At 44.7% G+C, this 1085676-nt stretch overlaps 2 protein-coding genes across 2 annotated transcripts; both read left to right on the forward strand.

The window, feature by feature from the left end:
* The first annotated feature begins 142797 nt into the window (after positions 1-142797).
* On the forward strand, positions 142798-965205 carry EPHA6 (EPH receptor A6). Its single transcript, XM_066599154.1, has 17 exons — positions 142798-142900; positions 247471-247535; positions 381100-381763; positions 578801-578956; positions 594737-595072; positions 721389-721513; positions 755502-755664; positions 763702-763810; positions 791416-791486; positions 797971-798096; positions 823552-823737; positions 881954-882015; positions 912364-912573; positions 948582-948731; positions 957018-957211; positions 961770-961919; positions 964113-965205. Exons 1-17 carry the CDS (start codon positions 142798-142800, stop codon positions 964225-964227), a joined length of 2985 nt encoding a protein of 994 aa, XP_066455251.1. The 3' UTR covers positions 964228-965205.
* Positions 965206-1010507: 45302 nt separating this feature from the next.
* ARL6 (ADP ribosylation factor like GTPase 6) lies at positions 1010508-1077146 on the forward strand. The gene is made up of 8 exons (XM_066599156.1): positions 1010508-1010609; positions 1018544-1018682; positions 1027626-1027687; positions 1033207-1033275; positions 1039623-1039717; positions 1059243-1059372; positions 1065771-1065826; positions 1076690-1077146. Exons 2-8 carry the CDS (start codon positions 1018560-1018562, stop codon positions 1076713-1076715), a joined length of 561 nt encoding a protein of 186 aa, XP_066455253.1. The 5' UTR covers positions 1010508-1010609; positions 1018544-1018559; the 3' UTR covers positions 1076716-1077146.
* The last annotated feature ends 8530 nt before the right edge of the window (positions 1077147-1085676 follow it).

A 1085676-nucleotide genomic window follows, 5' to 3' on the forward strand; every position in this document is an offset into this window, starting at 1 on the left:
GAAGATTGGCAAGAGACCGCTTAAAGAGAACATGGCTCCTGTATAAGGGAGGGCCCCCACAGGACTAGAGACAGTGAATGAGACTGTATCCTTCTGGACAACCATGCCACTTTTAAAAGATTGTTTCTGTGGTGGGCTCTAGGCCCCTTCATAACTGTATGCATGCATTTGTCTAATGTCAGTGTCTTCTGTGTTGCATGAATGATGTGTATTGCATAGCTGCAGCACTGAAAGGGTTAACTGTCTGGTTTGTGAGCTGACTGTCTGAAAAATGTATCTGTTTGTTTATCATGTGATCTTGCGAGATATATGTGATTGCAAGGAGCGTGCAAAAGAGTGTGTTCTGGAGCTGCAAGAGGACCACACAGGCACCTTCAGCCTGTGCAGCCCAGAATGGAAGAGGCGGAGAGGAGTCTACAGCCTGCCCTGGGACTGCAGTATCCAAGAGATATGGAAGGACTCTTCCCATACTAAGAGAGAGTGAATGAGGAACCGCCGTTCAGCACACCTGGTTTTATTAAATGTGAGTGTTGACAGGTAGAGTGTTGGAGAGAAGAGAGCGTGTTGCCGGGATCAGGACCTACAGATGACAAGACTGTGGTTCCTCCTGTACACCTATGAGTCCTCCATGCCACACCACTTTGATGTCTTACACTGGTTTCCTGCTGGTGTGCATTTCAAAGTTGTAATTAAGTTACTTCAAGTAAAGCGACCAGTCGTCCGTCCGTTTCCGGAGGCTGTGTCTTAAATGAACACCATGTATGTGTGGATTTACTCTGACAACTAGGAATTCCTCCACAGAGACTGCCTGAGGGTGAGTTTACTCTGACATCAAGGAATTCCCCCATGGCAGAAGAAACGGTGGGGTCACGCGTGACATAAGAGACTAAGATAATCCGTTATTGGGTTTCCCGTTTATTAACCTGCCCTTGGATGTGTCACCAGTTACCTTTGGGTGGGAGATGGTAGAGCCACCATGACAAGGCCCAAACTCGACCCCGCTGTCTCCTAGGCTATGTCCCCCTCCTTGGACGCTGCAAAAGGTGTATCCGTTTCTTTAAAATTGATGGCCTATACTTAGAATATTAGATTGATGGGGGTCTAACTCTTAGCGCTCCTTACAGTCAGCTGTTTGGAGAGGCCGCAGTCCTTGTTTACCGGCCACAGCCTTGTACAATTAATAGCAGTTATGCCACATATTGCAGCTCAGTTCTTACTTGTATAAACATATGAATTGTTATGCGCTAGAAAAGTGGTTCAAGTCATAGCGAATAATGGCATACTGTTACAATATGCTGGCTGATCCAGTCCAGCCATTGTGCATAGAACTACAACACAGCCCCATTGAAATGAATGGGGCACAGTTACTTGAATGGGGCTGAATTTCAGTACCTGGACAGCGCCTGGCACTATGGACAGAAAAATTCAGAAGGTCACATTATTTTAGCAATTGGTTGAAGTTCCAGAAGTTGGACCTCCACAATCAACAAATAAAACCGTATACTAGAGATATTCTGTCACTTGCTATGACTGTAATTTACTCACTTTATGAAATACATTAATATGCAGCCACCATCTGCATAAATCATCTGTGCGCCATCCTCGTTATCTGACAAAGAAAGCAGAATAAGCCTTCTGTACGGCCTGTGATGTGCTGGAGGTAATGACTATGTAAAAATTTTACCCCATATGCAAAAATGTGATGTGTGTCTTAGAAGTGTGAGGATAAATACAGCAAATTTGTGCTGCACAGCCAAAAGAGCAGGAGAGTTCATTAAAAAGTCACTAGTAAAAGTCTCAGTAATTTGCTGAATCCTGGGCTATTGTGCTCTAAATTGTGCTGGAAAAAGTTAAGTAATGTGTTAGCTTCACCAAGATGCAGAAAGTTTAAAGAGAACCTATCATGAGAGTCAAAAAACAGCATGCAATCCCGGCAGGCACCCTCATTACAGAGAGCGGTGCTCTACTCTGCAGCACTGTGGCATTGGAAGACCTCTGGAGCAACCGGGGCCTCATCAGGTTCCACCGGGCTGTCAGCATCACCGGACAGAAATTTAATAAAGTCATTTTTGTTGTACTATACTTCTCTTGGTGTAAGGCGATAAGAAGACTGAGGCACAATTCTTGCTGTAAATGAACTTTACTGGAAACAGATGAAACTTGCCAACATCTCGGTCTTGTACAGTGGCGGCAGCAGCAACCGGCTGACTTTGGTGGATGATCATGCTCTGGCTCTTCTTCAGGCTCTAGCACACTCTTCGGAAGACCATTGACAGCCACCTGTGACCCACTGGCACTCAAAAGGGAACATCTTCACAGTCTGTGCTCTCGTCACCTTGCTTATCACAGCATGTGTGTGTCTACCATCTATGTGCAACATAGCCTACTCCCTCACTTGGCGCAGAAGCCTGGTCTACATACTCGAAACTCAGCAGCTCCCACCAACTACATCATCAGCCGTACTCTTCCTGTGATTACAGTCACCGCTTTTAATCTGTTCCTGCTCCCCCTTTTTTTCGTCCCCATGTTCAAAAAAATCATACATTTTTTTTAAAGCCACATGAGAGCTTGTTTTTTGTGAGATGAGTTGTATTTTCCAATGCTACCGTTTAATTAATTACATTAATTAAAAAATCTCCAGGTGTGGTGAAATTGAAAACATGGTGTGGCAAAAATGTCATCTTTATTCTGTGGATCTGCACAATTATAGAAATAGCAAATTTATACAGTTTTTTATGCTGTATTACTTAAAAAATACTTTTAAAAAATGCTTTCCAGCGGCATGCCAAATGTAATGGGACGTGACTTATCGGCGTTCGAATGAGGCACGATAGTGGGTGCCAAACGAATATGACATTCCATTTCCAAGGTCGCGCAGTCATTTAAAATTTATTGATCCGTAGTGTACCGGGGATATTTCCAGGGCAAGTGTTAGCTATACTTCAGAGCTGGCATTCCCCATTTATGAAGTGGGATTGGCTCCCGAGCCTACATACAGGGCCCAGCAACCCGTGACGTACATGTATGTTCATTAGTCATAAAGAGGTTTTCCAACAAACAATATCTATTGCCTATCCACAGGGTAGCTATTAAATATATGATTGTTGAAAGTCCCACTGCAGTGCTGTACTCAACTGTCTCCTTCAGTCCCATAGACTTTGAATGGAGCAGTAGCACACACTGAACCTTCTCTCCATTTAAAGTCCTTCTCACCACGGTTGTGCCATGAGGAATACAAAAAACAAGTGATCAATGGGGGTTCCAGCAGTCATATGTGAGGGAAAACCCCTTCAATCATTTTCTGATGAGAAGTTTTGCCTCCTTGATTACCAAACATGGGTCACCTGGACATTTGTAGTCTATAGGCAGTCAAAAACTAGTTAAAGGGGTTGACCAGGGAGGAGCAATACCCAATCCAGCCATGTAGATACCTCTACTTCCACCTGGTTCCAACACGGGTCACGCAACATGGTTTTTCCATTGCCTGTAAGGTTATTGCAAAGGCTCACAGTTCAACTCATTCCAATAAATAAGCTAGTCCTATTCTTTGTTTCTCCATCAGCTGTGACAATGGAAGTTGCGGCACTGCTGGACTGAGTATTTCCCTCCTTGGACATCCCCTTTAAGAAGTCCCCAATTGAAGAGTTTCCATTTGGGGCCAAGTACTTTCTACATACCGTCAATTTATGAATAGACCATTTTCTGCACAGGTAAAGCGGAATGTAGAATAGAACCCACTCAATGAAAAGTCATCAAAATCAATAGCTGCATCAAGTATAAAGAGGTGTCAACATAGTAAATTATAAAAGGCATCAGAGACTTAATTATATTGTTGTTGTCAGCAGCATCTCCATATTTTACAGCCTGGATAATGACTTCTAATGTGTAATGAAAACATAATTATTCAGAATAATAACGCTCCACAATTAGACTCCGCGATGATGAACGGCCGGCTTCATTTCTTTTATGAATGGGTTTGACCTGCCGCACTCCTCCAAGTAATGACAAAGACAGAGATCATGCAATGGGATAGTAATACATAAAAAGTAACCAGTCACCAGCTGTTCCAACATAATTAATGGAAAGACACAACTAGCTTCTCTCAAATAGAAAAATGAGATTATACTCTGGAGGGGATGTTTAAGCTAGCTTGGACAAGGTCACGTAATTACGGCAATGAAGTGTAAAATGACTGCGACGCCCAAAAATTGCCAAGAGAGGCGCGGAGATTGTGTTCAGAACAACTGACTCACTAACTGATGTTGATATGAGTATGATAAATTGGTGTACTGCATTAAGAAAGCTTAATTGTTTTTCCCCCAAAGGTACAGTTTTACAATAGACCACACGTCAATATGGAGATACAGAGTTTTTTTTTTTTTTTTTAACTGCTCACTTATATTCTTGTACGTACGCGAAAATATAGTCATTAGGGAAGTGACAAGGTGTTAAAAAGGTATAGTTTTCATAAACTTCCATTGCAATCCTAAACTTTCCAGTCTCTAGTGGCAGTTACCCCTAAAAGGTAAAAAAAAAATCCCAGGTAAATATATCACTGAATGGTACTTTTGTTTTTAGTTGGGTGACATTGGCAACTGATAACAAGAAGGGAGAGGGGAAAAGGCGTACCGGTTTCTCCAATCTGACCCTCATAGAGACATAGCCAAGGGTGTAACTATAGGGGATGCAGGGAATGCGGTTGCACCCGGGCCCAGGAGCCTTAGGGGACCCATAAGGCCTCTCTTCTCCATATAGGGAGCCCAGTACTATGAATAAAGCATTATAGTTGGGGGCCCTGTTACATGTTTTGCATTGGGGCCCAGAAGCTTGAAGTTACGCCTCTGGACATAGCAACTACTTTGTATGCCGCATGAACCTGAGAGCTTGCATTGTCGATTGAGATGCAAAGAAATCTATATATCCCTTGTCCCAAAACAAAGAACTATTTTGTTGAAAAATGCAGAAAAAAATGCTTCTGAAAATGGGTAAAAAAACAGCACTATATTTTTCTCACAGCTTTGGTTCTAGTAAAGAACACTTAAATAATAATCTTTTCTTTCTCACGGATTCTATATGAATTCTTAGAACCCCCTTCACGGGACAGTATGGGTCCATAGTAGGCTATTTGGGCCATAATACATGGATGAGGCTTAAGGACTGAGATTTGACTAAAGTTCCTGCGTGCTTTTAACCATCAAAATGTTAACCTATCTGGTGACCCCACCTCAATATGTTTTGTCTGGGTCCAACAATATGAGTAGTAGTCTCCTGAGCTACACCACATGGTTCTTTACTAGAAACAATACAGACACTTTCCTGTTCCGGATTACTTTATATTACCAAAATGATAAGCACAGCTTTTGCCGTGGAAAAGAGGAAACCTCAATGACATGATCTCCAAGTGTATTCGAGTGGCGAAGGAGAAGTCTCATATATACTGAAAATTCTATGAAATCTGAAGCATTTACACTGAACGGCCCCTTTATTAGAGCATCCGGCCCTTTCACGATTGGAGCTCCCCTTTAAAGGCCCAGATAATTTTTCAAATGATTGAAAGATTAAAAGATTTAGCAATCTTTTTGCATAAAGTGTTAATGGCCAGTAACGCCCTTTAACACTTTATCATCGTCATTTGCATGTAAAAGGGCCTCCAGGAGCTGTTTGCAGAACCCAGCATGTGATTAGTCACTCTCCCAGCTGTGTGCACAGCTGCATTGTCCTTCATGCATTTCCCGGAAGAATACAATGTAATCTGTCAGCTCCTGTGGAGAACACAGCATGTGGTCTGTTGAGAGATACTTCATCTCTCTGCAGCTGAAGGATGAATTTTAGGTTCACCATAAAATCATCGTTCACAAATACACAATAGCAACATTTACACGTAACGATTATCGCTCATTTTGGTCATTTGAATGAATTTTGAGTGATAATCATTAAGTGTAAATGGGCCTTTAGGCCTTAGTCACACGGGCGTTTTTTCACGCGATTTGCGCATCGCATGACGGATGCGCATGCGCAAATCGCGTGACCGGCGCCGAAAAATCGGCCCCAAAATCGCCCGAAAATCTGCTCCTAGCCGCGTTTCATTAGAAACGGGCCGGAGCTGTCCAGCGCATTGCATTCAATGGAGCCGGCAATACAGCGGCTCCATTGAATGCAAGCGCTGCGGGCGAGTGTGGGATGAATAGTCGGGGAGGGGTTAAATATATAACCCCTTCCCTGCAATGCATCCTTAAATGTGAAAAAATAAAAAAAAAGGATGTACTCACCAGCTCCCGGCAGCTGGAGATCCCGGCGGCCGGCCTGCAGTGGGTGTGAAGGAGGTGTGACTCAGACTTGCCCCTGATTGGCTCAGCGCTGAGCCAATCAGAAGCAAGTCTCAGTCACACCCATTCATGAATTCATGAATGGGTGTGACTGAGATCAGCCTCTGATTGGCTCAGGCTGAGCCAATCAGGGGCCAGTCTGAGTCACACCCCTTCACACCCACTGCAGGCCGGCCGCCGGGATCTCCAGCTGCCGGGAGCTGGTGAGTACATCCTTTTTTTTTATTTTTTCACATTTAAGGATGCATTGCAGGAAAGGGGTTATATATTTAACCCCTTCCCGACAATTCACCCCGCGCACGCCGGCAGCCCATTGCTTTCAATGGAGTCGGCTGTATTGCCGCTCCATTGAATTTAATGGGCAAACATTGTTCTTCTCTGCCACAGCTGTTCCAGCTGTGGCAGAGAAGAATGATTTATCTTCTATATGTTCTCATTGGGGTCGGCGCTGCTGCCGCCGGCCCCATTGAGCGCATATAGAGAAGAGAACAGGAATCGCAGATCGCAGATAGGTGCGATCTGCGATTTCTGTTCTCTAATTTATCGGACGAGCGCATAAAAAGCGCTCATGTGTCCGATACCATTGCAAAGCAATGGTTTTAAAAAATCGCCGGACGCATGCGCATGCGCAAATCGCGGCAATAAACGCCCGTGTGACTAAGCCCTTAGGAAGTTAGACCACTAAGTCTGGAGTGAAGCATAAAAATCCCATGTTAAGTTTTCTATAGGTTAGTTTAAGTGGGAATCAGTATTAAAATCCAAAGGCTGGTCATCAGTGCCAGACTAGCCGGGGCCAGGATTTCACTGCCAACCTTGTGGGGTTATCTTTTGCAACAATGTGGAGAGTATACAGAGAATGAGTTTGAGGCCCTTGGCCTGCTAGTGAGGATATTGGTAAAAGTAAAGTTAGAGGCCAGCCGGTCAGGTTTTATTTTGGTTCCTGCAGAATGTTGTGTAATCAAGTGCTGTGAACTTGCTGTATGGGAATTTCCCTGTGAAGAAAATCAAATAAACCTGGCAGACAGCAGTTAAAGAAAAAGTTACTGTTGTGGACTGACTTTCTGAGCATGATGCCACTCGTTTTGTGTAAAAAGATGGCAGTCCCGAAAGCATAAGTAATGCTCTGCTGTCACAACAGAAACAACTTATCACTGAAAAGGGTTGGAGGAGGAGGTCAAGAGTTACTCTAAGCAACAGGCATTGTGCAGTCAAGAGCAGCCGAATACAACGCTGGTGCTTCAACTAGCATGTCCTAATGCACAACTTGCCCTTCCTCAGCATGGGTGGGCTATAACAGCTGAGGACCAGTCGAAGAGAAATAAAAAAGCGACTCCAGCAGGCAAAATAGAGCAAAGATTGTATCACTAAGCAGTGGAAAAACATTGCCTGGCCCGATAAATCTAGATTTCTGTTGCACCATGCTGATAGGAGGGTTAGAATTCAGCACAAGCAGCATGAATCGATGAACCCTTCCTATCAGGTATCCAGAACATGTCAGTACCTCCATCTAAGTTGTGACAGCTACTAGAAGCTTCCTGTCTGCAAGGGCCAGTATAGCTGCAGAAGATTTAATCACTAGGGGAACCTACGACACGATGAATTACTGCAGGTCTGAAGGGTTAAGCAGCACATGTGAAAAAGACTTGGGTATACTAATTGATCATAGACTGAACTTGAGTCAATAATGTGATGCAGCAGCCAAAAAGGCAAACACAATTCTGGGATGTATTCCTTAGTCAGACCTCATCTGAAATACTGTGTCCAGTTTTGAGCACCCCACTTTAAAAAAGATATAGACAAACTGGAGCAAGTTTAGAGAAGAGTTACCAAGATGGTGAGCAGTCTGCAAATCATGTCCTATGAGGAACGGTTAAAGGATCTGGGAAGGTTTAGCTTGCAAAAAAGAAGGCTGAGAGGAGACTTAATAGCTGTCTACAAATATCTGAAGGGCTGTCACAGTGCAGAGGGATCAGCCCTATTCTCATTTGCACAAGGGAAGACTAGAAGCAATGGGATGAAACTGAAAGGGAGGAGACACAAATTAGATATTAGACAGTGAGGGGGATCAATGAGTGGAACAGGTTACCACAGGAGGTGAGGAGTTCTCTTTCAATGGAAGTTTTCAAACCAAGGCTGGACAGACATCTGTCTAGGACGATTTAGTGAATCCTCCACTGAGTAGGGGGTTGGACCAGATGACCCTGGAGGTCCCATCCAACTCTACCATTCTATGAAGGCCAAAGGAGGTCCAACAGTCTACTAGATAAAGTGGCCATTCAGTGTATGTAGGGATTTCCTCTAAAAGCCATAAAATATTTCCATATGGAAGTGCAAATTATGTAATTGGCATCCATCCACGCTGAGACTGCACAATCCACCATTTTGATGTTTTGAATAGAATCCCACCCCTTTAAGATAAATACATTTAACAGGCAATATCCCTATAGTGCGTATCAGACGTTCTTGCATCTCGTCTGTATTCTCAGCCACGCTCATCTTTCACTACAGGGAGTCTCAGCGTGCCGGTGGAGTGTCTATGTTATTACTTACAATATTGCCCCTTTCATTCTCCATACTTATAATAAATTGTCCTTCAGCTGTAACCTCCCCGTTTTAATGCAGCTTAATACAGATCTGATTTGGATATGATAAAGACGATCTTCCCAGCCATCAAGCATCCCTGATCGATCGGAGTAGGAAAAAAAAAAACAACACATCATTTAACCCCTGCAGGGCTACGCCAATATGACTAGTTGTGATGAACCCTTCAGCTCGGATAGATGAAATAGGAAATATTGTGCAAGTCTTCGAACGCAGGAAGCTTAGACCGCATACAATGAATGATCAAATTTTACATTGTGCAATCACATTTTCATATGGATGAGTTATTCTATAATCTCAATCCCCGGGGAATCTAGAAGAATGGGATTTATAGAGACATGTGCTGAATATTTATGAGTTCCATCTTATACATTAAATTGGCCTATTCTCTACCGAAACGCGATGCTGACACATAGGGGATGGAGCGTCGTTTAGGATAAATACGTTTCCTATACATAGGCATAATATGCAAAATTGAATTGCAGCTGCCAGGCTGATGGCAAACCAACATGGGCGAGAGGCGCGTTCCGTGTTTATTCGACAAGCGCGCCTACAAAATCTTTATCTATTGCTAAATATGACAAATTAGCCGCAGAAGAAACAAGCCTATAAAAATGTCACATCGCAACTTATTCCAATTCTATGAAATTAGAGGAATGTTCTTCACATCCAAGGGCCTGGAGGAATGAAAATTCACAGCTTATCGAGTCTGAAGCAGTACCGAGTGAGAAAGTTTAATTTCGAAGAGCAATTATACAGGAGGAAGCGACCGTATCTATGCATTAATGCTTTATAGAGGGGATTAACCTGTTAAGCTGTTAGCGGCCCGTTAATGCCCTATTTCTTAGCGCTTAGGCTTATTATAGCTAATAAAATCTTTGTCATTAAGCATAATCTGCTGCATATTCTCTGTACAACGGTGGTCTCTCTAGGGACGTGTCATACCAGAGGGGGGTCATTTATGTCTCTGTACCCAAGGTAAATGTTAACCGTGTGCTAGCAAGATAAAGAAAAAATTATAGTAACTTTAATAGTACAATAAACGTTCAGATGTCGAATGGAAAAGTCTTTTTTAAAGCAGGATTTCACGAAATGTCTTAACTCTTTAATGGCATTCGCTATAAGGACGCAATTGGCATCTCCACGTTTCGAAAGCCATAACCTTTTTATTTTTCCGCCGGCGTGGCTGTAGGAGGGCTTGTTTTTTCTGTAGTTTTTATTGGTACCATTTTGTGGGTACATATCATGTATTGTAAAACTTTTATTACATTTTTTTCTTGGAGGACAGGGAGAAAAAAAATACATCTGTTCTGCCATTTTTTTTTTTTTTTTGTACAGCATTAATCATATAGTATAAATGATATGATACATTTTTTATGTGGTTTGGTATGAGTAAGACAATACGAAATTTAAATTTATTTTCGTTTTTTCCATTTTTGCTCAATAAAAGCCCTTTATGGGGGAGTTTTATATTTATTTTTTTTGCAGCACTGCAAAGTTCCATAACTTTTTTATTTATGTTTTTACAAAGCTCTTGAACCAGAAAAGCTATGATCGCCATGATAATGCATTGCAGTACTTCTATACTGCAATGCATTTTTCTATACAGTAGTGATTACAGGCAATGGCACGCCCGGATGCCATTGTCTACCCAATGCATACTTCTGAGCCTGTGCCATCAATAGGACGTAAGTTTACATCTTGTTGTATTAAGTACAGAGCGCCACATAGTATGAAATCAGCTGTGGGTACGCAGTTAAAATCCACACTAATGATACATAGTTTGACTGTTTTTTGGATGTGGAAATGCTGCGTAATTTGACATGGAAATTTCTACTGTGGACATTTCGCAGCATTTCTGACATGTATAAGAATACCCTATGTCAGCTTGAGGTATGCTGCCACATGCAGAGTAGTCTCAGTAGTAATAGTGTCCCCTATGTTGGCCCCAGTAGTAAAAGTAACCCCCCAGGGGCCTCAGTAGTAATAGTGACCCCTACAGTGGCCTCAGCAGTAATAGTGTCCCCTATATTGGCCTCAGTAATAATACTATTACTACAGGGACTGATATGGGGGACAGTATCACTAATAGTGTCCCCTATATCAGCAACAGTAGTAATAATGCCCCCATGAGACCGATATACCTATCTCCTCCTTGTCATTAAAGCGTAGCTGATCCTCTGCTCTGCTCTGTGAGGATGGAAGTGTGCATGCCTAGATGCCTCCTCCCTTCTCCTCTCCGCCTGTGAAACCAATGAGGAGACGTCAGAGGAGGAGGATCCTGGTGCATACACTGCCATCAGTTTGTGCACGCGTAGCAGCGCCGCCGAGTGATTTCCAGCCTGGGAGCAGCAGCACCCTAGCTGGTAATCCCTTTCATGGTGACCCAACAACTCAAAGAATTTGACAAAAGGTCGTCTCACTTAGAGACCCTGAGGACAGCGCCTAAATCTGGTCATCTGGCCACTGTAGTTTTGGTGTTCTCTATGCTTGCAGACTCAACGTTCTCAAGTTACAGTAGGCCATAAATAATGCTGGTAATTCTATGGCTCAACTTTTGTAGGTTGTTCATCCAAAAGTAGGCAAGTTTTCATGCTCTAGTTTCATGTATGACGTGAACGGTGAAAATAGGTTATTTGTTTAGAGGAATCCATTTGAGATGTACAGGAGAGGAACTGGGCTGGGTTTCCTGTTTAAAAGCTACACCCTGCAGGAATATGACAGACACCTTTTGCAAGAACAATAGGGAGACACATCAATCTTTATGGTTGCAGTCATTTTAAGTAGTACATTAAAGTGACCCTCTGATCCCAAGATAAAATTTGCCCAGAGATTGGAAGAGGGTGGGGTGGGGGGGAGTTACGTTACCCGTTGCTATCTTCTTCCCAGTTCCGCCACCAATCAGCCTTTTTGGGGGGGCCCTTCTTCCTATGTCCTAAACTACCTAATGCACACTGAGCACTGGTGGTGCATCTGTAGTCTACAACAGTGGTTCTCAACCTTTTCCAGCCCAGAGCCCCCCCAAGCTTTTCTAGTTTAAACCCAGTCAAAGTTTACCTCGTTTACAAAATTAAAAGTACAAATTAAAATGCCAAATATGTTTTTTGGAAAGTTTGATAGTGTTTAACAGATTAGCATTAATTGTGAAAACATGTCTCTAAAAATGACCAAAGAAGTATTTTAGTCAGCTAAAGTTTAGCTGCTAAAATGTAGGTACAAAATATTTACAAACAGGTTAATTGTGGATACAATAATAAATAGGTTTGATTGCAGAAGATAAGTTTTGGGGGAATCAAGCAATAATTCCATCTTTAATTATTATTCGATAGAAATGTACAATGTATAAAGAAAATGCAAGATACACCTTAATCCTTAATGGTCAGAAGACTAATTAAAATGCAGGAACAATGAAATTTGACTAATAATAATAATGTTTGCCACAATGAATCTGCATCAATGGCTGCCTGGGCCTGATGAGCGGACACCAATTTTGCGATATCTGGTTCTATTTTCGTCAACCACATTCTCAAGTCGCCCCTTACACATATCTAAAGTTTGTTTCTCACTTTTGTCAGGGCTGCTGAACCGCGCTGAAGCCCCTCTCCGTTAAGTATATAGATTGAAAAGCTAACACGAGAAACTTAACTTCCTGCCACAGGATAGGATAGGAATTCTTCACTTTTACCCAAAAACATTCATAGCCACATTGTTGGAAAACTCCTTGTGCTTCGATATCGTGTTTCAAGTCCATCAACTGCTCTTGTAATCTAGGATGAAATTCTCCAGCATCTGCTGAAAATGGTTTGAGTACCCACGTTAGTATTTCAAGGGTACATTCATCATGAAACTTAGTTTGCATATCTTCTTTGGCTTGTTTGAGGTGTGAGCCAAAAACGTCTGTCTGCATCTTGAAGTTTGTCTCCGTCTTTGCGTGCACTTACTTGAAGACTTGGAAACTGACAGAGCTCGTGTGAACTCAGGTCATTGGTATGAAGGTCCAGTTTGGCAATGAAGGAAAAGATTATACCTTTAGCCGTAATGTAATTAATTTTCTCTTCTTGTAGTTTTGTCTTGACCTCGTTTGTCAAATATGTCTGCGAGATAAGCAATGTCAAGACATCATAGTTCTAAATGAATAGGTCAGCAGCACTCAATTCTGCCCAGTTGGACTAGCCAAAACTGGGGGAGAAACAAGAAAATGCGTTCTAAGAAAGTGTAAAAGGATGCCAAGCCGCCAAAAAGGTTGTGGATCTTCAACCGTTCAGAATTAATCAAACATGGAGCAAAGGCAGCAGCATACACGGTGCTTCAATTTATCATAAAAAAGCCACTTTTATTGTTTCATTTTTTATAAAAATAGGACAACGTTTCGACCTTACATGGTCTTTTTCAAGCCGCATAGTGGGTGAAACATGACATTTAGTCCATGCTCCATGTATATAGAGAAGCCTTTCGTGTCAGTGGTAAAATTTCTGGTAAACAACAGTTCCTCCAGTACCTCTTTATTCCAATTAATGAAACTAACATAAGCTAGCAGCAATGCTTCATTATCTCTAACCATTGACTCGTCAATTTGCATTACAAATTCTGTGTTCTTTAACACGTCCAATAGCATTTCTTCCACGGCAGCCATCTCGTCAATTCTTCTTGAAACGGTGTCATTACTCAGAGGAATCGATTTCACCATGGCACACGCATCAGGCCCCAGGATAGTACTGACAATCTCTTTAACTGCGGGTAAAACAAGTGTTTCCCTAATAGTATGTGATTTGTTACATCGTGCTATTAATAAAAAGACTTTATAGGAAGCAAGGAGACCTTTGTCAGCATTGAGAGCAAATTTTACAAATAGCTTGCCTACAGTGCTGCGGTTCTCAAACTTTGACTTTAAACCTTGGAAAAATGAAGTAGGCTTACCCACTCTGTCTGAATGCATTTTTGCAAGGTCATCACTCAGTCTCGAAGGCTTCATAGATTCTCTTTGAAAATACCTTTTCACAAACGAGGCACAAGTAAAGCGGTCCATTTGTAGGAGAAGGGATCAATCACAATGGATAACCTAAAGAACAACCTAACTTGCTGTATTCCATAAAGCCGCTGATTACCTGTAACTTTCAATTGTGTAAGTCTCTGGGAGTTGTAGCTTATATCAGTGTTCTGAAAAGACACTTGGCGTCCACTAAGACTATAACTGCCAGAGACCCACGCAAGTGAAAGTTTGAAGTGGTTCTGACCATTCAGCAGCATTATGGAATACAGCAGGTTAGGTTGTAATGTAGGTTATCCAGTGTTATGAAGTGTGATTGATCTGGAGCGGAGTCATGGAGTTATATAAAAGTCCTACAGTATATGATAGATGTGCACAGGCTGCACACAACTCCCATTACATGTAAGTGATTTCACCGATTGTTTTTGGACGGACTATCATTAAACACAGAACGCCCCCTTACTGCCCCCTTTATGTTCAAACGCCCCCCTGCCGCCCCTTTTTGTTCCACCACTCCCTTGAGAAGTAAAATATCCCCCAGCAATCAATAACGCCCATGCTGAGAACCACTAGTCTAAGACATTACATGCTACTATGATCGGCTGCTCGTGTGAGCAGCATTGGCCAATCAGGAACCAGTGTGTACTGTTAACCAATGCACAGTGTGCATTGAATAGTGATAGGAGCACCACAGCTATGTTAGAAGAATGAAGAGGGGCCCTAGGAACAGGTGAATCAGTGGTTGAACCAGGAAAAGTACAGCATCAGGTTACATAATCCCCCCCCCCCCCCCCCATGCCTTGAACAAATGTTGTTAGTTGCAGAATTATATGGAGCTCCTTTGCTGGGCAACCACTGTATACTACACCACAAAGACCCCTGTAGGTCAGGTTACACATATGATGACTGATAGCTCCTGCTACTCTAACACAGCATGCCCTGACTAGATCTGGCTCGTGGGTTATACTAGTATGTCAATGCACTGGCATTTCCAGGAGTCCATGTAAGTGCTAGTCTGCTACTTTTCCCCGGAATTACCATTACCCCTGCCCATCCACAGCTGTGTGTTTAGACTGAACACTGAAAACACTTGCGTTTTTAGAAGAGAGCATTTTCAGACCAATGCATGGCCAATATAGTTTGAGTCCAAAAGTATGTTATGTTGGTTCATAGCCACCACCTCTGTCAAAGGATCACTGCAATTTCAACTTAGAACAGATCTACTTAATCAAAACGACCCCAACACCTCCAGGTCTTTCTCCTGACCATGGATTCTTGTTGCCTTAGCCTCGGTTACATTACAGTGCCCAACTGGTATGGCCACCAGCAGATGCATCTTCCACTTCTTCCAACAACAGAACACACACTCTCAGTCTGATTCTTGATTCGGCCTTTGACCAGGCCGAGGAAATAACCAGTCCTCAATACTTAGCTGAACTAATTTAGGGCTTTATGATGCCCCACTGCCTCTTTATACAACAGTCTCTCTCCAACTCAGCAGCACCAGCAGCTCTCTCTCTTTCTGCCATGTGTGACTGCTCTGAGGTCTTCATATTCCAAGACCTATCTCACTCTCTTGTCTCATATGGAAAGCCTCCTTAGGCATCAGTCACACTCTTGCTCTGCCTCAGTCCACCAGTATGCTCCTCGCTGGCTGACTAGGCCCAGACTTTCACTCAGTCTCTCAACAGGTCTCTCTGTTGTCATATGCTTGCTGCAAACACACACGCACCCAAGACCATACTAATATGGATGCAACCCAATCCCCACAGAGATTATGAAGCAGAACACCTCTGGTGTCACAACGTCCACCGTCAAGTCAATTCTAGGACAACAAGCCATTCTGATTACCACACCCTCTTCCTGCATAATGACATCCAGAAACACTATCCCTGGAAACTGTGACATCATTGAGGCAACAGTTGGCCTTCTCTTGTTGTATCCGTTACTCAGTACCAATAATATTGGGGAGGAGTGGGGGGAGTGTAATTATTAAACTGCAGTACAATGACAAACAGTGCAATATCATACAGGGCACAGTAACATTGTAAGGGCATGTATGGGCATCCTGGACCACGTTTATGAGTTACCATGGTTTATGCTGTGTTTTATTTACAGGGTACCTATACATTCATAACTAGTAAACACACAGTAGAGCATTATGCTCTATAAGTCATTTTTCTGGCATACAATATTTGCTGTTTGGTGCATGCACCAAAATTGTGACTATTTGGGCATTTACAACAGGCCATTACCAGCCCAAGTGAGCTGATTGCTGCTACTGCCACAGATAAAGACAGCAACGTTTCTCAAGTTGACCTTGTCCAGCAAACTTCTTTTGCCTCAACCTCCTTACCACCTCACACAACTATATACAAGGTACAGCAAAAACAATTGTGCACACTTCCAAGCTGGTGACCCTGACCATCACAGAGCACCTGAAGGCCTCATGTATTTGGGGTTTGTACCACGGGGACTTGAAATCCCCAAGTACGTTATACCTAAATCTGATGATCCAGGGCTCTTACAATATCAATGAATGGTATTTTTCATCATAACAATATAGGGGTGAAGTGAAGGACACTTACAGTTACTCCCCAGCTCCAAACGGAGACCTACAACATTCTATTTCTGCAGTACACGATGGAGCACCGGGGTCCCAGAAGAACTTTAAGTTAGCTTAGGTTCTGATACAATAATAGACCCAAAAGGTCCAACAGAAGATAACCCTGTTTGAAGCTCATTAAGAAGCCATGACTTGCATCAAGGAACTGACTGTAGAAACTCAAAATTCATACAAAGATGTCCCCTATGTCTATCCCATAATACAATTGTCTTTGCAATTAAGTCCACATACAGATGGCAAAGACTCGGTTTCCATTAATCTCTTCATGTGTTACAATTATAGAATATCGGTGTTTTCCATGTCTACTGAGTTTTATGCTTTCCGGTAGAATTTGCTGAGCTGAGTACTTCGGCATGCACATCTTGTTACAGTAACTCCTCTTTAATGGCATGAGCTGCAGTAAAGGTCGCACCTTATGGATTTTCAAAACAGATCTTTGTATTCTCTCGGGTAAAGCAGCAAATTGAAATGTGAGCGAGTGTCCAAACAGCTCATAGTTGGTTGCAAGTCTCTGTTTGTTGTGTATGAATGGAAAGCATTCAACACCTGAAGGCAATGATTGCTGGGTTAGTGGCGGTCGCACGTAGTTCATGGATTTCTTTCAACATCACTTTTTAACACATTCACTTTTCTGTGCCACTTTTTCAGGAACCGAAAATGAAGTTTTGGCTAACAAAAAATTACCTGATTTATCAAACTTTGTGGTAATATACTGTAAGTGTTAAATGTTTTTTTAACTTTTTTTTTTTTTTGGAATCTCACTCTATTTCCATCGGTATATACTGTATGTTGTATATACATATTGTCTCACAGGGTGATGGGAGTGGTCAATCTGCAGTAAGAGAGAATGACAAAGGAGAGAGAATGAAAGACAGTGCCAGGTGTACTTGTTTTGCCAATAATGTTTTGTATACTTATGGTTCAAATAAATTTTATTGTGACAAATCTGGCAGCATTTTGATTGCAACTTTAGGTTACTTCACAGATTTTTTGAAATTAAGAAAATAAGAAAAACAATTGCATATATCAACTTTAAAGTCCATTGTGCTTGAGGAGGGCTAGCAAGATCAAAGGGGGAGATTTTCGCGAGAATATGGGGTCTCGCTATGAGAATTATTCTGGTGACAAAGAAATTGTATCTAAATGGTGGTGCACCCTTTCGCTGCCTCTCCCCACAATTTTGGTGTGAGATATGAGACTGGGTTACCCGTCTCTATCTAAATCAAAGATCTGGTATGGACTTCTCCTTTGTTGCCAGCATACATTTTACTTATCCTAAGACACATACATGGGTGGTGGGTAAAGCGGGGTGGGGGGTAGACCGGGGGGAGGAGGAGGAGGAATAGGGGGGAGGATTAGTGTTGATTGGAAATGAGCGGTGCTGATTGTGGTAGGCCCCCTCCAGGCTCCAGTCCAGTAGATAGTCTAGTCAATTGAGCCTTGATCTATCCATTTTTTGAGGTTGTCCGACCCCCTGAGCGCGACCCATGGCTGCCATGTCTTGTGGTATATCTCCCACAGTTTGGGGTCGTCTGCTCCCAGTTCGTCGAATCTCATGAGGGTGTGTAGTTCCTCCACCCACATACCCCTAGTTGGGGCGTTTACTGAGCGCCAAAGTCTTGGGATGAGTCTTCTCACCGCTATTATGAAGTGTTTTAACAGGCTCGATTTGGCCACTCTCATGGCCCCTGGGAACAGTGAGAGCAGGGCAAGTTTGGGAGTCATTGCTAAATCTGTGTGGCTAACATGGTTGTACAGGATTGTCACTTTCCAGAGATTAGCTACTGGTTGGCAATCCCACCATATATGAACCATGGTGCCTCTGCTCCCACTGCATCTCCAGCACTCCGGGGAGGACAGGGGGAAAGCCCTTTGTAGTTGATCGGGGGTCCTGTACCATCTCGATATTATCTTATAGTTAAGGTCTTGGATTCTACCTGCTGTGGAGACCTTATGGGTAAGGGCCCAAATTTTGCCCCAATACTCCTCGGTGAGGTTTTCGCCCAGTTCCCTTTCCCAGGCCTCTTTGTAATTCGGGGTCTCATCCCCCGTCTCCCGACCCAGCAGCATCTTGTATATTCTAGATATCAAATGCCTCTCACTTAGAGTCGTTAGACAGAGCTGTTCGAACTCCGTGAGGGGCGCCGTCAGGTTCACTTTCGGTGTCAGCGAGCTCACAAATCCCCTTAGCTGCAGGTAACCAGAAACCTGGCTGTGGTGGGGTCTGGTCCAAGATCTCAATCATGGGTTTAAGTCCCGTCAGTCACCACATCTCTTAACCTAGGGGTTGGCGTGGCTGGGAGGGATAACAGTCCCTTCCGGCTTTTGGCAATTTCAAATAGGGGGTTTGCTGTGAGTGGTGTTAGCGGGCCTGGGACTGTGACCAAACCGCATCGAGGTGCAAAGCTTGCCCATGTATTGAATAGTTGGAGACTGAAGGGGGAAATGTTGGGGATGGACTTAACCCATCTGGGCGGGATCCAGGGGGCTCCGTAAAGGCCATCGATCTCGCCTGAATGCTCCATCTCCACCCACAGCTTCGAGCTTCTATTTTTCATGATGTCAAGGGCACAGTTTGCAATGTTAGCCTTGTGGTACAGGGAGAAGTCTGGCAAGCCCAAGCCGCCTTTTTCTTTTTCCCTCGTCAGCAAGGAATAACGTAGACGTGGTTTGTGCCCCTTACACACGAAGTTTGTGATCAAGGATCTGTTTTTTTTAAAGAATGCTCTTGGGAGCCCGATCGGGGTAGCCTGGCAGATGTATAGAAATCTGGGCAGCACGCCCATTTTTATTACATTGATTGGGCCGTTCCAGGAGATGTAGAGGGGATTCCATTTGTCCAGGTCTTTTTCCAGGTTCTCGACAAAGGGAGTAAAATTTAGTTTGTAGAGTGAGGAGAAATCTGCTGAGATGTTTATCCCCAAATATTTTAAGTGTGAGCTAACCCACCGGAAGGGGAGCACCGACCCCAGGTGGGAGACCTCGGCCTGCGTGAGCGAGATGTTCAGGGCCTCTGACTTCTGTGCATTAATCTTATAATTATTGACTCTCCCAAATTTTTCAAATTCTTTTAAGAGCACGGGCATTCCAACTCGGGGGTTGGATAAATATAATAGTAAATCGTCGGCAAATAATGCCATTTTGTGTTCGAAGGAGTTGATCATGAAGCCTTTTATTGAGTCATTACTACGGATTGCATTGGCTAGTCCTTCCATGGTTAGGATATATAGGAAGGGAGAGAGGGGGCATCCCTGTCTTGTCCCATTACTCACACTAAGCGAGTCCGATAGGGTCCCGTTCACTCTAATTCTAGCTGTGGGATCACGGTAAAGCGCCATGATCCATTGGAGCATCCGTTGGCCTAGTCCGATTTTCTCTAGTGTGGCAGAGAGGAAGGCCCAGCTCACCCTGTCGAAAGCCTTCTCTGTGTCTATCGACAGGAGGCATAAGGGGGATTTTGCTGCTTTGGCCCTAGCTATTAGGGACATTATTTTGATGGTGTTATCTCTTGCCTCTCTGCCAGGGACAAATCCAACCTGCTCCAAGTGGATCAGTCTGGGGATTAAGTTCTGAAGTCTATTTGCTATCAATTTAGCGAACATTTTAATGTCTACGTTTATTAGTGAGATTGGCCTATAGCTCCCGCAGGCCGAGGAGTCCTTGCCCGGTTTGAGTATGACTGTGATATGAGCTTGTAATGCCTGTTTGGGGAACAGACAGCCTCTGTCCACTGAATTAAATTCGTCTAGTGCTATTGGGGCGAGTTCTTCTGCAAATAATTTATAAAATCTGGCTGTGTACCCGTCCGGCCCTGGACTCTTATTTACTTTTAAGTTTTGGATTATATCTGCCCATTCTAGTGCTGAGAAGTCCTGCTCTAGGGCCTCCGCCTCTGCTGGTGTCAGGCTCTTAGGGGCATGGTCAGAAAGGTAAGCGTCTATCTCGTTTTAAGGAGCGGTCTTGGGGCATGGGGGTCTGTTGAAATGCTATAGAGTTTCTCGTAGTAGGATTTGAAATCCTCTACTATGTCTTTGGTGTTGTGGACCGGTTGTCCTCTGGCAGTTTGGATTTTGGGGATGTATGTAAGTGGGGACCTGGGGTGTAAGGTTCTGGCGAGATGGCTTCCGCATTTATCCCCGTATTCAAAAGATCCTTTTTTAAGTTTGTCCCTGAAGACCAAGGAGCGTTGATCTAAAATCTCCAAGATCTGCTGGCGGGTTGAAGATATCTCCGCTCTCAGGATTTCGGTTTGTTGTCTTTTATTAGCAGACTCTTTGGCCCTCAGGGTGGCAAGCAGGCTCGTTAGGGTGGCCGATCTTTCTTTTTTGATCCTGGCCCCGTGGGAAATCAGCACACCCCTTAATATGCATTTAAGTGTCTCCCATTTTGTTGGAGCGGGGTTCTGGTCCGCCTGGTGAGTTTCCTTAAAGATTTCTATCTCCTTTTTGAGTGCTGAGACACATAAGGGGTCTCTTAGGAGGTTATCATTAAGTCTCCAGGACTGGCTTCTAGGTGTGGTTCCCCAGCTAGCCAGGCCTCCGAAGACCGGGGAATGGTCTGACCACAGCAGGTCCCCGTGTGAACATGAGCAGGAGCTATCTAGGAGGCTATGTGAGATCATAAGGTAATCAATCCCACTATAGGAGTTGTGAGCTGCTGAATGAAATGTGTAATCCCGAGTATCCAGGTGCAATATTCTCCATAGATCGATTAACTGTAGTGTTTCTAGTTTTTTCTTTAGTGTCCTAATTGCTGCTCGGGAGATGGAGGACTTACCCGATGAGGCGTCCAGGGTGGGGCCCATTACCGTGTTGAAGTCGCCTCCCAGGATAATTTTCGACCCGTCTGCAAAGTTGGCGAGGGCATTCAACACTCTCAGCGCTGTGGATACTTGATTCTGGTTAGGGAGATAGATGTTGGCAAAGGTTGTTATTGTGCCCTGTATTTCTACCTTAAGGAAAACATACCTGCCGCCTGGGTCGATCAGGGAGTCGACTTGTTGGTATTGGAGGGTCTTGTGTAGGGCGATGGAGACCCCTCCCGCCTTTCTCAAGGGGTCGGGGCTGTGAAGCCAGGTGGGATAATGCGTGGAGGAACATGTTGGCACGCACCCCGCCTTAAAGTGGGTTTCTTGTAGCAGGGCCACCATCACCCTTTTCCTGTGAAGGTGGTAGAGGAGCTGTCTTCTCTTCTGTGGGCTGTTCAAGCCTTTGGTGTTAAAAGTGCAGAGCGTTAGGTTCGCCATTTAGACTCTGAAGCAAGGGTGGGTGCGTGCCTCCTGTCCTCCTCCTGGCGGGCTGGGGGTGGGTGCGGAGAGGGAAGGGAAAGACACATGAGGAGAGAGCAAATACGGGGAGGACAACAAAAAACAGAGAACATGTAAACCAATATCAACTAGTGAGGGGACACTAAAGGGCCCCTAGAACTAGTGTTCTGCCTAGGCTAGGCAGTAAACAACAGCTTTAATTAGCTGTTTACCCTATGTAAAAAATAGGGGTCACGGAGAGCGCCAAACACTTTCTACGTAGACCACAATAATAATCATATGGTAACTCACCTGGTGCTAGGCATGTCACCCTAAGGTGATTATGCCTGCACCCACCATCCTGGTATGCTCGTAATGATTTCTTTATCAAGGAAATACCAGAATCCACTGACACAAAAAATCCAACTTGCTGGAGAGCTGCAGGTCACAGTAAAACTCCGTTCCTCATTAGAGGTCGGATAAAATCAAAAGAAGACTCCAAGAAAAACTCTCTGGACTTGCGCTACTTTGTATATAACAAATCAATGTTAAATGTCTCAATAACCACTATTTTGGATAGAGACAAAAAAACTTTTTATTTCATACAGATAAAAGAAAGAGGTCTCAGCCTCATAAAGTAGTAAAAGAATACTTGCAGGATCCTATGCAATGCGTTTCGGCATGATACACGCCTTTCTCAAGCATCAAAAATAGTCAATCCAAAATAGTGGTTATTGAGACATTTAACATTGATTTGTTATATACAAAGTAGCGCAAGTCCAGAGAGTTTTTCTTGGAGTCTTCTTTTGTTTACCCTATGTGGGAGTGTGGGGGCTACGAAGGGGTGGGCTCCCTCCCGCCTCCCGACCCCATTAGGGAATTGTTTCCCGGGTTTAAGAACCGGGACTGTTTGGAATGTAGGTGGGTGTACCCAGACCCGGCCGGGTCAAGTTTCCCCCCTTCTGGATTGGTCTGGTAATGCACTCATCCTGAGGGAGAGAGTATGAAGAAAAGGACGGGGGGTATGTAGACGAGGAAGGCAGAGAGTCAGTACAGCAAGGGGCTGCTCAATGAGGTAAAGGTGGGTTCGTCTGGATCAGTCTGCTTCTCCGCTTCTGGGGTCACTCTTCTCTCCCTCTTCGTCCCTACGGCGACGTCTAGACCTTGAGGTTACGGGCTGCCAAGTGTTCCTTGGGGGCAACACAGGGAGGGAGGACTGTAATGGTCAGTCTGGAAGTCACACTGGCGGAAGTTCCAGGGTGCCTATGAAATTCGTCAGGTCTCCCAGACCTCGGAACGTTGCTGACTTGCCGTTCTTGGATGCGTGGAGCTGAAAGGGGAAGCCCCAGCGATAAGGGATCTCTCTTTCCTGGAGGAGGGTCAGTAGGGGTCTCAAGGCTCTGCGCAGCTGTAGGCTTCGGCGCGAGAGGTCCCGGAGAATCAAGATTGGGTTTCCCTTAAAGGATAGGTCCTTGATGGAACGTATTTTTTGTAAGATTAAGTCTTTGTCCTTGAAGAAGTGAATTCGACAGATCACGTCCCTGGGTCTGCTAGGGTCGGAGGACTTCGGGCCTAAGGATCTGTGTATTCTATCGATTTCCATTGTAGAAGTTTCCGGTCTTTTTAGTAAATTATTGAAGAACAGCTGGGCCCAGGTTTCGAGTTGTGATGGTTCGACATCCTCGGTGAGGCCTCTAATGCGCAGATTATTTCTTCGATCACGATTTTCTAGGTCATCTAGATGGGTATAAAGCTCTAGGATCTGCTGGGAGTGTAAGTGTAGTTCCTGGTTATGTGCCTCGAGGGTCTCTGTGGCCTTTTCCTGTGCCTCCTCCACCGCCTCGACTCTCTGGCCTATCTGTCGAATTTCGTGTTGAAGAGAAGCTACGTCCTTCTTGCGGGCTGTTTCGAGTTGCTGGAATAGATTATCAATGTGGTTCTGTGTTGGCAGGGCTCTGAGGTGATTTTTCCAGTCCCAGCTGTCTTCGGTCTCCGTCGTGGGGGTGTGATTGCTGGGTTCTCTCTGTACAGAGCGCCTGGTGTCGGACAATTGGCCTTCTCTATCGCTGGGTTTGTTGCGGTCAACGGGCCACCGGTTCGATTTGCGTGGTTGCGTCCCAAGATCTTTGGGTTTGACTGCGGCCTGTGTGTCGCCCTGTGCGGTTCTCCTCTGGCCGTTTCTTTGCGGGAGTGGGGAGCTGTGGAATTGCTGGGCTGTTAAAACTGCCCCTGTGTCCTGTTGACGGTCACTTGCGAAGCCATTATAGGAGTCTCTCGGTCCTGAGGGCAGTTTTGGGGAGCTGTGTAACGGCTGGAGACTGTACTGCTGGGGGGCCGGGTGCAGCGGAGTAGAGTCAATGCTGGCCTGGGAGTGGCTAGCTTGTGGAAGTTCTCCCCCTGGCTCTGGGGGCTGCAGAATCCCCAAGCTAGTGTGGGCTCTGGCCTGTGGGCTGCTGCCAGGGGCGCTTGTGCCTTTTGCCCTTTGGGGGGTTGGGACCCCTGCTGGTATGGGGGGTTGTGATGGAGCACTGTCCTGATGAACTGCTGCTCTGGGCTCTTGTGACCCTAAGGGGCTCGGAGGGGTAGTGTGCGGGGGGGCCGCCAGGGCTCCGCTTCTTCCATTTACTGGGGTGTAGATGGCTTCCCCCTCCCCTGTGCCCGGGTTTTCTCCTCCACTCATCACTCCGGCTGCTGCCATCTCCCCGCTGTCCTCTCCGGTACCTCCGCTGCTCCTCCTGTCTGCTCTGCGGGAGGTAGCGCGGCCGCTGCAGGTTACTGTCCCGTCTCTTGTTGCAGACGGCTGTTCCTGCTTGGGGTCGGAGCGCTCCTGCCTTGCCGGAAGTGCTGCGGGCGCCATCTTAGGCGCGGTCGCTCGGGGCTCCTCTCCTGCCGTTCTCCTCAGGTATGTGGCGATACCTCTCCCGATGACGTCCGGAGACGTCCGCGGGGCTCCTCTCTTCCTTCCCTTCACCATGGTGGTTAATAGCCGGGTCTGGGTCATCCACGGTCGGGAATTATTGGGGTTAGTCGCGGGAGCCGAGCTGCGGTGCGACTCACTCCCTCATGAGCTAGCCACGCCCCTGATGTTTTGTATACTTAGTTAGACTAAAACTTTGTTGATAACCCATTATGTGCTATAAAAGTTTTTACTAACTTCCAGTGTGACCTTAACAAACTGGAATGCCGTAGGCCTTACATGTGAGCACGGTACTGATGTGATACAACCAGTGACGGAAAACGCAATGACACTGAGTGACTCACGAGTGACGTCCTCTGATGCGTTCATTTTCTTCTCCATGTGGTCCAGACCTTCATGACTTCTCCAGCTGTCAGATGTCTTTGGCTCTTCTGAAAACAATAAAGCCACATACTGTGTCATCCTCTATTATCTGAAAATATCGCTACTCACTCTGCCTCTAGAAAAAAAAAATTATAACACCCACTGTGCCCGCAGAAATTAATTGTAATCTGCAGTGTGCCCAGAAATAAAATAAACTGATCCTGTTGATGGTAATTATAAAACATAGTGCCCCTTAAATAAATTAAAATACACTCTGCCCCCTGGAATTAATGAAAATCTACACAGTGACGCAAAAATTAATTACGTTATTTTCATCCCTCTATGCAGGCCCAGACTGCCATGAAGCCTTCTTCCATCCAGGACTCAATTCCCCAATGTCCAAAATAATAAAGCCCCTTTTATGACCTTATAGTCCTTTGTTCCCCATCTTGTGACCCCCCCCCCCCCCCCCCCCCACACACACACAGTCCAGGAAGCGTCCAGAAACTATTGGAACAGTGACTGAAGTGGCCAGGTACCATGAAAAAGGTGAGTTTTCATCAAATTTCATCAACTTCCCTGGGTGTTGGGGCAGAGACCATGTGAGCAAAGGATCGCTGGACCAGGATAGCTGATACGAAACCAAGGTGTCTGTGTTGTTATTTTTCAGGTGGGCTAGGTGAAAGACCATGGTGTGCTTTGGTATTGCATCTGGGTGTGATGCTGTGACTTACAGACAAGGTGCGATGGGAGGAGCCTGGTATTAGCTAAAAACAGGATGTTTTGCACAGTTTTGGAAGAATGCGGGTGACCCATGTGAAGTACTGACCTTAATTCTTATGGTTTGTGACAGAGATATGATGAGACTGGTCAATCAGAGAGCAGTGTTGACCAAAGGTGATGTGGGTCTATACATAGCTTGGAAGAAAAATTACTTGCCAAGTGGGAGTGAGTCTCTGAGAGGGAAGCAGTAGGGCTACTTTGCCAAGAAAGGCCTGAAGTGTGGTTCATAGAATAGAGAAGGGGCCCCCCGAGAGAAATTACCAACCACCAAGTTGCATGTTGCCTATTTTAGCAGAATGTCAATTAACACAGATGTGTCCTTCCTTAGGCTTCATCCATATTGCATTGTCATAGAATCATAGAATGGTAGAGATGAAAGGAACCCCCAGGATCATCTGGTCTAACCCCCGCTTAATGTAGGATTTACTAAGTCATCCCAGACAGATATCTGTTCAGCCTCTGTTTGATGACTTTCATTGAATGAGAACTCACCACCTCCTGTGGTAACCTGTTCTACTCATTGATCACCCTCAATGACAGGAAGTTTTTTCTAATATCTAATTTGTGTCTCCTCCCTTACAGTTTCATCCCATTGGTTCTAGTCTTTTCTTGTGTAAATGAGAATAGGGCAGTTCTTTCTGCAATGTGACAGCCTTCAAATATTTGTATCCTTTAACTGTTCCTCATAGGACTTGGTTTACAGACCGCTCACCATCCTGGTAACTCTTCTCTGAACTTGCTCCATTTTGTCTGTCTTTTTTAAATTGGGGTTCCAAGAACAGGACACAGTATTCGAGAAGAGGTCTGACTAGTGTAGAGTAGAGGGGGATAGTTACCTCACGTGAACTTGACTCTATGTGTCTCTTAATACATCCCAGAATTGTGTTTGCCTTTTTGCCTGCTGAATCGCGCTGTTGACTCATGTTCAGTCTATGATCTATTAGTATACCCAAGTCTTTTTCACATGTGCTGCTGCTTATTCAAATTCTGTGCCAGGGGTGTAGCTAAAGGCTCATGAGCCCGGGTGCAAAGGTTTATCTTGGGGCCCCCCAACATCTCTTAACCCCTTAACGCAGAGGTGTAACTTGAAGCTCCTGGGGCCCAATGCAAAATCTGTAACAGGGCCCCCAACTACAATTCTTTTTTCATAGTACTGGGCTCCCTATATGGAGAAGATATGCCTTATGGGATCGCATCCCCTGCATCCCCTATAATTACGCTAGTAATCCCAAGTTTCCAACTGAAATGCTAAAAACGCATTCAGATGGAACCCTGGATGGCTTCATACCCTCTTATTACTGAAATGCAGACTTAAATCAACCCTACGGTTTTGGGAAAAAGTCTTCTCCTGGCACAAAAGGAGGCAGTTATTCTACCTGCTGTTGGTCTTCTGTGCTGATGCCTTTCTGATCTGCTGGTTCTGGGTTTCATTTTTAGCAATCCAAGATGGTCAACAAGATCTTCAAACTATCTAATCCCCACATTGCATTGGGAGTGTTGGACTACTGAAGCACTATATCTCCTCTCTGTTTGGCCAGCACTGAGAGCAGTGCACAGTATGCATTAGTATCCCAAACCAATGGATCAGAGGGACATCAGCAGAGAACAACAGGAGGTAATATACCCCACTCTCTGATCCTGGGGCAAAAATTTGACCTGAAACCAGAGGGTTGCTTTAAGGTTCATTCACATGGATGTATCCTTCATCTATGCTGCCAGTATTTTACGGACAGTACACTGATTCATAATAGCCTACAAGGTTATTCACACAAGCAACCTTTCACATGGAATGACACTCAGTGTCAAAGAAATCACCCATTTCACAGACAACAATAGCACATGCTATGTGCAGAGTCCAAACAGCTTGAAAGCAAACAGGTGGGTATTCGTGTGATGTTTGATGCAAGTTGCTCTCAAGAACTTTGGGTGCAACTCGCTAAGGCCTTCTGAATACAGTCTAAGGGCGCCTACCCACTGGCGTTGCCGATTTTCGTGCGTAAAAAACGCGTTTTCCGCACCTTTCTCGCGGCATTTTTTTGCGCCTTTTTCACGGCGTTTTTCGTTAATTTCCATTGACAATCATGGGTGCATTAAGAGAAAAATAAGGAGACATATGCAACTGACAGTTCCTATGTGAAAAATTGCAACGAAACGAAAAAAAAAAAACCCAAATGGACAAGAACACATTCTATGCTAATTGCTCTTCAGAAAAAAAACGCAAAACGCAATTTAGCATCGCAGGAAAAAAAATCGCCAGTGGGTAGGCGCCCTAAAGGTGCTAATATCTTATATCTGGTTCTTCATTATTGGGCCCTTGGTGCCCATTTACTGTAGATCACTTGAAATTTCTTCTGTATATAACTACATCTTCTGTAAGTAACCACTGCATCTGTGACCTATCTAGTAGTTTATATTATCACAGTGACTACTGTTAGAGGTGAAATGTGTAGCCTCTGGGCCCCAATGCAAAATCTGTAACAGGGACCCAATTATAATGTTTTATTCATACTACTAAGCTTAGTATATGGAGAGGATAGGTCTTATGGGCCCGGGAGCAACCGCATCCCCTATAGTTATGCCCCTGACTACCGTAACTATGGTGTCTGACTTCTTACACTGCTCTGATCTGATTTGTCTCTTCTGATCTGTCATTATATATGCCAAAAACATAAGGAAACAAAAAAAGGGGTATCAGGATGCATTGATTTCAAGGTGAAGAAATCCAGCTAATGGTAAATTAAAGCAATATTTCTTAATTGAAAACTGACAAGTTTCAAGATCAAACCAATCTCTTTGTCAGGCCATAATATATTGCACAAGCAAGAATTTCTATAAATGACATTTGGGGCCTGTGTTGCCCTTCCCAAAATAAATATAAATTTAGAATTGCTAGACAATGTTTCCAAACCTAAAATCCAGATAGTGATGAGCAAACTTTTGAAAAGTTTGGTTCAGTTGGTTCGCCAAACTTTTGTAAAAAGTTGGGTTCAGTCCCATTTAGTCCGAACTGAACCAGAAGTTCACCCAACCCCCTAAAACAGGTGTATAACACTGTCTAAGAGCCGTAAAAGCCATATAATACTCTGACAGTTTTATACAGGGCTTTTATGGTTCTTAGACAGTATTAAACACCAATGTTTGGGACTGGTGGTGAGCGAACCAACCCAGAAGAACCGTTTTGGGTAGAACTTTGCTAAAAACTGAGTTTCAGTTCATGTCAAACAAACTATCAGCAAAGTTGGACCCAAAACAGGGTTCTACTGGTATGGTATGCTCAAGACTAAAGTCAGACCTTGGTCATCTGAGGAGCAGAGAAGAAGACAACCCATTATTGGATAGGACAATAAATGCTAATTTACATCTTTGACCCATGATGTCCCTCCAAAAATGTCCAGAGTTGCAAGATGAATTTTGTAGATTCCGGGACTTATGGTAGAGAAAGGATTTCCTATCAATTATCTATGCTCAACAGGGATGAGTATAAAATGTTATGTAGTCCTCTAATAATGACATGTGGAGCCCCAGAAGATGTCTACATCATCTATGATACAACTACTGCATTGTACAATTTATTGAGTGTTTTATGAGGTGGGTTCTCATTTAGTAGTCTTTTTTGGAGTATATGTAAGAAATAAGAGTCTTAGTATATATGTTATATTATTGAGAATATTTCATTAATTTGAATTAAAAATGGAGGATTACTGGTTTGAGTGCATGTCTGCCTGGCATATACCTCATCCATATGTAAAATGCTCATTGTTTACACTGATTCTCAAATCAAAAGATCTCTTGACCATCCCAGCAGTCTAAACCTTGAGCTACTATGTGTAAATGAAGGAGGCAATCCATTAAGGCTACAACTGGCTGATAAGAATAGCCCAAACCATTGCTATATTCTTGTTGTAGGAGGGAGAAGCCCAATCTGATCACCAAAAGTTTGTTTACTCCTGAAGGTGAGACTGGGGGTCTCCAGACAGGGGGAGGGCAAACTGGATAGCAGGTCTAACAGACCTAAACATGGCTCAGAAGGGAGAGATTACCAGTGAGGACATCAGATGTGCAATATAACAGGAGACCTGAGTGTTTGGAGGGTCCGGGAGGAGTAAGAAGAGACTTTCATTGACGGTAAGTTTAAGAATTTATAAGATATTGCAATATTTTTGTTTATATAATACTTAAAAAATACTTTAATCTTTGTTGTTTAAAAGTAACAAACGTGCTGTTCATCGTTCCTGCCTGTTTTAATAGATCTCCATCAAAGTCCCGTTAAAACTCACAGTAATTCTACACATTATACAATATACATTTTTATACACTCACTCTTATATTTTTTTATTGCACCTAATGTTAAAGAAGTTTTCTCATGACTTAAAATTGCTTCATACTCACTCTGACCTTCCTGATTGCTGCTGAGCGAGACATGTGACTACCACAGCCAATCATATGGTCAGTAATTAGCTGCAGCAGTCACATGTCCTGGTCAGCAGCAACCAGGAAGAATGGGGTATGGGGGGGGGCTGGAGACTTTAAGTTGTGGGAATAGTTAAAATCTTTCTTATAGGGCACCAAAAAACATAGTTGGCAGCACTTTACAAATAAGAGGGAGCACAGACAGAATAAGACATTACAGTGTTAAACAATGAACGATTTACAGTGAGGAAATGAGGGGTGGCACCAGAGGTTACAATCTATAAAGAAATTGGAGTGAAGGCCCCGATCACAAGAGCTTACAATCTAAGAGGAAACACGGGAGACACAAGAAGCAGCAGTGCTCATTCTGTACAATGGTTTGGCCACCTTTTATACGAATAGGGTAGTATATACACAGTATATGAGCCGCTCTGTGGATATGGGTTTATTAGGTTGTACAGGGTGTGGGGCTTACTGCGGGATGAAGGGATCATGGCTTGGGGGAGGGGAGAGGGGGGATTGTAAGAGACTAAACGAAGAGATAGACTGGGGATGTGATAGACCTACCTAAAGTGTTGTATTACAAGTAGTTCCAGCCCCAGGTTTATATGGGCCATTGTGCAACAGAGTCATAAAGGGCCCCCTTTGTAATTTATAGGCCCCACTGTTCCCCCTTACTTATTTATAGTTCCCCTTAAGGGTAGTTTCACACGGGCAATTGTGATCATGTCTTTGTTCCCGTGATTGTTGAACATCTGCACTGCTTTTTGTCGCAAAAACATTGCTGCCGCTTGCAGTTTTCACTTGCAATTTTGACGTGATTTTTGTAGCGTGGACATAGGACTTTCTAATGTCAAAGACGCAAGTTAGTGTGTAGCAATGCGATAAGGAGGCCAAATGCAAAACATAGAAAGATAGGGCATGCTGCGTGAAAAAAAAAGGAAATGTGGAGGAAACCATTGACAATCATTGGTTTCATAATTCCCCTAAGGGAGCCTTCACACTTGTGATAAAACATTTCGATTTTCATGCAATGTGAGAGTGAGTGAAAATGCAGAATTACGAAACCAATAATTTTCAATGGTTTCCTTCACATTTGCGATGTTTTCACTCATGCAATTTTGCATGAAATAAAAATTGCGGCATGCCCTATCTTTCTGCGCTTTGCTTTTTTGTAAATCTCCCATGATTCCCTATGAAACCTCCTTTTTATTGCATTTACTTTCACGTGATCGCCTTTATCCAACGGATAACGGCGATCAACTGACCAGGGACCATGTACCGCACCTCCTCCCTTCCCCCCCGTGAAAACTCTAGGCTCTCGGGTACGTTTGGTACCCAGGAGCAGGGAGACTTTAAATTACCCTGGTAATCTGTGACTTTTGCGCATGTGTCCACCATTTTGGCAACGGATGCATGTGCAGAGGCCGGGGTAAGGTCCACGGAGAAATCTGGGGGCCATAGGTACGTAATTTCATCTTCCCTCATGGATATGATCTGTGAGGGAAGATGAAACTTAAACTTTAAAAAAAAAAAAAATTCTCTTTCTTTTACGCTTTTTTTTACTTTAAACATCGCTGTTATCCATTTGATAACAGTGATCATGAGACCGTGAACCGCATACTCCGGTGATATTTTTCTGCTTCCGGCTACACATGCTAGCCGGGAGCAGAGGGATTTTAAATTTCTTGGGGCGAGAGTCCTTCTGGGCACGCACCCAACGCATGATATCTGGCATGGATGTGCAGAGAACAATGTCAAGTCCTGGAAGACCAGAATGCTGCTGGAGATCACGGAGGATGGGGCTGAGTATTTTCACCTCCCCTCATTGATCTAATCTGTGAGGGGAGCTGAATCTTTAGCTTTTATTTGCTTTTTTGAACTTTTCAGTGATCGCCATTATCCATTGGATAGAGGCGATCACAGGCCGGGGACCGGTCAGCGCAGTTCACAGTGACATCTACTGCCTCTGGAGAGTCGGGAGATTTCAAATCCCCTGCACCAATCTGGTTTCCTGCGCAAGCGTCACCATTTTTCCTTAGGCACACATGCACAGAAGATGGCCGAAGGTCCTTTTCGGACCTGATCGTCGCGTGACATCGCAGAGGACGGGGGTGAGTAGATTCAGTTGCCCTCATAGATTTAATCTGTGAGGAAAGCTGAAACTCTTAACTTTTTTTCACTTTAATTTACTTTAATGCGATTGGTGCTATCCACTGGACCGGGGATTGGACAGCCGTCAGCATGGAACTGTCACATCCACAGCCCACGTGGCTTTAATCCTCAGAGAAAGCATGTTTTTACATCCCTGAGGATTAAAGCCCACTTAGCTAGAACGTAAAAAGGCAATGGGACCATCACTAAGGGGTTAAAAGCCCTATGGTACCCCCTTAGAATTGTAAAGTCCCTTTTGTGCCTTCTTAGTATTGTAAAGGCCCTCTGGTGCCCTCTTAATACTTTAAAGACCCTATGGTGCCCCTTTAGCACTTTATAGGGCCTATTCTGCCTTTCAGTATTTTATAAGTCCCACTCTGTCATGGGTCATTTATATGCCATACTGTGCCCCCTGAGTAATTTTATAGCCCCTATCGTTCCCCCTGAGTGATCTTATAGGCCCCACTGTGCCCCAGCAAAAAAATAATAAACTTGCAGTCCCCCATTCCATGGCATCCTCTAAGCTCTGCTTTGACGTCTTTCGGCCAAGATCGTGCCGTCTGAGTGACAGAGAGGGTGGCAGGCGGCAGAACAGGAAGTCGTTTCCAAAGTGCCTTAAAAACGGAGATACAATTGATTTTAAAGAATGAGGACTGGATCAATCCCATCCCTGAGTGGGCCACCGCAGACTCAGTGGGCCCCAACACCTCCAGGTTCATCAGGTGCTGATGGTGGCCCAGATTATATGGGTACTCTTTAAACTGTGGCCATTGGTGATGATCAATTTGTCCCCGTAAGAAAAAAAATCTTACATACAGTATGTCTTAGGTGGCAAATTGTGTTTCCAGAAACAGAGCTCTGAGCCAGAGGCGGGGGTCCGGAGGTTATGTTGTACGGATCTGATAATAATCACAGGTGGTGACTATTAATACTCTTCTAATATGTATATATTGTCTGAATGCAACCTAGAGTTCTGTTTAATACAGAATTGTCCATGATTCACAAAGCTTCCTATGTTACAGCATGCATACGGCTTCCAAAGGTTTCAGGCAAACTGCAGTCTATAGAATAAGCCTTATCATTAAGTAGGACCACATGTTGTGCACGGATGGGTTTAATGCAATGTACATGTAGACTCTGCAATTTCACTCTAATCTCCTCCACGCCGCTATCGCTTTACTTTCCAAATGCCAAAGGACTTCAATGATTCCTGCCAATGTGCTTTATCCATGAAGGTAATAAAGAGCTCTATTAAGACCTCGCCTGTTCTTCAAATGATTACAGCTCAGCTGAGTTTCTGGGAGAGATGTTCACATTTACATGACAAAATCTATTGTGCCTTTTTTTTTTTTGCCTACCATCAAAAAGTCCCAGATTAAACATCTACGCCTCATTAAGCATAAGAGGAGGAGTGCAGACCTGCTGAAGAAATATTGCATTCTGCCAGAATAGCTTTGTCCCAGTGTGAAGCCTTATCTGTAAAACTTGCACACACTTACTTTTTAATGATTTCGCGTTGCCTCATTAGAAGCACAGCCACTACTGAGACTTTAAAGTGTAATCATGCAGACATCCTCCAGTCCAAAGTAGGGGGCGGTTTTGGAACTAAAAATGATCATTGTCCATTATTCCCTAAAAATGGCTTTCGTTCAATTGAAAGATCATGCGAGGCTCTGATGTTTTATCCTATGGGATATAGATGGAATTATTATATATAATGTATGTTTTCCTGTTGTACAGGGTGGGCCTCAATCCCAGTCACAGTAGCCGTTTTGAAGATTTACAAAACCAGGGACTGTGCAGGGTGGGGCGTATGTGTTTGTAAACAGTAGGGCACGTCTCGCCCGTAGGGTCTCTCCATGACCGGTCCTCCACATTCTTTGCTGCTGTACATACTGATATTAGGAACTGAGAAGTAAGGCGTTGAATATCTTATACTACCCTATTTCCCTGAAAATAAGACATACCCTGAAAATAAGACATAGCATGATTTTCCAGAATTTTTGAGGCTGAAAAATGATTTTTCAGGCTTTTTGAGGATGCTTGAAATATAAGCCCTATTCCAATATTAATCCCTCCTAACAGTTAATTTAAAAAGTCAATTTAAATAGTGTCCAGGCAGCTATACATGTAAAAAAGTTAAACCTTTTTGAACTAAAATTAATATAAGACACTGTCTTATTTTTGGGGGAAACACAGTATGTCTAGTTCTGGATTCAACTTTTATTGTACAATTTTCTGGTGGAGTCTATATGCCTTAGGTGAGAAGGTCCCTCTCTTCTCTTAACCACACTAGTTACCTCTCTAATACTGACTCTTGTCATACCCCGTTACAAATGATGACTGAATCAGAGTATTTACCATTAGGTTGCGTTCCCACATAGTACAAAAAAGCCACTTTTGGCTGAAGCTTACTAATTTCGTTGAGGTACTCCAAGGTAGCATCTCTTAGAAACCCCTCAAACATTTTACCTACAGTAGAAGTTAGACTATAGTTTCTCAGTTCACTTTTTGACCCCTTTTTTAATATTGAGACCATATTTGCTATGTATCAGTCCAGTGCAACAGCCTCTGCCACCATAAAGTCCATAAATATAAGAAACAAGGGGTTTATCCATCACATTACTTACATTTCTTAGAACCTGGAGGTGTACGCCATCGGGAGCCAGCAATTTGTCTAATTTAATCTGTTTGAGGTGGCTCTATATTTCTTTCAGAGTTAGACTCATGACATTTAAGGGAGAGTTTACTTTATCACATGAGATTTCATCATGCATTCCAATTTTTTTGTGGGGCATATTTATATTTTTTACAGCATTAACATTAAACAATTTTGTTGTCACTATACAGTGCTGTGAAAAAGCAGTTAATCAAACTACTGTTAATATTAGGGCTTATTTACACAAGTGTATATCGGTCGGGTTTTTTTCTAAGCAGTCCCACCTTTCCCTCCCCCTCACCAGCTCCCTGCCTCCCTCCTCCAGTCCGGCATTTGCAATACAAGGGGGCGAGATGAGGGCAGAGCTAATCTCCGCTCTAACCCGCCCACTCCCATTGCAGGCTATGGACAAGGAGCGGAAACTTAGCTCTGCCCCCGTCCTGCCGACTCCCATTGCAAAACGATCGGAGGGGAGGAGAGAGATAGAGAGCTGGTGAGGAAGAGGGAAGGGGGGAACTGCTTAGATGGAAGTGTATATCAGCCGGCCGTGAAAACCCCAGTGTTAACATGCGGCGGTTGCGGCTTCCCCCGAGGCGGTTGTGTGCTGGGTCCCGTGGTCGGGGCGCGTCCCCTTGGCTTGTGGTCCGGCTGCCGGGGGTGCAAGGGCCTGGCCGGCGAGGTGCTGATCGCTCGCATCGCGGTGCGTGCGCTCGGTAGCCCTGTCGGCGCCATGCGCAAGTGCACCTGGGAGTGCAGCTGCCGTGCACGAGCTCCCTTTTGATGTTCTATGGGGAGTTGGCTGTCTCCCTCTCTCAACCTCTGGGCGAAGGCTTCTGTTTAAAAGTCTGGCAGTGACTGCAATCACTGCCAGTTATTGGTTTCCCTCAGGTTGCTAGCTAGTCTGCATCTGTAGGTCTCCTGCCTCTATCAGCTTGTCTGCTATTTTGTTACCATCTGCCAGGTTGTTCCATCTGCCCCGGTTCTATCAGTATTGTTTCGTGTTGGTATTTATCATCTGCCTTTCCTGTCGGCATTCTACCCATATTATCTAGGTATGCTAGCGTTCCTTCTCGGTCCCTAGATAGCGTAGGGACCGCTGCCCAGTTAGCCTGCCAGAGGTTAGCCAGGAGTGGAGGCAAGTAGGCAGGAACAGGGGTTGCGGGTAAGATCCAGGGCAACCGTATCCAAGGTAGTTTACCGTAACAGCCAGCCAATATATGCTCGTGGGAATAAGACAAATATAAGCCAAGTATCTCAGTATGCTGTTCAACGCAACCTGGTCCTATGTGAGAAAATAACTGCCCCTTTAACTACTAAGTCAGCCAGTTAAAAGCATTCAACCAACAATTGGGTTCAGTGTCACTAGCCGCCCCTTGGATGATTATTGCCTGACATGTTGAATCTACATATTACTTACACAAAACCCATCTGATGATAGGAAGCCTGGTTATGCAACCAGACAGAACTCTGAAGCAACATGCAAAGTCCAGACTTGAATCCTATTCACATGCTGGGACAAGACCTTAAGTAGGCCGTGCATGCTCGAAAACCTCCAATGTAGCCAAATTAAGATACTTCTGCGCAGAAGAGTATACCAAAATGTCTACACATTGATGTAAAACACTCATTACAGGTTATCAAAACCTTTTGATGGCAGTTATTACTGCCGGGGGTTACACAACTGGTTATCAGGGTAGAGGGGGAAATAACTTTTTCACATGGGTGATGGAGGTTTTGGAGAAATTTATCTTATAAAAGCCGCATTTTGTGATTCTTCACGTAGTTTTTTTTGTTATAGTGAAATTAGTTGGATGATCAGAGAAAATATATATTCGACAAGTTATCAAAGATAGAAGAAATCTGGGGAGGGCAAATATATTTTTGCAGCACTGTACATTTACTTATTTTAATAACAATTATTTTTTTGTATGTCTATTCAAAGTAGATCCTTGTAGACGGAACCATAAGGGTGTAGGAAGTCTTGTATAGGCCACACAATGCTCCCTGGGAAAAAAGTCATTGAAATGAGTGATGGAATAATTCTCCGCAGCGCCACCTATTGGAATGGATGGATCAAAAGTTCTATGGTTTATAATTAGAGATGAGCGAACGTACTCGTTTAGGGCGATTTCGCAATCGAGCACCACTTTTTTCGAGTAACTGACTACTTGGGCTAAAAGATTCGGGGGGGGGGGGGGCCCGGGGGTGGCATGGTGGAGTGGGGGGTAGCAGTGGGGAACGGGGGGAGCCCTCTCTTTCTCCCTCCTCCACTCCCCTCTGCAACCCCCGCTGCTCATCCCCGGCGCCCCCGAATCTTTTCGCCCGAGTAGTCAGTTACTCGAAAAAAGCGGTGCTCGATTGCGAAATCGCCCTAAACGAGTACGTTCAATCATCTCTATTTATAATTGATTTTTATCATGCATTTACACCAGATTACTATTGCTATGATGATTTTGAAACCCACCTAAGTCTGGATGAGAATTAAAGCCTGGTAGAGTATGTTTGAGTTTTACTATTAGACTTTACTCGATCTGTTAAGGGAAATAAATGCAACTTTAAATTATACTTAAAGTGACCCTTTGGACCTGGACAAACAAAGATGGCCACACCAGCCTCTCTGACTACCTGATACACACTGTGTATTAATATACATCAGTAGTCTAATACACTACACCTGCTCTGATTGGCCAGTGCTGTCCACATGAGCAGTGCTGGCCAACCAGAGCAGGATATAGTGTCTTAGACTATTGATATGTACAGCAGGTAGTCAAAGAGGTGGTGCGGCCATCTTTGTTTGTCCAGACCCGGTGGGTCACTTTAAAGACTGGTTACCCTAAAGAATGCCAATTGGGACCACTACTAACATCTCTAACAATGTGCTCTTAACTAGCGAACCACCCAATTCTGTCACTCTGTTTCACAATGTTGTTATTACCTCTCCTCGCTTTAAGTATACCATTTTATTATATCCCATAAAGACACCTGCACTTAGAAGTGTTTGGTTATCTCAGTGTTGTTGCGGAGAGCGGCTGTCACGGCAAAGTGATATCGAAGGAGGAAATGGGTAGCTATTACATTGATTACATTATTAACAGGCGATGTGCTGGATGAGCCCGCAATCATGTAACGAAGTCCAAAGGATTGAGTCTGACAAAGTGGCTGCAGTATATCAGGATCTCACAAATCAAAGTGAAAGCTAAGAAATCCTCAAAGTATCTTACAAGAAGGTAGTTTATCACGTAGCGAAAGTGCGCTGAAGATAAAAGAAAGCGCTGATGATGACCGCACAATCTGAGATAAATGGGGTTTATTTTTTATGTTTGCTAACTTCAGTTCATACATCAATCGGAAATGGTCAAGCTTTGGCTGCTATTACGTAGGCGCCAGCGGCTCGCACTAGCGCTTTGCCAACAACTGCCAGGCAGAATCTACAAGTGCAGGCCGGCAATTAGTGCTATTAACAGCGCTCATGTAATAGCATCCCTGGGTACATTCACACAAGCATATTTTCTCTCTGCATTACGGACGCGAAGGCGGCTTTCCACAAGTGTATTCGCAAAACGCACACAATAGCGCATTTTTTGTGCTGTGAATGTTGCACTGTGGCGCACGTATCTGTGCATTTTACTGTACTTTTCTGGCTGTCTGGGACCATTCAGATCAGCGCAGAACATACCCGCGCCATGATTTAAAAGGCTGTGCAGCCTAATTTGTACCAGATGTGTTTGATCTCCCAGCATATTGTACAATTGTGCGTGCCTCGGGTATGCCGATGTGCACGTCCCACACACACCCATATGGGGATTTTGGTGTACAAATGCGGACTAAAACGGAGCATGCTACCTATTTTGAGGGTTTTTTTAGCGCAAAAGCGAGAATGAGAATGAACCTATTGAAACCGATGGGTTCTATTCACTGCATATTGTGCATGCAAAACACTGGGCATATATGTTCGTATGACACGGGCCTAAGAGCTCTTTTACACGAGTGTTGCTTTGATGCTGAGTAGGTGCTTCAAAAATTGCATCTAAAAGAACCAATGGTTTCCTATTGGTCCTTTCAGATGAACGAATTTTTGATGCGCTGAAAAAAAGTCACACATCAAAAGATGCGGTTGCTACCACAATAACAACCAATAGGTTGCTATAGAAGCGCTCACATGGACCCTTTTTAGCAGTGCAGAATCTGCACTTCTAAAAAAGAATGGACAGCGAGTGCTGACTCTCCTGTCAGCTCTGTGGTGTGCGCTTTTCATAGGCTCCTGTGGGAGCCGTGGAAGCAGACTGCCCACACCACGGACGTGTAAACGGGCTGCTCTGCTGAGCTATGGGCAGCCCATTCATATGCATAATCCCTGCATGTCAGCAGCGTGGTTTACACATTGCTTATAAACATGTAAACCATACTTGTCTGACCGAGCCCTGAGTGTGGCAGGAACTGACACCTTCATGTTGCTTCCTGCCACACCAACAAATGTTACCTTTTGTTTCTGCAGCCTGAATGCCTGTCTACCACACTCTGCAGGCCATTCAGTGTCCTGCACTCCTATATGTACTTTTATCCCCGTAGTGACATAACTAATCTTAACCTTAAGAAACACTATATATCGTACCTCCTTTTGTGTTCCCATGGTTATAACTATTTTATTTTTTATTTTCATGTAGCTGTATGACATGTTGTATTTTGCAGGACGAGTTCTAGCTTTATAAGAACCACTTTGGGGTACATATAATGTATTTAATGACTATAGTTATAATAGCTATTATTAATGTTTGGCTAAGGAGCAATAGACAAAAGAATTTTCAGCATTGTTTTTTTAAAATTTAGTTCTGCATGTGGTATAGATATTATGTTACTTATACTCTATGGTAAATACAATTATGACAACACTGCATTTATAGAGTTTCTACAACTTTTGAACAGTATTAGCACTTTTTTTTTACAAAAATATTTTTTGTGCCACCACACTCCAGGACTAGAGCAATTCTATTTTTGTGTTGGCAGAGGTGTACGAGGGCTTGTTTTTTTGCAGGATGATTTGTATTTTGTTGGAACCATTTTGAGGTGTACCGTATTTTTCGCTTTATAAGACGCACTTTTTTCGCCTCCAAAGCAGGGGGGGGGGAGTTGCTGCGTCTTATAGAGCGAATGTGCCAAAATTTTGTTCCGATCGCCATTTTTAGTGCGATCGCGAATTTAACGCGCAAACGCAATTTAATTAGCGCGATTGCGCGTTAAACTCGCGATCGCACCAAACAAATGTGCGATCAGTCAGAAGATTTCTCTCCTCCCCACTGCCGCCCATACATACCTCTGATTGGTGGTGAGCGCCGGCAGGTACTACTGCTGCTCCCCGCCTCCACAGAACGGCTTCCTTCCTTCCTCCTGCTGCACACACGCGCTGCTGTGACATGGAGCGCCAGTTTTTCAGATCTCTGCTGCTCCCTCTGCTCCGTCACCCAGCACTAACCCTGTGCTGTCCCTGGGTGAGTTTAAATTTTTCCCCCCTATTTTCCTGCTCTAAAATGGGGGAGCGTCCTATAGACCGGTGTGTCTAATAGAACGAAAAATATGGTATATATAACTTTTTGATTACGACTATTTTGGTTTTTTTTTCCCCAGAATTTTCCAACGCCCGATTAATAATGTAATTAATATTTTATAGGGCAGGTTGTTATGGATGTCAAAACACCAATAATGTGCAGTTTTTTTTGGTCCTTTAATATTTTAATTAATATTGTGTAAGCATAAAAAAAGCTTTCTAAAATATTTTGATGTAAAAAAATACAATGTTCAGCAATGACTGTGGCATCTGCAGGGTTAAATGGCATAGAGTAGAGATTAGACGACTCATGCACTTTTTACACGGGGGAATTCTCGTTTGCCTGAGTGAACGACCTGGTGATGTCATCATCAGCCCGTCTACACTCTTAACACCTGTTCATACTGCACGATATTTGTTGAGAATCAAGCAGTCCTTGCTCACTTGTCGTTCAGTATTTTACATTCCAATGTGAAAACAGTGAAGATCAGTGTTTAAACTGCCTGACAAGTTCCCAAGCAGGCGTTGTGTTTTATGACGGCTGAAACTGAACAATGAGCGAGAATCTCACTATTCTCATTCATCGTTTAGTCGTTGCCGGCATTTAAACAGAACAATTATTGTTCAGTGTAAAAGCAGTTTCAGTGCTCATCTTTTCACTCCATTTCTGGAGAAAAAAGACCCCTATATGTGACAATAAGAGAGCAAATATGATCTCTGATTGATAGGTAGGACGATAACATGAAGAAAAGTCCATGTCACTCTTTCTTTGGGCCAGGTGGGAGAATCATAGATCACAGATCCTTCTCTACTGCTTTCCCCCCTGCTCTGGACACAGATATGACAAGTGTAAATTCAGTATCCTCAACCCTACTTCAAACGGCTGTAAATTCAGTTCTATCAGTGCTGCCAACTCCAAAAGCATGTCAGCAGCCCTGACAGGAGTTACAGATGTCTAAATTACACCAAGCTCAGTTTGTCCAAGACTGTAATGTCTTTTCCTGTAGAACAGCTGTTGGTAGTAAACTGTAGGGGGTTAATACCATGACATGAAATTATAGAGAAGAATACTTTTTGAAAATTAAGAGAAAGTGTTAATTTACTTCGGTGATACCAAATTATAGAGATGTTGCAGAATTACAGTGCTTGGTGTACGAGCATCTATTGTCCAAACATTGGTATACGGGTTTTAGTTGGGGCGGATTGTAATTCTGCTCTTTCACTGACTGTTGTTTATACTGTATTTTGTTTCTTGCCATCTACTTTCTATACGCTTCTTTCATGTAATTTTTCTTTTTCTCTTATTTTTTTAGGTGTTTATTGTGAGATTTTTAAAGCGATCGAGTAAGAAGAAGACGAAAAGGAGGAGGAGAAGTTTTAAGTGGCTCTGAACTGTCCATACTGTAGCCATGGACCATCCACTATTTTTCCCAAATTACGTAAGAATTTATGATGCAGCTCAGAATCAGGGGACAACGGGGGCTGAGAAGAGTTTAATATAATCATAATTTCATAAACAGTTGTTGAGTGCACAGAATATAATTCAGGGAATCTCCAGCTTCTGCTTTAGGTCGGTTTCACATGGCCGAGAATCTCGTCCAAGTTTGATGCATTGCAAGATTTACAAAACTTGTGCGAATATGAACCCCATTCTTTTGAATGGAGTCATATACATGTGCACGTTTTCCCGTACCGCATTGCAGAAAAAAAATTGTGACATGTCCTATCTTTCTGCGTCTCTCGGAACGCATCGCCCGTTGTTTTAAATGAGACAGTACACGCCGTGCAACGTAAGGCTTTCCATTTATACAATGGGAAGCAGTTGCCGATCCTCTAACACGCCTGGAAAGCTGTGCTAGAGGATCACTACCCAACAGAAGTCATGGAAGGCATTTTTGCCAAAAAAACGACTTACATCAACATGAAAACGCACCTTGGTGATCGCGATATCCGTTCTGAGATTCTCGCTTGCCCATGTATAGGTAGTAGAGATGAGCGAGCACGCTCGGTAAGGGCAATTACTCGAGCGAGCAACGCTCTTCTCGAGTAACTGCCTTCTTGTCCGAGCAGGCTCGGGAAGGCAGCGGGGGAGAGCGTAGAGGAGCGGGGTGGGGGGAGTGAGAGAGATCTCTCTGTCCACCCCACTGCCCCCCCCCCCCGAGCCAGCTCGAACGAGAAGGCAGTTACTCGAAGAGCGATGCTCGCTCGAGTAACTGCCCTTACCGAGTATGCTTGCTCATCTCTAATAGGTAGCCTTACTAGTAAAGGACACAATACAGCAGAAGGTCTACTCTTTGGGCTATTCATTGTACTGTCCAGGAATGTCTGTAACTATAAAAAAATTGTCAGCCACACCGAGTACAATGCATCACTTTCACGCACCGTAATTTTTGCTTGCCATGTAGCGCCTCTTCAAAGTGCCTTGGTACATGCATATGGCACAGCACATGCTTTAGTATTCCTAGTACTTAAATGTTTCATACAACACCATGCGCAGAACATTACATCTCATATCTCAGGTATATAGCGTATGTCACCTGGGTGCAGCAAATTACCTTTATTTTAAGTCCAGGCCATTGGCCTCTACAACACGTAAAACTGACTTCTATCTGCCCCATAGGTGCATCTACACCCAATATGCCAGACAGCATTGACGCCATCTACATCCGGAGGTCTGTCTGAGATTAAGGTGTAGTGGCTTAACTCCAGCATAATATCTGGCTCTAACATCATGTGTGACTCTCTATCTACAAAATTTGTAACTATTACGATTGTGTACCCCTTAAAGTGATAGTAACCACCAAGTGTGTTGTGCCTCAAAGAAGAAATATACATTTCTTGTAGCCCACAATCTTTTTCTGTAACATCCTGGTGGGTTAAGAAGGAAAATATTCCCTAATGGAATATGAGTAAATTTCCCTCCTACCTTGAACTGCTCTCCAATCCTCCTGTTGATCTTAATAGATGTATGTTATATCTGCTCTCCCATACATGATCCTATTTTAATTGTTGCCACCCCCCCTATGGTAACATACAATCCAATAGATCAGATGGGCAGAGAGGGATATGTGATGCTCAGAAGGTGACGTGCTTTTCTTACATTTACAGGTTCCAACATCTCCGTATATAAAAGAACTACAGACGCCGCGTTATATGAAGGTAAAGCAGAATGTAATATAACAACATGCCAAGGGACATATTTCTATACTCTGCTTACTCTCTGTATTTACTATTGCAGGCAGCAGTATCCAACGTGGAGGGTGAGTTCTGCCATTCCATAACAACTTATCTCCATAGCTTTCATGTTTGATATCTTCTATGGACATTTTTGTCTCATTCATACTTGACAATGTTCCCAAAATCTCAAGGAGACTCTAGTAAAGACAGAGAACACTCCCCGTGGTGAATATACTCACCTCTCCCCATTCCTGCTCTGTTCTTCATTCCTGCAATGTCCTTGCAGTAATGGGGAGTGGCGAGTACGTCTAGTCTGGGATCTGTAATTTGGGGATAGTCTAGCCTAGAGTTTGTATTTAGGGTAAATCTGGTCTGGGGTACATATTAGTTCTAGGGCCCCTAGGGGATGATTATTTATTTAGGGGTCTAGTCAGGAGTTTATATGTATTTCGGGTTCTGGTCTTGGGTCTGCACATATTTAGGATGCCTGCTTTGGTTTAGGGGATCTATATACATTTTGGGGTGTATATTTACAACCCCAATTCCTAAGCAGTTCCCAATGTGTTACATGTAAAGAAAAAATATTGCAATGATTTGGAAATGTCATAGCCATATTTTATTCCCAATAGAACATATCAGAAGGGGAAAGGGAAACATTTGTTCATTTCATTAAAAAAAACTCATTTTAGAAATTGATGGCAGCAACACCTCTCCAAAAAGTTGGGCCAGGGCCGTGTCTACCATTGTGTAGCATTCCTTCATCTTTTTACAACAGTCTGTAAATGTCTGGGAAGTGAGGAGAACAATTGCTGGAGTTTTGGGAGAGGAATGTTGTCCCATTCTTGTCTGATGTAGGATTCTAGCTGCTCAAAATGTTTTCTATTGGTAAAAGGCTCAGACTGCAGGCGGCCAGTTTAGCACCCGGACTCTTTTTTTGCTAAGCCATGCTGTTATGATGGTGTAGTATCTGGTTTAGCGTTGTCTTACTGAAATATGCAAGGCCTTTCCTGAAAGAGACGTTGTCTGGATGGAGCATATGTTGTTCTAAAACCTCTATATACTTCTCAGCATAGATAGTACCTTTCATGATGTGTAAGCTGCTCATGCGATAAGCACTAGTGTAACCCCATACTATCAGGGATGCAGGCTTCTGAAGTATGCGCTGATAACAAGCTGGATGGTCCCTCTCGAGTCGACAGGACATGGATTCCAAAAAGAATTTCAAATTTTGATTCATCTGACCACAGAACAATTTTCCACTTTCTGTCTATTTTAAATGAGCTTTGGCCCAGAGAAGATGCCGCCGTTTCTGGATTGTGTTGACATACGGCTTCTTCTTTGCATGATACAGCTTTAACTTACATTTATGGAACTGTGTTCACAGATAATGATTTCTAGAAGTATTCCTGAGCCTATGCATTGATTTACATTACAGAATAATACCTGTTTTTAATGCAGAGGGCCAATATGGACGATCAGCTTAGTCCCTTGTGCACATAAATTTCTCCAGAAACTCTGAATCTTTGGATGATATTTTGTACTGTAGATGAAACATTTTTCTGAAATTGTTCCACAATTTTTAGTTGCCGTTTTTTACAGATTGGTGAACCTCTGACCATCTTTGCTTCTGAGAGACTCTGCCTCTCTAACATGCTCTTTTTATACACAGTCATGTGACTTCACAGAAAATTAACCTTCCAGCTGTTTTACATTAGTGCCATTTACTTTTCTAGCCTTTTTTTTATCCTGTCTCAACTTTTTTGAGATGTGTTGCTGCCATCAATATCTAAATGAGTTCATTTTTTTATGTAATGGAAAAATGTCTCCCTTTTCCCTTCTGATTTGTGTTCTATGTTCTGTTGAGAATAAAATATGGTTAGTTGAGATTTCTAACCCCAACTTTTCTGGAAATGGGGTTATAGTAATTGGGACTCAAATGCCATAGTTTAGGGAGATTTGTCATATATAAATGGGTGAGACATGAGATCAAGATTGTAGAATTTAGATCTTGTGTTATGTCATCCGTCATGATAAGCAACTTTTAGTTTTATTCTTAATTTCTATAATTACTTGTACAAATCTCACTTTATACCGATGTCTTTCTGTTTCCAGATGCAGAACCAAAAATCAGGTGAGTAAATCTTTATTGTAAATGTCAAGGCTTAATTCATTCTTTGTGTGTGTTGCGCTGGCAGAAAGTCTTGTTATATGGCAATATGCCCAAAGTCTTAAATGAGCAAATATATGGCAAAAGGTATAGTATGTATTTGAACAGTATATTGGGATCCAACAGCCTTAAATCAACCCTCTGGTTTTGGGACAAAATTCTGCCCAAAACTAAAGATAGGGGTATATTTTCTGTAGTTGTTCATCTCTGCTGATCCTCCAATCTACGGATTCCAAGTTCCTTTTTCAGATGTTCAAGATGGGTGACTCACTTTTCAGACTATACCCAAGGCTCATTGGTACTGTTAGATGACCAATGTACTAGACCTGCAGTCTGATTGGCCACAGCTGCTTGTCTGTTCAATGCTAACCAATCAGAGAGCAGTGCACAGTGTAAATTAGGCAGTTAAAAAATTTCAGCAGACATTTTGGACAGCTGAGCAGCTCATACAAGCACCCACTAAGAGCGTATATATGTTACAGGCAAAGTGTGAAATGATTGATTGTATAGAATGTCTAGGCAATCTATAGATTACCAAAAATGGGCCAACAAAGTGAAATGAAATAATTAATATTTCACATATTTCTTGGGCGATCTATGAAGTGTAAAAAGGCAGACTGGCAAGGTAGGAAAAGACTCCCACCAGCAGTGGACTGAGCCACTCTGGACACTCCATTTTTTCCCTAAAACCAAAAGATATGATTGCATCCTTCACATCATCAATCTTCATTATCTTCTTCCAATGTCCCACAATCCAACCCCCATCATCTTGTAATGTTCCACCATCCAATTCCCATCACCTTCCGATGTCCCTCAGTCCAACTCCCATTATCTTCTAATGTCCCACAATCAACCCCATCATCTTGCAATATCCAACCATCCAACTCCAATTGGCTTTCAATGCCCCTCAATTCAACTCCCATTATCCTCTAATGTCCCACAATTAACCCCTAATCGTCTTGCAATATCCCACCATCCAACTCCCATTGCCTTCCAATGCCCCCCTCAATCCAACTGTCATTATCTTCTAATGTCACACAATCAACATCCATCGTCTTGCAATGTCCCACCATCCAAACCCTATCATCAACCCTTATCTTCCTCCAAGGTGCACTATTACAGTCCGACAGTCACCACTGACAAATCCAGCCTGGGCCCCTGTTGTCTCACTCCTCCACAGACAGACAGTCAAAAAATACAGATTCCAGAGACACCAGCGCCTGCAGGCTGCATGTAAGGATGGACAGGTCTGCCTCTCCAACTGTCAGCATGATGCTGCCACCGCTGCATTGTGTTGGGACGCGGGTCCTCTTCAGCTCTCGTCACTCAGTGCCCTATGCGCTACCACCTTGTGTCCCCGATGGTGCTTTATCTGCTGCTGGAACTTACTTGGGCAGGAGCCATAACCCATCCAGCTCCTCACCTTTCCCCAGCTGCCACCACTTCGAAATTTGACTTACTTGGTCAGAAAAAGAGAGACAGAGGAGTAGGCATTCATCGCCTCGGGTCCCTGAAGGACTCGGAGACACAGACACTGTGCACTGCTAGGTCAATACTGTTTATTTCCTATATACTTTTCAGTAAGAAATTCCTGTACTTTAGTTTTGTATTTCGTCTTGCATTTTCATATACATCTTTTTTTTCCATTAAGAGCCTTTCCATGACTCTCTTTTCATACTTTCCTAAGTAGTACTTTTCGTTCTGTTTAATGCCTAAGTATTCTATACAATGCCTATGGAAAGTACAGTGTATAGCAACTGTAAATGGAACGCACATCTTGTACTTTGCCTGGTAATCCCACGCCTTCTACAGATTGCCAACCATTCTATACTGCGCCTACTTTTCACATGTTGCCTGTAGCTTACTGTAAATGAATCTCCATTGTGTGTTGTGTTCTCACTTCTCTATTCTATGACTGACAGGACGGATGATGAAGATGATGAAGATCGTCCAGACCTGATGTAAGTATACCATTATAGGATATTGGGGGGGAATTCATCATCAGGCGAAGTTTTGACACCAGTTTTCTATATTCTTTCCTTCTCTAGTTTAAAATGGGACAACTTTATCAAATGTTGCATCTTTAAAGGGAATCTGTCCACTACTTTGAGCTCTATAAGCTAAGCCTATAATTGACCCGCCGAATACAGGGATTTAAATTTTATACTTACCTTCTCCGCTGTTCACCTCCAGTGTCAGCGCTCAAACCCGCCGCTGCAGTGCATTGAGTAGCGCTCAGTAGAACTCTTGCGCTGCTTAATGCGCTACAGCAGGTTGGGCGGGGGGGGGGGGGGGGAGAATTAAGTGGGCAAGTTGACAACTAAGTACTACAGATTTGGTCACGATTTTTCTCGTGGATCTGCTGTGGGATTTAACCCTTGTATTTCAAGGATTGAATTTCTCCGCACAAATTCGCAGTATATATAGTCATGCTGCAGATTTTAAATCAAGAGCGTTTTTCAAAAACACTGTGGATTCGTTACAGAAGATTTTCACTCCATGAGATGGAGATTTTAGTTTTGATAAATGAAGCCTTACATGTATAATATTTCTGCTTTTATTTCTGTAATAGGTGGAAGAGCAAAGTGATGACAGCGCCATGGGTATTCAGGTATTTATATCACAACGGAGACGCCATATTGCAAGCGGTATGTGGGGATCATCTGGGGTATAGGCCCATTTACACGCAAAGACAATCTTTCAAATGATTGAAAGATTGACAGTTTTAGTGATCATTTCGAATAAAGTGTTAATGGACACTAATGTCCATTAGCAGTTTATCAGCTTTATTTGCGTGCAAAGGCATCTCCAGGAACTATTTGCAGAGCACAGCATGTGGTATAAGCTATGCATGCAGCTGCTTTGTTCTCACATGGGCTGTCAGCAGAATACAACGTAATGTCCAACTCCTGTGCAGAACACAGCGTGCGGTCCCTGTTATGTCTCTCTGGCTGAAGGATGGATTTTAAGCTCACCTTAAAATCATTGCTCAGCTGAAAAGTGAATGATGGCAGTGTTTACAGGCAATTATTGCTCATATGCCATCATTTGAACGAATTTTGAGCGATATCGTTGCGTGTAAATGGGCCTTATGTGACCATATTAATACATAAATTCTCCTCTTATTTCCTCCAGTTGCTCCCCTCAAAATGCTGCGCTAGCCTGAACTGAATACTTGCTTGTATTTAGTGAAAGGATAGCATTGAATATAAGCCGAGTGCTAGGATTCTTTGGAATCATTTACTGAAATATATCAAATGTCGCACAAAGTTGATAAATTTGTCCTATCTATACATTCTTCCAGAAATGTGGAGTCAGCTTGGATGCCACACTGCTAGAGTGAGATTGCAACAAATTTGAGATTTTAAGTTGCATTACTTAAATCTGCCTGAAAACCAATGGGAGTAAAATTGGGTTTACTAATTTGCCCTCCAGAAGGTCTCTAATGCAGCCAAAACCCCCAGATTGCAAAGAAATATAGCCACATATCTGGGGAACACTGTGCTCCTCCCAACAGTTGGTCAAAATAGTGTACAGTGTTGAAGGGGTCTATCGCAGCTGAAAACAAAAGAGCGCCCACATTGGGTCTCCTAGATCAAAAATTGTGCCAAGGATGGCAGCAGGTGGGGTGCTTGTTTTAAGAGCACTATCATAAATTTTACAAAGAGAAATTCTGGTAGGTGAAGACAACACTCAAGCACGGACCTGCTCCAAGGAACAGCTGCAGAGCTACCAAAAATGTTGCTACACAAGATAGTAAGTGTGCTGCTTGTTTAAAATGATAACTTGTTCGCTTATTGTTCCTGGTTCAGTTTCTGCAGGCATAAAAACTAAACGATGATTGGCCCAAATAAACAAACAGCTGATCATCTATGAATGACTGTCTGATTACAGTAAATGGAGGCAGACAGCCGAAGCGCTCTGCAGCCTGCTCTGCCTCCATTGTCTGAATGGCGCTAAGTTTCAAATGCAACAAAGTATCAATAATCCTAACCAAGGATATGTTTTATGTTTCAGACCTTTTAAATTCCGAAGACGTCGAAGGCGCCCTAAGCTGGACAACATCAAGTAAGTATAAAGAAGCAAGAGAGCTGAATTCATACTGCTGCAGTCTATGGGGTCATATAGAATCTCACTGTGATCTTGGTTTATAAATCCTACCTCCCAAATCTCTGTATGATTCTAAATCCCCACCACTGGTTTATGTTATTACAGAGAAGTCACCCAACAGAAGAACCAGGAGAAGACCGCGGTGAAGTGTCAAATACTGTAAGCTTTTGGATCTGGACTTCACGGTGAAGTAGGGGGCACCATAGATAGGAATAAGCAATTTCTTCTCTTGTTTATTAGAATCACAATCTAACTATATTGGTAATGAGATATTTCTGCCCAGTTCTAGAAAAGTCTGGAGAGTGCATGAAATTGACAAAAAGAGGCAACAACATACTCACTGCTCCGATCGCCTGCAGCTCCAATGTTGCCGCTCCTGTCCTCACCGCTGCTCTGGCTGCATCAGTAGCATTCTATGTACACATGTGACCTACTGAGATCAGTGATTGGCTGCAGTGGTAATAATATAATAATAATAAACTTTATTTGTATAGCGCCAACATATTCCGCAGCGCTTACATAGACAGGGGGGGGATACAGAAAGACAAAAGTACAAAAAATTACAGAACCACGGTTACAATCGTAATCAGTTGATGGAAACAATAGGGGTGAGGATCCTGCTCCAACGAGCTTACATACTACAAGTAATGGGGTGATACAGAAGGTAAAATGGCTGGAGATGTCCAAAGTATGGCGAGTTGGAGAGTGAGGGATGCTATATACAGACAATGGTCAGACATTTAGCTATGCGACGGCAGGATCAGTATGACTACAGGAGCAGTTTATGACGGCTAGCAGGGATTGCAGTCAGTAGGTCAGGGAGCATGTTATCAGGCAGCGTATAGAGGAGTTTGCTTAGAGAATGCAGTATGCCTCCCTGAAGTGGTGCGTTTTTATAGCACGCCTGACGTTTTTCGAGTCCTGGATTGCCCGGGTGTCCTTTGGTAGTGCATTCCAGAGGACTGGTGCTGCTCTGGAGAAGTCTTGGAGGCGGGAGTGAGAAGTTCGAATTAGAGAGGTGTGCAGTCTAGTTTCGTTTGCCGAGCGTAGAGCCCGGGCTGGGTGATGGATTGAGATGAGGGAGGCAATATAGGGGCCGCTTCGCTGTGGAGAGCTTTGTGGATTAAGGTAGTAAGTTTAAATTGAATTCTGTATTTAACGGGCAGCCAGTGCAGTGACCGGCACAGGGCAGAGGCGTCCGAGTAGCGGCTGGACGGGAATATGAGCCTGGCTGCCGCATTCAGGATGGATTGGAGAGGGTAGAGTCTGGTGCAGGGGAGGCCGATCAGCAACGAGTTGCAATAATCGAGCCGTGAGTGGATGAGGGCAACAATAAGCGTTTTCAGCGTGTCTATGTTGAGCATAGAGGGGATTCTTGTGATTTTCTTGAGGTGCAGCTGACATGGTCGGGCCACAGATTGGATGTAGGGGGTAAAAGAGAGATCGGAGTCGAATATGACCCCAAGCAGTGGGCGTGCTGTTTGGGAGTTATGGTGGCGCCACACACTGAGATAGAGAGATGTCAGGATGAGATCAGTTAGCGGAAGGAGGAAACACCAGTAAGTCAGTTTTAGAGAGCTTTAGTTTTAGGTAGAGAGAGGACATAGTGTTAGAGACAGCGGACAGACAGTTGGTGATGTTTTGAAGGAAAGGTGCAGAGATGTCACTGGAAAAGGTGTATAGCTGGGTGTCATCAGCATAGAGGTGCTATTGGAGGCCAAAACTCTTGATGGTTCATCCAACAGGGGCTGTGTAGATACAGAAAAGGAGGGGGCCGAGGACCGAGCCTTGGGGGACCCCAACAGCAAGGGGAAGAGGAGGGGAGGTAGAGCCAGCAAAGGAGACACTGAAAGAGCGGTCAGATAGGTAGGAGGAGAACCAGGAGAGAGCAGTGTCCTTTAGGCCGATGGAGCGAAGCATACTGAGGAGGAGTTTGTGGTCGACAGTGTCAAATGCTGCGGAGAGGTCGAGGAGGATTAGTAGGGAGTAATCACCCCTCGATTTGGCTGTCAGTAGGTCATTGGATACCCTAGTAAGGGCAGTTTCTGTCGAGTGTTGGGGTCGGAAGCCAGACTGTAGGGGGTCGAGGAGAGAATTCTCTGATAGATAGCTTACAAGGCGGGAGTAAACCAGCCGTTCTAGTAGTTTGGAGATGAAGGGGAGGTTTGAGATGGGTCTGTAATTGGCAACGTCAGTCACATCAAGAGTCGGCTTCTTTAGCACTGGGGATATGATGGTGTGTTTGAAAGAAGAGGGAAAGATGCCAGAGGTCAGAGAGAGGTTGAATGTGTGTATATAAAATCACTGCTGCAGACTGGTGGGGAGGAGGGAAGCGGTGGCGCTTGACTGCCTTCAGGTTGGAGTGGTGGGTTTCTATGGAGCGACTCCCATTCTGGTGGATCTTGTGCACGATTGGCCTTCTATCCCTTTGGACAGAACTCCTGTCCATAAAATGACCAACTATGGAGCAGCATGTGACCATCATGTCATCATGAAAACAAAATAGAAAGACAATGTCCTTACACAAAATTTTACATAATTTTCACATGGGACTAATATATGTTCATGCTTAAGGGTGGGCCAATTAAAAATTTTGCTATGGGACCCACCCTTTTGTTGTTACACCCCTGCAGAGCATATTGTGACAGACATTCTACTACTGCATACAATAATGAAATACATATAAACCTTCTAATTATTATCTCATCTGTTTCCAGCAGACACCAGAGGGACAAACCCAATGAATGAGTCCTTGAAATATGTTTGCTGCTTCACTTTACTGCTGCTGGAGGAGAAGATGATCGACGATGAAACTGATTTTCACCATTAAATGGAAATGACTCTGATGAACTCTTGCATGTGAACTTCAGTCGATTGTATTGCTTCCCTGTTATAGCTGTGATATTATTTAGTGCTAAAGCATTAAAAAATATTATTGGTGAGAATTATAGTCATTTAAAGGGGATGTACAGCCATTAACATAAAAAAATTCTCAGAATACGTTAAGATTTTTTATGAACTTATACCTTGACAATCCCCCATAGCTCCCATTCTGATGCTTTCCAAGGGCCCCCCAATGGTTTCCATACTTTCTGGTCCCTGTTGACATGGAAATGTGGCTGTTGCAGCAAATCACTGGCCATCCTTCGCTTGCTAATACTGACATATAACCAGTTAATCAGTGGCTGTTGCAGGTCACCAGTGTGGTCAGTGATTGGATGCAACAGTCACATGTCCGTGTCAACAAGGACCAGTAATAATTGGCAGGTGCCTTGGGGCTTCAATCACTCTGGGGACCTGTTTCTTCTGATCTGGTTATTAAGGGGGTTGGCCACCATTCACCATGTAGGCCGCAGACTTATTTTAACTATTATAAGAAAGCAATTTCTCAATTTTTTCTTTTAGGGTATGTTCTGATGAAAGAATCCACTGCAAAATTTTCAGTGTCAATTCCACCTCTAAAAATGGTGTCAAAATCCGTGAACTTCTGCCCTGGCTTTTGGTGCAGAGCCTTGCGCAGATTTAGTCATGTCAATGGCCAAAATCCACACATAGAATTTTGATGCAGAAAATCATGTTTCCACAAGTTTCCGCATAAAGAAGTGACATGTGACTTTTGTATCGGAAATCCACACACGGATTTTGCCCATTGACACGGTTTTTAGAGGTGGAATTCATGCGGAAAATTTCGCCATGAATTCCGCTGTCTGAATATACCTGTAGTCTTTCATCATCGCTTTTTAAGAGCTACTACTTAAGGCTGGATTCAGACGAACGTATATCGGCCAGGTTTTCATGCCCAGCCGATATACGTCGTCTCTCTCTGCAGGGGGGGAGCCTGGAAGAGCCAGGAGCAGTGCTCTGAGCTCCCGCCCCCTCTATGCCTCCTCTCCGCCCCCCTGCACTATTTGCAATGGGGAGAGGTGGGACAGGGGCGGGGCTAATATGCTGAACATAGCCCCGCCCCGTGCCCCGCCTCCTTTCATTGCAATTAGTGCAGAGGGGCGGAGAGGAGGCGGGAGCTCAATTCCTGCTCCTGGCTCTTCCATTCTCCCCCCCCCCCCCGAGCCGATATACGGTCGTCTGAATCCAGGGTAACGGTGACTACCCACTACAGTTCTTTTTCACTGCGAAATTCGCAGTGTTTTTTTTTTCTCCAGGGGTCTATGGGACTGGTGAATGTTAAAATCGCATCGCGCAAAATTGCGATTTCGCGGTAAATTGCTAGTGGGTAGTCAACATAGTCGTACAAGGACTTGTATTTTCTGGGATGAGCTGCATTTTTAATGGCATTAGTTAAAGGAAGTTTAAGCTAAAATAGTGACAGACCCTGTTTTGAGCGGTCTGCCACTAATGGGCAGACTGCCTTTTTTTTAAGAAGTTAGGTGGCTTTCACACCTGTGTGAGGATCATTTCAGGGTTTTCATGTCTCTGCTCTGTTTTTATAGGAGAGAAGCAGAAATAAATTAGAAAAAAAAGACCCATTTTTTTCCCATATTGATTTTAATCTGTTCTTTTCGGTTTTATGTATTATTATTTTTAGAAATGTGACAGGTAAGAAGCTGTCAGTCAGGGCAGGCGGTGGGTTTAGCAGAGCTCGATAAACTAGACTCGCTGGGAGCTGCAGAAACCAGCTTTAAATTCTTAAAAACCATTGTGCACTGCCCTGTACGCGGTGCAGCGTGTCTGTCATTATCTTATGCCGCCTCGTGTGATGACATGGCAAGTTCCTTTTAATATACCATCTAATGTATGAAAAATGGGGGGTGAAATAAAAATGGTACCATTGTTTTTTGGGTTTTGTGTTCACAGTGCAGCGAAATGACATGTTATTCTTTGGGTCGATTCGCTACGAATGTGCCGATACCTGTTTTATACAGTTTTTTTAATCTATTATTACTTTTCGAAAATAAAAGAACCTTTAAAAAAAAAAAGGCTTTCTGCTGCCGTCTTCCGTTTTCTGTTGATGGAGCTGCAGGAGGGCTTGTCTTTTCAGGGTGACATGTAGGTTTTAATGGTAGCATTTCCTTGACAGAGAATAGGTAACTTCAGAATGTTGAAGGAAATTATATTTTCAGTGTACCTGTGGAAATAGAGGAATGGAAGTATGGGACCCAATGCAGATACCGGACCAGGCTCTCACACAGATGAATAACTAAGGCCTCATGTCCACTAGCAAAATTGAATTGCGGATTTCCGCTACGGAATCCGCATTCAATTTAACCATAGGGAATCATTGGCCATCCGCGGTCAATTAAATAGAAATTTGCAGCCGCGGATGGCATTTTAATAGATTTGTGTTTTCTCACGTGCGGGAGAAAAAACGCAGCAGGCTCCATTTTCTGTAAGTCTCCCGCGCGGATGGCTCCCGTAGGCTTCCATAGAAACCTATGGAAGCTGTCCGGTCCCGAGGTACACCTGCAGCTGAATTTCTGCTCTCCGGCGCGGGACAGCAGGAGTTCAAAAAGAAAAAAAATATATAAGAGTGCACGGAGCATGCACGTGGCACGCTGGGCAGAGGGAAAGAAGATCCGGCCACGGCGGATAGGAACCCGCAGTATCCGGACAGGTGAGTTAAATCTTTTTTCAGGCCTCGTGTTTTCTGTTCGCAGGAAAGGAGGGTCCCACTGCGGTATTCTGCATGGAGAATCCGCGCTGGCCCGAATTTCCTAGTGGACATGAGGCCTAAGAGGTAGATCAAGAAATGCCTTTGCCCACAAAGAACAGTCTAGAAACCACTCAGGAATCTCTTGGAGGGAGAAGAATAAGTGTTGCTGTGAAGAAGAAAAGGAGAGCAGTGGTTGTAGGGGATTCCTTGCTGAAAGGAACTGAGGCCGCTGTCTGCAGACCTGATACCTCATGAGAGGTGTTCTGTCTTCCATGTGCACCAATCAAAGATGTGTCTGATAGGCTATCAATCCACTAGAACAATATAGGAAAGGAAGCAAAAGGCGAGTTAAAAATATACAAATAATGAATGCAATTAAAACCTTGCTATCAGGAGTGGAAAGAAAGAACAAAAACAAAAGAAAATTCTGAAGGAAAGTAGAGTAGTAAGAGACACTAATCACAAACTAAAATGTTTTTACATGAATGCACAGAAAATGGGAAACAAACAAGAGAAATTGGAGCTCCTAACACAGGAAGAAAAATATGATGTCATAGGTATCACAGAAATTTGGTGGGATAACACACACAATCGGGATGCAGGGCTTGAAGGATTCAACTTATTTATAAGGAACAGACCTAATGATAAGGGAGGAGGTGTTGTATTGTATGTTAGGAAAACATCTCCACAGAGATTCAAGCTTCAGAGCATGGTAGATCTGTAGAAACTGTTTGGGTAAGAATATAAGGAGAGAACAACAGAAAGGACACTATTGTAGGCATTAACTATAGGCCACCTGGACAAGCAGAAGATGAACTCTTTCTACATCAGATAGCCAAGTTCTCAAAAGAGCATGACATAGTAATCATGGTGAATTTTTACTATCCAGACATTTATTGGGAATCTCTGTCAGGCAAAAGTAATGGCTCAACAAATTGTTATTCACTCTTGCTGACAACTTTATCTTCCAAAAGGTAGAATAGGAAACAAGGGGATATGCTATCTTGGACCAAATTCTTACCAACAGGGAGAGAATGGTTGAGGAGGTAAGGGTGGCTGGGACCTTAGGAGGCAGTGATCATGCTATCCTTGAATTTTGAATAACAAAGGGAGGAAAACCTGAGAAGACTCAAGATTGGATTTCAGAAATGCATTTTTAATGGACTCAGAAAGAGGATAGGAAGAATCCAATAGCTGATTGTTCTTAAGGACAGAAATTTCCCAGAAGGATGGGAAATTTTGCGAACTGTGATTCTCGAAGCACAGTTTTTAACAATCTCTAAAAAAAAGAAAGAATGGAAAGCATTCAAAGAGACCGAGATGGATGAACTCAGAACTTACATACATAGAAAAGAAATATTTATCAAATGGAAAGAGGGGGGCATATCTAAAGAAGAATATAATGCGGTCTGCAGAAACTGTAGGACAAGTGTCCGAAAAGCTAAAGCTGATAATGAATTGAAATAGTGATTTGTTTAAAAATGATGTTTAGAAGGCTGAACTTTTAAATTCCTATTTTGTATCTGAAAAGGATAAATGTTGTCCCTATCTTTAAAAAGAGAATAAGGTGGACCCAGGAAACTACAGACCTGTGAGCCTGACTTCTATATTGGGAAAGATCTTTCAACAAATCATTAAACAGCATGCATGCAAGTACTTGGATGAGAAATTAACCAGAGCCAGCATGGGTTTGTAACAAAGAAATCATGTCAGACTAATCTAATTTCTTTCAATGACAGAATCACAGACTGGGTTGGTCAGGAAAATTCAGTAGATATAATATATCTTGACTTTAGTAAAGCATTTGACAAAGTATCTTATATCATTCTCTGAAAAAATATATGGGATCAATAAGACAACTGTTGGGTGGATTCACAACTGGCCTAGCAAAGGGACGACAACCCTGGACTAGACGCAAAGAAGAGAAAAAAGAAGAAAAACGCTGCTGCTAGTTAGACAAGTGAGGTTGTCAAGGCAGATCCTGAGGTCCAGGGTGAGACAGCAAGAGAATGCTTGTTTGAAATTCAGGAGGGATTTGCACCGATGGAAGCTTATGTAAAGTTTCTTGAGGAAGCATCGCAAACTGCTAATAGAAATAATAAATTTCAGTTACAGAAAGAAAGGACTATCTTGTGTCTACTTGGAGAAGAGGCCAAGAGACAAAGGGTGTTAGCAGAGGAGCAGACAGATAAATTCCTAAAAGAAAAGGAAAGTATTCTTCAAGAAGCTGAGCAGCTGAAAGCAGAGAATGCAGCTCTCTTAAAGGAGAATGAGCGTCTTGAGAGATTGGCTAAGGAGGAAGCTGATCACCGGGTGTTGCTGGAACAGAAGAATTTTCAGTGTAAACAGAGCTTAGAAGAGATGAGAAGTGAGAAAAACAAGTATGAGGGATATCTTTCAACAGCCCATGAAGAGATACAGCCCCTCAAAGAAGTAGCCAGTGATGAGGTTGATCACAGAGTATGTCTGGAGGTACAATCAGTGCAGTATGAACAGGACTGTAAGAAACTGCAAATGAAAACCCAAAAGTTGGAGATAACGTGTTGCGAGTTAGAAAGAGCTTCTACACATGCACGTAATCAAACTACAGGTTTGCAGAATCAAATTACAGAGTTATAAAAATGCAGTTAGCAAAGAAAAATGGTGAATTGGAGTTCCAGATAAGTTGGGTTAAGGAAAAGCTGGAACTAGAGAAAGCTGCTTGAGGTCAGGCAGAGAAGCAAGCAGAGATCTTGAAAGACTTACTGGGTTGCAAGGAAAACCAGGAAGCACTACATGAGAGACAGGTGTCCCAGCTACACATGAGCTTGGATATGAAAGCTGAAGTACATGGAACCCAGATCCAGGATCTGGAACGGAGTCATGCTGTAGTTGTTGAGAAACTGTCCAAGCAGTTGAAGCAAATTGAAAAAGTGAAAGAAACATGGAAAAGTGAGTGTCTTGAGCTGACCCAAAATGTGAAGGGGTTGTTGGAAGACAAGTGTGCATATGAGTGCAAGAGAAATACAGTGTAAATGCAGCTTCAAGAGCTACAATTAAAAGTCACTGAAGGTGACAGAAGGCAGACAGCGTTGTCTGAGCAGGTGAGCAGGCTGCAGGTGAAGCTGGAAGCTCAGGCTGAAGAGTCTCAGAGGCTGGTGCAAGAAGAGACGCAGCAGAGGCTTGGTCTTAGTGCACACCTGAAGATAATGCAAGATGAGTGAGATGTGTTCCTCAAGCAGTTAGAGGAAGATGCAGAAAATAAGAGGAATCTGTCAGAGCAGATTGTAACACTTTAGGCGCAGAGATGGGAGAGAAACTGGATGAGAACCCTGCATGCTGGGTCACGCTTGAGGAGCAAGACAGTGAAATCCTAGAAGAAGTGGAAGCGATAAATCAGCTGTTTTGTCTTCAAACTAATGTCTATGATGAACTTGAGAAGTTTACAGTGAGTCTTCAGCAGGAAGTAGAAGACATTAGTGTGGAGCTTGGTCACCAATGTCAGATGGTGTCAAACTGGAAGAAGAAACAGAAGATGTGTGAACAGTGGCTTACTGAGGGAAAATCAGTGTTTCCTAAAGTTGCAAAAGAAGGGCTGAACAAGCTGGTGCACACTGAAATGCGAGACTGGATTAGCGCCAAGACAGATGCTGAAAAGAGAACCCTGATATGGGAAAAGCTAAAAGGTGTGTTCCAACAACTGGTAGAAGGAATGGAGATCCTGTTGGAGAATATTAAGAAAGATATTGAAGTGCTAACCTTAACGCGCCCCCGGAAGGTGGTGTCAGAAGAAAAAGTGGTATTGCAAAAGTCCGCTAAGAAGTTAAATGCAAAGGTGAAGCTCTGGGAGTCAAAAGGTCATATTGCTGAAAAGAAGGTTCAGAGACTAGAGAGGTCTAGGGCCCAGTTTAGACAAGTGATAAGAAATAAGATCCTGTTGAATTCTAAAAAGGAGATAAAAATTGTGAAAGTTATTGAGAAAGTGAGAGCTGAGCTACAGATGGAGGTTGAGCAATCCTCTGAAGTTCAAGTCACCAAAGAGAAGGCAGAAGGTGAAACTGCTGAAGCAGAGAAGATCATGAAGGTAGCAGAGACTGGGGAAAAGGCCTCAGAAATTACTCCTGTCCTGGATAAGGAAGTTGTGCAAATGAATGGAAGCATCTCTGTGGTAGAAGGCACTCAGATGGAAATAAGTGCACATTCCCCTACTGAAGTACAGACTGAAGAAATGACACCTGCAATAGTTGAACAGACGAATGATGTACAATGTAAAATATTTAATATGGAAGTTGAGCTTCAGAAAATGGCAGTTAGGGCGAGAGACCCCTGAGCCTGAAGTTTTGACCCTGGAGGGCCAAAAAGAAAGTGTGATACAGCCTACAGCCTATATCAAAGGGGGAAGTGGGGTTGTAGTAATGCAGTACACAGAAGGGCCTGTAGAGGGCTGCAGACAGGACTTCTGCTGCTTGAGTTAACACAAAGGGGTGGAGCAGGAACTAGAAAGCGGACAGTTCCTGAAAGAATCATGTTAGAGAGAGAGAGAGGAGACCAGCGCAGCAGAGCTGAAGTGCTGCCGGCTGGTGGCCTAGCAAAGGCCAGAGTCTGATAGGGACGACAACCCTGGACTCACACCCAAGGTGGGGTGCATATGAACTGTGTTTTCGTTGTATGCTGTGTGCTGTGAAAATAAAGTCTGGCAGGAGCCAGAGATAAAGAAATCCACGTCTCTGGAGTTTCTACACGTGCGTTGCGCCATTTCCAAGAGAGGTCAGCGATCCCGAGGCGAGTGACCCGAACTTGCCTTATCTGTCAGTCAGCAATTAAAAAAAAGTTAAAATTGTTCCGGAATACTCCTTTGAAGATGATAATTTGTGTTCTACCAGACACATTGTTTTCAAACAAATGAGTACAATGCGATTATGCTTGTCCTATGCTTGGACAGCTCTTCAAAGTGTGGCTTCAATAGGAAAACTGGTGGGGTTCAGGTCATAGAGATGGAATGACAACCCCCACTATCATTGCCACATTATCACCAAAAACACGTAGATTGTAAAAGGTTTTGCTTTTGGATTACGGCTACACATAATGTATGAGTTGTGAGTTAGATCTAGAAATTAGTCATCGTTTGCTAAGACAAGTGTACTTTGGTCTAGGGTAAAGCCTCATTGTTAGCTTTATATTCGGGGTTTCTCTTGTACCTGATGCCCTAGACGTGTCATTCAGAGAGTCATGCTGATGGGTTGACAGATGACTTAGATTAAGGACTATGTTTAGATGTCTTATTGATTCAGGAAGGCAAAATTCAAAAGCTCAAACCCTCAGGAGACCATCACAGAGTATCCACCAAGAAGACCTTCTTCAGAATCAGATGACTTCCGGGAATAATTTGTGATCAAGTGATACTTCAAGCTAACCAACAACTATATTGATCTGTATTCAGTGTCCTAAAATAGATTCAGAAGAAAAGTCGGTGCCCCAATGTCTCCATATAAGAGGGGTGGAGAGCGGAGAGGTCCTGTTACTCATCCCACTGGCAAAAGGTGAAGTTCAATACTGAAGACTCTGCTTTCAAACAAATTGCATTGAAGAGGAAGAAGACCATTAAATCCCGCATTGATTGCAGGTACATTTACCAAAGCTTTTAATGTCTTACCTTACGTAAATACTTTATCTCCTAAGACTTCGGATTTACAAACACTTAACTAAAATACAGACATGAATACGTGCTAAGCATTACTTAGTCATACATTTTCTCTGTGAAAGACCCCAACTAATATTTGCAACAGTTAAAGTGAATGTATCATCTATATTTTTTTATACTAAAACCAGATAGTGAAGCATTTTCCTAATCATTTATATTTTCTGATTGCAGATTTTATTATTGTATCATCTGTACATGACCATGGGGTCGGCCATCTTACCTGAGCTGTAGTTGACAGTATTTAGAAATATGCTTTACAGCAGCCTCATGGTCTGTAGACACAATTTACAGAAGGGGACCATTGACTTCTATGGGAGAGTGTTGTGGGTTCGCTCTATGACTAGTGCAGAGAGGGAGAGGAGGTGGGCTGTGACCATCATATATAGACTTCTATGGACGAGTGTTGTGGGCATGCTCTGTAACAAGTACAGACAGGGGAGGTGGTGAGCTATGATCATCGCCAAACAAAATCCCAAACAGTTGAAAATATTCACCACCACCATTAGTGGAAATAGATGTGCACAAGTGGCCAAGAACTCTACCAATGATTGAAGACTCAACTAAGTATCCTAGTATGCAACTGCACCAGACTTCAGACTAGAGTTATCAGTACAAAATCAGCTTTATTCAGCGTCAAGTAAAAATACTTACAGCAGAAGTGATGTTTTGCCCATAGTATGGCTTCTCTTAAGCTTGTGAAATAGTGCTGACACCTGGCCAAACAGCCATTTACCCTTTTGATGCCACTGTTAAGCTGATCACAGCATTTAACTGGCTTGACGGAGGGAGGAGACTCTCTCTGTTCCCCAAATGCCCCCCACACATGATGAACAGAGACTTACACAAATGCAATGCTAAAAAAAGCTAGGTGAAAATGGAAAGGATATGCACTCAAACGAACACTAAGAACATACATAAACTGAATGTGCATGCAAACAATCACAAAAAACAGCAGACACCAAAATACTTACCAACGAACTAATACACATATGCATACAGAGTTACTAATAAGTTAGTACAAGGTTTTGGTTTGTATTTTGGCCAGAATACTTAAGCTCACAAGCCCACGTCAAGGGTCCTTGTTGTCTAAAAAGATAATTAAAACTACAAAAAGGGAACCCTACCTACAAGCAGGTGATCGTCCAAATAGGGACAGCCCCACGCTGGAACCTAGGGGCCTGGCTCATCCTCGATGGTGACAGGTGGAAACAGCAGACAAGGGAAATACGACATACACACTGAGGCATGAGAGTTCACACTCATTGTAGTCCACACCTAGATACATACACAGAACACAACCCTGTTCACATCAAGTGACTGGAACATAAAGGGAACACCACACAGAACAAGTCATAATTCACATCAAGTGCAGTCCATACCTTCAGACCTCAATTGAACAAGTTATTGTTCACACCAAAAGTCTACTCACCTCACAGACCGGAGGAAATGCAACTCAGAACCTCATGCATGCATGCATAGATAAACAGGAGCTAGTTCAAGTGTCCACATGCCGAAAAAGGGACAAGAGCATCAGACATCAAACTGACATAAAAGGAACATGTTGTCAGACATCACCCACCTGACAACATATCGGACATCTGATGTCAGCAGGACACACCTGATAAAAGGGAAGAGAGAAGGGCTCCATAGAACAATCAGACAGGGATATCAGGTGTCCAGACCATCTTCATGGAAGGTGGGGAAAGCAACTCCAAGTAGCAGCATGCACAACACCAAGTACTGAGTGAGAAATGGATAAATGACTATCACCCTTTTGTAAAAGGGGCTGGTATTTATATGCAGCAGACCGGTGGTGATTGGCTAGCTGGAAAACTCCACAGAATCAACCAGCTCAACATCCCACACCTGTGGCAGTGTGCTCCTAGAAACTCATAGAACATCAGGTTCCAGGAACACAATGTGACAATAAAGTACTGTTCAATTGCCATGATGACATGGGGTCTTGTAAAGGGTCCTAGGCTTGTCATGGATTTCTTTCTATTAAGCCATGTATGTCTGAAAAAATAGGAGTCTTGCCTTTTTTTTTCTCTTAGACACAATGGCGCTGGAACTGGTGTGCTGTTATAGCCCATCATTGCTAAGGAATGGCAAGTTGTCATTTGGACACATTAGTTGGAGTACCAACATTTTATTTGGCTGCTCTTGACTGTGCAGCACCTGTTGATCAGAATGAGTTTTAGTAGAGAGGGTTTTTTCAGTGATAGTCAGAGGAGTATTGGGAGTAATGTTGGGGGAAGCGGTGAGGATGTATGCTCTCTGTTAGGGAATGTATGGGATTTGTTGCTGCGGTGTAATCGGGGAATGGGGGCTATAGATGCCCCATTTCCAGTAACGGCTTGGTTGCCACCAGAAAACACAAGCATTGTGGGGATGGGTCCCGTATTGGAAGGAAACTGGTTGACAGGGAGTACAGAGCATGGGGGGAGCATGATGGTTATGGTTCAGACAGAAATGGATGGGGAGTAGAGATGAGCGAGCATACTCATTAAGGACAAATACTCGAGCGAGTATCATCCTTTTCGAGTAATTGCCTGCTCGTCTGCAAAGATATCTCTCCCACCCCCCCTGCTCACTCCCGCAACCCACCGCTCACCCCCGCCGGCAGCCGAATCTTTGCGGACGAGCAGGCAGATACTCGAAAAGGACGATACTCGCTTGAGTATTTGTCTTTAACGAGTATGCTCACTCATCTCTAATGTGACTGCTCCATTTGCAGTGGGCAGTCACACAGGTCAGCAAGATATTTCCGGCGAGAAAAGGTAGAGGGGGCTAGCTCTGAGGACAAAAGGGAAGACACCAGTGAGGGTTCAAGGGATGGCGCCATTTCTAAGTAGATACCTGGATGCGGAAAAATTGATGTTATTTATCTTATTATTATGTTAATAAAATGGCTGCTGTGGCCTATTTATCCAAGTTTTGTGTCGGTTCATTCTTTATGGTAAAAGTATGATGGCTACTGAGCGGCCACTCTGACCTACCCTGTTCATGTGGATTCACACTGAAACTGATCTACGAAAAACTTGTCACGTAGTTTTATGTTGCTCTCCGGGGTCATGGCCGGGTCTCATATCCGTACAAGGAAGCACTAATGGTGGAAGAGCCAGGGGCTCTAATAAAGGGACCATCCAATGTCTAGTCTCTGGTTAAGGTAACGTGAATCCATTGATATGCTCCCTTTCAATACTTCACATGGGTGTCAAATTATTATCGGCCCTGATCTAGGATGCGCTTGTTGTCACTTTTCTACACACACACACAATATTCTTTTCATTATAGGATCCTGACGTGTATCGCCTCATACCTCTTGAAGTCTGACTTGCCAGACACTTTTTCTACTTTCCTAAAATAAATGACAGAAATGCCAAGAGATGACAAGATAAATTGATTTGATTTTGAATTTTCCAGATCACTGACATTCGCATAATGACACCCTCCGCAGGATTCCTGTCACCGCTGAGCTGAAATACAACACGATTCATGACTTTACCAAGTTGCAGCTACAGAACGTCAGAAGTTTTGCACTTCACATCCCCTGAATGGTCTCCACTGCAAAAAAAGTGCGATTTCGAAGAGTCAATGTTATATTTAATTCCTAGTTTTCCTAAATGAAGAGTACAGGAGATGGGTGGTCGACTCTCGATAATCTGTACAGTAAAGCTGTTTGCAAAAACGCCCATTTTTATTCACTTGGGAGGTGTTCTTCATACATTTTTCATACCTCAGTCTAAACTCTTTGTTGGAGTACACTGCGCCAAACTTAAGAGGCTCACAGTTTTAATTCTAAATTGTAGCAAACTGGCCCATATCCCTGGTGTTGCCCAGGTATCCCTTGATGTTCTGGCTCTTTTTTGAACTTGGCCTGATGCTGTTTTAGTGAATCTGTAGCTTTTGATGTAGTGACTCTTTCCCACAATACTTGAAGTTGGGCTTCACACTGTTTTGTGGTTTCTGACATCTTTGATGCACTGACTCTTCCACTCTCTTTCAAATTCGGACCACATGCTGTTCCGAGGTTTCTGCAGCCCTGGTATGGACACGGGGTTGTGGACCCACTTGACTAACTCACCAGTTCGACGTAGGGGTTATCCTGTTGGCCTTACTGATGAGTTGACAGCTGACCCGCTGGAGTTCCAGTGACGGAGACAAGGAGGGATTAACTACCAGGCAGCTGATAACAGGTGATTGACAGCAGGTACAGGAGGATGATGCTGAGCTGAGCTGGAACAGGTAAGGGATGATGGCAATGAACTGGTAGAGGAGGCAGGCAAATGCAGCAGAGCTGGTACAGGTAGAAGGTAGTTGCAGCAGCGCTGGTACAGGAAGCAGGTAGTTGCAGCAGCGCTGGTCCAGGAGGAAGGTTGTTGCAGCAGCGCTAGTACAGGAAGATGCAGCAACGCTGGTACAGGAAGCAGGTAGATGCAGCAAGGCTTGCACAGGAAACAGGCAGATGCAGCAACACTGGAACAGGAAGTAGTCAGAAACCACAGAGCTGGTACAGGAATGAACTCACGCCAAGGTCCCAGCAGTGATTGATGGTGTCCAGCTCAGTTAAATAGAGGAGTCTGCAGGTGAGCTGAAGTACACTGGGAAAGCTTAACTCATGAAGTACTGGAAACACCCAGAAATCAAATCTGCACAGCTACAGTAGAGTGATGCCTAACAAGCCCCTGATGTCCTGGCTTCATGTTTTTCGGGGGCCCTGCAGCCCTTGATGTAGTGACTCTTTCCCACAATATTTGAAGTCAGGCCTCATGGTCTTCTGTGGCTTCTGATGCCTCCCTCTATCCTTCTCTTTTTGAATTTGGGCCTGATGCTGTTCAAAGGTCTCTGTAGCCTTTGATGTTCCAGTTCATCCTTAACCCCTTAATGACATGGCCTATTTTGGCGTTGAGGACCAAGCGATTTTTGGTATTTTTCCATCTCCATTTTTCAAAAGCCATAACTTTTTTATTTATCCGTCGACGCGGATTTATGCGTGACGAGCTGTAGTTTTTATCGGTGCCACATTTGGGTACATTGACTATATCGTAAAACTTTTATTATTTTTTTTATGATAACAGGGAGAGAAAACGCATCAATTCTGCCATAGATTTTTTATTTTTTTTTACAGCGTTAATCATGCAGCATAAATGACACACTAAATTTTTTCTGCGGGTCGGTACGGTTACAACGATACCAAAATTCTTTTGCAATAAAAACCCTTTTTTTTGGAAATCTTTTTTTTTTCTCTATAGCTGCATTCAAAGTCCTGTAACTTTTTTATTTTTCTATGTACGGAGCTCTATAAGGCTTATTTTTTGCGAGGCAAGCTGTAGTTTTTGTTGGTACCATTTTGGGGAATGTACAGCTTTTTTGATCACTTTTATTGCATTTTTTGGGTGGCAAAATGCTAAAGATTAGCATTTTGCCTCTGTTTTTTAGCGTATTTTGTTACGATTTTTGCCGTACAAAATAAAAATCATGTGCAGCTTATTGTACACGTCGTTACGGACACGTCAATACCCAATATGTGGGGTTTTAATTTTTTAAAATCTTTTTTTATGCTAATATTAGGAAAAGCATAAAAAAGGGGTTTTTTTTACATTTTTTTTACATTTTTCTTTTCTTTTTTTTTACACTATTTGAGTCCCTCTGAGGGACTTGCAGCACTGTGCCTATGATCGCTGTGATAATGCCTTATCGCTTATACAGCGATCATAGGCATTGGCAATACAGGACGCCAGTGTCTGGTGTCCTGTTGCCATGGTGACAGGCCAGGCTCTCGCGATGACATCGCGAGAGTCGGCCGGAGACACAGAGGGAGCGCACTCCCTCTGTGAACTCTTTCCCTGCCGCGATCTATTTATATCGCGGCAGGGAAGGGGTTAACAGCGGGGGGCGCATCTCCGATGCCCTCCACCGCTGTTGTAGCACAGCGGGACGCCGGCTGTGACTGACAGCCGACTCCCGCTGTGGGATAGCGCGAGGTCAGTCATGATCTCGCACTATCCCGATGACGTACCGGTACGTCCTGTTGCGGGAAGTACCAGGCTCCCAGGACGTACCGGTACGTCCTGGGGAGGCAAGGGGTTAAAGAGTTATTCTGAGCTTTTTTCACGAATGACTTATCACCTGGATAGGTCGTCAGTATTTTATGGACAGGGGTCTGCTGCTTGGGACACTTGTCCATCAGCTGATCATCATGCCAATGCAGCGTACAGTGCCTGTGTCATCAGTGGTCAAAGGAAGCTGTTATTGGACCGATCTGATGACCTCGTTATCAGGTGTCAAATTGGCAGCTATAGAAGCCTGTGATGAGACGATTGCTAGGAATATCTGTTAATAACATGAAAGTACTCCATGTTATATCAAGACACATCTCACGAGAACCCACAGGGAAATCTGTTTAACTGAAGACATTGCCAGTTTTTATACAGAAAGGAAGAGGGCGTTATCATAGAAAGGTTACTATTACAAAGGCTACAAACATTATTGATCATAAGTAGAGATGAGCGAGTATACTCGCTAAAGGCAATTCCTCGAGCAAGCATTGCCTTTAGCGAGTATCTCCCCGCTCGAGACTGAAGGTTCGGGTGCCGGCGTGGGGGAGCGGTGAGTAGTGGCAGTCAGCAGGAGGGAGCGGGGGGTGGGAGAGAGGGAGAGAGAGATCTCCCCTCCATTCCGCCGCACTCTCCCCCGCAGCTCCCTGCCCGCCGCCGACACCCGAACCTTCCGTCTCGAGCGGGCAGGTACTCGCTAAAGGCAATGCTCGCTCGAGGAATTGCCTTTAGCGAGTATACTCGCTCATCTCTAATCATAAGGCTTATTGAAATCTACAAAACAGTCTCAAAAGATCTTAAAGGGGTTGTCCCGATGCAGGCATAAAAAAAACAAACCGTCCAGTACTTACCCGAATCCCCGCGCTCCGGCGACTTCTGACTTACCCTGTGAAGATGGCCGCCGGGATCTTCACCCTCGGTGGACCGTAGGTCTTCTGTGCGGTCCATTGCCGATTCCAGCCTCCTGATTGGCTGGAATCGGCACACGTGACGGGGCGGAGCTACGAGGAGCCGCTCTCCGGCACGAGCGGCCCCATTCAGAAGGGAGAAGACCGGACTGCGCAAGCGCGTCTAATCGGGCGATTAGACGCTGAAGATTAGACGGCACCATGGAGACGAGGACGCTAGCAACGGAGCAGGTAAGTGAATAACTTCTGTATGGCTCATAATTAATGCACAATGTACATTACAAAGTGCATTAATATGGCCATACAGAAGTGTATAACCCCACTTTGTTTCGCGGGACAACCCCTTTAAGGTTCGTCTACACAAGAAAATAACTGCAGTCAGGGTATTATTATCGCATTATACACTATTTCTGTTGACTAACTATTTCTTTATGCTAACATAATTCAGTATTGCTATTCTTCCCATTGACTCCTCTTATCCTTTTAATCCTTGTTACCGGCACTACAAAGCAGAGGTTTTAGTCTTCTATATAAGGGCCAATAGTCCAATCAGATAAGAAATACATACACTTATTCTGAAACGTAACAATTTATGTGACAAAACCAAGGCAGTGTTGGCTTCACTCTCATTGAAATCACAGGGAGTGCTGCATTGATATGTCCTGCTCAGGGCCATGGTCAAGGCATCACATCTTATCCTGAGCAGGAAGTATCAAGGCATCGCTCCCTTTGATTTCAATGAGGGTGAAGCCAATGCTGCCTTCGGTTCCTCTTACCACTAATGACACACGTCCTGCCCACTGCACTGACAGCAAGCAGGACGATCAGCTGTTGGATGGGAGTCCTGAGTGCCATACCCCCATCCATTAACTATTGATGACCTATCCAAGGAATAGGTCATCAGTGAGAAAAACCTGGAATATCCCTCTAAGCTGTTGGTCATATTGTCTGCTTGTCTCACTCACTCACAGTAATTTTACTTTCTTTTCTTTTGGCTGGACCTGTCTGATGTCTTCCATATTTTCGGAGGCATTCGAGATGCACCATGCATCTAAATTATTCACCACGCTGAAACAGAAAGCATATTACTTTACCATAGATTATACAATAGGCCCCATTTATTGAAACTATGTAAAAACTGTGTTTGCTGGACACAGCAACCAATCCTCATTCCTTGAACTGCTCTAGTAAGATGTAAGCTGTGCTATGATTGGTTGATATGAGCAACAATCAGTTGGAACAAATTATTTCGGTGCTTGCATCAGAGTACTATATATATATATATATATATATATATATATATATATATATATATACACACACACACATCAATCTGTGTGAGGCCCCACCCCCTCCCACTAAACCCTATCCAGTTTTCTTGCGAACTTTGAAAAGAAACTTAAAACCCAAAAAGTTTTAAATTTGGCATGCAACAAAGTTTGAAACTTTTTAACATTACTAAAGTGACCCGCATCGTTTGATAAATTTCCCCTTATCTGCACAGAACAGCTGATCTTTTTCTGCACGTTTCGGCCCATTCACACTGGCATTTTCCCATTTGGATGCTGTCCGTATTTGTTACTGACTGAACTTGGACCTCTTAGGGCGGACTTATGCCCAACTCTGCTCGCCACTACAGAGCGTAGTTGCGCATGAATGTGTTTTTGTTTTCTTCCCTATGCACAAACAGGCGCGCAAATCTAACGCCTCAAACATCGTTCATGCGTTAAAAGGCTGCGGCAAGCGTTTTTGCACATAAGGGCATGTAAAACCACCCTTAGACTGTAGCTCTGTTCACACTAACATCATGGTTTTCATTAGTGATAAGAAACACGACAGCTCTACCAAGGCACTTTTAAAGCAGATACGAATGAATTGTGATAAATCATAGACTAAGGGCGCCCACCCACTGGCGTTTGCGATTTTCGCGCCTTTTCCATTAATTTCCATTGACATTCATGGGTGCATTAGGAGAAAAATAAGGACACATATGCAACTGACAGTTCCTATGTTAAAAATCGCAACGCACCGCAAAAAAAACCGCCAGTGGACAGGAGTACATTCAATTCTAATTGCTCTTGAGAAAAAACGCAAAACGCAAAGAAAAAAAAATCGCCAGTGGGTGGGCGCCCTTAGGGCGGCTTCACACCAGCGTATTTGCTGGCGCTTTGGCATTTGCTAAACTTATGCTACTGATACGTAGCGAATGGAACCTATTCATTTCAATGGGTTCATTCTCATTTCCCTATTTTGTTTGCATATATCTCCCGCAAAAAAAAAACAAAAAACACCTATACCTTTCTGTGGTAGGTACAAATGCATGCGCAATACACAACCATATGTGCAATACGCTGCGCAATTCTGTAAAACATAGAGTACATCTGGAAGTCATTAGATTAAATAATTTTTTTTCCATTTTTGCATAATAAAACCCCTTTTCATTTTGATTTTTTTTCTCATAACTTTTTTCATTTTTCCATGAACGGAGCATAGTGAGGGCTTGTTTTTTGCGTGACGAGCTGTAGTTGTTATTGGCAGCATTTTGGGGTGCATACAGCTTTTTTGATCCCTTTTACCCCGTACCTGAAGACGGACGTCTCTCTGCAGCGCTGATGAAAGAACACATGACCGGCAATGAAGCCGGTCACATATTCTTTCCTCCGGCGCTGCAGAGAGACGTCCGTCTTCAGGTACGGCCGCCTGCTACCTGCAGTAACACGGGCGCCGATGCACCCGTGTGAGTGACTGAGCCCTTATTGTGTTTTTTGGGAGGCAATTTGGATAAAATTAGGTTTTTTCATGTCTTTTTTTGCATACAGATTAAATAGTGTGTGCAATTTCTTGTACGGGTCATTTCTGATACAATGATACCAAATATGTGGGATTATTTCCATTTCTAATTTTTTTTCTACAAATGGGAAAGTGCACAAAAAAGATTTTATGTATGTTTTACTTTTTTTAAACATTTTTTATATCCTTGTCGGTAACTTGAGCCATAAAAGCAATGATTGCTATGGTAGTTCTTACAATAGTGAGCATAGGCCATAGTAGGCCGGGAAACCAGCGTTGGACGTGCAGTTGCCATGGCAACCCACCGACCCTCTGAGATGTAAGCGCGCTTTCCCCTGTGAACCATCTACATGTTTCAATCTACACTACAGCCAAACCCTTTACATGCTGCAATCTCCAATACAGTCGAACCCTGTATTGGATCAAACTTCGCCCAAAGTTCGGTTCGGCGCAAATCCAGGCAATCTCAGACTATAAAAGAAAAATGAAGAACAAAGAAGATGAAGGAAAAAGAAAGTCTTCTTCTTCGTCTTCTTTTTCTGAGATTCAGTCATTTCATTATCATCATAGGTAGGATTGAGAGAAGAACTCTATATATAGATACACAGGATCCACCATTCACAATAGGTGATGTCACAGCTCACCTCCTACCCTCCCTGCACAGGTCACCAAGTACACCCATGTCATTCTCACATAGAAGTTACGGGTGATGATCAAAGCTCACCTCCTTCGACAGGTCACAGAGCATGGCCACAACATTTTTAGATAAAAGTCAATCCGTCCCCTCCTGCCCATTGTGTCTATGGCTCATGAGGCTGCTGGAAAGCGTCTCTCCTGCTGTTATCTGCGGCTCAGGCAAGATTACAAAATTTACAAAGAGTAAATTCTATAATGTAACAAAAATGAAATATTTTGTGGTTTCACTATGTTATATTTCACGCCAAGTTTGAGAATGGATTTAATGCGCTGATCATTTTTGCATAAGCAGCTTTGGCGTACAGGTGGTCCCATTAATCTTAACAAGAACTTGAATTTGTCAATGAATATATTAAGAAAGCAGAATGTTGGAGCTAAAATACCATATGTGAGAGATGGGAAGTCATCTATTGGATTGATGTGATGCAGGTTTGTTGTACTGTATCTGTTCATATCACTTAACCCCTTCCTGCTGCAGCCCTTTTTGTTATTTTTATTTTTTCCTCCACACTTTAAAAAAATCATAACTTTTTATTTTCCGGTGACATAACTACACGGTTTGTTCTGAGCCGGACAAGTAGCACTTTTCAGTGGTACCAGTAAAGTACTGTACCATGTAATGTATTGGAAAACTTTTAGAAATTTCCAAGTGGGGCAACATGGAGAAAAATGCTATTTTTTAGAATGGTAAGGGGAAGTCAGACAAGCATTTTTTGCGCACACCTATGGCCGTACAAAACCACACGTCTATTATAATCATTGTTTTCCTATGGTGTGTTCACATGTCCGTGTTTTACAGGCTTGCAAATTCGCACACCTGCAAATGATAGGACATGTGTACCCCGCATAGATCCGTGCTGCATGTAAATATTTCCCGCGGGGATTCCCCTTGGCACTGAACACTGTGACAGCACTGTCACAGTGTTCAGTAATGATGACCCACCTCCCCCACAGGGAGTAAAAAATTCTCTGCCATAGCTGTGACAGCTGTGGCAGAGGATCACAATGTTCTCCCATTGCTTTCAATGGGTCGCCGCTGCTGCCAGCAGCCCCATTGGAAGCAATGGGATGCAGGCAACCCTTGCAGTAATTTTTCAGGGAAGGACTTTAAATATAAGCCCTTCCCTGAAAATCATCCGTAGCGTGTGTAAAAAAATCCCAAAAATACATACTCACCTCTCCGACGCTGTCAGGGCTCAGAGCGTCTAGCCACTTGGCTTCCCCGGCAGTGTACTGAAGCTCTTTCACCAGGTGGGGATTTAAAATTCTCGCCTCTTGAAAGGGCTGCGTCTGATTGGCTAAGGGCTCAGCCAATCACAGGCAGCGCTCAGACATTCTGAATGACAGCTGAGTGCTGTCTATGATTGGTAACAGCGCTCAGCCAATCAGTCAGTGCTCAGCCATTCATTGAATTCAAGGTATCTGAGAAACGGCTGGATAGAAAAATGAGCCTAGCTGCCACGTTTAATATGGATTGCATATAGTATATTCTGACCTGTAGTCCATCAAGATCCTCCACAGATCTTCAGAAGGCCCCCTGCTAACATAAAACCTGAACAGCTCCCTGCAGTCTCATCACAGGGGAGCCAGTTTGGACCTCCATACTCTGATTTGTGCATTTAAATGCTGCTGTCAAAATTGACGGCAACATTTAAGGAGTTTGCATGTGCAATCAGTGCTATGTCCGATCATGACCATTATGGGGGCGTCGGCTGTCAAAGATGGCCAACACCTGCCATGTATTGAGTGGACTTGGCTGAGATGGGACAACCCTTTAACACTATCAAACATTATAATTGTTATTTAACATACAAGGACCAAGCTTATTACGGTTTTAAGCTTTAACACTAATATATGCTTACACAAATTTAAAAGAAGACAAAATTAAATAACAGATAATACAAGCAAAAAAATTGCAAAACAAAAGACAAAAACATAGAAGACCAAACACTTGTAGTAAATCCTTAATCGTTCTGCTTCTTAGAGAGTATGAGAACAAGAGACACATTTCACCCTGGCAGCCCCTCAAAATGTGAAAATCTTTCTAGTGTTTTACAGATTCAGCCCCAGTTTCAGAACTGCCCATTACTTCATTAGGCAAATCGCCTCTTTGGGACTAGAATGTCTGTGAGTTAATAAAGGGGCAAACCTTCTTTGCTGTGGGGTCCCCAGGCTGTTACATGTGTAGATAGTCCTGGTTGTGTGGAAGCTGATATTGCATTGGGCCAAAGCATAGTACCTACAAGTCTGAACAGATGTGTAGAAGAGAGGCAAGCTTGAGTCAAGGCTAGCAGCACATCTGCATAAACAAGGTCCAGGCTGTAGGTCAGGGCAAGGAGCAAGCAAAGCAGAGTCCAGGAAACAGACAAGGTCAGGGAGCACAGAGATCAGGAACACCAGAATTAGAATGGACCAAAAACCAGGAAAACACTAACTGGGGCTTTGTCACAATGGTAGGAAACCAACTGCGTATGCATCCTCCACAGTGGAAGCATGCCTGACAGAGATGAGCGAGCATACTTGTTAAGGCGATTTACTCGAGAGAGAGCATCGCCTTTTTCGAGTACCTGCTGACTCGTCTCTGAAGATTTGGGGGGGCTGCAGGGGGTGGTGGAGGGGTGGAGAGTAAGAGAGATCCCTCTCTCTTTCCCTCACAATCCCCTCTGCAACCCCCTGCTCACCCCCCCCCCCCCCCGAATCTTCAGGGATGAGTCAGCAGGTACTCGAAAAAGGCAATGCTCTCTCGAGTAAATCGCCTTAACGAGTATGCTCGCTCATCTCTAATGCCTGATATAGCAGATGCTGGCTGATGATTGGTGGAATGACCCATTGGCCCTTTAAGGAAGGGGGTAAAAGTGTGCACGTGCCCTATGGGCAGAAGCCTGAGAGTCAGCAGATGATGGGGAAAAGTCTATGCTGCACGACAGGCGGTGGTGACCGAACGCACACCCAGGAACAGTTGAGTGCCGGTGCCGCACTGTGCTGTACACTACATTGTAGTGCATTAAATGTCAAGTTAATGTTTGCTACACTTGTAAATAAAAAACCCTTCAAAACTAAAAACAAGTAACACGATAATAATAAGTACAAAATAAATAGCAAATGTCCAGAATCTTTGACTCCTGACGGATGTTTATGGGTGAGTTTTCCTATTTATTATGTTGTATGATTGAAAACAAATGCGCAAAGCCATTAATCAACTTTCCTCAAAGTCGCTCCTCTGATCCCTGCACCTTTGTCAGGCAATTAACAAATCACAAACAACTTTCTTCCACATTAAAGGCAGGTCGGGGTCATCCCTTCCTTCCGCTACACAACATACTGTAGGACTTGATGTTGATGAGGCCTTTGTTTATTTCTTCTCCACTCTCATTATAACATGACATTCCGGCGTGATTGTCACCCTCTGACTCCCTGCTTTAATAGAACGCCGCTGAACTCTGCGGAATCACGTCGGCTGATGCCCGCCAGCGCGATGCCTCCATGATAGAACGATCAATTATTTTACTTAACCCTGCCCTTTATGACCGGCAGCAAATTACACAACATACAGTAAGGAGCAGAAGGCCAAGTCGTTAGCATTGCATCGCTCTTATAGCCCGGTGGAAGTGCTGCACTGATCTCTACCACTGTGCGACTTTAAGGAGAAAACTATTGTCTACCAGCGACTTTGACAGGATTTGCAAATTTATATTTTTCCTCCCAGCATTATATTCCGAACATGCAGCGCGCCTGAGTTATTCATCACCTTAAAATATGGGGAAATATTGAATGTAGAACATAAAAAACATTTTTATATGGAGAGTTAACCGCGGCCAGATTTTTATATATCAACTTCTGACGCGCTGGTAGCAATAAAGTATCTACTGCGGCCCATCAATATCTTATTAACCACCTCAGGTCCAGAGATTTATTACTTTTATATTTCCGTTTTTTCGTCTTTCCCTTCCATGAGCCATAGCTTTTTAATTTTTCCATTGACGCGGCCAAATGAGGGCATGCATTTGAGTGGTTCTTCACCGATATTTTGCACCTGTGCAAGGCCTCATGTCTACGGGGCCGCATGGTTTCCCCATGCAGAATTCTGCAGCAGACTCCACCCGGCCCGCAGACATGAGGCCAAAAAATACATTTTACTCACCTGTCCGGACGCTACGGGGCTCTCCTCCGGATCTTCTCTTTTGTACGGCTGATGCGCTTGGGACGGCTGCAGACATGCAGCGGATTTGGACGGCTTCCATTGGCTTCAACGGAAGCACGGGAGCCGTCCGTGCAGGAAAACCACACAAAAATAAAGTATGCTACGGTTGTTTTCCCACATGTGCGATCCGCATACCGGGGGAAAACAACATCCACAGGTATTTAATTACCTGTGGGTGCCCAATGATTCCCTATGGGCGCAGATCGCACGGGCAGATTTCATAAATCGATTTATGATGTGGACATGAAGCCCAACACTCCTCAATATTGCAGTTTGTCTGTCTGCATGCTGAGGGATGTGGTTCTACAGATGCTCTTGTATTTTGTATCAGTACTATGGATGTGGCAATACTAAATATGTCTATTTATCTATGTTTTTATTGTTTAGATTTTTTTACACAAAAAAAATGTAAAATACGAGCGGTTTAAACATTTTAAATTTTTTTGTAATAATGAAAATATCTTTTTTAACTTATTTTTACTTTTTTCTTTAGTCTCACTTGGGGACTTGAACTTGCAGCTGTCTGATCGTTTATACTGTAACGCTTCAGTAATGCAGTATATTGCACTTAGGATGGCTTCCAATTAAGTCTTGCCATAGGCAGGTATTAAAAGGAAAGAATTTATTGCAGGCCTGGGAGCTATCACTAAGTTGCATATTGCCATGTCAACCAAACAGCACCCTGCTATCTCTTTGCAGGGAGTCCCATAGGGGAGGGCGGGTACAAAAGGGAGCCCTTACTTCTGTCCAGCCATTTAACTGCTGCTGGCTGCACTGGCAGCTGCATTCAAATGACTAACTGGCCAGGATCAGAGTTACCTTTGATCTTGGAAGATGCAACCAAGTGTCAGCTGTGTTTTAGAGCCAGTGTCTGCCAGGTATTAGCAGGCTCAGGCTCCTAAGCCCGCTCCATACAACTGAAACTAACTAGTGCTGAGGGGCTAAAGACAAAAGGCGATGAATATATAGTGTATTGGTATCTGAAACGCATGGGTGGTTTTTTTTCAGTCCTGAAAAATTGGTCTGATTTTTACTGCAATTTTCATGACTTTTTGAGCTTTTTACACAATTTCATCAGTTTTGTATCTGTCATTTACGTGCATAAAAAAATAGTATCCTGTTTTCTTTTTTAATTTGTAGTTCCCATGGTTACATACTTTTAGAAATGGATTTCAGTCATATGATATGATTGCAATCTGTTTTTTTAACGCACACATTTTTCCATCCCGGCGCCCTTCGGCTAATTGCCTGTCACACTCTGGAGGTTTTCTCTGTCTATTGCAGCTACTTCCATGCAGTGCAGCCCCCTGACTGATGGTTATTAGCCACTGTCTTGTGTCTGAGATTTTTTACTTTCAGTTTCACATCTATCCCATGATGCAGCGGCACAGCATTAGCTGAGACTATACCATTTCTATCTGTTGGGTGGACAGTTTAATTATTATTACCTTCTATATTCATCTAGAAAAGCTATCTAGTGACCTGGACTGGCACTACATAATAGACTACTTTACCTGCAAGTTAAGAGCAACTGTTCTAACTACCAGTTCATTTAATAAAGGGTAGCTATGCTGGAACTTATTTTAATAGGAGGAGGGAGTCAGGAAACTAAAGAGTTAAGGTTGTTTAAGCACCATCGTAAATCAGTTAGTCGGAGCTAAGCTGTGACAAGCCGCCCTGGAGTGAGGAACAAAGGTGGGGGTTTCGGCTCATTTTGTAGTTTCTATCACTTAGAAAATGATAACAGTGTTAGAAGACAGAAGTGAAGGGCAGTAGGCAGTATGGAGTAAGACAGTGAGGAGGTCAGTCAGAGGGGAGAGAGAGGAGCCGAGATGGACACGGAGGAAGCTGACAGCCATGTCAAGACCCAGCGTTTTCCTTCTCCTCTGTCCTGCTGTAATTAGAGACACATTATGTAAACTTTAAAGCAACCCTGTGTGCAGCAGCCCATAAATCACCCAGACGCTGAGAAACTGTTTGTTTTCCCAAACCTTATGTCCGTTCAAGCCAGCTCTGCTTTCTACCGGACAGCAATACAGCCGCAAAACTTCATACAAGAAGTAGAGACTCTTCATAGAAGTTTGTGAGTGCTAAAGAAAACGAGCACAGTGTTTTAGGAATGACAAAACTGTTAGTGGGATTGATAAGGGGTATTTTCTCATCAGATCTCTATATAACTCTTCCTTAGCTCTGATGCTGCCTTCTTAAAGTTTGTTTATCCGTGTATAAAGTGTTAAACAGTGTATATGCAAATTGTATATGCAATTTCTGGTCCTTAGGAATAATACAGACAACCACAGGCCTGAAAGTAAGAGGTGTGCCTGTCATTTACCTACATATGTGTGTTAGTCTAACTTCGCTACCAAGCCCTTTTAATCTAGGCACTGGCATTATGATCACCTAATTCCATTAATCGTCCAGATCCTGTTATATACCCTCAATGGTGCACAAGATTACAAAGAGTGTGCTGCCCTCATTGCCACCGTGACACGGCTGCTCAGCCACATCTTAGAAACCGCTCAGAGAGTACAGGCCTCTTCCCACCTGTCGCCCGTTGCAGCTACAGCCCAAAAGTATACAGCCAGGATAAATTAGAATCTCCTCTATTGTAACTGCGTGACAGGAGCTGCGTGATCATCATCCATAACTGTGACAGGAAAGTCTGTGTTCACTTCAACATAATTTATATGGTAGGGATCATGTACCAGCATAACAAAGACTGGGAAATTGACTAGAAAATGAATACATAACCCCAAGCAGATCAGAGCTGGTCATAATTGAGATCACATGACCATCGGAGAAAAAAGAGGCTAGGAGATTCAGACCAAATCATTATGTAGCTGAGGGCCAGCTACATAATGAATGAATTAAAAAATCATCGGACTGGCCCTTTAAATCATCCATGTGCATACAGCGTATGTATCATTCCATTTATTAAAAGGCTGAATGATGTGAACTGAGTGCAAATGTAGAAAATGAATAAGTGAAGACTCCTTACTGACTTACAGCACAGACACGACTTCATTCTGCAGAACTTTATTAGAATGTCAAACAGTTTTCGTGAGAACCATTTGGTAATTCCCTGTCCTCATTCACCCCAGTAAACCTGAGTTTTTTCCCCAATTAACCCCATTTACACTGTATTTATCCTCTGGCTGCCTGATTCTAGGCTCATTCTCTTTCACACATAAATAGCTACATTGGAAAATATAAAACTAATTAATCAGGCAGATGGACGGCAATTAGTGAGTAATCTGTGTAATAAATATATCCTGTTCTTCCACTGTGAGAATGATGACCACCTTAGAATGCTCCTTGCATTTATCCTGTAGGTTTCCCAACACTGTAGTGTTTGCTGGCAGTACCGATGACTCCGATCGTACTTTGCTCTCGTGAATTCGACGTAGCCATTTTGTGCCGTAGAAAGTATCCATTTAGACGGTGTAGAAGGAAGCTGCGGCTTCTCACAACACATAATGCTTTGGCTCTTCTTCGTACAATCAGAAGACGCACCTGTTAGGATTAAATAACACTGACCAGATGGAGCACCAAGATGCCTGCACTACGTTGGCAAGAGACCTGACATAACTGGCACAGTCAGAGCAGTGAGAGCGGTGCCCGCACTACTGCACCGACGCCAAGCTCTCTAAAGTTCAGGACAGCAATCATTTATTTTCACAAATCTGTATTTATGGATTATTTTATTACATGCTTTCTAGTCAGGATGAATAATACCAAGTATAGGGCGAATGACAACAATACATGAAATAGCTATCTAACATAGATCTACCTATCTACCTATCTATCCATCCATCTATCTCATATCTATCTATCTATCTATCTATCTATCTATCTATCTATCTATCTATCTCATATCTATCTATCTATATCTCTCTCTCTCATATCTATCAATGTAATATCTATCCATCTATCTATCTCATATATAACTATTAGAGATGAGCGAGTATACTCGGTAAAGGCAATTGCTCGAGCGAGCATTGCCTTTATCGAGTACCTGCCTGCTCGAGATGAAAGGTTCGGGTGCCGGCGCGGGGGAGCGGTGAGTAGCGGCTGTCAGCAGGAGGGAGCGGGGTAGAGAGAGGGAGAGAGGGATCTCCCCTCTGCTCCGCTCTCCCCCGCAGCTCCCTGCCCGCCGGCGGCACCCGAATGTTTCACCTCGAGCGGGCAGGTACTCGATAAAGGCAATGCTCGCTCGAGCAATTGCCTTTACCGAGTATACTCGCTCATCTCTAATAACTATCTGTCGGTCTCATATCTATCTATCTATCTATCTATCTATCTATCTATCTATCTATTTATCTATCCATCTATCCATCTATCTATCTATCTCATATATAACTATCTGTCTGTCCCATATCTATCTCATATCTATCTCTTTGTCTATCTGTCTATCTATCTATCTGTCTTCTATCTATCTATGTCATATCTATCTATCTATCTATCTATCTATCTATCTATGTCATATCTATCTATCTCATATCTATCTATGTTATATCTATCTATCTTCTATCTATCTATCTCATATCTATCTATCTCATATCTATTTATCTCATATCTATCTATCTCATATCTTTCCATCTATCTCTCCATCTATCTATCTCATATCTATCTATTTATCTATCTATCTCATATCTATCTATCTATCTCATATCTATCTATCTATCTATCTATCTATCTATCTATGTCTCCATCTATCTATCTATTTATCTATCTATCTATTTATCTCATATCTATCCATCTCATATCTATCTATCTATCTATCTATCTATCTATCTATCTATCTATCTATCTATCTATTCTTATCATATGTGTCTGTCTCTTTATCTCTTACCTTTGTTGAGTATTTTCCTCCATAACAGGTGAGTTTTCCGCGTTGCTATTTACACATGGATGCAGCATTGGAAATGAGCTCCGACTGTACAAGTCCCTCTAGTGGCTTCGGATATTTGCACAGCTTTTCCTACGCTCTCAGAATCCTCATCAGGAGAGATCTTCCTACGGCCTAATCTGAAAAACAATTATGTATGTTATTAACATTGAGAATAATTTATTAGCTTGTATAATGTCATTTGAAGTGCATTATGCAAATTTGTATCGGTATCTGCATTCAGTAAATCAGACGACATTAGGCAACAATTCTGGATTCTTCACTACTTTATAGTTACAGATGTAAAAAAGTTTAATCCAACACTGAAAACTGGCTGCAACAATATATTCTATCCTAACATGATAAGAACCATTGAAAAGGCAAGAAAAGGTTCTGTGCCACAGTATATTTAACCCATTAAGTTAAACCCTGCCACATGTATGCCTTATAAGGTTCTTGTGTTATCAAAGGAGAATATGGATCTGATGAATCACGCTTCTGGTTATATCTATTCATCCTGAAAACATTCATGGCCTAAGAGTGAAGACACTTAGCTTGCATCTCTTATAGCCCCTCCAACTCAATGACACCCAATATGCCTCTTACAGGGGTTGTCTGCTTCAGAAGATTTAAAACACCCATTAAGACATTCTGATTTGTTAGTCTTCCATCAATTAGCCAAATTTGGAGCATGCATCTCTTGGTCTTTGTTGTCAGTTTATTGTCCAGGAACCTTTATAATAGTGATGAATGAACTCTTTAAAAGTTTGGTTTGGTCAGTTCGCCGAATTTTGGCAAAAAAATGGTTTTGTTTAAATGAATTTAAACCAAACATGAACTTCACCACTACCCCTAAAACAGGTGCATAAGACAGAAGAAGAAAAAGTAGAAGAATACAGACAAAAAGAAGAATAAGACAGAGAAAAAGACAATGGAGGGGGACAATGAGAAGAAGAAGACGGAGAAAAAAAAGACATAGAAGAGTAAGACAGAGAAGAAGAAGATGGAAGAGTAGGAGAAGAAGAAGGAGAAGTTGAAGAAGAAGATAGAAAAGAAAACACAGAAAAAAAGAATCAAGAAAAGAAGAAGAAGGGTAAGAAGATGGAGAAAAATAAGACAGAGAAGAAGAAGATGCAGGAGGAGGAGAGAAATAAGAAGACAGGGAGGAGGAGAAGTAAATGGGGAAAGGGAGTCAGAGGAGAAAAAGGTGGTGGAGAAGAATATGAAGAAAATGAAGGACAACTGAAGAAGAAGAAAAAGACGGGGAAGAGAAAAAGAAGCAGGAGAAGAAGAAGAAAGGGAAGGAGGAGAAAAAGAAGACAGAAGAGAAGAAAAAGACAGCAGGGAAGAGAAGAAGGAGGAGGAGAAGATGCTGAAGAAAAGGAGAAGAAGGAAGAGGAGACGGAGGCGACAGAGAAGAAAATGGATAAAAAAGAGGAAGGAGAAGAAAAGAAGACAAAAACTATGAAAAAGAAGGAAAAAGAAAGAAAGATTCTTCTTCCTTTTTATTCTTCCTGCTTCTTCCTCATCTTTCTTATTATTATTCTATTTTCTTCTCGTCCCTCCATGTTCCTTCTTCTTCTTTCTTTACCTTCTTCTTAGAAGTAGAAGAAGGAAGAGGAAAGAAGAAGGAGAAGGTTCAGCTGAAATGAACCACTCGAGGTTCGGGCCCGTGCCAACCCAAACTTTAAGCAAGGTTCGACCGAAAACAAGGTTCAACTGTTTTGATTCGTTCAACACTACTTTATAACAAACTAGCTTACCCGTCGCGCGTTGCTGCGAAGACAGACGGACAGACATACATACATTTGTTTTTATATATATAGATAACAACCAATCACAGCGCAGCTTTCATGTTACCTCAGTGGTATAATATATAACAACCAATCGCAGCGCAGCTTACATGTTACCTTAGCTTTATAATATATAACACCCAATCACAGCGCAGCTTGCATGTTACCTCAGCAGTATAATATATAACAACCAATCACAGCGCAGATTTCATGTTACCTCAGCAGTAAGAGAAATAACAACCAATCACAGCGCAACTTTTATCCTGCCTCAGCAATATAAAAAATAGCAACCAATCACAGCGCAGCATTCATTTTACCTCAGAGGTATAATATATAGCAACCAATCACAGCACAGCTTTCATGTTGTCTCAGCAGTATAAGAAATAGCAACCAATCACAGCACAGCTTTCATGTTGCCTCAGCAGTATAAGAAATAGCAGCCAATCACAGCGCAGCTTTCATTTTACCTCAGCATTCTCAATATGCATCAATTGTCTTGCGAAACGTTCGGCGGATGCATCATTTTGTAGTTGAACACTCATCCCGTTGCTCGTAATGCCTTTTGCTTTCGTGCTTGAGATGGAAATCAAACGATCTTTGTCTGGGGGGCATAACTGCCGACGTTGCTCGCACGCGCACCACCTATCGTAGGATGAATGTACTATGCCAGTAATCTTCCCAGGAGTGTACTCAACAACTTCCCAAAATTTCATGGCGATTGGATAAATGGTATAGTAATGCATAAAGGACAGACAGACAGTCATTTAAATATATATAGATGACATCGGGAAGTGAGAGAATTACATTCCGTACGTAAAATTTGGACGCTAGTTCTTTTGTGCTTAGAATTGAATAATCGAGTTGGGACCCATTAGCTTTTCCTATTTTTGACATAACCAATGCTCCTGCCAAATTTCAAGTTTCTATGACATTGGGAAGTGAGAAAATTCGATTCCGTACGTAAAATTTGGACGCTAATTCTTTGGCGCTTAGAATTAAATAATCGAGTTGGGACCCATTAACTTTTCCTATTTATGACATAATCAATGATCTCTCTCTCTCCCCCCCGCCAACCCCCGCTCACCCCCGCTGCCCCCCCCCCCCCCTTCCCTAGCCTGCTCGGACGAGAATACAGTTACTCGAGAAGAGCGAGGCTCGCTCGAGTAACTGCCTTATCTGAGCGTGTTCACTCATCTCTATTTGTAATCCTTGTATGAATAGAAGAAAACAGATCTCCACTGCAAGATGTGGAGAAATTAAGCACTTGCTTTTCCTGTGACAAGTTACTCGTAGTATAGATTCCACAAGGTGATGAAACAAAATGTGGATTCATCTAACCTGCCAACGTTCTTCACTGCTGTGTTGCTCTTAGACACGATGGTGCTGGAACTGATTGTCTACTATTATAGCTCATCTATGCTAGGGAATGACGAATAGTGCATTGGGACACATTACTGGGAGCACTAGCTTTGTATGTGGCTGCTCTTGACTTTGCAGCACCTATTGGTCAGAACAATTCTTTACATCCTCCTCTGACCCCTTTTGCAACGATTTGCTTCCATCCACAAGATCCCATTTCTTTGGATGTTTTTCCTTGATCACACAAATTCCCAGTAAACTCTTCAAAACGTTACATGAGAAAACCCCACAAGATTGGCAGTGAAATCCCGGCCCCGGCTAGCCTAGCACCGATGCCCAGGTCTGGTTGGAAGTAATTCAAATTCCTGGAATTTCCCATCTAATGTGGATTCACACTGACACTGATTGACAACAAACTTTTCACTGTTCTATACTGCACTTCGGGGTCACAGGTCGAATTTCCATACAGGGGAGCTCCAACCATGAAAGAGATGGGGGTTAAAAAAGGGGTTATTCTATGTATTTCTACAACCCCACAACACTATTATTAAAACCCTGAACTTCCTGCTGACATGATTTCTATTTACTCCTAATGTATATTTCTTGCTGGTGATGATCTTTGGATTCTTTTTATTAAATTTACTTTTAATTATTGCTGGACAAGTGGATTTCTTGCACCGATTACCTCCTCTGCGCTTCTAAGCCTTAGTGTTGCTAATACCTTATGGTGAATTCCGAGCACAGTTGGATCAGATTGGAATCTTTCCTACCTGCCTAATGAAGCAAAGAATACAAATATGTCCTTCATATGCTTCAGTCATTAATCATTAAGCCTTCATCTTCATGTGATATTGTCTTATTTAACCCTTCGGCTATAAAATAGAAAGGTAACATGAGGACAGAGCAGCACAGAACTGCAATGTAAATTCTCTTTAAAGTTCCCTCTGCAGTATACTTGCATGATACAAAGGATGTATTCACACCGGCAAGTCTAACGGGCGAGTTCTGTCCGACTGCAATATGGATAAACCTCGCATGTGAAAAGAAACTATTGATTTCTATATGGTTATTCACATGAGCGGATTTTCTCTCTGACCGATGGTCCAAGATAGAAGAGTCTTTGCATGTCCTATTTTTGGGTGATTCTTGCTTAAAAATCACCCATTGATTCCTATGGGAACAAAAAAAAATTGCATCGCACTCACATGCACATATAATCAGCATGCTAGCACAATGTGATTCTTACTATTTTAACTATTGGAATCGCATGCATGAAAAACACGTGAAAATTGCATGTGCATGGATGCGGTGTGATGCGTTTTTTAGGCAATTGCAGAAAAATCGCACGTAAATAGAATACAATATAGGTTTGATTTTCTCAGATCTAAATGACACTCGCCTGTGTGAATGCATCCTCATTGGGTCTTGTATGGCTGCCTTGGCAAACGTGCCACTCAGTGTGCTGTTGTTGCGAATAAGGGCGATTTCAGATGAGCGTATGCGCAAATAACTAACTCAGTCCGTAACTGCGGGCAATGCACTTTCTGAAACAGTCCAAGTCCTCTGATGTAACGCTTTCCTATACAGCAGGCCTACTGGTTGCTAAGTGCTTATGGTGTGCACACCTTATGGTTTTACTAAGGCCGGCCTCACTTACTGGTTGTTACCAATGGACTCCCTAATATCTTGCTTGGTCTTGATCTGCTGCCCTACAGTGCAATCCCACACTCTCTTTTCTTGGCCTCAGGCAGTCTCAGTTTCCTCTGAACGGTGCTCATTGCCTTCTCCAAAATAGTCCCCATGCAGGGATTTATGCTCCTGCTGCCTTTTCCTCTTCAGCAGTAGCAGCTCCAATGCTGTAGGTGCTGATAGTACTCCAACAGCACCTTCTGCTTACTGACACTGTCCAGGATCCCTGCACTCTGTTACTCTATTGGCACAGTAGAATGTCCTCTGTATATGGTGTTTGCAGCACTGAGTGGGGGGGTTAACTTATTCAGTGCTGCCAATACTGTGACTTTATGGCACTTTATGCACTTGGCTGCACTGCCATGTGCCTGATTGTGGTACACGGCTTCAATTTGGTCTCCTCCACTTCCTCCTGTGCTGTCTGACAAGGGAATTGAGCTTAGCCTGGCTGAAACGGCTACTCGCCACAGCAGCGGGATCCACTTTTAATAGTAAGAGAGCAGCAGGACACCACTCTACCCTCTTATACAGTTGCTTCTTTCCTGCCTGATGTCAGATTAGACAGGTGGAGAATAACAGTAACATGTTCCATTTAGTCCATGTACCGTAGAAATGTGAATATTACTAATAATTATTAATTGTTAAATCCACCGCGCTGAAAATACTTCTGAGACTACAGCTATCAGGGGCTATATTTATAGACAGCTTGGTCATACAGAAAGTCATCAAAAAAGTTGTCTGAGACTTTGAGATTAGAATAAAGGGTCTGCACTATTTCCCTGACTCTTATGCCATGCAAATGCTCCCCTCTAATCATCATATCTGATGTCACTACCGTCTCTTATAGCTTTTTGGATGAATAAAATATCAGACAGCTAGGCTATCATATAGCAACAAGTGTGTGCTGGTGCGTATATAGTTGCGCACAAAACCGGCATGCCCACGTATGTACACAAATATGCGTGAATGCAGGTCCGTGCAGCATTGCTTTCAATAGGGCCTGGGCTGCAGCCGGCGGCCATGTTAAAAGCAGTGGTCGGCTGGCAACCCTCACAGTGATTTTCAGGGAGGGGCTTTATATATAAGCCCTTCCCTGAAAATCATTCCTCTCTGGTGTAAAAAAAAAAAAAAAAAATACTTACCTCTGCGCCACTGCCAGGGCTCAGGCGCGTCTAGTCGCTTGGGTCCCGTGCATAGCCATTTGAGTCTCCACACTCACCGTCTAGGTGCTCTCTCTAAGGAGAAAAGATAGCGTTTCTGACTCCCATCCCAGGTTTCTCACTAGCAAAGCCAGATTTCTACTTTACACTGATGAAGGGCAAAAACCCTGAAACAGCTGTCTGTATATGGAGTCTGGCTTTGCTTTTAGTTCCCTGTCATTGTTACAAGGCTTGTATAAAAAGGCTGACTTTGGCTTGAAGGAATGCAGCTTTTCCAAAGGTGGCACTGTGGAGGATTTATTCCATCTCCTTTATTTGCATATTACCCAGAGGAGCGTGCATGGCCATTTGAGTCTCCTCACTCACCGTCTAGGTGCTTTCCCTAAGGAGAAAAGATAGTGTTTCTGACCCCCTGTGTGTGTATAGGTATTAACAGTATAATGTTCAGTGTTTGTGCAGATGGGCAGACATCCGGTGTGATCAGGCATATTCAATGTATATGTGTGTGAACAGCAGCATGTTTGCTGTGTCTGTGCAGGTGATCAGACATGTGGTATGAACAGTCCTGTTCTATGTTGCATTCTATCCCTGGTGTGTTGGTATGAACTGTGTTCTGTCCTGCTGTGGATCTTGTACCATCTCTGGGCGAGTTAGGTTCATAGGTTCTAGTGCGGGGCCATTCTTATTGGGACGTTCGCCCTGCTTGTAAGCAGGTGTCATGTGGATGTTGTCTCGTTAGAGTAGGGACCTGCAAGACAGCAAGGACTCTTGAAGTGGGCTTGCGGGCTTAAGTGACTAGGTCAATTCATGAACCAATACCTCGTGCATGTGATAGCTATTCCATCTGGTTATGGGCATGGGTATGTAAGGTGCGTGTTTTGGTCGTTTGTCAGTTTATGTGTTATGCCTGACTATGAGTCTAGTATGCAGTTCACTGTCCCTTAGTATTCCATGTGTGCATTTGCATGAGATCTGCAGGTAATGGATCCTATGCGTTCGTGCTGGTGCTTTGGTGTGTCCAGCGGACATAACAATTTTCTGTTTGCTTTTCCTTGTGGATATCTGTCTTGTCTTGCTTCTTACTTAAAGGGGTTGTTCCGCGCCAAAACGGTTTTTTTTTTTTCAACCCCCCCCCCCCCCCCCCCCGTTCGGCGCGAAACAACCCCGATGCACTGGTTAAAAAAGAACACCGTACAGCGCTTACCTGAATCCCCGCGCTCCGGTGACTTCTTACTTACCGGTTGAAGATGGCCGCCGGGATCTTCTCCCTCCGTGGACCGCAGCTCTTCTGTGCGGTCCATTGCCGATTCCAGCCTCCTGATTGGCTGGAATCGGCACGTGACGGGGCGGAGCTACACGGAGCTACACGGAGCCCCATTAAGAAGATAAGAAGACCCGGACTGCGCAAGCGCGTCTAATTTGGCCATTAGACGGCGAAAATTAGACGGCAACCATGGAGACGAGGACGTCAGCAACGGAGCAGGTAAGTGAATAACTTTTGATAACTTCTGTATGGCTCATAATTAATGCACAATGTACATTACAAAGTGCAATAATATGGCCATACAGAAGTGTATAGACCCACTTGCTTTCGCGGGACAACCCCTTTAAGCTCTGCTCCGTTTGCCGTCCTTGACTCTGTGTCTTAATGCTCTCTCAATGTCTGTCAGGGACAGTTTTTCTATAGAGTTTCCATTAGGGATATTTTTGGGACACTCAGGGACACTGGTGTCTGATGTTAGGGTCAGTGTCAGGATAGTAGAACCTTGTTTTGGGTCAAACAAGTTTGATTTGGCTTGAACCCGAACTGAATTTTGTCAAAGTTCTAGTTGAAACAGGGTTCTACTGCTTTTCGTTCACTCAGCACTAGACCTAAAAACTGATGTATAACACTGTCTAGGAGCCTTAAAAACCCATATAACACTCTCATAGTATTATACAGGCTCTAAGATAGTGTTATACACCAGTTTTAGTGGTTTTGTTGAACTGTGAGCTCAGTTCGAACTAGTTTAGCATACCAGCTAAACCAAACTTTTCAAAAGTTTGCTCATCACTAATCCTAGAGGTTTCTGAGTGCTGGGAGACATCATTAGTACCCAAGTAATGCTGCTGCTATAGGTGAAGTCCACTTATATAGCCTAGTCTCCAGCCAGCACTATTACAAGGCGGGCTGTTCTCCATCAGAGGGGAACTGTGCTCAATCAGTTACTGGAGACTAATAATTTATGACAATGTCTCTGTCAAGTATGTCAGCTGCCATAAATCTCACACTTTCGGATGTACCGTCTAGACAGTTGGGGTAGGGTATCCAGACGTAAGGGAAACCGCAACGCTCCAGCGACAAGACAGACAAAAAACTAAAGAACTCAGACACACATAAAGGGGAGAGCGACAGCTCAGATAGAGAGGTGAGAACCCTGATAGACTCAAGGTGTCTACTGTGGAGACACCGAGAATATAGTCCTGTCCACTCAATGGTTCAGATAATTCCGATTACTAACGCTGCCAACGTGTTGCAGCTCCTCAAGCTCATAGTTTCGATTGCTAACTCTGCCAACTAATTGTGTTGCTCCTCTAGGTCTACGTGTTTCACCGCCAATATGGCAGATCTTCAGGAGATACGGGAGCCTAAATGAGGCTGACAGACTGAATTAAATATCAATCGAATATGTATTGTAAATTAAGAGGAGAAGAGTGGACAGTACTATATTCTCGGTGTCACCCCAGCTGTCTAGCCCTAGTGTGTCTGTTTTTAGTAGGTTCTAATAAACTGTATCAATAGCGATTAGAGATGATCGAGCATTGTCCTTAGCAAGTATCTCCCCGCTCGGAAGAAAAGGTTCGGCTGCCGGCGCGGGTGACAGGTGAGTTGCGGCCATGAGCAGGGGGGAGAGAGAGATCTTCCCTCTGTTCCTCCCCGCTCTCCCCCGCCGCTCCCCGCCCGGCGTCGGCAGCCGAATCCTTGCTCCCGAGTGGGCAGGTACTCGCTAAGGGCAATGCTCGCTCGATGAAGTAATTGCCCTTAGCGAGTATGCTCGCTCATCTCTAATAGCGATCTTTTAACAAGTCTAATCCGAGAAGGGGTACCGTCTATACTAATAGTACAAGAAGGAGCTCCAATAGGGCCGCCCCATTTTAAAAAAATAAAATAATAAATAGCTGCAAAAAAAAAAAAAGAACAAGATATTATGTATCTTCTACAGATTTACGACTCATTAATTATACAAAAAAAAATACATGAGTCATTTTTGCCTTTAAACAATCTGGCTGATCATAATATCATTCTCCTACAGTAAAGATGGACGAGCGAAAACCCAGAAGGATCGGTGCATCAAGAAAATGTCAGCTTTCACACTAGACCGGCTGCCGTGGAAGATGCATCTTATTTCCGATGGTTTATTCCAAAGCTCAAGCAAAACAAACTTATATGTCAAAGAGCCCACATGACATAAATTGTTTCTGGCACTTAATCCATCAACTTCCTGAGCAGCAGGGATACAACGCGCCTTAATCTGACACATTAACTGGATTTCACAATTTTATTAGGGAAAATCATTCGAGAGGGATCCGCTCGGAGACTGCTTTAAACTCTGCAGTGCTGGAGGGGGCAGCAAGACACTGCACTGGAAGGTGGATAGAGCCAGCAGGCGTGCAAGGGGTTAAATGGGAGAGTACAGTAGGATTAAAAAGTAACAGTGAGAATTACTAAAACAAAACGTTCCGGCGAAACATTTGGGTAAGCTTTGTAGCCTGCAGGAAATGATGTGGTCCACATTAAGATGGATTTATCTGCCATATCTCTGCAATGAGAATACACTGTTACTGGATTAATGGGGCCGTGCATGATCGGGAGAAGCAGGCCGGAAGATCCGAGTCAGGGCTGGGTGTAGACATCACATAAATCTGCTGCTACGCCGCCGCCGCACGCTCCAGAAGAATTCCCTGGGCTGTCTGCTGGACAAGGTGCAGCTGCGGCGCTCTGCTCTGCGCACATGAGCGTTTCCAAGTATCAAATGCAGCGCCCATGATTAACCATAAAGGCCTCTTTACATAGGCGTGATTTAGTCCCGTTATACGACCGCGATAATCACGGCCGCATAACGGGACGAAACGGAACCATTCGTTTCAATGGTTTCGTTTTCATTAGCGGTATTCTCGCTAGGGGAGAGAACAGATGGGACTCGCCCTATCTTTCCTGCACGTAGTTAATACAAGGCAGGACCTATCTTACCGCTGTTTTTTTCAAACTTGCGCACTACGGCACGAAGCTTGAGCGGCCCGAAAAAAAAACTGGTTTATGCACAACTACGCTCAGTAATGGCGAGCGCAGTTGCACATCCGACCGTATGTTTTTGCCCGAAGGCACACGAGCGTATGCTTCTTTGCGCTCACCTCCGCGCAACGGCTTTGCGCCGTGAACGAGGTTCATGTACCTGCGCATTATACTGTACTTTTTGCATGCCTGTTTTTTTGCATGCACGCAAAATCCATAAGTGCGAACGAACCCCGCGACATTAAAGAGCCGTATTCTCTGCATATTGTAAACTTTACGTGCGCAAATACATCCGTGCAAAGCTGCCTTAAACCTACAGCCTGGCGACTGCAAAAGAACCCCCAAAAACTCAAGAAATATACTGCACACCAATTAGTTGTAATATTAACCCCTTATGGACGCGGCCCTTTTTTTCACCCATTTTTGGTTTCTCCTCCCCCTTTGAAAAAAAAAATCAATTCTCTTTCAGTTTTCCCGCTGTCTGAGGGCTTGTGATTTGCAGGACGAGTTGTATTTTTAATTGTACCATTTAAAGGAAGTCTGCTACCTAATTTTTGGGCTGCAAAGAGAATAAACTGCTCTATGATGTTATCAGGAATCCATTGTTACCTTTATTTCTTTTCAGTGGCTCTTGGCTCTCCAGATATCACTCATTAGGTTTGTTGTGCACCATATGCAAATTAGTCCGTCTGCGGTTTGGGCTCTCTCCCTGTCCATTGTTGCAAAATCTGCCTAATTTCTTGCTCAGCTCCGCCCTCTGGAGATGTCATGCGTTCCACTGTCAATGCGCATGTGATGTCAGTTCAGGAAGAAGGTTAACAGCCGCTGATTGTGGCTGTTGCGGGCGCATATCAGGTGTCAGAGACAGTTAGCAGCCACCATGTATGTAGCGGTATCGGTTCCCCATCTTGCTCCATTGAAACCCTGCACTCAGAGGGCATGCATGTGCACCCTTTAAGGTTAAGTGGTCAAACCCCCCTTGCCTAATATTGTGTAAGTCCCCCTTGTGCTTTCACCCATTTTGGTGCAGAGGGGTGATACCCCTGGTTCTTTAATTGTTCTCAATACTATGTGTATTTCTTTAAAGTCCTGGTGACTGCGGATAACTAAGAGGAACCTGAAATGAGGTCGGGTGGCACCATCTTGTGGTGGCACAGTTGGAAAGAGAAGTCCAAATAGAATATGAAAAAAGCGGTACTCACCAAATTCATCACAACGCAACAAGAGCTTTAGTTCATGGGTAAAACATACACGCAGGTGAGGAGGATATGGTGCAGCAGATAACAGCTCTTTTGCGTTTTGGTGCTTTTTCTAGCATGATGCATTTGGAAATCGAGAAGATGCAGTGAAGCAGGCTCCAACCTCCGTTTGTAGGAGGGTGCAGAGAATTGCAAGCTCTGCTGCCGCAGGCTACAGCTGAAGCCCCGAGTTCATAACTAGAGTTTTTTGGGGGAAGCATTTCATATCGATTGTCCAGGATTCCATTGAGCCATCCATGCAAGCTAGCCTCGCCATAAGTTTGTTGCTAATAAAGCCATTGATTGCAAGATGTAGTGTGGATTTGGGAATTATTCAGCACTAGAGATGAGCGAACATACTCGGCCACGCCCCTTTTTCACCCGAGTACCACGATTTTCGAGTACTTCCGTACTCGGGTGAAAAGATTCGGGGGGCGCCGTGGGTGAGTGGGGGGTTGCAGTGGGGAGTGGGGGGGAGAGGGAGAAAGAGAGGGCTCCCCCCTGTTCCCCGCTGCTACCCCCCGCGCCGCCACGCCTCCCCCCGCCCCCCGAATCTTTTCACCCGAGTATTGAAGTACTCGAAAATCGCGGTGCTCGATCGAGTAATTACTCGAAACGAGTACGTTCGCTCATCTCTATTCAGCACCAAAGAGGCAATATGCTATGATCTACAGCCAAAATAAGCAGAAGTGGGCACATTCCCATGGTGACCCAACACCAGTTGTCCAACTGATGTGTCTAAGATGAACGCTGAGCCAGAAAAAAATTAAGGATCGGGTGGAGGCTTCCCTGCGGCCAATTTCTCATTCGAACAGGGTGCCCCCTGCAGCTGTGCACCTATTTAAAGAGGCATATCTGTGGGCAACATTGCATAGGGCGAGAGAAGATCGATATACATATTTTTCAGAGAAGATTTAGTAGAGCTAGTAATTTATTGATCTATACCTCTGCTCATTCTAGGCTTACTGTCAGGACCGGCGGCTCACTGCTCCTCCGTGCCCTTACCGCCAGTCCTGTCATGCAAGCGGCTGCCAAGCAGTGCAGGGGAGCCCTGGTCTTGGTTACCTCCCCTGGCCTCCGCGCTCCTCCTCACCGTCAAGTTGTTAGGGATGCTACTGGCACCGGCCAGCGCCGCGTCCTGGGCACCATGGCAACTAGGCTCGCATCCTGAGCCTCGCCTATCTTGCAGGGGTGAGGGCTGTTCCCCAGATCCACCTGTGTGATATTGCTGTCAGACTGCTCTGACAGCATTTACACCTGTCTGTGTGTGTTGTTCCTTGCCAGTGTTAGATTAGTCTTCCAGCTGCACCCGCATTTTCTTGCTTGACTCCTGTTTGACTCCTAGTTTTGACTCTCTGCTTTCTGGACCTGACTTTGCCTACAGCCTGACCCTTTTGTACTGCGTACCCTCCTGTTGTTGACCCGGACCGTCTGACTTGCCTTAGTGTTTGTTTGTCCCTGTGTTTGGTGTTGTCTGTCCCTAGCTAGTGCAGGGACCGCTGCCCAGTTGTCGCCCTGGGAGTTAGCCCGGGGGGGGCAAGTTGGTAGGGACAGGGGTTACGGGCAGTTTTAGGGACTTCCAGTATCCTGAACCCTAGTCCTGACACTTGTGAGTTTAGTGGGTGTTCCTATCAGTCATTGACAGCAATCTATATGAATGTGCTGCTCATATCGAGATACTTGTCAATCACTGATGTGGCTCCCAACCAGCACTTAAAGTTGAATGCGGTTCACAAGGTATAAAAGGTTGGGGACCTCTGCTATAGAGGATGCAATGGTCGTAGTCATACCTAGGCCCTGGTATCTAAGGACCCAAATGGCCCCCTTGCTGCAAAAGGAGATGCAGTATTATAAATGGCCTATTAAAGATTTTGCATTGGGTCCTAAGAGCTTTGTCAAAGTTATCATTCCTCTCTGCCATAGTTCCCCATAACAGTAACCCCAAAAGCAAGTTACAATTGCATTCCTTATTAGTGTTGAGCGAACCTAAACAGCAGAACCCTGTTTAATGTTGAACTTTGCTAAAAGTTTGATTCAGAGCGGCCCCAAACCTCAAGCGGTTTGTCTCAGCTGAACGCACTGAAATAATTATTTCTTCTTCTTCTCTTTCATCACCTAGTGGAATCTACACCACAACAAATGTGTTTCAGGAAAAGCAAGTATTTTAATTTCCTTCTTATTCACTTAATCTTGCAGTGGAAGGAAGTTTTTTTTCCTATCTTTTACTGCAGTTCTGAAATCTAAAGGAGCTCAAAAGCCCGACATGCTACTAGATAGGAGTCTCTAATGAAGTGGCCATACGGTGTTTATTGCTGATGCTATAAAGATGCCTTAAAAGACTTTCTCCATTTTGGACAATCACTATTTGTTATAAAGTAGTTTTGAGCGAATTGAAAAAGTTTAACCTTTGTTTTCGGTCAAACTTTGCTAACAGATTGGTTTGGCGTGAGCCTGAACCTCGAGCACTTCACTTTGACTGCACCTTCTTCTTCTTGCTTCTTCTTTACTCTTCCTACTTTTACTTCGAAACAGCAGGTAGAAAAGAAGAAGAAGAAGAAAAGCAGGAAGATGGCAGAGGAAAAATCTTCTTCATATTCTCCTTCCTCTTTTTCTTCTTCTTCAACTCTTCTTCATCTTCTCTTCTTCTTCTTATTTTCTGCCTCCTCTTCTTTTTTTCTTCTTCTACTCCTCTTCTTTTCCTTCTCCTCCCCTTCTTTTCTTCCTCCTCTTCTTCTTCTTTCCCCATCCTATCCGTCCACTCCTTCTTCTTTCCCCATCCTGTTCTTCCTCTCCTTATTTTCTTCTTCCCATTCTTCTTTTTTCCTCTCCTTCTTCCCCTCCTTGTCCCTCCTTCCCTTCTTCTTCTTCTCTTTCTTCTCCCTCTCCTTCTTTTTCCTCTCCTTCTTCTTCCTTTTCTCCTCATCCTCCTTCTTTTTCTTCTTTCTCTCTTTCTCCTTCTTTTACTCCCTCTTCTTCCTCTTCTTTTTCTTTTACTCCCTCTACTTCTTTTTTTCTTTTCTTATTCTTCTTCATTAACATTGCCTTAAAAACAGCTCGAAATTACTTCACTACACTACTAGATGGCCTATGAGCATTATACGGAGCTTATATGGCTCTTAGACACTGTAGTACACCAGTTTTAGGGTTTTTGTGAAGTTCAGGTTCAGTTCAAACTAATTTGTACCAAACCAAATTTTTTGCACAAATTCGGCGAACTGGCTGAACCGAACTTTTGTAAAGTTTATGCAGTGTCCTGGATTAGGTACACTACAGAACCTATGTGGTCACTTCATATTTAAATATGTGTATAACTTTAAGTGTAAGAAGTTTTGTTTTTAACTCATATTCTGCTTTTTAATTCACCTCTGTGCCCTATTTACTGACAGGTCCTCCTTTCTCATTAAGTCTTCTATCACCAAACAACAGCTTGGGGAAAATGGTTTGTCAGGTAGCAGGAAAAGAGAGAGAGTCTGTGATTGGAGGCTTAGCCAGGTTGGTTTGGAGCAGCCAGTTAAATAGGCAGAGGAGGAAGAGTTTTAGAGAAACTGGAGATAGAGTAAGCCCAAGAAAGAAGCAAGAACAAAGAAGCCGGTGCAGTGGGAATTTGAAAAGTGTGAGTACTAACATCAAACTTGTATTGAAACTAAGGACAGAGAAGATAGTCCCAGAGAAGAATTATGTGAGTAGGAAGAAATACAGGGGAGAGAAGAATTAACGGTCAGAATAAGAGAATAAAAGGCATGTGAGGAAAAGGAGATCTAAACCAAGCAAAAGAAAGAGAGAGAGAGAAGAATAGAAAGATAAAGAATAGCATATGGAAACTGTTTGAGTACCTATGCCATCAAAGTGTACGAATGTGATCATAGCATTTTATTGTAATACCTGCTGCAAATAAAAGTGATGCCATTGCATTGTAATGCCAATAATAAAGACCTCTCCCAGCAATAAATCATTATTGCACATTTAATCTTGTCTCCTGGATTCCCTTCCCACCACTAAACCATGTGCACTGAGGTACCACACTGCACTTCAGGAAGATAGGACAATATCCCTTTTACTTTATTTTTTCCATTTTTATTATTTTGTCCAGCACAGGTTTTGGCCTGTATATGGACTGGCATCCCAAACTTGACAACCTTAACACTGTACACTGCCTGACTTTACAGGTGGCACAAGATTTCAAACTAGAACACCATTCATACTGCAGTGTTTTCCCATAAGCATGGTTAACGAGAGGGGACGCGGTTAACCGCTGCTGCCATTGCTGTCACCCAAACCCCTCCTCAGTTCCACCAGCTTGTGAGTGCTGCATTTACTCATCACTATTGCTTATGTATGCTTCGCCCGCAATGCCTCGCAGAGTCGTATGGGCCTGTAAATCTCATGTACTTTTTGCAAACCTAGTCAACCAGAATGATAGCAAAGAAATATGCTATATCTGCCAGGTACAGATGGGGTTGGATAGGGGCCAGCATATTAACTTCTGGATTTGCTGCTATCAAAGCGGATTTTTTGAGAGCAGACTGTACCGACCTGATATAAGGCTAACCGAAGACATGAATTAATCTGCACAGACTTGTTCAAATGCAGCATACACATACAATATACCTAGGACCAAAGTACATAAAAACAACAGCTTTCTTAAGATGTGTGAACTACTGGACTCAAGTCTGACAGCTCTTGGCACCAAATACATTTGTTCATAACTAAAGGCTCTGCCAAGACCTTTTTGGATATTAGAGTAAACTATTTCCACATTTGTCCAAGAGAAAAAGCTTATGTTGCACAAAAAGAGCTCTGTTTTAATAAGAATATGGCTCGGCTCAGAAACCAGGTCTGAAGTTTAGGAAAAGTTGAAATTAAAGAGCTTTTCTTGGAAGGTCCTCTCCAATTTCACTGATGTTTTTGCATTCCAGGCAATACTATCACCAAGATATCTGTATGATGGCCAAAGCTCTTATATAAGAAAGGTTTGGAGCATAGTATAGTAGTCTGATCTGCTACTTACATTACCTACTATCAAATTACACATTTAGCAGAGTATGACTATGCCAGCAAAATTGGAGGTACCCTTAAAGCTTAGTGGTTCTCCCACTGTAATTAGTGATGGCCCAACCAGTGGCGTTAGGACTCCCACAGATCATAATTCTATGGAATATCCTAATAATATTACATATAACACTCTGAGAGAGGAATACCTCTTTAAATGAAGGTCAATAATGTGTCATCCAAAGTGAGGTCACATCCGGTGGCCACTAGGGGTGTATAGTCTTATGGGCCCAGGTGCAAAGGTTCAGCCTGCCCCCACGTACTATGCGTGGTGTTCTGGCCATGGTCAGCCCGCAAAAATACATTATATGTATGACAACTTATCTTAAGAGAATATTTATAACTCAACAGTTTAAAGGTAGCATTTCCATTGTAGGCAGCTCTGCAATGCTTGCGTTCAGGCTCTGTACTGATGGATGGTTGGGGTTGTAATTTATTTTACGTTCCCATAGCTGGGGGATGGAGGGTTGGCTGCTGACCTGGGACATGGTGGAATATGGGGTAGATGCCAATGTCAGTGAGGGTGGTGGTGGTGGGGGCGGCTCTACTTCTGCTCTGAAGCCTGCAGCCCAATCGTCAATTGAGGAGAGGCCTGAAGTTGGCATTCTTCTCACCCCCACCCCCATAAAACTGCCTCTCTGTGCTCAGAAGCTATTGCATGAGCAGGGAGGGAGATGGAGGAAAAGAGCAGAAGCAAAAGAGGGAACAGGGTGAGGTTGAATCCTTGCCCTCTGGCCCTGGTGGGCTGTCCAAGGCAGCAGGTGGTGGGAGATTATGTGACCATTCATGTTGTGTCAAGGTTGTTTCATTTGTAAGTTCATGTAAATGAAGCCCAGCAATGTTAGTTGTGAGTGGGCCTCTTAGCTTGGGGGTCCAGGTATAATTGCAATCCCTATTGCTACGCCATTGGTGGCCACATTGCAGTATTACCTAATGGCATTTAGCAGAAGTGATTGTTCATACAAACTGGTCTGTAGAAATGCTTTTCAAAGTTCTACAGATATGCCCACCCTTAAAGGAAACTCGTCACCACCGTCACACCCCTAAAACTAACTTTGCTTACCTGCAGGGGATGAGAAATCAATCACTTCTAATGTCCTCTCTTTTCCTAATGAGCCCTTGTAAATCTGCAATCAGGTTAAAAAATTATCTCTTTTCACATGCAAATTTGCAGACAAGAATCACTCTGATTCATAAGCTGGTGAACTAACCCCTCCCCCTTTTCTTGAAAGACCGCTCCTCGCATTCCTTATTACATAGAAACCCTGTCTATCAAGAGAAAGGAGCCACGGTTAGCTTGGCAACTCATGAATCAGCAGGACTCTTCTTGGCCAGATTACTCTTCTCTTCTCATTTGCATATGGGGAAGGGATAATTATAAAATCTAATTGCAGAGGTACATTAGGAAATGAGCGGGCATTAGAAGTGATTGATTCATCATCCCCTGCTGGCCAGTAAAATCGACAGTTTCTTTTAAAAAGGGATTTTCCCATTAAAGGCCTTTATACCCCCACAGGATACAAATTTAGTTAAGGACTCCAATCTCTCACAATACCGATTCAATCTGGATTTGACTCCTTCCTGACTCCCGACTATTTTAATTTATGTGCTCCCTAAATTCAGCTGTAAGGGCGCCCACCCACTGGCGATTTTTTTTTCTTCGCGTTTTGCGTTTTTTCTCAAGAGCAATTAGAATTGAATGTACTCCTGTCCACTGGCGTTTTTTTTGCGTTGCGTTTGCGTTTTTAACATAGGAACTGTCAGTTGCATATGTGTCCTTATTTTTCTCCTAATGCACCCATGAAAGTCAATGGAAATTAATGGAAAAGCCGCGAAAACGCGGCAAAAAATGCCGCGAAAAACGCGGCAACAAACGCCGCGAAAATGCTGCGTTTTTCACGCACGAAAATCGCAAACGCCAGTGGGTGGGCGCCCTAATTATTGGATTTTGTTATTGCCTGCCGGCCACATGGACCTCATTACTGCCAGCCTTAGGGCGAGCACCCACTGGCGTTTGCGTTTTCCGTGGGAAAAAAAACGCGTTTCCCGCGATTTTTCCGCGCGTTTTTCGCGGCGTTTTTTGCCGCGTTTTCGCGGCTTTTCCATTAATTTCCATTGACTTTCATGGGTGCATTAGGAGAAAAATAAGGACACATATGCAACTGACAGTTCCTATGTTAAAAACGCAAACGCAACGCAAAAAAAACGCCAGTGGACAGGAACACATGTTATCTCTATGCCTGTGCAGGAAAAACGCAAAACGCAGGTAAAAAAACGCCAGTGGGTGCTCGCCCTTAACCTCTACTAGTTTACCAGTTATGAACCTACTCATGCCATCAGGGACCACACCTTGGCCCTGTGCAGTATCATTAGCCACACTACCAGGATTATCTATATGAGTAATGGCTTGAGGACACCACAACAAAGAATGTATCCTGCTTAGCAGGATCAAGGCTGAAAAACGGGGTCCCCCAGGTGCTGCCTCCCCAGGTAGCCCAAAGTCAAAGCAATGTGTGGCAAGGTGGATCCACATCCATCTGCCTGACACCCGATAAGGCATTTTACAGAAACTCTGATCTTAATAGGACCTTACTCTAAGACAGTGATGGCTAAAACTCGAAAAAAGTTGACCTTCACTCCTTCGATGGACCACATTGATTCACTGCTGGCTGACCACTGCTCACCGTTTGTGTGTTGTGAATCATCCTTGTGTAAAATGATGATTCACTTTCAATCGAGGCAAATTTTTCATTCCAGCTGAACCGTGTTGTCCGTAGTTTATAATGGCCAGAGAGTCGCACTGGCGTTCAATAGATATTCTTTGATTCATTGATTGAATAATTCATTAGTCCTACCTCCTCTTTGGAATATCATTTCACTTCTAAGCATCGACAACAAGGCTCAGCTGACCTAAACCCGATTATAAGCGCTGATTACATTTTCTCTCGTAAAGTCGCTGCCACAGGAGACTCGCAAATGACACAATAATGTAATAGAGGGACGTCTCATAATCAGACATCAACTAATACATCTAAAGAGAGTCAATTTATGCTGCCATCTGTCAGTCACTTCCTGTTCTCCACATATAATCATTCTCCGAGAGGGAAATGAGACCTGGAGAATACATTAGAAGAAGAAAGAAGCAAATAAACCATGAGGGGCCAAAAGTTTTCAGCAAAGAATTAAGTTTATGTGAAGTGTGAGTTATGTGATCTACCAGGCAGTGGCAGATTAAGTAGACCATAGACTCTGGCTGCTTATATAACTTGGTCCCCCTTCCTATGTGCACCGCCCCCACTTTTCTATGTCTAGTACCATTGCTCCAGTACTCCCTTGTCTCTGCACACTTTCCCAATTTTGCTGCTACCCCCATCTCAGTGCTACCCTGTAGAAATAGTGCTCCCCTTTGTGCCCCAAAGAGTACTAGTGCCCCATAAAGTAGTAGTGCCCCAGTAAGGGTTCACAGGCAGCAGATTCTGGGTTTCCCTAGTTTTCCGGTTCGGTAGCAGCCTGACAGACACAGTACTAACCTGATTCCCAAGTAGGGAGCACCAAGTCAAGCTCCATGAGCGAGGTCATGATCTCCATTTTTATCATGAGTGGGCAGTTGGGGTATAAGGGACTCATGTCCCGATTCTGGCCATACCAGTTCAGGTGAGGGCTGGTTCAAAGGGAGTAGCTCAGATAATTATTGATGGGAGTTGCCACTGCCAAGTACATAACAGGTTCATTAAATGTAGAATGGGTTTAGTATGGGTTTGCAGAAGTTAGAGAGGAGGGAATAGAGGAACGTGCACCTTCAGCCTTTAAGGCGACTTGGCTTTCTCTCTGATCGGCCTGCTTCTCTCTTCCCAGAGGACATTGTCCGTAGGCCTGCAACTGCTACACCACAACACAAATGGGGATAGACTCCTTTTTGCGTCCATCAGCAGCTTAGCTGCTTACCATGCTCCATGCAGCTCCCGGTAACTTCTCGCTCAGCTCTGGTCCTCCATTCACATACCCTCTTAAAGAGACAGTACCATAAAAAACAACATAGTATTTAACATAGAACAATAACAACTTGTAATCCTCTTACACTCCCATATGGCAATAATTCCTCTATAGTGCCCACAACAGGGAATAATGCCTCCTTTGTGCTCCACATCAATAGTGCCCAACTTTGAACCCCCACATAGTAATAATTTCCCTTTATGCCCCTCCTCACAAGATAATAATGGCCACTTGTGTCCTGGATAAGTAATAGAGTCCCCTCTGTACCACCACAAAGTAATGCACCTCTTGGTCAGAATAGTCCTTGACATCCTCCTTTGACCCCTTTTGCTGACACGTTGTTTCCACCCAGAGGATCTCGTTTTTCTGGATGTTTTTTTTGCAGATCACTCAATTTTCGGTATACTCTCCACACAAGAAAACCCCATAAGGTTGGCAGTGACATCCCAGCCCGGCTAGTCTAGCACCGATGACCCGGCCTCGTTGGACGTCTCTCAGATCATTGGATTTTCTCATCTAATGTGGATTCACACCTAAACTGATCTACAGAAAACTTGTCACCTGATTTTATGCTACACTCCGAGGGTCACGGGGATCATTTCCATACAGGGAAGCTCTAGTCATGAAAAAGGTTGGGGGCTCTAATAAAGGGGCCATTCGGTGAATGTTTTGATGCCCACAATGACAAGAGCGCAAGTTACATTTTTGGCAGATCTACAAATCGAAACCATTGTGACCATTTACTTATACAAATAGGAAGATGGAACAATACCTCTGCAGCGCCACCTATTGGAAGCCAACATTCCTGCAAGTCAATGGCAGACTTTTTAGACAAGCCTTATAACAATGACTGAGAAATGTTAGCCAAGCCAGAATACAATACACAGACAGCTGTTTGGGGGGTTTTGCCCTTCATCACTATGCAGTAGGTTTCTGGCTTGGCTAGTGAGAGGTCTATAGACTTAGATCAGGAAGGTATCATTTCTAATTAAGGAGAACATCTTGAAGGAGTCTTATAAGGCCATTCATGCTCCTCTGGGAAATATGCAAATGGAAAGATCGAACAATGCCTCTGCAGCGCCACCTATTGGAAGGCAGCATTCCTGCCTACTATATATTTATTCTGCATTGTGTTCTACATGAAGATTTGATACAATGTAACCAAATTGTAACAAAATGTCAGTTCCAGCCGGTAATATTGTATTATGGGATGGTAATTGTACAAGCAATAGTCTAGATAAGAGCAAGGGATAATGGCCTGATATGTCGCGCTTTTGCTTTGATTAAGAAAAAAACCCCAAACATAAGAAAACATTAGAGACATTGAACGTCTTGTGAAGTGATCGCGGTGTCTGCGGAATAGCTGTAAAGCAGCAAAGCGCTGGAAGCATCCTATTACTCAAGCAATGTTTGCCGGCATTATTCAGCGATTATACCCAAATAAACACAGAAACAGCTACAGTACGTCTTCCCTCCAACTACACAGGATAAAACATGAGGACCGGCGCGCCATTACCGCCGCAATCAATAACGCATACAGATGGGTTAACAAGCAGCGTTCCTTTCCCCCAAAGTAATAAGACAACAAAACTTGCTATCTCTTCCCACAGTGACTGTAAATTCATTAGGGAGCGGAGGATGAGATTGAGGAGGCTCCTTGAGAAAGGGCAAGCATGTTCGTAGAAGGATGCAAGACACGGTGGCATCACATATACACGGCGGTATATATACACCGGCTATATCTTGTGTGAGCCGCATGGATTGGCTTTTTCCAGGTCGGAAGTCGGCATGCAATACATAACTCTATCTGCAACCATCATTTCAACCCTGTCTTATAAGGTCGTGGCATAAAATGTTATCCCAGAGATGAATAGAGGATATCATCAATCAACTCTGCGACGCGTCTTGTGCTGCGAATATTCTGCTTTTCACAGCCCTGATATGAACATCTTCTATTCTGGATGAATAATGTGGATTCACGCTGAGGCCCCCTTCGTATCTGTGCACGCAAAATGTACACGCAGAGAATAGAATCCACCATTTCAATGGGTTCGATCAGTTTTTCCTATACATTTGCGCACCACAAATCCCCATAGAAGTCAATGGGGATGCCTAACATGCTAGGAGATGTGTGAAACGCTAGTGGAGAAAGAATACATGTGGAACTCATTAGACTAATTAGCCATTTCAATCGGTGAGTATTTTTTTGCCGTGCGCAAATGAACATGCTACGGCGCAAAAGTAGAGTAAAATACACTGATGTGTGAGCAAAAAGGCATATTCATTCCGCTAATATGCAATGCTCTGGTGTGTTGCAAATATGCATACACTCGTGGCAGACATCTTTGCACACGAGATTTTGTTTTGCGCGTATTGGCATATTTTATAGTACTTTTTCGCTCATAGGATATGTTAATTTGCGCAACGCAAAAAAAACCAAAACAATTTAAGGCTTAAATAGACGAATGTGTTAGGCTGCCTGCACACGGGCGGGTCGGATCCCACAGCGGACTCCGACCATGTGCCTAGCCGGTGGCTCCCGCTTACTTGTCCGGAGTCTTCTTTATCTGTGCCGGGTATGCACGGATCGACGCACATGCGCAGTATAGATTATGCCGCGCTGTCACTAGGCAATGACACGATTCCGCGACCTTTACGCAATGATGATTGTGGAGGGGCCAGGGTTAGATGGCTTCCATTGACTTCAATGGAAGCCATCCGCACGGGTTCCGCTAGAAATAAAGCATGTGGGGATTCTTCCTTCGTCAGCGGAAAATCGCAATTGATTTCCACTCGTGTGCAGGAAAAATCGCTTTTCCATTGCGTACTATGGGCGGTATTTGCTGCAGAATCCGGAGGCAGATGCCCGCTTCAGATTCCACAACGCAAATGTGCCCCTGTGCAGGTGGCCATACACTACAATTTTGCGCACAGGAAAATCCTGTGTGCATAACATGAAAAATAGAAGTCATTGATTTCAATGTGTTGATTCTCACTTTTTTTGCGCCCATTTTTTGGACGGGTGCAAAAAATAGGACCTGCCGTATCTTGTCCATGTTGGTGCACCAAAGAGCCCCATAGAAGTCTACGGGAAGGTGTGCAAACACGCATCTGCCAGGGTGCGTATGTGCTTAACACAGCGCATCACCGGCACTGTTTAAACCAGGGCCGGGTGAATTTCCCGCCCGTGTAAATGAGCGGTGCTTACGCAAATATGCTCAGAATTTGCGCAGGCAGAGTGCATAGTACACTCGTTCATTGCGCAAAAAAATTGTGAGCACATTGCGTAAGATGCTCATCTGTGGAAGCCCTTAAATATTAAGACTAATGACTTCCAGGTTTTTTTTTTTACAGAATTGCGCAGCACGTTGCACATTCGTGCACTTCCTGTAGACTTCCACGGGGACCCTCGGTGCTCGCAAATACGCCCGTGTGAAGGAGTCCCTATTCTCAAAAATGCCGTCTATGTTTGAAAACTGCTCTGCGGTGCGAACGTGGTGCCATTAAGGGGCGAACAATCCGCAGTGGCTATGAGGTTAAGTTTCGAGGTCCTCATAAGAAAGCCGTTTCCACCTACAAATACAGAGTGATGGACGTAAGTGTTTTTCTGTCCTCTGTGATGTCTCGGCAGATTGGCCGCTGCATGCTACATTAATTCTTTTTAAGTTTATTTTGCTGAGCCAATACATTACATTGGTCTAAATAAAGCCGCGCCGCGTTTACCTTCCTACCGTATCGGGCCACTCTCTATCAGATAATCACTGCTTAGTGGACATTTCAATTAGTCTGTGCAAATAAAGAGGAGCCAAACCTAACAGAGCAAAACTATAGTATGCATTATCTCTTAACGGAATCGCAAGATCCGGCCGCGGTGTTTATAGGACGCCCCTTACCTGGGGATACGAGATGATGATGATGATTAGAAGGCAGCTAATTAAGGTTTTGCACATTAGAATTCCTAAATAGGGTTTTCTATCATTTTCAGTAGTGCCGCAATACTTTCCTTGGCAATATTATGGATACATATATGTGGACCATCTCTTATCACATGGTAACATGGTATGCAATGTACGGTCTTAGGATTTTTTGGAATTCATGTAGATTTTGGTAGAAGAAGCTCTGTATAGTTCTGTATGAACAAGGTGGCATATGTACGGACCTAGCAAATGTTAACTTGACATTCAAGGTGTTATCATGACTTATAAGGGTTATGCCAAGTTATAAAGTTGTCCCCTATCCACAGGATAGAGGGTAACGTTATGATCAGGGGGTCTGACCACTCGGACCACCACCGATCTTGATAAAGGAAATCTGGTTGGTCCCTGAGTGAATAGAACGGAGATCATGATTGCTGAAGCACTTGAACTTGGTAATCTCCGGCGCTGTCATTGAAGTGAATGGAGCAGCAGCACGCCCGTGCGACCTCTACTTGGGAACCAACTGGACGCCTGTTCTTGGGATAGGTCGGGGATCCGAACGGTCAGACCCCCACCAATCATATAGTTATCTCCTGTCCTGCCGATAAGGGGTAATTTTATAACTTGCCACAACCCTTTAACCCAGGGGCGTAACTATAGAGGATGCAGAGGATGAGGTTGCTCCCAGGCCCAGGAGCCTTGGGGGCCCCATAAGGCCTATCTTCACCATATAGCAAGCCTAGTATTATGAATAAAGCATTATAGTTGGGCCCCTGTTACAGAGTTTGCATTGGGCCCAGAAGCTTCACGTTACACCTCCGCTTTAACCACTTTAACCACAATGTACTGCAATGCTATAAATTGAGTTATCACGATGCACCAGTCATGTTAATGATTGCTTTATCTGCAAGTATATTCAGCTCCTCTATGAGGGTTGTAATACATCACATTGCAGCTAAATTCTCTATTATGTTTACTTTATGCATCGGTAGATCCTCTTAATTTCTATAGGTGTTCAATTTCTCCTGCTGGATTGTCATCTCTTGCCTTCTAACGTGTTTGTTGGCACAGTTGCTATGTAACGTAACCCACAGCGAATCCATTGGAGTGGGCAAGCTCAATGTATTCCCCCTGCCAGTCTCATTTAGTGAGGACTTCCCATTGGCTAGCTTTTCTTTAAGTATCGTTTGCCTCTGCAGTGTGGTTGCTGGTGATAGGAATAACAATGTGCGTTTCATGCAATGTGTAACATGCACACGTGATCGCTCTACCTGGAAGTCAGCGGGTGAACTGTCTGGGCACGTTGAATGCAGAAGCCGAGAGTGGGAGACGCAGCACAGGTGAGTAGAACTCTTTACTTTTTTTACTATATCTAAAGGGCATCACTACTGAGTGTGGGGGGAGCCTATGAGGGGCATTATTACTGAGTGGGGCCTTAGAAGGGGCATTATCACTGAGTGGAGGCCTGTGAACATTATTACTGAATGTGGGCCTATATGGGCAATTATTAGTGAGTGGAGCCTGTGAGGGGGATTATTATCGAGTGGGGGTCGTTGTGGGGCATTATTACTGAGTGGGAGCTTGTAAGGGGCATTATTGCTGAATGGGGGCCTATATGGATCCTTATTATTGGGTGAGGGCCTATATGAAGCATTTATTACTGAGTGGTAGTCTACATGGAGCATTACTACTCAGTGGGGGCCTATATAGGGCATTATTACTGAGTGGGGGATTTTGAGGGGCATTACTGCTGGGTGGGGGGCAGTGAGGAGGATCATTTCTGAGTAGGCACTTATATGGGTCATTATCACTGAATGGAGGCCCTGTGTCTAATCACCTAGATACCATGGTTTAGGACATGTAACATAAATGTCTGTCATAGAAGCTAAACACAAGCCAGTCTATGATGTTAATTCACATCATGGAGGCCTAGCGGGTAAGAAAAAGGCGGCACCTCAATATATACCTCCAGTTCTTACATGTTCTGTGCTTCATAGTAAATTTGCTGTGGTGACCTATGCATGTCACAAAGACCTCCGCCCTCCCACCACCTCCGTGGCTGTGATTTGCTGACCCCTGCCTACTTGTTTTCGCCCCACTTGCTGCAGGTTTGGGCTCCCCTACAATATGGGGCCACTTTGCAATTTTATCCAGTGCCATTTTGGTATCCCAATCCACCCCTGGTAAGAAACATAAACCCATGGGTCATACACTTTTCTGAATATTCCTCTAAAAGTGGACAACCCCTTTAAAAATGTTTAGCGTTCTTCCTTTTTTTAGCTCAATAGTCAATGTGAGAAAAAATTGTAGCGCAAAATAATTAGTTGTCAGTAAATGGTGATTAAGGTCCTTGTTTTGTGCCATGTTCAGGCTCGGCACCATATGCTCTTGGACGGGGCACAAGTAAACTTGTGAAATTCCAATGAGTGACACAACTTCATAAAAACTATTCTCCACAGAGTCTCGCCTTGCAGGCTCTTCCTGTCAATGAGAACGAAATGAAGCTCAATCAATTAATCTTTACAACCCTCCTTCCCAAATGCATTATGTGGTATCCTGGAATACAATTGAAACACATCTGACATGGGGCTGCTATTAATGAGTTCATTAAAATTTTCTCCATCCACAGTCTTACCTGCCAAGTCCATTAACACTATGTTATTGATCACATCAGCGTTCCAGTTGGGATCGGGTTATATATAGAGCGCTCGCTGTTATGAGGCATTTTGTTCTACGGCAAAAATGTACATCAACACTTTGTAAAACCTATAAAAAGTTATCCTGACACCAACTAGTATTGTTCTGCAAATCAGTATTAATCCTGGACCGTAACAGTCTAACGGGCAGGAGGGCTGAGGCTAAACGGCTCCGGTCATGTTTAGACCTGTCTAAAGGGTCAGGCATTGATGTGAAGGAATGCTGCCAAACAATAGGTGGCACTGCAGAGGTATTGTTCTATCTTCCTTATTTGCATATTACCCAGAAAAGCATGCATGGCCTTATAAGTCTCACTCATCTTCTTGGTGCTCTCCCTAAGGACCGATATTACCCCTCCCGATTTACTCTAGTACAGAAAGTCAGCAGGAGAGAGACGTTAAGCCAGGAAGAAGTTAGAAAGAAGAATTGAGAGTCGGAAGAAGGAGACAGAAAAGCAAAGGGGATCTATATACAGCAAAAGAGAGAGTAACAGAAAGAGAAAGTAACGTGTATAGAAGTGTGTCCCTGTACTGATAGTAACCATTCACCAAAGTAAAGTCTGCAGATGTATTGCATTAAGTGAAGATCTCTCTGCAAATAAAACATTCCATTGCTTTACACTTTAATCTTGTCTCCTGGAGTCCCTTCCCACCACCAAACCATCTGCACCGAGGTACCACATTACTCGCCAGGAAGATTTCCCCTTTTTATTTTGTTTTTACACTTTACTTATCATTTTGTCTGGGGTAGGTCTCGGCGTACATATGGACTGGTGTCATGAACTTGACAGACCACCACCATCCCTACTTCACAGGTAGCAGCCAACTCCAAAAAGCAGAACACCATTCACACTGCAGCGTTTTCCCGCAGGTTGCATTTTTGAGAAAGGGGGAAGCCACCGTCACTGCCATTGCTGTCACCCAACCACTCCACGGCCTGTGGGCGCCATATAGACAGGCTAGGGTATGAGACAAGGTTTACTGGGACACAGGTCTGGTCCTTAGGGGAGTTGCGACTAAGACTACTCCAGAAATTTCTGTTAGATGATCCTTTTTAACAGGAATCTGGAGACCTGAGCAAGGCAGGATGTCATTTTCTACCTGCAAGTTTAGCAGCCCAAATACAGCAGAGCAGCAATAGAGCCAGCGCCTTCCCTCTTATTTTGTGCTCCTCACAAGTACTTCCATATCAGCCAAAGAGTCCCTCCACCGACCATGAGAACACCCAACACAACTTATATCCCCTACAGCTGTACACATAAACAAAAGACAAATGGGGAAGAGAAAAAAAAACAATACTGACTGTGCCTCCATTCTACAAAGGCAAAAATTCTTGGTGGTTGCAATGATTTTAACTTAACCTGCTAGGACCCAACATCTTTGGGGGGATTTTCATCTCCACTTTCAAAAGCCAAAACTTTTTTTATTTTTCCGTCAGCGTGGCCGTATGAGGGCTTGTTTTTTGCATGACAAACTGTAGTTTTTATTGGTACAACTTTTTCGGTAGACATAATACACTGCATAAGTTTTGCAAATTTTTTGGGAGGGCAGGGAGAAAGAAACGTAAATTCTGCTATTGTATTTAGTTTTTTTTTACGGCGTTAATCATATAGTGTCAATGACATGCCTAATTTTCTGTGGGTTGGTACACTCAAGTTTTGCTGGCTGCTCCTAGTTTTACCAGCGGCTCACTTGACCTCGCAGGCGGCATCCCTATCCCTCTCGTGGCTCTCCAGGCGCTCTGGCAGGCTTTTGTGTCAGCCTGAGTGTTGAAACACTATTCTCTTCCTAGTAAGGTGGGTTCAATAACCAACCTCTAGGAAGAGAATGCTGTGATTGGTTCAGGAGCATCATAGCTCAGCCAATCACAACCGTGCTTGATGAGCCAATCACAGCCATTCAATGATGTCATTCATTGAATGGCTGTGATTGGCTCATCAAGGGCTGGCTGTGATTAACTTAGGCTGCGGTCCTGAGCCAATCAAAGTATTCTCTTCCTGGAGGCAGGGCATTCAACCCATGTTACCAGGAAAAGAATCTTGTTTCAACGCTGAAGCTAACACGGAAGCCTGCTGGAACGCCTGGAGACCAGTGAGAGGGACTGGGGTGCTGCCTGCAAGGTGAGTAATTTTTTTTTTCATGTAGTGTAGCTAGGGCTTATTTTGGGGGGAGTGCTTATATTTCAAGCTCCCCCTTCCCCCCCATACACACAAAAAAAATTGGAATGTCTAAAATGAATTCATTGGATTTACATTGATTTCTATGGAAACAATTGCCTCTAGTTTCATTGGTTTTATTGGAGGGAGAATTCTTCCATAAGGGCAAAGGGTACAATTATTTTACATGATTTTGAGATAATAAACATGAATTTACTTTATCTTTAAGATGACTATAGGCATTGACTTGACTTTTACTTTGCCTAGGAAGACTTAGTCAGTAAACAGGTCAAGGTCAGGACAGGCAGAGTTTGGGAAAGCTGGCTATTCAGGAAGACTGGGATAGGCTGGGTGCACACACTGGCCCTTTAAGAGGCGGGCTGGATGTGCTGGTGACAGCAACCAGGAGCAGAGCGGGTGAGAGCAGGTGCCACTGGTTGTGGCTGGTGACCATCATAGACCATATTGTAAAAATGTTACTCTTTAAAGAATCATTTGAAGTCCTTATGGGACACCATGATAGCACTTATCTGTCTCTGTGTCCACCCTCGGTTGATCAGCCTTTCAGCTGTAACAGCAATATGCTGCACAGTCAATAAATCACAGTCTTTGGCAATACCTACGTCTTCACAGCAGCAGTAGCACTGCCTTGGTTACATTTGTATTCTTCTGTAGTGTGATTGTTGCAGGTCAGTGTATATATAGAAATAAGATGTAAAATACATTAATGGACATATTTTTGCTCCCCTTTTTTTCTATAATAGAAAAAGTGCTCCTGGGTAGAACTGATATCTCCTGCTATATGGGCACCATAGGGGGTAATATTGGTCATTATATAATTACTATGATTACGATGCATCTCTGTAGTTCTAAACATGTATTACCTGGATTGGGAGCCCACTCAGCATGTTTTGCCCTGACCCTGTGCTGAACTAGAAAGGGACTGCAGGCTAGGGGATCAGAGGCCTCCCGAGTTTGCTCAACTGGGAGGGCTAGGCCAAGCTCCTTTAGACTAGCCATGGTCCCTTGGCATAAATTGGGAACTGCATTATTAGGGACTTATGGCCAGGTTCCAGCCAAACTGGTTCACTGATGGCTGTGTTTGGAAATAGGCCTGATTAGCTGGCGTGGACAAGAGGGTTCGGTTGTAGATAGTGTACTGAGAAGAAGCCACCATTGAAGAAAATAACTAATAGTCATTATTTGCAACAGACAACAGAAATTTATCTCTGTTTATACAGACACCCAACAGTTCTAAAACTTTTTTTTAACTTTAGTTCTTAAATCTGTTGACAAGTGAGGATTAAACAGTCTTTACGCAGTTAACCAGGAACACTTGAATCCCGGGCCTGTTGGCATGGCATTACAATAGCTGTAGAAGCGCAAATGTTTTCCTTTCCAACCCAGTTTTACCAGTCACCACGCAATACCTCGAGAATGCGGCCCGAAGGACATTTGCTGCGACACACCGCCATGCACAGGAGAGACTCCTATCATCTCAGTCTACAGCTTAGCTGCACACTAGACTGCCTACTTCCGGTTTTCTTCCCGCTCAGCACAATTCCTCCATCCCGCACCCTCTTAAAAGGGCAGTTCAACAACATCAAATATCACTATAGCATAAAAAATACAACTTTCCCCTCTTACAGAACCCCCATCTACACTTCTGCCCAAGAGCCTCCACCAGCATGGATTCAGCCATGGCCGTCTACTGAATTTCCTCTTTTTGCGCACCATTCCCATTCACTTCTGTTTGTTTTCACAGGGGGATATGTAAGGAGGCAGAATTCAGCGATGAGATTAATAGATCCTCAGGCTGATTTACATGACATAAAGCAATCACTGAGGAATATATTACAGCAGGAACACTTCTTTGTACAGAGCTGTGAGGTCTTTCATAGCAGGTCACTTGAACTTGAAGACTCTCCATTTTGTTGTTCCCTTCCGAGTTTTGCCTTCATTATCTTCAGCTGAAGAAGATCTGGGGGTTGCAGGAGCGCCATGCTAATGCATAATGGGAAGCCTTTACCGCATTGCTTTGTGAAAATGTTTAAATGCAGAAATATATTAAGCAGCAGACGGCTTTTAAATTGCTGGTAATGAGCTGCGAGTTCACGTTTTAGAAATAATGAAAGCACCGAGAGGTTTGAGGCCAGAAACCAGGACAAGCGACTACATTCATGTCAGGATTTGACCTTCACTAGTTTTCATAGAACTGGATACAATTGTCGTAAAGTCACAGCCGTGAGGAGTACGAGGTCTGTACTAGTTTTGAACTTCTGGATAAGATGGAGAATATTTCTGTTCATTGAGGACAAAAAATTTTGGAAATGGGGACATTTTTTTAATGTAAAATTGAAAAATAATTTTCACTTGGTTTTTTAAATATTTATATATTCATGGATTAAATATAGAAGACATGATGTACTAACAGCTGGAGATATGTATCATTGGGCTTCCACCAGAAATGTGGTCTCAAAAAGTTGCAATTTTACTTCAAGCCAATACAAGGATAAGTTGAACCCTCCGGATGTGGAAGGATGCCACCTCCTGCAAGTCTTCCACTTTCTAAGTTCACTAACTAAAATAACCCCAGCATCCCCCAACCACCTATAAATGGTTTTCTCTGCTATCCCCACTGCGGTAAGGTACTATATCTTTGCTGTAAAACTCCCTTTTGGGTTACAGTGGGAATCGGATTTACGTACCACAGTGACCCTAGCTAGGTGGTATCAATCTTGAAGGGGAGGATTAAAGGGTGAGCAACTTGTCATACAATTAATGCTCATATAATAGGCCGCCTGTAGATGGCCAGGTCAGATCCTGCTGCGAGAATTCTCACAGCGGGACCCGACCCGAGCCCCTAGAGGGAACAATGCGGCACTCACCTCTCCCGCGGCTCCGGCTCTTTGATGTGCATGCGCCGGCCATCCGGCGCATGCGCAGAGCAGAGCCAGGGCATTGGGAGAGACATTTGAGTGCAGGCCTCTGCGAGAGTGTATTTCATGTGGACAAATCGCGGCCGTCTGCATAGGACGGTGTTTTGTAATGCAATCCTTTGCAGGCGAGCAGGGGCGGAAATTCTGCGGGAAATCCCGCCACAGAATTTCCGCCCGTGTGCAGGGGGCCATAACCTGTGTGTGTGTGTCTCCTCAATCTTGTAAAACAAGAAGGCAGTGAAGAAGCACTAAAAACCTATAAGTAAAAAAAAATAAATTATGTAAAAATCAGATAAAAGGAGCAAAGATGGAAACAGAGAGATTCATTGCTGGAGAGAGTATAACTAATAGAGATGAGCGAACGTGCTCGGCCACGCCCCTTTTTCGCCCGAATACCGCGATTTCCGAGTACTTCTGTACTCGGGCGAAAAAATTCGGGGGGCGCCGTGGCGGCACGGGGGGTAGCAGTGGGGAGTGGGGGGGAGAGGGAGAGAGAGAGGGCTCCCCCCTGTTCCCCGCTGCTACCCCCCGCACCGCCACGCCTCTCCCCGCCCCCCGGCGCCCCCCGAATCTTTTCACCCGAGTACTGAAGTACTCAAAAATGGCGGTACTCGGGCGCGTAAGTACTCGAAATGAGTACGTTCGCTCATCTCTAATAACTAACCCTAAACTATTCTTCAAGCAGTGGGGGATTATTAATGGTATATACTCTAATTGATTCACCGTTGCTAGTGGGGTAACACAGGGGGCAGTACTGGGCCCTATTCTTTTTATCATATTTAATAATAACTTGGTAGAAGGATTGCACAATAAAATGTAAATATTCGTAGATGATACAAAAGTGATTGTTCTCAGTAAGAGAAACCAAGTAATCTTGTAGATTTGATACCTTTTAATGGCTAACAAAATACATGATGTTATAGCAAGCTTTCAAACCTACTTAGGTTTCTTCTTCAGGCTTAATGGAAGAGAGCCGAAGAAGCATACATACATATACACATACATATAAAAAAGCACAGACATGGTATGATTAATTTGCACTCAAAACAATAATAGAACAGGATGAGTGGAGGAGTAAATAATTAGTCCACTGATAAGGATGTAAAGGTTTTATGGTCTCTAAATTGGTGTTAGGGGGTCACCAGACCTGTGAGTAATCTCTGCTGTGGATTTTGCATATTCTCCAATTATGCATGAAGCCACTTGCAATGTTAATTCCTGTCTTGTCAAAGATGGTTATAAACTTGGACTCCCAAATTTTTCTATGACGTTGGGATTTGAAGTTGCCTTTTAATATAATGACTTTCATACGTTCTATTTTAGGTCTGTGGCTAGAAAAATTTTCGGCCACAGATAATTCAGTCTTTCTTTCTTTAATCGTGTGACGGTGAAATCTCATACTCGCTTTCAGCTTTTGTCCTGATTCTCCAACATAAAGGCCCCCAACAGGACTGTTACGATCGTGCGGGCAACTAAACACAGGGCCCACACGATCGTGACCAAAGAATACACACGGGTTTCAGACAACTGTCTCTGAACTAACGGGAGGATGACATGGCCCTACCTGAGGGGGACATTGGCCTAATAAAGGGCGGTCCAGCGGTACTCGGATCTGGTCCCTAGCTGCTCCTAGGAACCACGCTCAAGAACAGGACACATAAACATGCCACATGACAGGAACAAGTAGACAGAACAAGAAGACACACAGAGCCAGAAAACACAGCATACAGCAGCCAAAAGGCAACCACTAGTAGCAGGTGTTAAGCTATATATAAATACCAGGTACTAGTTGACATTTTGATCAAAACATGGAAGATAGCGGGCCACTTCACTGCTCCTGGCTATACACTAACCAGGAGTCCAGAGGCACCGGACACAAGTTCACACCGCAAGCTGCATAGGACAGACAACAGGACACAAGTCACACAGCAAGTTGCATGCTGAAGTAACATGACTGCTCACCCTGAACACCAGCCAAATACTGACAGGAGCTGGGTTTATATGTGCTGTAGACAAGAGGAGATTGACTGCTGGAGAATACCCTGACAAGGACATTTAGTGCACAGGATCAGGGATACAACATCAAACTTGGAACATGTGAATGTCCTGGGATCTTATAGTCCTGCTGTGTGTTGGGGATTTGTATCCTGCCCGTGGTCCGTATATGTGAGCAGGTCTTACAGCTGCTAACATTACACAGATAAGTTCCTTTTTGTGTGTCAGAGGGCAATGCACTCCTGATTATAAGGTTCCTCAAATTTGGAGGTTGTCTGTAAGGCCTCGGTCACACGGGCGATTTTCCGTGCGACCTGCGCATGCGATCTGCGATCTTATAGAACCATTGCTTTGCAATGATATCGGACACATGAGTGCTTTTTATGCGCTCGTCCGATAAATTATAGAACAGAAATCGCAGATCGCACCTATCTGCGATCTGCGATTCCTGTTCTCTTCTCTACATGCGCTCAATGGGGCCGGCGGCAGCAGCGCCGACCCCATTGAGAACATATAGAAGACAAATCATTCTTCTCTGCCACAGCTGTAACAGCTGTGGCAGAGAAGAATGATGTTTACCTATTGAATTCAATGGAGCGGCAATACAGCCGGCTCCATTGAAAGCAATGGGCTGCGGGCGATCTCACGATGAATGACAGCTGAGAGCTGCCCCTGATTGGTCCCTGCGCTGAGCCAATCAGAGGCAGCACTCACTCACCCATTCATGAATTCATGAATGGGTGAGTGAGAGCTGCCTCTGATTGGTGTGGGCTGTGACCAATCAGAGGCAGCTCATTCAGCAGGCGGGGATTTTAAATCCCCGGCTGCTGAATACTACTCATAGCAGTTCAGGAGAACTGCCAGCTGACCGCGGCTGAACTCCGTCTGCCGGGACCAGGTGAGTATATATATATATTTTTTTACTTTTTACACATTCCTGGATGAATTTCAGGGAAGGGCTTATATTTTTAAGCCCTTCCCGAAAATTCATCCTGAGATCGCCCGCAGCCCATTGCTTTCAATGGAGCCGGCTGTATTGCCGGCTCCATTGAATTCAATGCGCTGGACAGCGCTCCACTGCTCCGGCCCGTTTCTAATGAATTGCAGCTAGGAGCAGATTTTTCGGGCGATTTTTCGGCCCCGGTCACACGATTTGCGGATGCGCATCCGTCATGCGATCCGCAAATCGCGGGAAAAAACGCCCGTGTGACCGAGGCCTAACGCAGAAGCAGAGGGTCCGGGAATATCGTTTTCAGATGGTCATCCTTGTGTAGGGTATGATGGAGTTTCTTTATGGTTTTCCTTAGTAGCCCCAGCTGTGAGTTGTAGGTCACTACTAGAGGTACACAACCGTTTCTTTCCTTCTCTGTGTATCGGAGTAGTTGATTTCTGGGTATCCTGGTGACTCTGGTGATCTGAATTGAGGTGGGATAGTAGACCTGATTTATAGATGTCCTTTTAAGACGGTATAAATGTTCTTCTCTATCTGTTAGGTTGGAGCAGATCCGGTTGTATCAGATAACCTGGCTGTAAACACTAAACTTTTTTATGTGTTTGGGATCGAAACTGTCCAATCTGAGGTATGTCGGATGATCAATCGGTTTTCGGTTTTCGGTATAGGGATGTCTGTATTGAGTTGTTTAAAATTTGAAAGAACTAAAACATAGAAATTGTGATAAGCTGCAAGCATTGATTAAGCAAGAATTGGCTCTCACCCAGAAGCTGATATCCAGCATGCCAGGGCAAATTTCAGAAGTCTTGAACAATAAGTGTCAACACTGAAAATATTGCCTAAACTTGATGTATTTGTCAATAGAAGTTTAAAACGTATGAAATGCTTAGAATTGCGCTTCAGTAACCATGGAAACATCTGACTAAAATATCTAAAAACACTGAAGCAACAAACTTTGTGAAAACCAAAATTTGTGTCAGTTTCAAAGCTTTTGGCCTTAAATGTAAAGCTGCCATAGCAAAACCACATTCCAATACTTACGACATTTTTTTCCCCTAAGGAGCGAGAAGAGGTTCTTTTATGTTGGTCTTTAGTGAATTAGAATGACCCATTTGCATCTTCCATTCACAGAAAACAGACACTGTAAATGCCGGCTCTGTTCTGCTCATGGCACATGGAAAGGGCAGCATCAGAGAATTGACTAGGATGCTTCTGCATCTAAGGCAGATATTCCACTTTCCTACGCCATTCAGGGAGCAAGAAAGGGGAATCACTACGTCCAAATGGTTCCATCTCTGGATGGAACTGAACAGCACTGGATGGACCCCATTGACTATAATGGGGTTCACCTGCTTTCCGCCCCGCTTTTTTAGCTGGATCTGCAAGGTAACCTCTGGATAGAAGTTCCGAAGCAGTTCTGAAAACAACCGTACCCTGTGGTTACTCTATAAAGATGTGTGGAACCAAAGCCTATTAAAAAGCGATCATGTTGAAGTGGCTGGAGGTCAGTAACCTAGAACTGACAACGGATTGCATGTTCTACCACCATGTTCACACTTGCGATTATTATTTACACCCACACGGTCAAGACATACAGTAATTTGTATAGTGACCCAGAGTAGCCCTCCATCATTTGTAAGTCTGTTTGCCTTTAAGTAAGTTTGTTTGTCTCCCTGTCCTATGAGTGTGTTGTGATTGGTAGTTTGGGAGTATGGGCAGGAGTCATCAGTGAGAGAGATGGAGGAGAAGTCAGTTTGTGGTCGGAGAAGGAGGTGCACGCAGGAGAGATGGGCTGATGCTCCTGCACGGGTTAATCTGTGGTTATGTCTCTGCTGCTACATGGCTTGTCTCCTCCGGGGACGGAAGCACAGGAGATGCTGCCTAAGAGTTGGTGTGAGAGTGCAAGTGCCGAATGTTGCCCTGCTGGGCTGCATCCAGAGGGGAAGTTCAGAAGTCTGCTAACAGCTATAGTAAGAGTGATTTGAAAGTCCGTGAAACACAAGACAGTGTCCTTCAGATAACAGCGACTGAGGATGTGTGTGATTTGGGAAAACTAACTCTGTTGTCACGTCTATTCAGAAGCCTTCATGTTGAGAAGTACAAGTCATTTGCTGTGTTGGAAAATCAAACCTGGATCATGAGTAAAAGGAAACCACGTGTTTCCGGTTTTGAAAAGTACTTTTGTTTGTGGACTCATTCATTCATTGCCAATAACTTATTGCTTATCTAGGGACACTGGCGTCACGACAATAATCTAGGACTGATCTCTGGTAATCAAGTCAGCTAAAATCTTATCTCCCTTGCAAGTGACTGAGCTGAGCTATACTTCAGCCTACGGGAAAGGAGATGGTAGAGCCACTGTGAACTGCTCTCATCTTGTACCCCGCGGTCTCCCCGGCTGAAGGCCTGGTTCTCGGTCGCTGCATTTGTAGGTTAGGTTCCCTTTGCTAGAGTCCATGCACAGTCCTGTACTTAATGCTAAGCAGTAAAAATAATTTGATGAGAAAGAAAAATGCATTGTGTTCCTGATAGAATCCCAGCAAGAAAATCAGCAGCATAAAACCCTCGGATAATAGAAGTAGCAATTAGAGATGAGCCAGTAGTGCCTTAGCTGAGTATCTCCACGCTCGTCTCTAAAGATTCGGGGGCCGGCGCGGGTGACAGGTGAGTTGCGGGGAGGAGAGATCTCCCCTCCGTTCCTCCCCGCTCCCCACCCCCGCCGGCCCCTGAATCTTTAGAGATGAGCGGGGAGATACTCGGCTAAGGCACTACTCGCTCGAGTAACGTGCCTTAGCGAGTATACTTGCTCATCTCTAGTTGCGATGTCAGCGGTATTTGTGGAAAAATCAAGACAACTAAAAACTGGTTCATTAACAGAACAGCGTTAGATAGAAGAGCGCTCACTGCTGGTACCGCCCTGTAATAACATGTCACAACACAGTCAACAGAGACCAAGCACTTGACATCAATGTGCGAATTTCCTGCATATTTGGACCTTACTGCATTGTTTTGTGCATTCATTGGGTTTTTCACGCATGCAAAAAAAAACCACAAGAAGGCCCCTTTGAATTCTCCTGCCTTCATGCGAAAATATGTATTTTCTCTGTTTGTATGCAATCCCATTGGCATTAATGGGTCATTTTAGTCAGTTAGGGCTTAACCCCTTAAGGACCACCCCCTTTTTTTTTCCGGGTTAAGTTGCATTTTTCAATGGTGCTATATAACGTACCATATAATGTACTGAAAAACTTTTAAAAAATTCTTAGCGGAGTGAAATGGAAAAAAAACCAAAACACCGCCATCATTGAGTGCGCCTTGTTTCCATGGCGTACAAACTGTAATAAAAATGACCTCATAACTTTAATCTTTGTGTCAGTGCGATTACTACGATACCAAATTTATCGGGGTTTTTTTGCTGTACTACTATTATTTATTTTCAAAGATATTTAATTCTATTAAATTATTTTCTGCCGCCATTTTCTGACCGCCATAACTTTTTTATTTTTTTTTAGCCAGCATAGTTCTGCGAGGGCTCATTTTGTGTGGGATGTCCTGTAGTTTCCGTTGGTACTATTCTGGAGTACAGATTACTTTTTGATCGCTTTTGGTTACTTTTTTTTTTTTTGGAGATGGGGTGACCAAAAAAAAGCACAATTCTGGCGTTCACCGTGCAGGGTAAGTAATACATTACTTTGATAGATTGGACTTTTACAAATGCAGTGATACCAAATATGTTTTTTGTTTTATTATTTAGATATTTTATTATAAATATGACAAAAGGATTTTTTTTTAACTTTTATTAACTTTTTTTTTAATAACTAGTAAAACTTTTTTTAAACTTAATTTTGACTTTTTCTTTATTCCCCATAGAGGACAAGAACTTGCGATGCTTTGATCGCTCCTGCAGCATGATGTAATGCCATAGCATTACATCATACCTAGAGATGAGCGAACGTGTTCGTCCGAGCTTGATATTCGTGCGAATATTAGGGTGTTCGGGATGTTCGTTATTCGTAACGAACACCATGCGGTGTTCGGGTTACTTTCACTTCCTTCCCTGAGACGTTAGCGCGCTTTTCTGGCCAATTGAAAGACAGGGAAGGCATTACAACTTCCCCCTGTGTTGTTCCAGCCCTATACCACCCCCCTGCTGTGAGTGGCTGGGGTGATCAGGTGTCCGCCGAATATAAAAGTCGGCCCCACCCGCGGCTCGCCTCAGATGCCGTGTGAGTTAGATGAGGGACAGTGCTGTTTGTACCGGAGCTGCTGTAGGGAAAGAATTGGTAGTTAGTGTAGGCTTCAAGACCCCCAAAGGTCCTTATTAGGGCCACTGATAGCTGTGTGTTGGCTGCTGTTAGCAGTGGCAATTATTTTTTTTCTCAAAATCGCCTCTGCAGAGCGTTGCACCCGGCATTAGGGACAGAAGTGCTGCATAGGCAGGGAGAGTGTTAGGAGTGAGTGTAGCCTTCAAGAACCTCAACGGTCCTTTCTAGGGCCATATTTAACCGTGTGCAGTACTGTGCTGGCTGCTGTTAGCTGTGCTGCATATGTTTTTTCTTCTCAAAATCGCCTCTGCAGAGCATTGCACCCTCCATTGATACTGCAGGGAAAGAATTGTGTAGGCAGGGCCACAACACAGTTATTATTCATTGAATATACGCAGTGCGGCCTTTTGGTGGAAAAAAACTGAAAATAATTCTATTTGTCCTGCCTCTGTCCGTCCTAACGCCGGTGGACACGTGTCGGCTGCGTGTGCAACCTGTAAAAATCAGACGCACCCAGCTACGGTTTACTGCTGGCTTCGCCATTTGCTTTCCTTAATTGGGAAAAAAAATACCTGCTCTGCCAGAGTTAATAACTCTGCTACCCTCACGTTCTGTGCCACATTAGCAGGGACACAGCACAGTTATTAAACTTCTCATGTTCATTGAATATACGCAGTGCTGCCTTTTGGTGGAAAAAAACTGAAAATAATTCTATTTGTCCTGCCTCTGTCCGTCCTAAGGGCGGTGGACACGTGTCGGCTGCGTGTGCAACCTGTAAAAATCAGACGCACCCAGCTACGTTTTACTCCTGGCTTCGCCATTTGCTTTCCTTAATTGGGAAAAAAATACCAGCTCTGCCAGAGTTAATAACTCTGCTACCCTCACGTTCTGTGACACATTAGCAGGGACACAGCACAGTTATTAAACTTAGATTATTCATTCACTAGAGGCAGTGGGGCATTTCGTTTTCAAAAAAGGGAAAAAATTATATTTGGCTGCAGTCTTGCGCCAATTTATTTCCTGCCTGTGAAATCAAATCACTGGTAATACAGCATGCTGAGGGGTAGGGGTAGGCCTAGAGGACGTGGACGCGGCCGAGGACGCGGAGGGCCAAGTCAGGGTGTGGGCACAGGCCGAGCTCCTGATCCAGGTGTGTCGCAGCCGACTGCTGCGCGATTAGGAGAGAGGCACGTTTCTGGCGTCCCCACATTCATCGCCCAATTAATGGGTCCACGCAGGAGACGGTTATTAGAAAATGAGCAGTGTGAGCAGGTCCTGTCCTGGATGGCAGAAAGTGCTTCGAGCAACCTATCGTCAACACGCAGTTCTGCGCCGTCCACTGCTGCAAATCTGAATCCTCTGTCTGCTGCTCCTCCTTCCTCCCAGCCTCCTCACTCCACTACAATGACACCTGCTCAGGAGCGGGAACACTCCCAGGAACTGTTCTCGGGCCCCTGCTTAGATTGGGCAGCAGCGGTTCCTCTCCCACCAGAGGAGTTTATCGTCACTGATGCCCAACCATTCGAAAGTTCCCGGGGTCCGGGGGAAGAGGCTGGGGACTTACGCCAACTGTCTCAACCACGTTCTGTGGGTGAGGAGGACGATGACGATCAGACACAGTTGTCTTGCAGTGAGGTAGTAGTAAGGGCAGTAAGTCCGAGGGAGCAGCGCACAGAGGATTCGGAGGAAGAGCAGCAGGACGATGAGGTGACTGACCCCACCTGGTGTGCAACGCTTACTCAGGAGGACAGGTCTTCAGAGGGGGAGTCAAGGGCATCAGCAGGGCAGGTTGCAAGAGGCAGTGCGGTGGCCAGGGGTAGAGGCAGGGCCAGACCGAATAATCCACCAAGTGTTTCCCAAAGCGCCCCCTCGCGCCATGCCACCCTGCAGAGGCCGAGGTGCTCTAAGGTCTGGCAGTTTTTCACAGAGACGCCTGACGACCGACGAACAGTGGTGTGCAACCTTTGTCGCACAAAGCTCAGCCGGGGAGCCAACACCAACAGCCTCACCACCACCACCATGCGCAGACATATGATGGCCAAGCACCCCACAAGGTGGGACGAAGGCCGTTCAGCGCCTCCGGTTTGCACCCCTGCCTCTCCCCCTGTGCCCCAACCTGCCACTGAGATGCAACCCCCCTCTCAGGACACAGGCACTACCGCCTCATGGCCTGCACCCACACCCTCATCTCCGCTGTCCTCGGCCCCATCCAGCAGTGTAGTTCAGCGCACCGTCCAGCCATCGGTTGCGCAACTGTTGGAGCGCAAGCGCAAGTACGCCGCCACGCACCCGCACGCTCAAACGTTAACCGTCCGCATAGCAAAATTCATCAGCCTTGAGATGCTGCCGTATAGGGTTGTGGAAACGGAGTCCTTCAAAAGTATCATGGAGGCGGCGGCCCCGCGCTACTTAGTTCCCAGTCGCCACTACTTTTCCCGATGTGCCGTCCCAGCCCTGCACGACCACGTCTCCCGCAACATTGTACGCGCCCTCACCAACGCGGTTACTGCCACGGTCCACTTAACAACGGACACGTGGACAAGCACAGGCGGGCAGGGCCACTACATCTCCCTGACGGCACATTGGGTGAATTTAGTGGAGGCTGGGACAGAGTCAGAGCCTGGGACCGCTCACGTCCTACCCACCCCCAGAATTGCGGGCCCCAGCTCGGTGGTGGTATCTGCGGAGGTGTATGCTTCCTCCACTAAAGCACCCTCCTCCTCCTCCTCCTCCTCTGTCTCGCAATCAAGATGTGTTAGCAGCAGCATGTCGCCAGCAGTCGGTGTCGCGCGGTGTGGCAGCACAGCGGTGGGCGAGCGTCAGCAGGCCGTGCTGAAACTACTCAGCTTAGGCGATAAGAGGCACACGGCCCACGAACTGCTGCAGGGTCTGACACAGCAGACCGACCGCTGGCTTGCGCCGCTGAGCCTCCAACCAGGCATGGTCGTGTGTGACAACGGCCGTAACCTGGTGGCGGCTCTGCAGCTCGGCAGCCTCACGCACGTGCCATGCCTGGCCCACGTCTTTAATTTGGTGGTTCAGCGCTTTCTGAAAAGCTACCCACGCTTGTCAGACCTGCCCGTAAAGGCGCGCCGGCTCTGCGCACATTTCCGCAAGTCCCACACGGACGCTGCCACCCTGCGCACCCTGCAACATCACTTTAAGCTGCCAGTGCACCGACTGCTGTGCGACGTGCCCACACGGTGGAACTCTACACTCCACATGTTGGCCAGGCTCTATGAACAGCGTAGAGCTATAGTCGAATACCAACTCCAACATGGGCGGCGCAGTGGGAGTCAGCCTCCTCAATTCCTTTCAGAAGAGTGGGCCTGGTTGGCAGACATCTGCCATGTCCTTGGTAATTTTGAGGAGTCTACCCAGGTGGTGAGCGGCGATGCTACAATCATTAGCGTCACCATTCCTCTGCTATGCATCTTGAGAAATTCCCTGCAAACCATAAAGGCAGCTGCTTTGCGCTCGGAAACGGGGGCGGGGGAAGACAGTATGCCGCTGGATAGTCAGGGCACCCTCCTGTCTATTTCTCAGCGCGTACAGGAGGAGGAGGAGGAGCATGAGGAGGATGAGGAGGAGGGGGAAGAGACAGCTTGGCCCGCTGCTGACGGTACACCGGCTGATTGCCTGTCATCCTTTCAGCGTGTATGGCCTGAGGAGGAGGAGGAGGAGGAGGACGATCCTGAAAGTGATCTTCCTAGTGAAGACAGCCATGTGTTGCGTACAGGTACCCTGGCACACATGGCTGACTTCATGTTAGGATGCCTTTCTCGTGACCCTCGCGTTGCACGCATTCTGGCCACGACGGATTACTGGGTGTACACACTGCTCGACCCACGCTATAAGGAGAACCTGCCCACTCTCATTCCCGAAGAGGAAAGGGGTTCGAGAGTGTTGCTATACCACAGGACCCTTGCGGACAAGCTGATGGTAAAATTCCCAGCCGACAGCGCTAGTGGCAGAAGGCGCAGTACCGAGGGCAAGGTAGCAGGGGAGGTGCGGAGATCGAGCAGCATGTACATCCCAGGCAGTGCAACAGTCTTTAAGGGCCTGGACAGCTTTATGGCTCCCCACCAAGACTGTGTCACCGCTCCCCAGTCAAGGCTGAGTCGGTGGGAGCACTGTAAAAGGATGGTGAGGGAGTACGTAGCCGATCGCACGACCGTCCTCCGTGACGCCTCTGCCACCTACAACTACTGGGTGTCGAAGCTGGACACGTGGCCTGAACTCGCGCTGTATGCCCTGGAGGTGCTTGCTTGTCCTGCGGCTAGCGTCTTGTCGGAGAGGGTGTTTAGTGCGGCTGGGGGAATCATCACAGATAAGCGTAGCCGCTTGTCAACCGACAGTGCCGACAGGCTAATACTCATCAAGATGAACAAAGGCTGGATTTCCCCAGACTTCTGTTCTCCACCAGCGGACAGCAGCGATACGTAAGCAATACGTAGGCTGCACCCGCGGATGGAAGCTACGTTCTCTCTCACCATCCAAAACGGGGACATTTCTGCTTCATCAATCTGTGTATAATATTCCTCCTCCTCCTCCTGCTCCTCCTCCTGAAACCTCACGTAATCACGCTGAACGGGCAATTTTTCTTAGGGCCACAAGGCTCACTCAAATAATTTTTCTGAACAATTTTTATAAGTTTCAATGCGCTTAAAAGCGTTGGAACTTTAACTTGAACCAATTTTTCGTTACACTGGGCTGCCTCCAGGCCTAGTTACCACTTAAGCCACATTAACCAAAGCGATTCACCTGCCATCTTGGTTGGGCATGGCCAATTTTTACTGAGGTACATTAGTACTGTTGGTACACCAAATTTTTGGGGCCCTCACCTACAGTGTAATCATAGCAATTTGTATGTTCTTCGCCTGCACTCATGGTACAGAAAGGTGTGTGGGGTTGGCCTACACTTTAGCTACATAAATGTAACTTGGGCCTTGGCTATACTAAGGCTACTGAAATGGAACTAAGACTGCGCTCCCGCTATACTGCTGCTTCGGAATTGTTACTGGGGCCTGTCTTGAGTGCTACTATTGCTGACATGGAACGAAGACTGCGCTCCTCCTATAATGCTGCTACTGATATGTTAGTGGGGCCTGTCCTAATGCTACGGCTGAAATGTTACGAATTCTGGGCTCTGCCTATACCGCTGCTAATGGTATGTTTCTGGGGTGTGGAAACAGAGGCTTCCCAAAGACATGATGGCGGCGAGGCCATTTCCCACCAACGCGGTTACTGTTAAGGTGCATATAACCACGGACACGTGGAGAGGACACGTAGTGCCTCAAAAACATCCCCCTCCTCCTCCAACAGGGAAAACATTCTTGGCAAATGCCTTTGCATTGGTTCGTCTGGTGGCAGTCCAAGAATTTCACCTTTACCGACACAACAAGAGAGCCCCCACACCATCCCCCCGCCACTGCCCACTTAATCCTGGCCGCATTCCGAAAACCAACAAAATACAACCGTGCTACTAGGTCCGCAGTCACCACCACATTACCACCAACGCGGTTACTGTTAAGGTGCATATAACCAGTCTGACTGGGGCATGCAGACACCTTGACAGAATGAATAGTGTGTGGCACATAGGTTCCCCATTGCTATGCCCACGTGTGCAGCTCCTGATGGCGGTGGCACAGGATTCTATTTCTCATTGCTTCTGTACAGCATTGTGGGCTATCGCCCCGCCCCTTTTAAAGAGGGTCGCTGCCTAGCCGTGCCAACCCTCTGCAGTGTGTGTCTGCGGTTCCTCCTCATGGCAGACGCACTTCTAAATAGACATGAGTGTGGCGTGGCATGAGGGCAGCTGAAGGCTGCGCAGGGACACTTTGGTGTGCGCTGTGGGGGGGAGGGGGGGCGGTTGGGCAGCATGTAACCCAGGAGAAGTGGCAGCGGAGTGTCATCCAGGCAGTGATTGTGCTTTGTTGTAGCTAGTGTGGTGCTTAGCAAAGGTATGCCATGCTAATGAGGGCTTTTCAGAAGTAAAAGTTGTTGGGAGGGGGGGGGGGGGCACTCTTGCCGGTATTGTGGCTTAAGAGCGAGCACCCACTGGCGTTTTTTTACCTGCGTTTTGCGTTTTTCCTGCACAGGCATAGAGATAACATGTGTTCCTGTCCACTGGCGTTTTTTTTGCGTTGCGTTTGCGTTTTTAACATAGGAACATGTCAGTTGCATATGTGTCCCTATTTTTCTCCTAATGCACCCATGAAAGTCAATAGAAATTAACGGAAAAGCCGCGAAAACGCCGCAAAAAACGCGCGGGAAACGCGGAGAAAACGCTGCGTTTTTTCCCGCGGAAAACGCAAACGCCAGTGGGTACTCGCCCTAATAGTGGGACCTGTGAACTTGAGATGCAGCCCAACATGTAGCCCCTCGTCTGCCCTATCCGTTGCTGTGTCGTTCCCATCACTTTCTTGAATTGCCCAGATTTTCACACATGAAAACCTTAGCGAGCATCGGCGAAATACAAAAATGCTCCGGTCGCCCATTGACTTCAATGGGGTTCGTTGTTCGAAACGAACCCTCGAACATCGCGGGAAGTTCGTTTCGAATAACGAACACCCGAACATTTTGGTGCTCGCTCATCTCTAATCATACCAAGTTCTAACAGACATTCTCTCAGGCTTGATAGGCATGCTTCTTTCAGAAGGCTCCCAGTTGCCATGACACCCGCATGGCTCCCTGCGATCTCATCACTGGGGAGGCCGTACGGGACCCTTGAACATTAGTCGGGGGATTTAAATGCCGCTCTCAGAATTGACGGCAGCATTTAAAGGATCAACAGCTCCGATGAGCTGCACGGCTTATTGGAGCTATTGCGTGCAGCTGCTGGCTGTAAGAAACAGCCGGCATCCGCATTGTATCCAGGTAGATCACCCCGCGATCTCCCTTTAATGAACACCTGAACATGCAGGACATAACCTTACATGCTGTGTCATTAAGGGGTTAAACACACATGGGCATGTTTTAATGATGTTATGTGGCTGTGAAAATCACGGCCGCATAACGGGACGAAACAAAACCATTGATTTTAATTGGTCCGTTTTCACTATTGGGATTTTTGCACATTAAGGGCGCCCACCCACTGGCGTTTTTTTCCCCTGCGAAATTCGCAGCATTTTTTTTCTCTGCAGGAGTCTATGGGACTTGTAATGTTAAAATCGCGATCGCGCAAAATCGCAATTTACCGCGAAATCGCGATTTTGCGCGATCGCGATTTTAACATTACAAGTCCCATAGACTCCTGCAGAGAAAAAAAAGCTGCGAATTTCGCAGGGAAAAAAAACGCCAGTGGGTGGGCGCCCTTAGGCTGGATTCAGACGAACATATATCGGCTAGGTTTTCACGCCCAGCCGATACACATCGTCTCTTTCTGCAGGGGGGGAGCCTGGAAGAGCCAGGGGCAGTGCTCTGAGCTCCCGCCCCCTCTCTGCCTCCTCTCCGCCCCTCTGCACTATTTGCAATGAGGAGAGGTGGGATGGGGGCGGGGCTAATTCTTGAAACTTAGCCCCGCCCCATCCCACCTCCTGTCATTGCAAATAGTGCAGAGGGGCGGAGAGGAGGCAGAGAAGGGGCGGGAGCTCAGTTCCTGCTCCTGGCTCTTCCATCCTTCCCTCCTGCAGATGAGGGCGACATATATCGGCTTGGCGTGAAAACCGAGCCGATATACGTTCATGTGAATCCAGCCTCTTACTGCGTCCAAGAAAAGATAGGGCAGAACCTATCCTCCCGTGCGCTATAGAACAGAGTTTAAATAGTCCATAAAAAAGGGTTTATGCGCCACTTCGCACCACAGCGGCTAGTATATTAGCACATGCGCCCATGTGTTTTTGCCCTTATGGAGGCTTTACGTTCGTAATAAGCAGTGAATAGAAACCATTGATTTTGGTGGGTTCGTTCAGATAAGCTTTTTTTCCGCTGCACTTCAGTCAGGTAAAAAAACACAGTATGCTCTATTTTTGCGTGCATTGCATTATGGGGGATGTGCAACAACACGCACAATATGCAAGGAGATGCGAGAGCAAGTATCAAAAAAAATAAGCAGGAAGATAAGTCCTGCCCTCTCAGTCTCGCTGGTAGTACTAACGCCTGAGAATCCCACAAGTGAAAATGGAACTATTGAAATCAATGGTCTCGTTTCATCCCGTTATATGAAGGAGATTTTCACGGCCACATAACGGGCCAAAATCCCGCCCATCTATTTAACCCCTTAGGGCTTCCATAGACTGTGCATATTTGCGCAGGCAGCGCTTGCTCACATGGGCAAGGAAATCACCCCACCCTGATCTAAATGGCTAGTTAGTCTAATGTGGTGACAGTGATCACGAGTATGCGCAGCATTTAGTGCATACCCGTATGTGCATATGTGCGCGCCTCCCATAGAGCAAAAACACGTAAAAAACAGCAGGTTCGATTTTTTTTTTGTGCCTGCGAAAGCAGCGGGTGCAAAAAAAAAAAGTGAATGAATCCATCGAAATCAATGGGTTCTATTCTCCACTTTATGCACACGGGATTGTCCGACACGCAAAATCGCAATAAACACGCTTAAGGCCTTTATGCTCGTTTTTCACACACATTAAAAAAACGCATGGGATCCCAATAGAAAAATGCTCGAAAGCTGCATTGCGCTCATGTGCTTGCATGCAAATCGCATGGCATTCGATTGCGGTTAATTTTTTTTCACGCTCCCGTAAAAAAATAATAGGAGAATCTTGAAGAAGAGTCGCCAAAAAATAAGACATGCAGCGATTTCTCAAACTCTTTTGGTCTGAGAGAGAATTTGCACATGTGGATTAACCCATGAATGTCCATCTTGCAATCGGACGGAACTTACGTGGGAAAATCCTCCTGTGTAAATACATCCTAACAGGAATAATAATATCAATTATTATTGTTACAACGTAACAAAGGAAACCTCCTCTACCGCCACCTAGTGGTCCATCTGGGAATGCACTTGTCTGTAGTCATTTATTACTTCTATTACTGTTCTCACTGCTTTAACCTGCGGAAACCTTACTTTGTCTTCCATCTACTGAAATCTGATACATTTATTCTGTTGGCTTGATGTCTTCAGTATCATCCAGCGGATTCCCTGAAGTAACATCTTCCTCCATTACCTGCAGGTGATACGTATGACGTATTAATGATCAGCGCCTTGTACTACGGCACAACAAGAAGAGTTGAGAAGAGCGTTAATTAGAAGGTGTCTCCAGTAAGGGACATCGTCCGGATCCGACGCCTAAAGAACTCAGTCTATACTTAATTGACTCTAAAGTTGGTGAATGTCCCCGACCAATGAATTAATTGATAAGTAACCAGCAGTATTTTCTTCTTTACCAGTTCTGAATGTTGGATGGGATCCTAAGCCTGACGGTAAGCAGCCATAAATGTTTGATGATGCCAGCTAGATATTTCAAACCCATTGCAGTAACATTTGCAAGAACACCATTTCAGCTGTACCGGTGCCAATGAAGGCATTAACCCTTACCACAGTCGGATGTCCCCCTGGTAGGATTGCTGAGACTGGGAATGCTTTTCTGATGTTTGTCTAAAAGGATAAATACAACAGCTTTGCTCTTTTGTTCCTGTAATTTACATTAGCAGCTATTGTGACAGCAAGACAAATGACAATTACTGTAGATAAAGAGCGGCTACAGAGACATCCTCCGACTATACAGTCATATCTGCTGCTTTCAAGATTTGGGTCACTGCCCTAGCCTTGAATTTAAATACCCAGCCCCCATGGTGCATGTCCGGGTCAGCCGCGTTCCCCTGCTGCGCCCCGTGACGATAATGTTTAGCTCTTATCCTGTATACGTTTATCTTATTTATATATTGGCAAGCAGTAAAGTCTATTGTGTGAAAAAAATCCCCCATGGTCTAGAAAACTTGTGTTGGTCTATTGTTTCATTTTTTTTACAAAACATTACAATAGAAAATGTGGAACCATCTGCAGGATGATTATTCTCATAGGGCAGGAGATGTGAGAGCATCTGCAGGATGATTATTCTCATAGGGCAGGAGATGTGGGAGCATCTGCAGAATGATTATTCTCATAGGGCAGGAGATGTGAGAGCATCTGCAGGATGATTATTCTCATAGGGCAGGAGATGTGAGAGCATCTGCAGAATGATGATTCTCATAGGGCAGGAGATGTGAGAGCATCTGCAGGATGATTATTCTCATAGGGCAGGAGATGTGGGAGCATCTGCAGAATGATTATTCTCATAGGGCAGGAGATGTGAGAGCATCTGCAGGATGATTATTCTCATAGGGCAGGAGATGTGGGAGCATCTGCAGAATGATTATTCTCATAGGGCAGGAGATATGAGAGCATCTGCAGGATGATTATTCTCATAGGGCAGGAGATGTGGGAGCATCTGCAGAATGATGATGCTCATAGGGCAGGAGATGTGAGAGCATCTGCAGGATGGTGATTCTCATAGGGCAGGAGATGTGGGAGCATCTGCAGGATGATTATTCTCATAGGGCAGGAGATGTGAGAGCATCTGCAGGATGATTATTCTCATAGGGCAGGAGATGTGGGAGCATCTGCATAATGATGATTCTCACAGGGCGGGAGATGTGGAAGTATCTGCAGGTTGATAAAACAGTTCAGAGCAGGAGACGTGGGAGCATCTGCGGGATGATGATTCTCATAGGGCAGGAGAAGTGGGAGCATCTGCGGGATGATGATTCTCATAGGGCAGGAGATGTGGGAGAATCTGCAGGATGATGATTCTCATAGGGAACATCTGTAGGATGATTCTTAAAGGGCAGGAGACATGAAAGCATGATGCAGTATGATGATCATTCTAGATCAGGAGACGTGGAAGCGTCTACAGGATGATGACTCTCACAGGGCAGAAGACATGGAAGTGCCTGCAGGATGATTGCTAATACTTCCAGGGCAGAAAATGTAAAAGCATCTGCAATGCATTCCCCCAGGGCAGGAGATGAGGCGGCGTCTGTAGTATGATAATCCTCCTAGGAAAGGATATGTAGGAGCGTCTGCAGGATGATGTTTCTCATATGGCAGGAGACATGGAAGCATCTGCAGTGTGATGATCCTTCCAGATCAGAAGACATGGAAGGGTCTGCAGGATGGTGATTCTCACAGGGCAGGAGACATGGAAGATCCTGTAGCAGCATAATACTCCCAGAGCAGGAGACACGGAAGCGTCTGCAGTATGATAATCCTCCCAAGGAAGAGAATGTGAGGCCGCCTGTCCACGGACGGGTCGGACCCCGCATGCGGAGTTTGATCTGGTGCCTGGCCGGTGACCTCTTCGTAGCTGTCCGACCTCTTCTTCTCTATACTGCGGATGTACCACGCATGCGCAGTACAGAGGATGCCATTGCTCTGGCAATGATGCGGCTCCCGTGGTGATTCTGTAATGATGATTGCAGAATGGCCGCGGGAAGGACGGCTTCCATTGACTTCAATGGAAGCAGTCTGTGCATAGCCCGCACAAAATCGCAGCATGCTGCGATTTCTTTGCGCCATACTCTGCTTGCTCTTCTTGATCCGTACTCTGCAATGCATATCCATCCGTGGATAGCAATCCTTAGAATGTCTGCAGGATGATAATCCTCACAAGGCCAGAGACATGGAAGTGCTTGCAGGATGATAACCCTTCCAGTCACTTCCTGCAATGCACTGTCCCAGGGCAGGAGACGTGGGAGCATCTGCACTATGCTAATCCTCCCAGGGAAGGAGATGTAGGAGTGTCTTCAGGATGATAATCCTCACAGGGCAGGAGACATAGAGGCGTCTGCAAGATGATAATCCTACAAGACCAGAAGACATTGAAGCATCTGCAGGATGACAAACCTACCAGGGCAGGAGACGAGGCAGCTTCTGCAGGATGATGGTCTTTCCAGGGAAGGAGATGTGGAAGCATCTGCAGGATGATAATACTTCCAGGATGGAAGACGTGGACCATCTTCCACATGTTGTTTTAACTGCTATTAAACTTTGTGGTGGTACATTTTGTTTTTTTTGGCATTAATTACAAACCATTATTTACAGATTCATCATTATTGGCATCGTACACAATAGGAGATAACTAAGCATACATTTTTTATGGTAGTTTTCCGGCATAAAAATGTTCTAATTTCAGCCCGAGTTTTTGATCTTTTATGTCAGTTAGCCACTTTTTTCAAAAAGTGGGTAGGACCAAGAAATAGGAGACATGGCCGCACGATGTACATTTGCTATGATGTACACTGGAAACTGGCACACATTATAGCAGAAACCAACTGGTTGCTGGTGTGGGCATCCTTCTGGCACATGGAGGTGCCCAGCGCATAGTTTACCGAGACTGGCATATGACACACTGGTGTAAGTAAATGTGCGCCATTGTTTTATTGTAAAGCTTTCGCGACAATCGAGAGGCAATATAGCTTGCTGTGGTCCACGGTCTATTTGAGCTTTATATACGGTTCTTTAGAGAGTCCTTTTGGGGGTACACACGTACTCTTTGGGGGCGCATATACTTTTTGGGCATGCATGCATACATTTTGAGGGAAGGGTTCGTAATTCTGCGGGCGGTACGCTTACTTTTCCGGTATATAGGCACACATACTTTTAGGAGAGCATGCATAGTTTTCAGGTGGCACACCTTGTTTTCAGGGGGGCGTGCATGCTTTTAAGGTGACACACCTCCTGTCATGACAGTGCACATGCAACACTTTTTGGGAGGTGCATAAACTTTTGAAAGGTCCACACCCATACTTTCTGTGGGAGGGTCACAGATACTTTTTGGGGGTGCACATATTTTTAGGAGACACACATACTTTTCTGCGGTCACCCAAACTTTTGGGTAGGGAGCACATACTTTTTGGAGGTTTTGCACACATGCTTTTTTGGGGGTACATGCACATACTTTACAGGGGGTCACACGTTTTTTTTAAAAAATAGGTCCAAAATCAGGCAGAAATAGCGCCAATTCATCTGAATGGGTGTGAGCAAAAAAATTTTCGATGTGAGTTGTGTACGAGAATCTGTGGCGCAAATTTTAAAATGCAAGTAGCCCAAGGGTGATTTTTTTTTTATTATTGAAGAAGAAATTCTATATTCTGATTATTATCGGTCTCCCCTACATTCATAGTGTAGGTTCCACATATTTACTATCTTTAGTTTCCTGGTAACCATAGGAACATTTGCTCTCATCTGTTCCCATTAACTTATATTAAACTATAGAACATATGTTCATGCAAAATAAAGCCATAAACAAATTAGTTGCACAAAAATATAACAGAATTGTGGTTTTTCGCCATTAAGGGCGCCCACCCACTGGCGTTTTTTTTTCCCTGCGAAATTCGCAGCATTTTTTTTCTGCAGGGGTCTATGGGACTTGTAATGTTAAAATCGCGATCGCGCAAAATCGCAATTTACCGCGAAATCGCGATTTTGCGCGATCGCGATTTTAACATTACAAGTCCCATAGACCCCTGCAGAAAAAAAATGCTGCGAATTTCGCAGGGATAAAAAAACGCCAGTGGGTGGGCGCCCTTACAGTGTTATTTTAGCAGGATTTTAGATGTTTTTATCCTACCAAGTAAAGAAAAGATTTTTTTCTGCTGGATGGCTTCTTTCTTTTCAATAATTTTTATTACGCTTTATAATGAACAGCAAATAAAAGAAAGTTGACATATCTGTTGCATTAGAATACAATTTCTGTACCGTGACATAAATAGCTTCTTTCTGAACTAAATACACTTTTTGTAAAAAAAAGAAAAAGTTGCGCCCCTCTAGAAGAATTTGTCATTTTGCTACAAAACTTGTCCTGCAGTTCCATCTCAGGCAGATCTGTAAATGATTAGAGTTGTGGTGATTAGATGAACGGTCTTGTCACCGGAGGCCCGAAAACTGGTTCCCCCCTCGGCCTATAAGAGACTCTCAGAAGCTCCTTGTGTGTAGTGACCTCTTCTCCCGCTTGTGTAGAGCTTGTTGACGTCTAGACGCCTCTACGATGCAGAGAAGAGATTTCACCCCGTTACCAGAGTCTGAGAGGGGCGCATTATTGGGAAGTGAGAAGCTGGATGGTCGTAGCGGCGAATTGTCCCCCACCGGCCGTTCTGACCAGACTGTTAGGAGGTGTTGGGACCAGTGGATGTGTGAGGGCACACAAGGTGACCGGGCTCAGGACCCCCCCTACAGACCACCAGTAGAGATGAGTGTTTGACCAGACTGTTAGGTGGTGTTGGGACCAGTGGATGCGTGAGGGAACACAAGGTGACCGGGCTCAGGACACCCCCTACAGACCACCAGTAGAGAGGAGCATCTGACCTGACTGTTAGGGGGTGTTGGGACCAGTGGATGCGTGAGGGCACACAAGGTGACTGGGCTCAGGACGTCCCCTACAGACCACCAGTAGAGAGGAGCGTCTGACCAGACTGTTAGGAGTTGTTGGGACCAGTGGATACGTGAGGGCACACAAGGCGACTGGGCTTGGGGCACCAGCAGAGAAGATTGTCTGATTGTTCGCCAAACATCATTGTTCACCATCCAGAGATAGCATCATCGTCACAGGCCCCTGTGTCTGTCGGAACCATTCCCAGGCACGTAGCTGGAGGCTATTTGGGCTCATGATGCCTATTATCTGAACTGCCTTTAACACCCATCCCCCTGTTGCTTCAGTTTTCAGTGGTGTCGTGAACAACGAAACTAGACTGCTACAAAGTGGAACTGGATTGTCTTCATCAACGAATCAAGGTTTAGTTTGAACACTGACGATGGTCGTGTTCGTGTCTGGATACCGAGGAGTGAGCACGTCAATCCTGTCTTTGTGGTGGAGCAGCACACTGCCTCCATGCCAGCCCGTATCACATCTTGTATCCAACTAGAGGTGGCCCAACAGGGTACTAGAGCCTCCATGCCCACCTGTATCACATCTTGCATCCAAGCTAAAGGCGGCACAACAGGGTACTAGAGCCTCCCTTCAAGGGGTCAGTTTTCCTCCCTGCCCTGTGGATATTTCTTAGTGTGCTCAATAAAAGTCATGAATGGTACCACTGTCTGCGCGTTATTAGTTACGCTGTGTTTCTCTGTAATTGTGACTTCAGTATAATCAGACCACATTTTATTAATCACGGCATTCCCTTTGGAAACTTTATTAATGAAGCCTGCGTTATACATTTTATTGAGTCTTACAAACATAATAATTCCTTCTGTGTCCACATCTATCCCCTGTTACTTCTCTCCTGCCTCCACTACTTTCCCCCCCGGTGGCATGCTGTGTATAGAGAAGCTGTTCTTTGCTGCAGATAGTTTCTTCCCTTCACAGTGTCGGCTCTTTGCCGGACCCGATGTGTAACATATACTCAATGCAGTGCATTGGGTACAAAAGGCAGCAAGCACTGTAAATGGGTGAAGCCATCTTCAGCATAGAATGGCTTCTCCACTTCCCAGCATTCACAGTCAGCCCACTCCCTACTGAACCTGATGCACTGTCAGGGGCTCATTGCATTGGGTGGTGACATGTAGTACTATACCTAATGCAATGAAAGCCCTGACAGTGCATAAGGTGCAGTAGGGAGTGGGTGCTGTGAATAGGAGAAGCCATCTGCAGCACAGAACAGCTTCTCCATACACAGCACACCGCTAGGTGAAGAACAGCAGGCAGAAGAGAAATAATACAGCTGGGGACAGATGTGGGGCAGAGCAGAAATTATGTATGTAAGACTCAATTAAATGTATAAAGCAACCTTTATGAATAAAGTGTTCAATAGGAATAGCTGTGTCCACAACAGTGCAAGCATAGTTGGAGCTCCTTTCTCCTTTTAAGGGAAAATATACAAAATAGGCTGATAAAAGCTATTGCAAAAATGCATACAATTGCCTATTTTGTACATTTAAAAAAAATGTAAAAGACAGTAAAACTTAAATATTTACGCCTGACAGGTACATGCTGACAGGGTTACTATTATACGGTACTTACCATACATATGCACAGTACATAGCATTACATTGTGGCGCTCATTAAGGTTATTTTCATGCCATATATTTGTATATATTACAGTTTATCAATAGATTGTTGTATTTTAATGTGAAAAGTGTGAACCTAATTTCCTGCAGGTTATATTTATTCTGTAAGCTGTATCCGCAGGTCTTCTGACACCCACACATTCTACGGTTTGATTAATTATTTGAAATGGCATCAACATGTGGACTGTACAGACCTGAAGCAAGAACGCCTCCTCAAGTAACTGTGCATTCTCAATGATAATAAAATGATTACATTGGAAATTAATCCTACAGGCTGGATACTGAGTGGCAGAACTCGGCTTCACCTTTAGCATTTGGCTTTCCTGGGTACTTATTGTGTCTCCTAGTACTCAGATACTACCAGGGCTTACTGTAGAGACAGAGTTAAGTCCCATTTACGCGCAACGATTATCGCTCAAAATTCGCTCAAACTATGTCTTTTTAGCAATAATCATTGCATGTAAGTGCTACCATCGTTTACTTTTCGACGGAACAATGATTTTTAGTTCAGCTTAAAATCCATTGTTGGGCCATAGAGCTGATAGCAGGGACCGCACACTGTGTTTCTCTACGGGAGCGCTGATAACATTGTATTCAGCTGCAATCCCCTGGGAGAACAAATGGGCTGTATGCAGATAACCGACCACCTGCTGTTCTCTGCATACAGCTCAGGGAGGCTCATTTACATGCAAATGAAGCTAATAAGCTACTAATGGGCATTAGTGCCCATTAGCAGGTTTTGCAAAATAATCACTCAAATTGTCATTCATCCTATCTTTTGAACGAATTTTAAGCGATTATCTTTGCATGTAAATGGGGCTTAACAGCTGGATGTCACAAAAATATAGATAAGAAGCACATATCAACATCGCAAAGAAATAAATGCAATTAGGGTGATAGTAACTGAATGATGAAGATGATGATAAAGAAGATGACCACCCAGACACTCCTCTCTGTAATGAGGATGAGCAGTGTGGTCTGCTGATCCCCATCCAATGCGTCATAATAACAACCCCGCTGACCGTGAATAGCCCTAAGTTGTTTCTCTGGATGACCCTGTCTAAAACTCGATCCCCGAGAATAAGGGGGCACTGGTGCTCACACAATAGGCTAAAATAGTAAATGCTGGAATGACCCAAGGCAGACAGAAGGGAATAAGCAAATATTAGTCAAGCCACAAACTAGGAAAGAGGCAGCACTAGAAAACCATGGAGCAAGATACCTTGGTTGGACAGACTAGACAGGACTGGACTAGGTGCTGGAACTAGAAAAAGGAATTCTGGATAGAACAGATGTTGTCAAAGCTATCAACCATACATTGCAAAAAACACAAGTATTTATAAGGAGGATAACCAATCAGACACTCGTTTCTGTAATGAAGCTGAGCAGTGTGATCCGCTGATTCCCTCCAATGGGTCATAGCAACTGCCCCAACAACAAACAGGAGATAACAACCTGCTGTGTCCTTCCTTACCTTTCCTCTTGGCTTATATTCTGAAATGTGTGACGCAAGATGGCCAGCTTTAAAAAAGAAAGAAAAAAGCATGATTTCTTGATGTTCTGGCATGAGATGTTTATTGCATATGTGGGTATTGTGGTCTTCTAGTGGTTGTGACATGAATTGCAGGCTTTGAGGGTTTTGCTGACATGTCATCGAATTGTATTGAATTGAAATGATTTAATGAGAAATTGTAGTCTGTAACCAACTTTTAGCTAAGGTTAAAGGCAGACATACCTGTTAGCTAAGGGCGGACACATCTGAAAGGTAAGGGCAGATACACCTGAAAGGAAAGGGTGGACACATCTGTAAGGTAAAGGTGGACACACCTGTTAGACAAGGGCGGACACACATGTCAGGTAAGGGTGACACAAATGTAAGGTAAGTGCAAACACACTATGGGTACACACCTGTTAGGTAAGAAGTCCGCGGTCCAGCGGTGAACTCTGCATGTCTAAACGCCTTTACACGAACACTAACGAGCTTATCGGTGACATCGGAGCTCCTGTAGTCATTTAGACCAGTGTTTCCCAACTTCAGTCCTCAGGGACCCCAACAGGTCATGTTTTCTGGATTTCCTCAGTATTGTACAGGTGATGTAATTATTGTCAGTCCTCAGACATTGCCACAGGTGTTCTTACTATAATATATCCTGAAAACATGACCTGCTGGGGTGCCATGAGGACTGGAGTTAAGAAACACTGGTTTAGACGACTGTTGTCTTGTCTAAATGGAACTTTAGATAAAAGCATACACACCTGTAGGGTAAGGCCGCCTGCAGACGGCCAGGTTTGATACCGCTGTGAGAATTCTTGCAGCGGGACCCGACCCGAGCCTCTGTCGGGACCAGCGCGGCGCTCACCTCTCCCACGGCTCCGGCTCTTTGATGTGCAGGCTGCCGGTCAGCCGGCGCATGCGCAGACCGGAGCCGGCGGCCGGGGAGTGACATTTCTGTGCGTGGCTCTGTGAGCCACGCACAGAAATAGAGGACGCCGCGATTTATTTTCTGCGCGTGATGAGAAATCGCGTCCGTCTGCCTAGGATTGCGTTTTCTAATGCAATCCTATGGCAGCTTCCATGGGCGGAAATTCTGCGGGAAATCCCGCCATGGAATTTCCGCCCATGTGCGCCCACTCCTAAGAGTGTTCACATCTGTAAAAGTGGTCACATCAGTAAGATAAGGGCAGACACACTTGTAAGGTAAGTGCAAACACCTGTAAGGCAAGGGTGGGCACATCTGTGTGCTTCATACACATTTGAATTATGGCTCTGTGTAGGGCTGTACATTAACAATAAAAAGGGGACTAATTCTATCATGTGAAAATTTCCCTCCATGTAACCGATATTTCTGCATTCTTCTGATGGGATCCAGTCACACTTTTGGTTCGATATGGCTGAGAAGGCAACATTGTTTACCTTGGACAAAAAACAAACAAACAAACAGATACAATGTTGCATTTTACAAATCACAAATGTTACACATTTAAGGAGGAGAAATAAAATACTGTACAAATAGGGAAATACAAATAGGGGTCACTGTGCCTTTAAGTAATGTCACAGAATAATGAAATAGACGAGTAGAACACGGAGACCTCAGGAGCGCTCCGGCTTATTTCATAAACTACGATATTCAATCCAAAGGGCTAAGGAGAAATGATGAAGAAATATAAGCAGCCGTAAATTTTAACATCACCCAGATAACTGTTAAATACGATATGAAGACGCGATATAACGATTGCCTGTTACGCAGACTCCCTTCTCCCAGTTCTATGAAGCTTCAGTGAAGCAGAAAGGTGGCAGTGCCAGAGCACTGCATGGTATAGCACAACTGGCACACAGACAGAGCTGTGCATTATTTAGGCTAAAGATTGCAGTCCTTTATATAAAAAGAAGACGCTGTTAACCCTTACTGCCTGGTGCAAAGTACATCAACTGAAATACAACATTGCACATGCATACATTCATACATTACTTTGCAGGGTCAAATACTGCTATATTGAAATAACAATCGTGTACTTGAATAGGAAGGCATGGGTGCGCTACACGATGGTATAGTACATGGACCACTGGGGTTCCCGAAGCATGTGTTATGGCCCCTGTAAGAGACAGAGAGTAAAACCCATTTGCAAAGTAGCATTTGAGAAGCAGAAATTTGCGTCTTTCAGGGCTTACTCACACGAGCGTATGTGTCCTGCGTAGTATGCACATATTTTTCACGTGCGTAAAATATGCAGTATGTTAACTCCCCATAGCCTATATTGGTGAATATTACATGAATCAAAATAGGGCATGCTGTATTTTTTTCAGGCATGTAATACACACATGTAAAAAAAAAGCATGTGTGAGTGGCCCAATACAAGCCAATGGGCTTTTAGCACTGCGTATTACACGCATTAAAAATATGCGCGTAATACTTTGGTGATACACGCCTGTGTGAGTGCGCCCTAAGTGCTTTGGATCGCCACTATGACTGAAGTAAGGTTAGGTTATTTGAAGTGGCCTCTTTCTGCTACAATACATGCATGAAGCCATTGCAAGACTGTTTTGGTGAAGTGCCAATTCAGTCCAGATACAATGCAAATTACTAGTAAGAACATGACCCAATCAGAAGATAATGAAAATTTCAGAGTTTGCCTGTGGGTTGAAATTTGGCATGATCGTTTTGTTGGACCTTTATTAATACCATCTACTCAACGCTGATCTGCATCTGAATTTCCTGCGGATAACGTCAGTTGACTTCTTGGATGATCTACTCATATCGTTACAGAAGAAAGCTACTTTGAGTCTGTTTTCCTTACTTCAGTCGTAGCAGCGGTCCCACGACAATTAGAGAGACACGGAAAGTGGATTTCTGCTTCTCACATGCTACTCTTCAGCTCCACAGTTGGGGTTTACTCTCCATCTCTTATAAGGGCCACAAAAAAAAAAAGTTGAAATCCATGTTGCGGGGCTCATGCACCATCATGTAGCATATCCGTGCTTTCCTATTCAAGTATGCTATTGTTATTTCAATATAGGGTACCAGTAATGAGATGTAGCGCTGGATCCGGCTTTTTCTCTACACCCTAAATTCTGTTGTGAAGTAAATGCATAATAATGGAACACTATAAGGCACCCAAAAGGTATAGTCAGCAGGTAGGGATATTGCAAAAGACAAGGACAATGTTTATGGTTTGCAATGGTGACATTAATGTGACATTTTGTACAGTGCAGCAGTAAACATCAGGGGGGCTGCAGCTTTAAATAAAGCTCCCCCCATCTCTGCTCAGCATTGAGAAGTGGTTAAGTGAATCCAGCTTTTATGCATTTGAACCTGTGCAGCCTCAGAAGAAAGCACCTGCTTTTCCCACGGTCTGTCCTATAATGCATGCAAGCAGAAGAAGGCTTGTCTAGTCTACTAACCCCCTCTAGTGCTGAGCTCTGCATGTGAGCTGCACATAAGAAGCAGGGAAGCTCCTCTGCACCTCTATGTACCCAGCGATCATTCCTCTCCAGTGGAGACAAGCATCACATCAGCTGGCTCCTTCTCTCTTCTCCTCTTCCACCTCTCCTCTGCCTCTGCTGCTGCTATGTCTGCTCTGGAAGCTGCAGCTTGACTTTAATAGGGATCTCTTACCTTCTGCTTTAATGTCATATGTGGATAAGCAATCACTTGTCAACTTGATTATATCTTGGAGGGGAAGAACTGCAAGTTTTACAGTCTATGAAGAGCCTGGAATCTAAGATGTCCTGTCTGCAACCTTGAGCACTGATTCCCCGGAGTGTGGTGAGATAGATGGAATTTCCCTGCCACTGACTTTGCTGGAGAGGATTTGGGAGGAAGGAGATCTGCTGTTGATGGGGAGAGGGGGATGGGGGCTATGTTATGTGAAGGGAGGGTCCTACAAGGAGCCTTCAAACTTCCCACCTGCAGCCCAAAGCAGAGGTATAGCCAAGGAGCAGGACTTAGTGCACTGCAAATGACTGATCACTGGGGGGTCAGTGCACACACCATCCACCCACTGCTGCTCATCTCCCACACCATGCACTGCCTGCACATCCAATACCTCACACTGGCTGGAAGGCTGGTATAGCACATACTCCTTTGCACATCCAGGGTGCAGGCTAGACCTGTGCCACACTACTGGCACTGGCAGCTTCACCAGTGGAGTTTCTTCAGGACATAATGCTTCATGCACTGTCTAGGTGGGATTAACACTTATCTAGCAGTGCAAGCCCACCGGTATATGCGCCAGTCATCCTGCACAGGACTACTAGCACCTTGCATTGACTACTGTACCTATCGCAATTTGCACCCTAGGCTCAGGGACCAGACGGAGCGCAGCATAAGCTACCTGGTGCGACTAACTAATTCCTGCACGGTGCGACCAGCCGGGTGCATCCTATACTGAGCTACTGGCTTGTGCAACCAACAGGGGACATACTGTCTTCTATTACTGCTTGTAACTGGCTGCTGCATACAGTATAGTACTGAGTATGGATGCTCCATGCGTCCTGCACTGTACCGGATACCACACCTGGTGAAGACACACCTGGAGAATATATCCTCTTCTGCATCCTCAAGGTACATCATTTTTGACTACCCTGCAGGGAGCAGTGCGACTTGTTTGCAACTGTCTGCTTGGATCTTACCTCGACCTCAATTTCCAGACACAAAGCACATGATCCTGGAGTGAATTAAAGCAGCCGCCTGCAGATTATATCATACCAGGACATACAAAGCTTGGGAAGTAGAGGCATCTCTATAGATATTTGGAGTATATTGCTGTTTTGCACAAGGGCACTTTGGCATTTTGACTTTTCTAATTTCTACTGGAGGTCGGGATCAGTAACACGCCCCCACGGAGCCTGTAATTATTACTGTTTTGGATTGGTAAGGCAAAGCAAGAAGAGCTGGAGCTGTCTTCAGAGGGAGCCGGCTAGACATGGGGTCCTGTGATGGGAGGACTCTGGTTTTGAGGGCTTCTCTCCTCCTGACCCTGCTTATTAACTATTTTGTCGGCTCCAACCACTTCTCTGACAACCAGGGTAAGTAAGACTTTCTGATTTGCCCTGTAACAAGTCTTTGCTTTTCCATAGGCTATACTATGTGAAAGCTAAACCTCTTGTTAAAAGTCATTTAAATTGCATTTCTGCTAATATAACATTATACAGTATAATCATTAATTTACTAGTTAGTGGAAGGGAGTCACAATTAGGTCACATTTGCATAATTTTTCCTGTGTTGGAAAATTGAGTATTACACCATAAGTGCCATGTAAATGGATATTAGACAGATGATAGAACTATATATTTAGACAGTTATGGCATACATAAATAGATGATAGAACTATGTATGAGATTAATGGACATTATAGCTATATATGAGATAGATAGATAGATAGATAGATAGATAGATAGATAGATAGATAGATAGATTAGTTTCTAAGCCAAAGTGCTGTCTTCATTCTTCGAAAGTAATCCATCTTTTATTTCGTGTAATGTGATGTAGCACTGAAGAGCCTGACCTAAAACTTTATTGATTATTCCTAACTTTTCAAACATTTTTATCAATGTCTATAGAAGTTTTTGATGGCCATTACAAAAGTAAAGTAGACTTCTGGTGTTGAATAACTTGCTCCTAAAATATGCAGTATTTTGTCTGTCCTTGAGAAAATGGCCGGACCTCCAATAGAACGGCTATATTCAGGCACCAGTAACCTCATATACTTAAGGACCTTTCACATGTGCGGAATATTTCTGCGAGACGCTCCTAAAGACGCAACTTGAACTGTTGCTGCAGATTTCCGCTCCATTACCTGCATGTATACATGTGGGTTTAAGTGCAGACTATTTTGTATCCTAATGTGCGTCTTTCAGAAATATTCCATACATGTGAAAGGCCCCTTAGCATGATTTGTGTTTGTGGTCTTCAGGAAACTTTTACGTTGTCTTGTTGTGATGATCCATGTTTATTCACATTGTGTTGTTTAGTAAGAGTTTCATCTGGTTACTTATGTAACACTCTGTGAGCTGTGGCTTGATACAATTGTATCTCAAAACAACATGCAGTACAGATTCTAGAAACACAACAATACAGATAGCAACATAATATGTCAATCTGAAAAAGGACATGTGTCCTTCCAGTTCAGCCTTTTATCCTGCAATGTTGATGCAGAGGAAGGCAGAAAAACAAACATGCGATAGACGCTAATTTTTCTCATTTTAGGTGAAAAAAAATCCATCCCAACTCCAAATCTGGCAAAGTTGAATAATCCTTGGATTAAAATGATAAAGTCGCAGAAAAAATTGCCTACCGACTAGTAGATCAATTAAACGTAACTTTTATTTAATAATTACATGACCCTATTGAATCCTATACTGATAACTGTATATAGCGCACCTGTCCCGAAAGGGGCAACCCCGTGCCTGAACCAGACCATGGTGTGCCCTGTAACACCCTGTAAGTAATCACCAGATCAGAGGAAAAATAAATATCTCCATCCCTGGATCAACAACCCTTCGGAAGTCGAGATATCATTCTATAGTAATGTTGCAGAGTGCCTACAGATACTATGTGTCACTGCGATATTTATACTGCTACATTAATAAGCAGCTGCATATTCCCAACACACTCTAGCTTCATAATTAATGGACAAATGAAACATAATTTTCACAAGTTTTCATTTTACGTGTTTATTCACAAAATCATTGGATCAATTCACTATAAGTTTGCCTATAGGTAATGCTGTACTTTCAGTTGACAGTGAATGAATGAACGGATGTGATTTCATGTTGACGCCTTTTACCAGCTATCATATACTATATCTATAGGGGAATATGCTGTTTTTATTCATACATCCATATGCGTTTTGAATTATAATTACCTTTATTTACATAGCGCTTGCATACTAAGCCGTATTTTACATCACTTGGGGCTGACAATCTATATCCACCTATCTGTATGTTTTCGAAGAGTAGAAGGAAACCTACTCAAACACAGGGAGATTATACAAACTCCATGCAGGTGTTGTCCTTGTCAGACCCCAGCACTGTAAGGCAAGAGTACTAACCATTGAGTCACCGTATTTTGTATCCATAACTCCATGGAATAATATATAGGGACAAGAAGATCTTCAATATTAGTGTTCTCTTTACTATTACTTATGTATATAATAGTATGTCACCACCATATTCTGCAGCGCTGCAAAGAGGATGCCTTCTATTAGTTCCTGCACCCTAGAGGCTCACAATCTAATCGTGAACCTCAAACGACAGCAGTGTAACTGGAAACATTTAGCGTTTGCTATGAAATGACAGCAACATATTTGCACGTTCATCTCATATATAGGGTAATGTTCATTTCCTATGAGTTTAAAAATGGTGTAAAAGTCCAAAAATTGCTTCAATTGGATTAAAGGGGCAAAGATACACAAAAACAGCCGTATACACACGACCACACACACACACAAGCTCATATACAGCCATATATATACAGCCCCATACACACAACCACACACAGCCTCATAGAGACAATCACATATACAGCCATATATACAGAGCCCCATATACACAACCGCACACACAGCCTCATAGACACAGCCATACATACAGAGCCCGAGGGTGCGTTCTCATGGGCGACTTTCATGCACGAGTTCCGTCCGATTACGATATGGACAGAACTTCAATGTGTTTCTCAATATTCTTAATCACATGAGCAGTTTGTTTCTGGGACCGACAGTCCGAGATAGAATAATCACTGCTGGTCCTATTTTGGGGCAATTCCTCCTTCAGAATCACGCATTATTTCCTATGGCAGTCAAAAAAAAAAAGTGATTTTTCTATCTTTACTAATAAAACAGCATGCAATATGACACACGCCTGAAAACCGTAAGTCCAGCGATGCGATGTAACCGGTTGTTCTCTCAAAACGTATTGCATTCACAGCAAACATCGCAGGTGGAAGAATGCAATATTGGTCTGAGTTTGACTGATATCGAACTCCCCCGTGTCAGTGCTTCCTAAGGGGACATGTACCCCGGATTGCAGTCGCTCTGGGAACCTGCGATTCCCCTGTGATTGCAAAATGCGTTGCAAGAAAAATGCATCGCATCGCATTGCTTCAACCTGCGATTTTGTTTCCCATGCGTTTTTCATGCACATGACAATCACGTTGTTTCAATCGAAAAAAAGGTCAAAAATCGCATTGCACTCGCATCCACGTCGCATGGCATGCAAGCGCAATGTGATTTTCTGCAGGTCCTTTGAAAATAATGGGCATCACAATAGTTCTTTCTCGCAGCATCGCTGCAAGAAAAAAGTCACTAATGTAAATAAGCCCATTGAAAATAGGAGTTCTGTGTGTCTCAGGGCTTAAACAGACGAGCTGGTTTTTAATTGTTTTTGCGTGTATGAAACCCCCCCCCCCCCCCCCCACGTGCATAATGCTGAGAATAGAACCCATTGATTTTAGTGGGCTTATTCTCGCTCATCCCTGTTGCGCCCGCTGGCGCAAAAAGATAGCACCTGCTCCATCTTGTGCGTGTTTATATACCAAAAAGGCCCATTGAGGTCTATGGGAGGTGCGTAAAACATGCACATCTGCATGCACAGGCATGCACTAAATGTTGTGCATATCTGCGATCACCTGCACCTCGTTAGGCTAATCAGTAGTGCCTGTGCAAATACGGACAGTATTTGTGCAGGAACATGCGCAAATTACATCCGTTCACTGCGCAAAAACATTGTGCGGGAGCGAGCGTATTGCGATATACACTTTTCTGTTAAAGGGCTTATTCACAGGAGCGTATTTTCATGGCCGGAAGATATGCACCAACATCTGAGCTGTCTTCCCTTGACCTCGCTGGCTCTCTGCCTCTCTCCTCCCCAACGGCTGTTTGCAATGGGAGGGGACGGGACAGGGGCAGAGCTAAGATCCCGTCCCCTCCCCGCCCCTTGTCCGCAACCACCAATGGGAGGGGAGGAGAGAGACAGAGAACTGGCCACATCCCGCCCTCCCACTGCAAACAGCCGGAGGGAAGGAGAGAGGCAGAGAAGGGGGAGACAGCTCAGATGGTAGCGTATACCGGCCGGCCGTGAAATCGCTCGTGTAAATAAGCCCTAAGCCTCACAATGCATGAAACCTGCATGTGAAAAATGTCAGTGTAAATGCAGCCTGCAGCTTTTATTGCGCAAGTTTTGTGCGTTGCGAGATGCGCTTGCACGGAAATAGAACCCATTATTTGCAATGGTTGGTGTATTTCCAAGTGCAGCACGTCCTGTTTTTGGGTGATCTTGTCTATTATTTCCACTGGGAGGCAAAAAAATCGTATCTCCTTCGCATGTCATGCGATGCAATTTTTATCATTACAAGTACTGAAGCAACTTGCGTGAAAAACACACTTAAAACTTGCATTTTTCCCGTAAAACCCTTCTTTCTTCCAAAAAATTGTGTCTTTACAAGTGCAATATTGGTCCAATTTTTTTGGACTGGTATCACACTCGCCCGTGTAAATACGGCCTCACACATCCCTATCTACCGTATCGCCACTACGGCCATCAGCTTGGCTGATTGCTAATATGGCCTGCAGTTTGCTGCTACTACTTCTTCTACTTGCCCACCCCTTACCCCCTCCCCGGATAGTAGAAGACATTGATTATGTGACGAGTAATCTAAGAACCTCAGCGAGGAGCGCTCTACAGGTGCCGCGCCGTGACAAGCTGGAAATCAATCCGACAAAACATTAGAAGCAATAAAAGTGCACATCGCTGTAAAATTATATTTTATGTGTAAGTGGATGTTCTGGGCTATTTCACTATGAAATCAATGGCTTTCATGGACTAAAAAGGTCACATCATGTTGTATTAAACAAAATAAGTAACTTTGCGCATCCCTTTAAATGGCTCATGTACGCGCTGCATGTTTATGGAGGCATTTTCAGCAGATTTAGATTGATTTGTCGTGTCGTATCCATGAAGAGCATAAAATAGCCGAAAGTAACCGATCGGACTCGTTCTTATATGTGTACACGGAATTATAAGCCTGCGTTGTCTGCAGCAACGATTCTCAATATTCCTTAACTAACTACCTTATGCTCAAATGAATGACATCCAAGTACCCTAAGACTGTAAACATGCAACACCTAGGAGAAGGGCAACTCTTGGGCAACCCTAAAACAAGGGGTACATGTTCTGCATGTTGGGAATTGCAGAAAGGTCTACAGAGTTGGGTCACTGTGAAAAACACGAGCTGTTTCTTTATATCTACTACTAGAGATGAGCGAGCGTACTCGCTAAGGGCAAATACTTGAGCGAGTATTGCCTTTCGCGAGTACCTGCCCGCTCGTCTCAAAAGATTTGGGTGCCGGCAGAGGCCGGGGAGAGCAGATGTAACCCGGCATGCAGTTCCATCTCAGGGAGATATGTAAATGATTGGAGTTGTGGTGATTAGATGAACGGTCTTGTCACCTGAGGTCCTGGAAGTGGTTCCATTCTTGGCCTATAAGAGGCTCTCGGAGGCTCCTTGTGTGTAGTGACCTCTTCTTCTGCTTGTGTAGAGCTTGTTGACCACTAGACGCCTCTACGACGCAGAGAAGAGATTTCACCCGTTACCAGAGTCTGAGAGGGGCGCATTATTGGGATGGGAGAAGCTGGATGGTCGTATCGATGACTTGTCCCCCACCGGGCCATTCTGACCAGACTGTTAGGGGGTGTTGGGACCAGTAGATGCGTAAGGGAACACAAGGTGACCGGGCTCAGGACGTCCTCGAAAGACCAGCAGTAGAGAGGAGCGTCTGATTGTTCAACATGCGTGATGTTCATGCGTGATATCTGACCGACCGTGATATAGTCAGATGTTGCATGTAAAGAGAACTCATTCATTGCAATGTGTTTATTCACAGGAGCGTATATCGATCGCTGTTTTCACGGCCGGCCGATATACGCTACCATCTGAGCATTCCCCCCCCCCCTTCCCTCCGCCTCCCCGGCTCTCTGCCTCTCTCCTCCCCTCTGGCTGTTTGCAATGGGAAGGGGGCAGAGTAGGGTGGAGCTATGATCCGCTCTGTCCTGCCCACTCCCATTGCTGGCTGCAGACAAGGGTCAGGGAGGAGTCGGGAGCTTAGCTCCACCCCCGACCCCTCCTATTGAAAACAGCCAGAGGGGAGGAGAGAGGCAGAGAGCCGGTGAGGGGGAGGGAAGACAACTCAGACGGTAGCATATATCAGCCAGCCGTGAAAACCACGGCCGATTTACGCCACTGTGAATAAGCCCTAAGGTGGCATTTACACTGGCGAGCGCAATATTGCTACGATTAAATTATTTATACAGGTGATAAAAAGGCGTGAGTTCCGTGCATTTGCAAAATGCACACAATTTGCGTGTTGTATTAACCCATTATTGCCAATAAGTCAATTTACACGGGCGTATTTCCTCTCGCACTGACAGAGTGAGTCAGAATAGTTGAAGCAGGTCCTATTTTTGTGCGAGTAGGACTCACAATGTGCGGCATCTCCCACCTCGGTGTTCATATAATGTGCGATGCAAATTGCGCCCAAGAATCACGCCTAAAAACGGCCTTTATTAATATTCTCCTCCCGCAGAGCTCTCCTATACAGCCAGGTGAGTTAGTGGTGACGGTTGCGTCTTCAGATGAGCCCCCTGGAATCGGAATGAATCTCACGCTATCAGGAGATGCTGCAGATGTTTTGAAAAACAAAAGCCAAATCAATAAAACCCTAAGCGTTATTAAATGCTGACATTTACACCATATATCTTGAATGTCAGAATGACAAAAAATAAGTAATATTTGACTTTTCGATGACGGTGAGCGGATGTGGCCAAAATGAATACTTTAATATTCTTTACATTTGGAAAGGTTACAGATCAATGTGTTTGAATACTCGCTGGGGATCGCATGAAAAGGAGCTTTCCTCATTCCCCATCAACCCTACACTCATCATATACGCCCATTGTCAAGAAGATCAACACTTGGAAGAAGTTGTCATTATGGTGCAAAACCCGGCATGCCGTTACATCTCAGGCAGTTGTGGCGTGATTAGATGAATGGAATAACTGTATGCAGAGCGGCAGCCAGGTTCATCTTCCTGTCCAGCCGCTACTCGGACGCCTCTGCCCTGTGCCGGTCACTGCACTGGCTGCCCGTTAAATACAGAATTCAATTTAAACTCGCTACCTTGATCCACAAAGCCCTCCACAGCGCAGCGCCCCCCTATATCGCCTCCCTCATCTCAATCCATCACCCAGCCCGGGCTCTCCGCTCTGCTAATGAAACCAGACTGAGCGCCCCTTTAATTCGAACGTCTCATTTCCGCCTCCAAGACTTCTCCAGAGCAGCACCGGTCCTCTGGAACGCACTACCAAAGGCTACCCGGGCAATCCAGGACTCGCAGAACTTCAGGCGTGCTCTAAAAACGCACCTCTTCAGGGAGGCATACCGCATTCCCTAAACAAACCCCTCTGTACGCCACCTGATAACATGCTCCCTGACCTACCGACTGCAATCCCTGCTAGCCATCATAAACCGCTCCTGCAGTCATACTGTTTCTGCCGTCACACTGCTAAATGTCTGACCATTGTCTATGTGTATATCACCCCTCACTCTCCACCTCGCCATACCGCGCACATCTCCAGCCCCTTTACCTTCTGTATCATCCCATTACTTGTAGTATGTAAGCTCGTTGGAGCAGGACCCTCACCCCTATTGTTTCCATCAATTGATTACTATGTAACCGGGGTTCTGTAATGTTTGTATTTTTGTCTTTCTGTATCCCCCCCTGTCTATGTAAGCGCTGCGGGATATGTTGGCGCTATACAAATAAAGATTATTATTATTATTATTATCTATGAATACAGGAATAGTGAGCAGAGTATTCTAATTGATCTAAAACCCCTAACAGAGCCACGGTATCTTTATTGTAGATGACCGAGAAGAGTAGATGTTACTCTTTTTTACTTTTTCACAATTTTATTATGTTTTACAAAAATGCTTTCTCCAGGTTTGTGGTTGCCCATGGGGTCATCATTCTCCCTTTGCTAATCTCTATATGTCCCTATGGGAGGAGTTTGGTCTATATGCCTCCCATAACTCGTTTCTACAGTAGAGCCGTTGGTATAGAAGATATATAGACGACCCCCTCCTTATTTGTCAGGGTTCTTCCAGTTTGGTTTCTGATTTTGTTTCCTATGGCAATAATAATAGTTTTGGTCTCTTTTACTCTTCAGCAACATTCTGTCTTTCTCTTTTCTTGATGTCTTCCTTATTGAAGACCCTTTATCAAAGAAAATTCATACTGGATTGTATAGGAAGCCCTCCTCTGGCAACTCCTTTTTATATGCATGGAGTTGTCACTGCCCTCATGTGGTTAAAAATTTCCTAGTAGGAGAGTTTATTATAAAGGCCCCGTGTGTCACAGAGTGTTAAGTCAGCAGAAATGTACTCCTAGGCTCTGGCTCACGACCTGAAGGTTGCGGGTTCAATCCCTGAATGGTTCAGGTAAGCTCAAGGTAGACTCAGTCTTCTGAGGTCGGTAAAATGAGTCGGAAGGCTGAGTCAAAAGATGCTGGGGGTAAAAGATGACTGGGGACGGCAATAGCAAAGCACCCCGCAAAAACAGTCTTCCGAGAAAAACGTCACAATGTTACGTCACTCTAGGAGTCAGTCATGACTCGGTGCTTGCACCAGGGGACTTTACCTTTATCTTTTAGGAGAGTCTATTAGAGCCAAAGGACTGTATATCGAAAAGACATTACAATCAAGAGTCTTGTGTTATTTCTGACAGGTTGCGCCATCTCGGTTACCACAATGGGATCATAAGGGTGCCTGTCCACGGGCGTGATTTCATCGGTGGTAAACCGCCGGCAAATCACGCTGGCTGAAGCTTTCCATAGCATTGCTATGGAAAGTGCCGGCCCCCTGTCCACGAGCGGAGAATCATTGCCATTCTCCACTCGCAGAGGGCGATTCGAAGCATGCTGTGAATTGCCCCGATTCTTCACGGTCAGCCTATCTATTAGATTCATCTGCGGCTCCTGCTCCCGGGCGGCAGCTATTAACCCTTTAAAGCCCCCGAACACTGGTGTCACCCGGTCTCCCATAGTAAAAAAAAAAACTATACAAGTTTGGTATCGTAGTAATCGTACTGACCCATAGAATAAAGTTATCATGTTGTTTCTGTTGCAGTTTGTGCGCCGTAGAAACAAGACGCACCGAAAGATGGCGGAATGTCCTTTTTTTCATTTTACTCCACTTAGAATTTTTTAAAGGTTTTTCAGTACATTATATGGAACATTAAATAGCACCATTGAAAACTACAACTCATCCCGCAAAAAACAAGCCTAATACAGCGACGTCGATGGATAAATAAAGGAGTTACAATTTTTTTAAGGGGGAGGAGGAAAAAACGAAAATGGAAAAAAAAAAGGCCGCGTCTTGAAAGGGTTAAAATGACTTGCATTGATGGTTGCTCTCTGATCCAGTCTAGAACTTACCTCCTCGTAGAAGCTGATCAGGTTGGTGTGACAGGAGCGATCTCTCATAAACCCATGCTGATATAGATTTATACAGCTATTTTCCTTAAAGGGGTTGTCTCGCGGCAGCAAGTGGGGTTATACACTTCCGTATGGCCATATTAATGCACTTTGTAATGTACATCGTGCATTAATTATGAGCCATACAGAAGTTATTCACTTACCTGCTCACGCCAGAGAGCTGGTCTGCGCATGCGCAGAAGACCGCACAGCGCAAGTGCGTCTAAATGGAAGGAGAAGACAGCGTTAGACGGCACCATGGAGACGAGGACACCAGCAACGGAGCAGGTAAGTGAATAACTTCTGTATGGCTCATATTTAATGCACGATGTATATTACAAAGTGCATTAATATGGCCATACAGAAGTGTATAGACCCACTTGCTCCCGCGAGACAACCCCTTTAAGGTACTCCAGGATAGCATCTCTTGCAAACATTTTACCCACAATGGAAGAAGGACTTACCATCCTGCAGTTTCCAGGTTCACTTTTCAACACCTTTTTGAATATTGGCACCACATTTGCTATGTGCTAATCCAGTGAAACAGACCCCATCACTATAGAGTCCTTAAATATAAGAAAGAAGGGTCTGTGTATCACATTACTTAATTCCCTTAAAACCTGGGGGTGAATGTCACCGGGACCCGGCAATTTTAATATTTTTTAAGGTGGTTCTTTTTCCTGGGTTAGACTGGTGACATTTAAGTGGAGAGTTTACTTTATCACTCTGCATTTCACCTGACATTTCATTTTTCTCTGTGAATACATTGGAGGAAACAATTTTTTAATAGGTTTACTTTTTCCTCATGATCGACTACAATTTTTCCTATATTATTTATTAAAGGGCCAACACTTTTAGTACTAATCTTTTTACTCTTTATATACTTGAAGAACAATTTTGGGTTAGCTTTACTCTTTGTCAATATATCTCTCTGTCCATACTTTTGCTGATTTTATCTGCTTTTTACTTTTTTGTTTTTTCTTACACGTTTTTAGTGCTTCTTTGCTGCCTTCTTGTTTTAGTAGTTTAAATGTTTCCTATTTGTTGTTATTGCACTCTATTGGTTTTCCCCTATTCTTAGTCAATATATTCCTGTGAGGTATGAACTACTCACAGTAAGTATTTACAATGTTTTTATACATTTCCCATTTATTGTCTGTACCCTTATTTCTGAGGACATTGTCTCAGTCAATAAGATTAAGGGTATCTCTAAGCTGATTGAACTTTGCCTTCCTAAGGCCTCCTTCCCACGAACGGATTTCCGCCGCGTAATTCGCGGCGAAAATCCGCTGCGTTGCCCGCAGCTATTAGGTTCTATTGAACCTAATAGCTCCATGCTCACGATGCGTAATTCCACCGCGGAATTACGCACCGCGATTTCTCCCGTCCTCACCCGCAGCATGCTCTATTTTCTGCGGGTGAGGACGGGCTGTACGCACTGACGGCTTCCATTGCAGTCAATGGAAGCCGTCCGTTCACGCTATCTCCCGCTGTAACCAGCGGGAGATAGCGTGAAAAAACGCTTTCCCGCCCACCGCCGCGCGTCATATGACGCCATATGACGCGCACGGCCGCGTCACGTGACACGGCCGGCCGCGTCACGTGACATGGCCGGTGACGCGCGGCGGTGGGCGGTGACGGGCGGTGACGCGCAGCGGTGGGCGGGGAAGCGATTTCACGCTATCTCCCGCAGGTAAGTATAGGGGCTCTGGGGGGCGCCGTGACGGGCTTCGCAGCGGAATATTACGCTGCGGAGCCCGTCACGCTCGTGGGAAGGAGGCCTAAAGGTCTGTTTTTTTTGTAGCTCCCCTATAAAACTCGCTTTTGAAAAACAAGTGGAACTTTATTATATTATGGTTACTATTTATGAAGTGCCCCCAACCTGCACCCCTATTATTCTGTCAGGTCTGTTGGTTAATATTAAGTCCAAAATGGCCGTTTTTCTAGTTGGGTCCTCTGCAAGTTGAGCAAGGTAAGTATCTTTAATTATTAATAGAAACTTGTTACCTTTATGATATCCCCAGGTTTTAACTTTCCAGTTTATATCCACATAGTTAAAAGTCCCCCATAATAACTAATGCATTGTAATTTGCTGCTTTAATTATTTGCCTCAGTATTCGATTTTCATAGGCTTCTGTTATATTTGATGGTCTATAGAAAACCTGTGTGAGAATTTTATTATTGTTTTCCCTCCATGTTTACTTCTATCCATACAGACTTCACATGTTCATTTTCCTCCCATATATCTTCCCATAATGTGGGCTTTAATAAGGACTCTACATGAAGACAAACCCCTCCCCCTTTCTATTTCTTACGATCCCTTCTGAACAGATTATAACCCTGTAAGTTTACTGCACAGTCATAGCTTTTGTCCAACCAGGTCTCAGTTATTCCCACTATGTCATACTTTTCCTCATTATTACATCTAGTATGTCAACCTTATTGATCAGACTTCTACCATTATTCATCATACAGTTTAGAAAGTTTTGGTTATTGTTTTTAGTAAGTGCATCCCTGCTCACTGTTCTGCCATTTCTCACTGCACTAACATTTCCCACTGCTCCACCCCTATTCTCATTACTTTGTCCCAGATCTACGTATTCATTCTCTTCTCCTTTATCTCTCTGGTTGCACTTCCCCCCAATCCCTAATGTAAACACTCCTCCAACCTTCTAGCCATCTTTTCCACCAGTACAGCTACACCTTCCCCATTGAAATGCAGTCCATCCCTAAGGTAGAACCTGTAGCCAACAGTATAGTCAGCCTAATTCTCCAGGAACCCAAATCCCTCCTTCCTACACCAACTCTTGAGTCACTTGTTTACCTCCATAATCTCCCTCTGCCTTTTTTGGTGTGGCATGTGGTGTAGGTAGTATTTTAAAAAATACTACTTCGGCGGTCCTTGCCCTAAGCTTACATCCTAGTTCCCTGAAATAGTTTTTAATGACCACCTACCTCTAACTTTGGCATTGGTGCCAATGTGTTCCATGACTATTGGGTTCTCATCAACTCCAGCCAATAATCTGTCAATCTGATCCGTGATGTGTTGAACTTGAGCACCAGGAAGACAGCACACTGTTCAATAATACTAGTCCTTGTGACAGATTTTCCTGTCTGCCCCCTACTAATTGAGCCCCATCAGGTCCCATCTTATTAGAGCAGGCATCCCCCTGGCAGTCAGAGGCAATGTCATCCTGTAGCAGTGCTAATCCTGTAATGGCATCCCCCTCATATGCCAACTTTGAAAACTTGTTGGGGTGTACCAGTTCAGGACTAGCCTCCCTGGCACTTTTTCCTCTACCCTTCCTTCTTTCACCCAGCTAGTTGCCTGATTATCCTGCACTCCCATACTACCATCCACCCCCACATCTCCCCCAGCGAGTGCAGCTGAGTAAGCAGCAAATTCCTTTCTATGTTGTCAATGGATCTCAATCATGCAAGCTGCACATTTATATCCAGGATCTGGGCTTCCAAATGCACAACACGCTCACATCTCGTACAGCAGTGTACACCATCAAAAGGCTGTTCAAGGACTACATTCATGGCACAAGATGTTCACTGGATGGCATTAGCAAACTTGGAGCACATGCTAAATGGGTAATTGTACAGATAGATTAGTTGAAAGTAATATATGCAAAAATTCAAATAGATAAACAGTAATTAAATACAACCGACTTTTCTAAAGTTCCTGAATCGAAAGTCACTAATCTCAAGTTACACACTTAAGAAACAGCACACTTAGATTACAGCACACACGCTCACTTATGTTTGCTTTATAATAATACTCCTCCTCTGTTTGGAAACCCTTCACATTGCATCGCTTTACACACAATTTTTTACGTGTGTTTTTCATGTGCATGAAAAATGCATATTGCTCTAATAGTAAAAATGGAAAATTGCATTGCACTTTTATGAAATCCGCATTTATATACAAGTGCGATGCAATTTTTTTTGGGCTCCCATAGGAATTAATGATAGATCCTTGAACAGAATCTCCCAAAATAGGACATGATTCAATGTTTCTAACTCAGACTCTTAATCCAAGAGAAAAACTGCTCATATTAACTAAAAGGGTTGTACCACCATATACAGGATAGGGGATAACTTGCTGATCGGTGGAGATCTTGAGAACGAGGGTTGTGTGTCGCCCCGTCCTCCTCACCCACCGCAGTCAGGAGGAGATTGAATGGAGTGCTGATCATGTAGGTGCACTAGAGCTCCATTCACCTACAACGGGAGATACCGGAGTGGGTGCCACTTATCTATTTCCGATGGCCCCATTGAAATGAATAGAGCGCTGACCATTAGAGATGAGCGACCACCAAAATGCTCAGGTCCGCGTTATTCGAGTCAAGCCTTTTCGGAAAATTTGAGAGCTCTACTTGAGTAACGAACCCCATTGACTACAATGGGAGACTCGAGCATTTTTGTATGTGAAACGCCAGGTCCCGAGCTTTTGCTTTGTTTTTTCCCTGGTTCGTCGCGGCAGGGAGGGGCCAAAAGCTGGGGCGGGGTCGAACACGATTTGATGCTCGTTACAGTAACGAGTACCATCGAGTACACTAATACTCGAACGAGCATCAAGCTCGCCAAAGTATGTTCGCTCAACTCTACTGACCATGCATGCTTGGCCAGTACTCCAATCACAGTGACATTACTGCAGGGCAGAGAAGTGACCCTCGCAGTTACAAGAGAGTGACGGACAGGAATCCTGTTTTTGAGATCGGCAGGGGTCTCAGCCCTACCGATAAGCCAGTCATTCCCTATCCTGTGGATAGGGGATAACTTGAAATTCTGCTACATGCCCTTCAACCCATTTAAAATACTGGGTTCTTTTCATGTGCGAGTTCTATCCCTATCGCAATCGGATGGAACTCATTCATGTGAATTAACCCTAACTCAGAATTTTGTCTTTAAGCGGAGGTTCGCTTGAAGATATAGAATTGAATACAAATAATACATGACATACAAAAATACATACAATATCCTGCGCATGGCGAGAAAGGGATGAAAAATCTCTCCAGAGATACATTTGCTCAGTCAAATGAGGTCACTTCATGCTCTTTTGTGCATGTGAATTACAGTAAAGTGGAGCTTACACGGTCTCAAGTACTTCTATTACCATTATGCATTGAAGTCCTGACTGACTGCCTCTACTTTCTGCTGCAACGAAGCGTCTGATGTTGGATGTCGCTGGACTTGATAGATGATGTTCTGATGCAGAACTATGCAGAGCTGCTTTCATCATCATAGAAAGGTTACAAAAGACACATTTCTGAAAATGCCTAGAAATAATGAACCCGCCATGTATTCACTTATTAGAATGACTTCTTACATTATAATGACCTTCTAGACAAACAGAATACTTCTTTCATTAGAAGATACAGTAAAACCTCTCCAGAAGAAAACCTCTCCGAGAAGACCTCCCCCTCCAGACCACGCTTCCCATGACAGATTATTAGTTCTGTCATCTAGAATCGATACTACCGCGTTTCCCCGAAAATAAGACAGTGTCTTATATTCATTTTTGTTCAAAAGCTTAAACTTTTTTACATGTATAGCTGCGTAGACACTATTTAAATTGACTTTTTTAATTAACTGTTAGCAGGGCTTAATTTTAGAGTAGGGCTTATGTTTCAAGCATCCTCAAAAAGCCTGAAAAATCATTTTGCATCCTCAAAAATTCTGGAAAATCATGCTATGTCTTATTTTCAGGGTATGTCTTATTTTCAGGGAAACAGGGTAGTAGCTTTTTGGAAAATCACCCTAGAAGACCAATTTTTAATGCAGTTTTGGGTGGTTGGCTGAAGGAGGTCTACTGAATAGCCACGTAATTAGAAATCCACATCTACTAGTGTGGAGGACCTCCTTTGGCCTTCAGAACCACAAAAATCCATCTAGAGATCTACCCACAGGTACAAGAGGACCCGGGATTTTCCAAGAAAACATTCCCCATACTATTACTCCATCAGCCTGCCAGGAAGGGGTCATCGATTCATGCTGCTTGTGCCAAATTCTGACCTCCCATCAGCACGGGGCAACAGAAATCTGGATCCATCTGACATGGGGATGTTTTTCTGCTGCTCAGTGATACAATTTCTGTGCTGTTTTGCCAAAGGAGTCTCATCTTTACCATAGGTGGTGGAACTGGCCGTCTGCTGTTATAGCCCACCCATCCTGACGAGCGTCACATTATACATTCGGACACGTTATTTGGAGCACTAGTCTTGTATTCAGCTGCTCTTGACTGTTGGTCAGAACGATTCCTGACATCCTCCTCTGACCCCTTTTGTGACGGGTTGTTTTCTGGCCAGAGGCTCCCCAACACCCACAATTTTAAGCGAATCCTAAAAAATGCATCTTTCTAGGGAGGCATATAACATCCCCTAATCTAACTGTTCTCCATCTATGCTGTTTCTACGCTCTCTGTCCAGACCTGATCACAGTATTCCCTTCAGCTCATACATGTGAATGCACTTATATATAAATGTAGTTACCGGCTGGTGACTAGCTCACGTAGCATTATGTATACTACCGTGTTTATACTGTATAAGGGGGGCCATTGTGTAGAAGGGTCCAGAAAGAATGAATATTCGCACAACTGACCGTTCGCTCAGATTTAGTCACCCAAATAAATATTCACTCGCAAGTGTGAAGCCCACCCTCATGAGATTGCCGGCGGTCATCCTGGGCATATAAGAGATTCTAGCTGCGCCATCAAAGAGGGACCTGTATCACTCGTGGTTGAGGGTATGCCTCTTGTCAACGTACGTAAGAGAAGAAGTATGGTATGCATACCGGCAATATTTTAGGGGTTCTGAAGAGCTGGGACTCAACTAGTTAATGCGAATCGAGCCTGGGACCAAGTGGCAGTAGTGTGTGGGCGCTGATGCATGTCGCGGAAAGGATAGGTCTGTAAGGCGCCATGATTACTCTGATATGAAGTTGTAGTGGTGCAGCCCACCTGGTGCTAGGTAAGGGGGAAGAGAAGAAGGTAGTGGGGAGCCTTGTGATGTTTAGAACGTCTGGCGTTTCGGTGCGGAGGCGCAAACCCTACAGGACTATTACGAGAATTGGATAATGACCAATGGGCGGTAAAGCATATAGGTGACATGCTGCGGCCAGGGATCGAGTACAGCGTATCTTCTGCTGCGTTGAGAGTGACTTGGCGAAAGTTGTTATGAAACTTTTGATGTTCAGTGACCCCCATCAGAGACAAGAGTAACTGAAGTTAAAGAAAGTTCAATTTTTTTTATAACAGTCGCCTCCTTCTCTGCCTGTCATCGCCGCGCCATCCTGAGGGGGGTTCCCTCAGGGGGGTTTCACCAGGGACAGATTGCACGATTTTCGCATGATGCGAGAGTCAGTAAAAAAGCAGATTATGAAACCAATGATTTACAATGCTGTCCTTCCCATCTGCCATGTTTTCACGGATGCGATGTTGACAGGACAAAAAAAAAAATAGCGGCGTGCTTCATCCTTCTGCGATTTTTTTTCTATCTCCCATGTTTGCCTATGGAGCTTCCTTTTTAACGCATCGCAATGCGACAAACGTGCATTGCGATTTTAACGTTAGAAAGTCCTATGGACTTTCACAAAAAAAATCGCCAGCGGCAACGATGATTTTGCGAGAAAAACCAGCACCAAGACGCAATTTTGCCGCGAGAAAATCGCAATCGCCTGTGGGAAACTAGCCTGAACCTGGGCACCTCCTACTTAAGGCCTCAGTCACATGGGCGCATTGGCGCCCATGTGACTGCAGCCAGCAGACGGACATACCTGAAGATGGCCGTCTCTCTGCAGCGCCGGAGGAAAGAACATGTGACCGGCTCCATTGCCGGTCATGTGTTCTATGATCAGCACTGGAGAGAGACGTCCGTCTTCAGGTGCGGCCGTCTTCTAACTGCGGGTGCCGATGCGCCCGTGTGACTGAGCCCTAATGTTACCAGTGTACAGAACAAGCACTCGTCCCTCGTGTGTTACCCCTTTTCTTCAAAGAATGTAAGCTCTGGAGGCAAGACCCTGACCCCTATTGTTCAATTAGGTTATTAGTCCTATACTGTGTGCAGTGCCTGATTTTGCCTTTATACGCACCCCTTGGTTTATAAAGCGGGCGGAATATGTTGCCGCTATATAAATTACCAGAATTACATTCTAAACATCAAATATTCAAGAAAATCTATAAATTAGTAAACTAAATAAGCTCCAATAAAGGCGATAATCGCTGTGGAAGAAGAGATGAGCACTGTGAGCATCCCCACGTGTATCGCCGCCGCACGCTGCGTCCTCGGGGATAGCTGAGTGATATGCATGGGCCTGCAGCAGCAGCGATACGGCGGGGACGTTCTCACAGCGCAGCTACTGCGTGCAATTAGGTCTCATTTTCAGAAACTCAAACAATACTTAATTTTGGGCTTAGATGTTGTGTTACTGATTTCTTTCCCGCAGTTCCTTCTTCCATAGCGATTATTGCTCATACTTGTCTTGTTGGGCTGCACCTTGCAGTTGACTAAGACCGTATTTACACACGTGATTGCAATATCTTGGAATCTGGAAAAAAAAATTTAAAAATAGGAGAATTTTTTCTTCTCGCACTATCGGTGCAAGCAATAATTTGCATATGTAAAATTAACCCGGTGAGGACAACAGGTTATTCTCAGGCTAATTCACCTGAATTAGCTTGCTGGAGGCGGGATATTCAAACCCCACTTCCAGGAAGAAATGCTCTGTTGGCGTGGAGGGGAACGTGGCAGGCTGCAGCAGCACCGCAGACCATCGCGAGGCCCAGAACGCCGACGGTAGGTGAGTATTAGACTTCACTTGAGTCTCAGCTTGCGAGCTTCTTGACTTGCGAGCAGGCTCGCAACCCGAGTTTTTGCTCTTAAATCAGAGCAAGAATACGGGAGAGAGCCTGCTCGCAAGTCAAGAAGCTTGCAAGCTGAGGCACTCGCAAGCCGAGGTATCACTGTATAAGGCCAGTCTCACATGAACAGGTCAGATTTAGAGATGAGCGAGTATACTCGCTAAGGCACATTACTAGAGCGAGTAGTGCCTTAGCCGAGTATCTCCCCACTCGTCTCTAAAGATTCGGGGGTCGGCGCGGGTGCCAGGTGAGTTGCGGGGGGGAGAGAGGGAGAGAGAGATCTCCCCTCCGCTTCTCCCCGCTCTCCCCCGCCACTCACTCCCCCCCCTCCCCCCGAATCTTTAGGGAGGAGCAGGGAGATACTCGGCTAAGGCACTACTGGCTCGAGTAATGTGCCTTAGCGAGTATACTCGCTCATCTCTAGTCAGATTCCATATGTGGGAGCCCGCCGTGGAATCCAGCTCTGACCACGGCTGGCAACCGCGCGTTCCTAATTTGCTCTGTATTGTGGATGGCTGTGGCAGCTCGCTGTCGGTCATGCACTGTTGTCACTTCAGTCCATGCCAGGCACAGCGCCATACATTGTATAATGACTTTGCCTGGCGTTACAGTTGAGTCTCATTCACTACTTTCATGCCATGTGACTGATGAATTTGAAGTCACATGCCTGAGAAGAGGCTGCAGCGATCACCTGGACACTATGGCCTCTTCAATCAGTTGATTGGCTGGGATTCTGAATGGCGCACCCTTGCTGATCAGCTATTGATAACCTATTTTGAAGATAGCCATCAATAACGTAGCCCCAGAAATCCTCTTTAACATGTTATTTGATAGGAAGGGGTTGTCTTGACTTGCACAGCATCTCACAAAATGTAAGCTCTATGGCAGTCAGTTGATCGCTGCAGTTCCAGTTCCCTTTTTAGACAAGAAAAGCTGCATTTGGCCAGAGATTTCCGTGCAGCAACAGAAGAAAAGGCCCTAAGTCTACCAGGATAGGATAAGCTCATAGATAGAGATGAGCGAGCGTACTCACTAAGGGCAAATACTCGAGCGAGTATTGCCTTTTGCGAGTACCTGCCCGCTCGTCTCAAAAGATTCAGCTGCCGGCAGGGAGCGGCGGGGAAGGGGGGAGGGATATCTCTCTCTCTCTCTCCCCCTCCCCGCTCCCCCCAGCTCACTTCCGCAACTCACCGCTCACCTTCGCCGGTGCCTGAATCTTTTGAGACGAGCGGGCAGGTACTCGCAAAAGGCAATACTCGCTCGAGTATTTGCCCTTAGCAAGTACGCTCGCTCATCTCTACTCATAGACAATGACGCCACGCCCTGGCTCAAAGACAGGGGTGCTCCGTGAGACAACCCTATTAACAATGTCCATACTATGATACAAACCGTAACTGGAAAACATAAATATGCCTCTATTTCCTTGCAAAGGCAGCCACAGGAATTAGAGACAAGTCATCGTCCAAGACGCCAAGGGTGGAGGAGAAAGATGCTGCCTACCAGGAGATGAGAGAGGAACTTTGCCTATGTCTTTCGAGGCGAGATCCTGAGCTTCTGAAGCCATTAAATGGATGGGAACTGTCTGCCCTTCCTTCCCTACTTAGCATGTTCTAGCGGTATGATGGAGACAGATCCCGCTAACGCTAGAGAGAACATTTGATTGACAATCGTAGCCCCAATTCCGACTACTTACACAGAAAAAGAAAAGGCTTTTGCAAAATCAACAAGAATCCTTAAGCATGATTATGGTTTTTTTTTTCACGAAAACCAAATGCTCTGTTAAGCAATTTGCCGTTTTACAACAACAGCAATAAAAGAATAGAAACATAAAAGTGGAACGCGATTTACAAGACAAGTCAGAAGAAATTCTCATCCATTGTAGATCAAATAAAGCATTGTAATCTGACTGCCTCCAATTTGACAAATTGCTGTTGGTAATTCAGCAAGCAATTATCTTGATGGAAGACGGAACCTACCACATTATTTCCTGCGGCCTTCGTTTCTGACATATCATAGGGACAAGGTTGGGTCAAGGTTGGTCGTGGCCAACAGGCGCAACAGTTGGTGGGAGCCTCCTATGCAGTAATAATGGCATGTGATGAGTGTCTAACTAATCCAAGGCCATAAAGTAGGCAGATGCCACTGAAACCAAAGGGGTGCGCCAAAGGTGTAATGCACTGGCAGATGCTGAGTCATTACACAGTTGGGAAAACAAGAGGCACATTCATCATTGTACTCTGAGCATGCTCAGAGCATGGCAAACATGCTCTGCCTGTTCATCATTGCATTGAGCATCTCTGGAACTCATGTTTGTGCAATTTCTCATTACTGAGTCACCCTCATCCTGATTACATTACATTACTTAGGCCATTTTTACATGGCCGAGAAAATCATGCCCGATTTGTGCGATTGCACAAATATGAACTCCATTCTTTTGAATGGGGTCATACACACGAGTCATTTTTTTCCCCATATCGCATCGCGGAACAGAATGCAGCGTGTCCCATTTTTGGCCGTTCCCTTGAAATGCCTCACCAATTGTTTTCAATAGGACCGGCAAAGCATCGCAACGGCGTGCGTGGTGCACATGAATGCGATGCAAGGTTTCCCAATGAAGATCAATACTTTTCTGAAGCAACACAAGGTGTTTTGGATGCAAAAACGCCCCGTACCCATGGGGAAATTGCACGTTAGTGAGCATGATATCTGGTCGAGTTTGACAGTCTGATATCGCATTCGCTCGTGTGAAATTAGTCTTAAGTATTAGCATTCAAAAGAATGGGGTTCCTATTTGTGCAAGATTTATGCGTCCTGCAATGCACAAAACTCGTGTTATTTTCTCGGCCGTGTGAATGTGCATTAGAGTGCAACAGGGTAATAGAGCCTCAATGCCCGCCCGTATCGCATCTTACACCCAAGCTAGAAGCAGTACAACAAGGAACTAGAGTCTCCATTTCCCCTAAATCACATCTTGTATTCAAGCTAGACGTGGTACAACAGGGTACTAGAACCTCCATGCCCACCCATATCACATCTTACATCTACTCTATAGCCAGTCCAACAAGGTCTTAGAGCCTCAATGCCTGCCCGTATCACATCTTGTACCCAAGCTAGAGGCGGTACAACAGGGTACTAGAGCCTCCATGCCCGCCCGTATCACATCTTGTACCCAAGCTAGAGGCGGTACAACAGGGTACTAGAGCCTCCATGCCCGCCCGTATCACTTCTTGTATCCAAGCTAGAGGTGGTATAACAGGGTACTAGAGCCTCCATGCCCCCCGTATCACATCTTGTATCCAAGCTAGAGGCAGTACAACAGGGTACTAGAGCCTCCATGCCCGCCCGTATCACTTCTTGTATCCAAGCTAGAGGTGCTACAACAGGGTACTAGAGCCTCCCTACAAGGGGTCAGTGTTCCACAATAAATCCTCCTTTTGCTCTGATATTGCAATCACTTGCTTATAACAATGGTACAATCACACAGAGAAAGTTTCCTTCCATTCCGAGAACTTCTTGTAGGTGCTTGATTTCTTTTGAGGATGAGTGTAGTGATCACAGTACTATAATATGCTGTACATTATCCATCTACGTACGTCTCCCGTTACATCTTGGCTCACATCCATCATAAACAGAAAACACTACAAAGGATGTAATATCAGAGCATCACCTGAAATGCACTTGATCCGTCGCTTTGACTCCAGCTTTGAATTCTCTTTGTGTTTCGGATCTTTGTATCGTAGTTGATTCTAGTGACAAGCGGGCGTCTTCGTGCAGCTGCTCCTGTCTTAGCAGTAAATGTGCTGTCTTTCAGAAGAACAATATTCTACAGCACAATATTACGCAGCACAGGCTCTAGCTACAGACAGTCTTTTATTAACTGGGATTTTGTAGAACTGCATTTCTGGGCATTTAACCCCTCAGATGACACAGTCAGTGGGAACCGCGGCATATGAGTGATTGGAGAGGAAGTGGGCTGCCTCTGTTGCCTGATCAACCCTGCTGCCCAGTTGCAACGTGCAAGGAGGTTCTGATGGCAGCAAGCCATAATAGCACTCCTATTATACCCTGCCAGAGGCAGGATCTAATAGGGTTATGCTAACAACTAGAGATGAGCGAACGTACTCGTCCGAGCTTGATACTCGTTCGAGTATTAGCGTGTTCGAGATGCTCGTTACTCTTAACGAGTACCACGCGATGTTCGAGTTACTTTCACTTTCATCTCTGAGACGTTAGCGTGCTTTTCTGGCCAATAGAAAGACAGGGAAGGCATTACAACTCCCCCCTGCGATGTTCAAGCCCTATACCACCCCCCTGCAGTGAGTGGCTGGCGAGATCAGGTGTCACCCGAGTATATACTGTAAATCGGCCCCTCCCGCGGCTCGCCACAGATGTATTCTGACAGAGATCTGGGAAAGTGCTGCTGATGCCAGAGCTGCTATAGGGAGAGCGTTAGGAGTGATTTTAGGCTTCAAGAACCCCAACGGTCCTTCTTAGGGCCACATCTGACCGTGTGCAGTACTGTTGAGGCTGCTTTTTGCAGTGTTGCACATTTTTTATTTTTTTTGTATATCAGCCGTGCAGAGCATTGCGTCCTCAGTCTGCAGTCATTGTACAGAGTATAGGGCCAGTACTGGTGAGGCAGGGAAAGAGATATTCAGGCTATATAGGCAGTGGGCTTTTTCCAAAAAATTGGGGAAAAATACTTTATTTGGGCTGCCTGCGACCGTCTTCAGTTTACTGCGTGTCTGCTGGGGGTAGTAGTCCCAATTAATACGCAGCTAAGCATTACAGCAGGCTTGCGCAAAATTGTTTCCTGGATCTGCTGTTTCTGTTACATGATCACCGTCATCCCGCCAGAGGGAAACAGTATACATAATATTATACGCTGCCTACAGTATCTATCTGCTGGGGCTAGTAGTCCTAATTAATACGCAGCTAAGCGTTACAGCAGGCTGGCACAAAATTGTTTCCTGGATCTGCTGTCTCTGTTACATCAGCGCCGGCATCCCGCCAGAGGGAAACAGTATACATAATATTATACGCTGCCTACAGTATCTATCTGCTGGGGGAAGTAGTCCTAATTAATACGCAGCTAAGCGTTACAGCAGGCTGGCGCAAAATTGTTTCCTGGACCTGCTGTCTCTGTTACATCAGCGCCGTCATCCCGCCTGAGGGAAACAGTATACATAATATTATATGCTGCCTACAGTATCTATCTGCTGGGGGTAGTAGTCCTAATTAATACGCAGCTAAGCGTTACAGCAGGCTGGCGCAAAATTGTTTCCTGGATCTGCTGTCTCTGTTACATCAGCGCCGTCATCCCGCCAGAGGGAAACAGTATACATAATATCATACGCTGCCTACAGTATCTATCTGCTGGGGGTAGTAGTCCTAATTAATACGCAGCTAAGCGATACAGCAGGCTGGCGCAAAATTGTTTCCTGGATCTGCTGTGCGTTCCGTAAGGGAAGTCAGCCTCCAACCACAGGCCAATAAGCGGCACATTTAATTACAGCGTTCTGTTTCTGCACTACTGGTAATACAGCATGCTGAGGGGTAGGGGTAGGCCTAGAGTACGTGGACGCGGGCGAGGACGCGGAGGCCCAAGTCAGGGTGTGGGCACAGGCCGAGCTCCTGATCCAGGTGTATCGCAGCCGACTGCTGCGGGATTAGGAGAGAGGCACGTTTCTGGCGTCCCCACATTCATCTCACAATTAATGGGTCCACACGGTAGACCTTTATTAGAAAATGAGCAGTGTGAGCAGGTCCTGTCGTGGATGGCAGAAAGTGCATCCAGCAATCTATCGACCACCCAGAATTCTGCGCCGTCCACTGCTGCAACTCTGAATCCTCTGGCTGCTGCTCCTCCTTCCTCCCAGCCTCCTCACTCCATTACAATGTCACATTCTGAGGAGCAGGCAGACTCCCAGGAACTGTTCTCGGGCCCCTGCCCAGAAAGGGCAGCAATGGTTCCGAATCCTCTCCCACTGGAGGAGTTTGTTGTGACCGATGCCCAACCTTTGGAAAGTTCCCGGGGTCCAGGGGATGAGGCTGGGGACTTCCGGCAACTGTCTCAAGAGCTTTCAGTGGGTGAGGAGGGCGATGACGATGAGACACAGTTGTCTATCACTCAGGTAGTAGTAATTGGAGTAAGTCCGAGGGAGGAGCACACAGAGGATTCGGAGGAAGAGCAGCAGGACGATGAGGTGACTGACCCCACCTGGTTTGCTACGCCTACTGAGCACAGGTCTTCAGAGGGGGAGGCAACTGCAGCAGCAGGGCAGGTTGGAAGAGGCAGTGCGGTGGCAAGGGGTAGAGGCAGGGCCAGACCGAATAATCCACCAACTGTTTCCCAAAGCGCCCCCTCGCGCCATGCCACCCTGCAGAGGCCGAGGTGCTCAAAGGTCTGGCAGTTTTTCACTGAGAGTGCAGACGACCGACGAACAGTGGTGTGCAACCTTTGTCGCGCCAAGATCAGCCGGGGAGCCACCACCACCAGCCTCACCACCACCAGCATGCGCAGACATATGATGGCCAAGCACCCCACAAGGTGGGACGAAGGCCGTTCACCGCCTCCGGTTTGCACCGATACCTCTCCCCCTGTGCCCCAACCTGCCACTGAGATCCAACCCCCCTCTCAGGACACAGGCACTACCGTCTCCTGGCCTGCACCCACACTCTCACCTCCGCTGTGCTCGACCCCATCCACCAATGTCTCTCAGCGCACCGTCCAGCCGTCGCTAGCGCAAGTGTTGGAGCGCAAGCGCAAGTACGCCGCCACGCACCCGCACGCTCAAGCGTTAAACGTGCACATAGCCAAATTTATCAGCCTGGAGATGCTGCCGTATAGGGTTGTGGAAACGGAGGCTTTCAAAGGTATGATGGCGGCCGCGGCCCCGCGCTACTCAGTTCTCAGTCGCCACTACTTTTCCCGATGTGCCGTCCCAGCCCTGGCCGACCACGTCTCCCGCAACATTGTACGCGCCCTCACCAACGCGGTTACTGGCAAGGTCCACTTAACAACGGACACGTGGACAAGCACAGGCGGGCAGGGCCACTATATGTCCCTGACGGCACATTGGGTGAATTTAGTGGAGGCTGGGACAGAGTCAGAGCCTGGGACCGCTCACGTCCTACCCACCCCCAGAATTGCGGGCCCCAGCTCGGTGGTGGTATCTGCGGCGGTGTATGCTTCCTCCACTAAACCACCCTCCTCCTCCTCCTACGCAACCTCTGTCTCGCAATCAAGATGTGTCAGCAGCAGCACGTCGCCAGCAGTCGGTGTCGCGCGGCGTGGCAGCACAGCGGTGGGCAAGCGTCAGCAGGCTACCCACGCTTGTCAGACCTGCTCGGAAAGGTGCGCCGGCTCTGCGCACATTTCCGCAAGTCCCACACGGATGCTGCCACCCTGCGCACCCTGCAACATCGGTTTCATCTGCCAGTGCACCGACTGCTGTGCGACGTGCCCACATGGTGGAACTCTACGCTCCACATGTTGGCCAGGCTCAATGAGCAGCGTAGAGCTATAGTGGAATACCAACTCCAACATGGGTGGCACAGTGGGAGTCAGCCTCCTCAATTCTTTACAGAAGAGTGGGCCTGGTTGGCAGACATCTGCCAGGTCCTTGGAAACTTTGAGGAGTCTACTCAGATGGTGAGCGGGGATGCTGCAATCATTAGCGTCACCATTCCTCTGCTATGCCTCTTGAGAAGTTCCCTGCAAAGCATAAAGGCAGATGCTTTGTGCTCGGAAACAGAGGCGGGGGAAGACAGTATGTCGCTGGATAGTCAGAGCACCCTCCTGTCTATATCTCAGCGCGTTGAGGAGGAGGAGCATGAGGAGGATGAGGGGGAGGGGGAAGAGACAGCTTGGCCCACTGCTGAGGGTACCCATGCTGCTTGCCTGTCATCCTTTCAGCGTGTATGGCCTGAGGAGGAGGAGGATCCTGAAAGTAATCTTCCTAGTGAGGACAGCCATGTGTTGCATACAGGTACCCTGGCACACATGGCTGACTTCATGTTAGGATGCCTTTCTCGTGACCCTCACGTTACACGCTTTCTGGCCACTGCGGATTACTGGGTGTACACACTGCTCGACCCACGGTATAAGGAGAACCTTTCCACTCTCATACCCGAAGAGGAAAGGGGTTCAATAGTGTTGCTACACCACAGGACCCTGGCAGACAAACTGATGGTAAAATTCCCATCCGACAGCGCTAGTGGCCGAAGGCGCAGTTCCGAGGGCCAGGTAGCAGGGGAGGCGCAGAGATCAGGCAGCATGTACAACACAGGCAGGGGAACACTCTCTAAGGCCTTTGACAGCTTTCTGGCTCCCCAGCAAGACTGTGTCACCGCTCCCCAGTCAAGGCTGAGTCGGCAGGAGCACTGTAAAAGGATGGTGAGGGAGTACGTAGCCGATCGCACGACCGTCCTCCGTGACGCCTCTGCCCCCTACAACTACTGGGTGTCGAAGCTGGACACGTGGCCTGAACTCGCGCTGTATGCCCTGGAGGTGCTTGCTTGTCCTGCGGCTAGCGTCTTGTCAGAGAGGGTGTTTAGTGCGGCTGGGGGAATCATCACAGATAAGCGTACCCGCCTGTCAACCGACAGTGCCGACAGGCTTACACTCATCAAGATGAACAAAGCCTGGATTTCCCCAGACTTCTCTTCTCCACCAGCGGACAGCAGCGATACCTAAACAATACGTAGGCTGCACCCGCGGATGGAAGCATTGTTCTCTATCACCATCAAAAACGGGGACCTTTTTGCTTCATCAATCTGTGTATTCTATTCATCCTCCTCCTCCTGCTCCTCCTCCTGCTCCTCCTCCTGAAACCTCACGTAATCACGCCGAACGGGCAATTTTTCTTAGGCCCACAAGGCTCAGTCATATAATTTTTCTAAACAATTTTTATACGTTTCAATGCTCATTAAAGCGTTGAAACTTTCACCTGAACCAATTTTTATTTTAACTGGGCTGCCTCCAGGCCTAGTTACAAATTAAGCCACATTAACCAAAGCGATTAATGGGTTTCACCTGCCCTCTTGGTTGGGCATGGGCAATTTTTCTGACGTACATTAGTACTGTTGATACACCAATTTTTGGGGGCCCTCGCCTACAGTGTAATCCAATTAATTTTTAGCCCACCTGCATTACAGCTGACGTTACATCAGCTGTGTTGGGCAATGCAATGGGATATTGTTATGTACCGCCGATGGCTTCCTGGCACCCACCCATGCTGTGGGTCCACAGGGAGTTGTAACTACATGTGTCCACTTCTAAAGAACCCCAGTCTGACTGGGGCATGCAGTGTGGGCCGAAGCCCACCTGCATTAAACATGACATTACCTCAGCTGTGATGGGCAATGCAATGGGATATATTTATGTACCGCCGGTGGCTTCCTGGCACCCACCCCTGCTGTCGGTCCACACGGAGTTGTAACTGCATGTGACCACTTCTAAAGAACCCCAGTCTGACTGGGGCATGCAGTGTGGGCCGAAGCCCACCTGCATTTAATCGGACGTTACCTCAGCTGTGATGGGCACTGCAATGGGATACATTTATGTACAGCCGGTGGGTTCCAGGGAGCCACCCATGCTGTGGGTGAACACGGAATTCCCATTGCGGAGTTGTACCTGCCTGTGACTATTTATAAAAAAACGCGGTCTGACTGGGGCATGCAGACACCTTGACAGAATGAATAGTGTGTGGCACATAGGTTCCCCACTGCTATGCCCACGTGTGCAGCTCCTGATGGCGGTGGCACAGGATTATATTTCTCATTGCTTCTGTACAGCATTGTGGGCTATCGCCCCGCCCCTTTTAAAGAGGGTCGCTGCCTAGCCGTGCCAACCCTCTGCAGTGTCTGCCTGCGGTTCCTCCTCATGGCAGACGCACTTATAAATAAACATGAGGGTGGTGTGGCTATGAGGCCAGCGTGTGGCATGAGGGCAGCTGAAGGCTGTGCAGGGACACTTTGGTGTGTGCTGTGGACACTGTGTTGTGCGGGGGGGGGGGGGGTTGGGCAGCATGTAACCCAGGAGAAGTGGCAGCGGAGTGTCATGCAGGCAGTGATTGTGCTTTGTTGGAGGTAGTGTGGTGCTTAGCTAAGGTATGCATTGCTAATGAGGGTTTTTCAGAAGTAAAAATTGTTGGGAGGGGGGGGGCCCACTCTTGCCGCTTTTGTGGCTTAATAGTGGGACCTGGGAACTTGAGATGCAGCCCAACATGTAGCCCCTCGCCTGCCCTATCCGTTGCTGTATCGTTCCCATCACTTTCTTGAATTGCCCAGATTTTCACAAATGGAAACCTTAGCGAGCATCGGCGATATACAAAAATGCTCGGGTCGCCCATTGACTTCAATGGGGTTCGTTACTCGAAACGAACCCTCGAGCATCGCAAAATTTCGTCCCGAGTAACGAGCACCCGAGCATTTTGGTGCTCGCTCATCTCTACTAACAACATAAAAAAAAAAAACTATATAAATTTGGCATCACTGTCATCACATTAACACAGAATAAAATTAATATGGAACTTTAAAGGGGTTGTCCCGCGAAAGCAAGTGGGGTTATACACTTCTGTATGGCCATATTAATGCACTTTGTAATGTACATTGTGCATTAATTATGAGCCATACAGAAGTTATTCACTTACCTGTTCCGTTGCTAGCGTCCTCGTCTCCATGGTGCCGTCTAATTTTCAGCGTCTAATCTCCCGATTAGACGCGCTTGGGCAGTCCGGTCTTCTCTGTGTTGAATGGGGCCGCTCGTGCTGGAGAGCTGCTCCTCGTAGCTCCGCCCCGTCACGTGTGCCGATTCCAGCCAATCAGGAGGCTGGAATCGGCAATGGAACGCACAGAATCGGCAATGGAACGCACAGAAGACCTGCGGTCCACCGAGGGTGAAGACCCCGGCGGCCATCTTCCCAAGGTAAGTAAGAAGTCACCGGAGCGCGGGGATTTGGGTAAGTAGTACCCGGTTTTTTTTTTTTATCCCTGCATCGGGTTTGTCTCGCGCCGAACGGGGGGGCTATTGAGAAAACAAAAAACCCCTTTAACCACACAATGAACACTGTAAAAACGAAACACCTAAAAAACAACAGCTCAATTACTTTGTTCTCCATTCTACTTGACAAACATTTTTAAAAGTGAAACAACATATTGTACAATAAAGGGGTATCCAATTTTAATGGGATTGTCCAGATGTTAACTATTGATAGCCTGTTCTCGGGATAGGCTATAATTGGTAGTCTGCCTACCAGGACCCCTGCAGATTTGCTGTTCACTGGACTGATGCACAGCAAGAAGCAGACAGCTCCGTTCAAACTGCAGTGGCCAGACTTAGTACTACAGACAGGTTCACATTGAAGAGCATGGAATCGTTGGCAGTAGTACCAAGCCCGGCCACTGCAGTGAGAATGGGAACATCTGCTTCCTGAAAAAATCAGCTCAGTGTATGAGGACAATGGGTTAGTGTTTAGCTAATCCACATGGCTACTTGGCAGTGGACCCATGACGATCTACTACTGGTAGTCTATCAGTAGTTTATAGAGATGAGCGAGCACCCTCAGATAAAGCAGTTACTCGAGCGAGCATTGCTCTTCTCGAGTAACTGCTTACTGGTCTGAGCAGGCTCAAGGGGGCATGGGGTGCGGGGTTGAGCGGGGGCAGCAGGGGGTAGCGGGGGGGGGGGGTAGAGTGAGAGAGATCTCTCTCTACTCCCCTCTAACACCCGCCACACCCCCCCCCCCCCGAGCCTGCTCGGACCAATAAGCAGTTACTTGAGAAGAGCGATGCTCGAGTAACTGCTTTATCCGAGCGTGCTCGCTCATCTCTAGTGGTTTACAATGGGATAACCACTTTAAATAGTTCCATTAATAAACACAACATGTCACACAAAAAACGAGTCGTCATACAGATTGGTCAACAGAAAATTTTAAAAAGCTGGGGAGGAACAAATTAAAACTCCAAAAATGGCCGATCCTTAAACATTAAGACTAAATGATAGCAAGTATGCTGGTTATAGAGTATTTTAGTGGGGGTCTAAAAATGTCCCAAGAGCTGTTGTCTATTGGGAAAATATATTTAACCACCTGATATCGCTGGTTTTTCGACATTAAGCACCAAGCAATTTTATTAGTTTTTTTTTCACTGTCTGATCCTAAAAGACATAACGTTTTTATTACTCCACTGATATAGAGCAGCCGTGTAAGGGCTTGTTTTTTGCAGGACAAGTTGTAGTTTTCAGTGGCACCATTGTGGAGCACATATAATTTACTGCTTGGCTTTTATTGATTCTTGTTTTTTGAGAGGGTTGATACAAAAAAACTGCAATTTTACATTTTTTTCTGCATTTTTTTGTTTGCTGTTTACTGTGCAGTAAAAAGACGAACTTAAAGGGGTGATTCAAGATGTTTTTTTTTTTTTACTGAGTTTCCTAAGCCACAAAGTAACAATCATATATTCACCTCTTCCAGCGTCTCCTGCATCGGCTGTTCTGGGTCTCTCCCATGATGTTGCATCCCGTACACAGGCTGACTACAGCTTATAAACAGAGACTGAGTATGGAGAACTAGGCGGCATCAGGGAGCCGGGAGAGATGATTATATGACTGCTTTGGGGTTTTTTAAACCAAGTTACAAAATAACATCTCGGACTACTATCTGAGTTATATTTTTTCAGTAAAAGTATGTTCCCCATGCAAAAAAATACCAAATCTGCAAATATTTATCTCTCGCCGTTGCTGCTATGTCCCCTGACGGTGCGCGGTCCTCTGCTGCTCTGCTTATTTACAGGCTGCAGACCCGCCCGGTTTATGGGGCATCACAGGAATTGCAGCCAATAGCAGAGTTCAACACTTAAAGGGGTTGTCCCGAGAAAGCAAGTGGGGGTAAGCACTTCTGTATGGCCATATTAATGCACTTTGTAATATACATCGTGCATTAAATATGAGCCATACAGAAGTTATTCACTTACCTGCTCCGTTGCTGGCGTCCTCGTCTCCATGGTGCCGTCTAATTTCAGCGTCTAATCGCCCGATTAGACGTGCTTGCGCAGAAGGGTCTTCTCCCTTCTCTTGGGTCTCGGCACGAGCGGCGTTCTGGCTCCGCCCCTTCTACGCGTCATTACGTAGCTCCGCCCCATCACGTGTGCCGATTCCAGCCAATCAGGAGGCTGGAATCGGCAATGGACCGCACAGAGCCCATGGTGCACCATGGGAGAAGACCCGCGGTGCATCGTAGGTGAAGATCCCGGCGGCCATCTTGGTAAGGTAAGTAAGAAGTCGCCGCAGAGCGGGGATTCGGGTAAGTACTAAACTTTTTTTTTTTTAACCCATCCCTTGTGTTTGTCTCGCGCCAAACGGGGGGCCTATTGAAAAAAAAAAAAAGCCATTTCGGCGCGGGACAACCCCTTTAAGCACTGAGCTCTGTTATTGGCTGCAGCACCAATCACATCCTGTAAACAGGCTGGGGAAGCCTATAAACATGATGTCAGAGGGGAGACTCGGAGCAGCGGTGGGGGACACAGTGGGGAGCGGGGAAAGGTGAATATATGCTGATTTGTTATTTCACTGCATGGGAACATGCTTTTACTGAAAAAATGCAACTCAGACCAACCACCCTGTTAGCTTTATTCTATAAGTCAGTATTAATACGATAAACAGAAGTTTAGTGTTTTTTTTTTTACATTTTAGTACTTTTGCAGAATAAAATATATATATATATATTTTTTTTAATTTTTTTTTTTAAAAGCATCTTTTTTGTAACTTTCTTATTTCTCACAAAAGGAAGCCATATAAGAGCTTGTTTTTTTGTCAGACACCTTGAAGGTTTTTTTTTTTTTTTAGTTATTGGCGGTCAATAAAATTTATTGTTCAAGTTTTAGAATTTTTCGGAGAGTGCAAAAAACCTGCAGTTCCGCCACAGTTTACTTTTTTCCATTTGCTTATGGCAGACCTGGAATCTTTGTTAGATAATCGACTGCCATAGTAGTTGGGCTGTTTTTTTGTAGTTTTTTATTGGTACTCTTTTGAAGAACATATCACTTTTTTTCTGATGATATTCACCCTGTAGGATAAATAATGCGCATCTTTGATGGATTAGACTTTTACGGATGTGCCGATTTTAAATATCTTTTTTTTTTTTTTTATTATTATCATTTTTTCACCTTTTATTTTTTCTAATAAGTAAAAGACTAAAAAGAACTTATTTTTACATATTTTGAATGCCCACAGGGGACAGTATAATACAGTACCAGACAATTGCATTATACTACATTCTGACAGGCAGTCTATCAAGACTTGCCACAAGCATGATTTAATAGGCAATCAGTCATGGCAGCCCTGGGGGCCTTCAGAAGTCATCAGGCTGCCATGGCAACTGAACGACACCTTCCAATTTTATTATTATTTAACTGCCATTGTCAGAATTGACCACAGCATTTAAAGTGTTAACAGCCATCATTAGCATTCAAGCAGGAAGGGGGTGTCAACTGTCAGAGACAGCCGGTACCCACCGTGTATGGAGTGGGATTGGCTCCTGATCTTGCTCCATACAGACCCTGCGCTTCCAGGACATAAATGTACACCCCGGGGCGTGGAGGGGTTAAAACTCTATTGTTTTTTTATTTTAACACAGCATAACCCATTGAAAAGCTATTGAAAGAGCTAATAAAGAACAATGTAAGTTTGATGACCAACATTATTGAAATGTAAGCGCTCCTATTAAACTGACACAAATTAGACAAAAAAGTATAAAACTACAAGTGTAGCGGAGTATATAAGTGAAGGGGCTCAGTGAGTATAGTTGGTCTGCAGTAGCTCATGGCTTCTCACTCCTTCCACTTATTTACTTTGCTGCACTTTAATACTTTTGTTTTGTCTACACGGGACAACGAATCCGTTGCGGCATTGTGGCGCGGATTCGCCGACTGCAGCATGTCCATTCATTTTTTTTCCGTTGCGGCTGTGCTCTTCTCTATGGGAGCGCTGGCCACAATGGAAAAGCTTGCGGCCAAGCCGCTCCAAAACCTGCGGCTAAGTGCCATGGGTTTTGAAGCAGCGCTTTCCCGGCGTAAATCTTGCTGTTTTTCGCTGCGGCTAAACCGCGGTATTTCCGCCAGGAATATGCCGTGTGGGAACCCAGCCTAATGGGAGTGATCCTACAGGTTCTCGGCACCAGGGTTGCACTGTTACATTGATTCATTGAGATGTGCTTTGCAGACCGTATTTTGGGGGGATTCTGTAGCCATCAGAATAAAGTACAGAACTACTTTTTTTGAAAGTTTATGCTGTTAGCTTTTATGTTATTTCATATGATTTGAGCAGTACTTCATTTTGGACCGTGTTTGATGTCTAGCACTTTTAGTAAATACTTGTATTACCCATACAATAACAATGTGGAGCATTTCTTCTTCTTAGAACTCTGCATTGTGCCAATCCTCTTTTACTCCTCCTGGAAATGTATAAGAAGTTGTCTGCAAGCTTGTCATAAATTGCTATAAAGTTGAAGTCCTGGGTGTTTTGCCATTGCCTTCCCCAGTCATCTTTTACCTCCCCAGCAAGCTGGGTACTCATTTCACTGACCTGGAAGGCTGAGTCAACCTTGAGCCAGCTCCCTGAGCCATGTGGGGATTGAACCGGCAACCTTCAGGTCATGGGCAAAAGCTGCATTCTGCTGCCCTAACACTCTGCACCAAATGAGGCTCTTAGTGTGTCACAAACAGTGTTACTGTGCTATTCCTTACCCAGCACTTCACTCTGATTATGTGATTTCATGGCTGGCCTAGGCTAGGTATTCTCAGCCCAACTCTGTCCCCGTAAATGCTACTATATTTTATGATCTTAGTTTTAAGCTCGGTTCTGGTGCCATATTTATTTATTGAGTTTGGTTCTGCTGCTTTATTCATGTTTTGAGCTTGGTTCTGGTACTGTATTTATTCATTGAGCTGTTCTGCTGTAGGTATGCTCCAGATTGCTCATCAGTGCAAGCCATAGCTTGTTTCTTGTATGGGGTAGCACATCGAGTCCCGCACAGGGTGCAATCTAGTCTAGGCCTGGCAACAGAATCTGCTATATCTATGCATGAGCTAGACCCATTCAGCTACTGTTTATCACAGAATGAGGTAGAGCAACAGAAGGCGGGGAAGCAGTCACGTGGGTAAATCAATTGGGCTGCCATCATTTTACACCCGATATCTGGTCGTTTACAAGTCATGTCCATGGTCTTCAGGTAGCCTTCCAGTGAAGCGTAGGGATAAGGAATAGGCACGGCAATACTTAACTCAGGGCTCATGATTTCTGGTGGTTCGACCTCCAGCAATCTTTCATTTATCACCTATTCTTATGGCTACATGTGACTCATGCAGCTACACAGGGCATCGGGGGGGCTCCATGTAGATGTAGGATGAGGGCGATCACCCCCTTAGGTCCACCGGGACAGATGATCCTCTCCATTTACCACCAACGTCTTGTGGCACAATATGAATCATCTTCCTTCTGGTTCTGTACCCTCCCCTCTGAGGTGTCACCGTAAGCCCTTTAGCGTACCTAGCTCTGCTACTGCATTCATGGTAGGAGCTTGATTCTGGTATTGTATCTATTTAGTGAGGTTGGTTCATGCTGTTTTGAGAGGGCACTGGGTTCAAGGTCTCCCTTTCCTCCAGTGGCTTTGATATGGTCGTTGGAGGTGTAAAGGGTCATGTTGGCTCTGAGGCTGGCAGGGCCAGGCCCAGTTTCTTCAGGCTCATCATGGTCCAGGGCAGGGGTGACAGCAGAGATTCATGTCCCGGTTCCAGCCAGATCAGTTTGGGAGAGGGCCATGCATGAAAATCCACTTTGTTAGTAGCGGTAGAGGCTTCATGGATAGGTCACAAAGGATTTGGGAGCCAAAATTGCTGTTTGTGACAACGAGCAAAAGGAACTAGTGTAACAGTACAAATCCCGTCTTTGGATATCTCTCTCCACCTTCAGCAAGTCAGGTATTCTGTGTATTCCGCTTTGGCGACAATCACTAGAAGTCTTTTACTCGAGCATCGGTTTCTCAAAGTCCAATATAAATCTTTTAACCTGTAGGGTAAAAGTCCTGTTTGTGATCAGGAAGCGGCTGTGGTCAGAAGCAGGGGTAAGAGAGCGAGGAAACAACAGGCTCCCAGATTATGTTCCTTACTAAATTGTCTCCATCGCACCTCCGTCTGAGGACTTCATGCCCGTAGGGCCAATTTACTGCAACCTTGTAGCACCACAGGAGAGACTTCAAGAGCCGTCCTCTTCCTAGCAGCGTTGCTGCACACCTTACAGTCTCCGTACAGAAAAGCCGTTCTTTGCTTCCAACTACTCTTAAAGCCACAGTATAAACAATGATAAAACAAGAAAGCAATATTTACCACCCTTACATTGTATTTATGTTATAAACCTGGATCTGGTGATTTATGTACTGAGCTTGGTTCTAGGACTGTATTTATGTTATGAGCCTTGTTCAGGTATTGTATTTATGTTATGAGTCTGGTTCAGGTATTGTATTTATGTTATGAGCCTGGTTCAGGTATTGTATTTATGTTATGAGCTTGGTTCTGATGCTGTAGTTACGTTATGAGGTTGGATATGATGTTGTGTTTGTTATCAGCTTGGTTCTGGTACTGCATTTATGTTATGAGCTTGAATCTGATGCTGTGTTTATGTTATAAGCTTAGTTCTGGTGCTGTATTTATCTTATAAGCTTGGTTTTGGGGCTGTAATTATGTTATCGCTTGGTTCTGATGCTGTGTTTATGTTATGAGCTTGGTTCTGGTGCTGTATTTATGTTATGAGCTTGGATCTGATGCTGTGTTTATGTTATAAACTTAGTTCTGGTGCTGTATTTATGTTATAAGCTTGGTTCCGGTGCTGTATTTATGTTATAAGCTTGGTTGTGGAGCTGTAATTATGTTATCGCTTCGTTCTGATGCTGTATTTATTATATGAGATTGGTTCTAGTACCATAATTCTTTCCTGGGCTGTTTTGGTGTGAGTGTAGTGGCCCAGAATTACCAGGGCCCCTCCATAATGTATGAATGCATTTGTCTTGTGCCTATGTGTTGTCAGTTTCTTTTATGTTGTATGCACTGACTGGGTTAACTATCTGGTATGATTGGAAAATGTATCATGTTGTATGTCATTTGATCGTGCTTTGTATATATGTGTTTGCAAGGTGTTGTGCAAGGAGTTCTGTTCTGGTCTTGCAAGAGAGAGGAGCATTTGGGGATTTGCAAGTGAACCACAGAGACACCTTCAGTTCTTTGCGGTCCGGAATGGAAGAGAGCTGGAGAGAGTAAATGAGTTTGTATCGGAAAAAGAGCCCAGCAGATAACTTGGACTGTGGATTCTTCTGATATCCTGTGATTTCCTCCTTGTCGCACCACTTGGTGTTTTTACACCATTTTCCTGCTGGCGTGAGTTTATGCTCTTGTTAGACTGCTAGTATTTCCTCAAGTAAAGGATCACTGCCGACCGTTCTAGGCTTTGCTTTTAAACGTTGCCCTGTGGACTACTTATTTTTCTACCATCTGGATTCACCGCAGAGGAAGGAATGGTGGCGTCACGAGTGCCAGGACTGTAAGGTAAACCGCCACTAAAGGTTTTTCCAATTTGAAGGTTCTCCCAGTGGGATCCCATTCTACCCTCAGAGGAGGAGATGGTGGAGCCCCGTGACAAGGCCCAACTGTACCCCACTATCTCCTCAGCTGTGGGCCCTCTCTCTGGACACTGCATGAGTATGCAGCTATGTTACACAAGCAGAACACAGCAGATGGTCTATCTGAGCAGTATATATCATTTTTTTCTTATACCGGTGGTCCGCCCCCCCCCCCCCCCAAAAAAAAAAAAATAAATTGCATAGGGTGCCATCTAGCCTAAGATCAGCACTGCCTATTGTGGTGGGGTAACCCCTTTATTCACGACAATGAGGCTATATGCTCCGGACTGATATCATTACATATGTAAGAAATGAATTATGGTAGGTCACACTGCAGGGGTTGCATCTCCATATTCCCATACACTTTAATGTATGCATTTTAACTCCATGAGCTGCAATCTTAATGGTTTCATAATTTTCTATAATGAAGAGATGGAGATATTTACTGTAAAACCAATTATTGACAATGTTGCTAATGAATAGTGGAGCCATCAGCCTATGAACGCGCTGCCATATTTAGTTAAACTACTTAATAAATAATGACAAGAAATGTTTAAATATTAATCTCACCATCAATTAGAAAGCTATAATCTATCACAAAGACATTATCTTCTTCATATTCCTAGCTGCCTCGCCATCCCCTTTCCTGTTATCCTGTGTATTATTAACCGTTCAAAGAAAAAGATTGCGAAATTCTCAAAGGCGAGGTAAGTAGTTTGCTGAAGCAGAAGATCAGCTGCTACAAAACTTTTAAGTGTTGAGAGATTGAGATATGAGGAGGTCCGGACAGCCGGCCGGCCGGAGGTTCAACCAACCAAATCCAAAACTTGACTTCACGCTGTGGCAAAGAGGATTATCACATCCGGAGACGAGATATGATGAAGCCAATAAATGTGTACTGTGCAAACCGCTCTGGCAGACCACCTCTGATGTAGACCAGGATGTTCTGTAATGGGATTTGAGTTCTTTATATTCTTTGTACAATACACTGAACGGCCCCTTTATTAGATCCCCCGACTCTATCACAGTTGAAGCTTCACTGTATGGAAATGATCCCCGTGACCCCGGAGTGCGGCATAAAATCACATGACAAGTTTTCTGTGGATCGGTTTCAGTGTGAATCCACCTTAGATGGGAAAAAGTTAGCAATCCGAGCGACTTCCAGTGAGGTCTGGTCATCGGTGCTAGACTAGCCGGGGCCGGGATGTCACTCCCAGCCTTCGTTTTTTTTGCATGTAACAGTGTGCATCACTGAGAATGCGTGATCGAGGAAATATACCCAGTGAAAGGAGATCCTGTGGACGGAAACAGCTTGTCAACTAAAGGGGTCAGAAGGGGATGTCAGGAATCGCTCTGATCAACAGGCACTGTACAGTCAAGAGCAGCCGAAAACAACGCTGGTGCTCCAAGCAACATGTTGGAATGCACAGCTCAACGTTCCTTAGACCTTATGGACTGTAACAGTAGATGATCAGTCCGGAGGCCATTGCTAAAAGAGCCAGAAAGGTGAAACTCCAGCAGGTAAATGAGCACAAAAATGTTATCTCTGAGCAGCGGAAAAACATCTACTGGTCAGCTTAATCCAGATTTCCATTGCACCGTGCTGATGGGAGGGGAAGAATATGGCACAAATATTATGACTCCAGGTACTCTAGGCCATCAATGATCAGCGTATGCCTAGAGTTGCCACCTTTACCACAAAAAAAACTCAAATAACTAAAATAAAAGGGGGTGTGGTTTGGGGTGTGATGTGGGGTGGGGCTTATCACAACATATGGTTTTGTCTCCGACTCTCTGTTATTTTAGTGGCTGCAACTAGTAATTGTGTTCCCCTCAGTGCCCACAATAGTAGCAGTGCCCCTAGTAGTAATAGTGCCCCCAGTGGTTGCCGCCATAGGAACAGGGCTCCCAAGAGTGGCCCTAATAGTAATAGAGCCCACAGTAGTGGCCTCAATAGTAATAGCATTCCCAATAGTTTCAATGCCCCCTATAGTAATAGGGCCCCCTCCTTGTGCCCTGCCTACCCTGAATCTGTGGGCAGTCAGCAACCCCTCACCATTTAGTATGTCACTCACTCTTTGTAGCTGTTGTAATCAGACACTGTGACCCCTGATCTCTCCTCCCAGAGTCTGCGCTGCGTAGAGGATGTAGATGCTGGGAGGAGAGGTCAGGCTCACAGGATCCGTTTACAACAGCGGCAGCCGGACAGAAGCTGGACAGAGTGAGTGACATACTGGATGGCGCGAGGTTGCTGCCCGGCAGCAGGTGCTCCCAGCTGACATTTGTTTTTTACGGCCATTAATATGGTCAGTAAAAAGTTAATACCGGCACCGGCCTTTGGACTTGATTACTGGTCGGGCCGGGTGGCAACCCTAGCAATTAGAGATGAGCGAGCGTACTCGTCCGAGCTTGATGCTCGTTCGAGTATTAGGGTACTCGAGATGCTCATTACTCGAGACGAGCACCACGCGGTGTTCGAGTCACTTCCATTTTCTTCCCAGAAAATTGTGTGCCGTTTTTTGGCCAATAGAAACACAGGGAAGGCATTACAACTTCCTCCTGTGAAGTTCCAGCCCTATCCCACCCCCCTGCAGTGAGTGGCTGGGGAGATCAGGTGACACCCGAGTATATAAACTGGGGCCGCCCGCGGCTCGCCACAGATGCACGCTGAGAGACATTAGGGAAAGTGCCATCCTGCTGTAGTTGCTATAGGGAGAGTGTTAGGCTGTTATCTTTGTCTTCAAGAACCCCAACGGTCCGTGTGCAGTACTGTTGAGGCTGCTTTTAGCAGTGTTGCACAATTTTTTTTTTTTTTTGTATATCGGGTGTGCAGACCATAGCGTCCTCAGTCTGCAGTCATTTTACTGAGTATAGGGGCAGTACTGATGAGGCAGGGAAAGAGATATACTGGCTATATAGGCAGTGGGCTTTTTCAACAAGATTGGAAAAAAAATCTTTGGGCTGCCTGTGACCGTGTTCAGTTTACTGCGTGTCTGCTGGGGGTAGTAGTCACTCATTAATACCCAGCCTTGCGCATAATTTTTTCTGGCTGCACTGTGCTTTCAATAACCACAGTCATCCTCCAACAGGGAAATCCATATACAGGCTATATAGGCAGTGGGCTTTTTCCCCAAAATTGGAAATAAATACTATATTTGGGCTGCCTGTGACCGTCTTCAGTTTGCTGCATGTCTGCTGGGGGTAGTAGTCGCTCATTAATACCCAGCCTTGCGCATATTTTTTTCTGGCTGCACTGTGCTTTCAATAACCACAGTCATCCTCTAACAGGGAAATCCATATACAGGCTATATAGGCATTGGGCTTTTTCCCAAAAATTGGAAAAAAAATACTATATTTGGGCTGCCTGTGACCGTGTACAGTTTACTGCGTGTCTGCTGGGGGTAGTAGTCGCTCATTATTACCCAGCTAAGCGTTACAGCAGGCTTGCGCATAATTGTTTCCTGGCTCTGCTGTGTCCGTTACATGATCGCCGTCATCCCGCCAGAGGGAAAGAGTATACATATATATACGCTGCATACGGTGTCTGTCTGGTTTTTCACCTCACCATTTTAAAAAATTATACCCTATACTGGTGCTAGTGATATGTTACTGGGGCCTGTCTAGACTGCTACTACTACTGAAATGGGCAGTTGGGCAGCATGTTACCCAGGAGAAGTGGCAGTGGAGTGTCATGCAGGCAGTGATTGTGCTTTGTTGGAGGTAGTGTGGTGCTTAGCTAAGGTATGCATTGCTAATGAGGGCTTTTCAGAAGTAAAAATTGTTGGGGGGGGGGGCCCCACTCTTGCCGGTATTGTGGCTTAATAGTGGGACCTGTGAACTTGAGATGCAGCCCAACATGTAGCCCCTCGCCTGCCCTATCCGTTGCTGTGTCGTTCCCATCACTTTCTTGAATTTCCCAGATTTTCACAAATGAAAACCTTAGCAGAGCATCGGCGATATACAAAAATGCTCGGGTCGCCCATTGACTTCAATGGGGTTCGTTACTCGAGACGAACCCTCGAGCATCGCGGGAAGTTCGACTCGAGTAACGAGCACCCGAGCATTTTGGTGCTCGCTCATCTCTACTAGCAATGCATCATCTGGAGATACATTTACCCTGCAGTCAACATCATGAAATATAATGTAGTATTACCTGACGACCATTCAAATGAATGACTGTTCATGTAACTTCTTGGTATGTTGGGCCTGCAGGAGTGGAAGCCTGTTCACACGTGACTGTCCATTCATATGAGTGGGGTGTGCAGAAATGCTAATAATTGTTTCCAAACAACCCCATTCATATGCCTGGGTCCGAGAGAGGCTCTTTGATCTTTCTCATAGAGAGGGGGACATCCATACTCACTAGTAGGGTAGTCTGTCCTGTGGATATAATCATTGTGTTGGAAAAAAGGGAGCACTGACAGGTAGGTAGATGGTGCAGTGTCTGTTGATGGCCATGGGAAGTGGAGCGAGGGGAAGCCGCTGGCTGTAACCAATAGGTATAGTGAATACAGTCTACAATGGTCAAAAAAAGACATTGTAGGGTGACATTTTTGCAGAATTTTTGGAATGGGCAAAAATTATTGTCCGCATATATTAACAGTATTTTTAACTATCAGGGCTCAGTCACACGGGCGTTTGTACACACGGTTTTTGTGCGCATAACTGATGTGTTCAAAAATTTGCATGATCGAAGCGGGCGTCATCCGCAAATCCGCACCTAGCAGCGTTTCTCCGCTCAAAAAGAGCACTGCCCGCTATCACCTGCTGCGGGTGTGACAGCTGCAGCAGGGGCTTCTTTGGATGTGAAACCCCTGGATGCTGTCACATCCAGGGGTTTCACCTGTGGTCAGTGGGGCCGGCGGCAGCTGCAGCTGCCCCATTCACATACAGAGAACATCGTGATCCTCTGCTACAGCTGTGCCAGCAGCTGTGCCAGCAGAGGATTTCTTCATCTCCGCAGAACACTGTACAGCATTGTCACAGTGTTCAGTGACAATGGAACTCCGGGCAGAGATGTAGGAATCCTCTGCCACAGCTGTCACAGCTGTAGCAGAGGATCGTGATGTTCTCCCATTGAATTCAATGAAGCCGGCAATACAGCAGGTTCCATTGAAAGCAATGGGCTGCTGGCAAAAATGTGTAAAAAATGAAAAAAATGTATATTCACCTCTCTGCAGCTGCCGGGGCTCAACCCCGTCCAGCCGGCTCTTCTCCTGCACTGCTATGAAAAGCTTTCAGCAGACGGGGATTTAAAATCCCCGCCTGCTGAAAGGACTGCCTCTGATTGGCTGAGCATCCTCCTGACTGTATACTAAAGGCCCATTTACACGTAATGGTTACTGCTCAAAATTCGTTCAAACAACCGAAAACGAGCACTTTTCGTCTGAACGATGATTTTATCTCTCAACAGACCACATGCTGTGTTCTCTGCGGGAGGCAGGAGATTACATCATATTTTGCCGGCAGCCCTGGCGAGAACAATGCCTCTCTTTGCTCAGCTGAGCATGTAATTAGTCACATGCTGTGCTCTGCAAACAGCTCCTGGAGGCCCATATATATGCAAATGAAGATGATAAAGTGTTACTGGACATTAGTGTCCATTAACACTTTATGCAAAAAGGTAAAACTTTCAATCTTTCAATCGTTTGAAAGATTATCTTTGTGTGTAAAGGGGCCTTTATAGTCTGTAGCTTATTTAGGTGAATATATAGTAGGTAATGATAATTAAACTACCACCCTGCAGACAAAAAATGGTATAGCTTATGCTAATTCTATGCTGATGCATCGTTGGATTGACTGAATATGAAAGTAGAAAATCTCACCATCAAGATGGTGCCTGATAAGCATCAGACAGGGACAGAACTGCATAGAAGGGGCTGGAATACACAGAGGAGTCCTCCAATTAGGTAATGGAGCAGGGATTGAAAAATGTGCTTTCACCATAGTATCCTTTATGTTTTTTATATTTAAATGGGTTTTCCGAGGAAAATACTATTGATGACCCTGCAGTTCTCAAACTAACCACTAAGCCTAATAATACTCTGATACTTCCAGTTCTGTAGAGAAAATCATCTCATTATCATCACAGGCAGGATTACACTGAGAGCTGTATATAGATAACATAAGATCCAACATTCACAATTGGTCCATGGTTGCAGCTCACCTCCTCTCCCTCCCTGCACAGATTACAGAGCATGCCCAAACTCTCAGAGGTCAGTGCATCCCCTCCTGTCCATTATGTCTTGTGATTCACGAGGGACCCTTCCCATTACCAAATATTCCGCAACAGCATTGTCCGCTCCAAGATCCGCACTGCTAACTGTGGCTTTTGATGTGGAATTGCCGGTACAGGTTCCGCTATTTTTACTTCCACACCAAAATCCGCACGTAGCAGTACGTAATACGAGGCTGAATACTCCGTAGGAGGGCATACAGAATATCCTGTCTTATGTAAAAGTTCCCTGGGGCTGCTGTAAAGCATATCTCTAAATGCTGTTAATTGCAGCTGAGGCAGGATGTCCCCCCAGTCCCCACAGCCATGTACAGACAATAGAATAAAAAATCTGCAGTCAGGAAATAATAAGATTAGAAAAATTAAAAAATAATTCACTATCTGGTTGTAATGAGTAGAAGATAATCTAGGTGATACATTCCATGAAGCTGATAAAACAATCTTTTTGCCGCCCTTCATTGTATCGATACGAATGAGTTGAGCTCCGAGCAGGTTTGTAAGCTGTACGGTTGTTGCATTTCTGTAATCACACTTTATACGGGAAGTTTTGTTTGTCTTCTTAGTTTATGCATTTCTTCTTGTTGTGGTTTCAACAATTGTGACAAATGATATCATGTTGCATATTTGGCAGACAGTGTTGTTACATTTTGCATCTTTCTGTCTTTTCCTCCTTTCTCCTACAGAATAATCTACAGCCAGGTCTATTAGCATCCATGTAAATAACAGAAAGAAGCTGTCAACACATCTACACCGCCGCCATCACTTCTCTAATTTAAGCCAACGGAGTGTTTTGTTCTTTAAGACGTTTTTATTTCTTAAAGGCATATAATTATCTTGATGTTAATCATATACATGAAGCCGAGCGTCGCTCTTCATATCATTACACTAAATCATTTCCTCACTGTAGTAGAGCCGAACTTGTAAGGTATGGCGGTATTCTACGATCATTACTTCTAGTGGCGCTTCAAGAAGGTGCGAATGTGTGTCACCGTACTGGGTCAGCGCCTGCAGCAACGCCGTGTGCATTAACCCTTAGAGATCGAGCTCAACCTTAAGGCTTAGTGGTAAAGTCTATTCTAGTTAGTACGTACGGTTTATGCTTTTGTTCTCCCGCAGTTGAGTCTTTTGTCTAATACCTTCCTGCGTTCATTTGCTATTCAAGTCAAATCCAAAATCATCGGTACTCGTTAATACCTCTGTAATTAATAGACGGCTCGGAGAGACTGCGTTTTGACAGCTGCCATCACTAGTATACACGCCTCCACATGGCGTCTACATAGACATGCAGCACCACGCCGGCTCTTACCAGGAGAGCAAAGCCTACACTCTGCCCTTCCTTCTTCGGAGGATCATCTGCGGAGTTACATCTCACCACTGGAACGGGAGAATATTCTTGGCTTTGGCCGTGGTGTGTCATCATATTTTGTAATGACTTTTTCACTGGATTGCATTCTGTAGATTAGACTAATTCCTCACCCTAATGAGATTTAAAGGGGATGTGTCATCAGAAAATGACCTCTTCTATAAATCAAGTTTTCGTATTAAACAGACTTTTTTTCAATTTTCGATGTCCTGGTCTATATTTTAGAAAATCCTAAAATCCTGCAGTTTTCTCGCTGAGTCTAATAACGGTCTGATACTTCCTGTTCTGTAGAGAAAACTTCTCATTGCCATCACAAGCAGGCGTCCAATGAGAGATGACACCTGTATATAGGTTACATACAGAACGGCTGCCCCAGGGATCGCGCCTGGTACCGTAACTAATGAAACACAGTTACCCTACAGCAGGGGAGTCAAACTCAGTTTCACCGGGGGCGGCATCAGCATTGTGGTTGACTTCAAAGGGCCGTTTATAAGAGCTCATTCACACGGGTGAATTTGCGCTGTGTATTACACGGGTACTTTTATTTCATTTTAATCCCCGTTGATTTGCATTGCGATACTGAGAGATGCGGTTTTTTTTTAAATTTGTGCATTTGACACACGTGAATCAAAAAGCGTATGAAAAACTGATGTAAATCTGATGCAAATTGCGCATTTTTTTCTGCAAAAATGCATCACGCATGCAAGGAAATTGCATGTAAAATGCTCAGTTTTTCACTGAAATACATCACAGTCACCTGTTTAAATAAAATAGGTACAGGAGCTGGAAATAGCTCACCCCCTTCCTCTCCCTGCACAGCTCACAGAGCAAAGCCATAGGACTCTCACATAGAAGTCTATAGTTGATGGTCACAGCTCACCACCTCCTTCTCCCTGCACATATCACAGAGCATACCCACAGGACTCTTCCTGAGAAGTATATACCCCGTTTCCCCGAAAATAAGACACGTCTTATATTAATTTTTGCTCCCAAATATGCGCTATGTCTTATTTTCAGGGGGTGTCTTATTTCGCCGTGGCAAATCCATCTGTGGACGCTAATCCCTCAATTGGCCAGGTTTGTGGACGAAATTTCTCAGAAATCTCGTCCACATGGGACAGCAAGTCTGTCTCGGCAAAGCTGGGAGAAGCTGGTGTTGTGGTGCGGATTCACCGGCCACAGAAATGGAAAAGCGTGCAGCCAGGTCGCTTCAAAACAAGCGGCTGAGTGCCGTGGGTTTTGAAGCAGCGCTTTCCCGGCGGAAATCTCGCTATTTATCGCTGTGGCCAAACTGCGAGATTTTCGCTGGAAATACGCTCTGTGAGAACCCAGCCTTGAGAGTCACACAGGGTGCCTGACTCACACACAGAGCCATAAAAAAATAAGGGCTGTAAAGTAACGTACCTGTCTGCAGACAGAAGTTCCTGTACCACTTGTAAGCAGGGATGGTATTGCAACTTCCGGCCACCAGGGGGAGCTCATCACAGCAGACATGTACAGCAGGAACAGAACATACAGTATGAACTTTTCCAGCCAGCAAGGGGAGCTCACAACAGCACACTCGTACAGCACAGCAGGAGGTAGGAGACAACGGGGATGGCAGCAGGGGACAGGCCTCTCGACGTGCCTGCACACTTTAGTATGCCTTACTATCGGGATGTGCCTTATATTTGCGACTTCTGCAAATTTCTTAATGTGTCTTACTTTCAGGGGTGCCTTATTTTCGGGGAAACGCGGTAGTTAATAGTCATAGCTCACCACCTCCTCCCTGTACAGATCACAGAGCATACCCACAGCACTCTTCCACAAAAGTATATAGTTGATGGTGACAGCTCACCACCTCCTCCTCCCTGCACAGATCACAGAGCATATCCACAGGACTCTTCCACAGAAGTATATAGTTGATGCTCACAGCTCACCACCTCCTCCTCCCTGCACAGATCACAGAGCATACCCACACGACTCTTCCACAGAAGTATATAGTTGATGATCACAGCTCAACACCTCCTCCTCCCTGCACAGATCACAGAGCATACCCACACGACTCTTCCACAGAAGTATATAGTTGATGGTGACAGCTCACCACCTCCTCCTCCCTGCACAGATCACAGAGCATACCCACACGACTCTTCCACAGAAGTATATAGTTGATGATCACAGCTCAACACATCCTCCTCCCTGCACAGATCACAAAGCATGTCCACATGACTCTCCCATAGAAGTCTATAGGTAATGCTCACCAGCTCCTCCTCCTTGCATGTCCACACAACTCTCTCATAGAAGTCTATAGGTGATGGTCAGAGCTCATCACCACCTCCTCCCTGCACAGGTCACAGAGCATGCCAGCAACACTCTCCCATAGAAGTCAATGGGTCCCTCCTGTTTCTGGTGTCCCTGTGGCTGCCATAAATCCCATCTTAAGCGCTGTTATCCCCTATAATCACGAAGAAATCGTAGAATAAAAAAATCTACAATCAGAAAATAAAAGCAGGTAAGAAAAAAATGGGAAATGTTTCACTATCTGGTTTCAATTAGTAAAAATATAGGCGATAGGTTCCCTTTAATGCAAATACTAAATACATACGACCCCTAGCTGTGGATTTCTACCGTAGATTTCGAGGTTGAATCTGCGCAGAAAACTTTTTTCTAGAGCCCGTTATATTTTTTCGTGTAACCGCCAATGGCGCTAGGAAAATACAATGTTAATGACTTCGAAGGGTTAATGATATTCTGGTGAATCTTAAGAGCGGATCTCATAAAGGTCTTGGAATGAAGTATATTATGTACACACGGTATACTTGTAAAGAGAGAGAACAATGTTACGGAACATGGAGTCTGAACTGTGTTTTCACTAGTTTGTTGGCTTGAAAAAGACCTTGTTTGTAGGTCGAAACGTCGCCTCTTTTAAAACTGTGAAACAATAAAATATGCTCCTTTAATCAAGAAGCCTTTTTTTTGCATCATTATATGCTGCCACAGCTTTGCTATAGTATTGGGATCGTGGAAGGGGCTTAGGTCCATAGCCCCGTTGCTGGCTTTGCATGAACATTTTTTTTGCTACAGAGAAGGAAACTTTTTTTGAATTTCTCTCTGTCCCTTCCCCCCCCCCAAGTTTTCTTTTCTGGCGGGGTCGAGTGAGTGCCGTGGTTCTTTTTTGCTAATTACTGAGGAAAATACAATGTTAATGACTTCGAAGGGTTAATGATATTCTGGTGAATCTTAAGAGCGGATCTCATAAAGGTCTTGGAATGAAGTATATTATGTACACACGGTATACTTGTAAAGAGAGAGAACAATGTTCTCGCTATGCGCCCCTAGACCTCTTCTGATGCACCCCAGGTAAATAGGTTAATGAGGTGCATCAGAAGAGGTCTAGGGGCGCATAATGAGAACAATGTTCCTCCTCTTTACAAGTCACTGGTCAGACCACACATGGGATATTGTGGACAGTTTTGGGCACCGGTACTCAAGAAGGACATTTTAGAGCTTGAGTGGTTAGAAAGACGGGCAACTAAAGTAATAAATAGAACAGGCGGACTACAATACCCAGAGAGGCTATCAAAATTGGGGTTAATTACGTAGCTTAGAAAAAAGTCGGCTGAGGGGCGACCTAATAACCATGTATAATATATCAGGGGTCAATACAGAGATCTCTCCCATAATCTATTATACTCAGGACTGTAACAAGGAGGGCATCCTCTACGTCTAGAGGGAAGAAGGTTTCTACACCGACACAGAAGGGGTTCTTTACTGTAAGAGCAGCGAGACTGTGGAACTCTCTGCCTGAGGACGTGGTGATGGCCAACTTGATAAAGAGTATAGTATATAGACGCCTTTCTTGAGTCATGCAATATTATATGTTATAATCATTAAAGGGGTTGTCCCGCGAAAGCAAGTGGGGTTATACACCTTTGTATGGCCATATTAATGCACTTTGTAATGTACATTGTGCATTAAATATGAGCCATACAGAAGTTATATACTCACCTTCCCTGCGCTGGCGTCCCCGTCGCCATGGTGCCGTCTAATTTCAGTGTCTAATCGCCCGATAAGACGCGCTTGCGCAGAAGGGTCTTCTCCCTTCTGGTCGGTCTGGGCACGAGCGGCGTTCTGGCTCCGCCCCCTTCTACGCGTCATCACGTAGCTCCGCCCCGTCACGTGTGCCGATTCCAGCCAATCAGGAGGCTGGAATCAGCAATGGACCGCACAGAGCCCACGGTGCACCATGGGAGAAGACCCGCGGTGCATCGTGGGTGAAGATCCTGGCGGCCATCTTAGAGGAAAAGAAGGAAGAAGTTGCAGAGAGGGGATTCAGGTAAGTAAATTTTTTTTTTTTCATTTCAACACATCCCTTGGGTTTGTCCTGCGCTGAACGGGGGGCCTATGCAAAAAAAAAAAAAAACGTTTCGGCGCGGGACAACCCCTTTAAGAACTTCAGACGGGTCGGTGACCTGATTATTCAGATTTCCAGATTGGAATTTTTTTTCCCTTAAATGGGGAGAATTGGCTTTTACCTCATTGGGGATTTTTTTGCCTTCCTCTGGATCAACATTGGCTGGACTGGATGGACATGTGTCTTTTTTGGTACTGTTACTATGAAGTGTACGGTATTAGGTATAGAGGAAGCGACATAAACCGCACACGTGCTCAAAGCAGAAAAGACTTAAAAGGTTAACAGAAAAATGCCTGTTTTGTGTCGGCGAGCGCCTGTCACCGCGCCGCGTGCAGTTTTTGAGATGATCAATAAGAGGTCAGTGCACTGACTTCCTTTCTATTCACAGAACATAAAGCAGAGTGTGTAAATGTCTTTGAAACACATCTCCATGACCTTAGTGCTCAGCTGGCGGACTGCGGGGCCAAGACCCCATCATGAATGCTCTCAGGTCAGCGCAGAACGTAATGACCTGGAAAGTAACATTCTTTTACTTGCGAAGCCCCCCAACCCAAATGTCAGTGACACCTGGCGGACCATCAGTGCTGACTAGGGGCTCCTTCACACCAACGTATGGTTATAGCATATTGCATGCATGGGTTTTGCACACGTAATACGCTGCACCAATCTGCCATAGCCTCCTATGTTGGCGCTCACATATATTGTGCAAGCAATAAAAAGCGCAAACTGTTCTATCTTGGCGCGTTTACACGCCAAGAGAGTGCATGGCGATCAGCGACACGCAGCAAGTATCCAATGTCTTTGCGTACTTCCTGCGCCACTGCCTGATGCGGGCGGCACGCAGTGAGTTCTGCTTATGTGAAGCCACCATAGCCAATCAGAAGCTGCAGCGTCATCGTTCAGTCCTCCTGACATCATGGCAGTCAGCGCCATTGCCAGGAGAACGAGCAGTGATGCGGCAGTCTTTGCGGTAACGTCAGCTGTCACAACAGTCACTGAGACCACCGCTGAGCCTGCAGTTGCCAGCGATGGCCACTACACAGGAGTCGGAGCAATGCCGTGTTACGACATTGACAGCAGGTGCCTGAACAGCTGATTGGCCGGGATTCAGAGCAGCAGCTCTTCAATGACTATGACTGATTGGTTAGGACTGTTGCCTTGCAATGCTGAGGTCCTAGGTTCAAGACTCATCAAGGGCAACATCAATTTGAAAAGCTCCTTACAAATGTTATCCTGGTCAATCGAGTTCAACCTACAATTCCAGCACTGCAAGGCAGCTGTTCTAACAACTGCCAGCTGCACCGCCATAATTGAGAATGAACACAGTGAAAACATACAACCTCCATGCAGATGTTGTCCATAGTCAGACATGAACCTACATAGAACCCCAGTGTTAGAGGGTATGGTGGCTCAGTAGTTAGCACTGCTGGCTTGCAGTGCTGGAGTGGTAGGCTGAAATCTGACCAAGGGTGATGTCTGTATGGAGTTTTTCAAAGTTGATATCGCCCTTGGTGAGATTTAAACCTAGGACCCCAGTACTGCAAGGCAACAGTACTAACCACTGAGCCACACTCGTTGAAGAGCCACCACCATCACCATCACATTCTGAAGGCCCCCAGGACTTCCATGAGTAAATGCCCTAGAAGTCATGCCACAGGCTCGCCTTCATGGACTGCATGTTAAAATGTGGTATACTGTAATACTGTGGTATTGCATTGTACTGTTTGAGCGATCAAACAATCACAAATCCAAGTTCACAATGGAGGCTGAAGAAATGTGAATAAGTAAAAGTTAAAAAAAAAAAACTTTGCCCAGATTAATAATTAAAAAGAAAGAAATAAAAAGCATATTTGGGTATTCATAAAAGTGTGATCTATCAAAGTAAGACATTAATTATCCCACACAATGAATGTCGGAAAAAAATAAACAATGCCAGAATTGCGCGTTTTTGGTCACGCCATCGCAAAGAAAAAATGTATTAAAAAGTAATCAAAAAGTCCCATGAAATCCATCGTGGTAGTAATAGAAGCTACAGGAGATCGCGCAAAAGAAGAGCCCTCACATAACTGTGTTCACGGAAAAGTAACAAAAGTTATGGCTGTCAGGCTGGATTCAGACAAACGTATATCGGCTCGGTTTTCACGCCCAGCCGATATACAACGTCTCTCTCTGCAGGGGGGGAGCCTGGAAGACCCAGGAGCAGTGCTCTGAGCTCCCGCCCCCTCTCTGCCTCCTCTCTACCCCTCTGCACTATTTGCAATGGGGAGAGGCGGGGCGGGGTGGAGCTAATTCTCAGAACTTAGCCCCACCCCTTCCCACCTCCTTTCATTGCAAATAGTGCAGAGGGGCGGAGAGGAGGCAGAGAGGGGGCGGGAGCTCAGTTCCTGCTCCTGGCTCTTCCATCCCCCCCTCCCCCTGCAGATGAGGACACCGTATATCGAATCGGCGTGAAAACCCAGCCGATATACGGTCATCTGAATCCACCCTCAGAAAGTAATTTTTTTTCCCCAAAAAATATTTTGTTTTTGAAAAGTATTACAGGGGGAAAAAAAATATATAAAATTTGGCATCATCGTAGTCGTACTGACCCGCAGAACAAAGTAATCAGGTCATTTTTGTCTCGGTTTATATATCCTAGAAACAAGACCCTCCCCCCCCCCCCCAAAGAAAAAGATGGTGGAAGTGCGCTTTGAAATTTTAAAAAGTTTTCCCATAAAAGCAAGCCGTCATGTAGCTATGCAAACGGAAAAATATAAAGAGTATGATTTTTTGAAAGTGAGGAGGGAAAATCAAAAATGGGGAAAAAAAATGGTCCGCATTGATAAGGGAGTTATAGGGAATAAAATAAGTTACGGTGCTGTTGGGGGAGGTGACAGGGAGTCAGGGGGGGGGGGGGGGGTGTAGCTTTTATACTCACCCTCTACCTGGTTTCCGCCGCTGAAGTTTGCACTGCACATGGAAATCAAACTCTTTTTGGAGTCCCTGCGTGCGCTCTCCCATCCAAAAACTATAGTAAGGCGCACACATGGAACTCCGAAAAGAGTCCGATTTTCGTGCGCAGCGCTGACTCCGGCCGTGTGAACCAAAGAGCAGGTGAATATAAAAACGACATCCCCGACTCCCTGTCCCCTAACAGCACCATAACATCTGACAGGTTCCCTTTAAAGGGGCATTAAACAAGGAACTGCCTGCAGCCAACCGCACCCTTACATCAGTTGACACTTTGTAGCAGAGGCCCCGTTTCTTACTAGTTATTGTTTATGTTTATGGAGAAATCCGCTCCATCGGCCATAGTTTTTGGGACACAATCCAGTCTTCGCCTTTGTATATGGAGTTACAGGATGTTCCCGCAGTCTCTCTGGGGATTTCCTTCTATCCCCGGCATTCTAGCTTGTTTAGATGGTCCGCAGACTTCCATAGGCAATGTAAAAAAAATAAAACCGAGCACGCTTCAGAATGTGATTGATCGCGCTTGTCAGGGTTTGATTGATCATCCCGCCTGTCTCTGGTATTAGAACTGATAATAGTTCCTCGTTGCCCTACAAGAGGGGTCCCTCGTACGGACAAGACTGCAGTAGAGATTGGAGGGGCGGCTAGAAATGATGAGAGTGCCTCCTGATCGTTACATGGTCACGCTTGTATTCTAGCTCGGCAGCCTGACCCGCCACTACCTGTAAAATGCTCCTACGGTGCAGGCCCAGAGCTGGAAACTGTAAATTATAAATGAAGAGCCTCTGAAAGCAGCGGCAGGCGGCACGCCACGAAGAAGGATGGCGAGGAATATTACTGCTTCCCCTTGTAAAGCCTTGATTATATCACAGGTAGAAGGGCTGATAGGAAATAACAGGAGTTCTGCGGGTTGGGGGTGATGCTTGATTAATGCAGAGCGTTTGCTGAAAAATGGCAATCGGCGCGGTGAATGCCGCGTCCGTACACACAAAGAGCATCTTATATCATGTAATTGAGACCAAAACAATGAAAACAGCGTGTTGTGTCATCAGCGAAGCGCGGAGCTGAACATTTCGAAGATATGTGATTACTCGAGAAATTAATTGACCTCAAAGCTGTCTAAACTAAAAACAACTCTCTTGCCCGTAGCAACCAATCACAGCGCAGCTGGAACTGTTGTGGTAAAATGGAAGCAGTGCTGTGAATAGCTGCTATGGGAGATGATATAGGGTTACCGCCCCGCCAGTTACTCATCGGACGGTACTTATCTTCAGCGGCCAGTGTTTATTTTTTTATGGACATATTAATGGTTGCCTGCTGAGAGCATCTCCGGATGGGCAGCAACGCCACAGCATCTAGTATGTCACTCTCTCTCTATTTAGCTCCTGTAATCAGTGCTATGACCCCTGACCTCTCCTCCCGGTGTCTGTGTTCCTGCATGTCTTGTACACATCGCAGATGCCAGGAGGAGAGGTCAGCGGTCACAATTCTGATTATGTTGACGGGATGGAAGATAGAAAGAAAGTGAGTGACGTACTAGTTGCCGTAGGGTTGCTGCACGGCCACAGGTTCAGTGTATGGAGGGCACAGAGAGGGTCCGATTACTATTGGGGTCACAACCAGGGGGCCTTATTACTAATCAGGGCCACAACTGGAGACACTATTACTATTGAGGCCACTGAGGGGTGCACAATATCTGTTGAAGCCACTACTGGTGGCACTATTACTATTTGGGTTACTATTTTGGGACTATTATTATAATGGGGCCACTACTGGAGGCACTATTACTTTTGAGACCACAGAGGGGTGCACAGTTACCACTGGTGTCACTGGTGGGGGCATTATTTCTATTGGGGCCACTGCTGGAGACACTATTACTATTGAGGCCACTGAGGGGTGCACAATTACTATTGGAGACACTACTTGGGGCAGTATTGCTATTGGGGTTACTACTGTAGGAATTATTATTACGGGGGGCCATGTTACTATTGGGGCCACTACAGGGGGCACTATAAATATTGCGGTCACTACTTTGGGCACTATTACTAAAATGGAGCCACTACTGGAGGTATTATTACTATTGAGGCCACTGAGGGGTGCAAAATTAGTATTTGGGACACTATCGGTGGCACTATAACTATTGGGGTCACAACTAGGGGCACTAATACTACTAGGGGCACCATTGCTATTAGGACCACAACTGGGGACACTGTTACTATTGGGACCACTAAAGGATGCATTATTACTAGGAATACCTCCACCTCCCACGGACAATTATCAGTCCCCTCCCTTCAGCCCCCCCATTGAGCATGCCACACAGTCCCATGTACATAGCATTGGTCCCTCACTTCAGCCCCCTCTATCATACAGTCCCATGTCATGGCTCATTCACACAAGCATATTTCCTCCACCTATTACATGCGCAATTTTTCTATACTCTACATCAAAAACTGGAGCAGACGTAGATTTCCATCTGGTGCACGGAGGTGCCAACAGACATATAAGAGGCCAAGCCTACTTTATACATTTGTTTTGGGAACGCCAATGTATTTGTAGTTTACTTGGACGGGCGTACGAGCCACCAGTCTACGTGAATAGCCTCGTCTGCTCTGCTTTGATGTTTCTCCGTCAGTAAATCCCCTAATACTGATGAATCTGTGGCATATTGTGTCTGCTCTTCCTTCCCCGTCTGTAGTCAATGATTTCATGACACGACGCACGTAAATGCCGCCAGACTTGACTGTGTCCCACTGTGGGTGTGAAGAACTGCAGGGCTGACTAAGAGGAGGGAGCGGAGTCACAGCTCGGCGTTATGTAACAGTCTTCTCTCCAGCAGGCTGACCTTCACATCCAGACTTTCTGCCATTCTCTCCGCCAAGGATTTCTTCTTCCAAGACCAGAAGCAGGTGTTATTAATCAGAAGTGACCGGTAAAAGGGGCGAAGTCACCGAATGCGGGGTCCTCATACACTGTAGGTTGTACATGTCACAGGGGCGAAGTCCCTGAATGAGGGGTCCTCATACACTGCAGGTTGTACATGTCACAGGGGCGAAGTCACCGAATGAGGGCTCCTTATACACTGCAGGTTGTACATGTCACAGGGGCGAAGTCCCTGAATGAGGGGTCCTCATACACTGCAGGTTATGCATGTCACAGGGGCGAAGTCACCGAATGAGGAGTCCTCATACACTGCAGGGTATACATGTCACAGGGGCGAAGTCACTGAATGAGGGGTCCTCATACACTGCAGGGTATACATGTCACAGGGGCGAAGTCACTGAATGAGGGGTTCTCATACACTGCAGGGTATACATGTCACAGGGGCGAAGTCACTGAATGAGGGGTCCTCATACACTGCAGGTTATACATGTCAAAGGGGCGAAGTCACTGAATGAGGGGTTCTCATACACTGCAGGGTATACATGTCACAGGGGCGAAGTCACTGAATGAGGGGTCCTCATACACTGCAGGTTATACATGTCAAAGGGGCGAAGTCACTGAATGAGGGGTTCTCATACACTGCAGGTTATACATGTCACAGGGGCGAAGTCCCTGAATGAGGGGTCCTCATACACTGCAGGTTATACATGTCACAGGGGCGAAGTCACCGAATGAGGAGTCCTCATACACTGCAGGGTATACATGTCACAGGGGCGAAGTCACTGAATGAGGGGTCCTCATACACTGCAGGTTATACATGTCACAGGGGCGAAGTCACCGAATGAGGAGTCCTCATACACTGCAGGGTATACATGTCACAGGGGCGAAGTCACTGAATGAGGGGTTCTCATACACTGCAGGGTATACATGTCACAGGGGCGAAGTCACTGAATGAGGGGTCCTCATACACTGCAGGTTATACATGTCAAAGGGGCGAAGTCACCGAATGCGGGGTCCTCATACACTGCAGGTTATACATGTCACAGGGGCGAAGTCACCGAATGAAGGGTTCTCATACACTGCAGGTTATACATGTCACAGGGGCGAAGTCACCGAATGAAGGGTTCTCATACACTGCAGGTTATACATGTCACAGGGGCGAAGTCACCGAATGAAGGGTTCTCATACACTGCAGGTTGTACATGTCACAGGGGCGAAGTCACCGAATGAGGGGTCCTCATACACTGCAGGTTATACATGTCACAGGGGCGAAGTCACCGAATGAGGGGTTCTCATACAGTGCAGGTTATACATGTCACAGGGGCGAAGTCACCGAATGAGGGGTCCTCATACACTGCAGGTTGTACATGTCACAGGGGCGAAGTCACCGGATGAGGGGTCCTCATACACTGTAGGTTATACATGTCACAGGGGCGTAGTCACCGAATGAGGGGTCCTCATACACTGCAGGTTGTACATGTCACAGGGGCGAAGTCACCGGATGAGGGGTCCTCATACACTGTAGGTTATACATGTAAGGCTCTATTCACATCTCTGTTCAGGGCCTTCAGGGCATGAAATGCCAGACGAAAAAGTCGTCCATGCAAGAGTTTTTGGGCTGGTAACAATGCCGGACATGCGCCGAAACCGGACGGACCCAATTATAGTCAATGGGGCTCGTTCGCCACAATTTGGTTCTGTTATCAGATGATCGTTCATCCATCATGCTCCCGCAATACAGAATCCCTAGCATAGATGTGAATAGAGCCTAATTACTTACTCATTAACCCTTTCCCGTATCGTGATGTAGGTGGAGAGAAGCGATAAACACTCCCACATCCCCACGCACATGTATGGGGCAGTCGGCTCAGATAAATAAAAAACAATAAACACAATGGGGGGATTTATTAACCCTTTTCTGCTGCAGCCCAAATTTGTTTTCTTGTTTTCATTTTATTACTCCCTACTTTCAAAAAATTTCAAACTTTTTTATTTTGCTGAAGACATAGTTACATGAGGGCTTGCTTTTTTTGGAGGGGGAGGCAAGTTGTATTTTGCAGTGGTAACGTTTCCCGTACCGTATAATGTATTGGAAAACTTTGAAAATTTATAAGTGAGAAGAAATTTAAAAAAAAGTAATTTCCCCCATTTTTGAGGGGTTTGCTTTGATGGCGTTCACGGTACAGTAAAATGAGATGTAAATTTTATTCCGTGGGTCAGTGCAAATATACCAAACTAAGGGCTTATTCAGACGACTGTATATTGGCTGGGTTTTCACGCCTGGCCGATATGCAGGGGGAGGAGGCGGGTTGGGCCGGGAGCAGTGAAGTGAGCTCCTGCCCCCTCTCCGCCCCTCGCCACTGTTTGCAATGGGATGGCGGAGCTGGGAGCGGAGCTGGGGCACAGCTAAGTCCCACCCCTTCCCATTGCAAAAAGTGGCAAGAGGCGGAGAAAGGGGTGGGAGCTCAGTGCACTGCTCCCGGCCTGCCTACTCCCCTTGCACAAAGGGACACCGTATATTGGTCGAGAGTGAAAACCCGGCTGATATACGGACGTGTGAATAAGCCCTTAAGTAGTTTTTTAATGTAGCACCAAATTTTAAAAAAAGCTTCATTTTCAAAAAGATTGCTTTCTGTCGCAATCTTTTGACCCCCATATCTTTTTAATTTTATTTTTAGGGTATATCAGACTTTTTGATCTCTTGTTCTTGGAGTTGGCGTGACCAAAAAAGTGCCAATCTAGTATTGTGTACTGATTTCTTTTCTGACGGTGTTCACCATTCGGGATTAATAATTAATGAACCAGACTTTTACGGACGTGGCAATACTAATTTTTTTTATGTAACACTTCGGGAATTTTTTTTTCAACTTTTACATTAAAATAAAATGTTTTTGCAATAATTCAAAAAACTTAATTTTACTCACTTGAACTTTTTTTTAGCTCGAAAAGGAAGCTTTAACTTACGATCGTTTGATCACCTGCATGTGCCATACATGTGGTGCATGTCAGGTGTCTGCAGCAGGCACAGGAACCAAGTCCATTCTATACATGGCGGGTGTCGGCCATCTTTAAATCTGACACCTGCCTGCAACAGTCGCAATCAGAGATAATCAGAGATCGCTGCAGTTTGACAAGCATTATATTTCGGTGTCAGCTGTCAAAGATGGCTGACACCCACCTTGTATGGGATGGGCTCGGCTCCTGAGCCCGCTCCATACATGCTATGTGCATCACACATGTACGGCACACTTCAGAGTGAGCATGTCTGTCCTTGTGCCACAAACCTAAATGTATTCCAGCTATGAGCTGTAGTTGATTTTGGTTATAATTTACACCAGTTTTTGGTGTTCATGATAGTAGATCTGTAAACAGGTAGGTGGACACACTTCTGCTAAGCACCGCCCACTTTTCAAAAAGTGGCAAAAGTGGTGAAAAATTAAAAATAGTCAGTATGTTTGGCACAGAAAAGCAACGGGCCAAAATTTGCAAATTTTTTTCACAAAAATTGTGACTAGTGCTTTTCTAAATTCCCCCCGATTTTTAAAAAATTATTAGTTAAAATGAAAATTTCGAATACGAATTTAACCCTTTCTCTGCCTAGGCCGTATCTCCTACGTTCTTGCAGAGAGACACTTCTGAGATACGTCCTTGCTTCAAATAACTCATCGTTAGTGAGGCCGGGGATTAGGCCGCAGCAATGAAAAGTGCTTGTCACATGATCATGCTACCCTGAAGTCAGCAAGGAATCGGAGCAGTGCAGACTGCAGTGGCGGTGGGGAGGGGCAACAGAGGTGAGCATAGTCAGTTTTTGATTTTATTTAATTTTTTTATTATTTTAGGGGGAGGGGGGGGGCGAATGCTGTGCCAGACCAGGCAGCTCTTCCTTCTTGCCTCATAGGTGTTTTGTCCCCCCCTGCTTTGTCCGCACCTAACAGTAGAAAATTTAAATATTTTTGGTCGCATTTGCAACTCTCTAATAGAAACCTCCTTATCTAGTCTGTACTGGACAACGAAAGTTTGTTCTGTCATTACTCTCCACCTAATAATGATTTGAGCGACAACATCTAGTTTTGCAGCAGGCTGTGAGCCAAGATTCTCTATAAGTCTTCTGCACTGACCTCTAATGGTCACTCTGAAAACTGCAGCATTTCATATTTGATTGTTATGTGGATATTCAAGTAGTGTTAAAAAATTATAAACACAAAATAAAATTACATTTAATGTGCAGTTTGAACGGTTCCACATGTGTTTTCTATGAAAACTTATTTTATATGTAGATAGGATCTGATTAAAGGGCCAGTTTGGGGAAACATTTTTTTAATTTCTCCGCGGTGCAGTTGCTATACAAGGCATATTGGGCAGATAACAGTGATTCCGATCCCTTCATGAATGAGAGAGCCCTTCCAGTCCGGTCCACCCAGGTGACCTGCACTGTGGATTCTCCAGCTGAGTGTGAATCGTCTGGGATAAACTGAAAGAGAGGAGACACAGATTAGATATTAGACAGTGAGGGTGATCAATGAGTGGAACAGGTTACCATGGGAGGTGGTGAGTTCTCCTTCAATGGAAGTGTTCAAACAAAAACTGGAGAAATATCTGTCTGGGATGATTTAGTGATCCTGCACTGAGCAGGGGGTTGGACCCGATGACCCTGGAGGTCCCTTCCAACTCTACCATTCTATGATACAATACAAGGTTTCTCTGGAGTGTCCCTTTAATACTTGTATATTAAAGGGGTTGTCTCGCGAAAGCAAGTGGGTCTATACACTTCTGTATGGCCATATTAATGCACTTTGTAATATACATCGTGCATTAAATATGAGCCATACAGAAGTTATTCACTTACCTGCTCCGTTGCTAGCGTCCCTGTTGCCATGGTTCCGTCTAACTTCGGTGTCTTCTTGCTTTTTTAGACGTGCTTGCGCAGATGGATCTTCTCCCTTCGGCTGGTCTTGGAAGCATCGGCGTTTTGGCTCCGCCCCCTTTTCGCGTCATCGCGTAGCTCCGCCCCCGTCATGTGCCGATTCCAGCCAATCAGGAGGCTGGAACCGGCACACGTCATGGGGCGGAGCTACGCGATGATGCGTACAAGGGGGCGGAGCCAAAACGCCGATGCTTCCAAGACCAGCCGAAGGGAGAAGATGCATCTGCGCAAGCGCGTCTAAAAAAGCAAGAAGACACCGAAGTTAGACGGAACCATGGCAACGGGGACGCTAGCAACGGAGCAGGTAAGTGAATAACTTCTGTATGGCTCATATTTAATGCACAATGTATATTACAAAGTGCATTAATATGGCCATACAGAAGTGCTGAACCCCACTTGCTGCCGCGAGACAACCCCTTTAAGCAACTGCTCTACATAAGCTCAGTTATACAATACCACCATATAAAACGTGAAGGTAAAATGGCGTATTAAATTAAAATTGGCTTTTGTGAAAGAGCGCCTCATTCCAGACATTTCCTCCTCCGTGCGGTGGATTTAAAGGCGCGTCCGTTTTATGTGCTCCCTCACCTATTTTATTACTTCTTATCCTCCTGACTGATTCAGTGTTTAATATAAAGCAATGAAGGTGATTTACATCATTATCTCTCTGATATCTATGGGTTTTTAAAATGACTGCGCACTTCTGGCTTCTGCTTTCTCTTCTGATCTTTATTGGCTCTGTCACCAGCGCAAATTCCATAAAACATTTTCTTCCCGAAGCAAACAAAGTGAAGTATCCCCCAGCTGGGCCCTACCAAACCAGCGCATAGTCACCTCTCCTGGGGCTCCGGGACGCAGCTGACAGCAACAGTGGCTTCCGGGTAGACAGGATGGGTGAAAGCACGTGATCGCTGTGGCCAATCAGAGCCTGCTACTTCCCCAAACACCTGGTGTTATGGTGGCCATGATATGAGCGCTGATGCCAGGAGCGCCGACGGTGATGCTGCAGCCTGTCAACTGCATCCCGGGGCCCCAGGAGAGCTGAGTATAACCTTGTTTGTTATTTTAGGCAGGGCCCAGAGGGGGGACGGGGTTTGGTTTTAATGACATATCTCCTGCTGGAGTAATCACTTAGTTTAGGTGATAGTAAAAGAGTATCATAACCTCATCAGTCAGGTACGCCAAATCTGACGGTGCATCAGAGAAGAATACAGGGTGAAACATACAAGTGGCGTTTCAAGATTCACTTCCTCCTCTGAAGCTCTTTATTGAGTAAGGCTGCTTTCACACAGGGCAATAAAATCACGTGAAAAGGCAGAATTCTGAAGCCTATTCTTTACAATCGTTTCCTTCACATTTGTGATGTCGCAACACAGATGCCAGGGTTCTCCAGCAGGCTAGAAGAAGGAATTCCCCCGTAGCGGGGAGAGAGAGGGGATTCCCCTCTCTGCTGCTGGGGAATTCCTCCTTCTTCCCTGCAGAGAAACCCCGGCATCTGCGCTGCTGGGGAATTAATCACCCTTTGCCGACCACCTTGCATAGTCTCATATAAGAGTCTGGGGAGGCTTCTACGATTTTCTGCAACAAGATAGAACAAGACCTATTTTTTCACCCAGCAGGGAATTTTTTGGTGAGATTTTTTTAACGCGGTTACAAATTGTTCATCTGAAGATTTCCATAGGAAACCATTGGTTCTATTAGTTGCGATATTTTGATGCATGTAACTTAATTGCAGAAAATTGTCCGTGTAAAGGAGGCCTGAAAAGTATATATATAATACATTGTAGCACAAACTGATGATGAGCAGACAACGCCCGGTTGTCATCCAATCATCGTATGGCAAAGGGGTTGGGTTTTTCCATCTCAGCAATCATCAAATTATTCTAAAAGTTACAACTGACGAGGCAGTAACATTATCTCAAATGTAACATATAACATTGCTAAATGCTACAGTTAGTCATTGTCTTTTCTCAGGCTTGCACAGTGAGCACATATTCTGCTAGAGGCTCATCCACTGATCTGCAGATTACTGTTTTTGACTGCTTTTACGAGTCACAGCAGTGAACCATAAATAATAAAATAATGTAAAGCGCTATTACAAGTTATTTGCACGTGCAACATACAGTAAATAGAACCCACTGATTTCAATAAGTTGACACAGCAAAATACGCTCCCATCCACCCCACCCCCTCCCCGCCCCTTGTCCAAACCCAGCAATGGGAGTGGGTGGGACAGAGCAGAGCTCAGCTCCGCCCCCGTCCCAACCCCTCTCATTGCAAACACCGGAGTGAAGGAGAGAGCCGGTGAGGGGGAGGGAACTGCTTAGATGGAAGCGTATATCAGCCGGCCGTGAAAACGGCGGTCGATATACGCTCATGTAAATAAGCCCTAAAACACACACTTGTGTGCAGAAATATGCAATGCCCATTGTGCAAGTACACTGCATAATAATGTGCTGACAATTTGACAATACTCTGGGAAGGGTCAGCCATACTTCCAACAAGACAAACGCGCCTCATCACAAATTCAGCGCCGTTTAACACGTGGTTGAGGATATAGATGTTCCACAACTGTACCAGCTGCACAGAGTCCCAACCCGAACCTACTGAACATCTTTGGGACGAACTGAAACAATGGGTCAGGAAATTTGAGCAGCAACCATTTTCATTGAGAGAAATCACCAGGTTATTTGCAGGATGAATTAAGGGAAATACCAGCTGAAGTGTATCAGACGTTAGTAAAAAGTATCCCACAGGGAGAATTCCGATGTCGTTTAGGGCCAAAGGAGCCCAACTAAGTATTAACACATGGAAATAAATGCTACTTTTAATTCTTTCTCAGGTGTCCAATAACTTTTGGCAGGATGGTGTAAATCATTCAGGAATATGTGGATTCTGCTTCTCTTACACGCTGGATGTTGCTGTTTGTAATACAATGTGATGATTGCTATCTGGTTGTAAAGTGCTGTGTAATACATTGGAGCTCTACAAATATGGGTGGTGAGCAGCGAACAATGACATCATTGCTGTGTATGTATATAGATTTATAAGCGGAAATGGTTAATAAGGTAGAACAATTGGAAGGATCCTTCGCTCTACAGAGACGCAGATACTGAAGTGCAGAGCCTGCAGATTGTATGATACCAGCCTAGGAAGGTAGACTGTAGGTTCAGAGTCCCCAAATAGGTTAAGTGCCTGCAGGTAATCAGCCTCTTGGATGGTCGCCAACATGAATATTAGACGTGCGCACCTCCGTTGGAGCCGCCACTGTCAGATACTGCAGCTGTTTTGCAATTAAATTCCCATTCCCAACTCTGAAGTTACCGATCCGGGGAGTTATGTCCTTTTAATGTACTATATATATATATGTATATATATTAGAGATGAGCGAGTATACTCGCTAAGGCACATTACTCGAGCGACTAGTGCCTTAGCCGAGTATCTGCCCACTCGTCTCTAAAGATTCGGGCCCGGCGGGGGCGGGGAGCGGCGGGGGAGAGCGGGGAGGAACGGAGGGGAGATCTCTCTCTCCCCCCGCTCCCCGCCGCAAGTCACCTGTCACCCGCGCTGGCCCCGAATCTTTAGAGAAGAGCGGGGAGATACTCGGCCAAGGCACTACTCGCTCCAGTAATGTGCCTTAGCGAGTATACTCGCTCATCTCTAATGTATATACCTCCACCCTCCAAATCGGAGTGCAGAAGAGTGGAGCCGTGGAAGGAGGATAATAGTAAATAGCCAGGAAATAACAGCTTAAGGGCGAGCACCCACTGGCGTTTTTTTACCTGCGTTTTGCGTTTTTCCTGCACAGGCATAGAGATAACATGTGTTCCTGTCCACTGGCGTTTTTTTTGCGTTGCGTTTGCGTTTTTAACATAGGAACTGTCAGTTGCATATGTGTCCCTATTTTTCTCCTAATGCACCCATGAATGTCAATGGAAATTAACGCAAAACGCCGCGAAAACGCCGCGAAAAACGCGCGGAAAAAACACGAGAAACGCGGCGAAAACGCTGCGTTTTTTTCCCGCGGAGAACGCAAACGCCAGTGGGTGCTCGCCCTTATGCTGCGCTCTTCTTGATAAGAGACGTTTTGATTGTGAGAGGGATCTTGAATAATGCATCATTCGCACGGGCGTATGCAGTTTTGGTCCGCGAAATACGCAGTGACTTTACTGTGTCTATATATGGACATCTGGTGCGAATGCTGGCTTTTTTTGTACGTGTATTCGCAGTCTCTTTATCTTGCGTGCAAAAAAAAAAAATGCAAAAAAGCCCCAATTGTTATCCCTGATTTTTTCCCACCGTCTCCTGCCAACATGCATAAACACGCAGCGATACACACAGTGCGTATGCATCTTTTGTTGCGCGTGTTGCATGCGTAGTCACAGCGTACTTTCACAAACACAAACAAAGCACATAATGGCCCCTTTGATGCCACTATTTCCTGTGAACATGCACAGAAAACGCAGGAAATACTCCTACAGCTGCGCATTTGCTATGTTTTTACACGATCCCATGCACTGGAAGGGCTCATTCACACAGGCGTATGCTATTTGGGTCCCGCCCGCAAAACGCAGAGAGTAGAACCCATTGACTTTAATCAGGTTATTCTCACTTCTTTTTTTTCCCCCCACGCAAAAAAAACAAAGGACCGTCTCTAATTTGTGCATATTTGCGCACTAAAGAGCCCTACAGAGAACTCTGGGATCTGCACAAACACACACATATCTGCACACGTGAGTTTGCGCCAAATTCTGCACATACTCGAGATCGCCATGCTAGACTAACATTTAAATTAGGATGGAGTGACACTCCCCCCCCCCCCCCCCAATGTGAAACAAGTGGTGCCTGCGCAAATACGCTCAGTTTTTGTGCAGGCACGTGTGTAGAATGCACTTGTAAAAAATTGCCCAGGAGCAAGCATATAGCGACATACGTTTGTCTGTCAAAGCGCTTTGGCGTGTTTGTGATTTTTTTGGAACGAGTGTTGCGTGAGTATTAGAGATGAACGAGTATACTCGCTAAGGCACATTGCTCGAGCGAGTAGTGCCTTAGCCGAGTATCTTCCCGCTCGTCTCTAAAGATTCGGGGGCCCCGCGGGTGACAGGTGAGTTGCGGCGGGGAGCAGGGGGGGGGTAGAGGGCGAGAGAGATCTCCTCTCCGTTCCTCCCCGCTCTCCCCCGCTGCTCCCCGTTCCCCGAATCTTTAGAGACGAGCAGGGAGATACTCGGCTAAGGCACTACTGGCTCGAGTAATGTGCCTTAGCGAGTATACTCGCTCATCTCTAGTGAGTATTCATTGCATTTTTTTCACGTGCACAAAACCCCCCTGAAACACTCAGGGTATTTTGGCGTGTTTGCTGGGCCAGAATACGCTTACAATACACGTCCCACTGATCTGTAAGGGAAAACGATTTCCTGTTTTGACAATGTGTTTTTTTGCCCCCCCTCCCCCCACCCCCCCCCCCCCCCGACGCATATTTAAATAATTGATTCTTTAAGTGAGTGGCATCTCACTTCTTTTTTCATTTTACGCATTAGGTTTTTTGGTCTGGAATGATATTGGTAGAAATGAGCGAGCATACTCATTAAGGACAAATACTCGAGCGAGGATCGTCCTTTTCGAGTATCTACCTGTTCGTCTGCAAAGATTCGGGTGGCGGCGAGGAGAGCGCGCGCGGGGGGGGGGGGGAACGGGAGGGGGGAGCTCTCTCTCCCCCTCCGCTCCCCCCTACTCACTCCCACAACCCACCGCTCAACCCCGCCGGCACGCAAATCTTTGTGGACGAGTTGGCAGATACTCGAAAAGGACGATACTCGCTCGAGTATTTGTCCTTAACGAGTATGCTCTCTCATCTCTAGATATAGGACTTCAAAATACGCCTCGCCATGTTTGGACATCTATTTTCAGGCGGGATTCACAGGAATGTTTTTGTACAGCATATTATTACAAGCGGGAAATTTGCGCACAAAAAAAATTCCAGCATAACTTGTTTTCGTTTGCGTTATGGATGAGAATCGGACACGCAGATCAGTCAGCGCACGGACGGGTGTCTGTGTTGTTTGACGTATGTAGCACACAACTTTCTTGGACTCAGCAAGCATACGGGTGTATAAATTGAATCCAGGCTTAGGCTGCCTGTCCACGGGTGGGTTTGAATTGCATTCCCCGCGGCAAAATCCGGGCATGGAGAACGCAATGCACGCTTTCCATAGCGCTTCTATGGAAAGCACAGCCCCCCTGTCCACGAGCGGAGAATCATTGTGATTCTGCGCTCATGGGAGGCAAATTGCAGCACGCTGCGAATTGCCGTGATTGTCCGCGGTCAGCCTATCTGTCAGATAGGCTGACTGCGGAGATCCATCTGCAGGCCTCTGCTCTTGGGCGGCGGCTTCCGCGGTGGAGATCTGCCTCAGGATACCGCAACGCCTGTGGACAGGCAGCCTTATATAGGGATCTGATTAGAAACCCAGAGGCTCCCAGGTGAGAGGATCCTCTGATATCATGGTAGGTTACACTAAGCAGACAGAACTACGTGCATGTTTTCCATTATGCTAAAGCCACATAGCCCATGGCTTTAGCATAATGGAAAACATGCAGGTAGTCTATTAGAACCATTGCTTTCCTATGAAGTGTTCACATGTCCGCTTTTTTGAAGCACAAAATACTCGCATCTGCAAAAGATAGGACATACGTGCCTAGAATGCGTGCCACTAACGTCTGTGCTGCACATAAAGACATCGTGTGATGTCCGTTAATCCTCATGGGGAGTCCCCTCATCACTGAACACTATGACAGCACCTCCACAGTGTTCAGTGATGATGGGACTCCCCGCAGCGATGAAAGAATCCCCTATCACAGCTGTGGTGGAGGATCACGATGCTATCCCATTGCTTTAAATGGGGCTGGTGCTGCTGCCAACCCATTGAAAGCAATGGGATTAAGGCAACCTCTGCAGCGATAATTTTCAGGGGGGTGGCTTGAAATATAAGCCCTCCCCTGAAAATCATTCCTAGCTGTAGAAAAATAAAATAACTAACCTAAAAGCGCTGTCCAGCTCTTCTTCCTGTTCCCGGCAGTCTTCTTCTGTATTCGATTCCACTGAATGACAGCTGAGCGCTACTTCTGATTGGTCAGCCAATCAGAGGTAGTGCTTTCTGGAGGCGGGGATTTTTCAAGCCACCACAATACAGAAGAAGACTGCCGGGGACAAGGAGAAGAGACGGAGATATCTTCTAGGTGAGTTAAATTTATTATTTTTTTAACAGCTAGGGATGATTTTCAGGGTAGGGCTTATATTTCAAGCCACTCTCTGAAAATCATTGCTGCGGGGGTTGCCTTCATCCCATTGCTTTCAATGGGATAGCATCGCAGTCCTCCACCACAGCTCTGACAGCTGTGGCAGGGGATTCTTTCGTCCCTGCGGGGAGTCCCATCATCACTGAACACTGTGGCAGGGCTGTCACAGTGTTCAGTGATGAGATCTTCGTGGAGCAGCTGCACTTCTACAAGCACAGCTGCTTCAGTGAACGGGCATCTGCAACTTTGCCCATTGAAGGCCTGCACACACTATTTTGGGTAAAAAAAGCACAGAGCTTCGGTCACACACATTTTGCACATCCGTGAAGCGCATACTTTTTGCGCTCATAGACGCACAAAAAAGAACGCTCATCTAACCTAGTTTTAAGTTTGCCCAGGCACTTTATTAGACACCCCCGTTTAGTGGAGCGTTGGCCCTCCGTTGGCCTTCAGAATTGCAGCAGTTCGATGTAGATTCCACTAGGTGATTAAACTGTTCTGCAGGAATATCGGTCCCTGCGGACAGGAGGTTCTTGTAGCTGCTGCAGATTAGATGGCGGTGCTGACATGTTTTGACCAGCAGACAGGAAGGGGTCAGCGATTCATGCTGCTTGTGCCAAATTCTAACTCTCCCGTCTGCACGGTGCAACAGAAATCTGGATCCATCTGACCAGGAGATGTTTTTCTGCTGCTCAGTGATACAATTTTTGTGCTGTTTTGACCACTGGAGTCTTGCTTTTCTCTTAGACACGATGGTGCTGAAACTGGTCATCTATGGTTATAGCCCATCTGTGCTAGGGAATAACGAGTTTTGCATTTGAACACATTAAATGGAGCACCAGTATTGTATTTGGCTGCTCTTGACTGCACAGCGTCGGTTGGTCAGAACGATTTTTGACATCCTTCTCTGACTCCTTTTGGTTACGATTTGTTTGTTTCTGCCCCTTTCACTTGATGTTTTTCCTCAATCACACCATTTTCTGTATACTCTCCATACCACTGTATGAGAAAACCCCACGCGGTTGGCAGTGCAATCCTGGCCCGGCTAGTCTAGCACCGATGACCCGGCCTCGTTGGAATAACTCCTGTCGCAGGATTTTCCCACCTAATGTGGATTCACACTGAAGCTGATCCACGGAAAACTTGTCATGTGATTTTATGTTGCACTCCGGGTCACGGGGAGAATTTCCATACAGGGCAGCTCCAATCATGAGAGGGCTGTAGCTCTAATAAAGGGGCCATTCAATGTATTCTATCTTGTGTTTTGATCTAGTATCCTTCTTGAGATCTCTCATTCAGTACAGTGTCCAAGGAGTGGGCCCACAGCCGAGGAGACAGTGGGGTAGAGAAAGGCCTTGTCACGAGGCTCTACCATCTCCTCCCCTGGGGGTAGCTCAGGACGTTACTGCTGAGGGAGATTACAGGGGTTGTAGCCGGAGACTACCTTAAGTTCAGTTGTCACTCGTGACACCACCATTCCGTCTTCTGCAGCGGATCCTTCAGACAAAATAAAGTAGTCCCCAGACAGATTAACTGTCTGAACAAGAACTGGGAATGGTCAGTTCTGCTCGTTTACTGGAAACTCTTGAACTTCAACCCAACAAAACAATCTTAACACAGATACAACAAGCCAAAGTGGTGTAACAGGGAGGATTCTCGGGGCATCAGGATATTTCACAGTCCAAGTTATCGGTGAAGTTCCTCTCCCGCCAAACTCTCTCTCTCTCTACCAGTCCACACTCACTCTCACTTTCTCCTCTTCTCGCTAGGCAGTGGGTCGCTTCACTCCCGGCGCTCACCAGACATGCCAAGGATTCCTGGGTTGGTTAGGCACAGGCTGAGCATCAGAGCATCGATCGGTTTCCTCCATGCTACACACATGGGCCGATCTGTACGGTGTCTGTGTGGCTCACTTGCTGTTAGACCTCACACTTCCTCCCTGACTGACAGAACAACTCCCTCCTTGCATTCTTGCTAACACATATATCAGACTTGATCACATGACTTCAAATGATACACCGAAAACGTTACATTTTCCAGACAGGACAGAACATGACAGACATTAACCCATTCAGTCCTGCAACCGTGCAATACACATAAACCTAATGCATTCCACAAACAAGACACTGACAATGACACAAGATAGACATATAACATTATGGAGGGGCCCATCAACTCTGGGCCACTACACTCATACAACTGAAAGATCATTCCACAGCATTGGTTTTATAAAAGAGGTTTGTGAGGAATTTTCATCAATGTGCGATTAGGGCTCATTTACACTTTTCCCACATACCATTGTACCTGGTAGGGCAGCTATGTTATAGTGTTAGAGATAATATAGAGACAGATACAGGTCCATGACCAGCCTTAGTTACATGCGACCACTGCGCCAACCACCAGCTTGTAGGGGGACACCAGTTGGATGCCTGCTGAAGGTGAGTGCTCTCCTTAGGCCCGCCTGGCCACATGGCCTTCTTCTTTCTTTGTGCGGCAGCTTATTGTGGAGCTACATGAATCATCCTCCTCCTGGCTCTGTCTGCTTATGTCTGTCATTATATGAGCACACTGCAGCACAATCTTAGAGTACTGCTACTGTATTTATGGTATGAGCTTGGTTCTGCAATTGTGCCCATTTACTTAGGTTCATTCATGCTTAATTTATGTTATGAGTTTGCTTTGTGCATATTTATGTTTATGAGCTTGGTTCTGGTACTGTGTCTATGTCCTGGCATTGCCTTGTTTTGTATTTAGAGTATGTTATAAGTTTGGGTGTGCTACTGTATTTATGTTATGAGCTTGGCTCTGGGGCTGTATTTATGTACTGAGCTTGGTTCTCGTCTTCTATCTATGTACTGTGCATTGTTCTGGTGCTGTATTTATGGTATTAGCTTGGTTCTGGGACTGTATTTATGGTATGAGCTTGGTTTTGGTGCTGTATTTATGAACTGAGCTTGGTTCTGGGGCTGTATTTACAGGAAAAAAAACATGAGGATAAAAGAAAAACAGTACTCAGGGAACAAAACCCAAAGCCTTTATGGTAGCTGGATAATCTTGAGATAGAACTTAGAACTTACTTGAAAAGATGGGTTTGTAATCTGAGAGTTAGGTTTCTTCTATCCTCTGTCTTCCTTCTGCAAATTGTATGGTTCCTGAATGTAATGTGGTCTGGATCTCTGTTCCATTTTGGATGTATTCCAGGTTGTGTTGGTGTGAACTGTGTGCTGTGTGGCTGGGATAGTTTACCATCAAGTGCGTGGCAGGTCCTTAGGTTCCAGCATGGGGCCCTCGCTATTGGTATGATCACCACTTGCCTGCATGATTCATGGGGTAGGTTGTCTTATTAGAGTAGGGACCCATAAGACAACGAGGACCCTTGTCGGCATGCTCATAGGCTTAAGTATTTGGGCCAAAATAAAAACTAATGCCTCATACATACTGCATCTGTTCCATCTGTTTATGCGTACAGGTATGCAAGGCGAGTGTTTTGAGCATTTGTCAGTCACTGGTTTACGTCTGTCTTCGAGTCGCGTTTGCAGTTCCTGAGTTCGCGTATGAAGGAGACGTGACAGCAGACAGAGCCCCTATCTGCTCTCCTTTGTTATATAGCCTGTGATATTTGGATTTCTATAGAAAAGTTGATGTTTTCTTGCTCTTTAAGTGCATCCAGAAGAGCGTTAAGAACAAACTTCAAATAAAGTGGTACTTATGGTGAAAGTGCGTCTTCGGTAGCGGTTACAGTATCCGTGCCGCACTGTACGTCTTCTGAGCCTCCCTCTTATCTGCAGGCATAGAACAGACGCGCCGGTTTGTTGTCGCTGCCTCCTGTCTAAGAGTCCTTATGTTTTGCACGGTTCCATTGCCGAGGCTCTGTAAAGTGAGTGCTATTTTAAGCTGACATGATAGGACGTGGCACATCAGATGCATCATAATGTCTACTGCTGCCTGTCGGTTCATTGCTTACTGCAGAATTTTGCAGAATCTAGGGCTCTCTGCTTAATGGCATCTCTAATACTTGGTGACCTTACTTGGGAGGAAAAGTACGTTAAAAGGAAAAAAGAGAAACCACGTATCTCCCTTTTTCATTACAGTTGGGTTAAAATATTGTGACTGGAGAAAAGTGAAGTGACACATTTTATCTTCAGTGGTGACAAGTGAGCGGACACAGATAAGGTTGTCACATCTTTAGACTCCTGCGGTAAATCTTATGGTAATGCCCGTATCTTGCCGTTTCAGGACTACTCCCTTACAGGTAGCCATTTGACCCTTCGCAAGGCTAACCTTTCCGCACAATGTGTATGAATGATATATATATATATCGATAGTTGCCTTAAGGTTGCTACAGATGAGGGATGTTATCTCTTGGGTTCTCCCTGTGGGAGGCTTTCTTTAAAAGTCATCGTCTTTCCTCCCGGTTACGCTACCTACCGCTAAGCCTTAATGACTTGGATAATATTCCATACTGTCAGGCTGCACTTCAAGAAATGTCTCGCTTTTTGGTTGAAATATCTTATTATTCCTTTCAGAATGCTCAAAAGTGCTGATGTTTTTGTTTTAAAAATTCAGTCCTTAATGTTTAATAGAGTAGAGCGATAAGAGTAAACATTAGGATATACGTGAATGTTTGGAGCCCAGAGGTATGTTCTATCGTACGGCACACCATTCTACTCAAAGTATTTGGACATCTGAGCAAGAATCAAAAGGAGAATTCATTTCCATATGTTAGTATTTAGTGGGGCCCCTTTGGCCCTAAGGACATTTGATACTCTTCTTGGCATACTTTCTACTCACATCTGTTACACTTCAGCTGTGTTTCTTCCCTCCATTCATCCTGCAAACATCAAGTGATGGTCACTGTTACTATGGGGGCCACTAAGGGGGGTCGCTTATAGAGATGAGCGAACGTACTCTTTTCGGGTGTTTTTGCACTTGAGCACCGCGTTTTCCGAGTAACTGACTACTCGGACGAACATTCGGGGGGTGCCGGGGGTTGCAGAGGGGAGTGGGGAGGGAGAGAGCTTCCCCCTGTTCCCGACTGCTACCCCCTGCTCCACCACGCCGCACCCCGCCCCCAGCGCCCCCCAAATCTTTTCGTCCGAGTAGTCAGTTACTCGGAAAAATCAGTGCTTGAGTGCAAAAACACCCGAAATGAGTATGTTCACTCATCTCTAGTTACTTACTATTGGGGCCACTACTAGGAGAGCTATTACTATTGGGGCCACTAAAGGGAGACACTATTGAATCCACTACTATATTACTATTGGGGCCACTAAGAGGAGACACTTACAATTGAGTCCACTACTAGGAGAACTATTACTATTGGGACCACTAAGGGGGGATACTTACTATTTGGGCCACTACTAGGACAACCATTACTATTGGGGCCACTGAGGGGGGGGAGCAAAATTACTATTTTGAGCCACTAGAATAATGGTAAAAACATATGTTGCGATAAGCCACACCCCAGACCACGCCTCCTTTTATCTTGGCTGACATTTTTTTTGTAACAAAGGTGGCAACCCTACACAGAAGAGACTTTAGGTTCCATAAAATCAACTCCATACAGTTGGGAAGGGAACGTGTAAGCTACTTCATGTCATCCTTTCTGAGACAGAAAGCAGCAGATGGGTTACTGCAATGGCAGGATGTTCTACCTGCTAGTCATATGGACTTATGCGGAACAAGCTCACATGGGTGATGAATATACCGCCTGCAAGAGTCCAGTGTCTCAATGAGATACAAACTCCTCCCACTGCTGATTGGCAGCTTTATCTTCAAAGTGGATTGACAGCGAGTGAAGCTGTGAAAACTGGTCAGAACCGCATGGCGATTGAGGAATCTCATGGAGAACTCATGCACTAACCTGTGGTTAATAAACAAGAACAATGACATAAGTCGATCACTTCCTGCAATCCGATTTCTCTCAGAGGCAAAAAACATGCAAAAAAGGTCAATTACATGCTCAAGTACACATACAAAACATAATTGTACATGTATCCCCTTTAACTACTTACCTTCTCTAAGTAGTAGATAAAACAATTGAAATTCCCATAGGTCAAAAAGCGAGACACTCCAGCAGTGAAGTTGTCTTTCAAGAGCATCCACAGTAGAAGTGAGTGTTCACTCAAACCCATGCTCACACGTATTCATCTGCTTTCAGGAACCAATGAGCTTTCAGTGGAGTAGTCAACCAATCAGTGGGCATTGGGGAGAGGTCGAAACTTCACCTGCCTAGTAACTGCTCAGCAAATGAGATTTCAGTCTGTTGACGCCAATGAGTTATTCAGTGTAGTATTGAACAATCAGAGAAGAACTATTGGGCTGTGTAAAAGCTCACAAACAACTATCCTTTGTATGCTAATGAATGAAACAAGTGACAATTCAAATGATTAATCATCCTGTGTAAAGGTCCTTTTACATGCAAAAATAATCTTTCAAACGTCTGAAAGATTGAAAGATTTAGCAATCTATTTACATAAAGTATTAATGGCCATTAACAGGTTATCATTATAGATGAGTGAGTATACTCGCTAAAGGCAATTACTCGAGCGAGCATTGCCTTTAGCGAGTATCTCCCCCGCTCGAGACTGTAGGTTCGGGTGCCGGCAGCGGGCACGGAGCTGCGGGGGAGAGCGGGGAGGAACGGAGGGGAGATCTCTCTCTCTTCCTCTCTCCCCCCCGCTCCCTCCTGCTGACAGCCGCTACTCACCGCTCCCCTGCGCCGGCACCCGAACCTGCAGTCTCGAGCGGGGGAGATACTCGCTAAAGGCAATGCTCGCTCGAGCAATTGCCTTTAGCGAGTATACTCGCTCATTTATAGTTATCATCCTTAGTTGCATGTAAAAGGACCTCCATGAGCTGTTTGCAGAGCCCAGCATGTGTTTAAACACACGCACAGCTGTGCACAGAGCTGCAGACACATTATACTGCTCTCCCCATAGCTGCCTGCAGATTGCATTGTGCTGCCGACGGCTAGTGTAAACATGCTGCGGTGAGAGCATCCTGCAATCTTTTGAAAGATGAGCAAAATACATTCGAATGGAATGTATTTCCTCAGTCTTCCCGCTGCTGAATGATAGATTTAAAAAGAACTGAAATCCATCGTTCAAATGAAAACTGCACGATGCCTGTGTTTACATGTAACAATTATCACTCTTTTTCAGCCGTTTGGATGAATTTTGAGCGATAATCTATTGCGTGTAAAAGGGCCTTTACTCTGCATAGGGAGAAATCTGTTAATCAGTAGCTGGAGTGGTGAAATACTGTAGCTGACAGGGGTACTGGTGTCATATGTCGACACCAGAAGCTAGCGGTTGACCGGGCAGAGCTGCAGGTAATGCCCGGGTCACAGCGGGGTCAGTACAGCAGAGCCAGGAGGTGAGATTTCTTTCAATGAAGGACAAAAAGAAACATAGTATACTCTCTTATATCATCCATACAAAGACATTATTTTGTTATTTAAATTACATTTCACTACAGTATTACACAGATGCAGTAACTCTTTAATCCTACAACTGCTGTCTCATCACCTGCCCTAAAATGGGCATACTTCTGCCCTCCTTTTTTCAACACTCACCATCCAACTTACATTATCTCTTTCTTATCTGAATCCCAGCTACCACAATAGCACAGAATAGTAAAAGTGAAAGCAGGGAGAAATCTTAGCATCAAGATGGTGCCTGATAAGCAACAGACAGGGGCTACACTGCATAGAAGTGTCTGCAGTATACTTAGTGGACATCCTGTCAAAAAGAGTCAAGCGTTTAGCACAGGGCTGTTGCAGTAGCTCTCATTCAAGTGAATGGGAACTACAGAAACAGCATAGCACACTGCGCTACACTGTTTCCGTAACTTTCTGAAGTATGGAAACAGTGTATCATCATGCTGTGCTATGCTGTTGCAGTGAGCCAGACCGAGCGCAGACCAATGGCAAGGGCAGGGGCGTAACTATAGAGGATGCAGGGGATGCGGTTGCAACCGGGCCAAGGAGCCTTAGGGGGCCCATAAAGCATTATAATTTGGGGGCACCATTACAGGTTTTGCATTGGGGCCCAGAATCTTCAAGTTACGCCTCTGGGCAAGGGTAAAGTAGCAGGGAATAAGATGGTTGTCAACGGTGGCTCTGCTGCTCCCCTCCAACATGAGGGATCCTGATCTGTGCCAGGAGGCAACATGCAAGAGTGGTAAACAAAACAATTAAAATAAAAGAAGCAGTAGGCAGTTGTTATGGCCTGCTACCCGCGGAGTCGGGTAGAGTAAGATGTTAATTTGTCATGACACCAGTCTGTATACAGGTAGGGACCCATTCCATGCAAAAACTAAAAATCCAAAAAAGTGGAGGACTAAACAAAAATGAGGGAAGTAGTCCTGACTCTCCTGTAGTGTCATGTGGTATCTCAGTGCAGTTTTTGTAGGTGGTGGGAAGCACTGCAGGAAGCAGACTTTAGATGAAGAAAAATTCCAAGCTTTATTAGGAGAGGTCTCTTCGTTCCAAAGCCAGTTACATTCTCAGAATCAACGTGCCATATAGATTCAGTTAGTGTTCTGTGACTGCTAACTGCTGACATGCTTTTATTTCACTCTCTCTTTCTAATGCTCCAGGATAAACTTGATTTATTTTCCTTTTTCCTCTATTATCACGTGATGTTCTTCTTCCCACCGCGCTGGCTAGGGTAGATGGTCTCCTTGTTCCTCCCCGGTCTCTATCTCTGGACTAGACTTCTTCCCTGACTAGACTTCAGGACTAGACTAGACAACCCCGCCCACTCTCTACCTTTTAAATCTTTCCTGTCTACCAATCGGGAGCTGGGAAACAGCTAACTGACCAATCCCCAGACTATTTAGAGGTGGCTAACAGGTTAGGGTGTACACTGCTGAATCATACAGTGTTAGATGGTAGGAACATCAAAAATTAACCTCTCATTCATCATATTCACATACGTCAACATAATTACATATACAACTCGTATACACATTTTTCACACTTTCACTTATATATTCAAATTTGACATGAGGTAGCGATAGAAATGCTGTGTGGGAATGGGGGGGGGTGGTCCTACACTGTCTTCGTAGTTCCCATTTACTTCAATGAGAGCTATAAAAACAGTGCTACGCTAAGTGCTTGTCTATTTCCGTAGGCCCACTCCGAGTGACCGGCTAGGCTGGCTATAAAAAGCAAATATAGATACCCCTTTAACATGTTGCACCATCTGCACAGCCACATGGGATGAGAACCTATGTTATGGCCCCTCCCAAGGCTACCATACACATGGAGCACATTTTTTTTAGATGTTATAGGTTCCCTTTAACCCTTTGCAGTCCAATTTTAGATTCAGGGGTTCCTAGGGGGTTTTCTCTTTCTGCCATTATACGATGGCGCCACCTGTTGGCTAGAGCCAGTACTGCGGTATTGGACATGCCGGAGAGGCCCCCGACAACAGAACGGCCAGTAATATACAGTAAGAATACCCTGCCGGATGTCTTCCAACGTCGGAAGCTGTACAGCCTTCAATCAGAAGATGTCAGACAGTGGATTGGAAAGGGTTAAGTGTGCTTATTTGATTACTTTATATCTTTGTGTTTGTCTATTTTTACTATATATTTAGTTTTTACAAATTTTGTAATTACTGAAGCGATTTAATTCTGTCGGTTCCTTTTATTAAAAAATTGCACTTGTTTTTACTTGTGTTGTAACCATTGCAGAAAAATAAAAGCTCAACACGAGTAAAGTTACGAATCGGGTGACAATACTTAGCGGCACATTGCGAAAAACAAAAGGAGCAAATTATAGGCATTATGTAACGGCGCCGTTGTGTTTTCTGTGTCACCTCCTGCCGCGCTTTCTTAACAGAAAAATGGATGGCGAATGTATTTGAAACGCGTCTGTCAATTTGACTCCTTCGTTGTGTTATTTAATCAATGTTTCTCCATCATGATTTGTGAATCGCCTCTAAATAGCAGAACGGCTCTTATCTGAAATATCACTGCATTGTGTTGTACACACTTTTATGATAAGAACGCCTTTGAATGCCGGTGCCGAGGGAAAATTTCATCTTGATGGTATTATCGGCCCTATTTGATGCTTCTTTAGAGATATCTGCATGTAATCAGCTATGATTGGGACTTTCAGATCATCAAGTTACTTATGGACAGTTGGTTCGTAGAACATTTTAAAGAAGCTGTGCCAAGATGTACCACCCCTCGCAGAATGCAAAGCCTAGAGTGAACTGCCAGCTCCAGGTTTCTGCTGGATCTTGGGAAACAAAGTTTCAGTGCGCCCCTTTGCAGTGTATCTAACAGTAGATAGCGGCTTTATACACGTGCTTTGCAGAGCATATAAGTAATTACAGTACCGTTATATTCAGTGATCACAGGTGACATCCTCTCTGACTGCACTCGTTCAGTTCCTTTTTTCAGCCCAGACCTCCATGACAACTTCTCCAACCACAACTTGCCTGTACGGAATTTGGCTCTCTATTATCTACACCTTTACACAACCTCCCCTTCTATAGTACAGAAAATATTAATCATGCCACACATTAGTAGTGTCCCCATTTTTATGCTCCCTGTAGGCTTCGCACAGTAAGTGCTGCTTATAGTGACTCGCATGCAGTAAAAGTACCCCCACTTGGTACTTCTTTATGTCCCCAGCTCAGTAATAATATTACCTTTTGCCTTCACTCAATAATACATTCCGTTTGTGTCCCCATTCACTAATAATACCCCCTTTTGGAAATAATGCCCACTTTCAGAAAAATAATTTTAGAAATAATGCCCCTGATTGCACCTTTTGGAAATGATGTCCCTGTTTCCCTTTTTTTTTTTTTTAGAAATAATGCTCCCCTTTCAGAAATAATGTCTCTGTTTTCCTCATTTAGGGCTTAGTCAGACGGGCGTTTTTTGCCGCGATTTGCGCATGCGCATGCGTCCGGCGATTTTTTAAAACCATTGCTTCGCAATGGTATCGGACACATGAGCGCTTTTTATGCGCTCGTCCGAAAAATTATAGAACAAAAAATCGCAGATCGCACCTATCTGCGATCTGCGATTCCTGTTCGCTTCTGTATATGCGCTCAATGGGGCCGGCGGCAGCAGCGCCGACCCCATTGAGAACATATAGAAGACAAATCATTCTTCTCTGCCACAGCTGTAACAGCTGTGGCAGAGAAGAACGATGTTTGCCCATTGAATTCAATGGAGCGGCAATACAGCCGCTCCATTGAAAGCAATGGGCTGCCGGCGTGCGCGGGGTTAATTGTCGGGAAGGGGTTAAATATATAAACCCTTCCCTGCAATTCATGCTAAAATGTGTTAAAATAAAAAAAAATTGTATACTCACCTTTCCGCTGCAGCCGGAGTCCAGCCGCGGCCGCTGTCAGTTCTCCTGAACTGCTTCTCGGCACTATTCAGCCGGCGGGGCTTTAAAATCCCCGCCTGCTGAATGATCTGCTCTGATTGGTCACAGCCTGACCAATCAGAGGCCGGTTTCACTCACACACCCATTCATGAATTCATGAATGGGTGAGTGACTGCTGCCTCTCAGCGCTGAGCCAATCAGGGGCAGGTCTGACTCACATCCATTCATGAATTCATGAATGGGTGTGAGTGAGGCATGCCTCTGATTGGCTCAGCGCTGAGCCAATCAGGGGGCAGGTCTGACTCACACCCCCTTCACACCCACTGCAGGACGGCTGCCCGGAGCTGCAGGCAGAAGGTGAGAATGCAAATTTTTTTTATTTTAACACATTTTAGGATGGATTGCAGGTAAGGGCTTATATATTTAAGCCCTTACCGACAATTCATCCCGGGCTCGCCCGCAGCGCATTGCTTTCAATGGAGACGGCTGTATTGCAGTCTCCATTGAATGCAATGCGCTGGACAGCTCCGGCCCGTTTCTAATGAAACGCGGCTAGGAGCAGATTTTCGGGCGATTTGCGGGCGACTTGCACGCACCGGTCACGCGATTTGCGGATGCGCATCCGTCATGCGATCCGCAAATCGCGGCAAAAAACGCCCGTCTGACTAAGGCCTTAGGGATAATGTCCCCCTTTGCCTCCATTCAGAAATAATGCTCCCTTTTAGAACTAATGCCCCATTTTCTCCATTTTAGAAACAAAGTGGGCCCCAGCTGCTAGCTCAATGGGTGCCAATGCCGGGCCTGCTTATTACCCCAGACAATCAGTTGATTTTTTCTGGAAAAAACCCTGGCTCGTCTGCTGCAAGGAAAATGTAGTACTACAGGACGTCAACCCACAGGGGCTGGCAGGCAAATTTTAGCCTAGGAGCAAGCACACAGCATTGGCCCAAAAGTGGTCCATGTGAAAAACGCCTTTCTGAATAGTCTAATTGGCTATAATGGGTCCATGTGCTGTCTGTGCAATAGATGGACAGCACACAGATGCAAACTACTCCAGTGTGAGTTGTCCTTAAGGGTGGAAACACACAGTGCAGCTAGCCAAACCCACCATGGCCACACAAAATACTGGCAAAAGTGTGTGACCATTGACCAGCTATACCATGTCTTTTCATTCTTAACTATTTGTTTAACATGAGTAGAGCAGAAGAGTAGAGCACAAATGCTGTCCTAAGCTCTCGCTCATGACCTGAAGGTTGTGAGTTCAATCCCCACGTGATTCAGTTAGCCGGCTCAAGGTTGACTCAGCCTTCCATCCTTCCGAGGTCAGTAAAATGAGTACCCAGCTTAGGGAGGGGGGGGGGGGGGGGGGTAATAAATAAATTACCTGCGCTGTGGAATAATTCTTGTTATTTGCTATACATAAATAGAGCACCAGAAGCAAGCTTAGTAAATTAATACAGTACCAGAACCAAATACAGCATCAGAGCCAAGCTTATCACACAAATGCAGCACCAAGCCAAACTCAGTAAATAAATAGGGTGCTGGAACCATAAATGCAGCCCCTGAACTAAGCGCTTACCATAATTATCATTCCAGAACCAAACTTATACATAAGCACAGTATCAGAGCCAAGAACTATATTTCTTTTCTATTTGTCCAGATTCCGATGTGCATTAAGATCACATTTTACAGATGAGTGTCCCAGCTCAATCGTCGGTCTACTGACCCTCAGCTCACAGTATGATACGTATCTATGAAGTTAGCGGGCTGAGAGTAGAAACAGGGGTGTACAAAGAACTCACAGGACCCCATAACAAACTTAGACCTTGCCCGCGCCCTGAAAAAAAACTGATAGAAATAAATAAAAAATGTATAACAACTTTCATAATGTGGCAGGCTTAGACACATCAGTTCTGCTATAGCATATCTCTAAATAACACCGCTGCCACATTATGTACTCAAATATCAGATAGAGTGATTACAGTGCAGTTACTTCCAGTGATTACAGGTGATGTCTCTGTTTGGAGTCATCCATATTCAGTTTTCTCTCTGGGTCCACTGAGATTTCTTGCAGCCATGATTCATTTCTGCACACTCTTCCCATCCTGATGCTGTAAACCCCCTTTATAGTAACGATGTGCCCCGCTGTGGTCTTACTAAGTAAAAATGCCTCTGCTGCGATGCCACTAAGTAATAGCGTCTCTGCTGTGGTCCTACTAAGCAATAGTGCATCCACTGTGGCTGCAGTAATAGTACCACTCTATAGCCCCAATCTGTAACGGGATGCCCACTGTGGCCCCACTAAGTAAAAGTGCCTTTGCTGTGGTGCCACTACCTAATGGTGCCCCCACTGTGGTCCTACTAAGTAGTAGTGCATCTGCTGTGGTCCTACTAAGTAGTAAGACGACTCTGTAGCCACAATCAGTAAGAAGATCCCCACTAAGTAATAGAGCCCCTGCTGTGGTTACAATAAGTAATAGTGTGTCTGTTGTGGCCCCACTAAGTACTATGACATCCATTGTGGCCCCAATCTTTAACAGGACCTCTGTTCTAGCCTAAGTTAGTAATAGGACACCCACACTGGCCCCGATTAGTAATATTACCCCCTCTGTAGACCTCTAACAGTAATATGACTCTCTTTATGTGCCCCTATTAGTTATAGGACCCCCTCTGTTGACCACTATTAGTAATATCACCCCTCCCTTTCTCTGTTCCACAATTATTATGTAAGACCCCTGTGTGGCGCCCAAAATCCGGGGCCTGTTAATGCTTACAGTAACTTACGCTCACTTACAGGGCTGCCAATCCCCCCATGCGTTATTTCGCACACGGCATTACCTTAGTCATCCCTCTGCTCCAGCGTTTACTGTATTCTTAGTGAGGGAGTCGGGAGATTGAGTGTACAGACCGCAGTCCTGTATGATAGTGCAAGCTACTGTAAACATTAAAAGCCAGTTGATTTTCACAGGTGGGTGCCGGGTGGCCCTAACACTTACTGGGAGCCCTTCCTTGGGGACTCATACTCTCCTGCCACCTGGCCCAGCCCACCCATATCCCTCCATATGAATGGCTGTCCTGTAATATCAGTATGGCCAGCCTTAGCTATGTGCCACCTGTGTAGTCGTACTGGCCGTCAGCTGCTGGAGGAAAGTGACACAGCTGTGGGCCTACTTCCCTCATAAAAGCCAGCTCTTACCCTTCAATCGGTTCTCTCTCCTCTCAGCAGTTGGCACACATTAGAACTAGAGATGAGCGAACACCAAAATGTTCGGGTGTTCGTTATTCGTAACGAACTTCCCGTGATGCTCGAGGGTTCGTTTCGAACAACGAACCCCATTGAAGTCAATGGGCGACCAGAACATTTTTGTATTTCGCCGATGCTCGCTAAGGTTTTCATGTGTGAAAATCTGGGCAATTCAGGAAAGTGATGGGAATGACACAGTGACGGATAGGGCAGGCGAGGGGCTACATGTTGGGCTGCATCTCAAGTTCCCAGGTCCCACTATTAAGCCACAATACCGGCAAGAGTGGGCCCCCCCCCTCCCAACAACTTTTACTTCTGAAAAGCCCTCATTAGCATGGCATACCTTTGCTAAGCACCACACTACCTCCAACAAAGCACAATCACTGCCTGCATGACACTCCACTGACACTTCTCCTGGGTTACATGCTGTCCAACCGCCCCCCCTCCCCCCCACAGCGCACACCAAAGTGTCCCTGCGCAGCCTTCAGCTGCCCTCATGCCACACCACGCTCATGTCTATTTAGAATTGCGTCTGCCATGACGAGGGACCGCAGGCACACACTGCAGAGGTTGGCACGGCTAGGCAGCGACCCTCTTTAAAAGTGGCGGAGCGATAGCCCACAATGCTGTACAGAAGCAATGAGAAATAGAATCCTGTGCCACCGCCATCAGGAGCTGCACACGTGGGCATAGCAATGGGGAACCTATGTGCCACACACTATTCATTCTGTCAAGGTGTCTGCATGCCCCAGTCAGACCGGGCTTTTTAATTCATAGACACAGGCAGGTACAACTCCCTATTGTGAAGTCCCTGTCGACCCACAGCATGGGTGGCTCCCTGGAACCCACCGGCGGTACACAGAAATATCCCATTGCATTGCCCAACACAGCTGAGGTAGTAATGTCGTGCTTAATGCAGGTGGGCTTCGGCCCACACTGCATGCCCCAGTCTGACTGGGGTTCTTTATAAGTGTACAGATGTAGTAAAAACTCCGTGTGCACCTACAGCATGGGTGGGTGCCAGGAAGCCACCGGCGGTACATAGAAATATCCCATTGCATTGCCCAACACAGCTGAGGTAGTAATGTTGTGCTTAACCCTTTCCAATCCAATTTGTATATGGTTTTCCTAGGGGGCTTACTCTTTTTCTGCTGTTATACAACGGCGCTATATGCTGGCTAAAGCCAGTACTGCATGAGCTGACACGTAGGATAGGCTCCGACAGCAGAGAGGCTGGCAATATACAGTAAGAGAACCCCGACGGACGTCTACCAACAACGGAGCTGTACAGCCTTAAACCCTAATGTCTTCACAGGTCACACAGTGGACTGGAAAGGGTTAATGCAGGTGGGTTTCGGCCCACACTGCATGCCCCAGTCAGACTGGGGTTCTTTACAAGTGGACACATGTAGGTTTAACTCCCTGTGGACCCACTGCCTGGGTGGGTGCCAGGAAGCCACCGGCGGTACATAGAAATATCCCATTGCATTGCCCAACACAGCTGAGGTAGTAATGTCGTGCGTAATACAGGTGGGCTTCGGCCCACACTGCATGCCCCAGTCAGACGGGTTCTTTAGAAGTGTACAGAAGTATTAAAAACTCAGTGTGCACCTACAGCATGGGTGGCTCCCTGGAACCCACCGGCGGTACACAAAAATATCCCATTGCATTGCCCAACACAGCTGAGGTAGTAATGTCGTGCGTAATGCAGGTGGGCTTCGGCCCACACTGCATGCCCCAGTCAGACTGGGGTTCTTTACAAGTGGACACATGTAGGTTTAACTCCCTGTGGACCCACTGCCTGGGTGGGTGCCAGGAAGCCACCGGCGGTACATAGAAATATCCCATTGCATTGCCCAACACAGCTGAGGTAGTAATGTCGTGCGTAATACAGGTGGGCTTCGGCCCACACTGCATGCCCCAGTCAGACGGGTTCTTTAGAAGTGTACAGAAGTATTAAAAACTCAGTGTGCACCTACAGCATGGGTGGCTCCCTGGAACCCACCGGCGGTACACAAAAATATCCCATTGCATTGCCCAACACAGCTGAGGTAGTAATGTCGTGCGTAATGCAGGTGGGCTTCGGCCCACACTGCATGCCCCAGTCAGACTGGGGTTCTTTACAAGTGGACACATGTAGGTTTAACTCCCTGTGGACCCACTGCCTGGGTGGGTGCCAGGAAGCCACCGGCGGTACATAGAAATATCCCATTGCATTGCCCAACACAGCTGAGGTAGTAATGTCGTGCGTAATACAGGTGGGCTTCGGCCCACACTGCATGCCCCAGTCAGACGGGTTCTTTAGAAGTGTACAGAAGTATTAAAAACTCAGTGTGCACCTACAGCATGGGTGGCTCCCTGGAACCCACCGGCGGTACACAAAAATATCCCATTGCATTGCCCAACACAGCTGAGGTAGTAATGTCGTGCGTAATGCAGGTGGGCTTCGGCCCACACTGCATGCCCCAGTCAGACTGGGGTTCTTTACAAGTGGACACATGTAGGTTTAACTCCCTGTGGACCCACTGCCTGGGTGGGTGCCAGGAAGCCACGGCCGGTACATAGAAATATCCCATTGCATTGCCCAACACAGCTGAGGTAGTAATGTCGTGCGTAATACAGGTGGGCTTCGGCCCACACTGCATGCCCCAGTCAGACGGGTTCTTTAGAAGTGTACAGAAGTATTAAAAACTCAGTGTGCACCTACAGCATGGGTGGCTCCCTGGAACCCACCGGCGGTACATAAAAATATCCCATTGCATTGCCCAACACAGCTGAGGTAACGTCAGCTGTAATGCAGGTGGGCTAAAAATTAATTTGATTACACTGTAGGCGAGGGCCCACAAAAATTGCTGTATCAACAGTACTAATGTACATCCCAAAAATTGGCCATGGCCAGCCAAGAGGGCAGGTGAAACCCATTAATCGCTTTGGTTAATGTGGCTTAAGTGGTAACTAGGCCTGGAGGCAGCCCAGTGTAACGAAAAATTGGTTCAAGTTAAAGTTCCAATGCTTTTAAGCGCATTGAAACTTATAAAAATTGTTCAGAAAAATTATTTGAGTGAGCCTTGTGGCCCTAAGAAAAATTGCCCGTTCAGCGTGATTACGTGAGGTTTCACGAGGAGGAGCAGGAGGAGGAGGAGGAGGAATATTAGACACAGATTGATGAAGCAGAAATGTCCCCGTTTTGGATGGTGAGAGAGAACGTAGCTTCCATCCGCGGGTGCAGCCTACGTATTGCTTACGTATCGCTGCTGTCCGCTGGTGGAGAACAGAAGTCTGGGGAAATCCAGCCTTTGTTCATCTTGATGAGTGTTAGCCTGTCGGCACTGTCGGTTGACAAGCGGCTACGCTTATCTGTGATGATTCCCCCAGCCGCACTAAACACCCTCTCCGACAACACGCTAGCCGCAGGACAAGCAAGCACCTCAAGGGCATACAGGGCTAGTTCAGGCCACGTGTCCAGCTTCGACACCCAGTAGTTGTAGGGGGCAGAGGCGTCACCAAGGATGGTCGTGCGATCCGCTACGTACTCCCTCACCATCCTTTTGCAGTGCTCCCGCCGACTCAGCCGTGACTGGGGAGCGGTGACACAGTCTTGGTGGGGAGCCATAAAGCTGGCCAGGCCCTTAAAGACTGTTGCACTGCCTGGGATGTACATGCTGCTCGATCTACGCACATCCCCTGCAACATGGCCCTCGGAACTGCGCCTTCTGCCACTAGCGCTGTCGGCTGGGAATTTTACCATCAGCTTGTCCGCAAGGGTCCTGTGGTATAGCAACACTCTCGAACCCCTTTCCTCTTCGGGAATCAGAGTGGGCAGGTTCTCCTTATACCGTGGATCGAGCAGTGTGTACACCCAGTAATCCGTAGTGGCCAGAATGCGTGCAACGCGAGGGTCACGAGAAAGGCATCCTAACATGAAGTCAGCCATGTGTGCCAGGGTACCTGTACGCAACACATGGCTGTCTTCACTAGGAAGATCACTTTCAGGATCCTCCTCCTCCTCCTCCTCCTCCTCCTCCTCCTCAGGCCATACACGCTGAAAGGATGACAGGCAATCAGCCGGTGTACCGTCAGCAGCGGCCCAAGCTGTCTCTTCCCCCTCCTCCTCATGCTCCTCCTCCTCCTCCTCCTGTACGCGCTGATAAATAGACAGGAGGGTGCCCTGACTATCCAGCGGCATACTGTCTTCCCCCGCCCCCGTTTCCGAGCGCAAAGCAGCTGCCTTTATGGTTTGCAGGGAATTTCTCAAGATGCATAGCAGAGGAATGGTGACGCTAATGATTGTAGCATCGCCGCTCACCACCTGGGTAGACTCCTCAAAATTACCAAGGACATGGCAGATGTCTGCCAACCAGGCCCACTCTTCTGAAAGGAATTGAGGAGGCTGACTCCCACTGCGCCGCCCATGTTGGAGTTGGTATTCGACTATAGCTCTACGCTGTTCATAGAGCCTGGCCAACATGTGGAGCGTAGAGTTCCACCGTGTGGGCACGTCGCACAGCAGTCGGTGCACTGGCAGCTTAAAGTGATGTTGCAGGGTGCGCAGGGTGGCAGCGTCCGTGTGGGACTTGCGGAAATGTGCGCAGAGCCGGCGCGCCTTTACGAGCAGGTCTGACAAGCGTGGGTAGCTTTTCAGAAACCGCTGAACCACCAAATTAAAGACGTGGGCCAGGCATGGCACGTGCGTGAGGCTGCCGAGCTGCAGAGCCGCCACCAGGTTACGGCCGTTGTCACACACGACCATGCCCGGTTGGAGGCTCAGCGGCGCAAGCCAGCGGTCGGTCTGCTGTGTCAGACCCTGCAGCAGTTCGTGGGCCGTGTGCCTCTTATCGCCTAAGCTGAGTAGTTTCAGCACGGCCTGCTGACGCTTGCCCACCGCTGTGCTGCCACACCGCGCGACACCGACTGCTGGCGACATGCTGCTGCTAACACATCTAGATTGTGAGACAGAGGAGGAGGAGGAGGAGGAGGGTGCTTTAGTGGAGGAAGCATACACCTCCGCAGATACCAGCACCGAGCTGGGGCCCGCAATTCTGGGGGTGGGTAGGACGTGAGCGGTCCCAGGCTCTGACTCTGTCCCAGCCTCCACTAAATTCACCCAATGTGCCGTCAGGGAGATGTAGTGGCCCTGCCCGCCTGTGCTTGTCCACGTGTCCGTAGTTAAGTGGACCGTGGCAGTAACCGCGTTGGTGAGGGCGCGCACAATGTTGCGGGAGACGTGGTCGTGCAGGGCTGGGACGGCACATCGGGAAAAGTAGTGGCGACTGGGAACTGAGTAGCGCGGGGCCGCCGCCTCCATGATACTTTTGAAGGACTCCGTTTCCACAACCCTATACGGCAGCATCTCAAGGCTGATGAATTTTGCGATGCGGACGGTTAACGTTTGAGCGTGCGGGTGCGTGGCGGCGTACTTGCGCTTGCGCTCGAACACTTGCGCAAGCGACGGCTGAACGGTGCGCTGAACTACACTGCTGGATGGGGCCGAGGACAGCGGAGATGAGGGTGTGGGTGCAGGCCATGAGGCGGTAGTGCCTGTGTCCTGAGAGGGGGGTTGCATCTCAGTGGCAGGTTGGGGCACAGGGGGAGAGGCAGGGGTGCAAACCGGAGGCGGTGAACGGCCTTCGTCCCACCTTGCGGGGTGCTTGGCCATCATATGTCTGCGCATGGTGGTGGTGGTGAGGCTGTTGGTGTTGGCTCCCCGGCTGAGCTTTGCGCGACAAAGGTTGCACACCACTGTTCGTCGGTCGTCAGGCGTCTCTGTGAAAAACTGCCAGACCTTAGAGCACCTCGGCCTCCGCAGGGTGGCATGGCGCGAGGGGGCGCTTTGGGAAACACTTGGTGGATTATTCGGTCTGGCCCTGCCTCTACCCCTGGCCACCGCACTGCCTCTTGCAACCTGCCCTGCTGATGCCCTTGACTCCCCCTCTGAAGACCTGTCCTCCTGAGTAAGCGTTGCACACCAGGTGGGGTCAGTCACCTCATCGTCCTGCTGCTCTTCCTCCGAATCCTCTGTGCGCTGCTCCCTGGGACTTACTGCCCTTACTACTACCTCACTGCAAGACAACTGTGTCTGATCGTCATCGTCCTCCTCACCCACAGAAAGTTGTTGAGACAGTTGGCGGAAGTCCCCAGCCTCTTCCCCCGGACCCCGGGAACTTTCGAATGGTTGGGCATCAGTGACGATAAACTCCTCTGGTGGGAGAGGAACCGCTGCTGCCCAATCTAAGCAGGGGCCCGAGAACAGTTCCTGGGAGTGTTCCCGCTCCTGAGCAGGTGTCATTGTAGTGGAGTGAGGAGGCTGGGAGGAAGGAGGAGCAGCAGACAGAGGATTCGGATTGGCAGCAGTGGACGGCGCAGAACTGCGGGTAGACGATAGGTTGCTCAAAGCACTTTCTGCCATCCAGGACAGGACCTGCTCACACTGCTCATTTTCTAATAACCGTCTCCCGCGTGGACCCATTAATTGGGCGATGAATGTGGGGACGCCAGAAACGTGCCTCTCTCCTAATCGCGCAGCAGACAGCTGCGACACACCTGGATCAGGAGCTTGGCCTGTGCCCACACCCTCACTTGGCCCTCCGCGTCCTCGGCCACGTCCACGTCCACGTCCTCTAGGCTTACCCCTACCCCTCAGCATGCTGTATTACCAGTGATTAGATTTCCCAGGCAGGAAATAAATTGGCGCAAGACTGCAGGCCAAATATAATTTTTGCCCTTTTTGGAAAACGAAAGGCCCCACTGCCTCTAGTGAATGAATTATCTAAGTTTAATAACTGTGCTGTGTCCCTGCTTATGTGTCACAGAACGTGAGGGTAGCAGAGTTATTAACTGTGGCAGAGCAGGTATTTTTTTTTCCCAATTAAGGAAAGCAAATGGCGAAGCCAGCAGTAAAGCGTAGCTGGCTGCGTATGATTTAGCAATGTTTTTCACGCAGCTCACACGTGTCCACCGCCCGTAAGGACGGACACAGGCTGGACAAATAGATTTGTTTTCAGTTTTTTCCCACCAACAGGCAGCACTGCGTATATTCAATGAACCTGAGAAGTGTAATAACTGTGCTGTGTCCCTGCTTATGTGTCACAGAACGTGAGGGTAGCAGAGTTATTATAACTCTTGGAGAGCAGGTATTTTTTTTCCCAATTAAGGAAAGCAAATGGCGAAGCCAGCAGTAAAGCGTAGCTGGGTGCGTATGATTTAGCAATGTTTTTCACGCAGCTCACACGTCTCCACAGGCGTAAGGACGGACAGAGGCTGGACAAATAGATTTCTTTTCAGTTTTTTCCCACCAACAGGCAGCACTGCGTATATTCAATGAACCTGAGAAGTTTAATAACTGTGCTGTGTCCCTGCTTATGTGTCACAGAACGTGAGGGTAGCAGAGTTATTATAACTCTTGGAGAGCAGGTATTTTTTTTCCCAATTAAGGAAAGCAAATGGCGAACCCAGCAGTAAAGCGTAGCTGGCTGCGTATGATTTAGCAATGTTTTTCACGCAGCTCACACGTGTCCACCGCCCGTAAGGACGGACAGAGGCTGGACAAATAGATTTCTTTTCAGTTTTTTCCCACCAACAGGCAGCACTGCGTATATTCAATGAACCTGAGAAGTTTAATAACTGTGCTGTGTCCCTGCTTATGTGTCACAGAACGTGAGGGTAGCAGAGTTATTATAACTCTTGGAGAGCAGGTATTTTTTTTCCCAATTAAGGAAAGCAAATGGCGAACCCAGCAGTAAAGCGTAGCTGGCTGCGTATGATTTAGCAATGTTTTTCACGCAGCTCACACGTCTCCACAGGCGTAAGGACGGACACAGGCTGGACAAATAGATTTGTTTTCAGTTTTTTCCCACCAACAGGCAGCACTGCGTATATTCAATGAACCTGAGAAGTTTAATAACTGTGCTGTGTCCCTGCTTATGTGTCACAGAACGTGAGGGTAGCAGAGTTATTATAACTCTTGGAGAGCAGGTATTTTTTTTCCCAATTAAGGAAAGCAAATGGCGAAGCCAGCAGTAAAGCGTAGCTGGGTGCGTATGATTTAGCAATGTTTTTCACGCAGCTCACACGTCTCCACAGGCGTAAGGACGGACACAGGCTGGACAAATAGATTTGTTTTCAGTTTTTTCCCACCAACAGGCAGCACTGCGTATATTCAATGAACCTGAGAAGTGTAATAACTGTGCTGTGTCCCTGCTTATGTGTCACAGAACGTGAGGGTAGCAGAGTTATTATAACTCTTGGAGAGCAGGTATTTTTTTTCCCAATTAAGGAAAGCAAATGGCGAAGCCAGCAGTAAAGCGTAGCTGGGTGCGTATGATTTAGCAATGTTTTTCACGCAGCTCACACGTCTCCACAGGCGTAAGGACGGACAGAGGCTGGACAAATAGATTTCTTTTCATTTTTTTCCCACCAACAGGCAGCACTGCGTATATTCAATGAACCTGAGAAGTGTAATAACTGTGCTGTGTCCCTGCTTATGTGTCACAGAACGTGAGGGTAGCAGAGTTATTATAACTCTTGGAGAGCAGGTATTTTTTTTCCCAATTAAGGAAAGCAAATGGCGAAGCCAGCAGTAAAGCGTAGCTGGGTGCGTATGATTTAGCAATGTTTTTCACGCAGCTCACACGTGTCCACCGCCCGTAAGGACGGACAGAGGCTGGACAAATAGATTTGTTTTCAGTTTTTTCCCACCAACAGGCAGCACTGCGTATATTCTATGAATAATAACTGTGTTGTGGCCCTGCCTATACAATTCTTTCCCTGCAGTATCAATGGAGGGTGGAATGCTCTGCAGAGGCGATTTTGAGAAGCCCAAAAAAAATGCAGCACAGCCAACAGCAGCCTGGACAGTACTGCACACGGATAAATATGGCCCTAGAAAGGACCGTTGAGGTTCTTGAAGGCTACACTCACTCCTAACACTCTCCCTGCCTATGCAGCACTTCTGTCCCTAATGCCAGGTGCAACGGTCTGCAGAGGCGATTTTGAGAAAAAAAAAATCCCACTGCTAACAGCAGCCAACACACAGCTATCAGTGGCCCTAATAAGGACCTTTGGGGGGTCTTGAAGCCTACACTAACTACCAATTCTTTCCCTACAGCAGCTCCGGTATAAACAGCACTGTCCCTCATCTAACTCACACCGCATCTGAGGCGAGCCGCGGGAGGGGCCGACTTTTATATTAGGCGAACACCTGATCTCGCCAGCCACTCACAGCAGGGGGGTGGTATAGGGCTTAAACGTTGCAGGGGGAAGTTGTAATGCCTTCCCTGTCTTTCAATTGGCCAGAAAAGCGCGCTAACGTCTCAGGGAAGGAAGTGAAAGTAACCAGAACACCGCATGGTGTTCGTCACGAATAACGAACATCCCGAACACCCTAATATTCGCACGAATATCAAGCTCGGACGAACGCGTTCGCTCATCTCTAATTAGAACTCGATTATTAGCTGAGTGGCTTCACTAACTATCTTTGCTAACAGTTATTGATTCAATTCTTAACATGTACAGTCCAGTTTCCATTAACCTCTGCTGTGGGGCTCCACTCAAATTGCGTTACAATATCCACTTGTTACTTACAATTCAGTTCCAACACACGGTACCTGGAAGGACACATGCAGGAACGATTCATCAATGTGGTAGCTGACTGGCACTGTTCCCATCGAAGGTTAGGAGTCAGTGTATGCAGAGTCCTTGTTCAGCTTATTCTCTCTGTCTAGCTTCAGCCCTGTTCCTTTTCCTCAGAGCTCATAACACAGTAATTCCCTTCACAGCGAGAACTGGCATAAAAAAAAAAATCTGCATTGCCCAAATGCCAAGGTGGGTGAAGATTCTGGGTCTCTCTCTGTGGTATTTACACTGAGCTGCCAGGTTACTCTTCCTTCTCCCTCATCCCAGAAGCTACTCACCTCTGGCTGTCTGTCTGGTATCTGGCCCCTCCCACATTCACGGGGATTGTGATGCCTGCAAATCTCCTAGAATTTAGTTTTGCAAAAACTGATGCAACTCTGTAAAATTTGCTAAGGGTCTGCTGGATAACCAAAATCACATCTCATCTGCACAATGTAACCCTTATATCTCTGCATAGCCTGAGCTTATGCAAGGTTCTGCAAGTATAAGTGCAATGCAAGGTACAAACAATATAGATTATTATTAGAGATGAGCAAGCACCAAAATGCTCAGGTGCTCGTTACTCGGGACGAACTTTTCGCGATGCTCGAGGGTTCGTTCCGAGTAACGAACCCCATTGAAGTCAATGGGCGACCCGAGCATTTTTGTATTTCGCCGATGCTCGCTAAGGTTTTCATTTGTGAAAATCTGGGCAATTCAAGAAAGTGATGGGAACGACACAGAAACGGATAGGGCAGGCGAGGGGCTACATGTTGGGCTGCATCTCAAGTTCACAGGTCCCACTATTAAGCCACAATAGCAGCAAGAGTGCCCCCCCCCCCGCACTGTCAGCATAAAGATCGTTCTCCTCTGCCACAGCAGTAACAGCTGTGGCAGAGAAGAACGATGTTAGCCCATTGAATTCAATGGAGCCGGCAATACAGCAGGTTCCACTGAAAGCAATGGGCTGCCGGCGATCGCAGGATGAATTGTCGGGAAGGGCTTAAATATATAAGCCCTTCCCTGCAATTTATCCAGAAATGTGTTACAATAAAAATATATACCGTATATACCGGCGTATAAGGCGACAGGGCGTATAAGACGACCCCCCAACTGTCACCTTATACGCCGGGAATATAGCGGAGCAAAGAATAAAAATCATTACTCACTTCCCCCGGCGTTCTGCGGCGCTGCTGCAGGCTGTCGCTCCCTCCTGGTCCCCGGCAGAGCATTGCTTTCTGGACGCAGAGCTTGAAATCCCCGCCTCCAGAAAACACACATGCCTTCAGCCAATCACAGCCAATGACAATGATGTCATTGAATGGCTGTGATTGGCTGACGGCGTGTGTTAGCTAATCACAGTAGCTTTCTGGAGGCGGGGATTGCAAGCCCTGCGTTCAGAAAGCAATGCTCTGCCAGGGACCAGGAGGGAGCGACATCCTGCAGGAGCGCCGCAGACCACCGGGGGATGTGAGTAATGAATTTTATTCTTTGCTCCGCTGTATTCCCGGCGTATAAGGTGACAGTTGGGGGGTCGTCTTATACGCCCCGTCGCCTTATACGCCGGTATATACGGTATATATTTTTATTGTAACACATTTCTGGATGAATTGCAGGGAAGGGCTTATATATTTAAGCCCTTCCCGACAATTCATCCCGCGATCGCCGGCAGCCCATTGCTTTCAGTGGAACCGGCTGTATTGCCGGCTCCATTGAATTCAATGGGCAAACATCGTTCTTCTCTGCCACAGCTGTTACAGCTGTGGCAGAGAAGAATGATTTGTCTTCTATATGTTCTCAATGGGGTCAGCGCTGCTGCCTCCGGCCCCATTGAGCGCATATAGAGAACAGAACAGGAATCGCAGATCGCACATAGGTGCGATCTGCGATTTCTATGGCCTAAGAAGGACCGTTGGGGTTCTTGAAGCCTAAAATCACTCCTAACACTCTCCCTATAGCAGCTCCACCAAGATACCACTTTCCCTGATCTCTGTCAGAATGCATCTGTGGCGAGCCGCGGGACGGGCAGATTTTAATACTCGGGTGACACCTAATCTCGCCAGCCACTCACTGCAGGGGGTGGTATAGGGCTTGAACGTTGCAGGGGGAAGTTGTAATGCCTTCCCTGTCTTTCTATTGGCCAGAAAAGCGCGCAAATTTCTCAGGGAAGAAAATGAAAGTGACTCGAACACCGCGTGGTACTCGTTACGAGTAACGAGCATCTCGAACACCCTAATACTCGGACGAGTATGCTCGCTCATCTCTAATTATTATGCATGTGAAAAATTTGCTTTATGCAACCACATGGCAACTTTGCACTGGGGAGTAACAGGCAGTCTGGTTCTGGAATACTACCAGAGCACTAGAGAGGAGCTGTTGGTAACTGAGTCCTGTGGTGTGCCGAGAGGAGAGAAGGCCGACTGAAGAGTTGATATACATACTGTGGGGGAGATGTATACAGTGTGGGGCAAGAGTTATATACTGTTCAGGACAAAAAAATTGATAGAAGTTATTCAATTCATCATTGGTATCTCAAATCCCATTAAAAAAAACTACAAGCCGTCCCGCATGAAATAAGCATAGAGCTATTTTGACAGAAAATATATTAGAATGCGAAGATGAAAAGACAAAAAAACCCATTATATAGTACATTAAGTGGTGCAATTAAAAATATAACTCGTTCCACAAAAAACAAGCACTCATATAGCTAAATAAGAAGAAATAAAGAAGAAATAAAATTAAAAAGTTATGGTTCTTAACCCCTTAACACTATAGGATGTAAAGCTACGTCCTGACTGGGAAGCATTTCCCTCCCCAGGATGAAAGCTTACGTCTTAGACCTCTTTCACAAGTGTCACAAGCTAAAAAAATCGCAGCTATTGGAACACTAAAGCGTGTGAACGAAAAATACCCGCCACCTAATCTCAGCTATTTTTCGCAATTTTGTTTGGTTGGCTGTGATGTCTTGCAGTGCACTGATGCCACAGCCCCAAAATTCCCAGGCCACCAGACCACTAAAAGGCATCCCCACAGAGATGAAGGGTGTCCCTGCGGGGATGAAGGGGATCTCCCGCCGCGGGGGTTCCTTTTATCCCTGCGGTGGGGGATTCCATTAATCCCCATGGCAGGGGACACCCTTCATCCCCGCGGGAGTGTTAAACTCACTCCCCCTCCCTTTGCTGATTGGCTCGTATAGTCTCCCATAGGTGTGCCGTGAAAAGGTAGGACAAGTCCTATCTTTTAATGGAGAGAAATCTTGGAGTAAAAAAAAATCACATCTATGTACTATCTTTTGATACACGTTTTTTAGGTGCGTCAAAAAATCGTTTGTCTGAAAAAACCCTTAGGAAACCATGGGTTCCAATTGACGTGATTTTTTTACGTGCCTTCAGCGCGTCAAAATGATGCCCATGTGAATGAGGCCTTAGGGACGACATGTGCTCAATGACTGTGGCATATAGAGGGCTATGTCTGATGTAATTTATGCAACATGGAATAATGCCTCTGCAGGCCACCTATTGGATGACAGCATTCCCGGAGGAGCATCCATGGCCTTACTCACCTCTTAGGCATCTTCACACCCCTTCTGGGGTGTAACTAGAGTTGAGCGAACATACTCTGGCGAGCTTGATGCTCGTTCGAGTATTAGCGTTATCAATGGTGCTCGTTACTCGAAGGAGCATCAAATCGCGTTCGACTCTGCCCCAGCTTTTGGCTCCTCCCCGCTGTGACGTGCCAGTTGTTAGCCCCTCGCTGCCGCATCATTTGAACATTTTTGGTCGAGAAGGGGAAAGAGAGAGAGAGAGAGAGAGAGAGAGAGAGAGAGAGAGAAAAACACACAAACCAAGGAAAAAACTAAACTAAAGCTCGGCACCCGGCGTTCCACATACAAAAATGCTTGAGTCTCCCATTGTAGTCAATGGGCTTCGTTACTCGAGTAGAGCTCTCGAATTTTACGAAAAGCTCGACTCGAATAACGCGGACCCGAGCATTTGGGTGCTCGCTCATCTCTAGTGGTAACCTTGGGGAGAGACAATGCTTCCACCCCAACCCACTCACCCCCTAGGTGTCTCCACACACTTTTTGGGTGCTCTCCTTAAGGAGAGAAAGCATCCCTCCTGGCCCATGTCACAGGCCTCTCACCAGCCAAGCCAGAAACCTACTGCACACTAATGAGGGGCAACCCCCCCCCCCCCCCCCCCGAAACAGCTGTCTGTATGGTTTTCTGGCTTGGTTTCCTATTCCAAATCATTGTTTTATAGACTTCTAACAGAGTCGTACATTGATTTGAAGGAAAGCTGCCATCCAATAGGTGGCGCTGCAGAGGTATTGTTCCATCTCCAATATTTACATCTGTTTTTTTCATATGTAAAAAAATCAAGAAGGAGGCTCACATTTTTTCTAGGGTCGCTAACCAATGATCTGGGAAAAATGGAACCCACCCAGATTTTTGCACACCTCTTGACTTTAGTGGGCAACTGTCATCCGAGAAATTGCTGTGATCACAGAACATCGCCCTTGTAAATAACCACCTATCTACTTATCCTTATTAACAGTAGCGGGTTCTTGTACTGTTTTGTGTAGTCGGCTGCACACAGACAAGAATTACGCCAACGTAAATAAGCCATAAGAGCAATGAAACTGCAGGTAGCTCAAGCTCATGCAATGACAATTTCCTCACCAGGAGACTTCCCGGTGACCTCCTGTAAAACATAAAGCAGCATATTGGACATTGACCTCGTGTTCCTTCCTCCAGGGTTTGATGATTTGCTTTATTAGAATATCTATTTCGCACCTTGTAGTAAAATTTTGTTCTCACATTATAGACATAAGCAGATAGCAGGACATGGCTTAAAAAGTTTCTAATATACAGGACAATTAACCTCTTAACTATCAGCCATTTTTGGGGGGTTTGTTTTCTTTTCTTCATCCTTACCTTCCAAGAGCCATAAATGTTTGTTTTTTTTACATAGTCATATGAGTAAGGGGATCCTGTAGACGGAAACAACTTGTTGCCAAAAGGGGCCAGAGAACGATGTCAAGAATCATTCTGACCAACAGGCCAATTGCAACGCTGGAGCTCCAACTAACGTGTCCGAACACACAACTCGTTCCTTAGTACAGATCGGCTCTAACCGCAGATCGCCAGTTGGAGGGCCATTGTGTCTAAGAGAAACAGAAAGGCGAGATTCCAGACTTCTTTCATCTGCTCAGACCATGTCAGTACCTCCATCTAATTTGTGGCCCCGGAAGTAGCTATTCTGTCCACACGGGTCAATATTTCTGCAGAACGATGTCATTGCTAGTGGAATCTACATTATGATGAATTCCTGGGGTTCTAAAGGCTAAACATAGTAACATAGTATGTTAGGCTGAATGAAGACAATGTCCATCCAGTTCAGCCTGTTTTAACCTCACCCCTTGTTGCTCCAGAGGAAGTAAAAAAAAAAAACAGCAAGTCAATTAGCACCTATGGAGGAAAAGAATTCCTTTCTGACTCCATAATGGCAGCCAGAATAATCATTGGATCGACATTTGAGATCATCAACCCTGCTGGTTATTTAATGTCTATATCCTGTAATATCATAGCGCTCTAGAAAGACATTTAGTCCCTCTTAAACTCCTCAATGGATTTTGCCATCACCACGTCCTCAGGCAGAGAGTTCCACAGTCTAACTGCTCTTACAGTAAAGAACCCCCTTCTGTGTTAGTGATGAAACCTACTTTCCTCTAAATGTAGCGGAGGCCCTCTCGTTACCGACGTAGTCCTGGGTATAAACAGATCATGGGAGAGATCCTTGTATTGTCTCCTAGTGTATTTATATATACTTATTTGATCGCCCCTTAACCATCTTTTTTCCAGGGCAAATAATCCCAATTTTGACGCCTCTCTGGGTATTCCAGTCCTCCCATTCCATTTATTAATTTAGTTGCCCTTCTTTGAATCTCCTCAAGCACTGCTACATCGTTCCTGAGCACCGGTGTCCAGAACTGTACACAGTATTCCATGTGAGGCCTGAAAAGAACCTCATATGGTGGTAGAATAATGTTCTCGTCCTTCGCCCCTATACCTCTTTAAATGCACCCCAAGACTTTATTAGCTTTTGCAGCAGCTGACTGGCATTGGTTGCTGTACCCCCAGGTCTTTTTCCATCTCACTTTTCCCTAGCAGTTCCCCATTTAGTGTATATTGGTGACATCCGTTTCTTCTGCCCATGTGCATAACCTTACATTAACAACATTGAAGTTCATTTGCCATTTTTCTGCCCAAGCCCCCGGCTTATCCAGGTCCATTTGGAGCCGTACATTGTTCTCCTTTGCATTGATTATATTGTATAATTTTGTGTCATCTGCAAATATTGATATTTTACTGTGCAGCCCCTCTATCAGGTCAATAATAAATATATCAAACAGAATGGGGCCCAATACTGAACCCTGTGGCACCCCGCTAGCAATGGTGGCCCTATCAGAGTACAAACCATTTATTACCACCCTCTGCGTTCTATCTCTGAGCCAGTTCTTTACCCAGATACACACGTTTTCACCCAATCCGAGCTGCCTCATTTTATATATCAGCCTATTATGTGGCACGGTGTCAAATGCTTTAGAGAAATCCAGATATACGAGATCAATAGACTCTCCCAGGTCCAGCCTAGAACTTACTTCATTGTAGAAGCTGATCAGATTGGTCTGACACGATCGAGCCTTCATGAACCCATGCTGGTGAGGAGTTATTCCGTTTTTCTCCTTGAGGTATTCTAGGATGGTGTCTCTCAGAAACCCCTCAAATATTTTTCCAATTACTGGAGTGAGACTTATTGGCCTGTAGTTACCAGGCTCACTTTTAGACCCCTTTTTGTATATTTGAACAGTATTTCGCCAATCCAACAGTACAACCCCGGTCTCAATACTGTCCATAAATATAAGAAATAGCAGTCTAGCTAACACGTCACTTAGTTTCCTTAGTATCCTTGGGTGTATTCCATTTGGGCCCGGCAATTCATCGTTTTTAATCCTCTTTAACCGGTTCTGTACTTCCTCCTGTTTTAGGCATGAGATATTTAGTGTGGGGTTCATTTTATTCCCCTGCATCTCGTGTGGCATTTCATTTTCATTGGTGAATACACTAAAAAAAAAACAACTATTTAATGGATTTGCCTTCCTTCTATCATCTTCTATGGTTTCTCCTACATTACATGTTAAAGGGCCAGTGCTTTCAGTGCAAATCCTTTTACTATAATTGAAGAATAGTTTAGGGTTATTTTTGCTATCTTGTCGTTCTGCCTCCTCCTTAGCAATTTCGATCTTATATTATTTGGTTTTTTTCCCTGTATGATTTTAGTGCTTCTTCACTGCCTTCTTGTTTTAGTAGTTTAAATGCTTTCTTTTTTTCGTTTATTGTCTTGTAGAGCCACATTAGTTTCCTTCTACTTGTAGTTCTTTTATTTTTAAAGGGTATGAACTGCTCACATTAGGTCATTAGGATTAGAGATGAGCGAGTATACTCACTAAGGCACATTACTCAAGCGAGTAGTGCCTTATCCGAGTATCTCCCCGCTCGTCTCTATAGATTCAGGGGGCAGGGCGGGTGACAGTTGAGTTGCGGGGGGGGGGGGGGAGAGAGGGAGAGAGAGATCTCCCCTCCGTTCCTCCCCGCTCTCCCCCGCCGCTGCCCGCCGGCCCCTGAATCTTTAGAGACGAGCGGGGAGATACTCGGCTAAGGCACTACTCGCTCGAGTAATGTGCCTTAGCGAGTATACTCGCTCATCTCTAATTAGGATATTTTAAACTTCTCCCATTTGTCACCTCTGCTGTTATTTATGAGGATGTTGTTCCAATTAATGTTACCGATAGTAATTCTGAGCTGATCAAATTTTCCTTTACTAAAGTTTAGTTTTTTTGTTGCACCCTGATAAGGCTTCTTGTTAAATGACAGCTGGAAATTAATTATATTGTAGTCACTATTTCCCAAGTTTTCCTGCACCTGCACCCCCGTGATTCTGTCCAGTTTGTTACTTAATAGTTAGTTAAAGGGGTTGTCCCGCGCCGAAATGTTTTGTTTTTTTTGCATAGGCCCCCGTTCAGCACAGGACAAACCCAAGGGATGTGTTGAAATTTTAAAAAAAAATTTTACTTACCCGAATCCCCTCTCTGCAACTTCTTCCTTCTTTTCCTCCAAGATGGCCACCGGGATCTTCACCCACGATGCACCGCGGGTCTTCTCCCATGGTGCACCGTGGGCTCTGTGCGGTCCATTGCTGATTCCAGCCTCCTGATTGACTGGAATCGGCACACGTGATGGGGCGGAGCTACGCGATGACGCGTAGAAGGGGGCGGAGCCAGAAAGCCGCTCCTGCCCGGACTGACCAGAAGGGAGAAGACCCTTCTGCGCAAGCGCGTCTAATCGGGCGATTAGACGCTTAAATTAGACGGCACCATGGAGACGGGGACGCCAGCGCAGGGAAGGTAAGTGTATAACTTCTGTATGGCTCATATTTAATGCACGATGTATATTACAAAGTGCATGTATATGGCCATACAGAAGTGTTTAACTTAACTTGTCATCGCGGGACAACCCCTTTAATGTTAGTTTGCTAGTTAACTCTACCCCAGCAAGTGCTTGCTCAGTGAGCAGCAAACTCCTTTCCATGTTGTCAATGGCTCTCAGTGTTGCCAGTTGCTCATTTAGATCCAGGATTTGGACTTCCAAATGTGCGATGAGCATGCATCTTGCGCAACAATATGCACCCTCGATCAGCTGATCAGGGACTGCATACATTGCACAAGTAGCACACTGGACGGCATTGTCAGGCATGGAGCTCATCCTAATGGGGATCTACAATTTACTTACAGAAGTAGTGAAGATTAACTAGATCACACTCCAAAAACACCTCTGCCCCTTCCCAACCGCTCATGCTCCTCCGCCTGTTCGCAGCTGCTCAAGCTCCTCCACCCATTCGCAACCGCTCACGCCCCCCCGCACGTTCGCAAATGCTCAGGTTTTGTTTTGCTTTTTTATGCTCACACACTTACAGCTTGCTCTCACTCAGTCACTCAATTTTGCTTCACTTGCACCTCGCTCACACTTACACGCAGGCACTTACTGACACAGACAGTAACACTCAGACACTTACACACAGGCATTTACCCACAGACACTTACTGACACTTATGCATGGGCACTTACCCACAGATACTCACTGACACACACAGGCACTTACCCTCAGACACTTACATACACACACAGAATATACTTAACAGCCCTTGTCAGCAGCAGTCGCAGTCTCCTCTCCAGCAGCCGATGACGTCAGCAGCTCAGCGTCGGGACCTCTTCCTCAGCGATCTCACCCTCCGGCCTCCTGCTGCTCTGGGACCCGCTCCTCCTTCTTCTTCAACCCCGCCGGACGAATCCTCCAGTGACTCCCTTGTGGTTTCCTTGGGGTGGCGGCTGGTCCTGTGCCACGCACGTTGCCATCCTCTGCTCTGCTTCCTGCTCGTGTCTGTCGTCACTACGGGTCATGTGTCCAATCTAGTGTAGTGGCCAAAGGAATCCAACGTACTAGATGGGGTATCTGATAAAGGGGCCATTCAGTGTATTGTATAAATACAGGGTGTTGTCAGAATCCTGATGCAGCATTATATCTCCTACTGGTCTCCTATATTGAATACTGGTAGGATGGAATGGATGCGCTACATGATGGTATGGTGCACGGGCCTCTAGGGGCCCTGAAACATGGATTTCAATTTTGTGGCTCCCGTAGGAGAGAGTAAACCCAACTGCAGAGTTGGGGAGAAGCAGGGACCGCTGTTGTAACTGAAATAAGGGAAGCGGACTCAAAGAGCCTCCTACTGCTAGTATACATGTATGGAGCCATTCAACGGTGCAGTCAAGGGATAATGCGATCATTGCGGGACTGTGATAGTGAACAGCCAGGTGCCAATTTAGTGCAGATGCAATTACTAGTAAGAGCACGGCCCAATCAGAAGACAATGCAAATTTCGACATAAACATGTGGGTTGGAATTTGGCATGATCACCTTGTTGGACCTACTTGTTGACTGCTATTCTTCAACTCTGCTATTGGGTTTTACTCTCTCTCTCTCTTACAGGGGCCACAACACCAAATTGAAATCCATGTATCAGGGCCCGTGTGCTATGCCATCGTGTAGCCCATCCATTTCTTCCTACTCAAGTACTCTATTGTTAGTCAATATAGGACACCAGCATTGAGATATAGTGCTGGATTCGGCTCTTTCACTGCACCCTGTATATTGGTCAATCAAGTGAATTGCTTTTCTTTGTAGTACAAACTTGGTGTAATGGAAGAAATCCAGGTGTTTTATCTGCTGAGTATAACCTGCCCGATCATTAGAGGATCCTCTCTCCAGGGAACCTCTAGGTAACACAATGCATCTTCCGCTTTATATAATAGAGAGGGAACACAATCATTGATAGCTACAAAGTGCAATCAAATCAGCTCCTGATATAATAGAAGTACAGGGGATGGGCAAAAATATGGAAACACCATATGAAATGCAAGAGATTCATTAGCACTGAGCTGCCCTTTTGACCCCTACTTGATTAAGAGCTATACCACCAAATTTGTGTTTACTTCACCTCTTGCCCTGCTCTGGGTGGTTTTGGGGAGCCAGCTGGTAACAGAAGCTGAGTGCCTCCAACCCCTGACCAATGGAACCTTGTTGCTCAGGCAAATGTTCACTTCAGTCCGTCAGCATCTGTGTTACCCTGTTTCCCTGAAAGTAAGACCTACCCTGAAAATAAGATCTAGGTTTCTCCACTTAAAATCAGTCTATACATGTCTTATTGAAATATGATTTATAATCTCATGTAATTTAAGGCATGCATTTCATACGGTATTTCCATATTTTTGTCCATCCCTATTAGGCTAAATAGCCTTTTAAATCAGGGCGGGGGAGGGGGTGTTGCACGTGCCTACGAACAAGCCCTGCACACGTAAAATGTACAGTACATTGTCTGAAGGAGCCCTAATACGCACCAAAATGCGCCGCAACTGATGACTAGAAAATCACATTTTCCAGTAGGAATTGAACTTTATTGGAGGGATTGGAATTTATGAAAAGACTTATTTTTTATCGTTTTCCTGACAAACATACATTTTTTTATGTCTCTGTTCACTGAAGTATTACAGAATGACAGCGGTAATTAAATACTTCTTTAATCGGATTCTGAAAATTGTGTGAAAGCAAAGCGGATAGAATGTAAAAATATATTTTATATGGAAAAATCTGAAAATAAGGAACATCATAATATATTTAGAAAGGTGTTTCATTTTTTGTGTAAATTCTATTTACAGATTTAGCAAACGGTAACTTGACATTTAACGTGTTCTGCCTTTAACCCTTTCCAATCCACTGTCTGACGTCTGAAGACATTCTGATTGAAGGCTGTACGGCTCCGATGTCGGAAGATGTCCGGCAGGGTATTCTTACTGTATATTACTGGCCGCTATGTTGTCGGGGGGCCTCTCCGGCATGTCCTATACCGCAGTACTGGCTCTAGCCAGCAGATGGCGCCATTGTATAATGGCAGAAAGAGAGAGCCCCCTAGGAAACCCTGAATCCAAAATTGATCCCTCCGATCCTGGAGAAACAAAGATCGTCGTACCACCTCTCTGACTACCGGATGTACTCTGTGTGTTAGTATACGTCGGTAGTCTAAGACACTACATGCTGATATGACTGGCCGGCACTGCTCATGTGGACAGCACTGGTTAATCAAAGCATTGTATAGTGTCTTAGATTAATGATGCATACTAATACACAGATAGTCAGAGAAGTGGTGTGGCCATCTTTGTTTCCCCAGGATAATAGACTTTTATCACCTATCCACAGGACCTCCAAGGACTATAGCTAGGTGATAAAAATGTAATTTGGTACAAGCCCTTTAACCCCTTAAAGCTATAGGACGTACAGATCTCTCTTCATACAATTTGGGCGCCGGCTGTTTCTTTTAGACGCCACCTGCCTGAAACAGCTCCGATAAGCCGCGCCGCTCATCGGAGCTGTTAACCTTTTTAAATGCCACTGTCAATTCTGACAACAGCATTTAAATTCCCCAGCTGATGTTCCAGGGTCCCATGCGCGGGTTGCCATGTGGGTGTCATGGCAGCCGAGGGGGACTAAAAAAAAAAAAATTAAAAATAAAAGAAAAACCCTTTTGTCATATTTATAATAGAAGAAACTAAATAATCAAACAAAAATACATATTTGGTATCACTGCGTCCATAAAAGTCTGATCTATCAAAGTAACGCACTATTTACCCCGCACGGTGAATGTCGTCCGGAAATAATAATAAAAAATGCCAGAGTTGTGCTTTTTTGGTCACCCCCATCTCCAAGTTAAAATGTAATAAAAAGCGATCAAAAAGTTGTATGTGCTCAAGAATAGTACCGACGGAAACTACAGGATGTCCAGCAAAAACCGAGCCCTGGCACAACTATGTCAACAAAAAAATTAAAAAGTTATGGCGGTCAGAAGATGGCGGCAGAAAATAATCTAAAAAAATGAAATATCTTTGAAAATAAAAGTAGTACAGCAAAAAAAACTAAATAAATTTGGTATTCTAGTAATCGTACTGACTCATAGAATAAAGCTGTCAGGTCATTTGTGTTGCAGTTTGTGCGCCATAGAAACAACACGCACCCAAAGATGGCGGAATTTTTCTTTGTTTGCATTTCCCTCGACTTAGAATTTTTTTTTACGTTTTTCAGTACATTATATGGCAGGAGGGAAAAACGAAAATGGAAAAAAAGACCATGTCTTTAAGGGGTTAAAGAAAGTCTGTTACCTACATTTGGCCTCTTAACCCAATATGACAGCATATACATACCAGTATAAGGAACCCAGGGTTACCTTTATCGTTTTACAAGTGTCTCCTGTGATATGGGCCAATAATTTATTCCACCTCATGCTAATGAGCCCCAGACCATCAGATGGGCAGCCCGCCTTGGCCTGGGCTCTTCTCCAGTCTTTTCTGCTAATCACCGCCCCTTTCTTGCAGAGTAATGCCTCCAGGTCTTCCTGCTGCAGACGCCATGCGCTCCACCTCCAATGCGCCTGCGCCACACTGAGCAATTGGGCACAAGTGCAATGAATTGTTCTCAGGCCAGACTGCTATGCCAATCATGTCATCGATTGCTACATCTGTATATCTAAACTGTAAAATGATGATTGAAGGTCGTCATGCCCTTCAAATGTTATTGTATGAAGTAAATGGATGCATTATGCTGATATATGTTTTTCATTTTTCCAGTGGTGCTTCTTGATACTACAACAGCTATTGGAGAATTAGGATGGAAGACGTATCCATTAAATGGGGTAAGGAAGAAGCCCGATTTTATCATGTGTTTTCACTTTTAATGTCTTTATCTGGATATGTTCTCCTTCACGGTACATAAGCGCCATCTTTTCTTCTTATTCGCAGTATGACTTACCTTCATGGCTGCATTATGGCTCTATGTGTAAGCCGTATATTTAGAGGCAGAGATGGGATTGGATCCATTGCTGAGAGATCAGTTGTTTCCATTAGTTGTTGAGTTGGTTCTGCTTTGGTTTCATTATAGAAAAAAAGTTTACTGCATGTCTTCCCCCAAAAAACTTCTATGCTCAACTTATGTTTATAATACACTAGTCAATAGTAGGGTCGGCCAAACTAACTAAAATAATTCTCCTACTCTCTTACACAGTTTCATGCATGACTTTTTGGGGTATTGGAGTTTCTGTTTGGTCTAAGGCCTCATGTCCACAGGGAAAATCAGGCACGCTACGGATTCTCCATGGAGAATCCGCAGCGGGTCCCACCTGCCCCGCGGACATGAGGGCTGAAAATAAGAATAAACTCACCTGCTGTGGGCAGTGCGTGTCTTCCCTTCTTCTCTGCCGGATCTTCTTTCTTCGGCCGGGCGGATGTCCACGGCACATCCGCCGGGCCGAAGAAAGAAGATCCTGCCGCGAAGGAAGGAAGATCTGCATCTCCCGGAGCAGGTGAGTTTAATTCAGGCGCGGGTCTCCTGCGGATCCGGACGGCTTCCATTGGCTTCAATAGAAGCCTGCGGGAGTCATCCCCGCGGGAGACCCACACCTAAATGGAGCATGTCCATTTTTTGTTCATGCTCCAGAATTTTTTTAATTCCCTGTTATTGACCATCCGCGGGTATTTATCTACCCGTGGGTGGTCAATGCATCCCTATGGGGTGCGGGTGATCCGCTGAGGATTTTAATTGTTCTTTTGCCTGTGGACATGAGGCCTAAACCAGATGTTTTGCCGAAATTCAACAAACCAGCCAAACCCCATTTTTTCAAAGTTCACTCGATACTAGTCAATATAAAGTGGACAAGGGGCATGAATTGGAAAATCCCTCTTTGTATCAATGAACCATTCGAAAAGGTCTTGACCATGTGCTTCTGAATCTTGAGCTGAAGCCCTTCCTCAATGGAGATTTGGCAACTGAACCAAAAAGCATATGACTGGGCAACCCATGTTCATATGAATGACCCCTGAAGATGTGTTGAGCAGGAACGACCAATTTCTGGGTCTTGATCAAGGCGCAACTTTATTACAGTCCTATGATCTACTAGGGCATATGCAAAGATGTTTTTGACACCTGCTAACCCCTCTGATGAGGAAGTTGAGCCGCTAAATATTAACCTAATGTTTATGGCCAACTTACACTGTGACTTTAGACTACAGTAATCTGCTGATTCAGCTGCAAACTTTTTCTTTAGCTTGTGGAACATTTTGTCCATATGACTTTCTATTCCTTATGCTGCTGTGATCACGCCATGGGCAGATATTACTACAGAGAGTTATTGCTGTCATCTATATATTAAAATTGTACATTGTGTCAGTGCTATGGGGGCTCTAAGTTTCATTGTGCTGTGTTCTGGATTTACTAATGTGTTAGTGGACTTAAAAAGTAACTGACACTTTCCAAAAACTTTTTGACATGTCAGAGTGACTTTTCAAAAATTTTGATCAGTGGAGATCACGGTGCTGAGACTCCCACTTATTGCTGAAATGAAGGAGCTGCAGCAATCACTAGAGTGCTGCGCCCTTTCATCTGTCGTTGTTGTTTGTTAGCTCCTCTCGGCAGTTGAACATGGATACATAGATGTCTACAGAAGTCTATGTGTCTGACTTCAGCTACCGAGAGGAGCTGACAAGAAAGTGGGCGGTTTCTACTGCTCACTGTCCATCAAGTCTAAAGTCACCCATTGACATTGAACAGTGGAGAATGCCCACTTGGCACATTCACAGTGCCGAATGAAAGGAGAGCTGATACGGGAGAATGGGGATGAGTATAAGCAAAATAAAGACTTTGATGGAGTGGGTGGGACTGCAGCAGCCAAGACACGAGGCCCACGCTTAGGAGCTGGTGGGGGTAAAGATGGCACTTGTCACAGTGGCTGTACCAGACTTCTCCCCAGAGGGACTCATGCAACCTCGGCCAAGGTACTGCTAGGCCTCTTCCAGGCAATGCTGGGACAGCGGTTACCTATATAGTTGTGTAGTGGACTGTATAAAACTGTCACTCGTGACGCCACCATTCCTTTCATACCATTGACTACCCGGCGGTAGAAATAAGAGAGTCCACACATGATGTAACTTGGAAACTCAATCACTGGGAACAGGCAGTGACTGGCAAACTTTACTTCTTACTTGGCAGAGTACAGCTTTACTCACTCGTGCAGGAAAATACAATTTTGAGCTGACGGTCAGGAAGGAAGGACAGAGGATGATATTGGGCCTAAAGTCTCGTTATCTGTAATGCTCTGCTTCTGGGCACACACACTCCGAGATGCAGGATAACACCAGAGGGGGAACACAACACTCCGCAGACACTCACTTGAACTCAGTAGATTAACGACTGCACAGCGGACTCTTTTCTTCTCTAACTCTCACTCCTCAAACGTGGTTCCTGGAATGGTAGGCCTCAGGTTACCTTTCCTCTGCTTCCATCACTTCTCCACACGAGGTTTAAAGGAACCCCATGTGGCCAGCACTCTCCCTCCTTTCTCACAGCCGTTGAAGTAGATAGAACCACACTTAAAGGGGTGGTCTCGCGAAACCAAGTGGGGTTATACACTTCCGTATGGCCATATTAATGCACTTTGTAATGTACATTGTGCATTAAATATGAGCCATACAGAAGTTATTCCACTTACCTGCTCCGTTGCTAGCGTCCTCGTCTCCATGGTTCCGTCTAAATTCGCTGGCAGCTTGCTTTTTTAGACGCGCTTGCGCAGTCCGGTCTTCTCCATTCAGCACGAGCCGCTTCAGTGTGCTCCCCGCTACAGCTCTTCTGCGCATGCGCAGACGAGCTGTCACTGCTCGGGAGCGCGCTGCAGCGGCCATTCTGTACCTTCCTCTGTTAGAGGAAGGTGCAGAAACTGGAGCTGCCCAGCGGAGAAGCCCAGCCCAGCAGCCCCGAGAAGCCTCCCAGGTAAGTGATTTGTGGGGGGGGGGGGGGGGGGGGGGGGCTGCCGCTGCGCCGGGCTGCGCCGAGGGGGGCTGTCGCTGCGCCGGGGGGGGGGGGGGCTGCCGCTGCGCCGGGCTGCGCCGGGGGGGGGGGGGCTGTCGCTGCGCCGGGGGGGGGGTTGCCGCTGTGATGGGGGAACTAGCACTAGGCCGGGGGGGGCTGTCGCTGCGCCGGGGGGGCTGTCGCTGCGCCGGGGGGGGGCTGCCGCTGTGATGGGGGAACTAGCGCTAGGCCGGGGGGGCTGTCGCTGCGATGGGGGGGCTGTCGCTAGGCCGGGGGGGGCTGCCGCTGCGATGGGGGGGCTGTCGCTAGGCCGGGGGGGGCTGTCGCTGCGATGGGGGGGCTGTCGCTAGGCCAGGGGGGGGGGGGCTGCCGCTAGGCCGGGGGAACTAGCGCTGGGCTCCGGAACCTAGCGCTGGGCTCCGGGGCCTTCACCTGGGCTGAGGGTCTAGCGCTGGGGAGCCGGGGGCTAGCACCTTACCTGCTGCCTGGCGGTGGGCGTCTGGTCGGCGGCTGCGGGGCGTCTGGTCGGCGGCTGCGATGCGTCCGGTTGCCATAGAGACACAGCTGGCGGCGTCTCGGGAGCGCGCACGTCGGGCTGCAGCGAGCGACGGGGAAAGAGCCGGCGGCCATCTTGAGGAAACTTTTATAAGTTGCTGAAACGCTGGAACGGTAAGTACGAACCAGCTAGAAATGTCATTTACAGGGGGGCTTAGTAATGTGTACTTAATGGGGGGGACTGGGCAAAAAAAAAATTTAACTGCTTCCTCGAGACATCTCCTTTAACTCTCAATCACTCATATGTATATTCATACGACACCATGTGACTAGACAAACTTGTTACATTTTCCAGACATATCCCAGCCACTTGCAGACATTAACCTCTTACATGTTGCAGCTGTGCAATACACATAACAGCAGACAGGAAACCTTGCAAGTGCCTCCACATAAAAGACATGACATGTATGACAATTATGGAGGGGCCAGAAATAGGTGTTTCAGGCCACTACAGGGCCACGACTGCTAACCTATACATTCGGTCCTGCTGACATGAGGACGTGGTAATTCCTCTTGAAGTTACATGGTAAAAAAAATATATAACATTTGCTAACTACTCTTTAGCCTTTGTTAGGTTCCAGATATGTCTGATGGTGGATCATTGAAGGTGCTTACTCTTATACAATTTGCCTTTATTAATACATTCTCCATGAACTGTCAAAAGAAATTGGGAAGGGAAGGGACAACTGCTCTGAGTATTTTTCATACTTTTTCCCCCATTTTTCAAGTTGCTTTAGTTGATCTCATGACCTGCAAAGTTGATTATCTCTCATATACCAACACTAAATCCTATATTGCCACACCCTATGTTTAAGAATATGGATTTGAAGGGTAGGAAAATGCTCATAGCTGAGGTTGTTTGACTTCCATATATGACGAACATTGGTCTGTTGTAATCTTTATCCAAAAAATTAGGTGTGCGTAAAAGTGGTGGCATAATCTCTATGAGTTTATTCCCGACTTAATAAAGAGGTGAGGTCATGTGACTGAGGAGCATGGTCATGAAACGTGCTTCCTCCCTAGAGTGGTCAATGAGGTCAAAAAAGTTTGAAAACACCCTACAGGCTCAGGAGGTGCACCGCTGCAACATTCCCTTGTTGCCAGGAGAGAGGACCATCTGATTTGCGTCTCTCCAAGCTGAAGTGGCCGCTACACCTGTTGCCTGGTTTGCCCTACCAGTAGCCAGAAATCTGAGCTCTGTCTAAATTTCTATTTACCGAAATGTCTGGAGGTATGTCTGCTCGACCGCACCCAGTACCCACAGCATGCAATCCTGCCCTGGTCATCAGCCTCCCAGCCGAACACTTGTACAAAACAAAGCCTTAAAGGGGTTGTCCCGCGGCAGCAAGTGGGTCTATACACTTCTGTATGGCCATATTAATGCACTTTGTAATGTACATTGTGCATTAATTATGAGCCATACAGAAGTTATAAAAAGTTTTTTACTTACCTGCTCCGTTGCTAGCGTCCTCGTCTCCATGGAGCCGACTAATTTTCGCCCTCCGATGGCCAAATTAGCCGCGCTTGCGCAGTCCGGGTCTTCTGCTCTCTTCAATGGAGCCGCTCGTGCAGAATGCCGGCTCCGTGTAGCTCCGCCCCGTCACGTGCCGATTCCAGCCAATCAGGAGGCTGGAATCGGCAATGGACCGCACAGAAGAGCTGCGGTCCACGGAGGGAGCAGACCCCGGCGGCCATCTTCAGCAGGTAAGTATGAAGACGCCGGACCGCCGGGATTCAGGTAAGCGCTGAGCGGTTTGTTTTTTTAACCCCTGCATCGGGGTTGTCTCGCGCCGAACGGGGGGGGGGTTAAAAAAAAAAAACCCGTTTCGGCGCGGGACAACCCCTTTAAGTCAGAAGAATTAACTTGACTTCTTTTTTTATTGTTTGTAGTACCAGCATAAGACGTGTTTTGGGGCAACTAGGGGTACATGGCTGTGTAAATGCATGAAGACATATACTTGTGCCTGTTCCTATTAGAATATAAGCTTGTTGCCTCGAAATGCATCTCATTGTGCTGCCATTACAAACAATAAAAAGAGAAGTCAGACTAACTCCTCTGTTCTTTTTTCATTACTCCAGAGGTCATGCTGCTTTCTAGCACTTTTCTTGCTTTCACACTCCTAGTTAAAGGGGTTGTCTAGGAAATCGACAAAATGTCCACCAGTAGTGAAGTAAGAAACACATCCAAGGACAATTGAATTCATCTCTAGACTGGAGGAGGAAGGGGGTGTGGGTAGAGACAGCTTACCTCCATTCAGCTTATCTCCCGTGGAACAGAAAGGTTGAGCAAAAAAGCTCAACATCCCCTATCCTTCTTCCTTTCCCCAGCATGATCTGTAATAGGGCATGCAGTATGTACATTTTGGCACACTTTTAATGTTTCTGTTACGTTCATGCAGTGTAAAAAATTCTGTGCCCCTCACAGATGCCACTTGTAGGTCCACCTCAGATGTGTACTATAGTCCCCAAGAGACTAGTTTAGACATATATTTTTACAATAATGCTGAGAACACAAAACAGGTCAATAATGATAAAAGAAATATGGGAAGGGGAACATTAACCCTAACCAAACTGGCATGCCAGACTCTGCCTGGAAGTGGGGGGATCGCCCCAATAATGGCAGGCCTACATCAGGAACCTGGGGCATCTATATAGAAAGAGCAATAACAGAGGCAAAACCAGGAGATGATATAACATCCCCAAGTACAGTATAACCAGAAGAACTACAGTGATATAGCTGAATGAAGCTGCTCCAGAAACCAACAGGCAGGGTAATAACCGGCACCCAACGAGAGGAGGGTCCAGAATAAATACACTTTCGTAATGGCTAATTGGTCGACTCCGTGTCGACCAACCAGCCCATACACAAAAGCAAGACATGTTCATATCAGCTGGCAAATATCAAGGTGCCCGCGCCAATGCAACGATCACATGGGCTTTGACCAACTTCATGACTGCAACAGTTTTATATAAAAAAAAATATTTAGCCCCTATTTTGGTCTAGTTAAAAATGTACAAAAACATCTTGTGTTTTGCTCTTCTAACCTCATTCATTTCTCCCAGATTCTTCTATTTTGTCTGTTTTTTTTACGCTTGACGGAACTAACCAGATTGGGAAAAATGCTGCATTTTTAGTGTGCTCTGCTAAGTAACTCTAGCATCTGGCTATTCAGACTAATGCCTTACAAACATATGGCATATCTGCATCCATGAGCAGCACATATTTATAATTTTGCTATGTAATTAGGCTGCACCAATTGTACAAATCCCAACGATTGCTCTTAAGACGTTTTTTTGACACTTGCACGCCTAACATGAGGCGGTCTCGTTCATAAATAGTTAAAGGCCTTATAACAAGGAGTTATTTATGACATGGGAAGCTTCGATGATCAAAGGCTCCAGTGCAATTTAACATAACTTTCAACTTTCCCTAGATGACTGGACATCTTAATGAAATTACGTGGCAGCCAGGCAGTGTCGCTGGCAGTCTAATCCCAACTCAAGTGAAAAGCCAATATTAAAATCATATTAAAATCCAACTCATTTTAAACACTTCCCATGGCTTCCAAATAGTTTCTTCCCCTGGCAAGGTCATACATGACATCACATAAAGCTACAATTAGCGGAGAGGATTGTGTTTTGCACCAGGCTGATTATTTGCAGTAATCTTTAATCAATTGCGCTCACGGTATCCTATATTATTAAGAACCACAATCAGGATCCCCCCTAGAGTGCAATTGATTTGAGTACCATGTAGAACTGTATATCACATTTTCACTATAAGCAGGCGAAGACGTTGAGGAGAAAACACAAGGCTTCTAATTAAAGGACATCTTGACCCAAAATGTTACATTTACATATGTGAAGGCGAAACGCGCCGTTCATAGTGGCAGAAGATGCAGAAGAAACAACTTAGATGAAGTTACTGAATACTTTGGAGAGTTTACAAAATGATTAGCAGATTAGGAATGAGCATATAACTAATAAGTCAAATAGTTTCGAAAGCATATTCCGGGCATTTGCTATTAATGATCAGGATAAGTCATTAGTAGTTGATCATAGAGGATCTTCCACTCAGGATTCCCCGGTGATCAGCTGATCCTCCAGCCTGACATCATTGGTGGTCAAGGCCAGAAGGGGGATAGAATGGCTTTACTCCCTTTAATCAGTGGAAATGATGCTTCCTATTACACTTCCAGCTCCTCATTGGGATCAGAGCTGGACGCGTAATACAGTAGAAGACACTGCACCCATTGATTTCACTTTTGCCTCTGACCACCGATGCTTAGATAGTAACATAGTTCGTAAGGCCGAATGAAGACAATGTCCATCTAGTCGAGCCTGTTTATCCTCCTGTGTTGTTGATCCAGAGGAAGGCAAAAAACCCCAAGAGCAGAAGCCAATTAGCCCTTTTGGGGAAAAAATTCCTTCCCGACTCCCTAATGGCAATCAGACTGTTCCCTGGATCAACCCCTAATAGTTCCTACCTGCCTATATACCCGGATTAACAATTAACCTAAGATTTATAACCTATAATATCCTTCCTCTCCAGAAAGACATCTAGCCCCCTCTTAAACTCCTCTCTGGATTTTGCCATCACCACGTCCGCAGGCAGAGAGTTCCACAGTCTCACTGCTCTTACAGTAAAGAACCCCCTTCTGTGTTGGTGATGAAACCTGCTTTCCTCTAAACTTAGCGGATGCCCTCTTGTTACCGTCGTAGTCCTGGGTGTAAACAGATCCTGGGAGAGATCCTTGTATTGTCCCCTCATGTATTTATACATAGTTATTTGATCACTCCTTAGCCGTCTTTTTTCTAGAGTAAATAATCCCAATTTTGATAGCCTCTCTGGGTATTCTAGTCCCGTCATTCCATACATCGGAATCTGCTGCATGACAGTGCCTAGGACTTCAGCTGCTCGACAGAGATCCCAAGCGATGGACTCCATTGCTCAACTATTGATGAGGATCTTGAGGATGTCCTACAGCAGAGATTATCACCGATCAATTGTGATCAGCAAGTGCACAGTTCCCCTGCAGCACCACCACAGGACAAATTGAGCATTACAAGGTTTCTATTAAAATTGATGAGTTGTCTACATGATACACATAGTCTGAGTCCTCCAAAGAGGGACACACTTTTTTGTGCTCATTTTTCTCATAAAATGCAGACAAATCGAAAAGATAATGGTTCTATTTTGATCCCAGAGAAATAAAAAAATATCAGAACACTATGAAATCAAGTATAATATATATTCTCTTTGACTTTAGAATGTGAAGACCTAAAACACGCTAATGACCCTTGTTCTGAAAGGGTTAATGTATCCCTTTTCTCCATAATGTATTCAGTCCCATCATCATCTTCTGTTTGTCTATTATCTTCTGTGTTTGTTTCCATCTCTGCCTCTTATCTCCCGTCTCTCACTTTCCAAAAGTTCCTTTGACGATAAAAGATCTTCGACTACTAGAAGCGTCGCCAGTAACGACCTTTGTATTCATGATGTATCATCATGCTGCATTATTTATTACCTGGGTTGTGAGGTGTGAATGTAAATGTCTTTATTATCACTTGCAGTGTCCATAAAAAATACTCGTCCCGTGGAAGCGCATCTAGACCTTAGAAAATGTTAGCAAAATATTAACAACTCCATGTCAGATTCTAATGCAAGGCAACAGCGCTAAATGCTGAGCCGCCGGAGAAGAGGCGGCACCGCCAACACCAGGTTCTGCCGGGACAAACCGCTTGAGGTTTGGGTTCACCGCGAACTGAACTTTTAGCAAAGTTCGACCCTAACAGGGTTTGACTGGTTCGGTTCACATAACACTCATTCTGGGTGATACTTAAATTCATAGTAGTGCAGTTTTTGTTCTAGCAGTGATGGGCAACCTTTTCAACTTGATGTGTCAGCTCCCTGCTCCGCCGACTGGAAGTGATGTCAGCGGCCTAACCGGAAGTCCCAGAACTAGACCATCTGTGAGTTCTGTTGTTTGGGCCTACAGACCTCCGGCACAGAGTGTCTACAGCAATGTTTTATCCTCGGCTCCTGCACATGGCCGTGCAGGAGCCGAGGATGAAAAATTCTTCTCGGTTCTCGGAATGCGACCCCATACTGCTTTGTATGTGGCTGCATGTGGCCGCATGTCAGCGAAAATGGCTACGCATGTCAGTGCTAACACACGTGTCATAGGTTCACCAGCACCGGTCTATAGTGTAGGGTACGTTACCCGGTGTGGTTCTTTGGTGCCCTTTACACTCAAACTTCCTGAGGTCTTCCGCCTCCGGTTGATATATCTTATACAATATCTGCTTTTTATGTGAGCCAACCATTTCACCAACAGTTGATCCTATAGGATTCAATCAAACTTGTGAGTTCCATGATGTTTGTTCAACATTTTCATTCGCTTTTATTAAAGGGAATGGATTACGAATATATTTTAACTAATTAAAGCAAACAACGTTTTTCCAATCTTTTTTATTTTGAGTGTAGATTTTTTTTCCTTCATTACAGTATATGATGTATATATGGCTATGGGGGCGGCCATCAATTTCTAAATGAGTTAATTTTTTTAAAAATTAAATGGAAAAATGTCTCCCTTTCCCCTGCTGATATGTTCTATTGTGAATAGAATATGGTTATATGAGATTTCCAGATCAATTATATTTACATATTACTTAGCAACCCAACTTTTTTGGAATTAGGGTTGTAATAACAAATTAAGGGCCATTTACACGGAGCGATGATCGCTCAAAAATCACTAAAAAGCGATAATCGTTGTGCCTAAACGCGCGGCCATCGTGTACCTTTCGTGCACTGCTGGCTGATCGTTAAATTTAGGTCAACCTAAAAATCGTCATGCGGTCTTATCAGGAGTTCTCCACGGGTAGTGCTGATAGCATTGTTTCCTGACAGAGAAAAAAGGAGCTGAATGCAGATAAGAGCCCTCCGGCTATTAACTGCTTTCGGCTAAGGCTTCATTTGCACACTAAATAGCTATTAAGTAGCTGAGTAGCTACTTAATAGTTTATGCAAAATGATCGCTCAAAGCTGTCACTCAAACTGTCGTTTGAGCGATCTTTGAGCAATCATCGCTCCATGTAAATGAGCCTTAAGCAATTAAACTGTTGCCTTAGAATCAACTATTGTAGCCTACAGCTAACTAAATGCAGGTATTATTACTAACATAGTAACATAGTACGTAAGGCTGGAAAAAAGCATATGTCCCTCCAGCTCAGCCTATTACCCCCCAATACTCTGTGTCCGTTAATGAACTGTACTACTTAGGATCCAGCAATAAGTAATAAAAGTATCAGAAAAACTGCTTCCATAACGCTGCAAACAGATCAGTCCTGTCTAACGGAAATATAAATGACACAGTCCGTACTTTACAGTACAAGAAATTGGAAAAATGCTGCGCGGAAATGCAGCGGACATTTGCTATAGAGATGGATGGAGAACGTAAAAATCACACCAAAATATTTAAATACACTTCTGTTGCAAATTTTGAAGCGTTTCCGTTCCAAAAACACAGTGCATCTGCTTAGAAATCTGTGTTTGCTGATGTTTGAAAATAGTTTGCCAATGTGACCTCCGTGCAGGAACTATCACTACCGTATCACAAAAAGCAACATATTCCGCAACAGAAAATCTGCACATAAAAGCACAAGGACATGTACAAAGTCCGCAACGAAAAAATGCAGCAAATTCCTTATCTTCAGCCATCTGCAGAAAAAACACTGAAATTCTGCAGCAGAATTTGCACAGTTCAGACATCGTGTGTTAAGGCAGCCTAAGGGGTTAACAGTTCACCTGAGGCATGGCGTTTGAACTCACGCTAAAATGTCTCTATCCTGTAGACTGGCGTCCCCGTGATACTATCTCAGTTTGTACCCACGAGCACAGTACAATCCAAGACCTACACAACAAGCCTGTTTAACTTTTTGCATCCCTACGGTGTGCACACCTATTAGTTGGAGACCGGCCCCACTTACAGTTCTGTTGCATAAGCTGTGTGACTGCAACTGGTTCAGGCTGTCCCAGATCAGGAATGCAACCCTACAACCACTCTACGTGGGCTCCAGTCAATAATCCCTATATCTTTCTGTCTTTCCTAGGGTGCTGGACACCACAGCACCCTAGTCTCCAGGCTTAGTTTTCTTTGCAGCCTGCCACCCCTCCTCAGGCGGTTATGTTCTTCCATGGTCCAGGACAACTTTTCTGCTTTTATCCAGTGGTTGCGATGCAGGCTATCATGCTTCTTCTCACAGCACTCCCACCAGCACCTCTCTTTATTGTCACAATGCCTGCACTTGTGGCATCATTGTAATGCCCATTTAAAGGGTGCTGAGAACATTCACATTCTCCTTGGGAAGGAGGGGCTTAACCCTTAAGCACAGCTCTGGCTTTTCTGGCACTTCATGCAATTGAATACCCTGCTGGACGCCTAATTGTGGCACGCTTTCCCTAACCTTGACTCACAAGGGGATGAAGCCTAGCACAGCATCCGCTCATCAGGGTGACTGTGTGCTACTTTCAGCCATAAGAGGGGGGTAGGGCACCGCTCTCCCCTCTTACAACTGCAGTGCAGCCAAAAAAAAATGATCGTTGTTGGCTGCACATTTCCCTGTGTGAATTGGGGATATGCTGCCGACAGCAATGATTCTCTATGGGAGATGAATAGAGATGAGCGAGTATACTCGCTAAGGCACATTACTCGAGCGAGTAGTGCCTTAGCCGAGTATCTCCCCGCTCGTCTCTAAAGATTCGGGGGCCGGCGCGGGTGACAGGTGAGTTGCGGCGGAGAGCGGGGGGGAGAGAGGGAGAGAGAGATCTCCCCTCCGTTCCTCCCCGCTCTCCCCCTCCGCTCCCCGCCCCCGCCGGCCCCAGAATCTTCAGAGACGAGTGGGGAGATACTCGGCTATGGCACTACTCGCTCGAGTACTCGCTCATCTCTAGAGAGGAACAGTCACATGAGCAATCATTCGTCCCGCATAAAGTCTGAATCGGGCTATGTAAAGGTCTGGTAGACGAGTGCCGATCTCGTTAATTGACGCCTGTCTACTAGAGTGAATTGCTCCATGTAAAAGGACCTTTACGATTGGCCACCAACATTGTAATCTCGGAAGAGTCTTCTAAGAGTTTTCGATGCAGATTCTTTCCCACTCTAATATATTATGTCAAACAAAGGAGTAATTATTACTGTTTGTTAACAAACGCGGCGTCTCTACCGCGTGTCTGTCTGTCGCGCCTTTTAATGCTTCATTAGTTATACAATATGCATAACACGAGGCTCGGAGACAGACGTCTGCACACCCCATGTGTATACATAACAAAATAGATTGTTTTCACAAAAACGCTATTGGTTTTCCGTTATGGCTCCGCTCCTCAGGACTTAAGATGTGCCATCACGGTAAACTTCGCTGAATTATGACTCATAAGTTGTTTTTTTTTCGAAGCTGTCATGCGGATGGTAATTAAGGGGAGAGATTTACATTTATACACTGGTGCTGGAGATGACATAGGTACGTGAAGCCCTCATTAGCATTCTTCAGACTTTTTTTTTCTACAGCGAAGAGGGTTCGTTTTTTTGGCAGCTCAAATTGATTAGCGCTAATTGAAAAACCTATTGCAAATTGCTATGCTAATCATGGTAAATCTAGTCCGAGCAGGTAGAGCACGATAAGAAGCTGAAATCATTTCTGGGTCTCTGCATCTGTTCTTTTGGCTCCGGTAGACAATAATAGAGAAAATACATAAAAGACTCTTTAATTTCATAAGTGAATTTCTTGCTAACCATGGCCATCAAATTTTACGCCAATGCTGACTTAAAGGGGTTGTCCGAGTTGTAAGAACTCTGGACAACCCACTCCCAATGCACTGAAATTACAAATGTTGATATGCTCCCCTTTCTCTGCCCCTGCTGTGGTGCTCCGTCCCCCGCTCCAGTCTCTGTTTACAGCTGTAGCCCCACCCACTTTATGGGACGTTCCAGGGGCTGCAGCCAATGACAGAGCTCAGTGATTCATCGCTGAGATCTGTTATTGGCTGCAGCCTCTGTAACGTCTCGTAAACTATTGGTATTGCAGCTGTCAACAGAGACTGGGGGACCGAGCACCATAGCGGGACACAGCAGGAGCAGAGAAAGGGGAGTATATAACCCGTTTCATCTTCCAACTGGATGGCGCACCCCTAACCCCCAATGTCACAATGACGTTAGAAGTGAACTCAATAGGAAACTACCTAACAGCTGGATTGGCCAAGCAGTTGGTGACAATAGTGAACTTCTTCCTTGGCCTGCATGTTCCCCGGACTTTACACCTTTTACACCTTGTGATGTTTTTCTCTGGGGAAGTGTTACAGATAGTCAACAAATATATATAACGTGTTTCCCCGAAAATAAGACAGTGTCTTATATTAATTTTTGTTCAAAAAGGTTTAACTTTTTTACATGTATAGCTGCTTGGACACTATTTAAATTGACTTTTTTAATTAACTGTTAGCAGGGCTTAATTTTGGAGTAGGGCTTATATTTCAAGCATCCTCAAAAAGCCTGAAAAATCATTTTGCATCCTCAAAAATCCTGGAAAATCATGCTATGTCTTATTTTCAGGTAATGTCTTATTTTCAGCGAAACAGGGTATAATGAACACGCCCAGTGGTCGGAAAATGTACAGTAAAATATGCCGATATGCGAACAAAAAAGCCTTGTTCATAGCTCAAAAACTTTGCACTATGGCATTATTGCATTGTTGTGTATAAGTAAATAACAATGATTGTACCCGGTACTTGCACAATAATCCTACATATGTGGGCTGCATCGGACCTCAGACTCTCGGTCCTGATGGCTGCTCCTACAGCCTCTCTGGCTAGCAGCCAGCTTTTTCCCCCCTGAGTGTGGCAGGAACTGATATTTTTATCTCACCTCCTGCCACACCCATAGGTGTTGTTTTTCTCTGTAATGTTTCACTCCTACAATGTATGTATGTATATATATATATATATATATATATATATATATATATATATATATTATGGGAGAGATTTATTTTTTTGCCTCTAATAAAAGCCTATAATGGGGGCTATACGCTATTAGCGGCGTTACTTCCACTTATCTGTGTGGAATATTCTATTTCTGTCCTCCATCCAGAAATATGATCAGCGTTTCCTGTTATCGTTCTGATTGCAATAAGACATTTTCATGCACTTGATTTTTAATGTAAGCATAATTCTGGAGATCACTGTGTGATTAAATGTTCAGGGCCTCCAGCTGCTGCCTCTCTTTCTGTGTGTCGGGAGGCGGTTATGAGTGTCTGGCATTAATATTTATACCCAAATCTCCCAATATATGTCGCTTTTCTTGCGGTGTTTGCGGGAGGTTTATTGAGAGCGCTTCGGATAAGTCAGACGGCGCCCGCTCTGTGTTGCTGCTCGCTTTTGGAATGAAAATACGTTGTCAGAGTTCTACTTAGCCTAAAGCTTATTAAATACACCATTATTATATCCATGACTACACAGGAATAGTTCTGTGGAGGTAATTCCATTATGTGAGTGAAATATTTTAGTTTATGTATCCGACGGGGATAAACAGAATGATTTATGTTAGATTTCACCTCGGCTTCTCCGATTTCTTCTTATTCAAATTAGCGACGTAATGGCTTTTCTTCTCCCTGTTGTTTTCCACCACGAGTCGAGGCATTTTTCTTAAAGCCGCATACTGTGACCGGCGCAGACGAATCGCGGATACTCGCCAGACGCTCGCTCCCTCTTATTTCTTTCTGACAGTGACACTTTCATTCGACCACAGGAACGATGTGAGCGCCGCACATGAAGATACTGAACATTTAGTGCCAGACTGTGGTTAGGCTGCCTTCACACCGGCGTTAGGGTCAGTTCGGCATTTCCGTCTTTCTTCTGCTCTGTTTTTGAGGAGAGAAACTGAAATAAAACCGAAAAAAACAAATCAGTTTTTTACCAAATTGACTTCAATGGAATAAAAAAAAAATGGAAAGAGCTTGAGTTTGCTTCCATTCCATTAGGTTTCCGTTATTTTGGACAGCGTTGTTTTGTACATCCAAAAAAGCCCAATGGAATGGAAGCAAAGGGTAGATTTTCCATTTGCTTTCCGTTTTTTTGAAACCATATTGAAACAATGGGGGAAATAAACAGATCTGGGTTTTTTTTCCGTTTTATTTCAATTTCCTACCACTAAAAACGGACCAGAGAGACGGAAACCCTGAACTGACCCTAACGCAGGTGTGAAAGCAGCCTGAGGCTTATTCTGTACTGCGGATGGTCTGTACGGCTCGCCACTGCCATGCGTAGTACAGTTTTTTGTTTTTTTTTAACTCCTGCTTTTACCGCAGAATCCATGGCACAATGTCAATTGCGGACGGGCCGCGGATCGGATGGCTTCCATTGACTTCAATGGAAGCCATCCGTGCGGAATCTGCCAGAAAATGGAGCATGCTGCGATTTTCCATCCGAAAGCGGAAACCGCAGTTGGTTTCTGCTCGTGTGCATGAAGAATCATTTTTGCATTGCATGCTATGGGCGGTATTTGCTGCAGAATCCGGAGGCAGACGCCCGCTACAGAGTCCGCAATTTAATTCCGCCCGTGTGCATTCCCCCCTCAGACCTCTATATCATCTGAGCCTTATTTATATAATTTCTTAGTAACTAAATGTTTTTCGAACAACAGGGTCTTGGAAACATCTAGAGCTCCAGGCCATAAGCACTTGTACATTCCGCCTCCTCCACAGACCTCTGACAGACTCGGTTATGAAGCTTGTACTTACAGTTTGGTGGCTCCAGGAATTGTTCCTGCAGCAAAACTGAAAAGTTGAATGTTTTACAGGATTTTACTGTAGTTGAAGAAGTGGAATGGAAAACTTTTTTTCTTGGGGACTCTTGTGTATCGTCCAGTGTAACATAACAGGCAGCAAGGAAACGGGGAGAATTTAATATCTAACTGCTCAGACAACTTTTTGGAAAATCTATCTAACTTCACTTAGAAATGTTCCTCCTTCTCCTCCTGAGCTTACCACCCCACTTGGCAGATTTACTGCAGAACTTTCTGAGACTTCTCTATTTGCCAAGTTTGGGGTTTGTAAAGCTCCAGGCATAACCTCATTCACCGGTATGGAGTGGATTTTTAGAACCATACCTTAAGAAGGCTTCCATAGCTCGAATGATATGTCCGAACCTCAGCATCCATATAGGATGAATTATACAATTTATAGATTTGACTTTCACGAATGTGGTGATACCTATTACAGATGTAGCATGCGCCAAAAAAATGGTCATCTTTCTACATCTGTTCATTTAACGTGCCGAATAATACTTCAGTGTGTTACTCAATTTGCTTAGCCATAGACATATACTTATTGTTAGGATGCACAATTTGCGTAGGCGCAGTCCGTTAATGCTGTAGCGTGGCGCAACAGTTAATTTTAAAAGTGTTGGATGTGTATGCTAATTTTTTTAAATTGTGTTGATTTTTTTTATGTGTACACTGGGCCAAAAAGAGGAAGTTTTGGAGCCTTTAATATTTTAGTTTCTTAATACTTAAGAAACTTTATCAAACTTATGTTTTCAATTTTTTTTTTTGGTCTCATTGGGGGATTTGAACATGCGAGAATTTCTTTGCTTGCATAATATACCACAATACTTCAGTATTGCAATGTATAGTACATTTAACATCTTCCTATTAAGCCTTGCCACAAGCACAGGTTAATAGGCTGAAATGTCCGGTCGGCCTGGGAGCCCTCAGAAAGTATGAGACTGCCACAGCAACCAAACAATCTTGTTGAGAAAAGTAGGGGGGGGATTGGCAGACAGAAGGAGCCCCATCCTTTTGTCTAGCCATTTACATGTCACAGCCAGTTTGACCACTGCATCTTAAGGGTCGTGGCCAGGATCAGCGTTATCGCCAATTCCAGCAAACGCAGCCAAGTCTTAGCTGTATTTTAAAGCTGGTAGCAGATGTGAATGGAGCAGGCTTGGTTTCCGAGCTTATACTTCATACTAAGCCTGAGCAATGCAGCGTCAAGTAACCTCAGGTTCTATAAAAGCATTGATAGGGGTTTTGCGGGATGTAATATTGATGGCCTACCTTTAAGACAGGCCATCACTATCAGAATGGCAGAATCTGACTCCTGGCAACTAGCTGATTGAAGGATCCATGGCGCACCTGCAAGTGCTGCAGTCCCATCATTGTTGGCCAGGCACAGCATCATACAATTTTTCGCAAAGCAATTTCCTGCAGCCCAGTCCCCTTTAAACAAATGGGACAAAGCTGCATTACCACGCACGACCACTGAAAAATGGATGGAGCTGTGTATGTAGAACTATGAAGAGGCCGCAGAACCTTTCAAAGCGGCGCTTTCAGTCAACTGACCAGAGAAGAGTTGTATCCCACTAATCTGACATTGTTGTCATCAGTATTAAAGTGACCCTCCGATTTTGGGACAAAATTCTGTCCCAGGACAGGATGGAGCAAGGTGTATATTTCCTACACTTGTTCTTCTCTTCTGTCCCTCCAGTCTGCCAGTTTCAGGCCCTGTTTTTGATGACTGCTGCAATTTTCTAACTACCTAATGCACACTGTGCACTGTTCTCTGATTGGTCAGTATTGATCATGTGGGCAGCTCTGGCCCATCAGAAAGCAGGTATATTGCATTAGTAGTCTAACATTATAAATGCACTGTGGAGATTAGGTAGTCTGAAGATTGGGTCGGCCATTTTGAACGGCTGGAAAAAAGACCTGGAACCTGTGGTTCGAAGGGACGGCATAGAACTGCAAGTAATATATCCCCCTACCCCTCCAGTCCCAGGACAAAAGTTTTCTGAAAAATGGAGAGTTGCTTTAAAGTTCCAGAAAACTTTTAAGTCTTTGTTGTAAGCAGTCAGAGGCTCTTATAGGGTCTCTATTACCCTTTCGAGTATTATTGACAGAAGAAAGGGTTGAGTTTACAATACTCTTCTGACTGTCAAAAATACTAGAACACGACAAGCCCCATTAATGTCAATGGCGTCCGCTGAGAGTAACCGGTATCTGTTTTTGCCATGATTGCGTTATACGCGGAAGCCATGACACTTACATGAGAACAGACAATTGCTGGTTTTAGTAAGTTAAGTATAAGGATAGAATTAGATCCGTCTCAATATTCCGAGTTTATCTCCGCAGAATAAGCAGCACACGGGGCTCATTAGACGAGGTCAGGCGGTTATATGTACACGCGGCTCTGGGCGTGCGCTCCGCCTGCAGATTACAGGCAGAGGATTAGGAAAATCAAATGACAATCATGAAGCTGTTTGTGCTGCTTCAGATCTCTCGCGGCCGTCGCTGATGTTAAACCGCGATGTGTTTTACTTTATGGTGTCTTTAAATTTAAACAACGAGCCACGCGGTAATCTTTCTTTCGCAAACCGTCAGACAGATCCAAAGGATTTCCCACATGAATGGCGGCATAATGCTATCTCACTTTACTGAATAACCTCCAGTCGAGTGGCCTCTGATTTTGTGTTCAGCTCGAAGCGGCACTCTCCTGGCTTTTGTCTGCCAAGCAAATGCCAACAAATGCTTGCACAGCTTGAGCTCCATACACCACATTTATTTGTTCTGTGATAAGGACAGGCTGATGTGCGGCTCGGATAAAGGAAACACTTGAATGGCGCTTTTCTGCTCAGAGATTTCTAAATGAATACAGAAATCCAAGCGGGACTGACCACATGACATTGCCGACCACTCTGCCAAACCTTGACATCGGAGCGTGCCTGGAGGTCAGGAGCAGAAAAGCGCTGCATGCTGGTCACGATTAATTGGAGATGGGAAAATATGGCGAGCGCAGAAAGGGGATTACTTGAAACAGCTTTCATAATTGTGTGATGCCGGGGTACTTTTCTATGGCCCACCCTGTATAAACGTTACATGATTGCCCAATGGATTGGAGACCCCCGTCTAGTAGAGTGCTGGAACTCTTTTGGACTTCAGAACTGCAGTAATTGGTTGTGGTGTAAATCCCACTTAGTGCTGAAATCGTTCTGCAGGAATATCGGCCCCTGTGGACAGGAAGTTTCATATAGTTACTGCATATTAGATGCATATATTGTATTTCAGCCACACTTCAGTAGCGGTGAGCGATTCCAGCGACCTCATTGGTTGTTGGGTACACACCCCCCTTTGGAGATGTGCACGAGTACTAGTTCACAAGACCCACAGGGGGTTAGGTTTAGGGTTAAGGGTTAGGGTTTCGGGTTAAGGTTGGGGTTTACGGTTGGGGTTAGGGTTAGGGTTAGTTGCTGACCCTCCTATGGCCGTGCTGCTGCTTATTTAACGGGCCACCCACTCGTGCACATCTCCAAAGGGGGGGGTGTACCCAACAACCAATGAGGTCGCTGGAATCGCTCACCGCTACTGAAGTGCGGCTGAAATACAAAATATGCATATTAGATGGAGGTGCTGACATGTTCTGACCAGCTGACAGGCAGGGTTCATCGATTCATGCTGCTTGTGCCAAATTCTAATCTCCCATCAGGATGGTGCAACAGAAATGTGGATTCATCTGATCAGGAGATGTTTTTCCACTACTCTGTGATACAATTTTTGCCCCCTGGAGTCTCACCTTTTTGTTTGTCTTAGACACAATGGCGCTGGAACTAATCATCTGCTGTTATAGCCCATCCGTGTTAAGAAACGGCGAGTTGTGATTTTGGACATATTAGTTGGAGCGCCGGCGTTGTATTCAGCTGCTCTTGACTAAGCAGCGTCTGTTGGTTAGGACAATTCCTGACATCCTCCTCTGACCCCTTTTGGTGACAAGGATCCCATTTCACTGGATGTTTTTCCTTGTTCACACCATTCTCAGTATAATCTCCAAACTGTTGCATAAGAATCCCCTGGTTGGCAGGGAAATCCAGTCCCCGGCTAGTCTAGCACCGATGACCCGGCCTCATTGGAAGTCGACCAGATTGTTGGATTTCCCCATGTGGATTCATACTGAAACTGATCCATGGAAAAATTGTCATGTGTTTTCATGCTTCACTCCGGGGTCATGGGGATAATTTCCATACATGGAAGCTCCAATTCACCGAGAACAGATAGATCCCACCCAAATAATTCACTTGAAATTGTGTTGCAGTTCATGTAAATGTGGGAGGAGCCGATAAAACTGAAACTCTTCCTAGTGTAACTACTGTAGCTTCTTGTACTATTTGTGGGTGAAGTTATCTTAAAGCATGGTTTCATCTCATTAGTTTGATGAATTTCTCTATATTGCTGTTGCTATTATGTCTTAGGAGTTTATTAAGCTATTGGCTGAAAGATCGTATCGGTACGAGCCTGAGGATATTTGGTCTGTATGTGTACAACTCCCTGGACTCTCTGTTCTCTCACCTTTGGGCCCCAGAATGAAGTTTATGGGGCTCAGAGGTTCCCTCTAAGAGAATCCCTGCAGAAATATAATAAACTGCAATACTGAATTATTACGGTATATTGTATAGGCTAACAACAATCACTAGTTCAAATCCTCCCTATGAAGACAAAAAAAGTAGAAATAACTTAAATAAAACTTAAAAAAAAAAAAAACTTTTGCAATTTAATAATATAAAATAGTATGCAAGAAAGTCATATGTGCTCTTGTCACATCTGTAAAAGTCCGATCTATTAAAATAAAGTATTGTTTATCCTTCATGGTGATCACCGTCAGAAAAAAATTACAAACAAAGAATTAAAAAAACACATGTACCCCAGAATGGAACAGGTTGTCCCGCGAAAATATAACTTCACAAAGCCGCATCGACTAGAAAAAAAAGTTATGTCGGTCAGAAAATAGCCAGAAAAATCATTTTTAAAGATTTTTTATGTAGTTCAACAAAAAAAACTATATTAATTTAGTATTGCCATAATCATACTGACACACAAAATAAAGACAACATGCCACTTTTGCTGCACTATGTACTTTGTAAAAACAGGGCTTCACTAAAAAATGGTGACATTGTGTTTTTTTTACCATTTCACCCCATTTAGAAACTTTGAAAAGTTTTTCTGTACATTATATGGTACATTAAATTGTACCATTGACAAATACAACTTAGGCCTCATTCGCACGGGTGATATGTGTTTACACTGGACACAACACGGCCCAAAACCCCCTGAACGCGAAAAAGCCATGATTGACTTTCACGTCCATTCACACGGCCGGGTGCTGCATATATACGCCACAGCCCGAAATTTCTTTGTTCGGCATAAATCCTCGGAATAACTTCCAATGACTAAATAGAGCCAGCTGTCATGTTTTCACAGTGTTGGCCACTGCTAAATTCCCTCCCCTTCCCTTTACTTGCAGCTCTCATAGGAGTCTATGGGAGCTGCCAGTGTATATCAGCTGAAAGATAGAGCAAAATCCATCTTTTCCAGCTGCGTAATCGCTCACTGATGTTAAACCTTTTTGGACGCAATGTTTTCACGCAGTTAAAAATCGGTCATCTGAATGAGTACTCGCCCTGCCTGTAGCAAAAATGCCCTGTTTTCTTGAAAAGCTGTAGTCTTCCATTGTGCTCTGCTGCGTCTTTGCAGAGAAGAGCTTCTGACTAGGGCAAAGAAAATAAACAGCAGAGTGCAGTGATTCCAGGGAACGATCTGGGACCTATTGCGCACGCGCTTAGGAGATCCTGGCCACCCAGCAGACATAGAGTTAGCATAGTGGAGATGGTCGGTTTCTCCAGCAATGATCAGCAAACAACTTAAACCCTTCACAATCCAATTTTGGATTCAGGGTCTCCTAAAAGGCTTCCTGCTTTTGCTGTTATACAACGGTGCCATCTGCTGGCCAAAGCCAGTGTGTGTGTGCCAGAGAGGCTCCGACAGCGGATTGGCTGGCAATAGACAGTAAGAATACCCTGTCGGACGTCTTATGACATTAGAGCTGTACAAGCTTCAATCAGAATGTAGGAAGACGTCAGACAGTGGACTGGAAAGGATTAAAGAAGACTACAACTTTTTAAGAAAACGGGGCATTTTTGTAACAAGCATGGCCTTGGTGAATGTTTTTCTTTCCTATTTGCAGCTCATTGGAATACCCCTTTAATTAGAAAGTATATCCTGAGCGCGCTCCCACACTCTGGGCATGTACTATGTTTCCCTTGTGCTCAATGCTGTTAATAATTGTGCAGGGCTGCTTTTTGTTAATGTTCCTGATATTCTGGCTGGAGACCATTAGAGGCTTCATTGTCAGGCATGTAATACAGTATGCATCCCTTAGGCAGGTGAACCGCAGAACAATAGTGGGTAAGAGAGGATGCTGAAGCGATAGTGACAGAGAGAAGATGTGTGCGGGACTGAGGAAGTCTGGGAATGGAAAGAATTAATATTGTTATTAGACATTATTTTCTTGCTAGAAGAATTAAAGGGGAACATGAAAAGTCTCATGACTAGGGGGCAGCCGATGTAATTAAGCGGATGGGGATCTGCTGTGCCTCACAACCAATTTGACTTGGGGCTACATCTGAGGGCTGCATCGGGTTGTCACACGTTAATCCCATCAATTGGGATCTGGTCTTCACTGCAGGGAAGCCCTAGACCGCTACTCCAGAAAAATTCTCAATTAAAAGGCAGTTGATGCTAATTAGTCCCGAACACTGTAATGCGATATCGGAAAGTATAGAAAAAGAGAAAGTGGAAGTACAAAGCCAAGATCAGCACTGATGGAATTCCTGAGTGACGCGGTACCGGAGGGTGTAGACAGAGTCCTAGTCAAGGATCGGAGTGGAGTTCAGGACAGATGGATTTCTTTCAGAGTCAAAAGGCAGGCCAGAGATCAGTAGACCTTTGCAATGTCCTTTTAAGGCTGGCTGCACACAACCGGGTTGGGCTCCGCATGTGGGAGCCCGCAGCGTAATCCAGCTCTGACCGAGGCTTAGTGTCACGCACCAGAAACTTGCCAATTTTCAGTGTCCTTAAAATGAGCCATATCTCTTACAGCAGGCCTGTTAATGAACTGACCTTTCCCCTTTTTTTGGTTTGCACACCTAGTGGTTTTACTGAGGCTGGCCTCACTTACAGTCTTCCAGGGCAGGAGTAGCTGCTGTCACCAACCTCGGCTAATCAGGAGGGCGATTCTGCCACATTGTCCTTTTCATTGGCTCCCACTTCATTTTTTCCACTTGGTCAGGTGCAAACCCTTCTCTGTAGAGGCAGCAGCTTCTGTCTCTCTCTTTGGTCCCAGCACTCTTTAGTGCCCTGACAGCACCTGTAACTCCAGTCACAGCACTCTACGCTCTCCAGCCTCCCTCTGACAGCCAGCAGCCTCCCATTCTTCAGCCCAGCAGCATGACTCACACGGCCCCCTTTTCATATCAGGACATCATTATTCTGGAAAGTCCCCAGTGAGCATGCTCAGTTTCACAGCACCAAAATTTGGCACAAATCTTGGCGCATGCCATAATGTTGGCGCAATTCCTGGCATATCTGCCCAGTCCATCTCCATACTAACTTAACCCTTTAGGATGAGTCCCTTCTAAGGAAATAATCCAGTCCTCTAAAACCAAGTAAGAGAAATCGGCAACATTGGGAAATATGCAAAATGGCCACATGGAGGTGGCTAATGTGTGTAATAGAGGGATAAATATTTCATATCATCTTTACTAAATGTTTGGGGGATTCATTCTTTGCCTCGAGCAATTAGAAAACGGAATTAATTAGAACGGCGTTGACAACAGGACAGTTTTATATAATTGTCATTGTTTTGTAGGAAGGAAAACTCTCCTGTGTCTGAAGCATTGCAGCAGAAGAGACGCTGCATCAGCCGGTGCAAAAATCTGGAAATAATGAGTACTCCAAGGCACAAGTCAGGGAATCAAGGTCATTAACATATTATGAGTCAGCAAAGAAAATCACCCTTTATGATAATGCGGCCGGCGCACGTTCGTCTGAAGCTCGGCTTTTTGGGTAATGTTTTTCAGCTCGAGGAGAGCTTTTGACTTAATATCCAATTCATTTGGAGTGCGCTCTCCACACACAAGTGGGTGAGTCTAATAGACAGACATCCTCCCATGGAAATAGCCTCAGTAAGTAAGTAATGCAAGTGTCTGCTGAGTACTTAGACATTGCTTTCTCGAAGGTTGGTCCATATTGTAAAGTCACGGCCAACTATATGTAATTAGTCGTTTAAAGGGGTTTGGGCAAAAAAAATTAGCCAAGGAAAGGGAAATATGATAAAACCATAAAAGAAGTATTACTTACCTGCTTATTCCCAACCATTACAAATGGCTGCAATGATGATGTGCCTGTATACCAACATGACCGCATCAGCCAATCACCGGACTCATGCTGGAATAAATGGCTAACTTACGATTCTTTTATTTATTTTTTATCTTTTTTTGTTACCCCTATCCTTGGTCAAATTTTTGCCAAACTTTGAAAACTACTTTAAGGTGGACTGCACATTTAAAGGGATTTTACACAAGTTGGATAATGATGACCTATCCTCAGGATGGGTTGTAAATAACACATGGGGGGGGGGTGGCGGCCACCCGGAACCTCAGCTGATCCCTTGTTTGTAGGTACAGATATAGTAAAGTTTAACTTGACTCTTAATGTTGTCAATCTTGTGTTTGAAATGTGTGGTGAAGTCCCAAGCAGAGTTGAGAGATGTAGGGGGTGGCATCAGGAGTCAAACTTGTTAGGGTACTTTACATGGGCTAATAGTCGCAAGTAATCCTTCAAAAGAGTGACTGCGGGTGAATATCGTCCTGTGGGTCAGAATTCCTCACTTGTCGGAGTCGCTTGGTTTTTAGTTCACCTAAAAACCTTGCAACTGTTGGCCCATGTGAACAGGCAGTCATTTATCTATGAATGACTGCCTGTTTACTCTGAATGGAGGCTGGTGGCCGGAACGATCTGCAGCAGGGGCGTAACTATAGAGAATACAGGGGATGCAGTTGCACCCTGGCTCAGGAGCCTTGGGGGGCCCATAAGGTCTCTCTTCTCCATATAGGAAGCCCAGTACTATGAATAAAGCATTATAGTTGGGGGCCCCGTTCTAGGTTTTGCATTGGGGCCCAGGAGCTTCAAGTTACGCCTCTGATCTGCAGTACACTATGACTCTACTCAGTGAGCGATCATTGGGATTTCATTCCATGTAAAAGTCCCCTTATTTAGTTGTCTGGGGTTGTGGTTGAGGGAGGCTGTTAGGATAATGAAGTTGTGCAGTTTGGTAGAAGTGAGTCCAGATGTGAACTCGAAGGTGACTTGTTTGTACGTTGTGAAGTCTTCCATAGAGAGGGGTTTCTTTCAACACCTCTGCCACCCTGGACCCTCACTTCAGATTTTTTGTTAGGTCGGTGCAACAGGGCTGCCTGTTGATTCATTGGGTCTTTTTGTGTATGAGAGGAGTAGTTGAGTCTAGGGCCGAAGTAATTGTGGTATTATAGAATGCAATGGCTATTTGTGTCTTGGAGTGAAGAATTGGTCAAGAGCGGTAGGAGGGAATCAGAGTGCGTGACGATCAGGACCCTTGGTGTTTCCAGTCTGCATGCACTACACTAAATATTCCCACAATTTAGGGCTTAAGGCCAATTCACACTACTGTATTTTGGTTTTTGCTCTAGCTGAGCCTTTTTTTTTGCATCTGAGAAAAATGAAAGAAATATAGATGAAATCTGAAACGGACATGTGCAACGCATAGGGTGCAACACGGACACACAGGTTACACTTGGTCCCTATTTCACGGACATTCATTTAAAAAATGTCTTAATTCTGGTTTGCAGTCCATGGATTAAAGGGGTCTTCCCACTATTTTTCCAATTCTCCCCAATAGCCTCCCTCCCAACATTAGAGGGGTTGTCTGATTTCTTAGCCTCCCGCCCAACATTAAAGGGGTTGTCTGATTTCTTAGCCTCCCACCCAGCATTAAAGTGGTTGTCCAGTTTGCATTAAAAGGGTTGTCCAGTTTTTGGACAACCCCTTTTCAATAAGACCTCCTGTCTTAAAATAATAAGTGACCACTGTAGCCTCTCATTGGCTGCAGTAGTCACCTGGTTTCCTGTGACATAATCTGCCATAACAATCACCAGGGCCCACAATGAGCTGCAGGGTTGGATCCTGGTGGCCATGGTGGCGGTGGGGGTGGGGTAAGTATTCTTCTGTTTGTTATTTTCACACAGGGAGTCCTATTGGACAACCCCCTTAAAAACCCCATAGAAAAGTTTTTCTACCTTTGTTTTGCTCTCTCAAGGCCATTACCCATCATGCTTAGTCAGATGCACGCTCAAGTAGTTCTCACGCTGGAAAAAGCAGAACATATGCGGCACCTGACTGACTGATTGGTGCCTTGATGGCGAGATTCCTGCACATCTGACCAGGCAGTGAATGCTACATCATTAGTGACGTAATATACATTGCCCTGGATGGAGATACTAGTGGCTACATGAGCGGAACATCAACGGAACCTCCAAAAACTGCCGGGGAGAAGGTCACATAACTGAGTGTTTGATTTCAGTCAGTAGAGGAAATTTGGTAGGAGGATATATTGTGAAGTGGTTGGCGGTGTTATGACCGGTGAATTGGGTTCATGTTGTGTGAAGTGGGACAACCCCTTTTAATTAGTGGGGCTTGCTAATTTGCTGTTGAAGACCAAAGGGCTCACAATCAGTTCTGCACAGGGCCTTTTGTTTTCCATGTCTGCGTTTGCTACCTTCATATATGGGGTGGGGGACTTGTTATTTGTATAGCGGCAACTTATTCTGCAGCGCTTTCAGGTAATTTATTCATTACCCCCCACCAAGTTAGATAGTCATTTTACCGACATCAGAAGGATAGAAGGTTGAGTCAACCTTGAGCTGGCTACCTGAACCACGCAGGGATTGAACTTGCAACCTTCAGGTCGGGAGCGAGAGGTAAGGACTGTATTCTGCTGCCTTAACACTCTGCGCCATACGAGGCAAAGAAAATGCTCCGTGTTTGTCATTTTCTTTGTCCTTTGATTGGCGGTAACTGGTAATGCCGCGGTTATTATCCTCCATGGGGTACACTACAGACTGTCATAGATGTTCTCCAACCACAACGGTTTAGGGTTCGAATGTTGTCTGGAGGAAGACGATGGTCCTGCGTTCATCTTATCCTGAGGCAGTGACGTTCAGTTGACAGGATAAACTCGCAGAAGATGCCTTTTCATATAAGAAACATGTTGCAAAAAATATATATCAGCATGTTCCCTTCTTCCATGTCAGCGGAGCGCTGGGGAAAGGTCACCAAGTCTGTATTCAGCCCGGACCACCTCTGTGGGGATGTCTTTCAGCAGCTTCGCCTGTTAAACGATAATGAGAGGAGGATGGAAATGTTTCCTATGTCTCGCGCACACAAGGTCTGCTGATGTCTCCATTTTCATTGCTAACGTTAAGACAACCTGCTGTTAAAGAGGTTCTGTGTGTAAACCTAAGCTGAGCTTTCAGTTCTGTCGGGATTGGAAGGGCAGTTCTACTGAATTCACTTGTAAGAAACCGTGGGCGTACATAGAACTGATGGGGCTCCTAGCAAAACTCAACATCGAGCCCCTCCTTCCTAGGTCAATGCCCTCCACCACCCCCCCAAAAAAACAAAACAAAAAACTTATAAGAAAAGTTTCATAACACAGCAGGCTACAGTTGATCAGCTCAAGTATACTATATAAATTTATATACTGTGTGTAGTAATATATATATATTATTATTATTATTTCTTTTTTTTTACTATGTAGTATATATTTATATAAATAATACAGTCTCCACATAATTGTCAGATATCAGTTATACACAGTCATAGTGATTTAGAGTTCATTTACATCCATTGATCACATGTGACATCTTCTCTGATTGGAGACTCTCACTATTTGGGCCCAGACCGCCATGATGACTTTTTTTAACCACAACTGATCTTTTCATATCCTTGCCATTTTGCCGCTACCTTTAATAAACCTTTCAGTATCACCATAATAATAACTACCCCTCTGTGGCCCCACAACATAATAGTACCCTCTCTGTGCTTCTAAAATAATAGTGCCCCCACAAAGTGAAAGTGCCCCTCCGTGGCCTCACAAAATGGTAACGCCCTCTCTGTTCATCAAAGTAATAGTGCCCCATCTGTGCCCCCATAAAGTAGTAATGCCTGTCTGTGGCTCCACAAAGTAATTGTGCTTCTTTGTACTCCTCAAAGTGATAGTGTCCCTTAAAATAATAATTCCCCTCTCCCCTATGGTTGGCAGCAGTAGAAGCATTATATTCTAACTACTCCCACTATTGCTGATTTGCATGCCATGCAGCTTGAGTAGTTTATAGCCTGACTCTTTCCCTATATACTACTCTCAATATGGTAGGCACTGGACATAGAAGGAGAAGTCAGCCTATGCACTGCTCAAGCTGTGTGGCATCCGGACTGGTAGTAGTGTGAGTTAGGAAAGTTGGTTGAGGGCTGGTGAGCTGGTAGTGGTATAGGGTCATTTGTCTTTGGACCACCCTGCCCCATGGACCACATAGCAGCTGTATGGTCCACTGACTGCCCACCAGAATAAACATACCACCCAGGGACTTGATCACCCTCGACTAAATCTGTTTCTTTAACTACCTTGTGCTACTTTTTTCTCTCCCTCATTTCCTCACTGCTCTCTTCCTACAGCTATGAATGGGACTATAAACTTTGTTACTTTCTACAAAAGCTCACAAAAATGTTTTATAATTATTTAAAGCAGTAATAATAAACATAAATATCCATACAGACTACTTTCTACACTCAGCCGTTCGGTGCGCCGTTGTATATGAGGATTTTTATTAGCAAAGTGGGTAGTGAATCTTGAAGGGAAGAGAAGTATAAAGAAAAGACAGGCTTCTAATTCCCATACACATGGTGGGTATATTTGGGTATATCTAGTGCTGAGGATGAGGTCCCATCCCACTCCTTGTATTCGATAACTGCCTTCCTCATAGATCCATAGTTCAGCCCTGCGCACAGGCCTTATAGTGTAAGCATGTATTCTTTGTCTTATTGATTGCATTATAACAGAAGTTGAAGCAACTCTCTAGTCTAGTTTAACTCTGTTTTTTGGGTCGAAGTTTGCCAAAAGCTTAGTTTGGCGTGAACCCAAACCTCGGCTGGTTCGTCCCGACTGAACCCACTAAAATTATTTCTGATTCTTCCTTTCCATCTCCATCATGTATGTGCTACATAAATAAAGATGATTTTGAAGAAGAAGCCCAGCAAAACCAGGGATACAAACTCCATGCAGAAGTTGTCCGTGATCAGATTTGAACCCGGGACCTGAGCTTTGTATGGTGCTAACCAGAGATGAGCGAACGTACTCGTTTAGGGCGATTTCACAATCGAGCATCGCTTTTTTGAGTAACGGACTACTCGAGCGAAAAGATTCGGGGGCGCCGGGGGTGAGCGGGGGTTGCAGAGGGGAGTGGGGGGGGGGAGAGAAAGAGCTCCCCCCTGTTCCCCACTGCTACCCCACGCCGCCCCCCGGCGCCCCCCGAATCTTTTCGCTCGAGTAGTCAGTTACTCGAAAAAAGCGATGCTCGATTGCGAAATCGCCCTAAATGAGTACGTTCGCTCATCTCTAGTGCTAACCCCTGAGCCACCATGCTTCTTCTATCTCCTCCTTCTGAGGAGGGTGAAGAAGCCGAAGGAGAAGTAAGAAGAAATGGAAGGAAGCATGGTGGTTTAGTAATTAGCATTGATGTTTTGCAATTCTGGGGTCCTAGGATCAAATCTGACCAAGGACAGCATCTGCATGGAGTTTGTATTGTTTTCTTGTGCTTGTATGAGTTTCTTCTTCATATTCATAACGTTTATTTATATAGCACATACATTTAATAAAAATGAGCAGAAGGAAGGAGAGGAAAAAGCATTTTTATGGCGCTGAAACAGTGTTATGCACCAGTTTTAGGAATGTTGGTAAAGTATGGGCTCCTTTCAAACTAATTTGGACAGAACTGAACTTTTTTCTGAAGTTCAGTGAACCGAACTTTTCAAAAGTTCGCTCAGCACTACTTTAGTCCAAACCTAAATGCCCTTCTCAGTGTCAATGCTACCTCTTTTCTTCCATTCTGGTTCTCTGTTGTACTCTGCACAAAATGGTCACCAGGTCTGGGATACGCCCCACCCTCCACTGCTCTCGGGTGGACCATCCCCTATGTAGGTCACAGGGCTTCTGGTTTCATCTGATCCATTTGAGAGCAGTGAGGTGGAAGGGGGGTCTGAGACTCTTCTCCAGCCTGTGCTTTGAAAATTGCGGTTGGGGACCAGAACCTAAAAGCTCACCAAGTATAGAGACTATTCATTGGCAATGTATAGTTAAGTTCCAGGTTTGAGCTGGAGGGCTAATAATTAACCTCTTCCTGCTGCAGCCCTTTTTCGTTTTCTTATTTTCATTTTTTCCGCTTCACTTAAATAATAGATCTTTTATTTTCCGACAACATGGCTATATGAGGGCTTGTTCTTTGTGGGACAACTTATAGTTATCAGTGGTACCATTTAACATACCATATAATGGGCTGACAAACGGAAAAAACGTAAGAGTGGAGAAATTGAAAAAATTCAGTTGTGTTATGGGTTGTTTGTTTTGCTCGCAAAACGTTCATGAGGCAGTAAAGATAGCATGTGATCGTTATTCTGTAGGTCGGTACGTTTACAGCGATATCAAATTTATAGAGTTTTTAATAAAGTTCTATTTAAACAAATAAAATACTTTAAAAAAGTGTGTGTGTGTGGGGGGGGGGGGGGCTTGTTATTTGCAGGGTAACCTACATTTTGTATTAACAGTTTGAACTTTTTGATCACTTTTTGTTGATTTTTTTTTCTTGGCTACTGCGTAACCAAAAGGAACACAATTTGGCTCTTCATATATATATATATATTGTTCAAACTGTGGAATTAATAATGTCATGTTTTATTCATTTGGACTTCTACAGACAAAGTAATATCAGTATTTTATTATTTATTTTTCTTTTTTCAACTTTTTCCAATTTGATGACTTTTTAACATTTTGTTAAATAATTAAAATCTTCTCTTTATTTCACTCATTTCTACATTTTGTTAGTCCCCACAGGGGACTTGAATTAGATCGCTCATACAATATAATGCAATACAGTGGTATTGCATTATACTGTATTCCAACCAGCAATCTATTAAGACTTGCAACAGCTTCTTGATCATCTATGGCAGCCCTGGGGCCCTTCATGAGGCCTCAGGCTTCCATGACAACTGAATAGCACCTCGCAATCTCATCATGAGGGGCCCTTTTGAGACCCACTAATGGTGATCTGGGCATTTAAAGAGTTAACATCAGACTTTTGGGTATCAGCTGTCAAAGATGCCCAACACTTGCCAACACTCAGCTCCCAAGCCTGCTTCATGCACAGACACCTGATGTGCGCCGAACATGTACAGTGCACATGGGGAATAGGTTAACACTTGCTAAGGTACAGATGTAGCAAACTTTAACTTAACATTGACGCCGGCTTCATACGGCCGATAAAATTGCGTAAGATATGTGCATTCCGAATGCCATTAGTGTGTTAAATAAACTGCAGCACAGAACTTCTCACCTTTTCAATAGCTTTCCATTGACTTATTGGCTCAGTTACATTTTGCTACATCTAGAAATCTGATAACATTTCACACAATTACAATACGTTAAAGTAACATTTCAATTAGGGCGGATTTATTTCTGGTTCTTAAGTCAATTTTTTTTTTTTGGGGGGGGGGGGGTTGTGGATAACTCTGTATAGTGCAAATGTCCAGTTCTGTGCCCGGCTGCAGTGTGCCACCCTGAATTAGAAAACCAGGTCGCATGCAGAATTACCGCGTCTTTAACCCTTTGCAATCCAATTTTGGATTCAGGGTTTCCTAGGGGGCTTTCTCTTTCTGCCATTATACAATGGCGCCGTCTGCTGGCTAGAGCCAGTACTGCGGTATGGAACATGCTGGAGAGGCCCCCCGACAGAGCGGCCAGTAATATAGAGTAAGAATACCCTGCTGGACATCTTCCGACATTGGAGCTGTACAGCCTTCAATCAGAATGTCTTTAGACGTCAGACAGTGGATTGGAAAGGGTTAATGTTCTATTTCCGTTTTTTCACCCTGATTAGTCTTTTGTTTGCCTTTGACTGTACATACCAATTTCTGGCGCAGTTTTCCCCTCAGATCCATCATTTCAGGGCATAATATATTAATATGAATTGAACATGAATATTTCAATGCCTTAGACATTCTACCCAATTGCCGTAAACAAACTATAACTGGAATTGTGGAGCACAAAGGTCCAGCAGAGGAACGCTGCGCGCGATGCGATTAGATACAGCTGCTCATCAGAAAAGTTGCCTGGAAAATCTATTTTATTGCTTCCCTCGATATGCATCGCTGTTACCCAGCTGAGCTTCGTGAATTCGGCAGGAAGAGGGAAATATTATATGAGTGCTGCCTTGTCAGGGTTCGGCATTATGGAAGTAGCTAAAGGCTTTGGGACCGATCACTGAACCCCTTTGTTCCTGGTGTTGGCGTCGGAATTGTTTTTCACAATATTTTCTGATATTTTGGAACATTCACAATAATATCGTTTGACAACCATAAAAAGTGAAATGTGGAGGGTTATCAAAGACCAAAAAAGACCCCACCGCCATGTAATATAATGGGCAGGTGCAAAGTATAGTCAATGTTAACCCGAAGTTGATTGGGAAGGGACCTGCTGACAATCTAATGTCGATGGGAATGGTTCCGTTGCCCAAAGTGAAGATGCGCGTTGTGGTCCAGACAGTCCAGTTGCTGAAACTGTTCTAGGTAGTATTAGGCAGAGGTCAGTGTTACATCGGAGCGATGCCAGAAGTGATTCTATAGTTTGCAGTGGGATCATTCATGGCATCAGGCACATGAGCATTATTACTGAGGAGAGGCATACAGGGGGCATTATTATATGGGGCATTTTTGCTAAGGGGGGCATGCAAGGGCATTACTACGAGTGGGGGCATACTGAGGCACTATGGAAATATCATTTATGTGAGGACATTATTATGCAGGATCATTTTTAATGAGCAGGGATATTATTTCTGAGGGGGCATTGTTACTGAGGAGGTAATCTAGGTCATTATTATGCAGCAGCATTATAAGTGAGGGGGTATTATTACTGATGGGGGCACGTAGGGGCATTATTCTGCTGAGGCATTATTACTGAGGGGGCATATAAGGGCATTACTATGCTGAGGCATTATTACTGAGGGGGCATGCGGGGTATCATTACTGATATGAGCATGTGGGGCATTATTATGTTGCGGTATTACTATTGGGGGGCATGAAGGGGCATTATCATGTGGGGCATAATTGTTAAAGGGGGCACGTGGGGGTATTATTAGGTGGAGGCATTATAATTCATTGGTGCATGCCTTGCAGGGGTACTATTACTGTGAGACACTGGCGTAACTATAGAGGGTGCAGGGGATGCGGTTGCACCCGGGCCCAGGAGCCTTAGGGGCCCCATAAGGCCTCTCTTCTCCATATGGGTAGTCCAGTACTATGAATAAAGCATTATAGATGGGGGTCCTGTTACAGGTTTTGCATTTGCGCCCAGGAGCTTCAAGTTACGCCTCTGCTGTGAGAAAGACACTAATAGGCACTATTACTATTAGGGGGTCACTGTGGGGCACTATTATCACAAGGGGACATAAAGGGTGTAGCTTAGCATAAAGGAGGTGTGGCCCAGTAAAAACAAAGTGCACCCCAAGAACTATCCCTCTTTCCATTGTTCAAAAGTTGGGAGGTGTTTGCTGTGTGCATTCACTGAAGTGTTACTTAATAACTGCCATATAGGATATCGATATCTCTGTGACAATCATTGGAAACAAATGTGAAGAGTCATCGTGAGTCTGATTGGACCTGCAGCACATTACTTGCCAGGAGGTGTGAGGGAGCAGGGGGGTTTACATAATTGAGAACTTCTCCGCAATGGTAATTACCGCGGCCTAATCAATTGTAAATGATTTCTAAATCATCCTTTATGACTTCCATCGGCGCATGCTACACTTAACCTACGTAGGAAAATAAAGCTCACGATGCACAGTTGCAAATGTCACAAGTCTCTAATCCATTTAGTAACGCCAGCAGCAGGTCACAGTCATGGCGAAAAATCAGAGCAACTTTTTTTTAAGCAGCATTGCCTTTTGCCAGGGCGTAATGCGATGAATTAAAGAGCTTTGACATTTGCACTGTCCCCAGTGTGCAACTAAATCCTGATTTGTTTTATACACTACTGTTCAGCAGAAACCGGCGCTCTCATTTATAACTCAGTCAGTATGGCCAAGATAATACATTTACATAGAGAATGTCCTACAGTGGCAGGCAAAGCTATAAATTGTAGCTCCTGGACCCTACTATAAAATATGGAAGTGGACCCCCTACCTGGCATGTGTCATTTATAATACGGGTGTCTCCTTATGTGACATGTGGGACCCCTCAGGAAGGTAGACTTAGAGATGGAGCACATGTTGGGTAATCATCAACAGTCTTTACTTGGCAGCTGTATCAGCAGTACAGTCTCTTTAATTGGCAGCTGTATCAGCAGTACAGTCTCTTTTATTGGCAGCTGTATCGGCAGTACAGTCTCTTTCATTGGCAGCTGTATCAGCAGTACAGTCTCTTTAATTGGCAGCTGTATCGGCAGTACAGTCTCTTTTATTGGCAGCTGAATCAGCAGTACAGTCTCTTTAATCGGCAGCTGTATCAGCAGTACAGTCTCTTTTATTGGCAGCTGTATCAGCAGTACAGTCTCTTTCATTGGCAGTTGTATCGGCACTACAGTCTCTTTTATTGGCAGCTGTATCAGCAGTACAGTCTCTTTATTTGGCAGCTGTATCAGCAGTACAGTCTCTTTTATTGGCAGCTGTATCAGCAGTACAGTCCCTTTAATTTAGAACACAGTTTCATAGTTGCAACACAGTTTCAATACTTGGTAATGTGACTCTAGAACTTGGATACTCTCTCTTGGCTTGGCAGTCATTGTTGTTAAAATCACAGTGTTTTTCATATACTCAGCAGGCCTGGCGTGACTGCTTGGATACTTTTATAGTTTACAGTTACATGCACTCAGTCTCTTTGGTGGTTTTCTCTCTGTCTTAGCAGGTTATGACTGGAGCTCCTCAGCTACAATGGTCCAGACTGATCGGGCACTCTCAGCTCCAACCAATAGGTTCCAGAGATTATCCCCAACCTCCTACATAGCAGGCTTGCTTAATGTTTCACTTCTCAAGCCACACTCAGTCTAGCACCAACCTCTCATATATGCATGCTCTCTCCACCATCGTGGCCAACACAACAGCATTTTGATGCCACATTTTGCTTTTGTACCAAACAGAGGCACCATCATGCGGGTGGAGACGTGCACTGCTATTTGTCCATCTGAGGCACATGCCCTGCCCAGCATTTCGACCAGTTTTGCCAATCTTCAGATTGGCCACTGTGTCTGGGATCGAGACCATTTAAACCATGTCCACACGGGCCAGGACAGGGACTGTTACAACATATTTATGCACAATCATCTGTAACTGTACAACAACCACCAGTCGTCATCACAATTTGTCCAGTAAACATCACTATACTACATCATATCCCTAAATAGACATAGAAAATTATATGATCTCTCTGACTACATAGTTATTTTTTCTTCCTCCTTACAGACAATAAAACCTTTGGACCCCTCAGACACTGGGATCTGGGTGCAATCTTTACTCTGTATATCTACTGGTGTAATCATAGCTAACAATAAAATGAATTCTCAGAGGTACGACAATTTATCATTAAGGCAACCATCAGGTTTTGAGACATTTTATCCCAGGACAGGAGATGGAGGAGGATACATTACCTGCTGCTGTTCCTCTCTGCAGCCCCTTTGGTCCGAAAGTTCCAGTCCCTGTTTTTGGCCACCCAAGGTGTCAGCAGCAATGTTCTAACTTCTTGATGCATGCTGTGCACTGGTCTTTGATTGGCCACTGCTCATCACATGATCTGCTCTGCCCAATCAGAGAGCAGGTATAGTGTATTGGTGGTCTAACACTACCAGTGCACTGTGGGGGATTAGGTAGTCTGCATATTGTGTTGGCTATCTTAAATGGCTGAAAACGGCACCTGGAACAGACGGATTGAAGAGACGGCAGAGAAGAGCAACTGCAGCTAATATACCCATGCCAGTCCTGGTACAGAATTTGGTTCTGAAACCAGAGAGTTTTTCTAACATCTATTTAAAACATTACTTTTCATTAATACAGTAAAAGCTAAGAAAGAATTTTGTTTCCATAGTATTTAAACCAATATATTGTAGCAGATGAATTGATTGGGGAGTGATATTCTATTTCTTACTCACTGTTTGCAGTTAAGCCACAGATTAGATATTGCCGGGGCGTCAGTAATGTAGTGTTGGCTTATAAGCATGGTACCAATACACTGACTCTATTGCACCCTAGATTCTCCTTGCCTAACATGCAGGGTGGTTGCCCCAGGAAGCACGGTCCCATTCAGTAGCAGTTTACCCTAATAGAGAGGCTAATTACCCCCAACTATAAGCATAATGTTCGCATCCAAAATTGAACAAATATTCCAAGGCATTTCTCCTTCAAAGCAGCAGGTTCGTCAAGGACTATGCGTGTCCCCCTTAAATCAGTGCACACATCTAGATAATACTATGAACGTTTTACACTTTCAGACCCACTATGCCTCAAACTCATTTGGCTTGGGACTACTCTTGAGGACAGCACCTGGTATTGCCCCTTTAATCCCATCAATCAGGATCTAGTCTTCACTCCAGGGACCATCCTCAGTGTTGTGACAGCAAACTGGTCAGGGTTACTGTATTGTGGTACTCGGAAAGCAGATACATACGTCGTCTTGATGCAAAGCCAAGGTTGGGTCATATGGAATTTTTGCATAATGATATGAAATTGTTTATCCGGGTATACAAGCAGGTAGGAACTATTAGGGGTTGATCCAGGGAACAGTCTGATTGCCATTAGGGAGTCGGGAAGGAATTTTTTCCCCAAAAGGGCTAGTTGGCTTCTGCTCTTGGGGTTTTTTGCCTTCCTCTGGATCAACACAGGAGGATAAACAGGCTGGACTAGATGGACATTGTCTTCATTCGGCCTAACGAACTATGTTACTATGAAAAGCAAATGAGCAGGGCAGGGAGCAGATAGATATACCATGGTCCAGAAACAAGCCGAGGTCAGGAATGAAGAAGACTGGAAAGCTGGTTGGAACAAATATGTGTAAAATCCGAAGTCAGTAATCTTTGTACTAATTGTGTAGGCACGCTCTAACAGAGCGGGGTGCTTTAAGTAGCTAGAAGCGTCTCTGAATTGGCCATGGATGGAAAAGTTGGATGTGCTCACAGGCCCTGTACAAGGTATAGGCACCAGAAAACTTAGAGTTGCTGCAGCATCTGCCACAGAAGACATGACAGATGGCAGGGGGAGGTACATATGGAGGATCAGTGGACAAATACACCAAGGAAGTAGATGAAAGTTTGTCAGAAAGTATTGGGCATAAGAGTAGATATACCAGAAAACAATGTGCATAGTGTAATTGGCTCTTATGTCTTCTACTGCTATACAACAAATGGACCTTTTCATGATCTGATATATAGATTCTAGAGATGAGCGAACACCAAAATGTTCGGGTGTTCGTTATTCGGAACGAACTTCCCGGGATGCTCGAGGGTTCGTTTCGAACAACGAACCCCATTGAAGTCAATGGGCGACCAGAGCATTTTTGTATTTCGCCGATGCTCGCTAAGGTTTTCATGTGTGAAAATCTGGGCAATTCAACAAAGTGATGGGAACGACACTGAAACGGATAGGGCAGGCGAGGGGCTGCATCTCAAGTTCACAGGTCCCACTATTAAGCCACAATACCGGCAAGAGTGGGCCCCCCCCCCTCCCAACAACTTTTACTTCTGAAAAGCCCTCATTAGCATGGCATACCTTTGCTAAGCACCACACTACCTCCAACAAAGCACAATCACTGCCTGCATGACACTCCACTGACACTTCTCCTGGGTTACATGCTGCCCAACCGCCCCCCCTCCCCCCCCACAGCGCACACCAAAGTGTCCCTGGGCAGCCTTCAGCTGCCCTCATGCCACACCACGCTCATGTCTATTTAGAATTGCGTCTGCCATGACGAGGAACCGCAGGCACACACTGCAGAGGTTGGCATGGCTAGGCAGCGACCCTCTTTAAAAGTGGCGGAGCGATAGCCCACAATGCTGTACAGAAGCAATGAGAAATAGAATCCTGTGCCACCGCCATCAGGAGCTGCACACGTGGGCATAGCAATGGGGAACCTATGTGCCACACACTATTCATTCTGTCAAGGTGTCTGCATGCCCCAGTCAGACCGGGCTTTTTAATTCATAGACACAGGCAGGTACAACTCCCTATTGTGAAGTCCCTGTCGACCCACAGCATGGGTGGCTCCCTGGAACCCACCGGCGGTACACAGAAATATCCCATTGCATTGCCCAACACAGCTGAGGTAGTAATGTCGTGCTTAATGCAGGTGGGCTTCGGCCCACACTGCATGCCCCAGTCTGACTGGGGTTCTTTATAAGTGTACAGATGTAGTAAAAACTCCGTGTGCACCTACAGCATGGGTGGGTGCCAGGAAGCCACCGGCGGTACATAGAAATATCCCATTGCATTGCCCAACACAGCTGAGGTAGTAATGTTGTGCTTAACCCTTTCCAATCCAATTTGTATATGGTTTTCCTAGGGGGCTTACTCTTTTTCTGCTGTTATACAACGGCGCTATATGCTGGCTAAAGCCAGTACTGCATGAGCTGACACGTAGGATAGGCTCCGACAGCAGAGAGGCTGGCAATATACAGTAAGAGAACCCCGACGGACGTCTACCAACAACGGAGCTGTACAGCCTTAAACCCTAATGTCTTCACAGGTCACACAGTGGACTGGAAAGGGTTAATGCAGGTGGGTTTCGGCCCACACTGCATGCCCCAGTCAGACTGGGGTTCTTTACAAGTGGACACATGTAGGTTAAACTCCCTGTGGACCCACTGCCTGGGTGGGTGCCAGGAAGCCACCGGCGGTACATAGAAATATCCCATTGCATTGCCCAACACAGCTGAGGTAGTAATGTCGTGCGTAATACAGGTGGGCTTCGGCCCACACTGCATGCCCCAGTCAGACGGGTTCTTTAGAAGTGTACAGATGTATTAAAAACTCAGTGTGCACCTACAGCATGGGTGGCTCCCTGGAACCCACCGGCGGTACATAAAAATATCCCATTGCATTGCCCAACACAGCTGAGGTAACGTCAGCTGTAATGCAGGTGGGCTAAAAATTAATTTGATTACACTGTAGGCGAGGGCCCACAAAAATTGCTGTATCAACAGTACTAATGTACATCCCAAAAATTGGCCATGGCCAGCCAAGAGGGCAGGTGAAACCCATTAATCGCTTTGGTTAATGTGGCTTAAGTGGTAACTAGGCCTGGAGGCAGCCCAGTGTAACGAAAAATTGGTTCAAGTTAAAGTTCCAACGCTTTTAAGCTAATTGAAACTTATAAAAATTGTTCTGAAAAATTATTTGAGTGAGCCTTGTGGCCCTAAGAAAAATTGCCCGTTCAGCGTGATTACGTGAGGTTTCAGGAGGAGGAGCAGGAGGAGGAGGAGGAGGAATATTAGACACAGATTGATGAAGCAGAAATGTCCCCGTTTTGGATGGTGAGAGAGAACGTAGCTTCCATCCGTGGGTGCAGCCTACGTATTGCTTAGGTATCGCTGCTGTCCGCTGGTGGAGAACAGAAGTCTGGGGAAATCCAGCCTTTGTTCATCTTGATGAGTGTTAGCCTGTCGGCACTGTCGGTTGACAAGCGGCTACGCTTATCTGTGATGATTCCCCCAGCCGCACTAAACACCCTCTCCGACAAGACGCTAGCCGCAGGACAAGCAAGCACCTCCAGGGCATACAGCGCTAGTTCAGGCCACATGTCCAGCTTCGACACCCAGTAGTTGTAGGGGGCAGAGGCGTCACCAAGGATGGTCGTGCGATCCGCTACGTACTCCCTCACCATCCTTTTACAGTGCTCCCGCCGACTCAGCCGTGACTGGGGAGCGGTGACACAGTCTTGGTGGGGAGCCATAAAGCTGGCCAGGCCCTTAAAGACTGTTGCACTGCCTGGGATGTACATGCTGCTCGATCTACGCACATCCCCTGCTACCTTGCCCTCGGTACTGCGCCTTCTGCCACTAGCGCTGTCGGCTGGGAATTTTACCATCAGCTTGTCCGCAAGGGTCCTGTGGTATAGCAACACTCTCGAACCCCTTTCCTCTTCGGGAATCAGAGTGGGCAGGTTCTCCTTATACCGTGGATCGAGCAGTGTGTACACCCAGTAATCCGTCGTGGCCAGAATGCGTGCAACGCGAGGGTCACGAGAAAGGCATCCTAACATGAAGTCAGCCATGTGTGCCAGGGTACCTGTACGCAACACATGGCTGTCTTCACTAGGAAGATCACTATCAGGATCCTCCTCCTCCTCCTCCTCCTCCTCCTCAGGCCATACACGCTGAAAGGATGACAGGCAATCAGCCGGTGTACCGTCAGCAGCGGGCCAAGCTGTCTCTTCCCCCTCCTCCTCATCCTCCTCATGCTCCTCCTCCTCCTCCTGTACGCGCTGAGAAATAGACAGGAGGGTGCCCTGACTATCCAGCGGCATACTGTCTTCCCCCGCCCCCGTTTCCGAGCGCAAAGCAGCTGCCTTTATGGTTTGCAGGGAATTTCTCAAGATGCATAGCAGAGGAATGGTGACGCTAATGATTGTAGCATCGCCGCTCACCACCTGGGTAGACTCCTCAAAATTACCAAGGACATGGCAGATGTCTGCCAACCAGGCCCACTCTTCTGAAAGGAATTGAGGAGGCTGACTCCCACTGCGCCGCCCATGTTGGAGTTGGTATTCGACTATAGCTCTACGTTGTTCATAGAGCCTGGCCAACATGTGGAGCGTAGAGTTCCACCGTGTGGGCACGTCGCACAGCAGTCGGTGCACTGGCAGCTTAAAGTGATGTTGCAGGGTGCGCAGGGTGGCAGCGTCCGTGTGGGACTTGCGGAAATGTGCGCAGAGCCGGCGCGCCTTTACGAGCAGGTCTGACAAGCGTGGGTAGCTTTTCAGAAAGCGCTGAACCACCAAATTAAAGACGTGGGCCAGGCATGGCACGTGCGTGAGGCTGCCGAGCTGCAGAGCCGCCACCAGGTTACGCCCGTTGTCACACACGACCATGCCCGGTTGGAGGCTCAGCGGCGCAAGCCAGCGGTCGGTCTGCTCTGTCAGACCCTGCAGCAGTTCGTGGGCCGTGTGCCTCTTATCGCCTAAGCTGAGTAGTTTCAGCACGGCCTGCTGACGCTTGCCCACCGCTGTGCTGCCACACCGCGCGACACCGACTGCTGGCGACATGCTGCTGCTAACACATCTTGATTGCGAGACAGAGGAGGAGGAGGAGGAGGAGGAGGGTGCTTTAGTGGAGGAAGCATACACCTCCGCAGATACCAGCACCGAGCTGGGGCCCGCAATTCTGGGGGGTGGGTAGGACGTGAGCGGTCCCAGGCTCTGACTCTGTCCCAGCCTCCACTAAATTCACCCAATGTGCCGTCAGGGAGATGTAGTGGCCCTGCCCGCCTGTGCTTGTCCACGTGTCCGTAGTTAAGTGGACCGTGGCAGTAACCGCGTTGGTGAGGGCGCGCACAATGTTGCGGGAGACGTGGTCGTGCAGGGCTGGGACGGCACATCGGGAAAAGTAGTGGCGACTGGGAACTGAGTAGCGCGGGGCCGCCGCCTCCATGATACTTTTGAAGGACTCAGTTTCCACAACCCTATACGGCAGCATCTTAAGGCTGATGAATTTTGCTATGCGGACGGTTAACGTTTGAGCGTGCGGGTGCGTGGCGGCGTACTTGCGCTTGCGCTCGAACACTTGCGCAAGCGACGGCTGAACGGTGCGCTGAACTACACTGCTGGATGGGGCCGAGGACAGCGGAGATGAGGGTGTGGGTGCAGGCCATGAGGCGGTAGTGCCTGTGTCCTGAGAGGGGGGTTGCATCTCAGTGGCAGGTTGGGGCACAGGGGGAGAGGCAGGGGTGCAAACCGGAGGCGGTGAACGGCCTTCGTCCCACCTTGTGGGGTGCTTGGCCATCATATGTCTGCGCATGGTGGTGGTGGTGAGGCTGTTGGTGTTGGCTCCCCGGCTGAGCTTTGCGCAACAAAGGTTGCACACCACTGTTCGTCGGTCGTCAGGCGTCTCTGTGAAAAACTGCCAGACCTTAGAGCACCTCGGCCTCTGCAGGGTGGCATGGCGCTAGGGGGCGCTTTGGGAAACACTTGGTGGATTATTCGGTCTGGCCCTGCCTCTACCCCTGGCCACCGCACTGCCTCTTGCAACCTGCCCTGCTGATGCCCTTGACTCCCCCTCTGAAGACCTGTCCTCCTGAGTAAGCGTTGCACACCAGGTGGGGTCAGTCACCTCATCGTCCTGCTGCTCTTCCTCCGAATCCTCTGTGCGCTCCTCCCTCGGACTTACTGCCCTTACTACTACCTCACTGCAAGACAACTGTGTCTGATCGTCATCGTCCTCCTCACCCACAGAAAGTTGTTGAGACAGTTGGCGGAAGTCCCCAGCCTCTTCCCCCGGACCCCGGGAACTTTCGAATGGTTGGGCATCAGTGACGATAAACTCCTCTGGTGGGAGAGGAACCGCTGCTGCCCAATCTAAGCAGGGGCCCGAGAACAGTTCCTGGGAGTGTTCCCGCTCCTGAGCAGGTGTTATTGTAGTGGAGTGAGGAGGCTGGGAGGAAGGAGGAGCAGCAGACAGAGGATTCGGATTGGCAGCAGTGGACGGCGCAGAACTGCGGGTAGACGATAGGTTGCTCGAAGCACTTTCTGCCATCCAGGACAGGACCTGCTCACACTGCTCATTTTCTAATAACCGTCTCCCGCGTGGACCCATTAATTGGGCGATGAATGTGGGGACGCCAGAAACGTGCCTCTCTCCTAATCGCGCAGCAGTCGGCTGCGACACACCGGGATCAGGAGCTCGGGCTGTGCCCACACCCTGACTTGGCCCTCCGCGTCCTCGGCCGCGTCCACGTCCTCTAGGCCTACCCCTACCCCTCAGCATGCTGTATTACCAGTGATTTGATTTCACAGGCAGGAAATAAATTGGCGCAAGACTGCAGGCCAAATATAATTTTTGCCCTTTTTGGAAAACGAAAGGCCCTACTGCCTCTAGTGAATGAATTATCTAAGTTTAATAACTGTGCTGTGTCCCTGCTAATGTGTCACAGAACGTGAGGGTAGCAGAGTTATTATAACTCTTGGAGAGCAGGTGTTTTTTTCCCAATTAAGGAAAGCAAATGGCGAAGCCAGCAGTAAAGCGTAGCTGGGTGCGTCTGATTTAGCAATGTTGTTCACGCAGCTCACACGTGTCCACCGCCCTTAGGACGGACAGAGGCTGGACAAATAGATTTGTTTTCAGTTTTTTGGCACCAAAAGGCAGCACTGCGTATATTCAATGAACATGAGAAGTTTAATAACTGTGCTGTGTCCCTGCTTATGTGTCACAGAACGTGAGGGTAGCAGAGTTATTATAACTCTTGGAGAGCAGGTATTTTTTTCCCAATTAAGGAAAGCAAATGGCGAAGCCAGCAGTAAAGCGTAGCTGGGTGCGTCTGATTTAGCAATGTTGTTCACGCAGCTCACACGTGTCCACCGCCCTTAGGACGGACAGAGGCTGGACAAATAGATTTGTTTTCAGTTTTTTTCCACCAAAAGGCAGCACTGCGTATATTCAATGAACATGAGAAGTTTAATAACTGTGCTGTGTCCCTGCTTATGTGTCACAGAACGTGAGGGTAGCAGAGTTATTATAACTCTTGGAGAGCAGGTATTTTTTTCCCAATTAAGGAAAGCAAATGGCGAAGCCAGCAGTAAAGCGTAGCTGGGTGCGTCTGATTTAGCAATGTTTTTCACGCAGCTCACACGTGTCCACAGGCGTTAGGACGGACAGAGGCTGGACAAATAGATTTGTTTTCAGTTTTTTGGCACCAAAAGGCAGCACTGCGTATATTCTATGAATAATAACTGTGTTGTGGCCCTGCCTATACAATTCTTTCCCTGCAGTATCAATGGAGGGTGCAATGCTCTGCAGAGGCGATTTTGAGAAGCAAAAAAAAATGCAGCACAGCTAACAGCAGCCTGGACAGTACTGCACACGGATAAATATGGCCCTAGAAAGGACCGTTGAGGTTCTTGAAGGCTACACTCACTCCTAACACTCTCCCTGCCTATGCAGCACTTCTGTCCCTAATGCCGGGTGCAACGCTCTGCAGAGGCGATTTTGAGAAAAAAAAAATTGCCACTGCTAACAGCAGCCAACACACAGCTATCAGTGGCCCTAATAAGGACCTTTGGGGGGTCTTGAAGCCTACACTAACTACCAATTCTTTCCCTACAGCAGCTCCGGTACAAACAGCACTGTCCCTCATCTAACTCACACCGCATCTGAGGCGAACCGCGGGAGGGGCCGACTTTTATGTTCGGGTGACACCTGATCTCCCCAGCCACTCACAGCAGGGGGGTGGTATAGGGCTTGAACGTCACAGGGGGAAGTTGTAATGCCTTCCCTGTCTTTCAATTGGCCAGAAAAGCGCGCTAACGTCTCAGGGAAGGAAGTGAAAGTAACCAGAACACCGCATGGTGTTCGTTACGAATAACGAACATCCCGAACACCCTAATATTCGCACGAATATCAAGCTCGGAAGAACACGTTCGCTCATCTCTAATAGATTCCCACAAAAGGGGCATCCTTATTGGGACAGGAAAAACAGCAATGGTTAATTTAGACAAAGATGGCGTACAGCCCTGATTAAGGGGACAGATCTTCTTGATATTTTGGGGATAGGAGATTATATATTTTTGTGGGACAACATTTAAAACCACTTAAAGGGATTGTCCTTGTCTGAAGTATTGATGACCTATCCTCAAGATAGGTCATCAGTGGTTGATTGGCTGGGCTCTGCCACTCAGGTGCCCCAGCGATCAAGTGTTATCTGGCATGCTGTCAGGGTGTACAGAGCTGGAAGCTGACAGCTTCGTTCATATTGCGGCACTTGAATTGAAGCTGTCAGCTTCCAGCTCTGTCCTCACTGACAGCAAGCTGGATAACAGCTAATTGCTGGGGGTCCCATGTGATAGATCCCTGCCAATCAACTGTTGAGGACCTATCCTGAGAGCTCACGATTATAACTACCAGATATCAACACACTAATTAAAAAAGGTTTCCAGACAATTTTTATTAATGACCTATTCTTAGTATGGATCATCAATACTTGATTGGCTTTGGAGCACCACTCAGAACCCACCGGCAAAACGCAGGGTGCTGAGTGGAAACACATTGCTCCAACCACTGTGTAGTGGCTGGCACTGGTAATTGCAAGCGCAGCTCTCATTGATTTTAATGGAAGCTGCACCTACAATTACCGGAGCTGGCCGCTACACAGGGGTCGGAGGGATCTATTTCTGCTCTGTAGCCTGTGTGTTTTGCTGGTGACAGCGAATGCTGGAACAGCTGGTTGGACTTCTGAGTGGTGGACCTCAGCCAATAAACTACTGATTACCTATCCTAAGGATAGATCATTAATAAAAATTGCTTGGAAAAACCCTTTAACCCCTTAACGCTACAGGGTGTATATTTACATCCTGGAGGTTAGGGGTTTGTATGAAGGTAGATCTGAGGTTCTTCCAGCTCCATACAATGCAGCTGGTTCTTACAGCCAGAACCCATCCACAACAGCTCCAATCAGCAGTACCGCTCATCGGAGCCATTAACTCTTTAAATGCCGTTGTCAATTCTAGAAGCGGCATTTAAATTCCCCAATCAATGTTCTGGGGCACCAGACTGCCCCCCGCAATCAGATTGCGGGCCGCCATGTAACATGATGTGGCTTGATAGACTGCCTGTCAGATCGTGGTATAATGTAATACTATAGCATTACATGATACTGCACGAGCAATCAAACCACCGTAAGCTCTTGTCCCCCATGGTGACTAAAAAAAAGTTAAATTAGTTTTAAAAAGTTTTATTAATTAACGGTTAAAAAAAAAATTAAAGGCAGTAAAAAGTTTAGCCCCCCCCCCCCCACCCCACCATACTTCTAATAAAAAAATCACAAAAACATATTTGGTATCGCTGCATCCATAAAAGTCCGATCTATCAAGGTAACATATTGTTTACCCTGCATGGTGAACGTCATTAGAAAAGAAAATTCCATATTTTTGGGGGGGGTTATCCCATATTTAAGAAAAAATGTAATAAAAAGCAATCAAAAATGATACCAATAGGTACTTTAGGACATCCCACAAAAAACAAGCCCACGCACAACTATGCCGATGGGAAAATAAAATTGTTATGGCTGGCAGAAAGTATTTAAAAAAAAAAAATCTTTGGAATAAATAAAAGTAGTACAGCAAAAAATAAAATAAAAAGCTATAAAAATGTGGTATTTTAGTAATCGTACGAACCTATAAAGTTATCATGTCATTTTTGCTGCAGTTTGTATACCACAGAAACAAGACCCTCCCAAAATGGTGTAATTTTATTTATTTTTTTCTATTTCACTCCACTTCAATTTTTTTCTAAAAGTTTTCCAGCACATTTTATGGTACATTAAATAGTATCACTAAAAAATGCAACTCGTCCCGCAAAAAACAAGCCCTCATACAGCTACATTGATGGATAAATAAAAGAGTTAGGATTTTTTAAAAGTGGTGAGGAAAAACAAAAATAAAACCTTAAGGAGTTAATGACCCTCCTACCTCACCTGGAGGATGTGTGACATTACGGTTTTAGCACGCTACATGAATTTTTGGCGTTGGGACCTGCATTATGTCTTATTATAGATTGTTACTAGAGATGAGCGAGCGTACTCGGAAAAGCACTACTCGCTCGAGTAATTTGCTTTATCCGAGTATCGCTGTGCTCGTCCCTGAAGATTCGGGTGCCGGCACGGAGCGGGGAGCTGCAGGGGAGAGCGGGGAGGAACGGAGGGGAGATCTTTCTCTCCCTCTCTCCCGCCCGCTCTCCCCTGCGACTCACCTGTCAGCCGCAGCGGCACCCGAATCTTCAGGGACGAGCACAGCGATACTCGGATAAAGCAAATTACTCGAGCGAGTAGTGCTTTTCCGAGTATGCTCGCTCATCTCTAATTGTTACTTTTCGTCTCTCATTCCAGATTTTTGCTCCATTTCTTCTATAAACTGTTTCTTTGTGCAGAATAACAGAATATTTTACCTCTGTGCAGGCAGATGGCCTTTCAAGAATTTGGCAACCTGAGCACTCTGTCAAAGCATTCAGAGATGGCGAGAAAAAAGCGATTCTCACAATTTAACAGATGCTAACTTAAATTTAATAAAACTGAAATCCAGCATAATTTTAAATAATCCCAACCATATGTGTCGTCTTAGTGAGAGTCCGTCTATAATCGTCCTCAGAGCTATTTGGTGGATGTCTTCTCACCTTGAAATTAAACCAGTAACAGAAGCAAGCGCTTCAACCCTCATACACATTTACTATCTGAAAAAATGCATAATTAGTATATCTACTAAGCGCATAAAAATATGAGGTTCTTAGCGCACACTTTGATCAAAACATGTGGACCCATCTACCATATACAAAAGACCATTGCTAATCGAATAGGTTCTTAATTTTCATATACACTCTCTTTTTGGACTTAGGCTTCTATTCAGAGAAAGTTGGATATCAGGCTATACAGTGATACCTTGTGCTGCGAGTGCCTCAGCTTGCAAGCTTTTTGACTTGAGAGCAGGCTCTCTCCCAAATGTTTGCTCTGATTTAAGAGCAAAAATTTGGGTTACTGTCAGGGAACTGGGGTCCGGGTACTGGAAGTCCCTAAAAGCTACCCGCAACCCCTGTCCCTACCTACTTGCCCCCCTGGGCTAGGCCCCAGGGCAACAACTGGGTGACGGCCCCTATACTCTCTAGGGAAGTGGGGCAAGAGGATCAGACTTACAAACAAATGCAGAGACAAACAGACACAGAGGCAAGTCAGGGACTCCGGGTCGGCAACAGGAGACTACGCGGTACTAGGGATCAGGTGAGGTCAAAGTCAGGTCTAAACGCAGAGAGCCACAGCGGGAAATCAGATCAAAGTAACGCGGGCGTAGCCTGGAGACAAACATACACTGGCAGGGATCAGGAGAAACTGAAGAGTTTAAATGCTGTCAGAACTTCCGCCCCAGCAGCTGATTGGGGTGGGGAGTCTGACAGCAGCAGGACCAAATTAGACGCTGGGAGAACAGCCCCTCCCAGGACCTGCAGAGACAGAGCAAAGCAAAAGCGCCTAAGAGTCATGGCAACTGGGACACGCGCAGCCGGAGATGGCGTCCAGGACTGCGGCGGCCAGGGGAGGTCACCAAGACCGGGGCTCCCCTGCGCCACACCCGATCAGCTCGTGTGATAACATCGGTGGTGCAGGCACGGAGACCCTGAGAGCCACCAGTCCTGACAGTTATGAGCCTGCTTCCGTTTTGCAGCATTGCTTTCAATGGGGCCGCCGCTGTTGCAATGAATGGCAGAGCGCTGCCTGTGATTGGCTGAGCACTGTGACCAATCACAGGCAGCGCTCAGTTGTCATTCAATGAATGGCTAAGCACTGACTGTGATTGGCTGAGCACTTAGCCAATCAGACGCAGCCCTTTTTAGCAGGTGGGAATCCCGTCTGCTGAAAAGCTTCAGAGCAGTGCAGGGAGAAAAAGCGGCAACTAGACACGCCTGAGCCCCGGCAGCAGCGGACAGGTGAAAATATATACTTTTTATTTTTTACTACAGCTAGGAATGATTTTCAGGGAAGGGTTTATATTTAAAGCCCTTCCCCGAAAATCACTGCAGGGGTTGCAGGCAGCGCATTGCATTCAATGGATCAATGGCATCCCCATTTAAATCAATGGGAGAGCTTGCAATCTGGAAAAGATTAATGGCTTTTCCAGTCATTTCAATGGGGAAAATTGATTTGACTTACGAGTATTTTGGGTTAAGAGCTTCGTCAGGGAACGAATTTAAACTCTTAACCCAAGGCACCACTGTATAGTCTAATTAAAGGGTCTGGGGCAGATGGGTAAATGGAGTGCATGACAAAAGTTGAGGCTGAACCTCCTCCACAAATGCAAGCGCAATTAAAGTAAAGTCATTACCTTCAACCATGGCAGCAGCAAATACAGTAACAGAAACACTTGCTTCAGCACTCATACACGCTTATCCAACTTTTCCTGAATCTATTGAAGCTTAGATCAAAGACGTGTCTACTAGAGTTAGGAACGCATCCAAAAGCAATGGTTGCCTAGACGTGGAGGATGGGCCAACATGTTTTGATCAGCATATGCTGCATTTTATGTAGTAGTTAGTATGTAGAGCAGTTATGCATTTTATTTTCAGATGTTAAATGTGTGTGAGTGCTGAAACGCACATTTCTGTTAGTGTGTTTGTTGCAGCCGTTACTTATGTGCACCTTCACATTTAACCCTTTCCAATCCACTGTCTGACGTCTGAAGACATTATGATTTAAAGGGGTTGTCCCGCGAAAGCAAGTGGGGTTATACACTTCTGTATGGCCATATTAATGCACTTTGTAATGTACATTGTGCATTAATTATGAGCCATACAGAAGTTATTCACTTACCTGTTCCGTTGCTGGCGTCCCCGTCTCCATGGTGCCGTCTAATTTTCAGCGTCTAATCGCCCGATTAGACGCGCTTGCGCAGTCCGGTCTTCTTCTTTTCTGAATGGGGCCGCTCGTGCCGGAGAGCGGCTCCTTGTAGCTCCGCCCCGTCACATGCCGATTCCAGCCAATCAGGAGGCTGGAATCGGTAATGGACCGCACAGAAGACCTGCTGTCCACCGAGGGAGAAGATCCCGGCGGCCATCTTCACCAGGTAAGTAAGAAGTCACCGGAGCGCGGGGATTCAGGTAAGCACTATCCCGTTTTCTTTTTTAACCCCTGCATCGGGTTTGTCTCGCGCCGAACGGGGGGGCTATTGAAAAAAAAAAACCCGTTTCAGCGCGGGACAACCCCTTTAAGGCTGTACAGCTCCGATGTGGGAAGACGTCAGTTGGGGTTCTCATACTGTATATTGCCAGCCTCTCTGCTGTCGGAGCCTATCCAACGTTTCACCTCATGCAGTACTGGCTTTAGCCAGCAGATAGCGTTATTTTAGAACAGCAGAAAAAGAGTGAGCCACCTAGGAAAACCAGGATACAAATTGGACTGCAAAGGGTTAATGTATTTATTGGAAGTGCTGACTATGTTTGTTGCATTTGAAATGGTACCAAAGTGAGTGCTGTACACCTGAGCAGTGATGAGGGAAGGCCGGTACAGCTGGATATTTGGTCTTAGTCTCTTTTTAATTAGATCATGTAATATATTGTTATATTTCAGTTGTATCTATATACCATATCATACAGCACTATGTATTCTGTTCTTACATGGACATTTGCAGTCTAGCCAAGTGCACATGCAGTTGCTAGAAAAAGTAAGTAAACCCATTGGAACTCCTTGGATCTTTGCACTGATTACTAATACAATGTGGTCTGATTGTATTCAAGTCAGAATAATAGATAAACAAAATGTAACTAATACCACAAAGACAGTTGCACCGTTCATGTCGTTTAATGTATAACATGCACAGAGCAGGGAGAAAAAGTAAGTGAACCTCTGTGTTAATGTCTTCTACAAGAACTAATTGGAAAAAAATGTTTCAGTGAAGGAGATGAAATTGGAAGTGTGGGTTTTACATGTGCTTTTCCCATTAAATGAAGACACAATAAGCCTGGTTACTGACAAATCTGCCCTTCTCAAGAAAGATTTGTTAGTGTGAACTGTACTTTGATGGAAGGAACCTTCTGAAGGGCTCATAAGTCTTGTTTTGCAGGCACATGAAGATGGAAAATGCTACAAAAAAACATATCTAAAAAACACAATGGTCAGATTAGATGAATTTACTGGTTCTTATCTTAGTAAACGTCTACATTTTATATTGAAATTGACTTGAGGTCTCTTTACAAAGGGTGATTATCACCCAATTTATCAGAGGAAACAGTGAATTTGGGTGATAGTCATCCTGTGTACAAGAGGCTGCTGACAGGCCACTAAGCAAAAAATTGCTGATTTGCTGCAATCACGGCGCCCGTGTTACTGCAGGAGGAAGACGGCCGTACCTCAAGACGGACATCTCTCTGCAGCTCCGGGAGAAAGAACATGTGACCGGCTTCATTGGCGGCCATGTGTTCTTTCTTTAGCACTGCAGAGAGACGTCCGTCTTGAGGTACGGCCGTCTTCTTCCTGCAGGAAGGGCTCAGTCACACAGGCGCATCGGCGCCTGTGTACGAGTGCCGATGTGCCCATGTGACTGAGCCCTTCCTGTATACATGGGCAGTTGAGCCAGAATGATCCCTGGTGTAGTCCGCATCCATTTACAGAACGGCGTTTGCTCCTGTGCAAAAGCACAAGTGCAATAATTATCGGGGCAGCTGTAGGGTGCTAATAGCCCTGACGGTCGTCCCGTGTAAAGAAACATTTACAATGTTGCTATTGAATAGGTGGTACTAAAGAGCCAGCTTTCTTGCTCCTGAAGAGCTAATGTGTACATTCTTTTTCCAAGTGAACATTGCTTGGCCTATAAGACTCAATATGCCACAAAAAGAAACATTATCCACCCTAGACCTGCATCTTCATTAAACAGTTGTGCGAGTGGCAATCAGGAACATTAGACTGGTTATCTTGATCAAAAGCTGATTTTATAGGGGTTGTCCAGCGAGGGGAAATACCCGCTCCAGTGGTGTTGGAACCTCCACTCTTCCGGTTTTAACACTAGATCACATGGTATGCTACTTCCGTTGCATTTCAATGACTAAGCCAGCCTTCTTCTCTCTCATGACCCATGCAAAGCCAGACTGGGTAGCTTAGTTATTAAAATAGTCAACAAATGGCCAAATCAGATCACCTGGTGTTGAAGAGGAGGTTATTTTCTCTATCTGGGCAACCCCTTTGAAGGAGTATTCTGGTCATTTACTATTGACAACCTATCCTCAGGATAATTCATCAATATTTGATCGACAGGGGTCTGCCACTCAGAATCCCCACCAATCAGATGATACTCTGGCCTGCCGTTAGTTCAGTGGGGCTGGGCATCCACATCAGTGGTCAGCGCTGGATGTGTAATAGAGTGATTTGCTTCCATTGAAATCAATGGGAGTGATGCCTTCCATTATACTTCTATGTCCTCATTGTAATCAGAGTTGGAAGCGTAATAGAGGAAATCATTCCTATTGGTTTCAATGGAAGCAAAGCCATCTATTACACTTCTAGCTTTGACCACCGAGGCAGACAGGAAACCAACCTGCTGCACTGACAGCGGGCTGTAGGATCGGCTGGGATCCCATGTGTTGAACACCCACCGATCAACTATTGATGAACTATCCTGAGAATAGTTCATCAATAGTAAATGCCCGGAAAACCCCTCTAAGTATATAATAATATATTCTTCTAATAATGATTTATTGCTGAAAGGAAAAGCATTAGAGTGAAGTTCTTTCCAAAATTGATTGATTTTGCAGAGTACTTCTATTTCTGTCAATGCAGCCATGTACACCGCGCTCCCCTCTTCACACAGTAATGTAGATGCATGTGCTTGTATTTAGATGCTTAAACAGCTGTGACATTTCTACAATGCAAATCAGGCTGTTAAAATGCCTTAAACCTCATTCCATTGGATTATATAATGTCTATATGTATCCATAGGGCACAAAGTTAGGATTGTGCTTTATTCTTTGTAGTTTTGCATGGAATAACATAATTTACAAGACATATGGCACATGGCACATCTAAACCAGCCATTTGACAGCGTGTAAAATGTCACATGCCGCTTGGCGTTGGGTGAACTGAGTGCACCAATAACCAAACAGATAATTATTTTATGCCTGTAGAGTAGACGTTAAATTGAACATATAAATGGGATATTTGAAAGCAATTTACAGAGTTTATGGCTCTGGACTTGCCGTGGTTTGCAGACAGCTGCAGAGGACAATGAAAGTCCTGTAATCTAATCTAATTGGGAAAGTTTACAAATTCTGATAGTTCGGCTCTCAAACAGAATCTGGAATCTCAGAAGCAAAAATCGATGTGTAGATAACTATTTATGGGGTTTATCCAAATGTGGTCTAGTCTATGTCGCTATTCTATCTTATGCTTCCCTCTTTCCTTCTTCCTTCTTTTTTCTCTTCCTTTCTCCCTTCTTTCTTCTCTTCCTTCCTTTCTCCCTTCTTTCTTCTCTTCCTTCCTCCCTCCTGCCTTCCTTCTCTTCCTTCCTCCGTCCTGCCTTCCTTCTCTTCCTTCCTCCGTCCTGCCTTCCTTATCTACCTTCCTTCCTCCCTCCTGTCTTCCTTCACTTCCTTCCTCCCTTCTGCCTTCCGTCGTTCTTCACTTCCTTCCTCCCTTCTGCCTTCCTTCTCTTCCTTCCTTCCTTCCTTCCTTCCTTCCTCTCTTCCTTCCTTCTTCTCTTCCTTCCTTCCTTCCTTCCTTCTCTTCCTTCCTTCTTTCTTATTTTCTTCCTTCTTCCTCCCTTCTTATCTTCCTTCCTGTCTTCCTTGCTCCCTTCTTCTCTTCCTTCCTTCCTTTTTCTCTTCCTTCTTTCTTCTTTTCTTCCTTCCTTTTTTCTTCTTTTCTTCCTTCCTTCTTCTCTTCCTTCCTTCTTTCTTCTTTTCTTCCTTCCTTCTTTCTTCTCTTCTTCTTATTCTTCTTCCTTTTTCCTTCTTTTTTCCCATTAACTTTACCTTAAAAAGCAGCTCAAAACTACTTAGATACACTCCTAGGTGACCTAAGAGTGTAATACTTGGCTCTTAGCCATTGTTATATGCTGTTTTTTAGGAGTATTAGTGAACTTCACTCATCACTACTGTCTAAGTGAAGTTACTATTCCTTTACTGTGACTAGCCGATACTCAGAACATTGGATGATCTATCACTCATCAGAACCCTCATGTTCTCAGAAATAGAGTTGAATGTACACCAAGCCCAATAGTCTACATTATGCTAAAAATCTTCAATTTCTTCATTCTGCTGCTATATAATGGGATATATAAGGATATACTCTCTTCAAGACAAATATCCATTTATGTCATTATCATAGTGATCCATGAATGGATAAAGGGGTAGTCCAACTTTTACCTATCTTGATAACCTCAGTATATTTCATCAATAGTAGATTGGCTGAGATATGGTACCCAGGACCCCCACGAATAGCTTTGTTAGGCAGGTGAACTCGTTCATGGAGCTGATTTCTGCAGGAAATAGACAGCTCCATTCCAACTGCAATAGCCAGAATTGGTATTACATGGCGAATTCTCACTGAAGTCTATGGTCTGTAATACAAAGCTGGGAACAGAGCTGTCTGCTTTCAGCACACATCAGCTCCACGCATAAGAACATCAGCAAACAGCTGATCATCGGGGGTCTTGAGCAGCAGGCCCCCACCAATCTACTTTACTGACTTATCCTAAGGATAAGTCTTCAGTAGATAAAAGCTGTACAACCCCTTTAATGCACTCTAATGGGCAGTAGGGGGCACTATAATTAAATGGCTTGTTTCACACAGACAATCATTAAAAAAAAATGTCATCCAGCGATCATCTGATCACTGGTATTCCAGCATCTCTTGGTCTTCGGCAATCAACTGTTATATCTAGAGGAAGCCAAATCTGGCAATATGTTTCACTTACAGCGACCAACTTGAAATGTCCCTTGTGCACATGAATGTCTCTCTATTCTCTGAATCTTTTGATGATATTATGTACTGTAGATGGTGGGATATTCAAAGTCTTCCCAATCTTACGCTGAGGAATAGAGATGAGCGAGCACTAGAGATGAGCGAGCACCAAAATGCTCGAGTGCTCGTTACTCGAGTCGAACTTTCAGTGATGCTCGAGAGTTTGTTTCGAGTAACGAACCCCATTGAAGTCAATGGGCGACTCGAGCATTTTTGTATATGACTGGTGCTCCGCTAAGGTTTTCATTTGTGAAAATCTTAGCAAATCACCAAAGTCATGTGAAAAACACAGAAATGGATAGGGCAGGCGAGGAGCAACATGCAGAGCTGCATTTCGGGCTCCGAGGTCTCACTATTAAGCCACAATAGTGGCAAGAGTGAGACCCCCCCCCCCCACTGTCAGCATAACGATCATTCTCCTCTGCCACAGCTGTAACAGCTGTGGCAGAGAAGAACGATGTTAGCCCATTGAATTCAATGGAGCCAGCAATACAGCCGGCTCCATTGAAAGCAATGGGCTGCCGGCGAGCGCAGGATGAATTTTCGTGAAGGGCTTAAAAATATAAGCCCTTACCTGAAAAAGAAAGATTTTAGTGTAAAAAATAATAAAAAAGCAGGCATTCTCTTCAATGGAGCCGCTGCTGCTGCCGGCGACTCCGTTGAAGACAATGGTCCGCTGGCACACCTGAATTCTTTTTCAGGGAAGGGCTTTACATATAAGCCATTCCCTGGAAATGAATTAAAAGTGATTTAAAAAACAAAAAAAATAGATACTCACCTCCCTTCAGCTGCCTGGGCACAGCCCTGTCTTCTCCTGCTGTCCCCTGCACTGTGGTGCTGAACTGCTGTCATTCAGCTGAGAGCTGCGCTGAGCCAATCAGAGGCAGCATTCACTCACCCATTCATGAATTCATGAATGGGTGTGAGTGAGATCTGCCTCTGATTGGTCAGGCTGTGACCAATCAGAGGCAGCTCATTCAGCAGGCGGGGATTTTAAATCCCCGGCTGCTGAATGCTACAGAGAGCAGTTCAGGAGAACTGCCAGCTGGCCACAGCTGAACTCCGTCTGCCGGGACCGGGTGAGTATATATATTTTTTTATTTTTACACATTGCTGGATGAATTGCAGGGAAAGGCTTATACATTTAAGCCCTTCCCGAAAATTCATTGTGCGATCGCCGGCAGCCCATTGCTTTCAATGGAGCCGGCTGTATTGCCGGCTCCATTGAATTAAATGGGCTAACATCGTTCTGCCTAGACAAGGTGAGTATATTTTTTTTACTTTTTACACATTTTAGGATGATTTTCATGTAAGGCCTTATATTTTTAAGCCCTTCCCGAAAATTCATCCCGCGCTAGCCGGCAGCCCATTGCTTTCAATGGAGCCGGCTGTATTGCCGGCTCCATTGAATTCAATGGTCAGTGCTCGTTTAATCGAGAGGAGCACCGCGTGGTGCTCGTCTCGAGTAACGAGCATCTCGAGCACCCTAATACTCGAACGAGCATCAAGCTCGGACGAGTATGCTCGCTCATCTCTAGCGAGCACACTCGGATACAGCATTTACTCGAGCGAGCATCGCTCATCTCGAGTAACTGCATACTGGTCCGAGCGTGCTGGGGTGGGGGGGCGGCGGAGGTGAGAGGCGGGCAGCAGGGAGTAGCAAGAGAGAGAGAGATCATCTCTACTGAGGAACATATTTCTAAAATTGTTCCACAACTTTTAGGTGCAGTTTTTCACATATTTGTGAACTTCTGACCATCTTTGCTTCTGAGAGACTCTGCCTCTCTAACATGCTCTTTTAAAACACAGTCATGTGACTTAGGAGAAAATTGACCCTCCAACTGATTTTCATTAGCACCATCTACTTTTCCAGCCTTTTGTTACCTGTCCCAACTTTTTGCTGCCACAAATTTCTAAATGATTCAATTTTCTTTTTCATTAAACATTTTGAAACTGTCTTACTTTCACCTTCTGATATGTGTTCTATGATCTATTGTGAGTGAAATACGGTTAGATAAGATATATATATATATATATATATATATATATATATATATATATAGTAGCAGGGCAATGTCAGACTAGCCGGCAGAGGGTGCCAGATGGGTGTAGCAGGAAATGGCTACAAAAGAGCCAGTTCCTGCCAGAACCAGGGGGAAGTTACAGTTTGGGAGTGCAGGACAGGCTGCAAGCTGAGGCCCAATGTGGACCAGTTGGGCCTGTCACCCCGTCTGACGGAGGAAGATGCCCTCCAGACGCCCTTAAGTGACAGGACCCTGTGGGTTGTGAACCCCAAACTATTTTGAACTGTGTATGATTTATTTTTTATGCTGTGAATAAATGCTGGCAGGCGCCAGTCTTAAAGACCATTTTCCGGTTTTAGAGGTCAGCGATCCGCAGGCAAGGGACCCCAACTTGCCACAATATATATATATATATATATATATATATATATACATAAATATATATACACACACAAGCAAAATGAGCAAGCGGTTGAGAGGAGTGCCTGCTGATACCTGTACATATAGCTGCATGGAAGCCCACAGAAGTAATTCGTATTATTTTATACATTATATGTCGTTTTTGCATATTGAATAGTTTTTGTCATTGCACCAAAGGTGACGGAAAGTTGTCTTCCCTCTCAGAATTTGCTGCCGCTGCCATTATACGCCTGTGGCAAACAAAATGCAGCAAGACCAAAGCTCAACACTATTCTAGGGAGCCGGCTCTAATCCTCAGAACAAAGCAGCAGAATGCGGGGATAAAGCATTGCTGGCTTTACTGTTAACCAGTTGGGGGTCAGTGTGATATTCGAGGGCTCGACAGCAGGATGAAGCAAATGAATTGTAGGATCTGCGATAATATCATCATTTGTAAGCAATCCATAAAAATGCTTCATATCTAAAGGGGGCAGTCCAGGGTCAGGTAATAGAGCTCCATAGGCATACATTATAGCATAGGCATATATTATAGCCAATATACACTGGCTTGACCCTTTTTAGAGTCACTGGCCCCTTTCATGATTTGCACTCCCCTATATGGAATTTAGAGATTCGACCCCGGAGTTCAGTGTCAAGTTTTTTGTGATTCATTTCCAGTGTGAATCCACATGAGATTGGAAAATTTAGTGATCTGAGTGACGTCCAACGAGGACGGGTCATCGGTGCCAAACTAGCCGGGGGCAGGATGTCACTGTCAACTGCGTGGGGTATTCTTGTGTGCTGGTGTGGAGGGTATAATGAGAATGGTATTATCAAGGGAAAACATGCATTGAAAGGGGATCCTGTGGATGGAAACAACGAAAAGGGGTCAGAGGAGGATGTCAGGAATCATTCTAATCAACAGGAACAACATAGTCAAGAGCTGGCAAATGCAATGTTGGTGCCCCAGCTAACATGTCCAAACACACCTTAGCGCTTATGGGTTATGATAGCAGACTGTTTTGTATATATCGTCCGGCTGCTTACTGATGGTAGTCCTAGTTTCAATTTGCAATGAGAGGAGGCGGGCCGGGGGTGGGGCTAAGTTCCCGGGGGGACTTAGCTTAGCCCCCGTCCCGCCTCTCCTCATTGAAAATAGTGCAGGGGGTGGAGAGGAGGCAGAGAGGGGGCGGTAGCTCAGTTCCTGCTCCCGGCTCTTCCAGCCTCCTCCCCCTGCAGAGAGGGACACCGTATATCGGCCGGCGTGAATACGTGGCCGATATACAGTCGTCTGAATACGCCCTCAGCGAGTACGCTCGCACATCTCTAACTATTAACTCTTCTATTTTTGAAAGCATCCTTACTTTGCAGCAGTTTTTCCACCCCTGCCTATAACTTTTTGACAGTCCTGTATATGTATATATATATATATATCACTCTGTATTATTCATGATGCCCTGCTAGCATCCGGTAAAAATGTTTTCTATGGATGTTAGAGGGTAGAAGCCTTTTAGGGTAATAATGGAACAATCCTTATTAAATATCACCCACTTGACAGCAGATTCTGTCCAGGAAGAGACATCTCACTGTCTGTTGCAGATATTGCTTAAAAAAAAAAAAGTCATCAGTAAGGGTTAATTTATAATTCATGGTCTGTGGGGTAAGAAGAAATCTGCACATCCTGCATGATTTATGCCGCTGTGATATATTATGCAATAGATTATGGGTAGTACCAATAGGTTTCCCAGAATTAATCAGAAGCTTTATATTGATCTAACTCTTAATTAAAAGTTAAGCCATTACAAAAGCCCAACCCAACTGATTATTAATTGACGAAGTGCATCAGAAACGCTCGCAAATAATAAATATTTTAAAAACGAGTTCAAATGTTATTACGATCAGACAACAACTCGCGTCGCTCCGGTGTTATAACCCCTGTGACTTCAGCAATATTTTTGCAGCTTGTCAGAGTCTGGCTGGGGCCAAAGTAGCAGCAGCGCCAAAGATGCAGGAATGAATATGTATTTTTTGGCCGGCCTCACACGGACATATGCGTAATTGTACCCGCCTTAGCACAATTTTTTTGCGGTATGAACGAGAATTTTTTTTGCGCGTGTCGGCGTATTGTATGGTACTTTTTCTGCTCTTTTGCGCACGGGACACAAACACACCGGTTGAAATGGCGAATGTGTCTGCTATGTTCCAGATATGTTCTTCTTACAGTGCGATTACACAGTGTTTCGCGCATCTCCTTGCATATTGCGTGCGGATGTGCGCACTCCACATTGACTTCTATGGGGACCTTTGGTACGTAAATATGCAAAAAGATAGAGCATGCTCTATGTTTTTGGCAAAGACGAAATGCACGCGCCAAAATACGCCCCTGTGAAATCAATAAGTCCTATTCTCTGCGTATTGCGTGCGCCAAAATACGTGCGTGTGAAATCAATGGGTCCTATTCTCTGCGTATTGCGTGCACAAATATATCCGTGTGAAGGCGGTCTTATTGTGGCACAAAAAATTCCAAAAACAGTTACAATTGACGTCTTGTATACGTAATGTATCTCGTCATAGTGTGATGTAACAGTAATGGCTGGATATCCAAAAATGAGATCTAATCGAGTCCTTTAAAAATTTGGCATCCAGACCGGCTAATGTATTTTCTTCGGATTGCGCTCCTATTCCAGGTCCACTATTGTCAGACTAGGCCAGCATGACAAATACAATGTGTAACACACTTTCTCTTCCCAGGTTGTAACCAGATGTCTTACATCAGAAATGTTTAGAAAATATCTATCAGTAGCTTTAAACTTTAGGTTAATGGCCAGAAAAAAAAATATTTAAAAAATGCCCTTTATGCAATAAAACCTTAGATTTTTCCTTATTCTAGTTTCAATAAAATCAATAAACCTAATTCAAATCAAGTAACATTAGCATTTATTCATACACAAGGAACGCCAGGTAAAAAGTATATCGTTCCTAGGGATTTAATGCTAGGTTTGTGTTACCGAGGTCACATGTAATTGTGCTTTTATAGAGTCATAACTCTGGTTTTGTACTAGCGGAGTTATTTTAGCTGGCCCTATAGCCTTTGCAGCATATGATTGCACGCATCATACCCATGGCAGATTGCAAACACATGTCATTGCGCACATCTCATTCAGGGGTTTTGGTTTAGCAAGTCTGGAATCGCCTGGAAATCTGAAGCAGGAAATAATCATACAAGCAAAGTAGCCACATTATACCATAACCTTGAGAGGTTGAAACACTAATGTGGATACTTTGGTTGTTGTTGTCCCCTGCAGATAATAGAAAGTATTCTGTAATTTAGATTTCCAGGCAACTCCAGACTTGCAAAAGCAAACAGATGCATGAGCCATGTTTACAATCTGCCACAATTGGATGTGATTAGAGATGAGCGAACACCAAAATGTTCGGGTGTTCGTTATTCGGAACGAACTTCCCGTGATGCTCGAGGGTTCGTTTCGAACAACGAACCCCATTGAAGTCAATGGGCGACCAGAACATTTTTGTATTTCGCCGATGCTCGCTAAGGTTTTCATGTGTGAAAATCTGGGCAATTCAGGAAAGTGATGGGAATGACACAGTGACGGATAGGGCAGGCGAGGGGCTACGTGTTGGGCTGCATCTCAAGTTCACAGGTCCCACTATTAAGCCACAATAGCGGCAAGAGTGGGCCCCCCCCCCAACAACTTTTACTTCTGAAAAGCCCTCATTAGCATGGCATACCTTTGCTAAGCACCACACTACCTCCAACAAAGCACAATCACTGCCTGCATGACACACCACTGACACTTCTCCTGGGTTACATGCTGCCCAACCGCACCCCCTCCCCCCCACAGCGCACACCAAACTGTCCCTGCGCAGCCTTCAGCTGCCCTCATGCCACACCACCCTCATGTCTATTTAGAAGTGCGTCTGCCACGACGAGGGACCGCAGGCACACACTGCACAGGGTTGGCACGGCTAGGTAGCGACCCTCTTTAATAGGGGCGGGGCGATAGCCCACAATGCTGTACAGGAGCAATGAGAAATATAATCCTGTGCCACCGCCATCAGGAGCTGCACACCTGGGCATAGCAATGGGGAACCTATGTGCCACACACTATTCATTCTGTCAAGGTGTCTGCATGCCCCAGTCAGACTGGTAATATGCACCTTAACAGTAACCGCGTTGGTGGTAATGTGGTGGTGACTGCGGACCTAGTAGCACGGTTGTATTTTGTTGGTTTTCGGAATGTGGCCAGGATTAAGTGGGCCGTGGCGGGGGGATGGTGGGGGGGCTCTCTTGTAGTGTCGGTAAAGGTGAAATTCTTGGACTGCCACCAGACGAACCAATGCAAAGGCATTTGCCAACAATGTTTTCCCTGTTGGAGGAGGAGGGGGATGTTTTTGAGGCACTACGTGTCCTCTCCACGTGTCCGTGGTTATATGCACCTTAACAGTAACCGCGTTGGTGGTAATGTGGTGGTGACTGCGGACCTAGTAGCACGGTTGTATTTTGTTGGTTTTCGGAATGTGGCCAGGATTAAGTGGGCCGTGGCGGGGGGATGGTGGGGGGGCTCTCTTGTAGTGTCGGTAAAGGTGAAATTCTTGGACTGCCACCAGACGAACCAATGCAAAGGCATTTGCCAACAATGTTTTCCCTGTTGGAGGAGGAGGGGGATGTTTTTGAGGCACTACGTGTCCTCTCCACGTGTCCGTTCCATGTCAGCAATAGTAGCACTCAAGACAGGCCCCAGTAACAATTCTGAAGCAGCAGTATAGCGGGAGCGCAGTCTTCGTTCCATGTAAGCAATAGTAGCACTCAAGACAGGCCCCAGTAACAATTCTGAAGCAGCAGTATAGCGGGAGCGCAGTCTTCGTTCCATGTAAGCAATAGTAGCACTCAAGACAGGCCCCAGTAACAATTCCGAAGCAGCAGTATAGCGGGAGCGCAGTCTTAGTTCCATTTCAGTAGCCTTAGTATAGCCAAGGCACAAGTGACATTTATGTAGCTAAAGTGTAGGCCAACCCCACACACCTTTCTGTACCATGAGTGCAGGCGAAGAACATAGAAATTACTATGATTACACTGTAGGTGAGGGCCCCAAAAAATTGGTGTACCAACAGTACTAATGTACCTCAGTAAAAATTGGCCATGCCCAACCAAGATGGCAGGTGAATCGCTTTGGTTAATGTGGCTTAAGTGGTAACTAGGCCTGGGGGCAGCCCACTGTAACGAAAAATTGGTTCAAGTTAAAGTTCCAACGCTTTTAAGCTAATTGAAACTTATAAAAATTGTTCTGAAAAATTATTTGAGTGAGCCTTGTGGCCCTAAGAAAAATTGCCCGTTCAGCGTGATTACGTGAGGTTTCAGGAGGAGGAGCAGGAGGAGGAGGAGGAATATTAGACACAGATTGATGAAGCAGAAATGTCCCCGTTTTGGATGGTGAGAGAGAACGTAGCTTCCATCCGTGGGTGCAGCCTACGTATTGCTTACGTATCGCTGCTGTCCGCTGGTGGAGAACAGAAGTCTGGGGAAATCCAGGCTTTGTTCATCTTGATGAGTGTTAGCCTGTCGGCACTGTCGGTTGACAAGCGGCTACGCTTATCTGTGATGATTCCCCCAGCCGCACTAAACACCCTCTCCGACAAGACGCTAGCCGCAGGACAAGCAAGCACCTCAAGGGCATACAGGGCTAGTTCAGGCCACGTGTCCAGCTTCGACACCCAGTAGTTGTAGGGGGCAGAGGCGTCACCAAGGATGGTTGTGCGATCCGCTACGTACTCCCTCACCAGCCTTTTACAGTGCTCCCGCCGACTCAGCCGTGACTGGGGAGCGGTGACACAGTCTTGGTGGGGAGCCATAAAGCTGGCCAGGCCCTTAAAGACTGTTGCACTGCCTGGGATGTACATGCTGCTCGATCTACGCACATCCCCTGCTACCTTGCCCTCGGTACTGCGCCTTCTGCCACTAGCGCTGTCGGCTGGGAATTTTACCATCAGCTTGTCCGCAAGGGTCCTGTGGTATAGCAACACTCTCGAACCCCTTTCCTCTTCGGGAATCAGAGTGGGCAAGTTCTCCTTATACCGTGGATCGAGCAGTGTGTACACCCAGTAATCCGTCGTGGCCAGAATGCGTGCAACGCGAGGGTCACGAGAAAGGCATCCTAACATGAAGTCAGCCATGTGTGCCAGGGTACCAGTACGCAACACATGGCTGTCCTCACTAGGAAGATCACTTTCAGGATCCTCCTCCTCCTCCTCCTCCTCCTCAGGCCATACACGCTGAAAGGATGACAGGCAATCAGCCGGTGTACCGTCAGCAGCGGCCCAAGCTGTCTCTTCCCCCTCCTCCTCGTCCTCCTCATGCTCCTCCTCCTCCTCCTGTACGCGCTGAGAAGTAGACAGGAGGGTGCCCTGACTATCCAGCGGCATACTGTCTTCCCCCGCCCCGTTTCCGAGCGCAAAGCAGCTGCCTTTATGGTTTGCAGGGAATTTCTCAAGATGCATAGCAGAGGAATGGTGACGCTAATGATTGTAGCATCGCCGCTCACCACCTGGGTAGACTCCTCAAAATTACCAAGGACATGGCAGATGTCTGCCAACCAGGCCCACTCTTCTGAAAGGAATTGAGGAGGCTGACTCCCACTGCGCCGCCCATGTTGGAGTTGGTATTCGACTATAGCTCTACGTTGTTCATAGAGCCTGGCCAACATGTGGAGCGTAGAGTTCCACCGTGTGGGCACGTCGCACAGCAGTCGGTGCACTGGCAGCTTAAAGTGATGTTGCAGGGTGCGCAGGGTGGCAGCGTCCGTGTGGGACTTGCGGAAATGTGCGCAGAGCCGGCGCGCCTTTACGAGCAGGTCTGACAAGCGTGGGTAGCTTTTCAGAAACCGCTGAACCACCAAATTAAAGACGTGGGCCAGGCATGGCACGTGCGTGAGGCTGCCAAGCTGCAGAGCCGCCACCAGGTTACGCCCGTTGTCACACACGACCATGCCCGGTTGGAGGCTCAGCGGCGCAAGCCAGCGGTCGGTCTGCTGTGTCAGACCCTGCAGAGGTTCGTGGGCCGTGTGCCTCTTATCGCCTAAGCTGAGTAGTTTCAGCACGGCCTGCTGACGCTTGCCCACCGCTGTGCTGCCACACCGCGCGACACCGACTGCTGGCGACATGCTGCTGCTAACACATCTTGATTGCGAGACAGAGGAGGAGGAGGAGGAGGAGGGTGCTTTAGTGGAGGAAGCATACACCTCCGCAGATACCAGCACCGAGCTGGGGCCCGCAATTCTGGGGGTGGGTAGGACGTGAGAGGTCCCAGGCTCTGACTCTGTCCCAGCCTCCACTAAATTCACCCAATGTGCCGTCAGGGAGATGTAGTGGCCCTGCCCGCCTGTGCTTGTCCACGTGTCCGTAGTTAAGTGGACCGTGGCAGTAACCGCGTTGGTGAGGGCGCGCACAATGTTGCGGGAGACGTGGTCGTGCAGGGCTGGGACGGCACATCGGGAAAAGTAGTGGCGACTGGGAACTGAGTAGCGCGGGGCCGCCGCCTCCATGATACTTTTGAAGGACTCAGTTTCCACAACCCTATACGGCAGCATCTCAAGGCTGATGAATTTTGCTATGCGGACGGTTAACGTTTGAGCGTGCGGGTGCGTGGCGGCGTACTTGCGCTTGCGCTCGAACACTTGCGCAAGCGACGGCTGAACGGTGCGCTGAACTACACTGCTGGATGGGGCCGAGGACAGCGGAGATGAGGGTGTGGGTGCAGGCCATGAGGCGGTAGTGCCTGTGTCCTGAGAGGGGGGTTGCATCTCAGTGGCAGGTTGGGGCACAGGGGGAGAGGCAGGGGTGCAAACCGGAGGCGGTGAACGGCCTTCGTCCCACCTTGTGGGGTGCTTGGCCATCATATGTCTGCGCATGGTGGTGGTGGTGAGGCTGTTGGTGTTGGCTCCCCGGCTGAGCTTTGCGCAACAAAGGTTGCACACCACTGTTCGTCGGTCGTCAGGCGTCTCTGTGAAAAACTGCCAGACCTTAGAGCACCTCGGCCTCTGCAGGGTGGCATGGCGCGAGGGGGCGCTTTGGGAAACACTTGGTGGATTATTCGGTCTGGCCCTGCCTCTACCCCTGGCCCTGGCCACCGCACTGCCTCTTGCAACCTGCCCTGCTGATGCCCTTGACTCCCCCTCTGAAGACCTGTCCTCCTGAGTAAGCGTTGCACACCAGGTGGGGTCAGTCACCTCATCGTCCTGCTGCTCTTCCTCCGAATCCTCTGTGCGCTGCTCCCTTGGACTTACTGCCCTTACTACTACCTCACTGTAAGACAACTGTGTCTGATCGTCATCGTCCTCCTCACCCACAGAAAGTTGTTGAGACAGTTGGCGGAAGTCCCCAGCCTCTTCCCTCGGACCCCGGGAACTTTCGAATGGTTGGGCATCAGTGACGATAAACTCCTCTGGTGGGAGAGGAACCGCTGCTGCCCAATCTAAGCAGGGGCCCGAGAACAGTTCCTGGGAGTGTTCCCGCTCCTGAGCAGGTGTCATTGTAGTGGAGTGAGGAGGCTGGGAGGAAGGAGGAGCAGCAGACAGAGGATTCGGATTTGCAGCAGTGGACGGCGCAGAACTGCGTGTTGACGATAGGTTGCTCGAAGCACTTTCTGCCATCCAGGACAGGACCTGCTCACACTGCTCATTTTCTAATAACCGTCTCCCGCGTGGACCCATTAATTGGGCGATGAATGTGGGGACGCCAGAAACGTGCCTCTCTCCTAATCGCGCAGCAGTCGGCTGCGACACACCGGGATCAGGAGCTCGGCCTGTGCCCACACCCTGACTTGGCCCTCCGCGTCCTCGGCCGCGTCCACGTCCTCTAGGCCTACCCCTACCCCTCAGCATGCTGTATTACCAGTGATTTGATTTCACAGGCAGGAAATAAATTGGCGCAAGACTGCAGGCCAAATATAATTTTTTCCCTTTTTGGAAAACGAAAGGCCCCACTGCCTCTAGTGAATGAATAATCTAAGTTTAATAACTGTGCTGTGTCCCTGCTAATGTGTCACAGAACGTGAGGGTAGCAGAGTTATTATAACTCTGGCAGAGCAGGTATTTTTTTTCCCAATTAAGGAAAGCAAATGGCGAAGCCAGCAGTAAAGCGTAGCTGGGTGCGTATGATTTAGCAATGTTTTTCACGCAGCTCACACGTGTCCACCGCCCGTAAGGACGGACAGAGGCTGGACAAATAGATTTGTTTTCACTTGTTTTTCCACCAAAAGGCAGCACTGCGTATATTCAATGAACATGAGAAGTTTAATAACTGTGCTGTGTCCCTGCTAATGTGTCACAGAACGTGAGGGTAGCAGAGTTATTATAACTCTGGCAGAGCAGGTATTTTTTTTCCCAATTAAGGAAAGCAAATGGCGAAGCCAGCAGTAAAGCGTAGCTGGGTGCGTATGATTTAGCAATGTTTTTCACGCAGCTCACACGTGTCCACCGCCCGTAAGGACGGACAAAGGCTGGACAAATAGATTTGTTTTCACTTGTTTTTCCACCAAAAGGCAGCACTGCGTATATTCTATGAATAATAACTGTGTTGTGGCCCTGCCTATACAATTCTTTCCCTGCAGTATCAATGGAGGGTGCAATGCTCTGCAGAGGCGATTTTGAGAAGCCCAAAAAAAATGCAGCACAGCTAACAGCAGCCTGGACAGTACTGCACACGGATAAATATGGCCCTAGAAAGGACCGTTGAGGTTCTTGAAGGCTACACTCACTCCTAACACTCTCCCTGCCTATGCAGCACTTCTGTCCCTAATGCCAGGTGCAACGGTCTGCAGAGCCGATTTTGAGAAAAAAAAATTCCCACTGCTAACAGCAGCCAACACACAGCTATCAGTGGCCCTAATAAGGACCTTTGGGGGGTCTTGAAGCCTACACTAACTACCAATTCTTTCCCTACAGCAGCTCCGGTATAAACAGCACTGTCCCTCATCTAACTCACACGGCATCTGAGGCGAGCCGCGGGAGGGGCCGACTTTTATATTAGGCGAACACCTGATCTCGCCAGCCACTCACAGCAGGGGGGTGGTATAGGGCTTAAACGTTGCAGGGGGAAGTTGTAATGCCTTCCCTGTCTTTCAATTGGCCAGAAAAGCGCGCTAACGTCTCAGGGAAGGAAGTGAAAGTAACCCGGACACCGCATGGTGTTCGTTACGAATAACGAACATCCCGAACACCCTAATATTCGCACGAATATCAAGCTCGGACGAACGCGTTCGCTCATCTCTAGATGTGATGTGTGCAGTGGTGTGCTGCATAGGATATAGGACCTGTTAAAATACCAGCTTGTTTGGTACAAAATCAAAGTTGTGACTCCATAAAGCACATTACAAGTCACGTGTGACCTAGGCAACACAAAACTAGCATTCAATCCTCAGGAACAACGAGAAAAAATTGTTATCTAATGTTATCATTATGGCTGTTTGGCATGACTAACAGCCCATTACAGTATACTTATTGTAAGACCTGACCTTGCAATGTAAATGTCAGTGGTACAAATACCGTAAGTCTCAGTAAGAAATAAAATTCCTCCCCTGTCCAGTGCTGTCGCTCCATCTATCCGATCCCAGAAGCTACTGCAGCAGGTACATGCCAAACATCGCTCATATGGACACTCAGCCAATCACAGGCCCCAGTGGTTATCTGTCATTTTTTCACAGATGTCCACATAAGCCTGTGATTGGCTGAGCATTTACATAAGTAATGAACTGCTGCAATCACTTCCGGGACTGGACTGGTGGAGACCAGGTTGGCAGTACTGGAGGCCACCGAAATGTGAGTATGCTTTTTCTTCTGTTTTATACAGTTATCCCTGTAATTTTTTAAATATTGGAAATCCCTGTTAGCACACCTAATGCCAAAGATAAAGCAAAGTTAAAGTTTGCTGCGACTGAGCATTTAAAGAGGGCCTGTCTTTCCCTCAGGTCAGAAGGGGTAGCTGGATAGCTTTGTAGCTGCAACCCCACTGCATCTCGTACAGCTTGTCTTTTTGGTCTACTTCCTTCCCGTTCCGCTACACTGACCTCCTTAGTTTTGGCTCCCAGTGCTGTGATTCTGTCTAGGGGGCAGTCTTTTCTGCTCATTCTCAATGGGTTGAGTCAGGTTTCCTACCGCCCAATGATGTCACCCATTGACGGTGAATGGAAGAGGCCGCCCACTTGACAGCTTCACAGTATCATGAGTCAAAACTAATGGAGGTTAGTGTGATGGAACAGGAGGAGATTCAGCAGGGCCGCAGCTGCAAAGCTATTTAGTCAGCATGACCGACTCGAGGACATAACAGGTCCTCTAAGTAATGTTTCTTCATCTGCACCTGCATTCTTCAATAAAAGTAGAGTTTTGAGGAACAGAAGATGAAGAAGAAGCGATGCTTGCCGAAGGGACTGTGATGCTGCCACCAGAGTAGCCTAAAAGCAAGTCAAATATTAAAGCGTTTTTTTACGATTGATGACCAATCCTCAGGATAGGTCAACAACAGTTGATCATCTGTTGTGTTGGCTCCTCAGGATCCCCACTGGTCAGCTAATCTTCCGGCCTGCTCTCAGTCTAGTGCAATCGGACGAACACATCAGTGGTCAGGGCCAGAAGTGTAATAGACGGCTTCACCCCTATTGAAATCACTGGTAGTAAAGCCATCTATTACACGTTCGGCTTTGAATACTGTTGTAGACTTCCAGCCTCACTGCATTGACAGAGGGTCGGAGGATCAGTTAATTGGCAGGATCATGAGGATGATCAATAATAAATGCGTGTGTCCATACTTGTGTTCATAGTTGACCAATCCTCAGGATAGGTCAACAACAGTTGATCATCGGTTGTGTTGGCTCCTCAGGATCACCACTGGTCAGCTAATCTTCCGGCCTGCTCTCAGTCCAGTGCAGTCGGACGAACACATCAGTGGTCAGGGCCAGAAGTCTAATAGACGGCTTCACCCCTATTGAAACCACTGGGAGTAAAGCCATCTATTACACTTTCGGCTTTGAATACTGTTGTAGACTTCCAGCCTCACTGCATTGACAGAGCGTCGGAGGATCAACTAATTGGCGGGAATCTTGAGGATGATCAATAATAAATGCGTGTGTCCATACTTGTGTTCATAGTTGACCTATCCTCAGGATAGGTCAACAACAGTTGATCATCTGTTGTGTTGGCTCCCCAGGATCCCCACTGGTCAGCTAATCTTCCGGCCTGCTCTCAGTCTAGTGCAGTCGGACCAACACATCAGTGGTCAGGGCTAGAAGTGTAATAGACAGCTTCACCCCTATTGAAATCACTGGGAGTAAAGCCATCTATTACACTTTCGGCTTTGACTACTGTTGTAGACTTCCAGCCTCACTGCATTGACAGAGGGTCGGAGGATCAGCTAATTGGCGGGAATCTTGAGGATCATCAATAGTAAATGTGTGTGTCCATACTTGTGTTCATAGTTGAACCTTTAGTCACTCATTGCAGATTCACAGGGCGAAAATCCTCTCTTCTATTTGAGGAAGCGTTAATTAAATATGAATTAATTCTTTAAACATAAGTACAAAATGGCGTTCAGGGTCTCACTTTAATTAAGGGTAATGTTTCACATGACTCCACCGCCTTCTCCCATTACAAATGCTGCGCTAATGAAATTACCATTTTCTTGCAAGAAGTTTAGTCAAATTGTTATATGATTTTTTTTGTAACTTTTTTTTTAGCTCTATGTATTTTATTACAAGTTTTCGCTCTTCGCGCCGCTTGTTTTATTGTCGTCTGAGTGCAGGATAACACCATAAATAACGGTTGTTCACTGAAATCCATAGACGTTCTCAGCTTGTTGTGCCATGAACAGAAACCCAGCGACAGCGGCTAATATGTTTCATTGTGATTAATTTTTCATTAGTGTGATTTTTAATTATCAGATTTAAGTTCCCCAAATGACTCATCTGATGGGAAGTACACCCTCGCTTTAAAATAATTTACAATAAAATAATTAAACCGAGGAGCGCGCCGTATAAAATGCAAGATTGACTATTCATTTATGCTAAATGCTCATTTCACAGAAAATTCTATTACGGATTGTGGGGTAGAAATAGAAACATTACTAGAATTCAAAAATCGGGGTTGTAGTGGGGTGATCAGCTGTGTGTTCGGACATGCTGGTGTTGAATTTGGCTGCTCTTGACTCTGCGGCACCTGTTGGTTCTCACAATTCTTGACACCCTCTTGTGACCCCTTCTGGTGACAAGCTGTTTTCATCCACCAGATCACCTTTCGCTGGAGGTGTTTCCTTAAGCATGCCATTCTCATTATACTCTCCACATCATTATAGAAGAAAACTGTTTAAGGTTGGCAGTAAAATCCTGGCCCTAGTTCATCTAGCACCAATAATCAGGCCTTAGATCGCTGGATTTTCCCATCTAATGGGGATTCAAAGTGATAATCATCCATAGAAAACTTGTCACGTGATCTTATGTTGCACTTTAGGGTCACGGGTCTAGTTTCCATACAGGGAAGCACAAAGCCAGGGGCAACAGCTTAGCCTCTCCTCGGGGGTGTGGAGAAAGTGAAGCAAGGAGCCAATGAGAAATATTCTTTGCATATGCTAATAAGAATGTTGGATCGGGAGTCCTCGTTTATTAAATCAGAATTTCATATTGCAGTTTCCGATTTTTTTTTTAAAGTAGACGACGCCTTTAAGGGGGTACGTTATCTAACTTTTGTTGAACTCCAGTGGCTGTACATTGTGTGCTGTGCCATTCTCTGTTACATTTTTTGATCCCTTTAGGCTGCTGCTGATCTTGAAATGTTCAGATAGGTCAATCCATGCTCAATCCATGCTCCCAAGCTGTTATATTGTCAGCACATTGTGAAATATGCAGGCGGCTTTAGAAAGGAATTATGGGGGTTAACTAAATGCTGTTGCTACTGGCATAGCTAGTCATCAAATAAGGAAGGAAAAAGACCGGAGCAAGAATATTAACAGTTTGGGCCTTAAAGGGGTTATGCCATCATTGCAAGGTATGACCTAACCAGAATAATTTGCAGATCTGTAGGGGTTCAACCAGTGGCGTAACATGGTTGCACATGCACACTGCTGCTGTACTCACTTCAGTGGGTCCACTGGTGAAAGCCACATCCAATCATACTCAACTATCTCCGGATGTTCCATTGAAGTTAATGGAGCTGCAACACACATGTGCAATCTCTGCTGCTCACACTTTGAGACAAGCCAGTGCCCTATTCATGAGATTGCAGAGGATCCCAGTAGTCTGCAAGTAATCAACTTTTCCAGTGTAGTTATTTTGTAGGACGAGTTGTATTTTTAAGTGGCACCATTTTTGAAGTTCTAATAACTTATTGATTAACTTTTATTAACTCTTTCTGGTGAAGGAATGAAGCAAACAACAATTCTGCAATTATTTTGCAGATTCTAATTCACTGAGATCTAGTGTAAGGGACTCACCTCTAAAGGGTTAATGCTGCTTCTAAAAGGACTGGAGATGTGGCGATGCCGAAGGTGTACTGGACAATGAAGCTGAAGTGTGCTGAGTGAGGGGAGTGCAACGCCTGCAGAAAGCATTGAACAGAGGTAGAATGAGCGGAGAGTAGGGCTTCTGACCCCGGACAACATTACGGAAGAGATTGAGTCAGTAGAAGCTGCCACTCCAGTGCATCACGCTGTAAGTGAGGCCGTGCACATCAGCATGGTTATATCCAATAGTTAGCCAGCAATCTACTACAGAGGACAGAGAAACATAAAAATAGTTTTTCTTAACATTAAAAATGATCTTAAAGAAAAATTGAATATTCAACTATCCAGGCGGCTCCCCGTCCAGAGCTGCAGCCCACTACACGGACCCCGGGAGTTGTGGCGGGTGGTCATGTGCCGTCCATTGTGCACATGACTGCTCAGCCCCTCACATGATTCTGCAGTGATTGTTCTATGGCCTCCGAAGCCTGTGAGTGGCTGAGCGGTCATGTACACAACGTATGGCAGACGACCGCTGAAATGTGCTCTTACAGGCCCTGTGCAGCAGGGATTGGGGCTGTAGTGTTGGATGGGGAACCGTCAGAATAGGCAAATATTCAATTTCTCTTTATTTTAACTTTTTTCATGTTCCAGAAAACCCCTCTAAGGGGAACAGACTACCAATAAGCTTTCTCTGCTCGGACCCAGGTTCACAGACTGAGCTAGTGTTGCCAGGGAAAGAGTGGAACCGGGTCTCGGGTAGCGTGCGACCCTGAGATAAAAGGAATATTGTGAGGGTATTCTGTAAAGTGCATTTCTAGTAGAATGTATTGACAGTAGTGGAGTGTTAAAGGGGTTGTCCCGCGGCAGCAAGTGGGTCTATACACTTCTGTATGGCCATATTAATGCACTTTGTAATGTACATTGTGCATTAATTATGAGCCATACAGAAGTTATAAAAAGTTTTTTACTTACCTGCTCCGTTGCTAGCGTCCTCGTTCCCATGGAGCCGACTAATTTTCGCCGTCTAATGGCCAAATTAGCCGCGCTTGCGCAGTCCGGGTCTTCTTCTGTTCTCAATGGAGCCGCTCGTGCAGAATGCCGACTCCGTGTAGCTCCGCCTCGTCACGTGCCAATTCCAGCCAATCAGGAGGCTGGAATCGGCAATGGACCGCACAGAAGAGCTGCGGTCCACGGAGGGAGCAGACCCCGGCGGCCATCTTCAGCAGGTAAGTATGAAGACGCCGGACCGCCGGGATTCAGGTAAGCGCTGAGCGGTTTGTTTTTTTAACCCCTGCATCGGGGTTGTCTCGCGCTGAACGGGGGGGGGGGGGGGGGGGTAAAAAAAAAACAAAACCCGTTTCGGCGCGGGACAACCCCTTTAACTCCTAAAGAGCAACTGGGTTTTTTATTACATTATCTATATTTATATGAAACGGTGCTAATATTAACCGAGTGTTATTGGTAGTGTTCAAAATGTATTAGTGTTACTATCGATTGTTCAGAAGGTTCTTTTTATTCCTACATTTTCTTACGTATTAGTGCTTAGGTATCTGAAGATAAAAGTTCAATTGTTAGATCGTCATTATTCTATTTTTATTTTGCATTCTTAAATAAATATTGTATATTTCGGTTACTCCATCTGCTGCATCGTATCCTGAATCCTGCATCCCCAGTCCATGGAACAGTAGATCCTTCTTTGTCTAAAAGTTTATATCATCTTGATGAACCCTCCTTTAGGCCACAGTCACACGGGCGCATCGGCGCCCAAGTTACTGCAGGAAGGAGACGGACGTACCTGAAGACGGCCGTCTCTCTGCAGCGCCGGGGGAAAGAACATGTGACCGGCTTCATTGCCGGTCATGTGTTCTTTCAACAGCGCTGGAGAGAGACGGCCGTCTTCAGGTACGGGCGTCTTCTAACTGACAGTCACATGCGCCCGTGTGACTGAGCCCTTAGGGATTATTCATACGTCTGTATATTGGCCGGGTTTTCATGCCTGGCTGATATACGCTGTCCCTCTCTGCAAGGGGAGGGGGCGGGATGGAGTGGGAGCAGTGCAATGAGCTCCTGCCCCCTCTCCGCCTCCTCTCCAGCCCTCGCCACTGTTTGCAATGGGAGGGTGGGGCTGAGCTAAGTTCCGCTCTGCCCCACCCCCTCCCATTGCAAATAGTGGCGAGGGGCGGAGAGGGGACGGGAGCTCAGTGCACTGCTCCCGGCCCATGACACCTCCTCCCTTGCAGAGAGGGACGCTGGGCGTGAAAACCCGGCCGATATACGTAGTCTGAATAAGCCCTTAATGTGTATCTATCATTTGCTCAGTAACGAGCCTGTTTATATATTTACCATCATTTTATTTGCACTTTTGAGAACTATCAACTTGAAATCCGTCTTCCCCCGTTCAGCGTGAGTATCCGGCGCTGCTCGTCTACTCAACCATCTTAAGATCCCCGCTCCTGCTGTTATTTGTTCGAGTTGACGCATTGTTTTGGTACACATCTATGATGTTTCCTTTTGCCAAAGACTTGTTTAAAACTCTTGAAATACAATTTCAGCTGATTCCGGTGGCACTCCAGTCACTTTGCAATTTGCGTTTATTTTATTGAATGCGGTAAGTGATTTTGGAATATGAAAATCTAAATTGTAAGAAGGCTTAAGAATGATTTACAGAATGTAGAGACAATTAGGGTCTGTTTCACTTCAGCCAAGCATTAAATTTACATTTTCATCAGCGGAATTCTGTTAGGGAAGTTGTAATCACCTGGAGAAAATAATATGAGCGGAGTGTGGAAATACGAAGGCTGAAACATTAGCTCACAGCTAAGCTGGAATCTCCGAATAGCTATTTGACCATTATTCAACCCTAGTCTATTGCGGATAAGATAATAGTGTAATACCGACTCTCCGTGGGATAAATCCTCAGTGTCACAGTATCATCATTGTAGCTTCTTTTCAAATATTGACACGATCCAGATGGCTGAGTCACATTAGCAATATGTTGAGATGACCACCTAAGGAGCCATTTACAGGCATATTCAGATACAGTTTTCATAGAATCTACTTACAGCTACACTGAATGGTCTCTTTATTGGAGACATCAACCCTTTTGAATGGGTTAAAGGGGTTGTCCCACGCCGAAACTGCTTTTTTTTTATTCAATAGGCCCCCCGTTCGGCGCGAGACAAACCCGATGCATGTGTTAAAAAAAAAAAAACCCGTTTAGTACTTACCCGAATCCCCACGCTGCGGCGACTTCTTACTTACCTTACTAAGATGGCCGCCGGGATCTTCACCCACGATGCACCGTGGGTCTTCTCCCATGGTGCACCGTGGGCTCTGTGCGGTCCATTGCCGAGTCCAGCCTCCTGATTGGCTGGAATCGGCACACGTGACAGGGCGGAGATACGAGGACCAGCTCTCCGGCACGAGCGGCCCCATTCACCAGGGAGAAGACCGGACTGCGCAAGCGCGTCTAATCGGGCGATTAGACGCTGAAATTAGACGGCACCATGGAGACGAGGACGCCAGCAACGGAGCAGGTAAGTGAATAACTTCTGTATGGCTCATAATTAATGCACGATGTACATTACAAAGTGCATTAATATGGCCATACAGAAGTGTATAACCCCACTTGCTTTCGCGGGACAACCCCTTTAAATATCCAAGTATATATATATATATATATATATATATATATATATATGTGTGTGTGTGTGTATAATTTCTGGACTTTATATATGTCTCTTCAGAAAAGGCACAGAACTGGGTTTTTACAGGGACTTTGCTGCAGGGAGTGAGCTGCATGTTGATTGGGTGATAGGCTGAGTATAAAAGGCAGGTCCTGGTTGACTCAGCAGTTTTTGCAGAGAGCCTTGTGAGGAGTGAGCTGCCCCAGTGCTGTTGGAGAGCTGGGTATTCCTGTACCAGAGAGAGCAACTCAAATTCATGGAGTGGCATAGCCCAGCTGTTGCAACATGCGTGTCAGAGAAAGGTCTGCCGATCGTCCAAGGAAACATCAGCTGCAGTTACTGCCTGCAAGTGCCAAGCCATCACTGGGAGAGGGACCACCATTGAGAGCAGATAGACCAATAGCCGGTATTCAAGTTTCCATGTTGTGTAATCATGAGTACCATCACCCAGACTCATCACCAGTAAAACCGATTATTCTAACTTCATCCCTGAACAGCCTCCCCAAAGGTACTGTGCTAGTAATTTGCTCTGGGGACAGTGCTACATATTTCAGTTAGTAGATTAGTCATTCGGTTAACCAAAGTTCATGCAAAATTAAGTTACTTCAGAAGAGACTCCTATTTTCAACTGGCATCTGTGGAGCTAAATGCCCCTGACCAGGGCAAATCATTTACTGTGCTAATTCTATATTGTGTGCACAATATTAAGGACACCCTACTCATAGGGTATGGACCGAGTTATTGCGTTAATGGAACGTTAGTACATTTGTACATTGCCATATTCATCTTTATCGTACATTCAGTAAAGCCTCTCCATAACCGGCATCATATTCCGCACCTGCAGCCCGTTTGACTTTCACTATTGGAGCTTCCCTACATGATATGGAATAGTGAATTCTCACATCATCACTTTTGGTTGGCGAGTTATTACAGCTGAAGCATACATCATTACACAGGTTGACTACCACTTTACAATGCACGTCTTTAGTCAGCCATGAAGTAGTGCTCTGGCTAATAAGTGACAGTAAAGGAAGTCTGCCACGAATATACAAATACATTAAGTGCCACACAAATATTCAGCATTCCAGAGCTATTTGCTGAACACATCGGACATTTGTTCAGGGCTTTACACTATTTGCATAGCCCATTGTAGTCTATGCCTTGCCAGGCTGTGCAAATGGTGTAGGTGTAAGGGGGAACGGACTATTCTGTTTTTTTTTGCTTTCTTCTTTTTGTGTTGTGTGAATTGGTTGGCTATATCTTTAAGAGGGAACAGGAAAGAAGAAAAGTATGGGGCTGAAACGAGGGGCTGAAGGGAACCGTAAGGGAAGCCCCGCATGACATGGGGGGTCAGGTAGCAGCAGGAGGGTGATGGTAGGTCTAGGGTTAAAAATTTAGAGGGGTTGGGAGTGAATGAAAGAGGAGGAGGTGAGAGGAGATGATTGGGGGAGAATAGAGGGGGCGTTTTCGGTATAAAAGTGGTGGTTTAGAGAGAGAACGCCATTTTGAGAGAGGAAGTATCTGAGTATATCGTTTTGGAGGGTTTGAGGGGGTTTTCAGCTGCAACAGAGGCTACTCTGGCCTCCCCAGGTCAAGGTGCTGAGCGGGAAGAGGAGACAGAAAGTGGTTGGGAATGCAAGAAGGAAGTTTAGGAAAAACCAAGAAGCCTGGAAGCAGTACGTGAGTAGTTCCTCCGTTCCTGCCCTCCAGTTTGCTGTGAACCCATGTCAATGAGCCCTTAGTGAGACAAATCCTGGCTAATCAGGAACAGGACTTTGTTTCTAATCATCTTGCATGGAACACTGACTGTTACGTTATCGATCACCCGTTTACACAAAACTTTGGTCCTCTGTTAAAAACCCGTTTGTACAGATCCAAAGACTGAGTCACTCTGAACTATCGGGATTCAGATTTTATAGTTCTTGTTGCTACATTAATAAAACATCAATGGCGACTCCCATTGGACAGCTTGCAAATTATTTACCTACAATGCAAGGAGTATGTAAATAGTAACATGTTCCGTCTGCCTGCACTATGAGAACAAAATGAGATAGGGTCTTGCATGTCGTTTTAGTGCCTGCCTAATGTTGCCTTTAATTTAGGGGGACATATACGGGCCAACTTCTTTCATTTTTACTTGCCATTTGGGTCAGGTTCTCATATACCCAACCATCTGGCTTTTTTTCCCTCCAGCATTGTAGTGAAATGCTGGAGGGAAACTGCTACAAGAACTGATTCCATAGTTTCCTATGGGACAGCTCACAACATCCAGTGCATCAGATTTAATGCTGGATGCCTCCATGTGGCAGAGAGAAAAACACTTTGTGCAAACTTTTTTCCTGCCCATTATGGATGCTGCAGCGGTGCAAAAAGTGCACTAAAATGACATCATTGTGTCCAGCTTCATTATGAAAGCACTAGCCATACTCTTGGCATCCTCCTTTGACTTCTGATGAGTTATTTCCATCCACAGGATCCCCATTTGCTGGATGTTTTTCCTCCATTCTTGGTACACTCTACACTCCACAAGGTTGGCAGTGACATCCTGGCCCCGGCTCGTCTAGTGCCAATGACCCGGCCTTGTTGGAAGTCACTCCGATCGCTCGATTTTCCCACCTAATGTGGATTCACACTGAATCTGATTAATGGAAAACTTGATACTTGACTTTATGTTGCACTCCGGAGTCTAATTTCCATACTGGGTATCTCCAGTCGTGAAAGTGCCATAGCCTTTAATAAAGGGGCCATTCAGTATTCAGGAGCCATTTCTGTAAAAGGTGGAGTGTGGGAAAATTGAGAAGTCAGAGTCGTAACTTTGACTCCACAGCCCTTGTGTCAAGTAATCCTGATAGTCACACTGGGGAAGACATCATTCATGATGCTTTCCATAGACAGCAAAACAATCTCCCTTCTTACCTAACTTTTGATCTTCATTTTGTAACTCGGACAGAATCGCGGCCTCCGGTCCTGCACCTTCTTATGGTAGATATATAATTCTTGCTCACAGATGCAGTAGATACCATTAACAAGATACTCTATCACTCTGACACTGCCGTCTGTGTAGCTTCAGCTCGAGATAGGGTGTTCTCAGATGCACTCGTTGTCTGAATAGGTGATACAAGTCGTATCATTTTGCACAGAGAATAGCATAATCTATATCAGACAGGAGGCCGATAACTTCTCTTACTCTACGGCTCACTAAACAATTCAAGTCTGGGTTGTACAAAGCGGCCACAATTATAGGTTTATACTTTTTTATTCTCGCTGATGGGTAGTATACCCAAACTCTTGATTACTGAGGGCCTTGAACATGGGAGAATGTGGTTTAGTCATTCAGTTAGATTGATGGATGCCATTGAGACATTCATAAAGCAGCCGTCCCTTGTGCATTGATCGACTCCGTAGCATTAATATAGCTAAGCCTGTTATTCCATGTAATGGCCCCATTTCTGCGCACATGACTTTAATGCCTCAGGTGTAATAGTAGAATGTAAAAATCTTTTCTAAAGCACCAAAAGTCTTCATTTATCTTTACACAATGCTCATGCGGTGACTGGGTGTTGATTAGGAGTTGGAATGACTGCCAAGGGAATTGTCATAATGGTTCAGTCACAGACTCAGTCACATACAAGGGAAATATTATGATGGGGTTGATGGTGAGGTGCATTGGAGCTGGTCTCTGCTCCCTGGTGGGTAGATAGTACTGTGCAGTGCTTACTGCAAATATGTCCAGAGAGACAGGTAAGGAAACAGTTAAAACTCACATATACTGGTTCCAAAGCTTAAAGCATGCCTGAGTTTTCAAAATGTTTTCTAAAATACACCAGGTTCTCCTTACCCTCCTCTCATTTGCTGCTGTTTGCACCCTGTTTCACATCTGTAAATTCTGATTTTCAGGTGGTTTTTCTGTTGTTCTGCAGGGAGGTGGTATGTAGCCAGCCTAGCATTCTGCCAGTAGTTCACTGTCCTGGCTTCCTTGCCTTTACTTCCCATGCTGCATTGCACTGTCTCGGGTCCAATCAGCAGTGAGACAGTATCTGAATGCCCACCCCTTTACTTTCCTAGGATGATCAGGCATTAAGAGACATTATGCTCAAATGGTTTGTAAACCCACTACAATCTGTGAACAGACACACACACATGCTATAACAGCCAGACATACAGAGACTGTGGAGATTATTATCACATTGTTTGCAGATCTGTTAGCCTGCAGCCTGTAAGTTCAGAGGAGCAGTGATATCAAGTATATGTTAGGGTTTTTTTGTTTTGATTTTTTTAATTATAAGTATGCGGAAAGTTTATTTTTAAACTTTTACTACATTTTATTTTTTAATAATTAATAAAACATTTTTTACTCATTTTGACATTTTGTTTTAGCCCCTATAGAAAACTTGAACTTGAGACTGTTTGGTCACTCATACAGTATAATGCAGTACCATAGTATTGCATAATACCACTTTCAGACAGGCAGTCTATCAAGCAACACCTTGATTTGCAATCAGCCATGGTAGTCCTGGGGACCTTGAGAAGCCAATCGAGGCATTATAATTAGAGATGAGCGAGCACCAAAATGCTCGGGTGCTCGTTACTCGAGACGAACTTTTCGCGATGCTCGAGGGTTCGTTTCGAATAACGAACCCCATTGAAGTCAATGGGCGACCCGAGCATTTTTGTATATCGCCGATGCTCGCTAAGGTTTTCGTTTGTGAAAATCTGGGCAATTCAAGAAAGTGATGGGAACGACACAGCAACAGATAGGGCAGGCGAGGGGCTACGTGTTGGGCTGCATCTCAAGTTTCCAGGTCCCACTATTAAGCCACAATAGCGGCAAGAGTGGGGCCCCCCCCGCACTGTCAGCATAAAGATCGTTCTCCTCTGCCATAGCTGTAACAGCTGCGGCAGAGAAGAACGATGTTTGCCCATTGAATTCAATGGAGCCGGCAATACAGCAGGTTCCACTGAAAGCAATGGGCTGCCGGCGATCGCAGGATGAATTGTCGGGAAGGGCTTAAATATATAACCCCTTCCCTGCAATTCATCCAGAAATGTGTTACAATAAAAATATATACCGGCGTATAAGGCGACGGGGCGTATAAGACGACCCCCCAACTGTCACCTTATACGCCGGGAATACAGTGGAGCAAAGAATAAAAATCATTACTCACTTCTCCTGGTGTTCTGCGGCGCTCCTGCAGGCTGTTGCTCCCTCCTGGTCCATGGCAGAGCATTGCTTTCTCTACGAAGGGCTTTAAATCCCCGCCTCCAGAAACACACGTGCCTTCAGCCAATCACAGCCATTCAATGACATCATTGAGAACAGGAATCGCAGATCGCACATAGGTGCGATCTGCGATTTCTATGGCCTAAGAAGGACCGTTGGGGCTCTTGAAGCCTAAAATAACTCCTAACGCTCTCCCTATAGCAGCAGCACTTTCCCTGATTTATGTCAGAATGCATCTGTGGCGAGCCGCGGGAGGGGCAGATTTTAATACTCGGGTGACACCTAATCTCGCCAGCCACTCACTGCAGGGGGGTGGTATAGGGCTTGAACGTTGCAGGGGGAAGTTGTAATGCCTTCCCTGTCTTTCTATTGGCCAGAAAAGCGCGCAAATTTCTCAGGGAAGAAAATGAAAGTAACCCGAACACCGCGTGGTGCTCGTTACGAGTAACGAGCATCTCGAACACGCTAATACTCGAACGAGTATCAAGCTCGGACGAGTATGCTCGCTCATCTCTAATTATAATGCCATTGTCAGAATTGACAATGCCATTTAAGGGGTTAACAACAACAATCAGCCTTTAGCTGATCGTGGCTGTTGTGGGCGGGTGTCAGCTGTCAAAGGCTATCGGCACCCACCATGTATGGAGAGGGATTGACCCCCATTTCTACTCTATGTAAACCTTGCACTCCCATGCCAAAAATATACATTTAGAGGAATAATGGGGTAATAGCATAAAGTGGCCAACCCCTGTAATTGAAACCCTAGAACACACAGTAATTTCTACAACTGCAGAATCTTCATATAGCCCCATTTCTGTACAAAATCTCTGAAAATAAGAAGGAAATTCACTTTAATAAAAACTCAGGGCAGTATGCTTCATCTGTCAATGTCAGGAAAGTTGCCTAATCGTTGTTTATGGTTATTGTCTTAAAGCATAAAATTATGCATTGTGTAATTTAATTTACAGAATGAGGGATTTGCAAAAATTATCAATTCCTATTTTACTTTCATCCTAATGGGAAATAATCCTTCACTGGATTGATAAATGCAGATATTTACTTACCTTGCAGCCCTTGGCTCTAGCTTGGGATTCACTCAAAAGCTGTGATTGCATAGGTAAGCAGCTGGAATGTACTCGGCACTTGTACAATGTTAGTGTCACGCAGCAGGTGTGAACCCACTGTACCACTGATTGATTTCACTTTGGGCTACTTCTGAGGCTGGCACCTAGATGTTCTTCTGGTTTTCACCCTTTAAACCCCTTTTTGAGGGATAAGGTCTTAGCTGTAGGACCCCCAAGCTGTTCCACCAAGATTAGCCTTGGTATAGTGGCATCTTACGCAAGCAGGTCTGAAGCATCATAGCGTGGCACCGGAAGGACGGGTAGGGGCGTAATTGATCTAAGCTGAGGTCAGGACAGGCAGAGTTCATGCAAAAATGGAGAAACAAGCAAAAGGTCAGAGCAAGTGGTACTCAGGAAAATTGTGGTCAAGAGACAAGCTGAAGTCAGGACAGGCATAAGTTGTGAAAGTTAGGTGAGTAGGCATAGGTCAAAACCAGTAGTCAAGCAGTAACAGTAACACCTATGCAGAACTTAATGGAACCTATTGTTCAGAAACCCTCCAATGTGGGAGGGTTCCTCAAATAACCCAGGAACCACTATAATTAGTTGGGGATGGAAAAGTTGGGTATTTGCGCTAGCCTTTTAAAAGGCAGGCCAGCTGGGCCAATGCACTGCCCTATAGAACATGTTGACAGCGGGGATGAGAAAGTGGTGTGTTCTGCATAAAGGGGGCTGGAGATACTGTTGGCCACAACCAGCAGAAGACGGAGGTGAGAGGCTGCCAGTGGCCAAAACACTTAGAATAAAAAAGTAAGGGGCTAGTCACACTTTGCTTACGTCCCAGGATTTCTTCTCGAAAACTGTATTCAAACAAAAACATAGGCTTCTGTTGCTCTAATGGTGACCAGTAAAATCTCCATTGAACCTACTCTTTCTTTTCATTTCTGGCATTTATGCCTGAGAAAATATATGGTAGAGCAATAGAAGCCCATAGTTCTGTCCTACAGTTCCTTCTGAATCCCATTTTTGGGGGTTCAGATGTAACCCAGGAAGGATCCTCAGGATGTAAAAGAAAAGAAAATGTGAACAGATCCTTAGACCACAAATGGTATCAGAGGCCATGCAGCTGGGGTGGAGACAGCGGATAAAACAGATGGTTTCAACCACCTGGCTTTTGAAGATATTTCATGTTTCTCAGGAAAAAGAGATGCATTTCATCAAATTACCAAATAGCTGCGTCCTTTACTTGTAAGGGGAAGTGGCCTAAGGGTCATGGAAAGGGGGTGAAAGGAGAATTAAAGTCCAGGTCCTGAGTACTACTATTTAAGATGCAATACCTTCCAAGGTTCAGACTAAGAAGTCTGACACAAATAGCACTTATAAAGCCTTACATGACAGAGGTCTAACTACTACTAATTTCTTTTAGCCCCTTTTTGGTGTGCACAGCCTGTGTCCTTTTCTGAGGCTGGCCTCACTCACGCTTTGTTGCGCGGGACTCACTCTACCACAGTTCTCCTTAGTTTCTTCTCTGATTCAGATACTTGACTAGGTTAGGGCAGTGGTGCTGCTGCTCCTCTTTCCCTCTTAGCTGCAGAATCTGGCAGAAGTTCTCTGGGCCCTCCTCAGCTTGGCCAGTAGCAGTATCGGTCGCACTGTAACAGTCCCTGCGCACACTGTTGCGCAGCATAAATTGGATCTTTTATATCCAGACATCATCCTACCAGAAAGTTCCCAGTGAACTTGCTCAGTTCTGTAAATGTTGGTGCACAAGATGGCAGCATTTTAACCCTTCACAGCCCCTTACGTGTATATAGAAATGTTGGGGGCCCCATAGCAATTGTCATTATAGGGTTCAGTGCCTCCTATTGTTGAAAAAAAGTGTGCTCTTCTCAGCAGACTTGTTTTAGCTCCTCCTTGGTGCATGGTGTGCCTACCTCTGGGGCTAGCTGGCAGTCATTTGAACAGCTGGGGGCAGCCAGACTCTACATTATGGTGAGGGAGCCTTCTCAGGGCAGGGCACGGTAGCGGGTGGCAGCAGGTGACACAGGTAGCAGTGAAGTAGACATGTAGAGCCATGCACCCCAGAGGTTGGCCAGAAATGGCAGAGCACTCAATTGACCAATAAATGCAGCATCTCTCTGGTCATTGGCTAGCTGAACCTCATGACATTTCTAGCCTCCAGAGAAGGGAGGACATCAAGGGTGCAGTGGACTACCACCATGACCGGTTAGGCAAATAATGTATGGCTTCCCTCACAATAGGATGGGATGGGAGGCGGGGCCACTTGAGCGACATAGGGGCTGCTTGGTCGGCCTCCATTGGTGGTATACAACTGGGTGTGCTTACACATGCTGTTTTAGCTGGTCCTAAAAATTGTCCGCCTCTTTAAAGGGTTAAACAAAGCTATTTATTGCCAAACTGCTTTCTTTTGGCCCGCTTCTCATTGTTAAACTTCGCACTGGCAGGGAATGACAGCTGTTACTTTAAACTTTTGATGTTCTTTGTGAATTTTCGACTTGTGAATCCGTTTTCCCACATCGATCGGCAGCCTTACACCATAACAAGATATTTTCCTTAGGTGTCCAATTAATAAAAGCAAAGAAACAGCGGGGAACCTTGAACTACTTACGGCGATGCATAGCGGATCGCATTAGGCCTTCTTCATATTGTTTTAATAATTAAAAACAAATGAGGTAGGTATATTACTTTTCTAATTGGAGAAGGGACAAAGGTTACGGGGAGGTTACACACAGGCAGGGAGTCGCTTAGAATTTCGCCTTAGGGAACGCGGTTAGCTGTGTTTGCTTTTTAGTGTAAAATCAAGTAGAACTGAATATTACAAAAATATTCTCATTACCGGCTGCTCCCAAGATGGGCTTTGTGTCATATTTCGTGGTTTGATCTCATTTTCTTGATCAAGCCTGTTCTGAAATTAAAGGGATTGCTCTACTGAGGATGTGGCGAACAACAGTAAATCAGTGGGATCCACTGCCTGGGACCCCGGTTGATCAGCTGTTCATCAGGCCACTGCGCTTATGCACTTTGCCTATCCTTGAATGGGTCACTGAGAACCTAAGGAAATGTATCATATTGTGGTGCTGCATCCTTCTTATTGCCAAATTTGCTATAAACAGTCGGTCGCACGTCTGACGCCACATGGTCCTGACAAAGAGAAACCATAGAGAATCTAAAAAACAGGTCTAAAAAACTTTAACTCCTTCACTAGACAGGACATATATTTGTTTATGTCATAGGGGAACTGGATGGTGCAGGTTCGGCAGCTGACCTCATTCCATACAAGGCAGGCACCGGCTGACATTGACAGCTAACATGTGGCTGTTAGTGCCATAAATGCCACTTTCAATTCTAATACTGGCATTTAAATCCCCCAATCAGTGTTCGGGGGCTCCAAACATTCCCCTTGAAAGAGTGTAAGCTGCCGTTTGGTTGTTATGGCAGCCCAAGGTCTCCTGAAGACCTGCGGGACTGCCATAAATGGATGCCTATTAAGGCTTGCCTGTGGCACGTCTTAATAGACTGCCTGTCAGAATGCAGTAGAATGCAATACTGTGGTATTACGTAATAACATTTAAGTGATCAAACTCCCATAGGGGACTTAAAAAAAAAGGTTTTTTTTAAAGAAATAAACGATATTAAAAGTATAAAAAAAAATCTTTCCTATATTAAAAAAAAACAAAAACATCTAAAAAGTCTGATCTATCAAAATAACACATTATTTGTCCAGAATGGTGGATGTCGTTAGAAAAAATAAATACACGATACCAGAATTGTGCTTTTTTTGGTCAACCTATCTCCAAGAAAAAAATATAATAAAAAGCGATCAAAAAGTTGTATGCTCTCCAATAGAAACCACGAGTCATCCCACAGAAAACGAGCCTCCACACAGCGCCGTCGACAAAAAGTTATGGTGGTCAGAAATGGCAATAGAAAAATGTATACATGTATAATTTTTAAGGTGTTATATTTTTTAAAAAAATTGTACAACAAAAAAGAAGTACAACAAAAAAGTAATTTTGGCATTATTGTGGTTGTCATGACCCCCAGAATAAGGTTATCATGTTATTTTTGTCACAGTATGAACATCATAAAAACAATACTACCCCCTTCACAAAGATGGTTAAATTGCTTTTTTTTCCCCATTTTACTCTACTTAGAAACATTTTTAAAACTTTTTCAGTACATTATATGGTACAGTAAATAGAACCATTGAAAAATACAACTCGCCCCGCAAAAAACAAGCCCTCATACAGCGACGTCGGCAGAAAAAAAAAACAGTTATGATTTTTTGAAAGTTGGGAGAAGAAACCAAATATTGAAATAAAGAAGGGCCGTGTCATAAAGGGGTTAATTGGGCAGCATTAACTGTTAGTCGCTGGAGTCTCTTGAAAATTGGGGGTAATGGCGGGTGCCGTGGTTCAGTAAGGACACGGTGGTTCTTGTCGGTAGACACACTGAGGCCAACTCGCTATTAAAAATGCGTCAGCTTTCTGGTGCAAATTGCACCAGAAACTGTCAAACGTGTTTGTTCCACATTTGTTATGTATTTAAGACACTTTTGGACACTTTGTTGCTTCGTGTGACAAAGGGGCGTTCCTTTGTAAAAAAAAAAAAAAGCGTGGTCTAAATGACATCACAAGATGCATCAAATTGTGGCAATTTGCACCAAAATTTTGGTGCAAATTTTGGCATAAACTAAAGCAACTAAAAGGTGGCCGAAATTTAGACAAGACAGTCTTACAGTTCTACAGATTCGTCATTCCGCAGAGCCGCTGTGATGAGCTGACAAATGTAAAACTATCTAGTCTAACCTTTAAAGACAAGAGGAGAAAACGGGGGAGAACAACTTCTGCTATTTTTTTCTTTTTGTACAAGAAAAAAAAGGTAAAGGAAGTTGCCGTCTGCCAACTTTTCAACAACTTTACCAATGGGTGTGGTGAATTAGTTTAAGGAAAAGTAAGAACACGTGGGCAGGGGCGGGTGGGGAGGTAAGGTGGTCCCAACACTTCTGGTCCATAAATAATCAAGCAAGGGTATTCCCCGATTCTTTTTTAGAAATATTTAAAAACAGCCAGACTAACGCGTTTCGGGGAGGCAGCCCCTTCTTCAGAAATATCTGTGAACGTGAGGCAGGTGTATGCAGAAGGGTCTGTGGTCGCACTGTGAACAAGAATCACGATCTGTTTGTTAACTCTATTGCTGGATAAGTGGACGTGAGATCTGGCGAGTCGGCGGTGGGACAGTTTGGTTCCTGCCCTACCGCAGGTCTACTATTTTTTACCACCTGTTAAAATTGCCGGTAAAAAATAATTACCGATACGGGACATAATGACCAGCCGGGCCGGTCACTGACCCACTGGGTGGCAACCTTACTCATATGAGGTAATATTAGTGAGTTGAGTCACAAACCGAGCTCTGCTACATCTGGTGAAATATAAGCCCATTGTAATCCCACGTACAGCGACTCTTACTGTATTTATCGCATTATTAAAGAGCCTCATGATTCATTCATAAGTCTAACAATAACGCTTCACGGGCGGCAGTAAAGAATATAAAGCGCTGGATATTATATCGTATTATTTATTAGATTCATTATACAAAACTTACACTGACTCCGCCTAAAGCAAAACTCAATGGGGGCCTCATCTATCAAAACGGTCTCGCAGGAAGACTTGTCCTAATAGTCTAAAAGAACCAATCAGAGCTCAGCTGTCATGTGGTAAAATAAAAGCTGTGCTCTGATTGGTTGGGCAACGCAGACAGTTGTCCCGTTATTTTCTACTTTTTTATTTTTTAACGGATCCGTCTACAATCCGATTCGTTAATTAAAAAATGGATGCAAAACTGAAACAAATGGACACTAACGGCTCCTTCACACTGGCGATCGCGATTTTGCAGAAAATCGCGGCAAAATTGCGTCTTTGTTTCTCGCATCACATCGCTGTCGCCTGCGATTTTTTTCACACGAAAGCCAATAGGAGTTCCTAATGTTAAAAACGCACTGCACGAAAATCGCAAGTTCGTGCGTTGCGATGCGATAAAAAAGAGGCTCCTTGGGGAAAGATGGACTACCCGGTTTCCCTGAAAATAAGACATACCCTGAAAGTAAGACATAGCATGATTTTCCAGAATTTTTGAGGATGGAAAATGATTTTTCAGCCTTTTTGAGGATGCTTGAAATATAAGCCCTACTCCAAAAGTAAGCCCTGCTAACAGTTAATTAAAAAAGTCAATTTAAATAGTGTCCAGGCAGCTATACATGTAAAAAAGTTAAACCTTTTTGAACAAAAATTAATATAAGACACTGTCTTATTTTTGGGGAAACACGGTAGAATAAAACGCAAGACGCAGAACGATTGAGAATGCCGTGCTTTTTTTTTTCACGCCACATGTGGCGTGAATGAAAACATCGCAAATGGGAATGAAACCATTGAAAATCATTGGTTTCATAACCCTGCTATTCACTCACTCTCGCAGCGTGGAAAAATCGCGCAATTTTATCGCAAGCGTGAAGGCGCCCTTAGGTTTCAGTTTTTATGACTGATGAAGCTCCTTTTAAATCTTTTTGTTTAGTGTCGTCCGTGGCGCGGAACAACCGCAGTAACGGAACCGCCGGATCCAATGCGTGCTTTAGCTAGGGTTGTCACTCAGCCGCTTACTGACCCGCCCGGCTGGTCATTAAATGGATAGGGCATCACTCGCCAAGATATGAATACCATTTAACCCTTTCCTGCCACCAGATAATTAGGCCAGTGACAATAATAAGAGTTGTACCTCTGGAGAAAAACTTTTTAAGTGTTTTTGCAGGTGACAGAAATGTAATAAATGCCGCGTTATGTGGAAATTCTCACTCCCGGATTCTGCTCTGATCTCCGTTAATCTAATAAATATGCATTTTATTTGACAATCTATCACTTCATTCCGTGACGCGAACAAACGCTGAATATTTCATATCGTGGCATAATTCTCATTCCGACATTTATAGACCGTTTACTGTGATATTTACATTAAAATGCGGTCATAAATAGGTAATGTCCGGGGTTACAACACAAAGCGATCTCGCTGCTGCTGCAGTAAAACGTGATGCTGATGTCGCAGATTGTTCTGTACGTATAAATCCTTTGTGTCACTGATGTATTTCTAGTCGCATTCTGTGTTCGTCTTCGGGCTGTGTGAATGCTCTTACCTATGGCAATGTCGTAATCTATAATACAGTCATGAGAAAAACGAAGTACCGTATATCCCTGAAAATAAGACATACCCTGAAAATAAGCCCTACCCTGATTTTTGGCTATTTTTGGGTGGCTTGAAATATAAGGCCTAGCCTAAAAATAAGCCCTTTGCTAGACTACATTAAAAAAGTGAATACATAACCTAGCAGGCATGGTCCAAGTCCCTTCCGACGGTCTCTGAAGTTTCGTAGCTCCGCCGCGCGTCCTGCACTTCTTGGCCGCCGACAGAACATAACTTCCTGGTGGCAGGATTGATAAATTCTGCCTCCAGGAAGCGTTGGCTCTGATTGGTTCAGCAAGCCAATTACAGCCATCACATTGGTTCAGCGAGCACTGCATTGATTGGCTGAGAGCCATCGCTTTCTGAAGGCGGGACTTATGAGCCCCACAACCAGGAAGTGATGTTCTGTCGGCAGCTGAGGAGTGTCGGATGTGCAGCGGAGCTACGAAACTTGGGAGACCATTCTAAGGGACCCGGACTGCATACTGCTAGGTAAGTAAAATAAGACATTCTCTAAAAATAAAACTTAGTGCTTTTTTGGGGGCAAAAATTTACAAAAGACAGGGGCTTATTTTGGGGGAAACACAGTACACCCTATTTGAATTCTATGGTTTTCTGTATCAGGACGTAATAAAAAGAAATTTGGTCCTTAGAAATTTGTGAGTGGCCCGACAGAAAACAATGGCATTGTGGGAAAAAGGTACAATGACAATACACCGATGTGAGAGCGGCCTTAGTCATAAAATTAGATAAATCTCAGATAAATAACAAGACATGACACATTATACTGTGTCAACATTTATTTAACAAAAAGTAGGTCAAAATGCAGTATGTAGACTACCGTCTACTGTACACAGTATGCAGACTACCCTCTACTGCATACAGTATGCAGACTAGCCTCTACTGTATACAGTATGCAGACTAACTTCTACCGTACACAGCATGCACACTAACATCTACCGTACAAAGTATGCACACTACCCTCTACTGTACACAGTATGCAGATTACCCTCTACTGTACACAGTATGCAGATTACCCTCTACTGCATACAGTATGCAGACTACCCTCTACCGTACACAGTATGCAGACTACCCTCTACCGTACACAGTATGCAGACTACCCTGTACTGTATACTCTATGCAGATTACCCTCTACTGTACACAATATGCAGATTACCCCCTACTGTACACAGTATGCAGATTACCCTCTACTGTACACAATATGCAGACTATCCTCTACTGTACACAGTATGCAGACTACCCTCTACCGTACACAGTATGCAGACTACCCTCTACTGCATACAGTATGCAGACTACCCTCTACCGTACACAGTATGCAGACTACCCTGTACTGTATACTGTATGCAGATTACCCTCTACTGTACACAATATGCAGATTACCCCCTACTGTACACAGTATGCAGATTACCCTCTACTGTACACAATATGCAGACTATCCTCTACTGTACACAGTATGCAGACTACCCTCTACCGTACACAGTATGCAGACTACCCTCTACTGCATACAGTATGCAGACTACCCTCTACCGTACACAGTATGCAGACTACCCTGTACTGTATACTGTATGCAGATTACCCTCTACTGTACACAATATGCAGATTACCCCCTACTGTACACAGTATGCAGATTACCCTCTACTGTACACAATATGCAGACTACCCTCTACCATACACAGTATGCAGACTACCCTCTACTGTACACAGTATGCAGACTACCCTCTACTGTACACAGTATGCAGACTACCCTCTACTGCATACAGTATGCAGATTACCCTCTACTGTACACAATATGCAGACTACCCTCTACCGTACACAGTATGCAGACTACCCTCTACTGTACACAATATGCAGACCACCCTCTACTGTACACAATATGCAGACTACCCTCTACTGTACACAGTATGCAGACTACCCTCTACTGTACACAATATGCAGACTACCCTCTACCGTACACAGTATGCAGACTACCCTCTACCGTACACAGTATGCAGACTACCCTCTACTGTACACAGTATGCAGACTACCCTCTACTGTACACAATATGCAGACTACCCTCTACTGTACACAGTATGCAGACTACCCTCTACTGTACACAATATGCAGACTACCCTCTACCGTACACAGTATGCAGACTACCCTCTACCGTACACAGTATGCAGACTACACTCTACCGTACACAATATGCAGACTACCCTCTACCGTACACAGTATGCAGACTACCCTCTACCATACACAGTATGCAGACTACCCTCTACCGTACACAGTATGCAGACTACCCTCTACCGTACACAGTATGCAGACTACCCTCTACTGTACACAGTATGCAGACTACCCTCTACTGTATACTGCACTCTGCAACCTGAAGAAAGGAAGGAACAGGATTTAATTGTGCAATTTTTGAATCTCCGCTTTAAGAAGAACAGGAAGGTGTCCTGTACCGTGCCTCCATATTCACAAGGACACAGCGGCCCGTATAGGATGTCACTTACCTTAATCTTACTTACTTCTTTTGCTCACAGATTATATGATCATTTTTTTGCATATCTCTCAGAACAGACCGAACTTCAAGTCATTTGTTGCTGCTTCCATACTAGCAAAAAAAAAATCAATTTGGATGTGAGCTCCCTCCGGACCGAGACACCGGGAGCTTGTCATTGTCCTTACTTAACCTCCCCTCCGAACACTTCAAGACACCAGCTGAAGGCAGAGTATCTTTCCATGGTAGAATATTCTAGTACCTACATCCTCTCTGCAGTTACGGCAGTTTGATTCTAAAAACAGATTTGGAACTGATGACGAAGTTTGTAATTAGACAGCCGAGTTTTTTAATTTGATTGGTTTCTAGTGAAGAAAAAAATAACAAAGACAAGATGGCAAGTAAAGGAAATACGAATCGTGGAAACTATAGATACTGTAGATATATGATTATCTGCAAAGGTAGGGGGCGCAGTTCTATTGCGATGATGTCATACTTCTATTTATAGCTTTATTCCTAGGTTTTGTATAGTGGTGATGACATCATAGATTTCTCTTTATTCCCAAGTATAGTTTTATTCCGATGAGGTCACAACAGGGTGCAGTACAGATGTAGCCGGCTGTACCTTGTCCCTGATGACTTGTCACAGAAGGTTATTCTATCTTAAGCCATTGAAAAGCTATTGTTCTCTTATCATTAAGGGTTATTCTTTACCCATTGTGATATTGTCACAATAGTGTTTGTATTTTTATGGGTTGTGCTGTATTATGGTTAGTGCTGCTCACCGTGATCGTCTGGGTGCTAAAATCTGGCCAATTTTCAAAATTTTTATGGAAAAATTGCAAAAAAAATCAGTTTTCCTATGAAAAACATGTGTACTTGTCTGTGTGCAAGTGTCGCAGTGGTAAGCACTGTTGCATTGCAGTACTGGGCTCCTGGGTTAAATTCTCATCTTGGACAATATCTCCATGGACTTTGAAAAACTCCTTGTAGATGTTGGACACATTTGAACCTAGAATTCCAGCACTGCTAAGCTGCAGTGCTAACAACTGAGCCACCACACTTGTTCTTCATTCTCAGGAGGAGGAGGAGAATAAAAACACAGAAAACATAAAAACCCCATACAGATGATGTTCTTGGACAGATTTGAACCTAGAACTCTGGCACTGCAGGGCAGCAGTGCTAATGGCTGAGCCACCACACTTGTGGGTTCATTTTTTTTTTTTAAATCCAAAGATGTTTTTCGTGGACGGGTTTGATCCTTGATCCCCCACAATGCAAGACAATAGTGTTAATAACTGAACCACCAAAATTCTTGTTCCTTTTCCAGAAGAGGAGAAAAAGGAGAGGAAAACACAAAGAGAATATACAAACTCCATGCAGGTGTTGTCCATAGTCAGACATTAACTTAGAACTCCAACCACTGAGCCACCAAGCTTCTTTTTTCTTCCTTTTCTGGAGGAGGAGAAAATGTAGAAGGAGAATAAGGAGAGGATCTTCTAATTTACCTCCTTCTCCTTTTTATCCTCTGTCTTTTTCTTTAATTTGCGTTTTCTTCTCTTCCAATGGAGGAGAAATGAGAAGTTAGAGAAGGCAGAGGAAAAGGAAGCATGGTGGCTCAGTCATTAGCACTGTTGTCATGTAGTGCTGTGGTCCTATGTTCAAATCTGTCCAACAACAACATCTGTACGACGTTTTCATATTTTATTCTTCTCCTTCCTCTGCTTCTTTTGGAGAAGAAAAAACAGTTATGGTGGCTCAGTTGTTAGCATGGCTGCCTTGCAACACTGGAGTTTTAGGTTCAAATCTATTCAAGGACAACATGAGTTTTTTTTAATACAAATCAATGGGGTTTTAGCTTTCCGTATTATCTTAAATACACCTGTATGGATGAGACCTGCTGGCCGTCACTAAGCACAGCCAAAATTACCTATAGCCCTAACCTATAATACAGGGTTATTACAAATGGTTTTCCTGATTTGAAACCCTCATAACTCACGTTTAATGAGACTTAGGCCTCTTTCACACGGGCTACAAAATCATTGCTACAAAGCTCATGGTTCCCAATGGGTTCTTTAAGGCTACAAATCATCTCCATGTCAACGAACCCATTGGAAACCATGAGCTTCACATACATGCACTTTTGTAGCCCTTGTGAAACAGGCCCATGATACATAAATGTGATATTAATATAAACAGAAACAGATGTCCACAACATCAAACAGGTTTTCCACATCAGACGCACATTGAGCCTAGAGTTAGGTTCCTACCATACACCTTGTAGCATATTTATGGTTGACTGATGCAATGGCTTCTGTAATGTGTCCTTGCAAATCGTGCATGGCGGGTGGTAAGGGTGACATGTAGACTCTTACCCTCCAGAGAAAAAAAGTGGGGCTCACATTCTGTTGGAAGTTAAAACTCATAGACTCATAGACTGGTAGAGTTGGAAGGGACCTCCAGGGTCATCGGGTCCAACCCCCTGCTCAGTGCAGGATCCACTAAATCATCCCAGAAATGTGGGATTTCATATTCCAGCTATAGCAGAAGCCACATCTGTAGCACCAAGGTACGAAATCCCCATAATTGTTTCCTTGTGGAAGAAGAAGGAGGCATTTTCTTATAGGTTAAAGCACAAAACACATTCACCCTCAGGGAGTCACGAATCTGCTCTACGAAGATATGTGGGTTTACCCTCCTCGAGATTCTGACATTACATTAGTTAACTGTGCCCGAAAGGTGTAAGGTGGCTTCATCACAAAAGATTCCTCAAAACTATCATTTTCCATTACAGTTTGCATGCTCTCGCAGGAGGAACGTCGCCTCACTTTGTCGTGCGGTTTCAGGGTCTCCAACAATAGCAGTCGGAGTGGATAACATTGTAAAGGCATGTGCAGAATCTTCCATACAGTCGGCTGCGGGATGTCCAATTCTCTGCTTGCTCTGATGGTGGATTTCTGAGGCCTTCATGTAAAACTTCCCAGACAAGCTCCATGGTTTCCACGCTTTCTGGTGGACGGTTGGATAATTTCCACAACCTTTTTCCTTAAGATCGGAGTACCACCACTCATGATTGGTGCGCCCACTGGTTAGATCTTCACTAGAGATGAGCGAGTGTACTCGCTAAGGCACATTACTCGAGCGAGTAGTGCCTTAGCCGAGTATCCCCCCGCTCGTCTCTAAAGATTCGAGGGCCGGCGGGGAGCGGCGGGGGAGAGAGGGAGAGAGAGATCTCCCCTCCGTTCCTCCCCGCTCTCCCCCACCGCTCCCCGCCCGCCAAATCTTTAGAGACGAGCGGGGAGATACTCAGTTAAGGCACTACTTGCTTGAGTAATGTGCCTTAGCAAGTATACTCGCTCATCTCTAATCTTCACCAAACTTTGTTTGAAACTTTGAGACAGACTGGTCACGCTAGTAACCATGAAAATCAAGAAGCAAAACGCTCTTCTGTCTTCATTAACAGCTATTTTGTTTTTACAACAGAATAAAACTTTTTGGGCCTGATTGAGTAGGACAATATAACAGTAAGAAGGTCCGTGTTGCCCCCTGCCACTTTTCTTCTTTCCCCTTCACGTGACTATACAAAGTATCCCTCTTATTTGCTAGTCTATAGTAACTGAAGTCAGGTCTTCTATTCTCTCTACCATTTCTCTTGTGTGACCCATTTTCTCTACCACCTAATAATCACCCACACGGGAGGTTCTCCACACACGACTGTCTATTTGTTTCGAGTTGACATAAAACATTAATACAGATACATGTAATGTTCGGTAGGCAATATTTCCATTCCGTGCCCCTTGCTCCTCACGTGTTGTGCTCAATCTTAATGCAAATGATGGGTTGCATTGTGTTGGCTTCGTTGTTCCCAGTCCTGCAGGTCATGCGCAATTTATCACTAAGAACATAAAAGTTATGCCTATATGATATCTACGACTAGAGCCATCAATAAAGGCGCCGGGTAGTCACCTGGAAAATAACATCTCATCTCATAATTCCAGCATATATTTTAGATATCTGCGAGGCAGAAAGTAGCGGCTGCGATCCCCGTTAATGATAATGTATAAGCGAGTGTTTACGACAGGTTACCATTTGTAGCATTTAATTATTCTAAATTGTGAAGATGCAAATCTGGGACAACACAAAGGGAAAAAAAAGTGGTTGATTCATCAAGAAGAAAAATGAGATGTAATTCTGTTAGTGAGTCAGAGAGGTTCTTCAAAGAGAAGGAAATCTGCAGCAAGGTTTTGCATCTATTAACATTGTTAGTAAATAGTGCTGAGCGAGCATACTCGTTAAGGGCAATTACTCGATCGAGCATTGCCCTTAGCGAGTACCTGCCCGCTCGAGAGAAAAGATTCGGCTGTCGGTGCGGGGGAGCGGCGGGGGAGAGCAGGGAGGAACGTAGGGGAAATCTCTCTCTGCCTCTCTCCCCCCCCCCCCCCCCGCTCAATGCCGCAACTCACCTGTCACCCGCGCCGGCACCCGAACCTTTGCTCCCGAGCGGGGAGATACTCGCTAAGGACAATGCTCGATCGAGTAATTGTCCTTAGCGAGTATGCTTGCTCATCTCTATTAGTAAACTTTACAGCGGAGGTTGAACTTGGCTGCATGGGGTGCAGAGCTTACAGGGAACCAGTCCCCGGGCTCATACTGTCTAAACCACAGGAGTGAACCTGGGACAGGTATGCCTATTGCCCCTGTGTATGTGTTATTTTGAAGTTTGGCTCGCAATGGAGCTCTTGAGTCAAGGAGGATGGCCGCGCAGACTTCTCCCTGCCCACATCGTGTGGAATGGAGAAAATACAACTTGCACCATTTAATTTTGTTTTTTGGGGAAAAGGGAGTCTTTTATGGCATACATATTGCAGCAAAAATGGCATGTTAACATTATTATGCGGGCCAGTACGATTACGGAAATACCACATTTCTATAGTTTTGCTGTTATTCCACTTTTAAAAATTAAAAAATCTTTTTAATAGAGAAAAAAAAATCCCATTCTGTCGCCATATGCTGAACATCATAATTATTTATTTATTTTTTTAGTCAGTGGCGCTGTGCAAAGTTCCGTCGTGTCGTTTTTATTGGAACCATTTTGCAGTACGTGCGACTTTTTAATTGCTTTTTATAATTTTTTGGGGGGAGATGGGGGGGGGGGGGGGTCATCAAAAAAGCACAATTCTGGAATGAGTATATTTTTCTGATGGCGTTCACCATGAGGGAAAAATAATTCATTATTTTAAAAGATAACGCTTTTACAGATACGTTGATAGCAAATATGTTTGTTCTAATATTTTTGGGTTAAAAATTAGTAATATTAATATTTATTCTTACTTTTTTTTGTAATAGTTAAAAAAAAAACTATCTTTTTTTTTATTTTATTTTGTGCCCATAGGGGACTCAAACTTGCAATCACTTCTACAATATATTGCAATACCTCAGTAATTACTACATGGTATATTTGCAGGGGCTTTATTAAGCTGTGGGCCGCAGATAGGGTATAAAAGGAAAAAGTCAATGGCAGTCCTGGTGTCCTTTACAAAGCCTCAAGATGTCATGGCAATTGAACAGCACCCCCCAATCTTGTTGCAGGCGTGTTCGGCAGACCTAGAGAGCCTCCTCCCTCTGTCAGACCATTTAAATGGTTAATGGCCAGGCATTAGTGTCAAAGGCAGCTGACGCAGTCTGCATATGGAACTTCTGGCTCCGAGCCTGCACTATGCAGACCCCGGCACATCTAATGTACACCAGATTAACTACAAATTATGGTGTAAATGGTCGACTCTGGCAATTCTGATTTGCTGTGTTGTGTAGTTTTCCCTATAGGTAAAAAGAAAAAAGTTTGGCACCGTGTTAGCCAGTAGAGCAAAATGTGACTGTTCTCAGTAAGAGAAACCAAGTAATCACATGAAATAATATTGCGCCATTTCTCCTGCAACTTTTTGCAATGTTCAATAAGCTTAAAACTGATTTATAAGAATTTTCTTCTAAGTAGAGTAGTCTCCAGTATGCCGAAATTGGTGGGTTCAGCCTACGTTTATCTAATGTGTGTGGTCACGATAAGAAGATTAGAATAGCCTAACTTAATCTAAAGGTGCATTTACACTGCAAAGATGATCGCTCAAAAGTTCCTTGACTACATTCTTTTTATCCTGCCGGCGGGGCTGACAGCTGAGAACAGCTGAGACAATGCAGTCGGCTGTAATCAGCTCTCCCCGGGCAGAGCACAGGGTGTGGTCCGTCTTATCAGTTCTCCCCCAGCAAAACACATCGTGCAGTCCTGCTTATCAGCTGTACTGCTGAAAGATGGTTTTCAAGCAGAACAGAAAACCATCGTTCAGCAGAAAACTGAAAGATGGGCACATTTACACTCAACGATTATCATTTAAAAGATGTATTTTGAGCGATAATTGTTGTGTCTAAATGGGCCTTTAGACTTCATATGATGTGTGAGTTAGGTTGAGTTATTGGTAAAAGTATTAGCATTTTGACTTAGAAGAAAGTGTATTTTTGGTCAAGAGATTTGTTATGATGCATATTTACGTATTTGGCTTACACTAGGGTTGGATGGAGTCATGAGAGCCCAGTAGAAGGCAAGAGATAACTGTGAAGATGTCAGGAGGGCCCACCAACATCTACTACATCCACTCCAGGATTTAGTCCGAAAAAAGATTCCTCTGTGTGATTATTCATATACTGTACTTCATTTCAGTTATGTACCGCTCTTGCTCTATCTTCCTACTTCTCATTGGCAGGTGTGTCATGTTACCATCTCCATGATGGCATTGGTGGCCAGGGAGACTCTATATAATTCTGGCAACTTATTTCAATTGGCAAGGGCCTCCTGATCCTCACTTGAGTATCAGCTGCCATGCCCTGGATGCTGACTCTAGCCACATAATCATGATCTGTGATTTGTATGTGAATGTTGCATCTTGCCTTTCTTGTTGGCCTTTTTATGTATCTCTCTTGTGACTTTGTCTCCACATTGACCTTTACTTTATCATCGCTTGCTATCCTCCTGGTTCTAATACTTGGCTGCCACCTGACTACCCTTCTGTGTCTCATTGCTAGCATGTCTCTCTGGCAACTGATGACTGTATTAAGGGCTAAGACCTGGGGATAAATCCAAATTTCCTTTTGGGGGACCCTGGTGAAAAGTGAGAGGAACGAGCTCACATGAGTGAGGAATATAAAGAGCCTGTGACTGAAGAAACAGATGTCCTGCTTGTCCGGTCTAAGGGCATGGGGCTACCCGAAGATTAGCACTGGATGTTATAGATCACAGGACTGGAGTCACAGCAGCATTACTACCCAAATTCCAACCAGGTTCTATGAATGATAGGTTGCAATCCTACCTTTGCAGACTATGAAATAACTTCTGGAACAACCCCTTTAAGATAGTGAGTTATCACAATATACAAAGAAGGCCGTCTCAGAATCCTATTATACATTTAGCTTTGCTACATATGGTATGCCATAAATACTAAGTGTCCTATAGATATATGTGTATAGCATTAACCACATTCATTTCCCAATCATCTATACGGATATATGTAGATTCATCTCTGTGTTGAATCTGTACAGTACATAACATAAAGTTGATTTTCAGAATTTGTTGGCTCTGGTCGCTAAATCAAACGAAAAAAGGAGAATATCTCGAGAGAATCAGATCCCCCATTTTTCAGGTATACAATACAGCCATGACAGGTTGATATAAAGCCTCTCTACAACTGGAGAGACACAGGACAGCATCGGCTGTACAGATGCTTTACTGCACATATCACTGCATGGAGATTTGTGGCAATGCTTAAGGATGGAACAAACCGCTCCTGTAAGATTGGGAAATGGTCCTTGTGCAATGAAATCTTCTGTAAATCTACACAAGCAGTTAATATCTTTCCATTTGTAACTGCGGCAGCGAGTGGCACACATAGAAGACATAGAGCCCAAGAGAAAGGATCAGGCCCAATGCTATGTTTAATCATTCAGGTCAGAAATACCTGGAATATTCCTTCCATTCACATGCTATGACCCTCAGGACAACAATGCAGTTCCTCTGGAGAGGGTCTTATCACCCAATAGCGAAGGGATGGGCTGAACCAAAACTGGACTTCCTATTTCCAAACATTTGGGTGCCTCCGCATTTGGAAATATGTTGTCTATGTTGTAATATGGTCACATTAAACTGAATATGTAAATTTACAGATATTGGTTCAAAATGTGGAAATTTGCCTCAGGGCTCGAATTGCACAGTTAAAGTGTTTCTATGCCACTAAAATGGCACCTGCCACATGGCAGGAAGGAGAAGGAAGAAGGGTAATATGACCTCAGGGTACTCCTTGCAAATATTCCTCCTCTTCCTGCTCCTCCTCTCCTTCCTCTGCTTCCTCTTCCTCCACTACCTCCTCTTCCTCCTCTTTCTATTCATCCTCTTCCTTCTTCTTCATCTTCCTCCTTCTTCCTTTCCTCTTCCCCCTTCTTCCTCTCCTCTTCCTCCCCCTTCTTCCTCTCCTTCTTCCTTTCCATCTTGTGAGGAGTATAGCGAGCCCACGCTGAGGAAGAGATAAGGAAATATAAATAAATATATAGATAGCGATCTAAACAATGATAAAATTGGTTGATTGAATCAGGACTCACCTGATGTGGAATGCCTGTCACATGACAAGCTTGTCGAGGAGGACGCAGAGAGATGAGCCCCCCATTCCCAGGAGGCCTCCTGAAGGGGAATGTTTGCTGGAATTAGCCACAAACTATACAGAAATTGAGCAAGAACATTGCAGCAGTGACACCAGACATGCTTACCATACCATTCAGCAATATGGAGTGCTGAGTTCATATGTGCTTAACCGCAAACGGAGGACATTTCCAGTATATATCATGAAGGATTCCTGATTCTCATATAGTATGTTTTGACTAAATTTCATTAAAACGTGTCCATTACTTTTCCCCCGATTTTTCCGGGCCTCCTGCAAGTTGAACACCTTATAGTACAAGTGCTCACAAGTTCAAGTCCCTTATGGGGACTAGAAAAAAAATCTAGAAAAAGATTTAATAAGATTTAAAAAAAAAAAAAAATTATGAAAAGTATTAAAGTAATGCAAAACATTTTCCCATAAGCACAACTAAATCATGGAAAAAACTATATTTGGTATCGCCATGTTTGTAAAAGTTCAAACTATTAACATATTGCACTATTTATCTTGCATGGTGAACACCGTAATGTCAGAATTGGGGTTTTTTTGGTCCCCCTGTCTCCCAAAAAAATTGAATAAAAGTCCTTACATTGCCCAATAAAAAAGTTTCTTATGTTTCTAATAGTAAAACATAAAAAAACTATATACATTTCGTATCACCACAATCTTTTCTAACCCACAGAATAAAGTGTATGTGTTGTTTTTACTTTACCGTGAACCATGTAAAATCTAAACCCTCAAAAAATAGTGTAATTGCATTTTTTTTTATTTTATCCCACTTAATTTTAGTTTAGTTTTTAGTACATTATTTGGTATAATAGACGATGTCATTAAAAAATACTGTTCATCCTGCCCAAAAAACAAGCCCTCATTTTTAGTTTGAAGGGGTTAATATACACCTAATACACCTCCCCACTTTCTCCAATATTTCAGACAGCTGCGAGGTTGATAAAGTGTATCCTGGCTAAGCAGTTCTCAGCAGATGCATCAGCAGCTCGAATCTTCCTTCTGTCCTGATAGTTTCTACAATGTATCAGTGCAGGGAAACTTAATTCTGAAGTCTAGGCTCACAGAGCATTGCACAAGAAGCCATGCAGTGCAACCGCAGTCTATACTTAAAGGATTTTGTGGGATAACATTCTTTAGCCATCTTATGCATTAAAGAATGGTGTTGAGCAAACTGAAACAGTAGAACGCTGTTTGGGGTCAAAGTTTGCTAAAAGTTAGGTTCAGTGGGAAACTAAAACTCAAGCAGTTTGTCTCAGCCAAACCCATTAAAATGTCTTCTTCCTTTTCCCCTTCCCTTTCTCTTTCTTCTTCCTCCTCCTCCTTTTTTTTACTCCTACCACTTATTCTTCAACTACTTCTTCTTCCTGTCCCTTCTTCCTGTAATTTATCCTTCTTCCTCTTATTCTTCCTCTTCTTTTTTCTGAACCTTCTTCGTCCTCCTCTTTTTCTTAATCATCTTCTTCTCCTCATCATCCTTCTTCCTCTTCATTCTACTCTTCTTCTTCTATTTCTTCTTCCTCTTCTTTCTCCTCCTTCCTCCTCCTTTCTCTTCTTCATCTTTCTCTTCTTCATCTTTCTCTTCTTCCTCTTTCTCTTCTTCTTCCTCTTCTTCTTCTTCCTCTTCCACTTCTTTTTTCCGGTCATCATGCAGCATAAATAATGTGATATTTTAATAGATCAGACGCTGCAGTACCAATTATGTCTGATTTTTTTATTATGTCGACTTTATATGTGTAAAATTGGTAAAGTTTGTTTTTAATATTTAAAAATTGTTTATTAAACTTATCTTTAATTTTGTTTAGTTCCACTTGGGGATTTGAGCTTGTAATTGTTTGATCCCTTGAAATAGCTGGCAGCTACTGAGTATGACATGAGTTCAGGTCCTGAGCCCACTCCATACTCACTCCACATACCATGTATATCTTTGGTTGTAGTCCAGTCCTGCCACATCCTTTCTACTACACATTGCTGTTATAAGGAATCTATTTGGATCAGATTCTAATTAGTAGCGACTGCATAGCACCTGCCCACGCTTTCTCTGGTTGAAAGGTAGTGCTGTCTGCGCTCCATTACTTCTTCATTGGTTGTAGTCCAGTGGGTTCCACCAGGTTGAGGCTGTATGCAACCAACTTTTGGCCACTCTCACACAGACGTTTTTTCCGCATTTAACGCAGCATTTTGAATGTGGTATAATCCAGTTGTTGGTGGAGAATAAAGCTCTTTGGAGAAGGCCATGGGTTAAGTCCCAGGCTACCAATGGCAGAGATGGCAGCTGCCTACCAGGAAGAGACCATGAAAGAGCTGATTGCCCGCTGTGTAGAGCCAAACAAAAGATAGAATAGAAAAACAAGGAGGGGGTGGGAAGGGGACACTCTGAGTGTGCACACAGTATAGCCTTACTCCCAAACAAAAAAAATTATATTTTAGCACTGAGTCAAAGCCTTGTAAAAGTTTTGCAGTGTTCTTTACAAGGGTCCAATAACTTTTTTCGTACGAAGATGAATTGCTTAATTCTGCCGACAACATTTACATTTGCTGCTCTTCTACGTAAATCATCTCTAAGGCAAATTTTAACAAGTATGTACCGTGTATAGGCTTCCTCAATTCCTGAATGGCCTAATGGAAAGAGCTTCTGACTGACGTGCAGGAGGTCACAGGTTTGAGCCCTGACACAGAGGGTGTAAATGAGTAGGAGTCACCTGACACTTCCCTTGACAGCTGTCACCTGACAGGCCCGCAGGAGGCTTATGCTATTATTGCGCCGGAGTCAGACTTTTGGAGACATGCCCAATGTAAGGACTGCCCTGCCTTTGCTTTCTGTGACTCCACACAAGATTAGATTCCTGTTTATTTTAAAATATTGTTTGTTGTGCATACCAGTTTACCCTTCTACTGCCATGTAACAACTTTTTTGTATATACTTTATATGTATATATTTGCACTGCTAGTCTTTTTTTAGAATAAATCTGCAATTTATTAGTCAGCCTTGTCCATTTTAAAACGAACCATAAACTCCGAAGATTGTGTTCATAATTCATAGTGTGGGTCCCAGCTTCCCTGAACAGCTGGTGGTGGCAGCGTGTATGTGCGCAGCATTGTAGAGCGCTGGAGTGCATTAAACCGAATCAGGTGGTGTTTTGAGCTTTCACTTCGCATGCATGTACAAATCAACCTGTATTCTAAAGACTTCAAGCTTGCAATCCCGCTAGAGTGATCGATCGAGGCTCGGGCGTGAAACGTGATCATAGTGGTGAGGAGTTTGGAATAGTCAAACTGTGACAAATCGGTGATAGCGGCGGGATCTTTCGGGTCTCCCCTCTCCTATCCATGACAAATGTGAATTTCAAGCATTGTCTGTTCTATTTTTGTCTGTTCAATGATGGGGTGTGCTAAAGCCACTGTCACTGAACGCTGCCTCCAAAAATGAAATTGTGGCGCTTTGCCACATCCATGCGTGAGAATAGCCGTTCTCTCACAGTCTTTGTTCTCCACTGCTTCTACTTTCTCACTCTGGCAGCAGTTCCTCTGCAGACTATTGCACCTCTTTTGGCAGCTCCCCAGCAGCACCTCAGCTCAATGAATCCCTGCACTCTTCTGTGACACAACAAAAACTCCTTCATCATCCCCCCAAGTGTTCCTACTTTTGACCCAAGTCCCTCTTTGTGACCTGGAAATTAGATTTGCATTAATAAACTTACTCCATCATAAATTATCTGTACGTTCCCTAACTGTATATCACATAACAATTTGTATATTATCCGATCATATGGTGCAATTTGGATTTATAAATGTCTATATTCTGATGTTTTTGTGCCAATACCTAAACTATTCAAGCTTATGGATAGCCATTGGAAAAATTGAACTCTTATACTAACAAAAAAACTCAAACGTGTCCCTCTTTCACCATCCAAAAAGTTGTGAGGTATGCTTCATATAGCCAGGGCTCCAGCCACCAGAAAAGTTCCCAGTGAGCATGCTCAGTTCAGTGCTCCATTCTAAAGCCAAATACACCCTAGGCATTGCCACACCTCCAGTCCTTTCACAGGCAGCATTAATCCCTTACGGGAGAGTCCCTTGCACTTATGTTTTATGCTCTCAATGGTACAGTTTGTGTGGCAGCTTATTATTTAACCCCTCTAACACTCCATGATGTAAGCTTACAGTAAACGCCATCAGAAGAAAAAAAAACACAACGTCAAAATTGCACTTTTTTGGTCACTTGTCTCGAAGAAAAAATGTAATAAAAAGCGATAAAAAAAAACATACATACTCTAAAATGTTAACATTAGAAGCTACAAAACGTCCCGCAAAAATGAGCCCTCGCACAACTATGTTGACCAAAAATAAAAAAAGTTCTGGCTGTCAGAAGATGGCGGCAGAAAAGAATTTTTTATTTTTTTTTGCAAAGATATTTTGTTTTTGTAAAGCAGTACAACAACAACAACAAAAAAAGGAACTTTTTTTTTAAATATGGTATTGTAGCATTCGTACTGTCCCATAGAATAAAAGTTATCATGTAATTTTTGCTGCAGTGTGTACGCCATAGAAACAAGACCCCGAAAGATGACGGAATTTAGCTTTTTTTTTTTCATTTCCATCCACTTAGAATTTTTTTTAAAGTTTTTCATTACATTATGTAGTACCATTGAAAAATACAACCAAAATACAAAAATAAAAAAGTGAAAAAAAAAGAAGGGGTTAATGTAAAATAGTTTTGGAGACTCATAAGAAATGCGCTCTCACTATTTCCTTATAGAGGGCATCATATTCCAGGATAATCAGAGGGCTTACTGTCTTGTTTGGGTGTTTTCTGTCTTTCCGTGGCTTGTTTGCCGCTCGGCATTTATCATACGTTGCAGCCATTTCCGTTGCTTGCTCAGTCTATAAGTAATGGTCACAGTTACAGCTGTCAAGGGAAGTGCCGGGAATACTCATCTGCCAAATTTTTATCCAAACAACATACGGGACAACTACTGTGACAATTGGGGAATTGGCAAGGATATCTGGACCTTCTGTCTACTCCGACGCAGGGAGCCGTAGTCATCACAGCCCTGCTCAGTATAATACGGGGAAGGAGACGGCTCATCCGTGTGACTGCCTCTTGCTGGAAGCAGAGCGCCTCCGGTCATTAATGATTTCCCCTACTTTACTCTTCTACTGTAATTCTACATGCGCCACTTATAAGACATCAGAAATGGTAACAATGACCATCGCAGCATACGCTTACTCCAAGATGAGGAATACCACATTTTACCCCCAGGGCAACAAAGTGTTAATGAATGTGTTTCCGTAGATTCATATCTAAAACTGCGCCAAAGTTAAGGCATTTTAGAGAAATTTACAAATAGTTTGCGCTAAAAAGAAGAAAAAGATCTTTACAAACTCACCAACTTTTTTTTCTCCCACCGAAAGTGCAAGCTTTTGTCTATCTTCCGGACAGATTTATGAAGCCTTAGGCTGCATTCACACAGGGCGGATTTGCCGCGGTTCTGCCGCAGCAGATCCGCCCGCGGCAAAATAGCCTGTGGCCGCTAATCTCGGGATTAGCCAGCCATGTGGACGAGGTTTCTCAGAAACCTCGTCCACATGGGACGGCTAATCCGCTGTGCTAAATCCAGTTGAAACCGCGGCTGCGGCCACCGCAGCCGCGGTTTCAAAAGATTGAGCATGTCTGTTTACAGTCGGTTTTTTGTTTATTTATGTTACGGCCGCGCTCTCCTCTATGGGAGGACCGGCCGCAACGGAAAAGCATGCGGCCGGACCGCTTCAAAGCTGCCGCGGCTTAAACCGCGGCGGTTCTCCCGGCGGAAATCTCGCGGTTTTTGCTGCGGCCAAACCGCGAGATTTCCGACTGGAATCTGCCCTGTGTGAACCCTGCCTTAGCCTAATCCCGGGATTAGCCAGCCATGTGGATGAGATTTCTCAGAAATCTCGTCCACACGGGACGGCTAATCCGCTGCGGTAAATCCGGTTGAAACTGCGGCTGCGGCCGCCGCAGCCGCGGTTTCAGCAGAAGCAGCATGTCCATTCTTTTTTTCATTCCGCTGCGGCCACGCTCTCCTCTATGGGAGCGCCAGCCGCAGCGAAAGAGCGAGCGGCCGGGCCGCTTCAAAGCCGCCGCGACTTAAACCGCGGCTGTTCTTCCGGCGGAAATCTCGCGGTTTTTGCTGCGGCCAAACTGCGAGATTTCCGACGGGAATCCGCCGTGTGTGAACCCAGCCTTACGACGAGAAAGTGTCAGTAAAAAAAAGTGGCAGTAATAAAACCTAATGAACACGGGTGGAAATGAAAAGGTATTTTGCGCAATTTTTTGGCGCATGCTCTTTTTGATGCCTTTTTCGACGCAAATCTGAATACAAATAGTTTTATTCGCAGTTTTGTCCCAATTTTATGCTTTATTATCATTATTTTGACTGTTGACTATTTTATATGAGTAGATGATGCAGAATACATTTTCATAGCAAACATATTTCCAAATGCAAAGTGGCGAGAGCGTTATGCAAAAATTGGCACATTTTTTGACACAAAATAAACTAGAGTAGGGTGTTTTTTTAATGTTTTCGGCCCCATTTTACGTGTTAAAATCAGTAATTAGACTGCTGACTAATTTTTTTATATTAGTTCATAAAGCAGAATTTAATTTGGGATGCATTTCGGAATACAAATTGGTGTCTATTTGGCACTTACAGCCCTGCTATGGGAAAAATAGCTCATAGCAGTCCGTTTGCCAGTTTTGTAAATTTGGCGCAATGTAAGACTTTCGAGTTCGGAGAAGAATGGACACAATATTCATAACTAATGGCCAATGTATTTGCTTACATGTATTTGTCATAAGGCTATGGGCATCTCTGACATGCAAACTATTATTCTTACATAGATTGGTGGTTACCCTGAGTTATAGGGGTTGGGCCAAGATGTTATCCTCTGCCCTATTAGGACATATGAATATCATAAGTGGGGACACTTTTATGTCCCTTTATGTCCCACAATGGTGTGAAGCTTCTGTCCTAATGGACTTTCTTCCACCCTGATGTCTAACAGGTTGCAGGTGCGGAATATGATGCTTATGATGGACAGGCAATGCTTTACATAATGTAGAATAAGGAATAATATATGACCCTATATTACAGCAGTACTATTTGGATACGATGCAAACAGTTTACTAGCATTTGATTCATGCTATAACTCATCCTGTACTCTACGAATACGTTGTCCTTAATACTGTGCATGCAATATAGAATTATCACAGTCAATAGATAGTTTGCCCTGGCCAGTGGCAAACAGCTCCACCGATGCTGGTTGAGACTAAGAGTCTCCTCTGAAGTAACTGAGTCTTGCAGGAACTTCAGTTAACCAAATGCTAAATCCAGTAACTAAAATATGCAGCCCTGTCCTCTGAACACATTACTAGCACAGGACCTTTGGGGAGGTCGCACAGGTATAAAGTCAAAATAATCTGCCAATGGTAATGAGATTGAAGAATAGTACTCACAATTACACACCACCAAAAGTTGAATATCTACATACAAATTGCAATTCGGTCAGCAGCACTCAATTTTCATAAGCCTACAGGCTGAGGCCAAGAATCCACATGCCAAGCCACCAAGAAGCCAGAGCCTATGACTCTAAACATCCATCCAGAAATAAATAACTCACGAGGTGGCAGCATAAATGGTGCAAAAATAAAACTTCCTTTTTTATTCCTCCATTGATAAAATGCGACGTTTCGACCAGTGTGGTCTTCATCAAGCTTGACAAAGACCTCACTGGTCAAAACGTCGCATTTTATTAATGGAGGAATAAAAAAGGAAGTTTTATTTTTGCACCATTTATGCTGCCACCTTGTGAGTTATTTATTTCTGAATATCTACATACAGGCTGTCATCTATTTGCTCTCAATGGTGGTTGCTCTCCTGGTGAGGGCTCAGCACTTACGGTCGATAATTGCAGCTGACGTTTCCTTGCATGATCAGCAGACCTCTCTGGCACTGGTGTTGTTATAGCTGGGTGGTACCGCTTCAGGAAACTGTCTCTCTCTGATACAGAAAAACCCAGCACTTCAGTAGCAGTGGGGCAGCTCACTCCCCACAAGGCTCTCTGCAAAAACTGCTCAGTCAAAACACAGCCCAGGCACAGTATCTGCCTTTTATACCTAGCCCATCAGCCAATCAGGTAACAGCTCACTCCTTGCTTATCCACAGCAGCAAAGTTAGAATGAAAAACACAGTCAACCGACATCTAAAGGTTCTAGACGGAATATATACAAACTCTGACAATAATATACATAGACATTTTAAGATCCCTTGACATGCAGTTTACAACAGGCTCTTAGTTTCAGGCTCTTCTCATAGATCATGTCCCTCAAGTAATACATACTAGACGTGAGGTCATACCAGTCTGCTTCTCTGTTAGGACATGAGGATTTTCCTATTCGTGGTAATGCTATACCGCATCAGCCATTGTGACCGGAATAGAGGGCCGGTTTATACCGTATCATTGTAATTATAATTTATTAATGATTGCAAACAGTTAATATTGTGTTTCCAGTTCCAATACTAATTTATCGGCAAAATAATCCCTTGTAGTCATTTATACGGAGAGAAATAGTCTGAGCGCGCACAATGACAAATTAAAGCGTATCGCCTTTTTTGTTCTTCAAAGGGACGGCAGGCCTGGTACTTTAGCAGGAGATTGTGCGGGGTTCTTGGCCGGATTTGTTTCATACCTCCCAGTTCTTATTTGTTTTCTCTTTGATCTTCATTATGGAACAATATTTCACTGTCAGCGATTTCCCAGGGCAGTTTTACAAAGTGTCTACAGAAGCGCGGACAGCGCTTACAAAGTGAAAACTGCACGGAAACTGGAAACGTCCTAGAAAAAGAAATGATTTATCCCGTAAGATTCCACATTTCCATCCAGAACCAAGAGGCATCGTGGGCACTTCTGTTCCCCCTAACTTCTAGCCATGTGTATCCAAGACCGCTTTCATATAAGAGTATTTTAACCCAGTAAGTGGTCCGTGCTTGCAGACTTTAATAGGGAGCTAAATCGATGTATCTAGTACCATGGCCGTATATGTTGGCCATTTTTAAAGAACACAGCATGACCTATTTTTTTTCTATTTTTGCCTTCGTGTTGGTATTATTGTCTATCGGGCAAATGAGGATCAGTATTTTCACAGTAAAAAATAAAACCAATCTATCCCATATCTATCTATCTATCTATCTTCTATCTATCTAATATCTATCTATCCCATATCTATCCCATATCTATCTATCTAATATCTATCTATCCCATATCTATCCCATATCTATCTATCTATCTATCTATCTATCCCATATCTATCTATCTAATATCTATCTATCCCATATCTATCTCATATCTATCTATCTATCTATCTCCTATTTATCTTTCTATCCATCTATCTCACATCTATCTATCTATTTATGTATGTATCTATCTATCCCATATCTATCTATCTATCTATCTATCTATCTATCTATCTATCTATCTATCTATGTAATATCTATCCCATATCTATCCCATATCTATCCCATATCTATCTATCTATCTATCTCCTATTTATCTTTCTATCCATCTATCTCATATCTATCTATCTATTTATGTATGTATCTATCTATTCCATATCTATCTATTTCTACGTATTTCTTATCTATCTATCACATAGTGTTAAGGCAGCAGAAATGCAGTCCAAAGCTCTCGCTCACAACCTGAAGGTTGCAGGTTCAATCCTCAAGTGGTTCAGGTAGCCGGCTCAAGTTTGACACAGCCTTCCATTCTCCTGAGGTCAGTAAAATGAGTACCCAGCTTGGTGTGGGGTAATAAATGAACTACCTGAAAGCGCTGCGGAATAAGTTGGCGCCATACAAATAGCAAGATTTATTTATTTTATTATCTATCTATCTATCTATCTATCTATCTATCTATCTATCTATTGATCGATCTCTATCTTATATCTATCTATCTCATATCTCTCTTATCTATCTATTTATCTCATATTTATCTATCTATTTCATATCTATCTATCTATCCATCTCATATCTATCTCCTATCTATCTACCTATCTATCTATCTATCATCTATCTATCTATCTATCCATCTATCTCATATCTATCTATCTATCTATCTATCTATCTATCTCATATCTATCTATCTATCTATCTATCTATCTATCTATCTATCTATCTATCTATCTATCTCTATCTCAGATCTCTCTATCTTATTTACCTTATATTACCGATGTTAAAGAAAGGCTCAGGATATTAATTCTCTAATGTATAAAATATATTAAAACATTATCATACTGGAATTGTATTTACCCCTAGAAGTTGGAAAGACTGTGAAGTGTCTAGACAGATTGGCCTTTGAGCTATTCATCAAGTTTAAAGAAGTTTTCAATTTAATATCACCGGTGGGAGTCTCGTATGATTTCCAGCTCTTTTTCATAATCCCAGACAGTCATCTGTCGGTCAAGTAAAGAAGCCAACAAAACATGCTAGACAATAAGTGACAATAATAATGGAATGTAATGTTTGTTATAGAACTGCAGCTAGTTGGAATATTTTTAACATAAGCAAACTGTAGATAATTTAGAATATGCCACCAACAGAACCCACATTACTGGGAAGGCAGGGTGCCCCCCAGGACTGGATCCCAGTTGATGGAAACACATAGGCAAAAAAATCTTTGTTTGGCCTCAACCTACTATCAGCGTCATATCACGGTATGTGAATAACCAAAGCCAGCCATGCACATTGGATAGTTGTCAGATTGTCATACCTCCTCCTGTCGGGGAAGGTTCACTACCAGGTTGCCACTATGCTAGGATTGGACTGGACCACTGGAGGATCCTGGACTGCCTCCAGTCCACTTTTTGGTACCCTGCTCCCAAAACTCCAGCTGGCACTACAACTATAATTACTCACTCAGGACTGCCTGGTGCCACATGTTCTGTGCTTCTTTAAAACTTCCCCATCTCCAGAACCTACTATAAAATCAGGAAAGAGGAAAAATCAGGGAAGACAAAACACATGGCATCAGGTGGTGCACAGAAGGCACACTATTACTAAGTGAGGCTACAAAAGGGACACTATTATCAAGTTGGACTACAAAAGGCACAGTATTACTAAGTAAGACCACAAAAAGAGCACTATTATCAAGCGCGGCCACAGACGGGGCAGTATAACCAGGTCAGGCCACAATATTTAGTGGGGCTAACAGAGAACAGGCATTTTGTTTAAGCAAGACTGACAGGAGAGGGTAGTTTCAGGATAAGGAGAGTGTGCATACCTCATTTGTAGCTGGAAGAAGTCTTTATGGTGGTCTGGGCCTAGATAAAGAAAAAAAAAACTTACAAAATAATTCCAAGACAGTAGTTGAGTTTACTGAGCTGGGGATAACTGCACTATAATCACTCACTAGGGGTAACCACAGTGTAATCACAATTTTTAAATGTTAATAAAAAAAGAATGCAATGATTTCAAAATCTCATATAATCATATTTTATTCACAAAAGAGCATAGATCACATATCTGAAGGGGAAACTGAGACATTTTTCCATTTCATTTAAAAAAAATTAACTAATTTAGAAATTGATGGCAGCAGCACAACTCGCAAAAGTTGTGGAATAGGAATAACAAAAGGCTGGAAAAATAAGTGGTACTAATGAAAAACAGGTGAATGATCTATTTTCTACTGAGTCACATGACTGTGCATAAAAAGAGCATGTTAGAGAGGCCGAGTTTCTCAAAAGCAAAGATGCTCAGAGGTTCACCAATCTGTAAAAAACTGCATCTGAAAATTGTGGAACAATTTCAGAAAAATGTTACTCAACTTGAAATTGCGAAGACTTTGAATATCCCCCCATCTACAGTACAGAATATCATCCAAAGATTCAGAGAATCTAGATAAATTCATGTACACAAGGGACAAGGCCGACGGTCAATATTGGATGCTTGAGATCTACAGGCCCTCAGGTGTCACTGCATTAAAAACAGGCATGAATCTGTAATGTAAATCACTGCATGGGCTCAGGAATATTTCCAGAACTCATTGTCTGTGAACACAGTTTGCAGTGCAATCAACAAATGCAAGTTAAAAGGGGTTTTCCAGGGAGAATATGATTGATGACCTATTCTTAAGATAGGTCGTCAATAGTTGATTGGCTGAGGTCTGTCGCTCAGGACGTCGACTGATCAGCTGAGCAAGTGCATGCTGTGAGCACCGCAAATACGCAAAGGTTGGAGTGGAAACAGCGGAAGTCTCCTCGCCAACCTCTGTGTATTGGCTGGTGCTTGTTACTGCAGGCACACCAGCGTCTTCTTTGGGCACAGCTCGCGTTGATTTCAATGAGAGCCGTGTCTGCAGTTACAAGCACTGGCCACTACAAAGAGGTTGGCGCAGAGACTTCCGCTGCTTCCACTCCGACCTCTGTGTATTTGCAGCACTGACATCATGCGTCTGCTCAGCTGGTCGGTCGGGGTCCCGAGCGACATACCCGAGCTGATTATCTATTGATGATCTATGCTGAGGATAGGTCATCAGTAGAATTCTCCCTGGAAAACCTCTTTAAATCCATATCATGCAAAAAGAAGCCATATAGCAACACAATCCAGAAACACCATCGTGCTCCACAATTTTTAGTTGCAGTTTTTCAGATTAGTGAACCTCTGACCATCTTTGATTTTGAGAGACTCTGTCTCTCTAACATGCTCTATTTATATACAGTCATGTGACTTAGTAGAAAAACGACCCTCCAGCTATTTTTCCTTAGTGCCACTTAACTTTTTCAGACTTTCGTTACTCCTACCCCAAATTTTTGGGGATGTGTTGCTGCCACGATTTTCTACATTTTTTTTTAATGAAATGGAAAAATGTCTCACTTTCACATATGTGTTCTATGATTAGATGAGGTTTCCAAATCATTGCATTCTCTTTTCTTTACATTTTACACAACATCACAACTATTTTGGAATTGGGGTTGTAGTATTTAGGCCTTAGTCACACGGGCGTTTTTTCACGCGATTTGCGCATCGCATGACGGATGCGCATGCGCAAATCGCGTGACCGGCGCCGAAAAATCGCCCGAAAATCTGCTCCTAGCCGCGTTTCATTAGAAACGGGCCGGAGCTGTCCAGCGCATTGCATTCAATGGAGCCGGCAATACAGCCGGCTCCATTGAATGCAAGCGCTGCGGGCGAGTGTGGGATGAATTGTCGGGAAGGGGTTAAATGTATAACCCCTTCCCTGCAATGCATCCTGAAAAGTGAAAAAATAAAAAAAATGTATGTACTTACCTGCTCCTGGCAACCGGAGATCCCCGCGGCCGTCCTGCAGTGGGATGAATTCATGAATGGGTGTGACTGAGATCAGCCTCTGATTGGCTCAGGCTGAGCCAATCAGGGGCAAGCCTGAGTCACACCCCCTTCACACCCACTGCAGGACGGCCGCGGGGATCTCAGGCTGCCGGGAGCAGGTGAGTACATCCTTTTTTTTTATTTTTTCACTTTTCAGGATGCATTGCAGGGAAGGGGTTATATATTTAACCCCTTCCCGACAATTCATCCCGCGCACGCCGGCAGCCCATTGCTTTCAATGGAGTCGGCTGTATTGCCGGCTCCATTGAATTCAATGGGCAAACATCGTTCTTCTCTGCCACAGCTGTTCCAGCTGTGGCAGTGAAGAATGATTTGTCTTCTATATGTTCTCAATGGGGTCGGCGCTGCTGCCGCCGGCCCCATTGAGCGCATATAGAGAAGAGAACAGGAATCGCAGATCGCAGATAGGTGCGATCTGCGATTTCTGTTCTCTAATTTATCGGACGAGCGCATAAAAAGCGCCCATGTGTCCGATACCATTGCGAAGCAATGGTTTTAAAAAATCGCCGGACGCATGCGCATGCGCAAATTGCGGCAATAAACGCCCGTGTGACTGAGCCCTTAGGCAGATATGTTAATTAGAGGTATCATATACTACATACATAGAGACGGGCTGCCGTGTTATAAAAATTGTCTTATAAGATATATGTCTTCTATGTACACCAGTAGCCCTGGGGGTGGAGGATAAAACACGCAGCATCTAATCAGGAGTTAGTCGGACCCAAGAGATATTTAAATCCATATGGACCGAAGGTGGCCCAAGGTCACCGTGCCCGACGCTGCACTCCACCATCTTATGTTGTAATTTGCAGGTTTTGTTCATTCTTTCATATCCAGTTTTATCTGATTGGTACAATGCCATCATGTGCGCTGATAACATTTAGTAAAACTCTTAATAAAATTCACCTCGCACAATCAAAAAGGTTAATAATACCATCGATGCAATTTACAGCCGTGAACTTACGCAATCTGGCATTTTAAGTTGTGTTTACGAGCAGATGTTCTGCTTATTATGATATCATTTTGCATTAGCAATTAAATCCACGCCGAACACAATTTGAAAGGCCGCTCAAAGTGTTGTGCCACCGGCTTAATTTATATAGTTGTCTGTCATGCGGTACTCAATAAAATATCCGACTGCAAATACGGCTCTGGAGTAATGGGGGAAGGGTGAGGGAGCGTACATCAGGATGGGAGTCTAACAGGAGCTAAGACAGAGGAGAAAATGTTCTGTTGCCGAGAGTTCCGGCGACTGGGTAGACCATGGAAGTGTGACAATGTTGTGGAGGCTCCTGTGACCCCCTTGTGTGTGCGGCCGAGCATTACCCTGCTGGAAGCCGCCATGAGAGGAACATATGTGGCTGCAGGATGTCCTGAACATATCGCTGAGCTGTCATTGTCCCTCGGACCACTACTACCGTAGGTGTAACCGACTGTCGTATGCGATGGCCCCCAATCACACCGGCAGTGGGGACAGCAAAGGCAGGATTAGTGGTGCCACCTGTTTCTAGATGGAGGACAACAACACAGTTGGAGCTGCTGATGCTTCATGATTTTCGAGAGGTCTGTTCTATTTTCGCATGTTTTAGCCTTTTTAACGCACATCCGCACAGTCATGGGGTGCATTAAAAAGCACGGTCAAACGCTGTGACATGCATTCAAACCGACACTCAAAATCGCAGTAAAAATGCAGCAAAAGCGAGCTGCGTGAGAGCGGCCTTAATGTCTAGGGGCAAAAAAGAGCACTATTTTTAAGGGGGCACATAGGTAACATTATTATGGGTATAACGGTGTAAAAGGGGCCACTGTTTGGGATACTAGGAAAAGTACTATTATTTTTGGGGGTACAAAATGTTGGACTTTTCTGTGTGGTGCATTAATAACCTCTGGGGCATAATGATGATAATGATTATTAGAGATGAGCGAGCATACTCGTCCGAGCTTGATGCTCGTTCGAGTATTAGGGTGCTCAAGATGCTCGTTACTCGTTACAATCTGATTGGTCCTGCTGAGCCAATGAGAGGCAGCAGTCACTCACCCATTCATAAATTCATGAATGGGTGAGTGAGATCTGCCTCTGATTGGTCAGGCTGTGACCAATCAGAGACAGCTCATTCAGCAGGCGGGGATTTTAAATCCCCGGCTGCTGAATACTACTCACGGCTGTTCAGAGCAGTTCAGGAGGACTGCCGCCGGCCGCGCTGAACTCCGTCTGCCGGAACCAGGTGAGTATATATATTTTTTTTATTTTTACACATTTCTGGATGAATTGCAGGGAAGGGCCTATATATTTAAGCCCTTCCCGACAATTTATCCCGCGATCGCCGGCAGCCCATTGCTTTCAATGGAGCCGGCTGTATTGCCAGCTCCATTGAATTCAATGGGCTAACATCGTTCTTCTCTGCCACAGCTGTTACAGCTATGGCAGAGGAGAACGATCTTTATGCTGACAGTGTGTGTGTGGGGGGGGTGTCTCACTCTTGCCACTATTGTGGCTTAATAGTGGGACCTGGGAACTTGAGATGCAGCCCAACATGTAGCCCCTCGCCTGCCCTATCCGTTTCTGTGTAGTTCCCATCACTTTCTTGAATTTCCCAGGTTTTCACAAATGAAAACCTTAGCGAGCATCAGCAATATACAAAAATGCTCAAGTCGCCCATTGACTTCAATGGGGTTCGTTAATCGAAACGAACTCTCGAGCATCACTGAAAGTTCGACTCGAGTAACGAACACCCGAGCATTTTGGTGCTCGCTCATCTCTAATGATTATCTATTCAGTCGCATCCGACCTTCGGTCACTCTATGGGTCAATGCTCTCCACGCATTTCTGTCTTTCACCACTTCTATCAGTTCGTGGCATGTTGGTAGGGGCCTTGATTGTATCCAGCCATCTTGTTCTTTGTCGTCTTGATCTTCTCTTTCTACTGACCTTGCCAAGCATCAGTATTGATCAGTACAAGCATCAGTACTGTTTCCAGTGAGTTCACACGCATCACGTGGCCAAAAAGAGAGACGCTGTTTGATGATTTTGCCCTCTAGTGATATTTTTGGTTTGACGTGATCTAACACTACCTTGTTCGTTGTCGTGGCGGTGCAAGGTATCTATAGTTTTCTCCTCCAGCACCAGAGCTCAAACACATCAATTTTCCTTCTGTCTGTTTTCTGAGTGTCCAACACCCGCAACTATACGTCGTTATGGGAAAGATGATTGGATTGACCAGTCTGGTTTTTGTTGCAATGCTAATAGCCTTGCTTTTCCAGATCTTTTCCATTCCTTGCATTACATTCCTACCTCGTGTAATCCATCTCCTGATCTCAGGTCCAGATTGCCCGTTGCAATCGATTTTGGATCCAAGGAAAATAAAATCTTGGACCAACTTGACTTCTTCATTGTTAATGTTTATGTTCACTGCACCGTCGCCTACCGGGGTAATGACTTTCGTTTTCTTCCTGTTGAGGTACAGTCCCATGTGTTTGCTTCCCGTTATATATGGGGCAAATATCTATATGGCACTATTGTTTTCAGGGTGCACTGTCGGTGTTGCACAATTTTTTTGGGGGTGGGTAATTATAGGTAGGACAATATTTTTTCTGAACTAAGGTATTAAGGGGGCACCGTGCCACAGGGCAGTTACAGTAATTGCACTGATAGCGTAACTCACTTCTTTAGTGTTCTTGAAGAACCTTAGAAGTCTTCTGGAGACTTCTGCACCCATGCCTACCAGTGGTGATGGAGAAGTGCGTGAATCCCTGGGCACAGCATCTCTCCATCAAACCACAGACCAGGAGAGCTAACAAAATCTGACTCTTTTGACAAAATCTGACTCTTTTTAGCTTATTTGCATATCAGACGGGAAAACTTTAATTAAAAATCATAAGGGTTCCGTTTTCTCTATAACGGTTATAAGAATAAAAAATTCTCTGTACTCATAAGGATGTTGTAGATTAAAATGACTTACATAAGAAGGAGGGGTAAGTCCCTTATGCAAGAGGAAAATTCCCCTTCTTAAGGCCCAGGAATCCTATTTTGGATTCTTGGGCCTAATGGAGGAGGATTTTCCTCTTGCATAAGGGACTTACCCCTCCTTCTCATGTAAGTCAATTTAATCCTCCTCTATCTACAATATCCTTATGAGAGCAAAGAATTTTTTATTCTCATCATCTGTAATTCAACCAATTTTTTTTCCAAAATTTGAGGCTTTCTCTTGCTGCTCTCCCACGGTGTGGTTGCCCTGCGGGACTTAAGGATCATTGATTGCAGAGCCTGCCAGGACTTCAGGTGCTAGCGAGTTGGTCCTTGACCATGCCCCCCCCCCCCCCCCCACTTGCGCCAGGTAAGTCTTACCTCCTTATCCTTTCTTTGAAAGGGATTTTTTTGCACTTTTTCATGATACATCTTTCAAGACGCTGTCCTACCCTTGTCTGGATGAGCACTACTACCACATTAGCTTAAACTGCTTTATGAAAACTTGGTGACATATCTCAGTTAATCCTAGATCTCCAGGACTTGACCTCTTGTCATTCCCTTTTGACTGATATCCTCATCATTTCCGGTACAGAGTATTACGCTTCATTTATCATATAATCCAGGCAAGATGTCCGCCTCCCTCTACAAATAACTCCTAACCCTCTGCTTTGTATGAGATGTTTAGCTAATTGTACAGGGAGTCCTAGCAACGAGGCATAAGTCCATCTAGCGCAGCCGATTATCCTGCTGTGTTGATCCAGAAGAAGTCCTATAAAGTAATGTAAGTAAAATGCACCTGAGCCGTATACAATACACGTTGTAAACGGCGGAGAATGAAATGACGGGATCTTGTCAGCCTATAAATAGGACGCGGTTCTGCCGATCTGTGACAAGGAGCCGGTATGGCTTGCAGCTGTGTACTGGCAATCTCAGTAAAATGGATTTCTAAGCTTCTCTGCTCACAGGAGGTAAATTATCAATGACCCGGCGCTGCTGTTACAGCGAGAGTGATGAAACCTTTACTTTAAGATGGTTTTGTGCATCATGTGAGGAGTCTGGCTTCCAGCGGTACAGTTGCTGAAGGGGCACAGCCGGCGCGGTGACGGCACAGGCAGATTTGCTTGTGGCATGGAACATTTCAGTGGTAATTTTCGCAGATCTCAGTGGACGCTCCCCTTTTTTTCTAGCCTGGCACTCTCAAGACACGACATTAATAATGGGAAATGCTGCAGTATTTACACCAGAGAAGACTAGGGTTATTATAAAGTAAATCTGTTTGGAGTCATTTTAAAGATTTGATGCTATGAAGGTCTCGTTCAGACGGGTGACAAAGTCACGCAATTTTGTCACGTTGTGACAATGCGACAAATCGTGTGTTCGTTCAGCCCATGGTTTCCAATGGAATATTTCACACATGCGATGTTTTAGAGTATGGCACATCCCGACACAAAAACCTTGTGGGTCCTGCGATATGCACGTGACTCGCGAGCTTTTGTAGCCCAGGTTTCCCTATGGAGCCTTCCTCTTTGTCGCAGTGCATCGCACAAAAACACAATTTTTGTGTGGTGCGATGCAACTTTGGCAGTAGGAAATCCTACTGTCAGAGCCCTAATCTAAGCCCTAGCTGCAGGGGAAAATACAAGTATACATCACCTTAGAAGCGCTGTGAGCCCGGGTCCCTGATACTATTCTTCTTCATCTCTTTTGGCAGGGGTTTGAAAAATCCCCGCCTCCTGGAAGTGCTGCCTCTGATTGGCTGATGCTTAGCATATCAAAGCTAGCACTCGATGAACCAATCACAGCCATTTATCGGGCGCTGGCTCTGATTTAAGTGTCAGCCAGCGCTTGCAAGAGGTGGGTATTTTTTAATCCCTGGCCAGAAGAGATAAAGAACAGTGCCGGAGACCGGAAAGAAGCTGCAGCGGAGTCCCGGACAGTGCTTCTAAGGTGATGTATACTTTTTTTAAAAAATTTTCTTCAGCGATGCCTTATTTTCGGGGTAGGGCTTATATTTCAAGCCCTCCCCCGAAAATCCTTGCAGCACTACAAAATCACGAGAAAGGGCAGCGATGTTGCACGGACCAGCGATGTGATATTTTCAGGGGGGAGGAGGGTGAAGTATAAAGCATATTCTGAAAATAAGCCCTAGCTGCAGAAAAAAAGGAATACATCACCTAGAAGCCCTGTCAGCTCCAGCATGTCTTCTTGCCTGTCCCCGGCACTGGTCTTCAGTATCTCTTCTGGAGATTGGAAAATATGCTGTGACGCTCAGCCAATCAGAGCCAGAGCTCGATGAACCAATCACAGCTATTCATTGGCTCTGATTGATTCATCGAGCGCTGGCACTGATTGGCTGAGTCAAGGCTCTCAGCCAATTAGAGGCAGTGCTTCTTGGAGATGCAGATTTTCTAATCTCCGGCCAGAAGAGATGCTGAAGACAACTGCCAGGGATCGGGGAGAAGACTGGCCGAAGCTGACAGCGCTTCTTCGGTGATGTATGTGTTTTTTTGGGGTTTTTTCCTGCAGCCAGGGCTTAGTTTAGGTATTTGACAGTAGGATTTCCTACTGTCAAAGTTGCATCGCACCGCACGGAAACATGGATAAAATCCCTAAAAAAGTGTCTGGTCCATTTGGACCAAAACACATTGGTCCTTAAGGAGTTAAAGGGATGTTCCCATCTTAGGAATCCTATTTCAATGTGTTTGAAATCGCAAAACAATACATTCACCCTTAAGATGTTTATTTCTAAAATGTGCCATTCTCCAGATATTGCAGATATTGATTCCTCTGTCCTTTGGTTGTTTACTACTCGTTGCCAAGGAAACAGAACACCTCTTCTGTGGAAATAGCAGAGCAGGCCGGCGCTTGTACAATTCTTTCATCTAAGGGCTAACGCCCACGTGAAACGCAGTGGAAACCATGGCGTAATCCCGCGGCGTTATTACGCAGCCACGTCACTGCCCACATCACTGCCCACTGCCGGCACGTCATGCGCTGTACTGCGCATGCACGCTGGACTGGACTTGAGCAGCGGATCCGGATAGGTGAGTATGGGGTCTTTGGGGGGCGCCGTGACAGACTCCGCTGAGATATTCCGCTAGCGGAATCCATCACAGCCGTGGTCATGAGGCCTAAATCTGGTGACCAAATAACTTTCGGCCCCTCCTCTAGACACTCTGTTATTTCTTTCCATAGAAGAGGTGGTTGGTTTCCTTGGCAACGAGCAGTAAACAACCAGAGGAATCAATATCTGAAATACCTGGAGAACGGAGCATTTTGGAAATAATCATCTCATGGGTAGTGCATTGTTTTGCAATTTCGAACACATGGAAATAGACTGATGGGAATACCCCTTTCAGTTATCATAGCATCAAGTTAATGTTTGCTGCATCTGTAGTTAAGTCTAAAGTGGGATATATCTGTCTAGAATGAGGACAAACCATATGTAGGATGTCCCAACTACAGCTGCATTGGGCTCTATGGTTATCTAACTGTAAGGGATCGGGTTCGGGGTTTTCTTGGTTTTCTGGGTCGATGTCGGCTGATGGACATAGGCCGCAGGAGTCACCATTGCTGAATAAACAAAACTTTATTAACTGTTAAACAGGAAAGCAATAACTTGTGTCCCAGTAATCTGGGGTAACGCAGTCTGTCAATAAAGTTCAAGAGTCCGTATGAACTGTTGTTAATTCTAGCCCCGTTGACCGGGATCAGCAATAAACAATGGTCTCATACTACGGTAGAAAGTCTTTGAGCCCTTCAGCACGGGATATCTGTAGCAGCTCTGTACCCAGCCAACCGGGGATCAATTTATCTCCAACTCGCCAGTTCAGATTCAGCATCGTCCAAGGGAACAAAGGAACCATTTGGCACTGACTTCATTATTCAGCACTTCCTTCCCAGTTCACTGGAGGAAGACTGCCATTAGGACAATTGCTAAGGCTCTATAGCAAAACCAGGAGAGGCTCCCTTCTTCTTCTTCTGTCCACAGCTTAGCTGCTCTTTGCACTCCCTGCAAGCTTCTCAATGACTGTAACTCTTTCTCCAGGAGAAGGGGGAAATGTAGCAAAGTGTGTCAAATTTTTATAATAGACCACGCCCATTTTCACAAAGCCACGCCCGCTGTTTCCAATAATGGTGAACACTGTGTTCAGTACTCAAGGGGAGGAGTCAGTATACAAAGTGGTGCTGAGAGTCTGCAGTCCCCATCGTGAGGAATGAAGACAGGGAGACAGAACATCACTTTCTACCAGGGGTGCCCCAAGTCTTTAAGCATCAAGAAAGTGCAAAAAAAGTTAAGAAGCAGACAGTGAAAGCGCCAATTCACAAGATACCCAACACATATTTGAACCATTGAGACTTGACTAAATGAGTAATAGTGCATCCAGTAGTGACCTCAATAGTAACTGGCCCCCTTAGTGGCCCCAATAGCTAGGGTCAGTGCCAATACTCAGCAAACCTGGGCAGGCGATGGGCCCACAGTGCTCAGGGTTCCAGGAGGGGAAGTAGTCCGGGCTGCTGGGTCAGCACAGCAGTTAAGCCCCCAATTTTAATTTGATTTAGACTGATTAATAAGATAAAACAAGCAGCATACTCACCTTCCTTGTAGCTGCAGCTGGCGTCGCTGTCTCAACTGACTTCTAGGTTGTGCGATCATGTGACACACATATGATCGCTGAGATCAACAATCATGTATGTGTTACATGATCACACAACCTGGAAGTTAGCCAGCGGGAACTGCAGCTTCCGCTTAGTGACAAGGGAGGTGAGCCCCAATAATGTTATTACATATTTCTAAGAGGACACTGTATGTTAAAGGGGGCAAATGGTGATACATAAAGAGGCATGTAAAGGGGGCAAATGGTGATATGTAAAGAGGCATGTAAAGGGGGCAAATGGTGATATGTAAAGAGGCATGTAAAGGGGGCAAATGGTGATATGTAAAGAGGCGTGTAAAGGGGGCAAATGGTGATATGTAAAGAGGCATGTAAAGGGGGCAAATGGTGATATGTAAAGAGGCATGTAAAAGGGGCAAATGGTGATATGTAAAGTGGCATGTAAAGGGGGCAAAATGTGGCATGTAAAGTTGGAAAAATGTGTCATCTATATGTAAAAAAAGGCAAAAGGTGTCATCTATATGTAGACGGGGGCAAAAGGGATCACTTGATACTGCAGCTCCATTGTCAGTGACATCATCGCTGAGGTGTTGGCTGATGACTTGTTATAATAACTAAGCCAGAGGGGCCCACTAAGACTCTATCAACTGAGGGCCCACATAAACCTGGAGATGGCCCTGCCAATAGTAATATTGGCCCCCTTAATGGCTCCAGTAGTGATAGCGACCCTGTTAGTGGCCCCATTAGTAATAGTGAGCCCATTAGAGGCCCCAGTACTAATACTGCCCTCTATAATGGTCCCAGTAATAAATGTGCCCCCCAAAGTGGTCCCAGTAGTAATAGTGATCCCCACAAAGGCTCCAATAATAAATGACCCCCATAGTGGCCCCAGTATTAATAGTAAGCTCCATAGTGACCTCAGTAGTAATAGTATCCCCCATAGTGGCTCCAGTAGTAATAGTATCCCCCATAGTGGCGCCAGTAGTAATAGTATCCCCCATAGTAGTTCCAGTAGTAATAGTATAGCCCTTATTGGCTCCGGCCATGCAGCACCATAACAAACAATTTACTCCCCCAACCTGCAGCTCCGAACACCATTGGCTGTCACTGCTGTGACTCCTGACCTCTCCCCCGGCATCAGCGCTGCATATAGGCCAGCGTCTGCATGCAGGAATGCAGATGCTGGTAGGAGAGGTCAGGAGTTACAGCAGCAGTGGCTACTGGCGTACCACAGCTGTAGGCAGGGTGAGTGAAATGTTTGTCGGCTTGCTATTGGCCTGCTCACAGCCGGTAATTATTTTTTACTGTCCATAAATGGGCGGTAAGAAATGATTGCCAGCTGTCTGGCAAGCCGCTGCCGCTCTGAGGTTCTGCAGACTGCCAGCTGAGATGACCGGGTAGGATATGCCTCCTGCGACTATGAGTCCCAAATTTGGGACTGTCCCACAGAATCTAGGACGGTCGGGAGGCATGTGTAAACGGCTGTAGCCTGAAGTTTCCAAGGAAGGCACAGAGATTTCAAATAAAAATACTTAAAGGGATTGTCTGGCATTAGACAAAAAAGTCTGCAGTTTTTTTTAGAAACAATGCCACTCTTGCCCACCGACTGCGCCCAGTATTGCAGCTCATCCCCATTATAGTGTAATAGATCCATCTCTATTACACCTGGTGCTGTGAGAGCTATGTACTAATCATTGGAATGAGTCATGAGAGGCCAGATTTACGGAGCGCTGTTAATCTATGAGTCACCTTTCTTGCCATTATTTAACAGCTCATTTATTTCAATGGCCCATAAGGGCACATTTGTCGAGACTGACTGAGAGGTGCTTAATATCCTTCTGCATAGGAAAGGGAACAGATAGTGTAGGTAGTTCTGATTGTACTGGTACGGTACAGATGTAAGGGATGATAATGGTCTACATATGCCCCATGCTCCTCCTCCGCCTCCTCTTCGCTCACTTTATCATATTAGGAAATTGTTAAGGTTGGTCCCAGTAAGACTTGCGTCTCGTAATACACTCATTGACAAAAAAATAATTCAACCAGATAGAAATGTCGGATTGCTACAAAACTGGGAATGCAGTTATATCTCAGGCAGATATATAAAAGATGCCACTTGTGGTTTGATCAGACACTGGCTTTTGCCACCAGAGGCTGTGAAAGTGCTTCCCTTGTTGCCCTATAAAAAGAGGCTTCTTTTCTATAGTATACCTATTGTTGAAAGATCGTTGCCCACTAGATGCCTCTACGACGCACTCGAAGACATTTTGCCCAGTTAACAGACTTTAAGAGGGGCGCATCAATGGAATCAGAGAAGCAAGATGGGTGTTTTGAGAAATTGACCACAATCTAGGCCATTCTGCCCAAGCTGTTAGGAGGTGTTGGGTGCAGTGGTAACATGAGGGAATGCACACACGGCAAACAGGCTTCAGATGGCCAAGGTAGACCACCAATAGAGGATTATTTGATCTGACGGCAAGTACGAACAGATCCAATAGTTTTGTTGTCAATCATCCAAACACAGGTGGCACCTTTATTAGAGAACCCTGTCTCTGCCCGGACCATTTTGCAGGCCAGTAGCCGAAGCAAATTTGGTGTCATGGCGCCAATTACATGTCATGCCATTAACACCCCAACATCATTGTCTTTGTTTGCAGTGGTGTTGGGAACAAAAAACCTTAATTGCTATGCACTGGAACCGTATAGTCTTTAGCGAAGAATCCAGGTTCTGTTTGAGAGCCAATGATGGTTGGGTTTGAGTATGGAGGCCTCGAGGTGAGCGCTTCAAGCCTGTCTTTGCTGTGAAGTACCGCACTGCCCCCTGCTGGTGTGATGGTCTGGTGAGCATCTCATACGACAGTCGGTCACCCCTAGTAGTGGTACGAGGGACAATGACAGCTCAGCGATATGTTCAGGACATCCTGCAGCCACATGTGTTCCTTTCATGGTGGCTTCCAAGAGGCATTTTCCAGCGGAATAATGCTTGGTCGTACATACAAGGGGGTCACAGGAATGCCTCTACAATATTGCCACACTTCTGTAGCTTGCCCGGTCGCCAAAATGATCCTGCATTGAGCATATATGGAAACAGCTGATATGCCAGCTTCAAAAGTCTAAGAATCTATGTACATTAGTCGCATCTGGTGGCCATTCCCTGCTCCAGATTGGAACCTACACCAGCTGGCATAGGTTTCGCCTAGAAATTACACTCATTTCTTGCGTAAACTGTAGTAAATGTGATAGGCCGTGCCATGCCCCCTAATGCTAAGCCCTGACTCTGTTTTGAAAAAGAAGTGGGGCTGATGTAAAAGTTCAAAAAAATGGCAATTTTGGTATATGCACCAAAATTACAATTTATTGTATGCCAGATAACTAGCATACAAACCATAATACTCAGGAGGCTGGAATCGGCACATGTGACGGGGCGGAGCTACGCAATGACGCGTACAAGGGGGCGGAGCCAAAACGCCGCTGCTGCCGAGCGGAGCCGAAGGGAGAAGACCCATCTGCGCAAGCGCGTCTAAGAAAGCAAGAAGACACCGAAATTAGACGGAGCCATGGAGACGGGGACGCTAGCAACGGAGCAGGTAAGTGAATAACTTCTGTATGGCTCATATTTAATGCACGATGTATATTACAAAGTGCATTAATATGGCCATACAGAAGTGCTGAACCCCACTTGCTTTCGCGAGACAACCCCTTTAAGCCCCATTTACACGCAAAGATGATCGCTCAAAATTTGTTCAAAAGATAGGATGATTGACAGTTTAAGCGATCATTTTGCATAAACTACTAAGGGGCACTTATGTCCATTAGCAGCTTATTAGCCTAATTTGCATGCCAATGAGCCTCAGTATGCTGCATGCAGGGAACAGCAAGTGGTCTGTTCTCTGCATACAGATCCTTTGTTCTCCCGCAGGACTGCAGTTAAATACAATGTTATCAGCACTCCAACGGAGAAACACAGCGTGCGGTCCCTGCTATCAGCTCTACGGCCAAGAAATGAATTTTAAGCTCAACTAAAAATCATCGTTCGTCCAAAAAGGAAATCAAAGTAGCATTTACATGCAACGATTATTGCTCAAAAGATATTGTTTGAGCGAATTTTGAGCGATAATCATTGCATGTAAATGGGGCTTTACTCTTTAGTTTGACTCTTTAGTTTGCTATCATGCTTTATTTACAGTTTGAATTATTTTACAATGGGTTTTGCAGTGCTAAGAAAACAGAAAACTAGTTCTTTAATAGGTTAACATAAAATAACTTTCTGTGCCATGATATCGGGATCAAGGTAAAATTTGTCCCATCTATACCTCTACTCTTCCTCCTGTGCTGATCAGTCAGGTAGCAGTCATCTCAAGGAATAGGATGATCAACATCTGCTCTCTGTGGGACATAAAAAAGAAGAGCAAAGTGCATGTCGTGATCAGCAGATAGATAGAGGAAACATCATCAACAAGTGAGGGCGTGTAAGGAGGTAACCCCTGCAGCACCTTCGCTCCATGACTTTGGTACATACCAAAATCTGATTGACTTTATTTGTAAGGCTCGCCTGACCTCTACTGGCCAGGACTCGCCATTGCCATTTTTTCTTTAGTCCTAAATTAGGCTGTATTAGTTTAATTTTTGATTGGTTGTGAATGGTCATGTAAGGTAACGCAGATGTCAGGACCTCACATGCGACGTATTTAAAGAGCTACATTGACCTAGGAGATGTTATTTTGGCTGCCAGAGGTATAATGTGCCAAACAGAATCCTTTACCAGACCTGCAACTCACATGATTGCAGCAGGGACAGTAGTTCACACTGCCTCTTATCTACTAGGACTGTAATTCCAAGACTCGAAAATAACTGCAGTACCAAGAGGTCTTGCTTCCTTCTGTGACTGCAAACATTTCCAGGCTCGGTATGCATGGCATCATAGTAGATAGGAGTGAGGAGCAAGACAGGTCTTATTGTATGGGAGTGCAGGCACGGGGGTATGGTCATAGTATATAGGAGTGTAGGGGATACAGGGGTCATTCGGTAGTATATAGGAGTGGTTCATATGGGGTTCATAGTATATAGAGCCCCATATGAACCCCAACAACATCTGTTATACAACTCCAATATGCTGATGATTACGTAGTCTGTGCTCATTCAGAAGAAGATCTACAAGCCACTTTAAACATCTTTGCAGAAGCATACGAAGAGCTTGGCCTCTCACTGAACATCGAGAAAACCAAAGTGCTCTATCAGCAGACACCAACTAATCCTTCTGCAATGCCAGAAATACAGCTTAATGGTGTAACGTTGGAAAATGTTGACCATTTCCACTACCTTGGCAGCCACCTCTCTACAAAAGCTAACATCGCCGCCGAAATACAACACCGTCTGAGCTCTGCGACTGCAGCACTTTTTCATATGAGAGAGAGAGTGTTTGAAGACCGGGACATTGGTAGGGACACCAAGATGCTTGTTTATAAACCTATTGTCCTTCCAACCCTGTTATATGCCTGCAAAACGTAGACCATCTACAAACATCACTCTCAACTTCAGGAACGATTCCATCAGCGTTGCCTTCAAAAAATTCTGCAAATTTCTTGGGAAGACAGGCGGACAAATGTCAGCATTCCGGAAGAAGCAAAGACCACCGGCGTTGAAGCGATGATCATTTACCCATCAAGTTTGCTGGACTGGCTACGTTGTGTGAATATCCGACTACCATCTCCCAAAGCAATTACTATACTCTCAACTCAAGAACGTAAAACGGAAAGTTGGTGGACAGCGAAAGAGAATTAAAGATGGGCTTAAAGCTAACCTTAAAAGCTGTGGTGTAGACATTGAGAACTGGGAAGCTCTGCCCCTCAAGCGCTCAATTTGGGGGTCAGCCATTACCAACAGTGCTGTGAAATTCGAAGAGACCCAAATGGAGGGTGAAAGGGAGAAACGTATCAAGAGGAAAGCACATCAAGCCAACCCTTGTCGGGACCGTCTTCCAATTGGAAACCGATGTCCCCACTGCAAAAGAATCTGTGGATCAAGAATAGGTCTCTATAGTCACCTACGGACCCATCACAAAGACCTCATACTTGGGGGGCTATCATACTCGGCTATGAGTGATAGCTTATGAGTCACAGTATATTGGTAATATTCTGTATGAAAAAAAAAAACACAGAAAGCGGCCATATACTTACCAATGTGCCAATACAAGAGAGCAGGTAAATGCACCACATCCCTCCACATGCAGACAGCCAAACTGCTAAATGGAGCAGCAATTACACAGGTGAAGGTACTGATGAACAACCCCTCTCACATCTTCCTTATACTGAGGGGGGTGGCTGCTTACAAAGGATGCCAAGTTACATGGTACATGTAGTGCACCATGCAGGCTTACAACCTATTAATAACGCCTCATTTCAATCCAGCACGCTGCCCTGCACCTCAGGGGCCACAGAGGATATATAATTACTTTGTGGGGCCACAGAGGGGACCCCAAGACATTGTGAGGTCACAGAGTGAACACCAGGACTTTGTGAGGCTGTAAAGGGGGCACCAGGACTATTCTGGGAGTGGTTTATTGGGGGTAATGGTTGGACAAAGAGAATGTGCAGAGGTGAGCAGTGGCTGGAAGACGTCTTCATGGTGATCTCAGCCCAGATAAAGAACAAAAATGAAACCGGGTGTCACCAAACATCTACCTGTGATCACTGGAGGTAACAGCACAGTAATCACTATCACAGTGTAGAGTTCATATCTGACTATTATATGTTGACTGCTTTATTCGGAGAGCTGAGCCTTTGTATCTAAGCCTGCCACATTCCAAATATACTAAGATAATTTTTTTTTTGAGGGTGTGATTTTGAGTTTTGCAATGTGACCCCATGAGTTCTATGTACACCCTTGCTTTTGAACATTTAGTTGTCACCTTCATCCATACGTAACTTCCTGCACCCAGACTACATAGGTGCTGCACCACTTTTTTCACATGCAGTAGCGCCGGCATAGATTTAGTCAAATTCTAAGGAGCCTCTGAGTGCCCGTAATGAGCCACTTGGCTCCATTCCATATCCAATAAGTTAACTGACAGCTGGACGACTTGATGGTTCTTAAGATCAGTTGTGATATAATGGTTCTATGCATCTGCACCGAAGTTGCTCCATTGAGACAATAATCTGATACATATGCCCAGATGGCTCTTAAACCATTGCTGAATCAGTGTCCCTTACTGCTAAGGTCACTATAATTGGAGTATCTACGCAGCTAAAACAACTTCCTTAAGCAGCGGTGACATTCTGCGGCGCTCCTTGAGATAAGTGCCCGGGTAATATGGGCAGACATAGTCATAGGGAGTCACAAAATATGAAGTGTCGCTGTTTTGCTGTTATCTTCCTTATTTCTTAGCCATTTGTTTTCCAGGAGCTGCTGGATCCTAAGTGCCTTCTATTACTCATCCAAAATGTAGCTACATCCCTGAAAATAAGTAGGTTTATCTTCCGCCGCCCCGCTCCGGCAGGTAATTAATTTGTAGCTGTTGTGTCAATGCGCTCAATAGCCGTATTGCCTAGTTAAATCTTCCAAAAGACGTTTTGTGTGGGTCCAATTATGGGCGCATTGAAAAGCAGTTAAACCTCTCTAAATTTCCGTGCATGGAGGCCGGCTGACATTTCAGCTTAATTCTGATAAATAATATAGCGGTCGCCGGAGGGGCCTTTATTTACCAATCATTTGTATATTCCTTCGTTCCAAGCAGGAGGAAAAAAAGGATTAATTACCTGAGTGGAGATTTTCTTGGAATGTAGCAGAACGCTTGAAGATACATTGTTTCTCTGACTCGCAGGTTTACAAGATCCGCTGTTCTGTTATTTTCTCGTGGATTGAGTATATTTTACGGTTTTGTACTTTTTCTTTAACCCTTTCAAGAGCAAAGATTTTTCAGATTTTCTTTGTTTTTTCCATCACCATTGCTGTATGAATACTTGTTTTTTCTTTTTTTTTTGCAGGGCAAGTTGTATTTTTTATTGTACCGGAAAACTTAAAATGTGGGTTTTTTTTTAAAGGGTAATGAGGTGTTTACTTTATTCCGTGACTCAGTATAATGATGGTGATACCAAATTTAAATAGTATTTTGTAAGTAGTACTACTTAAAAAAAAAAGTTTTTTTGTTTTTTTTTTAACTTGTTTTTTTCCCTCCATCTTCTGACCCTCATAACTTTTTTTTATTTTCCTGTCAATGTAACTGTAAGGGCTTGTTTTTTAGCGGCCTGAGCTGTGGTTTTTATTGCTGCCATTTTCAGTACATACCACTTTATGATAGCTTTTCATTCCAGTTTTTTTAAAAGACGGAGTGCCCAAAACAGTCATTCTGGCATTGTGTGTTTTATGGCATTTACCATGCGGGATAAATAGCGTGATGTTGTATTAGTTTGTACTATTATGTGTACTTTTATTGTTTACATTTATAATTGGAAGAACTGGAAAAGTTTTTTCTTGAACTTTTAATGGTTTTTTAAGTATTTTATTTGCCCTTTCTTAATCCCCATAGGAGACTTGAACTTACTTAATCGTTTAATTGTAATCACTTGACTGCAATACGTCTACATGCAGTATATGCACCAGACTCTGAGCTGCAGTGACAACCCATCTGCACCCTGCGATCGCTACTGATTACATACAGTACAGTTCAGTATTGACCGCGGCATCTAAGTAGTTAGTGGCCACAATAGGAGGTAACTCTGATTACAGCAGTTGTCTGCAGCTGTCAGCTAATTTAAATAGACGAGCCTTCTCTATACATCCCTTATATCAGTGTGACGTATATAAGCATAATGCGGTCAGGAAGGGGTTAAAGGGATAGTACAGTTTCATGAAATTAGGATTATTATGTGTATGAGGTTCATTGTACAGTTTTATGAAACACTGTATATTTACTGTATGTTTCAATTCCTGCCCACAGTTATTCATAACTTTAGCGCCCATCAACTCCTGCTTTTACGGCATCGCAGAGAGGCCTCAGGCTATGCTGTCTCCTTTTCACAGTAGCCAAGTCTAAGGCCAACATGGGTGTCCCATGCCGGGAGAAGTAGGGGAACGTTGTCTACCCGCAGCTGGGCTCCTGCTCTCATTGCCAGGTTCGGAGGAGAATCGGTGGGTTTGCCATGGCAGCCAGAGGACTAACACAGGTGTGCCATGATCTAAAGCCTATAGGACCCTGCCAGTGTCTTCACAGAGTTTTTTTCAAGGACTAAAAGTTGTGTTCAAAAAAAGTTAAATAAACTTTAATGTTTAATTAAGAAAAAAGTCCCAAAGGAAAAAAAAACAACAACACATATTCCCTTTTAATGGGACAAAAATGACCCATGTGATAAACATTTTATGTTACTTTGCAGAACTTGCGCAAAAAATTGCGACTTTTTATTCCAGAATTCTTGCATATAGTACTTTATAAACATCCATGGTGTATTTAGAGAAAAGTCCAGCAAATTTTCGAGAAGTTAAGACACTAAGCGGCCTGAGTATACGGAGTAACTAAGCATGTTTGTAACAGTGGAGTGACCTGCAGCGTGATTGGAGATGGAACTTTCGAAGAGCATTAAAAGTGTGGCTGCAGAATGATAGAGCGGCCTGCAGCATAGCTGGAGATTGTTGGGGGTTACAAGTTGCAGCGGGCCGGGACTTGTACCGAGAATTGTAAGAGGGTTGCTAGAGAGTTTGTGACGCAGTAGTCCAGAGACCGTGTAACATGGAAGTATCTGTAGCATTGGTTTCTGCATAGAGACTGTAACACTGAAGCAGCCACCTAATACAGTTATTGCTTATCTATCAGATCTGTGCTCCATCTCCAATCTGTTTCTGCACATGAGGGTCCCACACAAGCCCCCATGGGGTCCGGGTTCAATAGAAATGATGACAATGAGCAAAATAAAATTCAGTGATATTTAACCCTTTCCAATCCACTGCCTGACATCTGAAGACATTATGATTGAAGGCTGTACAGCTCCGATGTCGGAAGACGTCCGGCAGGGTATTTTTGCTGTAGATAAATGGCCGCTCTGTTGTCAGGGGGCCTCTCCGGCATGTCACATACCGCAGTACTGGCTCTAGCCAGCAGATGGCGCCATTGTAAAATGGCAGGAAGAGAAAGCCCTCTAGGAAACCCTGAATCCAAAATTGGATTGTAAAGGGTTAAAATGGTTGTCGGACAATTTTTTTAAAGTATAGTCTACAATGTGTTAAAATAGCAAAAACAGCGGTACTCACCCATCCTTTGCCTTGGCGATGCAAGACTGCAGCCTCCCAATCCTCCTAGATTTTGTTTGGGAATAGACACCACCTGACCAATGCAGCCAATCAGCGGTCAGGTGGAATTCATTCCCAAACAAAGACCGTGAGGACCGTGGGGCTGCAATGCTGGTTTGCTGGGGTAAAGACGGGTAAGCGCTGCTGCTTTAGTTATTGTAAAACAAGACAGCCCCTTTATCAAAGGGAATTTGTACATCCTCAGTCAGCAGATGATATGAAATAGAGGATGCATCATTGTTCGTGACAGCATTTCCTCCCTTATTGTGCTTTTTACTAGCTTGGTTTCTGAGTACGGTGTCGGTTTGTCATTAATTATACATTGTGTTTGTGTTTACAGTGGGACGCTATCACAGAGATGGATGAATATAATCGGCCTATTCACACCTACCAGGTATGTAACGTCATGGAGGCAAATCAAAACAACTGGCTTCGGACCAACTGGATCTCTCGGGATGCTGCGCAAAAAGTGTTCGTGGAGATGAAATTTACACTCAGGGACTGCAACAGCATTCCTTGGGTAGTGGGCACCTGCAAGGAGACGTTTAACCTTTACTCTATGGAATCCGACGAGGCGCACGGACAAAAGTTCAAGCCGAGTCAATACAGTAAGATCGATACCATCGCTGCTGACGAAAGCTTCACGCAGATGGATTTGGGGGATCGCATCCTTAAACTCAACACCGAAGTGCGGGAGGTGGGTCCCATCACTAAGAAAGGATTTTACCTCGCTTTTCAAGACATCGGAGCCTGCATTGCTTTAGTCTCTGTAAGAGTCTACTACAAAAAATGCCCCTATATGGTGCGCAACTTGGCGATGTTTCCCGATACCATTCCAAGAGTCGATTCATCTTCACTGGTCGAAGTAAGAGGGTCGTGTATTAAATATGCGGAGGAGCGGGACACTCCTAAATTGTATTGTGGAGCTGATGGCGACTGGCTGGTACCACTTGGACGTTGTGTTTGCAGCGTTGGCTACGAGGAGGTGGATGGGACCTGCCATGGTGAGTGATTGTTGGCTATTAATGACAACATATCTAGGAGGAAATTGAACAATTTTGGGGTTTTTGAAAAATTCTTGCTTTTTTAAAATAAAAATGGGAATTTGAATTAAGCAATTTCATTTAAAGGAATCATTTGAAGGAGGTCAGTGAGCCTTAGGGGGCAAGTTAGTGATATGTAGTGCCGTAACCCCCAGACAATACGTATTTTTATCCAAACTTCATTTAAAGAGGACTAATCATGTCCTCTGATCAGCAGGCGCTGCTTAATCTATTGCACCTCTTGGTAAAGCCGCAGTTCTCATAGAACAGACCATCATCACCAAGGGAAGCCGTGTCAGCCCATATTCCCTCCCCACAACCTTCCAACAGCAGGGACACACATCCACACCTAAGAAGCCTATTGTATTGATGCTGCTCACTGGCTTCCTCCACTCTTCCTCTTCCACTTCCTCCTTTGTGTCCCTCCAATCCGTTGCTTCCAGGTCCTGTTTTTGGCATATTCAGACTACTTAACCTCAACAGTGCATTGGTAGTGTTAAACAACCAATGCACTATACCTGTTCTCTGATTGGCCAGAGGATTGATCAGTCCTGGCCAATCAGAGAGCAGTGTGCATTGGGTAGTTAGAAAATTGCGGCAGCCATTTTGAACTGAAAAAAAACAGGGCCCAAAGCTGGCGGATCAGAAGGGTAGCAGAAAAGAACAACTGCAGGGTTGCTTTAACTCTTTATTCCTCAACAGGGTTTTTAAAAATCGATTTTCTAAAGCTGATAATTCCTTTAGCTCTCAGTCACATGGGCGTTTTTACGCACGTTTATCCATGCGTGAAAACGTTCACACTGCGTGCGTTAAAAAAACCAAGTGTCCGCCAAAGATAGAACATATGGGTGGCAATGGCACGTAAAAACGCCCGTGTGACTGAGGTTGTAATTGACAAATCTAGATCATTGTTATGCTAATGAGGCCCTCTATAAGCCCCTTGCCGGGCTCTATCCGTTATGATATTATGTACTTTGGAAGCTTCTTTAGTGTTTCTTTAAGACGTTGTTAACAGATGTTTTCGAGGGAGAATGTGTTTGTTTTATGGTGCATTTTCAGGTTATAAAATGCTCTAGTTTGAATTATCAAGATAATACTTTAGCAAACACTTCCGTTTGTTGCTGTTTTATTGGGTTCTACTGTATATTATCCTATAGCATCATTTTAGGGCTCTCTAGAGCAAGGTACGTCCTTTGGAGGCTCAACAAAGCTGGAGAGCTGGTTCTGAAGTATGTAAATACACCAATTCTCCATTTCAGATTTAGGGCTCGTTAACATGGGTGTGTTTATGCCAAGTATGGTGCAATCAAAATTTTTTTTCAAATAATACTCAAATAACAAATATCTTTTTGTTACCGAAACCCGCATACGCCCCCTGTGTATAAACCCTTAGCCATTGTGTATTGTCCCAGAGATCTCCATAGGACCTCTATGACAGTTCTGTACATCCCAGGGGTTGTATGAAGCCTCAGTTCATCCATGTGGATGAGGCCTGAACCAAGTGCATTGAGATCGGGTACAAATTTGGAATCCAAAAAGCTACTAAGAAAATGTATAGTTCTGTATACAAAACTTATAGATCACAGACTCTTCAAAGACTTTATATAATTTAGGCACAATGCTTCATTAAGGGGGGTGTCCAAACAAAATAGCCATTGTTCATGCTACATGTTGGGTATTCCAAGAAGGGGGTGAACAGGAGGCTCCGTTACCCCGTCTACGAAGTGAGTCCTGTGTATCAATCTAACTTCAGGATGATTCTCAAGTTAGGAAATCCAAATGTTTCTCCATGACTCTAACCTCTGTCCGGTTCCCTATGAACATTGACCCATATTTACCTTGTATGTTGCCTGAAGTATCTGCTGAAAATGGCGCCTCCTGCATCCAAGAACGTTTGTAAGCAAGTCATCATATTGAGGAGGACATTTGCTAATGTAACATTGGTTATGGTAGTAACCTCACGTCGTTGAGAGCATCAATTGCTTATGACTAGAGATGAGCGAACACCAAAATGTTCGGGTGTTCGTTATTCGTAACGAACTTCCCGTGATGCTCGAGGGTTCGTTTCGAACAGCGAACCCCATTGAAGTCAATGGGCGACCAGAACATTTTTGTATTTCGCCGATGCTCGCTAAGGTTTTCATGTGTGAAAATCTGGGCAATTCAGGAAAGTGATGGGAATGACACAGTGACGGATAGGGCAGGCGAGGGGCTACATGTTGGGCTGCATCCTAAGTTCACAGGTCCCACTATTAAGCCACAATAGCGGCAAGAGTGGGCCCCCCCCCTCCCAACAACTTTTACTTCTGAAAAGCGCTCATTAGCATGGCATACCTTAGCTAAGCACCACACTACCTCCAACAAAGCACAATCACTGCCTGCATGACACTCCACTGACACTTCTCCTGGGTTACATGCTGACCAACCGCCCCCCCTCCCCCCCCCACAGCGCACACCAAAGTGTCCCTGGGCAGCCTTCAGCTGCCCTCATGCCACACCACGCTCATGTCTATTTAGAATTGCGTCTGCCATGACGAGGGACCGCAGGCACACACTGCAGAGGTTGGCACGGCTAGGCAGCGACCCTCTTTAAAAGTGGCGGAGCGATAGCCCACAATGCTGTACAGAAGCAATGAGAAATAGAATCCTGTGCCACCGCCATCAGGAGCTGCACACGTGGGCATAGCAATGGGGAACCTATGTGCCACACACTATTCATTCTGTCAAGGTGTCTGCATGCCCCAGTCAGACCGGGCTTTTTAATTCATAGACACAGGCAGGTACAACTCCCTATTGTGAAGTCCCTGTCGACCCACAGCATGGGTGGCTCCCTGGAACCCACCGGTGGTACACAGAAATATCCCATTGCATTGCCCAACACAGCTGAGGTAGTAATGTTGTGCTTAATGCAGGTGGGCTTCGGCCCACACTGCATGCCCCAGTCTGACTGGGGTTCTTTATAAGTGTACAGATGTAGTAAAAACTCCGTGTGCACCTACAGCATGGGTGGGTGCCAGGAAGCCACCGGCGGAACATAGAAATATCCCATTGCATTGCCCAACACAGCTGAGGTAGTAATGTTGTGCTTAACCCTTTCCAATCCAATTTGTATATGGTTTTCCTAGGGGGCTTACTCTTTTTCTGCCGTTATACAACGGCGCTATATGCTGGCTCAAGCCAGTACTGCATGAGCTGACACGTAGGATAGGCTCCGACAGCAGAGAGGCTGGCAATATACAGTAAGAGAACCCCGACGGACGTCTACCAACAACGGAGCTGTACAGCCTTAAACCCTAATGTCTTCACAGGTCACACAGTGGACTGGAAAGGGTTAATGCAGGTGGGTTTCGGCCCACACTGCATGCCCCAGTCAGACTGGGTTTCTTTATAAGTGGAAACAGATGCATTTATAATTCCCTGTGGATCCACTGCCTGGGTGGGTGCCAGGAAGCCACCGGCGGTACATAGAAATATCCCATTGCATTGCCCAACACAGCTGAGGTAGTAATGTTGTGCGTAATACAGGTGGGCTTCGGCCCACACTGCATGCCCCAGTCAGACTGGGGTTCTTTAGAAGTGTACAGATGTATTAAAAACTCCGTGTGCACCTACAGCATGGGTGGCTCCCTGGAACCCACCGGCGGTACACAAAAATATCCCATTGCATTGCCCAACACAGCTGAGGTAGTAATGTCGTGCTTAATGCAGGTGGGCTTCGGCCCACACTGCATACCCCAGTCAGACTGGGGTTCTTTACAAGTGGACACATGTAGGTTAAACTCCCTGTGGACCCACTGCCTGGGTGGGTGCCAGGAAGCCACCGGCGGTACATAGAAATATCCCATTGCATTGCCCAACACAGCTGAGGTAGTAATGTTGTGCGTAATACAGGTGGGCTTCGGCCCACACTGCATGCCCCAGTCAGACTGGGGTTCTTTAGAAGTGTACAGATGTATTAAAAACTCCGTGTGCACCTACAGCATGGGTGGCTCCCTGGAACCCACCGGCGGTACATAAAAATATCCCATTGCATTGCCCAACACAGCTGAGGTTACGTCAGCTGTAATGCAGGTGGGCTAAAAATTAATTTGATTACACTGTAGGCGAGGGCCCACAAAAATTGCTGTATCAACAGTACTAATGTACATCCCAAAAATTGGCCATGGCCAGCCAAGAGGGCAGGTGAAACCCATTAATCGCTTTGGTTAATGTGGCTTAAGTGGTAACTAGGCCTGGAGGCAGCCCAGTGTAACGAAAAATTGGTTCAAGTTAAAGTTCCAATGCTTTTAAGCGCATTGAAACTTATAAAAATTGTTCTGAAAAATTATTTGAGTGAGCCTTGTGGCCCTAAGAAAAATTGCCCGTTCAGCGTGATTACGTGAGGTTTCAGGAGGAGGAGCAGGAGGAGGAGGAGGAGGAATATTAGACACAGATTGATGAAGCAGAAATGTCCCCGTTTTGGATGGTGAGAGAGAACGTAGCTTCCATCCGCGGGTGCAGCCTACGTATTGCTTACGTATCGCTGCTGTCCGCTGGTGGAGAAGAGAAGCCTGGGGAAATCCAGCCTTTGTTCATCTTGATGAGTGTTAGCCTGTCGGCACTGTCGGTTGACAAGCGGCTACGCTTATCTGTGATGATTCCCCCAGCCGCACTAAACACCCTTTCCGACAAGACGCTAGCCGCAGGACAAGCAAGCACCTCCAGGGCATACAGCGCGAGTTCAGGCCACGTGTCCAGCTTCGACACCCAGTAGTTGTAGGGGGCAGAGGCGTCACCAAGGATGGTCGTGCGATCCGCTACGTACTCCCTCACCATCCTTTTACAGTGCTCCCGCCGACTCAGCCGTGACTGGGGAGCGGTGACACAGTCTTGGTGGGGAGCCATAAAGCTGGCCAGGCCCTTAAAGACTGTTGCACTGCCTGGGATGTACATGCTGCTCGATCTACGCACATCCCCTGCTACCTTGCCCTCGGTACTGCGCCTTCTGCCACTAGCGCTGTCGGCTGGGAATTTTACCATCAGCTTGTCCGCAAGGGTCCTGTGGTATAGCAACACTCTCGAACCCCTTTCCTCTTCGGGAATCAGAGTGGACAGGTTCTCCTTATACCGTGGATCGAGCAGTGTGTACACCCAGTAATCCGTCGTGGCCAGAATGCGTGCAACGCGAGGGTCACGAGAAAGGCATCCTAACATGAAGTCAGCCATGTGTGCCAGGGTACCAGTACGCAACACATGGCTGTCCTCACTAGGAAGATCACTTTCAGGATCCTCCTCCTCCTCCTCCTCCTCCTCCTCAGGCCATACACGCTGAAAGGATGACAGGCAATCAGCCGGTGTACCGTCAGCAGCGGCCCAAGCTGTCTCTTCCCTCTCCTCCTCATCCTCCTCATGCTCCTCCTCCTCCTCCTGTACGCGCTGAGAAATAGACAGGAGGGTGCCCTGACTATCCAGCGGCATACTGTCTTCCCCCGCCCCCGTTTCCGAGCGCAAAGCAGCTGCCTTTATGGTTTGCAGGGAATTTCTCAAGATGCATAGCAGAGGAATGGTGACGCTAATGATTGTAGCATCGCCGCTCACCACCTGGGTAGACTCCTCAAAATTACCAAGGACATGGCAGATGTCTGCCAACCAGGCCCACTCTTCTGAAAGGAATTGAGGAGGCTGACTCCCACTGCGCCGCCCATGTTGGAGTTGGTATTCGACTATAGCTCTCCGTTGTTCATAGAGCCTGGCCAACATGTGGAGCGTAGAGTTCCACCGTGTGGGCACGTCGCACAGCAGTCGGTGCACTGGCAGCTTAAAGTGATGTTGCAGGGTGGCAGCGTCCGTGTGGGACTTGCGGAAATGTGCGCAGAGCCGGCGCGCCTTTACGAGCAGGTCTGACAAGCGTGGGTAGCTTTTCAGAAAGCGCTGAACCACCAAATTAAAGACGTGGGCCAGGCATGGCACGTGCGTGAGGCTGCCGAGCTGCAGAGCCGCCACCAGGTTACGGCCGTTGTCACACACGACCATGCCGGTTGGAGGCTCAGCGGCGCAAGCCAGCGGTCGGTCTGCTGTGTCAGACCCTGCAGCAGTTCGTGGGCCGTGTGCCTCTTATCGCCTAAGCTGAGTAGTTTCAGCACGGCCTGCTGACGCTTGCCCACCGCTGTGCTGCCACATCGCGCGACACCGACTGCTGGCGACATGCTGCTGCTAACACATCTTGATTGTGAGACAGAGGAGGAGGAGGAGGGTGCTTTAGTGGAGGAAGCATACACCTCCGCAGATACCAGCACCGAGCTGGGGCCCGCAATTCTGGGGGTGGGTAGGACGTGAGCGGTCCCAGGCTCTGACTCTGTCCCAGCCTCCACTAAATTCACCCAATGTGCCGTCAGGGAGATGTAGTGGCCCTGCCCGCCTGTGCTTGTCCACGTGTCCGTAGTTAAGTGGACCGTGGCAGTAACCGCGTTGGTGAGGGCGCGCACAATGTTGCGGGAGACGTGGTCATGCAGGGCTGGGACGGCACATCGGGAAAAGTAGTGGCGACTGGGAACTGAGTAGCGCGGGGCCGCCGCCTCCATGATACTTTTGAAGGACTCCGTTTCCACAACCCTATACGGCAGCATCTCAAGGCTGATGAATTTTGCTATGCGGACGGTTAACGTTTGAGCGTGCGGGTGCGTGGCGGCGTACTTGCGCTTGTGCTCGAACACTTGCGCAAGCGACGGCTGAACGGTGCGCTGAACTACACTGCTGGATGGGGCCGAGGACAGCGGAGATGAGGGTGTGGGTGCAGGCCATGAGGCGGTAGTGCCTGTGTCCTGAGAGGGGGGTTGCATCTCAGTGGCAGGTTGGGGCACAGGGGGAGAGGCAGGGGTGCAAACCGGAGGCGGTGAACGGCCTTTGTCCCACCTTGCGGGGTGCTTGGCCATCATATGTCTGCGCATGGTGGTGGTGGTGAGGCTGTTGGTGTTGGCTCCCCGGCTGAGCTTTGCGCGACAAAGGTTGCACACCACTGTTCGTCGGTCGTCAGGCGTCTCTGTGAAAAACTGCCAGACCTTAGAGCACCTCGGCCTCTGCAGGGTGGCATGGCGCGAGGGGGCGCTTTGGGAAACACTTGGTGGATTATTCGGTCTGGCCCTGCCTCTACCCCTGGCCACTGCACTGCCTCTTGCAACCTGCCCTGCTGATGCCCTTGACTCCCCCTCTGAAGACCTGTCCTCCTGAGTAAGCGTTGCACACCAGGTGGGGTCAGTCACCTCATCGTCCTGCTGCTCTTCCTCCGAATCCTCTGTGCGCTGCTCCCTGGGACTTACTGCCCTTACTACTACCTCACTGCAAGACAACTGTGTCTGATCGTCATCGTCCTCCTCACCCACAGAAAGTTGTTGAGACAGTTGGCGGAAGTCCCCAGCCTCTTCCCCCGGACCCCGGGAACTTTCGAATGGTTGGGCATCAGTGACGATAAACTCCTCTGGTGGGAGAGGAACCGCTGCTGCCCAATCTAAGCAGGGGCCCGAGAACAGTTCCTGGGAGTGCTCCCGCTCCTGAGCAGGTGTTATTGTAGTGGAGTGAGGAGGCTGGGAGGAAGGAGGAGCAGCAGACAGAGGATTCGGATTGGCAGCAGTGGACGGCGCAGAACTGCGGGTAGACGATAGGTTGCTCGAAGCACTTTCTGCCATCCAGGACAGGACCTGCTCACACTGCTCATTTTCTAATAACCGTCTCCCGCGTGGACCCATTAATTGGGCGATGAATGTGGGGACGCCAGAAACGTGCCTCTCTCCTAATCGCGCAGCAGTCGGCTGCGACACACCTGGATCAGGAGCTTGGCCTGTGCCCACACCCAGACTTGGCCCTCCGCGTCCTCGGCCGCGTCCACGTCCTCTAGGCCTACCCCTACCCCTCAGCATGCTGTATTACCAGTGATTTGATTTCACAGGCAGGAAATAAATTGGCGCAAGACTGCAGGCCAAATATAATTTTTGCCCTTTTTGGAAAACGAAAGGCCCCACTGCCTCTAGTGAATGAATTATCTAAGTTTAATAACTGTGCTGTGTCCCTGCTTATGTGTCACAGAACGTGAGGGTAGCAGAGTTATTATAACTCTGGCAGAGCAGGTATTTTTTTTCCCAATTAAGGAAAGCAAATGGCGAAGCCAGCAGTAAAGCGTAGCTGGGTGCGTATGATTTAGCACTGTTCTTCACGCAGCTCACACGTCTCCACCGCCCGTAAGGACGGACAGAGGCTGGACAAATAGATTTGTTTTCACTTGTTTTTCCACCAAAAGGCAGCACTGCGTATATTCTATGAACATGAGAAGTTTAATAACTGTGCTGTGTCCCTGCTTATGTGTCACAGAACGTGAGGGTAGCAGAGTTATTATAACTCTGGCAGAGCAGGTATTTTTTTTCCCAATTAAGGAAAGCAAATGGCGAAGCCAGCAGTAAAGCGTAGCTGGGTGCGTCTGATTTAGCAATGTTTTTCACGCAGCTCACACGTCTCCACAGGCGTAAGGACGGACACAGGCTGGACAAATAGATTTGTTTTCAGTTTTTTCCCACCAAAAGGCAGCACTGCGTATATTCTATGAATAATAACTGTGTTGTGGCCCTGCCTATACAATTCTTTCCCTGCAGTATCAATGGAGGGTGGAATGCTCTGCAGAGGCGATTTTGAGAAGCCCAAAAAAAATGCAGCACAGCTAACAGCAGCCTGGACAGTACTGCACACGGATAAATATGGCCCTAGAAAGGACCGTTGAGGTTCTTGAAGGCTACACTCACTCCTAACACTCTCCCTGCCTATGCAGCACTTCTGTCCCTAATGCCAGGTGCAACGGTCTGCAGAGGCGATTTTGAGAAAAAAAAAAATCCCACTGCTAACAGCAGCCAACACACAGTTATCAGTGGCCCTAATAAGGACCTTTGGGGGGTCTTGAAGCCTACACTAACTACCAATTCTTTCCCTACAGCAGCTCCGGTACAAACAGCACTGTCCCTCATCTAACTCACACCGCATCTGAGGCGAGCCGCGGGAGGGGCCGACTTTTATATTAGGCGAACACCTGATCTCGCCAGCCACTCACAGCAGGGGGGTGGTATAGGGCTTAAACGTTGCAGGGGGAAGTTGTAATGCCTTCCCTGTCTTTCAATTGGCCAGAAAAGCGCGCTAACGTCTCAGGGAAGGAAGTGAAAGTAACCAGAACACCGCATGGTGTTCGTTACGAATAACGAACATCCCGAACACCCTAATATTCGCACGAATATCAAGCTCGGACGAACGCGTTCGCTCATCTCTACTTATGACGTATTGCTGTATACACAGCCCTTCAGTAGACCCCACAAGGAGATATCCAATGACATCAGTTTTGGTGATCTTGATGGCCACCACAAGGTCAAAGTGTGGTTGGGGATGTGGCTTATCACAATGCATGTTTTTGGCACCGGTACTATTAGTGCCCCCTTTATTCACCCAAGCAGTAATAGTGCAATACCTTACTGCTGTGCTAAGAGAAGATCCTTACATCATCAATAGTACTTCGCTGGAAAACCCCTTTAGGTCTATAATTCATCCCTAATTAAAGATTCAGTAATCAATTAGTTTATTGGAATTTTTGGGTATTTCTTCTGACGTATTATAAAGATCGGCCATCACAGCCCGGAACACGTGAAGCCTTGTCACCTACTGGAAAGCTGCAATTTTTTTCTATTGTTCTGTTTTCCAGTGTTGTAAAGGTGAAGCATATGTGACATTACTGTAAACGAAGGTTATTCCGTTTTATAGAGCGCCGTGCGGAAAATTCTACTATTTCTGTGAACTTTTAATAAGCGGCAGCCTCTGTACAATGTTCTGATGGTTTGAAATGTCATAAGTCTGGGAAAAACGCGAGAAAGGAAATGTGGAGTAAAACTTTTACTGAGCGTTGGACGCAATCAGTTGAGCAGACGGGACTGAAGCATATTCTGCATTACATTGTAACCTGGTAAGCATCAGTCTATGGGTAGGCGTTGGGTTAAAGGGGGCGACCCCTCTCCATGCATCCCTGTCAGTCCTGTTGATATTCTTGCAGAAGCAGGCATGCAAAAAAAATCCCTATGTTCCTTTTAGTTTTCACTGGGATATGGCATCAGTTTACGATCAGTAGGGGTCAAACTTCTGGTGCCCCCCCCCCCCCCCAATCCTGAGAATGAAGGGGAGACGGTGCAACTGCATCTCTGCGTCCTCTTCTACGGAGTGCAAGGATCTGCGAGCCTCCAGTACACTGACACAGGGGACCGGAAGGCAGCTGTGCAGTCTGTCGCCCAGCAGCGATTGGTGACTTTTCCTGAGGATAGGTCATTAATCATTTAAAAATTGGCAATCCCTTTAATGGGGGTAACAGATGTATGGCGAACCACAACCCAGAAGATGGACCTACGTTGATCAGTTGATCACCCACATGGTTTAACTTCAAATAGTGGTTGTTGTGATAAAGCACAGAATGATAAGAATACGGAATGATGAGGATACAGAATGAAAAAAGATATAGAATGATTAGGATAAAGATGAGCATAGAGAATGATGATGATTCATAATGATGTGGATATAGAAGGATAGATACAGATTGCTAAAGATATAGAATGATGAAGATGCATAATGGTGAAGATACAGAGAGATATGGATACAGAATTAGGAGAATAGAGAATGATGAAGATATGGAATGATCAGGATGCAGAATGAGAATGATATAGAATGATGAAGATACAGAATGATGACTATATAGAAGGATGAAGATAGAGAATGATAGATACAGTGTGATGAGGATACAGAAAAATGAAGATACAGAATGATGAGAATATAGAATGATAGATACAGAATGATGATGATACAGAAGAATGAGGATACAGAATGATGGTAAATAATGATAGATAAAGACTGATGAGGGTACAGAAAGGATGTAGATACATAATGAGGGGGTTGCAGAATGATAGATACATATGGATACAGAATGATGAGGATGCAGAAGGAGGAGGGATACAGCATAAGGGTACAGAATGATAGATACAGACTGATGAGAATAGAGAAGAATGAGAATACAAAATGAGGAAGATACAGAATGATGGTACATTATGATGGATACAGAAGGATACAGAATGATGAGGATACAAAAGGAGGAGGATACAGCATGAGGGTACAGAATGATAGATACAGAATGATGAGAATAGAAAATGATGAGGATACAGACTGACGAGGATATAGAAGGATGAATATACAGAAGAATGAGGGTACACAATGCTGTAGATACATAATGAGGAGGGCAGGGGCTTAACTACAGGGGTTGCGGTTGCTCCCGGGACCAGGACCCTTAGGGGGCCCATAAGATCTCTCTTTTCATATAGTAAGCCTAGTAGTATGAATAAAGCATTATATTTGGGGGCCCTGTTACAGGTTTTGCATGGGGGCCCAGAAGCTTCAAGTTACGCCTCTGGATGAGGGTATAGAATGATAGATACAGAATGATGAGAATACAGAAAGCCGAAGATACAGAATGATGTAGATACATAATGAGGAGGATACAGAATGATACAGAAGGATGAGGATATATAATTAAAAATACACGGTAAATTAGCATTTTTTTTTTTTTTTTAAGCGGCGGTAAATACAGCTAAGCGTCTTCCCAGATTCTATACGACTCTGCTGGGTTCATTTTTGCAGGTGCAGCTTGTCTGTATGAATATATATACCTCTCCAGCTGCACTCTCTTTATATCTGTGAGACGACAGCTGGATGTAGCTGGCACGTCTCCTAACTCTTCCCTAAACAGCAAAAGGACAAACAGCAAAATGGCTTTAGATATCATTTTCCCTCCGCATCGCAGCAACTCGCTGTACCTGAATAGAAGGCGAAACGCGTTTGTGAACGAGGCTGGGCCATTACCAATGGAATCTCGCTGATTTGATCCGATGTAATGTTTTTTTTGCTAACTTTTTTGTCTCAGCAAACAAGCCAGTGGAAGGACGCTGCGTCTTCATGCTGCGAGCGTAATTATGACTGTCAGCGGCGCAAAAGGAATTTGTATGTTTATCGAAGCTTGTAGTTCTGCATTGTATGAAACGCTTCCTGTCACTTCTCCTAAACGGCGGCCCCCGCTGAGGCTGAACTTTAGGCCGGAGAAGCGGTCAGGACATTCTGTCACTTTTATATTTTACTGCCCCCGGCGATGTAACCTCCTAAGCCGCGCCATTTCCATCCAGCTGTTGAGAAAGCTGTAATAATGCCAGCAGCCTTATTAAACAAGCCACCCTGAATTCCCAATGATTACAACGCTGACGCATTTTTCTCCAAAATTGCCAACAAATGCAAAATAATGCGGGATATGAGAGCGATAAATCTCAGGAAATATGCTGCATCGTTTTTTTGTTTCTCCTCCAGATGACGGCTTCTGTGCCAGGATTACATCTTGGCCATTGTTCGCGCAGTTTCTCTCCAGCACCACTCTACGGTATTATTCCATAGACAGCTGACTAGTCTCTTTCAAAGCCCGCAGGTCGCCCTGTTATCACGCTTCTTGGTGGGGTTTTAATATGACTATTCTCTAAACTTGCCAATCTCTTGCCTACATTTCCTGATCCTGGGTAATGATCAGTTTGCGAACTGCATGTTACATTATTACAATATAGCATTGCAACACAGATACACTATGCTACCAAAAGTAATGGGACTCCTGAGCAAGAATCAGAAGTAGTATTTATTTCCATATATTAATACTTAGTGGGGCCCCTTTGGCCTTTATGACATCAGATAATAACTTTGGCATACTTTCTACTAACATCTGATACACTTCAACTGGTATTTCCCTCCATTCATCCTGCAAATATCTGGCAAGTTATTTTAAAGAAGATGCATCTGCCCACCTACAATGTTACAAGGACTGTCGTCATTGGATAATTGAGCAATGGAACGACATTCTACGGATTGATGAATCGCACCCGGGTCAGGAGCCTTAGGGGGCCCATAAGGCCTCTCCTCTCCATATAGGGAGCCCAGTACTATGAAAAAAGCATTATAGTTGGGGGCCCTGTTACAGGTTTTGCATTGGGGCCCAGAAGCTTCACGTTATGTCTCTGTGCAGGAGGATGGTTTAGGTATGGGTACGGGTACAGATACAGATAGAGGGGGGCCCCAGCTCATCTTTTGCATCCGGGCCCCTGAGCCTTTAGTTACGCCCCTGCTCCTATCATACACTGCTCACAGCAAGTTGGAGGCTATGGACAGGGAAGGAAGTAGCAAATGCAGGTAAGATGTCAGGGAAAGTGGAGATATTTCCCAGACAGAGAGTCATGTGAAATAGGTAGAAAATGAAGAAAGTATCTAGACCAGGTACAGTGAACCAATTACAAAATGACTTATTGTGATGATTTATATTAGATTTTAAAATATTAGAAATGTTAGTCTGAGCCCAGAATACTGCTTTAACTGCGCCCCCTAAAGTCCTACACGAGAGACCGGTCTCTACTTACACTTGTTGTTTAAGTTCAGCTACTATGCAACTACCAGAAGGTGTTCTCTGTAGCCTGTGCCGGTTCCTGTGAATGATGTATAGTATCACTGTTTCTATTCTCTCCAGCATCGACCTGTCTTCTCCCAAATCATTGATGACCCGCTGCTCTAAGTTTTTTTTTACTGAGCCTTTCTTCCACTCCCAGGAGCTTCCTCTTAGCTCAGGTGGCTGTCTCCTCCTACTAGCAGGGTAAGTATGGGGACCCACACTCATTCCTCCTAAGATATAACTTTTTTCTGTGCATTTTTCACACGTCCGAACAGGGTAGCCCCCCTTACAGAAGCACACATGTGCAACCACTGCGGCACTCAATCATGGACACTCCAAAGGCCTGTGAATAAAGAGGAACTTGCTGTGGTGGGAATATCAGAATATCCCCTTAATATAATGCAGAAAATCTAAAACCATAGACATGGCATAATATCCCAACCGTGAGTTGAGGGTCAAATACAGAACTTCTGCTCAATTTCACAAACTCAGCTTGAAAATTCTGCTCAACATTGTACAAAAGTTTTACGTATTTTTTGAAACATCTGTGTGATATGAATGCGGCTCTAGCCTTTACTACTTACCTGATTGCACATTCTGCTGTGAAACACTATACTATCCTACCAAATGTTGTGCCTAATGATGATATTGAATACTCTCAATGGCATACTTTCTACAAGCAACACTTCAGCTCATATTTCCCTCCATTCATCCTACAGACATCTGGTGAGCTCTCTCAAAGAAGATGTTCAGTAGGTTCAGGCTGGGACTCTGTGCAGCCAGTCTAAATATGGAACATTCATAACCTCAAACCAACGTAAAACAGCGTTGGATTTGTGACGAGGCCTGTAGTCTTGTTGGAAGTATGGCCGACCATTCCCAGAGTATTGTTGCATTGTCAGCAGCTCATTGCTGTCTAAAATGTCGGGGTCCACCTCCATGTTCATGCTTCTTGTCTCTACAACCAATCGACGGAGACCATGCCACGTAACACATCCCCAGACCGTAATAGAACCTCCACCGTACTTAACTGTTGGCACAACACACTGAGGCAAAAGACGTTCCTCAGGATTCTCCACACCCAGGAGCATCCATCTGATCTGAAGATGGAGTAGTAGGAGGACAGGAGTGGAAGCGGCTGTATTGCTCATGTGCAATTCCGAGTGCCAGAAGCTCCCGTCTGACAGCTTCAGAGGCTTTTTTCTGGCACTCTGAGTGGGGGGGAGGAGGGGGAGGTGCTGGTAAGTTGCAGGACCTGCGAGCTGTAGGCGGAGCTACAGTGCTGATCGGTGAACAAGATCTATACCTGCTGGAAGTTGTAAGTAACAGTATGTTGTGTTTCCTGCAGAAGTGATGCACACAGCGGCCGATTAGCGGCTGCACAGGATGAAGAAGAGTGTCTGGAGTGGCAGATAAAAGGTGCAGGTTGTTGCTATTTAGCTGTAGCTCTTAGATTTCAGCATTTTCAGAGTTTCGATTTTGTGTCTGGAAAACCCCTTTAAGAACCTACAGCAACTAAGACAGAACATTAACTTCTAAGTGGTCGACCACCATCATTTTGAACTTGGAACTGTTATTGCCTACACTACTTCTGAGTACTGGGGAGTGCTCTCCAAGCCGTGCGGGGCTCCTGAACCACTCCTGAACCAGGAGGCTACATTATTAAATTCTCAATATTAAGGGGCCTCGGATATAAACCAACTCATTGAAGAAAGTTTGTACTGTCCCGATTAAGTTGTGGACTGTGTAGTTACTACAGTCACTAGAAGGTAGTATGTGTCCACGTTTAGGGCGTATTTTGGTTGTGATAACCATCAAATATGATAATTCACTGCTAAATCGCATAAATCTGCTGCTCACACTTTGGGATGCATCGGGGCTGAAATCTCAGGATCAATGAGGGTCCCAGAAATTTGACCCCCACTGATCAACAAGTTATCCCAAACTTTCTTTGATAGGAATAACCCTTTAACTCAGAGTTATCACAAGACTCTGGCATCTCTGCTATATCTGTAGGCATTTCGGATAGCATTCCATAGAAATGTACATTGTACTTGCCAACTCTCACGGAAAAAGGGGAGACCTCCCGCACTCCCAGATAGTTGGCAAGTCTCCCAGGCAGGAAAACAGAGGGGGGTGCAAAGGGATGAGTCTGACCTGCATTTGTTAATATATTACTTTAATGATCTTTATTCTTGCAGTTATTGGATCTTTAATCACTTGGTCTGCCACATCGCTTCGCCCGGCCGGCAGTGCGTGTATCTTACCTCCTGCTCCCCTGTGTCCTGCACTCTGGTTCCTCTTACTCTGATGTGGCGCACAGAGGAGAGCAGGAAGGAAGATGCTCACACTGCCGGGTAAACGCAGCAATGCAACATGATAACTGCAAGGAAGATCATTAAAGTCATACAGTATGTTAAAGTGACCCTCCGGTTTTAGAAGAAAATTCTATCCTGGGACCGAAAGGTGGAGGGAGTAAATTACTTGCAGATGACCTTCTTGGTGGTCTTTCTGTCTCAGCATTTTGGTGGCCGCCACCATCTCTATTCTGTAGGGACTCAAACCAAGCAGTTAATGTTGCCATAGAGCTTGACTGGAGAGGTGCACCAAAACTTGCATCAAAATCACCATGTGCACCAAAAATTGCGCCAAATATTGGTGCAGCAGAACAGAGCATGCTCACTGGAGTCAATATGATTGGAGGATGCTCTGACATAAAAGGCAGATTTTGCTGCATAGTAGACAGAAAGAGGGCATGCAGAGACTGTGAGAGGAGATCAGAAAGAGCTGAGCTAAGAGAGTGCCGAACTAGAGGGAAGGCCTGGAGAATGGTTGCTTGAGCTGCCGGAAGAAGGAAGAGAGATGGATCCTATGGCCCTGAGCTAGAGAGGGCTGGTCACCACCTTTTGTAGAGACTGAGAAAGGAGTGGAGAGTAGAGCTTCTGACCCTGTACAACATTGTAGGATCACTAGTGTTGGTAGAAGTGGCAACTCCTGCGCATCAAACCATAAGTGAGGCTGGCCTCATCACAGACACTAGTAGGGTTGAAAATAGTTAGCCTGCAGGCTTCTGCAGGGGTCTGAGGTTGCATTGGGCAAACCCAGCTGTTGGCAAATTTCCATTGTTCGAGTCCCATGTGTGGACTGAGATACTGTATCAAGGTCAAAGTAAAACATTGGCTTGGCAGACACGTGAACCTTAGCTAGAGGAGATGTTGCAAGTTGCGTTCTGCAAACTGTATTTCTCTGTGTTAATGATATTGCGTAGAGGGTATTAGTACATTAGAGTTCATAGTTAGATAATCAAAGATACCAATTTTACTGCTCATTCCCTGTCATCCAACTGATTACTCATCATTATCCAATACTGCGCTTTTCTTTCTGATTTGCAAATAAATATTGCTTTAGTTACTCCATCTGCTGCATCGTGCATCTTGCGTCGCCATACCTCAACCCACAAGATTACCTAATCACATATAGGTAGTAGAGCGAGGGGATCTGTCGGCGGCAGGGTGACATGTCCTCCTAGGGTGGTGGAACAGCTGCCTGAATCCGGACTGTCTCCGGGATGGTTGAGCCAAACCTGAATACCCATGAATAGGCAACTCTTTCAGGGTTGTTGCTCCTCATTAATGTACAGTAGGGTTCTGGTTGGCTGCATGAGAGGCCATGAATGTTGGTTAGGCCAGCGGCATAATTCAACAAGAATTTGAAATGTAAAAGAATGATTTCTGAAATGTAAGTGATTCTGGAAAAGCTGGGCGACATATTGGCAGATCTGCCTATGGGCCCTCAAACCCTGTAGGATCTTTATGGCAGCCATATTGGTTGTCATCCCATTTTTCCCGGAAGAGATAAAACTGCTGAACACTTTTTTGCAACTATTTATTAATTGGGGGTGTGGTAGTGAAGGGGGGGGGGGGGGAGGGTATTGTTGACAATAGGGTGTTGCAGAGGGAAATAGCAAATATGTTGCCTTTTGTAGCAGAATGTAGTTGTGATCTTAGGTGCAGAGTCCTTCCATGAAGAGCCCATCCGCTCCTGTTAGGTATTTGCTCCCTCTGCCGGCATTACGTCTCCAAAAGCCGGTGAGTCTCCTCCACAACAGAGAGATAATGGATGAGGTCACCTTAGGGGGATTATAGAACTGAGAGTTAACTAAGTTTGACATTTTCGGTGGTGTTTGCAAGCAGCGACCGCGAGACGGTTCTTAAAGGGACATCCAGTTTGTTCTTCATTCTCTTCATGAAGATCATGTTGCGAATGGATAAGCTTTTACCGGACCTTTACCTGTCAGTCTGCTTATTTATACCGGATCTTCAGGGGCGCGTTCCATCCAATAGCCATATGGACGGAGCACGTGTATGAAATTAACGTTTTCTATTCAACGTGTTTATTCATATGGGCACTTTTTCTCTTGCACTTCTGCTACGAGATTGGAAACTCGCATATCGCACAGTTTTGGAGAACGCCAAAAGAAAGTTCATGCTCTATTTTGTGCGCAATTATGCACCAAAGAGCCCTTTAGAATATTGGGCAATACGAGAGTAAGAGAGATGCATGAAAAACGGCACAGGAAAAGAACACATCTGGACCTCATTAGGCTAAATTGCCTTTTCAATCAGGGAGGGGGGTGTTGTGCAAACATACGAAGAGGCCCAGCATGCGCAAAACTTGCATCATGTGTAAAGGAGCCCTTAGGCCAGTGTTACATGGCCGTAAGCGGATTTACACGCATATTTGTAAAATGAATTTGCGCATAATGCGCATGCAAAATATGCTTATGTGAGCGAATCCAATAATATCAAGGGGTTCTATTCACTGCATATAGCACGTGAAAATTTTTGATGCGTAATAAGCTGCGCAAATATGCTTGTGTGAATCCAGCCTTGGGGTGTATTCACGCAAGTGAGCGCGATATCAGTCTGAGAAACTGGGAGAGATATTGCGCTTGTAAACTTGCGATTCTGGATGTGAGCACGATACATTGCTGCTTTAAAACCACATTGCATCTATGGTACGTATTTGCGATTCATGTGACAGTTTTTCAAGTGCTTCTCAGGATTTCCAATGGTAAAAACCGCAACGCAGTCGTGAGTGCGATGCAATTTTCTAAAAGATCTCATAGGAAATAACGGGTGATTTTTTTACAAGGAGTCACCCAAAAAATAGAACATTCAGCAAATTTTCAAAATTGCATCATCACTGCGAGAGAAAAATCGTTTGTGTGAAGAACACATTGAAATCAATATGTCATTAACACGTGTGGGTTTCGTCCATATCCCTATCGGACAGAACTCATGCATGAAACTCGCCCCCCGTGTGAATGCACCCCACGTACCCCAGAATTGTTACGGAATTCCAGCTGTGGAGAACACCGAAATTCCACAACAAAATACAGAGCGATGTAAGTGATGCCGCCATTCGCGCACGGCGTGCTCTATCTATTTTGGTGAAGTGACAGACTTTTGCCACATATTTCATTCATTACAGTAACTGGAATCCACGTGAAAATCCGCCCCAAATTGGCACAACTTTATTGCAGATTTTGATGTAGATTTCGGGGAGGATTTCACCCAATGAGTGGAATCCACCTGAAAATCCTTCTCTTTCTCTGTGAGTGAATGGAGTTTGTTATATTTTACTGTGCTTTTTGCGGAATTTTGGCAGCCGGAATCCTACACCAATTCTGTTATACTTGAACTCACCCTATTGGGTGTTTCTGCCAGACCCTTCTGTGACAACATAATGTGTGTTCATGCATGGACAGGCCGCAGCTCAGTCTCCCCAGGAATTATAAATCTGGCACATTTTAGACACTTCTGTCTAAGTTTATATCACTTATTAGTTGGCCCGGTTTTCGACAGTTTTTGGCACTGTTTTATTTGTACAATGTCAGATCCAGGCCACACCTCTTTTCCTGCAAAGCCACCTCCCATTTCTGGATGTTGTAAAAAGTGTATAAGAGTGTATAGAATTCAACATACATAGGGTGCAAAGCATATCAGACAGCTTTCTAGCGCAGTTTGCAACTTACACCAGAAAATGGCAAATTTTCAATAGTATTTTGAAAGTCTTGAATACTGAAAGGTTCCCAAGATAGCAACTTTTCACGTATCCATAAGACGGTCATTTGGATCCAAGTCCTGGGAACAACAACGATTGCAAGAATGGGGGTCCAGTGTCCGTGTACAGCTCTACACAATATATTGTCTAATATAAGCAACAGGAAATACATAATGGTGCCCCGCACATCCAAGAATTACAAGTCAAGGATCGGTCATGATCTGTTCCAAGTCATCGATACTTTTACACACTGATGTAGCGAGCACTTAATGCATTAAATGCACAGTTGCAGCAAACCTTAAGTTGACTTTTCCAATTTTTTTTTGTGTTTAGTGACAATTCAAAGTTGTCATGGTGCGTCAGCATGTGCTCCCAGTGCTAGGCACCGTCAGGTGTGCCTCTTCATAGGCATAGGTGGATTTGGTTGGCTGTAATGTCGATTGTCCAACCAGCCAATCACTGCTTGTCTGTGCATATTCATTCTGGCCCCTCCTCTCAGAGGGTGCTGGTTATTCTCCTGACTTCAGTTTGCTTTGATTTTTCATGCTGGTCAGATCTGTTTGTCTGTGACTTGTTTAAACACCATCAGATGTAATGTCTGACGCCTGAGTCTGGTTTATACCGTGTCTGGTATATTTCTGATGCCCAATTCTTGTTGTCTCGTTTCTTCCTGTGTCCTGTCTGAGCCTCGTCTGATGCCTGTCTTACTTCTGATCTGAAACCTATCTGACTTCTGTCTTTTGACTCTCAGTTTCTAGGTGCTTCTGGTCTGATTGGCCACACCTGTTTGTGTTCTGCACCTTGGTTAAGACAAGTCAGTCTGAAGTCACGCTATAAGTTTGACTGTTGTAGAATCCCCAAGCTAGTGGTTGTATACACAGATGTTACTTAAAGCTTCTGGGCCCCACCGCAAAATCTTTCATAGGGGCCCCAACTATAATGCTTTATTCATACTACTAGGTCTACTACATTAAGAAGAGAGGCCTTATGGGTCCCCTAAGGGTTCTGGGCCTAGGAAGAACCACATTCCCTATAGTTAAACCCCCGGTTGTATACTATGTCATCTAATGTTACCACAGTTTCCCTGATGCCATCTAGGGAAAGCCATTGTCTCCTTAGGCTCTTAATGTGGGGCCGTCCTTATCAGGGCGATCACTCCGCTTTTAGGTAGAGTTTCTGTGTTGGTAAAATCAAGGTCAGACTCCCCGTTATGTTCTTGCTATGATATTTATGTTTTCCACTGCTGTTCTAAAAAAATGTATACAGTTTTGTTATTTGACTTTGTTGTATTTGCTTTTCTGGGAAATGCTCTTGTCCATTAAGGACATTACTGTTTCGCCGTGCTGACTATATATGGATAAGTAATTGCACTGAAGTAATTGGTCCTTCCTGGACATAGCAATTGAACCTTTTAGGACGTACGCCGTGTAGGCTTTGTATGGATAAGCCCAGCCGAACACTACAGGTCCTTTTAGGACATTAAATTTACACCTGTGTAAACAACATACGTCCATGCATTCTTATGCTTAACAAAAGTCTGCAGCAACAGTGCATTTAAAGGGGTTGTCCAGTTGCAAACTGTTGATGACCCATCCATCAAAAAAGCCATCAATAGTAGATCAGCAGGGTCTGCCACCCAGGGCACCAACCAATCCGCTGTTTGCTGTGTCAGTGCATTCATGCACTGAGGTGATTTCTGCAGGAAGCAGACAGCTCTATTTCCACTGTAGTGGTCAGGCTTAGTATTGCAAGCAATGATTTACTATTGGTGGTCTGTCCTAAGGATAGTCAATCAACAGTTTACCATTGGACAACAAGTTGATGTTTGCATTAAAAGAGGCATAGGGGCGAGGGACGAGAACATTATCCTCCCACTATATAAGGCACTTGTCAGGCCTCACATGGAATACTGCGCACAGTTCTGGTCACCAGTGCTCAGGAAAGATGTTACAGAGCTGGAGGGAGTTCAAAGATGGGCAACTAAACTAATAAACGGAATGAGAGGACTGGAATACCCAGAGAGGCGTCAAAATTGGGATTAGTCACCCTGTAAAAAAGACGGCTAAGGTGTGATCAAATAACTACATACATGAGGGGACAATACAAGGATTTCTCCCATGAGCTGTTTATACCCAGTACTGCGACGGTAACAAGAGGGCATCCGCTACGTCTAGAAGAAAGCAGGTTTCATCACCAACACAGGAAGGCGTTCTTTACTGTAAGAGCAGTGAGACTGTGGAACTCTCTGCCTGAGGACGTGGTGATGGCAAAATCCATAGAGGAGTTTAAGAAAGGACTAGATGTCTTTCTAAAGCGCTACAACTAGAGATGAGCGAGCGTACTCAGTTCGGGTGTTTTTGCACTCGAGCACCGCTTTTTCCGAGTAACTGACTACTCAGAGGAAAAGATTCGGGGGGCGCTGGGGGTGCGCGGGGGTTGCAGAGGGGAGGGGGGGGGAGAGAGCTCCCTCCTGTTCCCCACTGCTATCCCCCGCTCTACTACGCCGCCCCCCGAATCTTTTCGTTTGAGTAGTCAGTTACTCGGAAAAAGCGGTGCTCGAGTGCAAAAACACCCGAACCGAGTACGCTCGCTCATCTCTAGCTACAACATTACAGGATATAGACATTAGGTGGCCAGCAGGTTGTTGATCCGGGTCTTGGAGTCAGGTAGGAACTATCAAATATCAATCCAGGGATTATTCTGACTGCCATTATGGAGGCGGGAAGGAATTATTCTCCCCAAATGGGGTACATTGGCTACTGCCTCATTGTTTCTTTTTTTCCTTCCTCTGGATCAACAAGGGGGGTAATAGGCTGAACTGGATGGACATTGTCTTCTCACAGCCTTGCATACTATGTTACATCTCTATATGCAAAAGCAACTTTGTAGAACAGCAACAAAAGAAGCAAAAAAATATCTATCCTTTATCTGAAAAACTCAACATTGAATTCAATCTATTCCTTTATGAATAGAAGAGGAATATGTGATTGTTTCAGCGGTGAGGACTTAGTATGTCAGAATCCATGCCCAGTGTTCTTGGATTAGGAGGCCTGATGACAATGAGGACACGGGATGCTGGCACATCACCCGCTTTGGCATGGCCATCGCTCCAGCCCTCAGGCATTTTCAGCTCATTAAACTGTTGCAGGAGACTTCAGGACCGAAGAGAAGAATCCTCCTTTTCTTCCTGCTCTAATTATGAATTTTGTAATGAATCAGAATGCTTGATAATGTGCATCATTTATCCTCTTTGTTCCAAGGAAAACTGTGCGCTCGATTTCCCAGAAGACCCGTCCAAAATTTCAGACTGTGAATCATAAGTCTACGAAACAGATTGCAGTGCAGAGTGTCTAAAATCATGAGTGCAAAGCGTCAACTTACAGAATACAACAAAGCCATTGGGAGACCCCCAGCATGGAGACCCTCACGTCAGAGAACTGCTGTGCCAGCTGAATCTTAAAGGGGTGGTCTCGCGAAACCAAGTGGGGTTATACACTTCCGTATGGCCATATTAATGCACTTTGTAATGTACATTGTGCATTAAATATGAGCCATACAGAAGTTATTCCACTTACCTGCTCCGTTGCTAGCGTCCTCGTCTCCATGGTTCCGTCTAAATTCGCTGGCAGCTTGCTTTTTTAGACGCGCTTGCGCAGTCCGGTCTTCTCCATTCAGCACGAGCCGCTTCAGTGTGCTCCCCGCTACAGCTCTTCTGCGCATGCGCAGACGAGCTGTCACTGCTCGGGAGCGCGCTGAAGCGGCCATTCTGCACCATCCTCTGTTAGAGGAAGGTGCAGAAACTGGAGCTGCCCAGCGGAGAAGACCAGCCCAGCCCAGCCCAGCAGCCCCGAGAAGCCTCCCAGGTAAGTGATGGGTCGGGGGGGGGGCTGTCGCTGCGATGGGGGGGGCTGTCGCTAGGCCGGGGGGGCTGTCGCTGCGATGGGGGGGGCTGTCGCTGCGATGGGGGGGGGCTGTCGCTGCGATGGGGGGGGCTGTCGCTAGGCCGGGGGGGCTGTCGCTAGGCCGGGGGGGCTAGCGCTAGGCCGGGGGAGCTAGCGCTAGGCCGGGGGAGCTAGCGCTAGGCCGGGGGGGCTGTCGCTGCGATGGGGGGGGCTGTCGCTAGGCCGGGGGGGCTGTCGCTAGGCCGGGGGGGCTAGCGCTAGGCCGGGGGAGCTAGCGCTAGGCCGGGGGAGCTAGCGCTAGGCCGGGGGGGCTGTCGCTGCGATGGGGGGGGCTGTCGCTAGGCCGGGGGGGCTGTCGCTGCGCCGGGGGAACTAGCGCTGGGGAGCCGGGGGCTAGCGCCGGTTACCTGCTGTCTGGTCGGCGGCTGCGGGGCGTCTGGTCGGCGGCTGCGATGCGTCCGGTTGCCATGGAGACACAGCTGGCGGCGTCTCGGGAGCGCGCACGTCGGGCTGCAGCGAGCGACTGGGAAAGAGCCGGCGGCCATCTTGAGGAAACTTTTATAAGTTGCTGAAACGCTGGAACGGTAAGTACGAACCAGCTAGAAATGTCATTTACAGGGGGGCTTTGTAATGTATGTTTAATGGGGGGGACTGGGCAAAAAAAAAAATTAACTGCTTCCTCGAGACATCTCCTTTAAAGTCTATGAACAGCAATCTTAAATTAGTGCATAGATATTATATAATCTACCCGTGTTTCCCGAAAATAAGACAGTGTGTTATATTAATTTTTGTTCAAAAAGGTTTAACTTTTTTACATGTATAGCTGCCTGGACACTATTTAAATTGACTTTTTTAATTAACTGTTAGCAGGGCTTAATTTTGGAGTAGGGCTTATATTTCAAGCATCCTCAAAAAGCCTGAAAAATCATTTTGCATCCTCAAAAATTCTGGAAAATCATGCTATGTCTTATTTTCAGGGAAACAGGGTATATACACTAAACGGTCGCTTTATTAGAGACAAACCCCCCCCCCCCCCCCCATCTAGTAGAGTGTTGGACCTTCTTTGGCCTTCAGAATTGCAGCAATTCATAGTGGTGTAAATTCCACTAGGAAATGCAATCGCCTTGCAAAACTTTTGGCCCCTGCAGACAGGAAGCTTCTTGTAGTTGCCGCAAATTTAATGGAGAAAGTGACATACTCTGACTAGCTGACAGGAAGGGGTCATCAATCCATGCTGCCCAAATTATTGTATCATGCTTGCGCAAAATTCTGACCTCCCATCAGCATGGGGCAACAGAAATATGGATCCGTCTGACCAGGGGATATTTTTCCACTTTTCAGTGATACAATTTTTGCGCTCCTCTGCCTACTTTCACTTAAACAAAATGCCGCTAGAACTGGTCGTCTGCTGTTATACCTCATCGAAGCTAAGGAACAACGAGTTCTTTCAGATATACTGTGTTTTCCTGAAAATAAACCCTACCCTGATTTCCCAGGGAATCAGCTGGTATTTCCCTCCACTCATCCTGCAAACGGCTGGCGAGTTCTCTCAAAGAAGATGCATTGACCCATTTGCAATGGTGCAAAGAGAGTTGTCATTGAATAGTTGAGCAATGGAAAAATGTTCTATAGGCTGACAAATCATGCTACTCCATCTTCGCATCAGTGTGTGGAGGATCCTGGGGAACACCTGAGTTGTGCCAACGGTTAAGTATGGTGGAGGTTACGTTATGGTCTGGGGATGTGTTACGTGGCATGGTCTAAGGCCAATGGTTGTGGAGACAAGAACCATGACCACGGAGGTGAACCCTGACATTCTAGACAATAATGTGACAATACTCTGGGAATGGTCGGCCATACTTCCAACAAGACAACGTGCCTCGTCACACATGCAATGCTGTTTTACGTGGGTTTGAGGATATGATGTTCCACGATTGAACTGGCTGCACAGAGTCCCGACCGGAACCCTACTGAACATCAATGGGATGAACTGGTATGTCGGGTCAGGAAATATGAATCATGTCCATCTTCTTTGAGAGAACTCATCAGAAGTTTGCAGGATGATTGGAGGGAAATACCAGCTGAAGTGTATCAGACGTTAGTAGATAGTTTGCCACAGAGAATATTCAATGTCATTAGGAACAAAGGAGCCCCACTAAGTAATAGGGTCCTTCACACTGGCAATCGCGATGTTGCCGTGAGAAAATCACGGAAAAATCGTGTCTTTGTCCTCACAATGTTTGAGCATCAGCGATGCTTTTTCCTGAGAATATTCTTGCATCACATCGCTGTTGCCCGCAATTTCTGAGCGCAAAAGTCAATAGGACTTTCCAATGTAACGATTAGAGATGGGCGAACGTACTCGTTTAGGGCGATTTCGCAATCGAGCACCGCTTTTTTCGAGTAACTGATTCGGGGGGCGCCGGGGGTGAGCGGGGGGGTTGCAGAGGGGAGTGGGGGGGAGAGAGATAGCCCCCCTCTGTTCCCCACTGCTACCCCTCACTCCACCATGCCGTCCCCCGGCGCCCCCCCAAATCTTTTCGCCCGAGTAGTCAGTTACTCGGAAAAAGCAGTGCTCGATTGCGAAATCGCCCTAAACGAGTACGTTCGCTCATCTCCAGTAAAGACATATCGCACAAAAATTGCAAGTTCGCGTGTTGCGATGCGATAAAAAGGAGGCTCCATAGGGAAACATGGGCTCAAAAAAAAATCGCAAGATGCAGAAAGATGGGACATGCTGCCATTTTTTTTTCACTTCATATCACATGACTGAAAACATCGTAAATGGGAATGAAACCATTGAAAGTCACTGTCAATTTGCTTGTCACCCTTCTACCCTGTTTCCCTGAAAATAAGACATACCGTGAAAATAAGACATAGCATGATTTTCCAGAATTTTTGAGGATGCAAAATGATTTTTCAGGCTTTTTGAGGATGCTTAAAAAAATGTAAGCCCTACTCCAAAATTAAGCCCTGCTAACAGTTAATTTAAAAAGTCAATTTAAATCGTGTGCAGGCAGCTATACATGTAAAAAAGTTAAACCTTTTTGAACAAAAGTTAATTTAAGACACTGTCTTATTTTCGGGGAAACACGGTAGTATTACTGAAGTTTGGTAAAGGCCAGCATTATACCTCATTCAGTTTAGCAAGTTTCTGTAGTTTTCGGAAGCACTATAGTGAACGTTGTTTCCATGTGTTTAGGTGCTCCGGACATTATCATTACTGTGGGCTTTTTCTCTGGCTTCTTGCATTTTGCAGGCGCGGTTTCCCACTGATGGTGCAGCGCAGGAATTAACCTTAACATGACTTTATTTGCATTAGATTACATTCTATTTATCTAATTTTAGTGATTTATTAGATATTAGATAAGATGTGACTGACTTCCTCGGTAAAATGAAAGAGTCTTCAGGAGAGGTTAGACATCAATAGAAGCTGTTCTAAATGTTGGGTGCGGCGGGCAACTTTCTCTGTACGTTGGCTAGCTGTCTGCACGCGTCTCTGGAAGCACTAGAGAGAATTTATGAAGCTGTTCATGCCAATATAAAAGTCACAGATTTTGGCCTGCGACATATCTCCACTAGAATTTGGAACTCTTGCCTTTTCTCGACACTTCTAAAGAGTGGCAATAAAAGGGGAGGGGAGGGGGGGTGAATCAGTTTCAGTGTGAACCCACATTAGGTGGGAAAATCCAGCGATGTTAGCGACTTCCAGCGAAAGCGGGTCATCAGTGCTAGACGAGCCGGGGCCGGGATGTCACTGTCTGTCTTGTGGGGTTTTCTGAAATAATGCTATGGAGAGTATACAGAGAAAGGTGTGATCAAGGGAAACATCCCACGGAAGTAGATGTGGGGTGGAAAGAACTCGTTACCAAAAGGGGTCAGAGGAGGATGTCAGGAATCATTCTGACCAGCAAGTGCTGCACAGTCAATGACAGTGTAGCCAAATACAATGCTGGTGCTCCAACTAACATATCCCACAACTCATCTTTCCTTAGTGTAGATGGGATATAACAGATGACAAGTTCCAGCTCCATTGTGTCTAAGAGAAACAGAAAGGAGAGATTCCAGCGGGCAAAAGAGTGCAAAATTTGTATCACTGAGCAGCGGAAAAACATCACCCGGTCAGATGAATCCAGGTTTCTGTTGCCCCGTGCTGAAGGGAGGTCAGAATTTGGCACAATCAGCATGAATCGATGACCCCTTCCTGTCCAGCTGATGGAGGTGGATTAATGGTGGAGGGAAGGTTTTCTTGGCTCATCTGAGGTCCTCCGATACCCGTGGATGGACGCCACTACAAATTGCCACAGTCCTGAAGGCCAAAGGAAGTCCAACAAGCTACTAGATGGGGGGGGGGGGTTAATAAAGGGGCAAAAATCTAATTTTTGCACATTCATCCACAATATCCTACTTAGTAAATAGAGATGAGCGAGTATACTCGCTAAGGCACATTACTCGAGCGAGTAGTGCCTTAGCCGAGTATCTCCCCGAGTATCTCGGGGGCCAGCGGGGGCCGGGGAGTGGCGAGGGAGAGCGAGGAGGAACGGAGGGGAGATCTCTCTCTCCCTCTCTCCCCCCGCTCCCCGCCGCAACTCACCTGTCACCCGCGCCGGCCCCCGAATCTTTAGAGACGAGCGGGGAGATACTCGGCTAAGGCACTACTCGCTCGAGTAATGTGCCTTAGCGAGTATACTCGCTCATCTCTATTAGTAAAGCCTATTGCAGTACCTATGATCAGACGCATGGTGTAGTTAGGTGCATAGTTATGGATTCTTTATCTTGGCTTTGCTGCATTAATCTATATATATGTATGTATATATATATATATATAAACTGTAAAGAGAATGATGACCCACCATTAACCTCATATTACCGCCCCGCCGCCTCATGTATAATCTGTAAGAGTGATGTCCGCGGCCACGAATGCTCGGATTACTGCTAATGGACGGATAAGCTTCTCTCTCCTTCTACAAAGGTTTTATTCAAATTAGGGATCGGGGACGTTCGTCATTTGCATAAATATTTTCCTTATTCAATAAAAAGTTGACATTAATGACACAAGTTGACATTCTAATCGCCTTCCTTCATATCGCCTGTAATGGACCGTATACATCATCCAGACGCTATTACTTAAGAGCCGTTGCAGGAATGCTCCGCTCGCTCAGGAAGATACGGCTAACCTTCTGTGGATAAAGTGATAACCTCATTCTTGTGAAATGAGAGGCTGTGGAGATACATTATCTGCTTCCTGTAACCGGGTATCGTCAAGATGGAGTCAGTGGTAAAACTCATTACACACCCCACATTAGCGTCATGCATCTCTTCGCTCCGATTGATAAGATGCAGGACAGAAGTGGCTATTTTTTGAAATGTATTCCTAAATGTATTTTAAAAATGCTAAATTTAGTGATTCCTTTAAATGGTAAAGCGGAATTTCTTACATTCGGAGTCGGCTCTGTGCAACCCATGCAAATGTAACAGAGTAACATAATAATGTGGTTTGTTAGGCTGAAAAAAAGACACGTGTCCATCCAGTTCAGCCTATTACCCCCAATGTTGATCCAGAAAAAGGCAAAAAAAACAATGAGGTAGAAGCCGATTTTCCACATTTAAAGGGGTTGTCTCGAGGAAGCAGTGAATTTTTTTTTTGCCCAGTCCCCCTAATTAAGCATACATTACTAAGCCCCCCTGTAAATGACTTTTCTAGCTGGTTTGTACTTACAGTTCCAGCGTTTCAGCAACTTATAAAAATTTTCCCAAGATGGCCGCCGGCTCTTTTCCCATCGCTTGCTGTAGCCCGACGTGCGCGCTCCCGAGACACTACCAGCTGTGTCTCCCTGACAACCAGACGCCCCGCAGCCGCCGACCGGACCCCTGGATTGAACACGGCCGACCACGGCACACAGTCACCCACCGCCAGGCAGCAGGTAACCGGCGCAGCCCCCCCCCCCCCCCCCGGCACAGCGACAGCCCCCCCCCGGCACAGCGACAGCCCCCCCCCCAGCACAGCGACAGCCCCCCCCCAGCACAGCGACAGCCCCCCCCAGCACAGCGACAGCCCCCCCCCCCCCCGGCACAGCGATAGCCCCCCCGGCACAGCGACAGCCCCCCCCAGCACAGCGACAGCCCCCCCGGCACAGCGACAGCCCCCCCCCCCCGGCACAGCGACAGCCCCCCCCCGGCACAGCGGCAGCCCCCCCGACACAGCGACAGCCCCCCCCCCCCCCCCCCCCGGCACAGCGACAGCCCCCCCCTCCCCCCGGCACAGAGACAGCCCCCCCGGCCCATCACTTACGTGAGTGGCAGGACGGCGGGACAGCTGGGCGGCTTCTCGGGACAGCTGTGCGGCTCTGCACCTTCCTCTAACAGAGGATGGTACAGAATGGCCGCTCCAGCGTGCTCCCGAGCAGTGACAGCTCGTCTGCGCATGCGCAGAAGAGCTGTAGCGGCGAGCACACTGAAGCGGCTCGTGCTGAGAGGAGAAGACCGGACTGCGCAAGCGCGTCTAAAAAAGCAAGCTGCCAGCGAATTTAGACGGAACCATGGAGACGAGGACGCTAGCAACGGAGCAGGTAAGTGAATAACTTCTGTATGGCTCATATTTAATGCACAATGTATATTACAAAGTGTATTAATATGGCCATACAGAAGTGTATAACCCCACTTGATTTCGCGAGACAACCCCTTTAAGGGAAAACAATTTCTCCAATTTCTTCAGTGACTCCAATCTTGAAATCGGAATAATCCCCGTCTCACCTCCATTATCATTACTTAATCCCAGATCACTGACTACACTATCTTCCTCTTTACCTCTCTGGTTGCCTTCCCCCTCAATCACTAGTTTAAACACTTCTCCAGCCTTCAAGACATCTTTTTTTCCCCATTGAGGTGCATCCAATTCCTACGGTAGAACCTGTAGCCAACAGCAAAGTCAGCCCAGTTCTCCAGGAACCCAAACCCCTCTTTCCTACACTAACTTCGGAGCCACTTGTTTAGCTCCCTAATCTTCCGCTGCCCTTCTGGTATGGCACAAGGTTCAGGTATTTCAGAAAATACTATTTTGGAGGTCCTTGCCCTAAGCTTACATCCTAATTCCCTGAAATCGTTTTTTAGGACTACCTACCTTTGACTTTGTCATTGGTGCCAATGAACACCATGACCGCTGGATCCTCACCAGCCCCTCCCAAAAATCTGTCAACCCGATCCACGATGCATCGAACTTGAGCGCCAGGATGATAACACACCGCTCAATAATCCCGGTCTTTGTAGCAGATTGCCCTGTCTGTCCCCCTAATAATTGAGTCTCCCACTACCAGGACCTGTCTAGCCTACCCTGCTCTCCTATTCCCCTTCTTACTGGAGCAGTCATCCCCCTGGTGGTCAGATGGCATGTCCTGCTGCAGCATTGTTAACCCTGTAATGGCATCCCCCTCATGTGCCAACTTTGGAAACTTGTTGGGGTGTTCCAGTTCAGGACTAGCCTCCCTGGATCTCTTCCCTCTACTCCTCCTTCTAACTGTCCCCCAGCTAGCTGCTTGCTCATCCTGCTCTCCCGAACTACCATCCACCCCTGCCTCTACCTCAGCGAGTGCCGCCTCAGTGAGCAGCAAACTCCTGCCATGCATTTCGATTCAGTATCTGGGCTTCCAAATGCGCAACATGCTCACATCTTGTCCAGCAGTACCCACCCTCGAATGGCTGTTCAAGGACTGCATGCATGGCACAAGATGTACACTGGACGGCATTGTCAATGGAGCACATTCTATGTTGCAGCCATGGATTTACATGCGCCTATGGATTTCTATTGGGAAGCGCTGATCTTTTTATGGACCCATTCTAAATGGGAATCACTCAAATAAAAGTAATACCCCTGTTTTCCCAACTATAAGACAGGGTCTTATATTAATTTTTGCTCCAAAAGGTTTTACTTTTTTCCATGTACAGCTGCCTGGACACTATTTGAATTAATTTATTTATCAGCTATATCTAGGGCTTATTTTTGGAGTTGGGATTGTATTTTGAGCATTTGCAAAAATCCTGAAAAATCATGCTAGGACTTATTTTCAGGGTATGTCTTATATCAGGGAAATAGAGACTATGGCAAAATTTAAATAGATAATCAGTCAATAAATACGAGTGTTTTTTGTAAAGTCCCTGAATCCAAAGTCTCTAATCCCAAGTCATACACTTAAGAAGCACACACTTTAGAAGATAGCACACTTAAAATACAGCTGGCCTGCTCGCTCATGTTTGCTTTACATAGCACTTATCTGTAACGCTCCTGCTCCTCCTCTGTTTGGAAAGGGATGGAAATGGATAATGTCTGTTCTCACGGATGTATTTGCTTTTCTGCTACGACCTGGAAAATGGTTTTGTTCATTGAAAAATGTGTTCTTCTTACAAAAAAGTGTGAATACGGTTTATAGCAAACCTGCACAACTTGGCAGGAGGTAGGGGCCACAATTAGAATAGGCAATAGGCAGGTAGGGTTTTAGTGGCTCACATGTAAGTAAAGGTAATCTATCCATAATTATTACCTTGGCTCAAAAAGTAACCTGTTAAAAATCTATCTGTTCTATACTTGCAGATTTCTGGGAGAAACTTTCGGCATCACTTTTCCTCTCGTGTAGGGAATATGAGATTAGTGGCGCTCCAATATTATTGGTGGAGAGAGAGAAAATAAAGGAAGGGGGTAAGGAACTCACCCCAGACTTAACCGGACCCCACGGGGAAGGTCTCGGTTCGTCTAATGGTCCTGGATGGCGGATGGTATCAAATGTGGATCCAATTCAGTGGTCTGGATGACATCCCGAAGGGGGAGAGCGTCACGGGGTAGCTCTAGGTATAAATACCAGAGAGGGCAAAGGACAATTCGGTGCAAGGAAAAAGCTCTGATGCTCCTGTGATTTGCTATGTAATATGAAGCTGACAAGAACTTACTTGGTAGGGGTGTCAATGGAAGTGACACCCCTAAAATCCCGGCTGGCGTGTAGTGTACAGAGGATAGGGTCGTGGTATGATTCCAAAGAAGTGATTTATTGGTAGGACTACTATAGCCGATACGTGTTGCAGTCCTACCAATAAATCGCTTCTTTGGAACCATACTACCACGACCCTATCCTCTGTACACTACACGCCAGCCGGGATTTTAGGGGTGTCACTTCCATTGACACCCCTACCAAGTTAGTTCTTTTCAGCTTCATATTACATACCAAATCACTGGAGCATCAGGGCTTTTTCCTTGCACCGTATTGTCCTTTTCCTCTCGTGTGCCGCTGTTGGTTGCATCTCCGCTCCTGGGGTCTAAAGGACCTTCCCGGACATCGTACTTATGTGACCAACAGTTCAACGAGGCAGTCATAGCAGCCGTCAGCTTCGTGTTCAATGATAGGTTCAAGTCATGCCGCTGATGCCCCCTATCCCCTCCCTCGCTGAGCGGATGGTCACATGACTGTGATTCAGGGAAAGGAAACTAACGGGTAGTCTGACATGACTATGATGTCAAGAGGCTAGTTGCTAGTCACAGTCTACGGGCCACCAGAAATCCTTTGGTGGCCCGAGGTCTGTATGTTGTGCAGGCCTGGTTTACAGTATTGCTGGAAATCCCCTAGAAAGTGATATCACCCGGAATTACCGTATCTGAATGAATTTCATTTGGGTTGAGTAGAAACAGTGTGTCACACATAGAGCATTGATTCTTGGAATGGTCAATGCGAAAACTCATAATTCTACCGAGGTGTCTTAAAGTGACCCTCCACTTTTGGGCAAAACTCAAAAGAGCTGGGGTGTATATTGCCTGCACCTCTTTTCTATCATCCCTCTATAGGAGACCACATGTAGCGGGTTCAGGGCTTCTCAGGATCGGTATCAGCCTGGTGGGCGTAGAGCTGGCCTGATTCCCAAGCAGGCAGCGCCAGGCCCATCTTCAGGAGCAAGATGATGGTCCCACTCTCTTCATGTGTGGGCAGGGGGGACATCAGGGACTCATGACCTAGTTCTGACTCCACTGATTCAGGTGAGGGTTTGGTGTTAAGATAGGCTTGATCAGTAACCATGGCCAGATGACTTCAGAAGTGGCTGACATAGGAAGCAGGAGACTTCATTGCTTGTAGGACCACATCTACAGCCTGACTCCTTATCTCCTATCTGCAGCTTAGCTGCTTTCTCCAAACTCTGCACTTCCATTACCTTCCCGCTCAGCTCTGTTCTTCCATTCCTGCCACCTCTTAAAGAGACAGTGCCATTGAAAAACAACATTACATTTATCTCTAAACATTTGCAACCTGTACCACCTCCCATTTCTAATCCACCAGTTCCGGGATCCAAGATGGCCAATACAATCTTCTGATTACCTAATCCCCACAATGCACTGGTAGTGTTAGACTACCGGTATACTATATCTGCTCTTTGATTGGCCAGAGCTGTGATCAGAATTGGCCAATCAGAAAGCAGTGCACAGTATCCATTAGGCAGTTTGTTACAGCCATCTTGAACAGACATAAAAATAGGGCCAAAAAACAGCAGATCAGAGAGGCGGCAAAGAAGAACAACTGTGTGGAATATACCCACTCCCTTTCCTGTCCCAGGATAGAAATGTTCCCGCAATCAGAGGGTCCCTTTAAGGGGTTGTGTTATGAGTGAAAGTCATTCCCTATCCACAGGATCTCTGAAAGGATCTCTTAAAGAGGTTTTCCTGGACTTCAATATTCATGACCCATCCTCAGGATAAGTCATCAATATTAGATTGGTGGGGATCTACCATTTGTGACCACTGTCGATCAGTTGTCTGAAGTGGCCAAGGCACCTGTATGAGTGTCGTTGTCACTTCACTGCCACAGCGCTGTATGTTGTATAGTGGTTGTGCCTCATATTGCAGCTCAGTATTGGGCACAAAAAATGTCCCCACTCCTGGAACAATCAACACTAAATCCTAGAAGAGTGGCAGAAACTTCACCGCCATGTGTGGAAGCGGGGATGAAAAAACTGGTCAAGTGGGATATAAACAGACAACTGATAATGAACATGTGACCATCGTTAGCGCGCCGGACCATCTCCATGGTTCAGTATATATGCTACATAAATATAGCCCATCTGTATACATTTAAATCTCTATAGGGACTCTATATATGGCAGTGGAGCGGACATATACATATATACATAAGTGTGCGATCTGCCCATCGCCCTGCGCTGCTGCAGTATTGAACGTGTTCGTGAAATTATATAGTGTTTTATGTCGCAGTGGTTAAAATTCATGATGCAGGAACATGACAAGAGTGTTCAATGAAGTTACAGCGCAGGCGATACGTGATTAAAGCCATAAAGAGTGGAGTGGAGTCCATGAATCACCCTCATCATCCAGCGTCATCTAGAGCTATGGGGGAAGAGCATCATTAGGGAGACAAGGGGGAAGGAGTCGGCATTTATGCTTATTACCAATATAAAGATGAATGAACAGTCAGTTATTCTACAGATTGGAGATTTCCACACAAATCTGCCGTAGTTTTCGTTATAGGTAGGGGATCCCTTTATGGTAGGCATCAGGAGGGTCACCCAATACTATAAAGATGACGAAACTTCGTTAAAGGGGTTGTACCAGAATTCACTTTATCTATTCTATGGAAAGGTGATAAAAGTTTGATTAGTTGGGGTCTCAATGCTAAGACCCCCCCACGATCCCAGCAATGGAAGTCCAGTGTCCCCTTCTTCTTGTCACTGTGGGCTCACAGTACCCCCGCAGTGATGTCAGATTGAATGGAGCAATGGTCACACATGCGCAGCCCCGCTATGTTCATTTCAATGGGGCTGACAGAAATAGAGGAGAACAAGCACTAGGCTATTTCCTTCAGCCCCATTGAAATAAATGGAGTGGCACATGTGTCCAGCGCCCATTCAAAGTGACATTACCACAATGGGAGCAGCAATGCACAAGTGATTGGAAGTGGGGTAAACAGAACTCTCCATTCTCAGGATTGGGGGGGGGGGGGGGGTTCCAGTAGTCAGACCTTTTAACAATCTATCATTTTTCAAGAAATCTTGAAAAATGACCCTCAACCAAAATACCCCTTTAAGATCCATATCTCTGATTAAGATAGTTAAAGGGTTAACGTAGGTGGTCTGGAAAGCTTATCAATAATTCTATTTTATCTATAAAGTTTTTAAACTCATTCTAGGGCTCAGAGACTTGTCCCAAAGCACCATGATAATATTTTAGCCACTTTCAGCCACCACTAAGGGGAACTACATTGTATATAAATTTATACATCTGCTATTGACCAGTTGTAAACTATTGATGGCCTATCCTCAGGATAAGTCACCAATAGTAGATAGGCAAGAATCCACCATGTGGAATGCTAGCTGATCAGCTGTTTCTGGATTGGTGCACAGCTCTGATTTCTGCAGGAAGCAGATAGCTCCGTTCTCACTGCAGTGTACAGGCTTGGTATTGCAGCAAAGTTCCCATTCATTTCAATGCCTGCAATACCAAGCATGGCCACTGCAGTAGGAACGGAGCTGTCTGCTTCCTGCAGAAATCAGCTTACTGCATGAGCACAGTGGTCTTGCAAACAGCTAATCAGCAGGGGTCCCAGGTTAGGGACCCCTACCAAGCTACTCTTGATGACCTGTCCTGAGGATATGCCAACAATAGTGTACAACTGGACAACCTCTTTATGGTCTATAATGAATACATTTGCAATTCCTCACAGCAGGTCAGAAGGGGTTTTTATGCACTAGGACACCCCACCACCACTTGTGCCCATGTCCCCGCTAGCATTGCTACTAGGGGACAATAGCAGTGTATGGAGGCTCGGTGACTTCATACTAAGCAACTGCATGGCATATGTCATACAGGCATTGTGCACTGGACTCTCACATGTGAATGTGCTGTCATAGGGACAACTCACCTGTAGCTGCTATGTCCCCATATAGATGTCATTTATGTAGCCAACCTGTAAAAATCGAAGGCACAGTATAAAAAGTATCAAACGCGAATTATTGGAAGAATTACTTTTAAAGGGCCTGTTACGTTGTAAACTATTGCTGGTTTATTCGCAGGATAGGCCATCAATAGTAGATTGGCGGGGTCTGAAACTGGGCAGCATCGTGGCTGATAAGCTGTTCGCCAAGCCACTGCATTTGTGCACTGAGTTGGTTTCTGCAGGAGCAGACAGCACTGTTCTCACTGTAGTGGCCAAGCTTGGTATTGCAGGCCAAGTTTCAATTCAAATGAATGGGTGTAATGGGTCCCCCAGTACGGACCCCCACTGATCTACTGTTGATGGCTTATCCTAACCATAGGCCATCAATAGCTTACAGTCAGACAATCCTTTAAGTGTACGTCCTAAAATCCTGGAGCTGGAGCAGAACATCCTGGCAGTGTAGAACTTGCATTGTCCTAGGTGACAGGATAATAAAGCACATAAGTGATGCATCATAAGTGAAGAGTCTATTCCACTCCAGCAGAGGGAGGGGGACGTACACCACGAGTAATGCTTCCATTTACAGCTGGGGGAAGACTGTCAGTGACTTGTCAATTCTGCCGGTAATTGCCATCTCATATCACTGGGTAGAAGCAACAAAAATCCAAAATGTCATATCAGTCAGTTACATCATCCTAGCAGGAGCATGCAGATATGGAAATCACAATCAGCCCCAGATCACATTAGTATTTATGTAACACGGCATGTAGGAGTTAAACTCATCTGGAATCAGTTTTTTGGCACTAAACCGTGTTACGAATATTTGCAGATGATTCAAAGCTATATAAAGTAATTAACACAAGAGAGGACCCAAGGCAGTTGCAATTGAGTCTGGATTAGTAGGGGGCAGAGAAGTGGTAAATGAGGTATAATGCTGATAAATGTGCGGTTCTGCACACGGGCAGGGGAAATACATGTCACCATTACATACTAACTGGGAAACCACTGGTGAACACGGACATGGAAAAGCACTTGGGAGTGCAATTGGAGCAACTAGTGTCAGGCAGCTGCTGCCAAGGCACATAGGATAATGGGGTGCATCAGAAGAGGTCTAGGGGCGCATGATGATATTGATAAAGTCTATTCTAGTTGCATTTCCTAGAAATTGCGTGTTAGTAGCAACCTACACCTTAAGGCGTTAACATAAGTTAATCATTAGAGTCATTACATACTAAGCCAATCATGAGTTGTTATGACGTTGGGGATATACATTTGCATTGGTGCGTCATTTCCACTATATCTGTATCGTGATGTTAACAATAAAGCAGAAGTATACTGATGATTGACCAACATGGAGTCAGACTCAGCATGTATGCTTGTGCTTCTCATAATAAATTACCCAGGACTATAACAAGGGGGCGCACTAATAGCTATGTATAAATATATCAGGGAACAATACAGAGACCTCTCCCATTTAGGGGTGTAACTATAGGGGATGCAGAGGATGCGGTCGCTGCCGGGCCAATAAGGCCTCTCTTCCTCTTTATACAGCATGGGTGCTGGCTGTTTATTACAGCCGACACCTGGCTTCAACAGCTCCGATCAGCCGCATGGCCGATCGGGTCTGTTAACCCTTTAAATGCCACTGTAAATTCCTACAGCGGCATTTGAATCCCCGCCAATGAGATCGCAGGAAACCATGCGGGTGTCATGGCAGCCAGGGGCCTTCTGAAAGGCCACAGGGCTGTCTTAGCAGTATCAAGTTGTCCCCATGGGGTGGCTTGATAGAAGGCCTGCCTGATCACAATATGATTTAATGCTATGGCATTTCATGTACTGCAGGAATGATCAAAGTATCGCTAGTTGTTTTCCCTCTAGGGGCTAAAAAAAAAGTAAAAATAAGATTAATAAAGTTTTACTAATTAATAAAAAATAAGTAATAAAAGTAAAAAAAAAAAAAACTTTTGTCATATTTATAATAAAAGAATCTAAGTAATAATACAAGAATACATATTTGGTACCGCCACGTCCGTAAAAGTCTATCAAAGTAATGCATTATTTACCCCATACGATGAACACTTTTTTTGGTCACCCCGTCTCCAAGAAAGTTTGGTATCGTAGTAATCATACTGACGCATAGAATAAAGTTATCGGGTCACTTTTGTTGCGTTTTATGCGCCATAGAAACAAGATAGCAGAATGTTCATTTTTTTACATTATTTTACTCCACTTCGAATGTTTTAAAAGTTTTTCTGTACATTATATGGTATATTAAATAGCACCAATGAAGAAAACAACTCATCCCGCAAAAAACAAGCCCTCACACAGCGACATCGATGGATAAATAAAGGAGTTACGATTTTTTTAAAAAGGGGGGAGGAAAAAACGAAAATGGGAAAAAAAGGGCCATGTCCTTAAGGGGTTAAAGAAACCCACACAAACACAGGGAGAACATACAAATTCCATGCAGATGTTGTCCTTGGTCAGATTTGAAACTAGAACTCCAGCATTGCTAGGCAACAATGCTGACCACCAAGGAAAGAGGAGGTTTTATGGCTTTTAGATGGTTTCATATAGCAGTTTTAAGGGTATTGGCGAAGTTCCAGCTTGGTTTGCACTAATGCAGACCCAATCAAACTTTTTAAAAGTTCGCTCAACGCTCCCCCTAATAACACAAAGACAAATCATCTGAAAAAAAGGTGTTAAAAAACAATTCTCGGGGTATTAGTCGCTAGAGGGCCCTGGAGCCTTAGAGAGCCCAAGGGCCCCTCCATCACCAGTATTATAAACAGCATTGTTTAGGTAGGGGGCAGAGGCGTAACTTAAAGCTCCTGGGCCCCAATGCAAAACCTGTAGCAGGGCCCCTAATTATAATGCTTTATTCATAGTACTGGGCTCCCTATATGGAGAAGAGAGGCCTTATGGGCCCCCTAAAGCTCCTGGGCCCGGGTGCGACCGCATCCCCTTAACCCACTATAGTTACGCCCCTGGTAGGGGGCGCTATTACAGAGTCTGCATTGTGGCCACAAGAGCTTCTAGTTCCACCTCTGTTTTCCGGCTATGTTCGCGCAGCGGAATCGGCTGTAGAATTTTCTGTGCAGATTCGCCTTTAAAACTGAAGCACGGGATAGGGGACAACATGCTGAATGGTGGGGGTCTCATTGCTGAGACCCCCACCAATTTCAAGAATAGAACTCCTGGGCCCTGTTCTCCTTTCACTGCGGCGTTGCTTCTCCGCACTCAGCGATGTCACTGTGAATGGTGGCGACAGAAATACCTGAGCAGGTGCCACTGGGGTATCTCCGCAGTCCCATTGAAAGCGAATGGGGCAATAGTGCACAACCAGCACTCCATTCGGTCTCCTCTTCACTGCAGGGGGTGCCGTAACCCCACAGTGAGAGGAACGGAGACCCCTGTTCTTGAGATCAGCGGGCGTCTCAGCAGTAGAGACAACCCCACCCATCAGCAAGTTATCCTGGGGATAGAGGATAACTTAGAATTCAGGTACAACCCCTTGAAGAGCTGACGGGCCCCTTTAAGAGCGGATGAGCCCCTTTAAGAGCGGACGAGCCTCTTCATTTATGGCTGATCGTATTTATGTATCGCAAACAAATGAATTACATTTCCAGCCGTTTCCTCTTTGATGGTTTCGTAGTTTTGTCTCGTCTTCGGATTTTAAATCTACGGTAGAACGGAATGGCCTGCAGCCTGCGCTGATCTCTGTGCCGGGGCAGACACTACATTTGATGGAACGCTGCACTCGGAGATGGACAACTACACAGAGGAGAGGAGAGCGCTCGGCTTTGGGCGGCCGCCACGCCGCGAACATTGGAAAGTGACAGTGTATTTGAAAGACACTTAATCCCTGATTCTCTGCTGTTCAGTGAAGCGGGAGAAAACACTCTGCAGATCAGAGCGCTGCTACATCCACACAAAGCCGCCAGCAGGTACGACGGGCCTGAGCGATAGAAAGCAATATTCCCAGAACCTCCGACATACAGACAGGAATCACTCTTCACAGCACGGACCTGCCAGGAAAGACTACTTACCCCCAAAATAAGTTCGGAAACTTTTCTCTGGTTTGAAAACTTTTATCTTTTGCCTTTCCGGAGACCCCGAGGGGCATATAAAGCAGCTCTGTTATACAGTAAGGGCTCGGTCAGAGGAGCAGTTTGGGCATGGGTAACGCATTCGCAAAACACATGTATAAAATTGGCGTGACCAAAGCTGCAGACGCGTTTCTAAATTCGCACTTGTGTGGTCACATAATGGCGAAATTTGCGCATAAAAGTGCGGTCCCATCATTATGGCAGCTGGATGTGAAACCCCTGGATGCTGTCACATCCAGGAGTTTCACCTTGTTGTCAATGGGCATACGGAGAAGATTGCGATCCCCTGCCACATCTGTGACAGGGGATTCCGTCATCCCCGTGGGGAGTCCCCTCATCACTGAACACTGTGACAGCTGTGACAAAGACCACAATGCTATCCCATTGCTTTCGATGGGGCAGGCGCTGCTGACGCCACATTGAAAGCAATGGGATGAAGGCAACCCCCGCATCGATGATTTTCAGGGAATGGCGGCTTGAAATATAGGCCGTAACCCAAAAATCATCCATAGCTATAGAAAAAAAAAAAAAAAAACATAAACTCACTTAGAAGCGCTGTCTGGCTCTTCTCCCTTTCCCTGGCAATCTTCTGTATTCTGGTGGCCGGGGATTGAAAAAAAAAACGCATCCAGAAAGCGTCGCCTCTGATTGGCTGAGCGCTGTGACCAATCAGAGGCAGCGCTCCACCATTCATTGAATGACAGCTCAACGCTGCCTCTGTTTGGTCACAGCGCTCAGCCAATCAGAGGCAGTGCTTTCTGGAGGCAGGTATTTTTTAATCTCCGGCCACCAGAATACAGAAGATGACTGCCGGGGAATGGGAAAAGAGCCGGACAGCGCTTTTAGGTGAGTTAACATTTTTTTTTCTACAGCTAGGGATGATTTCAAGGTAGGGCTTATATTTCAAGCCTCCCCACCCTGACCCGGAAAATAATCAATGCAGGAGTTGCCTTCATCCCATTGCGGTGAATGGGGCAGCAGTAGCGCTGGCCCCATTGAAAGCAATGGGATAGCATCGCGTTCCCTACCCCTCATCAATGAACAATGTGATAGTACTGTCACAGTGTTAAGTAATGAGGGTATGAGGGAATCCCCTACCACAGCTGTCACAGCTGTGGCAGGGAATTCCTTTGTTGTGATGCGATGTGTGAATCGCAAAACGCTATTTTTTGCAAGTGCAAATTTTATTTACTTGTAATAACGATTGGAAAGCATTAGTTCTAAGAAGAGCCTTTTTTTTCCTTTTGCATCACAGATGCGGGAGAAAAAACACTCTTCTGACCGAGCCCTGACGGCTTCTTTTCACCTACGTATCTGCAATATGCAGTGAATAGAACCCATTGATTTAAATGGGTTCGCTCACATGTGTGTATTTTGCGTGCGCATTTTCAGCATCGCAAAGGAAGATAGAACATGCTCTGTCTCTCTGCGAATTTGCGCGCCGAACGTCATCAAGGAAGTCAATGGGGGGGGGGGGGGGGTGCGCAAATGCGCGTGCAATACGCAAGTAGATTCCTGAAATACTGAGTAATTCCACTGGAGCATGAACACATCTGGAACTCATTAACGATTTCATTCAGTGTGCTTGCTGTGGACACAAGTACGGTAAAATATGCCGCTAAGCGCGCCTAGGCATGCACAATTATGCTTACGCTCATGTGAAGCTGGTCTTACAGTTAGAGATGAGCGAGCGTACTCGGTTCGGGTGTTTTTGCACTCTAGCACCGCTTTTTCCGAGTAACTGACTACTCGAACGAAAAGATTCGGGGGGCGGCGTGGTGGAGCGGAGGGTAGCAGTGGGGAACAGGGGGGAGCTCTCTTCCCCCCCCCCCCCCACTCCTCTCTGCAACCCCCCGCTGACCCCCGGCGCCGCCCGATTCTTTTCGTCCAAGTAGTCAGTTACTAGGAAAAAGCGGTGCTCGAGTGCAAAAACACCCGAACCGAGTACGTTCGCTCATCTCTACTTACAGTGCATCCCTTCTGCTCTCTGAGTCTCCTCTATGTGTCAGTCCTTACTGATGCTTTGTAAAGGCGGTTTCACATCTGCGTTGGATCCTCCGGCTGGAGGTTTCCTCGCAGATCCGGCTGAAAATGCAGTTAGAAAAAAAACTTCATGCAGGTCTTTTTCCTCTGTCCGAATGCCGGCCAGTTGAGTGGAAAGCAGGCGGACCCAGGGGCGTAACTATAGAGGGTGCAGCGGATGCGATTGTACCCGGGCTCAGGAGCCTTAGGGGGCCCATAAGGCCTCTCTTTCCATATAGGGGGCCCAGTACTATGAATAAAGCATTATAGGGGCCCTGTTACAGGTTTTGCATTGGGGCCCAGAAGCTTCAAGTTGTGTCTCTGTGCAGCATGGTTTAGGTATGGGTATGGGTACAGATACAAATAGAGGGGGGGGCTCACGTTTTGAATCAGGGCCCCTGAGCCTTTAGTTACGCCCCTGGGCGGACCCCATTATAATAATGGGGTCCATCCAGCGCTGTTTGTTTCCATCCAGAGACTGAACCCTTCAGTCGCGGGGATTCTTCATTCCTGCTCCGTTCGCAATCCCCAGCGCAGATGTGAAACTAACCTAATTCTATTTATGAGCCAAATAAACGACATTAATAGCTAATATTGCAGGAGTCTCATCAGTCTATTAACGCTTTAATGACCTGCAATTTCTCAGATTTCCCTTTTTCATTTTTTATTCCTGCATTTCTAGAGCCGCAAGGTTTCTATTTTTTGTCAGCGTAGCTGTGTGGGGGCTTTTTTTGGGCAGAATAAACAGTATTTTTAAGTGCTATTTAATGTATCAGATGAAAAACGTAACAAAAAAAAAAATTTGTGGGGTGAAATAGAAAAAAAAAACACACTTTTTTGGCTTTGTTTTTACGGTGCAACAAAATTGAAACTTTTTCCGACTGTCATTACAGATCTGGCAATACCGAATGTATACAGGTTTTTTGTATTATTATTACTTAATAATATTATTACTTAAAAACAAAACAAAAACAAAAATAAATTGCAGGGGGGGGGGAGCCTGGAAGAGCCAGGAGCAGTGCTCAGAGCTCCCGCCCCCTCTCTACCTCCTCTCCGCCCCTCTGCATTATTTGCAATGGGGAGAGGCGGGACGGGGGTGGGGCTAATTCTCAGAATTTAGCCCTGTCCCGCCTCCTTTCATTGCAAATAGTGCAGAGGGGCGGAGAGGAGGCAGAGAGGGGGCGGGAGCTCAGTTCCTGCTCCTCGCTCTTCCATCCACCCCCTCCCCCCTGCAGACACCGTATATCGGCTCGGCATGAAAACCGAGCCGATATACGGTCGTCTGAATCCAGCCTTAGACAGAGTCTGCAGGACAAAATAGCGCAGCTTGCTTGTCTATATTGTCCTGTTTTCTATCGGAAATCAACGTCAGTGGTTGAGAACGCAACCCTCAACAGTGATGGGAATAACCGATAACTTAACTTATTTGTAATTTAGTTTTTGCAGTATATTTAATGATGGACTATTAATCCCTGTTACAGGCAGAGCTTAATAGAATGGAATACATAACTACCCTTGGAGCCTTCCCTAGGCACCAGGCTGCCATGTGAACCCATTGGCAGCCTGCAGTTGTGTTGTATGGTGGTCTAAAGGGGCTCCAGATGGGTTCTTCCTCCGGCTAACTACCTAGACTGACTATCGACTTTAACAGCTGCACCTAAACAGTTAACAACCGCAATTGCAGCTAACTTTAATTGCGTCTGTTGCTGGCAGGTGTCAGTGGTCAGAAACAGCCTTCCTCCCCTGGGTAAGAAGCTGTCTCAGCTCCTGAGCTTGCCCCATATATCACCAGCGACCGCCTGCCATTCATTTATGGTGGTAGTTGTTATGGTCTTAATCTATTGTACCTTCCTGGATTAAAGGAGTTTTCTAGGACTTTTGTGTTGATGGTCTATAGTTAGAATAGGTCACTAATATCAGATCAGCGATGGTCTGACTACCAGCACCCCCACTGATCAGCTACCCGGAGTGTCACAGCCCCTTCACTGTTTACCAGGTACAGCATTGCACATCTGGTAGCAGGTGTGTCTGGTATTGCAACTTAGTTCCACTCACTTGACTGGGGTTGGGTTGAAGAGAGCTGCAGTACTGGGCCCAAGCACTAGAAGGTGTATGGAGCTGGGCCTCATAAGCAATGAAAAGGCTGCAGTACTTGCAGGAGTGCAGTAGTTCCTTCAGCCAGCTGATGGGTGTTAGAGATCAAAAAGATGTAAGCACTCCAAAATAGTAGCAATAGAAACAACAGGTTTTCAGGCAAAATACATGTTCTACAACCCCATTGATGAAATAATCTAAAAGTTTTGGTGGTCAGAATATGGTGATAGAAAGCAATTCTTTTAAAGGGTCATGTGTGGACAGACGCCCTATAGCAGATCTAGAAGAAAAAAGGAGCAGTGCAGATCGGCTTTTGGGAACGTGCAGCAAGTGAGTATACCAAACTGGTGGGAACAAGTGTTGGTGCCTGGGGCAGGCTGGATCAGTATCATGGTGCCAGGAGCCAGTGCACTAATGATAATCTGCCCCTAGGTAATCGTTTAGTCACTCACGACCCTTGGTGACCCTAAAGCGCCCTCCATGTTTTTCAGTTTTGCACTGCTTCTTTCAGCTGGTTGATATCCATGCCAGTATCAGCTTTGACAGTACATACATTACGTGCACTGCTGACCTGGTTTCTAGCAGCACAGCTACGCAGGTGGTGAATGATTGAGCTGGCTGGGTGTGGTGACTTCTTGCTAGCCAATCCCCTGGGTCTTTGCTCACATATAAACCAAGCTCCTGTCCGTCTCTGTCTGGTGTCCAGAGTGAGCAGTCATGTATCCATGTCCATTACAGCTTGCTGTGTGTTTGGGTGTCTTGCTGGTTCATGTCCGTTTATTTTCTGTCAGTTTTGTGTCAGTTTGTTCTGCTGGACTCCTGGTTAGCGTAGGGACTAGAGCTATAACAAGGAGCCTTGAAGGGGCCTGCTAGCTTCCATGTTTTGTACAAAATGTCAACCAATACCTGGTATTTATATTCAGCTTATTATCTGCTATTAGTGTTTGCATTTTGCCTGCTGTATGCTGTGTATTATGGCTCTGTGTGTCTGTCCCTGTCATTTGGCATATGTATGTATCCTGTTCTGGTGGCCTGGTTCCTAGGAGCAGCTAGGGCCCCTATCTGAAGTTGTATATAAAACTAAGGGGGCTGCTTCTTTTTGCAAAGCATATATTAGAATTAATGTATACAGCCATAAAAGTGAAGAAAAATGAAAAGGAAGCTTCTCACAGCGGCGCTGCCGATTCTAACTTTATTCCCATTACTGTACATCAGGAGGACGATCCTTTCCAGAAGCCGCACATTCATCACAATAACAAATCTGGAACTCCCTGGGGGCTTGGATCCCCCCTGTGTCCGCCTGCTGGAGACGTCTATGTGAGAACCCGTTCATTAGACTGAAAGGCTATCTTTGATTTCCATAGCTCAGATCTACGGGCTGTTGATGGAGGTTATCACTTTGCTGTTGGCAATTTACTTCACCGCTGTTATTATTCTATTCTATCAATGAAATCGAGAACCCGAGTCTTTTATTTAGCTGAAACGTTTCTGACTTCTATAAGAAATAATGTAATTATGAGAACAGAGGCTCCGTGTGGGGTCGGCGTGTTCTTCTAGCGGTTTAAGCTTTTTTTTCTAACAGGTAGCGATTGTGTTCGGTATCATGGCAGCCCCTGATACAAGGGTACGGAAATTGTTACAGATACGACATTTACAAGGTGTATTGTTGTAGATGATGTATTTAGTATAACCATTGTATCAATTTAATTGCAACACAGCAAAATATTAACACAGTATCAATCCACAATAAACACTGATTAACCCTTAGGGCTCATGTGCATTACTGTATTACAGCTCTGTAGAACTTGTACAGAGCTTGTAGTACTGCACCCATAGACTTCTGTGGCACCATATTGTATCACTGGGGGCTTCTGATGTCATACGGAGTCCAACGAAAAATCGTGACATGTTCTAGCACTTAGCCATTGTAATAATGCCAGCTGGATACTAAATGGCAGAACCTGGCTTCACCTTTAGTAGTCGCCTTTCCTGGTTAGTAACAAGTGTCCTCAGTCGTTAGAGCGTGATTGTTCTCAGTAAGAGAAACCAAGTAACCTTGTAGATATGATACCTTTTAATGGCTAGCAAAAATACATGATGTTATAGTGAACTTTCAGACCGGCGCAGGGTGCTTCCTCAGGCCTATGGAACAAATCTAAAGACGTATATAATAACTACATATGATCAATTGGGAGGGCAGGAACATGGTGAACTTAATTTGCACTATATAAATACCAGAGACAGAAGGTAAGAGGGCAAAGACATGTTGGGATCAATAGCATTTAGATAAATAGCAGGGAGGGATGACCATAACAGTAAATAATTAGTCCAGGGACAAGGAATGTAACATTCCTATGTCATTAGAGAGTTCACATTCCTTTTCACTGGACTAATACTGTTATGGTCCGAAAGCTCGCTATAACGTCATGTATTTTTGTTAACCATCAAAAGGTATCATATCTACAAGATTACTTGACTTCTCTTACTGAGAACAATCCCATTTTGCTTTACTGGCTAACACGGTATCAACCCCCTTTTTTTTTGTTTTACCCAGTAGTCAAATAAGCTAAGCTAAGCTTATGGGCTAAAAGTAGGTGACCTGCTGAGTCTGGGGCTGTAAGTCTTAGGTGTTTTTCACATGAACCATGCAATTGCACGCTGGGCGCTTTAGGCCGAATATCGTGTGAACAGAAAATAGCCGCGATCAAGTAGCGGCCAAAATCAGCATTTTGTCGCCCATTCACATGGGAAACTGCATTGTATTAGCAAACATATGCGCCGCAGCCTGGTTGGCATAAATCCTCGGACTTCTAATGTGTAACTAGAGCCAGCTGTAATCATTTTGCAGCGTTAGACACTACTAGACTCTCTCCCCCTGCCTTTTTTTACAGCTCCCTTAGAAGCCTTGGGAGGCTGCCAGTGTATCTGGTCAAAAGATAGGGCAAGACCTCTCTTTTCCGGACGTGTATAAAATCGGTCGCCATATTTGATCGCCGATGTACTATTATTCCTGGCGTGAGGCTAAAATCGCTCATCTGAATGAATACATTGGAAGCCAAGGTTTCAGATGGTCACAATTTTTTATTACGACTACATTAGCCGCATAGAAACAATCATGTGAATCGGGCCTTACACTTACCTCCCCCATCGTTCCCCTGAGGTCACTGCTAGAATCCGCCGCTCAGTAGTACCGTGTTTCCCCGAAAATAAGACAGTGTCTTATATTAATTTTTGTTCAAAAAGGTTTAACTTTTTTCCATGTATAGCTGCCTGGACACTATTTAAATTGACTTTTTAATTAACTGTTAGCAGGGCTTAATTTTGGAGTAGGGCTTATATTTCAAGCATCCTCAAAAAGCCTGAAAAATCATTTTGCATCCTCAAAAATTCTGAAAAATCATGCTATGTCTTATTTTCAGGGTATGTCTTATTTATAGGAAAACAGGGTAAGTATAAAACGGGTATAAAGCGGGTATGTAGGTACCCGCTGAGTGTACTTGTAGGTACACTCAGCGGGTACCTACATTTAGCCCATAAATTAACCCCCACTAACATATGCTACATCCTCCCATAGCAATCAGTATTTTAACTTCCTGTGCAGTGAAGCATTTCTCATACTAAAGACCTTCATGTGTTATTATTTAGCAAATTATGACAAAAAGCCATTTGACATGTGGGAATTTCTGATAAATTACACATTTGGTCTATGAAAAACGTCCTCTCGTTGCGCTGACAAGAAGTCCAGCGGAGGTGAATTCTTTTGCTTACTCCAGATGTACAGCGGCCAAAAGGCCGACTTTTCCATTTAATTCTTTCTCCACTTCAATAATTTCCAGATTTCTGAAACTTTCCAACCAGCATTGAAAACCCCATCTGTATCCCACACCTGCATTAGGTACAATAGGCTCCGCATTATGCAATGTTCTTCCCCTGTTCTTGGCCTGCTTCCAGCCAACTGTAACAAATGATGTTTTTCCCTTTATTCATCTTCTGTGTACGTTTCGGCTAATGTCATAAAATTATACTGAGATCTCTACCTGACCTGAAAGGAAGTCAAGTTTACTCAATGTGTTGTGGGCTGTTATCTCTTTACCATAATGGCGCACATTTACTAAGCTGTTTTGGTCTAAAGTAAGTCCCAAAAAAGTTGCAGACAGAACAGACATAAATTTACAGTAACATTTTGCAATTTTTTTTCCCATCAACAGGCAATGTTCTCTGTAAGTCTTGGCAGCTCCTAAGTGGAGAGTTTAGTGAGGTGGGCAATGTTTCCTCAGAGTTGGGCAACCATCCAATACCCAGCATGAACATACCCTATTCTATTTAAACTGATTACAGTGAAGTTACCTTTAGTGATCATAGGTGACATCTTTTGCAATTGCAGTCATTCATTTTCCCTTCTGTTCTCTATCCGGATCCAGACCCCCATGATAGCTTCTACAAGCCATGACCTATCTCTGCTCACTCTTTCCATTCTTTTGCTACCCCCAAAGCTTCTGTTAATTCCTCTCAAAGTTAAATTGTCTCCCCCCTTGTGCCTCATACACTACTAGTTCTCTCCTTTGTGCCCTCCAAAGGTAATGGTACCCCCTCTGTGCCCCCTCCAAACTAATGCTGCCCCCTCTGTGCACCCAAAAATCTTGGCATCATCTCGGTGCCCCACAAGGCAATGGTGCTCTCTCTGTAACCCTCCCAAATTAATTGTGTCTCCACAATTAGTGATGAGTGAACTTTTGGTTTGGCTGGTTCGCTGGGTCGGTCCAAATTAGTTCTATATACCTGTACCTTTATGGTTTATTATTCTTTGATGGTCATCTACTTTTACCACTGTTCCCTGTTACCATCTAAGGAAAGTCAGGGTCTCCCCAGATCCCTCACGTGGGGTCACTTCTATCAGGACAAGCACCCTTCTAGTAGGTTCTTCCCTCACTTTAGAGTTTAGGGTTAGTTCCTTCATCTTTCCCATTTTGTGTTTCCTCTTGATATTTTAGGGTTGTCCACATTTATACTGTAAGTATATATATATATATATTTGTCCTTTTAGGACAAAGCCTTTACGAGTCGAACGTAACTCTACACTACACAGTTCTAAATTATGATGGGCTCCTCCCTGCCTGTAGCCCCGTTGCTTCTGGTCTACACATGCATTCTCCCATCCTAGGACAGGTGTCCACCGGCTGAAGGAGACCACCCATTTTGTGGTATTATTTAACAACTCCTATGAGTATGTGTGCCACCTGAGTGTATTGCAACTGCCAAGCCTGGTGTGCCCTATCATGTGAACTGTAACCATAAAGTGTGTCGTGCCACTGTACTGTGAAGAAAGTAAAATCTGCTTTAACCAGCTTTGGTCTGCTAATGTATCTTTATAGGAGAAGCAATCAACCATGTTCTTACACACTTGTACACTCTTATATATCACCATACTGTGGATAATAATAGTGCTACATTGAACTCCCGCCGAATACAGTAATGTGGGTAGATTCTTTTCCTTGAGTGGCATTGCAGCAACTTTCCTTACAGTGAAGTCATCATGACCGCTGGTCTCCGCACAGTATAATGGATGACATATAGGGAAAGTGACTCAGAGATGGTTCTAAAGGCAATTTATGGGATGATGCAGCCGCTTGGAGTGTGGCGCCTGTAAGACATCTAATAAAAGCCGTTATTCACAGGAGCACAAAGTAAAGTAAGTAAATAGATGAAGGGAAGCGTCCAGGAGCTTTGTTAAGGAGCTGCACTTAATTACAGACATTAGTAAACGGGCTGCACAGAGAATGGATGAAGTATCACATCTGGATGAGGGGTCTGCAGAGTCCATTGTCAACGGTAGGAGGATGAACTTCTGTCTCAGCACTTTATGAAGGTAATTAAAGAGACAATCGCCGCGGCTTCCTTCCATTTATATGCTGCGGTGTAAATGTTGATTTTGCAATATGCAGTGTTCGCATCTGTGTAACAGTAAAAGGTGCTTTACAATGCAAGGGGGGTCATATAATCTGCACAGCCATAAGGGGGGCAAATGTTGGGGGCCATAATTACTCTTCTGCAGTAAACTTTATTGGGTAGTTGTCTATGGGGATGAATGGATCTGCAGATTAAAGGAGATGTCCCGAGGCAGCAAGTGGGGTTATACACTTCTGTATGGCCATAATAATGCACTTTGTAATATACATTGTGCATTAATTATGAGCCATACAGAAGTTATAAAAAGTTTTTTACTTACCTGCTCCGTTGCTAGCGTCCTGGTCTCCATGGTGCCGACTAATTTTTGGCCTCCGATGGCCAAATTAGCCGCGCTTGCGCAGTCCGGGTCTTCTGCTGTTCTCTATGGGGCTCCGTGTAGCTCCGTGTAGCTCCGCCCCGTCACGTGCCGATTCCAGCCAATCAGGAGGCTGGAATCGGCAGTGGACCGCACAGAAGAGCTGCGGTCCACGGAGGAAGAGGCCATCTTCAGCGGTGAGTAGAGAAGTCACCGGAGCGCCGGGATTCAGGTAAGCGCTGTGCGGGTGGTTTTTTTAACCCCTGCATCGGGGTTGTCTCGCGCCGAACGGGGGGGGGGTTTAAAAAAAAAAAAACCCGTTTCGGCGCGGGACATCTCCTTTAAGTACTTGAGAGGATGAGTTTGAAAGAGTCAGATAGCTGCAGCCACTGAACAGTCCAGTGGGCGGTCCTATTAGTGACTGACAGCTATCTGTGTATGACTGTACATATAAGGGTAGCAGTCAATCACTGAGAGCTCCGCCCATTGGACTTCCCATATAATATCTGCTTTGGACAGCCTTGTAGAAGGTGAGGGACCTTTGTTTGTTTCTTTTAGTCCCTTCCCTTTAGGTTCCCTTTATGGCAATGTGTATCTAAGTGATTGTGTGTACAGCTTTAAGACACAGGGGGTACGGTGGAAGTACCTAGAGAGGTGGAAGCACTTTGTTGGTCCCAGAAGCTGAGAAATAAATTCCGCATCAACATCTGTAGCATTGATGAGGATTACGGTGCAGTTTTTAACAGGGATCCGCAGCAAAATGCATTCCCCGTGAACATATCCTTATACAACATTCTGTAAGCTTAGGCTGCTCAGGGCTTACCCTGGCAAGATCATAAGAGTAATGCTGCATTAGGCATGTTGCTCTCAGAACTTAGATGTTGTTGAGCATTGATCGGAGACCAATAATGTTGGTCTCCATTCATTTTAAGCCCTTAAATCCTGTGGTCCTATTGCCCTAAGCATCTAAGGAATTTGAGAGGGAGGGGCTTTCTCTTTTAGCCAATCATCTCCCAGCATCTCAATCATGAGGGGTGACGCATTAAAAATTCCCTGGTCTTCCATAAATAACTTGTGAGGCAAAGCCGAATAGTTTGTCATTACGGGAAATGATCCTCTGAAATACTATGTACAGTATCAGTAATGACCACTGCTTCAAGTCTCCTAAGGGGGCAAAACAAATATGTACAAAACAGAGTTTTGAAAAAGTTTAATAAAGTTTTAACCCCTCCTTTATTCTTTAAAATACTTAATCTTAAAAGACAAATATTTGGCACTTTCACAATTACAATGTTGCAAAGAACAAAAGTTACATTGTGATTTTTAACATATGGTAAATGGCAAAAAAAAACAAAAAAAAAACGATGGGACTACAGTTATTTTTTGCATCCTTCCAAAAAAAATTATAAAAAATAAACAATAAATGATACATAAGCAAAACAGTACCAATAAAAACTTCAACACATCCCGCAAAAAAAAAAAAATAGCAAGGTTCCCTAACCATAGAAAGATAGGGCAGGACCTGCAACCCGGGGGAGATATGCGAGTGATCTCCAGTGTTATCTGCTGGAGGGGATCAGGCACAGAGAAGGAGGACTCTGCAGCCACAGTATGTATAGCTGCGGAGTCCTCCTGATGATCGATCAGCACACTACTGGATCATTAACGCAGGGGTCAGGGATCGCTGGATCTACCAGACACCCCCTCCCTGAAATGTGTAGGAAATTTGCACATGCAAACAAACCTATTTAAATCAATGGGCTCTATTCACTGCATGTTCAAACACATTAATGTGAAGTCAGACTCAGGGGTTAAAGAAAATCAGTCTGGAACTAGAATGACAATACTGTTTCCATCTCTTTATTTCCTCATGTGACTAGTATTTCCATTTATTCTGCCTCATTTTCCTTGGACTAAGAAACTGTGCGGAAAATCGTTATTTGATCTTTAGAGCACGGTAATGTCGATTTATGTGAGAATGACAGGGCCACTTTAAATCCAAACCCTTTTTGTTTGAGAGCTGTAAGTCTTGTTTCATCGGAGCATCGGAAAGCTGCAGGATGGCGGCTGACCGCTGCGCTGAGCATATTGCTGATGTCTCCATGAGGTTTATTGCTCAGTTCAAGATTCTGTATGTTAGCGATGCGGCCGTACTGTAGATGACATTACCTTCTTACGAAAGCCACTCATGGAGCCGCATTACTAAGGAAACAAGCAGGGAAAGAAGACATTTCACCAGCCGGTGATTGTGTTAACTCAAGGAGATCTGACCAAGACGGTTACTGAGAAATCGGAGATTAGAAAATCAAATGTCATGTTGGAAGCAAGGTATCAAGTGCCGATACATCCCCAAACACTTTTCATGTTTCACGCTGATACTATATAGCGCTATCATTTATAGGAAGGTGACACAACCCTGCGGTCTTATTAAAGGAATGTTTAACCTAACTGGAAAGGGAACATGAAGGATCCAGAACTGGGCAGCCGAAGAACGTGTAGTACAGCGAATGGCCACATTATTGGAGACCCCCACTTTCATGGTCAAAGTTTTACTGTATGGAAATTAGAGCCGTGACCCCGGAGAGCAACATAAAATCAGGTGACAAGTTATCAGTTTTAGTGGGAATGCACATTAGATGGGAAAATCCAGCTATCTAAGAGACTTCCAATGAGGCTGGGTCATCGGTGCTAGACTAGCAGGGGCCAGGATGTCACTGCCAATCGCATGGGGTGATCGAGGGAAACATCCAGCAAAAGTGAGTGGATGGAAATAACTCATCACCAAAAGGGGTCAGATGAGGATGTCAAGAATCGTTCTGACCAAAAGGTGCTCACAGTCAAGAGCAGCTGAATACAGCACAGGCATACCAACTAATGTGTCTGTATGCACAATTTGTCACTCCTTAGCATGGAAAGGCTATAAGAGCGGACAACCAGTTCCTGAGCCATAGTGTCTAAGAGAAACAGGGAGGCGAGACTGCAGCGGGGTAAAGAGCGCAAAAATAGTATCACTGAGCAGCAGAAAAACATCCCCTGTCAGATTAATCCAGATTTCTTCTCCACCATCCTGATGGAAATGTTGGAATTTGGCACAAGCAGCATGAATTGGTGACCCCTTCCTGTCCCTTGGTCAGAAAACATCTAATTTGTAGCTCTATAAGAAGCTTCCTGTCCGCAGGGGCCGATATTCTGGCAAAATGATTTAATCATCTAGTGGAATCTATGCTACAACGCTTCACTCTGGTTGTGAAGGCCAAAAGAGGTCCAACACACTACTAGATAGGGGTCTTTAATAAAGTAGCCATTCAGCGTATTTCTCTTTCACATAGGAGCGATCACTGCTCAGTGAATGGTGGCGGAGCGGGCCGGAGATCTCTTCCAGCCGCCCGCCTACCTTCACAGTAAACAGGCAGTCGTTCATAGCTGAATGACTGCCTGTTTACCTGGGCTGAGTGTCGTTTGATTCTTATGTCTGCTGAAACTGAACAACAAGCAAATGAATTATCGTTCGGCGTTTAGTCTCTGGCGGATTTTTTCTCTGAACGACTATTGTTCAGATTTCAGCGATCCAGTAACAATCTGAACAATAATCATTCTGTGTAAAGGGACGCTTCCACTTTAAATAGAATCTTACTTAAAATGATTGTGAGTGAATAGATTAGAAAAAAGGGAGTGTTTTACTTTACGAAACAGCGCCACTCTCATCCTGTGGTTGTTGCTGGTATTGCAGCTCAGTTTATTCACTTGAACTTCAATGCCACAGCACCATGGAAAAAAAGTGATGTAGTTTTTGGGAAACAAGTGGAGCCTTTTTCGTGTATCACATACAATAACTCTAAGGCTAATTTCACACGGGCGAGTGCGATATCAGCCTGATACCGAGCTCGCCAACATGTGTTGTCCCTGTGGATGTGAGGCGTTTTTGTGTTTAAAACTGCTACGCATCACTTCAGGGGAGTACCAATCGTCCGCTGCGGCCTTTACCCGCAGCGGAGGATAGCGGAGTGTTTCCCATTGTTTTCAATGGGTAAACCTTGCTTTGTACTTGAGTGCAACTCGCACACCGTGCGATGCTGGGCCGGGCCCATTGCAAATAATGGGTGATGCAATGCGAGGTGTTTAGAGGGAACACCCAAAGATAAAACATTGCGCAATTTGTTTCTTGCACCATGATGCAATCTGTTCCCGCCGGAGATGTCATGCATCCCACCTCCCTTGCGCTTGTGTCTTGCTGATGATGGCGCATGCAAGTGACGTCATTCTGGCCTGAGAATGAGTCATTGCGCATGTGCCTGATCGCTCAGCGCGGCACAGGTGCATTGGAGGTGAAACGCATGAAGTTTTCAATGGGAAAAGCTGGAGGCATCAGAAAAGAGTGAGGTATGTAGCGAAACGGGTGTAAGAAAGCTGGACCGCTACAGAGGCGGACCGCCCATCGGAAGGTCCAGGGTTCATTAGCATATGGTGCGGGAGAAACTTATTGCCCGATATCTTCACATAGGAGACACTTCGGCAAAAGATAAAGGTAATGCTGGGTTCCTTATGCCAGCACATACATAACTGTATATTGGGCTATGAGACCAAATTTAGGTGACAGACTTCCTTTAACCTTCAAGGGGTTTCCCCATGAATAGCATTTATCACTTATCAGTAAGTCACAGATGTGTCCACTCTTACTTTAACTCGAATTTGATTAATGATTCCAATTTCTCATGAAACCAATTCATCATGATATCATGATATGCTAACAAAACCCTCGACAGACTGCAATACTCATCACAACCACTGGGTGGCCACATAGACGTATCTAGGATAGAGATCTCATGAGAGAGTATCGCAAGATCATATTGTTTTGAAACGCTGGTTATCCTATGCTGGTTATCTTGGGATATGTTGAAAAACTTACTGCATCACAAATCCTATCAGGTTGTGTTCCGTCTAGCCTCTCTCCAATCAGGGGACCCAAACACACCAATCAGCAAATAACTCGGGGGCAAGCAATCCAGAGGTGGTGTTATACAAACTGGCCACTAGATGCCACTGTAATATCAATACATTAACTCATGAGTTTGCCAGCTACAACTAGTATTTGTACATTTTCACACAGTCCAGCAGGATACCCCCCTACATAGTTTTTATTTGGAGCCTCTGGCATGATTCCAACACAAATTTCCAGGCCATATATCACAAAGTATGCTATGCTATTTTGTCTGGTAAAATACTAGAGGACATGCCATAAACTGGATGGATGCCATTATAGTGAAAAGCGTCTGTTGGGTGACATTCGAGTCTGGCATGTGCCAGATTCAGATAACTATATAATATATGGACAGATCACGTCCACCACAGTGTGAGTCACTGATACTTTGGGGACCCCATTTATGATGTCCATGTGCCTTAATAGGTCATTGGGAAAGAGATTATCTTAGTGTGACAACCCTTTGACTAAATGGAGGGCACTAAACAAATCTGTGCTGTACCTTTCTCTTTGTTGAGATGACAATATACAGACTGGAAATGTACCTTTAATTCACAAGTGCCGACAAAGAATTCCATAGTATGCGGCCGCTTTAAAACTGCAGGTATATCATTTGCATATGTATTATGGATCATATGGTTCCGTGGAACGCAGCAGGACAATATCCTGTCATATTACCGTGAAGATGGATGTGTACAGGAAGAAGAACAGGTTGTCTATTGTTCCCTCTGGTTACACAATGCAGATGTTGCCAAATCATTGTTTTTATAGTATGGAAAGAAGTTCTTTGTACACTTATCATTAAGAGCTCTAATTATTGATTCTGTTCAGTGAGGAATCATTAGGACTCAAGTCAAGAGGTGTTTGGAGAATATAGTTTTGCAGGACGCGCCTTTCCTGCATTTGGCTAAACATCCTACGTTGCAGTTTTGTCAAGGCCCATAAAATAGTGCTTGAGAATTAACTGGAAGGTGTATAATGAGCGGTACGGTGTAATATACTGATAGGAAGGTGTATAATGAGTGGTGCAGCGTAATATATTGATAAGACAGTGAATAATTAGCAGTAATATACTAATAGGAAGGTATATAATGAGCTTTGTAGTGTAATATACTGAAAGGAAGGTGTATAATGCGTAGTGCAGTGTAATATAGTGATATTTATGGTGTATAATGTGCGACAATATACTGATAGGAAGTGTCACAGATGGAAGATGGGGGGACCCTGATCGATCCTGCCTCTATCACCGATTTGTCTCGGATTAACTAATCTAACCGCTTTGAACACTTGTCATGGCTGAGTCTCGATCGATCACTCTAGTGGAATTGCAAGCGTGGAGTCGTTAGAATACAGGTGGATTTGTACCCAGCTTTCCCAGGCTTCTGCACACGTGCGGAACGAAAAGGCAAATCACTCCCTGATCCGGTCTAATGTCTCCAGCACTCTACAATACCCACACACACTCGTTGCCACCAACAGCTTTTTATATCACAGGTAAGCTGGAACCCGGACTATGAAATATAAAAGAATCTTCAGAGATATGATTTGTTTTAAAACGGGCAAGGTTTGACTAATAAATTGCTGATTTATTTTAGAAAAAGACTAGCAGTGCTAAATATTCATATATATATATATATATATATATATATATATATATATATATATATATACAGAAAAAGATGTTACAGTGGAGATAAGCTTTACAGGTATATACAACCAAAAGTACTTAAAATAAAACAAGGGGGAAATAAAGAACGATATCAGATTTGGGATGTTCGACATAATGTTCTGATTGTGTGGAGTCACTGGAAGCAAGCGGGAAAGGTCATACGCTGTAGCGCACCTCTGAAGATCTAACAATGGGGTCTCTCTGAGACCTTAGTTTTTAAAGTTTCCCCAGAACTTTAAAAACTTTTCCCATTCAGAGAGGGGTGGGTAAATGCCTACATACTTGTCAAGAACCATAGTAACCCATTTCAGCTTACCAGTCACTATATCACAGGAAGGTATATAATGAGCTTTGCAGTGTAATATACTGACAATAAGACAGAACCGTTCAGCCAGGGCATTCCCCTTTCCTGCTCCCCAAATGGAACAGGTAAACAGTAGAGATGAGCGAGCACCAAAATGCTCGGGTGCTCGTTACTCGGAACGAAATTTTCGCAATGCTTGAGGGTTCGTTTCGAGTAACGAACCCCATTGAAGTCAATGGGCGACCCGAGCATTTTTGTATTTCACCGATGCTCGCTAAGGTTTTCATGTGTCAAAATCTGGGCAATTCTACAAAGTGATGGGAACGACAGCAACGGATAGGGCAGGCGAGGGGCTACATGTTGGGCTGCATCTCAAGTTCACAGGTCCCACTATTAAGCCACAATAGCGGCAAGAGTGGGCCCCCCCCCCCACTGTCAGCATAAAGATCGTTCTCCTCTGCCACAGCTGTAACAGCTGTAGCAGAGAAGAACGATGTTTGCCCATTGAATTCAATGGAGCCGGCAATACAGTGGAGCAAAGAATAAAAATCATTACTTACTTCTTCAGACGATCTGCGGTGCTCCTGCAGGCTGTCGCTCCCTCCTGGTCCACGGCAGAGTATTGCTTTCTCTACGAAAGGCTTGAAATCCCCACCTCCAGAAACACAGCCAATCACAGCCATTCAATGACATCATTGTCATTGGCTGTGATTGGCTGAAGGCACATGTGTTTCTGGAGGCAGGGATTTAAAGCCTTTCGTAGAGAAAGCAATAGTCTGCCGGGAACCAGGAAGGAGCAAGAGCCTGCAAACACCAGGAGGGAGCGACAGCCTGCAGGAGCGCCGCAGATCGTCTGAAAAAGTGAGTAATGATTTTTATTCTTTGCTCCGCTGTATTGCCGGCGTATAAGGTAACAGTTGGGGGGTCGTCTTATACGCCCCGTCGCCTTATACGCCGGTATATATTTTTATTGTAACACATTTCTGGATGAATTGCAGGGAAGGGGTTATATATTTAACCCCTTCCCGACCATTCATCCTGCGATCGCCGGCAGCCCATTGCATTCAGTGGAACCTGCTGTATTGCCGGCTCCATTGAATTCAATGGGCAAACATCGTTCTTCTCTGCTACAGCTGTTACAGCTGTGGCAGAGAAGAATGGTTTGTCTTCTATATGTTCTCAATGGGGTCGGCGCTGCTGCCGCCGGCCCCATTGAGCGCATATAGAGAAGATTTATGGCCTTAAGAAGGACCGTTGGGGTTCTAGAAACCTAAAATACTCCTAGCACTCTCCCTATAGCAGCTCCAACACGATAGCGCTTTCCCTGAACTATGTCAGAATGCATCTGTGGCGAGCCGCGGGCGGGCAGATTTCAATACTCGGGTGACACCTTATCTCCCCAGCCACTCACTGCAGGGGGGTGGTATAGGGCTTGAACGTTGCAGGGGGAAGTTGTAATGCCTTCCCTGTCTTTCTATTGGCCAGAAAAGCGCGCAGATTTCTCAGGGAAGAAAGTTAAAGTAACCCGAACATCGCGTGGTACTCGTTACGAATAACGAGCATCCCGAACACCCTAATACTCGAACGAGTACGTTCGCTCATCTCTAGTAAACAGGATCCTCCCATACAGATGTGAAAGCAGCCAAGGTCCTTCTTCAGACGTCTGTATTTTTCAATCATTTGCGGTCCGTGTACTCTATGGCCAGCACATGAAACCATCATCGCCTATGAGACTATTCACATGAGCACTTTTTCACATGCCTTATTCTTATCCAAGTCATGAATGAGAATAGGACATGCAATGTCCACTGTCTACGCAGATAAGACAGCAGACGGACAAGTGTGCTCTCCGATGCAAGCCGTGCCAGACATTTTCAGGTGCAACTCACACAAGGCCCAAAGAAATCAGCCTAAAAGTACAATTACTCCTTGATCACACTAACTTTTTTACCCTGTTATTTTTGGGGAAGGAGTGGGAAGACAAATTTTGTAAATTTGGTTCAGTATTTAGATGCAACTTTGTAATCAGTGCCAAAAACAGTCATAAACCCAATAATAACTGTTACAAGCACCATTTCCCTCATTTATCTCTTGCATGCTGCATTCATTTGGGAACATGTGGGCCCCTTATGACCACGGGCCTTACTGTTGGGATGTCACTTTGTGCCTGCCTGTACTTCCAGCTTGGATATTGTTTCCTCTTTGCTCTTACTGGGGATTTGTCATATTATATATTTTCTATTCATTGTAAAATTTTATCTTCGACGTGACTTCATGTTTTATCATTTAAGCAAATTGAAATTACAGCAATTACTTGGTAAATGCATTTTCATGTTATTTTGTCGCCTTTATTGGCCTCCCTCTGATCACAGAACAAGTAGAACAAATTAAATAGAGTCGATCAGTGGGATAGACCGCCGCTTCTTATACAACAGAGCGTCTAGAGAAATCCTGGAGGGAGCAGCATATGGCACTTTGTATGGAAGGGTCATTATGTGGAAATATAGCACAAGTCTGGTGATACAAGTTATAGACGGCATTGAATTATGAGGGGAAGGACTTACTATATATACACATACAGTGTACTTTCTGAATCTGTTTAACCCTATCATGACTATGTGAGGGCTTATTTTATGTGGAGTGAGCTATAGTTTCTATTAGTGCCAATTGGGGGAACGTCCAACTTTTTAATCACTTTTCATTCAACTTTTGGGGGAAGACAAGGTGACCAACAAATGATATTTTAGCATTGGATCCACCAGGTCACATTGTTGCTCAGGCTTCCTACTCATAAGGCCCCCACAATGGACCTCATACCACTTTCACATCTTCTGAAACTTCACTTTCTTGTGTCATATACTTCCCTAGGATGCCTGCCTCTTTGCCTAGTGATGGCCATGTCACTCCTAGGGGGAGAGTCTCAGCCCCACCACATTTCCCTAATGGGTCCAGGTCTTCAGGGTTGGTGACATGCCATCTGTGTCACAGCTCGCATTGATTAACTGGTAGGAATTCTCATCTAATGCACTGGTCGTTTCAACCTGGTACCGGTAGGTGGGGCTTGTCCTGGTGCTCATGCAGTAACTGTGAGAGATTTTCACAGTAGTTGTTACAGTGCAAGTCACTCCCCAACTGGTGGCTTGCAATGAAATATGTAGGGAAGTTGATGGAAAAGGGCAAGTGTCTGCTGCTTGGTATGCTGAAGTGGTGTAGTGCAAGGCACCATGTGAAAAGAAGAGTCCACAGAGTCAAGATGAGGATAGCAGTGCGACTCACTTTTACTTGATCCGGAAGCCCAATGGTTAAAACATCCAATTGATGAAGATACAAAACTTTGTTATCAAATTTCAGACCTGAGGATGGTGGCTTAAGCAAGTGCTACCCTCTGTGCTACATACTGCTGATGTGAGTTTCCCACCACAGTCTTGGAGTGTGTAGCCAGGCTGTAGCTTCATAGTGTCACACCTGCATGGGACGCGCTGGCTGTGTAACCTGTAATACTATACAAATGCACACATGGAACACCAAGAGACAGTGAACAGGAACTGGACTCATGGGCAGACATAACATAAGGACTGAACTGACAACCAAAACACACACCGTACATACCTGCACACATAGCCAGATGGAATCACTATAAAAGTACAAGGTATTAGTTTGTGAATTGGCCAAATCACTTAGGCCCGCGAGCCCATTTCAAGGGTCCTCGCTGTCTAGCGGGTCCCTACTCTGACAAGACAACTTCCACAAAAAACCTGCCTACAAGAAGGGCGATCGTCCAGATAAGGATGGCCCCGCGCTGGAAACTAACATGGTAAATGATCCAGCCACACAGGACACAGTTCACACCAACACATCCTGGTATGCATCCAAAATAGAACAAGACTGATCACTCCACATGTCTGGCACCCTCTGCAGACACACACCACACATCACTTTTCACACCAATAGAACTACATGCATGAATGCAAACACCAAGGGAAATGAGAAAACCAGCTCCCTCTAGCCAAAGGGGCTGTTATTTATATGTAAAGGACCTGTGGTGATTGGCTGGCTGGAAAAGCTCCACACTCAGCCAGTTCACTTATACGATACCTGTGAAGGTGTGCTGCTGGAAACCCGTCGAACAACAGGTCTCAGCAGCACACTCTAACACATACTGCTTCTGTGGGTTTCTCACCACAGCTCTGGAGTCTGCAGCTACCCCAATATACCACTTCTCCTGCACAGACTAGGTCCCAGAATGGCTCTGATGTACTGTTGCTTAAACCAACTTACTAGTTTACACTACACTTTACTCTCTTCTTCTGAATTTTCTATTGTAGCAATACAGTACTGAAGATGGCCAATAGGGAGCTTATGGGCAGGTTGCATGAGGAATATCCAACGAAGAAAGGGTTTCTTCTGCCATTTAATCAGCAGACACCTGTGAAGGTGTGTCTCCAGTACAGAACAAACATTGTGTTCCTGAGCCTAGTGTCCATTTGCTGGTTCATTACTGTCCATTATGGTCCATTACAGACCAAGCCTTGGTTCACGGTGGTGAATGAGAGAGCTCTGGCTGACGGTCTGTGAAAGCCACAATTCTCACAGGAGAGCATGCCACAAGATTGCCACCCTGAAGGGTATGATATATGGACATTGTGATGTTCTCTAAAGCACTAGACCTTGTTAGTTAGGTTACAAGATCCTATTTAGTCAGTAGCCAGCCGGCAAGGTCTTGTTTTGACGGCGTGTAAACTGTGATGCCTATAACAGCAGATTCCTGTGTGTTGATGCAAATGAACACTGAAAAAGCCATTTTTTAACAAAAACTCTGGTCTGGACATGATTTGCTGCCAACCATGTGCTGGAGAAAAGATGGCAGTCTCATGAGCTAATCACCCTCAAGTTATCACACTAGTCACAAGAACTTTTATAACTTTTGCTCCTCCCACTGCTTAGTGTCGATTGGCTTCTAAAAAGAGCCGAGTGACTGGGCTGTTCTATCCCTCTCTGTACATTATTCTCCTCAAGCCACCATCTTCGAGTCAAGACAGCGATACAACTTTATGAACACATTGAAAGGCACACACACAAGTATAAATACTATTATATCGTGACAGTTCTTGGCCTCTACCCTTATAGTGCCCATCAGGCAGCATGGACCGCTCAATTTTCAGTGAAAGCTCCTCCCCCATTTTATGCTTCTGGCGTCTCCCTTTCCCGTTCTAATGGCTGGTGTTGGTAGCCATAAATGTTAGAGATGTAATATTTGTTAGATCTTATATTTAAAGGGGTTGTCCCGCGAAAGCAAGTGGGGGTATACACTTCTGTATGGCCATATTAATGCACTTTGTAATGTACATTGTGCATTAATTATGAGCCATACAGAAGTTATTCACTTACCTGCTCCGTTGCTAGCGTCCTCGTCTCCATGGTGCCGTCTAATTTTCAGCGTCTAATCGCCAGATTAGACGCGCTTGCGCAGTCCGGGTCTTCTTCTTTTCTGAATGGGGCCGCTCGTGCCGGAGAGCGGCTCCTGGTAGCTCCGCCCCGTCACGTGCCGATTCCAGCCAATCAGGAGGCTGGAATCGGCAATGGACCGCACAGAAGAGCTGCGGTCCACCGAGGGAGAAGATCCCGGCGGCCATCTTCAACCGGTAAGTAAGAAGTCACCGGAGCGTGGGGATTCAGGTAAGCACTGTCCAGTTCTCTGTTTTAACCCCTGCATTGGGGTTGTCTCGCGCCGAACGGGGGGGCTGTTGAAAAAAAAAAAAAACCCGTTTCGGCGCGGGACAACCCCTTTAATGTACAAGGAGAACCTGGGGGCCTACCGTGTGTTTCAAGATATTTATTCCGTATTTTAGGGGGGGGGGGGGGGTGCTATAAGTTTTTCCGGATGAATTAATGAAATAATTAATACTCCAGTATATAATAATTGTTCCGAAAACCAATTTAATTACCCAATAAAACACGTGTAGCGCTCGCTCCTGAGCACCGTTACAATTTATAATTTTACTTCCCATTAATACGGCCATTTATTTTCCGCTTCCGTCCTCATTTCATCCTTTGCAGCTTTTTTGGTATTCTGAAAATTTTAAAGCCGCGGCTTTATTGATTCCTGTTATTTGTTTCAGCACTGAGCACGTCGGTAATAGATGGCGGGGCGATCAGCCGTGAGTCATTTACATTCCTTCTGAAACTTTATTAATGGCTCTACTTCTTATTCCATAATTTTGACATCATTTTATTGGGTCCTAAATCAGTCTTTCCCCTTCTACATTCCGCATCTACTCCGTTATAGGAAATACACCCCTGCCCGCGTACATGTATCAGGTGGTAGCCGCTCCAAGAGTCTCCTTTAATCTAAGAGTCTGAAAACCAATTTAAATCCGCGCAGCCCATCCGGCTCTTATTTATCATGTGAATAAAACGGATCCGACTAATACATTTTTTAAATTAAATATTCAATTTATACCGAAAAACCAACTGAGAACGTGCATCAATCCATTGTCACCGGGCAGCGGCACTTGGAATGTTTGTTTGTGGTTCGCCTTTTCATACAGAATACTTTCTTCAGATAAGTATCTATAGGCAGGAATTCCAACCATGTGAATCTCATCTAAAGTGACACGGAGAAAGAGACGGCGAGTCGGAGGAGATGCATTTTTGATTTTTCACAGAATCGTAGTTTTCTTTAGAAAGTTCAACTATTTATTGTCGGGGGTGTAATTCAATACTCTATACACCTCTCCCGACTTAGCTGTCAAAAGTGACTACTTGCTAGAAGCATGTACTATACAATGAATGGCGCCGTTATTAGAGCCCCTGACCCTTTCACAAATGGAGTTTCCCTGTATGGAAATTGGACCCATCACTCGATTAAAATCACATGACAAGTTATTTTGTAGATCAGTTTCAGCGTGATTCTACATTAGGATGGAAAATCCAGAAACTTCTACCAAGGTCTGGCCATCGGTGGTAGACTAACTGGGGCCGAGATTTCACTAGCAAACATCTCCTGGTCAGATGAATCCAGATTTCTGCTGCACCGTACTGATGGGAGGTCAGAATTTGGTGCAAGAGTGTTTAGGCAGCAGAAATGCAGTCCTAAGCTCTTGCTCATGACCTGAAGGTTGTGAGTTCTATCTCTGCTTGGTTCAGGTAGCCACCTCAAGGCTTCTGAGGTCGGTAAAATGAGTACCCAGCTTGGTGGGGGGTAATAAATAAATGACCTGAAAGGGCTGTGGAATAAGTTGGGGCTATACAAATAACAAGATTTATTTATATTTTTTAATTGATGACCCCTTCCTGTCAGCTAGTAAGAACATGTTAGCACTAGAGATGAGCGAGTATACTCGCTAAGGCACATTACTCGAGCGAGTAGTGCCTTAGCCGAGTATCTCACCGCTCGTCTCTAAAGATTCGGGGACCGGTGCAGGTGACAGGTGAGTTGCGACGGGGAGCGGGGGGGAAAGAGGGAGAGAGAGATCTCCCCACTGTTCCTCCCCACTCTCCCCCGCCGCTCCCCGGCCGCCGCTGGCCTCCAAATCTTTAGAGACGAGCGGGGAGATACTCGGCTAAGGCACTACTCGCTCGAGTAATGTGCCTGAGCGAGTGTACTCGCTCATCTCTAGTTAGCACCTCCATGTAATTTGCAGCAACCACAAGAAACCTCCTTTCTGCAGGGGTCGATATTCCTGCAGAAAGATGTCAACATCAAGAGGAATCTATGCCATAAAAAATTGCTGCAGTTGTGAAGGCCAAAGAAGGTCCAATGTGCTATTAGATGGGAGAGCCTAATAAAGTGGTCATTCGGTGTCTTCTCTTTATATACACAAAATTGGACAGCTAAATCCATTATTTTATTATTTTTTTTAAATGGTTCATTTTTTTTGGATTATTTGACCTATAATAAACTTGGTCAGCAAGTTGGGGGCCTAATAGATGTCATGATGGGAGGAGTGCAGCATTGAGGAGAGGGCTGAACCCATTCATCACTCCTTGGCCCTTGTTTAGTGGCAGCCACAAAAGATCATAGAATGATTTAAGGTTGCAGTCCACCGTGGATCTGCTACAATAGTCTGTGGAAGAACTCCAAGGTCGAGCTTCAGAGTTCTACTATGGATTTGCATACAGATCCAAGCCCAGATTTATCGCCAGTCAAGGGGGCAAATCCATGTGCAGCCATCAGACACATTCCGTGTCAAGAATCAACGCGCCAATTCTTTTTTTCTTTTTTCTCAAAATATACTCATGGAAAAATCTTCACTATATTAGCTACTTTATCATATCAAAAGTAATTGGACACCAAAGCAGTATTGATGTACACATGTTAATACTTCGTTGGGCCTCCTTTGGCACTAATGACATTGAATACTCTCTGTGCCACACTTTTTTACTAATGTCTGATACACTTTAGCTGGTATTTCCCTTCATTCATCCTGCAAACTTCTGTCAAGTTCTTTCAAAAAGATGCATTGGCCTGAGCTTGTCAACAATGGTGCAAGGAGCATTGCCACTGGACAGTTTAGCAATAGGCGAACGTTCTATGGAGTGATGAATCCCACTACTCCATCTTCACATCAGACGGATGTACCGGGGTGTGGAGGATCCTGGGGAATGGCTTCTGCCTGAGTGTGTTGGGTCAACAGTTATGTGTGGTGGAGGTTCTGTTATGGTTGGGGGTTTGTTACGTGGCATGGTCTCGGTCTGTTAGCTATACAGACAAGACCCATGAACACGGAGGTGTACCATGACATTCTAGGCAAAAATGTGCTGCTGACAATGTGACAATACTCTGGGAATGGTCAGCAATACTTCCAACAAGACAACGCGCCTCGTCACACATCCAACGCTGTTTTACATTGCTTTTAGGATATAGATGTTCCATGATTGGACTGGCTGCGCAGAGATTGACCTGAACCTACTGAACATCTTTGGGAGGAACTAGAACACCAGGTCACGAAATATGAACAGCGCCCATCTTCTTTGAGAAATCTCGACAGAAGTTTGCAGGATGACTGGAGGGAAATACCAGCTGAAGTGTATCAGATGATAGTAGAAAGTATCCCACAGAGAGTATCCGATGTCATTAGGGCCAATGGAGCCTCACTAAGTATTAACACATGGAAACAAATATTACTTCTGGTTCTTGCTCGGAATCTGAATAGTTTGGGTAGGATAGTCTACAGTGTGGATTTCCATTGCATTCAATAGAAAAATAAAATGGTGCGGATTCCAATGTGAAGTTCAGCACGGAATCATCTTCTGTTCCGTGTAAAAATTAAGCGTGTAAACAGGTCCTTACTTTATTCATGAGCATCTAGACAATAAATTGATACTTATGTTACCATAAACACTCATTTACTATATTACAACCTCCCTAAGTATATTACCTTCATCGTATTGTACACATCCGTATATTGTGTTGACAGCGTCAGACACAGAAATCTTCATTTCTTGTACTCAACAACAGACATTAACAATGCAGCCTGTGATTACGGCGCTTCTATAGTAATGCAAATGGGAATTATTAGGATTTCTATTAGAGATGAGCGAACGTACTCGTTTAGGGCGATTTCGCAATCGAGCACCGCTTTTTTTTTTCGAGTAACTGACTACTCGAGCGAAAAGATTCGGGGGGCGCCGGGGGTGAGCGGGGGGTTGCAGAGGGGAGTGGAGGGGGGGAGAGAGAGAGCTCCCCCCTGTTCCCCACTGCTACCCCCCACTCCACCACGCCGCCCCCTTGGCGCCCCCCGAATCTTTTCGCCCAAGTAGTCAGTTACACGAAAAAAGTGCCCTAAACGAGTATGTTCGCTCATCTCTAATTTCTATGCTTTACGAGTGATACAAATGTTGTTTTCTGTATGTTTTCCTTAAACTCCCCCGTTCCTCCCGTTTTTACCGCTCTCCTTTCACCTCTGGGTCTAAAATATACCAAGACGTCATGTGAGACATATAGATTCCAAGTGACTTTATTGTCTGGCTAAGTGTTTGCAAAACCATTTGTTTATGGCAGAAACCCCATGTTTATGTAAGAGGTAACGAAGATAAACGGCTTCTTCGCCTCTCTTTCAGCCATGATGGTTATTTATGCATCCGGCCCATCGCTGGCTATTGTCCCTGCCTGCATTCCTCTTGATAAGTACTTGATAAAAGGAAACTTCCATGAGGTCTGTTCACATTGATTTTCTTGTGCAAGTGAAGGTAAGACAAGCGCACAATTTGATTGCAGCAGCAGTTGCTAACAATGGCCTATTATTTATCGAGAACTGTCCTTGGTACCACACAGACACAAATTACAGCGTTCCCTCTGAAAAGGAATTTCCGTTCTTCTTTTTCTTCTACATTCACGGTGATGCACTGGACAACAGACCCGCTGCTTATTTACCAAGAGCCCGGGGTGAATACTAAATCCTGGTCAATCCTTTTACCCTCCCGCTTCTTCACTTAGTGAGTCATGGAGCCTAATTCCACTAAAGGTAGTAATATGTAGCATTGCAGAGTGCTTAGTGATACTTCAAGGGTCACAAAAGGGGAATAGCTTCCATTTACTGCAGCAGAAAAGTTTGTAGTTCTGTGTATATGCATATACTTATAGCATCAACTACCGTGTTTCCCCGAAAATAAGACAGTGTCTTATATTGATTTTTGATCAAAAAGGTTTAACTTTTTTACATGCTGCCTGGACACTATTTAAATTGACTTTTTTAATTAACTGTTAGCAGGGCTTAATTTTGGAGTAGGGCTTATATTTCAAGCATCTTCAAAAAGCTTGAAAAATCATTTTGCATCCTCAAAAATTCTGGAAAATCATGCTGTCTTATTTTCAGGGTATGTCTTATTTTCAGGGAAACAGGGTAGGAACGGATGTAGCAATGGTTGACATGAGTGGAACATCGTGATTGCTCTCTATAGTACATTGTAGTTACGTTTATCACAATGCTTTATATTACAAGATACTATTTGCTACATCTGATTATAGTGATCTTACTAGGACACTCACTTCTAGTGAGTGTTCTCCATCTATGGATTGATGTATACCCAAGTCCTTAGCTTTTGTACCCTTTTTGAGCTTCATGCATCTCTATTACGAGTCTTCTGGGTTTTCTTGAATGTTACTAAGGTCAAAGCAAGGGTCAAACAAGCCAATGTTCCTTGAGAAAAAACAGATTTGTCAGTAACCAGGCTTTGTGTGCCGTTATGTAATGGGCAAGGCAGCTGTGAAATGTGTACGTTCATGTGCAAATGCTTAAATGAAGGGGGAACACGTCTGAGGTAGAGAAAGAAGCATTTTTCTTACTTTGTGTCCCATAATATTTGGATTTGGTAGCCTTCCTGTTTTGTTAATGTTTCAAGGTTGAGCTCTACATGGAGAATGGAAATTGTTTGGGATATATGTTATAATGAATTATGACTTCAGAAGGGTTGTTGATGCCGGGATTATTTTGATTGCCAGGTTGGAGTCTGGAATCATTTTTTTTCTTAAATGGGGAAAATTGGCTTCTACCTCATTCATTTTTGTTGCCTTCCTCTGGATCAACATGGAGGGGGGTGGGGGTGGGGAAGGGGTAATAAGCTAAACTGGATGAACATACGGCCCTACATACTATGTTAATATGTTTATTGGGCTTATGTATTTACATACTGTCAGATTTGTCAGCAGGCATCACTGTTTTATCCCACCATAGCCAATACAAATCAGTTCTCAGCCTGAGAAAACATTACTGAGCACATCTAAGATCTAGAAACGATGACCTATACAGATCCTGCGTCCTTAAATATTCAGCTGCCCATTACTTATATATATATATATATATTATACCATAGGATTACTTTCAGTTGCTTCAGATAACAACTCCTACAGTATATGGGCTCATTCAGACGAGCGTGTTTATGTGCGTACATAGGTGTGCACAAAACCACGTGTCTATTTGAACCCCATGTTTTCCTATGGTGTGTTCACATGTCCGTATTTTACAGGCGTGCAAACGCACGCACCTGCAGAAGATAGGACATGCATGCACCACATAGGTCCGTGATGCGTGTAAATATTCCCTGTGCGGAGTCCTCTCATCACTGAACACTGTGACAGCACTGTCGCAGTGTTCAGTGACAAGGGGAATCCTCCCGGGGAGTAAAGAATTCCCAACCACAGCTGTCACAGCTGTGATAGCTGTGGCAGAAGATCGAGATACTATCCCATTGCGTTCAATGAAGCCGCCACTGCTGCCGGCGGCCCCATTGAAAGCAATGGGCTGCCCGCACCCCATGCAGTGATTTTCGGGGAAGGGCTTTAATTACAAGCTCTTCCCTGAAAAACATCCCTAGCTTGTGTAAAAAAAATATATATATGCCTGTGATTGGCTGAGCACTGTGACCAATCACAGGCAGTGCTCAGCTGTCATTCAGTGAATAACTGAGCACTGCTTGTGATTGGTTGAGTGCTCAGCCAATTAGACACAGCGTTCTCAGCAGGCGGGGATTTTTAATCCCTGGTATACTCGTACAGCATTAGTGGTGTGAAGAACCCCACTAGCGGTGGCTTCGTCAGTTGATACTCCTAACGATCATGTTTCTTCATGCTTGTGTTTTGTATAGACAACTCCAATGGGATTGGGCGGGCAGTTGTCTATATTGTTTGACCCCCCCCTTGTCAATTGGATCTCTGCTTGTTTTATGAAGTTTTATGTGTTTTTCAATCAATGCGTTTGTTTGATAACACATTTTTTCTATATACATTATGGCGTATTTGCAAACTTCCTTTTGTGTCTGTGAATTCATATCTCTATGATTGACATGTGAAATAAATGAGCAAGAATCGGAAGACTGAATCAAAGAGATGTCCATGATTGATCCTTCCAAACGAGATGAAATAAACAGAGAACTGGAACTAATAGATGATGTTTAACTCTTTCATGATTCTGGCAGATGAATAGAGGAGGTGTTATACATGAAGCCTACTGCAATATAATGACCTCAGTGGACAACTAACATCCAATTAATTCATAGGTAGTTATTAATCTTGTGAGAGAAGGTGCGAGGGAAGAATACAATAAACCGGGCAATATAAATAGTGCTAGAAAGTAGAAGCCTGTAGATGTAAGTCATAGCCGCATTGTCTACAAGAAAGAGATCATCATTGTGGCAACATGAGTGTTCCGCCTCTTTCACACGTCCGTATGCGTTTTTGCGTTCACCCGTAAATGCCATAAAATCGCATGAATGGAGAATTGCCACTATCAAGTCACAATCTTAATTAGCGTTTTTTCAGCCATTCACACGATAATGGCAAAAAAATATGCTGCAGCCCAAAAATCCATCGATCAGCAGAATTCCTTGGAATGACTACTAATGCTTAAATAGAGCGTCTGTCTTCTTTTCCCAGTGATGTACGCAGGGTAACTCCTCCTCCCCCTCCCCTTCTTCCCCGCTTCCATAGAAGTCTATGGGATCTTGCTGCGTATCTTTGCAAAAGATAGGGCAAGAACTATCTTTTGAAGCAGCATATAAAATCGGCGACTAAGCACGATCGCCGATGTGCTATTTTTCCTGGCGCGATTTTTTCTATGCGCCCAAACATCAGTCATCTGAATGAATACATTGGAATCCAAGGCTTTGCTGGTTGCAATTTTTGGGTGATTTTTTTTGATGCAGCTAAATAGCTGCATATACCGTATTTTTCGCTCTATAAGATGCACTTTTTTCCCCTCCAAAGTGGGGGGGAAAAGTTGCTGCGTCTTATAGAGCGAATGTGCCAAAAATTCTTTGCGATCGCCATTTTTAGCGTGATTGCATATTTAATGCGCGACTGCGATTTAGTGAGAACGATCGCGCGTTAAACTCGTGGTCGCACGAACAGATGTGCGATCAGTCAGAAGTTCTCTCCTCCCCACTGCCATCCATACGTACCGCTGATGGGTGGTGAGCTGCTGCTGCTCCCCGTCTCCACCAAACGGCTTCCTCCCTTCCTCCTGCAATCACCGCTGTTTCATGGAGAGCTGTTTTTCTTGGCCTCTGCTGCTTCTTCTGCCCAGTCGCCCGGCACTAACCCTGCGCTGTCCCTGGGTGAGTTGGAAATATTCTGTACCTATTTTCCCGCTCTAAAACAGGGGTGCGTCCTATAGTCCGGTGCGTCTTATAGAACGCAAAATACGGTATACGGTCATGTGAATAAGGTCTTAAATGCAGTTTCTTCACAGTCATTATAAGTACTTCCCCCAAATCTTGGAGTTCTGAGTGAAGAGCAAAGAGAACACATCCACCAGGGCAGAGGCGTAACTTGAAGCTCCTGGGCCCCAATGCAAAACCTAGAATGGGGCCCCCAACTATAATGCTTTATTCATAGTACTGGGCTCCGTATGTAGGGAAGAGAGGCCTTATGGGCCCCCTAAGGCTCCTGGGCCCGGGTGCAACCGCATCCCCTGCATCCTCTATAGTTACGCCCTTGCGTAAGACCATGGAACACAGATATCAACATGATGGCATCAACCCTGATCATATCGATTCCAGAAAATTCCCTCTAAAATTGTGCCAAACAATTAGTTATTTGTAGATCTATTGATATTTTCTTTCATTTACAAGCTTATCTTTTTGTACTAGACCAATATTATGTGTTGTGTTCGTCACAAGTTTGGTGATTCCTCAGTTTAACCCATTAACGACTACCCATAAACCTTTTTACAGCGGCCATCGAGGGACTTTAATGTGATGCTTTTATGGTGCCGCATCAGAAGCCTGCACGGATCTCCTGTGCCAGGGGAAGCGGGTGCTCAACTGTTGAAAAACAGCCTGCTAATTGCTCAATGGCCACTTTCTTTACATGCCATGGTCAGGCCTCATTCACACAAGTGTGCATTTGCGCACGCGTATGTACACACAAATCCGCACATCCACGCACGTGCCAAAACACGCATAAACGAAGCTCCCTTCCCATTGCTTTCAATGGGGCAGCCGCTGCTGCTGGCTGCCCCATTGAAAGCAATGGGATACCGTTAACCCCCCTACAGTGATTTTTCAGGGAAGGGCTTTAAATATAAGCTCTTCCCTGAAAATCATCCCTAGCTTGTGAAAAAAAAGTATATATATCACCTCTCCGCTGCTGTCAGGGCTCAGGCGCGTCTAGCCGCTTGGTCCCCCTGCACTGCTCTGAAGCTCTTTCAGCAGGCAGGGAATTAAAATCTGCAAATCTGTATATATATATTTTATTTTTTTTACAGCGGCTAAGGATCACTTTCAGGAAGGGCTTATATTTAAAGCCCTTCCCTGAAACCCACTGCAGGGGTTGCTGGTAGCCCATTGCTTTTAATGAGTCCGCCAGCAGCAGCGGCGGCCCCATTGAAGGCAATTGCAGAACAGCGCGATCCTCTGCCACAGCTGTCATAGCTATGGCAGGGGTTTCTTTACTCCCTGCGGGTAGTGCCATCATTACTGAACACTGTGACAGTGTTGTCACAGTGTTCAGTGATGAAGGGACTCCCTTTGTGGAATATTGATGCGCAGCACGGACCTTTGTACGTACATGGCCTATGTTTTGTAGGTACGTGAGTTTGCATGCCTGTAAAACACGGACATGTGAACACACCGTAGGGAACCAATGGTTCTAATAGACGCATGGTTATGTCCGCATGATTGTACACACACTCGTCTGAATGAGCCCTCAATGCAACCGCAGCTTGTAACAGGCTGACAGAGGAAGGAGGATACTTCTGTCACCCATGTGATCGCCTATTGCCGATGGGCTGCAATGGCACCTTGAGACTTGAATACGGTCTCTGCATCAGACAGCTACAGTGCCTATAATAATAATTATCTTTATTTATATAGCGCCAAACATATTCCGCAGTGCCTATGAAGGTTAGCCTCTGGCTGAGCTTCATAGGCTTTATAGTACACTGCTGTACTGAGGTATAGCAGTGTATTATAAGATTAATAAAATATGTTGATACTCAAATTCCCTTTAAATAAAAAGTTAAAACAGTATTTAATAAAATGTTTTTAAAAAATAGTAAAAATAAAAATGTCAAAACCCTACCCCTTTACTATGTTAAAAAAAAAAAATTAACACTCACGATGCACACCACTAAAAAAAACCAAAAAATAAAAACATGGCGAAAATAGCTAATGTTTCCTATCTTGCCTTACAAAAAACGGAATAGAGAGCGATCAAAACCTTGTATGGATCAACACATGGTGATATAAAAAAAAAAATCTAATCTTGCAAGAAGGAAAAACAACCCTCACACAGCACTTTTGACAAAAGACGAAAAATGTCAGGATGCAGCATTAAAAAAATAAATGTAAAAAAATGTGAAAAAGTTGGAAAAAAAACTTTATAAATTTGGTATTGGTGTAATTGTACTGGCCTGCAGAAGTAGGGCTTATTCACAGGAGCGTATATCAGCTGCCGTTTTCACAGCTGGCCGGTATACTCTACCATCTGGGCTGTCTTCCCCCTTCCCTGCCCCTTGCCGGCTCTTTGCCTCTCTCCTCCCCTCTGGCTGTTAGCAATGGGAGGAGGCGGGGTGGGGGTAGAGTTAAGCTCCACCCCTTGTCCGCAGCCAGCAATGGGAAGGGAGGGGCTTAGCTCCGCCCCTGCCCCCACCCCCTCCCATTGCAAACAGCCGGAGGGCAGGAGAGAGGCAGAGAGTCGATGAGCGGGAGGAAAAGGAGAAGACAGCTTGGGTGGTAGCATATATATGCTTCTGTGAATAAGCCCTTAATGTCACATATTTTTCATACTGCTCTGTGAACGCTGTTAAAAATAAAAAACATGCCAGGATTGCATACTTTGTTAATCTCGCCTCTAGAAAAAAAATGGTATAAAAAGGCAATCAAACGTTATATATTGCCAAAAATTGGATAAATGAAGCCTGGAGTTCATCCAGCACAAACAAGTCCTCATAGAGCTCCGTTGATGGGAAAATAAAAGTGCTGTGGCTGTTGGAATGCGGCGCAACAAAAGCTAATCTTAAAAAAAAAGTCTTTTTAATGTAGAATAATAGCAAAACATAAAAAAACTGTATAAGTCTGGATTCAGACCACGGTATATCGGCTCGGTTTTCACGCCGGCCGATATACGGTGTCCTCATCTGCAGGTGGGGAGGATGGAAGAGCCAGGAGCAGGAACTGAGCTCCCGCCCCCTCTCTGTCTCCTCTCCGCCCCTCTGCACTATTTGCAATGAAAGGAGGCGGGGCGGGGGTGGGGCTAAGTTTCTAGAATTAGCCCCGCCCACGTCCCACCTCTCCTCATTGCAAATAGTGCAGAGGGGCGGAGAGGAGGCAATTAGGGGGCGGGAGCTCAGTTCCTGCTCCTGGCTCTAAAATCCTCCCCCCCCCCCTGCAGATGAGGACACCGTATATCGGCTCAGCGTGAAAACCGAGCCGGTATACGGTCGTCTGAATCCAGCCTAATGTCGATATTGCTGAAATCGCTCGGACCAGAGGAGAATGTTATCACATTATTTATTCTTCATGCTGAACACCGTGAAAATGAAATCCAAAAAACAAATGATGGCATTTCTTTGTTTTCCAATCCCCATAAAAAACAATAATAAAAGTCATACAATACATCATATATACCCAATATTATAGTGTTAAAAATACAACCTGCCCCACGAAAACCAAGCCTATGGAAAAATCAAAAAGTTATGGCTCTTGGAATGCGACAAAACTGAAAAACGAGTTGGTCATTAAGGTGAAACAGGCTTTGTCACTAAGGGGTTAAACGGGACAATGTGTGAACAAACAGTTTTCATTTGTGCAAAGTTTTGAGCTGATGTATCATTTCTGATTCCATATTTGGAATGGGCGCCTTCAAATTGTATGGGATCACTATAGTTAGGTCAGCGCAAACATCACATTTTCATATGTAGATCAGTGTCATTAGTTGGTGGGATTCCATTCTTTTTCTTAAATTCTATTTTAATGTTTGGCCTTTTTAAGTAAATATGGTTTTATTTGATCTTTTAGATGTCTTGAGAGACGCTTTCTTTATGTTTAAGCCAACTTTGCCTAAATCCATAGTACAAGCAAATATAAGAAACTTTTTAATATGTCTTGTAGGAGAAAACGGGGGGCCAACAGTTATGGCCGTTTTGCTCAGGAATGGGATGTGGAATGAGACGTGAACTAAAGGTACCTTTACACGAATCGATGGACGCCAAAATAATCATTCCGTCAAGGAATTATGGGCAACCGTTGGACCGTATACACATGGCCCCCAACAGGGCTCTGAGCGAGAAGTAACTCAGTTGTTGCTAGTTGTTCCGTGTTAGCTCAATGAAAAGGAACGACTGCTGAGCGGCTTCTCGTCGGTGTGAACTCCTGTTTACTGTCAATAGAGGTGGGCAGCCGGGAGAGACCACCATCTGCTTCGCCTCCATTCGTTCCTGTATAAAACCACATGAGAGATAATTGCTGGAACGGCTTCTAGGCGCCTATGCACCTGCGAGGCGCACTATGTAAAGAAACCTCAACACGGGAAGGCGGCGTCAAGTGTCATTTTTGCTTGGAGGCACCATTACTTCTTGTCTCCAGCAATGGAATTCATGTATTTCACTAATGTATCCATCTTCTGTATTGTATGCTGAGAATTTCCACTTATTTATTAAAGGGGTTGTCCATTTTAGTTACTTTAGAAAAAAAACATTTCCTTTATTGTACACTATTAAGGAATTTTGGGTGAACCCCTTAATGACCAATGATATACATGTACGTCATTGCTCACTGGGCGGAGGAGTTCAAAGACTTGGGAGCTAAGTCAACTTCAAAGCCAGCAGAAGGGAATAGATAAATGGATGGCTCTTGGAAGGTGGGGCCAAAAAAGGAAACAAAAACAATTGGCTACAGAAGAAAAGTGTTAAAGGGGATATGCAGTTTCAGTCAATGGCCATTGGTGAGAAATTGCATAAAACAATTAGACAAGCATTACTTACCTAGTAGATTCAGCACTGCTGTTCCGGTTCTCCTCACCGGGCTTTATTTAAAGTGACCCTTCGTTCCCAGGAGGCAAAATTTGTCCACGGACTGCGGAGGGGGTGGGATGGTGGAATACTACCTCTCTGTGCATTCTGCTGTGGATTTGCTTTTTCCTAGGTCCCCTCAGGAGTCTACTAACATGTCCGTACCCCTTTTTAGATTCTTGAGTGCATGCTGTGCATTGGTAGTCAGACATTGCATGTGGGCTTGGATTGGCTACTGTTGCTCGTGTGAGCAGCACTGGCCAATTGCAGTAACTTGTAGAGTATTAGACTACCGAAGCAAAGTGGCATGGCCATGTTATAAGACTGCTGAGGATGATATTACATCAACAACTGTGACCGGAGGGTGGAATTATATTGACGGCCATCTCTCTGTAATGCCTTTGACCCTTGGATCCACCAATTCTGGCTCCATTCTCAGGCTCCTTTGTCAGTCCTCCCAGATGGCTGCTGTAATCTTCTAGTTATCTGATGCAGGCTGTGCTTTGATAGTCCCAGGCACGTTAGGTTGCTTTTTGGCTAGTACTCATCATATGAGCAGCATTGGCCAATCAGACAGCAGTCGTGGTGCATCAGTGGTCTAACACACTACCCATACACAATTTTTTAAGATAATTAGAAAATTATAGTGGCCAACTTGAAAGACCAAAAACAAGGTTAGATTATTACAATTGGATCTAAGTGAAAATGCCACAGAGGATGGGAGGCAAATAATATAACTACCCCCACATGTCCCTGGAAGGATTTTTTCCCAGGACTGGAGGGTCACTTTAAGAAATTCTAGTTTCTGCAACCATGCATTATTAGGGACAGCTATGTCTATGCAGGGAATTTGTAACTTTCAATTAGCGCAGTTTGGTGATAAAAGGTGGACAATTTAATTTAAAGTAACCCCCTGATCCAAGAAGAAAATTAGAGATGAGCGAGTATACTCGCTAAGGCACATTAATCGAGCGAGTAGTGCCTTAGCCGAGTATCTCCCCGCTCGTCTCTAAAGATTCGGGGGCCAACGGGGGGCGGGGAGCGGCGGGGGAGAGCGGGGAGGAATGGAGGGGAGATCTCTCTCTCCCTCTCTCTCCCCCCCCCCCCCCACTCCCCGCCGCAACTCACCTGTCACCCGCGCCGGCAGCCGAATCTTTAGAGACGAGCGGGGAGATACTCGGCTAAGGCACTACTCGCTCGAGTAATGTGCCTTAGCGAGTATACTCGCTCATCTCCAAAGAAAATGCTTCCCCGGGGAGCGGGGATGTAATTATACTACCTGATGTTGGTCTTCTGTCGTTGTCGCTCTGATCCACAAGTTCTGGGCCCCCCATTTTCAGCCATCCGAGATGGCCTCCGCAATCTTTTGACTACACAATGTCCAGTCCACAGTGCATTGGTAATGTTAGACTGCAGATATATTATGCTTGTAATCTGATTGCCCAGCACTGCGCACATAATCAGCACTGGCCAATTAGAGAGCAGCACAAAATGTGCATTAAGTAGCTAATGGGGCCTAGAACTGGCAAATTAGAGGCACAACTGCACAAAAGGCCAAAATAAGGTAATATAACCCCCCAGTCTTGATGGACCAATCCACAGTGATGTGGAGATTGAATGGGGCGACGGTTGCGCATGCGCGATACCACTCCATTAATTTAATGGGGCTGAAGGGAACATAGAAGTAGAAGCGCTCTGCTATCTTCGGCAGTCCCATTAAAAAGGAATGGGTGGCATCACGCATGCACAACTGCGGTCCCATTCAGTCTCCTTCTCACTGCACAGTAAGGCGGAGGGTGGACATGGAACCCCTATTCTCAGGATTGGTGTGATCCCAGCAGCCAGACCCCCACCCAAGGTCGTACGTACCATAAAGACAGACTATATGACTGCTACGGGGCTCTTGGAGACACGGGGCCCCAACTGTGATTACACCATCCCTTTTTTACTGGAAAGCAAGAGCATATGTATTGACCTTCCTCCAAAGAAAAATTGCACTGTTAGCATACAAGGAGATGGAGAATTTGCTCAAGGTTGATTTTTAAAGGCACGGAACAGGAAACAAACACCAGGCTCCTTGGGCATAATGGCTAAATTGAACGCCATAATGTGGGGCCCATTTAGGTTTTTGCTATGGGGCCCATCACTTCTATGTATGCCACTGATTAGACTTTTATCTCCTATCCTATGAATTGGTGAGAAAAGTCATTTATATTACAACCCCTTCAAGCTTGCATCCATAACGTTCTAAATCTATTACACATGAGTATACAAGGGGTGGACAAAAATATGGAAACACCATACGAAATGCATGCCTTAAGTTACATGGGATTATAAATCCTATTTCAATAAAACACGTAGAGACTGATTTTAAATGGAGGTAATATGACGCAGATGTTACCAGGCAGATGTGAACATTTGCCCGATCAACAAGGTTCCATTGGTCAGGGGTTTGAGCCACTCAGAAACCACCCAGAGCAGGGCAAGAGGTGAAGTAAACACAAATTTGGCAGAAAAGCTCTCAACCCACCAGGGGTCAAAAGGGCAGCTCATTGCTAATGATTAAAACCCCATGCATTTCATACGGCGTTTCCATATTTTTGTCCACCCCCTGTATAACATCCCTTGTTTGCCTTGCCTAGATTTATTCTCGGATTACACAAACTCCATCACATTGACTCATCCAAGTGAAACCTGCCAAGCAACCCACTGAGAAAAATTAATTATCTATTGGAAAACGCCTATAGGATTTCCAGAAAACCCCGAGGATAGATACAAAAATTTGTCGTAACGTAACCCCACTTAAAGAATGCTAATTACAGCATATATCACGCTCATCTCCGTTGGCATAGATTCGACGTAACCTACAAAAGCAAACACACCTCACGCGGGAAGGTGAACTTGGAAAGCAAACTATTTTGTCTTCCCTCTTGCCGGGGATTCTGCTGCTAACAGTGGAATAAATTATGCAAAGTACGTATCATACCTAACATTAAACATCTGAAGGAGTCAAGGGCTGCTCTTGAAATGCATGCCTCTAAAAGATCCTTACTTCAAAGCCAGCATGATCAAAGTCTACAAAAATTCTCAAAGGACACCCAAATATATGCAGAGCGGGACTTTCTCCGGCGCGCACAATAAGTGTTTAGTTATTTGCTCTATGTGCTTGTTATATAATACTTTATTATTACGCATTGCAAACGTCTTAATTTAACGGTGACAGTTTGGCTGCTCCGCCGAATGTTGCCTATTTCACAGCATGTTCTTGCACATCATTTTGGATGGGAGGGGGGAGGGGGGAGTAAAAAAAAAAAAAAAAAAAAAGGATAAAAGCGTTGGTTTTAATGAAACGCGGCGCAGTGACGACCACGGAGAGAGTGAAATTAAATAGATTTGTAACTGTCCAATCAGACGGATGCTTACACAGCGACTCAACTTCTTTAGTCTAATTCTTAAATTCTGTGATTAAAGTCATCTATTATGTAATCTTAAAGTGCCGGCAAAGTCTCGATCTCTCCGAAACAATTACGGCACGCCATTTAATTCTTCAGGAGCCGCTGCAGCGCTGACAGCCGCATTACAAAGGCTACAAGACTGCGCTTTGTTCTTTAAAGATAAGTATTTATATTCCATCATGAAACCGCTTGTAGCCGCAGACATGAATGAGACGTGCTTTGTGTGAAGAAATGTTTTATTGCAGCTGGATTAGAGCGGCGCTGGCGCCTGGACCCCTGATAAAATGTTTAGCGAGGTTCTTAGGATCATGATACCATTGTATCACCGGTTGTCCGTCAAGGTTTGTCTGCTGTCTTTGTTCTAAAAGGGGCCATTTACCTAATTTGTCAATCGGGTAAAGACGCAGCTTGGAGTGAGGACGGCTGATGCCGGCTCTGTGTTCTACCTTCTTGAAGGTTTTAGAAGAGCATGAAAGGGAAAAGCGCGGATTACTGTGAAGTCTGGTACAATGGCTGGTGCCGGCGGTTGGCTACCTGGCGGATGTGCCGGCTGCATTGACTTTGGGACGGGTCCAGCAGTGTAACCTTAAAGACACTTTTCACATACTTTTAGCCCTTCGTGGACTGAAAGTAGGTGACCCGCTGGGTCTGGGGATGTAAGTGTTATTCTTACAGCGCCATTGTTCCCCCGGTGTGATCGCTGAAGGCGGCCGCTTAATGCAGCGAACGACATTGCCAGGTAGTCCATCCATTATAAAATTAGAACAGATGGATAATAAAGATGAGCGACAATACTCGCTAAAGCACATTGCTCGAGCGAGTAGTGCCTTAGCCGAGTATCTCCCCGCTTGTCTCTAAAGATTCGGGGTCGGCACGGGTGACAGGTGAGTTGCGTCGGGGAGCGGGGGGGAGAGAGGGAGAGAGAGATCTTTCCTCCGTTCCTCCCCGCTCTCCTCCGCCGCTCCCCGCCCCCCAACCCCCCTTCCCCCCTGAATCTTTAGAGACGAGTGGGGAGATACTCGGCTAAGGCACTACTCGCTCGAGTAATGTGCCTTAGCGAGTATACTCGCTCATCTCTAATGGATAACTTAGCGCCTCGTTCAATGCATTGAGAGGTGGCTTCAAGCGCTGACATCGGGGTAACGACGGGGAAGGTAAGTCTAACACTGGACTCGGTGGGTCACCTACTTTCGGCTCAGCAAAAAATACTTTTTGGGGGGTTTTTAGAGGCAGAATTTTCCTGCCATGTGAACATAGCATAAATTCCGCAGCGTTTACAGCCAGTTGGAGGCGCTCTAATGGGGCAAATCCACATGCAGATTTCCCTACACTAACTGCATCAAAAAATGACTTATTTTTTTCTCTTTTTTTTTTTTTTAGTTTTTTTTCCTCTTTTTTACTCTTCAGTTAATTTTAAGGGACATACAAAATTCAGTCCGAAAAACAGACAGAAATAGCATCCATTTATTTGAAAATATATAAAAAATTAGTTGTCGCCGACCACCTTGCTTCTTAGTCCCTCTTTAGGTGAAGGAGTGAAATCCACATGAAAATCCACTGTGGACTTCAAAGGGGTATTCTGGGACCTTTTTTCTATTGATGACCAACCTACCAGTGGAATCCTCGCCAATCATGTGATTTTTACAGTTGCTGTCACTGCCGTCAGTGCTGGAAGCAGAAAGCGCTGACCATAGCGCAGTGGCTCATTTTGGTATTGCAGGCACAGCTTCTGTTGTATTCAGGTCAGCTATGGTCAGCGCTTCCTGCTTCCTGTGTTGACTGCAGTGGCAGCGGCTCCGGGAATCAGCTGATCGGTGGGGATCCAAGCGGCGGATCATCTATTGATAACCTATTGGTTAACAATAGAAAAAATAAAATAAGTCCCAGAATACCCCTTTAAAGTGGATTTGGATGCAGATCCCGACAAAAATTGCACAGTAACGGTGCTGTATCCAAACACAATTGTGTTATACTACTGAAGGTACAACATTGTATAAAGTACAATAGAAATATTCTCATATAAGGAAAAAATAATGCATTTACAAGTAAAATATGTATCACGGGAAGTCTTACTAAAGGGGTTGTCTCACTTCTGGCTGTTTTGCTGCAGTGGCTCGGGTTGGTACTGCAGGCTGAGTCCCATTTGCTTTTTTAAGACTCAACCTGCAGTACCAATCTGAGCCACCACTCAGTGCATGGAGATGTCCGCTAAGTGCAGCAAAAGAATTTGAATGGGGACAAGCCCTTTAATGAATACATGATTGGAAAGGCTGCATTATATGTTGTCTCACCAAGTGTTTGCACTATGAAGCAGTCAGGATTTCCACTAGAACATCTTCAACACAGATGTCTCCACCCTTAAGTCATTGTCCCATGAAAATAAACATATCCCCTACACATAGGATAGAAGATTGCTATCTGATTGGTGGTGATCCGACTGCTGGGAACCCAACTAACCGGGAAGACGTGGATCCTGGAGGTATTCACATCATCACTCTGTTCATTTCAGTGGGAATGCTGGAAATAGCTGAGTGCTTGAACTCAAACATCTCCAGCGGTCTCACTGAAATGAATGGACAGCTGCCACAGACTTCACTCCAGAATACACGTGGGGCCCCATTCTCAGGATCCTGGGGGGCCCCAGCAGTTGGGCGCCAATGCCCCAAAGGTATCCCCAATGCTATGGATAAAGTATAACATTCATAGCACACATTACTGTGTGCATTATTATCCCTGCACTGTGACATCACTGTGTGCATTATTATCCCTGCACTGTGACATCACTGTGTGCATTATTATCCCTGCACTGTGACATCACTGTGTGCATTATTATCCCTGCACTGTGACATCACAATGTGAATTATTATCCCTGGGCTGTGACATCACTGTGCGCATTATTATCTTTATATTGTGACATCACTGTGCGCATTATTATCTTTATACTGTGACATCACGGTGTACATTAGTATATCTGTGCATTATCCCTGTATTGTGACATCAGTGTGTGCATTATTATTCCTGGACTGTGACATCAGTGAGTGCATTATTATCCCTGGGCTGTGACATCACTGTGCGCATTATTATCTTTATACTGTGACATCACGGTGTACATTAGTATATCTGTGCATTATCTCCTGTATTGTGACATCACTGTGCGCATTATTATCCCCGGGCTGTGACATCAGTGTGTGCATTATTATTCCTGGGCTGTGACATCACTTCGTGCATTATTATCCTTTTACGGTGACATCACTGTGTGCATTATCATCCCTGTTTTGTGACATCATTGCTGGAATCACATTCGTGTTCGCAGAATGGTGTATCCTTGCACTGTGACATAACTGTGAATTATCTTCATTTTGTGACAGCACTTTGCCAACTGACCCTGAACTGTGACATCGCTGTGTGCATGGCTCATGTACTAAGACTGACTTATCTCATTACTGTGACATCACTAAGTGCATCATCCCTGTATTATGCCACTACTTTTTACATTATGCCTGTGCATTAGGGGGCGCTCACACCAGTGAGAATTCCTTGCAAGTTCTATCGATGTCTGTGATAAGTTTGAAAATCTCCGCTTGTCCTACTGTTGTGCGGGAACAGGACTTGCAACGTGTGGTGTCCCAGACATCGACCGACATGTCCTGTCCAATGCAAGTTAATTCGCTCTGTCCTGAACTGTTGGGGGGTGATCATGGCGGAGTGGCCCCCATTAACACTTATATGGTGGGGTCCTGTAATTAGTCCTTGGGTCTCTGCATAGTTTGCAGAATGGGCTGAAGGAGTTGTTGGTGGAGATCTAGTAAGAAGGCGGCTCAGCCGGCTGTTTAGTCTAATCACATAGGCGGCTAGCTTCAATAATCAAAAATCATCTCAATAGCCGTTTTATTACATTGGCCGCTGGCTATAATACAGCGTAGGCACAAAATCGGTTATTTTAAGGCTTTTTATATTATGTATAGCCTATTGGACACATAAACGTCCAGCATTAATAAGATACTACATTTATAGAGACACTAAGGGATTATTGCTTCAATTTTAGCATTTCATCCACCTTTAGCTATTACCGTACCCGAGTCAATAATGGCATGTGGCATATGATTGTGTAGTACATACAGAGGAGCGCTTATGACTCAGTCAATACAAGAGCCAAGACACAAAGGACAGGGATAGGCAGCAACTCAGGAACAAAGTGAAATATATACAAGCATACCGACAAGACGTAACAACAGACTACAAATGTCAAGAGACATCCCACCACCAAATATACGGATTGACCCCTTAACGGTCACTCGAGCACCTTTTTACGGCGGTTATTAAAGGGCTTTATCCCAATGCATGCACCTTTTTACAGTGCTACTTCAGAAGCCAGGCATGGTAGGTGCAGGGCTGTCTGGTGACAGCTGGGCTCCAGCTCTAAAGGCTGGGAACTGGAGAAAATTTCGATCCCAGCCATTTAACCTTTTACAGGCCACAATCAATGTGACTTTGACATGTAAAAAGCTGACAGAGGAAGGGGGTTCCCTCTGTCACCTATCAGACACATGATGTGATACCCTGGTTCCCTGAAAATAGGACCAACCCGGAAAATAAGCTCTACCCTGATTTTTCGGGATTTTTAGAGAGGTTATTGAGCGCTGCTCAGCCAAGCAATGCAGTGCTTGATGAACCAATACGATGTCTGTGATCAGTTTATAGACTGCTGCATTGCTTGGCTGAGCAGTGCTCGAAAAACAATCAAAGCCATTGCGTTGTGGAGGGGGATTTATGAATCCCCTAACCAGGGCCTGTTGAGCTTAGCAGCTGGATGAGCATCATAGCTCAATATAATACACCTTAATGTGACGGCAAAAATAAAATGTTTTTAAAAAGTTTTTAAAAAACTGTAACAAAATATTTAAAAAATAAAGTAAAAACACTCACCTTTCCCCCCCTTGGGTCTCTGTAACGCGAGCATTTTTTACGCGGCTAATTTAGCCGCGATACAAAATTGCAACCGTCTGTAGCATTCATTTCCAATGTATTCATTCAGATGGACAATTTGTTTGCAGCGCAAAAATGTCCGACTGAAAAAAATAGCACTTAAGCAACTGAAATCAGCGGCCAAAATTTCATGCTGCCGAAAAATATAGGTCTTGTCCTATCTTTGGACCGAAAAACGCTGGCGGCTCCATAGACTCCTATGGGAGTCAGTGGGAGCCGTCAGAAAAGAGAGGGGGCCGGAGTTTAGCAGAGGCTAGCACTGCTAATCACTGACAAGTGATTACTAGAAGTTCTGCCGACCGAGGGATGTCGGGGCTGCGTCGTATTTTCCCTGCAATACACTGCAGCCGGACATATAAACAGATGTAAAATCGCAAACAATAGCCGCGACTTGGGACTGCTGGAGATTGCCGAGTGCTGGCACTTGGTTTTTTTGATCAGCCACATTGAAATAATTACAGCAGCATCACACAAGTACACCCGTCACTCCATTAAATCTCCATACAAGTCCATAGGGATGAGAAGAGGGGGACACAGGACCCCATTCTTGGGATTGGTGGGGGTTCAGCAGTGAAACCTCCACCCATCAGTCTTTAAGCCTTTCCAATCCAATTTGTATCCTGGCTTTCCTAGGGGGGGCTTACTCTTTTTTTGCCGTTATACAACGGCGCTATATGCTGGCTAAAGCCAGTACTGCATGAGGTGACACATTGGATAGGCTCCGACAGCAGAGAGGCTGGCAATATACAGTAAGAGAACCCAGACGGACGTCTCCCAACATCGGAGCTGTACAGCCTTAAATTATAATGTCTTCAGAGGTCAGACAGTGGATTGGAAAGGGTTAATCACCTATCCTATGGAGAGGTATATCTGTAAGAGCAGGGTCCCACCTGGTCGGGGTAGAAGGGCTCTCACAATTTGAGAAAAATGTGCACTAACAACCTCAAATGTATAAATATAGCAGTAATGCAAGCTATGAGTAAGCTGAACTAGTTGCTCTCTGTGGATTTGTATAGCGGTTGAATAAAGGCTTGTAATACGATGTATTGTGCTGGATTTTTTCTTAGATGTGTTTATGACTTGTCCCAACATATATCTATTCTTCTTGTCAAACCTTTAGGATTACCATGTAGTGCATACAGGGATGCGTTTATGACTTTTCCCATCTACTCCTCTTGTTGTAAGAGGTTAAATACCCAAGCATATCAATTTATGTATATTATTGGGGGACTTTATCAGTTTTCTTCTACAGAGATGTCACATGACTGTTTTTTTAACTGTAACGTTCCTGCTGTGGATTTACAGAAAATGAGCTGCTCATTGATTGTTTGATGGGCCGAGTATAGAAGGCAGTTCGTGTTTCTGAGCTGTGGTGCAGTTTCTGCAGAGAGCCTTGTGAGGAGTGAGCTGCCCCAGTGCTATTGAAGTCCCTGGTTTTCTTGTACCAGAGAGAGGGAGAGGGCAACAGAATTCCTGGAGTGGCACTACTAAGCTACTGCAACATGAGTGCCAGAGGGAGATCTGCCAATCATCTAAGGAAATGTCAGCTGCAATTACCGACCACAAGTGCTAAGCCATCGCAAGGAGAGATACCACCAGTGAAAGCAGATAGTCTAACAGTCAATGTCATGATATTCAATTTTATTTGGTAACGGTGAGCACCATCCTCCAGGCTCTTCACCAATAAAACTGATTATTTTGACTTCATCACTTTACAGCCTCCCCAAAGGTCCTGTGCTAATAAATTGTTTAGAGGACAGTGCTGCGTATTTCAGTTCGCAGAGTTAGTCATTTGGTTAACCGAAGTTTCTGCAAGACTAAGTTATTTCAGAGGATACTCCTAGTCTCAACCAGCATCTGTGGCACAGTTTACACTTTGTCCGGGTACACCAGTCATTGACTGTGATAATTGTATATTGCATGCACAATATTATGGATACTCTATTTGTAGGGTTAGGACCAAGTTATAGTGTTAATCGAATGTTAGTAAACTGTTGGCATTGTGTCCAAATAATCCTGCTGTATGTTATCGCCATATTATTCTTTATATTACACTCCGTGAAGCGTTGGTCGTTCAGCTGAACTGGTGTAAAGCCTCTCCATAATCGGCCTCATATTCCGCACCTGTCACCTTTTACGCTGTCATACCTGTAAGATTATCATGTAGTACTTCCAGAGGTGTGTTTATGACTTCTTCCATACTTTATGCTTTGTCTTCTTGTACCTGTAAGGCTATCATGTAGCAGATACAGAGGCGTGTTTTTGGCTTGTCCCATACCCTATATCTTCTCTTCCTGTCACACCTGTAGGATTATCATTTACATAGATAAATAATACATGTAACCTATACGATATATCGCATTTTATGGCTCCATCTGCTGTTCATTTCCTGCTGTGACTTCCACTAAATTAACTTTAAAGACGTCCTTCAAAAGAACATAGTGACAGAAGAAACGTGCGTGATGTATCAGGAGAGTTGTATATTGTTGCAGCCGGAGTTTATATCTTTTGTGGGTGGATGTATTAAAGTGATAACGACAGTAACAGTGAATACAGCCGCACAGCCTGGTTTACCCTGATGGACATGCAGTTCAGCTCTGCTACAACTATAACATGTTTCATGCTATCCCTATACATTATTGGTGGACTGCAGGCAAATCTGTAGTGTTATCTTATAAGCAGCTCTGATTTGTACGTGGGCCATTAATAATAATTGCATAAACTGACATTTCTATCAAAAATTAACTGAAATGGACAGAATGTTGACAATATCTTTCAATCTATCTATGTCTATCTATCAAGCTCATATCTATCTATCTAAGTCATTATCTTTCTATCTATCTATCTATGTAATATCTATATCATTATCTATCTATCCATCATCTATATATTTCTTTCATATTTATCTATCTCATATCTATCTATCATCCATCTATTTATATCATATCTATCTATCTAATATATATCTCATTATCTAATATCTATCTATCTCATATCTATCATCTATCTATCTATCTATCTATCTCATATCTATCTATCTCATATCTATCTATCTATCTATCTATCTATCTATCTATCTATCTATCTATCTATCTATCTATCTATCTATCTCATATCTATCTATCTATCTATCTCATATCTATCTATCTATCTATCTCCTATATATCTATCTATCTCATTATATATATATATATATATATATATATATATATATATCATATCCATTTATTAAATATCTATCTATCTCATATCTATCTATCTATCTCCTATCTATCTATCTATCTATCTATCTATCTCATATCTATCTATTTATCTATCTATCTCATATCTATCTATCTATCTCATATCTATCTATCTATCTCTTATATCTATCTAATATATCTCTCTATCTCATATCTATCTATCTAATATTTATCTATCTAATATCTCTCTATCTCATATCTATCTATCTAATATTTATCTATCTAATATCTATCTATCTAATATCTGTCTCTCATATCTCTCTATCTATCTATCTCATATCTATTTATCTATCTATCTATCTATCTCCTATCTATCTATCTCCTATCTATCTATCTATCTATCTATCTATCTATCTATCTATCTAATGTCTCACTCTCTCTCATATCTATCTATTTATGTCAAATCTGTCTATTTCATATCTATCTATCTATCTAGCTATCTATCTCATATCTATCTGTCTCATATCTATCTATCTCTCTCTCATATCTACCTATCTATTTATGTCATATCTATCTATCTCCCCTATCTATCTATCTATCTATCTATCCATCTATCTGTCTGTCTCATATCTATCTATCTCATATCTATCTATCTATCGCTCATATCTATCTATCTATCTATCTATCTATCCATCTATCTGTCTGTCTCATAGCTATCTATCTATCTATCTCATATCTATCTATCTATCTATCTATCTATCTATCTATCTATCTATCTATCTATCTATCTATCTATCTATCTCCACAGCACAGAGGGTTTTCTGCACTGACTATTGCACGTGAAGATTAATTTGTAACATGTAATCATGATTTTGCACTTGGTTTACTTCTTATATGTGGGAGATTTTGCGAGAAGGATTTTAAGTGCCACGGCCAATTATAGTCTTTCCAGTCTTCCATTTGTAAATTCTTAAACGACCCATCTCTGATCGATTCTAATTGATTTTACCCGTCTGCAGCGATCCAGCTGTGAGATTTTTTCCCTGGAGCTGTCACTTGGAAAAAAAATGTAATTTTGAGTGGCGATGTCGAGCCTCGTAGTGCCAATATTATAGTTTGTTTTCAGCTAATGTCAGGGGATTAATGTAATTGCACATCACCATGGACAGGCCACCACGCAGGGGACTAAGTTGGAGGTTGGATTCTACTGGTATCAAAGGCCTGACAGATTTCTACCAGCGGGAGAACATAAATATGTCTCATGGATAAATTCGCCTTTTCAAGCGCTTTGTTTTACCTTTTTCTAAATATGACTGATGTAAAAAGCTTTATAAAATGACTGGCGGAGACATAAATCAGCATACATATTTATGGTACCTCAAATATACCGCTACGGTTCCTGAAGACTGCACATTTTCTTAAAGTATTTCAAGAAAATGTGAAAAGTAAACAAAAAAGGTGAAAACTGACAATTCTGCTTTAGAAAATGTCTTTTTTTTATGAAGAACTCCTGAAGAAAACCTTATTACAGGATGTCCTACTGCTGAGACCTCCAGTGATCAGCTTTCGTCTGAAGGGAAGCCATGCAGCAAAGATTTAGTTTCCCTGTACTGCCTCCATAGGTAGGATGAAGTATTACACATTTCTCATTGAATTCAAACTGCTACCATGGATCTGCTGGGTCATTCACAGTGAGAGATCCTTGCAACCACTCTACCCTCTGTCTTATAAATGAGGGTTCTGAAAGGGCACCCCCTTCTATTAAAGGTTTTTCTTGGACAAATTATGGCCATGCCCAGGGGATGAAGTACAGTAATAAACTATATAGGACTCACCAATTAAATATCCTGCTGATACAATGCAGCCACTCCCATCCTCACCTCTCTGTCCCTGGAAGCTTCTGCAACAATCATGGGCCTTTCATCATTTACATAGGCACTACAGCCAATCGCTGGCCGCAGTACTGCACATGGCAGCATTGCCACTGAGATCAGTCTTTAGACAACTTTTGCCTAACTTAACACCAACTATTGTTTGACCAAATTTGTCAAAAACTGTTGGCACAAAATTTTGGCGGATGTTGTCACATTCATGCTACACCCCTTTTTGTTGTGCCATGCCCCTTTGTTCAGCAAGGTCCCGAAAATATTTAAAGAGGTACCGTTGGAGCATGTCACCGCAATTGGACAGTGCAACTTGGGTGGCATCACTAGATTGGCCCCACGTGATCACAGCTTTGGTGCAGGGACATTGTCATTTGGTGCCTACTGCTGATGATTGCCTCTTTCCTGGTACTGAAGAAATTCCCTTAGCTGTCGATCAGGAATCCATTAGTGTTTGATGTTCCCCTCCTTATCACCCCTAGTAGAATATCTTCTGTGGTGTATGGATTGATTTGCACACAAGGAGGTGTTATCCCTAGCCAGCCAATCATCCACAATGGAAGTGTATTTAGTCAGGATCCACCCCTACATGGGTGCTGCTTATGTTCCAGCCTCAGGTGTCTGGTGTGGCAGTGGTCATCTACAGATAAGTACTAGTGGTGATAAAATTAATTTCCATTTGCTATATATGTTTCTCTATCTTCCATCTGGGCACGGGCTACGTCCCCTAGTTTTGAGACGTGGGCCTATCTCTGATGGGGCGATCACCTTGCTTTCAGGCAGGGTCCACCAAGCCAAAGTTAGTTAGGGAAACCATTCTCACTCCTATACTACCAGTCAAAAGTTTTAGAACACCCCAATTTTTCCATTTTTTTATTGATTTTTATGCAGTTTAATGTCTCAAAGGTCCTTTGAAATGAAAACATGAAACAAATTAATGCAGATGAATAAAATAATGGATTAACTTTGTTTCACCAATAAATGTAGATTTTTGACTCCTCACAGTCGCCCCTCTAGCTGATATAACAGCTTTATACAATTGAGGCATTCTGTCTACAAATACATTCAGATATTGTCCAGAGATGTCTTCCCAACATTGTTGCAGAAGTTCCCACAAATGTGCTGCCCTTGCAGGTTGTTTTGCTTTCACCCTTCTGTCCAGTTCATCCCAAACAAGCTCTGTGGGATTTAGGTCTGGAGACAGTGCAGGCCATTCCATCTTTTGCAGCCTACAAACTTCTTATTGTCTTCTTAAGTACTTCTGACATAACCTATAAGTATGTTTTGGATTCCTGACTTGCCGTAATATGACCCCCTGACCAACTAGGCGCACACCAGAGGGTATAGTATGGTGTAACAGAATGCTGCGGTAGCCCTTTTTCTCCAGTGTGCCAGTTACCCTATGCTATTTGCTAACTCTGGATCCAGTAAAAGAGCCGCAGATCATCATGCTTCCTCCTCCATGTTTGACAGTTGTTGTCAAACTCAGGAACCTTCCTTTCACCAACTTGATGGCGTCCAAAAACCTTGCATGATATACCAGAGATGTCAAATTTTGATTCATCTGTCCATAAGACCCGCTTCTACTTTTCAGTAGTCCACTGGAGGGGCTGATTGGCCCCTCTTTTTTTTATTTTGCAATCTTATCAGTGGCTTTCTTACTAAATTCTCTACCTGTCAAAACTGCACATAAAAGACTTCACTTCACAGTGGAAATGGAAACTTGTTTATTTTTCGCTGCACTAAACTGTGATGTGAGGCACAGAAACTGTTGACTCTCAAAAGCTTCTCATCTGATTTTGTAGTGGTCTTTGGTCTCCAGACCTCTTTGTGTCAGTGTTTCCTTACGTTTCCAAGTGCCTTTTGATTCCATGTTGGCTCTCTTGGCAATTTCTCTGTAGGACAGACCTACACCTCTAAGGGTTATATTTGTCTATCAGATTTCTTTGCTTAATTGCCTTTTTCGTACCATTATGATAGCAATGTGCTCTGTCCTGAAGAGCAAAATTGTCCTAGAGGGTGTAGTAATGCAGTCAGCTCCCACACTGGTTATGTAGAATCGGAGGGTTTGAAAGTAATCTGTAGAGGTCAAGACACCTGTAGGAATAGTTTGCATCAAATTTCAAACCATAATTTACTTTCTGTGATGCGGAGCAGCTGTTCTTTCATTTGATCCCTGAAAAAAGCCTTTGGTGAACTTGTAGCCACGTGTGGCACAGAGTGTTACAGCAGCTGATATGCTGTCCTAAGCCCTTGCTCACGACCTGAAGGTTGTAGGTTCAATCCCTGCTTGGGTCAGGTAGTTGGCTAAAGGTTGACTCAGCCTTCTGAGGTCAGTAAAATGAGTACCCAGCTTGCTGGGGGATAAAGGTGACTGGGGAAGGCAATGGCAAACCACCCTGCAATAGCAATCTGCCAAGAAAACAGTTCTAGCACAAGGGGACTTTACCTTTGATGGACTTGAACTGTTGAAATTATTTTTGGTTTTAAGATGGTCCAAGATGCACCACACTTATTAACCCTTTCCAATCCACTGTCTGACGTCTGAAGACATTCTGATTGAAGGCTGTACAGCTGCGATGTCGGAAGACGTCCGGCCAGGTATTCTTACTGTATATTACTGGCTGCTCTGTTGTCGGGGGGCCTCTCCAGCATGTCCCCTACTGCAGTACTGGCTCTAGACAGCAGGTGGCGCCATTGTATAATGGCAGAAAGAGAAAACCCCTCTAGGAAACCCTGAATCCAAAATTGGATTGCAAAGGGTTAAGAGGTGCATGCCTCTAAGTCTATTTTACTCTAGCACATCTCCAATTGTTAGCAAACATAAGGGTCAATATTGCAAAGATCGTTGTTTTCCCTACAGTAGTGAAATTCCTCGTAATATCAAGTCACAGCAGAATACGTTGATTAATCCGGAGGAACAAGACGTTACAGTATATCTTAAGAACGCATCACAAGCGTTCTAATTATATTGCAGCACATCGGGATAATTGTATTCCTGTAGCTGATCGTATCCCGACTGCTGTAACTGCTGAGTGGAGTAAATGAAATGTAAGTGTGCATATGAATTCCTGGCTCATCATAACATTAAGCAATCTGTGGATGATTATCTGTTATCATAAGACGCTCTCTAGTATCTCAGCAGGACCGGCACACGCTGCGCTTTATAGGCTTTGTGTTCTCTATGGCTTCTCTCAGGGCATATAGTTATTTCCCTTTGACAAAAACTTTGTAAAGTCAAAAGGACAGGTGGTACTTTTGTGTCAAGGCGAATAGCTCGTTGGGTGCGATAACATTGTCTTAAGTATGACTATATCCACACGTAGAACATTTATCCCGGAGCTCTGATTCAAAAAGCAGCCTCAGGGATAAAACTTATGTAAATAAACCTTCTGTTGTGGTCGCTGATGCTCAAGGACTTAATTAGTCCATTATATGTAAAGGAAATGGAGACTGGCTATTCATATATACATTCATCGCGAGTAAAAAACGGTTGGGTTGTTATGTGCAGAAACTTGACATCTTGCCAGTGGCATCTCAAAGGGATTTTAATTGGAGGGTTTATCTGGTTACTGGACAACCAAGCTTTAATAGGACTCCCTGCATTAAAATAATAAAGTGAGCTATGCTTACCCTTCATCGGCCGCTGGGAGCCAGTGCTGCAGCCCCACTGTGATCCCGGTGGTTACTGTGACAGATGATGTCACAAGAAATAAGGGGACTGCTCTTCACTTCTTTTTGCTCATTAAGGGCGAGCACCCACTGGCGTTTGCGTTTTCCGCGGGAAAAAAACGCAGCGTTTTCCGCGGCGTTTCTCGCGGCGTTTTCGCGGCGTTTTTCGCGCCGTTTTCGCGCCGTTTTCGCGGCTTTTCCATTAATTTCCATTGACTTTCATGGGTGCATTAGGAGAAAAATAAGGACACATATGCAACTGACAGTTCCTATGTTAAAAACGCAAACGCAACGCAAAAAAAACGCCAGTGGACAGGAACACATGTTATCTCTATGCCTGTGCAGGAAAAACGCAAAACGCAAAACGCAAAACGCAGGTAAAAAAACGCCAGTGGGTGCTCGCCCTAACACAGTTAAATATCAAATGAACAATAAAAAGTCAGCAACAACCATATCTCCTTACTTGTGATAGATAGATAGATAGATAGATAGATAGATAGATAGATAGATAGATAGATAGATAGTTAGTGGATAGATAGATAGATAGATATGAGAGAGAGAGATATGAGAGAGATAGACATGAGATAGATAGATAGATAGATGGATAGATAGATAGGAGATAGATAGATAGAAATGAGATAGATAGATAGATAGATTATGATAGATAGATAGATAGATAGTAGATAGATATGAGAGAGATAGATATGAGATAGATAGATAAATAGATAGGAGATAGATAGGAGATAGATAGATAGATAGGAGATAGATAGATAGATAGAAATGAGATAGATAGTTAGATTATGATAGATAGATATGAGAGAGATAGATAGATAGATTATGATAGATAGATAGATAATAGATAGATAGATAGATAGATAGATAGATAGATAGATAGATAGATAGATAGATAGATAGATTATGATAGATAAATAGATATGAGATAGATAGATAGATAGATAGATAGGAGATAGATAGATAGATAAATAGATAGATATGAGATAGATAGATAGATAGATAGATAAATAGATAGATGATAGATAGATAGATATGAGATAGATAGATAGATATGAGATAGATAGATAGATATGAGAGAGATAGATTATGATTGATAGATAGATAGATAGATAGATAGATATGAGATAGATATGAGATAGATAGATAGAAATGAGATAGATAGATAGATAGAAATGAGATAGATAGATAGATAGATAGATAGATAGAAATGAGATAGATAGATAGATAGATAGATGATAGATAGATAGATAGATAGATAGATAGATAGATAGATAGATAGATATGAGATAGATAGATAGATGATAGATAGATATGAGAGAGATATTAAATGGATAGATAGATAAATGTATTAGCTTGGTGTTATTTGCCAGTATAAATATTAGATAGATGAATAGGTTGATAGAAAGAACATAACAGCAGTTACAGAATGCTTTATTTGCCAGTCAACCATTAAAAAATAATGGATTTACAATTAGAGCATGGAAGTGAGATGCTATATGTAAAAGCTACCTAGTCACTGTAGATAATGAGGTGCAAATCACATGCGCATAATTAGCTCATACTAACATAAATGTAATCAGTGCAAAAGATAAAATAATTCTAATAGTTTGACATTCTTGTGCGGTTGAAAATAGATGTTACCAGTGAAGAACTATTATCAAATATAGAAGGGCTAGATGGAAAATGTGTGACATGTTCTCTCGAATAATGCTGCCTGTTCATCCATATTTTGGTCCATTTATGGATAACTCCTTCTTGCCACCACCCCACATCCGTTCTGCAGTGGCACATCGACCACATATTCACCTTTGAAGGACATTTTGCATGTAAATTAATCCACATGACAACTTGAGTAACTTTGTAAATACATTCATAATTCTGCAGGCTTTAGAGCTAAAATCTCCTATATTTTTTCTGGATCAGAGGTATTTACTGAGCATGTGGTTGTGATCTGCATGCTAAGAAATGGCATTGTATGAACTGAAGAGTACACTATGGAGAAGTGTTTGTCAATAAGCTTTTTGATATACGCTGGCATGTCAAATTTTGGAAATGGGAGTTATATAACACAGCAAGGTCAGCCATCTCTTATAGGAACCAGTCATCAACTTTGAGCCCCATGAGCGACGTTATGGGGCTCAGAGGTGAAGGTCCCGGGGAAAGGGTGCACTGTGTCATACTTACCGGGTGCCACGTCCCTGCGCTGCATCCCCACAAAGTTGGCATGAGCACACAGTGTGACGTTTTTCCGACGGCTCTCTCCCATTCATCTTTACGGAGACACATCTGAAAACAGTCACTCTGTGTGCGCACACCAACTTTATGAGGTCAAATTACAGGAACGTGGCAGCCGGTAAGTATGACACACAAATCTCCAGACTCCACATTCCCTTACCTTTGAGTCCCATAAATTAGGTTATGGGGCTCAAAAATGATGACGGGTTCTCTTTAATTCACTCCCAGTCTGGATGCACTGGCCATTGGCTGCCTTAACAGTGGTGTTGAGATTGATGGACTTTGGTGCTGGTGATAGGTCCCAGAAGTGGGACCCACATCTATCAGATATTTAAGGAATATCCTGCCTATATGTTGTTATGGCCACTGGTCACAGCCAGCAGTCATGCTCACCTCCTTCTCCTCCCACTGGTCACAGCATTTTCAACCCCTTCTGTGTGCACTGCCCTCTTTGCTCTCAGGATCTCTCATAGGGTGTGCTTATGGCCAGCCAGCTTTCCCATTTGCAACCCATCCAAATTGTTCCAAAGTTATATAGAACACTCTCCCCGCTGGAGGGTGCCTCAGCAATGACTTCTGTTAGGCCCTATGAAGTTATACTTTTCTACTTGACTCCTAGTTTGACCTGTGCTTATTCATCCAGCTTTCCCAACTTCTTCCGCCCTGACCCCAGCTTGTTCCTTGACTAAGATTTTTTTATTTCCACCTGCCTTGACCTTCTGCCTGTCTCTCTTTTTTGCATGAACTTTACCTGTCCTAATCTTGGCTTGTTATATGGACTATGTTCCTATCAGTTCATCCTGTACCCTGCTATGGTGCTTCTGACCTGCCCATGTCAACTGTCACAACTCTTGGACTACCATCTGGATAGCTCTGCAGTTAAGACCAGATCCCCCAAGAAAGGGTTAAAGGATGAAAAACATGGCCTCAGAAGTAGGCTAAAATCAAATCAGTCAGTGAAACAGTGGGTCAAGGCCAACTGTATTACATATATTATAACTGTCTGAGATGGCAATAAAAGGGCGTCCTGGCAGGAGAGCTTTCTTGTAGGTTCCAGGATCGACTTATCACAGGGAAGACCACGGAAATCAACAGCACTTCTTTACACTTCTGGACCAGTGTGGAGAACCATTGGGCGAAGACTCAGTCACGCAGTCATCCTAGAATCTGGCCAGAGTGGAATGACCACATTTTCGAGTTGCTTGCGCAACGGATATCGCATCTTGGGTACCAGATGCAAGAATTCAGGGTGGTGATGCTACAGCCTCTGATTGGCTGCACTGGTCACTTGACTTTTACAGGATATACATGCTGGGAGTCGGAGCCACTGGAGCCGTTGGAGAGAGGTGAATATTGTCTCTTTTTTTATTTTATGCCATGCCCAGCTGTTATTTTTTTTTTTATATTTAGGAGGACATACCCTTTAAGGTAAAGTTTATTCCACAAAAGATCAATCAGGTTGAGTACTGAGGCTCCATCTGCAGCGTCCGAGGAGCGGGACCACAGCCGAGGAGACAACAGGGTAGAGAAAGGCGTTGTCATGGGCTCTACCATCTCCTCCCCTGGGGGTAGCTCGGGACCGACCACATTACTGCTGGGGGAGATCAAGGGGTAGTAACCAGGAACCTAAAGTCCAATTGTCACTCGTGACGCCACCATTCCGTCCTCTGCGGTGAATCTTCAGATGTAATAGAGTAGTCCACACACAGGGTAGTTTTCTGAACAAGAACCGGGATTGGTTGATTCTGTTAATTTACTGAACACTCTTGAACTCTGATTCAAATAAACAGTCTCAGTACAAACAATTAATGATACTGGTGCACCAGGGAGGACTCATAGGATATTCGGATCACTCACAGTCCAAGTTATCTGTGAACTTCCTTTCCCGGCAAACACTCTCTCTCTCTTTCCCGGCAAACACTCATCCTCTCTTCCTCTCGCTGTCTAGCGGTCGTTCCTTCCTTCAGCATTCAACAGAAGTGCTAAAGCCTCCTGGGTAGTATGGGGCCAGGCTGAGTATGGGGAAGTCGCTTGGCCTCCTCCATGTCCCACACACAGACCAACTTGCTCCTCTCAGGCTCTTACACTCTGCCAGTCCTCTGTCTTTCTCCCTTCTCTTTCTCTCCGCATTCAGCACATGACACACACACAAAACGATACATTTCTCAGACAGGACAGTAGATACCAGACATTAACACTTCCAGTCCTGCAATACACATAAATCAAATGCATTCCACAGACAAGACATTGGCAAGAGATAGACATATAACATTATAGAGGGGCCCTACTAACTCTGGGCCACTACACATCCAGCACAGATGTTTGCTCCCCCTTTCTTCCACAATAGTTATACTAACCTTAGATATCTGCTTTGGATCGTTGTCCTCCTGCCTAATGAAATATACACCAATCAGTCACTGAGCACAGGGGATGGTGTGTACACATAACGCAGAATGGGAAGCTTTCTGCTTCATTATTCATTAAACTGTGCAAATCCTCCCCTTACCAGCCTCGTACCATTACGCTTTCCCAGCCATACTTGAAAGAAGGCATTAGACAGTCTTTCAAGGTTTTTATATTCGCTCTAGTTCTCACACATATTCTCCTGGATGATCCCAACACCTCAAACTTTAGACTCATTTATTCAGAAGCCTCTGTTCTACTCATCCTCCTTCCAGAATCTGCGTTCGCCAGTTTCAACATGTACCAGTGTAGTATTATACTAGTGCTCTATTATACCATTGTAGTATTATACCAGCATGCTATTCTACCAGTGGACTGTTATACTGAATATATAAGGTGTATTTAGGATGTAATAAGAAGGGCTGGGTGAAGCAAGTGCCCTTGGTGGTGATATGTAAAGAGGGGGTGTCAACAAGATATTCTGTCTAGTGTTGAGCTGGGTAAAATAGTTAAAACCTGTTTTGGGTTGAACGTTGCTAATAGCATGGTTCATCTCAGCCGGACACACTAAAATTCTTCCTCCTTCGTGGCCAGTGCTGTTGCCTTGCAGTTATGGTTCAAATCTATAGATGTATCTCTGCGGTGTACAGTCTATAGATGTATCTCTGCGGTGTACAGTCTATAGATGTATCTCTGCGGTGTACAGTCTATAGATGTGTCAGTTCAGTGTACAGTCTATAGATGTGTCAGTTCAGTGTACAGTCTATAGATGTGTCAGTTCAGTGTACAGTCTATAGATATGCCGGTGCATTGTACAGTCTATAGATGTGTCAGTGTGCTGTACAGTCTATAGATGTGTTGGTTTGGTGTACAATCTATAGATGTGTCAGTGCAGTGTACAGTCTATAGATGTGTCAGTTCAGTGAACAGTCTATAGATGTATCTCTGCGGTGTACAGTCTATAGATGTGTCAGTTCAGTGTACAGTCTATAGATGCGTCACTGTGGTGTACAATCTATAGATGTGTCAGTTCAGTGTACAGTCTATAGATGTGTCAGTTCAGTGTACAGTCTATAGATGTGTCGGTTTGGTGTACAATCTATAGATGTGTCAGTGCAGTGTACAGTCTATAGATGTGTCAGTTCAGTGTACAGTCTATAGATGTGTCGGTGTGCTGTACAGTCTATAGATGTGTCAGTTCAGTGTACAGTCTATAGATGCGTCACTGTGGTGTACAATCTATAGATGTGTCAGTTCAGTGTACAGTCTATAGATGTGTCAGTTCAGTGTACAGTCTATAGATGTGTCGGTTCGGTGTACAATCTATAGATGTGTCAGTTCAGTGTACAGTCTATAGATGTGTCAGTTCAGTGTACAGTCTATAGATGTGTCAGTTCAGTGTACAGTCTATAGATGTGTCAGTTCAGTGTACAGTCTATAGATGTGTCAGTTCAGTGTACAGTCTATAGATATGCCAGTGCATTGTACAGTCTATAGATGTGTCAGTGTGGTGTACAGTCTATAGATATGCCGGTGCATTGTACAGTCTATAGATGTGTCAGTGTGGTGTACAGTCTATAGATATGCCGGTGCATTGTACAGTCTATAGATGTGTCAGTGCGGTGTACAGTCTATAGATATGCCGGTGCATTGTACAGTCTATAGATGTGTCAGTGTGGTGTACAGTCTATAGATATGCCGGTGCATTGTACAGTCTATAGATGTGTCAGTGTGGTGTACAGTCTATAGATGTGTCAGTGCGGTGTACAGTCTATAGATGTGTCAGTGCGGTGTACAGTCTATAGATGTGTCAGTGTGGTGTACAGTCTATAGATGTGTCAGTGCGGTGTACAGTCTATAGATGTGTCAGTGTGGTGTACAGTCTATAGATGTGTCAGTGCGGTGTACAGTCTATAGATGTGTCAGTTCAGTGTAGTCTATAGATGTGTCGGTGCATTGTACAGTCTACAGATGTATCAGTGCAGTGTACAGTCTATAGATGTGTCAGTGCGGTGTACAGTCTATAGATGTGTCGGTGCAGTGTACAGTCTATAGATGTGTCGGTGCAGTGTACAGTCTATTGATGTATCTCTTCGGTGTACAGTCTATAGATGTGTCACTGTGGTGTACAGTCCATAGATGTGTCGGTTCGGTGTACAGAGTCTATAGATGTGTCGGTGTGCTGTACAGTCTATATATGTGTCAGTGCGGTGTACAGTCTATAGATGTGTCGGTGTGCTGTACAGTCTATAGATGTGTCAGTTCAGTGTACAGTCTATAGATGTGTCAGTTCAGTGTACAGTCTATAGATGTATCTCTGCGGTGTACAGTCTATAGATGTGTCAGTGTGGTGTACAATCTATATATGCGTCAGTGTGGTGTACAGTCTATATGTGAGTCGGTTTAGTGTACAGTCTACAGATGTATCAGTGCGGTGTACAGTCTACAGATGTATCAGTGCAGTGTACAGTCTATAGATGTGTCGGTGCAGTGTACAGTCTATAGATGTGTCGGTGCAGTGTACAGTCTATAGATGTGTCGGTTTGGTGTACAGTCTATAGATGTGTCAGTGCAGTGTACAGTTTATAGATGTGTCGGTGCATTGCACAGTCTATAGATGTGTCAGTGCGGTGTACAGTCTTTAGATGTGTCGGTGCAGTGTACATTCTATAGATGTGTCAGTGTGGTATACAATCTATAGATGCGTCGGTGCAGTATAGAGTCTATAGATGTGTCGGTTGGGTGTACATTCTATAGATGTGTCGGCTCAGTGTAGTCTATAGATGTGTCGGTGCAGTATAGAGTCTATAGATGTGTCGGTTGGGTGTACATTCTATAGATGTGTCGGTTCAGTGTAGTCTATAGATGTGTCAGTGTGGTATACAATCTATAGATGCGTCGGTGCGGTATAGACTCTACAGATGTGTCGGTTGGGTGTACATTCTATAGATGTGTCGGTTGTGTGTACATTCTATAGATGTGTCAGTGTGGTGTACAATCTATAGATGTGTCGGTGCAGTATAGAGTCTATAGATGTGTTGGTTGGGTGTACATTCTATAGATGTATCGGTTCAGTGTACATTCTATAGATGTATCGGTTCAGTGTAGTCTATAGATGTGTCGGTTCAGTGTAGTCTATAGATGTGTCGGTGCTCTTCTAATGAGAGAACCATTCTCTTGTTGCATTTTAACTGTTGTACATTTACTGTCAATGGGTTTGTATGATGTCTGCACTGATCACAGCCTGACACTAACTAAATAGGAGACGTTTTAGTGAATATTAGATGTTTGCTCGCTGTTGTAGTGAATCTCCCACCGGCTGATATCTAATTATTAAAGGTTCCCCATTTCTACCGCTGTTACAGCATCATCTCCAACTTCTTTAAGATTAATAATGCTGGATTCCTTTCATGGTTTCTTCTTGGTCCAGGAGACAGCAATGAACCAAACTGTGACTATAAGGATGACTCATACACACAATTTTCATGCAGGTTTCTTCAGCAAAAGTGAAAAGCAGATTCAAAAGGATTGAGAATGTAAAGAAAAGACAAATACTTCTCACTACTGTTGGATCCACTTCGGGCCTTCTACTTCTCCTCTGTACCGGAGCCACCTCTGAACCTCTACTTCTCCTCTGTACCGGAGCCACCTCCGAACCTCTACTTCTCCTCTGTACCGGAGCCACCTCTGAACCTCTACTTCTCCTCCCTACCAGAGCCACCTCTGAACTTCTACTTCTCCTCCATACCGAAGCCACCTCTGAACCTCCACTTCTCCTCCCTACCAGAGCCATCTCCGAACTTCTACTTCTCCCTACCAGAGCCATATCAGAACTTCTACTTATCCTCCCTATCAGAGCCACTTTGAACTTCTACTTCTGCTCCCTACCAGAGCCATTTCTGAACTAACACCTCTCCTTCTTAAAGGACTGCAGGTGTATTAACCAACGGTCCAAGGACTGTACATGACAGGAAAAGGTTAAATGTAAAGGGTTAGGTACAAATGTAGCAGTACCCCATTAAGAAAGGTGTTGCTACTGATTTTCCCAGGGTGTTTTGGGGCGAGTTTATAAGCTGTGGATTGCAGAGTGACTTCCCTCTAACTCACCCAATCGGGCAATCTCCCACCTGCCCAACCCCCTTTTTGCATTAATATCTTGTTTATTTCAGCTTTGTGTTTTACATTATTCTTAATCATTGTAGTTGCCGGGGTATCTTTGCAATTCATTTTTTACAAGTTATCGCACACCCACCCTGCCAAGTGTCTTTGGGGCATTTCAATAAAGTTTAAAGTTGAACAGTTTGCAATTTATAGTCAATGTATCTTGTGATGTCTTGTAAGGATATCACAATATGGAAGACGTAAAAAAATAATTAAGATGCCTTTTCTAATAGTAAATTCTGTGGCCGATCCCCAGCATAATCCCAGCCTGGTGAGGCGTGTCTTCATTCTTTAGAAGATTTAAGGGGTTTTCGTAAGATAAAACTTTTCGTTAAAATGGGGTCCCCCAGGTATAAATAATAAGCCAGATGTAATAGGTTCTTGCTAGATCCACTTCTGGACTTCTACTTCTTGTTCGTACTAGATCCACTTCTGGACTTCTACTTCTCATTCTTGTTAGATCCACTTCTGGACTTCTACTTCTCCTCCTGCTTGATCCATATCTGTTCTTCTAAGTCTTCTTCTTCTTGGATCTACTTCTGGACTTCCACTTCTCATTCCTGCTTAATCCACTTCTGTACTTCTTCTTCCTTTTGGATCCACTTCTGGACGTCTACTTCTCATCCCTGCTTGATCCACTTCTAGACTTCTACTTCTCCTTCCTCTTGGATCCACTTCTGGACTTTTATTTCTCATTCCTACTGGAGTCACTTCTGTACTTCTACTTCACATCCACTCAATCCACTATTGCATTTCTTCTCCTTGTTTAATCTGCTTCTGGACTTCTACTTCTCCTCCTGCTCGATCCACTTCTGGGCTTCTACTTCTCCTTCTGCATATTAGGCAATATGCCACACAACCCGGCAGTCCTGTGCTGAGCAGTCAGCGTGGCAGGTGATGTCACGCATCAAATCCTATGTAATCACGATCGACGTGTCTCGGATATTTTTATCATTTCTGCCTCTTGTGATGTTGTTGATCCGTTCATTATGTGTTGATTCCTGTTTCGCGGTCTGTTACACTTATTGCATATTTTATAAGAAGATGTAGACGAGTGAAGTAAGATGATTACGTATATCCTACATCTATCAGTAATGTAGACATTAGCTAAGATACTTAGAGCGATGCTCCTGGAGGGAGTGATCCCCATAATATCACTATATTAGGGAATTACTACAGATCACTTGTGTATTTGCGCAGGTTTACGAGGCTGAATTGATATCCTACACTCAACTGCACATCATTTCCTAATATATCACTTTTTACAGCATGGTGTACATAAAAAAGATGGGACCACATCACAAAAACTTAAATGGGCCCCCCATTATGTTTTCCAGTTTTTTTACTCAAGACTAGAAGGCTTTGTGGGATTTTTCATGTTCCTTGCTCTTTAAAATGACCCTGGGCTGATTCTCCACCAACTTGTTTATTAACAATGCAGCTCCTCTTTGAAAGAAGGCTCTACATATGTACCCAGTAGCAAAAAGGATGATGCAATCAATCTGGGGTCCCATCTCTCCAGGGACCCCGTAGCAGTCACGTGGTCTGCCTCTATGTTAAGTTCGGCCTTGATTTACAGTTATGGTTCGATTTTATTTCTTCCTGATTGTACAGCACATAAACATTCATATATAAATGAACATACACTGAATGGCCACTTTTAATAGAGACCCCCATCTAGTAACGCGTAGGACCACTAGAACCTTCAGAACCGCAGTAATTCATTGTTGCATGCAGGGGATGAAATCATTCTGCAGAAATATCGGCCCCTGCGGACAGGAAGCTTGTTTTAGTTTCTGCAGATTAGATGGCGGTGCTGACTGTCATGTCCATGTGGCACACAAGCACCACGCTCCGAATGGACTAAGGGCAACGTTCACAACTACTGCAGTTGACAATACCATGCACTGTTCTATATTGAACAGTAGCAGCACTCTAGGGAGAAGGAAGCCTAGACCTATCCTAGCAGGGGAGTGAAGGGTCCCTGACTAGAAGCGGAGTAATCGCTTTGATAAAGGTGACCCCATGGTCTTCTTCCTGGGCCCTGATTGTCCCTATAGAGGCCCCTGGAGAGACGAACTGAACAGCAAAGCAGAAATGAAAACAGAAATACAACTAAAAAGTAAACCGTAGCAACTTATCTGGATGTAGCAGTACACCCAGCACATAGGAACTCCAATCTCCACTACTCCTCTATGGAGCTGAATAAGCAGCATTGAGCAAAGGGAGGGGTGAGAATATAAAGCTACTCCACACCTGAGGACTGGCAGAGCAATTAGAGAACTCCACCTCCAACCTTCTCCCAGGTATGACTAATCCAGCATGCATCCATGCAGCAAAGAGAGACAGCACCCAGCAGTGTCTGCACATGGTGCATTAACCCTTGTCTTGCATAACAAGGTGACAGGTCTTGGCCTGCGTCAAGGCCACCATGCCACAACGCTGTTGCGACCAACAAGCTGTGACAGTGACATGTTCTGACCAGCTGACAGGAAGGGGTCATTGATTCATACAGCTTGCGCCAAATTATGACTTCCCATCAGCACGGAGCAACAGAAATCTGGATCCATCTGACCAGATGATGTTTTTCCGCTGCTCAGTGATACAATTTTTGCACTCTATTTCCCACTGGAATCTCACGTTTCTTTTTCTCACAATGGCACCAGAACTGGTCGTCTCCTATTATAACCCATCTGTGCTAAGGAAGGAGGAGTTGTGCATTTGTACACCTTTGTTAGAGCACCAGTGCTGTATTTGGCTGCTCCTAACTGTGCAGCGCCTGTTCATCAGAACAATTCCTGACATCCTCCTCTGACCCCTTTTAGTGATGAGTTGTTTCCATCCATAGGATACTCTTTCACTTATGTTGTTCCTCTATCACACTATTCTCTTCACACTGTTACACCAGAAAACCCAACATGGTTGGCAGTGACATCCCGGCCTCGGTTAGTCCAGTACCCATGACCCGGCCTCATTGGAAGTCACCCAGATCACTGGATTTTCCCATCTAATTTGGATTCACAATGAAAGTGATCCACAGAAATGTTGTCAGGTGATTTTATGCTGCACTCCGGGGTCTCGGGGAGAATTACCATACAGGGAGGCTCTAACTGTGAAATGTGTGAAGGCTCTAGTAGAGGGGCATTGCAGTGTAGATGGACGAAAGGGGGTCTCATAGCAAAGATCACACTGAGCCCCCTAATATGCGGACAGGTACCCCCAGTAGCAGTTTTTTGCATGCACTGAATATGATGGATTTTCGCGGCGGCTCTGGGGCTATTAACAGTTAAGTATTGGGTGTGTGCGGTTACACTTCATCATAATGTGAATTATTTGTTACGAGTCCCTCTTTATGTGTATGTGGGGAGTTGGCAGCTCAGTCCTTCCGTAGATACCATATCAAAGAGTCAATCTTCATTCATCCCATTAGCACTAATAAATGGGATTGCTGTGCTATGATGAGAGATGGATTACTTTCTCTTGACCAGTTTATAGTAATATGGAAGGACAGTGCATTAATAATCATTTGTCCTCGTGTAACACATTGTACCATCCAGTACGGGAAGAACGCAGATTCTGGGAAGACGCAGCTAAAAGTATTCTGCTATTAGACCAACTGAATGACATAAAAGTCCAACATTAAATTCAGATTATATGTCTGCCCATTGACTCCTGACCTCCGCACCACTACATTAGTATTATCTGTTGTCTACTAGAGTCACAATAACATCTGGAATATTCTTTTGGAGATTGGAGATAGTGATATACATAGGGCCGGCTCCAGGTTTATGTGGGCCCTTGGGCAACAGAGTCTTAGTGGGCCCCTTTGCTGTGTGTCATGACACATGTAACAGTAAATCTGCATCGGTGCATAGAGAGGCCATGTGATGGTAAATGTCAACTCTACACAGGTGCTTTGTAGACTTTAAAAATGATTAAAGTTCCATTATAACCAGATAACGTCCTCTCAGACTGGAGTTATTTAGCTTCCCTTTTCTTTTCTATCCGGCCCAGACCATCATGGCAACTTCTCCAAGCCACAACATGCCTCTGCAGTATTTGACAGAGACACACTTGATTTTTTTGCATTCCCATTACCCTCCCTACATTATCTATATGTCTACACAATCCCACATTCTATAGTGCCCAAAATGCCACCTGTGGTACCCAGACTCTATTATGTACCCTACAGAGTACTGTACCCATTTGTACCCCCTGTAGGCCCTACACAGTAAGTGCTGCTTATAGTGACCCACACAAAGTAGCAATAATTTCTTCTTAGTAATAATACCGCCTTTTGCCTCCACTCAGTAATATTGTTCCTTTTGTCCATATTTACTAGTATTAACCCCTTCGACAAAAATAATGCCACCAGTTGCATCCTTCAGAAATAATGCCCCCCTGTGACCCATCTCTCATCAGAAAGTGGGCCCCTGCTGTCTCACTGGACCTCAGCATCTGCATGGGCTTTCCGCGTGCTGACGCTGAGCTTTGATATACATACAAGAGCCTTGAGGAAATGGTGAGACAGTATACATAGGAACATATACAATAACTGTATATATGTAACAAAGTATTTATGAACTGTTAACAACAGGACAAATATTTGTCCTACACCTCATCAGAATCCAACGCTCTATTATTGACTGCACAGTATGAGGCATCCGATGATGGTTGTTTACAGCTTTTTATCTGCCATTGTAAACTGTTATTGGGAAAAAGCAGCATTTTTTTGACCTTCAGGTGTTCATAAACCTCAGGGACTAAGAAGAAGACACAGGAGAGGAGAGATAAAAAGAAGAGGAGAGGATGAGGAGTGAAGACGAGAAAAGGAAACAAAAGGGGAGGAGGAGATTAGGAAGAGGGAAGGATCAGGAGTGAAAAGGGGAAGAGGAAAGGAGAGGAAGAGAAAAGAAGAAAGGAGAGAAAGCGATGAAAGGAGATTGGGGGGAGAGGAGAAGTGAAGAGAAGAGGAAAGGGGGCGTTAGGGGAGGGGAGGAGGAGAGAAGACGGGAAAAGAGGAGAGGGGGGCATTAAGGGAGAGGAGAAGAAGAGAGGAAAGGGGAAGGGTATTAGAAGAGGGTGAGGAAAGGAGAAGAATAGGTGAGAAGAGGAGAGAGGACATTAATAATAATCCAAACCCTTCCCAATCCACTGTCTGACGTCTGAAGACATTATGATTTAAGGCTGTACAGCTCCGATGTTGGAAGACGTCCGTCGGGGTTCTCTTACTGTATATTGCCAGCCTCTCTGCTGTCGGAGCCTATCCAACGTGTCACCTCATACAGTACTGGTTTTAGCCAGCATATACCTCCGTTGTATAGCAGCAGAAAAAGAGTAAGCCCCCTAGGAAAACCAGGATACAAATTGGATTGGAAAGGGTTAATAATAGTCTTTATTTATATAGCACCAACATATTCCGCAGCACTTACAAGACGGGAGAACAGAAACAAAAATACAAAAACCATGGTTACATCTAGTAATTAATTGATGGAGACAGTAGGGGTGAGGGTCCTGCTCCAACAAGCTTACATACTACAAATAATGGGGTGATACAGAAGGTAAAGCGGCTGGAGATGTGCACGGTATGGTGAGGTGGAGAGTGAGGGATGCTAGACAATGGTCAGACTTAAGCCATATAGTGGCTGGATCAGTATCACTGTAGTGGGCGGTTGATTGCAGTCAGTAGGTCAGGGAGCATGTTATCAGGTGGAGTATAGAGGGGTTTGGTTTAGGAGATGTGGTATGCCTCCCTGAAGAGGTGCGTTTTTAGAGCACGTCTGAAGTTTTGTGTGTCAGTGATTGCCCGGATAGTTTGGTGTAGCGCACTCCAGAGGACTGGTGCTGCTCTGGAGGAGTCTTGGAGGTGGGAATGAGAGGGTTGAATTAAAGGGGCGCTTAGTCTGATTTTGTTAATGGAGTGAAGGGCGCGGGCTAGGTGGTGAATTGAGATGAGGGAGGCAATGTAGGGCGGCACAGTGCTGTTGAGAGCTTTGTGGATGAAGGTAGGAAGTTTGAATTGAATTCTATATTTGATGGGCAGCTAGGGTTGCCACCTTTTGTCATGAAAAAATACCAGCCATGGTAAAAAAGGGATGTGGCTTGGGCGTGGCTTATCACAGCATTTTTTTTTTTTCCTCAATCTCCTGGATCCCGTCCAGTGGCTGTGCGCATGCGCGGGATCCAGGCTAGCATGTTCTCACAAGTAGATGACGTTTAGTGTGATTCACATTAAAAGTCATCTACTCGCAAGAAAATGCTGTAGTCTGTAGATGCTGCCATCGCATATAATCTACACGCAGGCGCAGATCACTGACCACAGGTCAAAACACGCTGCAGTCTACAGACGCTCGCATCGCATACAATCTACACGCAGGCGCGTGTCACATCCTCCAGAGCGGCCCCAGCATTAATAGTGACATCCCACAGAACGACCCCAGTGTTAATAGTGACAGCCCCCACAGAGCGCCCCCAGCATTAATAGTGACATCCCACAGAGCGGCCCCACTTGTAATAGTGACACCCCACAGCAGAGCGGCGCCAGCATTAATAGTGACATCCCAAAGTGGCCCCCTGTAGTAATGGTAACATCCCACACAGGCTGGCCAAACACCAATACTCACCTACTGCCGGCGTTCCTGTGCACTTGCGGGTCCCCATCGCTCCTGCAGGCTGCCGCGATGTCCTCCGCAAAGATAATGCTCCAATGGGCTAGCCAGGGCCGGCCAATGAAATCCGGCGCTGGGTTAACCAATCACAGCCATTCAATGACGTCATTTTGGATGGACCACCCCTATAAACCTCATTCATGAGTTCTGCCCAATAGTCTCGGGTGTAACTCGCATTCGACAGCACACAGACACTCATCTGTGTTCTCTCCAATCTTCAGGGACAGTGAACACTGATGTCTTATTCTCATCTGTGATAGAAGCCAAAATCAGACATGCAGCAGTCCGTGCAGAAAATCACCCATGTGAATACAGGAGCTTCATAGGCTATAATGGGTTCATGTACTGTCTGTGAACTACACAGACAGGGGATAACTTGCTGATCAGTTGGGGTCCCACCACTCTGATCTTCACTGATCTCAAAATGGGGGTCTGTGTCCCCTATCCTACTCACTGTGGGAGACTGAATGACGCATTCATCGTGCAACCACACTAGCATCCTGTTCACTTTCAATAGGACTGTGAAATACCCGAGCGGAAGAAGCGACTCCGCAGTGACACCGATACATGGGAGTCCCATTGTCCAGATAAGCGGGGGCTCAGCGGTGAGACCCCCACCGATCAACAAGCTATCCCCTTCCTGGATCGGGGTCAACTTGCTATTCTGGTACATTCCCTTTAATGTGCAATATTAGGTACGGAGCGACTGTTATCTATAGGATGGATGGATAATATAATATAATTTATTCACACGGCATACATTGCAGTTCTCTCACTATGGCAGTCCTAGGCGTTCAGTCCGCAGAGTCTTGAGTCTACAGACAATGGAGTTCTTTTGCAGTAATTTTATTATTCCTTTTTATGCCTCACCTCAATGAAACATTTCTAAATGTCAATCTCCGGCTCAGTTCCCCATTGCACAATTACCCATAAACTAATCCTTGTCCACACATCATTACAGATTACTGCCGCCGAGCCGCCGCTTTCTCCTTTTGCTACAAAGACCTTGTTGATTTAAGTGAAGGATCCTGGTTGATCGTAATACGGGGACGATGACAGAGAAAGTGTAAGTCTAGGCGCTGCCTACAAATGACATCCCCCATCGCTGCCAGGACCATCCATCTTTCTGTTCCATTTATCTGCCCAAGTAACTCCGCTTAGCACAAACTTCAGTCTTTCCATTACAGCTAATAAAGAAATCTGAATTCTTCAATGTGACCTTCAGCTCCATCCCTTCAAATCCGAAATCTTCATTTTCAATTCACTTGGCAAACAAATTATCCGCAATACCTGACAGTACATATTATGAGATTCTTAACAAACCTATGGAAATGGAACTGCCCGAAACCAATCAGACCATTAAGGAAAAGTCGTGAAAGTGTGGATTAGGTGTTCATAGTTGTATTTGGCCAGAGTCAATAAAACTTAAATTAAACTTTTTTGTAGCTCCTGTTGCGAAGGGTCCGACCGGCAACTGAGCTGTTTACTGTTCGCTGCCATGCTGGGAAGAAGGATTTGCCCCATTCCAGGTGTCCTACATTCCTTCCTCTGTGTCACAACGAATAGTTTGTCCTTCAGTTGTAACCATGCATGTGTAAAAGAAATTGCTTCTTAGCTTTATAATTTTAGTAATTCTACCTTGAAGAGGTTGTCCGATTTGTAAGATCTTGGGGGCAACCCCTTGCCCATGCAGCAAGGCTGGTGTGCTCATGCCCCGAGTTGATTTCTGCAGGAAGCTGACAGCTCCATTCCCACTGTAATCGCCGGGCTTGGTATTACAGGTAAAGCTTCCATTCACTTAAATGGGAATTTGGACTGTAATACCAAACCTACCCACTGCAGTAAGAACGGAGCTGTCTGCTTCCTGCAGAAATCAGCTCATCGCCCAAGCACACACTTGTCCACCGAACAGCTGATCACAATGGGTTCCATGCGGCGGATCCCTGCCAATGTACTATAGATGACTTATCTTTCTAATTGTACCTTGAAGGGGTTGTCTGAGTTGTGAAATCTTCCCCCCACCCCGTCCCCATTCAGCAACATAACTATAAGCATGGCTGGTGTGCTTATACGCTGTGCTGATTTATGCAGGAAGCTGACAGCTCCATTCCCGCTGTAGTGGCCGGGCTAGGTATTACAGGCAAAGCTTCCATTCACCTAAATAAGCACTTGGACTGTAATACCAGGCCTGGCCACTGCCGTAAGAATGGAGCTGTCTGCTTCCTGCAGAAATCAGCTCAGCGCACAAGCGCTGAACATCACTGGCTCACCAAACACCTCCTCACTAAGGGTCCCATGTAGCAGATCGCCACCGATGTACTATGCATGGCCTATCTTTTAGATGGGTCATCAATAGTTTCCATCTGAAATACCCTGTTAAGTCCTTGAAAAGACCTTTAACCACTCAAACTGGCACCAAACAGAGGCTACATGGCCACCATAGGACAAAGAAGTGGTAGCCGGGACCGATCAACATAGCTGGATTTTCTGGTTTTGTTGCTGCTTTTTACTGATTGTTGATAGAACTACTTCAATGGAGGTGTAGCTTGGGTCTTCAAGCAAAATCCATACTTGGGACCCCCAACCAGTTGCAGACCCTCAAACTTGCAGTTTTCAAGACATGCCAAAGTTTTAAAAATCTACACCTTTAAGATGTGAACGTTGACCAGTGCATGACGTTTTCCTACATGAATATCATCTGTAGTCCACCTGCCTGGCATTAGAAACCAAAGTGGATTACAGCCAACCAACGTCTTTGCATCTTTTCTTACTGCCACCTTTAAGTTAAAACCATAAACACTGTTTTGTGGAGTCTTGTTGGTCCTCAGTGTATAAAATGAAGAGCGCTGCTCCGTAATCAATTGTATTCAAGGCGAAAACGCCTCCGTAATTACCTGTGGATGGTGTGTAATCACAGGCGACTGTTCACTGCAGGTGCGGTTAATTGTTTAAAGGAGAACTGCAATTATCTTACCGGAGAGCCCACTCATCTGCACTAGAAGGAGCCCAGGGTCATCTGGACTGGCCCCGCGGTACTTAGTAGACCCTTATCTCTGATGTAGGACATTACAGTCACGTTACGTTCCAAGGATGTGGAGTGGACATGATGTTCTCCTCACGGGGTGGGCGGACGTGAATATTAGCGCTGACGATGAATTTATTAACCCTTTCCAATCCAATTTGTATCCTGGTTTTCCTAGGGGGCTTACTCTTTTTCTGCCGTTATACAACTGCACTGTCTGCTGGCTAAAGCCAGTACTGCATGAGGTGACACGTTGGATAGGCTCAGACAGCAGAGAGGCTGGCAATATACAGTAAGAGAACCCTGACGGACCTCTTCCAACATCGGAGCCGTACAGCCTTAAATCATAATGTCTTCAGACGTCAGACAGTGGATTGGAAAGGGTTAACAATCTAATAGAAGTATTGGGTCTTATGTCCGGTGCCGCAGTCTTCTATAAGTACTACAGCATAAGTATGGATGTACGGTAGCAGTTGTTAAAGGTGATCAGTCGGTAAATGTCCGGTAAACCGAGTGGAACAGCCATTCTAAACAGAAACCGGAGTGGAAGACCAAGCACCATCGTGGGACACAGTGGGAGGTAAAAAGGGGGATATGTGACAATTTGTTATTGTGGGGCGGTTCTGGGATTGTTTCCGTTTTAGGTGGTCTAGTGCAGGTTTTGTGTGTTTTTCCCAGTCTTCTGGCCTGGTGGGAGAGGTGTTATGTGAGACATGCTTGGCCTCAACTGTGGGTATTTGTCAGGTCCATTTAGCCTGGTCTTGTGCTTAACTCTAAGCTGATTAATCACGGTTTCTCCCTGACTTGGTCAGAGTCGGGAGCCAGAGGTCCTGTTAGCCTGTGTTTTTTTAAGGCAAGTATAGTAGTAGTGTATCTTTTCATCTTGTCTGTTGGTTTTCTCCTATCCCACATAGGGTGAGCTAGTGGCTGAGGTACATGGCCAGGTTCACCCCTCTCAGGGCGGGTTACCTGCATTCAGGCAGGTCTTTTCCCTGGGTTAGGTTGTTTAGGGATAGTGTTTTCCGTATTGCAGCTGTCTTTATTCTTTGACACTGTTTGGTGTACGTTTGTGTGAGATCTGCAGTTTACAGATCCAATGCATCCTGGGTGGATGTGACAGTTATGTTATTCAATGGGGAAGAGGTTGTACTAAAATGATACAACTTGGACAACCCCTTTAAGATGAGTGGTGCATCTTGATAACTCAATTTACAGTTTTGTAGTTAAGGAATCAGAATGCGTTAGATGTCAAGTTAGCATTTACCACATCTGGACACATTGAACAGCCACTTTGCGTTGGACCTCCTTTAGCCTTCATAACCATAACCAGTCTGTCATGGTGTAGATTCTACTCAATGAAGGAATCATTCTGCCGGAATATCGGCCCCTGTGGACAGGGAGGTTGTTGTAGTTGCTGCAGATTAGATGGAGGTGCTGACATGTTCTGATCAGCTGACAGGAAGGGGTCATCGATTAATGCTACTTGTACCAAATTTTGACCTCCCATCAGCACGGTGCAACAGAAATCTGGATTCATCTGACCAGGTGATGTTTTCCATTTGCTCAGCGATACAATTTTTGCGCTCTTTTTCCCATTGGAGTCTCATCTTTATTTCTCTGAAACGCAGCGGCGCTGGAACTGGCCGTCTGCTGTTATAGCCCATTGTGCATTGTAAAAAATAGTCCAGAAAAACTTCCAAAGACAGCTCCCTTGGTGCATTAAAAAAACATCTAAATTCCTCCATCATGCAACATTTCGACTGCGTCAGACTTTCTCATGTGCTTGACAAGGACTGACAGCCGAAACACAGCATGATGGAGGAGTAAAGAGGATTTTTCTGTAATGCATCCGGAATGTCGTCTTTGGAAGTTTTTCTGTTTCAGGAAAGGTCATCAATAGCCAGGGGTCTGCTGCTACGGAGCAGTCATCATTGTGGTCAGAGCTGGAAGCAGACAGCCTAGTCCATAGTGCAGCAGTCCGGATTGGTAATGCAGGCACAGCTCCCATTGAATTCAATGCAATACCAACTCAGCTGCTACATGTGGATACAGCGGACCTGGTGAATAGCTGATCGGCAGTCGTCCTGAACTGTGGACCCTCGCTGATCAACTATTGATGACGTATCCTGGGAATAACTAAAGTCCTGGACAACCCCAATAGGTATACCCACCTAATAATTGCCCAGAACACAGACAACTCAGATTTTGTGCTTGTAGACATAAGTGACATGTATGAACTCCGCACTATTTGAATGTAGATTTTTTGTAGCTTTTTGCGTCTTCGGTCAGACTTTTAGCCACAAACATGAATTTTTATGGACTTTTTACAAAACTTTACCCTTTGATACAAAATTGCGTGAAGGCGCTCACATATTGCATTTTTATAGTGTTCGTTTCCAGAAAATGGTGGTATAAGATTATTTGCGTGAAAACCATCCTGGCAGTGAAAGTGTTAAATAAGACCCTATAGAACCTATTGACCATACAGGACTAATAAACCAGCGTTTGTCACAGAATCATCTGCAGCTCAATCACCTTCAGCATTAGGCTACTGCATTCAATGCCGCCTGACCCTAGTCCGGCTAATCACATGGAGGACCTCCTAGGAGATCTCCTATTAACCCTTGCCCTACCTAGCCGCTGCACGCGTACAGGATGGTATATACCGTGCGGTGCCCACAAAAAGATGGAGAAGCTTACAGATAAAATAAACCGTTGAAAAGCTTAATCAAAAAGTTCTTGTAGTTTCCTGACGCGCCTTTAGTACTTGTTGTATCATTCGAGAATCACAATGAATTAGCATGACCTATACCGCAGAGGGAACAATTAGTTCTCCGGCATCAATCAATCAGCGGCTGACTGCCGAAGGGTAACAAACCCATACCGGGGTGAGAATATATTCCAGAAGAGCGGTATAACTACAGTCTGTATTCTTCTCCATTCAGGCGGGTGGGGATGAAACGTGGAAATATAAAGGAGCATCGGTAAGTGTGTAATAAGCTGCAATAACAGCGCATCTGACCTGAACTCCTCTGAGTACAATACCTATATATAATACTCCTGTACAATACCGCTATGTAATACCTCTGTATAATACCCCTATATAATACACCTATATATAATACCTCTGTATAATACTCCTGTTGTATAATACCACAATAATATCCATATACAATACTCTTGGAAATAGTGCTGCCTATTGCCTTGCAAGTAGTGTTATATAATACACATGTACATTACCCCAGTATAATACTTCTCTAAATAATCTTGTTTAATACCCCTTTACAATACCCCTAGAGGTAGTACTGTATAATACGCCAGATATAGTACTGTATAATACCCCTGGATATAGTACTATATAAAACGCCTGTGCAATACTCCTGGAGGTAGTGCTATATAAACCCCCTGAAATTATTGATGTATAATACCCCTGTGTAATGCCCCTGGAGGTAGTGTTCTATAATACCCTTGTATAATACCCCTGGATGTTATACTGTATAATACCCCAGAAGTGGTGCTATATAATACCCATGGAGGTATTAATATATAATACCCCTGGAACTGTTGTCGTATATTACCCTTGTATAATACGCCTAGAAGAGGTGCTGTATAATACTTTTGTATAACAAGCCTAAAAGTAGTGTTATATAATACCCATGCAGGTAGTGCTGTATAATACATCTGTATAACACTCCTGGAGGTAGTGTTATATAATACCCTGTATAACACCCATGATTGTTTTGCCATATAATGCCCCTTGCAAAAGTGTTGTATAACACACCTGTATAATACCACTGGAGGTAGTGCTGTATAATACTTCTGTAAAAAAGGCCCAGAAGTAGTGTTATATAATACTCCTGGAACTAGTACTGTATAATATGCCTGAATAACACTCCTGGAGGAAGTGTCATGTTATACTTCTCTATAATAACCCCAGAAGTAGTGCTGTATAATACCCCTAGAAGTAGTATAACACTTCTGGTGACAATGATATATAATATCCATGTATAATACCCGTGGAGGTATTGCTGTATAATACCCCTGGAACTATTGCTGTATAATACTCCTGAATGTAGTACTGTATAATACCCTTGAATAATAAATTTAGCGGTAGTACTATATAATATCCCTGTTTAATACTCATGAAAGTACAATACACGTTTATAATACCCCTAGAGATGGTACTGTCTAATACCCGTGTATGATACTGCCGGAAGAAGTGCTGCATAATACCCCAGGAAGAGGTGCTGTATATTACCCCTGTAGGTAGTGCTGTATAATGTGCCTGGAAGTAGTGTTTTATAATAGCCCTATATAATATTCCTGGAAGTAGTATTGTGTAATATCTAGAGATGAGCGAACACCAAAATGTTCGGGTGCTCGTTATTCGGAACGAACTTCCCGCGATGCTCGAGGGTTCGTTTCGAACAACGAACCCCATTGAAGTCAATGGGCGACCAGAGCATTTTTGTATTTCGCCGATGCTCGCTAAGGTTTTCATGTGTGAAAATCTGGGCAATTCAAGAAAGTGATGGGAATGACACAGAAACGGATAGGGCAGGCGAGGGGCTACATGTTGGGCTGCATCTCAAGTTCACAGGTCCCACTATTAAGCCACAATACCGGCAAGAGTGGGCCCCCCCCCCCCCTCCCAACAACTTTTACTTCTGAAAAGCCCTCATTAGCATGGCATACCTTAGCTAAGCACCACACTACCTCCAACAAAGCACAATCACTGCCTGCATGACACTCCACTGCCACTTCTCCTGGGTTACATGCTGACCAACCGCCCCCCCTCCCCCCCACAGCGCACACCAAAGTGTCCCTGCGCAGCCTTCAGCTGCCCTCATGCCACGTCACACTCATGTCTATTTAGAAGTGCGTCTGCCATGAGGAGGAACCGCAGGCACACACTGCAGAGGGTTGGCGCGGCTAGGCAGCGACCCTCTTTAAAAGTGGCGGGGCGATAGCCCACAATGCTGTACAGAAGCAATGAGAAATAGAATCCTGTGCCACCGCCATCAGGAGCTGCACACGTGGGCATAGCAATGGGGAACCTATGTGCCACACACTATTCATTCTGTCAAGGTGTCTGCATGCCCCAGTCAGACCGGGCTTTTTAATTCATAGACACAGGCAGGTACAACTCCCTATTGTGAAGTCCCTGTGGACCGACAGCATGGGTGGGTGCCAGGAAGCCACCGGCGGTACATAGAAATATCCCATTGCATTGCCCAACACAGCTGAGGTAGTAATGTCGTGCGTAATACAGGTGGGCTTCGGCCCACACTGCATGCCCCAGTCAGACTGGGGTTCTTTACAAGTGGACACATGTAGGTTAAACTCCCTGTGGACCCACTGCCTGGGTGGGTGCCAGGAAGCCACCGGCGGTACATAGAAATATCCCATTGCATTGCCCAACACAGCTGAGGTAGTAATGTCGTGCATAATGCAGGTGGGCTTCGGCCCACACTGCATGCCCCAGTCAGACTGGGGTTCTTTAGAAGTGGACACATGTAGGTTAAACTCCCTGTGGACCCACTGCCTGGGTGGGTGCCAGGAAGCCACCGGTGGTACATAGAAATATCCCATTGCATTGCCCAACACAGCTGAGGTAGTAATGTTCTGTGTAATACAGGTTGGCTTCGGCCCACACTGCATGCCCCAGTCAGACTGGGGTTCTTTAGAAGTGGACACATGTAGGTTAAACTCCCTGTGGACCCACTGCCTGGGTGGGTGCCAGGAAGCCACCGGCGGTACAAAGAAATATCCCATTGCATTGCCCAACACAGCTGAGGTAGTAATGTCGTGCGTAATACAGGTGGGCTTCGGCCCACACTGCATGCCCCAGTCAGACTGGGGTTCTTTACAAGTGTACAGATGTATTAAAAACTCCGTGTGCACCTACAGCATGGGTGGCTCCCTGGAACCCACCGGCGGTACACAAAAATATCCCATTGCATTGCCCAACACAGCTGAGGTAACGTCAGCTGGAATGCAGGTGGGCTAAAAATTAATTTGATTACACTGTAGGCGAGGGCCCACAAAAATTGCTGTATCAACAGTACTAATGTACATCCAAAAAATTGGCCATGGCCAGCCAAGAGGGCAGGTGAAACCCATTAATCGCTTTGGTTAATGTGGCTTAAGTGGTAACTAGGCCTGGAGGCAGCCCAGTGTAACGAAGAAATTGGTTCAAGTTACAGTTCCAACGCTTTTAAGCGCATTGAAACTTATAAAAATTGTTCAGAAAAATTATATGACTGAGCCTTGTGGCCCTAAGAAAAATTGCCCATTCAGCGTGATTATGTGAGGTTTCAGGAGGAGGAGCAAGAGGAGGAGGAGGAATATTAGACACAGATTGATGAAGCAGAAATGTCCCCGTTTTGGATGGTGAGAGAGAACGTAGCTTCCATCCGCGGGTGCAGCCTACGTATTGCTTACGTATCGCTGCTGTCCGCTGGTGGAGAACAGAAGTCTGGGGAAATCCAGCCTTTGTTCATCTTGATGAGTGTTAGCCTGTCGGCACTGTCGGTTGACAAGCGGCTACGCTTATCTGTGATGATTCCCCCAGCCGCACTAAACACCCTCTCCGACAAGACGCTAGCCGCAGGACAAGCAAGCACCTCCAGGGCATACAGCGCTAGTTCAGGCCACGTGTCCAGCTTCGACACCCAGTAGTTGTAGGGGGCAGAGGCGTCACCGAGGATGGTCGTGCGATCCGCTACGTACTCCCTCACCATCCTTTTACAGTGCTCCCGCCGACTCAGCCGTGACTGGGGAGCGGTGACACAGTCTTGGTGGGGAGCCATAAAGCTGGCCAGGCCCTTAAAGACTGTTGCACTGCCTGGGATGTACATGCTGCTCGATCTACGCACATCCCCTGCTACCTGGCCCTCGGTACTGCGCCTTCTGCCACTAGCGCTGTCGGCTGGGAATTTTACCATCAGCTTGTCCGCAAGGGTCCTGTGGTATAGCATCACTCTCGAACCCCTTTCCTCTTCGGGAATCAGAGTGGGCAGGTTCTCCTTATACCGTGGATTGAGCAGTGTGTACACCCAGTAATCCGTCGTGGCCAGAATGCGTGCAACGCGAGGGTCACGAGAAAGGCATCCTAACATGAAGTCAGCCATGTGTGCCAGGGTACCTGTACGCAACACATGGCTGTCTTCACTAGGAAGATCACTTTCAGGATCCTCCTCCTCCTCCTCCTCCTCCTCCTCAGGCCATACACGCTGAAAGGATGACAGGCATTCAGCCGGTGTACCGTCAGCAGCGGGCCAAGCTGTCTCTTCCCCCTCCTCCTCATCCTCCTCATGCTCCTCCTCCTCCTCCTGTACGCGCTGAGAAATAGACAGGAGGGTGCCCTGACTATCCAGCGGCATACTGTCTTCCCCCGCCCCCGTTTCTGAGCGCAAAGCAGCTGCCTTTATGGTTTGCAGGGAATTTCTCAAGATGCATAACAGAGGAATGGTGACGCTAATGATTGTAGCATCGCCGCTCACCACCTGGGTAGACTCCTCAAAATTACCAAGGACATGGCAGATGTCTGCCAACCAGGCCCACTCTTCTGAAAGGAATTGAGGAGGCTGACTCCCACTGCGCCGCCCATGTTGGAGTTGGTATTCGACTATAGCTCTACGTTGTTCATAGAGCCTGGCCAACATGTGGAGCGTAGAGTTCCACCGTGTGGGCACGTCGCACAGCAGTCGGTGCACTGGCAGCTTAAAGTGATGTTGCAGGGTGCGCAGGGTGGCAGCGTCCGTGTGGGACTTGCGAAAATGTGCGCAGAGCCGGCGCGCCTTTACAAGCAGGTCTGACAAGCGTGGGTAGCTTTTCAGAAAGCGCTGAACCACCAAATTAAAGACGTGGGCCAGGCATGGCACGTGCGTGAGGCTGCCGAGCTGCAGAGCCGCCACCAGGTTACGGCCGTTGTCACACACGACCATGCCCGGTTGGAGGCTCAGCGGCGCAAGCCAGCGGTCGGTCTGCTGTGTCAGACCCTGCAGCAGTTCGTGGGCCGTGTGCCTCTTATTGCCTAAGCTGAGTAGTTTCAGCACTGCCTGCTGACGCTTGCCCACCGCTGTGCTGCCACACCGCGCGACACCGACTGCTGGCGACATGCTGCTGCTAACACATCTTGATTGCGAGACAGAGGAGGAGGAGGAGGAGGAGGAGGGTGCTTTAGTGGAGGAAGCATACACCTCCGCAGATACCACCACCGAGCTGGGGCCCGCAATTCTGGGGGTGGGTAGGACATGAGCGGTCCCAGGCTCTGACTCTGTCCCAGCCTCCACTAAATTCACCCAATGTGCCGTCAGGGAGATGTAGTGGCCCTGCCCGCCTGTGCTTGTCCACGTGTCCGTAGTTAAGTGGACCGTGGCAGTAACCGCGTTGGTGAGGGCGCGTACAATGTTGCGGGAGACGTGGTCGTGCAGGGCTGGGACGGCACATCGGGAAAAGTAGTGGCGACTGGGAACTGAGTAGCGCGGGGCCGCCGCCTCCATGATACTTTTGAAGGACTCCGTTTCCACAACCCTATACGGCAGCATCTCAAGGCTGATGAATTTTGCTATGCGGACGGTTAACGTTTGAGCGTGCGGGTGCGTGGCGGCGTACTTGCGCTTGCGCTCCAACAGTTGCGCAAGCGACGGCTGGACGGTGCGCTGAACTACACTGCTGGATGGGGCCGAGGACAGCGGAGGTGAGGGTGTGGGTGCAGGCCAGGAGACGGTAGTGCCTGTGTCCTGAGAGGGGGGTTGCATCTCAGTGGCAGGTTGGGGCACAGGGGGAGAGGCAGGGGTGCAAACCGGAGGCGCTGAACGGCCTTCGTCCCACCTTGCGGGGTGCTTGGCCATCATATGTCTGCGCATGGTGGTGGTGGTGAGGCTGTTGGTGTTGGCTCCCCGGCTGAGCTTTGCGCGACAAAGGTTGCACACCACTGTTCGTCGGTCGTCAGGCGTCTCTGTGAAAAACTGCCAGACCTTAGAGCACCTCGGCCTCTGCAGGGTGGCATGGCGCGAGGGGGCGCTTTGGGAAACACTTGGTGGATTATTCGGTCTGGCCCTGCCTCTACCCCTGGCCACCGCACTGCCTCTTGCAACCTGCCCTGCTGATGCCCTTGACTCCCCCTCTGAAGACCTGTCCTCCTGAGTAAGCGTTGCACACCAGGTGGGGTCAGTCACCTCATCGTCCTGCTGCTCTTCCTCCGAATCCTCTGTGCGCTGCTCCCTCGGACTTACTGCCCTTACTACTACCTCACTGCAAGATAACTGTGTCTGATCGTCATCGTCCTCCTCACCCACAGAAAGTTGTTGAGACAGTTGGCGGAAGTCCCCAGCCTCTTCCCCCGGACCCCGGGAACTTTCGAATGGTTGGGCATCAGTGACGATAAACTCCTCTGGTGGGAGAGGAACCGCTGCTGCCCAATCTAAGCAGGGGCCCGAGAACAGTTCCTGGGAGTGTTCCCGCTCCTGAGCAGGTGTTATTGTAGTGGAGTGAGGAGGCTGGGAGGAAGGAGGAGCAGCAGACAGAGGATTCGGATTGGCAGCAGTGGACGGCGCAGAACTGCGGGTAGACGATAGGTTGCTCGAAGCACTTTCTGCCATCCAGGACAGGACCTGCTCACACTGCTCATTTTCTAATAACCGTCTCCCGCGTGGACCCATTAATTGGGCGATGAATGTGGGGACACCAGAAACGTGCCTCTCTCCTAATCGCGCAGCAGTCGGCTGCGACACACCTGGATCAGGAGCTTGGCCTGTGCCCACACCCTGACTTGGCCCTCCGCGTCCTCGGCCGCGTCCACGTCCTCTAGGCCTACCCCTACCCCTCAGCATGCTGTATTACCAGTGATTTGATTTCACAGGCAGCTAATAAATTGGCGTAAGACTGCAGGCCAAATATAATTTTTTCCCTTTTTTGAAAACGAAAGGCCCCACTGCCTCTAGTGAATGAATAATCTAAGTTTAATAACTGTGCTGTTTTCCTGCTAATGTGTCACCGAACGTGAGGGTAGCAGAGTTATTAACTGTGGCAGAGCAGGTATTTTTTTTCCCAATTAAGGAAAGCAAATGGCGAAGCCAGGAGTAAAACGTAGCTGGGTGCGTCTGATTTTTACAGGTTGCACACGCAGCCGACACGTGTCCACCGCCCTTAGGACGGACAGAGGCAGGACAAATAGAATTATTTTCCTGTTTTTTTGCACCAAAAGGCAGCACTGCGTATATTCTATGAACATGAGAAGTTTAATAACTGTGCTGTGTCCCTGCTAATGTGTCACAGAACGTGAGGGTAGCAGAGTTATTAACTGTGGCAGAGCAGGTATTTTTTTTCCCAATTAAGGAAAGCAAATGGCGAAGCCAGGAGTAAAACGTAGCTGGGTGCGTCTGATTTTTACAGGTTGCACACGCAGCCGACACGTGTCCACCGCCCTTAGGACGGACAGAGGCAGGACAAATAGAATTATTTTCACTTGTTTTACAAGCAAAAGGCAGCACTGCGTATATTCAATGAATAATAACTGTGTTGTGGCCCTGCCTATACAATTCTTTCCCTGCAGTATCAATGGAGGGTGGAATGCTCTGCAGAGGCGATTTTGAGAAGCAAAAAAAAATGCAGCACAGCTAACAGCAGCCAGCACAGTACTGCACACGGATAAATATGGCCCTAGAAAGGACCGTTGAGGTTCTTGAAGGCTACACTCACTCCTAACACTCTCCCTGCCTATGCAGCACTTCTGTCCCTAATGCCAGGTGCAACGCTCTGCAGAGCCGATTTTGAGAAAAAAAAAATGGCACTGCTAACAGCAGCCAACACACAGCTATCAGTGGCCCTAATAAGGACCTTTGGGGGGTCTTGAAGCCTACACTAACTACCAATTCTTTCCCTACAGCAGCTCCGGTACAAACAGCACTGTCCCTCATCTAAATCACACCGCATCTGAGGCGAACCGCGGGAGGGGCCGACTTTTATGTTCGGGTGACACCTGATCTTCCCAGCCACTCACAGCAGGGGGGTGGTATAGGGCTTGAACGTCACAGGGGGAAGTTGTAATGCCTTCCCTGTCTTTCAATTGGCCAAAAAAAGCGCGCTAACGTCTCAGGGAAGGAAGTGAAAGTAACCAGAACACCGCATGGTGTTCGTTACGAATAACGAACATCCCGAACACCCTAATATTCGCACGAATATCAAGCTCGGAAGAACACGTTCGCTCATCTCTAGTAATATCCCTTGTGGCAGGTTGGGGTGCCTCGCCTCCAGCATCGCCGTCCTTTCCGTCCAGAATGGGCACCACATGTATAGAAACGCTCCAGAAACTTGTATTCTCTTTAAATCTGGCGCCTAACAGTATTTACTTCATATACTGCAAAGTTCATTACATCAACAACACAGTTTATTGTGAGTCTAGGGTCATCCTCCCTGTCAGACACAAGGCTTGCATCCCTTTCAGCTCTGCTGAGCTGTCAACTTTCCCATGAGTGTGCCAGGAACCCATACTTTTATGTTCCTTCCCGCCACAGGTGTTTTCTCTGCAGGCTATTCTGTGTACTGCAGCACCACACCCTGTATACTATCCCTGAATGTCATTTCCCTGGAAGTAGTATTGAATAATACCTCTGCAGAATACTCCCAGAACTAGTATTGCTTAATATACTTGTATAATACCCCAGTATTATACCCCTTGAGGGCTTAGTCAGACAGGCGTTTTTTGCCGCGATTTGCGGATCGCATGACGGATGCGCATCCGCAAATCGCGTGACCGGTGCGCGCAAGTCGCCCGCAAATCGCCCGAAAATCTGCTCCTAGCCGCGTTTCATTAGAAACGGGCCGGAGCTGTCCAGCGCATTGCATTCAATGGAGACGGCAATACAGCCGTCTCCATTGAAAGCAATGCGCTGCGGGCGAGCCCGGGATGAATTGTCGGTAAGGGCTTAAATATATAAGCCCTTACCTGCAATCCATCCTAAAATGTGTTAAAATAAAAAAAAATTGCATTCTCACCTTCTGCCTGCAGCTCCGGGCAGCCGTCCTGCAGTGGGTGTGAAGGGGGTGTGAGTCAGACCTGCCCCCTGATTGGCTCAGCGCTGAGCCAATCAGAGGCATGCCTCACTCACACCCATTCATGAATTCATGAATGGATGTGAGTCAGACCTGCCCCTGATTGGCTCAGCGCTGAGAGGCAGCAGTCACTCACCCATTCATGAATTCATGAATGGGTGTGTGAGTGAAACCGGCCTCTGATTGGTCAGGCTGTGACCAATCAGATGCAGATCATTCAGCAGGCGGGGATTTTAAAGCCCCGCCGGCTGAATAGTGCCGAGAAGCAGTTCAGGAGAACTGACAGCGGCCGCGGCTGGACTCTGGCTGCAGCGGAAAGGTGAGTATACAATTTTTTTTTATTTTAACACATTTTAGCATGAATTGCAGGGAAGGGTTTATATATTTAACCCCTTCCCGACAATTCACCCCGCGCACGCCGGCAGCCCATTGCTTTCAATGGAGCGGCTGTATTGCCGCTCCATTGAATTCAATGGGCAAACATCGTTCTTCTCTGTCACAGCTGTTACAGCTGTGGCAGAGAAGAATGATTTGTCTTCTATATGTTCTCAATGGGGTCGGCGCTGCTGCCGCCGGCCCCATTGAGCGCATATACAGAAGCGAACAGAAATCGCAGATCGCAGATAGGTGCGATCTGCGATTTTTTGTTCTATAATTTTTCGGACGAGCGCATAAAAAGCGCTCATGTGTCCGATACCATTGCGAAGCAATGGTTTTAAAAAATCGCCGGACGCATGCGCATGCGCAAATCGCGGCAAAAAACGCCCGTCTGACTAAGCCCTGAAGAAGTGTTGTATAATATCCCTATATAATATCCCTGTATAATACCCCTGTATGATATCCCTATATAATATTCCAGTACTATACCCCTGGAAGAAGTGTTGTATAATATTTTTGTATAATACCCCTATATAACATTCATGTATAATACCCCTGGAACCAGTGTTGTGTAGTCCCCCTGTATACCGCTCTTGGAATATGTGTTTCTCCTCTGTAGCTATTGAGCGGTATAACTCATACAATATGTAGTAAATTGTAATTCCGAGGTTGTTACATTAAGAACGATGAGCTTTATATCCGTTCCTGCTGACAATGATATATTCTGTTCCCATTGTACAATAAAACACTGCTGGACACATAAAACCTGTCACAGAGGGATGCTGGGAGATGTTAGGACATAAGGAACTATGAATTTCTAGTAGATAGGGAAAGCACTGTGTTTACAAGAGTTGATCATTGCCGCTCAGTGGCACAGGACCATAGCAGTGCCAGAGATATAGCTGGGATCTCCATTACCTTGCCCTAATATATAGGGGACCTGGACATGACTACACAGTGTACCCATAGCACTTGTCCTAATATATAGGGGACCCAGACATGGCTACACAGTGCACCCTTAGTACTTGTCCTGATATATATATAGACCAGACATGGCCATGGCTGCACAGTGCACCTTTAGTACTTGTACTAATATATAGGGGACCAAACATGGCTACACAGTGCACCCTTAGTACTTGTCCTAATATATAGGGGACCCAGACATGGCTACACAGTGCACCCTCAGTACTTGTCCTAATATATAGGGGACCCAGACATGACTACACAGGGCACCCTTAGTACTTGTCCTAATATATAGGGGACCCAGACATGGCCACACAGTGCACTCTTAGTACTTGTCCTAATATATAGGGGACCAGACATGACTACACAGTGCACTCTTAGTACTTGTCCTAATATATAGGGGCCCAGACATGACTACACAGTGCACCCTTAGTACTTGTCCTAATATATAGGGGCCCAGACATGACTACACAGTGCACCCTTAGTACTTGTCCTAATATATAGGGGACCAGACATGGCTACACAGGGCACCCTTAGTACTTGTCCTAATATATAGGGGCCCAGACATGGCTACACAGTGCACCCTTAGTACTTGTCCTAATATATAGGAGACCCAGACATGACTACACAGTGCACCCTTAGTACTTGTCCTAATATATAGGGGACCCAGACATGGCTACACAGGACACCCTTAGTACTTGTCCTAATATATAGAGGACCAGACATGACTACACAGTGCACCCTTAGTACTTGTCCTAATATATAGGGGACCCAGACATGGCTACACAGTGCACCCTTAGTACTCGTCCTACTATATAGGTGACCCAGGCATGGCTACACAGTGCACCCTCAGTACTTGTCCTAATATATAGGGGACCCAGACATGACTACACAGGGCACCCTTAGTACTTGTCCTAATATATAGGGGACCCAGACATGGCCACACAGTGCACTCTTAGTACTTGTCCTAATATATAGGGGACCAGACATGACTACACAGTGCACTCTTAGTACTTGTCCTAATATATAGGGGCCCAGACATGACTACACAGTGCACCCTTAGTACTTGTCCTAATATATAGGGGCCCAGACATGACTACACAGTGCACCCTTAGTACTTGTCCTAATATATAGGGGCCCAGACATGGCTACACAGGGCACCCTTAGTACTTGTCCTAATATATAGGGGCCCAGACATGGCTACACAGTGCACCCTTAGTACTTGTCCTAATATATAGGAGACCCAGACATGACTACACAGTGCACCCTTAGTACTTGTCCTAATATATAGGGGACCCAGACATGGCTACACAGGACACCCTTAGTACTTGTCCTAATATATAGGGGACCAGACATGGCTACACAGTGCACCCTTAGTACTTGTCCTAATATATAGGAGACCCAGACATGACTACACAGTGCACTCTTAGTACTTGTCCTAATATATAGGGGACCCAGACATGGCTACACAGTGCACCCTCAGTACTTGTCCTAATATATAGGGGCCCAGACATGGCTACACAGTGCACCCTTAGTACTTGTCCTAATATATAGGACACCCAGACATGTCTACACAGTGCACCCTTAGTACTTGTCCTAATATATAGGAGACCCAGACATGACTACATAGTACACCCTCAGTACTTGTCCTAATTAGAGATGAGCGAACACCAAAATGCTCGGGTGTTCGTTATTCGAAACGAACTTCCCGCGATGTTCGAGGGTTCATTTCGAATAACGAACCCCATTGAAGTCAATGGGCGACCGGAGCATTTTTGTATTTCGCCGATGCTCGCTAAGGTTTTCATGTGTGAAAATCTGGGCAATTCAAGAAAGTGATGGGAACGACACAGCAACGGATAGTTGTCCCTGCGCAGCCTTCAGCTGCCCTCATGCCACGCCACACTCATGTCTATTTATAAGTGCGTCTGCCATGAGGAGGAACCGCAGGCACACACTGCAGAGGGTTGGCACGGCTAGGCAGCGACCCTCTTTAAAAGGGGCCGGGCGATAGCCCACAATGCTGTACAGAAGCAATGAGAAATATAATCCTGTGCCACCGCCATCAGGAGCTGCACACGTGGGCATAGCAATGGGGAACCTATGTGCCACACACTATTCATTCTGTCAAGGTGTCTGCATGCCCCAGTCAGACTGGGCTTTTTAATTCATAGACACAGGCAGGTACAACCCCCTATTGTGAAGTCCCTGTGGACCGACAGCATGGGTGGCTCCCTGGAACCCACCGGCGGTACATAAAAATATCCCATTGCATTGCCCAACACAGCTGAGGTAGTAATGTCGTGCTTAATGCAGGTGGGCTTCGGCCCACACTGCATGCCCCAGTCAGACTGGGGTTCTTTAGAAGTGGAAACAGATGCATTTACAAGTCCCTGTGGACCCACAGCATGGGTGGGTGCCAGGAAGCCACCGGCGGTACATAAAAATATCCCATTGCATTGCCCAACACAGCTGAGGTAGTAATGTCGTGCTTAATGCAGGTGGGCTTCGGCCCACACTGCATGCCCCAGTCAGACTGGGGTTCTTTACAAGTGGACACATGTAGGTTACACTCCGTGTGCACCTACAGCATGGGTGGCTCCCTGGAACCCACCGGCGGTACATAAAAATATCCTATTGCATTGCCCAACATAGCTGAGGTAGTAATGTCGTGCGTAATACAGGTGGGCTTCGGCCCACACTGCATGCCCCAGTCAGACTGGGGTTCTTTACAAGTGGAAACAGATGCATTTATAATTCCCTGTGGACCCACTGCCTGGGTGGGTGCCAGGAAGCCACCGGCGGTACATAAATATATCCCATTGCATTGCCCAACACAGCTGAGGTAACGTCAGCTGTAATGCAGGTGGGCTAAAAATTCATTTGATTACACTGTAGGCGAGGGCCCACAAAAATTGCTGTATCAACAGTACTAATGTACATCCAAAAAATTGGCCATGGCCAGCCAAGAGGGCAGGTGAAACCCATTAATCGCTTTGGTTAATGTGGCTTAAGTGGTAACTAGGCCTGGAGGCAGCCCAGTGTAACGAAAAATTGGTTCAAGTTAAAGTTTCAACGCTTTTAAGAGCATTGAAACATATAAAAATTGTTTAGAAAAATTATATGAGTGAGCCTTGTGGCCCTAAGAAAAATTGCCCGTTCAGCGTGATTACGTGAGGTTTCAGGAGGAGGAGCAGGAGGAGGAGGAGGAATATTAGACACAGATTGATGAAGCAGAAATGTCCCCGTTTTGGATGGTGAGAGAGAACGTAGCTTCCATCCGCGGGTGCAGCCTACGTATTGCTTACGTATCCTTGCTGTCCGCTGGTGGAGAAGAGAAGTCTGGGGAAATCCAGCCTTTGTTCATCTTGATGAGTGTTAGCCTGTCGGCACTGTCGGTTGACAAGCGGCTACGCTTATCTGTGATGATTCCCCCAGCCGCACTAAACACCCTCTCCGACAAGACGCTAGCCGCAGGACAAGCAAGCACCTCCAGGGCATACAGCGCTAGTTCAGGCCACGTGTCCAGCTTCGACACGCAGTAGTTGTAGGTGGCAGAGGCGTCACAGAGGACGGTCGTGCGATCGGCTACGTACTCCCTCACCATCCTTTTACAGTGCTCCCGCCGACTCAGCCTTGACTGGGGAGCGGTGACACAGTCTTGCTGGGGAGCCATAAAGCTGTCCAGGCCCTTAAAGACTGTTGCAATGCCTGGGATGTACATGCTGCTCGATCTCCGCACCTCCCCTGCTACCTTGCCCTCGGTACTGCGCCTTCTGCCACTAGCGCTGTCGGCTGGGAATTTTACCATCAGCTTGTCCGCAAGGGTCCTGTGGTATAGCAACACTCTGGAACCCCTTTCCTCTTTGGGAATGAGAGTGGGCAGGTTCTCCTTATAGCGTGGGTCGAGCAGTGTGTACACCCAGTAATCCGTAGTGGCCAGAATGCGTGCAACGCGAGGGTCACGAGAAAGGCATCCTAACATGAAGTCAGCCATGTGTGCCAGGGTACCTGTACGCAACACATGGCTGTCTTCACTAGGAAGATCACTTTCAGGATCCTCCTCCTCCTCCTCAGGCCATACACGCTGAAATGATGACAGGCAATCAGCCGGTGTACCGTCAGCAGCGGGCCAAGCTGTCTCTTCCCCCTCCTCCTCATCCTCCTCATGCTCCTCCTCCTCCTCCTGTACGCGCTGAGAAATAGACAGGAGGGTGCCCTGACTATCCAGCGGCATACTGTCTTCCACCGCCCCCGTTTCCGAGCGCAAAGCGTCTGCCTTTATGGTTTGCAGGGAATTTCTCAAGATGCATAGCAGAGGAATGGTGACGCTAATGATTGCAGCATCGCCGCTCACCACCTGGGTAGACTCCTCAAAATTACCAAGGACATGGCAGATGTCTGCCAACCAGGCCCACTCTTCTGAAAAGAATTGAGGAGGCTGACTCCCACTGCGCCGCCCATGTTGGAGTTGGAATTCGACTATAGCTCTACGCTGTTCATAGAGCCTGGCCAACATGTGGAGCGTACAGTTCCACCGTGTGGGCACGTCGCACAGCAGTCGGTGCACTGGCAGCTTAAAGCGATGTTGCAGGGTGCGCAGGGTGGCAGCGTCCGTGTGGGACTTGCGGAAATGTGCGCAGAGCCGGCGCACCTTTCCGAGCAGGTCTGAGAAGCGTGGGTAGCTTTTCAGAAAGCGCTGAACCACCAAATTAAAGACGTGGGCCAGGCCTGGCACGTGCGTGAGGCTGCCGAGCTGCAGAGCCGCCACCAGGTTACGGCCGTTGTCACACACGACCATGCCCGGTTGGAGGCTCAGCGGCGCAAGCCAGCGGTCGGTCTGCTGTGTCAGACCCTGCAGCAGTTCGTGGGCCGTGTGCCTCTTATCGCCTAAGCTGAGTAGTTTCAGCACGGCCTGCTGACGCTTGCCCACCGCTGTGCTGCCACACCGCGCGACACCGACTGCTGGCGACATGCTGCTGCTAACACATCTTGATTGCGAGACAGAGGTTGCGGAGGAGGAGGAGGGTGCTTTAGTGGAGGAAGCATACACCTCCGCAGATACCACCACCGAGCTGTGGCCCGCAATTCTGGGGGTGGGTAGGACGTGAGCGGTCCCAGGCTCTGACTCTGTCCCAGCCTCCACTAAATTCACCCAATGTGCCGTCAGGGAGATGTAGTGGCCCTGCCCGCCTGTGCTTGTCCACGTGTCCGTTGTTAAGTGGACCGTGGCAGTAACCGCGTTGGTGAGGGCGCGTACAATGTTGCGGGAGACGTGGTCGTGCAGGGCTGGGACGGCACATCGGGAAAAGTAGTGGCGACTGGGAACTGAGTAGCGCGGGGCCGCCGCCTCCATGATACTTTTGAAGGACTCCGTTTCCACAACCCTATACGGCAGCATCTCAAGGCTGATGAATTTTGCTATGCGGACGGTTAACGTTTGAGCGTGCGGGTGCGTGGCGGCGTACTTGCGCTTACGCTCCAACAGTTGCGCAAGCGACGGCTGGACGGTGCGCTGAACTACACTGGTGGATGGGGCCGAGGACAGCGGAGGTGAGGGTGTGGGTGCAGGCCATGAGGCGGTAGTGCCCGTGTCCTGAGAGGGGGGTTGGATCTCAGTGGCAGGTTGGGGCACAGGGGGAGAGGCAGGGGTGCAAACCGTAGGCGGTGAAGGCCTTCGTCCCACCTTGTGGGGTGCTTGGCCATCATATGTCTGCGCATGCTGGTGGTGGTGAGGCTGTTGGTGTTGGCTCCCCGGCTGAGCTTTGCGCGACAAAGGTTGTACACCACTGTTCGTCGGTCGTCAGGCGTCTCTGTGAAAAACTGCCAGACCTTAGAGCACCTCGGCCTCTGCAGGGTGGCATGGCGCGAGGGGGCGCTTTGGGAAACAGTTGGTGGATTATTCGGTCTGGCCCTGCCTCTACCCCTGGCCAACGCACTGCCTCTTGCAACCTGCCCTGCTGCTGCCCGTGCCTCCCCCTCTGAAGACCTGTCCTGTGTAGGCGTTGCACACCAGGTGGGGTCAGTCACCTCATCGTCCTGCTGCTCTTCCTCCGAATCCTCTGTGCGCTGCTCCCTCGGACTTACTGCCCTTACTACTACCTCACTGCAAGACAACTGTGTCTCATCGTCATCGTCCTCCTCACACACAGAAAGTTCTTGAGACAGTTGGCGGAAGTCCCCAGCCTCTTCCCCCGGACCCTGGGAACTTTCGAATGGTTGGGCATCAGTGACGATAAACTCCTCTGGTGGGAGAGGAACCACTGCTGCCCAATCTGAGCAGGGGCCTGAGAACAGTTCCTGGGAGTGTTCCTGCTCCTGAGCAGGTGTCATTGTAGTGGAGTGAGGAGGCTGGGAGGAAGAAGGAGCAGCAGACAGAGGATTCGGATTTGCAGCAGTGGACGGCGCAGAACTGCGGGTGGACGATAGGTTGCTCGAAGCACTTTCTGCCATCCACGACAGGACCTGCTCACACTGCTCATTTTCTAATAACCGTCTCCCGCGTGGACCCATGAATTGTGCGATGACTGTCGGGACGTCAGAAACGTGCCTGTCTACTAATCGCGCAGCAGACGGCTGCGATACACCTAGAACAGGAGTTCGGCCTGTGCCCACACCCTGACTTGGCCCTCCGCGTCCTCGGCCGCGTCCTCTAGGCCTACCCCTACCCCTCAGCATGCTGTATTACCAGTGATTTGATTTCACAGGCAGGAAATAAATTGGCGCAAGACTGCAGGCCAAATATAATTTTTTCCCTTTTTTGAAAACGAAACGCCCCACTGCCTCTAGTGAATGAATAATCTAAGTTTAATAACTGTGCTGTGGCCCTGCTAATGTGTCACAGAACTTGAGGGTAGCAGAGTTATTAACTCTGGCAGAGCAGGTATTTTTTTCCCAATTAAGGAAAGCAAATGGCGAAGCCAGCAGTAAACCGTAGCTGGGTGCGTCTGATTTTTTAACGTTGTACACGCAGCTCACACGTGTCCACAGCCCTTAGGACGGACAGAGGCAGGACAAATAGATTTCGTTTCCCTTTTTTTACACCAAAAGGACCCACTGCGTATATTCAATGAATAATAACTGTGTTGTGGCCCTGCCTACACAATTCTTTCCCTGTAGTTTCAATGGAGGGTGCAATGCTCTGCAGAGGCGATTTTGAGAAGAAAAAAAAATATGCAGCACAGCTAACAGCAGCCTGGACAGTACTGCACACGGTTAAATATGGCCCTAGAAAGGACCATTGAGGTTCTTGAAGGCTACACTCACTCCTAACACTCTCCCTGCCTATCCAACACTTCTGTCCCTAATGCCGGGTGCAACGCTCTGCAGAGGCGATTTTGAGAAAAAAATAAGTCACTGCTAACAGCAGCCAACACACAGGTATTACTGGCCCTAATAAGGACCTTTGGGGTTCTTGAAGCCTACACTAACTGCTATTTCTCTCCCTACAGCAGCTCCAGCACGATAGCACTGTCCCTCAGCTATCTCACAAGGCATCTGAGGCGAGCCGCGGGAGGGGCCGACTTTTATACTCGGGTGACATCTGATCGCCCCAGCCACTCATAGCAGGGGGGTGGTATAGGGCTTGAACGTCACAGGGGGAAGTTGTAATGCCTTCCCTGTCTTTCAATTGGCCAGAAAAGCGCGCTAACGTCTCAGGGAAGGATGTGAAAGTAACCCGAACACCGCGTGGTACTCGTTACGAATAACGAACATCCCGAACACCCTAATATTCGCACGAATATCAAGCTCGGACGAATACGTTCGCTCATCTCTAGTCCTAATACATTTGTGTGCAATATGCAGAAAATAGTACCTGTTGATTTCAATGGGTTTGTTCACATTTCCTTTTTTAAATGTACATTTCTTGAACACGCAAAAAATAGGACTTGCCCTATCTATGTGTGCAGTCCGCACCAAGAATCCCCATGGAAGTCTATGGGAGGTGCACAAATGCATGCTCAATGTGTAATGTGCCGCTCAATTTTTGTGAAAAAAACACATCTGGACCTTATTAGGCGAAATAGCCTTTTAAATCAGGACAATGGTGCATAGCGCTCGCATGTAAACAGCCCTGTGTGCACAAAAAAGAAGAGTACAATGCGCAGACACGTGCAGAAATCAACCCCGGTCATACCCCAGACAGGCTGCACTGATGTGTGCACATTTGCACATAAAGTCATGCAAAGCCGCCCTAAGTGAGTAGAATCCAGGCGGCGGACTTGTCTTGCGATGAAATGTGGCATTTTTGTGGCATGTGGGACCATGTGGGGGTCTGATTTATACTTCATCTTGCATTGAGAGCAGGATTGTAGGAGTGAAGTAAGTCAGCCCTGTGGTTCTACTCTGCGTCACAAGCCGGGAGTTCTGGTGTTCGTGATCGTTAAGAGTTCACAAAACATTGGAAACGCGATGGGATCAGTGCAAATGGATTTTTAATCTACTTGTATAAAGATTGGATTACTTTGTACCCAGAGTGCTGGATCAAGGATCAGTTGTACATAAGTCCTGGCATCGGGTCGGAGAGGAATCCTTGCACTGGGAAGTGAGAGAATCGGTGAGGGGGTTCATCCATATTCTTCCCCAGTAAAAGAAAGAATAGGGAATATTTCTGAACATACTTAAGACTTGGAAAAGAAACCCACGAATGTCTCAGAAGCTGCTAAATATTTTGCTGAAAGACATACTGCGTTCCCCCGAAAGTAGTCCCTAACCTGAAAGTAAGACCTACCCCAGTTTTCAGGGGAGGCTTGAAATATAAGGCCTCCCCCGAAAATAAGACCCAGCTAACCTGCCCCCCCCCCCCCCCAAAAAAAAATCAATATCTACCTGGTCCGTGGCATCCCAATGATGAGCCAATCACAGCCATTCAGTGATGTCATTCACTGAATGGCTGTGATCGGCTCGTGGAGCGCCGGATGGGATTGGCTGCTGGCGCTCAATTAGCCAATCACAGCGCTCACTTTGCTGGAGGCGGGATATTCCAAGCCCCGTCACCAGGAAGAATCTCAGATGTCAGATGGGGAGGACGCAGACTGCCGCAGCACCGCCAAAGACCATTGGGAGGCATCGGGAGGCCGCAGACCAGGTGAGTATAAGGCACCCCCCCCCCCCACACACACACACACACAAAAAAAAAGACACTGTGCCTCTTTTGGGGCAAAAATTAATATAAGAGCGTGTCTTATTTTCAGGGAAACACAGTAATATAGACATTGGTGGATTTCAATACCGTAGGACAGACAGTCGTGAAGCCGACAGGGTGGAGACTGGAGAGAAGTCTCCTTTTGAGTGAGGAAGCCTCGGGGGGTCTTACTTTTAGACACGAAGTTCCCAAAAGTTCTGTTAAGAACTAAATGTTAAGATAAGCTAGAAACAGTATTTACCAGCAGGTTTTAGTTCTGTGCAGTTTTAGCTTCATATTCACATAATTTTTGATACAATTTTGGCAGAAGCTATGACAAAGAACAAAGATGATCAAAACGCGTAAGCATCTCCAATCATGGACTTGCTGAGACAGCATGTTTTAAAGGATTTCAAATAAAGAACTTGATTGCATCTCACAAAGACGGGCCGCATTAACTCGTTTTTTTTACATCAACTGAAATATTTGCATATGCTCTATTAATAGACACGATAATGTAAAGAGAGAAAACATAACATCGTCTCATAAGCAGCCAATCATCGTACTACTTTATAGATCTAGAGTATTCTATGAGAAAGTACCAGATTGACATAAAGAAGCAACAAAGTCCAACGAAGCCTCATCCGGATTATCAGACAGACCAACTTTATCACTGGACCAGATCCTGTAAACTGGAATATTCCGGAAAAATCAGAATATATATATATATTTCATCCAGTGATGAAACGGATGAATACATAATATTATATTTAATTATCTTAGAGGTGCTGTGAATTCTCTGGCATATATCCTTTGACCATCGTCTAGTAGAGCGTTGGACCCCCTTTGGTCCTCAGAGCCCCAGCAGTTCATCATGGTGTAGATTCCACTAGGCAATGAAATCATTCTGCAGGAATATCGGCCCCTTCGGACAGGAAGCTTAGAATCATAGACTGGTAGAGTTGGAAGAGACCTCCAGGGTCATCAGGTCCAACCCCCTGCTGGAGGTGCTGACATGTTCCGACTAGCTAGCAGGAAGGGGTCATCGATTCATGCTGCTTGTGCCAAATTCTGACCTCCCATCAGCACGGGGCAACAGAAATTTGTATCCATCTGACCAGGAGATTTTTTTCCACTGTTATGCAATTTTTGCACTCTTTTGTCCACTGGAGTCTCGCTTTTCTGTTTCTCTGAGGCTGGTTTCACACAGGCGTAATTAGTTGTGAAACATGCGTAAGACACATGCATGAGCACACAGCAAGTACGCAATCCCCATATACTATCTTGGCAAGTATACGCCCCAAGATAGAACATGCTGCAATTTCTTTTTTCGTGCACATATTGGCTCATGTGAGCGGCATCATTAAAATATAAAGGATTTTGCTACTGCGTATTACGTGCACAAAAACTGCAGGGTAATATGAAATTAGCCTAAGGTCGTATGAGCCTGGCCCTAGATACAATGGAGCTGAAACTGGTTTTCTGCTGTTATAGCCCATCTGTGCGAAGGAACAATGAGTTGTGCATTCGGATAACTTAGTTGTAGCATTAGTGTTGTATTCGGCTGCTCTTGCTGGTGGTCAGAATGATTCCTGACATCCTCCTCTGACCCCTTTCGGTGATGAGTTGTTTCCATCCACAGGATTCCCTTTCACTGGATGTTTTTCCTCAATCACCCCATTCTCTGTATACTTTTCATACTGTTACATGATTAAACACCCCACGGTTGGCAGTGACATCCCGGCCCCGGCTAGTCTAGCACCGATGACCCTGGCCTCGCTGGAAGTCGCTCAGATTGCTAAATTTTCCCATCTAATGTGGATTCACACTGAAACTGATCCACGGAAAACTTGTCATGGGATTTTATGCCGCACTTCACAGTCACGGGGAGAATTCCATACAGGGAAGCCCCAAGGGTGAACAGTCCAGGGGCTTTAATAAAAGGGCCGTATATAACATGCTGTCTATATATCACTCTTTCTATGTCTCTCTCTCTGTCTCTGTGTATGTGTATATATATATACACACACACAGGGGCGTAACTATAGAGGGCGCAGGGGATGCGGTTGCACCCGGGCCCAGGAGCCTTAGGGGGCCCCTAAGGCCTCTCTTCTCCATATAGGGAGTCCAGTACTATAAATAAAGCATTATAGTTGGAGGCCCTGTTACAGGTTTTGCATTGGGGCCCAGAAGCTTCAAGTTATGTCTCTTTGCAACATGGTTTAGGTATGGGTACGGGTACAGATACAGATAGAGGGGGGGGGGGGGGGGCAGTTCACCTTTTCCATCAGGGCCCCTGAGCCTTTACCTACGCCCCTGTGTGTATATATATATATATATATATATATATATATATATATATATATATACAGACATACACACAGTATGTATTTCATTTTCTCCTTACTGTATTGTTCCACTCTCTGCATAATCATCTTGGCATGAGCAGAAGATCAATGACTATTATACAAGAGAAGAATTACCATCTATACTGAAGATATTAAATTTAAATAATCTGGAATTCATCCAATTGCATCCTGCGGTTTCCTGATCCGCTCGGCTGCATATTATATTCCTACAGACAAAGGCTTGCTATTATGTAATAATGAATTCATGGTTTTGAGTGATAAAACCTGTAGGCAGGCTTTGTTTAATCCCATCCACTGAACGCAAAGGCGTATTACGTTGCGGGTCCCGTTGGTGGGTTGCATTACAAAAAACCTTCCTTTTCAAACTTTCCACAGAGGCAGAGATAAAATAATAAGATGCAACTTTTGGAAGAGCGGAATACATTAAAGGAAGATGTATCACTCTCGGAGAAGCCCCCTGCATTCTTTCATCCCAGTCAGAACAGGTATATCAAGATTAATTCCTGCGCTCGGATGTAACAGCTTGTGTTTATGGAAGCCGTTGTTAAAACATATTGTTTATCATGAAAACAAGAGATGTCCATTAAGAGAAATGCAAATGAAATATTAATGAGAACGTCTTGAGTGTGCAGCATCGATGACTTCTCGGTAGACTTTGCCGAGTACCGGCATTTAGGAGGAATCTACTTTCTGGAAAGGTTACCGGAGAGCAGGCATTTCCTACCCAGCAATAAATAATTAGAGAACAAATTGACCCATGAATATTTATCCAGTCGCTGGAATCTGTTAATTAAAGGCCGGCTTTATTTTCATACCTTGCTTTGAGCTATGTATGGATTCATCTCTGAAAGTTTTGCACTTCGCGAGGGAGAAAATGGAACCCTCCCGCCTTTTACTTCTTGGCATTGACTACAGAACATGTTTTATTTTTGTAATTACTTAGTATAAGATTTGGTGGAGCTGCATTGGAATTGACTTCCAAGTGTTCAGACGTACAAGAATTAGTAAAGGTGCACCAGACATTGAGGGTCCGGGTGTGTAAGATTTGGTAAAGTTACTGTAAGAGGATTTAATATCTTGGTATGAAGAATGTTTAACCTTAAGGGTGGACACTCACTAGCGATATTTTCTCTCTTGCGCTGCAAGAGCACGAGAAAACTCTCGCCTCGCAGCGCATGAAAGACGCCGGTATAGAACCGGCATATCGCTAGTGGTTTCAATGGGGCCAGCAACAGCAGCGCTAGCCCCATTGAAAACATAGGGAGAATGCTGCGGACTTCTGTCACAGCTGTGGCAGAAGTCCGCGGCATTCTATCCCATTGCTTTCAATGGGATCGGCACTGCTGCCGATCCCAATGAAAGCACTGCTTTGGCAAGCCCCGCGGAATGATTATCGGGGAAGGGCTTGAAATATAAGCCCTTCCCCGATAATCTGCAAAAAGTGTGTAAAAAAAAAAAAAATTACTCACCTCTCCGGCGCTCAGACGCGTCCTCCTGGTGACTCCCCGACACTGCTAGTAAGCTCTTTCAGCAGTCGGGGATTTAAAAATCCCCGCCTCCTGAAAGGGCTGAGCAGATTGGCTGAGGGCTCAGCCAATAGCAGCTACTGCTTAGCTATTGGCTGAGTGCTCAGCCAATAAGACATTGCCCTTAGCTATTCATTCAATGAATGCAGGGGAGCAACCAGGAGGACGCGTCTGAGCGCCGGAGAGGTGAGTAAAATTTTTTTTTTTACACACTTTTTGCAGATTTTCGGGGAAGGGCTTATATTTCAAGCCCTTCCCTGATCATCTTACTGCAGGGCTTGGCAGAAACCATTGCTTTCAATGGGATCGGCAGCGGTGCCGATCCCATTGAAAGCAATGGGATAGAATGCCGGGGACTTCTGCCACAGCTGTGACAGCTGTGACAGCTGTGGCAGAGGATTCCTTCATCCCCGCGGTCCCTGCAGGGATGAAGGAAACTACTGCCACAGCTCTCACAGCTGTGGCAGAAGTCCCCGGCATTCTGCATCTCTTTTCAATGGGGCTAGCGCTGCTGCCGCTGGCCCCATTGAAAAGACTGGCGATATGCCGGCATCATGCCGATATCCCGGCGTGATGCTTGCTTTTTTCTTGCACTGCGATGCGAGACTTTAACTTGGGTGGGAGCCCTTAGGTTGTGTAAAGTAATTTGATGTGATTGTACCTTTTAAATAAAAGCACTGCCATGTCTGATAGAGGTGTTCGTGCAGGGGTGCTGGATAAGGGTAAGTGCCAAAGGTAAGGGCAGTCCCATTGTATCCTAACTCTGTGTAGACATGGAAATGTGAGTGATGTAGCAAAAACTTGGGACAATGGGAAAAGAGAGTTTATTTGTGGTCTTTGAGTCATGGTCCACTGAACACTAAAGCTGTGCAAAAGAAAAGGAATCTGGAAAGCTATGGAGATGGTGGCCCTGCATGATTAGCCGACTCGACCTAGCATCGGGTGTAATAAGTTTCAGGTCGAACTTTGCTCAAAGTTTCGTTTGGCATGAACCAGAAACTTGAGTGGTACATCTCGGCCGAGACAACTAAAATTCCATCTCCTAGTGGTTAGCAGAGCTGCATTGGGATCCTAGGTTCAAATTGAACAAGGACAACATCTGTATAGATGTATGTGTGGGTTTGTATAGGTATTCATGGAAATTCCTTGCAGATTTGAACCTAGGACCCCAGTGAGCCACCATGCTTCTTCTTGTCTCCTCCTCCTCATGAGAAGATTTTCTCCTTTTCCTTCTCCGGAGGAAGAAGAGTCTCGGTAGCTAGCACTGTTACCTAAGTTCAAATTTGACCAAGGACAACATCTGCATGGAGTTTGTATGTTCTCCCTCACATAAACAGAGAGAAGATACAAACTCCATACAGATGTTTTCCTAGGTCAGATTTGAACCTAGGACCCCAGCAATGCCAGGCAATAGTGCTAATCACTGAGCCACTGTGCTCCTTACTCCTCCCCCCCCTTTTCAGCAAGAAGGAGCTTGATTGGTGGCTCAGTGGTTAGCAGTGTTGCCCCGGGTTCAAGTCAGACCAAAAACAACATCTGCGTCACGTTTGTATAAATGTTTATGGAAACCCACACAAACATCCATGTAGATGTTATCCTTGGTCAGATTTGAACGTAGGACCACAGCTCTGCAAGGGAGGGGGGGGGGGGGAGTAGGAGTTTTATGGCTGTTAGACAGTTTTATACACCAATTTTAGAGGTATTTTTGAAGTTCTGATATGGTTCGAACTAATTCGGACCAAACTAAACTTTTCCAATATTCAATCAACACTAGTATCAAACAACCAGGTTGACGAGTGTGGCTGGTGTATTAGTTGACCATTGTGAAAATAAAAAAGTTCATTCAGCGAGTAAATATATGGTCCATGAAAGGTTATGTATCGACTCAACTCGTGGTGCAAAGAAAGGTTTGTGACAGAGCCTTCTTCCAGCGCTTCCTGCCCCATTGCTTTTTTCTGCCTTGCTCTGGATCAACATTGGGGAATGGAAACAGGCTGAACTAGATGGACAATGTCTCCTTTCAGCCTAACATACTATGCAGAGGCGTAACTTGAAGCTCCCGGGCCCCGATGCAAAACCTGTAACAGGGCCCCCAACCATAATGCTTTATTCGTAGTACTGGGCTCCCTATATGGAGAAGAGAGGCCTTATGGGCCCCCCAAGGCTCCTGGGCCCGGGTGCAACCGCATCCCCTGCATCCTCTATAGTTACGCCCCTGTTACTATGTTACTATATTACTTCGGACGGAGAAGAGTGCTGACTCCAGACCTTCCCTTCGAGGGTCCAGTTGATCTGGCAAATTTTATGTTCCAATTCTAGTTTGCACTTTATTATCTCAGCCGCTTCCCATCATAGCACTGACTAATTCTAGATTCTCGCTACTTTCCACAAGGACTTGGATTAGTGTCTTCCTATTCCTTCTCTCATATCCTTCCAGTGCTCCCCCCCTCTCCCTGCCTGTTTGCTGCCAAAATGGGGATTAGCACTTGCCCAGCGATGCCCGAGCCAATAGACTTAGTTACAGGCCTGCATTTACATGATTAACCCCTTCTATAAACAGAAATATAGGCAGCATTCCAATTCAAAAAGTCCTTTAATACACTCATGCAACAATGTTTCATCTCAAGTGGAGCTTTTCTCGGTTAAAGGGGATATTAAAAGACTTTTTGATTTGGAGTGCCGCATACATTACATCTCTGTTTATATATACTAAATTATCAGAATTGAGGATCAAGTCTTGATAAGTGTTCACCTATATCACTATTATCTGCCAGTGCTGCTGATATCTTTTTGGCGTATCACTATTAAAGGGATATTCCCCTCTCAGGAATCATATTTCAAAGTGTTTAAAAAAATTGGAAAACAATGTATTTGTTTATTTCCAAAATGCTCCGTTCTCCAGATATTGATTCCTCTGGTTGTTTGCTGCTCATTGCCAGGGAAACAGATCCCGGCCACCAGATTTAGAAGAAAGAAGCACACAAACACCAGCTTCCTTTGCTCTTCTGCTATTTATTTTCATAGAAGCGTTAGTTGGTTTCCCTGACAACGAGCAGTAAACAACCAGAGGAATCAATATCTGCAATATCTGGAGAACGGAGCAATTTGGAAATAAGCATCCTATGGGTGAATGCATTGCTTTGTGACTCCAAACACATTAATAGGATTCCTGAGATGGGAATACCCCTTTACCCCCTTCAATGGTAATCACCATTCTGAGAAATGCAAGGGTTCTCTTTGTCATTTGCCTGGCCCAGCTTTGGGGTTGCTGGATGTGACATTTTGTAAGGACAGTCCAAAAAGGCATCCAGACCTGTCTAGAACTGATGCATGTTACGGTGTACTTGAAGGGGTTTCCTCATCTATCCAAAATTATATGACATCAATATACTCGCCGTGGCTCTGGACTGCCACTCTGGCACCATGGCATTTGAAAGGTGGTGTCACCAGGCCAGAAGACCCAGTGATGTCCCATAAACCTGTCATGTGGGCTTCCAGTAGGTTTACGGGTCATCACTGATGATGTTCTTGCCTGGGCTTCTATTGGCTGTAGCGGTCACATCGGGTGAACAACCCACTTGACTGCTACTACCAAAGTAAACAGTACAGCAGAGTTGTGGCGTGCGGCGATGGGGAGGGTGAGGGGGGGGGGGGGGGCAGGGGGACTACTGTTTTGCTTTTGTTTTTTAATATAGTATGTGCCCCCCTACTCCCACCCATTGCCACCAATGATTCTGTACTTGGACAATGTCTTTAAGGGAACCACCATTAGGTGAGGCTATGGGTTTTACGTGCATGAGTGAATGTTTTTAATTAAGAAGGATCAATCAGGTTAAAGGCTTCAATTTTAGGACATTCTTCATAATACTCTTAAGTATGAGATAGATAATAATGCCGATCTGTCTTCATTCTCAGGTTTGATTTCCTGAAGCTTTTATTTATAGCTTACTTGAATTGTTTCCTATAGGATATTGTTCTGCGTGTTCTCTGCTTTACTTCCAGGGAATTAGGAAACTCTCTGTTCCAATAATACAATCATGTTACAGTATATTCATAGAAAGGCCTAGCAGCCGTATACCAGTACAGGAGCTGGAAATATTGCTTATCGGTGCCCAGAGGACTAAAATAATGAAACAGTGAATGAGCTGTCAAAGGGGCAAATATGTGTACTTTTTCTTAGAATTCAGGGTTTTTTTCAGCATCAACTTTTGAATGAACAAAGTTTTAAAGGATAGAGAGAAAGATAGATAGATAGATAGATAGATAGATATGAGATAGATAGATAGATATGAGAGAGATAGATAGATAGATAGATAGATAGATAGATATGAGATAGATAGATATGAGATAGATAGATAGATAGATAGATAGATAGATAGATAGATAGATAGATATGAGATAGATAGATAGAGAGATAGATAGATATGAGATAGATAGATATGAGATAGATAGATAGATAGATAGATATGAGATAGATAGATAGATAGATAGATATGAGATAGATAGATAGAGAGATAGATATGAGATAGATAGATAGATAGATAGATAGATAGGAGATAGATATGAGATAGATAGATAGGAGATAGATATGAGATAGATAGATAGATAGATAGATAGATAGGTAGATAGATAGATAGATAGATAGATAGATAGATAGATAGATAGATAGATAGATAGATAGATAGATAGATAGGAGATAGATATGAGATAGATAGATAGGAGATAGATATGAGATAGATAGATAGGAGATAGATATGAGATAGATAGATAGATAGATAGATAGGAGATAGATATGAGATAGATAGATAGAAGATAGATATGAGATAAATAGATAGATAGATATGAGATAGATAGATAGATATGAGATAGATAGATATGAGATAGATAGAAGATAGATATGAGATAGATATATATGAGATAGATAGATGGTTAGATAGATAGCTATGAGATAGATAGATGGTTAGATAGATAGATAGATAGATAGATAGATAGATAGCTATGAGATAGATAGATAGATAGATAGATAATAGATAGATAGATAGATAGATAGATAGATATGAGATAGATAGATAGATATGAGATAGATAGATAGATAGATAGATAGATAGATAGATAGATAGATAGATAGATATGAGATAGATAGATAGGCCCACAAATAGGCAGCACAATGTTCTGATTGCATCAGATATCCAGTTCCCAGCAATTAATCTCCGGTCCAGCCTTTCAAGTTTGAAAGAAAAGCCTCAGTAAGCAGGCAGAAACATCGCACTGAATGAATAAAAATGCCTTTAAAGATATCCTGAGAGTGATACAAAGTTCTTGAAATAGATACAGATATATTCTTTGTTATCTTGACTCCCACAGCGCACTCTTGTCATCGTAGGGTGCCTGTGCTACCTGTGTTTGGCTGGCAGCCAATACACTATAATGTGCTATGCAAATAATGTATCACACGGAACATTGCTTTGCTGATAATTACATCTGTAGATAAATAGAATGATGGATGATAGATAGATAGATAGATAGATAGATAGATAGATAGATAGATAGATATGAGAGAGATCGATAGATAGATAGATAGATAGATAGATAGATAGATAGATAGATAGATAGATAGATAGATTAATAGATATGAGATAGATAGATAGATATGAGATAGATAGATAGATATGACATAGATAGATAGATAGATAGAGAGATATGAGATAGATAGATAGATAGATAGATAGATAGATAGATAGATAGATAGATAGATAGGAGATAGATAGATAGATAGATAGATAGGAGATAGATAGATAGATATGAGATAGATAGATAGATAGATAGATAGATAGATAGATAGATAGATAGATAGATAGATAGATATGAGATAGATAGATAGATAGATAGATAGATATGAGATAGATAGATAGATAGATATGAGATAGATAGATAGATAGATATGAGATAGATAGATATGAGATAGATAGATATGAGATAGATAGATAGATAGATAGGAGATAGATAGATAGATAGATAGATAGATAGATATTAGATAGATAGATAGATAGATAGGAGATAGATAGATAGATAGATAGATAGATAGATAGATAGATAGATAGATAGATAGATATGGGATACATAGAGAAATGTGAGATAAAGAAGTAGAGAGTTGAAGAGATAGGTAGGTAGATAGATTCATGAACAATTACTGTACTTTCATATTATTTAATGACTTTTTACACTTTTTTATTGCCAATTTTAATTTGTCCCTTCGATGCGAGTGATCCATCACATTGTGTAAAAACATGAGGCCATACTCCTTGTATATGACATACCGGCTGATACTAGATTTATTGCATGCATTAAAGATCTGTGCTAGAGAAAAATAAACTGTGAAGCAGAACAATAAAGCAGGTTTTATGATGTGAATATTTTTTAAGTGAATGTTTTTAATTAAATATGATCAATGAGGTAAAAGGCTTCAGTTTTAGAACATTCTTCAAGATACTCTTATTAAGTATGAGATAGATAATAATGCCGAGCAGTGATGACAATTAACACTTCCAGTTCTTTTATCTATAGAACCTGAACAAAACTAGACATAATTTATGAACTTCTCTTACATCCTGAATCGCTCAGATTAATATTTTTTATGTTTGACATTTCTATTTCAGGTGTTTCTACAGCTTTTATATAAATGCGTTTTAAAAGGAAATTTTATAGCATACTGCCAGTGATTGACTTAAAATTCCCTTTGGATGTGCACTTCGGTCTGTAAATTCAAGGTTCTACCCCAGAATTAAAAATGAGCGCCCTGTGCTGTTTATTAGATGAATTCACCTGTAAGCTGTACACTCTATTAATTTAAATAAGAAGCAGAGTAGGAAAAGAAGAATTAAATTTCTGTGGCCCTTTACTTCCTCCCTGCTACTATCAGCTACAACAGTCCGAGCTATTGAATTCACTGAATCTTGAGTCTTAAGAAGCTGGAAAGGGATTCAACTCTTTTACTTCATTAATTTTATTTTTTCCCTTTTTATTCCTGTTACAATTAACAGGAACTCTGCTCTGGAGCACCATCTGCTGTCTTCCAACCTATTGTTGGGGCAGTTACTATGTAGATATTTCTGCAGCTGATTCATTGAAGAGGATACACTGCCCTTATTGTTCAGGCAACTTATTTTAGGGAGGAGTTCCTCACTGGCTAGTTCTCTTAAAGTATTCCTAGCTTCTGCAGTTTGGTGCTGGTGATGGCAATAACAGTGTATGTTTAATCCAGTACGCCTTGTTTTAATTTTAGCCCCTTCTTCTAGTCAAGTTTGTTTTTGTCCGTGTGGTCTTATTTTTGTGGTTGTCTAATCCAGTCTTGTTTTCTAGCCTCTGGTTTGTCTGTTCATTCCCTGTTTGCATCTGTCTTTCCCTGGTAAATTATTCAGCTTGCTTGTTTGGCTTCTAGTCATCATCACAGTGCTATCTTGTTCTCGGGGACAGTATTTCAGAAAAGGTCACCAGTAGGGATAACTGAGCGGTACTTAGGGACAGTGATGTTTGGTGTTAGGGTCAATGTCAGAAAGGGATTATGAAGACATAAGAAGAGTCAGCTTAAGAGATAGGATTTATCTGGTTGTTATTTCTATTCCGTACCACCTGCACTAGTCTCAATTGCTAGTTTCATCATCATCTGGTTACCATACATCACCTTATGCCTGTGTCATCTAATGGTAAGACCATAGTTTTATATTTGTGTTTCCTATTGTATTGACATGCACATTATATCTATTATTATTGCAATGATCAGGTTGGTACATGATTCAGCTCTACTGTAAGTCCCGGGGCTTTCTGAGCACTGGAGTTTATGGACAGCACGCTGGAAAAGTGATTCTTAAAGGTGATGTCAAGTTTTTGTGCTTGGTGTCCAGCCAGCATTATTACACTGGCTTGAACATCTTGACCAAACATGGAATTTCAATTTCAAGCCAATTGTGTAAAATTAGCTATTTAAGTCTTGTCATGTCTCATCTACCTGACTCTATTCATTGACATGTATAACCTGTACTGTATCTGTAAGTGCTTGCCTTCTTTAGTTTGTCCCTCCTGGCTCTCTGTACCCCCCTGTGTTGCATAACACCTCCCTTTCCTCCTGCTGGGGAGTTTCCTGTCTATAGCCCATGTCTTAGGTCTCTACTCTATGCTCTGGCTAACCATCACTCTTTTTACCTACTGCTGAATGTGCATTATACAAGATTTCTACCTAAATAAACCCTGGAATCTTCTCCCATGCCTCTGCAGTCGAGTTGGATGCTGTCTGACAACATATATCTTCTGTGAGTACTGGTTCATAACTACAAGAGAAGTTACTTCAGCCGATACGCTTACAGCCATGTTATTGAGTCAGAATAGTAAAAAGAATGTATAAATCCAGCCAGACACTGCTGTAAAGACTCCTCCAGCAGCTCCACATACAACCACAGCTGCAGCTCATAACCTCCCACCAAGCTATAACTCTCCTCAGTGTTACCTCCATCCTGTGTGCTGCATCATGGCTGAAGGACACTCTGAGGCACAAGCTAGCATGGAGCCTAGTCTGCAGTCTAGTGAGAGAGACAGGCGCTCTACTAAGCCAACCTGGAAAGTTAGAGAGAACCTTGAAAGTCTCAAGCAGGAACTTTCCTCTGACATTTTAAAACTGTGGGAAACATTACTAAGTCATGTCTCCAACATTCAGCAGAGTCTGTCTTCACTCCACGTGTCACCACTAGAGGGAGCCCTGCAACAGCTTCGTGCAACGTATGAACATTATAATATAAAGGTCCAGGAGTACGAAAATGCTTTGAGAAAATTAAACACAGAGGATTCCATAGAGGAATTGCAAAGCTTCCAACATCTCAGTGTAGGAAGAGACAGCTTAGTACGCGACATTAAGTCTAAGACAGAAGTGAGAATTGCGCAACTTCAGAAGGTGTCATCTCACATTTCTGACTCTACCAGGCACTCCAAGCGTACATCTAGGTCACGATCTTCAAAGCATTCCACCCTCAGTGAGCAGCTTCTAAAAGCACGCGTAGAAGCGGAAGCGACTAAGATACAGGCCGTCTTTGCGCAGAAGAGAGCGGAAGTGGAAGCTGCGCATAAGGAAGCAGAAGTGGAAGCTGCACATAAGGAAGCGGAAGTGGAAGCTGCACATAGAAAGGCAGAAGTGGAAGCTGCACATAGAAAGGCGGAAATAGAGGCTCTGGAGAAACAATGCGAACATGCTACAGCCGTAGCAAGGTTAAGAGTTTTAGAACAAGCCGCGAGTCAAAGCGAAAGAGACAGCATTGACTTCAGCGGAATGGATGCAGAGGAACCTCTCAAGCGTACAAGAGACTATGTACTAAGCCAATGCTTCAATTCCCCACCTGCCGCAAACATTCCAGACAAAACAGACGTCTCTCCAGAGCGACAGGCCGCACATTCTTCCACAGCACCAGGCATGCAAAGTCAGCACAGAACTCCGCTCGTTCCTCACACCAACCTTCCATCCTATATGGAGCACCAAGGCTCTGCACCCCAGCAAGCTCAATATACCGGTATTCATGGACAATTCAAAATACCAGCGGTTCTCCAAACCTCTAGCAATTACATGGTTCCATATCCACATGTCACCAAACCTATGGACTTCAAACCAGCTCCCAGGCTGAATACCCTGGTAGCCCCATATGTACCTACGTCTCTCATGCAAAACACCACAAACGATGTGATTAGCACCACTCAACCAATTTCACACCTGAAGTCAGAGAAAACCGACATGTCAGAGTTTGCAAAATACATGGTACGTCGTGAGCTCACCAAGACAGGACTGATAAGGTTCGACGACCAGCCTGAGAATTACAGAGGCTGGAAATGTGCCTTCAGAACTGCAACTCACGATCTCGGCATTACTGCTTCGGAAGAACTAGATCTACTGATCCGGTGGCTTGGCCCACAGTCTACAGAACGAGTAAAGAGACTCAGATCTGTCCACATTGAAAATCCAGCAGCAGGCCTTGCAGCCGCTTGGGAGAGACTGGAGAGAACCTATGGTAGTCCCGAAGCAATAGAAAACGCTCTGTTCAAACGTCTGCAAGCCTTTCCAAGGATATCTGGTAAAGACAATCAGAAATTCCAAGAGCTCTGTGACTTACTGCTAGAGCTACAGCTGGCCAAGGGAGACACTCACCTACCTGGCCTCAGTTACCTGGACACTGCTCGTGGAGTAAACCCAATCGTGTCAAAGCTGCCATACAACCTTCAAGAGAAGTGGACCGCTCTGGGGTCAAGATATAAGAGAGAAAATCAAGTCTCCTTTCCTCCATTTGCCTACTTCTGTGAGTTCATCAAAAACATTGCAGAATCCAAGAACGATCCAAGCTTCTCCTATGAGGAATCCAATCCCGGTCCACATCTATTCAAGTCTGACAACCCACGCATCGACTACAAAGGCCGCAGAGGTCCAGTGTCAGTAAAAAAGACTGATATTTTTCCCTCTACTTTGTCAGCTTCACAGGGAGTCAGTTACAAGAGCAATCAAGATGAAAAGGTTGAAAACCCTAATCGCCTGTGTCCCTTACATAAGAAGCCTCATCCCCTCAAGAAGTGCATCGGCTTCAGGAAGAAACCACTCCAGGAACGCAAGGAGCTTCTAAAGAAGTTTGGGGTATGTTTCAGATGTTGCGCTTCTACTGAACACATCGCTAAAGACTGTAAAAATGCCATCAAATGCATTGAGTGTGGTCGTGAAGATCATGTACAAGCTCTTCATCCATCTCAACCTAGAACCGCACCAGCTACAAGTTTCCCTACCCCACCAACGTACGGCGGGGAGAACACAGATCAAGCAGAAAGTCCTACCACTGTATCTTCTTCATGCACAGAAGTCTGTGGAGAAGGCATTTGTGACCAGTCCTGTGCAAGGATATGCCTAGTCGATGTGTACCCCCAGGGTCAACCAGAAAGGACTATGAAGGTGTACACCATCCTCGATGACCAGAGCAACCGATCACTTGCAAGGTCAGAACTCTTTGATTTGTTTAACATAAAGGGAGATGTTTACCCATACACCTTGGGTACATGTAGTGGAGTGACAGAGGTCTCGGGGAGAAGAGCCAGCGGACTTGTAGTAGCCTCTCTTAAGGGCAACCTTGAGATACCCTTGCCCACACTTGTTGAATGTAATCAGATACCATCCAATAGGGGAGAGATCCCTACACCAGAGGCCGCTTTCCATCATCCCCACCTAAGGGCTATAGCTAACGAAATACCAGCCCTTGACAAGAGCGCAGAGATCCTACTTCTGCTGGGTAGAGACATTCTTAGGGTGCACAAAATACGTCAGCAAATTAATGGACCTCATGATGCACCATTTGCCCAGCGCCTTGACTTAGGATGGGTCATCATAGGCAATGTCTGTATAGACAAGATGAAAAAGCCAACCAAGATTTCCTCATTTAAAACACACATCTTGCCAAATGGTCGCGGTACTTATTTTCATCCATGCCCACACCATTATCGGGTGAAGGAGAAACTGACTAACAGTAAGTGGCACCACGACCAACAAGACAGTACAAACACTTTCCTCTGGGATGACAGTCTTGGATCAACAGTGTTCAATACAACAAGTGACGATAACAAGTTGGCACCTGCTAGAGAAGACATTGAATTTCTCAAGGTCATGGAAAGGGAATTCACCCAAGATGACTCCAATAGCTGGGTAGCTCCCTTACCCTTCCGTTCTCCAAGAGTAAAGCTACCTAACAATAGGCAGCAAGCTACCACTAGATTCTCCTCTCTGAAACGCACTCTTGAGAGAAAACCAGTAATGAAAAAACATTTCGTAGACTTCATGCAGAAGGTATTCGATAGAGACCATGCAGAACCTGCACCACCGGTAAGGGAAGGAGAAGAATGCTGGTACCTTCCGTCCTTTGGCGTGTATCACCCCCGCAAGCCTGAACAAATCAGAGTTGTGTTTGATTCCAGTGCTCAGCATGAAGGTGTCTCTCTCAACAACCTTCTCCTCACAGGCCCTAACCTAAACAACAGCCTCATGGGCGTTCTAATTCGCTTCAGACAAGAACCCGTTGCGGTTATGGCTGACATCCAGCAGATGTTCCATTGCTTCATCGTTAAGGAAGATGACAGAAACTATCTCAGGTTTCTATGGCACAAGGACAATGATGTCAGCAAAGAGGTCATAGATTACCGGATGAAGGTACATGTCTTTGGCAACAGTCCATCACCTGCTGTAGCAATCTATGGACTGAGGAGGACAGCCCAAGAAGGTGAGAAGGAGCACGGATCGGATGCTCGGCAATTCGTCAAGAAGAACTTCTACGTAGACGACGGACTTAAATCCTTACCCACAAGCGCAGAGGCGATTGATCTCCTCACCAGAACCAAGGAAATGCTGTCTGCCGCAAACCTTAGGCTTCACAAGATTACCTCCAACAGCAAGGAAGTAATGAAGGCCTTTCCATCTGACGATCATGCAATCAACTTGCGGGACCTTGACCTCAGCTCTGAGGTTCTTCCTATACAACGCAGCCTAGGATTGCTCTGGAATATCGAACAAGATACATTTATATTTCAAGTATTAGCTTGCAACAAACCTTTCACCAAGCGTGGAGTTTTATCGGTCGTGAACAGTTTTTATGATCCTCTCGGATTCATAGCCCCCATCACTATTCAGGGCAAGATACTTCTGAGACAGCTTACTACTGAGAATATGGATTGGGACGCTCCCTTACCTGTTGAGAAACAACAAAGGTGGGAAAAATGGAAAAGGTCCTTGAAAGTATTAGAACAACTCCAAGTACCGCGCTGTTATGCTCCCAGTTCTCTTTCAGCTGCTGTCAAAAGGGAAATACACATCTTCTCTGATGCATCAATGGAAGCCATAGCCGCAGTGGCCTATCTGAAGATCTCAGGAGCCAACAATGAGCTACACTGTGGATTCGTACTAGGTAAGGCCAAACTAACCCCAAAACCTGCGCATTCCATACCAAGACTTGAACTCTGTGCAGCCGTGCTAGCAGTAGAGATCGCCGAAGTGATAAGGGATGAAATGGACGTCGCATTTGATTCATTCACCTTTTACACAGACAGTAAGGTTGTTCTCGGTTATATACACAACCAAACAAAACAATTCTATATGTATGTAGGACACCGAGTAGAAAGGATCAGAAGTTTCTCCACCCCTAACCAGTGGCATTACATCCCTACAGAACTTAATCCAGCCGACCGGGGAACAAGAGCCGCACCAACATCAGATCTGCTAGACCACATATGGTCTTCACCTCCAAGTTTTCTATACGAAGATCCTTGTTTGTTACCTACCAATGCCATCTATGATCTGGTGGACCCTGCGTCTGACAAGGAAATCAGAGCCCTAAGTTCTACACTTTACACTTCTGTAACTTCTAAGGTGAAGCTGAAGTCACATCGCTTTGAACGTTTCTCGACATGGAGATCTCTCGTGCAAGCTATTGGCAGACTAATTCACATTGCTCAGTGTTTTGCAAAGAACGCATCGTCAAAGTGTAGTGGTTGGCATATGTGTAAAGCGCACCCTACAGTCACAGAATTTGAACTTGCTGAACAAATCATCATCCAGTGTACACAGCAAGAGGTGTATCACTCAGAGATAGACAATATCTCGAAGGGCATCAGTCCGCCCAAGAGCAGCGCACTCTATAAACTCAACCCAGTAGTTGACCACCACAAATTGCTCAGAGTGGGTGGTCGGATAGAGAAATCCGATCTATGCAATAAAGAACAGAACCCCATCATCATACCAGGTGGACATTATATCGCTACCTTGCTAATCCGACTCCACCATGATCAAGTGCATCACCAAGGCAGACAGTTCACTGAAGGTGCCATCAGGTCAGCCGGTTTATGGATCGTAGGAATGAAGAGAAGCATTTCCTCCGTTCTCCATAAATGTGTCAAGTGCCACAAGCTAAGGGGAAGACAACAACAACAGCAAATGGCGAACTTACCAGCAGATCGGTTAAGTACCGATCCCCCTTTTACTTATGTTGGTGTGGATGTCTTTGGTCCGTGGTCCGTAGTCACACGAAGGACGCGTGGTGGCGCCGCAAATAGCAAAAGATGGGCTGTGCTGTTCACCTGTCTTAGCATTCGTGCAGTACATATTGAAGTGATTGAGTCTATGGATTCTTCCTGTTTCATCAATGCTCTTAGAAGATTCTTCTCCATTCGTGGACCAGTCAAACAGCTGAGGTCCGACTGTGGGACTAACTTCGTAGGAGCCTGCAAGGAACTACAACTAGGCAACTTCTTGCTCAACAATGGATGTACCTGGGTATTTAACCCTCCGCATTCATCTCATATGGGAGGAGCTTGGGAGCGCATGATTGGCGTTACAAGAAGAATACTTGATTCAATGTTAATGGATCACAAGTCGTCGATACTCACTCATGAAACATTGGTCACCCTTTTTGCTGAGGTTTCTGCTATCATCAACGCAAGACCACTAGTTCCGGTATCTTCAGACCCTGATTCTCCATTTATTCTTACTCCAGCCACGCTCCTCACCCAGAAAATTGGGACTGCTACTATTCCTCCAGGCAACTTTGACTGTAGTGACATTTACAGACGTCAGTGGAAACAAGTTCAACATCTCTCCAATGTGTTCTGGCACCGTTGGAAGATGGAGTATCTACACACCCTTCAAAGTCGTCAGAAGTGGCAGACTCCAAAATCCAATCTCCAGGTTGGTGATCTTGTTCTTCTGAAAGACAAAGAGGTTCACCGGAACGAATGGCCCATGGGTCTCGTCACCAAGGTCATCCCTAACGACGATGGGAAAATTCGAAAAGTGGAAGTCAAAGTGACAAAAGGAGGCACTGTAAGAGTTTTCTTCCGTCCAATCAGTGAACTAGTACTTCTTCTTCCAAGGAAGGAAGTCAGCTAAGGAAGCTTGATTATCCTACACAGCTCATGGCGGGGAGCATATCACCGCAGACTGCAACCGAGAGAAACTGAAGAAGTCCACCTGTGGATTACCTTTGCCACAACAGTTGATTTGTTCATTTATTATTGCTGTTGCATTCGTTTACTTGTTTTTTAGGTTAAACAAGAATTTCTGGACTTTGAAGGACATTATGTCAAAACAGTATTCAGTGAAATCTAAAGATTTCAGACGGGGAGTGTCATGTCTCATCTACCTGACTCTATTCATTGACATGTATAACCTGTACTGTATCTGTAAGTGCTTGCCTTCTTTAGTTTGTCCCTCCTGGCTCTCTGTACCCCCCTGTGTTGCATAACACCTCCCTTTCCTCCTGCTGGGGAGTTTCCTGTCTATAGCCCATGTCTTAGGTCTCTACTCTATGCTCTGGCTAACCATCACTCTTTTTACCTACTGCTGAATGTGCATTATACAGATTTCTACCTAAATAAACCCTGGAATCTTCTCACATGCCTCTGCAGTCGAGTTGGATGCTGTCTGACAACATATACCTACTGTGAGTACTGGTTCATAACTACAAGAGAAGTTACTTCAGCCGATACGCTTACAGCCATGTTATTGAGTCAGAATAAGTCTTGTGATTACTGCAGCATCAGCTCTAATTTAAATATACTATATCACTAATTTCTTTTTTATATTTATTAAAACCAAATAGTGAAATATTTACCTAATCTGTTTTAATTTTCTGAATGTAGATTTTTTTTATTCTGTTGTCTGTACATGACTGTTAGTGACATGAGTGCTGCAAAGGTTTCTCTGCAGATTGGGAAGGGAGAAACTAGTATTAGGCTCTGTAGTCAGTGAAAAATAATTGCAGGATTTTAGTATTGTTAAAAAATACAGATTGTGATCGAAGATGTAAAAAAAAAAAATCGCCAAAAATCCTTAAATATGTTTCACATTTCCTGATGATGTATTCCATTTAAACAGGCAGGTACTACTTCTTACTTTCTCTCTGTCTCTCTCTTACTCTACCTCTCCTATGTCCCCACTAAAGTAGGAAGGGGAGACAAATGTAGCAGACTTGTAGAAACGTTAACTGGTGGATGGGTTGCAGCTAGAGATGATCGAACGTGTCCGTTACGGACACTTACGCACCCGGACACCGGCTTTCCCGAACACTTCAGTGTTCGGGCGTAAATGTTCGGGGGCCGCCGGGGGGCGGGGGTCGCCGTGGCAGCGCGGGCGGCAGCAGCGGGGAACAGGGGGGAGCCCTCTCTCTCTCCCCCCCACTCCCCGCCGCACCCCCCCCGCGCTGCCACGGCGACCGCCGAACATTTTTCGCCCGAACACGGAAGTACTCGCAAAGTTCGGTGTTCGGGCGAAAAGGGGCGGGGCCGAACATGTTCGATCATCTCTAGTTGCAGCCTTAGAAACTATGTTGTAATATCAGTTTTGGTTGGATAATGATGTCAAATACCAACTTTGTACATTTTGAGTTTTTGAGTTATTTGTTCTCTAAATCAAGCCATGTCACTACTATATTTTTTCAACTTGGAAATTTGTATTTCATAACCTGCAGGTTCCCCAGATGCCTGGGGATAAAAAAAAAGTGACAGCTGAGGTTTAAAAACATGAATTAAGATATCACATTGGTGAAAATAAAGACAATATGGCATCTTCATCCCCTGTTTTAGGAACAAAATAGATACTTTTTTGGATTAAAATAATCTCTTAAAGACATTATCTGGCTACTAAAATTTTTCTAAATCCCGCTTAGAATAATCCCCCAGCGCTCCTGAACTGATGCGTGTCAGGCCCCCTACTGATCTCTGTACTTCTTCATTGCTGTTGAACAAGGCGTGTGCCCACCTAAACTGGTCCCAGACCACAGCGGTGACCTGTTACAGTCAATGATTGGCTGTAGCAGTCACATGTCCCTGTCTACAGAGACTAGAACAGCCAGTGATTGGCTGCAACAGTCACATTCCACTATCTACAGGGACCAGGCAGTTTAGAAACCAGCCATAGATCCCTGGAAGCACCAGGAAGGGAGTGATGGTGGGTCAGTTGAGCTCTTTTATTATTTTAGATGATTCTGATTATTTTTTTTTCTAATTTTGAGTGGCCAGATATCCCCTTTAAGGGTACAAGTACATGGATGCTAATTGTATTCATATGTTGAAGTCTTGACTACATGGACAAGCTGTAGGTATATACATCTACGCTGGTTGTGCTATGCTTTTCTGTAAGTGGTACTGTCAGTAAACAAGTTGTGATGTTTCTGAGTCATTTGTGATACTTTACCGGAATGACAAGTAGATTCGCCTTCGAGTCGGCGTTTAATAAGATGATTTGTAATACATGCAAGAATTTGTTCCATTTCATTAGTGTGAAAACCGATATCATGTGCTGTGTAATGGCAGATCAGTGTCTATTGCTGATAGGTGGGTTTCCTAAAATACTAGACTGTGTCCAAGTCAGTGGGAAAGTAATAAGAGAACTGGGATGAATCTGATAACGACCTCCAGTTGTATTGAGCGCTAGAAAAATGTGCAAGAATAAAAATATTTTGAAAAGTGTCTGTAGATACAACTTTGTATTAGTGAGCGTTGACTATTCTTAACGTGAAAGGGTTTCCGCAGCACAATGTGGATTTTGCCCTTGATGTAAGGCATACAGCAGATGATGATTATAATATAAGTTCAAGTGATACTGCAGGCCTGGAGGGGTTACTGTTTCTCCTTGTGGAGACCCCACAATGGTCTGGGGAATCTTATAGGCCGTGCAATGCTCCCTGGGAAAAAGTATGCAAATGAGAAGATGCCTCAACACTGCCACCTATTGGAAGATAGTTTCCCTAAATGTAAATGTTCAACCTTTCAACAGGTTTGCAACTTAGCTAAGCTTTCAAGCCAAACCAGAGTCTTCTTCATAAGAAAAGACACCTATCTACAGAATGCTGTGTCGTGGGTTCCTGCACTTCATAAGTACAGAATAGGGTTTTAGATGGCAACATTAATCCATATGCTCTTGTGGTGCACTCCACGGCGAGACAATAACCCCTTCAGGTCCACATCAGTGACCCTTTAACTCTACTTTGCATTGATGAGGGGCAAGAACCCCAAAACGTTGTATGCAGATTGGTGGCTTTTACTTATGGGGAAGACTCTGCCTTATATTCTTTTTCATGTCACAAGGCATTCCCTATAAGTCGGACATCGATTTTTAGGGAAGCTGCCTTCCTATAGATGCCACTGTGAAGGCATTTTTCCAAGTAATGCTGTTGATGTTTAACGCAAACTAGTTGCCAAAGTTGTTTGGCAGTTAACAAAATTTCTAGCATTGTTCCATTTGCCAACAACCTCTATCCTAAGACCACTTAGTAAATACACACAGATGTAGCAAAATGTAACCCAATGCTGGTGTTGAGAGAACTGAAAGAGTCTAGCCCTGTTCTAGGTTGAACTTTGCGAAAAGTTTGGTTCGACATGAACCCAATTCTCATGTGATTTGCCTCAAACGAACCTACTAAAATTCTTTTTCTTTCTTCTTTTTATTGGTGGATCTCCTATTCAGTTCAAACGTATTTGGACCAAACTAAAGTTCAATGAACTGGCCAAACTGAGCTCAACACTACACAATGCTGACTTAAGGTGTTGAAGGGGTTGTTCCAAGATTAGAAGTTATTCCCTATCCACAAGGGATAACTCCCCCAAGATTTTAGGAATAGGGGCTCCATGTCACCCCTCCTTCTCACTGTGGGCTTACTGCACCCCCAGCAGTGAGGAGGAGACTAAATGGAGTGCTGGTCATGCAAATGCACCAACACTCCATTCACTTTTAGTGGGACTGTGGAGATACTGATTGGTAACCACTTAACTATTTCCATCAGACCCACTGAAATGCATTGAGCACCAACCACGCACGCTCAACAGTACTCCATTCATTCTGATGTTACCAAAGGGGGAGAAGAGAACCCCGCAGTAACAGGCAAAGTGGGAGATAAGGGATTACCTCTAATCTTGGTAAAACACCATTAAGTTTCAAGTTGAACTGCTATATCAGTGTGTTGAAATGTTGACTTGGTGGATGTGCTGTAGGCACATAACATCTCCTCTGGTTGTGCTAGGCTCGTCTATAAGTGGGAATTGTCTGTAAACAAGTCGTGCTGTTCCTGAGTCATTTGTGATACTTTACCTGAATGACAAGTAGATTTGCCTTCCAGCCAGCGTTTAATAAGATGATTTGTAATACATGCAAGAATTTGTTCCATTTCATCACTGTGAAAACTGATACCATGCGCCGTGTAACGCCAGATCAGTGCATAGTGCTTATGGGTAATAAGGGAACCAGGATGGATCAGGTGGCGACCTCTGCTTTTATGGATTGCTAGAAAAATCTATAAGAAGAACAGAACATTTTTTTTAAAGTATCTGTAAACACAACTATATCTTAGGGAGTCTTAACTCCTTAAGGACGTGGCCTATTTTGGGCTTAAGGACGCATCGATTTTTAGCGGATATTCATCACCACAACTTTTGGAACTTTTTAAAAAAGTTTCTAGACACTTTTGAAAAGTGGAGTGAGGGGTGTAACATAAGTTCTTTTTGGTGCAAATCAATAGTAAATATGTCTAAACTGAACGGCAGAAAAAAGAGTCACAACTTACAACAGAATTCTGGCACAATAATTCATGTGCACAATGTTGATTTGCCTTTAATGAGAGGAATGCAATAGATTATTACTATAATATTATTTCAAGTGACACTATTGGAATAAGGGGAAAATATTTCTCTTGTGGAGAGCAAAATAAGGGCATAGGGAGTCTTATAAGCCATGCAATGCTCTCTGGGCTAAAATTATGCAAATGCAAAGACAGAATAATCCTCCACAGTGCCACCTATTGGAAGGTATAAGTCCATTTACAATTAGAGATGAGCGAGCGTACTCGGATAAGCACTACTCGCTCGAGTAATTGGCTTTATCCGAGTATCGCTGTGCTTGGGTCTAAAGATTCGGGTGCCGGCACGGAGCGGGGAGCTGCAGGGGGGAGCGGGGAGGAACGGAGGTAAGATCTTTCTCTCCTTCTCTCCCGCCCGCTCTCCCCTGCTCCCCGCTGCGACTCACCTGTCAGCCGCAGCGGCACCCGAATCTTTAGACCCGAGCACAGCGATACTCGGATAAAGCCAATTACTCGAGCACGTGGTGCTTTTCCGAGTACGCTCGCTCATCTCTATTTACAATCTTTTAACAGGCCTTACAATGTGAATAGGGATATAATGCACACTAGAATCTTCTCCAGAAGGAGAAGACACCCATCTACAGACGACTGTTTTAGAGTTCTTGCTTCTCATCAGGACCAGTAAGGTTCTGCTTGGTGAGTGACTTCGTGAGAAACAGTAGCACACTCACTCACCCCCGACCCACATCAGTGGCCTTTCACCCAACCAAAGTTTTCGTGAACTTCCTGTTGGTTTCCTTGACTAAAACCGGTTACTATTGACAAATATGTATATGTATGATTTAAAGAGAAAGAGCATTTGATTGGCTGGCAAAGGATCTTTTGCACTTTCCCTGGTATATCCTGCACTAAGGCACTACCAGGCTTATTTACTAATACTCTTGTAGCACACCAGCCGCAATCAGGAAGTGAAGCTGTGGTGACTTCAAGACATCAGCCCAGGCCCACATGACCACGCCTTCGGTGCATGTGCCTTTTTATGAATGCTTTCTTCCTATCACTGCAGAAGGTCCTTGAGGTGTCAGAAATTCCTTAGAGGGCTCAGTGTATAATGTGCCCCTTTTCACAACTCTCCTACAACATCTCCTGTGGTGTAGGGACTGATTGGCGACAGTGAGAAGTTTCCCCTAGTCAATTAATCACCCATGATAGAAGTATATTTATTCTGGGCCCGCCTCTACATGGGAGCCACTTATTGTCCTGTCTGAGATGTTTGGTGAGGCAGCAGACTCCTATCAGCCTGTGGTTATTTATTCTGAACGGGGCTTATTCACTTCTACCTTATACTGTGTTATATACCTTGCTCCTTCCATCTGCATTAAACATCTTCCCTATTCTCCATCCAGGGATAGACTAGGCCACCTACCGCCTGACGTGGGGTTCTTCCTAGTGGCGTGATCACTCTACTTCTAGGCAGGGTCTGCCACAGCAAAATTGTTTAGGGATAACGTTCCCTATTTTGTGCTCTTCGCATTTTAGTCCATATATGTCAATATTGGTTCATTGTGCACATTGATTACATCTTGGTCTGACGTGTTGGTGACATCTGGGAGCAGCGCTGGACTTTCGCCCTGCATAAACGTTATAATCGTCTGGTCAGTGCAAATATAGACTAGACAGTCTTAAACTCTGCCAGAATAGTCACAGTAGCTAGCCTAAATGATAAATCTGTCGAACTTTAAGTCTGTCTAGTCTAAATGCCTTTTAATGAACTTAGTTTAGAGATATATACCAATTTCTGGCATATTTTTGGCACATTGTGAACTGTAGCGTAAGTGAATGCCCCTTTTTTGAACACAACAAAAAAAAAAGTATCCACAAGTGTCCAAAACACATATATTATATATGGTGTAAGGCATGTCAGACAGTTTTCTTTCACAATTTGCACCAGGATTTTTTATAGTAAGCCCTTACATTTCTTATTTAATTATGGACTTGTCCTTTCTCCTTATGCATCCTACTAATCTTTGTCATCTACAAACCATTTCTGTATACGGAATTTACCTGCCTCAACAAATTGCTTTGTTGGAGCCTAACCCTATCTGTCCCTTTTTTAACTATTTTTAACTCTATCGGTGTGCACACCTAGAGTTCTCGATAAGGCCGGCCTCACTTACAGGTTTTATGTGCCAGATTTGCATATGCTACCAACCCAAGTGGTCTTTGAGCATCAGCTGGGGTCTGGAGTGCTCCTTTCTGTGTTTCTCTCTCATCGTCAGGTGATCCTGCTTCTCTCTGAACCAAGGAGCGCCATTCCCCAGCTCTCTCAGGCTCAGTCCAGTGCTATCTCTGCACTGCTCTGTCTTTCTCTGGCCTTCGCTTTCCAGCCAACAGTCTCTTGTACCTCCTTATCTCACCACACAGCTAAAATTGTTCCTTTTTATGTCAAAGCACCAGCCAATCAAGCATGCTCAGTTCTGCTGTGCCAAAATTTGGTGCAAATTTTGGTGTACGTAGCAATTCTGGCACAAGATTTGGTGTATCTCTGTAGTCCCTCTCTATAGCAACATTAACCCCTTAGGGTGAGTCCTTTACAGTATTTAACTTACCCTCTAACAAAGAATTGAGCAGAGAACTCTACTGCAAATTACATGGTGTCCAAATGCTTCATGTTCTGCTCTTGATTCCAGTACATCATATCCGTAGAAGTAGAATAAAGTAATCCTTAGATCCCCATACAGGTATGCTCGTATTGTTTTTGCAAATACTCAAAGATGATGAAGTGCTGTCTTTAATCAAAGACAAACACAGGAAATTACTCTCTATTAGCCTAGAATAATAAGGTCTTTCATCACACGGCCAACGCTCATGTACGGCTATTCGGTGCTCCGGCCATTTAACACCAAGTCAATGGAACGTCTCAGCTCTTATTTAATAAGGTCAAAAGATAGGCTGCTTAATTTGCATAATAGTATTGCATCAAGCACCGATACACGGAGGAAAAACCTGGAGAATGTAAGGATAGAAGCTGAGACTAGACTTGTATCATGCTGGCTACGGCTCTATGTTGGGGCTAGGGAGTCTGTTTTCCTGATCCGTTACGGAGGCAGGAAAATGGAATCCCCTGGATGAATGGATCCATCTCATAACTGAACCAAACTGTGCTGATCGGACCCTGTTGACTATAATGGGGTGCATTCAGAGGCGTAACTTGAAGCTCTCGGGCCCCGATGCAAAACCTGTAGCAGGGCCCCCACCTATAATGCTTTACTCATAGTACTAGGTTCCCTATATGCAGAAGAGAGGCCTTATGGGCCCCCTAAGGCTCCTGGGCCCGGGTGCAACCGCATCCCCTGCATCCTCTATAGTTACGCCCCTAGGTGCTTTCGATTCCTGCACCTATCCAGCATTTTAACCTGCCGAAAAAGTTCTGCATACCTAACTTTTTCGTCTGGCATTTCCTGATGATGGATCTACGCTGGAGGCTCTGAATGGAAGCTTTGATGCAGATCTGAATAGAACCTTAGTTTTTGTATTCTGAAACGCTTTTGTGATACAAGCAATGCAACTTTGAAGTGGAATGTGATATGGGCTCTATTGTTAGGCATTGTTTGACTTTTTATGTCGTGCATTATAGTTAACAGGATTTAATGACAGTATTTATGAGATTTCAAGGATGACACGTCTCATTTGTTTAACAGGGAAGGTGTCTAAGTGATGATTGAATGCTAAAGCTATTATTCCATTGAATTGCTACAACCCTACTTTATGAGTCCTGAAATCAATACATCTATAGACATGGAAAATTCCAAGGGTTTATTCTGTGTGACTATTGGAATATAGGCTTAACATACACTGAATGGTCATTTTATTAGACACCCCCATCTAGTAGAGTTTTGGACCTCCTTTGGCATTCAGAACTGAGGCAATTCTTCATGGTATAAAGTCCACTAAATGATGAAATCGCTCTGCAGGAATATCAGCCTATCTGCTAGGAAGCTTCTTGTAGTTGCTGCAGATTAGATGGCGGTGCTGACATGTTCTGAACAGCTGACAGGAAGGGATCATCCATTCATGCTGCTTCTGCCAAATTCTCCCCCCCCCTTCCCCCTTCAATAAGCAGAATTCAATGAATGGCCAAGCACTGCCTGTGATTGGCTGAGTGCTGTGACCAATCACAGACAGCACTCAGCTGTCATTCAATGAATGGCTAAGAGCCGCCTGTGATTGGCTGAGTGCTCAGACACTCAGGTACAGCCCTTTCAGCAGGTATTTTAAATCCCTGTCTGCTGAAAGAGCTTCAGAGCAGTGCAGGGGGAAGACAGGCTAGATGCTCCTGAGCCCCGGCAGTTGAGGGGAGGTGAGTATAATTTTTTTTTATTTTCAACACATTCTAAGGATGATTTTAAGGGAAGGGCTTATATTTAAAGCTCTTCCCCGAAAATCCCTGCAGGGCTTGCCAGCAGAGTTCAGTGACAAGGGGACTCCCCATGAGGAATATTTACATGGCAGCGGCGGAGAGGTGAGAGTGAGTATATATATACTTTTTTCTCTTCAATGAATGGCTGAGCACTGCCTGTGATTTGCTAAGTGCTCAGCCAATCAGATACAGCCCTTTCAGCAGGCGGGGATTTTAAATCCCCACCAGCTGAAAGAGATTCAGAGCAGTGTAGGGAGAAGACGTGGCTGGACGCGCATGAGCCTCGGCAGTGGCGGACAGGTGAGTGTGTGTATATGTATATATATATATATATATATATATATTTTTTTTTTTTTATTAATTTACTTTTTTACACATGCTAGGGATGATTTTCAGGGAAGGTCTTATACTTAAAGCCCTTCCCCGAAAATCCCTGCTGTGGCAGGGGAATTCTTCAGCCTCGCAGGGAGTCCACTTGTCACTGAACACTGTGACAAGGGGACTTCCCGTGGGGAATATTTACAGGGCAGCGGCAGAGAGGTGAATATATATATATATATATATATATATATATATATATATACACACACATACATATATATATATATATATATATATATATATATATTTTCTTGTACACAAACCAGGCATGATTTTCAGGGAAGGGCTTATGTTTTTAGCCCTTCCCTGAAATTAACTGCAGGGGTTGCCAGCATCCTACTGCTTTCAGTGGGGCCGCCGGCAGCAGCCTCGGCCCCATTGAAAGCAATGCTGCAGGAAACTGCATTCACGTGTGTTTGTGCACTACGTGGGTGCGCGTCTTTTTGTGCCCCTATGTACACACACACTCGTGTGAATGCACCCATACACTGATGATAGTTGTTAATAACGTCGCTGGATGTTGTCCTGCTGCAGAATAAATTTGGAGACAATCACACGTCTTCTATTTTCGAAAATATTCTTACTTTGCATCTTTTTTTTCCACACCTGCCAAAAACTTTTACACAGTCCTGTATAAGAATACAATCCAGAACCAAAAGGAAGTCATCGGGGATATTCTATGTTCCACACAGGAGCAACAGTTGAAATCCGCATTCTGCCTCCCTTTAGAAAGCCGTACATGAGCTTCCCCCTTAGGTCAAAGAACAGAACATTTGCTAAAACTTGTAAACAGCCGTAATTCGTCCATTTAAAGCAGAATAATAAATCAAAAGTCTATGATTATGGATGACTCTGGCCAACTTTTTATAAAAACTTCACAAGTCCACCTCCAGTTTGAAGATTTATATGCAGAACGTACGGTTCCTAGTTTTCTATTATTTATAACGAGTCATTTGCTTTCTGTTCAGGGGAAGAAATTCAATGGGGTTTGGAGAAAAATAAAATGAAAGGAATACTCAGTAAAAAAAAGTGACAAATTCATCATTATAAGCCCAATGCCGTACGGTAGGGGGTGTGGTGGAATGTCAGTAGTATCAAAATGTCAGCTTGTAGGCAATAAGGTCTCTATTAGGGCTCATTCACACAATGGGTTTGTGCTGTTGTAGTAATAATAATATAAATGTGGTTTTTTTAAATCAGCCTATGCAAACATATATATTCATATATTCACCTTCATAGAAAATAGCTGGCAGTGAAATGGTTAACTACTGGTTCAATACTGTACACTGTGTGTGTGTGTTGCATTCTTGTGCTGGTATCTGCAATACACTCGTACACACACGTTCCCAAGACTTAACAAGGTCCTGAGATGTGTTTCTTATGAGAAAGACCTCCAAAGCCCACCGCTCATAAGAGGGAGGCTGCACCTTATCTCATCCCTTGGATTCCTTGGTCCAGATTGGAATATTAATAAAGTCTATGCTACTTGGGAATATAGGAATTACATGTTCACATAGCGACATACACCTGGGGCGTAAACATATGTTAATCATCAGTATCGTTACATACTAGGCCAATCATGAGTTGTTATGATGTTGGGAGGGGTATGCATGTAATTGGTGCGTTACATTCAAGTATAACTGTATTGTACTTCCTGTCAATAAAGCAGAAGGGTACAGGGGCTGACGGAGAGCATCCATGAGTGCAAATACATATATTCATGCATGAAGCTTCTCATTCTAACCAATCTTTAGCAAACCAGTGAAATCTTCTGGAATATGATTTATTCCCATCACAATGCGATCGCGGGAACAAATACATAGCATGTCTTATCTTGGTGCATATTACACATCATAGCAGCCCATTGTAACCAATATGCTGTGTAATCATCATCATTCCCTGCTGCATCATCATCCCCTGCTGCACCGTAATCTCTTGCAGCATTATTATATCCTCCTAATTTAGGGTGCTGTTACACGGGACAACCAGTCGGGGGCAGATGTCTGGCAAGTGATTCCAGTAATGATTACTCCTGTGCTTTTACAGGACTGATCATCGCTGAGTGAATGGAGGTGGACTGTGTTGAGGATCATTCCGGCCCACCCACCTCCATTCACAGTATACAGGCAGTTGTTCATAGATAAATGGCCGACCGTTCACATGGGCCGATCCGTTGCTCAGTTTTTATGCTTTCAGAAACTGAATAACAAACAAATTTGTCGTTCATGGTCGTGGGAATCTGAACGATTTCTTGGCCTGACTAAAAGGGCCCAAAGTTGTACCTATGACTCTTTGGAGGGTATTAGCAGACCACGCTGCTCAGCCTCATCACAGAGAGGGGTCAATTCCCAACCAGGGCATACCAAGCACTACATCAATGGACATCCTTTCCCTTACCAAGAAGGACAGATTCTCAGAATGGAGAACACCCACAGTGAACTGTAACATGGGAGTCCTCCATTGCACCACATGTGCCAACAGAGGGGTAGAATCAATACTAGTGAAGCGTATGGGAATCTTTAACGCCAAGAATTCAGTAATCAGAGGTCTGACAAAACTAAAACTAATCAAATTGGTGGCATCACCCGAATCAATTAAAGCTTGACCAGACCGAGTGAAATTCCGGAAGCCAATCTGACAAGGCACCAACAACTTAGGGAGTACCTGTGATCCTAGGCGATCCTCCGAAAAATCGCCTAGGATCTGAAGTTTTTCCCCGGTTCGGACTGATGTTGTAGACGCTTCTGAGGACAGGTCGCTATACGATGTCAGGCTTTCCCACAATAGAGGCAGAGACGATGAGTCATCCGGAACCTTCGCCGTTCCTCGGGACTTAGCTGATCCACTTCCATAGGCTCGGCACCAGAAGTTGGCATGGGAGAAGGAGGAGTGGGCCTGCTGGATTCCCTAGCCTTACGGGCCTGACACTCCTCTTTTCTAGATCTCAGCCTCCTGTCAGCTTTGACCGCCAATTCCATCACATCATTGAGTGTCACGGGAGCGGGATGAGAAATGAGCAGATCCTTGACCGCGTCAGACAGACCCAACAAAAACACATCTTTAAGGGCGCTATCATTCCAAGAGGTGTCACCAGCATACTGTCTAAATTTAGAGCAATAGTCCACTACCCATTGCTACCCCTGATGTAGAGACATGAGATGGGAGGCCATAATTGTGTAAGTCTTTTCTATTGTATTGCTATTGATATGTTCATATCTATTATGTTGTGATGTCTAGTTTTTATGTCATTCAGCTCTACTATGAAGTAGTGTGTATGTTTGACCACCACTCCATATATTTGAGGAGAAGAAGAAAGCCTGTTCTATGGTGGCGGTCCCAATGATCAGACCCCTACTGGTCCAAAACTTATCACCCCTGTGCATAGGTGATAAGTTGCTATTGTGGTCCAACCCCTTTAACCCTTTCCAATCTAATTTTGGATTGATGGTTTCCTAAAATGCTTTCTCTTTTTGCTGGTATACAACGGTGCCATCTGCTGGCTAAAGCCAGTGTGTGTGTGCCAGAGAGGCTCCGACAGCGGAGTGGCTGGCAATAGATGGTAAGAATACCCTGTCGGATGTCTAATGACATTGGAGCTTTACAAGCTTCAATCAGAATGTAGGAAGACGTCAGACAGTGGTTTGGAAAGGGTTAATATAAAAGTTAAGAGAAGACGTAGCAATATAGACATCATAATTGGTAAGAATGCCCGTTGGTTCATTAGGGTATGTTTACATGTAGCAGATATATTGTGGGTTTTCACTGTGAAATTAGCTGTAGCAAATGTAGGAAATCCACAGCATAAATTGACTTGAAAAGCAGACTTTAAATTGTTGCGAGGTAACTTATGCTGCGCATTTTCAGCGTGGATTCCACCTTTTCAACTAAGATGTAAAATCCGGATAAAAGCTGAGGATTTTAGTGCAGGTTTAACACTGATCCACACTATAATCTGCTATGTGTGAATGTAGCCTTACAGGGGTTTTCTGGGAAAACTTTGCTCCATGTAATCCACCTTGTCTTCTAAAATCAAGACCGTTCATAATTTCCTCACATTTCCGAACGTGCTCCTTATTCCTTGTGGTGCTGCCGGTCACATGATCCCATTCACTTGCACTTTTCCAGTTTCTTATTATGTCCTGTCCATTCCGCTCTCCTCTCCCAACCTCATTCCAGCTGAGTCAGCGTATGGAGTCTCACTAATGCTCAATCTCTCACTGAGCATATATAAGGGACTTAACCTAAGGGGTTAATATTGTCATGGAAGCAAACAGAAAAACGTACAAAAAATTGCACCAGAATATTCACATTTACGAAAATTTTTGTCAAATTTGGCACCGCGAAACTGAGCATGCTCAATGGCAATTCTTGTGTTGTAGAAAGGAAGGGAGTAAGGTTGCAGAAGATGTTAGCTTAAGTGCTGTAAGAGGAGAAAAGACACTGGACTAAGGTGGGCCGGAGTAGCTGCTTGTGAGGAGGAAGAAATGGGACCACTGTGACACTGGAGATCTGGGAACCAGACAGAACCTACCAGACGACTGAGAGCAGAAGCAGAGAGGAATGCTCCAACCCCTGTAGACAATTCTGTGGGATCACTGGGGTTAGTAAAAGCTTCAACCCCTGCACATTGATTTGTAAGTGAGGCCAGCCTCATAAAGGACAGTGGTTGTGCATTAAAAAAAGGGTTAAAAATAACCAGGCGGCAGACCTATTGTGGGGGCAGAGACGGATCTGAGAAAATCAGAGTGTCGCCAAGTGATTGTTACCTGAACCCCTGTTGTTTGTGGACTGAGATATTTTGCTAGGGGAATAAAAGAGTCACATTAGGGGCAGAGGAGTGTTAACCCCTAAAGAGAAGCTGTGCATTATATTTCATAATCTATAATTGTCTGATTCAGAACCGATATTAGTCGAATGCTATTGATATTGTTCACAAGGTATTACTATTATTACAGATTGCTCACAAAGTATCTTTATGCCTACATTTTAGTTAGCTGTAGATAGCGCCTAGGTTATTGTAAACTTTGGTTGCTCCCTCTGCTGCATCGTATCCTGAATCCTTAGTTTCTATACCTCTACCAGCGACACACGCCTGGGCGTAGTCGGCAGTCTTCGTAAATACAGTAATAAGAAGTCATGCTAAGCAGAACTGAAAGAGCCTTTGATGGCAGTGCAAAGCACGCTGGGAATGAAGACTAATAAATTTTGGCGTGCCAACAGGCCAGAGCGCACTGGCTGACCGGCGAGGAATCATCAAAATGGAAAAAAAGGCATTTGCAGGCTTTTTGGACCACATGTGATATGTTTGTATCTTGATGAAAAATTGATATTAGGGTAGGAAACCCCATTTCTGGGAAATTTGGAATAACTACAAACTTGACAAGTATATGTTTACTGTACTTCCAACAAAAAAGGGCCTTAAGAAAAAAAAAATTACTTTCCTTGCATTCTTCCCAATTTCTCACTTTATGCAGAAATGAACATTTCTAAAGTATTAGAATTCTTTCATTATAAGAATAATGGGACGTAAATAAATGTTAAATCGCACTCTTTGAAGTAAAGCTTACTAATTCGGGAAAGTTCACATGCAATTAATTTCACTGGCCGTTCCTGAGCCGTCCATTATATTATAATAGTTTTTGGGCCAAGCAATTTTTCAGCTTTGCAGAAGGAGCAGAATAGCAGATCCTCCTATTATCAGCAGGAAGCACACATTTCTTTCCAGGCCAATCTACTGGCTCTGGTTTCCATGCTTTGGCCTGGTGTGTATTCGCGGTTTACCTTCCCTCATCCTGCAATTATCTTCAATGCTCAATGCATATTGGAAATCCAACATGCATTTTACTACAAGATCCAGGGCAGAAATCCGAGGCGTACGTAGCCGATCAGCGGGAGGATTAACCCCGTTGTATTCAGCCGGCTAATCCTGCGCAATTTCCACCTGAAATACGTAGCGTACTACTTATTTTGTGGCTGATTTTTTTTCCGCAGGAGAACTAAAACTCCGCCTGGAAACTTTTCTTTGCTTGTGAATGGGATTATAGAGAACGTATGTATAGACCTCTATGTGACTGTCTTCAGCTGCCGAGAGGAGTCGGCAAGCAACAAGGCAGACGAAGGAGCACAGCGTTACGGTGAGAGGTACAGCTCGCTACAACCCCTCGCTTCAGCAATCAGTTGGTGCAGTCTCATCAGCCGGACCCAACTTAATAAAGCTTTTCACATGTCGCTTTGACATGTCAAAAGTTTTTAAAAATGCAGTTACTCTATAAGGCCGTTTTCCCATGGTCGAGAAAATCGTGCGAGATTTGTGAATTGCGAGACAAATCTCGCACAAATATGAACCCTATTCTTTTGAATGGGGTCATACAAATGAGCGTTTTTTTTTTTGTCCATATCGCACCACGATGATGCGGGAAACATCATATCTTCGGGCGTGCCCTCGCATCGCCCATTATTTTCAATGGAGCCGGGGGTAGCATCGCATCTCATGCTAGGTGCACACAGGGCAATGCGAGGTTTCCCCTTTGAAAACAATGGGAGAAACTTTGCGATCCTCCGCCGTGGCTGTCAGCTGTTGAAGAGGAATTCAATGAATGGCCAAGCACTGCCTGTGATTGGCTCAGTGCTGTGACCAATTACAGGCAGCACTCAACTGTCAGTCAATGAATGGCTGAGAGCTGCCTGTGATTGGCTGAGTGCTCAGCCAATCAGAAACAGCCCTTTCAGCAGGTCGGGATTTTAAATTCTCGCCTGCTGAAAGAGCTTCAGAGCAGTGCAGGGAGAAGACAGGCTAGATGCGCCTGAGCTCCGGCAGCTGCGGCGAGGTGAGTATATATTTTTATTTTTTTATTTTTAACACAGTCTAGGGATGATTTTCAGGTAAAGGCTTATATTTGAAGCCCTTCCCTGAAAATCCCTGCAGGGCTTGCTAGCAGCCCATTGCTTTCAATGGGACTGCAGAAGTGTCGGTCCCATTGAAAGCAATTGGAGAACATTGCGATCCTCTGCCACAGCTGTAACAGCTGTGGTAGGGGATTCTTTACTCCCTGCGGGGAGTCCTCTCGGCACTGATCACTGTGACAGTTCTGTCACAGTGTTCAGTGACAAGGGTACTCCCCGTGGGGAATATTTACACCGCAGCAGCGGAGAGGTGAGTGTATATATATATACATACATACATATATATATATATATATATATATATATATATATATATTATTTTTAATTTTTTTACACAAACAGGGATGATTTTCAGGGAAGTGTTTATATTTAAAGCCCTTCCCCGAAAATCACTGCAGGGTTTGCTGGCAGCCCGGGGCCCGCATTCCAGCGTGTTTGTGCACGTATGTGGATGCGCTCTCTAATGACCATTCAGCGAATTCTTTTGGCACCCCTTGGACAGTTGCACAGTTTGCTGGTAGACCGCCGCCCGGCCTCATGTTCCCCTTTCTTACAAGCTCATTGCTCGCACAGATCACTCATTAGTGAGTCTGCGGGACTAATAAACATTGGGAGTCGGAATTTCCAGTTTTCACCGGCGCTCCCTTTTAACATAATACACCGTCTCTGCGATTTACAGTAATTCCGCATTCGCTGCTGTAATTAATATGAACCTTTTATCTATTTTCCATGTTTGTTTAGTTTTATTTTCTGGCAGTTGACATCTTAACGACGACTCGGGGAGCAGCGTATTCAGCATGTTTTTAATCACTGCCGTTAAACTACTGTACTCCAAGCTTTGTGTTGCACGTCTGCAGAAATATTTCTCTATATCCAGCATTAAATGGACTGATTGTCAGCTGTAACTCACAGTTTCATCCCAATGTTCTATATTTCCTACTGCCAATGTTCAAATCCACTTCTACTGTACATACAGCCGCGTGCCGCCTCACGGTCCTCTCTGCTGCTCCAGTTGTATCGTGTTCCCTCGGTATTATTTGCTGCTTAATACGCACTATCCTACCAAAAGTAATTGGAGAGCCGAGCAACAATCAGAAGTAACATTTATTTCTAGAAGGTAATACTTAGTGGGGCTCCTTTGGCCCTAATGACACCAGTTACGCTCTGTGGTGTACTTTCTACTAATGACTGATACACTTCAGCTTGTATTTCCCTCAATGCATCCTGCAAATGTCTAGTGAGTTCTCACAAAGAAGATAGATACTGTTCATATTTCTTGACCCGATGATCCAGTTTGTCCCAAAGATGTTCAGTAAGTTCAGATCGGGACTCTGTGCAGCCAATCTAATCGTGGAACATCCATATCCTCAAACCAACGTGAAGCAGCGTTGGATTCGTGACGATGCATGTTGTCCTGTTGGAAATATGGCCGACCATTCCCAGAGTATTACCACATTGTCAGCAGCAAAATATTATCTAGAATGTCAGAAACATCTCCGTGTTCATGGTTCTTGCCACTACCACCAACGGATCAAGACCATGCCACCTACAACATCCCCAGACCATAATGGGACATCTGCCGTACATAACTGTTGGCACAACACACTCAGGCAGAAGACGTTCCCCGGGGTCCTCCACACCCCGGTGCATCCGTCAGATGTGAAGATGGAGTAGTGGGATTCATCACTCCATAGAATGTTCCTCCATTGCTAATTGTCCAATGACAACGCTCCTTGCACCATTGTAGACAGGCTGATACATATTCTTTAAGAGAACATATAAGACGTCTGCAGTTTAATTGGAGGGAAATGCAAGAAAGTGTATTAGACGTTAGTAGATAGTGCGCCAAAGAGAGTATCCAATGTCATTAGGGCCAAAGGAGCCTTAATAAGTATTAGCATATGGAAATAAATACTCCTTTTGATTTTTGCTCAGGTGTCCCATTACTTTTGGGGTAGGATAGTGTAGTTGAACTAAACACAAGTGCACACTGCTTTTGATCAAATTGGTTAATGTATATGCTGGATAAAGCTCCTAGCATATATGTTAGCTTTTTCATATGTCCTCATTCACCAGATGGAGGTCAAATATATGACCTTTAGGCCTCCCACTGGCCAGTATGCATCAGCACACCATTTTGTAATGTTCAGACTGTACTTTCTAATACAGAAGGCCGAAAACGTAACCAGTGCAGTATACATTTTTTTTACATCAATACACTACCCAAATTATCAATTTTTCGGAAAGGAACAAGAGAAGCTAGATTGTGATGAGTTTGGATTTATTTAGGCATATAAGTACTGTGATCTCTGCTAAAGTAGACGCTTTAGGGCGCCCACCCACTGGCGTTTGCGATTTTCGTGCGTGAAAAACGCAGCGTTTTCGCTGCGTTTTTCCCGCGTTTTTCGCTGCGTTTTTTGCCGCGTTTTCGCGGCTTTTCCATTAATTTCCATTGACTTTCATGGGTGCATTAGGAGAAAAATAAGGACACATATGCAACTGACAGTTCCTATGTTAAAAATCGCAACGCAACGCAAAAAAAAACGCCAGTGGACAGGAGTACATTCAATTCTAATTGCTCTTGAGAAAAAACGCAAAACGCAAAGAAAAAAAAATCGCCAGTGGGTGGGCGCCCTTAATGAGAGAAAAAATGAAGGCAGTCAAGGCTCAATACAGGACGCCAAGTGAGAAATCGCTCAATAGACGCTAGTCACTGCGCTAGTCAGCTCACTGAAATGAAGCGACTAGGGAGCGACTTCTCCCCAAGTATAAACAGGAGTAATTCACCTATGTAGAACTGCCTGTTCACTGTGACTGGAGACGGGCAGCCGGGAGAGATCTCTGGCCCGCTCCACCTCCATTAACGGCATGACAATCACTACTATGTGAACACACAGGAGTGACACTCACTTCGTCAGACCAGTAGTAAAAAGTGTCTAAAAACAGATGATAAATGTGATACAAACCATGCAAAAGAGTTTTCTGGTGCAAATTGTGCCATAAAACGGGCAAATTTTCAATAACAGATTTGCTCTATTGTTTATGAGGACAATGCCTATTTATTTGCCTTACTTGAGGTACTGTATATTGGAATGAATGAGCTGTAGACAAAATGGACTTCTATGAGAGAGTGTTTTAGGCATGCTCCATGACCTGTTCGTGAGAGGGGGGAAGTGAGCTGTGATCACCTATTGTCTTTTATGGAGAGTGTTGTGGACATGCTCTGTGTCCTGCAGGGAGAGGAGGAAGTAAGCTGTGACCATTACCCATTGTTTTCTCTGGGAGAGTGTTGTGCGCATGCTCTATAAACTGTTCAGGGAGTAGACAGGATTAGGAGGCGAGCTGTGACTATTACTAATTGCTTTCTATGGGAGAAAGTTATTGGCATCCTCTGTGACCTGTGCAGGGAGAGGAGGAAGAGAGCTGCAGCCATTACCCACTGTTTTCTATAGGAGAGTGTTGTAGGCATGCTCTATAACCTGTGCAGGGAGGAAACAGGATGAGAAGGTGAGCAGTTACTATTACTTATTGCCTTCTATGGGATAATGTCATTGGCATCCTCTGTGACCTGTACGTGAGAGGGGGGAAGTGAGCTGTGACCACCTATTGTCTTCTATGGGACAGTGTTGTGGACATGCTCTGTGACCTGTGCAGGGAGGGGAAGGTGGTGAGCTGTGACCATTACCCATTGTTTTCTATGGGAGAGTGTTGTGGGCATGCTCTATAAACTATTCAGGGAGTGGACAGGATTAGGAAGCGAGCTGTGACTATTACTAATTGCCTTCTATGGGAGAATGTTATTGGCATCCTCTGTGACCTGTGCTGGGAGAGGAGGAAGAGAGCTGCAGCCATTACCCACTGTTTTCTATGGGAGAGTATTGTAGGCATGCTCTATAACCTGTGCAGGGAGGAAACAGGATTAGAAGGTGAACTATGACTATTACTAATTGCCTTCTATGGGAGAGTGTCATTTGCATCCTCTGTGACCTGTGGAGGGAAGGGAGGAAGTGGGATGTGATTATGATCAATTGTTTTCTATGGGAAAGTGTTGTAGGCATGCTCTATAACTATGCAGGGAGAAAACAGGATTAGAAGGTGAGCCGTTACTACTACTTATTGCCTTCTATGGGATAATGTCATTGGCATCCTTTGTGACCAGTGCAGGGAGGGGAGGAAGTTAGCTGTGATCATTATCAACTGTTTTCTATGGGAGAGTGTTGTGGGCATGCTCTATAACTATGCAGGGAGAAAACAGAATTAGAAGGTGGGCTATGGCTATTACTAATTGCCTTCTAAGGGGTAATATCATTGGCATCCTCTGTGACCTGTGCAGAGAGGGAAGGAAGTGAGCTGCGACCATTACCCATTGTTTTCTATGGGAGATTGTTGCGGGCATACCCTATAAACTGTTCAGGGAGTGGATAGGATTAGGAGGCGAGCTGTGACTATTACTAATTGCCTTCTATGGGAGAATGTCATTAGCATCCTCTATGACCTGTGCTGGGAGGGGGGGGGGGGGTAAGCTGTGACCATCATCCATTGTTTTCTATGGGAGAGTGTTGTGGGCATGCTCTATAACTATGCAGGGAGGAAACAGGATTAGAAGGTGAGTTGTGACTATTACCTATTGTGAATGGTGGATCCTGTGTTTATGTACATGGTGGCCCAAAAAATGTATACGCATTTCAATAGTGGTTATGTTTATCTATGCCCTTTGTAAAAACTGCAATATGTAGCATTATGTGGTCTCTAAAGATGTTAGTAGTCATACGATTGGTAAAACCAGCATATGGACTTCAGAGGAGTCAAATAAAGTCATGGAGGCTTGCTTGACAATCCCTGTGGACACCATAACCAATGTTGTTATTGCAGTAGTTCACTGAAATCAAAAGTATTTGGATTAGTGTTGAGCAAACTGAAACAGTCAAACCCTGTTTCATGTCAAAGTTGGCCAAACATTTGGTCTGAACCTGAACCCCAAGGACATCATCTTCTTCCATCTTCTTCATAATGGCTTAGGTTAAAATCTCACCCATGACAACATCTGCATGGAGTTTGTATGAATGTTTGTAGAAGCCCACGTAAGCCTCCATGCAGAGGTTGTCCTTTATCAGATTTGAACCTAGAACAGCAGGAGGTAAAGGAATATTATGGAATTTTAGACCGTTTTATACACCAGTTTCAGGGGTATAGGTAAAGTTTTGGTTCCAACTAATTTGGACAGCAGCAAACTTTTTGTCAGTTTGGTGCACCAGCTGAACTTAATCTCTCAAAAGTTCGGTCAACACTAGTCTGGATGTTAATGGTGAGCACCTAATGTGATAGCAGAAGTCAAGTATGACTTACAGATATTCTTTGATGTCTGTATCATAATAAAGCTTTTATGCAGATATTTTAATATTGAAGAGTATATACATTTTTGGGCCACCCTGTATATATAGGTATAATCTTTTGTCACCTGCCTGTGATGATAATGAGATGATGATGACTGAGAAGTTTTATCAACAGAACAGAAAGTGTCAGACTATTATTAGTAGTTTTGACCGAACTTTTGAAAAGTTGAGTTTGACAAAAGTTTGGTTCACCTAAACCATAACTTCACCAATAGCCCTAAAACTGGTGCATAAATCTGACCACGGACAACATCTGCATGGAGTTTGTATGTTTTCTCTCTGTTCATGTGGGTTTCTTCTTCATAGTAATAATCACCTTATATAGCACATGCATTTATTGAGAGGAATTAGAAACACAAACACAGAAAGAACATACAAACTCCATGCAGATATTGTCCTTGGTCAGATTCGAACCTAGGATCTCAGTGCTGTAAGGCAACTGTGCTAACCGCTGAGGCACAGTGCTTCTTCTTCCTCTGGAGGGGAGGAAAAGATCTTCTTCAAAGGAGGAGGACAAAGAAGCATGATGGCTCAGTGATTAGCCCTGTTGCCTTGCATCACTGGGTACAAACCTGATCTAGGACAACATCTGAATGGAGTTTGAATGAATGTTTGGAGATACCTACACAAACATCTATGCAGATGTTGTCCTTTTGTCAGATTGAATTTATTACCCTTCTGAGCCTCACTTATGAGAAGACACTTTAGTGGGTTCGGCCAAGACATACCACTTGAGGCTCGGGTTCACACCGAACTGAACTTTTAGCAAAGTTCGATCCAAAGCAGGGTTCCACTATTTCAGTTCACTCACCACAGATTAGGCTTACTTGTCTATGTGAGAAATGGAGGAGTTTGGCACTTTTTAAATACAGATTGTGACATTGAAAAAAATATATAAAAAAGCACCGAAAATTCTTAAAGTATGTTTAAAATAAAAACTTGATTTGTACAAGTTTTCTGAGGATACATTTCTTTTAAACACACTAATAAGTACTGCTTTGCTCACAAAGTGTCTTCTGCTGATGACTAGATGACAAATTCGTAATGAAATGAAGGACTGAATAAGAATGTTAGATACGGTATATAAATTATTAGCTCTGTTATGTAAAGCATCCATTTAGGTCTTCAGGTCACCACGTTGGTCATAAATATTGTCCATTAGTCCTGGCCCTTCTAATGGTACTTTAATGGACTGCATACCATCAATGACCTCCAAGGTCCTCGTAGTCTTACTTTCCCGCATTTCTTACAAGAAGAATATACAATCACTTGTAGCGTTGGTGTTCTTGTTAGAAAGGTGTGTAGGAGGTGAGTGTTATGCTATTGCTCAAAATACTCAACTTAATTGCACTTCATCAGCCCCTAAAGTGGATCAATTTAGGAAGCTGTATGTTATAAATGTCCTTGTACTGTCGGCTTCATGCTGTTCTATATGAAAAAAGACGATCGTTTTTCACTTCTAGGTAAGGACCAGAATGCACAGTTAGCTACAAAACTTCTACAGCACACCATATATGCCATGTACTGAGGCAATTGAATGAATGGTAATTATTAGTCGTAATTTTTGGACTTTGCCCATGGATGTTTTGCAGCTTTGTTTTGTGCGGGGCTACAATGTGGCATCCATAGAGATGCCGTACGTCCATAGGACATACCCACTATGTTGGGATACATATAGAAGGTGATGAAATTTGATTTTGTTCACAATTTTTAATATGGTATTACAGTGTCCGAGGAGCGGGCCCCAGCCTAGGAGACAGCGGGGTATAGGTGTAGGCCTTGACACTGTGGCTCTGCCGTATCCCATCTGGAGGGTAACCAGGGACACGTCCAAGGGGCCGGGAGCAGGTTATTAAATAGGTTAATCTACTGGTGGTTTACCTTGGTCCATGTGTCACGTGTGACGCCACCGTTCCTTCCTCCGTGGTGAATTCATGATGATGGAAGAGAAAGCCCACACACGTAGAGTTGAGGGTTAAAGGCAGAATCGGGAACCGTCGGTAAAGCCGTTTACTGGAACACAACTTGAACAAATCCAATATAGTCCAGAACAATTTACATCCACTGGCAATACACTTAGCGCAGAAGAACACGTGGTGTGACAGGGAGAAAACACGGGAGGACAGTGACTTGCACAGGCCAAGTTATCTGTGGATCCCTGGTCCCAGACACCTTCTCACGAATACTTATCAACTCTCCACCGGCACACACTCACGGAGTAGAGGAATGCACACATCGCCTCACAGCAGGAACTCGCACTTCTTGCAGCTTTTTACTTTCTTATTCCTCCATGCAGGGAAGAAGGGGGTCCACAACACTCGTCCGCTATCCTTTCAGCCTCTTCCGTATTCACTACATACAGACTGGAGGTGTCTGTGTACAGACCAGCTCCTCTCAGGGCAGACAGGTGGATAGGACCAGCCAAGACAGACTCCAACAACTCGCTCTCCTCACTCATGTACCTTGCCCCCACATATATAAAACAAGGTCACATGACATACAAAGAGATACTTTTCCAGACAGTAACCCAATTAGTGCTGCAACTTTGCAATACATATCATATTCACTCACGTGGAACACATTGACAAGACACATTAGCACAAGACAACATAGATCATTCAGAAATATCCAGAAGCTTCCACACATCAACTTCTGTACACTACAGTATTGGGCCGCCTTTGACCTTAATGACTGCAGTAACCCTCCTAGGCCTGCTTTCCACCCAATTCCAATAGATACTTGGAGGGGTTTGCGTCTATTCTTCGGGGAGAGCATTAGATAGTAATGCAGGGGATGTTGGTACTGCTTGGATAAGGCGTTCAAAGATGCTCAATGGGATTGAGAGGCAGGCTTTGGGTTGGCCAATGACTTTCCTCAAACTAAGCCTCAACACTGTGTGCTGTATGACATGATGCTTGGTCATGTTGGTAGAAACACGGAGCTGTACTAAAGTTTTGCCACAGGGCAGGTGATGCCACATTCTCCAGAATGTCTTTGGACCTATTGGTGTTGAGGGTGGACTTCACTATAACCATTGGCCCTAGTCCATCCGAGCAGAAACACTCTCACACTATAACAGAACCTCCTCCAAACTACACTGTCAGGATGATGAAGTTGCGTAGAAACCATTCTCCAGACAACTGCCACATCCAAGTGTGGCCATCCGATTGGAGAATCGGTGTATTGTGATTCATCTGTTTATAACACTTACTTCCACCCATTTACAGTCCAAGAATGATGCTCCAAGCACCATCAACCAGATGGTTTCCATTTCCAAATAATATTGCCAGCAGTGGACTTTGGAAGGTCCTAAGCTCTGCGATGTCCCATACTGATTGGTTGCTCAGGTAACATCCCACCACCAGAACCCGTAGACGTGTGTCAACTCTGCGCCTGACGGTTTCTGTACTGGAATATGCCTGTATGATACTCTACTTTAGACCAAAGGCTCACACATCCGATTAGCACATCCCCTTCACCTAGCAGCACAGGATGGGTGGGGGTCCCAATTTTGTCAACATGTATATTTTAAAATCATTTTCTATAACATGTTGGTGCAACGCTATATACGCAACAAAATTTGAAACATTTACCTGTTCTCTCAAATTTCAAAAATCTGTCTGCTGCCCACCGGACTTCTGACCTGCTGAACCCACTCTGTGTGTCCGGGCTTGTAGCTTATTCCTCATTCTGCAGTTCTGCTGCCTTCCATAAACCGGATTGTCTGACTGTGCTCCTGTTCTCACACTCAGGTACCGCGCCTCGTCTATAGTAGCATCATCTGCCACATTACTGGGACCACTTCTTAAGTAACGGCCTGGGCACCCTGCAGTGAAGCCCACATCCCAATATGTGGGATTAAAGGGTAAAGATCGGCGTACCCCAGGTGTTGCCCTAAGCCAAACCAGGTGTGGCACAGTGCATCTACGTCCGCTGATCCTGGCAAAAGAATAAGTGGTCACGCAAGTGCGCCATTCTCAGGAAGTCCTTGGAGTCAGAGACTCAATAATCATACATTCATCACCTAGCCATAGGATGATTTTGGTGGGATAATCCCTTTTTTACATGAAACTTAATGTTTTGGTGATATTTTTCCAGCTTATTTTTAACGTTTTTTTGTTGCGCTTTTCGTGGCCAGATGTTGGCTGTAGATTTAGAGGGCAATTCGAAATGCACTACAAACACTTCATTTTATGGGGGGCCTTTTTTGCATTTTTGGGGGGTCAGTGACATTTTTTTTTTTGCAATTGCACCAAAGTGTAGGCTGCAAAATCGGTCAAAAGGACACTAAATGGCGAATGAGGATATGCAGAATATCAGGCTGTTATACTGAGGCTGAGACTTACGGAATTTCCATCACTATTTACAGCGTACAGTCATTTTAGAAGAATAATGGCGCTCCGACTCTCTCGGATTCATCACCGCTAAACAGATGAATATTACATAATAGAGAAATATGTAAAAATGACTATCAATTCGCAGAATTCAATTCCTCCAACGTTCTCTTTGCCTTGGCTCCTTACCTGTTAAATACAGCCCTTAGGGGAGACCTTAATATACTCGGGGAAATTGGATACAGCCTAGGATTGATACAACATATAGCGAGGGAGAGTAAAGATTGTTCAGTCTCATGACTTCTTATTACCTGATTGCGTTAATGAGAAGCTTTTATATGCACAGATGCTTAATGCATTGGTTAATGCGGCTTATCCTGCGAACGGGGATTCTCTACCCTCACATGAATGCAGCTCATTTGTACAATTTCTAAGCTTTTCTGCAAAGTCAATAGGAAGAAGTGACCTAAATATACAAAGTTCCTGGAGTGTAATGAGAAAATTGTGCAAAACTAATAACTGTTTATGCAATGTAGAAAAGGATTATTCAGAGAGTACAGACACTGAATGGCCCCTCTATTAGACCCATCTAGTAGCTCGTTGGACTCCTTTGGCCTTCAGAACTGCAGCAACTCATCGTGGTGTAGATTCTAATATGTAATGAAATCGCTCTGCAGGAATATCGGCCCCTGTGGACAGGAAGCTTCTTGTAGGGCCACAAATTAGATGGAGGTGCTGACATGTTCTGATCATCTGACAGGAAGGGGTCAGCGATTCATGCTGCTTGCACCAAATTCTGACCTCCCACGGTGCAACAGAAATCTGGATCCATCTGACCAGGAGGTGTCTTTCTGTTGCTCAGTGATACAATTTTTGTGCCCTTTTTCCCCCTGGGGTCTCAGCTTTTTGTTTTTCTTAGACACAATGGTGCTAGAACTGGCCGTCTGATGTTATAGCCCCTCCATGCTAAGTAGTGATGAGTTGTATGTTCCGGCACATTGGTTGCAGCACCAGCGTTGTATTCAGCTGCTTTTGGCTGTGCAGCACATGTTCATCAGAATGATTCTTGACATCCTACTCTGACCCCTTTCAGTGATTAGTTTCTGCAGGATCCCCTTTTACTGGATGTTTTTCCTTCATCACCCCATTTTTTGTATACTCTCCACACCATTACACAAGAAAACCCCCAAGGCTGGCAGCGCCATCCCGGCCCGGCTAGTCTAGCACCGATGACCCGGCCTTGTTGGAAGTTGCTCAGATCGCTGGATTTTCCCATCTAATGTGGATTCACACTGAAACTGATCCACAGAAAACTTGTCACGTGATTTTATGCCGCACTCCGGGGTCACGGGGAGAATTACCATACAGGGAAGCACCAATTGTGAAAGGACCAGAAGCTCTAATAAAGGGGCCATTTAGTGAGTGTGTATATATGCAGCAAATAGTGGCAGATTAAGGGGACCAAAGACCCAGGGGTGTTCACACAACTTCGACCCCCATGTCCACAGCAAATCCTCAGTGTGTGAAAATACCCTAGTAGTCCCAATATGATTCTACTAATGTATGGCCATGTTAAGGAAGCGCCCCACTAAGGAGGTAATAAGTGTGGTATAAAGGTGAATTTCTCCTTTAACAAACCACAATAATGATCCAGAGACATTCCGAGATTTTGCTCTTTAGGAATAGTTTTGTGTGAGCTCATAAATAAATCCCATGGGCTCCCGCTGAGAAGTTGTAATTGAAGCTGTGATGCATCTCTTTTAAGAGATTCTGAAGGATTTTTTAGCTACACCTTAAAATGCAGAATCTCTGAAGGAGGCAATTAAACAAAATCCAGACATCTGCCAAATTAAATGTTTAACCTCTGTGAGAAAAATATATAAACTCAGCCTCTGAGTCTATTAAAAATCAGAAATGAATAAAAGGGGGGGATGTTTTTCTCGTCACGTGTCTTCTTCTTCTGGTGGCAAGTTAGTGCCTAGAAAAGAAACATTGAAACAGCTAAATCGGCTTACGGTTAGCTGAAGTTCAAGAACAACAAAAATGATGGACCAGATGTCCAGTATGTGTAAAAGGGAGCCCAAATTGTGGTATCAAGAAAAAAGATTAATCTAGATAATTTACTCAATGTAGATCCGTCCCATGGAACCAGAGTAGGACTGACCCAGTAGAGTATCCGGTATGGCTCTGACACAATAAAGAGCCCCAAAGGTCCAGCAGAAGACTTCCACATATGGAGGTGACTTTGGAGCTAGTCACTTGCCTGTAGGGTGTACACTATGTTAACAAAAGTATTAGGACCCCAACAATTCTGTGCTGTCAAGTGAAGATGATATACAAATCAGATGTGTGAGCGTTGGCTATAAAGGAGAGTATCACACTGGTATATCCCAGCACAGAAACCATCAGAATGCCACCAGGTGTAGAGTTGACAGACTTCCAACGGGGATTGGTGCTGGGATGTCACCTGAGCAACAAATCTGTACAGGACATTGCAGTATTTTTGGACCTTCCAAAGTTCACTGTTGGCCATGTTATTCAGGAATGGAAACCATCTGGTGTGTGCGGAGACCTCAAAGAGACAACATAAACTGACAGCGAACAACGAAGCTTTGTATGAGCTGTGAAGGTATCGCGCACAACATCAACTGAAACACTCGCCTGGAGGTCTCACAGGCAACTGGAACATCTGTTAGTACCAGAATTATTCGTAGGTAATTGCATGCGAAGGGTTACCATGGAAGAGCGGTGGCACAAAAGCCACCATTGAATGCACAGAGATGCCTGTGATCATCATTGGAGCGTCATTCTTGGACCATAAATGAGTGGAAGCAAGTGTTGTGAACAGCTGATTCACAGTACACCATATTCCGATCGGATGGCGGCACTTGGGTGTGGTGGTTGCCTGAAAAGCGGTTTCTACACGACTGTATCATCCCAACAGTGAAGTTTGGAGGAGGTTCTCTTATGGTGTCAGGGTATTTCTGCTGGGAAGTACTAGGGCCATTGGTTATAGAGAAGTTCATCCTCAACGCCCATGAGAGCAGAGACATTCTGGACAATGTGGCATTACCCACCCTCTGGCAATACTTTAGTACAGCTTCATGTCTCTACGAACATGACCGAGCGCCATGTCATACAGCACGCAGTGTTGAGGCTTGGTTTGAGGAGCAGAACATCTGCAAACTTCATTGGCCAGCCCAAAGTCCGGATCTCAATCCCATCGAGCATCTATGGGTCGAACTAGAATGCTGTAACCGTCCACGCCCAACACACCCATCATCCTCTGCATCACTACCTGAAGCTTTCCTAATCCCTGGCTCATGGCTCAACACTGTATTAAAAAATGTGCATAAAATCCGATTTCATCACGTTCTATGTATAACCCAATACTTCTGTCAATATAGCGTATACCTATAGTGCAGTCCAATAGCATTCAGTTGCCATCACAAACTACGTCTGGCACCACCAAGAGTCTGTATCTTATGTAGCATGGTTTATGACACATTACATGCTAATAAGGGCTTTGACAGAGGAGCATGTAATGTAGGCTCGCTCCTGTGCAATTTTGTTGCGCAGTGAACAAGTGCATTTAGCGCTCATGCCTGCGCAAATATGGAGCGTATTTGCACAGGCACCGCTCGTTTACACCGCCTTGATTTAGAAGGCTAATTTGCCCAATGAGGTGTCGGTGATCGCCGGTATGTGTTGCATTTTGCACATACCCGCATGAGCAAATATGCGTGTTTGCAAACCTCCCATAGATCTTATGGGGCTCTCTGGTGCACAAACACGCACAAGATAGGGCAGGTCCTATTTTTTTGTGCCCAAGAAGAAAACGGGTGCAAAAAAAAAGTGAGGATGACCCATCGAAATCAATGGGTACTATTCTTCATGTCATGTGTGCAGGAATTACTTACAAGCATAATCGTGATGTATCGCGCTCATCTGTTCAAGCCCTAAAACACGATCCATTCTACTGATAGGGATGTCCAAATGCCTTTGGCAGCATAGTGTATAGCAAAGAGCTCAGCTAGGAAACGGTCTATCATTGCCTTCGGACCTTGACGGTTACAACGTTACTCAGGGGCGTAACTATAGATGATGCAGGGGATGCGGTTGCACCCGGGCCCAGGAGCCTTAGGGGGCCCATAAGGCCTCTCTTCTCCATATGGGGAGCCCAGTACTATGAATAAAGCATTATAGTTGGGGGCCCCATTACAGGTTTTGCATTGGGGCCCAGAAGCTTCAAGTTATGTCTCTGTGCAGCATGGTTTAGGTATGGGTACGGGTACAGATACAGATAGAGGGGGGGCCCCAGCTAACCTTTTGCATCAGGGCCCCTGAGCCTTTACTTATGCCCCTGACTTTACTGTTTCACTGTTGCAAAAAATGTTGCAAAAGTCTGTAGAAAAAAAAAAAAAAAAGAAAAATCGACACAAGTTACTATGAATTTATTTCTCATTTGTTCTCTTGATACCTAAAACCAAACTACTTTTTCTTCTCCTCCCCTTTTGCCTCCAGGATCTGGAGAAGTAAAAATAAAGTTGGACACATTTAGAGTGACTTCTTGACTGTTTTAACAGATTCTAAATGTGGAATACGAAGGTGTTTTATTTGGAACTTCACACCCTATAATTTTGGTAACATTAGTGGAGCTGTCTGCCCATCACTGCTGCCAGCTACCGGCGGAGCTGTGGGCACCTACTGTGCCGCCTGAAATGGAAGGATTTATTCCACATCACAATGCAGATGTAAGATCAGGTTCTGTCTGACAGGAAAACCCCTCAGCGGCGGATGAAATGTGAATCTACTCCACATCTACCCCGACATTGAAAGATTTATGTTTTCCATTTCTTAAAGGGACATGGTAGACTTTATACTGATGCCTTTATTGCAGCCGGGGACTGAATGGGTGATATGTCTAACAGGGAGTGTCTATGAGGCGCTCTGCTCCGGCAGTGACCGATCCATGCTATTAGGAATATCTGCTTTTTTTCTAGAAATTGCGCACAATATCCCCATGGACGACCACTGACAGGTCCAATAAATATAATATTATACCTAATAAATACATTTTCCGCAGTCCTAAATACTGTAATTGTTTCGCTGTCTCAAACACAAATAACCTGCATACTTAGTCCTCATGGTTTGTAGGTAAGCGAAATGTAAGCGATGATGGTGATTGAGATCAGCCCAATTCATTGCAAGTCCCAAACCTGGGACCAGAATGATAGTGGGCAAGCGATAGCCACCTTGTTCCTTGCTTCCATACATTATTCCTGTACTGGGACAATGTGTGTATTATTTGTATACTATGACATCACTACATGGGTTATCGTACTACTTTGACATCATTTTTGCATGGTTTTCAAACTCTAACTATGCCATATGCATTATCACTGGACTGTGACATCACTGTGTACATTGTTTATTATCCCTGTACTATGACATCACTATGTGCAATATTCCTCCACTGTGACATCACTGTGAGCATTGTTATTGAACTGGGCTGTAATTGGGTACATTATTGTTGTTCTGTGACATCACTGTGTGTATTTTCCCTGGACTGTGACATCACTGTGTGTGTTAGTACAGTAACATCACTCGCTCTACATTATCTCCACACCGTAACATCAATGTGTGCATTATCTCTGTACATTAATGTGTACATTATCTATGTTCTGTGACATCACTGTTGCATTATCCCTGTACTGTGACATCACTGTGTACATTGTCTATTATCCCTGTACTATGACATCACTATGTGCAATATTCCTCCACTGTGACATCACTGTGAGCATTATTATTGAACCGGGATGTAATTGGGTGTGTGTGTTAGTACAGTAACATCACTCGCTCTACATTATCTCCACACCGTAACATCACTGTGTGCATTATCTCTGTACATTAATGTGTACATTATCTATGTTCTGTGACATCACTGTTGCGTTATCCCTGTACTGTGACATCACTGTGTACATTGTCTATTATCCCTGTACTATGACATCAATATGTGCAATATTCCTCCACTGTGACATCACTGTGAGCATTATTATTGAACCGGGATGTAATTGGGTACATTATTGTTGCTCTGTGACATCACTGTGTGCATTTTCCCAGGACTGTGACATCACTGTGTGTATTTTCCCTGGACTGTGACATCACTGTGTATTTTCCCTGGACTGTGACATCACTGTGTGTGTTAGTAGAGTAACATAACGCACTCTACATTATTTCCGCAATGTAACATCACTGTGTGCATTATCTCTGTATATTAATGTGTGCATTACCTATGTTCTGTGACATCACTGTTGCGTTATCCCTGTACTGTGATATCACTGTGTGCGTAATATCGGTACTATGACATCACTGCTGCCTTATTCCTGTACTGTGACATCACTGTGTGAGTAATATCTGTACTGTCACATAACTGTGTACTATGCCTGTACTGTGACATCACTATGTGCATTTTCAAAGTACTGTGACATCAATGAGTACATTAGCTGCATTCTGAAACATCACTATGTGCATAATACCAGTACCGTGACATCACTATGTACTATATTACCCCAGTTCTGTGACATCACTGTTGCATTACCCCTGTACTGCGTCATCACTGTATACATTATCCCTGTATTGTGACATCGCTGTGTACATTACCCCAGTTCTGTGACATCACTGTTGCATTACCCCTGTATTATGACATCGCTGTGTACATTACCCCAGTTCTGTGACATCACTGTTGCATTACCCCTGTACTGTGTCATCGCTGTGTACATTAGCCCTGTATTGTGACATCGCTGTGTACATTACCCCAGTTCTCTGACATCACAGTTGCATTTCCCCTGTATTGTGACATCGCTGTGTACATTACCCCAGTTCTGTGACATCACTGTGTACATTACCCCGCTTCTGTGACATCGCTGTGTACTATATTACCCCAGTTCTGTGACATCACTGTGTGCCTTACCCCTGTATAGTGACATCGCTGTATACATTACCCCAGTTCTGTGACATCACAGTTGCATTACCCATGTATTGTGACATCGCTGTGTACATTCCCCCAGTCTGTGACATCACTGTTGCATTACCCCTGTATTGTGACATCACTGTGTACTATATTACCCCTGTACTGTGACATCACTGTGTGCATTACCCCTGGACTATTCACAGCACTAGAAGCCCTTTAAGGATTTACCCTCTATATATTTTAAATGCCAACAATGTGTTAATTACATTTCATCCCTCCATGCCTAGTAAGTGCCGCCTTCTTGCCGTTTCGTGCCTCTCCTATTACACAGTAATTGCGCCTCCATTAATGCCTCTCTCTGATGCCTCTCTGACCTCATCCTCTCTCGTTATAAAGACATATCGCCTCTCACTTTGCAGAATATTTCCATTTTTATTGCAGCAGCAGCCCACAATTCTCGGGCCTGACGCTCGGCTATTTACGTACTACATGTCAGGTGAATATTTTCTGCCATAATCCTATGGATTTCCGGATTTGCCATGATTTCTTATGAAGGATTTCAGACATACTTCACTGTGATTTGCAATTTGTCATGTGCCATCAGTTTACGGCAGCCGCAGCGGCTTCAATATTTCTCTTAGTCTGACTTTAATCTGATTCATTTATTTTTTATGTGATTGGTTTCATATATTTATTTTATGCGCAGACTTCATGTTTTGCGCTTCTTCCTACCTGCAGTATGGGTGGTGGGCTCCGTATGCTTTGCATCTCTATCTTTGGCAACAGTCCTACGAATCTAAGACGGGTGACTCGGGGTATCGGTGAACGTGCTCGCTCATATTCCGCTAGCATTTAGTTTAGTGCAATTTCCTCATATACATGGGGGGACAAAAATATGGAAACACCGTACGAAATGCATGCCTTAAGTTACAGGTGATTATAAATCATCTTTCAATAGGACATGTAGAGACCGATTTTAGGTGGAGGTAATATGACACAGATGCTGCTGGGTAGAAGTGATCATCTGCCCGAGCAACAAGGCTCCATTGGTCAGGGATTGGAGCCACTCAGCTGCTGTTACCAGCTGGCTCCCAAAATCACCCAGAGCAGGGAAAGAGGTGAAGTAAACACAAATTTGGTGGGAAAGCTCTCAGCCAAGCAGGGGTCAAAAGGGCAGCTCAGTGCTAATAATTAAAATCCAATGCTTTTCTTAGGGTGTTGCCATATTTTTGTCCAACTCTTGCTATTTTCATCACCTTTACTTGCAGCAATGATTCCAGTTATCACTGAATTTAGCATTTCTATCAGTGCATCATAGCAGAAATTTCTGCAGTTGAAGAATCCGTTTAAGGGCGGTTTCAGACGATCATATGTGCAATTGTGCACGCTACAGCGCCACTATTTTTAACAGTAAACGACTTTCATTTGCGGCATGCTTACACATAGTACTGTACTTTTTGCACTTGCAGGGCCTGTTCATATGGGAGCAAAACACCCCCCACCCTGATTTAAAAGACCATTCATTTAGCCTAATGAGGTCAAGAGATGTTCTTCTCCCTGCCATTTTGCGCAGTGTTTCACGCATCCGCTTGCGTTTTTTGTACCTTTTTGCACACCTCCAATAGACTTCTATGGGGCTCTTGGTGCGCAGGATAATAGAGCCGGTCCTATTTTCAGAAGGAACTCATTGATATCAATTCGTTCCATTCTCTGCGTATTGCGCACTTTTTTTCTCGCACAAATACGCTTGAGGAGCGTATGGAAACACTTCCGTAATACGGATGCGTATTATGGACATTTTTCAGATGACATTACAACCGTACGTCATCAGTATTTTCATCAGCGTTTGCCTCCGCATATTTTACTTTCTACTGGGCAAATAGTGATCAACATTTGCCCAAAGAATAGCAATACGGAGGCAAATACGCCAAAGTAGGTCATGGTGCAATGAAAAAAAAAAAGACCATGAAAAATACCTCCGAGTGAACAGATATGTTAGATTTACATTGGCTCCGTATTACGGTTCGTAAAACACAGATAAAACATGGAGCTGAAATACATAGTCTGAAACTGGCCTAGAGCGGATTCACATGTAGCGGAAATGGAGCACCAATATCTGCAGCAAAAACCACATCAAAATCTGCAAAATTGGTTCGGACTTTGCTGCGGATCCGCGGCAGACTTCACACCTTCAATTGACAGGGTAAAATCCGCAGTAGAAGCAATGGTGTGGATTGGGATGCGTTTTTTGACCCTGTTTTGATGCAGATTTTGGTGTGGATGTTCCACGTCCCCCTCTGCCCATCACTAAGGGGATCTCTTCTACTCCTACGGTGACATCAGAATGCATGCTCAACCTGCGCTCCATTCAATGGGATAGATAGTAATACTTCTCCTGCCACTCAGACCACAGTCCCATTGAAAGTAAGTGGAGTATGAGCATACTTGTGTGATCAGCGCTCTATTCAGTCTCCTCCTCATTGCGGGGGTGTAATTCTGCAGTAAGAAGGACGGGGCACACAGGACTCATATTCTTGAGATCGTTGGGTTTCAGCGGTGATACCCCCACCAATCAGCAAGTTTTCCCTTTATACATCTGGAGCCCCACTTACAACTTGTCGGGGGGAGGTACAACCTCAACTGACTCCGGCTGCCGCTGCCAGGAAGCATCACCCTCGAAAACGTTTGCTGCCCCTCTAGTTTATGGCGACAGCATCACTGCTTTCTCTCTGGCTCCATGCTGTTGACCATCAGTGATCCTCTTAGCTGGTCTAGTTTTCCTAGTATCTCAAGGACCATGTCTGGGCGGTGGCACCATAGGGGTGCAAGGCCTACCCATTCCGGCACGCATATTTGGTGCCGGAATGGGCAGGAGGCGCACTTCAGTAGCGGTAAGCTATTCCAGCGACCTGATTGGTTGTTGGGTACACACCCCCCTTTGGAGATGTGCACGAGTGCTACTTCACAAGACCAGCGGGGGGTTAGGTTTAGGGTTAGGTTTGGGTTTAGGGTTTAGGGTTAGGGTTAGCTTTAGGGTTAGGGTTAGGTTTAGGGTTAGGGTTTAGGGTTAGGGTTAGGTTTAGGTTTAGGGTTTGGGTTTAGGGTTAGGTTTAGGGTTAGGTTTAGGGTTTGGGTTTAGGGTTTGGGTTTAGGGTTAGGGTTTAGGGTTAGGTTTAGGTTTAGGGTTTGGGTTTAGGTTTTAGGGTTTGGCTTAGTTGCCGACCCTCCTACGGCCCTGCTGCTGCTTATTTAGCGGGCCAGCCACTCGTGCACATCTCCAAAGGAGGGGTGTACCCAACAGCCAATCAGGTCGCTGGATTCGCTCACCGCTACTGAAGTGCGGCTGAAATACCAAATATGCTTCCGGCACTGCAACTGCTCACAGCTCTCGTTCATCTGGCACTGCCTGAGCCTGGAGCTTTCCTCCTTGTCTCCCTCCCCGGAGGCGTTGGGGTTTAGCGCTACTGTCCAAGCCAGTAAAAGGGGAGCAAGTCACTGCTCAGCCCTTTTATATAGGCATTCTCTCTCCTAGCATCTAGATAAAGCTCCCAAACAAGGTACTCCTCCTTCGGCCAACTCAGAATAACGAGTTGGTTAACGTAAAAATGCGTTTTCCAGACCACAAAACCTCTTTTAGGTACATTCTGTATATTCCATATAACATGGATGTGGGATGGAAATCTGATCTTCATATCCTCATCTTTCTGCAGTCAGAATACAATATTATGGACATTATAATGTACGGCTAATTAAGCTGCAGGTTGTAATATACAGGTAATTAAATTAACATTAGTGCTGGGGAGGAACGGAAGAATTATTGGGAGTAGAAGCCATTTTCAGGACTGCTATTGATTGGGCGCTAAACGAGGAGACTAATGGTGAAGTGCGGGGATTTCGGGAGGACCGCTCTCTGTAGAAGCCGCCCTTTGCTTGTAAGATGCAATTTGTATCATCTGAAATAATACAGCGGAAAGTGTAGCACATTCAGGGATTATCCTTAAAGCCATGTAATCCTGAGGGGGGATTCATGATTGTCTTGGAGTAGATGATATTAATGTGAGAGCTGCTTTTTATTCCTTTTATACTACTAGGATTTCCTAGCGGAATCGATGTTGGATCTCAGAGCTGCATTAACGTATGATGTACACTTGGTGGGTTGTTAAGAGCGGCTTCCCGAGGCTCCACGGCAGACGATAATTGTTGCTCTGAGATAATCTTATTTGTAAATGGAGATTGTATTAATGTGATTGCAGTTGTTACTGTAATTAGTGCTAAAGCTATAAGGTGGAAGCAGGTAGGGTTTTCTCAAAAGTAACTTTACTGAAAAACAATAAAAACATTATTTAGCTCCATATTAGGGTTCATGGACTTATACAATTTGTAATAACTCAGCATAAACTTTCTTAAAGTGACGGTACCGGATTACTCATTATGCGTTCTGAGTTCTCACTAGCTGGCGTAATGTATCAGTGCATTCATCGCCTGGCAGTGGCAAGGCACCTGACAATTAACATGGATTTTACACATAAGTGTTACATGCGTGTAGTCTTGCATGGGTTCCAACCTCTCATGCCCCGTAGGAGCTACGTCCTTTCACACAGAATGCTACCACGTCATAGAAGTCGTCAAACAATAATGGCAGCTCAATTACCGCATCACATCAGTCCTCCTCCCAACCAGGTGCCTTATTGCCCCCTTACATGGCATCATAGCAAACAGGCAGGGGCATAACTATAGAGGGGTGCAGGGGATGCGGTTGCACCCGGGCCCAGGAGCCTTAAGGGGCCCATAAGGCCTCTTTTCTTCATATAGGGAGCCCAGTACTATGAATAAAGCATTATAATTGGGGGCCCTGTTACAGGTTTTGCATTGGGGCCCAGAAGCTTCAAGTTATGTCTCTGTGCAGCATGGTTTAGGTATGGGTACGGGTACAGATACAGATAGAGGGGGGGGGGCAGCTCACCTTTTGCATCAGGGCCCCTGAACCTTTAGTTACGCCCCTGCAAACAGGTAAGGGCTCTTTCACATCTGCACTAGGGATTACCACTTTTCTGCTCCGTTTGAGGATCAGGAAAGGTAATCCCTACAGTTGAACAATTCTGTCTCTGGATGGAACCAAGCAGCACCAGATGGATCCTATTGACTACAATGGAATCCACCCCCTTTCCTCCCAGCTGTCTGGCTTTTGGACGGAAGAAGAAGCACTGCATGTAGCGCCTTTTCTTATGGTAATTGTAGCCACATCAACGACGGAACCTCCACCTGGAGGTGCCGACTCACATGTGATACCTTACATAACATCACCTATACAGTAGTGTTCAAAAAGTTTGGAAAAGCAAATAAGATGCAAAATCATTACAATAACTTTTATTTCCATAAATGTAAATACCCCGGAGAGATACCACACGGGCGATTCCAAAACATTGATTCAGTCGGTGTGAATCCATTACAGAAAGTAAAGAAAAGGGAATTTTTGGCTGTTCCAAAAAAATAGCAATGCAGCATTTTTCTATGAAAACTCAAAATGTATAAACTGGAAAATGTTTAAGATTTCACTTTACTTTGAATTGCTGAACTAATATTTAGTAACATCATCATTGTTTCTGAGAACTGCTTGGCATCTGCGTTGCTTGGAGTCTCCCAACTTCTGACCCCTCTGAGCAGCTATTCCAGTCCAGGAAGATTGGACTATGTTCCACAGTTCTGCATTGTTTGGATTTTCCTCATAAATCACACTTTAGATGTCACCACAAGTTGGAGTTGAGGTCAGGGGATTGGGCCAACCACTCTGTGGCCTCAGTCTTGTTTGTCACCAAGATGTTTTTCTCTTACTGGTGTGTTTTGGGTCATTGTCATGTTGAAACAGCCATTTAAAGGGTATTTCCTCTTCGGCATCGGGCAACATGATCTCCTAAAGTATTTTGAAACATTCAAACTGATCGATGATCCCTCCTATGTGATAAATAGGCTCCGTGGTACCAGAAGCATCCCTATGTCATGATTTTTGCCCCACCATGCTTTACTATCTTCACCGTGTCCTGTGGCTTCACTTCAGTGCTCGGAGGTTGTCTGACATCCTGTCTGCGGCCACTAGACCCAAGAAGAACAATTTTGGCTTTTGTCAATCCACAAAATGTTGCACCATTTCTCTTTGGGCCAGTCAATGTCTTGCTTTGCTAATTTTAACCTATTCAGGACATGTGTTTTTGTCGACTTTTGGGGGAGTTCTTGCTGGTAACTTGGCTTCACTTAACCGTCTTCTGAGTAGCAGGGCCCACTGGGAAGTTCAGATCTTCTTTGATCCTTCTGGGGGTGATCAGTGGCTGAGTCTTTGCCATTTAGGCTATTCTTCATTCTTGTCTTCCTTCTGCATCTTTCAGGTTTGGGTTACCACTTCGAGGCAAGGAGATCCCTTTACCTGAGTAGCCTAGAATTTGCTGCACTTCTCTCTGTTTTTCTCTCTCTAATCAACTTTTTAATTAAAGTCCGTCCTTCATCACAACATGTCTGGAATGACCATTTTCACCAGTACTTCAGAAGGAAGTACACTATAACTAACATGTGCAGCATTTGCCACCCTCCTACCTTAAATAAGGTCTTACATTAACCCCTTTTATTCCACAGAATTAATGACTTCACCAATTTATCTCCTCACTGCTGTTATTTTGAAAACTCCTCTTTCAATGAATGATTTAATTCCTCTGAATGAGCGACATTCACATCCTAATTGTTGGCTGATTTTTTTTCTATTACCTACTGCGCTTACAAGTAAATTAGTTGCTATGTAGAAATATCACTTCTACAAAAACAGTGATTTATCAGGTTAATGATGTTGGATTGCTATTTTTTTTAAACACTACTATATTACGACATAAACCCATTTCATTGCAAAGACATAGGAACTACCACATAAGGCCTCACATTAAACTATGGTGCCAAACAACAACTATACTAGTGTTACTCAATGAGTCCATGACCTCCCAGCCTGGCCAGGACTTTTACATAAAAACGTCCCAGGGGAAGGAGTCCGCTTGCAAATCTTCCTGGCTCCTTCTGTTCAGCATTGACTTATTTGGCATTACCTCCACTGTGTCAGGCAGTTGTGATGGAAGAGACTCCTTTCCTTCCACATTATATAGGGTCCTTCGCCCTAGTAGCTTGGTTGCCTTTTTATCTGTGTGCTACTTCTCTATCTTCACCCCCCAGGTCTTCAGGACCCTTTAGTCGTCTCTCTCCCAGCAGATCATCAGGGCCCGCTGGTCTGGTCTCTACTAGCAGATCCCTAGCATGGGGAAGCTGCCTGCTGCACTGCATTGGAGTAGGCCTCCGCCACTTTAAAAGTCTCTGATGTGGCGGGCTCTCACTGCCGCTGCTCTCTCCTATCTGGGCTACAGCTCTCCTCAGTTGCTGTGATGCAGCCCCATCCTTTTATATAGCAGGAGACTGAGAATATTTCTGAAGTTTCTGGAAGGTGGATGGGACCTAGCCCTGTCCTCTGTTGCCTGTATGGGTGCAATCCTCAGTCCACAGCCACAAAATCACAGTGAATAAAATAATGTGACCTCTCTCTCTGAAAGTCATCCAACATACTCAAGTCAGCCCATGTACAGACAGGCACATTAACCCTTTCTAATCCACTGTCTGATGTCTAAAGACATTATGATTTAAGGCTGTACAGCTCCGATGTTGAAAGACGCCCGTCGGGGTCTTTTTACTGTATATTGCCAGCCTCTCTGCTGTCGGAGCCTAGCCAATGTGTCACCTCATGCAGTACTGGCTTTAGCCAGCAGATAGCACCATTGCATAATGGCAAAAAAAGAGTAGGCCCCCTAGGAAAACCAGGATACAAATTGGATTGGAAAGGGTTAAAGGGCTAAAACCTCCTTACAAAAGTTTTGCAGCTATGGCACAAAGTTGGCTTCTGCATGGTGAGCATCTAATTAACATGCGATTGCACATAATTCACATATAAATGATCCATTCAGCAGATGCTCTTTCCCCATGGTCACCACTAGACACAGGCTTACCATGCCTAAGGTAAATGTAGCCCTGCAGTTAAATGTACACTGCATGACCACTTTATGAGAGACCCCCATGTAGGAGTTCATTGGATCTGCTTTGGCCGACAGAAATAAGATACTACTATCTACTGTCCAATTTCCATAGAGGAAAGCCTCAATCATGAAAGGGCCCCGGGGCTCTAATAAAGGGGTCGTTCAGTGTATCTTATAATGCATATAGAGTCCATATAGTATATCATCATTAGGACGCAGTAAAGCTTTATAGTAAGTTTTTTGCATCATCAAGAACTGTAAAATAATGGAATCTTTTAGATGCTCTGTAAAACAAAGTGACAAGTACTTTTCTTGTCAAGACTGTGATTTTCATAGCACTCCTCGGATTGCAGCGTTGTGCATTTTCTGACAGGTAGGCTGGGAGTAGATACACTCATTTTTTGGTCCGTATGCAATTTATACAAAAGGCAGTCAATCTATTGAAATGAAGTTTTTGATATTTAAAGGGAACCCGTCACTGGGTTCATGCTGCCCGAACCCCGAACAGCATGAGCCCCGGGACTGGTATGCCCATTGCACCCATACATTTGTTATTCTGAAATGCTGTGGTGTTGCACAATAAACACCTTGAAGTTAGACTCCGAACAGAGCTCTGAGTGAAAGAGGTGGCAGATCGGAACATATAGAGTGATAGATAACCAAATGGGAGTCACAGATGGGGGCACTATGGTTGACCTGAGGTCACAGATGAGGCATTGTCATTATCGTTAAGTTTAGGTCACAACGGGGGCACTATCACTGAGTGGAAGCCACAATGGGGCACTATCAGTAAGTAGGGCTACAGTCGGGGCACAATTACTGTTTGGGGATGTAGAGGTGGCACTATTACTAAGTGGGGGCCAAAACAGAGGCACTGTCACTAAGTAGGGCCACAGAGGAGGCACTATTACTAAGTGAAGAAATGAAGGGGGCACTACTACTAAGCAAAGTCACAGAGGGGACCTCTATTACTATTTAGGCCTATATGGGGAGTACTATTACTGTTTTGGGCCACAAAATGGGCACTATTACTTTCTGGAGCACCAAGAGGAAAGGGGGCTATTATATTGTAGAGACACTTATACATACTATAAAACAACACTGCAGGCTTAGAAAGAGTAGCTGAATTTTAGTATACCTATAATAACACAGTCACCAAGTAATGGATACCAGCTCAAAGTGATACAGCTCAGGCCACCATGATGACTGCTCTTACTTGTCTCTGCACACTCTCCTCATCTGCTGCTACCCCTTCCTCTCAATACAAATATATATATATGGCGTATTCTTTGCACTCTGTACTCTATGTCCACTCCTGATGCAATGGACATGACATGCACAAAGAATCATAGGATGGTGGAGTTGGAAGGGACCTCAAGGGTCATTGGGTCCAACTCCCTGCTCAGTGCAGGATTCACTAAATCATCCCAGACAGATGTCTGTCCAGCCTATGTCTGAAGACATCCATTGAAGGAGAACTCCCCACTTCCCTAGATCAATGGAGGTAGGACCCTCAGATAATTTGTCTGTGGTGGGCCCAGTGAATGCCAGTCCAACTCTGAATGACTAATTACTGTATGTGCCCCATTGGGTTATTTTTGTTATATTGGTATTTTTGGTTACTTGGGCATTAGGCTTCACCGTGATTCCATTATCATACGAGCAGTCACACACTCCAGTGGCTCCGTACAGAGTGATAAAGCTTAATTACTTGTCCTGTACGTCATGAAGAAGTGTACATGATAGGACTAAGTAAATACAATCCTGGATTTAGTTTTGTCTGGCCTGAGATCAAAATGATCATTTTAATAATTAATTACTGTCAGTCTAGGAAAACCGACATAATGAAGTTCTGCCTGCGAGGATTTACGGTCTAATTGTGCAGTGCGAGATGTGGGGAGATGAAGTGACTTGCCTGCGGTCAGAGGGAGCTTGTACGGTGACTGCGCAGGAATCCTCGCTTCCTCACTTGAATGACAGATGAATTCAATGGGGAAAGCAAAAGGAAATCACTGACGGGTTTCTCTTCTGTTTTCTTGCAGCGTGTCGACCCGGATTCTACAAGGCGTTTGCCGGAAACATCAAGTGTTCCAAATGTCCTCCGCATAGCTTCACGTATGTAGAGGCCACAACAGTCTGCCAGTGTGAAAAAGGATACTTCAGGGCAGAGAAAGACCCACCAGCCATGGCATGCACAAGTAAGTCATTGTTATGTATCCTATACAGCGTTGTCCCTCAGTTCTTCAGGTTTCCAGATCTCGTTTCTAATTTTCAGAAATGGTCACCGCAAGTTTTTGATTACCCAATGAAAACTGTCCATTAGACTACCAATGCACTCCACCTTCTCTCTGATTGGCCAGCACTGTCCAATCAGAGTGCAGTTTGAAGATCCTCAGACTACCGATGCAGTTTGCATTTGGTAGTTGCATGATTGCATTGGCTATCTTGTAAAACGAAAAACGGGACTGGAAAGTAATGGATCTGAGGGACATAGGATGAATGACATGTATTATACCTCTCTCCTCTGGTCCCTGGACAAAATTTTGTTCTGGGACTGGAGGGATGCCTTAAACGGGTTTTCTGGGACCAAACTATTGATGACCTACACTGTAGCTGGGGTCTGTTATTAGGGATCCCCTCTGATCAGCTGATTGAAGTGACAGTGGCACTCTGGTGAGCAACATTGTCACTTCAGTCCATACAATATACATGGTATATTGAATAAGACTGAGCTGCTCTTAGGCCATGTGACCAAAAAAATGTGACATCACAGGCTTGAGAAGAGGCTGCAGCGCTCAACTGAGCACCATAAGCTCTCCAATCAGCAACTCGAGAGGGATCCTAAGTGGTGGACCTCCGCCGATCAACTATCGATGACCTCGATGCCTAATCCTGAAGGTAGTTCATCAATAGTTTAGTCTTTATCGCTGTTTCTACCTTTACAACCATTTTTTTTTTTTCTCTAATGGATGTGAAATAAAAATTAAAGCAACCTTCCAGAAGGTTTTGGTCTGGATTTTGTATCATTTTGTGTTTACAGACCCTAGGCAGACCAAAATCAATGGTAATAGAGATGGCAAACAATGCATGCTGCAGTGAGGACTCAGTATGAGGTGAGAGGAGCAGCATTGCAGGTTCTAATCAGCTGAGGAACCACAGCTGAATACCAGTCAATACCCTTAAGATGCATGGGCACAATGGAAATAATTATAGAGGTGGACATAGCCTTTAAAGAGCAGGTGTTCCCGAAATGTCCCTTTATTCTATGGAGCAATCATTCTAGGATCATATGATAAATCTGTTCTGCTCTATGTTACTGATTCTCTCCCGGTAACCTACAAGCCAGCTGATCTTTATCTGTGTATTGAGTCATTCCGTGTCAAGTGGTCTAATTCTTCCCACCTTCATATCTCTGATTTTGTTCAAAATCTGTGTATTACACACCCATGGTATCACAAGAAATGTCCCAAGGTTCCCTAAAACTTTGGGAAATTTCTTTTGATACCATGGGCGTGTGATGCACAAATTTTGAACAAAATCTGAGATATGAAGTTGGGCAGCATTAGACCACTCGACATGGAATGACTCTATTGTAACAAAACGGCTGCTGATCAGTAATCATGAGCAGATCCATCGTTGCTCAGCCCTCTTTTTAAGTAGCTAATTGGTCAGTTACATCATCTGACATTCTGTACTGCATCTGGTTGTTACAGCGTGATCTGCATCGGCATCCATCGGTGCTTGCAAGGTCTCAGCACGGCATCCACCGGTGTCAAGACGTCAGCACCCAACCATGTGCAATCGGCCAGTGTAGGCACACTGTCATTTGGTACTGGACACCATGAGATAAGCATCTCCCTACTTTGGTTTTACTGATAGACTGGCTGATTTGTCAATTCTCTCAATCAAACTAATGGTGTGTCTATTGGGTCAGGTAGTTCTAAGTTGATTCTGTGGTATAGGTTTTTGGTGCATGACTTTTGGACTTGGACAGTGGACTCTTGTAACAGCCCTAAAGAACTCACTGTAGCACATATGGCCGGAGGCCTAGTTTTGTCATGGTGACGCCAAAATTCCAACTGGACCCTCGGGGTGGTATGCCAAAGAAATAACAGAGTCGAGTCCAGCAATAGTTTAGAAATCTGGGAGTGTACAGATTTACTAACTTTGATATTTGAAATACAAATTGAATTCACAGTTCTCCGTAAAAGTATTTGCAACAGGTACACGAAGATGCAGCACTAAGCGGGCAATTGGACACGATGAGAAATACAGTGATATTGATTTGATTAAGACCTGACTTCAACACTCTCTCTTTTCCTTTTCCTGTGGATTTATTTATAAGAAAATTTCCCCACCAGCTGCTTTAGATGAAGGGTTGATTTAGATTTTAGTAAAGTGTATATAAAGCAGAGGGACAAGTGGCTGGAAGGCTAATCCTGGCTTTAAATTCACCAGGTAGCTATGACTCACTATATGTAGAAGGCTGACCTCAAAAAAGGTTCTTCTCTCCTCCTCCTCCTGTGGGGTGCCAAGGGAACGGGTTTACACTACGCCCTACCTTGGAAGAAGACATCTTGCACTGCTGGCTTGCTTTCGTAGGGGTACTTCTTCCTCTCCGACACAAATTAACTGCTCCTATCTCTAGCTCCTCTGATTACTCTCTCCCCTAACTGCTCACTGCCTCTTGCTTATATAACCTCTCCCAGTTCCCGCACTTTTTGGACTCTCCCACTCTCGCATAGGGACTCGTGTTGTGGCTTTCCTGCCCTTGGACTCTGCACCAGTGAAATTCAATCTGACTATCGGCCAATGGGACTGCAGCTGATATCAGGCTAAGCTCCAGGCTTAGTCGAGAGAAGGGGAGAAACAGGGTCTCTCCTACAGACAGCACCTTCTAGACAGGTGTGACAGGACAAGTGTGCTGTGAGTGTTCTGTAGGACCCACTGGGCCATTACACTCTGACTCTTGAATCATCCCTTGGTGCTGACTATTCTCTGTTTTGGTCTCTGACTTTGGACTTGGTTTTTGGTTTGTTTCCTCCTGAGTTAACTATTTCCATTATTATATCCAAGGCCTTTAGGGGAATCTTATTAGTCTCCTGCTGTGGAGTCACCCTTTTTGGAGTGGGTGGTCAACTTCCCTTGCTAGTCCATTTAGGGCTGCACCAGGGACAGGTCTCGTCTCTACTTCTGCTCCTATCTTTTTCTTAGATACTTGTCCAGTACATCTCGTGCCCTTTTTTCCTCATGTGCTTTCATGTTATTACGGTCTGTTCTTTGTTTATAACCTTGACAGAATTGTATAGACGTGACACTGATTAGTCAGAACACTCAGTGCAGCCCCAGTTCTTAGACTGGTTCAGACTCGAGCCAACCCTTCAAACTCATTCACTTCAAAATGTTAGTAAAGTTCATTCATGCTCTTATTTATCACAGCATAGGTGGTAAATGAAGAATTGCTGGGGTCCGACTGCTGGAACTCAATCAGCTTACTTAATCATAAATGTACCAACTTATCTAGTATCAAAATCCTTTATGAGTATGACCAGAGCAGATGGTCTATCCAAGAAACCATAGGAAATGTCATAATTGAATGTGTGAAGATATCAGAAGCAATGCCAGGAAATATATTACTGGAAGAGTAGTAGATGCTTGGAACAAACTTCCAGCAGACGTGGTTGGAAAATCAACAATAAAGGAATTCAAGCTGCCTGAGATAACCATAGATCTATCCTAAGAGATAAATAACATAAGGGCAGACTAGATGGACTTTTTGCTGCCGTCACTTTTCTATGTTTCTATGGTGGGTTCTCTATATGTCTTGAATGTCCATTGTTGGCATTTCTTGCTTCTTTTGGGGGTGCAGAGTATGGGCCATCCGGAAGTGGTAGTGAGGACAACATGTCTCAGGACACTGGGACAGCAAGGCCTGCTTTTAGGGAAATCTCCAAACCCAGGCTCCCTCAATATATGGGGCATGTAGTGGCGATGTAATTGGACAAACAGGTTGGGACCATGTTACTCCAGGTTCTGTTGCTTCAATTTAAATCAACATTAATTGGTAGCAGAGGTGTACGGACCTGGTAACCACATTGCCCAACTTCTTCCATGTGACCCCAATGTTTTCTCAGAATGACTGAAGGATGGCAAGGCAGCTTATTCTCCCTGTGATTCTCTCTTGGCATAAACATAGCATCCAGGTCTTTCACCAGTTTTCCTCTGGCATCTGAAGGACTTACTGCCGGAATCATAGTGTTCTTAGCCAACAATCTCCCCTAATATATCAACACCTCCTACTCTTGCAATATTTTATGGGTTAACCAGGCTTCATAACACCGCTCCTCATCACACTCTGAAAAAGAGGCAACAACCCAAATACCATATGGTATAGTCTACCATATGAGCAAAAAAAGAGACACCAACTGGCGCAGCAGAGCTGCACTTCTCTTACTAAAGAGGCAACAACTGGCTCAGCAGAGCTGCACCCCTCTTACTTAAGAGGCACCGACTGGCATAGCAGAGCTGCACCCCTCTTACTAAAGAGGTACCCACTGGCGCAGCAGAGCTGCACCCCTCTTACTAAAAAGGCACCGACTGGTGAAACAGAGTTTCACCCCTCTTACTAAAGAGGCACTGACTGGCGCAGCAGAACTGTACTCCTCTTACTATAGAATCCCCGACTGGCGAAACAGAGCTGCACCCCTCTTACTATAGAATCACCGACTTGCGAAACAGAGCTGCACCACCTCTTACTAAAGAGGCACCGAATGGCGAAACAGAGCTGCACCCCTCTTACTAAAGAGGCACCGACTGGCGAAACAGAGCTGCACCCCGCTTACTATAGAATCACCAACTTGCGAAACAGAGCTGCACCCCTCTTACTAAAGAGGCACCGACTGGCGAAACAGAGCTGCACCCCTCTTACTATAGAATCACCGACTTGCGAAACAGAGCTGCACCCCTCTTACTAAAGAGGCACTGACTAGCGAAACAGAGCTGCACCCCTCTTACTAAAGAGGTGCCGACTGACGCAGCAGAGCTGCACCCCTCTAACACTTCCTCCAAGGGGTTTATCTGAAGATACCTGTAACAAAAAATGATCCAGCAGGCCATCTTCAGCTGCTGCAGATAACTGAGAATCGGATGACTATACTTTTTCAATAATTTGACAGAAGACGACTGAAGAACTTCTCTGCACAGATGTTGTTTTTTTTTTAGGTAGATGTGTTCTTAAAATGTGCTATGATTTATTCTTCTGAGCAAAATCCTGAGATTATGTACATTTCTAATACTTTGAGCTCAACGTCGTTCCGAAAACATTTGCATACTTTGTAACTTTGCACATTTTTCGACTGGAGCTCATGTATTATTATTAGACGTCTTCTATTTCTTTAGCCTGGCTGATAAAAGAACGATAAATGTGAATCTGAGAAATGACAGCGCCTTACGTGGAAGCTTCAAAGTCACATCGAGAAACCTGTTATCTAATTAACTACAGTATGGATATTAGATGATTGATGAGGCTCTGTATGATCTAATGCTACAAAGAAGGTAGTTCAGGAGAAATCACAGGAGGCTTTGTAGGAAAGCGTCTACATACGGGTTAGGAGAAGCAGGCTTCTTCTGTGCGGATCTTCATCTGTGCATAATTCATAAATGATAAGAAAGCAATCAGGCCATATTCATAAACAGCCCGGCGACACGTTATATTGTTAAATCGGAGGATTAGAATTAATTGTCCCTCTTTGTTCCAAGTTCTAAATCTTCCTAAATGATTCACTGGATGTCATTACAGCTTAATATTTGCATGAAATCACAGTTTAGCCAGCATAATTTAATGGCAATTAAAAAGCTATTTAATCGTCATGCAAATTGGCATAAGAGCCCTTCAGTAAAGAGGGGAGATGTTTTTTTTTCGGCGTTGCAGTTAAGTATTTTTATCTTGGAGGTCCCATAGTGTAATTGATAATATTCGGCTTATTCAAAGAACTTGATGTTTTTGCATTAATCTGTGCATGGTAATTAAATGAATAAATACAAGCAATGGATGAGATCCTCCTCCAGGGTTTATCGTAAGTTCTCATTAGTCACATTGAATTTGATCAAATTGGAAGCGATCGGTAACTACCAAATCGGAATTTGGAGGTATGAATTCTGCCTTAATATAGTGACTGCAATCTGAAAGATGTTCTAATAGCACATTCTTCCTCTCACTAGAATATATAAATTACATAAAGTACCAGCCAGATGTCATACAGTCCAAAGAAGGAGACAGATTAGGGCTCCAAGGGAACATTTGTTCAAGCAATGGTCAAAATTGTGACTGTTCCCGGAACTTAATGTTTTCTGATAGGAAAAAAAGCTTGGTTTTCCCCTCTGGTGGGCTAAACCTATCCATCTATTACTCTGGGGGCTACAAGCCATCCATGTATTACTCTGGCGGACTTAAGTTATCCATGGATTACTCCAGGAGACTCAATTCTTCCATGCATTACTCTGGAAGACTCAAGCAATCCATGCAATATTCTGGTGGACTCAAGTCTTCCATGTATTGCACTGATGGACTTCAGCCATCCATGTATTATTCTGGTGGTCTCGAGCCTTCCTTGAATTACTCTGGGGAACTCAAGTCTTCCAGGTATTACTCTGGCGGACTTAAGCCATCCATGAATTACTTTGGTAGACTTGAGCCATCCATGTATTACTCTGGTGGACTTGAGCCATCCATGTATTACTCTGGTGGACTTGAGCCATCCATGTAGTGTGCTGGTAGATTCAAGTCATCTATGTGTTACGCTGGGGCACTCAAGCTCTCTAAATATTACTCTAATAGATTCAAACTGCCCAAGTATTACTCTGGGGAACTGAAGTCTTTATGTATTACCCTGACAGACTCAAGCCATCTATGTCTTACTCTGGCAGACTCAAGCAATTCTTTGTATTACTCTGATGTACTTAAGCCATCCATGTATTACTCTGATGGTCTCAATCTGTCCATGTATTATTCTGGTGGACTCAACCCATTTCTGTATTACTCTGGGGGTCTCAAGCTGTTCACATATTACATAGATGACAATTTATCTAAATGGCCACCATGTAATAATCTGACACCAAACATGAACTGATACACACAACGGGCAAGTTCCTTACCTGAGGATGGGGCTAGTGCGACCCTGAAATATTGTTGCTGGGGTTATTGTCTCTGCTGAGACAAACCCCTTAATTTTAATAGGCAATATTTAATGGTTCAGGTCCATTGGTGATGGCGCTGGCAAGGATTTGAACACTTGCTTACAAACTTCTCCAGAAATAAGAGCTTATTTCTGAGGGTTCCAACAGTAGAAACTTAATGTAGGGCCATATGCTAGAGTTTCATAAAAAAGTTGCATATTTTTGTGCAAGTGATAATTTCTGCATTCTCTCTAGCATCTTTGCTACATTTAAAAAAAAATTAATAGACTTTAACGGAATTGGGGCTGGATCAGGCGTGGCCCGACAAATATACTATGATTTACTCTAAAAACTGGTGAAAATTACAGCTCTCATCTATTTCACTACTTTTCACTCCAATGGACTTTGGATTAATAAAGGTCCTTTTACATGGGCCGATAATTGGCCCCAACATTCCTATGAACTCTCGTTTCGTCCAACAGTGGGGCCATGTAACGGGGTGAACGATCAGCTGACGAACGAACAAGCGCTCATTCATTGGCTGATCGGGTCATTTAGGTGGGCATAAAAATTCTCAATTTTTCACTGCACCTCTCACCGTCTAAATCGGGAAACGTACAGGGGATCAATGACCGCTATAGTGGGACGGATAATTGTGTTAACGATCAGTCATCCCCATGAAGCAGATATTTGCCCGTGTACACAGAGGTAACAATCGATGACTGATATGCTCATTGTCAGTCAGTGGTCATTAGCACAGGCAGATTATTTACCCATGTAAAAGGGCCGACTGGTGTACAAAGCAGGAGTCTACGTAAATTCCCTCCTACGCGATCAGCGTATTGCCGGCAGACACTTGGAACGATATAAGATGCTCTTTATACAGTATCTTATGGAAAGCATCTCTGAACACGGCGGCACTTAGAAATTCATGAGAGTTTCGTCTGCTGTACTAAGAGTCGTATTTTAGAAGATTACAATAGTTTTCTGTATTCCTGTGGCTAGAAGAACCCGCTATTACATTCTTGATGAGAATAGCTCTCGGTTCCAGTGACCGTGGCCTGTCAGACACAGGCTTAGATAATCGATGTTTTGTTCACAAGAAACACGACAGCCTAATTTGAACATCTGGAAATATCATTATATCGCTTCATCTGAACGAGAGCAAATATTGTGACATTTCTCTTGGACAAAGTAAGGTGTTCGCTGCCAAGAAACAGATATTACAGTCAGGAATTCAATTTGTATGTCCTTATTCCATCATGAGCTGAATAAACAAGTACACGATGTTTCAGGATCAATCCCCCAGTGCTTGCTGTTCTTTATTTTTATGGCAGGTTTCTTAAAGTGGTTGGACCATGTTTGAAAGTTATCTCCTACCAACAAGATAGGGGATAACTTTCTGATCGATGAAGGTGTAGGATCGGGCTAGGGTGGCAGTCCTGTTCAAGTGAATAGGATTGAGCTTTTATATCAGGCATAACCACTATATATTATACAGCACTCTACCTGGTATGCAGTGAAATATTCGTGGCGCTTACCCGAGTGTTGTCACCGTCGTGTTCAGTGGGGGTCCTAAGCATCAAATCCCCACCAATCTGATAAAGGACAGATCGGTATTAGTGCAGTATGTCTCCACCGGATGTATGGGTAGAGGCATGGGTTGGCCAGGCTTACTGACTGGTAATGCACAGGTAACACCCACAGTTTCCTATTGGGTAGCGCACACATCAATAAATGGATTGGACTGCGCATCGGGGATTGGACAGCAGGGGTAGAAGCAGAATCATCCACATCCTCTACTGCACCTCCTGGGATTACTGAACGGAAGATGGGGAGTCTGTTCCAGCTCTTCCTATGCATGTGCTGGCTGCGCTCTTCATCCGCCATGCCCGTTGGATGAGCCATGTGCTGCCGCTGCCCTCCCGGTGTCTCTGGCATCAGGATAAAAGCTACCCCCAGACAAAAGTTTTCCCCGACACAGTATGTCTCTATTAATTGATGTGTGCAAGAGCCACAGCCAATCGAGAGCTGTGAGCATGACCAGGGCGTTACCTTGAGCTGAGCCCAGCCACGGCCACACTTCCGGTGGTGACATGTTACACTAATACAGGATAGGTCATCAATATCTTAGTCTCAGAAAACGTCTTTAAGGATTTTATTATCTCTCGTAGAGTTGAGTGAATCATATAGACCAGGATTCAGCTTGCATTTTATTAAAAATTTTGATGCGGTGAGTATTCGGAACTCAGGTGGTTCATTTTGGACTGAACTGAAGTTCATTTAAAAAAACTGTAAAACTAGTATTTAACACTGTCTATGAGCGTGGTGGTGGTCCTTCAATGAATGTAGCTCAGTGGCTACCACTGTTGCCTTGCAGTGTGGAGTCCTCGGTCCAGATCTAATCAAAGACAACATCTGCATGGAATTGTAAAACTCAGCACTGCAAAGCATTAGTGTTAACTACTGTGCTACATCCATTAAGGAACCACTACTGCACTCTTAGACAGTGTTCAAGACTAGTTTTAGGAGTTTTCTGAACTTCTAGTTCTGTTCAAACTAATTCAGACCGAACCAAACTTTTTGACAAAATTTGGCAAACTGTCCACACTAACTTTTGAAAAGTTTGCTCATCTCTAATCTCTCAAAACAACCTCAAACCAATATTGCAACATGTTATCAAAACCACAACAGGCTGCAATTCACAACACACCCACTGGGTGACCATAATAGACCCATATAGTATAGAGATCTCCTGACAGAGTATCAAAAAATCATTTTTTAGTTTTTAAAGTTGGTTTCCCTAGCCAGTCATCTCAGGATATGTTGAGCCAAGATGAAAAGTAAGGACACATCTGTATAGCTACTTGTAAAGTATAAACTAGTGTGTACATGTGTGGTTTTTCTGTAAGTGTAAAACAGGTATGAAATATTTTCAATTAATTCCAAATTTAACATTTTTGCTATTTCCTTATCAACCTTTAGCGACATTCTCCTTACATATACAGCATCAGAGATAACTCCTTTGGCACCTGTTGATCATTTAAATGTCCCAAACGACCCCCCACTCCTACAATGAGATGGCTGTTTATGAGTGATGGCTGCCTGTGGTGTTGTGAAGGGCTGTCATATATTTCTGCCTGCTGAAAGACAATATACTGCAAGACTGAAGTATTGCAATATATTTTTATAAGCAATCAAACAATCGCAAGTTCAAGTACCCTTATGGGAATAAAAAGGTAAAAATTAGTACAATATAGTTTTTCTAATTATTTATTACAAAAAAATGTTAAGGCTTTAAAAAAAGTATTTTTTCACATTTATAATAAAAACCTAAACAAAAAAAGACATATTTGGTATCACTGTGCCCACAAAAGTCTTATTCTATTAATATTGCGCTGTAAAAAAATGTGTGATGTTTTTTTTTTTTTTTTTTTGGGTCTCCCTATCTTCAAGAACAAAAATGTAATAAAAAGTGGTTAAAAATTCATATATGCCCCAAAATAGCAGCAATAGAATCCACTGGCTGTCCTGTAACACGAACAAGCCTCCACACAGCACAATTGACAGAAAGATAAAAAAAATTGTGATAAAAATATATCTTTTTAGATGGCACAATTGTATTTATTTTTCCGTTTCGCTCCACTATAGAAATTTGAAAAAGTTTTTCAATACATTATACGGTACATTAAATAGTACCATCAAAAATATAACGTGTCCCACACAAAACGAGCCACCCGATAACTTTGTTAATACGTAATTTAAAAAGTTTGAATTTTTTTGAGCTTGGGTAGAAGTAAACATAAAATCAAATAATAGCCGCGTCCTCGAGGGGTTAAGAGGAGATTTCTCTCCTGTTTAATTATTTTTGCCACATAATTATTCTTGATAAAGAACTACATTTGCATTCGGTGCTCTGTATAATTACTTCATCAACACTTTTAATTCTGCATTCCTGTAAGTCGCTAATCATTATATGGGATTTAATTGATGAAGTCATTTTCTTTCACGTGTCGCATTTGCACTTGATACACATTAAAATGTGTCGCTGCTGTTCACAATATGTCATTAGATACAGTGTAAATGAAAGAGCTGCAGGGCGTCTCCACTGAATCATTAACTCACATTATAGGTGATCCACTAGTCTCTGTGGCATTAAACTTTGTATAGTTGCTACTAGAGATGAGCGAGTATACTCGCTAAGGCACATTACTCGAGCGAGTAGTGCCTTGGCCGATTATCTCCCCGCTCGTCTCTAAAGATTCGGGGGCCGATGGGGAGCGGCGGGGGAGAGTGGGGAGGAACGGAGGGGAGATCTCTCTCCCCCGCCGCTCCCCACTGCAACTCCCCTGTCACCCGCGCCGGCCCCCGAATCTTTAGAGACGAGCGGGGAGATAATCGGCTAAGGCACTACTCGCTCGAGTAATGTGCCATAGCGAGTATACTCGCTCCTCTCTAGTTGCTACTAATAAAATACAAGTTTCTCCAAAGGTACTGCACAGATACAAATAGCAGCCATATTACTGCAATCAGACACTACCATATGGTGAGGGCTGCAAAAAGATGGTGACAGATTCCATTTAAAGGGGTTATTGTTACCATCTGGGGTTCTGTGGTTGGAGTGTTTCTCTAGAGGCCGTGATATGCTGGAGATGGCAGGAGCCAAAGGTTTTTCTTACCCTAACTAAAAAAATGAACCCTGTTTTATGTTGAATTTCACAGAAAAGTAAAGTATGGCATGAACCGAAACCTCGGACTTTTCATCTCGGCCAAGCGCAATAAAATTAATCTCCTTCTTCTATAAATGGGGCTCTGTCGCTAGCACTGTTGCCTTGTAGCACTCGGGTCCAAGGTTCAAATCTGACCATCTGCATAGAGTTTATATGTTCTTCCTGTGTTTGTATGGGTTTCTTCAAAGTCATATAGATGTTGTCCTCAGTCAAATTTGAAACTAGGACCCCAGTGCTGCAAGGCAACAGTGCTAACCACTGCTGCTGGAGAGGCAGGTGAAGAAGGAGAAGATCTTCTTTTATAAATGTGGCTTAGTGGTTAGCACTGTTGCATTGCAGTCCTGCAACCCTGGGTTCAAATCTGACTCAGGACAACATCTGTATGGAGTTTGTATAAGTTTGATTAAACCCTTACAAACACAGGGAGAACATATAAACCCCATGCAGATGTTGTCCTTGCTTAGATTTGAACCCAGGACCCTAGTGCTACAAGGCGACAGTTCTAAACAGGAAGAAAGAGTAGTTGTTTTACGGCTCTTGGACAGTTTTATGCACCAGTTTAAGTGGTGTTGGTGAAGTTCCAGTTTGGTTCATACTACTTCAGACTGTACCGAACTTTTTGCCGAAATTCACCAAACCAGCCAAGCTGAATGTTTCAAAAGTTTTAACTACCAAACTACCTCAAAACTACCAAAGATGTCTGTCTAAAAAATTCAAAAGTGAGTTGAAGCTGAAAAAAGTAATCATGGTAGTATATATAGACCCTAGCAATGCCATGGTAGTATATATAGACCCTAGTGGAGATGAGCGAGTATACTCACTAAGGGACATTACTCGAGCGAGTAGTGCCTTAGCCCAGTATCTCCCTGCTCGTCTCTAAAGATTCGGGGGCCGGCGGGGGGCGGGGAGAAACGGAGGGGAGATCTCTCTCTCCCTCTCTCCCCCCCCCCCCCCCCCGTTCCCCGCCGCAACTAACCTGTCACCCGCAGCGGCCCCTGAATCTTTAGAGACGAGCGGGGAGATACTCGGCTAATGCACTACTCGCTCGAGTAATGTGCCTTAGCGAGTATACTCGCTCATCTCTAGACCCTAGCAATGCCATGGTAGTATATATAGACCCTAGTAATGCCACTGGAACCTGTGTATCTAGGCAATCAGTGTGTGTGGGGGAAAGGACCCGCTCCAAAATCTGCCCTAATTCAACTCTAGCTATGACCCAAGGCACTATTACAATAAAGTAGTAATGCCTATATGACAACCCTTTGGGAGGTATCGATGTAAGCTCCTCCTCTTAAAGTGTCCCTTCATTTCAATGGCGGTCTCAGCCTGAAGGAACACAGATATAATAATATGCTATAACATGCAATTTGCTAATTCTAAGGCCTAATTTTAATAATGAGGCGCATCTCTACATCTGGATAATATATCTTTACAAGAAAGTATGAGCAAATGGCAGTAAATACAGGGTAATATCTGCAGTATCTCCAGTATAGTATTAAATAGCGACTTACAGCGAGTCCATGACTTCTCACTTGAGTACGGAGGATGCAGATCCTCTTGATTATCACTTAGCAGACAAGAATTCAAGCTTTAGCCTGACAAGGTTCCTTCATCACCTTGAATAGTTCAGTGCATGAATGGAATTGAAAAAGAGTTATTACAGTACACGGGTGACATAATAATAGCAAGTGGCATCTGCTGAAATATCGTAGCTTTAGGGAGTAAATAATGGTGCTGTCTGCAATAATTGTAATAGAGCGGCAACTGCTGATGTGAGCTCCGCGTCAGAAGAAAAGGAGATGCCAGAATTTCCCTTTGATGTAAGTAAAAGTTAAAGAAGTCTTTGTTTTTTTAGTTGTATACTGGTAGATGACAAGTTTCTCTACTATATCATATATTCTATTCTTCTTTATATATATGTCAAATAATACTCACCAGCAGAGGCGTAACTTAAAGCTTCTGGGCCCCAATGCAAAATGTGTAGCAGGGCCCCTAATTATAATGTTTTATTGATAGTATTGGGCTCCCTATATGGAGAAGAGAGGCCTTATGGGCCCCCTAAAGCTCCTGGGCCCGGGTGCGACCGCATCCCCTGCACCTACTATAGTTACGCCCCTGCTCACCAGACCCCATCCCCTCCCTGCTCAAATTGCTCTGGTAGCGGATCCCCCACATTTCCAGGTGAACGTTCTGAGACAGAGCAATGTGACCAAGGCAGCAGAGTCAGCGATTGGCTGCAGCAGTCACATGACCATCTGCAAAATGTGCATTTGTAAGTGGAGACTAGCAATCAAGCTTTGAAAAGTTCAGTGCGAGGGTTTGCCAAACTTGTGCCCAAATTTTGGTTTGATCTGAATTATAACACTGGCAAAAAGGAAAAGAGTCCAGCAGCACAATGATTAAATATCCCAAACTCTATGTATCTGGGAAAGCCAGAAGGTGGTGCACGTTCCAGGCGGATCCCCGACTCCCTGGATCCAAAGAGGCAATATCCAAGCAAATGGAAATGGAACAGCACACCATCAGGTGCTTACTTTATTGAATCACCATAAAAACAGAAGTGACATTTCGGCCCTGTTGTGAGCCTTTGTCAAGCCATTTGAACGAATGCATTGGAATCCAATGCTTCACATGGTAGCAATTTTTTATCACGGCTATATTAGTCGTGGAAAATTGCTCGTGTCAATAAGGCCTCAGAGCCATAAAACACCCCTAAAACACTTAGAGTTCAGGACTAGGGTTGAGTGAACCGAACCAGTAGAACCCTGTTTCAGGTAGAACTTTGCTAAACGCTCTGGTGGGGTTTGTGCCAAAACAAACTTTTGGCAAAGTTCAAGCCGAAACAGGGTTCTACTACTTCACTCAGCACAAGTGGAGACTTGAAAGAGAATAGTCAACAGAAGCAGCTTGGGGGGGGTCAAGTGAGTTTTCCCTAATTTTACAGGCTTCCAGAAAATTGTATGATTAGTCGGATTTGGCCGATCATACCACACACTTGCCATTTTAGCCATGGTCAACTGAAATGTATAAATAGGCCAGATCACATCTTCGGCAGACTATAGTCAACGATCAGCTATCGCAAATGATCTTTCACCTTATCTTCCCAGCCAATGGTCTCCATATTGGCTCAAATCAGCCAATTTGGGTGACCAGTCTCTCAACTTTAGACATCACTTCTTGGTCTAGTTCCAAATCCAACTTTTTAATGACCCAGTAGATACACATCTCCACTTGGCTATCGTTACACCTATGTAGCTTTGTCTTTAGCCTATTGATCATCTACATTTATAGCAACTCCAACCCTGATGGTTGGCACACCACAATAATTGCCCAGACAGGCTGATTTTGCTTCTTCTATTTGCGCAGCACGGCATTCGTCATTCAGTTTGCATGGCAACCATGCTATGCCAATAGGATGACTGCCGGGCCACCCCATATTTTCTCAGTAACACGCTGTATCCGAAGGTGGAAAATAAACTTTTCTCCCAATAGTAAAACTATCTTCGGATCATTAATGCTTTTTAAAGGCTCTCTGTAAAAGACAGTTGGAGGTGATTTCATCTTCGATGTCTTTGAGTGGCACTGAATGGGTCATGCCATCTCTTCCATGTGTCTCCTCGGTAGAAGTGGTATTATGTTCTGTAAAGTGGCTACATTTCTTGGACTGCAGATTACTGTAAAGACAGAAGCAACTGTTGCGATTGGCTTTGATGTTCCATCTCGGAAGCGTTGGATTTATTTTGTGTTGCTTGCCTTGGCGAGTTTTCAGTTGCGAAATAGATGAGATGTTAAAAAAGAGACATGAATTTTTAACACATTTTAAATTAAATCATTACATTTCTCGAGCTAAATGCAATTTCATAAGGGTGTGAAGTAAGTGCTCTTGGCAGGCCTTCAGATGTCCCAGTTGGGGGCTGATTACTAACTAAGACTTGATTATTAAAGGAATGATTGCTTCATAGACTACTACTGGGAAATCAAAGAGTGCGCCCAAAACAAAAGAGCTGGAAGGTGGGATGTCACCCAGAGTGTATTAATGTGTTCTACTCTCTATTGTTTATCTTTGGCTTACAGAACCACCTTCAGCGCCAAGAAATGTCAATTTTAACTTGAATGAAACGGCTCTGTATCTGGAGTGGAGTCCACCGTTTGACACCGGAGGAAGGAAGGACCTCATCTACAATGTCATTTGCAAGAAATGCGGGTCGGACCCCACACAGTGTGAACTTTGTGGTGGGGGAATCCGCTTTGTACCTCGACATTCGGGATTGGCTAACGCCTCCGTCACGATTCTGGACTTTTTATCTCATGTCAACTACACTTTTGATATTGAGGCTATCAATGGAGTGTCGGAACTCAGCCTGTCTCCTAGACAGTATACTTCCATCACCATCACAACTGATCAAGAAGGTAGGTTGGAATTTTCGGAAAATGTCTTGAGTTGAGTTGAGAATTACTGTAAAGTAAAGTATACAGCGGGGGTCATTTTTAAAGGGTTTTTTCAGGACTTTACTATTGATAATCTATCTTTAGGATAGGTTATCAGTAGTTAATCGGCAGGAATACCGTCTTATCAGCTGATTTTGGGCCAGCTGTTATTGACAGTGCTGGACAGCTCTATCCATAGTGCAAGGGCCTGGTTTGGTAACTGCTCCCATTAAATTCAATGCAGTACAAACTTAGACAGTGTTTTTTCCTTCGGGTCAAGTCCTCAATGAGCGTAGGCCAGGCGAACAGCTGATTGGCAAGGATCCTGAGTGGCAGACCCTCCCTGATCAACTATTGATGACCCATTCTGAGGAAAGGTCATCAATAAAAAAGTCACGGACAACGTTTTAAAAATGGTAATTGCCAACCATCATAAGGGCACTGATGGAACTTTTGAAGGATCTGTAAAGTTATTGAGTCTATTAAGCAATATCATTAGGAATATCTTATATATATTTAGGTTTTCATTAAGTAAAACATATACTACAAAAGATTTTCAAAAATGTATCTGTAATTCAAAAAACAGTACAATATAATGGAGCCAACACATACATGCTTATTGTTGCATATGAACCTATGTCTAGGGTTGGAAAAATTACAGTTTTTATGGATGAATCAAGTTCTGTAAAACCAAAGGAGAAAATAATTCTCTAAAAAGTTCTGACTTATTTGGTGTTGGTTTAAAGGGGTTGACCAGTCATAAACTACTGATAGCCTATTCTCAGAATGGATCATCAGTAGCAGATTAGCAAGGGTCCACCAGCTGGAACCCCGCTGAGAAGCTGTCCTTTGGGCTGGTACAGTCATACACTGAGCTGATTTCTTCAGGAAGCAGACAGCTCCGTTCTCACTGCTGTGGCCAGGGTTGGTATTAAAGGCAAAGTTCCCATTCACTCCAATGGGAACCTTGCCTGTAATACTAAGACTTGCCACTGCAGTGATAACAGAGCTGTCTACTTTCTGCAGAAATCAGCTCAGTGCACAAACACAAACAGCTCATCAAAGGGGGTCCGGAGCAGCTGACTGTCATGAATCTACTATCGATGGTCTCTCCTGTGGACAGGTCATCAATAGTTTACAACTAGACAACCCCTTTAAGAGCATGTACAGGCATGTCGGAGGAGCCTCTTGATAAGTTGCTATGCTTTGTACTTTGGAACTAATCCGAAGTAGAGATGAGCGAGCATACTCGTTAAGGCGATTTACGAGAGAGAGCATGGCTTGTCCCTGAATATTCAGGGGGGCCGCGGGAGTAAGCAGGGGGTTGTGGAGGAGATCGGGAGGGAGAGAGATCTGTCTCTCTTCTCTTCACCCCGCTCCCCTCCGCCACCCCCCCCCCCCCCCCCCGCAGCCCCCCTGAATCTTCAGGGACGAGCCAGCAGGTACTCGAAAAAGGCGATGCTCCCTCTCGAGTAAATAGCCTTAACGAGTACGCTCGCTCATCTCTAATGAGAAGGCATTCCCTTTATTTGAAAATCTGCTGAGAACAATGGAGAAAATAAAGGAAACGATTATTTCCATTTTAATCCCGTTTTTCTGCTCCTAAAATGAAACACGCAGATGGGATTCAAATGGAAATAGCAAACTCAGGTGTGAACGACCCCGAGGAGTACAAGGAAAGCCTCAGACAAAGAGAGCGAGAATCTAAGGAACCACCTTAATGGGGGGTATTTAAGAGAATTTTCCAGCTCTCCATCATAACGAGTCTCGATGCCCCCACAAAAGCAATTTTAAGCAAAAACTGCAATTCGGAATATAATAAACATAGAACAAATTTCCAGAGATTATTATGTCTGTTAGGTAAAACATGTCAGCACCACCCACACCTTATCCGAAAACCATCACGGCTCGCCAACCATGTTGGATCAGGTCTGGCGTGACATCATGGTGTCAGCCCCCACGCTGGCACATGCTCAGTCACATTTGGCACTGGATGCCAACATGAACACTTCTCTCTAGGTGTATGGAACGATTGGGCGGCTTGGAGACATTTTTTCTGAGTCTTCCTTATGGTTTGACACTGGTTATGCTTCTAGTCTGATGGTGTTTTTGGTCATATTGGGGATTGGTGTCCTGCTCTATTGTCAGATAAGTCTATTTAGTGTAAAGGATATTCTGCGGCGCTGTGGCATCCTATCCCTGATCATATTGCTATTGTATTTCATCTGGTTTATTGTGTGGAAGCCTCCATCTACTATATTTCTTGTTATTCTATGTAAACTATGTATCCCTGTATTCCAACTAGGGAGAGTCAGGGTTCCCCAGGTTCCGGAGGTAGGGTCGCCCTCATCAGGGCAGGTGCTCCGCTTTTAGGTTGATTCTCATTGTGTTAGTAGTTGGGGTCAGATTTCCACACTTTTTTGGTTTCATTATTCATATGTTGTGCTCTCCGTGTTAATATATTGTGTGTACAGCTATCCTTTTGGACAATTAATTACATCTAATCTGGACTTAGTGTTTTGAGTCCGGCTCGGACGTAATACTTGCTTAAAATACTACAATATTCTGTTCTTCTCTTTAGCATAAACATTAAGAAATACATAGAGTAAAAACACTTATACAAGAATATATGTCAAAGTTCAAGACATACGAAGCAACTAGTTATGGCAAAACCATATTAACTAACAATATTAATTATTGTCTTTATCGGTAGGGCTAGTTTTTAAAAGGCACCAATCTTGCGAATTAGTTGCTCTCAACTCAAGACCTGCGAGACACTTAGTAAATGTAGGACTGAAACCTTCCGCCAATGAAGCCCATTCTGGTCCTACTCTTCCTGGAGGAATCCTAGGTGAGGTGGAGGAAAGCACAGTGTCCATTATGTGATGAATGAGTGGAACAGGTTGCCACAGGAGGTGCTGAGTTCTCCTTCGATGGAAGTCTTCAGCCGAAGGCTGGACAGACATCTGTCAGGGATGATATAGTGATCCTGCACTGAGCAGGGGGTTGGCCCTGATGACCCTGGAGGTCCCTTCCAACTCTACTATTCTATGATTTTATGAATGGCCCATGAGGCTGCTGTAAGGAATACCTCTAAGGGTTGCTATATGCAGTTCAGGCAAGATGGTTTAGTTAGTAATAAATATAGGTGATACATTCCTTTTAAGTAATTCTTGAACAAACAATATGAAAAAAATGAAACGTTGTATAAAATCTCTTAGTCTCCACCCAATTTAGTTCACTTTTCTTGCACAATCTGTAAAAACTCATGACAATTTTTCTGGACGTTTGAATGGATTTCTTGAAAAAGTCAGTTTCTGGAGACATTTAAGTTGATAGGGGATACGTTTCGATATATCGGGCTGATTAGTTAGATTGGTGTCCATTTGGATTTTCAGGTATCGGTTTCGAACATACAAAATGCTGATTCTAAGTGCTGACGGTCCGCATAATGGAGTACCGTTGGCCACCACAAGTAATTAGCTAAACCAGGGGCAGCATGTACCAAGTCATTCCTGACCAAATAGCTGCACTTTTTTAGCCCCGCGAGCTGGAGCGCTGCCACCTCATACAAACGAAATACAAATGAAGGCCAATTATCCAACAGGGAGGGTGAAATGACAATAAAGGGAGCAACAATTTAGGAAGCACTAAGAAAAGGGAAAGAATCCAAACTGGTTTTATGTATGAGCAGGCGGTTTGATTGGGATTCTCGGTCCTGACTTGATCAAGAACTTGGCAACCTTAAACATAATGCATGCGCCCAGCACACCCATATTTTATTCTAACGTCTTAGCATTGTACATGCAGAGAATTTCTGTAGCAGTTTTTGCAATTGCCGTGCCTAGAGTTCCTGTATTATTTAATATTCACTTTATGCCAACTGTAAATTTATGGTCGGCGCCCGGCGTTCTCTACCGGAATAAATCTTATTTGCATCACATAAGAAGCTATCACATCCAAGAATATGTTTTCTGTGCAGCTAATAATGTTCAAAGTAGAGGTGTTTGCACCAATATAGTATATACTTGTGTAACTGGGATGAGTGTATAGGTTAGATTATTCTAAAGTGCCTTGCAAAAGTACTGACACCCCCAATCCCTAAAATGTCGATAGATTACAAATAATGTATAGGTGACCAAAACCAGTGCAAGATATAACATGATATATATATATATATATATATATATATATATATATATATATATATATAAAGCCCATGTGACTGTTTATGGCACATGACCAAGGCCAGAAAGCTCAGGGATGGCATAGCCCGCAATAGTGGTGCTAGAACACTGAAGCTATGAGTTAACACCATAGTTAGTAGATGACGGGTTTCTCTAAAAAGTTACACTGCTTTGATGATGATGGGAAACCAGGGATTGCAGTGAACTCATATTGCCTCCTATGTGCTGTGCTTTGATTGGCTGTTGAGAGGTCATGGGTGGAAGGTCCTTAAAAACTTTGTTTATAGAATTTAATGGGAGAGTGTTGTGGGCATGCTATGTGACCTTTACAGGGAGAGGGAGGAGGTGAGCTGTGACTATCACCTATAGACTTATATGGGAAAGCATCGTGGGCATGCACTGTAGCCTGTGCAAGGAGGGGGAAAGGTGAGCTGTGATAGTCATCTATTGACTTGTCTGGGGGAAGTGTTGTGGACATGATCTGTGACCTGTGCAGGGAGAGGGAGGAGGTGAGCTATGACCATCACTTGTATATTTTTATAGGAGAGTGTTGTGGACATGATTTGTGACCTGTGCAGGGAGTGGGAGGAGGTGAGCTATGACCATTACCTCTATACTTCTATGGGGGAGTGTTGTGGACATGATCTGTGACCTGTGCAGGGAGTGGGAGGAGGTGAGCTATGACCATCACCTGTATACTTCTATGGGGGAGTGTTGTGGACATGATCTGCGCAGGGAGTGGGAGGAGGTGAGCTGTAGCAATCATCTATTATGAATAGTGGATCCTGTGCTACATATAGGCATCATCTCTCATTGTAATCCTGCCTGTGATGATAATGAGATAATGGCTGAGAAGAACAGGAAGTATCAATCTACTATTAGGCTTAGTGGTCAGTGTGAGAACTTCAAGATTTTAGGGTTTGCTTTGTAAATATAGATTGTCATATTGAAAAAAAAAGTATATATATATATATATATATATATATATATATATATATATATATATATATATATTATAACAGCACTACACAGGTTGTGTCTGGCATTGAGGCAGTACCAGACAAAAGCCATGGACAGGGGTGGCGCTGTTTTGGGGAAAAAGCAATCCTAACAACCCCTTTAACAGTATAATAATGAATATTTCGATATTTATTGTAACTTTTCAGAAATAAAGGTTTGTTCCGAGGATCCAATTAGTTAGGCCACACAAAGACCATAACAGCTTCTCGAGTGCAGTAAAGGGAGTGTTTCCGTATTTATTAGAGGTGATTTCTTTGACCTCAGATTAACACCATCAATTTTCTGAAGAGTTTTCAAACTTGTTAGAGCTCTGTTTATGCAATCACATCTACTTCGATCCCCATGGAGGAAGATGATAACTTGTCAAGGTCCCACTTCTCCTGAAGAGGCAAGAAACCCAACCAAAGGTGCTGACATTATGTACTGATGCGGAATAACATTAACTCTCTTAGGCTGATTCAATTGCTCATAATGAAACTCCTCGTACTAAATATATTCTCCCGTTTGTTTAAAATATCTCTGCAGAGTTTAATAGGAAGGAATATTCTGAATGAAAACGTATCTTAAAGGGGCTGTCCAGTTGCAAACTATAGATTGATGGGTGGGGGTCATTTACCAGGAACCTGTGTCAACTAGCTGTTTGCAGGGTCAGTATGCTCATATAATGAGCTGATTTCTGTAGGAAGCAGACAGCTCCATTCCCACTACAGTGGCCAGGTTTGGTATTGCAGGCCAAGTTTCCATTCATTTCAGTGGGAACTTTGCCTGCAGTACCAAGCCCGGCCACTGCAGTGAAAATGGAGCTGTCTACTTTCTGCAAAACTTAGCTCCACATGTAAACACAGTGAACAAGTGATTGGTGGCGGTTCCAGGCAACAGACTTTTGTCAATCTGCTATTGATGGCCTATCCTGCTGAAAGGCCTTCAGTAGTTTTCAACTGGGCAACCCCTTTGAGACATTAAAATACATGTTATACTAACAATGTTGAATGTTATGTTAAAGACAGAATTTAGGAAGTTTTCATGCAGAGGGCATTTATCACCTATCCAGAGGTTGGGTGATAAAGGCTTGATCACTGGGCGTCCCACCGATTGGCAGTATGGTTGTGCAGTAAGGAGGTATTAGAATGGAACAGTGGTTACATATGTGCCCTGCCGCCTCGTTCAATGTCTATGGGCCCAACCCAAACAGTTGAATAATGCTCCCAGCTATTTCTATCCGTCTCAAAGACATTGAACTTCTCACTGTAGTCCTATAGACTCAGGTACCCTGTTCTAGTAATTGTTGCAGATCCCACTGGAGAGGATCCCAATTATTAGACAATTACCAATCAGGAGGCTGGAACCGGCACACGTCATGGGGCGGAGCTACGCGATGACGCGTACAAGGGGGCGGAGGCAAAACGCCGATGCTTCCAAGACCAGCCGAAGGGAGAAGATCCATCTGCGCAAGCGCGTCTAAAAAAGCAAGAAGACACCGAAGTTAGACGGAACCATGGCAACGGGGACGCTAGCAACGGAGCAGGTAAGTGAATAACTTCTGTATGGCTCATATTTAATGCACGATGTACATTACAAAGTGCATTAATATGGCTATACAGAAGTGTATAGACCCACTTGCTTTCGTGAGACAACCCCTTTAAGGACGCAGACTGTTTATTTTTTTTCCATTTTCATTGTTTTCTACCTGCTTTTAAGAAATCCTAAATCCTTTATTTAACCATCGCCACAGATGTCTGAGGGCTTGTTTTTTACGGGACAAGATGTGTTTTTCAATGTGATTATAAAATGTACCCTATAATGTACTGAAAAACTTTTAAAAACTTCTAAGTGGAGTTGGGTCAGTACGATTACTATGATACCAAATTTATATAGTTTTGGGGTTTTTTTTTGCTGTACTACTTTTAATTTTTTCCAAAGATATTTAATTTTTTTATCTGCCATCTTCTAACAGCCGTAACTTTTTTAAATTTTTCGTTAACATAGTTGTGCAAGGGCTTATTTTTTGCGGGACATTCTGTAGTTTCTAAGTAAGTCCAACTTTCGGATCGCTTTTTGTTACATTTTTTCCTGGAGACAGGGTGACCATCTCTTTTTCTGACGGCGTTCACACACGGGGCAAATAATGCATTAATTTGCTAGATCATACTTTTATGGACGCAGCGATACCAAATATGTTTTTTTTTTAATTTAGATTATAAATATGGCAACATGGAAGTTTTTTTTTAACTTGCATTACTTATTATTATTTGTTTTATAAATAATAAAACTTTTTTTGACTCATTTTTACATTTTTTTAGTCCCCAGAGGGGACCAGAACTTGCGATAGTTTGTTCGCTCTTGCAGTACGATGTAATGATTCCTGACATCCTTCAATTGTAGCTGTTAACCATTAAATTGCTGCAGTCTATTCTGACAGTGGCATTTAGACGTCCCAAGCAGCCTCCCCTGCGACGAGATCAAGGGATCTCAGGTGTAAGGACAGCCTGGAGCCTTGTAAAGGACTGCCATGTATTTCTGCCTATTAAGATGTGCCTGTGACTTGTCTTAATAGACCGCCTGCAGAAACACTATAGACTGCAGTACTAAAGTATTACAGCATATTGTATAAATGATCAAATGATCGCTAGTTCAAATCCACTTAGTGACTAAAAAAGGGGAAAAAAGGTTTTTTCTAAGTCTTTAATATTTATCACTTTTAATTTTTTACTAATTACCTAAATTAATGTTAAAAGATCTTTTCCGATATTTCTAATTAAAAAATAAAAACAATCAGATTTGGTATAGCCGTGCTCGTAAAACTCTACTTTATTAAAATAATGCATTATTTATCATGTAATTTTTTTTACTTTTTAAAAGTAGTACAAGAACAAAAAAACATATTAATTTGTTGTCACTGTCATTACACAGAATAAAGTTATTATGCCAGTATCCCTGCAGAATGTACAGTCTAAAAACAACCGCCCTCCCCCTAAAATAAAATACCAAGCGCAACGAGTCCTCAGACAGCCACATTGACCGAAAAATTAAAAAAAGTTGTAATTTTTTGAAAAGAAGAAAACAAAAATGTTAAAAAACAAACAACGGCCGCATCCTCAAGGTTATCAGGTGTCTAATAAAAAGGTCACAAGTAATCGATCCATATATTCCGCACCCCAGCTGTCTAAGTGAAGCCGCATAAAGTGAAGTTAATATTTTTCCGCGCCCGCCTCAGCAAATCCGCTGATATTTTCTGTTGTTGTAAATGAAGCTTCGTCTCTGCACCGGTGCAGCTTGGCTAGGTACATTGGAAATGCAATAACATGAAAGCAGTCACACCAGTAATCATTTCTTTGCTGTTTTTGGCATTTGTTGCCAGCTCCCAGCTCAGTCTCTAGTACACTGTAGTAATTTCGCAGCTTGACTAGCAGAATATACTGTTAACCGTTTCAGACCCCGAGCCATTAGGCATCAGGCAGCTGGCACCGCCGGTGGAGTATCTCCGATGGCCAGCTTTTCTATTATGAGTTAAATAGTAGATGAGATACATGTCTAGCATACATGAAGCGCCTATTAATACGTCTCCAGTTGGGAAATTGCTTCCTAAAAATAATCTTTCAAATTAAAACTTCAAGTTCGGCTGTTTTTTTTTTTTTTTTTTCTTTCCTTTGGGTATTTTTTACATTTTCTTCCAGAGGAATACATACTTTTGCAGAAATTACATGGAATGTATTAATAATTTGGGTTCTGAAAATGGAACCTATCACCAAGCCAGGTCCCTGTTAGATTAAATGAGCGCCGTCTTTTCAGAAAACTTTGCATAAATCAATAATAGAGGAGAATAGAAGAAACTTTGTAATATAGCTGAACTGGGTAAAATGCTTCTTTCTCCGCTTAACAGGTGCCTTTCCTCCAACTTTCCTCCTAAGTTGTTCACTTTTTTAAGGCTAGGCAGCGGTCTGTCTTCTGTGTTAGGTCGTGCTGATTCGGCCGATACTAGCTTGGTCGCTGGTAGGCTCACTGCGGTTCGAGTCTGTGATTGCACCATAGAGGGGGTCATAGTGCTTTTATCCTCCATTGGCAGTGACACTAAACTCTTGTGCCCAGGGTTCGGTCATGATAGAGCTGGGATAGGCCAATGGGCTGTCTCTTTGTAGCGGCTCCGCGGAAAGTCAAACCAGTGGGGATATTGCTCATAGCCGGACATGATCTGCAATGCTTGATATAGGCTTTTATTTTAACAATTGTAACTCCGGCTGCAAGACTTGTATAGAACCCAAGAAACGGGAACGGTAGTGGAATAGCAAAGGTTAATGATAAATAAGCTTGTACTCGGTTGTAAAGTTTAAGTTGTGCAGTCCGGTCCTTGAATAGGAAAAAATTGTCAACGAAGTAAAGTCTTTGGCGTCACTGTGCAACCTACAAAGGCACCTATATACTCACTGTGGCGGTTAATTACAGTCATGATTAAAAACGGTTCCTGTCCTTCTTAAAGCGAATCGCTGTGAAGACTCACGGAGGGGGCCGCTCCAACTCTCTTTATGGTTCAACAGAATTTTCCTCAAGCTGCAAATTTTTCAAGCAACGTGTCCATGAATGCATAAGATTACATCAATAAATGGGTAGAGTACTAACCGTTTCTAGGGTGACATAATCTGTAGCCCCTTAACTACGCAGCCAATTATTTTATCTGTAACATACAACATAAAAAAACTTCTATACTAGTGAAAGTGGAAGGAAGAGGAAGAAAAGATTTAAGAGGAGGTAAGAAAGGCCGGAAAGTAGAGAGGAAAGGGGTAGTGAGTGGTAAGGGAAGAGGGGAGGGCAGGTGGGGGGGGGGGTGAGAGGGACTAGTTATACCTTCCGGCAGGCACTGGGGTTCACTAAACAAGTTATGACTCTACAGGGTGAGCAGGAGAATCATATGATGACATAAGGATCAGGGCGGAGCAATCCTGCTAGCTAGCCACAAATCTAATCCTGGTGAGGCCCGAAACTGGATCCAGACAGCCCATGTTGCATAATATTTAGTGTATCACATTTCGTCTCTAACGCAGAGCTCCTTCATATATTTCAAATTGTCTAAGGATTTCAGCCACATCAGCCTCGAGGGAACAATGGCGGACTTCCACTTCCTAGGAATGATTTGCCTCATGGCAAGTAAAAAGAATCTCAACAGAGATCTCTTGGTTAGGGCCAAAGAGCCTGGAATCATTGACAACAAGGCACTCTCGGGGGTGATATTTATCAGGTTCTTACACACTGAGCTGTAAAGAGCACCAATCTCCTGCCACAGGGACCGGATCAATGGACAGGACCATCACAGGTGAATAAAGGTCCCTCTCTCTTGGAGGCACCTCCTCCATTTCTCTTTAGTGCAGGAATAGCTGAGGCTGCAATTACTTCGCCCGTAAAGCAATAAGTAAGCTGGTGTCCCATTGGGCCAGCTAACTGGGGACTATTCCCTGCTGTCTGTTGCTTTCTTGGTAGCCAGCCCACCAACACTACCCCTTCCCGAAAGCTGGTCGGAGTATTACATGTGAAAGGAGTGACCACACCATCAAAATCCTCTGCATACTGTTCTTAAACTTCCAGTCACAACAGTTATGAACAGCAAACAAAACATTTTACTGTTACCCCCTTACATTTACTCTGAGGTACTGCTAAAATCTGTCTTGGTCAACACAAGATGGACTATCAGCTCACTGATGGATCATATTTCATGCTGCCCATGGAGGTCTGTGAAGAGACGATGAGGAGTCCAATGAGAGAGAAGCAGAGACACAGCTACAGCTAATAGTAAATGTTTTTCTGTCTCATAGCTACTGAAATCCCACCTGCACTGCTCGGTGCTGCTGTATAACGTTGTTCACATAGGCACATAGGGGCATAGTAACCTTGAAGGGGCAAGGAGGGTCTTTATTTTTGGGGACATAATTACCTTGAGGGCATTATTTGAGTGTGGGTATTTAAATTTGTGAGGGCACAGAGCCACTATTTTCAGGGGCACATAATGGCACAATTATTTTGTAGGGGCACAGAGGGAGACTTTTACCTTGTGGGGCATAGAGAGAGCACTATTTGTGGTGGCACAGTTACATTAAGGGGGCAAAAAGAGATACTGTTACTTTGTGAGGACACAGAGGGACACTATTTTTGGGTACGCAATTAGTCCATGGCGCATAGACTGGCGGTATAACTTTGGGGGGACTATTTGTGGAACACAAAAGAGGATACTATTACTGTGTGGGGTACCTTGTACATTATATGATTGGGGTCCACCAGGCAACACTTGTGTCCGGTATGTAGTGAATCAGGCACTGCCATCGCTTTAATTATTTCACTCCTACAACATAGTAATACAGGGTGATTAAAAAGAAAGTTTTTTAAAGGTCGGACAACCTCTTTAACCCCCTTATCTGGCAATCATTCCTCAAAATCAAGCAGCTGGCGGTCAGATCGGGTGGAAAATAAGACATAAAGATGAATTATTATAAATCAGGAATTTATGCTGTCAGTCAGAATGAAGTGCGGGAATCGTGACGGATTTAGCCAGGTCATCTCATTGAATCCAATTAACATATACCATTAACATATATGAGAGGAGCATCTTTTATTAGTATTTAGTCATTATCCTCAGTCCCTACATATATATATATATATATATATATATGACTTGTAAACAACCTACAGGAAGAGTTAACTTTGAGGGTGTTAGCACACGGACCATTTAATTCTAGTACTTTTCCAATTTCACAAGCCTTTCGATTGTAATAGCAACACGTTAAATGAGCGTTTCCAACATTTTTTCAGGTTCTCAGGTTGAGTTCAGCTGAATACGGGTAGTGGAATCATTAAAGACACTCTGGGTGTCTGAAATAACATGGATTCCTGCTGGGAAGCTTTTTACATAACTGCTTTATTACTTTCCCCAGAGCTGTGGCTAGCACTTACTGTAACATGCTCCATGTGGCACGCTTCATCGATGACTATGTAAAGGAAACGGTGGTTTAAGGTTTCCCATTCTATCATGCGCAGTCACGTCAGTAGAGTTACATCACAGGGATCCTACGGCCCCTTTAGGTTTCCGGAGCACTATAATAATGTCATTTTGGGTGGTAGTGGTGGTCCCAGGTCTCGGACCCCAACAGATGGGACCTATCTGTTCCGTCTAATTGTGATAGAATGGGAAAATTGGTAAAAATTGTCCCTTTGCTGGCATGTTACAGGTCCTGGCAATACAAGAACTCAGAGTCCCAATCTCCGGTTTGCAATACTTCATACTGTTTTAGGAAAATTGCATCACGCTATTGTTACACATCTGCCTTTAACCCCTTAGTGACGTGATCCTCTTTTTTTTTGTCCATGTTCACTTTTTCCTCCCTACTTTCCAAAAATCATGACTCTTTAATTTATCAATCGATGTAGCTGTATGAGGGCTTGTTTTTTGGGGGACGAGTTGTATTTTTCTATGGTACAATTTAATGTACCATATAAAGTACTGAAAAACTTTAAAAAAAACGGAGAAAGAGGAAAAAATGCAATTTTGCCATATTTCCGATGGGTCTTGTTTTTATAATGTACACACTGTGGCAAAAAAATGACATGATAACCTTATTCAGTGGGTCAGTACGATTACGAGGATACCCAGTTTATATAGTTTTTTTTTTTTCTGTACTACTTATATAACAAATAAAAGTTTTTTTGGAAAAAAAATTAAATTATTTTCTGCCGCCATCTTCTGACAGCCATACATTTTCCATCAATACAGTTGTGTGAGGGCTGTTTTTTGCGGCGCGTTCTATAGTTTCTATTAGTACTATTTTGATGTTCATGTGACTTTTTGGTCACTTTTTATTACATTTTTTTCTTAGAGACGACCTGACCAAAAAATTGTAGCTGTTTTTTTATTTTAAATTTTTTTTCTGATGATGTTCCCTGTACTTTATAAATAATGATAGATCACATTTTAAGATCACAGAGATAACAAATATTTTTGTTGGTTTTATGTTTTGATTTTTTTTATTAGAAATATGGGGAATTAGTTTTTTTTTTACTTTTTATTACCTTTTATTTTTATCCATAATTAATATTATTAAATCATTAATTATTTTAAACAATTAATACATAATATATTTTTTTCATTTTTATAATTATTTTAGCCCACATATGGGACTTGAACTTGTGATCGTTTGATCGCTCATACATACCATAGCATTGCATTATACCGCATTTTGACAGGCAGTCTATCAAAACTTGCCACAGACATATCTAAATAGGCAATTAGTCATGGCAGTCATGGGGGCTTCAGAAGGCCCCAGGTTGCCGTGGCAACCAGATGGCACATTGCAATCTCATCAGGGGGGTGCGTTCAGGATCAGTGGTGGTTCAGCTTGGACAGGATTGACAGCTGTGATGAGTGTCAGCAACTTTTCTGAGTGGGTGTCATCTCTCACCATAGAGATGAGTGAGACCGCTGTGGAAACGGCGATACAATTGACTTGCCGCGACTTGGCCGCAACGGGTTCTACGCAGCGCATGGACGAGATTTTTGCAAATCTCATCCACTTTGCTGGTTAAGCTTGGGCTTAAGATTGCCGGCGGAATTTTCGTGCCGAGAGTCCGCACGGACATTCCGTGTTAATTCCGCCATGTGTGAACCCAGCCTTAAGGACTACTTTTTAGTGAATTTTATGCATGTGGTGAATTTATGGCCCTAATTATTTTCTTATTCTGCCAAAATTATTTTTGGCAGAAAAATAAAAAAATATATATTTTTAAATGTATAATTCTTTATATTAAAATGTGTATATTTATGCTAAAATAAAGTACAAGAATGAGTTCCCCATTTTATCACAAACACTTTGCAGTACAATTTATATAGTTTGGGGTGACAGGGCGGATATGGTGACAGTTCAGGTCATTGTGGGTGTATATATATATATATATATATATATATATATATATATATATATATATATATATATATATATATATATATATATATATATATTTATTTATTAAAAATAATTCACTGACCTAAACCATCACCGTATATAAATTGTACAGAAAAAAGTTTGTGATGAAATAGGGAACTCACTTAGAGCACTTGGTGATCATGTGATCGTTGGGTAAAGTAGTGGAAACAGCACTGCCGCTTCCTCTATTCTGCACATAGCACTTATTGAGCACTATGTAGCCTGCAAAAGAGAAGGCAGAAGAAGTTAAAAAACACTTCTGTCTCCTCTTACGGGTTCTCAGCTGTCACTGACACCCGAGGACCCAGCCTGCTCCTGCTAGATTGCAGGAATAGAAGCTTTAACCCCACCCTGTATATTTACCGTCGGCCGGGATTAAAGCCCAGGATCAAGCAGTGTATATTTACGGTGCTTGGTCCTTATCGGGTTAAGCCGGTTATCCAGACAATCAGCATTTTTGTAAAGCTGCTCACAATGCTGCAAAAACATAAAAGAAGGCAAATTTGCCTGACACAATCTTTTGCTGCTCCTGTCCCAATGGTGCCCGCTCCCCGGCTGCTCTCTACTTCCTGCTGTAACACTGATGACATCCCAACAATTAGACATGTGACCACTGCACCTAATGACCGGCCAAAGTGAGCTGCCAATTGGCTGCAGTGGTCACACATCCCTGTTGTTCTTGATGTCATTGCTGACTGTGGTGCAATCAATATTACTGGGCCAAATAATCATTGAAGTCAATCACTCTATTGCCCGATCCCTAGCAATACAGTCATGTGACCACTGCAGCCAATCAATGACTGCAGTGGGTCTCTAGTGTCTACTGTGTGGACAAAGTGACTTTTATATTCATTCCTATGGGAGCTGCAAAGCCAGTCTCATAGGAATGAATAGAGACTGTGACTTTCAGTATGCTGGAGGAACTGACTAGGCACAATGTGAGGCAAGTGGGATGAACAGGGACTAGACTGGAGTGTCTCTCCCATTAATAAAGGGATCCTGGCAAAGTGATAAGTGACCCACAATGGCCCTTTAATTATTGTATGAATTCCCAACACAAATGATGAGTTTGTGAGCCCCAATGGTGACATAGGCCAATATGAGTGATGGTAATTTCTGCACAGTGGTGTGCAAAATGTATGCACTTAGCATAGGTTGGCATTAGGTTAGATGGCACCCAGTGCAAATTCTTTTTTGACATGCCCCTGTCATAAGAAAACAAAAATGATAAAAAAATATTGCACTGAGTAATTTTCCGGTATCTTTTTCTGCAGAAAGAAGCAAAACCGCAGCATATCCACACTAGAACAGCTCAGTGTATAAATACGGTACCAGAACCAAGCTCATAATATAAATACAGAACCAGAACCAAATCCATAGCATAAATACAGCACCAGAACAAAGCTCAGAATATAAATACAGCACCAGAACCAAGCTCATAATATAAATACAGCACCAGAATCAAGTCCATAACATAAATACAGCACCAAAACTAAGCCCATAATATAAATACAGCACCAGAACCAAGCTCATAATATAAATACAGCACCAGAACCAAGCTCATAATATAAATAAGCACCAGAACCAAGCTCATAATATAAATACAGCACCAGAACCAAGCTCATAATATAAATACAGCACCAGAATCAAGTTCATAACTTAAATACAGCACCAGAACAAAACTCTGAATATAAATACAGCAGCAAAACCAAGTCAATAACATAAATACAGCACTAGAACAAAGCTCATAATATAAATACAGCACCAGAACCAAGTTCTTAACATAAATACAGCACCAGAACCAAACTCATAATATAAATACAGAAATATAATAGAAAGAAGATCATCTGACTGGGCAGACCTAAGGGAGGTGATCGCCACCAGCCTGCATCTGCCTGGTGCCCCCCATACAAGCTGGTGGTTGGCAGCCCTTGTGACCACATGGGTCACATGTAGCTAAGGCCAGGAAGCTGTATATGCAATATATAAATGAGTAAAATACACAAATAAAATGAAGCCACTAGAGATGAGCGAGTATACTCGGTAAAGGCAATTGCTCGAGCGAGCATTGCCTTTATCGAGTACCTGCCCGCTCGAGATGAAACGTTCGGGTGCCGGCGGTGGGCAGGGAGCTGCGGGGGAGAGAGGAGCGGAGAGGAGATCTCTCCCTCCCTCTCCCCCCCCCCCCCCCCGATCCCTCCTGCTGACAGCCGCTACTCACTGCTCCCCCGCGCCGACACCCGAACGTTTCATCTCGAGCGGGCAGGTACTCGCTGAAGGCAATGCTCGCTCGAGCAATTGCCTTTACCGAGTATACTCGCTCATCTCTAGAAGCCACAGAATATCTTATTCGGAATGCCTCTCCCGCCATGTCTCGGGAAGGACCGCGTATCATAAATCCTTTCTTCTGCGCTTTGTTCTATGAGTAGAGATGAGTGAGCACCCAAATGTTCGGGTCGGCGTTATTCGAGTTGAGCTTTTCTTAAAATTCGAGAGCTCTACTCGAGGAACGAACCCCATTGACTACAATGGGAGACTCGAGCATTTTTGTATGTGGGATGCCGGGTGCCGAGCTTTTTTTTTTTTCTTGGTTCATGCTTTCTCTCTCTCCCCTGCCTACCAGACAAAAAATTTGCCATTGACGCGCGCTGCGTCGCGGCGAGGAGGCGCCAAAACAGGCACATCACAGCAGGGAGGAGCCAAAAACTGGGGCGGGGTCGAACACAGCTTGATGCTCGTTTAAGTAACGAGCACCATCGAGTACGCTAATGCTCAAACGAGCATCACGCTCGGCAGAGTATGTTCGCTCAACTCTATCTATGAGACTTCAGGAAGGTGGCCGTCACATTTTCACCCATAAGGTCAGAAGAGTTTTCCTTTCTGAATCGTTCTTTGGCAATAGAAAATAATGAATATCTTTAATTCCCCGGTGATGTCACTTCCAGTCTGACGGTAGATGCCGCTCAGGTGTATAGATTCCCAGGTATGCGCCATTTCCACGTTACCGTTTCCATAGCCATGATTAATAATGAACGTTATTCTCTTGATGTGTTTTTTTTTCTTCCCGCTGTCAAATGAACCTTGAAAGCAGAATAGGTCATGGCGAATAGATTTCTAGAGTAAATGTTCCCAGAGATCAGCAATTATGTCCTCGTAAACCTTTAAGAAATTTTAATTGAAGGCGGCTCTAGAAGTCGGTTCTGTTTTGTGCACTTCAGTCAGTGATGAATTGAAGTACGGAAATCAAACACATTTCAATTAGCCGGAGCCTTTGCCACCTCTGTTGTTAGGCCCCGTATTGATTCCTCCACTTGGGCTTTAGTATGCAATTACATGTTTATTTCTTTAATTGCTGAAGTGCTGATGTCCGGCAAAGCAAAGCACGGCAGCCACTTTGTAATTAGAACCTGCGGCATAAACCTTAATTGAGTGATTCTCAAAATAGAACGATCCTGAGCACCAAGGTTTATCTAAGAACCGATATCCAAGCGGTAAATGTAGGAGGTATGATATAAAGACGAGGATACACTGTGCATGCCGAACATTCTACTGAATATAACATTAGTCGCCGCTTTTTAGTCTAAATGTTTTATTCTAGTTTTATTTTTTTTTTATGTAAATGTATTCTTGATATAGTTCAGTTTTCACACCGGTCACTAGAGCAGAGACGGTAAGCTGACATTTCTTGTTTTCAATAGCTTTGCTGTTAGCTTTGCTGTGTAGACTTGGACACAATGAGAGTGATTACATTATTATTAAAGGCCAACGGCTTTAAAGGGCACTTCAGTCTCCTTCACACGAGCGTATATGTTTTTAAGCCTGAGCTTATTAGCGTTTTCTCATCCATTCACACGGCTGGGTGCAATGTTTTTGCGATAAAATACGTTGCAGCCCGGAAAGCCCTCGCTCGGCATAAATAGAGGCGCCTGTAAGCTTTTCCTTGCGTTGGACGCTGCTAAACTGCCTCCCCTTCCCTTTTGTTTCCAGCTCCTATAGGAGTCTATGGGAGCCGCCAGTGTATATTGGTCAAAAGATAGAACCAGAACTATCTTTTTACCCAGCGTATGATAGCTGGCCTGGATTTCGGTTGCATATGTTCTATTTTTTTTACGGTGCGATGTTTTTTCGTGCCGCATATTCGCCCATGTGAACGAATGTTTTGGAAACCAATGCCTCAGATGGTTGCGTGTATCGATCAGCCGTGTAAACACACCTAGATAGCCGCGTATATACGTTCGTTTTTATCATTTCCCCGGGTGTAATTGGTATGCATGGCATATTAGGGCTGCTGTTATACGTACTGATCCCTTCATTGATAGGGAGCTGCTCCTTTGTCATTCCACATAACCTCCACTGTGGCTAGTTGAATCCTTCTGCATCTGCTTTGTGGACTAGAAGTTACTTCCTTAATGCATTCCTATGAGAGCTGCAAAGTCTGTCTCATAGGAATGAATAGAGACGGAGTGGAATCTATGAAGTCAGGAATGGAGTACAAAAGTTACAACTTTTGGCGCAAAACCTACTTGTGCATAAATGTTGGAATTTATTTTTAATCTAAGTCAGCTCATGCCACTTTTTAGGAAAAGGAGCATGGGTTGTCAGAAGACAGTGCATATAATCTTCTGGCATAAATTATACAAGAAATGTATTTTGGCTCTAAGCCGGCATAGATTTCTGTGCAGGCACACAAACGGCCCAAAATGGCCTAATATATTAGGACGTATGTGCCTCTTCATACATTAGGCACATTGTGAGCCAGTGGGGATCGCTGGTCTTAACAAATCCCCCCCCCCCCCCCCTGTGATTTCCAGTCTGTTGAAGGATTCGGCTAGTGACAGCGCAGGGACTGGACTGAAGCGTATCTTTCGTGAATGAAGGCATTGGCTAGTATGTTATTTGCCCTAATGTGCCCTGTATGCCAATTGCACCCCGTAAAATGATGAAAGTTTCTATGGAGTGGACTTTTAAAGCCCCTGTCCTTTAATGATAATGTGATGAATCTGCTCATTGTGTCTAAGTCTGCACAGTAAAGCTAACAATGCAGCAACAGAAAATATAAAATGTCTGCTTACTGTCTGCTTTAGAGGCCAGTGTGAAAACTGAACTATATTATCTCCCTGAGAGCAAAAGAAGCATGTGTCATGAGAGGAAAGTTCAAAGCCCCTCCATACGCATGATATTTTTAGCCAATATACATCTAATGTGTATGTTAACCTTTAAGGTTCTGTATGCATCTCCTCTGTCAATCCCTGATCTCTGGTGGGGTAAGAAGCTACACTCCAACACTTAGTGTTTAGAGCATAGACAATAAGTTGACATTTCCTGTTCTCTGTAGCTAGCTTGTCTGCTTTGCTGTGTAGGCTTGGACTCGATAAACAGAGTTAGCACATTATCATTAGAGGGCAGGAGCTTTAATGACAGTGCTATTGTACTACTGAAAGTCTATATAAGCGCTGCAGAATATGTTGGCGCTATACAAATAAAGATTATTATTATATAAGACAGGATAATAATACTATAGACCATATGCATATAAATGAGGATGGTCATGGCACATTAGATAGTTGCCATTCGGCTATTTCATCCAACACCCTCTTACACATGCATTCTTGGCTTAGCCAGACATCCATGTGAACAAAAGGATTGTCTGCTATCAGTTGTGAGGCCCCATACACATTATGTGTTCAGCCAATATACATCTAATGTCTATGACTCTGTAGGCATCTTCTCTGTCCCTCCCTGGTCTCTGGGGGACGGAGCTGTACTCCATTGTTTCCTGGAGACTATAATCATGGGTGCTACTATAGTTGTTGCAGAGGATGCAGTCCCATCAGTACACAATATAAGGAGGCTAAACATTATAGCTGTTGGGACCCTGATACAGATTGTGTATTGGGACCCAGTAGCTTTGAGTTCCATGTCTGGCTGAAATAGTTTATGACATTCCACTGTCAACTATTCATAGCAGCTGTCATGAAGGGCACTGAATGTTGGAAGCAGAGGCATAACTTGAAGCTTCTGGGCCCCGATGCAAAACTTGTAACAGGGCCCCCAACTATAATGCTTTATTCATAGTACTGGGCTCCCTATATGGAGAAGAGAGGCCTTATGGGCCCCCCAAGGCTCCTGGGCACAGGTGCAACCGCATCCCCTGCATCCTCTATAGTTACGCCCCTGGTTGGAAGTCTATACAGACAATACAGGAAGGAAGTCCGTATCTCCAATATGGCCGTCCCAAGAACAGTTTTTGATTATATAAAAAATAAATAGTTACAACGGTTCAAAAAAAAAAGAAACATTGTATCTCTCTTACATCCAGAAATTTCATTAGTGAAAGAAAAATTCAATAAATGAGATATTTTCTTTAACTTTGTGGTTAAAAATAGAAGATATTTTCGACGGCGTTGCTACGTTCATCGCCTGTAAAAGATCAAAGGAGTTTTTGGGTCAAGTACAGTACAGGAAAACATTAATCATGGTTAGTCATTCTGAAGCAAATTGTATTTGTAGTGTCATGACTTTCAAATAAAACTTTAGGGACCCTGTTCAAAGTGAAGGACAAGCGAAATTACAAACCAATTCTGCTGATGCTGGCTCCGGGGTTTTTACTCTGTTTTTCATACGCAGCTTATTTCCTTCAGATGTTTTGTAGGTTTCGTCCGATAGGTGCGCACAAGGCCGAATAAACAACAATTAAGCGCCTGAGATGTATAATGTAAACTGAAGATGAATGTAAGGTGAGGAAGGGGTTAACATTAGAGCTGAGCGAGCATACTCGCTAAGGGCAATTACTCAAGCGAGCATTGTCCTTAGCGAGTACCTGCCCGCTCAGAAGAAAAGGTTTGGCTGCCGGCGCGGGGGAGCGGTGAGTTGCGGGAGTGAGCAGGAGGGAGCGGGGGGGAGAGAGAGATCTCCCCTCCGTTCCTCCCGCTCTCCCCCGCCGCTCCCCACCCCCCGCCAGCACCCGAATCTTTTCTTCCGAGCGGGCAGGTACTCGCTAAGGGCAATGCTCCCTCGAGTAATTGCCCTTAGAGAGTATCCTCGCTTATCTCTAGTTAACATGCCATTAGCAATACATTATTTTTTAGTTGCGTTTTATTCTGCACAGTGTTGATCAGTGGAGACCGTCAGCAAGCTGGTGTTGACAAATCGGATATTTTAATTTTGTATTTGGAGTATTTTCTTTACTATTGTTCTTCTATGAATGGGAATTGAGTCTGATTGGTTTATTGACACCTTGTTACTCCGGGTAGCCATGCTTATTGGCACATAAATTCTGTAATATATGCATCATTGTCCAGGATCACAGATATTAAACTGGTCATCATTTTCATGGATTTACACATTTCAAACAGAGTAGCCCATGTCACAGGATGGTCTAGCACTTCTGTCCAAACAGGCCTCAGTGGCCGGACATGGCACTGGTCGCTCTACCTAGTAGGGTCTTTGAGAGGGCCGGGTCTTCACCCTTGCCCTTCTGATGGAGGGTTGGACTTGGCTGCAAGGAACCTTCTCTGGAGAGTGATCGGTGACCTAATAAACTGATGGGAAAAGCGTAAGCTATGGAAAGCCAGAGGTCAGTAGCAGGATAACATAATAAACTACAGCGAATCAAAGGACTATATGCCCAAGTAGGCAGTGTTTTTGTCCATAGTGGGTTAAACAAATGCTAATCATTTGGAAATAGAAATTGGGATATTGTATATTTTGCCTGGCATACAACTGGAAAGGACATAGAGGAGGAGTTTTGCAAGCTGCTGTCAGCTGCTCTCAGCCAATCAGTAGCGATGAGTGAACTTTTCAAAAGCTCGGTTCAGCTGGTTCGATGAATTTGAGCATAATGTTTCGGTTCAGTCCAAATTAGTTTGAACTTTACAATGACTCTAAAACGGATGAAAAGAGGAAGAAGTAGAGAAAGAGAAAGAATCATTTTACTGGGTTTGGCTAAGATGAGCTGTCCAAGGGTATGGGTTTGTGCCAAACTGAACTTTTAGCAAAGTTCGACCCGTTCACTGTTTCGATTAGGTCAACAGTACCAAACCGCATCTATGAATGTTCTTGGCAATGCTGATTGGCTGTGTTACGTGTGCTCGACTCACTGAAGCGCCATACCTTAGAACGGACGCAGGATTGTGTCCTATTTAAAACCGCAAACACACACAGCATTGCATAGACCTATAGCACCTCTCTAGGCAATGATGGAAGGACCCCTGTCGCTTACTAAACAGGGAAAGTGGGGAGCCCTGGCCTAAAAGCGGGGTCATCGTCCTGATAAGGTTGGCCCTACTGTCTTCTTCTAGGACCTAGCTATCCCTAATTAGGCACCTGGAGAAGATGCACTAGACACACATAGGATACAACACTGTTCACTCGCACACACACTGTACACCGAACAGGACAGCACATAAAGCACATGTCTAGCACCCTGCACACGCCTAACATACATCACTGTTCACACCAACACACAGTGTAACACATACCACATAGAACAGGAAAGTTCACACCTCATGTCTGGCCACTTGCACAGAAATACAACACAAGTCACTGTTCACACCAACATACAAAAGGTAGTGTATACAATATACAACAGAAACCCCACTCAGAGCTCACATGCATACAGATGGTCAACCATAGCCCATCCAAGTGTCCTCACACCAGGGGAATAGAGAGTCAGCCACCATGCTGACATAGGGAACAGTGTCAAGCATCACCCTTCTGACACACACACAGAACATCAGATGTCTGGAGGCTGCACCTGCCCAGGGATAGGGAGAGACCTGCAGGCCACCTGCACTTGTGTGGTCACCATACCACGCACTACACAATGAACGCACCCCAGAATCCAAGGAAGGGAGGGACAGTAGGTGTCCAGACCGTCTTCAGGGAAGAGAGGTACACTACAGACAAGCATGCAAACACTAGCTCTGAGTGGGATTAACAGTGAAGAACTAAAATGACCAGCAATATCTCCCAAGAGTTCACTGGTATTTATCTGCTACAGACAAAGGGGATTGGCTGGTGGAGAATACCCCCCAGCCAGCTCAATTAACCCCTACCTGTGAAGGTGTGCACAAGGAAGCCTGTAGAACCACGGGTCCCAGATGCACAACCTTAAAGGGGTTGTCCCGCGCCGAAACGGGTTTTTTTTTTTTTCAACAGCCCCCCCGTTCGGCGCGAGACAACCCCGATGCAGGGGTTAAACAAGAACACCGAACAGCGCTTACCTGAATCCCCGCGCTCCGGTGACTTCTTACTTACCTGCTGAAGATGGCCGCCGGGATCTTCTCCCTCGGTAGACCGCAGGGCTTCTGTGCGGTCCATTGCCGATTCCAGCCTCCTGATTGGCTGGAATCGGCACGTGACGGGGCGGAGCTACAAGGAGTCGCTCTCCGGCACGAGCGGCCCCATTCAGAAAAGAAGAAGACCCGGACTGCGCAAGCGCGTCTAATCTGGCGATTAGACGCTGAAAATTAGACGGCTCCATGGAGACGAGGACGCTAGCAATGGAGCAGGTAAGTGAAAAACTTCTGATAACTTCTGTATGGCTCATAATTAATGCACAATGTACATTACAAAGTGCATTAATATGGCCATACAGAAGTGTATAACCCCACTTTGTTTCGTGGGACAACCCCTTTAACAGGCTGACTGTAACTGGTAGGACTCTCCTACTATTGTATTTCCCATATGTCCTTTTGTACTTCTTAAAGCCAAGTGGAAGATGAGTTTATGAATGCAGGACGTATTTTAGTATTTCCTCTCTTCAGCTATCAAGTTCTTGTTCATATCTAGAGCCGACTTGAGTTAGGTATCTTTTTTTTTAACTTATGCATTCACATACTTATTTTGCCTTTGGGTGATCAACTTTGCATATTCATGTACTTCAAACAAACTTCACTGTCGATGGACCACCGTTTGATGGATTTGTCCACAGTGTAGTATGTGCTAATACTCTTCAAAATGTGGGCACAGCAAAACAATCCTCTAAAGAACTATACAAACCGCTCATTAGAGAGATCAAAGTGTATCTGACCAAAGCTTTCCTGCTACAAGTAGTTTAGGATGGGGCTCACTGCAATCTCCAGAGTTGTGTTATCCCACATGATAAAAAATATATTTATAGCCTCATGTAAAAAATATTAACTTTACTGCTCAGGGTAATGTATGAAATAGTATGGAGAATATAACTATTAATGACAGTTTAAACAAATGTGCAGATCCGCACATGAACTCAGCTCTTGTAAATGGGCAAAATCCATCTGCAACATTTCCAATATGGATTCAATATGGATTCGCATTAAGAAGTGAAATGTCACATTTTTTCCCCCTGTGATGCGGATTTCAAATCCACGGCGGAAAAATTCATGAAGACAGCAGTGTGGATTCCCATTCAAAAGAATAGAGCAAGGTGTTTTGGCTTGGAATCCCTTCCCTGTTATGGCCTATACAGAGACAGAGAAGGGGCTAGCTTAGTTATTAAGATGACACAAACAGTAAGGGGGCTGGCTTAGTTATTAATCAGCCCCCTTGATGATGTGACTGGCGCAAAGAAAGTCCATACCATGTGACTCGGTGTTGTGCTCAGAAGTGAAGTGTCCATGAAAGTATTTAGGTTCCCTAGAAACCCCTTAACCCCTTGAGTGGCACGCCTGGAAATTTTCCGGGACGAGCTCCACTGCCGATAGTGATATAGCCCGGAAGATTTCCGGGCTATGTATCACTATGGGAGCTGCAGAGCACAATGCCACAAGCTGTGACATTGCGCTCTGCCTGCACAGACCCACAGAGAACAAAGCAAGGGCTTTGAAGAACCAGCAGAAGATATTGCCGATCTGCCGGCAATCTCCTGCTTCTAAGTCTCCTGCTTTGTTTACAGGTTGCCATAGAGACCATCGGCTTGTCAGAAGCAAGCCGATGATCTCTGTGGCAGGGAGAGCTGGTGCTTGGCTGTCAGAGGACAGCTAGGTACCAGCTCTTACAGCAGAGATCAGAGAAAACCTCCGATCTCTGCTGTGTTAACCCTTTACATGCTGCAGTCTATGTGACTGCAGCATGTAAAGGGCTGTCACTGCAGCATGTAAAGAGCTGTCACCATCGGACCCCTGGAATGTGATCAGGGGGTCCTGATGGGTTCCTGTGGAAGTCCCCTAAAGGGACAAAAATTTTAAAAAAAGTTAAAAAAAAACAAAAAGTAAAAAAATTATTAAAAAAAATAAAAATAAAAACACTTGTCTCCCTTTACTTTGTAAAAAATGTAAAATAAAATCACACATATGGTGTCCCTGCATCGTAATGACTCAGAGAAGGAAGTTAGTACATTATTTAACCCCTTAATAACATGGCCCCTTTTTTTCTTTTTTCCCCCATTTCTTTTTTTCCTCCCAGAAACATAAAAACTGTATAAACTTGGTATCGCCGGAATCGTGTGACTCAGAGAATAATGATATCACATTATTTATTCTGCATGTTGAACGCCGTAAAAATGAAATCCAAAAAACAAATGGCAGAATTTCTTTTTTTCCCCCCAATCTCCCTACAAATGTTTTTACAAAAGTTATGCAATACATTATATATACCCAAAAATGATGCCATCAAAAAGTACAACTTGTCCCGCAAAAACCAAGCCCTCATATGGCCGTGTCGAGGGAAAAAGGAAAAAGTTATGGCTCTTGGAACGCAACTGCAAAATTAGTTAAATTCAATGATTAGACCATTTAAAAAACCTGCCCTGGTGGATATGACAGGGTCATAGGAAACCCGCCACTCAAGGGGTTAAAGGAGCTCTACCAAAATTATAAGTTATCCCCTACCCAAGGATAGGGAATAGCTTGCTGATCGGTGGGGATCTCACCAATCTTCAGAATCAGGATCCCATGTACCTAGTCCTCCCCATTGTGGACTTACTGCACCCACTGCTGGAGAATAGATGGAGCAATGAGCGAACAAGTGCACTGCCGATCCACTCATTTGTAATGTGACTGCGAAAGGTAGCTGGGCAGGCTGGCACTTGGGTATTTCTATCAGCCCCATTAAAATGAATGAGGCACTGATTGGGCATGCTTGGCCAGCACGCTATTCAGTGTAACATTACTGCAGGTGGGAGGAGCATCCCCACAGTGATGACAAGAGGGGGGCCCAGACCCTTGTTTTCAGGATAGTTGGAGGTCTCAGATCTCTCTTCCTCCTCTGCCTCCTCTTCCTTTTTCCTTCTTCTTTCTTAGAGTTCAGTCGGGACAAACGGCCCAAGTTTCAGGTTCACGCCTAACCAAACTTTTAACAAAGTTCGACCTGAAATAGGGATCAACTATTTTGGGTTGCTCACCATTAGTTCTTAACACGAGTTTGTTTTCTTCCACCAACTACACCACTCCTGTCCCTGAGCCTTGTATGTTCTTGCGTCCCAGCCACATTTACTTCAATGGAGTGGACATAAAAAGCAGATCCTTTATTTAATCCTGGACCATGAATTTAATGTTACCCTTTGTCCTCTGCTGGGAGAGGTCTGTTCTGCAGTCTATGGGGCCAGCCTTTATCTTACTAACCCTTTTCATCACCCAGAATGGAAGTCTGTAATTTCTTTTGTTACAATGTAACAATGTTTTCCATGGTGACAGTATTTACATTGCATCCACCCATTGGGCTCTGACCTTGTTCTCCTCCCGTACTCTATATTTAGGAATGGATGGCTTTGAGTTAAGCAGTATTTATAGGCAGACGGGGGAATATTCCTCTGCGCCGGTGAAGATGCAGCTAGTGAGCCGGATCAGGGTTAGAGAGCATCTCTGGTGTCAGGCACAGTATTAAAGTGCCACCCTAGATAATATACCATTCATCATCTATATTGTAAGAAACTCCTTACACTGCGACTTTACAGTGCAATAAGCTTTGTAAATCTTTATAAGTGCAGTTTAAATAGTGTGTGATGTGATGTTTTACAGGCAAGACTAGGCACTAGGAATATATGAGAGAATCGCTAACCTTCGACATGGGACTCACAGCACCAGTCTGTGTTAATTGCATTTCGAGTTAAAACCTGGTGCGAGTCCCTAGACTGCGTCAATGTCATGTATGCACCCTGCAGACTCTTCTCTGCCTTTTCAGATATATTGGATGCCATATTAATCCAGGTGGGGGGAGATGAGGCAATGAAACCAGTGTTACCTGAGATTACTACATTATCGGAAGTTATAAAAAGCTTTCTGGATGCCGATCACAAATAAAGGTGTTTGCTGTGGGGACATTGGTTCCATCCGGCAATGCCAAAAGTGGTTAACGCTGACTTCTATAGGTAGATTTTACATACTACACAGAACTTATGGTATACAATACAATGCAAATGAATGCAGTTGACTAAAGTAGCTGTGAATTGCAGTTAAAGGGGTTGGTCACTTTTAGGGGAGTCTTTGGAAATGTGTGGGAATGTTGGGTTTAGGCTACCTATTGTCATGAGGCGCTGCCACCACTCTCCTGCCTCATCTGTCACTGGGCACCACCATCTGGCATGCCATGCTCTTTCCCCTTCTGTATCCCTGGTGCGCTTGCCCATAGGGCTCATGGGTGCTTCCCTAAACCTGTTCCTCTTCAATCCCATCCCAGCACCTGCTCTATGAGGCATCCAGCCTTTAGGGTGGATGTCTAAGAAATGAGTCTCCTATTGTCACTTGTGATAAAGCTCCTGTTTGTATATACTCTGGTTTTGACTCCTGCCTGACCCTCAACTACTCTGACTTCTGTGTTTCTTGACCTCGGCTCTGATTTCTCGACTGCGTTATTGCTTGCTGCCCACCCTGACTTTTTTTCTTGGACCTCATTATTGCTTCTGCGCCGCCAGCCTTGACCTTCGCTGTGCTACTGAATCAGCCTTAAACGAGCATGCTCGCTCATCTCTATTTCTGAACAAAAGTAATATGCAGATGCAGCAAAGTTTAACTTGACTATGAGAACTTTCTGTAACAAGATACTTTATCTTAAGATGAAGAGGAAGATGAAAACACGGATGCAAAACGGAAACATTTGACTTTTTGACAGTTACACAGATGTGTCCAAAAAATGGAAACATTAGCCTCGGCTTGTTTTAGTCTGGCATCTGTTAGCATATGTTTTTAAAAATGTGTTTTTTTTACTGTACTGTATATTAAATGTTATATTCCTAGTTTCCTTCTAATGATGCACAGCAAAAAAAAAAAAAGCGGTGAATGCAACAAATAGAAAAAGAAGGCTTTTTTGCATCCATTCTCCATTGACAACAATGTAAAAAAAAAAATAGAAGAGCGCTAGAGGATGGAGCGGTCTGACACAATGGAGAGTGGGAACCTGGGAGCAAGAAAGAAATAGACCTTTAATGACTTTTGACCTTGTCAGTTTCTAAGAAGCTATTTCAGGCCATATTGCACAAAACAAGAGATTTCCATGAAATTGTTGCTCGTGCTCGGAGACATAAATGAACGGCTATTAGAATATTGTGTACACTTTTCATCTAGATTTCAATGCAGCTCTGCTCCCTAATCACTCTCATTAATCCGCTTTACCTCCGCTGCTGTGTGACAAATATCGCATTGTGGAGGAATGATCACAGCCAGCCAATGTATGCAGAAAAGTAAGTCAAAGAAGCCGTCCATATTGTATCCTTTATGTCGTGTATCCAAGGTGCTTAAATCTGGGGCTCTATGTGCATAAAAGAGAACATTCTGAAGATTCAGACGGGCTTATTTCTCAAAGAAGGTCCCTGCTTTGTAATTGTAAGCTCCCGCTCCCTCCTATCCGTATCAGATTGGCTTTTCCATGTATTAAAGCATTGTGCTGCGATGATAATTTTATTCTGTGGCTTTCACACAATATGAAGTTGGCAATTAATATTGTAATGTATGTAGGTATATGAATATATCTACTGGTAGAGTACATCTGGCTGAGAACCATCGCCTCCCTCTGTAGAAATGCACAAAAAGGCAAACAGTTTGGGAAACTCAATATTTCTGGAATGTGTTGCAGTTGGAAACTTTTGCATGATCCAGCACTGATACAATGTTTTGATCAATATTTGATCACCAGGTATCCGCCGTTCAGGATCCCTGGCGATCAGCTGATTGCACATTCTACTGTCAGCACAGCAGGACCGGACATCATCATCAGGGTCGGAGCAGGAAGTCTAATAGCCGCCTTCACTCCCATTGAAATCTATGAGAGCATAGCCGCCTATTACTTTTCCAGCTCCATATTGGGGTCAGAGCTGTAAGTGTATTAGGCGGCTCTGCTCTCAGTGGGAGCAAAGCCGCCTATTAAACTTTCTGCTCTGACCCTGATAACGATGCCTGGCCCCACTGCACTGACATCAGGCCAGGTAATCAACTGATCGCCATAGACCATGAGCGTGATTACCTGTCCTGAGGATTGAGGATAGGTCATCAATAGATTTTGCCCGGAATACCTGATAATGAGTAAAACTACAAATTGTTTTATTTACCCAAAATAATGTTTCTGTGCAGAAAAATCCCTGCAAAGTGCAGGCCACTAGGGTTTCTGCTTCCTTCTAATTTGCCGTCCACTGCCTGTTGTCATGTGAAGTCCGTCTCTAGTAACATAAATAGCAAGGTGGAGAACAGGTAGTGGAAGTGGGTGATGTCTCTTGCTGCCCATAAAATTCTATGATAGGAGGGAAATAGAATCAGAGACTCACACAGCAGCTAATGATGAATTATTTACTGCCCCATCATGTCATTTTACCTCTCAAGTTCCTTTTGTAAAGACCAGATTTGAAAATCTTATTTCGAAAGTGATTTGGAAGATGGCTTTGGTCCATTGCTGTAGAGTAATCTTGGATGTACTGTAGGAGATCTGGGGAGGGAGTAGCATGCCGAAACAAAGAGCTGATAAAGGATTCTTGGCATAATGAGAAAATTGGGTAAGGAGTAACTTCGCAGAGAGTTGGGGTCTGGCACCATGGAAAGTGGGATAAGAAGTGACCAACCTAACACTTTGGAGGGTTGAGGAAGTTTTGGTCTGGCACAATGAAGTGCAGGGCCGAATTAACAATGGTGCCAATGGAGCACTGGCTCCAGGCCCTATGTTCCCCTATATTCAGAGGACGGGGGGCTGCCTGCTCTTCAGTGGCAGGAAAGGCAGCATTAATAATAATGGGGGCAAAAAAGGTGGCATTAATAATTACGGAGGCAGAAAGGGCAACATTATTAATAACGGAAGCAGAAAAGGCAGGATTATTACTACGGGAACAGGAAAAGCTGCATTATTATTGAAAATAGGGGCAGACGAGGCAACATTATTACTTACAGGGGCAGAAAAATTGGCATCATTATTAACACGGCAGAAAAGGTGGCATTATTAAAATTGGGGTAGAAAAGGTGGCATAATTACTTACAGCGAAAGCTTATTTGCAGAAGTAGAGATGGAAGAAGGGTAGTATTAATTACAGGGCAGAAAAGGCAGTATTATTAATAACAGGAGCTTAAAAGGCCACATTTTTAATAATGGGGACAGAAAAGGTGGCATTATCACTTTTGGAGGCAGTATACCTGCAGGAGAAGAAAATGTGTCATTTTAGCTACAGCGCCAGAAGTGGTGGCCTTATCTATTATGGGGACAGAAAGAGTGGCATTGTTTATTATGAGAGCAGAAGAGGGGCAGTACCAGTTACAGGAGTCAGAAAGTGGGCATTATTATTCGTAGGGCAGAGAAGGGACATGTTTTAATTATGGGAGCAGAAAAGGGGACACTTTTACTGTGTGTTGAGCACTAAAAGCAGCACTTACTGCGTGAGGCCCAATTAGTATCTAGGGCACTATGAATTGTGTAGAGGTTTGGTAAACATAGGGAGAGTGATGGAAAAGCAAGGAGCCACAGATTTCTGTGTGTCAAATTCTGCAGAGTTGCTGCCAGGAGCAGGCATTGTGGTGGTCTGGGAGCCAATACAGAAGAAAAGGGAGAGAGAACAACACCAATCAGAGATGATGCCACCTGTGATCACTGGAGGTAACTGCACTGTAATCAATGTCACTATGTACAGCTGGTAACTGACTATTACTTAGAGATATACTATTACTAATGAGAGGTTACTAGCAAGTACTATTACTGTGAGAGGACACCAAGGGCGTGGCTTATTGCAGTAGGGGTGTGGCTACAAATTTGGTGTGCTGCGCTATGCATGCTGCAAGATTTTGCTACTATTGGACTTTAACATGGAATGGGGGTCCACCACATGGGGCAGCCTTAATCTTGTCCTTATAAAGAGTTGTGGAAGAACTGAAGTGGTAGAATGGAGAGTTGGAGTCTAGCACCATGGAGAGTGGGGTAATGAGTGACCTGGTGGAATGAAGAGTTGTGAATGGATTGGTCTCACACAATGGAGACAGGGAAAGGAGTGACCAATCTGGCACTATGGAGGGTTGAGGAAGGTTTGGTCTGGTACAGTCAACAGTTGGGTAAAGCCTGATCTGGTAGAATGAAAGGTTGTGGTCTATCACCATGGAGAGTGAGGTAAGGAATGACATGGTAGAATAAAGAGTTGAGGATGTATTGGTTTGGCACAATGGGAAGGAAGTAAAGAGTAGCTAACCAGGCATTATGGAGGGTTGAAGGAGCTCTCGGCAATGAAGAGTTGGGTAAAGAGTGACCTAGCACAATGTAGAGTTGAGGATGGAATGATCTGATCTAACGGAGAGTAAGAAGTTATCCAGCTGATACAATGCAAGGTTGGTGGTTTGGTCTAGCAAATTGGAGGTTGGCGTTAGGCAATACCTGGAACATCTGAGGGTTGTGGAAGGTGTAGTTTGATACAATGGAGAGTGGGATGATGAGTAGCCAAGTTGACACTATGGAGAATTGAGGAAGGATTGGTCTAGCATAGTTGAGAGTGGGATTAGGAGTGACCTGGTAGAACTGGTACTATGGCGGGTTGAGGAAAGTTTGGTTTGGTACAGTAGAGAGCGGGGTAATGAGTAGCCAATCTGGCGCTATAGGGGTTTGAGGAAGTATTGGTCTGGCATAATTAAGAGTGGGGTTAGGCATAACCTGGAACAATTGAGAACTATGGAAGGTATAATGGCACAATGAAGAATGGGGTAAGAAGTAACCAACCTTACACTTTGGAGCGTTGAGGAAGGTTTGGTATGACACAATGAAAAATAGGATAAGGAGTAACCAACCTGGCACTATGGAGTCTGGAGAACTGTTTGGTCTGGCTCAACTGAGAGTCGGGAAAAGAGTAACCAGCCTGCCATTATAGAGAGTTGAGGCAGAATTGGGTCTGGCACAGTTATAAGTGTAATAAAACAAAAAAGCAATAGCTACAGCTCACCGTCCGCAAAAGCATGGAATAACTGTTGATTGTCCACGCTGATTCATCAAGCAGGTGCATGGAAATTGAAGCGCCAAGCCAGGTCTTGGTACTAATGGTAAATGCAGCAGATGATTTCCAGCACCAATCAAAAGATAAAAGCCAAACCTTTATTGAAAACACATTAAAAATCCAATGTGCACATGAATAAAAAATTATTCGCTTACGCGTACAAAAAGAATAGATACTAAATTACTAAGGAAACCGAATGCAGGCAACACACAATTATATCTACGAGTTGCCATCCCCTCCATCCTGTTATTAGTCTACCTGTTGGTGAGTTTGAGAAAAGAACCAGCTCACCTGTTAGTAATTAGGATTCAGAATCCCAACTTATCTCCTTAAAGGGGTTGTCCCGCGCCGAAACGGGTTTTTTTTTTTTCAACCCCCCCCCCCCCCCCCCCGTTCGGCGCGAGACAACCCCGATGCAGGGACCTAAAGAAAAATCCGCACAGCGCTTACCTGAATCCCCGCGCTCCGGTGACTTCTTACTTACCGGCTGAAGATGGCCGCCGGGATCTTCTCCCTCGGTGGACCGCAGGGCTTCTGTGCGGTCCATAGCCGATTCCAGCCTCCTGATTGGCTGGAATCGGCACGTGACGGGGCGGAGCTACACGGAGCCGGCATCCTGCACGAGCGGCCCCATTGAGAAAAGAAGAAGACCCGGACTGCGCAAGTGCGTCTAATTTGGCCATTAGACGCCGAAAATTAGGCGGGCTCCATGGAAACGAGGACGCTAGCAACGGAGCAGGTAAGTGAAAAACTTCTTATAACTTCTGTATGGCTCATAATTAATGCACAATATACATTACAAAGTGCATTAATATGGCCATACAGAAGTGTATAACCCCACTTGCTGCCACGGGACAACCCCTTTAAGTTTGAGAAAGAGAGGTTACGCTAGTGGTGTCATGCATCGAGCCAAGCCGATCACTGATCCAGTAGATCCAGGGATTATTATTGATCTGATTGTTATAAGGATGAGGATTCAGGATCTTCCCTTGGATTCTCCATTCTCTACGGTGTTCATTTTTCAGTTCTTTCTAGAATCATACGTAATAATATGTCTTTACGACGTCAAGATGATTCGCTCGGCCGCATTCTTGAGTCAGCTGTAAGGTTTGTCCACAGGAGGGCTCCCACTATTAGTAATAGAGTTTCTCTGACCCCGTATACTTCTGCTAGTAAGAACTGGCTTAGTTGTAAAGGATGGTTCCGCAGTAGATGCAATACATATAGTTTATTTCCCAACATTATACATATTAACTATTTCCAATCCCGTAATAGTTCTACAAGGTTTCATATTTAGTCATTTATCAATTGTAACACTTATTACGTTGTTCATGTAAATCCTTAAAGACCAGGGTGTTTCGGTCTTAAAGGAGCAGGCACTTTTTAGCGGTTTTACCCATGTGGTAGTTTTATGGCCCAATTTTTTTCCTGACCTGCAAAAATTAAATTCCCTGCAGTTTTTTAAATTTTTTTTGTTACATACCATTTTTAACAACTTTTAATACCTTTTTTCACTTAAATTTTTTCATTTTTTTTTACTTCATATGGGGTAATTTCTACAAAAAGTAAACACAAAAGAAAGATTTTTTTTAAATTAATAGTTCTTAATTTTTACAATTTACGTTAAAATAAGGTCTTATTTACACAAGCATATATATCGGCCGGCGGTTTCAAGGCGCTTCCATCTAAGCAGTCCCCCCCTTCTCTCCTCCTCTCTCTGCCTCTCACCTCCACTCCGGCGTTTGCAATGGGGGGGGGGGAGCTAAGCTCTGTTCTATCCTGCCCACTCCCATTGCTGGCTATGGACAAGGGGAGGGGTGGGGGCTTGGCTCCGCCCCTGTCCCACCCACTTCCATAGCAAACCGTTTGGAGAGGAGGACAGGGGCAGAGAGACAGTGAGAGGGGGACTGCTCACATGGAAGTGTATATTGGCCGGCCGTGAAAACCCTGGCTGATATACGCTCGTGTAAATAAGCCCTAAAGTATAAGAATGGGTTGACCATTTTGTTTAGGACGTTTTGATATATAATTCGGATTAGATGGCAGATATGGTGACAGTCTATGTTGGCATCAGTGATGGGTCATTATTTTTTTTTTTTTTAATATACATTTTTATTTTATTTTGTAACTTTTTAGAACTTCTATTTGTAAGATTCTTCAACATCTACGTTCCCCATGATGCCATATAAGACCTCTGGGGGACATTCACATAGTATTTTTTTATCTCCCATTTTTCACTGTAAATAGATCATCCCTAGGAGCCCCAGTTACAGGGAGGGAAAAACACCCCCCTAGTGTGACAGTAGTCACTATCAGAGCTGGTCAGGGGCCTGCTAAGATCCTGCAGCTCTGACATGTCGGGGTGTTGCCATCGATCATGTGATCGCAGGGTCCCATGCAGGAAATGGCATTGCAGCTTCCTGCATTCTCTGCATAGCATTCACTGAGTGCTATGTAGCTTGTAAAGGAGAAGGCAGAAGTGGTGAAAAACAGCTTCTGTCTTCTCCTTTTTAGATTGCAGGAACAGGAGCTTTAATTCTACAAAGTATATTTACTATTGGCCAAGATTAAAGCCCAGGACCAAGCGCCACAGATTTACAGTGCTTGGTCCTGAATGGGTTAATAATCTGCACTGATTGTCAATTATTGTATGTTGGGTTATAAATATGCATAGCTGAACATATTTTGCGTGTGACAGAAATTCATATAAACAAGCTCTTTCTGGTGCCGCCCACCATTTTTTAGAAGTCCATGCTGCAGACATATCATCTCTTAAGGTTACCGGCATTGAGGAAGTGTCATGACCCTCTTGTGGAGGGCATTGCTCCTCCAAAGTTCTCACAAGGGAAGCTTTTTGGATTTTGAAATTGAATACGAGATTTCCTGAAGGTTTTGAGTGGATCACCTATATTTTTATTGGATGAGGTTTTTTTGTTCTGCCTTTTTTTTTGTATATGTTCTAATTTGCATATTTTGGGGAGTTGCTTATAGTTTTGAACTTACATCATGTATTTGTATATATATATTTGTTAACCTGTAGAGAATATTTTTAATTCAAGTGCATATTGGATTTTTAATGCGTTTTCATTAAAATATGGGCTTTTATTTTTTGATTGGTGCTGGAATTCATCTGCTTCATTTCCAGGTAAGAGAGGGTTAAGGAGTGACTAGGATGGTTGGGAAGTGCCAGAGTGAAGATTTGGGAGAATCATGACCTAGTTTATCGAAAAAATATGGAAAATTCTGTTTTAACAAGAAATGACTAGTATAGGGCAGGACATGTTGGCGGTTCTTGGAAGTAAAACAATAAAAAAAAGACTGATTACCATCATGTAAATGTCAAATTTGTAATTTTTGCTCCAAGACCCCCAAGGTGGGAGGTAAATCTCCTGCAGCTCATAGATCAATATTGACTAATCTGAGAATGACTTCAGTTCTGTTTTTCTAACATAAAAAGTCACATTACCCACAATTAGAGATGAGCGAGCACCAAAATGCTCGGGTGCTCGTTACTCGAGTCGAACTTTCAGTGATGCTCGAGAGTTCGTTTCGAGTAACGAACCCCATTGAAGTCAATGGGTGACTCGAGCATTTTTGTATATGACTGGTGCTCCGCTAAGGTTTTCATTTGTGAAAATCTTAGCAAATCGCCAAAGTCATGTAAAAAAACACAGAAATGGATAGGGCAGGCGAGGAGCAACATGCAGGGCTGCATTTCGGGCTCCGAGGTCTCACTATTAAGCCACAATAGTGAGACTCCCCCCCCCCCCCCCCCCCCCCCACTGTCAGCATAAAGATCGTTCTCCTCTGCCACAGCTGTAGCAGCTGTGGCAGAAAAGAACGATGTTAGCCCATTGAATTCAATGGAGCCAGCAATACAGCCGGCTCCATTGAAAGCAATGGGCTGCCGGCGAGCGCGGGATGAATTTTCAGGAAGGGCTTAAAAATATAAGCCCTTACCTGAAAATCATCCTAAAATGTGTAAAAATAGAAAAAAAATATGTCAGCATTAAGATCGTTCTCCTCTGCCACAGCTGTAGCAGCTGTGGCAGAGAAGAACGATGTTAGCCCATTGAATTCAATGGAGCCAGCAATACAGCCGGCTCCATTGAAAGCAATGGGCTGCCGGCCAGCGCGGGATGAATTTTCGGGAAGGGCTTAAAAATATAAGCCCTTACCTGAAAAAGAAAGATTTTAGTGTAAAAAAGAATAAAAAGGCAGGCATTCTCTTTAATGGAGCCGCTGCTGCTGCCGGCGACTCCATTGAAGACAATGGTCCGCTGGCACACCTGAATTATTTTTCAGGGAAGGGCTTTACATATAACCCATTCCCTGGAAATGAATTAAAAGTGATTTAAAAAACAAAAAAAATAGATACTCACCTCCCTTCAGCTGCCGGGGCACAGCTGAGCACAGCTGAGTCTTCTCCTGCTGTCCCCTGCACTGTGGTGCTGAACTGCTGTCATTCAGCTGAGAGCTGCGCTGAGCCAATGAGAGGCAGCAGTCACTCACCCATTCATAAATTCATGAATGGGTGTGTGAGTGAGATTTGCCTCTGATTGGTCAGGCTGTGACCAATCAGAGGCAGCTCATTCAGCAGGCGGGGATTTTAAATCCCCGGCTGCTGAATACTACAGCGAGCAGTTCAGGAGAACTGCCAGCTGGCCGCAGCTGAACTCCGTCTGCCGGGACCAGGTGAGTATATATATATATTTTTTTTTTTTACACATTTCTGGATGAATTGCAGGGAAGGGCTTATATATTTAAGCCCTTCCCGAAACTTCATTGTGCGATTGCCGGCAGCCCATTGCTTTCAATGGAGCCGGCTGTATTGCCGGCTCCATTGAATTCAATGGTCAGTGCTCGTTTAATCGAGACGAGCACCGCGTGGTGCTCGTCTCGAGTAAGGAGCATCTCGAGCACCCTAATACTCGAACGAGCATCAAGCTCGGACGAGTATGCTCGCTCATCTCTACCCACAATGCATCGCTCTACGGCCCAGAATCTGTGTTAATTTATTATGTAAATTGATTCCCATCTTACCACGTGTTAGTAATGCAACTAATAGTGCGGGACCGGAGAGAGGAAGCGCTGCAAACCCCTTCGCCATTATTTATTTACTTAATTCATTTATATAGCGCATACATATTGCACATTGCCAGGGGCGTAGCTAAAGGTTGAAGGGCCGGGTGCAAAGGTGCAGCTACCCCCCCACCCTTCCATCTGTACCCGTACCCATACCTAAACTGTACTAATTTACATACATGATCTAGGTCCTTGACAAAAGCTTTCTAAACAGGACTCATTTCCTGGCCTACGTAAAAATCTGTTTGTAGCCTCTTTCAAACGGCTGCGAAAATGGCGTGAGATTTGTGCATTGCGTTCAATGTTTTGAATGAGCAGTTTTTTCCCCCCTTACATCGCATTAAAATATCGTGGCATGTTCTATCTTTGGGCGTTCCCTTGGAATGACTCTCATTGCCCATTGTTTTTAATGGGGCCGGTATAGCATCGCGATGCAAGGTTTGCCCATTGAAGAAAATGGGAAAAACTCTGTGATTCTCCACTGCGGCTAAAAGTATCACTACTTTCCTGATGTGATGCAAGCTGGTTTTAACCCAAAAACTCTTACATTCGTGGGGGGATTGCACACTGGCGAGCGTGATATCCGCCAGAGTTCCACGGCCCAATATCAGACTCACCTGTGTGAAATTAGCCTGAGGCCGGCTGCACACGGACGGATTTGCATTGCGGAATCGAGAGCGGGTGTCCGCCTCTGGATTCCGCAGCAAATGCTGCCCATAGCATGCTATTGAAAAGCGTTGCTTTCCTCTCCACGAGCGGAAATCAATTGCGATTTTCTGCTCACGGAGGAAAATTAGCAGCATGCTCTATTTTAGTGCGGATTCCACATGGACGGCTTCTATTGAACTCAATGGAAGCCGTCCGACGTGTATAATCATACACTGTTTATACCCAGGTTATACCAGCTGTACGAATATAATTATATACAGGAGATCTGCAGGTTACACCAGCATGGTCTATTTCACTATATACAGGGAGAAGTATATACATCTGTATATAGTGATGTCGACCATGCTGGTGTAAGGACGGGTTCACATCTGCGTCAGAACCTCTGGCCAGAGATTCCGTCACAGATACTTCACCAAATAGTGTGTGTGTGTGTGTGTGGGGGGGGGGGGGGAGCACTTTTGCTTCTGTCCAAATGCCGGGTGGAAAGCAGATGGACTCTATTGTAGTCAATGGAATCCGCCCAGCGCTGTTCAGTTCCATCCAGAGACGGATTTGTATATTTTCCCTTTTCCTGCTCTCCAAATGGAACAGGAAATTGAATCCCCCAGTGCAGGTGTAAACCCACTCAAAACTGGGTATCTTCTGTATAAAATTATGTATGTACAGCTGGTAAAAGCTCTATATCCTATATATAGTGATGTCAACCATACTGCTATAAACTGGGCCAGGTTACACCAGCATGTTCCACATCACTATATACACGATGTACACGTTATACCAGCTGTACATATACAATTATATACTGGAGATCTCCAGGTTACACCAGCATGGTACATACCATGTTTCCCCAATAATAAGCCCTACCCTGATTTTCGGGGAGGCTTGAAATATATCCTCCCCCCCCCCCCGAAAATAAACTCTATCTACACTACATGTAAAAAAAACAAATCAATACTCACCTAGCAGCCAACCTTCAGGTCCCTCACGCTGGTCTCTGTCACTGGTGCAGGCTTCCATGTCCTCCTGCACGCCGACAGACCAGTTCTTCCTGGTAGCGGGCCTTGAATACCCCGCCTCCAGCAAGCTAATGCTTTGATTGGTTAATCGATTAACCAATCACAGGCATTCAATGATGTCATTCAATGAATGGCTGTGATTGGTTAATCGACTGCCGACTCTTGTTGCAGACAAGTCCAATCTTCTGTGAGGAGGACAAGGGTGAAGACCAGGAGCTTTCGAAGACTCTACCAAGCAGAACAACCAGTTGTAAGACCGATGCTTTTTTAGAGGGTCGATCTAGCTACTTCTTCCATAGCATAACCTACAATTGGGCCCCACTTCTACCGGCACAATAGTGTCAAGCTTAAGAAAAGAAGCAATATTTCTTCCAACGTTGAACTTCCGGCAATGCTCAGTGACCTGTCCCATATTTCTCCATTTGGAATTCTTAAAATGAACTTGCCTCCGGGTGTAATCCGCAGTACAAAATACTCGTAAAAGTCTATTGCTTCTCTAATATGTGTATGGTGTGAATGTTGATGCAATCTAGTGAAGGTGACTTTCCGGTGATGAATTACGTTACTAAAGCTGCAACTAAATGGGATGATGAATTTCTACTTTTAGAACTCCTGTTGCAGAATGTCATGGAAGGCGTATATATCTCTATCATGTCTCCGCAGATATTACAGCCTCTGTCAGCTGTTCTAATACTATCATATGCCAGAAAGAACAATTGCGCTGTGAGCGAATGTGACCTTACAGAAGACTAAGCCTTGTAAATCACATGTTGCTTATCTAAGACCCTTGTTTGTTCGAGTCTAGGTCCGGCACAAGTGGGCAGAATGGGGCTTAGTCATTTATTTTCTGTGGGTTTCACGCCTTGTTCTTTGATGTATTGCCAGTTTCGGTATCTGCGGCGATATATTACAGGCGGTGCGGCCTGGACTCAGCAGTCAGAAGCGTTGTCTACATGCTTTACAGGGTAAATATTCCCTTTGTGATTATAGGAAGAGTGAATTATTTATCACATTACAACAGGAAACCGAGACACTGCTTAAGATACGGTAATAGATCATTATTATGGCGCTGGAAGACGCTGTGGAACAAATAGGGTGCGCAATTTGACATATGAACAACACAGATCACCTTTTTTAAGAAGGTGGCAGCTAAATGGAATACTAATCTACTCATATAAATATTCTTTATGCAAACATTGCTGAATGTGGAGAAGATAAAACCTTGTGCTGTTCCTGCCAATATTTCTCCCTACAGAGCCGAGTCCTTAGACTCTTCATTCTCTGTGGCGGCTTACAGATGTAGAAAAGCTTAACTTGACTCTTAAAGTCTGCCACGCTTTATTTGCCCTCCCAGCGGCTTTAATTGTATTGGGGTACATTCACAAATAGCAGAAATGCTGTGGGTGTCCACAGTGGAAATTCCACGGCAAGATCCACACCCCTGGCACGCATTTTGACTCAAAATCAGTGGTGTATTCGCTGCTGAGTTCAGCAGCTATGGCGCTCTCCCTTACTTCGTAACTCTTCACACCGTCAATGCGACTCGTCACCGGCCAGCCTCAAGTAAGCGCCATGCCATTGCTCAGGTGATGGCACTTCTGCACTGATATCTATCTATTTATCTATCTCATATCTATCTATTTATCTATCTCATATCTATCTATCTCTTATCTATCTATCTATCTCTCTCTCTCATATCTATCTATCGATCTCATATCTATCTATCTATCTATCTATCTATCTATCTATCTATCTATCTCATATCTATCTATCTATCTATCTATCTCATATCTATCTATCTCATATCTATCTATCTCATATCTATCTATCATCTATCTCATATCTATCTATCTATCTATCTATCTATCTATCTATCTATCTATCTATCTCATATCTATCTATCTATCTATCTCATATCTATCTATCTATCTATCTCATATCTATCTATCTCATATCTATCTATCTATACATCTATCTATCTATCTATCTATCTATCTATCTATCTCATATCTATCTATCTCTTCTCTATCTATCTCCTCTCTATCTATCTCATATCTATCTATCTGATATCTATCTATCTATACATCTATCTATCTCATATCTATCTATCTCATATCTATCTATCTATACATCTATCTATCTATCTGTCTATCTCATATCTATCTATCTATCTATCTATCTATCTATCTATCTATCTCATATCTATCTATCTAGCTATCTATCTATCTATCTATCTATCTCCTATCTATCTCCTATCTATATATCTATCTATCTCCTATCTATATATCTATCTATCTCCTATCTATCTATCTATCTATCTATCTATCTATCTCATATCTATCTTTCTATCTCATATCTATCTATCTATCTATCTCATATCTATCTACCTATCTATCTCATATCTATCTATCTATCTCCTATCTATCTATCTATCTATCTATCTATCTATCTATCTATCTATCTATCTATCTATCTATCGCATATCTATATATCTATCGCATATCTATCTATCTCATATCTATCTATCTATCTATCTATCTATCTATCTATCTATCTCATATCTATCTTTCTATCTCATATCTATCTATCTATCTCATATCTATCTATCTATCTATCTATCTATCTCCTATCTCTCTATCTATCTATCTATCTATCTATCTATCTATCTATCTATCTATCTATCTATCTATCTATCTCCTATCTATCTATCTCACATCTATTTATCTATCTCATATCTATCTATCTATCTATCTATCTATCTATCTATCTCCTATCTATCTATCTATCTATCTATCTATCTATCTATCTATCTCACATCTATTTATCTATCTCATATCTATCTATCTCATATCTATCTATCTATCTATCTATCTATCTATCTATCTATCTATCTATCTATCTATCTATCTATCTCATATCTATCTATCTATCCATCTGTCTATCTCATATCTATCTATCTATCTAGCATTTTTTTAATGCTGCGATATCGCCACCTTTTTTACTGCAGATGTCAATGGGACTTTCTAATGTTAAAATCTAGAGATGAGCGAACACCAAAATGTTCGGGTGTTCGTTATTCGGAACGAACTTCCCGTGATGCTCGAGGGTTCGTTTCGAACAACGAACCCCATTGAAGTCAATGGGCGACCAGAACATTTTTGTATTTCGCCGATGCTCGCTAAGGTTTTCATGTGTGAAAATCTGGGCAATTCAGGAAAGTGATGGGAATGACACAGTGACGGATAGGGCAGGCGAGGGGCTACGTGTTGGGCTGCATCTCAAGTTCACAGGTCCCACTATTAAGCCACAATAGCGGCAAGAGTGGCCCCCCCCCCCCCCCAACAACTTTTACTTCTGAAAAGCCCTCATTAGCATGGCATACCTTTGCTAAGCACCACACTACCTCCAACAAAGCACAATCACTGCCTGCATGACACTCCACTGCCACTTCTCCTGAGTTACATGCTGCCCAACCGCACCCCCTCCCCCCCACAGCGCACACCAAACTGTCCCTGCGCAGCCTTCAGCTGCCCTCATGCCACACCACCCTCATGTCTATTTAGAAGTGCGTCTGCCACGACGAGGGACCGCAGGCACACACTGCACAGGGTTGGCACGGCTAGGCAGCGACCCTCTTTAATAGGGGCGGGTCGATAGCCCACAATGCTGTACAGAAGCAATGAGAAATAGAATCCTGTGCCACCGCCATCAGGAGCTGCACACGTGGGCATAGCAATGGGGAACCTATGTGCCACACACTATTCATTCTGTCAAGGTGTCTGCATGCCCCAGTCAGACTGGTTATATGCACCTTAACAGTAACCGCGTTGGTGGTAATGTGGTGGTGACTGCGGACCTAGTACCACGGTTGTATTTTGTTGGTTTTCGGAATGTGGCCAGGATTAAGTGGGCCGTGGCGGGGGGATGGTGGGGGGGCTCTCTTGTAGTGTCAGTAAAGGTGAAATTCTTGGACTGCCACCAGACGAACCAATGCAAAGGCATTTGCCAACAATGTTTTCCCTGTTGGAGGAGGAGGGGGATGTTTTTGAGGCACTACGTGTCCTCTCCACGTGTCCGTTCCATGTAAGCAATAGTAGCACTCAAGACAGGCCCCAGTAACAATTCTGAAGCAGCAGTATAGCGGGAGCGCAGTCTTCGTTCCATGTAAGCAATAGTAGCACTCAAGACAGGCCCCAGTAACAATTCTGAAGCAGCAGTATAGCGGGAGCGCAGTCTTCGTTCCATGTAAGCAATAGTAGCACTCAAGACAGGCCCCAGTAACAATTCTGAAGCAGCAGTATAGCGGGAGCGCAGTCTTCGTTCCATGTAAGCAATAGTAGCACTCAAGACAGGCCCCAGTAACAATTCTGAAGCAGCAGTATAGCGGGAGCGCAGTCTTCGTTCCATGTAAGCAATAGTAGCACTCAAGACAGGCCCCAGTAACAATTCTGAAGCAGCAGTATAGCGGGAGCGCAGTCTTCGTTCCATGTAAGCAATAGTAGCACTCAAGACAGGCCCCAGTAACAATTCTGAAGCAGCAGTATAGCGGGAGCGCAGTCTTCGTTCCATGTAAGCAATAGTAGCACTCAAGACAGGCCCCAGTAACAATTCTGAAGCAGCAGTATAGCGGCAGCGCAGTCTTCGTTCCATGTAAGCAATAGTAGCACTCAAGACAGGCCCCAGTAACAATTCTGAAGCAGCAGTATAGCGGGAGCGCAGTCTTAGTTCCATTTCAGTAGCCTTAGTATAGCCAAGGCCCAAGTGACATTTATGTAGCTAAAGTGTAGGCCAACCCCACACACCTTTCTGTACCATGAGTGCAGGCGAAGAACATAGAAATTACTATGATTACACTGTAGGTGAGGGCCCCAAAAAATTGGTGTACCAACAGTACTAATGTACCTCAGTAAAAATTGGCCATGCCCAACCAAGATGGCAGGTGAATCGCTTTGGTTAATGTGGCTTAAGTGGTAACTAGGCCTGGAGGCAGCCCAGTGTAACGAAAAATTGGTTCAAGTTAAAGTTCCAACGCTTTTAAGCTAATTGAAACTTATAAAAATTGTTCTGAAAAATTATTTGAGTGAGCCTTGTGGCCCTAAGAAAAATTGCCCGTTCAGCGTGATTACGTGAGGTTTCAGGAGGAGGAGCAGGAGGAGGAGGAGGAGGAATATTAGACACAGATTGATGAAGCAGAAATGTCCCCGTTTTGGATGGTGAGAGAGAACGTAGCTTCCATCCGCGGGTGCAGCCTACGTATTGCTTACGTATCGCTGCTGTCCGCTGGTGGAGAACAGAAGTCTGGGGAAATCCAGCCTTTGTTCATCTTGATGAGTGTTAGCCTGTCGGCACTGTCGGTTGACAAGCGGCTACGCTTATCTGTGATGATTCCCCCAGCCGCACTAAACACCCTTTCCGACAAGACGCTAGCCGCAGGACAAGCAAGCACCTCAAGGGCATACAGGGCTAGTTCAGGCCACGTGTCCAGCTTCGACACCCAGTAGTTGTAGGGGGCAGAGGCGTCACCAAGGATGGTCGTGCGATCCGCTACGTACTCCCTCACCATCCTTTTGCAGTGCTCCCGCCGACTCAGCCGTGACTGGGGAGCGGTGACACAGTCTTGGTGGGGAGCCATAAAGCTGGCCAGGCCCTTAAAGACTGTTGCACTGCCTGGGATGTACATGCTGCTCGATCTACGCACATCCCCTGCAACATGGCCCTCGGAACTGCGCCTTCTGCCACTAGCGCTGTCGGCTGGGAATTTTACCATCAGCTTGTCCGCAAGGGTCCTGTGGTATAGCAACACTCTCGAACCCCTTTCCTCTTCGGCAATCAGAGTGGGCAGGTTCTCCTTATACCGTGGATCGAGCAGTGTGTACACCCAGTAATCCGTCGTGGCCAGAATGCGTGCAACGCGAGGGTCACGAGAAAGGCATCCTAACATGAAGTCAGCCATGTGTGCCAGGGTACCAGTACGCAACACATGGCTGTCCTCACTAGGAAGATCACTTTCAGGATCCTCCTCCTCCTCCTCCTCCTCCTCAGGCCATACACGCTGAAAGGATGACAGGCAATCAGCCGGTGTACCGTCAGCAGCGGGCCAAGCTGTCTCTTCCCCCTCCTCCTCATCCTCCTCATGCTCCTCCTCCTCCTCCTGTACGCGCTGAGAAATAGACAGGAGGGTGCCCTGACTATCCAGCGGCATACTGTCTTCCCCCGCCCCCGTTTCCGAGCGCAAAGCAGCTGCCTTTATGGTTTGCAGGGAATGTCTCAAGATGCATAGCAGAGGAATGGTGACGCTAATGATTGTAGCATCGCCGCTCACCACCTGGGTAGACTCCTCAAAATTACCAAGGACATGGCAGATGTCTGCCAACCAGGCCCACTCTTCTGAAAGGAATTGAGGAGGCTGACTCCCACTGCGCCGCCCATGTTGGAGTTGGTATTCGACTATAGCTCTACGTTGTTCATAGAGCCTGGCCAACATGTGGAGCGTAGAGTTCCACCGTGTGGGCACGTCGCACAGCAGTCGGTGCACTGGCAGCTTAAAGTGATGTTGCAGGGTGCGCAGGGTGGCAGCGTCCGTGTGGGACTTGCGGAAATGTGCGCAGAGCCGGCGCGCCTTTACGAGCAGGTCTGACAAGCGTGGGTAGCTTTTCAGAAACTGCTGAACCACCAAATTAAAGACGTGGGCCAGGCATGGCACGTGCGTGAGGCTGCCAAGCTGCAGAGCCGCCACCAGGTTACGGCCGTTGTCACACACGACCATGCCCGGTTGGAGGCTCAGCGGCGCAAGCCAGCGGTCGGTCTGCTGTGTCAGACCCTGCAGCAGTTCGTGGGCCGTGTGCCTCTTATCGCCTAAGCTGAGTAGTTTCAGCACGGCCTGCTGACGCTTGCCCACCGCTGTGCTGCCACACCGCGCGACACCGACTGCTGGCGACATGCTGCTGCTAACACATCTTGATTGCGAGACAGAGGAGGAGGAGGAGGAGGAGGAGGAGGGTGCTTTAGTGGAGGAAGCATACACCTCCGCAGATACCACCACCGAGCTGGGGCCCGCAATTCTGGGGGTGGGTAGGACGTGAGCGGTCCCAGGCTCTGACTCTGTCCCAGCCTCCACTAAATTCACCCAATGTGCCGTCAGGGAGATGTAGTGGCCCTGCCCGCCTGTGCTTGTCCACGTGTCCGTAGTTAAGTGGACCGTGGCAGTAACCGCGTTGGTGAGGGCGCGTACAATGTTGCGGGAGATGTGGTCGTGCAGGGCTGGGACGGCACATCGGGAAAAGTAGTGGCGACTGGGAACTGAGTAGCGCGGGGCCGCCGCCTCCATGATACTTTTGAAGGACTCCGTTTCCACAACCCTATACGGCAGCATCTCAAGGCTGATGAATTTTGCGATGCGGACGGTTAACGTTTGAGCGTGCGGGTGCGTGGCGGCATACTTGCGCTTGCGCTCCAACAGTTGCGCTAGCGACGGCTGGACTGTGCGGTGCGAGACATTGGTGGATGGGGCCGAGGACAGCGGAGGTGAGGGTGTGGGTGCAGGCCAGGAGACGGTCGTGCCTGTGTCCTGAGAGGGGGGTTGCATCTCAGTGGCAGGTTGGGGCACAGGGGGAGAGGCAGGGGTGCAAACCGGAGGCGGTGAACGGCCTTCGTCCCACCTTGTGGGGTGCTTGGCCATCATATGCCTGCGCATGGTGGTGGTGGTGAGGCTGTTGGTGTTGGCTCCTCGGCTGAGCTTTGCGCAACAAAGGTTGCACACCACTGTTCGTCGGTCGTCAGGCGTCTCTGTGAAAAACTGCCAGACCTTAGAGCACCTCGGCCTCTGCAGGGTGGCATGGCGCGAGGGGGCGCTTTGGGAAACACTTGGTGGATTATTCGGTCTGGCCCTGCCTCTACCCCTGGCCCTGGCCACCGCACTGCCTCTTGCAACCTGCCCTGCTGATGCCCTTGACTCCCCCTCTGAAGACCTGTCCTCCTGAGTAAGCGTTGCACACCAGGTGGGGTCAGGCACCTCATCGTCCTGCTGCTCTTCCTCCGAATCCTCTGTGCGCTGCTCCCTCGGACTTACTGCCCTTACTACTACCTCACTGCAAGACAACTGTGTATGATCGTCATCGTCCTCCTCACCCACAGAAAGTTGTTGAGACAGTTGGCGGAAGTCCCCAGCCTCATCCCCCGGACCCCGGGAACTTTCGAATGGTTGGGCATCAGTGACTATAAACTCCTCTGGTGGGAGAGGAACCGCTGCTGCCCAATCTGAGCAGGGGCCCGAGAACAGTTCCTGGGAGTGTTCCCGCTCCTGAGCAGGTGTCATTGTAGTGGAGTGAGGAGGCTGGGAGGAAGGAGGAGCAGCAGACAGAGGATTCGGATTTGCAGCAGTGGACGGCGCAGAACTGCGTGTTGACGATAGGTTGCTCGAAGCACTTTCTGCCATCCAGGACAGGACCTGCTCACACTGCTCATTTTCTAATAACCGTCTCCCGCGTGGACCCATTAATTGGGCGATGAATGTGGGGACGCCAGAAACGTGCCTCTCTCCTAATCGCGCAGCAGTCGGCTGCGACACACCGGGATCAGGAGCTCGGGCTGTGCCCACACCCTGACTTGGCCCTCCGCGTCCTCGGCCGCGTCCACGTCCTCTAGGCCTACCCCTACCCCTCAGCATGCTGTATTACCAGTGATTTGATTTAACAGGCAGGGAATAAATTGGCGCAAGACTGCAGGCCAAATATAATTTTTGCCCTTTTGGGAAAACGAAAGGCCCCACTGCCTCTAGTGAATGAATAATCTAAGTTTAATAACTGTGCTGTGTCCCTGCTTATGTGTCACAGAACGTGAGGGTAGCAGAGTTATTATAACTCTGGCAGAGCAGGTATTTTTTTTCCCAATTAAGGAAAGCAAATGGCGAAGCCAGCAGTAAAGCGTAGCTGGGTGCGTATGATTTAGCAATGTTTTTCACGCAGCTCACACGTCTCCACCGCCCGTAAGGACGGACAGAGGCTGGACAAATAGATTTGTTTTCAGTTTTTTCCCACAAACAGGCAGCACTGCGTATATTCAATGAACATGAGAAGTTTAATAACTGTGCTGTGTCCCTGCTTATGTGTCACAGAACGTGAGGGTAGCAGAGTTATTATAACTCTGGCAGAGCAGGTATTTTTTTTCCCAATTAAGGAAAGCAAATGGCGAAGCCAGCAGTAAAGCGTAGCGGGGTGCGTATGATTTAGCAATGTTTTTCACGCAGCTCACACGTGTCCACCGCCCGTAAGGATGGACAGAGGCTGGACAAATAGATTTGTTTTCAGTTTTTTCCCACCAACAGGCAGCACTGCGTATATTCTATGAATAATAACTGTGTTGTGGCCCTGCCTATACAATTCTTTCCCTGCAGTATCAATGGAGGGTGGAATGCTCTGCAGAGGCGATTTTGAGAAGCCCAAAAAAAATGCAGCACAGCTAACAGCAGCCTGGACAGTACTGCACATAAATATGGCCCTAGAAAGGACCGTTGAGGTTCTTGAAGGCTACACTCACTCCTAACACTCTCCCTGCCTATGCAGCACTTCTGTCCCTAATGCCGGGTGCAACGCTCTGCAGAGCCGATTTTGAGAAAAAAAAAATGCCACTGCTAACAGCAGCCAACACACAGCTATCAGTGGCCCTAATAAGGACCTTTGGGGGGTCTTGAAGCCTACACTAACTACCAATTCTTTCCCTACAGCAGCTCCGGTACAAACAGCACTGTCCCTCATCTAACTCACACCGCATCTGAGGCGAGCCGCGGGAGGGGCCGACTTTTATATTAGGCGAACACCTGATCTCCCCAGCCACTCACAGCAGGGGGGTGGTATAGGGCTTGAACGTCACAGGGGGAAGTTGTAATGCCTTCCCTGTCTTTCAATTGGCCAGAAAAGCGCGCTAACGTCTCAGGGAAGGAAGTGAAAGTAACCAGAACACCGCATGGTGTTCGTTACGAATAACGAACATCCCGAACACCCTAATATTCGCACGAATATCAAGCTCGGACGAACGCGTTCGCTCATCTCTATTAAAATCGCATCGCACAAAAATTGCAAGTTTGTGCTTCTGCGATTTTTGTGCGATGCGATTTTAACATTAGAAAGTCCCATTGACATCTGCAGTAAAAAAGGCAGCGATATCGCAGCATTAAAAAAAAAACCGCTAGTGGGTAAATTCCCTGAGAGTGATAGAATGAGAGCGATAGACAGACAGAGAGAGCAATAGAGAGACCCAGAGAGAGTGATACAGAGACAGGGAGAGAGAGAGCAATAGAGACAGAAATAGAGAGCGACAGGCAGACAGAGAAAGAGACAGAAAGAAAAAGACAGAGATAGACAGACAGAAACAGACAGACAGATAACGGAAAAAGACAGATAGAGAGAGAGAAAAACAGAGAGAGACTGACGGAGAGAAAGAGACAGAGACAGACAGAGAGAAAGACAGACAAACAGAGAGAGACCTGTAGGCTTTTTATATTAGATATCTGCTCCAAATACAAAGTGACACTAAATCATCACCTCACCAGCAGATTTAGAAGTTCACAAGCACCACTTTTGAAACATTTATGTTCGTGTATCAATCTAGTAATAATGAAGATGCAGACATTTATTTAGGAGTATTTTATATAGATTGGAACATGCAAAAAGAAAAACACGAAAAAGAAATACCTGCAACAAAAAAGTGAAAAGATAAAGAGAATAAGGTTAAACTCCGAGATGTTCTCTTTAGTGTTCACCGTACGGTGTATATGTAGAATAGTGCAGTCATCCTATAGACGGGTCATCTCCACCGCGGGATAGAGCTGGGAGCCCTGCTAAGTATTCTCGGGCTGTGAGCACAGCCAGGTGTGGATCGTCTCCGGCAGCGGCTCATCCTCGCTGTTATTGCCTCTTTATATTGGCCGGCTTCCCATCGGAGTTTGTGAATTATATTCTCTGTGCTCACAATGTACAGCAGCAGATCGATTCTCGCTGTGCGGGGAAGATGTTTCATTTCAGATTTCTAGACATTAGGACGATCTTATTCTCTCACAATTCAGTTCCAGAGATTTTACTATAAATGTATCGGAATATAATCCGGAATAAGAGATAACACAAGATTCAGAGGTCATTCATTCCCTTTTATCTTCTCGGCTACGTCCGTCTAACATGCCCCCGCTTTCTGATTACATGGGATTGGACAAGGTTATAGACCTATGAACAGCAGAAGGTGGAATAAGGGGCTTCAAATGGGGATATACAATGGTCAGTGTTTCAATATACTGTATACTTAATGGCCCCTTTACTAGAGACCTTAACTCTTTATAAGAGCCCTGGCCCTCTCACCATTAGAACTCCTCTGTATGTAAATTAGAGCCGTGACCCCGGAGTGCAGCATAAAATCACCTGACAAGTTTTCTGTGGATCAGTTTTAGAGGGAATCCACATTCGATGAGAAAATCCAGTGATCTGACTGATTTCCAACGAGGCCGGGTCATCGGTGCTGGACTAGCCGGGCCGGGATGTCACTGTCTACTGCGTGGGGTTTTCTCGTTTAACAGTGCGGAGAATATATAGAGAATGGCGTGATCAAGGAAAAACATCCAGCAGGAGAGGATCCTGTAAGTGTAAACGTTCATTATTCTAAGGGGTCACAGGAGGATGTCAAGAATCATTCTGGCCAACAGTCAGTGGGACTTTAGACTGCCTCTTTCCGCCAGTAGCACTATGAGGAAATCATCTGAGGTGTTCCCTATACTGTTCTGATGTTTTTAATTAGCCATCAGTCAGAATTCTCTACTTCAAACAAGGCTCAACCGAAGTTACTTCATTACAATGTTCCAATGCACATAGTGCCAACAATTGTGTCCCCTATACAGTGCTGATCACCGTGTTCCCCATACGGTGCCAACTATATTCTCCCCCCTCCCCATATAGTTATAACCACAATGTTCACGCAGTATCAACACCATTGTACCCCCATGCTGTTTCAGATTGTCGCTGATAGAGTGCCAACTGTAGTGTTCCACCTATATGAGTTCAACCTCGTTGTTCCCTCATGCAGTGCCAACCTAGTTGTCCGACCTATACAGTGCCCAACCTCATTATTCCACTCATATGATGCCAACCCCATTTGTTCTCTCCATACAGCGACAGCCCTATTGTTTCTCCATGCAATATGAACCACATACTCCTCCCATACTGTGCCAACCCACGTGTCCCCCATACAGCGCCAACCACATTGCTCCACCCATACATTTACAACAACAATGTTCCCTCATACAGTACTAACCCCATTGTTCTCCCATGCTATGCCAACCACAGTGTCTCCAATACAGTGCCCACCCTAATGTTTTTTCCATACAGTGCCAACCCCATTGCTCCCCCAACAAAGTGCCAACCAGTGTTCCCTCATACAATGCCAACTCCATTCCTCCCTTTATACAATGCCCAATCTCAGTATTTCACCCATATGGTCCCAACCCTATTGTCTCCCTCATATAGTGTGACCACAGTGTTCCCCCCATGTATTGCCAACCACATTGGTCTTCCCATACAGTACCAACCACAATGTCTCCCCATACAGTCACAGCCACAGTGTATTCCACCTGATACAATGCCAGCAACATTACTAGCCACAGTATGTCTAGAGCCAGAATCCAATGCAGTGCCAGCTCCAATGCCCCTCCGTATAGTACCCACTACTTTCTCTCTGCAGGACCGGCAATGAATGGTCCCTATTATAAAAATGTCATTATAAATCTTCAGCCTTCCATTTGCACTTGTCACTTCTATACAACATTTAGTTAAATCCCCTTAGAGCCTACATGGCGGAATATGTTTGGTCAGAGTTGGTCTAGCAGTGGATTCCCCGTCAATGCATCTTAAAGGTTTAAGGTAGAAAACCTACAGGGGACGCATTTCTCAGGTGGGAACGTCCTGTATTGTGTATGTATAGTGCCGCCTCGGCTTTGTCCTTGTACCGTATTGTATTTCTCTGGCAGTTCTTTGTGCTGTGCACCATATTGGATTGCAGTACACAGCATTGTAGACCCTGTCTTGTAGAGCGCCATTCTTCTCTTCACCCATTCTGTGTCCTGACAGTCTGACTACAATGTTATACTTCATGAAGGATGTATTAAGTAGTCACCATGAGCCGCATGCAACATTTATATGCTTCGACCTCCATTGTTATAGTCGGGCTTGGATCTGGAACCGTCATTGCTACAAAAGTGAAAACCCGCCACAATAAACCTGCGGGAAATTTCTCGAAGCTTCCTCAGCTTCACCTGTCTGCCTTTCCCATTGATTTTTTATTAAGAAAACACAAAAGACTCGGCGCGGCTCCCGCCATTACTGCGAATGTTACAGAAGCCTGAAAAAAAAAAAAGACTCCAGCTAGTGAAATATCAACTAAGTCATCTAAGCGTAGCTGGAATGGTTCACCCTGCGGGGATGATGTGCTGCAGAAATTAAATTAATGTATTCGATTTTTTTTTTCTGTCTTTTGTTCTTTTTTGAAGCAGACAAAAAGTAGATATTTTTCTAAATGGAAGTGAAAAAGATTCAAAAATCAAGCAAAATATTACTAATAGAGATGAGCGAGCATGCTCGTCCGAGTTTGATGCTCGATCGAGCATTAGCATACTCAAAAGTACTCGCCACTTGAGCGAGTACCACGATCTTACGTAATTTTCGAAAGAGAGAACCCCTATGCTGAGCATGGGTCACCTTAAACATTGCTCGAGTCTCCCATTGACTTCAATGGGGTTCGTTACTCGAAACGAGTTCTCGAGCATTATGAAAAGCTCGGCTCGAGTAACGAGCACCCGAGCATTTTGGTGCTCGCTCATATCTAATTACCAACTTAATATGTGATGATGTGACTAATAATTGTTCAGGACTAGAATAAAGGATGTTTTTTTAATTGCTTATAGAAAGTGCCCCCCTTGTCCATAAGGCCGTGTCTGGTACTTCAGCTCATCTTTAAATGAGTCAATGGGCTTAGGTGCAATATTAGACGCAGCTTGGATGGCCAATGATGATTTAGGAACCAATTAGAGATGAGCGAACGTACTCGTTTAGGGCGATTTCGCAATCGAGCACCGCTTTTTTCGAGTGACTGACTACTCAGGCGAAAAGATTCGGGGGGCGCCGGGGGTGAGCGGGGGGTTGCAGAGGGGAGTGGGGTGGGGTTGGAGAGAGAGAGCTCCCCCCTGTTCCCCACTGCTACCCCCTGCTTCACCACGCTGCCCCCCGGCGCCCCTGAATCTTTTCGCCCGAGTAGTCAGTTACTCGAAAAAAGCGGTGCTAGATTGCGAAATCGCCCTAAACGAGTACGTTCGTTCATCTGTAGAACCAATATATATAAAAAAATATATATATTGACGTACATGGATGACTTTAACAGTGGAGAGTCTTAACATTAGACATCAACATACATTGAAGGGTCCTTTATTAGAGACCCCAGTCCTTTCACAATTGTCACTTCCTTGTATGGAAATTAGAGTCGTGACACCGGAGTGCAGCATAAAATCCCATGACAAGTTTTCCGTGGATCAGTTTCAGTGTGAATCCACATTAGGTGGGAAAATCCAGTGATCTGGGTGATTCCAACGAGGCCGGGTCATCGGTACTAGAGTAGCCGGGGCCGGGATGTCACCGCCAACCTTGTGGGGTTTTCTTGTGTATTAGTATGAAAAGTATACAGAGAATTACGTGATCAAGGAAAAACATCCAGCGAGAGGAGATGCTGTAGACGGAAACAACTCATCACTGAAAGGGGTCGGAGGAGGATGTCAAGAATCGTTCTGACCAACAGGCGCTACATGATCAAGAGCCGCCAGATACAATACTGAAGCTCCAACTAATGTCTCTGAAAGCATAAGTCATTGTTCTGAAGCTACACGAATGGGCTATACAGCGGACAACCAGTTCCAGCGCTATTGTGTCTAAGAGAAAGGCAAGACTCCAGTGGAAAAGACATCACAAAAATTGTATCACTGAGCAGTGGAAAAACATCACCTGGTCAGATGGATCCAGATTTCTGTTGCTGATGGGGGAGTTAGAAATTGGTGCAAGCAGCATGAATCGATGACCCCTTCCTGCCAACTGGTCAGATCATGTTAACACCTCCATCTAATTTATGACAACTACAAGAAGCTTCCTGTCCGCAGGGGCCGATATTCCTGCAGAATGATTACAGCACCAAGTGGAATCTACATTGCAATGAATTGCTCTGAAGGCCAAAGTTGGTCCAACATGGAGGTCTCTAATAAAGTGGACATTCAGTATATATATAATATATTGTGTATGGCTGTCTCACATAACATCTGTATGAGAGAATCCTCCTTAAACTAGGGATGCTACAGATAGTTGGTGCCTATAGGTGCAACTATACTGAGTGCTGCAGTATCTATATGACTCCTCTGTTTTTGTTCTGTTTCCATGAACACCTTCATTTTCCCCATAAGACATCTTAGAGGTTGACTGTCTACTGGATGCTTTAGAATAGTGATTCCCAACCGGCGTGCCGCGGCTCCCAAGCGGGGAATCACTGAGCCAACATTAAATGGATTTTTCAAGCAGTGCCTGCCGGGATACACCAAGGCCAGAGTGGAAGCACTGCTCCGACCCCTGTGTAGTGGCCGGCACTCGTAATTGCAGGTGCAGCTCTCACTGAAATCAATAGAATCTATGCCTACAATCACAAGAGCTGAACACTGCACAGGATTTGGAGCTGCGCTTCCTCTCTGACCCCAATGTATCGCAACGGGTTCTGCCTGGAAAACGCCTTTATGCTGGGTCCACAGAGGGCAAGTTTACTACGGAAATTCCATGTATTTACAGTAGCAGCAAAGTGGATGACATTTTGAAAAATCCCAAGTTGTGGAATAAATACGCACAAAACCCGTGCGGAAATTGACATGCGATGTGAAATTTAATTCCACAACAGGTCAATTTTATCATTGTTTCTGCTGCGGAATTCACCTCTTCTCCACGGGGGCGGGGGCTCATACTTACTAATTAGGTGATGTAGAAGTAGACAATGGCGCTGTGCTCACTAGAAGCCGCCGGAATATCGGAGGTAAAATCATACGTTGTGATAAACCACTCCCCTAGCCATGACCGCTGACCACACCCCCTATTGGGTAGAAGTGACCCGCGGTAAAAAATGTTTCTCTGGGGTGCCCCAAGTCTCAAAATGTTAGAAAACACTGCTTTAGGGTAAGACTCGGTTTTTAGGCTTGCTATTGTCCTGGTGTTCTTCGGCTATCACCTGGCCTGCTGAACGGCTTCGGCTGTTCGCCGCGGATCCGTGATGATTTCTTGAATAAATGATGAAGTAAGAATAAAGTGTCCTTGTGGACAGGTGGCGTATTCCCCTTATCGTAACTCAGTAGAACTAACAACTATTCAGTCTTTTCCATTATTGAAACTATTCATTAGCCGCAAAAAGTTTAAATATTTAGAACAATCTAAAGGAGTCCGAAAGCCTTTATTATTTATAAATTCATTTATTAGCATATTTAATGACTGCACGGATAAGTTGTTCCAACTTCTATATATAAAGAGGAACTAAAAGGCTATAAATGCATGTCGGGTCTACTGCTCTGTTATGTGTCAGCTGAGACCTGGTACTGTATCAGTTATAACTCATCATTAATCCCCCTAGCCCCTGACATCGGCTCACATTCAGACTCTGCTTGGCTGCAGATGTAGCAAAGTTACACTTAACTGTTATAACTTTTTGCAGCAAGCTATTGGAATGGCAAATAAACTGTGGTACAGAAACTTATTACGGTGTGTCAAGAGTCAAGTTAAACTTTGCTACATACGTACCCTTCCTGACGGTCATGGCTGTTGACATCCTCCAAGTCTTCTGTGTAGCAGGCACTGCATTATTCTTCCAGCCAACTCTTTTGCCCGTAGGGCGCACAGCCCACCTCCTAAAGGGCTGCTACATGCTGCCAGCTTTCCCATCCTCAGCCTATCCAAATGCTGGATTATTTAAGGAACCATCTCTTACTGGAGTGTGCCCGAGCAAAAGGTTCCTAGTGTTCCTAATGAAGGTGTTTCAGTACTCAGCTTGCTATTCACTTTGACCCTTGCATGCATACTCAGCTTTCCCAAACTCTGCCTGTCTTGATCTCAGCCTGTTTTCCAACTACCTCTTGCCTGATTGCCACCTGCCCTGACCTTGTGCCCGATTTAGCAGAGAGCAGTGGAATTCCGTTGATCTTCAGAACTGCAATTTGTCATGGCATAGATTCCACTGGGTAATGAAATTGTTCTGCAGCAATATTGGACCATGAGGACAGAAAGCTTCTTGTAGTCGCTGCAAATTAGAGGGAGGTTCTGATATGTTCTAATCAGCTGACAGGAAGGGGTCATCGATTCATGCTGCTTGTGCCAAATTCTGACCTTCCATCAGCACGGTGCAACAAAAAACTAGATTCATTTGAGCAGGCGATAGTTTTTCACAGCTGCAATGATCCACTTTTTACGTTATTTTACCCAATGGAGTGACATCTTTCTGTTTCTCTTAGACACAATGGCGCTGGAACTGGTCATTTGCTGTTATAGCTCATCTGTGCTAAGGAATGATGAATTGTGCATTTGGACACCTTAGTTGGAGCACCAGCATTGTATTCTACTCCTCTTGACTATGCAGGGCCTGTCGGTCAGAACAATTCTTGACATCCTCCTCTGACCCCTTTTAATGAAGATTTTCTCGCTGGATGTTTATCCTTAGTCACACCATTCTCTGTATACTCTCGACACCATCAAAATCCCATAAGGGTGGCAGTGAAATCCCGGTCCCGGCTACTCTAGCACTGTTGACCCGGCCTCGTTGGAAGTCAATCAGATCGCTGAATTTTCCCATCTAATGCGAATTCAAACTGAAACTGATCCACGGAAAACTTCTCATGTGTTTTTTTGCGGCACTCCGAGGTCAAGGGGATAATTTCCATACAAGGATGCTCTAATCGTGAGAGGGTCATGCCCCCAAATAAAGGGGCATTCTGTGTAATGAATACTACAATGATTAAGTCAACAAGCACACATTGTATGGAAAGCTGTTTATTTACTGTTGCTAATATATCCAACATATTCAGCCCCACCTCCCAATAGGAATTACAATCTAAATTCCCTCTTTGAAACTAGTTTGTTTTTTGAGTATTTGGAAAAAACCCAGACAGACACGGGGAGAACATGGATGTTGCACTTGGACTGATTCATACATTCCTGAAGGTCAACTTGTTGGAAAACATGTTTGTAATGCCCTGAACATTTCCATTTCTGATAAGGGAGGAATGTTCGAAATTCAACCATAATCACTGTCAACAGAATCGGACTTGCCCCCAAGGATCTTCTAGTGGGCTCAGTAATGGAGCCCAAAGATCCAGCAGAAAACAAGCACATTTGGAGATAACTTTGGAGCTAAGCAATTACTATTATGAGCTGGTCTGCAAATAACCTACAGTGATGAGCTGCTAGGACTTTGTTTGCCACCCTATAGAGGTGGCTCATTGGTTAGAAGTGTTACCTTGCAAATCTAGAGTCCTGGGTTCAAATCTAACCAAGGATGGTATCAACATGGAGTTTTTATGTTCTCCCTGTGTTCGCATGGGTTTCTTCCAGGTACTCCTATACTCCAAAAACATACTGGGTGGGTTCACACGAGTGTGTTTTGGTGCGGACATACGTGCGCACCTGGGTACGAGCAAAAACACGCGTGTATGCAGTTGCGTGCAGTGTTTTCAATGGAGCCGCGGTTGCTGCCGGCGTCTCAATTGGAAACAATGCTCTCTCGGCACCCCTGCATTCTTTTTCAGGGAAGGGCTTTACATATAAGCCCTTCCCTGAAAAAGAAAGATTTTAGTGTTAAAAAAAAATAAATAAATATATATATATATATATATATATATATATATATATATACTTACTTACCTGTCCGCCGCTGCTGTGTCTCCCGCAGGGATGAAGAACACATCTGCCACAGGCAGATGTTTCCTTCATCCCCACTAGTTAAAAGAATTCTCTGCTGCTGCATCTGCCACATCTGTGACAGATGCAGCAGAGGAATTCTTCAATTCTCTACCGCAGCTGTCACACATGTCAACTGCGGTAGAGGATTCTGTTGCCGGCAATTAATTTCAGGGGAAGGTTTTAAATATAGGCCCTTCCCTGAAAACCAAGTAAAAGTGGTTTAAAAAAAAAAATAAAAATAGATACTCACCTCCCTTCAGCTGCCTGGGCTCAGCAGCGTCTTCTCCTGCTGTCCCCTACACTGTGGTGATGATCTATCAGCAGGCGGGGATTTAAAATCCCCACCTGCTGAAAGAGCTGCCTGTGATTGGCTGAGGTGCTCAGCCAATCACAGGCAGCTCTCGCCCGTCATTCATTCGGCATCAGCAGCGGCTCAATTGAAAACAATGCGTGCATTCCCTATGGTGCACGCATGTCCTATCTTTGCAAGCGCACGCCTGTAAAGCACGGACAAGTGAACACACTAAAAGGAATGCATTGTTGCAAATAGAAGCGTGTTTTTTTTGTGCGTGCGTATGCTTGTGTGAACCCACCCTAATAGATGAACTGTGATCCCAGAACTCAATATCCAGCTGTGGAATATGTTCGTGCTCCTAAACCTGTAATATAAGTGTTACGTCCTACCGAGACGCAAGTATATTCCCACTAAACAATGATAATGTCCTATAAGACACTCTCTAAATACAAATGCAAAAAAGAATATGGAAATTAAAATGGGAAACAGGGTAACTGACTCCAACCAAATGATGGGAGGAGACCCTACCTATAGGCAGGGTGATCGCCTTGACGAGGGCAGCCCATTGCCAGGAACCTGGGGGGACCTTGACTTTTCCCAGATGGTACCAATAAATGTGGCAAATGGTTAGATATAACACAAATGTAGAACTCGCAGAGATACAGGAGATGAGATGTTATAACATCCAGATAAATAGTAATCACCATACGGACTTATCTTAACTTATAAGCAGGTCAGAATCAGGAACCGCCGACTGGACCTCAAACACTGTCAGACAGAAGTCAGAGAATAACCGGCATCCTCTGGGAGGAGGAGTCCGAATAAATATACACAGACTGATGGCGATTGGTTGGCTGGGCTGCCCCGCCAAGCAGTCTGTCCATATACATGTAGAGAACTGCTCCAGTCTGTGGCCAGTGCCAAAATGACAGTGACCATACGCCAACGAGCGAATCACATGGGTCAATTCTGATGCTGTGACATCACCTACATGACATCACTCCTAAGTTGCAGTTGATGCACCGTATCAATAAGATTCTGCATGGGACTACAAGCAATGTGTATTTTAACCTTCTCGACCTTCTGTAAACAGCGTATTTGCCGTGCGCTGCCAAAGTCTTTGTTCTCCTCTTCTAGTCATTTTCCTGCCCTTGCCTCGCTCTTTTTAGCTCTCTCAGCTTTGTCTTTCAATATATTAAATACGTATATTTTTATAACATTTTCTGGCGTCGTTTTCTCTCCTTTTTGTAAAATATTTGATGTTAAAATAAATAAATTATCTTGCTGTGTCCCGGCTAATTTTGCAGAAGTTGCTGAGTAAAGCAAAAAAAAAAAGTGCCTCATGACTTATTTAAGGGATTTAAGTAAAATTGTTTATAACATGGCCCATTACCGTAGACTTTTATGAGACTTTTTTGTCGCATCAGAATATTTTGTTGGCCTCAGCTATTTTTCTCAGCTGGTTGTCACAGCTAATCTTCGCAGCTATGAGATCTGTTGTCTGGCTTTCGCTCATACTGTTGAAACACTCAAGCTAAGTGCAAACATACTGCTTGGTAATTGTCTCGCCTTCACCTGCCTGCAAGGCTCATTTTAGAGCGTCTACATTACAAAGCTATAAAATACTTAGAGCATTGGGAGGATATTGTAACAGAGTAATATAGGATGGAAGCAAAAAATACAGTTCAGCCTATTACACCAAAATGTTGATCCAGAGGAAGGCAAAAAAAACCCAAAACAATGAGGTAGAAGCCAATTTTCCACAGTCTAGGTAAATAAATTCAAGTCTTCAATCTGGCAATCGGAATAATCCCCCGATCACTGACCCTTCAGAGGTAATCAGTGATATAACATGTAATATTGTATCGCTCAAGAAAGTTGTGCAGGCCCCTTTTGTACTCTTTTATGGAATTCCCCATCACCACCTCCTCAGGCAGGGAGTTCCACAGTCTCACTGCTCTTACAGTAAAGAACCCCCTTCTATCGGTGATGAAACCTTCTTTCCTCTAGATGTAGAGGGCGCCCCCTTGTTACAGAACAGTCCTGGGTATAATAGATAATAGAAGATGTCCCCTGGTTATAATTATAGTTATTAGATCACCCCTCGGCTGTCTTTTTTCTAAACTAAATAACCCCAGTTTTGATAGCCTCTCTGGGTATTGTAGTCCACACATTCCATTTATTTGTATGTCCTTTATATTATTTATATGTCCTTCTTGAGTCCCGGTGCCCAAAATTGTCCACAATATCCCATGTGTGGTCTGACCAGTGACTTGTAAAGAGGAAGAACAATGTTCTCGTCATGTGTCCATAGACCTCTTCTGATGCACCCCATGATCCTATTTGCCTTGGCAGCAGCTGCCTGACACTGGTTGCTCCAGCCACTGGCGTAACTATAGAGGGTGCAGGGGATGCGGTTGCACCCGGGCCCAGGAGCCTTAGGGGGCCCATAAGGCCTCTCTTCTCCATATAGGGAGCCCAGTACTATTAATAAAGCATTATAGTAGAGGGCCCTGTTACAGGTTTTGTATTGGTGCCCAGGAGCTTCAAGTTACGCCTCTTCATTAAGGAGTTAAGAGAAGTTGGGGGGCCCCAAGATAAAGTTTTGCACCCGCGCCCATGCGCCTTTAGCTACGCCCCTGGCTCCAGCTAAGCTTACAATTAGCTAAAATCACCAAGTACTTCTCCATATCAGTGTCCCCAGTGGTTTCCCATTTAGTGTGTAATGGTGACATGTATTTCCTCTGCCCATGAGCAGAAGCTCACATTTATCAGTGTTTTAAACCTCATGTCTACTTGCTAATAAATCGCAGCTTTTTTTACAAAGTTTTACATGTAACTCAGCTTGTGAGGAGAATGACTTGTGGTTTTAATGCAAGAATTACAATAAAGAGGTCTCTGATGTCCAGATACCATAATCTATCTCCACCGTCCTATTAAAAGTGAATGGAGCATAAGCGTGCATTGCAACCAGCACTCCTTGCAGTCTCCTCCTCGCTGTGGGGGTGCAGTAAGCCTGCAGTGACGAGGATGGGGTAGACTGGGCCCCTGTTCTCCAGATTGGTGGCAGTCTCAGCGGTGAGACCTCAGCCGATTAGGGATAAGTTATTCCCTATCCTGTGGATAATGGATAACGTGTGATCCTAGTACAACCCTTCATGTACCACACGCTAGGCCGCTTACAAATTTACAGCTATAGATGCAGCAAATGTTGACTTGACATTTATGGCGTTAAACTTAAAGGGGTAATCCGGCGATTCATAGTGAAAGTTATATACATCATCCAGGTGATAATGCAGCAAGCAGGACTTGGTAAACTCTGATCTGGTTAGTGTGGTGGCTGCCCTGCGTAAAACGATGGCTCATGCAGTAGACGGATCACACAAGGGATTTAAGCAACAATTATTGGAGGTTTGAGTAATGTTTGACGTGACGCCAGTGCCTTTGAATGAGTTGGTATGAAGAGACGAGACCAAATGGATTGCAGTAAAACTGAAGGCACACAGTTTGCTGATTACTTGCAAATTAATAACAATGTTCTCTCTGTGAACCCTTCCCATGCCGCGATCTACATAGATCATGGCAGGGAAGGGGTTAACAGCGGGGGGCACCTCTCCGATGCACCCCCGCTGTTGCAGCGGGAGGCCAGCTATCACTGACAGCTGACTCCCGCTGCCAGTTGGCGCGAGATTGCTTATGATCTTGCGCTATCCCCAGGATGTAAACTTACGCTCTGGAGCAGGAAGGGGTTAAGAATAACTTAACTACAATGTACCCCAATGCTCGAGTTATCACAATGCGCCTGTCATGTTAATGACTACTGTGTCTACTGTACTTCTATGCAGTGGTATCTCAGTCTCCTGGATGTAGAATGTATGTCAAGAAGGTTTTTATCAGATGCTGAAATCGCATTCACCAATGGAAAATAATGAAGTTAAAGATAATATGGTGGAAAGTATTTGTGTTCATGGATGTCGGGTGTGGTGGTGAAGTTGGTGGTGAAGGTGGTGGTGGTGAAGTTGAGCTGGATCGTACTGGTAACAAAACTCTGTTCTCCATACTATGTGATTCCTACACTGAATAGCTGCTTTATAGAGACCCCCGTCTAGTAGAGCGTTGGACCTCCTATGGCCTTCAGAACCCCAGCAGTTCATCATGGTGTAGATTCCACTAAGTGTTGAAATCATTCTGCAGAAATATCGGCCCCTGCGGACAGGAAGCTTCTTGTAGTTGCCGCAGATCAGATGGAGGTGCTGACATGTTCTGACCAGCTAACAGGAAGGGGTCAGCGATTCATGCTGCTTGTGCAAAATTCTAGTCTCCCATCAGCACGGGGCAACAGAAATCCGCATTCATCTGACCAGGAGATGTTTTTCCACTGCTCAGTGATACAATTTTTGCACTTTTTTGCCCACTAGAGGCTCAACTTTCTGTTTCTTTTAGACACAACGGCGCTGGAACTGGTCATCTGCTGTTTTAGCCCCTCCGTGCTAAGGAGCGACGGGTTGTACATTCGGACACATTAGTTGGAGCGCCAGCGTTGTATTTGATTACTCTTGATTGTGCAGCACATGTTTATCAGATCAGTTCTTAGCATCATCCTTAAAGGGGTTGTGCAATTAACTTTTTAATATTAGAGCTAAAATAAAATAAGCGGCACTTAGCTGTCCTCAGCCTCGCGATTCCTGTAGTCTATGTTGACCGCGGAAGTCAGGTGAGCGCTGCCTGCCAATCAGAGGCTGCAGCATCACGGCCTGTTATCCTGGCATCAGTACTCACATGGTGGGCACCATGCTGGTTACTCTGCGGCCTCTGATTGGCTGTCTATGGTCATCTGACTTCTGCTGACAACAGAAATCGGGAGAATTCTGGGCTGCAGTACTGGCTTGCCGGGGCTGAGGACAGCTAAGTCCCGTTTATTTTATTGTTTTAACCCATTTGGTTCTTATTTTAAAAAGTTAATTTCTAACCGTACAACCCCTTTAACATATTCCACAGCCAAGGACGTATGAACCACAGAGAAGACCCAGCAATATTTGGTCTAACCCCCTTTTCTACTAAGTGGCTGGACTCTCATCTCCAGAGGAAGTGAATTATTCAAAAAAAAAAGGAGTTTGGAGAATATCTTAAAGGGATTCTGTCACCAACTTCACAAAGTCTGAACTGGAGCTGAGAACTGAGTCACAGAGGCGGCCCTTGCCAGATTCTCCCCACCTGCATTATACAGACCGGTCTCCCTGTTGTGTACAGGAAGAGAGCTGTCTCTATGCAAATGTTTGAAACGTTGTATGATGGAGGAATAAAGTTGTTTTTTTGTAATTCACCCAGAATTTCTAGAATCCTCTTAAAAAGGTCACGGCAAGAGAGAGGAAGGGAAAACAGACCCCTATTCTTCTGTTCTAGGTGCCACAATCCAGTAACTTATTAAGGTGCCCATTATGATGTGTGCTATGGGGCCCCATCCACTAATATTCACAGCATTCTAGTATCAGAGTGAACAGTTGATATACAACATTATACACACTCCTAATAAAAGTATTTGGAGACCTCTATCAATAGAATGGATTGTGTCTTATTAGCATGTCACATGTCCTAAACCATGTTACATAGGATGCCGACCTTTGGAGGTGCCAGCTAGAATTTGTAGCGGGAACTACCCGCTACTGGATATACGGGTTATATCGTTGCAGACAAGTTGTTCATCACGAAGCACAATGCATCGCCCGTCTACAAGGGTGCAAGGAGTGTTGTCATTTGACAGTTGAGCAATGGAAGAACGTTCTATGGAGTGATGAATCCCACTACTCCATCTTCACATCAGGCGGACATACGGGGGTGTGGAGGATGATGGGGAACACCTTTTGCCTGAGTGTGTTGTGCCAACAGTTTAACACGGCCATTATGGTCTGAGGATGTGTTACGTGGCATGGTCTCCGTCAGTTGGTTGTAGTGTCAAGAACCATGAACATGGAGGTACCCTGACATTGTAGACAATAATGTGCTGCTGATATCACAGCAATACTCTGGAAATGGTCGGCCATACTTCCAACAAGTCAACGCGCCTCATCACACATCCAACGCTGTTTTACGTTGGTTTGAGGATATGGATGTTCCATGATTGGACTGGCTGTACAGAGTCCAACCTGAACCTACTGAACATCTTTGGGGATGAACTGTAACGTCGGGTCAGGAAATATGAACAGCGTCCGTCTTCTTTGTGAGAACTCAAAAATATTTGCAGGATGAATGGAGGGAAATATCAGCTAAAGTGTAGCAGATGTTAGTAAAAAGTATACCATGGAGAGTATCCAATGTCATTATGGCCAAAGGAGCCCCACTAAGTATAAACATATGGAAACAAATACTGCTTCTGATTCTTGCTCAGGAGTCCAATTACTTTGGGTAAGATAGAGTATATGTAGAAAAGCAAATAAATATCAGTTGACGTCAATGCACAAGGAGCGTAGACCCCGATGGTTCAGGTTTACTACAATCCTAAGGAAGTATATCACTATTATTCCCTCCAGGTCTGTTCTGCACACATAGGAACCATTACAGTAGTTGTACATTGTGGGGACCTGAACATATAGCAGCAACAATCTCAGCTTCCGAGAGTCTCGAGTGTAACGTAACAGTAGTGGAAGATTGGGTTTAGCAATGCTAAATGGTGCAGAAAAAGCAAGTATGTTCATCAGTTGCTTAGCTTTATGGCTTCCTCCAAGTCGCCTAAAAAAGCCTTGCATTTTCCATCCCACTGCTTTGCAATGCGTAACGTCTTTGCGGAGCGCCATGTGCCTCTCCTACCTTGCAATCCTATAAGAACAGGCTCCTTTATTTTGCATCAGGGAACATTTCCGTACCCGGATACTCTTTCGTAGATGGCACATGATCGGCGCTCGACTTTACTCAACTGCTACTAAAGTAGTCACTGCTTCATTAATTTCATTTCTCCTCTATAAAAAAAAAGTGCTTTAATTATTTTTGTGCTCACACAACATCATAAGACGTTTTTTTCTTTGCGCTTCGGTGCACAAATGTCACCTGGTGAGGAATAAGAGCCGGGAAGGACAAGCTTTCCTTTTCTCTGCTTTCTGGTCAGATCTTTTTCAGAGGCCGTTAGAATTTCCTGATCCATGCGAAGAGCAGAAGGAGTTTCACATAAGGCTGGTGAGTCACGGAGAGCCTCCCTGCGGAGAGATGGCCTTCTCACCCAGCTTCTTCTATCCAAACAAAGGCAATCTTGTCTTGCTCTCCTCTTACAGTTTCAAGGTCTTGCTACTGTAAAGGGAAACCCGGGCAAGAGAAAACAGAATTCCACCGGTGAGTGCAGTTTTGCAGTAATAAAAGCAAAAAAAAAGCAAAAACTTGAGAAATTCCTAAAACCGAAATTTATTCGATGTGTACTGCTCATGAATAACGGCCACCGGGGGTTCAACAAGAACAAATATTACTTGTTTTCTTTGCAATTTCCGCTGATCATGTCGCCCACTGGGAGACGGTGGGAGCTAGTGTAGGACTTGCTGCTTGAAACATGACCATAATTTGCTCAATTTGTTCTTTATCTCCTCTAGGCTCATGAGATGCAGCATGGCATCTCTTAACTGTTCACATATGGTAGGTAGAAGACAATGCAAATGAGGGATGAAATAATCCTCCACAATCCCACTTATTGGAAGGGAGCTACTCTTATGAGTCAACATTCATCCTTCTAATAGGCCTTGTGATATGACTAGGGATGTACAATAGGCCAAACTAGAATATCCATGTACATACAGCTGCATCAGGGTTCTTGCCCATCAAGAGGGTTGTTGCAGGGGCGGGTGTCTGTGTTGGGGCCTGCCTGAGACCCTGGGTACATCCAAGGAAGTGGCTAGAGTGGGCCTACAACATAAGGGGTCCTGGTCTACCAGGTACGGCATCATCAGGGGTGAACTAATGGGGCAAGCAGGCTGCAACCAGATGGTAAGCAAAGTCACTCGTCCAGATAACCAGAACTTTATTGTCAGCGACTTATTTTAATCAACTGGCAACAGCCAAAGGAGTAACACAGCACAGAGGCGGTAGGTCACGCATAGCAACACAGCAGAGTCCTCTGAGGTGTAGGCAAAAGATACAACCAACTGCTTCCAACTTTTGTTTTGGCATAGCCACAGAGCAACCACTGGACAGGAAGATCCCCACAAGTCTAGACTAGAGTCCACCAGCACTCACTCCGGCATGCAGAACATGCCTTCTTTATAACCTCCTCTTGCATTATCTGAGAGATCTTGCCCCCTGTGCCATGCCACCTTGCTAAAATTTTAAAGAAATAGTATTTCACAATACCCTTACAAAAGATAAATGGAATGAAAGAAGTAAAAGAACGATGGGAGCGAGCGGAGGTTCCCCCAATCAGTGCACAGTAAGCTTCTAGTTGGCTTGGTGAGAGGTCATATTCCAACAAGCATATGGCAACTGAGTACAACACCGGTGTTCCAACTAACATGTTCGAATGCACAACTCAACGCTCCTTAACGCAGATGGGCTATAGAACTGTAGGCAACCAGAACCGGCGCTATTGTGTTTAAATGAAACAGAAAAGTGAGACTCCAGGGGGCAAAAGAGCACAAAAATTGTATCACTGAGTAGCGTAAAAAGATCACCTGATCAGATGACTCCAGATTTCTGTTGCACCGTGCTGATGGGAGAAGCAGATTTTGGTGCAAGCAGCATGAATCGATGACCCCTTACTGTCAGCTGGTGGAGTAATGGTGTAGGGAAGGTTTTCTTGGCACACACTGGGTCCTCTGATACCCGTGGATGGATGCCACCATAAATAGTTGCCCTTTTGAAGGCCACAGGAGGTCCAATGAGCTGCTAGATGGGGGTTCTAATAAAGTAGCCTTTGAGTGTATAATTGGCAGTGAAATCTCCTGGTGTCACAGATGCTGGATATCATTCCATAAAAATTGCACAAATGTTACCATAGAAGAAAAAAATATATGGAATGCTCGTTATTATAGGAAGATGTACTATTGCTAATTTGGCAGTCTTCTGGTGGAAATTGTGCGAGAAAACTATTGAGCGTGCTTGGCGTCACATTTACTGTGTGTTTTAGACTCTTTGGGACATTTCTTATGATTTATCTCACAAAGGTACATTCCTTTTGAGATAAAGGGACACAGCCTAAATGCGACACTGTGCACCAATGTTTGCGCCAAAAAGTGCTGCAAATTTTGGTGCAGTTTTTGGCATACACCAAGACAACAAATCGGTGGTATAAAAACTCTGAAGATTCAACAGATTTATCATTAAGCAGAGTCACTTTGATACATTTTAAGTATGTCTACTCTACCTTTGACCTAAACTAAAGAGCGCCTCATATGCAGGAAACATCTTACTATCGGCAAATAATATGCAGAAATGCCCTCAGCTTAAGCAGCTCCTCAGCTCCTGTCACCTCCGGCCAGAGTAGATAGAACCTTCACTGCGTAGTAATGCTATAAGCTGAAGAAGAAGAGAGGACACGGCTCTGCTGGTGAGATTGAAAGGTTTCAAGCAGAAGTTTATTACATCAATAGGGCAACGCGTTTCAGAGTACGAATGACTATAAGCATGAGCGTAGTTTAGGGCTCATAGGCCTGGTTGCAAAAGTTTATCCTGGGGCCCCCCAATTTCTCTGAACCTCTTAATGCAGAGGCGTAACTTGAAGCTATTGGGCCCCAATGCAAAACTTGTAACAGGACCCCCTACTATAATGCTTTATTCATACTACTGGGCTCCCTATATGGAGAAAAGAGGCCTTCTGGGCACTGCAAGGCTCCTGGGCCCGGGTGCAACCGCATCTCCTACATCCCCTATAGTTACACCACTGATATAAGGCCTGAGGAAGGAGTCATTCTGACATCGAAACGCGTTGGAGATTGATGTAAAAAAACTTAGCTTGAACTGTGTCCTCCCTTCTTCCCAAACTTCTAGTTTACATTTGCAGGGTCTAACAATTAGACAGGATCAGTAAATCTGCACTATTGTGTATTTGTAGCTTACTCTGCTTGTGTCACGGAAACAAGAAAACTGCAGGAATGTCGCATAAATAGAAGCACTTCAATTAACGTTTTCTTTAGTATCGCCCAGTATAAAGTAGATTAACTCCCCAACAGTCACGTTAAAATTGGAAAAACCCTACGGAAAATGTCACTTTTTTAATTGTAGCTTTTGAATTTATGCCTTGTGTAAATATACTTGACGCAGAAGTCACAGTTAAAGGGGTTGTCCCGCGGCAGCAAGTGGGTCTATACACTTCTGTATGGCCATAATAATGCACTTTGTAATGTACATTGTGCATTAATTATGAGCCATACAGAAGTTATAAAAAGTTTTTTACTTACCTGCTCCGTTGCTGGCGTCCTCGTCTCCATGGTGCCGACTAATTTTCGCCCTCCGATGGCCAAATTAGCCGCGCTTGCGCAGTCCGGGTCTTCTGCAATCTTCTATGGAGCCGCTCGTGCAGAATGCAGGCTCCGTGTAGCTCCGCCCCGTCACGTGCCGATTCCAGCCAATCAGGAGGCTGGAATCGGCAATGGACCGCACAGAAGAGCTGCGGTCCACGAAGACAGAGGATCCCGGCGGCCATCTTCAGCGGTAAGTATTGAAGTCACCGGAGCGCGGGGATTAAGGTAAGCGCTCCGGTAAGCTTCCTTTACCTCCCTGCATCGGGGTTGTCTCGCGCCGACCGGGGGGGGGGGGGGGGGGGTTGAAAAAAAAAAAAAAACGTTTTGGCGCGGGACAACCCCTTTAAGGGCATTTTAACCCCTTACTGTCATTACTAATTTTAGCCATAAGTGCTTGTAAGGTCATATATCACCTTTTGTGCTCCAGTGGTCATAATCTTTTTATTTTTTCATCAATATAGCTGTATGACAAGTATTTTGTGGGGTGAGTTCTAGCTTTTATAGGAACCAATTTTGGATGCATATATTGTGTTGAGCAAGTTTTATAAGCTTTTTTTTTAGGCCGCCTGCAGACGGCTGGGTCGGATTCGGCAACGAGAATTCTCGCCGCGGGACCCGACCCGGGTGCCTGCAGAGAGCAGCGCCTACTCACCCGTGCCCCACAGCTCCGAATCTTTCATGTACCGGCTGCCAGGCAGCCGGCGCATGCGCAGGCTGGAGCTGGCGGCGGATGAGTGACCCCGTACAGAAATAGGGCATGCCACGGTTTGTTTGCCGCGCGAAGCCATCTGCATAGGATTGCGTTTGTTAACACAATCCTATGCAGGCTTCCAGCAACGGAAATCCCGTGGGAAATCCTGCTGCGGAATTTCCGCCCATCTGCAGGCGGCCTTAGAAGGGGGGCAAAAGCGAAAAAATATTTTACCGTTGTTTTTTGGGGCATTTATTTTTATGGCATTCACAGTGGGGTCTAAATACTATGGTAACTTTATTCTACAAGTAATTACAATTATGACAACACTGAATTTATAGAGGTTTTGTTATGTTTTACCACCTTGGTGCAATATAAACTTTTTCTTTTACAAAAAGACTTTTTCCGTGGTGCCACATTCCAGAACCAGAGAATGTTTATTTTTCAATCAACAGAACTATATCATAGCTGTTTTTTTGTGGGACAACATGTAGTTTTTGATGGTACCATTTTGAGGTATTTACAATTTTTTTAAATTATGTATTATTCCTGTTAAGGGAAAGTGAGATAATTAGAAAGCAGTTATTTTGGATATTTTTTTCATTTATTTTTAATGGACTTTTCCATGCTTAGTAATGTAATATTTTATAGTGTGGGTTGTTAAGAATGTGGCAAAAGCAGTAAAGTGTAGGTTTGTTCGGTTTTTTTTGTACTTTTTATTTTTTCAATACCTAAAGCCTTGTGTAAGGGGGAATAGTTTTAAAATTCTTTTTCTATAAGAAACATTTACATGCCATGGTAACAATGACTGCAACATCTGCAGGGTTAAATGATGTAGAGAAGTGATTAGATGAGCAAATCCTCATCATTTCACTCCTTTTTTGGTAAAAACCCCATATGTGACAATCAGAGAGCAAATATTCTCCCAGATTGATAGGTAGGTGATAGCATAAACAAAAATTCATGACCCCCCACCTTGTGAAAGGGGGATAGATATGACAATTATAGAGCCTCTCTGCCACTTGGTCTCAACTACCATCCCTTTCTCTCCTGCACACTGACTAAAATGTGACAGCTGTAAATTCAGTTTTTCCGACTCTACTTCAAACAGCTGTAACTGTGGTTCTGTAAGACACATGATCATATTTTAATGCCAATATCATAGCTTTAAAATGACACCAAAAAAAGTGTAGAACCAGATCTACAGCCATTTAAAGCAGAATACGCTCCATTCGTCCAAAGCTTTTCCTGCAGAACAGACAGAGCTCATGCTAAACTACTGGGTGTTTAACTCTGAGGGGGAGTATAGGGGACAGGGAATGGTATAGGTGGAAAAAAAAAATGGCGGCACGTGTTCTTGAATCACACAGCCTCATTCATTCTCAAACCCCCCAACACAATTATCTGCTATTCACTTCCATCAATTAAGAAATAAAATGGCGGGTATAATTACTACACATTCCGGAAACCTTTTCCTCTGCAGCATCTACCACTCCCTCTAAATCTTAACGAAGACAATTCCAGTGGTGTCCACATTGTGAAATACGGTGAAGGTCATTAATGGCAGAGAGATGACAGGAAAGAAGAAGTCATTATCTTGCCTTTCACACCCCATGTCTTTATCTTCTCAGCCATCCAGCATAAAGTCAGCGACCTTTTTCTTTGACACAACAAGGTCAGGGGTCGCCGCGCATCGGGCACAGGTAGTGGTGTAATTTGAAATATAAGAAATGTCACTCTATAAACCGAATGTCTTTTTTTTAAAGTTGGCTGTAAATAAAGCAGTAAAACAGAAAATGGCTGAGATGGGATATAAGCGCGCTCTCGATATATCACTCTTTTTATATGTTTTTCACTGTATGGTAGCGATAAAATAAGAAATAAATATGGTGTCTAACTCAAAAAGGTAGCGCTCCCCGAAGAGTCATTTTTTTTTTTTGCCTTCAAATCTGGAGGATTCTGTAAAGCTCGACTCATTTTTGTTCAGCATTTTAAGCTCCAATGAAGAAATCTGTCTTCCCCCGTTAGGAGGTGTATTTTACGACAGGATTAGATAAAACTCGGGCTATGTTGCATAGCAAATGAACGTCGTCCGTGTGAGGGTTCGGCATTTTGTGCCGTTAGTTTTAGATTTATTGCGTGTTTAGTAACAGCTGTTGTTTATAGTTCATTTCTACTTTTTCATACAGTGAATGTATTTTTCCAGTTTACATTTCTGATTATTTTTTTGTTTGACAGCTTTATCATTTTTAGGGCATTTACCGCTAAAATAAAAAACTTGAGTGAACTTTTGAAAAGTTTGGTTCGGCTGGTTCGCCAAATTTCAGGAAAAAAAAATTGGTTTGGCTCGCATTAGTTTAAACTGAAACAGAATCATCAATACCACTAAAGTTCTTGGTTAGCGCTGTTGGTTTGCAGTTCGAGGGTCACATCTGACCAAAGACAACATCTGTATAGAGTTTATGCGTTCTAAGGCCTCGGTCACACGGGTGTTTTTTTGCCGCGATTTGCGGATCGCATGACGGATGCGCATCCGCAAATCGCGTGACCGGGGCCGAAAAATCTGCTCCTAGCCACGTTTCATTAGAAACGGGCCGGAGCAGTGCAGCGCTGTCCAACGCATTGAATTCAATGGAGCCGGCAATACAGCCGGCTCCATTTAAAGCAATGGGCTGCGGTCGATCTCAGGATGAATTTTCGGGAAGGGCTTAAAAATATAAGCCCTTCCCTGAAAATCATCCAAAAATGTGTAAAAATAAAAAAATATATATGCTCACCTTGTCCCGGCAGACAGGGTTCAGCCGCGGCCGGCCGGCAGTTCTCCTGAACTGCTGTGAGTAGTATTTAGCAGCCGGGGATTTAAAATCCCCGCCTGCTGAATGAGCTGCCTCTGATTGGTCAGAGCCCTCACCAATCAGAGGCAGCTCTCACTCACCCATTCATGGGTGAGTGAGTGCTGCCTCTGATTGGCTCAGCGCAGGGACCAATCAGGGGCAGCTCTCAGCTGTCATTCAGCTGAGAGCTGCCCCTGATTGGTCCCTGCGCTGAGCCAATCAGAGGCAGCACTCACTCACCCATTCATGAATTTATGAATGGGTGAGTGAGAACTGCCTCTGATTGGTGAAGGCTGTGACCAATCAGAGGCAGCTCATTCAGCAGACGGGGATTTTAAATCCCCCGCTGCTGAATACTACTCACAGCAGTTCAGGAGAACTGCCGGCCGGCCACGGCTGAACTCCATCTGCCGGGACACCGTGAGTATATATTTTTTTTTACTTTCTACACAGTTTTGGATGATTTTCAGGGAAGGGCTTATATTTTTAAGCCCTTCCCGAAAATTCATCCCGCGCTCGCCGGCAGCCCATTGCTTTCAATGGAGCCGGCTGTATTGCCGGCTCCATTGAATTCAATGGGCAAACAAACATCATTCTTCTCTGCCACAGCTGTTACATCTGTGGCAGAGGTGAATGATTTGTCTTCTATATGTTCTCAATGGGGTCGGCGCTGCTGCCGCCGGCCCCATTGAGCGCATATAGAGAAGAACAGGAATCACAGATCACAGATAGGTGTGATCTGCGATTTCTGTTCTATAATTAATCGGACGAGCGCATAAAAAGCGCTCATGTGTCCAATAGCATTGCAAAGCAATGGTTCTATAAAATCGCCGGACGCATGCGCAAATCAACGCCCGTCTGACCGAGGCCTTACTGTGTTTGTGATTCTTCTTCTCAAGAAATGTATGTGCTATATAAGGTGGCCATTATGAAGAAACCCACACAAACATACAAACTCCGTGCATATGTTGACCTTGGTCAGGTTTGAACCTAGGAATGCCAGCACTGCAAAGCTACAGCGCTAACCACTGAGCCACCATGCTTCTTCCTTCTTTATCCTCTGAAGGAGGAGAAGGAGAAATACAAGAAAAATAAACTCAATGCAGAGGTAGCCCTTGGTCAGATTTAAACCTAGGACACGACCCCAGCACTGCAAAGCTACAGTGCTAACCACTGAGCCACCATGCTTCTTCCTTCTTTATCCTCTGAAGGAGGAGAAGGAGAGATACAAGGAAAATAAACTCGATGCAGAGGTAGTCCTTGGTCAGATTGAAACCTAGGACACGAGCGCCACCACCTTCTTTTAGTGGGTTCAGCAAGGACAAAATGCCCAAGTTTTGGGTTTGCTCTGATCCAAACTTTTAGCAAAGTTCAAACCAAAACAAAGTTTGACTGGTTTGGTTCATTCAACACTACAAGTAAATAAGTTAGGAGTTAGTAATTTTTTATTTTTTTTTCCGACCAAAGTTGCAGTCACTGCCGGATCTTGGAAGCTGATGGGACAGTAATATAGTATTAGGGTTCTTTCACATGAGCGTATATCGGTCGCCATTTTCACGGCCGGCCGATATATGCTACGATCTGATGCATGAGATTCCAATGCATCAGATCACATGGCCGTATTTCCGCTGCGTAAAAGCTCCCAGCTGTGGCAATATAACGCTGAGCGTTTTTAGGCCGCGCCGGAAAGATAGTCCTGGGACTATCTTTCTGACCGGAATACGTCGTCTGTTGCATGGGCTCCTATAGGAGCCAATGACAGTGGCTGAAAAAGGGAGGTGGGAGGGAGTTTAGCAGTGTGACTGCTAAACTCCCCCCCCCTTCTCTCCTCCCCTCTCCTCCCATCCAGATGTTTGCAATGGGAGGGGTCGGGATGGGGCAGAGCTAAGCCCCACCCCATCCCCCTCTCCCCCCATTGCTGGCTGCGGACAAGGGGCAGGAAGGGGCGTAAGCTTAGCTCTGCCCCCATTCCGCCCCCTCCCATTGCAAACAGCCGGAGGGGAGGAGAGAGGAGGTGAGCCTATGAGGAGGAGGAAAGTGGGAGACAGCTAAGTTGTCTCCCCTCATCCAATGGCATTGCAGCCTTGGTGTATATGCGCCAGGCCTGTGCTGTCTGAATCGGTACACAAGCGTTAGATTTGTGCGCCCATTCACGCATTTTTACTGCACAGGCGTGTGAAGGAGCCCTAACCCATATAAATGTGTGATCGCATATCATTGGCAAAAATCCCACAATAAGGTCGTGTTCCCATATATCTCTGGCGGGAAATTGGTGCCAGGACAGATTCCATAATTGTCTATGGGACAGTCCAAGGCAAAGGGCACATGAGTTTTGATATCAGATGCCTTCCTGTGCTATACAGAAAAAACTATTGCAAGCATCACTTTTCTGTCGGGCTGTGAACACTGGAACAGAGCTTAAAGCACATCAAAATGTTCTCAGTAGTATCTGGAGATGAGCGAGCGTACTCGGAAAAGCACTACTCGCTCGAGTAATTTGCTTTATCCGAGTATCGCTGTGCTCGTCCCTGAAGATTCGGGTGCCGCTGCGGCTGACAGGTGAGTCGCAGTGGGGAGCAGGGGAGAGCGGGCGGGAGAGAGGGAGAGAAAGATCTCCCCTCCATTCCTCCCCGCTCTCCCCTGCAGCTCCCCGCTCCGTGCCGGTACCCGAATCTTCAGGGACGAGCACAGCGATACTCGGATAAAGCAAATTACTCGAGCGAGTAGTGCTTTTCCGAGTACGCTCGCTCATCTCTAGTAGTATCTGGCTCCAGCATGAAAACAACAGCCAGACATAACCACTGTATGTGAATCCAACTTGAAAGTGTTGTCCCATTTATAAGTGTTTTCAGGCAGTTCTGTGCATTGTACAGTGGTCCGGGTGCTGTAGGCTGAATCTTATTGAAATGAATGGGACTCAGCCTGCAGTACCAACCTGGGCCACTGTGCAATGTACGGAGCTCTCTGAAAACAGCTAGAAAATGGACAACCCTTTTACGTAGTGGAATTAGTGTAGAGGTGCCTCAGAATATAACTCTACACTTGCCATCAAAGTGATAAAACTGCGAATAGAAGCTCCAAACACAACCTGAATGACAGTGTAAATATAAGTAAAGATGGCTACTTTTCCCTCAACATGCAAAGTACATTTAGGCAAATAGTGAAGAACATTCATTAGCATCAGTCATAGATAATAACTTTTTTAAAACCCAGAAACCATCTTGCCAATGCACCTATCTGCTGCTGGAATTTAGGTTCTTGTTAGACATTGATGTCTGTGAGAAGTGTCAAACTGGAGACTGGAGTGGTCCAAGTGGCCTGAAAGTCTACAGTAATTTGCCTACTCATAGACTACAACACCCTCTGTTGGTACCAGTTTTGGTGGGAGTAAAAAGTCTCATTGTAGAGCAGTATAGGTAATTCACCAGTCAAAGCGACCCTCCAGTTTGGGGACACAATTCTGTACTGGGACAGGAGGGGAAGGCGGCTATATTTCTGGCCATCCAAGTTGTCCGCAGCAAAGTGTTGGTCATTTGCATACCTGATGCCGAAAAAGTTTTGAAAATTCCTTTTGCTAGACCAACAGTGGGTTTGAGGGAATAAAGTTTCCAGGTTGGCATAGGAAGTCTTATATAAGCCATGCAATGCTCCTTGGGAAAAAGATATGTAAATAGGAGATGAAAAAGTACCTCCACAGCGCCACCTATTGCAAGGGGACCTCCTTATAAGTCAAAGCTTAACCTTTCAAAGGGTCTTGCAACATGACTAAGGATATAGACCAAACCAGAGTCTTCTCCATAAGGAAAACACGGCCAGCCACATTCTAATAGGAGGCACCGTGGAGGTACTTTTCCATCCCCTATTTGCATATCTAGACCAACACGTTTCTGGAATGAAATCGTTCTCCGATGACAATCTTTTTAAATCAAACTACCATTAATAACAAAAACTTGCAAAAAGATTTACCCAGACTCCCCATAGTTGTAATATACAAATGAGGCCAAGTTGAGTTTAGAGCCGTAATGCAAAAACAAGTCATATAATGCGGTCCAATAAAATAAAGCGAAATGTTGTGTACACAACAACAAAGGCAAAACACGGCAGCCTGTCTTCATGCCTGGATATAGTCGTTTTCCTGCCCAGACTTCTCTCAGATGCCCGAGTATAAAATATCATCCATAAAACAATATATACAATAACTCGGAACCAGCGTTTGTAGTTACTTGATCAAACAAGAGACGTCCTCGCATTTGCATATGTCTCAAAAATATTGCCAGTGACAGATGGCGAGCAGCTATTAACAGACGAAATTATGCAACTTCCTTTTGACTATGGTCAGGCTTATGTCAACCATAGCCAGGCTTCATTCAGAGCCAGCGTTCATTAGCAGCAGTTGCGTACAGAACGCGATGCAATCAGAAGCCTCCTATAAACATGAGGACGGTTAAAAGGAAAAACTCATCCGAATGCTATTTCCATGGTCATAAGTTTGGGCCGTTTCAGCTTATGTCACTTATGCAGCAGTCATCGGTCTTGTGCTCCGGCCAGGTGAAGTCCGTGTCCTCTCCATGTCTGCTCTCAGCTCTTCCTCAGGGCAGCTTTCTCTTTTTAGTTCTCCCCTATTTCGGTGATCAGGATGGGTAGGAATGCTAATTCTTGCTCAGATTTTAGCATATGCCATGGGCACATTTAGTCCGTTTTGAAGAGCAACTCCAGAAAACCCTGTAGATGTAAAGACTAAGAAAAAATTCTACTTCCCTATGTCAATAACATCTCCTACCCGGCAAGTTTGTCTGTTCTCATTAGATTGTCTCTCAGATATTCAAGCCTTATCTAATTAAGAGAATTAATAAGATACTAGAACATGACTGGCTACACAGGGAGTGAGGAAGACAGTGCTATCTGGGCCTACATCAATTACAAAGAAGAAAGAAGGAAGAGAAGAGAGGGTAGTTGGAGAGTCTAGCATCCACACATCAGATGAGTCAGTCTGTGTGAGGAGCATGGAGGAGCCCGAGCGATGGCCCGATGCTCAACCTGGGCCTAACTACCCCAGGTAGCCTCGGCACTTCTGGTGAGCTAGAAGAGGACAGCAAGAGTAAGTGTTGACCGGTAGAGAGAGAGAGTTGCCAGGAGTGGGATTACACAGACAACGTGGACTGTAGATTGTCCGGATACCCCGAGAATCCTCCTTGTTGCACTACTTAACTTGTTGTACCTGTACCAGGACTGCTTATTTGAATTGGAGTTTGGAAAGTTAAGTAAACGGACAGAACTGACCATTCCCGGTTCCTGTTCAGAAAGTTGACCTGTGTGTGGACTACTTTATTTCACCTGAAAGATCCACTGCAGAGGGTGGAACGGTGGCGTCACGAGTGACAATTGGACCTAAGGCAACCCCTGGTTACAACCCTTTGATCTTCCCCAGCAATAACTTGGTAGGGTTCCGAGTTACCCCCAGGAGATGAGATGGTAAAGCCCCATGACAAGGCCTTTCTCTACCCCGCTGTCTCCTCGGCTGTGGGCCCGCTCCTCGGACGCTGCATCTACATCAGAGATGGAGTTTCCACAGTAACTGAACTACGCAACAGTACAGGACGAATTAGCACTTCACTGTAAAATGTCGGATGGCCAGATGGAAACTGAACAGACCCCATTACAATCGATGGGGTCCCGTTAGAGCTGTTGAGTTCCGTCATAGGACTGATCCATTTGGCGCCTTGGGTGCCCTTTTCCTGATCCCCAGCGAAACAGGAAATTGGAACCCTTTAGCGATGATGTGAACAAGCTCTTACCTGGTGGAACTCATATTCTAAAGTTGACTAGAGGTTGCCGAAAGACTGAGTGGAAGGATAATTCCAGCGAACATGGTAGATTGAGCAGGACATAAGCGTGAAATGAGACTTGAGCTAATGCAAACTTCATAAATCCTATTTATTTAATTCCATCGTTTTTCATATAAGCGATTCGGGAACTGAAATAAATATTTGTAATTATGTACATTACTATAAATTCTCATTCTCGCCCCAAACATTCACTTCTCCTTATCCTGCCTACCGGTTTCCACTCTATTTTCTCACTCCGACCGTCAGGATATAGCTTCGTAAGTTGCTCCAAAATTATAATAAGCTCTTTATATCAATGCATGGATTGCTGTGGAAATGAATGGCGAATAGAAATTCAATCAGCCCCTGAATGCCAGGGCCCATCAAGCAAAGATTTCTCGCACTATGCCAGAATTGTGCGTTGCTGGCAGCTGATGCCAGCAGTCAGCATTGTGCAATGCAGGGGATCTCTGTTTAATCAATCCCACACAGATTGTTTTAAGATATATTATGCAGAGCGTGAGACACAATATACTAGACCGGCATTTCTTAGCCCATTGCGCTGCCTGGTTAAAGCCTCCAGATTGTGCTGGGATATAAGAATAAATGCTATGTGAGGATTCACAGCTGATACTATGCAAAGAATGGATCATGTTGCATAAAGCCCAAAGAGCTAACATTGCAGAAAAATGATGCTACTCTGAGTCCTACATGTCCTAAAAAGGTCTGGGAACTTCGTTGTTAGCACTTTTGGTGTATGCAAGACCCAAGGATTGGAGAAGGTCAACACAAATTCACTAGGACAGTCAGGGACGGCTGAGGGTCAGGACTCATCGACTATGGGATGGCTGGCTTTATATCAGAAGACCGAAGTGTCTCGAAAGTTTCTTTACTTGCTATAGTCAAACTAGCAATGTATAACTCACAGAGAGACTCTCATACTTTGGCCGCATAATGGGAATTAATTCATTAGAAACATTGATAATGCTTGGAGTGGTCAACGGAAAAAGAAGCCTTGGCCACCAAAGAACGCATTGGCTTGATACTATCAAAGCCAATACCAACATGCAAATGGTTGAACTGAAAGGAACAATACAAAGCAGAACTCCGTGCAGAGAGCTGAGCCATAAAGTGTCCGACAGTCGGCACTGACTAAATGGATAAAGATAGATATAACTCAGAGGGTTAGGGTGGCGGAAGCAGCATTGGGCTCACTTGGGCTGAAGGCGCTCCTGGACTTGGGCAGCCTGCTCACTTGGGTCATACCACGCCGCTATACACATCCCTGTGGGCAGACTCTTCTGGCAAGAGACCGGGCAGGTTTATTGTCACACTGCCAGCATTCTGCAGGGATAACTCCATTATGCCTCAGTCTTGCAGCTTGTCACACGGCACACAACAAACACAGCCATTACGCAGCTTCCCATGGCTGGTCAACAACATCAACTGTTTATACAGGAAACAGCTTGTACATGTCACCAGACACAGCCCCACTCTTATGTCATTCAAGCCGTCCTCCGCCCAATGTTGCTTCGCTCCATAACAATGTGCAAGTAAACAAATAGGCCATTGTGGTATGACTTGACTGTACCCAGCATGCCCTTGTGTACATAAGAAAAGCAAAAAAAAAGCCAAAAACACCCATGGGTGTCCTTACATATAACCTATTGGATTTGGTGGATATCTAGCACCATTCCACCTAATTACACAAGTGATTGATAAGGGTGTACCAAAGTGATGACACATATGACTTCTGTAGAAGGGAAGGGACCCGGCCCAGGTTGGTGCTTTTTCCTTATTTTACTCCAAGAATAGAGAAGCAGCAGCACTCAGTCATAGATCACCATCAGGTGCGAGGTGTGGATCCTGTGTGCAAGCTCCACTGGTCCCCACTCCTGGAACCACAGTGTCAGATAAACGTAGAAAGAGGGAGCAGCACCACCAGGATTCCAGAATATGCCGTTTTTATTCAATCCATAAAAAATGGGGCAGCAACGTTTCAACTCCAACGGAGCTTGAAAAAGGCTCCGTTGGAGTTGAAACGTTGCTGCCCCATTTTTTATAGATTGAATAAAAACAGCATATTCTGGAATACTGGTGGTGCTGCTCCCTCTTTCTACGTTTTCCTTATTTTATTGACGGTGAAAATGTGACCTGGGATTCCCCTTCCACAGACCCTACAAAATAAAAAGAACTATACAAGGTGTAGTCAAAAAGACTGATCCAGTGCTATATCTCAATACTGGTGTCCTATATTGAAATTAAAATAGTCCACTTGAATAGGAAGGCATGGATGCGCCAAGGATTATATGGAGTCCAGGCGCCTGGGGGCCCCGGGATATGGATTTCAATTTGGTGTTGTGGCCCGTGTAAGAGTGCGAGAGTAGAACCCAATTGCAAAGTTAGAGAGAAAAAAACTCTCACATGCTACTCTATAACTTTGTAATTGGGTTTTACTCTCTCTCTCACGGGGGCCACAACACCAAATTGAAATCCCACAAAAGAAGGCGTGAAATGCACACCAAAATTTGCATCAAAATCCATTTGATGCAGATTCATTGCAAATGTTCTGCTAGAGTTTTCCAGTTGAACCTGTCCTTAGTATAGGCAGCCAATAGAATATTGGTTGGCCCAGACGCCCATGACTCCCACCGATCAGCTGATGAGAAGAAGTTGTGGTTGGCCAAAACTCTCAAAACACTGTCCATAGCCCAGTGGTCTGGTTGGGTAGTGCAGCTCTCTTCAATTCACTTCAGTAGGAGAGAGTTGCACTACCAAACTGGGCACTTTGAGAGTTCAGTCATCCACAGCCACTTCTCATCAGCTGATCTGCGGGAGGCCTGTTGGGCGAAGGCCACCAATAGTGTTAGCCCTACTTTCTGCCATGTACCATTACTGTCATCTATAAGCATTCTTCTGCAGGCTGGGCATCAGATTATGAGTAATGATACATTCCGTATATGTGAGAACTTGGGGTCCCAAAAAAATGGAAACAAGAATAGAAATAATGAACATCACTTATGTGCAAGAGGAATGCTAATAACAACAGATAAAAGTTCAAGAAGAAGCATCTCAGCGGCGGCGAAGACGTAATCACAGGGATTTCAGCCGTATTTAGAAGCTTAATGTGACCTGCGATGATGGTGCGGCTGAGAGCCTTATAAATCATGCACATCGCTCAATGTATGAGCCATATTTGATCTATGTGAAGCATCAGCCAGAATGCAATTAAAAGAAGAGCGATGGCGGGTTTGATTTCACATTTCTCAGTTTCTATCAAACAAGGGGGTGAAGCTCCTGGGATTCTAATTTGGAAAGGCTTTCTAATGTGTTTATTCTTCAAGAACAGAAGGAGCCGGCTGTAATAAATATCACCTTCACTGTGTACAGTTACCAGAAAAAATGCTATTGATATTTAGACGTGTGCAGCGAGGCTGAAGACAGCGATTTAATCGTGTCCAAGCTCACCACTGGGCGCCTGGCTCAGACGCCGCTCAGGGTGGTGACATTCACACATGCTGAATTAGTCTTCTTATCTCATTTAGGCCATGAGAAGCCAATTAACGGCAGGTTTTCTTCTCCTTTAATTTGGATGCGTTCCCTTAATACCGGTTTTTGTTTTTGCCTAAATAAGTCCAAAATGATGTTTGTTGCTAGACCCACAATTATATGGTAAATATGTCCATACAGAACCATAGAAGTAGTTCCAATGCAAACAGTATATTATTTAGAAGCAGCACCGAAGATTATTTTTTAACCCCTTCGTGCCATCTGATGTGTATCCTGGACGATTTAACCCCTTTCCAATGTGCTCCAAACATGTACAGCACACGTCGGGGGCTACTGTAAGGAGAGGGGGGGGGGGGGGGTCGAAAGCCAAGCCTGCTTCATACACAGCATTTTAATAGAACACCGGCCAAAATACAGTATAATGCAATACTGCGGTATTGCATTATACTGTATAAGTGATCAAATAATCGCAAGGTCAAGTCCCATATGGAGGACTGATAAAAAGGAAAATTAAGTGAGATAAAGGTTTTTTAATTACTAGAAAAAAATATATATATTAATATTAACATGACAACTAATACAAACATATAAAGTAGCCTGCAAGTGCATGGAAGTATTAGGCTTTATTCACATGGGCGTTTTGATTTTCATCCGTCCACATCATGGCTGAAAGTCCCATGAGTTAGAGAAAGCCAAGACCAAGCCAGGGTTAAATCTTGCGTTTTCTCGCCCATTCACACGGCCGGGTGCGGAATATATAAGCCATAGCCTGGAATTCTGTTGGCTGGGGAGAGAGATTTTAGCAATGCTAAACTCTTTTCTCCCCATTCCCCCTAACTTTGCCGGCTGATCCTGGCAATAGAAGCTCCCATAGAAGCCAATTGGAGCTGCCAACAAAGGGGGGAGGAGAGAGTTTAAGCAGCGCTAGTCATGCTAAACTCCCTCCCCCTCCCTTGCCAGCAGCTGTTATAGGCTCCTATTGGAGCTGCCAGCTGATCACGGCCAAAAGATAGGGCAAGAGCTGTCTTTTCTGGACACGTGTGAATTGGTAGGTAGATGAACAGTCGTAGTAGTGATGATTCGCCCACATACCAAGGATTCTCAAACTGTGAATGAGCAGAAATTCCCATTCTTTGTCATCCGGAAGAGAATTGACTTGTGTAAAAGAAACCTTACACAGATCAATGATTGAGTCACGTAAAGAGCCAAAAAGAGTAACTGCATTTTTTTTTTTTACAAATTTTTGACATCAGAGCAAAATTTTGCCCCTTTCCAATCCACTGTCTGACGTCTTCCTACATTCTGATTGAAGCTTGTAAAGCTCCAATGTCAGGAGACGTCCGATAGGGTATTCTTGCCGTCCATTGCCAGCCACTCTGCTGTCGGAGCCTCTCTGGCGCACACACACTGGCTTTTGCCAGCAGATGGCACCGTTGTCTAACAGCAAATAGAGAAAGCCTTTTAGAAAACCCTGAATCCAAAATTGGATTGGAAAGGGTTAAGCATGTTCAGTTGTTCTCATTCACTTATACAGCCAATGTGAAAGACCGAACGATTCTGAACGATTTCTCGTTTGTCAACGAAGCAACTGCCTTTCTAAATGGGCTGCATGAGAGCAAAAGAGCCAACGGTGACGTCATTTGCTCTACTTTTCTACATTTGCTCGTAGTTTTTTGTTCACACCGGACGTGTTCACATGGGCACGGGACCCCCCCCCCCCCGCCCTCCGACCCTGATGTAAAAGAGTATTTAGCCTATTAAGGTCCAGAAGTGTTCTTTTCCCCGTGGTTTTGCGCAGTTTTTTTTTTTTGCATGCCCTTGCATAGGCATTTGTGACCTCCCATAGATTTCTAAGGGACTCTTTGGTGGGCAAATATACACGCAAATACGTCTGAATGAAGGAGCCCTAAGGGCGCCCACCCACTGGCGTTTTTGTTTCCCTGCGAAATTCGCAGCATTTTTTTTCTGCAAGAGTCTATGGGACTTGTAATGTTAAAATCGCGATCGCGCAAAATCGCAAGATTCGCAAAATCGCGAATCGCGGTAAATTGCGATTTTGCGCGATCGCGATTTTAACATTACAAGTCCCATAGACCCCTGCAGAAAAAAAATGCTGCGAATTTCGCAGGGAAAAAAAAACGCCAGTGGGTGGGCGCCCTAAGTCTGACGATATCATCAACCATCTGGCAGCGGTGGCGGGCCAACCTGGTATAGAGTCTATCACCTCGCAGGGTATGATGATATCACTTGTCGTAGCTCAGGGCAATACCAGTCTTGTGACTTTAGCAGAAACCTTGGCTTATCTGCAGCTATTCCCAAGACTGGAAATACACAAGTGAAGTATTTCTAAGTTGAGGAGATGTGTTTTCTCTCCCGAACAGTTCGGCACACATGACTTTGTACTCCCCTATTTACAATTCAATCCATCAACCCTTTCTCTAAAACAAGAAAGGGAAATGTTCCCGTTTACAAGTTCCGTTTTCTTGCCAAGAATCGGGGAATTGATTTAAACATTTCCTCTCCTTTTATATATGTATATTAAAACACTGGCCTCCTCTTTTACATAAATACATACAAACATCTTGAGGTTCTGCGGTATTTTCCAGCGTGTTCTGCGGTATTCGCAATCTACGAGCCTCGGTGTAGTTAATACTAATTTAGTTCGTTTCATTTCATTTGTTCGGTGTGAAGCATAAATGATAACGGCGCAAGAACTTTCTTTGTTTGATCTTTCTGTTTGGTGTGAGACGTTATAACTAGAGATGCCCTTAGCGAGTACCTGCCCGCTTGAGATGAAAGGTTCGGGTGCCGGCGCGGGGGAGCGGTGAGTAGCGGCAGTCAGCAGGGGGGAGCGGGGGGGAGAGAGGGAGAGAGAGATCTCCCCTCCGTTCCTCCCCGCTCTCCCCCGCAGCTCCCTGCCCGCCGCCAGCACCCGAACCTTTCATCTCAAGCGGGCAGGTACTCGCTAAGGGCAATGCTCGCTCGATCAATTGCCTTTAGCGAGTATACTCGCTCATCTCTAGTTATAACCATTGATAAGCCTACAGAACAGGAAATGCAGGCGTGGTGGGAGCGAACGCGGCACCCATCACTTCCTCTGCGTGTTGTGGCAATGTCATAGTCAATGTCACGTCTGCAGCAGCTGCGGGGGAGTTCACTACAAACACTGTGCAGACTGAGATTTGCTCCTCAGTTTGCACTATTTTCTGCCTTATCCCATTAAGGACCTGAGTGTATCGCTCCTTAAGGGCTCAGTCACACGGGCGTTTTTCCGAAAGTAAAAAAGATCTCACTAGATAGAACCAATGCTTTTCAATGTCAGCGGTCACATGTGCGAATTTTACATGCGGAAAAATGTTTGCGGCGAAAATTATAGGACACCGGTTCGCAGAACGCATGTAACTGCGGCAAAACTTGTTTACTTCTGTCCTAGGTAGGGTGTGTCAGGACGGCTTATCCGCTATAGGCAGGTCCGTTCTCTTATTCTGAGACATTTAGGGAAAGTTCCCCTCTCCATATGTTATTCCACATTACCTGTGGTGGTTTATGTTCTTTATTCCGCTGTGTAAACATATCCCGGGAACTATTTGGAGGACCAGTGTTGGATCATTATGGTCAGATGTGACAATTAACCCCTTGAGTGGCACGCCCGGAAATTTTCCGGGACGAGCTCCACTGCTCATAGGGACATAGCCCGGAAGATTTCCGGGCTATGTATCAGGATGGGAGCTGCAGAGCACAATGCCACAAGCTGTGACAGTGTGCTCTGCCTGCACTGTCCCACAGAGAACAAAGCAAGGGCTTTGAAAAACCAGCAGAAGATATTGACGATATGCCGGCAATCTCCTGCTTTGTTTACAGGTTGCCATAGAGACCATCGGCTTGTCAGAAGCAAGCCGATGGTCTCTGTGGCAGGGAGAGCTGGTGCTTGGCTGTGAGAGGACAGCTAGGTACCTGCTCTTACAGCAGAGATCAGAGAAAACCTCCGATCTCTGGTGTGTTAACCCTTTACATGCTGCAGTCTATGTGACTGCAGCATGTAAAGGGCTGTCACTGCAGCATGTAAAGGGCTGTCACCATCGGACCCCCGGAATGTGATCAGGGGTCCTGATGGGTCCCTGTGGAAGTCCCCTAAAGGGACAAAAAAAATTAAAATTTAAAAAAAAAAAAGTTTAAAAATTATAAAAAAATTATAAAAACACTTATCTCCCTTTACTTTGTAAAAAATCTAAAATAAAATCACACATGTGGTATCCATGCATCGTAATGACCCAGAGAAGGAAGTTAATACATTATTTAACCCCTTAATGACATGGCACCTTTTTTTCTTTTTTCCCCATTTCTTTTTTTCCTCCCCCGTGTTTAAAAAAATCACAACTTGCCCCTCAAAAAACAAGCCCTTATATGGCCATGTCAATGGAAAAATAAAAAAGTTGTGGCTCTTGAGACGCAACTGCAAAATTAGTTGAAATTCAATGATTAGACCATTTTAAAAAACCTGCCCTGGTGGGCACGACAGGGTGGTAGGAAACCCGCCACTCAAGGGGTTAAAGCTTAGAACTAGGCGCTATATATATATATATATATATATATATATATATATATATATATATATATATATATGGAGCTTGGTCCTAAATGGCTTAAAAATGATAAATTTGTCAAAAACTTGATGCCTCCACCTGTCCTTGTTAATCCTGTTTAGTAGTGGTCACTTTTCAAAAATGATTAAAAGGAGAGAAAAATCACAAAGTTTAGCATAGATATGGTGTGTGCCAAAATTTGTGACTTTTTTATACAAAAATACTGGTAAAGTTAATGATGAAATCCTCACACTGAGAGGAGACATCATAAAAAAATACTTGCACCAAATCTAAGGTATGTAAAAAAGTTGTACATTTTTTCATAACCACGCCTCCTCCCCCCCCCCCCCAATTTTTTTAGCCTGTTTTTACTGCCCTTGCACATTCTTAATAGTTGGTTCTTAGCCAGAGGGATTGAGACCACCAATTGCCCAATAGATTTACTATAATTTATGTGAGAAACCGACATAAATGCAGATTTATGCCAACTCATGGTGCATGAACAATTGGACATCCAGAAATGCAACAAATTTATTAAGAGGGGCGTGCCTGGTAATAAATTTGTTACATCTTACTAAAGCTGCACTGCACTTGCATCGGTATAGAAAACATCTTTGGTAAATTCTCCCCTAAGTCTTTTTCACTTAAATATATTGTTCTTCCAACATTGGGTCAAAATCCATGGGGTTAAAATGGTAGTTATCAGCTGTTGGCTGAGATGATGGGTTGCCCCAGAAGTAAGGGGCCTACGGATGTACCTGCAGGCACTGGCCACTACACAGGAGTCGGAGCAGTACTTCTACTCTGAACCCAGTGTATACTGGCGGGCACTGCCTGGATAACCCCTTTAAATTACCATAACACATTAAAAATTGTGACAGAGGTTCAAAAGAAACTTACTACACTGATGTGAGCGAACCCTAAAAAAAAAGTTTTATGAAAGTTTTTGTAATTTGTATGTAATAGATTAGACGTTTCCTGTCGGTGCCTCACCTGATTTTGTTTCTTACATTACTGACCTATCTTCCATTAAAACAAATTCACTTTTCATTGCTGGAAAAAAAATGACTTCACAGTCAAGGAGAATTGCAGTGCAAACGAAACTTTCCTCTGAATGTTCAAAGTGCACTTAGCAGAAGTTTTCAATGATCCAAAAATGAGCCGAAAGACCCCAGAGATCGATCAGGTAAAAATCAGTCCATTACTTAAAAAAATAGCACTTCTAAGTTCCGCACACACTGTTTTATTGGTTCCCTTTTCGGGGAGAGATGCTGATTTTTTTTAGTATCATTCAGAAAACTGGATATAGAAATCCTCAAGGCGGTATTTTGAACCAGATGCTAATGGTACGTGAACCTCAGAGGCTAGATAACAACACACATTTGCATAATACATAATGTATCAGAAACAGACGCGGAGAGACTTTAGGCGTTTCTTATGTTTTAACAAGTGCTCCGACTCAAACTGTTGAAAACCCCAACATATAAATGCAAGTAATGCGCTGGATATTCATCACAAACAGCATGTAGGTGCAGCGAAACATTGTATATAATAACAAAACGTATCATCGTAGCAAAACGTATGCGTATCAGAGTGCAGTGTGTCCGTTTATAGGTGTATACTCACCCAACTGCATCAATCCTCTTCATAGCATGGCTTTTGGAAGGGATGAATAATGAACACTAATGCATATAATATCCTAGATTTGGGGCAGTAAACCACCACCCTCTATTGTCGTCCATAGGCAAATACTAGAAACCCTAAAATAAACAAACATGGCGTCTCATAGCGAAGTAAAGTTGACAACCATCATCTGAATAGTCGCTCCATAGAGCAAATGTAAGCCACAGTTGTTCCTTGTAAGCATGGCCACCAACTGGGTGAAGAGTGAGATTCCTTCACTGGTCAGTTAATTTCAGCTTACCTAAAAATAGTCACTGGTTAATTACTGTATATACTTGAGTATAAGCCTACTTTTTCACATTTTTTTTGTACTAAAAAAAGCCCCTCTCGGCTTATATTCGAGTCAGGGAAGGCTTGAAAAAAAACTCCATACTCACCTCCCAGATGGCGTCTGTGTCCCCGGTGGCGGTGCAGTAGGCTGCTTCAATTCTCTCCGCTATCCTCCCCCACCGTCCTCTTTGCTCGGCTCTGTCATCCACCACCGTCAGCGCTGTGTAAGTAAGAGCTGTGATTGGATCGAGCGTCAGCCAATCACAGCCATTGCTCGATCATTCACAGCCAATCAAGCTGCTTTAGAATTCTCCCCGCTTGCATCTCCCTGTTCGGATTTCAAATCCCCTGCCGTCGGTGCTGTGTAAGTAAGCGCTGTATTGGATCAAGCGCCAGCCACAACACCAAATATTCAATTGAACCAACGAGAGGCCAGAGTAGTGTGTGTTTACCTGAAGACCACTCACATGTATATATGTGGGTTCAGTTGACTCAGCAGCCAATGCGTATGCATAGGGGAGGGGTCAAAATTTTAAATACGTGCCTGCCAAAGAACCTCACACCACTAACTAGTTGCCGAACAATAAATCGGTCTATGTAAATGCTCCAAAGAATTTGTTCAGCAATAGAGATGAGCGAACGTACTCGTCCGAGCTTGATACTCGTTCGAGTATTAGCGTGTTCGAGATGCTCGTTACTAGAGGCGAGTACCACGCGATGTGCGAGTTACTTTCACTTTCATCTCTGAGACATTAGCGCGCTTTTCTGGCCAATAGAAAGATAGGGAAGGCATTACAACTTCCCCCTGCGACGTTCAAGCCCTATACCACCCCCCTGCAGTGAGTGGCTGGCGAGATCAGGTGTCACCCGAGTATATAAATCGGCCCCTCCCGCGGGTCGCCACAGATGCATTCTGACAGAGATCAGGGAAAGTGCTGCTGATGCCGAGCTGCTATAGGGAGAGTGTTAGGATTGATTTTAGGCTTCAAGAACCCCAACGGTCCTTCTTAGGGCCACATCTAACCGTGTGCAGTACTGTTGAGGCTGCTTTTTGCAGTGTTGCACTTTTTTTTTTTTTATTGTATATCGACCGTGCAGAGCATTGCGTCCAGAGCATTGCGTCCTGCAGTAATTTTACATAGTCCACGGCCAGTAGTGGTGGTGAGGCAGGGACAGTGAAAGACATATCCAGTCTATATAGGCAGTGGGCTTTTCAAAAAAAATTTGGGAAAAAAAATCTATTTGGGCTGCCTGTGACCGTCCTGACTGTACTGCGTCTCTGCTGGGGGTAGTTGTCCTAATTCATACGCAGCCAGTTAAGTGTTACAGCAGGCTTGCACAAAATTCTTTCCTGCCTCTGCGTTGCCTCTTACATCACCGCTGTCATCCTGTCCAGAGTGAAACAGTCTGCAGTAATTTTACATAGTCCACGGCCAGTAGTGGTGGTGAGGCAGGGACAGTGAAAGACATATCCAGTCTATATAGGCAGTGGGCTTTTCCAAAAAAATTTGGGAAAAAAAATCTATTTGGGCTGCCTGTGACCGTCCTGACTGTACTGCGTCTCTGCTGGGGGTAGTTGTCCTAATTCATACGCAGCCAGCTAAGTGTTACAGCAGGCTTGCGCAAAATTCTTTCCTGCCTCTGCTGTGCGTTCCGTAAGCGAAGTCAGCCTCCAACCACAGGCCAATAAGCGGCACATTTAATTGCAGCGTTCTGTTTCTGCACTACTGGTAATACAGCATGCTGAGGGGTAGGGGTAGGCCTAGAGGACGCGGGCGAGGACGCGGAGGCCCAAGTCAGGGTGTGGGCACAGGCCGAGCTCCTGATCCAGGTGTATCGCAGCCGACTGCTGTGGGATTAGGAGAGAGGCACGTTTCTGGCGTCCCCACATTCATCTCACAATTAATGGGTCCACGCGGTAGACCTTTATTAGAAAATGAGCAGTGTGAGCAGGTCCTGTCGTGGATGGCAGAAAGTGCATCCAGCAATCTATCGACCACCCAGAATTCTGCGCCGTCCACTGCTGCAACTCTGAATCCTCTGGCTGCTGCTCCTCCTTCCTCCCAGCCTCCTCACTCCATTACAATTACACATTCTGAGGAGCAGGCAGACTCCCAGGAACTGTTCTCGGGCCCCTGCCCAGAATGGGCAGCAATGGTTCCGAATCCTCTCCCACTGGAGGAGTTTGTCGTGACCGATGCCCAACCTTTGGAAAGTTCCCGGGGTCCGGGGGATGAGGCTGGGGACTTCCGGCAACTGTCTCAAGAGCTTTCAGTGGGTGAGGAGGACGATGACGATGAGACACAGTTGTCTATCACTCAGGTAGTAATTGGAGTAAGTCCGAGGGAGGAGCGCACAGAGGATTCGGAGGAAGAGCAGCAGGACGATGAGGTGACTGACCCCACCTGGTTTGCTACGCCTACTGAGGACAGGTCTTCAGAGGGGGAGGCAAGTGCAGCAGCAGGGCAGGTTGGAAGAGGCAGTGCAGTGGCCAGGGGTAGAGGCAGGGCCAGACCGAATAATCCACCAACTGTTTCCCAAAGCGCCCCCTCACGCCATGCCACCCTGCAGAGGCCGAGGTGCTCAAAGGTCTGGCAGTTTTTCACTGAGAGTGCAGACGACCGACGAACAGTGGTGTGCAATCTTTTTCGCACCAAGATCAGCCGGGGAGCCACCACCACCAGCATGCGCAGACATATGATGGCCAAGCACCCCACAAGGTGGGACGAAGGCCGTTCACCGCCTCCGGTTTGCACCGCTGCCTCTCCCCCTGTGCCCCAACCTTCCACTGAGATCCAACCCCCCTCTCAGGACACAGGCACTACCGTCTTCTGGCCTTCACCCACACCCTCACCTCCGCTGTCCTCGGCCCCATCCACCAATGTCTCTCAGCGCACCGTCCAGCCGTCGCTAGCGCAAATGTTGGAGCGCAAGCGCAAGTACGCCGCCACGCACCCGCACGCTCAAGCGTTAAACGTGCACATAGCCAAATTTGTCAGCCTGGAGATGCTGCCGTATAGAGTTGTGGAAACGGAGGCTTTCAAAGGTATGATGGCGGCGGCGGCCCTGCGCTACTCAGTTCCCAGTCGCCACTACTTTTCCCGATGTGCCGTCCCAGCCCTGCACGACCACGTCTCCCGCAACATTGTACGCGCCCTCACCAACGCGGTTACTGCCAAGGTCCACTTTACAACGGACACGTGGACAAGCACAGGCGGGCAGGGCCACTATATCTCCCTGACGGCACATTGGGTGAATTTAGTGGAGGCTGGGACCGCTCACGTCCTACCCACCCCCAGAATTGCAGGCCTCAGCTCGGTGGTGGTATCTGCGGCGGTGTATGCTTCCTCCACTAAACCACCCTCCTCCTGCTACGCAACCTCTGTCTCGCAATCAAGATGTGTCAGCAGCAGCACGTCGCCAGCAGTCGGTGTCGCGCGGCACGGCAGCACAGCGGTGGGCAAGTGTCAGCAGGCCGTGCTGAAACTACTCAGCTTAGGAGAGAAGAGGCACACGGCCCACAAACTGCTGCAGGGTCTGACAGAGTAGACCAACCGCTGGCTTGCACCGCTGAGCCTCCAACCGGGCATGGTCGTGTGTGACAACGGCCGTAACCTGGTGGCGGCTCGGCAGCTCGGCAGCCTCACGCACGTGCCATGCCTGGCCCACGTCTTTAATTTGGTGGTTCAGTGCTTTCTGAAAAGCTACCCAAGCTTGTCAGACCTGCTCGGAAAGGTGCGCCGCCTCTGCGCACATTTCCGCAGGTCCCACATGGACGCTGCCACCCTGCGCACCCTGCAACATCGGTTTCCTGTGCCAGTGCACCGACTGCTGTGCGACGTGCCCACACGGTGGAACTCTACGCTCCACATGTTGGCCCGGCTCTATGAGCAGCGTAGAGCTATAGTGGAATACCAACTCCAACATGGGCGGCGCAGTGGGAGTCAGCCTCCTCAATTCTTTACAGAAGAGTGGGCCTGGTTGGCAGACATCTGCCAGGTCCTTGGAAACTTTGAGGAGTCTACCCAGATGGTGAGCGGCGATGCTGCAATCATTAGCGTCACCATTCCTCTGCTATGCCTCTTGAGAAGTTCCCTGCAAAGCATAAAGGCAGACGCTTTGCGCTCGGAAACAGAGGCGGGGGAAGACAGTATGTCGCTGGATAGTCAGAGCACCCTCTTGTCTATATCTCAGCGCGTTGAGGAGGAGGAGGAGCATGAGGAGGATGAGGAGGAGGGGGAAGAGACAGCTTGGCCCACTGCTGAGGGTACCCATGCTGCTTGCCTGTCATCCTTTCAGCATGTATGGCCTGAGGAGGAGGAGGAGGAGGATCCTGAAAGTGATCTTCCTAGTGAGGACAGCCATGTGTTGCGTACAGGTACCCTGGCACACATGGCTGACTTCATGTTAGGATGCCTTTCTCGTGACCCTCGCGTTACACGCATTCTGTCCACTACGGATTACTGGGTGTACACACTGCTCGACCCACGGTATAAGGAGAACCTTTCCACTCTTATACCCGAAGAGGAAAGGGGTACGAGAGTGATGCTATACCACAGGACCCTGGCGGACAAACTGATGGTAAAATTCCCATACGACAGCGCTAGTGGCCGAAGGCGCAGTTCCGAGGGCCAGGTAGCAGGGAAGGCGCAGAGATCAGGCAGCATGTACAGCACAGGCAGGGGAACACTCTCTAAGGCCTTTGACAGCTTTCTGGCTCCCCAGCAAGACTGTGTCACCGCTCCCCAGTCAAGGCTGAGTCGGCGGGAGCACTGTAAAAGGATGGTGAGGGAGTACGAAGCCGATCACACAACCGTCCTCCGTGACGCCTCTGCCCCCTACAACTACTGGGTGTCGAAGCTGGACACGTGGCCTGAACTCGCGCTGTATGCCCTGGAGGTGCTTGCTTGTCCTGCGGCTAGCGTCTTGTCAGAGAGGGTGTTTAGTGCGGCTGGGGAAATCATCACAGATAAGCGTACCCGCCTGTCAACCGACAGTGCCGACAGGCTTACACTCATCAAGATGAACAAAGCCTGGATTTCCCCAGACTTCTCTTCTCAACCAGCGGACAGCAGCGATACCTAAGCAATACGTAGGCTGCACCCGCGGATGGAAGCATCGTTCTCTATCACCATCAAAAACGAGGACCTTTTAGCTTCATCAATCTTTGTGTAATATTCATCCTCCTCCTCCTGCTCCTCCTCCTGAAACCTGACGTAATCATGCCGAACGGGCAATTTTTCTTAGGCCCACAAGGCTCAGTCATATAATTTTTGTAAACAATTTTTATACGTTTCAATGCTCATTAAAGCGTTGAAACTTGCACCTGAACCAATTTTTATTTTAACTGGGCTGCCTCCAGGCCTAGTGACAAATTAAGCCACATTAACCAAAGCGATTAATGGGTTTCACCTGCCCTCTTGGTTGGGCCTGGGCAATTTTTCGGACGTACATTAGTACTGTTGGTACACCAATTTTTTGGGGCCCTCGCCTACAGTGTAATCAAATTTATTTTTTGCCCACCTGCATTAAAGCTGACGCTACATCAGCTGTGCTGGGCACTGCAATGGGATATATTTATGTACCGCCGGTGGCTTCCTGGCACCCACCCATGCTGTCGGTCCACACGGAGTTGTAACTGCATGTGTCCACTTCTAAAGAACCCCAGTCTTACTGCGGCATGCAGTGTGGGCCGAAGCCCACCTGCATTAAACATGACATTACCTCAGCTGTGCTGGGCACTGCAATGGGATATATTTATGTACCGTCGGTGGGTTCCAGGGAGCCACCCATGCTGTCGGTCCACACAGAGTTGTAACTGCATGTTTCCACTTCTAAAGAACCCCAGTCTGACTGGGGCATGCAGTGTGGGCCGAAGCCCACCTGCATTAAACATGACATTACCTCAGCTGTGCTGGGCAATGCAATGGGATATATTTATGTACCGCCGGTGGGTTCCAGGAAGCCACCTATGCTGTCGGTCCGCACGGAGTTGTAACTGCATGTGTCCACTTCTAAAGAACCCCAGTCTGACTGGGGCATGCAGTGTGGGCCGAAGCCCACCTGCATTAAACATGACATTACTACCTCAGCTGTGCTGGGCAATGCAATGGGATTTATTTATGTACCGCCTGTGGCTTCCTGGGACCCTCCCATGCTGTCGGTCCACACGGACTTCACAATAGGGAGTTGTACCTGCCTGTGTCTACTTATAAAGAACCCCAGTCTGACTGGGGCATGCAGTGTGGGCCGAAGCCCACCTGCATTAAACATGACATTACCTCAGCTGTGCTGGGCAACGCAATGGGATATATTTATGTACCGCCGGTGGGTTCCAGGGAGCCACCCATGCTGTCAGTCCACACGGAGTTGTAACTGCATGTGTCCACTACTAAAGAACCCCAGTCTGACTGTGGCATGCAGTGTGGGCCGAAGCCCACCTGCATTAAACATGACATTACCTCAGCTGTGCTGGGCAATGCAATGGGATTTATTTATGTACCGCCTGTGGCTTCCTGGGACCCTCCCATGCTGTCGGTCCACACGGACTTCACAATAGGGAGTTGTACCTGCCTGTGTCTACTTATAAAGAACCCCAGTCTGACTGGGGCATGCAGTGTGGGCCGAAGCCCACCTGCATTAAACATGACATTACCTCAGCTGTGATGGGCAATGCAATGGGATATATTTATGTACCGCCGGTGGGTTCCAGGGAGACACCCATGCTGTGGGTGCGCACGGAATTCCCATTGCGGAGTTGTACCTGCCTGTGACTATTTATAAAAAAACGCGGTCTGACTGGGGCATGCAGACACCTTGACAGAATGAATAGTGTATGGCACATAGGTTCCCCATTGCTATGCCCACGTGTGCAGCTCCTGATGGCGGTGGCACAGGATTATATTTCTCATTGCTTCTGTACAGCATTGTGGGCTATCGCCCCGCCCCTTTTAAAGAGGGTCGCTGCCTAGCCGTGCCAACCCTCTGCAGTGTGTGCCTGCAGTTCCTCCTCATCGCAGACGCACTTATAAATAGACATGAGGGTGGTGTGGCATGAAGGCAGCTGAAGGCTGCGCAGGGACACTTTGGTGTGCGCTGTGGACACTGGGTCATGCGGGGGGTGGGGGGGGGGGTTGGGCAGCATGTAACCCAGGAGAAGTGGCAGCGGAGTGTCATGCAGGCAGTGATTGTGCTTTGTTGGAGGTAGTGTGGTGCTTAGCTAAGGTATGCATTGCTAATGAGGGCTTTTCAGAAGTAAAAATTGTTGGGAGGGGGGGGCCCACTCTTGCTGCTATTGTGGCTTAATAGTGGGACCTGGGAACTTGAGATGCAGCCCAACATGTAGCCCCTCGCCTGCCCTATCCGTTGCTGTGTCGTTCCCATCACTTTCTTGAATTGCCCAGATTTTCACAAATGGAAACCTTAGCGAGCATCGGCGATATACAAAAATGCTCGGGTCGCCCATTGACTTCAATGGGGTTCGTTACTCGAAACGAACCCTCGAGCATCGCGAAAATTTCATCCCGAGTAATGAGCACCCGAGCATTTTGGTGCTCGCTCATCTCAATTCAGCAACCATTAAATTGAACAAGCGAAAAACAAATGGTGTGTGTAAAAGCACACAAATACTGGTCATTCGTACATTTTAGCGACTATTTCGAGTGATTATTGAGGCGATAAAAATCAGACTGATCATAGCTAAATTGGGTCTGATCATCCCGGTCCGAATTTTAGCAAAAATCACCAATATATTTGCTCTCTGAGCAGAAAGGACATGTATGTTAGCTTGGCACTGGTTACCTCCAGTGCTGGAGTTGTAGGCTTGAATCTGACTTTGATGGGGATTTGAAGGGGGGGGGGGGGGGTCTGGGACCCCATCATTGTAAAGCAGCAGCTAACCTCTGAGCTGCCATCACCACCTCCACTGGAAGCCAAATTAGAGAACCCAGTTTTTATTATATTGATTTTAATGGAAGTTGGAATCAGTAGTACTGATTCTTAATTATATTTTTTTAATCAGTTCGGTCACTCCCGATCCAATTATTTATATATTTGCTCCACACTAGTTTAGGATAGCAATCACCAAGAGTAGTTGTGTATCTGTAGGCACAACACTGGCATACCTGTCAACTTTTGAACAACAAAAAGGGAAAAGATTAACTTTTATAGTTAGACCATGCACCTTTTACACTAAACCATGCTCTTTTTGCCCCCTCAACACAATAGTGCCCCCTTAGTGTGCCCCACAAGCTTATGATACCTCTATAGTACCCCCACAAGCTTACTGTGTTCCTGTAATTCCATAGCACTCCCTTAGTTTCTCCACAAACCCATGGTGACCCCTCTGCCAAACAATTGTGTGGTTGTTCAAGTCCATGGTCTACTTTTCTCTTCACTGTACAGGGGCTCGTTCACATCTCTGTTGGAGGTTTTGTTTGGAGTCTCTATTGCAGATTTCTGTTAAAGTCTTGGCTAGAATAGTGCTGAATGCAGCTCTATTTCATCCAGGAGAATTTTGGAAGGCATAGCAGAAGCCAGACGGACCCAATGACAGCCAATGAAGTTGGTTCAGCACCATTTGGTTCCATCTTAAAACGGATCCTTCTGCCCAGGAATTCCATTTTCCTGCTAACATAATGGGGTAGCAAAACAGAATCCCTGAACAGTGATGTCAATGAGCCCTAATACATATTCCAAATCACAAATAAAAAGATTTTGAGTCACCTTTAATTGCTGAACATGAGGCAAATTTTGTCTTTTCAGTGGTCCCAGAAATTCTATGAATGTACTCATTGTGTTTCCTTTGCATACATAATGAGTACATTGTTTACTCATGCAAGGAGAAGACAATGGAATCTTGCTGGCCAGATAATGCCTCACATAAACACATGTCCACCCAATCAAACAACTCATACTGAGTTTACTTTAGCTAATGAGGAAATGGAGATGATTAGAAGCCATTATCGGTACGTTTAATTTTATGCAAAAATATTGTCAGCTCCTTCAGTCATGCGTACGTTTTAGTGATAATCGTCGCGTGTAAAAGGGCCTTCACAGCAACTTCCTGGGCCACTCACACAATGCACTGGAGGGGAGCCATTAATGTATGGAAGATTATTACAGACATCTTCGGTGACATTTGTAGGGGTCATTGTACAAAGAGGGGTGCAGATGGTCACAGCTAATCTCTTATGATGAATGATGTGTCCGATGTTATCTACATATAGTGTTACCTCTCTGTGTAAGGGCTCCTTCACAGGGCCGCTGAGATTTATGGCTACAGCGTGACCGAAACGCGCATGAACGAGAGACAGCCATGACCAAGTCACGACTGCATCTCCCATTTTTTCGCCCATGCAGACGGCTGGGGCTGCAGTGCATATACGCTGCAGCCTGGGATACCGTTGGGCAGAGGAAGAGAGTTTAGCTTTGTTAAACTCCCTCCCACTCTCCAACACTTGCCGGCTGTCGGCAAAGGGAGGGGGTGTGATGGGGCTAGTGCAATAAACTTCCTCCCCCTCACCGCCCCTTTTCAGCTGCCAGCAATGGGAGGGAGTGGGACGAGGCGAGAGCTTAGTGAAGCTCTAATCTTCCGCCCCCTCCCTTTGCCAGCAGCCGACAAAGAGCGGAGAGGGGAAGGGAAGGGTGACGGAGTTTAGCAGACACGCTGCTAAACTCCCTCCCACCTCCCTTTTCCAGCAGCCCTCCTAGGCTCCCATAGGAGTCTATCGGACCGGCCGGCGTATTCTAGCTGGAAGCTAGGTCCAGACATATCTTTTCTGGTCAGTCTAAAATCAGCGGCCAGAAAAGATAGGGCAGACGGATTGCATTCCGGCCAGCTGCGATAAAACGCTCGTGAGCAGGCAGCCTCATCCTGCCTGTGATATTTGTGAGATGATTACTACAAAGTTTTCTCTATAGACTAGTTTTAGGCTCTTTAGTCAGGGTTGAAAATGCAGGAATATAGTGGTTAAAAAAATACAGGTTGTTACAGAAGATTTTGAAAAAAAAAATCACCAGAAATTTTTTAAAAATATGTTTAATACAAACACGTGATTTATATAACAGGTCATTTTGGACAATCAAAGCTAAAGAGGAAATGTCTGGAAACCAGCCAACCCTTAAATGTGCTTAATATACCCATATACCTTCCAGAACAGCTGACTGCTGCTTCCCTTGGCTCCCTCATACACATGAACGTTTGGCTTTGCCGAGCCTTCATGCATTTAGGGCGGTAAGTCACAGTCAGACAGCTATGGCAGCAGCATATTTCCTGGAGAACAGAAGGATCAGGCATTAAAATTCAGTGGTCCAGATCCTTCTTTTCCCCAACTTCATCTGTTAGGAAAAGGGTAAGACACCCCCATACACATTATAGAGTTGCCCGCTGCAGCGTTATCGAGTTTGGATGACTAAATGTGTATTGGGAGCCTAGGTAACGTCTTATTTTACAATCTTGTGTCCCCTTACAATGAAAATGTTGATATATTGTGCAAACAGTATGGCTATAAGACGTGTCCACCTGAAACTGTAGGTTCCTCTCCAGTTTCCTTTTCATCTGTGGACATGTTCTGTAGAAGAACGTCTCGCTGAAGCTGGAACATCAGCAGAAAAACCCATACAATATTGACTTTGAAGAATTACTTTCTCACAGCTTCATAAATGTCTCTGACTGACCTGAAGAAAGACCTCCAGAAGAAACTCGCACTAACAAGGCTTCCATCTTTCAGCCGAGAGTAAAGTTATAGGTGTAATTAAAAGTAAAAAGCTGTTTGAGACTCAAACTTGAAGGCCACTGTGGCTTCTGGTCCTTAACAAAGGATAGCATGTAGTTCTTCAGAACTTGCCATCGTTGCTATTGCAAAAAAAGGTTCCTGTGATATTCTAATCAAGCGACTGAGCCTGAAAAACCTTAAAAAAAAGGGAGTTATTGTGAATGTGCAAACCCGAGCCTCCCGATAAAGCAGATGCCAACGATTCAGGTCCTTCTGTTTACCGTGTTGGGTTATTAGAATGTAAAGATGAATTTTAGCTTCATTTTAGCTCCGTGGTTATTATCCAAATTATGACCTAGGGTTGTAGACTCGTGATTTGTATTGGAGTATTATTTGGCGTAGACAGCAGGGAACAGACAGTTTCCCTACCTACCGCTCCAAAACCATGTTCAACTCCCGCCCTCAACAAAAACTTAGGGAAAGTTTGTTTTGTTTTTCTTCTCATAAGTAGGGGTCATTCCTGGATTTTTGTCACAAGCACAGGATGAAAGTAATCAACAGTAATAAGGGCCACTGTTGTCGAATTACCATATTCAATTCGCCAGTGGTAAATTTAAGGGATTCATCAGAAAATAACCTCTTGTATAAATCAAGATTTTCTATTAAAATACCTTTTACAAGTTTTGGGTGAATTATTTGTTTTACTTTTGATGCCACAATCTAAATGAAAAAAAAACTGCCTAAAATCCTACAGCTTTTTACACTGACTACTAAGCCTAATAATAGTCTGACACCTCCTATTCTGTAGAGAAAAACTTCTCAGCTGTCATCTCATTATCATCACAACAGGATTACACCAACAGGAAACACTTTTATATAGATAACATGGGATCCACCATTATAGGTGGTAGACACAGCTCCCCTCCTCCCCCTCTCTGCACAGGTTACAAAGCACACCCACAACACTCTCCCTTAGAAGTTTATAGGTGATTATCATAGCTCAGCTCCTCACTGTCTTCCTGCATCTTACACTTTTCCTTCAGGCTCCTGCTCCATACAACAAGCACAGTTGGACACCCTGCCATTCGTCTGAATACTGTCCTCCAGGCTCCTCTCAATTTCCTTCATCACTGGGGACCTATCATTAGTGTAAGGGCTTATTCACATGAGCGTATATCGGATGTGATTTCACAGCCGGCTGATATATGCCACCATCTGATGCATTGGATTCCTAATGGAAAATTTAAGATTTGGACGAGCACATGACTCTGTGATCACTATATCAAACCTAAGCTCGTAATGGGCTGCAGGGCTGATTAGTGGACTGCTGGGGCCTTGGACTGATTAGTGGCTAGCAGCCCACTAATCAGCCCACCAGCACTGACTAGTGGTCTGCTAAGTAAATTAGTGGACTTTCAGTGTTGATTAGTAGGTTTTTGCCACTGATTAGCCAAGCAGTCAACTAATCAGGCCACAGCACTGATCAGAGGGTTACAGGGGCGATTAGTTCCAGTAGCTCACTACATTGTTCAACAATCTAACTATTAATCAACCTAGTAGTCCACCAGTATGGAAGAGTGTGCTGCTGGACAGATTAGTGGCCAGCAGCCCAGAAGTCTGCTAATCATCTGAGCAGTCCACTAATCAGCCTAGCAGCTCATTAATCAGCCAATCAGGGCTGATTAGTGGACTTCTGGGTTTGATTAGTGGGCTATTGACTACTAATTAGCCCAGCAGTCTACTAATTAGCTTAGCAGTCCACTATTCAGTCCCCCAGCATTGATCAGTGGGCTGATTAGTGGCAAGTAGTCCAATAATTAGCTCAGTAGTGCAGTAATCAGCTCACTAATGCCAATTAGTGGACTGCTGGGTCCATTAGATTCACTTTTATTCTCCTTCTTGTGTTGATGGGGTGTACATATTTAAGGTAGTGGGTTGTGCTAAAACAAATCTAAATCTGCAATATTTTGTATTGCATTATGTATTCAGTGAACAGATGGACTTTGGAGTGTCAGGTGAGAACAAACACACTGCAACCATTGTTGGGTCCACTCATCCATGTGGAAGGAACTCTGAAATAATTTGGTTATGAATCCATCCTTGCAGATCATGTACACCTATACATGCTGATTATCTTCCCTGAGGCACATGGGATCTACCACCAAGATAATGCGACATGTCACGTGGCTAGAAATATCCAACAATGGTCGGAAGAGCATGACAAAGACTTCTGAGTACTTTCCTGGCCCACTAATTCCCCCGACTTGAACCCAATTGAGCATCTGTGCGATTACCTTGACCGTCATGTTCAATCTATGGATCCTTCCCCACGCACCCTCCAGCAGCTATGGGATGCACTGCAGTCTGTATGATTTCAGATACCAGAGACAGCCTACCAGCACCTTGTTGAGTCATTCCCAGTCCGTCTAGCTCCTGTCCGTGTGGCACACGACAGTTACTCTAGATATTAGCTGTTGGTCAGAGGCGTAACTTGAAGCTCCTGGGCCCCAATGCAAAACCTGGAACGGGGCCCCCAACTATAATGCTTTATTCATAGTACTGGGCTTCCTATATGGAGAAGAGAGGCCTTATGGGCCCCCTAAGGCTCCTGGGCCCGGGTGCAACCGCATCCCCTGCATCCTCTATAGTTACGCCCCTGCTGTTGGTCATAATAATGTAACTCAACTATGTGTGTATATATGTGGATGTAGAAGGCAAAGGAGGTGTGCAGTTCGGGGCTCTCTGCTCTGGAGACATACTGTGAAAAACTTGGTTAAGTATAGAACTCAAAACCGGACTTGTGTTGTTCATGCAGTTAGGCTGGTAGGGGGTAGCCCACCAGTCAGCAGTGAAGTCCACTTATGTGAAGTTAGAGCCGGACAGGCTAGATTTTATTTTGTGTTATTATCTGAAGGGGCTGATTTCTGTATTACTGCACCCCAAGTGTGGAGAATAAATGTAATTTTGAATTTGGAGGATCCGTGTCAAGGCTGCTTGAATTGAAGGTGTGCCCTGTGGTACCTGTCCCAGGACCACCCCCCAGATTCATAAATATAACTACAGGATGGGCCATGGAAGGAAAATTAGCCCTGCACCACCACACTCTTATCACAACTGAACATAGCAACCAATCACAGCACAGCTTCCATTTTACATCAGTAGAACAAGACATGAAAGCTGCGCTGTGATTGGTTGCTATGAACAACCAAGACAATTTTTTTTTTAGACAGCCTTCATAAGAGTGCAGTGCCGACCTACTTTTCCATGACCCACCCTGTGTAAGTGATCAGTCAATTCTTAAAGTTGATTTGTTGGAAGGAGGTAAAATTGGCAAGTGTAAGGATCTCAGAATAACCGAGAAGGGTCAAATTGTAATGTGTAGACAACAGGGTGAGAGCATCTCCAGAACATCCGGTCATGTGGGGTGTTCTTGGTATGTAGTTGTTAGTACCGACCCAAAGCGCTCCAAGAAAGGAGAAACAATACTTGGAGACAAGGCCACGGGTGCCTGTGGCTCATTGATGTGTGTGTGTGAGATAGTAAAGGCTGCCCGCCTGGCCCAATACTACAGAAGAATCACTGTAGGACATGTATTATAAGGTTCTGTTGGTTATGATAGAAAGGTGTCAGATCACATGGGCATCGCTGTATACTAGTGTGGTGTACAATATTAAGCAGGTTTACTGTTATGGCTGATGTCTGGCTCTTTTCTAGAGGTCAATACGCATATTGCCGACCAGAAGGCTCAACCATTTTTAGCTTTTCACACTTCATGGCTCCCGGTACAGATATCCTGTTATTTTTAGTGCACATATGTCTGTGTTTTTGCTACCATATTTATCTAAATTGAATCCTTGGACGGAGTATCGTATCGGCTGTTCTGTCTTATTCAGGAGGTAAAGGAAGCATTTAGTAGGCTAACTTCTGAGAACTTCACAATGAATCCACAGTGCGGCTGTCACCTCCGTACAGTCCTGTCGGTGATACTGATAAATAGATTCAGAGGGTAAGTGTAGGGATAGGGTGAAGGACGTGTAAAGCAAGATGGGTAAATGAATTGCTAGACATGCATAAACTACACAGCAGAGGGTGATATAAATGGAAACAAGTCCTAGGTTCTTTCAATGGATCTGTCCTGAATGATCATGACAACAGAGTGGAGCAACTGCCCTGAAAAGGGTGACCCCATGGAAGAACCTAAATAGATTATATAATTGGTTCTAAGTGTGATATAGAGGAAAGGAAAGAACAAGGACAAAGTGAGACAGATAAGACTTAGAAAAAGAAACCTAGAACAGTCAGACAGGTAACACTACCACACCAAGCAGAACATGAGACGGGCATTCGCACTCCTACAGATGGAAGACAGACAAGACAAGGCTCTGATGTCCACCTACCAATGAACAAAGGAAAACAAACAGAATGAGGCTGTGCTGTCTGCTCACCAACAGACGGGTAGGTCAAACAACCAAGAATCAGGCATCCGACAATCATTTGGACGGGTGGATCAGAGATAGACGAAACAAACAAACGGATGAGAAAACAAATTAACTAACAGATAGACAAACTGATGAAGTAAAGCATAGCATGTACCAGAAAGATGACAGACAAAACTGGATCCAAACACGCAGAGGTCGGGAACAGACAGAATGGGAACCAGACAGACAGAGCTGTGGTAGGGATGCATGCACACCACAGACACAAGCAGAATGACCAGCGGCCATAACAGGGTGTGGTCAGATTACAAAGCATCAAGATTGGCCGACCAGGAGTACCGCCTCCCTGACAAGCAATCAGCACTTCAGGGGGTGATGCAGCACATAAGAGAAGAGGGGAACCCTGAGGTATTCCCAACAGCTGACACAAGGTTCTACTGCAGTAACAGGACTTCTAAGATATTCCCAACAGTTGACACAAGTAACCTCTGCAGTGACAACATGCTGCAACACTTCTTCTCTTCTTCATCCCTGAGAACCTTCATTACTCAGATGGAATGGAGATTGGCTGGACTAAGACCAAATAGACAAAATAGACCGGAAGTCCAGAAGTGGCACCCAATTGACTTCGAATAGGTGGCGCTGTAGAGGCATTGTTCCATCTTCCTATTTACACACACATGAAAGGTGCTACACATGGTTTGATGGATGCACAATCCCATCTTCCGCTGTGTTGCAATACTTCTAGTATCACCATATCCGTCACACTCAAGTCAGTGCAGGCCACCATTTAATGCCCCTTTGGACTAAATCCCTCCTGCAGGATGGCATCCAGGAAACCATCTCTGGTATCATCAACTGACACAGGAATGGCGGCACAGTTGAGATGGTTCACCAGCACCTGCTGTATGTGCCAGGGAGTACTGTAGGTACAGATTAGCAAGCGCCAAACTAATGTTGAGCATCTGTTTAACGCCCCAAAGCGTTACGTTATTTGTGTGGCTGTTACCAGTTAATGCAAATAACATAAGTGTCCTACGTTAATAATGTACAATGCTGCAAAATTCAGGTTTTAGTGCTGCATTTGTATACGGTATAGACAAAACAGCCCAGTATCAGGGCTCTTTCCCTCGAGCGTAGGACTTTTTTCGTGTGCCCTCCGGCGCCATAAAAACTCATGAACAGGCGCAGAAATCTAACGTTTGTGTACCCATTTAGACTGCACAGGCCGGTTGCATATATGCCACGACATAATGCCGTTGCCTCCCCTTCCCTCCCTCTCGCCGGCTCACCTTCTCTATCCTTGCCTCACACTGTTTGCAAGGAGAGTCGGCAAGACAAGGACGGAGCTAAGCACCAGCCGCTCCCCGCCCCTTGTTGCCAGCCAGCAATGGGAGGGGGCAGAGCAGGGCAAAGCTTAGCCCCCTTCCCCGCCCCACCCCCTCCCATTGCAAACAGCCGGAGGGGAGGAGAGAGGGGGAGAAAGAGGGAGGGAGTTTAGCAGTCACGCTGCTAAACTCCCTCCCACTTCCCTTCTCCAACCGCTGTCATTGGCTCCCATCGGAGCCCATGCAGCGGCCGACATATCCCTTCCAGAATGATAGTTCCAGGATTATCTTTGTTGCCTGGCTCAATATTTGCCGGCTGGGTGCTTTTACGTAGGAATATGCCTGTGTGATCTGATGCAGTGGAATCCAATGCATTAGATCATAGCGTATATCGGCGTCCGATATACGCTTATGTGAATAAGCCCTTAGGGAGAAGTCAGACGAGCATTTTTTTACTCACGCCTATGTACAGCCGCCGGTTCCATTGAAAGCAATGGGTTGCAGGCAACCCCCACAGTGATTTTAGGGAAAGAGCTTGAAATATAAGCCCTTCCCTGAAAATAAGCCCAAGCTGGTGTAAAAAATATATACATCACCTGTCCGCGCTGTCCATCTTGTCGCTTGGTCCCTGGCACTGTTCTAAAGCTCTTTCAGCATTTAAAAATCCCCGCCTCCTAAAAGCGCTGTGTCCAGTCGGCTGAGCGTTCAGCCATTCATTGAATGACAGCTGAGCGCTGCCTGTGATTGCTCAATTAGAGGCAGCGCTCAGCCATTCATTGAATTCCGTGGATTAAAAGTCTAATTAGCCTAATGAGGTCCTGATGTGTTTTTTTCCCCGGGTTTTGCGCAGTGTTTCACACTTCCCTTTGTGTATTTGTGCACCTCCTATAGACTTCTATGGGGGCCTTTGCTGTGCAAGACGCAGAAAAATAGAGCAAGTCCTACTTTTTTCCATACGTGCAAAATGCGTGCTCAAAACAAGATCATGAGAGCAAACCTATTGAAATCAATAGGCTCTATTGTCCGTGTTTTGCGCGTGCAAACACGGTCATCTGAATAAGCCCTGGGGTTCCAGTTACAAGAGCAATTAAATAGTCGCGCCCAAGATTGCAACTCTCATTGGACAGCTCGGCCATGCGCTGTGCGTAGAGCGGGATACCGCACGTGTACATGTGCTATTCGCATCCGAAAAACGAACAAGAATACGACATGCTACGCTTTTTTTTTTACTTGGGTTATTAATCCAAGCCAATGTGAATACATCCGTTCAAATGAAGGGGTTCTATTTCCATCTGATGTTCGGATGGGAAAACCATCCCAGCGAATGTTCCCCATGTATGACTTTGTAAGGCGGTAAGTGCGTCCCTTTTAATACAGACCTGTTACATTCCGGTCCAGTTTATAGCGTATTACTTGATTGCTACCTAATTTGCATTATAGGATTTATTAGGGAATCTGTCGCCTCTTCAGCTTCCCCGCTATGGCAATCGGTTTTGTAGTGTTACGCGGCACGAAATCCCAGCAAGCTGACTTGTAATTGCTGCTTACTATGCTATCATATGGGCTGAAGTCCGGATCAATTGCCTTTCAGCTGTTTTTGGAAGATGAATTAATGTTTTTCGTGCTACCTGACTGAAGCCGCGCGGCTGACGTTTATCTCCCTCTGATGTTTGCTTCATTTATGGGAGGCTGTTACTTTGATGCAGCGGCTCAGAGCAAAGTACTAGATGATGCATATGTGATGCCATTTCTGCATCTCCGTGCCGCTGAGAATTTAGTAATTCTGCCTTCATATCTGTGATATGACCTCAGACACGAGGCATAAAAGATCGGAGGGAAGTAAGCATTGCAGATTTTGATATTTTAGCTTTTGGAACACAGACATGATGCTGTACAGATGTAACAATTGGCAACATAGTTGACATATCGCGATAACTGCAATAACTTAATGTATAGCATTGCAGTATATTGCAGCTGAGTTATCCTAATGTGTTAAATGTCAAGTTAATGTTTGCTACATCTGTTTGTTGTACAGACTCTCTCCCCGGCGGTGTGGTAAGCTGCTTCATACTTCTCCCTGCTGTCATCCCCCTGCTAGGTTCTGAATTCCCCCACCGTCAGCGCGAGTGTGAAGAAGCTCTGTGATTGGATCGAGCGCCAGCCAATCACAGCCGGTGCTCGATCATTCACAGCCATTCAGTGAATGACATCACCGAATGACTGTGATTGGTTTATCGAGCGCCGGCTGTGATTGGCTGGCGCTCGATCCGATCACAGCGCTTAATTACACAGCGCTGACAATGGGGGAATTCAAAACCGAGCCAGGGAGATGATAGCGGGGAGAAGTCTGAAGCAGCTTGCCACACCGCCGGGGGGGGGAGCATCGCGCCGGGGACACAGGAGGGGAATATTGTGTTTTTGTTTTTTTTTTTCCTAGTATATAATCGAGTATATACACCAAAAAAGTTTTTTGTGGTAAAACTTATTGAATCGGCTTAAACTCGGGTCGGCCAATACTCGAGTATATACGGTATTTATTTCTATATGTTAATACTTAGTGGGGCTCCTTTGGCCCTAATGACATCACATGCTCTGTGACATACCTTCTACTAACATCTAATGCACTTCAGCTGGTGTTTCCCTTCATTCATCCTGAAAATGTCTGGCAAGTTCTCTCAAAGAAAATGCATCAGCCCATCTGTAATGGTGCAAAGAGCAACATCAGTGGACAGTTGAGGAATGGAAGAACATTCTATAGAGTGTTAAATCAGGCTATTCCATCTTCAGATTGGATGGATGTACCTAAGTGTGGAGGATCCTGGGGAACGTCTTCTGCCCGAGTGTGTTGGGAAAACAGTTTTGTACAGTGGAAGTTCAGTTACAGCCTGGGGATGGTTTACGTGGCATGGTCTCGGTCGGTCAGTTGTAGTGATAAGAACCATGAACACAGAGGTGACCCCGACATTCTAAACAATAATGTGCTGCTGACAATGTGGTAATACTCTGGGAATGGTCGGCCATACTTCCAACAAGACAAGGCACCTTGTCACAAATCAAATGCTGTTTTACGTTGGTTTGAGGAAATAGATCCTCCACGATTGGACCGGCTGCACAGAGACCCAACCTAAAGCTACTGAACATCTCTGGGATGAATTGGAATGTTGGGTCAGGAAATATGAACTGTCTCCATCTTGTTTGAGAGAACTTGTCAGATGTTTGGAGGATGACTGGAGGGAAATACCAGCTGAAGTGTATCAGATGTTAGTAGATAGTATGCCACAGAGAGTATCCGATATCCTTAGGGCCAAAGGGGCCCCACTAAGTATTAACACATGGAAAAAAATACTACTTCTGATTCTTGCTCAGGTATCCAATTACTTTTGGTAGGATAGTGTATACATATTATCTGTTGCGTCCTGACTGGACATGAAGGATAAATAAACGTAAAGAAGCATGACTGTGCAAAACTAAACCAAAGCATCACTGTGCCTTACAAACACAACTAAACCAAATGTGGAAATCTCTCCCTAAACAAAACCCCTTATTCCTGGAGCGAGCCCTTCCTAACTGGCAGGCCGATCTCTCTGATAAGCGCGGACCCACGCATGTATCTAGGCCACTGATAAATCCCTACCAGGGAGCCCTGACAACCATAAGCTATGCCAGGTAAACTGTGGCACTTATTTGTAGCAGCAGACTGCAGCAGGGAAATGGAGCTCCAACTATAGGCCGTGCTCCTCATAGTGGCCATTCAGTATATATGCCCTACATAGGGTACTACATGGACCACCATAGGGGAACACATATAGTCCCTGCAGCTCACTCTGGTGTACCGCCACCACTCCACCATAAAGACTAAATTTCAAACCATTTCACAAGAATATGTTTTTGCAAGTCTAGTACATATGGGGGAACTTATTGCACAGTGTAGCTTACTGGGGAGTCATACATTTATTTATTAGCCCCCACCAAGCTGGGTACTCATTTTACCGACCTCGGAAGAATGGAAGACTGAGTCAAACTTGAGCCAGCTACCTGAACCTTCCGGAGATTGATCTTGCAACCTTCACGTCATGAGTGAGAGTTTAACGATCTGCGCCACACAGAACAAAACATCTCTATATAAATGTGAAACCCAAGTCAGATTTCAGCATAATCTTTGTTGGATTCCATCAAGTGCCACGCGTTAAAGCAAAATCTCCAAGTTTATAAAATGTTTCTTTTCCCCTCATTTTCATAAACTGTTTCTCTTTTTGCTTCCTCCTTAGCAAAAATTTTCTTTAACGCTTTTGTCACAATGAGTCAGGGTTTTCGGGAGCCGCCCCTTCGGTATGCAGCATTAGCGGAGAATAGAATAGTTCACATGAGTATAGTAAGTTTCAGAACGTGCCCTTAATATATCTATCTATCTATATCATATCTATCCGTCTCATATCTATCTATATCTATCTATCTATATATCTATCTATCTATCTATCTCATATCATATCTATCCGTCTCATATCTATTTATCTATCTATCTATCTATGTCATATCTATCTATCATCCATCTATCTATCTATCTATCTATCTATCTATTTATCTCATATCTATCTATCTCATATCTATCCGTCTCATATCTATCTATCTATCTATCTATCTATCTATCTATCTCATATCTATCTATCTATCTCATATCTATCTATCTATCTATCTATCTATCTATCTATCTCATGTCTATCTATCTATCTATCTATCTCACATCTATCTATCTATCTATCTATCTATCTATCTATCTCATATCTATCTATCTCATATCTATCTATCTATCTATCTCATATCTATCTATCTATCTCATATCTATCTATCTATCTATCCATCTCATATCTATCTGTCTCATTATCTATCTATCTATCTATCTATCTATCTCCTATCTATCTATCTCCTATCTATCTATCTCCTATCTATCTATCTCCTATCTATCTATCTATCTATCTATCTCCTATCTATCTATCTCATATCTATCTATCTATCTCATATCTATCTATCTATCTCATATCTATCTATCTATCTATCTATCTATCTATCTATCTATCTATCTATCTATCTATCTATCTATCTATCTATCTATCTCATATCTATCCGTCTCATATCTATCTATTTTCCTTAACTGTTTCTCTTTTTGCTTCCTTCTTAGCAAAAATCTTCCTTGACGCTTTTGTCACAATGAGTCAGGGTTTTCGGGAGCCGCCCCTTCGGTATGCAGCATTAGCGGAGAATGGAATAGTTCACATGAGTATAGTAAGTTTCAGGCTTGTGAAATATCAGAAGCTTCTCGGTTTTGCATTGGAAAGTGGTGCTAACAAACTAAAAATATCCATCTGAATATCCCACCTCTTCCAGATTGTTCCCGGGGCGGCGTTAGAGCACCGAATTAGCAATAACTCATATTCTTCCAGAACAAAGCGGCCGCTGCTGGAATGTGCATTTTACTCGCCTTCTGAAAAGCGAAGCAGCGTGGCGAAAAGAAATAGTTGGCTTCTAAGTGATTGTGGTGACAGGAGGCATTGTTTTGCTGAAAATTTTATTACTAACCGTTGAGATCAGCCGTCGTAGAATATCAGATTATCGCCGCTGCGTACCGTTTTTTTTCAGGTCGCATGTCTTTGGGGATAAGTAAATTTTTGGACGCGGTTGTATTTAGTTCGGCGATCAGTGTTTGCCCCTTGTTTTTATACATTGCGGTCGGTTAATAATAGAGTTAAACGCCACTGCGAGCTATTGTGTGACCTATATTGTGAGTGGGAAGAGATTTGGAATTGCTCATAGGATTTGTGTGGGGGGGATAACAAAGCTGCCCCCTGTTTTCTGGAGGCGTTCGTAGATTTCAGAAAGCTCTGCGGTTCTACTTATTTCTAGTGAAGATAATGTGAAATGCCAGTGCTCTGGAGGCGCACGGACAGACACCTCCACCTGCTGCTGGGGGCGGCTCTGCCCAGAGACAGAGTCCGGCTTCTGTGTGCCAAGTTTCACTCCTTTGCTTGCCACTCTTTTTTCCTTTTTTGTTCTCTTATTTCTCACGACTGCAGTAAAAATGAAGTTGTCAAGATTATTATGACTGAAGCAAATGTGTGTCCTTCTCTGAACCTGCCGGATCTTTTGAAGTTAGGAAATGGGAACTTCATGAACAGGATAACTTTGATAATATGCAAACACAAAAGCTGGAATATAGGAGCAAAAAAAGGCTCAGATGGGACAGAACGTGCCCTGAATCTATCTATCTATCCATCTCATATCTATGTATCTATGTATCTATCTATCTATCATCTATCTATCTATCTATCTATCTATCTATCTATCATCTATCTATCTATCTATCTATCTATCTATCATCTATCTATCATCTGTCTATCTCAAATCTATCTATCTATCTATCTATCTATCTATCTATCTATCTATCCCATATCTATCTATTTATCTATCTATCTCATATCTATATATCTCACATCTATCTATCTATCTATCTATCATCCATATATCTATCTATGTCATATCTATATATCTCATATCTATCTATCTATCTATCTATCTATCTATCTATCCCATATCTATCTATCTCATATCTATCTATCTCATATCTATCTATCTATCTATCTATCTATCTATCTATCTATCTATCTATCTATCTATCTCATCTATCTATCTATCTATCTATCTATCTATCTATCTCATATCTCTCTATCTATCTATCTATCTATCTATCTATCTATCTATCCATCCATCTATCTCATATCTATCTATCTCATATCTATCTATCTATCTATCTATCTATCTATCTATCTATCTATCTCATATCTATCTATCTACTATCTATCTATCTATCATCTATCTATCTATCTATCTATCTATCTATCTATCTATCTATCTATCTATCATCTATCTATCTATCTATCTATCTATCATCTATCTATCATCTGTCTATCTCAAATCTATCTATCTATCTATCTATCTATCTATCTATCTATCCCATATCTATCTATTTATCTATCTATCTCATATCTATATATCTCACATCTATCTATCTATCTATCATCCATATATCTATCTATGTCATATCTATATATCTCATATCTATCTATCTATCTATCTATCTATCTATCTATCTATCTATCTATCTATCTATCTATCTATCTATCCCATATCTATCTATCTCATATCTATCTATCTCATATCTATCTATCTATCTATCTATCTATCTATCTATCTATCTATCTATCTATCTATCTATCTATCTATCTATCTATCTCATCTATCTATCTATCTATCTATCTATCTATCTATCTATCTATCTATCTCATATCTCTCTATCTATCTATCTATCCATCCATCTATCTCATATCTATCTATCTCATATCTATCTATCTATCTATCTATCTATCTATCTATCCATTTAAGAGGGCACTATAGAATAAGAAATTTACAAAGACCTATTTATTAGACGCCAGTCTTAAAGGGGTAATTCCAAAATGAGAAGTCAACTTTGAGACTCCCATTCTCAGGATCGGTAGGGGTCTCAGTGGTGAGACCCTCAACAATTATAAAGTCATCCCCTATCCTGTGGAAGGTTTGAATTTTGGATAACCCTTTAATCTAAATCTAAAATATACTGTACTGAAATGTGTGAAACTTATTGAAAAATGTGATTGTTCTCAGTAAGAGAAACCAAGTAATCTTGTAGATATAATACCATAGCGAATGGCCGCTGTATTATCTCAATGGAGAGGGGCGGGGGAGCGAGAGGAGAGAAATCTCCTGCACTGCCCCGCCCCCCTGCTGGCCGCTCCGTGTGTGAGCCAGCTATGCTAACTCCCGTGCAGGAGAATGGGAGCGCGGGGCTACAAGGACGAGTGTCGGGCATCGTTTGCCCGACACTCGTCCAGTGTAAATTGGACTTTACAGCATTTTGTTATCCATTAAAATTTATCATATCTACAAGATTACTTTGTTTCTATTGGTTGGGCCGCTGGTGGCCCCTCCCCTTCCATAATCCCACTAACTTTAAAAAAAAAATGTTGGGGGTGGCAGGAAAAGTGCAAACAGTCCTTATGGAATTCCCCTTACACCTTATTTATGGAGGCGCTCTGACCTTGTTTATAGGACAATTCTGGCCTTGATGGTCGGCTTTGGTTTCTTGAGTGCGGTTATTTTGCGAATGTCTCCCGCACGGACTATCCTCGGCATTCCACACCAATTCAAACCAATAGAGCATCCCGAAGACCACTCACACTAGTGGACAGCGGCTGCGATTTTCCGCTCATGACAAAAAAAAAAAACGCAGCATTCTCTATTTTTTGTGCGGATTCTGCACAGACAGCTTCCATTAACCCTCTCCAATCCAATTTGTATCCTGGTTTTCCTAGGGGGCTTACTCTTTTTCTGCCGTTATACAATGGCGCTATCTGCTGGCTAAAGCCAGAACTGCATGAGGTGACAAGGATAGGCTTTGACAGCAGAGAGGCTGGCAATATACAGTAAGAGAACCCCGACAGATGATTTCCAACATCGGATCTGTACAGCCTTAAATCATAATATCTTCAGACGTCAAACAGTGGATTGGAAAGGGTTAAAGTCAATGGAAGCCATCAGACCTGCGGCCCTTCTAATATCAAAAGGTCGTGGATTCCGCGTCATCACTAGGCGATGATGCAGAAGAGCAGGACCATCCGTAGTACAGAGGAGAGGATAAAAAGACAGGTACGCTGGGTCACTGGCCGGGCACAGGGTCGGATTTCGGTGCGGGATCCCACATTCAGAATCCGACCCGATTGAGTGCAGCCGGCCTAAAGGGTACTTTACACGGAACGGTTATTGACAGAATTCTCTCCATCCCATATACTCAATGCCACCGACAAGGCACTAGGCAAGAAATTGCTCACTTGTAGGAGTCGCTTGGCTTTCAGCAGAACTATAAACCAAGCAACTATTGGGCCATGTAAATAAGAGCCACTCAGCCTTTGAGTGACTCCTGTTTACTGTGAATGGAGGCGGGTGGCCGAAATGATCCCCAGCCACTCTGCCTCCATTTACTTGAATGAATATTGCTCCTGTGTAAGCACACCAGCGATAGTCCGGAAGTAATCAGCTGTTAATTGCTTATGTGCCTGACAGCCGTGTAAAGGGACCTTAAAGGGAATCTGTCACCATCGTTTTGCAGTCCTCACAGATAGCACCATAAGGTAGTTCCTGTCACACTGATTACAGTGATATGTCTGCTGTATGTATCTGTGCAGTAGTTTTGGAGAAACTTGCATTTTATTAGTAGCACCCAATCGCAGAAGTAGTCCTGCATATTCATAAGCTGCGGACTTGCCACACCCACCCTGTCTCTCTATGCACAGTAATAGGCAGACAGTAGTCAGTCAGTGGCTGGAGGGTGGTGTGGGTGGAGCTAGCTGCAGCTCATGAATTTCCAGGACTACTTTAAGTAGTCCTCTATGCATGTGCTGCTACTGATTGCAGTGCTACAACGTCTTAACCCCATCCAGATAGAATTCCTTTGGTTGTATGCAAACCAGGCATCAGGCGCTGCAAATATGTCAGAGGCAAATTTGGTTCCATTGAGGTACTTCTTTAGAAAACATATGATAGTCCGAAGGTGCCAGATCTGGCGAATAAGGAGGATGATCCGGCACCTCAAAGCACAGGTCAGCCAGTTTGCTCTTGGTGACAACCGCTATGTGGGACCAGGTATTGTCGTGCAAGAACACGACTCCTTGAGTCAACTTTCTGCCCCTTTTAGACCTCAGTGCCTCCTTAAGTTTATGTAGAAGTGTTGTTTAATACACAGCCACGATAGAGCCCTTTGGAAAGTAGTCCACAAGCAGTACCCCATCTTTATCCCAGAAAAAAGATGCTATCACATTGGATGACGACTTCTGCATACAGGAAACTATTGTATCTCCATTCTTTTGACTCAGGTTGATACATTAAAATCCACGTTTCATCCATCATCCCCAATCAAAACAAGAAAGCATCAGCTTCCAGCCAAGAATGCTACAGAAATCCTCAGAATGATAGAACTTGGCACCCTTTTGAGCTGTTGACAAACTTTTCGGGACCCTCTTGGCAGACACTGTCCTCATGTCCAGACGATCGTGAATTACGGACCCAACTCTTTCTTTGTAAATATCCATAGCCTCGGCTATCCTCTTAGAAATGCGCCAGTCTTCCAGAATCAGGTCAGGGATGGCATCTATGTTTTCTGTAATGGTCACCACTGGAGGACTCCTTGAACGTTCCTTGGTGTTAAAGTGGCTGTTTTTAAGTTTAGCAACTAGAGATGAGCGAGCATTGCCTTTATTGAGTACCCACCCGCTTGGGACGAAAGGTTCGGGTGCTGGCGCGGGGGAGCGGTGAGTAGCAGCTGTCAGCAGGAGGGAGCGGGGGGGAGAGAGGGAGAGAGAGATCTCCCCTCCGTTCCTCCCCGCTCTCCCCCGCAGCTCCCTTTCGTCTCGAGCGGGCAGGTACTCGCTAAAGGCAATGCTCGCTCGAGCAATTGCCTTTAGCGAGTATACTCGCTCATCTCTATTAGCAACCCAATATTTTCAATGTAGATTACAAAGGGCACTTGTCACCTAATGTCCGCACCATGTCACCGTGAATGTCTTTGGCCAACATCCCTTTCACAACGAGGACCTTCACCACTACTCTGCTCTCCTTGTAGTAAAATCTACTGCAGATTCTGCCATGTTCTCTGTCTTCAAGGGACGGAATTACTCTGCGCCATGCAGCCAGGTCCACAGGTGTGGAATTCGACTCCAAATTCTGCAAAATGTGATGCGGAATTGCAGGCAGGTTTTAAGCCATTTTCAATTCTGCATCAAAATCTGCCGGTAGCCTGCCGAGTTTGGTGCGGAATGTACCGTAGCTTAGATTCATTGTGCCACCTATTCCATCCATTGGAAGGTCCCGAAGCTGCATGACATAAGAAGAGTCCATGAGATCATGCCAAACTTTGCTCACAAAGTATTGCACAGATTGAGCTTTCAAATGATACAACTTTTATTGATGTGTAAACAAATGTAGATCCCGATAGCCAAGTACTTACCAGCACCCTCGTAAACATCCCAGAAGACTGCCGCTCATCCCCTTTTATCTGCCTGCATTGTGCTGGAATATTTCTAAATATCTAAATTAAGCCAGAAGAAACACCGCCGTCCGGGAAAGTAGCAAGAGCCATAAAGTTAATGGGGTGTACAAATTAAAGTTTTTATTTCATAGCAGCAATCTGTGACATTTATCTCCATAGACAAGATAGACAGGCACTGAGGATATCACAGGAGAGGGTCTGTCAGCGATGGGCTTGGACCTGCCTTCCTCAATAACTCTCGGCGTATCCGTTACTTTTATGACAAGAGACTTTTCTGCAAATATCTCCAATTCCGTATCATATTGACTCTGTGCACAGACTATTTACACTGATTGTTTGCAGATCTGAGTGTCATCCTCTCCCGCTCACTCATCTATCTCCTTGGTGTTAATACAGTATGTCATTCATCTCCCATGGTAGGAGACAGACCGTAACTTGTGCGCTAGCGGCTATACGAATGTATAAAGGCTGCCTTATAGTTACAGTCCAGTAATAGTGAAGGCTGCAGACTGCCCAATCCAGAAGGATGAAGATAATACCATCATCTACACTGACCGCCCCTTTATTAGAGTCCCGGCTCGCTCACCATTGGAGCTTCCCAGTAATTCTCCCCGTGACCCCGGAGTGCAACATAACATCACATGACAAGTTCCCCGTGGATCAGCTTCAGCGTGAATCCACATTAGATGGGAAAATCCAACGATCTGAGCGACTTCCAACGAGGCCGGGTCATCGGGGCTAGAATAGCCTGGGTCGGGAGGTCACCGCCAACCGTGGGGGGTTTTCGTATGTAATGCTCTGCTGAGTATACAGAGAATGGTGTGATCAAGGAAAACCATCCAGCAAAAGGGGATCTTGTGGACAGAAACAACTCATCACCCATAAGGGTCAGAAGAGGATGTCAGGAATCGTTGTGTTCAACATGCACTGCAGAGTCAAGAGCCTCTGAGCACAACACTGGTGCTCCAACTAACATGTCCATAAGTACAACTCATCGCTCCTTAGCATGGATGGGCTAACGTTTGTGCCCCCATTCAGACAGTACGGGCCCTGGGGCATATACGCTGAGGCTGCAATGCTGTTGCCTCCCCTTCCCTTCCCCTCGTCGGCTCACCTCCTTTCTCTTTCTCTGTTTGCAATGGGAGTGGGTGGGACAGGGGTAGAGCTAAGCATGCGCTCCTTCCTGCCGTCTGTTCGGAGCCAGCAATGGGAGGGGGCAGAGCAGGGCATATTTTAGCTCCGCCCCTATCCCGCCCCCTGCCATTGCAAACAGCCAGAGGGGAGGGGAGAGGAGGAAAGAAGAGGGAGGGAGTTTAGCAGTCACACTGATAAACTCCCTCTCCACCTCCCTTCTCCGGCCGCTGTCAATGGCTCCCATAGGAGACCATGCAGCGGACGATGGATTCCGGGAGGAAAGATAGTTCCAGGACTATCTTTTCAGCGCGGCGTGAAAGCGCCTGGCGCTTTATTGGCCAGCCAGGTGCTTTTACTCCGCGGGAATACGGCCAGTGTAATCTGATGCATTGGAATCCAATGCATCAGATCGTAGCTTATATCGTCCGACCATGAAAACGACGGCTGATATACACTCGTGTGAAAGAGCACTGAGGCCTCTTTCACATGAGCGTATTCGTTTCCACGCTGGCCGCATCGCCACCGAAAATTGCGTGAATGAAGAATAGACGCAATCAAGTTCTGAGTTTTAGCCGCATGTTCCCATCCATTCACACAAGTGGCTGTGGCGTCTTAGCAAAAATATACGCTGCAGCGCAGAAATCCTCGTGAATTACTTCTAATGCTTAAATAGGGGCAAATGTAAAAATTTTTACATTTCCTAGCGTTGGACGCAGCTAAACTCCCTCCCCTCCCTTTTTTTTCAGTCCCCATAGATGCCTATGGGAGCCTTCAGCACATCTTGGGAAAAGATAGAGCAAGACCTATCTTTTCCGGCAGCGTATAAAATTCGGTCACCGTTTTTGGTCTCCAATGTCCTATTATTCTTGGCGCGATTTTTTTCCACGGCTAAATATGCCTCATGCGAATGAATAATACTATGGTATTACATTGTACTGCAGGAGCGATCAAACCATCACAGGTTCAAGTCCCCTATGGGGCTTTGAGGATTAGAATTATTTAGAAAAGCGATCAAAACAAAAATGCAAAACGATTTTGGGCATTGCTGGGTCTGTAAAAGTAACGCATTATTTACCCCGCACGGTGAATATCATCTGGGAAAAAATTACACAACGCTGGAAATATGGTTTTTTTGGTCGCCCCCGTCTCTAAGAAAAAAATGAAAAACCTATCAATAAGTCGTGTGTACTCCAAAATGGTACCAAAAGAAACTACAGGACGTCTTACAAAAAACGAGCCCTCGCACAACTTATCGATGGAAAACTTAAAAAGTTATCAGAAGATGGCGGCGGAAGATAATTTAATTTTTTTCACAAAGATATTAAATTTTTTTTAAAGTTGTCCAGTAAAAAAATAAAATAAAAAAACTATATGCATTTGGGATCCCCGTAATTGTACTGATCCGTGGAATAACATTATCGTGACGTTTTTGCCGCAGTGTGAACACCATAAAAACAAGACCCTTCTCAAAGATGGCGGAATTTAGTTTTTTTTTTCCAATTCACTCCAATTAGAATTTTTTTAAAAGTTTAAAACGTATATTTTTTACTTGATTCTCTCAGTAACTCCTGCCCCCTCTGCACCTCTGCAGCATGAGCCTTAAGCAGGAGAGATTTAGAAGGTAAAAGCCAACTGTAACAGCTGGGGGAGACAAGGAATTAAGCAATAAGGAGGACACTTAAGGGTAACTGGGGAAGTGAAGAACGCAGCAAGAAGCATAGTTGGAGGACCTGAGCAGGAAGGTTTTTATGGTGACTAAGCTATGCCTGCAGCCAAGTTTGGACTAGCTTACAGGAGGACGGGCAAATTCCCCGGAGGACCGTGAGCCAGGGTTGACCCCCTTTCCCTACCTCTGCACAAGTTGTAAAAGCGCAGCTTCAAAATTCGCGACACTTAGCCGTGGGCTTTAGAGTGGCTTGGCCGCATACTTTTCCGCTGCGGCAGGCGCTCCCATAGAGACATGTTGCGGCCGGGGAATCTGCGCCGGCTTCTGCCAGCTTTGCCACGATGGATTGGCCGTCCTACGTGGATGAGATTTTTGACAAATCTCGTGCACATGGCGGGCTAATACAGGGATTAGCGGCCGCAGGCAAGACCGCCCTGTGTGAACCCAGCCTTAAAGGGTTAATCTGAATTTGATTGAAAGTTGGAACCAGCGTGGCTCCATATGAAATCAGAAGAACCCTTCATCTTACAAGAGAGCTGCGGTATGGCGGTGCGTATGACGCCTCCTCCATTAACATATAGATCATCCGCTCCTCTCCATGCCCTCTCCTACATTTCGCGGCCCCTTCCCATCCGTCATGTTTAGTATTGGCTTTTCCTCCCGACATGAAGGTTGCCAATTTTGGTTCATGCAATGAGTCATTTTATCTGGGAGAGACGGCGGTAAAACAAATGTCTTCTTCCTGCGCTCATTTATTAAGAACACAAAGATCAATGCTGAAATGGCTCATAAGCGAGATGATATCAGTAAGTACTTAGAGCTCCGCTGCAAATCACGGATGCAGCAGGCAAATTGTGTATTTGTGACCAAGTGCGCATCATTACTCAGAAAAATGAATGACTATAACTCAGCCGACAGCGTCATTCATTCTCATTCCGCTTTTCTCCCCTTTTCTTTTGACTTTCTATTTAGACGCTGACACGTCTTAAATCAATTGAAATAGTCGCTGGTTTTTAAGTTTCTCAATTTCTGCCTGTTCTTTCATATTTGGAGATACACCACGGAGGCGTCCGAGATAGATAAGACGTACGCCGGGCGCAGAATGGTAACCACAGCTGAAGCCAATGGAAGAAGCAGGAAGCGGTTGTATGACATTAGACAAAAAGGGTCTGATATTCAGTCCAGAAACAGCGCTACTCTTGTCTGTAGGCCGTGTCTGGTACTGCAGCTTATTCCTGTTCAAGAAGTTGGAGCTCACCTGTAATACCAGACATGGCCAATAGACGAAAGTGGCGCTGTTTCTTGAAAAAAAAATGGAGCCTTTTTTACCATCCCATGCAACCCCTTTAAAGAGAAAGTAGCAATTCTAACTTTTTTTAATGTATAAAACCTAACCTGTTTTTATTTTCAGATTGTACATTTTGAATTCTGTTGCCTTCTATACGTCTTCTGTATGTATGTGACTTCATCGGCCATCTTGCCTGAGCTGAAGTTAACAACATTTACAGATTTGCTTTACAGCAGCCTCATAGGCCATAGATAAAATAGAAAGGAGATGATCCCTTGACTTCTATGGGAAAATATTGTGGGCATGCTCTGTGACCTGTGCAGTGAGGGAGGTAGGTGGACTGTGGCCATCACCTATAGACTTCTATGAGAGAATATTGTGAGCATGCTCTGTGAAATGCGCAGGGAGAGGGAGGAGGTAAGCTATAACATCATCTAGTGTGAATGCTGGATCCTGTGTTATCCATAGATCGGTTTCACCTCTCATTATGATCCTGCCTGTGATGATACTAGGATGGCTTCTTTCTACAAAACAGGAAATGTCAGCCTATCATTACACACTTAGGCCACCTGCACACGAACAGGTCGGATTAGCAATACGGGAGCCCGCAGTGGCATCGAATCCTGTGCCGGGTTGGCGTCCAGCGTAGCTGTATTTTCAGTACTGTGGATGGTCCAGACGGCTTGCCATCAGACATGCGCAGATTTTTTTTTCCCCATGCCATTGCTAGGTGATGATGCAGAATCTGCAACCTTTCCACAATGTCAATTACAGAAGGTCTGCGGGTCAGGTGGCTTCGATTGACTTTAAAGGAAGCCGTCTGTCTGGAGTTAACACGAAAATAGAGCATGCTGTGATTTTTCCTTCGCTCGCAGAAATCGCAATTCGATCCCGCGAGTGTGCAGGAAGAAGTGATTTTCCATTGCATGCTATGAACAGTATTTGCAGCGGATGCCAACCGCGGATTCTGCAATGCAAATCCGTTTGTATGCAGGGGGCCTTAGTGTAATCATAAAAATGTTAAAAAAATATTTAAAGTTTATAAAGAAAACTTTTTCCCAATCATTGGGCTTTTTTTGTCCCCTTGTCTTTTAGAAAAAAATTACTAAAAAGTGCGCAAAAAGTTGTATGTTCCCCAAAATCGTAAAATGTGAAATTACAGGTAACTACACAAAAAACAAGCCGCATTAATGAAAAAATAAAACGACTAAATACCTTTAAAAGAAAATCCTATTTTTTAAGTAGTACTATATAAAAATGGGAAATTATATAAATTTGCATTTGGCCCATGGCGTTTGTTGACGTTCCACTGTACTAAGGTGAGTAGAGTTGAGCGAATGTACTCTGCCGAGCTTGATGCTCGTTCGAGTATTAGCGTACTCGATGGTGCTCGTTACTCAAACAAGCATCAAGCCGTGTTCGACCCCGCCCCAGTTTTTGGCTCCTCCCCGCTGTGACGTGCCTGTTTTGGCCCCTCCCCACCGCGACGCAGCGCGTCATTGGCAAATTTTTCGTCTGGCAGGCAGAGAGAGAGAGAGAGAGAGAGATGAACCTATGAAAAAAAAAGAAAACTCAGCTCCCGGCGTCCCACATACAAAAATGCTCGAGTCTCCCATCGTAGTCAGTGGGGTTCGTTACTCGAGTAGAGCTCTCGAATTTTACGAAAAGTTCGACTCGAATGAGGGCTCATACCCACTGGCGTTTTTTTCTCCAATGCGCTGGTCCTTAGCTAAGGGCTATCTGTCATTGGCTGAGCCCTCAGCAATCAGCACAGCCCTTTCAGGAGACGGGGGGTTTTAAATCCCCGCCTGCTGAAAGTGCTGGACAGCAGGGCAGGGGAGCCAGTTGGAGGACGCGGCTGACAGCAGGAGAGGTGAGTAACTTTTTTTTTTACCACTTATTGATGATTATCGGGGAAGGGCTTATAAAGGGAAGCCCTTCCCTGATAATCATACTGCGGGGCTTGCCAGAAAGCACTGTTTCAATGGGATCTGCAGCAGTGCCGATCCCATTGAAAGCAATGGGATAGCATGCCGCGGACTTCTGCCACAGCTGTCACAGCTGTGGCAGAAGTGTGCGGCATTCTCCATTTCTTTTTAATGGGGCTAGTACTGCTGCCGCCGGCCCCATTGGAAAGACTGGCGATATACTGGCGTGATGCCGTTTTTTTTTCGCACTGCGCTGCGGGACTTTTCCTTTACTCTCGCAGCGCAGTGGAGAAAAAAACGCCAGTGGGTGTCCGCCCTAAAGGTGAGGTATGACTTTTTTCAGCCTTATGAAGTGTTATTGTTACTTTGTTACTTTGTTGTTGAAGTGTTTCTGATAAGTTACATCTCCGCAGTGTTACATGCCGCACTCACACACTGGACTGATACTACACCGGCTGTACGGCCGTGGATGATGTCAGTGCCGGTTAGGCGTAGCTTCTCCACCAGATCCAAAGAGCTTTAAGCAGCGTCTTTGGCAGGACGCTGTTTCGCCCTATCCGTAAACGTTCTATACTTTTCTCATTGATCATTGAGGCAGTTTATGTCTTTCATATTGAAGGCACACAGCAGGCTCGCCAGATAAAAGTATGTAACCCAGGAAGTCTCATCCCCATCATCAAAGCAGCGTAATAGCCGCTTTTACAAGTGAAAGCGCCCAGTTGACTGTGATGAGAAGGAGGATAAATTCGCTTCCTTCTGATTTATGTTCCATTTGATTCCGAGTATTGTAGCGTTGTGTAAAACGCGAGGATGAAGATCCTGTCAATGACATGTACTAAACCTATTACTAGATATAAGACCATCCTCCCTACATAGAAAGTGCGTATAATGAACTCATAGTACACATTGTGGATGGGAAGAAATTGGAAAGTGGCGCTCGGCATAATGTATAGAATATTCTCTATTGAAAATGCGTTAAACGTGACACAGACTGACACACAGCAGATGCGGACCAATTTAACTTTGGGCTAATTCTGAGGGCTTGATCCCCTGGTTTTCACCCTTAAAGGGTCCATCAACACTATCATGTGGTAATCCTTGAAGCACACATGTAAAAATGATGCATGAAAACATAGCCTTTCGCAGATCCATAGGCCATAGTATGTTAAATGCAGACAAACAATGCATGCATTTGACTACTGTGGCAAGGGGGTTTACTCGCTTAGGGATCGCCGACCTCCACGTCAGGAAATGGGCACTACATGTGTAGAAATGGCTCAGGGACCTTGCAATCTTTTAAAATCTTTATTTCACATCACAGCAAACAGCAGCGAGACGTGTACAGCATATAAATCAAAGTTCAGGGTTTACAACCCACAGGGTCCCCATCACTAACCCATTCCGGGGCGTCTGGAGGGCATCCTCCTCCGTCAGACTGATGACAGTTCCTAAACTCGTCCGCACCGAACCTCACTGATCCAAACTGGACCTCTGGCTAGCAGCCCTTACAGCTCCACTGAGCTATCACCTCCCCTGAGAGTGACAGGAACTGTCTCTTTTATATAAGATAGAGTACACCAGCAGCACACTTCAACCCCAGCAAGGGTCAGGTCAATGATGCATAAGCCAAGTCCGGACCACAAAAGAACCAAAGGTCCACATTTAAAGTCCACAATAAAGAAGAATGACTGGCAGCATAGGCAGGATTGCAAGGTGAAAAAAGGCTTCTTTATTCCCCCATTACACAGATAGCGACGTTTCGGCCACACAGGCCGAAACGTCGCTATCTGTGTAATGGGGGAATAAAGAAGCCTTTTTTCACCTTGCAATCCTGCCTATGCTGCCAGTCATTCTTCTTTATTAGGAACTGTCTCTTTTATATCTCACCTCCTGCCACACTCAGGGTGTTAACCCTCTGGTTTCTTTTTTTCAGGTACCAGAATGCTTGTCTAGCAGCCTCTGCAGGCCATTCTGATACTGCATTCCTACACTACGTCTAGCCAAGCAAACACTTCTGTGCATTTTTTTTGTGGGATTGAAAAGCATAGCCTACTAAGTTTTCTGTCCCCCCAAAAAAGCAGATAAAAACACTTTTTTTTTTTGCATAGCAGTCATTGGGAAATGTATGGGTTTGCATAGGTTTCATGCATACATTTTTCTGAGCTCCTAAGATCACAAAAGATCCAGATTTTCCAGTATTGAATTCCAACACTTTATTGACATTTCATAAAGATTACAGAAAAAACATTTACATTTTTAAAAATGCAAAGTTATGCTTAAAATGCATGCATTTTTACACATTTTTAAGGTATTTTTTTCACATTCAAGAAACGTATGTGACAATTGCTCAATTTGGGATCTGGTCTTAGCCTAAGGGACCCTAAATCCGTTACCCCAAGAGCAGTCTCGTGTTGTGACAGCTGACACTGACAGGTGAGAGGCACCATAGTGCGGTACTGGAGGGACAGGAAGAGACATAGTCAGTATCGCAGGCTGAGGTCAGGACAAGCAGAACTTTTGGATAAATAAAGGTACAGGCAGAGGGTCAGGGCAGACGATAATCAGATACACTGCAGTCAAAGAACAAGCTGAGGTCAGGACAGGAGAAGGTGGGAAAGCTCAGAATATAGGCACATACAAAAAATCAGACAGAACAAACAAGACCATGGCAGAACCTATTGCTATGTCACCCTCCATTGGTGGACAGTGCCTTAAAAAAACAGAGAAGTGTATATAGCTTGGGGAGGAAAAGCTGAGTACACACAATGGTCCTTCATGAGCCGAGTCTAGCCTAGACATAGCCAATAGAAAATGTTGTCTATGAATATGCTCCAGCCCAACCTCAAACTTAGGCGTGCTGAGACACAACTGCAACTTGGGCGATTCAGTTACCAAACTTTCCAAGTCCTGCCCCAAATGGTCTTGTAATGCAGCCTGTCCCCACACTGGTTATATAGAATCCGAGGGTTTGAACGTAATGTACAAAAGTTGAGACACCTGTACAAATAGTTTGCATCCACTTTCAAACCATAATATGATTTCTGTGCTGCAGAGCGGCTGACCTTAATGTGTTCCTTGAAAAAAGTCATTTTGGTTAAAATCCTAAATTTACTCTATTGTTTTGTTTCCAGTTAAAATATTACATTTTTATGCCTTATACCTTTGATCCGTTGAACCATTTCATGTTATTTGCAGGATTTGAACTGTGTTAATGTCAAAAATAACTGGAAAAATTGAGGTGTTCTAAAACTTTTGAATGGTAGTGCAGATGGCCTTACTCCCACTGAAATCAAAGGACATATGATGCCTCCTATTACACTTCTGGCTCTGACTGCAATGAGGTACCAGAAGTATATTAAGAGGCATCGCTCTCCTAGCACTGATTTCAATAGGAGTGAAGCCGTCTATTACACTTCTGGTGCTGACCATCGATGATGATGTCCTGCCCACTACACAAGATCAACTAATCAGCGAGGATCCAGAGAGGCAGATCCCCACTGATTAATTGTAGTAAAAGCCTGGAAAACCCCCTTAAAATACTATCTTAAACCGATCCTCTGATCTAGGGACAAAATTTATTAAGGATCCTGACGAGGGTAGGGCATTATACTACCTGGTACCATCTTTACTCCCTGCACTGCTGCCGATCTGCTGCTTCCTGGGGCCTCTCTTCATTCTTCCAGCATGGCCATGGATGGCCTCCTGTGCATTGGTAGTCATACACTGCATGCTGCTTTCTGATTGGCGAGTGCTGCTCATCTGAGCAGCCAATCAGAGCAGTGTGTTTAATTCCTTACACTATAGATACAACACCATTGCTCAGTGTCCATCAGGTAGTCTAAGAATTGCTACAGCCACTTTGTGAGAATGAAGAGGGGCCTCAGGAACATTGTGGCTGAATTAGAAGAAAGGATGGCAGCAGGCAACATAACTTTCTCTCTGGTCCTCAAAGAAACTTTGTCATGGAACCAAAGGGTCACTTTAGCTAAGACTCATCACAATGGAAGCAGTAACTAATTCTCTTCTGCTACATAAGTACCATCTCATTAGCCAGTTTCCTGTTATATGCAAGACCGGTAGAAAGGAAGATTTGCATTGTATTCACATTAAACATTGCAGTGGGGAATGTGAACATTATGACCTATGTTTTTCCACAGTTGATAGGTCTCTCTGCACATGGACTCTAATGTTAAACTAGAAGAATATATACAATAAGTCTCCTTGTGCCTCCTTAGAAGTACTGTTTATACTGTTATCTTTTCCATTTCAGCTCCCACACTAATTGGTATGGTGAGGAAAGACTGGGCCTCTCAAAACAGCATTGCTCTCTCATGGCAAGAACCCGACTATCCTAATGGGGTCATTCTGGACTACGAGATCAAGTACTATGAGAAAGTAGGTCTTGCTCAGCATTCCGGGAAAAACGCTTAAGATGCAAGTAGTGCTTTCTTTCTGTCTTCCCTCCTGTGTCCTCTTGTAGAGGGTTAGCAATTTTATAAAGTATTAAACAGAACATGTCGTAACTACCAAATATATTTACATATGGTGGACGTACTTTTTCTAGGGGTCAGTGTGTAGGAACTTGTGACTAGCAACATGAATCCTTAAAAATACAGTTCAGCAGGGGTATATATGGAAATAATGGGGCTCCATAACAAAACTAACAATTCACCCCCCCAACCTTAGCCTCAAACTAAGGCAACTGTATTATGTTTGTACTATTGTTGACCGTTAGTGTTGGGTAAGCCAAAACAATTGAACCTCGTTTCGGGTTGAACTTTGCTAAATGTTTGGTTCGGTGTGAAGCCAAGCCTCAGGAGATTCGTATCAGCCGAACCCACTAAAACTCCTCCTCCGTGGTTAGAACTGTTGCCTTGCAGCGCTGGGCTCCTGGGTGATGAAGGACCTGATGAAGGACAACATTTGCATGGAGTTTGTATGAGTTTGAAGAAACAAACACAAGGAGAATATACAAACTTAATGCAGATGTTGTCCTTGGTCAGGTTTGAACCTAGGAACCCAGTGCTGCGAGGAGGATGAAGAGGACTTTTATGGCTCTTAGTTTTATTCGCCAGTTTTAGGGGTATTGGTAAAGTTCCTGTTTAGTTCAAACTGAGTTGGACCGGGCCAAACTTTTTGCTGAAATTCGGTGAACCAACCAAACTTTTCAACAGTTCCCTCAACACTCTTATCAACCGTTACTTTTATGATATGGCATTAGAATAATTTAGCTCTGTGTTTTATGGCTTGATAACTGACAGAATTTTGGCTGTACAGTATTTCACCACCACTAGAGTAACTACTTTAGCCATGCAGTGTTAGTGTTGACCATTTGGGGGCTTATGGGCAGGTTGCAGAAAGAAATCAAGAAAAGGGTTCTTTCTGCTAGTTAATGAGCAGACACAAGTATCTGTGTCTGCAGGACAGAAATACCTCTGAGTTGCTGAACTCAGGGTCTCTTGAGAGCGGTCCACATGGAGACCACTGGGGGGTGGGAGGGGGTAGAGTGAGCTTCTGCTGCCGGCTGACAGGGGTGGACGGTTGACACCCTCGATGAGTATGATGTGTTGGACTTTCACACTTCATGTTAAGCTGCTAGGCATGTATGGTAGACAGGATTATGTAAGTTTATGTTATGTAGTGGCCAGATGGCCAGGGAGTTACTTGTGATGAAGTAACAACAGTGTGAAGACTGTGTGATGTTTGCTGTTGATTTACCACAATAAAAGGACAGATTTACTAAACTTCTGTCTTGAACATAGTTTACTAGTGTGCAACCGTCCATCTGGTGGAGAAAAGATGGCAATCCGATGAGCTAACAAGCCCAAGTTGTCACAGTACATATGGACTTATACAGCTAATACTGACCTCAATAGAAGCTGTGCATATCTATATCCAGTGAGCTCCAACTGGAGGCGCTATAATAGTGCCATTGTCAGTGGGGGAAGCAGTTCAGTACTGGTCCATCCAGCCTCATAGCAGCCATATACTCTGCCTCTATGTGAAAGCGACACTCCAGTCTCAGCACTAGGGGGAGTTATATACCTGATGCCCTCATTTACGGTATTTCCATACAGCCGCTGGTTCCTGGTGCCCTGCTCTGGTAATCCATGATGGGTGCACAGCTTTTTAAGGTACAGACTATTTGATACACATTAGGCATCGGTAGTCTAAGACATTATACAATGCTCTGATTAGTCAGTGGGGCTCATGTGAGCAGCCCTGGCCAATCAGAAAGCAATGCAGTGGCTAATTACTGATGCACAATGTGCATCAATTAGTAGTCCCAGTGAGGACCCAGAAACCAGCGGATGTGAATAAAGGAGAGCACCAGGTAATATAACCGCATCCAAACTTTTGCCCTAGGACCGGAGGGTCCCTTTAAAGGGGTTATCTAGTGTAGAATATTTTTAAAAACAGATGCAAATGTCAAAAAGTTTGTTTAAAAATAGCTGCAAACGCCTTAAAACCAAAGAAGCACTAATTACCTGTTCGTTCTCCCAGTGATCCAACACGGCTGCTCCCATGGTCCTCTTGTTCTTCGTTTACAAATGACTACCACCTGACCGCTGTAGCCAATCAGAGGCCACAGTGGTCACACGTCATTCTCCTGGCATCACTGTTCAGATGGGTACGGCACGTGACTGCTGCGCCCTCTGATTGGCTACAGCGGTCAGGTGATAACCATTTGTAAACAAAGACCACGGGGTTGTCGCTCTGGATTATCGGGGAAACAGGTGAGTAGTACTTATTTGACATTTTTGCACTTATTTCTTAAAAGAATATTCTACACCTGGACAACCCCTTTAAGGGTGCCACTGTGTTCAGCCTTAACGCAGTCAGTGGTCTCAGCAATTCTGGTAAGAATCAAAACCTTATACAAATACAACCAGTGAGAACCCCCAAAATTTAGGCTAACTTCACCCTGGGGTTTTTTGTTTCCGTCTAGCTTTTCCATCATGGGTGCAGTTAGACCTCAATTCCCAGCTATTGTTACACGGCTTGTTTAAAGGTTTGACCTCACCTTTCAGGAATATTGCCTTCCAGTAGGAGGCACTGTAGAGGCATTGTTCCATCTTCCAATTTCGAAAAGCTATCCTTTTGCTTTTCCCACCACTAGGGTGAAATGGCCCTTATTCACCATGAGTCCATGAAAAACAAAATTGCATCTGTGAATGACTGCTTTCACTCTAATGGGTCCAAGTTCTGGCACTTGCAAACTCGGATGGAACTCAGGTATTAAACCTGGCCATGTGACTAGACCCTTAATTAAATTTAAAGTCATTCATTGACAGTGAGCGGTAGAGACCGCCTACTTGACAGATTCAAAGCAATGTAGGCCAAATCTAACATGATTTGATATTAGGTACAGGGCAAGGAGGAATAAAAGAAAGGCTGTGATAGAGTCAGTGGGGTCACACTCTGTATTAATGGTTCTAAATGTTCTTCTTTTTTGGGCTCTTGTCCATCCCTCCTACCAGCATGGTGGCACAGGGCATCCACATCACCACTCTCTTAGGGCTAATGCCCACAGACCGATTATCGCTGTGGAATTCACGGCCAGACAGCCGCCACCAAGTCTACAGCAATGACCGCCATAGACATGCTTGGTTAAAAGATACTCCCCTGCCCACAAGTGGAAATCAACTGCGATTTTCCACTCGCGTGGGAGAATCACAGCATATTCTATTTTGTGTGGAAAATTGCATGGATGGCTTCCGTTGCAGTCAATGGAAGCCGTCATGCTATATTCCGCACTGGGGGCACTGCGGAGTATCGCCGGAATCGGCGTCACAGCGCAGAGCCGGCACATTATGCGCTGCGCTGGCTCACCGGGCGAGACACTTGTGGCGTATCCGAAGAGGTTAGTATGGGTTCTCTGTGGGCGCCGGGTCTGATTCCTGGCCGTGAACATGAACCCTTAGCCAACACCAGGCTTTACCAACAAGCCTTCTTCAGTAGCGGCCTTCCAAAAGACTCTCATTACATTGTCTAGCTACCAGCTGGGCACTGCAACCAGCTACCAGTTGACCTGCAAAAGAGCAGAACATATATACTGTGCAACACAACATGCATACATGGCAAATCAGGGGCGTAACTATAGAGGATGCAGGGGATGCGGTTGCACCCGGGCCCCAGGAACCTTAGGGGGCCCTTAAGGCCTCTCTTCTCCATATAGAGAACCCAGTACTATAAGTAAAACATTATAGTTGGGGGCCCTGTTACAAGTTTTGCATCAGGGCCCGGCAGCTTCAAGTTACGCCTCTGTGGCAAATATGTGCAACTGTAAAGCCAAGTAGCTAGGGCTGGTGTCAACAGGTTCAGGATCGTCGGTGGTTAGCCTAGTGGGGCCGCACAGCGACTCAGGAACAGGGGCCTATCTTGTAAGTCCATCTTGTCGTTGGGATTGTCCTAGTCGCTCTCTGACTGGCATTCAACCAGCAGCTCTGATGTAGTTCGAAGGGACCTCTGAGCAAGTCCCCAGCTTGACCCTTCAAAGAAAACCTGGCTCTCCATGATGCTTGCAACACGTGGAACTTTCTTTGGACAAAGGCACAACTTCTGGTTCTCCCGATGCTCTTTGGAATTAGATGTCTACAAAGCCTGTGAAATTCCCCTGGTCTCTATCCTACTTGAGGAATAAACCAACTTTTCTATAGCCTACAGGCAGAGCCTCACCTCAGCATACTTGTGGCTCCAGTAGCAGTCCTCCCATCTCCTAACTTTCACAACTTCCCTGCTGTGTCTTGAGCTCACTTTTCCCTTCACTTTCTCTACTGCTCTGCTCTAGCAGCAGGGACCGAGGCAACCAGGGACCAGCGCTTAGCACAAGGCAGTGGACACTCTTCCCCTGTGTAAAACATTCCAAAACAGGGCATGCAATATAAACCAGAGCCATCATCAAAATCTGTGTACAAACCGTATGCAGTTCTTCGTCACACCCCTTTAGACCGCGCAAAAGGATGCAGATGCAGTCGGTTGGCTACAAGGCGCAATGTACGTTTTCATCCCTTTACATGCAGTAATGAAAATGTCCGATTTTTTATATCCAAGCCATTACAGTGAAGTACCATGTAACATAATCCAAAATAGAGAAATGATGGCTTTCTTTACGTATGATGCGACCCTTGGGGGCTCGATTTTCGGTTCCTTCCACAGAACGATAAGACAGATATATTAGATAAATGTAGCTTTGTGCTTGGCATTTCCATGACCAGCCATTCGGTTTATTAGTGTCTCTGTGTGTTCTGTAATACACAGTAGATTGAGTGCAGCGACCTCCCTCTACGCTAAAGACGTTACCGGCAGCGCAATTATTATACTATAATGCCGGCATCTGCTGTCGATAGTAAACACATCTATATGTAAAACTAATAAGTTCAGGAACCTGAATATACGCTCAGCGCCCTCAAGGTGCTTTCGTCTTATTATTATGTATGTTTAATATACTTACAGGTCGCACAACGTTCACACAGATTTCATTTACACTAAAATGGCGCTGGTCAGAAAACTCGTAGACGGCTTGTTTGAAGGGAAGAAAAACTATTTTTCGTTTTCCTTTTACAAGACTTTTTCTTCCCTCTTTATTCTTTTGTATTCTGTTACACTTCACTTAATGGGCTTTTCCCACCTTAGAGGGATGGTGCCAAGATGCACCAACCCTTCCAGAATGTGAGGCCCGGGGTGAACAGCTCATCACCCATGGTCCTGGTCTTGGCACTCTTGCCATCAGCAGACTTCACTTTGGGGAAGCTGCAACCAGCTACACATTTCCTGCAGGGGAAATGTAGTATTATAGAATATCCATTCATATGAATGGCCGTCCTCTAATGCCAGGATGGCGGAAGGTCCACCAAAAGGGGAGTCGCTCTTACTAAGCATCTCTCCATTCTGGATCATTGAGGCGAATGTGATTTGTGGCAGTCATATGCAGTAACAATGATTATAAACAGGAGTGTCACATCTGGTATGACTAGCCAGAATGACTGGATGATGCATTCCAGGACCGAACATGGAGTTTGGACAGAGGGTTAGTTATCCATACAGACTAAGAGTACTTGTGTGAGATTAAGCGAAGAACTAAGGATTCAGCAAGCTAGTATATCAGAACTGTCTGTCCCTCAAGCAGAGCATCTGCCCCGAAAAGGGCGACCCCACTGCAGGAGAGAGAAAACTGGCACAAAGCCCTAAACTACAGAGACGTAGGGATGTAACTAATTGCACTGAAATACTAAACTCAGAATCTCTTATCTTTAATCCATAGAATACACTAGCATAGCTTAGCACACAGGATACAAGAAGTATAACTGCCACCCCTTGAACCAAGGAGCCGATTTAAGTACTTTAACATGGAGATTGATAGGCTGACCGTGTTGAAAGACAACAAATAGCCAGCCTATCAGCGCTGCCACTAGAGGGAGATGTTACTCTCAATGGCATCACGCTTGCACCACCTGATGCATCACATGTTTCAGGGATGCTGTGCTGACATCTTCCTGGACCAATCTGCTCAACCAAGGAGGACGCAATCTTGACACAAACCGTTAAAGGTGCCTTTGCAAAAATCATGTTGGTCGGTGCTCATTTACAGGATCACTGGTATGGGGGCGAATGATCGTTAATGTGATGATTGTCCCCTACAGCTGTCACTGGTCAGTTTACACGGGAAGATAGACAGCTGAGCAGCAAGTATTCTTATTCTTGCCTAAATGAGCTGATGAGCCAAAGAATGAGTGTTTGCTCATTTGTTGGATGATCATGGGGGTATTTACAGGTCTGATAATTGGGCAAAGAAACAATCGAGTGAACATTCTTGCTGATATTCTTGCCATCTAAATGACCCTTTAGACAATTATGGCGCATCCATATATACATTAGCCATAAATTTCTGCTAGATACAGGTTCCTCCCGTGAGATCTCCACTTATCACCAAAATAGGGTCCCCGACTCCCAAATAACATGAAAGTCTATCTTGGTACAACCCCTTTAAAAGGGTATTCCGATCTTGACTTTTGTGGCATATCCATAGGATATGCCATAAAAGTCTAATAGGTGCAAGTCCCACATCTGAGAGACGCACTTATCTCAAATTGTGGCCCCTACCGCTCCTGGCCCAGGTATATGCGTGGCCGGAGGCGGTCGGAAATTATGGAAACAGCTGAACCCACTTAACTACGCTGTTTCCATAATTCTCATAAAAGTGAATGAGAGTTACAGAAAACGTATAGCATAGTGAGCCGCACCGTTTCTGCATCTCCAGATAAGGGAGATAGAATAATACCTCCACAGTGCCACCTATTGGAAGGTAGCGTTCCTTCAAGTCCAAGTTAGACTCTTCATACAAGCCTTGTAAAAATGACCGGGTATGGAAAGCAAAGCCAGACCAAAGCTAAACCTGCATCTCCAGAGTTACAGTAACTCACTGTGCTGTAATATTTCCATTCACTTGTATAGAAGCTACAGAAACAGCGTAGCCCAACAACACACGGCGGTTGTTTCCATTCCCCCGGCGCCCGGAGCACCTCATATACAGCGGTGTTCCCACTGCAGCAATGTTTGGCTTAGACGGGAACAACCCTTTAAAATGAAGTTCCACTAATTTTTTGTGTATTCAAGATGGTGAGGATTACTTAATCAGTTCTGGAAACTTCCACTGACCAAGCTTCGTTAGGGCATGAAACAAGGCATTTACATAAGTTAACATCGTGTTTATGCTAATAGTGCATTTTCTGTGCTGGAAGGTTCATTAGAACTCATAATGGGTGCAAAGATCACACTATTACTTTACCACAAATTTGCAACTCACAACGTTAAGTCATGTCACATTACATAAGATTACCAATAATGAGATGCAAATACTATGGAAATGAGTGATTCTTGTGACACTTTCACCCCAAATTCAGGTACAAAGAGTCAAGAACAAGAAGAGCACAAGAAAATTAAATTGTATGTACGGTACTTTTACTTAACCCCCACCGCCCCCTCCCCCCCCTCCCCCCAATATATGGAATTGTTTGTAGCTAAATAATTACAACACATATTTAAAAGACCAAACAAGAAGAGATGAGCAAAATGTATTAGACGCAACCGACTTTAGGCAGCAGAATGTAGGAAAAAATATTTCACACTAATTAAAATTTCCCTGGTGGTCTAAGGAAGTGGAGGGGTCAATACTAGTACCTTTGATGGTCTAGGGCAGTGTTTCTCAACTCCAGTCCTCAGGGACCACCAACAGGTCATGTTTTCAGGATTTCCTCAGTGTTGTACAGATGATGTAATTATTGTCGGTGCCTCAGACATTGCCACAGGTGTTCGTACCATAGGATATCCTGAAAACATGATCTGTTGGGGTTGCTGAGGACCGGAGTTGGGAAACACTGGTCTAGGGTAGCACCTCCTTTCTTGGTATTCTGTTGTAGGTGAAAGGGTTAATAGTTGAAAGTCTGTTCTTGTTAAACGTGGCGTGATTGCTTTACTGCATATGTTTTTTAAATTATTTAAAGGGATTTTCTGAGTATTTTTTAAAGAGTGCTGTCATGTCCAAAAACAATAAAAACAGCCTACGCTCACCTGTCCAGGGTCCCCGCAGCTCCAGCGCCACATCTCTTTGCAATAGAAAATTCACAGACTGCTGCAGCCAATCACAGATTTCAGAGGTGTACCATAGAGACCTGTGATTGGTTGCAGCAGCCTATAATGTTCTGTAGACAAGATGACTGCAGCCTGTAAAGAGACCAGTAGGGAGAACAGACATGGGGTGCTGTTGCTGCGGGGACCCAGGAAGGGGGAAGTATGACTTTTAATTAGGCTGGTTTCACACGGGCGACAAAATTGCGCGATTTTCTCGCAATGTGACAGTGCTAAAATTCGCATGTACGTGAAGCCCATTCTGTCCAATGGGTTCCTTCACATTGGCGATGTTTGGTCTGACGCTACATTGCGAGAAAAAAAAGTTGTGGGTTACTAAATATTGCCGTGATTTGCGAGGTTTTGTAGCCCATGTTTCCCTATGGAGCCTTCCTTTCTGTTGCATTGCATGAAAACGCGGTTTTCATGCAGTGAAAAGCGCTTTTACATTAGGAAATCCTACTGTAAAAGTCCTAAAATAAGCCCTAGCTGCAATAAAAAAACACAACATATCACCTAACAGCACTTGTTAGGTCCACCGCACTTCTCCTCGCAGGTCCCCGACACTTGTTTCAAAGTCTTCTGTCAGCGCTTCCTGGATTGGAGGTTCAAAATCCCCACCTCCAAGAAGCGCCGGCTGTAATTGGTTCTCGAGTTCCGCGGCTCAGCCAATCACAGCCAACTCTCAATGAACCAATCACAGCCATTCATCTGCCAAAGATACATAGGAGCCAGACAGCGCCTCTTAGGTGATGTACTTTATTTATTTTTTCACGCAGCTGGGGCTTATTTTCGGTGTAGGGCTTATATTTCAAACCTCCCCTTGCCCCCGAAAAATCCCAACAAAAGAGCGCTACAAAGTCGCACAACTTTGTAGCACCACACGCAATTTTATAGCAACTCAAAAATCACGAAATTGACCGATATTGCATAGAACACTGATGTGATATCGCTGCAATTTTCTCACGGCGATAGCGCTGTCGTCCGTGTGAAAGAGGCCTTATTTTTGAGCACGAACAACACAGCTATTTTTTTTTCTATAGATCATAATATAGAACATTGGAGAGAAGCAGCTCGCACAACATGCTATACATATGTGGCATCTAGAAAACACTCTGAGAAAAGTCGCAGCATGTTCATTTTTTTGTCACCAGTTGTTTCCAATGGGTGAGAAAAAAAATAGCATTGCACCCGCATTGAAAATACATGTGACTTTACATGCGTGAAAATCACATGTTCAGCGATGCGATGCCATTTTCTTACAAATCGCAACGCAGTCGCAGTGAACTTTGTAGTTTTACAAGCGCAATATCAGTCTGAGCTTCTTGAACCAATATCACGCTCATCCGTGTGAACGCACCGCAATCTGAACAGGTTTGGAAATAACATTTCAGCCTGGCTAAGTAAACTGCACATTTACGCCTGCCTGCGCTTCCACACGCATCCACAGACCCAGATATAGAAGACCCGGACAGCACGCAGTAGACCTGGACAAGAAACCACCGTGTCCTCAGCCACGGGTAGGGTTGGATTTTCACTGTGGGCTCCCACATGCGGAATCCAATCTGACCGTGGATATGATGCTCTAGTCATAGCATTTTCAAGGAAAACTTACCACGTGTTTAACCCTTTCCAATCCGCTGTCTGACGTCTTCCTACATTCTGATTGAAGCTTGTACAGCTCCAATGTCAGAAGATGTCCGACAGGGTATTCTTACCGTCTATTGCCTGCCACTCTGCTGTCAGAGCCTGTCTGGTGCACACACACTGGCTTTAGCCAGCAGATGGCACCATTCTATAACAGCAAAAAGAGAAAGCCCTTTAGGAAACCCTGAATCCAAAATTGGATTGGAAAGGGTTAAAAATACCAAAATCAAGGTTAGCGCACCGAGAGGCTTGGATAATACTGTATATTGCCAGTGACCTTGTTTTATTGACTGTTTGGATTGGCATGTGCCATTTATAGAGTATTTTCTTGTTACTTTTGCCAAAAAAATAATAGGTAGGAAAAAAGGATGAAAATCACTGGCAAAAAGAGCACGTGTGAACCCAACTTCAGACAAAACCAAGAGACAAAGTATTGTTGGGGGTACACTCAGTTCAGGAAAGGAGAGCCAGGACATGTGTCGTAGCCATACGAAGCAGTTGTACTCCAGCAGGCAAGTACCGGGTAAACACGAAAACGCAACAGGTGGTCCAATCTTACAGCCCACTGGGTTCAGCATACAGTCTTTACAAGTAGTTGAGTCCTGGTGCGCCTACTAACACCTTCAGAATCAGTTGTTACCAGGAGTGGTCAGATTGCTCTCTAGGCTGTCCAGCCAAGAAGCATTGATTGAAGAATCCATGGCCGGGAAGCTCTAGGACTTGCTTAGGCCGCATTCACACAAACCGTAAATGCTGCAGAATTTGCTGCGGAAATTCCACAGCCTTTACAATACAAGAGATGTGGACGAGATATCGAATCCAGAAACAGAATAGGGGATGACGTGCTGATTGGTGGGGGTCTCACTGCTGAGTGCTAAGATCCCCAGCAGTCCTGAGAACAGGGTCCCATGTCCCCCTGTTCTCGTCACTGTGGGGATGCTTCTCCCACCCTTAATGGAGTCACTGAGAATGGAATGCTGGCCAAGCATACATGGTTATCACTCCATTCATTTCAATGGTGCTGACGGAAGTACTTGAGCTCTTGCCACTCACCTATCTCCACAGTCCCATTGAAAATGAATGGAGCGGCAGTGCACTTGCACGACTATTACGCCATTCATTCTCCTTTTCACTGCAAAGGATCCAGTGAACAGTGAGGAGGATGGGGGACACAGGATCTCTGATGTTGGGATCAGTGGGGGTCTCAGCAATTACTTTATACCTTGTAATTCTGGTACAATCCCTTTAAAACCTCCGCCAGATCCGTGGTCACTGTGAATTTGCAGAGTATTTGCTACAGGTGTTTCACTGAGGAAGGTCCACAGCAGATACACAATATGCAAAAGTAGCCTTAAAGTCTCTCCAGCAGCTTTCTCTCCACGCTCTACCTCTCTGCGCCTTCCGGCACAGCGTACCTGCCGCCAACAACATTAACAACATTAACATGTTTGCAGCAGACTCACTCTTTTATACCTTCCATAACTCCTCCTTCAACAGATGGGACCTAGTAACTCCATTCATCCCCATGAAAACTACACATAGGGGGTGGTGAAGAACTCCTTCACCCCCTACAGTATGATGATTATTTTTGTATTCCATGACCAGTATAGAAGGAACACGTAGCGCTAAGGGCAGGTGACCAATATTAAATTTTGAATGGGTAAAGCAGGGAACCAATATCTACTTAACAAGAGGGATGGACACCATCTATACCCCCCTGCTGTCCAAAAATGACCACACATAGGCCAAGGTTATCGCCAACAGGCAAAGAACTTCAAAGAATGGTAAAGTCCACAGGATTTATTGCAATAAAATACAAGTGGTGCAAGTACTAAGAGGCAACGCATTTCGGGGATTTTGAAGCCCTATGTTTCCTTTTTTAAGCCAATAAGACAGATCGAAACACCAGATCACGTGCATGTATGTATACATAAAGGGAACGTCTCCAATGTTTTACTCGCCATAAGGAATCCCAGTAATGGTGGTGCACATCCAGAGAGGTGGACTGGAAACAAGAAGTGCCATGTGTTCCACCGTGCACTTCCGGTCTGCATTCAACCTGGGTTCAGACCCACTGCTAAAGCGTGCAACATAGGAGCTATTCCCACAGAGCCCCCTAGCAGTGGGATGACCACACAGCACCAGGCACTTAATTATACCGTGTTTTCCCCCGAAAATTAGGCCTACCCTGAAAAAAAGCCCTACCCTTATTTTTCGTGATTTTGGGGGGGGGCTTGAACTATAAGCCCTCCCCCAAAAATAAGCCTTAACCCCATTACATTAAAAAAAAAGAATACATTGCCTAGCAGGCTTAGTCCGGGTCCTCCCGCTGCTCTGCGGAGCTCTGCTGCCCGTCTTGAAGTCCTCAGCCACCCACGGAAGATCACTTCCTGGTTACATGATTCATAAATTGATGAAGCACTCGCTAAACCGACACGACGGCTGCGATTGGTTCCTCAACCATTGCATGGATTGGCTGAGCAGTGGTTGAAGAACCAATCACAGCCATCGCGTTGTGGAGGCGGGATTTATGAAATACCGCAGCTCAACCATTTATGAACTCTGTAACCAGGAAGGGATCTTCTGTCAGCAGCCGAGGACTGCAAAAAGCGTGGTGAAGCCCCAGAACTCCAAAGAGCCACAGGGGGGACATGGACCGAGCCTGCTAGTTAAGTAAAATAAGACATACCCCAAAAATAAGACCCTGTGCGTCTTTTGGAGCAAAAATTAATATAAGACAATGTCTTATTTTTGGGAAAACATGGTATACAAATTCATGTATAAGCAAACTAAAGAGGCGCCTAATAAAATAATGAGAAAAAGCTAAATGGAACTGATATCACCAATGACGTATAAGGGTAGATGAATCCAATGAGTTGTCGCTATACTGGAAAGTTGGAAGTAAACAACTAAAGTAATAAAAAATAGAAAGAAAACCAATGTATAGGCAGTTTAGAATAGTTTCCATAACTTTTTCTTACTTCTCCTTTACCTCGAAGAAAGGTGAAAAGGTGCCGTGTTGCACACAAACCAAACGTCTGCTCCCCGTCCTGATTCCACATAACATAAATCGCTACATTATCTCTTTTATGGTAGCGGGAACAAGAAGCGGCCTGTTTAGCGGCGGAGCCTGCAGGCATCGTGAGAAACATTGCAAAATGATGTATTATCAGCTCGTGTTTTTCAACTAAGACCTGGATATATTACAAATAGGCTCATAAGTCTTCCACATTACATTTTGCTGTTGCAGACTTAATATTTCGCCCTGGAACACAGCTTTTGTTCTGGATTCCGTTTTAACTCGGAGGAAAAAGAGAATTTAAGGCTTCTTCCGGCAGCTTCAGGGAAGTTTGACAATTTTCTATTTAAAATGAGTTTCTCTGCCATTCATTACAGGCAAAAGATTTAAACTAGTATATGACCCTTCAGGGATGAGCGGGTCCATCCATTCACGTAGGGAACAGATTTTTCCTGATATTCATCACATAGTCTCCGAGCGCTCGTTCCAGGGGCTCGGAATATCCTCGCTACAAGAAAAAAAAAATAGTGTATGTTACAGTGCGCTGCTCCTGGGCGGAAGATTAAAGAACGGGAATGTTAAGATGGGAGTAATGTAGCCGAGTAATCCTGTGAGGTAGAAACACACATTGTTTAAGGGGAAAATACATTTAATTTTTCTAGCCCCATAGCATTAAGAAGGCAGCAGAAGGAGGAAGGGAACATGTAATATATGTAATCCGAAAATGGCCACCTGTGAAAACCTCATTTTTATATTAAACATGATTAAATAATTTTTGCCATTTTTAATTTAATCTTTGATGTTACAATCTATAGTTGAGAAATCCTGAAATCCTGCAGTTCTCACAATGACCACTGAGTCAAAGGAGAGTCTGATACTTCTTGTTCCATAGAGAAAACTTGTGAGGAGCCGTTTTATTATCATCACATGTAGGATTGCATTAACCCCTTCAGTTGCAGGTTTAGGTAGTCTTCAGCACATTTCAACACTGATTTTTAGGAGATTTTACAGGCGTGCCACTAAAGGGGTTAAGAGGTGAAAGCTATCTATTGATAACAAGGGGATGTAGCATTCACAATATATGGTGTCATAGCTTAGCTCCTCCTCCTTCCTGCATATTTCGTAGGGAATGCTCAAATACTCTCTCGTAGAAGTCTGTAGGTGATGGTCACAACTTACCTCCTCCCCTTCCCTGCACTTAACATAGTATGTTAGGCTGAAAAAAGACATATGTCCATTCAGTTCAGCCTATTGCCCTACCCTCTCCCATTGTTGTTCCACAGGAAGGCAAAAACCTTGAAGAGGTAAAAGCCAATTTTCCTCATTTAATGCAAAAATATTCCTTCCCTAGTCTAATTTGTCAATCAGAATAATCCCCGGATCACCGACCCTACTGAAGTAATCAGTGACTATAACATGTAATATTGTAACACTGAAGAAAGGTGTCCCGGCCTCTCTAAACTCTTTTATTGAGTTTGTCATCACCATGTCCTCAGGCAGAGAGTTCCATAGTCTCACTGCTCTTACAGTAAAGAACCCCCTTCTGTGTTGTGTAGAAACCTTCTTTCCTCTAGATACAAAGGGCACCCTCTTGCTCATGTGCAGAAACTTACATTTATCAGTGTTACATTTGCCACTTTTCTATCCCAACTAGAGATGAGCGAGCGTACTCGGATAAGCTGTACTCGCTCGAGTAATTGGCTTTATCCGAGTATCGCTGTGCTCGGGGCTAAAGATTCGGGTGCCGGCACGGAGCGGGGAGCTGCAGGGGAGAGCGGGGAGGAACGGAGGTAAGATCTTTCTCTCCTTCTCTCCCACCCGCTCTCCCCTGCTCCCCGCTGCGACTCACTTGTCAGCCGCAGCGGCACCCGAATCTTTAGCCCCGAGCACAGCGATACTCGGATAAAGCCAATTACTCGAGCGAGTACCGCCTATCCGAGTACGCTCGCTCATCTCTAATCCCAACCTATCCAGATCCACTTGCGTTAATTTCTTTGCATAGTTTTGTGTCATCTGCAAATATTGCTATTTTACTGTACAATCCTTCTACGAGGTCATTACTAAATAGAAAATGGCCCAAAATTGCCCCCTGTGATACCCCACTAGTAACGGTGACCCAATCAGAGTATGTACCATTTATAACCCCCCTCTGCTTTCTATCACTGACCAGTTACTTACCCACTTACGCGCATTCTCACCCAGACCAAGCATTCTCCTTTTATATACCAACCTTTTATGCGGCACAGTATCAAACGCTTTGGAAAAGTCCAAATAAACAAGATCCAGTGACTCCCCGATCCGGTCTAGAACTTACCTCCTCGTAGAAGCTGATCAGCTTGGTTTGGCAGGATCGGTCTCTCACAAACCCGAGCTGACATGGAGTTATACAGCCATTTTGCTTGAGGTCCTCCAGGATAGAATCTCTTAGAAACCCTTCAAACATTTTACCTACAGTAGAAGTTAGACTTACCGGTCTGTAGTTTCCGAAATCAATTTTTGCCCCCTTTTTGAATATTGGTAGCACACTTGCTCTTTTGCCTCATTTTTTTTCCTTATAGGTTTTTAGTGCTTTTTCGCTGCCTTCTTGTTTCAGTAGTTTAAATATTTTCTTTTTGCTGTTTATGGCCCCCTTTACATCTTTATTAAACCCCATTGGTTTTCTCCTATTACTAATTCCTTTTATTCCTGTATGGTATGAACCTCTCACAGTAAGTAATTAGGATGGTTTTAAACATTTCCCATTTATTGTCCATACTTTTATTTTTGAGGACATTGTCCCAGTCAATAAGGTTAAAGGGGTTGTCCCGCGCCGAAACGTTTTTTTTTTTTTTTCAATAGCCCCCCCGTTCGGCGCGAGACAAACCCGATGCAGGGGTTAAAAAAGAAAACCGGATAGTGCTTACCTGAATCCCCGCGCTCCGGTGACTTCTTACTTACCTGGTGAAGATGGCCGCCGGGATCTTCACCCTCGGTGGACCGCAGGTCTTCTGTGCGGTCCATTGCCGATTCCAGCCTCCTGATTGGCTGGAATCGGCACGTGATGGGGCGGAGCTACGAGGAGCCGCTCTCCGGCACGAGCGGCCCCATTCAGAAAAGAAGAAGACCGGACTGTGCAAGCGCGTCTAATCGGGCGATTAGACGCTGAAGATTAGACGGCACCATGGAGACGAGGACGCTAGCAACGGAACAGGTAAGTGAATAACTTCTGTATGGCTCATAATTAATGCACAATGTACATTACAAAGTGCATTAATATGGCCATACAGAAGTGTATACCCCCACTTTGTTTCGCGGAACAACCCCTTTAAGGGCATCACTGAGCTGGTCGAACTTTGCCTTCCCAAAGTTTAGTATTTTTATAACTCCCTGATAAAACTCCTTTGTGGAAGACCAGTCGAAATTTATTATATTATGGTCACTACTTCCCAGATGCCCCCAAACCTGCACCCCTGTTATTCTGTCTGGTCTGTTTATATTGAGCCCCAAATGGCCGTCCCCCTAGTCAGGTCCTGTACAAGTTGTGTTAGTTATTGAGAGAAACTCGTTACTTTATGAGATCCACAGGTTTCGGCTACGGAGTTTATATCTGGATAGTTAAAGTCCCCTTTAATAATTATCTCATTGTTATTTGATGCTACATCTATTTGCCCCAGTAGATTTTCGGTGGCTTCTGTTATATTTTGTGGCCTATAAGCATTTTATTATTATTTTTCCCTCCATGTATTTCCACCCATAGAGACTCCACATGTTCATCTCCCTCACATGACGCTACATTCCCTTTAAGAACCGGCCATAACCATTTCTAATGATCAGAGCTTCTGCAGAGAAGCTGTAAAGCATACTGTAAATCTCTGAGCGATTTGAGTGAGCCAATCAATCTCACGATGTGCCTAAAGCTTGCTGGCACACAGAGCTTCTGTGGATGGGCAGATGCCTCACCGACTGCTGATCTGATTTCCACAATTTTCCCTTAAGGTAAAGAAATATTTTGTACAAAACTGAAATACCAAACAATGTTGTTAAACATCGAATCATCAGTAAAGACGAGAGTATATTAGATAGTTGTAAAACTCTTGACTGATTTGTGTTAAGGCATACTCTGTCCGTCTACCTTATTAGGGCAAATGACCATCATATTGCAAGGTCGCGCATTCAGGACCTCCTTCTAGGGCTGGAATAGAAAACCATGCAGGTGAACCATGTGCTGTTTTTGAAATTACAGGTCTGCCCAGGGATGTCACTAGCCTTTATGCTGCCTGAGCCGAAGTGTGAAATGGCGCCCCCAGTAGAAAGAAAAAGTCACCCTTTTAGTGGTCCCAATAGCAATAGTGACCCCCATTATTGGCCTCAGCAGTAGTAGTGACTCTGTTAGTGGTCCCAATGGTAATAGAGCCCCATTAGTGGCCCCAGCAGTAACAATGACCGCTATAGTGGCTCCAGTAGTAGAAATGACCTCCATGGTGGCCCGAGTAGTAACAGTATCCCCCATAGTGGCCCTAGTAGTAATAGTGCCCCAATGATGGCCCCGATAGTAATAGTGTCCCCCATAGAGAACCTCCAGCCAGGCAGCAACAACACAAGCATTTCACTCACTCTGTCTGCCGCTTTGTTCCCCTCCTCTCCTACTACACTGAACCCGAGCCAATGGGTTTGACAAAAAGTTATCCCCAAACAGCATGACCAAGTACTACCATGGTTATCCTCCACGTTCCGACCTAAGAACTGATTACACCATTTAAATCTAGGACATTTGATTATTGTTTGTGCTTGGTTAACCCGATCAGGACTTTGATTCTTACCCATTCATACAGGCCCCTGAGTCATAGCCATGGCTCTGTTACACCAGACCATCGCGTTTCAAGTTAAAATTCTGTTTCTTGTCGCTTAAGATAAACCAAGCTTTATTTTGCAATGTCAGATCCACTGCCTTATGTCAGCTATCCTCGAAGTCTCCAGATTACGGCCGTTAATCAGGCCTATTTCCATACCTGACCCTCACCCAAGCCAGTTTGGCCGGAATTAAATCATGAGTCCCTCATACTTCCACCATTCACACACTAGGAGAAAGAGACCATGATCTCATTAATGGAGCTCAGTCTGGTCCTCCCCATTCTAGAATCAAGTCCGCTCAATGCTCGCGGGCCCAACATCAACCCGGAATACTGAGAAAGTCCTGAACCAGCCTTACAAAGGTCCCATCCAGAGGAAACCTTGTTGAGACGCTGGACAGAACCAATTACATGGTTTGAACAGGAAACATGTTGCACTTCCTCTCTTCATATTCCAGATGCCCTTTAGTAACGTGGAGCCGGTTATTATAGGCATCGTCTACTTTTTTGCCATGCATTAGCTTTGATCAAATGGCGCATAACACATACTGTCTGTGGCCTTTAACAAGAACCAAGCAAAAGTTTTTCATTCTTTTTAATAGCTTCCCCAGGTAAGTGATGATCAGGCATTTCAAAGCATTTTTTACTTTATGGCGAAACATAAAATTACTCGCCTACTGGGCCTAATTGGATGATGGACCGACCCCATTCGCCCTCCGATCAGATGAATGTTTTAATTGCTACCAAGATCCATAATGACCACTTTTGTGCAAAACATCTCAGGCCTTTTTAGTGCTTATGGGACCGGCGGAGTAGAGCGATTCACCACAACGGCGCATAAAATATGACAATTAAAAGGTAAATAAAGTCGCACCAACGAAACGTAAATTGACACAAGCTGCGATCTGCTCAAGAAAGCATTTTCCTTCTTTTCTTTTTTTTTTTTTCTCCTCTGTACGAAATATGCATAATTTATTATTAATGGCTCGGTAGTGTCCTTTCCCGGTGCTCTTGTCAGAAAGGCTGAGTTAACAGCCTATTATTGTGTACTCCTCACTGCGCCGTTAATAGCTTTACTGTCTTCTGTGGGAATACACCTGCTGCTCATAAACGCATTTCGGCTGCTGCAGAAATGTGACGAGTCTTCAGGTTGTTTTTTTTTGGGATGACCTTGTGCAAACTTGTGTTCATCTCCATAACAATGCCAATAATGGAGGGACAGATTGGGGCTCTAAACAGCGCAGCATCTGTTTAAGAAAAACACCGCAGGAAACACGATCGTTTTATATCATTTTACTAAAATATGTCTCTTTACGTGAAAATTTCCTTCCTAACCGTTTAGGAAGTATTTTTAGCTGCCTCCAGATTCCGCTTAGTTCCTTGCATTGTGATGGCAGCTGCTTTCAGCCTCCGTATTCTGTACCGATCGTTTCTGGTGATTACCGCCATTGATTGCGCGTTCTGTTTACCCGTTACTAAATGCGCTTTTGTTCTCTCAGCGGCATACTAGATTTTAATTCTCTCGGTTGTCAATGTTTCTTCATTGTTGACATCGTAAGGATGGGAATGTCAGGAAATCGGAGGTAGCAGAGCTCATGGTGTCATTTAACCCTTTCCAATCCACTGTCTAACGTCTGAAGACATTCTGATTGAAGGCTGTACAACTGCGATGTTGGAAGACGTCCGGTGGGGTATTCTTACTGTATATTACTGTTGTCGTGGGCCTCTCCAGCATGTCCCATACCGCAGTACTGGCTCTAGCCAGCAGATGGCGCCACTGTATAATGGCAGAAAGAGAAAACCCCGTAGGAAACCCTGAATCCAAAATTGGATTGCAAAGGGTTAACCATTTCTTTACTGTATCTGACTAACTACATGCATTGCCGATGACTAAATACAGTTTGCCTGCAGTTCTATGGAAATCTCACTTAAGTTGCAACAAACTTACTACTGCCCAATTTTGCAAATGTTACTTTAAGGTTCCCGCTAGTCCGATCCCAGAAATGACTCCCACAGTCACATGACCGTTCAGCCAATCATTGGCCACATCAGTAAGATGCCCGCTGAGGTCAGTGATTGGCTGAGCAGTCATTCGGGTGATGATTGTCTACTGCACTATATTGATTATGTTTAAGACACTTTCTGTATCTCGCTCATAGGGTTGTCACCCGCCTAGTAAACCACCGGCCCAGCTGGTAATTTACTCTGAAGGTCAGTGCTGGAATTTATTTTTTACAAGCCGGGCAGCAAGCACTATAACTCACTCTCAAGATGCGGTTGGGGCACCAATGCAGCACTGATAGACGATCCTCACCCCTCGTCGTCGGTGCCATGTACAGTACATGCAGGAACGCGGAGGATGGGGCATGAGGATTTTCAATGAACGCTGCATCGATGTCTCGAGCAGGACTTGTGTTTGATAATATGCTTGCTGCCTGACTAGAGGTTCAGAAGTGGTGAGGAAACTTAGAAGGGCTCTTCTTACTACTAGGGCCACTAAGGGGTGCATTGTTACTACTTGGGCCACTAAAGGGGGACCTATCACTACTGGGGCCACTAAGAGGTGCATTGTTACTACTTGGGCCACTAAAGGGGGACCGATCAATACTAGGGCCACTAAGGGGACAGTTTTAAAATAGGGGCCACTAAGAGAAGGCACTGAGAGGGCGTGCTCTTACTATTGGAGACACTGAATGGGGATGTTATTACTATAGGGGCCACTGAGAGAAGGCACTATTACTATGGGGCCTGTAGGAATAATTGAGGTAAAATCATATGCTGTGATAAGCCAGATCTGTGAACATACCCTTATAGCATGACACCCCTTTAATCTGGCTGGTATGTTTTATTGATAAATATAGCAACCCTACCAGTTCCTGTATGGGAAGGAGGGGAGCAGGATCCTCTCTGAGAGACAGAAACAGCTCTTTTACCTTATGTATAGAGGGCTTTGGATAGCAGATCACATACTGCAGAGTTAATTTAGAGTGCAGAATGGAGAAACCGCTACCAGAAGAAACAATGAGGTTCAAAGGGGGGCGGGGCTGACTTCCGCATTTCTGCCCTTCTCTCATCCCTGTGCTACTCTACAGAGTTAGAGTAGAGTAGTAGAGCGCAGAGACGAGGTGAGTGCAGAAACGGCAGTAGTATAAAGTGAAGAGCCGTTCAGCCGCCTAAATGGTCGACCCTTTCTGCTGAGCAAAGCAAAATAATCTAGCTCACCAAAAAAAGCCGAAATGCCCATCCCGACATCCTAGAGCTATGTAAATAATTCTACATAACTGCCGTAACTTACAAAACAACACAAATCATCGTCATGAATCTGTAACTGCACAACTGATATAGTCAATGAAACCGCTACATATGCCCGAGTCTTCTGTTTCGTGCAACAGTGTTCTTTTTGGCAAGATGTTTCCATCAGTTCTTACTACTGCGTTAACCCAGTTCAGACATGAGAAGTAATTGTTGTAAAAGTTTGTGTAGAGCAGATTATTGCAGCCCTGTAGAGTACTAAAAGGGTTGGGAATGTAGATGTGAAGCATAAGAAGGAAGATAAAAGAGGTGATAATGAAAACGCAAAGCTCTTGGAAGACGCCATGCTTTCTTGCTCACAGTTTCTTTCATCAACTAATCACAATTGATGGGTCAATAAAACACATTTCGAAGAGAAAAAAAAAAGCAAAACACACATATAGGCAGCAAAGCATCCAGATACAATACCATGCAAGAGATACGCCACAAAACATATGGGGAGAGTTACAAAAATGCAAAGCAATAAAATTAACTATTAAGTGAATGTGCATTTGAATTGCTAAGTACGCCATTGTTGGGAGAGGAAGAGAATTTGGCATCGGAAATTGGAAGCTTCTCATATGTTTTCTTTTCAATTTGGATTTAGGACTAACGCACAAATCAGATCTTTACAAGAAGTTTAAATTACGGAAAGTGTGTGCGTGATAGAGATAGTAAACAATAAAGTTATCTAAAAGCGCAATACGCATGTATGCTGTATCTAACGACTCGCAGTGCTGTGCAGTATCATCAGATTTTACCTTTCGACTACCGGTATTTAACATTTGCCAGTACTTGAGATCTCTGTGGGCATCCTGCAAAACAGCCCCTTATGAAGTTTCTGAAGTAGCTTCTCTGCCTTTAGCACAGCAGGAAGTCACAGCACAGTGTGAAGACCCAATGAGATGCCAAAATCCACTCCAGATGTACCAAAGTTTAACTTGACTCCTGACATGTTAAGCTAACTTCCTGTGCCAGAGTTTAATTGCACTTTCAAGTGCCTTTCAATGGCTTTTGTTGGGTTAAGATTAGTGTTGAGCGATTATTGAAATAATCGGAACGGGAGTGACTGACCCGATTCTAAAATATAATGGTGAATCGGGACTCTAGATTTCAACTTCCATTAAAGTTTATAGAAGTAAAAATCGGGTTTTCTAATTTGGCGTCCTAGAAGAACAGCGGAGTTGGCAGTGGTAGTTGGTTTTTCTGTGTGTTTTGGGTCATCATCTTTTTGTAGCACCCAACTTATCTTTATCTTGAAGTCTGAGATGGCCGCCTTTCCATTTTTCTGTAAGATGTTCTGATCCACCTGAGAATTCATTGTTCTCTTAGTGATCACAAGGCATCCAGGCCCTGAGGGGCAAAGCAGACCCAAACCATGATACCCCCTTCATCATAACTCAAAATTATGATGCTCCTTCCACTATGGCCCCAAACAATGATGCGCTCTTCATCATAACCCCAAACCATGATATATGCCTCATCAGGTTTCATGGTTGGATGAGGTTCTGGTATTGGTCCGCAGTGTTCTTCTTTTTCAAAAGTGTTGTGCATTTGGGTTAAAAATGTCTCCCTTGTTTCATCCGTCTATAGAACCTTTCACTGAAGGATTTTGGAACATCCAGGAGGCCTCGGTAAACTTGAGAATGATGGGGTACAGTAATTTTATTGGCTAGCGACTTCCTTCTTGATATCCTTCATGTGAACAGAGGTTTCTGCAGTCTGTAGGGTCTTCTGTAAGGTCTTTTTCTATTCCCCTTGGGCTCTTTCTTACTTATTTGAGGATTTCCCATTGTTTTCTTGGGGTGATATAACTGGATGCTCCTAGGGAGAGTAGAACCGTCCTGAATGTTCTCCATCTGTAGATAATAACCATGGACTGGTATGCACTCAGGTCTTTAGTTTTTGTAGGTTTTTCCAGCTTCATTCATGGTTTTCAAAACTTTGCATGTATGTTGTTTCAAAAATCTCTGCCCCCAGGGTCTCTCCAGCTCTGGTAACCTCTAGGAACATTTTCTAGTCTGTCTGTATGAGCAGCTCTTTTTATATGTTGCAGACTTTAGTTGTCCCTTTAAAAAAAATGGAAATATTGCAGAACGAGGACAAAATGTTGATCTGGCCTCGTCCTCAGGAGGTTGCAGTTGCATAATTTGCTTCAAAAACTCTGGCCTGAAGAAGACTAATAACCAGTATATCTGACTTGTAAAGCACGCAGCGGGATTTAAGGGCGCTTAAAGAATATTCTCAAAACCGCATCTCCAGAGTACTGATGCCACAAGATGATCACGCTGCGTATGCTGGATAATTAGTGGTCCCTCAGGCCACGACATTTACATTTGGCTAGTTATTATGCTAATTGTATATTAAATCTCAATAACCAAAGGAAAATGTGTGATTGTTTAGGCTCTGGGCAGAGATATATAATAAAGCCGTAATCACAGTCAAGCTGGAGTAATTATAGGCGATGATTCTCTTAGAGCCTCTGTTGGGTTTCTCTGAATATTTTAGTTTATTAACAGGCCTCTGTGAGCAGGCAATGAACTCCTCAGCCTACTACATACACATAGGAGCCAACGACGTACTCAAAGGAGCCTCTTACATACATATAGGAGCCAACGAGGTACTCAAAGGAGCCTGTTACATACACATAAGAACCTACAAGGTATACATAGGAGCCAACGACATACACATAGGAGCCTGCTACATACTGTACACATATGAGCCTACAACGTACACATAAGAGGCTAGAACATACACATACTATAGGAATCTACTATATACAAATAGGAGCCTATTACATACATATAGGAGCCTACTAGGTGCACATAGGACCCTACAACATACACATAGAAGCCAACCACTGCACTTGTAGGAGCCTATTACATACAGTACACATAGGAGCCTACTAAGTACACATAGGAGCCTTTAACATACACACAGGAGCCTGCTACATACTCATAGGAGCCTACAACATACACATAGGAGCCAACCACTGCACATGTAGGAGCCTATTACATACAGTACACATAGGAGCCTGCTACATACCCATAGGAGCCTACTATGAACAGTATGTATAGGAGCCTAGAACATACGCATACTGTAGGAGTCTACTGCATACTCATAGAAGCCTAGAACATGCACATAGGAGCCTACTACATACACATAGGAGTCTACTCCATATACATAGGAGTCTACTCCATATACATAGGGCCCATAGCAGGCTATTATGTACACATAGTGTCACCTACATACACATGGGAGCCACTACACAAGCATAAAAGCTTACTGCGTACACACTGGAGCTTACCATGTACACCAAGGCACTATTAGGTTGGCTTTACACTGGCAAGAAAATCTATGTGCGCACAACGCTAAAGTGAGTGAAAACGCATGATTATGAAACCAATGATTATCAATTGTTTCATTCTCCTTTGCAACATTTTCACTCCAATGAGGCTGCGTGAAAAAATAACTGCAGCGTGTCCTTTCTTTTGGTGATATCGCCCATTGTTCTCAATGAGGCCGCCGGCGGCAGCAGCGCCGGCCCCATTTACAGCAATGGGGCAACATCGCGATCTCCTGCTGCAGCGATAACAGCCACGTCGGGGGATTCTTTCAGCCCTGCAGCGGTGCAAGGCTGTTTCCATGTGAAAACGCCTCATATCCAGGACTTTTCAGAAGGATTGCGAGGGTGATATCTGGCGATGAATCACAGCCTTATATCGCCCTCGCCAGTGTGAAGCCGGCCTTACTTTGTGGGCACAATGTGGGCATTGTTACTTTCAGGAGACACAGAAGGGCATTGTTAATTTGAGGGGGCAGAGTGACACTATTACTTTGAAGGGTAAAATAGAGCCAATATTACTTTTTTAGGGGTAAAGAGGGGGAATTACTACTTCGAGGGGTAACAGAGTGGCACTATAGCACAGAGGGGTGGAGTTCGAGGCATTTCTTAACCCTTTCTAATCCACTATCTGACGTCTTCACACATTCTGATTGATGGCTGTACAGCTCCGATGTTGGCAGGGTATTCTTACTGTATAGTACTGGCCGCTCTGTTGTCGGGGGCCTCTCCAGCATGTCCCATACCGCAGTACTGGCTCTAGCCAGCAGATGGCACCATTGTATAATGGCAGAAAGAGAAAGCCCCCTAGGAAACCCCGAATACAAAATTGGATTGCAAAGGGTTCATGTATAAAAAGAAAATTTCTATGGCGCAATTAGTGGGTTCAGGTATTGTCCCATTTTCATTCTCTAATAGTTGGGAGCTACAATATCCCCTTTTACATAACCCAAACCATTTACTGTGTTAGTAATAATGGAACCCATTAACTGTGTATGTACCAAACCGCCTTGCTGCCTCTGTACGGCGCGCTGTCGATCCTCCTGTATCAGAAAACATAATTCAATAATGTGCCGTCCGGCGAAGACCGGAATCTACTACCCAAAGCAAAGAAACATTATTAGGCAGCGGAGCGGGGACACGCCGCTGTTTTAACCATGTGAAAATTTACTAACGCTTTCAGGGACTGTGAATTTGGTCCTCGGGGAACAGTTTCTCTTTTTATTACCTCCACAATTTATGCTCTGCGCGCCGTTCCACACTCCTTCTTGAAATTTCCAGCTCCAGCAAATTTTGTTTCCCGTTAAGCCCAAGTAGATTGTATATGATTTCAGCCTTTACCTTACATGAAGAAATAGATTTCTTTCCCCGGACCCGGGATCTTACGGCATCACATTATTTTTTTTTCCGGAAAAAATAGTTTTTTCGTTCTTATTTTCACACAACTATTTTTATTTAGAAAATGTAATATAAAATATTCATAGCGGAACAAGAGGAAAAGATATTATTCTGTTTGTTTACTAGCGGGGAATATATACCGCGTCCGTGGCAGTATCTAACTTGGATGCATCGGCTTCCTTCATGTTTTTTTGGATGTGCAGAAGACCTAAATCTCGCTTTCTTTGGCATATAGAAAGGTTTAAAAGGATGTTATCTTTTCTCCATTTTCTGTGCATCTGAATGCAGTCTATTGTTCCCTGTTATCAACCATTTCAGGCTGGGGAAATGCTTACTGTAGTGTTATTCATTTGGTTTTCGTGAAAGGAAGCTGAGAACAGCGTTGGCCCCCATGATCTGTGGTTTATCGCGGGGTGACATATACATGTGGGAATGCTATCAGAAACTCATTATAAAAGTTGTATTTTAGAGTCTGACAACTGGAAGTTTCCGGCTTCTCGCAGTTGGAGAAACTTTTGAGTGTTTGTCAAATTTTAATTACGTTTTTTTTACAATAAGGCAAACTTCAAAGCTGAGGACTGACGGATTCATGTACCTTTACTTAAACTTGCATATGAGATAAAACGTATTTTTCCCACAATGAAGATGTTATGAAGATATACGTCAGCCTGTGTTTAGGTGTCCTACCAAGCACTGGGAATCATAAATTTGCTGATACACTGCTTTTAAAGGGTTTTCGGGGATCGCTGGGGTCCTACAGCTGACTTCTGCCTGCAACAGCCTCAATTGGAGCTAAAGCTCCATTGACATGCAATGATTATCACTCAAAACTTGTTAAAACGATGGCTTTTGAGCAATAATCGTTGTGTGTAAATGCTACCATTATGCACTTTTCGTTTGAATGATGATTTTTAGTTCAGCATAAAAACCATTGTTCAGACCCTATGCTGGGAGCTAGAGGTAACATTGTATTCTCTGTGCAGCCCAAGGCTGAACAATGGAGCTAATTACTGAGCTCAGACCTCCTGCTGAGTTCTTCAACAGCTTGGGGAGGGTCATTTGCACACAAATGAAGTTGATAAAGTACTAATGGACATAAGTGCCTATTAGTACTTTATGCAAAATGATCGCTCAAAACTGTCATTATCCTTATCTTTTGAATAAATTTTGAGCAATCTTTTTTGTGTGTAACTGGGGCTTAATTTTAATTGCAGCCATTATCTGATTATATATCATTATCAAGGCTGATGGCACTTCTAAGCAGCCAGCCAGAGAAGGGGAGCCGTTTGTCGCCCCATCAGCACTCCCCGTAACAGAATTGCAGGGTGTTGTTGGGTTTGCATGGCAGATCTGCCATGTATTGCTTGTGGCAGGCTAACATTAAAAACATACAATATACTGCTATAAAGAAGTACTGCAGTATATTGTACAAGCGATTACTGTATTCTATGGGATGGACTTTTTACCAAGAAAAACTCTTGCTAAAAAGTTTGTTTGTTCTGTAGTCTGAAGTAAGGAGGGTCCAGCAGTGCCTTCTTAAGTGATTTGGGCAGAATGCTGTATAGTCCTCTCTGCCTGCTCGGCACCGATCCTATGTGATCAGTGCTGAGCAGGTGAAGAAGCCGGCAGTACCTGCCGGAGAGACACTTATCTCCTAGCCTGAAGGACTTTACATTATGTAATCAGCATGGGATCAAGCAGACTCGGGCAGCAAGAATGCTGGTATGTAAATACTTTATCAAAATTAGTAAGATTTCTGTAGCAAACTGTATGTTTGTATGTATAGTTACATGGTTGTGTGTGCAGCAGAGCTCTGTGTGCAGCTGGGTTGTGTGTGTAGTTTATATGTACTATTTGTATAGCAATGTCTTAGAGGGAGTGAAAAATTACGGTACCTAAAATTATAAAAACCACATAAGGCACCTTGCATACCTGCACTTGTACTTCCATTAGTGGTACGCCCAGAAATTCTTCGGGGCTTGCTACACTAACCATGCAGTTAAACCCTTGAAGATTTCCGTGGACAGCTCTAGTGCTGAAATGTGCAGAGCACTGAGCTGTCATCTGAAATCTTCCTGGGCTTTTAGTGCATAGACAGCGCAGCAAGCCGTGGAGATTTTCCTGCCACAATACCAACTGTCAAAGTAGTACAGTACTTGCGAAATTAAATTACATTGTTGACTCATTTAGAAAACCTGCCCTGTGAGGTATGACATGGTAATAATAAACCTGCCACTGAAGGGGTTAAAGGGGTTTTCCAGGGAAATACTATTGATGACGTACCCTTAGGATAGGCCATCAATAGTTGATCGGCTGGGGTCCATCTCTTGGGACCCTGACCGATCAGCTGAGTGGGCACATGCTGTCAGCGACACAAATACACAGAGGTCAGAGTAGAAGCCTCCTCGCTGATCTCTTTATAGTGGCCGGCGCTTGTAACTGCAGGCACAGCTCCCATTGATTTCAATGAGAGCCATGCCTGCAGTTACAAGTGCCAACAACTACACGGAGGTCGGCACGGAGATTTCCGCTCCGACGTCTTTGCACGTGCGCCGCTTACAGCATGCGCCCGCTCAGCTGATTTGTCAGGGTTTCGAGCGACGGACCCCAGCCATCAACTATTGATGGCCTATCCTGATGATAGGTCATCAATAGTATTTCCCTGGAAAACCCCTTTAAGAGTGCCTAGTCTATGTTTAGAACATTATTAGTTGGCTCAGTTTACGCCATATATTGTGCAAAATTTTGGGCACAGGTCATGGCAATTTGGCTCAAATATTGCTGCAATTCAGGCCACACCTCTTCTTTGGACAAGTCGAGAAAAAAGTTTGAAAGTATCTAAAATATGATAAATATGGTGCAAGCACGTAAGACAGTTTCCTTGAATAATTTGCACCAGAAAACAGTTGCATTTTGAATAGTAAATAAGCCCCACTGAGTCTAACAGGAGCAGACTCTTAGCTACTAACGACTCTAGAATTCCAATCCTTATAATATTGAACCCTCCACTTCATCAGACCACTAGGAAAGTTTGAATTTGTATGTAATATTTTTTTCCTATTTTTTGTTGTCTAAATGTGGGTGCATCTTATAGTCTGAAAAATACAGTAAGTTCAAGTATTCCTATGGGGAATAAAAAAAATGTTAAAATAAGTTTAATAAAATTTTTAAAATATTTAAGAAATTATTCAAAGTTCATAAACTTCCCTTTTCCTATTTCTCCCATAAAAAATAAACAAATAAACATAATTGGTATGACTGCATCCATAAAAGTCCAAGCTAATAAAATACATCATTAATATTTATCCTACATGGTCAACTTTTTAAGAAAAAATCACATAATGCCAGAATTGTGTTTTTTTTGGTCTCCTAAAAAAATAGAATAAAAAAATGATCAAAAAGTAAAAACCCCCAAAACATAGGTGCAATCATTGGTCTTTAAAAATTTTTTTTAAAGTTTTTCAATACATGATATGATACATTAACTAGTGCTATTAAAAAATACAGCATTTCCAAAAATAGCATGCCGGCAGAACAATAAAAAAATGTATCATTCTGCCCCTATATATGATGATTGATGACAGTCATACGTGAAATTGATGGCAGCGTTCCTGCTGTAGTGACATCACATGCTGTAACTTCACAGCCCATGCTTCATACGGAAGATCGTCTGCCTCCACCGTATGCAGACAATGGAACTACTTTGACAAACAAGTCTGATGAACTCCGAGGCGTAGAGCATTGCCAGCGTGGGCCGTGAGGAATTATGAATGCGGCAATCACGCCATCAATATTTCAGATTGAGGAACAAGTTTCATTTCTCTGTATATGAGAATTGTGTGCATTGTTTCCTGCCCGTGTCTGGCCCTTGGGCTTCCACAATGGAGCTTCCTGATATTTGCCGTCAGAGAATTTGGATAAATATTTATTTCTAGTAAATACAAGTAGAAGAAAAAATATTAAAAAAGGTTGGAAACACAGCAGATGCACAATGATGGGAGCAGGTAGGGTAAATGATCACATTGTGAAACATTCCTCCGCCTAGACAGAATATTGTCTGGATTATAAATTACATTTTGTTGTTTCTTCTGCAAATTTTTTGTTAAAATTCATCATGGTGACTTCATATTTGGGTTTATTCGGTCTCCGGCTGACCTGAATAGATGGTGTCACATACCGTGCTTTCCCAGTATTTGACATAGGAGCTACTGCGAGAGGTTGATCTGTTTGCACTCCCTTGATCTTGCAACATGAAGCATAAGTTACACCCCAACATGGTCATACACCCCCCAAAATACACACTATCACCATGGGCTGATTATTCAACAGGTCCAATGCCTTCTGGATTCTAGTGCGATACCGAGGAACTCAAGCACTCACTGCTCCCCAGTAGTCTGAGCGTTTACATTTTTTCACAGGCTAAGGTTCTATAGAACATATACGTACCGGACTTATTAAAGTAGTAAGCTTGAATACAAAAGGTACAACGCTTAAAAAAGACAACATAAAATAAGAACACCAGACCGTCACTGGTTAGATTGAATGGGGAGTAGAGATGAGCGAGCATACTCGTTAAGGGACAATACTCGAGCAAGTATCGTCCTTTTCGAGTACCTGCCTGCTCGTCAGAAGAGATTCGGGTGCCGGCGGGGGTGAGCGGTGGGTTGCGGGAGCCGGGGGGGGGGGAAGAGATCTCCCCCCCGCCGGCAACCAAATCTTTTCTGACCAGCAGGCAGGTACTCGAAAAGGACGATACTCGCTCGAGTATTGTTTCTTAACGAGTATGCTTGCTCATCTCTAATGGGGAGATATGCTGAAGACGTCAGACAGTTCTTCAAAGATATGTTGGAATCTCCCAGATCCTACATTTGTTGATTGGTCGCCCCATTTTAAAGGATCAGTACTAGAATTGAGCGAACATACTCTGCCGAACTTGATGCTCGTTCGAGTATTAGTGTATTTGCAAATTACGTGCACTGCGTCGCGGCGGGGAGCGGCCAAAACAGGCACGTCACAGCGGCGAGAAGCCAAAAACTGGGGCGGGGTCAAACACGGCTTGATGCTCGTTCGAGTAACGAGCACCATCGAGTACGTTAATACTCGAACGAGCATCAAGCTTGGCAGAGTATGTTCGCTCATCTCTAATCAATACCAAACATGAAGGTCATAGATAAATGAATTACATTGATATTGAGTTCTGGGGTTCCCGAAGACCCTCAGTTCTGGTGCTTGGCTATATAAAGCTGCTAACTTCCCAGATCATAAAAGTCATCATTTGTAGAATTTTTTCGACTATAAATATTAATTTATATAATGATATATCATATTTAATATATTATGTATTAAGCTGGAAGTTTCCATGTTACTACAGATAACTAGTTATGACTATTTACATGAGTAATTTCTGAATAAGTTGGAGCGTACAAAAATAGAGGAACCGGAATTGGAAATTTGGCTGAGGACTTTACAGCCTTGGTAGACGGTCCAGCTGAGATATGGGTGAGCTCTTTGGTAGGGTGCTCACATTAGAGAGCTGTATATGCCTGAGATGTGGAGGGGACATTGATCACCTGTGGTTTTTACCTTTTATCTAACAAAAATGGCAACTTTGTAAGGTCAAGGAGCTAAGAGTATTCTTTATTTGACCATAGTGACCCTTCACATTACAAGCAGACACAGATGCAACTTTCTAATATGATGGCCCAACCAAACAAGATCTCAGTTTCTAAGGCCTCCGTGAATTTGACATGGAACAAGATCAGTCGAAACTAGGGTTAGACAACCATGGGGATGTGAGCTACTAGAAGAAAATGTACAGTACTACGGAACATCTACTATTGGTGTTTGAGACCTCTTATGTTGTTTGTGTATTATTAGATTTCGGTACCTTTTTAACCCATTCTTGACTTGGCAGATAATGTATCCTCAATATGCTCACGGATTAATTTCTTGTAATCTTGTATGTGAAGAGTAGATTCCCAAGGGATAAAATCCCTATGAGTTACATGCATTTTTTCTTCTCTCGCCAACAGGACTACCCCCGGATAGCGCCGGCATTTTGGCACTACCTGCGGGTAGATGTGAGTAACGACTAGCATTTAAAGCTCACGCTTATGTTCTTCATCCTTGTGATGACTCTGTGCTATCTTAAAATGGGAGCCGCATACATGAAAATAAGTTAGGGTTAGAAGTGAACTTTTAAAAATCCACTTCCCCATACGGCTCTTCTTAGATTCGGCTCCTGGTGCGTGAGTACAATAAGTGTGTCGTCTTCACTGCCCAATGTCAATTGGGTGACATCCTGACTTAATTGAGGAGGTGAGGACTGCCCGCTTGATTTATTCGAAATGCTGGGAAGCAAGTCTAATAAGAACCAAGGGAACGTGGATGAGTATGAACACAAGAAAGACAAGGTTGGAGATAGCTGTAAAGCTGTGCAGCCGGCCCCGTTGACATGAGGACACAACAGCAACTCTTTAGCTCTGTGTTTACGTTAAAGTAATGTTCCAATGGATAGACCCACACTCCCCAAAACATCTCTTCCTACCCTATGGTCCTACCATTCAAAAATCGATGAGTTTCTTTCTTTGTGCTTGATGCTAAAGGTCTATTAAACTCCGAGCTCCAACCTAAAATGGTCTAATTGTCCTTCAACTACCTTTCGTTGCATATTATTTTCTAGAGAGGTGGTCCGAATTCTTGTATTTCTCACAGTAAGAATAGCCTGGTCTGCAGCTACATTCTTGCCGTCAAAAATAGCAGCGCCTTGGTAAAAACTTGATGGACCTGCAATGGGAGCTATTGGAAATGAACAGAAGGCATGATACTATTGTACACAGAGCCAAGTTGCCATTTAAAACACATTTCTGATTATTCCCATTTGTCATGAATGCATTCCTAAATAAAGTAATAGGAGGAAAAGTCGTCATGGAATATATTTTTAGGAATTTTTTGAAAATTCTGGACCATGATGCTCTTTGGCTGGCGATGAATTAAAATTTCTCCTGGCCTAGTAGAGAATAAGGTCTAGCAGTTTCATGAGTGATATGCAGCCCCTTTCATTTCTTTGTATGGACTAGAGGCGGCAACCATACAAAAAAAATTCCCAATTTCCTCAGGGAATAATCATATTTGGTGGAAACCTCTCTGAGTAAAAGTCAGTTCCATATACGTGAATGGGATTTTTTTGCAGCAGGTACATGGATTTCTGCAAACCCCATTTAGATGAATGAGGGGCCTTTCACACGGACGGAATGAACGCACAAAAGGTATTGCAAAACATGGTACATTTGGCACCAAAATCCACAGAGCTACTGTCTGCCACATGTCCCTTTTAGCCTTTAATGCTAAAAGGTTACCCCTGTTCTTGCTGAGTGACACCTACAGCTCTTCCCGCTGGAGACGTAATAGGTCCTACCTCCAATGCGCGTGCACCGCGCTGACGATGGCGCATGCGCGTGACATTGAGAATGAATCACTGCGCTTGCTCCTGATTGCACGGGTACATTGGAGGTAGAAGTACTATATCTCCAGCGGGAAGTGCTGGAGGCGTCACTCAGCAAGAAAGGGGACGATTTTTAGCAGAAAAGGCTAGAAGAGGGCCGGACCGCTGAAGAGGCAGACTGCCCATCGGGCGGTCCAGGGCTCATCAGCATATGGTGTGGGAGAAGCCCATTGGCTGATATCTTTGCATAGGAGACACTTTGGCAAAAGATAAAGGTAACGCTGGGTTCCTTATGACAGCCCATACATAACAGTCTATTGGGTTAATAGGTCGAAATTAGGCGACAGGTTTCCTTTAGATGGAAAAAGTAGTTTACTGGCATGGAGCAAAGTCCGTACCATTCTGGCACCAATTCAATTTCGAAAGCTTTGAAGTTCCCCTATAATTCTGACTTATTATCATCGGTGCGGCGCCCCATTAAGAGCGATGCTATATTTCATTGTGCTTGGAATTATAAAGCGAGCGTCTCTTGTGAATGCAGAGCTGGGTTTATCATAGCGATGAGCCCAATGCCACCACAGAACGCGTCATTTCATGCAGCTAAGTCAAAGGCGCAGCTTCCAAAGCCTAAAGAGTAACCAATGGCGAAAAGAAAAAAAACAACGTCCACCTTCAGACGCTACATAACCGCATTGTGCATCTCATGAAAGGTTCAGCCGGTGACGGCGCTGCCGATGAGGTAATCTCTTTTTTACTTAATTATGACTGTCTTCTTTTGTCGGCAGGAACATGAACAGCTCAGTTATTCCTCCACGAGATCCAAGGCTCCCAGTGTTATTATCACAGGCCTCAAGCCATCCACCAAGTATATATTTCACATCCGCGTCAGGACCGCTGCAGGATACAGCGGTTACAGTCATAAGTTTGAATTTGAAACCGGAGATGAAAGTAAGTTTAATTAACCGCAGCGTGCTCCGAAAACATACAGCATCAGATTCTGAAAATGTTCATTTTTTAACTTCATGGTCATTAAATATGCAAATGTCCTTAGCCTATTTTTTTTAATTATGTAGCTTTATATCAGACTGTGATAAGAACTTGTAATACGATGGCAGCAGACCTGGGATTTGAGGTCTTAGGCTGAAAAAGACTTAATAAAAATAATAAAAGGACATTTTATTTTTTTGGCTTTATTCCTCCAAAGACTCATAGAAGGGATTGTAGAAGGGATTTATTGCTTTTGGGTAGTGTAGTTCGCATAGCACCAATATACACTAAATGGCTTCTTTATTAGAGACACCCATCTAATAATGCATTGGACCTCCTTTGGCCTTCATAACCATAACCATTTATCATGGTGCCCATCCATAGATATTAGAGGACCCAGGTTATGCCAGGAAAGCATTCCCAGGGGCGTAGCTAAAGGCTCATGGGCTTGAGTGTAAAAGTTTATCTTGGGGTCCCCCTGACTTCTCTTAACCCCTTAACGCAGAGGCATAACTTGAAGCTCCTGGGCCCCAATGCAAAACCTGTAACAGGGCCCCCAACTATAATGCTTTAGTCATAGTACTGGGCTCCCCATGGAGCAGAGAGGCCTTGTAGGCTCCCTAAGGCTCCTGGGCCCAGGTGCAACCGCATCCCCTATAGTTACGCCAGTGCCCACACCATTACTCCATCAGCTTGACTGGAAGGGGTCATTGATTCATGCTGCTTGCACTAAATTCTGACCTCCAATCAACACGGTGCAACAGAAAACTGGATCCATCTGACCAGGTGATGTTTTTCTGATGCTCGTGATCCAATTTTTGCGCTGTTATGCCCACTGGAGTCTCACGTTTCTGTTACTCTTGGACACAATGGCGCTCAAACTGGTTGTCCACAATTACAGTCCAGCGGTGCAAAGTAGCAGCAAATTGTGAATTTGGATGTGTTAATTGGAGCACCAGTGTTGTAATCAGCTGCTCTTGACTGTGACCTGTTAGTCACAATGACTCCTGACATCCTCTTCTGACCCCATTTGGTGCTGAGTTGTTTCCCAAGCTAAGGATCCTTCTCTCCCCTTCCATCATCCATCATTTATCATCTCTAGTTACATCATGAACTGCCCTTACCTGTCTATGGAGATGGGACTCCTTAGAGGTTAGGCCCCATAGAAGTCCTTGCGTCTACTAATCGTGCAGCTACCCCATATGTTTCAGAACAACGCTTCTTCCAAGTAGGACCAACGATGGAGAAGCACTTACATGTTTTTGTCAAAAATAGATATTTCTTACATAAATAACATTGTTGGGTTGGCTCATTTACATAATCAGTGTTTAATTAAGCTTTGATTAGTTAGAAACTGTGCAAGAATTGTCTTACTGGCACAGTAGGGTTTTGCGAATATTTTACGTGGGGCGGGAGGTTAAAGGCACAACTATTACTTCAACTTGACAGGAGGGGAAGTTTGCACTTACTTAGCAATTGGAATGTAATTTATTGTAGCTAGGAGAAGGAGGGCAATTATGTAATTAGAGACGGAGCGTTTCTTACATCGATGCATAATTTCATCAGACAAAAATAAGCAACTAATCAAATGCTAAATTTCCAGTAGGCGTTGTGTAGGCTTTGAACCATAAGTGCTACGTAACCTGCTACTTCTCTTCCCATGGAACAGATCTTCCAACCATTCTTTTCTTATGACTTGGGGCAATTTTTTGTCATATAAACATGTGTGATGAAGTAACCCATAATAATCAGCTGTGGCAGCTCTGGGACCCTCTGTCACCCTCGCCTCTTGGGGTATCAGCCAGTGGAGATCCATGGGCTGGGATGTTACCTCCAGCAGGGGTGTAACTATAGGGGATGCAGAGGATGTGGTTGCACCCCGGCCCAGAAGCCTTAGGGGGCCCATAAGGCCTCTCTTCTCCTTATAGGGAACCCAGTACTATGAATAAAGCATTACAGGTGGGGGTCCTTTTAGAGATTTTGCATTGGGGCCCAGAAGCTTCAAGTTATGTCTCTGACCTCCAGAGTAGGAGCAGGAAATGGTGTCCTCCCCTCTGTCTGGGCCCGGCACCAGTGTGTAGCTGGCAGGCTGTCAAAGAAACCTGGAACACAGTAATTGTCTTTGGCCCGGGCCCATCTTTTCCACATGTTGCTTAACCTGGAACATGTTAATGGGACAACTTCATAATAGTCTCTCTTAATAAACAGTTTTTATAGAATAATTCCAAACAACTCGATAAGTCTCTCCTAATGAGCGGCTAGTAGAAAATAATAAAGGAGTCATTCGTGCGTGACCAATTTTGTCCTTTTGTACACCAAGGAACCCTCCTCCTCATAAAGAGATTAACATAGTAACATAGTAAGGGCTCCTAAACATGGGCGCTGTAACTCTCAATTGGCCGCAGTGCGGATGAAAATCGCATGAACAAGAGGCAGCTGGGACCAAGTTATGGCTGCATCTCCTGTTTATGCACCCATTCAGACGACTCAGGTGTGGCGAGTATACGCCGAGCCCGAGATACTGTTGGGCAGGGGACGAGAGTTTAGCTCTGCTAAACTGCCTCTCCCCACCAGCTGTCCGCATGGGGAGGGGGCAAGACGGGTGTGGGAGTTAGTATGTTAAATTCCTGCCCCCTATCCACCCCTCGACAGCTGTCAGCAAGGAGAGGGGGCGTGCAGGAACGGAGCTAATGTTCTAATCTCCCACCCCATCCCCTTGCTGGCAGCCGGCAAGCGGCAGAGAGGTGGCGGGAAGAGGGAGGGAGTTTAGCAGAGCCGCTGCTAAACTCCCTCCCACCTCCCTTTTCCAGCAGCTCTCGTAGGCTCCCATAGGGGTCTATGGAACCGACCACTGTATTCTGGCCTGAAGATAGTTCCAGAACTATCTTTTCCAGCTGGCGTAATAACGGACGTCCAGAATGCGCACCAGATGCGCTTTCTTTTTGGGCTGGTCGTTTTTACGCACAGGAAAATCGGCCATCTGATCTGATGCATTGGAGTCCAATGCATCAGATGATCGCATATATATGGGCCAGCCGTGAAAACGTGGCCGATATACACTTGTGGTAATAAGTCCTGAAGACATATGTCCGTCCAAGCCAGCAAGCAAGTTTCTTAATTTTAAGGAAAAAAAATATTTCTTGACTCCAAATCTAGCAATCAAAATAAATCCCGGGATCAATAGCCCATTGTCCGCTTGTAAACTATTGATTGCCTATCCTAAGGGTCCGTCTAGACCAAACAATTATCATTTGAAAGAGCAAACGATGTCCGAGTTCATTCGGGCAGCCTGTTTATACTGGCAGATATATCGTTGGCTTGCACAAACGAGAAATTGTTCATTCGTCACATTCACTGTATAAGTGACTAAGAATGACTGAACGATACTTGAAAAAAAAAATTTGATTAGTGAACGAGTCAACGATGACTTTTATGGTGCATTCCCACGAACGTATATCGAGAATTAGCCCCGCCCCCACCCCGCCTCTCCCCATTGCAAATAGTGCAGAGGGGGTGGAGAGGAGGCAGAGAGGGGGCGGGAGCTCAGTTCCTGCTCCTGGCTCTTCCATCCCCCCCCCCCTCCCTGCACACGAGAACAACGTATATCGGCTCGGCGTAAAAACCGAGCCGATATACGTTCTTGGGAATGCACCCTTATGCCTGCATGAAATGAACAATGAACAAAAAGTGTACAATTGATCGTTAGGTGTTTGATCGTTTCCCTGCGTTTCCACTGAACGATTATCATTAATTTTTGGTTAAACGCTTTTTGATTAATAATCGTTCTGTGTAAAAGGGCTTTTATGATAGGCCTTCAATAGTAAATCAGCTGTTTGCCAGATTGGTGCGCTCATGCACTGAGCTGACTTCTGCAGGAAGCAGACAGCTCTTATCTACTGCTACACCCAGCAGCAATGTATCCTCTGTTGGATATCTGTCCCTAACAACACATTTTATATAGGCATATAAACATGACGCAGCTCCTCTGTCCTGTTCTCAACTGTAAAATAGCCGCTGGTTACACTGTGTTTATGTTATATATGGCTAGGTCATGTGCTGCAGGCATCCAATGAAACTGCTGCATATGTGCAATATGGAGGACATATTTTGTGACATCATCAAAGCGCCCTGGCTGCTGATTGGCTGCATGCTGATCTCTGTAGCAGTTATTGTGGGAAATTCAATTTTCCCATGAATTTTGCCAAAAATTGGAAGATACTCACCCAATTTCTGCTAAAATCATCTCATTTCTATCACCAGGCTGATCAAGACGAGCAACACTAGCTATAAATAAAGTCAAAGTGCAGTGTAGGACAATATAGTCCCAATATCCAGGGGAGTATGTATACAATAGGAGAAATCCTTAGGTACACCGTAAAAACCAGTATAAAAAAGGATGAACCCAAATGATGTCACTTCTCCCTTGACGAAGCCACCTGCAGGCAGCGATATGGTTTCCATATGGTACCATTATAGCTTGTATTCCTGAGACTCTCTGTGGAGCTTTTTGGGTATAGATATTATTCAGATATCACATAATTTGGGTTCATCCTTTTCTTTATTGGTTGTACTATAAACTCACAGTGTTAAGGGGGAAATACATTTTTTACTTAAAATTTAGAAAAAAATCTGTTTCAAGGGATATTCCAGATATTTATTAGGATATACAAGTCTGATAGATGTGGGTCCCACCTATGGAGCCCATGCTTATCTCTAATTCTAGTCCACACTTTACCCAACCCAGCGGTTTGCGATGATGGAAGTGGTAGGGAGTTTCTGAAACAATGTACGAGTTTTACCGCAGCCTCTCCGTACAGAAGGTTATTCTCATAGCGGCCATGATTGGCTGAGATAGGAATACCTTAAAAATTAAAACTTGATTTACACAATAGGTCATTTTCTGATAACCTATTACCTTTCCAAAGGTTTATCTGTTTCCTAAGAAATCCCGGCCTAGCCATCTCTTATGATAGGTGGGGTCCAACTCTCGTCATCCCCACTGATCAGTTATGGCGGATATGTTTTCGTATGTAGACAATAGTAGGCGATTTTCCTCCCCCTCCTCAAATGTCTCTTTATAGTAACCTTCCAGTTCTAGGGCAAAATTCTGTCTAGGGATCAGAGGAGGAAGTTTTATTAGGGGACTTGTTATTTATATAGTGCCAACTTATTCCACAGCACTTTCAGGTAATTTGTTTATTACCCCCCAGCAAGCTGGGTACTCATTTAACCGATCTCGGAAGGATGATTCAACCTTGAGCCGGCTACCTGAACCACGCAGGGATTGAACTCGCAACCTTGAGGTCATGAGTGAGAATTTAGGAATGCATTCTGCTGCCTTAACCAGTTCTGCCAGTTCTCAGACACTGTTTTTGGTCTTCCAAGATGACCACCACAATCTTATGACTAACTAATGCATACTGTGCATTGGCAGTGTGTTAGACTACTGTTGCACTATACCTGCCCTCTGATTGACCAGTCATGTGATCAGCACTGGTCAGATAGCAGAATGAAGTGCCTTGAACTACCGATGCGCAGTGCATTATGTAGCTAAAAAGTTGGGTTATCCATCTTGCAAGACAAAAAGTGAGATCTGGGAACCAGCGCCTCCAAGGCACAATGGTGCAGAGAGTAGATGCAGGTAATATAACTTCCTCTCTGGTCCTTGGACAGAATTTTGTTTCAAGGGTTGCTTTAAATTAACCCTTCAGTTTTGGGACAAAATTATGTCTTGGGACAGAAGGTGAAGGGGGTATATTTTCTCCAGTTGTTCTTCTCTGCTGCTCCTCTGATCCATCAGTTCTGAGCCCTGTTTTGGCCATCCAAGGTGGCTGCAACAATTTTCGAACTTCTTAATGCCCACTGTGTACCTCTCTCTGATTAGCCAGTGCTGATCACGTGAGTAGCTCTAGCCAATCAGATAGCAGATATATCACATTGGTAGTCTCATATTGTGGGGATTAGGTAGTCTGAAGCTTCCACTGACCATATTGGATGGCTGACAAGAAGATCTGGAACCAGCAAATGGGAGGCACGGCAAAGAAGAACAATTGCAGGAACTATATAACCCCCCTATCCAAGACGGAATTTTGTCCCCAAAACTGGAGGGACACTCAAAATAATTAATACTAGTTACAGTTAGTGGTCACTTTGTAGCAGATCCCACTTCTTATTTAAAATATAGGTCTAATTAAAAGCCGATCAGTACAGGAGAAATGAACAGTGTAAAGCAGTTACTTCAAGGCATTTTTTTTCCGAAACGCAATTTGTGCCGCCTCGATAATTCACAATAGAATCAAATGCATCATTACAGGAAGCAGCCAGATATGGCAAACCATTTTCATTTTTAAGTGACTATTAATAGTTAGTTACAGTGCGGCGGCAGAAATGGCTGACCCTGCACGAACACCGACTTATTCCAAATCCATCACACTATATATAAATTTTGCTGTAAAGTTTTAAATCTGCTAGATAAAGCAGTTCATAAAGTGCGTACACAAATAGCTAATGGCTCTATAGGGGCACCGCACTGCATCAAACATGCACGAATTATTACTAATTCTAGCTGAGCAGATAATTGGATAATCTCATGAAACCCATTTTCTACAAGGAACTCTACCGCTGTTATTCAGATTGCAAACAGGTTACAGCCAGAAGACCGGTCTTAACCTTTTTCTAGAATTCAGGCTAAGTTTGCTGCAGTTTTTTATCCTGTTGAAACATCCGTTTTTTTGTTTTTCTTTACTTGTACAAAAAAATAAATGCCAAACGGGACAGAAAAATGAGACCGTGTATGTTTGTCTGTTGAGAAAACAGATCCTGATTGAAGCTTATCGAACACTTTGGGGGACATTTACAAAGCGCTTTACAACACAATACAAATGTAGGAAAGGTGTAAATTTAGGTGCATGTCCCACAGCAGTGAGGGGGAATGGGCCAGCAGCTACTCACAAAAGAGGATGAGAGATAGCTGTGTAGTAGTAAGTGGGTGTAGTTATGCTACACAGCCTCTAAAAGAGGAGAGGGGAGGGGTTAGCTGAACTTGTGAACATTCATTTAGACTCCTTCACACTGGTGAGAAAATCATGCGTTTTTTGAGCGATGCGAGTGAAAACGTAGAATTATGAAACCAATCATTTTCAATGGTTCCCTTCTCATTTGCAATGTTTTCACTCATGCGATGTTGTGAGAGAGAGAAAAAAAATCGCGGCATGCCCTATCTTTTTGCATTTTACGTTTTTTATCTCCCATGTTTCCTATGGGGCCTCCTTTCTATATCACATCACAAACTTGCGATTTTTGTGTGATGCATTTTCAACATTAGAAAGTCCTATTGACTTTCATGCTAAAAATTGTGGCAAAATTGTGATTTTTCTTGCAGCGATATTGCAATCGCCAGTGAGAAGGAGCCCTGAGACAGACTAGCTGACAAATGTTACCCCCAGGCCAGAAACGTGAACATAAAAAGCAAGTATGAGGCTTTCTAAATGTATGAGAAGGAAAACTCAATGTGAAAAAACAGATATGTGCATTTATTTTCTGCAGAGACTTAGTAAGATATATGTTTATTGCTTTTTCATGCGCAGAGGTTTGCATAGTCTTTATGATATGATATGGAAACTAAAAGTTCAGAATGCACTTTTTTGTGTCAAGGTCCAGCAGTTGTGGAACACCATAGTATAAAAATGCCCCGGTATTCACAAAATCTATTGGTAAAGCGGATTCAGAAGAAATATGAATATCAGACAGGACCTTAATGAATTATTATCAGCCAGGCAAAGACCTGCTTACACTGGTACTCACTCTTACTTAGTTTATTGTACATGATTATTTTGCACATTTTGCCAAGTACTCCAATGGCCGCCGTCCATCACTAAGAGAGAGCTGAGCGACTTATAAATGAATGCAATCATTTCCTGTTTCTGTCTCGTGTTATGTTCTGCTTCTCTTGATATATGACAAGATTATTCAGTACTACTTGTGTTTTGCTTCTTTCAGCTTCTGATATGGCGGCAGAACAAGGTCAAATTCTGGTAATTGCCACCGCTGCTGTTGGAGGATTCACTCTCTTGGTCATACTTACTTTGTTCTTCCTCATCACCGGCCGGTAAGCCAAACGTCTATAGAATATGATAGTGACTGTATTGAAGAAGAACTGTGATTCCTTTATTCATTTGTCATTATGTATGAGGAAATTTTTCAAAAACAGTTTCGATTGAAGACAACGAGCACAAGAAAGAGCAAGTGGGTCATTCCAGGACAAATCACCCAAGGGGTAACATCTAACCTTCCCCGATTTTTACAAAACTTTGCACATTTGTTCATTACTAGAATGTATATAAAAATTTCTATTTTCATTCCCATCAGATCATGGGGTCAAATAACACAGGAGGGTCAAGGTCACCGAGAACCATAATGTGTGATAATTCATATCTAGGAAACTCTTAGGCATAGGATGATGTGCAAAGTGTCATTATCATAATAATGTGTAGATTTATAATATATGTTTCCTAAGGCCTTAGTCAGATGGGCGTTTTTAGCCGCGATTTGCGCATGCGCATGCGTCCGGCGATTTTATAAAACCATTGCTTTGCAATGGTATCGGACACATGAGCGCTTTTTATGCGCTCGTCCAATAAATTATAGAACAGAAATCGCAGATCGCACCTATCTGCGATCTGCGATTTCTGTTCTCTTCTCTATATGCGCTCAATGGGGCCGGCGGCAGCAGCGCCGACCCCATTGAGAACATATAGAAGACAAATCATTCTTCTCTGCCACAGCTGTAACAGCTGTGGCAGAGAAGAACGATGTTTGCCCATTGAATTCAATGGAGCCGGCAATACAGCCGCTCCATTGAAAGCAATGGGCTGCCGGCATGCGCGGGGTGAATTGTCGGGAAGGGCTTAAATATATAAGCCCTTCCCTGCAATTCATCCTAAAATGTGTTAAAATAAAAAAAAAATTGTATACTCACCTTTCCGCTGCAGCCGGAGTCCAGCCGCGGCCGCTGTCAGTTCTCCTGAACTGCTTCTCGGCACTATTCAGCCGGCGGGGCTTTAAAATCCCCGCCTGCTGAATGATCTGCCTCTGATTGGTCACAGCCCTGACCAATCAGAGGCAGGTTTCACTCACACACCCATTCATGAATTCATGAATGGGTGAGTGACTGCTGCCTCTCAGCGCTGAGCCAATCAGGGGCAGGTCTGACTCACACCCCCTTCACACCCACTGCAGGACGGCCGCGCGGAGCTCCGGCTGCCGGGAGAAGGTGAGTATATATATATTTTTTATTGTTACACATTTTAGGATGAATTGCAGGGAAGGGCTTATATATTTAAGCCCTTCCCGACAATTCATCCCGGGCTCGCCCGCAGCGCATTGCTTTAAATGGAGCCGGCTCTATTGCCGTCTCCATTGAATGCAATGCGCTGGACAGCTCCGGCCCGTTTCTAATGAAATGCGGCTAGGAGCAGATTTTCGGGCGATTTGCGGGCGACTTGCTCGCACCCGTCACGCGATTTGCGGATGCGCATCCGTCATGCGATCCGCAAATCGCGTGAAAAAACGCCCGTGTGACTAAGGCCTAACACTGTAATTCCAATACAAGTTAAAGTAAAATTGGAACAATTTTTTTTTTTAACTGAGCCGCCCCACGAACAAAGCTGAAAACGTGTGTGTGTGTATATATATATCTATATATATAAAGCTGAAAGCCCTCACTGACTGACTCACTCACTCACTCACTCACTGACTCGCCAAAAGTTCTCCAACTTCCCGATGTCGTAGAAACATGAATTTTGACACAAGCATAGATTATCTCCAAAATAGGAAAAGTAATTGGGTCCCAACTCGATTATTCAATTCTAGCGCAAAAGAATTAGCGTCCAAATTTTACGTACGTAATCTAAATCTCTCACTTCCCAATGTCATAGAAACTTAAAATTTGGCACGGGCATAGAATATGTCATAAATAGGAAAAGTTAATGGGTCCAAACTCGATTATTCAATTCTATGCGCAAAAGAATTAGCATCCAAATTTTACGTACGGAATCTAATTCTCTCACTTCCCGGAGTCATAGAAACTCGAAATTTGGCAGGAGCATTGATCTATATATATAAAGCTGAAAGCCCTCACTGACTCACTGACTGACTGACTCGCCAAAAGTTCTCCAACTTCCCGATGTCGTAGAAACATGAATTTTGGCACAAGCATAGATTATCTCCAAAATAGGAAAAGTAATTGGGTCCCAACTCGATTATTCAATTCTAGCGCAAAAGAATTAGCGTCCAAATTTTACATACGTAATCTAAATCTCTCACTTCCCAATGTCATAGAAACTTAAAATTTGGCACGGGCATAGAATATGTCATAAATAGGAAAAGTTAATGGGTCCAAACTCGATTATTCAATTCTATGCGCAAAAGAATTAGCATCCAAATTTTACGTACGGAATCTAATTCTCTCACTTCCCGGAGTCATAGAAACTCGAAATTTGGCAGGAGCATTGATCTATATATATAAAGCTGAAAGCCCTCACTCACTCACTCACTGACTGACTCGCCAAAAGTTCTCCAACTTCCCGATGTCGTAGAAACATGAATTTTGGCACACGCATAGATTATCTCCAAAATAGGAAAAGTAATTGGGTCCCAACTCGATTATTTAATTCTAGCGCAAAAGAATTGGCATCGAAATTTTACGTACATAATCTAAATCTGTCACTTCCCAGTGCCTTAGAAACTTAAAATTTGGCACGGGCATTGATTATGACATAAATAGGAAAAGCTAATGGGTCCCACCTCAATTATTCAATTCTCTGCGCAAAAGAATTAGCGTCCAAATTTTACGTACGGAATGTAATTTCTTCCCTTTCCGGTGTCATAGAAACAGGAAATTTGGCACGAGCATTGAATATGTCATAAATAGGAAAAGCTAATGGGTCCCAACTTCATTATTTAATTCTATGCGCAAAAGAATTAGCGTCCAAATTTTACGTACGGAATGTAATTTTTTCACTTTCCGGTGTCATAGAAACGTGAAATTTGGCACAAGCATTGATTATGTCATAAATAGGAAACGCTAATGGGTCCCAACTCGATTATTCAATTCTAGCGCAAAAGAATTGGCGTCAAAATTTTACGTGCGGAATGTAATTTTTTTCACTTTCCGGTGTCATAGAAACGGGAAATTTGGCATGAGCATTGATTATGTCATAAATAGGAAAAGCTAATGGGTCCCAACTCGATTATTCAATTCTATGCGCAAAAGAATTAGTGTCCAAATTTTACGTATGCAATCTAATTCTCTCACTTCCTGATGTCATTTTATATAAAGGAAACGTCGCATGGTTGCCTCCCCGTGGTATTTCCTGGGTAACGCAGAGAATAGGAAAAGCTAATGGGTCCCAATTATATTATTCAATTCTATGTGCAAAAGAATTAGCGTCCAAATTTTACGTACAGAATCTAATTCTCTCACTTCTTGGTGTCATGGAAACATGAAATTTGGAACGAGCATTGATTATGTCATAAATAGGAAAAGTTAATGCGTCCCACCTTGATTGTTCAATTCTAAGCGCAAAAGAATTAGCGTCCACATTTTACGTACGAAATCTAATTCTCTCACTTCCCAATGTCATAGAAACTTGAAATTTGGCACGGGCATTGATTATGTCATACATAGGAAAAGTTAATGGGTCCCACCTCGATTATTTAATTCTAAGCGCAAAAGAATTAGCATCCAAATTTTACATACGGAATGTAATTTTCTCACTTTCCGGTGTCATAGAAATGTGAAATTTGGCATGGGCATTGATTATGTCATAAATAGGAAAAGTTAATGGGTCCCAACTCGATTATTCAATTCTAAATGCAAAAGAATTAGCGTCCAAATTCTACGTATGAAATCTAATTCTCTCACTTCCTGATGTCATTTTATATAAAGGAAACGTCGCATGGTTACCTCCCCGTGATGTTTCCTGGGTAACGCAGAGAACTATGCAAAATGGTGAACATATGTTTTTCCGGTATCTCTAAAGTAACCACGGCTTCAGAAGATTTTCCGTGTGAACACCAGCTAGTATATAGTATATCAGCTAGTATATATATATATATATATATATATATATATATATATTTATACATATATTTATATGCCCTTATACATTGAAGTTTCTTACTACTACATTTCAGGAAGGCATTCTTTGTAGTTTTTGAGAAATAAATACTTAATGGTGACCAACTCTATACCGACATCTATTTAGTGGTCTCAAATTGACCAAATACAACTGAATATGCTTCGTATCATGAGTTGGGTGAGAAATCTGCTTTTGGACATACAAATTCTTCAGCTAAACAGTTAATTCATCAAAGAATCGTTGAATCCCCATGACAACTGGCCATTGAAGGATGGGCAAGGGGAATTCCCTTCGAAGCTTGCTGCTTGACCAACGAGCTCATAAACTTTTTTCAGCTTTCTCTCTGGAGTGGCTTAGTTCCAAAAAAGTTTTTAAATTTTTGTTGCCATTTTACTTTAATGTGTACTGGAACCATAGTGTTAAGAAAATAATGTTATAAATCTACATATTATTAGTAAAAGAATGATCTTTCTTTGCCTAATAGTTTCTGAGATTTGAATTGTCAAAAATTATGGATCTTAGTGACCTCCAGAAAATTGTCCTCCCTGTATTTTTTTGACCCCATAACCCAATGGGTCTGAAAATTGAGATTTTTATATTCATTCCAGTAATGAACAAATGTGAAAAGTTGAATACAAATTGCAGATGGTCAGGTGTTACCACTTTGGTGATTTGTTATGGAATGACCCAAGTATCATAGTAGTGGTATAAGGATCTGTCTAGCTAGAACTTGTCACTACATCGCACCATAACTGCATAGGCTTTCAATAACAGTGTAGTGAATTTACCATGACCACTGTTTCATACGTCTTAATTAGAGATGAGCGAGTACAAATAGTCCCCGACTTGCGAACATTCGAGTTACGAATTTCGCTAGATACGAACTATCTGTTCTGCACAGTATGATGTAATGCTATGGCATTACATCTTACTGTGCAGGGGCCGGAGAGGCTTCTATCAAGCCTGATGGAAGCCTGTCCGGTCAGATCGCGGCTGCTAGGCAGCCGGGGACCTCCTGAAAAGCCCTAGGGCTGTCTATGCAGAGCGCCTATCAAGCCGTGCGCTTGATGGGCACTCTGCATAGGCAGCCCTGGGGCCTTCCAGGAGGTCCCCGGCTGCCTAGCAACCGCACAGCGTCCCGCGATCTCATCGTGGGACGCTGTACGGGCCCCCTGAACGTCGGGTGCCGGCTGTTTCTTACAGCAGGCACCCGGCGGCAGCAGTTTCGACGAGCCGCGCCGCTCGTCAGAACTGTTAACACTTTAAATACCGCTGTCAGAGCTGTAAGAAACAGCCTGCACCCGACGTTGTATGGAGCGGGATCCACCCGCGATCCTGCTCCATACAAGCATTTGTTCGACTTGTGAACAAATCGACTTGCGAACAGGTTCCTGGAACGGAACCTGTTCGCAAGTTGGGGACCATCTGTATACTCGCTAAGGCACATTCCTCGAGCGAGTAGTGCCTTAGCCGAGTATCTCCCCGCTCGTCTCTAAAGATTCAAGGGCCGGCGCGGGTGACAGGTGAGTTGCGGCGGGGAGCGGGGGGAGAGAGGGAGAGAGAGATCTCCCCTCCGTTCCTCCCCGCTCTCCTCCGCCGCTCCCCGAATCTTTAGAGACGAGCGGGGAGATACTCGGCTAAGGCACTACTCACTCGAGTAATGTGCCTTAGTGAGTATACTCGCTCATCTCTAGTCTTAATACAACGTTCACAAGAGCAAAATTTAATGGGTATTCCAGGGGTAATACTTTTAGTATACTCAAGGTAGGTCATCAATAGTTGATCAGCTGGGTTTCACTACTCTGATCCCTGATTGTCCGGCCTGCTGTCACAGCAGCGGGCCGGACATCATCATCAATGGTCAGGACTGGAAGTGTAATAGACGGCTTTACTTCAGGTACATACTGAACAGTTTGCTATTTTATTCCATTCTTTTTGATGAGTCATACAGTCGTATATCATTCCTATCGTGTGCTACACTTAATGTCCCTCTCACTCCCTCTCCCCACCCCCTCTCCCCACATTACTAGTGTTTTCTCTGTGGCTCCAGAAAGTTATATTACCTCCTCTTTTTCCCTTCAAATGAACAGTACTCCTTCTATGGCCTCACAAAGTAATAATACCCTCTTGGTGCCCTTCATTGTAATAGTGCCTCTCTATAGCATAAAATAGTAATAGTGCCTCTTCTGTACCCGCAAAGATTATAGCACCCCTTCTGTGCTCTTCTGGATTGTAGTGCCCACTCTGTGTTGTCCTATTTTTCAAAAGTTCATCAGTTTACTCCTCTCCCACTCAGTATAGTACTGTTGGAGAGCAGGAGAGAGGTGGAGGAGTCGGTCTCTGCATTGAGCCAAGTGGTGTCCGGACCAACAGGACTGTGATATTCCAAAGAAAGTTGTGCTGCTGGCTGGACTTTCAGGGAAGAGTCAGTGAGAGTGTAGTAGGTGTGCCGCCCTATTATTCTAGTTTGATGGCTTGTTGGCCCTGGGAATATTTAGTGTTTTCCTTATGTTAATTTAAATGATATTAATGGACACTTTCTCATTAAGAGTGTTGTAGGATGCATAGATGTGATGTCCAGTCAGCCTGGTAGTTTTCTAAGAGTATACAGGAAGTGATATAAAGGAAAGATGTTTGTCGGCTATTTACGGTGGGTTTGGTACGGACTGGGAGGCTGGTCTTCTTTGTGCTGAGGAAGGAAAGCTGGAGAACCTGCACACAGGAGATATGACACTACGAGTATACAGGAGAGAGAGCCTGAAAACCCACTAGTCAGGTATGCTGAGAAAGGGCCACATGGTAGTAGCTGCTCAATATAGTTGGTGGGTGCATGTAACTCCGCTACCCTACCATGCCAACACTGCTGTTTCTTGCCATTGAACTGTTGGATCAAAGTTGATTTTGGAGCGTTGCAACTAAAATAGTGTGGTTTTGTCCAGTTTGACCCCTCACCCCCCTTACATGTCCCATACATTGAGGAGCCTGTGACACAGTGTTCGCCAAACAGTACCATTGGATGTACCCTTATCGTTTGAACTGCTGCCCCCGTTACCACCCTTATCCAACCAGCCTATACCTCTAACCCACTTCAGTAGGACAAGGGGTGGTGCCATTCATTCCTATGCCTCCCTGTCCTACAGGCCCCATAGCAATCGCACGGTCTTCCTCCATTGGCAGCATACCACTGCTAGCAACAATTGACTCCAAAGTCTGCTGGTTGTCTTCTGCTTGACCTTTGAGGCCCATTATTATGTCTGAGCCCACCTAAAGATCCTCCATTGCTCCAGTGGGCCAATCCAACCCTGTGCTCTGTATACAGTGTATTCTAACTATTATGCAACGCAACATTTTTGACTTTTCCAAAGTCAAATATTGTAATTCTCTCCTCTATTTCCTCTGCCTTCACTTCACTGCCTTCGTATCATAATTTCATTCGGCTTTTGTCAAAGGTGAAGTGCCTGCATGATGATTTAATTAGCAGACTGTTATTTCTTGCTTAGCATACTAATTACCAAAAATAAGTGCCTGAAATGATTAGCAAAGGAACTCATTTACAAGAAGTAGTATTTCTCTTTTATAAAATGTCAGCCATTGATTATGAAACAGAAGCAAATTCTGCGTAAACGGACCAAAGCCAAACCGCGGCCGCGTTCCTTCCTCTACCTAAAGGGCAGGCAACAAGTCTAGAGTTGAAAAGGATGACGTATTTCTTGTAATCTTGCTAATTAACCTGAATATTGTGCAATGACTTCTAGTGAGTCTTGATAATTAATATTTTTTTATCTTGTTGCTATGTTCTCTACATACAGAAGTCTCATTAAAATTGGAGAAGTAGCAGTCTTATTCCACGGATACATTGTCTCTGGTCAGTGCAATTAAAAATGGCATTGCTCCATGGACAGAATACTAAGCGACTCGCGGGCTGTAGACCAGGAGCAGATATTATTGACCGTGATGCCGTTTTCACACATCTATAAATTACCTGCTTCGGGGGAAAGTCTGCTGAGACATTTAGAATAAATCTTGTCCGAGAAGCAGGCGTAGTTGTCGTGTGCCTGAGGGTAGAGGAGGCTTCCAGACATTCTTTATTTCAATAAGGATCAATTCTTATGCACTTATTTCAAGCAACAACAGGGTGTCTGCATCCTGCCTTGTGACATTATGAGTACCAAGAGCCTCTAGGACATAGGACAATGCTTACAACCCTACTGGCTTACTGCCTACCAGCTCCAATAATGTCAAATCCTCCCTCTGTTAACAGCTTCATTCCAGAATGGATGTAAGCATTGTCAGATTTGTCAGGATGTCAGTAGTAGAATCTGCCATACTCACTGACACATTGTCCGGCCTCTGTCATAGCGGGTGACTTAATTGTGACAACAGAAGTCTCAAGCACAAGACATTTTTCAGCCACGGTTGCTATAAACGGCAGTGTTGAGCGAAGCAAAGCAGTAGAACCTTGTTTTGGGTCGAACTTTGCTAAACTCTTGGTTCTGTCTCAGCCGAATCCACTAAAATCATCTCTTTGTTTCTTCTTCTTCCTTCTTCTTTCTTCTTCTTGCTTTCTCCCTTCTTCTTGCTTCCTTCTTTCTCCTTATTTTCTCCTTTTTCTGTTCTTCATTCTCCTTTTTTCTCTTTTCATCTTTCGCCTTCATTTTTCTTTGTCCTTCTTTCTCTTTCTTTCTTCTTTCTCCTTTTTTCTCTTCTTCTTTCTCCTTTTTTTTCTCCTTTCTTCTTTTTTATTTTTTTGCCCGCTCTTTCTTCTTTCTTCCTCCTCCTTCGGTTATTGGCTTTTAAGGCTTATTCACGTGAATGAATATCAGCTGTGTTTTCAAGGCCGGCCGATATACGTGACCATCTGATGATTGGGATTCTGATGCATCAATTCAGATGACCGATTTTCTGGTGCATAAAAACGGCCAACCAGAAAAGATACACATTTGGTGCACATTCCAGTCGTCTGTTTTTACGCTGGCGGAAAAGATAGCTCTGGAACTATCTTCTGGCCATAATACAGCGGCTGGTCCCATAGACTCCTATGGGAGCCTATGAGAGCTCCCAGAAAAGGGAGGTGGGAAGGAGTTTAGCAGCGGCTCTGCTAAACTCCCTCCCCTTTTCTTCCCCGTCTCCGCTCCTTTCCGGCTGTTGGTAAAGGGAGGGGGCAGGACAGGGTGGAAAAATTAGCACACTAGCTCCCACCGCATTCCACCCCCTCCCTTTGCCGACAGACGGCAAGCGGCTGAGAGGGGGCGGGAAGGTGGAGGGAGTTTAGCAGAGCTAAACTCTCTCCCCCCGCCTGACAGTTTCCCAGGCTCAGCGTATACTTGCCGCACCCAGGCCATCTGAACAGGCGCATAAACAGGCCATGCAGTCGGACTTGGTTATGGCTGCCTCTCTATCGTGCAGTTTTCGGCCCCACTGCCACCATGACGTGGCCAACTGAAACTCACAGCACCCATGTGAAGGAGCCCTTAGACAGCATTATACATTGATTTAGTGAAGTTAAACTTTGGTTTAAACTAATTCAGAAAACTTTTTACCCAAATTTGTTGAAGTGGACGAACCGAACTTTTGAAGAGTTTGCTCATCACTAATAAATTGTATGGCCCCTTTATTAGAGACACCAGCAAACTCACAATTGGAGCTTCCTTTTATGGAAATTAGACCCATGACCCCGGAGTGCAGCAGAAAAACATGTGTGGAAATAATGGTGCATATAGCTCCAGCACTTCTCATAAAAAATGAATCTCTATTAGAATAGATTCATAAAGGGTAAAAATGTTCCCATGTGCGAACAAGGACCTATGCGTGTCGTCAAAAAACTGACCCTCAATCATAGCATATAGCCTGTATAAGATACAAGAAACAAGTCATTTAAAGGAAACACAATATAACATAACAAAAGTGCGGAAATACGTCGATCAGAAGAAAAAATCCCACGCTGGTAGAGTATACGACAATCCATTTATATAGAAGAGTACTAAAAGAGGGGGACTGTCACATTATGGGAAGGTTCAATCTCCAAGAACCTCCCAGAAATCCCAGTTGCACCTTGAAGTTATCACAGGTGTTGTAGATAGAGTCCATGGTTACAACGTCTGGACCTTGGATATCAGTTTATTGGGGACATAAAAGGAAAAAGGAGGTGCAACGCGTTTCAAAGGAAATGTCCTTCTTTATCAAGCAGAATCTCAACATTGAAAACGTTCAATTGATATTGTACAATTAGTTCAGTGAAGTGATTAAAGGGGGAGTGGTTTAATTCACCCGCCAAAAAGCGGACATTTTCCCGCCATTAACGAGCATTTTGCCATCATCAATTACGTCCCTGAAGCACGTGTTTATTGCGCTCCAGCTAGCGTTTACATAGCTGGAGCGCACATTTTTTTGCACGGGGAAAATAAAATTATTAAATCTGCGTGCTTCTCCCGTACACATAATTCGCACCCATAGGGAATCATTGGATGTCATTTTTTCCTGAAGCGCAGATTGCACGCACAGGAAACCACCCGCAGCATGCTACATTTTGTGTGGTTTTCCCGCACGGACGACTCCCGGGGCTTCTATTGAAGCCAATGCAAGCCGTCCGGATTCATGGTGCTGAGCTGCGGGACCGCGGGAAAGCAGAAGTTTAAAAAAAAAAAAACAAGTGTGCACGGCTCATACGCACGGCACGCTGCTGGAGTGCCGAACACATCCACCGGGCAGAAGAAACAAGATACAGCCGCGACGAAGGAGAGACCCGCAGCGTCCGGACAGGTGAGTATAATTTATTTCTTGGCCTCATGTCTGCGGGCCAGGAGGGACCTGCTGCAGGATTCTGCACAGGGAATCCGTATGGGCCTGAATTTCCCCCTGTACATGAGGCCTAGAACTAGTAGAAGAAACTAAGGGAAAATTAGATGTAGTATCAGGGTGTCTGGTGTTGTCTGAATTGTGTCAAACAGTTGGATTGCTGTTTAGATTGCGCCAAATAATCATATCTGGTATTTAATGCTGCTACATTTTTGGCACTATTTATGATCCCACTGTGATAACGGAGATGGCACAACCTGTCAGAACCTGACACAACACTCTTGATTAGAATGTTTTTCCAATGAACAGCCCTACTGGGGGATTTGTAACCACATGAGTAGGTGACAACTCTGTGCATGTAATAAGGAGTCACCAGAGGAAGGCTTCAATACAATATAGTATTAATTGTCTTTAGTAAAGGGTCTTCAATAAGGAAGACATCAAGAAAAAAGAGACAGAATGTTGCTGAAAAGTAAAAGAGACCAAAACTATTATTATTGACATACGAAAGAAAACCAGAAACCAAACTGGAGTAACCCTGCCAGATAAGGAGGAGGTCGACTATATATCTCCCTTACCAACAGATCTTTCGTAGAAACCATTGGTCTGCTCACTATTCCTGGATTGCCATATATGCTGCCTTTCTTTATACAGTAATTCCACACAGTGGAGCCATTATTGCCCTCAGACATCATCGGAAGCTTGTAGCAACTATTCAGATGATGTAAAAGAGTAGATTTTATGTTGCATCTTTTTTACTTTCTCACAATTTTTTTATGTTTGATAAAGAAATGTTTTCTTCAGGTCTGTGGTTCCCCATTAGCTCATCAATGTTCAGCTTGCAAAAAAGAAGGCTGAGAGGAGACTTACAGCTGTCTACAAATATCTGTGCTGTGCAGAGGGATCAGCCCTATTCCCATCTGCACAAGGAAAGACTAGAAGCAATGGGATGAAGCTGAAAGGGAGGAGACACAGATTAGATATTAGACAGTGAGGGGGATCAATTAGTGGAACAGGTTACCACAGGAGGTGGTGAGTTCTCCTTCAATGGAAGTGTTCAAACAAAGGCTGGACAAATATCTGTCTGGGATGATTTAGTGATCCTGCACTGAGCAGAGGGTTGGACCAGATGACCCCAGAGGTCCCTTCCAACTCTACCATTCTATGATAATTCCAGCTCGTCCCTCTCTAATCTCTACATGTCTCAATGGGAGGAGGCTTGTCTATATGCCTCCCATAACCTGTTTCCACAGAAATGCCATTGGTATAGGAGATATCAAGATGACCTTCCCCTAATCTGCAAGGATTCCCTCAGTTTACTAAATTGTATAGGAAGCCCTCCTCTGGCAACTCCTTAGTACATGCACAGAGTTGCTACCCCCCACATGTGGATAAAAATCTCCCAGTAGGAGAGTTTATTAGAGCCAAAAGGGCATATTCATCGGATGGGCTATAACAGCACATAAGCAGCTCCAGCGCCATTGCAAAAAAACAGGAAAGCGAAACTCCAGGGGGCAAAAGCAGCATGAATCAATTACTTCTTCCTGTAAGGCTGGTGGAGGTGGAGTAGTGGTGTGGGCAGTGTTTTCTTGGCACATCATGAGTCCTCTGATACCTGTTAGTGGATGCCATGATGAACTGACTGCTGTGTGTTGCATCTAATCCAGACACCTAAACACTTAGTCTGAAATAGACGTAAAAGATGTTCAAAAGGACAGGAATACACTATCGGAAAAACTCAAAGAACCAAAAGAATCAATAAAACTAAACAAGGCAGAAAAGGGAAATCTCACCCTAATGTACTAAGAATGGAAACCCTTCCTAAAGTGGGGAAATCTCCCTGAGGAGGGTGGCTCCACATCTGGAACCTGTGGCTTCATATAAAGTCACTAGAAGGATAAGGGCAAAACCTTGGACAGTTGAAAATGGCAATGTAAATCACAGTAAAGGAACACCACAATAACAGTATGAACACCAGGGACATATCTAAATATATAGAATGGCACCAGGGAAACTTGAGCTATACAAGAACTTCACCAACAGAGAAATAATCAGCGCCTTTTGAGAGGAGGGGCCAGAATTTATAAACTACAATAAAGGCTGATTGGCTGGCTCGGGAAATGATCTCCCCACTCATCAGTCCAGCACCATATTGCAGCAGAGAGATGTTAACACATTGATGCTGAGCAGTGAATGACATGGTGTATGTACCAACATCACGGTCACATGGGCCAAACTGATGCCATGACATGAGTCCAGACCCGCTTCCGTGTTGCAGCGCAGGAGCTGGGACAAGGTTCTGAAGGCCAAAGGAGGTCCAATGTGCTATTACATGGGGGTCACTAATAAAGTCGCATTTCAGTGTATAACATATACTGTATATTGCACTCGTAACATTCCGATACAACACAGAAAGAAGCTATTTTCTAAAAAAAAAATGTTTATTGTGCATGGTGATGCCGGAAGAGCAGCAAGCATAAAACTGCTGCAGCCTCTGATTGGCTGCATCAGTCATATGGTAGCCATTCGCACAGAGACCAAGAGGACTGTGACAGCTACAGTGCTGGATACGGGAGAAGATGGGTGTGACCTTTATTATTTTAACACATTTGCAGACATGTTTTTTTAATGCTTCACACTTGGACAACTTTTTTACGCTTTGGTCTAAAAGTCTACAAAGGTCACAGGTCATGGAGATAGACAATTGGCCATACACTGTAGATAAGTGTCCACTGAATGTGCTTGTGTACTCAATGGGTAGAGGACAATAAAGTGATTGTGGTTTATCTCCTCCGAGAACAATAGGATGGGATGTGTTCAAATTACAGATACCCAACCCTTCTACCCCTCAACATCTGCCATTGGGTGAAAGTAAGGACACCCTCCTGCTCGTTAGATTTTGGGCTGGTCCCGCCAAAATCTGTGGGTACAGCTGACAGCTATATAATTTGTATTTAGGGACACAAACTCATTTACAAAGAATATGTGGAATGCAACTCATTTGCTGACTAGCCAGAGACCGGGGATTATATAGTCAGAGTAATAACGATTGGCTAGTGGCAAGCAGTAGGCTGTGATGGGCTATCAGTATTGCCATATGTTTGCGCTGATTGATTGTTTTCAGCTTCTCTGATCTTCTTCCTCAAACTAATAACCCAGTCAGTTCCTATTTGCTATGTAGAGAGGTGCGAGAACTGTCAGGTTTTACCTCTAGGCATCAAATGCTGTCAACAAGGCGACTGGAGACATTTCTATTGATCCTATGCAAGCAAGAGTTCTAAATATTCTCCATAGGATGTGAGGGACGTCACGTTATTTCTACAGGGGGTGTGGGAATCATGGTGTGAATTTGAAAATGACTAATATTATAAAAATACAGAATATCAGTGGGGTAAAAAAAAAGCCGCATTCATACTGGGGAATTTTGCTGTAGATAATTGATATATGCTATATGTTAAAGGGATTGTCCGGTTTATCGCGCCCGCTGTGCTGAAATAACAAAAATAGCAGCATATGTGTCATCTTGCTTATGATTCCATTTTGTTGATGGGCCCAGATATTTAAAAACAAGCAAAAAAACATTAAATTCAATTACTTTGCATTGATTTAACCCCTTCCTGCTGCAGCCCTTTTTAATTTTTTTCATTTTTCCATTCCTAATTTCAAAAAATTCATAGCTTTCAATGGGACCATTTAACAGACCCTATAATTAGAGATGAGTGAGCGTACTCGCTAAGGCAAACTACTTGAGCGAGTAGTGCCTTATGCAAGTACCTGCCCGCTCGTCTCTAAAGATTCGGGTGCTGGTGGGGGTCGGGGAGCGGCGGGGAAGAGAGCGGGGAGGAACAGGGGGGGAGATCTCTCTCTCACTCTCTCCCCCTTCCTTCTCCCTGCTCACTCCCGCAACTCACCGCTCTCCCCGGCCGGCACCCGAATCGCTCGAGTAGTTTGCCTTAGCGAGTACGCTCGCTCATCTCTACATATAATGTATTGGAAAACTTTTACAACTTTTTAGGTGTCGTGAAATGGAGAAAAACTTACAATGTTGCCACTTTGGGGGGTGTTTTATAGCAATCGTAGTGCGATTAAAGTGACACGTTATCTTTTTTCTGTAGTTTAGTACAATAACGGCAATACCAAATCATATTGTACTACTAGAAAATACCCTGTTAAAAAAAATAGCTCTTTGTCGCCATCTTTTCATCCCCAAAACTTTTTTTGTTTTTCTTTCTATGGCATTGTGTGAAGGCTTGTTGTTTGTTTTGATGGGTACCATTTTGGGGTATCTGTGACTTTTTGACAGTTTTTTATTCACTTTTTTTCTTGAAGAAGGGGTACCCAAAACAAGTCAATTCTGGCATTGCGTTTTTTTTCTTATACTCCTCATCGTGCAGGATAAATATTGCGATATTCTAATTAATTGGACTTTTATTTTATTTGACTTTCATTTTATGTAATGATAGGGGAAATAGGGGGTTAAACTGTTAAGATTTTTTACATTTACTAATAATTTAAGAACTTTATTTTACTTATTTTTACTTTTTAAACCTCCATAGGAAACAAACTAGCGATCATTTGATCGCTTATACAATATGCTGCAGTACGTTAGTGTTGCTGTATATTGTATTTCTGCAGGCATTCTATTAAGCCCTGCCACAAGCAAGGCTTAATCGACAGAAATAGATAGCTGCTCTGGGGTCTTTTGCAAACTGCCATGGCACTTAAAGAGCTGTCCATGATCTTGTTATGGGTAAGCCATTTGTCTGACAGAGGGAGCCCACTCCCTTACTCAGGTCTCCTAAATGCGGCTGTCAAAACTGACAGTGGGATCTGGAGGGTTAACTGCTATGATCAGAGTTATCTGACATTCATGCCCGATCAGCCTGTGTAAAAGGTTTGCACTGTCTAGATGGGATTAGTAAATCTGTCCCAATGATATATCATAAAATGGGTCAGCCAATGGATAATGTTCACCACTGAACAGAAATCAAGACTGATGACAACAGATTCTAAAATCATACTTTGAAGTTCAACATTACCATAAAATGATGAAAAATTAGTATATTGATATGCAAAAACAGTAACTTTATTTAAAACAGGATACCAGGAACACAAATTTTGCTAATTTCTTAGCTAAATGGATCATTTAAGTGACCAGTAGCTCTGTTTGACCCATTAACTCCTTTGTATACATGAGGAGGTGTCATGGATCAGGACCAAAGCACCTGGTCCCTCTAACTTCCTTTCACTGGCAGTAGCAGTCCCGATCCCGTTGTTATCACTGGCATCTTCTCTGTTCAAGGGCTTTTTTTGCACTGCCATCTGAAAGGTGGTAAGGAAGGACATAGCTGTAAGGTAAGGGAGGACATAGCTGTAAGGTAAGGGAGGACATAGCTGTAAGGTAAGGGAGGAGATAGCTGTAAGGTAAGGGAGGACACAACTGTAAGGTAAGGGAGGACACATTTGTTAGGTAGAGAGGACATAGCTATAAGGTAGGGAGGACACAGCTGTAAGGTAGGGAGGACATAGCTGTAAGGTAAGGGAGGACACATCTGTAAGGTAGGGAGGACATAGCTGTAAGGTAAGGGAGGACACATCTGTAAGGTAAGGGAAGATATAGATGTAAGGTAAGGGAGGACATAGCTGTAAGGTAAGGGAGGAGATAGCTGTGAAGTAAGGGAGGACACATCTGAGAGATAAGGGAGAACACAGCTGTAAGGTAAGAGAGGACATAGCTGTAAGGTAAGGGAGGACATAGCTGTAAGGTAAGGGAGGAGATAGCTGTAAGGTAAGGGAGAAGATAGCTGTAAGGTAAGGGAGGACACATCTGTTAGGTAGAGAGGACATAGCTATAAGGTAGAGAGGACACAGCTGTAATGTAGGGAGGACATAGCTGTAAGGTAAGGGAGGACATATCTGTAGATAGGGAGGACATAGCTGTAAGGTAAGGAAGGACACATCTGTAAGGTAAGGGAAGATATAGCTGTAAGGTAAGGGAGGAGATAGCTGTGAAGTAAGGGAGGACATAGCTGTAAGTTAAGGGAGGGCATAGCTGTAAGGTAAGGGAGAACACATCTGACAGATAAGGGAGAACACAGCTGTAAGGTAAGGGAGGACATAGCTGTAAGGTAAGGGAGGACACAGCTTTCAAGAATGGAGTGAAACACTTTTAAAGTCAGGATGGACAAACTTGTAAGGTATGAGAGGACACATCTGTAAGGAAAGGGGGGAAGCACTTTTAAGGTCAGGATGAACACATTTGTATGGTAAGAGAGAACACACCTGTAAGGTTAGGACAGACACATTTGTAAGTAAAGGGACAACACACTTGTAAGGTCAGGACTCAGGATGAACACACCAGTAAGTTAAGAGCGGACACCTCTGTACTACATGAATGTGGCAGCATGATTTTCCTATATACTGGTTAGTATATGAGTCGGCTGCTTCCACTAGGTGCACGGAGCAGTTTAACTATAGGGATGAAATGATCCACGTCCTAATACTACATACTGAATAAATAGTCATGAAGCAGAGAGAATGAGTAATTATGAGGTAGGTAGTGGATTTCAGCAGATGTTTGTTAGAGTCAATGCACCTTTAATGGTGCAGATAACATCCAGCGTTTCGTTACCGTTTCCTCAGAATTCAATTAGCTATAATTCCTCCAATATTTATAGCGAGCTGGGAGAAGTCTTATGTCTTCATTCTCCTCCGAGGACAGACGGGAGGACCTGTAGCATGTCGCCGCTAATCACATGTGATGAGGTTACATTAAGCATTTTTGCGCTCATGACTCCGGCTTCCTTTCCTTTGAGGATGGAAAACATATATCGGGAGACAATGCTGCAGCTCATTTCACAGCGACAAAGTGAATGTCTTCTCATATAATGCTGAACCGCGGGCGGACAAGATGTCCTTCCTTCATCCTATATCATCCTATAGGTTTTATCCATAGGCCTATAGTACTATGTACATTGACTGCACCTCATTCTTCATTTAAAGGGGTATTTCGGTAAGATGAACTTATCCCCCATCCACAGTATAGGGGATAACTATCCAATTGTTGGGGGTCTGAACCCTTGGACCCCCACTGATTACAAAAACAGGGGGCCCATGCATTCCTAAAGGAATTGCGCAATGTGTGCCTCTACTCTGTTCATTTCAGGGCCCGTTGCAGCAAAGTTTTGATCAGAGATTAGCAAGAGTTGATCTGAGACCATGTAGAAAATGTTGCACCCATCACTGTTTAGCCTGTCATCTTGGTTCACATCTAGGTTCAATTCGATCCCCCATTTTTTGGCATGTCAAACTAGTTGAACTTAGTTTCCAGTCAAAATCCAAGATTTTTCGATAGGCTTTTTCTTGGTGATGAATTACACAAGTTTGCTGCAGGTAGCGGCCATGTTTTTACTATTGCTATGAATGCTGGGAAAATTGCTTAGAATCTCGGAAGATCACCTGACTATAGTGACCAATCACCATGTGGACAAAAGGTGGGTCTGCTGACAGCTGAGATCCTCCTGTAACGACCAAGAGCAGAGAAACCTCCATTCCTGACCGTATAAACCCTTCCATGCCCCAATTAATAGTGCCCGAGGCATGTACGTAGGTTACAGGGTGAGCAGACTTCCCGTTACCCATCGGCACCCCATGATGTGATCACGAGATGCCGATGGGTCTCCATGGTAGTAAGGTGTCCATTAGAGATGAGTGAGTATACTCGCTAAGGCACATTACTTGAGCGAGTAGTGCCTTAGCCGAGTAGCTCCCCGCTCGTCTCTAAAGATTCGGGGGTCGGCGGGGGGCAGGGAACGGCGGGGGATAGCGGGGAGGAACGGAGGGGAGATCTTTCTCTGCCTCTCTCCCCCCGCTCCCCGCCGCAACTCACCTGTCACCGGCGCCAGCCCCCGAATCTTTAGAGAGGAGCAGGGAGATACTCGGCTAAGGCACTACTCGCTCGAGTAATGTGCCTTAGCGAGTATACTCGTTCATCTCTAGTGTCCATGTTTGCTATGTAGCTTAGCCTACCAGACCCCACCTTCAACAGAGTCTAATAGGCTGACAGCATATGCATAGACTACTGCATTACGAAGGTAATACAGTTACTAGCGGTCAAATAATCACATCTTCAAGTTCCTTTGAGGGTCTAAAGAATAGTGTTAAAAAATAAAGTTTAGTTTAAAAAAGCGAGTGTAAAATTAAAAAATAAAAATATTTTTTCCCACAAAACACTATTAAAATAGGAAACTAAATGCATAAAATAATTAAAAAGTGCATATAATAGATATCGACGCACTTTTAATGACCCAAGCAATGAAAATATTTAGTTATTTATCCCCCACAATGAACAACATAAATAATTATTTTAAACAATATCAGAATTGTTATTTCTCGTCCATCCACTTTCCCAAAAAATGCAATAAAAATCAATCAATAAGTCGCATGTCCTCTAAAAACGTATCAATTGCTATAAAAACTACAACTCTTCTCGGCAAATGTGCCACGGTTTATTCTGTTCAAGTCTTGATTCACATTTCAATGCCATGGACGGCTGGGAGGGCCGTTCAGATGTCATGGCAGCTGGGGGCCTTCTGAAGGTCTACAGGGCTGCCATGTAGTTCTATCTCTTAAGGGCTCAGTCACACGGCCGGCGATCCGCCAGTGTTTCTGCCTGATAAGACTGCCGCACTGTGTGTGGACGACTCTCTACATGACCGGCTCCATTGCCGGCCATGTGTTCTTTCTGCCGACGGTGAGGAGAGTCGTCCGCACCTGCAGTGCAGCGGTCAGAATCAGGCAGAAACACTGGCGGATCATCGCCCGTGTGACTAAGCCCTAAGGGCACAGTCAGACAAGCTTTTTTTTGTGCACGCCTATGTGCGCAAATAAAAGCGTGTCTATTAAACCATTGGCTTTCTATGTAGTGTTCACATGTCCGTTTTTTACAGGCGCAAAATCTTTGCTTCTGCAAAAGATAGGGCATGCGTGCGTGCATCGATAAGGTCCGTGCTGCGTGTAAAGATATCCCGCGGGGAGTTCCCTCATCACTGAACACTGTGATGATGAGACTCCCCGCGGGGACAAAAGATCCCCTGCCACAGCTGTCACAGCTATGGCAGAGGATCGCAATGTTCTCCCATTGCTTTCAATGGAGCTGGCGCTGCAGCCACCCCATTGAAAGCAATGGGATGCAGGCAACCCTGCAGTGATTTGTCATGAATAGCTGAGCGCTGCCTCTGATTGTCTGAGCGCAGTGACCAATCAAAGGCAGCATTCAGCTGTCATTCAATGAATGGCTGAACACTGCCTGTGATTGGCTGAGCACTCAGTGAATCAGACACAGCACTTTCAGAAAGTGGGGATATTTAAATCACCGGCTAGTGGAAAGTGCTTCAGAACAGTGCCGGGAAGCCAATGAGAAGATGAGCCAGAGCCCCAACAGCGGCAGAGAGGTGATGTGTATTCATTTTTTACAGCAGTTAGGGATGATTTTCAGGGAAGGGCTTATATTTTAATCCCTTCCCCGAAAATCACTGCAGGGGTTGCCTGCATCCCATTCCTTTGCAATGGTCACAGAGTTTTGGTCACGCGCATTTTGAACATGTGTGGAGTGCATTTTTTTGTGCAAAAAAATAAAAAGCGCTCGTCTGACTGAGCCCTAAAACATGTTTGCTGTACGTCCTAATAGAATGCATGCAGAAATACAATATATTGCAATACTGAACTATCACAGTATATTTTGGAAACGATCAAATGGACAGAAGTTCAAATCCCCTTTGGGGACTAGGAAAAAAAAAGATAAAAATAAGTTTAATTATCTAAAAATAATTAACATTAAAAGTTTAAAAAGAAGCCTTTTCCCATATTTAAAATAAAAGAAATTTAAATGCAAAAAAATAAACATTCAGTATCACGGTGTTGGTGAAAGTCCAGTCTAAGGGCTCAGCTAGACGAACGTGTATTTGTGCGCATCTGTGCTGCACAAAAAAATGCACTGCACGGATGTGCAAAATGCGCGTGAATGAAGCTCCATGCCCACTGCTATCAATGTGGCCAGTGCTACAGCCGCTGGCCCCATCGAAAGCAGTGGGATACCAATGGGATACCATTGGGGTCCTCTGCCACAGCTTTGACACTCTGATTGGCTGAGCACTGTGACCAATCAGAGACAGCACTCAACTGTCATTCAATGAATGGCTGAGTGCTGCCTCTGATTGATCACAGTGCTCAGCCAATCAGAGGCAGCACTTTCTGGAGGCAGGCTTTAGAACAATGCTGGAGAGCCAGGGAGAAGACGTGTTGGAGCCCCGACAGCGCTGCTAGGTGATGTATAATGTTTTTTAAATATTTTCCAGCAGCTAGGGCTTATTTTCAAGCCCTTCCATGGAAATCCCAGCTGGGGTTGCTTTCATCCCATTGCATGCAATGGGGCGGCAGCTGCGTCGGCCCCATTGAAAGCAATGGGATAGTATCTCGGCAGGGTATTCTTTCATCCCCACGGGGAGTCCCATCATCAGTGCTGTCACAGTGTTCAGTGATGAGGGGACCTTCGTAGAGCAGCTGCTCCAGTGAAGAGGCAAAGTTTCACGCGCAAACTTTGCGTTTTTCGCATAAGCAAGGGGCGCGTTTTTTTCTCGTACATAGACGCACAACAAAAAACTGTATAAATTAGCTTTCGTCGTAATTGTCCTAATCCACCGAATAAAGTTATCATGTCATTTTTGCTGCAGTGTGTACATCTTAAAAACAAGCCCTCCCAAAAAATGGTGCAGTTGCATTTTTTCCACTTATCGCAAATTTTTTAATACATTACACCATTGAAAAATACAAGTCGTCCTGCAAAAACCAAGCAGTTGTGATTTTTTTTAAAGTGGGATGGAAAAAACAGAAATGAAAAAAAAAACGGCCTCGTCCTGAAGGAATTACATAGACGCTTCAATATCCTCTCTGGAGCATAAATATGTAGTAAATTAAACGTCACTTTTGGCATTATGATAAAAATTCATTTAGCGGCGAACAATAAAGTCCCCGTTGGCCTTCGCCTTTACCGATCAATGAATATAGTAAATGTAAACTTAATAAGCGCGATAGATTCCGCCGCCGCGTTCGCCGCCCATGTTTAATACAATTATTGAGCATTATCCTTGCGAAATCCTAATGTATTATGTAGATGTGAAATGTAAAATTCTCCACCGCGCTCATTTCATTTTGAAGTATCATTTAAGCGCAGTGATAAGCGGTATTCACGGAAAATCATTCAATGAACATCAGGCGGGGAAATTGTGAATAAATACTCCATTTACTGGGGGAATCTAAAACAAATTTCACTTTGCAGGAGAGGAGCGCTCCATACAGATGTGCTTTGCTGCACTCTTTGGAATTAGCAATTTGATGAACTGTCGCTTCGTAAGTTTTGTGATGAGTCTATTGGTATTGGAGAGGCAGGCTGAGATAAGCACCTGCTGGTTTATCCGCCGAGCGATTATCCACCAGCAGCACACAGAATTCATTTCATAACCATCGCAAATAACATGCTGGAAGGTGTAATGCCAAAGATATGCCGAATGGGTCATAGTCATTCCTGGGAAATGCCCCCCGCCATGTCATTCCTGCCTTAAGTTCTGACGGGACGGGAGCGAAGAGTCTACTAATTGCTGCCTCCAAATATAAAGGGTCAGACCCATCGCAAATGATCATGACATTCGTTACTGCATGCAGTCCCAGATATATCAATCGCAGCTCCACTATATGGAGATCGCATGGGCCCCAGCCAATGACATATATGCCAATTACTATCCAAACTACAAGCACGAATCACAGTCAGAAGGACTAATGTGTGCCAAATTACCGGAGGAGCCTCCAAGCAGAAAGGCTCTTACAAAATTGCCCGTACTTATAAAATTACCCCTAACGGTGCATTCAGATGAGCGTGGTTTACATGCTGCTACAGCAACGTGTAAACCACACTTCTACAGCAACCAATAGGTTGCTATGGAAGCGCTTACACATAGCTTTTTTTTACCAATGCAGAATCTGCGCTGGTAAAAAAGATAGGACACCGAGTGCCGACTCGTCTTTCAGCTCCGTGCTGTGGCGCTTTCCATGGTGCTGACCACAGGCTCCTATGGGAGCCGCGGAAGCACTCTGCTCGCAGCACGGACATGTGAACGGGCTGCTCCAAGGAGCAAGAAATAGCTTGTTCACCACAGAATTCCTGCATGTCAGCAACGTGGTTTACATGTTACTGTTGCAGCGTGTAAACCACGCTCGTCTGCATGCACCCTTAATGAGTGTTTCGGTCCTAGAAGACTAGACACTTTTTAGCGATTTTATGCATGTGGCGGTTTAAAGGAGTATTCCTGGATTTTACTACTGATTACCTATCCTTGGGATTTCCCATATAACTTGATCCTGCTGCCCACTGTCAATGTATTGGGGGAGATGTCTGCATTGGTGGCCAGGGTTAAAAGTATAATAGGAGGCATTGCTCCCATTGATTTTAATGGGAGTGAAGGTGTCTATTACACTTCCACCCTAGACCACCAATACGAATGTCCAGCCATTCTGCGCTGACAGCGGGCCGGAGGATCAGCTGATCGGTGAGGATCCCGAGCAGTGTTGTTCCCCCAATCAACTACACAGGTCTGAAAAAAACAAATTTTAAGAGCTGTTTTGGTTATTCCCCATAATCTTTATATTTTTCAGTATGCTGAATCTGAAAATGACCTCCGTTTTGTCATATAGACTTATAAAATAAATTTTTAATTACAAATTTTACATGGAAATCATTTTTGAACTGAAATGAGCCACTAAAACACACTAAAATCATTTCTTCTTCCCTGTGAGGCTCCTCTTGGTACATTTACACTTGTGAGTAGCATCTGGAATGTCTCTCTGAAGCATCCAATAGTAGTCTGCCATCAATGTAAGGCTCCACTTTCCCTGGTATGTTCTTTCCATCTCTTTAATGTCCTGGTGGAATCGATCACCTTGTTCTTCACTCACACATCTAAAATTTTCAGGAAAGTAGTCAAGGTGGGATTGGAGGAAATGTACTTTCAAACTCATCAGGTAACCTAAAGCTTGAGATGCTTTCAGCATTCGTCCAAGGATCTTTCTTATTGCCTAAACATTTCTCTATGACCTCTTTAAATGCAGTCCACCCTTCTTTTTGAGAATCCATCATGGTATTGACAAACTCTTGATCAGCTATAAGCCTTCTAATGTTTGGTCTGACGAACATACCTTCCTTCAATTTACCTCAGAGAGGCCTGGAAACTTGGTGACAAAATATTTGAAGCATTCTCCATCTCTTGGAAGTGAGTTAACGAATTGCTTCATCAATCCCAATTTCATATGGAGATTTGGTAGAAGACCTTTATGTGGAGGTACCAAAGTTTCTCTAAGGACATTCTTTTGACCGACTATGAGCACCCTCGGCTGCCAACTCTTCTTGGTCCAGTGATTTTGTTGGTCTCGACTGTCTCACAGACACAGGAATCAAGGCTATTTGGTATATCCAGCTTGTTGCTCGAGCAGCATGCACAAGACCTTTAAATCCACACACACTTGCCAACCGTGGTCTTCACATTTAAGTTTACGAAGAACCAAGTCCAAGTTCTCGTAGGTTTCCTTCAAGTGTATGGAATGACCTACAGGGATGGAAGCAAAACTGCTTTGAGACTTCTTTTTGAAGAATCTATGAAAAGACGCCATTGCGTTGAATCATATTGGATTTAGAACTGACCCATCAAACTTTTGACATTGATGCAATAAACCAACTTGTCTTCCTGGGCAATGGGAGGGCAGAGCCTCACGGCAGGGGGATTCCTAGAGCGGCTGCAGTAACATACTTTATCAGTAGCAGCACACTCATAGAGGACTACTTGAAGTTGTCCTGGATATTCATCAGCTGCAGGCTAGCTACACCCACCCTGCCATCCAGCCATTGATTTACTACTGTCTGCCTGTTTATGTGCACAGAGAGATCTGCCAATCAGCAGCTGGAGGGCGTGGCTAGCCTGTAGCTCATGAATATGCAGGATTACTTCTATGACTGGGTGCTACTCGTAAAATGCACGTTTCTCCAAAACTACTGTCCAGATACATGCAGCAGACATATCACTGTAATCAGTGTGACAGGTACTACCTTTATTGTGCTCTCAGTGAAGGCTGCAAAAAGAAGTTGACAGGTTCCCTTTAAGATATTAAATGTGCATGGATGCTTAGCCATGTGTTTATGTTACTATATTTGTTGCAATCATGGCTTAGGCGCATCTTCACTTTTAATTCATTTGTTGGAAGTGCTAAATTTTGTTTTTCGTATGCATTGCATTGATGTGGGAGTGGCTGCCCTCACTTTGGCACTCCATGCACCCATCTGTCCAAGGTGGCTTAATGAAAGTATATAGCCAGGTATCCAGCTTTTCCTGAGTCCATTGGAAGCTCTTTACCCAAAGACAGTTTTTTTAGAGCTTGTAACCCACCCAGTAGGGTTTACTAGGACGTGAAGGATGGGCCCACATGCTTTGATCAAATTGTGCACTAAGAACCTTGTATTTTTATGTGGTTAGTTTAAACTACAGTTGCACAACTTTATTCAGATATTGAATGTGTATGGGTGCTGAGGCGCGTGTTTCTTTTATTATTCTGAGGATAAAACCCCTTTAGTGGCTATATTTTTTTTTCTTGGGCCACCAAAATTCTTTTTGCTCCATTGTTTCATAATATCTTTTTTTCACATTTTTTTACTTGTTATGTTCTATTGGGGATAACGTCTACAAAGAGTAAAAAAAAGTGTTTTTTTTTATTTATCTTTAACTAGTTAGATATAGTTTATTTATAATTGTAAATGGGAAGTTATGCAGCCAACCAATGACAACTCTGTGGGGCTGAACAATTGTATGAACGATTGTTCATTTCCGAATAGAGTCTGAATCGGCCTGTGTAGAGGACCGGTACACAAGTGCCAATCTTGTTGATAGGAGCTCGTCTACTGGAGCAAGATGCTCCATATTAAAAAAGCCTTAAAAGGCCTCTGACATCACCTTTGAGTCCCAAAACTGAGGGGACGAAGGAGCTGATTTTTATACTAACCGGGTGCCCTGATCTATCGCTGTGCCCACAAGAAATCAACGCGTGTACACACAGTTTTTCAAAAAGTTCTGTGCCCTCCCATGGAGATGATTGGGAGAGCGTGCACAGCTTTTGGCAAAGAGTCATTCTATGTGCTTGCTAATTTCTCGGGGTCACAGTGCTGGAAGGAGTCACCTACTGAGTATAAAAAGCAGCTCCCAGACCCCTGTATCTGCTCACCTTTGAGACCAATAAAGTAGATTATGGCGCTTAAAGGTAAAGACAGAGACCCTTTAAGAGATGGCAGTAAAGGTCATTTACATGAAGCAATTTTTCCCAGTAGGAAAGCTCAGTTCAATGAAATTGTTTACTGGATCTTTAGACAGGCCAATTCAGTCTCTACAAGGGGTTACGTAGAGTGGTCAATGGTCACCTGCATATCTCTGGGCTTCCTGGAAGTAACTTTTTTACTGTGAGGTTTGTTACATAGAGATCAATGTACTCAATTCACTGGTGTGATGCATACACTGATGTGGTAACACACTAGCCTACTAGAAGTAATTGGACACCTGAGCAATATGTTAGTACTTAGTAAGGCCTCCTTTCACCCAAATGAAATTGGATACTCTCCATTGCATACTTTCTACTATTATTTAATACGCTTTAGCTGGTATTTCCCTCCATTCATCCTGCAAACTTCTGTTGAATTCTCTCAAAGAAGATGCATTGGTGCAACAACTTTTGTAAGGAGCATCATGATAGTTGAGCAATGAAAGAACATTCTACAGAGTAACGAATTATGCTACTCCATCTTCACATCAGACTGATGTACCTGGGTGTGGAGGATGATTGGGGAACGTCTTTTGCCTTAGTGTGTTAAGTACGGCGGAGTTTCTGTTACGGTCTGGGGATGTTTTACGTGGCATGGTCTTGGTCTGTTGTTTGCAGTGACAAGAACCATGAACACAGAGCTGACATGCTAGACAATAATGTACTGCCGACAAGGTGGCAATACTCTGGGAATGGTCGGCCATACTTCCAACAAGACAATGTGCCTTGTCACAAATCCAATTCTGCTTTATGTTGGTTTGATGATATGGATGTTCCATGATGGGACCGGCTGCATAGAGTCCCAACCTGAACCCTACTGAACATCTCCGGGATGAACCGGAACATCTGGTCAGGAAACATGAATAGCATCTGTCTTCATTGAGAGAACTTACTAGACATTTGCGGGATGAATGGAGGGAAATAACGGCTAAAGTCTATCAGAGTTAATAGAAAGTATCCTGCGGAGAGTATCTGATACCATTAAGCCCCACCAAATGAGCCCCCCCCTAAGTATGAACATATGGAAAAAATTACTACTTTTGATTTTTGCTCAGGTGTCCCATTACCTTTGGTAGGATGGTGTATAAGTTATGATGCCCTCAAATGTGCTTCTGGAGCTCAGTTCAGAAGTCTCAGTTTGAGAACACTTGAGCACTCTAAGACCTTGACATAATGATGGATTTTGAGTAAATGTTCCTATAAAGTACACACAGCTTCTCAATCACACCCGGCAGTGAAAAGTGCATCCTGTCTCAGAAGGAATTCTGTCATAAGATTGTAAATGCTTTTTGTTTTTGTGTTATTGCAAATGTTACAGTCTAAGAAAAAAAAAATTCATCTCCTCCTAACGATCACTTTATTTTCCCTGAAGGTGCCAGTGGTATATTAAAGCTAAAATGAAATCCGAAGAGAAAAGGCGAGCAAATCTGCAAAATGGAAACTGTGAGTAATTTGTTGTTCTTCTAATTTCTTCTGTGACTTTTTAGCATTTTTTTTTATTCTTCATCACTTAGTGTTATGAAAAAAAACATCAGAGGAAAAAGATTATGAAGAGATAATTCTATATTCAGCCCCATCTAAGTGAAGCATTAGAGATGAACAAAAGTTTAATGAATTTTCTTTGTGCCGCCTGCATTGTACAGTATTACATCGCTGACGTTGTATAACGGGTTGCCTTCTGTAGTTCTATGTGATTTTATATTAGAGGGGTTCGGCGGTTTAATAAAAAAAATGGCCCGGAGAAAACAATGAGAACAGAATGTGAGCTTCCACTTGTCGGTTGGGCTTATTTCTTACATTGCAATTATAAGAGAACGTGCCCCTGTTCTGTATAGGTGGAGTCATGGGGGGGGGGGGGGGGGCACCTCAAAATAAGGGAGAATTAAAGAACCATAGTCCATGCCAGCACATATTAGGGGCGGAACAATATCTATATCTGTATCTATCTATATATTAGCTCAGGATCGCCGTTGCTGGGGTCCATGGACAGGTATCTTTCTCCAAAACTTGTGAATTAACAGCCAGTTGGTACTAACAGATAGCATTAGTAGCTGACACAGACCAGCTTTCTGTTTCCCCCAGGTAGAGCAGCTACTGTCTAGCTATTCTTTTAAAGGGGTTTTCCAGGCAGCGCCGGCTGTCAGGGCCGAGCTACATCAAGGTCGGGACAGAAGTTGCTGCTCCGACCCCTGTATAGTGGCCGGCGCTCATAATTGCAGACGCACCTCTAAGTGAAATCAATGGGAGTTGCGCTCGTAATTGCAGGCGCAGCTCCCATTGATTTCATATGGTGCAAAAAATGTTCGCAACCAATCTGCCATGTTTTTGAAAATCCGCAGCATGTCTGTTTATGCAGTGGAATTCATCCCTTAAAATGCAAGGGTTAACCCTTTCCAATCCACTGACGTCTGCCTACATTCTGACTGAAGTTTTTACAGCTCCAATGTCAGAAGACGTCCCACAGGGTATTCTTACCGTCTATTGCCAGCCACTCCGCTGTCGGAGACTCTCTGGCGCACACACACTGGCTTTAGCCAGCAGATGGCACTGTTGTATAACAGCAAAAAGAGAAAGCCTTTTAGGAAACCCTGAAAACAAAATTGGATTGGAAAGGGTTAAATCCTGCCGCAGATTTGCTTAAAAAAATGCAGCCAAATTCACACCATTTAAGTGCGGATTTCACCAATGCGGTTTTCCAGGGTAATTACTGCTGCTTTTCATTGAGGAATGCCTGCAGCAATTACATTGTGCGTGAAGGTGACCCAGGCTACACAAATGTTCTGGTTGTGCACGGCCACCCACACCATATCCTTACAGGTTTATCTATTTACTATATACAACATTAGAAATAACATCTGTATATAAATACAGCACTAAAGCCAAGCTCATAATATGAATACATCAGCAGAACTATATTTCTTCCTATATAAGCCAGTTTCAAACACGCGTTTTAGTCCAATTGTGGGTCTAGAGTTATTATATAATGTACTTGAATACCATCTCTGCACAGTGATAGTGATTATAGTGCAGTTACCTCCAGTGATTGCAGTTGATGTTCGGAGCTGTCCATATTTGTTTTTCTTCTCTCTGGGACCAGACCATCACTAAGATTTCTTCCATCCGTCACTTGCTTCTGCACACTCTCATCATCCTACTTCCACAACTCATAATGAACTTTTCAGGGCCTCCCTGTAGTACTAGTGCCCACGTTGAGGTCCCATTAAGTAATCGTGTCCCTGCTGTGGACCCACTAAGTAATAGAGCCACTGCTAAGGACTCACTAAATACTAGTGTCCCCTCTCTTGCCCCTCCAAGTAATGGTGCCCCTGTTGTAGTCCCACCCCTTAACAGTGCACCCTGCTGTGGTCCCACTAAGTAATATAGCATCTCTGTGGTTAAACTAAGTAATAAGACCCTCTCTGTGGCCCCATTTAGAAATGGGATCCTCTTTGTGACTCTGACTAATAATAGTGACCCCACCAGTGTCCCTAATTTCTAATGAGGTCCCAACAAATAATAGTAACGGCTCTGTGGCCCCAATTAGTAGTAAGAACCTTCTGTGGATCCAATTGGTAACAGAACACCCCACTATGGCCCTAATTAGTAATAGAACTCCCATTGGTATCACGATAAGTAATAACACTCTTCTGCAGCTCCAATAACTAATAGGAGATCTGCTGCAGCCCCAATAAGTAATGGTGTGCTATCGGTAGCCCTAAATAATCTATCTCATATCTATCTATCTGATGTAATCTATCTAATTTGTCTACTTTTCTATCTCTCACATGTATCTATCTATTTATTTCTCATATCTATCTATCTATCTCATATTTATCTATCTATATATCTATCTATATATCTCACATCTATCTATCTGTCTATCTACCTCATATCTATCTATCTTATATCTATCTATCTCTCTATCTATCTATCTACCTCATATATATCTATCTCACATCTATCTATCTATCTATCTATCTTATATCTATCTATCTCTCATATCTATCTATCTATCTCATATCTATCTATCCATCTATCTATCTATCTATCTATCTATCTATCTATCTATCTATCTATCTATCTCATATCTATCTATCCATCTATCTCTCCTATCTATCTATCTATCTATCTCATATCTATCTATCTATCTATCTATCTATCTATCTATCTATCTATCTATCTCCTATCTATCTCATACATATCTATCTATCTATCTATCTATCTCATACATATCTATCTCCTATCTATCTCCTATCTATCTATCTATCTATCTATCTATCTATCTATCTATCTATCTATCTATCTATCTATCTCATATCTATCTATCTATCTATCTATCTATCTATCTATCTATCTATCTATCTCATATCTATCTATCTCATACATATCTATCTATCTATCTATCTATCTATCTATCTATCTATCTCATACATATCTATCTCCTATCTATCTATCTATCTATCTCATACATATCTATCTCCTATCTATCTCCTATCTATCTCCTATCTATCTCTCTATCTCATATCTATCTATCTATCTATCTATCTATCTACCTATCTATCTATCTATCTATCTCATACATATCTATCTCCTATCTATCTATCTATCTATCTCATATCTATCTATCTCCTATCTATCTATCTATCTATCTATCTATCTATCTATCTATCTATCTATCTATCTATCTATCTCATATCTATCTATCTCCTATCTACCTATCTATCTATCTATCTATCTATCTATTTACCTATCTATCTATCTATCTATCTATCTATCTCATATCTATCTATCTATTTACCTATCTATCTATCTATCTATCTATCTATCTATCTATCTATCTATCTATCTATCTATCTCATATCTCTCTATCTATCTATCTATCTCATATCTCTCTCTATTTATCTTTTATATCTTTTTTCTCATATCTGTCTATCTATGTAAACTTTAAGAGTTGGCCATATTGTGTTATTCATATCATCCCACTTAAAGGGGCATGATGCATCATCATAAAATGACCTTTTTTATAAATCAAGTTTTTTATGTTAAAAATATTTTAAAACATTTTCGTTGCTTTTTTTCCCAAATTTGCAATATCGTAATCTATATATTTTTTTAAATGCTACAATCCTGCAGTTCTCACCCTGACCCCAAAGCCTAACAACAGTCTAACTATTCCTGTTCTGTAGAGAACACATCTCATTATCATCATAGGTAGGATTACAATGAAAAGTGACACCTATATATAGATAACACAGCAGTCGCCATTCACAATAGGTTATAGCCACTGCTCACCTCCTCCTCTTTCCTGCACATTTCACAGAGCATGACTTAGCACTCTTGCATAGAAGTCTATAGGTGAACATCTCACCTCTTCCCACTCCCTGCACAGGTCACAAAGCATGCGCACAACACTCTGCATTAGAAGTCTATAGGTGATGGCTACAGATCACCCCCTCTTCCTAGCACAGGTCACAGAGCAAGCCCAAAACACTCTTTCATGGAAGTCAATAGACCCTCTGTTGGCCATTATGTGAACGGCCCATCAGACTGATGTAAAGCATAACTCTAAATGCTGTTAACTACAGCTCAGGCAGGATGGCGCCCCCAAATGGAATATCAGAAAATAAAAACAGATTTGAAAAAATGGAAAATGTTTCACTATCTGGTTTTAATTAGTAAAAAATATAGGAGACACCTTCCCTTTAAGGATTCTATTGGTGACAGAAGACATTTCCCATTATGACAGAACAGCCAGTTTAGTTCTTGCACGGTGACACTACAAGTAAATCATCTGCAAGTCTTCCTGTCCGGTGTCTCCATAATAGAGATGTTTATGACAAGCTTCTCACTCTGCCTCCAGCTTAAAGCCTGAGCGCTGCAGCTTGTGTATGAAGTGACTCCTACCTGCAGCCCTGACTGCAGACACTCTCGTCCTCGTGATCTATGCATATTAATGCATGCCTGGAGATCGCCCATCATACCGCTGGGGTGTGAGCTCCTCGGGGCAGCGGCTCACCTGGCTGTATTTATATCGCCTGCAGTTCTCTTTCTTAGTGTTTGTTGTGTCTATTACCTTTCTCCGAAGTTGTAAATGTGCAGATTTACTGGGTATGACTGAGAGCCGAGGGGGGCGGAATAAAACTGTCTGGGAGCGATATATGTGCTAAGGCAATGATCGTCACCAAACACCGTTCTCGTAGCTTAAAAAAAAGTATTGTCCGAGTTGTAAACTAAATCCCATTGTTGTTTATTCACTTTAAAGGGAATGTGTTACTTATAGATTTGTGTTCTACTGTCTGTATATGACTACGGGGGCGGCCAATTTGCTTGAGCTGCTATTTACGGCATTTAGAGATATGCTTTACAGCAGCCACATGGACCATAGACATCTGTAGACTGGGCATGACTCATGTGATTTCTATAGGAGTGGTCATACTGTGTGACCTGTGCAGGGAGGGGGAGGAAGGGAGCTGTAACCATCACCTATAGACTTCTATAGAAGAATGTTGTAGATATGCTTTGGGACTTGTTCAAGGAGTTGGAGGTAAGCTGTTATGATCACCTATAGACTTCTATTGGAGAGTGCGTTGGGCGTTTTTTTTATTTTCTGATTGTATGCTTTTTTATTCCATTGTCTATACATGACTACAGGGGGCGCCATCGTGCCTGAGCTGTAGCTAACATCATCTAGAGTTATGCTTTACAGCAGTCATATGGGGCATTCACATAATGGACAAAAGGGGATCTATTGACTTCCATGGGAAGGTGTTGTGGGCTTGCTCTGTGACCTGTGCAGGGAAGAGGAGGTGAGCTGTAGCCTTCCCCTATAGATTTCTAATAGAGAGTGCTGTGGACATGCTTTGTGAGCTGTGCATGGAGTAGGAGAAGATGAATATGGCCATCACCTATAGCTTCTGTTGGGAGAATGTTGTCACATGCTTTGTGATCTGTATATGGAGTGGGTAGACATTAGCTGAGATGTTCATCTATAGAATTCTATGCAAGCGTGCTATGGTCATGCTCTGTGGCCTTTGCAGGAAGAAGGAGAGGAGCTATGATCATCACCCATAGACTTCTACAGGAGATATTGTGGGCATGCTTTGTGACCTGTGCAGGAATTGGGGAGGATGGGAGCAGTGATGATCACCTACAGACTTATATAGTAGGGTGTTCTGGACATGTTCTGTGACTCTGTGTGCTAGGAAGGGGAGGAGGTAAGCTGTGATTATGATCTATAGACCTCTAGGGGAGAGTGTTATGGGTATGCTCTGTGAACTGTGCAAGGATGGGGAGCAGAGAAGTCGTGACCATCACCTATAGACTTATATGGTAGAGTGTTGTGAGAATGTTCTGTGACTTGTGCAGGAAGGAGTGGAGCTGTAACCATCACCTATAGGCTTCTATGGGAGAGTGTTGTGGGTGTGCGCAGTGAGGGGAGGAGGTGAGCTGTGATAATCACCAATACGTTTCTATCGGAGAGTGTTGTGGCCATCCTCTGTGACCTGTTCAGGGAGGGGAAGGAAGTGAACTATAATCATCACCTATTATGAATGGTGAATCCTGCATGATCTAAACAGTTGCAAGAAAAAGTAAGTGAACCCTTTGGAATTCCCTGGATTTCTGTATTGATTATTAAAAAAATGGGGTCTGATTGTATCTAAGTCACAATGATAGAAAAACAAAATTCATTATTGTCAAGGGGAATGATAACACCAACTTGTGAATGTGTGCATTTTTCTTTATCTATTTCCAGGAGGAATAACAGAGGAACAACACAGTGCACAGTTCTAAGAAAAGAATGCTCCAAAATAGTTATCTCATGGGGAATACAAGTGTTTAGTAAAATCCACCTGTAAGGGGGGGCAGAATGATCGGTGACACTTTTAACGGGACGCATTCTAACAGCTCAGTGTTTTCTCTTCTACAGTGAGGTTCCCGGGAGCGAAAACCTACATTGATCCCGACACGTATGAAGATCCTTCCTTGGCTGTTCATGAGTTTGCAAAAGAGATAGACCCATCCAGGATTCGTATTGAAAGAGTGATTGGCGCAGGTAAGGGAATTCATCATTTTCTGCACTTCTTGGCTTTATATAATTTCATGTTTTCTGCATGCTGTTTGGGAGAACCCATAAAGAAGAGCCGCCACAACTTCATCTCAGTGGGGCTTGGAATTGAGACCCGCGCCCCACTGACTCCAATGACATCTTTCTTTTATTCATCCTCACCCCCATTTCCCAGTGTGGCCTCTTTTTAGATATTTCCTTGGATGAAAACCAACCCCACACATGAATGGTCCCAGGATGACTTACTGTCGGCATTACATAGGACTCATGGTAGCTTCACCTTTTCTTCTGCGGACATTCATTCTTCCAGATGTCCCAAATGGTCAGAAGGAGGTGAGAAAATACAGTTACTCCAGTCCTCTGCAGTCCAATAACGCTACCCAAGTCCTCTGCAGTCCAATAACTTTACCCAGGGGCGTAACTAAGGGCTCAGGGGCCCAGGTGCAAAATTCAGCTGGGCCCCCATTCATCTGTACCCATACCCAGAGGCATAAACCTGAAGATTTGGGGCCCCAATGCAAAATCTGTAACAGGGCTCCCCAAGTATAATGCTTTATTCATACTACAAGGCTCCCTATATGAAGATGATAACCCTTATGGGCCCCCTAAGGGCCCTGGACCCGGGAGCAACCGCACCCCTTGCATCCCCTATAGTTATGCCCCGGAAGTTACCCCAGTCCTCTGCAGTCCAATCCCTGTACTTCTCGCAGAAGGTCCGTCTGTCCTTGATGTTTTTCTGGTGAACAGTGTCTTCTTTGCTGCCCTTCTTGACACCAGGCTGACCTTCTAAAGCATTTGCCCCTCTGTGGGATCAAATATGCTAACACCCGCCTGCTGCCATTCCTGAAGGCTTGCTTTTCATCTAAGGGAGTGGGCTCACTCACAATTTTGCCTAAGACCACATCAATCCTCAAAAAGTGAGTGGACAAACAAAAACACAGAAATTGTGATAAACTTCAAGCACTGATTAGGCAGGAATGGGTCAGGAGTTAGCCTCATCGGTCAGGATTTGGCCCAGAAGCTGATATCCAGCATGCTAGGGTGAATTGCAGAAGTCTTGAAAAATAAAGGTCAACACTATAAATATTGAGAGTTTGCCTAAACTTGATGTATTTGTCAATAAAAGTTTAAAAACTTATGAAATGCTTATAATTGTGCGCCAGTAACCATAGAAACATCTAAAAATTCTGAAAACACAGAAGCAGCAGACTTTGTGAAAACCAAAATTTGTGTCAATCTCAAAGCTTTTGGCCACGACTCTAATGTGTTGTACTTTCACACACTCACTGACATGTTTGTAGTCAGAGGCGTAACTTGAAGCTCCCGGGCCCCGATTAAAAACTTGTAACAGGGCCCCCAACTATAATGCTTTACTTATAGTACTGGGTTACCTTTATGGAGAAGAGAGTCCTTATTGGCCCCCTAAGGCTCCTGGGCCCGGGTGCACCCGCATCCCCTGCACGCTCTGTACTTATGCCCATGTTTGTAGTTGCTACTCAGTAGTGAAGAGCAAACTTTTATAAAGTTTGATTCTATCGGTTCGTCAAACTTTTGCTAAACGTTCAGTTTAGTCCAAATTAATTTGAATTGAACAGGAAGTTCACTAAAACCCCTAAAACTAGTGCATGACACTGCCATAAAAGCCCCGAGAATATGTTATACAGGGCTTCTTGACTCTTAGGCCTTAGTCAGACGGGCGTTTTTTCACGCGATTTGCGGATCGCATGACGGATGCGCATCCGCAAATCGCGTGACCGGTGCGCGCAAGTCGCCCGCAAATCGCCCAAAAATCTGCTCCTAGCCGCGTTTCATTAGAAACGGGCCGGAGCTGTCCAGCGCATTGCATTCAATGGAGACGGCAATAGAGCCGGCTCCATTGAAAGCAATGCGCTGCGGGCGAGCCCGGGATGAATTGTCGGTAAGGGCTTAAATATATAAGCCCTTCCCTGCAATTCATCCTAAAATGTGTAAAAATAAAAAATATATATATACTCACCTTCTCCGTGAGGCCGTCCTGCAGTGGGTGTGAAGGGGGTGTGAGTCAGACCTGCCCCCTGATTGGCTCAGCGCTGAGAGGCAGCAGTCACTCACCCATTCATGAATTCATGAATGGGTGTGTGAGTGAAACCTGCCTCTGATTGGTCAGGGCTGTGACCAATCAGAGGCAGACCATTCAGCAGGCGGGGATTTTAAAGCCCCGCCGGCTAAATAGTGCCGAGAAGCAGTTCAGGAGAACTGACAGCGGCCGCGGCTGGACTCCGGCTGCAGCGGAAAGGTGAGTATACAATTTTTTTTTATTTTAACACATTTTAGGATGAATTGCAGGGAAGGGCTTATATATTTAAGCCCTTCCCGACAATTCACCCCGCGCACGCCGGCAGCCCATTGCTTTCAATGGAGCGGCTGTATTGCCGGCTCCATTGAATTCAATGGGCAAACATCGTTCTTCTCTGTCACAGCTGTTACAGCTGTGGCAGAGAAGAATGATTTGTCTTCTATATGTTCTCAATGGGGTCGGCGCTGCTGCCGCCGGCCCCATTGAGCGCATATACAGAAGAGAACAGGAATCGCAGATCGCAGATAGGTGCGATCTGCGATTTCTGTTCTATAATTTATCGGACGAGCGCATAAAAAGCGCTCATGTGTCCGATACCATTGCAAAGCAATGGTTTTATAAAATCGCCAGACGCATGCGCATGCGCAAATCGCGGCTAAAAACGCCCGTCTGACTAAGGCCTTAGTGTCATACACCAGTGTTCAGGATTAGTGTTGAGAGAACCGAACAAGTAGAAGTCTGCTGAACGAAACTTTTAGCAAAGTTTGACCCAAAACAGGGTTCTGGAAGTTTGGTTCACTCAACACTACTAATCAGTGCAAAAAATGCATTACAACTGACCTGCTTGTCATGTCTTCTGCAGTAGGTGTATGTAATAAATAATGACATGGTAAGAGTATTACAGCTCCAGACTAGAGAGTCTGGACAGATTTTCCCCCCTTAGGAGGTAGATTATTTATCTGGGGTGGCCATACTTTGGTGAAAGCAGTCTAAGCTTGCTCGGCACAGGATTACCGATTTGGGCAGAAGAGTATGTAAAGATATACATTGAATGGACGCTTCATTAGAGACCCCATCTAGTAGAGCATTAGACCTCCTTTCGCCTCAAGTATCACAGCAATTCATCTACTAAGTGAAAATATCGGCCCCTGTGGACATGAAGCTTCTTGTAGTTGCCGCAGATTAGACGGAGGTGCTGATTAACTCTGACCAGTTGACAGGAAGGGGTCATCGGTTCATGCTGCTTGTACCAAATTCTGCCCCTCCTATCAGTATGGTGCAGCAGAAATCTGGATTCACCTGACCAGGTGATGTTTTTTCACTGTTCAGTCATCACATTCTTGCACTTTTTGACCACTGGAGTCTCTCCTTTCTGTTTCTCTTAGACACAATAGTGCTGAAATTAGTCTTTTCCTGTAGTAGCCTATCTATAATAAGGGACGGCGAGTTGTATTCAACTGCTTTTGACCATGCAGTAACTCTTGGTCTGAACGATTCCTGACATCCTCTGTGACCCCTTTAGGTGACGAGTTGTTCCTATCCACCGCATCCCTTTCCCAGGATGTTTTCTTTGATCACGCCATTCTCAGTATACTTTCTACACTGTTGCATATGAAAACCCCACATGGTTGTCAGTGAAATCCCAATTCCGGCTAGTCTAGCACCGATGACCAGACCTCGTTAGATGGCTGGATTTTCCCATTTAATCTGGATTTACGTGAAAACTGATCCACAGGAAACTTGGCACATGATACTTTCTGGGGTCACGGGTCTAATTTCCATACAGGGATGCTCCAATTGTGAAAGGGCCGATGCAGGGGTGTCGCTATAGTGAGTGCAGAGGATGTGGATGCACCCGGATCCTGGAGCCTTTGGGGGTCCATAAGGTCTCACTTATACCAGAATAGACCAATGCTATAAATGAAGCATTATAGTTGGAGGCCCAGTTATAGATTTTGCACTAGGATCCAGCATTTTCAGGTTAAAGGGGTTGTCCCGCGAAACAAAGTTGGGGTATACACTTCTGTATGGCCATATTAATGCACTTTGTAATGTACATTGTGCATTAATTATGAGCCATACAGAAGTTATTCACTTACCTGTTCCGTTGCTAGCGTCCCCGTCTCCATGGTGCCGTCTAATTTTCAGCGTCTAATCGCCCGATTAGACGCGCTTGCGCAGTCCGGTCTTCTCCGTGTTGAATGGGGCTGCTCGTGCTGGAGAGCTGCTCCTCGTAGCTCCGCCCCGTCATGTGTGCCGATTCCAGCCAATCAGGAGGCTGGAATCGGCAATGGACCGCACAGAAGACCTGCGGTCCACCGAGGGTGAAGATCCCGGCGGCCATCTTCGCAAGGTAAGTAAGAAGTCACTGGAGCGTGGGGATTCGGGTAAGTACTATCCGTTTTTTTTTTCAACACATGCATCGGGTTTGTCTCGCGCCGAACGGGGGGGCTATTGAAAAAAAAAAAACCCGTTTCGGCGCGGGACAACCCCTTTAAGCCTCTGGACCAGTGTCTCTAATAAATGGTCCATCCGGTGTATAATGACGTAACCACTCCTTCTGGAAGCTTCCTGCCCCATGTTTTTCAGTATCCTCCTGGGCTGCAGATATCCTTGAAGTTGTTTTTATGTAGCTACTCACAAGATACTTGAGATTGACTGTCATTCTGTTACATCTAAAATACGGTATTATGTGCGTAGAAATATGCCAGGGTTTATTACGGCTTACACATGGGAGGTATTCAGTGTAAATAACGTTTTGATTGGTATATTTTAATTAAAAAGAAAAAAAAGAAGGAGAAGCGAAGATCTCGGAGCAGATTTTGCATTCTTATAGCCCATTAATCTCTCCCACTAGGTATGTACTAACAGCCCACTGGGGGCTTCATAGCTTTAAACTTTGTGTGACTTGTTATATACGGGATCTGTAATATCTTTATATCTTTTATGGTAACGCTGACGGTATTTTCTCTTCATTTGAACCTATGAACTTATTTTATTGAATTGCTTTATCACAGCTGCTACTTATAAAAGTTATGTCATTCTGACAGCGGCTTTTCAAAAAGCAGCAATCTGGCGATAAGTTCCATTATATATATAATATGTGTTCAGATAGCAATGTTTTTAGGTTTGCTCATAGATATCATAGATGTAAGGGCTTGATATAAAGAGATTGAACGTTCAAGGTTTTGGTAATAACCAAGAGCCAGGGGCGTAGCTGGGAGACAGGCGGGGCATGTGACCCGGATGCAATGGGAAAGGGGGGCACCAGCCCAGCCTGCAGTCAAAGGAGGCAATCAGTTGATTGCTGCAGGAGAACAGAGGAAGATGATATTTTCAGGGCTGAAGTTAATGTGATCAGTAATATGTATGGGAGGACTCACTGAAGCACATGAAAGCATAATCACAGAAGCCTCTGATTGACTGAGCAGTCACATGCACAATGTATGGCACATGACCTCCTGCCATCTACCTCCGGGTTCCAAGCGGCGGGGATCAGGGCTCCACTGTTGAATAGGGAGTTGCTGGAACAGGTAAGTATGCATTTTACACCATTTTGAACCACTAAATTACTTTTAAGCCCCGGCAAACCTATTTAGGACTATGTTTACATGACATTTTTTGCCATGGGTTTGACATAGAATCTGTACCAATTTTACAGCAAGATCCACATCTGAAGGTTCTCATTAGTTTTAATGAGAACCCAGGCTGCAGTGCATATGGTTTGGATTTTTTTCACACATGGACTTTAATGTGCCATCCAAATGTGTGTCCCTAGCAAGTACTGAGGAAGGGGTCTGCTGACCTCAAAACGTGTATATATGCTGGATTAAGAAATAAACAGAGAAGTTTGGCAAAAATTAATCCCATGTAATTATATATGTCTATAGGTCAAGCCTTATACCCCAATATTTTTACTATTTTGGTATTTGATATCAGAAATCTATGGGAACCAGGCAGATTTCTGATGTAGATTTTCACTGAAATTTACCCTATGTGAACATAACCTAAGAGACCTGGGTCAAGAGGGGTGTCATCTCTCCTTAAGAAGAGCACCCAAAAAGGGTGTGAATACACCCAAGGGTGAGTGGGTCGGGAATGGCATCATCTCTCCCCAAGGAGAGCACCCAGACGTGGTGTGAGAAGACACCTGAAATGTGAGTGAAGAGGCCATGCATGCTCCGCTGGGTAATTTATGCAAATAAGGAAGATGAACAATACCTCTGCAGCGTCACCTATTGGATGGCAGCATTCCTTCGACTCAATGTACAACTTTTTAACAAGTCTGTAAAACTATGATTGGGAATAGGAAACCAAGCCAGAAAACCATACACAGACAGCTGTTTTGGGGTGTTTGCCCCTCATGTGTGCAATAGGTTTCTGGCTTGGCTGGTGAGAGGCCTGTGATGTGGGTCAAGAGTGGTGTCGTCTCTCCTTAGGGAGAGCACCCAAAAAGTGTGTGGAGACACCTAGAGGGGGAGTTGGTCAGCAGTTGGCATTGGCTCTCCCCAAATAGAGCACCAGGAAGGGGTGTGAGAAGACACCTGAAAAATGAGTGAGGGTACTTATAAGGCCATGCATGCTCCTTTGGGTAATTTATGCAAATAAGGAAGAGACATGGCATGTGGCAGAAAGTTACTGTTACTAGCAGATATGAGAAGAATTTGTTCAGAGGGGCCCCTGAACTGAAATTTTGCAGCAGGGTCGGTAAGCCTTTAGCTATACCCCTGGGCTTAGAGTAGGGCCACAGAGCAGCTTGGTGACAGTACAGCCAATAACCATTGCCAGATACTGTTTCGGTCAGTTTCAAATTGATTGTTAAATGGTTGCACAATTTTACAAATAAACAGTCGCTTTACCTGCAAAACCGCACAGCCAATAACAAACAATTTACAGACTGTGCCAGCATACTGTTGAGCTCTTATTTTGGCTGCATCATGGTTGGCCAGAAGCCACAATGTGTAGTCTTACCCTTAGGTGTCCAGATCCAGACTCCACAGTTTAGGAAAAAGATAAATAATGTTATGTTACATTAATTGACTAATTGGTCAGAGAGGGAGTGCCAAACTGTATCTTTGCCCCGGGTGCAGGAAGACCTAGTTACACCTCTGCCAAGAGCCCATAACAGCAAGGTGCCCAATAGAGGAACTACTGTTGTTGCAGATGCTAAAACAGTGATGTCACTGCCCAGACTCACTGGCTCCTATTATAAAGATTAATTTTATGTAAAGTGTATTTTTTTTTTACTGCATACCTCTGTGAAATCATGCATATTCAATAAAGCTGTAATGTCACTGGCTGGACACAAGAGGGCAGAACTGAGCTTTACTTATAGCAGTTGCCTTTCCTGGGTAATAGGGTATCTCCAAGTAGTCAGATATTCCCATGGGCATATTGTAGATTCAGATTATGTCACAACTGGACAGGCGAATGAACAATAATATGAAGCACATATCAACACTAATAAGTAACAAAGATGCAAGAATAGGAACTCACCAATAGATGAAAGGAACAGAAGGGCGATGGTTATCAGATAATGGAGCAAATGGAGGATGGTGTTGCTAGTCAAATAACTGAGCAAATGAATGATGGGGATGCTAATTAGATGAAGGATCTATTGGATAATGGTGATGTAGTCAGATAATGAAACAGGTGGGAGATGGTAAACAGATAATAGCAAACTGACAATTAATGACCCTAACTTTTACTTTTTCTAAGTATTCTGTTAATCTATCTCGGATATGCAAATAAGGAAGATGGAATAATGCCTATGCAGCACCACCTATTGGATGGCAGCATTCCTTCAAATCGATGTATAACCCTTTATACAAGTCCTAACAAAGATTGGTCTCTTATAATGACCCTAACACCAGACACCGCTGTCCCTGAGTATCCCTAAAGGGATCCCTAATGAAAACCATATCTGAAACACTGACAAACAATGAGAGGGGAACTAAGACCCAGAGAAAGTAAAACCAAACTGAGTAGAGCTCAACTAAAACATGATAAAACAGATACAAAAAAGAAAAGAAACAACAAATTACAAGGGTAAGATGGAAAAGACTGGACTAGAAAAAAAAAACAGGAACAAGACTACACTGATACAAAAACTAGCTAGACTAGGACCAAGATACTAAAAACATACAAGGAATACTAGATTTAAATGCACACACCTTATGCTATAACCAGCAACATCCTACAGAAGCCAAGAGTATTTATAGAGAGGCTAACCAATCAGGAACCCTTCTCCACGTTAAAAAGAGCTGCAACAGTGTGGCCAGCTGCTTTACTATTTGGAGAGAAACGGTAATTAAAAAAACTGTTATAACTTAGGCTGCCTGTCCACGGGCGGGTTTGAGTTGCGTTCCCCACAACGATAATCTGGCCGCAGGGAATGCAGTGAAAGCTCTCCACAGCATTGCTATGGAGAGCGTTTTCCCCCTATCTACAAGCGGAGAATCATTGCGATTCTCCGCTCACGGGCGGCAGATCGCAGCATGCTGCGAATTTACCGCGATTCTCAGAGGTCAGCCTAACTCTCAGATAGGCTGACAGCGGAGATCCGCCTGCCGGCTCCTGCTCCCGGGCGGCGGTATTCCGCGGCAGATCTCCGCCGCGGGATACAGCAACGCCCTTGGACAGGCAGCCTTAACCAACATTACCTAAAAAACAGTTAAACCGTATTATACCTGATGCGCTGCCTCCTCACACCCAGCAACATTGTAGAATAATTTATCCTAGAGTGTTCCTATTAAAATAATCCATTGTGAATCTATGTTGTTACATTATGAGGTTTACATCCAAGGGGGTGAATATTTTTACTAGATACAGTTTAAATATGGCTAATATGTGAGTTTAACCCTTGTGTCATATGTGAACACTTCAGTATTTGCTCCTTGTTCTTTATTAGAAGCCATTCTTGAACTTTTCTGTATAATATATCTTAAGGTTATTAATCAAGAAATAATTTGGACATGGTATTAAGAGATATTTAATAAATGAACCGCTGAGGTGCGAAGCTGAGATTTATTACATGTCATGATTTCTCTCCATTGTCACTGACGTGGCCGTGTAATTCTGAGTACATGTCTATATTAGCTTATTAATCAGGCTGAAGCTAGTTTAACCTCAGAATTAGAGTCCGTGGTATTTCTAATCCTATTCTTATTTTATTAGTTCAATCCAGTCATTTATTCAAATTATCATAATTAATGCTGTAAAATAGTCAGTGGGCCGTGAAATAAGGCAAAATCATCTAATTCAACAATGTGAAAGTTTCACTGTCTGCATCAAAAATGTTAGCTGCAAAGAAGTGCTAATTTCGTCTACAGTCTAATAACTTTACTGTAAGTACCTGGATAATGGAGCTGTGGAATTGTCAGAAACTGATATTAATTGGAATCACGCTCTTTAGTGCACTAAAAAAGAGCTTTAGGCTCAAACCACATGTACAAAATGGAGACAAACATACAGATAGTTAGATAGCTTAAAAAAACTTGAATACATTACTCAAAGAGAGAATTGCAAGCAGTCTGTGTGTTTATAGAGGGAGCTTGATAATAAAGCCCTGTGATCACAGCAGCATCAGCACCAATTTACAGTTGTTGCAGAGTGAGAAGGAGTGAGGTGAGTTACTTTCATTAGGGAAGTACAGTTCCTTTTACTGTTTTATTGTTTATATGATCTCCTGCTCAGTAAGAGTATTGTAGTTTGCTGTGGCTTTAAAAGGAGGTGGCAAGTCTCTAAGCAGGAAAGCAACATGAGAAGAGTAGCTAAGGAGAATCTCCTGAGCATGACTATTGAGAAGCAGGAAATACCCTGAGGACATGGACTCTTCGAGAGGAAGAAACAATGCTTAATCCATTCTTCGAGGACTTCTGCCCCCTCATACTCCTTCCCTCTCATGTATGATCATAATAATTTTGTTTTAACCCCTTAAGGACCAAGCTGTTTTGTACCTTAAGGACCAGACACTTTTTAGGGATTTTACCCAAGTGGCGGTTTTACTGCTCTATTTTTTTTCCTTTAGCTACCAAAGTTATTTTTGCTGCGTTTTTTTTCCCGTGACATAAAGGACTATTTTTTTATATCTTTTTCACTGCCTTTTTTTCCCGTTTTTTTGTTTTATTGGGGGTAAAAAGCTAAAATAAATCGTTTTTTTTAAATTATTTTTATATTTACACTAAAATAAAGCATGGGAATGGGTTCCTCTATTTGTTTCGGACGTTTTGATATATAGTATGTATGGTTTTGGTTGTAGGGCGCATACGGCGACGGTTTTTGTTGGCGTTTGCTTTATGTTATTCTCTTTCTTTTGTATGTATTGTTGTTTTATTGTTTTTTTGTTTTACTTATTTATGTAATTGTGTATTTTACTATCTTTGTCCCCCATGACGTCATATAAGACCTCTGGGGGACATTCAAATTTTTTTTTCCCTTTATTTGACACTTTCCTACTGTAGCTAGGGCGTCCATAGGAGCTCTAGTTACAGCGGAAAGCAACCCCTGTGGTGACATTAGTCACTTGCAGAGCTGCCAGGGTCTAGCCTGACCCTCCAGCTCTGCAGTAGCAGGGAATCCCAGGAGGTCACATGACCCCCCGAGGCTCCCGAAGTGAAAGTACATCTTACTTTCACTTTCCCCATGCAGTGCTCATTTAGCACTGTATATTGGGGAAGCAGAAGGCAGGAGGGGTTAAAAACCCCTCCTGCCTTCTGCTCCGGGTTATCAGCTGTCACTAACAGCTGATAACCCCTACCTGCCTCTGATTGATTGTAGAGGCAGGAAACTTAGAGCACCGCCATAATTTTACTATTGGCGGTGCTCTAAACCCAGGACCAGCCGCCGGAAATTTACTGTGGCTGGTCCTAAACGGGTTAAACCCCAACAATGGATGTGGTGGACTCTTCTTAGTCCGATTTAACAGGTGCTGATTTTAAAGGTGCACTTTAACCTATATGGATTATCTGGACTAGCTGAGTTTCTTTATATTTGTTCAGCCCAGGATGGGGTTCAGTTTGTTCAACTGTTTGGCATCAAATAAAAGTTAAAATTGCATCTAATATGTTGGCTCCAGAGCCATACTCCAGCTTTTTACTGGAGGCTCCGTGCAACAGCCTCCAATGGGGTTTATTTTCATACCTGCCCATCTCCTGGTTAGGCAGGAGTCGTTGGTAGCACTCCTGCCTAAATACGTCGACAAGGGCACCATGGTGACTTTAAAAGAGCTAGGCATAGCACTTTCAGCCTCAGAGCCGGAATGGCTCATCACACTCCAAACCAAAACACTGGTACCACTAAAGGAAAGGGGAAACCCTGAGCCAGACAACAGGTAGGGCCTCTCACACTTGTATGAACAAGTGGGCAGAAACAATGATCATGGCTGGGCTGTAGCTACATTATACCTATAACATGGGAGACAGTGATATTAACTTGCAAAGATACTGAACAAGAAGGCGCCAAAAGCACTGTAAAGTTTTTTTCTGTATTTAGGATACTCTTTTAGGGAGTTTTACCCACCAACCAACTACATACCAAGCAAATGTTCCAGCCACCCTGCTTGTTGAGTGTAACCACCAGTAGTTGTAATTTTCATTCTGGGAAGTATAATCTTTCCATCAGGCCCTGTACAGTAATCTGACAAAGAGACAACAGGTACCTTTACACAAGATGACCGTTGGGTGACAGGCTTCCCTCACGCTACTGACCACTACCACTCCTGTGCTCTACACAGCAGCGATAGTCGTTCAATGAATGGAAGCAAAGAGAGTCGGAATCATTCTGGCGCCTCCATTCACAGTAAACAGGAGTCACTCAAACTTTGAGCAACTCCTGCTTATACAACCCGATAGTCACTTGGCTTTTAGCTCTGACAAGGGAGCGATATTTTGCTTAAGTGGTCTGTCAATGGCCACGTGTACAGGGTCTGATTGTCCAAATTCACTGTTTCCAAGAAGAATTAGGGTGTTAATTGCCCGGTGTGAGTAACCTTAAAAGAAGACTCCCAGATCGCAGCGTTGGACAGAGATCAGAGAAACTGTTACAGATGTTGCAGAGTTTAACTTGACTTTTACTCATTCTGATAGCTTTCCCTGCCACAGTTTTTTTGCCCTTTCAATTGCTTTACAAAGCCTTTTGTTGTGGTAAGATAAGACAACAATGGCTTTTCAGTGGCATAACCCCCTTTTTTTTTTTTTTTAGGGCTTGTTTTTATCTTGACAATTTGTATTTTTAATGCCATTATTTTGAGGCACATATAGTACATTGTATAACTTTTATGAATTTTTAGGTGGGGGGATTGGAAAATAATATTCCGCCATTGTTTTTTAGATTTCATTATTATGACGTTCATCTTGCAGAATAAATAATGTGACATTCTTCTCTGGGTCAGCACAATTCAGCAATACCAAGTTTATTCAGTATTTTTATGTTTTGTTACTTTTGCACACTAAAAACACTTAAAAAAAGATTTGCTTTTGTCTCCATATTCCAAGAGCCATAACGTTTTTATTTTTCCATTAATGAGAGCTTATTTTTTGTTTTGGTATGTGTTCTAGTCTTCATTTATCCCATTTCTAGGAGCATTTAACACTTTTTGTTCCATTTTTTAATGGAGGCAAGATTAATAAAATCTGTAATTCTAATACTTTAATAATGTAAAGTTTTCTATATTTTTATGGCATCCCCCATGCAGTCTAAATAACATGTTAAATTAATTCTGTGGATCAGTATGATTATGTTGATACCAAATTTATATATTTTTTTCATGTTTGCTAATTTTGCACACTTTTTTGTTTTCTGTCAGGGCTTTTTGTTTGTGAGACAGGTTGTAATTTTTAATGGCACCATTTGGTGATCTATATGACCTTTAGGGCTTATTTAGATGTGCTTTTATCGGTCAGGTTTTCACGCCTGGCCGGTATACTGTACACTATCCCTCTCTGCAGGGGGTAGGGGTGGGAGCCATGCACTAAGCTCCCGCCCCCTCTCCGCCCTTCTCCACTATTTGCATCAGAAGGGTGCGGAATGGGGGTGGAACTTAACTACGCCCCTCTCATTGCAAACAGTGGTGAGGGGAAGAGAGGGGGCGGGAGCTCAGTGCGCTGCTCCCGTCCCGCCTCCTCCCCCTACAGAAAGGGACAGCGTATATCGGCCGGGCGTGAAAGCCTGGCCAACATACGCACATCTGAATAAGCTCTTACATTGGTTTGTTTTCTGTTTCTTGTGAGGCAAGATTAGCTGTTTTGGTCATTTTTTTAACGGCTTTCACTGTGCAGGTTAAATCATGTGCACAATGGGTCATTTCGATTGAGGCAACATGAATTTTGTGATCTTTTTTAAATAGTAAGGAGCAACGGGTGGAGTTTTGACTTTTTTATTTTATTTTTTTTTAGATTTTGTATCAATTTTATGAAATAGGTTTAAAAAATATATTTTTGTCCTACTAGAAAACATGAATGTCATCAGGATACATCGTTAATATAATGCACTGTAATACTTCAGTAATGCATTGTATTACAATGGCCTATAAGACCCTGCCTACAGCTGAGCCTTGTAGACCACTTTAAATGGCGAACCCAGAGGCTATTGTTAATGTGGACCCATCATCTGCCTAAAGCACCGTAAACTGACTTATACATGTCTATAGGAGAACGCACACATCGGACTCTAAAAAAAAAAAAAAGAATCAGATTTTTGTGCGGGTACCAGGAAGCGTTAAGTATACATAATCTATCACCCAGCTCCCTGTTACCTCACCTAGAAAAACTCTTAAGTTATTTTATGGTGGTTTAATCAGGGGCCCTTTAAGCCCCAGGGTGCCATAGCAACCCATTGGCAACATGCGATCACAATACAGGGGTCTGATGAGTGACAGAGGGGACCCCTCCCTCTGTCAGCCTTTAACACGCTGTGGTTGCAGCACGTAAGGAGTTAAACAGCTGGGATCATGAGGCAATCAAGCGTCTGCTACTGCTAGCATGGGACACCCATACTGGCACTATACTGATGTCGCATAAAAAGGCTAATGCATCAGAAACATGGCACATTGGCTATCACTAAGGGGTTAAGATAACTTGTCGCAGAACGTTATGACAGTCAAGTCAAACTTTTCTACATCTGTAGGACTGTTCCAACATAGTTGCAGTAAGAACCAGAAGCGTTGTGAATGCAGCTCCTAGCTATAGCAAGTAATGCAATTTGTTCACAAAGTTGCTAAATGTCTCTGTAAAGAACTGAAATGTTTCAAGTCGACCCGCATTATAAGACCATCTGTTTCTGTGTAGCTGCATCTCTCCGCATAGCGCTTTATCTCTGTTACATGCCATCTGTGTTCTATGGTAAATACAAGTAATACATATACTGATTAAAAATCCTAAGAAAAAATGGAAAAGTGATTAATAAGACTGTTTCTATATGTTGCGGTCTATACCTGCAGTCATTTATTTCACTGTTATCTTTTTGCATATTCAGAAGTGACTGATTGCTTCGTTCATTGTAATATATCTGATTACCCTTCAGCAAATTGTTAATTTCCATTTCTCCACCTACGGTTTCAGTCTTAAATAGACAAAAATAGTCCTGTGTCCCAACCATTCAAGATCCGGTGGGACAGTCCTGGATTTTGGGGGCCATCCCTCTATCCTGGTAGGCAGGGCATGTTTCTGTGTCACGTTTTCCCCATCATTCTGCACTCAGTACCCCATAATGACAAAGTGAGAACAAAATGTTAGAAATCTTTGTAAATGTTTTTGAAAATGAAAACCTACCATTTTGCATTGATGTAAATATTCACACCCTGTACTGTTAGTTGAAGCACTTTGGCCGTGATTACAGCCTCCAGTCTTCTTGGTATGAGGCCACAAGGTTGCAAACATGGATTTAGGGATTTTCTGCCATTCCTCTCTACAGATCCTTTCCAGCTCTGTCAGGTTGGATGGGGGCTGTCTGTGGACAGCCCTTTTCAGGTATCTCCAGAGATTACGTTCAGCTCAGACTATGGCTGGGCCACTGAAGGACATTCACAGAGTTGTCCCTAAGCCCCTCTTGTGTTGTCTTGGCTGTGTGCTTAGGGTCAATGTCTTGTTGGAAGGTGACCCTTCTGCCCAGTCTGAGGTCCCTTACACTCTGGATGAGGTTTTCATTAAGAATATCTTTGTGCTTTGCTCCATTCAGCTTTCTATCACCTTGACCAGATTCCCTGACCCCCAGCATGATGCTGCCTCCACCAGGCTTCACTGTAGGAAAGGTATATTGTAGGCAGGTGATGAGCGGCGCCTGGTTTCCTCCAGACATAAGACTTAGGATTTTTTAAATGTACCATATGCCCCCACTATGTAATAATGCCCCTCATAGCATCCCGCTATGTAATAATGCCCCTTTACGCCCCACTATGTAATAATGCCCCTCATAGGCCCTACTGTGTAATAATGCCCCTTACACGCATCCACTATAAAATAATGCACCTCGCAATCCTCCGCTCTGTACAAATGCCCATCGTAGGACCCCACATTACAAAAATGCTCTTTATATACATAGTAAAATAAAAAAAAGTTATACTCATCAAACTCTGCAGCACTGAAGGTCCCCCAGTTCCCGAGTGCAGCAATTACCAATGTTGTTTGTCACATTTGGCCATCACATAATCGCTCTCTACTCAGAAGTCAGAGGGTGACAACCAGTACTGCGTGAACTGCCAAGGCCATGAGTGGGGGGAGCTATACAGGTAAGTATAACTTTTTGTTATTTTAGCAATTTCAGCAAATAGAATACAATCTGCCTCTGTGCCAGCTCCAGGACTCGCCCAGCCCACCAGGATTTTTCCTGGTGGGTCCAGTGGACAATCTTACCCTGGTTGTAGACTACACCTGATAAGAAAGTTGCACCATATTGCTGAAAACAATTCTTGTCTCCTGGGTTCTGTCTGTGCAGCCCGGGTGTAAAGAACTCATGGAAGAACAAACAATATTGCTCATTAACATTGGACTTTTTGCTCCACTTGTGCTACATCACATGCCCACTGAAAAGAGAGACTGTAGGTTGATTAAAAGTTCTTTTCCCATCTCCAACTTGGGGTTGTGGGTCAGTATGTGGTCACAACCTGTTCACCCAATCACTGCACTGATAGGCCTGTGGATCCTGCCAACACTGTATGCAAGCCGTCATGCTGAGACCTGCCCCTTCCACCACCCTTCGTTGCTGGTCCACTTTCTTACCCTTCTTTGACCAATCAGATTGTCAAAAAGGGCATGGCTTACTGCAAAGGGGACGGAGCTTGGCGGGCGGCGCTTAGGATACAACGCTGATTGATTCCTTCTAGGTGGAACCAACTACTGAGCTTCTCCACCACCTTACATTTATACATGAGTGCCGACTTCTTACACATACGATTGCCATTGGTTGAGATGTTCTTTGAATTCTTGAACATTTTCTATTAGCGGCCTCCATCTGGTTGGGTTTCCCAAGGCTAATTTCCGTACCACTGTGCTTCAGTCAGACATCAGCGTCTATTAATGTCTTGCAGCTTGATACCACCGTGACGTGGAATACTTCTGGCTGGAATTACTAAATCCTAATAACCAGAGCTCTAATCTTGTGCTCCACTCTGGCATCACCACTGCGGTGAAGCGGCCTCACTAATGTGCTAGCTCATCGGAAAATCTATTAAGCAAAATGTATTTTAGATGCTAGATAATTTTATGAGCATTACTTAATTTTTATTCACAATGCCCCATCCACATCAGCCTCTGATTACCCAGCTAATTCAGTTTTCTGCTGTGCGCTGCGTTAATGGGTGCAACTCCCTCGCATCCTGTAGCACATTTAAAGAGATGTAGGCTTATTACATCATTACACCACCGGATCCTGATTAAGTCTCTCGTATTATTAGAATGTGCCCAGCTAACATAAAAAATATTTAGTACAGACAATTCTCCGCACTAATGATAATTCACAGCGATAATTTAGGTAAACTTAATGCGTGCGCCGCGACACATTCTAAGGCGATAAAGCATCTAATCTGTTCGGATAAGAAGAAAGCAAAATATAATGCTGAAATATTGTACTAGAAGTGTCCTCACTGCAGGCTGAATGGGTAGTGAAATGCAGGACTTATAAAAATAAGCATCGGTCATGATTGGGAAAGGGAGACATAACTGGCAGGTAGTGGCCAGGAAAACATTCAATTCTGTAAATTAATTTTATCGCAGTGACTTATGTCTTGCTGTTATGTGAATCGAGCTTTTTTTTTCTATGCGGTCTGATTAAAGGAGTTGTCAGAGGTTTAAAATAAATATATACATGGTAATTATCAGGAAATTATAATGCCAGTGTTTCTGGTGGCGCAACACAGCTCCTCTACATCCATCCTGATCACCAGACATCACACACACACACACCTCTGCTACATCCATCCTGATCCCCAGATAAACTTTTCTTCATTTCACTAGATATAAAGAGCATTTTTGTAATGTGGGGTCCTATGAGGGGCATTATTACATAGTGGGGGTGAGTAAGGGGCATTACTACACAGCAGGACTCTGTTACATCCATCCTGATCCACAGACATCACACACACAGCTCTGCTACATCCATCCTGATCACCAAACATCAGACACACAGTTATGCTACATCCATCCTGATCCCCAGATAAACTTTTCTTCATTTCACTAGATATAAAGAGCATTTTTGTAATGTGGGGTCCTATGAGGGGCATTATTACATAGTGTGGGTGAGTAAGGGGCATTACTACACAGCAGGGCGCTGTTAGATCCATCCTGATCCCCAGACATCACACACACAGCTCTGCTACATTCATCCTAATCCTCACACACACAGCTCTGCTACCTCCATCCTGATCCCCAAACATCACACACACAGCCCTGCTACATCCTGATCCCTTCAGCTCATCCAGCAGAGATCACTACCAGCACAGCAGACTCCTACATACACTGATCAGCCCCTGACTCTACCCACACAGGTGACTGATCCAATGGTATAAAATGGAGAAAACAACTTTGAATGCCCCCACTGGTCCAGCACAGCCTCTTCAGTCCCCGCTGCTCCTATCCAGGAATTGTTGCAGCAGGTTCGTGTGCCATAGGTGGACTATAGCAATGCAGGATTTAAGATACTATGCAGTAAATAAAGTAATCATAAAACAAAAAAGGGGACACCCTTTCAAAGATAAAACTTAACTTTTAATAATCAAGCTAAAAAAGAAGAGAGGCCGGATCATGATACCATTATACTGCTACTTAAGTGGGGTAGCCCTCTAGCAGGAGCAACCCCACTCTCCTGCCTCTCCCTGAAATGCACTACACTATAGGGAAGTAAAATCAGACAGGTAATATAAGCATAGGAAAATATAGATCCAGTGTAAGATTTTAAAGCTCAATCAAATTTGTCCAACTACTGAGTCAAATTTCCTGGCATGGCATACACCTTGACTGTGCATTCACACAAGCGTGTGCGTGTATTTACATGGAGGCACAAAAAAAAGGTGCACCCGCGTACATGCACAAACACGTGTGAATGCAGGTCCATGCAGCATTGCTTTCTATTGAACGCAATAGAATGCCGGCAACCTCCTGCAGTAATTTTCAGGGAAGGGCTTGGAATGGCTTGAAATATAAGCCCTTGCCTGACAATCAACCCTGGTTTGTAGAAAAAAAAATAAAAAAAAATATATATATATATATATATATACATGTATATACTCACCTCTTCGCCGCTGCCATGTAAATATTCCCTGAATGTCACTGAACACAAGGAAACTCCCCGTGGGGAGTAAAGAAGCCCCTGCCACAGCTGTCACAGCTGTGGCAGAGGATCGCAATGTTCTCCCATTGCTTTCAATGGGACCGACGCTTCTGCAGTCCCATTGAAAGCAATTGGCTGCTGGCAAGCCCTGGAGAGATTTATGGGGAAGGGCTTTAAATATAAGCCCTTCCCTGAAAATCATCCCTAGAATGTGTTAAAAATAAAAAAATATATATACTTACCTCTTCTCAGCTGCCGGGGCTCAGGCGCTTCCAGACGCGTCTTCTCCCTGCACTGCTCTGAATCTCTTTCAGCAGGCAGGGATTTTAAATCCCCGCCTGTTGAAAGGGCTGTATCTGATTGGCTGAGCGCTCAGCCAATCACAGGCAGCACTCAGCTATTCATTGAATGACAGCTGAGTCCTGCCTGTGATTAGTCACGGGACTCATCCAATCACAGGCAGCTCTTGGCCATTCATTGAATTCAGCAAAAAGCATAACAAATATCAGTATGGGTGGAGCTGCACCATAGCTCACAGTCCAGAGGATGTATCATTGTGGGGTTGCTCTTGTCAGGGCGGCTACTTCACTTAGGTAGCAGCATGATAGTAACAAATAGGATGCTTCTTTCTCTTTTTTAACTTGCTTATTAAAAGTTACATCTTATCTTTGCACTCGGACCCAGACAAGAAGTCAAACAAGCAAGCTGAAGGATATATCAAGGCTAGGTAGATATAAACAGGGAATGAGAAGGGAAAACCAGAGCATAGGAAATAAAATTAGACTAGACATCCATTAGAAAAAGACTACACTGAGAAGAACAAACTACAATAGAACAAGGTACTACAACTCAACAAGGAATACAGGATTAAAATGTGATTGATCCCAGCAAGAGAAACCTCATAATCTTGTAGATATGACATCTTTTAATGGCTAACAAAAGTACATGTTATAGCGAGCTTTTGAACTTACACAGGGTTCTTCCTCGGGCATAATGAAATTCGAAGAGGCATGCATATATTTATATACACACATACTTATGACAAGGCACAGACCAGTGTGATTAATTTTCACTTAAAAGAATACTACAATAGGATAAGTAGAGAAATAAATAAATACTTAAATAGTCCACTGATAAAGATGTAAAGGTTTTATGTCTCTGAATTAGTGCTAGAGGGTCACCAGGCCAGAGTGTTATCTGTGCTATAGATGTCTCATACTTCCCAGTCACACATGGATCCTCTTGAAGAATTTAACCCTCTGTTGAAAATGTCAGAAGTTGTTATAAATTTGTACTCTCAAATTCTTCTATGGCTTTGTGATTTGAAATTGCCTTTTAATATGGTGTCAACATAGAACATAGAAGCTGGATTGTCATATGGAGGGCTAAATTAAGGATTAAATGCACATTGTTACTGCTTTCACCAGCAACCACACTGCTGAGGTCAGAGATACTTATAGGAAAGCTTCAAATGAGGAGCTCCTCCCTAAATGAAGTTGGCTGAGCAATGAGGTCAACTGATGCAAATGGAACAGCTGTGGAAACAGTTACTGTACACAGCAACTGCCTCAACAACAGATTTGAAGGCAGGAAATGATGATCCAATAGGAGAATTTCTGGAGATCATAACACAGACAGCTCCATTCTCACTTCAGTGGCCAGACTTAGAATTACATGCCATTCACTTCAACGGCAACTTTGTATGTAATTCCAAGCCTGGCTCCATAGTGGAAACAAAATTGTTTGCTTCCTACACACATTAGCTAGTTGCACAAGCTTCCCCGCTCAGAAAACAGCCTATCAGCCGGGGTTCCGCGTGGCAGACTTCAGCTGATCTACTATTGATGGCCTATCCTGCAGTAGTTTACAACTGGACAACCCCTTTAAAGATGTATATCGGGATGTGTGATATTGTCAAAAGTTCGGTTTGGAAGGTTCACCGAGTTTGGGCAAAAAGTGTTCTTCGGTCCAAATAAGTTCGAACCAAATCTGAACTTTACCAATACCCTTGACATTGGTGTGTAGTATTGTCTCAGAGCCATAAAAGCCCTGTATAACACTTTTAGGTCACCTAGCAGTGTATCTAAGTACCTTTGCGCTGTTTTTAAGGCCTCACGTCCACGGGCGGGTTGGATTCCGCATGTGGGAGCTCACATGCAGAATCTGACCCTGCCCGTGGCCGAGGACCATGTGTACCTGTTTGGGTCTTCACTGTGTATGTATGCGGAAGCCGGCCGGTGTGCCTCCGCACATGCGCAGTAGAGTTTGCTTTCCTTTTAACTCCTGCTTTCCCGTGGAATCTGCAGTCCATCCACAATGTCAATTGCGGACGAGCCATGAATTGGATGGCTTATATTGACTTCAATGGAAGCCGTCCTTATGGGATCCGCACTGAAATGGAGCATCCTGCGATTTGTTTTCCAGACCAAAAGGTCCGCAAAACAAGTCCGCATACTTTGATTCAGCTGCGGACCTGCTTCTCTATTGGCGGCTTGAACTGTGGATCGTCCGCACGGGTGTCCCATGTGGATTCCCCAATTCAAGCCCTTGGACATTGGGCCTAAGGAATAATTAATGAAGAAGAAAAAGAAGAAGAAATATTTGCAAAGCATTACGTGCCAGCCTGAGGTCATGTGATCCTCCTTTCTTTGAGTGGGTTTGGCTGAGTTGAACTGCCCGAGGTTCGGGATCATGTCGGACTGAACTTTTAGAAAACTGTGACCCAAAACAGGGTTTGACCGTTTCGGTTTGCCTAACCCTACAGTAGATGCGCACACATTACATTTCCGCTCTTTACTATTTTCCCCATCAGCACAGTCACTACCATTAGAAGAAGCACTAATGCTGCGCCAATCCCATGATATTATTTCAAGCACCGCCGTAATATTCAGGAGAAGGTTCGACTTATGTCTAAATGAGAGAAACATTAACTGAAACCTAGTAATGTTGATCTAAGGGGAAATCACGCTGGAATCACGGCTGCCGGGGAAATGTGTTTGTCATCATTAAATATTACACGCCGTACTGCGCACACATTCCTGGAACATTTCCGTTATGAAAATTACGTTCCTTCCAGAAATTTTATTTAAAATGGCACATTTTTTTAGGATATCATAACTTCGAGAAATGTTCACAGAAAATAATTTCAATGTGTAATCATGGCAGCACGGCACAGATGTAAGATTGGTAGGGCGGTGCAAGTGATAAGGAATAGGTACGGTGGTGTTTTGCATATACACTCATTGTCGGAAAAGTAGTTGCCGTTTTGCTGCAAAACTCGGCATGCGGTTCCATCTCAGGCAGATATGCAAATGACTAGAGTTGTGGCGTGATTGGATGAACGGTCTTGCCACGTGAGGCCTGTAAAAAGTTCCAGCTTTGGCCTATAAAAAGGCTTTCAGAGGCTACATGTGTGTAGTAGACCTTTTTCTCCCACGTGTGTAGAACTTGTTGACCGCTAGACATGCCTTTACGATGTATTTAAGGAGATTTGACCCAGGCAACGAAGTTTGGGAGGGGGCATTATTGAGATGGGAGGAACTGGATTGTCATATGGATGAATTGCCACCACCTTGGCCGTTCTGACCAGACTGTTAGGCCTCGGTCAGACGACCGTTTTGTGCTGCGATTTGTGGATCGCATGACGGATGCGCATCCGCAAATCGCGTGACCGGGCCGACGATTCACCGAAAAATCTGCAGCTAGCAGCGTTTTCGGCCGGGCCCAATCAAAGGAGCGCTGTCCAACCCATTGAAATTCAATGGAGCCGGCAATACAGCAATGGGCTGCCGGCGAGCGCGGGATGAATTTTCGGGAAGGGCTTAAAAATATAAGCGCTTCCCTGAAAATCATCCTAAAATGTGTACAAATAAAAAAATATATATATACTCACCTTGTCCCTGCAGCCGGAGTTCAGCCGCAGCCGGCCGGCAGTTCTCCTGAACTGCTCTGTGTAGTATTCAGCAGCTGGGGATTTAAAATCCCTGCCTGCTGAATGGGCTGCCTCTGATTGGTCACAGCCCTCACCAATCAGAGGCAGCTCTCACTCACCCATACTAAACAGAGCAGTTCAGGAGAACTGCCGGCCAGAAGCGGCTGAACTCCGGCTGCTGGGAAAAGGTGAGTATACATTTTTTTTTTTTTTTACACATTTTAGGATGATTTTCAGGGAAGGGCTTATATTTTTAAGCCCTTCCTGAAAATTCATCCTGCGCTCGCCGGCAGCCCATTGCTTTCAATGGAGCCGGCTGTATTGCTGGCTCCATTGAATTCAATGGGCGAACATCCTTCTTCTCTAACACAGCTATTACAGCTGTGGCAGAGGAGAATGATCTTTATAGTATATGTTCTCAATGGGGTCGGCGCTGCTGCCGCCAGTCCCATTGAGCGCATATATAGAACACAAGGAATCGCAGAACGCAGATAGGTGCGATCTGCGATTCCTCGTGTCCTATAATTTAGTGGACATCCGCATAACAAGCGGACATGTGACCGATCCCATTGCGAAGCAATGGTGCTATATATGCACAGATCGCATGCGCATCCGCAAATCGCGGCCAAAAAAGGTCGTCTGACTGAGGCCTTAGGAGGTGTTGGGACCAGTGGATTCATGAAGGCACTCACACAGGGCAGCTGGACGAAGGATCACCCTCCAAAGACCACAAGCACAGAGGGTCATCTCATCGTCCGATAAGCTCAAGCAGCTCTAAGTGTTTAGTTGACCACCATCCATGGACAGATGGAACCATTTTACAGGCCACTGTGTCTGAACCATTTCCAGGCGTTCGGCTGAAGGACATTTGGTCTCACGGCGTCCGGTGGAGTGCTTTGGACACCCACCCACTATCGCCTCTGTTTGCAGCGGGATCATGAACGATAAAACTGGACTTCTACAGAGTGGAACCAGGTTGTCTTCAGCAATTAATCTAGGCTTAGTTTAGGCACTGATGACATTTGTGTTCGTGTCTGGAGACCTCAGGGTGAGCGCCTCAGTTCTGCCTTTGCTGTGGAGTGGCACACTGCCCCCTGCTGCTGTCATGGTCTGTGAGGGTCATGACATGACAGTTGTTCACCCTTAGTAGTGGTACGAGAGACAATGACAGCTCAGCGATATGTTCAGGATATTCTGCAGCCAGTTAGGCCATTAATAGTAAATCAGCAGGGGTCTTCTAGCTGAGATCCCCACTAATCAGCTGGTTGCTAGGCTAGTGTGCTTGTACATGGAGCTGATTTCTGCAGGGGGAAGACAGCTCCATTTCCACTGCAGTGGCCAGGTTTGGTATTACAGTCCTAGTACACAGTAAAGAAGCCAGCTGCACACCATGTATCCCATCCAAGTGGGGGGAAGTAATATAGCAGCTGGTGCCAGCAACCAAGAACGACCGCCGACTCCCCGGTCTCCAAGATCCAATCCAACATACACAGACAGGAGCTCAATAGGACTTTTTAAAAGTTGAAAAAAGAGAATCCATCAGGTTTATTGTAACTTCATAAAAATGCAATGTTTCGACCCAAGTGGTCTTGACAAACGTCTTATTTTTACGGAGTTACAATAAACTTCATAGATTCTCCTTTTTAAATTTTAAAACAAGTGGAATTGAGTTCCTGAGTGCCGCTCCTGTCTGTATATGTTAGGTCTGGTATTACAGGCGTATTCACTTTAATGCCTGCAGTACCCAGCCTGACCACTGCAATAGGAACAGAGCTGTCTGCTTCCTGTAGAAATTAGATGAGTGCACAAGCACATTGTCCTGGTAAGCTGCTGATCAGTAGAGATCCTGGATGGCAGAACCCTACTGATCTACTATTGAAGGTACATTCGGAGAATAGGCTATCAATAGTTTACAATTGAACAACCCCTTAAAAATTGCAGATTATTCCACCTTGGAATATGGGTGGTGTTTTATATGCATGAGTAGCTTCCAATATGATACATTTATTGAAAGGGTATTCTGGGCTCTTTTAACTGATGACTGATACCTTGGATAGGTCATCAGTAGTCAATGCTTGGGATCCCCATCCATCAGCTGACCATCAAGCCCGCTGTCCATGCAGTGGGCTGGACTTCGCCATCAGTGGTCAGAGGAGGAAGTTGGAGTACCGGCTTCACTTCCATTCAAATCAATAGAAGCTCCACACAGCTCCTACATTTCCTGCTCAGGACCATGGTTAGGACATCATGCCCTGTCCTGGGCAGGAAATATAAGAGCAGTGAGCCGCTCCCACCGCTTTCAATGAGAGTAAAGTCAGCTCTCCGACTTCCTCCTCTGACCACTGTTGACGATGTCCGATCACCTGATGGCCATGAGTGGTGGACCTCTGTCCATTAACTACTATGAACCTATCCAGAGTATAGGTCATCATGGAATACCCCTCCATTATTAAGAATAGTTCCTGGACTTACATAAACCCAATGGAATGTATATGTAACAAGCTCCAGTTCTTGCACCGAACACATAGTCTAATGGGTTAATTTTATTTGGCAGGTTGGAAGCTCGGATATTTCTATTACGAATGTCTTCCTGGATTGTTACCACTTTTATCTTTGCTCTTGGATTAAGTATGATTGTATGCTGCACACGTAGCGCTGGATGAGTGGTCTCTGTATTAATACTCCGTTATCATTTTAGGGGAGTTCGGAGAGGTTTGTAGCGGAAGATTGAAGACACCTGCAAAGAAAGAAATCCCTGTGGCCATTAAAACTTTAAAAGGAGGTTACATGGACAGGCAGCGGCGAGATTTTCTCCGGGAAGCCAGTATCATGGGACAGTTTGATCATCCAAATATCATCCGGCTCGAAGGTGTTGTTACAAAAAGTAAGTTCTCCTTTCTTATTGCTGTGTACGTTGACATCAAACTTCACTTTTTAGAAAGCAGCGCGGTTAAATTGGCCGTCTAGCGGTTATTACACCATAGGAATCAGGAGAAAGTTTTACAAAAAGTGCGATTACCTTATCATATCAGATACCATTACATACAGTGTATTGCAGGTTTAGTGTAGACGATCACAATCACCCACTGATCCTCAAGGAATACAAAGTACCGAGATATGGGTTGCTCTTGGGTACTCTCTGTGCTGCCCTATGATACATCTTGAGGCCACTTCTGTTGCAGGAGCGGTGACGTTCCAACATAGCGACACATGACCGCTGCGGCTGACCACCCGCTGAAATGAGCCGATGTCCCTGATGTCAGTAACAATATCAATGCGGCAGAAAGATAGGATGGTTACGATGTCACAATTTTTAAATAATGATACAAATTCTCAAAAGATAAAGACTTCAATTGTATTTACTTTTTTAATTACATAAAAAACCAAAAACATAACAGGGATAACAGATGGCAAATATGGAATACCTCTAATAAGGTTCTATCTAAAAGCTCAATGGGCTTTTGTAATGTTAACACAAAGTTGAAGAATAAAGTGATGAATGTATCCGCTTTGTCTAATTGACAGTATATTTTGCATAGTTCCCACACATACTTGCTAATTAGAGATGAGCGAGTATACTCGCTAAGGCACATTACTCGAGCGAGTAGTGCCTTAGCCGAGTATCTCCCCGCTCGTCTCTAAAGATTCGGGGGCCGGCGCCGGTGACAGGTGAGTTGCGGCGGGGAGCAGGGGGAGAGAGGGAGAGAGAGATCTCCGCTCCGTTCCTCCCTGCTCTCCCCCGCCCCCCACCGGCCCTCAAATCTTTAGAGACGAGTAGGGAGATACTCCGCCAAGGCACTACTCGCTCGAGTAATGTGCCTTAGGGTGCATTCACACGAACGTATATCGGCTCAGTTTTCACGCCGAGCCGATATACGTTGTCCTCGTGTGCAGAGGGGGGAGGATGGAGGAGCCAGGGCCAGGAACTGTGCTCCCGCCCCCTCTCTGCCTCCTCTCCGCCCCTCTGCACTATTTGCAATGAGAGGAGGCAGGACAGGGGCGTGGCTAAGGTCCGGGAATTAGCCCTGCCTGCGTCCCGCCTCTCCCCATTGCAAATAGTGCAGAGGGGCGGAGAGGAGGCAGAGAGGGGGCGGGAGCACAGTTCCTGGCCCTGGCTCTTCCAGCCTCCCCCCTCTGCACACGAGGACAACGTATATCGGCTCGGCGTGAAAACCGAGCCGATATACGTTCGTGTGAATGCACCCTAAGCGAGTATACTCACTCATCTCTATTGCTAATGTACCTTCCAAACCTGTTGCTAACATGGACGGTAAGCTCCGACATCACAAGAACCCTAGAGATTTTCCAAAATTTTGCAATCAAAGACTTTTCTAGTAGTACATGGAAGACTATTGTCTTATCAGTAGGGGTTAAACTTGCAATGTCTACGGGCAGCAGTGCTAAGGAGCAGCTCCATATCATTGGGATACCTAAAGCAATTTTAAGAAGAAATTTAGTTTGGTTCCAAAAGCAGTTAATACTTGGGCAATCCCCCCAAAATGTGTTTCAAGCTTCCTTTGCCACCAGAGCATCTCCATCATTTATCTGAACTTGTAGGATAAATAGCAGCAAGGTGTATAGGAGCGAGATACCAACCATAGAGAAGCTTCCTTGTCAACTCTAAATGAGACGGACATTCTGAAAGCGGGTTCACTAATGTAAACGTTTTATCCCGGTCTTCTATGCCCATAGTGAGACCTAGATCTCTTTCCCAATGAAGTAAACAGGGGGACTCTCCCCCGGAGATCTGTCCAAAATAACCGTATAAAGTCTTAAGATGCTTTTGGCAATTTATTTAAATTAGAGAACGCTAATTGAAACGTAGTCTTGGCAAAAGAACACAAATTAGAAATTAATGATTAATAAAATGGCGGATTCTGTGGAATTCATAAAAATCTTTGTTACAAATTCAGAATTTAGTAAGAATGTCATTAAGGGACATCAGGTGATTACCTTTCCGTATATGTGAGATTGACATTATGCAGTTACTAATTGCGATATCTAGAATAATAAAGGCTATCACCTGTAAGGCTTCATGTCCACGGGTGGATCGGATTCCCCATGTGGAAGCCCATAACGGAATCCGACCCTGGCCACGGCTGAGGACACTGTGGTTATTTGTCCGGGTCTTCTGCATGCTGTCCGAGTTTTCTATTTCTGGGTATGCAGATGTTTTTTAACTCCTGCTTTACCGCGGAATCCCCAACCCATCTGCAATTGAATTCAATGGAAGCCGTCCATGCGGGATCCGCACTGAAATAGAGCATGCTGCGATTTATTTATCCAGACCAAAAGGTCCGCAAATCAAATTTGCATTCTATATTTCATTTGCAGACGCCCATGTATTGGCAGCTTGATTTGCAGTTCATCGGCAAAGCAGATCCGCCCGTGGACATTGGGCTGTTATGATAATTCAGGGAGTCTGAAGGAGATAAAAAATTTGGAAATTGTTGTGTGTTTCCATGCTGTGATCCCAGCTTCAGTACTAATATAAGGAGATTTAGGTACAGAAACTCCCAGAGTTATTAGTCATAATAAACCATGGGTGGGTATAGTGTTTTGAAATTTTTTTTCCATATTCTCCCAATGGTTTGTGACGCTATTGGCTTTCCAATGTCTAGCTTGATCAGTTATAGTAGTAATAAAACACTTGTGGTAAGCCTAATCCGCCTTCGGGATGGGAAGATATAAAGTGCGGGCTGCCACAGGGGGGCGTAGCCCTTTTCAACATGATTATTGTAGTTTATGGAGGTAAGGCACTGGAGATTCCTTAACATATACAGGATTTTTTGAATTATTAGCATCTTCATGGTTGTTATTTTGCTTCATATTTAAGAAAATTGGTCTAAAAACCGTACTCAATATCTAGGAGTAAAGGCATATAATTATTCACAAATAGTTTTTGGGATGTGAAGAATAGTTTAATCCCTAAATAGGTGAGTCCAACACTCCGAAAATGGAAATAACAGAGTCAGCTAAACACATACTTAAGATTCGCGATTTAGTGACATTTAGCTAGTCATAAAAGATTCTGCCAAATTTATTTAGTATTTCAAACACTGCAGATAATGAAGATTCTGGGTTGGTAAGGGCTATAATTACGTTGTCTGCAAACAAACCGATTTTGTGTTCTATTCCCCTATAGTAATTCCAGATACAGCTTTTATGTTCCTTACCTATTCTACGAAGGGCTCCTTGATGAGAGTAAATATTAAAGGTGATGATAAACATCTTTGCCGAGTGCCGTTGGAGATATTAAATGTTTTATGGGTGTATCCTGAGGTTAGTACAGCAGTAGATGGGAAGGGGACTATAGTGGGGAGTATAATTGAGTCATATGCTACTTGTGATATCCCAAATATGAGTAGAATTTCACTTAGGTATCCCCAATGGACTTGGTCAAATGCCTTCTCTGCATCAAGGGAAAGAAGCAGAGAAAGCATCCGAGTTTTTTTAGTAAAGTTAATAATAAGAGTAGAGGGAGAGAACAAAAAAAAATATTGGCAGCCGGCGGGTCCCATACAGAAATACTCGAGTCTCCCATTGACTTCAATGGGGTTCGTTACTCGAATAGAGCTCTCGAATTTTACGAAAAGCTCGACTCGAATAACGAGGACCCGAGCATTTGGGTACTCGCTCATTAATAATGTTTAGAAATCTACGGGTACCATGAACTGAGTACCTACCCGTAACAAATCCTACCTGATCTTGACACACCAGAGTGGGTACATAATCTGCCAACCCAGTGTTAAGTAATATAGGGTGGAAGTTTCCAGGGCTATCTGGGATCTTCCCTGGTTTAGGGAGAGAAATGATGGCGGCATGTAACATAGTTTTGGGGATTCTACCTGTTGTTTGTATTTTGTTAAAAAGAGAAAAAATATGAGAGCATAAGGCAGAGTGAAAAACTTTATAGAAATTGTTTATTAAACCATCAGAGCAAGAGATTTTATGTGGTTTAAGTGACTTGATAGCACTATTGATTTCTGCTAGAGATCTTAGGGCAGATAATGTTTCTAATTGCTGTGCTGACACCTTAGAGAGTAAAACGGAATTCTAAAAGTTAGATATCTTCACAGTGGTGGGTTGGGTAGGCTCAGAGATTATAAAGTGAAGCATAATAATTAGCTATAGTTTATCTGCAGCTGCTTAGCTTCTAGAGTGTCCCCTCTATATATATATTATACTATATCTATATTATAGAGCGCACCTTATTGTGGATGGTTGTATTTCAGGTATGTAGTTGTTATTAAAAAAATCAAGGAGTAATGAGAACTTTTTGGTCAAGTATTTAGAGGAATGTAAAAAGCAATTGTTCAGTTTTCGACAAATTCTAGAGGGTGATTATATGTTTCAGAAATAATTAGGGAGATTGATGCGTGATTGGAACAAGTATTTATACCAATTTTAGAAGTTACTACATGTTGAAACTATAGATTGTCAGTGATGAACATGTCTATGGAGTGCAGGTCTTGTGCATGTGTGACAAAAGGTGTAATCTGTTTCAGTAAGGTATTGCAACCTCTATACATCAAGAACATTTATCTTTGTGTTAATTGATATAAATCGGTGACTTTTTCTGTAAAACTACAAGTAGACGTGTCTAGATATGGTTGCATAACTCTGTTAATATCTTCTTTAATCAGGACAGGCCCATTCTTATAATGGTTCATTTTCTTGAAAAAAGCACCATAAAATTTAGTTTGTTTTTGTGTTTGGGACATAAATGACTCCTATAGTATACATTCTATTATTTATTATACAAACCAGGATAATATATCTTCCCATTGGTCGATGAAGGTCTGAATTGTAGAAGAAGCTTTTTCCAAAGTAGAGAACTTTTAAAGGGTCTGTTAAGTCCTTTTACATTGAACGAGATTCATATTTTCTGTTCATATTCATTCGCTATTTTTGCACTCTGAATATGGAACCGTTTAATTACCATAAATAGTATATTTAGACATACATTTTATGCAGACCGATGTTGCATGAGAAAAGACAAAATCCCTGCATGTCCTATTTTGGTCCATATCACAGACCAAAATTTCCCATGAAAGTCTATGGGAGTGTAGAAAAAATGCTGTAAAAATGGATGTTCGGGTGGTTTTTCAAGACCATATGTCCAAAAACACTTGCTGCAGTGAAACACATTTGGATGACCGAGGTTGGATGAGGTACATGTGCTTGCTTGTTTGCGTATAGTACTGTACCTTTTGCGCATGCAAGGCCAGTTCACACGCATGCACAACACACCCTTTCCATGGATTTAAAGCATTTTGGCCTAATTAGGTCCAGATGTGTTCCTTTTTCAAAGTTTTGCACAGTGGTTTCATGACTCACCTTGCATAATTTCACATTTCTCATAGACTTCTATAGGGGCTTTTGCTATGTTGTTAAACATAGGAATGTAAAGCAGGTCCCACTCTTTCACACACCCAAAAACACATACTTGAGAATGAATCCATTGAAATCTTTGGGTTCTATTCTCTGTGTTTTGCTCGCATATATATTATGCGCGCAAAAACATGCGTAAATACGTCCGTGTGAAGAAGCCCTTACATGCGTATCCACTGTGCTTCTTACGTATGTTGCCAGGAGACAGTGGAAAACAGTGACATCAATTGGGCTTTCACATCGGTGTGTGAAAAACACAGTGAATACAGATGCAGTGAAAACGTTAGTGTTTTTCACAGATGAAATTTGCAAACGCCCTTATAGAATGACCTATAAATGTTATACTCATGATAACCCCCTTTAATTATGTATTCTAACAAGAATGTCAGAATACTCAGCAGATGTCGCTGAGTATTTTGCTCCTCTCTATCTATGTATCAGACAAGTTATATACTTTATGTCCTATACCCCACTAAAAGCTAAAATCGCCCTGCTGGCATACTGTATAGCAGATATTACTGATTACCGCACTATATAAAGTATTGCATGAAGTTATTAACCCTCTCCAATCCACTTTCTGACGTCTAAAGACATTATGATTTAAGGCTGTACAGCTCTGATGTTGGAAGACGTCCGTCGGGGTTCTCTTACTGTATATCGCCAGCCTCTCTGCTGTCGGAGCCTATCCAACATGTCACCTCATGCAGTACTGGCTTTAGCCAGCAGATAGCACCGTTGTATAACAGTAGAAAAAAGAGTAAGCCCCCTAGGAAAACTAGGATACAAATTGGATTGGAAAGGGTTAATACACACCCACCAGTTAAGAAAGCAGAGCACTTCCTCTTTAACTTTTGCTAAGTTCCTGTAAGAATTATGAGCTCTTCTAATGTGCGACTTTGTGATATTTATTTTCTGTGATCATTTTAAACCAATTATCGCATCCTCCTGGGAACGAGCTCATAATATGAAGGAATTCCTGCAGACACGTGTAATGTAACCTTATGTATGTAGGACGTCCCCTATATTTAAGTTTAGTGTCACCTTCCCCCCGTATTCTTTCACCTTCATAATTATTATCCTTTATTGCGCTTTCTCTGTCTCACCATCCATGGAGCTTCATGGCTGATTTTTAGATCTAGAGAATGAAAGATGCCAGTCTCAGGCTTTTTCACATGAGTATATTATTTGTGCGCATATTTGCGTATTCGTTTGCACTCGCAATATGCGTAGAATAGAACCCATTGATTTCAGAAAAGGTGATTTCTCACCTCTTCTTTTTGTGCGCATGAACAAAAGCAGCATTCTCTACTTTTGTGTGCATTTCTGCACCATAGGACCCAACAGAAGTCTATGAGGGGTGTGCGAATGCGCGCGCAATGCATAATGGGATGCGAAGTACTGTTGTTCACTTTCTGCGGGTTTAAAAACTGAATGATGATTGGCCCGTATAAACAGGCAGTTGTTCATCTATGAGCGACTGCCTGTTTACTGTGAATGGGGCTGGGTGGGCCGCAATGGTCCCCGCCCACTCTGCCTCCATTCACTGGGCCATCATCACTACTGATTAAAAGTACTGGAGGAATTATTGCTGGGCCGACTATTAGCACATCTGCATCCGACAATGATCTCGTGTAAAACAACCCTTTGGATAGTCCTTCGATACATCCCAAGGGTGGCTTCACATGTTTTTGTGAGTGCATAGGCCCGCACAAAAACACGCGTCTATTACAACCAATGCATTCCCTATGGTGTGTTCACATGTCTGTGTTTTACAGGCTTGCACCATAGGGAATACATGCATTGCCTTGAATGGTCTGCCGGCACCCCTTAATTGTTTTTTAGGGAAGAGCTTTAAATATGAGCTCTTCCCTGAAAAACAACCATTTTAGTGTAGAAAAAGATATATATATATATATATATATACATATATATGTATGTGTGTATATATATATATATATATATATATACACTTACCTGTCCGCCGCTGCCGTGTCTCCCGCGGGGATAAAGAGCACATCTGCCACATGCGGCAGACGTTTTCTTCATCCCAGCTGGGAATAAAGAATTCCCTAGCGCAGCTGTCACAGATGACAGCTGCGGTAGGAAATCCAGCTGTCGGAACCCCGTAATTGTTTTTCAAGGAAGGGCTTTAAATATAAACCCTTCCCTGAAAACAAGGCAAGCTAGTCTAAAAAAAAAAAAAAAAAAACAACACATACTCACCTTTCTTCAGCTGCCGGGGCTCAGCCGCGTCCTCTCTACACTGTCCCCGACTCTGCAATGAAATTCTTTTAGCAGGCGGGGTACTAAAATCTCCACCTGCTGAAAGAGCTGCTTCTGATTGGCTGAGGCGCTCCCAATCAAAGTCAGCTCCCGCCTGTCATTCCTTCAGCAAGAGCTGCCTGTGATTGGCTGAGCACCGATATTTGGTATCGTCATATCTGTTACGATGCGTACAATAACTTGAACATGCTTTTTTCCTGCATAGCAAAAAATGTTTAAAAAAAAACGCTAAAAAACTGAGGCAAAATGCTTATTTTTTTCATTTTGCCTCATAAAAAATGCAATAAAACTGATCAAAAAAGCTGTATATACCCCAAAATAATACCAATAAAAACTACAGCTCGTCTTGCAAAAAATAAGCCCTCTCAGAGCTCCGTCCAAGGAAAAATAAAAAAGTTATAGGACTTTGAATGCACCGATTTAGAAAAAAAAGATTTCCAAAAAAAGGTTTTTTATTGCAGAAAAGTGGAAAAACCTAAAAAAAAAAATAAGAATTTTGGTATCGTTGTAATCGTACCGACCCGCAGAAAAAATGGATTGTCTTATTTATGCTGCATGATTAACGCTGTAAAAAAATAAATCTATGGCAGAATTGATGCGTCTTCTCTCCCTGCGATCATAAAAAAATTCATAAAAGTTTTACAACATTGTCTATGTACCTATAAAAACTACAGTTCGCCACGCAAAAAACAAGCCCTTATACGGCCGCATCGATGGAAAAATAAAAAGGTTATGGCTTTTGAAAACTGGAGATGAAAATCTGCCAAAAATCCTTGCGTCCTTAAGCCCAAAATAGGCCATGTCCTTAAAGGGTTAATGGGACTTCTTAAGAGGCTTATCCGAGCCCAAAGTCATTATCTATAAACCGCTCTTTTGGTGCCAATTTAGTGAATAAAGACATTAACCCTTTGCAATCCAATTTTGGATTCAGGGTTTCCTAGGGGGCTTTCTCTTTCTGCCTTTTTACAATGGTGCCATCTGCTGGCTAGAGCCAGTACTGCAGTATGGGACATGCTGGAGAGGCCCCCGACAACAGAGCAGCCAGTAATATACAGTAAGACTACCCTGCAGTATGTCTTCTGACATCAAAGCTGCACAGGCTTCAATCAGAATGTCTTTAGATGTCAGACTGTGGATTGGAAAGGGTTAAGTACCTTTAGTAGAGCGCTTTCACAGGGCGGAATCATTCCACCGGGACGCAGCGGAATCTGTTGCTGCAGAAATCCACACCAAAGTCTGTATGGATAGCGGTATGTCCAGATGGCGGAATTCACCACAAAACTTTCCGCATGAAGTCCTCCTCTAAAAACCATGGCAAGATCTGTGGCCTTCAGGTATGTTCACACAGCATAATCACCGTGGTTTTCTGCGCCGATCCGCTCACGGAATTTGCCTTGTCAACGGGCAAAATCTGTGTGTAGAATTCCGGTACAGAAAATCGCGTTTTCTGAAATTTCCCTTCTTGACGCGGAAATGGTTATTTCCGCCTCGGAATTCTGCATGCAGTTTTTGGCCATTGCTGGATAATTTCACTTGTGGATCTGATCCAAAACCCAACGCAGAAAGCGGTGGATTTGATGTGGTTTTTAGAGTCGGAATTCAAGCGTAAAATTCCGCAGTGAGTTTCGCCATGTGTACCGTACATACCCTTCATGTGGATTCTGATACGTAATTGCAGTCATATTTAGGCCATTTCCAATTTCACATCAGAATCGACACATTAGTCACGCGGATTTTGCTGCAGAACTGTCCACCAGACTACAAATTCGACTGCGTCCTGACTGAATAATTCCGCCCATCTGAAAGCACTTGTAGTGTTGTCTCGTCTCCCTGGACTCCCCTCCTGCTGCACCTGCACTCTCCATCTCTTCACATCCCCTTCTTCCCCCGCGTCACTTCCTATTGCCTTTCCTTACATCGCCCATGAATACCAGTACTATAGGGAAAAAAATAGCAATTCCGTCATTGTTGTGCTGCAGGGTTTGTTCTTACAGAGTTCACATAGGGGGTATAAATGGCACTTTGGCTTTATTCCGCCGGTCAGTATGATTACGGTGAATTACATACAAATTTATAGCTTGTACATACAAATTTTTGGCTTGTTTGATTGGTTTCATTGGTTTCATCATGTGTCTTCTATAATGTGCTCATTGCTCGGTTATTGCAGGGGATTCCAGAAGTGGTGGGGAAATCCATCTGGCCGTAGTGACTTTGCTCTGCTTTGTATCAGCCTCTTACCTCCTCTGGAACGGTCTCTTCTGCAGTCTTTCATTTGTCTGGCACCTAATGAGGCCCTTAAACAATTTTACAATGTCTTTAATGGCTCTCTTGACCGAAATCATCACTTAATTCTCTAGTACAGAAGCCTTTCTTTATCCTAGGCAGAGCGAAGAGCGAGGAAATCATCATTAGATTACTGACCTCACTGCAATAATTAGTTATCTTAGGGAGAATGGGCACATATTTCTACAGATCTACATTTTACATCTATCTATCATATCTATCTCATATCTATCTATCTAATATCTATCTATCTATCTATCTATCTATCTATCTATCCCATATCTATCTATCTATGTATCTCATATCTATCTATCTATCTATCTATCCCATATCTATCTATGTATCTCATATCTATCTATCTATCTATCTATCCCATATCTATCTATGTATCTCATATCTATCTATCTATCTATCTATCTATCTATCTATCTATCTCATATCTATCTATCTATCTATCTATCTATCTATCTGTTATCTGTCTATCTATCTCATATCTATCTATCTATCTATCTATCTATCTATCCCATATCTATCTATCTATCTCATATCTATCTATCTATCTCTTATCTATCTATCTATCTATCATCTATCTATCTATCTATCTACCCCATATCTATCTATCTATCTCTCTATCTCATATCTATCTATCTAGCTATCTCATATCTATCTATCTATCTATCTCACATCTATCTATCTCATATCTATCTATCTCATATCTATCTATCTATCTCCTATCTATCTATCTCATATCTATCTATCTATCTATCTCCTATCTATCTATCTCATATCTATCTCTCTCTATCTATCTCATATCTATCCATCTATCTTCTATCTATCTATCTATCTATCTATCTATCTCATATCTATCTATCTATCTATCTATCTCATATCTATCTATCTATCTCATATCTATCTATCTATCTATCTATCATCTGTCTATCTATCTATCTCATATCTATCTATTTATCTATCTATCTCATATCTATCTATCTATCTATCTATCTATCTATCTATCTATCTCATATCTATCTATCTAGCTAACTCCTATCTATCCCATATCTATCTATCTATCTATCTATCCCATATCTATCTATCTATCTCATATCTATCTATCTGATATCTGTCTCATATCTATCTATCTATCTATCTCTCATATTTATCTATCTATCTATCTATCTCTCATCTATCTCTCATATCTATCTATCTATCTCTGCTGAGAATGCTGAATTCAGTGCTTACAGTAAGCAGGAGATGGCCTTTAACCCCTTCCCGCCCCCAGGGCGTAACTGTACTTCCCGGCAGGGAGGTATTGAGCACAACAGGATGTACAGTTATGCCATGAGGATAGCGCGAGATCTCTCTAATCCGGCAGCTGAAGTTGGCTGTCACGTATAGCTGGCCTACCCTTGCAACAGTGGGGGTGCAACAGAGCAGCGACCCCTGCTGTTAACCCCTTCCCTGCCTCGATCTATGTAGATCACAGCATGTAAAGGGTTCACAGGGGGAGAGCACTCCCTCTGTGACATCATCGGACTCTAGCGATGCAATCGCAGAAAACCCAACAGGTTGCAATGGCAACAGGATGCCAGATAGGAGTCCTGTTTTGCCATTGCCTATGATCGCTAATACAAGAGATAGGGCATTGCAGGACAGAAGTCCTGCAATGTCTTATCATAGCCGTCATAGGTGCTATGGTGCAAGTCCCCCACTGTGACACAAATAGTGTAAGAAAAAAAGTCAAAAATAATGTAAAAACAAGAAAAAAGTAAAAAAAAAAAACCTTTAAAGTCCCACATATTTGGTATCTTCGAATTTGTAACGACCCGTACAATAAATTGAACATGCTTTTTATCCTGCGCGGGAAAAAAAAACCTCTAAAAAAACGGAGGCAGTATGCTTATGTTTTTCATTTTGTCTCCAAAAAAAAACGCAATAAAAGTGATCAAAAAAGCCTTATGTACCCCAAAATGGTATCAATAAAACCTACAGCTCATGTCGCAAAAGATAAGCCTCTACAGAGCTCCATCCATGGAAAAATAAAAAAGTTATAATACTTTGTATGCAGCGATATAGAAAAAAGAAATAATTTTCAAAAAAAGGGTTTTCATTGCGGAAAAGTGGAAATACATTAAAAAAATATAAGAATTTTGGTATCGTTGTAACCGTACTGGTCTGCAGAAAAAACATATTTTGTCATTTATGCTTCATGATTAACGCTGTAAAAAAAATCTATGGCAGAATTGATGCGTTTTCTCTCCCTGATATCCTAAAAAAAATCATAAAAGTTTTACAATGTAGTCTATGTACCCAAAAATGGCACCAATGCAAAAACTACAGCTCGCCACGCAAAAAAACAAGCCCTTATACGGCCGCATCGACAGAAAAATAAAAAAGTTATGACTTTTGAAAAACGGAGATGAAAATTTGCCAAAAATTGTTGCGTCCTCAACGCCAAAATAGGCCATGTCCTTAAGGGGTTAAATAAAGAATGATGTAAGCACTGTGATGTTATAGTTGTCCTTGGAATAAAACCTAATCGTTTATGATGACATAACAATATTTTTTTACTGCAGTCATCCCCTTTAATTCTTGCCGCTCCAGGGCGTAAGTTTATGTCCTGGCAGCAGGGTACTTCCCGCAACATGGGGTAAACTTACATACTGGGGATACAGCGAGATCAGAAGAGATCTCTCGCTATCCAGCAACGGGAGTTGGCTGTCACTGATAGCCGGCCTCCTGTTGCAATAGTGGGGGTGCATCGGAGATGTGACCCCCGCTATTAACGCCTTCCCTGCCGCGATCTACATAAGGTTCAGAGAAGAAGCGCGCATCAATTGCAGAGAACCCAGCTGGTTGCCATGGTAACAGGACGCCACCTACAGGCGTCCTGTATTACCACGGCCTATGATCGCTGTAATAAGCTATAAGGCATTGGAGGAGAGAAGTCCTGCAATGCCTTATCATAGCGATCCTCAGTGCTATGGTGAAAGTCCCCCAGAGGGACACAAATTGTGTAAAAAAAAAAAAAAAAGACAAAAGTAATGTACAAAAAATAAAAATGTAAAAAAAAATGTAAAATAAACCCTTTTAGGTGCTTTTTCTCATATTAGCATAAAAAATGTAAAAAAAATTATAATCCCGCATAATTAACACTGTAAAAAAAAAAAAATCTATGGCAAAATTGATGCGTTTTCTCTTCCTTTTATCATTAAAAAAATAATAATAGTTTTACAATACAGTCTATGTACCCAACAATGGCGCCGATAAAAACTACGGTTCGCCACGCAAAAAACAAGCCCTTATACGGCCGGAAAAATAATAAAGTTATGGCTTTGGAAAAATGGAGATGAAAATTTGCCAAAAATCATTGCGCCCTTAAACCCAAAATAGGCCGTGTCCTTAAGGGGTTAACACATTTTTTTTTTTACTGCATTTGTTGCAGCCGCTTTACTTCCTCGACGCTCAGACAATCCCTTTAAGTTCCATTGACATCTGATAAGATGTCATTTTACGTACATAATCTCTGTGATTGAAGTATTGATCGATGACTGCAGGAGTTTCGCTCCTTAAGATAAATGAGGCAAGAAAGAAAAATGGCGCCCATCAATTATATGTCGAAAAAACCAGCATTTTATGCGATGAGCTGAAACCGCATCATCTCCCCGAGAAAGAAACGACTTTTAGTTTAAAGCAGAATTAATACTCAGGTGATGAATGCCGGTGTCACTCCGGCTGCAATGAGTATGGATGGAGTCATCCGCTGCCCTTGTAGCCGGACGGACTCACCGCGATGCCACAATGTGAAGGGGCTTTAAGAAGATTCATTATTCAAATAATCCCATTAGTATTCCAGCCATGCTGATTATTCAGGGCAAGGCTGCGAAAACCGTGTCACCGCGTGCTGTGTCAGACTTCTGTCACCGTGAGGATTACTGCAGGCCATTCTGAGGCTGGTGTCAATATCATTGGACTAATGCAGGCATCTCATAATTACACTTGATTGGTGTCACTATTGGTTATGGGTTATATAGTGCAACACCCGATGCAAGAAAACTGTGCAGCTAAAGTCACACAGTGTGTCGGGCTATATAGTGCAATATCAGGTTCAAGAAGGCTGTGTGTAATACACTGGCTATATAGTGCAATACCTGATGTAGGAATGCTCTGCAGCTATGGTCACATAGTGTATTGGGCTATAGAGTGCAATACCCGATAGAAGAACAGCTAAAGTCACACCATGCACTGGGCTATAGAGTGTAATGTCAGGTGCAAGACACCTGAGTACCTATGTCATATTAACCCTTTCCAATCCAATTTGTATTCTGGTTTTCCTAGGGGGCTTACTCTTTTTCTGCCGTTATACAACGGCGCTATCTGCTGGCTAAAGCCAGTACTGCATGAGGTGACACGTTGGATAGGCTCCGACAGCAGAGAGGCTGGCAATATACAGTAAGAGAACCCCGACAGACGTCTTCCAACATTGGAGCTGTACAGCCTTAAATCATAATGTCTTCAGAGGTCAGACAGTGGATTGGAAAGGGTTAAGCACTGGCCTATACTGTATAAGGCAAGACCTGATGCAAGCAGGCTGAGCAACTAAAGTCACACCGTGTATTGGACTATATATTGAAACAGGCAGAGCAAAAAGCTGTTCAGCTAAATTCATCCATTGCACCAGGCTGTATAGTGCAATACCTGATGCAAGAAGGTAGTGCAGCTAAAGTCACACCATGTATCAGGCTACATAGTGCAATGTCCAATGTGAAAAGGCTGTGCAGCTAAAATCATACTAAGCACTGGGCTATACAATGCAATACGCGATGCAAGAAGGCTGTGCAGCTAAAGTGACTCTATGTATTGGGATATATAGTGTAATAACCGATATAAGAACAGTTAAAGTCGCACCATGTATTGAGCTATATAGTGCAATAGCATAAGCAAAAAGGCTAAACCCATGCCATGCATCAAGGTATATAGTGCAATACCCAATGCAAGAAGGCTGTCCAGCTAAAGTCACACTATGCAATGGGCTATATAGTGCAATACCCAGTGCAGAAATACTGTGCAGCTAAAGGCATGCCATGAGATTTACATGAGAGCTGACAAACAAGACTGATCTCTCTTGGCAGCTGTACCCACAATCACTTCTAAAGCTCTGGTGGGAGTTGTAGCATAGAAGTCAGTTCAGGACCATGGACAGCAAGTGAGATTCTATGGACAAAGCTCAGTTTAAAAGTCTTCCATTTGCATACATTTCCCAGAGGATCATGCGTAGCCGTGTTAGTCCCCTTATACCTTGTAGGTGCTCTCCCTAAGGAGAAACTATTCCCTTCCTGACCCACATCATAGGCCTCTCACCCGGCCAATGCAGCAACCAACTAATGAGGGGCAAAAATCCCGAAACAGCTGTCTGTACATGATTATCCTTTCCTTTTGGAGAAGGCTCTGGATTTGGCTCATAAACCCAGTCATTGTTATAAGGACTGTCAATGGTCTGATATTGATTTACAGGAATGCTGTCTTCCAGTAGGTGGCGCTGTAGAGGTTGTATTGTTTCATCTTCCCATATGTAAAAAAAAGAAATAAAATACATTCGGATCTGCTACGTTGAATGGCCCCTATATTGGACTCCGTTTGTCGAGCCCAAGTCCCCCCAGTCCAACACTTATGTATACATACCGTGTTTCCCCGAAAATAAGGCAGTGTCTTATATTAATTTTTGTTCAAAAAGGTGTAACTTTTTTACATGTATAGCTGCCTGGATACTATTTATATTGACTTTTTAATTACCTGTTAGGAGGGCTTAATTTTGGAGTAGGGCTTATATTTCAAGCATCCTCAAAAAGCCTGAGAAATCATTTTGCATCCTCAAAAATTGTGGAAAATCATGATATGTCCTATTTTCAGGGTATGTCTTATTTTCAGGGAAACAGGGTAGATAAGAATATATAAACCATATGATCATAGTTCAGCAAACTATCTAGTGGCCTCAGCTAATTGTTTTTACTCCAGTAAAGAAAAGTAATGGGGGGTGGATATAATAAATATTTGCCTACTTTCCCTTCACCACGGGCAAAAATTCAGTTTTTCGGTTCTAGCCCTGTATCGAAATACCATGACCATGGCGGTGCAGCTACTCACTGCCCCCATTGCCTTTAAACACCTCGGGCACATGCCCATCCAATTACACATACCTCCTTAACTACATCCTGACAGTCCACACTCCACAGTAAACATTTATTGTCCAAACTTCAATATACTGTAGTCATTTTATAACTATCTCATAAGTTTTAAAAGTTTTTTAAAACTTTTTTCTCCCATCTTAAAATGATATTTTCTATAAACTTCTCTATAAAGAGAAAACACCCCGTCGGCCTCTGTCTTCCAGTAACGTAGTTGCATCCATCGCCTAATGATTCTCTGGTCCGCGGTGAAGTTTTATAGACATTTCCCGTACTCTTCATTCCAGTCCTCTCTTCTGTGCAGCATATGTGACGTCTGCTTGATCGCTCTAGATATGTAGTTGACTTTGATTAGTCTGAACAATGGATTCTGTCACTGTGAATGGCACAATGTAAAATCTGTCGCTCCCTCACATACATAATTAAGATGTCCTAATTAGTTTAGGTTTGCTTCGCAGTGTATTTTTGCCTAATTAAAATAAACATCGCTCTGAGAGGGGAATGAGCGAAAAGTTCAGTCACACTTCTGTGTCATTCTAATTTGATGTAGAAATAATTAATATGTTTCACTGCAGCAGAACATTAGAGAACCGACTAACAAAAGCCAATTGGGGGACTTGGAAAATATTTATTGCAATTGAGCGATTGCCGTCGTTACTTTAAATCATTTGAATACGGTAAACCACCTTGGGTTATGTCTAAGAATTTAATTAGTGTTTGTGCTATTTAAAGATGTGCATTCTCCAGCAACCTGGAAACAATGAGAAGATTCAGCAGGGGGTAGAAAATTCAGAAGTCTGTAACATCACGAAGGGAAAGATTTGGATTAGTCGCTGAAGTACAGTATGCCAATCTGTTAGGAGAGACTCAGATCAAAATAATGTATGAATTAAGTGATACAATGTATCCAATATATCCTACTAGCTGATATACCCGGCTTCACCCGAGTTAATTTGGTACTTTTCCTATTTTGGACATAATCTATGCTTGCGCCAAATTTCATGTTTCTACGACGTCGGGAAGTTGGAGAATTAGTGGCGAGTCAGACAGTGAGTCAGTGAGGGCTTTCGTCTTTATATATATAGATGTGGATAATACACTGAATGGCACCTTTATTAAAGACCCCTGTCTAGTAGGGCGTTGGACCTCTTTGGCCTTCACAACTGCAGCAGTTCGTCATGGTGTAGATTGTAGGTGATAGAAATCTTCAATGCAAATTAGATGGACAGCCTGACACGTCTCAATAGCTGACAGGAAGGGGTCAGCGGTTCATGCTGCTTGTGCCAAATTCTGACTCCCATCAGCATGGTGCAAAATCTGGATTCATCTGACCAGGAGATGGTTTTTACTGCTCAGTGATACAATTTTTACTCTATTTTGCCCCCTGGAGTCTCGCCTTTCTGTTTCACATAGACACAATGGTGCTGGAATCGGTTGTCTGCTGTTATAGCCCATCCATGCTAAGGAATGACCAATTGTGTGTCTTCACACAAAAAGTTCAGCACCCGCATTACATTCAGCTGCTCTTGACTGTGCAGCACCGGTTGGTCAGAATGATTCTTGACATCCTCCCCTGACCCCTTTTAGTGATGAGTTGTTTCCATCTACAGGATCCCCTTTTGATGGATGTTTTTCTTCAATTATGCCATTCTTTGTATATTCTCCACACTGGTACACAAGAAAACCCCATGTGGTTAGAAGTGAAATCCTGGCTCCGGCTAGTCTAGCACCGATGATCAGACATTTTTAGAAATAACTCAAATTGCTGGATTGTCCCATTTAACGTGAATTCAGAATGAAACTGATCCACTTGTCACATAATTTTATGCGACACTCCATGGTCACTGGTCTAATTTCCATACCGGGAACCTCCAATTGTGAAAGGACAGGAGCTCTAATAAAGGGGCCATTCGGTGTATATATCTTCACACTGCTTGAGTTCCTGACCCTTCTTGTACTTGTATCCCATTTCTGTCTCAGGAACAAACTGACCCTGATCTTATGTTTGAATGAGGAAACGTCCCCATGGCACTCAGTAGTGTGACTACAAATGTTGCAGAAGGTCAATCTACTTATCTGCTGGACAGACAGGTTACAAGATATAATATTAAGAAAATGGTCCATATGTTAGAAGATCTCTGACTGCAGCATTAACCGGATATTCCTACATCACTGTATACTTCAGTTGTGCACCATCCACACAACGCCCCTATGGGGGGGGGGAGTATTTCACTTATTAGCTCAGGCGGTGCTGATCATACCGCACATTTCTTTCTGTACATAAGTTATATATAAAGTACGCTGCCACTAGATCAATTTTAACACTATGTAATGGGAATTGGAGGTGTTGAAATTTAACTCCAGCTTTCCGCACGTCCTACGCTATATATATTCATCTTTGCTCAGTTGTTTGACCGGCGATGATGGCTTCCTCATTGATATTTAATAGACATATGGAAGCATTTTATTAGATTCTATTTCCAGAATCCCTAAGCAAGTACCTACAAGCTATAACATCTCCTCCAGTCCCTCCTGAGAATACAGGAGCTCTGCGCAATCCATGTGAAACCTATTTACACGTGTTAATGTATGAGAAATATATATATATATATATATATATGCACCACTTATTAAAAAAAAATCAAGCCCTTGCAAAGCTCAGCATGTAGTTCCATGTCAGACAGATATATAAATCAGAGTTGTTGCATGATTAGATGGACGGTCTCGTCACCTGAGGCCCTAAAAGTGGTTCCCCCTTGTCCTATAAGAGGCTCTCGGAGGTTCCTTGTGTGTAGTGACCTCTTCTTCCACTTGTGTAGAGCTTGTTGGCCACTAGACGCCTCTACGACGCAGAGAAGAGATGCCAGCACGTTACCAGAGTCTGAGAGGGTCGCATTATTGGGATGGGAGAAGCTGGATGGTCGTAGCGGCGAATTGCCATTCTGATCAGACTCTTAAGAAGTATTGGGACTAGTGGATGCATTAGAGCACACAAGGCGACTGGACTAAAGATCACCCTCGACAGACCACCAGTAGAGAGGATTGTCAGATTGTCCAACAAGCAAGGGCAGTTCTGACTGTTTTGTTGTCCACCATCCAAAGACAGGGGGCGCCATCATTACAGGAACCTGTGTCTGTCGGAACCGATTCCAAGTGCTTGGCTAAAGAACATTTGGTGTCACGGCACCAATTACATGTATTGCCTTGGACACCCAACCACCATCTCCTCTGTGTGCAGTGTGTCGTGAATAATGAAACTGGACGCTACGAAGTGGAACCGGGTTGTCTTCAGTGATGAATTCAGATTTAGTATGGGCACTGACAACAGCTGTGTTCGTGTCTGGAGACCTCGGGGTGAGCGCCTGAATCCTGCCTTTGCTGATGTGATAGTCTGGGGGGCCATCACATAGGACAGTCGGTTACTCTTAATAGTGGTACAATGACAGCTCAGCGATATGTTCAGGACATCCTGCAGCCACATGTGTTCATCTCATGGCGGCTTCCAGCAGGATAATACTCGGCCACACACACAAGGGGGTCACAGGAGCCCCCACAACATTGCCACATCTGTGCCTCCAAGCCCACCTGTATCACATCTTCCAACCAAGCTAGAGGTGGCCCAATTGGCTACTAGAGCCTCTTTTCAAATGTACAGTTTTCCACAATGAATGATCCATATGCTTTGATATTGTAATTACTTACTTATATCATCATTATATGGTATATTTGAGTATTATATTGTGCAAATGAAAAAAAATAAAGTTTTCCCCATCAGTTTGTATTAAATACCCCATAATGACACGGTGAAAACAGAATGTTAGAAGTCTTTGTATTTTTTTTTAAATAAAAACTAACATTTTACATTGACATAAGTATTTACACCCTTTGATGTGACACTTAAAATTTAGCTTCAGGGGCCTCCCATTTCTCTTGCTCATTTTTTAGATGTTTCTACACCTTGAGTCGAGTCACCTGCGGTAAATTCGGTCTATATAAGGTCTCCCAGCTCACAATGCATATTAGAACCAAAACCAAGACATAAAGGGGAAAGAACTGCCTGTAGAGCTCAGAGACAGGATTGTGTGGAGGCACAGACCTGGGGAAGGCTACAAGAAATTTCTGCTGCTCTGAAAGTCCCCAAGAGCCCAGCAGCCTCCATGATATTTAAATGGAAAAACTTTGGAACAACCAGGACTTTTCCTAGACTGGGCGATCTACCAAACTAAGTGATTGGGGAAGAAGGGGCTTGGTAGGAATGGTGACCAAGAACCCAAAGATCCTGTGTGCAGATGGAAGAAATTTCCAGAAGGTCAACCATCACTCCAGCACTCCTCTGATATAGGCTTTATGGCAGAGCGGCCAGAAAAAAGCCTCTCCTCAGTAAAAGACACTTGAAATCACACCTGGAATTTACCAAAAAGCACCTAAAGGACTCGACGACTATCGGAAACGGTTTTCTCTGGTCTGATGAAACCAAAATTAAACATTTTGGCCTCAATTCTAAACATTGTCTGGAAGAAACCAGGCATTGGTCTTCACCTGCCCAATACCATCCCAACAGTGAAGTCTGGTGGTGGCAGCATCATGCTGTAGGGGTATTTCTCAGCAGCTGGGACAGGGAGACCAGTCAGGGTTGATGGAAGCTCAATGGAGCAAAGTACAGAGATATTCTTAAGGAAAACCTTATCCAAAACATAACGGACCTCAGACCGCGCAGAAGGTTCACCTTCCAACAAGACGATGATCCTAAGCACACAGCCAAGACAACACAGGAGGGGCTTAGGGACAACTCTGAAAGTCCTTGAGTGGCCCAGCCAGAGCCCTGACTTGACTCAATTGAACATCTCTGGAGAGACCTGAAAATGGCTGTCCACAGACGGCCCCCATCCAACCTGACAAAGCTGGAGAGGATCTGCAAAGAAGAATGGCAGAAAAATCCCCAAATCCAGGTGTTCAAACCTTGTGGCATCATACCCAAGAAGACTGAAGGCTGTAATAGCTGCCATAGGAGTTTCAACTATGTCCTGAGTACAGGGTGTGCTTACTTATGTCAAGGCAAAATGGACGTTTTTAATTTTTTTTAAAATTACATATATTTATCACATTCTGTTTTCACTTTGTCACTCTACATAGCTTGCTGGTTCAGGTGGAAGATCCGGCCTGGAGTAATATTGGACTGATCTACATCACAGAAGCTAACAACCTCTGTGACATATATCTTCCATTCCAGACCACACCTCTCACCCTGTTACAATATATATATATATATATATATATATGGCTAACTTATAAAAAGAAAGAGATAGGGAGGAGCTCACAGGACTTACCAGATCTGTATCATTAGGCAGGCAGTTATAATGAAACAGGTGATTGGTGTCTATAAGTGGTTAAGAGAAGTTGGGGGGGGGGGGTGGCAAGATAAGCTTTCGCACCCAGGCCCATGAGCCTTTAGCTATGCCTCTGTGTGCATATATATATATATATATATATATAGATATATATATATATATATTAGTGACTAGTAGAGAGCCATTCCCGGGATAGCGACTCCAATCTCTCCCTATAGAAATCTCCAGGCTCAGGAAAATTATTCGGTGGAATCAGGAATAATAGTTATTACACAAGACGTTGGCTATTTTAAGTTCAGGAAATACTCCGGACAAACCAGTGCGGACGTCCCTTTAGATTTTTGCCCCACTGACCTAGTCTTTAGACACTGGCCAAAAGTTTCAAAATCCTCCACATGTTTTACTTTTATTCTTAGCGAATCTAATTATAATATTTCCCAGTTAACAACATTCCAATGTAGTTTGTTGTACTCGGTCAGCTACAGAAAATTAGCTGACATCACACTCAGTTTTCTGAAAGAAAATTTGTGTTTCCCATAGCAACCAATCACAGCACAGCTTTCATTTTACCTTAGCAGTATAAGTCATGAAAGCTGCGCTGTGATTGGTTATTATGGGCAACAAGAACAGATTTTCTTTCAGACAGCCTTCATAAGAGTGTGGTGCCAGCTAATTTTCCCTGGCCCATCCTGTAGGTGCTATGATTATGATGAGTAAGTGTGAGGTAGAGTCTGTAGTTACATAACACACCCACATGAGGGCAGAGTTGTTTTGGTAAAAAAAAAACTGCACCGCATCAGGCTAAGATGTATGTATATATTAGATAAGTAGTATAAGTCAGATCCTCTTGCTTTTCTGGACAGATGCCGGCATCCCTATGCTCCTCGTACGTGAGTGGGCTCATTGCTGTGTACGTTCCATCAGCAATATAGGAGTGAATCCTCTCTAATGTTCTCAGCACAGCTGCAGGGTAATAGACTTATACCCTCCTATTTAGCTGAGCTGGGGATCCTCCTCCTTGCTTGAGTATTGGTGCAAAGGTCTCTGCTTCTGACTCCTGTGTCTTCCCTGATTCTGGGACTTACTACCTGGATTACGATTGTACTCTGCCTACCCCAACATTGGACCAAATCCTGATTGTAGTTCAGAATATTTTGCGGTGCTTTGCACCGGTGTCTCTGACTCCAATTGGTCAGCTACCAACTACACCAGGACTACTCCAGAAGGTAGTGGCCAGCTCCGTTTCCCACAATGAAGTCCAAATCTTTATACAGGGGTTAAAGGATGAATACTGGGGAACTGTCAGGATAACGCCTTTAGGATTAGCCCAAAGCCAAACCAGTTAGCTGTCACAGTGGGTCCATACTCGCTGTCCATAACAGTAATAATACCCCCTTTCAGTGGTCCAACTAGTAATAGTGTCCCCTTTATTTGCTCAACTAGTAATAGTGTCCCCTTTAGTTGCTCCAGTAGTAATAGTGCTCCCTCTAATGGCCCCTGTGGTAATAGTGCAATATTAGTGCCCCCTTTAGTGGCTGCAGTAATAATAGGACCCCCTTTGGCAGCCACAACAGTAATAGGACCCACTTTTGTGTCTCCAGTAGTAATAGGGCATCATTTAGTGGTCTCAGCAGTAATATGCCCCCCTTAGTGGACCCAGCAGTATTAAGACCCCTTCTCAGTGCCCTCCCCAACCCTTAACCTCCGGCCAGACAGCAACTGCATCATTGAGCACTATAATTCACTCTGAAGTTCCGCTGAGGACATTGCTGCAGCACCTTCCCCGGTTTCCACATTTTTGCATGTACTGTACACAACTCAGATGCCGGGGGGAGAAGTGAAGATATCTGAGTGCTGCACCAGTGTTCCGACTAGAACTTCACAGTGAGTCATCGCACTTGATGATGTGGTTGCTGCCCAGCCACAGGTGCTCACACCTGGTAAGTAATATGGCAGGTAAAATATAAATACCGGCACCCGCCTCTAGAGTTTCAGCCAGTCCTGCGCCTTACCGGCCGGGTGGCGACTCTACTCATATTAGACTCCCTGTGTAACAGTTTCTCTCTCACTGACTTGAGGATTTCCATCTCCTTCATGTAAGCAGATGAAAAGTGTTTTGAGAAATAGCGAGAAGTTACAATATATTTATGTAAAAGTTGCACTTTACCTCCATCCGAGAAACACATTAATATATTTAATAATGTTTTTCACATAAAACGCCTTTATTTTAATTTCTTTTACCGGGATTCAATTTGTTCGCACTTGATCATGAAAACTCTTTATAATGTTGTAGAAAGTACTAAAACAACGGATTCCGGCTAATTGCAGTTCCAGCAAGCATCACCTGATCTCACTTAGCGGTGTTTCCTATCTAATGTGAAGGGATATGTTTCAACTCTATTAATTATTTGCATTTTAAACTCTTCTAAATGCGACATTTGCTGCAGAGATAATAAAAAGTGATGATAATTTCAGGCATAAAACCCAGTCTAACAGACAAGCCGCAGCGACCGCTTTATGAGCGCGTCCTGTAATACACAATGCACGTTCCCATCAGCGTGCGCATTGTCTCCAACCACATGATAGCGCAGGTCGTCACCCCTTCTACAACACAGCAGATTTATGTATTTTTTATTCCTTTTCCATTCTGCTGTAATAACGTCTTTATTTCTCCGTCTGCCTGCACAGCTGATACTGAAGCGTTTCTGGGAAGCAGTTTTTTAGCACTATTATCCTATGTTGATATGGGAGTCATGTAGAAACACACTCTTACAATGATAACAAGTGGGAACAGCCATTTAATAGTTTAAGGGTTTTTATCTAAATAGGTCCAAAATCTTGTGCTGGGGTAATTTTTTTATACCATAACTGCTTTCTTCCTAAGAAACAGCGCCACCCCAGTCCTTAGGCTGTATGCGGTACTGTAGCTCAGCTCCATTCACTTCAATGGAACTGATCTACAATACCAGACACAACTGATGGACAGGTGTGCTGCACATCTGTTCAGCCCCTTCGGCATAGCCAAAGACATAGACACAGACAAAGAGGCAGAGGGCTGAGATAGGCTGAACGATATGAAAAACATAGGAGATTACAGGGTAACTAAAAGTATAAAACACTACAGAAACAGAATAAGGGGATATGCGATCTTTCACTGGATCTGCCTTGCCTGGATTTGACAGTAAAGTGGAGCACCCGCCCAGAAAAGGGCGACCCCACAACCAGAGCTTAACTGGTTTCCCTAAACGTGTATAGATGTAATAAGGGAAAGAGGGAATACAGAGGGGATGATAAGACAAAATTTGAGGTCATAAACTGAGGTACAAACCAGGAGAGTAATACCGTACCAAAGGGAAAACATAAAAGGAGTAGCTGAAACACAAATCTGAAGTCAGAGTGAGACTATAGTCAGTACCAGGGGGAAGAGCAGAAAGTCCTAAAGTCATGCTCTGGATGTCAAATACCTTAACACTAGCTTAGAACCACCAAGTACTATAGGCGTCCTCTGTACAGAAGTGCAGGAATAAGTACCCTAAGAGTGCGTTCACACGTAGCGGAAAGTCCACACCAAAATCTGTGTCAATACCACATCAAAAACTATGTAAAAACTGCACACAGTACACAGTAGCAACCGCTACTCTGGCTGTCATCTTTCTCCTGGTGACTGGCAGCCCACTTCTGCATCACCTGACTAGTTGCCCGTTGCCGGTGTGTTCCATACTCAGTATTCAGAGGTGAAAGGAGCGCCGTTATGTGCAGGCAGTGAGCCACCATTTCTATGTGTGTTTTCATGCTCCTGTTAGGTCTCAGCAGCAGCTAAAAGGCTGAAATCATAACGGAATCTGAGTCCAAATCTGCACAAGGGTACGTATTTTGAAGCAGTTGTTAATGTGGAATTAACAACATCCTCTCAGAACATCCACTTATTGTGTGCAGCATCAGTGAAAAAAAGCCGTTCTGGTGCACTGATTCCTATGGCCTGTACTTTAGCAGGAAGCACTCCATGGCCCGCATACAAGAGAATCCAGGCAATGAGACTGCACTACTGAGCATACGGATGGGCACGGTCATTGGGCATATTAGGGGCAACAGCAGGGGTGCCATAATAAACGTTTAACACAGAGGAGCCGCAGTAACAAGTATGTAACACTAGGGGGTGTCATAACAAATATGCAAAACTATGGGGGCACCATAACAAGTTAGAGTAATGGGTGCCATAGCAAATGCGTAACACCAGGGGGCACCATAACATGCATGGGAGTAATTAACATGTACGAATTATGACTGTAGCGTCCATCATCCAACACAACCTTAGAGCAAAATTAGACCGAAACTAACCAATCTCAACCCAACAGTATTTCATCATGTAGGAAAACAGCAAATTTTAACACCTCCTACCCCTCTATGTCACGGTCTCCAAAATCTCAATGACCATCTTTCTCTTGAGTGCTCCAAGGGTCCGGTGATAGCAACTATTATGCTATAACTGTACATAAAATGGACAAATAATAAAATATAGGCTCCTCCAACCAGATACACACAAGTTCCTGGCTCTGCTGTCATCGTGAGGTGGAATGGAGATGGCGATCAGGGCTGTTTGTCTTTTTTATATTAGTTATCATAATATAATTGACGCCACTGTCCGCACCCAGCTCCTATTTTCTCAGATCTTGCAGCCTGCCAGCAGGTGCGGCGCTGCAGCGACGGCTCTGATAAGAGCCAGAGCTATTTATTTGATAGGTATCAGGAAGCTGCGAATGTAAGGCCGTAACTAGGGGGAAAAAAGTTTGATTAATAGAGCTGTAAGAGGCGTCTCATCACATCTCCTTCCAATAGACGCCATTACTTATCAGCTGGAAGCTATTACTAGTGCATACCGGAGTCATTTACAGGCATTTCTATTCATAACATTGTCGCTGCGTATTGAGCTTAAATATTTTACTGCCATCCCAAATTTTACAGGATTTCTGGAGGAAAGGTCGGCTAATTCAGCGACACAAAACGAGTGCAATCTAATTACAGTAACATCCCGTCTGCCGGCAGCGCTGAATTATTATGGCTCCATATTTTTCATACCGAAGACGTGTATTCTTAGTAAACCGGTAAATGTGCCTGTTAAAGCCGTACTTTATATTTAGTGGATGCTCGGATGGAATTGATCATTTCTGATACAAGTGATACTGCGGCTTCACACAAAATTTCCAAACTATTTAGTGACTCTCATTGAACATGGGTGGAAAAATGTGACTCAGTGGGACTGGTTATCGGGGGTTAAATCAGAGCTACTCAGAATACCCTCCATGGTTAGGATTTATTAGATAAGTCTCCAAACCATTACAAATTTGGTGGGTCAGTCTCAGATTTTGGGTGCTGTCCTGCCATCCTTGGACGGAAGTCATCTTCATGTCTGTTCATCTTGTCCTCTGTGAGTCTGAGTCCGGTCAACTTGTCCTTTGTGAGTCTAAGTCCGGGCATCTTGTCCTCCGTGAGTCTGAGTCCTGTCATCTTGTCCTCCCTGAGTCTGAGTCCTGTCATCTTGTCCTTCGTGAGTCTGAGTCCGGTCATCTTGTCCTCCGTGAGTCTGAGTCTGGTCATCTTGTCCTCCATGAGTCTGAGTCTGGTCATCTTGTCTGCCATGAGTCTGAGCCCGGTCATCTTGTCCTACGTGAGTCTGAGTCTGGTTATTTTGTCCTCCCTGAGTCTGAGTCTGGACATCTTGTCCTCCGGTAGTCTGAGTCCGGTCATCTTGTCCTCCGTGAGTCTGAGTCTGGTCATCTTGTCCTCCATGAGTCTGAGTCTGGTCATCTTGTCTGCCATGAGTCTGAGCCCGGTCATCTTGTCCTACGTGAGTCTGAGTCTGGTTATTTTGTCCTCCCTGAGTCTGAGTCTGGACATCTTGTCCTCCGGTAGTCTGAGTCCGGTCATCTTGTCCTCCGTGAGTCTGAGTCCAGTGATCTTGTCCTCCGTGAGTCTGAGTCCGGTCATCTTGTCCTCTGTGAGTCTGAGTCCGGTCATCTTGTCCTCCGTGAGTCTGAGTCCGGTCATCTTGTTTTCTGTGAGTCTGAGTCCAGTCATCTTGTCCGCCGTAAGTCTGAGTCTGGTCATCTTGTTCTCCGTGAGTCTGAGTCTGGTCATCTTGCTCTCCAGTGATGTATTGGGTCTTATACGATTCAGGACTTCTCTGTTTGTTACTCTCGCCATCAAGAGCATGCACAGCAGTTTTCGCCAGCACCACAGCTCAGATGCATCAATCCTCCTTCTATCAGCTTCCCTCACAGTCCAGCTTTCACATCCATACATGACTATGGGGAAAGCGGTGGTTTGTACTATCCTGCGTCTAGTTTCTATACCAATATCCCTACTTTTTTAGGTTTTGTCCATGTTTACTATCGTGCTTCGCCCAAATGCTATCCCACGCTATCTCTAGCATAGATTCTCCAGCCCGGTCAATTTTCAAACCATGGAAGATGAAGTCTCGCTTGTATTCTATGGCTTTCTTGTCGATTTTGAAATTAATTTGGCCAATTTTTGTTCTCTTGATAATTTTGGTCTTCTTCAAATTCAGGTAGGACATTATATGGTACATTAAATAGTACCATAGCAAGCCCCCAGACTGCTACGTCAATGGAAAAATAAGAGTTATGATTTTTTTTGAAAGTGGGGAGGAGATACCAAAAATCGAAAAAAAAGTAAGGGTTCTTAAGGGGTTAAGGCTATATTCACACATCTCTTCTCCCTTCCAAGTAAGTTTTATACCCTCTTCCATGAATAACAACAAACAACACATAATCTGCTTCCTACAGGGAACTTTAATATTCGTGTTTTGCAGTATGCAGGGATTTGTGTAGAACATGGCAGGGACTTTACGGCGAAGTCTACCGATGACAGCGAAAACTATAAAATGCTTTCTCTATACAAAAGCCATAAAATGTATTCCGCTAAATGTAAGTCTAATCAGTAACAAGTTATTCTCTCCCTTTTCTCCTGATCCCTTAAAAATCTTGAGTTTTACAATGAAGAATTAATGGAAGCCAAAATAAAATTTCACTTTTACGTCTTACGGATTTCAGGTTTCGCAGAATATGTACACTTGTATTTTACATGCCCAGGGTGAAAAAGACATCAAACTTTCGAAAGTCATCTATTATTTACAGGAAAGTATTAGTTTTCCACCTTCTCTTTAGAACACCTGGGGTGAGAATCCATAAACTGTAAATTGGCAGCGAGGTTTGTGACTCAAACTCGCCTGCCAATGTGTCCAGAAAGTTAACTTCATTTTATATATAGGCTTAGCAAAAACGTAACCACAATCAATAGAGCTTAGAGCATGCGGTGGCATTACATCGCCCTTTTGCTGCTTAGGCCGGCTCTAAGTGGAAAATGGAATATCGGTTAATGTACATTGACTTCATGGAGATACAGAATTCGGGAGGTTACAAATATAAGCATGAGGCCAGTGTGAGCCAACTGGCATGCAACCCCCCCGGGGTAAGTGTACAACAAGTTGAGAACCTAGGCTTTAGGAGGATAATGAAGTTGTTTAAAGGAGTTTCCGGGACTTGGATATTGATGACCTATTCTCAAGATAGGTCATTATAAGGTGACAGGTGCGGAATATGATTACGGAGAGGCTTTACACCAGTTCAGTTGGGCAAACAATGCTTTACTGAATGTACGAGAGTAACTTGACAATATCACATAACAGTATTATCTGGATACAATCCAGATGCTGGTTGAGACTAGGAGTCTCCTCTGATGTAACTTAGTGTTGCAGGAACCTAGGTTGACCAAATGACTAAATCTGCTAACTGAAATCATCAGTCATTGTCCCCTGAACACTTTATTAGCACAGGACCTTTGGGGAGGCTGTACAGTGATGAAATTAAAATAATCTATATTACTACTAAAGAGCCTGGAGGATGGTACTCATGATTACACATCACCGAAACTTGGGTATGCAGATACTGGCTGTCAGTCTATCTGCTCTCGCTGGTGGCTTCTCTCCAGGTTATGGCTTGGTGCTTGCGGTTGGTAATTGTAGTTGATGTTTCCTTGGACGATTGGCACTTGTGTGGCAACAGCTGGGTAGCACCACTCCAGGATTCCGAGTTATGCGCTCTCTGTCAACTGATACAAGAGAGCGCAGCTCTCCAGAAACACTGGGGCAGCTCACTCCTCAAAGACTCTCTGTAAAAACTGCTTCGTCACCTTGGACCTGCTTTTAATAACCATCAGCCAATCAATGGCAGCTCACTCCCTGCCAGTTCATAGCAACAAAGTTAGAGCAAAAAACACAGTCAAGTGACCTCTCTGGATGTTCTACAAAGTGCATATATAAAGTCCAACAGAGGCCATGTAGCTAGAGTGAGCACTGTAGCTTTTTCACTGGCCTGTGATGTCAGGTTCATCGATCATATGGCCTACGTGCAGCTCAGTCCTATTCAGGTAAACGACTGAGCTGCAGTGTAAAGCACTGCACCTGGTTTGCAGTGAAGAGGCTGCAGCACTCACCCAAATTCTGCAGCCTCTTCAAACAGTTGATCGGTAGGGGTCCCAGAAATTAGCCCTCACTGATCTGATATTGATGACCTATCAGGATAGGTCATCCATAACGTAACCCTAGGAAACCACTTTAAACTTTTATATGTAAGTTGAAATACAATTTAAGTGCACACCATCTGACTTTAAAGAGGTTGACCTCACTTACAACCCAATGCAGAAGAACTTCTGAGAATCCTCTCCTGGTCCCAGTCCATTTGCTCTGTAACATACTCCCATGCTCTCTTGGTCCTCTCAACATACACTGTTTGGGATTCTGACAGACTCTCATACAATGAAACAAGGTGTAGGTCGGGAAAAAAACACTGAAATATTGGTGCGACCTTTTAGACACGTGTTCACTTGTTTGTGATTTTAAAGGAGTATATCTTTGGCCTCCTGCAGATGGCCAGGTCGAACCCCGAGCCGTGTCCCTACAGTGACCACTGCGGCTCACCTGCTCCGCCGTCTCCTCCGCTCTGCTATGTGCCGGCTGCCACCCAGCCAGCACGTGCGCAGTGCAGAGCCAGCACGTCACCAGTGACGTTTCTGTGCAGGCCCCTGCGAGGCTCGCACAGAAATAGGACATACCGCGATTTGTTTACCACGCGAGTTTTCACGTGATCAAAGCGCGTCTGTCCGCATAGGATTGCATTATCTAATGCAATCCTATGGCAGCGGGCACAGGCAGAAATTCTGCAGGAAATCCCACACAATGAAACAAGAGAAGCAAACTAAACTGTCTCCACAATTCTCAGTCTCTCTCTCTTTCTCTGCAGACTGTTCCCCTGCAGCAGCTTCATCACAACTCTAGACACCTTCTGGTTCTTGTTTTAGTGTCCCCTTACATCTTCAGAGCAGCTATTGTGCAGCGCTTTCTCCTGTGTCGGCCAGCAGCTCTGCTCACTTCGCTGGTTTCTGCGCCCTTCCTGCGTCACAGCAAGAAAATCCTTTTTATTGGCCATGCAGCAGCCAATCAGTGAAAGCCCTTCTGCACATGCTCAGTTCTCATCAGCAAGAATTTGCTACACAATTTGGCACACATTTTGGTGCCTCTTTGTCCATAGACATAGCAACCATTTAAGTCCCTTGCACCACGACTCTTTGTATACAGTGGACTACCTATTTATGCACTCATAATGAAGAGGACTAGCCCTTTCCTTAAGTAGTCCACTGTATACAAGGAGCAGAGGCTTTGCTGGGAACGGTGAGTATGGTGAGTATGTGACATCCCCGGACTCAGGGCTTTGCTCCGGTAAGCCCATGACTTTAGTGTTTGGGGCTCATGGCAGCTGACAGAGTCCTTTTCAATAAGAATAGGCTTCAAGCCCTTGTATGTAACGGCTCACACAACCTTTGAGATATACAGAGCCACAATATGAAAGGATTTCAGTTGAGACAATGATCTGATGTGTATGGTAGGTGTTGGTGGAAATAAGGATCTAATAAATGGATTACAACTAGAGATGAGCGAGTATACTCGCTAAGGCATATTTCTCGAGCGAGTAGTGCCTTAGCCGAGTATCTCCCTGCTTGTCTCTAAAGATTCGGAGGCCGGCGCCGGTGACAGGGGAGTTGCGGCGGGGAGCAGGGGGAAGCGGGGGGAAGAGAGAGCTCTCCCCCGCAGCTCCCCGCCCCCTGCCGGCCCCCGAATCTTTAGAGACGATCGGGGAGATACTCGGCTAAGGCACTACTCACTCGAGTAATGTGCCTTAGCCAGTATACTCGCTCATCTCTAATTACAACTGTTTGATCCTTTTGCTATCGGGGAGATAAGCCAGAGGAATCTAGAGGGAACAGATGTGTCTAAGGGCTCCTTCCTAGGAGCGTAGGTGCAGATGTGAAGGGTGAGCGATTGCGCGTGTATCAGTGCTCTTAATTGTACTGGCTGCGCTGACAAGAACCGTTTGCGCCGTGATTGAAAAGGCTGTACACCTAATTAGTCTACGGGGTTATCGATTTTCTCACTAAACTGAGCAGGATGACTTTGGTCCGAAAATGTGCACAAAAATAGAGAAATGCGTGAGTAAAAGCGATAGAGTCAGTGAATCCATTGAAAACAATGGCTTCTGTTCTCTGCTCAATGTGTGCGCAAACACGCCAGTATGCATAAGCCTTAACAGTGGCTTTCTCTCCTCTTTACATTCAATGCAAATGCACACTTGACTGAGTAGGCATGTGAATGGGAGTGCCAAGCCAGATAGCCGTTGGCTGTATGACCATTCAGCAGACAGTTGACTAAAGACCCATTTACACGCAAGGATTATTGCTCAAAATTCGGTCAAATGACCGCAAATGAGCGAGCATCATTGCATGTAAACGCTACCATTTACTTTTCGGCTGAACAGTGATTTTAAGGTGAGCTTAAAATCCATTGTTCAGCCGGAGAGTGATAATTGGGACTACACGCTGTGTTCTGCATAGGAATCGGAGATTACATTGTATTCTGCCAACAGCCCTTGTGAGAACAATGGAGCTTTGTGCAGAGCTCAGACCACATGCTGTGCTCTGCACACAGCTCCCGGAGGCCCTTTTACATGCAATTGAAGATGAAAAATTGTTAATGGACATTATAGACATTATGCAAAACGATTGCTACAACTGTCAATCTTTCAATAGATTGTGATAGTTTGTCCTCCAGGGGAGGGGCGGCAGCGACACGCTGGACTCCAAGTTGTGGGTAAAACACACTTTGGTTTTATTTGGCACGGCACACTCCAACAAAAGCAACACGAAGTCCACATAAGACGTGCAATTTCTGCACCACGCAGGGTGCTCAGGTTGTGTGCCTCTCCTCAGGCTGTCAGGCTGTATGCCTGTCCTCAGGCTGTCAGGCTGTATGCCTCTCCTCAGGCTGTCAGGCTGTATGCCTCTCCTCAGGCTGTCAGGCTGTATGCCTCTCCTCAGGCTGTCAGGCTGTATGCCTCTGCTCAGGCTGTCAGGCTGTATGCCTCTCCTCAGGCTGTCAGGCTGTATGCCTCTCCTCAGGCTGTCAGGCTGTACAGCCACACAAAAATCCATATGACATAGTCCATTCAAATCTGCACCACACAGGGTGCTCAGGTCCACCAGGCAAGTGGTAATCCCACCTCAATCTATTAGACAATGACTCCTGGGAGCTGCAGCCTTTTATGCCCCAGTAACGGGGTCAGTGCCCTCAGCTGAGCTTCCTCGGAGCTAGGGTGAAGTTGTGGACTGGACCGCCACCCTTTCTAGACTAAGAGCCTGGGAGGGAGATACGCTCCAACCAAAACTTCACCCTTTAACTGCCTATAGCACGTAAATTGGCCTTTATGTATATGGCTGCCCTTAGGCTGGCTTCACATGGGCGTATTTGCGCACATATTTGGGGACCAAAGGTTCCCATAGAAGTCAATGGGGGGGTGCAAATGAGCGTGCAATACGCAAGGAGATGCATGAAACACTGAGTAATTCTGCTGGATAAAGAACACATCTGCGACTAAGTAGCCATTTCAATCAGTGCGTCTTTGTTTGCCGCGCACAAAGGAGCATGCCCTGCGGGCCGAAAAAGTTCTGTAAAGTTCGTCGATAATGCAAAAAAAGCCTCGTTCGTAGCGTAATTGCACTTATGCTCTGGTTAAGCCGGCCTGAGTCACACATCCAGGTTGCTGGATCGGTACATACCATATGGATATATATGTCGATTTTACAAGCTCTTTATATATAGCCCGTATTAAAGGTTTAGCCATCCTTGTAATGGAGCAGTCATATAAACCAAGCAGTGTGATGTTATACGATGCATAGAGTGGAATTTCATGTGGTCATTGTAGTTTTTATTACAGGATTTTTAGCACCCCTGAACTTTTTAATACCTTACTTTATACTGAAATGTCGTCTGCAGAGATTGCTAAATTTGCTTCTAATTTTCCGTCCTCACCCGCTGAGACTGCCAGCATGCAGATATTTGCCCTAAAGTAACGCTGCAGGAGAAATGTAGTATTATGAAGTCATACCGCATAGTGGTGGCACGGTACCGCTCTGACATTGGACCGGGTTGTGTGTAGCTGTCATTGTGGCGGGGAACAGTGGACTCCTGTAAGGGGATCAATACCTGCTCTGTGATGAAGGGGTCTTTCAGCCGGCCCAATGTCAGTACTCTGTGGCCTCAGGACCTCCCTCAGCTGGTGTTGCCTGCAGGCTCTGCCCTGGAGGGTTGTAGACATCTAGGCTCATGTAACTCTATCCATCCCATTCCCAACTGCACAGAAGCACACCGGGCACAGAGCAGACGATCACAGTTCTCGAATAGAACCTCTCTGACTCCATACTGCAGATGCAAAGTAACTTTTATTAAAGTTGCCCAGTCTCTTCCAGCTTACCGTACTTTCCCATCATTGGGGAGCTTCTGGGCCCCAATGCAAAATCTGTAATGGGGCCCCAACTATAATGCTTTAGTCATAGTACTAGGCTCCCTATATGCAAAAGAGAAGCCTTATGGGCCCCCCAAGGCTCCTGGGCCCGGGTGCTACCGCATCCCCTGCATCCTCTATAGTTACGCCCCTGCAGCAGGTTACACACAAGGGGGTAAGCCCTTAAGACCGGTCTTTCTTTCGCTCTCAGCTTACTGGTTCCCTCTATCTAATTTTCTCACTGGTCTTTTTTTGGTTCCAGCTTGCTGATATTCTCTCTCTTGTGACCATCTTCTTCTCTGCAATTGACCTCAAACAGATCCTACGGTATGCAGACCCTCATCAACATACAACCACACACTGTCCACCGAAGGTCTCATCTCTTTTGTCTAAGTTGGCGGGATCTTCTTACAACTCTCCTCACTACAGCCGGCCTCTCAGTTTGGAGCCCCTCTCGCACTCCGCTTTGTAGTAGGCTTCTTTCTAAAACTCACGAGTGTAACTTTTACTTGTTGCATCCATGTCTCACCCACAGCAAATAAGGAAGGTGGAACAATACCTTTGCCTTATTTGCATATTACCCAGAGGAGCATGCATGGCCTTATAAGTCTCCTCACTCACCTTCTTGGTGCTCTCCCTCAGGAGAAATGTTACCCCTCCTGACACTCACCCACAGCACTTACACCACTTTTCTACTACCATTATACACCCTCAGAACAAGTTCATCAGCCCTCCCACACATATGCATCACACAGGCACCATTACACTGTGATGGGGCACATTTTACATTTTTCTTTAAGGGCTACTCCATTCCTGCCCCCCTCTCCCACTTATCTGTCACACTCTGGATGTCTCCTCTATGCAGTGCAGCCTCCTGTCTGATGCATATCAGGCACCATCTTGAGGCTGAAATATTTTTACTTTCAAATCAATCCCATGATGCATCAGTGCAGCATTAGCTAGAGGCGATAACATTCTGCCTGCTGGGGGGACAATTTAATTATCATTACCTTCTATATTTACCTAAATAAGCTATAGATCATAAATATACAGTCAGGAGGATGAGCTGTGATCTCCTCTATTATAACTGTGTGACAGGAGCTATGTGATCATCATCGGTAACTGTAACAGGAGCGTCTGTGCCCCCTTCTAGGCAGTTTCTGTGGTAGATCCATGCAACAGCATAAAACAGACTGAGAAATTGCCTTGTTTCAGACATCATAACCCCAAGTAGATCTTAGTGGTTAGAACTGAGATCACATGACCATCTAAGGAAAAAGAGGCCAGGAGTTTCAGACAGAAAGGGATAACTAACCAAGGTAACACTAGCTCATTTGTATATATTTGGGGGATAGCTACATAAATGAATGAATTTTAAAAAATCACCGGACTGGCCCTTTAAAGAAACACAGCAGTAAGAAGAAAAAAAATGATTATTGGGCATTAACCCTTTGCAATCCAATTTTGGATACAGGGTTTCCTAGGAGGCTTTCTCCTTCTGTCTTTATACAATGGCGCCATTTACTGGCTTAGAGCCAGTACTGCGGTATGGCCCCCGACAACAGAGGTGCGAGTAATATACAGCAAGAATACCCTGCCGGACGTCTTCCAACATCGGAGCCATACAATCTTCAAATAGAATGACGTCAGACAGTGGATTGGAAAGGGTAAACCCCCTTACAAGTACACCCCCTGCATCTATGACTGCACTAAGTTCTCTAGAATGAGAATTGTTCTCTCTGCCACCAGATGTGTCCTGAGTAGGAGACAAATCCTCCCTTTTCGTTGTCCATATGCTACACCCTTAAGAAAATACTTCTGCAACACCCTTGAGTAAGGAAGTGCGAGCGGGTCGTCACTAATGTCCCCGGACGGTGTTCATGGACTGCAGCCAGAGGCTCTTAATTATAGTAGTTAATAGTAAAGAAAAGAAACGGACAGAAAATCGAGAAACTTTCTCCCAGCCTTAGAAATAATTTGTTGGCGGTTTGTGCCGCTCCGGTAAATTGATTGCGCAGTTTGGCGAAAACATTTTTTTTTCCACAGGAATTATTACCTGAACGATTGCTGCATTGTTACAAAGTGCGCTTTACTGCACACCTGGCAGAAGTTTGCAGAGAGTGATGGCACTACCTCTGCCTCCCTGGGATAACATCTTCACTTCCCGCAAAGAGTCAGGAGATAGGCCTTAATAAACAATGAGACTCTGCTGATTCATCTGACTGCATGTGGGGGGATCAGATGGTTCAGGGAGCGGCGACTTGTTAGTCTCTCCTGCATTTTATCTATTGCAGCTCCGCAGGCTGATTGCATCTACTGTAAAAGAAAGGAACAAGAGCTACAGTAGTTGTTCGCGGTGTGCTTGCCTATTCACTGCTTGTGTGATGGTTGTACCAATGACATCTATCATGGATAGTCATCAACGCCATCACACCTGGTACAGAAGAGACCTCCTGGTCTTGTAGGATGGAGCCCTTACCTTCCACTGTAATATTACTAATTGTTACAATCAGATGTTTTCCTGTCTACTACTTTGTTTGGCTAAGAGTTTTCCCACCAAATTTGTGATTACTTCACCTCTTGCCCTGCTCTGGGTGGTTTTGGGAGCCAGCTGAGTGGCTCAAGCCCCTGACCAATTGTTGCTTGGGCAGTTGTTCACTTCTGCCTGGCAACATCCCTGTCATATTACCCCCACTTAAAATTGGTCTCTACATATTTTATTGAAATTTGATTTATAATTTCATGTAATTTAAGGCATGGATTTCGTACGATGTTTCCATATTTTTGTCCACTCCTGGTACATGACACACGTATATATGGGTCTCATTTATCAAAACTGTATAACAGGAAGAATATCCTTGTTGCCCTTAGTAACCAATCACAGCTTGTATTGTACGAAAGCAGTTTAACCCCATTTGCATGGGGGCTACCCTGTTGGGATGTGTGAGTAAAATGCACAAGTGGTCATTACAGCTGACACATTTATAAAGACTAAGGTAAAACCTGATGTCATAGTAGCATCTAGTGGCCAAGTTGTGTAATAATATCTCTGGATTACTTTACTCTGGATGATTTTTTTGTTTGGTAGTTTTCAGCTCACCTGAAAGAGAAGGATTGTTGTGGAGCGTGCTCTGAGAGGTCTGGTGACACAGGTAGTTTTGGAGTAGCTCACGCGGAATGAATGTGGGTCCCCCAAGTCTACCCTTCTGATAGAAAGAGATAGCTACCTAAGCTGAATGGAAGCTACCCTGTGTGGACAAACACAACTTTTCTTAGCAATGCCACAAGTCACCGATCATTATTCTAGAACACGTTACAAAGTGAAGTTACCTGATAGGTTGCTACGTTCAACTCCTTCACTTTTTGTCTGTATTAAAGGAACCACCTGGTCCCGGAGTCAAAATATGTCCTGGGTCCAGAGTAAGGGGTAATATTACCCGCCGTCTTCTGTTTGTGCCATGAATGCAGTGGTTCTTGGGCTCTTCTTTGGTTTTTCAAGATGGCCCCAGCATTCCACTCACTACAGACGCACACCGTGAGTCAGAGAACCACTTTGACCATCTTGGAAGACTGAAGAGAGGCCTAAGAAAGGCTAGATCCATGGCACACCACCAAAAACAGAGGACAGCAGGTAATACTACTGAATTCTCATAAAGGCATCTTTGCTTCATTAAAGGGGTTGTATCAAAATTACACAGGATAGGGGATAACTTGCTGATCAGTGGGGGTCTCACCACTGAGACCCCCATGATTCCATGAATGGGGGCTGTATACCTTCTCCTCCTCACTGCAGGGTCGCTGCACCTTTCACAGTGATGAGAAGATTGAATGCAGTGGAAGTTGCATAAGTGCTGCTGCTGTATTCATTTTCGGTTGGACTTCCAGAGAAAGTTGAGCTGTGAGCACTCGAATATTGTCCATCAGCCCCATTGAAATGGATGGAGCGCCGACCACACATGTATGGCAAATGCTCCATCCGGTGTGATGTCACTGCATATGATAGAAGCATCCCCGCAGTGACGAGAACAGGGGGACATTCTGTCATCTCAATTGCAAGTACAGACGTAGCAAAGGTTAACATGACTGGCGCATCGGGATAAGTAGATATACAGCATTGCAGTCGAGGTAACGTTTGTTACATCCGTAAGTATTGTTTTATTCGGTTTCTGTATCCTTCCCACATTAACGAGGGACAAGTAAGTGCAGCTGTAATGAGCTATGTGTTATTTAGGATAACAGCTGCAACAAAAGCCTATGACTTTTTAATGGAGATGAATTCGGAGAGCGTCCGGGTGTCGCTGTTTGTAATTAACAAGACTAAATGTGAAACAATTTCAGAACAAATAAGATCTTTAGGAATAAATGGAGATATTCGCACCCGTGTACACTTAGAGCTCCTTCACACGGGCATATTTGAGCGCACATTAGAGTACGCAAAATTTACGTGCGCAATACGCAGAGAATAGAACCCATTGATTTCAATGGGTTCATTCACAGCTCCTTTATATGCACACGCATTTCTCAAGCATGCCAAAAAATAGGACCTCTATTTTTGTGCAAATTTGCGCACCAACGGCCCCCATAGAACTCTATGGAGGGGCACAATACACTGTGCAGGTATGTGGAAAAAAAGGACACATCTGGAACTCATTAGGTTAAATAGCCACTTAAATCAGCAACATTTCGCACAATGGAACTGAGTATGCTCACTGGACTCTGACTGATTGGATGATACCCTGAGATAAAAAGGGGCAATTTCTGCAAGTATTGGGTCGTGGCTGGGGAGAGCTAAAGGCTCTGGAGTGTGCTTAGCCATAGCAGTGACTAAGATGCAGAAACCAGGTGTTTGTGCTGCGGGCCTAATGTCAGTGGCAGAGGAAGTGCCATAGTGAGCTGCAGGTCATGTTTCCGAACCCAGTTAGCAACATGTATGGTTCATAGCCAACATAAACGGATGCACCCTGTGCAACAAACTGTAAGTGAGACTGGTTTCAGAATTCTTTGTGTGCACCCAAGAAGAACTAACTAAAGACCCATGAGTTTAGCATCACCGGTTGAGCCCACAAAGGAAATTGAACTATTAAAGGCCTTATTCAGTGCTTCAAGCATTGTTGCCGTGTTAGCTGGAGTGACTAAGCCTACTGTTAGAGTGTTCTGCTGGGATCTGTTGTACAACATGGTTTCAAGCAGCATGGCTCCACAGGTGGTAGTTGATTGAGCTGGCTGGGTGTAGATTTCTCCATCTAGCCAATTCCATGGGTCTGCTGCTCATATATACCAGATCCTCTGCTGTGGCTGCTGGTCTTTCCACAGTTTGTTCAGTATGAACAGTGTTATGTCCCAGTGTGTCTGTGTAGCTTTTAGTGTATTCAATGTTAACAGAGTCATGTTCCTGAGTGCCTGGGCATTGTGGCCAGACTAGAGGTGTGAGCGGGCATGTTCAGTGCTTTGATGTGATCAGTGTCATGTTCCTGCGTGTCTGTGCAGTTTGCTTTTGGTGTAGTGTGAACTGTGTCTTGCTGTGGATCTTTTGTCCATTGAGGTCTAGATAGGTCCCGAGGTTCCAGCCTGTGGCCGTCCTTGTCGGGACGATCACCCCGCATGCACTCAGGTTTTCCTGGGGTTAGTTGTCTCATTATTATAGAGTCCCATGAGATAACGAGGACCAGTGAAGGGGGCCCTCGGGCGTAAATCTCTTGGCCAAAATATGAACGAATACCTCATACATCCTATAGCAATTCCATCTGGCTATGTGTGCAGGTATGCAGGTGAGTGTTTTGGGTGTTTTGGCAGTCTGGTTTATGTGAGTTCTGCAGTATAGAGTCCAGTTCACAGTGCTGCAGTTCCGTGTGAGTTCGTCTGCTCAGCGAATATGAAGTCGTGTGTATGACGTAACACCTACTATTCCTCAATTGAGATATTTGCAGGGAAAGAGAAAAAGGACTGTGTTGGAGGGGTATGAGCCTGAACCAAGTGGTACCTAGGTGCTTGCTTCGCGGCCCGTCACAGGTCCACGCCCGCAGCAAAACAGAGAACTCTTGTTGTATACCTTTTCCTATTCACTTCTGTTGGAATGCATCTCAACCTGAAACCGGTCTCTCATCCATCCGCCATCACGCAGATGTAAAAGCAGATGCTCGACTTTAAGGGAACCCATAAAATGCCTTAATCCCTGTAATAATAGGCGTGATTGTGGATTTTTATGTGAATGTGGCGGGTAGTTCATTATCGAGTGCTTGCCATGCGGTGTGTTGGATAACATGGCCAGAGACTCGGGAGGATGAACAATGTGTCCCACTTGGCGTAACATTTACTTACCAACGGTCCACCTCCCTCCACCATGGCCCGGTGCACGCGGCTCGTCTGCCATAGTCAACTCCTGTCAACTTCTAATTCTTCTCCCCCCGTTGATAACCGCAATGTAAATTTCAGCAAAACAAAGTTAATTACATTTAATTAATTGTTAGACTTTCCTAGTATATTATGCGATTATTTGTAGAGATTCATTGTTTAATGAACGCATTATGTAATGGCGAGGTTAATGGACTTCCGATTTCAGATTTACATAGGCTTGAAATTGTGAAATTAAAATTACATGTTGTGTTCAGCGCTTTGAACTTCGTCTGGCTTTAATCTCCTAAATACTTGTATATAATTGCATGTTGGGTGCTTATATACCCTCACCCCACTACGGTAACCTTTCGGTATAGCACAATTTTTGTCAAGCTGTTTGAGTTTTAACCCCTTGAAGACGCGGTCCTTTTTTTTTTCCAATTTTTGTTTTTTCCTCCCCATTTTGGAAAAAAAATATATTTTTCTGCCATCGTATCTCTCTGCGGGCTTGTTTTCGGAAGGCCGAGTTATACTTTTCAGTAGAGCCATTTAGGCCAGTCTCACACGGGCAATACGGATTCCACATGCAGGAGCCCGCAGCCGAATCCGGCAACCCGGCGTACTTTTGCGTTTCTGTATTGCAGATGACTGTGGATGCTCGCTGTTAGTCAGATTTTTAAAAAATATTTGTTTTTCCCGCAATGTCACTAGGCGATGAGACGGGTACTCATGGCCTGTCCGCAGTGTCAATTACGGATGGGTCGCGGGTTGGGCTGCTTCCATTAACATCAATGGAAGCCGTCTGTGCGAATTGCGCAGAAAAATAGGACATGCTGCGATTTTAAATCTGTTCATAGAAATCACAATCGCCATGTGCTCAGTTGAGCGGATATGCGAATGTTCTATTGTTTCAATGTGTGTGGAATACCGAGGGTCGTCAGCGTGGGTGACGATCGCCGATTCCGCAATTGAAATCCGGTCATGTGAGACCAGCCTTACTGTACCATTAAATTTACTGAAAAACTTTTAAGTGTATTGAAATGGAGAAAATAACCTAAATTTCCGTTTTTTGTTTGTTTTTTTTGGGGGGGGGGGGGGGGTGGTTATAAAGCATACACTGCCTCTATGTAACAAATTTTATCTTGCAGACAGGGTGGCAAACAAAGGTGCAATTCTAGCGTTCTATACATATATTTTTTTTGCTGATGACGTTAACCATTTAGGATAATATTGCGTTATTTTGATAGATTAGACTTTTATGGATGCCATGATAAAAAAATATGTTTTGTCTTGAATTTTTCATCATAACTATGGGAAAAGGTTGTTTTGTTTTTTTTTACAATAATATATTTTCCACTTATTTTTACTTCATGTTATGAGCCCCATACGGGACTTGAACTTGCAATCGCTTGATCGCTTTATAGGAATTCCATGAACACTGACCACAGGCCTGCCTTAATTAAGGCAGAAACTCATGGCAGCCCTGGGGGCCTTCAGAAGGCCTCTGGAGGCTATGATGCCTGGATAGTACTTCGAGATGTCATTGCAAGGGCGCCAATCCGGACCCCCAAACACCGAATAAATTCCACTATCAGAATTGACAGCAGCATTTCAAGGGTTAACAGCCCTGAAAGTTGATCTTGGCGGTCGCAAGCTGGGTGTCAGCTATCAAAGACAGCGCACACCAGACGTGCATGGAGCGGGTTCAGATCCCCATTACACTGCATACAAACCCTGGAGTGCTAAGGGGTTAACAGGGAACACAAGGGTGTAGCTATTGGGGGTGCAGAGGTAGCAGCTACATATTGGCCCTGGTGGCTGAGGGGGCCAAAAGGTCTCTTTGCTACATAAAACGGCCATTATAAAACACGCATGGTGGGTTGGAGGCCCCGTTAAAGGGAATGTGTCATCAGAAAATGGCCTCTTGTATAAATCAAGCTTTTGTATTAAAAATATTTTCAAGAACTTTTTGAGATTTTTTGCATTTTCAATGTCACAATCTAGATTTTAAAAATGATTCTAAAATCCTGCAGTTTTTACACTGACCACTAAGTTTAATAATAGTCAACTCATCATCATCACAGGCAGGATTACACTGAGAGGCGACACCTGTATATAGGTAACATGGGATCCACCATGCACAACGAGTTATGTCACAGCTCACCTCTTCCCCTTCCAGCACAGATCACAGAGCATGCCCACAACACTCTGCCATAGAAGTCTATAGGTGATAGTCACAGACCACCTCCTCCCACTCCCTGCACAGGTGATAAAGCATGCCCACAACACTCTCCCATAGAAGTCTATAGGTGATGGTCGCTGCAACTCTTGCCCTCTCTGCTGAGCCTTGTTGGCATTGCTGCAGTAGTGATGTGCCCATAAACCCACTGGCCATTGATTAGCTACACCAATCAAGAGGAGCCATACTGGCACATCAGCATTGCAATCATGTAAACAATGTCCGCTAGGAGGGTTGGAGGACAAGAGTAGAGTCTCGGGAGATCGAACTGGAGAACGGCATTTACACCAATTTTTTTTAATATCTCGGACAACCCCTTTAAACCAACTTATGTTGTTGAAAATAAAGTTTACTCTAAATAAACTTCCAAAATGTGGGCGGAGCTTATAGAGTTCTGATTGCACCCCAACCTCCATCAGGTTCAGAGGGCGCCGTATGACGGAGTACCGCACTCTTCTTCTTCGTACCTCTTCTGATTCGCCAGCATTTTACAGTCCGTTCATGAGATGTAATTATTAGGAGACAATACCGCCGGCTCAAAATGTATCAAAACAGCAATATATTCCTTTTCGCTAAACCAAATTAGGCATAAGAAACGACTGTTTTTCCTGATGTGGAAGCGAATGCTAAATAATTTATAGAACTGCAGCGTTCTGCAGAACCTCAATAATCTAATTTCCTAAAGGGGGCATGATAGATGACTGTGATAGCATTTCAGGACACATCGCCCTTTCTTATAAATACACTTAAGGTGCACATTTGCCTTGAACATAATAACATAATCCATGCAGAACGTTAAGATTCCGAGCAGAGATTGATTATCCCGGGCTTAAAGAAAATGCATGATAATAGAGCCACAGTTATCCCATACTCAACCCAGCGACTATTTAAAGCGACCCTATGGAATATATTACCTGCAGTCGTTCTTCTCCTTCCTGTATGCAAATTCTCTCCGTGACCTCATAGTGTGGCATAAAGTCAAGTGACAAGTTTTCATTGGATCAGGTTTAGCATGAATCCACAATCGAATGAGAAAATCCAACGATCTGAGCGACTTCCAACGGGGCCTGGTCATCGGTGCTAGACTAGCGGGGCTGGGATTTCACTACCGACCTTGTGGGGTTTTCTCGTGGAGTAGTGTGGAGAGTATACCGAAAATGGCGTGATCGAAGGAAAACATCCAAAAGGGATCAGAAGAGGATGTCAGGAATCATTCTGACCGACAGGTGCTGCATAGTCAATAGTATCCAAATGCAATGCTGGTTCCTTAGCGTGGATAGGCTATAAGAGCAGATCACCAGTTCCGGCGCTATTGCGTCTAACGCAAAAGGGAAAGAGCGCAAAAATTGTATTACTGAGAAGTGGAAAAACATTAGCAGGTCAGGTGAATCCAGATTTTTGTTGTCCCATGCTGATGGGAGGTCAGAATTTGGTGCAAGCAGCATGCATCAATGTGAATTGCCTGCGTGCAATGCTGTCATAGGTGGAGGTGTAGTAACGCAAGATATATATATATATATATATATATATATATATATATATACATTCAGCTTTCTCCTTGGAGTGGCTCAGTTCAAAAATTGTGACATTTTTGTTCCAATTGTATTTTAACTTGTATTGGAACTAGAGATGAGCGAGCATGCTCAGTAAGGGCAGTTACTTGAGAGAGCACCGCTATTTTCAAGTAACTGCATGCTCATCGGAGAAAATTTGGGGGGGCTGCGGGGGCGGCAAGGGGAGCGGGGACAGGGGGCGGGGGGGAAGTGAGAGAGATCTCCCCCAACCCCCTTATCCCCACGCCCCCCCCCCCCGAATTTTCTCCGACGAGCATGCAGTTACTCAAAAATAGTGGTGCTCTCTCTCGTAACTGCCCTTACCGAGCATGCTCGCTTATCTCTAATTGGAACTACAGTGTTAGGCAAAATGTTACAAATCTACATATTATTGGGAAGAGACACTTTGTATATCTTCCTACGCCCAATAATTACTGAGATATGAATTATCAAAAATGATGGTTCTCGGTGAAAATTAAGATTTTTATATGTTTCCCAAACTCCAGTCCTCAGGGACCCCAACAGGTCATGTTTTCAGGATTTCCTCAGTATTGCACAGGTGATGTAATTATTGTCGGCGCCTCAGACGTTGCCACCGGTTTTCTTACTATAGGAGATCCTGAAAACATGACCTGTTGGTGGTCCCTGAGGACTGGAGATGGGAAACATTGTACATTATAGTAATGAACAAATATGCAAAGTTTGCCCTTTAAGTGTCTTTACACAAGTTGAAAGACCAAATGGAGTTAGTACAGAGCACATGAGCCATTCTCTTAAAGGTAGCTCTTTCTTCAAGTTCCTCTTTCCCTGGTTTTATTTGTAGGCTTAGTCCCAAGAGAGGAGCATTCTTAGGGGTAGGTAGTGGGTACCCATCTTTCCCAGGTTGAGATTAAACCACTTGCTATTAGCATTAGGACCCAGCTGAAGGCGTGGTCACCAGGACGTTGGTAGATGGGGCAATGTAATTTGATCAAATTATTTACCAACAACCTTGCATTATTTAATGTGGTTAGAGTATAGATTATAGGTATGTATACCTTCGATAGTTAATGTACTATGAGTTCTGTTGCCGTTTTTTGGTTTCTCCTTCCTCAAATTCCTCATCAACACCAAGCAATTATCTGTCTGTTCCTGGCTGTTTTGATCCTTCTCCCTTTTTCCTCCAGCAGGGTTGGCAGCTTTTCTTGCCATCCTTGAACAGCCAGCTGCTTGTCCCTCATCCAGCAGCTCTCTGTCAACTGTGGCGCAGCACAAAGTTTTTATATGGTGCCAGCAGGGCGCTAATCTTCCCACACGTTCATGGATGGGGCATGGCTTCTCCCTTTAGTGCTAACCGTTTCTGGAACTTTAATGTACTAGAATCCACCCCCTTGTGCCTGAATCTGGCGCATGGCTCTATCTCTCCTTTCCGATCCGCTCCACCCTTTCTGACCGGAGGTGGGGCATAGCACGTCCGAATCAGCCCATCAGAATGGCTGAGCCGCTTCAGTAAGAAGGGTAGCAGTGCACTGCTTACCCCTCTTACAATGTAACAGCACAGTACAAATCTTCATGAATGCATTGATTTTCAATTTCTTGGGTAAGGGTCTTCAACTTCTTGGGTAAGGGGGGCCACCCCCCTTTTCTACCGCCCCAGGGACTCTAAGGACACAAACCAAGAGTTTCCTATTTGATTTTGCTCTGAGGCGCCCTGTGCATTCTTGCGAGTCCAGTTTTCCTATTACATTCTGTATTTTATTTTCTCTGCTACCGAAAAGGAAGAAATATAGATTTCCGGACTTAAGACGTATAACTAACTTCAAGAAAAATCCATTGAAACGTATAAACCTGGAGGAATCGGCGGTGATACCCGTCTGTTATGTAAAACATTGTATATGTCCTATAACCTTCATCTCTTGTAGGAATAAGTTATGGTCTTGACAAAGGATGTGTTTCCTCGGTGTCACGCTCCTAGGTAGATAGTGAATTATTATATGCATCGCTAGACCCTGCACAATGCAGCCGCCTCCTCCTAAGGAAGACGTACAGCATCCGAGCGGCGGCCTGACACCGGCTCTCCGTGGGACTGTATTTTTGTGTAGAGCGCATTAGTCAGTATAAGTAATCAGCGACTGCAGGCTTCTGGGTTTTCTTCTGTCTTTTAAACCTTCTGGCTGGCTGCGTTGTAGAATGGGTCAAAATCCCGGATTGTGGAGATTTAACGGTTTTTATTACAGTCGTTTATATTTCAGAGACCGAGGCTCAAAATCACATTTTATATAAAGACAAGAATGGACTAAATAATCCTAGATTATCTATGAAAGCTAGCCGATCCGTCATTAATGTAATTTTTTTAAAACTTTTTTGTAATTTTTTTTTTACATCTGTGGTAAATATAAGACCTCTGGGGGGCATTCACAGTGTCATTTTTTCACTTATTTCAGTTTTCCACTGTAACTTGGGCATCCATATGAGCAGCATCCATGGGAGCCCTAGTTACAGGGGAAACATCCCCTTGGTGTGACAATATTCACAGGCAAAATCGGGCTGGGGTCTGCTAAAACCCTGCAGCTCTAACATGCTGAGGGTCGCCAGTGATCACCACGAAACTTCTCATTGGGCACTATGCAACCTGCAAAAGAAAAGGCAGAAGCAGTTATAAACTGCTTCTGTGTTCTCCTCTGGGTCCTCGGCTGTCCCTGACAAATGAGCACCCCACCTGCTTCTGCTAGATTGCAGAAGATTTAATCCCGCACAGTATTTTTTTTATGACGTGGAATTAAAGCCCAGGATTAAGCAATATATATTCACAGCACTTGGTCCTTAATGGGTTGAACATGTTAGCTAATACAAGCAGGTAGATATATATTGATGGAACAATGGCCGCAAGGGATATCAGGTAATCAATATGAACAACCGCTTATAAATGAGTGGAAGCTCTTGAAGAAAGCACTTAGAGATATGCTTTACAGCAGCCTCATAGGCCAGAGAGACAATGAACAGGAGGCGATCCATTGACTTCTATGGGATAGTGTTGTGGGCATGCATTGTGACATGTGTAGGGTAGGGCAGAAATTGGGTTCATCACCTATAAACTTCTAGGTAGTGTTCTAAGCATGATTTGGGACCTGTACGGGGAAGGGAAGAAGGAGAGTTGTGACCATCACTTATAGACTTTTATGGGAGAGTATTGTGGACATGCTCTTTAACCCATGAATGGAGGGGAGGAGGTGAGCTGTGACATCACCTATTGTGAATGGTGGATTCTGTATTATCTATATATAGGTGTTACTCCTCATTATCATGATGAAAAGATGAGGGCTTAGAAGTTTCTTTACAGAACATGAAGTGTCAGACTATTATTAGGCGGTCGGTGTTTGCAGAATTTTAGGATTTTTTTCCCCAATATATAAATCACCCAAAATTATTAAAAATATGTTTAATATAAAAACTTGATTTGTACAAGAGGTCATTTCCTGATAACACATCCCTTTGAAGGGGTTGTTCAGTTACCAAACATCATTTCCCTTATTTCACTAACTGGACTATAATAACAAAATTAGCTGTACTACCCGTCCTCTGCCACGGCAATCCAGCACTGTAGTCCCGCTGTCCTCCCGGTGTTTGTTGTTGAAGATTATGTCACTGGATATCACATGACTGCTGCAGCCAACCAAACTTGGTATCAGTGCTCACATCCTGAGTGCCATGATGCCAGGAGTTCAGAATGGTGATCCTCTGGCTGCAGCGGTCATGTGATATGCTGTGATGACATCTTCAACAACAAACACTGGGAGGACAGTGGGGCTTATAGCGCTGGATTGTGGTGGCAGTAGACAGGTAAATACAGCTGAGTTGGTTATTTTAGGACAACCCCTTTAAATTCAATGGATGCTGAGTGAGCCTCCATATGATCAGTTAGGCCCCCTGTCCACAGGCATTGCGGTATCCCACGGCGGATCTTCCCCGTCGGGAGCAGGAGCCGGCAGACGGATCTCCGCTATCAGCCTATCTGACAGATAGGCTGAGCGTGGAGAATCGTGGCAATTCACAGCATGCTGCGAATTGCCAGACACGAGCGGAGAATCGCAATTATTCTCCACTCGTGGACAGCAATGCTATGGAAATCACGCCCGTGGACAGGGGGCCTTATCTGTCATTGGATGTATCAAAAGCACTGAATATAATCTCTTCATCTCAAATATTACATCCTCCTAGTCCGATTGGTCCTACTGGAACATGGAACGGCTAAAGAGAATCTTTTACCATTAAAAAACCGTTCCCGCACTTCTAGGTATATACTGGCCTGGGTACCCGATACGGAACGCGTGCAATACAGAAGGTGACATTTTAAGGAAGAACAGAGGATATCAGAACATACGCATAAATGAGAGATCTCGCCCACATGGCTGGCTAACCCCGGGATTAGCGGCCACAGGCGGACTCGCCGCAGCAAAATTCCGGACGGAATTTCCACGGCAAATCCGCCATGTGTAAACCCAGCCTAAGTGCGGCTGTTGTCCTTCTGCCCAAACTGGTCCTTCACTTACTTGGCATCTTATATTTAAAACAAAAAATCTGTTTGTTTGTGTCGTATACAAATTCCCAGTTCTGGTCTGATTTGAGTGAAATTTGACATTTTTTGTTGCCAGTAGCAACCAATCGTAGCTAAGCCTTCGTTTGTTATTCTGCTGAGGTAAAATAAAAGCTGTGCTGTGATTGGTTGCTATGGGCAACAGATTTTAATCTTCTTAGTGCTGAGATAAAATGAAAGCTGCTCTGTGATCGGTTGCTATGGGCAACAGTATTTAAACCTCTTAGTGCTGAGATAAAAAGAAAGCTGCTTTGTGACTGGTTGCTATCGGCAACAGTACTTAAACCTCTTAGTGCTAAGGTAAAATGAAAGCTGTGCTGTGATTGGTTGCTATGGGCACCAAAAACAGTTTTTCACTGTTTGTTGATTTCCTGTTAGACAGTTTTGATAAAAGAGGTGTTCATCAATTTGCTCCATGTATTATTGCCTGCGGACATATCATTGTTGCAAACTGTTATCCACACAAACATCCAAGGCGGAATTAACAAGGACATAATGGCCAAATGATTGGTGGCTCTACCAGGTTTAGACTGGGGCTAAAGAGCAGTCCTGAAACACAAATGTCCAACGCTCAGTCTGACTCTTCTAGTGGGAATTACTTGTTAGAAACAACCAGGAATACTAAATCGAGTCCGTAGAATCCATTGGTGAAAGCAAATTTGGTGGTTGCTGCATTAAAATTCAAGCAACGGCGAAAAAATGCAAATAAGGTTGCCAAGACAACAAAATTTCGGGATTTTGTTTTAGCCTTCTCTAGGTCGAGATTATACTGTGTGCCAAATGTCACGTCAATCAGTTGTACAGTTTGTGCGTGATGTTCGAACAGACAGACATTGACAAACGTATAGAAGATGTGGAAAGCTGAAGAGACGGAGTGTCCAGTGATGTCATTATTAGCTGTGATCTCACTTTCACCCCCTTGCAGTAAGCCAGCAAACGCCCCATGCTCTGTACGCCAATGAAGCATCCAGGAGTCTCTGTTTATAATTTACCGTATTCTATCTTAGATGGGGTTCTACATTTGTTGCACATGACTTCCTATTACATTTCATCTTCATTACAATCCGTTTCAGCAGGTTTTTTGTTTTTTTTACTGTGGGATTTTTTAGGATTTTCTTTAATTCTGAAGGGTGAGAAGTTATTATATTTTGTTCTTGATTGCCTCGTGAAATAATAAAGAAATGGCCTCTCAAGTATGTAGGTATAACTGTGCGCAAGAAGTAAAGCTGCCGAGGCAGATTAGGCGCCGCTGCCGTGGGTGGTTATATGTTCCACTTATTATACTTAATGTGCAATTTTTAATCCATTGATTGCAAAAAAAAAATTGAGTACAAATAAATGAGTTTTAGCTCTTGCTGTTATCATGGAACAACTTACTGTTAGCTTTCATTAGCATTTACAGTATCATGGAAATAAAATGATTGCACTCTGAGATCTACAAGGGGAAGGAATTCTGGATAACAGTAAAAAACCATCAGAGAAGCCAGATATTTAGGAAGACAATAAAGCAATGATATCAGCTTATGTAACCGTTGTGCGGTCTATAGGTGCATTCAGACGACCGTATATCGGCCGGGTTTTCATGCCCAGCCGATATACGGTGTCTCTCTCTGCAGGGGGAGGAGGCTGGAAGAGCTGGGAGCAGTGCTCTGAGCTCCCGCCCCCTCCTGCCTCCTCTCCACCCCCTCACTGCCCCTCTGCACTATTTGCAATGAGAGGAGGTGGAATGGGGGTGGGGCTAAGTCCTGGGAATTAGCTCCGCCCCATCCCGCCTCTCCTCATTGAAAATAGTGCAGGGGGGTGGAGAGGAGGCAGAGAGGGGGCTGGAGCTCAGAGCACTGCTCCCGGCTCTTTCAGCCTCCTCCCCCTGCAGAGAGAGATGCCGTATATTGGCTGAACGTGAAAACCCAGCCGATATACGGTCGTCTGAATGCACCCTATTACTGTATGTTTCTGTATTTGTCCAGTTTTCCTAAAATATATAAATCAATTATTATGTTGACTCCGTAATACGCATAGAACCCCAATTCCAAAAAAAGTTGAGGCGCTGTGTTAGATGTAAATACATGTAAAAAATGCAGTGATTTGGAAATCTCATCTACCCATATTTTATTCACAATAGAACATAGAACACAAATCAGAAGGTGAAAGGGAGACTCCTTCCACTTTATTTTAAAAAATTAACTAATTTAGAAATTGATGGCAGCAACACATCTCAAAAAAGTAAGTGGTACTAATGAAAAATAGATGGAGGGTCATTTTCAACTAAGTCACATGACCGTGTGTAAAAAGAGTATGTTAGAGAGGCAGAGTCTCTCAAAAGCAAAGATAGTTAGAGGTTCACCAATCTGTGAAAAATAACCCTCCCAGCTGGTTTCCATTAGTACCACTTACTTTTCCAGCCTTTTGTTAACCATGTCTCAACTTTTTTGAGATGTGTTGCTACCAAGTCATTCCAGGACAAATCACCCAAGAGGTAACACCCAACCATCCTCGGCATCCTTATAAGGCAGACAGATGTAGAACTGCCTTGACACACACTGGTTTCATGTTGGACTATCCAAAGAGACAGCACCCAGTTTTCATTCTTGACCCCTCCAAGCATGATAAGGTTTTTGCTGTGCGGTCCCCAAGCCATTACTCACACGGATAGTTGCAGTGGAGTGATTGCTGATACTGCACAGGGCTAAGGCCTGGTACCTGATGGAGTGTGTAACAGGAAGACAGGCTATGGTCATTGGCAGTAACGAAGTCCAGGCAGATGATTATAGCAGACAGCAAGCCACCAAGGAGCACAGAAGTCGGAATAGTTGAGAGTCAGAGCAGGAGTGAGAACAGGAATACATACTAACAGGGATTTTGTTACAATGGCTGATGGGGCCAATTGCTTATTAGGCATCCATCCTTGGGGGTGAATGACGCATACAGCAGGTGGTGGGAGAAATTTAGAGGGGGACATGTTACTGGAGTGCACACTGGACCTTACAGTGTGGGGGCGGGTGCACATGTGAGCCCTATGGACAAAAACAAGATGCGGTGCAGCTGGAGGAATGTGGCATGCAGTTGGGAGCAAGGATGATGATGCCCAAACGCAGCTCCAGCAACAGGTGAACCATGGAAGAAGTACTCTGTGACAGTCCTCCTGGCTCTGTGTCCTCTCCTCTGATGTTCTGAGGTGCCACTGTCAGCCCATCGGGGCTTCTGCATCATAGTCGCTTAGTTATGGCACTATATTTATGTTATGTTTGGTTCTGTGGCTATATTTATGTTATGAGCTTGGTTCTGGTATTGTATTTATGTTATCAGTTGGTTTTGGTACTGTATTTATATGCTAAGCTTAGTTCTGAGGCTAAATTTATATATTGAGTTCATTCTGGTGTTGTAATTATGTGCCGAACTTAGTTCTGAAGCTAAATTTATATTATGAGTTGGTTCTGGTGCTGTATTTATGTTATGAGTTGGTTCTGGTGCTGTATTTAGGTGCTGAGCTTGGTTCTGAAGCTGTTTGCATGTTATGAGTTGGTTCGGGTGCTGTATTTATGTTATTAGTTGGTTCTGGCGCTGTATTTAGGTGCTGAGCTTGGTTCTGAAGCTGTATGCATGTTGTGAGTTGGTTCTGGTGCTATATTAATGTGCTTACCTTAGTTCTGAAGCTGTATGCATGTTATGAGTTGGTTCTGGTGTTGTATTGATGTTATGAGTTGGTTCTGGTGCTGTATTTATGTGCTGATCTTGGTTCCGAAGCTGTATGCATGTTATGAGTTGGTTCTGGTGCTGTATTTATGTTATGAGTTGGTTCTGGTGTTGTATTTATGCACTGAGCTTAGTTCTGAAGCTGTATGCATGTTGTGAGTTGGTTCTGGTGCTATATTTATGTTATGAGTTGGTTCTGGTGCTGTATTTATGTTATGAGCTTGGCTCTGGGGCTGTATTTGTGCTATGAGCTTGGTTCTAGTACAGGATTTATTCATTGAACTGTTCTGCTGTGGGTTTCTGCTATTGTGCTGCTTTCTGCTCAAGTAGAATATATAGGCAGCCTGCTTATTAGTGCAATATACATTATATATTTTTTTAATGACTGGGGGCGGGCGGGGGGCTAAAAAACTTCCAACCAGGGTGGCATCTAACCTAAGACTGCCTGCTGACATGTGTTCCTGGAGCAGAAAGTCCCGGAGCTTACAGCGTTAAATCTTCCTTCCTTCTTAAATCCTTCATTTACGGTTTAGCCTCTTCAGTAGTATTTTAATCACTTTCTAAAGCGATTCAAGTCATGTGTATTACATTTCAAAATGTGCTTAAAGACATCGGATTAAGTTGTGCTTTTCTTAGCCGTACGCCTTAATTCTCGTGCGCAGATTGCGTGTTGCGGATTCAGTTCTGAACGTGATAAATGAATGGAAATTCTGGAAAGCGATGTGTTCTTCGGAGGGGAGAAGCCAATCGCTGCCGTTTCATGGAAACACAAAGGGAACGGCAAATCTAAGCAGCCATAAAAACTCATCATTTATCAGATGTAACCGGCGGGGCCGGAGAGGTTCGGGGGGCTTTCAAGTCACACATTGATTTCAGCGCCTACTTCAAAATAGTCATTAAAGGGAATTTCTTTCAACTCAGGAGCATCTAAATGGCTGCAAATTACTGCAAGGTGGCGATCAGCACGAGCCGCCGCGACCCTGTGTAGATATCGCTCCGTTAATTGCTTGTTTTGTTGGGAGACTCGCTCCGGGGTTTTAACACTGATTTAGAAAACTTCAGATAAAATGTTTCCAGGCATTTCAGGCTGTTAAATTGGTAACCCCGAGGCCAGGCCTAAAGATTGTTGACAAACCTCTGTGGTTCTAAGCAACATATATTACATTCACAGCGAGGGTCTCTGAACCTTCAGATTGTAAGCGCCTTCCATGTGGGCTCATTGCACAGCATTTAGAGTAGAGATGCGCAGCTCCAACAATCACAAGGTCACAGCTGACGGGCAGAAGCAAAACTTTACTTTATCCTCTTCGCTACTTAATATTCTTCACTTGCGCTACTTAAACACATTAGTTTGTTTGAGCCGGTGCCAGGAGTGCCGCACACACCCGACATGACACTTCACACTTGCAAAATTCTTCATTTTTTTGTTTAAGTGGATCCGTTTATATTTTTGCTACAATGTAACATTGTAACTACCCTGTTTCCCTGAAAATAAGACATACCCTGAAAATAAGACATAGCATGATTTTCCAGAATTTTTGAGGATACAAAATGATTTTTCAGGCTTTTTAAGGATGCTTGAAATATAAGCCCTATTCCAAAATTAAGCCCTGCTAACAGTTAATTTAAAAAGTCAATTTAAATAGTGTCCAGGCAGCTATACATGTAAAAAAGTTAAATCTTTTTGAACAAAAATTAATATAAGACACTATTTTCGGGGAAACACGGTATTAGGGCTTTCACCCACTAACGTTTTTTTTTTTAAAACGCTGCTATACCGCTGCAATTTTTTCAATGGGACTTTCTAGTGTTAACCCTTTCCAATCCACTGTCTGACGACATTCTGATTGAAGTCTGTGCAGCTCCGATATCTGAAGACGTCCGGCAGGGTATTCTTACTGACGATTACTGGCCGCTCTGTAGCCGGGAGCCTCTCCAGCATGTCCCGTACTGCAGTACTGGCTCTAGCCAGCAGATGGCGCCATTGTATAATGGCGGAAAGAGAAAACCCCCTAGGAACCCCTGAATCCAAAATTAAATTGCAAAGGGTTAAAATTGCATCGCACAACAATTACAAAATTGTGCGATGTGATTTTAACATTAGAAAGTCCCATTGACGTTTACTTACTATTACATATAACATTTGCTGCCATTTCCAACTTATGGCTGAATGTACAGGACTGTGCAAAAGTTTTAGGCAGGTGTAGAAAAAGTGCTGCAAAGTAGGAAAAATAGAATTGTTAGGCCAGGCTCACATGAGCGGATCGGATTCTGCATGCGGGAGGCCTGGACGGGGACCCTGCATACGATACTGATCTGCGTACGGCACTAACCTGTATCATGTATTGGCCGCCTAATAAAGGGTTTTATTTGTATTTCCCTTGCCTTCGCTTAGCAATAACGCCAGTGCCCACAGTCCATATGCAATGTTAGTTGCGTATAGGCTGCAGGTGGGACGCCTCCATTGACTTCAATGGAGGCCGCCTGGGCGGAGTCTGTGGCAAAGTAGAGCATCCTGAGTTTTTCTTCCACTGCTGGAATATGCAATTCGTATCCACGAGTGTGAAGGAAAAATCAAAACTACATGCCTCTCAATGCCTGCATTTTGCCACGGAAAGTCAGCGCAGATGGCGATCGCAGATTCCGCAACTAAAATCTGTTCGTATGAGCCCAGCCTTAATGTTTTATTTTTGTCAATTAACTGCAAAGTGAATGAGCAAAAGAGAAATGTAAATCCCATCAGTATTTGGTGTGACCGCCCTTTCCCTTTAAAACAGCATTAGTTCTTCTAGGTACACTTGCACACAGTTTTTGAAGGGACTTGGCAGGGAGGTTGTTCCAGATATCTTGGAGAACTAAGTAAGCACGGATCTTCTGTGGATTGCGGCTCGCTCCAATCCTTTTCTGAACTGAGAGGCAGGACTCGACCAAAAGCTGCTCAAAGACAAAGCTTTCTAAGATCTTCCCATCTAGATAAGCAAGGATTTGTAGACAGGATATTAGTTCTAACCAGAAGCAACTTTTTTTTTCGATTGACTCTTCACTTTGTGTCATATTAACGCCTTAGGGTGCAATATAGTATGTTATATTTACCAACATCCTGGTTTGTTGTTGGACAGTTCCACAAACTACCTCAAAAGAGACTCACTTTAAACAAATTGGTATTAAAGTAAGGCTTTCTGTGTTCTAGGCAGGATATGGGCATGGCTTATAAAGGTCCCTCGATTTAGGATTCAGATATAGATAGGAATATAGAACTTGTCATTGGAGACTGTATTTTATGCCTATATGGCCGTACGAATTACTAAAATGCAATAGGCTCTCTTAAAGGGGCAGTTCTCCATGGGCAGTCCATTTCTAACTGTCACATAAAGGCTATTGGTGGTAATAGAGTCGGTGCATTGCTTGGGACTTCTCTCTATTCAACAGAGGAGAAAAAGCAGTCCCTCCCTCAAAGATCACCGGCATTGTTGCTTACTGACTTTACTGGCAACCATGACATGTTTTCATTTATATTGCAGGGAAAATATACGGATAGCAAAAATCCTCCATCCATAAAATGAGCTATTCCCCCGTCTAACATCAATAAAGATCTGTCTGCTCTCCATATGTATATATATATATATATATATATATATCTTTTTAGTAAGTACTTGTGTTCCCCATAAGTTAACAATGCTGGAGCCCTTTTTCTTATAATTTTGAATCGTGTTGTTCCTCTTGAAAATGTATTAGTTGACAACTGGGCGTTACCATTCCCATTACCGATGAGGTGTGTACCTACGCAGTCTAACATTGCACAGATTGGAAAATATGACCTTACATAGAGACACCCGAATGGTAAAACTGAGTCAGCAATGCATTGACATTTTCAGAAGGAATCCCAGAGGAATAGCACGACACAGAGGGGAGGATTCAGAATAGTGGTTATACTAGAATTTTGGTTCAGAAAAGTCCTACCCATGCAAACATTTGCAACTTTTGAGCATTTTTCTGACACCCTTGTCACTTCTGTAAAGAGTGGTTTGGAGGAGGAGCTAGAGGAGATGGGGTCATTTGTGGTTATCACTAGAGACTGGTGTAAATTACAGAATAAATCTATGCTAGGTTATACATGGTGTAGATTTTAGGAACAGCCGCACAGGCGATCAAGGATGTGATATATGTGTTGAGAGGTTTGAGCCTCTTAATACGTATGCCGACATCTTACTCCAGCCTGTAATACCGCCATGTAAAACGAAGAAGAAAAGATGCAGAAGAATTATCTGATGAGAAAGAAAATCATTAACTGAACCATAGATGATAGTCTTGCTTTAAAGAGGACCTGTCATGTAACTATGTGACCAGGGCACCGCTGACTCTACGGCAGTCTTATTATGGTTTATACTCACTCCCGTTGGTCCATCGAGGCTCTTCTGAAATCCGTCTTACAGCGCTGTCAATGTGTCACATGGTAGTTTACTCCACTGTCAATGGGTGACATCAGGTTTTCTCCAGCCATTGACATCATCCAATGACAGTTGGTGGAGGAGACGCCCACTTGACATATTGACAGCATCGGGAACCAGATCTAAGAAGAGCCCATATGGGTGAACAGAGGTGACTACCAAGAAAACAAAGGTAGTCATAGAGTCAGTGAGGCCACAACTGCACAGTAATTGCAGCCAGCCCCGCTGACAAAGACCAATAACAGGTCCTCTTTAACAGTTACAGTCATGGTGAAATCTATGTACCACTGCCTGTTGTACTTAATAATTCTTGACACTGCATCTTTTTCTGTGCTTTGTTGTTTGTTGAATTGTAAAATATGTGACATCCGTTGAATAAAAATGGAGAAAGTAATGAAAACATAAGATCGGTTTTTTTTGTAAAAGAGGACAATCAATCACTGAGATTGCATTTTAATAGAACAGTTTATACTTGTTTGAAATGATGTTTAAAAACATGAGCGTGTGTATCACCGGACCTGCTTCTGCCATAATGACTTCTCTGATGCATTCTATTTTGTGATTGAAAATACTTAACAAAGATGCATATTGTCGCACTGATGAATACCACTGACATAAGTCATTATGTACAGACCAGGTAATAAAAAAAAGCAGCGGTGTACTCAATGAGTAACATTCAGTGCCCGCATTCTCCACCATCTACACAAATAATTTAACTTTTTTTTTTTTTTTTGCCCTGCAGCATAAGACATATGAACTTCATTAAAGTAATACAGATAATCTTTCCATAACAGCTGGAAATGTAAAACCAACCCATAATACACCTTTAATCTTCCTAATGAATTTCTTTGCTGTTTTCACAGGCAGACCCGTAATGATTGTGGTTGAATACATGGAGAACGGATCTCTGGACTCATTCCTGCGGGTGAGGTGTCATTTTCTGGTGACATTTGAATAAGAAACAATTCTGGGCTGGGATTTGAAATCATTTATCATAAATTAATTTTTCCATAATGTTATTCATAGATTTTTTCCTAAAGAATAGCTGCCTTTCCCCCAGGCTGCATTACCTTATAGCATGATACATTAATGTACGTCTGCCAAATAAAGAAGACTTGAACTTAAGAATATAATTGATTTCTCCTCTGTGCAGACTTACCATTTAAGAAAATGTATTTTAAATTAAGGTATTAGAAATGAGACGGGTTTGTTTTGTATCGAATCTACTTTGCATATTATTTAGTTTTTTTATCTAAACCTGCAATTTCATTGGGAACCAGTGGCGCCAATGAACCATGAGCCCTATTTTGTGGTAATATGATAATAGTCGATATTGGTATCCCTTGTAAATCAGCCATGGATGTGATTCTAAAGCAAATTCTTTCCAAATCATGAAATATCAGATATGACAAGGTGCAGATTTGGTGATTAACTGATTGTTTCATTTCCTGTTTCTGATACACACAAACCCTACAGTTTTCCTGCAGCGGCCACTACAGGAGAAATGTTGTATTACATAGTGATCATTCATGTATGGCTTATGGGGTTGGCCACTTTTAGTGGAGTCTTTAGCAATGTGTCCTGATGTCCTTAGTTTTCAATCCGCACCATCCATTCGACCAGTCCAGTATCCTCTGTGATGGCACTCCTGTCCATAAGACGGCAGCTTCTAGAGATCAATGTGACCAAAAGATCATTATGCCACTTGCATTTAGACACACACATTTATGAAGACTTTGCTAAAAGTGGCAATTTTCTTGAATTGCGTTGTACACAAAAAGTGTATACATGAAAGGTTTTTGTAGCTTGGAAGCCTGTGGTGAGATAGCCAATGGATGGCGTCCATTGTACATATGTCTTTTTCATGTTTAAGATCTGAGCCCCATATGGCGCAGAGTGCTAAGACAGCAGTAATGCAGTCCTAAGCTCTCGCTCACGACCTGAAGGTTGCGGGTTTAATCCCCGCATTGTTCAGGTAGCCGGCTCAAGGTTGACTCAGCCTTCCATTCTTCTGAGGTCATTAAAATGAATATACAGCTTGGTGGGGGGGTAATAAATAAATTACCAGACAGTGCTGTGGAATAAGTTGGCGCTATACAAGTAACATATTTATTTACACCATAAATCTCAGGATGAGTGAAGTTTTGAGACAATTAAAGCGTCCCTCGACAAAAGTTGTGCCAGTAACGGAGGGGAGGAGTTACATTACTTGCCACCTTCCTTTCTCCTGGTTTGGTGCCCAATGCGCTTCTCCCTCTGTTCATTCCTCCAACATGGCCTCGGCTAATCTATTCATTGCACATTGAGCACTGGTGGTGCATCGGTAGTCCAAGGCATTACGCATGGCTCTTACGTCATACCGCTAACATGAGCGCCACTGGCCAATTAGAAAATAGCATGCAATGTCTGACTATCAATGCGCATCAAGAAGTGACAGGTACGCCACAGCCATGTTGGCAAAATGCAAAGGAGCCACAGGAAGAAGCGGATGAATGGGTCGAATTCACCATAGGGGGTGCTGATGAAATTTAATGTCTCCTTTTATTATCATGTCTAACTGATTCAGGTAGAGAACTAGAGATACAGTACAGCCGTCCAGCATTTTGCCAAACGAAAAAGTCCTTCATGCAAAACTTTTTCATCCGACATTCCATGCTGAACCTGAGATGGAACTTCCGAACGTATGCTCTGAATGCAGATGGGAACGAACCCTTCGACAGACAACAGAGCTGAGGAAGGGGTGCAAGAGTGTTGCATGGCAGGCCATAGAAACGGATTTTGCAGTACTCTAGGCGGGAAATGATGAGGGCGTGCATTGGCCTCTTCATGTGGCCAGTGTAGGGTACTGCGGCCCTGTGACAGGAGGGATAGTACATACTAATATGCCTTAGAAGTCGCTCTATATAAACAAACGCATAGCCTACAAATTAGTAATGAAATGTACGTTTGGACTAGAAGGCATTTAAAATAATATATCATATTGTCCTAATTATGGGTGTCTGTAGGAATCATTAGAATGATCCCACGGTCTTAAGCTACATTAAATTGTTCTGCACGAGTAACAGTTATGATTTGAAGATGCCATATACTATGGAAGACCCTCAGAATTTGTTACGTTAGGGTCTGTGCCCCCGGCAGTACTGTTGGTACATACTGACATCACTTTTAGCCATAGGTATATGTTGGACGGTGTACTGATATTTGGGAAATACATATATGTATTAGTGTGACATGCCTTTAACTTAATATAAGAACTTCATCTATCGTTTCAACGTCTTGAATACCCAATCGGTAACCCACGGCCTCCTTAGATAGTGAGCTTGTTGAATCTCTTCTCACAACACTAGTCCACAAGAAAGTGTATGATTGGTTTAAGGACTGATCCTGCATTGTTAGCTTTCTCTCCATTGGCCGCTCAGTATGCAGTGTCCCTTACTGGCCAGTCAAATAGGAGAATCCCTCCTCATGTTATATAACAGGTGTCATTTAGGTAGGTGCACCTCTAGTTACCCCAGACCCCTGAGGATGCCATGTTGGGCGGGGGGGGGGGGGGAAGGTTCTATGTTTGTTTTAGGTCAAAATGGTGATATTATCTAGGCAGAGTCATTATTTTGCAGCAGTGACCTGCCTGACATCTTCTATACCTACTACCATAGCTATGTAGGAGAGCTCTATAGGGCACAGTATACGGCATATTGCAGCAGCATTGAATTACATATTGAATTAATTGTATTGAATGCGGCGGCTCGGCGCTCCCAGGTTTACTTGGCAGGTGATTGTATTCTTACGGTAGTTCTTTTGTCTCTTAGTATTTTAATTTAGTTCAATACAAATTAGATTTTAATGAGGGTTTTCAACAGGGGTTCCTGCCCTTTCAGCAATTTTGGTGTTAATTAGCCTTTTTGTTGTCTCAAAATGGAAGGAAGAATGGATTAGGAAGAAGGTTTTGAGTTGGAGGTGGCAGCAGGTGGTGAGGGACTGATTGGGCGGCCTGAAGGACAGAACAAAATCAAAGGTTACCCCAAAGCAATGGACTTGTGAGACTCGGGAAAGTGGGAAGCCAGAGCTGTTGTGGTTCCATAAGCTTGCAGCCTTTGGGCCATGAATCCTTGAGCAGGTTGAAGTCTTGAGTAAAAGAGACAGTTAGTGGTATGTTCTGGGAACTTCTGACCAAGTTTGAGGAACCCTGGTTGGAAACTTTGGCTCTTAGCAGCCATTTCAGGCTGGTGTGTCACATATCTCCAGTTCTGAAAACCCCCAGACCTATATCTACATATGCATTTGTTGCAATTTGTTGGCCTTCGTCTTACCTCTCCTCCCCGACCATGGTGATCCCATCTTACCTCTCCTCCTCGGCCATGGTTCCCCCATCTTACCTCACCTCCCCGACCATGGTGCCCCCATCGTACCTCTCCTCCCCAGCCATGATGTGCATTCTCCGTTGTTCCCCTGCAGACATCTGGCTCTGGAATTTGCGCTCTCTCTTTCTGCTGCCCAGAAAGCGCATACACAACTACCCGGGCTCTTAAAGGGCCAGCGTGCACCTTCCTAATTCGTCCCCTGCCAATCATGGAGTACCTCTGGTTATATTAGACACCTTTACCTAAGGAATGTACCTAGTTTTTGTTATTTTTGGTCCAGCTAATCCCCTTGATGGTTTTGGATGTACATGTATGCCCTCCAATGTTGAGGTTTGTATGGAGCAGGATCAGAAGCTGATGCCACTACATACAGGGCAGATGCCGTCTGTTTCTAACAGCTGACACCTGCTGGCAACAGCTGTGATCAGCGCTCATGACAATCATGGCTGTTAACCCTTTAAATTCTGTCAATTCAATTCTGACAGTGGAATTTAAATGCCCCGATCGGCCCCCTCACGATCAGATCACGAGGTGCCGTTCAGTTGCCATGACAACCTGGGGCCTTGTGAAAGTCCCCCAGGTCTGCAATGTATTTCTGCCTATTAGAATGTAGAATGCCAGCTAAAATTACATTTATTGCAACACTGGAGTATTGCAGTATATGCTATGAGCGATCAAACTATTGCAAGTTCAAGTCCCCTATGGAAACTTTAAAAAAAACGTGTAAAATAAAGTTTTTTATTATAAAAATCAAGCATTAGAAAACCCTTTTCTAAAATTCATAATAAAGAAATCAAAAACACAAAACATTTTTGGTACTGCCACATCTATAAAACTCGAATCTCTGAAAATAATGCATTATTTATCCAGCTGGGTGAATGTTGGCAGAGAAAAAAAACTTTTTTAGTCCCCCTGTCACCTAGAGACATTTTTATAAAAAGCAATCAAAAAGTCAACAAAATTGTACAAATAGAAATCACAGGTCATTCTGCAAAAAGCAAGGTACCGCACCTTGGTCTATTGTAGCGTCAGCTGCCACATAATTAGGACCACCTCCAGTGTAACGGCCTGGGGACCCTGCAGCGAAGCCCATATCCTGACCGGTGGGGTAAAAGAGTGAAGACCAGAGTTCTTCAGGGTTCACTTTTGGATTCGGCCCAAAGCCTAACCAGTGTGCTTCCCAGGGAGTCCATATCCGCTGATTCCGACAGCGTTTTTGAGTGTTATTAGTAGCTATTTACACTTCAGGTCTAAGTCCCTTAATGAGAGTAAATTACAGGTTTTACGAAGTTTGTAATGAGCTATTTTGCAATTCATGTTAATTATATGTAAAACAAGGTGATGGCGAATGATTAACAGCAATAAATATAGATTTTAATAGTCCTGATAGATCTCTTTGTGGTTTTGACTGTATCGCACTTTGCAGTTGATTTTAGATGTGCCAGTAATTACATGTTGAAATATTATTACTTCTCGGTAAATGTTACCTGCCATTATGTCCGCAGGTGCTGTTCCTCTGCAAAGGTTCTGATATAGAACCATTAATCTTGTGTTGTTTTTTGCCGTCTGTTCTGCAGAAGAACGATTTGTCAGTCATCGCCATTGAACTGTTTTGTTACACCCAGAGCACATTCATAAAGTTTAACAATGCAGCCATCAATTTTGATTACCTTGCTGATGACATTTGAGACATCTGTAAACCTGCATGAAAAGTAACAAAAAATTTAAAGAGCAAGAAAAGCAATTATTGGACGTTATTACTTTCGTGAAGATCCTTTGATATGTACGATTACCCGTGAAGTCATTGATTGGTTAGACTTGAAGAACAACTCCAGTCGAGAGAAGGCGTTACATCGATGACATCCTTGGAGAATGCTAGGTATAGTCACCAAGGTGTAACTTAAAACTTACATCTCCCTTATTTGCATATTACCCAGAGGAGCATGATTGGCCTTTTAGGTCTCTTCACTCACCGTCTAGGTGCTCTCCCTAAGGAGAAAAGCATTTCTGACTTAAAACTTATTGACTTCAATGCAAAATCTATAGCAGAACCCCAAACCTACCTTGTACCTGATACAGTCTTGTACCAGGGATGTGGACTCCCTAAGTCACAATGTGTTTGAGGTTGGATACACTGGGATGTTGTGTCTAAGGTCTTCAACATTAATGGAAGTGTAGACTTTGCTGTAGATATCCAGGTTGCTGTCTTCAAAGTAGTCACAGATTGGCAGTACCACAGATGGAGAAGTACAATAGACATAGGCGTAGGAGAGTCGGTAGGATACATTGGTCCAGGCGAAGAGACAGGAGCATAGTCTGGATATAGCCAGGATTTTGAACCAAGAATAAAGCAAAGGGAACCTGTAAGGAATCCGCTTGTATCATTGTTTTGTTGCTGTTTTATTCTTAATGATGTCTTTGTGAATAGCGTGGACTGTCCCTTTAAGAGAGAGAGGGCTTTGGGGAACAGCTGGGTAAAAGCAGGAAATTACCAACCAGAAGCCAAAAGGTGGGCACAGAGAGGGCAATGTGTCTATGATGACGAGACGTAATTTGGAGAAGCTCCTGGAAGAAAGTGTGTTGAGATGTAGTGGCCCTACAAGCGGTAAACTAGATTTGTTGCACCGTTTCCACACTATTGCCTTGCACCAGCAGTGCCTTCTGTCCTCTTACCTTTGGTTAGACCTGACTAGAACTATACCCGATACCCGGGCTTGTTAAGGAATTGAGGATTTTGTCTTTAGTGACCCCTAAAACGAGGAGTCTGTTGGATTGCGCCCGAAAAGCAGGTAAGAACTGCGCTGTTAAATACTTAGCTGAATGGGCATTTGATATGGTTGTTTGAGTCATTGATTCCACCATTAAAATGTTTTCAGCATCGATATTTAGTCTAGCAGTTTTCAGAGCTTTTCCAGGTGCCTCCGCGCCACTACCGGCTTATTTCCAGTCCCTGGACAAATTTTGGACACCAGACTGGATGGTCACTTTAAAGGGGTTGTCTGCCCTTTTTTTTATTATTGACCTATCCTCTGGACCCCCGCCCATCAGCCGATCTTCCATCTCACTGTTCAGTGCTGCAGCACGGATGTTGTAAGCGGAAAGATGGGCGGGCACGGGCTTCACTTCCATTGAAATCAATGCGAGCGCCGCATTGCTATGACACTTCCCGTCCCTGTCTTGGACAGGACTAGATGTGAGGTCCTGACCAGAAGAGAAGCAGGAAGTGCCGTTGCAACGCAGCTGTCCCATTGATTTCAAAGACTGAAGCCTACGCCCGCACTTCGGTTGTTGATGGCTAATGCCAATGTCCGGCCTGCTGCACTGACAGCGGGTTGGGTGATCAGCTGATAGACATGGGTCCCAAGTGGTAGACGCCTAACCATTGACAAGAGGGTAGACAATCCCTTAATTTATTTTGCAACTTTTCTTGTACTCATTAGTTGGTTACTAGTGATGAGCGAGTATACTCGCTAAGGGCAAGTGCTTGAGCAAGCATTGCCCTTAGCGAGTACCTGTCCGCTCGAGAGAAAAGGTTCGGGTGCCGGCGGCGGGCAGGGAGCTTCGGGGGAGAGCGGGGAGGAATGGAGGGGAGATCTCCCTCTCTCCCCCCCCCCTCCCCCCCCCCCCGCTCCCTCCTGCTGACTGCTGCAACTCACCACTCCCCCGCGCCGGCACCCGAACCTTGTCTCTCGAGCGGGCAGGTACTCGCTAAGGGCAATGCTCGCTCGAGCGATTGCCCTTAGCGAGTATGCTCGCTCATCTCTATTAGTTACTTATGATCTCCCCTTGTGGTACGTGGATGGGTTCATAATCAGCTCTAAATGGGGTTGTCTTCTGCTTGAGTCCCTTTTCTTTGAGAACGCTCTTGTACCCTTGTTGGTACAAGGTGAGTGACTTTATCTGGAGGCACTGTCACACTTTTCATACCACTATTGCTATAGAATGCCCCAGATAGACACTTTCTACCTTGAGCGTGGAGTTTCGAACTGCTTGGTAATATCCATTGTGCTTTTGCGGCTGGTTTTCACACCTGCAGCACAGGCTAAGATGTAAATCTTATGTACAGTTATGAGATTCTCAGTACCTTTCTCTAATCCCCAGTAGCTTCTGCCATCCCCATCCATAAGTTACAGCCTATTATATCCCATCCTATGCACAGTTCTCACATCCGTTTGACATCTCTTACAGGCAGGAGAGATATCATTAGGGACTTTTGATTACGGAGAAGGCTGCAGTCGTCTGTTTCATTTGCTGGAGCGTTGCAGGTGTTCTCACAAATACATGAAATATGTAGGAGATTATAGCGCTGCGTCCCGAGCCGCGTCATTTCACACACCGGGTCTATCGCGCAGCAGCTTCATGGATTAGCACAGATGTGAACATGCATGAATAACGCCGGCGCTATAATAAGGTTACCTGATTCTGTATATAATTGGGATTCTCACCGGTAGATATGTTCAAAGTCATTAACAGAGTCGCTAGTAGAGACACCTGAATTAACCCCTTGACGCTAAAGGGCGTACATGAATAGTGCCTGGCAGCAGAGTTTATATGAAGCAAGCTTGGAGAGCTGAGTCCACTCCATTCACAGCAGGTGTCGGCTATCTTTGACAGCTGACAACTGCCCACAACAGCCGGGATCAGTGTTCATGCCGATCGCAGGTGTTAATCCTTTACATGCCCCAAATCAGGTGCCGTTCGGGTGTCATGGCAGCCCAGGGCCTTCTGAAGGCTCCCAGGGCTGCCATACATTTCTGTGTATTAAGATGGGCCTGCAGCCTGTCTTACTAGGATGCTGGCAGAAATACCATATACTGCAATAATGAAGTATTGCAGTATATGGTATAATCAATCAAACAAGCGAAAGCTCAAGTCCCCTAAGGAGAGGGGGCGGGAGCTCAGTGCACTGTTTCCAGCTCTTCCAGCCTCCTCCCCCTGCACAAAGGGACACCGTATATAGGCTGGGCATGAAAACCCAGCCGATATATGGTCGTCTGAATAATCCCTGATACTTATTTTTAGTAGTACAGAAAAAGAAAAAAAAATTAATAAAAAAAAATAATATATATATATATATATATATATATATATATGTATGTATATATATAATTTTGGTATCATCATAATCACACTGACCCATAGAATAAAGTTATTGTGTCCTTTTTGCCGCAGCGTGTATGCCGTAAGGAAAAGATCCCCCACAGATGATGAAATCCTGTTGTTTTCTCCATTTCACTCCACTTAGAAATTCTTAAAAGTTTTTCAGTACATTAAATTGTACCATTAAAAAAAACAACTCATCTTGCAAAAAGCAACCCCCCCCCCCCTCCCAGACATCAACAGAGAAGTAAGTTATGATTTTTTGAAACTGGAGAGGAGGAAACAAAAATTTAAAAAAAGGGCTGCATCCTCAGGACTTATTCAGACGACTGTATTTACGTAAGCATTTCGGCGCATGAAGAAAAAAAATCACACATAAAACGTGACCATGCGAAGCATTGGTTTTCAATTGCTTTATTTAGACGAAAGAATAAATAATCGCACAAGAAAAAATAGGACTTACGCCTTTTTTATTCAGCGTGTTAAGATCGGTCATGCCCTATCTTTCAATGTGATACGCATCAAGCTCCTATAGACTTCTATGGAAGCTGGAAATAAAGGGGGGTGGAGGGAGTTACTCTGTGTACAACTCTGGGGAAAGAAGACCGCGCGCCCCAATTAGGCAATAATGGTCATTAGGAGCATTTTAGTCCGATCGTTGCTTGCCATCGCTTCACTGTGTTTTTTTGTCATACACGCAGCAGCGCCCCCTGTGAATGGCTTGAAATAGGCGAATAAAGATCGGGGCTCGATCAGATCAAATCTCCATTCATGCGATTATACGGTGCATACAGGCAAACGTAAAAACGCATACGTTCGTGTGAAGGAGGCCTTAAAGGGGTTTCCATGTAAAAAAATATTGATGAGCTCAAGATAGGTCATCAATAGTTGATTGGCTTGGATCCGCTACTCAAGATCCCGACCGATCAGCTGATCAGACGCTCCTTGGTAGCTGAAATCAATCTCATCTCATCCAGCTCATTGAAATCAATGGGAGCTGCACCTGCAATTACAAGTGCCGACCACTAAGCAAGGGCAGAGTAGTTTCTGTGTATTTCAATAAGAGCTGCATCTTTAAATACAAGTGCTGACCACTACACAGCCATTGAAGTAGCAGCTTCCACCCCGACCCTGTGTATGGCAGGACTACCTGCGGACACCCTGATCGGTTGTGATCTCGAGCGGAGGATCCTAGCCGATTAATTATCGATGACCTGTCCTGAGGATAGGTCATAAATAGTATTTAGCATAGAAACCCCTTTAAGAGGTCAATTGGACCCAAAATTAATCAGACCCCAGACCAGACCGTATTCACATACTTATCCTCATCCCTGGCCCTTCTTCCCGTCAGGGCCGCTGGCCTGCATACCGGTTCTGACAGCAACAAATAAGGATTTTGCGAGTCGGCGCTGTCAAATTTGCTTTGACTTTCTTATTTGGAAAAGGTGGGACCTTAGAATTGGGGAAGACGGGGTTAACAGACACCGGCGCTTCCTCCACTCATGTATATTCACACCGGCCTCATCCAGAATCTGGCATTTAAGGATCTCGTACAAGAGTAAAACTCCATATAGTGAATAATAACGATCTAACAAGATGCCTGGGGAATCGGAGCTCCAGATGAAATCACTCAAGCTGCAGCCTCTCGTGGATTTACACTTAGAGTTGCAAATGTGGAAAAGCAGACAGGGCAGTTTCTCATAGTAAATGGTTTACGGGAGCGGTTTCCTAAAATGCAGCTTATAACTGTGATGAAGATTCCAGATTTCGCAGTGATAAGTTGTGGATCGTTGCCCTGGGTTCTGATTAGAATATGGCACAGTTCTCATTGACTTCACCGGAGATGTGCCGATGCAAACCACTTGGGCAGGCAGGCGGGATCTCGCACAAGGGGTACTGTGTGGTTCCACAAGGCCTGGGTGGTACAGAAGGGGTAGGCCATAGAAAAGACCTGGTCACAAGCATTGCCCACATGGGGTATGGTTTCTCCTTAAATCCTATTACGTATGTCAGGAAGGATAGGTTTCTTACTAGCCAAGCCAGAAATCTACTGCACACTAATGAGGGGCAAAACCCCCGAAACAGCTGTCTGTGTATGGTTATTCTGGCTTTGGCTTTCAATTCCCAATCATTGTTATAAGGCTTGTAAAAAGAGTCTAACATTGTCTTTTAGGAATGCTGCTGTCACGATTCTGACGCGGGACCGGAGTCACTTGTTGTAGCTGTTACTGGAGGGAAGCGTGGTCAAGGAGGCAATCGGGGTCTGGTACACGGGATGACGATCTATTCAGCAAGGGAGGCGGTAGGAGGAGAGGTAGCATGGTTAGTGGCTCAATAAACACGCAAGGAGGAGTGTCAGGGCTAGGCTTTTATAGGAACAGCGACTGGGTTGCAGGATCTGGGAACAGGGCAACAGTCATGCAGGGGAACTGATCAAAAGGCTGGACAGCTCAGTAGGAAGGGCTACCGCTTGCTGTGCAGGAGGTTATGGGTTTGAATCCTGGCAGCTGCCTTCCAATAGGTGGCGCTGCTTTAGAGATATTGTTTCCCCTTCCTAAGGGGGTTGGTTAGAGGCCACCTCAGACACAGTTCCAACATTTAATAACGTAACCAGACAAGTTATTCTCACCGGCGTCAGGTCCCAGAGCGGATAAGTGACATGAAACAGAACCAGCAGCGTTCTCCTCAAATGCTCTCCCTTATTCGGGTGCCCCGGGGTTTCTACCGGAATCCTGGCTGATCACCAGTGCAGAAGATTGGCAATTTTTATGGTGCACAATTTTCCTCTCCCTGGCCGCAGATCCGCTTCTGGTTGTAACTCCTTCCTCTTCATCGTCTTGTGTGAAGAAGATTCCAGCTCTTCCCCGGAGAGGATACACAAGACAAGAAATTACAGTGCTAAATCAGCAGTAGACGGCTGGGGATAGCGGTACCCCACGACACCTGCAGTACCATGTCGGGCCACCGCACAACGTACAGAGCTATATGCGTTCTGCTCTGTACACCCTGACAGCGGCCTGGCAAACAGCTGATCGGCAGGGATCCCGAGCAGCGGAGGACCTAACTATTGATGACTTATTGTGAGGATAGGCCATCGATTTCCTAGACCTAGAAAATCCCTTTAACATGAATTTAATTCTGTATTTATTTTATGCCCTATAAGGGTATATAAATGGCATTGAGCAGGTTTCCCCACTCTGAACTAAGGTAACTCGCCAGCCGGGCAGGTAATTATGTGGAAAGGCAGCTGCTGGTATTTATTTCTTATGGGGCATATTAATTGGCTGATAAAGACCAATTGTAAGCTGAGCGCGCCTGTGGCGGGCAACAACCCACAGCATCAAGGATTTCACTCCGTAGCTCCTGCCCGCTGCCACTGCTGTGTAGCCACCGCGGACATGGGGGGAGAGACATCAGGGGTGACACCGCTAATTACAGCAGTAGCAGACAGGCACTACGGTGTGGGGCCTCATTCACACGACCATATGGGTCCAGCAGTGTCTTACCGGCCTGTGTGATGCCGGCAGAGCTGGCAGACAGCCGTCTACCGCCGTAAGTGGCAGCGAGTGCTCTGTGCATGACCGCGTATCTCACACATAATTATGCGTAGTGTCTGGTCTTTTTTCTAATATCCCCCACTCTGTCTCATAGCCCAGCTGTGTATGAATGTATGGCGTATGGACCGTGTTGTATATGCTGCCCATAGAAAAGAATAGGACTCACACTGTGTGACGTGCAGAGAAATAGAGCATGCTGCCATCTTTGTCCCGTGTGTCTCTACACGCAGTGTTTACACGCTAACTTGAATGGATCAATGGAAGTCTATTTACTTTCACTGACTTCATTCCGCGAGTAATGAGCCCCGAGTGCGAGTGAAATCCTTCATGCAGTTGGGTTGCTGCCCGTCAGGGTTCAGGATGCGGAGGGTACAAAGGGGGGGAGGCCCTATTACTACTACTACTACTGAGTCCCTACCAGGGACACAATTACTATTGGAGCCACAACTGGAGGACACTACTGCTACTGGGGACACTATAACTTTTGGGGGCACTACTGGGGGCCACAATTACTAATTGGGGCACTATTACTACTGGGGCACTACAGGGGACACTATAACTTCTAGGGGCACTACTGGGGGTCACTATTACTACAGCGGACACTATTACTACTGGGGGTCACTGTTACTACAGGGGGACCTATTTATACTGGGGGTCACTATTATTACTAGGAGCACTATTACTTTTGGGACACTACTGGGGGCACTATAACTTCTGGCGGCACTACTGGGGGTCACTGTTACTACTGGGAGTCACTAGTACTACTGGGGACACTATTACTACTGAGGAGCACTGTTAGTACAGAGGACAGTATTACTACTGGGGGGCACTATTACCACTGGGGCACTACAGCGGACATCATCACGTCTGTGGGCACTATTACTACTGGGGAAACTATTACTACTGACCCACTACTGGGAAAATTATAACTTCTAGGGGCACTACTAGGGGGTCACTAATACTACTAGGGGCACTATTACTACTGGGGACACTATAACGTCTGGGGGCACTACTGGGGACACTATTACTACTGGGGCACTACTAAGGGTCACTAGTACTTCAGGGGACACTACACTACTGGGGACACTACTAAGGGTCACTAGGACTACTGGGGACACTACTAAGGGTCACTAGTACTACTGGGGACACTACTAAGGGTCACTAGTACTTCAGGGGACACTACACTACTGGGGACACTACTAAGGGTCACTAGTACTACTGGGGACACTACTAAGGGTCACTAGTACTTCAGGGGACACTACACTACTGGGGACACTACTAAGGGTCACTAGTACTACTGGGGACACTACTAAGGGTCACTAGTACTTCAGGGGACACTGTTACTACTGGGGCCTCTATAATAACAGTGGTAATGCGTGCCCCAAACCGCACCTCCTTTTAACTTGGCCTGTATTTTTTGTGACAGAGGTGGCATCCCTACTTGAAACCCTTCTCTGTGACTCAAAGAGAGCCATTCAGTAACAGAATTGTTTTTCCTCCCATAAAGGAAGATTGTGCGATTCTTGAGCAAAATCGACCATAAATAGGTCTTGCTGCAATTTTGTCTATCGCACATGTAAATACAGTAGACCCAGTGCGAAGAATGGGTTACATTACTGTGCAGGTTTTGTGTGTCTCGCAATGCACCAAAGTTGCGCGATAAAGTCGCCCATGTAGCTGCGCCCTACGGGGGCTATATACAAGATTGCATCGTGCTTGCATGCTGAAGCCATCATTTATGCGAATGTGATGGGATTTTTATTTTTTTCTATAGAACTAACGTGCAGTTTTCATATGCGTAAAAAAACTGCATGCGAAATCGCATTTTCCGCGATGCCAATATCGCGCATGGCCTTGTGAATGCGGCCTGAGGGTGAATTTGATGCAATTTTTGGCCCATGTCATTTTTACTCAAAATATGATGACGTGTAGCCTCATTAGGGAATGTTCAGATGACAGAATCCAACGTGGATGTTTCAGAATGGATTCTACTTCTGTGACAGAAATCTGCAGCTGAGCTGTTAGCATAGGCATTTTCGATGGGCAAATCTGCTCTCGAAATTCCAATGCGGAAACTGGCAAATTTAGACACATTTCTGCAAAAAATTGGCTGTGGGTACCGCCACCATTAAAACCCATAGATTACAATGATTTTCCGCCCAATTTTCGCGACATGCTGTATTTTGGGCCTCACCTGTACACCCGAAGCTCCATAAGGGTCTATAGTCTGTGGAAGTGCACCCTTGTCACAGTGCTAATCGATAATACCGCAGACTAATTAGGCTGGCCTGCCCACTAATTCGGTTGGCCCGCCTACTCATTAGAATGTCCCGCCTGTTCAAACATGGCGTGAGTGTGATAGCGCGGGGCAAACAAGAACTTTAAAATGCAGGTTTTGTTTTCACTCTCAGCATTTCCACCCCTACAATTAATAGTTGATATTACGTGCAGGACAGATCAGGGGGGCACCTATCTTCCCGCTTTTTTTTTCATACTCCTGCACTGTTGTGTGGAGTTCGAAAAGCCGGCTAAGGGGAAGGAATTCCCCTTGTTCCGGCCCAACTACGTTCCATGCCAGCAAGCACAGTTGCGCCTACGCTCACCTGAATCTGCTTCTATGCAGCAAAAATGTAATGCGCAAATACGCCCGAGTGAGTCCCTCCTTAGAACTCATTCACATGGGCATACCTGTGGTCCGTATTACGCACGTATTTTTTAAGTAATACAGACAGCATGAACGCTATTGATTTGCATTGGGGTATTCAGTTGTGTGTTTTTTTACATGTGTGAAAAAAAACCCAGCATTTCCCATTTTGGTCCACATAATGGACCAAAACTGGCTATTAAAATCTATGGGATCACGTAGGAATGCAGGGATACATGTATATGCACTGTGCATTTACGCAGGAGGCAGGAGAAATCAGTTTTTCGTCATCTTCGTTTCTTCCTCCCCACTTTAGAAAAATTCTAACTTTTTTTTGATCCATCGATGTAGCCGTCTGCCGGTTGTTTTTTGCAGGCTGTATTCTTCAATATGGAGTATATTTAACATTTTGCAATTTTTTTTTTTTATAGTGACCAAAAAAGCCCAACTCTGGCGTTGTGTTTTATTTTTGTGCAAGCCATGGAAACAGCGATCTACACGAACACAATCTAAATAAAAGCTGGGGAGGAGAAAGGCGAGTTGAGATATGCGTACACAAATGGTCACAAATATCAAACAAACAAATCAGATGTACATACAAACACCCACAGTGAAAACAGGCACATCAGATTCAACAATACACCAGTAGGCCACATACTTACCAATGTACTAAACAACCGGACAGATAGAAATATCTAAAAGTAAGTACAAGGTATTCATCTGTATTTTAGCCAAAACACTTAAGCTCACAAGCCCATGTCAAGGGTCCTCGTCTTGCGAGAATCTACACTAACAAGACAACTACAACACAGGAAAGGGGGGCCCTGCCTACAAGTTGGGCAATCATCTTAATAGGGATGGCCCCACAATGAAACCTAGGGGCCAACTGTCTCATCCTAGATGGCAATAAGCAGGAGCACCAGACAGGATAAATACAACAAAATACGCACTGAACAGGACCTTGTTCCCACCTAATGTAGTCCACGCCTTCAGACATACAATAAACAGGCCCTTGTTTCAACCAAGTATGGACCACACCTTAAGGGCGGATTCAGGCGAGCGGCCATGTTAATCACGAAAACACTGCTATCAGTGGATATTAAATGGATTTTAGGGGTTTTCTTTTTATGAACAGGATTATTGCCCATGCCCGAGCCTGTGAAGGGGAAGAGCTTTTCCTCGTTCAGGCACAACTATGCTAGTAGGAATAAGCCCTCAAACATACACTGAACAGGACCTTCTTCCCACCAAGTGTAGTCCACACCTTCAGACATACCTTGGACAGGACCATGATCCCACCTATTGTAGTCCACACATTCAGACATACACTATACAGGACCTTGTTCTCATTGAGTATAGTTGGCACCTTCAGACATACACTGAACTGGATCTTGTTCCCACTCCATGCCATCAGACATACATTAAACAGGATGTCAGGACTCTAACCCACAACCTCTTGTGTTCCAGTCCGCATATCTCTTCACTAGGCTATCCAGGATTTGGACAGTTCCTTGCTGCAACCCAGTCTTGTTCTATGTTTCCTTGCTCCTGCTAAATTCACTTCCGGTCTCCCTGTTCTGGCTCCGCCCTGCTATTAAATAGGACTTCCTATATAAGCCTAGCCCTGACACTCCTTCAGTGCGTGATTATTGTGTACCACCACCTTGATCAAGCTCCTCTTCCTCTGGCTCCTCTACAAACATACTGATACCTACTGCTGCTGACCTTTGGCTTCCATTGACTACGCTTCTATCCCATCCATTTGTACCGCATACTGTGACTTCCTGATAATGACTCATGGCTATTCTTACTACTATCCAGTAACTGACTTGGCTACTACACCTGCGTCTCCAATCCAACATTGGTAAAACGCAACACAGGACCTTGTTCCCACCAAGTGTAGTCCACACATTTAGACATACACTGCACAAGACCTTGTTCCCACCAAGCATTGTCCACGCCTTCAGACATACACTGAACAGAATCTTGTTCCCACCAAGCATTGTCCATGCCTTCAGACATACACTGAACAGAATCTTGTTCCCACCAAGTTTAGTCCACACCTTTAGACATACACTTAACAGGACCTTGTTCACACCTAGTATACTCCACACCTTCAGACATACACCAAATGGCACCTTGTTCCGACCAAGTGCAGCCCACACCTTCAGACATACACTGAACAGAATCTTGTTCCCACCAAGTTTAGTCCACGCCTTTAAACATACACTTAACAGGACCTTGTTCACACCTAGTATACTCCACACCTTCAGACATACACTGAACAGCACCTTGTTCACACCAAATATAGCCCATGCTTTCAGACATACTCCGAACAGCACCTTGCGCCCACCAAGTTTAGACCCCTTCTTTAGACATACACTTAACAGGACCTTATTCACACCTAGTATAGTCCAAGGCTTCAGACATACACTGAACAGGACCTTGTTCACACCTAGGATAGTCCAAGGCTTCAGACATACACTGAGCAGGACCTTGTTCCCAATAAGCCTAGTCCACACCTTCAGAAATACACTGAGCAGAACCTTGTTCAGATTAGTATTTGCCCAGTAGAAAATAAAACTAATAACAGTAAATATGGAGGCAAATACTAATGACATACCCATGACATACCGATAACTTACTGATGACATACTGATGATATGGCGATGACATACCCATCACATACTGATGTTATGCTGATGATATACCGATGACATACCCATGACATACCGATAACTTACTGATGACATACTGATGCTATACCGATGACATGCCCATGACATACTGATGTTATGCTGATGATATACCGATGACATACCCATGACATACCGATAACTTACTGATGACATACTGATGATATGGTGATGACATACCCATGACATACTGATGTTATGCTGATGATATACCGATGACATACCCAGGACATACCGATAACTTACTAATGACATACTGATGATATGGCGATGACATGCCCATGACATACTGATGACACACCGATAACTTACTGATGACATACTGATGCTATACCGATGACATACCCATGACACACCAATGACTTACTGATGATATACCAATGACATACTGATGTTTTATTGATAACATACTGATGACATACTCTTGACATACTGATGATTACTGATGACACACCAATGACTTACTGATGGTATACCGATGACATACCGGTGACATACTGATAACATACCCATGACACACTGATGTCATACTGATGACACACCGATAACTTACTGATGACATACTCTTGACATACTGCTGATTACTGGTGACACACCAATAGTATACCAATGACATACCGGTGATATACTGATGACATACTCACGACACACCAATTAATTACTGATGATATACCGATGACATACTCTTGACATACTACTGATGACACACCAATGACATACTGATGATATACCGATGACATACTGATGATATACCGATGACATACTGATGACATACTACTGATGACACACCGATAACTTACTGATGATATACTGATGACATATTGATGATATACCGATGACATCCTGATGTTATACAGTTGCAATGTCATGTGTAACACGTATGTGATCTGGATCCGTCCTAGGCATGTGCTACCACAGGCCCGTCTGAAGCCGCCTTCTTGTCTTTATAGTGAATGAGTTAAATTGTTAAAGGAGAGATTCAGTAATAAAATAAAGCAAATAACGGAATTGGCTGCGCAGCCTTCAGCCTGTAAACGTCTCTTATTAGCTTTTCCAATTTGTGTTATAGCAATTTCTGCAAATATCTGTCATGCTTTCAGAACCTAAATTACAATATTAAGTAGATAAGCTTTAAAATGTCGGCGCCGGACTCTCATTTATGTGATTTCAACGGAGGTAGTTGTTTACGGTGGCAACGGCGATGTAAATTTATGCATCAGAACATCCCTTACATTGCAGTATCCCGGGCATAAAACACTGTAATTAAAAAAACACAATAACAAAACAAATGTGGCGATTTCATCATGCGCTGACAAGGAACACGCAAAAGCGAAATATAAACAGGAACCTCTTAGCAAGCGGGAAATACGGTAAATCTGTCCCTTGAGTTATCGCGTTCCTTACAAAGCGTGAATGTCTAATTAGCCCTGCAATATACAACGTCCCTCGGAGTCCAATGGAAGGCTTTCATTTTGGAAGTAAAATGCGATTACAAGACCGGCATCACATGGGTGTAAGCGGTTTTACATGCACATTTGCGCAATGGGCGTTGGATATTTGCACAAGCGCGTCAACAAACCCAATGAAATCAATAGGTTCTGTTCATTGCTTGTTGTGTGCACAATTTTTGCGCTCGCGAAATACTGCGCAAATACGTCTGGACTAAGGCCAGATTTACACGGACGTGTTGGCGCAAACATTTTTGCTCACACTTGCGGGCAGGTGGAAGAAAAATCGCAGCATGCTCTTATTTTACCACGGATTCCACGTGTATGAACTCCATTGATCTCTATGGATGCGTTTAATCCGCAGTCCATAGGCAATTAACACTGCGTACGGATGCCAATTCGTACGCATGTTGGTAGAAGACCAGATAACAAATGGTGTGAAGAAAGCAGGAATTTGTGGGCAGAGAGTGCAAGACGGAGTCTAGGGAGCAACATCCAGACTGTCTTGTTCTTCTGGGCTCTTCCTACACAAGAATAAGTGGGGTTTTCAAAGTGGTTTATACTACTTCCAAAAATAAGTAGTATGAACCAGCCAAGCCTGGAGACCAGTATCCCGTTCTGAAGGCTCTTAGAGCATCTCTCATCATGACTGCACAAGAGAATGTCACCTGGGTGGGCGCCTGAGCGATAGAATGGGGTCTCCAGGGGGTTGGGCCAGGGGCGTAACTATAGAGGGTGCAGGGGATGTGGTTGCACCAGGGCCCAGGAGCCTTAGGGGGCCCATAAGTCCTCTCTTCTCCATATAGGGAGCCCAGTACTACGAATAAAGCATTATAGTTGGGGGCCCCGTTCAGGTTTTGCATTGGGGCCCAGAAGATTCAGGTTATACCTCTGTGCAGCATGGTTTAGGTATGGGTACGGGTACAGATACAGATAGAGGGGGGGGCCCTGCTCACCTTTTGCATCAGGGCCCCTGAGCCTTTAGTTACGCCCCTGGGTTGGGCAACTTTCTGATGTCATTTCCTGCTTGCGTTCGTTCTTCCGTGTGGATGATACGCTGTTCTGGAATGTACATCTCACATACATGCAACCATACACAATTTGCTTACTATTACGGAGGTTTTCCGCTGCAGATATCCGCTCGCGGAATCCAATCCGTTCGTGTATTCTGCGGCACTGATGTGAATAATTTTTCATTTGATGAGATTTGCTTAAAGGGCCAAACATGGCGGCGATGGAAACTAAGTGGCCAGGAGGATCGAAAGAGCTGGGCTACACTGTATCTTTAACTACCGCAGAAGTCAATGAGAGCAACATTGTTTCTATAACTCCCAAATTATGGATACAGTATAGCTGCACTGATTTCTATGGGACCTACAGAAACAGCATAGTAAAGCCCACTCAGCTTTTTTCGGTCATCTCCACTCCCCCCAGCCTCCACATACACAATCCTGCCAAAAGTATTTGGACCCCCCATTGGTGGAATGGATCATGTCTTTTTAGCATGTCACGTGTACTAAGACCGGCGGCACACAAGCGAGACGGATTCCGCATGCAGGAGCCCGTGGTGGAATCCAGCCCTGTCCCCGGACCGGCATCCGCATGTACCTTGTAAATCTGTATGGCGGATGAACGCAGCGAGCCACCGTCGGAGACGCGCGGTAAGGATTTTTTTAAAAAAATTATTTTTCCCTCGCCGTTGAACCGCATCCATTGACTTCAATGGAAAATAGAACATGCTGCAGTTTTTCCTCCGCCCGCAGAAATCATAATTCGATTCCACAAGTGGAAAAAGCGCTTTTGCATTGTATGTTCTGAACGGTATTACCTGTGGAGCCGCGGTGCAGACGCTGACCGTGGATTCCGCAATGCAAAACCGTTTGTGTGCCTCCGGCCTAAACCATGCTACATGAGTTGCCGACCCTTGGAGGTATTGGCCATGGTTTGTGATGGGAGCTGCACGCTGTTGCATGTACGGGTTTTACCGCTGCAGACAAGCCGTCCATCACGATGCGTAATGCGTCGGCCCATCTGCAATAGTGCAAGGAGCGTTGCCATTGGACAGTTGAGAGATGGAAGAACATTCTATGGAGTAATGAATCGCACTACTCCATCTTCACATCAGATGGATGTACCGGGGTGTGGAGGATCCTAGGGAACGTCTTAGCCTAAATACGGGGGAGGTTCTGTTATGGTCGGGGATGAGTTACGTGGCATGGTTTTGGTCCATTCGTTGTAGTGACACGAACCATGAACACGGAGGTGACCCTGATATTCTAGACAATAATGTGCTGCTGACAATGTGGTAATACTCAGGGAATGGTCGGCCATACTTCCAACAAGACAACGCGCCTCATCACAGATCCAACGCTGTTTTACGTTGGTGTGAAGATATGGATGTTCCACAGTTGGACCGGCTGGAAAGAGTCCAACCTGAACCTACTGAACATCTCTGGAATGAATTGGAACATCAGGTCAGGATGAACAGCATCCATCTTCATTGATAGAACTGACCAGGTTGTTTACAGGATGATTGGAGGGAAATACCAGCTGAAGTGTATCAGACGTTGGTAGAACGTATACCACAGAGAGTATCCAACGTCATTAGGACCAAAGTACTAACATATGGAGATAAACACTATTCTTGCTCTGGTGTCCATGTACTACTGGTAGAACAGTGCACATCCAGGCTGGGGGTGGTGGGGGTCTGAATTTGAGATAAGTGCAGGTCTCGGAGGTGGACCCCGCATCCATCAGACATTTCTATTATATCTCTTGGATATGCGTCAAGGCACAAACTAATATAAATAGTAGGGGGTTCCTGCCCAGGTAAAGTGTAGCTAGAGCTAATAGTGGGACAATGCAATCCAACCCACCAAACTAATGTATAAGCCCCCTTCACACGAGTGTATGCATATTTGCTCACGCCTGAGCACTGCGGATACGTGAAAGAAACTACGCTTTGCGCGTGCATCGGTGTATGTCACTGTACTTTTCCTGCCCGCAAGACACGTGTTTCACGCATCTCCTTGCATTTGCGCATCCCCCGTTGACTTCTATGGGAACTTTGGGTGTCCAAAAGCATTTTTATTTTTTTTTTCACAACCAAAATGCGCAGGAAAAATACGCACATGTGAACAAACCCGTTGAAATCAATGGATTCAATTCTCTGTACATTGCGCTCGCACATACGCCCGTATGAAGGAGACCTAACTTGTACCATAAAAGCCTGGTCCAGCCGCCCGCCCGCATTGCCCTAATACTTTTGCACTATATAGATTCGCCTTTTTATTGTTGTTCCAAGCTATTGCTTTTCCAGGTTGTCGTTTGCTGCCCTGCAGAGCATCGCTCTCTTTACAGCCGCAGAGAGCAGCTACACAAGAGCTTTTAACCTGAAAGGTTTTGCCCCGGGCTGCTCTGCGCCGTCCTGCAGTCTTATCTGCAATGTGAAGGCTGCAGGTGGCACTTTGATATAGAGAGTGTATTACGAGGCATTATATTACGGTGCGGATGGCACAGCCGGCGCCAGAGAGACTCTCTACATTCTAATATTCTTATTATCTACTAAAGGCTGCCGGTAATTACCTGTGCGGACTCCGACACGTCTTCAAGGAAGCGGGAGAATCTCTGAAGATGCTGCACGTATTCTTGGGTGCGGTTGTATTAGATGGCGGATCTACTTGTATGGAGTCGGCATTCAGCATGTTCAGTTATAGGACATTTCCTACTGCCTGGATTCTGCCATACGTTGCACCGCTTTGGGCAGATATCAATTTACACCTCCTTCACACGAGCGTTCATGAATTTGCGGGCGCCTGAGCGCTGCGTATTTGCAGAATGAATGACGCTTTTTGCGCGCACGCATCAGTGTTTTTACTGTACTTTTTCCATCCACAAGGTATGTTCATTAATTAGACTAATGAGTCCCGGATATGTTCTTAGTCGCGCATCATCTAGCATATTGCGCCCACATTTGCGCATCCCCATTCACTTCTATGGGAACTTTTAGTGTGCAGGAAAATAGAGTATGCTACGTTTTTTGTGCGACCGAGAAATACACGTATGTGAACAAACCCACTAAAATCAAGGGCTTCTATTCTCATATTGTACATGCAAATTTTGTGAGCGCTAATACGCCCGTGTGAACCCGGCCGTGGTGTCATCTTGGATTACATATGTCTTTTCTGGTCACTTTTAGGGCGGCTTCACCGGAGCGCGTTTGCACGTGCATTGCGCAGAGAACAGAACCCATTGTTTCCAATGGGTTCATTCACACCTTTGCTTTTGTGTGCGCGTTTCGAGCGTGAAAAAAAAACTGTGACATGCTCTTTTTTTGTGTGCATTTGCGCACCTAAGGCACCATAGCAATCTATGGAGGTGCACAAATGCGCCACAGATCCCTGCAGGGAAATTAAAAACACCGGGGACTAATTAGGCTTTTGAAAAATATGGCGCGGGTGCGAATGGTCCCCAGCAGCTCAAAAAGTACAGTAAAATGTGCTAAAACACACAACCTACACAGCGCAAAAAGTCTCGCTAGTCGCCCTTAGTGTGTTTGCACATTGCGTTTATAGGAAAGCATACGCAGCGTGTTCTATGGTCATGCATATAATGCACGAAAATGGCGCATAATAAACGTCATTGCTCATTGAAATCCATGGAAGCATGTTTGCGTGTTTTTGGCATACGTAAAAACGCAAAGCTCATCGCACAAATGTGCGCATAAATACATGCACACCCTTGTGAAGCCGCTACATTTAGGGTACTTTTACACGAATGCTGCAGAATTCCTGCATCTAAAATGCATCGCGGCCCGATGTCTACATCGGTGGTCAGAGGCGGACGGGTAATAGAAGGCGGCGCTGCCACGGAGATCAATGGGTCAAAGTCTTCTATTACACTTCTGGCTCCGACCACCTATGCGGACGGATGGCTCTGTACTTCTGTCAGCGGGCCTGAGGATCAGCTGACCAGTGGGGATCCCGGGTGGCGGATCCCTGACGATCGTCTATCCCGAGGATAGGTCATCAATAGAAAAAAGTGAGAAAACCCTTTCAGGTATGCCCGCCCACAGCGGCGAATTTCACAGAAAGTTTGCATCAGATGCAGAGCTACTAGTGTGGATTTTGATTCGAAATCAGCTGCGTATTCACAGCTAATTTCAGAAGATACCGCGCTCTCCTCCAAAGTCGTTGTGCTGTCAGCGCTCCTCGACACCCAGTACCTGGTACCCGAGTCCGGTAGTGAACCCAGCGCCGCTGGTCAGGTTATGCCACTTCCATATCACCCGACCAGCGGCACTTCGCACACAATATGCCACTGGGTGTCGGGGAGTGTTAACAGCGCAAAGACTTCGGAGGTGATGGGAGCGCGGGGTCTTCTGACATTAGCTGCGGATACGCAGCTGATATCGGGTCAAAATCCGTAGCAATGGTACAGATTTTGACTCTGTTTTCGATGCAGCATTTGCTGCTGAGGAGAGTCCACAACATTTATACTACATGTGGACGTTCCCTAAAACAGTTTTGATGAATGTGCCCCATGCCTTGTACCATCCAGTGTAATATCCCTTCAGACAGAATATGTAGGGCAGAATATGGCTGATCGGCTTTAATATACTGGAGCAATGATAACCGCCCGGCCCAGCGCGCCCCGCCGCCATCCTTCATGATCACACGCCGCTTCGTGACTTCTTCTTTGTGATCATAAATTCTGACAGGATGATTGAGGGCCGCAGGTTCCTGGATGTGATAATTGACGTTCTGTCAGATGAATAATCTGGAAATACAGCTTGTATACTCTCCGCCCCCTTGTCTAATATCGATCACCTAAAAGTCAATATGATCATTACAGCCTCTGGCAGAATGGAGAGGGAGATTTCATTTGAGCAGTCCATCCCGCCGGAGCAGTCCATTCACAATGGCGGGTTATATATATTGCGTAGTGATGTAATCATGATATACAGCGCTTTAGAATGCACAGTTGTGATCAAAATGATTCACGCCCCCTTGCCAAATTTATAAAACTTTAGCTGTTTGCAAAAAACAACGAAACAAGAACAATTTGAATATCTCAACACAATTGATTAGAGATGAGCGAGCATACTCGCTAAGGGCAAATGCTCGAGTACCTGCCCGCTCGTCTCAAAAGATTTGGGTGCTGGCAGGGGGGTGGGGAGCGGCGGGGGAGAGCGGGGAGGAACGGGGGGGAGATCTCTCTCCCCCCCCGCTCCTCCTGCTCACTCCCGCAACTCACCGCTTACCCCTGTCGGCACCCGAATCCTTTGAGACGAGCGGGCAGGTATTCGCAAAAAGCAATAGTCACTCAAGTATTTGCCCTTAGCGAGTACGCTCGCTCATCTCTACAAGTGATATAACAGGCGGTTTCTCCAAATTCATCACAAAATGCCACATTTTGGGCTCCTTTGCACGAGTGCTTTCCATTCACATATCTCCCGTTTGGCGACAATCCTTGTACACCATCTTGGCGTGTCGGCACACATAATACACGCCAAGACAGTGCATGCCGCGTTCTTCTTTGCACGCACATTCCGCACTCTGTGTGTGAGAGGCACAATTGTAAGTCAATGTAAGATTAGTACCGCATATTACACACACAAAACCCGCACCCATAATAAGAGGTAAAATACACTCCATGTACTCCACTACATGTGAGAGAGCCCTAATGACTCCTGCAGTCTTAGGCTGCCTGTCCACAGGCGTTGCGATTTCCGCCCGGGAGCAGGAGCCGGCAGACGGATCTCCGCGGTCAGCCTATCTGCCAGATAGGCTGACTGCGGAGAATCGCGGCACTTCGCAGCATGCTGCAAATTGCCGGCTGCGAGCGGAGAATCGCTATGATTCTACGCTCGTAGACAGGGGGGCTGCGCTTTCCGTAGCCACGCAATGGAAAGCGTGCATTGCGTTCCCCGCGGCCAGATTATCACCGTGGGGAACGCAATGCAAACCCACCTGTGGACAGCCAGCCTTAGAGTTATTTATGACAAGGGTCTTTAGTGCTTAGTAGAGCACTTTTTGCTGTTATGACCTGCTGCAAACATGATGCATAACCATAAATCAGCTTCTGACAACGTCCCGGAGGAATCCCACCCTGTTCCTCATGGGCAATGTCCTCTAGTTTTCTAATATTCTTGGGTTGGCATTCTGCAGCCGCCTTCTTCAAATCCCACCAGAGATTTTCTATAGCATTCAAGTCAGGCAAGTGTGATGGCCACTCCAGAATCTTCGAGGGCTTCTTCTGAAACCAAGCCTTGGTGGACTATGAGGTATGCTTGGGATCATTATTGTGTGTCAGCTTCCTCACACAAGACATGATGTTTTCTCCTAGGATGTCCTGATGCTGCAGGTTTTCAGCTTCTTCTTCCAGACATACTGATGATCCCGAAAAGTTTCACTTTTGGATCACGACCCCATAAAACAGAATCCCAAACCTTCTATGGCTTATTTGTATAGTTTTGAACTTACTGGAACAGTTTTTTCTTGTGTTTTTAGGTCAGCTGAGGTGCACAGTTTGGAGTTCGGCCATGAAAACCTTCAGCATTTAGTAGGCTCCTTACTGTGTAAATGGAAACCTCAGTGCCCGCTGCCAGCAAATCTTGCTGCAGGTCTTTTGCAGTCACTGGAGGGTATTTGACCACCTGCCCTCCGCAGGAATCTGATAGCAGATGGTGATAGTTTTCTGTCTGCCATGTCCGTATGTAATCTTTCTGGTTAGCCAATAAAGGTATCACCTGTATAGCACTTTTGTCTTTTTTATACAAGACTATTTCATATCACAAGGGTTTTTCTGGCTGGTACAGTAGCACACTATTCTTGCTCTTCACTCCGCCATGTGCAGCTAGTGTAGCCAATGTTCATTTCACTCTGAGTTTTTCAAACTGCTTCCAACTGTATCTCTAGTTACATTCAGTGCCTTTGTACCTTTTTGTATCCTTTCCTTGTCTGTGTAAGGAAATGATTTCTTCTCTATCTTTTTGGACCCCCACTCTTGACTTATTTTTAAATGCAATTAAAATGTCAGTCAACAAAGCCTTCACCAGTTCAGGTATTTGAGTTTTATCTCAAGCACACCCGATGCAACTAATGAAGCCCTTGATTAGTTACATCAGGTGTGCTTGAGGCAACAGGTGTGTTTGCTTTGCAACTGTGTACTCATATTACTTTATTCAGGGGGGTTTGAATAATTCTGAAATTATTTCGAAATCCGAAAAAAAAGGAATTGGCCTATCAATGCTTGCTACAGTTTCTACACAAAATCCATACTGGCTGCTGTATGTAGATTTGGGTGGATCCACATGAAAACCTGCACCAGAACTCAGAGGCTCAGCCTTGGAGTTCTGCTATGGATTGAACTGCCAGATCCAAATGAGAAGAATCCAATGAGGACATGACCATAAAATGTCCATATGAACATACTCTAAAAATGTCCATATGAACAATAATACCCCTAGAAGATTGTTTTTGACAGCAGTTTTTGGTGATTTTCTCCAAAAAGTTTCGCTGTATTACAGAACAACACTGTAAGCTTCATTTAGGATATGTTCACACAAGGCAGGATTGCTGCAGATTTCCCATCCTGATTTGCAGATGGAAATCTACAGCAGAATATAACGGCAAAGTAGATGGGATTCACAGAACTTTCATTAATATGCTGTGTAATTGGCTATGGATTAAGGGCTCATTCACACTGGCGTATTTACATGCGTATTTTCGCACACAGAGAATAGAACCTATTGATTTCAATGCACAGGAAAAGGGAGTAGGTCCAGCGTAGGATAAAAACTCTTTCTCTTTATTAGAAAATCCAGACAAGCATGGAGGATCGAGAAGCATGTGCCATCATACATGTTTCAAGCAACATGCTTGGTTGAAACATGTAAGACGGCACATCCTTTTTGTTTCTCTATGTCTGTCTAGATTTTTCAATCAAAAGAAAGAGTTTTTATCCTACGCTGGACCTACTCCCTTTTCCTGTGCATCAGTTGTGGTTTGCAGCCAGTCCTTGCGTGGGAGTGACTGCGGAGGAGCTGGTTTCTGGTTTACATCTCTATTGATGTCAATGGGTTCATTCGTATTCCCCTTTTTGGTGCAAGCATTTCTCACACATAAAAAAAATAGGACCTGCTCTATTTTGCACACCAAAGAGCCCCATAGAAGTCTATGGGGAGTGTGAAACTTTGCACGCAATATGCAACGGTATGTGCAAAATACTGCCGTGGGGAAAAAAATAACACATCTGGACGCCATTAGGCTAAAGAGCTTTTTAAATAAAGTCGCAGGTGTGTCGCACGCCAATGTGAATAGACCCTGTGCGTGCAAAAAGGGGACAGTACAATTGTATATATGCGCGCAAATCAACCGCGTTCACTGCACAAATACATTGCACTGAAGCATACATATTTGCGCATATACCCGTGTGAAGGACCCCTTAGGTGACCAAAAAAAGGCAGTGTGTATGAACACTTCTGACACACCAAAGTTTACTGTACATATATAAGTACATAGACACACATGAGCTAAGGACAATTAAAATAGTGCATAAAACACTGAACATGCAGTAACGGTCCCCACAGTATGTGAATATACACATTCCGAAGAAAAGGCCAATACTGAAAAATAATAGTAATGTGGAACAATGTCTAGTATAATGCAAGCCTACCACCATCTCTTCTCCATATAGGGAGCCCAGTACTATGAATAAAGCATTATAGTTGGGGGCCCTGTTACAGGTTTTGCATTGGGGCCCAGAAGCTTCAGGTTATGTCTCTGTGCAGAATGGTTTAGGTATGGGTACGGGTACAGATAGAGGGGGGAGGGGCCAGCTCACCTTTTGCATCAGGGCCCCTGAGCCTTTAGTTACGCCCCTGCATACCCCTAATAAACCCCAATGCTGGGCGACCTGTCACAATATTACAGGATAATGAGGGATAGAAATCCTAAAGTGCAACCCTGTCATCTATGATATACGTAAAAGAGCATATGCAGAGATCTTTTAAGCAAAGAGCACTGGGATCGCATATAAGACAAACCTGAGATGCATCGGAAGGTAAATAACCTAATGATAAAGGAGGGAAAAAGGGGATGAAACCCCACGTGTATCACCCTCTCCAACTGGAAGACCTTCCTCAAGGGTCACAAATACACACCATATCCAAATTGTTGCAGATTTTAGTGCAAATTACCTGCGGATCCACCCACAACAAAATCCTCAGATAGGGACAATCTCTAAAAATATTTAAAAAAAACTCTAAAATAACAACAAAATATTTACTGTTCTCCAACTTCTCCCCGATCCCTGCAGAATCTCACCTGATGCCCCACCGGTCTCTCTTGGCCTTCAGTGATAACATGTCGTATAGAAACATGACCACTGCAGCCAATCACAGGCAGCAGCAGTCACATGGTTTAGGACATCATCTCTGAGTGATAGGACAGAGCAGTGGGGCAGCAAGTAAGTTTCTGCAAGGGATCTGGGAGAAGGTAAGGGAATGTTTTTTGGGGTTTTTGTTTTTTTGCTTGATTTTTAAACTGTTCCACAGTGGCAAATCCACAAGTAACGACCCGTCCGCACCGACATGAAGAACATATACACTTTTATAGTAATCTTTATTAAATGTCAATAAACTATTGCAATTTAAGGGCTAATGCCCACGGAAAAATTTATGCCGTGTTCCCTGCAGTGTAAATCCGCAGCGGAATAACGCAGCTATTAGGTTCTATTGAACCTAATAGCTCAGTCCTCACATGTGGAATTCTGCCACGGATTTACGATGCGTGCGGAAGAAAAAATCACGACATGTTATATTGCACCACGTTTTTCCGTGGCGGGAGGTCACTATTAATATAGTATTAATAGAGACCGTGGAAAAAGCCGCAAAAGGCGCATTTTTCCGCGATCGCCAGCGGGGACTTTTTTGTTTATCCCTGTAAAACTGCGGGTATAGCCCGCTCCGTCCGTGCGCAAGAGCCCTAATACAGGAAAATCTGGGAATTCTGGGTCTTCTGTGACAGGGCTTGTGCTGAGAGCTCAGAAAAACGTATGTGTGAAACGTATGCAAATGTAAATCCATACTTTTCCCATTGACTGCAATACAAAAAGAGTAAACATTTGTATCCGCTTTTTTTGCGGGACAGTAAATCGTAGTAGGCTAGGCTTTTCGATCCCACCGAAAAAATTGTATGGTGACGTCTGCTTGGCCTAACATCATACATATGCATTGTTTGCCTATGTTTAACCCACTATAATCCCATCCGTTTTTTGGACATTGTGATCAGCGCTAAATCTGCACCATAGTCTTCCAGATTTGCTGCTGTGGAATTCCCTGTGGATTGGTTTGGAGATTCCCCCCCAAATGTACATTCCAATGAGGACGTTCTACATCAGTGAAATAGGGGATAAATGTTTTTACCGCTTTGTAACATGATTTCGCTTTGTCTTCGTCCCGCAGAAACACGACGGCCATTTTACAGTCATCCAATTGGTGGGCATGCTACGAGGAATTGCCTCAGGGATGAGATACCTCTCCGACATGGGATATGTTCATCGGGATTTGGCTGCCAGGAATATCCTTGTCAACAGCAACTTGGTGTGCAAAGTTTCAGATTTTGGACTTTCAAGGGTGTTAGAAGATGACCCTGAAGCTGCCTACACAACCACAGTAAGTTCACAGGGACCTGTAAGTGTTTTATATCCAATATCAGGACAGATGACATATCTCTTTATGCAGCGGGGGACTGGGAAACCCAAAGTGGCCCTGGAAAGAAAGATTACAAAGTGGCCCCCATGTTGTAGGTGAGCCCAAACCGGCAGCAAGTGGGGCAAACACATGTAGGCAGGGGTTCGCAAACCGCCAACTGCAGGCAAGTTGGTGAGGAGAAGGCTACGTGGCTTGCATAGTTCGCCACAACAAATTTTGTACGAAGCACAGAACATGTTGGAACTAGTGGTATCTATTAACCCTTTGCAATCCACTGTCTGACGTCTGAAGAGATTCTGATTGAAGGCTGTACAGCTCCGATGTCAGAAGGTATCCGGTAGGGTATTCTTACTGTATATTACTGGCCGCTCTGTTGTCAGGGGGCCTCTCCAGCATGTCCCATACTGCAGTACTCGCTCTAGCCAGCAGACAGCGCCATTGTATAATGCCAGAAAGAGAAAGCCCCCTAGGAAACCCTGAATCACAAATTGGATTGCAAAGGGTTAAGGTGACACTTTTTAACCCATTATTGACATAAATGAACACCACAGATCTCTTAAGCTTTTTGACAGACATTTATATCATGGGTCCTGTGCCCATATGATCACCCCATTAGCCCTGTGTTGACTGTCACCTTGGCCCTTGCTATAATTGGCAGGAGCAGAGAAAACTCCTATCCTGGTCAGTTAACTCCCGGGATGTCACAGTCAATAGTGACCACAGCATTTTGGTGGTTATAGAGAAGAAAGGAACACTATGTAAGGGCTAAATAATACTGCCACACTATGATCAAATATTTCCACCACATTGTGGCTGCATAATACCACCATACTGCTACTGAAAAAAAACATGAAAAGACCAATTTTACTCACCTAAAGTGGTACCAGATCTGGACAGGCGCTCTGCAGATCAAGTGATTATGGTACCATTATATTCAGTGATCACAGGTGATGGATTTGTTCACATGTGCTTTTCTCCTCCATCCAGTTCAGATCACCATGATGACTTCTCCCAGCCACAACTTGTCTCTGCAGAATTGGAGATATAAATATCTTTGACTCCTCAGTTCTCCAGCATGCTCCCTATGTTTTCAAAACCTTCACACAATCATCCTGTCCATGTGCACTAATTTAAGTATTAGGCCCCACCGAAAGAATAAGAGCCCTAATTATGTCTCAATCACTAATAATGCCCCCTTTTTATGCCCTTATCGGGAATAATGCGCTCCACTATAGCCCCATCATTAATAATGCCTTCTTGTTGCTCTGTAGTTAATAATGCTGCCCTTTGTTCCCTTATTGCCCTTGTCAGTAATAATGATCCCCCTTATTAACTTGTCAGTAAAAATGCTGCGCCTTGTTGTCCCCATCAGTAATAGTGCTCCCCGTGTCCCTGCTGTAAAATTTAAAAAAACGGTATACTCAACCTTTGCTGTCTAAGCTGCTCCGCTCCAGCCGTTCTTCCTTCTGCTTCAGTTCTCCCTGACTTCCAGGTTGTATGGTTACACATGACCGCTGTGTCCAATTGGCCGCAACAGTCACATAGCACATGAATGCGCACACAGTTGGAAGTCAAGCAGAACCTCACCGGAGAACAGTGAAGAAGGTGACTATATGGCTTTTTTTGTTTATTTTCAGCCTCACCCAGGACCAAGTCTTAAACTGGAGTTTTATGAGGATGTCCGTACACTGTGTATGGGTCGTACAATTTTTTCACGTCCGACACACGGGAGAAAAAAAACGCTAATGTTTCGGAGGCCCTAGGCAGTGTTTCCCTAACTTGTCGTCGCAGCCCCTAACAGGTCATAATTTAAGAACCCCTGTGGCAATGTCTGAGGCACTGACAATAATTCTATTACCTGTGCAATACTGAGGAAATCCTGAAAACATGACCTGTTGGGGGGTTGTAAGGACTGGAGTTTGGGAAAACACTGGTACAAGGCATGCACGTAGCTTGCAGTCTCTCCCTGGTGTCATATAAGAGGACAATGATGGCTGGAGATTTTGATACGGAGTCCAGGAGTAGTGATGGGCAAACTTTTGAAAAGTTCGGTTGGTTCGCCAAACTTTTATAAAAAAATTTAGTTCTGTCTAAATTTGTTCAAACCGAACCGAATATTTACCGAAACCCCTAAAACTGGTGTGTAATGCTGTCTAAGAGCCATCACAGCCCTATATAACACTATGACAATGCCATACATGGCTTTATGGCTCATAGACAGTGTAACACACCAGAGTTTGGGACTAGTGTTGAATGAACTGAACTGGTAGAACCGTTTTGGGCAGAATTTTGCTGAAAAGCTCAATTTGGGTTCGTACCAAGCCGAACTTTAGCAAAGCTTGACCCGAACTAGGGTTCTTCTAGTTCGGTTCACTCGACACTCTCCAGGAGCTTCCAGCCATGCTTCATCCTGGCATCTGTATTTTCCACCTCTTCCATAACCTCGCTGTCCTTGGCTCAGGATGCACATTACACTAAATAAAGTTTACAGTAGTCGAATCCTGTCCAGCGAGGCCGAGCCAGGGTTTCTGCTTGTACCGCAGCAGAGATGATTGCAGTCTTCTCGTTATTGATTATGTTAACAGCAGTGATGTGGCGGACTGCCACGTACAGAAGATCCTCGTAAATGAACGTACTCCGCTGTTTATTCATCTTCACATTTAATTATTGCCACTGATTTATTCATTAGACAACTCACCCAGACTCCGTCGCTCATTCACTCCCGGCCTTGTACACAGTCATCTTATTAGGAAGTGATGGGAGAAGAAAACTGCAGAGATTTCTCAGAAGTGCCTTGTATTGTACTACGGTTTGTGGATTATCAGTCTTAGTACTCAGTTGTACAATATACAGATTATCACTGTGGCGGTACTACATTTTCAGAGCAATACATTATGGATTATCACAGGACTATCATTAAGAAACAAGAATTAAGCATTATTATATGACTAGGGTATTGCAGATGTACTTACCTAAAAGATGCCTTCCTTGGACCCCTTCCGCTTCGCCTCCATCCCAATTCCATTAAAGGGGTTGTAACGAGATGAGCGAGCATGCTCATTCGAGCTTGATGCTCGTTCGAGCATTAGCATACTCAAAGTACTTGTTACTCGAGCCGAGCACCATGTGGTGCTCGAGAAAATTTTGACCCTCTCCTCCCCACCTGTTTTCCATGGAGGCGTGGCTGCTGCCGGCAGCTCCATTGAAAACAATGGTCTGCCGGCACCCCTAATTGTTTTTCATGGAAGGGCTTTACATATAAGCCCTTGCCTATAAAACAATAATTTTAGTGTAAAAAAAAAAACAAAACGCCCTCCACCGCTGCCGTGTCCCCCGCGGGGATGAAGAACACATCTGCTACATGTGACAGATGCAGTAGAGGAATTCTTCAATTCCCTACTACAGCTGCCACACATGACCTCAGCCAATCAAGATCAGGACTACAGAGCCAGGGACAGCACGGAGAAGGCGCATCTGAGCCCTGGCAGCTGAAGGGAGGTGAGTATCGTTTTTTTGTTTTTTTTTTACACTATTTTTCATGGTTTTTCTGGGAAGTGCTTATATTTAAAGCCCCTCCTGAAATCCAGTTACTGAGGTGCCGTCAGCAGGATCCTCTACAGATGTGGCAGATGTAGCAGCAGGGAATTCTTTTTACTAGCAGGGATGAAGGACACGGCAGTGGCAGTGGGTAAAATTTTTTTTGGCTTTTTTAACACAAAAATTATTGTTTTTTAGGGAAGGGCTTATATGTAAAGGGGGTGCCGGCAGACCTTATATGTAAAGGGGTTGCCGGCAGACCTTATATGTAAAGGGGGTGTCGGCAGACCATTGTTTTTAATGGAGTCGCCGGCAGCACCCGCGGCTCTATTGAAAACAATGCAGAGCATCGAGCACCTTGAAAAATGCTCGAGTCTCCCATTGACTTCAATGGGGTTCATTACTCGAGCCGAGCTCTCGAGCATTACAAAAAGCTCAGCTCGAGTAATGAGCACCCGAGCATTTTGGTGCTCGCTCATCTCTAATTGTAACACAATTGATTTTTATCACCTATCCTAAAAGTCTGATCACTGGCGGACACCCACTAATCCCAAGAACAGGGCACTTATGTCCCTGTCTTCTCATCACTGCGGCCTCACTGCACCCACCCGCAGTGACATAGAGGTTAAATGAAGTGGTGGTCACACAAGTGTGGCGCTTCTCCATTCATTTCAATGGGGCTGACGAAAATAGCAGAGTACAAGCACTCGGCTATATCCAGCAGGCCTTTTAAAATTGAATGAAGCAGCACTGTGCATATAGCCAGCCCATTCGGGGGTTCAGTGAGTAGGAGTAGGCCTTGTATCACCTATCTTAAGGAGGCAGTTGTGGAACAGTCCCTTTAAATAAAAGCTTGTGACGCCTCGTGGCGATGGAAAATGAGCGGCCATTGCAGCTTCTTTAGTAAATAAAGAGAAAATTACAAAACATTTATTAAATAATCCTCATAACCTGAATCAAAACTGAATAAACCATCAATAAGCAGACGAGAAGAATTGGTGGACACTGATGATGACCCTTCATCCTGCAGTACTTGGAGGATGACACATGTTTAGGTACAAAATTCAGCGCTGATTAATTTCTTAACTGGTTTAGGTTTAGAGGATTTAAGATGTGAGCCCGGTGCTGCTAAACAATGCCCTTCATTAATTGAGCAAGTGTGACTGTCTGTATAAAAGCAGAGGTTTGGGCAGTTTGCTGGTCTGGAGCATTCAGATGTATAATAACACAATGCGCGGAAAGACATCAGCAATAATCTTAGAAAACAATTGTTGCTACCCAGATATTTTTTTATTGTGTCCTGATATGTAAAACCATAGAATTCTAAGAGGGTGTACTCAGATTATTCACGGCCCCTATATTTTCTTACTCTGCTGTTTTTCACTGCACTGGGGAAATTGGTTTTTTTACAAGACCCTTGTCACTTCTAGGGCTGGGTCTGGATAGACGGAGCAGTAGCCTCCGGCCACCAACTATCACATGACCACTCATGCCGCTCTGCCGCTATTCCATGCGCAGAACTCATTGAGCATATTTATGTATGTATGAGAGTAGAGAAGACTGAAGTACTGTAGCTGCTTCTGTCTGCTCTCCAGGGTCCTCAGCAGTCTCTGACTTTCAGGCATCCAACATTTGGAAACCAGAAAGCTCAGGCAGTCGGCTTAAACTTGTGTCATAGGTATCCATTGTCTTGGGTTTAAGGAACAGGAATGTCCACCGTAAACTTACATTGGGTGGTCCTTCAAGCAAACTTTTGGTTTCGGGACAAAATTTTGCTCCGATGCACAGAGGTAGGAAGGTGTAATTTCTGCAGTTATTCTTCTCCGCCGTTCTTGTTGATCCATTGGTTCTGGGTTCCATTTTTAGCCTTCCAAGATGGCTAACTATCTAATGCATGCTGTGCATTGCTCTCAGATTGGTCAGTTCTGATCACATGAGCAGCTCTGGCCAATCAGAGACCGGATATAGTGCATTGGTAATCTAACATTACCTATGCACTGTGGAGCTGAGGTAGTCTGAAGATTGTGTCAGCCATCTTGGATGGCTGAAAATGGGACCTAGAATTGGTAGATTGGAGGATCAACAGAGATAGCAGCTGCGGGCAATATACCTCCCTACCCCTTTGGTCCTGGGCCAGAATTTAGTCCCAAAGCCAGAGGGTCACTTTAAGTGCGTCATATATCTTTATAATGGTCGAAGCTCAGCTTTTCTGATAGCTCCAAATCTCCTGCTTGAACATCCTGGCATCCTACAGCCACCACTAGGGGGAACTCAAGAGTTAACTGCATACTGTTTTAGACTGAACTCAGTAACAACACAGTATGCAGTGAGCCCTGATGCTCCCCCTAGTGATGACTACAGGCAGTTATTATTCTTGATGTTTCTGAAGTGGCTTTGGAGTACTGTATCAAAAAAACAGCACTCCGTCAGCTATAGTGATATATTAGTAAATTAATGAGCACCATTTTTTTTACCCTAGCTAGGTGATAAAGGAAAGATATTTGAGATTGGAAATTCACTTTACTGCGGCTCCTGAGTCCTAATAGAAAAATGTGACGGGCACCCATTCTGGTGCCATTACTAATAATGCTGCTGATTTGTGCAGTAGAAGGTCTTTGCACGCCCTCCTTTCCCCGGGGACACACACGTGCAGCTGTACCCTCTGCACCCCGTATAGCTGTGGGCACACACGTGCAGCTGTACCATCTGCACCCCGTATAGTTGTGGGCACACACATGCAGTTGTACCCTCTGCACCTCGTATAGCTGTGGGCACACACATGCAGCTGTCCCATCTGCACCCCGTATAGTTGTGGGCACACACGTGCAGCTGTACCCTCTGCACCCCGTATAGCTGTGGGCACACACATGCAGCTGTACCATCTGCACCCCGTATAGCTGTGAGCACACACGTGCAGCTCTACCCTCTGCACCCCGTATAGCTGTGGGTACACACGTGCAGCTGTCCCCCCTGCACCCCATATAGCTGTGGGCACACACGTGCAGCTGTACCATCTGCACCCCGTATAGTTGTGGGCACACACATGCAGCTGTACCCTCTGCACCCCGTATAGCTGTGGGCACACACGTGCAGCTCTACCCTCTGCACCCCGTATAGCTGTGGGCACACACGTGCAGCTGTACCCCCTGCACCCCGTATAGCTGTGGGCACACATGCAGCTGTACCATCTGCACCCCGTATAGTTGTGGGCACACACATGCAGCTGTACCCTCTGCACCCCGTATAGCTGTGGGCACACACGTGCAGCTCTACCCTCTGCACCCCATATAGCTGTGGGCACACACGTACAGCTCTACCCTCTGCACCCCGTATAGCTGTGGGCACACACATGCAGCTGTACCATCTGCACCCCGTATAGTTGTGGGCACACACATGCAGCTGTACCCTCTGCACCCCGTATAGCTGTGGGCACACACGTGCAGCTCTACCCTCTGCACCCCGTATAGCTGTGGGCACACACGTGCAGCTGTACCCTCTGCACCCCGTATAGCTGTGGGCACACACGTGCAGCTGCACCCCCTGTACCCCCATATAGCTGTGGGCACACACATGCAGCTGTACCCTCTGCACTCCCATAGAGCTGTGGGCACACACGTACAGCTGTACCCTCTGCACCCCGTATAGCTGTGGGCACACACGTCCAGCTGTACCCTCTGCACCCCGTATAGCTGTGGGCACACACGTATTGCTGTGCCCTCTGCACCCTGTACAGCTGTGGGCACACACGTGTAGCTGTACCCTCTGCACCCTGTATAGCTGTGGGCACACACGTATTGCTGTGCCCTCTGCACCCTGTATAGCTGTGGGCACACACGTCCAGCTGTACCCTCTGCACCCTGTATAGCTGTGGGCACACACATGCAGATGTACCCTCTGCACCCCGTATAGCTGTGGGCACACACGTGCAGCTGTACCCTCTGCACCCCGTATAGCTGTGGGCACACACATGCAGCTGTACCATCTGCACCCCGTATAGTTGTGGGCACACACATGCAGCTGTACCCTCTGCACCCCATATAGCTGTGGGCACACACGTGCAGCTCTACCCTGTGCACCCCATATAGCTGTGGGCACACACGTACAGCTCTACCCTCTGCACCCCGTATAGCTGTGGGCACACACATGCAGCTGTACCATCTGCACCCCGTATAGCTGTGGGCACACACGTACAGCTGTACCCTCTGCACCCCGTATAGCTGTGGGCACACACGTACAGCTCTACCCTCTGCACCCCGTATAGCTGTGGGCACACACGTACAGCTGTACCCTCTGCACCCCGCATAGCTGTGGGCACACACGTACAGCTGTACCCTCTGCACCCCGTATAGCTGTGGGCACACACGTACAGCTGTACCCTCTGCACCCCGTATAGCTGGGCCGCTGAGCTCTATCACCGCCATTCTTCAGAGATGCTAATTCTGGGTCATCAGCAATCTATTGTTCAGGCTTCAGACTCTTCATATTCTTATACATTCAGGATCCGGAATCACCGCGGCTTCACTTACTGAAGGCGAGTGCTGTAGACTTCACATCTCATGTTCTTAACCCCTTAGTGGCCTACTATGTGCCTCAAGGAACAAGCGATTTTCATTGGTGCATTTGAAGAGACATAACTGGTTGACATAGCCGTATATACCTTGTTTTATGTGGGATGAGTTATACATTTTAACGGCTCCACTCTGGGTTACATACGTTTTATGACATTTTTTGGCGGGGAGATGGAAAACCGTCTAGAATTCCGCCATTGTTGCGGGTTCTGTTTTTACAGCGTTCGCCATTCGGTAAAAGTAACATGACTTGAAGAATTTATTGTTCAATTGCTAGGATAGTACACTGCATTACTTATGCAGTGTATTTTCCTAATTTTACGACAGCACCCTATTAGATCCAAAGGCAGGACGTAGTAGGCTGAGTTACATGTCAGACATGGAGACCTTTGTCAGGCTTCTGCCATGGAAACCAACTGGTACCTTGCGATCGCACTGTGGGGTGCCAATGGGTGACGGAAGAGTCATCTGCTTAGATATTGCTGTTACTATTGATTGTGGCATGTAAGGGGTTAACCTACCAGGATCTGAGGTTACTTCATTCCTGGCTGTTAGAGCAGGAGCCTGGCTGTCAATAGTCAGCCTTAAAAAGATGTTAATTAAATCCTATTAGTGAGGTCAGTAAAAAAGTCGTATCGGCCGTCACTAAGGGGTTAACCCTTTCCAATCCACTGTCTGATGTCCAAAGACATTTTGATTGAAGGCTGTACAGCTTCCGATGTCGGAAGATGTCCGGCAGGGTATTCTTACTGTATATTACTGGCTGATCTGTTGTCGGGGGCCTCTCCAGCATGTCCAATACAGCAGTGCTGGCTCTAGCCAGCAGGTGGCGCCATTGTATAATGGCAGAAAGAGAAAACCCCATAGGAAACCCTGAATCCAAAATTAGATTGCAAAGGGTTAAAGAACATCTCATAGCGATCCTCCACAGTTGCGTAACTATTGTCCACCCGCTTAATATGAGGACATTTGGAAGTAAATTATCATTTGGCCATACAGTTTTGGCGTTATTAGCCTTTTTTATCTTGTTGATCATTAGACTGATAGAAGAAAACTAGTTATACTGGTTAGTGCTTGTGGTCGGTCTGGTCATCATCAGGGACTATTAACGCCCTGCTGCCACTAATATCTAGAAGGAAGTTAAACACCTTTCCATCCCTTACTTTCATATCCCTAGGCCAACAGAGGTACAGAATCCTGAGTTACTCATCCTAAATTACAGCATGTAGTACATCCTAGAGCTGCGTTTACAATTCTGCAGGCTTCAGAGCTGAAATTCCCCAGCATTCATTTCTTGTTCTTTATCCGCATAGAACTTTGAGGGACATGTTTTCTGCACTCCAAGCACTGGGCAGTAACCATATAGGTCAAAGAAATGAAGCCGTTAAGAGTGTCTCTGTAGATAGACTGTCTTCAATAACAAGCTGCAGAATTGCGAATGCAGCTCTAGAGCATAAAACAGGCTGCAATGTACAAAATATTTAATATAATATGTTTCCAATATTACTATAAGCATCTAGCAAAGATAGTGAGTCATACAAATATTGCATATATACACTCAGTAGCTACTTTATTAGAGACCCCCATCTAGTAGAGCGTTGGACCTCCTTTGGCTTTTAGGACTGCAGCAATTACTCGTGTTGTAGATTCCACTAGGTGATGAAATAGTTCTGCAGGAATACCGGCCCCTGCGGACAGGAAGGTTCTTGTAGTTGCTGCAGATTATATGGAGGTGCTGACATGTTCTGATCAGCTGACAGGAAGGGGTCATCGATTCATGCTGCTTGTGCCAAATTCTGCCCTCTCATCAGCACGGGGCAACAGAAATCTGGATTCCTCTGACCAGGTGATGTTTATCCATGTTTTACCCACTAGAGTCTCGCCTTTAGGTTTCTCTTAGACGCAATGGCGCTGGAACTGGTCATCTACGGTTAAGCCCATCCGTGCTCAGGAACGGCGAGTTGTGCATTCGGACACATTAGTTGGAGCACCAGCGTTGTATTTGGCTGCTGTTGACTGTGCAGCGCATGTTGGTCAGAATGGTTCCCCCTTTGAGCATTTCCAACACAGTGCACTTATAACATAACATAATATGACTAACACTGTTGTGTTCAAATCGCATAAGCAGGGGTTGTACAGTTGTAAGCTATTGATGGCCTGGGATAGGTAATTAATAGTAGATCAGACGGTGCCTGTTGCCCACAACCCCCCACCATCAGCTGTTCACTGGGCTGGTGAGCTCGTGCTCTGAGCTGACTTCTGCAGGAAGCAGAGAGCTCCATTCACACTGCAGTGGCCAGGCATGGTATTGCAGGTCAAGTTCTCATTGAAAGGAATAGGAACTTTGCCTGGTATACCAAGCCTGATCATTGTAGTGGGAACAGAGCTGTATGATTCCTGCACAGGCCAACATAGTGCTCAACAGCACCGGCCAAACAAACAGCTGACTGGCAGGAGTCCCCAGCGGCCAACCCCAACCAATCTATTATTGATGACCTATTATGAGGATAGTCCAGCAATAATTAACAACTGGACAGCCCCTTTATGACAATTAGAAGTGGTTCAATTTTGTCCAAAGAGGTGCTGAAAGTTAAATGTTTCTTTATGTAGCTTTTACCTTGTGAAGGCAGCAAAGCTCTTCCGCACTCTGAAAGGATGGACACATAGAAAAGACTAAACGTGGCATTATACAGACATTAGATTTTATGTACATAATCCTAACTATACAAAATATAATATTAGGACAATAAAGTCTTACAATGAAAACCCCAATCAGCACTTTTATATTTACTTGCCGGCAGACGGGACTTTGGCAGACAGACTTGGCCTGAACTCGGCATTTATATGAGACATTTCGCTCAGACCGCAACAGAAAAATTGCTCCCATAATAGTAAAATAAGGCCTCGTTACTCCATGTAAAGCAGCTTCCTTCCTGGTGACAGATACATAATACGGCTGTAGAAATTGCTACGACTATAGGTCTAATAGTAATCAAAGCATCAGGAGCGGCATGACTTAGGGATATTGTCCTCGAATGGGACACTTACATGATTTTTCAATGGAGATATTGGTTGCAGCATATCCTTCCACACGTAAGGTCTACTAGGGACAGATCCGGGCCAATAGAGACTGTTAGGGCGAGTGATGAGTGATTAGTGGAATAATCAGTTTGTGCCGGTATTCGGCCTATTTCATGAAAATCACCGTGAATCAGGATGGTCGATTCCGACTCTATTAAAGTCAATGGGAGTAAAAAATCTAGTTCACTAGCTCGCTCTCTAGAAGGTCCCCAATGCAGCCAAAGCCCCCCAAATTGCATGGCAATACAGCCACACATGGGGGGAACACTGTGCTCCTTTTAAAAATTGGTAAAAAATAGTGCCCAATGATGTAGAGGTCAATCGAAGAACATGGGTGCCACTGAAAGCAAAATACAGCCCACTTGGGGTCTCCGAGATTAAAAATTGTGCCAAGGAAGACAGTAGGTGGGGTGCTTGTTTTAAAAGCAATGTCATATATTTCTGCCGGATGAACACAACACTCAACGACGGTCCTGCTCCAAGGAACAGCTGTAGAGCTACCAAATATTTTGCTACACAAGACAGCTGGTGTGCTACTTGTTTTAAAAGCAATGCCATAAAGTTTGCAAATTTTAAGTTTTACCAGGTGAACAAAACACTCAAGCACGGACCTGCTCCAAGGGAAAGCTATAGAGCTACAGCTGTTTCTTGTGCTCTAGAAAATTTTCATTTTGGGAGGAGGTGGAAATATGGCGGAAGCAGGAGAAGGAGAGCAGCAGCAGTTTGACCACCAACAACACCTTGATGGCAGAGTGTGTTCCTCATGGAAACATGAGAGCTTTAGCTCCATATTACCATATTGACATAGTATTCATTTGGAGGAAAGTAGTAGGACGAAGCATGTTGGAAGAAGAAGAAGAAGTAGTAGAGCAGCAGCAGTTCCAGCAGCAGCAGCACCTTGAAGGCACAGTGTGGTCTTTGATATAAATCTGTACTCAGGCATATGTGAGTAAAAATTGCCAGCGTGCTAACTAATCAGTGTAATCTGCCATAGGGGTGCAGAAGTCAGGTGAAATCCATGCCTGACTCATTTTTATAAACATCAAATGATCTAAATTGTCTGTGGACGGGTGGATGCATCTGTTAGTTATCACCCCCAGCTGTGCTGAACACACTTTCTGGTAGCACATTGGCTGCGGGGTAGAAAGCACCTCTAAATCATGTTGGGCAAGCTCTGGCCACTTGTCCAGCTTAGACATCCAGAAGTCAAAGGGGCCAATGCTATGTCTGAGTACATCCACACGAGAGCTGACATACTCTTGGACCATCATGGATAAGTGCTACCTGTGACTGTCAGTCCTACTATGAGCTTTTTCTACAGGTTGAAAAAACTATGCCCCATCTCTGTTGGACATCTGCCACTGGTGGTGATGCTGCTGCACTGGTTTCCTGCTCGACCACTGTGAACCACAGAGCTGCTATCCATTGGGAATCCAGCCACAGCCATGGGGAAATGCTGTGCTCAATTTGCTTAACAGTCTGTCCTGATAGTGCCTCATTCTGAGGTCTGATTCCACTGCCGAAATGAGGTTTGTCATTTTGGCCTTGTAGCGGGGATCAAGGATGGTGGCCTCCCAGTAATGATTTGATGTTTTGATGTGGGCTATGTGACGGTCCTTCTGCAAGCACTGCAGCATAAAAGTACTCATATGCCTCAAAGTACCTAAGAGGTACCAAAGAGGTAGTGGAAATTCTGGCAATGCGGGGTATATAACCTAGTAATATGTACAGTAAAGTTTTTGAGTTTTCTGCCAAAAACGTGTGCCGCCTCTATCAGGCCACTGCCATGCCATTCACAGGATCTAACCAGCAAGTGACCTAGGTTGAGTGACAACCTTTATAGGCAGTGTAATGGCTGATATTATTGGTTAGATTAGAAATCTAGAATTTATACCAAGAGAAATGGAAAAGTTTTATGCAATATTACAACTTTCTACAAGTGAGCTGATATAGGAGCGGACTGTCTGTTCTGTATCTCTCTGGAATATGTGTCTGCTCAACATAAAAGCAATAAGCAAAAATCTTCCCACTGACACAAGACGTGAGAAGAACATGTCTATTTCATGCTATACTGCACATCTCTATTAGACGGCGACGCTGAATCTGGGCAGGTTAGACGGCAGAGATCCTGATATGTCATGTGCAATCATAAGTCAACCCAACCAACAGCACTTCCTCTAATATAATAGGAAATAGGAGACATCTCAGCATTTAGTACATTCTAAGGAGATGTGTGGCTATTCCCCGGACTACATTACAACGTGCCCTTGTCTGTCCATCCATGTCCTCTTATGTTTGAGAATAACTTCCTCTGGAATACTGTGCATTGATTTCCACTTTCTGCTCTGACCCACGTTCACCTTTGTGTCAGTCCATCCATTAATACTTTAGCCGGTGAACCAGACGAGAAAGGGAGATGTTCACTTCCCATGTTTACAGGGAGCTGCCTACTCAGCAAGACGCAATAGAGCACATTAATATGTGCACACCGTGGCATACGGCGGAGGCTCAGTAATAGCGCTATTTCCTGTTTTTCTAGCATGCATTCATCTCATAGACTTCTGCTGCTGTGTGCACCATCAAGGGTTCACTGACTTGCTGCTGAGTATGTACTGCGCTGCTCGCAAAATTCTGCATAAAATAGTATACTGTAATATAGTATAACGATTGTATACTGTAATATGATAGCATACTGTAATATGATAGCTTACTGTAATATGATAGTATACTGTAATACGATAGCTTACTGTAATATAATAGTATACTGTAATATAGTATAACAATCATATACTGTAATATGATAGCATACCATAATATGATAGTATACTGTAATATAGTATAACGATCATATACTGTAATATGATAGCATACTGTAATATAATAATAGTATACTGTAATATAGTATAACGATAGTATACTGAATATGATAGCATACTGTAATATAATAGTTAAAATATAGTATAAAAATAGTATATTTTTATATAACAATGGTATACTGTAATATGATAAACATATAATCTACTGTAATATGATATGACAATACTATCCTGTAATATAAAATAATGATATACTGTAATATTATAAAACAATAATATACTGTAATATAATATAACAGTCATACACTATAATATAACAATAGTTTACTGTAATATGATAGAACTCTAGTATCCAGTATTATAATATAATGATAGTATAGTGTAATATGATATAACAATAGTAAACTGTAGCATAATAATAATATGCTATAATACAACAGTAGCATACTGTAATATGATATAACGATAGTATAATGTAATACGATATAACAATAGTGAACTGTAATATGATATAACAATAGTGAACTGTAATATAATATAATAGTATGCTCTAATATCCAATAGTATCCTGTACTATGATATACATTAGTATACTGTAATATGATATAACAATAGTGAACTGTAATATAATATAATAGTGTCCAGTATTATGATATACAATAGTATACTGTAATATAATATAATAGTATGCTCTAATATCCAATAGTATCCTGTACTATGATATACATTAGTATACTGTAATATGATATAACAATAGTGAACTGTAATATGATATAATGATAGTGTCCTGTATTATGATATACAATAGTATACTGTAATATGATATAACGATAGTGTCCTGTATTATGATATACATTAGTATACTATAATATGATATAATGATAGTGTCCTGTATTATGATATACAATAATATACTGTAATATGATATAACAATAGTGAACTGTAATATGATATAACGATAGTGTCCTGTATTATGATATACATTAGTATACTGCAATATGATATAACGATAGTGTCCTGTATTATGATATACATTAGTATACTGTAATATGATATAATGATAGTGTCCTGTATTATGATATACAATAGTATACTGTAATATGATATAACGATAGTGTCCTGTATATGCAATAGTATACAGTAATATAATATTAATATGCTCTAATATCTGTAAAAATGTTCAACATCCAATTATTTACTGTGCAGAAAGTTTAATTTCATTGCAGGTTTTTTATTTAGTTTTGTCTTTTATAAATACCGGGCCATTAATTAAAAGGTAAGAAAGTACGTTGAGTTGAGGAGACTAATAATGAAACGACGCAAGCGGCAGAGAATAAATAATGAGGAAGGGCGAGTGTTCAGAACATTGTGTGGGCAGAGCAGCCACCAAACCTGCTATTTAGGAAGCAACACATTCTGCAGGCATCACGCACGCCGTTGTGGAAACGGCACACAAGTGGAGGGAGCTGTTCTCCTTTGTTCTGGAGGAAGCGCTCCCGCCGCACCGGATGTTTCTTCATTTCATTCTTTTTTATAATGAAAACTAAACCTTTTAATCGCAAAATACAAATAATTTGTTTTAAAGCGTATTTTAGCAGAAGAGATGAACATTAGTTATAAGAGATTCTCATTAAAGGGGTCTTCCTATTAAAGATATTTAACCCTTATCCACAGAATAGGGGAATCTCCAATCTGCCTCTAATTAAGGGGCTATTGAGTGTATATTCATGTGTTTACTTAAAACCAATACTAAGAATCTGCAGCTGCGCCTCCCTCCTCCCCTCCTCCTCCGCTAGTAGTCACTGTATGACTCTAGATGGAATTTTCGATGACTGAAGGGGCGTCTGACATTTTACAAGGCACCTGTAGGAAGAGAAAGGGTAACTCAAGGCTGCGGGAAGGGGCAGCAGATGCTTCTCTCCTCATATTGTACATGATGGTATACTGTAATATAGCTCTAGCATACCGTAATATAACGTAACAATAGTAAACTGTAATATATTAATAGCATACTGTAATACGATATAACAAGAGTAAATTGTTAAATAACATAGCAATACTATATTACAATAGTTTACTATAATATGACATAACGATAGTATACTGTAATATAATAATAGTATACTTTAATATACCGTATACACTCAAGTATTAGCCGACCCAAATATAAGCCGAGTCAATAAGTTTAACCACAAAAAATTGGTAAAACTTATTGACTCGAATATAAGCCGAGTAGAGATGAGCGAGCGTACTCGGTTCGGGTGTTTTTGCACTCGAGCACCGCTTTTTCCGAGTAACTGACTACTCGGACGAAAAGATTCGGGGGGCACCGGGGGTGAGCGGGGGGTTGCAGAGGGGAGTGGGGGGGGGAGAAAGAGGGGAGAGCTCCCCCCTGTTACCCACTGCTAGCCCCCACTCCACCACGCCGCCCCCCGCCCCACCCCGAATCTTTTCGTCCGATTAGTCAGTTTCTCGGAAAAAGCGGTGCTCGAGTAAAAAAAAAAAAAGCAATACTCACCTATCAGCCAGCGTCTGTGTCCCCCGACACATGCTCTCCCCGGCGGTGCGGCCAGCTGCTGCAGTCTTCTCCCCACTGTCTTCTTCCTGGCTTGCTTTTCAAATCCCTGCCGTCAGGGCTGTGATTGAATCGAGCACCAGCCAATCACAGCCGATGATCGATAAACCAATCACAGCCATTCAGAATGACATCACTGAATGGCTGTAATTGGTTTATCGAGCACCGGCTGTGATTAGCTGACGCTCGATCTAATCACAGCGCAGATGGCAGGGATTTCAAAAGCAAGCCAGGAAGAAGACTGCAGCAGCTGGCCGCACTGCCGGGGACAGCATCACGCCAGGGACACAGACGCTGGCTGATAGGTGCGTATTGAGGTTTGTTTTTTTTTCTTTACCTCACTCGAGTATAAGCCGAGGGGGGCTTTTTTCAGCACATTGTTTGTGCTGATAAACTGAGCTTATACTCGAGTATATACGGTAATAAAAAAATAGTATACTGTAATACGATATAAAAATAGCATACTGTCATATAACTATAGTATACTGTAATATATAACGATGGTATAATGTTATATAATGATACCATACTGTAGTATAACGAAGGTACACGGTAATATAACAATAGTATAGTGCAATATAACAATAGTTTACTGAAATATGATATAACGATAGTATATTGTAATATAATGATGGTATACTGTTATATAATGATATCATATTGCGGTATAAGGAAGGTATACTATACTGTATTATATAACAATGGTATACGGTAATATAATATAACAATAGTATAGTGCAATATAAGAATAATTTACTGTAGTATGATATGATAGTATACTGTAATATATAACAATAGTATACTGTAAAATAACATTAGTATACTGTAATATAATGATGGTATACTCTAATATAATATAATAGTATAATGTAATGTAACGATGGTATACTATAATACACTATAACAATAGTAAAAATTATATAACGGTAGTATCCTGTAATATAATATAATAGTATGCTCTAATATCCAATAGTATCCTGTATTATGATATACAATAGTATACTGTAATATGATGTAACAATAGTGAACTGTAATATGATATAATGATAGTGTCCTGTATTAGGATATACAATAGTATACTGTAATATGATATAACAATAGTGAACTGTAATATGATATAATGATAGTGTCCTGTATTAGGATATACAATAGTGAACTGTAATATGATATAAGTCTAGTATCCAGTATTATAATATAATGATAGTATACTGTAATATGATATAAGTCTAGTATCCAGTATTATAATATAATGATAGTATACTGTAATATGATATAAGTCTAGTATCCAGTATTATAATATAATGATAGTATACTGTAATATGATATACCAATAGTAAACTGTAACATAATGATAATATGCTAAAATACAACAGTAGTATACTGTAATATGATATAATGATAGTGAACTGTAATATGATATGATAGTGTCCTGTATTATGATATAGAATAGTATACAGTAATATAATATTAATATGCTCTAATATCTGTAAAAATGTTCAACATCCAATTATTTACTGTGCAGAAAGTTTAATTTCATTGCAGGTTTTTTATTTAGTTTTGTCTTTTATAAATACCGGGCCATTAATTAAAAGGTAAGAAAGTACGTTGAGTTGAGGAGACTAATAATGAAACGACGCAAGCGGCAGAGAATAAATAATGAGGAAGGGCGAGTGTTCAGAACATTGTGTGGGCAGAGCAGCCACCAAACCTGCTATTTAGGAAGCAACACATTCTGCAGGCATCACGCACGCCGTTGTGGAAACGGCACACAAGTGGAGGGAGCTGTTCTCCTTTGTTCTGGAGGAAGCGCTCCCGCCGCACCGGATGTTTCTTCATTTCATTCTTTTTTATAATGAAAACTAAACTTTTTAATTGCAAAATACAAATAATTTGTTTTAAAGCGTATTTTAGCAGAAGAGATGAAAATTAGTTGCAGTGACCAAGGAGTGGGTCACGCCTAGGAGACAGCGGGGTAGAGTCTGGGCCTTGTCACGGTGGCTCTACCATCTCCCACCGGTGACATGTCCAAGGGCCGAAGGCAAATTAATAAATGGGGAACCCAAGTAATGGATTACCTTGAGTCCTGTTTTGTCTCGTGACGCCAGTGTTCCTTCCACAGCGGGGGATTCCTGGGTGATGGAGTAAATCCTCTCCCTTATAGCTTCCCTGGTGGAATTCCTAGGTGATGGAGCAAATCCACACATACACATGGGTACTGTATAAGACACATCCTCCGGAAACGGACAGGCGACCGGTCGTTTTACTTAACTTGAATAACTAACAGTACAATTCAGCAGCTTCTTGACAAGTGATGTGACCAGGAGGACTCACGGGGCGTCAGGAGAAACCACAGCCACGGTTATCTGTAGGTCCTGGCCCGCTACCACACATCTGTGTCTCTCAGTCTCTACCGGTTCACATTCACAGATGGAAACACACTGCAGAACTTCTAGGAGTTGTAGTCCCCAACATTCACTAGGCCATCCTCTCGGGCTCCTCCATTCTGTGTCTGTGGGTTGAAGGTGCTCACAGACAGCTGCCTTGTCCTCCACTCTCAGACAAGACCCTCTCAGAACTCAGAACAGACTCTCCTCTCTCACCGCTTGCAAACACATATATCAAGCATCATCACGTGACAGACAAAAAGATACATTTCCAGACAGTCAGCTCACATACCAGACACCTAACTCATTCAGTGCTGCAGCTATGCAATGCACACATGAAAGACACTGACAACACAATACTGAGCATACACACCATTCAGTAGGGGCCACTACATAGTTATAAGAGATTCTTATTAAAGGGGTCTTCCCGTTAAAGATATTTAAGCATAACCATTTAACCGTAAGGCTAATTTCACACGGGCGAGCGCGATATCAGACCGTGAAACCAGGACTGATATCACGCTCGGGAATATGCCCCCCATCACTTCAGGAAAGTAGCAATCCTCTGGATTGGCTTTAAGCTTCGCCAGAGGATCGGAAAGTATTTCCCATTGTTTTCAATGGGAAACCTCGCATTGCATTAGATGCCGTGCAATGTTTTTTACGGTCCTATTGAAGGCAATGGACAAGGTGTTCCGAGGGAATGCACAAAGATAGGACATGCTGCATTTTTTTTACCACACCTCCATACGATGCAGGAAAAAAAATCGCTCATATATATGACGCCATTCAAAAAAATGGGGTTCGTATTTGTGTGAAATTTGTGCATCTCGCAGTGCATAAATCTCTCGGCCTTTTCCACAGAATAGGGTATCCTTGTCTGAACTCTGGGGACAGGGCAGGTTTGTGTGGGCCATTGAGTGAAAGAGGCTAAGTGGGCCCCCTTTATATCATTTTTGACTTGATATATAAATAATTCTGCTATGTAGTATAAAATAATTCCACTATGCAATGTATATAATGGTTAAAAATAAGAAAAAAATCTCCCCTATGTAATGTAACTTCTCGATGTTGTACAAGCGTGAAATTTGGCACGAGCATTCTTTAGGTCCTAAATAGGAAATGTAAAGGGTCACAACTTGATTATTTAATACTAAGTGCAAAAGTATTGGCACCCCTATGTAATGTACCTAATCTGATTTTCCAACTTCCCGGTGTCGTACAAACCTGAAATTTGGTACAACTATTCTTTAGTTCCTAAATAGGAAAAGTAAAGGAGTCACAACTCGATTATTCAATGCTAATTGCAAAAGTAAGTGCACCCCCAAGTAATGTAACTTCTTGGTATTGTACAAAGGTGAAATTTGGCAGGAGCATTCTTTAGGTCCTAAATAGGAAAAACAAAGAGGTCACAACTCGATCATTCAATGCTAATTGCAAAAGTATTGGCACCCTTATGTAATGTACGTAATCTAATTCTCTAACTTCCTGGTGTTGTACAAACATTAAATTTGGCACTAGCATTCTTTAGGTCCTACATAGAAAAAATAAAGGGGTCACAACTCGATTATTCAATGATATTTGTAAAAGTAAGTGCACCTTTATGTAATGTAACCTCCCGATGTCATACAAGCGTGAAATTTGGCACAACAATCTAACTGACCTCTGTGTGTATATACTGAGGATAATTTACCTCACTTCTGTGTGTATACACTGAGGACAATGTAAATGACCTCTATGTGCATATACTGAAAAGCTGTAAACTACATAAGGAAGCGGCCACAAACTGCAAGGATAGAGCATGCCTTTAAGGCTAAGAAAGGGCTGCAATCTCCATTCTGGGGTTAAATTTGAATAAAGGAGGTGTTACCTTTAAGGGTATAAAGTGAGGGGAGTGGGAGGGATGGCACATTCTGCAGAGGGACATCGGTACATGCAGTCTGAGGAGAATCTAACGCTCCTCTATGTGTATACATATTTTATTCTTCAGTTCCTCTGAAGTAACCACGACTTCATGAAACATTCAGTGCGAACAACAGGTAAACAGCTATACCAAATTAACTAGGGTGAAGCCGGGTAAATCAGCTAGAATATATATAATTCTACCATACATCATATATAGTTTCATTATACCCAGCATATGAAGAGAAAAAAACTCTATCTACTCTGTGTCTATGTGAGATGGCATATCTATTAGAAAACTTTTGTAACACCGAAGGTTTAGATATAGTGGCTCAGCTGTAGTATACCTTTAAATAATGCAGTCACCAAACAGTACTCAGACACCATTTTCCCACACAGTGATAGTGATTACAGTGCAATTACCTCCAGTCTTCTCTGATTGGTGTTGTCTTTTCCAACTGGAGTTGTCCCTTTTCCCTTTTCTTCTTTATCTGGACCCAGACCACCATCAAGACTTCTCCCAGTCATGACTTGTCTCTGAACAGTCTCCCCACTCCACCTATACCTGGTGAGTGCCAACTGTTTCTGTAACAGCCACAATCAGAGCTAGCTGCCTCTTACTGTTTAAATTCCCCACCTCCACCACCCCATCAGTCCCCAACGACACAATTGCGGGACGCCGATCAGTTTACATGACAGCCCAGAGAAAATTTGCTTCATTCATTTTTTAAACATTATATAATACATTAAAAAATCTTTATTAATTAACTTTATTTTGCATTTATACTGACCTGCGGACTAAAGTTGACGTTATTTTTGTTGGTTATCTGGTTCATTAAGTAGTACTGTTATAAAATACAGTTCATCCCCCATAAAACAAGCCTTCAAACAGCTAAATTGACAGAAAAATACAAAAGTTATATTTCTTGAAAAAATGAGGTAAAAAAATATAAAAGTAAGAAATTGTTGGTTGTTAAAGGGTTAATTCCAGGTAGTAATGTAACAAAACAGAAAAAAACACCAAGGAACGGGGATAAAGACTTTGCAAAGCACTGTATTTTCTCTCTTCTCTCTACCCCGTTAAGTAAACATCATGGACATGACTGATGATCTCGGTTTACATCATCTTCTAACATGACAGAATTTAAAAAGTTTACACTGTCAAAAAAAATCATTAGCAACCACTTCTGAGAGGGGTCAGTGACACGGCTCTCATCACGACTATTAGGGATGGGCTCGTCTACACGATAAATGGAAAATCTGAATGCATTTGAAAGAAATAACAGATATTACACCCGCGAATCCGACACATTGACCTCTTATAAGATTACACTTAAATGTCTTCATCTTCCCGTAGCTGGCGCAGGCCGCCGCGGTTCGACTCCCTGACCCCATCACAGTTATGTCTCATACGGCCAGATGCAAGCTTTATATGGAGACGCTGGATGATCCAATGTTCAAATGGTAGGAAAGGATATACATGAAGCTGCTGATCTCTCACTAATGGGGCATGTAAGGGTTAAAGGGGTTGTCTTGTGAAATCAAGTGGGGTTATACACTTCTGTATGGCCATATTAATGCACTTTGTAATATACATCGTGCATTAATTATGAGCCATACAGAAGTTATTCACTTACCTGCTCCGTTGCTGGCGTCCCCGTCGCCATGGATCCGTCTAAATTCGCTGTCTTCTGGCGTTTTTAGACGCGCTTGCGCAGTCCGGTCTTCTCCCTGGTGAATGGGGCCGCTCGTGCCGGAGAGCTGGTCCTCGTAGCTCCGCCCAGTCACGTGTGCCGATTCCAGCCAATCAGGAGGCTGGAATCGGGAATGGACCGCACCATGGGAGAAGACCCGCGGTGCATCGTGGGTGAAGATCCCGGCGGCCATCTTGGTAAAGGAAGAAAGAAGTCGCCGCAGCGCGGGGATTCGAGTAAGTAATAAACTTTTTTTTTTTTTAACCCATCCCTTGGGTTTGTCTCGCGCCGAACGGGGGGCCTATTGAATAAAAAAAACAACCCGTTTCGGCGTGAGACAACCCCTTTAACAATGGCGCACTGCACAATTATACGTGATACACCAGGCATATCTTACACCAGTCCAATTGAATAAAATGGGCAGAACAGACACAGCGACATGCCACAGATGTCATCAACCGAATGCCGACTTTTGACACCTACTATGGGAATGTTATCATGTAAAGAAATTCTGGGAAGAGATATTTAATACCCTGTCTTCGCTCCTGCCGACCCCACTGGTCATGGACCCCAAAATAGCAATATTTGGACTGATAGATGAAGAAGAGTGGACACACTACAATAAAATATTAATCAGAGAAATGTTATTTATAGCCAGAAAAACCGTAGCCATGAGATGGATGGCAGCGAGACCGCCCTCCATTCCACAATGGAAAAAGCTAGCTGACACTATAATAACACATGAAAAGGTGATTTACCAACACAGAGGATGCCCGGAAAAATTTGAAAAAGTGTGGGGTGAATGGCTAGACTCGCACAACACATTATAAGTTAAAGGGGTTGTCCCGCGCCGAAACTGTTTTGTTTTTTTTTCAATAGCCCCCCCGTTCGGCGCGAGACAAACCCGATGCAGGGGTTTAAAAAAAAAACGGATAGTACTTACCCGAATCCCCGCGCTCCGGTGACTTCTTACTTACCTTGCGAAGATGGCCGCCGGAATCTTCACCCATGGTGGACCGCAGGTCTTCTCCCATGGTGCACCGTGGGCTCTGTGCGTTCCATTGCCGATTCCAGCCTCCTGATTGGCTGGAATCGGCACACGTGACGGGGCGGAGCTACGAGGAGCAGCTCTCCGGCACAAGCGGCCCCATTCAGAAGGGAGAAGACCGGACTGCGCAAGCGCTTCTAATCGGGAGATTAGACGCTGAAATTAGACGGCACCATGGAGACGAGGACGCTAGCAACGGAACAGGTAAGTGAATAACTTCTGTATGGCTCATAATTAATGCACAATGTACATTACAAAGTGCATTAATATGGCCATACAGAAGTGTATACCCCCACTTGCTTTCGCGGGACAACCCCTTTAAGCAGGTACAGGTTAGATATCTAGTTGAAAAAGAGGAAGAAATTCATACACAACGAACCAAACGCACGAACAGTTTTATTTTATTCTCTCAAATGTTAAAAGTTAATATGGAAAACGGTATGTAACCATAAAGGGATATAAGATGCAGAACAAATGAAAATTGTATACAGAAATACATGTAATGTTTGTTTTACAATCGAAGTTATAAAAAAAACAATGGCGCACTGTAATTCCAAGGTAAACGGAGAAAAGTTTAGATTTTCTAATTAGGAAGAAATGGAAAAATCAGGTATAATTTATAATGACACTAAACTAACTTTTCTGTGTACACTAAGCCTGAGACTCTGTATGGGAAGCAGTGCACATTCTGTGTAACACCATATGGTGCCTCCGACATAGCATGCTGGTCTTCTACTTCTAGGAGTAAACCAATTAATATACAACCCCCATTCCATAAAAGTTGAGACGCTGTGAAAAATGTAAATACTGTATATACTCGAGTATAAGCCTAGTTTTTCAGCACATTTTTTTTGTGCTGAAAAAGCCCCCCCCGGCTTATACTTGAGTGAGGGAAGGCTTAAAAAAACCTTCATACTCACCTCCCAGCCGGCATCTGTTTCTCTGGCGGCGGTACGGCAGGCTGCTTGAATTCTTTCCGCTGTCATTCCCCGCCCTCCTCTTTCCTCGGCTCTGTCATCCTCCGCTGTCAGCGCTGTGTAAGTAAGATCTGTGATTAGATCGAGCGTCAGTCAATCACAGCCGGTGCTCGATCATTCACAGTCAATCAAGCTTTTAGAATTCTCCCTGCTGTCATCTCTCTGATCGGCTTTCAAATCCCCTGCCGTCGGTGCTGTTTCAGCAAGCACTGTGATTGGATCGAGCGCCGGCTGTGATTGGCTGGGGCTCAATCCAGTCACAGCGCTTACTTACACAGCACTGACAGAGCCAAGCAGAGAGGACAGCGGGGAGAATTCAAGCAGCTTGTTGCACAGACACAGATGCCGGCTGGGAGGTGAGTATGGAGGGTTTTTTTTACCTAGTATATACTTGAGTATAGCTCGGCTTATACTCGAGTCAAAAAGTTTTCCCAGTTTTTTGTGTTGAAAGTTATTGTCTCGGCTTATACTCGGGTCGGCTAATACTCGAGAATATACAGTAAATGTAGAGAAAAAAATAATGCAATGATTTGGAAATCTCATATAACAATATATTTTTCACAGAAGAACACAGAGCAGAAGGGGAAAGGGAGTCATTTTTCCATTTTAAAAAATTAAGTCATTTAGAAATTGATGGCAGCAACACATCTCGAAAACGTTGGAGCAGGGATAACAAAAGGGCTAAGAAAGTAAGTGGTACTAATGAAAGTCAGCTGGAGGGTCATTCTTCTACTAACTCACAAAACTGTGCATAAAAAGAGCATGTTAGAGAGGCAGAGTCTCTCAAAAGCACAGATGGTCAGGGGTTCACCAATCTATGAAAAATTGTGTCTAAAAGTTGTGAAACAATTTCAGAAAAATGTTTCTCAATGTAAAATTGCAAATACTTTGAATATTCCACCATCTACAGTACAACAATTGGTCTGAATTGGATGCTGGAGATCTACAGACCCTCAGGCGTCACTGCATTAAAAACAGGGATGAATCTGTAATGGAAATCACTGCATGGGCTTAGGAAAACTTTTAGAAATCTTTGTCTGTGAATGCAGTTCACTGAACAATTCACAGATGCAAGTGAAAGCTGTATAAGACAAAGAGGAAGCCATATATCAACACAATCCAGAAATGCCAGCATCTTCTTTGGGCCAAAGCTTGTTTAAAATGAATCCAGATATGACATTTTTTTGGAAACCACCGATGCCGTGTCCTGCAGACGTAAGAGGAGGGGAACCATCCAGCTTGTTATCAGCGCACAGTTCAAAAGGCTGCATCTCTGATAGTATGGGGTTGCATTAGTGCCTACGGCATGGGCAGCAGGCACATCACTATCAATACTGAGCAGCCTATAGAGGTTTTAGAACAATATATGCTCCATCTAGACAATGTCTCTTTCAGGGAAGGTCTTGACGATTTCAGTAAGACAATGCTAAACCACATACTGCATCCATCACAACAGCATGGCTTTGCAGAAGAAGAGTCCGGGTGCCTGCAGTCCAGACCTTACACCAATAGGAAACATTTGACACATTATGAAACGAAACATGCAGCAAAGAAGATCCAGAACTGTTGAGCAGCTAGAATCCTAAATCAGACAAGAATGGGACAACATTCCTCTCCCAAAACTCCAGCAGCCGGTCTCCTCTCTTCCAATATGTTCACAGGCTGTCGTAAAAGGAAAAGGAGATACTACACAATGGTAGACATGGCCCTGGCCCAACTTTTTTGAGATGTGTTGCTGCCATCAATTTCTAAATGAGTTAATGTTTCAATGAAATGCACTCCCCACAGTGACATGGAGATTGAATGGAGTGGCGGTTGAGCGTGCATGGTGTGACTCCATTTCTTTCAATGGGGCTGATGGAAATAGCAGGGTACAAGTACTTGGTTATCTCCGAAAGTCCCACTAAAAATGAACGGCACAGTGTATTCGTGATCGCCATTCTATTTAATCTCCTCTTCACTGGAGGGGGGCAGAGAACCTGCAGTGAGGAGGAGAGGGGAACACCGGACTCCCGTTCTCAGGGTCATGGGGATCTCAGAGTTGAGCACCCCAGCAATCAGATTTTTATCACCTATCCTGTAGATTGGTGATTAAAGTGAATCTTGGGATAACCCCTTTAACTCCTGCCCTTTTCTTACCTACATTATAGGACAGATGATGATTAGTATACTTGCCATTCAAGAAAGCTCTGGTTCTTGCATTCTGATGCCTGGTCATATTCCCCTGATTCTGCATCTTCCGGGGACACGCCATTCCACTGAGGGTCCATGGCGTTTTTCAGAATGACGTGCCATTGATTATATCAGCCGGATGTCCTGCTTGTCATCTCAATTAAAAATGCATGGGCAATCATTCTTGACATTGTGCATGCACCCTCACCAGGATTATAAGAGTGGCGGTGGAAGAGAAGTAAACAAACCCAGTAATCACTCGGATGTTCAATGGACTCACAGAACGTGAGATAGATATTACTATTAATTTGGCATAACAGCAAATAGCAATAATAGCACTAAGTAATGAATTGTAATTTTTGAAAAGATAACCGGAAAACCCCTTTAAAGTGATATTTCCAACTCGGCAAGTTGTCCCCTATCCACAAGATAGGGGTTAACTTGCTGATTCCTTGAACCCCCATGGATCCAGAGAAAGCACCTCCGGCGGTTCTCGAAATTTTAACAGCGGTGATTTACACCATTCACTTCCATGAGACCTCTAAAGATAGTTGAGTTCAAGCGCTTGGCAATCTCTGGCAGTCCCACTGAAGTGAATGGGACCGCATAGATATTGCCGAGCGCTTGAACTTGGTTATCTCTGGCAGTACCCATTGAAAGTGGTGTGGTGCGACAGCCACCACTGTCAATATTCAGTGGCACAATATCTCTGGATTGGTGGGGGTCCTAGCGGTTGGCAAGTTATTGCCTACCTATAAATTACCAAGAAGGAAATCTGTATGGCTCACTACTACATAAGACTGCTTATCCACCAGCCAGTACATTAGTTTCATAAAGCTGTGTAACTTTAGGGAATGATGAACTGCTCTACATTACCTAATATAATAAGGAAGGGAAAAAAAAGGCAGAACAACAAGAAAAATGCCGAAAATCACACCTCAGGGAAGAGCGCTAGTAAATGGAAAGTACACGACAGAGAATAGAAGTACGTCCGCACAGAAAAATAAATTAGAGCCAAATGAGTGGGGATGATAATTACACGGCGCGTTCTATATATTACTTCTTCCTATTGAGCTTTCTCCCGTGTAGGAACAGGCTTATTTCTAGGTTAACTCGCTAACATTTCCCCTTAGCGCTAAACATAATATAGTTTCCGGAACTTTAATTACTCCTCGGAGATTTGCTTTCTCTCGTTTGGCTTCTTGGTTACTTTTTACTTTAAGGATAGAGTCAGAAATTCCATGCATCATGATTTTGCTGTAAACCGCGGTGCCAGGTGCGGGAGACAGATGAGATACGATTATTAATAAGGCAGTGTCTGTAACCCTGGGATATAGAGTAGCAGCGAGTAAATAGTGCATTGCAGTCTATAGACGGGACCGTTAAACTTAATTACAGGCGGCTTGCAGTCACATGACTAATTCCCACATTTCACATTAATAGGCAGTAAATCATCAGATGTCCGGATTAGTAGTTAAACACCTTTGCTGGCTGCAGTCTACAGGATGTTCACAAACATATTTGTGGCTGTTTCAGCGGCGGGAGAAATCAATAGTGATTTCCATCAGGTTGACAGATAGTGTAAAGTGTAACATAAAACATGGGGAAAGTAAGGTAGAAATTCAGAATGCGCTGAATAATGGCGCCATGTTGACAAAAGAGAAAATGTTCATTTTACTTTTTTTTTTCGCCCTTAATCTCCTGGACACAGTTATTTTCTGGGCTTTTCACTCTGGGAAGATAAAACATAGTCGACTGAAGCCTGCAGTAAACTCGGTATTCTTAGCCGGAGTTTGCCGGTGGAGAACTGTTTGGCAATTATAGACATTTGCGCCATAGGGCCGTTCTCAACTAGCAATATTAGTGACTCGTTATTTACAATTCTCTTAGTAGGCAATGAGTTTTTTTGTTTGCACCCTACTAAAAACTGAAGGTCTTCATGCCTGAACTCCAGACCATACACCTCTACTGACGCAAAAAGGACAAGAAAAGTCAGTTCCAGAATGCTGAAAACCAAATAAATAAGCCGCAGAAGTTTGGGGATTCTTTTCTGTGGAGTGATGAAACTAAACTGGAACTTTTTGGGCCCATGGATCATAGGTATGTCAGGAAGAATGAAGCAGATGCTGAAAAGAACCCCCTGCGCATGGTAAAGGATGGCGGTGGCTCGTTGACGCAGTAGGGATGCTTTGCTTCCTCTGGCACTGGAAAACTGCATCGTGTGGAGAACAAGATGGATTCAGTCAAGTATCACAAAGTCCTAGGAGAAGATATTATGACTTCTGTCAGGAAGCTGAAGCTAGGGCAACATTGGAACGTCCAACAAGACAATTATCTCAAGCATATCTCAAAGTCCACCAAGGCTTGGTTATAGAAGAAATCCTGGAAGATTCTAGAGTGGTATAACAGTTTTACGACTTGAACACCAAAGAAAATCTTTGGTGGGATGTGAAGAAGGCGGCTGCAGCTCACCTACCCAAGAATATTTTTGAGCTGGAGGCCATTGTCCAAGAGGAATGGGGTAAGTTCCTCAGGAAGGTGTCAGAAGCTGCTGTCTGGTTATGCATCACATCTGCTGCAGGTCATAACAGGAAAAATCGGCTCTACTAAGTACTAAAGATGGCAGTAGCCATTAAAAGTTGTGCCGAATTATTTTAATTGTTCTTGTTTGTCTCAAAATCACAGAGGTGAGGAAAAAGAAAAAAAAAACACATATTCACTGAAAAAGCCAAAAATACAATACCTGAAGGTCTGCAAAGCAGACACGGTCGCCATAGGCACGATCGCCATAAGGCAGGCACAATCGCCACCGGCACAATCGCCGTAGGGCAGGCGCAATGGCCTTAAGCCCTGAAGATATGTAGTCAGCCAGACAATAATGTGTGGAGGAGCAGCTTGTTCCTGGCAGGCTAATATGCAGTCACCCACTCAACCCAGCCCAAATTGGGGAGGAGTGACTGCATATACTAATAGCCTGCACATGTGAACGATACCAAAGATGTCAGCCATAGATGGGTGGTGACCCACCATACAGGATATCAACCCTGGCTGATATGACAGCGGGTTGCCCTGTATCTCTAAAGTGGGCCACACTGGCTGACATCTTGGGCTCCCCCACCAACTAGCAAACTACATACAAAGATACTAATGCATACTAATAAAATGCGGGTGTTGGTACTGCATTTTGGCCAAAACGCATAGGCTGACGGACCGCGTCGAGGTCACACCGCTTCCGTCAGTACCTACGCTAACTCACAATAAATTACATAAAATCACAGAGGTGAGGAAAAAGAAAAAAAAACACATATTCACTGAAAAAGCCAAAAATACAATACCTGAAGGTCTGCAAAGCAGACACGGTCGCCATAGGCACGATCGCCATAAGGCAGGCACAATCGCCACCGGCACAATCGCCGTAGGGCAGGCGCAATGGCCTTAAGCCCTGAAGATATGTAGTCAGCCAGACAATAATGTGTGGAGGAGCAGCTTGTTCCTGGCAGGCTAATATGCAGTCACCCACTCAACCCAGCCCAGATTGGGGAGGAGTGACTGCATATAATCATAGCCTGCACATGTGAACGATACCAAAGATGTCAGCCATAGATGGGTGGTGACCCACCATACAGGATATCAACCCTGGCTGATATGACAGCGGGTTGCCCTGTATCTCCAAGGTGGGCCACACTGGCTGACATCTTGGGCTCCCCCACCAACTAGCAAACTACATACAAAGATACTAATGCATACTAATAAAATGCGGGTGTTGGTACTGCATTTTGGCCAAAACGCATAGGCTGACGGACCGCGTTCTTGTTTGTCTGATGCTTTGCAAACCACTAAAAGGTTGGCAAATAAATTGACTGTGTGACTGGAACCCATAGTCCGATTCTTGAGAGACAAAGCCCAGCAGTAGAGAGAGTCTAGTTGCAGAACGAGTACACTACTTTCCGAAGCCTGAGTGAGACGGACGTGTTCCTTCCATGTGTTGGCCTTACCAGTGGCCGTAGAAACATAAACTTCCAAGAGGTAGCAGTTCAGTGACTAGCCACTGGTCCTGTAGCCACAGCCCGTATGCAAAGTTGTGCCTTTTAATGCCACAAGAAATGTTTGGTAAAGAGTCTTCAGCCAATGCAATCTTCATCTGGGGTACAACTGTTTCCGGATGCGGTCCTATCAGTCTGGTTCTTGTGGTAAGGCTACATGTGCACCCCTATAGCCAGGAACAAAGCTAGGGAGAGCTGATGAGGCATGTGCCGCTAGTGCTGGGTGCCACGGAGTGCATCAACAAGCCACACTAGCATGGACAGCTGTTTCCGGGCACAGTCTCATCCATCCGGAAAGAAAGGGGAGCAGGGGCTGGTGAGTGTTACTACTTTTATGTTATTAGCATGAGATTTGACAAGTACTATATGCCAAATGATCACTGTCATTTTGACATATCATGCCATACACTTGCAATTTTGCCTGCGGTCAGCCAAAATGTTCCAACAGGATGGATCACGTCTTTGGTAGACTATGGTCTGCCATTGTCAACAATCGTTTGTGTTACTTTTTCAAGTCGCCTGACTTTACCAAATAGGCTATTGAAGATGACCATTATCTGATGTGTATGGCCCCCACTCTGGTGGACCCAACTCATTCATGCATTACATGGTTGTCCAGTAGAAAGGTCACCATGTAATATTACGTTTTTCCTGCCTGGTAAATGTGTCATCAGATGAGACCTCCCCTAGGTGATTACAGGTGGTCCCTGCAGACTAGACAATCTAAACCCACTGCCATCAGCTTCTAGTTAAACAGGAGTTGCTAGCGTTGTTGAGCTACTTGCTGGACTGCATCTGCACTTGCGCTCATGTACCACGTTTCTTGAGTGAGTATCGGAAGGCAGAACATTTCTACATCAAGAAGCCGGTGATGCAGTACCTGGACCTATTATGAGAATCCTTCCATGTAATGTGTTTTCTACCTGTTGCATATGGAAAAATGCAGAACAGTCATCTGCACCGGTTTGCATTATGCGACAATGGATTTTACGCCTTCAGATCTTAGCGCCTGCACTATGGCGGCAGCGTTTTGCATATTTTACATTACCGTGTAGAACTCATTAACTGCATACTTCCCGCTATGACAAAAGTTGAAGCTTAGCGGCTTAATTTCATTTCTAAGTAACCTGGAGATAACTAATACCGTTATACTGCACTGCAATGTGCTGCTACGCTAAGCAACCACAAAAGCATTAATTATGAAATTGGCACGCTAAAAATAAATACGCCTAAGAAGCAACAAATGTAAAGCGCAAATTCAATTAAAAGTGAGGAGATCTCTTACAAAGCCCAAAACCTTATTTCAATTAAGATAATTGCCCTCTTTCATGATAGAAGAATGTGAGCCTGTAAATGTTCTTTCCTCAGAAGAAGTCGTTCTTATTCTAATAATTGTTTGGCGCCACCTGTAACGACTTTCTTTTATTTTAATTACTTTGTAGATTAAAACCGGAAATTCAAAGGTATTTAGTTCAGCAATTATTAATGCATGAGGGAGCGACATCTGCAGCTCTAATGAAGCCCAATACGTGAGATAATATTGTCATTAGACACAACACATGGACAAACAGATGAAACCTGAAGTTTAGATTGGGCTGCAGTGTGGAAAACGAGAAATGCCTGCACCATCTGCGCCGTGGCCTCGGTCCTTCTGACAGAATGAGTCGGTTTCTCATCTTTCGGCTAAAGGTGTCAAACAGCAGGTGTGGACCCACTCTGCTACTAACTTATTTAACTTAGGGCTATTTCCAAAGGGCAGCACCTGCTTTTTACCCTTTAATCCCACCAATCGGGATCTGGGCTTTAGTGCAGGATCCTCCAAGCTGTTACTTCAGAAGTAGATTTGGTATTGTAGCAGCTGACACAAACTAGTCAGGGTAACAGTATTATGGTACCAGAGGAGCAGATAGAGACATGGTTGTGAAACAAGAGTTGAGTTCAGGAAACGCAATATTCTTGCATAACGATATAGCATACCAAGGATCAGAGTAGGCAACAGTCAGAAATAATGTGGTCCAAAAACAAGTCGAGGCCAGGAGAGGAAGAGCCAGAAAAGCTGGGTAAACCAGGAGTCAGTCAGAACCAGTACTCATCTTTGATAACCCAACTGGACTAATTTCTCAGGAGCCCTCCAGTGCAAGAGTGTGCCTGAAATAGCTAGAGCTATCCAGATTGGCTGGAGATGGAAAAGCTAAGTGTGTTCACTGACCTTTAAGATGCAGGTTGGCTGCGCATACCCTGTGAGTGGCGGTGACAGGAGCCCTAGCCTGGAGGAGGATGCATTGTCTTCTAACAGTAGCAACAGATTGGGAACTATGACCTCCAGATAGGAAAGGTAGGAGACACTCGTGGCCACTGTCACCAACTGTGAACAAAGGCACACAGTCCCAACTGCGATTCGTGCCAGAGGAAATTGGGCACAGTGTGCATCGGACAGCACCTGGGACAGAATTTCGCTTTAATCAGACGTGGAATTTATTTCCAGAGAGGAAACACCGATATGACAGATTTTTCTGATCAGGTTGAGACTGGGCTCCCCACTTCTGGCTGATAAAACTAACGGTCAGCAATCTGGGCTACCCCCTGCTAGTTCCCAGGTGTGGTATTGGGTGGGTCACTATTGCTGGGTGTTAGAGATGAACGAGTATACTCACTAAGGCACATTACTCGAGCGAGTAGTAGTGCCTTAGCTGAGTATCTACCCGCTCGTCTCTAAAGGTTCGGCTGCCGGCGTGGGTGACAGGTGAGTTGCGGGGGGGGGAGAGAGGGAGAGAGAGATCTCACCTCCATTCCTCCCCGCTCTCCCCCGCCGCTCCCCCGCTGGCCCCCGACGAGCGGGGAGATACTCGGCTAAGGCACTACTCGCTCAAGTAATGTGCCTTAGCGAGTATACTCGCTCATCTCTACTGGGTGGCTTTCCTTTCCAATATCATTCGAAGGTCATAGATTTCTGCAAACTGTGTTGTATTGACTTTTACCCCTGCAGACAGAAGTGGCGGATCGTAAGTATATTGAGGACAGGGTCCATTGAAAGTGAATAGATTTTTGTACAGCGCTGAAAATTGTTGCTGCCATGTAAATAATGGTAATAAATACGTAATCGGCATACAGAAAGAGTTTGTCCATTCCTTCCTGTAGGCTCATTTTCCACATTTAGTGCAGCACCCAGCGTGAAATCACTAAACACGATTCCAAAAAAAAAATGTTGCAGGGGATTAATATTTTAAGCGGTGAGATGTACTTCTGTCACGCGTCTCCCACGACATTTTTCCACTTAATTGATCGTAACAAAAGGATAATGAGAGGGGAAAAAGGAGCTCGGAGAGCAGCCGGAGACTTCAGCCGACTTCTCAGACTTGCTGGAATTTTTAGGTAATGTTTCATTTTGTCTTCTTTTAACCATGGCAAGGTTGCGCAGCACCCGGCCTGTGACATTGTGCCAAGCGGCGGTTCTCCGGAAATCCTTACTACACGTTACTGCGTTCGTGTGACACTTGTATCCTCATTAACACAGATCCTTGACAGTCCTCTGAAATATGTCATTTAATTACATTTGGAGCTAATTCCGCGTTGTCACGAGTCAGAAGACAATGAGGAGCTCGATCCATAAACGTCTCAGTAGCTCAAATACTACTGCATATAGCTTACGAGTCAAATTAGCATTTTTCTCCCAGCTCATTATAGTTGTATAAGCTGGACAAAATGGCGCATTGACCCGCTCGGAAATAAAGAAAAAAATGCGTTATGTACAAAGGCTTTCTGAAGTTGGAAATTGACAGGTCTGATGAATCCTCTTCAGGACTCCAATCATTTTGGAACATCTCTAAATGGCAAGCGGGTATTAAGTATAGTTAGACATTTCCTAGACATCATTAAACAAGTGTGCGTAGAATTACTATCACGGCCATGGTAGAATATAGCATGCCCTGCTCAGCAATCCCATATACGATTAAAGCAAGTCAACTCATATGCTGACTAAAGAAAAATACTCAGTGGTAATTCTCCCCCCGAAATGCGTTGTGCTGGTGAGACAACCCCATCCGGTTAGGGCTACACAGAAACTTTGGTCACGCAATGTAAAGTCTACAAAGAGTTAAACATTTGTTTAACTTGTCTATGCAGTGTGGCTGTTAGGCTAGTTATGTGGCATGAAGATCACAATGTTGCATTGCAACATCGCATCTGATTATTGTCTATGTGGTCGCATCACTATGTAATGGGTCGTAGGTTAGGCACCTGGTATTCTCCCTCAACTCTTCCACATCCAAAGGTACCACTGGCCAGTGGTGGAGTCATCTCGCCACAGCTCTAGCAACGCTTCCAGTTCCCCTCTTTTGCAATCCTGGTCGCATCACAGATCGGAGAGGGCTTAGCGTGGCCAATAGAGCTGTTTTCCAGAGTGGATTTGGCTGCTCAATTTGAGGTGGATGGGGCACTGCTCCCCCCTGCTTTAAAGTTGCTGGCAACCTGGCAGAACATATGGAAAAATGTTCCACGTTCCTCTACTTATTGTACCATCCTGCCCACTACGCCAGGAAATGTAATGGGTCACCGGTTAGGTGTCAGAAGTCTTCCTTCAACTCCTCCCCACCCTGGCCATGTCACTGGCCAGCGATGGTGTGTCTCCATGGTGCTAGCAGTGCCTCCACTTTCCCTCTTTTCCCCTCAGCTGCATAACAGACCAGAGAAAGCAGGGCTTAGAGCGGCCAATGAAGCCACTTGTCAGAGCAGCTCAGCCAATCAGTAAGAGGGAAGCGGGGCACTACTCAGCCCTCTTATAATGGCATGCGACCTATACAACGGTCGTAAGAAATACAAACCTGTTGGATTTTTGGATGTAGGTTGCAAATCACATGTGACTAGAACTTGCTTGTGACATTTCTATGTTTTTGTGGATTATATAACAGCTAATGTGCAGTTCTGAAATAGTTGCCTACATTTTTTGGTCATGCTTATCTAATGATATATCATTTTGTGAATAAAGTAGGATCAATGCAAATTCTGATTTGGTGCCGCCGGTAGACCGCCCCGTCGTAGGGAATATTTATGATGTTTTTTCACCAGTTAACGTATCAATTCGATGGCTTTCCAAGAACTTATGCATTTCTTAAGGTTTCTTCACTGTTTTTTAACCATGGGAACTGTTATAATGAAACTTTTTTGCATTTTTAGGGTGGAAAAATCCCCATCCGGTGGACGGCTCCAGAAGCGATAGCCTATCGAAAGTTTTCTTCTGCAAGTGATGCCTGGAGTTATGGGATTGTAATGTGGGAAGTGATGTCTTATGGAGAGAGACCGTACTGGGAGATGTCTAATCAGGATGTAAGTAACCTTTCCATATATTGTTTGGCTCCGTATTGATTACTGGTTTCCATGTAATGTAATGTATGAATCTGTTTCAGTAGGGGTCAGGAAGCGTCACCTAGGAAATCTATCGTCCAATATACAGGAAGTGCCATCACTGACCATTATTGAGTAGAGTATAGCTTAAAGAGGTGGTTTGATGGCACAACTGTAAAATAACAAGCAGGGCTATACTCACTTATTTCATGCCCCTATCGATCCCATTCCCTCCAGCCTCTGTATACATGGATCCTATTACACTGCCCATACACATTCAACTGTCAGACTAATGATTGTTTGTCTGATAGCTGCATCCCCCCATACACATGAGCAGTCAGCTCGGATGAGTATTAATGTGTTCATGGAGGTAAGCCACAGTCGGACAGCTCTGGCACCAGCTCATCTCCTATGGAACAAAAGGATTATGTGGTGATTGCAGTTGACAGTGGATCACGTTGACTGTGAAGGCTGGTATGCCTGGACACTTGTGATGATAATGTGAAGGCACAGTACTTTACAATTAATCAATGTCCAGTCCTGAGGGTGGCGGCTATAACCCTTGCTACCTTGTTGCTACATATTGCCTAGTGTGAGTTTTTCATCATGGCCCAGGAGTCTGTAGCTTTCCTTGAGCACCTTTCATCCATCAGTTTCCAATAAATCCTATGTTAGCTGGTGTCCTCGGTGGGGCAGGATAAGTATGCAAAGTAACCACACAATAGGGGCCTTCAAAAACCTGTTTTTCTTTGGTTAGGAGTAGAGATGAGCGAACGTACTCGTAATGAGTACTTACGCACCCGAGTACCGCCATTTTCGAGTACTTCAGTACTCGCGCGTAAAGATTCGGGGGGCGCCGGGGGGCGGGGAGAGGCGCGGCGGTGCGGGGGGTAGCAGCGGGGAACAGGGGGGAGCCCTCTCTCTCTCCCTCTCCCCCCCACTCCCCGCTGCAACCCCCCGCGCCGCCACGGCGCCCCCCGAATTTTTTCGCCCGAGTACGGAAGTACTCGAAAATCGCGGTATTCGGGCGAAAAAGGGGAGGGGCCGAGCACGTTCACTCATCTCTAGTTAGGAGTCAAATCAGGGGTTACCATGAACAAACTGAATCTTAAACTAGTATAACTTGTCTGAACTTTCTAGATCTGTGTCCAAATTTAAGAAGATGAGGACTATATGGTGGATGCGTTGCATTAAATGTAAATAATGCTTCACATCCTCCATTCATTCATCTCTTTTTGTGACAGGCCAGCCAGATTCCCTGAGACTATGGGTCCTATAGCAGCCACTGTGACAGCTATGGCGTTAGTTACACCCCTGCAGGTAGCATGATCATGTTTTATATAGGCTCATGACTCCTGCAACCAATCACTGGCCTCAGCAGTACTAATATCAAGGCTAGAGATTGGCTGCATCGGTCACAAACCTGATGAAACATGACCATGCTAAATGGAAGTATGTGGAGGCTGGAACGGACTGGAGCAACTGGGGACCAGATTGGTGTGGCCACAGAATGGGTGAGTATATGTCATGTTTAGTACGTCTCATCAGCATCACCAGAGGTGGCAAGTTCTGGGTCCAAAGGCAGAGTCAAATCGGTGGCAGGTGATCCAGGTCTTTCCAGGCTAACGCCCCCTGTCCACGGACATCTATTCACCGGCGGTAAACCGCTGTGGAATCACGCCAGCCGACGCTTTCCATAGCATTGCTACAGAAAGCACCGACACCTGTCCATGAGCGGAGAATCATTGTGATTCTCTGTTCGCGGCAGGCAATTTGCAGCATGCTGCGAATTGCCCCAATTCTCCACGGCCAGCCTATCTAACAGGTAGGGCTGACCGGCGGAGATTCGGCAGCAGCTCCTGACCCCGGGCTGGGGCTCCCACGGTGGAGATCTGCCACGAGACTTCGCTACGCCCGTGGACAGGGGGTCTAAGAGTACTTTAACTAAGAGCAGCAAAAAGAAAAAGATATCTGGGACTTAGTTTACAAGAACTACCAAAACTGGACTGGTCCCTCAAATGGAGCATCCACCCTGAAAAGGACGACCCCACTGTGGGAGAGTGATCGAGGCACGCTGGCAACATCTGACACTAAACACTAAACCACGGAGGTCAAGGAACCTAAAGTACAAACCAGACTGTAACAGGAATACTGAGAGCAGGATCACTGGGCTCTAAAACACAGGATACACTGGCACAGTAAGTTGGCCAGTAGTTTGGATGCATAACTGGCAACCTTCATACCAAGGGCTGGTTTACAGACATTGAAATGTATACTGATAGTCTGACTGGGCTGATAGGTCACCCAGCCAGCCTATCAGCGCTAGCAGCAGAATGCCACCTGGCGCATCACATGGTCCAAAGTTGCTGTGCTGATGCCACCCGTCCACGCAACCCAGAAGTCACACCGCTGCTGGCACCATGACAGTATAACTCTGTTTATTATTTTACAGCTGTGCCAGCCTCTAAGAACAAAATAAGTGGCGGCGGACAACCCCTTTAATGTAAAGATGGCGTCAGGAAAACATTTCTCCTAGAAAAAGCTATATTTAAGGGTTAAAAAAAAAAAACACATTAGTTTTCAGAATAAAGTGCTGTAAGGAGTAAAGTAGAAAACTCCACTTACAGGTGCGATATGTGAAAAATGTTCCGATAATTTTTATCAGCGGAAAAACAAAAGTTCAGATAAAGTACATCCATCGTGGGGAACAATTCTAAGAGACGTCTTTCCATCTGTAAGTGAATGTATAAATTAATGTGCGCCGTGGAACGCACCGATCTTCTGAGAGGGGGGGAAAAAAGAACAGCTAATGGATTTCAAACAATGCTGACATAATTGCTTGGGAAGATTGAACAAAGAGCATGGCAGGCTGCTCGTAAGTGCGGTGTCTCCCAAGAGTAAGAACAGATCCAAAGGGAATGTCACCGCATTGTTCAAACTGATGGCGAGAAAGAAAGTCGAACAATTTCTACTCAATTTATTCATCAAAAGCTTTTTTTTTGCAGTTAAATCCACAATAAACGCCCCCAGAGAACGCGGCGCAGCGTGAGGAGTAGTTAGGAGGAGATAATGGAATTACTTGGTAAATGAACTTTAGGGCCATTGGGTTTCACTACTCAGTGCCGTTGTTAGACATGGAGGTTGGAGCCTCATAGTTATTAAACTGGAGAGGAAAATACCTTGGTATGAATCACTATTGTATCACTTCCAACACCCAATGGATAATGGTCTCACCGTCAACACCCGTATTATGCCGTGAGCACAGTTAATATATAGAACTCAACATTCTCTTTGGGATCTCCTAGAAGCATCCATATAAGCTTTACCTACTGTGTATCCAGTGTGAAAGCCCCGGTACTCAGTATCCCATTGTTCACTCCATGGAAGTTCTTCAATACTACAGTGAGGCGAATTAGACTTGTTAACGAGATAAGTAAATGTCCAGTTTTGTAGAACAGCCTCTTTATTAGAGCCACCGGCCATCTCATGATTCGAGCTTGCCTGTATGGAAATTAGAGCCGGAGTGCAACATAAAATCACGTGACAAACTTTCTGTGGATCAGTTTAATTGTGAAGCCACATTAGATGTGAAAATCTAATTTTTCAGAGTAGCAAGCTGCCCCCTTGATAAAGGGCCGAAAAAACCTTCAACCCTTTCCAATCCACTGTCTGACCTCTGAAGACATTATGATTTAAGGCTGTACAGCTCCGATGTTGGAAGACGTCCATCGGGGTTCTCTTACTGTATATTGCCAGCCTATCCAATGTGTCACCTCATGCAGTACTGGCTTTAGCCAGAATATATAACGCCATTGTATAACGGCAGAAAAAGAGTAAGCCCCCTAGGAAAACCAGGATACAAATTGGATTGGAAAAGGTTAAGAGAATCGTTGAAAATAAGATAAGCAAACTGGGCGGTGGCTGTGAAGTTCCTCCATTCTAGGTGGTAGGAGAAGAAGGGGCTTCTCGATTTCTTTGGTTAGCTCATCTGAAAGTGGATGTGTTAAAAGTAATTTTCCTGATTATTGATTGAAATATCATGTTCTTCATGACCTCCTCCAGTATATATAACTGTATATTACAGCTCATTTGCACCATTTAGAGCTGCCACCAAAATGGCGATTGTGAGGGTTGAGATGACTCCACTCTGTTCTGCATTCTCTGTGTACGCTGATGTCGGTGGAGCAAATGAGCTGCAGTCAACCTCTCATTGGCTTCATGGAAAAGAGGAAGGAGCTCATAACTGATGAACAGGGTGGATCTCATAGATGCATGACCATGGTTTTATATGGCTTCGTAGGTCCATGCCTTGAAATGCTGGTTAACAAACAGGATTAATCTACATAAAATGTCAAGTAAATATATGGAATTACTTATCTTGTACTGATGTTGGGTGTCTGTGCTCTAAACCAGAGTTATATTTACAATGGTGCAGCCTTCAGAGCTGAAATCTCCCAGTAATCCTTGCTGAATCTATAGTAGTTCTGCAAAAATGTTAAAGAGGTTGTCCATGACTTTCACTATTGATCAATAGTACTGGGGAACACAATTTTTGTTGACTTCGATCTTACACTTGTTTTGTACTAACTTTTGGCTTCTGAATCCAAAAATGACCCTAGTTTTTTTGTATGACTTTAACTTTTTAAGATACAGGATACCCTCCATTTTTCTCAAAATGTACATACAATGGACCCCTTTCACAGTGGTGACTTGAATTAAAAAATATAATTTTTATTTTGAACTTTTTAAAAATGCACATATAGGGGCACAACACATAAAACAACAAAAACAAAAAAAGTAAGTAAGGGGCGTGGTAAATACCATCCAACCACACCGTCACTAAAGATGGGCATCCAATTGTGCTGTGTGTGTGGGTGTTTGTGTGATCTGGTCACCGGCGACCACGAAGTTTTTTTGTCCTGCTTAAAGCCGGTAATGTATGAGGCAGGGGTATATTGGTACTTGGGGTTTGTAAGATAATCCCCAGTTGTTTTGGTCTTTTTTATTTATAAAGCCCACACACCGTAGATGGATGCAATTTTTAGTGATTTGAACGTTCGTTTCTTCACAATTCTTCCCCCCCCCCCCCCTTTTTTTCAAAGGAGGGTAGAGGTACCTGCCCAATTCCTAAATGGATAGTCGGAATTGGCCTTGGCCGTAGGGATCATCTCCCGAGGTTGCTAGATATGTATGATGCCAACCTCCAGAGAGAGTCTCCCGGTTAGTATAGGACGGCCTCGCCTCTATAGATAAGGGTCGTAGTGTAAATACTTGACCCAAGCGTATTCGAATTTCCCTTTTTAGTATGCTGATTCTCGTATTTAATTGCTCGACGCGTTTCACCACTTCAATTCTCGTGGATCATCAGGAGCATTATAAATCGGGATTGAGTAGAGACAGTATAGATGATATCATGAGGTCACCAATAGACCAATTGATAAAGAAACGAATATCTTAATTTTTGGAGGGCCTGTTCATGCAGCAGGTTTCTCAAAGGATCGGGTCTAGCCTGGGTAGAAAGTTCGATACTCAAATTTCTCTTATTGACAAAAGCAATAATTTGAGATTTGCCAGAGATAGCGTATCCTAATGACCCAAATCAGCCTTGAATGCGAATGTCTGGCGTGGGGTGTTCAGGACTGATACGGGAATGTTCAAGCTGCTACTACTCACAGAAACATACCATAGGGATGCAGTATTATGCTGTGAGTAAAGTAGTATTGGAGCAATCCGTCTCTGTCCAGAGATTGGATAGCCGCTTCGTCCTATGCAATATGCATATTGGGACGCTAAGCCGGTATCGCAAGGGTTTTTGTGCCTGTGCTTATTCAGGACACATATCCCCAGGTGAGGAAAAGGAGAGAAGTACTAGCCCCCTGCTTCTCTATAGAGAACACCCCGTTCACCAATCTGCTGCTTCTTTAGCTATCACATAAACAGACTAGTGATTTACTAGCCTGTTACGTGTAGGAGCTTATCTAACAGAACCCGCCCGAGTTTCTTTTCCCAGAGTGTCAGAATTGACAGAAGAAAAGGATGGATACAAGATGAAAATAACAAAAGTTGGTGTCCATAGCCCAGATGGTAGGGCTACCATCTGGGCTATGGACACCAACTTTTGTTATTTTCATCTTGTATCCATCCTTTTCTTCTGTCAATTCTGACACTCTGGGAAAAGAAACTCGGGCGGGTTCTGTTAGATAAGCTCCTACACGTAACAGGCTAGTAAATCACTAGTCTGTTTATGTGATAGCTAAAGAAGCAGCAGATTGGTGAACGGGGTGTTCTCTATAGAGAAGCAGGGGGCTAGTACTTCTCTCCTTTTCCTCACCTGGGGATATGTGTCCTGAATAAGCACAGGCACAAAAACCCTTGCGATACCGGCTTAGCGTCCCAATATGCATATTGCATAGGACGAAGCGGCTATCCAATCTCTGGACAGAGACGGATTGCTCCAATACTACTTTACTCACAGCATAATACTGCATCCCTATGGTATGTTTCTGTGAGTAGTAGCAGCTTGAACATTCCCGTATCAGTCCTGAACACCCCACGCCAGACATTCGCATTCAAGGCTGATTTGGGTCATTAGGATACGCTATCTCTGGCAAATCTCAAATTATTGCTTTTGTCAATAAGAGAAATTTGAGTATCGAACTTTCTACCCAGGCTAGACCCGATCCTTTGAGAAACCTGCTGCATGAACAGGCCCTCCAAAAATTAAGATATTCGTTTCTTTATCAATTGGTCTATTGGTGACCTCATGATATCATCTATACTGTCTCTACTCAATCCCGATTTATAATGCTCCTGATGATCCACGAGAATTGAAGTGGTGAAACGCGTCGAGCAATTAAATACGAGAATCAGCATACTAAAAAGGGAAATTCGAATACGCTTGGGTCAAGTATTTACACTACGACCCTTATCTATAGAGGCGAGGCCGTCCTATACTAACCGGGAGACTCTCTCTGGAGGTTGGCATCATACATATCTAGCAACCTCGGGAGATGATCCCTACGGCCAAGGCCAATTCCGACTATCCATTTAGGAATTGGGCAGGTACCTCTACCCTCCTTTGAAAAAAAGGGGGGGGGGGGGGAAGAATTGTGAAGAAACGAACGTTCAAATCACTAAAAATTGCATCCATCTACGGTGTGTGGGCTTTATAAATAAAAAAGACCAAAACAACTGGGGATTATCTTACAAACCCCAAGTACCAATATACCCCTGCCTCATACATTACCGGCTTTAAGCAGGACAAAAAAACTTCGTGGTCGCCGGTGACCAGATCACACAAACACCCACACACACAGCACAATTGGATGCCCATCTTTAGTGACGGTGTGGTTGGATGGTATTTACCACGCCCCTTACTTACTTTTTTTGTTTTTGTTGTTTTATGTGTTGTGCCCCTATATGTGCATTTTTAAAAAGTTCAAAATAAAAATTATATTTTTTAATTCAAGTCACCACTGTGAAAGGGCTACTCAAGTTAAATTTGGAGACTTTTTGCTCTGCCTACTCTGTGAAATATTGTACATACAATGGAGAATCAAAAAATTACCTGACTGTAATGTTTATTTAAAGTTAACTTGTCCATACAAAGGAGATATTGTTTTTGTACATCAAATTGGGTGCAGTTAAGGTAAAAATTTACACTTATAGCTTTTCCTGGAATGTTCAATCTGTGGACAGTCTCACTTGCTGCTCCAACAATAGTCGGCCATCACATGTACATCCCATCTACCCTGATACCATTCCTCCATGAACTTCAAATCTTGGTGGAACTGTTCACTTTGCTCATCACTGACCGCACCAAGGTTTTCCGGGAAGTTATCAAGATGGCTATGCAGAACTATAGTTGATCGGCAAGAGTTCGCTGCTCAGGATCCCTGCTGATCAACCGATCGACGAGCCTGCTGACAGTTCAGACAGTGGTAGAAGCAAACAGACTTGCAATGACCTGGGTTGGTAGTGCATTGAATTTAATGGGAGCTGTGCCTATACTACCCAACCAGGCTGTTGTAATGTTGACAGCACTGTCTGCTTCCAGCACTGTCTGCACTGATCGCAGGCCTGGCGATCAGCTGATTGGTGTGGATGCCAAGAGGCAGACCCCCACCAATCAACTATTGATGACGTGTGCTGAGGATAGTTCATAAATAGTAAAAGTTCCGGACCACCCCTTTAAATTCTACTAGGACGCATTGTAGATAAGAAAGCACATGTCACTTACTTAATATGATTATGTGTGATTTTTCTTAGGTCATCCTGTCCATAGAAGAAGGTTATCGCCTCCCCGCTCCAATGGGGTGTCCCGTCTCTCTCCATCAGTTAATGCTTCACTGCTGGCAGAAAGAAAGGAACCATCGACCTAAGTTCTCAGACATCGTGAGCTTTCTGGACAAGCTCATCCGCAACCCCAGCACTCTTAATATACTTGTTGAAGATATTCTGGGGTAAGAAATACAGCACGAGGCACAAAAGAGCAATATGATCTACAATTAAGAGATCAAAATCAAGTTCCAATGCTAATAATTGCTATGCATGAATGAAGACATTATTAGAAACACTGGGGTCAGTGATACACCAGACTAGCAGAGCTTCCAAACCAGAGGTGCTTATTCTGCTCCTGGGCCACAATGTGCAATCTGTAACCAGTGCCAGCCTTAGGTTATAGATTGCACTGATAGTCATTCTGTTTGTATTCTGCTTGGGCAGAAAGCAGCATACCAGAAGAGCTCCGTGAATCAATACTGTGTCAGAATTATTTATATAAATGCAGAAGCAGAACCAAGCTCAGCACATAAATACAGCACCAGAACCAAGCTCATAACATTAATACAGCGCCAGAACCAAGCTCATAACATTAATACAGTACCAGAACCAAACTTGGTACATAAATACAGCGCCAGATCCAAGATCAGTACATATATACAGCAACAGAACCATGCTCATAACACTAATGTAGCACCAGAACCAAACAGGACATAAATACAGCACCAGAGCTAAACTTAGTTAACAAATACAGCACCAGAACCAAGATCATGGCATAAATACTGTTAGGTTGGCTACCTATGTCTGCCGCCCTCTTGCTATTCTGGGTAGACGCGGGCTTCCCCCTGCTCCTCCTGTATGAATGGACTCTTTGCTTCTACTTTCTATTAGCACTGCAGGAGTTTGCCCTTTTCAATGCTCTCAGCCCAGCTGCCTGGTAAATGGCCATTACCTGCCTATTTAGCTGAACTGAGGATCCCTTTCTCTTTGCCTGTGTGTTGTTGTGCGTTTGTCTCAGACAGCCAGCATACATAGGTTGCCTGTCTCTTACTTTATTGTCTGCTTTATCCTGTATGTTTGTGGTCTTCCTGACTTTGCATCAGTGCTTCTGTCTCTAGAGAGTCAGCTGCCAACCACACCGGGAACCAGTAGGATTACACCCTTAGATTTAGCCTAAAGTCAATCTGTTGGGTCCACACTCATTGTCCGTAACAAATACTGGACCAGAACCAAACTTAGTATGTAAATACAGCACCAGAACCAAGCTCATAACATTAATGTAGCACCAGAACCAAGCATATGCCATAAATACAGCATTAGAACCAAACTCACTACACACATACAGCACCAGAACTATGCTCATGACATAAATAGAGTACCAGAACCAAAGTCAGTATGTAAATACAGCACCAGAACCAAGATCATAGTAGCAGAACTAAGCAACCGTGTTGCAGGGGCACCAATGGGCTGACAGTGAAACCTCAGAATACAACATGGGAGGGGACAGAACCAGAAGGATGATAATTCATGTAGCTCTACAAGACAATGCCACATGGAGGAAGATGATCATCTTGCCTAGCGAACCTAAAGGGGGTGATCGCCATCAGCCTACATCGACCTTGTGCCCCTGCACAAGCTGGCAGCTATCACGCTGTGCGGTCACACGGATTGCATGTTTCTAAAGCCACCCATGTCTGTAATTGGGTCATTATTCGTCATTTGCAGTATCAGTCTCCTTACATGGGCCATAAGTTTTAATATAGTTTGTGGATCCTTTTAAGTAAAGGGAAGAAGTGCAAGTTCTTAGCCCATAATGAGATGCTCATTTATTAGCTGACCGTAGGGATGATGAAGGGAGCTCCGCCAATACACCCACTACCGTAGAGTAAAGGGCACTGGAAAATAGATCACAGGATCACCATCATTAAATTCACACTACTTTGACCTCCGTGCAGGGAAATAAGTCAATGAACATAATAAAGAAAAACCTTGACTAATGTAGCTGCTATTAATCCACGCAGCCGATGATGAAAAGGAGGCCGAATGACTTGCGTGCGCCCTCGCTTCTATGGCAGCGTTATTTATTTAGGTCTTAAACTGGTCATTGGAGAAGCACAATGCAGCTCCGCTGTTCAGCTCATTTACTGCATGCTGCTATCTTGAGAGATCTCTTAATCATGTTAATTACCGCCATCTTTTACAATAACACAATCCTTTCAAGTGTGAGCAGTGTCCATTATAAGCTGTGCACACATCTGTCTATACCGCCGAAGTCCTGATAAATGCTCACTGCTGCGTTATAGGTTGGGCTCCGTCTGCTAACTTTTCATCACTTCTGCCATTGCCATTGTTCTACTCTAGTAACATCCCTGCCGGTGAAGAAAAACTCATTATAGTAATGACCACAGTAAGGGAGGTCCTCTAGAGTTCACCAACCACATTCGCCAACTGTGTTATACCTAGTAGAGAGCTGGCTAGGGCGGTGTAGGACTCTGGGATTAAAGGGTTTTTCCTGGACTTTAAAGGGCACTTGACCACTGGAGGCTCCTGTGGGACCAAAGTGGCTGCGCTGGACCAGGGATCCATTTATTGGGCGAGTTACTGCTTAGTTATTTATTTTTGTCCACTCCCTGCACCTAGGAACTAGTTAAAAATTCCTGGAAACCCCTTTGGTGTTCTTTGAACTGTCATGAACTGCCCCCTGGTCCATTGTGAATGCTATAAATACTGGATGTTCCCTCTCTGGTTATGGCGATGACCGTTTTGGGCATCATAGGAGACTTGGCTTCTCTTCTCCGGTTGGAGGGTGAGGGAAGTCTTCTAGTCCAGTTCTAAAATGTTTTGGTAATTTCATGAATTTGGTTATTTGGCAGATGACATTGCTCTATATCGGGACTTATGTCAAGACCGGGAAACAAGAAGTTGGGGCAACATTTAGCATTTTGGATCTAAAGCCATACTGAGTTTCCAATCACAACTGGCTCTGTGCTGATCATTGTAACAAGCAAATAACGTGAAAACTCAAGGAAAAAACAGTAATTCTCCCTGAATATCTCAGAACATCAGCAGGAAATGAAATAAATGGAGGACAGGAGCTTCTTCAGGGCTGTACACAACATAGAGAGGCTTAGTTACTGTTGAAAAGTTGACAGTTTTCTGTTGCAAATTGTGTCAGAAAACTGTCAAATGTGCTTGGCGCCACATTTACTACGTGTTTTAGACACTTTTGGAAATTTGTTTTGCTATGTCCGAGAAAAGGGTATTTCTTCGTAATTGGTAAAATTGTTCAAATTGCACCAAAATTTTGACAGAATTCTTGGCAGAAGCTAAGCCCACTAAAATGTGGTCTAAATTTAAGGCCCATTTAGACCCAACGATTCTCGCTCAAAAATCACTCAAAGCCGACTTTTGAGTGAGAATCGATAGGCCTAAACGCACGGACATCGTGCAGTTTTTGTTAACGAGTCATTCATCGTTGTCTTTCAGCAAGCTGAAAGAGAACAATGAGCCTTATCAGTGCAGTGCACTGAGTTCTCAGCGGGATAGCGCTGATACTATTGTTTCAGCTGGTATCCCGCTCGGAGAACACAGCCAGAGCATGCAGAAGACAGCGCTCCAGCTGTGTTCTGCATACCCTGCTCGGAGCGCTGAATTGTATAACAGCTGAGCGCTCCGAGAAGACAACAGCTATATGCAGAAGATAGCGGTCCCACTTGTCTTCTGCATACAGCGTGAGCCTTCATTTACACAATTGTACAAAGTGAATGCTCAAAACCGTCACTCAAACTGCCGTTTGAGCGAATTTTGAGCGATCATCTTGCCGTGTAAATGCACACAACGATTATCGCTTAAATGATGCCTTTTGAGCGATTTTTGAGTGATAATTGTTGTGTCTAAATGAGCCTTCAGATTATACAGTCTTAAAATCAAACAGCTTTATTATTCAGCAGAGATACTGTCATAAAGTTGGCACATTTTAAGACTATCTAGTCTAAGTCTGCACTGTCTTACTTGCAGTATTAAAAACTAAGCAGATAACATGAAGCCGCACTCACATAGTCTTCAAAGGAGCAACTCATCCTGGCAGTGACATACATAGAAGAAATGGAGCCCAATAAGACAAACGTACAAGGGCCCCCCATTATAGTGCCTGGTTTTGCCACCCAGGACAGGATGGTCCAGTGTTTGTTGCCTATTCTATGCCCTTTAAAATTACCCTAGGGCCAATTCTCCACCTTCTTGTTTGCTAACAATTCAGTTTCTATTTGGAGGAAGGTCCGGCATATGTTCTCGCAGTAGTAAAAGGGATGGTGCAATCAGAGTTCGGGCCCCCTTTCTCCAAGGGCCCCTTAGCAGTCACATGGTCTGCCTTTATGGTATCTACAAACTTCCATTCTGGTACAGATAGAGAGCAGTACAAGAAATGTAACACTACTGCAGAGGGTTTCTAGATTGTCCGGACACATGATCTTCAGTAATAAAGTGCCTGCTGATTGGCGCTACTCGTCCCCAATGTGCTGATTCAGACATAATAAGTTGCCAAGAAAAATGGCAGAAACGGAACCATTTGAACAGTGTGAGCAGAGCAATCCATCCCAATTTCAATCATGCAAAACAGTTTAGCAGCACACACATGAAGAAATAATTTAGAAGTGCGAAATACATTGTGAGGGCATCTCTTCTAAACCATGATGGTCCTACTAACTAACTAAATCATGTCATTTTTCCTTTCTTCCGCAGCCTGCCAGAGTCACCAGGGGAGACGCCAGAATATCACTTTTTTGTCACAGTCACGGAGTGGCTAGAGTCCATAAAGATGGGTCAGTACGCCAGTAATTTCATGGCGGCTGGGTTCACAACGTTGGACTTGGTTTGCAGAATGAGCATTGAGTAAGTAATATCGAAATATGAAAGAATCATTTAAGTGCTTGTCCCATGGTGATAAGTGTCTGATCGGCAGGGGGTTTGGCTTCTGGAATCCCATCAATCATGGGGGTCCTTGTATGAATGCAGCAATGACCATGCATCTGCACAGCTGCTTCATCTCCATGGGACTACCAGAGCTAGTTAAGTGTTTGTACTCAGCTATCTCCACTATCTTCTATTGTCATGGCCAAACCAAAGCTACCAGGCCTCTATTACAGGACATATATAACTTGGCAGGCACACATCCAGGGGGAAATAGTCTATATTTAATTTGGGTACATGGGTGGAAGTGTCAGGAAGTGCCCAGCCCATCTAATCTCATATCGCCAAAAGAGTCATTTTTTGTTAGGAGTCATTAAGCCAAAGAAAATGATCATGAATATGATATGATATAGGTAGGAAAAGAGAGGAGCCAGACAACCCCTCTAAGTACTTGTAACTCATACCATCCAACCTCCAAACAATGAAAAGATGGACAACTTTCCCCTCTGTAATAATGCTTTTCACATGCCCCAGCTCAGTAATAATGCCCCCAGATGCCCTTCTTAAAATAAAAAGCACCCTACGGCTTGAACGTGGGACCTGTTGCGCTCCAGTCAGTAGCTCTCTCCCCTAGGCTATCCAGGATTTGGTCAGGTCCTTGCTAAAACCCAGCCTTGTTCTATGTTTCCTTGCTCCTGCTAAGTCTACTTCCTGTTTCCCTGTCCTAGCTCCGCCCTGCTACTAATTAGGACTTCCCATAAAAGCCTGACCATGCCTCAGATCCAGTGCATGATTACTGTGCTCCACCACCTTGATCAAGCTCCTCTTCCTCCTGCTCATTTGCAATTGTACTGATACCTCCTGCTGCTGCTGACCTCTGGCTTCCATTTGACTACGCTTCCATCACATCCCATTGTACTGCATACCGATACCTACTGCTGCTGGCCTTTGACTTCCATTTGACTGTGCATCCGTCTCATCTCATTGTACTGCATACCAATACTTCCTGCTGCTGACCTCTGGCTTCCATTTGACTACGCTTCAGTCTCATCCCATTGTACTGAATACGGTGACTTCCCAATAATGACTCCCAGCTATCTTGACTACTCTCCAGTGACCAGCAAGGCAACTACTCCTGCGGCTCAAATCCAGCGTCGGTAAAACATAACACCTGCTCACGTAATTGCTGTGGTCAATCCCTGGCCTCAGCGTTGGTATGCCCAAGGTCAGCAATTGGCCACAGTGATTATTTGTTAGATGGCAATTGATCGCACTACCCATTTATTCTACTCCATGCTCAGCCACTCCTGTGGGTCATGTATTCTAGATCAGTGAGACAGCGCCCAAAATCCAGGACCATCCCGCCGAATCCAGGATGGTTGGGAGTCAGTATATCTGTGCGGTTCCAGCAACTGATATGACTACCAATCGCTAAAAAAGAGGTGCCATAGTTAGGATTTATAGAAAGATGGCCAGGCATGTGCAAAATGATATGTGAGCCTCTTGTTTTGGGACAAAATTTTTTACCAGGGTCACAGTGGGAAAATGGTAGATGTCCTGTAATTCTTCATCTCTGCTGTCCCTGTCTTCTGGTTCCAAATCTCATTTTAGTCCATCTAAGATGAATGCTACAATTTTCTAACTACCTAATGCATACTGTGTACTGCTCTCTGCTTGGCCTGCTCTAATTACATGAGCAGCCATGGCCAATCAGAGAGCAGGTATAAGACATTAATAGTCTAACACGTTATCAATGCATTGTGGGGAATAGATAGTCTGAAGACTGTGTTGGCCATTTTGGATGTCTTAAAAACGGGACCTGAAACCAGTGGATCGCAGGGCTGGCAGAGACGACTAATTGCAGGTCATATACACCCCCACCCTCCTTTGGGACAGAATTTTGTCCCAAAGCTGAAGAGTCGCTTTAACTTCCATGAGTGGTGTCAACTGCCAATGCAAACTCCCTTCTCATCATGGAGGGAGCAACCTGCATCTACATGGCATATCTGATTGACATACTCTCTTGCCAGTTCTGTATGGGCTACAGGAACTAGTATGAACCGGGATTAGATATTTCTCATTAGATAGTGTTATTTCTACAGTCACAATTGTAGTTCATCGATGTAACATCTGTATACAATGGCTCTATGTCTCCTCTTATTTCTTTTCCCATAGTGACATCAGAAGAATTGGTGTTACGCTCATCGGACACCAGAGAAGAATAGTGAGCAGCATACAGACTTTACGATTACAAATGATGCATTTACAAGAAAAGGGATTTCATGTATGAAAATAGTGGAAGCGACTGTTTTGTGCCTCAGTATTTCTTTAACAGAAAAGATTCTTATTCCTCATCATGGATTCTCGCTCTCTAAACTACCGGACTCTTGTGAAGAGAGAGAGCGGGAGATTCTCAACACTTCCAGACTGAAAGTTTTTGAAAACTTTAAATAGATATGTCTTCAAGTTACGGACAAGTAGAATCCTGGGCCCCACAGCAAGACTTCCGGCATCTGATGAGTGACTCCGCATGGGTGTGAAACGTTGTGTGGCATCTCTATCCAACTGATCATGAACTCAATGGCAGTTTTGTCGACTCTCGCTTCCTTCTCATGTAGCAAGACGGTGGTATCGGTCTAACCTACGGACTGCTGTTGTTTTGTAATCTTGTAGTTAATATAAATTGTGTATATTAAAATAAAAGAGAATACAGAAAATATAGAAACAGCATTTTAGGTGAATTTTGGATCTAGAGGTTTTAAGGTACCTAATTAAAGGGGTTGTCTGGTTTAGATGTATTTTCAATCATGGAGTAGTTTTGCATTAAAGGGGTTGTCCATCTTCAAACTATTGATGGTCTATCCTCAAGATAGGCCATCAATAGTAGATCGGCAGGAGTATGTGGTATGGATCACCACCGGGCTAGCGTGCTATTGCATTGAGCGAATTTCTGCAGACAGCTACGTTCCAACTGCAGTGGCCAGACTTGGGTATTACAGGCCATTCACTTCAATGGGAACTTTGCCTGTTATACCAAGCCTGGCCACTGTAGTGGGTGTGGTGCTGTCTGCTTCCTGCACAGCACATCAGCTCTATGCTTATCACACCGGCCAAGTGAATAGCTGATTGGCAGGGGTGTTCCTCCACTAATCTAATATTGATGGCATGAATAGTTTAAAGCTGGACAACATCTTTAAGAAAAGGAGGTCTCATATTCAGTTCTCCAATCTACTACACAGAAAAGAGAGGATCTATAAAGAGTACACCATCCAACCAAATGTAATTGGACACGTGAGCATTTATTTTCATATGTTAATACTTAGTGAGGCTCCTTTGGCCCTAATGACATCAGATACTCTCCAAGGCATACTACGGTAATATCTGATACACTTCAGCTGGTATTTCCCTCCACTCATCCTGAAAACAGCTGATGAGTCATTTCAAAGAAGATAGACACTGTTCAATACAGTAGGGTTCAGGCCAGAACACTGTGCAGCCAGTCCAATCGTGGAACATCCATATCCTCAAACCAATGTAAAACAGCGTTGGATTTATTACTAGGCTGTAGTCTTGTTGGAAGTATTAACATAGTATGTTAAGCTGAAGAAAAGACACATGTCCATCCAGTTCAGCCTATGAACCCCCAATGTTGATCTGAGGAAGGCAAAAAACTCCCAATGAGGTAGGAGCCAATTCTCCCCATTTAAGGAAAAAAAATCTCTTCTCGACTCCAATCTTGCGATCAGAATAGTCCCCGGATCACCAACCCATTGCCGACCATTCCCAGAGTATTGCCATGTTGTCAGCAGCACATTATTGTCTAGACTATCAGGGTTCACCTCCGTGTTCATGGTTCTTGTCACTACAACCAACGGACCTTGACCATGCCACGTAACGCATCCCCAAACCATAATGGAACCTCCGCCATACTTAACTATTGGTACAACACACTCAAGCAAAAGGCATTCCCCAGGATCCTCCACATCAAGGTACCTCCATCTGATGTCAAGATGGAGTAGTGGGATTCATCACTCCATAGAACGCTCTTCCATTGTTCAACTGTTCAATGACAATGCTGCTTACACCATTGTAGAAGGGTTGATGCATCTTCATTGAGAGAACATGCCTGACATTTGCAGAATGAATGGAGGTAAATACCAGCTGAAGTGTATCAGACGTTAGTAGAAAGTATGCCACAGAGAGTATCAGATGTCATTAGAGCCAAAGGAGCCCCACTAAGTATTAACATATGGAAAAAATAAGTACTACTTGTAATTCTTGCTCAGGTGTCCAATTACTTTTGGTAGGATAGTGTAAGAAAGAATTAAATAAACAGTCTATTGATTTCAATGAGACTTGTGTAATGCTTATTTTGCCCTGTGGCGGCGCTGTAGGGAAATGTAATATTTGCGGTCAGGTTGGACCACTGATCGGAGCCGATCACTGGGGTTCCCAACAGTGGGACAGCCAAGGGTTAGCTTACAGTCAGGTTAACTAACACAAAGAGATCAATGAAAGTAGACAACCCCTTTAATGTCACACAAAGGGGACAGCCAACTTGTGGGTCCCATTTATAGAGATTATTTGGGGTTATTGACATTACTGAAGCAAGAGGCACTTTATTTACATCTAAGTGATGTCACTAGTTCCCGATGCACAAGAAGGTCATTGGGCCCACATCCAGTGGCTGCCCCTGTTGTGTGTCAGTCACAGGTACAGCGTGGATATCCAAAATGTAAGCTGCTAATGTTATTTTTTTCCTTATTTTTGGAGATTAGTCCATATCTTTATGATGGTTTGATATAGTGAGCTTGTGTGTATGGATATTTGAGGTCATTAACAAAGTGTACTTCCTGAGGCCCAGGATTGAATTGTCCATGTAATCGATGCTCTATATTCTTGTACTTTTACAGTTTAGAATCGAAAAAGAAAAAAGAAATCTTTGTCTTCTAGTGTTTTTACTTCATCTATGCCTCAGAAATTGTTTCCGTAAAAAAAAAAAAAAGATGCAAAGAGAGCGCTTCGCTGGTCTGTTCCAGGACAAGGACTTGTTTTCTAGAGAATATATAAAAGCACATGGTAAAAATATAGAATAGATATAGATTATATACAGATGTTACAATCCTCCATGTCTTCATGGTTCGGTATCATAAAGATCTATTTAGTTGGTCAGTACCACGTTCTTTTCCTTTCTCATGTATAGTGGCATATAGTGCCTTTTACAGGGTCTGTCATATTAACATAGGATTGCTGCTTTTGAAAGACCCAATAAAAGTTCTCTTCAAGGTCAATTCAAGATTATCTTATTTCTATACTTCTTTAACCAATACGAACTGTACATGGTATGGTCAACCCACAACGCCCAGGTACAATGCCACAAATGAGCCAAAATCATCACTTCTACACATATTAGAGGAGACAAAATTACTACAGAGATGTTAGGTTCTTGTGGTATGGAGTGTTGTTCTTCTGCGTTTCGGGATTAGGTCGACAATTTTGTGGACCTTGTAGCCAGTGACTTATATTGCATATATACACTGAATGGCCCCTTCATTAGAGACCCCCATCTACCGTAGTAGCGCATTGGTCCTGCAGCAATTTGTCGTGGCGTGGATGAAGGTGATGACGTCATTCTGCAGGAATATTGGCCCATGTGGACAGGAAGCTTCTCGTAGTTCCCTCAGATTAGATGGAGGCGCTGACATGTTCTCAACAGCTAACAGGAAGGGTGTGCCAAGAAAACCTTCCCCACTATTACTTCACCTTCACCAGCCTGACAGGAAGGGTTCATCGATTCATGCTGCTTGTTCCAAATTCTGACCTCCCATTAGCATGGTGCAACAGAAATCTGGATCCATCTGACCAGGAGATGTTTTTCCGCTGCTCAGTGATACAATTTTTGCGCTTCTTTGCCCCCTGGAGTCTCGCCTTACTATTTATCTTAGACACAATGGAGCTGGAACTGGTCATCTACCATTGTAGCCCATCTGTGCTAAGGAACAACTAGTATACAGGTTAGTTGAAGCACCAGTGTTGTATTCAACGACTCCTAACTGTACGGTGCCTCTTGGTCTTAACTATTCTTGACTTCCTACTTTGACATCTTTCGGCGATGATTCATTTCCGTCCACAGGATCCCCTGTTTTCCTCAATCCCACCATTCTCTGTATACTCTCCACACCATTACATGAGAATCCCCCATAAGGTTGGCAGTGACATCCCGGCCCCGGCTAGTCTAGCCCCGATGACCAAGCCTCGTTGGAAGTCGCTTAGATCACTGGATTTTCCCATCTAATGTGGATTCATACTGAAGCTGATCCACGGAAAACTTATCACCTGATTTTATGCTGCAATACAAAGTCATGCAGAGAAGCACCAATTGTGAGAGAGCCAGGGTATCTAATGAAGGGACCAATCACTGTAAATACACTCAAAAATGGGATAGTCTTATAATGCCCTGTATAAAGACCAAATCACTGCCTTCATTTAATGGGGTATTTGCATCTAAAGCATTTGTGGCATTCCCAAAGGATGTGCATGAATACCTGTGGGACCCTCACCTGTCGTGAAAATGAGGGTCTTCTGAGTCCCATCTGCTGATGCAAAATGGCCAGCTTCACTGAAGATCTGACGGTCTTGTCTGTGGTTCTCTAAATTTAAGTTGATGGTAGGACCTTATTTGAAAAAAAACAAGATTAGCCTAACTGAAGTGAATGGATAGGGCCGTGCACATGCCCACACCAGCTTCTCCATCTTATCTCCTGCTTGCAGCTACTTCACCAGGCTGACCGTGGCAGCTTCCTTCTCCATATATGCCATAACTATCCGAGTTGGGAATACCCCTTCAATTTCAATGTGAAATCCTCCAACCATGCACCATATGAATTCCAGCATTCACCATCTCTTTAATGTTGGGTTCCCATATATCTCTTGTGGCTGGCCAGTGCTTTCATGCCAGAGCTGGACGCTACTGATGATAAAACGGATGTGCTGGATGTCATGATCTGTTCCATAGGCTCAATTTTGTCATCAGTTTTCTTCCAGTGTTTCACTACAATGCTAAAAAAAAAGGCCGGATGACCAGATATATGTGAACCCGGCCTTAGATGACCTGAATCAGCTAAACTATCCTACCTCTACATAAGAGCAAGAGAAAGACCTAGTCTTAATGCAAGGTTGAGAAGTTGGAACTGCAGCTTAAAGTTGGCCCCAGAGTTCTGGAATACTTTCCCAATTAATGGTATTAAACCGTATCTATAATGTTTAATCTTAAACCATACGTTGAGGCTCATGCACATGGATGTAGTATGAATATGTTCTGTACACATCCTTAAAGAGGTTGTAGGAAAATATAAAGTCATCCCGATCCACAGGGTAGAAGATAACTTTATAATCGATGGGGGTCGGACCGCTGGGACCTCCACTACTCCGGAAAATGGGGGTCCCAACCGAGTGAAGAACTTGCAGGCACACTGCCACTCTATTCATTTCAATGACACCACCGGTAATTGTTGAGTACAAGCACTCAGTAATCTCCAGCACTGTCATCGGGACCACCGTTCATCAGGATCAGTGGGGGTCCCGGTAGTTGGACCCCCACAGATCATAAAGTTATCTCCTATCCTGTGGATCAGTAATAACAATATATTTTGGTACAGCCCTTTTGTATGGGTATTCCCATCTTTACGTTTATGGCATATCCACTTTATATGTTATAGAAGTCTTTAGTTGTGGCCCCCACTGCCCCTAGCCCAGTGGTATGCAGTGGTGGGAAATTACAGACAGAGCGGAGCATGCTACACTGTTTCTGTAACTACCATGGTAATGAATGGGAGTAACGGAAACAATGTAGCACAGCAAACTACACTGTTGCTGCAACTCACAAGTTAAAGGGGCATTTCAGGATAGGTCATCAGTAGTTGACCAGTGGAATCCCCGCCAATCAGCTGATCCTCCAGTCAGTGCACTAGAACCGGATGTCCACAACAGTGGTCAGAGCTGGAAGTTTAATAGAAGGCTTTTCTCTAGAGATGAGCGAGCACGCTCGGATAAGGCAGTTACTCGAGCGAGCCTCGCTCTTCTCGAGTAACTGCATTCTCGTCCGAGCAGGGGACGGTGGGGTGTAGCGGGGGGGGGAGAGAGATCTCTCTCACCCCCCCCCCCCCCTACCACCCCCACTCCGCCCCCCCTTCCCCCCCCGAGCCTGCTCGGACGAGAATGCAATTACTCAAGAAGAGTGATGCTGGCTCGAGTAACTGGCTTGCCCGAGTGTGCTCGCTCATCTCTACTTTTCTCCCATTGAAATCAACAGCACTAACCATGAGGAGCCAGAAGTGTAATGGAAGGCATAGATCCCATTGATTTTAATAGGAGTGAAGCGTTCTATTACACTTCCGGCTCTGATCACCGTTGCAGATGTCCAGCCTGCTGCATGATAAAGGGTCGGAGAATCAACTGACTGGTAGGGATCCTGAGATGCAGATCCCCTCGGATTAACCATTGATGACCCATCCTGTAGATAGCTCATCAATAGCAAATGCCTGGAATACCCCTTTAGGAAACAACATGGCTTGCTCCGATACACTGTATATGTAACTCCTGTTGACTTCTATGGCAGCTATGGAAACAGTATATCTCACTGCGCTCCATAAACAGCGGTGTTCCCATCATGGCCATGTTTTGCGAAGATTGGAATACCTCTTTAATACGGACCCTATAGAAGCCTATGGGCATATACTGTACCTATGTGTGTCTCTGATGTCATGCGGAAATATTTTCTTGTGTGTTTATACAGAATCATGCTACTAACATTGACAAATATCTAATCTCGCATGGAACATGTTAACAACGCTTCATATTCCTCATGTGATAGACATGTCATAATGTTAATACATTCATATCGTACTGCCCACATACAGGATATCTCACATACTCATATATCTGATTATTTTCTGCCTCTTGCTTTATAGGGATTGTCCAGTTTTAAACCATTGAAGGCTTATCTTTGAACAGGCCATCCATAGCAGTTCTGCAAGGGTCTGCCACGCTAGACCTCCTCTGATCAGCTATTCTCTGGGCCACTACGCTGTTTCTACAGGAAGCAGACAGCTCCGTTCCCACTGAGGTGGCCAGGCTTGGTATTACAAGCAAAGTTATCACTAAAGTGAATAGCCTGCAATACCAAGCCTGGCCACTGCAGTGAGAACGGAGCTGTCTGTTTCCTGCAGAAATCAACTCGCGCACCGACCTGACAAACAGCTGATTGGCTGGGATCCCTACCAACCAGATGTTGATGGTCTATCTTGAGGATAGGCCATTAATAGTTTACAACTGAACAATCCCTTTAATTTTAGTTGGCAGTGACATTTCTTTCACGCTGTGTTATATACTCTTGGCCTATTGTATTTGTGGATGTACTGGGGCGTTTGTGAGCTGGCACTCCTCTATAAACCTGACTATGCATTCCGGGAGATAATGTGCAATAGTGTTCGGACAGGGTCTACATATGAACTCTTTTATACCATACTTGTGGCATGTAGACGGTGGATCAGATGGTTGATTGTTCAGAATTATGCATCCTATTAAACTTCCTGTTTACGGTTTACAAGGTGTGCATGTGTATATACCATATATACATACCCACTACACTCAATAAATTCTGTGTCCAGTTTTCCTACCGGCTGCGATTATGTCTCATCCCTCACATATAGAAGAATTAGTGCGGAGAACGATCTGATTAGATGTAAATGGTGGATTAATATTCAGCATAATGTACGTGTTCATGGTGCAAATCGCAAAACCCCAGCATCGGGGCCAAAAGTAAGCAGGTTGAAGAATTTCCGCTAATGGCGTTCCAGATTGTGCTTTTAAAGTATGAATTACCTATTTCTTGGGAGTTTCGCTTCCGTTTTTAAGCAGATATTAGTTCAAGTGAAGTTCAACCTTTGGAGCCACTTAAAAGAATATATTTAAGAATCCCATAAATAGCGATTTCCTAATATAACGGCAATATCGGAAGCGCTCACTCTAGCCGCAGAAGTGTTCTAATAATCCTTTTTTAAATGGCCTGCAGGTTATTGGACGCCTGCACAGAAAATGTTAATATTAACTCCTTAGCGCCGAGTTCAGTGGTTGAGCCCATCCCATTTGCAGTGGGTGTTGGTTGTGTTATTCTGCGGACAATCGCCTCCAATAGTTCTGATCGTGGCTGTTTTAAAGGGGCCTCTTCTCAGCCCTGTGACAATACATTCATTGGTCACATGGCTAGAGAGGAGCTCAGTCTTATTCAAGTGAATGAGGCTGAGCTGCAATACCAAGCACAGCCACTATGCAATGTATGGCGCTGTGCCTGGTATAATCTGTAGTGATAGCGGTGCCACTGTCACTTTAGTCAGCTGATCGGCAGAGATTCCGAGCAACAGACCCCTGCCGATCATTTACTGATTATCTGCCAATTCTGACAGCGGCATTTAAATCCCCCAAATGGTGTTTGGGGGTCCTGTGTCCCCCCCCCCCCCCACGATGAGATTGCAGGGAGCTATGCGGGTGTCATGGCAGCTGGGTGAATAAAGTTTCGCTAATTATTTAAAAAAAAGTTATAAAAGTTTTTTTTTTTAAATCTTTGCCATATTTATAATAAAATAATCCAAATAATAAATTAAAAATACATATTTGGTATCGCTGTGTCCGTAAAAGTCCGATCTATCAAAGTAAAACATTATTTACCCTGCATGATCAACGTCATCAGTAAAAAAAAACACAAAAAAAAACAGAAATGCGCTTCTTTGGTCACCCTGTTTTCAATGTGAAATTTAAAAAATGCAATAAAAAGCGATTAAAAAGTCGTATGTATTCCAAAATGGCACCAGCGCAAACTACAGGATGTCCGGCAAAAAATGAGCCCTCGCACAACTACGTCGACAGAAAAATAAAAAAAGCTATTGCGGCCAGAAGGTGACGCACCGAAACATGGCGGAATTTCATTTTTTTCCCATTTCTATCTACTTTGAATTTTTTAAAAAGTTTTTCACTACATTATCTGATACATTAAATAGCACCATTTAAAAAACACTCGCCCCGCAAAAACCAAGCCCTCATACAGCGACGGCGATGGAAAAATAAAGGAGTTAAGATTTTTTTAAAAGGGGGGGAGGAAAAAACGAAAATGGAAATAAACAAAAATGCTCCGTCACTTAAGGGGTTATTGCTCACCTTGACGCCCAAGAAAATGGAATAAAAGTGATCAAAAAGGTGCATGTATCTCCAAATGGTACAAATAGAAACTACTGCTTGCCACCTAAAACAGCCTCGTCGATGGAAAAGTAAAAAAGAGACAGATCTCAGAATACGGCAGCAGAAAGTAATCTTTTTTAATTAAAAAAGTTTTTTTTTTCAATTTGTAAAAGTTGTACAAAACAACAAAAACTATATAAATTTGGTATCAACGTAATTGCATTGATCCACAGAATAATGGCTTTATGTTATCTCTAAGTAGTCAACCACACAAGCTCTTTAAAGAGGGACACAGAAACTCCTATCACAGTTACTACTGATAATTAAAGGCTCCTGTCACACAGGTATAACGAAGGAGATGATAGTTCAGCCCCCTGACTGTATACTTTTGCTCTGTAGCTTGATGGTACAGGCTCTAGCTGTGCTCACGCAATGTTGTGGATACATCATGGGACTGATAGCACAAAGCAGTGAACAAGAAAGTAGGGAGAAAGCTCAGCACCAAAATGGTGCCTGATGAGCATTAGACTGGAGGCTGCACTGCAGGGAAGTGACTGCAATATGCATGGGAGACCTCCATAGTGAGACAGGCAATTAGGTGAAGGGGCGGCAGTGTTTTCGCCAGAGTGGCCCTTTAACATGTCGTTACTGCACAGTAAAAATGAAACCCAAAGAAATATAACAAAAAAAAGTTGCGCAATAACGTTTTTTTTCCATTCTACCTCACAAGAAATATTTGTAAATGTTTTTGAACATAGTGTATGGTGCATTAAATGGTGCAATTCAAAATACAGTTTGTGCTGTGAAAACCAAGCCCTCGTCTGGCTGCGTCAATGGAAAAACAGAAAAGTTAGGCTGGGGTCACACAGGGCGGATTTGCCGCGGTTTTGCCGCAGATTGCCGTTGCATATCCGTTTGCAGTGCAATGCAGCACAAATGTGTTTGGGCAAAAAGCTGTTCTCACAGGACGGATTTTTTCCGCACAGCCGCAGTGCGGAAATGCAACTGCGACGCGGTTTTTTTAAGACGCAGCATGTCCATACTTCTGTCTTTTCCGCAGCGCTTTTTTGTCCATAGACCTCTATGGATGCAGCAAAATCCGCACCAAATCACGCTGCAAAAGTAAAAAAGCGCTGCGGAAAATACCCAAGACAAAAATAACGTTTGAAGCGGTTTTGCCGCAGAAGCAGTTCTTCTGCGGCAAAACCGCAACGGAAAAAACGCGGCAAAACCGCAACAAATCCGCCCCGTGTGAACCCAGCCTTACGGCTCTTGGAAGGGTTAAAAAAGCGAACAAAAAGATGTTGCTGCTAAAACTGCCGGTACAGAAGGGTTAACATTATATCAGCACATGTTAGAGAGCGGGAGGAGCTGAGCGGACGGATAGGTTGTTTTGTTGGGAACGCTTCAGTGTAACTTGTATTTCATCCATTTAAGGCCGCCTGCAGACGGCCGGGTCGGATCCCGCTATGAGAATTCTCGCAGCGGGATGCGGACCCGTGCCCCTGCAGAGGCCTGCGGCTCACCCGCTCCCAGCATCTTCTTCTCTGCGCTGTGTGCCGGCTGCTGGCCAGCCTGCGCATGCGCAGAGAGGCGCCGGCGGCTCTTCACTGACATTTCTGTGCGGGCCTCTGCGAGACCCCCACAGAAATAGAGCATGCCGCGACTTGTTTTTCACGTGTGCTTACACGCGGACGAATCACGGCCGTCTGCCTAGGATTGCGTTTAGTAATGCAGCGGCCACAGGCGGAAATTCTGTGGGAAATCCCGCCGCGGAATTTTTTGCCCATGTGCAGAGGGCCTACATCCCTGCATATTCTATGTTCAGGAGTCCAGTGGGCGGTCCTATCAGTGATCGGCTGTGACCTCTGGATCAGTGTACACAGAAGTGCATAAAACAGAAAAAAATATTTACATTTGCTATCACTGTCATCGTTCTAACCCACAGAAGAAAGGTAAACCTCATTTTTGCCACACAGTGAACAAACTCTCCCCCCCCCCCCCCAAAAAAAAAAGTCACATTTGCGTTTCACTTCACTTGGAAAAAATTTTTAAAACCAAAAGTTGAAAGTTCTCCCACAAAAAAAGTCATGACTCTTGGAAGGCGGAGATGGAAAAACAAAAAGGAGAAGCTGAAAACCTCGAGTCTTGAAACTATTATAAGGATCCTGTCTCTTCCCTACAAGATAAGTAATGGTGCTGTTCTGGGAGGTGACACGGAGATGGGCGGATGTCAATTTTATATTTACCCACTCCCTGAATCCGTAGCTAAAGGCTCATGGGCCCGGGTGTAAAAGTACCTACCCCTTGCAGCTACCCTTCATAACTGCCGAAAAACGCACCTTACATGGCAGCACTGGTTCTTCTAAGTGACCCATTGATGCAGCACTATGGTAGCAGCCACGGATGAGGCTAGCGGGACGTCTGGCAAGACTGCCTTCTAGACTTGACTGACTTGCATTCACCTCGCAAACACATATATCAAGCAAAGTCACATGACATATAACATGATACATTTCTCAGACATAACCCAGACAAATCGTCCATCTGAAGGTTTGCATAGGAAACCATTGGTTCTATTAGTTGCCAAGTGTAGAAAGGTCAAGAAGTAATTCACTGTTGTCCGCTGACTATAGGGCTAATAGACAACTGCCCATCCACACTCATCTTCCAACACTCCTCTACAGCCATAGATGGGACGATCTCCAACTATATAAAACGTTTCAGACTTTACAGAAAAGGCGATTGTAAGGATGTTACTGATACCCTGAAAATAAGACATAGCATGATTTTCCAGAATTTTTCGAGGATGCAAAATGATTTTTCAGGCTTTTTGAGGATGCTTGAAATATAAGCCCTACTCCAAAATTAAGCCCTGCTAGCAGTTAATTAAAAAAGTCAATTTAAATAGTGTCCAGGCAGCTATACATGTAAAAAAAGTTAAACCTTTTTGAACAAAAATTAATATAAGACACTGTCCTATTTTCGGGGAAACAGGGTATGTAGCTAGAAGCTAAGCAGTCACAAGAAGCATCTGGCAACGCTTATCACCTGGCTGGATTGGATCAAGCAATTTGAAAGCCAACATGCCAAGCCGAGTGTTCCTTAACACCAGATACAAGGGCGCAGCGGGAATGATCTCGTTACTCAGCGGAATGTTGTCAGGTCCTGATGATAGCAATCATTTAACCCGCTCCTCACTGCCTGTAGGCTATAAACGTCCGAGTAGTCCATGCCTGTTAAGAAGCTTCTGGTTAGGAAGTAGTAAAGGGAGCTTGTCATGTCCCCTCAGCACTATAAACTAAGTTATGGTGCTCCTAGGGGACGTGACAGGAAGCTGGGGATGTATTTTTTAACTCACCCACTCACTGGTTCCTGCGGTGCTGAGGATCACGCTCAGGACTGAAAACGTGACTTTTCTCAGCGCGGTGCGCACGGTCTCCTGTGCAAGTCTATTGAAGACCGTGCGCACGGAACTGTGAAAAGAGTCAGATTTTCAGTGCCGTGCGCAGTAGCCAGCATTGGTTACTAATGTTTTTTGCTAAATGGGCCTGCTACCAATTTTTGGGTCGGATGTCTCTCCAACCATAATCCATCCCTGAATGGCTCCTTTATTAGAGCGCCCCATCTAGTAACACGTTGGACCTCTTTTGGCCTACAGAACGGCAGCAGTTCATCGTCGTGTCTATCTACACATATCAGAGGACCCGGGGTGCGACAAGAAATCATTCCCCACCATTACTCCACCTCTACCAGCCTGACAGGAAGGGGTCACCAATTCATGCTGCTTGTGCCAAATTCTGACCTCCCATCTGCACGGTGCCACAGAAATCTGGATCCATCTGACCAGGAGATGTTTTTCTGCTGTTCAGTGATACAATATTTGTGCCCTTTTGCCCCCCAGGGTCTCGCCTTTCTGTTTCTCTTAGACACAATGGTGCTGGAACTGGTCATGTGCTGTCCTAACGCATCTGTGCTAAGGAACAGCAAGTTGTGCATTCAGACATGTTAGTTGAAGCCCTGCATTGTATTCGGCTGCTCTTGACTGTGCAGCGTCTGTTGGTCAGAAAGATTCTTGACGTCCTCCGCTGACCCCTTTCGGTGATGAGTTGTTTCTGTCCACAGGATCCGCTTTCTCTGAATGTTTTTCCTCAATCACACCATCCTCTGTATATTTTGCACACAGTTACATGAGAAAACTCTGCATGGTCGGCAGTGACATCCTGACCCGGGCTAGCCTAGCACCGATGACCCGGCCTTGTTGGAAGACGCACAGATCACTGGATTTTCCCATCTAATGTGGATACACATGAAAACTGATCCACGGGAAACTTGTCACGGGATTTTATGCTGAACTCCAAGTCCAAGGCTCTAATTTTCATACAGGGATGCTCCAAACATAAAACAGACAATGTCTCTTTAAAGGGAAGATGTAAGGGGTTAAACCTTTTTGATGTGACTGGGTGGACTTCTATGTGATCAAGGCCCGTCAGAGACAACAGTTATGTGATTATTTACTGTGATTTTGTAGCTGTGAGAGAAAAGGCCCTTTGGCCGGCCCCCCAGAAATGTCCAAGGACTGCCTCTGTGCTTGGGGCTGTGAATGGGGACTAGACCCTACCCCTGAGTGATGTCATGCTGGCCATCATCATGCAGCATGCAGAGCGTGTGTGAGAGCAGTGGATGCAACTATGGTAGCGCAGAGCAAAGGAGAATGCTGCAGAGAGACCCATAAGTGAAATGGGAGCTGCCGCTGAGTTCAGAGAACAGCGTGGGAGAAAGGGTCCTGATGACCTTTGGGCCGAAGAAGTCTACCAAAAGGGCCTTGATGATGCAGAGGCCAAAAATGACTTAACACTGCATGGTAGCAGCGGGAGTCTCCCTTCCCACAGGGAACTCAGTCCCTGTGGAGGCAGACAGTACTATAGACCTGGATTGGATGACAGTGCCATGGATCCAGATGTGACCAAGCTGTAGCACATGAAAGAGTGGTCCAACGACTATTTAGTATGTGCACACTAGGGACTATGATGGACGAATACGGACTGGTGGAGTAGCCCCTCCGAAGGGACTGGGAATCGTAACGCAATGTTTATGAACTACCAGGTTACTGGAGCGTTTAAAGTTTTTTATTAATATGTGTTAGAATGTGTAAAACATTGCATAATGGGGGTCGGTACGCAGATGAAGATGTGACGGGGGACGAGGCATTTCGAGTAGTGGTGTTATGCACCAACAAAAGATTATGTGAGTTGGAAGTTCACTTATGGTGCGTTGAGTCCACAATGAGCTCCTCAGTTGATGATGCACTCTGACACCTACGATGCGTGAGGCCGTGGTGTGGTTAGGCGGTGGACCTTCAAGAAAATAGATAGGAGTGTGACTATAAGCATGGAGTACTACTGGGACAGTGGTTAGTCATGGTGGAAGTTCAAAGTGCCTTGTCTCACCAAGGTGAACCCCTGACATGGATACGTGGATATATATGTTATAATCTGGATTCCGGTTACAAATTAAGTAACAATTAAGTAGCAAAAAAAACCCTACGGGGTGAAGTACTGTGCCAGTTAAGTAAAGTTTTTATTTCTTTTAGTACCACCACCCACCCGCTTCATCTCTACTGCAGTGGCCATTCGGGGCATTTTATACAAATTCATCTACACAACAGACAGAAGATAAGGAAAGTTCCAAAGAGCGTAAAGAAGAAAGCCATGACATGACTCTAACACATACTATGTGTGATGTCTGAGGGTGGGCAGGGGGCTCGGGGTTGATTTGATTCACAGTCATGAAGTTGCGGAGTGACCCGCTCCTGTTCCACTGAGATCAGCAATACTCCGTATTTATGGGGAGAAAAGACTTGGAATAAATATCCAACCAAGTTCTTCGCCGATGACTGAAGACTTTTCCATATAAAGTTAGGCTGGTCATTCTTGAGGCAAGCAGCAGGCAGGCGGGCTAACTAACACTTCAGCATAAAGATGTCCGTAACCCTTTCCAATCCAATTTGTATCCTGGTTTTCCTAGGGGGCTTACTCTTTTTCTGCTGTTATACAACGGCGCTATCTGCTGGCTAAAGCCAGTACTGCATGAGGTGGCACGTTGGATAGGCTCCGACAGCAGAGAGGCTGGCAATATACAGTAAGAGAACCCCAACGGGCGTCTTTCAACATCGGAGCTGTACAGCCTTAAATCATAATGTCTTAAGATTTCAGACAGTGGATTGGAAAGGGTTAATATCGTTGCTCAAAATGTGAATCAATGATCCCCGCTTGGATTTCGTAAGGAATGAAGGCCATATTGTGAGGCTGTGGTGGCATCTAGAGAGTCACCTGGCTGACGGTCTCGGATATGGATACTTAGTATTTCATTCCTGAATATTACTTAGGAAACAATGGAGACCGTCCGACTAATTAATGAATGAACAGTAGAGAATTGTTTCGTATGGACAGGGTAACATTGCCGTCAGGCAGCCTTTGGCTCTCGGAGAGTGGAGACCGTCCACTTCCTGCACTCAACTATCAATCATACCACTAATGACACGGACCCCGGTGAAACCGCTTTGTGGGCATTTAGAAACATATGAGGAAAACATACAGAGAAATTGTCCGTCAGGACGCACGGACGTGACCGCCATCAGTTGTAGAAGGCAGCAAGAAAAGGAGGCGGCATCCGTAAAATCATGGTTCTATGAGACATATTATCCCAACAGTAAGGAGGACATAAAGGGCGCGACAAACTGATGCGTTTCAAGCTGTCACAGCAGCTTCCTAGGGCTCTCTGAGACGGGCGTAACTTGCTGCGCACCGTGAGTGTATCTCTCCAGTGCGAGAACGCAGCAAGTACTCAATGACATCGCTCCGTGCTGATAATCCTCATTCATTATATTGGCATGTAAGCACACGTATTTATGTGCGCAATATGCAGAGAATAGAACCCATTGATGTCAATGGGCTCATCCTTAGCTCCTTTTTCGCGCGCAGAGAAAAGAATGCAGTATGCTCTACTTTTGTGCACCAAACGGGATGTGTAATATGATGCGCAATTCCACAAGAAAACTGAACACATCTGGAAGTCATTAGGCTAAATAGACATTTAAATTGGGAGCGGCCTGTGTGCAAAAAACCCATGATGTGTGAGTGCAAAAAGACTCGTTCATAACTAGAGATGAGCGAGTATACTCGCTAAGGCACATTACTTGAGCGAGTAGTGCCTTAGCCGAGTATCTCCCCGCTCGTCTCTAAAGATTCGGGGGCTGGCGGGGGACGGGGAGCGGCGGGGGAGAGCGGGGAGGAACGGAGGGGAGATCTCTCTCCCTCTCTCCCCCTCGCTCCCCGCCGCAACTCACCTGTCACCCGCGCCGGCCCCCGAATCTTTAGAGACGAGCGGGGAGATACTCGGCTAAGGCACTACTCGCTCGAGGAATGTGCCTTAGCGAGTATACTCGCTCATCTCTATTTATAACGCAAGTACGTTGCACTAAGACGTGTGCAAAAACGCATGTGCCTATGAGAAGGAGCCCTCGGTCATTGCAGAAGAACATGGCCCGCCTGCTCTGTTTAACTAGGCAATAAGCAATCAAAAAGGCAATCATATGACTAAGACGAAAAAAGCTAGAGAGGAAAGGGAGATAGAAGAATTAACCCTTAGTGATGTAAAATCCGCTCAGATCTCTTGTTTGAACCAAAGGGGGCGCTGGTTTTCAACCTAAAAATCCAATATGTTTCTCTGTTAAATAATTTTTAATGGCGGTCGCCTCCCCTAATGGGACGTCTGAGCCGTTCAATGCCGACAGAGCGCAGAGATGAGAAACTCTCGGCATGTAGGTAGAAGCAATGCGCAGAAACATCCCCGGATGCCCCGTTTGGGGTATTAGAGATACGACGCCTACAAGTCCTGCAGCCGATGAGAGACACAGGTGATGAGTGCACTTACCTGTTGTCAGGTGTTCTAGCTCTCTTTTTTCTGTATAGTCACATGATTACTCTTTTGTTTGTTTATTGGTTGTGTTTCTTTTTAACCCCTAAAGGACATGTAGTTTTTATTGATACCATTTTTGAGTTCATATAATATATTGTAAAACTTTTATTAATTTTTTTTGGAGGCCCGGGAGAACAAATACATCAATTCTGCTAGTGTTTTGTTTTTTTTCCTACAGTGTTAGGGCTTATTCACAGGAGCGTATATTGGCCGTCGTTTTCACGGTCGGCCGATTTAGGCTACCATGTGAGCTGTCTATCCCCTTCCCTCCCCCTCACCGGCTCTCTGCCTCTCTCCTCCCTTCTGGCTGTTTGCACTGCTAAGCTACCGCCCCTTGTCTGCAGCCAGCAATGGAAGGGGACTGCACAGTCAAGAGTAGCCCAGTACAACCCTGGTGCTCCCCCCCCCCCCCCCCCCCTCCCTCCCATTGCAAACAGCCAGAGGGGAGGAGAGAGGCAGAGAGCCAGCAAGGGGGAGGATAGCTCAGATGGAAGCGTAAACCAGCCGGCCGTGAAAACGGCGACCGATCTGCGCTCGTGTAAATAAGCCCTTTATTATGCAGTATAAATGACATGATATGTTTTTTTCTGCGGGTCGCTACGATTACGATACTATTATTATTATTTTTTTAGGTTTTTCCACTTTTGCAAAATAAAAACCCTCTTTTATAGAAATCATAATTACTTTTACATCACTGCATACGTTTTTATTTTTCCATGGACGGAGCTCTGTGGGGGCTGTTTTTTTGCATGATGTAGTATTTATTGGTACCATTTTGAGGTACATACAGATTTTTTGATCACTTTTATTGCATTTTTCGGCAGGCGAAATGAACAAAAAAATCATTTTGCTGCTTTTTTTTCTAGGTTATTTTGGCACGCAGGATCCATAGTTTATTCAATTTATTGTGATGATTCCAAGTATGTGGGATCTTTACCATTTTTAATTTTTTTTGTTAGTTTTTTACGTGGTTTTCTTTTATACTATTTTTACTATTTTGTTTTTTCATTTTTTATGTCCTGGCAGGGGACTTGAACCAGAAAAGCTCTGATTGCTATGAAAATGCATGGTAGTACTTCTGTTTACAATAGTGATGGCAAGTCCAGACACCAGTGTCTGGCATCCTGTTGCTATGGCAACTAGAGATGAGCGAGCACCAAAATGCTCGGGTGCTCGTTACTCGGGACGAAATTTTCGCAATGCTCGAGGGTTCGTTTCGAGTAATGAACCCCATTGAAGTCAATGGGCGACCCGAGCATTTTTGTATATCGCCGATGCTCGCTAAAGTTTTCGTTTGTGAAAATCTGGGCAATTCAAAAAAGTGATGGGAACGACACAGCAACGGATAAGGCAGGCGAGGGGCTACATGTTGGGCTGCATCTCAAGTTCCCAGGTCCCAGTATTAAGCCACAATAGCGGCAAGAGTGCCCCCCCCCCCCCCCCCACTGTCAGCGTAAAGATCGTTCTCCTCTGCCATAGCTGTAACAGCTGTGGCAGAGAAGAACGATGTTAGCCCATTGAATTCAATGGAGCCGGCAATACAGCAGGTTCCACTGAAAGCAACGGGCTGCCGGCGATCGCGGGATGAATTGTCGGGAAGGGGTTAAATATATAAGCCGTTCCCTGCAATTCATCCAGAAATGTGTTACAATAAAAATATATACCGGCGTATAAGGCGACGGGGCGTATAAGACGACCCCCCAACTGTCACCTTATACGCCGGGAATACAGCGGAGCAAAGAATAAAAATCATTACTTACTTCTTCTGACGTTCTGCGGCGCTCCTGCAGGCTGTCGCTCCCTCCTGGTCCACGGCAGAGTATTGCTTTCTGGACGCAGGGCTTGAAATCCCCGCCTCCAGAAACACAGCCAATCACAGCCATTCAATGACATCATTGTCATTGGCTGTGATTGGCTGAAGGCACGTGTGTTTCTGGAGGCGGGGATTTAAAGACCTGCGTCCAGAAAGCAATGCTCTGCCGGGAACCAGGAGGGAGCAACAGCCTGCAGGAGCGGCGCAGAACGTAAGAAGAAGTGAGTAATGATTTTTATTCTTTGCTCCACTGTATTGCCGGCGTATAAGGTGACAGTTGGGGGGTCGTCTTATACGCCCCGTCGCCTTATACGCCGGTATATATTTTTATTGTAACACATTTCTGGATGAATTGCAGGGAACGGCTTATATATTTAACCCCTTCCTGACCATTCATCCTGCGATCGCCGGCAGCCCATTGCTTTCAGTGGAACCTGCTGTATTGCTGGCTCCAGTGAATTCAATGGGCAAACATCGTTCTTCTCTGCCGCAGCTGTTACAGCTGTGGCAGAGAAGAAGGATTTGTCTTCTATATGTTCTCAATGGGGTCGGCGCTGCTGCCGCCGGCCTCATTGAGCACATATGGAGAAGATTTATGGCCTTAAGAAGGACCGTTGGGGTTCTTGAAGCCTACACTAACTCCTAACACTCTCCCTACAGCAGCTCCAACACGATACCACTTTCCCTGAACTAATCTCAGAATGCATCTGTGGCGAGCCGCGGGAGGGGCCGATTTATATACTCGGGTGACACCTGATCTCGCCAGCCACTCACTGCAGGGGGGTGGTATAGGGCTTGAACGTTGCAGGGGGAAGTTGTAATGGCTTCCCTGTCTTTCTATTGGCCAGAAAAGCGCGCAAATTTCTCAGGGAAGAAAGTGAAAGCAACTCGAACATCACGTGGTACTCGTTACGAGTAACGAGCATCTCGAACACGCTAATATTCGAACGAGTATCAAGCTCGGACGAGTATGCTTGCTCATCTCTAATGGCAACCCATTGGTCCTCGCGGAGGGCCAATGACATCACAGAGGGAACATGCTCCCTCTATGAACCCTTTACATGCCATGATCTACATAGGAGGGTAACAGTGGGGATTGCTGTTCTTATAGATCCCAACTATTGTAGCTGACTCCGGCTGTGGGGTGGCGCGGGTTCACTTCTGAGCCCGCGCCATGCACAGGATAAAACTTTACATCCTATTGCCTTAAGTACTACCCTGCCAGGAGGTAAAAGTATGTCCTGTGGCGTTAAGGGGTTAAACTGAGCAGATGAGTCATGTCCTTATGCTATGATTAAGCTCCCTTCACACAGGCGATCCCGATTTTGCCGCGACAAGATCGCTTCTTTGTTCCTGCGATTTTTGAGCAGCAGCGATGCTTTTTTTTTTTAGAATAATCTCACATTACTGCCGACTGCGATAAAATTGCGTGATTTTTTATCGCAAAAGTCAACAGGACTCGCTAATGTTAAAAACACATCGCACGAAAATTGCAAGTTGTTGCGATGCGATTAAAAGGAGGCTCCACAGGGAAACATAGAAGTTAAAAAAATTTGCACATCGCAGAAAGATAGAGCACGCCGCGATTTTTTTTCTCGCAACATTACAAACGTGAAAACACACTCACTCTCGCATCGCCCGAAAACAGCGTGATTTTATCGCCCGTTTGAAACCACCCTTAGAGCTGCTGAAGCAGCTTAAAACGGATCAGATTTTCGCACCATTGTAGGTCCTTCCTGTTGGGATTTTAATATGTTTCAATGAGGCTGGAGTCACACGGGCGTCAGCCTTTTTACGTTCGCCTGCTGGTGACGTAAAAGTGCGTGAAAGGGCACACAAATCTAACGTTTGTGCGCCCGTTCAGAAAGCCCTTGCCTGGCGCATATACGCCGAGGTCGAAATGCTGTTGGGTGCCGTAGGGATTTTTCCTACTCGCCGTCTCTCGGCTAGTGTGCTGGCTGCAACAAGGGGCGGAGAGGGGGCGGGACGGGGGCTGTGCTTAGCTCTGCTACCACCCCCTCCTATTGCAAATAGCCAGCAAGGGGTGGAGAGGAGCAGGTAAGGGGTGGGAGTTTAGCAGACACGCTGGTAAACTCCCTCCCACCTCCCTTCTCCGGCCGCTGTCATAGGCTCCATAGGAGTCTATGCAGCCGGCGCCAACGTAAAAGCTTGGCCGGCCGGGAGCTTTTACACCGTGGAAATACGCACATGTGCACTGATGCATTGTACACCAATATATCCGAGGGGCAGCATATATTGTCCGAGGCGTGAAAACCCGGACGATATCCACCCGTGTGAATCCAGCCTGAAACCACGATTTTATGGATGCCGGGTCCTTCTTTTGTTGTCTTCTGCAATATGAGAAAACAAAGCCAAGGAATAAAGGATTTTCATGTTACATTAGCAGGATGAGATTGTGATTGTCAGGTAAATCGGTGCAGTGATGGGACAATGTATTTTGGTGCTCTTGGCATTTTTAGGCAAATTTCATCCCCTCCACCATCAATTCAAAGCTACCTTACTTGGCAAGAAAATAGATTTAAACTATTTTAAAAGACCCGGATTAAATATATGTTTATTCCAGTAACTCTGTAACATCTGTAATTGAAGTTGTTCATTTTAATTTTCTTCTCCATTTGGCCCAGATTACCATGATGATTTCTGACGTAGCTATGAGGAGTACATAAGCAGCAGACGCACCTGGGCCTTGGAGCCTGAGGGTTCCAGAAGACCCTCTGCTACAAATGAAGACCACAATATTATAAATGGCATTTGGGAGCTGGAGGGCCCTGCCAAAGATTTTGTATTGGGGCCAAGGGAGCTTCAGGTCGTACTTCAGCCTACATGGGACGGAATTAGGATGCGCTGACATTTCTATGTCCTACTGGTATCTCTATGGGGCTTGAATTCTGCACCTGTTAAAAGCTGCACGTCTTTACTTTAAAATTACAAAATGAAATTCTGCTGCGGAAATAACGTTATGTTAAAATGAAGCCCACCATTGTTTTTCTGGCGAAATTCTTCACCAGTTTGATATATCACATACCTGCCTTCCCATTGGAAAAAATTAGAGTTGAATCCAAGATGGGAGCATTCAAAATGGCCATCACATTGGTGATAGGACCAGAGGCCCCAATGCAAAATGTGTAGCAGGGCCCCTAATTATAATGTTTTATTAATAGTACTGGGCTACCTATATAAAGAGGAGAGGGGCCTTATGGGCCCCCTAAGGCTCCTGGGCCCAGGTGCAACCGCATCCCCTGCATCCTCTATAGTTATGCCCCTGGATAGGGCCTAACAGGTTTGCCTCTTCTGCCACAACTTCTACACATAACTGGATCATCATCTGCCAAACCGTTTTCATTCTATCTGGTTGTTTCCATACTTTTGAGGCACCCAACCATTCATTGCGCTGTACCAGGTCCGCAGTGTACAGTAAGACTCCATATTAGTTTATTAGCTTTCCTTCAGAAATATGAATTTTGGGAACAACGTAAATAATTTTTTTCAAGAAAGCAAAATTATTGCTTGGACGATGCGAGGTTAAAAAACGAGACATTTGATATTTATCAGGAATCACCAATACAAATTTCCTAATAAAACCGGAAGGAAGGCGAGACGCTCTCCGTAAGCGGAATCAATACTTATGTCGCTCTGATGACTCTTTAATTGGTGGATAATAGAGGATTCTGTATAAGATAATACTATATACATTCATTCCTCCGTCTACAAGCCGCGCTCTACTAATGGAGATATAGTGGCGATGTAGCAATATGCAGCAAATCCACCGGACTATTATTGGGTTACATTCGTGCGGGTCACAGGTACGGCGCCCTTCACAGGCGACACCAACATGACAGACCAAGACGTGATGAATGTCCTAAGAGCTGTTTGACATCAGTGTTTTCTACGCACTTATCTCCCGCGCAGCGAGTAAGCAATGAATAGCGTACTTGCTGCGTGCTAGCTAGGCAGAAGGAAAGAGTAATATATGTAACGCAGTATAAATAACCACACGTTATGTGACAGTGAGTCCACTGTGTCACCAAACATGTCGGCAGGAAGATAACCAGCGCCCATGTAGAGGCGAGCCCAGAATAAATAGACTTGCATCATGGCTGATTGGTCGACTAGGGGAAACACATCCCTGTCTGCCAATCAGTCCTTACACCATTGGAAATGCAGCATAAGGGCTCAGTCAGACAAGCGTTTTTTTTTGCGCACCTATGTGCACAAAAAAGTGCTCCACGCATTATCAAAATGCGCGTGAGCGTAGCTGCGTCCCATCGCTTTCAATGGGGCCAGTGCTGCTGCTGCTGGCCCCATTGAAAGCAATGGGATGCAGGCAACCCCTGCAGTGATTTTGGGGGAAGGTCTTGAAATATAAGCCCTTCCCTGAAAAACATTCCTAGGTGTAGAAAAAAAACATTATTCACCTAGCAGCGCTGTCCAAGCTCCGGCGCGTCTTCTCTCTTGCATGCCGGCACTGATCTAAAGCACTTTCTTCTGGCTGGGGATTTAAAAATCCCTGCCTCTTGAAAGTGCTGGTCTGATTGGCTGAGCGCCCAGCAAATCACAGGCAGCGCTCAGCCATTCATTGAATGACAGCTGAGCGCTGCCTGTGATTGGTCACAGTGTTCAGCCAATCAGAGGCAGCGCTCAGCCATTCATTGAATTTAATGGCATAGAGGGTAGAGATGGGTTTCAGAAGCAGAGGTATAACCTGAAGCTACTGGGCACCAGTGTAAAGTCTGAAGCACTGCCCCCCTGGCTATCATGTGGCACTTAAAATATTGGTGTCTCCATTTGTGGCAGAGTGGCCTTTGGGATCCTCAGACTCTAGACCCTAGGTGCAACTGCTGCTTCTGCAATCCCTATAGCTACACTCCTGACCAAAGAGGCAGCAAACTCTGCAGTCTTGGGAGAAATCGTCATGGTGGTATGGGCCAAATGAAGACGAAAAGTAAAAGTGAATGACTGCATTTACAGATGTCATTTTCTGAGTGTCCACAATAAATATTGATTCTGCATGTACCTAGAGCTTTTAAAATAGTTTACATCTTTTTATTAGTAAGTAAGGTCGTTTGGAATTAACAGGAGGGGGGAACAATTTGCCTAATCTGCCTAGGGCACTGAAATACTTTGTCCCGGCCCTGTGTGGAGTTACCTGTCAATCACAATTTCATCCTGCTAATGTAACATGAAAATCCTTTATTCCTTGGCTTTGTTTTCCTCATATGTTTCTAAATGCTCACAAAGCGGTTTCACCGGGGTCCGTGTCATTAGTGGTATGATTGATAGTTGAGTGCAGGAAGTGGACGGTCTCCGCTCTTCGAGAGCCAAAGGCTGCCTGACGGCAATGTTACCCTGTCCATATGAAACAATTCTCTACTGTTCATTCATTAATAAGTCGGACGGTCTCCATTGTTTCCTAAGTAATATTCAGGAATGAAATCCTAAGTATCCATATCCGAGACCGTCAGCCATGTGACTCACTAGATGCCACCACAGCCTCACAATAAGGTCTTATGGCCTTCATTCGCTGTGGCACTCCAGGCGGGTATCACTGATTCACAATTTTTGAATAGATATTAGTAGGGGTGCACCAAGATTACAAGTTATCCTCTATCTATAGGATAGGGGATAACTTGCTGATCAGTGAGGGGCTCACAGCTGAGACCACCGCCGTTCTCCAGATCAGGACCCCCATGTCCTGTTTTGCTTGGGCTGCTTCTCCCCCCGCAGTGACTCAACATCAAGGAAGCCCTGGCTGAGCTGTAGGAACTTTCAAACGTTGATCCAGGGATTATTCTGGTCGCCATTATGGAGTCGGGAAGGAAATTTTCTTTTCCCCCCACAATGGGCTAAATTGGCTTCTGCCTCATTGGGGTTTTTTTGCCTTCCTCTGGATCAACAAGGGGGGTGGAAACAGGGTGAACTGGATGGACATTTTCTTCTCTCAGCCTAACATACTATGTTACTGTGTATTTCAATGGGGCTGATGGAAATACCTGAGTGGATGCCATTCAGTAGCCTCCTCATTGTGGGAGGTGCAGTGAGGAAGATGAGTGGCACAAGACTCCCGATTTCAAGATTGGCAGGGATCTCAGCAGTAAGCCCCTCACCAATGTGCTTCTCTGTTTGAAAATTAGACATGTAACCCCGGAGTGCAGCATAAAATCACATGATAAGTTTTATGTGGATCAGATAAATTGTGAATCCACATTAGATGAGAAAATTCAGTGATCTGAGAGACTTCCAAGGACGCCAAGGCTTCACTACTAGACTAGCCGAGGCCGGGGTGTCACTGTCGACTGCATGGGGCTTCTTGTATAACGGTGTGGAGAGTATAGCAAGAATAATGTGCTTGAGGAAAAATATCCAGCGAAAGGGGATCCTGTGAAACAACTCACCACTGAAAGGGGTCAGAGGAGGATGTCAGGAATTGCTCTGATGAACAGATGCTGCAACCCGAATACAATGTTGGTGATCCAATGAACATGTCCAGAAGCACAACTCATCATTCCTTATCATGGACGGGCTATAACAGCAGACGGTCAGTCCCTGCTCCATATTGTCTAAGAGAAACAGAAAGACGAGACTCGAGAGGGCAAAAGAGCCCAAAAATTGTATCACTAAGCAGTGGAAAAACATCACCTGTTCAGATGGATCCGGATTTCTATTGCCCCATGCTGGTGGGAGTCAGAATTTGTTGCAAGCAGCATGAATCGATGACCCCTTCCTGTCAGCTGATCAGAACATGTCAGCACCTCCATCTAATTTGTGATAACTACAAGAAGCTTCCTGTCCGCAGGGGCCGATATTCCTGCAGAACTTTTCATTACCTAGTGGAATTTAAGCCATGAAAAAACTGCTGAGGTTCTGAAGGCCAAAGAAGGTCCAACACGCTACTATGGTAGATGGGGGTCTCTAATAAAGTGGCCATTCGGTGTATCATCACTACACAACCACACAATGATTTGTCTACAATAAAGGTCATGAAATATGTAATAAATGTATTAAATTCCAGAATTGTACAAATAGCTGTTCTCACACACATCCTATTCTTCATGCAGCTTCAGACAAATTACAGCCTCCTTTCCAGACCCAAAAATATGGCGTCCCGCAGACATTTCTCACGGCTGGTCCCCGGGGTGGGCGGGAGCCGCAGCGCCGGGACTGGAGGAGCGCCGTGTGCAGTAAGCCGGCGGTGATATATTTCTGTAGCTGCGTTACTTAGACGGAAGACAAGGATAATTTAAAAGGTTTATTTGCAAACAAACAAATGTGTTGTTGAAAGTCTTCCTGCTGCAGCCGCTGATTGTGTAAACAGCGCGCTGATCGCACCGCAGAGGAAGCTTTAATTAGAGGGAAATAATCCGAGAAAAGTCAGGTACGGTAAAATATTAACTCATCGCACTGCGGCGGCATCAGACAAGCTGGGAACAAGATTTTTCTGTTATTATGTTTTGCATAAAAATATGGATGCAAATTAGGAAGCGTCTTAAGACGCGACGTGCGGCCGGGCTTGTATCTCTGCAGTGTTGCTCCAACCATGAACTACTTTGGGGAAAATAGGTTTACTTTTATGGCCAATCATAGCTACATGTGACCACTGTGGTCACACAGGGCACTAGCCACCAACTTGTAGGGGGTGGGGGCACAGGTACATGTAGGCTGAGGGCGATAGCCCGCTTATGTCTGCCTGGCCAGATGACTTCTTCCTACATGCAGCAGCATCTTGTGAAGCTACATGAATAATCCTCCTGCAACGTCCCAGCGGCCACCTAGACACGAGGTCTGTGCTGAGGAGCTGGCGGGTAGAGTTGGCACTTGCCATGGTGGCTCTACCAGACTCCTCCCCGGAGGGACGTACGCAACTTCGGCCCAAGTACCGCTAGGCTTCCTCCAGGCAATGCTGGGACAGCAGTTACCTGTATACGTGTGGTGGACTGTAGATATGTCACGGGTGACGCCACCGTTCCCTCTCATCGTAGTTTGTACGCGGTGGATAAATGAAGAGAGTCCACACACAGAGTTAAAACTTGAAAACCTCGGTTACTGGGAATGGGCAATGACCGGTGAACTTTACTTGAAGCTTTGCAGATTACGGCTTTACACACCAGTGCAGGAAAGACAAACTGTAAGGTCAGGTAGGAGGCGTCGGATGATGCCGGACCTGTAGGACACGTTATCTGTAAGGTACAGCTCCTGGAAGGGGAACACTCCGGAGAAGGATGGGGGTAGTAACACTCAGTATTTGAAGACACCTCTGCGGACTCCTCACTTCACACGTACTTCAGAGGTGGTTCTTGGCATAGGGGACTTAAGGATTCTCCTCTTCTTCCATCTTCACCACATGAGGGCTGAAGGTACCCCCATGTGGCTGACACTCCACTCTCAACCGTTGATGATCAGGAACTCCTACCACACCCCGATCACTCACATTTATAGGGTGCAAACAACACGTGACTAGACAGATATTGATACTTTTTCAGACATATCCCAGCCACTTTCAGACATTAACCTCTTACATGCTGCAGCTGTGCAATACACATAACAGCAGACAAGACCCTTTGCACAGTGCATCCACATTGAAGACATGACATGTTTGATAATTATGGAGGGGCCAGAAATAGAGAATTCAGGCCACTACACTGCTCCTGGCTCTGCTTCCTCTCCTCTGATGTTCCGAGGCACCACTGTCAGCCCCTCAGTACTCCTGCAACACAATCGCTAAGTTCCGCTACTGTATTATTTAATGAGCTTGGTTCTAGTATTGTATATATGTACTGAGGTTGTTTCATTCTGTATTTATGTTATGAGGTTGGTTCTGGTATTGTAGCTTTCTAGTGAGATTGGTACTGGTGTTTATTTTCTTAGCTTGGTTCTCGTGCTGTATTTATGCTAGGAGCTTGGTTCTGGCACTGTACTTGTTATTTGCTTAGTTATGGTGCTGAATTTATGTACTGAGCTTGGTTTTGGCACCATATTTATGTGGTGAGCTTGGTTTTGGCACCATATTTATGTGGTGAGCTTGGTTCTGGGGCTGTATTTATGTACTGAGGTTGGTTTGTGTAGTATATATATTATGAGCTTGGTTCTGGTACAGTATTTATACAATGATCTGTTCTAGTGTGGGTATGCTGGTCTTGTTGCCTTCTGCACAAGCAAAATACAGGCAGACTGTCTATCCGTGCGATTTGTATACTTTTTTCTTTTATCACTGCAGGGTTCGAAAGAATAACTAAAATATAACTTTTATTAAATATTGCATTAAAAAAGGAACGTGGTGTACAAGTTTTCGAGAGACACACAAAGAACATAAAAGAATTACTCCCCAATAGGTGATCCCAGAGATACTATATAACGGGAAATACCGTACTCAAAGGAGAGTAAATAATTTTAGTTTGTAAGAGTATGTACTGCGGCTTAGACAGTGGTCAAAAGCTACCCTAAGATATATACAGTGTAGCTATAGCCGTTTGATTGAAGGGTCAACCAGACTAGTACATTAAACTAATCTCAGAGCTGCATCACCATTTCACTACCATCACTGATAGAGGAGAGGTTTAGCCAGGTGATTGCGCTCAAAGATTGAGGAGTTCACAGAGATTTCCTTGGTCTGATTTGTGCCTGGGGTCTGTAAAAATGCCCTTCCTGGCACACTCTCTTGTTGAGACCAAAGGAAAATTCCAGCTGAACGGAATCTTACCCTCTCAGAGAAAGGTGCACGGGATATAGATAAATCCCTATATTGTGCACGATCTGACAGGAATTGAAAAGAACTTTAGGTAGATTCCTTTCAGAAAAGAGGACGATATCAAAAGTCCATCATTAACGAAAGACAGCCATAAACTGCATGTAGTGGATTTAAGACGTCGCTTTCCAAAAAATTACGCGGTTCAACGCGTTTCTGCTGCAATTATCGCAGCGTCATCAGGAACCTAATTCCATAGCAGTACGTCAAAAAGAATAGTAGAAATATCCTCAACTGCTAAACAGTAGCACAAACTAAGCTGTAGCTGAAGTTAAAGATTATAGAGGAGAGATAGGTGATACTAATACTATCACTCAGAAGAATTAAAGATTCCCCAGAGATTCCCCCTTAAAATAATAAAGACCAGAATAGTAGCAGCACCAGCCCTTGTGTTAGGCTGGTGGCTACCTACCACAAGGGCTGGTGCTGCTACCATTCTGCAGTTGAGGATATTCGTGATAAAAAAAAAAATGGCAGCATGCTCATTCGCTTTGCGAGATCACCCTTTGCTTCTAGTGGGGCCGGCGTCAGTTTCATGTTTTACCAAAGAGGTGCATGTAGCGCAGATCCACCTTATACCCCGAGGCAGAGCCCCGGGGGTACACTAGAGAAGAAGCTGGGCAGGACCAGTGCTTTTTCATTGAAGATGGAAGCTTCTTTCGCAAACGTGTTGCAGGAACAAAAAAAAAAAAACAGGTTTCGAAGTAATTCAAGGGAAATGTATATTTGAGGCCCATTAATGTACAGTAAAAACTAGGAATGATCAGGATTCACATAAAAGTGGACTTTTTCTTCTCCGTCGCAATATAATCCCATCAGATGCTGCTTTTTAATTGCGTAATTGTGCTGTTTTCGGCGGTGTGTGCACGCGGCGTCTTCTCACCAGTGTACGGTTTTATTACAGCCATAATAATCCCAATCATATAACTACATGAGGTTTATTATTGTGTTTTATGGCGGGCGCACTTATCGAGCATGACAGCAGAGCAAAAAACAAAACCAAAGAAGAAAGTTCTTCGTCAGAAAAGGAAGACAAGGACTTAATAATATAAAGCATTTTCTCCAGAACCTGCAGCAACCGTCCTAATAGGGAAATCAGAGATGTGTATTAGGACCGAGCCGTGAACTATTACCATTAGAGATGAGCGAGTATACTCGCTAAAGGCAATTGCTGGAGCGAGCATTGCCTTTAGCGAGTACCTGCCCGCTCGAGACAAAAGGTTCAGCTGCCGGCGGCGGGCAGGGAGCTGCTGGGGAGAGCGGGGCGGAACGGAGGGGAGATCTCTCTCTCCCTCTCCCCCCCCCCCCCCCCCCGCTCCCTCCTGCTGACAGCCGCTACTCACCGCCCCCCCGCGCTGGCACACGAACCTTTTGACTTGAGCGGGCAGGTACTCGCTAAAGGCAATGCTCGCTCGAGCAATTGCCTTTAGCGAGTATACTCGCTCATCTCTAATTACTAGGGATGAGCGATTATACTCGCTAAGGCACTACTCGCTCGAGTAATGTGCCTTAGCCGAGTATCTCCCTGCTCGTCCCTAAAGATTCGGGGGCCGCCGCAGCTGACAGGTGAGTCACGACGGGGAGCGGGGCAGAGCGGGCGGGAGAGAGAGATCTCCCCTCCGTTCCTCCCTGCTCTCCCCTGCAGCTCCCCACCCCGCGGCGCCACACGAATCTTTCAGAACGAGCGGGGAGATACTCAGTTAAGGCACATTACTTGAGCGAGTAGTGCCTTAGCGAGTATACTCGCTCATCCCTACTAATTACCACAGAACCGCATGAGCATGAAAATGCAAAAAAACCCCAAACCTATAATACATGATATACAAAACAATGTGCAAAGCGCCAACCGGGAAATGTTCCAGACTAACGCTAAGGGGACTTTTAAGGGGACTTTCATACATGAGCGATGGTTGCACAGTGAATGGAGGCTGAGAGTGTTGGAGACCTGCCTCCATTTATAGTAAACAGGCAGTTGTGCATAGATGAACTACTGCCTGTTTACAGAGGCCGAAAGTCAGTTTTTAGGTGATGTGAAAACTGCGTTTCCGACAAGTGAGCGATTCTTGTTGACTTGCCCTGTCGGGTGCCGTGTATGCATGCATGTGATGACAGTCAACTGGAATACCCTGTTTCCCTGAAAATAAGACATGCCCTGAAAATAGGACATAGCATGGTTTTCCAGAATTTTTGAGGATGCAAAATGACTTTTCAGGCTTTTTGAGGATGCTTGAAATATAAGCCCTACTCCAAAATTAAGCCCTGCTAACAGTTTATTTAAAAAAATCAATTTAAATAGTGTCCAGGCAGCTATACATGTAAAAAAGTTAAACCTTTTTGAACAAAAATTAATATAAGACACTGTCTTATTTTCGGGGAAATACGGTAGCTAGATTGAACGATAACCCGGGCCAGAATGCACACAGTCGGGTCTGATTCCGACTGCGAGATCTCACAGTAGAATCAGACCCTGTGCACCAGCGGTGACCCCCATGTACCTGTCAGATGTCTTCTTCTCTGTGCTGATGCGCCGGCTAGCGCAGAGAATGACGCGCCAGCGATGATGCGGATCCGCGGTGGATCACCACAGGACGGACGGCTTCCTTTGGACATGCTGCTGGACCCATCACACAATGGGTACTAATGTTACCTGACTGACCAGGCATGATGTCCATCATTTGGACAGGAAGAAGAGCACTGCATATGCTTTCTGTCAAGTATAAAAGGATGGAGGCTGTAATGGTAGACCGATAGTGCGAACACATCCTAAGGCCCAATGTCCGTGGGCGGATTTTAATTATAAAATCCGTGCGTTTTTCCTGCGTGGGAGATCCGCAGCTCTAGAAGCCCATAGGGATGCATTAGCATCCGTAGGGCAACTTAACGCATGCGGATGTGATTTTTTTTTCCCAGCATGCGGATGGCACACGCTGGAAGAAATCGCAATATGCTCCATTTTCCTGTGGATCCGCGGGAGAGCAGGAGATTAAAAAAAATGATCACTCCACCGGCATGGCGAGCGCGTCCATCGGGCAGAAGAAAGAAGATCCGGACGCAACGGATCAGAGCCCCACAGCGTGCAGAAAGGTGAGTATAATGTCATTTTTGGGCTCATGGTTGCGCGCACGGGCGGAAACCGCTGCGGGATTCCACCGTGTGTGCCCATGGACATGAGGCATAAAGGTATTTTACACAGGACGACTGTCGGGCACTTAAGACATTTCTTCCCTGCCCCCCACCAACAGGCAGTCATTATTAGATGTGCAAAACACTGTATGTGCTTTTGTGGCTGTCAGAGGAACCTGAGGCCAGAGCATGGTGGCTGGAGCTGGAAAGCTGCTGCTGGAGAAGGTGCAACAGTCTGCAGAGGACTAAAAAGAACAGAGCATCTGAACAAGAGAGACTATGCCATGCCGCAACCAAGAGGGGTGACAGGACGGATTCTGAAAACCGTGGTCGAGGAACTGAAGTCAGTACTCCCGTACAACCTACTGTAAGTGAGGCCGGCCCTAACTATTAGGTGTGCACACCACTAGGAACAAAGTGTTAGCTAGTAGGCCTGCTGCAGTCAGTGACAGGGACTTTGATGAGCGTCCGGATGCTCATTATTCTAGCTGCTGTTACAAATGTTGGGCTCAAGAACTTAAGACCGGACTAAGATAATATCCTTAATGAATCAACCTGGGATTCCAGAAGCATTGCTATTAGACTCTGTTAAGTTGGATTTTGGATTCACCGAAACATGGGGAGTGGTGTGCTATTCCTGTAAATATGAACTGTGTATTACGTTACATCGGTTGTCTCTTTGTTCAACAGACTTTCTCCTTTAACTGTATTATTGATATTGCTGTGCCTGTATTACGTCATATCGCGCAGAGAGTGTTATAGATTCTAGAATGCAGTTATCCGCAGCGAGCAATAGGAGATTCTACGGTAAATGTTAAATTGCTTGCCTGTTATTTAATATGACCCATTCTTTCATTTTCTTTGTTTGCAATTAAATAGTGCACATTTTTGTAACTCCGTCTGCTGCATCGTATCCGGAATCTGCGATGTGATACTGCCACCTGTGACATGAGGAAAGATCCATATGGAAAATCTGCAACATTGCAGTCACGTTTGAACTGACGCCTCTTCTCGGCTCCTGTGGTAATCAGAATGGCAAAATGTTTGCAACTGCGGCCAACAAATCCGTGAGTGCCAATCGCCTGAAGAGCAGCGGCCTAAATAAATACTTTATACCAACTCTTCAGCCAGGAGCTCTGATTTTTATGCTTAAAGTGCAGACTTTTTATTGCCGCCATAAATGCAGGTGTAAAACACTGACAAGAGATTGTTAGAGGAAGTAAGTAAACGCTAAACGCCGCCGGATTGTTGTTTTATCTGACAGTGAATTATGTCTCACGGATAAGAAGTTTGGATTCACGTAGGACAGATAGCGAGTTGTGTTATTAACTACTGCAAAATAATATCAATGAGGAGTTACAAAGAAGAAAAAAGGAACTTTTTTAACCCCTATAAAGGACATGCCCCCACCCCCATCCCCTTACACATTTTTTAAAATTATTTTTGGTTTCTCTTCTTCACTTTCAAAAACCCATAGCTTTTATTTTCCAGTCAATGTAGCTGTCTGAGGGCTTGTATTTTGCAAGTCAAGTTGTATTTTTCAACGGTATTATTTAATACTCCATATGCTGAAAAACTTTCAACCCATTAAGGACCAAGTGCGGTAAATATACAGCGCTTGGTCCTGGGCTTAAAGCTCCGCCGATTGTAAAATTACGGCGGCACTTTAAGTCTCCTGACTCTGTAATCAATGAGAGGCAGGACGGGTTATTAGCTGTCACTAACAGCTGATAACCCAGAGGAGAAGGCAGGAGGGGTTTTTACTAGAGATGAGCGAGCGTACTCGGATAAGCACTACTCGCTCGAGTAATTTGCTTTATCCGAGTATCGCTGTGCTCGGGTCTAAAGATTCGGGTGCCGCTGCGGCTGACAGGTGAGTCGCAGCGGGGAGCAGGGGAGAGCGGGCGGGAGAGAGGGAGAGAAAGATCTTACCTCCGTTCCTCCCCGCTCTCCCCTGCAGCTCCCCGCTCCGTGCCGGCATCCGAATCTTCAGGGACGAGCACAGCGATACTCGGATAAAGCAAATTACTCGAGCGAGTAGTGCTTTTCCGAGTACGCTCGCTCATCTCTAGTTTTTAACCCTTTCTGCCTTTTCCTTTCCCAAGAACACAGCCCTCAATGAGCACGGTGTACTGAAAAATGATGGTAAGTGTGTAACTTTCACTACGGGAGCCAGGGGGGCCTAGGTTCCCTGCTACAGCAGAGCTAAAGGGTCCAAAGAGGGCTGGTCATCGCTGCTAGACTAGTCAGGGATTGGATGTCACTGCTAACCTTGTGGGGTTTTCTCATGTAATGGTGTGGAGAGCAGGGGCATAACTATAGGAGATGCAGGGGATGCGGTTGCACCCGGGCCCAGGATCCTTAGGGGGCCCATAAGGCCTCTCTTCTCCATTTAGGGAGCCCAGTACTATGAGTAAAGCATTATAGTTGGGGGCCCTGTTACAGGTTTTGCATTGGGGCCCGGGAGCTTCAAGTTACACCTCTGGTGGAGAGTATACAGAGAATGGGGAGAACGAGCAAAAAAATCCAGCAAAAGAGTATCCTGTGAATGGAAAAAACTCGTCACCAAAAAGCTTCATAGGAGGATGACAATAATCCTTCTGATCAATAGGTACTGCACAGTCAAGAACAGTTGAGTACAACGCTGGTAGTCTAGCTAATATGTCTGTACACATAAGTGACCATTCCTTAGTATGGATGGTCCATAACAGCAGACAACCAGTTACAGTGCCATTGTGTCCGAGAAACAGAAAGGTAAGACTCCAGGGGGCAAAAGAGCACAAAAATTGTATCACTGAGTAGTGGAAAAACATACCCTGGTCAGATGAATCCAGATTTCGATGACCCCTTCCTGTCAGGCTGGTGGGGAAATGGTGTGGGGAAGGTTTTCTTGGCGCACCCTGGATCCTCTGTGAATGGACACCATAATGAATTGCTGCGGTTCTGAAGGTGGTCCAATGCTCTACCAGATGAGGGTCTGTAATAAAGTGGCCATTCAGTTTATATTAGATAGTGGTAATCAACCAACAATTAATTAATGGGACAAGGTAGCAGCTAATCAGTTATAGGGACAAAGCCAGTTTCCCAGTGCCTGACAAGAAGTATCAGAAGACGGAACTCTGGAAATTAAGAAATGCACAAAGTGTCCAATAAAAGAACCAGGATGTCAACAATTGTCCGGTGTGAATATGTAGGCAGCATCTTTCCAAAACCTGGGTTGCTAGGTACATGCTCTTGGATTAGGCTATGCAATCCTTCAAGTCACGTAGGGTAGAACTGCACCCCACCTGTTTCATGTCCTGTATAATGCAGGGCAGGTCATCTGGGACGAGAGGCACTCTTAATATCCCCTATTCACTCAGGCCAAGAGATGAGGATGCTAAAGAAGAGACCACCCTACAATAACCCCGAATTACCTAATAAATTAATAAAGCAAAGACCTAATAAACTCTCTTCTCTATACTGGATGACTGGTATGAGATATCTATTTTCAGCTCTCTGGTATGTAGATATTTTGAATATACACTATACTACCAAAAGTAATGGGACACCTGAGCAAGAATCAACAGTACTTATTGCTATGTGTTAATACTAAGTGTGGCCTCATTTGGCCCTAATGACATCGGATTCTCTCTGTGGCATACTTTCTACAAACGTCTGATACAATTCAGCTGGCATTTCCCTCCATTCATCCTGCAAACATCTGGTGAGTTCTCACAAAAAAGTTGGACGCTGTTCATATCATCTGATGTTCCAGATGATCCCAGAGATGTTCAGTAGGTTCAGGTCGGGATTCTCTGCAGCCGATCCAATCATGGAGTATCCATATCCTCAAACCAACCTGAAACAGCAAGGTGCGTTATGTTTTTGGAAGTATGGCCGACCATTCCCAGAGTATTACCACATTGTCAGCAGCACATTATTGTCTAGCAAGTCAGGGTCCACCTCTGTGTTCATGCTTCTTGTCACTACAACCAACGGACTGAGACCATGCCATGTAACACATCGCCAGACCATAACGGAACCTCCACTGTACTTAACTGTTGGCACAACACATTCCGGCAGAAGATGTTGCCCAGAATCCTCCACACCCTGGTACATCCATCTGAAGATGGAGTAGAGGGATTCATCACTCCATAGAACCTTCTTCCATTGCTCAACTGTCCAATACCAACGCACCTTGCATCATTGTAGATGGGCCGATGCACCGTGCTTTGTGATGGACGGCTTGTGTGCAGCGGCATAACCCGTATATACAATAGCGTGCAGCTCCTGTCACAAACTATGGCTGACACCTCCGAGGGTCGGCATCTTATGTAGCATGGTATAGGACATTTTACATGCTAAATAGACACATTCTACTCTACTGTCCAAAGGATAGTGTAAGACTTTGTATATGTACCCCACATACATTTCCAAAGTTTGTGATCCCTCTATAAACTTCATTCTGTTTCTGTTAAACTTTTCCCCAAATTTCCTAATGAAAAGTCAGATCCCAGGCTCCTTTTTCTGCACTGCGGAAACATATTCTGAAGGTGAGAATAGACCTAGCTTTCAACTAAAGAATCGCTGTCATATGTCAGCTTGCATCTAAAGAAGTGAGATTTTCAAGGTGTGCCTATAAATATACATCTCTCAGCTGCTAGTACAGCGAAGACAGTCCGTGAGTTGTAATGAAAGGAGGAGACGGATAAATCTGTGTACTGCATAAAAGAGTGACACAATCATTTCTAGGGCAATAGCAGGAACACATTTCTACTGTATCTTCCGAGTTCTGCAGAAATCCTTTGTATATAGATTGCAATGGACTTTATATCAGTGACACATTATGGGGAGTCTTGGACTCCATCAGAGCATTTCACATTACATTCTACTGGAGTCAGCAGATCGGGTAGTCGCAGACACATATAGGGTTCATGTACAGAGCTGGTTTTGTGGTTTGTGTTCTTTCCATGGGGAATATATATATATATATATATATATATATATATACACATGCCTACCACTCATCTGAAATGTAAGCATTGGTAACGCTGTGCCCCTGAATCAGTACTGGTGCGGTACCAGTTTGACTCTGGCCCAAACTTTTTCAGGACTTGGTATTAATGGAGGCTTCATTTCCAGAAAAACAATGGATGGGGCTTACTTGAGGCCCGGGCCAGTGAGGGGATCAGTACCGGTTGGATGATGAGCAGAACTCTTTGAGTACTCGGTGCGGGGACGCCCAGGGTTCACGTAGATGGCAGGTATCTGTAGTGGAATCGTCACTGGACTGTCTTGGATTCTGCGTCCCATGTCGATCTACAGTCATGCCTAAAAGTTTGAGACTGGCACAAATTTTGGTTTTCACAAAGTTTGCTGTTTCAATGTTTTTAGATCTTTAAGGCTGGGCTCACACGACCGTATGCAGAATCCGCTTGCAGTGGCCCTCAGTGGATTCCAGCCGTGAGCCCGGCAGACGGTCATGCCCGATGCACCTTTTTTTTGTTTGTCAATAAAAGTTCAAAAACGTATTAAATGCTTAGAATTGTACATCAGTAACCAGAGGCACAACGTGAAGCTCCTGTCTTAAAATGTTTGGCCCTAATGATAGTTGCCCTATGGTTAGCTTTATGTCCAATGCCCACAAATGGAAATTCTGCAGCGAGATTCCGCACGCATGTGTGCACGCAACCCTGTGCAGACAGCCGCAAATTTTGATCGCGGAAATTCCGTGCGGTAACAAAATCGCAGCATAAGATACCATTACACCTTGATAAGTCTCTCTGCCGAGGTCTGCAGTTTTGGGGCAGACAGCTGTGTGGTACCTACCTCAGGCACAGGGCCTGGTGGCAACTATATTTTATCTAACGACTATTGGGCATTTCCAAGAGTTACTTGCCTTCGAAGGCTTTTTGTACATGGGCATCATAGTTAGTTATTGACAGGTTTAATTGGCCAAGTTCAGCAGTTCAGCTATTCAGTATCTAAGTCAATCCACTGTGTTTCAGCATGGACATCTTACATATTGATCTCTACGGTAGGCCAGAGGTCTCCAACCTTTTGTACCTTGAAATCCGCAATCAATTTTGATTGATTGTCGAGAGCCATATTAGAAGAGGACCTGGCACGTCATCTGACAGGCTTTACAACTGCACTTGGCTGATTCCTCTGCTCTTCTTTTTACTGTTTTGAGCCCTCTTCACCCCTAATGACCTCCATTACTTGTCCACTGTCAAGTGAAGAGTCCCCACGGCTCAGTGTCATTAGCTGATGTGACATTTGAATGTAACTGGGCGGTTATGATCACCCACTTGGCAATGAACTAGTATCGGGCTCCGAAAATAACAGGAAGCCATTGCAGGCGAAAGGGGGGCAAACATAAAGAAAAACAGAAACAGAAGAGGAATCAGTAGGGAGTAATTGAGCCCTGTCCCACTAGTCCAAGGACATGACAAAACGGAAGAGAGAAGTATTAAACTTGGAGTAGCAAGAAATCCTAAAGTTGTAAAGACTTGCAGACATATTCATATTATGGGGCTATTTGTAAATAAGATTATGTCTGCAATATTCCCGGTGTGGACATCTTATTGTAGCCGGGGCATATGCTTATTACTCATGGGTCTTATGGTCGTCCACAGGACAGAGACCACTGATTATCCGATCTGTGGGGGACCGACCAATCAGCTGAATGAGGGGGCCGCAGCAAGTGAGCACCATGGACCCTTCTTTGTTTACCGTTGACAGCTCCATACATTTGATAACACCAATGCCTGGTACTGCAGCTCAGTCTTATTATTGCCAATGGGACCGAGCTGCAATGCAAGCACCACGACTACAAGGTCTACGGAGCTCTGCTTAGTAAACAATGAAGCCCTTTTAGTAAGCCAATTGGTGGGTATCCCAAAAGTTAGAATCTTATTGATTTCATATCGATGACCTATCCTAAAGATAGGCCATCACCTACTTCAAAGGGGTCTACCAAGATTACAACTTATCCCCTATTTACAGCATAGGAAATAACTTGCTGATCTGTTGGGGTCTCACTGCTGAGACCCCCGCTGATCTTGAGAACAGGGGTCCTTGATCCCCCTCACTGCTTACTGCCCTCCCTGCAGTGAGGAGACTGAAGGTACCGATAGTCGCGCAAGCGCATAGCACTCTCTTCACTTTCAATGGGACTTTGAAGATAGCTGACCGGGTGCTGGTCAGTTATTTCCATCAGCCCATTGAAATTAATTGAGCGCTGACCGCCCATTCTCAGCCAGCGCTCCAGTGATAGCACTGCGAGGGAAGAAGCGACCCTCGCAGTGACAGTAGAGCGGGACACAGGACCCCTGCTCTGGCAAGTGAGACCCCAAACGATCAGCAAGTGGATAGGCGATAACTGGTAATCTTGGTCCATCATCCAGGCGCACCATAAAGAGAACGGCGACTCTGCTCCATGCGAGTGACTTGGCGCTGCAGTACCCGTTCTGCTTCTGGATGCCGGTAGCATTACGCCCCGGTCCTTGATCAGCACGTGATAACATATTCTAGCGCTAACCATCACCGGCTACAGCAGGAATGCTCTTAAAAGTGAAAAGCAACAAAAATGTACAAAAAAAAAAAGTAAATTGGATGCAAATTGCAGAGAATGTAAAGTGCGTAAGTGATTATTTAGCTGGCAGGTAAACTCTGCTATTATACAAGGATTCCTGCGCCGGCTCGTACTCCGCCGTTCTTCCATTCACTGACGCTTTAGTTCGTCCTTTCCATTTTTTGCACTGGCACCAAGTTCAACAATCACTTTTCACAGTTGGTTTAGCTGATGAAGTGCCGGCAATTTACGCTCTTTGTAAGTGAGTGGCACAGAATGTTTTACTCAGATGACTTCAGCCACAATTGTCTCCATTTTCTCTGTTTGAACTTTATGGTTCGGTACGAGACGGAATCTACAGAAACCGATGGTGTTTTTTTGTGGTTATTAGCTGCTCGTGTGCTGGATAAACAGGAGCCTCGTCGGATCAGCGGGGCTTCGGCTCGTCCAAAATTACTTCTCTTGGACTTTTTTATTCATTTAGCAAAAAAAATCCTGTTATTATCTAAAAGACCTGTTTCAGTAATAGTGTCTACCCAGACAATGCATTTATAATATACTAGCTGATATACCCGGCTTCGCCCGAGTTAATTTGGTACAGGTGTTTACCTGTTGTTTGCACGGAAAATTTTATGAAGCCAAGGTTACTTTAGAGTAACTGAGGAATAAAATATGTATACCCATAGATGAGCGTTAGATTCTCCTCAGGCTGCATGTACTGATGTCCCTCTGCAGAATGCGCCACCCCTCTTACTCTCCTCATTTAGGACCTAAAGAATGCTTGCGCCAAATTTCATGTTTTGGTACGACACCGGAAAGTTACATTACATAGGGGTGCCAATACTTTTGCACTTAGCATTGAATTATCAAGTTGCGACCCCTTTGCGTTTCCTATTAAGGACCTAAAGAATAGTCGTGCCAAATTTCACATGTGTATGACACCGGGAAGTTAGAGAATTAGATTAGATACACTACATTGGGGTGCCAAGACTTTTGCACTTAGCGTTGAATTATCAAGTTGTGACCCCTTTGCGTTTCCTATTAAGGACCTAAAGAATAGTCGTGCCAAATTTCACATTTGTATGACACCGGGAAGTTAGAGAATTAGATTAGGTACACTACATTGGGGTGCTAAGACTTTTGCACTTAGTGTTCAATAATCGAGTCATGACCCTTTACTTTTCCTACTTAAGACTTAAGGAATAGTCGTGCAAAATTTCATCTTTGTATGACACCGGGAAGTTAGAGAATTAGATTAGGTACATTACATAGGGGTGCCAATACTTTTGCACTTAGCGTTGAATTATCAAGTTGTGACCCCCTTGCGTTTCCTATTAAGGACCTAAAGAATAGTCGTGCAAAATTTCATCTTTGTATGACACTGGGAAGTTAGAGAATTAGATTAGGTACATTACATAGGGGTGCCAATACTTTTGCACTTAGCATTGAATAATCGAGTTGTGTCCTCTTTACTTTTCCTATTTAGGACCTAAAGAATGGTCGCGCCAAATATATGTTTGTACAACACCAGGAAGTTAGAGAATTAGTGACGAATCAGTCAGTCTGTCAGTGAGCGCTTTCACCTTCATATATATAGATATCAACACTGAATGCCCACTTTATTAGAGACCCCCATCTAGTAGCACGTTGGACCTACTTTGCATTTTGTTGTGAACATTCCTGCAGACAAGAAGCTTCTTCTAGTCACCACAGATTAGATGGAGGTGCTGACATGTTCTGACCTCCTGACAGGAAGGGGTCATCAATTCATGCTGCTTGCGCCAATTTCTGACCTCCCATCAGTACGGTGCAACAGAAATCTGGATCCATCTGACCAGGAGATGTTTTCTACAGCAATCCAATTTTTGTGCTCTTTTGCCCACCGGAGTTTGGGCTTTCTGTTTCTCTTAGACCGGTGTGACACAAGCATATGCATATTTGCATGATGAACGGTGAACTGTGCAATCAGACACATCCCTGGGAGCACCAGCATTGTATTTGTTTGCTCTCGACACTGCAGCACCTGTTAGTTAGAATGATTCCTGACATCCTCCTCTGACCCCTTTTGCTGACAACTTGTTTCCATCCACAGTATCCCCTTTTGCTGGATGTTTTTTTCCTCGATCACACCATTCTTGGTAGACTATCTACACCATTACACAAGAAAACCCCACAAGGGTGGCAGTGACATCCTGACCCCGGCTAGTCTAGCTCCGATGACTAGGCTTTATTGAAGGTCGCTCAGATGGCTGGATTTTCCCCTCTAATGTGGATTCACACTGAAACTGATACAAAAGTTGGGAGATATGGATTAGAGGCCCTGTTCTGAGATTGGGAAATATGCCCCCCCCCCCCCCCCATTCAAAAAAGTGACCCTGGACACTACAGGCCAGTGAGTCTTACTTCTATTGTGGGTAAAATGTTTGAAGGGTTTCTAAGAGATGACATCCTGGAGGACCTGGAGTTTCCTTTATCTGGTTGAAACAATAAACATAAAAGGGATCAGATTCATTAGAGGGGTTGTCCCGCGCCGAAACTGTTTTTTTTTTTTTTCAATAGCCCCCCCGTTCGGCGCGAGACAAACCCGATGCAGGGGTTTAAAAAAGAAACCGGATAGTACTTACCCGAATCCCCGCGCTCTGGTGACTTCTTACTTACCTTACGAAGATGGCCGCCGGGATCTTCACCCTCGGTGGACCGCAGGTCTTCTGTGCGGTCCATTGCCGATTCCAGCCTCCTGATTGGCTGGAATCGGCACACGTGACGGGGCGGAGCTACGAGGAGCCGCTCTCTGGCACGAGCGGCCCCATTCAGAAGGGAGAAGACCGGACTGCGCAAGCGCGTCTAATCGGGCGATTAGACGCTGAAAATTAGACGGCACCATGGAGACGAGGACGCCAGCAACGGAGCAGGTAAGTGAATAACTTCTGTATGGCTCATAATTAATGCACAATGTACATTACAAAGTGCATTAATATGGCCATACAGAAGTGTATAACCCCAACTTTGTTTCGCGGGACAACCCCTTTAACATCAATCTACTATAAGGTGTGCCAATTTATCATTGTCGTTACCTCATCATTTCCATTAAAAAAAAACATACTGTTGCTAAGCAAAAATTTCAAGTTAAACAACAGGTGGAAACTACTAGAAGAGGTGGCAACTGCAGGGTACCACCTCAAGGAAAATAGCTGAATAACTCTGTATCAACATGGGTTTATGAGAGATCGCTCCTGTCAAACCACCCTGATCAACTTCTATGAGGATGTAAGTTCTAGACCGGACCGGAGAGTCACTGGAACTTGTGTATCTGGACTTTTCCAAAGCGGCTGATACTGTGCCGCATAAAAGGTTGGGGTAAGTGGGGAAGTAACTGGTCAGTGATAGAAAGGGTATTCTTGTATCTTGACGCTACCGGAAGCTAGGGGTTTGACAGGAGGAACGCCCCTCTCACACCCCCAGCTCCTGATAGGGTCAACGTTGTAAGGTCCTAGCAGCACAGGGCACGCACAAATCAATCTACAGTGTGCTGCTGCCTGTGTGTGATGCGGGCCGGCTGTCATTTCAGCCATGCTTACCCCCCAGGCGGCGCCTCACGGCTCTGTGGCGTCCGTCCCCTGACTCCTCCGTACGGGCCGGCGGCTGCGTGCTCCCTGCCTGGGGGCCGACTGACTGCTCGCTCTTGCGCCCGCCACCTCTCTGCTGGGTCACGCCCGCTCCCCCGGGGAAAGATCAGAATATGGCGGCCACCTCTGTGACCTCGGATGCCCGCTCCACCGAAGAAACATCAGAAGACAGTGACACGTCAGTGATCCGTGACGCCTGCTCCCCTGTTGACAGGTCTGAAGAAAAGCTGATGCTTATGTGAAAGTATAAAAATTTAACATTGGGCTCCCTGCTGGGGTTGGGCGTTGTGGGCCCGCCGCCGGTCCCTGAAGGACGCTCCCCTGCTGACACGCAAGAAGCTAAGTGCTATCCCTTCAGTGGGGCCGCCGGGGAATGCACTTGCTCCAGGGGCCGTGCGGGGGCACCCCCTCTATGCCTTCTATGAATAATTTTAGTGCCCTTGCAGGACCTGAGGAATAACAAGCACCGCAGCCAATCACATTTAGGGGGCGTCACCCCCCTGTCAATCTTGACCCCACCAGGAATTCCTGGTGGTGTCAAGATACACTAATACCGATAGAAAGCAGAGGGGGTTATTAATGGTATATACTCTGATTGGGTCACCGTTACTAGTGGGTCACAGGGGACAGTATTGTAGGCATCACGATTCTAGCAGGTACCACAGGGGGCAGTATTGGAGGGGTCACTGTTACTAATGGGGTAATAGATATCAACATGAATGGCCACTTTATTAGAGACCCCCATCTAGTAGCGTGTTGGACCCGCTTTGGCCTCCAGAACAGTAGCATTTTGTGAACATTTCTGCAGACAGGAGTGGGCAGTATTGGAGGGGGTCACTGTTACTAGTGGGGTACTGGAGGGGGCAATATTGGAGGGGGTCACTGTTACTAGTGAGGTACTGGAGAGGGCAGTATTGGAGGGGGTCACTGTTACTAGTGGGGTACTGGAGGGGGCAGTATTGGAGGGGTCACTGTTACTACTGGGATACTGGAGGGGGTCACTGTTACTAGTGGGGTACTGGAGGGGGCAGTATTGGAGGGTGTCACTGTTACTAGAGGGGTACTGGAGGGGATCACTGTTACTAGTGGGGTACTGGAGGGGGCAGTATTGGAGGGGGTCACTGTTACTACAGGGGTACTGGAGGGGATCACTGTTACTAGTGAGGTACTGGAGGGGGCAGTATTGGAGGGGTCACTGTTACTACTGGGATACTGGAGGGGGTCACTGTTACTAGTGGGGTACTGGAGGGGGCAGTATTGGAGGGTGTCACTGTTACTAGAGGGGTACTGGAGGGGATCACTGTTACTAGTGGGGTACTGGAGGGGCAGTATTGGAGGGGGTCACTGTTACTACAGGGGTACTGGAGGGGATCACTGTTACTAGTGAGGTACTGGAGGGGGCAGTATTGGAGGGGGTCACTGTTACTAGTGGGGTACTGGAGGGTGCAGTATTGGAGGGGGTCACTGTTACTAGTGGGGTACTGGAGGGGGCAGTATTGGAGGGGTCACTGTTACTACTGGGATACTGGAGGGGGTCACTGTTACTAGTGGGGTACTGGAGGGGATCACTGTTACTAGTGGGGTACTGGAGGGGGCAGTATTGGAGGGGGTCACTGTTACTACAGGGGTACTGGAGGGGATCACTGTTACTAGTGAGGTACTGGAGGGGGCAGTATTGGAGGGGTCACTGTTACTAGTGGGGTACTGGAGGGGGCAGTATTGGAGGGGTCACTGTTACTAGTGGGGTACTGGAGGGGGCAGTATTGGAGGGGTCACTGTTACTAGTGGGATACTGGAGGGGGCAGTATTGGAGGGGTCACTGTTACTAGTGGGGTACTGGAGGGGGCAGTATTGGAGGGTGTCACTGTTACTAGAGGGGTACTGGAGGGGATCACTGTTACTAGTGGGGTACTGGAGGGGGCAGTATTGGAGGGGGTCACTGTTACTACAGGGGTACTGGAGGGGATCACTGTTACTAGTGAGGTACTGGAGGGGCAGTATTGGAGGGGTCACTGTTACTACTGGGATACTGGAGGGGGTCACTGTTACTAGTGGGGTACTGGAGGGGGCAGTATTGGAGGGTGTCACTGTTACTAGAGGGGTACTGGAGGGGATCACTGTTACTAGTGGGGTACTGGAGGGGCAGTATTGGAGGGGGTCACTGTTACTACAGGGGTACTGGAGGGGATCACTGTTACTAGTGAGGTACTGGAGGGGGCAGTATTGGAGGGGTCACTGTTACTACTGGGATACTGGAGGGGGTCACTGTTACTAGTGGGGTACTGGAGGGGATCACTGTTACTAGTGGGGTACTGGAGGGGGCAGTATTGGAGGGGGTCACTGTTACTACAGGGGTACTGGAGGGGATCACTGTTACTAGTGAGGTACTGGAGGGGGCAGTATTGGAGGGGTCACTGTTACTAGTGGGGTACTGGAGGGGGCAGTATTGGAGGGGTCACTGTTACTAGTGGGGTACTGGAGGGGGCAGTATTGGAGGGGTCACTGTTACTAGTGGGATACTGGAGGGGGCAGTATTGGAGGGGTCACTGTTACTAGTGGGGTACTGGAGGGGGCAGTATTGGAGGGGGTCACTGTTACTAGTGAGGTACTGGAGGGGGCAGTGTTGGAGGGGGTCACTGTTACTAGTGGGGTACTGGAGGGGGCAGTATTGGAGGGGGTCACTGTTACTAGTGGGGTACTGGAGGGGGTCACTGTTACTAGTGGGGTACTGGAGGGGGCAGTATTGGAGGGGTCACTGTTACTAGTGGGGTACTGGAGGGGATCACTGTTACTAGTGAGGTACTGGAGGGGGCAGTATTGGAGGGGTCACTGTTACTACTGGGATACTGGAGGGGGTCACTGTTACTAGTGGGGTACTGGAGGGGGCAGTATTGGAGGGTGTCACTGTTACTAGAGGGGTACTGGAGGGGATCACTGTTACTAGTGGGGTACTGGAGGGGCAGTATTGGAGGGGGTCACTGTTACTACAGGGGTACTGGAGGGGATCACTGTTACTAGTGAGGTACTGGAGGGGGCAGTATTGGAGGGGGTCACTGTTACTAGTGGGGTACTGGAGGGTGCAGTATTGGAGGGGGTCACTGTTACTAGTGGGGTACTGGAGGGGGCAGTATTGGAGAGATCTCTCCCATCATCTAGTTATACCCAGGACTGTAACAAGGGGGCGCTCTAATAACTATGTATAACATATCAGCGGGACTGGACGGATATATGGCCGTTATTCAGCCCTGCACATTATTTTACAGCTCTTTTTTTACACTATTTTCATAAATTCTCCGCTGGTTCTAGAAGGACTACAAGTCCCGCTAATATCCGCCGTTCTGCCGGTAGCGACGCCACCGCGACTGCGGGAACCGAACGACATCGACAGAGGCGAAGAAATGAGAGCGGCGCTGCCATTGGATAATTCTAACAAGTGCAGCGATTGGCTGCGCTCAGAGGGGGCGTGGTTGCGAGGCGCAGGAAAGTGTTTGCCGGGTTACCATAGAGTCCGCCGCTTCCGGTGTGCAGTGCGGGTTGTCGGTTCATCAAGTTGGGGGATAAAGAGCCGGTTTATTGTCAGGTAGGCGATGGGGGGCGGCGGTCAGCGCCGGGGGAGGGTCTGGGCGGTGGTAGCTCTGTGCGGCCATTGCACCGGTCATTCTGAATGCACACAGATCCGTAGCCGGCTGTACTGTAGTCTCACACCATCCTGCAGGACATTATGCCATATTGACTGCAGTCCCCCCCTATATACGGCCGAGGATGGAACATTCTGACAAACGCCACATAGAATAAAGCAGAGGCTACGGCATCCCTTTTAAAGGGGAAGTACACAGAAATGTATTATGGGGTTTTCTGATTAAAAGGGTTGGAAAATCAGTTTTTAAATTGAGAACCAAATCACTTAAAAAAAAAAAAAGATTCTTTCCTTGATCACCGATCCAGCACTGCGATTCTCCTGCTTTCAGTGGAAGTCAGGTGACCACGGCCTGCCAATCGGAGGCCACAGCATCTCCGTACGTACTCCTAGGATCATGGCAACCCGGGATGTGAGCGCGGATGCCAGGAGAACCAGCGGTGACGCTACAGCCTCTGATTGGCAGGCCGAGGTCACCTGACTTCTGTTGTAAACAGAAACTTGGAGAGCTGCGGCGCCGAACCGCAGAGAACACGTAAGCGAGGTTTTGTTGTGTTGTTTTAAGTCTCTAAATTTAAAAAGGGTTTTTTTTTTCCTAACTGGACAATCCCTTTAAAATATCATTGGTGGCGGTGGGATTAAACCGGAATATAACTAAAATGGCGCTCCTCACTCCGTGGACCCGCTGCTTCTATGACACTTGCGTCCTCTGGTTGGTCGCTGTGTATATTTGCTGAAGTGGTCACATTTTCGTTTACCCACGTGACGGCTGCAGCCAATAGGAGGACAGCGACCAGTGGGGTCCTGGAAACGGGCCAGGATCCTTCATTACCAGCCTATAAGTCACCGGCTCATGGGAAGCCGTCGGGGGTCACCGGCCTGAACGCACGGTACATGGCCGGCTGGACAAGACTGAATCCGCCTGAGCGTGCGCAGTCCCATCCGCCTGGAGCGACGTGTGCAGCTGCAGTAATGGGTGGAGACGGACGGGAGAGGAGGAGGCTAACGATAAGGCCGGGTTCACACCGCGCCGCGTTTTTGCGCACCAGAGGTTGCGTATTTGCACGCAACTGCATTTTTTTTACCGTACCCTTTGCAATCGCAAATCGTACGCATTTACGCGCAATAAACCCCCGGCCATGTTGAAATGGCCAATTAGTGTAATTACATCCATGTGCAAATGAACAGGAAAATAGAACATGCGGTGTATTATTTTGCGCAATGGAATGACGCACACAAGATACGCACTTGTGAACGAATCCTTCGAAATTAATAAGTTCTATTCAGCACGCGAATACGGTCGAGTGAACGTGGCGTGGGGGAACGTTTATACATGGCAGAAATGGCGCGTGTTTTTCAAGCGGGAAATCTGCCCCAAAATCCAAATAACTTCCACTTTAAAATTTGCGCTCTCGGGGTGCGGTTAAGGGGGGGGGGGGGGAGTCGCCGCAAGATGTTCTGGGGCAACTTACGCCTCTAAAAAACGTGTAATTTTGCCGCAGCCTTTGGTGCACTCGGACTTGTGGAATTCCGATGTGGATTTTGCCCTCTGACAGAGAAAAATCTGTGCGCACTTTTGTGCTAAGAACCGCGGCAAAATGACGCAGTTTGGTAGGCGGAACTTGTGCGGAGCGAATACCATAATGTGGATATACCATAAGTGCGGATTTTGATGCAGATCCACAGCAGAAACCATTGGCATGGTGCAATTTGGCGCCAGTTTTCTGCTGCAGAAATTCTGCATAATTTCCGCTGCTATGTCTGAACGTACCCTTAGAGGGACGCTGGCGCCAATCTCGCTCATGCTGACCTGCCGACAGCTCTCAGTCATTGCTGTGGGGCATCTGATTGGATGGAGAGAGAGAGAGAGCAGCGGAGGAAGTCGTCCCGCCCACAGGGCACTTGCTGAGCGCCAAGGATTAAATTAACCCTTTGCAATCCAAGTTTTGGATTCAGGGTTTCCTAGGGGACTTTCTCTTTCTGCCATTATACAATGGCGCCATCTGCTGGCTAGAGCTAGTACCTCAGTATGTGACATCCCGGAGAGGCCCCCAACAATAAAGCGGTGGCAATATATAGTAAAAAATACCCTGCTGGATATCCTCCGACATCGGAGCTGCACAGGCTTCAGTCAGAATGTAGGAAGAAGTCAGTCAGTGGATTGGAAAGGGTTAAAAGTTGACTGTCGCCCTGACGAGGCGGCTGACAGCCATAATAAAGGAATGATGACTCTCCGGCTCCGAGAGCAGCAGAAAAAAAACTCTACTGCGCATGTGTGGCGACGCGACTGCCGGCGCTTCCGCGAACGTTCGCAGTAAAGAAAATAGAAGACCCGGACGGGTAAGCAGCGTACTCGTCCGCGGCGGGGACAGATTTCCCATGGCTTCCGCATGCAGAATCCGATCCGCCCGTGGACATGAGGCCTTAGGGCTCTCTCAGACGAACATATCGTTACAGCGTATTCCGCGGGTGTGTTTTGCGCCCTGAATATGCTGCATCATTCCGCAATGGGCAGCCATGTTGCCTCTCATACGAATTGCACGGAAAATGAGCTGAAAGCGCCGGAAGAGATCTCTGGCGCGCTGCACCTCCATGCAGTGAGCCACTATCGCTCCTGTACAAGGTTCACCAGCCGTGGATCCGTCCCCAGAGGCTTCCAGCCGGAGGGCCTGCTCACTCGAGTTGGGCATGCAGATGTGCAGGCCAACTTGCCGCAGTGGAGGATCGCCCTAGGCTGGGATCCGACAGGTCGGACCGCAGGCTGGTGTACGCCGCAGTACAAATCTATAAGGCCGTTTTCACTTCTGCGTTGAAGCCTCCAGTCAGAAGTTCTGTTGCAGAGCCATCTCAAAGTACCAGAAGAAAAAGTGCCGCATGCAGAGCTTTTTCTTCCATCCAAGAGGAGAGCAGCTGAGTGGAAACCGAACAGACCATGGGGTCCGTCCGGTGCTGTTCATTTCCGTCTTTGGATGGAGCCGTTCGGTTGCGGGGATTCCCCTTTCCTGCTCTCCAAATGGTAAGAAGAACCCCGAGCGCTGGTGCGAAACCACTCTTAGGGCGAATGCCCACGGCCGGATTTCTGCAGTGTGAAATGCGACGGAAATCCATTGCGTTATCCGGCAGCTATTAGGTTCTATGGAACCTAATAGCTCAATGTTCCCGCTGCGGGATTTCCGCCCCTCTGCAGGCGGCCTAAGTGAACCCTTTGGAATTCCCCAGTTTCTGCACTGATTGCTCATACATTGTGGTCTGATTGTATCTAGGTTACAGACAAACACAATGTAACTAGTAACACCCGGACTGTTGGACTAGTCTTACTGAGTAACATCCACAGTGCTGCAAGAAAAGTGAACCTTTGTGTTTGACTTCTCCAGGAGTTGCATTTTTTTAAGTAAAACCTTTTTCTCACCTCTTCCCGATCCCTGTTGTGTCCCGCACCGCCCCTCCACCCTCGCTCCTTTGTTTACAGGTTGCAGTCCCGCCCGGTTTACGTGACATCACAGGCACTGCAGCCAATGACAGAGCTCAGTGATGGAGTGCTGGACTCTGTTATTGGCTGTAGCACCTGGGGCAGCCTGTAAATGTGCTGTTAGAGCGGAGACCTGGAGCCGCGGTGTGGGACACAGCAGTAAGTGTGGAGAGGTAAGTATACACTAATTAGTTAATACATAAAACATGGCTGCTTTCTTCCAAACACAGTGCCACGCTTGTCCATAGGGTTGTGTGTGGTATTGCAGCTCAGCTCCAATTCACTTCAGTGGAGCTGAGCTGCCATACCACACACAACGCTATGGGCAAGAGTGGCGCTGTACTTGGGGGGAAAAAGTAGCCATGTTTTTTTTAACCCCGGACAACCCCTTTAAGTAAAACCCTGTTCCCCATGCTATTACATAACTCATTAGTGTATACTCGCCTCTCCCCTCCTACTGCTGTGTCCCATACTGTGTCTGGAAGTGTGGGATTTACAGATGCTTTGCATATTAAATAAAGGTACACAAAGCATGGTTACTGACAACTCTGTTCCTCGATGTGAACAACTTTCAGAAGACAGCAGTTCCTGGAAAATACAGGATTTAAAACATAACTTCTATTATATGTTTAAAATGCAAAATCAAATGCAAAAAAGGGAGGCAAGGTAAAGTCCCCAGGTACAAGCCCCGAGTCATGACTGACTCCTAGGGTAAAGTCTCGTTTGTTATTGGTTTGTGTTCACACTTTTGCAACTTTTCCCTGGAAAATACTATTGCTGACTTATCATCAGGATCAGTCATCAATAGTTGATCGGCTGGGGTCCGTCACTGGGGCCCCCGATTGATCAGCTGAGTACCCACATGCTGTCAGCGCTGCAAATACACAGAGGTCGGAGCGGAAGCCTCCTCAGGACCTGGACACCTTATAATCGTTGAGGGGACAATTAATTCGAAGGTGGATAAGAACATTTTACAGAAGGATGCTAGGGCCACCGTCCATGACCTCAAGCAGAAGGGATGTTGGGTGATGCAACAAGATGATGACCCAAAGCACACAAAGAAATAAACTAAAGAATACTGCAAAAAGATGATTTGCGTTTTGGAATGGCCAATTCGGAGTTCTGACCTTAACCCTATGGAGATTCCATGGCATGACCTGAAGAGGGTTGTGCAAACAAGGCATCCCAGAAATACTGATGAACAAACACATTTGCAGGGAGGAATAGACCCAAATTCTTCCTCATTGCTGTGTAAATGTTATTTACATTTGGTAGAGATGTTTGCATCTTAAGGCCTTGTTCAGACGAATGTGTATTTGTGCACACATATCCACGCGCCTATTAGAACCATTGTTTTCCTGTGGTGTGTTCACATGTCCGTGTTTTACAGGCAAGCAGATTCGCGCGCCTTCAAAAGATAGAACATGCGTGCACTGCATAGGTCCGTGCCCGTCTCAATATTCCCCGAAGGGAGTCCCCTCATCACTGAACACTGTGACAGTGTTCAGTGACAAGGGAACTCCCTGCGGGAGTAGACAATCCCCTGCCACGGCTGTGGCAGAGGATCGCAATGTTCTTCCATTGCTTTCAATGAGGCTACTGCTGCAGCCGGCGGCCCCATTGAAAGCAATGGGATGCCAGCAACCCCTGCAGTGATTTTTCTGGGAAGGGCTTTAAATATAAGCCCTTCCCTAAAAATCATCCCTAGCTTGTGTAAAAAACAAAACATATACTCACCTCTCCGGCGCTGTCGGGGCTTGGAGCGTCTAGCCGCTTGTCTTCCCGACACTGTACTGAAGCTCTTTCAGCAGGCAGGGATTTAAAATCCCGCCTCTTGAAAGGGCTGCGTCTGATTGGTCACAGCACTCGGCCATTCATTGAATTCAATGAATGGCTGAGCCCTGCCTGTGATTGTCTGAGCTCTCAGCCAATCAAACGCAGCCCTTTTAGGACGTGGGGATTTTAAATCCCCGTCTGCTAAAGGAGCTTCAGTACACTGCCGGGCAGCAAAGCGGCTAGACGCATTGTGCCCCGATAGTGGTGGAGAGGTGAGTATATACACTACCGTTCAAAAGTTTGGGGTCACCCAAACAATTTTGTGTTTTCCATGAAAAGTCACACTTATTCACCACCATGCGTTGTGAAATGAATAGAAAATAGAGTCAAGACATTGACAAGGTTAGAAATAATGATTTGTATTTGAAATAACATTGTTTTTACATCAAACTTTGCTTTCGTCAAAGAATCCTCCTTTTGCAGCAATTACAGCATTGCACACCTTTGACATTCTAGCTTAATTTGTTGAGGTAAGCTTGTGAAATTGCACCCCACGCTTCTAGAAGCATCTCCCACAAGTTGGATTGGTTGGATGGGCACTTCTGGCGTACCATACGGTCAAGCTGCTCCCACAACAGCTCAATGGGGTTCAGATCTGGTGACTGCGCTGGCCACTCCATTACCGATAGAATACCAGCTGCCTGCTTCTGCTGTAAATAGTTCTTGCACAATTTGGAGGTGTGTTTAGGGTCATTGTCCTGTTGTAGGATGAAATTGGTTCCAATCAAGCGCTGTCCACTGGGTATGGCATGGCGTTGCAAAATGGAGTGATAGCCTTCCTTATTCAGAATCCCTTTTACCCTGTACAAATCTCCCACCTTACCAGCACCAAAGCAACCCCAGACCATCACATTACCTCCACCATGCTTAACAGATGGCGTCAGGCATTCTTCCAGCATCTTTTCATTTGTTCTGCGTCTCACAAACGTTCTTCTTTGTGATCCAAACACCTCAAACTTGGATTCATCCGTCCACAACACTTTTTTCCAGTCTTCCTCTGTCCAATGTCTGTGTTCTTTTGCCCATCTTAATCTTTTTCTTTTATTGGCCAGTCTCAGATATGGCTTTTTCTTTGCCACTCTGCCCTGAAGCCCAAAATCCCGCAGCCGCCTCTTCACTGTAGATGTTGACACTGGTGTTTTGCGGGTACTATTTAATGAAGATGCCAGTTGGGTACCTGTGAGGCGTCTGTTTCTCAAACTAGAGACTCTAATGTGCTTATCTTCTTGCTTAGTTGTGCAACGCGGCCTCCCACTTCTTTTTCTACTCTGGTTAGAGCCTGTTTGTGCTGCCCCCTAAGGGAGTAGTACACACCGTTGTAGGAAATCTTCAATTTCTTAGCAATTTCTCGCATGGAATAGCCTTAATTTCTAAGAACAAGAATAGACTGTCGAGTTTCAGATGAAAGTTCTCTTTTTCTGGCCATTTTGAGCGTTTAATTGACCCCACAAATGTGATGCTCCAGAAACTCAATCTGCTCACAGGAAGGTCAGTTTTGTAGCTTCTGTAACGAGCTAGACTGTTTTCAGATGTGTGAACATGATTGCACAAGGGTTTTCTAATCATCAATTAGCCTTCTGAGCCAATGAGCAAACACATTGTACCATTAGAACACTGGAGTGATAGTTGCTGGAAATGGGCCTCTATTCACCTTTGTAGATATTGCACAAAAAAACAGGCATTTGCAGCTAGAATAGTCATTTACCACATTAGCAATGTATAGAGTGCATTTGTTTAAAGTTAGGACTAGTTTAAAGTTATCTTCATTGAAAAGTACAAGTATTTTCCTTCAAAAATAAGGACATTTCAATGTGACCCCAAACTTTTGAACGGTAGTGTATATTTGTTTTGTTTTTTACACAAGCTAAGGATGATCTCCAGGGAAGGGCTTATATTTCAAGCCCTTCCCTAAAAAAATCACTGCGGTTGGTGCCTGCAGCTCATTGCTTTCAATGGGGCCACCAGCAGCAGCGGTGGCCCCATTGAAAGCAATGGGCACGGAACTTCGTTCACACGTTTTTGCTTTTTGCGCAGCACGGATGCGTGCAGAACAACGCTTGTGTGAACAAGGCCTGAGGCTACAGGTTGTTAAATTCAAGGGTCACTTACTTTTTCTTCCTGCACTATATTGAATTTGTCTAGAATTGTGACTTAGATACAGTCAGATGATATTTGATCAGTAATTGATGTATATCTAGGCAGATTTGCCATTCAGGAGTCTTGGAAAGTTGGATTTGATCATCTGGAAGCCATTATTGCAGCTTTCCCAGACATTGCTAAGAACAGTTTCTACCCTCTTAACAGATGAAGGACACTTGCAGGTGGTCTTATGACCGGAGGGGGGAGTCACGTGCATTATATGTACTAAATGTATTCTATGTACTACAGTGCATATAATGTGTTAACGCTGGTTAGTCGGGCGCTCCGTCCTGTCAATCCTCATTATCAGCTCGAGGTCTTTAGTCTAAGAGGATTACGCCGTCCGCAGCTGTCATGGCTGTTCTCTTTGCTTCTTCTGCACAGTCTGATCTTACTGTGTGATGGTCATTAATGTGTAATTTCTCCATGCCAGGTTCTGCGTGACGAGCATGGGGTTGTTTGACCGGCTGGCGGGATGGCTGGGCCTGAAGAAGAGGGAGGTTCACGTCTTGTGTCTGGGATTGGACAACAGTGGTAAGACCACCATCATCAACAAGCTAAAACCCGCCACAGTGAGTGCCCTACGCTTCATACTTGGTGATTTGTATACATGCTGCATAGGTGGCGGTTTACTCTAATAGCCGCTGTTTGTACACCACTTAACGGTGCGTTCACACGCTGCGGAACCGCTGCGGATTTATACTATTAAAGTGAATAAGATTAAAACTAATTCTGTTCACGTAGAGGGGAAAACCGCTGCAGATTTTCTGCTGTAAATGTACCATAATTCTAACCTGCAGTTTTTCTGCATCTCCGCAACGTGTGAACGCGGCTTTGCAGTTCAATATGCTCATGATTATATCTCCACGTACTCCTTATACATCTGGCAGTATCGGGGTAAGGTCAAAGTGGACTTCACTAGTTCATTGCAGTTTTGTAATTGGTTAAGTGGCCACTAATGTTGAGCAAACCTAAACAGTTGAACCCTGTTGCAGGTCCAACTTTGTCTTTTGCCTTGGCCCCTCTTCTCCTTTGCCTCCACCCCTCTTCTCTTTCACCTCCCCTCCTCTTCTCTTCGCCTCCCCCCCTCTTCTCTTCGCCTCCCCCCTCTTCTCTTTCGCCTCCCCCCTCTTCTCTTTCGCCTCCCCCCTCTTCTCTTTCGCCTCCCCCCTCTACTCTTTCGCCTCCCCCCTCTTCTCTTTCGCCTCCCCCCTCTTCTCTTTCGACTCCCCCCTCTTCTCTTTCGACTCCCCCCTCTTCTCTTTCGACTCCCCCCTCTTCTCTTTCGACTCCCCCCTCTTCTCTTTCGACTCCCCCCTCTTCTCTTTCGACTCCCCCCTCTTCTCTTTCGACTCCCCCCTCTTCTCTTTCGACTCCCCCCTCTTCTCTTTCGACTCCCCCCTCTTCTCTTTCGACTCCCCCCTCTTCTCTTTCGACTCCCCCCTCTTCTCTTTCGACTCCCCCCTCTTCTCTTTCGACTCCCCCCTCTTCTCTTTCGACTCCCCCCTCTTCTCTTTCGACTCCCCCCTCTTCTCTTTCGACTCCCCCCTCTTCTCTTTCGACTCCCCCCTCTTCTCTTTCGACTCCCCCCTCTTCTCTTTCGACTCCCCCCTCTTCTCTTTCGACTCCCCCCTCTTCTCTTTCGACTCCCCCCTCTTCTCTTTCGACTCCCCCCTCTTCTCTTTCGACTCCCCCCTCTTCTCTTTCGACTCCCCCCTCTTCTCTTTCGACTCCCCCCTCTTCTCTTTCGACTCCCCCCTCTTCTCTTTCGACTCCCCCCTCTTCTCTTTCGACTCCCCCCTCTTCTCTTTCGACTCCCCCCTCTTCTCTTTCGACTCCCCCCTCTTCTCTTTCGACTCCCCCCTCTTCTCTTTCGACTCCCCCCTCTTCTCTTTCGACTCCCCCCTCTTCTCTTTCGACTCCCCCCTCTTCTCTTTCGACTCCCCCCTCTTCTCTTTCGACTCCCCCCTCTTCTCTTTCGACTCCCCCCTCTTCTCTTTCGACTCCCCCCTCTTCTCTTTCGACTCCCCCCTCTTCTCTTTCGACTCCCCCCTCTTCTCTTTCGACTCCCCCCTCTTCTCTTTCGGCTCCCCCCTCTTCTCTTTCGGCTCCCCCCTCTTCTCTTTCGGCTCCCCCCTCTTCTCTTTCGGCTCCCCCCTCTTCTCTTTCGACTCCCCCCTCTTCTCCTTCGCCTCCCCCCCTCTTCTCCTTCGCCTCCCCCCCTCTTCTCCTTCGCCTCCCCCCCTCTTCTCCTTCGCCTCCCCCCCTCTTCTCCTTCGCCTCCCCCCCTCTTCTCCTTCGCCTCCCCCCCTCTTCTCCTTCGCCTCCCCCCCTCTTCTCCTTCGCCTCCCCCCCTCTTCTCCTTCGCCTCCCCCCCTCTTCTCCTTCGCCTCCCCCCCTCTTCTCCTTCGCCTCCCCCCCTCTTCTCCTTCGCCTCCCCCCCTCTTCTCCTTCGCCTCCCCCCCTCTTCTCCTTCGCCTCCCCCCCTCTTCTCCTTCGCCTCCCCCCCTCTTCTCCTTCGCCTCCCCCCCTCTTCTCCTTCGCCTCCCCCCCTCTTCTCCTTCGCCTCCCCCCCTCTTCTCCTTCGCCTCCCCCCCTCTTCTCCTTCGCCTCCCCCCTCTTCTCCTTCGCCTCCCCCCCTCTTCTCCTTCGCCTCCCCCCCTCTTCTCCTTCGCCTCCCCCCCTCTTCTCCTTCGCCTCCCCCCCTCTTCTCCTTCGCCTCCCCCCCCTCTTCTCCTTCGCCTCCCCCCCCTCTTCTCCTTCGCCTCCCCCCCCTCTTCTCCTTCGCCTCCCCCCCCTCTTCTCCTTCGCCTCCCCCCCCTCTTCTCCTTCGCCTCCCCCCCCTCTTCTCCTTCGCCTCCCCCCCCTCTTCTCCTTCGCCTCCCCCCCCTCTTCTCCTTCGCCTCCCCCCCCTCTTCTCCTTCGCCTCCCCCCCCCTCTTCTCCTTCGCCTCCCCCCCCTCTTCTCCTTCGCCTCCCCCCCCCTCTTCTCCTTCGCCTCCCCCCCCCTCTTCTCCTTCGCCTCCCCCCCCCTCTTCTCCTTCGCCTCCCCCCCCTCTTCTCCTTCGCCTCCCCCCCCCTCTTCTCCTTCGCCTCCCCCCCTCTTCTCCTTCGCCTCCCCCCCTCTTCTCCTTCGCCCCCCCCCTCTTCTCCTTCGCCCCCCCCTCTTCTCCTTCGCCCCCCCCCTCTTCTCCTTCGCCTCCCCCCTCTTCTCCTTCGCCTCCCCCCTCTTCTCCTTCGCCTCCCCCCCTCTTCTCCTTCGCCTCCCCCCCTCTTCTCCTTCGCCTCCCCCCCTCTTCTCCTTCGCCTCCCCCCCTCTTCTCCTTCGCCTCCCCCCCTCTTCTCCTTCGCCTCCCCCCCTCTTCTCCTTCGCCTCCCCCCCTCTTCTCCTTCGCCTCCCCCCCTCTTCTCCTTCGCCTCCCCCCCTCTTCTCCTTCGCCTCCCCCCCTCTTCTCCTTCGCCTCCCCCCCTCTTCTCCTTCGCCTCCCCCCCTCTTCTCCTTCGCCTCCCCCCCTCTTCTCCTTCGCCTCCCCCCCTCTTCTCCTTCGCCTCCCCCCCTCTTCTCCTTCGCCTCCCCCCCTCTTCTCCTTCGCCTCCCCCCCTCTTCTCCTTCGCCTCCCCCCCTCTTCTCCTTCGCCTCCCCCCCTCTTCTCCTTCGCCTCCCCCCCTCTTCTCCTTCGCCTCCCCCCCTCTTCTCCTTCGCCTCCCCCCCTCTTCTCCTTCGCCTCCCCCCCTCTTCTCCTTCGCCTCCCCCCCTCTTCTCCTTCGCCTCCCCCCCTCTTCTCCTTCGCCTCCCCCCTCTTCTCCTTCGCCTCCCCCCCTCTTCTCCTTCGCCTCCCCCCCTCTTCTCCTTCGCCTCCCCCCCTCTTCTCCTTCGCCTCCCCCCCTCTTCTCCTTCGCCTCCCCCCCCTCTTCTCCTTCGCCTCCCCCCCCTCTTCTCCTTCGCCTCCCCCCCCTCTTCTCCTTCGCCTCCCCCCCCTCTTCTCCTTCGCCTCCCCCCCCTCTTCTCCTTCGCCTCCCCCCCCTCTTCTCCTTCGCCTCCCCCCCCTCTTCTCCTTCGCCTCCCCCCCCCTCTTCTCCTTCGCCTCCCCCCCCCTCTTCTCCTTCGCCTCCCCCCCCCTCTTCTCCTTCGCCTCCCCCCCCTCTTCTCCTTCGCCTCCCCCCCCTCTTCTCCTTCGCCTCCCCCCCCTCTTCTCCTTCGCCTCCCCCCCCCTCTTCTCCTTCGCCTCCCCCCCCTCTTCTCCTTCGCCTCCCCCCCCTCTTCTCCTTCGCCTCCCCCCCCTCTTCTCCTTCGCCTCCCCCCCCTCTTCTCCTTCGCCTCCCCCCCCTCATCTCCTTCGCCTCCCCCCCCTCATCTCCTTCGCCTCCCCCCCTCTTCTCCTTCGCCTCCCCCCCCTCATCTCCTTCGCCTCCCCCCCCTCATCTCCTTCGCCTCCCCCCCTCTTCTCCTTCGCCTCCCCCCCCTCTTCTCCTTCGCCTCCCCCCCCTCTTCTCCTTCGCCCCCCCCTTCTCCTTCGCCTCCCCCCCCTCTTCTCCTTCGCCCCCCCCCCTCTTCTCCTTCGCCTCCCCCCCCCTCTTCTCCTTCGCCTCCCCCCCCCTCTTCTCCTTCGCCTCCCCCCCCTCTTCTCCTTCGCCTCCCCCCCCCTCTTCTCTCTCGCCTCCCCCCCCCTCTTCTCCTTCGCCTCCCCCCCCCTCTTCTCCTTCGCCTCCCCCCCCTCTTCTCCTTCGCCTCCCCCCCCTCTTCTCCTTCGCCTCCCCCCCCTCTTCTCCTTCGCCTCCCCCCCCTCTTCTCCTTCGCCTCCCCCCCCTCATCTCCTTCGCCTCCCCCCCCTCATCTCCTTCGCCTCCCCCCCTCTTCTCCTTCGCCTCCCCCCCTCTTCTCCTTCGCCTCCCCCCCTCTTCTCCTTCGCCTCCCCCCCTCTTCTCCTTCGCCTCCCCCCCCTCTTCTCCTTCGCCCCCCCCCCTCTTCTCCTTCGCCTCCCCCCCCTCTTCTCCTTCGCCTCCCCCCCTCTTCTCCTTCGCCCCCCCCTTCTCCTTCGCCTCCCCCCCCTCTTCTCCTTCGCCCCCCCCCCCTCTTCTCCTTCGCCTCCCCCCCCTCTTCTCCTTCGCCTCCCCCCCCCTCTTCTCCTTCGCCTCCCCCCCCTCTTCTCCTTCGCCTCCCCCCCCTCTTCTCTCTCGCCTCCCCCCCCCTCTTCTCCTTCGCCTCCCCCCCCCTCTTCTCCTTCGCCTCCCCCCCCCTCTTCTCCTTCGCCTCCCCCCCCCTCTTCTCCTTCGCCTCCCCCCCCCTCTTCTCCTTCGCCTCCCCCCCTTCCCCCTCTAGTGGCGACTTTAATTTGCAGAAATATAGCAATTTCACTCTCGAAGCCTCGTGGCTATTAAAGGGTTATTCCCATCTTAGACTGTACAATTCATGTACAGACCATGAAGGGTGGGCACGCGGGTGGGGTGCGGAGCCTAACACTACCCTGCTGTGAGCAATGTACCTTTAGGCTCCTCCCTCGCTTCTATCCTCTCCCCCTTCCAGCCTGCAAATGAATTCTGCAGTTATAGTGCAGTTTCCAGCGACTGCACTGACAGCATCTATTTTATACCATTCCTGGACAAACCTTTCAAAGCAGTTCCCTTGCAGCCATTCAACAGGCTATGTTCTATTTATGACGGTCTGTGGCCTGAACAAGTCTATGCCCCAGTCTCTGCTTGGAACAGGAACAATTCTGGTACAGATAGTATAATAGGAAGCTGTTCCCTTAACTGCAAGTTGTGCTGGAAACATGTGCTACACTTAAAATAGTTATTTACTTTGGATAATAATTACTTGGTAGAAGGGTCCTTTAACAATAAGCTGATCATAAACTGCCCATCTGCCAAGACCACCAGGGATCAGCTATAATCTGTGGGGGAACCATGCAGAGTTCATTTTCCCTGCGGTGCCTCCACAGGGAAAATTAGGTATTACATTGTGTGCATTCAAATCAGTGGGTTGTCTGTGTAATGCAGGACAGGACAAGTCCTCCAGACAAAGAGACACTCTTTGTACCCGCGCTCCCTTTGATTTTTACTATAATTTAAAAATCTGTGTTTTCAAAGAACCCATAGGAGACTTCAACTTGTGATCATTTGATCAGTTTTACCATATACTGCAATACTTCAATATTGCAGTATAAGGTATTTATAAAGGCATTCTATTGGAACAGGCCTGTCCTAATAAGCAGAAATAAATGGCAGCCCTTGGGGCCTTCAGAAGGGCCTGGGCTGCTATGACAATTGAACGGCATCTCCTGTCTCATCTCCAAGGGGTGGTGTCAGAATTGTCAGAGGCTTTTAAAGGTTTTACAGCCACACTCAGTGTGAGCACTGATCGCAGCTGTTTTGGAGAGGTGTTGGCTGTCAAAAACTGCCGACACCCACCATATATAAAGGAGGCTTGGCTTCCGAGCCCGCCTTATACCAATCCTTCATGTATGCCCGTTAGAGTGAAGGGGTTAAAATATGCACAGATTTTGCAGCATATGGCAAGATGAGCACAGTAGGTGTCAATCAGATGTAAACATCCTGTTATTTTAAAGGGATTTTCCCACTGATGACATATTACTTAGCTATGACATCACTTACTCATCGTTGGATGTCCGGCTGACGGGACTCCTACCGATCCTCCAAATGAAGTGACTACAGTGCTGGTTAAAAGGGTTTTCCCATTAAATACAATTAGGGAATGAATGTCTGACTACTAGGGAGTCCTATCACAAGGACCCCCAGCAATCCCAAGAACGGTACACCCCTTATGTCCCATGCTGCAGTTGTGTGACTGGCATTCATTTCTAGGGGAAGGAGGGAGATTGACGCACTCGGCAATCTCCCTTTATGTGGAAGGCATTATGTAGTTATTTCCTATTGTGCACCTTTTAGACATTTGCTTTCGGGGGACCAGAGTGAAAGAATTCTGTTAAATGACCCTAGTACGTCCGTTGTAGGAAATTATGAAAACTTGCCCGGAGTTTCACCTAGAAGAACTCGTGCGCGGTAACACGGGGGGCATCCGAAGTTTAGAAACTTGCCTTAATGCATTAAAGCAATTCAGTAGCAGAAATGTCGGAGCACGAAGTAATGAAATCCGCTGGAAGTTATCAGGGCATAAAAGTAAAGAGGAGTGCGCTGTGCTAATGTTATCCCTGGCATCTCGGTGCCTTGTTTACAGGGCGGCGTGGCAGCGTGCCGCTGATGATGAATCCTCTGGAGACCGGTGACATGATAGAAAGTGTTCTCTGGCTTCTCTCTACAAGTAACCTCTGCCCACTGCCTGTGACGAGATGCAGACAGTTCCTGATTGTGTCGTCCCGTGGGATACAGACAGTAAAATAAAGTTTCTCGTTTTACCATTTTAATGCCCTAATTTCCCAGCAGTATCTCTAATTACTCTGTGCGCAAACGGCAATAACATCGAACAAAGGAAAAACAAAGTTACAGCAACTCGGGGAAGTAAACTGTGGAAGCCGCTTCACGTCTTCATTAACGATTTAGGAGGCTTTTTTTGACCTTACGAAAAAATACTTTCTTAGTACTGAGTTACAGTCTACACTGAACAGACTCTTTATAAGAGCACCCCCCCCCCATCCCTTCACTTTTGGCGCATCCCTGTATGGAAATTAGACCGATGAGTGTGAATCTACATTAAATGACAAAATATCAACAATGTGGACGACTTCTAACCAGGCCTGGTCATCGGTGCTAGACGGCGCCAGGATTTCACCGCTAATCATGCGGGGTCAGAGGAGGACGTCCGGAATTGGTTTGGAGAGTTCTGTATACCGAGAATGGTGGGATCAAAAAAAAAACATCCAGCAAAAGGGATCCTGTGGACATAGCTCATCGCTGAAAGGGGTCAGAGGAGGACGTCAGGAATCGGTTTTGAGAGTACTGTATACTGAGAATGGTGGGATCGAAAAAACATCCTGCAAAAGGGGATCCTGTGGACATAGCTCATCGCTGAAAGGGGTCAGAGGAGGACGTCTGGAATCGTCCTGATGAACAGGTGGTGCATGGTCAAGAGCGGCCGAATACAACTCTGCTGCTCCAACTAACATGTACATATACACAACTTGCTGTTCCTTAGTACAGATGGGCTATAACATCAGATGACCAGTTACGGCGCCATTGTGTCTAGAAGAAACAGAAAAGTGAGACTCCAGGGGGCAAAACCTCACCCGGTCAGATGAATCCAGATGTCTGTTGCAGCGTGCTGATGGGAGCCAGAATTTGAAACAAGCAGCATGATTTGATGACCCCTTCCTGTCAGCTGGTCAGAAGATGTCAGTACAGCCATTTAATCAGCAGAAACTACAAGAAGCTTCCTGTCCGCAGGGGCCGATGTTCCTGCAGAAAGATTTTAAGACCTAATGGAATGTATGCCATGACGAACTGCTAAAGTTCTGAAGACCTTATAAAGTGGCCATTCGGTGTATTTTATTGGCCAGTGCTGAATTCACTTTTCTTAGGCTTCCGGGCTGTAATCTTCCAGCATTCTATGACATTGACCCAGCGTTGGGACCACAACCAAGCTGACGTCTATGAGGTGTCTGTAATTTTATGGGCTTTTCACAAAACCAATTTCCATCCCAGCAGGGCTGGGAAGCCAACATATGGACTGTTTTTGATGGGGTCCTTAAACTAGAGAGCTCTTTTGTTGGCTGCAGAGCTTGCATGAAGACCTCAAGGGGGTCACCAGTAAACCTTGCCCCCCACTTTGGCTGGGCTCATATCATGTTAAGCATGCTGGAAAAAGCTCCATGCTTACACGCTAAACATGTCTGTAGGGATATACAGGGCCACGAAAAAGTAGCCTGGCACCACATTCTTATAAAATCTTTCTTTGTTGCCCATAGCAACCTAAAAAAGCTGCATTGTGATTGATTGCTACAAGCAGAAAAGACAAGTTTCATAGAAGTGTGGTGCCGCGGTACTTTTCCGGGGCCCACCCTGTATAAGCCCGACGTAGGCCAGAGGAGTGTCCTTTTGGCTTCTATCTAGAGGTTGTATGTCAATAGATAGATGGGCTATGGCAGTAGATTATTCTTTTCCATTCCAGCTCATCCAGTAAAAATGTATACATCTCTATAGGGTGGGACGCTATAGGTGACGCATGTCGCTGAATCACATGGTACTTCTTGCAGTGGCCATTCTGAGTAGGCTTTGTTCCATTGAAGTAAATGGGGCTGAACAGTCAATATAAAGTATGGCATCCTGGCTGCGAACAGATTGCAGGACCAGCATTCACATTGAAGAGGCCGCAGCTCTTGCATAAGTGCTGTGACCCATCCAGACAGCTGATTGGTGAGGTTGCCAGACGTCGGACCCCCCACCGATCAGACATTTATGGCCTATCCTGAGGTCAGGCCGTCCATTTAGTAAACCCGGATAACCCCGTTAGCAGTATGATATATGAGCGTGATGTCGGCAGAGGAATAATCTGGTCTTCTCCTGCACTGGCACTTACCTCTGCTTTACTCTTTCATCTTGTAGGCTCAGATGCAAGACATTGTCCCAACTATTGGATTCAGCATAGAAAAGTTCAAGACATCCAGGTACTGTTTCCAAAATCCTTCTTCTGAGATCTGTGTTTTCTTTATACATGGTCCTTAAAGGGTTATTTCAGAGAGACAAAGTTTTTTCTTCAAGTTTTCAACCGTCTGCTGGATGGGTGAAAACTGATAGATCAGTGGGGGTCTGGGTGCTGGGATCAGCTATGTGCATAGCTTGTGCATAGCTGATTTCTGCAGGAAGCTCCATTCCCACTGCAGTGGCAAAGCTTGGTATTACAGGCAAAGTTCCCTTGGCAGTAAATAGAAGCTTTGCATGCAATACCAAGCTGGGCCACTGCAGTGCGAAGAGGTGCTGTCTACAGAAATCTGCTCAGTGCATGAGCACACTGCTCCAGAAAAGAGCTGATCAGTGGGCATCCCTGGAGAAGGACTCCAACTGATCTATTATTGATGGCCATTGACTCTTACTGGGATCTTTGTGCAAATATGCAGAAAAACAGTTTTTTTGGGTTTTTTTTGTTTTAGTTTTTTGCACGACCAAAATGCATGCGCATGACAAGGAAATGTGAATGAACCCCTTCAAATGAATGTGTTCTATTCTCTGCGTATTTTGTGCACAAATACACCCGTGTGAAGCTGGCCTTAGTCGTCAATAAAGCTACATGGTCCTAGTGTTGCGGGGTGTGGTGCAGGTTTCAGGATACGATGGAGCCAATTGAGTACCAAAAATATACAAGATTTGTTTAAGAACTCAAAAATGCAAATAATACCGGTATAAGAGTAAATAAGCCGCTTCTCTGTCACTGTACCGCGGCCTCATGCCGCTCGCACTGACTTAGCTTATACAAAGAGCAACATTGTATGAGATGTAAAAGTAAACAGAAAAAAAAAAGCAGAACTGCGCTCCTTTAGGAAAATATCCTCTGGTATCAATAGTTGATATAACCTCCGTTTATTCTTGTACAACGCGTTTCGTCCTGAGACTTTATCAAGTACACCTCAGGACGAAACGCGTTGTACAAGAATAAACTGAGGTTATATCAACTATTGATACCAGAGGATATTTTCCTAAAGGAGCGCAGTTCTGCTTTTTTTTTTCTGTTTACTTTTACATTTCTGTGTACGGATCCCTGCAAGGATCCGGTCTATGGAAACTGCTGGCTCTCCTAGTCCCTAGCCTGACAGGATTAAAAAGGATCTCTGGAGGAGGATCATTTTCTGCATTATTGATTGAAGCAAACGTGGACATGGGGTGTTAGTGGGTCCCTCTAGTAGGGTCCTGCTAGACACCGGGTAAGTCCATTTGATATATTTTTGTTTTGGCCTTAAAATTTATATCTATCTTCATACCCTTGGGGGCGCTGTCCTGATATAGTTTTTTTATTGTATTTAACATTGTATGAGAAACAGTCTTAATGTTACTTTGCAAGGGTTTGTTCACTAACACAGGTCGTCTAGTTACAGGTTGCAATATACAGTCTTTGTGAGAGAGGTTAACCCCTCCCTGCCAACAGTATAATAAGCAGTACTTGGTGTCCTTATTCCTGAAGCTTGCATTGAAGTACAGCATTAAGCATCTGTCCGGGACCTGCGCGCTGTATCCCTTTAAGTAATTGTTGCCGCAGCGTTGATATATGTAACAGGCCTGTTACAATGACTGTCCCTATGAGTGCTCACACTATTTTCTTAGATGGAGGTCGGCCTCACTTACTGTTATTCAGTTACTCCAGTGAACTCTGTAGCTGATCTCCGGGAACTTTATCCAGTGCCACACTGCCCTCCTCGGTAGAGCACACACAGCTGCTGTCTCTCCTGCAACTTGGAGCCTCCAGCAGTGTTGTCCCACAGTTTACACTGGCCTGTGTTCAAAGTCTTTATGTCTTTCTTTTTCACTTTCTCTTTTTTTTTTCTTCCCTCTCCTTTTCTCTGTCTGTCTGTCTCTCCTTTCTCTGTCTCTCTCTCTCTCTCTCATTTTCTCTGTCTGTCTGTCTCTCTCTCTCCTTTTCTCTGTCTGTCTCTCTCTCCTTTTCTCTGTCTGTCTCTCTCTCCTTTTCTCTGTCTCTCTCTCTTCTTTTCTCTGTCTGTCTCTCTCTCTTCTTTTCTCTGTCTGTCTCTCTCTCTCCTTTTCTCTGTCTGTCTCTCTCTCTCCTTTTCTCTGTCTGTCTGTCTCTCTCTCTCCTTTTCTCTGTCTGTCTGTCTCTCTCTCCCCTTTTCTCTGTCTGTCTGTCTGTCTCTCTCTCCCCTTTTCTCTGTCTGTCTCTCTCCTTTTCTCTGTCTGTCTCTCTTCTTTTCTCTGTCTGTCTCCTTTTTTCTGCCCCTCTCCTTTTTTCTGTCTGCCTGTCTGTCTCCTTTTCTCTGTCTGTCTGTCTCTCCCTCCCTCTCCTATTGTCTGTCTGTCTGTGTCTCTCTCTCTCCTTTTCTCTGTCTCTCTCTCTCCTTTTCTTTCTCTCTCTCTCTCTCTCTCTCTCCTTTTCTCTGTCTCTCTCTCTCCTTCTCTCTCTCTCTCTCTCCTTTTCTCTGTCTCTCTCTCTCCTTTTCTCTCTCTCTCTCTCTCTCCTTTTCTCTCTCTCTCTCTCTCTCTCCTTTTCTCTGTCTTTTGCCTCTCAGCGGTGACCAGACTCTGCAGTCCTCTTTGTCTCTGGCCTCTGTGCAGATAGCTCCTGTCTCCACAGCTCATACTCCCCGCTCTGCTGCTTCACTATCTATGATGGATACGATCACCTCCCTATATCTTGCAGCGCTCCAGTGACTTTTTAGGACCCTTGTCATACCACCCAGTTTGTTATAGAGCCAAATAATACAGCTGAATCTACAAATACCTGCCAGTAGACGGCAGCCTCATCCAATAAACATTTCCAAAGGTTGCATAAATTATACCAACAATACCATAAGGAAGCCGAGGTTTTCTTTTCTTCTTCTCCCCCCCCCCCCCCCCCCTCCCCTCACCTCTCCGACCCCTCTTACACTAGTAGGCAATACCACTGATGGCAGCATTAGAGAAGCATCTCGGGGGCTTCATACATTTCTATCACTGGTTGTGTTTTTCTTGCCCTCAGCATTTAGGCGGCTTGTAGTAGGTCACATTAGTGATGTGTCTGATGGTAATTCTTCCCTCTTCTGGTGGCGGTGGTGTCGGTGTTGTACATTAACACTTCCCAGCAGCCGCCGTGTTCCTGTCTGCTGTTTATTACTACAATACTTAACAATCTAACAAGACTTCTCACGGCTGCGGCGGTCTCCGGAGAGCGAGCATTCATGTCTATCTCTAGCTGGAAATTAATATTTAACAACACATGAATTATCGGCGCCCCACCTGGGAGGCAATTCATTTTGTTGGCTTCATTCGAGGATGTTGTTAGTTAATGGATGCGTATAGCAGTGCGAACAAAGGAAGGCGGCTGTAGACATCTGGTCAAACGCCAAACGTGTGTTTAAGGCCGCGATCACACACGGAGGGTTCGGGGGGGCTTCTCTCTGCGACATTTCTGAACTGAAAATCCACGATACGTCCGGTTATGCTGCGGATTTCCAATGCGGACATCACCCGTAGTAATGCAAAGGGTGCAATCCGTAGAGCTTCCCCACCAAAATCCACTGGGGATTCACAGCTGCGGATTCGCTGCAACACATGAACCAACCCTGAAATGGAATCCACTCCGTACAAATATACTTGAACCTTCACTTTATATTCATAAATCCTGATTAAAGGCATTGTCCTTATGTCCTAAAAAAAGGGTTCAGCAGTGTCCAAGCTCGGTTCATTCTGGAATGGCCCTTTCATTGCTCATGACATCATTGTAGGGGGGGGTGGCTGATTTCAATAACTAAGCCAGCCCCCTTCTTTGTATATGCGTTGGCCATTACACAGTAGGGGGCTTTCGTAGGGTGGTTTCATATCTACGCTGGGGATTCTGCTTTCCTGCTCCATTCGGGGAGCAGGAAAGGGTAATCCCCGTGGCCAAACGGCTCCGGATGGAACCCAACAGCACTGGATGGCCCCCATTGACTAATAAAAATAATGGGGTCCGTCCGCCTTCCAATCAGTTGCCTAGCTTTTGCACTTTATCTTCAGCCGTATCTCTGATGGAACTCCGATTGAAGGTTTCCGACACATTTGGGGAATCGGCCCTAGTTATTGAAATCAGCCGGCCTTCTGCGATAATGTCATGAGCAATGGGGCCATACCATGTGACCAAGCATCGAACCCTGGTCAGAAGTGGGTGTTTCCCCTCCCTGGATGACCCCTTTTAAAATTGACTTCACCGGCTGGTAGGGATGGGAAATCAATCCCTTCTTTTGTCCTCTTTCTCCTAATCAGCTCTTGTATATCTGCAGTTGGGTTCCAAAGATCTCCCGTCACATATGCAAATGGGCAGAGAAGAGTCATCTGACCGAGAAGAGTCACGAGCTGCAGAGATGAGCTTTTACACGGAATGATGGTCGCTGCCCAACAGGTCATCCCAGCACAGGAACGGTCATTGCTTAGTGAATGGAGGAGGAGTTAACCCCGGGATCGTTCCACCCTCCGGCCCGCCTCCATTCACAGTAAACAGGCAGTTGCTCATAAGTGATACTGCCTGTTTACACCGGCTGATTTATTTTTTTTTTCTGCTCAGTCTAAATGCATGCAAAAACTGAACAGCGAATGAAAAGTGAATGAATTCTCGTTTATCGTTCTGTCAGCGCATGCATTTAGACTGAATGATTTATCGGCCCGTGTAAAAGGCCACTGACTCTGCCCCCATTCTCTGGATAGATGGCTTCTTGCATCCCCTTTAGAAAGCATTTCCTGCCTATCCAAAGAAAGGGCTCCCTGTTAGCTTGGCAGCTATGAATTAGCGGGAATGAACTAATTTGCATATGGGGGGAATTATGGACCTAATTACAGAGGCCCATAGGCTTATTATGAATAGAGAGAGCGATAGATGTGGATTTTTTTTTTCCTTCATCCCCTGCAGACCAGTAAAGTCAGTTTTAGGGGTGAGATGGAGGTGACCAGTCCCCTATAGGACATCAAAATCTGCGCCAATGGATTTTGATGTGAATTTGCAGCAAACATCACCCCTCAATTGAAAACGTGAAATACACAAAATCCGTATCGAAATTCATTATACAATTATACCCTTAAGGGGGTATAATATATTGGGAATGAAAGAGCAACACACGCATCATACATGCACACGGTCAGCTGTCATTGGAGACCCTTACCACTCCTGTAAATTGAGGGGTTGCCGTTGTTTCCCTGCAGCAAGTTCATATACAGCAGTTAGTGGTGCAGAATGAGATGAACACATGCAAGTATTTACAGCCCCCATGGAGCCCTATAGATGTTCATCCACATGCAGATGGCAACCTGTGCTGTCTTCCGCAGCCTCCCCTGTGGTTGCTCTGACCCTGGCCCAACGGCAGCATGAATACATAGTATTGTCCTGGAGAAGCGCTGTGTCCCCGTGTTGTATCGCTATAATGTAGAATACTATACTGTCCATTAATATTGTTTGCAGTATTTGGGACTACAGATGATACTTTCTACTAATTCTCTTATGTATTTGTTTTTCTAGCTTGTCATTCACAGTTTTCGACATGTCTGGACAAGGGAGGTACAGGAATCTCTGGGAACACTACTACAAGTAAGTGGTCCGGGGAATGTGGGAACGACACTAATTAGTGGGAGATATATATATATATATACACACACATGCCAGGTAGAAGATGAGGCCGTCGGGGCTTCGAACCCAAATGCTACATCAATGCTGGTGGCTGCTCGGAGTCTGGAAAAGATGGGGCTTCACGTGCGCACCGACGTCAGAGGAAATCCATAATATGCTAAAAGTAAGGCTGCGTTAAAACTTTACGGTTTTTGCTGTGTTTTTGAGCCTCAGCAAAAAAAACCCAAAAACATCAAAAGTATGCGGTTTTCAAAGCCGCACGCAGTTTCTTCAAAAAAATAAACAAATGTTTTTTTTTCCAAAATCTGCATCCTTTTTTTTATTTAGCCTTCACCGGTCTTAGACTTCTAAGGCCGCTTGCAGACGGGCGGAAATTCCGCGGGAAATCCTGCCGCGAAATTTCCGCCCTTGGAAGCTACCATAGGATTGCGTTAACAAACGTAATCCTATGCATACGGACGCGATTTGGCCATGCGAAATCTCGCGCGGCAAACAAATCGCGGCATGCTCTATTTCTGCTGTCCCGTCACTCAGCGGCCCCCGGCTCCGCTCTGCGCATGCGCTGGCTGCCCGGCAACCGGCACATGAAAGATCCGGGGCCGCGGGAGCAGGTGAGTGTCACGCTGCTCTCTGCAGATGCTCGGGTCGGGTCCCGCTGCGAGAATTCTCGCAGCCGGATCCGACCCGGCGTCTGCAGGCGGCCTAAGACCGATGAAGGCACCAGTTCTATGCTGAGATACACAGATCATCTCATATTAAAGCAACAGTCCCATTTTGGGACAAAATTCTGTTCCAGGACCGGAGGAGGTATATTACCTGCAGTAGGTCTTCTCTGCTGTCCCTTTAATTTGCTGATTCCCAGTCCCGTTATCAGTCATCCAAGATGGCCGACGCAATCTACTAACCACCCAATTCTCCAATGTGTGCATTGGTAGTTTCAGACTACCAGTGCTCTGCATCTACTCTGGGGAACCGATACCGGTAGATCAACGAAGCCGAGAAGAACAACTGCAGGTAATGTACTCCCTCCTGTCTTGGTACAGAACATGTGTCCCAGAACTGGAGGGTCACTTTAATATCATTATTTATAGAATATCATGAGCTTCCTCTGCAGAAAGGTCCGTCGGGGCTCAAGGGATGTCTTATCCTTGTTGTGTCCCCAATCCAAGCGCTCTGACAGTCTCTTCTGTTAGGAAAAAATAAGGCATAAAGCCGAAATATCGGCAGCCAAAAAGTGGAAGGCAAAAATTGTGACCCGTGAAGCGGTGAGAGATTTCCTGTAAATGTTCAAAAATATCCTTCAGTTTGAAAATGAAAAGTGCTTTTTCTCCTTTACACCCGTCTGCTGACGAGTACTGCGCAAAAATAAACAGAATGTCTGACAAAAACTATTCATACAGCTACATTGTAAGCCGGTACTGTGGGGGGTCTTTTTCTTAAAAGGGTCTGTAGTGCTATTAAGTCGGTGATACTGGCACTATAGCTCTGCAGTCACAGCTCCGCTGACTATGCAACCCTCTCTTACACTCTTCTTAGATTCGACACCTGGATCTGTCAATGTGTCAAGTGGGCGGGCCCAAACGCTCATGACACATTTAAATAGCAAGAAGGCAAATCTGTGTGTCAAGTGGGCGGTCCACAACATTTACTGTCAACGAGTGATGTCAAACTTGATTGGCAGCGAGTGGTCGGCTCCACCCGCGTGGCACATTCACAGCGCCCAGAGCTAAATTTAAAAAGAGCCCATTTGGGCAAACTGAAGTGAATATAAAAAAAAAATGCTCCTAGAGTCGGGCCAATTAATTAAAGGTCCATTCATGTTCTAAGGTCTCCTAATTTATTCATTTTCTGAAAGTATTGTCACTTCTAAACATAACCTCCCTCTTGACGTACACCTATTTCACAACATTGATGCCATGGCTGCTGTGAAAGCCTTAAATCCCTAAGGACGAGGTCAGGTGAGCAGGGAGCTTGAAGAACCACTTCAATATTGTCGTCATGAAGAGCCACCTAAATAAGGTCCGCCCGATGAGGAGGTTGTCTTGATGGACCCTTGGCACCCATCTAGAGGAAACTTCCGCATCTTCAGGTCTTCCCGCAGGATGGTTTGCACAGATCCTATGGAAATGCTGACAATTCATTCCATAGACCATCGGCGGTCCGCCATCGCCACTTGTTCCTCACGCCCAATCATGTTACCGGACCGGCCTGTTAATGGACGATGCTCCTCTGGTTCATTCTCACACGATGTTCAAAATTCTTTGAACTGTTGCAACCACCAATACACATTTTTTTTCACATCCACGACGGCTTCACACACGTCTTACTCAACCGACGATGGATATTGATGGGTGTCAAGTGAAGAAAACGGATGATTACAGGCTGTTCTTGGAGCGGGAACGTCCTCATGTGAAGTATTGAAAACACTTATATCCCCATCCGCCATCACGTGAATTCTGTACACCGGACAATACCGCCATCTATCTCACTCATCCCTGAAGAATGCCTGTGTCTTCTATAATGTGCGCCAATTTTCTATTGGCTCCTATTACCGAGAAAAAAAATTAGGAGACCCGAGAACTTTTATTAAGTTAGTTAATATGTTGTCCTAAAATAGACAACGACGTAAAGTAGCTCTTAACCCTTTCCAATCCACTGTCTGACGTCTTAAGACATTTATGATTTAAGGCTGTACAGCTCAGATGTTGGAAGACGTCCGTCTGGGTTCTCTTTCTGTATGTTGCCAGCCTCTCTGCTGTCGGAGCCTATCCAACGTGTCACCTCATGCAGTACTGGCTTTAGCCAGCAGATAGCGCCGTTGTATAACAGCAGAAAAAGAGTAAGCCCCCTAGGAAAACCAGGATATAAATTGGATTGGAAGAGGTTAATGAAAGAAAGGCTTACAGTGTAATAGCGAGGGCAACAGAAACCATAAAAAGGGTGATGGCAAATAGTATCATAGCCAAAAGTAGTATTTCTGGCACAGGATCCGATAGAGGGCACTATTCCAACCATTCGCATCCCTTTTGGGATGAGTTCCATTCCTAGCAGCTGCTATAGGATGACCTTACAGCCTGTAATCCCCCCTATAAGCGCCCTCTCCGTACGGATGTTATTGTGGCTTTCCAGGCGACACATATAGAAGCTTTCAGTCCCGTCTCGCCCGGATTTAGTTCCTTTTTCCTTTACGCTATGAAGCCTTTCACCTTCTCCCATCACCATCTCCATAAGTGTCGGCATGGAGCGCATCCCAGTGTATGAAACTGATTTACAGCTCTCAGATCTGCCTGCAAAAGGCCGCGCTTCCACCCGCCTGTACCTCCGTGACACCAAGTGTCTCCTGAATCATGGAAATGTCTGGCGGAGCCGGCGCCGCTGAAGGTTAAAGATTTGCGCTTGTTTACCTTCATCATAAATGTCACCTGAAGAGACAATAGGAAGTGTAAACCGCACGCGTGTTTGTGGAAAATGCGCAGAGAGCGAAGGCTTGTTTATCAGTCGCTTGATGACTTTCCGCACGCGGTTTTATGATGCCTGGTCCATCTTCTCGTGTGTACAGCCGGATATGGGAATGAATGAATGTAATTATAATCATTCGTCCCCGTAAGCCAACGCTCGGCCCGTGTAAAAGAAAATAAAACACGAAGGCTCAATTGGCGCTCGTTGCATCGGTTTGTGTAAAGGGACCCTTACATCAGACTGTCACCAAGTATTAGTGATCCCACTAAATTACTGTAATCTAACGTTACCCCTTAGACACCCTATTGTATTGCTCTGGCTTATGTAGCGCCCCCCTATTCTGCAGTAGCGCTCGTATATTTAGCATCATGCCCATCAGTCCCGGCATCAATGGGCTCACAAGCTAATCCCCCTATATATCTAACATATGCACATTACTGTCAGTATCCAGGCTAATTAGCCTATCAGAACATACAAACTCCGTGCAAATGTTGTTCCGTCGGTCCGATTCGAACCCAGGACCCTAGCGATGCAAGGCCACAATATGGCCGCACGTAGTTTTATAGCGGGTTGAATGGAGCAGCGGTCAAGCATGCAAGGTGCTGCTTTATTCATCTGCTCCGGGAGCGCTGGAGATGGCCAAGCGCATATCGTTGTGGTAAGTGCAATAAGTCGTATGTCTATAAAAATCAAATTTTGGTTTATTGCATCCTGGTGGCCAAACTAGGGAACTACACCAACTGCAATATGTCGTATGTCAACAGGCCAATGAGAAGCCATCAAATTCCCTCTCTTGCTATAGGACTAATCAAGATGATGGCGGCTAAATGGGAATGTTGTTGTCTATCCTGTAAAGTTTGATAGATTTGACAACCTGCTGCGGTTACCACCGTGATCTACTTGGCTATTTCCATCAGCCCCATTGGAATGAATAGAACGGCACTGCGCATGCTCTGCCGCTGCTCCATTCAAGCTCAACGTCTTTGGAGAAAGTGGGGTGCAGTGTGGAGGAGAGCGAAACACGGGGCCCCCCGCCCCCAGGATCAGTGGGGGTCTCTGTGATACATTTGCATTCCCAGAGATGTTTCCAATTAGTGAATTTCTGTTTGCAACATGGGATGTATCCGAACCTCTGGAGGGTTCTAAGATGCTGCAGTCGAGGTTTACATTTGCGCAGTATAGAGGTAATGTTACTAAACGCGAGGCTTCGCTTTACAGCAGTTGCAGAAAATTAGAAACGCATGGCTGCTTTCTTTCAGAAACAGCGCCACACCTGCCTGAAGGTTGTGTTTGGTATTACAGCTCATTAAAGTGAACAGGACTGAATTGCAATAACATCAGTAATCTGTGGACTGGTCTGGCACTGTTTTTAGCGGAAGCAGCCATGTTTTTGTATTTCTGTGCCACCCTTTTAAAGGCGGTTTTCTGCCCTTTTTGTAACAGAAGACTTGTCCTCTGGATAGATCATCAGTAGTTGATGGATGGGGGTCCGCCGCTTTGGATCCCTATTCACATTACAGTGGGCCGGACGTTATCACTTCCTGCCCTGTCCGCTGATGACAGCGTCAGCGGGCCAGACAGTAAGCTGTGGGTAGGGATTCCATGCAGCGGACCCCCGTCCATCAACCACTGATGACCTATCCTCTGGATGACCTATCTTACCGACCTCCTCTGGATAGGTCATCAGTTAAAAGAAAGGGCAGAAAGCCCCTTTTAAAGGGAACCTTTCTTCTCTCTTTTGGTGCCCAGGCTGTGGGTATTACAGTATAGCGATGGACACACCAACTTTAGACCTCTGCCACTTACACCATTCGCTTCAGGAGTTTTGTAAAACTTTGCAGCGAGCGGCAGAGACGAGTCCAGTGGGGCTTATTACCCTTCATGTATTCCGTGCCCAGCCGTCCCTCCCACACAGTAGCAGAGAGACCTATTAGTCAGCCGCGGGAGGAGAGAGCACTTAATATATGAATATTAATGAGCCGCATCGGACGCCTCTCTGCCACTTGCAGCAAACTTTGAAAGTAAGTTTTCCAAAACTCCTGATGGACCGCTGAAATCTGTCACTATAATGTAGTGTCCGCGGCCCGGACACCGTTGGGTACCTGACAGGTTGCCTTTAACGAATCAGTCCTTAGAAACAGATAAAGCCATATTGATAGTTATCGTGAGCCTAAAGTGACCCTCAGGATTTTGTCCCGATCCGTGGACCGGCGAGGGGGTGGGGTAGATTTATTTGCAGTTGTTCTTCTCCACCATCCTTCCGATCCGCTGGTTTTAGACCCCGTCTTTAGCCGTCCAAGATGTCGGGAGCAATTTTCTAACTACGTAATGTTCACACTGCACTGCCCTCTGATTGGAAAATTTTGATCACATGAGCAGCTCTGGCCAATCAGAAAGAAGGTATAATGTATTGCTAGTCTAACACTACTAATGCACTGTGGGGATTAGGTAGTCTGAAGATTGCTTGGACGGCCAAAAACCGGACCTGAAATCAACAGATCAGAGGGGCAGAAGAGAACATCTGCAGGTAATACGACTACCTCCCTCAACCCAGTCTCCCCCTCCGGTCTCAGGTCAGAAACCAGAGAGTCATCTTAGTAGCAGCAAAACTCAAGTGAAGAAGCCAACAAAGTGTGTAGCACATGGTGTAGTTCTGATGGCCACTATCGGGACTCAGGAAGGAGTTGACTTCTTGCCGCTGGTCCTGTTGGGTTGGTGGGACCTGAACTCCTTAGGGGGCGGTCCGGGGAGGGGTACCAGTAACCCCCGCTTGTTCTCTGCCTGCTCCTTCCTGCCTTGAGTTCTATGCCCCTCAGTAAATCTCCTTCCTGTCTCTTCCTGTGTTGCAGAGAAGGCCAGGCCATTATTTTTGTCATTGACAGCAGTGACAAGCTGAGAATGGTTGTGGCTAAAGAAGAACTGGAGACCCTTTTAAATCACGCAGGTAAGATTGCTGTGCGTTCCCCTCCCCCCTTTATTCTCATCAGACACTTTGGAGAAACTCGTCTTGTCAGCCGGCTGACGGCGGTGACAGAAGAGCACTCGGCTCCGATGATGGATGTCAGCGGTTCAGATACCCAAAGTCTTTCTTGACTGATTTTTAATCTCCGTCTCTTCGGCAGTGACTGCAGTACATCGGAGCTCGCTGAAGTCACGGTGCATCTGTAGAGGCTCGCAAAACGTACGCAGCCCAGCGCCGTGTCGCGCCATGTTACGGGCTTAACCCCTGTGCAATGTTCACTCACGTACAGCAGATGGGCACAGGGTTGGCATGAGCAGAGCCCACCTATACACAGTGGGTGCCGGCTGCAACGGCCAGGATTGGAGGTAACTCCGATCCCAGCCATTAAAGGGGTTTACCAAGATCTAATGTTATCCCCTAGCCACAGGGTAGCATATAACTTTATGATTGGTGGGGATGCCAACTAATCCGGAGAGTCCCCACATGAGTGAAGTGGAGGTCATGCATGTCCGCAACACCAAACTCCATTCATTTCAACGAGCGCATCGGAAATTGCATCATATGAGCCATCGGTAATCTGCTGCGCTGTCGCTGAAACAAGTGGAGCATCGATGCGCATGTATGACCTCCGCTGTACTCATGCGGGGACCATCGGGAACCCAGTTCTTGGGATCATTGGGGGTCCCAGTGGTCGGAACACTACCACTCTTATTCCCTATTCTGGGGTAATTTTTTATATTTTTGTACAACCCCTTTAACCCTTCAGATGCTGCAGCCAGTGCAGACTGCAGCATTTAAATGGCTTTTATGTTCGTAAAGGTCCAATCTAATATATATGTGTGTGTGTACAGAATTAGGCTGGATTCAGACGACCGTATATCGGCTCGGTTTTCACGCCGAGCCGATATACGGTGTCCTCATCTGCAGGGGGGGGGAGGATGGAAGAGCCAGGAGCAGGAACTGAGCTCCCGCCCCCTCTCTGCCTCCTCTCCACCCCCTCTCCGCCCCTCTGCACTATTTGCAATAAAAGGAGGCGGGACGGGGCTAAGTTACAAGAATTAGCCCCGCCCCCACCCCGCCTCTCCCCATTGCAAATAGTGCAGAGGGGCGGAGAGGGGGCAGGAGCTCAGAGCACTGCTCCTGGCTCTTCCAGGCTCCTCCCCTGCAGAGAGAGACGACGTATATCAGCTGGGCATGAATATACTTTTATACTTTTTTTTTTTTTCTTTTTTTGTCACCGCACCTCCAAGAAAAAAATGTAATATAAGGCAATCAAAAATATGGCAACACCATAGATGGGAAAAATGAAGAATGCTAATGAGGAGGAAGCAATAAAAAAAAAATTTTCAATTAAAGATAAAGTCTGCAAATGTCGTCATATTGCTGTAATCATCCTGACCCACGGGGTGAAGTTAGCATGTTGGTTTTACTCCTCTGAGAATACCATAATAACCCTTCCCCCCCTTTAAAAAAAAAAAAAAGGCACAATTTTCCTACATTTTACTTCACTCAGACATTTTGCCCATACAGTTTAATTCAGCCTATAATATATCTGTGGAAAACCTGACTCCGCCCACAAAAATAAGCGCTCAATCGCCTGTCAGAGAAATAAAAAATAGATTTTCTGAAAGTGGGAATGAAACAACCGTCAGCTGCTGATGTCCTCAAGTGGTTAATCGCTGCTAATTAGAGGCGAGGAAATATCTGCCGCTTTTGTTGACACCTCACAACACCATCAGAACGTCTCGTGAAGCCGAGAGCCGCGCCGCCGCTTCGCCTGTTGTTGTTTCCTTCATCTGTTTGTGTTTTTGCTCGCTGCGGTTCTAGAAATCCTTTTTTTTTTCCCCACACCATTTAATTAAATCTTTTTTGTGGACCAAATCCAACTCTGTGCGAATTGCAAGGATGATAACGTTATTTAAGAAGTATAATCGCCCATTCAGACGGGTGGATGTTCAGTGACCGCACCCAGACCCATGGACGAGACTAGTGCATACAGTGTATGGGGGGCCTGTGCAGAGAGGAGGAGGAGGTGGGCTGTGGTGATCACCTGTAGACTTCTATGGAATAGCGTTGCTGGTGTGACCTATGCAGGGAGAGGGAGGAGGTGAGCTGTGACATCACCTATTGTGAATGGTGAGTCCTGTGTTATGTATTTCACCTCTCATTGTAATCCTGCCTGTGATGATGATGATGATGATGATGAGGGGACGGCTGAGATGCTTTTTCTACAGAACAGGAAGTGTCAGACTATTATTATTATTAGCCTTAGTGGTCAGTGGGAGAATTGCATGGTTTTCAGAATTTTTTTTTAATGGAGATCATGATATCGAAAATTAAGTCATCAAAAATGCTTTAAAAAAGTCTGTTTAACATAAAAAATTAACGTCTACAAGAAATCATTTTCTGATGACACATCCCCTTTAATACAGTTGGACAGCTATGGACTTTGTGTCTTAGGGCTCATTTACACGTAACGATTAGAGATGAGCGAGTATACTCGCTAAGGCACATTACTCGAGCGAGTAGTGCCTTAGCCGAGTATCTCCCCGCTCGTCTCTAAAGATTCGGCTGCCGGCGTGGGTGAGAGGTGAGTTGCGGGGGGGAGAGAGAGATCTCCCCTCCGTTCCTCCCCGCTCTCCCCCGCCGCTCCCCGCCCCCCGCCGGCCCCCGAATCTTTAGAGGCGAGCGGGGAGATACTCGGTTAAGGCACTACTCGCTCGAGTAATGTGCCTTAGCGAGTATACTTGCTCCTCTCTAGTAATGATTATCACTCAAATTAGTAAAAGTGCGTGATAATCGTTACGTCTAAACGCAAACCCATCTCGCACTCTTCATTCACTTTTCGTTTGCCGATCATTTTCAGTCTGCATAAAAATCATCAGCGGCTCGTTTACTTCTTGTTACGTCTGAGCGCTGCGTGAGAAGTGAGCGATTCTCAACGACCATCTACCCGTCTAAACGAGTGCAAACGAATTAGCAGTGACGACAATCCGCTCATGTAAAAGGGTCATTAGTAGTTTTACCAGCGCTGGGGTTATAATGTGTTTAGTTTTTATTTTACAGGTAATTTCACATATTCTTGCTAGAGTATTAAAGGGCTTCTCCCATCCAAGCAAGTTATTCCCTGGCCATAGGATATGGGATAATTTGCTGAGCAGTGGGGGTCCAACCACTGTGACCCCCACTGATCCCGAGATTTCACATCCTAGGACATCCCAAAATATGGTCAACGGAGGCCATGCATGGCTCTGCTCCATTCACATAAAGGGGTTGTACAGGAGGCAGCCTCCGGGCTACACGGGGGTCGGAGCAGAAGCACTGGTCTAACCCCTGTGTGGTGGCCGACGTTCGTAATTACAAGCGCAGCTCTCATTAAAATCAGTGGTAGCTGTGCTTCTAATTGCAGGCTGGTGTCCCATTGACTTCAATGAGAGCTGCACTTGCAATTAGGAGCGCCGGCCACCACACATGGGTTAGAGCAGTGCTTCTGCTCTGACTCCCGTGTATCCCGGTGCACACTTCCTGGATAACACCCCCTTTAAGTGGGACTGTTGGAGATAGCTGATGGGGCATGCATGAATACTATTATTTTAGTGCCATGGATTTGCATACAGACTATAAATAAAGCGATCCGACAGATCGGCGGCAGCATTCAGCCTGCTTGTTGACAGTTTCCCAGCAGTCATATTATTTACAAGATAGATAGATAGATTTGGATACATTACCGACGATACATATACGGATGCAACAGAGTTAACGCTGCGGCAGGGAAAGTGTGCTGGAAGTAGCTGTAATAGGTGCATGCGAAACTCTGGGGATTGACTTCTTATCTGTAAGGTGGCGCCGCCTCCAGGATATTTTGTTCTCAGACATTTGACTTCCACGGAGTGCCGTCGTCATACAAGATGGTGGGGGCTACACTACAGCGCTGGGAAAGTATTTGCCCCTTTCCAATGTGATCTACAGGGTCGGCCACGGAAAGGTAGCCTGGCACCACAGTCTTCTAAAAGCTGTCTAAAGCCGGCCTCACACGGGAGAAAATCTCACGACATTTGTGCGTTGCCAGAATGGGGTCATACACATCATGGTGCGGGGAAGAATCGCGGCATGTCCTATCTTTGTGCGTGTGCTCGCATCGCATCTCCCACTGCTTTCAATGAAGCCTTCGGCTCGATTGTTGTTGCACCTGCTGAGTCTACCCATTGCTTTATACAGAACCTGAATGGTCATACGAAGCCGGCTAGAAGGTCTCAAAAAGTTGCACATAATGCCACATCCTAAAGGGACAAAGTCATTGGCATGTAGGAGTCTGGAAAGGGATACAAAGCCATTACTAAAGCTCCAAGACTCCAGCGATCTGCAGTGAGAGACATTACCTACAAATAGAGAAGACTGGTGAACCTTCCCAGGACCAGCCATGTCAGCAAGTGGGCATCCGCAACTCATCCAAGAAGTCACAAGAGAGCAGACATGAACATCTAGAGAACCGGGGGCCGCACTTGCATCAGGTAGGGGCGATATATACAATTCACAAAAAAAGACCAGGCAAAAATGGAGCAAACTACTGCTGACCAAAAAGATTGCAAAGGCTCGTCTCATCAAAAATCATCTAGATGACACTCAAGGTTTTAGAGATAATATTCTGTGGACTAATGAGTCAAAAGGTGAAACTTCTGGAAGAAGTGGGTCCCATTGTATCTGGCACTCTCCACAACCAGATCATCCCAGCAGTTAGACATGGCGGTGGTCGTGTGATTGTCAAGGGTAGCATCTGGACGGCTTGTCATCATTGGTGGGACCATCAATTCTGCTCTCCACCAGAAAATCCTAAAGGACAATGGCCGCCTGTCCGTTAATCTATCTCAAGCGCTGTTGGGGTATCGGGCAATGATCTGAAGCATCAAGCATGTCCACCTCAGAATGGTGCAAAAGACACAAAATGAAGGTTTTGGAGCGGCAAGTCAAAGTCCTGTCTTGTACCCCATTGAGATAGTTCGATAAGACCTTAACTGGGCCGTTCCTGCTGGAAAACACCCCATGTAGCCGAATCAAAGCAATTCTGCAAAGAAAAGCGTGACAAAATCCCTCCACAGTGATGTCGAAGACTCCTCACAAGCGGTCACAAACTTTTGACTGCATGTGTTACTGATGGGGCAACCATTTATTAGGTTTGGGGAGGGGGCAATTACTTTTTCGCAAGGGTGATCTAGATCTTCAATAACTGGAATGATCCTATAAAAGCCACATTTTGTGACGTCTTTATCTTCTATTAAAATAAGTTGGATGATTGGTGACATTTACGTGTGACCAATTAGGTGAGGGACAAATACTTGTTCACAGCAGTGAGTACAGGGGAACTTTGTGACTTTCCCACTTGGCGTCCCGATCTTCTACAGAACCTGAAATAAATGGGACACACGGGTGGCTGGTTGATTAAAGAGCCGTTTTAGTGTCTGTTCACACTGCTTTTTTTTCTGTGTTTGATGGTTTTCTGTAGCTGCTTATAAAGCATTTAATGAAGCTGTTGCTTAGTGAATAGTTTTTATGACTACTTCTGGTGCGCATCAGACAAGACCCAAGGGCCGGGGAGCCAACATGCTCATAAAGTAACAGCTGGCACCTGGGTTGTGGGAGTCATTTCAGTGGATACCCAGGCATACAGATCTCCTCCGGCTCCATAAAGATCTGATATTATCAATGTTTTATTCACCTCCGTTGGAGTAATGGTCGTTGCTTCGGCTCTTTACTACTGTCTGGCTTTTATGAGCTCGGTTTTAATTCATGGAGCCTCCGTCATTGACATACAGTATTTTATCTGTTGACCGCCTGTTGTAGAATCATCTAGTAAATAGATGTTTGCCTGGATTTCCTTCTATATACCGCACATCACGGCCCTTCTGAATTCCATCGATCTCTTACGCCTTGTTCACATTGGCGCTTGCACCGCACTCTTATGAAAGCCGTCTAAAAGAAAATTCTTACTTCTATTCCGGGCGCTGAATCCAAATACGGCAATTTAATTTGTGTGTCAGGCAAGATAGAGAAGTTATAGACCTAATAGGAAACTAGGATATTCGATACTGTGCCATTTTGTTGACCATTAAAAACCATGGGTCTCCTTTTATCAAAACAAGGACAAGTTATATCTTTGTTGTACATGGGAATGACTTTCAAGTCTCCGTGGACTTGCTATCATATTGGGGATGCAGACGGGGATCACTGTAGCCATGACCGGCAATCTCACTATATACAAAAGGTTGGCCAACCAGAATTTGGAGAGTTGGGGATAGAAATGTTCAATGGGAAGGCTTCTGTCCTCTGAAGACATCCTTTTTCCTCCGTTACATAGTATATTAGGATTTATGAAACCGTTTGTCAAGGCAGTGGCTAAAAATGGCAGATTTACCCGTCTTTCCGAAGCAAAGATGGAACAGGATGTTTCCGTGGGTCCACCGAGTGAAACGTGACAACAGATTAATAAATGCTTAAAAGCAAAGAAAAATCTGCCTGGATGGCATTCAAGAATGTGATACATTTCAGGGGAAAACTAGATCAAGCGACTTTGAACAGATTGGGACTGACCTGTTGAGATCGTACAAAAATTTGGGGTGCCACATGCCCTTCATCTTACATTTTGTGCTCTCGCACCTTGACTACTGTAGTGGCCAGCGCTTCTAACTACAGCTCTCACTGAAATCAACGCAAGCCACGCCTGCAGTTACCACCGCCGGGCGCTACACAGTGGGCAGAGCAGAGAATCCCACTGCTTCCGCTCCGACTCCTGTGTTAGGCTAGGTTCACACGGGACGTAATTGCCACGGAATGTCCGTACAAACTTTCTGCAGGGAAATTCCACCTGTGACTTTAATCCCGGGATTAGCCAGCAAAGTGGACGGGATTTGCAGAAATCTTGTCCACACGTCAAGACGCTCGGAATTTTAAAACGTGGCATGTCAATTCTTTCCCCGTTTCCGCGGTGGCCTCTCTTCTCTCTATGGAGAGAGACGGCCGCAGTGGAATGCAGAAGGCGAAGCAGCTCCAAAACCTGCGGTGGTAGGCCGCGGGTTTTGAAGCTACAATTCTCCCTCAGAAATCTTGCGAACATTCCGTGACATTTCCGTGGGATTTCAGTCCCGTGTGAACCCAGCCTTATTGTGGCACTGTCAACGGGCGCACACTCAACTGATCGGTCAGGGTCCTAAGCAAAGGACCCCAGCCGTGCAACTATTGATGACCTATCTATCTAGATATCGCATACATATTCCGTAGCAATGTACACAGATTGTAATCATTAACATCAATCCCTGTCCCAATCTATATTTGGCTATTACTACGTTTTTAGAGTCTAGGAGGAGATTGGTGTACCCAGAGGAAGCCCCCCACAAGCATGGGGAGAACATACAAACTCCATGCAGATGTAGCCCTTGGTCAGATTTGATCCTAGGCCCCCAGCGCTGAACGGTAACAGCTGCACACATGGTGGCTTATTCTAAAAAGTAACTTGAAAAGTGCCGATACTCTTTAAGTATAATCAGGATTGCAGAAAGTGCATAATGATATATCTGCCGTTCACTTCTAGTCATTGGTGGCCCACTGATCTCCCTCTCTACAGAATAACTTTCCTCCATCAAAGCCGTGGCCAGGCGCTCAATAATGCCGCTGCTTCTTCCATGCCTCCTACCGTGTGAATTCAGCTAGCAGTATCCTGCCGAGAACACATGCTACAGAAGTGACAGATATTAGTTGCCAGGGGTGCGCACAGAAATGATATGGCTCCATAGTAACGCTAAAAAGTGGTTGAAAGCTTTGACAAAGAGTTTAATATTCACTTTAACCGCTTCCTGACTGCCCATAGACTAAAAAAACGCACAGGTGGCCCATGCTTGGTGGTGGGGGTGAAGCTTTTTGGTCAGAAAGGGGTTAACTACATGAAATTAGTTGAGATTTTCATTCCTAAGAGCTCCAAATTTCCTCTTAACTAGAGGTTTAACCCTTTCCAATCCACTGTCTGACGTAGCACCGATGTCGGAATACGTCCGGCAGGGTATTCTTACTGTATATTACTGGCCGCTCTGTTGTCAGGGGGCCTCTCCAGCAGATGGTGCTGTTGTATAATGGCAGAAAGAGAAAACCCCCTAGGACAGGGGTCCCCAACTCCAGTCCTCAGGGACTACCAACAGGTCATGTTTTCAGGATATCCTATAGGAAGAACCCCTGTGGTAATGTCTGAGGCACTGACAATAATTACATCACCTGTGCAATACTGAGGAAATCCTGAAAACATGACCTGTTGGCGGTCCCTGAGGACTGGAGTTGGAGAACACTGCCCTAGGAAACCCTGAATCCAAAATTGGATTGTAAAGGGTTAAAGGGGTATTCTGAGACCCATACAACATTTTCCCCTTTCGGCTGCCCGGCATAATTGAGCATAGTTCAAGTAGAGACCTACTAAATAATTTACACCGAACGACCACCGCATTAGGAACACCCACTCAATAACGGGTTGGTCAACCTTCTTGGGCAATGACTGCTTTCAGATTTCGGGGAACAGATTTTACAAGGTGGCAAACCTCCTCAATGCTGAACTTGACCCATGCCCGCTGTAGCAGCTCGAACAGTTGTTGCACATCTTGAGGATAAGTGGGAAGAGATCTCACAGCCCACGATATACCAAACATGTCCAATGGAGTTACACCCCAGTGAGTTTGGGGGCCATGGCTGTGCGGAGAATTCATGTTTGTGTCCCTCCAACCACTCCCTATTGATCTGAGCTCTATGATGCTATGAGTGTTGTCTTGTTAAAAGATGGCGCTGTGGTCATTAAGACTTTCTGAAGATATGGGTGCAGATGGCCAACCAACAGGTCCTGTAAGGTTCACCACTCAAGGATTGTGGTATGATAACCAATGGTCCTAGGCCATGGCAAGAAAACGCTCCCCAGATCATGACATTGCCACCACTGGCCTGTTGAACCCCAACAGTGCATCCATGGGATACAGCTTCATGCTATTTACACCAGATGCGGACCCAACCATCCATATGGTTCAGAAGGGAATGGGACTCATCGCTCCAGACCACCTTCTGCCATGTGTCCAAGGTCCATTGACCTCTTACCTGGGCCCAAGTAAGGCGTTGTTGGCAATGAGACAGGGTCATCAGAGGCACTTTTTGTCGGTTTTTGGCTATTGAACCCCAGTCGACACAGGTTATACTACATGGTAGTTCTTGACATTTGTCTTACGTTTCCACTGTTGGACTGCTTGGAGTACCCCGTTACTGAGTGGTTCTGCCAGTCTTGGTACATTCTCAATACCGTGATTCTGGTACAGCCAACAAGGATGACTGTTTTAGAAATCCTAGACCACACCTCTAGGCACCAACAGTCTGCCCACGGTCAAAGTCCCCACTATTACCCATGAGTGCCAAAGGGTGCCTTCTACTGCTCAGAGGAGGGGTCAGCACGTTATCTGAGAGCAGATCGTGACACGGCCACTAGGTGGTACCGCGTTACTCATCACAAGATGTCACGTGCCAGCTGTTCCTAATGCGGTCATTGTGCCAATCTCCTTCTTCCTTCATGTGATTCTATATAGGTTTTTACTACTTCTACTGAGATGTTTATCCTTTCCTCTTGGAGAAGACTCTGGATTTGGCTTATATTCCAATAGCTTGTTAAAAGGTCTGGCATTGACGTGCAGGAATGCTGCCTTCCAATAGGTGGCGATACAGAGGTATTGTTCCAGCTTCCCATTTGCAATGCACCCTTAAGGTACATTTAGGTACATTAAGGTGAACACACGGTCATATTTGTTATACCAGCGTGGCGCCGGCAAGCATTCTCTATATAGGACACTCCAGTTGCTGACGTTTCAGCCGTGGCTTCTTTAACCCTTTCTTAACACACCTGCTGTCAGCAAAGTATGACCACATGCATACCCTTTAAAAACGGGAAGTCCCCTAGCAAATAAATCCTTGCCGTGCCTTTAACTGTCTGCCGCTGCGTTCAGCATGCAGAAACAAGCGGCGCCGCACGTGTTGCGGATGATTATCATCTGTGGCGTTGCTGTCTATCAAACCCCATTATTTTGTAAAGTGTCATGTCAGGACTTCTTCAATTACATCCTCTCCGTCTTTCTCATTTCTCCCTCCATTTCATTTCCGTATCCATGCCCCGCGTCCGTCCTTACCAGGAGCGCTGACTGCAGGTCAGCCTCCTAATGGTCATTGGTGGATGAAAACTTGAAACATCAAGTAAATTGTTTCTGTCAGCCGCTTTGATGTCTGAATCTCGTTCACAATCCTCCTTCTCCCCGACAGCAAAATCAAAGTTTATATTTCCTATCTTCAAAATTAATTTTGTTTCTCGTCTTTCTCTTTTTTCCCCCTCCGTTTTGTGTCTGTTCCTTCCTGTCCAGAATTCGTCGGAGTTCAAAGCCCAGAAGTGGCTTTTATTGCAGCCTTTTATATGGCATCAGTAGCCTGACACTGTAATACCAAATTGCCGTGAATCAACTCGCTGCGACTTCGCCGTTCCTCAGTTTATGCCTCCGGTAATCTTCGCTATATATCATCGTAATGCGGAGACCATCATCCCGTAGAGATTTACTTACCACCGCTCCCTTGTGTAATAGGAGAGAATGGAAATAAGTGGTTTATATACACTCAATGGCCCCACTATTAGAGACAGCGTTCCTTTCACAATTAGCGCTTCCCTGTATGCAAATTCTCCCCGTGATCATGGAGTATAACATAAGGGTGGCTTCACACGAGCGTGTGCGTACATAGTTGCGCACCCCTGTACGTGCAAAAACACTCGTGTATGAAGGTTTATGCATTGCCTTCAATGGAGCGGCGGCTGCTTTTTTTCAGGGAAGAGCTTTAAATTTAAGCTTTGAATGGAGTAGCACTGCGCATGCTTGACCGCGCCCCATTGAAATACCTCCTCACTATAGTCATGCAAGGAGTAGGAACCCCTGTTCTAGTGATCAGTGGGAGTCACAATAGTGGAGACCCCAGCAATTGGGCATTTATAACCTATCCCATGAGTCCGGCTCACCAAGTCATTTTATGTGGCCCGCAAGGTCTGGATGCAGAAGAACCTCCTCTAGATCGGAGAGTCCTGAGCTCTGCCGAGAAGACCATTTGGCGCACTGTGGACTTGTTTGCAACCTGCCACTGGGTAATGGAATCACGGCTGCCATCTTGGTCTTAGACTGCAACATTGGGTGCATGAGGACTGGGCGCTGTGGCTGTTAAGGCAGACCTCAGAGTCTTGGTGTGCACCTCCCTATCTGCTTCTCCCACTGAGCCTGACCTACAGTACAGTGCTGCTTGCCGGGGCTCAGACTTGTGCATCCCAGCCTGTCCTTGCTACCATTTGGCAGGGAACAGTCTGTTCTAGCCGCCTGTCCAAATTCTGTGAGCCGGCAGTACAGATCAGAGAGGACCTTGTGTTATACTGCTGAGTAACCCAGTGAGTACCCTGAGGAGTTTTTAGGGGAACCTTTCACCAGGTTCTGTTAACTCCCATAATCTCTCTTTTCCTCTGACTACCTGGCAGTTTAGAGTCAACCTGTGTTGGGGAACTTGTGCCCCAATTTTTTCTGGACTAGAACCTTGCTCTGGTCCATCCATCCTCTCCTCCCCACCCCCTCATCCCTTTTAAACATATCCTTTAAAATACAGTCTTATAATGACAATCATCCCTTTGAAGGCACCCAGAATGCTGAAGTGGCCCTCGGTGAAAATAAGCTAGACACCCCTGACCTATCGTGTAGATAGGTGGTCGAATGTATATTGTGGGAAGCCCTCTTTACGGCACCAGGTGGGTCTCTAATGTGGCTGATCTATCACTGCTGCTTCTCCTGACAATTCCCGTGTTGTGATGTCCTCACCTGCTTTTAAACTTCTATCTGACATCGTTTATCAATTTTAATTGCCGCCGGTTCCTCCGTAAAGTCAGGTCAGCATCGCTGCTCGCTGTAACTCACATGGCGCTCATTGCCATGGCAACAGCTTCTAGATTGTCCACAAATACAGTCTATCAACGTTCTTTTGTAATCTTGCTACTTCATGACACATCTGAGGTGATTCTTGAAGTGTTAGATGACACCGAATGCCCCTGATTCAGTCTATTCATCTGTCAGCCAACGGGGTTACAGGGCGGCCGTCACCGCGATGCTAGCCATGTGTGTTGAAATATTTAGTATATTTTCCAGCGTGTTGGAATTCTTCTTCTTCACCTAAAATGTACAAGAAGATCCTTAATTCCATATAATTAATCAAAAGGGGATTTTTGGTTCCCACCTTCCAAGAACCATAGTTTTTCTTTTTAAAACAATCCCCCCCCCCCATCCCGTCTTCTTGTTGACGTAACAAGTTTACTTTTTGCGTAAGGAGTTGTATTTCTTAATGGCGCCGTTTAGTGCGTAAAGTATCGAAAATCATGTAAGTGGGGTGGAATGAGGGGAAAAATATGTAGTTGTGCCAGCACTTTTTGGGTTTAGTTTTTATTTTAAGACCAAATTTTTATAGTTCTGTATCTTAAAAAATAATTTATTTTTTTTATTGCTTTGTATTACCATTTATGACCTCCATAGCTTTTTTTTTTCCGTCAGCGGTGATTTGTGAGGTCTCATTTTTGCCAGGGCGTGCTGAAGCTTTAATTGGTACTATTTTGGGGTGCATTTGTCTTTTTTGATTACTTTTATTGGTGGGGGAAACATAGTTACAAAAAAAAAAGTTAATTCTAGCATTGTGTAAATTTTATTTTTTTACTGCGTTTACCATGTTGGATATATAATTAGAGATGAGCGAGCATACTCGTCTGAGCTTGATGCTCGTTCGAGTATTAGGGTGCTCGAGATGCTCGTTACTCGAGACGAGCACCACGCGGTGCTCGTCTCGATTAAACGAGCACTGACCATTGAATTCAATGGAGCCGGCAATACAGCCGGCTCCATTGAAAGCAATGGGCTGCCGGCGGGCGCGGGATGAATTTTCGGGAAGGGCTTAAATATATAAGCCCTTCCCTGCAATTTATCCAGAAATGTGTAAAAATATAAAAAAAAATATACTCACCTTGTCCTGGCAGAACGATGTTTGCCCATTGAATTCAATGGAGTCGGCAATACAGCCGCCTCCATTGAAAGCAATGGGCTGCCGGCGAGCGCGGGATGAATTTTCGGGAAGGGCTTAAATATATAAGCCCTTCCCTGCAATTCATCCAGAAATGTGTAAAAATAAAAAAAAATATATATACTCACCTGGTCCCGGGAGACGGAGTTCAGCGCGGCCAGCGGCAGTCCTCCTGAACTGCTCTGAACAGCTGTGAGTAGTATTCAGCAGCCGAGGATTTAAAATCCTCGCCTGCTGAATGAGCTGCCTCTGATTGGTCACAGCCTGACCAATCAGAGGCAGATCTCACTCACACCCATTCATGAATTCATGAATGGGTGAGTGAATACTGCCTCTGATTGGCTCAGTGCAGCTCTCAGCTGAATGACAGCAGTTGAGCACCACAGTGCAGGGGACAGCAGGAGAAGACGGCGGCTGTGCCCTGGCAGCTGAAGGGAGGTGAGTATTTTTTTTGTTTTTTAAATCACTTTTAATTCATTTCCAGGGAATGGCTTATATGTAAAGCCCTTCCCTGAAAAATAATTCAGGTGTGCCAGAGGACCATTGTCTTCAATGGAGTTGTCGGCAGCAGCAGCGGCTCCATTGAAGAGAATGCCTGCATTTTTATTCTTTTTTACACTAAAATCTTTCTTTTTCAGGTAAGGGCTTATATTTTTAAGCCCTTCCCGAAAATTCATCCCGCGCTGGCCGGCAGCCCGTTTTTTCTTTTAGTTTTTTGAAATTTTTTAAAATAAATTCAGGCTTTTATGATGACAGCGATACCAATTACATTTATTTTTTATTGTAATTTTTACTTAAGAAATGAAAAGGGTTTTCTCGGGAGCTTTCTAATATATATTTAAATATTTGTGAATATTTTTTTTTTTTTTTAATTTCATGATTTTTTTTTTTTTACAGCAATGGTTAACTCGTAATATTTATATATTATATATATATTTTAGCTACTTGCCCCCCAAGCCTGCGTGACCAAGCCCAATTTTTGAGATCTGACATGTTTCACCTTGTGGTAATACCTTTGGGATGCTTTTACTTTTTCAGGTGCTTCCAGGACCGTATTTTTTTCGTGGCACGTATTACTTTGTATCCACAGTAAATTTTGGTTGATATGTTGTGCGTTTATTTAGAAAAATATCCAAATCTCAGAAAACATTTACATAAATTAGCATTTTTGGTCTCCAGGCTAAGCCCTGTAACCTCAGCTGTCATTAGATACTCTGATCACGGAGCTCCTGCACAATATGGGGTCTCTAAGGGGATTCTCTGCAATTACATTTTCAAGGATGTTTATAGTCTATTGGCGGTCCTGAAGTTGTTAAAAAATTGATTCTATTTTTTTTTTCTCCACTAGAGGAATTTAATATGCAATTAATATACAATACACTCACTGCAGTACTTCTGTACTGCAGTGTACTGTGCTGTCAGTACCAACCTATTACACCTTGCCTCTGGTTAACACAGCAGACCTTGGGGGCCTTCACTGACCACCCTTCATCATTCTTCAATCACATTGAGGAGCTGGGGAGGAGCAAAGGATGGGGTGACTAAAGGAAGCCACCCTTTTCTTATTTGCCATTATCGTTGTTGACTGCGATATCTATGTGGTTAAAGAGGACCGGTCATGGGAGAGAATTGGCAGGGCAGGTTGCAAACTCTGTACAAGGTTTTTTTTTTTGATGCTCGTCTACCTTCACCCGAACAAACTCATCTTAAGTCCGGCTCCTGGCGCTCTCAATCTGTCAAGTGGGCGGTCCCACCATTCACTTTCAATAAGCGACGTCAAACCGGTTTTCTGGTTCAATATACTGTAGATGGACGTCTTTTCTGTATGTAAATATTCATTTTGCGTTATGGATAATCTACATCAAACTGTAACCCGAAGGATATTTGGCTGTTCCCACCGTTGTGCTGTGAAGCGCCCGCATGCCTGGCCGCCTACAGTGACTACATTTGGGGGCTGATTTTTGTAGACGCTGCCTGGGGGCGGTCCGGCTAAGGCTCATATTACTTTAGCTGTGATTGCTTACCAGACCTGCAACTTTATTCGGAAGCAGTGAGAGCCAATTGGGAAAACTTTTTGGTGTCTTTGCTAACTTTTAACTGTGTTGTTGTATCATCTTACAGCATGTATAGCGGAGCAGCTGTTTCTGCCGACGCGTCTGCTTTAGTAAATACCTTTTATTCTTCATGAAGTGACAATTTGGAAGAAACTAGGAATAAAATGGAAAGAGCAAATGGACAAGTGGTGTCACCGTTCCCCTGTCTATAGTCGGCTGTCCCTACTCAACACCGATCAGACTCCCATTGACGGGGGAGTGGGAACACCACTTGTCAGTTTCTTCATACGTTGCCACGATGACTAACGGAGGAACCCCACGCTCCATAGTTGTAATACATGAAAAATACAAGTATTTTCTAAGCCTCACTTTTGTTTTCTATTCTATTCTTCCATCAGAGAAGCAGCAAAATAGGGGGAAAACTGTCGTTTTGCTGTTCATTGATCTCGGTGGGATTGTCTGCGTCTCAGAAATGACTTTCCTTCATTACCATTCTAGTCAGCGGGTGGCGGAACTGAGCAGAAAGGCTTCTGTTTTGCTTTTGTTTCTGTTGTCCGTTTAAGGCCTCATGCCCACGGTACGCAGTGCGCCCGCTGCGGATCTAAGCTTCAGATCCGGATTGTGTTAAAAATGATTTTTCACTAATTGCGGGTGGTCGCGGATTCCGTTTTTTCCGCACTGGTGTACGCGGATTAGAATTGCAAATTCCGTGCAGAAATTAAATGAACAAAAAAATGGGAAAATAATCCAAACCCCTTCCAACCATGCCCAAACCCCTTTTCTCCTCCCACCAGGCTTCAAATCCGCGTGTGTGATCCGCAAATGCATTTAAATGTGCGACGCCTATAGACTTCAATGGAGCGAGATCCGCTCGGAGTCCGCGATGAAAATGGAGCAGGCTGCGATTTTTAGATCCGCGCGGATAGTAAATAAATACCATAAAATCAAATCCTCGGACCTAAAATCAATTGTGGAAGCTCCATTCATGTCTATGGGCGCCGATCCACACGGATTTCCGCAGCTCAAATACGCGCGGATTCCGCAAATAAAATCCGCCTAACAGATCTGTTCCATTAAATGCGCAGAAGGGAGAACAGACGGAATCGTCCTCTAGTGACAAGATGGATCCCTTATACATGGATAGGCGTGGTTCATTGAGCCTAGACAGCATTAACCCCTTAAGGACCAAGCTGTTTTGGACATATTTTAGGGATGTCACCCATGTGGTGATTTTTTTTTTTTTCTTTAGCTACCAAAATTATTTTTGCTGTATTTTCTTCCCGATTTTTTTTTTTTTTTTTTCTTTTTAAATCTTTTTTTCACTGACTTTCTTTCCCCAATTTTTAGTTTTATTGTCCGTAAAAAGCTAAAAAAAAGTTTTCTTTAGTTTTTTTGTTTCTTTAATTGTATAGTTTATTACAGGAGGAATAAAAAGCAGTAGTAACACCTCGGAATGAAGTATATACCACTGGGTCAACCTGCCATTCAGGATCCAGGGACAGCTGAGTATAAATGTGATGGCGGTCTTATTACTTGTCACCCAGCTTTCCAGGAGCCTTGAATGCCATGTTTGACTAGTTATAGTAACGTATGTGTTATACATGCCTGGATAACTCTGCAGTTGGCATTCAGGATCCCGGAAGAGCTGAGTGACAATGTAATGATGATTCCATTAGTTGTCAACCAACTTTTCAGGAACCCTGCATGGCGCATCTCATCATGGTGAGGCATGGGGTATACATTTCAGCACAACTAGGCACCAATTAGCTGTATCTACGGCCATCCTTGCAGTCATGTGATCGCCAGGTCACGTAGTGGAAGTAATATTTCCTCTCCCACTCTTTAGTACATAGCGCTTATTGAGCCCTTGTAGCCTGGAAAGGAGAAGGCAGAAGCAGTTAAAAACGGCTTCTCCCTTCTCCTCCGGGTCCTCGGCTGTATCTGACAGCAGAAGACCTGACCTCCTACAAGCGCATGAAAGCTGTCTAAAAGAAAATTTGGGATGCCCATATTAACCAATCACAGAGCAGCTTTCATATTACCTCAGCAGTATAAGAAATGAGAGCTGAGCTGTGATTGGTTGTTATTGGCAACAAAAATTACAGGGAACATTTTCGATTTTTAAATACGCCAGCATTCGTCACCGGGTGCTGAAGAACGCTCACGCAAAATGTCATGTTACAGCCACTTAACCGTCACCGCCTCCTATAGATGGAGGACCGCTATGTCATTCAAAACGTTTGAACTCGTTTCATCGGTCATTGTAGTCTGTGCATTATTGGCTGATGAAGGAGTTAAGGTACCTTTACATGGAACGACTGTCAGGCACATAAGCGCCTGACAGACGTTCCCGCGACTATCATAATAATAATCTTTATTTGTATAGCGCCAACTTATTCCGCAGCGCTATGACCTCTTAGTCTGTCAGTGAATGGAGGTAAATCTAAGCCGCCGCCTCCATTCACTGTTGAGCCGCTCAGTAGTCGTTTCATTAAGGTAGGCGGAAATGGAACGACTAGCAACTACAAATGATGGTACCTTCAGTGTATATCACACCGTGCAGCGCAATGTTTGTAACCGATAAGCAGATAGGCTCTTATAGTAACTTTAGTGCGCAGAATTCAAATATGATGTCCGTTTTTTTTCTGCCACGTAAGGTTTTGCAATTATGAGGAATAATGTAATCCAATTGTCGTTGTATTGTATTTTTTTGGAAATCTGCCTATACAATTAACCTTTTGCAATCCAATTTTGGATTCAGGGTTTCCTAGGGGGTTTTCTCTTTCTGCCATTATACAATGGCACCATCTGCTGGCTAGAGCCAGTACTGCGGTGTGGGACATCCTGGAGAGGCCCGCGACAACAGAGCGGTCAGTAATATACAGTAAGAATACCCTGCCAGATGTCTTCCGACATCGGAGCTGTACAGCCTTTAATCAGAATGTCTTTAGACGTCTGACAGTGGATTGGAAAGGGTTAATCCAGCAGGCTCGCCATTAACCTTGCTTAATAAAAAGAACAACAGAAGTGACTGTACAACTATTTCGCAATCACTGTTACACACAGCGTGCTGACTGAACACTATAAGGGTAGGTTTATGTAACATATAGGGTACACACCATGTGCTGACTGAACATTATAAAGGTAGGTTTATGTAACATATAGGTTACACACCGCGCGCTGACTGCACACTATAAGGGCAGGTTTATGTAACATATAGGTTACACACCGCGCGCTGACTGAACACTATAAGTGTAGGTTTATGTAACATATAGGGTATGATTCCACGTGGCAGAAACACTGCGGATCATCCACCAGTAAGTTGTAATTAATGAACTGTGTTTTTACAGATCATTGGATAGACTAAATAAAAGAATCAAAATCATAAAACAAAAATGCATATTTGGTATCGCTGTGTCCATAAAAGTCCGATCTATCAATGTAATGCATTATTTACCCCGTACGGTGAACGTCGTCCGAAAAAAAATTAAGAACGCCAGAAATGCGCTTTTTTGGGTCACCCTGTCTCCAAGAAAAAAATGCAATAAAAAGTGATCAAAAAGCTGTATGTATTCCAAAATGGTGCTAACGCAAACTACAGGACATCCCACAAAAAATGAGCCCTCGTAGAACTATGTGGATGCAAAAATAAAAAAAGTTATTGGGTGCAGAAGATGGCGGCAGAAAATAATTTAAAAAAATTAAATGTCTTTGAAAAAAAAAGTAAAAGCAGTACAGCAAAAAAAAAAAAAAAAACCTATACAAGTTTGGTATCGTAGAAATCGTACTGACCCATAGAATAAAGTTATCAGGTCACTTTTGTTGCAGTTATGGGCCGTAGTAACAAGACAAACCGAAAGGTGGCGGAATTTCTTTTTTTTTTTTTTCATTTCACATAGAACTTTTAAAAAGTTTTCCAGTACATTATATGGTACATTAAATAGCACCATTGAAAAATACAAAAAACAAGCCCTCATAACCCGACGGATAAATAAAAGAGTTACGATTTTGTTTAAAACGAAAAATTGCTTAGTCACTAAGGGGTTAAATAACTTGACCATGAGACGTTCCACTATTCAGTTTTACCAGTGGAATCAGCAGGTTTTAATTTTACATTCTGTTACGAACAGTGTAATTATAAAGCCACTTCCTGCAGGTACGACCTTATCTGGGCGTCGCACGCCGTCCTAAATCTGCCCAATGGCTTCACGCATACGTTCACCTCTGCTGTCCTGACCGCTCTTCCCTGCCGCACAACTTGCATCCTACTTCTAATTTACTTTTAAATAACCCTTTTTTCTTCTGTTCCCCAGACATTAAGCACAGACGGATACCAATTTTGTTTTTCGCTAACAAAATGGACCTCCGAGACTCGCTGTCATCTGTGAAGGTCTCCCAGCTGCTGTGTTTAGAGAACATCAAGGACAAGCCGTGGCACATTTGGTAATGGTTCTATTCTTTTGAAGTGTGCGTTCGCTCAGTGAAGGTTTTTTTCTTCTAGCTAGAAGTGCCTATAAACCACCGGATGGGGGTCCCTGCGCTGCACATTACAGGGGTCCCTGCGCTGCACATTACAGCCGCTCCAAGCAGAAAGGTTTCCTCCACATCATTATTAGAACAGTAAAGAAGAAAGGCGAAACGCGCGTTGTGCTACTGTTGTAGACCTTGCCTCGCTACGTCGTACTAATGGAACATTTCTATCATTTGGCCCCTTCTATTTACTCCTTATTCGTCTCCCCTAGCGAAGCCCTTGTCCTTCTAGTCAGCGCAAAGACATTGCAGAATGGCGGTGGAAGGAGAACCTCCGGTAAAGTGTTCACACAGGGAGGGCACTCTCTCTGTGATGTCATCAGCCTACCACTGTGCAGTTGCGGAGGGCCGATGAGTCACCATGTCAACAGGACACGGCAATAGCCTATGATCTTTAATATTAGCGATTATAATTTATTATCATAGGTTCAAGTTCCCTGCAGGGATATGAAATGTAAAAAATAAATAAAAATAGTAAAAAAATTAAAAAAACAAAAATTAATAATAAACCTTTTTTGCGTACTTTCCCCTCTTTCTTTAAAAAAAAGAAATAATGAAAAAAAAGTTTGGTATCCTGTAGAGATGAGCGAGCACGCTCAGATAAGGCAGTTACTTGAGCGATCAGCACTCTTCCTGAGTAACTGCATTCTCGTCCGAGCAGGTTCGGAGGGGGCGGCGGGGGGAGAGTGAGAGGAATCTCTCTCCCTCCCCCGAGCCTGCTCAGACGAGAATGCAGTTACTCGGGGAAAGCGCTGATCGCTTGAGTAACTGCCTTATCCGAGCGTGCTCGCTCATCTCTAGTATCGTTGCATCCGTAACAACCTTTACAATATATTTGATGAACTTTTTATCCTGCGCGGCAAATGCTGTAAAAAAGAAAAAAAAAATCCCAAAAATCCTTTTTGTTCATGTTGCCTCCCAAAATTCTGCAATGAAAGTGATCAAAAAGCCGTATGTACACCATAAAAGCTACAGCTCATCACGCAAAAAACAAGCCCTCACACAGCTCCGCCGATGGAAAAATAAAAAAGTTATGGAACTTTGAATGCAACGATGCAAAAAATATATAATTTCCCCCAAAAAAGCGGTTTTAGTAGGAAAAACAGGAAAAACCTGTTGGTATTGTCGTAACCGTACCATCCTGCAGAACAAATGAATCATGTCATTTATGCTGCATGATTAACGCTGTTAAAAAAAATAAATAAATAACTAAATTTTCTCCCTAGAGTCCAAAAAATGTAATTGGATTATACAGAACATTATAAAAAACCACAGCTCGCTATGCAAAAAACAAGCCCTCACATGGCCATGACGACGGAAAAGTAATGGCTTGTAGAAAGTAGAAATGAAAATCCTCGGAAAATCATTGCATCCTTAGGTCCAAAATAGGCCAGGTCACTAAGGGGTTAAAGGGAATCCGTCATCGCTTTTCAGTATATTAAACCATGCATAGCGTTCGAGTAAGGACGTTCACCTGGTTCACAAACTTAGTTTGTTCTCGAAACTTACCTGGAAAAATCTGCATGCTAATGATGGAGACCGATCCTGTGGGCGGGTCGGCGGTAACATTAACCCACCCCTCTGTGCTGCTCTGATATGGATGACCTGCTGCACACCATCCAATACAAATCCCGGACATGCGCTCCGAGTTCATGAACTGGCACATGCACAGAATCTGATCCTTTCACGCGTGTCCTCAGCGCCCTTGTCTGTGCATGGGGGTTAATCGGAAACACTACAGCTAGCGGAGGCGGTCCGGCCCGCCCATCGGACTGGTCTCCATCATTTGCACGCAGCGCGGGGAATCTCCAAACACGATTTCTCTCCATATGCTTTAATAAGGAGCGATAACCAACTTAGTTTTTGAAACTTTCTATCCGTATTTGTGCTTTAATGTGTCGAAAAGTTCTCAATCGGTTGTTAACGTTCCACGAGCCCCCAGTTGTTACCCCTTCTGTCCTCCTCCTAATGAGAGCATATTAATAGGCCAGCAGAACGGCAGATTCGTCTCTGGCAGTCAAAGGGTTAAGTGTCCTGATATTTGATATTATTAACCAAAATGTTGCTTCCCAATAAATCATTGCTGTAATTTTGAGTAGTTTTTTTTGCTGTTTTTTCGTAGTTCCCTGAGTAATGTGTGTCCCGGGGACATAATTGGCCCACAAAGTTTGTGAAGATTGTTAAAACTCTTTTATTGGTGTTCGGGCTGTAAAGAAGTAATCAGGAGGCGAGAGACAGCGGAATACAATATCTGTCCGTTCAGCCCGTGATTTATAAATGATGCGGCGGCCGGGAAAAGATTTTGAAAATGAAATAATTGTGTTTTTTAGGAAATGATGGATGAAGCCTCGGTCGTGTTATTCACACAGGTGGTACAAATGGACTTACTGCAGACGCATGTCCTGGAGCGTCGTACCGCGGTGCTGTAAATGTACGGTCGGCGGGGGCCATTGTCCGTGCTCCTTCCCCGCAGCCCGCATGTTATCTGACCCGTTCATGGGCTAAATGTGTTGTGTCATCAATTCTTCTATCAAGGGGCTTATTCAGATCTCTGGGCCGGTGCGGCGTCTAAACGTACCCCAGCCACTACTTGGCTTGGGTTCGCACCAGCGCTCTATCACAGTCAGAGCTGCACAAGGGAAAAAAAACAGAGATGTTAGATCCGGAATATGTCAGTCCTAGAGATGAGCGAGCACCCAAATGCTCGGGTCCGCGTTATTCGAGTCGAGCCTTTCGGAAAATTCGAGAGCTCTACTCGAGTAAAGAACCCCATTGACTACAATGGGAGACTCGAGCATTTTTGTATGTGGGACGCCGGGGCCCGAGCTTTTGTTTTGTTTTTTCCTTGGTTCGTCTCTCTCTCTCTTTTCTCTCTCTCTTCTCTTCTCTCTCTCTCTTTTCTCTCTCTCTTCTCTTCTCTCTCTCTCTTCTCTTCTCTCTCTCTCTTCTCTCTCTCTTCTCTTTCTCTTCTCTTCTCTCTCTCTTCTCTCTCTCTCTTCTCTTCTCTCTCTTCTCTCTCTCTCTTCTCTTCTCTCTCTTCTCTCTTCTCTTCTCTCTCTTCTCTCCTCCTCTCTTCTCTCTTCTCTCTCTTCTCTCCTCTTCTCTCCTCTTCTCTCCTCTTCTCTCCTCTTCTCTCTCTCTCTTCTCTTCTCTCTCTCTTCTCTTCTCTCTCTTCTCTCTCTCTTCTCTTCTCTCCTCCTCTCTTCTCTCTCTTCTCTCCTCTTCTCTTCTCTCCTCTTCTCTTCTCTCTCTTCTCTCTCTCTTCTCTCCTCTCTCTTCTCTTCTCTCTTCTCTTCTCTCTCTTCTCTCCTCTTCTCTTCTCTCTCTTCTCTCTCTTCTCTTCTCTTCTCTTCTCTTCTCTCTCTTCTCTCTCTTCTCTCCTCTTCTCTTCTCTCCTCTTCTCTCCTCTTCTCTCTCTTCTCTCTCTCTTCTCTCTCTCTCTTCTCTTCTCTCTCTTCTCTTCTCTCTCTTCTCTCTCTTCTCTCTCTCTCTTCTCTCTCTTCTCTCTGTCTCTTCTCTCTCTCTCTCTCTTCTCTCTGTCTCTTCTCTCTTTCTCTTCTCTCTCTCTCTCTTCTCTCTCTCTCTTCTCTCTCTCTCTCTCTCTCTCTCTCTCTCTCTCTCTCTTCTCTCTCTCTCTTCTCTCTCTCTCTCTCTCTCTCTCTCTCTCTTCTCTCTCTCTCTTCTCTCTCTCTCTTCTCTTCTCTCTCTCTCTCTTCTCTCTCTCTCTTCTCTCTCTTCTCTCTCTCGTCTCTCTCTCGTCTCTCTCTCTTCTCTCTCTCTCTCCATCGAGTACGCTAATACTCGAACGAGCATTGAGCTCGCCAGAGTATGTTCGCTCAACTCTAGTCAGTCCCCATCGGAGTCAGAGGAACCTTGTTGACTATAATGGGTCCATCTAGCTTCATGCTCTCCGGAATTTTGTGCCAGATCCGCTCCATAGGCTCCAGTATAATTTTAGGGAAAATTCACTCCTTTTTTGCACCAAAAGCTGAGTCAAAACCTGCAATTTTGGTGCAAATCTGCGCCAAAAACTCCAGCACACCAAAGTCCACGATGTGTGAAGGACCTTATGGGTAAATTTACACAGCAGATTTGCTGCAGAATCTGTCTAGAAACCCACCGCTATTCTGCTGTGGTTTTTGGCGCAGATCCGCACGTGGATCTAGCCCTGTTTTTAGGTAAAACCTGCGTGCGGGATTCCAACACACTTCTGTATGCATTGCCATGAAGAAGTAACACTTCAGGTGGATTCGTGCAGAATCACATCGGAATTCCGCACCCCGATTTTTAATTCCCCCCCCCCCCCCCCCACTGTTGGGGCTAAATTTGCACGTGGATTTGTGGCAAAATCCGTGACAGATTTCTGCTGCGGTTTTACAAGCAAATTCCGTGGTGGGATCCGCCATGTGGTCATACTCTTAGGGCGTGTTTAGACGTATTGGATTTTGACCCAGAACTGCAGCAGATTTCCGCACCCAATCCACTATGTGACGCACCCTTGGTGACGCTTCTTCCACCCTGCAGTGTCAGCTGCACCCCTGCTCTCCATCTCACATGGGAAATCAATGCAAAACCACCGGCTCTAATGCGGGAAATGGAAACTACTTTGGTCTCCGTTTGGCAAGGTTTCCATCCCTGTTAGTCTTTTTAGAAGGATGGAAAGTGAAGAAGACAATTCCTTTCCATCCAGACAGAGACCGATGGGCACGGAGGCCAAAGTGCTCTCCATTTCACACATTAACGCCGGTGGTTTTGTCCTGGTTTCCATTTTAATGCTATTTTCTGCATGTAAGACGGAAACCCAAGACAGAGAGCCGGGGCGCAGCCAAGAGTGCAGCGGGGAAAGCTAAAAACTGCGGGTGTTAGCAGACTTTGCAGATGGCGGGGCTCTATGGGGCGCAGGTAGGGGTTACAGATACACGTTGCATGTGGTCATCACTGGCGACAAGACGCTTGCTGTACTTGCCAGTAGATGTGTTCCAGGTATCAGTCCCTGTAGACTCCAGAATGAAGACTTTCACCAGTGTGTCATATAGACGTATTAAAACCAGAATTAAGTAGGAATAGTTTTTGAATTAAAGGGTTATTCTCATAAAGGCAACCTTTAAAGGGAAGGAATTGAACACAATGGCCACCATACATGCCGACTGTGGAAAGCTGTCCTAATACGGGTGAAGGTGGAGTCTGAGTCAGACCTGTTAGGCTGAATGGTAAGCCGGGCAGGAATTGGCTATGGCTTTATGCCCAACCCTTGCCCCTCTGGTGAAGAGATGCGCTCACCCGTCCTAAGGCAGGTTTTCACAGGCTGCCTGGACAGTGGCCATTTTGTTGGTGGCCTGGAAAATCCCTTCAAAGGGACACTGGCATCACCTCTGAGCCCCATAAACAATGTTATGGCGGTCAAAGGTGAGGGAACGAAGAGTCCAGGTAGCTGTGTTTCATATTGCGTTGTGAAGTCAGCGAGCACATCTCCCATTCATCTTTAGCGCTAAAAGGGGCGCCCGATGAGTATAAAACGTACTTCCTTGGACTCCCCAATAACTCACCTTTAAGCCCCATAGCTTAGTTTATGGGACTCAAAGTGCTGAAAGCGTCCCTTTTAAAGGGGTCATGCCAAGAAGATAACCAGTTAAGGCATATGAACATCATAGAGTGGGTTCCCCCATTTAGACTCCTCCTCTATGACCCAGAATGGAGACATGCTCAGTAAAAAGGACCTTCTACTGGCCTGGTATTACAGAGGTAATGTGTAGCTGGTTTCAGCCTCCCCTGGCAAAGTTGACCTGATTGCCAGAAGTGCCGAGAGTAATAATTGGGGGGGGGGGGGGATCAGCTGTTTACATCGGCCCCATATTCTGGGAGGGGTTGGGCATTATGCCACAACTCCTATTATGTACATCATTGAGAACCCCCCTTATGAGCCAGAACAAAGAGCTGCCCTCTAGGAGTCGTTCCCCTTCGGACGGACTCCAGCTGTTCTTGGATTACACGGATGGCCATTCAATGTCTGGGAGGAAATATGTGGCCACCACTTTCAAGCAAAATCAGCAATTTACCAAGGATGCTGTCCCTTTAATAAATGTTTACCCAATTGGAAGGAAGGATCTGATCGCCGCTAATCACAACACGTATTGAAACAACCTACAGTAAGCCAAGCGAACGGTGCAGGTTACTGAAGGTATGGGGGGCATCCCCATCACGGCACATGGGGCGTATGAGGACTAGATGTTGATGTATATATCCGCCGCTCTCTTCCGTCATGGTCCGTTATATATAGTCCATCCTATTGACTGTATTCCTGTGTTTTCCAGCGCGAGCGACGGCCTGAAGGGCGAGGGTCTCCAGCAAGGGGTGGATTGGCTGCAGGGTAAGTGCCGGTGTCTCGGCTCATCACCGCTATTCTCCTGTCACCTTCGTTTATGCCTGCCATCCTTTCATATTATTATTTCCATTTCTCCTGCTATCAGACCAAATCACGCAGTGAGTACATCTGCATTTCATTTGCTTATTCGGTTTTATTTTTATTGCCTTCAGTCTCGTCTGGAGCTGATAATGTGTTTCTGCGCCGGCCACGACAGCTCATTTACCACCTTACTCGGCGCCAGTGACCACATATCATGGGGGCGCATATAGATATCTGCACTGCAAACACTATTTTGTATGTTCATTATCATACAGATTTCCATATTAGTGTCATCGTTTGTCATTTGTATCATTTGTAATTCACCTCCAATAGTCCTATATCCGCCTGTTATCATGGGGGTGTGTGTGTATATATATATATATTATGTGTCCTCCAGTATACCTGCTGTATAATATCTGCAGCAGAAGCTTACCTCCTTCTACATCTACACTCCATAAATATATCCGTACCGTAGGAATCAGCTATAAATTATTCCCGCTCACGTCTCGGCAGTAATTCCCAGTCTTTAGCTGGAAGCCGCCGGCGGTTCCATTGGCGGAGCTGCGCTGTCACTCAATAGACTCGACTCATCAGCGTGTCACTTATACTACATCTGGAGGAACTATGGGAGATTGTAAGACGGCTCGTAAAATATATAGAAACCAAGAGCATTAATGATATGGAAGGCTTTTGATAGCGGGCAGACATGGATAGCAGAGAGCCACTGTGCAAGAACAGCATTTGGCCCTCTTGCTCTCCCGTTGCTCCCTTATGACTCCCTAATGGTTCTTTTAGACTGACTGAGTTCTTGGTCCAATCTAACAAGGGCCGAATGAAACTTAGTTGATCGGCGCTAGTTGTATCCTACTTCATAAGGGCCGATAGTCCGCCCATGTAAAAGGACCATAATAATCCTTCTCTGATTGTGAATCGTGGCATTTTTCAGGCAGTCAGATGTGAAATTCTCTTTTAGGGGAAGGGGTATATTACCTGCACTTGTTCTTCTCTGCCACCTCTCCAATCTGATGATTCTGGGCCCCATTTTTGGTTGTCCAATATGGCTGCGGCAATTTTCTAACTACCTAATGCACACTGTGAGTTGCTTTCTCATTGGCCAGTGCTGATCATATGAACAGCTCTGGCCAATCAGTGAGCAGGTAGGGTGCACTGGTAGTCTAACACTGGTCCAGGGCACTATGGAGGATTAGGTAGTCTGAAGATTGTGTCAGCCATCTTGGATGTTTTAAAATGGAGCCTGGGACCAGCAGATTGGAGGGATGGCAGATAAGAACAAGTGCAGGTAATATACGCCCGTCCGGTCCTGGGGCAGAATTTTGTCCTGAAACAGAAGGGGTTAAAAACAACCCCGATTCATATACCCTTTTGGGACATATGGACGTCATAGAGAGGGTCCCATTCAGTTGATCAAGAACAGGCTACAAGATCATGTGATCATACAACATGCTATAGTGTCATCACTGCTTCTTAAAGGGGTTTTCCATGGTATAGGGCATGAATGTCTGACTGCTGGGGGTCTGACCACTGGGACCCCAATGAACCTGAGATCTTTGCCCCTTCCTCCTGTATGCCCTATGTGAATAGAGTCGTGGTACGCATGTGTGACCACTGCTCCATTCACTTCTGTTGGATGGAGGGAGATTGATGCTCTTCGCAATCTCTGTCCCAATAAAGGAATAAAGCGGTGGTCGTTCATGCGCACCGCCACACTATGGGACATTCAGGGTGTCAGGATTGTTGGGGGTTCCAAGCAGTTAGACCCCCAGTGATCAGACATCTCCTATCCTGTAGTCAGAGGATAACTGTATTTAATGTAAAAGCCGCTTTAAATATAACCATGATAGTTTTTGCCCATTTATTAAGTTTGCGTGTAATAATTGGGTCTTCATCTCGATTCAGGGAGGGATTTGGTATAGATAGGATATGAGTAGAGGTATAAAAGTATTATATTCGCATCTAAAGCCATACCGTTAGATATAGTCTGCCGCCTCCGTTCCTTGGGGCAACTTTGATGGCTGCTATTACTTTAGCACCGCAGACAATGGCCACTAGATGTCAGAGTTGATTTACAGTTCATAAACACGTAGAGCCGCGGCGGTCCGTTCCCTCATCTGCACTTCTGTAGGTTGGTGGATTGTGCTGAGCGTACAATGAAGAGATGTCCGAGGGGATACAATGAGATGCAGAGCCGTCCGGGGGATATGATCAAATGCAGAGCCGTCTGGGGGGTATGATCAAATGCAGAGCCCTCCAGGGGGGATACAATGAGATGCAGAGCCGTCTGGGGGGATACAATGAGATGCAGAGCCGTCCGGGGGGATACAATGAGATGCAGAGCCGTCTGTGGGGGATACAATGAGATGCAGAGCCGTCTGGGGGGGATACAATGAGATGCAGAGCCGTCTGGGGGGATACAATGAGATGCAGAGCCGTCTGGGGGGGGTACAATGAGATGCAGAGCCGTCTGGGGGGGTACAATGAGATGCAGAGCCGTCTGGGGGGGGGTACAATGAGATGCAGAGCCGTCTGGGGGGGATACATTGAGATGCAGAGCCATCTGGGGGGGATACAATGAGATGCAGAGCCGTCTGGGTGGATACAATGAGTTGCAGAGCCGTCTGGGGGGGGGTACAATGAGATGCAGAGCCGTCTGGGAGGGATACATTGAGATGCAGAGCCATCTGGGGGGGATACAATGAGATGCAGAGCCATCGGGGGGGGGATACAATGAGATGCAGAGCCGTCTGGGGAGGGATACAATGAGATGCAGAGCCGTCTGGGGGGGATACAATGAGATGCAGAGCCGTCTGGGGGATACAATGAGATGCAGAGCCGTCTGGGGGGGATACAATGAGATGCAGAGCCGTCTGGGGGGGATACAATGAGATGCAGAGCCGTCTGGGGGGGATACAATGAGATGCAGAGCTGTCTGGGGGGGATACAATGAGATGCAGAGCCGTCTGGGGGGGGGATACAATGAGATGCAGAGCCGTCTGGGGGGGGGGATACAATGAGATGCAGAGCCGTCTGGGGGATACAATGAGATGCAGAGCCGTCGGGGGGGGCATACAATGAGATGCAGAGCCGTCGGGGGGGGGGCATACAATGAGATGCAGAGCCGTCCGGGGGGCATACAATGAGATGCAGAGCCGTCCGGGGGGCATACAATGAGATGCAGAGCCGTCAGGGGGGCATACAATGAGATGCAGAGCCGTCCGGGGGCATACAATGAGATGCAGAGCCGTCCGGGGGGCATGCAATGAGATGCAGAACCGTCCGGGGGGCATACAATGAGATGCAGAGTCGTCCGTGGGGTATACAATGAGATGCAGAGCCGTCCGTGGGGTATACAATGAGATGCAGAGCCGTTTGGGGGGGCATACAATGAGATGCAGAGCCGTCTGGGGGGGCATACAATGAGATGCAGAGCCGTCTGGGGGGGCATACAATGAGATGCAGAGCCGTCTGGGGGGGCATACAATGAGATGCAGAGCCGTCTGGGGGGGCATACAATGAGATGCAGAGCCGTCTGGGGGGGCATACAATGAGATGCAGAGCCGTCTGGGGGGGGCATACAATGAGATGCAGAGCCGTCCGGGGGGATACAATGAGATGCAGACCTGTCCGGGGGGGGGGGGGGGGGCGATACAATGAGATGCAGAGCTGTCCAGGGGGGGGGGAGGGGTATAATGAGATGCAGAGCCACCCAGGGGGAGAGGGGGGGACAATGAGATGCAGAGCCGTCCGGGGGGGATGCAATGAGATGCAGAGCCGTCCGGGGGGGATACAATGAGATGCAGAGCCGTCCGGGGGGGATACAATGAGATGCAGAGCTGTCCGGGGGGGGATACAATGAGATGCAAAGCTGTCCGGAGGGGGGGGATACAATGAGATGCAGAGCCGTCCGGGGGGGATACAATGAGATGCAGAGCCGTCCGGGGGGGATACAATGAGATGCAGAACCGTCCGTGGGGGAAGGGGGGGGGATACAATGAGATGCAGAGCTGTCCGGAGGGGGGGGGGGGGGATACAATGAGATGCAGAGCCATCCAGGGGATACAGTGAGATGCAGAGCCGTCCATGGGGGGGGGGGATACTGTGAGATGCAGAGCCGTACATGGGGGGGGGGGGGTTACAGTGAGATGCAGAGCCGTACATCTCCGCTGTACATTGCTGTAAGTTGTATGCCATTCTAGAAGTTGTATGGCTGTTATACTAGGGGGGTGCCCGCTTGTGACACCGCGCTCTGCGGCTGATCAGACAGCCACTAACCGGCAACAATTTTTGATCCTGTCATACCTGCCCATCCATCGTTTACCATGGGCGCCCATGGATTGAAATGTGTGCGTTTAATATTAGGTTTCCCTTGTGCAAGAAATCAGCAGCAAACAGGAACATTTCCCTGCAGAATCTGAAATCCTGATCATCTGATCGTTTTGGTGGCAGCCCCCCTATTGACCCGTTTTATGGTTTTCTGCGCGGGAGGACTTTATATTATAGGGGAGAAAGTTCTTACAATTGATTGGACAATCCCAATTTCAAGTTCATAATTTTAAGGGGATAGTCCCATCTTATAAAGTGATTGAGCATCGCTGGGATCCGCCATCACTTTGGGGGGGGGGGGGGGCAGAGCTCTGTGACCACCAGTGATCCGAACAGTAGACTGGCTGGTTTACTGTTGTGTCCCTTTTAAATTTGCCCTGTACAAGGACTACCCGGCTGTGTAGTTTTACCTGGGCACCCACCAGTTGTCCTGAAGATTATCCCTCCTGGAGATCTCTTCTAGCCGCACACCTCCGTTCAGAGTAAATAGGCAGTCATCCATAGAGGAACGACTGCCTGTTTACATGGGCCAACAGTTGCTCAGTTTTGAGGTGTGCTGAAAACCGGGCAACTTCGACAAGTAATTGATTCTTGCTCAGGTGTCCGGTCCAGTGTTTAAACGGGCCGACAGTTGCCTATAATTACGCGTTTGAGCGACTATTTGGTCAACTCTCCGGCCCTTAACCCTTTCCAATCCACTGTCTGACGTCTTCAGACATTCTGATTGAAGTCTGTACAGCTCTAATGTCGGAAGATGTCCGGCAGGGTATTCTTACTGTATATTACCAGCCGCTCTGTTGTCAGGGGGCCTCTTCAGCATGTCCCATACTGCAGTACTGGCTCTAGCCAGCAGATGGCGCCATTGTATAATGGCTGAAAGAAAAAAAGCCCCCTAGGAAACTCTGAATCCAAAATTGGATTGCAAAGGGTTAAATGGAGCTGCACAGCAAGTGGCCGGGGTGCAACAGTGAAAGAAAGGCAGCGCTAATCCGCAGCGAGTCCGCCACGTGTGAAGAGACTCTTTATGATATAATTCCATATACCTGGTTGCCCCTTACACTCTATTAGAGGGACAGCAATCAGGGGAATCCTCCCTAACAGGTTTTTCATGACTTGAGGCCCCATCACAATGGCGTATACAAGATGCTCCTGAGATTCTTGGGTTCAGCTCGCATCAGACAACACAGGGACACCCCATCCGTGTGCTGCCTTATACCTGCGGGCAGGGGACCGTGCATGGTCAGTTCAGGTCCACGACATGAACCACAATAGGACATGCTGGACATTTTCACACAAGCCGTCAGTCTGTGCGAATAACCATTGGCTATAATGCGTTCGGGCGCGGTCCTTGAAAGGGTTAAATTGGTGCAAAAGAAAATCAGAGGACCATGAACACTTGTGCCGGGATAATGACATATAATGACCTCTGATCGTGGCATCCTGGGCTCTTTAGTTCCACTCTGCTGTTGTTTTGCTTGCGTTTAACCCCATCCCCTCCAGGGTAGTTGCTGGGTGATCCGTGCTGGCAGCGCAGCCCCGGTGAAGTGTTTCCATAAATCCCTACGCGGCTGCAGAGTGTTGTCCTTACATCTGACAGCAGCCGGACATTTTTGTCACAATTAAGACCTTCGGCTGGAGCCAAGGAATGTTGTTTTTCTAACATTGTACGTTGCATCGAGTCCAGACGTCCCGGATCCTCTGTAACAGGAGAACCCGAATCCATTAACTGCCCTCATCCAGATAGCTAGATGTCCTGGCGGGTTACGTGGTGGAAACAAACTGGTGGGATGCGTGACACGTGGAAAAGCCAGGACTTAGTACCTCCAAGTTATATATAGGAGAGATCATAGTGCTGGAGCCACACAACAATGGGGTGTCTATATACACTCATTGTCAGAACGAGCCCTCCCCTAGAAAGAGTGTATGTATGTGTGTGTGTGTGTGTGTGTGTGTATATACACATACTCATTGTCAGACATATCCGTCCCCTAGAAGTTGTCGGAATCTAATCAAACTTTCTCTGTGTGATAGTAACTTGGATATAAGTGATTACAGTATCAGAGCGAAAGGGGGATTTATTGTGGAAAACTGACCCCTTGTAGGGAGGCTCTAGTACCCTGTTGTACCGCCTCTAGCTTGGATACAAGATGTGATACAGGCGGGCATGGAGGCTCTAGTACCCTGTTGTACCACCTCTAGCTTGGATACAAGATGTAATACAGGCAGGCATGGAGGCTCTAGTACCCTGTTGTACCGCCTCTAGCTTGGATACAAGATGTGATACAGGGGGCATGGAGGCTCTAGTACCCTGTTGTTCCGCCTCTAGCTTGGATACAAGATGTGATACAGGGGGCATGGAGGCTCTAGTACCCTGTTGTACCAGCTCTAGCTTGGATACAAGATGTGATACAGGCGGGCATGGAGGCTCTAGTACCCTGTTGTACTGCCTCTTTCTTGGATACAAGATGTAATACGGGTGGGCATGGAGGCTCTAGTACCCTGTTGTACCACCTCTAGCTTGGATACAAGATATAATACGGGCGGGTATGGAGGCTCTAGTACCATGTTGTACCACCTCTAGCTTGGATACAAAATGTGATACAGGCGGGCATGGAGACTCCAGTACCCTGTTGTACTGCCTCTAGTTTGGATACAAGATGTGATATGGGCAGGCATGGAGGCTCTAGTACCCTGTTGTACTGCCACTAGCTTGGATACAAGATGTGATAATGTGATACAGGTGGGCATGGAGGCTTTAGTACCCTGTTGTACTGCCACTAGCTTGGATACAAGATGTGATACGGGCAGGCATGGAGGCTCTAGTACCCTGTTGTACTGCCTCTAGCTTGCATACAAAATGTGATACAGGCGGGCATGGAGGCTCTAGTACCCTGTTGTACTGCCTCTAGCTTGCATACAAAATGTGATACAGGCGGGCATGAAGGCTCTAGTACCCTGTTGTACTGCCTCTAGCTTGGATACAAGATGTGATACGGGCGGGCATGAAGGCTCTAGTACCCTGTTGTACCGCCTCTAGCTTGGATACAAGATGTGATACGGGGGGCATGGAGGCTCTAGTACCCTGTTGTACTGCCTCTAGCTTGGATACAAGATGTGATATGGGCGGGCATGGAGGCTCTAGTACCCTGTTGTACTGCCTCTAGCTTGGATACAAGATGTGATATGGGCGGGCATGGAGGCTCTAGTACCCTGTTGTACTGCCTCTAGCTTGGATACAAGATGTGATATGGGCGGGCATGGAGGCTCTAGTACCCTGTTGTACTGCCTCTAGCTTGGATACAAGATGTGATATGGGCGGGCATGGAAGCATACAGGTTCCGGATTATATCCTATGGCATTTCAGTCCACATTTGCTGTAACTCAGCCTCTATATTGTGCAAACCCATAGGCTGTAGAAGTTGGCGCCCCAGATGGTCCCATAAATGTTCTATTAGCGATACATCTGGTGACCGGGCAGCCATGGAAGTGTGACAGTGTTGTGGGGGCTCCTGTGACTTGTGTGTGCGGCCGAGCATTATCCTGCTGCCTCTTGGAAGCCGCCATGAGAGGAACACATGTGGCTGCAGGATGTCCTGAACATATCGCTGAGCTGTCATTGTCCCTCGTACCACTACTAGGGGGGACCGACTGTCAGATGCGATGGCCCCCCAGACCATCACACCAGTAGGGGGCAGTGTGCTACTCCACAGCAAAGACAGGATTTAGGCGCTCACAACAAGGTCTCCAGACACGAACACGGCCATCGTCAACGCCCGAACTAAACTTGAATTAATCGCTGAAGACAACCCGGTTCCACTCCGCAGCAGTCCAGTTTCGTAGTTTACGACACAACTGCAAACAGAAGCAATGGTGGATGTGTGTCAAAGGCCGTATACATAACAGACGTTGTGAAACTAAATGTCCTTCAACCAAGGGCCGAGAAATGGTTCCGACAGACACAGGGGTGTAATAATGGCGCCACCGGTCTCTGGATGACTGCCAACGAAACAGTTGGAGCTGCTGGTGCTTGTCGGATGATCAGATAATTCTCTCCACTGGTTATCTGTGGTTGGCGTTCTACTCCCAGTCATCTTGTATGCTTGCCCTCATGCATCCACTAGTCCCAACAACTCCTAACAGTTTGAGCGGAACGGTCCAGGTGGTGGGCAATTTGTTAATTAGTCCTGACCTGAACCCTACTGAACATCTTTTGGATGAACGGGAATGTCGGATCAGGAAATATGGACTGTGTCTGTCTTTTTTGAGAGAAGACAGACGTTTACAGGATGAATTGAGGGAAATACCAGCTGAGGTATAGCAGACATTGGTAGACCGGATACCATGGAGAGTATTCAATGTGATCAGGGCCAAAGCAGCCCCACTAACATATGGAAATAAGGACTACTTTTGATTCTTGCCCAGTTGCCCAATTACTTTTGGTAGGATGCATCCTGGTTCATGTGCAGCCATGATCGTCGCACTGTAAAGTGACTCTTGTAACTGTCCGAAGTTCCATAAAGTAACGACAAGGCTTTGGCTTTCTATTAATGAGGTTATTGATCAGGAGATTGTGTCAATCCACATAACCAAATGCGCCATTCATGTAACCTAGTATAGCATCACATGACACTAGCTATATTCTTGTCTCGACAAGCGCCCGTCCCCAATTCGCATTCTTCAAATGTGGCGGTTTCAGCTAGAAGACATATTGGTATCACAGCATATTAACCATTTCCATATTAACCATTTCCAATCCACTGTCTGACGTCTAAAGACATTCTGATTGAAGGCTGTACAGCTTCTGATGTCGGAAGACGTCCGGCAGGGTATTCTTATTGTATAATACTGGCCGCTCTGTTGTCGGGGGCCTCTCCAGCATGTCCCATACCGCAGTACTGGCTCTAGCCAGCAGGTGGCGCCATTGTATAATGGCAGAAAGAGAAAAACCCCTAGGAAACCCTGAATCCAAAATTGGATTGCAAAGGGTTAAGAGTGGCATTTTGTACCTCCATAGCCACGTCGTACAGCGGACATCCAGGACCCGCAATGAGTCGGGTTATCGGATTTGCTGCTGAATAATATTTATGTTTGCTTAGGTCTTCAGCCCTGTAAATATATTCTAACCATGGAGCCTACAAAGGGCAAAATGGCCCTTTCTGGGGGTTGAGAGAACATTTTCGACAAAGCAGGTTATTTTATTGCCAAGAAATAGCTTCTCATGGATATTCTTTGAGATTGTTGGCTCAGGCTATAACATTGGGTCATGCAGGGTCAGTTGACATGTCCAGCTTTGATGACTCCCCAATTTGTGTCCAGTTTGGATAATCCCATCATCTACGTGTCCATCTTTGACAACACTTTCATCTACGTGTCAAGTTTTGACAACCCCATTGTTTCCGTGTTCATCTTTGACAACCCTCTCATCTACATGTTCAGCTTTGACAAACCCATCATCTGCTTTTCCACCTTGCACAACCTCATCATCCACATTTCCACCTTTGACAACCAACCCCCTCTTCTTTATTTTCCATTTATGGCAACCCCCGTCATCTACATTTCTCTCTTTGACAATCGTTTCACCTATGTTTCCACCTTGCATAACCTCATCATCTACATTTCCACTATGGACAACCCCATTGGCTACATTTCCACCTTGGACAACCAACCGCCTCTTCGCTATTTTCCAACTTTGACAACCCTTTCATCTATTTCCATTTATTATAATTCCCTCATTTACATGTCCAGCTTTGACCGCCCCATCATCTATATTTTCACCTTGGACAACCCAGTCTTCTCTGTTTTCATGTTTGATGACCATTTTCATTTGCATGTCAGGCTTTGACAACCCCCTCAATTACATGTCCAGCTTTGCCAACCACATCATCTACATTTCCACCTTGAACAACCCCCTCATCCATGTGTCTACCTTTGTCAACCTCCTCTTCTCTGTTTTCATCTCATCTACATGCCAAGCTTTGACAAATCCCATCATCTAACATGCTTAACTTTGACAAACCCCGTCATCTAACATGCCCAACTTTGACAAACCCCGTCATCTAACATGCCCAACTTTGACAAACCCCGTCATCTAACATGCCCAACTTTGACAAACCCCGTCATCTAACATGCCCAACTTTGACAGCTCCTCTATATGTCCAGTTTCCACATATATGCTCCCTCTGCAAATATCTGTTGAAGGACCTCCTGTGAGTTGCTGCTTTCTAGAGAGCTGCTGTCTTTCTCTATAGGTGCCCTCTATTAGCAGGAGTGGTTCGGGATACAATGGTGTGTTTTAGTTGGGCCATTGCTGGGGGCTTTTAATCTAAATGTGACCCTATCAGGCCAAGGAATTTGTTGATATACAAACCATTCGAAGATAAGTTTGCCGCATTTAGATGTGTCCCTGGGGGCACACAAACCCGAGACGCCAACCGGATTATAATATATACTTATGTCTCATTTATAATTCTTTTTACCTTTTGACAGATCAAATACAAGCAATGAAAACATAAGAAGATGAGAGGCTCTGTCCCACTGCCAGCGCCTGCACACCGGGACCAGGGGAAGCGCTACCGGCTTCTATAGTTTACTAGGTTGTCTGAGACTCGTCCACGGTATGCAGCACCTCAGCGTCAATATAGTGCAATGTTACTGCAGGAAATACTGAATAGGACCAATTAATGTCGTCAACTTCTATGTAAAAACGGTGAAATTCTATGTGTCTGGCTTGTAAATACCACGATGTTAAGGGGGCCGCGTGCTAAATTATTAATTTATTCACCTTTGTTTTACTTCAAATGTAATATATCAAAAAGTTAGATTTTGTATTGTAGAACTGAGACGACCCGAGTGATCCTGTAAGAAACACACGGATGGATAAAGATATCTGTATATACATGGAATCATTTGTATGTCGCTGAGAAAATAAATATATTCAAACACACGGCTATGTTCTTACACTACGAAGGCTTTTTCTCCTTGCGGCGGAGTGCGGAGGCTCCTGCTGCCGCCATTTGTTTTACCGCCAGACACAGAACCGTCCTAAAGATGGGGGGCCACGGCTGATCTCGGGGGACACAGAGAAGATTTCTTCATTAAAAGTAAAATAAAATGTTAAGATTAAATTTTGATAACGCTATACCCTATGTTCGTGGTGGCGGACCTATGGCAGGCAGGGGTGCTGCCCTAATCACTCAGTGGTGCTGTTACGGGGGCACATACTGCCAGCAGTGTGTGCACCTGGGATCCTTCTCCCTTGACCTCTCCTGTGGAGTCATTATTACTACTGGGGCCAATATTACTACTGGAGAGAATATTACTACTGAGGCCACTCGGGGGTTGGGGGTAGTCACTATTATTACTGGGGCCAATATAGGGGATACTATTACTATTGAGGCCACTGTGGGGTTAATATTATTACTGGGGCTAATATAGGGGAATGTATTACTACTGAGGCCACTGTGCGGTTAATATCACTGGGGCTAATATAGGGGATACTATTACTACTGAGCCCACTGTGGGGTTAATATTATTACTGGGCTAATGTAGGGGAATGTATTACTACTGAGGCCACTGTGCGGTTAATATTATTACTGGGGCTAATATAGGGGAATGTATTACTACTGAGGCCACTGTGCGGTTAATATCACTGGGGCTAATATAGGGGATACTATCACTACTGAGCCCACTGTGGGGTTAATATTATTACTGGAGCTAATGTAGGGGAATGTATTACTACTGAGGCCACTGTGCGGTTAATATTATTACTGGGGCTAATATAGGGGAATATATTACTACTGTGGGGTTATTATTATTACTGGGGCCAATGCAGGGGACACTATTACTACCAAGGTCACTGCGGGGTTCACTATTACTACTGGGGCCACTGTGGGGTTCAAATTATTACTGGGGCCAATATAGGAGACAGTATTACTACTGAGGCTACTGTGGGGGTCACTATTACTATTGGGGCCAATCTAGGGGACACTTATTATGCTTTTAAATGGGGTATCCATTGGAGCCCCAGTTACAGGGGAAAACATCCCCCTGGTGTGACAATAGACACTGATAGAGCTGATCTTGGTCTGCTAATACCCTGCAGCTCTGCTGTACCATGGGACAGTCAGCGATCACATGATTGCTGGGTCAAATAGCTTTCTCTACTCACTACATGGCGCTCATTGAGCATTATGTAGTCCGCAAAAAAAGAAGACAGAAGCGTTTATAAACCCCTTCTGTCTTCTCTGCGTCCTCAATTCTTTAACCCATTTAGGACCAGGCACTGTAAATTTACGGTGCCTGGTCCTGGGCTTAAAGCACCGCTGTATGTAAAATTAGTGACAGCTGACAACCCGGAGGAGAAGGCAGGAGGCATATTTAATCCTTTCTGCCTTCTGCTTCCCCAAGTACACAGCGCTCAATGAGCATTGTGTATTAGAAAGTGAAAGTACAGTGTAACTTTCACTACGGGAGCCCGGGGGTCATGTGACGGCCGAGGTTCCTTGCTACAGCAGAGCTGGAGGGTCCTACTATACCCTGGCCAGCTCTGCCAGTGACTACTGTCACTACAGGGGTTGCTTTCCCCTGTAACCGGGGCTCCTATGGATGCCCCAGCTACAGTGGGAAAGTGTCAAATAAAAAAAATGAATGTCCCCCAGAGGTCTTACATGACATCATGGGGGACATAGATAGTAAACAACATAATTACATACATCAGTAAAACAAAATTCCAGAATAAAACAACAATACATACAAAAGAAAGAAAATAACTCAAAACTGATGCCAACCAAAAACGTCGCTATAAGTGCCCTGTAATCCAAAACCATACATACTATATATCAAAACGTCTAAAACAAGATGAGGAACCCGTTCCCATACTTCCCATACTATTTTAGTGTAAATATACTAATAAAAAAAAAAACTAGAAATGTTAAAAAAACATTTTTTTTTTTTAACTTTTTACCCCGAATAACACTAAAAAACGGGAAAAAAGTCAGTGAAAAAAATATTTTAAAAAGCGCCCTATATGTCACGGAAAAAAAAAATACAGCAAAAATCATTTTGATAGCTAAAGGAAGAAAATAGGGCAGTAAAACCGCCACATGGGTAAAATCCCTAAAAAGTGTCTGGTCCTTAAGGCACAAAACAGCTTGGTCCTTAAGGGGTTAAAAGTTTAACATTTTAGGACACTTTCTCATGACAGACTCCCTGCTGGGAGGTTACACTGTAGAAGTAAACATATAGTATACCTTTTTTCCCAGAGACGGCGCCGCACGAATCTACTGGTTATATTTCGAATTGCAGCCTTGGTCCATTTAGGTGATTGGTACTACGCATCCATACCGTACCCAACCTGTGGACAGGTGTGGCGGTATTTTTAGTAGAAACCAGCCTATGGTCCTGGGTCCAACAACCCATGGCAGACTTTACCTGTGGAAGCTGTGGCCAGCAGGCGTTCCCTCTGCAACGGGCTACAACAAGGGAAATGTGGTATTACATGGCTGCCTTTCTGGTGAATAGTCATCCTGTACTACAGGGTGGGCCACGAAAAAGTAGCCTAGCCACCACACCCTTTTGAAAACTGTCTAAAAGAAAAATCTGTCTTTGTCACCCATAGTAACCAATAACATCGCAGCTTTCGTTTCATACACTGCTATGGTAACAGGAAAGCAGCGCTGTAATTGATTTTCGTTTAGACTGCCTTCATAAGAGTGGCGGGCTACTTTTCCGTGGCCCACCCTGTAGAAGGACCGCACAAAATCTGCCTCTGTCTCTCCGTTCTTGCTCTCATAGATGGGGCTTCGTTTACGATGGCCATATAACCCAATAGGGGATATAAGGACAGGGGTTGTCGTCATGTCGTCTAGAGAAGCGTTGCGTGACTGCGCCGGTTCCCAGTTCGCAGATTACCGTAGCTAGAATGTATGTGGAATGAATCAACCTGCAAGTAGAGAGGTGTAAAAGCCCGATCCCCTCTACTCTGCGCTAATGTGACTTCGCCGTGTCATTTTGCCCTGGGTATTATGCAGGGCTGACTGCATTAAAAGCATTACGTCTCTGTCGTCTCATGGTTTAAACATGAGCCGTCCATTTTATGCATTTACCAGGGAGCCGTCTGCTGGAGGAGGACATCAATAATACACATTTTTCAAGCGGTTCGCTATGAACGAGAATGTGGAAATGAGTGAAACAGTTTGTTTTAATGAGCAAAAATAATAATAGCGTCTGGAGTCGGCGGTTAGCGAGTTATCACCGGATCTAACCTGGAAAATGTCCATTACTGACTCCTCGCCACGGTGGGTGAACAGTTCCCACCTGCAAGAATGGGGATTCGCTCATCTGTCTTATATACTGCTCTCCATTAATGAGCACCTGAACTAGGACGGCTCCGGCAATGAGCGGCGTCATTAGGCTGTCAGGGGGATACACTGTGGATTCAGATGGAGCAAAAGCAGGTTTCTCATTGGGCAAAACAGAGGCGTACACAGAAGCAAGGTTTCGGATTCTGAACTTCCCTATTTTACTAGGGAAATATACACTACCGTTCAAAAGTTTGGGGTCACCCAAACAATTTTGTGTTTTCCATGAAAAGTCACACTTATTCACCACCATGCGTTGTGAAATGAATAGAAAATAGAGCCAAGACATTGACAAGGTTAGAAATAATGATTTGTATTTGAAATAACATTGTTTTTACATCAAACTTTGCTTTCGTCAAAGAATCCTCCTTTTGCAGCAATTACAGCATTGCACACCTTTGACATTCTAGCTGTTAATTTGTTGAGGTAAGCTTGTGAAATTGCACCCCACGCTTCTAGAAGCATCTCCCACAAGTTGGATTGGTTGGATGGGCACTTCTGGCGTACCATACGGTCAAGCTGCTCCCACAACAGCTCAATGGGGTTCAGATCTGGTGACTGCGCTGGCCACTCCATTACCGATAGAATACCAGCTGCCTGCTTCTGCTGTAAATAGTTCTTGCACAATTTGGAGGTGTGTTTAGGGTCATTGTCCTGTTGTAGGATGAAATTGGTTCCAATCAAGCGCTGTCCACTGGGTATGGCATGGCGTTGCAAAATGGAGTGATAGCCTTCCTTATTCAGAATCCCTTTTACCCTGTACAAATCTCCCACCTTACCAGCACCAAAGCAACCCCAGACCATCACATTACCTCCACCATGCTTAACAGATGGCGTCAGGCATTCTTCCAGCATCTTTTCATTTGTTCTGCATCTCACAAACGTTCTTCTTTGTGATCCAAACACCTCAAACTTGGATTCATCCGTCCACAACACTTTTTTCCAGTCTTCCTCTGTCCAATGTCTGTGTTCTTTTGCCCATCTTAATCTTTTTCTTTTATTGGCCAGTCTCAGATATGGCTTTTTCTTTGCCACTCTGCCCTGAAGCCCAAAATCCCGCAGCCGCCTCTTCACTGTAGATGTTGACACTGGTGTTTTGCGGGTACTATTTAATGAAGATGCCAGTTGGGTACCTGTGAGGCGTCTGTTTCTCAAACTAGAGACTCTAATGTGCTTATCTTCTTGCTTAGTTGTGCAACGCGGCCTCCCACTTCTTTTTCTACTCTGGTTAGAGCCTGTTTGTGCTGTCCTCTGAAGGGAGTAGTACACACCGTTGTAGGAAATCTTCAATTTCTTAGCAATTTCTCGCATGGAATAGCCTTCATTTCTAAGAACAAGAATAGACTGTCGAGTTTCAGATGAAAGTTCTCTTTTTCTGGCCATTTTGAGCGTTTAATTGACCCCACAAATGTGATGCTCCAGAAACTCAATCTGCTCACAGGAAGGTCAGTTTTGTAGCTTCTGTAATGAGCTAGACTGTTTTCAGATGTGTGAACATGATTGCACAAGGGTTTTCTAATCATCAATTAGCCTTCTGAGCCAATGAGCAAACACATTGTACCATTAGAACACTGGAGTGATAGTTGCTGGAAATGGGCCTCTATTCACCTTTGTAGATATTGCACAAAAAACCAGGCATTTGCAGCTAGAATAGTCATTTACCACATTAGCAATGTATAGAGTGCATTTGTTTAAAGTTAGGACTAGTTTAAAGTTATCTTCATTGAAAAGTACAGTGCTTTTCCTTCAAAAATAAGGACATTTCAATGTGACCCCAAACTTTTGAACGGTAGTGTATATATATATATATGCCATTTTCTCCATCTAAGACGGTTGGTGACACACTCAGGGAGACTCTGGACAACCGCATTTCTTGAAACTCTGCCTTCGGCCAGCGTTATTCCACAAAGCAAAGGTTTACAGCATCAACATAATGCATATTCACTGGAAGATGACACAATTTCTGGGTTGACAACCCACAGTGTCTTTTTCGCTATTCCCAACCAGTGTGTCTAGGGAGCGTCCTTCCCTGTCAGATTCGCAACAGACACAGTCTGGTCTGCACTGGATCTCAGTTTTGCAGCTTCCATAGCTGCCTCAAGAAAACACCTGTGGGTGTGACAGGAACTGACACCTTTATCCTACTTCCTGCCACACCCACAGTTTAATCATTTATACTCCATTCTGTATATTTCTAAAAAAAAATGCAGTCAGATATCCGTTCTACAGAGTGAGGCTTCTCTCACACGAGCGTTTTATCACGGCTATTTTGCCACGATAAAATGCCAGCTGAAACTCGTGACCATCTGAAGCATTGGATTCCAATGCATTTGTTCAAATGGGTGATTTCCGGTGCGTAAAATCTTCCAGCCGCAACAGATAGTGCATACTGTGAACATTCCGGATGGCCGCTTTTATGCACGGCCGGAAAAGATAGGACTTGTCCTATGTTTTTCAGGAATACGCCAACCATTCCCATAGACTTCTATGGGAGATGCCAGAAAAGGGAGGTGGGAGGGAGTTTAGCTGTGGCTTGCGCTGCTAAAGTCCCTCCCACTTGCTTGCAGCTTCCATAGGAGGGAGAGGGAATTTAGCATGGCAAGCGCTGCTAAACTCCCTCCTCTTGCCAGCAGCTCCTATAGGCTTCTATTTCAGCTATCAGCCGCCAAGGGGAGAGAGAGAGAACTTAGCAGCGTTAAGGTCTCTCCCCCCAGCCCACGGAATTCTGGGCTGCGGCGTATGTACATGTGAACGGATGAGAAAACAGGAGATTTAGCCGCGATTTTCCTTCGTTCATTCGACTTTCGGCCGTGATGCGGGGGGCTAAAAATCACAACGCCCTTGTTAAAGAGGCCTGATAGTGATTACAGCGCAGTTGTCTCTAGTGATCACGGGTGATGTCTTCTCTAACTGGAGGAATCCAGATTCCTTTTCTTTATCTGGGTCCAGACCGCCATGAAGATTTCTTCCAGCCATGACACATCTCTTCACACTCTTCCCATCTTTCTGCAACCCACAACGTAGTAGTGCCCCTTTATGTATCTCATAAATACTAAGCAGTAATAATCCACCCCTATTTAGTGTCCATCATAAAAATCATACCTCATTTGTGCCTCACTCTTTCTCCTGCCTATACCTCTCACTATGCAGACAAGTGACCTCCTGCAAAATGCCATTGTCTGTCCATTGTGTCTTCTCTCTATTCGACACTGTATCTTTGAAAAGCTAAACTTCCACCATCATCTACTTTACCTAAACCTGATATTTCCATCTCAGTGAATGGGGCTACAATAACCACCAGTATGCTTGTGGTCGTGGGGTCTGCAACTCATTACCATGCCAGACCAGTGGTAAATGTGCAAGAGCAAGGACCATTGAGTCCTGGGGGAGATAGCAGCGGTGGGCTACACATCCCTACTCTGATGTACGGACTGATCCACATTGATTAACAGCAACTCATTTGATCTCAGTTTTACTGGTACAACAATGTAAGAAGTTTTATTACTCATAGTGCAAGCTGGCAGGGAAGAATAGGTGGACCGCTAAGTCCATGCCAAGAGGAAGGAAACGACAGCAAACGTTGTTTCAGCATATTAGCAAACAACAAGATGATGTTTTTAATGGGCGCACTGAATCAAATGAAGAGGAAGAACAGCCTGCTGACCAAGTATCATGATCTACTGCACCCAGCTCTGAGGTCTACTAGTCCAGTGCAATCTACTACTTGGCCACTACTGCCTAAAAGAGTTGACCCAGCAGGGCATTTACTATTGATGACCTATCCTCATTATAAGTTATCAATAATTGATCGGAAGGGGTCTGCTACACAGGATCCCAGCCGATCAGCTGAGGCTGCAGTCACTGTCAGTGTAGCGGAGCCAGATGTCCACAGCATCCATGTGTCAAGCAGCACCCCCAGGAGTGAGCCTTTAACTCATGAATGTAGCACAAAGCAAAGAGGTAAAATAAAAAAATCAGTTACATGTCTCTGTCAGCCACTGTGTGGAGTCTAGGACTGAGATGCAATATCAGCTTTGTCCACAAGAGGGAGCTCCAACACAACCAAAGGCTATTACTAATAGAACTGAATGGAGCTATACTAGAAGTTTCTAGACCAGATTGTGTAGCTCCATGGGACACACTGCGGAAGGGCTAGCAGCCATCTTGGATTTGTAATGCAGCTCAGTGTTCAGAGTATGTGAGAGGAGTCTGCAGTACAGAGGAGTCTGCAGTATGGCGGTGGAGACCGTGACTAGAGACAGTGCAGCAGGCAGTGTTCCCATGCTGGGGAGCTGCCAGGAGTGAGACTGGCATAGACTGGTATGGCACTGATGCTGAATAGAGGTTGGGGTGATGCACTTTACAGGGGTGCTATGTGACAAGGACAGGTATAGTAGATGAACGTGATGTACCGCATTATATCGGACCTTGCACCTATATTGCAGTGACTACCAGGCTGCGGAGCTCTGCAATTATTCATAGATGAAGAAGATGTATCCCGTATAGACGTTTGCACTTACAGTACTGAGGCTGCTATGATGGTGCATGCCGCGGACCTCCTGAAGGGTAGCATGCAGTACTAGCATGAGAAAGGACAGCGACTGAAGTGCCTTGGCGGACCAAGATTGAGATGTCTTGTAAATGCGACTTCTGGCTAAAGTGTTACCGGTAATGAGTATACATATAAAGCCTGTCTCACACGAGTGTATGGTCGTTGTGCGTCGTGCAACATGCAATGCCAATAGATTTGTGGGCCACTCACAAATGCGTTGTTTTTGTGTGCGTATTCCTATTACGCATGCATACATGCCATGATAGTGTATGGGGATTGGCAGCAAGTACGCATGTCACTGAGTACTTGCTGCGTGCTCGCGCGATGCTACTTATGTCCTTGTGAGCTTGTCCTAATCAGTGATAAGTGACTGATTACTGTCTCTTTAAGAGTTTAAGCCATGAGTTATTATGAAGTGACGCTCATGTATACATGCCCTCCAATGGAGCAGGATGTTATATATACCGTTATCGCCGCGCCATACATAATACCACCACCTGCTTCACATTCATCCTGCAAGGAGAGTTGTCATTGGATAGTAGAAGGGATCTTGTCTTATTAGC

The sequence above is a fragment of the Eleutherodactylus coqui genome, chromosome 4, assembly GCF_035609145.1.
Source record: "Eleutherodactylus coqui strain aEleCoq1 chromosome 4, aEleCoq1.hap1, whole genome shotgun sequence".
In the NCBI taxonomy this organism is placed as follows: Eukaryota; Metazoa; Chordata; class Amphibia; order Anura; family Eleutherodactylidae; genus Eleutherodactylus; species Eleutherodactylus coqui.

Coding starts and splice junctions, on each gene's coding strand:
- EPHA6 (XM_066599154.1), top strand. CDS start 142,798: ATGGGGTCCTGTGATGGGAGGACTCTGGTTTTGAGGGCTTCTCTCCTC. Junction 595,073..721,388: donor CATCACAACTGATCAAGAAG/GTAGGTTGGAAT, acceptor TTTCCATTTCAG/CTCCCACACTAATTGGTATG. Junction 823,738..881,953: donor CGAAGGTGTTGTTACAAAAA/GTAAGTTCTCCT, acceptor CTGTTTTCACAG/GCAGACCCGTAATGATTGTG.
- ARL6 (XM_066599156.1), top strand. CDS start 1,018,560: ATGGGGTTGTTTGACCGGCTGGCGGGATGGCTGGGCCTGAAGAAGAGG. Junction 1,033,276..1,039,622: donor CTCTGGGAACACTACTACAA/GTAAGTGGTCCG, acceptor CCTGTGTTGCAG/AGAAGGCCAGGCCATTATTT. Junction 1,065,827..1,076,689: donor AGGGGTGGATTGGCTGCAGG/GTAAGTGCCGGT, acceptor ACCTTTTGACAG/ATCAAATACAAGCAATGAAA.